Raw genomic sequence first — 1153433 nt, 5'->3', positions numbered from 1 at the left:
GCATGGTTGTATTGCTGGTCCAGGTTTTATATTTTAAGGTGGTTCAAATGCCTGTTGTTAATTTAAAAGTGTCACAAAGACTCTTCTTGGCACGCTGAAGACAGTGATATATAATTCATCGAAATCAGCCAAGTGAAACCCAAATTTTGAGTGTGCTGAAAATTGAGCACAGCTCACTGTGGTCAGTAACGAGCATAGAACAAAGGACGTCGCCATCTTTACAGTTGTCCACGGGAAGAAAGGTGAGTCATGAAGTGCAACAATTGCCTGAAGGAATTATCGTCAGACGGAAGTCATGTAACCTGTAGGAAATGCCTTAGGAATCTTCACTTTACATGTTCGGGATTCTCAGAAACAACATGGCAACACAAATCCAATGCCAAGTGAGAGGAATGGAAATGTCTATACTGCAGAGAGAACAAAGAAACGCCGTCACCCACGACGCGACTGATTACGCTGGAGGCAGAATCGGACGATGAAATGAACAGACAAAAAAATACTGGTGAGTCTTATAATTTGAGTTCCGTAAATTTATAACTAGAAAAAGGTTTAGAAAATATAAAAGCCAGCTTGGTAGATCTTGTCCGAGAACTATTTTATAAATAGAATAACCAAATAACAAAAAAAATTAGCGAATATGAAGAGTTAGTTAAATTTAATAATTCAAAAGTCAAAGAAGACTTACAAACGGTAAAAGGCATTATAACCAGCATTAAGGCACTAACTGACAGGCAGCACAAATTGATAAAAGACACATCAGAACTGCATCAAGAATTTAACTCCCTGAAACTACAATACGAAGTTTTAAACCAACAACAACATAAAGAACAACTTGTCATAAACAATCTTCCAGAAACTGAATCCACAGAAAATCTCAGAGACGTAGTTTTAAAGTTAGGCCATGCAATTGACATCCACCTACAGCATAATGATATTCAGACCATAAATCGGATTCCCAGGAAGAACAAAAAACAAGGCTTGCCACGACCCGCACCAGTAATAATCTGTCTGACAAACAAGGCTACAAGAGACAATCTCATAAAAGACAGCAGACTGAAAAAAAAAAACACTAGTCAAGGATTTAAATGCATCCCAAGAAAATACACCAATCTTTCTATCTGAGTATTTAACACCTTTCAAACAGAAACTTTTGGACCAAGCAAGAAAAGAAAAAACAGAAAAAATTATTAATTTTTATGGATCAAAGACGGCAAAATATTGTTGAGAAAGTCACAGACTTCAAAGTCTATACAAATAAAAAGCTCGGAAGATATAGATAGGTTGCCAGAGTGAAAGAAAAGATTCCAACTTAGTTCAATAAGAAGATCTCAACACAACAAAAATGAATGTGAACCATCAGATAGATGTAATTACACCAGAATACAACAGTAATTGTACTTTCGAATCGCTTGATGCATGGAAACAATATACAGTACAAATGAGAGGTGTCTCAATCTTGCATATTAACATCAGAAGCATCCGAAAACATTGGTTATTGTTACAGGCTTATCTGAGGAATTACACTGATATTATTCGTATATTGATTCTGTTAGAATCAACAGAAGTATCCATAACTAATGACGAAGCGACTGCTTTCCAAATTCCAGGCTTCCAACAACATAGATAATGCCGCCAAACAAAAAGAGGGCGTGGAATATTAATATTTATCAAACAAAAATTGATAGCAAAAGAAACGGCCTATCAGTTTGAGCATGCTGAAACCCTTTGCCTCGAAATCACTAATACCACCAACAGACAGCATCCTATAATACTAAATGCTATTTACAGGCCACCAAACCTAAACATGATAAAATTCTTGCACGAACTCAATTGCTGCCTTTCACGCCAACAAATATGCTCAAACGAATACCTAACAATAATTAGTGACATAAACATAAATATTGCAAACGAAAACCAGAACAACACTGTACAATACCTAGACACATGCTATCCATGTATAATCTAATACCAACAATAACATCATGTACTAGAGAAAAATATTCGGAAATAATATCACTGCCTCCTGTCTAGATCATATAAATGCCCGAGCACCACCAAACAGTTACACTGCATTAGTCATAAAGTGCAAAGTATCAGACCATTACTTCACCGCTCTAAACCTGCACACCAAGACAATATCCATGCAATGTCCCACAGAAGAAAAGCGACAGAAAACAATAATAGACGAAGAAATAGTCAACCACGAAATAAGAAAAACAGACTGGGAACATCTGGCATCAGATTCAGCAGATATCTTATACAATAACATTAAACCCACACTGGAGGAAATATATAAGAAAGCTACAAAGAAAGTCAGAATTCGTTCAAAAACACACAAAATCCTTGGATAACAAAAACTTAATCCTAGAAATACACAGAAAATACGGTTTATGGAAAGAATTAAAGCGATATCCAAATAACACAGCTTTAAAAACTGAATATAAGATAACAAGAAATCGCCTTGCAACACAAATTAGAAATGCAAAAAGAAGCCACTACAGAGACAAACTAACCACTGCACAAAACAACATGAAACAAACCTGGCATCTGATCAATGAGATGCTAGATTGTGTTCCCAACACCACCGCCTCCGAAACCATAAAACACAGCTTCATGAAAGACGCAAAACCTATCTTACAACTAGCAAATGACTTTAACCAATACTTTACAGACTCTATCCAAGAACTGCTGAGAAATATTCCCCCAATCACAAAACGTGACCCTCCACTTGGACTACAATCAAAACAGACATTATGGTTCCCAATCATAAAAGAAGCAGAACTTCTCTATGCAATACATCAAATCAATCCAAACAAAGGCCCAGGAATTGATGATATAAGACCTAAAGATATAAAGCAACATGCAACTACTTTGAGTCCTATCCTACTAAAATTAATAAATAAAATATAAAGATAACGAGCCAATAGGCTTCATTTCGGCGATATAAACATTATTTAAATTAAGGGGATATTAGATCCCACATTGTTTTAAAACCGAATAAGAAACTCAAAGATTGGAATCAGAGAGTTTCATGCCGAATATAGTATAAAAACTATAAAAGTATCGGCGAATACTAGCGTGAGCTAATGCAAGTGGTCCTAGAACGTAGTGCAAACACGGGTAACTCGTTGTAAAGGTGGGTAAAGTTCTGATCGCTATTCTTGGTATTTTCCATAATGTAAAAACACATTTCCTAGGAAATGTGTTTTTGCTAAAACATTATTTCGATGCCAACTACAGGACAGTCAGAAATGCATGCCGTATAACAAGACCTCAGACAACTAATTGTATCACATATAAATACAATAATCACTACGGAAAGGCCACGCGAAACTTCTACATCACAGTCATGTTAAACAAATTACCTTTTGAATACAGAAACCTTACAAACTACAATAGCCTGAAAAGAGCTCTAAGGACATACTATGAACAAGAAACGCACCCAAAATATCATACAAACTTAATGAAACACAATATATTCGTTCAGGCTTCCAGTTCAGCAACGCATCAATACATTCCAAGTTATTTTGTGTGTGTGTGTGCGTGTGTGTGTGTGTGTGTGTGTGTGTGTGTGTGTGTGTGTGTGTGTGTGTGTGTGTGTGTGTGTGTGTGTGTGTGTGTGTGTGTGTGTGTGTGTGTGTGTGTGTGTGTGTGTGTGTGTGTGTGTGTGTGTGTGTGTGTGTGTGCGCGCGCGCGCGCGCGAATTTCTCAATCATACATTTTGTAGCTGCCCAACACAGCAAAAATAACCAATAAATAATAACCAATTGGCGTCATCCTCAGATAAGCTTACATATAAGCTTCGAGGATGAAAGCAGAGAAATTAGTTCTCATTACAAGATGTATCATATGTAACCAAATGTATGTAATGTGCGTATCACATGTAAAGCAATGTATGTAATGTATGTATTATATGTAAACAAATGTATGTAATGTAAGTATCATATGTAAACAAATGTTAGTAATGTATCATGTGTAATCAAATGTATGTAATAACTGTAAGAAAATTATGCAAATAAAGTGATTATATTCATTGATATTGTATATATAGAGTGTAAAATTGCAAAGAAACATCTGTAATAATCATCATTATGAATATTATAATAATATACGTTGTAAACAGGTATTGTTATTATTATTATTTAAAAAAACTTTATGTACGAGAAAGTATTTGTTATGCATAATTGTGTTCATATAATGTATGTAATTTATCTGAGTAATAATAAAATGTTAAAAAAATATTACTGTTATAGACAGAGGGCACTGTAAGGCATATGAACGGGCGCATGGTGATATCGCTGCTCCAGTTTTTTATAGTTGTAAAGTGGTTCCAACTCCTGTTTTAAGTTGAAAGTGTTCCCAAGTAACCCTTCTTATCACACTGAAGACAGTGATATAAAATTCAACGAGATCGGCTAAGAAGAAACCAAATTTTGAAGTATTGAAAAGTGAACAGAGAGGACCGTGGTCAACAACGAGCGAAAAACAAAGGACGTTGCCATCTTTACAATCATGCCATACTGCCTAAGAGAAGAAAGGTGAGTCATGAAGTGTATCAAATGCCTGGAGGATTTATCGTCCGAAGGAAATAATATAACTTGTACGAAATGCAGTAAGATTCTACACTTAAAATGTGCCGGCTTTTCAGAAACAACCGGGCAACATAAGTATAAATCCGATGTGACACGCGAGGAATGGAAGTGCGTACTCTGTAGGAAGAACAAAGAAACGTACTTGAAGCAGCCACCTACGACGCAGCCGATTATACCGGAGGCAAAATCAGATGACGAACTGAACAGACAAAAAAATGCAGATGAGTCCTATAATTTCAACTATTTAAATATACTAATAGGAAACGGTCTAGAGACCATAAAAGCCAGCTTAGTAGATCTTGTGCAGGTACTCTTTAATAAACAGAACGAACAAATAACAGAAAAAAAAATCTAGCAAATATGAAGATTTGCTAAATCATAAAATAATAATAATAATAATAATAATAATTCACAGTAACATTCCAGATGGCTGGGGATATGTTAGCTGATTCTCAGACTTTCTAAAATCTGAGTAACTTTCCATCAAAAATGAATTTAATTTTGCTTTGATATTGTTACTCGCATAAAATGATACCAGACAATAATAAATAAATTAATTCCGTGTGATGGTGCAATGACCGTGAGTCCCTTTTACGGGGGGTACGGCACCATCTATTCCCCCGAAATTTTATCTGGGCTCCGGAACAGCTGACGAATCAGGCCTATGGCTGGGTCAGTGTTCCTGACTGTAATCCGTGTGTGTGTCACAGGACCTGTTTGCCTGCTTGCGGGATGAAAAACCCCAGATAAACTGGCGGAGAAAACCCTGCTGTCCATGCCCAAGACCGGCTAACTTGGCTATGGCTGAGGAAGATCCTTAAGCTCCTCACGTCGTCGAAGGAGTGTCCTAGGAATCGAACCTAGGACACTCCTTCCCCAGGCATATGGTTCGAAGCGTAAAGCCACTAGGCTAACCGCGCGGACCCAGACAATAATAAAAATAGTGGATTTCTCACTGGCATTCTGCTTGCATAGCGAAATCGTTATTGCAACAAACGAATCTTCAGCCATATAAGTGTTTCGCAAAATGCTGCTATTGTTTTTGCTTAAATTATGTCTGAATGAAATATTCTTCGGCAGGTTTGACTGTTTTTTTTTTTTGTATTATTTTTTATTGATCTCTCAAATATTTACATATATACAATAATCATCTTGAATAACATTCAGTATATTATTTTACTTTGGGATCCCTTATTAATGTGAAGAATTGCTGTTCAGAAGATGTCAGAAAAAGGTTAGGAATGGCTAAAACAACAGTCAGAGACCTGTCTAAAATCTGGAAGGATGGATCTATCTCCATGGGAACAAAGTTGAGGATTTTGGATGCAGTTGTTTTTCCGACAGCAACTTATGGATGCGAGACTTGGAACCTAAAGAAGTCAGATAAGAAACGGATATCTGCTTTTGAGATGTGGTGTTACAGAAGGCTGTTGAGGATATTATACACTGAAAGGCGTACAAATGAATGGGCGTTAGAAAAGATTAGTAGAACTTTAAGGCTCCTTAAGGATATTGACAGAAGAAAATTAAAATATTTTGGACACATAGAAAGGATGGAAGGAGGACTTCTAAGAACAGTAATAGAAGGTAAAGTTCATGGAAAAAGAAGCAGGAGTAGACCATCAATGAGATGGATGGATGCCGTGTGTGGAGTGACTGATCTTCAGAGAGTTGAGGCTGCCAGAAGGGCAAACAACAGGACTACATGGCGCGGCCTAGTGTGGAACATCATCGAGCATCGGAGTGACCATACGGCATCTGTAGATGCCCAGTGAACACAGACAGACATATTATTTTACAAGGTTCAGCACTAAGCACTGCATTCATATGCACTTCATTTTCACAATGATGTGATTTCAATATTAATGAAGATAACATACTTTTTTGCTAAAACAGTTAAATAATATTCCATGTTGCAGTTTTTTTTTCAAGTTTGAGAAAGTGTGATTATGCACAGTATTTACACTTCTACAATTAAGACATTGTATTTTCTATTTCGTACAAACACACAGTGCAGTGTAAATTCATTTACATATTTTTTTAAATAATAATAATAATGATGTTTTATTACATTATTTTCATGTTACGTAGTAATATTATCATATTATTACAGGATTAGTTGTTGTTGTTTTTTATTGATCTCTAAAATATTTACATATATACAATAATCACCTTGAGTGACATTTCAGCATGTTATTTTACAAAGTACAGCAAAATGGCTGCAGATTATGGTTCAATTTCTACATTAGATTCCTATAAAATATTTAATGATATTTTTATTATTTAGATTATGATTATATATTATGCTTTTACAATATGTTTTGTTCTGGTTTTTAACAATGAAGTGCATACATTTTTTGTTGTGTAATGTATTAATTAAAACAACAGTTTGGAGGATTTTGGAGGATTGCAAGTTATGGAAGTGAGTAATGGACACTCAGAAAGAGAGATATGGAAAGAATTAATGCATTGGAAATGTGGTGTTATAGAAAGATGGAAAAGATTAGCTATACAGAGAGAATATCAAATCAAGAAGTTTTAAGAAGAGTTGGGATGGAAAGAACACTGCTTAAAAACATTATGCAAAGAAAGACTAGATTTGCAGGACATCTTTTGAGATGTTCCTCAGGACATCTGACAAGAACTATATTACAAAGGAAAGGAAATTACCTATGCGTGTGATATATTTTCTATTTTGAAGGTAGTTTCTAAACCAGGTGTGCAGACGCCCATCTATTCCAACATGTCTTGGCTTTTCTAATAAGGTTTGGTGTGCGAGTGTGTCAAATGCTTTAGTCAAGTCGATAAAGACTACCAAGACAATTTTGTTTTTATATAAGGCGGTGTTAATTATGTCTGTATGACCTTCCAAGGGAGAGATGTTGTTCCCTTATTTTTCTGAAAACTGTACTGTGTTTTGTGAATAATATGAAAGTTCTCTGTATATATTGTGAGTTTCCTAAACACGACCCGATCCATAATTTGATTTTTTTTTAATTGGTAGTGTTGCTATAGCTCTGTAATTATTTGTTAAATTTCTTTTTACATGTTAGGATATGGGTGTAATTGTGGCAGTTTTTGACATACTTGGTATGTGTCTAGTTGTAAATATTTTATTTATTAATTTTAGTAAGATCAAGCCTAGGCTAGTTGCGTTTTGCTCGATATCCTTAAGTCTGATATCCTTTCTGTACATATCTAGGATTATGTTTTGCGTTATCCACGGATTTTGGCTTGTTTTGATCGAATTCTAACTTTGTAGCTTTTTTATATATCTCCTCCACTGCGAGTTTAATGTTGTTCTATAAGGTATCTATTGAATCTGGTGACGCCATGTTTCCAGTCGATTTTTCTTATTTCTTGGTTGACTATTTCTTCGTCTATTATTGTTTTGTTTTGCTTTTCAGATGTGGAGCATTGCATGGATATTGTCAATGCATGGATATTGTCTAGTGCACAGGTTAAGAGCTGTACAGTAATGGTCTGCAGTGTAACCATTTTAGTGGTGCCCTAATGTTTATATGACCTAAGCAAGAAGCAGTGATAGCATTTCCGACTATTTCTTCTCTAGGTCATGTTATGGCTGGTATTAGGTTATACATAGATAGCATATCTAGGTATTGTATAGTGTTGTTATGGTTTTCGTTTGCAATATTTATGTTTATATCACCGATTATCATTAGGCATGAGTTATTCTTGGCGTGAAAGCTAGCAATTGAGTTGCTCAAGAATTTTATCACGTTTAAGTTTGGTGGCCTGTAAATAGCATTTAGTATTAAGAGGTTCTGTCGACTGGCGATGTTAATGATTTCGATACTAAGGATTTCAGCATGCTCAAACTTATAAACAGTTTCTTTTGCTATTAATTTATTTTCGGGAAAATATTAATATTTTACCTCTCTTTTTATTTGTCCGAAAGAGTCAATATTGTTGAAAGCCTGGAATTTGATAGACAGTTGCTTCGCCATTAGTAACGGATACTTCCGTTAGGACCAATATATCAATAACACCGGTGTAATTCTTCAAATAAGCCCGTAAGATTAACCAATATTTTCGAATACTTCTGATGTTATAACAAGTATGCAGGATGGAGAGTCCTCTCGTTTGATCTGTGCGTTGCATCGAGCATCGCATCCATCCATCGAGCGAGTCAAAAGTACAAATGCTGGTATATTCTAGTATTATTGCATTTGTCTGATGGTTCACATTCATTTTTTATTGTGTTGAGGTCTTCTTTTTGATCGAATTAGGAGACTTTTGTTTTCACTGTGGCAGCCTTTCTGCGTGGGTGGTCTGAAAAGTTCTCGGCCTAACAGTGAAAAAACGAATTTATAATTTCAAAATAATTATTTTTGAACATAATCTCCCTTAAAACTAATACATTTATTCCAGCGATGCTCCAGTGCCATTATCCCGTCCCTGTAGTGATTCTCAGTAAGATCTGTAAAATACCCTCTACAGCTGCAATCACTTCTTGATTCGAAAAAAAACGCTGACCAGCGAGGAAGAGTTTTAGTTTTGGGAAGAGGGAGCCAAATCTGAGGAATAGGGTGGATGTTCCAACAATTCATAGTGCAGATCCCTTAATTTTCCCATTGCCAAAACACCTTTGTGGGCAGGTGCACTGTCCCTGATGAAAGATGATTTTTTTTTTTCTTCAGCAAACCGGGACTTTTCTCACGAATTTTTTTCCGTCTAGTCTGGTTAAAAGATTGGAATAATATTCCCCGGTTATTATTTTACCCTTTTCAAGATAATTAATAAACAAAATGCCTTTAGAATCCCAAAACACTGATGCCATGACCTTGTCTTCTTTGACGCTGAAGTTTGGCTTCTGTCCACTGTTTTGACTGCTGTTTGGATTCTGGTGTGTAATGGTGAATCCAAGTCTCATTCATAGTAATAAATCGACGCACAAAATCAGTTTTATTCTTGTTAAAATGCTCCAAGCACTGTTCAGAGATTTTCATGCGAGTGCGTTTTTGATCTGCGCGGCACCCATCTTGCTCAAAGCCTTTTCATTAGCAATTCTTCATGCAAAATGTATCCTACACGGTCTTTTGAAGTGCCTATAGTCTTAGCAATTTCACGCACTTTGACTCGCCGGTCATTCAATCAATATCGTGCACTGATCAATGATTTCTGGTGTTGTTACACTTTTTGGACGTCCTTCACGTAGATAATCTTCAAGTCTGGTACGACTTGAGTTAGTACATACTTGGCAGCCCATTTCTTAATTGTCGAAAACAAAGGAGAAGAGTGTCCATAAACTGTTATGACCTTCGAATGAATTTCTTTTATAAAGAATTTTATAACCGCACGATACTCAGTTTTATCCATTTCAAGGGATACAGACAATACTTTGGCTTCAGACAGCTGTATTAAAAAAACTACTTGATAGAATGACTTGCAATTTCACATCGATACTTATGACAAATGTACCAACTTAGAAAAAAAAATCTTGGCGATTGTGTTTTCATTTATGATTGAGGCCGAAAACATTTCAGACCACCCACGTATGTCTTCCTAACTTTTGATTTGTATCGACTTTGAAGTTTGTGACTTCCTCACAAGAATATCTTAGCATCTCTGATCCACAAGAATTGGTAATTTGTTTTTTTTTGCTTTTGTTGCAATGTTTTGGGATTATTGTCTTGGGATGCGTTTAAATCCTTGGCAACTATTTTTTTTTCCTGTCTACTGGCTTTTATGAGATTATCTCTTGTGGACTTGTTTGTAAGACAAACTATGATTGGAGCCAATCATGGCAAGCCTTGTTTTTTTTTTTTTTTTGCTCTTCCTGGGAATCCGATTTACGGTCTGAATGTAGTTAGGCTGGAGATATCAATTGCATGGCCTACCTTTAAAACTATGTCTCTGAGATTTTCTGTAAGCGTAGTTTCAGGAAGACCATTTATGACAAGATCTTTATATTGTTGCTGGTCTAAAAGTTCGTATTGTTTTTTTAGGGAATACAGCTCTTCATAGAGTTCGGATGTCTCTTTCATCAGATTATGTTGCCTGTCGGTTAGTACATTAACACTAATTTGGATATATTTTACCATTTGCAAGACTTCTTCCACTACTATATTATTATATTTAACAAAATTCTCATACTCGCTAAATTTTTTTATTTGCTCCTTCTGCTTATCAAAGCGTTCTTGGACAAGATCTATTAAACTGACTTTTATAGTTTCTAAACCGTTTCTAGTATAGTACGCCCACACTTTAGAGGCTGTCGTTCGCTCGGTGCCAAGACGAGTCAATTTATGTTGAAGGGGAGAAAGAAATAAGGTGATGTACGAATTGGTCACCAGCACGCGAAATTTACGTGTTTATACGTAAACTTTTCCAACTGTTATACAGGCAAAATAGTTACCACTTTGAAAACTACAATGATCATAAAAGAGAAGTTAATTTTCCGACGTGTAATAATAAACACTGGTCCCACAATACGGATTGATTACCCTATTATCGGAATGGATTCTCCATGCGCAGAAGTGTGTAAGGATTTTTTTTTATCTGTGGGCATATTATAGTATATTTAAACAATTCAAATTATAGAACACCTGTATTTTTTGCTTGTTCAGCTCATCGTCTGATTCTGCCTCCGATATAATCGGCTATGTTGTTACTTTTTATCCTGTCGTGGGTGGCAGCGTTTATTTGTTCTCCCTGCAATATAGGCTCTTCCATTCCTTGCGTTTTGCATTGGATTTACGTTGCCAGGTTGTTTCTGAAAGTCTATAAAGTGAAGTGTAAACCAAAGATTCCTAAAGCATTTTCTACATGTTATATGATTTCCGTTGGACGATAGATCCTTCAGGCATTTGTTACACTTCATGATTCACCTTTCTTCCCCTTGAGTAACTGCAGCGTGACTGTAAAAACGGCGACGTCCTTTGATCTTCGCTCATTGATGACCACAGTTTACTCTGTCTTCAATTTTCAACACTTGAAATTTGGATTCTACTTAGCCAATTTCAATGAATTATACATGGTTGTGATGATTAACTCTACTACCTCTGCAAGTAGAGTTGCAAAGCAATTCTACTTGCAGAGGTAGTAGAGTTAACTTGCAACACTTTTAAATTAAAAACAGAAGTTCGAACTACTTTAAAACTGTAAAAAAGGAAGCAGTGATATCACCGTGTACCAACTAGTCGCCTACACAGTGCCCCTTCAAAATAATAATATTTTTTTTTAAACTGTAATAACATTTTATTTATCATCATACAGAGTATTTACATATAGACAATAAAGTAATAATAATAATAATAATTTTTGTGAGTGTATTTAGTTAGTGCTTTAGTTAGATCAATAAAGACTACCATGGCAATTTTGTTTTTGTCTAAGGCGGTATTAATTACGTCTGTAAAGTCTTCCAAGAGAGATGTTGTTCCTTTATTTTTCTGAAAACCATATTGTGTTTTGGGGATAATATGAAAGGTCTCTGCATATGCTGTGAGTTTCCTCAGTATGATCCGCTCCATAATTTTATTGATAATTGGTAATGCTGCTATGGGTCTGTAATTCCTGATTAAATTTCTTTTTCCATGTTTGTATATGGGTGTGGTTATGGCGATCTTTAGCATACTTGGTAGCTGTCCTGTTTTAAATATTTTATTTATTAATTTTAGTAGGATAGGACTAAAACTAGTTGCATGTTGCTTTATATCTTTAGGTCTTTTACCATCAATTCCTGGGCCTTTGTTTGGTTTGATTTGATGTATTGCATAGAGAAGTTCTGCTTCTTTTATGATTGAGAACCACAATGTCTGTTTTGATTGTAGTCCAAGTGGAGAGTCACGTTTTGTGATTGAGGGAATATTTCTCAGCAGTTCTTGGATGGAGTCTGCAAAGTATTGGTTAAAGTCATTTGCTAGTTGTAGGATAGGTTTTGCGTCTTTCATGAAGCTGTGTTTTATGGTTTCGGAGGCGGTGGTGTTGGGAACACAATCTAGCATCTCATTGATCAGATGCCAGGTTTGTTTCATGTTGTTTTGTGCAGTAGTTAGTTTGTCTTTGTAGTAGCTTCTTTTTGCATTTCTAATTTGTGTTGCAAGGCGATTTCTTGTTATCTTATATTCAGTTTTTAAAGCTGTCTTATTTGGATATCGCTTTAATTCTTTCCATAAAGCGTATTTTCTGGGTATTTCTAGGATTAAGTTTTGTGGTATCCAAGGATTTTGTGTTGTTTTGAATGAATTCTGACTTTCTTTGTAGCTTTCTTATATATTTCCTCCAGTGTGAGTTTAATGTTATTGTATAAAATATCTGCTGAATCTCATGCCAGGTGTTTTCAGTCTATTTTTCTTATTTCGTGGTTGACTATTTCTTCGTCTATTATTGTTTTCTGTCGCTTTTCTTCTGTGGGACATTGCATGGATATTGTCTTGGTGTGCAGGTTTAGAGCGGTGAAGTAATGGTCTGATACTTTGCACTTTATGACTGATGCAGTGTAACTGTTTGGTGGTGCTCGAACATTTATATGATCTAGACAGGAGGCAGTGATATTATATCCGAATATTTTTCTCTAGTACATGATGTTATTGTTGGTATTAGATTGTACATGGATAGTGTGTGTCTAGGTATTGTTTGTTCTGGTTTTCGTTTGCAATATTTATGTTTATATCACTAATTATTGTTAGGTATTCGTTTGAGCATATTTGTTGGCGTGAAAGGCAGCAATTGAGTTCGTGCAAGAATTTTATCATGTTTAGGTTTGGTGGCCTGTAAATAGCATTTAGTATTATAGGATGCTGTCTGTTGGTGGTATTAGTGATTTCGAGGCAAAGGGTTTCAGCATGCTCAAACTGATAGGCCGTTTCTTTTGCTATCAATTTTTGTTTGATAAATATTAATATTCCACCCCCTCTTTTTGTTTGGCGGCATTATCTATGTTGTTGGAAGCCTGGAATTTGGAACGCAGTCGCTTCGTCATTAGTTATGGATACTTCTGTTAGAATCAATATACGAATAATATCAGTGTAATTCCTCAGATAAGCCTATAACAATAACCAATGTTTTCGGATGCTTCTGATGTTAATATGCAAGATTGAGACACCTCTCGTTTGTATTGTGTGTTGTTTCCATGCATCAAGAGATTCGAAAGTACAATTACTGATGTATTCTGGTGTAATTACAACTATCTGATGGTTCACATTCATTTTTGTTGTGTTGAGATCTTCTTATTGAACTAAGTTGAAGTCTTTTGTTTCACTCTGGCAACCTATCTATATCTTCCAAGCTTTTTATTTGTATATACTTTGATGTCTGTGACTTTCTCAACAATATTTTGCCATCTTTGATGCATAAAAATTGATACTTTTTTTCTGTTTTTTCTTTTCTTGCTTGGTTCAAAAGATTCTGATTGAAAGGTGTTAAATAGTCAGATAGAAAGATTGGCGTATTGTCTTGCGATGCATTTAAACCCTTGACTACTGTTTTTTTTTTTCAGTCTGCTGTCTTTTATGAGATTGTCTCTTGTAGCCTTGCTTGTCAGACAGATTATTACTGGTGCGGGTCGTGGCAAGCCTTGTTTTTTGATCTTCCTGGGAATCCGATTTATGGTCTGAATACCATTATGCTGTAGGGGGATGTCAATTGCATGGCCTAACTTTATAACTACGTTTCTGAGATTTTCTGTGGATTCAGTTTCTGGAAGACCGTTTATTACAAGGTGTTGTTTATGCTGTTGTTGGTTTAAAACTTCGTATTGTAGTTTCAGGGAATTAAATTCTTGACAGAGCTCCGATGTGTCTTTTATCAATAATAATAATAATAATAATTTTTTTTATATATGATAATATTTTTATTGATCTGCTAAAATATTTTCACATGCAATAAACAACTTGAGTGACATTGCAACTTATAATTTTACAGAATTCAGTGCAAAGTGCTACTTTTCTACATTGAATTTCAATTAAAATTTTTAAAAATACTTTTTTGCCTCTATATTGTATTTACAACACATGTTGTTCTAATATTTACAATAAAGATTATATAGAATTTTTGAATATAGAATATACATATTAATAATAATAATGATAATTATTATTTATTTATTTATTTTATTTTTTTTTTTGTCTCAGATAAATTGCATGCATAGTTGCTGTAATAATTATATATATATATATATATATATATATATATATATAATCTTTATAACACATTACAATTGTGAATAACAGATACAAGTTAATAATTTTCTTCCTCGAAGCTTAGCAGAGCTTATCTGAGGAAGATAATAGATGATAGATGGTTTTGGTTTGATGGTTATGTTTCTATACTGGTCACAAGCCAGGTGTCGATTTTACTGTTTGTTGGTATGTGCTTGGAAGACTTCGACTGCTATTACAGTTTAACTTTTTTTTTGTTCAAATAGAGTTGGATTTAGACATGGTGTGTTTGTTTCTTTGTGTTCTTGTAGTAATGGTTTTTGAGAGGGGATTTGTCATAGGTTTGTGTGTGTGTGTGCATGTGTGCCAGGGAGAGAGAAACAGGAATGGCTCTAATTTTCCTTCTCGCTATAATATTTATAGCGCCTGTTTCAGCTGTCTGTATGTTCCTAGGTTTCTGTTGTCGAACGGCAGTTTGTTTATCATGTCAGGTACGTAGAAGTTTCGGGTGGCTTTGCCGTAGTGATTGTTGTACTTATATGTTATGTAGTTTGTTGACTGTGGTCTTGTTATTTGATATGTTATTCTGGTTACTCTATATGTTGGGCTGTAGTAATGTTTTAACATGACTGTGTAGTGGCATAAGTGTTTCACCTTAAATATTTTGTGTTTTGTCCGTGCTTCCTGCATAAGAGTGTTGTTCCCAGAATATCAGTTTTACCATTAATAATAATAATAATAATAATAATAATAATAATAATAATAATAATAATAATAATAATAATAATAATAATAATAATAATAAGCTTATTATCTTTCAAAGAAATTACATGAATGTAGGGTATATTTTGTTACATGTTATTAAAATTATTACGATTAGGACAATGTAATACTATAACTAATGTTAAAATTGATGTTAACTGTAAATTAAAACAATTTACAGTTGCAGTTTTACATTGAACAGATAAACAGCTATATTTGCATTTTGTCATTCATTTTTATTCAAAATTCACATTAACAATTATTTTTTATTAACATGCAATATATAATGCTATATTCATTCATTTAACTTTTCACAATAATAATTAAAATAAAACAATCGACAGCAAAAATTAACAATGAAACTTTACAATTTTACACATGCTTCTTTACAGTTCTATACTAACCATGTGTACAATTCGGTACATCACTTTACTTTCCCTTATCATTACTTCTCAGAGAATGACATGTATTTTATAAAATTTAGGCAACAGCGCAGTAATTTCTTACGTTACACTTTTCACTCTTAATATCTTTATAATTACATAATGTGGAATTCATGTAATAGAATAATAACGATCACAGTAATCGTTTGGAAATATAGTTCACAGTTACACAAGGTAGTTGATATGATTACATGCTACATTTTACATTTTATTATTATATATATATATATATATATATTTCTTTCCCTTTTTTATTTGACAAATTGTTATCTTTATCATACAGCTATTTACATTTAGACTATTCAAATATTATATTTTCGGTTAAGTACAGAATATTATATAATAACAATAACAATAATATTAATTATTATCATCTCTGTTATTATCGGTTAAGGTATTGTTGTGACTGAAGTTAATTGTAGCGATTGGCTAATGAGGATTATTTGATTAAGCAAGGCTAATCCCTCCCACTTTGAAGCCAGAGATAGCTTTTATGAAGAGAGTGAGGTTAGCATACACTATTTATGTTTGATATTTTTATGGATAAAAAGCAGGCGTTGCGTTGGATGCTGGTGGTTTGTGAAGTGAAAAATTGGTGTGAGTGTTATATTAATTGTGTTGGTATAGCTTCCAAAGTTTGTGTTTTAATGTTCTGTAATTGTCTGTTTTTTTTTTGTTTGTTTTTTTTATTTTGTGGTAGATTGTTGATTAGCGTGGGTATAAGATGTGATCTCACTGCAGAATCATATGGGTTGTGGAAGGATTTTGGTGTGTAAAGTGTTGTGGTGGGTCGTGTTATGCGATACATGTCTGTTGTTACGATAGGTGTTGTTGAAGTAATTTCTTAGTAACATTAAGTAGTGGTTCATAATTTTTATTCTCAGGATTCTGTGCATCGCCATATACGGTTCGGATATTGGCTGTTGTATGTGGGGGCTCCAAATCACTGTTGTAATAATTTTCTGATGTAATGTTTCTATTTTCGCTAGATAGCTGTTTGATCTGTTAGCATAAATTGTCATGCCGTACCTGAGTAGCTATTTGCAGATACCGTGATGTAGGAGTTTTCTTACGTTATATAGAATCATGTCTTTTACCTGGAAAAGGTTTGCTGCAATGATGCGGAGTTTAGCATATAGGTATTTTATATGTTTTGTCCATTTGTAGTGACAATCGATGTAAAGGCCAAGGTATTTTGCATGCGTTAAGGGTGTGATTTCGGAACAGTGGCAGCTATTTTTGCTGTTAACTTTTAATGTAATGATATGTGTGACAGCATAACGATAGTGGAGCGGGGCGCATTGTTCTTGGATTATGTATAATTAATCTCTGCGTTTTGGTGCTATTCATTATAATTTAGTTTTGGAAGAATAAGTTGTAATTTCATTCAGGTCTTTGGAAAGAGTGGTGTTGATGCCTTTATGGACTGCCAGTAACGTGTTGTTATATTATTATTCTTATTATTTTAACATTTTATTATTTCTCAGGCTAATTTAATAATAATAATAATAATAATAATAATAATAATAATAATAATAATAATAATAATAATAATAATAATAATAATAATAATAATTTTTTTTTTTTTATTATGTCTCAGTATAAGTTACATACAATAATCATATTTACAGTATTTACAATAAGGATTATACAGAATTTTTTTTTTTTTTTTTTTTTATGTCTCAGATGAATTGCATACATAGTTGCTGTAGTAATTATATGTATATAATATTTATAACACATTACAAGTGTGTATAACAGATACTTGCAAGTTAGTAATTTTCTTCCTCGAAGCTTAGCAGAGCTTATCTGAGGAAGATAATAGATGACAGAGGGTGGTGGTTTCATGGTTGTGTTCCTATAGTGGTCACAAGCCAGGTGTTGATTTTACTGTTTGTTGGTACGTGCTTGAAAGACTTCGACTGCTATTACAGTTTAACTTTTTTTTTTTTTTTTTTTTGTGAAAATAGGGTTGGATTTAGACATGTAGTGGTAGTCTTGTAGTGGTAGTTTTTTAAGAGGGGGGGTTGTCGTAGGTTTGTGTGTGTGTGTATGTGTGGTGGGGGAGAGAGAAACAGGAATTGCTCTAATTTTCGTTCTCGCTATAATATTTATATAGTGCCTGTTTCAGCTCTCTGTATGTTCCTAGGTTTCTGTTGTCGAACGGCAGTTTGTTTATCATGTCAGGTACGTAGAAGTTTCGGGTGGCTTTGCCGTGGTGATTGTTGTACTTATATGTTATGTAGTTTGTTGACTGTGGTCTTGTTATTTGATATGTTGTTCTGGTTACTCTATATGTTGGGCTGTAGTAGTGTTTTAACATGACTGTGTAGTGGCGTAAGTGTTTCACCTTAAATATTTTGTGTTTTGTCCATGCTTCCTGCATAACAGTGGGTTATTCCCAGAATATCAGTTTTATCATTTTATCTTGCAACCATTGTAGCCTGTTAAGTCTGTAGTCTGCGCAGAATGCGTATGATGTGATTGCATATCTTAAAATGTTTTCACATAATGCTTTATAGATTAGTATTTTTATGTGGGTTGGGGCAATGTCTTTTAATCTGTATAGTTTGCTTGCTATTATCCTAAGCTTGGTATGTAGGTAGTTTGTATGGCTATTCCAACTTTGATCTGCATCGAAGTGAAGTCCAAGGTAGCGTGTTGTTTTCACCTGTGTGATGGTTGTGATTTTAGGTTCTGCACTTTGTGTATTGGAGGATGAATGTTTGACAGTGAGATATTTAGTTTCTATGGGCAGGGTTTGGGGGTTTTTGAATATCATTAGCTTTGTTTTTCCAGGGTTTATATATATGCCGTTTTCGGTTAACCAGTTAGTGATTTGATTGATGTCGTGTTGCATATTTTTGTAAGCGATTTTTGCAGTGTTGTGAATGGATACTATGGCAGTGTCGTCTGCATACTGGAAGATTTTACTTTTTAGGGGGAGTTGGCTTATGTCGTGTGTGTATATGTTAAATAGAATGGGAGATAGGACAGCTCCTTGTGGTACTCCACAGGTCACTTGTACCTCTTTGCTGTGTGCTGATCCTATACGTGTGATGTGCTTTCTGTTTTTCGTGTATGCTTTAAACCACTGGAGTAGACGACCTCCAATTCCGATATGGGTAAGTTTCGTTAACAAGGTTTTATGTGTTAGTGTGTCAAATGCTTTTGTTAGGTCAATGAATACCACTAATGTTATTCTGTTTTTATCCAATGCAGCGTTTATTAGATCTGTGAAGTCTTCCAGGAGTGTTGCTGTTCCTTTATTTTTTTGAAAGCCATATTGTGTTTTGGGTATGATTTGAAATTTTTCAACGTATGTGGAGAGTTTCTGATGTACAATGTGCTCCATGATTTAGTTGATTACAGGCAGCGTGGCGATAGGTCTGTAATTACTTATTATGTTTCTTTTTCCCTGTTTGTGTATGGGTGTGATTAATGCAGTCTTCAGTGTTTCAGGTATGTGTCCCGTTTCGAAGATTTTATTTAACAGTTTTTGTATAACTGGAAGTAGGTCGGTTGAGTGTTTCTTGATGTCTTTTGGTCTGATTCCGTCTATCCCCGGTCCTTTGTTAGGATTAATTTGTTGAATTGCCAGTGATAGTTCTTCTTTTGTTACTGTGGGGAACCACATCGACTGGGTTGCTCGTGGACCTAGTGGAGAATGTTCGTATGTGTGAGGAAAGGTTGTTTCTTGTAGCTTTTGGACAGAGTTCACGAAGTACTGATTAAAGTTGTTTGCCAACTGTTTGAGGGATTTGGGATCGCAGGCAAAGCTGTGTTTTATTGTTTCTGTGGCAGTGGTTCTGTGTATATTGTCCAGCATTTCATTAATCAGGTGCCAGGTTTCCTTTATGTCGTTCTGTACTGTTGTTAATTTGTTGCTGTAATAGTTTCTTTTTGCCGTTCGAATCTGGGTTGTTAGGAGATTCCGTTTTCTTTTGTATTCAGCTTTTAAAGCGATATTGTTCGGTGACTTCTTAAGTTGTTTCCATAGGGCATCTTTTCTTTGTATATCTGTTAGTATGTTGTCTGTTATCCATGGATTTTGTTTCGTTTGGGGGCGTATTTTTATTTTTGTTAATGCTTTGTTGTATATTTTGTTAAATGCAAGTTTAAGATTATTATATACAGCTTCAGCAGAGTCTAAAGATGCTATCTGCATCCAGTCTGTTTTTCTGATTTCATCGTTCACTATTGCTTCGTTTACAATGCTATGATACTGTTTTGTAGTCTCAGTGATTTTTATGGGTTCTGGTTCAGTGTGTAACTGCAATGCTGTGAAATAATGGTCTGCTAGTTTGCATGTTATGACGGCTGCTGTGTGCTGTTTGGAGGGGCCCTTATATTTATATGATCAATGCAGGTTGAGGTTGTTGTGTTTCCGACTATCTCTTCTCGTGTATACGACTGTATGGATGGGGTTATGTTATATGCCGATAATAGGTCTAGGTATTGTTCTGTGTTGTTATTTATGTTCCTAATGTTTATATTAATGTCTCCTATTATTATCAAGTATTTTGAGGTGCCTACTTTCGTGGCTGAAAGCCATCTGTTTAGTTCTTCTAGGAATTTTGTGGTGCTTAAGTTGGGTGGTCTGTATATTGCGTTTAATATCAGGGAGTTTTCTTGTTTGATGTTTTTAATTTCGATGCATATGTTTTCTGCGTATTCTAATTTATAGTTTATTTCTGTTACTTCTAGTTTATGTTTGGTAAATATTATTATACCACCGCCTCGATTTGTTTGTCTGCAGTGTTTGTGTTGTTGGAAGTGTGGCATTTGGTAGGAGGATGCCTCTTCGTTTGTCGTAGATACTTCAGTCAGTATTAAAATGTCTATTTCGTCTATATCTTCCTTCAGATAAGCTTGCAGGGTCAGCCAGTATTTTTGAATGCTTCTGATGTTGATGTGGAGAATAGATAGTCCTTTTTTGGGGATTGTCAGTTGTTTCCATTCTGATATTGATTTCAGAATGTGGCAATTATCATGTTCCGGGGTGATTACGTCTGCTTGATGGTGTGCATTCATGTTGGTTGGGGTGCTGGTCCTTCTTTACGAGTTGTCGATATTCCTTTCAATGTGACAATTTTTAACGCAGTTTATTATCTTTCAAAGAAATTACATGAGTGTAGGATACATTTTGTTGCATGTTATTAAAATTATTACGAATCGGACAATGTAATACTATATTAATGTTAAAATTAATAGTAATCCTAACAAAAACAATCCACACTTACAGATTTACATTAAAACAGTTAAACATCTATTTGTTGCATTTCTTCATTTACATTTTAATTTTACAATTTATTTTTATTCACAATTCTAATTAACAATTACTTTTATTTGTGAACATGTCTTCTTCTTCTTGTTGTTTTCAGCCATTTTCTGTCCACTGCTCGACGAAGGTCTCCTCCAGTTCTTTCCACCTTTCTCTGTTCTTGGCAATGGTTGACCAATTTTATCCAATAAAATTTGATTCATCACTCCACCTTCTTTTAGGACTTTTTTTCGGCCTCGTTTCCCTTCTTTAGGAATCCAGTTCGTTAGTATGGTGATCCATCGCTCATCTTCTCTCCTGGATAGATGTCTGGTCCATTTCCATTTTAGTCGCTTGTGGTGAAGAATGATGTCCGCGATGCGAGTCTGACTTCTTATCCAGGTGTTTCGCTTCTTATTTTTTAATGTGATGCCTAGCATCAACCTCTCCATTTTTCTTTGAGTTGTTGTTAATTTATTTGCTAGTGCTTTTGTTAGCGACCAAGTTTCACAACCATATACGATGACTGGAAGTATACACTAGTTAAATGTCTTCCTTTTTAAACAGAGTGGGGCATCATTGTTTTGAAAAATGCTTTTCAATTTTCTGAATGCACCCCAGGCAAGTTGAACTGCCCTATTTATTTCCTTTTGGAGTCTAGTGAGATGACCTAAGTATGTATATGAAGAGACTCTTTCCAAGATATTGTTTACAGTTTTATTTTATTTTATTTTATTTTATTTTTTTTGTGTTACAAAATGATTAAACATGATTTTAGTTTTTTTTTCTGTTTATCTTTAGACCGAATTTTCTGCTTTCATGATATAGGTCTTCTGGAGTGTTTGCAAAAATTATGATGTCATCTGCATATCTTAGGTGTGTTAAGTTTCCGTTATTAATTTTTATACCAAGGTTTGTCCAGTTTATATTATTAAATATTTCTTGAAGGACTGCTGTAAAGATTTTGGGTGATAGAGAGTCTCCTTGTCGGACACCTTTTTCAATTGATATTTTATTGCTACTCGTGTGAAGTTGGATTGTTGCTGTTGTTGAGGTATATTGCCTGGAGGAGGTCCATATATTCTCCAGGAACTCCCTGATTCTGGAGTGCTTTGATTATTGCATTAGTTTTGATGGAATCAAATGCTTTTTCATAATCAATGAAGGCTAAACAGAGAGGCAATTGGTTTTCTTCTGCTTTATCTATTATTTGTTTTACTGAATAAATATGATCAATTGTGTTAAAGCTTTTACGGAATCCTGCTTGTTCTACTGGTTGATTTGAGTCTAGAAGAGGTGTTAACCTGTTTGTTATTACTTTTGTGATAATTTTGTACAGATTAGAGAGAATACTAATTGGTCTATAGTTCTTTACTTCTTCTTTGTCCCCTTTTTTTTATAAATAACAGTATCAGAGTAGCATTTTTCCAATTTTCTGGGAGCTTCCCCTCTTCTAGGCATAGATTTAGTAAGTTTGTGATATGGTGAATTATATTGTTTCCTCCACATTTAATTAATTCTATTTGAATTAGATCTTCATCGGGACATTTTCTATTTTTCATTTGTTTTAATGCTTCTTTTATTTCATCTGAAGTGAATGGGGGGGGGATGAATTCCATATGCGATGGAGAAGAGTTATTTATATTTGATTTATCTATTGAAGGATCATTATAGAGTTCTTTATAAAATTCTTCTAGCCTGCTTAGGATTTGTTCTTGGTTTTTTTATTGTACTTCCATTCTTATCTTTTATTGCAGCTATTTGACTTTTGCCAACTGATAAATGTTTTCTTAGTATTTTCATATTTTTATTGTTTTCAATTGTGTCTTTTATTTTTTTAGTGTTATAAGATCTTATTTCATTTCTCATCTTTTTCCTTATTGTTTTGCATAGTTCTGCGTGGTGATGGGTCTGTAATTGCTTATGTTTTTCCCCCCATGTTTATGTATTTGAGTGATTAATGCAGTCTTTAGTGTTTCAGTTATGTGCCCCGTTTCGAAGATTTTATTTAAGATAATAAATACTTTTCAGGAAAATTTTCCATGCTACTGCTCTAAATTAATATTAATTTTGATGGCTATTTTGCCTATTTTTTTGGAAGTACCCCTTGTATAATGTCATTGGCTTTTCACTTAAATTCGTAAAGCCTTACTGATATTTTAGAGACTTAGACTCATGAAAAATATAAGGAAGAAATAATTTTGGGCATACCTTTGTAGGATGTGCCTCTTTTGGAGCATCAGACGTATAACGATAAACATGAATGTACTCGTATCACTGCTGAAGTATGACAAAAAGGAAGGAGGGGCGGGCGGAAATATGGAGATAGAAAAAAATGTGGGAGCTAGAATTGCGGATAAAAACAAAAGTATGTGGGTTAAAAATCGAGTTTCCAAGGTTGGGCTGTAAATTCTTTGGAAAGAAGGTGAAAGATAGATACTTTTAGGGGAAAGGAGAAGGATATAGTATGATGAATCAAGATTAGGGCTGGACGTCTCCCACCCCTAATCTGTGCTTGAACGTAGCCTACTTGCAAGCTTACCTGCCGCGGTGCATCGATTTTGATTTGCTGTTATAACCAAAAATCTGTCTTCATGCTCCATGGTACGAGAGTGACCTCTTATCAAACGTCTGGAACTCATTCCATTGGATTGAAACCCTGCGCGGAGCCTGGATACAACGCTGTGTGAGATTCCCAACTCTCTGTGAATATCAGTAATTCTCCGGCCTTCTTCAAGTTTCCGTGAAATTATTTGGTTGATGGATTTGAGAATGACAAGACATCTAAGTTTACAGCTTTATACCTTCACGAAAAGAGCTTCCTTCAAGGAAGCTCTTTTCATAGCAACAGGATAAAAGGCCTTTTGTCTTTTATCCTATTGAGTGCTACGACCTGAACCCTTTGGCGCGCGATTCGAAATCTTCAGCTATACAAATTACCACAAACTGATTTATCTGAATTTGCAGCTGTGATCTTCAGAAATAATGTTCTTTCTTAGGTTTTGGACCCCAGTGAAAATTAACATATAATGATAAAATTAGATGTTAATAAAATATTAAAGATAAGTTTAATTCTAAAGAGTATTATAGTTGGTACCAAGACAAAAACTATATCATCATATGCATAAAAAAGAGTGAAATATATGTAACCAGAAACTCATTCTCATAGGAATAAATATTAATAAAATAAAATAAATATTAATATAATAAAATAATAATAATTACAACAGAAGTCTTAAACTGTACATTAGTTTGTCGGCTGACTTTCTGACACACACACACATATATATACACATATATATAATACTTTTATTATTCGGCCTGCGCGAAATCATGCCAGCATGAACGTGCTCAACAATGTGGTATTTAATAATACCTTCAAATACCAGCAATCCGTTTGCAATTTAATTTACACTGTTGTTCTCTTGCAAGGTATATTTTTTGTAGTTATCTTTTCATGTTATGCACAGGATGAAGTCTTCTAAGAAGGCGAAAATAGTTGTGCGTTCAAATTATAAACAGTTTTTCTATTTTGTTCTCATTAGAATTTTAGTGATTAAATTTCTTAAAATATATATATATTATCATATTATCATATGATCTATTTCGGCTCAGTGACCTGACAGTCACATATCTTGGTGTTTTAGAAACCGAATTACTGCTAATGATAGGGCGGTTAATCCTATCTCTGTTTTCTGCTATATTTTTTTTTTAAATTGCGTGTACTTAAAGCCTTAGTAGGTCAGTTGATATAGACGAGCCCTTTGGTTGAAATTACCCTGCTTCGAATCCCGTATATATTTCTATTCAGTCAAATGGTAAGTTAGAAATATTTTTATTCAATCAATATTAGAAATATTTATTTCAAATGAAATGGAGTTAGCCATTTTCCTTCCAGAAACTCGGGTTTCTGGAAGGAAAATCATTCCACCTCTGTATGAGGCCGATTAATTTTACTTCATTTAAAAAGCCCTAATAAAGGTCATTCGTGTCCTATATATCATATATTGCTTATGTATACATAATGAAATATCTCTTCTTTCTTTACTTTACTCGCCATCTTTATATCGTATTTTAATTTTCTATATGATGCCCATTGATTATCCTTTAGCCCATGAACGGAAAGAACATATTATAACATGAGAAACGAGCCGACTAGATAGCTTAATGTTTTGATTAATTTGTCAACAGTTGGTTTTTCTGGATAAACCGCGAGCCGCTAATAGTGTTGGCAGATGGGAGGGTGCGGTTTGCCAACTCAATTTATAAGTCTTTGAGGGACAAACGCACGAATGTGGAGCTGAAAAATGGCAGTGTTGTAGGAGACCAATAAAAGCCCCATAAATCTACAGCAGGCTCGAGACATTTATTACTAGAGAAAATAAATTTGCAGTAAGCGAAGAGAGAGCTTAACAAAAGAAACGTGGTTGGAGCCAAAGAAAAGATATCTTAAGCAACCTACTTTGTCATTGTAATCGTTGTTTCCTTTACTCGAAAGTTTTTCCCCTTGTAGAATATATACGTGCTTGCTTGTTTTGCTTTTGTTCTATCATATTCTTAAATAAAATCTAAAATACTTGTTTCTTGTCAATGTTTTTTTTTTAAATACCATAAATGTTATTAACTGTTATGGACTTTTTAGTTTTAAATAAATAGATACGTTCATTTGCGTTATTCATTCATAAATGAACGTAGTGAGTGAAATTCTATATTGCATTTAGATGATAAGTTTATATTACTTTTTTTTCCTTCACAGTTTTGTTTGTGAAATCCAACTACCTCCATTAGGGAAAGAATTAAAAAACCGAAAAATTAAACGAAATTTTTTTTAATAAAATAAAGAGCCAAAAGGCTTCATAGTTTCATACTTGCATGGTTTCTACATTCGGCTTTGAAATAATGCTGGATCTAATATCCACTTGATTTTTATAAAATAAACAAAATAGACTGCGAACATATACACTACTCAATGCAGTCGAATTATCACATATATGATATAACTTACTTTTATCGGCTAAATGTAGCACGTAAAATGCTTTACTAGAACATTTATTTTAATTTGCAATATTTCTCTCTATTTAAAAGTCACGTGAGAGAGAAAAAGTAACTCACTACTTTTGAGCTTTTACAATATATCTTTTCTACATTGAAATCGTTATTCCAAAGAAATATTAATTTACGCAAGATCATTCAACCGTTTTCATCTCAGGCAGCAATTGCTCTTAGGATCTAATAAAAGTTATTTGAGAAGTTTATAGGCATCTGCTATAATTAAGACCATATATAAAGGTGACATGAGACAGTTAGTTATGACTGCATGTACATGTGTTTCTCAGTTGTAAAACAGACGGCCTGGTACGAAATATATATCATTTTCCCTTGAGTATGTTGGTGAACTTTTTTTTTCTACTAAGACAACTTATCCGTGTCTGTAAAAGCCGAACATTCTTTTTCTCACAAACCATCATTCGAATCAGATCTCTTTCTCAATTATGTGACGTGGCAGAGTGAGTTAGGTTATTTTAGACTAAGGCAGAAGAATCAAAAGTTAATAGACTAGTATGTATTATGCCTGTTATTGAGTATATTCTTTAGGCTGGGTGTTTCAAGTTTTGTGGAACAAAAAAACTTTGCTGCCTCCATTTGAGACACCGATTCAACTTCAGTTGAAAAATATGGGCTGTATAAATGTTCTTCACAGCCTATACGAGATTCGAATGCGGGTCTTTCCAGCCAAAGGATATCATCCTTACCGCCTGACTTCCAACAAGGAGGTATGAATTATAAATAATCACTAATGCATTTTAATAAGGAAATAGATTCAATAGCACTTGTTCATATATGACATTCATTGCATATTATTTTCCTTGAACAAGCTTTGGGGGTACATATCAGGAAATTGATGATGATGATGATGCATATTATTTGCTCTTATTATTAAACCATAATGTAAGTTTAGATTATGGAAATGAGTCACGGTGGGACTTCGTACAGGCATTCGAAAGTGTGAGGGTGCTTCGAGTGTAAAAAGTCATTCTTATCTTTTATATTTCTTCTCACAGCGAAAATTAGCACCAACAGCGAAAATTTTCTGAATCAGTAGAATTCTCATGTCAGAAAATGAAACCTGCCCCAGCAAATCTTGTAATGGCGAGTATAGACAATCGCATATGCAAAAATTGCAAGAGGGATGAAGGACATATCATGTTCTAATAAGTTTATTTCATACCACACATAAATTTTAGCCCTTGAATATTTCCTTTTTTCTTTTTTTTTTGGTTTAATTGCTACTACCATCAAACTTTTCTGCCTTTACTGCACTTTCAAACAAAGCCAATGTAAACTACACATCATATAGTTATGGTTTAGGTGAACATCTCAAACTTACAATGAAAAGGTCCCTTTTAAGACCTTCATCCAAGGCAACTTTATTTTATTATAATTATCCCTTTTCTTGTGCCTTTCATAACAATACATTACTAAATACTGTTCGAGTTGTTTTGTACTTCCATTCGCCCTTTAGGGAACGGAAGCATCGCTTTGAGAGCCGAATTTGAATGAAGTTTAGTATTTGGGATCCTTACTAAAATGGAGCAAAGCATTACAGGTTTTTAATTTATTCACCAATTTTAATGCAGTGCATACTATAAAATTTCTGTACTACCTAATTACATTATCACAATCTTCTTGATTAGGTATATTCCATTTATTGGAATATATACAAAATATAAAATAATCATAAAACTCGCTCTTCTAGCGCTCCTTTCGGAATCCATCCTACTCTCTCGTCACTACGCGCTTATTATTGTTCAATTTAAGTAGCAGCATCGTACTTTTCGAACCTAGTGAGGTATCGTACTACTTTATTCTGGATAGTTAAAATAATGTGTGACACATAGGTCTCAATAAATCTTGACTGCGTCTCTAATTTCCAGACTCACCCCCCCCCCAAAAAAAAACAAAATCTTCGCCTCCTTAGTAAAAACTTTGTTCGAGTGTTGGATCATGTTAACTTCGAAGAGATGAGATGATAATATTAGGGTCTATTAGGAATAACAGCTAAGCCCGAAATGACTCGGAATTTTTTTTTTATTCCCTTTCTTGAGAATGTGGTAATTTTTGCCTTCAATGATTAGCTTGAGATTTGTGCGGCCATAGCAGAAATTATAAATTGTTTAAATAAAATAAATGGAAGTTCAGTGAACCGCACATGACCTGCAAGTTGTGCATTTCGAATTATTTTTGTATAAGAATGAGAAATTAAAATTTTCTCTGACTCCCCTCCGCAATAAGCTTTGCGTAGGTGTATATCTATTTCCCTTTCATTCAATTTCATTTCCTTGTTTATAGAAATGTCATTATAAGATTTCGACTCCAATCATCTGGAACATTTCGACGTTGTGACCATGTCTAATGTATTATGCTGTGCAGCCACCGTAAAATTTCTATACCTCCATATTTGTAATAATTCTTTTTGAATATCATCTACTCCATAATATAAATTAATTACTATTGTAATCCAGTCTTGGATGCTAATCTTCAGATTTATTTTATATCTGCTTTACCATCTGTGATTCCTTTTATAGTACTCTATCTTGAATTTCTATTTTTTCCTCTTTTTAATAGCATTCAGAACACTGTGTAATATTCGTCATATTTATCTTCTATATTCTTACCAGTTTTCCCATGCCTTTTGTTTATCTACTTTTATAAAATGAAAAAGAAAAGAAAAATTAAAGGAACTTAGTTTCTCTCAATTTTCTTTGTATTCTCTAAGGACACATGCAGACTTATTCGCCGGGAACCTTCGACATGATTTCTTCTTTTGCAACGCTGTCTATTCAACTTCATGAGTCCATCATGAAGTCCGGATTTTCTATCCTTGCAAACAATTTCACCAAATGGCTGAATCAATAACGTTTTCTTCAGATTCTCCTACTAGGTTTGTATTAAAGATTTGGTTTTAGTTTACAAACCGTTTCACTTTTCTTCAAAAATATTTGTATATTTCTCTATAGTTCAGCTCTAAGAGATGCTCAACTTTAGATTATTTTTTAAAACTTTCTTAAATTTTATTTACGGTGTATATATATATATATATTGTGTTTATATATACGTGTTTATCTACTTTTATACACGTATATTTTGTGTAAAGTAAAATGCCGTTTAACGATGGGATCATGTTTAAAGACGCATTTTTTTAGAGGATAGTTTTGGTCCCCGAGGTTAGCCTAGTGGCTTTGTACTTCACAACCATATATCTGGGGAAGGAGTGTCCTAGGTTCGATTTCCGTCGGTGAAGTGAGGAGCTTAAGGATTTTCCTCAGCCATAGCCAAGTTAGTCGGTCTTGGGGGTAGGCCAGCAGGGTTTTTCACTCCAGTTTATCTGGGGTTTTTCATTCCACAAGCAGGCAAACTGTGAACGGCAAGGAAAGCAACGGGAAGCCACCTTGATCATAGTCATTTCCCTAGTATGGTGGCATATAGCACTACTATATCCCACCAGCCGTATGGCTGAGGGAATAGAATAGAATGTATTATTTGCGATCTTCCTTTGCTCATTCTTTCGACGATACCCTTCGGTTTGAAACACTTGGGTTCGAATCTAGTCTAGGATGTGCAGAACCTTTGCAGGGCTTTTCTATTAATGGCAAGTTATTCAGTCTCGTACATACGGAGGTGCAGGGCTTTTTTCTCCTGGAAACTCTAGTTTTTCATCCTGAAAAACACGCAAACCAGCCAATACAATAAACGCAGTCTGTATACAAAATAAACAATAGACTCAGCTAATCACTCTGTTCTCGAATAACGGTTTGGAAATCCAAGGGTGCTTGAAAAGTTCTTTATTTTTCAATTTTAAAAGTAGTCATTATTTAAGTCATTAATGATACGCAACTGCCATATAACTAAAAAAAGTGTGAATAAAGCATATCATTGCCTGTTAACAATGATAAAAAGTAGATATTATATTATTTTCTTGTTAAACAATAGAACATCGTTCTATAAAGCAATTGTTCCCAGGTTAATTATCTTACAATCGGAAAGGCTCAACTTGCTGCCGCTCGGCGACTAAGAATTACTGAAGGACTATTTCTCAGTGCTTTCCTCTCTTCTCGTAGACAGGCTTATACGTTGGTTATGCATTATTAAATCACTTAAGGAATTGAACAATGTAGATACGAATATAAATAAAATTACACTTTAATAAATATTTCCGATATTTCGGCAAGGTCACGTTTCCATCTTCAAAAGGAACTTACAGCCCTAAGAAACTCTCCAAACCTCAACAAATTTGGTTGTATGCGACTTCCCCAAATTTGGGAGACTTACATCAGCAGACTTTCAGCCCAACGACCACGAACACTTACTTAGCCCGCTAGAGGGCACCATCAGGACTTTTAGCAGAACAATAGCTTCATCTCTTCATTCTCAGTTACTGTGTTGTAGTGCCTACGTGCACGTGCCTTTTTTGTAAGTTCGTTTTGAAGATGGCAACGTGACGTTTCCGAAATATCGGAAATATTTATTAAAGTGTAATTTAATTTATATTCGTATCTACGTTGTTCAATTCCTTAAGTGATTTAATAATGCTTTCCTCTCTATTCTTTTCAATGCGTTCTGATTACTCGTTCGCGTAAGCGGTACGTAATCAACGACTACTGTCAATGTCATTGATTTATGCTTTTCAGCTATGTAAAAGGGAAAAAATTACACAACTGAACGTTTGAATTCTCTTGTTGTAAATAATAGCACTAAATAAATTATTTTTGTTAATATTGTATTCGTAAGAAATACATATTTACCCTAAAATTTTTTAAAATGTTTTGCATTTTGTTATAACTTAAAAGTTTATATATATATATATATATATATATATATATATATGTTCTAGTAAGAATCATTTCATTTTCGATTATGCTCACTTGTAGTATGGTTACAAAGTCGTAAAAATTTTGTGCTTAATGAGCGATCTGTTTACTTCCATTGACAACATGGCTTATCTTGGAAAGATAAAACTGTTTTTAAACTATGAAAACTATTTGAAATGAAGCATTGAAATAAAATCTGTAACGTTTCTGAATTTCATTGAGGTAAAACTGTTTTTTCTTCATATTTGTTCGTCTTTCCGGGCATAGTGAATCTCTTAATACTGTATATGGATTATACATTTTGGTGCACATGCTGAAGAGTAAGTCAAATATTGAGGAACGGCAATGCCGATTCTTTCTGTTCGATGAGTACGTGCATTAGGATCTCTTGAAGCTTATTATTATGAATAATAAAGCTGTCATTTCTTTTTTTCTACTTTCAAAATAACTAAACAGTTGATAAATATAAATAAGTACAGTTGCTTCATTGTTATCTATATTAGCGTAAGAATTTTCATGCGTTTTAGTCCTAAAGTAAGTAAACATTTTCTAAAACAAATGTACTGTATCTGCAGGTTGAAGGAACATTGCCAACTATGAAGGGGAAAGGTGAAATACTATCTGGCCAGGTCAGGACGATTTTCGCGCAAGTCACTCAAGAATTTGTGCTATAATCTGAGAAAGTAAACTTAGAACAACAAACAGTTTATATTGGCTGGGAATTTGCTATTTAAGATACACGGGAATTAGACCGACTAGCTAATTGTACAAAGATTATATTACAGACGAGCATATAAAAACGTTAACTTCTTGCCTTTACGGAAGTAAAAAGAACAAAGAAAATAAATACAAAGATATATTACATGCAATGTTTATGGAAATACTTGTTGATAGAAAACATATTACAAAGTCTAGTAGTACTTCGTGGAGTTAGACTTTAAACTTGGTAAGATGCCAGATTTCGTGAAAAGATCCAACTTGATCACCAGGAGTTCTTGCAGCTCGTGAAAGAGGTAGAAAATAGAGAAAACCAGAAAAATATGTGTTCTAGAACAAAATTCATTGAAAGAGAAGATGAACGGAATCTGTTTTTTTAAAAAATACGCAGAATTAAAAATTTTGTATGACAAAAATGTATATGTTATATGAAAATAATTATAATAAAATGTATTTTCATTATGATTTATTTGGATCCTCCGAAACGACTGTCCAGATAGTAAAAAACCTAAAATATATCATGATAGGGAACAACATAGAAATTCCTATGGGGGAATCTCGCTTTGTTATTATAAAAGATCAGGACTCAGGAAATTTTTGTGCTGAAGGTAGTCTCTATTTCTAAGCAATACGCTTGGATGTCACGTTGAGTGGAAACTTTTGTCTTGATATCTTAACTTGTTCCATTAACTGTACGATGACTCCAGTAATGAAGGATTAATATCGCTGATATCTGAAAATATTTCGTTCATCCAAACCGGTTATGTTGGATAGCGTTTCCAACCTGTTATACTAATTTCTAAATAGTGATCGCTACTGTGCTTATTGGAGATCTGAAATGGCTTGAAAAATACCATGCTTAATATCTAGAGCGGTATTAACCTTAGTTCATCCACTATACTAAAATGTACTCTAGGTTTTTCAGCTTTTGGCGGCAGGATTAACATAAAAAGCAGGTAATCTTCAGTGGATGCCGTTGAAACGAAACAAGAATGTTGTTGCGAAATGGATTTTTTTTTTTAATGATTGCTGCGATCCTTTCTTTCCTTGTTAGTCATAATAACTCTCTCTTAAGTTTTGTTTAGTAATGTTTACTTTAATGCACTGACAGTGCATAGCATGCTAAATTACTACAAAACTGTAACCTTAGGGATCAGGATTCCTGGACGCTCAGCATTTGTGATCCCACTTTGAAACTGCTATTAGTGGTTTGGTTTCGATGGGAAACATGATAAAATATACTAAGGAGGCTATGATGCCAAACTATTATTGGTTGAACAACTATGTTTCTGTGAGGGAGAAAGCCTGGTCATGTATATAAGACTGGCTAGCTCACTTTCAGCAGAAAAGCCCTTTACTTTATAAAAGTCCTTGAAGCAATCAAGAATTTGAAGGATCTTTATAAAAGTTCTCACAGTTATAGAGATCTTTCCAACTAAAGGACAAATTTTACCTTATCCTCGCTATTACTCTACGGAAGCGTTCTCTGCTTATGAGAACAGAGAGATAGCCGTTCAGTAATGTTAAGTAACTAGCTAGTCCACGTTCGATGTTCTACTTTGGTTACCAGATAGACAGTCTAGTAATGAAATAGGATACCTAATTATGAAGGTTCACTAATGAATAGAGGAATAGAAGAAGAGGAATATTTTTGTCTTTTATGTTTCATTTTTGGCTTACAAAAATTACGAATATTCATGATTCAAGAAATGGACAATTTTAAAAATTAAAAAATGAGATATTCTACAACCAACTTGCTATATGTAGTTTCGAATCCCATTGTGGACATTTATGTTTGTCAAATGTAATTTAGATGGTATATTATTTTAATTACCAGGTAAGAAACTTACATCTTACTTGATGAATTAAAGTAGTTTAAGAAATTCCATGTTTGATCTCTAGAGAAGAAGAGTTACCAGATTATCTAACCCTTTGATTATATTGAGAAACTGTGGAGAATTCATGACTAAATTTAACACACGTGAACCACAGTAGTAGGTTTTTTATTACGTAAATATTTCGTCCTAGGTATCTTAGGACATCATCAGTACAGTATGACAATACTAGGAATGACAAAAGAAAGGGCGTGTACTTACAAAGGAATCCAAATTGCGTGCAGAGGCGCGTTGCGGCCTGAACTTAAATTAAATTAAATTGAATTAAATTACTTAAATTAAATTAAAATGAATTACAGTTAAGTTATTATTTTACACAATTTTGTATGACAATTTCCCATACTTTAGGGATGGCAAGAACATCATTGCGGTTTAGATTTGGTCTGTGGAGTAAGGCTTCAGCACTTTCTTTATATAAACGTTCATATTTATATGAAGATCTGTGTAGAAGTTTTGAATTTTTCCAATGGATCTTGTGGTTTGGGTTTTTAACTCCGTGTTGAACGAGGCCTGATTTATGCGGTTTGATGAGGCGGATATGGTCTTGATGTTCCGAAATGAGTTTAAAAACTGATCTGCCTGTCTGTCCAAAATAAGAGACTTTACAGGAGCATGGAACCTCGTATACACCAGGTAGTAGCATAGGTGAAAGTTTGTCTTTAGGCGAGGGTAACAAGTTTTGGATCTGGTTGATGGGTTTGTAGGTGCAGCAAGATTGTATTTCTTCATAATTTTCGAGAGCCGTTCGGAGATGCCTTTGATATAAGGCATCTCCTTTGTTCTTGTCTAGGTTGAAGTGCGTAGAAATTGCTGATGATTTTTTGAGTTGTTTTGTGATTGTAACCATTTAGAGTGGCTGTGTTTTTGATTATTTCCAATTCTTGTTTTAGATAATCCTCGGAGGAGCATAATCTGTGTGCTCTGGAGGAAGCATGCTCCTCCGAGGATTATCTAAAACAAGAATTGGAAATAATCAAAAACACAGCCACTCTAAATTACAATCACAAAACAACTCAAAAAATCATCAGCAATTTCTACGCACTTCAACCTAGACAAGAACAACGGAGATGCCTTATATCAAAGGCATCTCCGAACAGCTCTCGAAAATTATGAAGAAATACAATCTTGCTGCCACCTACAAACCCATCAACCAGATCCAAAACTTGTTACCCTCGCCTAAAGACAAACTTTCACCTATGCTACTACCTGGTGTATACGAGCTCTCTTATTTTGGACAGACAGGCAGATCAGTTTTTAAACTCATTTCGGAACATCAAGACCATCAAACCGCATAAATCAGGCCTCGCTCAACACGGAGTTGAAAACCCAAACCACAAGATCCATTGGAAAAAGACAAAACTTCTACACAGATCTTCATATCAATATGAACGTTTATATAAAGAAAGCGCTGAAGCCCTACTCAACAGACCAAATCTAAATCGCAATGATTGCCGTCCCTAAAGTATGAGAAATTGTCATACAAAATTGTGTAAAATAATAACTTAACTGTAATTAATTTTAATTTAATTTAAGTAATTTAATTCAATTTAATTTAATTTAAGTTCAGACCGCAACGCGCCTCTGCACGCAATTTGGATTCCTTTGTACTTACGTGCCCTTTCTTTTTGTCATTGCTAGTATTGCCATACTGTACTGATGATGTCCTAAGATACCTAGGACGAAATATTTACGTAATAAAAAACCTACTACTGTGGTTCACGTGTGTTAAATTTAGTTATCTAACCCTTAACCAATCACGGTGGAATATATTTGATAGGTTTAATACTTTCGTGGGTGGTATTCACGTAAAAGATTATGTTAGATAATGTTCTAGGACACTACTCCAAGTAATAGCTTTTACAGTAGTAAAAAGTAAAAATGTTCAGGTAGCATATCAATACTCGCAAGTAGACCTCGCACTTAAATTCTTTGACTTTTTTTATCATGTCAGAATAATATATAAATAGAACTAACTAACTATATATATATATATATATATATATATATATATATATATATACAGAGAGAGAGAGAGAGACAAAGACAGAAAACAATAAGAAATCCTTATGTCTGAGCACCGCTTATTAGTACAAGAGACAATTACTTTGCTTTTCATACTGAGAAGAATTGCTGAAAATAAAATTATTATAGATGGGGGGGGGGTATAAATCTCCGTATATTATAGTATCATATCAGCACATCCGCTCGCCATACGCTCATAAATAGCATAATCACATCTAATGATTAAATTATTAAAAGCGTCTAATGAACAGATTAGATTATTAAGAGTGTCTAATATAGATTTTTAAAGAGAACCATAAGAATAATTATTATAAATATATATTTTGACTGATGTGAAAATTCTAGCATATGTGGTCGCGTTGTTATTCAATGAGAATTTTATGGCTTTGTCACATATCACTTCGCAAATTTTACAATACTGTTTCGTTTTTTGAATGATTTAAATCTAAGTTTTCTTAAATTCTTAGTTCGCTCGCTCTTCATAACATTTCATTTAGCCACAAACACATATAAAAACACATAAAACTCCAAGAAGTTTTATTTGTTCTGGAATGAAGCGTTACAAAAGCCATATACTCTTTCTGCTGGAGATAATCGAGAATGTAACGCGTCATATTCTTCCATGGAATAAAGACATTTGCGTATCCACAGTACTGATGATGTGTATCTTTTGGGAACTATTTTCATGCATGAGAAACTGTACGCCTGAGTATAATTTTTATTTGCAATATGCACTGTGTTCATTGTTATTTGAAAATAGAGAAGTTATCTCTTTAACGAGTGTAATTAATTAAATATCTGTGTATTTCATATTGAGAAGCCATCTTTCTCATCAGCATATAATGTCTTCGTGTTCGGCTCCATTTGTACCGAGTGTACATTTATAATTTCGGATATATATATATATATATATATATATATATATATATATATATATATATATATATCTGTTCTTACTCCAGACATTCATATCAACAAATAATTGCCAAATTCAACCCACACCCTGACGTGAGCCGTACGTCATATCTTTCCCGCAGGACCTATGAGATTAAGATTTCCTCTTGCTTGCTGCAGGCCATCCCGGCTTGCCAACTAGGACATCATATCTAGAAGTCAGAAGTGGCAAGAAACAAGAAATCGCCCGAGAATAACATCATCCATTAACCCATTGTAACTTTGTCTTCGATGATGACCTACTTCAATGTATGATACCCAGAGAATTTGCAAAAAAAGTCTTTATTCTGCATGCCATTATGTGAAATTAACGAAATAGTCATCATATATCATTTAGTAACATATGATATATCACATATATAATTTACAGTACTGAAACATATTTACAGTTCACATATTTACACTACAAAAACAACAGAATTTATACTTTTAATACAGAAAATATTTGCACTGTTAGTCTCCCCATTTATGTATAAAAATATAATTTAGTAATATATACAGTACATCATATAAATCATTTATGGTACTGAATCAACAGATCTTATACTTTTATCACAAAAATTATTGGAAACGTTATCCTTTACATTTCTGTAGAAAGGTTATGCTTTCCTTCTTCCTTTTCACATAATCTTTGTTTGGTTTCCTTTATTCTACCAATAGGTTTCTGTATTATTTCTACAAATCATGGCAATATTTACACTTCATCCACAGAGAAATTGAAAAATAGCTGTTAGGCTGTTTATCAGTTTGTAATATATGATACGTTGTTTAATACCATATATTTCATAAATTTATGATTGCAATATGATGCTAAAATAGTAGCGTAAGAAAAGAAAGAGTTTTCTTCTGAAGTGATATAATCGGTGAAAATCGACACGATTGAAAGAAAGAAATCGATATAAGAAAATCACGTATTTCCTATGTGAATTTTGATGCCTTTCAGCTTATGAAAATTATCGGAGACAACAGATATAGACTTTTATGTTATTATTTCTCATTGAATATAACATGATTAGAAAATAATAAAAAATAATCAAAATTATAAAAAGAGGACAATTTCGCAATCTGTGTGGGTAAAAAAATTCTGAATCGCTTTTGGAAACTGAAAGATAATTTTCATTTGTGAAACTTCTGCTGTACGACATAACGTGCTTAATATTTGAGATGCCAATTTCCATTTTGGCTTATAAATGATAAAAACGTTAATAGTTGAAAATCTCATTTATATGCCACCTACTGAGTTTTGAAAATAGTACTAGTCATGGTATGAAGAAAGAATTTTTCATCTTTTGAGGTTTTCAAAAATTAAATTATACAGACTTGATGAAACCAGGTGCTCATTAGTTTCCATCAGAAACTAATCATATATTCAATACTGAAACAGTGTCCTCTGAGAAAGAGAAGTTTAACATGAAAGGGTTGTAATATCTGCACTTCGGGTTATAATTCGTTTGAAATCACCTATCCAGAAAACACAAATTAAAGAAATTCCAAGAAAGCTAAAGGGATATAGGTTATATTGTCTTCTTGAAACCTTTTTGTAGAAAGTTTGATTATGAATGTTCACAAATTCTGCTTGATCTGAACAATAAAGTTCGCTGTTGACAGCTCATGACAAATAATTCATAATCTATAAATCCTTGTGAGCTGCAGCTTTTTCCGTCAAAGTCCATAGCATGTAGTTTTATACATGTAGAAGTTCTTATGGGATTTCTTGTGGCTACTCACAAACATATGTTTGTGCTTGGGTCTTATAACAGGATGAGTACAGATTCTGTCGGTCAGTGTTTCAGGCCCATCTGGTGTATTTTGGGTTCTGTGTTGACTCTGAACGTTCCTCTTTTTTTATTTTTTTTTTATTTTTATCAATTTGCCAATTGCGGATTTGGGAATTCTTAATGTTGTGTAATAGCACTTACAAAAATGTTCTCTAAATAACATACGACTGTCAGTTCTCTATGAAACGCTTTAACTCTCTCTGTATACCCATAGTTCTCTCAGAAGATTGAGGTGGCATTCAAAGCGAACAGCACATTTTCAGTATAGGCCACAAAATTTGCTTATTTCTCAGTTACTCCCATCTTTCTGCAGTTGGGGGTTCAGGGATCCCATGAACTTATAATGAATGCAGATAGTTGTTTCTAGACGTTTAAAACAAAAAAAAAAGTCTGGCCTTTACGCATCAGATCTTAAACACCTACGGATTATTCTGTGTGATCAAGAAACTTGTGGATAAGTATTGAAGTTTTTTAGGATCTCTATCTGAAAAAAATAAAGACGTTTCGAGACATAACTTTTTGAAATATTGTGCTTTCTCCTCTTTATATTCAGTAATAGTAAGATTTAATAGGCTGGATATTTGAATTTCTAAGGCATCTCAATAAATAACAGCTATCTCTTTACGGAATTATATTTTATATTTTCAGAGATTTCGGATTCATTGTACTATCCAGGATGTTTTTCAGTGCGCATATTCTAGTTAGTTATTATCTTTTAATTCTCCATAACGGATAAGAAACCTGTTTGATAAGAAAACTTATTTTCTTTTTTTTGCACGAAGAAAAGTGCACCGCATTCATCATTTGAAAAACATTGACTCCTTAGAGACTCCTTTGGTGTTCCAAAAAGGTGAAAATTGCATGTAATGAAGTATTTATTCGAAGAAAAATCAGAAAGCATTTTGAGAGTCTTTCACAGTTTAATTCGTGACTTTGACTATCTAGGATGGGAAGGGATGCTGTTCGTTTTGCCTTCCCCCCCCCCTCTCTGTCTCTTGCACAGGTATTTCAGCACCTTTCTTGCACAAATCTTGTAGAAACCGATTATGAACAACGATATAGACCGATACTGATGTTATCGTGGGTGGAATTTCAACTACAGTGCTTCTCTTTATGTGTGCGATACCATATTACTGAGAAACGGAACTTCCTTCGTGCGGTCAAGCATACCACGGCGCTTGACCGCACGAAGGAAGACTTGGTTTCGAATCTAGTCGTCGACTAGAGGAAATTTTTCTAAGCCTTTTTTCGACCGGTTTCCGAGTTAGTCGATCTCTGGCACGGGCAAGAGGGTTTTTTCTCCCGAAAACTGGGGTTTTTCGTCCCGTAAACTCAAGAAAATCGACCGTAGAACCCGCATTATTTCAGACATTAAATATATTGTGTAGGGTTAGGACCACGAGTTGTTGACCCATCTCTCTTCACTGCGTGCCGCTTAATTAGTGATAGCCTTGGGCCAGCTATCTCTGATTAGCTGCCAGTGGAGATTGAACTGCCCACTTAGTCTCCAAAAGTTAGATAGGGCTAAATTACGGCCTCGCCCACTCCCTATACGGAATAAAAAGGCGTTAACTGATTTTTGTTTATTGTAATTTATTTTGGATATCTATTAAAGCATATGGAGCTGTTTTCCAGCAGCAGATAGTACACATAATATCGTGCGCGTCCAGTTGAATTGTTATCTTTTTTGTGTTTTCCTATAAATGTATTGACATTGGTTATTCGCATAAAGCTCAAAAGTGTAAAAATTTGGTTGTCGTTCGGGTACGTATACGGGTCACTCAATGTTTAATTTTACTTTCTTAGTTATTGATTTATTCCATAACTATAACCTGAATCTTTCTACAAATCATGGTAATATTTACACTTCATCCACAGAGAAATTAAAAAATAGCTGTTAGTATCGTATCCCACTGGAGTATACAAAACCAAAATATCCAATGTCGTTTTTGAGTAGATAGACGCCTGATGGAGGATAATGACGTTTTTCAAGTAACTTGATTTAATGAAATATAGTAAGGTTCTCCATACTAAATATCCTTCAAGTTGTTTTGGTTCTGATAGCTAATGACGTATTCGAGCGGACATAATATGACCTGTGTAGCTTTAACATTATGTTGTCACAATAAATGTTTTCCATATAAAATTATCCAATCTCAGAAGGAAATGACAATCCTGGGAAGCCGAATTTTTATCTCTGTATAATAGGCAGACTGATTTGAGAAAACATTTCATTTCACTTCACAGACCTAAAATGCTAATTTCTAGTGGCCTTAGCTGCCTCAGTACTTATTCTAAATGATCCAAGGAAACTCCGACGAAATATATTATATATACGATCCCGTATACAGCAGCGATATTTCTAATCAGACTATTACTTTCATTATTGAAACAATATGAATATAGTTAGCTCATATTTCATATAATTTCTCAGTATTTTAGCGTAACGTTCCAACTTACTAACATAGTTACTGTAAGTTCACATGGGCCTATCCTGAAGGCTGTAATTTGTGTGTATCATTCTGCTTGATTTGTCTGATAAGTTAACATATCTTTGGTCTTAGCCCTTGGCTTCGCTGCACCCAGCAATCAGCCCCGAGAGGAGATAAAATTGTCATTCTGATGACTTACACATCAAGTTCGTGATCTACTTCTTAAGATTGATGGCTTAATATTCCAACCTGCGAGAGAAGTGTTCGAGACACTGAGAGATAACTTTCTACAGGGTTATTACAGTAAATTAAATCTGAGAGAAAGCAAATTCTATCCGTTTTTAATTTTGAATCGTTTAATTTGTATTGGTTCTTATATATGTTATGGACATTATTTACCTGTATGTTTTCTCCATTGTATACTTTTTCGACCCCCAGGTTTGAGAATAAATTTTAATAATTTTTTCTATGATTCTATTAATCTTAATGCTCAAAATTCTTCCGAACCTGGATGAGTCTCCCAGTCCTCCTTGTTCTCTGTATAAAATCATTTTTATATATTCCAAAATGGTTATAAGCATCAATTAGTGGACATTTTATATGCTTTATTTTACAGTATAAGCTAGATCGCATTATCAGTTGGTTTAATGGACTAGGATAACTATTGGAGATTATACAAGAAATGATCTTCACAGAACTAAGAAAATTTATATCTCAGACGTTTCTTCAACGCTCTCCCTTTGAATGACTTAAGGATAGCGCTATTCTGTGAGCCAATATTTGTAGGTAAGGCTCCTATCCTGGCATGGATATTTATGAAAATGTCTGTGGTAGACGCTTATCCTCAGTTGGAGATCAGGAGTGATATAGAAATTGATATTTATAAAAGTTTTGAATTACTTTACAAATCACTGAGTTAGAGGTTTTCTTTTTAAAAATTTTTCATTGGAATCTCTTCTTTCGCATCTGGATCATCCTTCTGTTTTATGTTGTTGTTGTTTTAAAAAAAAATATATATTCTTTAGATCAACTTAACAGTTCTATTCTCTACAATTTAATATTTCCATGATATTACTGTGTTATATGTCCAATTTTTTCCCATTTAGGAAAAAAAAGAAGTTAATTAGCCTGTTGTAGCACAGGTTCTTTACTTTATGTCGCCCTTCTTTTGTCTGTTATTATTATTAATATTGCACACCGTACCCATCTTCATTGACACTGTTGAGTTTTATCAGAAAATGGAACTTTTGAGTAAGTTTATTTGGCGCTCCACTTCAAGTATAATAATTATTCCTTAATCGGGAAAACTTCATTATAAATTTCGCTTAGAACCCCAAGAACGTTTTCCTTATCCGTTTTCAAGTTAATGCATCTCAGACCGAATTTAAAGGTCTTCCTATAAATCTGACCATGAACACACACAGCCATATCGACCCTTTTCATTTCCTGAGCTGTTCTCAATGGTGAACCTAAATAATCTGTTAATTCATTTGAATATATTCAAATAAATTTAAAGTGGTCTATCACTTCAGTTTATGGACGAATTATGGTATAATACAAACAAATTAAATACACCCGTTACGCTCATAACGCTGTTTCAGACAATGCAGATTATTTATATATTTTTATAACTGAAGTAACGGTCGAAACTGTCCCTTAACGCTCTTTCTTCTTTTGCGTCTTGCGAATCGAAACGCATGAATCAGCTGTTTTATTGTTGTTGTCGGTTAATGGTCATTCACTTTAATATGTTCCCGTGTGAATTCGGAATTATATAAACTCTATTTGCATATTCCGAAATATTTGTGGGATTCGATTTTTTTTTTTTGTTTAACAAATCATAAATTTAATTATTTAAGCATATAATTATTTCTTTTATTTTTATTCTAGTTAAACGTTAGGTCGAAATAGGTTTTCTGGAAATTTAAAAATTCCATCGAAAATAATGATTTACTTAATATGCTTATTGCATTAGAAGCATTTTATGTGTAATTGAAGGCCAACTCGGCAAACCAGACAGAGTGAGTGAATGGAATATCTGTTCTCCAGTTAATAGATTGTGGGTTCTAATCCCTCCGCGGACAGTGGTAGATAAATTTCATCGTCCGGAGACCACCACCACCTCTCTTATTCTGGTTTCCAAGCCTAACATGACTTGAAAACGTTTCATGCTTGTTCAGTCTTTCTCTCTCTGTATTAGAAGGGTTTCCGGATTATTTAATCCTTAGTACACCTAAGATACCGATACTAATGAAATAAAGGTTTATAGCCTTTTTGTGATAAAGATTCACATAAAATTTGTATGCGTTTTCATAGTGGAACTCTTAATGGAACTAATAATTCAGTATCCTAGTTGTTCTGTATTCTGTCATATCCTACAGTTCTGTATTCTATATCCTGAACTTCTGTATTCTATATCCTGGACTTCTGTATTCTATATCCTGGACTTCTGTATTCTGCATCCTAGTTCTGTATCCAGATTATGGTTGTTGTTGTTGTTTTGGAACTAAGGGACTCTTTATTCTAATTTTTTTTTTTTTGTATCTTTCATTCTGGTTCTCCAGAACTAGTGGTTCTACATTCTAGTTTTCCTTCATCCTTCTGAATTCGATATCCTAGTTTTCCTTCATCCTTCTGAATTCGATATCCTAGTTTTCCTTCATCCTTCTGAATTCGATATCCTAGTTTTCCTTCATCCTTCTGAATTCGATATCCTAGTTATTCTGTATCCTTTTGTATTCTATATCACAATTAGCATCGCTCCATAGTATTGTTGTTATTACTGTTTCATTAAAACAAACAGAAATAATCTTGCATATTATATGTCAGGTGCTCTACAAAATCCTGAAGGAGTTCAGGATCGTGCAGATGACATGATATATAGATCATTCTACTGATACTTAAGTTTCTACAAGGATTTTTATCATTAAATTATACTTAATGGTAGTAAATATAAATCATATGATGAATTCAGTATTATTTGATGTGTGCTTGGTATACATTTTTGTTTGTTTAAGCCAATTAAATAGAAATCATTACCAAGAGAACATTACATAATACAGTTATTGCGTAATAACTTAAAATAGGAAAGGGCGCGATATATTTTACGAAGAATTGAATTGCTGGTATATTAATCTGGAATTTTCGTTTTACTAGCATATTAATATATCAAAGCGCACTAGACATATAGATGATCAAGTATCATTACATCGTGATGTATAGAAAAGCTCTCATATACAGTATATCCACGTCACATTTTTTGTTGTCCACTTAATACTTTTAAAATTAAGATTAACTTATAAGTAGATAGGCCCTGTCTGAAACTATTTGAATTAGTTTCTCTCAGACATCTGAAGATGTCTGAGAGAAAGTTGTGACCTTACCTTTATCCGCTATAATACCACTTCACTTAAACATATACAAGCTATCACATTGCGATACAAGCCACTTAATTCGTCTAGGAAAATAGTTCGACCTTATTTCCTGACCTTCTAGTTCATGTGATTATTGTGAATCGGTGCGTCTGGCTTCATCAACCTTGATAGGTACGTAGCCGTGATGTATGAGTAAATCAACACACTTCTCACCAATAAAACAGTAAGCACAGTACTTTGCAAATAACCTTGAGAAAGAAAGAGAACAAAGTTTCGAAGAAAAAAGTTCAAGGATAAATAAAAGTGGCAATGATTTGAAGATTAAAAAAAATTAATTTCTGTAGATTAAGAAAGAAATTAATAAAGAATCTGTGCTAAATCATTTTAAATTTAGTTTTCCATGAAAATGTCATTTTATGTAAATCAGTCAAGCGCTTGGTAGGTATCTTAAATTGGTAGTGCTCACATAAGCATCGGGTTATAAGCAATGAGTCCTTTTCTCTTCTCTCTCATATAATAAATGTGTCTCTATATTTGGCTCAGATAAATAATAAGCATTGTTTCGCTTTCAATGGCTGTTGAAAAACTGGTAATATTCGATTAAGAAATTAATATGAAGTAATAGAATCAGCAATATGTGGTATTCACTCAGTTGTTAATATGACAATTTTTTAATAGGATTAGAGAAATGTTATAATGATTGCTTCTTATTTCACTTTTTTTTTTCGTCATTTATTAAACTATAATATCGGTGTTAAAATATTTGGTACTTTAAGTGAGAACATCAATTCTCGTAAGAGATGATTGAATTTGATTATTCGTAAATTATGTATTTTACGGTGTGAATACTAGCCTCGCATACAAACCTAGCGTAGAATATTTCTTCGTCTGGTTCATATCCATATTGACAACCCTGGCTTAGGAGATCCTATCAAGATCTAATCTATCTGCTACTATATTTCTAGGGTTATTAGAGCAGGAAAAAATTCACAACTACCACCAGTGAAAAAAAAGGAAGATATGATTTGGAGATTAAAATTATAAATCGAAATTGTCATTTAATAAACTGATTTCTCTATGAAACGTACGAGCATTGACAGTGACACTGCGACTGAAATAAATCACCCTCCAAAACTATTCCAAACAAAAAGCTAAACCATGTATGCAAAAATATGCCGAAATCCATATAAAAAAAAACTCGCTTTCATATATTCAGTTTAATAACATCTGTAATATAAACCCCAACGAGAAATGACGTGTATCATCACTTACAGTCATCCAGAACAGATATTCTACTCTTGATGGAAACCCAAGTTGCAGCTACTTTAACTATAGCTCACCTTCACTGTTCAAATTACGCACTGCATGATTCCTTTCGCCACAAGGATGACGCCTGTGTGTCTTCGTAAAATCGGGTACTGCTAGCCGGAGAATGCCTACTTTAGAATCCTCTGCTTTAGACTTTCTGTCAAATTCATCTGCCGTATTTTTCAGTACCACAAATTATTCATTTCTCTTAACTTTCCTATTCATGAAGCTTGACCATCTGCAATTCAGCTATCCAAATAAGGAAACCATCTTCCTAGGTTAACTTAATGTACACAACTCCAACTGGCTCCCCTTTTCAACAATACCCCTGAGCAAGACGTAGTGCAGAAGGTTTCCCTATAAGCAGTGATCTAATGCAAATCGTACATTTACCTACCTGAATTCTTGGTAAGATTCTCCATGCTCTCAATACTTTGACCTCTTTTAAACCAGTTTTCGTTCCATATACACCGTAGATGTCACGTCTTGGAAAGAGATCAATCTTCTACAAGTTTCCTCTCGTACAGAAAGCCGTCGCTCCAATCACTCCCAACTTTGTGTCCTTTGGCACTACGAAAGTACGGGACACTCTCTGGAACTTCTTATTTTACATTCCATGGTCTGAATATTTCTTCCGCTCTTTTCACCCAAACACCTTCTCTGAGCGAGTTCTGAAAATTATCTACGCTGGCAAATACCATTCCCAATTCTACCGGAAATTCTCGTCCATACTTCACTTTCTAAGTCTGGGTTCAACAAAATGTTTACAAAAAAAGCTGAAGGAAGGGGAAAAAAACAGATTAACCACAGGTGGTTTCCAACGAGAATCTCAGCTTCATACTCAACCATGCTGAAGCAAGCAATAAATACGAAACAATCATCAGCAAATCCAAATCTGACTTCATAAAATGGCCTCCTGTCCAAATAGAAGTCGTACCTTCTGGTCCCTTGCAAATGTCATCGAATGCAACTTCTGCTAACTTGGGCTTCCACTTCTCTCTTCTGGATGGCACCACTGTTCAGTTATTCAGCACATAATCGTTACGTCAGAATCGAAAATTATTATTGAAATATAAACGATCGGATTTGGGTGCGTATATGTGTAAACGTGGTTTTGTTTTCATTTTTACAGATTAAAGGTAGTAGATAAAAAGGCACTTTTAGAAAGGCAAAATGTAAAAGAAATCGTTAATGACAGGTTAACATAATCGCAGTGATAATGCACTAAACCATTTTTCCTTCATAATAAATGTATCATTCCTAAGAAAGGCTTTCAGAGATTTTTACGAATTATTCACAAGGAAGCATATGATTTAAAATGTTAAGTCATCAGTCATTCGTTTATATTATTTTCTTTATATGGGGTTTCTCTATGAAATGTTGAATACCATTCGTACAAACGCACGCGTGCGAGGTAAGGTTTCAGTAAGCCGGAAATGCTGTTTTTTTCCCTTCATTTTTATGCTAATTGCATGTTTTTACGCTAATCCAAAAAATACTTTATTATAATAAATATATCTTATGATCTCCTTTATGCTCCTCTTAAGGTTATAGCCCTATGTGATGAGCAGAGTGGTTTGTCCTTCTTGACATTGGAATCCCAAGGTTTTCTTATTGTCCGGTCATTTCCCTCATCTGACCTTATAGAGAAAAGGATAACCTTCGATTTTTGCCGAGCGTAAGCAGTTTGATGAGCTTGATAGTTTTTTCCGATGCTGTTTAATGCGATTTTTTAAGAATTTTTTATTTGATATTAGAGGGGATGACCCCTCCTCTATTATACATTTATTTAAACTGTTAATAATGTATTAAATGAATCAGTGAATGGTCTAAAGTAAATGTATTGAACAATTGTATAATACTTTTGTAATTAATTTCAACTAAATATCATAATATTATTGCTAAATTCGCATGACTTTCAGTTATGTATATATATAGAATAGAACCAAAATAAGAGGATTTGATTTAGTTTGATTTTTAGCTAGAATTATAGCCGAGGTAATTAAGAAATGATATATTATGTCTGCGAATTGTTTGTATTCTGTGGCTTGTGTTGCGGGATTGAAAATAACCCTGCCATTTCCATATGAAACATGCTAATCCACTCTCAGCTAAAAAGCCCTTATAAAGCTTCTTTGTGTCATAGACAGGATTGGAACCCATGAAAAATTAGAGTTCTACTCCCCCCCACACACGTTTAGTTGCATTTTGCAATAAATGCATAAACTCCTATTAAATTCATCCTATAATTGTTTAACAAGTCTGCTCTGACTGATTGTTTTTTAGGAATCTGGTATTTCGGATCTTTCCTAAAGATTGAGGTGTTGAAGTTCAGAATTTCGTTTCAATCAACTAAGGCTATGAGGAGGACTCGACAAATGCTTGAAAGCATTTCGTTTGTGTGAGAAACATTCTAATAAGGAAAAATCCAATATATAATAAGAGGAAGAACAATAAAAACATTGAAGTTTTGGAAAATATAATTTGTTACATTAATTTTTGTCACTAGAATGGTCTTTTTATTTTCGTTTTTTAAAGATAACTCTTATAAACTTAACGTTTTTGTAAAATATGAGCTATACAAAAACTTTTACAAACATCCATGGCCACGGCAGGATTCTAACCCATCCCTCCTCCCAACATACTGATTTGAGAGGGAGTATTCTATCTACTAATCAGGTTGGCGATGCATATTCTCTGTTTTCTTAAAGTTAAAAAATATTTTCTTTAGAAAGTTATTTTTTTATTAATTTTGTATCTAAAAAAATCTACTCGCCACAAGCGATCGGACAACTATATTTGTCTAGCCCAGATTATAGGATATTATAGATTGGATGGATGATAGTGTATTATGCATGTTAATTGCTTGTGTTCTTCTAACTGGCTTGTCTGTTTTGAGATAAAAATAAAATAAAAAAAAAAGTTGTGAGAGGAAAGGCCCCTAAACCTCCGTATGAAACGACTAAGTTACTTTCAATTTGAAAAGCCTTTAGAAAGACTCTTCGCGCCCTAGACGAGAGATTATAATACAAGTCTTTCCGACCAAAATCCATTTTCCAGATCCACTGAGTTATACAGGCTCTCTAAAATTGAGCCATCTTAATTTAATTTTTGAATTAGACATTCTTACTAGATATTATTATTATTATTTCACTTATTATTATCATTGATACTATAAAACTGCTGCGAATGTACTCAGCACATTGTGCAGAATTTTATATATATATATATATATATATATATATATATATATATATATATAATATTCATCAAAGCTTGATTTGCTTCCTCAGTCTTAAGAAAAGGCTGGTTATATTCCACTAATTCGGGCCCTACCCAAGGGCCTATGAGTTGTGGAAATACTTTCTGAAAATGAAAGCTGTGCCGAACAAAGCGGCCTTTTGCAGCTGCCCAATTTTTAATCCATCTAACTCGAGTGCTTCTAGATGTTTTTTCAATGTTTTAGGGATGGCGCCTAAAGCACCTATTATTATGGGAACAACTTTCGTTTTCTTTTGCCAGATTCGTTCAATTTCGATTTGCAAATCGCGATATTTTGTAATTTTTTCATTTTCTTTGTTGTCAATCCGACTATCTCCTGGTACTGATATTTCGATAAACGTAACACCCTTGTTTTCACTTTTTTCAACCACTGTGATATCGGGTGTATTACATTCCAAGCTTTTGTCAGTCTGGATTTTGAAATCCCAGAGTATTTTAGCTTTTTCATTCTCAACCACTTTCTGGTGAACTTTATGCTTCCAATAGTCTTTAGATACTTCAAACCCATACTTTTTACATAAATGCCAGTGGATTATCTTAGCTACGTTATCATGCCTTTTACGGTACTCAATTTGTGCAATTTTGCTGCATCCACTTATAATGTGGTCTACCGTTTCTTCCTTTTCTTTGCACAATTTACATTTACTGTCTTCTTGAATTTTTTGTATTTTTGCCTTCATAACGTTGGTTTTAATGGCCTGTTCTTGTGCTGCAAAAATTACCGATTCTGTTTCTTTCTTTAGTGCTCCATTTCTCAACCATTGCCAGGTCAAGTTGCTGTCAGCGCTGTCCTCTATGCTGTGAAGGTATTTTCCATGCAATGCCTTATTTTTCCATCTTTCAGTTCTCACTTTTACTTGGTTGGTTTTGTATTCCAATTTTGTCTCCATGGGTTTAAATAAACCCTCTTTCCTTACCTCAATTAGAAATTTTCCGTTGTTTGCTGCAGATAATCATTTAAATTTCGTTTTTCTTCTTCAATAACTTGCTTCACTTGTAATAATCCTCTGCCTCCTTTTTTGCGTGATAGATAGAGCCTATCAATGTCACTGCGAGGATTGAGGGCATGGTGCATTGTCATTAATTTTCGAGTTTTCCGATCTAAATCTTCCATCTCTAGCTGGGTCCATTCAACAATGCCTGCTGAATATCTCAGAACAGGTATGGCCCAGGTATTAATTGCTTTTATCAAATTTCCAGCATTAAGCATTGATTTAAGGAGTTTTCTTAATCGTCTTATGTATTCTGCTCTAGTTCTTTCTTTGATCTTATTGTGCAGAATTTGTGATGCTTCTAAAATTCCCAAATATTTGTAGCTGTCTTCGAATTTTATTGCTTTGATTATTTCACCATTGAGCAGCTCGATTTCGTTCATATCTTCAAACTTTCCTCTTGTTATTCCAGCAATTGCACATTTGTCTAAGCCAAAATCCATTGATATATCTTGACTGAATATGTGCACAGTGTTTAGCAACGATCTGAGTTCATTCTCTGATTTTGCATACAACTTCAGATCGTCCATGTATAAAAGGTGAGATATCTTTGCACTCTTTTGCGCAGTTTGATAACCATGAGCAGTTTTATTTAAAATTCTAGTTAAGGGGATCAATGACAATATAAACAATAGAGGAGATAATGAGTCTCCTTGAAAGATGCCCCTTTTTATGTTTACCTCTCCAATTTCTTCTCTATTTATAACCAACGTTGTTTTCCAGTTTTTCATGCTGGATTGCAAACATTTTTGCACGTTTTCGCTAATACCGAATAGTTCTGTGCATTTTAAAATCCAACTATGAGGCACCGAATCAAACGCTTTTTTATAATCTATCCAAGCCATATGAAGGTTGGTTTTTCTACGTTTGCAATTTTTAAGAATCATTTTATCAATCAGCAATTGGTCTTTTGTGCCTCTTGAATTTTTGCTGTTACCTTTTTGTTCAATTGGGAGAAGAGAATTTGCTTTAAGATAGCTGTATATTTTATCAGCTAGTATGCCTGTGAGTAGCTTAAAAGTTGTTGGCAGGCAGGTTATTGGTCGGAAGTTTTCTGGGTTTGGACCTTTTTCTTTATCCTTTATGATCAAAAACGTTTTCCCTGCTGTGAGCCACTCTTCTTTGCATTTTCCTTCTAAAACATCATAAAATTGGTTAGCAAGTCTTTCATGTAAGCCTGTTAGATATTTCAACCAGTAGCCATGTAATTCATCCTTCCCGGTGTTGACCAATTTTTTATTTTTTAGCTTGCTTTTGAACCATTTCAGTTGTTATTTTCAGTTGGTCCATTTTTCGTTCTTGAGATTCGTTCGTAATTTGTTCAATCCATTTTGCCTTGTTATTGTGCCTCTTAGGGTTGTCCCATAGGTTTTTCCAAAACTTTAGTGTATTTTCTTTGTCTCTGGTATTTATATTTATATTTTCTTTAAGGTTATCATTCCTGCAGCAATCAATTTTCTTGTAAAACTGGTGCTGATTTGCGCGAAACATCGAATTTTGCTTGTACTGTTCAATGCGTGCACTGTATCTTCTTATTTTAGCTGCAACTGCAACTATTTTTTGCTTCACTTCCTCTAATACTTCATCAATAGGTCGTGTTCCAGTATTATATCTCTTTATGAGGTTATTTCGGATTTTTGTGTTTTTCAGCTTCTTTTCCTTAAGGTTTTTCAAATTGCTCACGTCTGCTCTGAGTTTAAGAATTTTATTCTCCAGTCGATGCTTCCATTTTGGTTCCTGAGCCTTACTGCTTTTGGGTTCACTAATCTTATATCCTAATTCAGATGTTACGACGTAGGCTATTGAGTACATAAGTTGATTCGTTTGCCCAATAGTTCCAGTAGGAATATCCCTTGCAGCTTTATTGGCCTCTTGTAGGAGTTCCTTCAGTTTTTGTTGAGGTACTTGTCTCAATACTGGAAGCCTAACTCGTTCCTGGTTGCTGTTCATTTGCTCGATAATTTTTCGTGTGAGTTCTTGTTCCTTATCTGATAGCTTCCTTTCAACTATTTGTATATTTTCAAAATTTTCAGCATTCTGCACGTTGGAAATCTGGTTCTGCTTCATTCATATTCTTGGTCACTTCAGGGTCAGTACGGTCTCCTTTTACAGCTTGAGGTTTCAGTGCTTCCAGCTCAAGTTCACTAAATACCTTGCGTTTGATAATGAAGCTGCGTTGCTGCATCAGCCTTTCGAATGAAATTTCAGAATTTGGGTGTCGTTCAAGCCAAAGTTGGAACATTCGTTTCTGAAATCCCCTAACTGATGGGTTTGAACTGTAGAAGCACTGCATGACTTGTCTATTTTCAGCCATGCTCCACTTTTTTTTTGTAAATACTTTCGAGTTCTGTGGATCTTGCTCCTGTAGCCCATTTGTCACTGGCTGTCCAGGAAGCCTAACATCCAGTGCGGTCCTTGGTAACCCGCGCGACGACCGATGCGGTATAGTCTCTGATTTGTCTTCACCATTTTTAACTGGGGGTGGGCAGGTGCATGAGATAAAAAAATAGGTAAATAGGACAGAATCACCCCTAGCCCTCGAATACTCTTCGAATAGCATTGGGGGGAAGGAGCAAGGTGAAAAGAAATACAGAGGGAAAGAAGACTAGGGACCAGTCTACAGATAATATAACAGGTATATATTACATGAAGTAAGGCGTGGTCCAGCTTCAGGTGCCTCGGGTTCGCCATGCCCGTACTCACTAGAGTGAGCCCTTGAGGTATATATATATATATATATATATATATATATATATATATATATATATATAGTTAGCAATATTAATATTTATTGACATGAAAGATCAATGTCATTAGAATATGCTTATGAAATATATACATTTTAGTAGATAAATATTTTTGTCTCTTGGCAGTAGTACTCAAATTTTTAAAAACGTAATCTGAAGAAATATTGCAATGCATACATTGTTAAAATTAACTAATTTTAACACAAAAAAAATCTGCAGTCACTGTAATGAATTGCCCACAGATGAAATGTCATTACTATGTAAATTTTCCATTACATGTAATTTCTTTTAATAAATAATAAACTTAATATTTCTTAAAATAAACTATTGATTGCCATTATTATTATTATATTTAAAAAAATATTATTATTGGCCTAAGATTCAACGGAGCTCCTTTGGACTTGACTTTGGGAAATCGGTAGGCAGTCAGTCCACACCGTCAGCTAACTCAAGGTTATTGGTGATTCATTAGGGAGAGAGAGTTAGGCAAAGAGTTACCACTGTCTCATGATCCTAAGCCTTGACTTATTGTTGTTGTCGGAAATAGTGTGAGTTCTATGGTTAATTTTTCTTTGTTGCATGGTTAAAACCAGTTTTTGTGAAGTAGAAACCCTTCTTATCTACACTTAAGACTGATTAAATCGCGAACCGGCTGAGAAAAAGCATAAACAAAGCTCGTTTAGTCAATATCTAGAATCGAACTAATAATGATATTTCATATGATGATAGAGCGATTATATGCATATTTACGATATAAATATGCATAATGCAACTACACATTATTCTTTTTAATTTGTTTAAATAATTCTTAGATTGTTTTTTCATGCCATTTATCCTTTTCTCCACCGTCCGATATATGGGTTGAATCCCCTAATTAAGGTGGGGTTAGGCAATTAATGCAGCTGGCTTGCCACTACTTTCCCTGAGTATTTTGTGTTTGTAGTGTGTGTGTGTGTGTGGGGGGTAAACCTGAGGTTCAGGGAAAAATCCTGCTACCTCTGTATGAAACTGACTAACTCACCTTTGATGTAAAATCCTTGATAATGGTTCTTCACGTTATACACGGGATTCGAACGCTGGTCTTTCCAACCAAAGGGTTTGATCAAAACCAACTCAGCTACGGAGGCTCTATTTCATTAAATGATGCAAAATGATTTACAATTGAACCAGTTCTAATGACTCTGCTACTTGATTGGATATTATTCTTTTTATCTACAGACCTAATATTCATTTTTTATAGTGCAGTAAGTTTCTCGAAGAGCTAGAAACCATAGTGCACTTTCACATCCAATAACTTCATTATTCTGAAAAATACTAAAATCTTTTATCTCTTAACGGTTTATTATAATTTAGAGTTTTGTTAATCCTAAATAGAATTTTGAAACTGTTTCTTGAAAATGCAAAATATGTTTATTTAATTTTGTTGTTGGAAAATGGAAATATTGGAATGTCAAGACGATACATTAGTAAAATAATCTGCACATACATAGGCTCAAGCTTCAGGCGTTTCGTGCGAGCGAGCGAGCGAGCGCGTGTGTGTGCGAGAGAGAGAGAAATCAATGGAAGTACACGTTCTGACAGTCTAAAATGATCATGCTACAACATTAAAAGACAGATATATACAGAATGCATTCCGAAGAGAAATGTCTGTTTAGATGCCGTAAAATTCTTGTCGGAAAGGTTTCTCTGAAACTTTAATAATGTTAAGTTTGAAAATAACACCTAAACTTATAAGCACATTCAATCTATTTCCGGACAGTTGTTAATTATCCATGCAGCTACTACGATAATGGAATCTCCATCACGCCACTTGAAGTATCTAACATCCATCTTCTCTCGAAAACGGACGACATCAGAAACCACAGGCGACAACCAATAAATGCATAATACTTTCGTTCAATCAACAGTTGTTTCGAAGCGCTGCCGTTTACAAGTGTGTGACCTTTACACTCATAAGGTCGTTGCATTGATAATGAATGGTTTTATGAAATAATATTTCATTCTTTAAAATAATTTGTATTTGGACAGTCATGTAACGAGCTTAGAGGCAATTAAACCGACCTTAGTGAATATATTATTACATAGAATAACTGGAACAGTCCGATAAAATATTCTGCAGAACTTGAAACCCCAGCTTGTCTCATGAAATCATTTAGCTGGCTACCATTTGTGGGTAGGGGGAGTAATCACAATTTTTGCTGATATAACACAAGAATTTTCAGCAAAAAATTCCGGATGTTGACCAAAAACATCTAAGAGAGGAGGAGGCAGAAAACATGCAACTTGGATATGAGATTCTGGTTCTAGATAAAAACTGGATAGTTTAAAAAAAGACAGGTAAGAATAGGCCTATAGAACTCAGTGGAAGTGCCGTTGTATCCTTTGCGGTAGATCAACTGGAAGTAAACTTAAGTTCAAGTCTATTCGCTGGCTGGTGGAAGTTTTTTTAATCCTTTCTTCAACCGGTTCCCTAGTTGGTCGATCTCTGGCACCAGGAAGCAGGTTTTTCGTGAATGGAAATGAATCTTATATTATCATGTTGGAAGTTTTTTCCCACTTGGTTAGACTATAATAATAATAGACTTATATTATCATAATTGCATTCAATTAGTTCGTATATTAAAAAAAATAATTTATGTATTGTTTAAAGTACGTTTAAAATCGGAGAGTAAAATTCTGGTGCGTAGTTATAAATTAAAAATCATAATCAAAATTTAAAAAATTCATAAAAATAAATGAAAAATCAAAATAAAAGCAAAACGAAAACTTCGTTTTGCTTTTCTTTTATTTCATTATTTCATTATATATTAAACTGTAAGTACATTCGCAGAGATTCCTTGTTGCAAATTCCTTACTGCAAAAGAAAGTTTTCAAGACGGAATCTCTGCGCATGTTATACTTTAATATATCACAAAAAAGAAAGAAAGAGAAAATACGATAGACGTATATTTAAATAAAAATAAAATTATTGAATTAATACAAAATATCATTCGAAAACAATTTAATAAATTACACATTAAAATGACAATGTTAATTAAAGTTAAATTAAAATAAAAATAAAACTTTTACTTTTAATGCAAGATCATGAAATAACATTACTCCATAGCTGTACACTTGATTTTATGGCCTTGTAATTTTCTTCTAATCCCTAATATTTCTCAAATTTTCTTATTTTTCATATTTTCAGCTTATCTTGTATTGTCTTTGTTAGTTCTTGTTTTCTTTGTTGTCTTCGTTGCTTCTTATTTTCTTTGTTGTCTTCGTTGCTTTTTATTTTCTTTGTTGTTGGCATTATCTCTTTTTCTGTTAATGTTCTTCTAATATGGAAACGCATTCTTTCATCTGTGATAATTCCTGTTGCAGGCTGTTGCGTATTGTAAGTGTTACAAGTGTGTCAGTTTTCTCTTGTACTAACTAGTCTCAGTCTCCCCATAACGTCTACCTGTTGTTCTACGTTTGCAGTACAAGGATAAGGTAGCCATTTCAGACTAGAAGGCATATTGTTTGTTTATTTCTTTCGTTTTAAATTAAAAAATAAACTAATACATTTTGTTGGATCTATAGAAATACATGAGACGGGACAGAGACCAATTTTTCTCGCGCCTGTCGTAAAGTTTCGAAATTTTTATATCTTTGAAAAGCAGGAATGTTGTTTACTTCTGGAAAAGCAAGAAAGATGTATAATAAATAATATCAAATTTTATTTTCTGTTTGGCAAAATGCAAAAGTACAAATACAGCAAAAATACTAAGAAAAGTCTTTTTCAAATTTTATTTGGCTACTCGGTGAATGAATCCTTGATTTGATCATGCAGTTTATTTTATGTGTAATTTCGTTTTCCATGCACGGATTGCGGGCAACATGCTTTCCTGAAAATAATAGTATAATTACCCTTTAATTTGATTCACGATACACTACGTAATCAAACAGCTATAAATATTTTTTTTTTATTTCCGAGAGTGCATAAATATATTTATACTATTCAGTTAGAACACTCCAGAATATTTACAAAGAAAACAAAAGCAAACTTCCACATGACCATGTCTACATGCAACTCTGTTCCAGAAGGTTCCAAAATGCCATGCGCATTTTTATCTTCTAACAAAAACGATTTCGGTATATTTTACTAAAAATATACTGTTCAGTTACAGATATTTCGGTTTGTGTATCATAAACCATCCTTAGTGTTAAAAAAATGAAACAGGGAAAATTCCTTTACAACGAAATTGAAACTACATGCTTAAACGATGCTTGTGTCCTCACATGCAGTCCCTAGAATGTCAGGCGTAAACGATTTACATTATTCGGATTGCACAACATTGAATTAATAACTCTAGCAGCAGCAGGATTATTTGGAATGATTCAAAGATGCTGCATAGGAGCATTCAACAATTTCGAACACCCTTTTCAAAGAAACTGTTGAAGTACTTCTTTGTCGCCCAAAATTTAGGAAATTGTTAATTGTTATTAGCAAGTGTATGTCTTGATATTTTAATGATCCTACTAGTGAAATAGTGTATAGCCTGGCGATCGCACATGAAAATATAAGCACGCGTGCGCGCGCGCGTGTGTGGATGTGTGGGTGTGGGTGGGTAGGTGGGTGGGTGTGGACGTGGGGGTGTAACTCCTATCCACGACAGGCACGTAGTTTTAATTTTGTTGCAGTTGAAACATAAATTCATTCTTATACTGAAGATGGCTTGTGATACATAATCCGAAATATCAGCAATTTTACAGTATATTTTTAATAAAATATCCTTACTGTGGTTACGTGTTAGTTTCTTTATTTCGATGCGAGATCATCATATTTCAGGGGAACTCAAATTGAACATACTTTGCATGTAAATTTTCTTTGATACTTTTCAGTTATGATTTTCATCATTCTAGGCATGAACTCATCCAGAAAAATTATTATAACATACATCAGATTTTCTCTTGATGGGAATCGCGGCATCTCGTGTGTGGGATTGATTAAAAAGATAATTTGGACAATTTTTTCTTCATAATACACTGGTGTGTCCGACTTTCTAATTAGTACCAGAGTTTTCTGTTGGATTGAGATTGAGAATTTGTGAGGACCTGTGAAGGTTTTGCTCATCATTATCCTCAAAATATATCGCAATAGAATTGAAAAAAAAAAAAAAGACTGCCTTGTTGATAAAAATACATCGTCATATCCGCCACCAAACTTCACGCTTGGGATGATGCACTCAGATATAATGTTCCTCTGAGGCACTCCTACATTAGAAAGGAAACCTGAAGAGAGGAAGTCCTCCACAGTCACACTGCAGTAAACAATTAAATAGGAAATATTTTTGTTGTTCACTAGCGCCCCAATTACAAAATATATAAATCAGATTATAGGGATGATGGCTTAGTAAGTAACCCTCTAAGCCAGACCTGATGAAATTCCTTCAAAATTTCAAGAGCGACCGCACGAGTTCATTAGTATCCATTAAATTCAATTACTTTATCATCTGAAAGATCACCAGGTGACTACTAAGGACCTCCTCCATTATATTAGGTGGTGAAAATGCTAGCTATTCTGGTGGAGGTATTTATTTCCCTTTTTTTTTCTGGAATAAGGATTAAATATAGGCTTGATTGCATGATAGGTTAGTTCTGGAACAGATCTGCGGATTTCAGAAAATCCGAGAAAAGCAGAAGATTTCTTGTCGTCTAAGTTATTCAAAAGTCTACGGTCGGATTTTCGATGAAAACCAGAGTCATGTGGGTGATTTGCTTTGGTCGTCTGTGCAGCATCTGGAAGAGAAAATGATCCTGCTTTGGTTTTAAGCGATATTATGGTGTCATCTGGCCTGCCTTGTTCCAAAATCAGAAAGTATCTTAGTAGAGGATATAAATTTTCTGCATTTATCTTTTTGGAAGCCAATTTGTTGATGGTTTTCTCTGGTATGAGAAGAGCTTCGATGAAGGCAAAGAATAACTGAAGTTTTTGTCGCAAAGCATCATGATATTCTAATTTTGGGCTTGACTACTTTGGCACATGTGTTGGAAAAAAACAATCCTTAGATAATGGGAGACTACATTGAATGGAATAGGGAGGGAACGATGACTTTCATTTCAGGAAAAAGTATTTTAGTAACATAGAGTGGAAAATAATATGATCCTGGAAAAGACGAGTAGAATTGGGGAAGTTATTCCGCTTTTGACAAAAAACAAGAGACTGAGGGACAGAAGAGAGTGTTTCTCGAAAGGAGAGACGTGCACCAGGTTATGATTACCTTGACATCTGAGGTCTACAGTAAACTTTTGGGAAATATTTAAACAAATATTAGTATTGTTGGGAGAGCGAAGAGGACTGTTTGATACCTGCTGGATAAATGGGTGATGTGGGTTTGCCATTGTTAGTAACAGGTATTCTGTAATCTCTTCCAGCTCGATCAGTGAAATTGCAAAAGGAAAAAAATTGATATTGTATGTTTTAAATCAACAAGGATTACCTTAATTTTAATAGCAGAAAACCAAGCTTTATGAAAAAAACAAAGTGGAAGAAACGCAGGAATTGACCTTCAAACGAATATGATTACAGCAAATGGGGTATGATTGAAATTCATTTCAATTTCAGCTGAAATTACTCTTATAAATGCTTCTCATACGTATTATTCTATTTTTGAGAGACACTTATCACATTACATAAAGAATTATAAACACGTTAACACAAGAATATTTCAATGTTTTTTTCCACCTTGTAAAAACTGTTCCTATCAAGCCACTGAGGTAGTCTGTTAGTTTCAGACTGAAATATTTGGCAAACATTAAAATATTCTTGTGTTAACGTGTTTATAATTCATAAGTATTATGTGATTTATAAGATTGTAATGCATAACTTTTTGAAGTCATAGTTAATGTACCACTCCCTCCTTTTATATTCCATATGCAATGAACAATTTTAGCGAAGACTTTCATTGTTATTTTAATTTTTTGTTTACATTTTTAACGAAATCGTTTGTAAAATCATCTTATGCAAGATGCGCAAAAGCTATACATTGTAATAATGAAAAAGGCAATGTTCAGCACTCATTAGTTTATGTGATCAAACCTAAATAGAAACCACATAATATAATTTTATAAATCTGCTGCAAAATGTTAATGAGTTAGAGATCTAACAATTTGAAAGCTTAATCATTCGGAAGGTAAATAGCAGTTGAAATATTTTCATAATGACATGTGTAGGTTTTTGATTTGGGTGTGTCTACTACTCTCTATTAAGACGTAAATTGAATGTTTTAGAACTGACTCTTAGGAATCATTTATGCCGTAGATCTGCTCTATGATGATATTTGTTAGCAGACGATACCTTTTATTCTGGCTTCGAGCCATCGTTATACGTAGCCATGGGCGACAGTTGCCATGCTTTTGGAATCATGCCACCTGGAGGGTTATCCACTTGACAGATTAGCCTCCACTTTACCCTGTAGATCAACTGACACCGTTGATGTGTTTACAGATCTCTAAAGACGTCTGTTTATGGCATTACAATTTCCTGAGAAACATTACAGATGACAGATTTTTTTCTTTGTGTGTGCGCGCGTGCGTGTGATGCATATTAAACAACAAAACAGGTTTTATATCAGCATATGGCTTTATTCCAGACGAACATGAAGATATATACATTTCACACAATTCGGCTGCTAGTAAATACAGTACTTTCTGACTGTGCTGACATCGTGAATACTTCATTTCGTTCTCTTTCAATTGTACTCAGCTATTGTTCGGCTGTGTGCTTTTACTGTAAAGATATTGGCATATGTTTCAAAAATTCTGAAATTCATTTCATTTAATGCAGTTTTGTAGCAGTAGCGCGATAGCTGCTGTTGAGAAATACGTAGCAGTTTTCATACTGTAGTGTACCTAATCGACAAGCATTTACTGATCTACCCAGATATTTTTGAGAAATTGGATTATCTGATGTTTGAACGCCTCTTTATCACCAAGTTTGAAATACCGTATTTCGACATACATCGACAATACAATTCATGTCTGAAAAGGCAAATGTGTGTTTGGCAGCAATGAAGGTGACTAGATTGTTATCGTCCCGTTAGAGGATAAATATGTCATTATAAAGTTGAAGAGAGGTAAACAGTCTTCACCATTATCTGCAGTTAATGATCCGAGAGAAAGCTAGAAATCAGTCAGAAAAGGAGAAAGGCATATCTACACTATAATATATTAAGCTGGCATTCACTGTACAACACTGTTTGCTTCCATGCTGTAGAGTGGATGTCAGCTGAATATATTATAGTGTAGAGATGACAAAGAACAAGTTTTAGTACAGGAGCACATCTCTTGAACACAGTTGGTGGAATGCTCTTTTAGTATCTAAGTTGTTCAAAAGTCTATTTCTAGCAGAAGGCTGCAGGTGGCATGCAATGCAGTATTCCGGGTAAAGGAGGTGATTTGCCTTGGTCATCAATGCAGGAGTTGGACGAGAAGAATGAAGCCAGGTGGCCAGATTCATCTTTAGGTGATGTAATACTGTTGTCTGCATGTGTGTGTGTGTGTGTGTGTGTGTGAGAGAGAGAGAGAGAGAGAGAGAGAGAGAGAGAGAGAGAGAGAGAGAGAGAGAGAGAGAGAGAGAGAGAGAGGGAGAGAGAGAGCACACATAAGAAATTGCGAGGAACCGGAAAGTTCAACTGCTATTGACAAAGGCGGCGAGTTCTGAAAGGATTGAATGTAGTCCTTTCAAAGTCAGACTCAATCCTGTTAATGATGGTTTTGCAAGTAGTGTTTGAGTTTCCGTATAGGTTTACTTTACTTTATTCACTTTAATTTAACTTACTTTATTTCATTACTTGCAGCAAATACATTAGTTTTTCCAGTTTGGTCGGTAGAATTTGGGAAAGGAAGTCATTCAGAATTGTGGACATAAAATCATCAAGGAAGGTTACTTCACCGTAGGATAGTCAGAATGCAGGAAATCAAGATTCAAGGATAAGAAGTAAAGAGGTCAGAGTGATTTTCAGAATTGGGACAGCAGTAGAGACAGTAGAAAAATGATATGTAATGGAGTAAAGAAATAATCCGCATAAGGTCGAAAAAGAGGAGAGATTCTAGAAGAAATATCGAATAGCATAAAAGCATAAATATCACCCTTGTGGCAGGATGAGCCACTCAGGGTGTAGTTCATACAGGATAGTTCAGATGGGCTGTAGTTGTGGCAGTAATTTTGGGATTTGATGTCTGCAGGTAGTTGAAAATATCATTAGATTGGTGTTTCTTAACAAGAATGTTAGTGAAGTGAATCTCCAAGAAAGTTTTGTAAGGTTCTTCAGTTTTTAGAATTTCGAGGGGAGTTTTTTTTTTATGATAACCGCAGTGACACTATATTTATTTGGGTTACAGAGATGAAGGGAAAAAGAGAGGGAGAAACATACTGTGGGAGAAGACAAATTATTAGCCCCTTCGCCCATACAGAAAGTATCAGTTCACCATGTCATACTTGGCCTCGAAGCCTCCTGAACGCTTTGCCATCAGATGCGAGCTAATACACTGGTAGTCAGACTGCTTAAGTGCTTTACGGATTTACTCTCGAAGATGGAAGAGGTGCTGATCTCCACAGTATGTTTAGCATTCCTTGAAGGATATCACTGCTCAGACTGAATGTTAGAATATTAGGGCAACAGAAACCGGGACTTTGCAGGGTACCAAAACGGCATCAGCCACTTCAGGCCCCAAATATCCAAGGTGGTAGAGTTTTATCGGCAGATGAAGGTTATCTACCACCTAATAAGTCTAGTGACATTTCCTCCAACTAGGAAGATATTATTTTACAGCTTGATTGCTCTCTAATATTCTTAGTTTTTGGTAGAAACTGGCCTCAAGGTTGACTTGACGAGGAAGACTATACTGCGCATTACTGGCCAATAGTGACCAATAGATATATACTACTTATCGGAGTTTTGCTGTTTGACACACGAAATTTATTTTTTTTCTCCAAAATGGACCCAACATGTAATTCAGAGTTTCTCAATCTAAAACAATATGACGGTGAATACGGCTGCGTGATTCAAGTAACATCAGAGAAGAGAAGGAAAATAAATTACCAGAGGACAGAGTGCGTGATATTTCGTACATGACATTTATTAAATATATACGAAATATTTACAAATGGAATATTCAGAAAAGTTGATAACCTGGAAGAATAACAAACATTTGAGATACTGCATGCTGGATAAGTTCTCTGCAGTATTCTTTTCAAACAACATGTAGCATATAGCGATTAACTATACATTAGCAGTATATTGTAACCATATTGCAACCATGTTTTAGATATTATAAAGTCACAGAAGGTATGCGGAATCATATAAATTGGTAGGATGCTTGCATATCAATTACAATGAAATCGTTAGGATTACTAGAATGCATGGATGAGAACAGCTGAAAAGAGAATGGAATATAAATATGAGGAAGACCTTCGTCGATCAGTGGACGATTCAGGCTGAAAAAAGTAGAAAAAAATCGAAATCGCTATTTTTTTATCACATCTTCTATCTTTGCGAATTGCTTTTCAAAATTAAGTTCAAGGTAGTTCTGGAAATGATTTTTTTAAAAATTCTTTTATCTGTCTTCTTATTCAGTTTCAGTTAAGTTTTGTTAAGTACTGTATTTGCAAAATCATTCGCCTTCCCTTTTTTCGTGAAAGGAAAAATACTAGCAGTTATATTTATTGCAAATAGTTTCTTTGTGTCTATTAGACGTATCTGAAACTTATCTAATTTACTATTTCTTTCATATCCTATCCTAATTTAGGCTCAGGCTCACGCACAGACCTGCACTTTGGCCGTGTAGGCATTCAAAACCAAATTCCTACGGAATAGGTTGGTTATTACTCTTTATTCCAGGAGTGTCTTATGTCTGTAGAAGTGTGTGTGTGTTCACGGGGCCTGTTCTGAGGGGTGAAACACCCTAGTTTCTGGGTGAAAAAAAAACTTCTACCTCAGTATGAGACCGGCTAACTCACCTTTAGTCGAAAGAGACCAGATAAAGGTTCCTCACGTCATTAACGATAATCGAACCCAAATGAAGTGGAATCCAGCCAGGTCTTTCCGATCAATGGGCTTCGTCTATACCAACTGAGCTACGGAGACTCTCCGTTTCATATAATATGAAAGATTTTGAGGACGGATTAAAACCACATCATATTACTAAACCACTAAGTGAAAAATAACAAATGATTTGTAGATCCATTAAGATATTTATAAATGCTAACCTTTTGTCATACTTCACGTGGAAAAGAAGAGCAACAGTATGTAATATTTGTTTATGAACATTTAGTGTCAAGATCTTGAAATGATTTTTGAATCGAATTCTTTATATGATATTAATGGCCATAAGTTTGCATTTAGAACTAGTGCATTCTAAATTCCCTCCAAATTCTAAATAATAATGAATCTGTTGAAAGACAGAATAATTTTGAAAAAAAAAAATTCTGATGGAACATTGCTAATGAGATTTTTATTTCGTATGACGATTCAATCGTGAGTCTCTTTTACGGGGAGGTACGGCATCATCTCAGTCCTCTCTATTTTTATCTGGGGTTGGGACCTTCATAGCTGACGAATCAGACCTATGACTGGAGGGACCGTCTTAAGTATTCCTGAGTGTAATCCGTGTGTGTCCACGGGGCCGGTTTGCCTGTTCTGGGGGACGAAAACCCGAGTTTCGGGGAGAAAATACCCTCTCACCTTTCGTCGAAAAAGACCAGATAAAGGTTTCGCACGTCAGGGACGATCGAACCCAGTTCTTTCCGACCAAAGAGTTTCGGCTATACCGTCAGAGCTACGGAGGCTCATGAGATAACATCAGTTAATGTACTTGTTTCACTCGAAAATCAGGATGAATGGTTACAACAAACAGAGGAGTGCACCTAATGAATACGTGGCGCACTTAATGAAACATCTTGGTGTGCATTATACTTCAAATGTATAAATTTATATACTCAAAACTACGCACTTATTTCTTAATACTGCATGAATAGCATAATAAATCAATGAGTGAAAATATATGCTTAAGATTTACATACACAGTTATTTAGAACTGGTAATAAAGTAACTAAATCAATCAAGAATTCCTCAGTCGTCTGTATTAATATAAGCAATTTTTAATATTATTATATTATACTGTATTGTGTCATCATAATACAGTATACATTTTTTCTTCTTAAGTTTTGTAAGAAGGAGAAAAAGTCCTGATATTTAGCTTGAAACCAACAAGTTATCACTGACAAAATTTGACACCAGGTCTTTCCTTCCAACCGATTTTCTGAATTACATATAAGCAGGGAGGGAGAATTTTTTTTATAATAATATATATTTTATTGATTGCTAAAATATTTATACATACAACAGACATCTTGTGTGACATTGCATCTTATAATTTTACAGAGTTCAGCACAAATTGCTGCAATTCCTACATTGGATTTCAATTAAAATTTTTAATAATACTTTTTTGCCTTTATATTATGTATTTACAACACATGTTCTTCTAATAATAACAATGAAGATTATACAGAAATATTTGTATAATTTTTTTTATTTTTTTATTTTATTTTTATTTGTTTTTATTATTTTTTTTAAGTTTGAGAAAGAATGATTATACTTACAAATTTCTGCATTTGCTTATATGGATTACTTGTAGATGAGTGAGGCAAGTTAATCTCACCTATTTCGAAGCTTGGGTTAGCTTTTATGAAGAGAGTGGGATTTAGACTTCACTATTTGTGTTGTTGCTACTGTTTATGTATGGGATGTAGGCATTGGATGCTAGTGATTTGTGATGTGTATATTAGTGTTAATGGTTTCTTAACTTTGTTGGTATATTTTCCAGAGTTCGTTTTTTAATGTTCTGTAGTTATCTACGTGTTTTAAATTTCTTGGTAGGTTGTTGAGTTGCGTGGGTATCTGATGTGATCTCACAAAAGAACAGTATGAGTTGTTGAAGGGTGTGGGGATGTAGAGAGTTGTTGTAGGTCGTGTTATACGATATGTGTCTCTATTGTTTCGATAGATGATGTTGAAGTGATTCCTTGTTAATGTCATGTAGTGCTTCAGGTTTTTAATGCTCAGAATTCTGTGTATCGCCATGTGCTTGTCGGATATTGGTTGTTGCGTGTAAGGTGTCCAGATCACTGTTGACACGATTTTCCTGTGTAGTGTTTTTCTAATTTTGTTAGGTGGTTGTTTGATGTATTTGTATAGACTGTTATTCCGTATCTGAGTAGGGATTCGCAGATACCGTGATATAGGAGTTTTTTTATGTTGGGTGGAATGATGTCTTTAATTTGGAAGAGTTTTGCTGCGATGATCTGGAGTTTGGTGTGTAGGTATTCCATATGTTTTGTCCATTTAAGGTGGGAATGTATATAGAGACCGAGGTATTTTGCGTGTGTTACAGGTTTAATTTCGGAACATTGGCAGGTATTTTTGTTGTTAATGCAGCGGTATGTGTGACAATGTATCGATAGTGATGCGGGGCGTATGATTCTTGGGTTGTGTATTATCAACATCTGTGTTTTGGTGCCGTTGATTAGAATTGCGTTTTGGTGGAAGTATGTTGTGATTTCGTTTAGGTCTTGTTGTGCTTTGCAGAGAGCTGTGTTAATGTCTGTATGGATTGCCAGTAGTGCAGTGTCATCTGCGTATTGAAATATTTGACTTCTTATGGATATGTTACGAACATCGTTAATGTATATGTTGAATAGAGTGGGTGATAATATGGCACCTTGAGGTACACCGTGTTTTACTTGTATACTCCGACTGTGACATGTACCTATTTTTGTTACTTGTGTTCTGTTTGAGAGGTAGTTCTTGAACCATGTATGCAGTGTTCCTCTTATACCTATTGAGTATAGTTTGGTGAGTAGCATGTCATGTTCAAGTGTGTCAAATGCTTTGGTTAGGTCCAGCAGTATAAGAACGGCGTACTTGTTTTTGTCGAGAGCTTTGTTTATTGTGTCGGCGATGTCTTCTAATAAAGTAATGGTGTTTTTTGTTTTCTGAAAGCCGTATTGGTTTTGTGAGATGATGTTGTACTTCTGTAAATAGTTCTGTAGTCTGGTGTGTGTTATTTTTTCTAGAATTTTTGAGATGACTGGTAGTGTAGCTATTGGTCTGTAGTTCTGAGTATCGTTTCTTTTGCCGTGTTTGTATATTGGCGTAATTACTGCAGTTTTTAGTTGTTGTGGAATAATACCTGTGTCGAATATTATGTTCATGAGTTTCAAAAGTATTGGATTTATTTGTTCAAAGTGTGTTATAAGGTCTGTGAGTCTTATTTTGTCTATTCCTGGAGTGGTCTTTGGTTTTAGTTTTAGGAGTGCTTCTTTCAGTTCCTGTTTTGTTATGAGTGGAAAATACATCGTTTGTTGTTGACTTTGTGTTTCTAGTTTTTTGTTGATCGTTGGTAGTTTGTCTTTTATGAGTTGTGTGATGTTGTTTGTGAAAGCATGGTTGAATGAGTCTGCTAGTTCCTCTTGGTTTGTGTCCTGACCGAAGCTTTTTGCAATAAAATCTTGTGCTGAAGTTTTCTTTTTTCGGGTTACTAATTCGTTGCGTGTAGCCCATGTTTGCTTAATGTTATCGTTATATTCCATGAATTTTTGGAAGTAGTATAGCGTATTTTTGCCCTATGAATTTTTGTTGTTAGTTTATTTCTTGTATTTTTGTATAAGGTTTGTAAATGTGTGTTACTGGGTGACTTTTTAAGTTTTTTCCATAGATTTTCTTTTTCAGTAATAGTATATAGTATGTCGTCATTTATCCATGGATTGTTATCTGTTTGTCGCCTCGTTTGTGTAGGTTTTGTTGCTTTTTTGTATATTTCTGTGAACTTTAGTTGAAAATTCTCGTATAATGTTACAGGATCGTTTATTTTAAGTAGGGAATTCCAGTCTGTATTTTTTACTTGGTTATCGACAATGCTCTTTAGTATGATCAAGTTTTGTCGACTTTTGTGGTGGTGGGAGGGGGGTAGGAAACGTAATAAAACGAAGTTTAAACAAAGTAGTGATCGGCAATTTTTACGTTAATTACTGATGATGTACTGTATATGTATGGATGGGAGCTCGTATATTGATATGATCAATACATGATTGTGTTAGCGAGTTATTGAGTATTTCTTCTCTTGTTGGGGAGTTAATGGTAGGGTTTATGTTGTATTGACTTAGTATATCAAGATATGTGTTAGTGGTTGAAGAAGCGTGGTCAAGAGTATTTATGTTAATGTCTCCTATCAGGATGAGCCTGTGTGTTTTACGCGGTTCGATGCCGCTTAGCCATGTTTCTAACTCGTGAAGAAAACTGAGTGGATTAAATAATAATAATAATAATAATAATAATAATAATAATAATAATAATAATAATACAATTTTAGATTTCTAGATAGAAGATTTATTAATTTGCTGAATTATATGTGATTTTTATATAAAAATCACTCTGGAAAGTTTCAAAACTTATATTACATCGTCCCATGTCTGGACAAGTGATGAAAAATAGGGAGAAAATGGTTGATGTTTTCCTTCATCAGTGGGAAGTTAGACCTTTGGTAACACTACGTGAGGAAACGTTTCAGAGGACAGAGGTCGGTGATATTAAAATTGAGGGCGAGAAGTTACTTTGGGAGGTTAGATGCTGGACTTTAAATTGTTGTTACTATGTTAACCAGCAGCTTTCCGCATTTCAACAATTTTAGAGGAAGCCGAGGAATGATGGAATGACTTCCATCATTTCAGTAGGTCTACGCCTGCTGCAGCGGTGGAAATAAGATTGTGAAAAAGAAGGGGATAATCACTTAATTAACTGGACTGTCTATTTGAGATAAAAATGAAGACCATTATCAGCGTGGCATTCATTGAAAAATAATAATATGTAGAGATTTTTATTTTCAAAAGCAAAGTAATGAATAACGTTTCATTACTTATGTATGGTCTATTGTCAAGAGACTGTTGTTTGGCCAATCAAGATATTCGCCGAACCAACAAGGAATCCTTCGTTTGCATCAAAATTATCACATATTCCTTTATATAATGTTGTGGCTGTGCACCATAACTAGAATAAGTTCTTCGTTCTCGATCGAAACGACATTCATTACTGTCCATTGCTTTTTAAACTATCATCAGAACATAAGAAAGAAGGGATCAGAATCAAGGGGGACCAAGTTCCAGGAGTCAAAAATATTTAAATATAAAAATAAAAGTTGGGACTGTTATATTTTTGCAGGGATGGCTCAAAATTTCTGATAACTCTGACCACGTCTCATTTCAGACTTTATGAAATATAAAAGAGTAAGAGTTTTTCGGTCGCTTCAAAAAATGCAAAAGTAAGAGAACCTTAATTTATCAAAACGCGAAGGTGAGAAAAGTACATTTTCTTTCAGTATTTTAAAATAGCAGATTTTTTTAACCTTAAAGTTAAATAACATAAGATTGCTACTATCGAACAAATTAGCCCATACGATCCATCTCCCTGTAGCTATTTAGTATTGGACTGCATCACTACTTACCTCGAATATCTTGGAAGAGCTGTGGCGATAACGAGACATTGCACTTCACTTGGAGTGTAATGTCTCGAATTTTTGAAGCAAAAGTTTTGAGTTTTGCTTCCTGTCATTACTTATGGTGTTCTAACTCAAAGGGTTTGACAGGAAGCAAAACGTTTAAAATGAAAGAGGATTAACCAATCGTATACAGAAGTGGCAGGGTTTTTTATCCCATAAAATATATAAAATGGCTGGAAAATAACCTCAGAACGTAATACAGTGGCCCTACAGTCTTAGTTGCATTGTGACTCTAATCAAACCAAACAAACGCGGTGTGTGACGTCTAAAATGCGACTTGTACTTGTGCATCTTGTAATACGTAATGATTTCGATCCGTTATATGGTTGTTGTTTTTGAATTACAGGGGGGAAGCATCTAAGGATATGAGGCCAGTCTGTTTTGTCTATGAATTGCTTGTGTTCTTGTCGATTTGCTTATTTTTCCGGATGAAAAACAAGGATCTCGGAAGGAAAAACTCGATTACCTCCTTATGAGACCTTAAAAAATGTAGATATTTTGATTTTTAGAAATAATGGTCTATGAGTGGAAAGTTTACTAACCGAAAATCGAAAATGTTCTCGGTAGTTTGTATTTTATATTGTGTTTGTTTTATTTCATACGTATAGTACCAGCCTATTGTTACAACGAAAACCCGAAGGATATTTTGTATATCTATTTTATTGTGTAGCTTGTAATACAAAATGGTTTATGTCAGACCATTGTACTTGATAAATATAATTTATGAGTTTAAGAAATAATTATTTATGAGGGACAATTTATCCCTCATAAATACTTTTTATTGTTTTCACTGCGCAATTCTAAGCTCCTTTATAACTCTAAACTGTTTAGTGATATTCTCTTGTTAACACAGATGATCTTAGAGATAGTAATGCACCCAAGGAAGGGCTGTCATAAAATTTTGCAGATGTACCATCTAAGATATGCATGCAAAGTGGACAATTCATCTTAATGGGAAATTCACCATGACGGTAATGTTTCAATATAAAATATAACTACTTTTCTTGCATTGTAATCTATGAGAATTCTAATGAAAAGGAAACGGTTCTATAAGTTATTAGGTAATTTTCTGGAAACATTTGAATTGTCATTTGTTCATATTGTTCTACAGATTGTTTTTATATTTAAATAGCTAATTTCATTTGCATTCCTCTACAAACAATGTTACCGTGATATGATCATCGTTCAGATCGTTATGTCAATCAGCAATTGAGCATAACAGTCAAGGTACAGGGAATTGCTAATTTAGCCCCCCCCCCCCTGCTCTCTTTAGATTTACTTCGAGAAGAGAGCAGCAGTTATTGTCTAGAGTTTCCTTTTTTTCCTCCCCTCCCTAATTTAGTCATGTTTTGTGCTGTAAAAGCATAGAACATTTGTTCTGCTTCTTTTTCTCTTTCTTCCGGAAATAAGTAGTCGATTATTCCTTCAGAAGAATTTTTGAGCTCCGTAAACTCTTTGAGTGATGCACCGTGTAGATTCCAAGTTTGATAGCTATCGGTGCGGTTCCAGTCTCACAAGTTTGATGAACTATTAATTTAAAATTATAAGAAAAAGTGGAGAATGCATTTTAAAAGTTTTCATATTTACTCAGAAAATGTTTTAAAATAAATGTTTCACTCTTTTTCCACTTTTTCTGTTTCCACACATCATATGGATAACATTTAAACGGAAAGTGCCATTTAAAACCAATAACGAAATTAGATATGTTAATCTGAGCTCTTTACTTTATGAATATAATATTATACGCGTAAATAAATCTAGTACCAGTCTGCATGATCCCTTAGCTAAATTGAATAATTGCTGTAACAAATTTGGCATGTCTAAAATACTGTAGAAAGACAAAGATTATGAAAATAGTAAAGAATATGGTTAGCGGGATACTGAATAAGCAAACCTGTAGAGCAAATAAATTATTTCAGCTATTTAGGAACAATTTTTAGCAAAGAAGGCAAATGAAATAATATGGAAATAGTCAAGATAATCAAAAAGCTGATATGGTGGGATGTCAACCAAATAAATTTATAAGGAATTAGCGAGAAATTATTTAAAACAGTAAAGTATCTATATAGACAGTGTTCAAATAAATATTAACTTATGGATCTGAGAGTTGGTTAGAAAGTAAAAGCAGTTGCCCAAAGACCACAGATATGAAATAGAGATCACAGATATGAGAGTTTTGAGAAAAAATAGAAAGTGAACAATGACAGAATCGTATTAAAAATTTAAGATATTAGGAAGGAATGTGACATTATTAGCATTCATAATAAATGTGCGAGCAGAGCTAATTTTAGGTTGGAGATCACAGAATTGGAAAGGAAAGGTTAGCGAAACAGGTATTTGATTCGAGGATGGCATGAAAAACCCCAGAGGGAGACCTAGGTCTATGTGAATTGGTGCAGTTACAAGTGCTTTAGAACATGTTCCAAACTATATCTGAGTGTATTGGGGTTTTAACAGATAACAGACTTATTTGGAGGAAAACTGTTGACGGGAAGTTAGTAATAAGGTAAATTTATCATATATTAGTTTAGTGTACTATACGCCTCTTGGGATGCATATCAGGAAGTTGATGATGATGATAAACAAAAATACTAAGATTACTGCGGAAAGGTTTTAAAATGAAATTTTTACTTTTTTCTCTGTTTAGTAGTAAAAAAAAAAAACTTTATAATAACTTTTATTTTAGAAATGTTAAATTTTTTTTATATAACTCGTATCTTTAGAGTTCGCATAGCTCATAGCTTTATTGAGTTCTAAAGTAAACTCATGGCTTTAGTAAGCACTAGTATATTCAGAAATTTATGAGAACTTAGATCGCAGCTTACCTCAATATCAATAAAGTGACCGCTACTTTTATTTCTTTAATTTAGTTATTTATCTATTCTCGAAAGTCGTTGTTACGCGATTTCAGGGTTATTGATTATTATTTTAAAACATGAGCCAGCTTAGTGAAAGACTCAAAAGTAAAAATTAGGACTATTTAATGTAAAATTATTGGGGTATTAGGTTCAAAAAATGAAAATTTCAAAATTATGTTTTAATTTTAGACCCCGTCTAAGGTCACACAGAAAGTTGAAAATGAACTGGCTAGTTAAATTTTACCATAAAGATAGTAACGCGTCTGCGTGTGTCTGTGTGTGTGTGGAGGGGGGGGGGGGCATGGATGAGTGTAGGTGTGTGTAAAGTTAATTTATGAAAATTAACTTTACACAGTTAATATATGAAATTAACTGTGTATTCACAGTTTAGTTTAATATATGAAATACTAGCAATGAACTACTGGATGTAGTCGTCCCCACATTCTATTTTCAATATGTCTAAACATTCATTTCAGTATGTTGGATGAATTTGATCGGACTTCAATGAATATTATTAAAATATGAATTTGCTTACGATATCATTTACTAGTCTACTTTCAATATAACGATTTAGGTCAGTCCCAGAAATAAGCAAATATATTCACTTAATATTCATGAAATTCAGTTAATATTCGCTTTCAAATGAATATGTTTGATTAAAGATTGAACAGAGCGCGCTGGATTTGGAGGGACAGACGATGAAATCATTTGATTATAATTTACTATGCATGAATATCTCCTTATGTATGAATTTAATACCAAAGAGAGCTCTAATACTGACAAACCAAGAGTAATATACCTCTATTCTTAGGTTACGTTGATTGTTGGCCGTCATTTACTATAAAAACAAAATTTTAAGATCCCAGCAGGCGTTAACTCTTTTCAGTAACTTAGGACAGTTTTAAGCGTATATCATGTAGCATACTTTTCAAATATCGAATCCTAGCGTGCACTGAAATATTATTTCATGAGTATTGCAAACTTAGAAGTTGGAAACAAGATCTAAAGCACTTCACTTCTTAATCAATTAATTTGATGTTGCTTATGCTTATTTAATTGACAAAATTAATTACTCAAGATTTTTTTGCAGTCATTGAATTTTAATGTCCAGGGAGGATTCAGTTTAAGCCAAAGGATTACACTGTAGCGTTCTTGGCTTAATACGATCTGGTCTTATCTCTGGGGAGAGTTTAACGTAATCTGCTTTAATTTAATCCACCGTGCTGTGTAGTGTATGGTATTAGAGGCTGTAGGCATCTAATTTTGGAATGATTATTCAAAGGTGTACGTGCGTTAGAAACTTTCATCATCCGATGCGAGTCTTCGTATCACACTTAAAGTAAAACGCGTGTCATCTCCCTTCAAAAAATAAAAATAAATAAATAAGCAATTGTGCATGGAGAAAAAGAGAGAAATTACTGGATTTCTATATATTTGCTTCTATAAATCGAAGTTTGAGTAAAAGTAAAAACATGACATTCATGACTTCATTAATTTTACAATTATTTCTCCTGCAGAAGGTAATTCAAATAGTTTGTTTCAACGTTTTGGCTCTTCAAGATTTTGATCCTATGTAAACAGTACCAATACTATCAGATTTCATTTCATCATACTCAACTCGGATATTACTCGTGTTTTTCATCTTGACTCTACAAAAAAAATCCATTAATTAACAGTTAAAATACTTGTAGGTTGAAACATTTTCTTTCTTTCTTTCTTTCTTTTTTAAAAAAAGGAAAGTTACTTAGTTCAACGAAACATAAATTTCCAATGCTTTTTTTCCTTAGACTTATTTTATCAGATAAAAGCATACTAAATAACACATTAAACCTTATTAGATTTGCGTAAAATTGTCGCAAATTTAATAAGGTTGTCACACGAAATGTAATTCATATGGAAGCTGAGACGTAACCGATGCAGCTTCCGTATGAATTATATTTCGTGTGACAGATATTCCAAACTTATAATAATAATAATAAAATTTTCAGTCACTTAATTGTTTTTAAGGTACTTGTTATTGAATTTATAGTTGGCTCAGAAGTGAATCTTATAAGAACTGCTCTTCAGAGTTGCCTCAGCGAATTCAGGTACCAGACTGTTGAAACCCATTATTCATTACAAGGAAAAAAAAAAAAATTGACATGGTAACTGTATAACATTCCCTTACACAAACAACATTTCTAGTTAGAAGTCCTTAACTGGGTACACCATTGCTCGCTCACACGCTTCGGCTAAATTCCGAAACACGGATTAAATTCCTTATATTTGCATCCGTTTTTGGAAAATTCTCATCCAGCGGTTTTAAAAAATCGTTTATTGCTCGTTTGATGAATTCATCTTATAATTTCCAACTTACGTTTGCATTTTCTAAAACTGGCATTCTTAGATTTTTATTCTCTCTCTCTCTCTCTCTCTCTCGCTCGCTCGCTCGCTCTTTCAGCATAGTCTTCATATGCAGTTTTCACGAAATTATAAAACCTGATTTAAAAAAATGATTACAGTTGTTCACCATCTTTCTGTCGTTCGATTCACCGGAACATTAATGTTGCAGGGCTCTTCATAACAATATTTAAGTGAATGTAGCCTATTTTAATGAAAATCGTCAAACTTTAAAATAATCTTCTACAATATCTTGAAATTTCATCTGTAGTAGCAAAACTAGATTTCAAATCAATATATACGGGTTTCTTGAAAATGAAAAGAAATCAAGTTTTTACAAGTTAACATTCTTTTTTCCCCGTAGTTGCGTTTCGAAATCCGCAGCCTTATTATTTATTTGGTTGCGGATTTCGAAACGCAACTACGGGGGTAAAAAAGAATGTTAGCTTGTAAAAAAACTTGATTTCTTTTCATTTTCAAGAAACCCGTATATATTGATTTGAAATCTAGTTTTGCTACTACAGATGAAATTTCAAGATATTGTAGAAGATTATTTTAAAGTTTGACGATTTTCTTCTTTTAATTTTACAGACTACCATAAACTACTACAGGTCATTAATGGTGGTTAATCATATCGGCGGTACCCGACAATAACGAGCAACCAAAATATTTAAAAACATTCACGTGACAAAGTGATTCGAACCAATTTCCTATAGGTTGCAAAGCAGAGATGCTCTCCTCTCCTCTATCCGGCCTGATGGGTAAGGGATAATATGTCTGTGAAGAAAATAAGCATTGTATTTTCCCCATCTAAAATACCTGTATGTACATCGTAGAATGTAAATTCTACGTTGTAAAACGTAGCCGTAAAGGGAAGTATAAATCCTGTAATTTAAAACAAATCAATCATAATTATTTTAATAAAGAAATCTTCAAATAACATTCAGAAAAATAGAAATAAAACAGAACTTGTTGAAAGTGTTCATTGCTGTTGTTCTTAAGCCATTTCCATTTTTCCCCCTCTAACAGAACTACATTTTCTAAAGTTATAAGCATTCTGCTAAGTCACCCTGAAAAAGGGACTGGCCCAAGGACGTTGCGTGTGTGTGTTCCCTCCCGCAGGTGAAGTAAATCTCAGAGTTCTGTCGTGCGCCCGTTGATCTTCGGTTAGAAAAAGTCACACAACTCCTATTTCCATTAAGAAATTGAAGATTTGGCCATAAAATGTACATGCTTGCTAACGGTGTTATACATTTATGTTTCGTCAGTAGAACATTTGGCACGAGCCTAACACGACCTGCATCACGTGCTGCTCGTAAAATGTGCTCTTTTCGTGTTATTTAGCTAGACGGTTAAGGAGTATTTTTAACTTACTAGTTGTAAACAGTTTTCGGCAGCTTTAAAAAGGGACTCTAACAAATGGCACACTTTCGTTACTGTTGCGTGGCATTTCAATATAATCCATAAATACTCCTCTTACTTAAATAATCAGTCTTTAGTTCCTTTTGGACATGGTTCAAGCGTTTTGACACACACGTTCTCCCATTCTATTTCTTTTCTTACTTTTCCCTACCTTCTGATCTTTTTTTATTCATCGTAAATTGCTTTAAAAGTCTTCCGGAACAAATTCAGTAGTCTTCATTATATTTAAACAATGGTATATCTGTTGTTATTCTTATTGTAAATCATAGGTATTATAACTATTTGTCGTGAACTCGTAAGAACACTTTATGTGTGGATATGTTCCTAAATATTCACGCCAAAATTATGGAAGGCATCTTGGTGAACCTTGTACAGATACCTTGTTAAGCGTTTAGTTGTTGACCAGTCAAATTGATTCCTTTGACTTTATCTTTCAGTGCAGTATGTCAATTCTGATGCAGGTGAGGCCTGCTTTCAGATGCCTCAGCTGCATCAGTCTGGTGATAATATTTTTAAGAAGGGCAAATAAAGTGACATTCAAGAATTGTTTAAAAAGTAATTTATCTTGTTAAAACTAAACAAATTATATAAAGTTTCACTCATCATGAAATAAATGGGAGTGAGATGTAAAATATATTGTAAATTGCTATAAATTGAAATATGACTAAATTAGAAATCAAAGCTCACTGAAGAAGTTTTTGAAGCACATCAGGTAACCAACCAGAATCGTGATGTATATTTTTTTTTCTGTTCGCATTGTGAATTTTTTTTTTTTTAATAATAAGAATTAATCTGGTTATAAATTTCAGTTTCACCTTATTTTTTAAAATTAGTACATAAATTTCATACCACTTTTTTTTTTTTTTGTAAATGTAAAAATCAATTTGGTACTTCGTTTTTTAATAATCTGTGCCGAATTATCGAATCCACCCAAGAACGGAATTGGTTCTTTTCCTTATGAAATTAAATTATGTTTCACAGTGAGATTTAAAATTTAGTTTAAAAGTCGCTCTAAACAGCATGTGATCATTCACGTTTTCTTTCTTCCCAGATTCCGAAATGCAAGTATAACGAATTTTCTTGAAGAATCCAACACGTTTATAATTTATATCTCTTCGTTCGGTATGAAACAGTAAATGAGAGTATTAGAAAGCAATAAATTTCTTCAGACTAAATTTATACCACATTTTCTTCTGTCTTCGAGTTATTAGTATTGTATAAACGATATGTCATTCATTTATCCCATTAATCAATGAGATCTGGTATCTAGTGTAAAGGTATAGTATTTTTTGGAAGAATAGGCAGGATAGCAGACGCGGGGAGGTACTGCTAATGATATTAGATGGCTTGAATTCAGTTAGTGTTGAGACCTGTGACTGTATACTAGTAAGAGATCTTCATGAGACATGTCTGGTCTCATGGTTTCAGTGGTGACTCTGGTAGAGTGGAGAGTGTCCAAACTGATATCAGGATTGTGGATTATTGATTAGGAAGACAGATTGAGAATTTGTAGATTGCAGACATTAGCAAACACGAGAAAGAGGGGTGATTGAGACTTACAAACTTCTGAAAGAGTCTTACAGTTTTTTCAGTAGATGGAATTTTTCATTTTATGGAAGGTGGGGAAAGGACGAGAGAACATTCCTGGAAGTTGAAAATGAATGCCGTCGAGAAGGCGATGAGCTCGATTTTTCTCTCATCGAGTAGTTTGTGATTAGAATGGATTGTCATTGGGTGTTATCTGTGCAAGTAGCATAAATGAATTCAAAAAGAAGTATGACAGCTGGTGGGGGTAGTATGTGTCTTCACTCGATGAGTCCCTCACTCCCTGGAGGTCTCTCTTATATTAATAATAATAAATTCTACTGATGATAAGATTTCATTATTCTTGTAGTATGAAATAATGAAGGCAGCTTTTTTTTCGACTGAAATGCTTAGGTTAAATATGCTGAAATATGTTATTGCTAATTAGCATATCTTAGGACACATGTACCACATACTATTACTTATTAACGCCTTGGGCGTTTCCGAATTATCTAAGGATTAGATAATGCGGAAGTCCTGCTGTAGAGATCAAGCATAAAACTTTTTCAAGTCATTTCAAGCCTTCCATCAGGGAAATTCATCTACCACCTAATTGTAGATACTAAATTACGTCCTCGATAATTAATATTTCATAAGTGAATTCCTTGAAAAATAACAATAATAATAATCCGCAGTACTTACAGGCCTTTAAAGGGTTACGACCTGACCATTTGGAATTTGTAATGCAATTTTAGGATATAGTAGTTAATTGTCTAAATATATATTTAGAGAACTAAGCACTGTGTATGTTCTCCCTGGCCAGTTTGCCTGATTTTGGGATGAAACTCGCTTGTTTCCGGGAAGAAAGCTCATCGAATTGACTAGAAATATGGTGTACATTTTTTTTTTTTAAAAAAAAAGGTAATTAAAAAGTACTGAGCTTTGTTGTTGGTTGAAATTTGAGATATCCGCTAAGGCTGTTATTGTCCAACATTTTACTGTTAGCAAGAAACTTACTTCGCGAGTTCCCTCTCATGATGTGACAGGTACACTGACATGACTCGCCCATTTCTTATCACAAATGAAAGGTTGCAATTGAGTTTCGGAAAGTGGTCAGGACCGTTAGTTTTTTAGCACCTGAAAGTAAAAGGAAAAAATAATTCTTCTCTTTTTTTTTACATTTGGCACTTTCGAATAAAATGTTCTTTTCTCATTTCAAGCATCGATCCTTGTTATAATTAACATTATAACTTAACCAAGCCATTGCCACAAATTGTAACACAATTTGTTACAACAAATTGGTGTCCGTGTATTACTGCTTGCTAACTTTGTAACAGCTGACTGATGTTAACTATTTCAAGTATAATATAATTTTTTTCCTTCATTGCAACGCTCGTTCCAAATTTCATTTGATCCACCAATAATTCTCCCCCACCCGTCTCTCTCTCTAGCAAAGTGCATAGCAATAAAGTAAATAAATTTCTTTCTTCTCTCAGCACCAATTCAAAAGTTACGTCAATAATTAAAGTTGCATTTTCAAAAATCACTACACGATTCATAATTTTTCTACTCTATAAAACATCTTACAGTAGTGATATTATTTTCTTCCCTTCATATTCTACGTGGAATATATTATTTTAGTGCACGCATTGCATAGGCTTTTTTTCTTTTTTCACAATTCATCATAGAATCCTCTTACAGCGTAGCCGACGCACAAGCAAATGATAAATGAAAAATGATATTTCAATGAACCAAGTATACTCGAAAGCAGTTAGGAAAAAATCTACGAACGAAATAAGTAGATTATGCACCACTCTCAGGCAGAGGATGGGAAATAAATTTGTTGATTAAAAAATGAGTTTTTTTTTTACTCAAGAGTGAGTCAGTTTGTCTCATAGTTATGCGCAGTAGAAATAGGAGATAATGTACGCGCTGTGATCAACAGCGCGTATTGTCCTAACTAAATTTGGATGCATAGCTGCCTCTCGTAAGGAGTGTACTATTTCAATTTTTTTTTTTTCAAATTTGCAGACTTAATGAACAAGGCCGAGTATTTTTCATTACGTCGATCCACATTAAGGAGGAAAATAATGACATCATTAAATATGTCGAGAAATGTTGAAAAATGTCATATTAAAAAAAATGCATCTTTTATCATTTTTGTTAAATAATGACGTACAGGTGGGCATGGTTTCCTAGACCATGCGATTCCCTATAGCAGAACTCTTCTTCTTCTTCTTCTTCTTCTTCTTCTTCTTATTATTATTATTATTATCTTCAAAAACGAAATTCGTAATAATTTCCTCTAAAATGAAACCGTGTAGTAATCTATTTCATCAATCAGAAAACCGATGTTTTCTTTCTAGAAGGTTTTTGAAAATATTGGAATGATTTTCTACGTAAAAGTCATCTAATTCTTGTAAGATATCAATTATATGTTAAACATAATGGATTCTCCTTCCTGACAATAATAATGCACCAGATTACTTTAAAGTTTAATTAATTTGGTTATAAATATAAATTGGTGTCGACTTATCAACTACTTATCATTCTGAATAGTCTTAATTTAGAATAAATATTTCAGCTATTACATCACACTCAATGATGCTTCTTTTTGAATGATGCCCATTCTCCTTATATCTCTAGTAGAGTATAGAATCCCAGCAGAAAATGAGAAGCCTTAAGACTGTCGAGGTCATGCAATTAATGGCATGTAAGATAGTAATCTATCAACGGTGACAGTAGCGTGTCAAAACTCGTTGGCTTCTCTCCAGTGAGGACTAAACGGAGGATGAAAATTAAACAATTTCGCACCCCCCCAAAAAATAAAAATATGTACCAAAATACTTCACTTCTACTTGACTTAAAATATAATTGCGAAAAAGGAAAAATGTTTGAGGAGGATTTAAAAAAAAAAGCAGTAGGAATAATAAGCTATACTGAAGCTAGTTTTTGTAAAAAAAAATTTTAAATAAATAACTGGTAGGCTGATGTGAGATATCTTGAAATAATTATAACAGAAAACTATTAATTCAACATCACCAGAACTTAAATTCACTTGCTGTAGTTTCTACGCTTAACAAACAAAGATGGGAGTGAAGTAGATTTTATTTAATTCTTTCTTTTAACTGAAGAATCAGAATTTTATCGTGATGTTAACGGGTGTTTTTTTTTCTTTTTTTAAGCTATATTTCTTCAAGTACGTAAGCACCTACCAGATTCGATTTTTCCATTTATCAGATCATGCGTACACATTATTTCTACGGTATGGATGGACGGATTTTACAGAAATTTAGTATTTATAAAATTATGTCGTCGTGTCTCACCTCAAATATTTTTTAAATCGAATCATTTCAGTGGCAGAACTCGAAATCATCATCATCATCATCATCATCATCATCATCATGCATATCAAGGATCTAGGCCTAGCGTGATCTGTTCCGACCTTAGAAGTCATCGTTGAATCTTTTAAGAGGACGTCCTGGTTTTCTTTTTCCTAATGGCTTGTACTCTAAGGCTTGTTTTGGTAATCTCTCTATTTTCATTCTTTGAGCGTGTTCCATCCATTTATTTTTATATTTTTTAATTTTTTCTATTACTGATTCTTGGTTTAATTCTTTCATAATTTCTTTGTTTCTTTTGCGATCAAATAGAGTATACCTTGCAGTTTTTCTCATAAACTTCATTTCTGCTGTTATTAATCTTTGTTTGTCTTTTTGTCAGAATTCGAAATGCATTAATAAATGGTTGGATTAAATTTGAAAATTTAATGGCATTTAGAGTCTGTGCAAAATTTTGAAAACTTTTAATTTTGGACATAATCGGACCAAAATTTTAGTGCCAGTATAGTTTAGCGCCAAATTTAGACAATAATAACACCTGCACTTTGACTGACGAACTTTTTTTTAAAAAAATGTAGCAAATAGATATTTAGAATCTTTACTAAAATATGTCGAGTCTTCTCAGTTTTAGTTAATGACCATTCGCCAAAACTATTCGAAATGAAACAAATTTATATGCATATGTGTGTATGAAATGACAGGTGGCATACGGAAGAAAGGTTATAAACTTATCGCATATTAGCACCTATTAGCGCCATGGATATGCTAATCGAATAATCTGGACTCAACTAGAGACCAAACATGGAACTTTTTTCAAGCCACTATCCTCCAATAAATAGCGATCTCACACTGGTCAGTGGAAATCATCTAAAGACATTCACAAACATCCATGCCTGTAGTGGAATTCGAACCCGCGACCTATTAGTTGAGACCGGAACTGCTGTCCATTCGGCTAGTCGATCGGCTAATATGTTAGCTTAATAAAAATTGAGTGAATCAACTAATTTTAATTTAAATCCTAAATACGTAATATATTATTTAATGACATCCAGGAATAGCAGAATTGCTGCTTTGTATAATTTTTACTGAATCGTATAGCTGAATGATCCAATTGTATAGCTGAATGGTCCTTCCCATAATGCAAGGCAATATGCACACGTCCGAAAGAAAGTGTGCTTTGTATTATAGGATACCGAAGCAATTGATCTGAAGTAATTTGCTAAAAAATAGCTTACCTTTTTTTTAACTAACATTCTCATCTTATATTTTTTTATCCTTCCATTGACTTCTGGATCGCACTGTACTTCACCAGCCGAATTCTCTCCATTGGTATTAACTTATAATAAAATGTTTCATATACATGGTTTTCGAGCATAGTTCTTTGAGAATTGAAAGCTGCTCCAAGTTCTCTATTATGACTAAATTTTATCAGGCCGTCAACGCAAATTCATTGCCTGTTCGCCATAGAAGACATCGGTCATAAATCAAAATTGGGATCAGCATACAGGATAATGCGATAAACATTAGAACATCAATTTGTCTTCATTCGTGAGAAAGTGCGAACGCTGGTCGCCATTCTCGACACCGCCATTTTTCTAATTATGATGAAGTTGATCACCGACCACCTAATTTGGCAGACTTTCTTCCTCTTGAAAGATTCAAAGGCAGCTTGTGAATAGAAACATCTAAGCACGTGTGTGAAAGCTCCCGCCCCCCCCCCCCACACACTTTCTCATTCTTTTAACTGGAAACAATTAAGAGCAGCCCGTCAACTTGTTGCATACAATCTTGTTCATGGCAGTCTTGCTTTTGTGTCTCAAAAATCATCATCATTTTATACTCATATCTGTTGCTAAACGTCCAATGCAAATATGTTACTAATACACTGGTGTCCGAAAGTTAAGGAAGAATTACATTTTTACCTATATATGAAAATATTTCATGACTGCAGTCAAATGTAGACATACATTTATTACCAGCATACTAATAAATTATATTAAATCAAAAATATGTTATAAATTTCTTACAAATTAAATTGCAATACGTTTTTGTCAAAATTCACAAATTTCCTAAGGATGCGGTTGAGAAATTAATGTACAATGCTTACAGAAAACATTTCAGATTGAAATATGTCCATCCCATACTGCGATGCAGCGCTCACAATGTCGTACCATGCTTTTGCACCAAGTGATTCAGGAGTTCTTGGGGCAAACTGACAACTCCTTCTTCAAAGCACGGATAAGACCTTGTTTGTTTTCTGGAGGGAAATTTCGAGCAGCAAGGTGTCTCCCTATTGATATCCGCCTACCTGTGCTTAAATGGAGCCGACTTGCAAGCCGACCTGCCGTGGTGAGTTGATTACTTTTTTCTGTTATGACCACAAATCTGTCTTCATTCTTCCTAGTGAAGACAGAGAGACCTCTTAGCAAACGTCTGGAACACATTCCATTGGTTTGAAATTTTGCCCAGAGCCTGGATACAACGCTATGTGAGATTCCAAACTCTCTGTGAATATCAGTAATTCTGCGGCCTTCTGCAAGCTTTTCAATAATTCTCTTCTGTGTGAAATCATCTAGTTGTTGTCTTTGAGACATTACTTACAAGACATCAAAGTTTGCAACTTTATTCCTTTACCGAAAGATCTTCCTTCAAACGCAATTCTCTTAGCACAGCCTTTTGCCTTTATCCTGTTGAGTGCTACCACATGACCCCTTTGCGTAAGATTCGAAAATTTGAATGTGTACTCGTTTTGAACCGGAAATTTTTAGTGATGCAAATTACCAGAAGCTGATTCATCTGAATTTGCAGCTGTGATCTTCAGAAATATTGTTCGTCTTTAGGTTTTGGACACCAATGTACACGACTGCAGAATTTGGGGAAGCGAAAGTCTACTGTTACTGGTGGTGTGTAGCTGGAGATTCTACAAGGATACCTAATACCACAATTAGATCACGATGACCAACACAGACGCTTACATTTCAAGCAGGACGGAGCCCCTCTTCATTACCTGACAGACGTAGTCGTACCTCGACGCCCATTTTCCAGGCAGATGGATTAGTAGAGGGGCGCTTGTAGCATTGCCACCATATATATACATATATATATATACATATATATATATATACATATATATATATACATATATATATATATACATATATATATATACATATATAAATATATACATATATATATATGTGTATATATATATATATATATATATATATATTCTCTGGTGTAACTTCAGCAATGGAGACAGTAATTCTGGAACGGAACTTATCCAAATTGGCTGGTATATACATTATGTGCAATTTTATTTTATATTCTGTTTTATGTTTTTCGATATCAAAATAAAAATTTTGGCATTACTTGTGATAAATGTAATTGATACTGATGATACCAGCATGCTTCCATATATTTTGAAACTATCACGCATATATTTTATCAGTCTAGTCCTTATACTTTCTTCTACAGTTTTTGATGTCTGCTTAATGGATTCTAGAAAATTTACTCTACTTCGGAAAGAGTGATAATTACAAATATTGGGCAACCGTCGTAGTCGAGACTCCTTCGGAGCTTTGATGAAATACTACAAATATAAAAAGCTTTAGGATGTTCTTCCCTACCCCTTCCGTTTTGAATTTTCTCGATGGTATGTTAGTTATATTACTGTTCATAGAAGGCTAAAACTAACCTACCATACGTTTTCAGTGAAAGTTGTCAGTCAAAATTAATTTGAACATAACTGATGCACTATCAGTTATGTTCAAATTATTTCAAATATATTTAAATCAGTTATGTTCAGTATATTTCCTCTGATGAAAATGTTCATTAAAATAATATTTTCCACTAAGTCTATCACACTGGTTTTTTTTTGGAAAATTAACAATTTCTGTCATTCTTTTTCAGCGTTGTATTTAGTTTAAAAATATACAAGTTCCAGGTGATTACCCCAATGCTCGGTATGTAAGGAATTTATATATATATGGATTAATAATAGCATGTGTGATACATAAGTATTTTAATTATAGATTACTTAAATTATTCATTCATTTTTCTGTTCATTTAAGTAGGTGTCAAAAAAGATGATGTTATTGTTAAACATGCCTAAAAATCGAAAGGAGCTTGCAATAACTTATTATGGCTAAGTTTGCCAAGTTACTTTCAAAAAGATATCCCTTTTTGTATCATGTATAGATTTTTTACATACCAGTCAAATACGCATCAGGTGTTTCTTTGTCTTAAATTAATTTATAAACTAATGATCTAATAAAAATATTTTTGTAAAACTAGAATAATTAAAAGCAAGCAAAGTGCATTGTACATTGCTGGTGTTTATCTGTTTTAGTCATGAAGATGATGGTGATATCAGCCTGAATCTTTCCTACTGCAAGATGAAGGCCTCCCATTTGCAGGAGGGTTGGGTCTACTTCTCCCATGACGACGTACTCCATATTGGAAGAGGCTTTCTTAATACTCATTGTATAAGGTAACAAGTTAGATCATACAGCTTGTGAGACACCCTTACGAATTTTACATATAATACATTGTTTGGCTTGTAGAATATTATAGCAGGTAGTTTAAATGTTTTTTTTTAATGTCCATAAATTACATAAGAATTTTATGGTTAAAGAGTGTCTTTTTTGCTTCTTCTGAAACTTATCGTCCTTAAAGAGGTTGGGAAGGAAAGAGATGCCTATGTATGAACGATAAGTTACAGAAGAAGCGAAACGGGCACTCTTTTGACCCTGACTTTTTTTCCTAAAACTATGAAGACGAAATTCTGTCAGTTTTCAAAATAGAAATAAAAATTCTACAAATAAAATTATAAATTTTAATTTTTTTTTAAAATATGTGGAGCTAGCCTTTTGAGTCGCTGACTAATTCTGATACCAGCTGTTTCAGCAGGTATCAGAATTAGCCGATCTTTGCAGCAGTACGTAAGTTTTACAAATGAATTCACGAGTCAAAATTAGGCACCATCGTATCGTTAACTAGAACGCATTGGAAATCCAGTAAACCTCGTGGTGAAAGGTGGAGATGGATTAGAGAAAAAAAGTCAGAGACAAAAGAGTGCCTATTTTTGCTTCTGAAATTTATCGTTCATAAAGAGTTGGTGACGAGAGAGATACCTATTTGTTACTTAATTTCTGGTAGAACACTTTACATGCTACGATGTATGGATTAAGTCGAGAGGCGCGACTTCTAGTTGCATAGAACAATGTGTCTAATACACTTTTTAGGTGCATTTTGCAAAATGCTTAAATGCCTATTATAGAAATCGTTTTGACATCTGCCTGTCCGTCCATACAAAAGTTATTCCGGTGTCTGTAATTCGGGCAGGGACAAACACACACACACACACACACACACACACACACGCGCGTCGAAATAGTTATCTGGGCGTCTGTTTTGAAATGAAGCATACTGATTTGCATGTGTCTGTCCTCACATGTGTCTCTGCTGCTGTTATTATAAGGCAAACAGATATGGAACTGAAGTTCAAATGGACATCTGTGTCCTGCATGCGGAAAAGAACTTGAGATCTTCATTGTCATTAGGATGACATCAGCGGATGACATGTCGGTGGCCTATCAGTTCCGAACATTGGTAAAAGACTGCATCACTCGAAACCAACAGTAATCAACGTTATGGGCCGATGAAAATGTGAAAATCTCTACCAAGATAAGAAATGCACAATGAGATTCAAGAAGCTAACAGCATTGGTACAAATAATTCTCGGATATATGGTAGGAAAATCTCAGCATTCCGATTTTGAAACGACTAACCAGGAGTTAGAGTCTACAGAGTTCCGTTTAGTAGTAACACTAGTAGCACAAGTTGCAGATTCTCGGTTTATGAAGAAGGACAGCTGTAAAACATCCACCATAGAAATAAACTGCACAAAAACAATTTAAAACATGGTGTTAAGATCATCGTGACCATTCCATAGAGCACATGGAGCAAAAAATTACACAACATCCTTTTCCAATTGGGCGGGCAAGTGTGTGAATGCCTTATTCCCGAGTGCATCATCTCCACTCTGAAGATTAGTAGCAGAAGCTGCTCTGGGGCTGTTTCTCCTTGTCATTGATTTTTTCGTGTTCTCTAACGGGTATCAGAGACTCCTTTAGAAGTCTCTGATATCATCACATTATCGCCTGAGCACGATTTATGGGAACACAGAGTAGAGTTCGTTCTATTGGAAGATGTGGTATACTGTGTATACCAGTATATCACATACTCCAACAATTAAAAAAAAGCTATTATTTTAAAGTTAGCTTGTTTACTTTTAAGTGATGTACTGTATTGTATATAATGTACGAGTACAGGGTGATTCAAAGAGATGACCTCAATTTTGCAAGTCTATATATCAAACATAGAACTAGTGACAAATATGTAAAAAGTATATTTGATTATACTCACAATAAAGTTAATAGATGTTCAATTAAAGTTTATAGATTTTCAATATGTCCCCCCCCCCTCCGGCCGCACGGATAACATCAAGACGGTAGCTGAATTCATCCCATACCCGAAGAAGGATGTCTTGCGTCACTGGGTTCACCGCAGTTGTGATACGGTTTTTTAGGTCAACCAAAGTTGTTGGTAGAGGTCGTACGTAAACTGCTTCTTTTACCAACCCCCACAAGAAAAAGTAGCAGGGTGTAACAGGCGATCTTGGAGTGTCAGAAATGAAGCGCTAGTTCTTCATTTCCGATGCGACCTATCCATCGTTGAGGTAGAGATTCATTGAGAAAATCTCGAACATCCTAGTGCCAATGGGGTGGAGCTCTGTCCTGTTGGAAAATGAAGTCTTCTGAATCTTCATTCATTTGAAGGAGAAGCCACTTTTCAAGCATGTCCAGATACGTTATCCTAACGGTCTCTTCAGCAAAAAAGAAAGGTTCATAAACTCGATAAAGCGCAAAACACATTAACTTTTGGGGAGTTCCTCTCGTGTTGCAATGTTTCACGGGGATTTTGTAGTCCCCATATGCGAACATTGTGTCGGTTTACTTTCCCGCTTAGGTGGAACATCGCCTGGTCACTGAAAAATAAACTCGGCAGAAAGGTATCATCTTCCATGTTTTGGAGCATACGATCACAAAATTCGAGCATGCTTTACCTTGTTGTTTGCACGAAGAGCGTGAACCAGCTGTAGGCGGTATGGTTTGAACAGTAAACGGCGCTTCAACACACGCCAGACAGTTGGTTGCCGTATTGCAAGTTCTCTGTCCGCTCTACGGGTTGACTTGTTTGGGCTACGCTCAAAAGTCTGTTGAATTTGTCTCACGTTCTCCTCCAATACACGGGTCTGCCAGTGCTTTTCCCTTACATAGACAACCTGTTTGCTCAAATTGATAATTCCAACGACAAATGCCCTTCCTCGTTGGAGGTTTAGTGTTGAAACGACGACGAAACGCACGCTGCACCGCAGTCACCGACTCGGTTTTTAATGAGCTCACGAACGCAAAAAATTTTGTGCTGCATAGTAGCCATTTTGCTCACAACTGACGCTGCTGCACAGCTGTGCGCTAGGTAAGCGCTCTAGCAGTAGTAGTATTTCAAACTTTAGGACCTCCTCTTTCAAATGTTATGTAAATGATTCAGATACAATGTATAGTTCAGTAAATATAGCCGTACAAAATTGAGTCCATCTTTTTGAATCACCCTGGATTTTAAATAAAATATAATGCAATTTATATGATAAAAACCCTTTGTTTCACTTCTAACCTATACCTTTCTTTTGATACGTAAACCTAATAATATATATTATTTCTTCTTCTTTATTTCTCCAAATTTGATTTATTGCAGTTGTAATTTTTTTGCATTTAATTTAGTAATATTCTCTATTGACTTTCTAAAATCAAAATGTTAAATTTATTCACGGATATCAGTATCATGGAAATGATATCAGTCTCGTTTCAAAGTTCTTTTTAATAAAAATAAATAAATAAATAAGCACTGATAATATTCTTTGAAGTTAGTTCACTCTGTCAGCGGTTCGCCTTACAGGTTGTTAATGAAGTTCTTCAGTGTCATGAATCGCTACTGCGACCGCTTCGAAATGTTCAGTTATGTTCATCTTCCCACCTAGTATAAACTGACGCTAGTGAGTACATTTTTTCATTTTAATTATTGTATCTATCGCAAGGCTACTGTTATTAGAGCAACGTCTGAAAGATGTATAGGATCTCAAAGAAATATTTCTCTCTTAGGAGATGCGTCCTTGAAAGTGATACACTTATTCCAAACATAGGTTGGATGGTGTAGGCGGAAGCAGTGCCTGCTGCTGTATTTCAAGCTTTTCAAACATATTTCTTCTGTTCTGGGTGGAGCTTGTTCCTTGGCATGTGACTTTGATGTGTTTCTGGAAAACGGAGAAAGTTTTTGTAAGTCAGTGCACAGTAGTGATACATTTTAATGCAACAAACAATCAGTGCTCATAACAAACAAGATTTCAACTTTCCTTCTCTTTTCTTTTTTTAATTAAAATGTTTGAGTATTTATTTACTAATAATTTATACAAAACTCCCATACAGAACTCTAAGAAATGGTCTTTTTTCATGAAGTTACCCCCCCACACACACACACAGGATTCTAATGTGTGTCACTGGTATATTCTGTTTATTTGTTTTAATTCAAGCAGTAACAGCCTAGTGATATCGGTCTCGTCTCGTATCTGTTTCTTAGCATTGTTATGTGTTCATTCCAGTTGGTTATTTAGTGATTATATTATCTTATGAAGATGACTGTACTCGAATGTAAATAACCTTAATTAAATTAGTTTCTAATTAGAAGTGCTGTAAATTTATCCACGAACTTTTAATGCCAGCATGAATTATTTATATTCATATTTAAGGCTAATTTAATGGAATGGATCTAGTGTAAGAAAATTTGTTATTTAGAATCTCTGCTAAAATTTGTAGAAGCTTTCAATTATGGTTTCAAACGGCCCATTTCTAGTTGCAAATTTAAGCAAAACAAAGTGATATATCCAGAGCACATATGCCAGAAATGGATCTATATGATAAATTTAGGTTATATAAAGTTTGACTGCTTTACTCCTAATTTTTTAAAAAAAGTAAATGGACGTTAGGGATTATGGTTGTTAAAAAGAAAGAAATTGAGAAAAAATGGAGACAAGAATGAATTTGCATAATAAAAACTTCATTGATCATTTATTTAAGTAAAAGAGAGCCGACTACCATGAATAAGGGACTTAAGGAATTCCCTCCCTTTTCATATACAGGATGATGCAGTTCACTGTGATGAATTTATTAGTCAAGTCTTTTAATAGTGTTACCTTGAAGTACGAGTTTAGATCTGTGATGTCCTGTTGTTTCAGATTGTAACTTAAAAAATGGCTCATGCCATTTTTAAGTTACAATCATCATGCTGCAGAAGAAAGTTTTTTGTTTAAATAAAAAATAAACATCAACTTTCTTCTTTAAAATGATTTAGGTTTTCGAAGGTAGCGCTAAAAACTAATGCTTGTACGGTTAATATACAGCACTGTGTATACCCAGCCGTAAATTTGCAGCACTGTATATTCAAACTAACAAGTTTACAAACATTATTATTTCAAAAAAGTAATTTCAACTAAAGCATTATTATTTCAGAAGTTCTTAATATTTTGAACGATTTTTTTTGTTTTACAATGTGTGTAATAGAGTTTAATAAAAATATTCATTGCTTTTGTTTCTCTCTTTTTTGTTAATTCTTATTAAACGCAATCACACAGAAATGCTGCTCCACATAACTATTTTTTGTTTCTATTATAGTGGTATATAACACTTTTTTTGATGATAGCTAGAAAAAAACGATTAAGGAATTTTCAAGATATTTATTGTAGTTTAATGTTTAAATTATCGGATTGAATTCAGTATTTGGTAAGAGACTTAGGCCAAAGTTGTTAAGCACTGAGCCCATACACATTTGTTACGAGGCTCTGTTTTTACTTTTATTCATTTTTTATTTCTTTTCCTTCTTTTTTTTTTTAATTTCATACGTTACTGCATTTCTTCTGTGTGTGCGTAGTTTGTAATCACGTCATACATACACCCATAAATATACTACTGTATAATAATAGTGCTCCATGAATATAATCTGACACTTCCTTTCTCATACTTATTATATTCTTATTTTTTGTTTATTAAAAGCTGAGAAGTTCAGTACGAGAAAATATCATAATTTATATTTATGCGCATACTTACAGTTAACAAACAGGGAAAAAAAAGATTACGGGAAAGAAAGCACGTTAATCCCGTATGCGATCGGATAACTCATCTTCACTCGGAAAGTTTTCTTTCGGAAGGTTCTTCCCATCATCGACGGGATTCGAACCCAGGTATATACGTGTTTATATATCAATTTAATTTCGGTTTTGCCCATGATATGCTGCACATATCATGGGAGAATATGATACGACTAGGTAATATACATCACAACCATTCTATGTTGATTTGTTATCGAAAGCTACCGAAACAGAATAATTTTCCAAAGATCTAGTGAGAGAAATTTCTCTCCCCGTGGACTCACAATCAAAAATAGATTTAAAGAGAAGTTACTGCAATGAGAAATATATATATATATATATATATTTGTCTTATTTAGTGATATATGATAACTAGTCTTATTACATATAGGGTTTTGAATTTTTTTAGTTGAAATCGTGATTGAATGAGATGAGATCCTTCATGGAGATGTTAATGAAGCAGCGTTTGCACTTCATCAGTAGTACAGGTAAATAGTTTTCATCTTGTTATATCTCAATAACAATTAGTACTTTCATTACAACTAGTCATTTGCATAACTTTAAACACAACTCTAACTCTTGAATAATATTATTTATGATATTTTTGTGTGAAGCAGGTGTTTTATCAAATGTAGTTTGGTGTTCGTTTATCGTCTAATGATACAAAACTGTAGAATGTTTATACAGAAAATTAGTTTGATATTAGTACCAAAGATTCTTCCCATCTACCAGTATTAGCTTCGCATGTTTTGTAAAAAGACAGAAATCAGAAATTTAATGATATTTAATTGGCGAAAAGTTTGCAGAGATAAACTTACCTGTTCATAAAAATGCAGAAAATAAAATTTGCAAACCAAAATTTGACACATGAATGTGTCTGAGGTCTTTTTTTTTTTTTTTACTGCTGGTAAGTAATTTAAATTTTTATAAAAAAATAAGAAAATAAACCACGACGTCACAATGTTTACTCTGAACTTTTTTAAACTCTCATTCAATTTTAATTTTAATTTTGCTACTTCATCCAATATCACATTGGAGATTTTGAAACGCATAGGGAATCACAACAAAACCATTACTATTAACAGTACATTTCATATTTCAGCTTTGATTTAAATTCAGTAACTTTATTTAAGTTGTTTTATAGCATATCCATATGTTATGTCTCTATGCATATATTGGGGCCATCGAGTTTAATGAATGTGAAAGACACTTATTTAAATTAGATGTATATATGTAATATTTTTAATATTACAAAAAATTCAAAAGATTAAATAAAATCTCTTTTAACAAGGCGAATGTAGCTTATCTCAACATTCATTTAAACATAGATGAGAGACGGCTTGTCTGGATTATTTGAGTGTAGCATTTTCGATTAGAGAATTATTATCTGTTTACTGTAGTTGAAAAATTCAACTTTGGACATATTCATATCAGAAACCAAATTTACAAAAGTACACAAAGTAAACTTATCATTAACATTGTATTCGCTATCATTTTTGTAATTGATATTACTGTAGGATCAAGTGAAACCAGTAATCACCTCAAAAAAAAACCCTACAAAATTGAGTTTTTTTATAGATATGTGTTCCTAAAACGTTAAATTGAAATGCCATATTGAATAAATTTAGGTGATACAAGTATTACTGCATATTTAAATGATACGAATGCGTTTATTTTAAACTAATAACATTCTTAAATCATTTTTGTTACTTTTGACTGATTATTAACGAAGTACTCATTATGGCGTTTTTAAGGAATTTAAAGTATTCAGCCTGGTCATTTTATAATGGTTATAATTACGATCACGAGTTCTTTCTCGTGCTTTCAATTACAACCAGAACGGGGAAAGAAGAGGATATACTTATTATTAACATTATATTCACTCTCATTTTTGTAGTTGATATTACTGTAGGAATAAGTGAAAACAGTATTCACCTAAAAATAAATAATAATAATAAATAATGAACTTTTTATAGAGATACGCTTTTAATGAGTGCCATGTTGTCAGTTATTGGATGGGAAGGATATCGACAGTGCGTGGGAAGTGTTTAAAAATACTTAAATGATGCGATATCAGAATGTGTCCCTAAAGTTCGAAGAATAAAGTAGGAGTGAAATGGATGTGTAATCTAATTAAGCAAGAGATTCGTAAGAAAAATATGATGTGGAAGGAATATCGTGTGCATAAGGATGATGTCAGTTACGATAATTATAAGTAGCAGGCCAGAAGAGTCACAAGTGTCACACGGAAAGCTAGGTCTGGGTATGAAAAGAAACTGGCTCTTCAAGTTAAAGACAACCCAAAAGAATTTTATCGTTATGCTGAATAAAAGAAAGAATGAATTTGAAAGAATAACTCTACTGAATGCAGATGGTATGAGGGCGACTGATGCAGAAGTGATTGTTCGACTAATCAGCAGACATTTTGCTAAAAGCTATCAACTTGGTATATGCAACAGTGAACTCACTGCTAACTCTTCACCGTATAAGAAACTCATGTGAATGAGGAGGAAGTACTAGAGCTCAGCTCTTGCACAAGCTGAATAAGAATTCTGCAATAGGAATATCAGCACAGGTGCTAAAAGAGTGTTCAGATAAACTGGCTATTCCCTTGACCAGGCTATATAATTTGCGTCTCAGAACAGGAAAGATTCCAAACGAGTGGAAAGAATGTATGGTAATCCCATTGCACAAGAGTGGTACAAAGACCGATGTATCCAACTATCAACCAATCTGTATCTTAGGAGTGGTGGTGAATATTTTATAAAAGTTGGTTAGGGCTCGTTCAGAAATGGATTGACAGAGAATCTCTACTTTGCAATGAACAACATGGGTTTACTAAGGGAAGATCATGTTTCAGCAACTTGCTCACATTCTATAATAATGTTACCACTGGGTTAGACAAGGGGAATGGACACACTATGTTCGATAATAGTACCAAACATGGTACTAATATCGAACAATATCAAACTTTTGGATTTTGCTAAGGCTTATGATTGTTTCAGAAATTGGAGGATATGAGATTGGATTATAAACTATTGGTGGTAAGAGGACGGTTGACCGACAGATATCAAAAAGTGGTATATGAGGGTGTGATTCTGCAAGAGTCGAGGTAACAAGTGTGCCTCAAGGATCAGTCATTGTTATTCAGTCTGTACATTAATGACATTAGGAAGGATTTGACATGTGACATCCAGCTATTTGCTAATGAAAAGATGGGTAGGGTAATCAGGAGTGCTACTGATATGCAGACTTGCAGAATGATTTAAATAGGCTGGAATTGCGGGAATGCGAAAATGGCTGTCATTTGAATGTTAATAAATGTAATGTCATTAGATATTCAATGCTGTATTATATTGGTGAGATTATGCTGTAAGAACCAGATGAGGCTAGGGATTTTGTAGTTTTAGTAGACAGGAAGTTGAAGTTCAAGGATCACATAACAAATATTGTAAATGCAACTCAGAGAATAATAGCAATGCAATGCTGAAACGAACCTTGACATGTAGTGATAAGGAGGTTATTTTGTCCCTTTACAAGGCCTTGATAAGACCTCACTTGAACTATTGCGCGTAGGTTTCCCTGTTTTCGTGGTGATTCTGATACGGTGGAAAGAGTGAAAAGAGAGTGTCCAAAATGATATCAGGATTGTGGAATACAGATTATGAAGACAGACTGAGAATTTGTGAGTTGTAGACACTAGCAAACAGGCGAAAGAGGGGGTGATATGATTGAGACTTACAAACTTCTGAAAGGGTTATACAGAATTTCAGTAGATGGAATTTTTCATTTTATGGAGGGTGGGGAAAGGACGCGAGAGGATCCATGGAAGTTGAGAATGAATGCTTTAAGAAGGGTGTTAGGGCTAGATTCTTTTTTCTCAGAGTAGTGCGTGAATGGAATGAGAATGGATTGCCGTTGAATGTTGTCTGCAAGTAGCATGAATGAGTTCAAGAACAAGTATGACAGCTGGTGCGAATAGTATAGTCTCTCTCGATGATTTTTTGACTCCCTGGGTCTCTTAATAATAATAATAATAATAATAATAATAATAATAATAATAATAATAATAATAATAATATTCACACATATTATATATGAGTGCTGGACATATTTGTTTATTGGGACTTGCTGTTTAATGAAGTTTTGATTTTTCTTTCTACCGAAAAAAAAACAAAAAACATTTCTTCCTAGATGAGATTGGAACTTGTGTCTTTCTAAACAGGGTGTGTGCTATTCCTTGTTGATATGTATATGATAAGTGTGTTAACACAGTGGTTTACCATCCCCCATCACTACAACGATTGCAAATGTTCTAAGAATTGTTTTAAATATTAACTTGAGTGTTTGATAACGAACACAATGACCTTTAATTTATTCTTATTTTATTGGTATTTTATTTGAATTTAAGTAAATAATATTACGTTTTATGTTCTTTTTATTTACTTTCTTGCAAATGACTGGTAGAGGATAGTGTGATCGTAACTTATTCAAACTGATTCACATAAAAATTTACTTTTATATTTGGAAAATCGACTTTCAAAGGGTTCAAGAATGCTGTAGGAAGATTTATTTCCACTGAGTCGAAAAGTTCATTATCTTCAACAAAAAATATATATATTTGTGTTTTATATGCATATTTTTATTTCATGTGTTTTGTTTGCTAACTCAAGGGTAAAATATAAAAAAAACGAGAAAATAATTTCTTGCTCTAGTGTAAGAAAGTTTAAGAATTTCTACTATATCTATACGAAACACTTGGCATACACAAGAACATCAATTAAAAAGCACTCATATCAGTATGGGCCTCGAAACGTCTGATCACTGTTTTATGCAAATGATGAGGAATGTCAGAGGATTATTTCATTTTTTATACTTTCCATCGCAGAAGCGAGATTTAAAATGAGTTGTCACATACTTTATAGATATTTCTTTTCCAGAAAAACATTTACTGGAAAAGCATAAAGAATTCTATATACAACCTTTTGTTGTAAATTTGCCAATCTGCCAAGTGGATGGCATTTCTATTTTAGAACTTACAAATTGTGGGTTCGACATACGCCTGTGGAAATCGTATTTAAGTGATTTTCATGTCCCAGTGTGAGGTTATTAGACTGGTTATTTGAAACTTGAAGTTTCTTGAAAAAAAAAAAAAAAAAGTTTCATGACTGGCGTCAGAGCATGGAAGGGAGGGGGTGCTTTCCAGTTATCTGTTGAGTTACAGGTTTGCCTTTCGTGGGAGGAACTGTAATTTAAACTTCGCTGGTAATATGACTGTATTGTTCATACAATGCGGCAAGAAATATTCTTTTAGTGGACCTTAATTTTTAAAAAAATTTAGTTCAAAAATGAAAAACATATTTAAATTTAAATATGTTTAAATTGCATTTATTTTAAATAGCTGACAACCACATTAAAATCCATCATTATATTATCAAGACATTTCTGTGTTGGAATCACCTAGATTTCAATCCCGCTTCTAATGAAAAGGAACTTTATAATGAATTTTCAAATGAGGGTGAGTTATCCTTCATCTCTTACAGGGTGGCAGGATTTTCTTCCCGAAAACTAGTTTTCCACTTCATAAATTCATTTCGTATGGTGATTCAACGGTGATCCCCTTTTGCGGCACCACCTCAATTCCCCCCCCCCCTCTTTTTATCCTGGCTCAGGGCTGGCACAGCTGACAATTCAGACCTATGGCTGGAGGGATTAAGTATTCCTGACGGTATCCGTGTGTGTGTTCACGGGGCCAGTTTGCCAGCTTGCGGGATGAAAACCTGCAAGGGGGGGGGGGACCCTGCTGTCCACGCCCAAGACCAGCTAACTTGGCTATGGCTGAGGAAGATCCTTAAGCTCCTCATGTCTTCGACGGGAACCGAACCTATGACACTCCTTCTCCAGGCATATGGTTGCGAAGCGCATAGCCACTAAGCTAACCGCGCGGACAGTTTCCCACTAAAGAATGACAAATCTTAATACCTAATGATAATAACATGACAAATGATAATAGCTAAATAGTTACCTATTTCATATGGTATCCAGAAAATTCATCGAAAGACAATTAATCGAAAAAATAATTAATCGAAAAACAGTTAATACGAAAAAAAAAAAATAATAATAATCGCAAAGCAGTTCCTCGAAAGAGCAATTCATCGAACGGCAATTATTCTAAAACACAATTTATCGAAAGGCAATTCGTCGACAACCAAAAATTCATCAAAAAACCACAATTTGCGGAAACTAAAAATCATGGAATGGACAGTTCGCCAAAAAGTGAATTACAAGGCAAGTGAAGTATATTTATCAAAAAGAACTGCATTTTTAATGCATTAACTGATGGTGTAGTTGAAGCATAACATGATATCCCCTTTATATTTCTTATGTTCACCTGTGTGGCAATTTTTTAAGGATATTCCTTTCAGTCAGTATATGCGTTTCGTGTATTTTATGGTGTGTTTTACACAATTTGGAAAAGATTATGTAAAATATCTTAATTATTATTCCCCCTTATCCTCCTCTCTTCCCAACCGAATGGTTAGTGAGATAGCAATGCTGTTTTACTAGGGAATAATTAGAGAACAAGATGGTTTACCAGTATCTTACTTATCCGGAAAGTGTTTTATGCCCGTAGATATGTGTTTTCGTGGGAACCTGTTTGCGGGATAAAACACCCGGGTTTTCGGGAATCAAAACCCTACCATCTCCATATGAGACCGGTTACACCTTCAGTTGAAGAAGACTGATAAAAATGCTTCGCGTCATGCACTAGATTCGAACACTCAGGTTTCTTTAACTAAATGGCTTCGTTTATACCGACTGAACTACGAAGGCTCCATCATTATTATTAATAATAGCAATAGTAGTAGTATGTGACTTCCATACGCACCAGTTAATGGGATGAATTTTACTCCGATTTAGGATTTGAAGCTTTTACAAAAATTTGTCTACTGTTCCAGTTTTCAATTCAACTATATCAGGTCTACAATGGGACTGCGTGGCGAAAATTTTATATTGCAATAACTCTCTGACTTAGTGGAATACGCGCAAATGTCGTAATTTGTAAAATGCACGAGGAATCTGTATGGTTCAGGATCACTTTCATTAGAATTTTTGCTAAAGAAGTTTGGAAATGATATTAATAATTCCGCTCTAGCTGAATGAAATTTAATATTTTATAGTTATGATCTATATTAAAATTTAACTGTTTTCATTTCAATCTGATCATTGTGAAAAAATTAGGTAGAACGAACTTTCTTTGTTCCCAATTTGCTTCTGAACGCTAGGCAAATCATGTTTATTTATACTAGATTAACGCATCTCATTATCTGCACATGAAATAGAATGTTTGACTCTTTTTAGTTCATTCATTATTATGCTAAGTTGGCAGTCTTACCATAATTGTTTATAGGTAATTGTTTATAATCTTCCAATAGATTATTATTCTTCATAAATTATGTAGAAAATATAAAATAGATTTGCTTATCAAACTGCTATAGCTAAACACCACATTATGAATCCCGCTGAGATTCATTTAGCCCTGCAACTTTTTTGATGCCTATAAAAAGGCGAACAGTAGTAGGAACGTATATCGAACCAACTTTTCCTCTTCTTCTTCTTTCTCTCCGTCTACCTCCATTCTCCTGAGCACCCTTCCTCATCATCACAAGTTCCATTACCTTCGTTTTCTTAAAAAAAAAAAAAAAAAAAAAAGAATAACGATAGGTTTCTTCTGTGTTTCAACCTCTATTCCACACCTGGCGCTCATGTACTGTCGAGTTCTGCAACGGTTGTGTGGGATTGGTATTAAAAATTTACATAAATAAAAACACTTAACCATGCAATCACAACTTTGTTATATTCATTCGTGAATAAATTGAAGTCTAAATAATTCAGATCAACTTGGTGTTCCAGATTTTGGAGCAAACTTGTTGAATTAATAGAGAACAGAATTAAAGAAGAAAAAAAATATATATACAGGGTGTTCGGGATAAATTTGACAGTTTCGTAAGGAAAAAGAAAATCTTCTTTGTATCTATTAAATTTAATGAATTGACAAAAAAACATTACAGGCAGAGTTAATTACAATACTATCAACAAGATTTACTCAAAATAACCACCGTTAGCATCGATCACAGCTTCAATTCTGCTTCGGAACCTCGAACAAGCTGATGCTACAGTCTCCCTGGGAAGGGCCGCAAAAACTGTTTTAATTTTATCCATTAACTGGGCTTTTGTATTACTGGAAGTGCGATTGGTGTCTTTTTCAACTGCGCCCCATACAAAATAATCCATGGGGTTAAGGTCTGGGGAGTTTGGAGGCCAAACATTTGGACTGGTGAAGTCGTAGAAATTTTCAGACAACCATTTTTGACTTTTCCCAGAGGTGTGGCAAGGGGCCGAATCCTGCTGCCATACATACGGCCTACCATTGCCTACCCTTGTTATCCAGGGCTTGACTACAGTTAGCAACTCCACGAACAAAGGCCGAATTCCAATGCCAGGGTTCTTCAACACCTGTTCCTGCAGATTTGCGAGGAATTCTGCTGTACGAACGCAATCAGATCGTCTGCTAGGGATCTTTCTTCTTGCTACATCCTCGTAGTCACCATTGCAAGTCTCTAGTTCATGCCTGATTGTTTTTACTGTATTCAGGGAGCATTGGGCAGCAGTCGTAATATCCTTATTTTGATGGCGGGCACGAATCATCATGATACAAGTTATTCTCTTCCATGATTCGGGTGGGTTCCAGCTATCCATCCTTTCTGACATCTTGTATATGAATGAAGAAGGGTCCAAACTTTTAAATGAAGAGAAGTGTGTGTTAATACATGTAACTTACGGAAAAATATAATTAATTATAAATATGTCAAATTTATCCCGAACACCCTGTATATTTTGCAGTTAGCTTTTCTAACCAGATTTTCGAAAACGTGTTGCTTTTTATTTTCATATAACGTGCTAACATCTAGAAAATATTATTTATTGTTGAAAACTTGCGTATTTCACCAAATACTGACCCTGTCACGAGCAACACAAATTCTTAAATGTCTCACTAAATCCATGCAAATACTCTCTGTCATATATTTTAATTATTATGTTCATCATGTCTTTAAATTTTTATTTAATAAATTAAATAAAAACACTTTTTATTAACACTAAGAAATTTCTGAAAAATGTGCTGCTCCTATACTTTTTAAAGTAGTAAAAGAAAAAGCTAATCAATGCCATATAGCAAATTTGCCTATATTCTAAGCTAAGCTATTTTTTGCTATGGAGCAGTCCCTTTCTAACAAACTAAACTAAAAAGTTAAAATTAAGTGAGGCTTAAATTAAAGCATATTAATTTAAATACCTGTGTAAAAATTTTTTCGGGGTTAAAGATGGTAAAAACACGACAACAAGAATCAGAACCTAGGCGGTATACAATTAAAAGTGATGAGCACAAGATACCGACAGCTGAGTTAGAACTAACATTTAGATAAACGAAAAACTTAAAAACCAACCGAAAAGCAACACATATGTGCTGGTGCTGGCCGTTTCGTTAAAACGTCATCAGATGAGGATAGCCGAAAACTCTAAGCTAGTTGCATGGTTTTTTATGAAACGTGTATATACAGTATACATAACAGGTTTTTATTTATTTTCTTTATTCTAGGTTCTTTCAAAGTCCAAAATTTACATAATTCATCTTTTCAGTATTTTTTCGTTAATAGTTTTTACGTTTCGCCTCGGTTCTGATCAAGTCTTGTGTCAAATTTTTACCATCTTTACCTCCAAAAAATTTCACACATGAATGTAAATTAATATGCTTTAATTTAACTTCACTTTATTTTAACTTTTTATCTTAGTTGTTACAAAAGAACTGCTCCATAGCCAAAAATAGCTTTTCTTTTTCTTTTCCAATACTTATGTTTTTATTCTCTTCCAGTAATAGTCTCATTAGACTAATGGTTAAATACGTTCTGCGATATTTTGAGATTCTTTAATTTTCGGATTATGTAAAAGGTACCCAGTCCACTTCTTAGAGGGGAGTTATATATACACGCATGCTTTAAATTAAACATAAAACTGGAAAAAATAACACAACTGTAAATACATTAATGTTAATACCATTCATTTATAACATAAGTTGATGCGTTTCTGACTGACCAATCGGCTTTCACCAGTAATTTTTCATAAGATAGTCACCATGCAAACCGCAGATAACGTGGATAAGAACTTGATACTGATGTCGACCAACAGACTCGCGATTTGATAATCCGGAGACCCAAAAACATGGAACTTTTTCCAAGCCTTTTCCCATAAGCTTGGTGGAGGTCTCATATCGGGTGAGGAAATTCATCTACTCTAAACTACCAAGCCGTTAGTAGTTTAGTCCTATTGATTCTAAACCTTACTTTGATCACAACACGAAATTACTCTCATAGCAATGAAATCTCCCCCGCCCCTCATATCCTTAATGAACGTTATTATATAACAAGGCTGTTCAAAATAAAACTAAAGCATATCGCCTTAAAACTAAAGTTGTCTCCATAATTTTTTGATAATGTACTTGCATCAAAATATCATCCTTTTCTTCTTCTTCTTCTTCTTATACTAAACTCGCAATAGTCACGAACTGTTAACCAAGCTAATTTGAAAGTCTAAAAGTATAAAACTTGTCTAACTACAAAATAGTAGTTGCGGTTTTTTAACCTCTTGCTTAAAATCGCTATAATACCTATTACCTAACTTTCTTGCGCTTTCAAGCACCTTACTTTTCTTTCAATTCCGAACTTGAAGAGTTTTACGACGTATCATGTACGACAAACCTAATTATAATTTGTGACTGTTCATCAGAAGAAGATTTGAAGAATTTTGATATATTTAAATATCAGCAAACTTTGGATTATGACAACACTGGAACTCTTATCTTCAATTGACATATGTCATGCTATTTGGATATTTTCTCCCATTTCCACGAAAATAGGAAATAATGATTACGCGGGGAGGTGGAGGAGAGAGAGATTCTTTACTATCCATTTATACATACCTCTTAATATCCGGTCCTTTTTCTCTTCACTTAAACTAAAATAGCGAATAATTCTTAGCAATCATCTATTGTAGGAGCTTAGAATCGTTGCTTATTGATAATCGCTAATGAATTCTGTAATTCTCATCACTTTTTTGTTTATTTCATCAGAAGTGAACAAATGTGTTTAAAATGTCTGAAGAAATGAACGCATTTGCACTCGAAGTTTCCTAGTTATTTAACCAGATTTGATTTCTAAATGCACAGTTTTATCGTCTTGTCTTTTATCTTTTTTATAATTAGACAGCTCTTTTCTTTTTTTCTTGCTTGAATTAATGTAATGTAAGAATGTTTTAGTATAAAACGTCTCGACTAATGTAAAATAAGTAAAAAGTTATTTTACATTAGTCATCCATCTTCCTAGAGACTGCAGCTCTCAAGGTGTGCAATCAGCTCTCATAGTGCTGATTGCACTCGTAGTCACAATGCTGTCTTCTTCCTTACCTGACAAATGTTGTATTGCTTTCAGTTATATTTTGATTATTTTAAATGTCTTAATTATTTTAAGAGAAATTGTTTATAACGATGTTTGCCCTTGACAAGATTCTAGATTCTATTTATCTTGGAATAGCCTCTAAATATTCTCCACACAAATATATATCTCATTTATAACATTTTCTGTACAGAACTATTTTTTCTTTCGCTCCAAGTGTTATGTTTTAAATAACTAAAAACTCTGTACATTTTTAACTCTTTACAATCCAGAATTTTCTCGGTTTAGACATAACAACCTACTTTATATCGATTAGGTTATTTCGATAATTGCTATTATACTAACTCACTCCACTGGTGATTACACAAATGGCCAGTTTCTCTTAAAGGTTTTTTATGCATATTTCATTTGTTATTATTCATCTATAGTGAATTGTTTTCCTTTTGAACATGTTAGAAAAGTTGAGTTAGTTTATATTTTTAAAATTAAATTCTAAATTCACTCAAGTAACTTATCTTGTTCTTTCTACATTCCTTTTTTATTTCTGTGTTCTGAAGCAATTGAGTCTATTGAGTATTACAATCTGCAGATATTGAAATACTATTTTTTTCCCTATCTTCAGATCTGAATCCCCCTACAAAGAGTCCCCTAATTCAAAGAAATTGGTGGAAGCTATTTGGTAGATTGGCTGGAAACAAATGATCTTGAAATTTCTTCGATAACGTAGCAGTCTAAAAAGATTTATGATACATAGAGCAAATATATGTATGAGTATTAAGGAACTTACGAGTGAAGCTTCATCATATATAAATATCTCTGTTCTTAAAGTACTTCAGGACTACTTTGTTCTGTCAATTTCACGGAAGACGGAATTGACATCAGATCTGTTAAAATTACTAGTTTAGTTTCATATTACTGAAAATACTTGCGATTTTTTCTTCTTGCGATTTTTTCTTCTTGCGCTTGTGCACTTCTCTGGGGTTGCCCCCAAATGGTTTAATTTTTTTCTCTCAGCTGATGCATCCGTTTTCATCTGTTACGTAATTCGTTCAGTCGCAGTTCATATTCGAATAATCGAAGTATGAAACAGGCCTAGAGTTTCAGCAAAAATTCCGATCCTCTTTTGCTAAGGTCTTTTACATGGACTAGCTTGGTTAACAGAGTGGATAGCATCTTCGTTTTTCAAACTAGTTTGCAGGTTTTAATAGTTTAGGTTATTAACGATTTTTTTCCATGATGTGAGACTGCCCCCTCTATTTAATGAATTCCTGAAGTGGGTTGAGATCTGAGAACTTGTAAATTACTGTACAGAGTTGGGGGAGGGGGGGAGGAAGCAGCCAGGAAATGTTTTTGAGTAAATATAAGAGAAATTGATAAATGCAAATGAAAATGATATGGTTTTGGGAGAAATGGAAACGATACAGAGGATACAGTAGAAATTCAGATCAGTATCCAACACTTAGTAAATAACTATGATTAACAGGAAAAAATGTTCGCAAACAAGTCTGACAAGGAGTCGAGTGCTGAGAGGAGAAGAGAAGAAATTTGTGGGCAATCTTGATGGGAATTGATCCATTTGGGAGGGGGTAAATGGAACACACACTATTTTCCATTTTGGAAGGCTAAGAAAACTCCTAAACAAAATAAAACTACGATATTTTCTAATGCAAAGCCATTCGAAAGAACAAATGCGTTAAATTTCATTACTTTTATAGACAATCTGAACATCATTTTAAATTAATTATCGCTGAACAGAGACACTTTAAAATGTTTTTAAAAAGTTATGTTTTCAAAAATTAAGGTCTTTGATGAAAATAACATTTCCATTTTAGTCAGAATAATAAATTGTTTATCTGTAAAACTAATGAGTTAAGAAAGTTTGAAGTTTCTAAGTTTATATATATATATATATATATATATATATAATAAACATGTTGGAATGATAGGAGAGAGCTCTGTGGTCTGAAATCTAACATGTTATCCCTGTCATATTTAATAATTAAATACGTCGAATAAGCGGAATAGGATAGGCCTCTATGAACTACTTAAAAAAGTAGTTAGTTTACTTTTTTGGGATGGGGTTTCAATATTTCAGTATAAATTTAAAATATCCAGAAGGATCCTTCGTCGCAAGACCTTGTGGTTGGAAAGACCTGTTTATAAGGGATATACTACTAGAAGAGGTTTCATTAAAAATGCCCGTAAACCTCTAACGAAGGACTTAATCTTATCTTTGGGTAGAGATGAAAAAGAGATAGAGAGATGCCTTCCTTTCATCGAATTCGAGACCTTTCTGTCCTGCTCGGAGTTAATATTATAATATCGTGATCTTATTTCTCTAAGATCACTGATCTTAGCAAATAGTAATACATCTTCCCTAATGGAGAGGAGTAGGATCCAGGCTTCAATGTGCACCACTTATCTATCAATGATGTATGTTTATTTATGTGAATCTCACAGGCAAAATATTGTACACATTGTAACATGAACTTTTTATCAAGCCACTTCATGCTTCAAAAAAGCTGAGTGGTGGTGATGATCTCACACCAAGCAACGAGAACAGCTACCATCTAAAGAATTTAGAGAAAAATCAAAGCCATAGGGAGATGAGAACCTGCAGACTGTTTGTTTGGAGATGAAAAAACGCTGTCCACTCTGCTAGATAGTTATACATATAGTATGTATTCAGTACTGAAGAGATAGTGTATGAAGTCTACAGACTGCAGTACATGATTACTGTTTTTTTTTTTTTTAATAATATAAAACTAGTTATTTCCTTTCGAATTCCTGTGACATAAATTAACTGCGGATGTATTATTTAAGGAATATGAGAGTACGTTTAGTTATTTAATTACTGCATCGCAAATGCTGTGCATCCCCTAACGGTGTGTCAAATTTTTCATAAAACGTTGGCTATATTGAAAAGAAATCGCAATTAACTTCTGAAGAATGTCACTAACTTATAAACGTCAAATTTTAGTATAATAGTTTACGTTAAGACATCTATATAATACTACCTGTGTAATATTGGTGAGTTTAGAGGCGGGTATGGAAATGTTTCCTACAAGAAAGTAATTTCTTCCTTTAATTTAAGCTTAACAAATTTCGTGGAACTTAATAAACCATCCTCCTACATTTTAAATTAAAATTATTTTGTTCTTTTCTACTATGTATGTTAAAACTGTACTCTTAACCTAAGCGGATATATATTAGCAATATTCAGATATTAGCAAACTTGGATTGCACAAACATGACGATATTAAATTATAATGTTAAGTCTAATTAAAAGACTTGTGTACTGAATATAGCACATTATATTGAAGCCGTATTTTATGTTTGGCATAAAATCTTGAGTCCGTTTTTTTTTTTTTAATCCACTTGTTTTCATAACTTCAAAATATGTATGAAAATTCGAATGCAACCCAGTCTTCTTAGCTGAAGACTAACAATCATTGTTATCCCTAGCTTTTTTCCCCCAAACACATAATTATTCCCTTTATTTGTATGGTCTAATGTTGATCCTCCGGAATGTGCATCAGATTCCGTCTAAATGTTTATGACTTGGTTATTGTTTCCTTCGCAAACTTCCAAATTGCTTACAATTGACAAAATCTTGATAATCGACTTAATTATGGTGGTTTCACTAAATGGCTGAACTTAGCGTCTTAAACCAGAAAGTCATCGTAATCCCTCACATCGTAACCAAAGTAATAGTTGCGAACAATTTGAAGTAAAAGAAATAACAAGAGTGCAGTAACATCCATCAGTACGAACTATTGAATTGAAATAATCACTTTGCAGTTTTATTTCAGATTGTGTTGTTCGTATGCATTTTATAAGAACAGTTCATCAGCATCTTTGCGTGTAATTAAAAATAAAATTATTTACTAAAATGATAAAATGAATGAAAATCAGTATAGTATATTAAATTTTATTTTTATTTCCGTTAACTCTTAAAACAAACACAGAAAAAAGTTTCAGGAACAATAGGAATAGAGAAGTCTTATTTTGTACTGTACGTGCAAACATAAGCCAATTGCTAAATGCCAAATCAGATGTGGCCGAATTCTCATTTTTTGCCCTATTATTTTCGTGATTTGATTATACTATTAGCAGATAACGTAAATCATAGTTAAGTCATCTGCTACTCATTAAAGTAAAAGTTAGTTTTCATAGATAAATATCTGCTTTCCATTTCCATGCATAATATGGAGTTTTTTTCCTACCTGCTTTCTGCAAACAAACATTTCTCCACTAACATCGAACTGTTAAAGACTCAAGTCCTGACTAAGCTTTTGACCATAGGCGACTACTTTCCTACGTCACCTCAGTCAGCGTGGTGCCGTAGGGACTAGTGATTGGAAGAGATCTGGATACCCATGGTATTCCACAAGGAAGTCTTAATGACGTCACACCGCGTCACTAACTTCATAAATATCTGCCAGCCATCTGTTCCGGTAAGAAGGCAGTGAGTGCCAGTTAGCAAGCGTGCTACTCGGACGGTGGCTCGCAAAGCTCCTGCTTGTCACGGATAATCGACCGGCAAACGACTACGCGCAAAGCGGGAAAACGTGGAAGTGAAAATAGTACTATCAGACGTTTCGTCTTTTTTTTTTTTTTCAGTGACTGTGTTTGAAAGAATATCAGCATTTATCTATTTGAACTGTCTTCTGACTCTGTCTGTCAGAAAAGTGCAAATGTCTCTGTTTGCTGGACTAGTTTCTTTACCTTGTAGTAGAGTATTTCCGAAAAGCAGTTGAAAGTAGAAGTTTACAGATTAGGCAGACTTAATCTCTTACTGAGACTTGAAGAGTCTCTGTGGTCTTTATGTGTGTGTCTATGTGCAGGCGCGCGTGCGTACGTGTGTGTGTGTGAGTGAGTGAGAGAGAGTTTCAAGCTCACTTTCGTCGGGACTGTTTTAGCCGAGCAGATAAACTTCTCGCGCACATGTGAGCAGCCAAGGTCGGACTCAGTTGACGACGGTGTTGCTATTTTGAAGACGCTCGCATGTGGCACCCGTTACAGCTCGGTCAACTGAAAGTTAGTTCCTGTGTAGCTCACGGAGAAAGACGGAGCTGCTTCGGATAGTCGATGCTAGACAACACGCGCTAGCACGTGTTGTTTTTCGTCATTTCAGCTAATCGGGCTTCCCTTGCCATGGAAGCGGAGTCCGGAACAATGTCGGAGGACTATGTTCATGAGTTTGACCTCGAACATTTGGAAGAAGTGGTTAAACAAGAGATAGAAAATAGGGCAAAATATGGAAATATGATGCACTGTTCGATGAACGGAGAAAACGGTAATCCTCACCCTGTAGCCATGATCCCTGGTCACAGCATGATGCCCGACTCTCATCACCACTCCATACAGCCTAACACGCTTCCTAATAATGGAGTAGTAATGAACGCAGGATGTCCTGTCGGAGGAATGCCTGTTCCTCGTAGACCCATCGTCCTAACAGCTGCCACTCCTGGAACTCCCCCTGATACGCCACCTTGTAATACCAATCTTCATAGTCTTCCCCCATCCCCGCCATTTGCAGCGGTACCTGCTACAAATTTGGCGAGCCCAGTGATGCCTCCAGCGGCTATGGATTCAAAAACTAACTTTGTAGACGACAATTGGATGTGGCTTACTCAAACTCTTCGTGGAAGTATCACTCAGCCTCTTGACCTGCGACCTCAGTATAGTCCGGAGATGGAAGGTTGGATGATACGAAGAGATTATACTGACATCTCTGGAGTACCACAGACTCCTCCACCACAGGCCCAACGCTCGCTTTCTGGTGTTTCAAATTTTACCACTATATGTAGTCCTACCCATTCTAATATACCATGTACTTCCACTGCTTCATCTTTCAACTCCAGTGACGAAGGATCGATGACGGGACCTCTGTTGTCATCATCTAGAGACATTCTCAACGATGATCAACTTATTTCTCTTACGGTACGTGAACTGAACAAAAAACTGCACGGGTTTCCTCGAGAGGACGTGGTCAGATTGAAGCAAAAGCGGAGGACATTGAAAAATCGTGGCTATGCTCAGAACTGTCGCACCAAAAGATTGGCACAGAGACATGAATTAGAAGGCAGGAACCGTGTACTGCAGTCTGAAGTTGCGAGACTTCGCCAAGAACTAGATCGAGCCTATCAGGAGCGAGATTTCTACAAGCAGCAGTTCAATATGGTTCGAACTCGGGACTGTTCACAGGGATCGTTGTCCAGTGTGTCCAGCGCCAACGTTAGTAATCCAAGTTCCCCAGAGTTTTACATATGAGAACTCTCACTTAGTTCCCTCCACATTTACTTGAACTCTCTTGTGCGTCTGGGACCAGCGTTACATCATTGGAGTGGTCCGTGGAAGTTTCTGGCTAGTCTCCCAGCTTTTAAAGACATTTCTCCCAATACAATGAGATAAGGGAAGCAAGAGAAGATAGAAGAAAAACTTGTGATAAGCAAGTATAATGTATCAAGTAAGGCTATTTGAAACGAAAACTTCTTTGAAGCCAATTTGAGTGAAAGAAAAATTAGAACGTTTCGCTGTGACTGATGAAAAATTCATATTTGTGGTTTTATTAATGTTTTATTTAAAAAAAAAAAAACACCCACCAAATAATATGTATAGTGTTCTCTGCCAATTGCAATTCTGTTGTTGGTATTAATTTTTTTGTTGTTGTTGGTTTAGATTTCTCACATTGAGAAAGTATAGAAACTAAGATAGGAGGAATTTTTGTCAATCGCTTCTGTAAATATCTCAGAGACCTGCTCACTTTAAATCGACAGCCAGATATTAGTGCTCAGTACACTTAACAAGTATACAGACGAGGAGAGGTGAGAATACCGTAAATGAGAACATCTCATCAGCTAGGAATTTTTAAGGAACGCTTTATCTCGATACTTTAACGAAGAAAACACAACGTCAGTGACGCGGGCACTTACAGAGAGCTAATTTGGGGTTTAACGAAACAGCAAAAGGGTTCTGTGTGGCTTCAGTCGCTTGCTCTAGAAATGAGCTGAGTAATTAATCCGTTTCCAATTCATTAGTGTTACTGGGGGGGCTTAACCCGAGGCAGCGTAGCTTGGAATTGTTTCTTCACCTTTCTGCAGCCGACCTGTGATTCATTAGCTGATTACCTTTAGGATAGAAGCATCGGAACAAGATCTGTCTAATTGAGGTTTCACCGGAATTAGTGGTGAGAGTACAGAGAAAGAGAGCTCGTTCCTATACGTAGAGTGGTAGACAAATGCGCATCTGAAGTGCAGCATTTACAGCTGCGTTTCCATTGTCTTTCCACCGATGACATGTTCTCAGTTATATTTAACAAATCTCATAGATATTTATTCAGTTAGTTCCTTGAGGTTTCTAACCACAAAACTAGTTTATTGCTATGTGCTGTCATTATCATTCTAATAGGAAGTTATTTAGTTGCTGAGGGAGGGAAAAAGTTTACCCGAATTAGGATTGCAGAGTTTATTGTTTTTAATGTTTAATATGTATACAAACGAGTGCCAAATCTGTAATATATAAAATTTTGTGACGTTATTCGGATATTTGTAAAATTAAGAGTATACCAAAGAAAAGGCGATATATATATATATAATATGTATATGCATATAAATAAATATATATATTTAAATTAAGTAAGTTACCTATAAATTATCTTGAAAATATGTTCAGCTGGCCTGATACACATCAAACAATGATGGATTGTGTATATATATATATATATATATATATATATATATATATATATATATATATATATATATATATATATATATATATATATATATATATATATATACTGTTTCCCTAGTGCAACACTATGCGTTTGGGCGTAGTGGTTAAGTCGTTTCTTGGGATTGGCGTGTAATCGAAAAGCACTGTGATACATGTAAGCAAGCAGTGATATTCTTCCCTTGACAATATTATGTATTTCAGCAATAAAATTTATTGATGGAGGCCTTAAGTTTTGCAAACAGGGAAAGTTTTGATATCTGTGAAGGGAAATAAGATAGGAGAAATTCATTCTATTTTCGTTCTATATTCTAAATATATATTCATTCTATATTCTAAATTCATTATATTAAATTATTATAATAATTTCTTTTAAATAGTAAAAAATTCCCCGTAGTAAAAATATGGTTAATTTCTCACAGAGAGAGGAAATCTAGGAAATGAAAATAGCGACCGTTCTATTTAAAAGAGCATTACTTCAAAGTTAAATCCATCTTTTCATTTTGTCCGAAACACTGCTTATTTTTAAAACCTGAAATGACACATTTCGTTTTATGGATAACTGCTTGCGTCTGTATTTGATCACTTTCAACACTTGGCATTCACGTTTGAAAGTTGATTTTCTAGTGTTACCAAATTCCTGTTGTTCTCTTTAATTACTGACTTCGTTTTGTACCAGTCGAGTCAATTTTATTGTCGTTTTTATAAAAATTGCTTCCGTTGGCCAATCAGCATCTCTTCTTATCTTAATAGTTTAGAATATTTATATATTCAGAAATATTTTCCTCTCTTCTTCTGCTTCCATATTTCAGTTTTCAAACAATTATCCGTTATCTTAACCTGGGAGCTATTGGAAATCTATTAAACAGTTCTCAAACCTAAGAAATGGGCGAATGTTTTGCTGTACAGTTATTGCAAAGAATGTGGTAAAGAACTTTAAACAGAATATCATAGTCGTTTGTTATTAAAAGACATTACCAACAAAGTCGAGTATTTTTCAGGAAAGCTTTTAATTAATTGATCAGTTAGAATGATTCCAAATTCATATTTTTTCTTAAATAATTACTGCATAGTAATTTTTTAAGAAATTCGAGCATGAAATTTGGTGTGTCTTAAATTTTCGGATTGCAAATATTATGATCCTTAGTTAGTAAGAATAATAACACTTCTTGGTTTTTTACCAGTTCTTCCATATCTGTATTCAGTCGTTCTTAAATTCCAAATCCTGCTTATGCCAGTTGACATTAATGTGCTAGTCATTTAATAATCAAAAATATATACCCGTAATTAAATAGTGAAATAACATATATTCTTGTTGGCGATAGTTATAGTCAATAACTATTTTTTCTCTATATATTACAATTAGAGCGTTTGATATTCCAGTTACTTCTCTGAAATATTTCATAGCAGTATAGACAGGTATCGTAAGGGTAGTACAATGTTAATTATAATTGCCCTTACTGCTGTGCATTTTTAAAATAAAATATATATTTTATCTTATTCTTTTCTCCAGTGTTTATTTTTCAATTACTCTTACCTGTTGAACAGGAGTAGGTTATTTATGATAGTAAAAAAAGTTTTGTTATTATTATTATTATTATTATTATGGTGACTTTATATTATGTATAATTATCCGAGTGACTATTCAGAAGGAACATTAAAATTTATCGGTTCTTTACAAAAAAAAAGAATGAATATTGGATCAATTTCAAGAGTACGATAACATTTCTGCCTGAGAGAGGGAGAATAGTTTAACACTTTTGTGTAATATCGTATATACCTTCATTAATTAAGCAAATCTTCTGATATAGAGCAGCGCTGTTTTTAACTTAAACATGTAGCATATTTATGTTTATCTGCTTAATACATTTATCGAAAGGAGCCTGTCTGTGATTCTAGCTTTCTCCCGGTTCAAGTGAGAGGGAGACTAGGCTCAGGAACACCGCATATCCCTTAGATAACAAAAAATACTTGCCTTTATTTGCAAGTAATTTTCTTAATTTACTAATAAGACCGAATTTTATAATATGGATCGGAAGAAATAATTCATTACGAAGTAGAAGGTCATAATTATATAATGAAATAAAGTATATGGCACAAGCAGTCAAAAATATTTTCTTAAATTTATGAAGTTCATTTATATACTGACAGTTGTTGATCACCGATAGAAGAAATCCTTTAGGTTAATCAGGTGATAAATTGATTATGCGACTAACAAAGCTATACTTATATGCTATATAATAAGAAATCCGGTTTCCAATTTTTTTTCATATAAATATAAATATGGATTGTGTTCGTATTTTGCCAAGTCATATAATTTCTTCTTTTCTCTGCATCCCTCAGTGGGCTATAAATTTAGATTTAGTCTGCTGCTGTTGTCAGTCACTTGACCTTAATAAACACATTACTCTTTCTCTCTCTCTCTCTCTCTCTCTCTCTCTCTCTCTCTCTCTCTCTCTCTCTCTCTCTCTCTCTCTCCACTGCCTCTACTAATAATTATCCCGATCCTCTTTTTTACTCTGCAATTTAGTTTATTTATTTTGTAAATTTAGAAACTAAAAAACAACAGTAGCAATATTTTGAGAATTTTTACTCGAAATGAAGGACATTGGACACTATGTCTTAAAGTGGTCGCTTGAAGGGAAAATTGCTTATTAAATATTTAGGAATGGAAGTCTCTTAACCTTACTAAACCACGAAAGTAATGGTCGAGCAGTTTTTTGGTGTTTGTTCCTTCTTGACCGGAGAGAGAGGTGATTATAGTAATCTACTAGATAGAAGAAGTCGTAGAAAGCGATTACCTTATTCGTCGGTAAAGAAGACATTGTGGCTTTAGAATAGCAATAAAATAATTGACAGAAGTTGTAAGTAACTCGCTGAATAATAATATTTTATATTTTTACCATCACAGGATAAACCTGATGTGTCGTACTTGCATAGTCGCAGTCGCAGTTTCAATTCTCGAGATTAGATCATGCACGCATCTTACATATAGAGAGTAGACCTAGTTAAATTCCTTATTTATGTTAGCGCTGTTAAAGTGAACTGCCTGTGAAATATTTTGGTAATAAATCTTTGGTACAGTTATAAATGTTGATCCATATTGTATAAGAGTCAGTCGTGTTTACGAGCTATTCGTGTTGTGAACGAATCTAAATATATAAGGCTGCGTTTTAACTCTACACAATGAAAAAATGTTGAATAGTATTATGTGTTCTGAAAATATAAATATATATAACAGAAAAATAGGTCAACCTGGAGAGTATTCGATCCTGTCAACGAAAAATGGAATATGAAACTTTATCTACAGGTAGATTTCTTACCGTGCAAAAGAATGCCATTTTTTAATCAGAAAGTGAAAGTATTCGTTGCTGTAAACTGAAAATATTAGCTATTTAATTAGTGAATAAGGACTACATAGTATAATAAATTATTCCATAGATTTCATATTTACTGAAATAAGTTGTGTCAACTTTTTTTTTTTTGAGTAATGCTCAATACTTGCTATAAATAGAGTCGTTTAAATGCGTTTGTGATCTAAAAACAGGGAACGTAACGAATTTCCAAATTACTATGTTTTTGTAACATTAGTTGTTTTTGTTCAGGAGTTAAATGTGTATACGATTTAATATGCCCTGAAGTACTTATTTGTAAATATGTGACATTTTATATCTATTTAAATATTTCAAAAATCTCCATAATGACTAATAAATATTGAAAATTGTTTAGATTAAATGATATATTGTTAGACGTTGTATTTGAAAAGACAATGCAAGTGTTTTGTAAACATTTCAAACTGGCAATGTTGAATTATAAAGACATTTGGAGGTGAATGATGATAATAATAAACAGGCCTATTTTGAAAGAGAAAACTTTTGTATGTCTCAGTTTTTTCACGATGGTATTACAAAAAAAGCAACAATTTGCAGCGAGAACGATTCAAATATATGTAAAGTATCAAATCAAGAATTGCACTCTACTTTCTGAAAGAGTTCATTCTTTGATGACATCACATACATCAGCTAGGAAACCGTTACAGGATATATTGATATTACGATATGGAGATCAGACACAAAAAGGATTTTTATGCTTTTCCTCATAACAGAGCTCAACCAGTCTTACAACTATTCTGTCATTTATTATTAACTCTCCTGTGTAAATAGGAATCTCCCTACAAACAGTCTCCTCTGAGAGGATGCAAGATACATCATATGGTGAAGCAGCATCAGAAATGCTATGAGGTGAGAAAGAATCAAGATATTCATATAATTTTCACCTATTACAAGTTATAAAGTATCTGGACACCTTGATTACATCGCTACAATTGTTACCAATGAATTAATTTTGCATATATAAAAACGCTTCGAGAACAGTATGACGTTCCTTTTCAATGTTTATGTACTTCGTGCATGCATTCGCGCGCGCGCGCGCGCGCGCGCGCGTGTGTGTGTGTGTGTGTGTGTGTGTGAGAGAGAGAGAGAGAGAGAGAGAAGGAGAGAGGTAAAAGGTAGGCTTACGGAATGCCTGTGATATTATTACAGAAGATTGAAAAAAACTTCTTAAACAGTTTCGATTAAAACGGGGATTACTGAATTAAAACAAAGTACAAATTATATGAATTCTGATTATAACTTCTGAACAGGTTGCTAAATTTCAACAATACATCAGTTGTAAATGAATGTAGTATATACTTGTTTCTTCATTCATTTCTCCGGAAACTTTTCCAACAATCAAGAGATTATTTAATTTTTCAAACGAAAAGTTTTCTTTGAATAATCTAGGGAAAATATCTCAACTAAAATAATTATGGGATAGTCTTCTGCATCAAAGTAAATGATTAAGATGAAATCTTTATTATTTTATTCCTCTATGGACGGGTTTAGCTTTGATTTATATCTGTTGGAAAACGCAGTTCTTTGTATCTTTCGTAAATAGCTAATTTCATGCTTGGTGAGACTGCCATAAAAACTAATCTTTATCCGACCTGTTAGTACTGTGTGATACAAAGGTTGGATAATTCATGAACTTATGTTATTCAGATCTTCACTGAGCAAGTATGAACTGACGATGAAAATCATCTCAGTTTTAGGACAGTCCTACTAACTTTCTAGGCTTAGTTATTTATTTAAAAATAATCCATTCCTTTCTGTTGGATTAAACCTCTGTGTAGCCTTCTGGTAAACAGAAGCTTAACTACTTGGTCACTCTGGTTTAAAACGGCAAAGCTCAAACAGAAAAGCTATATTTAATTTTAATTTTATCTAAAAAAAATTTTTTTTTAAATGAAAATGCATTCTTGTAGACTATCCAAAAACAGATGATTTTCTTCTCTCAGTTCATTCTTGTTTATTGAAGGTCTGAATGACATAAGTTATAAAGCATATCCAATATGCAATAGGATTTTTTGCTATATTGGTTTTGTTGATTAAGAAGGATAGTATGTTTAGGTTTAAATCATTAAACGTTTCAAAATTGCATCATTATTATTATTCTCTCATATAAAAAAAAAAAACTTAATTGGAGGTGAATGATGATCAGGGACGATTTTATCATTAGGCGATCCTAGGCAATCGCCTAGGGGCGCTAAGCTTCGGGGAACCAGATTTTGCTACATAGTTCGGGGAAAAATATATAGCGACAATGTATAGGAGCGCCTAAATTTTCTTTGCCTAGGGCATCAGATACTCTCGGACCGGCCCTGATGATGATAATAATAAACAGGCCTATTTTGAAAGAGAAAACTTTTGTATGTCTCAGTTATTTTTTCGCCATGGTATTACAAAAAAAAAGCAACAATTTGCAGCGAGAACAGCTCAACTATATTTAAAGTATCATATCACAAATTGCACCCTACTTTGGAAGAGTATACCCATAGTTTTTTTTTGTTTTTTTTCTGGCTGTATTAAATTATTCAAAATTGTTTTAGTCAGTTTAGTCATATTTTCTGTTTTAGAATTGGATAAAAATCATGACTGAAATAGTAGCTTCTTCTCCACAGTTATTTATTCCTCCTATTATTAAAGCTTTTTATTTACGTCAAATTGCAAATTAATTTGCATTTTAACGAAATAAATTTTTAATTTTCATTCAAAACTTACCTTCCTTTTTTTATTATTATTCAGGCCAAGGATTTATTGTGACAATATTACTCATGCAACATCTATACTTTGAATGATACGCGTATCGATTAAATTTGACATAGCACTCGTGGTGTATACTTCGTATGTATGACTGGTATTTTATTTAAATACACACCCATATGTTATGTAATACTGGTATTTTAGCTGTAATTTCATATAAGACCGTGATGATTTTTTTAATTAGTCAGCCTATGCATTCTTTTCTAATATTATATATATATATATATATATATATATATATATATATATATATATATAGAAAGTAATTCCGAGTTAATCGAGTTGAAAAAAAAAATAAATATTGCCTTTTTATGTATCAAATAAAGAAGATTTCTGAAAAGAAATAGTCTCGTTACATATTTCATATTTATCTCAATATTTTTCTTGCTTTGCGGAGAAAGGAATTCCGAATCCGATTGATAATTTTAATGTTAGAACTCTTCTGTATTTCTTTTTATTTTTGACCTATAAAAAATATCTTTTAATGTAAAAGTTACAGTTAATACTTGTAATACTAGCAAGACCATTTTATTTACGATTATTCTTCAAAAAAAAAAAGGCTAAATTTGAAATAACTTGACAGAAATTGAATCTTACCTGTTTCTCTTTGTCCAGCTGAAAGTAACTCGTTACTGAAATCATTGTATATCGAGGAAAAGCGAAACGAAAGTGATAAATGGAAAAGGAAATAGGATAGAAATGTTAGTAAAAGGCTAGAAAAAAAGGACTGGATGAGCGTTGATAAAGGAGAAACAATTAATCAATACATTATTGTTTGGATGCCTAAATGTATTCATTATAAAATACTACTCACTCGCTATCTTCACTTATGGATGACCTATAATTGAGTAATCAAAAGTAATTTTCACATTATTACACTTTTTGCTATTTTCTGAAATCGTATCTAATCGACATAGAGATATCTAAAATCAGGAAGACAGCTTATTATGTCTGTGTGTCGGCATTCCGCTTTGTCTTCTTTATCTGAAAGTAAGATAAACAAAACTTTGCTACCGCCGTCTGAGGCAGTTGTAACCCGTACGAGATGGAAAATGCTTGAAATTATTCCTATTGTTCTCGGAATTTTCAAACACAGCTCTTTCCAAACAACACACATCATTCTTCCAACGGCTCCTATGGAAGCCTCTTAATCAGAAACTATTTTGTGTTATTAGTATTTCTTATTTTTTTTAAAGGTTTGGGATACGTTAAGTATAATCAACCTGAACTGGAACTAGAGATTTCTGTAGATCGGATATATATAATTCCGAAGACGAAGTGCTACATCGCTTATTTTTCAAATTAAATCTGGTAACAAAATAAATTTGGTTCACATAATTTCTTAATTTTCTCTTGAATATCTTAATATTAAGATATTTATGGCATTGCAGATCACTTAGATTCCTCATTCATACTATATAATTCTGAGTATCCGTAAAATTTGTCAAGAGATTTTTTTTTATTGATCTCTCAAATATTTATATATACTGTATGCAATTATCAACTTGAGTAACATTCAGTATATTATTTTACAAGGTTCAGCACTGAGTGCTGCATATAATGAAATTTCAATAACAGTGATGATAACATAGTTTTTTTGCTATCTTTTAAATTAACAATCACAGTAATAATTTACAATTATTACTGTTCATATAGTTTAGAGTTACACAAGTTATATAATATTACATGTAGTTTACTATTTTTTTCTTCAAAGTTTGAGAAAGAATGATTATACAATAGTATTTACACATATGCAATTAAAATATCATATTTCCTATTTCTCACAAACATACAATGTAAACTCAATTTTTACATATTTTTTTTAATAATAAGAATACTTTATTACATTATTTTTTTCATGTTACATAGTAATATTATATTCATGATATTATCACATAATAATCAGTATTTTCAGTATCTTATTTATTGTTTTATACTGACTGTTTTGTTACATTTCTGTATTTGATTATAAGGATTACGTGTACATGAGTGAGGCAAGTTAATCCCACCCTACTTCGAAGCTTGGGTTAGCTTTTATGAAAAGAGTGGGATTTAGCCTTCACTATTTATGTTGTTGTTATTGTTTATGCATGGGATGTAGGCATTGGATGCTGGTGATTTGTGATGTGTATATTAGTGTTAATGGTATATTACCTTTGTTGGTATATTTTCCAGAGTTCGTTTTTTATTTTTTTTTTCTGTAGTTATCTATATGTTTTAAATTTCTTGGTAGGTTGTTCAGTGGTGTTGGTATCTGATGTGATCTCACAAAAGAACCGTATGAGTTGTTGAAGGGTGTAGGGATGTAGAGAGTTGTTGTAGGTCGTATTATACGATATGTGTCTCTGTTGTTTCGATAGGTGATGTTGAAGTAATTCCTTGTTAATGTCATATAGTGTTTCAGTTTTAATGCTCAAGATTCTGTGTGTCGCCATGTGCTGATCAGATATTGGTTGGCATGTCTCAGACTGATCCTTGGATACACCTGGATGGACCGCGTCACTAACTGTGCTGTGCTAAATCTGGCTAAGCAAGAACCACTTGTCAGTATAGTCATAAAACTACAACTCAGATGGATTGGGCATCAACTCAGACATCCTGAAGTCTCTCCCAGAATGGTTTGTACAGGATGAGGGATTCTAAAAAGGGCGAGACTTCAGGATGTCTGAGTTGATGCCCAAGCCACCTGAGTTGTAGTTTTTTGACTATACTGACAAGTGGTTCTTACTTAGCCAGATTGATATAGAAAAAATAGTTTTCCACTGGCTCTATTGCTATTACTTACTATTTTATAGTTTACTGAATTTTATTATCTAATGTGTTTCACCATTTCAGTAACAGTTAGCTATACAATTATATGTAGTGAGTGAGTAAATCATATGAGTGATAAAGTCTCTCTGAATATCGAAGTATTATTATTATTATTATTATTATTATTATTATTATTATTATTATTATTATTATTGTAAGTATTTGTATGTATAATTAAATTGTATGTATATGTAAAAAATATTATTATTATTATTATCATCATCATCATCATCATCTACTAAAGATCTTCTGTTTTGTGTTACGCTTACTCGTCGACCCGCAGCTTATCATGCAGACTTTTGAAACCAGATCTGAGGGACTAGGGTGACTAATCCTTATCCCCGTAGTTGCCTGTACATACACATATTCATACATAGTTTATTCACAATATGATACAATGTGAAAAGAGATTTATATTAAAAATTAAAGATTGCAAATTATGGTCTTCCAAGTCTCTCTATCTTGAGCTAACTGGTAGATGGAGTTTTGCAGTTCAGCCTACGAATGGTTTCACATATGTATTGCCAAAATTGTTTGCATGGTCTTCCTCTACTGTGTTTGCCATCTTCTGGTTTGTACAGGATGAGGGATTCCAAAAAGGGTGAGACTTCAGGATGTCTGAGTTGATGGCCAAGCCACCAAGTGTAGTTTTTTACTATACTGACAAGTGGTTCTTGCTTAGTCAGATTTTGCACAGCACAGTTAGTGACGCGGTCCATCCAGGTGTATTCAAGGATCATTCTTAGACATGTAGTTTCAAAGGAGTTAATTAGATATGTAGTTTCTTTGGTTCTTATTGTCCAGGTTTGAGAACCATACAAGAAGCTGGATCTACTGGTTGCATGGTATAGTCTTAATTTTGTCTTTAATGATACTAATCATGATTTCCTGATGGGGCGGAGTTTGTTATGGAAGACTAGAGCCAGCTGTTTACGTTTTCTGATATCATTTTCTGTATTGCTGATGTACGATCCAAGGTATTGAAAGTCCTTTATTCTTTCTAAGAGTTTATTGTTGATATGAATTATAACGTTTTCACAACCTATTGAGAATACTTTGGACTTTTGGATGTTGATCAGCAGACCAACATCCAAACTAATAGTAGACTGAGATGTTTTTGTGCATTTGTTGGTTCTGTATCAATAAGTACAACATCGTCAGCAAAGTTAAGATCAGTTATTTGCATGGTGTGGGTGGATGTTTTAATGTTTTAATGTTAAAACCAAGATCTTCTGTGTTGATGGTCCTGAATATTTAGTCCAAGCACATTAAAAACAAATAAGATGCTAGTACATCACCTAGCAGGACTCCTGTTGTCACTGGAAATGATTCAGATGTTTCTATTTTAAAGATTACTGTAGCATTGTAATCTTTATAAGGCGCTGAGATTGCTTGTGTGAGTTTTGAGGGTAGACCATAGAAGCTGAATATTTTAAACATTGCTTCTCTATTAATGGAGTCAAAGGCTTTTTTGAAGGCTGTAAAGGTTAAAATGAGTGGTAAGTTTTTATCACTTGAACCTTCTACGATTCTTCTGATGCAATGTATCTGTTCTATTGTACATCGTTTTTTTGGAAATCCAGCTTGGGTTTTTTTTGGCTGTATCTGTATATTTTTGCGTATGTTCTTCCGGTTGATTGGCTTGTTTAGCGGGGTGAAAAACCCGAGTTTCTGGAAGTAAAAATCCTGCCACCGACATATGTAATCGGCTAACTCACCTTCAGTTGAATGTTTTAGACAAGTGAGCTACGAAGGCTCATTTATTTTTTTATTTTTCTCATCTTCTGGATAATATTTTTTCAGCCTCGAAATTCCACCTCAGAACAATGTTTCTAAATATCGCGATGAACTAATGGCTTAAGATATCTTGTTCGTGCTGAACATACTGTATCTGAATGATTATAGTGAAGAGATCAAAAGGACTCATGCTAATGGATTAGGAAAAAGTTCAAATTTTCCCGAATCGTCGATTCAGAAGTCGTTTGACAGTTTCGCCATATTCAGCTTCATGCATTGTCATGCAATACGGTGAACAGGCTGTTCAACAAATGTCTCTGTCTCCGTTTGCGACACGGCTAAGCTTACTTATTTTTTAGTGTACTGATCAAATGCGCTGATCGAATGTCGAATAGCACCGTGCGCTAATCGTTGCATACTGACAGCATGGTGAAAAAGAATACTTTCACAGTCATTAGCAATGATCTATATCGTATTAGTATTTCTTGGTTCGTGCAAAAGTTCTTTTATACGGGAGTACTCTAATGATACCACTCTTTTTTGATATTTCCGTTTTGGTTCGAATGAGTGAAACCATGCCTGATCTAGCGTGCTGTTGGTCAAATTATATTGATAATCCCGACAGAAATTATATTGTAGATCAAATTATATGGATCACCCATGAATACAGATTAAGATTACATTCTCGATCTTTATCCAAGAGTACCCTAGTTTTTCGACTATGCCGTCCGGGTGGCCGAATGGATACTACTGAAAAGCTGTGGATTAAAATCCTATTCTGGCATAAAGCCTTTTATGATTCTTTCACTCTTGCCTATGACTACTACCCTTTTTACAAAACAAAGATACTAATACGAAGGTAACCAGTTCTTTTATTATCCGTGTTCTTCAAAGGACAAATAGGTTTTTCCGGATTTTCCTCCTCATCAAAAGCAGACAATAGTTACCAGCAGCATAAGAAACATCAAATTGCACAAACCACCCCATACAGCTACATTTTATAGTCGAAAATAACTTCAAGCATTAATTTAAGGTACAATGTAAATTTTGGCAGATTTTCATCAAGCTGACTTTCGTTATACTTTCAAGAACCTGAGCACACAGGTTTGGTCCCCATCTGTTTATTTCTCCGGATGTTTGTACTTCCTATTTCCTAAAAAACACGCAAAAAAAAGGAAGTGGATAAGTATACGGTATTCGTCACATATATGGCACACCATAATGTAATTTTGAACAGTGAACAAGCTTCGTCGTTGAATGGAAAAGTGCCCTCTTGCATTGCGAAACCGAGTGAACAGCGTCCCTGCTTTTCATCTTGCCTGCAGGGTGAAATGTAGAGAATTCGAATTCCACTGTGGCTTAGATGTTTATGATTAATACCTTTATGTGGTAAATATTTATTTAATATTAAAGAAACCATTTCCTTTCTTGAATTAGCTTGAAAAATTACCATGTTTGGTCGCTAGAGCAATGTCTCAGGATTATGTGGCTCTTTTCCCACAAAGAAACTTAAATATTAAAGGCTTCTAACATTTTTTTCTGATGAATAAAATTTTTTATCCAATTATCATTAATTTCTCTCTCTATCTTCACTTGAAACATGCATGACAAGCTATATTCCAAACCAACACAACTGTAAGTTCTTTATTATTAGCTTCCATGAATAGTTTGTTTCTAGATTAATCTGTTGCTTGTTAGTTTTCTAATATTGTCATTTTATACTGCGGTTTTCTAAAGAACTGCATTAATACATTCCAGCCAATCCATTTACATTTTATTTTTCCACTGGCTCTTTTTCACCATTTCTGTTTCCAGACTTCTTTCTGGTAAATCTTCATCTTATTTGATGCTACCTTATGTGTTAGCCGTCTTTCTTGAAAATATTAAAAGGAGAATAAAAGGAAATTTCCTTCCTTCCAGATATCTTCAAGTGGTGTATTTCATTGAGGAATAAAAAGATAAATGAAGAGTACTTCGTTTTAATATGATTTTATAAGTAATGTTATCACCTGTTAACTTCCCTGATTTTCTTAATAACTCATATCAGTGATCTCTGCCGGCATGGTTGGCCGAGTGGTTAGCGTATCCTCATCCCAGCCGAAAGGCTGCTGGTTGGAATTCCGACATAGATTTGTAATGTCCGTCTTTCATTCATTTATGTACATTCATACATACAATATATGCACTCTCTCCCAAGATGGAATGGGTCACCATGGGAGAAGTAGACCAAATCCCCCATTAGCTGAGGAAGATGGCTTCCTTGGAAATGAAAGTGTGTGTTAAATGCATTCGTGTGTACCGTATAAAGCAAGACGCGCTCAGGTGTTGAAATCTGGTTGGTTTAACATCACTTTCTTTTTTTTTTTTTTTTTTGCTCTAGTTGTCAAAGTGTTTATTTCTAGAAATTCACGATATTGTCCTCCAACCCTTTGAATATACCTAAGTATTAACTTCACCAAGTTGATGGCTCTGTATTTCGAATGACCAACGTGTACTCTTTCAATACTATAAAAATAATTAGTGAAATGAACGCGATGACATGCTTTCATGTTTCTATGGCAATATTTTTTCTACTGGATTATATATGATTGCCTGGTTTTCTCTTTCAGTCGTTTTCGACCTTAGGTGACTTTGTAGGCATCGTCCACAAAGTATTCCTGGTGAGATTTTTACAGGGTAGTTCACCATTCCTTTCCCTCCACTCCAATTTTATCCGGGCCTGGGACTGGAATATGGCTGGGATGTATTCATGACTGTAATCCATGTGTGTTCACGGGGCCGGTTTGCCTCGTGAATACACGTGGATGTGTTCACGAGGGGACGAAAAACTGTTCAGAGGGACGAAAAACTCGAGTTTCCGGGTGAAAAAACCCTCTACCTCCGTATGAATTATACCAGAAGAATCATATAGGTTGTAAATTGTGCAGTGGACGTTGCAAGCATCAGCAGACAAAGCGGATGTGAAATCATGTTTCCATAACAACATTAAATTGTATTGGCATAGTACATGACAAATAGGTAAATTTGCACAAGTCAGTAAATGACAAATAGGTAAATATGCACAAGTCAGTAAATTATGACATTTTAGTCTGCGCTAAAACCCTAGTTTTAATATATCTAATATATTTCAGTTAGATACATCTCACGGCATGGCTCTTGTTACCTCATAGTCTCAGTCACATTAGAAATTGCAATGAGTTATATTATGCGTCTAATAAATATCTGAAGAGGGAAGTGCTCAGTTTTTCTCCACTTAAAAATCAAGAACTTTGTAAATGTGCACTTTACATTTCATTGATTCATCATTTTCATAATGTCAGTAGTATCATTTTCATTGTGTCAGATGTATGTATGTATGTTATACTTCGGTGAAGAACAGTTAGTCAGAATGATATTGAGATGTTAATGAAATAGGACTCTACGAGGTTGATTTTCTTGACAGGACAGAACCATTCTAAACAGGAAACGTTTTTGAGCTATATAATGTTAGATACTGTCTCGAAGGAGGATGGGAAGGAAAGCAACTTTTGTGAGGCGATTAAGCTCTTGTACCATAAATAGAATATCGATTTCTTTTACCATATCCTACGCTTGGCTTTGTCTATAGGATTGTGAATAAATGAACACATGAGGAGGATAACGTATACTTACTTATCAATATAAAGTATTATTTTTAAACAGCTTGCTCATTTATGCGTTTAAAACAAACAGAGTGCACCTCCGTAGCACACTCACGAGAACGATGTGACATTTTACCCTTTGGTTGGACTGACTTAAGTTCAAATCCTTTGCAGGACACGGGGACTTTTACAGGGATTTACAGGGACTTAACAAAATGAAGGATATTATACATCTATTCTTATTGTAACCAGATATAGAGATTTAAAAAACTTTCAAAATTTACCAGAGAGCGTATGATATGATATGATATAACCATTGGCATCGGACTAGTGCATAGGGCTTGCACTACTTAAAAGACATGGACTTGCACAGGAGCCCATGGGCTCCTAAATTTAAGGAATTTGTTTCAAGTCAAACTGTCCTCCTATGGGGCATATCAAGATGGTCAAGTACTAAGCTTCTATACAGTATTCTGGAAGAAAATTTGGTAATTGCAGCCTACCAGTGGAAAATTTTATGTGTTGTATTTGTTTGTTCAACTTATATACTGTATTCCAAAACAGTAGTAACCTGAAGCAAAATCATTCATGTTTCTTCTGTCTTTGTCATATTATAGAAAGTGAACCGGCTGAGGCGCCTGGTGTGGGACCATCGCCTCGCTTATTCAACCCTGACTTGAAAAGTTCCATGTTTGATCCCTGGAAAAAGGTTCCCGGATTATATAAAAAATAGTTTAAAAATAATAAAACAATACAGTAACCTCTTAGCTCACCCATAGTCTTAAGGGTCTGTTAGAGATTCATGCCCTTTTGTGAGCGGAAGTCACATAAAAAATTAGTAATACTAATATATTGCTGTGCATGTGTTCGTGGCGGATAGCGTTGACCATCGTGATATGTTTTAGAATTTGTAGGCAGGATTTTGAAGTGGTTTGAAATTCATTTCCTGATTAAAAGAGTTAAAATTATTATTAGAAAAACAAGGAACATACAAGGAAATAGTTTCGCACATACAGGAGATAAACTATATCCAACCGCCCACATAAATAAAAGAAAAAACAGAAACCGTTATAGGTTCGATTACAGTCGCTGATTATAATTTTTTATAGGTTTTTTTTTTCAGTCCTCTCCCGAGTTAATAGATCTTTGAAACAAAGCAGTAGCTTTCTTTTGTTTCTCAGAACGAGCTTTTAACCACGCAACTTGGGGGGGGGGGGGAAGACCATAGAACTTATTATTTTTCAGACAGTAATACCAGGTAAGTTTAGGAATAAAAGAATAAAAAGAATAAAAGTTACTTCAAGCCTCTGATAAACAAGATGGTGATTTCACACTCAGATGAAAGTCATCTTCTATCTAATAACATTCACAGATATCCATAATTCAGGCATGATTCTATTTCCTCATTCTATTCGTTGCAGAGTGAAGACGATGTTCACTTCGTTGAGGCGCTAGCATAATGAAAAGCTATTATGAAAAACATGATATCTAAATCGTGTTGGATTTTTACAATACTGTTCACTTATTTTTATGTTATACTCACTAATAAAAGGTTGTAAACTTGCATTTAGTATCATAGGTAGACTGAAGGTTAAATAATCGGGATGCTCACCTTCATTCGAAAAGTCCTTATAATGTTCCTCATGCTATGCAGTTTTTTCCAATCGAAGGATGGTATGGCGAAGTCCTCTTGATTTCTTTTGAAAGTGGCTAACAGACTGACAGAATGGTCAATTGTAGTGGTTAAGAAAGTGATCCTGTAATTAATTCCGAAAGCTTAAAATTTAATATTCAGTATTACTGATGCTAAATATTCTAAAAAACTTTTCTTAAAAATTCTTAAATTCTTAAAAAACTAAAATATTCTATTCTAAAAACGTCGTAAGTTTATGGAAGGTAGTACAAACTAGTTATCAGCTTCTCTTCAGGCTTCATTTGAGAATAAATAGAAGTAATTAATGTTATTTAATTTCCATAAGCCATGCAGTAACATAACTAGAGATTCCGAGAAACATAACTTACTTTCATTTTCTTGAAAATCAGTGATCTTGATCTTTTCACTTTGCGGGGCATGTTAATTCTGTGGTATGTAATAATATTTCATATAGTAGTAGAACCTATTATTATTATCATTATTGTTAACGAGTGTCTCCATGCAGTCTAAAGACTTATCGCGGGAGGCCCAGAAACGTGGTTCGCTACGTGCCTCCCACATTGTAACCAAATTCACCATAAGAGTAAGAAACTGATCATTATTAATGCAGTGCCTATCATTCCTCTCCTTAAACGGATTCACTGATGAAGAACTGACAACACAGGCAACCGATTCCACTCATTCATAACCTTTTGTTCATGATGCTGGCATTTTTTTTCTTTAATGTTTAATCTAACTAGTCAGTTATGCAGGTATGGAGATATTGCAATCACGGCAATGTTCGGTTAAACGTGACATAGTAATGCATCTAATGGTGTTATTTGTTTTTATATTTTAGTAAATTTTTGAGGTTTATTATTGGTGGCGAAGACAGTTTTATAATTGAAAGATCTAATGCTCTGTGATTATTATGAATATATGGGAATTTTAAAATTGTACAAAATTTTATATAATTTTCATTGATTTTCATGAAAACGAAAACAAATTACGTTGCTCAGAATATCTAACTACAAGAACCAACGAATACGCAATAAATACGCAACATCATCTCGGCCACATGGCAGTTAATTATTTACTTTCCCCTTTTTTTCTCAAACTAAGTCTCATAAAAAACTTAAAACTCGTTTTCATCTTCCATAATTTTACCATGATTTTATTCGAAATGACAGTGTGCTGGTCGTTTCGAAGAAAATCTGGCCACGATTTCATTCCAAACGACCAGCACACTGCCATTACTGCCGCTTGGTCATGTATGGTATGGTTTCCTAAGTTCTTAGCCATTTTAGCTTTTGTTCTTTCATTTTCATTTTATTGTATTATATTATTGTTATTTCATACTTTTGTGTACATTCATTGGTTCTGCACTTTCCACATTTTCAATGTTATACTATTTTCGAGCCCATTATTAAGTTCGGTATGCTAAATAAAAAAATAAAAAACATTCTTTAGATTAGTAATTTTAAACATTTAATTTTATCCTTACGGGCTCTCTTTTGTAATATTACTGTTAACAAAATTGGAGCTACACAGAAGTAATTTTTACAACTTCAAAATATTGTAAGACTCTTTCATATTTTCAGCTTGAATTGAGAATGGGAATTCATGCATTCCTGCTATTAATGAAATATGAGTTGTTCTATCTAACTAGTAATGAGGCTATTGAATTAATGAACGATTCGGTAGCAATGTGATCTGAGCATTTATCATTCAGTTACATTAGATTATTATAATTTTTGAAAAATGTCGTGGCTTCCCTAATTTCAGATTTAATATATCTCTAGCTTCTTATTTAAAGAACGGAGTTATTGTTGTTTGTTCGATAATATACTTAATTGCATTATTACAGAAAATTATGTTGGGATCAACTACATTCGTGATATTTTTAAATTGACTTAATCGTGTGTGAAGCCTGTTCTGTAAGTCAGGTGTAAAAACCTTTTTTACATTCCTTCGACCATTCAAGTTATTCTTCATTTCATTAAAACTGCTACTATTTAAAGGTGTTTACAGCCAGTGTTTTATGTGTGTGTGTGAAAGTTTATAGTTTTGGTAAAAATATTTAAATTAGTGATTAAAATAAGTATTTATGAAATTAAAACTTACAGCGCACAATGTGTTCTCAAAAGAAGTCAACGAATCACAATTAGCAAACTGATTAATTAGCGAATAATCAGTTTTTTTTTTTTGAGGGATTAAAAATACACCCTCCATTTAAGACTGTATGACTATAAAAATATGGTTAGATACGATTATGAATTGAATCTTCATGTCTATATCAATAATCTTCTAATAGTTATGACACTATAATAGAACATCTCTGTCATAACTATTGACAAATCACTGATATCCACATGAAGATTCGATTCGTAATCGCACCTAATCATATTTTTACTCTAACAGGATAAACTTTACTCCTCTCTCTCTCTCTCTCTCTCTCTCTCTCTCTCTCTCTCTCTCTCTCTCACACACACACACACACACACACACACACACGTCCGATAATATATTATTTATGCTATTATCTATAAAATATATATTGTCTCCTGAAAATCTACTGTTTTTAAATCTGAAGGTCTAGTTCTATGTTCTGTAGGAATGATTTAAATACATTAATGGGGAAACTAACCCTAGAACAAGCTCGACATGTCACGATCCAAGGGGGGGGTAGAATTAATTTCTACCCTAAAAAAGTTTTAATTAAATAACAAAACTAAAGCTTTCCATATACTTCTTTGAAGTTATAAATTAATTTTTTAATTAAAATTTACTAAAATTTTAAAGTAAACAATATTATTTTTTTTTAAATCTACTAAATATTTCTGATTTGCTTCAACCCTGAAAGTTGTCAGTTAGCCCCATTAAAACTAAAGTCTGTCTCTGTCCCTGGCGAAATTACATCAATTATACGTAAATATTTTAGTCCATATTGTGTTCTAGATGTATATATTTCTAATTATCCTATTGTATGTATGTATTTTTCTGTCTAGATATTTAGCAAATACGCCGGCTGTTTTCTTCATGATGCTATTGCTCGCACAGTATTCTTGTATAGAATGTAGTACTAGCATCAGGCATTGCCAATTCAATGTAGTGCGAAGTTCCTGAGCAGTAATATCTAGACTGTAATAAAATACTCAGATATGAAATTTCATATATTGTCATCATAAACCGTAAATATTTTCGACTGTACTAGCTAAATATTCGGAGTAATTAGTGTGAGCTGTTACCGTAAACGATAGCTGCACATAATTTAATATTCTTGTTTAAATGTAGTTGACTTCTCATTGCTTCAAAAAGATTAATTAATATGATAACTAAGTAAAGAAATAGTCACAGTCTATTACAAAAAAAGTGTGCTTTTTTGTATTGTTGTATAGTGAGCGGTGTATTATCATAATGATTAAATCTTGCTGTTTGGCATATGTGCTTTAAACATTTTTTTGCCTAATTTTGGTATTGAAATATCTAAATAAAGCGGCTTGAAAATTTTTAATATTGATTCTAAATACAAAACATCGTTAAATTCATCTAGCCGTGGAAGAATTATAACGCAAAAAAATCTATATAAAAGGATTTCGTCGATATATCAAAACAAAATAATGATGAAAAAAATTGAAAAACTTTCTTTAAGTAATTCAAGAATGAAAATCACAGGCGTATAATGTATGCATAAGACCATACAGATACAGACTTAGCAGGCTCCTATAATTATCTTTTACATGCAGTAGTTCAGAAACGAAGTGTTCGCACTTTATGAGTATTATTTTAAACAAAGAATTAGCATTGAATTTTGGTTCGCTTAACAATCCACTGGAATGAAATATAAAATATTTGAAGGGAGAAAAAAAAATAATAATAACAATGACTCATTTTGAGAGAAACTTTGCAAAGATGCGTTGTCATTAAAATTTGGCAAAACAAAAAAGGGGTATTTTTGGTAATAGTTTATAACGCCGTTTACTCTCCAAACTTGGTTATGAATGCATTCTGTTTCTATGATTCGAAAAGCGTCTGGAAAAGACAGATTTAGCATTCAAAAGAAAGTGTAGACTTAGTAGACAATTACATAAGAAAATCTCAATGAGTGTTTTTAACAATTGCAACATCAAAAAGCAATTAGAATATAACAGTAGGAGCATGTTTGTTGTCTGATTAGCTCGTAATAATCCTTATAGTTTTAGTGGTGATGATTATCAGTGCTCTTTTCGTATTAAACCAGCCCGCGTTTCTTTTCCCTTAGTTCATTCAAATATCCAAGACTTTTCAATGAAAAAAATTTAGTAATTGAAGTATAAGGATTGTTAAAAAATATAACACTGTCTGTGTTGAATAATAGTTGAAAGTATGGTGAATGACAATTTGTAATTTAAAAAAAAAATCAAATGAAACAAATGTTACATAGGAGCAGAAAAGAGCAAATCTTAAAAATGATTTCCAAGTGATCTATGAGTACATAAAAAGATTATCAATATTTGTATTTTCGGAAAATGCTAATAGTTTTCTCATTATTAACTGATTTGGCTTACTTCTAATATTAATACTATCTGACTATCATATCCATATTTCTGAGCTTGCGTTAGAATTGCAGAATTAGGAAAACTTATACAGTGCTTTCTCGGCTTTCTGGCACTTATACTGCTTATGCTAAATATTTTCATAAAACTGTGAGCCTGACTTTCAAATCTCAAATACCTAAAAATATACTTAAAGGTAGCAATGGATTAAAGATCAGTAGGGACTACTCGCGATCCCGTTTTTGGGAAAACGATAGAACTCATACATACCTACACTCATGTAACGATAGAACTCATATATATACATACATACACTTATGTGCCGAAACATTACGATCTACAAGCGTTTTCGGTTTCTATTGGCTGATATAACCGCTTGTACCATTCCTGACAATGACAGGAATGATACAAGCGGTTATACAAGGCACCTTTCATGGTCTAAAGCAGCGCTTCCCAAACTGGGGGCCGTAGTTTTGTTGAGGGGGCCGTGAAATATTGAAAACAAATTTAAAATGTTTTAAGACTAAGTGTACCATGTCAAATATGTATGTAAGATGCTAAAAATGTAATATTTGCATTTGATTTTTGCGATATTCGCTGTGTATGTTTTGTATTGAAAATAAATACAATAAATATTATAATAATATATCTGTATTACGATTTTTTTTTCCGATGGAGGCCGTGAAATGTTTTAATTTTTCCAAGGGGGCCTTTACATCCATAAATTTGGAAAGCACTGGTCTAGAGGCATTCGCGACCGACTAGACAAAATAACCTCTCTGAGTCCAGAGGGGTTATTTCGTTCCTCAAAATGATCCCACGAATATTAGATGGGATTTTAATCAGGAGAATTAGTCCGAAATTTAGTCCAGTGACGTCCATGAGACCAATCTCCATACTATCAGGATACCACTCCGCCAGTCTGTTTCTGGCCAAAGGTGTGTGTATATATATCACTTACTTCCCCCATTGCTGATAAAAATAAAATAAAATAAAATAGAGCAATTTCTCCACTTCCTTCACAGGATTCGAATAAGTCGGCCCGAGCAATATTATCCTCGGCTATTTCATGCATAAATATAACCGTCTGTACTGTATGGTATGGAGGCATGGTATGTATAATATGTAAGCGACGCAGGGATAGATCTTCCACAAGGAAAATCATCAGCGGTTGTCAACAGCTGTATTGACACCCGATGATATCATGATCTATTGTCGATGCTGTTTTTTTATTTTTTTTACAAAAACTTATTTTCTGAAAAGAGACGAGAGACAGCTTCATTCATAGGAACGATGCTACGCAGTTCCATTGCACTTATAATAATCTCTGAGTCGGATATGTTTACGTAGATATAGTGACCAAATAACCTTAATAATTAATTCGAATAGTATTTAACTTGATACTAGGTCACAAACTTGACTGTTGGATTTTGATCATTGCATTTTAAGACAAATCATAGGTAACCTTGTGTTTTGGTAGGACAAATCAATTAAGAACTTATTTTTACTTGGTGCGGGCCATATCTTTTGAATGTCAGCAATGCCTTGTTTATTCACTTTTTGAAGTCCTTTACCCCTACTTTCTTATCAGTATCACCAAAGTGCGAATAATAAGCCACCTGTCGTTTTCCCCATTAGTTTGTGGTGGAGGATAGGGATCACTTAAATTACAACCAAATCATTGATGACCATGAACTTGCGCCCTTATTTTCTCTGCGTTTGCAATATCGAGACCTTTCCAAGTTACAAACTGCTGAGATAGTCCAATAGAGGTTTTTGACTCTACGAAATGGTGTAATCGCAAAATTTCTCAATATGCATTAGACCTTCTACGTAACCCCAACATTTCCGAATGGTAACCTTTCAAAAATTCTCAGAGTTCGATATTTCGAAATATTTCATCCTTCTTTCTCTAAAATTTACGAATATTTGTAGGTTAATATTCCTTCAATTCTGCATGTTAAGAGTAATACGAGTAGTAGGACAAGAATAAGAAGAAAGACAACAATGATAAAGAATGGAATAGACTTCGTACATTATCAACGATGCGTTTTGTCTTATAATTTGGTTTATATAAGAATATCGCAGGATATTATATGTTTTGTGCCATCAAAAGTACAATATTGTAATGTTCTTAATTTTTACATCACAGCATTATTCATTATTTATGAGCCCTTATAAAAAATCCATGTTTTTTTTTTTTTTTCAATTGCACATAGTGTGGATTTTTAAGCTTCAGTTGTTGTTCCATTTGTAACAAATGCCCCATTTAGTTAAATGGAATATGCTTTACATTTAATAGTTTGTTGCAATCGGAACATTATTCCAAGATACATTGTAAGTCTTGGTGAGCGATTATCATGCTATATCAGATATGAATTGCGAACAAACGGTGCTTGTTCAAGAGCTATTGAAGTTTTAAAGTAAACAAATTTCCCAGAAATCTCAAGTAGTAAATAAACAAATAGTAACTGAAAACAAATAGTAAATAAAATATTAGTAAGATGATGACATTTATTATTTTTCTTTTCCTTTAAAAATCTGCATAGTCTAAATTAATCTGTTTTCCAGGAGAATGAATTACTTCCTCAAGTATTCTGTGTGATCACAATAATTTTGAAAATATTCGCTGGTATCAAAGTAAATACAGCAGAATTCTGTTCAGAACATATTAACTTAGCAACACAATTTGCATTACTTCATTTATCCTAGCCCAACATTTGATCGAAGCTTTTTTTTCAGAAATTTTTGAATTTCTTTCAGAAATTTTTGGTTAGTTATTGAAACCTTTTCTAAATTGAAGAAAGTAAATCAAAAGTAAGGAAATTAAGAAACATACGAAGGATTCCGACGATCTTTTCAAGTTTCCAAAAGACGCGAATTGATTCCCATGCATATAATTATTTGCAGTACGTCATTACATAATTGCATCCATAAAATCACGTCTCCTACATGTTTTTGTTTACTGATTCCAATACATTTCAAAAGAACTGCCCACTCAGTCTCCAAAAGCTAGATAGGGTATAAAGGCCTCGCCTACTCCCTATAAGAGAATAAAAGGCGTTAGCTGATGTTTTTTTCAAAAGAATTATATAAGGACTAATCTGACTGACTACTGCATATTTGAAGCTAAGTGAAGATTTATCATTACTTGTTTCTGTTCCTTGATCTGATAGCAGAATTATGGCAGGACACCTTTAGCAGTCAACTTATTGAAAATCCAGATATGTTTTGCATTTAAGCCTAAAAGAATTGCAACTGTACCAATTACTATTTTTTCTTCCCTTTGAAAATCATGCGCTTTTAGCTTTATAATTTCTTTCTGTTGTTTCAAAGAAGAATTGGCAACTGCTATTCTTCATTAGTAAACAGCTGCTTATACATTATATTTTACTAGTGATGTATTTGAATGCTAATTCTTTGATAATTTCTTGTGAAAATCCGCATTGTGCATATGCGATGTGAATTAATTGTCGAGGTGCTATTACTTTGTAGGCCAATGTTTGGATCATATGCTACTTTTAACTTAAAGCAAGTTAAGTTTCAACTTTTTGTTTTATCCTGGTTCTATTCGATGGCAGCTGAAATTGATAGCACACAACAGCGAATATTAATTTAAAAACAGCTGACGTTCCATCTTAAGAAGAAATAAAAACTTGTTACATTTTTAAACGAAATTGTAAGTACATTTTAACAGTATGTACAGTACCTGGCATCGTGTGTGTGTGTGTGTGTGTGTGTGTGTGTGTGTGTGTGTGTGTGTGTGTGTGTGTGTGTGTGTGTGTGTGTGTGTGTGTGTGTGTGTGTGTGTGTGTGTGTGTGTGTGTGTGTGTGTGTGTGTAAAGAAGAAGATATGCAATAAATTATAGAACTTTTAAGTATGCTACTCTGAGTATGACTAATTGTTTTCAGCGTGTCAAAAACTCATTCCGATTCTTAATAATTATTTTCAAAATTGAGTTATACACGAAAAATGCAATGTAAACTTTAGGAGAACGCAATATTTGCCATCCAGTTGCGAAGACTCGGTTTCGAATCCAGTCTGGATCTGATGCACTGTAATGCTTCATTGCTATAATGAAACTAATCAGTCTATAAACACCGTGAATTATTCACATACTGATGTGAGTTTCTTAATCATCTAAAGCATCTCTTGAATTTTGGATTACGACTAAGTTTGTCTTTAAAATGTTTCCTTTGTCATAAGAAATGTAGTATTATCTGATTTAATCACCGTTTTTTTTGCAATAAACAACAACAACAACAACAGTATATATATATATATATATATGTGTGTGTGTGTGTGTGCGTGTGTGTGTGTGTGTGTGTATTTTTTAAAATATATTTTAAAAACATTTAAATGCATTTTAAAATACATTTTAAAAACATTTAAAATTTATGTGAGAATCACAGAAAAGTTTTGATTTCTAAATTTGATCTGGATGATTGAACAGGAGGAATGTGACACATCTTGTGCTGAATATTTACTTTAATATTTTGTATGTTTGGAATACCGTTAATTAATAAACTAATTTACTTAGAATTCATTTATTAATTATAATAAAAGACTCGAACGAAAGAACCAAATAAATTATTTAAAAAATTCATCATCATCATCATCATCATGCATATCAAGGATTTAGGCCTAGCATGTCCTGTTCCGGCCTTAAAAATCATCGTTGAATCGTTTAAGAGAATGTTCTGGTTTTCTTTTTCCTAATGGCTTGTCCTTTAAGGCTTGTTTTGGTAATCTTTCTGTTTTCATTCTTTGAACGTGTTCCATCCATTTATGTTTATATTTTTTAATTTTTTCTATTACTGGTTCTTGGTTTAATTCTTTCATAATTTCTTCATTTCTTTTGTGATCAAATAGGGTATACTTTGCAGTTTTTCTCATAAACTTCATTTCTGCTGTTGTTAATCTTTGTTTGTCTTTTTGTTTTACTGTCCATATTTCGCTACCATACATTAAGACTGGTAGGGCTAATGTATTGTATACTTTTAGTCTGGTTTGTTTTTGAACTAGGTTTGTTTTAAATATAGAGTTAATTACACTTACTTTTAAATATTTTGCAATTTTTACGTTTATATCTTTTTCATTTTCATATGTGATCATACATCCTAGGTAGTTAAATGAATCCACCTGTTCTAAGATCTTGTTATCTATTACTATTTTAGTTCTTGCGGGATCTTGTCCTTTAAAGGCCATAGTTTTTGATTTTTCTGTTGATATTATCATACCATAATCTTTGGATATCTCATTTAGATCTAAAATAGCTTTCTGTAGTTTATCTTCAGAATTTGTAATTATTATTTGGTCGTCTGCAAAGAGGAGAGTGTTTAAGTTTACTGTAGGAGAAAGTTTAATTCCTTGATGTAAATTTTTATTCCATTTTATTATTATTTCATTTAAGTAGATATTAAAAAGAGTTGCTGAGAGGGGACATCCCTGTCGGACCCCTTGGTTTATCTCTCTCGTATATGATCGCTTGTGTCGTGATTTAATCTTATTTATATTTGATTATTTTCATATATACTTGTGATAGCTTTTAGGATATTATTTGGTATTTGTCTTTCTTTTAATATGTTAAATAATATGTTTCTTTTGACTTTGTCAAATGCTTTTTCAATGTCAATAAATGCAATATATGTTTCTAAATTGTATTCTCTTCTTTTCTCTATTATTAATTTTAGGCAAAAGGCCGGGTCTATACATGATCGTCCTTTTCTAAATCCATTCTGTACTTCTAAAATAAAGTTTTCGGAATATTTCATTAGTTTGCTATTTAAGATTCAGCTATATATTTTGTAACGGGAATTTAGTAAACTGATACCTCTATAGTTTTTAGGGTCATCTCTATTACCTTTTTTAAAGATAGGAATCACAATTTCTTTTTTCCATTCTATTGGGGGGGATACCAGTTGAATAAATTTTATTTAAAAATAATAAGAGTCTTTCTTTGAATCTTGTTCCTGCGTATTTATATAGTTCTGAACCTAGCTTATCTTCTCCAGGTGACTTTCCGTTTCTTGTTTCTTTCAGGCTGTTTTCTAATTCTTCTTTAGTTATTTCCTTTTCATTTTCGTTAATTATTTGCCAGTTGTCTTGTTTAAAATATTTGTCTGTCCACAATTCTATGTAGTAATTTAGAAATTCTTCTCATTTCAATTCGGTGTTTAATTTTATGTTTTCTTTGGTATCTGCATTTAAGTGTTTCAAAATCGTATATACATTGGGTCTTATTTTATATAAATCATGTTCTAAATTAGAAACAAATTTATTCCATGATTCTCTATATCTTTTTCTGACTTCTCTTTTAGCTATGGCTCTTATTCTTTTATATTCTATTTCATCTTCTAATCTTTTACTGCTTAACAATTTGTGATAGGCTTCTTTTTTTCTTTTTGATTATTTCTTTGATTGTATCATCCCAGATCTTCAGTTTTTTCCTTTTATTGAATTTTTTTGGTCTTTCCTAAGCTTTCATTTGCTGCTGCATTTAGTATCGTTTTTATATTAAGCCATTCTATTTCTGTTTCTTCATTTGTTTTATTTTATCTAGATATTGGTTAATTCTTTGTTCATATAGCCATTGTACATTTGTGTCATTCAATAGTCTAGTTTTATAAACAAATGTTTCAATTTTTCTTTCTGTTCTTGTTACTTGTAGTCATTTAGGTGGTAATCTTAATTTTATTTTAACAATAAAGTGGTCACTGCTTATTTCATATCCTCTGTGAACTCTATCATCTAGTGAAAATTTTGATGTCTTTTTATTTAATATAAAGTAATCTAATATTGATTTCCATCCTCTTGCTGCCCAAGTATATTTATGTATGTCTTTATGTTTATAGAAGGAATTCATTATTTTTAGTTATTATAAACTACAAAATCAATCAATTTTTTACCATTCCTGTTTAGAGCATGTTCTCCATGTATTCCTATATTATTATTAATTTTCGTGTTTCCAATTCTTGCATTTAAGTCTCCTGCTAAAATTATGTAATCATTTTAATTTATTTTATTAAATATGTTTTGTAGCTGATTATAAAAATCAATATTATCCTGTTCTCTTCCTCCTTCTAGGGCATATAGACCAATTATTGTTAAATAAAAAAATTACAAAATATAAATCCGTCTTGGTTATCTGGATTTCTGATAACCAGACTAAGTTTCCAGAAAAGTTATTCTTCTGCTCCTCCATTTAGAATAGTCGTAGATGTGTTGGAAAATATTGTAGCAAAAATTTCTATAAATAAACAGAATTAGATCTTTTTTGCTGCCGTACTAACTATTTTTCTCATTCATTTATCTCTACTAGTGATATCATTTCTCAGAGGCTTGGAACTTTCCGATCAGCTAGTCAGCAACCATTCAACAGGAAAGTAAGCGCTCACTGAGCACTGCTCAGCCTTTCTTAGATAGGAGTGCTACTGAATAAGAAAGCGATTTGAAACAGTTCATGCCTATACATTTATTCCTCTTTAAGATTTTTATAATGTTTTTTTTTAAAATTGTGTTTTCTTAAACTGTATGGAACAGGCTTCGACTTTTCATTGACTCTGTTGTTCACGTTGAGCTGCGCCATCACGTTATTTTCGAAATAAATATTGTCAGACAGTAGAGCGCTCGTGATCACCTTTTTTCTAGATTAATCAAATTCTAGACTAATCCAGTTTCTCTTATATAGTTTCGATATCGGTTTCTAGGTTTTGCCTACTGCTCAGCTATCCTCGCATGAGATCCATCCCCTGTTTCCAAAAAATGGCAAATTCATAATCAACAGTTTTTTTCTCAGCTTATTACCATTTGGAGAACCTGGAGAGTTATGTTTTGATTAAAAATCTTGGATTGTTTACAAGCGTAAACAATCCAAGAGTGAACAATTCCAAAATTTTTAAAATTTCATTACTACAGTATAGCCACTACTACAAACACAATCAGAAAAGTTTAAGTTACAGGCTACGAAAAGTTACACACTCTTTTAAAATTGAAACAGAATTTTCAGTTATCTGCAACAACGTTGAACTTTGCTAACGTTTCCAATGCTTGCCACTTGTCTGACGAATAAACATCATATGTTACTAAATAGAAAAACGACAAAGTGGAGTATATTGTTGATATACATGACTTGCCACTGTCTCTTTGTGGCATGCTAGTAATGATTACCACATCGCGCAATGAGGTATATCATATTATAAATTCTATTCCTCCATAATTTGGGCAGTGATTTTCATTGGAAAATACTAAGAATTACATTAAATTTATGGAATGAAATGTTTTTCATCTGCTTCGTTTTTGTTTTTTTTCTGGGCATGTCAAATGTCCATGACCATGCACTTTTCTTGATGAGGTTATACAGCAATAATACTGCTCCTATTTCTCAAACTAGCAGTCAAGGTCATAAAGACGGTTTTTCATCACGTTTCAAGATCAAGGGTGTTGTAAATGATTATTTAATCAGTTTTAAGATGTTTATAGGATGCCAATAAGTATCTACATAAATGACACGTCTGATTTGATAGTGAAAATTGTCGAATATACACAGACATGTAAACAGAGAAACAACTAGAGAATATACAATTGACAAGATTGGTAAAAGTTGTTTGCAATTAATGTCTTAGTCTACTTGAAAATGTGGATTGGAGCAGACTTTAAATTGAAAGAATGGCTATTCGTTGTTTCCATTAAAACAAATTTATCTGTTTGATACAATGGTAGATTCTTCAAGAGAATTTCTTCTTCTTTGGAAAGTTAGTTCACAAAATCAAACGCAAATAAAAGCGCATAGTATCAATAATATTCACTTCATTCACCGAGAGGAATTATTAATTAGCAAACATTTCTAGTTTCTCATTTTCAATAGTGATAAGAGTAAATATAACGTGAAATCAGAGAATCTTAAAATATATTCCTATATCTTACAGAACGAAAATTTATGATTAGCACTCTTTACTATGGAAATATTAAATAAATTTATGTAATGATTATATATTCATTCTCTTCCTCTACCTTCGCATATAAAATACATAATCATTTATAATTTCTATAAGACATTCATTTCATATATTTGCATAGCAGAAACATAAATATTCCCTTCGTGCTTTATTAATCGCATCCGATGGCCAGTATGTAAATTTCATTTGATGGAAATCTACATCGTTCCCCGTGATGTCTATTTCAGTCATCTGACTTGTTCTGTCATCCGGCTTTTCAGCTGTTAAGGTGATGTATATTCTGTGTGCACACGTAGGTACTCTAAGCAGAAAAGAGTGAAGGGGAGGTGTTTTCTTGTATAAGAGTAGGTACAATAAATTAACACACACACACACACACACACACACACACACACACACACACACACACACACACACACACACACACACACACACACACACACACACACACACACACACACATATATATATATATATATATAATTATTTTCACGATTTGAAAAACGGTATTCGTCGTGCATCGCTGGTATATTTCCCAGAAATTCTCTCCTCCCCTTTACGCTTTAAAATCTTTCGAGGGTTGGAATATTGCTGACAGAAAAATTGACGAAATAAAAGAATACATTCTTGGTATCGAACGAAAATGTACATTTAAGAATACTTTTCAAAAATAAGTTCTAATAGCAATTGCGATCCAGGTGTTCGTTTACAATCACATTAAAGCAATTGGTAATCGGAAAGTAGTTATTTTAAAATAAAAAGTAAGGAAAAGCTGGAGAAGGAAAGTTAATAACTTCGGAAATATATGCAAATACTTGTTCGACAAAGGAGAATTTTATTGCAGATAGGCATGAAATGGAGGCGTGACATGGAACTTTTCCAGAACGCCTGAACTCTCTGAAATAAACTAACGTCTTCCAGAGAGTTCAGGCGTTCTGGAAAAGTTTTATGTCACGCCTCCATTTCATGCCTATCTTCAATCAAATTCTCTCTCCCCCTCTCTCTCTCTCTCTCTCTTTATCTGTTTTATCTATACTTGGTTTAATTTCTTATCCTGTTATTATTTTTACCTATTAGCCTAACCACTGTAGTAATGAACGATAGTTCTACAACTTTTTGAATGTGTGTGTGTGTGTGTGTGTGTGTGTGTGTGTGTGTGTGTGTGTGTGTGTGTGTGTGTGTGTGTGTGTGTGTGTGTGTGTGTGTGTGTGTGTGTGTGTGTGTGTGTGTGTGTGTGTGTGTGTGTGTGTGTGCGTGTGCGCAGTAAAATTGCTTGAATTCTCATTGCAATAGATGAGCTTGTTTATCTAAACATGATGTTCTTATTTCAGGAATCAGTTTGATAAACTCCAGTCTCAGAGCGAAATGATAAATAGTAAGGCTCATACTCCATGCATTTTTACGTGATTTCTTTCAGCTACCATTGCGCTTCCGAATCTATTAGTTTTTATGGAAACATTCAACGATTTATCCATATTGAGTACAGTATGAGTACATTTAAAAAAAGAAATAAGAAATAAAGAAAAGATAAATAAATAAAAAAATGGTTGAAACAGAACTACTGTTGTAATGCAGAGTGAGTGTTCAGACTGTAACGAGAAATGCGGTGTGATATCTGTATGCGTCACTTTCCTTACTTGCGATACTTGCCGTATCGGAGCACGCTGTCCAGTGTACAACAGCCATCATATCACTGATAGGACGAGTGCTATAGTTGGACAAAACTTGGTATAAATTATATTTGAGCTAAAGTCATGTGACGTCAGTGTATCATCACGTAGTCTTTAGTTTCGCATCTCTTCACTGAGGAAGGCTGTTGTTCTGAACATGAGCTGTTAAATCAGCGGGGAAAAAAAAAAGAAAAAAAAAACATGAAGAAAAGCTAAAGACAGTTCACAAAAAATTTCAGAAAAATGGTTGTAAACATGGCATTGGAAATAAAATGAAAGCAAATAAAAATAGAATGAATTAATGAAAAATAAAAAAAAAAGAGAAAGCACTAAATACAGACTACAAACAAAAACTAATATTCTGTTGAAAATATGACGAAAGCAATTTCGAAAATTTCTCTATTATTTTCATTTGTGGATACAGAAAGAAGAATATGATAATAAGATATAGAACTATGCTAGAACTCTCATCGTTACAATGGATCTTTAGAACCTTAGACATAATAAAATTCTTACTACCGGAAGTTAGTTGCACTACTTTCATTTTAGAATTTCTATTTTTAGATCAGCCTTCCAATTGTTGCCGATGTTACTAGAGGATATACGGGATACCTCTAAAATTACTGCACAGATTTCTTATCACATCGTATCATCCGAAAATAATCTTCTAATATAATACAATATTCTTGAACTGAAGAAAGATTAAAAATAAAATGTCTTAATCTGAATTATTGATCGAAGTTTTTTATTGTCTGAATAATTGACTGAACTTGCTACAATGGAAAGTTTTTAATAAATTTTATGCTATTTTAATTTCGACAACATATGAGGAAAATGTTTCAGAGATAACACTATACTTACGAATAATCTCTCATATATGTGATTGTTTTGTCAGAGATTAGTTCAGGTTTCCGTCTGTGTTATTGCGACATTTTAGCATAGAAGTTTTCAGGTTGCTTTTCGTTTGCCATTTCCAATTCTTGTAATAAGTCGTACCTCCGCTTTCTCTCTTTCGTTTTTCTCCCTTCTTTCCTTAATACTGGTTGAGTTTTGTCCAGCGCTTTGTATTCAGATAACTTAGCCTATGAGAGAAAAATGGATACAGGAAAAGCTCACGATCTTCCTGTAGGCGTCCCTTCTGGGGAATTGGGGAAGGGAACTTCTTCCCAGTTTGCACATCTCTGGGTCTAGTGTATTAAGATGAGATAGGAGACCCAGTGATGTGCTAACTAGAAGGAGTTCCCATCTCCACGTCTTCAGAAGGACCGCCTATAGGCATATAAAGTTTTTCTGTATTCTTTTGAAAAGAGAGCAGGTATAAATCTAAATATTTTTGTTCGATACGTTTTGGAGGTTGATGTGTATTAATTTTATGCATAGTTACATGTGATAGCCAATAAAAGGACTAACCCCTTGTTGTCCTTAATCATTTTTTGTCTTCTTCTAATTTTCTTAAATACCTTTATCTAAAAAAATCCCGAAGTTCTTATTTTTTAAACTTTGCAATCTTTAAAAGTTTGTTTAGTTTTCTAATGAAATGGACACCTGATTTTATATTGAATGAAGAATCCTGACATATAAATATGTATATGTGTGAACTGCAAAATACAATTAAAAAATAGATAAGGATTGCACAAAATTGTTAAAAATATAAAATACACGCTTTAACAAAGTGACTACAGAATAAGTAAGATCTTAAGCTTGAACACAAGGATAAAATAATCATGAAGAAATCTTAGTATTAATAATGATGAATAAGTTAGATTATTTTAAAAAGTTATATTATTTGCAAATGGTAATTGGGTTGCTAATGGATTTTTCCTCTACCATTTAGCCAAATCTTAGATCTATGAGAGCACACTGGGAGGACTGCTTCACCAACTAAACGGATATTGTAGCAATACTTGTATTACTTTGTTTTTAAGAGCAATATGTAAGACAATCACCGAAGTGAGGCTTTTCAAGAGCTGCGTACTGTAATTTCTAGGCACAGTCTTTGTGAGTTTATTCTGTGAATTCTAATCTATTTTCATTTTAATTTCAGCTCATAACTCGTATGGTTCAGAAAAATCCGAGTTTTTGAGAAAAAACTGATTTTTGGTTCAAAATGTTAGTGTCCTTCATGAAATGATAGTAATCTCTTCTCCATCGTTTGAAGGGAACAGGATTAACTCTATTCGATTTGTAGTGTTTGAGGCATCAGTTTTTACTACTTGCACCCGCTGAACTATCACATCCATAGTTTTTAGGCGCGTTTGAAAATCATTACCGGCTATTAGATTTGATCCATCCGTTCATATACGCATGTAATTCCTCTGTTTTAGCTGAACATATTTGATTTAAATTCGGTTTGTAGAATAATTCCAAGCATTTGTCAAGCCATTTCGATTTTCATTTCATTCATTCATTTACGAGAAGAAAAATGTGGCAAAACATTTTGAAATATTAAAAGCAATGACTCCGCTCTAGCTGAACAGATTTAACAAAATTTAATATTTACAATGCCCAGTATGATATGTTTGCTTAGTTCAGTTTGAATTATAATTAATATTAATAAATTTTTATCGGAAACATTCGACAAATTACTCAGAATGACAATAATAATCCCTATTTGACTGCGCTGAATTTACTGAAATTTAAAATTTAAAATCTCGAATGAAATTTGTTCGGTCATATCTGTTATAGTTTCAAGTGGAATATTTTAAAATCTGTGACCACCTGAATCGAACTTGAGCATTGGTTGCTATGATAAGAAATGGTATCACCACACAAAAATGTGATTAAGAAATGCCCCTTTTTATGATTATTGTCTACTATCGTTTATTTGCTGGAATTTGAATTCCACAAATATGCTTATATTTTCTAGTTCGACAGGCGTCAAATTTAATTTATTTTTGTGAAAAAAATACTGAGGTTTGCAATCAATAGTATTCACAGGTCTTAAAAGATACTTAGTCTAGTTGTTAAGTAAGTGGATTCTTCTCAAACCTTCATTCATTCATGTTTTTCCATTTTTAATCCTTTAATGATTTTAATACCTTAATACCTTTACATCCATTTTTCTTCTCAAAAACTCTTCTATTTCTTCTTCTTGTTTTCTTCTCAATCTGGAGTATGGACCTTTAATTCTCGTTATAAGCGTTAATTGAACATTCCCGTTAAAGTAATATTCAATATCTTCAAAACTGGGGGGGGGGGTATAGCTATTTTTGCTACTTTTATGAATTCCCCAAATGATTCATATGCAATATAGGAATTTTCTCTATCCTAATCAGTAGAGCACAGTCAGCATCGTGAAGACCAGGCAGGTTTCTAATGATGAAGAAAACGCGCGTTTTCCACCAAAAACAAAATCTGTGAACACTTCAATCGCACTTGAGCATAGAAATAGTGGTACCATTAAGAAATATTCTTTCCGTTCCTACCACTCTTGAATTCAACAACAGTAAGAATTATTTGTCAGCTTTATTTTTCTTAGTTGAGCTTTTTCCTGTGGAAATAGTCAAATTGTAATTTTTTGTCTGTCTTTTAAACTATAGATTATGTATTTGAAAATATATGAGCTGATTGACTCGTGTGGATAATATCACAAATGAGTGTGAGATGAGAGATTTCTCTCCATGATTATTCTTTGAAATGGCAACAGAAAGATTCAATACCATAACGGGAAGTGATGTAATTCGCATCTATACTGGTAGTATAATATTGGTAATACTTTTTTTTTTTAATTTTTAGTTCGTATATGTTTCCTTGTAACAGCGGATTTATTTCCCATCCCCCATTCTGCTGAACAATGGAAAAAATCAGGCGGAAGTTGGAGGCTCCTCTATGACGTCAAAGCTCAAGCTGAGAAAGTACCCCTAGTAAGTCCGACGTAAAGGCTTGCATCTTCAAACTTTGTACGTCTTTAAGGAGAACATATAATCTTGGCTGCTGACAAAAATAGGCTTAACGGGACTGGTTTCCGTTGCGAAATGCAAACTTCCTAACCCCCCCCCCCTCCATCAGCGGAAAGTTACTGAGCCCTAACGACTGCGCATCCAAGAAGGGGGGGGGGGAGTGACGTGATAAGGTACTATAAAGTGCCGAGCCTTTTAGGCGGGAGCAAGGGATGCTGTGTTTATCGCACAATCGCCGTCTGTTCTTGCGCTCTTCTCCTTTCAATTAGAGTTCTCAGCGACGGCTCTCTGTCGGGAGGGGGGATGGGAGTGGGGAAGAAACAGGCTGTAGACTATACGGTTGGATCGCTTTTGGCTTCTTCCTCTAACCCTTTAGGTGCCCGTGTTTCCTCGACGCTCGCGAGCGATAACTGCGACATCTCAGACGGGAGAGGTTTCGCCGTTATCTCGAGCCGCACAACATGCTTTTATTTAGTTTCTATTTGGCACTCGTAAGTGGCTGATTGTCGTTTGGGAGCATTTCGTTCTTCTCCGCCCTCAGTTATGTAATCCAATCGCTTTCTGAATTTGTAATCCTAGCGCGAAAATATCACTACATGAAATCATTTTGATATGTTGAATGAGACGGTTCTAAAATGTAGATTCGGAGCTTCAGCGAAGTTTTTAATAATTATTAAAGAGTCTGTGAGTAAAGACACTCTTATCTGTTCTGTGCCTGAAGCAAAGGAACTGAATAATAAAAAAGGAATTACGATACGAAAATATCAGAGACGCAATCATCTGAACAATATAAAACAAAGACTAAAAGATCTTTCTAGAAGCAACAACCAGATTTTTATATTCCTGTGCTTTCTCTCCCACTTTTACAGACTTTTATGATCACAGTTTAAACCCGACAAGAAAAACACGAATGTCTTTTGTTAAAGTATGAATGATTATTTAATTACTTTCCCCTTGTAATGTAGAATGAAAAAAGGCTACTTCCTTGCAGCTTTTGGAGGGAAGCTGTACATGAGCTGTTTCTCCGACCCTGACAGTATTTAAATCAAGCTGAAACTGAGGACTATTGTGATTAATGTAATCCTCTGTTTGATAAATATTTTGAAATCTTTCGTCCTGCTGTTCAATTTTTTGCCGCCTACTGTCCACAGAATTCTACAGATAGCAGTTTTAGGGCTAAATTTCTTAGGTTTTTTTTTTTTTTTTTTTTTTTGCTTTTTGTTAATCACCAAATTATGTTAATATAGGTGACACTTCTTGATTATTGCATAGTCATTAATTTAGACATGGAAGGAGAACATCATTGGTGTAGATCTTTTGTGGTGTAGAATAAGAAGGGTCTATATCGGGACAATTTGAAAAGGGATTAATGAAGTCTTCTACAAATTGTTTTAAATGATCTTTCATGAAGTGTGACAGAAGTTAATATTTATTAACCTCTATCACTATTGCGTGATATAATTACTTTTACCATTTTCGAATGATAATCACCTAGCCTTACTACAAGAAAGAAAGAGAGAGAGAGAGAAAATACAACCTTATCAACCTCCAAGGTTCATAAGGTTGCATTTTTAGTTTAATTGAAAATTCACTACATAAATTGTTATATTGCATTAAATCCTTCCATGAAATTGAAAACGTTAATACTTTAACACAGTATGGCTACTAGCCACAGTGCTGCACTTATGAAAAGGAATATGCTTCTGATTGAATGGAATATATTTTAGTTTTGACTGTTATTGTAGTTTTTGCTGGGATTATCACACTATGATGCAACAGTCTTAGAAATTCCTTCCGTGGACAGCAGGGTTTTTCCGCCCGTTTATCTGGGGTTTTTCATCCCTCAAGCAGGCAAACCGGCCCCATGAACACACACGGATTAAAGTCAGGAATACTGACCCAGTCATAGGCCTGATTCGTCAGCTATGTCGGTCCCGAACCCGGATAAAATTTGGAGGGGATTGAGATGGTGCCGTACCTTCCCATAAAAGAGACTCACGGTCGTTGTATCATCATACGAAACTAACTAACTAGAAATCCTTCAAAAATATGTAAAGCAGCTTAGAAGGAACCTCCGTAGCTCAATCGGTATAGATGAAGCCCTGTGATAGGCAAGACCTGGGTTCGATTCCCGTCCATGACGTTTATCTGGTCTCTTTCGACTAAAGGTGAGTTAGCCGGTTTCATACAGAGGTATGAGAGAGTTTTTTTTACCCCGAAACTCGGGTTTTTCTTCCATCAGAATAGGCAAACCGTCCCCTTGAACACACACACACACGGATTACAGTCAGGAATACTGACCCAGCCACAGGCCTGATTCGTCAGCTATGCCAGTCCCGAGCCCGGATAAAATTTGGGGGAATTGAGATGATGCCGTACCTTCCCGTAAAAGGGATTCACGGCTGTTGTATCATCCTAACTAGAAATCCTTCAAAAATATCTAAAGTAGCTTAGAGAGGAACCTCCGTAGCTCAGTCGGTATAGACGAAGCCCTTTGGTAGGAAAGACCTGGGTTCGATTCTCTTCAGTGAAGTGAGGAATCTTTATCTTGGTCTCTTTCGACTAAAGGTGAGTTAGCCGGTTTCATACGGAGGTATGAGAGGGTTTTTTCACCTCGAAACTCGGGTTTATCGTCCCTCAGAATAGGCAAACCGGCCCCGTGAACACACGCATGTACAGATATAGGACACTTCTAGAATAAGGATTGACCGACCTATTTGGTGGGATTTTTGGTTTCGAATGCTTGCACGGCGAAATGTGGATTTACCCGTGAGCGTAAATCATGATCAGGAGCTTAGAGAAATTGTTCTTTATCTAGAAATCTTACTTCACTGATATTTTAAATTGATGGCCGAAGAACTAAGATTGTGACTACTACACTTAAATTTCTAGGAATGTCTGAGAGAAAGAGAGAGAGAGGAATTACATAGCGTTTCCGTAGCAGTCAGAAGAATGAGAGCGTCATTTAATTTAAAAAGGTCTGGGTTTGATTCCCGTTTAGAATGTAAGGAACCTTTATAAAGGCATTTCTTTCAAAGATGAAGATGACAAAAAACTTGAATTCCTTCTTGAAATTAGATTGTTATTTCATTCTGTCACGCAGTATTCGTGTCCTGTTTACGAGGAAAAATTCAGACTGCTTTTTGTTGAACAATCTAATGATTTGTAGAAGGGGGGGATATCCTCCTAAAAAACAAAGTAGAAGAAATGTTTCAAAGCAGGACGGATCCGGGTTTTTGTAGAGAATAGGAAGCTATGAAAGTAAGTAGGATAACACCAATTGGAGAGAGGGTTTTTTAATAGTTAAACAGGACTGAGTTTTTGTGGAACGGAAGTTAACTAGATTATCTGTTCCGTTTTGGAGGCCAAAACAGCAATTGTCATTTAAGAAATTGAAAGTCAATATTCTTGATATTCTTATATAGTCTTCTTTGTTCATGCATTGAATAATTCATTAAATAAGACTGATGTGAAAAAGATGTGGATGAACAGTTTAGTGTTATGTTGTTTAAGTAAAGGATATTTTCATGTTGTTTGTGATGAGAGGAATTTTCTAGTTCTTTCTGAAAGACTAGGTCAGTTGGTTTTAGATGACGGTGGGAATTCCCATTCCCCTTTCTTGTACTTGGTTTTTCCTCACAAAACAGACAAGCTATATATGATTATAATAAAACTTTTATTTAAGTAAATTTTTATTATATTTAGATAAATAACATTGGAGATTATCTTGCATTAAAAGTTCTAATCACAAATGCAGTTTAAATAAACATTATTTATTTTTTTCACATTTGATGATCTCTCTCACATATTCAAAAATGAAAATATATTACTAATACTAAAGTTACAACAAAGAAAGGAGAACAAAGTTAGGGTAATGTATTTATGGACGTGAGTAAGACATAACATATTTACATGTAAATGTATGATGACTAAACATCAGAATTTTGAACTCTTAAAACTCTGCTGATACAGTATATTCGAAACATATTCAGCCGGTATGAGTGTTGGCGAGTGTTGTCATCGATCCGTGATTATCTGGGAACAGGTACATCTGTGGCGTAGTCGAAGGAACGACAGTATCGATAGGAAAGATCAGGGTTCGAAACCACCCATAGTTTATTATAGCCATTTGAGGTCAGGAAAGAATTGCTAAATAAATAAATAAATATAATCTCTCCAAGTACATTTTCAAATCCTTGTCAACCTATTCCTAGCTTTTGGTGATGAAATCTCTCATAAAAAAAACTTAAATATTGGAAATAGTTTGGGATGTTCAGAATTAATGCTGGCAGCTACAATCTTCTTCGATACCCATGGGGAACACAAAGAGCTTTACTAAAGGCTTTTCAAATGAAGGCGAGTTACACATATACGGAAGTGGTAGGATGCCTCCTCCTAGAAATTATGAGTTTATTATCCTGCAATGCCTACAAAGCACACAGTTAACAAATATAAAATGCTCTCTTCCTAGCCTTAGTTGCTTCAATAATTATAACCAACGTTAAATAAGAGCAGCAACAAGAACAGCTGTTGTTGCTGTTATTTACCGGAAGAAAATAACAGAAGAAGCTAGGAACAGGTCCACAAGGATTTAAAAATATGCTTGGAGAGATTATATATATATTTATTAGTTAGTTAACATGTTTTTTTTTTCATGACCTTACAATGTTTTGCGATTACGGGATCTGTAGGTGGTGTTTAAATATTAAAACTGAACATATATTAATATATGGGCATATCTATAAATGGAACACAAAGTCCTCAATTATTCACTGAGGAATCCTTAATTGTTAGTTACAGCTTTATTTTAGACTTTGTAAGTATAACTCTTCATGTTGCTTTTCGATATGATATTATTGCAATATGATATTATTTTTTTAACATGCAATTATCTTGTCAAGCGATTCTACAAATTTATATACAACACTGCATTCTGATGCATGAAAAATAGTAGGGCTAAAAGGGTTTTTTTTTTTTTTTTGGTACGTTTAGAAAAATCTAGGTAACAAATAACAAATCGTAATCGAGAAGATCACGTGTGTTAGTCGTATTTCCGTTACAAAACCAGACACCCTGCGGACAGAAGTGCAAGTGTTGACAAGCCAGGGATTGCTTATCGTGTCTGCAATTTCTGGACGTAGACAGGAGTGTACTCTGTACCGTAGTATATGTCCTACATAGTTTACTGTCTGACTTTCACGTTATCACTACAATGTCACTATTTTTTCTTCGGCCGCTTGTAGCAAGATCATTTATTGTTTGCTACTGAGGTGGTACAAAGTGTCAGAAGGGATACTTGTATTAATGCCTACGTTGTCAGTTTACTAGCCTTGGCCTTGAACCTAAAAACAGTACACGAAAAGTCATACGTTTTCCTTCTTTCACCTCATCTACCCAATCATGTGCTTCCCATTTCCAACTCTAGTGGATAAGATAGCAGATGAATTTGCATTTCATATTTCTTGAACAACATTTGGAATCTACAGATGTTTACGATATATTTAATCACTTTGTATGTTATTATGTTATTGTGCCACATTGTGTTTAATGATTAACATGTACCCATCTAGACAGTTTTGTTTTATTTCTCCCTTTGATTACGAAAAAAAATCTTTCTATTGAAAACTACATACGCCTATAAAATACAAGCTATCGATGTGAGACTATCTTTCTCAACTCATAATAAAAGTCCATAAACACGAATATTCATATATATGTGTGTGTGTTGTCTGCGTGCGTGCTCATGCATATTCTCTTGTGTTCATCTATATTCACGCAGTATATAGAGATGCCTACTGGTGCCTGTTCTAGCAGTTTTTTTTTTTTTTTACGACACAGTCCATTTTTAGAGTCGTTGTGTTCCCTCTACCGAAAGCAATCATTCGCTATTTAGCATTGCACCTGTCGTTTTCTCGTTTGTCGCCAAGAAGGACTGTTAGATATAAAACTGGTGTGACATGTCAAAGGCTGATTTTGTTTAGATTGAAGCAGGGAAGCTTGTAGCAACAGTCTCGCTGTAATTTCATTTACAGTGCAGATCATAAATCTCTAGTGTTTCTTTTTCCCGTGTTCAACACATGATACGGCACAATGAGAAGTTATAAAACAAAGGCATACGACGTTCATTAAAATTCTTTTCAAAGTAACGCACACTCTCAGAGATGATTACCAAATAACTGCCCGAGTTAGAGCTATTGTTAGTGACCATAATTTAATACGAACGTTAATTTGCTATTTCAGTTTTTTATAATTGATTTTATTAACTTACAAAAATTCTAGTAATACTTTGTACTCAAGATTTACAGTGCACATTAACACCGGAAACAGATGTATCGAAAAATAGATAACATAAATCAGCATCATAGTAAACATGCTAATATGTTTACAGTTATAATAGATGCATGAAACATAATTCGGAATTTGGCCTTGGGTGTGAACAGCTACATTCACTTTCTATTTTTTGCAGCTGCATATTAAATACGAACGATTGTTTATTCCAAATAAAAACCATCTCTATTCTCCTGATTATTAAATCAAGAATCAGTTATATACAGTACATTTAGCTGATGCTTGATTTTATATCTATATACTATATTATACTATACTATACCGTATTGTGTTGAAAAAATGAATATTTTTGCCGCTTTACCAGCAAAATATAAAATTTGTACGTCTGTTTACGCAATCCATCTGTTATAATAATAATAATAATAATAATAATAATAATAATAATAATAATAATAATAATAATAATAATAATTTGTATTTTTATTGATCTCAAAAATATTTTCATATATACAATAATCGTCTTAAGTGACATTTCAACATGTTATTTTACAAAGTATACAGCAACCAAGTGCTGCAGATCATGGTTCATTTCTACATTAGATTTCTATAAAAAAACAAAAAAATTAAATATTTTTTTTACTATTAAAATTATGATTATATATTATTGAGTTTACAACACATATTGTTCTGGTTTTTTTAACAATGAAATTCATACAAATTTTCATTTTATATGTGTGTGTGTGTGTGTGTGTGTGTGTGTGATATGTAAATATATCACGGAGGGGACACTGAAATATGTAAATTCCAAACTTAATGTTTTTCATGTGTGTGTGTGTGTGAGTGTTTTTGTGTTAATTCTCTGAATAACTCTTAAAGAGAAAGTGTGGGCATTTGATGCGCATTGAACTTCTTACTGCGCATTTAAAAAACGATTTCGATGCTTTTATATTGTGGAGAGATTCTTGCTAAACTTAGTTTTCAAGACCTCGTTGCTTCCGAAGAAGTTGAATACTCCTGATTCAGATGACAGAAGTTTGGTCGTGACTGTCAAACTCAGATAAACTGAAAGAGGTGGTGGAACTTAATTTTTAGAGGAACATCATTTGCACATGCGGGCGCGCATCCCCACATGATTTTTTTTCGCCCATGAATGGTTGATATGAGATTACAAAGCATTATTGTCATGAAGGATAGCTAAGAGTTAGATAATCCAAATGGTAGTTTCACATGAAGCAATGAACATAATCGACTCTTTCAAGACTTTCATAAACATCTATGCCAGAGTGGGAGTCGAACCACTTCATTTTAATACACAAATTAGAATATGCACATAACGAACGAAGGATTCTTTGAATAATGGTTGTCAAGGAAATGGATTTATACAGCCTCCATGAAAGAGTATTGGTAACCTAGTCGGTATCAAAAATACCCTTTGGGTGGAAAGAACAAATGAAGACTATTATGTCTGTAAGTTATTACATGTATTCCTTTGGCCAATTTGCGTATTTCATGGATAAAAAATTGTAATTTCAAGAAGAGGGTACCCTACAATATCCGTATAAGACCCGCTAACTCGACTCCAGTTGAAAAGCTTATTCTTTTGCATCCTGACGGGATTCTATCTCCGGTCTGTCCAACTAAAAGGCAATTGTCGTTTCCTCACGACTGCTCTACAGAGGGGGAGTGAAGAAAGAGCTTAGAGCTACCTAGTAAGAGTTTTCAAAGGGTCTGATGAAAGCACTTATGGGGTCAATGAAAGCTTATTACAATGATGGAAGAAGAAGAATCGTAGTTCTTCCGTTTACTGCTAGTGAGTAAACAAATCATGATACATAGCCCTGTTGCAGGGAATAAAAATAGTTTTCTAAATCTGACCCAGTTTTCTCTCTTTCTAAACCTAAGAATTATATATATATATATATATATATATATATATATATATATATATATATATATATATATATATATATATATATATATATATATATATATATATATATATATATATATATATATATATATATATATATATATATATATATATATATATATATATATATATGTAGAAAGTATTTTACCTTGGGTATAATAAATGTTAAGAATACCAAGTAATTTTTTAAAAAACCTGGTTTTTACTCCATTTCCCAAGTATCCCAAGTAAGCAAACAGACAAGTAAGTCAAGTTTGCGCCTGCAAGTGATGCAAGTCTAGCTGATCCTACAGGTAGTGCAAGATCAAGGCAACTAGTGATCGGATCTCGCTCCACCTTTACCACGAGTTGCCTTGATCTTGCACTACCTGTAGGATCAGCTAGACTTGCATCACTTGCAGGCGCAAACTTGACTTACTTGTCTGTTTGCTTACTTGGGATACTTGGGAAATGGAGTAAAAACCAGGTTTTTTAAAAAATTACTTGGTATTCTTAACACATATATATATATATATATATATATATATATATATATATATATATATATATATATATATCAGGTTCTGAAACTTCCCTGTTTTTGTCACTATTTTCCTATTTCGTCTAATAGAAATAAAAAAGGTCGTCTTTCTTTTGTTTATTTAGGAAATAATTTTCAGTTTATCCAAAAATAAATAACTTTATTGCTGGACCCAAATCTAGAAGTGGCTCATCTGCTCTCCAGGCTGGGCAGATAATTTTCGTCACCTGGTGTGAGATCCAAACCCTGCTTATTGGGAACTAAAGTAGCTTGGAAAAAGAATGCCATGTTTTGTATTAGGGCGTTCACATTTTCTAACATTTAGACCATCCACAATCTTCTTCTTTCACTACGCGTTATTCTCGCTTCCTATGCAGGGTCCACGTGTTACTTAGATGCGGCTTCTTAGTACCACTCCCAACCAACCAGTCGCCTGGTCTGCCGCTGTGAGGGATATATTTTTGGCAGTAGAAGCGTATGTTCACGGGGCCGGTTTGCGGGATGAAAAACGCTAGATAAACTGGCGGAGAAAACCCTACTGCCCTCACCAAAGACCGGCTAATTTAGCTATGCCTGATGAAGATCCTCAAGTTCCTCACGTCTTCGACAGGAATCGAACCTGGGCCACTCTTTCCCCTGGCATATGGTTGCGAAGCGCACAGTCACTAGGCTAACCGCGCGGACTTAGACCACCCACAATACTAATATACATATTTAAAACCTTACACCGGTGGGAATAAAAATAAACAATTTTTCTAGATATCTTTATAGTTTTCAGAGTTGATGCGCACTGAACTTCTTACTGCGCATTTAAAAAACGATTTCGATGCTTTTATATTGTGGAGAGATTCTTGCTAAACTTAGTTTTCAAGACCTCGTTGCTTCCGAAGAAGTTGGATACTCCTGATTCAGATGACAGAAGTTTGGCATGCTAAGCTTTTGCTTCGCTTTAAATGAATCTCTGCTAGGTTAATTTACAGTCCCAAAAAAAAGGGGGAAAAGTCTATTTCTCCTTCCCCTTCCCCTCTCTTTGGCGAAGAAAAGAAATACATATGATTACATGTATGCAGTGTGTGTGTGTGTGTGTGTGTGTGTGTGTGTGTGTGTGTGTGTGTGTGTGTGTGTGTGTGTGTGTGTGTGTGTGTGTGTGTGTGTGTGTGTGTGTAATCCCTAAAAACATATTTAAGTACAATATGTTTCTTTGAGATATGAGAGTAGATATAAAATATTATTTAACAAACGGCTGTGTATTGGTATTGTGAGAGAAAATCCCATTCTAACTTGGGATTTGCGAAGATTTCTCATTCTTAGATTAGTGTGTTGCAAACTGTTCATATCCTACATTTTTATTGGCCAGTTACGATTTGTTACCAAGACGTGTGAATTCCGTGTTAACTGTTTGGTGTTTCCCTCAAGTTAACTGCTTGTCCTTCAGTTTTCATGGAACATCACCGTTCCATGAAAACTGAAGTACAAATTATTCGTATTAACTGCTGCTATCTCAAAAATGACGCTATAATAAGTATTTTCAGCGACACTTTCATTCAACAAGCGCGTCGATTAGGTCACTTTATTAATAGGACTCGTTTTTCTAGTCTGCGTATCTTTATACTACCAAGTTCTTTATTCACATACCGCTATGATTTCGACACACTCAGGACCAAGATCTAGGACACACTTTAGATGATAGGACCGCATGCCTCTTACAATTCCTTACACTTCAAGCCAGTGTGAACAAATCGAAAGACTGTTTAAAGCATCATAAAAGTAAGGAAGTCAGCCTTCTTCTTCAAACTGCATATAAATAGCTATTAACGGTCTACTCCCAACACGAAGTGGATTTATTGAAGTTGCCTTTGGATAAAGGCCAGGAACTTCAATGCGTCCCATTTCGACGTGTGTGTGTCGTTGGACATGTCCGGCTACCGTCGGGCACGCACTTCACATAAGAAGGTAAATAAAGACTTTCTTCCCATTTGTTGACAAAGATTTAGCTTTTTTCTCTGAACCGTTGACAATCGTGTACATAAAGATATCCATCTACTGAGCATGCGAAATTGTACTTTCAATTGAATGCGGTGAGAAAGCATATTCTTTTGAATTCTTACAGCGATTACAGAAATAAAAATAACCACAAAGAACGAAACAAAACTTTAAAACCTTGTGCTCTTATTTTGGATCAACAAAGACCAAAACAAAGCATTCACACTGTCCATGAAACTGAAACGTCTAACAGGCCACTGTTATTGTAAAAGCTCTTTTGTTGCTACAAAGGAAACAGAATGTTTCTGTTTAATTTGAACACTGGGAGGTAGCCAAAGAGTATTTAAAAAGACAGATAAGTAAAAAAGATGCACATCAATTCACTTTCATGCGTCCGAGGGATGATACGCGCAGCTGAAAATATTGAATTAATAGACTTTATGTTATTTTTTGTTTATTAATTTGGCACAAACAATTCAGACATAGTTTATTTTATTTTATGAAATTCTATCTGATCTTTGAATCTTCAAATATTTATATAAATAATGGATCCATCTATCTGGCACAAATAGTATGCAGTTTATAGATGAGTGAAATATTGCTGTGATTGACACTGTTTCTGACCATTATGAATAGCAGAAATCACAAACATTATTAGAAGTATAGTCTATCCACAGGAATGCTAAAATAAAATAAATAAATAAATAAAAAACTGGTGTCTTTTTTTTATTCATCCATTGTTTCTTCATATTTTGAATAAATTGTGAAAACATGTAATGCCAATGATTTGACTTCTTATTCATAACATAACTGGATTTTTAATTTATTTCTCTTTTTTATTTTAATGTTTAGAGTTCCTAAAAACAGTAAACACGAATACTGATATAGAAACAAATTTTGAGAAGAGTGCTAAGTTGCATTTTCTTTTCAAAACGTGTATATCTCCCTTTTTCCCCTTAAATTTATAAAGCACATAAATTTATATACTTTTATATGTATCCAAACACGGAAGGATTTAATCACTATAAAAAGAGACGTTTCCAATTTATACTACATGTTCTAAGTAAGAGAGCCTCGTAGCTCAGTTGGTATAGGAGGAAGTCCTTTGTTTGGAAAGACCTGGGTTCGATTCTCATCCATGACGTAATATCTGGTCTCTTTCGACTAAAGAAGAGTAACCGGTCTCATACGGAGGTAGAGGATTTCTTTTTTCACCCTGAACTTCAGTTTTTTCTTCTCTCACAACACGTAAATCGGCCCTGTGAACATACACGGATTCAGTCATGAATACTTAATATGGAAGAGATAGAATTCTCACCAAATTCTCCTTACACCCGTAGTCAACCATGAGTCACATCATGGTAGTCAACCTCCTGGACGGAGAAGACACATGATGATGTTCTAAATAAGGTTAATCTATCATTGTCAATATATACGAGTATTTGGAACACATTTTGGAAAATACAGTTTAAAATCGGTTAGTCATTACTTTTCTATGAAAATATACGGAGACCAAATGTATAAAATGAGTATAAGAATGGGAAGTTTTAGTTAATCACAGAATATTACAGAATCAGAGAATAATTTATTACTTTTTGTGGGTAATGATGTAATTATACTGCAAAAATGGTATAGCGAATCACGGTCACAAAAAACTATGATATGTTAACTGTTAGAGAGCACTTGCACGATAATTCGTTTTTCTCTAATGGGTTCAAGGATTCCCATAGGTTCACTAATATCACAGATAGAACCAAAGGAACAATTTATTGCTTGTGATAAAGATGTAGCTATAAAATATAAATAATCTAGAAAGTGATGATCGAAATATGATGATGATAATAACTGCCTGATGACAGGAAACTACGTAATAGTTCTTGTTCAATTCTCTCCTGAGGTCAAGGAAAAAACTTTTTTGATTACTGGTAGAGTGTACTAGGCAATCAATTAATCTTTAAAAAAAGTTGATACGATATCTTAGCAAATGTGCTCGAAAAGATGTTAATTTTCTCATAAATAACAGATGTATTATTTCTTCAAAGTATTACGCAAATCTTTGTATTATGTGTATATCTGAATATTGTAAGAGAACCATACTTAGAAATGAGGGAAGAAGTAGCAGTTTGTCTATCAGTTTTTTGGCACTAACCTCAATAGATATTATTTCATTAGCAATTAAAGTTAAGATGAACTCATTTTTTTCGCTCCAGAAATATATTCCTTAATCTCTTGGCGACCATTGTCTTTCAGTAAATTTCGATATGCTTATTTTTGACCGTTCATTCAGTTTCACTCTTTTTATTTGTTTAACTTGTGCGATCATCATGAATGTAATTGGAGTGTATACATTAATACGTTTAGAGTGGATTCCCGCAAGTAATCATTAAACTCTTGTAAAGAAGCTTTAACTGGGAATCGAGTATAAACTGTCAGTATGATAAATACACAGTTTATATTATTAAAATTATTGAGGTATAAATAATACAGGAGAACAAATATATCACACATCGTTTTGACTATTCTATTCTGTGGGTAGTTGTTAACTTTCCATATATTTAATTACTAACGAGCATTTTTTCCTGAACAAAGTGAACTTACATGTCAGTAGGACTTTTATTATACGATGCATGCAATTAAACATGCCTATTCCAGATTTCAAACCATGTGCGAGGACCAGCATCTGTTTTCTTGCTGCCCACAACTCGGTAGCTGAGTAACCTATTTAGATTCTTTATAACGAAGATTAATCGCTTAGAAAGGTACGCACATGAAAATGCAAACGAGAGGTGGGGTGAACTTGTTTCGAACACTAATTTCATATATTTGCATCGATTAATAAAAGCAAAGAAATAAAATATCTCTGTCCATTCTTATTTAAATGCCTCTGCGAATAATAAAATTTAATTATTTAACCTTAGCCTCCTGTCTATGGTCACTCATTTAGATTTATAACTGAAGTTTGGTAAAATGTCAATGGATTAAATTAAAAATTAACACGTTTGTTTTTCCATTGTTCTTTTCCTTCCGTGCGTTAACAATCTTTCATTAACTGAAAATCCTATGCATAATTTGGCTGGTAATAAACGACATTCTTTTTTATTATTATTATTTCTCAAAGAAATCAAGCTGCAAAAACATTTATTACCAACTTCTTAAAACCCGAGCGAGAAGGAAGAGTTAGCATATTGTTTCGGAGACTTCTGTGCATGGGGAGTATGTTAAATTAATGTCCAGTATATTTACTACATGGAGAGTGTTGAATGAGCAAATCAGTATTTATTATGTATGATCTAGTTTCGTGTGCATTATAGTACTTCTTCTGGAGAGTGAAATATGATATTTCAGTGATTAGGTTTACAATAAGCAAGCTACCGGTATCAGTCATAACAAACGTTTGAAATAGACCACCATGGGGTTGAGCGTTCGCGATTCATGGTGCATTATGATGGCTAAGGTGTGAAGCTTAGCATGTCCAAGATATGCGTGTGACAGGTTTTTATGAAATACAACTAAACGTGATGTTGTATCATTTCCTTGTTTCTTGTTAGATTGATTTATTAACAATATTCCTATGATTTCTTCCTGGCCACAACTAGGTTCCTGAGAAACACTACTTTAGATTCTTTATAACGAAGACTAATTTCTCAGAAAGGTATGATTCTTAAGAGATATACATGCCAGAGATTGTATCATAAACATAGAAAAGAGAAATCTAAATCGCAACTAAAGCACATAGGACTGACGAGAGAAGTTCCTCCCACCCCAGTAAAGATGGGACGGCTAATAATGATACTACGGAGAAAGACGAAAACATATGCAACATAGTCAGCTCATCCCTTTCCCAACTGCTGGGCCCGGTAATGCACCGGCTTCCCCTCCTTCCCATCAGTCCTGGTAATACATACAATGAAGACAAAACATCAATTACTGCGATGTCCACAGAAATGTCCTACATTGATAACAGTTTCATCGTCAAAACATTCGAACTCATCAAATATGTTAAAAAAAGAAACCACTAATAATTATAACAAGAAGAAAAGTATGGTCCTACATCAGGTTTCGTCGGATTTCCTAAAAACCTTGCGAATGCATTTCTCAGACATTCTACGCATCACATCGCTAATCGGTAGTCATCATAATACATCGTGAAATGTGCGCGTGTGCAATATTGTTAGTCAATTTCATTTTTTTATGCGACTCCAACCCACGAATGACTGTAAACTTTATTCCAGATGGGGTAAGGAGTTTTCTTATATTATTATTAATTATATATATTTTTTCGTGTGCATTATAGTACACTTCTTCAGGAGAGAGAAATGTGATATTTCAGTGATTAGGTTTACAATAAGCAAGCTACCGGTATCAGTAATAAGAATCATTTGAAACAGACCACCATGTTGTTGCTGGTTCGCGATTCATGGTGCATTATGATGGCTAAGGTTTTGATTTATGATCTTTCATTACCATGGTAATGAAAAATCATAAAAGTATGTATGTGTAGAAAGCTACACACACATACTTTGTAAGTTTTTCATTCACCAGCATCTCATTCACCATATTAATCTACTTTAAAAAAAAAAATAAAAAAAAAATATATATATATATATATCTACTCTATATATATAAAAAGATAAGAAATTTGAAACTTTTTTATGTCACGTTTTTTGTCTGTATATATATATAGGGTTATAAATAATAAATTATGACTTGTTCAACCGACATTCTCCATGTGGTAAATATACCTGACAATAATTTCAACAGGAAGACAACACAGTTAATTTCATTACAACTAAAACTCAGTGACGCCAATTTCTTACAATAAATATTTCTCTTTGTGTATTCTTATCTGTGAGAAGATCCAGATCTTCGGCCAAGAATAGATATAATTTTTTTTCTCTGGATTAAATCTTGATTGAACATTTTGTAGCATAACCAGACACCTATAACTGCTCCAGCATCCAGAAACGTAAGCTCCCCAACAGTTACATATCTCAGCTCCATTTATTTGAAAATACTGTTTTAGCATTGAGTTTTGTTCCAAAGGAGCAGTGTAGCAATGTCTCTCTCTCTCTCTCTCTCTCTCTCTCTGTTAATTCACTCCACTCTCTTCACATATATTCTAAGCTACTTTCTTCATATATATATTTATATCTTTTCTAGGAATTATAGATGCTAATTTAGTCGCAAATTACCCATCGAAGAATTATATATATAATTATATAATCGAAGAATACTAATAATATTCACATTTATACTCAACCGTCAGGAGGAAGGAAATCATGTTGTTTTAGCGGCAAGTAATCACCATGCGTATACCGCTAAAACAACATGATTTCCTTCCTCCTGACGGTTGAGTATAAATGTGAATATTATTAGTATTCTCTAGAGCCTCCGTAGCTCAGTCGGTATAAAAAGAAGCCCTTTGGTCGGATAGACCTGGGTTCGATTCCCGTCCACGAGGAACCTTTATCTGGTTCCTAGTGGACCAGATAAAGGTTTCTTTCGACCAAAGGTGAGTTAGCCGATTTCATGCGGAAGTGGAGGGTTTTTTCACCGAAACTCGGGATTTTCTTCCCTCAGAACAGACAAACCGGCCATAGATCGGTATGTGTTCACATGGATCTGCTGTCCGTTCACACGGACTGCAGATCTTTAAAAAAATACACACTTAAAGTCCCTCATTGGAGGGCTCAACCTGTCCTAAGGGAGGGATGAGAAAAATTGTCGGGAGATAATAACAACAACAACATTAGTATTCTCTGAAATTATATTAATATAATAAAAAATGAATTGTGACGTGCCATTGAATAAATGGAGCTGGAAGAGATTCCTCTTTGTTGACAGAATGAATTTATTCTTTCAACACACACACACATACTTTGTAAACTTTTCCTTCACCAGTATCGCCATTTATTATAACTGGCAGTTATTACTAGTGAATAAAAACAAGTTTGGGTTCTTTTTTTCAGCTTTTAATCCCCTCATGATACCAATGCACTTTTATTGTATAGCTTTTCTGTGCGACATCATTATTTTCAAGAAAATGTAGTCACTGTTTCACTATGAAACCCGATAGTAAAAAGTAAAATGATTTAAAACTATTCTCAAGCCTTTCGAATCGGTATACATTTCAAATTATACACATCATTTGTACTTCATATCGGAATAAATTAAAGATTAAGAAAATAGTGATAGGATGATTTTCTTCCTCCCGACGGTTGTTTATAAACGTGAATATTATTAGCATTTTCTGATATTATATTAATACCATAAAAAATGAATTGTGACGTGACCTTGAATAGATGGAGCTTGGAGAGATTCCTGTTTGTTGACAGAATGAATCTATTCTTTCAACACTCATACACACCTACTTTGTTAACATCAGCAAAATTTGCGACAAAATAGCACTTCTGCAATCGTAGAGTATGATAAATTATCTTATCTGAGCGAAAGAGTTCATTAACACCACGCTTTCTGCGTCATGCAGACTAAAAAGAAAACCCCCAAACTGGAAAGAACTGGAAATGATCTTCAAGAAAAATCAAAGATGGCTTTGATTCATATCATATGAAGGACATGTAAAAGTTCAGAAGTGGAGATATTTAATTATGACCAGACCCTTCAATCATGCGTGTTCTAGTACAGAATGGTGCTTATCGCCTTTTGACGCGTACATTGCGCTGAATAGCGATCCTTCGTTGGTTAGACGATTTTACGGCAATGGTCTAATGTCAAAATGTCATCGTCTACCATTGCCGATATCGTCTATTGTTTTTGATGATATCATTTAATTGCTTACTTATTTACTTTACTGGGGTGCTCACTGTTTTGCAATTAGTGTAGTATTGGTTGCTAAAAACAATTCTAGTAGTCTAAACCGTTTCACGCTTACTAAACAAAGAAAGACAGGCTATCAAACACTTTTATGTATATTTAGATGGACAAAGTGAATACCTGTAGCACTCGAGTTTCGCATTGCAGTTATTTCTGTTCGTGGTAATTGAAAGTAATTACCGTACTATTTTCCCCCCTCCTTGGAAATATCGAATGAGAAAATACTCTGATTGCTCTAACTGTAATTCGTAATAAAGTACAGTAGAATAATAGCATTTTCTTGAAGTAGGAAAGATCTTTGGCTATTTTGTTATCATTTATTGGTTGAATTTATTTTTAATAACTTTTCTCATAAACCCGCATATGTTGAACTGAGTTGAGATTCAGGATATATTTCGAAAATTTAGGAATGACTAGGCATTGTAGAGAAAATGCTAGAAAAATGGACAGCTTAGGAGAGGTAGAGGAGATAGAGATTACATAGAAAACATTAGATGGTTAAGGAAAGAACAAGATAATTTCAGGAAGAAGTATTCATCTGTTTTATTGATTATAAGAAAGCTTTCGATTATGTGTATCACAATACACTGTGGAATGTGATGAGATCCATGGGGAATACCTAAGCATCTAATTCTCTTGATTAAAGAACTGTACTGTATAACAAGTTGTTATACAGCTCTCTAATTAAGATTGGTGTGGCAGAAAAATAAATAATTTAAGATATGTAGATTATACAATCCTCATTGCAAAAACTAAAGAAGATCTGGAGCGGTTGATTCTGTTGGTTAAGAGGGAAAGCAAAAACAGCCAGACTTAATTTAAAAATCAGCAAGACGAAGGAATGGCTTTTGGCAATTCGGATGAATTTAACATTGAGGAAGATAAAGTCGAGGTGGTTGAAGTAATGATTTACTGCGGTGCAGAATAAGAAATGATGCGCACTTAATTTCATCTTCACATTAGTCAATGTGAAGATGAAATTAAACGAAGGTTGGCCATGAAGAAAAGAGCTATGTTAAACTTGACAAAAATTATGAAAGATAGAGATGTTAGTAAGGTTATAAAAGTAATAATTGTCTAAGAAATTGTATTTCCATTAGTCATGTATGGATAGATACAAAGCAGAATTATTAAGAAGAAAGACCGAAAGTGAATTGATTCATTTGAATTGAGTGTGGAGGAGACTATTAAGAATCCCATGGGCGGTAAGAATGCAGTTTTTTAAGATGGAGCTCCCTGGAGATAATGATCGCTAAACAGAAGTTAATGCGCTTTGGACATATTATGCGAGCAGACGAATTATTCGAAAAGGCAGTTATGTTGGGGAAGATTAAGGACGTGAGAAGGAGAAGAACACCGCAAAAGATTTGGATGAACAACATAAAGGAACCCACCAACTTGAACTTGCAATTGTTGAAAGAAAATACAAGAGCGCAGTGAAATGTAGAGCCTTTGTTATCACTAAAGATTGAAAACGACTGGATGGCACATAACAACGACAGCTGCGAAAACGTTGACAGAAGAAGCAGCCTTAGCTATTTTAACTTGTATAATATCACGGTGATCAGCCTGTATTTTCAACCACTACAGGGTGACCGCTTCTCCCATTGCGGGAGAATTGGGTCTACTTCTCCCATGGTGGCCCAGTCCATCTTGGGAGGGTGTATACATATTTTTATGAATGAATGAATGAATATATGAGGTGAAAGACAGTCACAAACATCTATGTCTCTAGGCGGGATTCGAACCCGCAGCCTCTTGGTGAGGGCGGATTCGCTAACCACTCCTCCAACCAGGCCGGCATAATAATATCACAATAGTTCAAAGATCAGTTAGCTAAATACTCGTGTGAGTGTGAGAAAAGCCAACTTGGTTTAGATAATGTTAATGACAGCGATAACTCTAATTATAAATTTAAATATAAACTCTTGTGTTATAAATGTTAAATTAATGACTAAGCATTTTAAATAATGTTAAACAGTTTTATAAAATATCTTTAATCACCTAATAAATAATTCTACCATGAAAAGTGAATTAAATGGGAAAATATAAATAAGTACTTTTTACGACTTTAATCAGTACTAAGATATGTAATAGCAAAGTTAAATAATGACTGAGTCCCCCCCTACACTAAATTAGATAATTGCAATAAATTTCAATTATTCACACTAATCGTAATTAGTTTGAATAACTTACGAGTTTTTGAGATTATTCATAACGAATTCGATCATTATTTCTCGATTTTTTTTTTATATTTCTGCTATTTATTTATTGTTGCCATTATACCTTGTTACTGTTCTCCATTCTAAATAAAATAAATAAATAAAATAAAACTTTACAAATATGGTTGACCCCAACAGTTTCAATAATCTCTGAACCTTAGGAATAAATATTCAGATGAATTATAAAAGAAAAATTTAATAAATAACAATTATAATAAAATAAATAATAATTTTAATGATTTGTTCTAACAAATCATTAAGGGTATTATTTATTTTATTATTATTTAGTAATTTATTTATTGTACATTCGAAAACGTTTTCTTTGTCTGCCATTTGACATACGTAAACTCGTTGTGTACTGACATATCACACATTTTTTTTAATATAATTTACTGTGTCAAAAAAATTCTCTTAATATAGAACTAACCGCTGGGACCATCTATAAACGCAACGGCTATAACAAATATTTAAGCAGGTAGAACAGAGCCCTTGGAAATAGCGAGAAATCATAAGCTCCCGGATAAAGTTTTCTGAAAATACACGTGACACTATTCCATATCAGTAGATGTTTTACTTTTCTCTTTATCTTGCTTACATTTACTTTCAGAAAAGTCTAATACCTATCACTCAAAGAATAGTATGCATGTTTGTGCAAGAGCGCGCGCGCGCGCACGCACGCACACACACACACACACACACACACACACACACACACACACACACACACACACACACACACACACACACACAAATTTCATGATTATAAATAGTTCTCTTTTTCCAGTTTTGTAATATTTTTATCCAATTAACAAGATATTCCACAACATGTTCTTCGGAAAAAAAAAAGTCTACATAGATAAGATAATTTGATTCAGACAGAACAGCCTTGAGACACGATATGGTAGATAACAAAAAATAATAAAATGTACATGTGGTGATAACTTTTTATCTGCACAGTTGCTAGATTTTTTGTAGAAAATAATTGCAGGCTATACTAAATAATCAATTCATTAATGCCTAGATTTATTACAAAACCTCGTGAGCTACAAGGTTTAGTTACATTATTTAGAAAGCCAAGAATGCCAGATACTATGTATCTATTATTATTATCTGAGAACTTTAGGGGGTCAAGGACTCATCGAGAGAGGCTATACATCATCAAAAACAGTTGTCAGCTTTCCTTCACACTAGATGCATTCACTACCTCTAAGGGCAAATTATTCCACTCAATCTGTGAGAAGAAAAACGGAGCTCTTACCGCTTTCTTTGCCGCGAACACACTTAGCTTCCATGAATGCCTCCATGTTCTCTCCCCACTTTTGTTATAAAAAATTTCATCATACGAAATCCTATAAACTGTTCAGAAGGTTATACATCTCTACCATATGCCCACCCCTCTTTCTCCTGTTATCCAGAGTCTGTAATCCAATCTGTACTCGCAAGCTGCCCTCATAATCTAAATTTCATAATTCCAATATAATCTTTGTAACTCTTTTTTACACCCTTTCCACAATTTCTTTATCCCCTTGGACCTGGAAGACCAAATCTGTGTACAATAGTCCAGGTACGGTCTTATTAAGGTCTTATCAAGAGGCAAAATGACTTCCTTATCCAAGGTTAAGGAAGGCATTACATGTTAAGGTTCGCTTCAACATCGCAATTATCCTCTGAGTTATATTAGCAATTTTTGATATGTGACCTCTGACTTCAAATTGCTATGTCCCATTACCAATATCCCTATCCTCGTCAGTTTCTTGTAGCATAATCCCGCTAATATAATATGCTGCTGGAAATCTCATCACGCCAAAGTGCATTAAACTACCATTAAACTGATAGCCATTTTCATTTGCCCGATTTTCAGCCTATTCAAATCATTCTGTAAGTTTTGGATATCAGTAGCATCCCTGATTGCCCTTGCCTATCTTCGCATCATCGTCAAACAATTTCATATCTCCTGTTAGACCCTTCCTAATATCATTAATGTATATAGATTGAACAACAGTGGCCTAAGGATTGAACCCTGAGGTACAACCACTAGTACCTTAAATCTGGCAAATTCACACCTGCCATATACCACTTTTTGATATTTCTCTGTCAACCATCCACTTATTCAAGTCAAGACTTTATATTCCAATTCCATATTCTTCAGTTTGTTCAACAGCCTTTCATGTGATATCCTATCAAATGCCTTAGCAAAATCCAACAGTATCATAGTGTATCCATTCCCTTTAATACAACTCGGCCGTAACATTGTTATAAAATATGAGCAGATTGCTAAAATATGATCATCCCTTAGTAAATCCTGCTGTTCCTTATAGAGTGTAGCTTATCTGTCTACCCATTTCTGTATCAGAATTATTACCAACTTCTCTAAAAATCTTCACCACCACACCAGAGATACTGATAGGTCGGTAGTTAAACACATCCGTTTTTACTACCCTTATATATCGGAATTATTATATATTCCTTCCATTTCTGTGGTATCATTCCTGAGCTGAGACTCAAATTATACAAACATATCAAAGGCCTAGCCAGTTCGGCTGATCGTTCCTTTAACGTACATGCTAATATTCCATCTGTCCCTATAGCCAAATTCTTATCCAAGTTATGCAACAGCTCCTCAACTTCATTCTCACTACTACTCTATCTCTTCATCGATGTATATGGCGCAAAAAAAGAAGTACTCATTAACTACTACAATATATGTTATGGAGTAAACCGGTTTATTAATAAAGAAATATGTTTACACATGATGATATGTACATCCACAACTATGAGTGGAATCTTGGTCAAATAAAGCATTTACGATGGCAGATTACGTGCTTGAAATGAACACCTTGTCTTTCATGACAAGGTTTCGTAGCACATGCGAAGGTTCTCTGTTATCTTAAAGAACAAGGGTTGAGACATCTGCTGGACATATCGTGTAATTTTATCCCCTTAGTTTATCAAGGTTTGAAAATGAGTCATGGTGGAATACCCATTCTTTCAACATACCCCAAAAAGGTACCAAGTGATGTGAGATGAGAAGAACGTGAAGGGTACGGAATTCTGTGAACCTCGAAATGAGTCTCGAGGAGAAGTGTTCTAATAAATAAGCTCTGGAACCACGTGATGTGTGACAGGTTGCTCCGTCCTGTTGGAATACCTGTGCACAAAATAAATGATTTTTGCACGACACACCCTATGAAAATCCTGGGTGAACAGAACCAACACATTCTCGATGTAGTTCGCTATTCAAGGTCACGGTTACAAAACCCTCTTCAGTGAAGTAGGGCCCAATTATGACATGGCCAGAAACCGCACAACACGGCGACCTTCTCGCTGTGAAGAGGTTTCTCTGGGACAAATTCAGGTCTCGAGAAACCAAGAAACCTGTATGTTCCACATGTCAGATACATGACCGCTTCACCCAAGAACCAGACATTATGGAGGAAGGACGAATCTTCACAGACATTGGCCAGCACTCGTGCACAGTCCGTTGCTGTTAAACACTTACCCAGCTGAATGACGATATGTCATTCGGAGGATACCGAGGAGTCACTACAGAGGATTCTCTGTAGTGACTCCTCGGTATCCCAAGTTTTACCGCTGTTCGGCGTTGATTGCATTCGGAGACTGTAACACTTGCTCTAGCACACACCCATAGTTCTCATTTGTGTTAACAGTTCGTGGTTTCTTCGAATGCCCTTTACTGTGCGGCAGAACATTCTCGGGACGTTTGAAGTCTCGATTAAGGCAATGATGACCCTATTGCTTGAGGCACGCTTACAGAAACGACGAACAAACTGTTCATAAACATGTCGAAGACTTTTACCATTTGCTCTACTAATCCCGTATGAACGAAAATAATGTTCAACAATAAACGTCTTTTTTTCCAACGTCAACACCATTGTTACAGCTAAATTTAATGAGTGACTCTACACGTGCTCTTCTATTAATATGCATGCAGTCGAACGGCATATCTCATAGCGGGTGTACTGAAGGGAGTGTCGATGTTCAGTACTGTTTTTCTTGCGCCATACTGTAGTAGTAGTAGCACTGTGCATACATACAAACACCTGGTTAATATATTTTAGCTAAGTTAACACTCATTAATTGAACAATATAATTAGCTTCTGACAATAGAGTACCAGCTACATTCAGTAAAGTTATTCTTCCGCATTCAGTCTTTCCTTTGCTTACAGCATAACGATAAAAAAAATCTTTTGGATTGCCTAAATTGCATAGCCAATTTCTTCTTTGATTTAGCTTTCGGCACAATGCTCGTTCTTTTCTGGTCTGCGCTTTAAATATTTCATAACTCCTCTCACTCTTATTCTTTCCGCGTGAGATATTTCTTACATTGTTTAACTTACCTACCATTAACTATTTAACCAGCTACTTGAAGAAACAGTTTTGTAATTCAGATTTGATGCGAATTCGTTTAATTATGTGCATATGGAAAAATATTCTTTCAAAACTAATAGTAACGTAATAATGTACTGCATTGTAACATAAAGAACACATTATTCTAGATCTAACTTCCACTAAATCTCTCTCTCTCTCTCTCTCATCACACACACGCACACATGCACACACGCGCGCGCATTTTTGTTCGGAGGTCTGTATAACTTGATGTTCAGTTTCAGTTCACTTTTCATTTCTAAACCAATAATTTTTCCACCACAGAACTGAAGTTCCACCGATTACTGCGTAATCCTCTTACATGCACTGTTCCATACTGTGCTTCTCTTCGTGTAGGAGAGGATGGCCAGTTGCCTAAGAAGCCTTTCTGAACCTATAAAATTTCTAAGTTCATGAGGTAGAAAGATAAACTTACAGTAGCACTTCCGATCCATGTTATCACTTTCACTGTGAAACTGTTATTTGGGGGGGGGGGGATTTATTGTTGCCGTCTTCAAAGAGGTATTGCTGTGCTAAAACTAATTGTTATTGACAGTAAAATTTTTTGTTTGAAGATTTATAAGTCCATCATAAAAATTTAGCTTCTGACTATAATACTAGTTTAATGTCAAGCATCATTTTTATTTTTGCATTCTCATTTCCAAAAATGGTATCATTAATATTGGCGCAAAAATGAAAAATCTTATAGATCACTTGATCTTATTACATTCTTTCTGAGTATTATACCTAAGCTAATGTATACTTAATAATAACATTCTGAAAGCCATCTACGATAGTTCTCCAAATTGTTCTTATTTTTAAGACTTCTGCAATAGGCGTAACATGCATAAATGGTGCATTTTTTGTTCCCTCTTGGAAACTATTTTTTTTTTTTTTTACATATAGAAAATAAGTCTTGAGAAAGACTTATTGTGTCGTGTCAACATGCATAACAGCATAATTTGGTACAGATAAAGGATAGATGTTATTATTATTATTATTGAGATAGCGTTTAGCAGGAAGGAATGCACTTGTGACGTATATCTGAGCTAGATCAAAAGTCTAAAATACGGTGCGAAGTAGCAATGGTTGGTCTACTTCATTATGGTAGTATATTTATGTGGGGGGGGGGGTAGGAAACAGGTCTATTCTTCTACACTTTAAAGTTAGTCGGCCCAAGTATATCCCTCTCTATACATATTAAACCACTGTCTAAGGAGACACCCAAAAGTAATGAAATAGCAGATCAAGATACGGCATTAAGCTTCTTAATGCCGTACCTTGATTTAAATAATAAGCACCACCTAGTTATGCTAATTATTTAGTAACTAAGTGGTGGGTGTTATGACATTTAATCCAAATATTTGTGCCGATCACATCACTTACAAAGCTCTTAAGTATGGAAACCTTAATTAAGTATGGAGCCTTTGAGAGACAATATCCTTTGGTTAGAAAGACCTAATGTCGAATTCCGTCTAAGATGCGAAGAACCTTTATAAAACTTTTCGGCTGAAAATGAACGGGGATAACAACGTTATATAAAACTAGTCTTATACGGGAATAAGATTTTTTCATCCCACGAAACCAAGCAACTGGCTAGAAGAACACACGTGCACATGATTATCAGCCATAATACGCTGGCTTCACCTAAGTTGCTTCGGGCGTAATTCCAACCAAAACAACAACAGTATGGTAACTTTTTCTCCTATTTCCGTTTCTAAATCTCGATGAATCTTTCATATTGCTTAATACCCTGAATCGATGTTAAGCAATAAGCATGGTAATCATAGCTTAACCGATGTTAAGCTATGATTACCATGTAATGTGGCTTATATCCTTCTTGGATACGAGAATATTTTTAGATCAAGCATTAAAGCCATTAAAGCGATTGTTCAGCAAAATTACCAGGAAACAGTAACCTATCTTATTCTCTCAGCCATACGGCTGGTGGGGGCAGCTATATGGTACCATACTAAGGAGATGATTATAAGCAAGGTGGTTTCCCATTGCCTTCCTTGCGTACTATATTTTATGACTGTAGCCGTGTGTGTTCACGGGACCAGTTTGCCTGCTTTGAGGGATGAAAAACTCGAGTTACCGGGAGAAAAACTCTCCACCTCCATGAGACCGGTTAACTCATCAGGTTAACTCATCAGTATAGACGAAGTCCTTTGGTTGGAAGACCAAAGGGCTTCTTCTATACTGACTGAGCTACGGAGGCTCACGAAACAGTATATGGGATCAAATTTCATAATAGTTACCAACAGTTCTGAATACTTCGTGATCAGCGAGTAAACAGCCTGAATAATTGAGAAAGAGAGAGAGAGTCTACGTTTTAGTAGTATAGGAGAGGGACTGTGAATAGCTACTATTTTGTAAATTACTGAATTCTCCTTCCCATTTGTACGGCTTATTAAAGATCACATTACTTTATTAAATATCAACTTTTTGAATTATCTGAAGTAAAGATGAAAAGTCGAACAAAAAGGAGTAAGTATATCGCACGTGGGAAAAAGGCCCAACTTTCTGTTATGTGAACTTACTCCTTTTTCAATATCCATTTCCATCTATTCTGTTTAAAATCCCACTCTTTCTTAAACGATACCCAGTTATCGATTTCTTCAACCACGTATCTCAATTTTCTCAGTTATTCACTCACTGAATCTTTCCATCTCCAAAGCAGTATTTGTTCGTGAGTATTTTCGCTTGGGTATCCCATGTCAGAAGTTGCACAACCTAAAATATCTTCTTTTAAACCTTCTTTGGCTCAAAATGCATTAACCCTCAATCTGTTAAAAAATTTTTTGTCTTAATCGCTCTCCTTTATCCTTTTACGCTCTTCCAATTGTTTTGAACTTTTGCCTTCTTTGGAATATTTAACCATCTCTTCCTCATGAGTAATCTTAAATGTATTGTGGATGTTGACGATCTTCTAACATTAGCATAGTTCAGATTGCAACATGGTGTGTTGTCCATTTTCTGAGCCATCACTCACTCAGTTACTTAAAATCTGTTGTTATTTGATATTATCAGAATTTGAAATTCAATTTCTTATCAGATTATTGTTTTCAATAATTTTATCCACATTTTTGAGCTGATTTCATCACTAAGACAATTTTTAGGTATAGAAAGTTTGTTAATGAATTTTCTAATATGTTTCCTCTTCTGTCTGAATATGTATTCATAGTCAAGTCAGTAGCGAAGTTTGTCCCTTTCGATGGAAAGAAATAATAATAATAATAATCTCTAAATCCTATTTCCATAAAAGACCATTAAGTAGAAAATATGCATCACGTGCAACATACCGAAATTGCAGTCGCGCTTCTAGTCCCTTCCTAGAGCCACTGTCAGTAAATCCTCTACTGTTTCTTTTGCATTCAGTTACTGTCACATTACCTACGACACAGCCAATATTATGGATTTATATTTGTTCCTCCAGCTCTTGCTTTGATGATCTACTCTTTCTAGGAAATATAAAGAGACATTAAAGTAAAATTGTATCCTGTTCCTCTTAATTTTTATTAGAAATATACTAGAAGAATCGTCACTAATCTGAATACCAAAACAAAATTTCTAATACTCCTAGTCACATTTCTCTTATTCCTTTCAAGGCTGTACTCCAGAATTACTTTCTAATTTATCTCATATTCTCGCTCTCATGTTGCAATTGTTTCTATTTTGTAGCTTGGAAATTAATCCATATTCTTCCTAAGAGTATGGCTTGGATACTATCTGGAAACATCAACTAATAAATGATTGCTAATTTATAATATAAACTAGGGGACTCCTCCCCTGGCGCCTATGGCTCCCCCCCCCCATGTTCCGGACTAGTAGGTTGGTTCTCCTTTTATTCTGATGACTCGAATTTCGAACTTCAAAAGGGGAGCTAGGTCCCCTGGCGCCTACGGCGCCCCCCCTCCCCCGAGTTCCGGACTGGTAGGCCGGTTCTCCTTGAATTCTGATGACTCGAATTTTGAAGACTCGACACTCAGGGTAGCCCCTGAGTTTCAAAATGTTTCTAATGACTTGACAAAAAATGTGGCACAGAAACGTGACATAAAAACGTTACACAAAAAGGCTTATCGTTTTATATATATATATATATATATATGGTAGATTCAGTCATTCCCTAAGACGTGCTTTATCAGTTATATTAATTATCAGTTAATAATGCAGTATGCTGCATTATTAACTGATTATCTAAGTTCTGTATTGTAAAATTTCTTTCTTACTGTGTGTGCGTGTGTGTGTGTGTGTGTGTGTGTGTGAGGGGGGGGAAATGTTTTTGAAGAGATAATGTTTCACCCTACAAGGACGTGTAGTGACTAGTTAGTCGGTAGAATACAAAGATAACTTACCTATCTACTACTGCCTTCTCATTGCCAGATTTCATTCTCATAGAGCAATTGTGAAACTGAGCGGCTGCTACGACAGCTGCTTCCGTCTCCATCCGTCTAGAGAGAATTAGACTTCCTGGCTGAGCTACATTCTTAGCAAACAGTTCCAGCCCCTTTCTGACTAAATATTGCGTCACAGTTCTGCAATGACGACTATGGAAGATATATTAACAAATAATACTTATGTCATTTATGGTGGTTTTCTATTTTTCTATTTCTCTCTTTCTATCTATTAATATGCACATACGTATCATAGAATGTCTGCACACATTATTACGGCACCCAAGAAGATACGATTTCTGTTTAGCAGGAACTTTAAGGACTTTTCAGCATCGCAAACTTTTTGTGACTGTTTACATAATAGTGACGAACTCTTTAATCCTTGGAAAATATGCATGCCTTCGGCGAAGCGTTCATGGCGAATATTCTTATATATACATATTAGTTGGCCGGATGCAAACTATGACTAAATTTTTTCAGTATCGATGCAATTTAATATTAACTAGTTTATTAAGACAACTTTTATTTGGAATATAATAAATTGGTTGCCTAAGTGCATATCTTCTGGACTGTAGCTCCATTAGTCAGTAAATAAGAGGGAAGTTCAGTTCTAACTTTCTGAAAGGAAAATTTTACTGCAGAAAATCTGCCACTAACAAGTTTCAGTGCAAGTCATCTATCTTTCACTCTGTCTTCTCTAACTATCTGTCTATCTACAGACCTATATATCAATCAATTAAGTGCGAACAGGTCAGAATAAAGCTTACAACGGAAGGACGCAACGAATGAACACTGACATGACATACTCGGAGGACACGAGCTCAAACAATAAACAATGAGATAGAGCTGGGCACACCGAAAAAGTCAAGACATGTCCCATTTTTTAACCACGAGAGTATTTTAAGAGCAGAAGTTTTTTACCATTAGGCTTCGCCTTTGTTTGATGCCAGCATACATCAAGGGGAGAGTGAACAAAACGAAGACAGGGCCTTGTTCTTACGACGGAGTACATCAAAGACAATCTAAAAAATAAGTAAAAAACAGCACAATAAAACGTTTTTAATATGATTCCTGTTTTGTAAGACCACGGCTTAACAACCTCCCCATTCTCTTCTCAACAATCAATAACACTTGTAAGATACGGCTTGTTGCAGAAATGTCCGCTCTCGTTTCCTTTATTTTTCCTTCAGAGCTGAACGAAGTATATTTAAACATACAAAAAAACACCGTCGGTATTTTTACGTCTAGAAATCTCCTTCTAAGTCCAGAACAGAGAAATGAATGATGGTAATATTCAGACAATCACAACATTTCAAAATCATGTTTAACAGTAAGTACAAAGTAGTAATTACGACTTTGCCAGTCGCAATAAAATTCTATAAGAAAAATGTAATGAACATAATAACATCCGTCATAGCATTGCCAATAACGTACAGTGGGGAAAACATCATAGTTTCAGTGTACTTGTGACGTTGCCTGTCAACTGTTGTGAATATGAAGCTACCGTTTATTTATTTATTTATTATTATTATTATTATTAATATATTGATCCACACATGAGAGGTCACAAAACTTGCTACACAACAGCTAAGGAGAAAGAAAAAAATTAAAAAGTTTCGGGTTTGGGATTTATGAAGTGTTGAGGATTGATAGGAAAGAAGTATTCTTTTGAACAAAAAAAAATTCAAATTTTTGGAGGCTACGAACGTAACATGTTTATGTAAGGATAAGCTGGAGGTTTGCATTCGTTGAGAAAAACAGTAGGGGGAATGCTGTTCCAAAGATCGCAGGTAGATGAGTTGAAGGAAGAAGATGAGAAGTTGGTTCTATATACTTGGAATTGAACTCTGTGTAAATGCTACTCCATGACTGCTCGTGTTCTGACACGATTAAAGGAAAACAGAGGAACTGTAGTTGCCATTTTGATGAGGTAATAACGCCCATGAAAAGGCATAATGCAAACACAAAGCGTTTTCTGAAAGTGATTAGAAAGAGGGATCGTTTGTTAAGCGCATAACTCTCTTCTAGATACAATCGAGAATTCTTAAGAAGAGTTTTGAACGTAATATAATACCCAAATATAAGAACAGTATTCTAATGTCCGTCGGATTTGGGATTTATGAAGTGTTAGGGAATTAGAGGAAAGACGTAGTATTTTGAACAAAATGAACTTCAAATTTTTGGAGGCTGTGAATGTAATATTTTTATGCAAGGATAAGCTACATGTGAAAGTCAGTCCAAAAAGATAAAACTGATCTTGACTGGAAATTAATATCATTAGAAGAAAGAGGAAGTGAAGGAGGGTCTTCCTTTCAGATAATAAGACGGGACTGCGTTTTGATAGCATTTAAATTCACTACATTGTCTTTATCTCACTTGAGAACGGTAAGGAGATCAGTGAATAAGACATTATTATGGAAGATCTTAAAGCTTGAATAATTTAAGTACTACAGAGTTTCTGCAATACAGAAGAATAGGAATGGAGAATACTATTTAGAGAGAGAGGGAGATATTGATATATAGGAGTACTTCAGCATTCATAAAATTCATAAAGAATGACAGGAACCATCCGGGATGACACGCAGTGAACGACCAGACAAGATTGTAGCTTGTTGAGAAGACCTTGATAGCAGACACAGTGATATGTTTTGAAAATATCAAACGCGACCACGAGTTTCTTCAAACATTTCCATAATCTGTGTCAAAAGGTGGGTGGGATTAACCAGGAGGAGAATGCCAGAACCTATGCATATTGGTGAACACTAATTAATTTATAGTAATGAAGAACTGGTTCTTGATGTACTTCTCCATCATCGAGAGTGCAGATGGTACAATCATCCAAATGTAAAATCCTCCAAATCCAGTGCAAAGATAAGGCAGGCCTTTTGACATCAGTCTTTTACACTAACTCTTATGCTAACGACAAAAGAAAATCACCTCCTACTGAACTGCTCGCAGCATCCCTCTTCTGATCTATCGCCAGAAGCACATATCAGAAAAAATCTCATCGAGAGTATTGAGATGAGGGCAAAAGAATGATAGTTTGATAGCTTAATGTTATCCTTCTATTATGGACAGGCTGGAAAAATGACAACGATCAGGGCTCTGTGGAGGCCAGTCAAGTGTGGTGACGTTCATGTTCACAAACCATCAGGTTACAGCAGAAACTGTAGGACACAGTGCATTGAAATAGACAATGGTCAGTTCTGTAGAAACGCCACAAAGTAGGAAGCATTGCGTTGTTCAGATTCCTCTCGGAGTTTAATGTGATTCAATGTTCATGGCACCATAAACAGAGACCCAGGCCAAACCAGGAAAAACAGACCACACCGCGACCTCCGAATTTCATAGTTGGGGTTACGCACTCTGGTAAGAGACGTTCACCGGACATCCCACACATTCACACCCGTCCGCTGCTCAGTATAGGGTATAGCGTGAAATCTTCGCTCCATAACACAGCTTTCCAAGCTTCCATGTCCCACTGTATCCTCCAAACTCTTTGCACCAAATGAAGATAACGCTGTGTGCGTTCTGATAATGCGGGGCTTTCATATTGTTACCCTACCATGGAAACCCATGTTATGAGCCTCAGTTCTGAATGTTTTTGTGTAGATTCGTGTTCCAGTCGATGTCCGGAACTCCGCATTCAACGTTTTGGCCGACGAATGGCGGTTTTTATATATCATCGTTCATAGCAACCTATGGTCACGTTTGGTGAGTGTGACGGAACGTCCACTGCAGGTAGTACTTGCAGTTGACTCCCCGCGCTTCCATCTCAGTATGGTATCACTGATTGTTGATATGGGATGCCCCAGTTCATCAACAATTTGCCGATCAGATAGGCTTATAATATGACATCCTATCACAACGCCTCTTTCAAACTCCGTCAATTTCCTTCTCGTAGCCATTTCACGACTTGGGAGCATCACATTACTTCAATTTATATCGGCTACAAACTCTTGAATTGATACATTGTTACATAACACAACGCCACTTGCCCATTGGGGGGGGGGTCTGTTGACTTCTTCCCAAGCAGTGTACATCTCCAAATATTAAAACATCGAACTTATGAACTCTTCTAACTTCGTTTTATGAAGCATGCTTCGTCCATCATTTTCCATAAATTATAATTCGAATTTGTTTAAAGGCGAAATTCAACTGTTTTTTCTTAGTCTCTCGAGCATTTGCACATAAGTACATGAGCACAGTATTGGTGTAATTATAGATTTTTGAACCTCTCGTGGATGAAAATGGTATTAAAAAAATAAGTTTTTTTTTTAGTTCTTCTTCAAGCAAGTTATTTTATGAATATTTCGCCCACGTAGGTTGTAAATTCATCTTAAATTAAGCCTAGTAAGTAGGCTTAAAGTTAGGTAATCCGGAAAAATTAACTGTGCTAAAAACGCCAAACATAGTGTTGTTTTGAACCATTTCACAAATCCAGAAATGGTGGTCCAATACCGGAGAGAAAAAAAAAAGTTGTCTAATACCTCGCGTCTTACCTCAAGTTAAATATACAATCTAAATAGTTCTCTAAATGTCATTTAGACTTCTAAATCTAATATAACTATATATATATATATATATATATATATATATATATATATATACACACACACACACACACCTCTTTGAGAGCATATTTGATAGCATATTCCTATGCTATCAAATATGAAATATTATGTAAAGTCAGTGGTCCTCCAGTGTGGACCACTGACTTCATATAATAGTAGAATTCATCATTTAACTCTTCTTTACAATAATTTAGTTCGTAAATTTCAAAAAGCGTAAATTTAACTTAAATAAGTATACTTCAATAGTTGAGGAGAAAAAAAAAAGATAAGGCGTTATTCATGCTCGTCCAGGGCAGGATTTGTTTACAACCATCCATGATGTCCGGTGGAACTTACAGTGACAAAAAATGTCGCTTTTATCACCTAAGCTACGAGGTAGATTGTACCATCCTTAATTGGAAACTACTGATCGGAATTAAAGGGAAAAGGAAAGAAATCTAGCACAAGTGACACCTTTGTGACTGTTGAATAGGCTTCTCTATATAGAATTTTCTAGTTGACCGGTCACCTATACCCCAGTACTGGCTGATAACATGGACTGTATGTGTGTATGTGGGGAAGAATACATGACAAATTATTATTATTATTATTATTATTATTATTATTATATTATTATTATTATTTCACACCTCCAAGGAGTCTAAAGACTCATCGAGGGAGAGTGTGCCAACAGCATCGAACGATTGGACCCTCTTCCAACTACTAACCGCGCTCAAACTTACTTAACTGTGCCATTAGTAGCAGAGGCTCTACCAGTCGACCAACCTTTGCCGGCAAATGAGGAACTCTGTGTCTGCATTCCAGCACAAATCATCTTGAGTGAAATATTCAGCCATAATAATCGTACAGAAGTATTATGCCGACCAATTTCGAACCCCTCATAACTTTGTGAAGTCATAGTTAGTTTCTCTCTCTTTTGTACCATTTATTCTTTATGGTTTCTGTCAGAAAATCACGTAAGAAAAAAGAAGATAGTAAGGAATAAATGCAAATATTCAAAATCAAAATTTCATAGTATCATTTCGGTTCATACCGTAAGAATGAAGGAGTCCTTCATTCTTAACCACTGCAGACAATTATTGAAGGGCACTTTGACTCGAAGTGAGGATCGTAAGAAAAAACGGAACTTTCCTTTGAAGATAAATACTTTATGTCACTTGTCAAACATAGAGAATGATCAAACACGATAACTGGTATTACTGAGTGCAGAACTTTACCATTCGAAAACGTGCAATTGATTACTGAAGCAAAAGAAACTTTCTACTGCCTCTCTGTTTGTTCTTTTTAAAGTTACTTCATAAGATGGCGTATACGAAGCAGCAAATATTAGGAGAGTTTCATAAATTTAATGAAAATTATACTGTTGATAATATACTGTAAGTGATAACTTAGATTGATGCACAGTTTAGACTGATTTAGAAACTGCACGTATAATGATGATTTGATAATTGTCCTATTGATAAATTACACGGATTACCGGATTATTGAAACAGGAATGCAGAGTCCAAACAACCAAATGTGAGTTATAGTCAGATATCCTTATGATCAAAATCAAAAATGATTATCGACCTGCCTGCTAGTAAACTATTCTTCGTAAGCCTATATGTAACCCTATTCTTCGCGACCTCAAAATTCTTCTTTATCTAAGGAAACAATGGTCAAATTTCATTCATATTGGAAATGAGATTTGTCAACTGGTTCCTTTTTTATTCCTTTTTTTTTTTTTTTTTTTTTGGAAAGCCAATATTTTTGTTGCACAAAATCATAAACAAACTTTATGTACAACATACAAATGAAATTAGTCACAAATGAAAGTGCACGGCGATTCCTGCGTGGAGAGGTGTTTAGGGAAGCTTTCTTCCCATTGTTTCACGCATAATGCTCGTATACTACAGCATTAAATGTGTACCATCCACAAACGTTATCTCACAGTTATCTGAAAATATTTAACGTTACTTTATCAGCGGGGTTGCCACTCTTTTTTATTCGGCTCCCATCCACGAAAGGTTCATTTGTGAGCCTATAGTGCATTCATACCGTAGGTGGGTTAAGGAATTTTTTTCCGTATTTATTAATTTTAATATATTTTTTATATTTATTTTTATCATGTCCTGCTCTAGAGACCAAACATGGAACTTTTTCAAGACCTCCAGTCAGCGGAGCCGTGGTCTCACACTGTCAATGAAATCCATTTTACACCTAAAGACATTCACACGCATCCATGTCCACGGATGCACTAACCACTCGGCCAACCAACCCAGCAAAAATTAAAGTTTGCAGCTTCAAAACGCTGAAGTGCTTTGAAATTGTTTTAGTGGAAGATCATCACGGATTTCCGTGATGACCTTGCTACAGGATTGATTCTTCCTTGTGCTCCTATTTTATTTTGCCACACACATATTGTTTTGAAGATGAAATAACAGAATAAAATTAATATCTGCTATGATATAGTTCAGCAAAAAAAGCATTCTCTTCCCCAGTTTACTGTTCAGCTATTGAAAAGCTAAAGACCATATACCTAACTGTGAGATCGTCCAACAAAACGTTCTGTAATAAATTTAGTTTAATCCTTTATCCAAGTGTGTGCAAACAAAGTTTGCGCCTGAAAGTATCTTCAGGACTGGGGTAAAGTGGTACAACACCGGGCAACTCCTTGCAAAGGTGGAGCAAGCTACCAACACCCCTATCTCAGTATCTCCCATAATGCAAAACACATCTCCTTGCGGATATGTATAATGTTATGCATTAAGGGAAGGGCCACTACCCAGTGGGAGCCAGGCCCAAGTGGAGATACCAGATAGGAGGGGTTGACCTTGCTAATGCTTCTGCCTGGTATCTCCAACTCTGGGCCTGGCTCCCACTGAAGAGACCTCAATAAAGGTCGAAACCAGTCTGGGTAGTGGCCCTTCCCTTAATGCATAACATTATACATATCCGCAAGGAGATGTGTTTTGCATTATGGGAGATACTGAGATAGGGGTGTTGGTAGCTTGCTCCACCTTTGCAAGGAGTTGCCCGGTGTTGTACCACTTTACCCCAGCCCTGAAGATACTTTCAGGCGCAAACTTTGTTTGCACACACTTGGATAAAGGATTAAACTAAATTTATTATAGTCTGACCAAGTGAAAAATAAATTTTCAACAAAACGTTCTGTGTTTTATGAATTTCATGAACCATATCTTACACTACTCCATATGACAGGTTTAACACTGTTTTTCACAGTCCGTTTTTTATTACTTCATCCGTTCGTGCTCAATTGAGTTCAGTACAGTAATTGAAGAATATTGAAATCCTAATAAAAAAATCACATTACACCTTTCTTAAAAAAACAATCGTGGTTTGTGCCTTTTTTACAAACAGAATGGATTTTTTATTATGCTGAGAAAAGGTGACATTTATTTATTTTTAATGGGTGAAATGGAGATACATGGATTGCAGAATGGATTGTGACATAAGCCTCCATGGCAATGGCAAGTATAATAATAGTAATAATAATAATAATTTTCATAAATGATGAATATATTGTGAGTTAATTATTCTAGATATCTAAAAGTATTTTCTTCTTCTTGGAAATGGAAAGCATTTCCGTAGACACCGCATCGGGAATGGCTTGCAAGATCGTCTTTCGAGCCGAAAATAACTAGTAAAGACACAGTCCTAAGACTGAATCTGAACACTTGAGTGATCATGTATAAACACATGATCTTGTGACGTCACAGATCGATGACTATTTTAGTCCCTACATCTGAGCTTAAGCCTGAAATAAATCATGCGTTTGACAAGTTTTCTTAATGAGTTGTCTTCATGTCTTGTTGATTGAATTACAGTAGGGTTTCACATAATACAATTTAATCCCCTGAAAACAAATTCGTATTTTTTCTTTTCATTTCCGAATATTTTAATATTTCTTTCTTTGATTTTTTTTGTATGTTTTCTGTCTTTTAAACGAAAAGAATTTAAAACCTAGGGCACATTGAAGGCAAAATAAAACCCACTCCGCCAAAAACAAAAAGGAAAAAATTTTTAAAAAAAGTGAAAAGATAAAGAAGGAAAAAAATATTAAATTGGAAGCCAAATTTTTAAAACTTGCGCAGCAACAACTGTCAAGGAGAGGCACATTATCAAGGATGCAAGTTTCTATAATTGGGTAATATCTGAGTAACCGCGCCTGTTGGAATAGAGCCCAGGCTTGAAATGAGGAGGTAGAAGCGTGGCTCCCAAAATATACCTCGTAAAAATGTGGTCGTACATGGATTTGACAAAGGAAGCAGTTGTCAGAAACCTGTGAGTGAGTGAAAGAAACACTAACTCCTTCATTTATCAGGTTTCGCAAAACTTACACGAAGTGTGCATGCCAATGGAGAAAGGCATTCGCTATTGGTCGCATTAAAAAGTGTGAGAAACGAAAGAAGAAATTTAAGGAATCTTAAACAGTAAGTTTTGTTAATGTAAAGATGTAGTGTAGTGTAGTGTAGTGCAGTGAACTTCTGCATTCCACTGTACCGATTTGCTTCGACAAGCACGTAAACCAACGCCAAAACGTAATTAACTTCCAGTGGTTTGGGTCACGTTGTAGCTAGTTGTTAACCAAAATAAACAAACGGTAAATCTTAGAAAGAAACCTTGTTATTGTTTTACATTCTAAATAGATGCATGGTTGGTCGAGTGGGCAGGGCCTACCTCTCCAGCGAACAAATCGAATTCGATTGTCATGTGGCATGAATGTTTGTGAACTGCTTTATGTATTAGACTATTTTTATCGCTGGATGAGCAACAACCACTATTCTGCTTATTTTATGCCTGAAGTGACAAGTAAAAAAAGTTCCTTGTGTGGTTTCTAAAGTACTGTTTCCGGATTATCTAATCCTAAGTTCACCACGTCACTAAATGAATGTATATAGGTTTCCAACCTTTGGTGGTTAGGAATGACATTAAAAAAATTCTATATTTGATGTTGTTGATAATATTTCGCTTATTTGGGCTGTGACAAAACCTTTACGTTAATATAAGTGATGTGGTTCATCGTACGATTTTAGTTGCCTCCATTTATTCCTAAGAAAAGATTTTTCCCGTCTTAATAGGTAGTCTAAGTCATTTTTTTCTTCTGTACATTTTTACTATATTGGCTGTGATACAGCGATATCTTGTAGATATTGTAATTCGACAATAACATAAAAATAGAAAAGTTTGGTAGTCGCATTTGTTAAGAACTGTTGTTCTAAGGACTTGATAATCAGTGTATTTCTGTTTCGCATAGTAAACCTGTGGATTAAACATGTAACCTTTGAAGAACAATTTCAATTACTGAGATATCGTATTATACTGAAAAGCGACTTAGAGTCAAACATTCTTGGAACAGACTTTCTTTACGCAATTGCTTCTAATTTGACAAACGTTTCAGCACTCCGACCCTTAAAATTTCAAGATAACTCACGCCATAAACGCTGACCTACGTACTTTCTCCAATGAAGATAAAACAACATAACTAATCTAAATATAAAAAAATGGAATTCATCTTGTTTCTCGCAAATAATAAATCCCCGGGTATTTCATATTGTCTGAGAAGTTAGATGTTTTTCTCCTCTTATATTTGATATTATCTAACTTCTCAGACAATATGAAATACCTGGGGAATTTTACTCCAGCCTACAAATACATCGCATTCGTGAATATTAGAATAGATAAGTCATAATATTTTAACCGTCAATGCTATTTTCTGAAAGAATTTCTTCACTGGACAGACATGGAAAAAATTATGTCGATTTGTTTGCATTAATTTCTTATAAACAGGAAATATAGTGTACGCATTGATGGAAAAATAGGTGCGTGTGTACAGAATATTCTGAACTACAACTTAAGTAATCTTATAATCATGCAAGAAATTATTATCTTGTTTTGTTCTTGTTTTTTCCCTACTGTTTGTAAAAAGAATTCTCTTTTTTATAGTTAGAAATTTCTTTTCGAACTGAATAATTAAACTAATGATGCTTCTAATTACTCATGCGTAGTATATTCTGTTTAGAACCAACAACAAATCTCCCAAAGCATCGTTAATTTTAGTTTTAGCACAGACTGAGGTTTTAACACTCATATTCTTACATAGTCTATCTTTTGATCGATAGGTTGCCTTTTAAAGAGATATATTTTCTTTATATTAATCTTAAACAGGAAGTAAATCTTATTTTCGCGTGCTAAAGCAAAAGCGCTGGAGGAAAAAAAATCGGGAAAGATGACAGACACACTAGCTTGTCGTTGTTTTGCTATTGAAATGAACTGTTTCTTGTGAATGTATGTCCGTTAAGCGTGAGCATCAATTCTTAAATATTGCTGTCCTTGTTTTTTTTTTCTTCGTGTACTTCTACAAAAATATAAGAGCAACTGTAATAATCGATGAATGTGCAGAGAAAAGCAATGATTTTCGGTGTTATTATTCACATAAAGGCTTTGAAAACTGATATATCACTGTTTGCATTTCAATCGCCGTTTTGCTGCGCAGAAAGGATAACGATCACCGACCAACTGGCTCTCCGTGGCGTGCATATTTGTCATCGAGTTTCTTTGCTGTTGCAGTTTTCGATCCGCTCTCGACCTTTGAGGCATGAAATATGTGAACTGTGACAAACAGAGTCTTCAGGCGGGGCGACAGGTACTTAACGGTTTATTGCCATGCACTTTATGGTTCCTCCAGCTGACTGGAGAGACAAGTTCTCGCCGATTTCGATGTTTTATAACGCTTCGGCCCGTCCACGTGGCTGACAGCTGTACACCTCTTAGCTGCACTTGTTTAATCAAAGATAGACAAAAGGCAAAACAACGACTTCACATGGTCCAAGTTCGCTCTACTCAATTCTGCCCTAATGGCTACCTGATATGGAGGGTCGCGAGCTTTATAACTTGTCTATAACCTTCTCAGAGTGCTCCGGAGAACTTCCACATTTAAGTGAAAATCGGGTAAGGAGGTGGAGGGGAAAAAATGGCACAAACGTGTGTCTGTCAACGGGTGGCTTATATTTGTATTATGTCGGATATTTTAATATATTTATGGATCATACGCGGTTCGATATCATCCTTCTCATTTCAGAGGAGGATGATAGAAAGAAAACATGTATAGAAAACTAAAGGGGAAGAAAGATATAAGCAATATATAAAAGCGAAGTGTTTAAAAGAAAGAGAAAGCATTAAAAGCGACATAAAAAGATTGAAACCTTTTTAAGAACAAATACGAAACTTTTCAAGCTACTTCAGGACTTTACTATGCAGGATGATGGGCTCACACAGCGCGATGAAATTCACGTACCACATGAACACTTTACAAACATCCATATTACAGTAAGGATTCGAACCCACGTCATTGTTTGGAGAGCGGAAGTGCTATCCCACTCAGGCAGCCAGCCGGTTGAAAACGTCTTTAAAAATACTGGAAGTAGAAACGAACAAATTGTTAATAACCGTTGATCAATCAAAGCAACATAACTTATGAGCTAAAACATAAAGATAAAAAAAACGTGAAAAAATATTAGTATGTGAAAAGCATTAAAAAAGAAGTGTAATAGAAGTCGCTCAGAATACTTTTAAAAAAAAACTTTAAGTTGAACATCTAAAAAAATTTTTTTGTTATGAAAAAATTCATGAAGTCCCTAGGAGCTTCAGAATTTTCATAGGGTAAATTTTTAAGTCATGTAACTCTGCAGCAGTACTTTTTAAGATCACTCGATAAACGGACTTTGGGGAGTGGGAGAAGTATACTCGATATCCCTCCATATTAGGAAGCTATTGGGGAAGAATGAAATACGATTTCACAGTACTAATGAGACGTCGTACCGTTCGGAATTCAACATCCTAAAAAAAAAGAAAAAAAAAGAGGGCGACCTCTTACTTGGCACTGATATAAATTTATGCCTTGAACGTTAATTTATATCAATATGTTTAGGTGTATTTTCTTTATTTTAACTAGTTCTTTAAATTTATGAGAAGCATCAGTACTTTCAGTGAGTAATGATTAATTTCTAAATTTATTACTTACTTCAACAGTAAATCCAAGCGCATTTACAGTTTCTTTCTTCCCCTCGTCATATTCCAGAGAACCATCTATATTAGCTTTGACGTTGTACTTCGACGTTGGTCACACAAGTTGACCTTTAAGAAAAGGAAATGCTCCTTGATCATTATTATCTGAATATACCAAGCTTTTCAGACAATAGTGATCATGTCTTATTTACGCATATAAAATTCTCTAAGGTAACTTGAAATCAAGCGAATAAAGAGGGAAAAAGTAATCAAATTGTTCAAAGAAGCACGTTTGCTTGTTAGTTACTTAGCTTATCATCAGTAACCCTGAATTTGAATATGGTTTCTTTTATCTGATATAACGAGCTTGTAATTTGTGCTGTTTTAACTTAGCATCTTAAATAACCATATTGTTTGATAAATGAAAGTATCTGGGATATATGACATAAAAAAGCTTCCATTCCATTCATGTGTCGTCTCCTATCTAGGAGGTTGACTACCATGATGTGACTCATGGTTAACTACGGTGATGAGTAGCCTATCTCTTCCACATATTATCGTAAGTATTCTTGACTGTAATCCGTGTGTGTGTTCACGGGGATGATTTGCCTGTTCTGAGGGACGAAAAATCCGAATTTCCGGGTGAAAAAACCTCTACTTCAGTATGAGAGCGGCTAACTCACGAAAGAGACTAGATAAAGGTTTCTCCTGCCATAGACCGGAATCGAACTCAGGTCTTTCTGACCAAAGAGCTTCGTCTATACCGACAAAGCTACGGAGGCTTTAAAAGATAAGCTTACGTAAATAAAATATAAAAAAAAGAGGAAAACGTTTCAAACGTATTTCAGGTGACTCTATTCATAATAATGAATAAACAACGGAAACTAAAACTTACGTGGTAAAGAATTATTAGATGTGTAATTTTCGCTTTAAATATCTTGGGACACAATTAAAATGCAAATAACAGAAATATTTTAAAAAGCTCCACCAAAGAGTGAGTAAGACAACAGCAAATGGTCAACAAATTCTAATTATATATATATATATATATATATATATGTGTGTGTGTGTGTGTGTGTGTGTGTGTGTGTGTGTGTGTGTGTGTGTGTAAATAAGTTTTTTTTTTACCTTGGGAATAATGTATATTAGGGTTATCAAGTAATTTTATAAACTTGGTTATTTTACTCCTAATCCCAAGTAAGCAAACAGTTAAGTTTGCGCCTGAACGTAGTTCAAGTCTAAAGGTGATGCAACACCAGAGCAACTCATTGTAAAGGTGGGTAAAGCTCTGATCACTATTCTTAGTATTTTCCATTTTCCATAATGTAAAGCACATCTCACTAAGAGATGTACACTGCAATACATTATGGGTCGGGTCACTACCCAGACCGGTTTCAACCTTATGAATAAGTAACGCCGTCTCTAAAAATTCGGACGATCCCTAGGCCACTCAGTTGTGGGCGAAAGACCGTCCATCTCAGCGTTGGCTCCACTCAGTGATGGCCTTCCACCCACCACCACCGAGCAGAACTGCTCAAATTCCGAAGAAAAGCATTCACTGACAAAGCCCCTCACCGGGCCGTGCCGAAAAACACTTTCCCCGGAGACTCAAATTGCTCCCTTAAGGCAAAAACCTTAAGAGAGCGAACTCATAATATACCCCCATCGGTTTCAGCTTTATGAATAAGTAAAGCCGTCTCTAAAAATTCGGACGATCCCTAGGCCACTCAATTGTGGGCGAAAGGCCGTCCATCTCAGCGTTGGCTCCACTCAGTGATGGCCCTCCACCATCACCGAGCAGAACCGCTCATATTCCGAAGAAAAGCATTCACCGACAAAGCCCCTCACCGGGTCGTGCCGGAAAACACTTTCCCGGGAGACTCAAATTGCTCTCTTAAGGCAAAAACCTTAAGAAAGCGAACTCATAATAGCCGCCCCCTCCTCGCCACCGGTTTCAGCCTTTTTTGAGGCTTCATCAGTGAGTAGCTAGACCCAAAATACCAAGGTTTTAGTAATACAGAGCCTTATCAACTTTACCTATACAAGTTGCTACAAGGTGTTTTTATTTTGAATAATCTCTGAAGGAGATATAGATGTAAATAAGTTTTTTTTTAACCTTGGGAATAATGTATATTAGGGTTACCAAGTAATTTTATAAACTTGGTTATTTTACTCCTAATCCCAAGTAAGCAAACATTTAAGTTTGCGCCTGAACGTAGTTCAAGTCTAAAGGTGGTGCAATTTATTAGATCGATAAAGATTCGGATGATTTAGAAAAGTCTCACAGCTCTCTTTATGTAAATATTCCACAAGGAATCTTACATTGTGTAGAAGCTTATCCCCCCCTCCCAAAGTACTCTGGTTGAAATGGCATGTTCAGCTAGTCCAGATGCTTCAGTTCATGGTAATGGCTATAATTATAATTGCGTGTTTTAACATAAATAACTGTATTCAGCAAGCCGATTGTAAGAATACTAAAACTATGTCGAATCGCTAACAAAAGTTATTTGACTTTTTTTCCCTTGTTCTCTTGAAAACGTGTGATATCTTTGGTCATAATGTTGTTCTCTCTCTCTCTCTCTCTCTCTCTCTCTCTTTCTCTTTACGTTTTACCTTTCAATTTGGACATTTTATTCTCAGTAGCCTAATGAACTTCTTTCATTGCAAACTGAAATACAATTACGCCCTTGCAATGTTATAGGGGTCGGCATACAGAAGAGCGCCGAAATATCCCGCGTATTCCACAGCGTGATGTGTCAATCTGAAAATAGTGTATTTCAGCTACGTAAAGTAGAGAGAGAGAGAGAGAGAGGAGAGTTTTGAAGACAGCCTTGCTATCTCTCAGTGGCTTTACATAGTACAGAATTCACTTGGAATTTCTCATGAGGATTCTTAAGAATTGTTCATTGTTTTCAACACTGCTCACTTTCAACCATTGCCTTCCCACCTTTGGCAAGTTTGAAGCACAACCTTTTCACATCTCTGAATACAGCTCCTTTTCTTACTGAGATCTTTAGTCCTTCTCTCCCTACACTTTTTTCTCTCTCTCTTTCTCTTTGTGTATTCCTTTACCACAATGCAGAGCATTGTCTCAAGTATGAGTGTAGAAAACAATTTCATCATTGGAGGTAGCCAAATATGAAAAGGAAATATAAACTTTCTTAGTATAAATTTGAGATATTTTACTGATAAATGTAAAACCATGTGTTCTAGTTACTTATGATATATGATTAAAGCAAAAACATTTGTTACTACCCAAAATACTGATATGTAAAGTTTCTAAGTAACTAAGTGAAGTTTCAAATCACATAAAAAAAATTCTTGACAATTGTTTCTAAATAAGACTCAGCTTAACTTTTCGAAATTTAAACTTTCTTAAATATCGTTTAAAGGCTAACTACCTCAAGAAATTTTGTACAAGTTCCAAATAGTTAAATAAATAGCATAATATGCCAGTCGGTCATTTAGAGTATTCCTTCTCTAACCAATAGGCCATGGGTTCGAATTCTGCCGTAGGCATGAGTGTATGTGATTTTTTTTAGTATGAGATGAATTTTGTCATCCGGTGTGAGAACACCGGGATTTAACAAGTTCCATGTTTGTTCTCTAGCGCAAGGTTTCCGTATTATGCAAATTGCAAAATAAAGAAACGAATATACACTATATTTACAAAAAGTATTTAGACACCGTTGTGGTAAAAAAAAAAAAAAAAAATGAGCTTCAATTACATTTCTAGTACCGAGTGAGACAAACGTTGGCCTGGATTACGGCAATTACCCTTCGGGACATACTTTTAACCAAGTTCTGATACTTCGCAACAGGAATATTTTTCCATTCCTCGCACATTCCCCATTGCTGCTGCTGATGACGGTCGCTATGTCCTGGAGCGAATTCGGCATTCTAATTCGTTCAAAAGATGTCCAATGGAATTGAGGCCTGTATTCTAAGCCAGCCAGTTCAACGCAACGTTGTTTTGTGGAAACCAGTCTCGGGCACGCAACAATAAGCATTGCCGTGCACTGCCGAAGTACTTCCACAGCGTCGGAAGTATGAAGTTGTCCACGATGTCCAGGTAGCCATCATGGTTTTGGACACGTTCACCAATGGACCAAGCCCAATCCAAATGAAATACCCTCATACCATTACAGAGTCTCCGCCAGACTTACCAGTTGGAATAAGTCCTGCCGGAACCGTTCTCCAGATCATCTCCAGATCGAAATATGACCATCAGAGTGAAACATTTGGAAGCGTGATTAGTCGCTCCAAACTCTTTACCACTCATCGACGATGCAGGAACGGTGTGAAAGATCCATTCCAAGCGTCGTTTAGCTTTGAGGGGGGAGGGTGATGTGTGGCTTGTTCGCAGCAGCTCTACCGTGGTCACCTAAGGCAAGCAACTCTCTGCGAACAGTTGAAAATCAAAGACTTAATGATCATTGAATTTCAGGAACTGATATTTATTATTATTATTATTATTATTATTAATGTGCTTTAGTATGTACTAAAGAATTTCTTATGTTCAAATAGCATTACTCCAATACCAGTTGAAGTGTTGGCAGATATCCTCCCGCAGCATTTTTCTGGTTGAGTGCGAGGTTCGAGCATCCCGCGGATGATGTGGAATGCTCGATATACCTATATATATAAATTCTTAGCCCAGCCACGGCACTAATATACTATAGGTTCACAACTCTTCATTGGTGGGAGTCACATAATAATAATAATAATATGATGGAATCCTGACTGTGTAAAATCTTCGCTTTGCCGCCGACAGATTTGAGTGACGTTAATGCAGTAAACTCTGTCCGTTTTAGGAAATGTATTATCTTTCTTAATGAAAAACTAGAGAGTAGATGACTGATCTCTCACTGTGACATCGTCACTTTCCTAAATGACGGATAGAGGAATGAAAAAACCAAAACAACAACAAAGGAATGGCTTAAGACCGTAGTGATCTGATTTTATCCAACCCTTTGCCCACATGTTACCACAGGTCTTCAATATAGGAGAGCTAAATTGAAGCTATATAGGAGATAAAATAAATAAATAAATAAATAATGAAACCTACTGATTGAGAAATCGGTTTTAATTCCATTATTCAAAACATTTTAATGATACCAATAAATGAATACTTTTTTAAAAAATCGAGCTTTTTAGATGTTAGTTAACCTCTTGAATTCGGTAAGACTAGTTAATCCTTCATCAGAATTACTATCTCTACCACATTTTGTCCCAATGCATCAAATCAAAGAGTTAATGATCATTGAATTTCAGGAACTGAGATTTATTATTATTATTATTAATATTATTAATTCACTTTACGACAAATAGTTGAGAAAGCATGGGAATATAACAAAGATCTGTATTTAAGTTTTGTCGATTTGGAAAAGGCATACGACATGGTGCCAAGAGAAGCTATTCAAAACACTACAGTTATATGGTGTCAATGGGGCATTATATCAAGCAATACTTAGTCTTTATTTGAGTTGTAAATCAGCAGTTAGAACTGAAGGAAGTACAGAGAGATGGTTTAATGTTAAATCTGGTGTGAGACAAGGATGTACATTATCTCCTCTGTTATTCATTAACTATATGGATCACATTATGAAGGAAAGTGGTATTAAACATGATATCAGAATTGGAGATGTTAATGTCAGCTCTTTGCTTTATGCGGACGATGTTATACTTCTAAATAAATCCGCTACAAGTCTGCAAGATTCCCTGACTCAATTGAATAACTGTTGTAATAGATATGGTATGAAGGTCAGCAATAAAAAGACAAAGACAATGAAAATAGGTAGAATCGTTGAAAATGTCAACTGTGTTGTGAACGGAGAACCTGTGGAACAAGTAAAACATTTCAGCTACTTAGGCACGATTTTTAGTGAAGATGGTAAATTAAATATAGAAATAGACAACAGAATCAACAAAGCTGGTATGGTAGGAAGTCAATTGCATAAATTCATATGGAATAAAAGAGAAATTAGTCGAAACTAGCTGTATACAAGACAGTGTTCAAACCAGTTTTAACTAATGGATCTCAGAGCTGGGTCAGAAGTAAAATACTTGACCAAAGACTAGAGACTGCAGATATGAGAGTTCTGAGAAAGATTAGAGGCGTGAACAGATGGCATCAATGGCAATATCATATTAAAAACGAGGATATTAGGAAAGAACTTCACATTGCTAGCATCCAGGAATGCGTTAGTAGAGCTAATCTCAGATGTTATGGTCACTTAAACAGAATGGGCGAGGAAAGATTAGCAAAACAAGTTTTCTCTGCCATGTTGGCAGGAAAACGACCCAGAGGAAGACCAAAATATAGGTGGATTGATACGGTACAAAGTGCCTTACACGATAGAAATATATGATCTGATAATATTGGAGTCTTGACAGTAATAGACTGATTTGGAGGAAAATTGTAGATAGGAAGTTAGTTATGATGTAAATTTTTCATGGAGTACTATCATATCCTGTACATCCCTTGAGGTACATGTCAGGAATTTGATTATTATTATTATAATTATGATTGTTATTATTATTATTATGCTTTAGTATGTACTAAAGAATTTATTATGTTCAAATAGCATTACTCCAATACGTAATTCATTCGTTCCCAAAACTACATTTCCCTACAAAACTAATATACATTACATTTCACCGTTTAAACAGCATATAATACTGCTAACTTCCCCACCAACTCATTAATCGTAGATGAATACCTTAATTTATTCTCAAAAGTACATTTCGCTTATCACTTTACAAAAACTAGAAAATCAGACATTCTTATATATAATTCCGAGTTGGGACTCTGGAATCGAAAATAGAAACAATATATGTCAAACAGTATGTTCCATATGAAAAGGGCGTTTCAGAAGCGGCAGTCCAAGCTTATTTTATTCAACTGTACGAGCTTTCTAAGTTCAATTTTATGGTGTTATTGATCAGCTTTTAATATATTTTTAGGCCATGGATGTCTAGTTTCTGCGGTTTTCGAGCGATTTTTTCCTATCGATTTTTTTTTTATTAAAATTCAATATGTGTCGAGACTTGTTTCAAAGAAATGATAAAAAAATTTAAATAATTTCTAGCAAGAAGTATGTAATCATATGAATTATGCCTATATATTTTATAGTAATACTCTTGTATGAATAATGTAAAGAACATGAATTATTTATTTACAAGATAATATTATAAAATTTTGCAGAATTCCAGTGGGAATTACGATATGTAGTCGACTATTTCTTTCTTTTGCATAGATGGTTAAGCATAGATCTCCGCGTTAATTTATATTTACCAACCGCTAAGTTGATCATTTGGCTGATACCTTGTAGAGTAATGATTTGCAGTTGTAACATGTAATTAAGATACACTCTCTCAGCAAATGGGTTAGATCAAAAGAAAATATCTTCTGGTGTTTAAAGGATTGTCTGCAGCCTTCTCTCAAGCCATTGTCTGATGTATGGTTTTTAACGTCAAAATGTCATTCATAACTGTGCTGGTAATAGCGCACACTCTATTAACACCTATTGGTTGAAATTCCCAAGCTCTCGTCACTCTTCACTGACAGAAAAATACGCTAGCAGACTTAAATGCTTCAAAATTTTAATCTAATATCGTTCCACCTGATCTTATTTTTGATAATACCGATGTCTTCAAACAAGAAGAGATTTTCTCCTCTTAAAATAACTGCATCGGCATCTAAACAGATTAAGCAGATATTCCAAACGTATAATATAAATCATTACTTCAGATATTGCTTCAATTTCTCTTCTATCCTGCATGGCATATCACCGGGACAATGGTTTCTACAAATCTCAAATCCATACATGCACGTATAGGGATTACCCTTCTCACATTTCAGTGAACGCTAATCCATAAAAATGTCCTTAAATGATAAAAGGGGAATAAATTCAGTTGATAAACTCAAAGTATATCTGACTGTTTAACCAGGCTCTCTCTCTCTCTCTCTCTCTCTCTCTCTCTCTCTCTCTCTCTCTCTCTCTCTCTCTCTCCTTCTCTATTTCTACCTGTCATAGTCTTCCTCTCAGTATTTTAGGAAATTATAACACTCCGGCTGTTAAATCAAAGTGAAATATTTTTCTGAAATATAAATATTTTTATAAATATTTCTGAAATATATAAATATATATAGCCAACCTGGTGGGCTGAGTGGTTCGCATATCTACTCTCTAGCCAAAAGGCTGCGGATTCGAATCCCGCCTAGGTCATGGATGTTTGTGATTGTTTTTCATCTTCATAGATTCATCATTCCAATACACATATATTTAAAAATACATTATAATAAATACATTATATGATTAAATACATTCATTATATATATAGTCGAATTGATAATGCATGAAAGTTGAAAAACATATTCCATTACTTACTTACTGTCCTCTTCCGTCGGGGACGGGTTGGGTCTTCTGTTGTTTCCACAACAACCTCCAGGAGTCTCGGTTTCTTGCGTGGCTGGTGAGCTGTCTATATGTTTATAATCTGGAGTTGATCTTTATTGATGTTATCCGTTTAGTTCATTGTCTTCCTTTTTTATTTTTATTTTAATCTTGCATACAGAGCAAGGTTGGGTAGTAGTTATGATAGCATTCTCTCGACATGTCTGTAAAGTATTGCATTAACATGTTGATAATGTCTATAAAAGGTTTCATCACCTTTCAGAAAGAGATCGCAGGTTGTCAGTCGTATTCCGTTTTATAAATGGTAACTTTAAAGTATTAGCACGATAAACCAAGGTTAAAATTATACGCTTTAACAGTTGCCGACTGTCATTTATTTATTTTATAATGCAGCAGTAATGTTGATTCATCATCATCATCATCAGTTGCATCAGTCTCATCAGCTCAGCAGCAATTTCCTCCATTCCGCTCTGTCATTGGCTTTCTTCTTAACCTCCTGGTAACTCCTCAAACCAGTGCTGTCTTTGACTTGGTCAAGAAAGCTTTTCCTTGGTCTGCCTCTTCTTCTTTCCACCTCTATTTTGCCTTCAGTTATTCTTTTCACAAGTCCATGTCGAAGTACATGTATATGTCCAAACCACCTATCCCTTCTAATTTTGATCGATTTAATTAGAGTTCTTGTTTCGTTTATCTCTCTCAGGACGTGTTGGTTTGATTTTTTCTGTCCATTTTATTTTGTTCATGCGGCGCCAGCACCACATTTCAAAAACCTCCAATCTTCTTACATCTTCTCTGCCTAGAATCCAGGTTTCACATCCATATAGTGCAATGCTCCATATCAATGTCTTTACTATTTTTTTTTTTCAATTGTAGGTTGAGGTTTCCTGTTAAAATGCTTTTCATCTTAGAGAATTGAGCTTTTGCGTTGTTTATTCTTGATCTTATGTCTTTTCTTGTTCTGCCATCTTCTTTTATTAGGCTTCCTAAATATTTAAAGCTTTTCACTTGTTTTATTTGTTCCCCGCTGATGTCTATATGCTCTGTATTGATAGGGATTTTGCCTGTAACAATGATTTTAATCTTATCTGTGTTGATTTTCATTTTATATTTTTCAAGGTTATTATTTAGTAATTCTAGCATTCTAGCATTGTTTTTAACGTTCTTCTGTTTTCTGCTACAAGGGCTATCTCATCAGCAAATCTTATACACATGACTTGCTCACCATTTATCTTTATGCCACTATTTCTTTTATCTTTAGTTTCCTGAATGGCCTTTTCAATATATAAATTAAATAAAAGTGGTGAAAGTATACATCCTTGTCTTACTCCACTCTTTATATTTATTATTTTCTCCTTATCATTGATTTTAATCTGTCCATTTTGATTTTTGTAAATTTGATAAATTATTTTCCTATCCCTCAAATCTATGCCGATATTAGTTAGACAATTTAGTAGTATTTGCTGGTTTACTTTATCAAACGCTTTCTCTAAATCAAGGAAGCAAATGTAAGTATTTTGACTAAAGCCTAATCTTCTCTCTATTATTGTTCTTAAACAGAGTATTGCCTCTCTTGTTCCTTTATTCTTTCTGAATCCAAATTGGTCTTCATCCAATAGACAATCTATTTTTGAATAAATTCTGTTTTGAATAATTAACATGTGGGATTAAAGCTATTGTTCTAAATTGGCTGCATTTGCTTGCATTATTCTTTTTTGGTATTGGTATTATTATGGTTGATTTCATAAACTCTTTTGGTATTTCTCCTCTATCATATATTTGGGCTATTAATGTAGTATTGTTGATTGATAACGTTAATTTACGATAGAGTATAATTAATACTCGCTATCGGTATTTGTTTGTAGTTTGTAGTATCCGCTTGTAGTAGCAAAATTTCTGAAATTAAAGACGAATAAAAAATTTTTATCACTGATAGCGGCACTCTACTTTTTCCCCCATTTAACTTAATAAGGAGTGTTATGGCACATCGCCCTTCCTCTCCTTCCTCAGATAAAAGTGTTTTATCCAGTTTGGGAAATTACTTTACTGCGTCAATATATCATTCGTATGGCTAGTGAATGACCAATTCACCAGACTTCTTCCTTAACGTCCTTGTGTAGTGAAGGTGCTTTCTGTACTGTTTACGGTCAACTTAATCACCATCTTAATGTATTTTCACATAAACGAGACAAGAGGAATGCTTCCAAATAGCATTGGTGCACGCGTGAACTTGGACGCTGACCAATGAGTCGATATAGTCGACCTGACAGCTTTTACATTAAGTGTTCCTCAAAGACCTAAATGAGTATTTCTTGGTGTTCCAACAAGCAGTACTAGGGCTATTCAGTGGTAACATAACCCGCTTTAATTAACCTCTGACTTCCATTAATGATTTCTTAAAGGATTTCTATTAACTAACTTCCTCCATTTTACAAATGAAGTCAGGCACTTTGTTGTTGGTGTAATTATCGCTCGGAATTAATTTGAATTGGATTGCTGTTAATGCAAAGGTAGAATCAGAAGTCTTAATTTTTCTGTTGAGAACAGTAATGGATTTTTAACTTTCCACTGTAGATTAAAATTCAATGCAATAATTTTAGTTTGATTAACAAGAGACAGATTTTCAAGATTCCTCTTTGACCATTTAAAGTTTTTACTCATTTTCGTAATGTAATTTAAATATATCTCTATAAATGCTTTCAGCTTTATCAACAATTTTTGAATAAGTCTTGTTGCAACAAGTTACATGTACCCTCCTAGTTGGCCACATGGGTGGCCTGTTGAGTCGAATCGCACTGCGAGATGGATGTTTGTGAATATCTTTTCGTTTGAGTTGAGTGATATTTGTTTAACCTTCCCGTTGGGATTCAGGCCAAGTTTGGGGCCTGAATTATTCGGGGAGCAATAAGATGATATTGCCCTCATTTAATTCCGGGCACAGACTTTTTTTCCTAATCTAATAAATTCAGAAATGATTAGTGACTGAAAGATAGATTGGTTTTCAAATGCTTGTTTAAGTTATTATGCATCATGTCTCCGCACCTGAGTGGTTTCATCACTTACCACATGTTTGGAATATAACCCTATATATTTATATTCTTAAATAATCTTATATTCTACTATCATCTTTTTTTTTATCTCAATACAACTTTTGAACTTTATAATATTATTGGTATTGCTATGACTATATAATTTTCTTCGCTTATGTTTTGCTGTTCGTCTTATAGTATAAAAGATTGCTTGAAATCAGTGGAATATATTATTTATGTCAATAATTATATCACATCCATTGAAAATGCATTACTTTTTCTAGAATATTATTTTCTAGTCTTTTAGTTCGTCACTCTAACAGGATATCTTGGTTTTAATTGTGTTTAATGAAATTGGTAAGCTGTATTCTCTACTTGATGTTATACTTCTGAATAAATCCAGTACAAGTCTCAGGATTCTCTGCCTAAATTGAATAACCTTTATAATAAACTTGGTATGAAAATCAGCAACAAAAAGACAAAGACATTGAAAATAGGCAGAAATATCGATTGCATCCTGAATGGAGAGCCTATAGAACAAATGAAACATCTCAGTTCTTTAGGAACAATTTTAGTGAAGATAGCAAATTAAATATGATAATGGACAACAGAATTAGCAAAGCTGGTATGGTAGGAAGTCAGCTGAATAAATTTATATGGAATAAGATAGAAAGATAGAAATCAGTCAAAACATTAAATTAGCTGTATACAAGAAAGTGTTCAAACCATTTTTTTTTTAATTTATGGATCTGAGAGCTGGGTTAGAAATAAAACACTTAATCAAAGTGACATTACTCGTAGACATTACTGGGACGATAGATAAGGAAGTTCTGAAAAACGATTAAGGGAATGAACAGAATGACATAATGGCAGTATCATATTAAAAATGCGGATACTGGGAAAGAACTTGAAGTTGTCATTTAGGAATGTGTTAACAGAGTGAGTTAATCTCTGGTGGTTTGAGCACTTAAATAGAATGATAGAAGAAAGGTTTGTAAAACAAGTGTTCTTTGCCGGGGTGGGGGGGGGAAGATCCAGAGGAAGACGGGGATCTAAGTGGATTGATACAGTAAAAAGTGCCTTAGAAGATAAAAATATAAGATATGATAATATCAGAGTCTTGACAGGTAACGGATTAATTTTAAGGAAAATTGTCGACAGGAAGTTAGTACTGATGTAACATTTTCATGTAGTGCTATCATGATATTCTCTACCCCCTGACGGTACATCCAGGAATTTGATGATGATAATGTTACTGATGAAGCTGTCCCAAGAATCTTTGGCTAGCTTTCTTTACTATATTTTATGCACTATTTTTTTAGTTCTGCAAGCATCTAGTGACTGTTGTTTTGTTTCTGCAAAGACTTTTCTGTTGAAGCTGCTATTTCTTTTCAAAATGTTCGTGTTTTTTTTTCTCTTGTTCTTTGTTTTCGTCCATATAACCATTTCTCTGTTTTATTAATTTGCTATTATATTATTCTTCATTCTTAATTTATATCAGAAGAGACTAGAATTTGAGATTAGTATTGAGCAAATCGATTTAGATATGCGTTTCTAATTCAGTCTTCTCGTAGTAGGTAAATTTTTGCATTTGCTTTTCTTTTGCATTAGCTTTTTCTTTTCACTAGAATATCCTGGTTTCTGTGATCTCCACTTTGCTTCTATTGTTGTATTTAAGATTATTATTATAAATGACATGAATATGTGCTCCCGAGCCAAAATATTATGAACACCCACCCTGTTTTCCAGTAACTAGATTGCACGATTGGCCGGAAACAGGCCATTGTGGTGGTATCCTGGTAAACAGGTATACATGGACATTACTGAATCCTCTCTCATCCTCGTTAACACACCTTGACCACTAATTCTTACCTAGAGATTGTTTCGGACAAGGTATTGCTCTGCATAGTGACAATGTAGCCCGATGAATTTGGAGTCTTCCTGCAAGACTCCATGTCACAAGGCTCGCATTTTGCAAACATGCTCGAACAGCATATCCAAGATTTCCATGTGCTTCATGACCACCTAATTATCTTGATTTGAATCCCATCTAACATTTGTGGGATCATGACGACTCATCATCCGGTGATTGATCGACTCCAGTGCCTCTCTTAGTCACTGATCTCTGGAACGTTATTCTGTCAAGTTGGTCCAGAATACTTCAGTATACCTTCTGTGGTCTAGTGGAGTCAATGCCAAGACAGAAGTTTAAGATAAAAAAAAAAAGACGAAACGTTCGGTGCTTAAAATAAAAGCAGGAAAACCTGCCACACATGTTGCCATTTTCGATGGCAATATGTGCTGGGCTACTAAGAACAGCTGCCAGATTCAGTTCTTTTCCAGAGGCGTAGTACAGTGATCATTTCAACTTCTGCACACTGCACTCTGGTTATCAAAAGAAACATGTAACAAAACGTATTTAGAGGCCTTCAATATACGAGTATCTCCGCTTTGCTTTAGCACTAATGTCCAACATTAGAGTAAGACTTGTGTTCTTGTCAATAACTTTTTGTTAATGTGTTTGATAGGACGACATTTCAACAGAAAGCTCCTCGATGGCAGTGAAGCGTTTCCTACAGAATTATGATTCTTTCAACTTAGGGTCGGAGATCGAAGTCTGGAGAGTTCATGTGAGGACTGTACTCGGGAAGAGGACTGTACTAGGATGACTTGCCATACATACTGATTTCCATAAAATCAGATACTTCATATGAAACAAGTGACTTTTTCATTGCAGATATTCGACCTGAGCCATATTCTTCCTGTGTTTTAAAGTCTTATTTTGCTAAATCAGAAACCTAAAATGCAATGACTCTTGTATTACTATAACCATTATATTAATAAAAAAAAATTCTAAAACTTGTTAACTGAGTCATAATTTTCTAAAAATATAATGAATTTAAGAAAGCACAATATGTATCACCCCTTCATGTTTAATGAAATCTCTAATTCTGTTATTCATTAAATATTTTGTTTTACTATTTTAGAATCTTTCCTAAAACAATTGTGAAACCATCTTGATTAAAGTAAGTGTCTGTTTTTTTTATATATATTTTTGGTGCACTATTTTGATTAGTAATATATTTGCAAACCTTATTATTTATTCCAATGGTTTTAACAGGCCTTTAAGGCCCACAACCTTCCAAGCATGCTTGGATTTCGTAACCGAAATACGTGGATAGAATGGTCACTCCTATGCCTCGAAGTATTCTTGACTGTATCCCTGTGTGTTCAAGGGGCAGGTTTGCCTGCTTGCGGGATGAAAAATCCCAGATAAACTTGAGGGAAAAAAAACTGCTGTCCACACCCAAGACCAGCTAACTTGGCTATGGCTGAGGAAAATCCTTCAGCTCCTCACGTCTCCGACGGGAATCGAACCTAGGGCACTCCTTCCCCGGGCATATGGTTGCGAAGCGCAGTCACTAGGCTAATTGCGCGGACTTGTTAACCTTGTTAGGCGATTGTTTTTACTCCGCGCAGCATTTTACAATCTTCCTTCCTTCCTTCCTGACTATTTTACGGTCACGCTTACTACATCATACGATACAGGTTTTCGAAACCAAATCCAACTAGCGTGGTTAATTATTATTTCCGTAGTCTTCTAAGGATGTATATTGCTTGTGTTTTTCTGGGCGGTTTTATGCGGGTTTTTTTCTGGAGGAAAAAGCTCCTCCATCTCTGTATGAGACCGGCTAACTCACTACAGTAGAAAAGTCCTGCTAAAGGTTCTTCGCATCCTAGAGTTTCGAACCCAGGTGTTTCCAACCAAATTCGTTGTTGAAACTGACTGAGCTGCGGAGGTGCAATTTACAACAGTTACATTTAATATAGTGTATAATTTGTTTCGATTCTCTCTCTGATATGAAATTTTAAAGCATAGATTTTATTTCCTCTTCGTTTACATTGATTATGGAGCTGTCTTGTAAGTCGTATAATCAGATTAATTTATTACTAATGCGATCATTAAGCAGCATGTGAAAACACAAGGGATATGGAGAAGCCTGTTGGGGAAAAACATCAAAAATTTCAAAAAAATTAAAGCATAGCACATTTGTTAGTTAAAGATTTTGGAGTCATCAGGATAATATTTTCTTCAAAAGTAAAATGTTATATTCTTTAAAGGTTGTTTTCTCTTTTTTTTCCATAAAAATAGCAGAATTGTTAAGAGCACTTAAGTATTAGATGTTTTGATTGTGCATTGAAACGTTAAACTAATATTTGTGTTTGAGAGTGAAATAAATTTCCATTTAAACGTTAACAAACTGACAGGGATGATTAAATCTGTTTCATACCTTCAAATACACCATAAATCAACTGTTCTCAAGCAAAGATTTCAGTCATCGCTCTTTTTACACTTCACATACGTCTACAAAAAAAGATTCGAAATTTTTAGTCGCCATGTTTTCAAAGAAATTTCCCTTTCAATCCACTTGACCATGAAGGAGGATAAAAAAGCAACAAAAAACTGTAAGGTTACCCAACCCTCATAAATACATCGACGAACATTAAGTATCAAATTAGTTTACACTGATAACAGTGAGATGGGAGGCAAAAAAAAACTTGACGAAAGTTGAGGTGTATCAGGCCACGCGACGCGATGACAGCTTCGATGAAGAACTGAGTTTTTTACTTGGCCCGTCTGACGCAAAGTTGTATATAAATACAAGGGTGTAGAAATATCTCGTGCTTAAAAACACGTGGAGAAATTGCAATGCAGGGAAACTCTGAATGATCGTCAAGGTATTGCCCGTTACCAAGAAGACTGTGGCAAGCTAAAGATGATTCGATACTTGGTGAAAAAATGTGCATCTTTGCTTATTTTTTTAACTTCCTATTGTAGGATTTCATTAAGTATTTTATCAACTTGGAGATCATCTTCAAATCAGAATTTTCGATGGAATACTGTCATTACAGTAACACCCATATTTAGATTGGATAAACATACTGTAGCTGCCATGCTAGCCTTTCTTTAAAGAATCCGTTTGAATACATCTTAAAGTGTTTAGCGTACCAACCAACTTTTAAGATTATGCCATAAAGATGGCATACTCTTTCAATGAGATGAGACTCATAATTAGATGAGAAGAAAGTTATAGGAGAGATTTTTATGACGATTTAATAAGCAAAAAACTAATACAACTCGCTTTCTTTAATGGAACAGTCGTATTCCGTGCTCATTTCGCTACTGCTTTTTATTTATTTATTTTTATTAATACATTCAATTCATCGGAAATATTAAACCGTTTACCATTGGAATGGCTTGAAACTAAACCCCGAGAATTCTTTCTAAAACTGTGCTCAGTTGGTATGTCGCTCACCATCTGCACTGAATTATTTCTATATGGCCATATTCAACAGTGCTTTTGTTATTCACCTCTGGTGTTGCTTTCTCGAGTTAGGCAAATTTCAAGAAGAGATGCGACGTTGCTTCTAGTATGATGCTACAAAATCTGTAACGATCATGCCAAGAAAGTATGGAGCCAAATTTGAAAGGAACTCACCATTTCATCACACTACTGCCAAATATACTCGTCTATACATTTAACTGAAAGAACAGATTGCTGAGGCCATTGCATTAGGGAAGGTGGATATTTTGCATGGAACAAAGTGCTAAAAACTTAGTGCTAAAGTTTTTTGCCATATTACTGTGCATTTGAAATGTGTGCGCTGCTAGTTATAATACGGTGTTTTGCTGTTTACTATCTGTAAAATATCATTAGAGATATAGATATTTTTAATCGGTCAGTCTCTACGAACACCGCGTATATCTGTGTTGCAACTGTTGCTTGTAGCAGGAGAAGCATTTAATCATTACAATGGCTTCTATCAGAAAAAAAGCCTACGTATTCGTCATGATATTATAAAGGATAACTTTACTATAAAGACAAATTATCAGTTGCTAATTTATTATTTAATAATATGGGTGACATGTGACTTATTTTCAAGAAAACTCGAATCTTGAATATTATTGTTAGGTCACATATTCTTTCAAATAAAAGTTGGGTAAGAATATTCCGATGTATCCATACTATAAATACACGTTATTGTATTAGCATATATATACACGTCCCTGTGTATATATATGCTAATACAATAACTAAAATGCTATTGTATTAATATAAGACGTGTTGGCTATCTTGACACGAGTTAAAAATTCATCATTCCATTAGACAGACATGAAATGAGATTGTAGATCTCATTTGTGTTTCTAATCTTAAAAGTAGAGTCTGTCCAACTCATGAGCTTCAGTTGCAAACATTCTAATTGCAAATGATATTTCATGATTTTTATCGCAGTGAGTGACATTCGTGTTATTGGTGTAGTTTCTCCTTTTCTATAATCAGGAAAATAATTGAAAACTTATCCAGAAATATATGGATATGCTTGTTAGTATTTATTTATTTTTCAGAAAAGTCTAGATGAAACAGGAAGTAAGGAAAAAAACGAAAGGACGATTGGAATTTTCTATGGGCATGAAGAATGTTGGAGACGACTGAAGTCAAGGTGTAAAATCTAACACTGTAACCCCCCCCCCTTGGATCAGATATTGCAACTCCAACTATTCGACTGCAGAAATAATTTATTTCCTCCAGTGACAAATGGAGTTGAAACAAAGGTCACTTGTTAGCTCACTTGGAACTGAACGAGGAACTCTTCCGGATGAAAGAAGCCAATTGTGTGTGCTGTTCATACGTGGCCAATACAGAACGAAGATATATATATATATAGATAGATAGATAGATGAGGGAGACAGTTCAACTGCATTCCTATTCGAAACTCATGTTCCCATTAGTTTTTATGGTACATCTTTCTGTGACCTGTGCTACTTTCTAAGAATGAGATACGGAATGCGAATTTATATTTAACTAAAATATGGCATTGAGATATGTAGCAAAGTAACAGATGAACTGTTATTTTAATAAACAAAACATCAGCCTACGGCATGTAGGTAATTCTCACCATTTCTGAACATATACCGTATATGTTCAGAAAATATCTACAGTGGAATAAAATAAATGCATTTCACATCATAGGGCTTCTTTGTTATAACAGCATTTATAATCCCTCTTAATCCGAATTAAAATTCCAGTTTCAAAAGCATAAGCATTCTCTGACTGGTACATTCATCTGTTGATAGTTCCCCAACTGTTACTTCTGTTTTCATATTGCTTGTTGAAGCGAGAACAAACTGTCCTTCTTTCAAGGTTATTTTTCTTACGTCCACTTTAATCAGACAAAAAGTTTCCAGATAGTTTATTTCCAAGATATTTCAACGCCACCGAAATCTTTATAGCGTGGAAGAAATTTCTTTGAAACCAAGACTGGTTCTTTAGAAAATTGTGATTTGTTAAGAGCACGATAACATAGGGTCATTTGAAAGTCAGGCATCCCAACTTTATAAATTTATTGTGAAGATTAAAAAAATAAAATATCAGACAGTTACAGAATATTATTAAAAGTTGACTATATGGTAGCTTTTTCAAATGCCAATATTCTATGACAGAACATACAAAGACTGGTTTCACCACAAAATCTCTTAAACAGTATCGCGGTACGTTTTTTTATTAAATAATTTATAAGATTAATGTTCTTGTAATTCAGCAAGTTATTTGCTCTACTTTATCGAATTCAATCGCACAGAAGGACTGCACCAAAAGGGATCCTTACTATCAGTGTTCTATGGGAGTTACAAGAATCCGATAAACAAGGGGAAAAATACTGCTCTTAGCGATTTCTGAGATCCTTCTGCTGCTATTCGTTAACATGAAATATAGTTGTGGCATTGGTTCGTCTAGAAGTGGATACGTTAATACTCAGGAAACAAGGCTATCGTCAATACAATAACAGAAATCTCTCTGCATTCCTCAATTGGTATTCAACTATCCGTCCTTATAAATGTTCAGGAAACTGTTACATACACAGTGCGGTTTCCTAAGACAGAGCAATGAACAGTACTCTTTTTACCGCTTTATTTCAAAACGAATTTGGCCAACAGATTACCTCAACTAAATTCACTACCAAATTTTTACTATTTCCGTAAGCAATGGTCCAAACGATATCGAGCAACGGCGACATTACATCGCTTTGAAGTGAACATCGAAACTACGATTTATGCAATATGGAAAAGAATGGTAAGCATTTTATATTTTCACCAGCAGCTCTTCTTAATCAGAAAAATGTAATTGGGTACTGATTATCAGAATTAGTTTTTCTCATTATTGGTTCGAAGAACCAATAATGAGGAATAATTCGAAGAAATTCTTCGAATCAGAAATAAATACGAAATTTCCAGACTATTTGCAACGATTGTTGACTCATTAACTAACATTTAACTATTTAAATGCACCATTAGTATGTTTAACAGGAAGAACTCCTTTGACGGTAAAAGAGTTCTAAGTTGATTCTATGGTCATATGTTAGAGTTCTTAAAATACATAAGTTTAGTATGTCATACATTTTACGTTAGTAGTACTGACACCATGACTAGACTGTTGAATAATATGAATTTTCAGATGATTCGGAGTGTACCGATATGAATGTTTGCTTATTTTTTTAATTATATGTACATAATTCATAGGCGTTTCTTCATCGCGTCCTTTTTTAGGCTTTTCCGTTGGGAATAGTTTAAAACTTGTACAGTAAAGTAGGTTATGAACTGAAAAGAAAAAGAAAGGATTTTAACATTCACTCTACTCAAAAAAAAAAAGTGTCTGAGTAGATAATAATACGAAAAACGACAGGAAAAAAATACAAGAAAAAGTAAGAGAAAAAGGGGGAGAGAGAGCATGAAAACTACAATCTTGGAAAAACTTAAATGAATTGGACGTGTACTGACATGTACTTCGGGCGAAAACTAAAAGGCTATCACGTGCGAAATGGAAGAGTTCAAGGAGACACTAGAATAACATTAATACGCATATTATTATTAGAAAGAGAAAGGAATGCAGAAGAATGATGCACTGGGAAATCAACCCTTCTACTTTAAAAAGGAGCATCAAACGAGATATATTAAAAAAAAAACAAATATTATTAAAAAAAATAAATATTATAAAATTATTAAATATTATTATAAATAAAATAAATAAATTTTATAAAAGGTATACAACTTTTTAATGTATGTTTTGAAAAAAAAAACATTGAATAGTCTGTTTTAAAGCTAGTTAGCTTTAAAAGCAAGTTTAAAAGCACTTGGTTTTTCTAAATGTGTTAGTCACACTTCCCGTTGAATATTGTGATTTGAATTTTTTGTTTCTTGATAGAGACCTCATTTTTCATTCTAAACTCTGTTTGCTCTTCGAATCGTATGATGGATCCATGTTGTTTTCATCAGGATGGTTTCATGGAATTGGTTCAAAGACATTTAATGATATCAAAACAGTTTTGTCTGTTCATGCAGACTTCGAAGTTTATATTGAACACGAGAAACTGTTATAAGGAAAGTTAGTCGGTCTCATAGTGTGTAGGAAGGGTTTTTCCTCCACAAAATATTTTTCATCACGGAAACAGAAACAGCTAAAGCTGTGAGCGGGCCACGTCACAACCATAGCTACTTCATCGGTAATTAAAATCAAACGAAATCCTCTGCTCATTAGTAATATATCACTTCGATAGTGCGAGGCTGTGAACAGCCTTACACTATCGAAGTGAAGTCCGTTGTGAATGCCTTCACGGACAGAACTGTGACTATGCTGCACTTGATTTCCATTTTATCGATGGTCACCTTCCTGTTGTCAGGAATAAGCAAGCGGGTTCAGTTTTTTCATTAGTAACTGAGATGAATGGACATCCTGACTGTTCGTTAGTAACAGTCGTCACCATTTTGGAACATGTGAATCCATCTGTATCTTTGCAACGTCAAAACGCTGTCGCCGTACTGTACTACCAGTTTTCGATGATTTTCTGCACCTGCTACACATCTCCATTATCCAAAATGCGCGATATTCTTTTGGATATGCAATCAGTGGAATGTGCATGCTCACGCGGTTAATTCAGCAAGATAATTGATTAACAAAGATCATATACTCTCACTTAAATAGCAGATAGATTTCATGTTTGTGGCTGATTGTTCATTCAATAATAGGGCATCATAAAAAATTAAACATTGTCTAGACACTTTCAATAATTTTAATTTAGTTTTATCTCACGCGCTGATTGGTAAATAGAAAGTGGTTATAATCCGCTTTCTATTTACCAAAAACAAAGATCACTCTTGTGCGCGTAAGTTTCTGTGGTTAAACAGTTCTGTAGGAAGTTTTTGAAACATCCTACAAAAGATCACTATTTTTTTCATCCTTACTTATTGTAACATATAAATGCATTTCATTTCATAATTTTTAATGAAAAATTAATTTGGAGTGAAATTGAGTAAACAGGTGTATCTATTAGGTAATAACTGTAAGAAGCAGGTGAATTTCATCGTCCTGCATGTTAGCATCATTTAATAGAGGGCCAATATGGCATAAGATGCTTGATTTTTGGAGCTTAACAAAGCCTTAAATTACCCATGCTACTAATGTAGTATAGATTTTAAAAATCTTTTATGGGTGGATCAACATAGACAAATTCGATGCTGAATTGCTGCGGACTATGTTTTAGAGCGCGCGCACGCACGCACGCACGCACGCACACACACACACACACACACACACACACACACACACACACACACACACACACACACACACACACACACACACACACACACACACACACACAATTAATGGCTAACTGCTTTATCCTAAAATTATGGTATTATGAAAGGCAGTCTGTGCAGCAGATCACGGAGTATTCTTAAGGGCCTGTAAACTACCTTAGCTTATTATTATTAATTCATTCTTGTAAGAGATTATAATCTATATCGTATGATAAAAGAAATAATCTTCACATCTTTAGCGGCTAGACTTTAATGATGACCTGTTGCCAGCATGGCTGGCTGAAGGGACAGCTTCTCTATTGTGTGTGGTTTGGAAATTCGTTGTGATATGAATGTTTATGAATGTCTGTAGGTAGTAGATGACTTTCATCGCCTGGTATGACAAGCCACACTGCTTATTCGAAGCCTGAAATCACTTGAAAAATCCTTTTTGTTCCCCAGATTATCCCTGAAGTTTAAGCACTCGTAATACTAATTTATGATAAGTTTACAACTTTCGGGGTGCTTAGGTGGATTGAATTTCCATTTACAACAAAACATAACAAAACAAAACAAAAGAGAGAGAGAGAGAGAGAGAGAGAGAGGATAAAATAGGAAAATAACTTTTGACAACATTCTCCATATAATAATAATGATCATTCTTGTTACTTATAGGCCCTTAAAAGATCCGCGACCTGCCAAATATCTTTGGTTTTCGGAAACGTAATTTTAGGATAAGGTGGTTATTATTATGCCTAAAATTATTTTTGTGTGTAAATTGCATGTGATTTTCTAGCCGGTTTACCTAGTTGAGGGACAAAAAGATCCTCGTTTCCAGGAAGAAATGCTCACCATCTTTGTATGATACCGGATAAATAGCCTTCAGTTGAAAAACCCAGATAAAGGTTCTTCGTGTTCTAGATTAGTCTACGTCTTTTCAGCTGAGGGCTTCGTTGAAACCCACTGAGCCACCGAGCTATCTCTGTATATAATATGTTTATAGAATAACTGCTCGTTGGAACACATCCTTTGGAGACACCAGAAGGCATAGCTGTACAGGTCTCTCATGGTCTTAGTTGTCTTTTGAAAATAATGAAAAAATAATAATAATAACAATAAAATTAATGCAAATGCATACAGAAATTCTGGATAATGTTAATGTATTTGATTGTCCTCTCTCTCTCTCTCTCTCTCTCTCTCTCTCTCTCTCTCTCTCTCTCTCTCTCTCAGAATATGAAAACCGTTATGTCAAGTAGTTCATTTTAAATATACGAGTATATCATGGGAATAAAATTTTGATTTCATAGGAAATGTGGTGAACTGAAAATGAATGAGCGAGAAGCTGTTCCGGAGGTTACGTCCATAATGCTTGAAATCACAAAAATCCACGCTTCCATCTCAGACTAATTGTTAATATGATTTTACTTAGAAACAAAAACTCTTGTTATTTCCTTCCGGAAAATGGGAAAATCTGTCTTGAAAAAATTATGTATTTTCCATAATGCACTCACATCGTAGAGTTGACTCGTCATTGCTTCAAACCATCTGCTATCAAAACTCAGGTTATGCACTGATGAAATTACAGAATGGATTCCACTTTCATTAAAACAGGATTCTACATTTTAGTAGTTCGTGTTAACGAATGTATAAAGGTTCTAGTAGCAAGGCTTATACGTTGGTCAAACATAACTGGTAATTAGTTTACGTAACTAACAACGCATATAAAGTATATTAATTAAAGATAACTTTAATAAATAACTTCTATATTTCGGCAACGTCACGTTGCCATCTTCAGGAACATAAAGATATGGTATGTGCACGAAGGCACTAACAAAAGCAAATGAGGAAGAAAGCAAGAAAATAATATTGTTCCTAAATTCCTAATGGTGCCCTCTGGTGGGCTAATTTGGTTAACCAGAGGGCACCATTAGGACTTTAGGAACAATATTAGTTTCTTCCTTTCTTCCTCATTTGCTTTTGTTAGTGCCTGCGTGCACATACCATATCTTTATGTTCCTGAAGATGGCAACGTGACGTTGCCGAAATATAGAAGTTATTTATTAAAGTTATCTTTAATTAATATACTTTATATGCGTTGTTAATTCCGTAAACTAATTACCAGGAATGTATAAAGGAATCAACCAAAATACCCATGGAAATACACAGGTGAATTAAATGTAGTTTCTCTGATCGATTTTCATTATACCTTGATTAGAAACTTTAATATTGAAATGTCCTCGTGAAAAAAAAAATCGGTGGACTTTCGGGATTTCTTTATTTTGGGTGGGCAGGGCTCATTTTAAAAGCGTCATTTACCATTCAAATTCAAAACGTGCGTGGAAAGTTTTAAATGCAATATACAATGCATTGCTGTCAAGTCAAAACAGCAGTCATGCACCATGTCACTATCTCAGAGACACTGCACAATCCTTAACACGATAATCTAAAGAGACTATCGAGTTTTTATTACAGAATGGATTCCACTTTCATTAAAACAGGATTCCATATTTTAGTAGTTCGTGTTAACGAATGTATGAAGGAATCAACCAAAATACCCAGGGAACTTTCATTCAGTGTGCTAACTGTAAAACATTACAAATATCCATAGAAACTTCGGCAATTTATGCGCCGCTGATCAGATACGCTCACAAATGGCAATTAAAAGAACATGGAGTTCACGAAACTTCGTACATTTTTTTGTATTTGCACATAATCCTTTACATCAGCATCTCTTATGAGTACCTTTGCTGTCTTCATATGAAATTTTAACAATTCGTGTCTTTTTGGAGAATAACAATACATACGCCAAGGTTTAAGGATAGTTAGTGATTACTGAATCGGTATACAGTATGAGAAAGAAGTCGGAAATAAAATATTTCAGAAATATGATTTAAATGCACCAAATTATTCCCCATGAAATATAATTTCCGTGATTACCCTGCTTTAAATATATTTTATGTTTTAATTTTCTGCAAATTTTCAATAAAAAAGAATTGAAGTTAATTAAAAACAAAATTAGAAATTGTTAGCTATCATGATGAGCTTATCAATGTCACATTAGTGTTGCACTGTGTAAAAGAACTCTACGAATGAATTCAACTGTTATTATTACTTTTGATTAGGGGATTTCACTTTTTAAAACACAAGTTTTTAGAACTGTTGGTTGTCATCTCAGTCTCATCTCAGACAGAAACCTGAGAACAAAACGAGCTCTCAACTTCTATAGAACCTTATTTCTTAGGCAAATATAACCGAGTATAGGCATCTGGGCCGAAGTTATCTTTTCAGTGCAACGCGAAAACAATTATCATGCCGAATGGTGTATTCTCATCTCCTCGAGTTTCTATGGCAAACATTGTATTGCAACTTGGCTATTCAACAACAGCACATGTTTATTAAATTTTCTTTTAATAGTTTTTGATGTCAAGATGGAGTTTGGGGGATCGTTCCTTCAATAAGAATTTTTTTTTAAATTTACTTGTAGCTTCACTTTATAAATACAAATACAGTATACTGCAAGTTATAAAATAAACTGAATAATACTTAAATATCTTATTCGCAAATTTGAAAATAAATCAGTAGCACTAATAACCATTAAAAAAATAACAGCGAAGTGAGACAGTAGCCACAACTTGAACAGACGTTCATTAGCCGTGAAGAGCATTCGCTTCCGTGTGAACTATTTCAAAGCACAGCTGTTGAGAAGACCTGCTAGTGACATCTAGTGGGCTATAAAATCTTTATTGCTTAATTTACTTTTTGGCTAATATTCATTATCGGTATTCTCTCATGAATCGCAAACATGATCTAAAATTATTATAATTAACAGTTTTTCCCCTATGTAATCTATTTTAGGAAGCAAAATAACTTTTCGTTCGATTTTTCAAACAAAAATCTGAGTGATCATCTGGAATTAATGTTTCATTAATTATTGTTGGTGTAAGTAAATATAAATAGGCTCCTTTCGATGAAAGCAACGTGGTTGAATAAGAACCTTATGTGAATATTATATAATATGTTGATAAATACTCGTAAACGGGTGCTGAGGATGAGTTTCACCTTGATAAAAAAAAATCGCATTACTCCAAGAAAAACGCATTAATTTTTAATTTAGATGTATATTTAATTATGTATTGGTTTGAAATGAAAAAAAAATTGGACGTTTTTTCCCACTTGGTTAGACTATAAATTATATATTTAGTTTAATCCTTTATCCAAGTGTAAGCAAACAAAGTTTGCGCCTGAAGTATCTTCAGGACTGGGACAACTCGTGGCAAAGGTGGTCTAAGTCCTCATCACTTTCCTTAGTATCCCATAATGCAAAGCACATCTCCTTATGGACATGTATAATGCTATTATGGGAAGGTCGATATATCTATTATCAGACCGGTCAAACAACCATGTCGAAACTCAGACCGGTTTCGACCTTTATTGAGGTCTCTTCAGTGAGAGCCAGACCCAGAGGTGATACCAAGGTTGAAGCAATGCAGAACTCATATTTCCATATATGGATAAAGGAGTAAACTTAATATATAATTTATAGTTTAACCAAGTGGAATAACATCTTTCTCTAATCCAGAGTAATTTAATAATAAGGTGTGATACCTTTTGGCAACTGGCATATGGAAATATGAGTTCTGCATTGCTTCAACCTTGGTATCACCTCTGGGTCTGGCTCCCAGTGAAGAGACTTCAATAAAAGTCGAAACCGGTCTGGGTAGTGACCCTTCCCATAATGCATAGCATTATGGGGAGGGTCACTTTGTTTGTTTACACTTGGATAAAGGATTAAACTAAATATATAATTTATAGTCTAACCGAGTGGAAATAAACTTCCAGCATCTTTCTCTAGTAAAGAATAATTTAATAATAAGGTGACACATCTTTTGGCAACTAGCATATGGAAATATAAGTTCTACATTGCTTCATCCTTAGTATCACCTCTGGATCTGGCTCCCACTGAAGAGACCTCAATAAAAGTCGAAACCGGTCTGAGTAGTGACCCTTCCCATAATGCATAGCATTATACATGTCCTCAAGGAGATGTGCTTTGCATTATGGGATACTAAGGAAAGTGATGAGCGCTTAGTCCACCTTTGCTACGAGTTGCCCCAGTCCTGAAGATATTTCAAGCGCAAACTGTGTTTGCTTACACTTGGATAAAGGATTAAACTAAATATAGAATTTATTAATGAAACTGTCTTGTTGAGTTAGCTAAATCATTGTAGTAGTAAGATTTTACGACTTTAGCTGAATCAACTAACCAGAGGTAAGCAGTCATCTGATAATAGATATATCTTACCTCTTTGCTCTACGCATTCTGAACTAACCAAATGGACCAGATACTCTTTTCTAGCAGTCACTAAGCTGAAATTTAGATGACATTATTTATATAGTACGTGTTGGAGCTGAAAATGTTGTTCTAATGAAAACAATAATAAGAAGAATTGTGTTTTTCATAAGTGACATTCGTAAAGATGTCAAACGATTTATTTATATTCAAAGCTAGTCATCTGACTGTATTGTTTTGACTGCATTGTAAATAAGTTGAGTGAATATCAGGACCGTCTATTCGTTTGGACCTACTGGGGTGAAGTTAATCCACAAAAGCTTAACCAATTAATGAAAACAAATTCGTATAAGGAGAATTATTAAATTATTTCAAACGGAAATATACCTTAAAGTTATTATTGTTAGGAATATTTTAATGTTTTATTGTACTAGTGGTGGCTTTAAATAACGCTGGGAAAATTCTAATATTGAATTTCTGGGGTTTTAAATAACTCATTTCCTGAATTTCGAGATTAATATAACAAGCACTAACACCTCTACTCATCTGACGCTTGTTGTTGGCGGCAATGTACAGTATGCATATTCAACTTTAAGTTCATCTCCGCCCATGCAGAATTTTTTTCCCTCTCTGATGATCACTGAGAGCCATACTAAGAAATGATTCATTGCTGATGCATTCACGGACAGTGCATCCCCTTGTCAGTGAATTCTTAACTGTTTCGCAAACCTGTTTTTAAGTATAATTAAAATGTGACTGATAACGTAACTATTTTTAAATTTAGATTCATGCGTTAATTCGTAGGCTCAAAACAATTTACTTGTAACTGGAATCAAAGTGCCTGGTAAGTTCAATAAAATTCTTATTCAAGTGCATTAAATTCAGAAAGCACGCATGCTGGATGCCAAAGGAGCTGCTATTGGTGATAATAAAGAGATTTAAATACTGTATATATATATATATATATATTTATATTAGGATAACCAAGCAATTTTATATGCTTGGTTATTTTAGCACCTAATCCCAAGTATGCAAACAATTAAGTTTGCGCCTGAAACAAAGTTCAAGTCTAAAGATGGTACAACACCAGGGCAACTCATTGTAAAGGTGGGTAAATTTATATATATATATATATATATATTTATATATATATATATATATATATAAATATATATATATATTTATATATATATTTATATATATATATATACATATATATATATATATATATATACTTATATATATATATATATATATAGAGAGAGAGAGAGAGAGAGAGAGAGAGAGAGAGAGAGACGATCCCAAATGCCTTCCAAGGTTATAATTGTCTTATTACAAAAGCTGAAAAAGGTAGCATCAACTTTAAAGTACTCTCTAGATCTCTTCTATAGCTCAGTCAATAATGACTGAGTTCTCAATATTGATATGAAGAAAAATGGACTTTTCTTCTAGTTCCCTCTCTGATTAATTCGGTCCCATATAGAAGGATTTTTCACTCTAGGATAACTCGCATTTTTCATTCCATAGACAAACAATGAAGCCAGACAGGAACATCGGAGGATATAATGGGCTTTCGAAAAGTAGCTTGAGCGTAGAGTTGAAAGTAGTCGAAAGGAGATCCGTGCCACGAGTTACTTAGATAGGACAAGAATGCGGGAAGAGAATATCAGAAACCTGATTTAGGACGGGATAAAAAATAGGGATCCTGGATTGAGGACTGCAAATGGGATCCTGATATAGAAGCTGCGCCTTACAATAACCAACACATTAGACACCCTCCGACGATGGTTACCGTACTTTAAAAGTTGCTTAAAGAGTGTCTTGAAAAGAGCTGTAACTTTATCGCAGAGGTTCACTAAAAGAGCTTAATAATTCTAACAATTATAAATAATTTTAATCAAACAGTGCATCCAGAAGACTAGCAGATGAGGAGGTACTACAGTGTATTACTTCAGAGAAAGAGTTCTTATAATTGAGAACTATATTCTCTGGATTGATATAAGAATTGCTGTTAAACTTCTGTGCTTCCTTGAGTCAGCTATTATCTGATGCAGTTTTGAGTTTATGTTCGAGAATTTCTTGAATATGAATCACGCATAAGCAAGAACCCGTGGAAGAAAAACACGTCATGTAACATATAACTGATTTTACTGATATCTTCTTACGTAACCTTCTTATCTGCCAAAAGTATACAACAAAGATGATGGAGTTTAGTTTACAAATCTACGTTTTTTTTCGCGGTGTAATCAATTGCTTAATACAGTAAATTAACAAAAAGCTAGAATTATACAGAAATAAATTTGCTACAACTTCCATCAACAATGCTGAGATTAAGATAATCATGTAGTTATTTTCGTCAGCCGAAATAAACCAATGGATCTCTCCATAAATATTGAAGTAAGATATGAAGTGGAGGCTTAGCAAAAGAGACAGAATTTCATATGTGGTATAGCCCCCTGCTTGTACCATAGACAACAATCACAAAAAATAAATGTTGTTGCAGAGTTGAGGAACCATAGGATGCGACTTGAAATGATCGCTAACAAATGATAATTCTTACTCACTGACAGTCATGGAAGTAAAAATGCGAAAACCTTTATAAGAGCTTTTTAATTAAAGATGAATTAGCTATTATCATACGAAGGAGGGTAGAGTTTTTTCCTTCCAGAAAAATGTTTTTTTCATCCCACAAACAATATAAGCCTGACAGAATAACGCACTCAGTTAGTAGACATGATTTGCCGGCGTCATGGCCTTAATTGCCTCAACCGTAATTCCGAAACAACAACAATACGTGCTAAATATGCTATGAATCTCACCTATGAGGGATTGAAATCCACTTAGGTAAGATTCCATAAAAACATAGGGTGGGCATAAAATAACTTTCCCTCTTTGGAAGCATCTATATCTAAAACCAATAAACGGAATGAGACAAAATTTTATATTGAGACTTTTGAAGGCATGGGGGAGATGATTTCCGCGAAAAAAATGTTTAGTACCAAAAGTCGCCGATAGGGGAAATTTTGGCGCTGGAGGAGCCGAAAAGAAGCGGATAATTACATTAAAGGCAGATAAAATGGAATAATAACATTTCGACAGTGTAAGCGACAGCCGCGTCACTCATTCCAGCTGGATATGTGGCGCGTTACAATGATAATAAGAATAATAATACTGTAATTAAACTAAAACAACAACTCCTAGATCCGCCTCAATCCCCAGACATCACTCCATGTGACTTTTGGCTGGCGGGGGGGGGGGGTATTTGAAATCCGTTGTGTATGTTGGTGGCGTTCCCAACTTGCATGTTTTGAAAGAGAACATAAAACGGGCTGTTATGAACATGCAATCCGACTCCTTACACTCAGCTGTAGAGCATGTCGCACACCGGATGCAATTTGTTGCACAGGATAGGTCAGCACATTGAAAATCGTGTATGTGTTCCAGGGGACCCTGATTCTGATGAATAAAACATTATTTCTTCTGAGTTCAATCACAACATTAATTTCTGTGTCTCTCGCAAGTTGTTGTTTTAGTTTAATTATTATTATTATTATTATCATTGTAACGCGCCACATATCCAGCTTGAATGAGTGACGCGGCTGTCGCTTACACCGTCGAAATGTTATTATTCCATTTTATCTGCCTTTAATGTAATTATCCGCTTCTTTTAGGCTCCTCCAGCGCCAAAATTTCCCCTATCGGCGACTTTTGGTACGAAACATTTTTTTCGCGGAAATCATCTCCCCATGCCTTCAAAAGTCTCAATATGAAATTTGGTCTCATTCCATTTATTGTTTTAGCTACAGATGCCTCCAAAGAGGGAAAGTTATTTTATGGCCATCCTGAAGCCAGGATGGCCATAAAGCATTCTGTTCTTTTGTAATTATTCACATTCTGTATATATTTAATAACGGTAATGCATAAATATAGGTTCGTCAATAGTTCCTTTTCTTCAGCGCTTGTGATGATGCTGCCTGACTCGTATATTTTTCTAAGAATCTTATCCACGTGAAGTTGATATCACCAGGTGAAACCATTGCTACCTTGCTTATACTTATTGGAGATCTGAAATGGTTTGAAAAAAATTTCGTGTTGGTCTGTATGGCAGACTTTCTAGATTATCTAACCCATGATTGATTCAGGTAAGATAGGTTACCAATCTTTTGTTGGTAGGATTCACAAAAAATATTCGACTCAGACCGCATCATCAGAAGTACCGAAGAAAAGGAAGGGAAAAAACATTACTGATAAACTGATGTTGTTGCATTATTTAAGTACATGTGGAATGTGAATAAATAAATAAATAAAAACAGAATGATTAATAACGCTATGCTGCATGTGATCCATGTTTCAGAGACTAGCACTGCAGTGATTTTTGTTCTAGAATAAAAGATTAAAATTAACCCTGTAATATTTCACTTTCGTATATTATTTACACATTCGCTGTTTTTCCAAAGGTATAGGAACAGCATAAGCCCACGACATGTAAATATAAACATCGGAAAGGACGTAGAAAAAGTTTCAGTAATGCGCAAGTATAAGTCAAACTATACATCGCCCTCGTTCAGTTGCAGTCAAAATCATGCAAATGAGGAATAAAGGTTAGTGAGTTTAAATGCGATGCAATGCAATGCTATAGGTACGGGTTTTCCATAGATTTCATGGCTTCAAACTTTCCAGAAACTCGTATTCTAAGAGGAATCGAACACCAGCCAATCACATTTTGCAAAATAAAGAAATAAAAATAAAAAATAATAAAAGTGGTTTAGCATTCCCGCATGTTGACAAAGAAATCGTAACCACGGCTAGTGCAAAGTCATATAGGAAATACAGTAAAATATAGATGGCAAGTATATGCATTCATAACAACAGAAGGAAAGTATACACATTATACAAAAGATATTGCATCTACAGGATTCCCTGAACGAATGACAGCTCAGAGACCCATAATCTCGACTGTTAATATTTAGCTACAGTTATTATGCTCTGCTGTCAATCTCGATACATTCATTGCTGCTGAGACACCATCGGTGCAAAACATCATAAGAAATACCGTTGTGAATGAATTGTTTTGTAATGCATTAATCAATCTCGTAAGAAAGATTTTTCTGACTATGCCAGCCAGTTTGAACTGGTTAGTATAGTCAGTTTGAAGCCTGTTTCGATAGGATGCAGCTACAAAGCATTTTTTTCTTATCACTTTCCAGGTCCAAGGGGATGCTCCAGTTCATAAGTCACTTCTTGGAATGATTATTTTTATTGGCAAAGCAACATTTAGAGTTGGTGCTATGATAATGGAACTCTGATGAAAAGTCACGTAGCTCCCCCCTTTTCGGATTTTGCATGCCAGGCCACATCATGTTCTGGTTCCTGTCAGGAAAACATCTAGGTATGCAACTAGTTTCTCTCATTACATGGAGAACTTCAGTTTATGAAGTATACGGTTTAAGTGGTTCGATGGTGCCAGATTGCGAACGTGTCTTCTGTTCTACACATTCAGTTTTCTGGGATGATCAGGTGTGGTATGAAGAGTCATCATGAGGATTTCAAAAATCATTCAGTCACTCCTGGAATGATCATCATTATTTTGCAGTTTCCAGCATTTCATTTGTGTGTCAGATATTGTGTGAACTTTTGCCTTTCATAAAAACAGAGATCTGAACAAGTATTATCGTAAAGTGATAAATCATTGGCGATATTTATTCTTGTAAAAACGACGAAGAGAATTAACTGAGTTATTTTCATTTCCATGTTTGTATCCAAAGGAATTTATCAGAATACGAAGACAACGAAGTGTAGATCTCATTCGAACAAAAATGTCAAAAATGTAAAAATAAAAAACAGAATTGTGGCATCGTGCCTACCGATTTTTATTTCGTATATCAAAATGGTTTGGGCATGTGCCGGAGAAGCTAGTAATAGGTTCATTGAAGGTGGTAAGTGACAAGACAACTGTAAAGAAAGAACAGCGTCTCATACGATGACGATTCTTGTTGCTATTCGTGTCTCCATGTCTATCAAGTCGTGGTGTACTGACAGGGGTGACATTGCCAACAAATAAGCCGTGTCTACAGTGTCACCATGAACCTTGAAGGAGACATCAGCTCTGAAATGGGGAACCGGTTCACTAGAATATCAAAAAAGTTCCATGGATAATACGTCAGTATAAATTCATTCCGTAAATACCCCTGCTTGAGCGTTAGTATTTGTAAACCCATGAAACAGTTAGGAGATTGTTTGGAAATATTTGGAAATCCTATTCTTGTATGGTTACATTTGTACGAGCCCGATGATGCCTGTAGGCATAGTGATGTAGCTCAGAGCCCCGATGGGTGTTGTCCAAAACCATTAGGTGAGCCGGACATTACTAGATCACCAAAATATGGGATTTTCCAAACGAGATTAAAACAAAAATTTCAGAATCAATTCTGTACTTTTATATTATACAAAATAAATTAGCGGTTGACGGTTGATCTCTCATTAGCCTTTTAGCAATAGCACAATGTGACACTTACACATTACTGACAGAATTCTGCTTGAATCTACATTTCCACTTAGGAATTGTTGTAATGTGCTGTTGGAAAATATCCTTAATAACGTCCGGTTACAAATTTAAGGTAACAGGCTGAGGAATTTGGGCAAATGATAAAAGTAAGGTGATTAATTTTGCAGTACTGTTCAGAACAACGAAAGATGAAAGAATCATCCTGTGCCTTTTTAATACTGTATCTTTTCTTTGTCCATAAGTTAAACATAAACTGTAATTTAATATTGGATCTCTTTTTCTATGGAAAAACTATAGCCAGAGGTTTCTTGTTTCTCGTAATGGGTATTTTAACTTCATTCAAGCTTTCTGGATTGAAAATAAAACAGTACCTGTAGAAAGATAAAGTGGTATTCTTAAAAGGTTTATGTTAAAAATTCATTAACAGTATTATATTTGATTTTTGATATCCTAAATCATATCTCCTTTGTCAATTTATAATCTATCCCGATAAATCGACATGGAAAATATCCTTATCACGTTAAAACTGTCCAGGTTCCCTTCTTCAATTTTTTTAGCAGATCACTTTTCCAAATGTATTGAATTTTGTACAATCTGGTTAAAAATTATCATTACAGTTAATTTGCTTTATTTTGCTGTTTTTTTTTTATTTAGACTGCTGAATTGGCAAAGAATATATGTAAAGAATGCGTTGATTATATCGCACATTCTTTATAGGGATGGATTTTTGCCAATTAAAGTTTCCCTATACCACTGTATCACTTTGTCATTAGCTTATATGAATTATTAATTTCGGTTAAAAGTATTATTTGTCTTAAAATTCAAATTGATGACGATCTAAACTTGATTTCTTGTTTATAAAGAAATCAAGTTTAGATTAACAAATGTTCCTTCTTGCTAAAACGTTTTCTCTGTGATAATACATTTTCAACGGCTACAGTATTTTTATCATCGGACTACACTGTGTGTGTGTGTGTGTGTGTGTGTGTGTGTGTGTGTGTGTGTGTGTGTGTGTGTGTGTGTGTGTGTGTGTGTGTGTGTGTGTGTGTGTGTGTGTGTGTGTGTGTGTGTGTGTGTGTGTGTGTGTGTGTGTGTGTGTGTGTGTGTGTGTGTGTGTGTGTGTGTGTGTGTGTGTGTGTGTGTGTGTGTGAGAGAGAGAGAGAGAGAGAGAGGAATGCACACACAAGCAGTTGAATTTTAAAAAGTATGAATTTTAAAAATTATTTCTTATATGCAAAAATTGATCTGCATAAATTGTAAATCAAATATTTGTAATAGTTTTATAATTTGGCATATATGAAACCAACACTTCCATAGCGTGGCTACTAGTGACGATACTCTTTGGTTGGAAAGACTGTATTCGAATGCTGTCTGAAAACATGAGGCGCGTTCATAAGAGCTTTTTCATCTGATGGCATCTACAGTATACTATGGAGATAGAATTAACTATCCTATCATTACCAAATTTAGGTTTATAAAAAATCAAATTAACCGCAAGAGGCCATTGAGCTTAAAACGATAAAAGAAGAGAACTGGATGATAAAAAAACAGAATTGTTGGCCGAGTGGTTAGGCTGCGGGTTCGAATCCGCCGTGGGCATGCATGTTTGTGATTGTATGTGAAAAATACTAGTGATGATGGTGGAGGAGTAGATGATGCAGTTGGTGGATGAGATTGGAGGCGGAGTGTTGTACAGTAGGTGCTCTCCCTCGATGAGTCTTGGACTCCCTGGAGGTGTCGAATAATAATAATAATTTTGTTTAAATTTATTCGTTTAAAAAAAAACGAACAAACTCGTAAAATAAAATACTTTATAGCAATGCCTAATCTCAAATAAACGTAACTAGCAGCTGACGAACTATGACAGGTATGAATGTAATTTAAAAGTAATTTTAAAATGACATTGTGATATTTTAGTTCTATAGACATTTTTGCTGCTACGATCTCTCAAACTTCTTAAAAATTCTGACTTGATTAAAACATTCTTAATTAATGTTCGTAGTTTTTGTTGTCAATTATATGAGAAAATCAGAATTTATCGGGACGTCCAATTTAACTGGTACGCTCCAGATGAATGCATTTGAATTCTACACTAAGTGTAGTAAATCTGTATCACTTAAAATGGTTAAAATAATTTTCATACTTCCAGAAATGTACCAGAGTGAGTCTCATTAAGGCATTACTAGTGCTCGGTCAGCAGTACCCTGAAGCTCAATTAATCAATCACCAGCACTCATCTATTGTCGTTTAACCTTCACTGATCGTTTTTCACGTAGCAATTTTTCTTTATCATGCCGTAATTGTCTTTAAGCACTGTACTGGTGTCAGATAATTATTAACAAGCGATAGTGGATGAAAAAGGAAAACGGTTTAAAGCATTGTTTTAGTTTTTCAAATAAGTATCTCACATCCTGATATTACCCTTAAAATGAAGAACCTCATGAGATCACAGAATTATTATCGAACAATGTTGAAATTCCAAACTCAACAATTTTCAGAAAATCGTATAAGTTGAAATATGGGCGAACAGGCACAGATTTCCATGGAGAGGAACTCGATATTTGCATGCGTCTTAGAATTTCTGGTTCTAGCTCCATATGACGCTAATCAGTAGCACGCTAAGTATCTACTGGGAATTCTTTATACAGTTCAGAAAATGACGAATTTACTTTCCATATTATCGCTGAGCATCCATGTTCAGCAAAGTAGTAACCACACCTAGCAACAGGTGGTAGTTGGGCTCTTCGCATACAAGTATTCTTACATGTTTAAAATAGTTACTAGACGTAAATCTAATTCAATCGATTGAATTAGTACAAGCTAATTCAATTCAATCGTTAGTCTTATTCTGCAACATCGAGGCAGATAGGTTCATCTCCATTTTTATTCATCTATAATAATTCAGATATTTAAAATAACAGAACCCAAAATGCCATCTCTGCTTTCATGATCTTCTGTTTGAACAAAAGTTTTTTTTAGTCTCCTTGTTTTTGAGGACATTTGTTCCAATTAAATTTATTTTATGTTATCACACTAAGTTAATTCATAGCAGTCTGCCTAACCACTCGGTTTATATTTAATATTTAAGATCAAAGGATGAAGTACGGCAGGTGAAGATTGGATGATTTACCTTATAGTAGCCATTAACAGAATTCTTGGTAGAAAGCATACTTTTTTTTTTAGTTTTTAGGAAGGATTATTTTTTATTCGGATTTGAAAGAGAAATAGGATAAGCATTTGGTCATTGGTTACATGGGAGAGAGAGTTGTGACGTTATCTAAAACTTCACAACCCTCCTCTATTTTCTTCATAATAGCTTTCAAAGAGTGGGGTTTGTCTCTTACTCTTTTGAAACCTGATTCGAATCAAATAATTATCCATTTAATTTTGAATCGTTTTTAAGAAGAGTTATCAAATCTTGTGGTAATGTTCTGTTTACATTATTTTGCATATTTACTTTCATTCATTATACTTTATTATGTACACGTCTCTTAGGTATACGCATTAGAATTATATGCTTGGTAGGAATTACAGGTAAAATTACCGAATCTAGTAATAATGTTTCCGTTAATTATTGAATGTCTTTTCTGTCTTGTGGGTAAAAACAACTCTAGGTTTCATTATCCATCCAGTTTTATGTCTCGGGTTTTCATAACGGAGAATACTTTTGCTCTAGGTTCCCGTTTTCTCCACTCCCGCCCTCGATAAACATGGAGACTACAAGAAAGATTTACATTTGGGAAAGCTAATAAAACTGAAACTCTTTAAACTCATTTCACTTTCATGTATTTTATTAAGCCAAAATTTCGAATACAAACTGCTTATTAATTTTTATATTCTACTAATTTTTATGCATACTTAGTTGTGTAAACATACTTCGCCTGTTTGGTATCTTCTGTGAAATTTGTATAGTCAATTAAACAATTTAAAAATAACTAAGAAAAAAAAAACATTCCCGTTTCTTAATCATTTCGATTTTATAGGTTTGACAGTTCGTTTCTTTCATTTAAAACGAACAGTAATGCGAACTTCTGATTAAACAATTCCATTACAAAAATCGGCGCAATATTTTCTAAACAGATCCATCTATCTCATTGTCTTCTCATCGATTTTCTCGTGTTCATCTTATCTTCGTTTCTTTTGCCAATAACTTTATTTTATACAAATCAAACAGATGGAACCCCTCATGACAATTGAAATTTAATTCTATTTCTGTTGTCTGCCAAACATCAACCTTTTGTTCTCTCTTCTAACATACCTTATCGCCATTTCATAGAAGACAATAATCCTGTAAAAATTTCGTACCATGGTGGCATATTTCGATTAGAGCGCTTATTTATTTTACATTGGTACAAAGCATTTCTGTAATTGTCATTCCTTCTTTGTCAGGAAAACAGTTCACAAAAGCTTCCAATATCTAGACAACAGCGGAAAATGTGTCAGAGAGGTTGTCTTGTGGCGAGTTCATTGTTGCCAAACAATACATTAACTTAAGGTTCATGTAGCGGGACGCGTTACTTTATTTGTAATTGTTTCGGATAGACTGCTTCTGTTTTTATGTGTGAGTGAAATTGTTAGCGTTCGCTTGCGACAGTTTTAGTTTTTTAGCATGAACAATTGTTATCTCTGCTGTGAATAAATATTACTGACCGAAAAAAAAACCAACTATTTCTTTATCGTCAGAAATTATGTAGCATTATTTTCTTATTAAACATTTTTACCACTTGTGCGAAGTCCGGAATACACTGACAATTTCAAGATTGTGTGTGTGTGTGTGTGTGTGTGTGTGTGTGTGTGTGTGTGTGTGTGTGTGTGTGTGTGTGTGTGTGTGTGTGTGTGTGTGTGTGTGTGTGTGTGTGTGCGTGTGTGTCACAATCACATTTCAAGATTGTTTCACAATCTTGAAATGTTTCAGTAATCGTTGATGCCTTTTATTCTTTTGAAAAAGGAAATCATAATATTCATAGACTTTTCAAGAACTTCCGTAACTCATTCGGTTTCGATGATGTCCTTTGGTTGGAAAGGCGCAAGTTCGAATCCCTTCTAGGACGTTAAGAAACTTTACCAGAGCTTTTCATCTGAAGGTGAGTTAGCTCGTCTCATTAGGGGATAATAGGACTTTTATCCGGAAACACCGGTTTTTCTTCTCTCAAAACAGACACAATGGCCAGAAAAAATATCCAGTATATAGACATAATAATTAACCATCCTATTCAGTCGGATCTGGTTTCGAAAACCTGCATAGTACGGTATGAATCTACGCATAAAACAGGAGGAAGTCTGTGTTTGGTTTTTAGATTTTTTTTTTCTTTATAAGTGCTTGAACTTTAAGAACAGAATGATGTACTGTTAATATTTTTTATAAATTCGTTACAAATTATTCTTATTTATTGTTGCACTAAATAATATAACTTCAACAAAATACTATTCTCATCTTTTATTATAAATGTTAATTTGCAAGTTACGATTACTAATTACTGCTGATTAATAGATAAAAATGAAAGTCTAGCAATGGAAAGAGGGAGGAAAGGATAGGAATTACGATTTGTCTAATTGGGGAATGAAAAACTCGAGTTTCCGGTAGAAAAAATCTTGTCACCATCGTATATGACTGGCTAGTTCACCTTACTTTCAGATGAAAATGCAAATATGCAAAACTCCGCAAAACACAAAAAAGTTAAAAAAAAAAAACATCCAATATTTCTTAAAACATTAAAACATTGCACAATGTTGTCAAGATGACCTACAATCAGAAAATTTATTCAGATGCCTGAGTATTTCAGACCTCTTTCTGTATATTCTCCTCCTCTTACGCTAAATGTTGATAAACGAATATAAAAGTCTTAGTACATTTCTTTACCAAAATAGTTAGTTCATGCAGTAAAATTGGACGTACTATTTCTCTTCCTCAGTTAACGTTCTAATTATTCTGAAAGTTCGGACTCAGATCGGGCCTCGGTGCTAGTAATAAGACTTTGTGTTATGTAAATCATGTAATAAGATCTGATTCATTATATATTGATACTCAACAGGTTCAATTCCAGAGAACTGCCAGAATGTCACACCAAGCTACACACTGTCACCATAACACCACTGCACGTAACAGACAGGACAATGTTATGTTTGTTTACTAGCACTTCCGGTTGAGGTATCCAGAAAGTTAGCATGTTCACAGCCGTAGAGGTTTGTGCCAGAACGTTAAATACTTAAATACTGAAGTCCACAGACTTAGTTGTCACAAAAGGATTGTTGTATACAAGCCGAATATCACTAAATAACGTCTGATTTTGTCTTATCTGAAGCTGAGCTCTCCGTCATTGCACAGTGGAGTTGGAACATTATGAGAGTGAGGTACGAATCGCAATAAACAAATAATATACGTGTCTAGATATGGTGGCTGGTAGAAGATTATTTATCAGAGTGTACTTAATAGTGAGAGCCTCCGTAGCTCAGTCAGTATAGACGAAGCTCTTTGGTTGGAAAGACCTCGGTTCAATTCCCGTCCATGACGTGAGGAACCTTTATTTGTTCTCTCTCGACTAAAGATGATTTCATTGGTCTCATACGGAGGTGGTGGGTTTTTCTCTGTATCTCGGTTAGTTTCGACGAAACACTTTGGTTGGAAACGCCTCCGTTCGAATCCCATCTATGACGCTAAGAACCTTTGTCAGAGTTTTTCTGTCATAGGTGATTTAGTGGGTCTCATAAGGAGCTGGAGGGTTTTTCTTCCGAAAACTCGGATTTTTCATCCCTCAAAACAGACAAACTGCGGCACACAGATTTACACACATGGAATACTATTGAATAAGGAAGGCAACTGAAAACCACCTTGTTCTATAACAATTTGCTAGTGATTTATCATTGCAACCCCCCCCCCCCAAAAAAAAAAAAAAACAGTGGCTCTAGAGGAATGGGTAGAAATGCAAGCACGCACACACACACACACACTTAATGGAATGCAAAACAGGAAGAATGTTCAAATGTTTTCAGTGCTCTCTCTCTCTCTCTCTCTCTCTCTCTCTCTCTCTCTCTCTCTCTCTCTCCTCTCCTTTCCCTTTCCATTAATTTATGCAGATTATCTGACTGTTTAGGTTTCTTTTCACCTTTATGTTTCCACTATACCTTTTAATGTGGTCAACCCTTCCCCGCCCCAACTGATCTTAGATTCGCCAATTGTGCTTCAATCACAACTGACTAATATGGCTACTATGATAACACCTCTCTGAGTTGATTCATGCTTCATTTTCCGTATTACACAGATTTCGAATTTAGCGTACATCCTTCTTCTGTCTTGATACTTATCGTGTGCCTCATGGTTTACCATTAGTGCCTGCATTAAAAAAAAAAAAAAAAAAGAGAGAATTTCCGATTTTACGACAAATTTCTTTTGCATTGGGAATGCCAATGAAATAAATTGACATCTGCAAATTCAATGCACTCATCCCAGCCTAAATTTTAGCACAGATTTTAAAGAAAACTATCCATGAATATCTTAACTTTTGCCATTATCAGAGATAGCTGGGTTTCGTACCACAATTTATAAAAACTCAACCAAATATTATAGATCATATCTCCAATATAATTCGTACCGCTCATATGCAATAAAAAATATAAAAAAGTAGCATTGATCCCTATTTCGCAATGCTTAATAGTTACCATTTTAAATCACTGTTCAATAGGACTAACAGTCACTTAACTTTTATCATAATAATACTGAGATCCTGCGTTGCTCAGTTCGTTTAGAAGAGCCCATTGTTTGGAAAGATCCAGGTTAGAATCTTGTGTCTATGACGTGAGAAACCTTTATAAGCTGTTTTCAATCAAATTAATAATCTGGGCTCATGCGGGTTGGAGAGTTTTTTCCCTCCCGGAAAATCAGGTTTTTCGTCCTCAAAACTGGCAAACCAGCCAGGAGAAAGCAATCAATTTACAGACAAAAACATATTATGGCTAATATCTAAATATTGGCTTCATGAGATTGTTCCATACCCCCATAAGGAGCCACGCAGCCGTTTTATTATCATAAGCTAATTAATTAATAATAATGCTATCTGCTAAAATAATAATAATAATAATTTTAATGAAGCTAAAAGCTAAATCTACATATTGCTCCTAAGGTAAAAATTCTTTAATATCAATAATAATAATAATAAAAACCTTATTAAACGTTTTCATCAGCTCAGAGTACTATGCTGGATTTACTACCGAATGTAAATTCCTCTATTTATTAAAATTCAATTCCGCATATATATATATATATATATATGTGTGTGTGTGTGTGTGTGTTAAAGACACCAAGCAATTTTATAAACTTGGTTTTAATTTTTTTTCCCCAAGTAAACAAACAAGCAGGTGAGTCAAGTTCCGCCTGAGGTATTTTTAGGTCTGAGGCAACTTGTGGTAAATGTGGAGTAAGTTCTGATCACTTGCCTTAGTATCTCCCATAATGCAAAGCACATCTCCTTGCGGACATGTATAATGCTATGCATTAAGGGAAGGGCCACTTCCCAGACCGGTTTCGACCTTTATTGAGGTCTCATCAATGGGAGCCAGACCCTGAGATGCCAAGGTATATATATACATATATATATTAAAAATCATTATGTTCTGTAACCATTCCTTCTCGTAATGAGTGGTTAACATATCCGCTTTCCAACCAACAAACTGGAGGTTCAAATTCCGCTGCGACTTCGGTGGGAGATAAATTTCAACGCCAGTGTGAGACCACCGTCCAGCTTATTGGTGTCCTGAATTGGCTTGAAGAGGTTCCATGTTTTGTCTCTAGAGTAGGATTACGGGATTACATAAAAATCTAATAAAATTAGAAAAATCCTTAATCTCCACTGTACTAATGTATTATAAGTGGAATCTCAGAGCTCACTCTCTTTTCCATGCTTTCATTCATAGATACGAAGTACGATATCTTAGAGGTCACGGTTTATCATCTTATCTGATAACATGCAACCTTACCTACCATAATAATAGTAGATTTCTCGTCTACTCTTTTATCCTTCTTTCCAAGAATGGCGTGGTTAAAGCCTAGAATTTCTGAGTAAAACATACTGGGTGTCTGGCTTCCACTGACGAGACCTCAATAAAGGTCGAAAACGGTCTGGGTAGTGACCCTTGCCTTTAATGCATAGTATCATACATCTCCGCAAGGGGAAATACTAAGGAAAGTGATCAGATCTTACTCCACCTTTACCACGAGTTACCTCAGACCTGAACTATGTTCAGGCGCAAACTTGACTTACTTGTCTGTTTGCTTACTTTGGAAAAAGGATTAATACCAAGTTTACAAAATTGCTTGGTATCTTTAATATTACATTTCACATTTTAAGATTTTTTTTCAAGTTTTCATATTTGGTTTCTGCATTTAATGTTATTTCCGTAATTAAAATTTTTTAGTTTGTCTCTTTTGATATCTGTATTAAAGTCAATCAGTTTTACTTTTTTGAAAAACAACCAAAATGTCATTTGCATACTCTCTCTCTCTCTCTCTCTCTCTCTCTCTCTCTCTCTCTCTCTCGGTTCTTGCAATGCGATCTACACTAAATACCTTTTCTTGTGACTCCTTTGAAAATTTAGAACTGACGACTAATAACCTTATAAGCCTGGCAGAATGACTAGGAGAAATCCACTTCTTCAAGGCCTTGCCCCAATTACTCCGACAGCGTCAAGAAAAGATACATCGTTTAGTGTGTGGTTCGTGTAATGGAGTAGGAGGGATAACGCATATCCACAAAAAGCAGCTATTAGGAGAAAAGGTAGGAAACTACAAGATAGGTTTCCGTAATCAATCTAATGGGGTAGTCAGAGTTGTGTACTATCTGCCCGAGTCTGTTTATTCTGACGGGATCTGTCCTGGAGGTGTTTGAGAATATCATTAACTGCCATTCTGCTTACAAACCATGAATGATAAATATTCTAGAAAATGCTTCCCAGTTGCTTAACAATGAAACTGAAGAGCTTATATTTCCATGTCCTTCTGCCACAGAGAACTGTTGTAAAAAGCAGACCGTCGTCAGCAAATAAACTATGAGAAAAATAAGAAGTGTCTATTTTTGTTCGTGCATCTAAACTTTAGACTTTAAATAAAAAGAAAATCTAATTTGTCTTTGCCACTTTACTTCTTAACTGTCGGAAAGCCAACAGACTGGGCTGTAAACAAAGTTTTATTTTTTCCCTTGTGTGTGTGTGTGTGTGTGTGTGTGTGTGTGTGTGTGTGTGTGTGTGTGTGTGTGTGTGTGTGTGCGCGCGCGCGCGCGCGCGCGTTGAAAATGAGTAGGAAGATCCGTTCTTCTTCCTCAATGACTTCTAACATGTCCTTATAGCGATAAAACAAATTTCCTGTTATTGTCGTTTAGTGCTAACAATGTTTCATTATTCATACTGATAAGTATGAACAATTAGAAACAGTCTTTATGTTTCATTAAAAACTTTCGAGATAGAATACGATGCTTCGTTGAATTCTCAAAGATTGTTACTTTAATTATTACTGTACATCTGCCAAATCACGTCGCAAAGTCCGAAATTTTCGACAGTTTCATCTGACGCACGAGAGTGTAACCCACTTTGCCTTGTGTAATGGAATCGCACATAACCTTATCGGTCATCTCCGACCATTGATTAAACCTAATTACAATGTCTCTCCGACACTTACTTTCTTGTCTGAGCGGACAGAGTGTTCACGGTTGTAATTTCCTCATAGCGTCCTCACAAGAAAGCAGACCCTCATATAAAACCCTTTAAAGACTAGAGAAAGAAAGAAGGAAATAAAAACAAAAGCAAAAGTATCGTTAAATCTTCCCCCTAGGCGGAGTTCTCGGCCTGGTGTAAGATTTGGCTTCACAGAAATTAATTCCAACAATAGCTAGTCTGTTAGACGTATTGTATGCCCTCTCACTGCACGCGATTCGTTCATATTAATTAACTCCAATCATTATGCTCTCTAAAATTGGCTGTCGTGTCGCAAATTGCTAGAATTGTGTTGCGATTCTTGTCTCGTGTACTTAATAGGTCTTGACAAGAGTTTTTGTTTGTCGGCTTAACTAATTACTGTCGCGCCGGATGCAACAAGTCCCTACTAGGTTTAAATGCATTTCAGTAGACACAGAATTACAAGTATTCGCTTGTCAATCAATCAAGAGACGTTCGCATTCTTTAAATCGTACATCCACAGATTTAGGAAAGAAGGGGCGAAGTAAGCAGTCACTCCACGCTGCCTCTATCTTGTAGTACCGGAATAAAAAGGAAAGGGGGGGTATCAGTCAACACTTGGCACCGTTCCATAACGCCGCGTGCACATGGCGTTTGGCGGGCATGTCATCCATTTCCCGGACAACAGCCATAAAGATCTCCTAACCATGAGCCCCGCCACTTCAATTCCCTCTCGTAAAGTGCCAATCCTCTCTGATTTACGAGGTGAAAGGGCGGGTAGCAAGCACACATAACACAGAAATGAGACAAAGTCCGCCATGACTTCATTTCTCTATTGTCTAGTGTTTCCGAAGACATAATATACAAATGACCTGAAGCTATTGCCTTGCTCAAAGCAAAAAAAAAAAAAAAAAAAAAAAAAAAAACGTTTGCCTCCGTTTTTCCCCTTTCAGGTATTCACACGACCTACACTCGTATGTCTTCTAATGGTCCTTTTTTAAAAATAAATAAATAAATAAACGTCTTGCTGAATACGCGGCATTTGCAACCAAACAAATCATTTCTTATTATATGCTCTCTTCTGTTAACACCAGTACCTATCTTTGTACGGGAACAGAAAAGAAAAGACACTTCGTGTATCTTTCTTCTTCTTCTTCTTCTCCTCCTCCTTAATGCTCAAATGTCAGTTGGCGTGACAATAGAGTATTAGGTAAGGAGTAATTCCGGATAATATGTACGAAATAATTTTAAAAGGTCCTAGTCATCGCAGTACTAACTTTATTTCAGAGGCTTGCACATTCATAGAAATTGCAAGTATTAAAAAAATAAATGTTTTTTAGTTTTTGTTTTATTTTTATAACTGTTTTTGCAATGAGCTGTTAGAAACGGTTGAAAGATCGATACTATTTTTAGCTTAAGAAATATTTTTAATAAAATTTGTTCGTTGATATCATTCCAAGTAATGTTCTAATAGATTATTACACTGAATTTTGACTCACACTCAATCCCCCCCTCCCTTTTTTATCTGTTCGATATTATGCTTTCATATCATCATTGCTAAAGAAATAAATGATGTAACATCACTAAGAAATTGCATAACACAGCGAAGACAATTAGTACTCATTTTTTAAATGAGTACTAATTGTCTTCGCTGTGTTATGCAATTTTATTAAAACCCTATTCTATCTCACTTAGTGAAACAAGTTCGTTTGATGTGTTCAGCATAGCAAAGGGAATGAAGTTTCAATTTTTCCGACTGTTATTTTCCACTTTAGAAACAAAAACAACGAAACAAAAAATAAAAAAAATATAAAAAATACTCCCACATCAGCGGAAACAGTTCGTGTAATTTCTTCGGCGGGAGTTGCGTCCTATCATACCATTACGGGAAAAAATAATTTGTCAGTGTTTCCTCGAAGTGAATATTAAGATCATAGTAAGTGCCACCCAACTCCATCATCGAGTCCCAAAATGAAAGATTTCTCGGTGCACGCGGTAACTTTATGCTTTTCACTACGATCGATGTAAATCGTGCGCATCAGTCATCTGTCGTCCGGAGAGATATACATCTATCGGAGACCCATCAATAGTCTCGTGCAGATGTCACCGTGTCAAACAGGTCGATAGAATGAGGAGCGTCTTATTCCCAGGCACAAGCCCCTGGGTGAAGAACGACACCGTGGAGCACTCGTAATTATATTACTTCTTCTACAACCCCCCCCCCCTTCCTCGTCTCGATACCCAATTAAGGATAAAAGAGTTAAGCCTGGCTTGATGACTAGAACCTCGGCTTCCTTCGATGAATGAGGTGGGGCGGAAGAGAGGGGAGAGGAGGGGGACAGGAAACAGTGTTTCACCATCGGACGACCTCCGTCACATGGGGCAAACACGGGACCTGAGGCCACGAGCCAATAAATGAGTTAATTTGTGTACCCGTTATTCGGGAAGCGTCTTTATCTCTAAGCGGAGTTTTTCTACATGGCTGGCTATTCGGTAGTTTGCGGCTAACAAACCCACTCGGCTGGAGACTAGTAGAATCAAATGGAGCTGGATGAGAAGTGAATTGTGCGACTAGTGAAAGGAATTGTCTAAATGACTTCAGAACGACATATCAGTGCATTCGCTGCACGCTCAACTAAACATACGGCAGGCTAAGACCGCTACTTTCGGCTTGTGCGCTGAACAGGGCCTGTGCGATGCGCGGCCACTAGTTACCGATCGTTGAAGTTTAAAGCTTTTCCCCGACCCCCGAGGGCTACATGCGGTCTCTCTCTCTCTCTCTCTCTCTCTCTCTCTCTCAGTTACAAAGAGCCGGCTTTCGTGTAATGACGTCTCTATTTTGGAGGGCTTAGCCGTTGTGTTTGCAGAATGCTAGAACAACTTCTCGATGACGATGTTACTGTCGACGACGACTTCCGTTCATGTCCTTTCCAGCCGTTAACCCTAGCCGTCATCGGGAAAACATGAAGTTCCGACATGTCGTCTGTGGGGTTCGTTATGTAGTGCCAGGAGCGAGGCCTGCAGGCGGAATAATATGATTACTGGTCCAGTGACCGTGTCTTCTTCCGCATCCATTGAATTTTTATGTGGTACTTTACACGGTTAAGTTTTTGTTGTCTTAGAGCAACACGACCCTTCAAGATAACTTTTCAGGACAATCGAGCGGTAGCACAATTCCACAAATAGGCTTAGTGAGATGCCAATAAAACAAAAGTCAATAAGCACTCCAAGAGATGTTTCAAACTGCCCATAGATGAGAAAATGCCACGGCTGTCGTAGTCTGATGTGATTCACTGCTCTTTATTTCGATTGCGTGCCTGGCTAACTTTAAGACTCGACTTTATTAGCTGCTTTATAGACTTGATCAAGTGCTAAGTCAAGTGCCGCTTGTCCCCTCGCCTTTCACTTCAACTATTTATTCGGTCATACTGGCCAACAGTAATCTCTCTCTCTCTCTCTCTCTCTCTCTCTCTCTCTTACTTTATTGTCACATGCGTATCCTACGATGTATAGAATCACATGCACATATATATTATTCGTTAGTATTCAAATAATCAACAGTTCTTTTATATTATAAAAAATGTCATTTATCTTTCCTATTTCTGATTATAAATGTTTAATTAATTACCAATGTAAGACATAATACATTGGTATTACACAAATCTGTATGTAATGTTTTGCATTATTTCAGACACAGTATTTTTCCACATTTATGCTACAGAATGTCTAAGACAATCTATCTGATTAACATTCGGGACACCTACATGAAGATAAACTACCTGAGAAAGTAAATCAGGTAGTTTATCTACCTGATTTACTTTCTCAGGTAAATTATAACTACTATAGAAACTAGATACTGTATACTCGATCTCTAATAGTGAGTACGAAATACTAAATAAAATAATCCGTAAATGAATCCAGCATAATAATATCATGAAAGGCGCATGCAAAATTATGAAAAAATAAAAATAAAAGTATTGATGAGAATTCAGAATAGAAGTGTCTACAGAGTAAGTGAAATCTCAAAACTAAACATTTTCAACTTCATCAAGGATGGGGCAGTTATGTTATTTTGACAAGTGAGAATTATCCTTAAAATAAGCCAATGCGAGTGTGTGCATGTATGCGTGCGTGTGTATAATGTTTACTTGCATATTTTCGCTATAATCCTTCTAGGAAGCCATATGATGCGGAACAAAATAATGTGAAGACCATGAAGCTTCCATCACTTATGACACCAGAGAATCACTTAAAGCACGAGACTCGCGGTTTCCTTTCCTAAGATAAGAAAATGTTTAGGTCCTTAGCCTAAATCAGTATTTAGTGGAAGAACGAGTTCCAAGAAGAAGAGTAAAAAAAAAAAAAAAAAAAGAAAAGAAAAAGAAACCCGCTGTTTATCTTGGATTCGTGTTCTTTCCAAGCACTTGTACTCTTCTTCGTCATCCCACATGTTAAACTACGAGAGTGACAGGTAGTGTCGTAAGAAACTGGGTGTTTTAAACCTAAGAGCAGTAATCCTGGGTGAAGTGTCATCTTGTCATTCTTCTGCTTCACTGCCATTCTGTCGAGATTTCTCAAAGTAATTGGATTTCGGTTCTTGGTACATTTTGCGATGCTAAACTACTTCTTGAGGTGTTCGAAAGCTGCCGTTTGTAGAATCATCATGTAAGTTTTTCCTTCAAAGAATGAAGAAACACTATCTTAATTAAGCCAAACAATAAAGCTTGTGATGTTATCATTATTTCTAGATGCCAATTGTATCTAAAATTGACTTTATTTAAAGTGAACATATAGGTACAAATAACTGTCACTTTTTATTAAACAACGTTATCATTTAAAACAACTAAACAAAATACTCTTAAACCAGATTGGGGGAAAAAATAGGTTTTTGAGACATCACCCCAAATGCGAGAGCAGCATTCTAAAGATGCGTGCATTTGTCGTTTGACGACATTAGCAGCTGTACAGAATCAGCAGCGTGTTGAGCGAGAAATAATGCTTTTTATTGTTGTTGTTGTTGTAAATCGCAGATGCTGTGGAAATGGTGTGTTTGTTCCAGGAAAGACTACAGGCAAGTATCAGTCCAAGAAGAGAGATATGGTCTCATCTGTTCAGCTGAGAATTTTCAAAAGTAAGGAGGTAGAATTATAACTGAGGCATTTTTGGAAGAGAATGGGGGGGGGGGTTTGGACAAAGCATTGAAGATGACCAGGCTGTCATTATTCCATTGAATAATATATGGAAATCAGTGTTTAGGACACTGGTTATAGAAGATTTTAACGCTTGAGCACTGCATTCCTTTTTCATGTTTGCGTGAAATGGAGAATGGCGCCATCAGGAAAACTATACGTAGAGTTTGAGGTTTATTATAACAGAGTCCTGAGAAACATCTACATTGATAGGAAAACCTAAGAAAGCCCACCTTCCACCACCACATACAGCGAATAACCCAAGAGAAAATTTACGATCTACTTATAAAGTGTCGAAGGATGACAATGGAATGTTGAAAATCCTTCGATGTCAGTCCCAATCAGATGCCATGGAAATGTCAAGTGCAACAGCACAGGTTTCGTCAAATCTTTCCGTGGCATTCCAGAGGTTTGTTGCAGTGTTCTTACTTATGTTCCTTTCAAAAACCTTAAAGTTCTGTCATGCCTAAGCAATGAGAGTTACTAGAAGATTCTTAATTTTGTCATCATCATCATCAGTACATAAAACTCTCAAGTGCTTTTACTGGGGAATTTAGATTGCGGTTCCTGAGATTTTTTTTTCATATTCCCACATTCAAATTTCCATAGTGATTTATGATTTCCGTTCTGATTTTAGTGATTTATGTTAAGGTTTCCTGAATAAAAACTATGAAAATAATTAATTTATCAACTAAATTAATTTACATGCCAACGTGTCTTCAGCTCAATCCAGCATTATCAAAGGTACCCTAAAAGCGGACTAGCACAACATACCTTGGAAGAACACCATTTCGTCAGTTGTACGAACGCCGGGCTCCTACATAGATCCTGTTTCAAATCACAGAGACGATTTCCTGAAGCGGTTCGTGTTATGCAGAAACCAGAACCCAGCGAACTGCAATAGAACTAATCCTACACAAATTTTGGAGCATCGCCCTGTCCTTCCGTCACCAGTAATTACAGAAGATCTCTTCGGAGAGTGCCACTATCCCCTCCATGACTTTCCTTGTTCTCGAGATCGTTTCATTACCAGTCTTCGGTGAGTGTGTGTGTGTGTGTGTGTGTGTGTGTGTGTGTGTGTGTGTGTGTGTGTGTGTGTGTGTGTGTGTGTGTGTGTGTGTGTGTGTGTGTGTGTGTGTGTGTGTGTGTGTGTGTGTGTGTGTGTGTGTGTGTGTGTCTTTAAACATGACTTTGATAATGCTAGCTTGAGCTGGTGAAACACTGACGTGTAAATATTTAATTTAGTTAGTGAATTATTTATTTTCATTCCAATTATACGCAGTTTTTATTCCAGAAACTTAAACATGACTCATCTTTTTGTTATTATTTCTTCACTGAACCTGTTGAAGACTTCATTATGATTTAGCTTAATTTTGATGAGACGAGGCTCAGTCCCTTCACATTCTGTTATACCTACAAATGCATATATCATCGGGCCAGCTTGCTTATTTTGAGAGAAGAAAATCATGAAGAAAAAAAAAACTTGTTGCTTCTAATCCATGCTAGTTAATTTTGCATTACTTAGATATCCTACTCTTATCACAGACATAATGACACTGACATTATTCGTACGTCACAAAACATACCGACAGATATCATTATTCTGAGAATTATTCTTCTCTGTAACTGACGAAATGTTACAATTAAATTGCACAAAACAAATAGGAATACTGTAAGTAGTGCTGATAATATCGTTAGAGCACTACGTCACCGGTGAAAGTAAAAGACTAAATTATATAAGCTATAAATCTTTAAAAAAATCATCTTGCAGATATAGTAAACAAGAGATATTAAAAAAAAATAGATCAAACTAATATTACAAAAGAAACATTTATAAAGCTTTTAGAAATGTATAAAGTTGTTTATTATTTAAAAAGCATTTGTATGTTGAGGTAGTATAGAGTACTAATCTGGAATAGCACCATATGAAGCGATATTGTTTCTCACCGTCGTTCTATTTAAATTGATGTGATTTATGTTCGACCTTAAATCGCCGACTAAGCCGAAGAGTTCTGGGCTTTGTTTCTTAGTAATGTAGCCGCTTTTAATATTATTGAAGATTTAAAAAAAAAAAAAAAGGCGTTTTAAACTAATTTTTAAACGACAAGCAAAAAGAGGAGAATAATTCTTTCCCTATCTGTATATTTGATATCAATATTCGCTATATTGTAAGCGTTTACAAACTCTTTTCTAAGTTATAACTTTCAGTCTTCAGTTGATTTCTCACTTACTGACCACTTAATGACCTGCAACGGAATTATTATAACTGTTTCTAGGATTTTACTTGGTCTGTAAGGTAAAATCAACAGAATGCCCTTCAGAATGTTTTTCTTGCTCTATAAGTGCACTCTAATACAAATCAAAGTGCTCCTGCACTTTGACTTGTGCGGAACTATCGCTATGAAAATTCAAGTCAGAATGCTTTGTACACTGGGTAGACACTTTATTAGGAACAGCATTTAATAACGAGTGGGACCCCCTTTTGACTTAAGAACAGTTTGTATTCTTTGTGTCAGGGATTCAGCTGTCTAAAATGTTCCTCTGGGATATTTGTCCACGTTGTCACAATGATATTCCAATTATTACAGATTGGATAGTGGAAAGTTGTTACTGCGAACTAATCGTTCCACCTCATCCCAAAGATGCTCTATTGGGGTCTAGGGACTGAGTTGACAGGTGAAGTAAATGAAACCTTTACTTCAGCTGTCATGTGACTCGAACCACTTCAATACGTGGTACATGGAAATACCCATGGAGGTACCCATTTGACAATGAGTAAACTGCAGCTATGAATGGGCTGACATGATCAGCGACAAAATTAAGATAGGCTGTAGCATTCAGACAGTGTTCAACTGGTATCATGGGATGGGACTTAACGTGTGCCAGAAAAATATTCCACCCCCGCGCAACAAACTTCAGCTACTGCTACTTGACAGGAAGACATAGCCTTTGTTGTTTCGACCAAATTCTGATTCTGCCATCAGCATGATACCGTACACACCGAACTAGTCATACCAGGCGACAGTTTTTCAGTGGGACCTGGGATGATCGTCTGCTCTTGTATTCCATTCATGATAGCGTGTGACGAACTGTGCCCTTCAATATGATGTTCTGACTTCAATGTTATACTGGGTATGCAGAAAAGTTCACCGAAAACAATTAATCGAAAACAATTTACCGAAAGGCAATTTACCGAAAGGCAATTTATCAAAAAAAAATAATTAATCTAATAAAAGTTAATCGAAAAACAATTTCATCGAACAACAGTTAATCGAAAAAAGCAATGAATCGAAAAAGCAACTCATCGATCGGCAATTAATTGAAAACAAAATTTATCGACAGTTCACCGAAACTACAAATCATCGAATGAACAGTTCACCGAAAAGTGAATTATAAGGCATGTAGAATGAAGTGTGTTTATCAAAAAAAAAAAAAAAACTGCAGTTTTTACTGGATTAACTTGTGATGCGGTTGAGGCTTAGGATATCTGCCTTTGGCTTGATGTCCTTGTTATTACACCACTCCAGATAGATACACCCTAAACACTGCTGTGCGTGAAAAGATCCGTAAAAAGAGATGTTTGTGAGATACAGGCACCACCAGCATGTATAGCGCCAACAATCATACCACACTCAAAGTCACCTTTTACCCATTCTAATGCGTCAAACACACACACACACACACAGAGAGAGAGAGAGAGAGAGAGAGAGAGAGAGAGAGAGAGAGAGAGAGAGAGAGAGAGAGAGAGAGAGAACTGCCAGCTGCCTGACTGCATGATTTATATAGCAAACTACAGCTACATAACTCAAAGTTTTCAGGAACGATCTATTTTCCTAAATGGGGACGTGATACTAATAAAGTGGCCACTCAGTTTTGAAAATATAAAGAATGCTACTTTGAGAAATAAAGCACGCAAAGGTGTTTTTTTGTTACATTGCTTCAACTTCAGAGAGACACTTTCATTGACATCTCTGATGTACGGTGCATGTTTTTCTTTTTTTTTTCCCCATTGTGTGCGGTGAGTTAGCAAATAGAGGTTCCTCTAAAATAACTTGCACTTTGGTCTTTTTTGTTGTCAGAGTCCGCTAAGTGTAACTGCAATTCAACAGTAGCAGTCTCTCTCTCTCTCTCTCTCTCTCTCTCTAATGAGTTTAATGACTAGAAAAACCTTTACTGACATCTTTTTGACTGATAATGAGAGAAAATATTACGATATCTTCCCATATTGGATCTACATACAGAGAAAAGACATGGTAAATGTCCAGAGTTTTTCTTCAATCCTATACCTGTAAAGAGCAACATATCTATATATTTTCCATTTACAAAGAAAACTATATATTCGGACATATCTCATTTAAGGAAATACTATAGATATTATATATATTCCCTGATAAAAAGCAACAGTAATAGGTTTTTTGATATTACATCTCACTTCAGTAGGTATTAGCCGAGCATCACTCCAGAGATCTCCATATACAGGTTTAAAAATTTACGGAGACTATGGGAAGATCGTTTTTACATCTTAAGTTGGTCCACAGATGTCGTTGCCATGTGCCAAGATGTTATTAAGAATTGAAATAAGTCGGGCATAATCTCAGGAATTTTACAAATCTTACAAAGAGAGAGAGAGAGAGAGAGAAACTTTCTTCATAACACATTTGTGAAGAAGCTATTTCTGAGTAGTAATAAATGTATGTGGAGCGATAAATCTGACTTTCTTTTATCCTTAATGAAATTCTGAACCAAGTTAGTAAATTCACTTAATAGCGACTTAGATAGTCAGTTACGGATGATAATAACTATTTTTGATTTTGGTTTGAACTATGTAAACTAAGTCTATCAATCTATCACTTTAAGAGGCTGATCAATCGTTTTTGTTATTAATAACTCTTTTTCTGATGAGTTTTCCATTTGAGATCCTATTTAGTATGTTATAGTCCATTGACAGATTTTTAATTTTTCTGTCCCACTATTGATCATTATTGATTTTCTGCTCCAACATTCGTGATAACTGAAATATCTCCGCTTCTAGGACGAAATTATCCACATTGGTGAGCCTTATATTGCTATGATTTTGCACCGAGAGCATTTCGACTGTGCGAATTCTGCCTTTCTGAATGGAAGGCGGCTTTTCTGTCTAAACTCGGTCATAATATGCACTTTCCTGATGCAGGATGTGCTCAAGAAAAGATACTGAATCTTCGTTTGCTGTGCAAGTTACTATCTATCTATCCGTCTAGAGAAAGAGAGAGGTGGAGAGAGAGAGAGAGAGATCTACCATACTTTGTTATATTAAAACATTTATGATTTTATGTATTTTTAATAAAGACATCAGTCATAAATCTAGTTGTGTTTTTGTCTCCAAGATTAGATGTAGTGAGTTTTTGTTTCTCAAGATTTAGTAGTAAATATGTTTTGTTTTTTGAGATTAGTTAAAGTGGGAAAAATTTCCACATATTTGATTTTGTTGGGTGATCGCTACGTATCCTAAATGTTTTTATTTCTTTTTTTCCTCATCAATGCACCCAGTTTGAAAGGGGAAAAACATCTCCTTCACTATCTACAAAGTTATAATGGATAATCTTAGGTTTTCCACAAAATGAACAATTAAAAGTTTTAAATAGAGATAAATTTCAGTTTGAAAACACATTTATTCTACATCTGAAACAAAACCACCGAGAATCAGGATCGTCGTGCAATATTCGTGTAAAAGTAAGTGTCCTGTTTCGATATTTAGAACAACATAAGTTCCTAACTTCACTCTCAAGTTTGAAAAGTCTACCCCAGTTCTTCTTGCCTAACACTGGTGAACTCCACTGGCCGAATTCTTTATGCATTTAACATCCGAGATAATAAGTGCAAAGCATCTACCAAATAAGTTAATTATCTTTATTGTCTACTGTGACACTGCTTGTCCTCATTAGCTGGTTTTTCTATCTTGCAGGATGAAAAACTCGAATTTTGTGGAGGAAAAATCCTGTCACCTCAGTTTAAGACCTAATAACACACTTTCAGTTGAAAAGCCCTTATAAGGCTTCTTTGCTTACGAAAGGAGTCTATCCAAGTCTTTCATTTTAAGGACTCCATCGTTAATGATTGAACTACAGATTCCGCATGCGAGTTATTTAGGTTAACCTGGATTACGACCGAAGTAACTAAGGCTACGACGCTCGTGTATTATTGCTATTCATTGCGTGCGTTTTTCTGACTCAATTTCCTGTTTTGAGGGATGAAACCTCTGGAAAGAGGAATCCTGCCACCAATATATGCATGTACCTATTGTGCACAAGCTTACAGAGCTATTTAATTTTTTGTGTAAATCCTACTCACTAAAGCCTGTTAACCTATAGTACTTGGTGATGTGGATAGGCTTAAGATTGCATAATCTGGAAATCCTACTCTAGAGAAAATGGAACTCTTCAAGCCACTTCATGCCTCCAGTAAGCAGGATGATTTCATACGAGTTGATGGAATGAATCCCCCCAATAAAGATATTCACAAACGTCCAGATCCACAATGGGATTGTAATTTACAGCCTGATTGGCGAGGAAATACGCTAGTAACTAGGCTAACCAAGTCTGCAGATGATTGGAATCCTGTCTAATACCTTATTTGTTAATATTACTATTATTTACGTATCGTTTTTATTCAGAGAGAAAGAGAGAGAGTGAGTGAGAGAGAGAGAGAGAGAGAGAGAGAGAGAGAGAGAGAGAGAGAGAGAGATTAAGAAACGTCTCTTCATTAATATTTCTTTCAGTTGCGATTCATAACAATGCTACGCACTTATTGGGTTCGTTTTGCCTGTCCATTCATGTGCATATTACAACTCCTCTATGGCTAGACGGATTTTAATGAAAGTTTGTATTTCTGAGCTGTACACTAATGTCACTTGATTTCAATTGGATTGTTTTATTGGCTCAGTTATAAAATTGCTACAAATGACAACAAATAAACTGTGCCTAGTATAAATCAAAAACGATTCTTCGAATCAATTGCAGTGATAACGAATTACGTCACATGTACAACCTGGAGTCGTTCCATGCCTTTTTAGCATAACTAATTTTTTATGAGAATATAAAAAATACTTGTAATATGTACTTCGAGTGGTATGTACTTGAATTTGGTTTAATAAGATATTTTTCAAGGCACAGTTCATTTGCATAATTATCATCTTTACTCCCAATATAATTTCCATTTCTACAAATAATATAAATAATAATGGTTTCTTAATGACGCTGATTCTACAACGAAAGCAGACCTTAATTATAAGGTAGTGTGTTTATCGCTAATCTCATGTTTCTTCTCTTTCAGTAACCAAGAATAAACATTTAACCCCAGTTAGAGTTATTGCAGTCGCGTTTTCCATTTTTCCTTTTGTTGTATCTTTTTTTAAAACGCAGGTTAAAAGAATCAGAATAGAATCGAGTCGAGATCAGCCAAGATAATTCATGCCCACCCACACACACACACACGCGCGCGTGCACGAAATGAAGCTGTCTCAGAAAAGTGCCAAGATTAAACCGCATCCTTTAACATTTCCCGTTGTTTGAATATATAAAAAGAAAAAGCTTCCCTTTAAAACTTCTTGTTAAAGTCGACTAACAAGAAAATTCCTCGCCGATCAACACTCTTCAGAAGCTATTTACTGGTTCGCTATCGTATTTCTGTTGACAAAGTCATGGTAACGTAATTAGTGCGTTAAAGGAAAATGGGTTAAAGATTTAGTTCTTTTTACTGGAGCACAATTAGAGAAAATCAAAAAGAAGATACCACGAATTATTGCCCGTTTCCCGTATCGTACGTTTCTCAAATTCAGGTTGAAAGATTGATCTTTTAAAGATAAATTTAACGCAAAGTAAAATTACAGTAATTCAAATACATACACTGCTTGGAAAGAAGTTAACGGATACTCCTATGGGAAAGGAGTATCGTGCTGTAACGATTGACGTCTTTGTAGCCAGTATAAATTGGAGAAATATGATGCTTCCAAGTCAGTACAAAGAGTGGCCCGGTGAAAGGGCTACGAGAAGGGAACTGGCGGAGTTTGAAAGAGGCGTTGTGATTGTTAACAAATTGGGTCATTCCAGGTCAACAGTCAGTAATATCATATTGAGATGGAAGGACAGGGAGTAACTGCAAATGCTACCCGCAGTGGGCGACTCACCGAACGTTAATGTAGGTTGCTACGGATAATATGTAAACAACGCCATTCGTCGGCCGAAACGTTGAATGCGGAGTTCCGAGCATCGACTGGAACATGAATCTGCACAAAATAATTCAGAATTGAGCCTCGCAACATATGTTTCCATGGTAGAACCGCAATATACAAGCCCGCATTACCTGAACCAATCCGCAGCGCTGTCTTCAGGGGTGTAAAGAGGGTGTACAGTGGCACGTGCAAGTTTTAAAAGCTGGAGCCACGAATCACGCTAAAAGGGAGTATGACTGGTGAATGATATTGCAACCAAGTTGCACGCTACACGCACATCCAGCGTGCGTAACCCCAACTGTGAAATTCGGAGATGACGGTGTGTTGATATGGTCGTCCTGTTTTTCCTGGGGTGACCCGAGACCTCTGTTCGTGGTGCCACAAACATTGAACTACGAGAGGTAGCTGAACATTCTGGATAATACAATGCTTCTTACTTGGTTTATACGAAACTGACCATTGTCACTTTCAGCAAGACAGTGCACCGTGTCATAAGGTTGCTGTAACTGCGTGGTTTGTGGACATGACCACAGTTGACTGGCCTTCACAGAACCCTGATCTGAGCCCTATTAAACATCTATTGGATGAACTAGAGCTTCGGGTGGAGTTAAGGAACATCTGCCCCACAACAGTCCAGGACCTCATTACATGACGACAGGAAGAATGGTTAGGACAGGATGAACTGCAGCAATCCTACATAGACATAATTTCCACAAGCGAACGATAGCGATCAATCATCACAACGAAATGTCCTACACCTTACTAAGGTGGTGGGTGCAATGGCTGTTTGTTCCTCATATTATGGTGTTCTGTGACATCTTTCCAAGCAGAGCATAGTGTTTGAATACAATATGTTTCACTGTATTATTTTCCCACTGAGCAATTGAACCTATTTATTTTTTTATCAAACAAACATGAATCTCGTAAGTTCTGAAAAAAATAAATTATATATAAACATAATGCGGCCACTGAATTGGAAACTATTATTTAATACCATGTTTGACCTCCTTTAGCCCGAATTACACATATGCGGTTTGGCATAGATCCCACACGGTGCTGGATTGCATCTACATTTATAACATTCCACGTGTTCACCAGACAGTCCTTTAACTCCGATTTCACGGAAGAGGAACTTTGCTCCCGGATCTGTTTTTCGAATATGTCCCACACATTCTCAATGCGTTTCAGATCCGGGCTTTTGGTGGCCAGGGAACAGTGGAAGCCACTTTTATGCTCACTGAACCATTGCTAAACAGTTCTTGCGTTCTGTATAGTAGTATTGCCGTCCATAAAACATTCGCCACCTACTGGATAAAAAGTCAACATTACAGGATGGACTTAATCGGCAACAATGTTCAGATATTCCTTGGAGGATACCTGATCTTCCAGCAATATTAGGACACCTGTTCCATGCCAACAGAACATGCCTCACTCCATGACACCTCCAGAACTGAGTTGTGTTCACAAGGTAAGCATGGGTTGATTGCTTCATGGGACTCCCAACAAACTCTCTACCGTGCAGAACAAGGTGTACAGTCACTCGTTGGACCATATGACTTTTTCCAGTCTTACATTGTCCAGGCACGTGTTCCTGATACCACTGTAGACGAACTTTCTGGCTCTTTGCAGAAATCAGTGGTATCCATATAGGCATATAACTGCCATTACTGATCCTCTTCAATTCTCTGTGCATACATCGGTGAGATATGGATCGAGAATAGCCTTCATTAAATTCTTCAGTCAATTGCTGCACACAGGAAGTTCTGTTTGTCCCCAGCCTTCTCGGACGCCTGTGAGCATGTTCTTGACACTGTCTAAGGACCATAGTTACGCCTCTAGTAATGTGGATTATTTTTCCACTGATGAAACACTTGCGATATCTCACATTTTGTGAAACCGGTGCTACTGTTTTCAAAATAATGGCTCCAACCGACAGGCACCCACAATAAGCCTTTTATCGAAATCCGGAAGATCCTTTGTTTTTTCTGTTGTGACCAACACTGTTGACGGTTACTGACCAGCAGTCTTCTTAAATAGTTGCCTAGAACACGTAACAGTCCAATATTTTGCATATACGCTGCGTAAGTGACGTTTATGTACCCTGCATAAAGGCTTCTAATTCTGTGACAGGTATGTGTGTGTGTATATATATATATATATATATATATATATATACATAAATATTCGAACTGCCACGTTGATCGTGTCGGCAGTTTTTTTGAGGGGGCAACAATTTGCAATTGAATAAAAGACTTGTTTAAAAGAAACATTATTAAATATATTAACGTTAACCTTTGTATATTTTTCCGAGTACAGTGAAGTTAACCCGCCTGAAAACGAGAACAGCAGTTGTAAGCATTATACAAGTTATACCAATCCTACTATAAATACCACGGTTGGGGAAAAATAAAATTTATTTTCTGAACAATGATGGCAAACTGAAGCATCGATGGTAAACTTACTCTAAGGAAATAAGGAATAAAAGATTCCATCCTAAAAGGACTTGGTGCAGAAAATACCTAGGAATACTTAGGAAAAGAAAACCATACCAATTACGCAGTTGTACAGTATGAATATTTTTATATAACGAGAACTGGAAAGGACAGAGTTCCAATTAATTGGTTAGAGGTATTAACTGTAGTGCAGTTTTATCACAGGTTTTTAACACAATATATTCATCATGAGAAATTCCGACAAATGAAGAAGTTCTTAATGATGTATTAATGTTGCATAAATTAAAATGATAAAAATATATTTAATCGTTCAAAGCAGTGTGATGTATTAGAAATATCATTGTTCTTTATTAATGCATTGCATTGATAAAGAAGTTTGCTTTAAAAAAAATATAAAAATTATTCAGAATAATTAGAGGCTGCTCCCTTCAGTACTGTCATTGGAAGTATAACTCCTGTTCGGAAGGACTTGCGTTCGAATCTCGTGAATTTTTGAAGCTCCTCGTCAAAACAAACCTGATAGGTCTCCCTTTTCCTATAGCAATGTCTGAAAGCATGCAACTGACAGATGTAAGCCATAGACCTACGAATATGTCACTCTAACAAATCCGAAAAAAAAAAAAAATGATCGAACACTTCTTAGAACGGTAAGCATGACGAATCGCATACTTAAATTTCAGATTGTTGTCAAATTTATGCAATTTTGGTGAACAAAAGAGAAGTGAGGCAATAAAAATAGAAACTCATAGTTTCTCGTTTAATAGTTCATGGACAAGATAAGCAATGTTTAGCATAGGCAGATCATAGACTCAACAAAAAATATATGCTTGTTATATCGATTTCATCAGAGTTGACAATGTCACGCATAATAGATTTGGTAAATGTACTTTTACTTTAAATTACTTTAAAGCAGAATTAAACATCATCGAATGTGGAGATTTAAGGATTACTGAATACGAAAACCCCAGCCTTTCCAGAGAAAATACTTCATTACTCCTTCTCCGCATATACCTTCGCATGAAAATACTTAGCTGTAACTGGATTCTTATTCGTTTGGTTTGGCTGGAATTTCCACTAAGGAAATTAAGAGCATTGTAATAATGTAGAGATGTTGCATTAATTAAAATATGTTTAATCGTTCTGATCAGTGTGATGTATTAGAAATATCATACAGGGAAATCAAAATATGTCGTTCCCAAATGTTCAGCTTTATAAGCCAGTTGACGAAGCCTGGAATTTTTAAAAAAGTTTGGAAAGGAAAATGGAAGTGATGGAAAAGGTACAACCAGGTTCCGAGTCCTCAGAGATTTGTGTTAGATATTCTGAAGATATATAGGAAGATATTATGCAGAAAGGTGAAAAAATCCATGTTGTAAGAATCACTGAAATTAAATTATCATAACATTGATGTCATTCTCTCATTAAGAAATGACACGTTGCCTTCTCAGAAAAGTAAATTGAGATGTAAAGTTCGTCGACGACATTGGCAGTCGAGCGTTATTTTCTGCATGATCCTAATCGCATGTCAGGGTCCCCACTCCACGGTCGTTCCTTGAAGATGTCCGCCCACATAAATTCATACTTCTCATGTCCGTCTTGGTTTCTTCCGTCACGCCCGACACTTCTGTCATCTGAAAGGCCTTTGATTCTAAACTGGGATCTGGGAGGGGGATACCAAATGGAAACCACGTGAGACGAGTCTGTCAGTAAACACACCGCTAGCTAGCCGAAGACAGATAGAGAAAGAGAGAGAGAGATGAGGAAAGAGAATAATACAACCATATCTGTGTCAGCCCATGGGGGTGTGGCAGGAAGCTGCAAGTGTAAAAAAGTGCGCTTTCTAACGCGTTCCGATGTCTGCTAAATATACTCTGTCTTTAACTGGTCCGCAGCTGCACACGAGATACCAACACTCGATGCAAGTCACATTGGTGTCCTCCTGTCGGAGGTTTAACGTCTCGCTAAATTTATTTGTCACCTTTACATCTTCTATATTTATCTGGTCATTGTACACTGCTGCTCAGAGCAAATGGATATTGCGAGATCGCGAAGATATAACAGTTTTATTGAATGCTTTGCTTCTCAAAACGTCTGGAACAGTTTTGAAAATTGACAACAAGGAATTCATAAAGTTAACTGACTACAACACAAAGTCTCTGTTATTTAGATTGATGTTCTTTGATTAGCGGATATATATTTAAACAATCGTTACAACGGTCAGACAGATACTATCAGGCTTCTTGAAAAGTCCTGTTCAAATGCCAGTTGTGGTTTGTCTCCATTCATACCAACCTGAACGTATAGTAAATTGGAATAAAGAATAAACAAGAAAGTTTATTCTTGATTAATTCTTGATAAGTGGCAGAGAAGTTATTTGCCTCGCTGTAAAGTAGTGGTTAAAACTGGTATATGATATTCCAATAGACACACCTTTATGTAGGTGTGTCTGTGTCATTCTTAAGACTCAGACTCCATTCTTTGGATCACTACTGATTTTTATTACATATTTAATGATATAGGTTTTTTTTTGTTTGTTTGTTTTTTTTTGTCCGCGTGGCTTTGCGCTTCGCAACCATATGCCTGGAAAAGGGTGTCCTAGATTCCATTCCCGTCGACAACGTGAGGAGCTTAAGGATCTTTCTCACCCATAGCCAAGTTAGACGGTCTTGGACGTGGACAGCAGCGTTTTTTCCCCCCAGTTTATCTGGGGTTTTTCATCCTGCAAGCAGGCAAACCGGTCCCGTGAACACACACGGATTACAATCAGGAATACCGACCCAGGCCTGATTCGTCAGCTATGCCTGTCCGAGCCCGGATAAAAATTTGGTAGGACTGAGATGGTGCCATACCTCCCAGTAAAGGGGACTCACGGCCGTCGTATCATCATACGATAATTATTATTATTATATAGTTTTTAAAAAAGAAGCAGTGCACTGATTATATATGCAAGCAATGCCATGCTATCTCTTTCTTAAGAAGATTCAAAATGTTATAGTACTTTCTGAAGTAGCAAATACTGTACTTTGGGCGCTCTATAAATGGATTTCTCATAGCAATATGATTATAAATCTTCTGGATAAGATTCAGTACCTAATTTTAAAAAAATACATGTTGCATCTTCCCCTATTAATATACGAATAGGTGAAGATGTAACATGTATTTTTTTTCGAGTATTATTGATAGATAAATAAGCTAACACGGACATATCAAGTTACCCATCTTAGATCAAAAATATTTAAAACCGTTGGCTGCATTGGAAGATATAAGACCCTATTGGAATTATGTTATGCCTGAGGGTAAATGTATGTTTGAACGTATAGTATATGTTGCTAGGATAATACTAACGCTGCGGATCTAAACAGTATTTGTCTAAAAAATATCTTAAGATCTACTTTAGCAGAGATTATCTTGAACCTATAAACATAATTTGTATTAGTCCGAGTTTCTAAATACGCAACAAAGATACATGCATTACATAAATACCACAACAAAGTAACAAAATTAAATTAAATAATTTAATTTAAATTATTTAATAATTTACATTGAATGATTAAATTAACAAAATTATTTGATTTAATTTAAATTAAATTGGCCATGGAATAAAATTCCAAGACTACCTGTGCACAATTAAAAGTTATATTTTTTTTAAATAAAAAAGGATATAAGGATAATATATTAGTCACCAAAATGAAAATATATATTAGTATATGTATATAGTTAAGTGGATTATAAGTTACATGTATATAACTTAAAGGTGTAAAATGGGAACATTATTTAATAAGGATTTGTTACTGATGTCTTCCTTTTTCACTTATGTAGGGACTACAGTTAACTGTTGCTAACTACTTGTAACTTATGTAAGCGTTACCTATATATATCATTCATTCATTTTTTTGGGGAGATGGATATTACGAGTTTAAGCAGTCATAGAAAGGAAAACAGGTTTTGTGCTAATCGTGGTATGTTTCCTGTGAAATCGGACAGGACACTCTACTCTGGAAACCGAACGTAACTTTTACAAGCCACTTCAGGTCTCCAGTGAGTAGGATAGTGATCCATTTGACATCGAACGATGAAAAATTTATATTTTCCAGACTTAATTTATAAAAAGAAATATTTGGTACTATTGTAATGTCAAACTGCATGAGACAGAAGACTGATGCCGAAAAAAAAATTTTATATTTTCTTTTCAGTATTATATTCACTGGAAAAAACAATAATAATAGTATCGGCATACCAAGTAGTGATCTGAAGTCACTGTGAGAAAAGTATGAACTTTCAGATATGTATCAGTTATTTTCATTTCTACTATGAGCTCAATCTTCATAACACCGTTTTTAACTTGTTTGTTCTTAATTACTGTATAGTTTCTCATGTTAACTCATCACGTTTAACTTTTTGTTCAATTTTACACGCAGTTATCATAGCATAATTACATAGACTTCGTCCTATCTTGCACTGTTACAGTTTTTGCTCATCTCTAAATAATAAAGCTGTTCATTTTAATGTTATCAGCCGACCTTCTTTTTTTAAAAAATAAATTTAAGTACGCTGTCAGCTATGGTGGTAAACATATTTTTTACTCATGACACCAATATAATTTTTGCATCTTAACTATTTGTAATAAACATACTTATGTTTGTATCTTTATGTTATCATATGGGTTATCGATCTATTTACATTTTATTTTTATTTGCATAACCTAATTTATTTCTTTACTCCAGTTTGTTTATATTATATATGTAAATCTTCAAGATACTGAGTTCAATGCACTGATTGTAAATGCTCTGTATTCACATTACTAACGAACAAAAAAAGTGCGTTCTCAAGATGCAATATCCTTTAACATTTGCCAATGACTAGCATATAATTAAAATTAAATGTATTATTTATTTTATTATAATATTTACATATATATTGTACATAGAAATTTCATAATTTTATTTACTTAAGTTAGTTTCCACTTGCCTGGATTACCTATAAGCCAGAAATTTTTAAGTAAGTTTTTTATATGCTCGTGGTTTCTTTGAGTTATTTGCTGGAGGAATCTTAAGTTCTGGGATAAAATTCTCTCCCTCTCTCTCTCTCTCTCTCTCTCTCTCTCTCTCTCTCTCTCTCTCTCTCTCTCTCTCTCTCTCTCTCCTACTTCTCCTCCGTCTGAGAGTATCTAAGCGTAGTCTGAAAAAGACCCAATAAAGTCGGTGCAGTCAAAGACGAGATTCAAACTTAGAGATTTTCCCAAAATCTCTAGGTTTGATCGAAGACATTCACAGACACATTGCATTTAATGTTTCGCAGTTTATCTGTCCTCACAACATTATTACAGAGCAAGCAGGCAGACTGAGGACGTAATCGTCCTGAGACGACTACATCCAGACTGAGAAATATGGTTGTGGAACTGTTTTAAAAACATTATAGATATGTTTATGTGCGCGCATGTTAAAGATTGAACTGAAGTTTAAAGTCATCTCCTTCCTTACAAATAGAAATTAGCAAATTTGAATCCAGTTTCTTGACTTATATAGGCTTACCTTCCCTGATATAATGAAACTAAAAGTACTTTTCTTATAAACCTAAAGTAGATTTCTGTTTTGAAGTTTTAGAACAATTGTTCTAAAACCTCGACACAATCATTAAAAAAAGTAGATAGATAGATAGATAGATAGATAGATAAAAATACAAATCATTCACAAAAAGCAATACATGACTATGCATGGACTGCTGGTCCCATTTGATAATTATCAGAAGTAATTCTAAGTGTTTGCTGTTGCTATTATAATAGTTGCCACAATGGTGTCATCTAATAACAATAATAACAGTAATATTTATTCACAGTTCTTTAATGTTAATTCAATTCTCTTTCGTTTAACTGACTGCTAAATTTAGCACCAGAGTTCAGTTGGATAATAACGGAAAGTGCTCACTTTTTTGGGAGGAATCTAATAAAAGTCTCAAAGCTTCTCTCAAATACTTCTATCGACTTTTTAAAGTCAATTGGCAAGCCTGAAGCGTAGAAACTTTCTTGTCTCTATTTCACAGATGGGTTAAAACAGTTAAGAACAGAACAGAGGGTTTCCCTCCCAAAGGACGTATTAAAGTACGTGACAGGATAACGCCCTTATTGACATTCGTCATCTTTCCGCTGATGTGGATGGCGACTTAAAGTACTCTATGCGATGTTACCCCACTGAAACTACTCCTAGCGGTGGGAGGATGTTATGAATTCAAAAGGTGCTGCCATAATCCTCGTTTCACATGGGGGAGAAATGGAAAAGACTAGCCCCTGAGAAAGTAACCCAATAACAGTCACGATACGGAATGCAAAACGGGTAATGTCCGTAGACACTGGGGTATAGTTAATAAAAATTCAACCGCGGACGCATTAGAAAAGCGTGACAATTATTCCTTGCTACAGGCAGTAAAAGAAAGGAAAATCCCCTTTTGTTCCAACACAGTGACTCTTAGGATAGTGACAAGTCATTTATTTTCACGGCGGCAGTTTATTACAGGTCAGAAGCTTATCTCTCCCGTACACATCCGAGCATTCCTGAAAATCGCTGGCAGCCTTCATCTTCGTCTTGTGGCGCTAAATATCGTATCAAGAAGGAGGATTACGGTTCTATTGAAACCCGGTGTCAGGACAATCTATTTCCCAATTGTTATATTAGTTTGAAGCGTTATTTTGATCTGTTCTGTACAAAATAAAGATCTCTCCGATCTGAAAACGAAACCAAGGAAAGCTTTGCTTGGCGTTAGACTTAAATGGTCCAAGCGATATATGAAAAAAAAAAAAAAATCTAATTTGAATACTGTGATTTTAAATGCCGATTTATACTCAGTAATGTGATACTCATCCGGCTCATGGGAGGAAGTAAATGGTTAAACAGTAATAATGGTAAAACTTTTTTTTATCATTATAAAGAATAAAGATTTTTTTTTAATGCCAGCAGAAATCTTCATATACAAATACTGAAACAATGTTTAGGATATGTATTACGAAAAGAATCAACTAAGTAAAACTTTTCTGCGAATTTGTCTTTATACTGTAGTTTTGTTTTCTTTTAATCAGCTATATTTCCTTTTCTATTACTACCGAAGCCTTTGCTATGCTTCATATGAATACCTTTGTGGTCATGCTGAAACGTAATGCTTTTTTTGTTTTATCTGGCCGTATTTCCTTTAATTCTACTAGCAGGAGTGAAACTTTTTTAAGCATTTTATGAAAAAGTACAAAGGCGTGATGCTTTTTTAATAAACAAATTTTACGTAGCATTGTCTCCTGCAGTCCAGGAGATCTTTACCTTTGCGATTTCACATGACTTTCAAAGAAAAGTAGAAAATAGTCTGTTTAATAACTGTTTTGATAATTCACACTAATTCAAAAGTCTCTCCTAAAAGCAAATTTCCCTTTCTCAAAAGTGATGTCACTGGGCCATTGAATTTCTTGAAAAAAAAAAATGCAAGAACTAATTCTTGACTTTAAAATGCTCACACTTAACTATATTCGAAGACAGATTGTACTCTGGGTCACGTGCAGACTTCTGGCAACGTTCCAAATGTATTTTGGCCCCAATACAACACGTGGGTGGGCCTGTCCTCTTGTAATTCCTGGTAGACATTGTACATGTTTAGAATCTCCCCAAGACTATCTCCACCGTCTACCAGGTAAAGTAAATCTAAGTTCTTTGTAAAACTGTCCAAATGTTTGACCTTTAAACTGTCGACAGACATCTCTCTGGTATTTAATTTCCACCGTAGTTTTCGAACAATGTTTGGTCTCAGTACAACATTCTGTACAACTTTCTTTCTGTTTCATTCTTCTTCTTTTTTTATTTTTAAATGTGGCTTTCATTGAGAATGGGTAGTTTTATAAAGCATACTTTCATTTTCATACGTTGGGGAAACAGAAATACGAAATATATGAAATGAGTTTAAATAAGCAGTTTTGTTTAATATTATTAGCTGCAATGCATTTTATATTCGTTGCACAGTGTTTTATTGAATTGTTTTTATTTTAATAACATTTTTAATATAATTTGACTAATGAGAAACTAAATATTTGAAGAAATAAATCAGATATAAAAAAGAGTATTATTGTGTATGAAATAAAGGAAATGTATTTAGTTTAGTTATGAACATAAAGAGATATTAATGAAACAATAACTGTGATAATAACAAGCAATAAGCTATTGCAAACTTTATTCTTCAATACGATTCGCGATGTTAGTTGTTTCTATATTTTTTTTTTCTATAATTTTTTTATATGATCAACTCAGGAGCTTTCGTAGCTCAGCCTGTTTCAGTTATGCTCTTCGGTTATTGACAATCATAATACACTATCCAAATAGGATTAACCGCCCTATCAAAGCATTAATTAGATTTCAAAGAAAACAAAGTTTCTTGGGCGTGAAAGCTGTTAAGTTATGGAAGGAGAAAATGGGGGTCAACTCATCGTCAGCCTGGTTGGCTGAATTACATTTTTAATATAGCTCAGTCAGTATAGTCGAAGCCATGTGGTCGTGAAAAAACTGGGTTCGATTCCCGTTAGGGACGTGAGGAACCTTTATCTGGTTTCTTTCGACAAAAGGTGAGTTAGCCGGTCTCATACGGAGGTAGGTTTTTTTTTTTTTTGCCGGCCTGGTTGGCTGAGTGGTTAGCGTGTCCGCTCTCCAGCCAAAGGCTGCGAGTTCGAATCCCGTCGTGAGCATGGATGTTTGTGATTGTCTGTGAAAATAATAGTGGTGATGGTGGACAGTAGATGGCGTTGGTGTGGGTGGGGTGGTTTGTGGATGAGGTTGAGTGGTGGAGACGGAGAGTTGTAAAATAGGTGCCCTCCCTCGATGAGTCTTGGGACTCCCTCGAGGTGTCAAATAATAATAATAATAGTTATTTGCTCCCTAAATAACTGGCTGTGGTTCAAATCCTGCTGTAGACATGGATGTTTGTGAATGCCTTTAGGTGTAGACAATGTGTGTGTGCCCAAGTCGTGGACCACCTTGCTTATTAGCATCCTGAAATGGCTTGGGGGAGGGGGAAGTACCAAGTCTGGTGAAGCAGCAGGGTTTCCAAATAATGGAACTTCAGCTCGACTACAGTACTTAACTCAAATGTTCGATAGTCTACAACCTTCTTGGTGAGACTCACATATAAATGTTAAAAAATGAAATTAAATTAAAAAAACGAGTATAACGATTGCTTGTAGAAGAATTTACTGATTGAATGTTATTGCAAATGTTTAAATGTCATATACATTAGTCTCCAACATGTAAAAGCAAAATGATGCCTAGAAAAACACCCGAACTCGCTGTTGAGTGGTAATGTCACCTTGGGAAATATGTCTGTTTATTTGTTGCAGAACAAGTGTGGCTCTGAAATCAGCCTTTGATAATGCTGTATGATGATGGTGGTGGATGAGAGAAGGTATACTGTAGAATATTAGAGCATTGAAGCCTATCATTATTGAATATCTCTCTTTTAAAACCCTCGTCATTTTGGCAGGCCAAGATTATATTTGGTGTTCCTCAAATATATAAACTGTCAATATATAAGAATCGTACAACCTGCGATTCTTATATGTTGTTATATAGTGTGAATCTTCTATTTTATTATTGTTACTGTTGAGCATTTCTAGATCCTTTAACGTTGAAAATTTGTTAAGTAATGTTCTGCGGTTCTGTACTATTAAAAAAAAAAAAAACTTTTTATTGGGGGGGGGGGGGGGGAAATAATGTCGGATGACTATTTTGCTTGATTAGATTATTTGAATTTCCATACGGTAGGAACCGTAATCCCTGCCGAAGGATTACCGTTCAACACTGGTGGTGAGTCAAATCCACGTGTATTCCTACATTCACATAGTTCGGGCAATCTAGTGGTATAGTGCAGTTCACTGTATTCGTAAATTGAAAGTATACGTGTTTTTTGCTATAGTGGCGACTTTTTTGTGACTGCAGAACACGGAATAGTTGTCAAGTCCGCTCGTGGTTCGATTTATTATATTAAATGGATTTTACACTCTTCATCCTCAGATATTTTAGCAATTATTCAAAAGCATTACTAAAGAAAAAAAATAATTGATTATTTAAAAATTAATTTGTCTATTCGTGTTACTCGTTAAAAATGTTTTAATAAAGATATTTTCTTAATTCCTTAAAAATATCGTTTATCCCCCATTTCATCGCTCATTAGAAATATATTTCTTTTTCTTTTTTTACATAGAGATTTTCTCCGGGTTCTTTAAGAATATAGTTTTAGTGCTTTTTCGCTAACTTTCGGTGTCTCAAGAGGATAGAGACAGTTGCGCAATTAACAAAAAGCAAGAGAACTTTACGTAATAGGCAGTTACAACCTAGCTATTTAATATCAACACCATACAGTAACTGTTGAGCTAAAAGCAAATGGATTCTATGAACGATGAATCGAGCCACCAAGTATACACATCTGATGATTGCACATGATATGACGCCTAGACTATTTCGGTTTCAGACATTTTGCCTATTGAAGATTGGTGGAGACAACGATGTTATTGTTGGGTGGCCTAGCAATGGTCATGAATGAAAACCGGAATGCCAAGGAGTATCAGAAAGAGAGTGTGAGGTGGGGGCATCATCACCGTGTGAGGTGGGGGCATCATCACCGTGTGAGGTGGGGGGGGGGGCATCAGCACCAGTCGTAAACTGGCATCTGTGAAGATGCCAGTCGTAAAATCCTGTTTTGTCTGTAATTTGTAATCATTTTGTTATTAATTGTTTCATATCATAACTTTTATGAAAAGTACAATTTGACTGAAGGCCATTTTCATGCCAAACTAAGAAACATCTTTAGTTAAAAAATCTGGGTTTAAATCCTAGCAAAAAAAAAAAAAAAATTAATTTAATTTTAAAAAATACACGCTTTCTTGGAATCAGCGGTGTTGCTTATTTCAGATCTACGTTTGGTTGTTTGGAATTACGGCCGAAGCAAATAAGGCTGTGTGTATGTATTATATTTGTTAATTAGCTGTATTCTTTATGCCGGTTTGCGATTTTGTGGGATAAAAATCTGCGTTTCTTGGAGGAAAAAAGTAGGCCCACTCGCTTGAGGCCTGCTACTCAACTTCAGTTTGTAGCAGGCCTCACGTTTCTCTTCATTGCGAAGCAAATGAAGAGAAACTCAAGTATATTTGCACAGTTTGACCAGATGGTGAAGTTAACTAATTATTCCTTTTAATGTAGCAGAAATAATTAACTCGTGTGTTTGTGTGTGCGCGCGTTCATTTCTAATCACTTATTCATCATCAGTCGTTACTAGTTCCTACATTATGCCTTTGATTATATTTTCTTGAAAACGCTAAGAAGGCAATAATAATAGATCATAATAGCTGAAAATGAAAGACATTCTAGAATAACCATGGCTATGAAAGTTTTGCGCACGCTGCATTTACTTGAAGAGAATTTATAACAAACATTGAACCACGCTGGCCTGATCGAAAGCTTTTAACTACGTTATAAATGTGTCCTTGACAAACTAGAAGGACATTGAGCACTCTCCTAATAAAACATATTTGCTACATAAAACTGGTGGCAATGCAATTTTGTTCAGATCTGTTCACTACGGTTATTGCTGTTTTTGACTCTCCGTGATTTTTTTAAAAGGTTTCACTCACTTATTTTATAAAGCACTAAAAATAAATTCGACATAATTACCTATTGCTATGTAATATTTTGAGTTTAATGATCACCAACTTGCTTTTCGCTTTTCTTCACAGAAACGAAGTTTTAATTACGTAATAACAAGAAAACAATTAATTCTTACCGCTGTTTTTAAAGGCACTGTTATTTTCATTTTACCATTCCTACTTTTAACTTGTCCTTTTTTTTTCTTTTTTATCGCTCGGAAAGACAAAATAAAGGAAAAAACGGAGCTGTTAGGAAACACTGACTAGCCATTTGTAGATTCTCCATAGACAACTGTTCACAATCCTTTCTCGTAACGACGCCTTTCCTTTTCAGGCGGAGGTCTGTTATCGGGTTTACCATCTAATTTTCTCGTGACAATGGCGAAAATTAGATTGTCGTGTTCGCCGATTTGTTGTTAGAAGAAATGGCCAATTGCTCATTCCTCTCGCTATAGCTCGTGAGCTGTCATAGCGGCAGAGTCGGCCGAAGCTAGCTGTGTAAACTAAGCAGTATAAACGACAGTCGTGACTGATACCTTCTCCCTAAAGACTTGACATTCCTCTGTCTAGGAAATGTTTGTTCGTCAAGTAAATACTAAGTCTTTTCCAGTATATAAAAAGCTTCAATCAACTTATTGGGTTAAACACTTGTCTTAAAAGAGAGTAGAAGTAGCAGGAAAATAATTTTAACTTGCAACAATATCTATACAAAGCTAAGAGCAGGAAAGAAGTCATCCTTCATTTTCAGTTTAAGAATAGGCAGATAACTAGATCTAGTTTGATTTTATTTTTGAGATCACTCGCTTCGCATCTGTATATCATCATTGTTTGTATTATCCATATTTTTTCTATAGTGAATATTTGTATTAATTTCCTATGTTTAATTCTCTTTCTGTGTTAAACTGAAAGCAGATTATTCTTTTCATCCATAATAAGCTAAGCTGGCAGTATTGCAGATTGTCTTTTCTGGAAAACTTTATATCATAAAGAGGGGAAAATGTGCTGTACTTTCGGTAATTATGCACCATGTTTATTTCCAAGTTCCTAAATACCTCCTCGGCACTAAACCAGACAACGAAAACACTGACTTGAAAAGAGTGGTCACGTAAACAGTAACGAAACATGTGGGTACTCGTAATGAAGATGTGGAGAGAGAGAGAGAGAGAGAGAGAGAGAGAGAGAGAGAAATGGAGGGGCGAAAAGACAAAGAGGCCCACGTGTTTGCCATATGTGATAAAGGGCAAGGTAATTTTAGCAAATATCTTTAGAGCGCGGGTGCAGCTGAGGTTTTTTTTTTTCTCCCATTGGTGAATGTTTTTATTTGAGAGTTTATCACCCTCTTATGTACACAGTGATTTACGATGCACAAAAGGCCCACACACGCTTGATGAATTTCGAAAATGTAAATTGCCTTCTCTAACTATATAAAACATGTTCCGGTGCGGTAAAAGATGTCAGATCCTCACTGTTGATGGAGTACATGGGTCAAGAAAGATGTGTTCATCCTTTCAGTAATCAGCAATAATAATAATAATAATAATAATAATAACAATATTTTTTTCAAAGGGGAATTTAAAACGCGGAAAGAACTAGTCGTCAAGGGTAATAATGAATTTTATTTACTATACTTATTTGGCTCTTCTTGGTGTTTGTAGCAAATTGCAAAAAGCAACCTAAAAGAAAAATTAAATAAGTGTTGTCTATTCATTAGTAAATAAGTTATATCTGTACTTTGACAGAGCAGATTTCATTTAAATTCGGCATTTGATATCCCTAAAATATTTATCATGTCATCATTTGTTTGAATTCGATTGTTTGCAGGAGTATAAATGGGCAAAACTCATGGACATTTTGCATTGCGATAACTTCGCGCTGCAGGAAGAAGATGAATGAAATTTTGTGTTTAGGATTTCTATTAGAATACTTATGGAGTGCGCTTTCAAATTTAGACTCAATCGGACCATTATATTCCAAATTTAGGTGAAGTAAAATTTTGTCAACACCATTCACTGTAACAGTTGTTGGGATGGAAACGATGTCACTATACAAGATTATTACAAAACATGCCATTTTGAAACATAATCATTTTCTTTTGTTTATCATAAAAACATTCGTTATTTTAATATAATAACTAGAATTCATCACTAATTATCAATATCTTTTGCTCTTGAGATATTTTTTTCTTTCTGAGAATTTTTACTAATTTCTTTCGTTAACTATCACAGTTAATTCAAGACTAAAATCTGAGGGCGATTATATATATTATTCATTTTTAGTAAGACTTAAGGCGTGTACAAAATGAAACAGAGCAGAATAGCATCTGAAGAATCCATGCGAAAATGAACATGATGTTTTTCTTGTCTGGAAATTTCCTTGCCATAAACAACGCGAATATAAAAGCACAATAAAAAAAAAGATTTTAATTTGAGAGATGGCACAAATGTGGCATGGGAATTGAAGGTGTGTTACTACTTGAATAGGAACCAAAGTGAGGACAGCCGAAGACGATTACTTACGGATCCCGTAAAGCTAACAATAAGAGAAAAGAAAGACCAGACCTCCTCAGTAAGACGTCTATTAACAGAAATATAACATCGCTGAGAGAATGAAAGAAGTAGGTAAGAGAAAGCAGATAGAGAAAATAAATGAGACAGACAGAAAGGGTGTGACTACAAATATGCAAACACCACTTGAGGAATGTCAAAAAAATGAGAGAGAGCGACGGGACAAAAACACCGGCTCTGTAATCATAACAAGAGCTTCAGTCATCAGAAAGGCATGCACAGAATAGAAATAATTTTCAAACTGGAGTGTGTACTACTCCACAGAATTAAAAATAAATTATAAGTCTTACAAGTTTTATTCTGCTTATTAATTCTTTCAGCCACTTACCACATACTTGTTTTATATATAAATAAACAAATACATGATTTTCTGTGTAACTTATTATAATAATGAGTCACGAATGAAATTGATACATATATTAATAATGGACGCATATGATATTCACTTGAAAGTTCTCAACTGTATTAGTTATAACGATAGTAGCAAACTTTGAATGCAACAAGTTTTATATATATATAACTTGTATAATTTTGTATAAACCTTGAAAACAGATATTGTGCATGCGTGAAGTTCTCAGGTTTAGACGGCTTAAAAAGTAAACGAATTGCGTTGAAGGGACAAAATCGGAGAGTGTTCAATCGCGTTGCTGGGATGCTGGTTATGAGTATTTAAGACCGTAGCAGGAGGGAGGATAAGGAATACCACAAGGAGAAGGGATAAACTCCTCTCGCATTCTAGATCACTTCGCTGACGATTGTCAGTGTGAAAGTAGCGCTTGCTGATGTCGTTAGTCGTTTTAATAGATGAAAAATTTAAAAAAAAGTTTTCTGGAGAAATGTAATAAAAAGTCAGCGGATTTCTTAGGGTTTTTTTGTTCTTTTGCAAAGTAAATAATTTCTTCGCTTAAGTATACTATGTTTTTGAGATAGTTTAATATAAACGGTTATTTTAAACTGTATTTAAAACTGTAACAGCAAGATACATATCCCCTTGCTAAGGAATTTTTTATTCTTTAGACATGAGCAAATAACCTGAGCTGGCACACAAAGCTAGCATTAATGCAGACTTCTCTAGTCATTGCAGAAAAAAAAAAGTATTCGTAAAAGTAGAACGGAAAGTACACCTTCCTGTAAGGCTGATATGCTATACGGGTAAGCAATAGGATGAAAAGTATTTCATACTCTAAATTTTAAATATATATTTAGGTCTTTAGTAATACTTAGTGCATTATAAGGTATATTTCTACATTGCCTTTCTTCTGACTACATGAATACTAATCTAAGAGGTTCACTTCTTTTTTATTTTATCATATTGTTACGCAAAGCATATTGTTTATTGCTAATAAAGTTATATCGGAAATTATTCAACGCAAAACTCTTTAAATTTACAAGCCCTTAAAGTGTATAATTTGTTAACTACCGAGGCTGGAATACTACGAAAGTTAACATTTTATAGTAATCTATAAAAGCTGACAAATTTACTGAAAGCAACATTGAGACCATTATTGTGTATCCTGTCCTTGGACTGTCCGTTTTCCGCTCACCACAGGTTACTAATGATAGGAAACTCGACAATCTGCGCATTCAGCATCAACAAGCTTACAATAAGCAAAGTGCACGTGACTTCAGGAGTCTGCTAGTCTCGAGCATCGAGGAAACTAACGAAGAGGAGGTTTTAATTAGAGCGAATGGGCTTTTCTAGTGTTCTAAGAGAGCAAAAGCAAGTGACAGAGTTTGCGCCTGTGGCTAACAACATTATGCCAGACTTCCCTCCCCTTACTATCTTCTCGCCTGCACCATTAATGCTTTCCTCCCATAGTAATTAGGCCGGTAAATTGAGCGTGCTCTTTTCTTAGTCGTTCTCTACGCTTTTTTTCTCTTCTTCTTATAAGGGTCGCAAAATAGCCTGTGCTTAGCCGGGCATGTGGATCACCTAGCCCAATGAATTACCGTGGAAAGACTAGGTGACAACCATTTTTCATGTATACCTGATTTAGGCTGTGCTGGAGCGTAGACACATCAACTGGCGGACGCTAGAACTATACGCGTGATTTAGGCTTAAGGTGTAGCTGACAGAGTAGGGGGCGTGGTGGTCGGGGCATAAAGCCGAGACATACGCGCGACGGAGAACTACGAAGAATGTAGGTTTGGTATCTGATAAATGGGGTACTTCCTGTAGACTGAATCGCACATGCTACCTTCGACACCTCCTCCTGGACTCAAAGCAGTTTTTCATATGCTTGTTTCTTATAATGCCATGTTTTCCATTTTTAAAATGAATCGTCTTCTACTGTAAAAAAAAAAAAAAAAAAAAAAAATCACCCTCTGTAAAAAAGATTAGAACAAAGCAACTAATTTTTAAAATGTATTTTTTTATCTCCTCAAAGAAAGGGAAAGCAAATAGTCCTTTAAATGAATGTATCATGTATCAGTTGAGAAATCGCCTCATTAAAACTTAGATATATAGTAATTATTAATTTTGAACAGTCAGCAGGAAACACGTGATATATTAATGAACTCTCTGCACATATGTTCAAGGCAAATTATGATATATTGAAAGTCGAGTATATCATATCATTAGTGTGAATACCTTTATTGAAAACAAGAAATCATAAAAAAGAAGATAATCTAATTGAACAAAGGAACAAAATAGAAACAAAAAAAAATAAGGTAAAAGATATCGAATATTTATGACCAGCGAAAGATCTGTACTTTTTTTTTATCTCGGAGTTTGCAGCTAGTAAATAAACAGGACTCTATTTATATAATTCCACTGTGTTCACATGCCGTATAACCAACAAATGATAGATCCGTCAGGCGGTATGAACCTCAAATAATGGAATACCGTAGTACTGTGGTCTTTTTGAAAACAGAAGTAATGAAGGTATAGAAGATAAAAAAATTATCGAAATGATGTTAAATTCAAAGAATTTAAAATAAGCATTTCATGCAGTTATATAATATTAGCGGATAATCGGAAGCGATTATCTGCTTGATTATAAGATATAATGCAGATTATATCTTTTTGATTATATTGATTATAAGATATAATATAATATATGTGATTAAAAGTCTATGTTAATGTGCATTCTTATGTGGAGTATTTTATACTGCCACAGATGCATGTATGACACGTAAGTCGAATTTGGTACACATCTTTTGTCACATATCTCTTTAAAGATGTTTATGTGTGTTTGTTCTGCCGTCGCACCAAAGTATCTCTCAGGGTTTAGAAAAAATTGATGCTATTCTGCACATCAGTAGTTGACAAATGCTAAGATGCTCATTCAATGATCCGGCAATATAGAAATCACTGACTGCAAGATCAGGACTGTGCGCTGAGTGTATCAGAACTTCCTAGTGTGGAAAATAAACCAATGGTTGCTCTTGGGTAACTGTCCTGCCGTTAGCAAATATTGCACCAGACTTTTCCGTGATCTAACGTCCTTTGTTCCATGCATTTGTTTTTGCTCTATTTGCTCATTACATTTCATGCCATCTCGTAGTCACATGAGAAATAGATACAAATGTTCTTTTCCCTTTTTTAAACCATCCGTACCACAATGCCTTATCACGTATGAACGCACTGCTTTGCCATATTTTTGAAACTTCTCATAGTCGAAATGATAGCATAAATGTATTGATGGTATCAATAATAAGATTGCTAATTCATGCGTTGAGGACTGGAAGAGTGAGGGATACTTTGTTTGGATCTACAGAGTACAGGCACCCATACCTTAGATAGTTTCGAAACTCCAAATACAGCAATACTATATATTGTTTTGATGTTTCGACTAGGTGGAGTAAGGAATCTATTTAAAGAGGTCTCAATAATACTTTATCTGGACCTCTACGGATCTGTTTCATAATGTAATTAGTTGTTTATAAAGTATTTCTGCTAAATGGATTATAATATAAAGAGACAGAATTATAATACAGAGTATTATGATTGTTTTCAAATAATCCTTTCTGCAACAGGTAACAATGTAATCCGCTAACGCTTTTATTTTCCAAAGGAGTAAGACGAGGCCGTTTTATCCCTATCTAAGTTTAGGACTGATAGGCAGTCATTCCCTACCAAGGGAGTACAGTAGACAACTGCCGCCATTTTGTGGTCCCTAACGCAATACATTGTCTGAAATAATGTGGGTTCTACGGTCAACTTTTCTTGAGATGCGGAATTAAAAACTCGAGTTTCCGATAGGAAAAAAAAAATTGCCCGTGTCAGAGATCGACTAACTCAGGAACCGCTCAGAGAAAGGATTAGAAAAAGTTTCAATATTCGCGACAAGAATCGAACTTAAAACGCTTTTTCTTAAGGCAGCATAGTGCTATGGATGCAAACGTCATTTACACTAACTTTTTGCAATAGGTCGCAAGTGGTTAGTATTCAAGACAATTTATTTGATGTATTCTGCCATGACTCATTGCTTAATTGCTAAACTCTATTAACATTCCTCACTATTCTCGTTGATGTGCGTAACCTCCAGCTGTTCACATCAGCAAATTCCTAAATTCGCCTTAATCTTTTCCTCACATACAGCAGTGGTGTGTTATAGGTTTATGAACCTCGTGTGTGCGTGAGAGAGAGGAGTTAATGTTTAAAAAAAAATTAAAGTGATAAACGCTTCTCGTTCCTGGATAAATAGTGGAACGTTTTTGCAGTCAAGAACTCCATCACAGCATGCTGTTTCATCAGTTCTGGCAATGCCCCCTCACTCCTCGTCATTTTCACTGCTGTACTTCGGAAATATCGAACGGAAGAGTTGTGACATTTCCTACCAAAGTACAGGAAAATATATTGACTGAATGCTCTATTCATTTACACTGCTGATTGAATTGAGTTTTTTTAAAAAGTGGGGGCGCTATTTTTCAACGTATAAAATCTTACCGGGTTTTAGAACTGCGTAAAATCGAGTCTTGTAGTCTGCAGTCTGTGTCAAACATACCATTTTGAACTGTTTTATTTAGGATGTAATTGTCTGAAATAATAACACTCTCGTTTCATTTTAGTACCATATGATCATATTTTTTTATTATTTTATTTTCTTCTTTCCTGACTTTGAAGCAGCCAAACATAGAGTTGGTGAACCTGCTTAAATGTATTGCATCAATCAACTCTTCCAGTAAAATTCCTACATATTAATCTCTTACATATTTACTATTATTAAATATTAAATATAATTAATGCAGGATCTTAATTCATTCTCCATTATTATGCTCATAATGAGAGAACAGTATGTCAGAGATACTTTTCCTCCTTGTTTTCTTTCCAATCATGTTTCACTTTCTACCCTTTTGTTCATCTTCTTGCTATACTTCTCACTTTCCGTTGTGGAATAGCTGTGAATAGTTATCATGAATGCTAAAGTGACTGTCATAATTATTTGTTGACAATGAATGCCATATTCAGTTTCTTTCATTCAAGATTTCCTTGAAATTTCACGTGCGCACAACAGTCTTCCAGCGCTCTGCCTTCTTGCGCAATCTTTACAGTCATGTAGCCGCCGAGATTTTATATACAATCAGTTGGAACGGAACGGAAAAACTTTTTATTTTTCAGTTTTCACATTAAAAACATCTTTACTTATTCTTTCTTCTTCTTGATATCTGAGGACAATATTTTATTAAATGTTGTCTGAGATATGAGACAACATTTAATAAAATACTACTACAGAATAATTTTTTTCAGTGCTGTTATGAATGAGAAACAAACCGAGGAAACATTGGTCTTACACTTGCATTCTGGCCAAGTTTCTCTTGAATGTATTTAATGATATTTTGGAGATATGAAAAAAAAAACAGTTTGTGTATTCTTTTATAAGAATTATAGATAAAAAGGGAAGGAGAATATAAATAAATTAAAAGTGTTGTACAGTGTGACGATGGTAAGCACGTTGTTAGTAAATGGGGAAGATACAAGAAGAGAGAGAAATAGTATAGATGGGACAGGAGAGAGAAAAAGAGGCACACAAAGAGAGAGAGAGAGAGAGAGAGAGAGAGAGAACAGGAAAAGTATCCAACAACGCGATAATTAAATAATTTAGAAATTCTGCCGTTGCCACTCCACAATTCATATATTTCCGTCCGTGTTGTCTGTGGAGTTTTCTGTAATAGGAAAAATCAGGTAAGCTCTATCTCCACTTCTGGAAGAATTTTCTGATGATTGTATTAACGCTTATGAACTCAATTACTCACCACCACAAGTTCAGGTTGGCGGTTTGGACCCCTTGTAGATATCAAAACGCTGTATGCAGAATAGTCATTATTTCACTGCCTTTGGGCGGTTGCGGCAGAATCTTGCTACGTCATCATTTTCACGAGCATTAATTGTACTTGGATACTCTCGCCGCTCCCGTCGAAGTCAGTGGGAAAAAACAGTGCACCATCCATGATAGGCAGCAAACAGACTTATCAACTCTAACGTCGACTACTTGCCCATCAGGTTACAACAATCGCTGCTGAAAATTCGGTAAGAGAGAGAGAGAGAGGGAGAGAGAGAGAGAGAGAGAGAGAGAGAGAGAGAGAGAGAGAGAGAGGCTGATTGTATTCACCTCAGCGTAGACGACTTAGGTAAGATGTGGCAATCTAGCTGCACACTGAAGAAGGAAGACTTTCCAGTCGCGCGACTAAATCCAATCCCTTCTCTTTGTTATGCGAAGCGTGAACGGAACGATTTCCTTATCGGCCCCTGCATCCTCTTTGATCTGGCGATACAACAAAAGACGGAGACGTTGCGAGTGACTTGTTTCTCGAAGGTAGCTTGTCCAAGTAGGACCATTCAGGCGTATATAAATGGGGAAGTCGCAAATAAACCTCGGGCGTGGAGCAGCCTGATCAGCCAGCCTCACTTGATTTGTGGCGGATTCATACATTTATGCAGCTGTCTCTCCTTGTTAATGTTCTCATTTCTCACAGATGCTAGCGAACGAGATCCATATTTAACGCCACTATTTAAGTCAACGAGTATGCACCAACTTTCCAATAGTAGGATACTTTTGCCCTTCTTACCCGCTAGGATTTAAGTCGGCTTAAAAAATTAAAAAAAAAAAAACTCATTCAACGAAAGAAAAGTGATTTAATGACCATTTCTTCATTGTAAGATAGAAATATGCACAGGGACAGAGACAGAAAGCTCGGAGGTGTTCCACTTTCATCCAATCGACGCTGCTTTATTTTTTATTTTTCAATTTTTGCTTTATAATATCTCATTATGAAATACAAGCATTATTACTTATATTGCTTTATTATTTTTTTAGCTAAGAGTGAAATGAATATAAATTTAGTTTTCGTCTTTCAGAACATTTTTCTTTTCTGTTTCATTATTAATGTATTCCTTAATATTAACAAAATGTGCTGCATTTAATTTTCATCGTGTTTTTTTTTTTTTTTTTTTGCCTAGATGCCGTTGCAGTAATAAAATTAATTCTTCTCTTTTTTGTTTACATTTACTTGGGTTGTGATATATGCGTAATCATTCCGTCGCTATTGCGTTTGAAATGATCCTGTGATAGAAATGTTATCTGACTTATTATGATGACTGTTACAAATCGCAGCTAATTACAATAATTTAAATAGAATTATAGCAAACTTCGTCATGCTACATAAGGCTAACATAAGATACAACTTACTGAATGCAACAGATAACGGGTAAGGTGAGTAAGCTACAGAGATTTACCGTAAGAAAGTAGATAGCCTTTCTCTTGTAGTATCATTTATTCCTACGGACTTTATTGATAAACTTTCATGCACACGCCTATCAATTTTGAATTGATTAAAAGTCTCTGCTTTTTTACAACAAAAGGTTGGAATCCTGTTTTAACCAATGTTCGTAAACGCTTCCTGCCGTCAAGTTTCCTGAGTTTTTTTTTTATTTTTTGTAAATAGAATTGTGCCTTTTTTGTAATTAGCTAAACATTTACACTCGCAAAAAGTTCAGTATCTGTGATTATATTACAAGACATTGTATACTAAAAGATAATTTTATATCCAACTTTGATATTCATTAACAATGAATATCAAAATGGCGACGAAGATATGCGGGAATATCTTTCCAAACTGTCTAACTGTTCTTGAGTGGTTTTAGTTTTAAAGAAAGATGAAAAAGCTCAGAGATGGTATTAGGATAGAACACCCTTTCAGTTTTCCAAATAAAGCCTATGTGTCGTACTTGGGAAGTTGATACATGACAGGCGACAGAGTGTCTATTAATTGCCATGCAAAATGCTGGATAACTCATATGGAAATTGCCAGATCATGCATCTTCACGAATTGTGCGCATGCCTTATTTACATACCAGAAATATTGGATTACATACCAAAAACCCAAACTGTAAAACAGAAAAATATACAAAGGATTGAAATGTGCTGTGAGTTAATATAGTTGAGGAAGACAATTCTGTGGTGGAAAGACAAATTTAGCTCATTGATTCAGGAAAGGAAACAGCAGCGCTCTGTTTGGAAATCCACTTCTTCCAGATTAAAGCTGGAAGACGCTGCTCTTTAAATAAATAGATCTGGAATCTTTTTAATACGATAGAAACACTTAGAAACATTTTTTCAACTGAGAAGTGAATTATCCGGTTTCACATGACAGTGGCAGAACTTTCTCTCTAAGACACTTCGGTTTTAACTAGTGCAAGATAGACAAGAGAACAGCATCAAAACAACCAACCCACTTCCTTTAAAATCTCGTCGTCCATGCCTGTTGGCAAAATCATGTTGGCAGCGATTTTGAAAATTCAGAGAGCATTATCCATCACGAGTTCATTCAAAAAGGAACTGCGGCCAAGACAATCAAGAAGCCCGGATAAGTGAAACTTGGACCTAAGCATGGTCGTTTGCAGTTGAGTTTTCGGGATTGGCCAGCTAACGGTTTAAGCTTCACTTGAAGCTCAGAATGGCTAATCTGAATTCGTGGCGTCAGCTCCGCCCTCTTGTTCACTGCTATCAATAAGTTGTTTAGTTAAGGATCAACCGCTGTCCTGTAATTAGCCAATTTTTAGCGATAAACCTAACAATGTGAATATTTACATAAACGTAAATGGTGGAAAATATGACTGAAGAACACATAGAAAACTCAATAGACAAAAAGGAGAAACGGGAAATAAAATTCTGTGAGGTATCATAAGTGAATTAGCAAAGCGAAACCAAAAAACCAGTGGGTGGTGCCCTCTAGAATATATAAAGTAAAAAAAAAAGAAAGAAAATTCATACTTTTCCATTCTTGAATAAGCTTTACCTACCGGTCTTTTGTCATTTATATAATTTAACGTCAAATTTATCAATATTCATTTCATCAAATCTCAAAGAGCAATAACCTTAAAATTCTTAGAAACACACCTTTCCCTGTTCATGCATTGACAGAATTTGTCTACGAAAAACAATGTCATTGTGACACCATTTCAATATTCTTGACATTAAAATATTAAATAAATAAATAATGTAAAAAATTTAAATAACATGAGAACGTGCCATATATGAAAAACTGTAATACATTTCTTACTACACGCGAATGCTTACTGCTTACATTACTTTCGCTGTGCTAACGTATCCTTGCCTGCTAATCAGTGCCTTGGCACCATAAAAGTATCTATCAGTTATTAGATCAGAAGGAACAAATACTATCGTTTTTGCAGCTAATGCGAACTGCTGCCGGATGTATGAATTTTAACTTATTTTTTAAAATACGTAAATCATTATTGAAGGCTCATTGCTGAAGAACCAGGTAACTGTGTAATTTATTCTGTTACTTATATTCATCATGCAGTGTTTCTCTTAATGGGATTATCGTTTTATACGTTATTTATTTTTTTTATGACAGTCTCATCCGTGATCGATTGGAACCGTTGGTGGGATAAGAGCTTATATAAACTGGCAACCTTGCAGAAACGACACAGTTTTTTCCATGCTGCTTATGGGTCCCCAATAACCGGGATATGAAAATTATCCAAACACGTGAGTACTCACTGTTAAAAAACAGACAGACTACATATGACATCAAGAACGTCATACTTTATATAATTAATAGTCACTGTTTCCTGAGCATAAGGTTTTCGAAACGACATAAACTTTAATCTACTTTTCTACTTAAATACAGCATGTTCTGGGTGCCTTTTATATATATACGAATGAAATGTGAGGGGTTACTCTTGAGCCAAGCAACCTAACGAATAATTACTATTATTACAAGAATTTATAACCAAAATTCGACTTGCTGTAACTGTGGATCCAACCAATATTCAGATACTGATCGGTGATTTGTAATTCACAACTAAATATTCAACCAGACACAACTCGTCAAGTTTGAAGCATTGAATCCGATTAACCAAAGAACTATAACGCTTTGAAAATGGCAAAAAAAAAAAAAAAAAACGAGCAATGGTATTTTTTTTCTTTTTAATTTTCTTAAGAGATACCTGTACATATTTAAAAAAAAAAATCAATGTATTTCGGCCAAACTGGAACTTTAGTTGTTTCTTACGTTGCTTAATATCACATAAATAAGTGATATCCAATAAAAATTAAAAAGGACCTCACATGTAAAAAGTGAGATACTCAGAAAGAAGAAAGTTGGCTGTAGTTTAAATGTTTTTTTTTTTTTTTTTAATATGGCTCCTACTCACGAAAGGTTTTTGTAAACCTATATTCGTACCATGGGTGGGCTAAGGATTTTTTTTTTCATTTTACTTTAAAAACGTCTATACGTGTTATTCAGAAATTTTCGTCGTGAAAAAGCGTTACATTATGGTCATCCATTCCCTTACTATTGTGACAACACATAGCAAGGGGAATTTATAGTTTTTAGCACCTTCTGCGACGCAAAAAACAACTTCAAAAACTTCTAAATATATGGCAGTACACATTATGTACCTGGTACAGAATTTTTATTCATTAATTTTATATATTTTTTGTATTTTTATTTATTTTTTTGCATAGTCTTGAAACCCAAAGAAACCAAACATAGAACTTTTTCAAGCTGCTTCGACCTACTTCTTCTCCAGTAAGCCGAGCGGTGGTCTCACACCGGACGATGAAATTCATCTACCACCTAAAGACAATCACAAAAATCTATGCCAAACTGATTAAAGTAAACTATCTGTATTTAGAAGCTGTAGTTCTTGTAGTACTCGAGTTAAGCGAGAACAGCCTTCTTAAATCCTTAAAGCTGAAAACTTATATCATCGTTACTCTAGTAGTAGAATATTCAATATACAAATTATCAATATCAAAAATATCCTCAATATGTTTCTGGATCTTGAAACGCGAGAATGGTATAATGAAAAGGTGGAATAAAATGTGCTAACATTAAAAAAAAAAAAACAACTCACAGTGGCATTCATTTTGTTTGATTACAAGACCTATAAATCATAAATTATTTGGGTACTTCGGTTGCATGACTTTTCACCAACTAGAATAGTCAGTCTCAGACGGAGTAAAATGTTTACTCTCGGTACTACTGACATTTCTTCCCTCAAATCAAACAAATCTTCTGGTGAATACATGCAAACGACCGATAATTTTTTCGCTTGATGGTCTTAGCTGCCTTGACATTGATTCGAGTCGATTGTAAGATGGAATGATGAGACGATGGACTCAGCACGTGCAACTTTTCGAGTTCACTTGGAAATAAACATCTGTAGTTGGAAGAATTTTTATGGTTAAAAATAACTTTAAAAATGGGTTTGTTGATTGCCTGAAGGGTCGAAACACCGAATCAAACACTTAATAAACACAGTGCTTCGTGTAATTATTTCATTTGCCGATTCAATACAGACAGAGGGGTGGGGGGTAGAAATTGGGCAATAGGACTGAATACAGCAAATTAAACTAATTAGATTAATTTAACAAGTGTGTTATTTTTAACCTAAAGAACATCGCTATTGTTTCCTAGAATATGACCTATTTCATCCTCAAATAGTGTCTCTATATACATGTCACTATTTTATCCTGAAAGTGACAGAACGTCAGTATTTTATTTGAAATAACAAAGATTAGTATTATAAAAGTGCTAAGTCTCTCTCTCTCTCTCTCTCTCTCTCTAGAAATAGTAATTTTCATTTCTATTTCTCGATATTTGAATAGTACTGCTTCCGTATACAAGTGATCTTATGGACGAATTCCACTATCATCTTGTGTTATAGCACTCAGAATTTTGTCTCGTCTTTTCTTTTTCTTTCATGGGCCAAAAACTCTCTCTCTCTCTCTCTCTCTCTCTCTCTCTCTCTCAGGAAAAGAGGAAAAAACCCATTTGCTAATCCATTTCTTCTTCCTTTACTAGAATTGAGGGACCTCAGGCGTGACAAATCCCACCTTGTGGGATTTGTCATCAAATTCTTTGTCATGATTGGCAAAGTTCATACTGTCCGGAGCAACCTTTGATGTGATGAATAAACACAATGAAAATATTTCTCTATTAATATAAAAACTATATTAAAAAAATTTAAAAAAAAACGCACAGCTTTCAGTACTTATTTATTGTTTTCTTTTTTATCTTAATCATAAACAGAAAAGTTAAAACTACACGTACCACTGTTAATAAAGTGTCGAAGTAGACTTTTTTTTTTAATGCGATTTATGAGTATTAGATTTGAATGCGTAAATATGCAGTTTTCAAGGAACTGGATATAAGAAGGAAGGCTGTTCCAGAGAGAAATTGAAAAAAAAAAAAAAAAAGTGAAAAAGGAAGACAGAAAAAAAGATACTTCAGAGAGTTTGAAAGTTGACAATTGTTTGATAGATTATTATACGTGTTTTAAGATTTTAAAAGTATGAAGGAATTAAATACGGCATTTCAGATGGATACAGAAAACAAGAAGACAGCAGAAATTGTTTGTATCAGTAGTGCTCAAATCAGATCTTCATGGAATTTATAAGTAACATATGCTTTTAGTTATCAATATAATAATGAGAAGCATGGAATCTTCCCAGATTTATTTCTATTAATTGCCTGAATAGAGTTCTGAAAGTGATCTCATAAGAAATAATCACGTTGCATTTTTATTTATAAAATGTTTAATCCTTTATCCAAGTGTAGGCAAACAAAATTTGCGCCTGAAGTATTTCTTCAGGACTGGAGAAACTCGTGGCAAAGGTGGACTAAGTTCTCATCACTTTCCTTAGTGTCCCATATTGCAAAGCACATCTCCTTGCAGACATGTATAATGCTATGCATTATGGGAAGGGTCACTTTCCATAATGCTTCCAACATCATTCTCTAATCCGGCATTAGAGAATGATGTAATTTAATAATAAGGTGTGACACCTTTTGGCAACTCGAACATAGAAATATGAGTTCTGCATTTCTTCAACCTTGGTATCACCTCTGGGTCTGGCTCCCACTGAAGAGACCTCAATAATGGTTGAAACCGGTCTGGGTAGTGACCCTTCCCATAATGCATAGCATTATACATGTCTGCAAGGAGATGTACTTTGCATTATGGGATACTAAGGCAAGTGATGAGAACTTAGTCCACCTTTACCACGAGTTGCCCCAGTCCTGAAGATACTTCAGGCACAAACTTTGTTTGCTTACACTTGGATAAAGGATTAAACGAAATATATAATTTATAGTCTAGCCAAGCGTGGGAAAAAACTTCCAATAGTTATAAAATGTCTTCACGCTTAGTCGTTTCGTATGTTGTCCGGTGCTCCTGCTAACCGCGACCACGAAGACGTGGACACTGCTAGTGGGATGAAGGTTAACGATGCTGATCGTGTAACAAATTAATCACTTGGGACGAAGTAGCCATGGTCCCGATATACTCGCACACGCGTGCTTTTTTTGCGATAGTCGATGGTGTGCTAAAATCCACTATTCATACACGAGTGCATCATTGCTCTCGTGCGTGAATAGGTTACCGAAAAATCAAGTGTCATAAACAACAGTTACTTCTAGTAGCAGAAGCAGCAAGTTTTATGATAGAGACTAAAAATAAGAAAGTCCACTCAGAATCTGTTCCTATTCCTTAAGATTTTTATCCATGTAATCTCTAAAAATGCGTCCTCCAATTTTGCGTCACAGTATTTTTGATAATAGTACCAACACTGCCGTTTGTTTGTCACTGTTATTTCCTCCAACTTGCACTACAATGTGAAAAACACACGGAAAAATACATTTTTTGTGGCCTTTCAAGGATGGCCTCAGGTTTATCTATGACTGACATTGTTTCAAATATTTGATTTTGTATCAATTGATGTTACCTGATTCTATGACATACACGTTCTGACTACTGGATTTGTGTGGTTCACTCTGGAATTGTTTTCCAGTAGACATTGGAGTATGTATATTTCATATTCCAATGATGATTTCCAAAGGAAAGCCAATTGAATTGGGCTGAAAAGTCAATATAATCAGGTATGCACCCAACATTGGAACAGTGTTTTTAAAACAAAACAAAAAAAAAAAAACTAGTCGCAAAAAGCTGTAAACTTATAGTATATTGATGCTGTACGAGGGTTTGAACTTCGAATTCATATTCTGCGTTGCAGAACAGATACACTATCCGCTAAGCCATCCAGGACCGACAATTTGCAATACCAAAGAAACGAAGTCGGCAATTCCTGTGTATTGTATTATTTTGTTAAGGTCTGGAAAGCACGTGATTGTTGTTTGGAATTACAACCGAAGAAACTAAGCGCTGTAAGACCAGTGTATTATGTCTGTAATTTACGTTCTACTGGCCGGTTTGCCTGTTTTGAGGGACAAAAAAAATCCGAGTTTTGTATATGACTCAAAATGTGAAATCATCATTCTGCTTGAGAATCAAATCGGTTCTCAAGCAGAATACTGCCCGAGCATATCCCTAAACATTTATAACATAATATTAATTTAATATGATAGGATATGAAAGGGTGGTTGGAATGCGAGAGTGAAGAGTGAGAAAGTGAAAATCGTATTGCCTAGATAATATGATAAAAATGAATTATGAAGAAGGGCTACGATTCGATGCATATGCTGCGTAGAAGGAATGGATGCGAGTTTATGGATAAGTACAATAAGTCTGAGGGATGATTAGATTTGTATAAGAGGGACAGACTTCAATGAGTTTGGTATCAGAAGTCCTGAAACACTAATAATTGGTATGAGGCCTAACACAGAGAGTCAGGCAAACAAAATTATGATAGGAGGAATGGTGAGAATATGAGAGTAAGAGCGACATTATCATGTAACTTCGTTAATAATGGGCATTATCATGGAAATGATATTATGAGGAGAGAACGATTTTAATTTTGTGTTCGGCTGGCATGTGCAAAGATACCTGCATAAATAAGACAATAGATAAGAACAGAGATCTGCAAGTTGTCCAACTGTGTCACACTGACTACAGACAAGTGTCTACAAAAAAAATAATAATAAAATAAAATAAAACATAACATGAAGGTAGCTTATTATGTATGTACACAAATTCTACGTAGGAGTATCAGAAACAAAGAGGTAGTAGAGTTTGTTGATTTGGTCAATACATTGGTACCTCAGATTGTAGGCATAAATGAGACCTAGCTATCAGAAGCAGACATACTAACTGGTATTGAGTGTAAATGGTACAATATTTTTAGGAAGAATAGACAAGACAGGAGAGGAGGGAGGACATCCTGTTAATGGTATTAATTAATTACACGTTAATTAATTAAGAAATGCATAAAATTAATAAGAAGTCAGTAATAGAGACTGATGGGATATCAGCATGCATGCTGAAAGAGGGTTCAGCTGAACTATCTATTCCCTTGATGAAGCTATATAATATGACTCTCAGGATTACCATACATGTTTTTCACTCCCGTGAAAAAAATGTATGATAATCCCATTGCACAAGGGTGATGAAAAGACTGATGTATCCAACTATTGATCTATTAGTATAAATTATATATTTAGTTTAATCCTTTATCCAAGTTTAAGCAAACAAAGTTTGCACCTGAAGTATCTTCAGGACTGGGGCAACTCGTGGCAAAGGTGGACTGACTTCACATCACTTGCCTTAGTATCCCATGATGCAAAGCACATCTCCTCGCAGACATGTATAATGCTATGCATTATGGGAAGGGTCACTACCCAGACCGGTTTCAACCTTTATTGAGGTCTCTTCAGTGGGAGCTAGACCCAGATGTGATACTGAGGTTGAAGCAATGCAGAAGTCCTGAAGATACTTCAGGCGCAAACTTTGTTTGCTTACACTTGGATAAAGGATTAAACTAAATATATAATTTATTGTCTAGCCAAGTGAAAAAAACTTCCAACATCTTTATCTAATCCAGAGTAATTTAATAATAAGGTGTGACACCTTTTGGCAACTCGTATATGGAAATATGAGTTCTGCATTGCTTCAACCTTGGTATCACCTCTGGGTCTGGCTCCCACGGAAGAGACCTCAATAAAGGTTGAAACCGGTCTGGGTAGTGACCCTTTCCATAATGCATAGCATTATACATGTCTGCAAGGAGATGTGCTTTGCATCATGGGATACTAAGGCAAGTGATGTGAAGTCAGTCCACCTTTTGCCAAGAGTTGCCCCAGTCCTGAAGATACTTCAGGATCAAACTTTGTTTGCTTACACTTGGATAAAGAATTAAACTAAATATATAATTTATAGTCTCACTAAGTGAAAAAAATTTCCAACGACCTATTAGTATCGCTGGAGTGGTGGTGAAGGTTTGGAAAAGTTGGTTTGGGTTTGCATTTGGAAATGGGTTGACAGAGAATGTCTGCTTTGCGATGAACAGCATGCGTTTATTAAGCGAAAGTTATGTTTTAGCAACTCGCTCATATTCTATAATAATGTTACCATTGAGTTAGACAAGGGGAATGGATACCATGATACTTTTGGATTTTGCTAAGGCTTTTGACAGAATACAGCATGAAGGATTGTTGCATAAATTGGAGGATATGGATTTAGATTATAAATTATTAGCATGGATAAGAGGACGGCATGGCTGACTGACAGATATCAAAAAAGTGATATTTAGAGGATGTGAGTCTGCAAAATTTAAGGTAACCACAAGTGGTGCACCACAAGGATTAGTGCTTAGTCCACTGTGATTCAGTCTATACATTAGTGATATCGGGCAGAATTTGATATTTCATAATCAGGAATTCAGCTTATACACAGTACTTAAAGAAAACTTGAAAAGACTGGAATTATGAGCAGGGAAAAATAGCTATCAGTTCGAAGTTAGTAAATGTAAGGTCATACACTTCAGCGAGATTAGATGCCAATGTCATATTATATTGTTGGGATTATGCTAGAAGAAAGTGATCAGGCTACGGATCTTGGAGTGTTAGTAAATAAGAAGTTGAAGTCACGGTCCATGCAGCAAAGACTGCAAATACAACTCGAAAGCTAATTGCAATGCGATGCTGAAATGAACTTTGACACATAAAAATAAGGATGTCGTTTTGCTTCTTTATAAGACCTAGATAAGATTGCACTTGTGCTATTGCGTACGAGTCTGGTCTTCTAATTTCCGTTGTGATTCTGATACATTAGAGAAAGTGCAAAGGAGAGTTTTAAAAATGATATCAGGAGATCGTAGAATGCTGATTATTAAGGCAGATTGAGAATTTTTTAGACTGCAGACACTAGCAAAGAGTAGAAAGAGTGGTGATATTATTATTATTCGGGTCTCCATAGAGTCAAAAGACTTATCGCGGGAGGTCCTTCCTAGGAAACACAAAGCCTATCAAGACTCATTTGCCGGAGGTCCCTCCTAGGAAACACAAAGTCTATGATACCACTTCTTAAACTCATTGACCGTTCTCGATTGAGACCTACAAACTTCTAAAAGAGTCATACAAGATCTTTTTCATTTGATGGAGTGTGGGAAAGGACGTGAGGGCATCATTGGAAGCTGAGAATTAATGCCATCGAGAAAAGAGTGAGATCCAGATTTTTCTCTCGTAGAGTGGTATGTGATTGAATGGATTGGCATTAGATGTTGGACTCATTGAGGGAGGCCACATACTACGTCCACCAGCTCTTAATAATAATACATTAATAGCTTTCTGTTTTTAATCCTGTAACTCGGAAAAATCTTCAGTAAAACACCCGCAAGTTCACTGAAATACATACTGGTCAGGATTGGGACATCACCTCTTATTTAACACATGAAAGGAATGAATTCACCTTCTCTGATGACGGAAAGACAGCAACCAGCTGTTTACTGATTTCAAAAGGTTAGGTCACAGAGTATTGTCACTTGCTCCCTTCAGAGAATGAAAAGATATTAGAAGGGGTATTAAAAATTAAATAATATTTAATATCTACTAATTAAATATTAAAACTAAATATTCTTTCACAAATTCTTACATAGCCTATGTTCAGTTCTAGCAATTTGACTAGAATAACTTTGTCTACATTTTTTTGGCTGATTCCAGAGTTAGTCAAATTTTGTTGCAAATGTGTAGGGCTTTTCCCCACAGAAGAAGTTTGGTTTTTAATCCTGCAACTTAGCAAAACTGAGCATAGAAGACATACAGATAAATACTAGTTAGGTTTATGAATATACAATTTTATCTAGCATGCTGTGGGAATACATGCGTTTTCAGAAACAGTGAGCAGCGGAAACCAATTTCCAAAAACGTTAGGTCTAAAATTCTTCTGTCTTTTGCCTTTAAGGATGTAAAAAGCATAAAGGATATCTATGTATATGCATTCTTCACAAAAGAGGTTTGCTCTGCTTTTCACACACTGAACCAAACACAGCGTACACAACATCTGATTTATTTATATGTGTAATAATACAAACCAATTGGCTAACTATGTTTATTAAATACACACTTTAAATCTCCTGTTAAGTCTTCACTGACATTCCTTATCCAAGAGAAACTAGAGCATAAAATTATTGTGAATTCTCAGTTAAATATACTTTATATCAATATAACACAACATCTTGTGTAAAATAAGCTGATAAAAGAAAAATTGTTTTGTTGCAGTTAAATATGAACTGTTTATGTAGCTCTGTGGCATCATTTCTTGTACTGTAATGCTAGACCACAAGAAAGGCTGTCATCGATTCTAGTTACTAACTAGAGGAACTTTTTCATCAGACTTTTTTTTTTCGGCTAGTTTGCAGATCAGTCTATCTCCGGCCAAGGCATGTAGGGTTTCTGTCCTCAGAACTGTGGTTCTTAATCTTACATCTGAGAAAAATCGGCTATAGAATTCACACTATTTCAAACAATAATATAGCAACTAAGTTTAGGATCATGAAATGCAGTTGAGTGCCACACTCTTACCCCACCTCCACCCCCCACTGTCTCCAAAATATATCATTAGCCATGTTTCAGCATTCAGTGATAATTAAGGGTGGAAACAGCTGTCCTTTCATTTCCAAAAAGTTGGGCAAAATGAGTTCTCCCTATGAGGAATAAAAAACATCTTATTTATTTATTTAGATATTAACAAAACTAGAACTATTTAAAGAAACAAAATGCTTATTCTGCATAAAGAAACACATTTATTCTGCAGATGATTAAAAAAAAAACATAAAAGTAAAACTAAAGACAAAAACCAACAGTCCAGCTAAAAAAAAATCAAAAAAAAAGGAAGAAAAAAAAAACTAACAAAATATCAATGATACATACAAAGCAAAAATGCTTCCACATCTACTTTCATCATTATCACAAACCATGGGCTCACTGTCCGTTGGTGTCCGATGCCTCCTTCGCTATCTTCTTCCACCTTTCTTTGTCCAGTGCACAGTGTCGCAGTTCTGTAAACCCATTTCCCACCAGTCCTTTATGTCGTCTATCCATTCCCTGTATGGTCTACCTCTTCTGTTTACACCATCCATAATACCAAACACGAATGTCTTTATCTTCCAGTCCTCACTCATTCTGCAGATATGTCCAAATTATATAAGATTATATAACGGAAGCTGTTCCGTTATATAATCTTCTACATTAGATTCTCCTTTGGTTGTATCTTCTCATAGAGTTCTTCATTTGTAATTTTCTGTAACCCTCCTATTCTTAGAATTTTCTTGTAACAAGCTTTTTCAAATGCCAAAATTCTTTTACTTGATTCCTTATTTATTACCCACGTTTCAGATCCATACAGTACACTGCTGAAGATGCATGTTTCCAGTACTCCTAGTTTTGTTTGCAGGCTGTCACTTTACTTTTCCAGATGTTATACATGGCCTTCAGATTTGTTCTTCCCTTTGCAATCATTTTACTTCCCAAATATGTGAATTGTTCTATATTTTCTATATCAATTCCATCCACTTATATCTTTAGTTTCATGTTCTACTCACTAAATACCAGCTTGGAAACAACAAATGTCTTTGTTTTTTCCAAGTTCATAACAAGTCCAAATCTCTTCCCTTCCTCATTTAACAGTTTCAGTGTTTTTTTGTAGTTCTCTTTCATCATCTTTAATAATAACAATGTCATCTGCATATCTCAGATTGTTAATTCTTATCCCATGTACTGATATTCCTTTTGAATCTTCTTTCATTTTGTCCATTGCTCTTTCTAAATGTGCGATGAAAATGCTTGGTGATATTGGGTCCCCCGTCTAGTACCTCTGCTTGTTCTAAACCATTTCCACAAATCATCATCTATTCTAACTGCTGCAATTGCATTCTTATACACATGTTTTAATATAATAGCATCTACTTTACTAACAAGTAGAGGAGCACGTCAGGGCAATGTCTTATCACCTAATCTCCTCACATCTACTTGGACAGCATCATTCAAAAAAATGACATGAAAGGTGGAATAAACATTCATGGTGAAATGTTAAATATCCTATTATTCGCCGACGATGTGGTATTAATATCTCACTTCCCCGAACTATTAGAATTAATGCTGTATGACATAAGCCGAAACTGCCAAAAAATTGGATGGGAAATACATCCAGACAAAGCAAAATGGATGCGAAACTGCAAAGATTATACAACCACTCTAGAATCCCACACCATCTAAAAAGTGGAAGATTACATCTACCTCGAATAATCCATACAAATAAATAACGACATATCAAATGAAATAGCAAGGAGAAAAAGAGCTGCTTGGATAGTCTTCAACAAAATAAAATCAACAATCACCAACCAAAACATAGATATAGAAATAAGAGCCCACCTTTTCAATAGTCACTTCCTGCCAGCATTACTTATGACAGTGAAACATGGAACACAACTTTAAAAGAAGAACAAAGCTTAATAAAAACTCAACCTGCAATAGAAAGAAGAATGTGCAACATAAATAAAATAGACCACGTAAGACACACAGAAATCAGGAAGAAGTCTGGACTCAAAGAAGTAATAAAATCAATCTACAACAGCAAAAGTAGATGGGCAGGACATCTCCCCAGAATGAGAGACAACAGATGGACAGTCAGGGTAACAAATTGGTATCTGAGAAATACCAAAAGGAAACCTGGAAGACCAGCCTTAAGGCGGAAAGACCCAATAATTAAGAAAGTTGGAAGAAAATGGAGAAGAAAGGCCCAAGACAGAATAGTTGGACTCTTTAGACCTGCAATCATGGAGAAATCGTGACTGAAATCACAGGTCTATCATGGTAAAGTAACACCACCACATATGGGCATCAAAACTCGACATTCACTACCAAGCTGAACTACACAAACTAAAAAGTATTCCTTCCCTTACAAGGGCAAATACATGTACATTCATCAGATCTGATATCCTGTCAAGGAATGCAAAACCTAAATTCCTCTATCTTTGATCTGCTCTAGCTCAAAATTTCGTTACTGCTTTTTGTAGTAATCATTAACTGTCTTGATCACTCTCCAAACTTAGATAATCATATTGATCTTTTTTTTTTATGAAATCTCTGGGGCTCAATTTTTTGTAGTCTTCAGTTGTTGACAATGAGTCTTTGCAGTCCCCAAATCGAATTGGCTCTCCCTTTTCCAGTTTTACTGCCAAGTTGTTAGGGATACCAAGGTATTTACTGATAGCAATGGCCTAACACAAAAATCCATCTCTCAATTAAGGGTGTAGTCGGCCCGGGGCAACGCCCTGGTACTTTTTTAAAACTATCAAAATTTTTAAATTCATTATAATAAATTATAATAATGAGACTTATAATGCTTTTCCAGCTTTCGGTCAAAAAATAGCAGCTGCCGCTCTTGTCATTTTCGTTTCAGAAAACAAGGTAATCTCTCTGCCATATGGCCGTCGCAATAATAATAATAATAATAATGCACTTCGTACTCTGGATTTTTGTTTCCATGGTAGAGTCCTGGCACTATTTCTTTTAGGACTACACCCCTGCTCTCAACTAGAATACTAGATAATACTCACCATCTATCAACACCTCAATGTTTTCATAACAGTTCTCTTGCCTGATATTACAGATGTCACCTCTCCTGTTGGTAACTCAAACTGTAACCTCATCCAAGTCTCCCTTAATGTAGAAAAATCAGTGTTGTGTCCTATGACATTTTAACTGTGAAAAATTAGATGATCTCCATCTTATCTACTCCTTTCTGCAGTCTGATTACTCTTTCCTGATCAAATAACAGACATGATTCTAACTTATAAGCATATCTTCCCAAAGTTAGATTAGTTATAAGTTATACTTAAGTCAAATTTGTTACAGTTATACTTATGTTAGATCTAGTTAGCTTTCATTGCCTGGAAACAGCACTGATCTGCTTATTGGAGGCTTGAAGTAGTTACTGGCATGCTTTTTCACCAAAGTAGGTCCCCAGTTGCTGTTTCTCTTCCCCTCCTTTCTTCTCACTGCAGTATCAGTTAAGTAAGAGAGAGATGGTTTTGAATGGAAAAACTTTAGTATTCTATTTCACTCAAAGACTACACCGCTTAACTCCTAACACTAAATCCAACTGACTTTAGAATATTTACACTATTTCACATTAGATTATACCCAAAAACCCCTAAGAATTCTTGAATGTATGCAGAAAAATGCAGTCCACCTAACAGGTAACCCATCTTTCACAGATTCTCTCTTTCTCTCTGGTCACTTTCTCATAGGCTTTCTGTATTATACCCTTTTTTTAATAGGTACTTTCATAGGCATTGCTCCACTGAACTGTCCACTTCCATTCCTCTAATCATGTAAGAACACAAGTAGTCACTAGTCAACATCCTTATATACAGTTCAATTCCAAACACTGAACCAACTTCTTTCTTCATTCCATCTATCTCTATTCTTCAGATCTGCCTCCCCAATATTTTGTTTCCCAACAAATTCAACTACAGCTTTTCAAGAAACTTTTTAATAGATTCCTTTCTCAAATACCACTTATCAAACATAGGGCACTGTTATATCGTACACTTTGTCACCTCTCATGTGTGTGTGTGTGTGGGGTCAATAAAAATAAACATAAAAACTGGATTGAAAATTTTCATCCTTTATTTCACTCAAATTCCTTGGCCACTATGTATTAAATTTTCCAAAAAGCCAAAGCAGTCAAAAAATAAAATAAAAAAAATCAGCATCTCACAAGTTTTCAAGCAATAGATGAATTTTGTTGCGAAGTGTGAGACCACTACATTGATTATTTGAGACATGAAGAAGTTTGAATCACATTTGGTCTCTAGAGCAGGATTTCCAGATTATGTAATCCTTAGCTTACCTATGGTATTAATGTACTGTAGACTTAGTCTTTCATAGATAGGATTAAGATTTAAATAAAAAAAACAGTTTGAGATCAAAACTTCACATGCAATCAACACTGCAGCTCACAAAGATTAATAAATCCAAATCTTGACAGCCAAATGTAGAAATCTTGCCTCCTGTTCAAATAGTTCTCCAGCTTTCTAGTTTCTTGACAGAGCCACTGGGTGCAACTTCAGTCCTTTTATGCTCCCACTTCTCACATTTGCCTAAAATCACCATCATAACAACCCCAAGATAAGGCAACACCACCATCACCACTGGACATCATTCGTTCTCGTTCACCTCCTGCATAGATGACCATGGCAAATTACTTCCTACAGTATCAAGAACAGCTCACTCCATGCCTCCTCTGGTACTTCAGAAAGAAACAAAAATCATAAGAATCCTGAATAATGTAATATTAACTAATCTTCTGGTCCTATTCTTATCTCCCACCAGTTAAGCAAAAAGATTATGCTCTAGAAATAGCCAATCCTATCTCATTTTCATAATCTTTCCTGCTCTTCTATCATCTTCCCTACAGCATGGAAGCAAGACTATATTCATTCCATTCAAAAAAAGAAAAAGTGAGCAGTACAAATTCAATTAATAAATTACTATCTCACTGTATTGACTTTAGTAGTTTTGAAAATCACAGAGGACATCAACAACCAGGTTCTTACTTTTGAAGACCTGCCAGTTAATTCGTGACCACTAATTTTGCTATGCTCAATCCATGCCATGCCTCCTAGCCATTGACAATTGACATATCTGTGGAAATGGGATACTAAAGCAATTGATGTGAAGTCATTAGCCTCTATATACAAGTAGCCCAGCATGAAGATGCTTCACATGCAAACTGTATTTGCTTACACATGGATAAAGGATTAAACCAAGAATATAATTTCTTGGCATCTTTAATTTATAATAATGCAGTCAAGTGAAAAAAACTTGCAGGTAATAGGAAGGTTTGGAGAACTTCATACGGTCCCTCTTGATGTTTTCAGGGATTGCATTTTATTGGATCCAGCACAGCCCACCCACCACCTCACCAAACTATCATCTAATGGTCTGTCTTCTAACCTTTGCAATTTACAAGCTTCCTGTCTGATAATTCACAATGTGCACTAGATGGCTTCCTCTGCTCAGATTTCCTTATCATTACAAGACTGCTTAGGCTCTATAATTTCACACACTCTTATTTCACATGCATAAAATGGCCTTCTCTCACTATCCATAGTTTTGCTGATTACAACACACTCCCTCTTCACTGACAAACCTTACAATATCCAATCATTTCCAAGCATCCATAACCAATGTTCATAACTCTGTTCATCTTGTCATTTGTCATTGGAGTCCAGTCAGTGAAGTGATTATAACTTCAGTGCTACCAAAATACTGTTTTTTGATTTTCTCACAAGAAAGATCTATGTCAGCTCACATCACCTATAATAATACCCAGATCTCTAAGCAAGATAAGATTTGTGCTGTTGAAATGACTTGCACATCTAGCCTTGCTTGCTACAAAAAACACCACATATATGCCCCGATATATATATATATATATATATATATATATATATATAATATAACAGGATATATATTCTCCCATAATTGTTTACTGCCTTAGTGTGATTCCTAAAATTAAACACAGTATAGTACTTTGATGCGTAAACATTTGCGTTAATAGCCTGGGTGTGTGTGTGGTAACAAATATGGACATCTTTGAGCCCTTTTAACAGACGTACAGATGGCAGCAGATCAAATTCTCAGTGCTCCAATGGTTTTTAACCACTCAGAAGGCAAGGAAGGATGTGTGTTGAGACAATAGTACCCACCAATCCAATTGAATGTTATCAATTGTCATGAGTTGCTGTTTTTGTTTTCTGAGTTTCATCTGTTTTGTGTGTGAGGTGTGAACTGATGTGTTCAGGACAGTGATATTTATAACTTTTTTTGCTCATATTTACAATGGAAAACATGTTGACGATCTAGTGAATGTCCCATTTTCTGCCAGAGCTTCGTTGGAACTTGTGTATAAATAAGTAAGTAAAACGAGTCAATTCAGCCTTTCTTTGGTTCAATCCAGAAAAATAATAATATCCCAAGTGATCACTTTTTCCAATTTCTGTGCACATTATATATGGCTATGTTTAAAAATCATATAATAATTCAAATTATCCATGTCTCACTCTAGTATTTGCCAATGACAATCTAATCTCACCACAAAGCATAAATCCTTTGTGATTCTCACATAAATGGTGAGGTGAAGCATAACTATTGTTCATTTGACCTTTATGCTTCCCATACTTAAAATTATATTAATTGTTAAATTAAAGTGTTGAAAGTTATCCTACAATTAATGGCATGAGTAATTAAGATCAATGCTAATACACTATGCACACTTTAATTCAGTATTAAATAAAAGTTACTGAATTAGTAACTTTTATTTAATAAAAGTTACTGAATTAGTAACTTTTATTTAATACTGTGTTGAACCTCCCTTAGCCTGAATTACAGCACATGTGCAGTTTGGCATAGATCCTACAAGGGGTGTTGCCTTGCACACTGTCTGTGCCAGGTTATTTTGTGCCCTAGGCAAAGTTTACATGTGCCCCTTATTTCATAAACTAAAATGTTTCTAATTGACATTAAACAAAATAAAATTGTTTTTCAGGTTAAATTAATAGGTAAATTAAGAGGGCTTTTTTATTTTCTTTTTTAATTAATTTGAAAATTCTCTGTTATAATTCATTTACAAAAAAAGTTATAAAATACCGAAATTTAATATTTTAAAATATTTATCTTAACTGAATTTTAAATAGCGGTAAGTTCAAATCATTTAGGTAAGGAACAAAAAAGAACCAAGAGTTAAATAGTAAAATAGTGTGGTGTGTGAGGGATAAGGAAAAAGAATCAATACCTAAATCATATATCACTATTTAATTTTGATATTTTAGTAAAGTATGAATAAAGCATAGCTTGAAGTTTTGCACCCCTTCATGGCTTGCGCCCTAGGCGGTTGCCTAGTTTGCTTAAATGGTAGCGTGTCCCTGGCCTTGCATCTACGTCTACATTTCAGGTGATCACTACACAGTTCATTCACTGGCTCAGATTTCAGAGAAGAGGAATTTACATCCTGATCTGTTTTTCTAACATGTCCCATACATTCTTATTGGACTTTGTGGTGGCCAAGGAAGATGCTGTCAGGCTCGCTGAACCACTGCTAAGCAATTCCTGTGCGATGGACAGTAGCACTGTCATCCATGAAACAGCCATCACCTTCTGGAGAAAAAGTCAACACTGCAGGATAGACTTGATCAGCAACGATGTTCAGATATTCCTTGGAGGACACCCAACCCTTCAGCAATATCAGGGGGCCTGTTCCTTACAAACAGAACATTCCCCACACCATGACACCATCTCCAGAACCTTGAGTTGTATTTACAAAATAAGCTGGATTCATTGCTTCATGGAGCTCCTGCCAAACCCTCCACATACCATTAGGACAGAACAATGGACACCATGACTCGTTGGACCACATGACTTTCTTCCAGTCTTCCAGTGTCCAGTCAGGGTGTTCCTGACACCAATGTAAATGAATTTTCTGGCTCTTGACAGAAATTAGTGGTATCCACATAGGCATGCAACTGCCAATACCAATCCTCTTGAATTCCCTGTGCATACATTGGTGAGATGTGGATCAAGAATAGCCTTCATTAAATTCTTCAGTCAATTGCTGCACACAGGAAGTTCTATTTGTCCACACAAGTCTTCTCGAACAACTGTGAATTCACATTGATTCACAAGCAATGTGAATTATTTTTTCACTGATTAAACAACTGAGATATCTCACCTTTTGTGAAACCAGTCAGCTCTACTGTTTTCAAAGTTGTAGCTCCAGATGACAGGCATCCACAATAAGCCCTTTATCGAACTCCAAAAGATCCTTTGTTTTTCCGATTATGATCAACACCATTGACAATCACCGACTAGCAGCCTTCTCAAATAGTTTCCCAGTACACATCTATGCTTATGCACATGACCTAGTATTTTGCATATATGCTGTGTGATATTTATGTACATCTGCATTATCTAATTTAGTATCTGGTATTTATGTGTGCATATATCATAAACCAGCAAAGTTTACATACTTATATATATATATATATATATATATATATATATGTATTATGAATAGGCAAAGTTTACATACTTATATATATATATGTATAGAAGTATGCAAACTTTGCTGGTTCATGAATATTTGATTAAAGTTTATAAGGCACAACACCACAATAAGTTGATAATATTTATTTACTTAGTAGCACGACATTTCATCCCAATTGTACAGGATTTCTTCAGGTGTAAATAAACAAACTACTAGACAAAATAGTAGGGACTAACAAAGATGACAAACTGCTATGCAGATATATAAAAGAGACTGATGTTATTTTTTAAAAATTATTTCTAATTCTTCTGAACTTTCTGCGTGTTTACGCATTCACATTCACGTGAATGCGTAAACCTTGATTAATGAAGGCTAGGATGTATTCAGACAAGTTAATACTTTGGTTAATATTTCAATGTTTAGGATCTAATGCTATTTCCAAAGATTCTCATATTTTTCTTTCTGTTGTATCACAGCAACAGTGTAATAGTTCTGATGGGAGGAAGGAACTGGATTTTATGCGGTTATTAAGGGATAACTATCTGCGACAGCATGTAATGGAAAATACTAGGGGTCAGAGAGTGCTTGACCTAGTAATTACATCTGAGGATTTGGCTGTAACAAATATGACCACATTGCCACCAATCGGTGAGAGTGATCATAGGGTCTTAACTTGGGAGGTGGCTAAAGGTGCAGAATTTTCAATTAAGACAGGGTACATGTGGAATTATCGGGCTGGAAAGTATGACAAGCTTAGGAGTTTGATTGGTTCAGTGCCATGGCATGTACAACTGCAAGGACTAGAAGTTGATAGTGCATGGGAGGTAGTTAAGAAGTGCTTGCATGAAGCAATGGCTGACTGTATACCTAGAGTCTGAATAATAAATCAAGTAGGGGTTAAATGGATGAATAACACCATTAAGCTTGAGTTGCAAAAAAAGAAACAACTATGGAGGGAATTTAAGGAGAATGGTGACCGGCAGGCACATGAACGGTATAAAGCGCAGGCCAGAAGGGTGACGAGTGTGGTAAGAAAAGCAAAAAAGGATTACGAAAGAACATTGGCCATGCAGACTAAAGAGAATCCTAAACAGTTTTTTAGATATGTAGCAAGTAAAAGGAAAAATGTACATGGCAGATTGATTTTAAAGAATGCCGATGGTAGGGAGGTAACTGAATCAGTTGAGATAGTTGAGTTACTGAGTGAGCACTTTGCAAAAGTATATCATCCAGGTGGTGACATTGCAGAAACGAATAAACCAGTAGATTATACGGGAATTGTGGTTAATGAAGTGGGGGTGAGTAGTCTATTGCATAACCTCAATGTCAACACATCTGTGGGATTGGATGGTATACCAGCTCGTGTTGTACGAGAGCAGCTAAAGAATTGTCAGTACCCTTGACCATTTTGTTTAATTTGAGTCTCAGGTCTGGGTTAGTCCCGAGCGGGTGGAAAGAGGGGAAAATAGTTCCACTGCATAAAGGTGGTTCCACGACTGCTGTTGTAAATTACCGACCGATTAGCATATCAGGAATCATTGTCAAGGTCTTAGAGAAAATAGTCAAGAGGAAAATACATGATTGGATAGAAGAAAATGGGATACTGTATCGGGGACAGCATGGTTTTGTGAAGGGTAGGTCATGCCTCAGTAACTTGCTCACGTATTATAACACAGTGACGGCTGAACTGGATAAGGGTAATGGGTTTACGGTGATTCTACTGGACCTTGCCAAGGCCTTTGACAGGATTCCACATGGAATTCTAATCAGTAAATTGCAGCATATGGGAATGGACATAGGGGTGGTGAGATGGATAGGAGGGTGGTTGACGGAGAGATATCAGAGAGTGGTTTACTCGGGAGTAGAGTCCACAAGACGGCCTGTGACTAGTGGTGTGCCACAAGGATCTGTTCTTGGACCACTGCTGTTTAATTTGTTCATAAATGATATAGGAAATGATCTGAGAGGAACAGTTCATTTGTTTGCGGATGATGCGAAGTTGGGTAGGGCAATAGTGAATGCAGATGACGTCAAAATTTTGCAGGATGATTTGGATAGATTGGAGGTCTGGGCTAAGGAGAATGGATGTCAGTTTAATGTGGCAAAATGTAAGGTTATGCATTTTGGGGTGAAAAGATTGGCGGCAGTTTACTGCATTGGTGGAACCGTGCTCCAGGAAATTGATGAGGCACGAGATTTAGGAGTGTTGGTAGATAAGGAATTGAAATTTAGGGGACACATTGCAAAAGTGACCAAAACAGCTCATCAAATCACTTGGTTGCTGAAGAATACGTTGACAAGCAGAGACAAGCAGGTTATTGTTCCTCTGTATCGAGCCTTGATAAGACCCCATCTAGACTACTGTGCTCAGATTTGGTCACCTAGGTTTCTTCTTGATGGGGAGGAGGTGGAGAGGATCCAGAGGCGAGTGACCAAGATGATAGCAGGTCTGTGGAATGAACCGTATGAGAACAGGTTGAGGATTTGTGGGTTGCAAAAATTGGTTGATAGGTGGAGAAGGGGAGATATGATTGAGACATTCAAATTACTGAAGGGTTTCTATAAAATTAATTCAGAAGATATTTTTGAGAACAGGGCTGGTTGTGGGAGGACTAGGGGACATCCATGGAAACTGGGCAAAAGTGTGGTTAGTAAAGGTGTTAGAGCTGGGTTCTTTACTTTTAGAGTAGTGAATGAGTGGAATGCGCTCCCTGATTCTGTGGTGGATGCTATGACAGTGAATGAGTTTAAGGCGAGGTACGATAGATACTGTATGAATGTCAAATAGTTGTGATGAATATGATTTGGGGCCTCCCTCGATGAGTCTAATGACTCCCTGGAGTTTCCCGTAATAATAGTAATAATAGTAATAATTTATCCCATAAAACTTCCATAAATGTCTCATTTGCGAAACATCTTGTGGATCAGCTGAAGAGAGCATATGTGATGACTAAGCTGAGGCTTGATTTGTACAGTATTCAATATCTCGAATGTGTTCTTCAATACATTGTTCAATTGATTTTTCTGTCTGTGCATAGTAAGTTGACCAGCAATTGCACCATAGCTGATAAACACCCAGATATTGAAGTGGGCTATGTCAAGGTTTTGCAGATCTTAGTAGTGATCTCATCTTGATAAAGGGATTAAATTCTACTTTGATTTTATATTCCTTATGTATTTTTGCTAGTTTTATGGACACAGAGCTAATATATAGGAGTGTGATGAATCCTCTGTTTTCTTCTTCATTAGAAATTTCTCTGGTCTCATGTTGGTTGAGTAGTCTGGAAATGATGTTTACTATAGCCATTTTGAAGGAAAGTGTTTTTTAAATGTTGAAGTTCTTTGGCTAATTCATCCTTGTCAGTGATGAGTCGGTGGGCTCTTGCACCTAGTGTGGAAATGATATCCATTTATATATATATATATCATATATCAGTATACTAAATTCCTGTTACAAAATATATAGCAGAATCTTAAATAGCAAACTAATGAAATATTCCGAAAACTTTATTTTAGAAGTACAGAATGGATTTAGAAAAGGATGATCATGTATAGACCTAGCCTTTTGCCTAAAATTAATAATAGAGAAAAGAAGAGAATACAATTTAGAAATACATATCGCATTTGACAAAGTTAAAAGAAACATATTATTTAACATATTAAAAGAAAGACAAATACTAAATAACATCCTAAAAGCTATCACAAGTATATATGAAAATAATCAAATACAAATAACATTAAATCACGAGCTGTCATATACGAGAGAGATAAACCAAGGGGTCCGACAGGGATGTCCCCTTTCAGCAACTCTTTTTAATATCTACTTAAATGAAATAATAATAAAATGAAATAAAAATTTACATCAAGGAATTAAACTTTCTCTTACAGTGAACTTAAACACTCTCCTCTTTGCCGACGACCAAATAATAATTACAAATTCTGAAGATAACTTACAGAAAGCTATTTTAGATCTAAATGACATAGCCAAAGATTATGGTATGATAATGTCAATGAAAAAATCAAAAACTATGGCCTTTAAAGGACAAGCTCCAGCAAGAACTAAAATAGTATTAGATAACACGATTTTAGAACAGGTGAATTCATTTAACTACCTAGGATGTATGATCACATATGAAAATGAAAAAGATATAAACGTAAAAATTGCAAAATACTTAAAAGTAACAGGTGTAATTAACTCTATATTTAAACCAAACCTAATTCAAACACAAACCAGACTAAAAGTATACAATACATTACAATTCCATACATTAAGACCCTACCAGTCTTAATGTATGGAAGCGAAATCTGGACAATAAAACAAAAAGACAAACAAAGATTAATAACAGCAGAAATGAAGTTTATGAGAAAAACTGCAAAGTATACCTTATTTGATCACAAAAGAAACAAAGAAATTATGACAGAATTAAACCAAGAACCAGTAATAGAAAAAATTTAAAAATATATACATAAATGGATGGAACACTTTCAAAGAATGAAAACAGAAAGATTATCAAAACAAGTCTTAAAGTACAACCATTAGGAAAAAGAAAACCAGGACGTCCTCTTAAACAATTCAACGATGACTTCTAAGGCTGGAACAGGCCATGCTAGGCCTAAATCCTTGATACGCATGAATTTTTGAAGTAGATGAAATGACTAGAAACCGAGAGATTAAAATAAAAACACTGCATTTTATTTTAAATAAACAACACAATTAGTTTCATCTTCTTAGAGGACTTCGTCGGGTGGATTACATAAGAGAAATATAAACAAATTTTGTGAGAACACATCTAAGCATTAAAACACCAACATATTAACATTTATTTTTATCTCTTGGTTTCTAGTAATTTATTCTACTTCAAATATACATAGAAATTTAATACTTGCTTTTAATCCTTTTCCGAAGTAAGCAAAATGGAACACATTCCATTGGTTTGAAACAATGCCCAGAGCCTGGATACAGTGCTATGTGAGATTCTATATTCCTGGCAATATCAGTAATTCTGTGGTCTTCTAGCTTTCCAATAATTCTTCCCCAAGGGAAATCATCTAGATGATGTCTTTGAGACATTACAAGACATCAAAGTTTGCAACTGTGTTTCCTTCAAGAAAAGAGTTTCTTTCAAACACAATTTGCTTAGTGCAGCCCTTTGCCTTTTATCCTGTTCAATGCCACCACGACTCATTTTCTCACAATTTGAAAATTTAAACGTGTACCTACTTTCCACTAGAAATCGTTATACAAATTGCCACAAGCTGATTCCTCTGCATTTGCAGTTGTAATCTTTAGAAATAGTGTTCATTCTTAGGTTTTGGACACCAGTGTAAGGAATAAGTTTCATATCTAATTCCTTTAATATGAGGAGTCTTCACCTTGATGTATGCTAATCTTATGAACCAAAAGATGTCTTAGAAGAAAAATGAAAGTCTAAGATAAACAGGCTTCTGGATGAAGTGATGATGAACATTCCTAACTTTAATCATAAATCATTTACGTTATAAGTCTAGCCAACTTACTTGCACTGCTAAGGTTGTAAGTTGATGGCTCAGTTTGGCTGTGTTATACTTACCTGCAAACAGTTTAAGTATCTGTCTTTACTATGAAACAGACAGTTTTGTGAAGATCATGTGTAAGCATCTGATTTCTGATGTGTACCCACAGGGGATATTGTATACAGAATACTATATGATTGATTAAGTTTGCATTATTACCATCTTCCTATTAACAATTTTCTTTCAAATTAATCTCTTATTTGTCAGGTCACATCCAACATCTTCTAAAGCACTTGTAACTACATCAATCCACACAAATCTTAGTTGTCCTATGGATCTTTTTTCTAATACAGGCTTTATTTCTAGAAGGATAATGACTGGTGAAGTGTTAGAAGTGAATGAAGAAGATGTATTCCAAATACTGAACATGCTAAAATCTTCTACCAGGAAAGCTACACATAGCTTTCCTGGTAGAAGATCCCTATGCTCTGCAGCCTGGTTTTGCTCTTCTTAGGAAGATTTGGTCATCAGTCAACAGGATCAGAACTAACCTGGGCAGATGTGATACCTACTACATAAATGGGGGCTGTGTGACCACCCTTATTGTGATTGTTCTCCCGTGGCTCAGACGATTACTCATATTGTGAATGACTGCCTAAAGTGCCAATTTCACAGTGGTGGGCTACAGGATATCCACAAGGTGATGGATGAGGCCTTGGATTGGCTTTACAGTCTGGACATTGACCTGTAGTTGATATGGTGGTGGCGGTGGTTATGGAGGAAATAGAAGATTCAAGGTCCCATTCACCACTAAGATGTTATTCTGACAGTCCTCGTCGAAGTATCAGCAGAACTCCTCCTCGTGCTAGAAGATGATGATGCAAAGTGAAATGGGTTTTCTCTAATGGATCAAGTTTTCACAATAGTCACAACTGCTCTCTAATAAAACCTTGGATACAAATACATTTGTGATGCGTTGAGAGAACATGCAGTCTTGTCATATTTGGTGCAGTAGGATGATAATTTTCCCTGACTTGATTATAACACATTACTTTTTTTTTTTAAAAAAAAGGAAGACTTGGAATGCAGTTCGTGCCTTTTATGTAATGAACTTTTACATGTTAAGATTTTCATCATTTGTTTCTGGAGATTGTGATTGTACATTTCCCTTGTCAGTTTCACAAAGCCATATGCGTAAATAACTAAATGGGACTGACTGTGCCATTAACTTGGCTGTTTAATGTTGTTAGCATAAAAGCTATCCCTTTGCTATGTGTGTGTCATCTTCGTTCTGGTTACCAGAATATAAAATATATTCATTTGTTGTTAGTTGGATTTCTCCGCTACCATTCTATCTTGTTTCATTTAGACCTAGTATTTCTATTTTGTTTTGCAATGGCACAGGTCCCTGGAGAATGGAAGGAGAGTAGGATAGTACCATTGCATAATGGGGGTGGTGTTAGAATGAAGGTATCAGTTATTAAGATTTTGGAGAAATTAGTAAGAACTCCTATACAGAATTGGGCAGATGAGGTTATATTATTTATGCAGGCCAGCATGGATTTCTTAAAGGGTAGTCTTGTTTCAGTAATCTGATTATCTTTCTCAATAGAGTAACAACAGTAGTGGATGAGGGTGAGGCATACACTGTCATTTATTTTTGGATTTTTCCAAGTTATTTGACAGGATGCCACATGACAAGTTGATTTTTAATCATATGGGTTTGGATATCAGGTTAGTGGATTGGCTCTCTGAAGAGTTGTATATGGTGGAGCATTATCAGGGAGTACAAAAGTTACAAGTGGATTTCCACAGGGTTCAGTCCTGGGATCATGACTGTTCAACTTTATGTCAATGATATTGTCAGAGTACTAAATGACTACGTGTTCAGTTGTTTGCAGTTGATGTGAAGCTTGGGAGGGTTATTAGTAATAGTGTTGATGTTTTGGCTCTTCAAGAGGATTTGAATAAGTGGGAAAAGTGGGTTAGTGAATGGGGATGTCAGTTTAATGCAACTAAATGTAAGGTTTCAAAATTTGAGATGCACAGATGGGATCCTTCAGTGATTGTGGATAGAGATTTGAAGTTCTGAGAACATATTGCAAAGGTTGTGAAGACAATCAGAGAATTGTGGCAATGTTCAGGAGAACACTGACCACAAGAGATAAAAGTGTGCTGTCCCATTATATAAAGCTTTGATCAGACCACATTTGGATTTCTGTGCTCAGATCTGGTCACCAGGATTTGAAGGAAATTAAGTAACCTCGGAGATGGTGCAGAGACGGATAACAAAAATAATATCAGGACTGTGCAACGTTGATTATGAGGATAGACGGAGGGCATGCAGACTACAGAGCTTAGTGAATAGAAGACAAAGGGGTAGGGATATGATCGAGACGTTTAATCTGCTGAAGGGTTACTATTTTTTAACACTGAAGAGATTTTTCATATGGTAGAATGAGGGCAGGAGCAAGTACAAGGGGCCATCCCTGGAAGTTGCAAAAGAAGGTGGTGAATAAAAGGGTATGGAGAGTGGTAGCAGCATGGAATGCATTGCCTGAGAGGGTGGTGAATGTGCAGACTATGGATGAGTTTAAGGAGTGGTATGATAGTTGTGTTGACTAGTGTTAACCTTCCACGATGAGTCTTGTGACTCCATGGAAGCCAGGAAAATAATAATAATAATAACAACAATAACATGAATATAATAATCAAACAATCTTCTTCTATCTCCTTTAATTCTGAGTGCTGACTTACAACTCAAATATAGACTACATATGGATATAATGTTCTATTTACACTCTATTCTGAGCAGCTTTTTCTGGTCACCTTGTCATATGCTTTCCCAGAATCCTTGTTAAATTCCCATGATTTCCCAGTTGTTTGTCTTAAGGTGAAAATGTGATCCTGAAAACCTATATTTGGTGTAAACCAACTTGTTCTTATCCAAGTTTCTCTTCTACAGTTTAAAGCTTATATATATATATATATATATTTAGAATGTTAATGAAGTGCATGAAACTGATCAATGCAAGCAAACAAATAAACAACATGCTATGAAAACTGAAGAATAGCTAGGTGGAAAGTAAGCAGATTACACCCTAACAAAGTAGGTGCAAACTGTACCTACTTTTAACTTCATTTTATTTAAAATTGTCTTAGCATAGTGCAATAGGATATATGAGAGAAGAGCCAAATACATTTCAGGCATTACAAAAAAATAAAATAATAATAATAAAAAATTAAAAAATAAGGATTTTTAAGTACTTTCTAAATGAATATACAACTTTACTTTGGCTGGATGAATTTTAATGAAACTTATCGTTTTGGATCTTTTCTGAAATTTTGTGAAATCAAATCTTTTTTCGGTCACAAATTTAGACAAAATGGAAATAATACACTAGACCAGATTAGAGGTATTTAGATACTTGTATGTTTTGAAATATGTTAAATATTTCAAAATATGAAATATTTTAAACGTATATTATGTGTATATCTCTCCCACCTCTAAGGTTGTAAATCTTACAGTATATTTGAATGATTTTTTTTTTATTTTCTTTTTTAAATCTAATCTGGAGATCCTGTTCTAGAGACCAACATGGATCTTTTTCAAGCCACTTCAACCCTCCAATGATCATGGCAATAGTCTCATACCAGATAACAAAATTCATCTCTTACATGAAGGCTCAAATTCTTGCCTTGTGGAATTCAAACCCACAGCCTGTTAGTCAGAGAATAGTTACTTTATCCACCAACCAGGACAGTATATACTTATAAAACTCTTACATTACATATACTGAGTGACAAGTTTATTAGAAACACTTCATCATCCATAAAATCTAATAAACTTGTCACTCAACAGATATAACAACTAATAGACAATGTTATGCGTCCATTCCAGGCAGTCTCTCTCTCTCTCTCTCTCTCACACATGTATGTTTTGAATAGTTATGTTAAGTGATGCTACATCATGTATCATAAAACCCAGTGACTTGCTGAGGAATTCACATATGGTGTACCAACAACAATTTGACATCACACAGCATCAACCCAGTGGAAGGCCAGTAATCAGAAGAAACTGGTTGATATGAGGCCAACATTTGGTTAAAAGAGTCACAGCATGTAACAGACAAGTCATGAATAAATTGGAGCATAGTACATCAAAGGGTACAGCTGAACATATTGGAATGCAAGATACATCAGACCCTGTCGAAGGTGAGGAATATTAGTAGATGATCTCAGCATGTTCTCATCTTCTAGCTAAAAACAAGAAGCTATTGGTAAGTAGGTCCAGGAATACTGACTGGACACCTGGAGTATGAAAACTAGATGGTTGAATGAATCCTGATTCCAGTTGTTCCACACTCTTTTTGTACCTTCCAAACCACAACAGTGATAAATATACTACTTTATCACTGTCCTGGCTATGAAATAAATATCATTCTGTATTTCTGATGTTTAGTCAAATTGTCAGCAACTTGCTAGAATACTTCTAGCCTGGAAGAATAATACTTGGGCTTTCAGCAACACTTGTGCCATAGATAATTGAGTAACACACAAATACACAAGAATGGTTTTTTTATGAGTATCAGGGTGCACAGTGTTCAGTTTACTTAACTAAAGTTTATCAACATTTCTTCTTTTGTAACTATTTTTAAATTAATGCAGTGTAAACATTTTGTTGAAAACCAGCTGACATGCTCATGAAAAAAGTTTTAGGAACAAAAACAAAAGTTTACATAACTTTTTACTGAACTCTTAATTTAAAGTAAGGCATAAACACTGTGTGCGTGCGTAAATGCGTGTGTGCGTTCAAAAGTATATCAACAGTTAAGAATATGCAGGATTACAGTTTCTTCAAATATAAATATTTATCCAAAAGATATTACATTAGAAATAAATAATGCATTTCTATATGAAAAATTGATTATATGCATCAAATTTGCATAAATTCTACAGAATATACCCAATATATTTCTCACATGGCAATCTTTCCAACACTACAACAAAAAGTCTTAATTAATAAATTTGTCATATAGCTTTTGCTTTAGCAAGAGCAAAGTCAATCATATTTTCACTGATATCCCATACAATCTTTGCTAGCTCTTTGTCACCTGCTTCATGGGAAGGATTACACTGATAACAATTATTGAAGTACATTCCTCCTATGCCTTCCAATTCTGGTGCTGTAGCACAATATACACTTGTTGATGCTGCTTGTTGCTAAGAAATGTAAATATATTTAAATATTAATCAAATATCAAGTTTCCTATAATTAATGCAACATTTATTCTAATTATACAGCAAAGATATATATGCTTGTAAATTAAGAAACATGCTGTAAATTTTATATAACTTATACAGTTTTTTTATGCAATAATAAAAATTATACAAACCTGTGACAGTTTTACTGTCTTAAATATTTTAATTATTCAATAGTAGTTCTTAAATATTGATTCAGAAAGCTTTATCCATTTTTATCAATCAAATATAGATTGCATAAAATGACACTGGCATAAGCAAGTCATTGAGAAATTTGAGTTGAATGGATTTTGTTAAATTTTGGTATGGAACCTTATAAAAATTCATTGAGCCATTAATTTTTTTTTGTTTCAATAAGACTGTTGCGAAGAAATAAAGAAGAAATTCCTAAAAATTATACACTGCAATAACAACAACCTGGGTGGATGAAATTTAATAGAATTTATTATTTTAAACTTGCTAAAGGTATCCATGTGGTTCAATTTTTGGTGCCAGCAGATTATTTTATTGGTAAAATGATTCATACTAATATTAATAATTTCTATTAAAACATGACTAACTGTTTAAATTTTGGTTTCAATCAGATCAACTGAATTGGCAAAACAATATCTAAAAGTGTATAAGCCAAAAAAATGAATGTTTCATAAACATGCTCTAACTTTTGACATGCTTTGATTTTTAACAATGACCACTATTCAATAAAGTTCTCTGAATAACATAATAAAATGTGTCAGACATTACAGTTCATGCAAAAAACAGTGGCAGAGTCAACAATTAAAAATTCAACTCTGAACAGTTTAAAGCAATTTCAAGTTCATATGGATAAATGAAATTAGCACACAGCGATAAAAATACCAAAGAGTAGAATATAGAGGAGCAGAATCCAGGAGAAGGCAGGTGACTATGGCAGGGTTCTGTGCTCTATCAGTGATATTTAATTTGTACATATGTATTCATGAAGAGGTTTGATAGTGTCAACATCTCATGATGAGTCTTTGTGCACCATGGAGATGCCTATGCAATAATAATAAACTGTTATTATGTAAAAATAATTATAAAGCACACTAAGCTTATGTATATGATCATGTACAAACATTTTAATGCAACAATTTTCTTAAACTGGTGTTAGGTTCAACACTGGGAAAATAAAAAACTTTTGCTGGAAAAACTATTCGAAATAATAATAATTCTTCCTTGCCTTGATGTAATTTAATAAATTTGGTATTTGGAAATTCTATTAAAATTTATTCAGCTGTTTCAATTGGACTATGTTAACAGTCCTGAATTAGGCTAAACAAATTATGTCTACAGCATGTATGTGGAACACAACTGTAGTTCAGCAATTATAATAACTAATGGCAACACTATACAAAAATGTTATTATGAAATAATTTTGTTTATGACCCTCTACAACCATTTCCTTACTTTACACATAATATTGCTTGAGGCAGTAGTCTTTCAGACTACTGCCTCAAGTGGGAGAACTCCTTCTGAAAGGAGTTCTCCCACACAGTACTGACTTGCATGCATCCATCCCCAGTGCTCATTCAATTTAATTGAAGGAAAGTTATAAAAAAATGGAACTGCTAATCAAGTCAAATATGAATATAGTTGGCTACTCTGTGGAGGCCTAAGAATCATTTTTATATTGCAAGATTAACAATTTAGTTATACAAAGTTTTTTGCAATGTATTTTGTGCAAATGAAAAGCAGAACACACAAGCAATGCCCATGAAAATTCCTTCTGATGGGATATTCTAAAAACACTTACTATGAAAGTTTGTATGCCCCCTTCTCCTATGGGTGTGGGGGGTCGTATTTCTTCCATTTCACATAGAACTTAACAGTTCATAAAAGCCTTAGACAAAGAGTGGCATCATTTCAAGTACCTCTATGGCAAATTCTATTCCTTTTCAGAACAAAAGTTTAAATAAGTTATTTTTGCAGGTACCTCAGGAAATTTACAGGAAACTGATATAGATTTGTAAATAAAAGTTCAACTTTTTTTTACATAATATTATATGAAGTAACTTAAGATGCATGTCATGCCTGCACGCATGCACACACAGCTGTACATGGCTGTGAGATCTGCGTTCAAACATTTTTACAAGCCCACTTATATATGGGCTGTAAAAGCAATCACACAGCTACTCTTGTGTAAACCCAGTCTGTTCTATGGGGGATACATTTTTCGATTACTGGGCTTATGTAGTTATAAATGAGTCTTTCTAAGATCTTGTAGAAGATGCTAAGTAATGCTCTCAGGCAGTAATTTTCAGACTTGTCCTCACTCTTGCCAGGCTATTATCTTAAACTGTTAGCATTACATATCATTTCAATAGAAATGGAGAGCTAGTCTCTAGCTACTTGCCCCATAGCTAGAGAATGGCTCTGCCATTTCTATTCGAACATCCATATCACTAGCACTGATGTTTGAATAGAAATGGCAGCACCATTCTCTAGCTACCTGCCCCATATGCTTAGCAAACTCTGGAAACACAGCATCTGAACAAGTGGTTTTTTCACTCTCAGTAGCCTGAACTGCTTTAGCAAGTTTGAAAGGGGTGAAATGGTGAGAAAATTCTGATTCCATCATAATGCTTTGCCCAATCCAGTTCCATTTTAATATTTCTTATATGTTTCTTGACTGCAGGTGTTCTGGAGAGATTAATTCCAGAACACCTGCAGTCAAGGTGTTCTGGAATTAAAAACACACCAATCAGATAGCAAATTATGGTTTGCTATCTGATTGGTGTGTTTGGCTTTTCTATTCAAACATCAGTGCTAGTGATAAGGATGTTCGAATAGAAATGGCAGAGCCATTCTCTAGCTATGGGGCAAGTAGCTAGAGACTAGCTCTCTGTTTCTATTGAAATGCTATGTAATGCATTCAAGGTTGAAGCACTTCCTAGTTTTTGTAGTAGTATTGTCCAGGTTTTCTGGCTAGAATGTCTGAAGTCTATATCCTGTACGGTTGACTGCCATCTTTCTCTTCTTGGGCATTCAGGCTTTCAAGGAGTTCCCCAGGGATGTCCTGTGAGTGGGTGGTTTGAAATTCTATATTCCATATTCCACCATTCCTTCCATATCCTCTTAAGATACAATGTTGGGCTGCAGAGAGGACTGCCTCCACAAATCTTTCATAGTTGTTCAGCTCAGATGCTCCAATTTGCACTGACTTAGATGAACATTATGGAAAAACCATACCAGATGCTGAAAGTGTAAAACTGGATTTAATAATAAAACACTCCCAATAGTTTCCTTAAAATTTTAAGAAAATAGATTCCTATATGGAAATTAATTAAGGAAAATTAAATAGGAAATTTAATTTCCTATTTAATTTAATTTTCCCTGTGGCTCAGAAAAAACTATTAGTCCAACCACAGTATTAATGTGCTGTTATCTTTTGTGGGAGAGACTATCATGAAAAGAAGAATGAAAAGGACTCACCTAGATAAAAGTAAAAATGACATTTTGTGAAAACTGTATGTGCGATGGAAAAAAAGTTTTAAAATGTTTCAAAAATATACATTTTTAAAACATAGCTGACTCATGGAAATTCATTTAGAACCCAAATTTTTTTTTTTTTTTTAAGTTTAAATTTGCTAGCTTTTGCCATTATTCAAACTGCACAGCAGCTTCAAGAATTAAATGACACTGTAAAGTGACTGTTGTTGACAGCAGATTATTTTCATTTGCCTAGTGTAAGACCATCACAGTAGGTGGGATACAAATCAGAACAAAAATAAAAATAAAATTGAAAAGTACAAATTTACAATATAAATTCTACATTTTTAAAGAATATTTTATGAATATATGCAGAAAGGATGTTAATAAAAGATAACTGAAACAAGTTAGGAAACAACACTGCAAACATGAATCGCAAAATTAAAATACTACTTAATTAAAATAATATCACACACACTCTCTTCCTGATTTATACAAATGACCTACTCTCATTGAATGCAAACCCTATTTTTGTTTTGCATATGTTATATGCTTCAGTATGGGCTGAGAACAAAAATGAAGTTTGTGGTTAGCTACCTGTAGTATGCTAAATTTTTCTCTTGGAATGCCTTGCAAACTTGCTGTTAAACCTTGGCTTTAATAGGGACACAATGCTGATCAGAATGGAAAACGAAGGCTTTCATTCTAGTAAGGATAATTTCACTAACTTGTTCAGAGCAAGTGTTCAGATCATTACTGGGAGTGGAGTCAGCAATATGACCATGGAAAGTAAGATTATAAGTCCCAGAGATCATCTCCCACTTGGCATTCTTGTAGTGGCAAAGAACACAAGATTGAGAATGGAAAGAGAAATGGTTAGGGAAAAATCAAGGTGGTGGGAGAGCAGAGAGGATCATCTGGTATTCTAGTGGGTTGGATATGAGTTACTAGATCACTGATTACAGCAAATACTTCTGCATCTCTTTTGGTCTGAATGAATTCACCAAGGAAGATGACTTCACTGTTTGGCTTAACTGTTTGAAACATAGTTAAACTTTTTCAATCATAAAAAAGTCAAAGAGATCAAGGGATTTTCAGAATTTCAAGAGCAGTAAGGTGAATAAATGGATGGAGCAAGGAAGCCTTAAACCAGAGAAGGTTAGAAACAGAGGATTCTGGATGACATTATCTGGCATGGGATTATGCAAATTGCTCAAAATAAGTATAATCCTCTATCTTTGCATGCCATTATTCATGCCTGTGAAGAGTTGTACTATGAATTATGCAAAAAAATAAAAATCTGATGTGAAATAAAACCTGTGTAATGTGGTTCTCTCTCTCAACACACACACATGCGTGCATGTGCGAGTTTGCTTTTGTTTGCTTATGTGATTGAATATTGATTTAAATATTAAACATTCATGTTAAATAATATTAATAATTAATAATAATAATAGGTGTCTCTGTAGTGCAACTGGAAGAACAGCAGAACATTGCGCCCTTTGATTGGAAAAGACCTGGGTTTGATTCTCATCATGACATGGGAAATCCTTACATGGGCTTTTCCAACTGAAGGTAAGTTAGCCGATCTCATACAGAGGTTAGCAGGGCTTTTCTCCCAGAAAATCAGGTTTTTCATCATGCCTGCATACAAAAAAATTTGTATGAAGAATACACAGTTTACAGATAAAAAAATACTGTTGTCCATGATGATGGGTGATAGATGGCATTGATGGAGGAGAATTAAGTGTTAGTGGAGAGGGTGAGATGTATTTAGTGAAGTACAGTAGCGTGGCCTTCTGCGATAAGCCCTTGGACTCCCTGGAGGTGTCACATAATAATAATAAATAATATTAAATATCAATTATAGTATATGTTATAACTTATATCATATAACATCCTTCTTGTCAAGGATGTTATATGATATAAGTTAACATTTCTTTACTTGACATCAGTATACGAGATGAATCTGGTAGACCTGATAGACAGATGTCAAGTTACAAAGGTTAAGACATTTTTTCTTAGAAAATTTTTCAGATAAGAAACATTCAAAATAGTCTTGCTATTTTGAATCTGGAGGAATATCTGGAGCAAAAAAGATTTTAAAAAATTCTGAATATTAAAATTGAATTATTATAGTCAAGTATAGTATATGTAATTATTGCAGTTACAAATAAAGAAATAAATCTGTACCCTATCCAAATTCTAATGAGACGCTTGTATGTAATTCTAATTTTTATTTTTTATAATTTGTGATGTGACACTGGGGTAAGGGAATTGGAAAGTTCAATCTGGAAAAACATCACATCTTCACTTGGAAACAATACTCAAGAAGAGGAGTGTAATAAACTGCACTGTTTGGCAAAATTCTACTCATTAATTCCTTGGATGAAATATGAACTGTCATGTTACTATTTTGATGTTATAAGAAATGGCAGAAAAAATATTGGTGTATTTATACTGCTGATTAAAATGAAACGAGCTAATGACTGATGATAAAACTTGATAGTAGGAGTTCACGGACATTTTTCTAGAGCAGCAAAACTCATTTGTAAGTACATGTTTCTCTAACGGTAATATTGACCATCAAAATACATGTGGCCTCAAAGCAGAAAACTTGATTTTGCTTGAGGCTTGTGCTTCTATTTGCCAAAACAAAAGGTAACTAGACTGGTGTCCAAAACCTAAGGACAAACACTATTTTGAAATATTAGAACTGCAAATTCAGATAAATCAGCTTGTGGTAATTTGTATAACAGACAATTCCAAGTAGAAAGCGGGTACACATTCAAATTTTCGAATCACATGCAAAAGGGGACATGTTGTAGCACTCAACAGGATAAAAGGCAAATAAAGGCTGTGCTATGTTACAATATTATTATTATTATTATAAGGTCTGGGCTAAGGAGAATGGATGTCAGTTTAATGTGGCAAAATGTAAGGTTATGCATTTTGGGGTGAAAAGATTGGCGGCAGTTTACTGCATTGGTGGAACCGTGCTCCAGGAAATTGATGAGGCACGAGATTTAGGAGTGTTGGTAGATAAGGAATTGAAATTTAGGGGACACATTGCAAAAGTGACCAAAACAGCTCATCAAATCACTTGGTTGCTGAAGAATACGTTGACAAGCAGAGACAAGCAGGTTATTGTTCCTCTGTATCGAGCCTTGATAAGACCCCATCTAGACTACTGTGCTCAGATTTGGTCACCTAGGTTTCTTCTTGATGGGGAGGAGGTGGAGAGGATCCAGAGGCGAGTGACCAAGATGATAGCAGGTCTGTGGAATGAACCGTATGAGAACAGGTTGAGGATTTGTGGGTTGCAAAAATTGGTTGATAGGCGGAGAAGGGGAGATATGATTGAGACATTCAAATTACTGAAGGGTTTCTATAAAATTAATTTAGAAGATATTTTTGAGAACAGGGCTGGTTGTGGGAGGACTAGGGGACACCCATGGAAACTGGGCAAAAGTGTGGTTAGTAAAGGTGTTAGAGCTGGGTTCTTTACTTTTAGAGTAGTGAATGAGTGGAATGTGCTCCCTGAGTCTGTGATGGATGCTGTGACAGTGAATGAGTTTAAGGCGAGGTATGATAGATACTGTATGAATGTCAAATAGTTGTGATGAATATGATTTGGGGCCTCCCGCGATGAGTCTAATGACTCCCTGGAGTTGCCTGTAATAATAGTAATAATAGTAATTATTACCCCAAGACCTCTTGGAGTCAAAGACTCATCTAGGAGGTCCTTTTATCACACACACAGCTCATCATACCGTGCCTTGAACACATTCGAACTCCTTACAGACACCACACTCTCAGGCAAGGCATTCCACAGCACAGGTTTTTGGGAAAAAAAGCTTATTTTCATTTGGATGGGAGAGGGAATAAGCATTATGTGCGATTTTGAAAAACATGGCCATGTGAATAGCCATGTCAGATTATAGTTCAATTCATCAACAGATAGTTTTATGGTGTTAGTGTTGTCAGCAAAATGAATGTGAACACAAATATCTACAGATATGGGATACTATTCAACAAGGAAAATAATGGGAAACCACCTTATTCTATAATAATTCTCTAGTAAAGTAGTAGTAAAGTGGTTGGGAATGCTAGTATTACTAGAAGCATTCCCAACCACTAAGTTGAGGGAAAACACAGAAAATATAATAAGAAACACAAATAACATAAAAATATCACGTTGTGATACTATTATGTTACTATATAACACTCCCTTTTCTTCTTTTTTTTTTCAAATCTAAGCATAATGGAAAGCTTTAGTGAGTAATTATTTTAGTAACAATGTGTGAAATTAATGGATTTATAATATTATTTATTGTGCTAACTGCTACGACAGTAACAAGTGCAAGTCTCCCTTTGATTTCTGCTGCCTTTAGTTCTACCTTTGATAATTTTGAAGAATTATATAAGAACTTCACGTTATGTGCTAAATTTTATTTTAGAATTACTGTAATTCATACTAGCAGAAGAGGACTGGAAGCATCCAAGTGAAGTGAATGTAAGCAAGTAAACCTTCTTCAGATTATTTCATGTAGTCTCCATCTACAATAGGATTCACATTAGTAGCATTTACCACAAATGTGCATTTTCTTTGTTTGACAATGACTTCAGACATTTTTCTTCTTCCAACAAAACCAGATTAAAATATTTAATTCTTCCAATATTTTGACAATTGACATTTATGTCTTTAGGAGTAAAGCAAAATGCTTTTCATATTCCCCGCTATCTGTTGTAGTTACAGTGAGGGTAAAATTTACGAGCCATATGCTCGCCCTGAATGGGCATGGAGATTATGCATCGTTATAGGAGGCTAATATAGCTTTTGGTCTTCTATATTTGAATATGTCCGTTGCCTCGTATGCTGCAGGTTGCTGAACCAAATTGTTGGGATGTGTGGATGTCTTTAGGAAAAACTTGGATGCTAAGGATTATAGAAAAGAGAAAATATAGGGAATATTTGTGTCTCTATGGAGTTGATTGTTTCTAACATACCATGGGGAATTCAGAATCATTCTCAAGCACTTGTTCTGCACTCGCTGTATTTTGATAATGTTAGCATTAGAGGTGTGGCTCGAGGCCGGAGAGGCATAGGTGATTATAGGACGAATCGTCATCTGGTATAGTTGCAATTTGATTCTGTTGCTGAGCTTGCTATTTCTATTAATTAGCGGATAGATCTGGGCTATGGCTTTAGATGCTTTTGCGCATGCAGACTTGATGTGTTGGTTGAAAGATAGCTTTTTGTCGAGAATTACACACAAGTAATTTGTTTCTGTCTGCCAGGGAATTTTAGTATTGAATAGTAACACATCTCCTGCAGGAGACATTGGTCTTTTTGAGAAAAGAATGGCTGAGCTTTTCAGGGGGTTGACTTCCAATCTCCACTCAGAGAACCAACCCTCCAGCTTTAGAAGGTTTTCTTGAAGCTTTCTGGTAATGAAATGGGGTCTAAGAAATCTGGTTAGTATTGCTGTATCGTCCGCATACAGGGCCAAAATGGAGGTCATCGGATTGTGTGGGATGTCTGACATGTATACAGAAAACAGCAATGGAGCCAGTAGAGATTCCTGCAGCACTCCAGCAAAGATATGGTGCTGGGACGATGTAGAACCGTTGATTTTAACTTGCATTGATCTATTCTGAAGAAATAAATGGATTAGATGAACCATTTTTAGTGAGGTACCAGCTGAGATAAGTTTGTGCAGGAGTCCAAAATGCCAGATTTTGTCAAATGCTTTGAATAGGTCTAGGAAAACAGCTCCTGTGCACTGCCGCCAGTTGTAACTGGTGGTGATGTATTCGACAATTCTGTGGATTTGCTGGGTAGTACTATGGTGTTGCAGAAAACCAAACTGTTCTTTAGGGAGGATGTTTAGGTCATTTACTGAGGTTTGAGTCGTGAGAGGATGACTTTCTCCGCAACCTTACCCAGATTGGAGACGAGACTGATTGGACGATAATTTTGAGGTAAGTGTGGGTCTTTTGCCTGGCTTATGTATAGGAATTACATCAGCCAGTTTCCAGGTGGAAGGAAAATAGTGAAGTCTTAAGATTGCATTTATTATACTGGTCAGGTGCACTACAGCTTTTTGATCACCCTGTTTGAGATGCCGTCTGGTCCAGGAGCTTTATTGTTCTTAAGTTTTTTAATAAAATCATATAATTCAACGGGTGATGTGGGTGCAATATGGTCGGCACTGGTATCTGGGAGATTTAATGCATGCCTGACCAATATTTTGTAAGAGACACCAAGACATCATCAGAGGGTATACACACACACACAAAGGCAACACAAAACTGTCTTTTTCCAACTGATTCTATATCTAAAGCATGGTCTGAAAGCCCAAATGACAGATCCTGCCTGTCCATAGTACCAACTTGCAGGAACAGGGCACTTTGTATACTCCAGGTACAGAGAGAGAGAGAAGGGAGCTGAACCTTAGTGGAATGTATATTATTATTAACATCCAACCTCCATGAAGTCAGGGACTCATCATACACATTGTTACATACAGTGCTCATCCAAATCGTGCCTTAAAATGATTCAATGTGTTCACATTCGCAACACACTCAGGCAATGCATTCCACTCGCAAGTACTCTCCATGCAAAGACCTCCTCACTCCTCTGCTCCTGCCTGTCCATAGTAGGCCAACTTGCAGGAACAGGTGTTGGAAATTTTTCTACTTGGTTATACTATAAATTAAAGATACCAAGAAATTATATACCGTAATTTTCGATAGATAACGTGCACCTAACGTATAACATGCACCTCGACATTTTCATCACTCCTTTTGATGTATAGATAACGTGCATGCGCCAACTAGCGGTAGAGTTAGGAAGTACAGACAGAGGACAGAGGAATTCTTTAAAAGCATGTGCGTTGCTAGTATAGCAGTGGTTGATTATTCCGTACATCCTGTTTTAAAATATTTCATGAAGTAAATCATTATTTGTTTATATTTGGTTATTAGATCTGAATTACCCATGGAAGACAGAAGTACTTCTCGGAGAAAATCCTACACAGCGCAGTTCAAGTTTGAAGTCGTAGAAGTAGCAAAGGAAAAAGGGAATCGTGAAGCTGGTAGATTGTTCAGTGTTGGAAAAAGTAGTGTTCGTGAATGGCGAAAGACTGAAACGTTCTGAAATGTTTAAATATGAGGAAACGTGCTATGAGGTTTAGAAGGTGCTTGTGGCCAACCATAGGAAAAAAAAAACTGTTTGATTGGGTTGTTAGTGAAAGAGCTAAAGGTATGAGAATATCTACTGTCCGTGTGTTGCAGGAATTGAAAAGAATTGCACAAAACGATAATATAAAGGATTTCAAGGCCTACCCATCTTGGTTTTTGGATTTATGAAGAGTAACAATTTAAGTGTATGTTGAAAGTTTATTTTTTCACTTGGTTAGAGTATAATAAAATTAGTTTAATCCTTTATCCAAGTGTGAGCAAACAAAGTTTGTGCCTGAAGTATCTTCAGGACTAGGGTAAAGTGATACAACACCAGGGCAACTCGTTGTAAAGGTGGAGAAAGCTACCAACACTCCTATCTCAGTATCTCCCATAATGCAAAACACATCTCCTTGCGGATATGTATAATGTTATGCATTAAGGGAAGGGCCACTACCCAGACTAGTTTCGACCTTTATTGAGGTCTCTTCAGTGGGAGCCAGGCCCTAGTGGAAATACCAGGCAGAAGCATTAGCAGGTCATCTCTACCTATAGGAGTTGCCAAATGGTGTGCCACCCTTTTTTAATAAATTACTCTGGATTTAGAGAAAGATGTTGAAAGTTTATTTTTTCACTTGGTTAGAGTATAATAAAATTAGTTTAATCCTTTATCCAAGTGTGAGCAAACAAAGTTTGCGCCTGAAGTATCTTCAGGACTAGGGTAAAGTGATACAACACCAGGGCAACTCGTTGTAAAGGTGGAGAAAGCTACCAACACTCCTAACTCAGTATCTCCTATAATGCAAAACACATCTCCTTGCAGATATGTCTAATGTTATGCATTAAAGGGCCACTACCCAGACTAGTTTCGACCTTTATTGAGGTCTCTTCATTGGGAGCCAGGCCCTAGTGGAAATACCAGGCAGAAGCATTAGCAGGTCATCTCTACCTATAGGAGTTGCCAAATGGTGTGCCACCCTTTTTTAATAAATTACTCTGGATTTAGAGAAAGATGTTGAAAGTTTATTTTTTCACTTGGTTAGAGGAGTGTTGGTAGCTTTCTCCACCTTTACAACGAGTTGCCCTGGTGTTGTATCACTTTACCCTAGTCCTGAAGATACTTCAGGCGCAAACTTTGTTTGCTCACACTTGGATAAAGGATTAAACTAATTTTATTATACTCTAACCAAGTGAAAAAATAAACTTTCAACATCTTTCTCTAAATCCAGAGTAATTTATTAAAAAAGGGTGGCACACCATTTGGCAACTCCTATAGGTAGAGATGACCTGCTAATGCTTCTGCCTGGTATTTCCACTAGGGCCTGGCTCCCACTGAAGAGACCTCAATAAAGGTCGAAACTAGTCTGGGTAGTGGCCCTTTAATGCATAACATTAGACATATCCGCAAGGAGATGTGTTTTGCATTACATTATAGGAGATACTGAGTTAGGAGTGTTGGTAGCTTTCTCCACCTTTACAACGAGTTGCCCTGGTGTTGTATCACTTTACCCTAGTCCTGAAGATACTTCAGGCGCAAACTTTGTTTGCTCACACTTGGATAAAGGATTAAACTAATTTTATTATAATTTAAGTGTATGCTCCTCCACTAGTGTTGGACAAAATTTGCCATGTGACTGGGAAGCAAAAGTAGCTAAATTTTGTTTGTTTCTGAGAGAAAACTTGTGTGGGGTTGATGCTTGTCACTTTGGGAATATGGATGAGGTTCCCGTAAGTTTTGACATGCCTAGTTCTAGGACTATGAATCTGAAGGGAGCAAAAGAAGTTTCAGTTGCTACAACAGGGCACGAAAAGTCTAACTTTACTGTGGTTCTCTGCGTAATGCAGATGGTTCCAAACTGCCACCAATGGTGATTTTCAAAAGAAGAAAGACTGTTCCAAAAGGTTGTAATTCCAAAGATATTATTGTTATTGCTAATGATAAAGGTTAGATAAATTAGGAGGTTATGAAATTTTAGCTGGAGAATGTGTGGCGAAAGAGAAAAATGGCATTTTTCAACCCAAAATCTTTATTAGTGTTGGATTCGTGTAAGGCACACATGACAGCAGAAGTTACATTTTAAAAGAGGTATACCGTGAGTAGATATATCGATACAAAATTAATAATGGAAAAAACTCACGTACAAAGATTATTTAATAGTATAATTTTCGCCTGTGTGTCACAGGCAATTTCAGTACATTAAGCTCAAATTAAACAATAACTGACAATTCCAAAAAGCACCACCTAAGTAGCTGGTGTAAGATAACTAAAAAGGTCAATAACTTTCCTAAAAAAAAAAATCAATAGAATAAAAAGTTAGGAAAGATTAGTTGATTTGTAAAGTACTATCTCCCATAAAGGGGATAGATGTAAGCCGTCGGATCTGTTTAAGTTACGAGAATGAAGTAGAGTTTCACATGTTTCTTTATAAAGGCGTTCCATGAGAAACTGACTTTTGTGAAGAAGTCGTCTTTCTCCAATGAACTCTGTGTCTAGTGAAGATGGCATGTTCTGCAAGTCCAGACTTTTCAGGTTTAAAGTATTCAATATAAGATCGGTGTTCTTCTAGCCGAATAGAGGCAGATCTTCCCGTTTGTCCAAAATAAGATAATCCACAAGAGCAAGGAATCTGGTAGACACCTGGATGATTAAGATGTGGAAGCTTGTCCTTAGGAGAAGTGAGAAAGGTGGAGATTTTTCTAAACGGTCAAAAGGCAACAAAAATATTAAGTGGTTTTAAAACTTTTGCTATACGTTCACTGATGCCTTGTACATAAGGGATAGTAATGCACGTTATTTCTTCTGTGTTTGAAGAGGAAGACATATTAAAACTACTCAAAGTTCTTTTAATGAAGCAATTCTTATAACCATTAGACAGAAAGGAAGAAGTTATATATTGTAGTTCTTTCTGTAAAAGATCGTCTGAAGAACAAAAGGAGTGGGCCCGATGAACCAGTGTTTTAATAGTTCCTGCCTTTTGACTGGGATGGTGATGAGATTCCGCATGGATATAATGGCCTGTATGAGTCTTCTTTCTATAAACTGAGAAATGTAGGTTACCATCTGGTTGGCAAAGAATTAGAAGATCTAAAGAGGCTAACTGCTTATTTGATTCTACTTTTAGGGTAAACGTATTTGATTTTGTAATAAATTGTGGTTATTTTTCCTTTAAAAATAAGCTGTATCAACAAATTGAAGGAACAGCAATGGGTAATCCTCTTTCTCCTGCTATCTCCAATTTCTTTATGGAACATTTTGAAAAACGTATCTTTGATAACATTTCTCCCAGGCCTACTCATTGGTTCAGATATGTCAATGACATTTTTGCTGTATGGAATGGCTCTTCGGATGAACTTCAACAATTTCTCACTAAGTTAAACGCATTTCATCCTCGTATCAAGTTTACCCTAGAAGAAGAATGTAATTACAATTAGAATGTATAAGAATGTAATAAGGATCATGCCAATACTACTGCCAATTCCCTGGAACATCCTCAAGACGCACGGTGCTATGTCTTCAAATCCTGTCCCCTTATTGACATCGAGGTTATTTATTTCCTCAAATACCTCCTGCTCACTCACAATTAAGCTATCCTCACCTATGTCCTCTACACTTAAATTTCTCATGATTCCACCCTGATCAGGATCAAACACCCTTATAAATTGATCAGTGAATACCTCAACAATGTCTTCTGCAGCAGTTACCATTCTACCATTTTCATCCATTAACATCATCTTGCCAATTTCTGCTCATAGTGCACTTTTGTTTTCTTTATTAACTGAGTCACTATCCTGATTTTTTCTTTATACTCTTCATGAAACTGATTATTCATTATTCATCTTGTACTGCTGCAGAAGATTTCGTGCTTAAGCCCCTCGTTCATCCATTTTAGACCTACCTTATTTAGCCTTTTGGCCTTTGAAATACATTCACACATTGATGCTGTTATGTATTTCTTTGTCAGGTCCCAAGTAGCATTTATTTCCTTACTGCTCAACTCCTCATTCCATGCTATACCTCCAAACTGTCTCCTAAGCTTGTCATAATAACCAGCCTTATCATTCCACATATATATGCTTTCCTCACAGAAGTCTGCATATGGCTAGCTACAACCTAGGTGATCATGCTAGCCAACTGGAGGAAAGTGTGAAACCGCACTCACAATTACATTCTCTGATGATATGATCAGATCTAAACTGTCAATCCTTGCATACCCTTCTTTACATGCCGCCTGAGATAGTTATCTCTCAAGAAATTAATTTTCCTTATTCTCAAATGCTATTTCTTCATTCGAATCTATACCGCCATAATTAAAATCATCCATAGTAATTACCAATTACCTTTCCTTCGTTCACTAATCCAAGTTTTTTATACATTTCTTCATCGCTACCCTCCACATTCTCTGGTCTATAGCACCATCCAATTAAATATGACTTCCTGTCAATTTCCACATTACACCACACTGCCTCATAAGCAGTGCCGCTATTTCCCTCTTTCATGTCTACCCTATGTGGTCCTGCTATCAGCAGCATTCCCCCTCCCTTCCGGCCATTTCAATCCTTGCAAAAAATTCTGTATCCTTCCATTTCTATTCCCGTTAGAATATCGTCTTCATTTAACCATGTTTCACTTATTCCAATGATTTTGAGGCGAATAAACTTAATCACCAAAACCATTTCATCTCCCTTATTTCTGATACTTCTGGCATTTGCAAAGAAATACAGCAATTCATTTTAGCTATAACCAGTCTTATCCAAGCCACTGGTTGGTTGCAATTTCCCCACCACACCTACCTTGCCCAATCACCTTTATCACCACTTACCATATATATCTGCTCAGTCTCAACTTCCCCACCTGCATCGCAATATACTCCATCTCCACACACACATATTCACTGCTACTTTCAACTTTCACTTTTCCCTACACTACTATCGTCTCCTGTCTCTTCAATACCACTCTCCTGATCTATCACTTCATCTCTTACTTTTGAGCTCTTGCATGCAGCACACACACTGTACTTTCATTTAGCAACACTTTCTCCAGTACATTCACTCCAAAGCCATTTAAATGCAACCTATCACATCTGTATAATTCCATTCTTCTCTCAAACACATGCCATACATTCACAAACTGTACTCACCTCTCTTCACACAACTCCACTAGTATACCAACCATGATTCTAGCTCTTCCATCTCAACACTTCGTTATCATACCTAAGCAACACACTGACAACTTTTCCACTACACTATTTTCTTTCACACTTCTCAATAACCTCATGATATTTGCCCTTACATACTCCTTATGTCCACTTAAATCATTTGTCCCTGCAACCATCACTAGTTCTTTTGCTCGTTTCCTCCTCCTGTCCAATGCCTGAATTATCCTGTTCATTCTTACTGCTGGATAGCTGACATTATAGATTCTCTCATTATCGAATTCTCTAACTATTGAATCTCCATACACTGCTATCCTGGAGTCACTTGTCACCTCTTTTGCCCTTTTTTCTTTCATTCTATTCTTTTGCACACTTTCATTAGTTTTCACTAAATGTCTCATATGACTCCACATATTCCTCATTTTGTTTTTCCATTTTGAATAAATGTTTCATCAAATCTTGCAGACCGACAATTTCACTCTGTCACTCCCATAGCCTCGCAACCTCTCACTCTGATGCACCATACTTCTGTTTCCTCATTCACACTTTCTTTCACTCCCTTATCACTAACCTTTGCTTCTACATTCTTGTTTCACTAATTTTCACTTCTACATTCTTACTTTCGCTAACTTTCTCTTCTACATTTTTACATTCTTTCACTCCCTCAGTTTCACTAGCTTTTATTTCCTTTCCGTTTCTTTCATTTACAACCTCTTTTATCTTTTCTGTTTCGCATTTATTGCTTCATAGTCTAATAATATATCACACTTCCTACAAATCTACACCTTTCCCCATCCATTCTTTCCAAAAACACATCTCTTACACTCCACCATGCATACATATTACACTCACGACATCAAATCAAAAAATCTATTTTGTTAATGCCACTTGATTTTCGCAACACTTGCCTAGTTGCACCGGCTGATACCTGCGTGGTTGACCTTGTGAGTACTGCCATTGTGTTTGTTCTGTTTAATAAATAATAAATCTAACAATTTAATAAATCACACCAAAAATCATGCAGACACACTTTGTTCTCAAAAATAAATAGTACAATGCTGAAATTCAAGAAATATTGCTAATTATTACTCAAAGAACACTTATCTTTTCTGGAGCTCCTTACCAATACTACACTCCTTACAGCCCTCTAGTGGTGAATTCAAGGTCAGCAAATTTATAAACAGATAGAGGGTATCTCTGTGGATTCTCTCTCCCCATTATCAATTTTTTATAGAACATTTTGAAAAACAAGCTCATGACTCAGCCCTTGTCAAACCTTCTATCTGGTTAAGATATGTGGATGATGTATTCTTCTGAATGATATAATCACGTAATCACAAGAGAGATATTTATTTAACCAAATATTTCGGTCTGGAAATAGCAGACCATCTTCAGTGGTATTACAAGAACAGTTTAAAAAATACAAGCTAGAATATTAACAAGAGATCGTTAAAATTAGAACACGCCATGCGATGTTATATCACTAAGTATGAAACATCACGTGTCGTGTTCTAATTTTAATGATCTCTTGTTAGTATTCTAGCTTGTATTTTTTAAACTGTTCTTGTAATACCACTGAAGATGGTCTGCTATTTCCAGACCGAAACATTTGGTTAAATAAATATCTCTCTTGTAATTACGTGAGTATATCATTCAGTCATATGTCACAAGTATCCTTGAAACAACAGATGTATTTAGCCTCATGGCCCACATTACACTCTTTCCTCTCTTACCTCGATAGTCCTAAACCTAGAAACCAGTTTACCATGGAAAAAGAAACTAATAATAGTTTAGCCTTTCTAGACACCTTGGCAACAAGCCTACCCAATGGTAACCTTACATTTTTAGTATACAGGAAGCCCACTCAAACAGGCAGATACATTAACAAACTTTCCTATTACCCTCCTCTCAACAATACAGTATTGTTAAAACACTAACCATTAGAGCCTTTGTTCCAATGAGTCCTCCCTTACAGTAGAACTTAATTGTATACACCACACCTTCTTATCTAATGGCTACAGTTCCCACAATATTAAAAAAATAATCAATTCTTCTCCCAGTCTTCGACCTTCTCTTCAGAAAGATTTTAGTAATGCTATCATCATCCCCTATATCCGATGCACTTCAGAAAAATAGCAAGAGTCTTAAAGAAATACAATCTCTGCACATCTTTCAAGCCCTGCTGAAAGCTTGATAACCTTATACATTCTGCTAAAGATCAGCTCTCTTCTCTCTCTCTGTGTCTAGAGTATACAAGTGTCCTGTTCCAGCAAGCTGGCCTACTATAGACAGACAGAAAGATCAGACAACATCCATATGGAAGAACACAAAAAATACATCTGCAGTCATGACTATGGTCATTTGGGCCTTGCAGACCATGTTTTAGATGTGGCTCAAAGAATCAGTTAGAAAAAGACCACTATGATCTATCACAGTAAATTTAGAGGAGAAAGAGTATTTTTGGAATCTGCAGCAGTTCTCAGAAATCAGCCTAATTTAAATAAATATGGTTGTATAAAACTTCCCAAAATATGGGAAACACTAGTACTTTGAGATCCCGATTATCACGCTGCCCACAGAGGGTGTCCCACTAATTAGGACTCTAGTCTTTCATTCATGTGTTTCACTTAGTTTTATGTTGCCTTTGTGTGTCTGTGTGTGTGTGTCAGAGGCGTAGTTAGGGAGGAGAGGAAAGGCCGGCACTTTGAACCTTTTTGAACTTTTGCAGTTTACTCTAAAATACAGTCTCGAGAACTCGTTCCCAAATATTGTAATACTACTGCGAATTTTCCTCACAATTGCTGTAAGTGTTGCTAATTGTGAGAGGAGTTTTTCTAAATAAAATTGATTAAGAATTACCTACATTACTATGAAATAGCCTTTGCCAATGTAATCGATGATTTGCTAACAGAAAAGCAAGAAAAATAACATTTTAGAATGTTGAAATTAAAGTTTTACTTCAAAAATAAACATAGTGTTTTAATTTATTTACCTATATGTCATTTTGATTTTCTGTAGTATTTTTGGTGCGTATTGAGAGAGGCGGCAAAAGCTCTAGCTACACCACCGGTGTGTGTGTGTGTTACAAGTCTCATATTGTACTCCCTCAAGATGTCGTAGTGGTTGAAATATTTCTTTACTTGCATTTCCAGGATGAAGTGCATTAACAAAATTTCCTTCAGTTCATTACAAAAGAGGATATTACAAAGTTTAGAATTGTTACATGCCATCCTTGATAAAAACCCAGTTTCTCTCTTTGACTTCTTGTGGAAGATAAAGAGCCAAGAGGCTATTTTTTTCAGCAATGTAAATTAAGTTAAGGGGATAATAAATCCCTTATTATTTTAAAGCCAAATAAGAAACTCGAAGATCGAAATCTAAGAGTTCTTATATTTCGATCTTCAAGTTTCTTATTCAGATTTAAAATAATGAGGGATTTATTATCTCCTTAACTTAATTCTTGTGGAAGAATTAAATAATATTTTAATTTTTTCTCAGTGGTGTTTCACTTATTAAGAATCTCTTATAAGAACATAAAATGAGTACAGCTGACATCTCAAATTTCAGTTTACAAGTTGCATGTTCTCATTAAACATCAGGTGTCTTGAACAAATTTCTGATTATGATTAAATGTCAGGTATCTGAACAGATTTCAAGTTCTGATTAAAACATAATCAGGGCTAAAATAATTTCATAGAATATACAACATGAACACTAATTAAACAATAATAATAAATTCTTTGCTGAACAATTTTCATCTAGCTAAAATAATCATTTTACACTTACCAAAGATTTTGTAAATGGTCTAACTAAGGCAAAGAACAATCTGTATAACCACCAGTTACGAGACAAATATGTGCTGACTAGATTTCCAGGATGAAGTGCATTAAAAAAAATTCCTTTTGTGCACCATCGGGAATTCAGTTCATTAGAAAAGAGGATATTACAAAGTTTAGAATTGTTATATGCCATCATTGATAAAAATCCACTCTGTGTCCTTGGTGATAACTTCTCTTCTGAGATATTATTTTTTGTTATGTTACTATACCTACAAGAAGTGAAATGCACAAATTAAAAATTGTCAGGAATGAACTGTTTAACTATTAATGAAAAAAGGACAGTGTAAGCATTAATGAAGAAATATAAAACATCGATATTTTTATCATGCAAAATAATGTTTGTGCCAAGAAATCTATTTGGTTTCTTGCATGATAACATATGGAGTACTTACTCTGCCTTTGCCTACAAGGTGCCTCAATACTGCACCACTAAAAACACACAAAGGAAACATTATTTCTTTTATCAGTAATTTTTTTTAAAGTAACTGACTAACTTTTAAGTTAGGTATGTTGACTGTCAGAAGCCTGAAATTATTCTTTGATGAATGAGCCTTAAAAAGCTTCAGCTTTTTAAGGCTCATTCATCAAAGAATTCATTCATTGATTGCTGGTCCTTGAATGTTATCTTTTATATTTATAGGCTTCTGTCTAGTATCATTGAAAAGTTCTGTTACATATTTTATCCAAATCTGTGCTTTATTCTCTTCTTCTAGAACTATTTTTCCATTTTCGTCTCTTAGAGACACTATTTGCTTTTTCCTCAGTTTTCCAGAAATTTCGTTGATTTTCTTATACAGATTGAAATTATCATGTTTCTTCTGAAGCAGTTCAATTTCAGTACATAAATTTTTCATCCAATTTCCTTGGCTTCTTTTATTTTTTTCTTGATGATGTTATGTGTTTCTGTATACCTGGCAAGGTCTTTGTTTTTGTACATTCTTCTTGTATCGATAAGAGAAAAAATCTCATCTGTCATCCATTCCTGTTGTTTTATATTATTCACATAACCTACTTCTTCAATACTTGTTGTTGTTACGATGGCATTCTTTAAGCTATTCCAAAGAGATTCCACACTTTTATTTTCTTCTATGTTAATCTGTTGTAATCGCAGGTTAAGCTGTGTCTTGGCACTTTTATTTATGTTTGGGTCTTTCAGTTTTTCTACATCAATTTTCTTTTTCTTCTTTTGTGATTTTTTAGCTGATTTTAATCTAAGACGTACTTCTGCAACTATGGGATTGTGGTCTGATGAGATATCTGCTCCAGGATAAGTCTTTGCACTCTTTATACTATTGTGGAATCTTTTATTTATCAGTATATAATCAATTTGATTTCTGACAATGTTATGTTGGTTATCTTGAGGCGATTTCCAAGTATACAGTCTTCTGGGTGGAAGTTTAAACCAGGAAGAAGATCTATTGTTAGATCTTCTTCCTGACAGAACTGGACTAGGCGATCTCCTCTGTCGTTTCTGGTGCCTAAGCCATGTTCGCCAACAATTTCTCCATCACCCCCTCTTCCCACTTTTGCATTGAAGTCACCCATCACTATGTTTATATTATGTTTCTTTGTTAGGTTTTTAATCTCTTTTAGGTGTTCATAAAACTCTTCAACATCTTCTTCACTTTTGTCAGCTGTGGGTGCATAAGCTTGGATGATATTCATGTTAACGGGGTTTCCCTTAAGCTGTAACAGCATTATCCTTTCAGAAAATAGAATCCAATTTATTACTGATTTATTGATTTCTTCATCTACTATTACAGCTACACCATGTCGATGTTTGTTCTCATCATTCCCAGAGTAATACATTGTCGTATTATCTTGTTGACACTTTCCAGATCCCGGCCATCTTGTCTCGCAAATTCCCAAAATCCGGATGCCCAGCCTCTTCATTTCTCTTGTGGCATTTCTTAATTTGCCAGCTTCATACAGAGTTCTGACATTCCAAGTTGCAATTTTAAAAGTGGACACCATTTTGAGCCCGGAGATTCTTCGCACCCCTGTCCCATTTAAGGGACGCCGGGAACTTGGGACCAATTGTAAGGGTTTGCTCACCATGGTGGTTGTTCTGGAGATAAGGTAGAGCAGTAGTTTCTCCATTTGCTTTCTGCTCTGCAGTATTACAGACGTACACAATATAATCATATTGCCATCTGCAAATCTCTGATCACAAGCTTTTCCGTCATCATTTGGCTTCAACCTTGTGTCAGTACTGACAATGCTGTTTCCCAATGTCAGGGGCAGTGACCCCAGCAGGTGCTTATTTAATGGCGGCACTACTCGCCATGTCACCGAGTTGTCATTGGGCTTTGTGAGGTTTTAAGCGAAACAGAGTTGCCACTTCTGCTCCCCCATGCCCTGATAGCTCAGTCGATATTGGTCCATGGCTGCTTATTCACCAGATTGCTCTGCTTATATCGCAGCTAGCCTCCATATCTGAAGGCTGTTCCCTGATCCGCCACCTCGGGATGCACCCAGTAGTAGTCAGCTCTGCCCAGGGTGATCTTATTCTGATCAAAACTTTTACAGTAGTAGTGGAGGATGAATGCTGAACCTAGTTCAGTATCCTTTCTCTACTACCACTGTCACTCCATATTGTACAAGATACAAGGGTGGTCTGAAAACTTCTCAGCCTCAACTGTAGATGGCAACACTATCGGCAAGATTTTTTTTTCTAAGTTGGTACATCTGTCATAAGCATCCATGTGAAATTGCAAGTTATTCTATCAAGTAGTTTGTTTTATGCAGCTGTCTGAAGCAAAAGTTGTCTGTATCCCTTGAAATGGATAAAATTGAGTATTGTGCAGTTAATTTCTTTGTGCAGTTTAAATTCTTTGTAAAAGAAGGTTTAATGACAAAAGAAATTCATTTGAAGTTTATAAAAGTTTATGGGCACTCTTCTCCTTCATTTTCAACAATTAAGAAATGGGCTGACGAGTTTAAATGTGGCCATACCAGCCTTGAAGATGATCCATGTGAAGGATGTCTAAAAAGTGTAACAACACCAGAAATCACTGATCAAGTGCATGATATCGTACTGGATGACTGGTGAGTCAAAGTGTGTGAAACTGCTGAGATTGTAGGCATTTCAAAAGAACATGTAGGATATATTTTGCATGAAGAATTGCAAATGAAAAAGCTTTGCGCAAGACAGGTGCTGCACTTGCACAGCAGATCAAAAATGCACTAGCATGAAAATCTCTGAACAGTGCTTGGAGCGTTTTAACAAGAATAAAACTGATTTTGTGCATCAATTTTTTACTATGGATGAGACTTGGATTCACCATTACACACCAGAATCCAAACAGCAGTCAAAACAGTGGACAGAAGCTGGTTGTTCAGCACCAAAGAAGACGAAGTTGGTTCCATCAGCAGTAAAGGTCATGGTATTGGTGTTTTGGGATGCTAAAGGCATTTTATTTATTAATTATCTTGAAAAGGCTAAAACAATAACTGAGGAATATTATTCCAATCTTTTAACCAGACTAGAAAAAAAAAATCATCTTTCATCAGGACAATGCACCTGCCTACAAAGGTGTTTTGACAATGGGAAAATTAAGGGATCTGCACTATCAATTGTTGGAACATCCACTCTATTTCCCTAGATTTGGCTCCCTCTGACTTCTATCTCTTCCCAAAACTAAAACTCTTCCTCGCTGGTCAGCGTTTTTCTTCGAATCAAGAGGTGTAGAGCTGTAGAGGTGGGTATTTTGTAGATCTTACTGAAAACCACTACACGGACGGGATAATGGGCTGGAGCATCGCTGGAAAAAAATCTATTAGTCTTAAGGGAGATTACGTTGAAAAATAAAAATAAATTTGAAATTATATCGTTTTTTAATTGTTAGGCCGAGAACTTTTCAGACCACCCTCATAAAAGCACCAAACTGACAATGCAAATGATTTTCTACAAATATCTAAGACTGTCATGACATACCTTTTCCTCATTTCTTCTATTATACAATATGAGTGATGTTTTCAGAGTTATGATAGGCATAACAGAGAACTAACATATCTTCTTTTCTGAAATTACAACCTCAAAATGGTTATTCCATAAACTGGTAGCTAGTGGTACATTGGACTGATCGCAACTGATGCCTTAGCACCTTGCACGTGAGCTAAGGAATAATCTTGCTGCCACTATTCTGTCAAGTGCCTGGAAGGAATCCATAGTGGGATGTAGAGAACACTGCCAAGGCTATTTGTAAAGGAGTTGGGTGAAATTCTCCATGTGCATAACTTAGTAAATTAGAATCTATTACTGTATATTAGAAGTCTCTACCAGTTTCTAGATATGCTTCAAAAACAGACCTAGTCTTTTTCAACCTTACACTGTTCATTTCTATCTCCAGTCTGCAAAATCACATCTGATTTTCCTAACTCAAATTTCAGGCTTCTTCAAGAAAATACTTTCTCAATTATACACTCTGATTCATCATTTTCAAAGGTGACATTTATGTATCTTTGTTATGATATGTCATGTCAAAGTAATTTCCAATTTAGAGTCTCCTCTTTTTGGCTAAAATTCTTGCTATTTTCATTCCAGCAAATTCATATACTGCCTTTTTTTCCCTGTTCTAATGTCATCAGCCATTATGAACTTTTTGATTTCCTTTCTTTAAATGCTTTTCAATAGTCCAACTTTCATAATAGTGAAATCTTCTTGGTTGAAGATTTTAATATTCATAACTCAAATTGGATTTCTTCTTTCAACTGCTGTAATCCAGCAGGTAGTAATGCCAAGGTATCTCCTATCACAGTGGTATCATACACATTGCTCACATACTTAACAGAATAACAGATAACCTTAACCACTCTCTAAATATTCTTGACTAGGCAATTACTCTCTTCCAGGTGTGGATAGGAAAAGAATGTTAAGTGGAATGACTTGTGACTTTTGTGCTTGTTTTCAGTCTTCTGATCCAAATATTTGCACTTAACATAGAAGCAATTCTTAATGAGATGGAAACATTTATTCGTTATTCCACTTTAAATTTGTCTCTTTTTTAAGCCTTAGTTCTCAAAAAAATGTCACAAGGCTATGCAAGAGAAGAATCAAATATATTGCAAAGCTTTTATGATATCTCTGTATCTTCCTTTTCAGTTCGTACCAAAACTTGAATTAGTTACAAGCAATTTATACATCCAAAACTTATCTTTAAAGAACCAAAATAAAGATGCAATAGAACCATATGTGCACTCTGATATTATACTGCATCATTAACTCATTGAAAAAAATTCAATCTTCTAATTTGTTTTCTTCCTGTTGTTAAGTTAATGATCCTGGTAAATGATCAAAAGAACTTGTCCAAACTATCAAACTAGATACTAAAATTTCCTTGTCTTGATACCATTTCACTGATTATTCTAAAGATGTTGCAAATTTGACTCCTGTTCTAGATCACCTTTTTATTCTCTCCTATTTCACTGGTATCTATCTTGCACTTTCAAAATAAAACCATATTTAGTCCAATCCTAAGAAAGATGATAAATGTTTACCATCATATTAATGTCCAATTTCCCTCAATTCAGTTCATTCTAAATAATGGAGAATGATCAATGCTTTTTTCTGGCGGTACGCAATGATACTCAGTATCGGCACCTTTTTTCCTTAAGTTTTTAAAAATTTGCAATTTGTTGACAGCAAAATGTATTATAAATATTCCAGTATATGGTGCTATGTTCACGAATTGAATTTTCAGTTTTGATTACTCATAAGTTGGTAATAAGGTTCAAATCCTGAAAACGGAACCCGAGCTTCTTGAACTCGTACACCCAATATCTTGGGAAGAGGTACAAATAGCCTTAAAACTTATCAAGAATGGCAAAGCTGCAGGAGTGGATGGTATACTCCCTAAATTCATAAAACATCTTGGTCAACATGACCAAACAAGGCTGGCTGCCCTTTTCTCAGAAATCATCATGTCTGGTAAATTAACAAAGCTGTGGCGGGAAGCAAAAATAATTGCCGTGCCCAAACCAGGGAAAGATCCAAATGAAATGAAAAACCTACGACCTATCTCCTTGCTTTGCACCACCTTTAAGCTCGTTGAAAGAATTCTCCTTAAAAGAATTTCACCACTCATTGAAAGACCACTCCTGACTGAACAAACTGGCTTCAGGCTAGGAAGACATTGCTGTGACCAGGCCCTGGCAACTCAAATTGAAGCAAGCTTCCAGAAGAAACTTAAATCTAGAGCCACCTTCAATGACCTAACACTTACGACACTGTCTGGATCAGAGGCCTCCTCCTAAAACTCGGAAATATTATAAAGTGTAAAAAAACTCTAGAACTTTTTGAATCTAATAATAAATTTAGTTTACTCCTTTATCCAAGTGTGAGTACTACCTTACCCTAGTCCTGAAGATATTTTCAGGTGCAAACTTTGTTTGCTCACACTTAGATAAAGGATTAAACTAAATTTATTACAGTCTAACCAAGTGAAAAATAAACTTTCAACATCTTTCTCTAAATCCAGAGTAATTTAATAAAAAGGTGGCACACTGTTTAGCAACTTCTATAGGTAAAGATGACCTGCCATTGCTTCTGCCTGGTATCTCCACTTCTGGGCCAGGCTCCCACTGAAGAGACCTCAACAAAGGTCGAAACTAGTGTGGGTAGTGGCCTTCCCTTAATGCATAACACTATACATATCTGCAAGGAGATGTGTTTTGCATTATGGGAGATACTGAGATAGGAGTGATGTTAGCTTGGTCCACCTTTGCTAAGAGTTGCCTGGTGTTGTACTACCTTATCCCAGTCCTGAAGATATTTTCAGGTGCACTCTTCGTTTGCTCACACTTGGATAAAGGATTAAACTAAATTTATTATAGTCTAACCGAGTGAAAAATAAACTTTCAACAACTTTTTGAATCTATTCTCTCCAACAGAAAGATCCAGGTCCATATTGGCAGAAAAAAGAGCAGGCCCAGATTCCTTCACAATGGTCTTCCTCAGGGCTCTGTGTTATCCCCTATACTTTTTAACATCTATGTGTATAATCTACCTCATACCAGATCAAGCAAGTATATGTACGCCGATGACCTAGCGATCTTACATCAATCCACCTCCTTTACCAACCTAGAATCAACCTTAAATACAGACCTGAACACCTTGGAAGAGTACTTCAAAGGTGTTCTTTGAAGTACTCTTCCAGTGGTACTTGAAGCCAAATCCAACAAAAACAGTGTCCTCAGTATTTCACCTGTACAATGCAGAGGTGAATCGACAACTCAACCTTTCCTTCTGTTAAAAATGGAACATGAGCCTCATCCAAAATACCTTGGAGTAAGCCTGGACAGAAGCCTAACTTATAAAAGGCATATCATCAACCTCTCCAATAAAATAACATCATTTCAAGGCTTGCTGGAATAACCTGGGGTTGTGGTGCAGAAGTCCTAAGGTTGTTTGCACTAGCCCTCACATTCTCTGCAGCAGAATATTGTGCCCATGTCTGGACAAGAAGTACACACACTAACATTACAGACACCCAGCTGAACTCTACCATGTGCACAATTAGTGGTACAGTGAGAAGCACCCCTCTATCCTGGCTGCCTGTTCTATCTAACATTGTTCCACCACACATATGGTGAAGACAAGCCTCGATTAAGGAATTTAATAAAGCAATGAGCAAACCCACTCCTACCCCTACACCAGACTCTCATAAACCCACCGTCTTCGCCTCAAATCTAGAAAGTCTCTCTGGTCCATGGATGAACTCTCTTCAGCTGCACTGCCATCAACATCTGACATATGGAGAGAATACTGGTCCAACAATCTTCCAACAAACGACTTCCTGGTAGAAGATCCCTGTACTCCGCAGCCTGGTTTTGATCTTCCTAGGAAGATTTGGTCATCCATAAAGAGGATCAGAACTAGTCAGGGCAGATGTGGCTGTCGTCTATATAAATGGAGGCAGTAAGATCACCCTTATTGTGGTTGTTTTCCGTGGCTCAGACGATTACTCATATTGTGTATGACTGCCCAAGGCGCCAATTTTACGGTGGTGGGCTACAGAACATCCACAAGGGGATGGATGAGGCCTTGAATTGGCTTTTCAGCCTGGACCTTGACCTGTAGTTGGTGTGATGGTGGCAGTGGTTATGGAGGAAACAGAAGATCATGGTCCCGTCTCACCACGAAGATGTTATTCTCGTAGTTACTCTCATAGTCCTCGTCATAGTATCAGTAGAACTCCTCCTCATGTTAGAAGATGATGATACAGTGTGAAATGGGCCTCCTCTAATGGATCAAGTTTTCTCACACAAGACACAACTGTTCTCTACTTAAACCTCAGATACAGCTACTTTTATGTTGTGAAGCGTTGTGAGAACATGCAGCCTTGTCATACGGTGCAGCAGGACAATAATTGTCCCTGGATTAATTATGACAAGTTACTTTTGCTTTATAATTTTTAAAAAAAAGGAAGGAGGTCTGTTATGTAATGAACTTTTATATGTTAATATTTTCATCATTTGTTTTCTGTAAATTGTGATTGTACTTTTCACTTACCAGTTTTCATGTAGCCATAAGCATAAATAAATAAATAAATAAATTGGTAGCCTGTTTCCTGTTTCATAGTTGGTACGCAACTGGAAACAGGAAGTTGTGTTCACTTCCGATTGCTTCCAATATCAGTTTATCAGTTCTATATTCACTCTGTAACAGGCAGGTGTTCACGTGAGTTTTGAATTAATCTAAGTTAAATCATTGCAATCATTGTTCGATATTAGTAAAATAAGTAGTTACTTTATGCCAATGAGTAAAAAAAGGAAGGCTGAAGAAGCAGAAATTGTTGCATCTACTTGTGATCATGTAAAACATAAAACTAGCACACCTAAAATACATTTGGTGAAGAGTATCACGAAACCAAGACCGAAGATCCATGTGGTCAAAAGGAAGCAGATTATTATTATTATTATTATTATTATTATTTGACACCTCCAGGGAGTCCAAAGACTCATCGAGGGAGAGTGTGCCAGCAGCATCCAATGATTGGCTCCCTTCCAACTACTAACCGCGCTCAAACTTACTTAACTGAGCCATTAATAGCAGAGGTGCTACCAATCGACCGACCTTTGCCAGGAAGGATTCTGATAGTGATTGGCCCGAATTGTCTGTTAGTGACAAAGTGAACAATGTGGCAGGAGTGAATCGCTTTAAGAGTTTTATGGACACACTTTATGTGACTTATCATGCTTCACCCAGAGAACTACAGGAATGTGCAGCGACTCTAGAACTTCAACTTCTTAAAACTGGCAGAATTTTAAGCACTCGCTGAGTTGCATCTAGCTTTTGCACTGTTTCTGCAGTGTGGCAAGACTTTGAAGCCCTCATCCATCACTTTCTGGAGGCAAAAGAAGACAGTAGAAGAAGCAAAACAGATTCTTTATGAGGGCCTTTTAAGAAAAATAAAGTCATGCGAGTTTGTTCTTGATTTGGGCCTTATGTGTAATGCTCTCCAAGAACTTAGTGAACTAAGTCTAGATTTACAAGAAAGAAATATTGACATGTACAAAGCAGACAGGAAGATAAGGAATAGAGTTCAACTTTTTGAAGAAAGATTTGAAAATCCTGGTCCATACTACAGTATTTCGCTTCAAAGTCAGAAGAACATGAAGTTCAAAGGAATTGAGCTCCACAAAAATGAAAGACACAGTCCTGCAATAAGTTCATCTGCTTTCTATAAAAGTCTGAAAGAAGCTGTTGGAAAGCGTCTTCTTGAAGGAGATGATGCTGATTTCTCTGAATGTGCTAAGATTGTAGATTCCAAGTATTGGCCAGAAAATCCTGGGAAGCATCTGACATTCAGTGAAGCTGAAATTAAAAAGTTAGCACACAAATTTCACTTAAATGAAAGAGAAGCAGTTCGTGTTTCTGTGAACATCTTCAACAAAATAAAGTCTTGGACATACTACTTCCTCTGCAATATATTCTAGTGAATGTGAAAGGGGTTTCTCTGAGATGAATCTTATAGTAACTTCATCTAGGTCATCTCTGATTGTACAGACAACTTCTGCACTGATGTTCGTCAAGATAGTAGGATCTTCTCTCACTCATTTCAACCCTTGCAAATATGTGGACTCATGGCTGCTCCGAGGTCGTCATTCTGCAGTTGATACCAAAAGCAAGAAGCGATTTAGATACGACGAGGGTATATCGGAGGATATGTTAAAAGTGTGGAATTTGCTATAATAATATCTTCATGATGAGTACCGGCATCTTTTGTTCCAAAAAAAAAACACTGGAGAAGACCATTAACAACCAACTTCTATGCTACCTGGAAACCTCTCAACTAACAAACAATTACAATGAAATGTGTATTCTGCCACTGCTGATCAATGAAAGATCTTGTTTATATCTCTTTTAACCTTTAATATTTATAACCTTTGGACAAATGTCAAGGAAAAGTTAGGGAGATTCTCAGGTGGTATTCCAGGTAAGGTATCGTGGCCCTACAAAGAAGCAAACTGACTTCCTCATCCGTACATGTTAATGTCTGTTTCAATGTTACAATTATTCTCAAAGTTGTATTTGCAGCTTTAATGGTCCTGAGTTTCAACTTCCTACATATCAAACTTCCAAGATCCCTAGCCTAATCAGTTTTTTATTCTAGAATGAACCCACCAATTAATATACCATTGGAAATGTTATCATACTACCTTACACTTCCTAATACTGAACTGCCATCCATTTTCACTTCTTCCCCACAATTCCAGCCTATTCAAATCATTCTCCATGTACTGCATGTCAGTCACATTCTTAAGTAATCTGCCAATCTTTGCATCATCAGCGAACAGCTGTATGTCTCATGTCAAATCCTTCTCTGTCATTTATGTAAAGATTGAATAAGAATGGGCCATATAAAATTTCTGGTTGTACATCGCTAGTATCTTACAGACTCACATCCCACTATACACCACTTTTTTTGATATGTCAGTTAGCCATCCTGTTATCCAAGCTCACAGTTTATAATCTAATCCTATACCCTCCAACTTAAGCAGCAGCTTTCCATGATGTGTCCTGTCAAAGGCCTTAGCAAGTCCAGTAATATCATAGTGTATCAGTTCTCCTTGTCCAACTCAACCATAACATTATTATAAAATGTGGGTAAGTTACCAAAGCACAGCCTTCCCCTTAGTAATCAGAAGTTGACGATGAATCTTGACATCATCTGCATGATGTCAAGAAAGGAATAAGAACTAAATTTTTCTCACATAGAGCAGTGTTGTAAATGTTGCAAGTGCACATGGTGGTGGTTTTCCCTTTCAGTCGTTTCCAGCCCTGGGTGACTTTGTGGACATTGCCCACAAACTGTTCTTAGTGAGATTTTTTACAGAGTGGTTCACCACTGCATCCCCACCCCTACCCCAATTTTATCCGGGCCTCGGAACCGGTATATTATTATTATTTTTTTTTATTATTATTATTTCGGGCAATTCCAAGGAGTCGACAGACTCATCGAGGGAGGCCCTAACATCTCAAGAACAACTATTCGACATTCACACAGTATCTATCATACCTCTCTTTGAACTCATTCACAGTCATAGCACCCACAACAGACTCTGGCAGCTTATTCCACTCATTCACCACTCTTCAAGTAAAAAACCTAGCTCTAACACCCCTGCTAACCACATTCTTGCCCAGCTTCCATGTATGGCCCCTAGTCCTCCCACAACTAGTCCTATTCTCAAAAATATCTTATGGATTAATCCTATAGAAACCCTTCAGTAATTTGAATGTCTCAATCATATCACCCCTTTTCTGCCTATCAATCAATTTCTGGAACCCACAAATCTTCAACCTGTTCTCATAAGGTTGATTCCACAAACCTGCTATCATCTTGGTCACTCATCTCTGGATCCTCTCCACTTCCTCCCCATCAAGAAGAAACCCTGGCACCCATATCTGGACACAGTAGTCTACATGGGGGACTTATCAAGGCTCGATATAGAGGAACAATAACTTGTTTGTCTCTGTTTGTTAAAGTATTTTTCAGCAACCAAGTGATTTGATGAGCTGATTTGGCCATTTTTGCAATGTACCCCCTAAACTTCAACTCCCTATCCACCAACACTCCCAAATCCCTGGCCTCATCAATCTCCTGGAGTACGGTTCCAGCAATGTGATATACTGCTGCTAATCTTTTCAGTCCAAAATGCATAACCTTACACTTTGCCACATTAAATTGACATCCATTCTCCTTAGCCCAGTCCTCCAAATCATCCTGCAAAATTTTGACATCCTGTGCACTCACAATTGCTCTACCCAACTTTGCCTCATCAGCAAACAAGTGAACACTTCCTCTCAGATCCTTTCCTATATCGTTAATGAACAAATTGAAAAGTAATGGTCCAAGAACAGAACCATGTGGCACACCACTAGTCACAAGCCATCTTTTGGACTCCACTCGTGAATAAACCACTCTCTGGTATCTCTCCAACAACCACTCTCCTATCCATCTCACCAACCCTATATCCATCCCCATCTGCTCCAGTTTATTCATTAGAGTTCCATGTGGTATCCTGTCAAAGGCCTTGGCAAGGTTCAGTAGAATCACTGTAAACCCATTACCCTTATCCAGTTCAGCCATCACTGTGTTACAAAACGTGAGCAAGTTACTGAGGCATGATCTACCCTTCACAAAACCATGTTGTCCCCCATACAGTATCCCATTTTCCTCTATCCAATCCTGTATTCTTCTCTTGACTAATTTCTCCAAGACCTTGACAACAATTCCTGATATGCTAATTGGTTGGTAATTTACAACAGCAGTCCTGGAACCTTCTTTATGCAGTGGAACTATTTTCCCCTCTTTCCACCCCCTCGGGACTAACCCAGACCCGAGACTCAAATTAAACAAAATGGTCAAGGGTACTGACAATCTTTAGCCGCTTCATGTACGACACGAGATGGTATACCATCCAATCTCACAGATGTATTGACATTGAGATTATGCAATAGACTACTCACCTCCACTTCATTCACCACAATTCCCGTATAATTTATTGGTTCATTCATTTCTGTAATGTCACCACCTGGAAGATATATTCTTTCAAAGTGCTCGCTCAGTAATTCAACTATATCAACTGATTCAGTTACCTCCCTACCATCGGCATTCTTTAAAATCATTCTGCCATATACATTTTTTCTTTTATTTGCAACATATCAAAAAAAACTGTTTAGGATTCTGTTTAGCCTGCATTGGCAATGTTCTTTCATAATCCTTTTTTGCTTTTCTTACCACACTCGTTACCCTTATGGCCTGCGCTTTATACCGTTCATGTGCCTGTCGGTCACCTTTCTCCTTAAATTCCCTCCATAGTTGTTTCTTTTTTTTGCAGCTCAGAGCTGAATGGTGTTATTCATCCATTTAACCCCTACTTGATTTATTATTCGGACTCTAGGAATACACTCAGCCATTGCTTCATGCAAACACTTCTTAACCGCCTCCCATGCACTTTCAACTTCTAGCCCTTCCAGTTGTACATGAGATGGCACTGAACCATCAATCTCCTAAGCTTGTCATACTTACCAGCCTGATAATTCCATATGTACCCTGTCTTAATTGTAAATTCCACATCTTTAGCCACCTCCCAAGTCAAGACCCTATGATCACTCTCACCAATTGGTGGCAACGTGGTCATATTTGTTACAGCCAAATTCTCAATTGCAATTACCAGGTCAAGCACTCTCTGACCCCTAGTATTTTCCATTACATGCTGTCGCAGATAGTTATCCCTTAATAACCGCATAAAATCCAATTCCTTCCTCCCATGTGTCCTCTCCTCCTTCCAATCAATGTTATTACCATAGTTGAAATCTCCCATAATAATTACCCTCCTTCCACTCATTTCTTCTATTTGCTTATGCATACTATCTCCACCATCTATTCCATCACCTGGTCTATAGCAGCACCCAACTGTATATTTAGTTCTGCTAGCAATCTCACACCATATAGCCTCAAATGTGCTCTTTTCACTATTCTGCAGTTCCACTTCTATTCTTCTTGGCTGTAGCTCATCAGCTATCATCAATAACACTCCTGAACACACCATACCGCTCACATTCAATCCCACTAGCTGTGTCATCTTCTATCAACCATGTTTCACTAATGCCAATAACCTGTGGTCTGGAAGTGCCAACCAAGGCCAAAAATTCTTCCTTCTTGTTCATAATACTTCTGGCATTTGTATACATGAATTGCAGAAGCTGATTTGTCCCATACCTATTTTAATGCCTTATACTAACTATCCCATTCTGATTCGTGGTCTTTCCTACTCGCTTGGGCATATTACACACATTCACATACTCAACTATCTCCCTAAAATCTGCATATCAACTTTCCCTCCCCCTCCTTAATAACTCTGGTTTCCCTGATTCTGCACATTCACTTCCACTACATTCGACAACACCTTTTCAAGTCTCCATACACCAAATCCATTCAAATGTAAACCATCCATTTTATATAAATCCTTTCGCCCATCGAACTCGTTCCACACATCCACACCACTCATCAAACATAATTCACGCATAAAGTCATTAGCAATTACGGCCCTCCTTCTATACTCTTCACTGTCATACCGTGGCAACAGACTCGCCAACCTAACTCTCTCACTCTTCTCTTTTGCTACCTCAAGCAATTCCTTTACATCCTCACTCATAGCCTTTCTGTTTCCTTTCAAATCATTTGTACCTGCCACAACTATCAATTCTTTCACCCGCTGCTTTTGCATTCTAATTGACTCGCTTACATTCTTAAAGTTCGCACCGGGTTGGTACGATTTTGTTTACACTCACTATCATAGCCATATTTTTTCTATCATACTTTTGCTGATTATTAGTTGGTACGCTTGGTAAACATTTTTGCCAATGATCCAGCTGCTGATTTGACCATGTATCGCTCCGCGTAATAAAGCGATCTCACTCATTGTGTCAGTGTCACCATTTTTATTCTCCGACGATTCATTCAATCGTTCTGTATGTTTACCTTCATTCTCACTTTCAACACCACTCTCACAGCTATCAGGTACTACCTCGCAAATATCACCATTCATACCTTGAATATCACTGATAACTAATATTTAAGGAATTGACAGCGTATACTAGAAATATAGATTAAATAAACTTTAATATATACTTTCCGATATTTCGGCGAACGTCACATTGCCATCTTCTTGGGAACTTACTACAAGACACGTGCACACAAGTACTAATAACAGCAAATGAGACTGAAGCTAGGAAGCTAGCGTTTCCTAAAGTCCTGATGAAAGTCCTGGTAGTTCTTGGCCTTTGGGCTGAAGTTCTTCTGATAAAAGTTTCCCAAATTTGGGGCAGTTTCATGCATCCAAATTTGTTGAGGTTTGGCATGTTCCTAAGGGCCGAGGCTGATTCCATGAATAGTCTTTCATACTTGAACTTGCTGCGGTGTATTACTGTGGCTTTCTTCCATCTTATTCTGTGGCGAGTATCCAGAGCGTGGTCTGCAAGCCCAGAGTGGCTGTACTGGTAAAATCGGATGTAATCCTTGTGTTCTGAGATTCTGATATTTGCTGTCCTGCCTGTTTGGCCAAAGTAGGACAGTTTACAGCTGCAAGGGACCTGGTATACACCAGGTAGGTCTAGGGGAAGTGGTTGGTCTTTGGTGGAGCGGATAAGGGATGCCAGTTTTCTATGTGGTCTGTAACAAGTGGTCAAGTCATGTTTTTTTAGGATTTTATTGATTTTTTCCGAGGTGCCTCTGATGTAGGGAATCGTGATAGATTTAGAGTAATCTTTTTTGTGAAGGGGAGGGGGTGGTGGGTTGTGGATAACTGGGTTCAGTATTTTTTGGATTTTTTGGAGGGGGTAGCCGTTGGCTGAGAAAGTGTCACGGATGTGATTTAGTTCAGTGGTTAGGGCTTGATCATTAGAACAGATTATTTTTGCCCTGTTGAATAATGTTTTAATAACTCCATATTGTTGTGAGGGGGGGGGGATTGTTGGTGAATGTATCTTCCTGTATGGGTGGGTTTTCTATAAACTGAGAAAACCAAGGTTCCATCAGGTTGTCTAGGAAGGGGAGGTTATTGTTTTCCTCTTTTTCCAGGGTGAATTTGATTCTAGGGTGTTGGTTGTTCAAGTGTGTTAGGAAAGAGAGGAGTGAATCCGGGCCATGTGGCCAAATAGCGAAAACATCATCAACGTAGCGAAGCCATATGGTAGGTTTTTGTGGGGCTGAGTTTAAGGCTTTCTCTTCAAACATCTCCATGAAGAAGTTGGCCAAGGGTGGGGAAAGTGGTGAACCCATGGCTGTCCCCTCTATCTGTTTGTAGAATTTTTCCTGCCAAACGAAATAGCCTGAGTTCATTGTGAACTGAAATAGGGCTGAGATATCGGGAGGAAATTTAGCTTGGATTAGCTCTAAGGTTTCTTTGAGGGGGACATTCGTGAATAGGGAGGAGACATCAAAACTGACCATTATGTCATTATGTTGGAGTGTAAGGTTTTCTATACTGGCTTTGAAGTGGGCTGAGTTTTTTATGTGTGATGGTGTATTGCCAGTATAGTGTGAGAGCGCTTTGGCTAAATGCTTGGCTAGTTTGTAAGTGGGGGAATCAATGCCATCCACTATGGGACGTAATGGCACATTTTCTTTGTGTATTTTTGGGAGCCCATATATGCAGGGGGGGTCTAGAGTTATAGGGTTTTAGTCTGTTGGTAATCTCCACAGGCCAAGAAGTGACCTTCTTAAGGAGCCTATGGAGTTTTCTAATTTGTGAGTTGGTGGGATTGTAATCAATGGGGAGGTAAGTGGAACGATCTAATAATAAAGCCTTGAGCTTACCTGTGTAATCTTTAAGATTAAGTACCACAGTGGCGTTTCCCTTATCCGCTTTGGTGATCACTATTTTTTTGTTTCTTTTCAATTCTTCTCAACAAAGCAAAACCTCCAAAATCCAACATATCCAGTAGTGAATACAAGGCACTACAAGAATTGAAAAGAAACAAAAAAATAGTGATCTATATTTCTAGTATACGCTGTCAATTCCTTAAATATTAGTTATCATGTTTAACCAGCGTATAAGCCTCTCAACAAGAACTTGAATATCACTGTTATCCAGATTCTCACTTTCATCAACAATATCACTCACACGACCTGAAGCACTCTTTAAATCTTCACATTCTTTACACTTTTTGCACACATTCACTCCACTATCGTTGTTTAACCAGACTCCAACCGCTCTCCTCAATGCATACATTTCGGAAACGGTACACTGAATCAAATCCTTTAAGTTAAGAATTTTAGACAAATATGGCAACCTGGACGCCATCTTTGTATTCCTCTTTATGGGAGCCATGTGCACAGATAATCGTATCTATCAATTTACTATTAAAATACTCAAAAAACACACAAAAATTACCCAGACTCGCTAAAATACTAAAAGTAAACAATACTATGTAAATGCTATGCAAATTCATCAATTTTTACTCAAAATATCACTTATCTGTTCAGGAGCTATCCACAAACACGGCATACCATATAGCCCTCTAGTGGATATATCCAAAGAAAGAGAGAAAGATATGGCTATATGGCTGAGATGTATTCATGACTGTAATCCACATGAGTTAACGGGGCCATTTGCTTGTTCTGGGGGATGAAAAATCTGAGTTTCCGGGTGAAAAAAAACCCTACCTCCACATGAGACTGGCTACCTCACCTTTCATCAAAAGAGACCAGATAAATTTTTCTCACGTCACCGACAGGAGTAGAACCCAGGTCTTTCCAACCAAAGGGCTTTGTCTATACCAAGTGAGATACGGAGGCTCTTGTAAGTGCACATAGTGTGAATGTGGCCTCCTCAATGAGTCCGACTCTGGAAGTCTCTTGTAATAATAATAATAATAATATTCATTTAATGTACAAAAGATACTGTTATAATTATTAATAACAATGTATTATTAATAACATACCTATGACTCTCAGAAGATACTACAACAACTCTTGCAGGTGCTGAATTCTCAAGAACGTCTTTTAAGAGTTTAGTCAAATAAAAGTGGCCTAAATGATTAACTTGAAATGTTGTTTCATATCCATCTTCTGTCAACGTATATGGCAATCCAAATGTCCCAGCATTTAAAATCAAGATGTGCAAAACACTGCAATATATTGAAACAATAAAATACTGTCTAATTAAATGTAATTAAAGCATATAAAAATTGTTTTGTAATAGACTGTATCATTGATATAATGGAAAGAAAAAACGTTATTTAAATATATCTATGACTAAATATTTTAAATGACATAGCAGTTCAACATAACAGTGTAAATTTAAAAAAAAAAAAAAAAAATAGAGAAAGATAGAAAGAAAAAATGTTACTTAAATATCTATCTAAAAGAAAAATGTAAATTAAACAAATTTGTATCACGAATTTTTATGTAGAAATACATACAAATTCCTGATATGTACCCCAGGAGTGTATAGGATAATTATGATAGTACTACATGAAAACGTGATACCATTACTAACTTCTAATCAACAATTTTTCTCAAAATCAATCTGTTATCTGTCAAGACTCCAACTATCAATATATCAATCTATGTAGGCTGTTCAATAAGTTATAAGACTATATTTATACAGAAAACAGATTACCTTTAATCGTCATCATTTACATGGTCTTTTTCGGAGTAACTACCGTGAGACGCAATGCATTTGTCCCAACGTTGCATCCACTTCTTAAACACATATGAAAGTCCTTTTTTTGAGAGTTCTTTCAAAACCGTCTCCGCAGCTTTTACACATGCTTTGTTGCTTTCGAAATGGCGGCCTCTTAGTGGTTTCTTGAGCTGAGGAAACAGCCAGAAATCGCACAGTGCGAGATCAGGACTGTATGGAGGGTGTGGTGGGATATCTATGTTGTTCTTCTGCAAAACGTCCACTACACAACCAGCAATATGTGGCCTTGCATTATCGTGGTGCAATAAGAAGCCATTCTTCAGCAATGGATGCTTCCTTTTGACGTGCTGTACCATTGTCCGTAAAACATCCACATAGTATGAGCCGTTTACAGTATTCCCGGGTTCTACAGCATGTTGGTAAACAATGCCTTCGTAGTCAAAAAAACATTATGGTCATAACTTTACCAGCCGATTTTACAGTTTTTGCTTTCTTGGGGGTAGGCGAAGACAGATGCTTCCATTCCCTGCTTTGTTGTTTCATTGTAGGGTCATAGTGATACAACCAAGCTTCATCTGCTGTAATGATGCATTTTAAGAAGTTGTCACCTTCTTGTTCCAGTCTTTCTTTCCATTCTGTGCACACATCCACTCGATGCTGCATTTGCTCCGGTGTCAAGAGTTTGAGAATCCATTGGGCGCAAACACGTTTCAGTCCCAAATGTTCAGCCATGATTGAGTGAACACTTCCCACAGAAATATATTCAGGACAACATGCAGCTGGCGTACTGTAATTCTGCAATCCTCCTTGATGATAATCGCTGCTGTGTTGATCATTGTCTCTGTGATGGACGTTGAAGGTCTTCCTTCACGTTCAAGATCTTCCACATTTTGCCTTCCTTCCTTAAAAGTTTTAAGCCAGCGAAAAACACTTGCCCTCGACATTGCTTCATCGTGGAAAGTTTTGCGTATCATGTTAAAAGTGTCCGATGCCGATTTTTGCAAATGCACACAAAATTTAATCACATAAAGCTGTTCCAAGGACGCTTCCATTTCGATGACTGGTTGCGGCTTGTAGGCACGCCGAAACAAGCTTGCGTTTAGTCATGTGACACTCTGGCACATCAGCCCGTATATGCCATCTATCAACCTCTTTTGTTAATACAGACAGCAACATTTCTTTATTCCACAGAAATTAATATTGTGATGAGTGGTTTCGCGACAGTAAAATTAGTCTTATTACATATTGAATAGCCCTCGTACATCTTGGTCTTCCTCTGGGTATTTTTCCTACCAACCTGGAAAAAAAACACTTGTTTTGCTAATCTTCCCTCTCAAGTTCTGTTTAAATGACCATACCATCTGAGATTAGCTCAGCTAACATATTCCTAAATGCTACCAATGGCAAGTTCTTTCTTAATATCCTCATTGTTAATATGATACTACCAGTGATGCAATCTGTTCAATCCACTGATCTTTCTCACAACTCCCATATCTGTGGTTTCCAGTCTATGAGCAAGTGTTTTATTTCTAACCCAGCTGTCAGATCCATAAGCTAAAATTGACTTGAATACTATTTTGTATACAGCTAATTTAGTATTTTGGCTTTCTTTCTTTCTTATTTTATATAAATTTATTCAGCTGACTTCCTACCATGCCAGCTTTACTTATTCTGTTATCTATTTCCATCTTTAATTTACCATCTTCACTGAAAATTGTGCTAAAATATCCGAAATGTTTTGCTTGTTCTATATGGTTGCCATTCAGGATACAGTTGTGTTTTTAATGTTTCTGCCTATTTTCATCATCTTTGTCGGTTATTTTGCACCCAAATTTATTACAACAGTTATTCAATTAGGGAATCTTGCAGAATTATAGTGGATGTATATAGAAGTATAACATCATCTGCATAAAGTAAAGGCCTAAAACTAACATCACCAATTTTGATATCAGATTTAATACCACATTCCTTCATAATGTGATCCATGTAAATAACGAATGACATTTGAAATAATCTGCACCCTTGTCCCACACCTGATTTTACCTCAAACCATCTTTCTGTACCTCCGTCAAGCCTAACCGCTGACTTACGACTTAAATAGAGACTATGTATTGCTTGATATAATGTCCCATTTATATGGTTGCCATTCAGGATACATACCATAACTGTAGCAGTTTGAAGAGATATCCTCTTGGCACCTTGTCATATGCTTTTCCAGATCATCATCATCATTATCAAATTCCTGCCGTGTACCCTCAAGGGGTGTACAGGATATGACAGTACTACATGAAAAAAATTACATCATTACTAACTTCCTATCTACAATTTTCCTCCAAATCAGTCTGTTACTTGTCAAGACTCCAACATTTTCAGATCTTATATTTCTATCGTCTAAGGCACTTTGTACCGTATCAATCCACCTATATCTTGGTCTTCCTCTGGGTCGTTTTCCTGCCAACCTGGCAGAGAACACTGTTTTGCTAATCTTTCCTCTCCCATTCTATTTAAGTGACCAGATCCAGATCAACAAAACTTAAATACAATCCCTTGTTATATTCCCATCACAACTATTTGTCTTAAAGTGAAAATCTGATCCTGACAACTTCTATTTGGCCTGAATCCAGCTTGTTCTTCACCAAGCTTCCCTTCGATAATTTTTCTTAGTCATTTCTCAAGTATACTTGCATAAATTTTACCAGGAACACTCAGGGAAATACTTCTGTAATTCTCACATTCAGTTCAGGGCCAACAGAACTGAATGTGAGAATTTTATAGAATGGTACTATGAGAGAGCTCTACTTGAATCTTCTGGAATTTGACTCTCTGACCAGGCCTTCTGAATAATGCATTGCAGCCACTGTAAAACTTTTATACCTCCATATTTGTGACATTTCTTGCCAAATTTCACTTACTCCAGCTACCTTTTCAGATTTCAGGTTTTTGATGACTTTTCTATTTCAAGTAGAGATATATATTCCTGACTGTATTCCTGTTGGAAGTTTACTACTCTACTCTTTGGCAGCCCTCGCTTTATGGCCATCGCCACCTATGCATGTCATGTGCGTGCTCCTGTCGTAGGTGGCTCCATCAATGAGACAAAAGTCTTAATCTCCTCCATCCTACAAGAGGACCTCTCCTCATTTTCTAGTTTTCTACCATCATGCTGACATTGCTTGTTTTATTTAGCAGTCTTTCAAAGTAATTACTTCAGACATCTAGAATATCTTTCATCTTCAGTTTTCATGTCATCTTTATCATCTTTGATTCCTTTTACACTACTTTTTCCTCCATTTCTAAGCTTTTTTAATAGCCTTCAGAAATTCTTGCCACCTTCTTCATATTTATTTTCTATGTTCTTACCAAAATCTTCCCATGACTTTTGTTTAGCTAGTTTTACACAGTGCTTCACTTTCTTACATTTTTCTCAATATTCTCTAAGAGCACAAGCTGATTTACCTGCTAGAGACTTTCAATATGCTTTCTTCTTTTCCTTCACTGCCTCTTTAACCTCCTGTGTCCACCATAGAGTTCTGATTTTTCTATCCTTACAGACAACCTCACCACATGCCTCTCTGGCTGAATCAATCAATTTTCTTCAGGATTTGCCACTGAATTTCCAAGGTTTGGGTCTTGTTTTCAAACTCTTTCATTTTTTCTTCAATGATGTGTGTATTTCAGTCTACAGTTCTGAAAGCTGCTCAACCTTGATTTGTTTTAAAACTTTCTTACACACTCTTGTTTTCAATATGAAATTTGATTTTATCCTGCTCAAAACTAAATAGTGATCACTTCCTATTTAAAATCCTCTGTGTCCTGAAATATGAAAACATTGCTATCAACTATAACACAGTCAGTGAGACTTTTCTTATTTCTTGCATCTTCTCTCCATGTGAATTTGTGCACATTTTTATGTTGGAACCTGGTGTTAGTAATAACTACTCCATGTCCTCAACAGAAATCCAGCAGACATTATTAGCTTTGTGCTTTTCTCCAAATTTTCCCAAAACATTTCTATGTCTTGAAGTCATTTCCTACTCTGCTGTTTAGATCTCCAACAAGGACCAACTTTTCCTTTTTTGCTAAGTCAGCTGACTTTTTTTAATGCCTAAAAAAATTACTGCATTACTTCCTTGTAGAACCTTCTGTGGGACCATAAGCACAAATAAGTCTCATTGTCCAGTTCTCCATTCCAATATCTGCCCACATCACTCTATTTGATATTGCCTGCTATTCAAGAAGGTTGAAATTGATCTGGGTAGTGACCCTTTACCATAATGCATAGCATTATACATGTCCACAATGAGATGTGCTTTGCATTAAGGGATACTAAGGCAAGTGATTTGAAGTCATAAGCTTCTTTATATGAGTTGCCCCAGTCCTGAAAATAGTTCAGGTGCAAACTTGTTTGCTTACACTTGGATAAAGGATTAAACCAAGTATATAATTTCTGTATCTTTAATTTATAGTATAACTCTTTTTCATGATGTTTGCCAATGAAATAGTTTTTGTCTTATAATCTGCCTGCAATCAGTGATAACATTCATATCAGTTCATCTATTGTGATAACAGTCATCAACAAGATGACTGTTATCACAATAGATGAACTTATCGAGCTGCAGTGTCTACTAGTTCATTTTCACTGATCACAATGCATATTTCGGATCCAACATAGACAAATGTCCAATTAGAGTCACCTTATTTGACCAAGCAGATGTTAGATCTGAGAGAGCACAGGATGTGGGTGTTAGACTTCTTAGAGCCTATAGTGGACTTAGTGAATGGTGTAAATAACGCATCTTTGTAACATTTCATCTTCATGTAATGTGAAAACAAGCTCTATGGAATGCAGCTCAGTAGTATAGTTGCTACTCTTAAATGGGATCTAAGGTAATATTTCAGACAGCAGCAGGTCCCATTGAAACCAAATTTTAAACTGTCTTGTAAATAAAATCAAACTATTCTGCTTGTGTTTGAACGAGATGCTAGGAGCTTGAGGAAGGGATGGAAAGTTTCCAAAAGCTGTATAAAAGGAAGTTGTATGATGACAACATTGTTGTGGCATTCATGCAACATTGTTTACAGTGATGTCTAAATCTATGCAATCCAAAGGTGCATTTGATGAGTGTTATACAAGATTCCCAACATGAACAAAAAAAAAAAAAACAGTCTGCATAGTATGTCCTAGTAGAGATTTGATTTTAATGGCATATTGCAAAGACATCAAAACAATGATTGTTCATTTTAATTTATAGACTGGGAATAAGTAATGTTTGGAATGCTCCAGATGTGGTTTATAACTGCCTGACAGTGGACAGTATCCACGCACCAAATCATGGTTGGACAGATGTTTCCAATGCTTCTTGGTCAAAAGCACAGACTGCAACCCTAGTCAAGTCTTGATCAAATGAATGCCCAATAAAGATGATGTAAAACAGTGGTGTTCAACCTTTTATACTAAGCGAGCTACTTTTCTATAATAAGTTATTTGGCGATCTACTCTCTTATATAGATCACGTTCCCCCAACCTGATATCTGATTACACACAAATAAACAACTAAAAATAAACAATTAAAAACTTTGTGTATTTAAAAATTTATTTATCACTTTTAATTATTTTAATACAACAAATATTTTAATACAACAAAAAAAAACCCAAATATATTGGAATAAAATATTTATTTCTCGATTTTGGAAAACCAAAGTTAGAAAAAACAACAGATTGATTACAAACTCACAAGTTACAGGAAATACTGGTTGATTAAAAAAAAAAAAGTTAATGTGAAATTTAGCATCATTTGGACCTCGCAATATTTTCATAGTCAAGTTGATATAAAGAATTGGCCAATCATAGACAATCAATCCAAATGATTATTTGTAATTTGGTTTCTTAATTGATTTTTTATGACAGTCATATTTGAAAAAGCGGATTCGGACAAGTATGTCGATCCGAAACACGACAGAATTTTTCGTGCAATATCAGTTAATATTGGGAATTTTTCATGTGCATACTTACAAATGACTTCATTGTTTATATATTTTAAATGTAAACTATTCTGATTGTTTATTATCTCAAATTCTACTTCAGCTTGGTTTATATCAAACAGTCCACTAATTTTATTTGAAATTTCTGTGATGTTCAAGTTTTCTTGAAATGGATTATTGATAAAAGATACAATCATTTCAGTTTTATTAAAATCTTTAAATCTTAAATTTATTTCTTCCTCAACTAATTCTATTTCATGAATAAATTCTTTTAAATCATAGCAAAGCATTTCTTGATTTTGTTCAAAAAATTTTAATAAATATGGGAGATGTCTAAATTTGCGGTCATTTGTATTTTTCTTTAATAACAATACGTATTGTTGGAAAGTTTTTATTGAACTTAACATGTCAATTAAATTTTTATCTCTACCTCATCATCATCATCAAATTCCTGCCGTGTACCCTCAAGGGGTGTACAGGATATGACAGTACTACATGAAAAAATTACATCATTATTAACTTCATATCTACAATTTTCCTCCAAATCGGTCTGTTACTTGTCAAGACTCCAACATTTTGATGTTGGAGTGTTCCCTGCCAACCTGGTCAGAGAACACTTGTTTTGCTAATCTTTCCTCTCCCATTCTATTTAAGTGACCATACCACCTGAGATTAGCTCTGCTAACGCATTCCTGGATGCTGACAATGTCAAGTTCTTTCCTAATATCCTCATTTTTAATATGATATTGCCATTGGTGCCATCTGTTCATGCCTCTAATCTTTCTCAGGACTCTCATATCTGCGGTCTCTAGTCTTTGGTCAAGTGTTTTACTTCTGACCCAGCTCTCAGATCCATAAGTTAAAACTGGTTTGAACACTGTCTTGTATACAGCTAATTTAGTGTTCCGACTAATTTCTCTCTTATTCCATATGAATTTATTCAATTGACTTCCCACCATACCAGCTTTGCTGATTCTGTTGTCTGTTTCTTTATTTAATTTACCATCTTCAGTAAAAATCGTGCCTAAATAGCTGAAATGTTTTACTTGTTCCACAGGTTCTCCATTCACAACACAGTTGACATTTTCAATGATTCTGCCTATTTTCATTGTCTTTGTCTTTTTATTGCTGACCTTCATACCATATCTATTACAACAGCTATTCAATTTAGTCAGAGAATCTTGCAGACTTGTAGCGGATTTATTTAGAAGTATAACATCATCCGCATAAAGCAAAGAGCTGACATTAACATCTCCAATTATGATATCAGGTTTAATACCACTTTCCTTCATAATGTGATCCATATAGATAATGAATAACACAGGGGATAATGTACATCCTTGTCTCACACCAGATTTAACATTAAACCATCTTATTGTACTTCCTTCAATTCTAACTGCTGACTTACAACTCAAATAAAGACTAAGTATTGCTTGATATAATGCCCCATTGACACCATATAACTGCAGCGTATTGAATAGCTTCTCTCTTGGCACCTTGTCATATGCCTTTTCCAAATCGACAAAACTTAAATACAGATCTTTGTTATATTCCCATGCTTTCTCGACTATTTGTCGTAAAATGAAGATCTGATCCTGACAGCCTCTATTTGGCCTGAATCCAGCTTTTTCTTCCACAATTCTTCTCAACCGTTTCTCAAGTATAATTGCATAGATCTTGCCAGGAACACTCAGTAGGGAAATACCTCTGTAATTCTCACATTCAGTTTTATTTCCCTTTTTATATATGGGTACTATGAGAGCTCTACTCCAATCATCAGGAATTCGTCCCTCTGTCCAGGCTTTCTGAACTATGCAGTGCAGCCACTGTAAGACTTTTATACCACCATACTTCAGCATTTCTGGTCGAATATCATCTACTCCTGCTGCCTTTCCACATTTCAAGCCTTTGATGGCTTTTTCTACTTCAAGTATGGATATGTATTCCTGACTGCATGCCTGGTCAGTGTTTTTTTATCACTATGCTGTCATCACTGCTTGTTTCATTTAGCAGTTTTTCAAAGTAATTACTCCATACTTGAAGGATATCTTTTTCTCCTGTTTTCATGTCACCTTTATCATCTCTAACTCCTTTTACAGCACTCTTTCCTCCATTTCTAAGCTTCTTCAACAACCTCCAGAATATTTTGCCATCTTCTTGATATTTATTTTCTATATTCTTGCCAAAGTCCTCCCATGACTTTTGTTTAGCCAGTTTTACACACTGTTTAGCTTTCTTACATTTGTCTCTGTATTCTGTAAGAGTAAAAGCTGACTTATTTGCCAGGAACTGTTGATATGCTTTCTTCTTTTCCTTCACCGCCTCTTTAACTTCCTGTGTCCACCAAGGAGTTCTGAATTTTCTATCCTTGCACACAACCTCACCACATGCCTCTCTGGCAAAATCAATCAATGTTTTCTTCAGAGTTTGCCACTGAATCTCCAAAGTTAGATTCCTGTTCTCAAACTCTTTCATTTTCTTTTCAATAATCTTTGTGTATTTTAGTCTACAGTTCACATCTGAGAGCTGCTCAACATTTATTCGCTTTAAAACTTTCTTACATGTTATTCTTTTCAATATTAAATTCAATTTTATCCTGCTCAAGACTAAATAGTGATCACTTCCAATTTCAAATCCTCTATACACTCTGGTGTCATGCACCAGGGAGAAAACATCACTATCAACAATAACATAGTCAATGAGACTTTTCTTATTCCTAGCCTCTTCTCTCCAGGTGAATTTGTGCACATTTTTATGTTGGAACATGGTGTTAGTAATAACCAGTCCATGTCCTGAGCAGAAATCCAACAGATATTTGCCATTATTATTAGCTTTGCTCTTTTCTCCAAATTTTCCCAAAATATTTTTGTATGTCTCACAATCATTTCCTACTCTGCTATTTAGATCCCCAACAAGGACCAACTTTTCCTTTTTCATTGTGTCAGTTGCTTTTTCTAAAGCATCGAAAAATTCCTCCACTTCTACCTTAGTAGAACCTTCTGTGGGACCATAGGCACAAATAAGTCTCATTGTCCAGTTCCCCATTCTCATATTTGCCCACATTACTCTACTTGAGACTGACTGCCATTCAAGAAGATTAGCCTCGTATTTTGTGTTGAATACTATGGCTACTCCTTCTTTTCCTTGATTGTCATTGCCTGAATATAACATTTTGTATTTATTGCTCAGAAAGATCTCACCAGTTTTGGTCTTTTTTGTTTCAGTCACCCCTATTATGTCAATCTGGTACTTATCTAATTCCTCAGCTAGCTCCATTTCTTTGCCATTCAGGCTTCTTACGTTGATAGTACCGATCTTTAACTCTGGTGATGTTGAGTTGGGGTTTGTTTTCAGATTTGTTCCAGTAGTTGACTTTTCGCTGTTCACCCTGGTTCCCTGGCGAAAACAATGGGGGCCTTGTTTAATCGGGCGACGCCCCAGCCGGGATGAAATTTTGTCATGTTGTACCATCATTTTTTATTTTGGTTTAACCAATAATAATAATACAATTTGGTTGGCTAAATCCCAAATTGCCAGCCCATCCTCGTTCGTTCAGTATCAAAATAGATACCCAACAGGGTGCACCACGAGAAGGTGAGGATTGGACATTAGGTCAGAAGCCCTGGTCGGTTCTCCACATTCCTTTAAAGGCTATGTGGAGGTCTCATCTCAGTTATACAGCTTTGACCCTTAAGCACCCCTATCTTAAGCACCCGTACAGAAATCTACTAAAATGATAAGTGTAACAACCATCTTTTATCACTCAATTGTGGATAAATATCTCCTTTTTTCATCAAGAAAATTTTTATATCGTTAATTAATACAAGAAATCTTTCTAAAAATTGACTTCTGCTGAGCCAGTGGACATTATTCTACAACAGAAGTTCCCTATCATCATCTGCCTGTAATTTAAATAACTACCATTGCAGAGCTTTTCCTCGAACAGAATTTACAATTTTAAATGTAATATCCAAAACATCTTTTGTGTTTAATCTTTTACTACACAGTACTTGTTCGTGAATAATACAGTGGGACGTTAAAAAATCTGGATATCTGTCATCGTTTATACGTAATGAAATGAAGCTTGATTTATTATCTATCATTGTAGGAGCACCATCAATAATAACAGACACAAGTTTAAAAAGGAAGTTTGCGTTGTTTCACAAATTCATCAAATGCCGAAAAAGTGTCTTCTCCCCTAGTCCTTCCCAATAATGGTATACTTTTCAAAAGTTCTTCTTTACTTGAATAATCTTGAACTACCATGCGAATAAATACCATTAACTGAGCAATATCAGTGAAGTCGTTTGATTCATCAAATCGTAATGAAAACGCAACACACTAGTGAATGTCTGACATTAACCTGGCCTGGAAACTTTTCTCCGGCAAATGGAACTCCTCCTTTCAGAAATTTGAAACCTTGTCTGCAGCCTAGAAGTAGTCTCTCTCTAGAGACATCTCGAACCGAGAAGCTCCTTTCTCGAAGTGGAAAACTCCTCTCTCAAGCAACGTGGATCCGAGCAGTCTCTCAGATGGCGACTCTGGACTAGGCAGCCTCCTCTCTGACAGCAATTCTGGAACCTGGACCCCTTCTGCTTGCTTCAGTCCCTTTTTATTAGGCCTCCTCTGAGATCTTGCATGAAGTTTGGCAACCCCCAAAGAATCAGTATGAGTCTTTCATCTTAAGTTTCAAGTTCGGCATGCCTTTTGTTCTCCTCCGCTTTCTTTTGATTGTAAGTTGTCGGCCATTGGGAAAGTTGTCTGAACTCTTTCTGACTGACTTCAGAGATGTTTGCATTTAGAGCCTGCAAGCCATACAAGTTTCAATAACAATCTTTCTAATGCCGCCATGTACAACTTCGGCAACAAAAACATTGCCTTTGTTTTTAACACTCTAACATATTTCTTATTAAAGCAGTATATACAGTTAGCTTCAAAAGAGTTATTTACAAAAACATCCAATACAAACTAAACCGAGACATATATACAGTTAGCTTCAAAAGAGTTATTTACAAAAACATCTAATACAAACTAAACCGAGACAAACAAAGTTTATTTTTTTACAATATTCACATGGGACTAAACCTAAGTAACAAATCGATGTAATATGCTTTGGAATATTTAATATTTAAGCTACAATCGAGTTTTTACACTTATAATCGTATTCACTCGGTTCGCTGTTTGACTTCCACTGATCCAAATTAATTCATTTACCCAGACGTATAAGAAAATTAATGATTTGACAATTTTAACGAAAAATAAATAAACAATAGCAATACACTTAAAGCGAATTAAAAATAATACAAAATAATGATAAATAAAATATTATGTTACCAGTTTTAATTAAATTTGTAAGCAAGGAGACACAAGAGAGCGACCGAAAATCGCTCCTCGATTGACCGGTCGATCGCGATCGATGTGTTGAACACCCCTGATGTAAAAGAACATCAGTCTATGCTCCAGAGGTTGAAGACAGAGTGTGAAGGATGTTTGTTGCTCTCTGACACTTATCCAGCTGATGTGTGGGATAAAAGGGTTAACACTGGGAAGTTCGTTCGTTTGGCTGAACAGCGGGAAGGAGTGATGACAAGGGGCCATCCCCGGAAGTTACGAAAGGAAACTGTGAGCAAAAGGGTGAAGAGTGGTTTCTTTTCATGGAGGGTGGTTGAACCTTGGAATACATTGCCTGATTCAGTAGTGAGAGCTAGAACAGTCAATGAGTTTAAGGAGTGGTATGATAGACTTTGTGTTTCCTAGGAGGGACCTCCCACGATGAGTCTTTTGACTCCTTGGAGGACTAAATAATAATAATAATAAATTTTAGTCCTTTATTGAATATGGGCTCCAAGAACTTTGCTTCTCTTGAAACTGGAACTGACATTTGTCCTAGTCTTAGCACTGAGTTAGGTTAAAGATACATTTGTAGAATGTACACACAAACTGTCATCTATTTGCTCACTCTCACCAATTTCCACCAATTGGTGAGAGTGACCATAGGGTCTTTACGTGGGAGGTGGCTAAAGGTGTGGAATTTACAATTAAGACAGGATACATGTGGAATTATCGAGCTGGTAAGTATGACAAGCTTAGGAGATTGATTGGTTCAGTGCCATGGCATGTACAACTGCAAGGGCTAGAAGTTGATAGTGCATGGGAGACAGTTAAGAAATGTTTGCATGAAGCAATGGCTGACTGTATAATAATAAATCAAGTAGGGGTTAAATGGACGAATAACACCATTAAGCTAGAGCTGCAAAAAAAGAAACAACTATGGAGGGAAATCAAGGAGAAAGGTGACCTGCAGGCACATGAACGGTATAAAGCGCAGGCCAGAAGGGTAACGAGTGTGGTAAGAAAAGCAAAAAAAGGATAAGAAAGAACACTGGCCATGCAGGCTAAAGAGAATCCTAAACAGTTTTTTCGATATGTTGCAAGTAAAAGAAAAATTGTATATGGCAGAATGATTTTAAAGAATGCCGATGGTAGGGAAGTAACCGAATCAGTTGATATAGTTGAATTACTCAGCGAGCACTTTGCAAGAATATATCATCTAGGTGGTGACACTGCAGAAATGAATGAACCAATAGATTATATGGGAATTGTGGTGAATGAGGAAGAGGTGAGTAGTCTATTGCAAAACCTCAATATCAATACATCTGTGGGATTGGATGGTATACCAGCTTGTGTCGTACGTGAAGCGGCTAAAGAATTGTCAGTACCCTTGACCATTTTGTTTGAGTCTTGGGTCTGGGTTAGTCCCGAGGGGGTGGAAAGAGGGGAAAATAGTTCCAGTGCATAAAGAAGGTTCCAGGACTGCTGTTGTAAATTACCGACCAATTAGCATATCAGGAATTGTTGTCAAGGTCTTGGAGAAATTAGTCAAGAGAAGAATACATACAGGATTGGATAGAGGAAAATGGGATACTGTATGGGGGACAACATGGTTTTGTGATGGGTAGATCATGCCTCAGTAACTTGCTCACGTTTTGTAACACAGTGATGGCTGAACTGGATAAGGGTAATGGGTTTACAGTGATTCTACTGGACCTTGCAAGGCCTTTGACAAGATACCACATGGAACTCTAATCAGTAAACTGGAGCAGATGGGGATTGATATAGGGTTGGTGGTGAGATGGATAGGAGAGTGGTTGATGGAGAGATACCAGAGTGGTTTATTCAGGAGTGGAGTCAAAAAGATGGCTTGTGACTAGTGGTGTGCCACAGGGTTCTGTTCTTGGACCATTACTTTTCAATTTGTTCATTAATGATATAGGAAAGGATCTGAGAGGAAGTGTTCACTTGTTTGCTGATGATGCAAAGTTGGGTAGAGCAATTGTGAGTGCACAGGATGTCAAAATTTTGCAGGATGATTTGGAGGACTGGGCTAAGGAGAATGGATGTCAATTTAATGTGGCAAAGTGTAAGGTTATGCATTCTGGACTGAAAAGATTAGCAGCAGTATATCACATTGCTGGAACCGTACTCCAGGAGATTGATGAGGCCAGGGATTTGGGAGTGTTGGTGGATAGGGAGTTAAAGTTTAGGGGGCATATTGCAAAAGTGGCCAAATCAGTGCATCAAATCACTTGGGACGTTGAGAACGAGAGTGCCAGGGGAACGGTCGTATTTTCAGGGAGCTCCCGAAAGCTAAGTACAATTTTGAATGGAAATTAGAATAAATGTTAAAAATCATAACGTAATATTCTCTAAATTTGGTAGCTTGTTGTGTCTGTGTGATTTTGGTGTAAATTCCGTAAATTAATTTAGTCTTTAACGATACGTTTCATATATTTGAATATGGCGCCAATGCGACGTAAGATAATGGCGTCCAAAAATACGACGCCATTGTTCAAAAACTGTAGTGTGAGAGAGTTTGTCCGGTGTGATGTGTGTGGAATGTATGCATTCCCGAATGAGTCTGGAGTATGGGTTGAAAGTGATAGCGGTGGGAGAATGTGTAGAAAGTGTATGCAAAGTGAGGAGTCGAAGTATGTGTCAGGTTGTGAGACAGTTATGGTCGAAGAAAGCCAGAATGCGAGTGAAAATAGTGGCTCGATAGGGAATTGCGGTGTACAAGATGGCAATGTGAGCGGTGATCTAAGAAAGAGTGAGAGCAATTATACAGAAAGAGAAAATAGTTTGAATGATAAAAAAAATGAGGAATTATTTGTAGGAAGTGAGATCGCTATGCTGCGCGCAGTGATACAAGATGCGCAGCGGCAATTAGAGCACCTGCAAAACTCTTTCCAGAGTGATTCGGCTAACAAAAATAAACAGCGTGGGCGAGTTTCCGAAATGAAGGAGAGAGTATTGTATGGTGACTCGTTATTAAGAGGAGTAATAGATGGGAGTATAACTAAATTGTACTTGCCGGGTGCGAAATTTAAGGATGTAAGTGAGAGCATTAGAGTGCAAAAACAGAGGGTGAAAGAAATAACAATTGTGGCTGGTACGAATGAATTGAAAGGTGATAAATTTTTTATGAGAGAGGACTTGAAAGTATTGTTAAAGGTAGCGAAAGAAAAGAGTGACAGAGTTAGAATGGTGAGTCTGTTACCGCGGTATGACAGAGAGGAGTTTAGAAGGAGGGCCATAATCGCAAATGATATTATGCGCAGGTTATGCGGACGGTGTGGTGTGGAATTTGTGGACGTGTGGAATGAGTTTGATGGGCAAAAGGACTTATACAAGATGGATGGACTGCATTTGAATGGACTTGGTGTGCGGAGACTGGAAAAAGTGTTGCTGAATGAAGTGAAAATGGATGTGCAGAACCAGGGAAACTAGAACTACCAAGGAGGGGGGGTATCAGTGAGACAGGTGAGTGTAAAAATGTATATAATGTACCTGAGCCAGCAATAAGGACAAAAAATGGGAATGGGATATTTAGAATAACGCATCAAGATAGGGGTGGGACAAAGGGAACACTGCAATTCATGTATACTAATGCCAGGAGTATTAGGAACAAGAAGGAAGAATTTTTGGCCTTGATTGGCTCTTCCTGGCCACAGGTTATTGGCATTAGTGAAACATGGCTGACGGAAGATGATATAGTTAGTGGGATAGAATGTGTAGGTTATAGTATGTTTAGGAGGGACAGAGAGAATAAAATTGGGGGAGGGGTGTTATTGATGATAGCTGATGAACTGCAGCCAAGGAGAATTGAAGTATTGCAGGATAGTGAAAGGAGCTCATTTGAGGCTATTTGGTGTGAGATTGATACTGGCAGAATAAAATATACAGTTGGGTGCTGCTATAGACCAGGTGATGGAATAGATGGTGGAGATGGTATGCATAAACAAATTGATGAAATGAGTGGAAGGAGGGTAATTATTATGGGGGATTTCAACTATGGCAACATTGATTGGAAGGAGGAGAGGACACATGTGAGGAAGGAAATGGATTTTATTCAATTATTAAGGGATAACTATCTGAAACAGCATGTAATTGAAAATACTAGGGGTGTGAGAGTGCTTGACCTGGTAATAGTATCTGAGAATTTGACTGTAATGAATATGACCATGTTGCCACCTATTGGTGAGAGTGATCATAAGGTCTTGACCTGGGAGGTGGCTAAAGGTGTGAAATTTGTGATTAAGACAGGGCATATGTGGAATTACCGTGCTGGCAAGTATGACAAGCTTAGGAGATTGCTTGGATCAGTGCCATGGCATGTACAACTGCAAGGGCTGGACGTCGATAGAGCATGGGAAGTGATCAAAGAGCATTTACAAGAGGTTATGACTGATTGTATACCTAAGGTCCGAATAGTGAAACAAAGGAGGGGTTAAATGGATGAATAACACCATTAAGCTTGAGCTGCAAAAAAAGAAACAACTATGGAGGGAATTTAAAGAAAGGGGTGACCTGCAGGCACACGAACGGTATAAAGTACAGGCTAGAAGGGTAACGAGTGTGGTAAAAACAGCAAAAGCCGATTATGAAAGGAAACTAGCTATGCAAGCAAAAGAGAATCCCAAACAGTTCTTTCAATATGCTGCAAGCCAGAGAAAAACTGTACATGGCAAAATGATTTTAAGGAATGACGATGGTAAAGAGTTCACTGAACCAGTCGATATAGTGGAGTTACTGAGGGCGCACTTTGCAAAAGTATATCATCCAGGTGGTGACGTTGAAAAAATGAAGGAACCATTAGTTTATATGGGAATTGTGATGAATGAAGTGGAGGTAAATAGTCTATTACAGAACCTTAATGTGAATACATCTGTGGGATTGGATGGTATACCGGCACGGGTCTTGCGTGAAGCGGCTAATGAATTATCAGTGCCCTTGACCATGTTGTTTAATCTGAGTCTCAGGTCTGGCTTAGTCCCGAAGGCGTGGAAAGAGGGGAAAATAGTTCCACTGCATAAAGGAGGATCCAAGACTATGGTTGCAAATTACCGACGGATCAACATATCAGGAGTCGTTGTCAAGGTCTTGGAGAAAGTAGTCAAGGGAAAAATACAGGAATGGATTGATGAAAATGAGATACTGTACAGAGGACAGCATGTCTTTGTGAAGGGTAGATCAAGCCTCAGTAACTTGCTCAAGTTTTATAACAGGGTGACGGCTGAACTGGATAAGGGAAATGGGTTTACAGTGATACTGCTGGACCTGGCAAAGGCGTTTGACAGGATACCACATGGAATTCTAATCCGTAAACTACAACATATGGGAATGGATATAGGGTTGGTGAGATGGATAGCTGGGTGGTTGATGGAGAGATATCAAAGAGTAGTTTATTCAGGAGTAGAGTCCAAAAAACGGCCTGTGACTAGTGGTGTACCACAGGGTTCTGTTCTTGGACCACTGCTGTTTAATCTGTTCATTAACAATATAGGGAATGGTCTAAGTGGGACAGTTCATTTGTTCGCTGATGATGCAAAGTTGGGTAGGGCGATAGTGAATGCAGAAGATGTCAAAGTCTTGCAAGATGACTTAGATAGATTGGAGTTCTGGACTAAGGAGAATGGATGTCAATTTAATGTGACAAAATGTAAGGTTATGCATTTCGGAGTGAAAAGATTAGCAGCAGTATACCACATTGGTGGAACTGTACTCCAAGAGATTGATGAGGCCAGGGACTTGGGAGTGTTGGTGGATAGGGAGATGAAGTTTAGGGGGCACATTGCCAAAGTAGCTAAATCAGCTCATCAACTCACTTGTTGAAAAATACCTTGAAGAGCAGAGAAAAACAAGTTATTGTACCTCTGTACCGAGCCCTGATAAGACCTCATCTCGACTACTATGCCCAGATTTGGTCACCTCGGTTCCTTCTTGATGGGGAGGAGGTTGAGAGGATCCAGAGGCGAGTGACTAAGATGACAGCAGGTCTATGGAATGCACCATATGAGAACAGGTTGAAGATTTGTGGGTTGCAGAAACTAGTTGATAGGCGAAAAAGGGGAGATATGATTGAGACATTCAAATTGCTAAAAGGATTCTATAGGATTAATTCAGATGATATTTTTGAGATCAGGACTGGTGGTGGGAGAACTAGGGGACACCCATGGAAGCTGGGCAAGAGCGTGGTTAGCAGGGGTGTTAGAGCTGGGTTCTTTACTTTTAGAGTGGTAAATGAGTGGAATAAGCTGCCAGAGTCTGTTGTGGGTGCTATGACAGTGAGCGAGTTCAAGGCAAGGTATGATAGATACTGTGAGAATGTTGAACAGCTGTGTGAACATGATGTTTAGGGCCTCCCTCGATGAGTCTAAGGACTCCTGGAGTAGCCCGTGGTAATAATAATAATAATAATAATAATAATAATATCGAGCCTTGATAAGACCCCCATCTAGACTACTGTGCCCAGATATGGGTGCCAGAGTTTCTTCTTGATGGGGAGAAAGTGGAGAGGATCCAGAAATGAGTGACTAAGATGATAGCAGGTCTGTGGAATGAACCTTATGAGAACAGGTTGAAGATCTGTGGATTGCAATAATTGATTGATAGGTGGAAAAGGGGTGATATGATTGAGACATTAAAATTACTGAAGGGTTTCTATAGGATTAACCCATAAGATATTTTTGAGAATAGGACTGATGGTGGGGAGGACTAGGGGCTATACATGGAAGCTGGGCAAGAATGTGGTTAGCAGGAGTGTTAGAACTAGGTTTTTTACTTGGAGAGTGGTGAATGAGTGAAATAAGCTGCCAGAATCTGTTGTGGGTGCTAAGACCGTGAATGAGTTCAAGGCAAGGTATGATAGATACTGTGTCAATGTCGCACAGTTGTTCTTGACAAGATGTTAGGGCTTCCCTCGATGAGTCTGTCGACTCCTTGGAGTTGCCCGAGATAATAATAATAATAATTTTGAGAACTAAAAACCATTAGCTATGCCCAGGTGGAAAGATGATCATTGGCATCCTACTTTCTATGACTAAAAACAGCAAAGTTATTTACAAAGAGAAGGAAGTTATCTGTTATCAATTTTGACTGCTAATTGTCTGACACTAAAATTGATTCTTGTGCGACTCCCTTCTTTTAGAGAAACACTGGACGTGAGTGGTTCCCACTGAGACCTGGGCAATTTAGTTAGAGAGAAAATCTTTGATAAAAAGAGAAAGATTCTAAGACTAAAAGCTGTAGAGGTTTTTGAGTGTGCCAATCCTCCAAACTATGTCACATACAATTTTATGTAAAAAAAACCTGATGCTAAATGCTCATGTTTTAGGAAAGCATCTCAACAGATGTTTCTGGTTTTATTAAATGATGCTGAATGATCTTTATGAAAGCCATATGGTGTCTTGGGAAAAGAAAAAAAAAGATATTCTATCCAGAAACCATAAAAGATGATAGTTAGCCATTTATTCCAAGATATTGCACGGGCAGCTGGTCTCAGCTACTAGACAATAATTTATTGGAATTTTTTAATCTTTACATTGCTTTGGAACAGCAATAATAATTGCCCTTGCCAGGAATGAGGAAACTGAAATTCATTCTCAAAGAAAATGCTGTTGAAAAGGTATAGTAGTTGATTAATTGAAGTTGGTGACAAATGTCTGACCATCTCGTAATGAAAGTCATCTGGTCCTACAGTAGTTGGTCAACATCGAAGCATAGCCAGGAATTCAAGGGAGTAAGAAGATATTGCAAACAAATATCTGGGAAACAAAGAGATCTGGGACAAAATCTGGAAAATGTAGGGAAGAGATACTACATATCCATTTTTGATCCTAGAACAAAAAGGATAAAAAAAACTACTCACCCCAAAACAATTACTGATAATTAAAGAAGACCATGAGCCCTGGCTCTGATGGCAGATGTATCATGAGCATGTTTAGGAATATGTTGCTGGAGGAAGTGCTGAATGAATTTAAAGAGAAGTATGATAATAGGTGATGTGTGTGTGTGTGTGAGAGCAAGAATGAGAAGTCCATGATAAGTCCAAAATCCACAGAAGTAACAAATTAATAATTATAAACAGCTAAAAGTACAATGACTATATAAAATATGACAAGTAAAGGAATGATAAATATAATTTTTGCACAAAAGAGTGGTTTATTTATTTATGCTTATGGCTACATGAAAACTGGTAAGTGAAAAGTACAATCACAATTTCCAGAAACAAATGATGAAAATCTTAACATATAAAAGTTCATTACATAAAAGACACAACCTACTTTCTAAGTCTTTCCTTTTTTTTTTAAATATAAAGCAAAAGTAACTTGTCATAATTAAGCCAGGGACAATTATTGTCCTGCTGCACCAAGTATGACAAGGCTGCATGTTCTCACAACACTTCACAACATAAAAGTAGCTGGATCCGAGGTTTAACTAGAGAGCAGTTGTGTCTTGTGTGAGAAAACTTGATCCATTAGAGGAGGCCCATTTCACACTGTATCATCATCTTCTAACACGAGGAGGAGTTCTGCTGATACTATGACGAGGACTATGAGAGCAACTACGAGAATAACGTCTTCGTGGTGAGACGGAACCTTGATCTTCTGTTTCCTCCATAACCACTGTCACCATCACACCAACTACAGGTCAAGGTCCAGGCTGAAAAGCCAATTCGAGGCCTCATCCGTCACCTTGTGGATGTCCTGTAGGCACCACCGTGAAATTGGGCATTGGCCAGTCGTAGACAATATGATGAATCGTCTGAGCCACGAAAAACAATCACAATAAGGGTGATCTGACAGCCCCCATTTATGTAGAAGATAGCCACATCTGCCCTGGCTAGTTCTGATTCTGTTTATGGATGACCAAATCTTCCTAGGAAGATCAAACCAGGCTGCTGAGCACAGGGATCTTCTACCAGGAAGTCGTTTGTTGAAGATTGTTGAACCGGTATTCTCTCCATATGTCAGATATTGATGGCAGTGCAGCTGAAGAGAGTTTGTCCACGGACCAGAGAGGCTTTCTAGATTTGAGGCAAAGACTAGGTGGGTTTATGAGAGTCTGGTGTAGGGGTAGGAGTTGGTTGCTCATTGCTTTATTAAATTCCTTAATCGAGGCTTGTCTTCTCCGTATGTGTGCTGGAGCAATGTTAGATAGAACAGGCAGCCAGGATAGAGGGGTGCTTCTCACTGTCCCAGTAATTGTGCGCATGGTAGAGTTCAGCTGGGTGTCTGTAATGTTAGTGTGTGTACTTCTTTCCCAGACAGGGGCACAATATTCTGTTGCAGAGAATGCGAGGGCTAGTGCAAACAATCTTAGGACTTCTGCACCACAACCCCAGGTTATTCCAGCAAGCCTTGAAATGATGTTATTTTATTGGAGAGGTTGATGATGTGCCTTTTATAAGTTAGGCTTCTGTCCAGGCTCACTCCAAGGTATTTTGGGTGAGGCTCATGTTCTACCATTTTTCCACAGAAGGAAAGGTTGAGTTGTCGATTCGCCTCTGCATTGTACAGGTGAAATACTGAGGACACTGTTTTCGTTGGATTTGGCATCAAGTACCACTTCTTGAAGCACTCTTCCAGGGTGTTCAGGTCTGTATTCAAGGTTGATTCTAGGTTGGTAAAGGAGGTGGATTGATGTAAGATCGCTAGGTCATCGGCATACATATACTTGCTTGATCTGGTATGAGGTAGATCATACACATAGATGTTAAAAAGTATAGGGGATAACACAGAGCTCTGAGGAAGACCATTGTGAAGGAATCTGGGCCTGCCCTTTTTTCCGCCAATATGGACCTGGATCTTTCTGTTGGAGAGAATAGATTCAAAAAGTTGTAGAGTTTTTTTACACTTTATAATATTTCCTAGTTTTAGGAGGAGGCCTCTGATCCAGACAGTGTCATAAGCAGATGTTAGGCCAATGAAAGTGGCTCCAGATTTAAATTTCTTCTGGAAGCCTGCTTCAATTTGAGTTGTCAGGGTCAGGACCTGGTCACAGCAACTTCTTCCTGGCCTGAAACCAGCTTGTTCAGTCAGGAGTGCTCTTTCGATGAGTGGTGAAATTCTTTTAAGGAGAATTCTTTCAAAGAGCTTAAAGGTGGTGCAAAGCAAGGAGAGAGGTCATAGGTTTTTCACTTCATTTGGATCTTTCCCTGGTTTGGGCACGGCAATTATTTTGGCTTCCGTCCACAGCTTTGTTAATTTACCAGACATGATGATTTCTGAGAAAAGGGCAGCCAGCCTTGTTTGGTCATGTTGACCAAGATGCTTTAGGAATTCGGGGAGTATACCATCCACTCCTGCAGCTTTGCCATTCTTGGTAAGTTTTAAGGCTATTGGTACCTCTTCCTGAGATATTGGGTGCATGAGTTCAGGAAGCTAGGTTCCATCTTCAGGATTTTTCTGATGGGAGCTTGTACAGCAATTTTCCTGATAGACCTGGGATGAATCTTGGAGGTTTTCAATAAATGGTGAGCCATTTGATCAGGAGTTATCTGTGTTGTTTTGTGTGTCATTGGCTCTGCTCCACCTAATTTTCTCAAAAGTGACCAGCTTTTCCGACTAGATATGATGAAATCGAGTTCATTGATGATTGAGATCCATCTGAGCTCCTTTGCAATAGCTGGTTCTTTAGTTTCCTCATATTTGGCTAGGAGTTCCTCACTCTCTCTTCTCCAACATGGGATATATTGTTTTCTGTAGCCTCTAGGGATAGAGGCTTTTGCTGCAGATTTGAGTAGTTTAACAAATCTAGGACAGCAATTAGGAGTGGGTAGAATTACTCTAATGGTTTGCTCGATTTGTTTCTGAAATGCAGACCAGTTGAACCTGCGGAGATTCCATCTAACGATTGGTGTTTCACTGATGACTGGGATTGATGTTCCTATCTCTATTAATGTAGGACGATGTTGACTATTAGGGAATCTGTTAAAGATGGTTCTGGTTGATGGAAGAGGATGGTCTTCGGAGTCTTTAGTGACTATGCACAGATCTGGGGTGTAGGTTCTGTTCCATCTGGCTGAGTAAAGAGTGCTGTCCTGCTTGGCATCATAATTCAAATACAAATTATATGTATCCATCCAGTTTGCTAGATTATTACCATCCTGGTTGTTAGAGGAATAGCCCCACATGGTGTGATGGGAATTGAAGTTATCAACATATTATTATTATTATTATGGGTATCTCCATGGAGTCAGTAGACTCATCGCGGGAGACCCAAACTAGCAAAACAATATCTGTCATATCTCTTCTTGAATTCATTTACAGACGAAGAGCTCACAACTAAGTCAGGCAATGAATTCCACTCATTCACCACCCTCCAGGCAAAAAACCTTGTTCTGACACCTTTGTTAACCACACTCTTCTTTAATTTCCAGAGATGACCTCTTGTTCTTCCATCACTATCACACAGTTGAAACATTTCCCCTGCATCAATCCTATAAAAACCCTTTAGTAATTTGAATGTTTCTATCATATCCCCTCTTCTTCGCCTATCAACCAATCTCTGCAATCCACAAGCTCTCAATCTATCAATGTAGGGAGCATTTTTTATATCACTCACCAACTCGGTCACTCTTCTCTGAACCCTCTCCACAGCCTCCTCATCTCCAAGGAATCCAGGTGACCAGACCTGAGCACAGTAATCCAAATGTGGAAGTATCAATGCTTTATAAAGGGGAATAATAACCTCTTTATCTCTGGATGTCAGTGTGTTCCTCAACAACCAAGTAATCCTATGTGCAATCTTGGACACCTTAGAAATGTGTCCTCTGAACTTCATCTCCCTATCTACCAATACCCCTAAGTCCCTAGCCTCATCAATCTCTTGGAGTACCTTTCCATCGATGTAGTACACAGCTGGTAATCTTTTAATCCCAAAATGCATGACTTTACACTTTTCCACATTGAACTGACATCCATTTTCTTTTGCCCATTTTACCAGCTTATTTAAATCCTCCTGCAAACTTTCAACATCAGCTTGATTTTTTATTGCACTACACAACTTTGCATCATCAGCAAACAACTGAATATCTCCCTTTAAGCCATTTCCTATATCATTTATGCACAAATTAAACAACAATGGCCCAAGCACAGATAGCAGAGTGAAGATAGCAGAGTGAAGAGGAGGTCTGTCCATCTGATCAGCCCAGGATTGCGATGGAGGTTTGTAGACATTATAGATGGTGATATTTTGAACTTTAATACCTATGGAGTATTCTGTATCAGGAACACTTTGGGTTATATCCTTGAGACCAGGCTGGATATAGGTTGCTAGGCCATGCTTGAGGTGGCAGTTATAAGACGCGAGAATGAGTCCTGGGATCTTTAGTCTACTGAGGGCGGTGTCAGGCACATGGGTTTCCTGGAGAGTCAAGACATCAATTGCTTTATCTTTGGCTATTTTTCCGATGACTTCGGCTTTGGATTTAGATATCCCTTCTATGTTCAGAGAACATATCTTGAGGTAGTGTTGATTAGGGGACTGTAAGATATTTTTCAAAGCTTGCCCTCCACCTAAACAAGCAACGTGATGCTTGTTTTTCCCAGGCGACGATAGAGCCGGCATGGAATTTTTATGTTTTGTATTCATCATAATTGTAAGTAGTCCAGGAGGCTTGGAAACCTTTGGATGCCTTGTTTGAGACATTAGCTTCGTGTTGCCTGTGATTCATCTCTGGGGCTTCTTTTTTCATCAAAAGAGTGGTAGATGAGTAGAATGCACTATCAGAGAGGGTGTTGAGTGTCTAGATAGCAAACATTAGGGAAAAAATTTTATTTAATATTTGTAGAATTTTTGGCTAGGTTTCCTAGCTATTTTCAGTACAGCTGAAAAAGAGATACACATAATAAGAACAACACTTAAATTGCAAGCATGTGACAATATATGCTATCAACTGCAGGAAGATAGCGCCATTTACAACTTCTTCTTCTTATGGTGCCATCTTCTATTGAAGGTCAGCAACCATCTTGGTGAACAAACTATGTTCTTGAATTGATCTGAGCAATTGTGATCTTGCACAGATCTCTCTTTCTTGTCCACATCTTGATGGTGTCAAACCAAGATATTCTTTTTCTTCCTCTAGCTCCTTTGCCATCAATTCTTCCTACCAAAATGATTTGTAAATCCATGAGAAACGACATATTTACCATTTCTCATGGATTTTAAGACATCTTCGCTGGTTATTTTTTTTTATGTATATGATATCTTTAACATTTATCTATATAGCCACATCTCAAAGGCTTCAATTTTCTTGATGGTTTCTGCCTTCAATGTCCATGTCTCAACTCCATAGAGCAAAATGGACTAGACGTCACATTTTAGCATTTGGTATCTGACTTCTATGTTTAGATCTTTATTGCAGAATAATGTTCTCATTTTCATGAAAGATGGCTGTGCAACTTTGATCCTTGTCTTTATATCTATTTCAGGATTCCACTTTTCATTAAGCCAGCAACCAAGATATTTATACCTTGACAAATCGATAGTTTTCATGAGTGTCAGTTTCATTGATGAGGTTGGATGTTTGCTGATGACCATGTATTTCACCTTGTTGATGTTTATATTTATTCCCATTATTTAGCTTTCTATGTTTTACTCTGTCAATGAGTTTTTGGAGATCTGTAATGTTATCTGTAATTAGCATGGTATCATCTGCATATTGTAGGTTGTTAACTATCTTTCCATTTGTTGTGATTCCCTCTGAACACTCTTCCAATGCCTTTTTAAAGATTACCTCTGAGTACATGAACAGAGGTAATCTTTAAAAAGGCATTGGAAGAATGTCCAGAGGGAATCACAATAAATGGAAAAATTGTTAACAGCCCATAATAATTGAATGGTAGCTGATTGATTCCAATATAGATTTCTTATTAGTCTTATGGCTTTTTGACTAGCCCTATTTGTCAAAGGACTTCTAATAAGTTAGTGTGTCTGACCTTATTGAAAGTTTTTTTCAAAATCTGAAGCCTTTTTCAAAAGCCTATGAAACGCATAAAGAGAGTTTTCTGTTTTTCTATTCATTTTTGTATCAATATTTGGGTACAGAAAAGGGTCTCTCTAGTACCAAAACCATGTGGAAAGCCAAACTGCGTTTCACTCAGAGTTTCTTCACATTTTCTATAGATGCGATTCTGAATTACTTTCAAAAATATATTTGATGCTTAGCTTATTAGACTAATAAGCCAGAAGTCGTTACAAGATTTCGCTTTGGGTTTCTTTGGGATAGTGATAAATGTAGATTTGAGCCAATCTGGTGGAAATTCATCACTTTTATATATTTTATTGAACATTTTTTCAAGAAATTGGATGTTACCTAGTTCTATTAATTTTAAAAATTCTGTCTGCACACCATCTGGTCTACTGGCTTTTCCTGTTTTACCTGATCTTATAGCATTCTCTATTTCACATTTCAGAATTGCTGGCCCTTGAATATTATCTTTTATATTTATAGCCTTCTGTCTAGCATCATTGAAGAGTCCTGTTATATATTTTATCCAAATCTGTGCTTTATTCTCTTCTACTAGAACTATTTTTTCATTTTTTCATCTCGGTTTACAGTGATTCTACTGGACCTTGCAAAGGCCTTTGACAAAATACCACATGGAATTCTAATCAGTAAACTGCAGCACATGGGAATGGATATAGGGTTGGTGAGATGGATAGGAGGGTGGTTGATGGAGAGATATCAGAGAGTGGTTTATTCAGGAGTCGAGTCCAAAAGACGGCCTGTGACTAGTGGTGTGCCACAGGGTTCTGTTCTTGGACCATCATCATCAAATTTCTGACATGTACCCTCAAGAACTGTACAGGATATGATAGTACTACATGAAAAATTTACATCATTACTAACTTCCTATCTACAATTTTCCTCAAAATCAGTCTGTTACTTGTCAAGACTCCAACATTATCAGATCTTATATTTCTATCATCTAAGGCACTTTGTACCGTATCAATCCACCTATATCTTGGTCTTCCTCTGGGTCGTTTTCCTGCCAACCTGGCAGAGAACACTTGTTTTGATAATCTTTCCTTGCCCATTCTGTTTAAGTGACCAAACCACCTGAGATTAGCTCTGTTAATGCATTCCTGGATGCTGACAATGTCAAGTTCTTGCCTAACATCCTCATTTTTAATATGATATTGCCATTGATGCCATCTGTTTACGCCTCTAATCTTTCTCAGGACTCATATCTGTGGTCTCTAGTCTATGCTCAAGTGTTTTACTTCTGACCCAGCTCTCAGATCCATAAGTTAAAACTGGTTTGAACACTGTCTTGGATACAGTTAATTTAGAGTTCCGACTAATTTCTCTCTTATTCCATATGAATTTATTCAGTTGACTTCCTACCATACCAGCTTTGTTGATTCTGTTGTCTATTTCCATATTTAATTTACCATCTTCACTAAAAATCATGCCTAAGTAGCTGAAATGTTTTACTTGTTCCACAGGTTCCCCGTTCACAACACAGTTGACATTTAGGACCACTACTTTTCAATTTGTTCATTAATGATATAGGAAAGGATCTGAGAGGAAGTGTTCATTTGTTTGCTGATGATGCAAAGTTGGGTAGAGCAATAGTGAGTGCACAGGATGTCAAAATTTTTCAAGATGATTTGGATAGTTTGGAGGACTGGGCTAAGGAGAATGGATGTCAATTTAATGTGGCAAAGTGTAAGGTTATGCATTTTGGGGTGAAAAGATTAGCAGCAGTATATCATACTGGTGGAACCGTACTCGAGGAGATTGACGAGGCCAGGAATTTGGGAGTGTTGGTGGATAGGGAGTTGAAGTTTAGGGGGCACATCGCAAAAGTGGCTAAATCAGCTCATCAAATCACTTGGTTGCTGAAAAACACTTTAACAAGCAGAGACAAACAGGTTATTGTTCCTCTGTATCAAGCCTTGATAAGACCCTATCTAGACTACTGTGCCCAGATTTGGGCACCAGAGTTTCTTTTTGATGGGGAGGAGGTGGAGAGGATCCAGAGACGAGTGACCAAGATGATAGCAGGTCTATGGAATGAACCTTATGAGAACAGGTTGAAGATTTGTGGGTTGCAGAAATTGGTTGATAGACGGAAAAGGGATGATATGATTGAGACATTGAAATTACTGAAGAATTTCTATAAGATTAATTCAGAAGATATTTTTGAGAATAGGATTGGTGGTGGGTGGACTAGGGGCCATACATGGAAGCTGGGCAAGAGTGTGGTTAGCAAGGGTGTTAGAGCTAGGTTTTTTACTTGGAGAGTGGTGAATGAGTGGAATAAGCTGCCAGAGTCTGTTGTGGGTGCCATGACTGTGAATGAGTTCAAGGTGAGGTATGATAGATACTGTGTGAATGTCGAATAGTTGTTCTTGACATGATGTTAGGGCCTCCCTCGATGAGTCTAAGGACTCCTTGGTATTGTTCTTGTTATGTTACATGATAAACAATAATAATAATTTTTGTCTCTGAGAGACACTACTTGCTTTTTTTCTGAATTTTCTGGAAATTTCATTGATTTTCTTATACAGATTAAAATAGTCATGTTTCTTCTGAAGCAATCTGCACATAAATTTTTCGTCTAATTTTTCTTTGCTCCTTTTATTTTCTTCTTGATGTTATGTTATGTTTCTGTATATTTGGCTAGGTCTTTGTTTTTGTACATTCTTCATGTATCAATAAGAGAAAGAATCTCATTTGTCATCCATTCCTGTTGTTTTACGTTATTCATAATTTAACATATTTTACATCTGCAACTATCAGATGTCAATGAAATAAATTTCCATAATTATAATTCTATGAAACACAGGAATGCAGAGTGTTACTTATAATGACTTCCCAAAATTGGGAAAGCTTAAGATAATCATAAATTTAAATTTATTTCTTTGAATTCTAATAGTAAATGGACTATCCTCCTGCAGTTGATAGCATGTACTGTCACATGCTTGCAATTTAATTGTTCTTGTTATGTTTATTTATTTTCAACTGTATTGAAACTGGGTAGGAAACCCAGGCAAAAATTGTAGGAATATTAAATAATTTTTTTCTAATGTGTCATTCTGTTACTCATAATTTTATCATTATGCCAGCTGTTTGCATCTCGATATTTAAATCTATAACACAGCTATTATATCTCTCAAGTAGCATAGTTACTTTAGATGCTTCCTTAAAAAGTATTTTTAACACTGAGCAGTAACAAATTAGAAAAGCAGTGAATAACTGGAGTGAATTTTAATCAAACTTATAAAACCATACATAAAAAATGTAGAGCTAGTGATTTGTATGAAAAATAGTACATGATAATTTTGCTGGCAATGGCAAAAGCCTAAAACAAATTATGAATAACCATTTCTAAGTGCTTACTCTTACCTATGCTTCATCTTGAAGTTATTTACAAATTCTTCTATACTTTTTAGTCTTGCTAAGTCAAGATGTATGGTAGAAAGATTAGCATTTGGCTGAAATAAAAATAATCAATTTCAGTGGTGAATTTTCAGAGATGTCCTCAATTAGGGGCTTGGCTTATAATGGTGGTGTATAACATCTACAAGATAAGCTACTCTCAGGCATTATCTCAATCATACTTCTTTATCATTCATCCTATTGTCCAAATTCTGCAGATTTCTTGAACTGCTATAATCATTAATGATTTTAGCAGCTCAAGAAAGAACTAGTTCATGTGAAGGATAGTGTGCTCAATTTTTGTTCCATAAACATATTTCTTGTGCAAGAACTCATGCATTTCACCTCTTTTTTTCTTTAAAAAAAAAAAAACTATTTTCATAACAACTGCCACTGGTTTTCTCCTATTAACATCAAAGATCCTGGTGAGCAGATACATGTAGCTGATTCTTAGCAAGGCTTAAAGGAAGTTTGGAAGTTGTATCTTTTAATTCTTACTATTTTTTTTACTCACAGGTTCCCAGATGCACTGAGTGATAAATTCAGGGTGGAGCAGGGAGGGGGAAGAGTATCTTTAATTTGGCAGAAGGGAGGTACCACTAATTAACCCCTTAACGTACCAATTAAAAATTAGAAAGCGGTCGTTTTTCTGCCAATTTTTTCATCATTTGAAAAATAATGATGAATTTGTGCAAATGCAAACGAAATAGCCGATACACGCCGTTGGCAACTTTTCTCGGCTGAAAGGAAATAGGCACAAGATTGTCTAGCGTCTATATTCAGTTGTATTTATATGTGAAACCAAAATTCAAAATCAATTCTGGTGCAATAAACAAAAGACATGTCACAGACGTCTTTTTATATTAAGGGGTTAAGAAAGTGTCATGAAAATGGGCTGATTTTATTGTAAGGGTAGTGAGATCTAAACAGATAGTTCTAGTTTTATTAAATAATGTTTTAATAACAAGAGTCCAGTTGGATTGGAGCAGTGTGAAAGACAATGAAGTACTATCAGTGTGGATAAGTTTATTGTAGACAAACAAGGATCTTATTGGACTTGTGAGCAGAGTCAAGGAAGGACAAACATTTGTTGATTTTTCTAGGTTATGGTAAAATTGATGGTGGAATATTGGTTGTTAAGCTACACTAAAAATGTTTCCATTATATCTGTGCCATGCAGCCAAATGAAACCTCCCATTAATGTTAACCTTTTTTTTTTGCCAAGTGGTTAAGTTACTGCTCTCCAGCCAACAAGCTGTGGGTTCATCTATGCAAACAAGTGCAGGCATAGATGTTTGTGACTGTCATCAAGTGGTAGATGAATTTCATTGTAATATTATGTAGACAAATTATGGATATTTAAGGCAGATGGAAAGAGGGTAGTTGTGAAGTATAATCTGAATGAGGACTTGAGTAGTGGTAACATATTGGTAACTGAAGGTATTAGTAGCAAGAATGGCACAAGATGGATGAGTGCTCATCTGATAGCAATGAGAGACAGTGTAAAAGAGCAGTGAAAAACTGGTAAAAAAGTATTAAAAAAGTGAATCAGTAACTGATGAAATAATAATCGATGGGTAAGAATGACGAAAGAGATATGAACGTAGCAGAAGGTGAAAAACAGAGTGCAATTAATAGTAAGATGGCAAGTGGCATTGACAGCAAACAAGCATGTATGACTGGCAATAATGAAAGAGTGAATGAGAGTGAAAAAATGACAAGATTTGAAAGCTGAGTTGGTTAAGATGAGGCAAGAGATGAAAGAGATGCAGAGTGAAATGAAGAGAATTGTACAAATGTGTGTGGAAGAGTGAAGAAGATTAAAACAAAAGACTCGTGAGTGACGTTGTATGGGGATTCGATTATTAAAGATGTGATAAACAAGAAGATGCACAAGGTTTTTTTTGCTGGAGGTAAAATGAATAGAGTGATTGAGGCATTGGATATGAGGAGTACGTGAGCAAAATAGTTGGTAGTGGTAATAAGGACAAATGAAATGATGGGAACAAGAAAAACATAAGATTGAATATCAGGAGGTTGTTGAGAAGGATAAAAGATAATAGTATGATAGGAACGGTAGTGTGTTACCCAGGTATGACAGTGATGAAATGAGGCAGAGAGCAAAGATTGTAAATGATATATTAGTGAACATGTACAAGGAGAAAGAGGGGTGGAATTTTGAGGGACAAACCACTCTATGAGACTGATAGACTCCATTTGAATGGTTTTGGTGTGAGTCATTTGGAGAGACTGCTGCTGTATGGTAGAAATATGAGTGCAGACAGAGAATAAATCTGAGCAAGTAAGAAGCAATGTAAAAGAGCAGGAGAGTAAGGAAAGAGAGATTGAAGTGGTGCTTACAAATGAAGAAGTGAGTAGCATGAGTGTAGAGAATGAGAAAACAAGTGTGCAAGACAAACAGGGAAATGGGGGAGACTCAGGGTGGACAGGGGAACACAGTGTGACAAAGGTTGTGCTCCAAGAGGATGTGAATATGTGTATAGACAAAATGAAAGGGGTGACCTGGGAAGTAGGAAATGAGATGGATTTGAAGAAAGCTTTGGGATGAGTAAGGAGAAAAAGAAATGGCTCCAGAAAAGTATGGAGAAGTCACATCTAATAAGTGGTATCAGTGAAACTAGTTACAGATCCTGGAATAAACATTATTTATTATTATTATTTGTCACCTCCAGGGAGTCCAAAGACTCATCGAGGGAGGGCATCCACTCTACAACTCTGCTTCCACCACTCACAATCCACCAACTAACTGCAACTACACCAACAACATCTACTGCCGATCACCACCACTAGTATTTCCACAGACAATCACAAACATTCATGCCCATGTCTGAATTCGAACCTGCAGTCTCTTGACTGGAGAGCGGACATGCTAACCACTCAGCCAGCCAGGCTGGCAATAAGCTGTTATGTTTGTATACAAATGCTAGAAATATCAGAAACAATGAAATGATTGCATTGATTCAGTTTGTTCAACCAAAATTGTTGGAATAAGTGAGACATGGTTGGATGAGGACAACATCCTGACAGGAATACAGATGGAAGGGTATGATGTACTTCGTGAAGATAGAAAGGATAAAAAGGGAGGTGGGGTGCTATTGATGATAGAAAAAGAATTATGTCTGCAAGGTAGAAATCAAAGTGGAAATAGAAGTAGTTTTGAGGCAGTATGGTGTGAGATAGAGATGAATAGAATGAAATACTTTGATATATGTTGCTATAAAGCTTGTAATGTGGAAGATAGTGACCAGAAAATGTATAAATTAGCCAAGCAAATGGAAAAAGGGCATTATGGGTGATTTTAATTATGGCTGTATAAACTGGGATGATAAGATAGCAATTTGAAATAAAGAAAATGAGTTTCTCAAGTTTTTGAGAGACAACTACCTCAGGCAGTACATAATAGAGAGTAGATGACGATAGAGGGTCTTGGATTTGATCATCTCATCAAAAATGTTATTATAAATGAGGTATCAAATCATCCACCACTTGGTGAGAGTGACCATGAAGTGACTGCCTGAGGGGTTGCCAGCATTGTGAGGAAAAGGTATATGCGGAATTACAATGCTGGAGATTATTAGAAGTTCAGGAGACTGATCGGAGGTATAGCAGGGAATGAGGAGATGGGTGGAAAGGAGATCAATGCTGCTTGGGTGATATTCAAGAGCTATCTGGTAGAAAAAAATGTCTAAATGTATTCCAAGGGTCAAAAAAGTTAAATAAGGTAGGTGTGAAATGGATGACGAGTTTCTGTAGCTCAGTTGGTATAGACAAAGTCCTTTGGTCAGAAAGACCTGGGTTCAATTCCTATCATTACTATTCCTATCAGTCCCCAAGTATCACAGGGCAAATTAGCCCTGTGATACTTGGATACTTGTCCTCAAGGGATACTGGATACTTGTCCTCAGGGGATGCAGCAGAGGAGTGATGAGCTGGCTACATTAATTCATCATAAACTCCCTCATTACAGGACTCAATCCATCCTAAGGGATGGATGAATGAAGAGATTAAACATGCGATACAGAGGAAAAAGGCGTTTTGGAGGCAACAGAAGATGAGTGGTAATAACCAATTCCAAGAGAATTACAAAGAACAGGCAAGGAGGGTGACTCAGTCTGTAAGGGTAGCAAAAGTGAAATATGAGCAACAGCTAGCTAATGAAGCAAAAAAAAAATCCTAAGAAGTTCTTTCAATATGTAGCCAGCAAAAGAAAGAATGATTATGGAAGAAAGACATTGATTGGAGAAAATGGTATAACTGTTGCAGAGAATATAGTTGAGATATTTAATGAGCAGTTCATAAGGTATTTCAATCCTTGTGAATGTGATATCATGGAGAGCTTGAGAACAGTGGATGATGAGGAGGAGAGACTGACTGTAAGTGAGCAAGAGGTATATGGGGACTTCAACAAACTTGATGTTAATAAGGCTGTGGAACTTGACACATATTTTGAATGACTATGCCAGGGAGTTGACTATGCCAGGGAGCTGCTTTGACATATGTGTTTAACATGAGTCTTGCATTGAATCAAAGGAGTGGAAGGAAGGCAAGATTGTGCCACTTCATAAGGTAGTGGACAGAACACAAGCATCAAATTATAGGTCTATCTGCATATCAGTTGTTGTGGTTAAAGTGTTGGAGAGGCTGGTGAGAATCAGGATCCAGAATTGGGTTGACAACAGTGGAATTACCTTTGATATATAGTATGAATTGGCTAAAGGGAGGTCATGCTTTAGTAATCTACCTACTTATTACAATAAGGTGATAGCTTCATTGGACAAAGGAGATGGATACACAGTAATATATATTTAGATTTTGCAAAGTCTTTTTGATAGATTACTGCATGATAATTGATAGTCAAACTAGTGCAGATGGGGGGGGGATAGATATTAGACTAGTGCATTGGATTGGAGATTGGCTATCTGATAGGTATCAGCAAGTTGAGTATTGGGGAGCAATATCCTAGAAGAGGAAAGTTACTAATAGTGTGCCTCAGGAGCCTGTTTTAGGTCATTGCTGTTTAATCTGTATGTTAATGATATTGGGGAAGATTTGGATGGGAATATTCAGTTGTTTGCAAATGATACAAAGTTGGGATGAACTATGAAGAGTAGCGCAGATGTTCTGGCCTTACAAGAAGACTTGAATAGATTGAGTAAATGGGCATGGGAGTGGGTATGCCAGTTCAATATTGCGAAATGTAAGATTTTAAAATTTGGTAAACAAAGCTAGGATGTAGAATTTACACTTGGTGGGGATATAATATTGGAGGTGGAGGAAATAAGAGATCTTGAGGTGATGTAGGATAAGGATTTAAAATTTAGACGACACACTGTCAATGAGATTATAAAAATCTTATAGATTATTATAGATTATAAACATTTTATAGATTATTATATATAAGGCCTTGATTAGGCCACATATGGATTACTGTGCACAGATTTGGTCACCTGGTTTTCGAAAGGATGAAGAGATGCTGGAAAAGGTTCAGAGGTAATTGACTAATGTAGGTCTGATCTCTGGAATGTTGAATATAAGAAAGATTGAGAAGATGCAATTTACAGGTCTGGTGGATAGGAGGAAGAGGGGTGATATGATAGAGACATACAAGTTGGGAGGGGGTTGTTATAGGATCAAGAGGTTTTTCATTAAATGGTGCGAAATTGGAACTCTGCCTGAAGTTGGTTACTCTGAGTAGTGATCACTCCAGCCAGTCCCAAGCCTGGATGAAGGAGGAAGGTTGTGTGGGTTGGTAACCCAATCACATAAAAAATTTGATGCTATGAAACTGATACAAACGAAACCTCTGAACAGCACTGAATGGCAACCAACCTGGAATGGAAAAAAGGATATGATTGGATTACAAAATAGACAGAAAAATAAGAATAAAATAAGAAGAAGAGATATCAAAATGGCAACACGGAATGTAAGGACAATGAAACAGAAAAATGAATGAAGTTGCTAATGAAATGCTGAAATATAAAAGAGACCTCACTGCACTACAAGAAATGCAATGGCAAGGACAGGGGAGAATTGATAAACATCATTACAGTGTTATTTATAGTGGTCCCAATGAACAAACAGGTCAGCTGTGTACTGGCTTCATAGTAAACAGGGAAATACAGAAAAGTATGTTAGAATACGAAACTATTAGTGACGAAATATGCAAAATAAGATTAAAAGGAAAATTTAGAAATATTATTGTCATTTCAGCTCATGCACCAACTGAGGATAAAGAAGAAACTGATAAAGATCGATTTTATGAGCAACTTGATGAAGTCTGCTGTAAGACACAAAGGTATGATATTCTATTAATCATGGGAGACTTTAACGCTAAGATTGGAAGAGATGAAAATCAAAAGCAAGTGGCAAGAATATTTACATTACATGATAAAAAATGAAAATGACGATTTACTAATGCAATTTGCAATCAGAAACAAATTATTCATAAGAAGCACATGGTTCCCAAATAAAGCAATTCACCTGGGAACTTGGAGGATACCAGGCAAGAACGAAGTAAACCAGATTGATCATCTTTTTGTGTCAAGATGTTATTTCTCCTCTGTAATTGATGTCAGGAGCTGTAGAGGCCCTAATTGTGACAGCGATCATTATCTAGTGAAAATGATTATAAGATAAAGATTATCAAATGTGATAAATTTGACAAAAAAGAGGGCTGGGTTATGGGACATAGATAAACTTAGTAATGATGTAAAGGAAGCTAAGAAATACCAAGATAACTTGAAAACTAAATTAAATAAAACTAAAAATAACATAGCTGATAGATTCAACAGTATTGATGGAAAATGGAATAGAATGGAAAATATGATTAAAGAAGCAGCTACTGAAACAATAGGTGAAAAGAAAACTCATAATGAAGAATGGTTTGATGAAGAATGTGATGCAGCTAAAAAAAAAAAGAAGAAAGAGCCAGAGCACAAATGATGCAGCAAAACACTAGAAGTAATCGGGAGAGATACAATGAACTTAGAAGAAAAGTAAACAATATACTAAAATAAAAAAGAAAAAGAAAATGATTATGAAACAAATAAAAGAAATAGAACAACTTAATACTCAAAATGAAAGTAGAAAATTTTATGCTGCCATCCAAAAAATGAAAAAAGGATTTCAACCAAGAATTAGTGAATGTAAAGATAAGAAAGGAAATTTATTAGGAGAAGGGAAAAAAATAGTAGAGAGATAGGCAGAATATTTTAAAGATTTATTAAATAGAGAAGAAAATGGGAAAAATATTCAATTAGAAACAAGAAAGGACACTGATGTAGAAAAGAATACCCCTATAAAACCACCGACAACTATTGAAATTGAAGCTAAAATACAAAAAATGAGAAATAACAAAGCACCGGGAGAAGATAATGTAGCTGCAGAATTACTGAAACACGGAGAGGATTCAATATGTTTTGTACTACAGGATATATTTTCGACAGTCTGGTCCAAGGAAGAAATGCCAGATAGCTGGAATGTTGGCATAATCTGTCCTATTTATAAAAAAGGAGATAAACTCGACTGTAGTATTATAGGGGTATTATGTTACTTAATGTAGTTTATAAAATTCTTACATCCATAATAAATGACAGCCTTAAAGAAATTACCGAAAAGAAAATAGAGAATATCAACGTGGATTTAGCTCAAACAGAAGTACCATTGATCAACTTTTCATTATCAGACAGATGATGGAAAAATGTTTTGAGAATGCAATAAACCTACATATGTTATTTATAGACTTTATGCAAGCATTTAACAGTCTAAACAGAAGTAGTCTACAAAAGGCTATGTAAGAATTATTGATACCACCAAAATTAATTAGATTATTATTATTATAATATTATTATTACGTAACACCTCCAGGGAGTCAAAGGACTCATCAAGGGAGGGCACCAACTCTACAACTCTGTCTCCACACTCAATCAACGAACTGCAACTACCATCATCATCATCTACACCAACACCACCTACCACCCATCACCACCACTATTATTTTCACTGACAAACACAAACATCCATACCCACAGCGGAATTTGAACCCGTAGTCTTTAGGTTGGAGAGCAGATATGCTGACCACTTGGTCAACTAGACAATAAAAAAAACAAAAGCAAAAGTTAAAATAGATAATAAATTTAGTGACCCCCTTCGAATTAATAAAGGTGTGAAACTAGGAGATGCACTATCAACAACATTATTTATTATAGCTTTACATTATGCGATTAAAGATTTAGATCAAGAAGGGACAATTTTTAATAAATCAAGTCAGTTATGTGCTTATGCTGATGATATAGTCATCAACATCAAGGACGTTGATGACTATATCAACGTCCTTGTGTCAAGAACAACGTCCTTATGTCCCCGTTTCTTAGTCCTTGTGTCAAGGACTAAGAAACAGTTCATTGAAGTGTATAATGAACTGGAAAGAAAAACTAATGATATGGGATTAGAGATCAATGTAAATAAAACTAAATATATGGTGATGTCAACTTCAGAAATAAAAAGAAAACCAGAGAATCTACAAGTTGGACAGAAAGTTTTTGAAGGAGTGACCATATTTAAGTATCTAGGAGATATTACTGAGAATGAGGCACGATCAACTATAGCAGCGTTTCTCAACCGATGGTCCGCAGACCACAGCTGGGCCGCGACGATGGGACAGGCGGTCCGCAGGCAAACTTAAATTAATTAATTAAATACATATTTTTTTAATTATTCAAACAAAACAAATTAAAAATTGAATAAGTAAGTAAAAATTATTGAAAGCAAATGGAGACTTAAAAAAACCCAACAAACAGCGTCAGACTGTTCAAAGGCAGAAGCAATAAAATTATATTGTTGTTCACTTCACCCCTCTTTTATTATTGTTCATTCTGCAACTGAATTTGTAGGGCAGAATGACGAATAATAAAAGAGGGGGGTGAAGTGAACAACAATATAGTTTTATTCCTTCTGCCTTCCCTTGCTGTTTTGTCAGATTTGAAGTGAATATGTATTATCCACATTTCAACCAATTGCTTGTTGTTTATTAATTTTTATTATTGAAGGTTTTCCCTCTTTCAACCAAAGCTCAGCATATCTTCAGAAGTGCCAAGTGACACTTGGACAAAGTATGTTGCGAGTTAACCCCAGTATTTATATATTTTTCGGATAACAGAAAAGTGGCTTAGAACTAGGACTTTGAAAAAAAGAACAAATGAAACAGGTGATGCTAACCCTAATTGTGATACATGTAACAGCGACTAAATCTGATACTATTAAACTAGAAGAAACAAGCAGTTCAAAGAAAAAATACAGTAGGAAATATAACAGTTCATATTTGGAATCGGGTTTACTTGGCGTGGAGATGAAAGTGAATGAAAACCTCAATGTGTTTTGTGTTATAAAGTGTTGTCGAACGAGTGCATGAAACCTGCGAAACTCCGACGACATTTAGAAACTAAACATTGCGATGTGAAAAATAAGCCAATTGAATTTTTTCAGCTTAGGGACATTAAATCATGGGAAAGATATAGTTTCGGCAATGGGCTCGATTAATAGCAAGGCACGGGAAGCATCCTATCTCTTAAGTTTGCACATGGTGAAAACAGGGTAACCTCATTCTATCGGGTAAAATTTGCTAATTCCAGCTATAAAAGATGTGGTGATAACTGTGTTTGGCAACAAGTTATTAAAGATATTGATTTGATTCCTCTTTCAAATAACACTATCAGTCACAGAATTAATGATATGGCAGGCGACACAGAATCTCAGTTATTCGAAAGAGTTAAGAAGAGCCCTTATTAAGCGTTACAAATAGACGAGACTACTGATGTTACAAATGATGCGCAGTTAATATGCTACCTAAGATATACGTATCATAACAACATTCATGATGATATTCTGTTTTGCAAAACTTTGCCATCCCAAACAACTGGAGTATTTCACACTTTCAATAATTACATAATAAATAAAGGGATCCAGTGGGAAAAATGTATAGGCTTCTGTTTGGATGGAGCTCGCACCCTTACAGGCAGGCATTGGTAAAGGAAGTAGCTCTGGATATGAATTGGGCACATTGTTTCATATATATGGAAGCATCAGCCTCCAAAGGAATGCCACCAGAATTTAAAACTGTGCTATACAACGCTGTAAAACTAGTTAATTTTATTAAAGCTCGACCGTTAAATTACATGTTATTTTCAGTACTCTTTGATGAAATGGGCAGTGAATATATACAACTTTTGCTTCATTCTGAAATTCGCTGGCTTTCTAGGGGCAAAGTAGTAACAAGGTTATTTCAATTAAGGCACGAAGTTTTATCATTTGTAAATGAACGTAATTCTGATTTTGCATCACTCCTTGTTGAAGAAGCATGGTTATCAACACTATCCTATCTTTCAGTTTTTTCGAAATTAAATGAACTAAATCTCTCCCTTCAGGGAAATTTTTGAACTGTTCTTGATGCCTACAACAAAATAAAGGCATTCGAAAAAAAACTGGTTTTATGGATTAATTATGTAAAAGACAGACAATTTACAGCTTTTTCAACATTGGAATCCTTTTAGTGGAAAATGATATTTTTGTTGATTCTGAGTTTCTGGAAAGGGTTTGTGACCACCTCAAAAATCTGCAACGGAATTTTGAAACATATTTTCCGAATAAATTTTATAAGAAATTTCTGTGGGTTCGTGATCCATTTCAGGCTTGCAGTCAAGAGAGTGACCTTTCGTTATTGAAAAAAAGGACAATTAATTGAACTTTCAAGTGACAGTGGACTTAAAATGCAGTTCCGTGATCTTGGTTTGGCTCGATTTTGGATCTCGCCTTCAGTGAGAAGTGAATTTCCCGAATTATCTGAAGAAGTATTGAAAATTGTCACGCAGTTTCTACAACCTATCTTTGTGAGAAAGCATTTTCATCACTCCTTCAAATAAAAACAAAATACAGAAATCGTCTTAGTGTGTGTGCTGATCTTCAACTGAAGTTGACCAATATTGAGCGAAATATCCAGAACTCTGCAAGGAGCGAGAAGCGCAACCATCTCATTAAAAGTAAGTAGTAACATAATTATATCATATTATTTATTTGTTTAATAAAAATTAAAACTTTGTTCAATGATGATACACTTTTAATCGTTTACTCCCAATTTAATTAATTATGTTTCCATATGTATTCAAAACATGCTTTTAGATTTATTATGTTATAAATGGCACAGTTTTTCCGAAATGTTGGTAATTCCTAGATAAGTTTTAAAAAAAACAAAAAGTTGAAAACAATGTATAGGGAAATAAATTAAAAACCCTATGTTTATTTTTGAAGTAAAACTTTAATTCCAACATTCTAAAATGTTATTTTTTCTTGCTTTTCTGTTCGCAAAATCGTTGATGACATTGTCGAAGTCTATTTCATCACTCAGTTGCTGTTTAATAGACAGTATAGCAAGATTTCTTAAACGCCAAAAAAGTGTGTTTAAGCATTTTTTTCAGATAGGAATTGTGGATCCTATTTCACCTATATAGGGCAAATTATAGGTGCAATGAATACTGTATACTCCAGGGTGGACCAGTGGAGGAAGTGAATCCTTGGATAAGTTGAATAAGTTCTTTAATTTTAATTTTACAAGAGGTTTAAAGGTGGCAATACCTTTAATGTATGGAATGGCTACAGTTTTCTTGTAATCTAGTTTATTTTTGTTTTTAAGTGGAGTCTTGTGAAGAATTTTGTTGATAGTATTTTTGCTGATAACTTAATTCATCCTTAAGTGCTTGTTCACTGGAGCAAATCTTCAAAGACTTGTTTTTTAGTGTGTCAATGACACCTAGTTTTTGTGCTGGGTGGTGGTAAGAGTTTGTGTGTACATATATTGGCCAGTATGTATACATATATTGGCCAGTATATGTATAGTAAACAGTGAAGGGAAGACTGCCAGAAAGAAGACATGTGACAAGTGTTTCTAGAAAGGAAGTGAGTTCTGACTTTCAATCTCAATTGTGAATTGTATGTGTTTGTATTGTTTGTTTAAGTAGCTGAGGAAAGTGTCTAATGTCTGACGTCCATGGGACCAGATAGCAAAAATATCATCAACATATCTAAGCCAGACTTTGGGTTTTAAAGTAAAGGAATCTAGAGCATGTTGCTCATAAGCATCCATATAAAAGTTAGCAATTGTGGGGGGGGGGGGATAATGATAATGGTGAGTCCATGGCTGTGCCTTCTTTTGTAGGTAGAAAGTGTTTTGTGGCAAAACACTTTCTACCTACACATAAAAATGCACACAAAACAGACAGAACATAGTATATGTGCAAAGAGTGCTGTGATACCAGAATCCAAACAGCAGTGAAAACAGTGGACAGAAGCTGGTTGTTCAGTGTCAAAGAAGACAAAGTTGGTTCTATCAGCAGGAAAAGTCATGGCATCAGTGTTTTAGGATGCTAAAGGCAATTTGTTTATTAATTATCTTGAAAAGGGTAAAACAATAATCGGGGAATATTATTCCAATACCAGACTAGACGAAAAAATTCATGAGAAAAGACCTGGTTTGCAGAAGAAAAAAATCATCTTTCATCAGCACAATGCACCTGCCCACAAAGGTGTTTTGGCAATGGGAAAATTAAGGGATCTGCACTATGAATTGTTGGAACATCCACCCTATTCACCTGAATTGGTTCCCTCTGACTTCTATCTCTTCCCAAAACTAAAACTCTTGCTCGCTATTCAATGTTTTTCTTTGAATCAAGAGGTGATTGCAGCTGTAGAGGGGTATTTTGCAGATTTTACTGAGAACCACTACAGAGACAGAATAATGGTGTGGAGCATCGCTGGAATAAATGTATTAGTCTTAAGGGGATTATGTTGAAAAATAAAAATAATTTTGAAATTATAAATTCGTTTTTTCATTACTAGGTTGAGAACTTTTCAGCCCACTCTCATATATCTGGAGTTGTAGTTAAGGCATCAGAGAGGTTTGTGCAAGATAGAATGCAAAAGTGGGTTGATTACAATGATATTCTTTGTGCTTGTCAGCATGGGTTTTTAAAGAGCAGTAGTGTTTTACCAACTTGCTAATGTACTATAACTGGCCTTGTTCAATATGCTTCTCCCTTGTTCAATTACTGAACAAGGGAGATGCATATTGATAGACTGCCTCACTACAAGTTGGTCATTAAATGGAAGTAGATGGAATTGGACAGTTGACTGGCTATCAGATTGGTATCAGCAAGTTTTGTTTTTTTTTTGGTGGGGGAGGGGGGAGGGAGTGGCACTATATTGAAAGAAGAAAGTCACTAGTTGTGTGTCACAGGGGTCTGTTGTGGGAATATTGCTATTTAGTTTGTATATTAATGATATTGAAATAGGCTTAACTGGTGATATACACTGGTTGCAGATGATGCAAAACTGAGGAGAGTGATGAGGAATCAAGCAGATGTTGTGGCCTTACAGGAGGACTTGAATAGATTATATGAGTGGGCAACAGTATGGAACTGTCAATTCAATGTTGCAAAGTGTAAAGCTCAGAAATTTGGTAGGCAACAATCGGATGCAAAGTATACACTTGGTGATGAAAGTTTGGAGGACAAGGATCTGAAGTTCAGATGTCACATCAGATTATGGCAATAATGCAGAGGAGACTTTAACTTGTAGAAATAAAGAGGCTCTGGTTCCATTGTATAAGACCTTGATCAAGCTTCGCATGGGTTATAGTGCATAGATTTGGTCCCTTGGTTTTCATAGTTATGAGTGTATGTCTAAAAGAGTCCAGAGAAGACTAACTAAGGTCTTAACTGGTCTTTGTGAGATGTGGGATATGAAGACATATGAAGAGAGAATGCAGTTCACAAAGCCTTGTGAATTGGAGGAAGAAAGGGGGATATGATTGAGACATTTAAGTTAGTAAAGGGCTGTTACCAGGTTAATGTGGAAGAAATTTTTCATAAAATGGGAGTGGAGAGGACAGACCAAGAGGACATCACTGGAAGGTGTATAATGAGGGTGTGAGCAGGAGCATAATGAGCAGATTCTTTGTGTGGAGAGTGGTTGGTGAGTGGAATGCTTTGCCTGACATTGTGGTGAATGCAGATACATTGAATGAATTTAAGGCATGGCCTGATAGGCTGTGTGTAACAGCATTTATAATAATAATATCAATAATAATAATACTTAAAAATGGTAGTAAGACTACATGGCTTGAATATGCAGATGTCAAGTAAGGTACTTATCTTTCACTTTAATAGAAATTAGCAACCTCAGCCAATTTGGTAAGATCTAGTTTGTCTATTCATAACTGAATGATAATGACATGCATTAATACTTTAAGGACAACTTACTCTTTCACTTTTTATAGTGTTAATGGCTGATTTGGTCTTCACTTCATCCCTACATGCCATAATTATTTCACATCCATGATAAGCCAGAGATCGAGCTGTTTCAAAGCCTAAAAATTACAACAGGTAACAGAATGACTCATTTATGTACTTTTCTATGTAATATTAACTTATTAATAAAAACTTAATACTCATTAGTAATAATAGCAATGAATACATAACCCCAAGCTTTTTAAGAAACTTGTTAACAGATTTCTTCCTTCCCCTTGGCCTCTTGTCCCCATATGGCTCTGTTGTGTTATAGGTTTTGTGTCTCTCATGTGTGGGATTAAAATATATATATAAAGGTATTTTACATCAAGTCAGCATCAATTATGCAAAATCATTGCATCAAAAGTTTTTTTTTTTTTTTGCTTTAATTCAATAAGGGGATATAACTAAAAGCTGTATAAGGAGGGTGTGAGAAAGGATATAAGGAGCAGGTTCTTTGCATGGAGAGTGGAATACGTTACCTGACACTGCGGTGAATGCAGAATGAGTTTAAAGAATGGTTTGACGGACTTTGTGTGTAACAGTGTTAATAATAATGAAAATTCTCATTATAGTTGGTTTCAGAGAATAAAGAAATGTGCTTTGAACTCCAATTATACATCTTCTTCAATTTTTTTGGTGGGAGCTTGTCATTGGCATGTTTTGATGAATATTGCTCAAATATGTTTACATTTTCAAACACATATAAAAACAACATGAGAAGAATTTGATTTTTTTTTTTATCCATCTTGTGCCAATAATTTTAACATCACAGTTTTGATGAGGAAAAAAAATGGAAAATAATAACTGAGAATTAAAGCAAAGGCGTGTTTTTTTCATGTAATAATTTTACATAATTGATATTAATTACTATTACAAATGAATTTTCTAAGTTTTAATTGAACCTTTTTTTTTACATTATTGAAAATTTAAATTTCTGAGAACTGACAACACAACAATTGAACCATTTCTGAAAAAATAATAATTTTCTTGGCTACTTCAATTGTTCAAAGTTCTGGAATATCAGGATTGTATTCTTTGCATTTTATTTTGCATCTTTGTTATTTATCTTCTTTGCATTTTCTGTCAGCATATCAATAAGAGGTGTTGCTTGGTTGAAGATGGAGAAAAAAATCTAACAAGAGATTGCAACTAACTTGCAATAAACCTTAAATGATGACAGATATATTTTTACAGTGAGTGCACTATTCTTTAGTCTATCCTTAAAATAAAATATATATAAATATATATATATATATATTTATTTTACTTTTGGGGGGGGGGGGATCATTTTTGGAATGAAAGCTGTATTTTAACAAACTACATAAATCAGCAGATAATTGGCCAACAGGACTTGCTATATTCAATAAATTGATATCAGGTGAATTACTTTATTTTGTGAGTAGTGTTCAGTAATCACATATGATCTGTGTACATGTATTACAGAGCAATTTGCTTCATGTTGAGTGAGAATGGCCAGAACGTCAGACACTTCATTTTCTTCATCATCCATTTTTGATCCATTGGTAGATGACACTGTCCAAATTCCTCAATTCGGTCCTATCTTGCACTTCCTGTACCTCTTTTTTCATCTCTGGTATCCCATTCAGATATCAACTTTGTCCATTTTTGGATTACTTCTTGCAACATGACCTGCCCATTGCTATTTAGATCTTTTAATGGCTATTATAATGTCTCTCGCCCTAGTCTGAGCTCTTATCCAAGTATTGTGCTCTTTATCTAGAATGGTAATACTGAGTAATAATCTTTCCATTTTCCTCTGGGTAATCCTAAACTTGCTGGTCAATTTTTTAATCAAAGTTCATTTCACTTCCATATACTTCATAGTGTTTTCCAAAGGCTACCCAACCAAGTTGAATTCTACATATATCTGTTTCCAATCCTGATATTTCAAAATTTGTTCTAGGGCTGCTGTAAATAATTTAGGTGAAATGGCATCTCCCTGTCTAACTCCCTTCTTTTTTTTTTAAAGGAATTTCATATTTTTTTCCTGATTTTATAGATGCAGCTGAATTTTGATTTATAATGACTAAGTAGATAAGTTTTTTCAATTCCTTGATTTTTTTTAGGACTTTTAAAATAGCTAACATTGAGATTAAATCAAGTGCCTTTTCAAAATCAATAATGACAGACCCAAGGGTTTTTGGTATTCATTCATCTTTTCAATGATTTATCTTAATACATATATTGTATATCATCAATAGTGCTGTAATTTTATCTGAATCCTGCTTGTTCTGGATTGGCAGAAATCTAGTTTGTTTCGGTAGGGTGCTATTTATAATATCTTCTCCGTCTCTCTTTTTTAAAATCATAATGATGAAATTACTCAAACTCTTTGGTATTCTCTTCTACCTTAGACAGGATGTATAAATTTTACTTAACATAGTCGTAACCGGTTCACTATCTGCTTTCAGAACTTCTATTGGTAACTCATCTTCACCTAGTGTCTTTCCACTAGTCATGATAACCATTGCATACTGAACTTCTTTTAAAACATCAGAATCATCATATAATTTGGCATCGAAGGAGTCTATTCCTTCTTATAATTGGTTTTTTGTCCTCAATTAGTACTCTATTTTCATCTTTAAGGGTTGTTAATTTATTTTATTCTATGGACAACTCTCTTCTCACTCCTCTTAGATTCATATTGTTTTCTATTGCAATTCTAATTTTCCTTGTTCTAAAGGTTCTAATTTCTTGTATCAACCCTCTTTCTTATTGTTTTACACAGCTCTGAGAATTCTATTCTACATCAGACACATTACTGTGCAACAAATTTAGGTGTAGAGTTAAATGAACAGTTGGACACTTAAGTGCTTTTCTATCCATGTGTGATGGGAGATTCTGAGAATGAACTGGTCAGTTTCAATTTAACTCTGTGTACATGGTTCAGAAAATATTATTGGCAGAGTGTATACTGGTTGTCTACTGTTAGTGATGTAATTTGTTAGTCTTCCTTAGAGTAATGTAAACATTTATTAGGCCGGGATTCTCAGTGATAAATTCCATTAAAAAAATATATATATATATATATCCCCCCCCAACATGACCAAGACTTTTATGATTTGACAGTGCCATGTGTGAGTACTTGAATGGAGATGTGCAGTTATTACTATTTCTTTGATTTCTCTTGTTAATAAAAATAAGATCTCTCATGAGACTATCTATATATAGTTCCATTTCATTTCAAAATATGTATAGTATAATAATAATTACAGAAAGGGCAGACCAAAGAGATATCAGTTCAGCTAAGACTATCAAAACAAAGTATGCAGACAGTCAGCATTCTAGTCTATTTGTGTGAAACTAGGCAGTAAATGCAATTGTGTAAAATCACAATTGCATTACCATGCTCAGGTCCTGGTCACCTGGGTTTCTTGAGGATGAGGAGGTGGTGGAGAGATCCAGAGGTGAGTGACCACTATGGAATGTTTCCTATGAGGAAAATTGAGGTTTTGTGGGTTGCAAAAGTTGTTTGAAGGCGAAAAAGGAGGGATATGATAGAAACATTTAAGTTACTTAAAGGATTAATACAAAGGAAATATTTCAGCACTTGGCTAGAGGGGACAGCACAAAGAGGTCAAGAGGACAAGATTTTTCACTTGGAGAGTGGTGAATGAATGGGTTGCCTGAATACTTTGTCTGTTAATATATTCAAGGAGAGGCGACAGATATTGTGTTGATGGTTTGGGTCTTCCACCTTCCACAATGAGTCTTAGATATTTAGACTAATAAAAATAATAAAAGGTCAACATGAAGTATAGTCATCACTAGCATATAAACCTTCAGGACTAGTAGCAAAATGCTACCAGAACCAACAGACTTTTTTTTTTTTGTTATCTAATTTGGACAGGATTCGTCTTATCTCTTTTGGCCAAAAAATCAAAGGGACAGGTTAAATGCTGCATGTATAGTAGAAGGACATATACCAGGAATTGGAGGTAAAATAAGAAAACAAAAAACAATGGCTTTTTTCCTTTGCATAACAATGCAAAAGAACAATTACAGTGCAAAAGAGGTGGAAGAAAGGTTGGACAAAATTTATCAAAAGCTATGACCAAAGCTTTAGCGAGGGATCAGAAAGTATGAATAACATTTGGCCATAATGCAAGCTTCCTGCTTTTGGCTCTTTTGAAAACAGTCTTGTACATATGAATAATTTGCTTACAACTATTCAGAGTTTTAGTATAAAAGAGGAATCTTCGATGAAAACTAATTGCAGATGAGAAATTAATTTGAAATAATGAATAAATGTTTCAATCCATTGAAAATCATTTTAGTGATGAGTTTAATACAAATATTTGAATCAGAAAACTGAAATGAATCCAATCAAGAAAATGAGGCATAGAAATCATGAAGATCATCCTGTTTAATATTCTTATAATGCAACACATAAATGAGAGTCTATATGTAACAGCACTTACATAGTCACTTTCGTTTATGTGTTGTCTTGCATTATAAGAATATTAAACAGGATGATCTTCATGATTTCTATGCCTCATTTTCTTGATTGGATTAATTTCAATCAACACTGGATTGTAATCTGAATTACTTACAGGACAAACAACATCCACACAATACTTATAAGGATCAGAAGTTGGCATGTGAACAATTTATTATTATTATACAAGTATTTCCATGGAGTCAGAAGACTCATTGTGCGAGATCCATTAATTTGCATACTAGCCATCATTCACACAATACCTATCACACCTCTCCTTAAACTCATACACTGATGAAGCACCCACAACCACCTCTAGGGATTGTGGGTGCTTCATAGCAACCACAATCCCTGGTTGCTATGAAGTGGAAAGAGGCTACCAGTGGAAAAACAACCTCCACTGGTAGCCTCTTGTTATCTCCCTTCTTCCCATATACTGAAAACTGTCTTCAGTGTCAATCCTATAGAACCCCTTTAATAACTTAAATGCTTCTATTATGTCTCTCTTTTTTTTCTTTTTTTCTTTTTTTGCCTATCAGCTAATTTTTGAAGTCTACACACCATCAATTTATTCTCATAGGGAGCATTCCACAGACCTGTCATAATCTTTGGCACTCATCTCTGGATCCTCTATGCAACTTCATCCCAACAGAATCCAGAGTGCAGATCTGTGCAGATTAATCCAGAAGTGGTCTTATTAAAGCCTTATATAGGGGAACAATAACCTCACTATCCATGCTTGATAGTGTTTTCTTCTACAACCACATAATCTGATGTGCTGTTTTGGTTACCTTTGCAATATGTCCTCTAATCTTCAACTCCCTGTCCACAATCACATCCAAGTCCTGGGTTCATCAGTTTCTTGCAGTTCAATTCCATCATATAGTACACAACTTCTGATCTCTTCCCAAAGTGCATCACTTTAAACTTGGCCACATCAAACTTGCAACTACTTATCTTTGCCAATGCTGGTAGTCTGCTTAAGTCTTTCTGCAGGATCTCTGCATCACCTTCAATTACAATTGCTCTTCCCAGTTTAGCATTACCAACAAACAATTGAATATTTCCAGTCAAATCTTTTCTTATATCATTGATATACAAACTAAACAACAGAGGATCAAGTACTGAGCCCTGTGGTACACCTCTTGCCTTCTCCTGGTCCCAACTCTTCTATAAACCACTCTTTGATATCTGTCCATCAGCCACCCTCTAAATCTGAATCATCATATTCATATCCATCCCAAGTTGCTCTATTTATGCAATACAGTTCTATGTGGAATCTTGTCAAATGCTTTTGCAAAATCTAGCAGTATCACTGAGTAGCCATTTCCCTTATCCAACTCCATTGTCACTTGATTATAAAAAGTAAACAAATTACTAAGGCAAGATCTACCCTTCATAAAACCATGTAATCATATTCCTATCTGCCCAGTCCCAAATTTTGTCTTTCACCAATTTCTCCAATACCTTAACCACTGCCTATAATTTGCTATTTCTGTCTTGCAGCCTCCTTTATGCAAAGGGAGACTATTTTGCCCTCCTTCCACTCCACTGGCACCTTCCCAGTAATGTGGCTTAAATTAAACAGCTTGGTTAGAGGAGCTGATAATTTCCTTGCACATTCTCATAATACATGGACTGATATGCCATCTAATCCCATGACTGTGTTCATATTGAGGTTCTGCAATATTTTAAGCACCTCTATTTCTTCAGCCTCTATTCTTCTATCAATCAATATCAACATCTGGCATTGCAATGTCACGACCAAGATGGTACACCTTGCAAAATGGTCATTCAGTAATTTAACTACTTGTTTTGGTTCTGTTATCTCCCCATCATCAGCACTTTTTTTAAAGTCATACTTCCATAGTCATTCCTCCTTTTTTGCAATGTGGCAAGTAAGTAAAAGGAGGAATGACTATGGAAGGATGAGGCCAAAAGAAACCTTAGGATTTCTTTCGGCCTCATCAGCTAGCTTCCTTCCATAATTAGCTTTAGCCTTCCTTACCATACTGGTCACCCTTTTTGCCTGTGCCTTTTACTGGTCATGCTGAGTGCCTTTTTCTTTATAACCCCTACACAATCTTTTCTTTGCATGCAACTGAAGCTATTCACATCCATCTAACTCCTACCTGATTTATCTTCAAACACCCCTTGACCACCTCCCATGTACCACCAAATCTCTACCCTCCAAATTCTTACCCCATGGCTTTGATAAAAGCTGACTCCTCGGCTAGTCATAATCATCTGCTTTGTCACCACACACATATCTCTTCTTAACAGAAAATTCTGCACATCTGGCAATCTCCCAGGTCAAGACTACATGATCACTTTCTCCAAGCAGAGGAAGCATAGCTAGATTGGTTAGTGTTAAGTTCTGTGATGTAATGATCAGATCCAGCACTCTTGAATCTTGTGTCCCCTCACTCTTCTTTTTCACATGCACCAAAAATTCATCCATGTCTTCTCATATACCACACTTGTCACCTGCTAAATCACTTGTACCAGCCAAAATAAACATCTTAAGTCTTTGCATCCTTATTGCATAACTGACATCCTTTATCATGATTTCATCACTCTCCTCAAGGGCTTAGCACATCAATGAATCATCATGCAAAATCTGATCCTTATTTTTCACTTTCTCTCTTTCATGCTCTGCTTTCTAGCCCCTTTCTTTCATATTTGTGTCATACCATCTGCCAGGCATTTCTCCAACCACTCAATCTCGTGTTTTGGTCTGTGAAGATCTTCACATAAGTGTGCAATCTTTTCCATTACCTTCTGGTCATCACTTTTCCTCCCCATTATTAATACAGTCACTCATAGCATTTGCAATACTAACTACACCAATTGCATTATCACATATCTTGTCTTTCAACTCACCACTATCACTCTCTTCACACTTCTGACATTAGCTCATAAAACACTTTCTATAGACATGTTCTCCAGTTTCATTCTCCTTCCAGAAATCTCCCATTCTGTGAAGGCCATACATTTCATGAATGCTGCAGCAAACATAATCACGCACCATTGTTTTGCAGATCAGCAATATGCCACACAATACTGTGTACAAGAAAACAAATATTAAACCTTTAAAAATCAGTAAATTAAACACACTACCTTTACAGTTAATTGCACAAACACTCAAATATAATGATATACAAAAACAATGACTTGATTGATATTAAAGACTTCCAAAAAGGACTTATCTGTTGACACTGGTGACAGTAAAATGCCTCATGATCTCTCTACCTGCTTGATCAGTACAGTTGAAAAAGAAAAGCTAGATGGAGTTAGAACATTACTCCAAAGAAGATGACTTTAGGAAAACTGGAACAACTGACATTAAAAAAATAAAAATAAAAAAAAAATCAAGTTAAGAATAGTTAGAAAGGTGTGAAATTTTGAACAGCTTGATAGAATGAGGCAGAGAAATTTTTAATTAAGGAAGATGAAAAAAAAGTGAGGGAGATTCTAAGTTGGCTACACTCAACCTTTAAGACAAAAAGAGTCAAAAAGTGTTTAACTGAAAAAAATGAGACAAGTAGTGACTGAAAAAGTTAAAATCTGAGCTTATGTGTGATTATATGTGTAAAGCTAATGTGTAATTATTGAAAAGGATGTGTGATTTTGCAGATTGGATATAGAAAAAAACATCACTGAGCTTGAAACATATACCTGTAAAGTGAATATGGAAGGTTTCCAACAGTTTGCCTTTTTCTACATATAAATATGTTTCTCTATGCTTCACTTTTCATGTTTGTTGTTTAAGGTAAGTGGAAAGTAAGAGAGAAAGAGGGAGAGAGACTCTATTACATAATGCAAATTTCTGCTCACCTATTCCACAGTTGGCTCCTGTTATAACTGCTACTTTACCACTCAAATCTCGTCCATGAAGAACTTGCATAGCAGTGCTACTTGCATCAAATCTTTGTCTGATATCATTTGGTGAATCAGTTTCTTCTATTGCAAATGCTAATCGTGGATCTGTGTAGGTAGTTTTCTTATTGTTATGACTAAAAAATATATAAAGTGCAGAATTTGATTATTTAAGGCTTATACAATTACATAAAATTTCTTAAATAAAATTTATCCAAAAAATATGCAAACATTCTGTGATCCTTTGCCTCTAAATAATTCAGAATCCAAAATAACTAAAATCAAAATTCATGATTTCAACACCATCATCACGCTAATTACAGATTCTTTCTTTTAAGGTTACACGGTGATCAGCACTCATATTTGTAAATTTAGGGACACAAAAACATACATGTTGAACAGATTATTTTATTAATTACTAACAAAATAAAACTTGACGTTTCGACCCCTGAATCGAGGTCATCATCGGAAGAATACAAGTGTATAAGGAACAAAGCTACATGCTCAGGCCCTGTATACCGGTAAACTAAATCTACATAGTTAATTAATCCATTTCCCTAGCCTGACCTCTAGTGATAAAAAAAATAATAAATAAATAAATAAATAAATAAAATAAATAAATAAGTAAATAAATACTAATTAAATTAAGGGGATATTAGATCCTACATTATTTGGTTTTAAAACCGAATAAGAAACTCAAAGATTGGAATCAGAGAGTTTCATGCCGAATATAGTATAAAAAACTATAAAAATATCGGCGAATGCTAGCGTGAGCTAAATGCAAGTAGTCCTAGAACGTAGTACAAACGCGGGCAACTCGTTGCAAAGGTGAGTAAAGTTCTGATCACTATTCTTGGTATTTTCCATAATGTAAAAACACATTTCCTAGGAAATGCATGCTGTTATTACATTATGGTGAGAGGTCACTACCCAGACCGGTTTCAGCCTTTATTGAGGCTTCCATCAGTGAGTAGCTAGACCAAATTAACACCAAAGGGTATTAGATCCCACATTGTTTTAAAACCGAATAAGAAACTCAAAGATTAGAATCGGAGAGTTTCATAATTAATGTTTATATCGCCGAAATGAAGCCCGTTGGCTCTTTATTATTAAAACACTTAAGGAATAGAACAGGGGTGCTTAAGGGTCAAAGCTGTATAACTGAGAGAAGACCTCAACATAGCCTTTAAAGGAATGCAGAGAACCGACCAGGGCTTCTGACCTAATGTCCAATCCTCACCTTCTCGTGGTACACCCTGTTGAGTATCTACTTTGATACTGAACGAACGAGGATGGGCTGGCAATTTGGGATTTAGCCGACCAAATTGTATTCTTATTGGTTAAACCAAAATAAAAAATGATGGCACAACATGACAAAATTTCATGCCGGCTGGGGTGTCGCCCGGTTAAACAAGGCCCCCGTTGTTTTCGCCAGGGAACCAGGGCGAACAGCGAAAAGTCAGCTACTGGAACAAATCTGAAAACAAACCCCAACTCAACATCACCAGAGTTAAAGATCGGTACTATCAACGTAAGAAGTAAGAAGCCTGAATGGCAAAGAAATGGAGCTAGCTGAGGAATTAGATAAGTACCAGATCGACATAATAGGGGTGACTGAAACAAAAAAGACCAAAACTGGTGAGATCTTTCTGAGCAATAAATACAAAATGTTATATTCAGGAAATGACAATCAAGGAAAAGAAGGAGTAGCCATAGTATTCAACACAAAATACGAGGCTAATCTTCTTAATCGAGGCTAATCTTCTTAAGCATCAATGGCAATATCATATTAAAAACGAGAATATTAGGAAAGAACTGACATTGTCGGCATCCAGGAATGCGTTAGCAGAGCTAATCTCAGGTGGTATGGTCACTTAAAGAGAATGGGAGAGGAAAGATTAGCAAAACAAGTGTTCTCTGCCAGGTTGGCAGCAAAACGATCCAGAGGAAGACCAAGATATAGGTGGATTGATACAGTACAAAGTGCCTTAGACAATAGAAATATAAGATCTGATAATGTTGGGGTCTTGACAAGTAACAGACTGATTTGGAGGAAAATTGTAGATAGGAAGTTAGTAATGATGTAATTTTTTCATGTAGTACTGTCATATCCTGTACACCCCTTGAGGGTACATGGCAGGAATTTGATGATGATGATGAGGAATAGAACAACGTAGTTAAGGATATAAATTAAATTAAACTTTAATAAATATTTTCCGATATTTTGGCAACATCACGTTGCCATTTTCTAAAGGAACTTACAAAAAAGTTACGTGCACGTAGGCACTACAACACAGAAACTGGGAATGAAGAGATGAAGCTATTGTTCTCCTAACAGTCCTGATGGTGCCCTCTAGCGGGCTAAGTAGGTGTTCTTGGCCGTTGGGCTGAAGGTCTGCAGATGTAGGCCTCCCAAATTTGGGGCAGTTGCATACAACCAAATTTGTTGAGGTTTGGAGAATTTCTTAGGGCTGAGGCTGATTCCATAAAGAGTCTTTCAAATTTTTTGTATTTGCTACGGTGTATCACTGTAGCTTTCTTCCACCGTATTCTGTGGCGTGCATCCAGAGCATGGTCCGCAAGCCCAGAATGACTGTAGTTGTGAAAACGGATGTAGTCCTTGTGTTCCGAAATTCTGATATTCGCTGTCCTGCCTGTTTGGCCAAAGTAAGACAGTTTACAACTGCAAGGGACCTGGTAAACACCAGGTAGGTCTAGGGGAAGTGGTTGGTCTTTAGTGGAGCGGATAAGGGATGCCAATTTTCTGTAAGGTTTGTAACAGGAGGTGAGGTCATGTTTTTTTAAGATTTTGGTAATCTTTTCTGAGGTGCCTCGGATGTAGGGAATGGTGATGGATTTAGAGTAATCCTTGTTGTGGGGGGGGAGGGGATCTGTGGTTTATAAGTTCTAATATTTTTTGGGGGGGTAGCCATTGGCTGAGAAAGTGTTGAGGATGTGATTTAGTTCAGTGTTTAGGGCCAAGTCGTTTGAACAGATTAGTTTAGCCCTGTTGTACAGTGTTTTCACTACTCCATATTGTTGTGAAGGGGGGGGGGGGATTGTTGGTGAATGTATCTGCCTGTATGGGTGGGTTTTCTGTAAACTGAGAAAACCAAGGATCCATTAGGCTGGCGGGGTGACTAGTGTGTCTAGGAAAGGGAGGCTGTTGTTTTCCTCTTTTTCCAGAGTGAATTTGATTCTGGGGTGTTGGTTGTTTAAGTGTGTAAAGAAGGAGAGAAGTGTTTCAGAGCCATGTGGCCAAATGGCGAACACATCATCAACGTATAGCGAAGCCATATGCCTGATTTTTGTGGGGCAGAGGCTAAGGCTTTTTCTTCAAAGGTCTCCATAAAGAAATTGGCCAAGGGTGGGGAGAGTGGTGAACCCATGGCTGTCCCCTCTATTTGTTTGTAGAATTTTCCCTGCCAAACGAAATAGCCTGAGTTCATTGTGAACTGAAATAAGGCTGAGATATCGGGAGAAAATTTAGCTTGGATTAGCTCTAAACTTTCCTTGAGTGGGACATTTGTAAATAAAGAGGACACATCAAAGCTGACCATTATGTCAGTATGTTGGAGTGTAAGGTTTTCTATGCTGGCTTTGAAATGGGCTGAGTTTTTTATGTGTGATGGTGTGTTGCCAGTATAGTGTGTGAGCTCTTTGGCCAAATGTTTAGCTAATTTGTATGTGGGGGAATCAATGCCATCCACCTATGGGACGTAATGGCACATTTTCTTTGTGTATTTTTGGGAGTCCGTAAATACGGGAAGGTATAGAGTTAAACGGCTTTAATCTGTTGGTAACTTCTACAGGCCAAGAAGTGACTCTCTTAAGGAGCCTGTGAAGTTTTCTAATTTGAGAGTTGGTGGGATTGTAATTGATAGGGAGGTAAGTGGCCCGATCTAATAGAAGAGCATTCAGCTTACCTGTGTAGTCCTTTTGGTTAAGTACTACAGTTGCATTTCCCTTATCCGCTTTGGTGATAACTAATTCTTTATTATTCTTCATTTCCTGTAGAGCTTTATATTCCTTGTTTGATATGTTGGTTTTTGGTGGTCTTGCTTTGGAAAGGACACAGGCTACATCCAGTCTTACACTGTTGGCGACTTGATGTGGAAGGTGGCGGATTCCGCGCTCGATCTGGATCATAATATCCTCACTAGGTATTTTATTGGGAGCAATGGCGAAGTTGGCTCTTTATATTTAAGTAAATAAATACAACTACAATAAACTGCAAGTCCTCATGTATTAATATTCTTCTGGATAGTTCTGATTATTATATGATTTCTTTCAGTTGTTGAATGTTACAAACACTTCACCAGGTTGTTTTCTTGTAGTGGGATTTTTCTATGGCTAGTTTAGGTTGTTATACAGGTTGTAGATGGGTCCTCCACATTCTTAAAATGGTTAGGCCATCATTTTTGTTCAGATTTGGGTTGTGTTTGAGCATTTCACAACTCTTTAAATTTTCTCTCAAACCGGGTTTTGGTGCAGTGTAGGGACTTGGTATTTTTCCAATCTATTCTGTGGGGTGTTTGGAGTGCGTGATCAGAAAGGCCGGTTTTTCCAAAATGGAGGTATTTAATGTGTCGTTTGTGTTCGTCTTATCTGATTAGGATAGTTCGCCCTGTTTCTCCTATGTATGGTATGTTACATGTGCATTGTATTTTGTATACCCCTGGGTGGGCTAGGTGTGGAAGAGGATCTTTAGAAGAACTGAGCAGGTGTGTTAACTTGTTAACTTTGTTTGGTTGATGATCTTGTATTCCTGGTTTAGAGCATGTTCATTAGAACAAAAAGGTGGTTTTAATGTTGTATTTGCGTAGTGTTCTGTCTATTTTTTCAGAAATGCCTCTAACATAAGGAATGGCAATAGCATTCTTGAAATCTTTTATGTTCTTACTGGTATCTTTATGGAGGATCTTGTGAATAGTTTTTTTACTGTATCCATTTTTTATAAATGCTTGGTTGATGATCTTGTATTCCTGGTTTAGAGCATGTTCATTAGAACAAATAGTTAGGGTTCTGTGTTTAAGGGTGCTTATGATACCTAGTTTTTGTGTTGGGTGGTGGTAAGAATTTTTGTGTATGTATTGGCCTGAGTGTGTGTGTAGGTTTGCGGTAAACTGAGAAGGAGAGACAGCCAGAGGGAAGACGTGTGACAAGTGTGTCTAGGAAAGGAAGGGAGTTGTTTTTTTCCATTTCAATGGTGAATTGGATACGTTTGTGTTGTTTGTTTAGGTGGCTAAGGAATGTATTTAGAGCTTCGTGACCGTGGGGCCAAATGCCGAAAATATCGTCGATGTATCTGAGCCAAATATTGGGCTTTAGACATGCTGTCTCTAGAGCATGTTGCTCAAAGTCTTCCATATAAAAGTTAGCTATTGGGGTGGAAAGTGGTGAACCCATGGCTGTACCTTCTTTTTGAAGGTAAAAATTGTTTTGCCACACGAAATATCCGGAGCGGAGTACGTGGGCAAAGAGGGATGTGATGTCGTGTGGAAATATGTTCTGTAGGAGCAAGATAGTGTCATTGATTGGGACATTGGTGAAAATGGAAGTTATGTCAAATAAATAATTGACAAATAAGAAATTATGTCAAATAAAAGTTATGACTAATAAATCTTGGTCATTGAGTAATGTTTTTAATTTTATTAATGAAATGTTGTGTATTTTTTATGTAGGAAGAGGACCGACCTACCAATTTCTTGAGTGTGGCTGCTAATTTTTTGGGTAAGTGATAATCGGGCGCAGTGGTGTGCTTGGTTTGTGTATTTTTGGCAGGCCATAAATTCTGGGCACACGGACATAAAGAGGTATTAATTTTTTTGTTGTTTCTTCAGGCCATGTGTAGACGGATTTGATTAATTCAGTTTTGTTTTTTTTTGTTATGTTTTGTGGGGTTGTAGTTTACCATTTGGTAGGTGTTGTGGTCCGATATTAAATGATTCATTTTTTCAATGTATGTTGTATGGTCTAAAAGAACAGTGGCATTGCCTTTATCTGCTTTCGTGATTATAATGTCCTGGTTATTTTTTAAGGATTTACGAGCTAGCTTTTCAGTTTTGTTTAAGTTAGTGCTTAGTTTTTTGTTTGAATTTAGTATACACAATGTTTCCATTCATATTTTATCAGCCAAAATGGTGGGAGGAATCTTAAACCTCTCTCAATATGATACACGATATCAAGTTTGTTCACTGACCTCAGAGCAATGGCGTAGTTTAAACCTTTCTTTAGCAGCGAGAGTTCACCTTGGATGAGATTGTGGTTTGATTGGTTGATAACCAGGCAGTGGTCCGATGGTGGTTGGTTGCTCCTAACTTCATTTGTGGGTGATTGGCTGCTCCTTATGATCCCGGTTTGTGATTGGCTGTTCCTTTCGTTATGGCATCTTGATGGTCTTGTGCCTTTCTATTGTTGTTGTATGGCTTGAAATTTCATTACTAATTTTTCTATTTTTTTCAGTAATAAGTGCTTGGCCGAGTCGTCTGTGATCCTGTCTAAAATCTCCCAAATTTCTGGAATAACGTAGTCGGATAGCTCTAATTCAAGTTGTAGAACTTTGGCTTGGGCGGATGCCAGATTTTTACGTGTCTAGTGGATTTATTCTTGTAACAAGGCTTTTTCCAGCCGGGCATAAATGCAGAGCGCTTTGGCCGATTTAAACTTCTTCTTTAGCTTAATGCAGTTTGGTATTAAGTTGCTGTCACTACATCGTTTCAAAAAGGCTAGTCAATTCGTTAACAAGGAAACACGTATCTTTAGCTTACCGTAGAGGCTGTACTGCTTGTCGTTCACATCTCCATGGATTATGATGATTCTTTCTTTTAGTATGACAATCAATGACACTATCTTGCTCCTACAGAACATATTTCCACACGACATCATGGCCCTCTTTGCCCACGTACTCCGCTCCGGATATTTCGTGTGGCAAAACAATTTTTACCTTCAAAAAGAAGGTACAGCCATGGGTTCACCACTTTCCACCCCAATAGCTAACTTTTATATGGAAGACTTTGAGCAACATGCTCTAGAGACAGCATGTCTAAAGCCCAATATTTTTGCCATTTGGCCCCACGGCCACGAAGCTCTAAATACATTCCTTAGCCACCTAAACAATTTTTCCACTGAAATGGAAAAAAACATCTCCCTTCCTTTCCTAGACACACTTGTCACACGTCTTCCCTCTGGATGTCTCTCCTTCTCAGTTTACTGCAAACCTACACACACACTCAGGCCAATACATACACAAAAATTCTTACCACCACCCAACACAAAAACTAGGTATCATAAACACCCTTAAACACAAGAGCTCTAACTATTTGTTCTAATGAACAGGCTCTAAACCAGGAATACAAGTTCATCAACCAAACATTTATAAAAAAATGGATACAGTAAAAAAAACTATTCACAAGATCCTCCATAAAGATACCAGTAAGAACAAAAAAGATTTCAGGAATGCGATTGCCATTCCTTATGTTAGAGGCATTTCTGAAAAAATAGACAGAACACTACGCAAATACAACATTAAAACCACCTTTAAACCCCCAAATAAGTTAACACACCTACTCAGTTCTTCTGAAGATCCTCTTCCACACCTAGCCCACCCAGGGATATACAAAATACAATGCACATGTAACATACCATACACAGGGGAAACAGGGTGAACTATCCCAATCAGACAAGACAAACACAAACGACACATTAAATACCGGTTTTTCCAAAATTTCCATTTTGGAAAAACCGGCCTTTATGACCATGCACTCCAAACACACCACAAAATAGATTGGAAAAATACCAAGTCCCTACACTGCACCAAAACCTGGTTTGAGAGAAAATTTAAAGAGTCATGTGAAATGCTCAAACACAACCCAAATCTCAACAAAAATGATGGCCTAACCATTTCAAGAATGTGGAGGATCCATCTACAACCTGTATAACAACCTAAATTAGCCACAGAAAAATCCCACTACAAGAAAACAACCTGGTGAAGTGTTTGTAACATTCAACAACTGAAAGAAATCATAAAACAATTAGAACTATCCAGAAGAATATTAATACATGAGGACTTTAGCAGTTTATTGTAGTTGTATTATTTAGCTATTTATTTTATTTATTTATTTATTTTATTTTTTATTTTATTTTTAATCACTAGAGGTCAGGCTAGGGAAAAGGATTAATTAACTACATCGATTTAGTTTACCGGTATACAGGGCCTGAGCATGTAGCTTGGTTGCTTATACACTTGTATTCTTCCGATGATGACCTCAATACAGGGGTCGAAACGTCAAGTTTTATTTTGTTAGTAATTAATAAAATAACCTGTTCAACACGTGTGTTTTTGTGTCCCTAAATTTACAAATATGAGTGCTAATTACGGATATAGACCATATTGGTCTGTTCCGGTCTCATTATCCATCTGATATCCTCTTTTGAGGTCAACCTGACTTTCTCTTTTCAATTGCTTTGTATTTTATTATTTGTTTAGGATATCGGATATTGGCCATTTGGTTTACATGTTCTATTCAATTTTATTTATAGCTGTTTAGTTTTTCTTCTATTAAGTTTATTTTTAGTTCTTTTAAAATATTTGTTTAAACCAGTTTTAACTTATGGATCTGAGAGCTGGGTCAGAAGTAAAATACTTGACCAAAGACTAGAGACCGCAGATATGAGAGTCCTGAGAAAGATTATAGGCATGAACAGATGGCATCAATGGCAATATCATATTAAAAACGAGGATATTAGGAAAGAACTTGACATTGTCAACATCCAGGAATGCGTTAGCAGAGCTAATCTCAGGTGGTATGGTCACTTAAACAGAATGGGCATAGAAAGATTAGCAAAATTCTCTGCCAGGTTGGCAGCAAAACGACCCAGAGGAAGACCAAGATATAGATGGATTGATACGGTACAAAGTGCCTTAGACGATAGAAATATAAGATCTGATAATGTTGGAGTCTTGACAAGTAACAGACTGATTTGGAGGAAAATTGTAGATAAGAAGTTAGTAATGATGTAAATTTTTCATGTAGTACTATCATATCCTGTACACCCCTTGAGGGTACATGACAGGAATTTGATTTATGATGATTGTTCCTTTTTTGTTCTACTAATGTGTATTTTGCTGTTCATCTCATGAATCTCATTTCACTAGTTTTTATTCTTTGTTTATCTTGTTTGTTTATTGCCCAAATTTTGCTGCCATATAATAATGCAGGCACTGCTAAAGTATTGTATATTTTTAAGTGTATTTCTTTTTGTACAATATTGGATTGCATGTTCTAATCTATTCTATTATTTTATTATTAATAACAATTTCACTTCTAACTGGAGTCTGTCCACAAAATGCCATTGTTTTAGTTTTATCTATGGATATTTTCATTCGAAAGTGTTTCTACTATAATGTTTAAATTATACATTGCTTTTTGTAAACAGTCTTTCTTATCTGATATTATTACCTGATCATCTGCAAATAATAGCATGTTTATTTTGTTATTATGGGAAATTTCTATACCTGGATTGTTTAAGGTGTTCCACTGTTAATATTTCATTAATATAAATATTGAAAAGTGTTGGAGGCAGAAGACATCCCTGTCATACTCCTTGATTTACAGACTGTTTTTCAGACATTTTTTCATTTATTTTTAATTTTATTTCATTCTCTTCATATAGATTCAATATTGCATGTAGTAAAATATTAGGTATATTTATTCTTTGTAATATATGAAACAGTATATATCTTTTTACTTTGTCAAATGTTTTTATCACTATCTATAAACAAAAGATGAGTTTCTAAATTAAATTCTCTTCATTTTTCTATAAGTAGTTTTAAACAAAAATGCTGCATCCATTGTAGAGCATCCTTTTCTAAATCCATTTAGACATTCTAATAATATTTTTTCACTATATATTTAAAATTTTTCATCAAGTATTCTGCTATATATTTTGTAGCATGTATTCAATAAACTAATACCTCTGTAATTAGCAGGTTTTGTTTTATCTCACTTTTTAAATATAGGTATTATTATACACCTGGTCATCGACTTACGACCACAAAAAAATAAATAAACAAATTAATGAATAAATTAATAATAAATCAGGCATCTGCGCATACGATAACTATGGGATATGATAGTTATCGTATGATAACCAGCATATGATAACTATCTCTCACATACACTCAGTTGCTTTCAAGCATCTGTTGCGTGTGGTGTATTAATTAAAATTATACTGAAATACTACCCATAAAATGTCTAGTAAAAAGAAAATGCCTTCAAATACAGATACGCCAGCTAAGAAGTTAAGGAAACTATTGATTTAGAGTGTAAAATGAAAGTTATCCAGAACTATGAAGGCAGAAAGAAAGTGAATACGATAGCACGTGACTTGAAGTTATCACATTCCACGGTATCGACACTTAAAAACAAAGAAAGAATTCGGGAAGCTGTGAAAGGTTCCGCACCTATGAAGTCTACAATTTTAACCAAACAATGACAGGGACTCATCCATGAAATGGAGAAATTGTTGTTTATGCGGATGGAAGATTTAATACAGAAAAATTCACACATGAGCCTTTGCACAGTGCAAGCGAAGGCTAGAAGTCTGTTTCAGAGTTTAAAATCACGCACCGGAGATGATTACACAGAAGATTTTCAGGCTAGTACTGGATGGTTTAAGCGTTTTAAAAAAAGATTTGCTTTGCATAATATACATGTCACAGGAGAAGCAGGAAGTGCAGATGAAACCCAAAAATTTGTTGATAGTTTCAACTCTTTAATCAAAGAAGAAGGTTATCTACTGGAACAAATAATTAACGTAGATGAAACCGGCTTGCAATGGAAATGCATGCCTAATTGTACGTACATACACCAAGAAGCAAAATGGATGCTAGGATTCAAATCTTTTAAGGATCGGTTGACTTTGTTGCAGTGGGAATGCCGCGGGTTTTAAGCTGAAGCCTTTTCTCATTTATTGTTCAGAAAACCCTCGTGCATTTAAGCACATCAACAAGCACACACTGCCCATTTACTACCGTTCAAACCCTAAAGCTTGGATGACTCAAGCACTGTTCGAAAACTGGTTCATGAACTGCTTTATTCCCTAGGCTCGTGAATACTGTGCAGAGAGAGGTATCCCCTTTCAAGATTTTATTGATTATGGACAATGCCCCTGGCCACTCTCCTCATCTGAACGACCTTCAACATGATGTTAGAGTGGTTTTTATGCAACCTAACACAACCACTCTCATTCAGTCCATGGATCTGGGTGCTATTTCAGCATTCAAGGCTCACTACACCTCAGAATGACATTCGTACAAGCCATCGAAGCGATAGATTCTGATGCCGATTTATCTTTGCGAGACTTTTGGAAGCAGTATAACATTCTTCAGTGTATCAAGAATATTTCGACCACATGGGAATGTGTAACAAAGAATTGTATGTCGGGAATTTGGAAAAAGTGTCTAAAATGTTATGCAAATACATATGAAGGATTTGAAAAAGGAGAAGAACTGGAAGTGATTACAGAAAAAATAGTTAAACTTGCAAAAAAATCTTAAATTAGAATGTGAAATAGAAGACGTAGAGGAATTGCTAGATTGTGAAATAAAAGAACTTTCAGATGAAGAGTTGATTGAATTGGAAGCACAGAGAATGTCAGAAGAAAAAGCGAGAGAGGAAGAAGAGAAAAAAGAAGAGGAGCCAGAAAAGAACTTCACTGCAAAGAGTTTATCAGATTCTTTTTCGCAACTGAATAAAGCTCTCGCCAGTTTCGAAGCAATGGACCCTAATGTCGAACGATTCACAAAGGTTGAACATATCATTCAAGATGCTTTGCGTTGTTATCATGAGATATATGAAGAAAAAAAGAAACAAACTGTTCAAACAAAGCTCAGCTTGTTCCTCATCAAGAGAACATCTCCTACCTCAACCCAAGAACATGACCCTGACGATCCACAACCCAGCACAAGCAAAGATTAAAAATTGATTTTGTAAATTTCATTTGTATTAATTTTTACATTAATTTTAGATCGTATTTTTGTGTTTATAGTACAGTATGTACAGTATTATTTTTCACATTATGTACAATATACATAATTATAAATTTGAAAGATTATAAAAATAAATTATAAAGATGATAAGAAGATTAGAAAGGTTAAAGAATACTGTTAATAAATATATGGCCAACATACGACCTGTCAACCAGAACCGAATTCGGTTGTAAGTCGACGACCAAGTGTACTTGTATTCTATTGGTATTTGTCCATTTGTATATATTTCATTTAAAAATTTTATTAATCTCTGATGAAAGTTTTTTCCAAAAAATTTAGTTTGGAATTTATCACATCTTCTCCTGCTGATTTACCATTTTTCATTTTACTTAGGTTGTCCTTTAATTCATCCACTGTTATTATATCATTTAAAGCATTTTGTAAGTTTTTGGTGTAATTTTTTTTTTATGTTAGTATTATTTATCCAAAGATCTGTAAAGAAATTCAGAAATTCTTTTAAATCTATAATTTCAATATTTATGAAAAAGTGTCCTTTAATCAAATGAATATTTTACTAATTAACATACACAGCAATGGAACTAAAAATTACAATGCCCAACAAAATTTTACTATCATGGTCATGATCAAAGGTGGTATACATGAGTGGGTGAGTGAGTGAGTGAGTGTGTGTGTGATATCTTTTAAGGTTCTAATACTACTTTCTACATCCCAATAACACCCGAGTTTTATCCTCTCTCTCTCTATCTATCTTGTTTATCTACGCAGCAAATTTCAACATTTCAATTCCAACAAAAAAGCTTAATAAGAAGAAATATCTTTATATCTATCTATCTATTTATATTTTTTTAAAATATATTAAATAACTGGAAGCTGAGAGATAAAAAAAATAAAATACTGTTTTTATTCAGCATGACTAGTTTCGTCTTTAAGAAGACTTCTTCAGGTGCACAAAAAAAGAGAGAAACCACCAACTAAACTGTAAAGGAATAAAGTCTAAACAACAAAGTGTTAGTGTGAAAAGGTAAATATCAAAGTGTTACCTTCTGGATATTTAAAGCTGTTCTCTGTATAACCTCATTGTTGGTATTTGTCCATTTGTATATATATAATTTAAAAATGTTACTAATCTCTGATGAAAACTGTTCAATTCCAACAAAAAAAGGCTTAATAAGAACAAATATCTTTATATCTATCTATCTATATATATATATATATATATTTTTTAAAAAAGTATATTAAATAACTTTGGCATTTGCCATCCAACTTTGGCGTTCACAATCTTGTGAATGCCAAAATTAGATGGCAGCACATTGACAGTCTGAGAGATTATAACTAAGGTTGTTGTTAAGATGTATTGGATTAAGGGAGATTTCTTTAGATTCAACTATTCTTCTTTCCAGTTCATCACAGCAATGAAAGATATTATCAGATTTGTCCCATAAAACTGAATGGACGGGGTTAGAATTCAGAACATGGTTGGACAGAACACTAGCTCTTGTTCTGCCTTATGCATTGTATCTTTGATGTTCTTCAGTGTGCAATTCGATGGATATGTAAAGTGATACAAATTGGTATCACTTTACATAAAGTGATATGTAAAGCATTTAAAAAAATGTATGTACTTACTGAATTTGATATTTGTATTACTTACAGGAATTTTATTGTAGTTTAAAATTATCATAAATTGTGTTTTATGAAGACATTCTCTTGTCGCTAATGGAGACAACGTGTCAGCCATCATACCTAGTTTCTCGCTTGCCACTTTCATGGAGTGAGCATGCTCGCAGAGAAGTTTGATATGTGATTGACAGCTGACAGAAAGGATTCGGTATCCAAGCAACGAGAGAGTAAACAAGATAGTGTTCGGAAAGAAATTAGAACACAGGACGACAGACATTTAGATTCGGAGGAAATTGAGTTTTTTTATGTGACAGTTGGAAGAAAATTAATAGTATATTCTGAAAAGGGAATCGTGGAACTATGAAGTTTTAATGTGGAATAAGTATTGATAAATAAAAGGGAAATATTGCTATAGATCATTTTAAAAGGAATATTCGAGGAAACGCTAATTGGAAGATTTATAGTAGATTCCGAAAAGGGAATCATAGAACTGTAAGAACTTAAATGGAAGAGTTAAGACTGTCGATAAGCATTAGTGAATAAAAGAAGAAATTGCTATTTATGTTCTAAAGGAATGTTCAAGAAAACTCTGATTAGGAAGTTTCATTTGTATTACGGATGCCGGATCTAACTATTATTTTTACTAAAAGAGACAGAAATGAGTTAGGAAGAATTAATGTGTGCTACATGAGTAATGAGAAAGGATCCTGTGAAAATGAAGAATAAAGTCATATAATCTTCGGAAAAGGGCCTTGCCAAAGAGAGAAACTGGCTATGAACATTTTGTCCTTGTGAAAACAGTGTTTAGTCTAGTCTTAAGTGTAAGTTTATTTTTAAAAAGTCTTGGATCCAATTAAATTTGTAGTTAGTTATGTAATATTTGTTTGAAGTGTATATATATTGTTTTTGTTATTATCACGATTGTTTATTTTGTATTTTGCACTAGGCAAATACAAAATAAACAATCGTGTTTATTTTGTATTTTGGTCTTGAGTCAGTGATTATTTGGATTCTGAAAGAAAGAGTTAAGGTCATTGAACCAATCGGAGTGAACCCTTGTGTGTGCAATAAATAAATACATAGGTACACTCGGAAATAAATTAAAAATAATTATTAGAAATACAGAGATTAAATAAAATAAATAAAAATCCTATATATAAACAATGCCACAGCCAGTAGGATTAATATTATGATAATATTTCTATATAAAAATCTCTAAAAGAAATCATGGCCAGTTTTGATATCGTCTCCCTGTTTACTAATATTCCTACAGAAGAAGAAGTCCTTAAAAGAGAAATTATCAAAAAAGGTTATGTCTTTATTACCTCACTGCATTAATTCCGGCTATTTCAAGTTTAAAGACACTATTTACAAACAGAAATGTGGCTTAGCCATGGGCAACCCATTATCACCAATACTAGCAAACATATATCTGGAATATTTTGAAGAGAAAGCCATCTCCTCTTTTCCTTTAAAACCAAGAATATGGAAGAGATATATAGATGACATCTTTTTAAGCTGGAGCCACAGTCCTGAATCTCTTCAGAACTTCCTTGACCACCTGAATAGTCAACACCCAAATATAAAATTTACTGTTGAATTAGAAGTTGATCTTAGATGTTAGACTCACTCACTCACATCTCTGAAAAATTAAAAATCTCAGTCTATAGGAAACCAACTCATACAAATAGATACCTCGACGTGCAATCCCACCATTATCCACCTCAAAAATGTGGAATCATCTCTGCACTAGGCAATCGTGCTCGCTCACTCCTGTGTGAAGAAGAAGATATAAAAGAACTTCAGTTTCTTTGTACTACTTTTCAACAGAATGGCTATTCCAAGTACTACTTTTCAACAGAATGGCTATTCCAAGTACTACTTTTCAACAGAATGGCTATTCCAAGTACTACTTTTCAACAGAATGGCTATTCCAAGAAAACAATTAATAAATTACTTTTCAATCCACTCCCTCGCCATAGTAGAGATACAAATAGTGAAAGAGATCACACATTACTCTACTATATATCAGCTCTGTTTCACCAAGATTGGCAAAGGTTCTTAAGAAATACAACATCCAGACTTCATTCACTCTTCTTTCAAAATTCCATTCCTTACTGAGCCAACCCAAACAAAGACATGACAATCTTAAATATCCCAGCGTTTACCAGATATGGTGTAACTGTGATAAACCTTATTTTGCCCAAACGGAGAAATCCATCGAATTGCACACTGAAGAACATCAAAAGACATTACATACTGCAGAACAAGAGCTAGTACTCTGTCTAACCATGTTCTAAATTCTAACACTAATGAGGAAAACCCAATCCATTCAGTTTTATGGGACAAATCTGATAATATCTTTTGTTGTTACAATGAACAGGAAAGAAGAATAGTTGAATCTAAAGAAATCTCCCTTAATCCAATACATCTTAACAACAATTACTTATAATCTCTCAGACTATCATTGTGCTGCCATCCAACTTTGGTGTTCACGGAATCTTGAACGCATGCACCCACCCAACAATGAGGTTATACAGAGAACAGGTTTAAATATCCAGACGCTAACAATTTAATATTTACCTTTTCATGCTAATGCTTTGTTGTTTAGACTTTATCCCTTTACAGTTTGCATTGGTTGTTTCTCTTTTTATTGTGCACCTGAAGAAGTCTTCTTAAAGACAAAACTAGTAGTGCTGAATAAAAACAGTGTTTTATTTTTTATCTCTAGACTTCCAGCCATTTAATATTTTTAAAAAATACGTCTTACAGCTGAGTAAATCCATTATGCCACACACACACACACACACAGATATATAGATAGATAGATCATATTGTCATCAAATTCTTGATATGTACCCTCGGGAGGGGGGGGGTACATAATTATCCTGTATACACCCTGGGGAAACACATCAGGGGAGTGAACATAATACTATATGAAAAATTTACACCATTACTAACTTCCAATCAACAATTTTTCTCCAAATTAACCTCTTATCTGTGAAGATTCCAATATTATTAGATCTTATATTTCTGTCTTTTAAAGCACATTTTCACTGTATCAATCCATCTACATCTTGGTTTTACTCTGGGTCTTTTTCTTGCCAACCCGGCAAAGAACACTTGTTTTCCTAATCTTTCCTCTAGAATTCTGTTTAAGTGACCATACCACCTGAGAGTAGCTCTACTAACACATTTCTGAATGCTAACAATATCAAGTTCTTTCCTAATATACTCATTTTTAATGTGATACTGCCATTTATGCCATCTCTTTACTGCACTAATCTTTATCAGAACTCTCCAGTCTATGATCAAGTATTTTATTTCTATCATAGCTCTCAGATCCATAAGTTAAAATTGGTTTGAACACTGTCTTCTATACAGGTAATTTAGTGTCGACTAATTTCTTTGTTATTCCATATAAATTTATTCCTACCAAACCAGCTTTACTAATTCTGCTGTCTATTTCCATATTTAATTTACCATCTTGACCAAAAATTGTGCCTAAATGATAGAAATGTTTTACTTGCTCTATAGGTTCACTATTCAGGATGCAGTCGATGTTTGCATTGTCTTTGTCTTTTTATTGCTGATTTTCATACCAAATTTATTACAACAGTTATTCAATTTAGTCAAGGAATATGCATTCCTTTTAGACAAATTATAAATTCTACAACCATGTTAGAAATAATTATTTTAATTTCCCAACGTTTTGACCTTCATATTAAGGTCATCATCTGGAGTACACACACACACACACACACACACACACACATATATATATATATATATATATACATACATACATACATACAGAGACAAGCTATATTACATTTCACCTAGTATGCTGAAGAGACAAAGATCTGATCAACAGTTATTCTACTGGCCTGACCTCTAGTAAAAATAAAATAAAATTATAATAAATAAATGAAATAAAATAACTACATACAAGCTATATTCTATTTAAGATAACATCAAAGAAACATTTTTTTCATACAGATAGTTTATTACAGCAGAAATGATGTCCTAATTTAACATGAGAATTGTTATATTAAATTTAAGATCCTGGATTACCTATAGTCCTATTTATAATTAACTCTTAGGGAGAAAGGTTATGTGGGTAGAATATGTGCCAACCATATTCTTGAGATTATTAGACCATCATTATTGTTAAGATCAGAGTGGTTAATAAGAATTTCACAGGCTTCATTAAATTTACGTTCATACCACGTTTTGATGTGATGTAAACAGCAGGTGCTTTTCCAGTCAATTCTATGTAAAGTGTTCAGGGCATGATCAGAAAGGCCAACTTTCCCATAGTTATTAAATTTAATGTGTCATTTATGTTCTTTTCTTCTGATATGCATCCTGTTTCCCCAATATAGGGCAATTACAAGTACAATGAATACAGTATACTCCAGGGTGGGCCAGCAGAGGAAGTGGATCCTTGGATGCACTGAGTAAGTTCTTTAATTTTGCTGGAGGTTTAAGGGTTGTATTGGTCGACTGGTGGAGCCTCTGCTACTAATAGCTCATGCAAAAAGTTAAGCAAGTTTGAGTGCAGTTAGTAGTTGGAAGGGTTTAAATCATTCGATATTGTTGGCACACTCTCCCTCAATGACTCTTTGGACTCCCTGGAGGTGTCACATCATAATAAAAATAATTATAGTGGATTTATTCAGAAAGATAACATCACCCACATAATACAAAAAGCTAAGATTAACATCACCAATTTTAATATCAAATTTAATACAACTTTCCATCTTAATGTTATCCACAGAGATAATGAATAACTTTTCAATAGCTTTTTCAACAGCCTCCAGAATATTTTGCCACCTTCTTGATATTTATTTTCTATGTTCTTACCATGACTTTTGTTTACATGGTTTCACACAGTGTTTAGCTTTCTTACATTTGTCTCTGTATTCTCTAAGAGCACAAGCTGACTTATTTGCCAGGAACTTTCTTTTTTTCCTTCACTGCCTCTTTAACTTCCTGTCTCCAACATAGAGTTCTGATTTTTCTATCCTTGCAGACAACTTCACCACATGCCTCTCTGGCTGAATCAATCAGAGTTTTCTTCAAGGCTTGCCACTGAATCTCCAAGGTTTGGTTCCTGTTCTCAAACTCTTTCATTTTTTCTTCAATAATCTTTGTGTATTTTAGTCTACAGTTCACATCTGAGAGCTGCTCAACTTTTATTCGCTTTAAAACTTTCTTACATGTTATTCTTTTCAATATGAAATTCAATTTTATCCTGCTCAAGACTAAATAGTGATCGCTTCCAATTTCAAATCCTCTGTACACTCTGGTGTCCTGCACCAGGGAGAAAACATCACTATCAACAATAACATAATGAGACTTTTCTTATTCCTTGCCTCTTCTCTCATTGTGTATTTGTGCACATTTTTATGTTGGAACATAGTGTTAGTAATAATCAGTCCATGTCCTGAGCAGAAATCCAACAAGTATTTGCCATTATTATTGGCTTTGCTCTTTTCTCCAAATTTTCCCAAAATATTTTTGTATGTCTAACAATCATTTCCTATTCTGCTATTTAGATCCCCAACAAGGACCAACTTTTCCTTTTTCATTGTGTCAGTTGCTTTCTCTAAAGTCTCAAAATTTCCTCCACTTCTACCATTCGCACAAATAAGTCTCATTGTCCAGTTCCCCATTCTGATATTTGCCCATATCACTCTACTTGAGACTGCCTGCCATTCAAGAAGATTAGCCTCGTATTTACTGATGAATACTATAGCTACTACTCCTTTTCCTTGATTGTCATTGCCTGAATATAACATTTTGCATTTATTGCTCAGAAAGATCTCACCAGTTTTTGTCTTTTTTGTTTCAGTTACCCCTATTATGTCAATCTGGTATTATCTAATTCCTCAGCTAGATCCATTTTTTTGCCATTCAGGCTTATGTTGATAGTACTGATCTTGAATTTTTACGATGTTGAGTTGCAAGGTGTTTTAAGTATAATAAAATTAGTTTAACAAGTGAAAAATAAACTTTCAAGGTGTTTTAAGATTTGTTCCAGTAGCTGACTTTTCACTGTTTGCCCTGGTTCCCTTGCAAAAACAACGGGGGCGTTGTTTAAGTGGGCGACACCCCAGTTGGCATGAAATTCTGTCATGTTGTATCATCATTCTATATTTTGGTTTAAGCCAATAAGAATACAATTTGCCAGCCCATCCTCGTTCGTTCAGTATCCAGGTAGATACCTAGCAGGGTGCACCCACGAGAAGGTGAGGATTGGACATTAGGTCAGAAGCCCTGGTCAGCTCTCTGCATTCCTCTAAAGGCTATGTGGAGGTCTCCTCTCAGTTATACAGCTTGATCCTTAAGCACCTTTAGTGTTCAATGATAGTAAAATCTTACTTGGATACCTTATACACCTAATTCATATCTCATGTTGAAGTTTGTTTTATTCAGTTCTTGTTTTCATCCATTCTGTTCCTGAGATAAGGTAAGGAGAAACTGTACTAGCAGCAGCATCCAAAGAAATTATGAAATTATGTCTAAAGAGTAGTGGAGTCAATAGCTCTTAGTGTTAAAACATTGTTATGAATAAAATTTTGAGTGAAAATTTTTTTCATCTATGATTCAAACGTAATTTTTTGTACAATATAATAATGCATACCTCGAGTATAGGCTATTTGTAAATCATCATTAACACAGGTATTCATTTTATTCTTAGAACAGATATAACTCTATTGTTCAAGATCACAAAAAATCATTATAGCTATATCAAAGATAAAAAGCTCAATCTAATTTATACTTACTCAGCATAAAATACATGACCATCATCTGTCACCTTTCGTTCCCAACCAAATGGAAGACCTAAAAGGAAAAATAATCTGGTGACTCATCATAGATTTTTTTGTAAAGTAGGGATTAAAAAAAAAAAGCTGACCCAAGATAATATCAACATACATAGTAAAGGAACATACTCCCAGTTACTTCAATTTGCACCTGAAGTAACTTCAGAACTGGGCAACTCATATATGACTATGCTAATGACTTCACATCACTTGCCTTAGTATCCCATAATGCAAAGCACATATCCTTTCAGACATGAAAATGCTATGCATTATGGGAAGGGGCCACTATCCAGACTGGTTTCGACGTTTATTGAGGTCTCATCAGTGCGAGCCAGAGGTACCAAGGTTGAAGTAATTGTCAAGTTCTGAAGTTACTTCAGGTGCAAACTTTGTTTGCTCATTTGGATAAAGGATTAAACCAAGAATATAATTTTTTGGCATCTTTAATTTACAGCAAGCGTGGTCAACTTCATTCTATACAAGGGCCGATATATGACGAGTGGTAGCATCATGGGCCACATATTTTTAGACAAACTTAAATAAAAATAAACTCTGCATTTTTTCAAGACAATAGTTATATGTATTGAATTACTATATTTGTTAAATCGTTTTACTACTGGGAGAACAATATAAAATACTTGATTGATTTAAATATGTTGTTAAATTAAATTTAATTACATATTTCTGGGTTTTTTTAAATGTAACACAACTTAATGAGAATACTGTGGACGTTCATGTGTGGCAACAAGTTCAACAAAGTCGATTTTCAATGATGACGACATTCGTAACAAATCCTGAAGGTAGTCATCAGTTAGCCGGCTTCTTTGTGACGATTTAACTGCCCTCATAGTTGAGAAAGTGCATTCACATATGTATGGGCTTCCAAACATAGATGCAATTCTCATGCAGAAATCACTAAATGCAGGATATTTTTCCCTTGGTACCAGTTTCCAAAAGTCAATGCCTATCTCCACCCTTGACTGGAAAAAGGGTCACTTTGAAGGTCACATAACTCCAATTGAATAGCGTCATGCTGCTCTGAAATGTCGCATTTCATTGGGTTGTTAAATAATATCAGTTGTGGTCACATGTCACTGAAGTCAGAAAATCGCATACTGAATTGCTCCAAAAGTTGGTCTAACATTGGCACAGAAAACTTGAAGGCAATGTCATAGCTCTCCTCCATCCCTGTAGGAAGCAAAATGTACCAAGCTTCCTCTGACTAGGGTGAATTTAAAAACCTTCACTTCACTTCAACTTATGAACCCATCTAGGTGTCCAACTAAATCTGAGATTGTTTGGTTACATCCCTGTGACTTCAAGTTGAGTTCATTCATATGGTGTGTGATGTCTGTTAGAAAGGCGAGCAAGTTGTTAAAATGAGGATCACATAGTTTTGTGTTTAGTTCTTTGAAGTTCCCTATGGCTAAGCATAGGGAACTTCAAACAGTTCCCTATGCTTAGCCAACTTACTTCTGTGTACAACACTAAATCGTCATATTCTGCCTCCATTTCTGTTAGAAAAGAAAGAAAACCACACATTGATTTGGCGCCATCTGTCAAAATAGCTGTGAGATTGTTGATGTCACCAGTACCATTTACAACCTTCATAACTGCATCATAAATGTCTTGACCTTTGGCTGTGTTATGCAATGAATCTAATGCTAGTAGCTCTTCATTAATAACAAAGTCTTTGGAAACAGTTCGAATGAAAATTAGAAGTTTAGCTGTATCTGTTATGTCAGTTGATTCATCCAGAGCCACTGAGAAGTAAGCTGAATCTGTAATAACACTTTTTAATTTATTTAATATGTGAGAACCTATTTCCTCGACTCCTTTTGTTACAGTTTGTTTTGATAGTGGGACACTTTCAAACTCACTGGTAATTTTATCTTCCCCAAATGCATGTGCCATTTTCACAGAACAGTGGTTTACAAATTCACCATCAGATAATGATTTTTTTGCTTTTGCTATCTCTGCGCTTACAACAAATGATGCCAAGAGTGAGCTTTTTGTATTGATGTTGATTTAGTAAAAATAGATTTCTGAGCACTAACCTTTTTCTTCAAATTACGTACAATTTTAGTACGTACTTGTCCAATGTCAAATTCTTGGTATTTAGCAGCATGGTATTGTATGTAGTGGCGTTTTGAGATTATATTCCTTGTGCACAGACAATACTTGCAAACACACAAGGCACTGTGGTTTGCTGTCATTATTGTTTATAATTTCTGTTTATAAACAGAAAAAAAAAACTGAAATGACCTGTTTTCTTCACAGATCTTATGTTTCTTACTCATAGTACACAAAGGCTGAAGTAACTGACCAGGGGACACAAACTGCAACAATAACACTGTTAACTGTGAAACTGAGTCTCTGAAACTGATCACTGTAACCAGAGCAGAGCAAGTGACTTTCAATGATGCGTTACTCTGGAGTGGAGTGCATAAAAATCCCACTCCCACTACTACAACTCGCACAGAGAAGTAGTAGGTTTTATAAATTGAGTAATCTTTTTAAAGAATTTTGATTCGGTGTTGAGAATATAAATTGTTTCCGTCATCAGAAATAATGAATATAACTAGTATATCAATCAGAAAATCTGCAGTCGAAACTAATAGCTAAATTGATAATATATATAATTTAATATAGTTTTTATCCTACCGCAGGCAGCACAAAATCACCCTACGAGCCGCATGCGGCCCACATGCCTGCTGTTGGCCACCTATGATTTACAGTATAACTAAGTGGAAAAACTTCCAACATCTATCTCTAATCCAGAGTATTTTAGTAATAAGGTGTCACAAAAGGTGTGACACCGTTTGGCTACTTGTATATAGAAATATGACTTCTGCATTACTTCAACCTTGGTATCACCTCTGGGTCTGGCTCCCACTGATGAGACCTCAAGAAAGGTTAAAAACCAGTCTTGGTAGCGTCTCCTTTGCATAATGCATAGCATTATACATGACTGTTAGGATATGTGTTTTAATTATGGGATACTAAGGTAAGTGATATGAAGTCATTAGCTTCTATATATGAGTTGCCCAGTCCTGAAGATACTTCAAGTGCAAATTTTGTTTGCTTACACTTGGATGAAGGATTAATTTCTTGGCATCTTTAATTTATAATACATTTTCTTAAATATTCTGTAAGAAAATTAGTCCCTTAATAAGAGATTCAAGTTGGGTGAAAAGTAAATCAGTAAACTGATCTTGTTCAATGATATCAAAAGTTAGCAATGCTATACAACTGGTAACTGATTCACTATTAGTTAATTTATATTTTACACAAATCAAAAAAAAAAAAAAAAAAATCAGCTAACGCCTTTATATTCCCGTATACGGGGAGTAGGCGAGGCCATTTAGCCCTATCTAACTTTTGGAGACTGAGTGGGCAGTTCAATCTCCACTGGTACCAATCAGAGATAGATGGCCCAAGGCTATCACTAATTAAGCGGTACTCAGTGAAGAGAGATGGCTCAAATGTGCTGCCATCTCGTGGTCCCTAACCCTAACACAATATATTTAATGTCTGAAATAATGTGGGTTCTACGGTCGATTTTCTTGAGTTTACAGGACGAAAAACCCGAGTTTCCGGGAGGAAAAACCTGCTTGCCTGTGCCAGAGATCGACTAACTCGGGAACCGGTCGAAAAAAGGCTTAGAAAATTTTCCTCTAGTCGCCGACTAGACTCGAAACCAAGTCTTCCTTCGTGCGGCCAAGTGCCGTGGTTGGCAAATGCCACATCCACTGAGCTACACAGTCTTAAAAAAAAAAAATTGAAATTTTACACAAATTTCAATTTTTTTTTTTTTTTTTGCATAAAAAGAAAATACTGATATTTCCTTATAGAATATATGCTCATTTATTCTTCTTCTTCTTCTTCTTATTATTATTATTAAGACAGACTCCAGGGAGTCAGAGACTCATCGAGGGATGCCGCATACTATACACACACACCAATTATCGTACTTATCCTTGAATTCGTTCACATTGCTTGTACTCACAACATCCAATGGCAATCCATTCCAATCACGCACCACCGTTTGAGAGAAAAATCTAGCCCTCACACACTTCTTAGCGGCCTTTATTCTCATCTTCCAAGGATGCCCTCTTGTCCTTTCCCCACCCTCCATAAATTGAAATCCTGTATGATCCTTTCAGAAGTTTGTAAGTCTCATTCATATCACCCCCCTCTTTCTCCTGTTTGCTAGTGTCTGCAGTCTACAAATTCTCAATCTGTCTTCATAATTAGTATTCCACAATCATGAATATCATTTAACGCTTTGTACCTTTGTACTCTTTCCAATATATCAGAATTAAAACAGAAACCAAGAGACCAGACTGAACAATAGTCCAGGTAAGGTCTTATCAAGGCTTTGTAAAGAGGCAAAATGACATCCTTATCTTTGCATGTGAATGTTCATTTCAGCATTACTATTATCTTTTGAGTTGTATTTGCAATCTTTGCCACATGGCCCTTGAACTTTAACTTCCTATCTACTAACACTCCATGATCCCTAGCCTTATCAGTTTCTTCTAGCATAATCCCACCAATATAATATGACATTGGATATCTAATCACGCCAAAGTGAATGACTTTACATTTACTGACATTGAACTGACATCCATTTTCCTATGCTCACAATTCCAGCCTATTCAAATCATTCTGAAAGTACTGCATATCAGCAGCATTCCTGATTACCCTACCAATCTTTGCATCATCAGCAAATAGCCATATATTGCTTGTCAAATCCTTCTCAATATCATTAATGTACAGACTGAATAACAGTGGACCAAGCAATGATCTTGTGGTTCATCACTGGTTATCTTAAATCTTGTAGACTCACATCCCTCGTATACCACTTTTTGATATCTGTCAGTCAGCCATCCCTTTATCCATGCTAATATTGTATAACCCAAACCCATTTTCTCCAATTTATGCACAGTCCATCATACTGTATTCTGTCAAAAGGCCTTAGCAAAATCCAAAAGTATCATGGTGTATCCATTCCCCTTGTCTAGTTCAATGGTAACATTGTTATAGAATGTGAGCATGTTGCTAAAACATGACTTTCCCTTAGTAAACCCATGTCATTCATTGCAAAGTAGAGATTCACTGTCAACCGATTTCTGAATGCGAGCCCTAACCAATTTTTCCAAAATTTTCACCACCACACTTGAGATACTAATCGGTCGATAGTTGAATACATCGGTCTTTGCAGTAATAGAAAAGTAATAGAAAAGCCAGTGATAGAAAAAATTAAAATATATAAACATAAATGGATGGAACACGTTCAAAGAATGAAAACAGAAAGATTACCAAAACAAGCCTTAAAGTACAAGCCATTAGGAAAAAGAAAACCAGGACGTCCTCTTAAACGATTCAACGATGACTTCTAAGGCTGGAACAGACCATGCTAGGCCTAAATCCTTGATACGAATGATGATGATGATCGGTCTTTGCACAACCTTTGTGCAATGGAATTACCATACATTTCTTCCATTCCTGCGGAACCTTCCCTGTTCTGAGACTCATATTAAACAGCCTGGTCAAAGGAATAGCCAGTTCAGCTGAACACTCTTTTAGCACACGTGCTGATATCCCATTAGTCCCTATTGCTGAATTCTTATTCAATTTGTGTAACCCCTCTAATACTTCATCTTCATACACCTGCATTTCTTCATCCATTGAAAATGTAGCAGTGAGTTTAATGTTGCATACACCAGGGTGATAGCTTTTAACAGAATGGGCACTCATTAGCTGAACAACCTCTCCTGCATCTGTAACCCTCATGCCATCTGCGTTTAGAAGATTTATTCTTTCATATTCATTCTTTCTTTTACTTGAAGCATATCGATAGAATTCTTGTGAGTTGTCTTTAGCATGCAGAGCCAGTTTCTTTTCATACTCAGACTTTGCTTTCCGTACAACAGTTGTAACTATTCTAGCCTGCTGCTTATAATATTCATAACGGACGTCATCCTTATGCACACGGTATTCCTTCTGCATCGTCCTTTTCTTATGAATCTCTTGCTTAATACGATTAAACATCCATTTGACTGCTACCCTATTTATTCTCCGAACTCTCGGGATACATTCTGATATCGCATCACTTAAGTATTGTTTAAATGCTTCCCATGCACTGTCAATATTCTTTCCATCCAGCAACCGATCCTATTCCACTGAACTCAGTATACTCCTCAGTTGGTCATAATTTCCTGCTTTGTAGTTCAGCATGTAACCTTTTCTGAATGGAACATTCATAAACTTAGTCACTTCCCAAGTGAGTAACACATGATTACTGTCACCAACTGGAGGCAGAATAGTTAGGTCTTTAACTAAAACACCCTCTGACACTATAATCAAATCTAACACTCTTTGACCTCAAGTTCCTTCTTGTCACATGCTGCTTGAGGAAGTTTTCCTGCAACAGCTCATTAAATGCATTTTCATTCTTGTCATGACATTCTACTGCTACCCAATCAATATTTGGATAATTAAAGTCTCCCATTATGATTACTCTTTTCATGCTCATCTTTTCTATTTGGTGATGCATTTCTTCATCACTAGCAACCGATCCACCAGGTCTGTAACAACACCCCACTGTGTAATTGATCTTGTTAGATTCCACCTCACACCAGTTGGCCTCAAACTCACTGCCACATGAAATGTCTCAACTCTAACTAGATTCAAGTCCTCTCTATCCTTTGTAAAAATACTGTACCCATAATAAACACTGAAAATTTTTCAGTCTGGCAATAAATGCCTTAGTGAGTCACAAATGTGGTGGAAGTAGCACTAAAAGAGTTTGCAAGGCAATGCAGAGCATTATCAAACAAAATGCAAGTTAGAGAAAGAGGGAGAGAAAAAAATAGAGACAGATTTATAGAATGATGTGAAAGGTGTAACATATACTGTAAGTATATGTGTGTTTCAAGACATTAAGATACATTACAAGATACATTACCAATTTATGGTTACTCAATAAACAATAGGCAAGAAGATTAATGCAAGATTTATTTTATGAAGAATGATTAATATTCCTTTTTTCATTGAATAAAATAGCAGACATCCTAAGAAAACTCTCCACGCCATGTGCTACTCATAATCATTAATGTGTTGAAAAATGTATTTTCCTTCATTTAAAATGGTAGTTAGTCATGTAATTGTAACAAAAACTACAACTATACAAGAATGGATGATCAAAATCAGTTCATCCATTCTTGAATTATTAAGGCAGACAGATAAACAAAGCTAATAGCTTTCATATTTATAGACTACCCTCATGTCTCTGTATTTTCACTCTTACTCTTATACATAAATGACCTCTGATTTATTTTGAGGTTAGCTCAGAGATTCTCAGTCTTGATGATGGCATGCACTTAAACACTGATATTCTTAACATTTTCTAGTGAAGGGAAGGATAGCTTTGTGAACATCAGTGCAACCAAAACAGTCCTGTCTCATTTCTCACATGAAGATTCTAGCTTTCCATTAACTCTAATAGTGCTCTGGTATCTGTTAAAGATAGAATGTCTCTTCTATGTGAATCCATCCACAAAATTGTTGTAAATTTATCATACACTAGTACCATAAGTGGATCTGGAAAGTGGAACTAAAATATGGAGACAAAACACTGAATTTTTCAAGCCACTTCACATCTCCAGTAAGTGTAGTGCACCAATAATATGCAATGAAACACCTAAAAACATTAACAAAATCCAATACCGCAGTGGAATTCAAATCTCTGACCTACTGTTTAGAAAGCTGGACAACAGATACATTATCCACTTAGCCAAGCAGAGACTGACTTGCACCTCTCCAGTTAGCTTGGTTGACCTCTATAGAGTTACCTATAGTGTCTTGCCTGGCATATCTGATCCACAGCTTCTCAGCCCCAGAAAACTTAATGTCCTTTTCTACTCAAGATGCTACTTCCTGCCTGTGCAACTGGTAACACCATATTATTATTATTATTAGACACCTCCAGGGAGTCCAAAGACTCATCGAGGGAGGGCACCTGCTCTACAACTCTGTTTCCACCACTCACCAACTGACCGCAACTACACCAACACCATCCACCGCCAACCACCACTAGTAATATAACATGGATCTCAGGTCTACAGGCCTACCTATTCTTATAATACTATTCTGACATTTGGGTTGGTACACCAGAAGCTGCCCTTGGAATGCTTGATGCTAACAGGAGAGGGTAATCTATTTGGTGGATGGTCTTCTTTCATGGATTCACTAGCTGCTTTCTCATGGTCTCCTGTTTCTGCCATATGATTTTTCTATAGGTCTTTTCATGGATACTCTTCTTCTTTCATGAAAATAGTATAGAAAATACCCATAGTTTCTCCACTTTCAGATGATGGTCAACATCCACATTATTCAATTTCACACTTATCAAACCAGCTTTCTTGTCCATATCTTTCAATTGATCTACCTCTGTTGTTCAAAATAGCCTTCCTCATAATGTTTCCCCCCCTTCATGACTACCTCCACTGCTACAGATTCTTTCTTTCTCCTGAACCACTTGCCCACACACACAGCAATGATATAGCTTTTGAAACTTCTTGTGTGCAGAAATCATTATGAAAAAAAAAAAAAAATCTAGCTCAACCACAGTGTATCTAGTGTGAATGAGTGTAAGAAAGTGTGATAGCTGGTGTGGGTGATGTACGACCACCCTCAATGAGTTCTTGACTCTCTGTAGGTCTCTGATAATGACAATAATAATAACAGTAATAATATGTAAGTTTTTTATTGTTTAGAAAAATACAACATAGTTTGTTACACATATTTCTACCTCTTTTTCTCTGTATACATGTCTCTTTACATTGTATAACACTTTCTTTTTAAAGTTTGTTGCACTTTAATGCTCTGCTCAACATTGGGATCACCATTCACAATTACACTGGAAGCATGAAAAAACCTCTAGCTCATCTACTTAAGTTTTTCATCTTTGCCACTGCTGCAGTACTATGCTATGGTGAGATATTTCAATGCAATATCCATCAAGAACATTCAAGAATTTTCTATAATGCTTAGAAATATGTTCTGCCTTTACTTTGAAACACATTGCTGCTCTAATGCAATGAATAACTATCAATGTAAAATATAATCAATGCAATTGCCTTTCTGAAGGAATTATAAATGTACTGTAATTCATTTTACACAAATTACAAACTGCATTATAGTGAAATGTGCACTGTTTGAAACTGTTACAAAAGAGATTAATATGTAGATTATGTAATAAACTTCCATAACTTGAAATATTAAACTAACAAATAGTTATTTTTGGTGCTAAACAGATTCAATTCCACAAATCTTTGAGGACTACTTTTCAATCAGAAATAACACTGGTCCTTCTTCATCTCTACATCCTCACCTCAGCAATCATCCACTCCACAACATGAGTGGGCCCATATTAAACCATTCCATAATGTCTGACAACAAGAAAATAACCTGTTCCCTTCACCTCAGCTATCTCTAAGGTAATCTACAGCTAACTTTGTCAACTTCATAATTTCATCATCATCAAGTTGCAGTCAATCAGTGACCAATACACCCATTCAGGATCTAAAGCAGATCCATCCATTCTCACCTCCCTTTGGAAGAATGCCATAGAGTAATTTGAGGAAGTCCGTGCTGTTGCACTTGACATTTCCAAGGTATTTCACAGTCTGGCAGTGGTTTGCATTCCCCTTTGGGACTGGATCAGGTAATTTACTGTGTGGCGGTGATGGTGGAGAATGGTACACTCTATTCAGATTTCTCCATGGGCAACCTTCTCTTGCTGACCTCGAACCCTGTCCATGGTTTTGCTGATGCAGATGTTCCTCAGAACATTGTTGTGTTGCTCCCTCTTCCTCATATACATGAGCAACCTTCTTTTGCTGACCATGAGCCCTCTGCTCACAGTCTTGCTAATCATGGCACTCTCCATTCCTCTTACTCATACAGCAAACCTTGCAGTGCTTGAGCATCACAGACTTCTGGATCTTCTGTGTCCTATGCACTAGGTACTGATTTCCACACAATCTTTCATGATAATCTAATTACTTTCAATGCTTCTAGAGGGATTTCTTTTTTTCCCTATGATAAAGGACCTTAGTATCAACTTCAGGATCTCTATTCTTGAGGTGATACTTTCCTCTAGCCTTTCTAGTACATCACTTTTATAGCATCTTTAGCCTTCATAGACTTGGCATCCATTTTTGCTCAAGAAGTTACTTTCAACTTGTCTAGTTGCTGACTCTGTACAAGTCCCCAGTCTGCTTGGAGTAGTAGTGCTCTCCTGTTTGAGGGTGGTGTTCTGGGGATGTCTCTGAAAATTCATGATGCTCTCCAGCAGAGGACAATTTGGCTAGTTGTCAACTGTCTCTCACAGAACAAACTGTTCTGCATTTTGCCTTTTCTGTAGGTAATTCCATAGGTGCTATTTTCAGCAGGGATGGCATCAATGTTTTTTTTCTGTTGAGCCTATAATGACATATGCAGTGGCTGCCTGGTGTCCATTTGCAGTTCAGTCACTACCCTAGTGAACCTGCTATTCCTACTCATCTTTCATTCCCTGCCTTTGTTTTCTGCAAGTGCCTTTCCCTTGGGTGTTTTCTCAGGAACTACAGCCTCCATCTCTTCAAAAGGAGCCCATACAAGGCATCAATTTGCTGGTTCTGAAACCTCTTGAGTATGAATACTAATATGATTTTTCTTTTAAATATGGATATATATTTATATTAATCTTATACATGAAAGTTATTTATAACAGACTGTAGAAATGATGCAAGACAAGTTAACTCTGGAGAACAATGTTTGAGAACAACTGGAAAGATGCCATCAGAATCAAAAGACTTTTTGGCATAAGTTAGGTAGCAGATTTCTGTATTTTTGTTGAAAAACCACAGGAGGCATACAGTACTTGGATTCCGCTATGGTGGATGGAGATTTCCCTTGGTCACTATGCAGGAGTTTGAGAAAAACAGTGATGCCAGGTCAGCCTTATCTTTAGATGAAGTTACCATCAGGATGAGAGAAAGAGAGGTGGACATGCAAGAAAGTGGAAGCTGCATCCAATAGTGTTAACAAGGGACCAGAAGGCACAGTTTCCATTTGGGCAAGAGACAAGTTTTCTACTGTTCGCCTTTATAAAAATCTGATTTGGATCTGCTGATGACTGTTTTGCATTTGTTGGTATAAAAAGAATATGAAGCTGGAGTTCTTGATGTGAGCCACCTGCAGTAAGCTGAATTTTTTTTCTTCAACTGCTCTGATACGCTTTCTGTTGAACCATGGCTGGAAAAAATGGATGAGGATTTTGGGATGAAGGCCAGAGAGAATCATTTCTATGACTTGTTTGTAGCAGGTGTTAGGATCAGATGAGTGGAAAGAATAATCAGACCAAGGAAAAGAAGAGTAGAAATTCTGGAGGTCATTCTAATTGGCACCTTTGTAGTGCCAGAGGTGCACAGTCAGGAGTGTGTGAGAGGGGAGACTTGTACAAGATCGTAGTCTGAGTTACCGTGAGGAGAAGTGACCTCTACAATGTATCTAGAAGGAGAACTGATCAAAAAGAGATCAAGAGTATTTGAAGAGTCAAGAGGGGTTTATCAGGAATTCAGGTAGGTAGATGAACGATTTTGTTAGGTCATTATCTATAGCAAAGACTAGTGATCCAGCTTGGTCAATGAAAAAAGGGATTCACTTGGAATTGTGTATATTGAGGTTGCGTAGGAAGATGATCTCACTTATTTGGATAGCTGGATTGCAGATGGTTGAGTTTCATGGAAAGGAATGTAAAATGGGGCTGAGTGACTGTCAGTGTTTAGAGACCAGCAAATACAACAAATGAATGTTACTAAATGAGGCAAATAATTCTTGAGCCAGAGGTCAAAAGCAGAGGATTCTAAATTAGCTATTCTCTGGCAGGCTATTTAAGATCTCACATAGGCACAGATGCCATGCTTGTGGCCAAAGGAATCATGAAGTGTAGTTGCAATCTGAATTTTCATCAGGAGTAAGATGTCTGGTCAGGAAGACTAGAAGTGATGGTGAATGTCATTTAGGTGGGTGTTAATGCCACAGATGTTAATAAAGTGGGTATGAAAGTGAGTTTTTATTGAAAAGATTCTGGCTTGTTTTGTATGTTGTGACTGGTTGTGATGTGCCTATTTTTTTTTTTGTGTTGAGATTCTTATGATAAAAGTTTAATGGAGTAAAACAGCACTAAAAATTATTAGAAGTAGTATTTAATGCTTCCAATAATTTGTCTCAGTTACAGAGACATTATCAGGGAGTAAAAATGAGATTTGTAACACACACACAAAAGGCAGCACAAAACTAACTAAAACGTGTGGACAAAAGATTAGAGCCCAAACTAGGTGAGGTGCCCTCTATGGACACACCTGTCGGCAGCCAAGGACACAAACTGGGATCTTGAAGTATTAGCTTCCAATATTTTTGGAAGTTTTATGCAACTGTTGAAAGTTTATTTTTCACTTGGTCAGACTATAATAAATTTGGTTTACTCCTTTATCCAAGTGTGTGCAAACAAAGTTTGCGCTGGAAAATATTTTAGGACTGGGGTAAAATGGTACAACGCCGGGCAACTCCTTGCAAAGGTGGAGCAAGCTACCAACACTCCTATCTCAGTATCTCCCATAATGCAAAACACACCTCCTTGAAAATATGTATAATGTTATACATTAAGGGAAGGGCCACTACCCAGACTAGTTTTGACCTTTATTGAGGTCTCTTCAGTGGGAGCCAGCTCTGGGCTCTCCAACTCTGGGCCTGGCTCCCACTGAATAGACCTCAATAAAGATCGAAACTAGTCTGGGTAGTGGCCCTTCCCTTAATGCATAACATTATACATATCCGCAAGGAGATGTGTTTTGCATTATGGGAGATACTGAGATAGGAGTGTTGGTAGCTTGCTCCACCTTTGCAAGGAGTTGCCCGGTGTTGTACCACTTTACCCCAGTCCTGAAGATACTTTCAGGTGCAAACTTTGTTTGCACACACTTGGATAAAGGATTAAACTAAATTTATTATAGTCTGACCAAGTGAAAAATAAACTTTCAACATCTTTGTCTAAATCCAGAGTAATTTAATAAAAAGGTGGCACACCGTTTAGCAGCTCCTATAGGAGGAGATGACCTTGCTAATGCTTCAGCCTTGGTATCTCCACTTGGACCTGGCTCCCACCGAAGAGACCTCAATAAGGTCGAAACTAGTCTGGGTAGTGGCCCCTTCCCTTAATGCATAACATTATACATATCCGCAAGGAGATGTGTTTTGCATTATGGGAGATGCTGAGATAGGAGCTTTGGTAGCTTACTCCACCTTTGCAAGAAGTCACCCGGTGTTGTACCACTTTACCCCAGTCCTGAAGATACTTTCAGGTGCAAACTTTGTTTGCACACGCTTGGATAAAGGATTAAACTAAATTTATTTATGCAACTGTATTTATTTAAATTAGGCTGATTTTTAAAAGCAGCAGCAGCAGATTCTAAAAATAGTCTTTCTCTTCTAAATTTACTGTGATGGACCATGATTTTTTCCAATTGACTCTATGAGCTGTATCCAAAGCATGGTCTGCAAGGCTAGATTGAACATAGTCATGACTGCAGATGTATTTTTTATGTTCTTCTAATCAGATGATAGCTTATTTTCCTGTCTGTCCATAGTAGGCCAACTTGTAGGAACAAGGAATCCCTGTTCAGGCGAGTGAATACTTTTGACTGCTGGTTGCCCGAGTGGTTAGTGTATGTGAGCTCCAGCCAAAAGGCTGCAGGTTCGAATCCAGCCTTGGACATGGAGTTTGCCAGCCTGGTTGGCAGAGCGGATAGCATATCCGCTCTCCAGCCAACGTCAGCATGGATGTTTGTGATTGTCTGTGGAAATACCAGTGGTGTTCGGCGGTAGATGACGTTGGTGTAGTTGCGGTCAGTTGGTGATTGAGTGGTGAAGACAGAGTTGTAGAGCAGGTGTCCTCCCTCGATGAGTCCTTGGACTCCCTGGAGGTGTCAAATAATAATAATAATAAAAGAATTCTATATACAACTGGAACTGAATGGGGGGGGGGGAATTTGTCTTTAGTGGAGTGGATAAGGGTAACTAGTTTTAAATGGGGTTTGAAAGTGGTGCAAAGATTTTCTTAAGATTCTGCATATTTTCTCTGATGTGTCTCAGACATGGGGGATGTGATAGCATTATTAAAATCTTTCTGAAGAGAAGGTAGTGGACTAGGGGGAATAATTGATTATTTTTTTGATAATGTGGGAACTGTAACCATTAGCCAGAAAAGTGTGGTGCATATGATTAAATTTTGTTGCAAGAGAGGTCTCATTTGTTGAGATTCATTTTTGTCACAGTGTTACTCTTTTTGTTTATAAGATTCTTCATACATTTATGATTAGGTGAAAGGATACAATGGGGGCATGCAGTGAGAGGAGACAGACTCTTGGAGACAGACGCTGGCCTGCAACACCAGTTTTAATGGATGTACCTTTTTGAAATGGAGGAGGTTATAGGTCCCTAAGAATATTTGGCACTACTTATATAGATGGCAACATAAAATGTATAATGAATTTCGGCAGAACAAAATGAATTAAATTTAAATACAAACATAAGCCAATGATTTTCTTAGAATTTTTAGCTATCACACAGAAATAATTTTCTAACAACCTGCAGATTTTATTCAAGCAATTGATGACAAGATCACTTTAATTAAGCAACAGCTTAAAAAAAATGATAAAATAATTATCATATTCAAAATAAAATATGTACAAAATTTGAAAGAATATCAAAGTTGGACAGCTTTCAGAAGACCATATACTCAAATACACAGACGCTAAAGAAAAAATTGAAAGAGTATGAAAACAACAACCAAACTTTAGCATAATCAGTGCAAAATCTTATAAAGATTAACTGATTCAGAAAGAGAATCATCCAGTGAAGTTATCTTCAGGAATAGATATATATTCAATAAATTAGAGGCAGTCCTTGAAAAGAAGAAGTGATACCAAAAGTTCCTAGCAATCAAATCAGAATGTGCCATTAGAGAATAAAGAAAGAAATGTAAGAAAGGTACACTAGTGGCCAAAATTGTGGAAACCTTTTGGAAAAAGTGTATTTTTGAGGTTTGATGGCTCATAACACCACTTTTTCTTTTGGTGTAATATCATATATCAACGGAAAGATAATTTAATCAAGAATGTAATGTAACAAAGTTTGTTCAATTATCTGTATTCTATGAAAAGTTATAGCCAAATAACCAGAAAAAAGAAACACAACTTTCTTAGGTTGATATGAAGTAGCTTTCCTTCATTTGAATGTAGCCAATGAGCATGAGTATTTAGAGATCCAATCAGGTATCATCTTGTTTTGGCAATGAGCCAATAAGGTCACAATAGAATTCAGCAATTGATGTCATGTACTGGAGCTGAGAGGAGGACATTTGTCAGTGTGTTATGAGATTACTATCAAGTTGGTTTGGGGTTTTTTTTGTGTTCTTTCATTTAGTGAGCTTGTAAAATATAACAAAATTAAAGAAATGGCACAAAAAGTTGACTGGTCACCCAGAAAGCGATGTAGTATAATACTATTAAGTGAACAAGGCTACAGTTATGAAGAAATTAAAAGAAAAATTGGCGGAAACTTAACCAAAGGTGGCATTTCAAAATTTTTGAAGAGGTATAAGGAGATTCAGTCACTACAAAACCAGACCAGTAAAGGCAGGAAAAGGTGCACAAGAGCAAGTGATTATAGAAGAATTGAGAGACTGTGTATACGTGACAGAAGAAAATCATCTGGGTGTATACAAGATGAAATGGCACAATACAATGTGAAGTTGAGTGCAAGGACTGTTCGGAGCAGACTGCAGGAATATGGTTTAAATGCTAGAATTCCACGATTTTTTTCTCTCAAACAAAGGTTGAAGAGATTAAACTGGGCTAAAACCCATGTTAACTGGACAGCAGAACAATGGGACTGTGTTATTTGGAGTGATGAGACCAAAATCTCCCTGTTTGGTAGTGATGGCACAAAATACGTGAGGAGAAGAATCAGAGGAGATTTGCATTTGCACTTGATTGCATTACACCTACTGTGAAACACCGTGAAATACCATGAAACACTTAGTGTTATGATCTGAGGTTGTATGACGTCAAAAGGTGTGGGCAGAATTTGCGTGATTAATGGGAATATAAATGCCCAGAAATACATAAATGAAATACTTGAGCCTGGACTGAAGCCTTCCGCAAGTGATCTTTTCCAAGATACTGAAGTATTTATATTTCAACAGGATTCAGTTCAATGTCATGTTGCTGCATGCAAAAAGTGGTTTCAAGATAATCATATTCGACTGCTGGAATGGCCTGGGAATATCCCAGAGAGGTTTGGGAATTGAATTGGCTTAACCCAATCAAAAATCTATCATCATCAAATTCCTGCCATGTACCCTCAAGGGGTGTACAGGATATGATAGTACTACACAAAAAAAATTACATCATTACTAACTTCCTATCTATAATTTTCCTATAAATCAGTCTGTTACTTGTCAAGACTCCAACATTATCAGATCTTATATTTCTATCATCTAAGGCACTTTGTACCGTATCAATCCACCTATATCTTGGTCTTCCTCTGGGTCGTTTTGCTGCCAACCTGGCAGAGAACACTTGTTTTCCTAATCCTTCTTCGCCCATTCTGTTTAAGTGACCATACCACCTGAGATTAGCTCTGCTAACGCATTCCTGGATGTTGACAATGTCAAGTTCTTTCTTAATATCCTCATTTTTAATATGATATTGCCATTGATGCCATCTGTTCACGCCTATAATCTTTCTCAGGACTCTCATATCTGCGGTTTCCAGTCTTTGGTCAAGTGTTTTACTTCTGATCCAGCTCTCAGATCCATAAGTTAAAACTGGTTTGAACACTGTCTTGTATACAGCTACTTTAGTGTTCCGACTAATTTCTCTCTTATTCCATATGAATTTATTCAGTTGACTTCCTACCATACCAGCTTAGCTGATTCTGTTGTCTATTTCTATATTTAATTTATCATCTTCAGTAAAAATTGTGCCTAAGTAGCTGAAATGTTTCACTTGTTCCACAGGTTCTCCATTCACAACACAGTTGACATTTTCAATGATTCTGCCTATTTTCATTGTCTTTGTCTTTTTATTGCTGACCTTCATACCATATCTATTACAACAGCTGTTCAATTTAGTCAGAGAATCTTGCAGACTTGTAGCAGATTTATTTAGAAGTATAACATTATCTGCATAAAGCAAAGAGCTTACATTAACATCTCCAATTTTGATATCATGTTTAATACCACTTTCCTTCATAATGTGATCCATATAGATAATGAATAACAGAGGGGATAATGTACATCCCTGTTTCACACCAGATTTAACATTAAACCATCTTCCTGTACTTCCTTCAATTCTAACTGCTGACTTACAACTCAAATAAAGACTAAATATTGCTTGATATAATGCCCCATTGACACCATATAACTGTAGCGTATTGAATAGCTTCTCTCTTGGAACCTTGTCATATGCCTTTTCCAAATCGACAAAACTTAAATACAGATCTCTGTAATATTCCCATGCTTTCTCGACTATTTGTCGTAAAGTGAAGATCTGATCCTGACACCCTCTATTTGACCTAAATCCAGCTTGTTCTTCACCAAGCTTTTCTTCCACAATTCTTCTCAACCGTTTCTCGAGTATACTTACATAGATCTTGCCAGGAACACTCAGTAGGGAAATACCTCTGTAATTCTCACATTCGGTTTTATTTCCCTTTTTATATATGGGTAATATGAGAGCTCTACTCCAGTCATCGGGAATTCGCCCCTCTGTCCAGGCTTTCTAAACTATGCAGTGCAGCCACTGTAAGACTCTTATACCACCATACTTCACAGCATTTCTGGTCGAATATCATCTACTCCTGCTGCCTTTCCACATTTCACGCCTTTGATGGCTTTTTCTACTTCAAGTATGGATATGTATTCCTGACTTCATGTATGGTCAGTGTTTTTTACCACTGTGCTGTCATCACTGCTTGTTTCATTTAGCAGTTATTCAAAGTAATTACTCCATACTTAAAGGATATCTTTTTCTCCCGTTTCCGTGCCACCTTTATCATCTCTAACTCCTTTTACAGCACTCTTTCTCCATTCCTAAGCTTCTTCAACAACCTCCAGAATATTTTGCCACCTTCTTGATATTTATTTTCCTATATTCTTGCCAAAGTCCTCCCATGACTTTTGTTTAGCTAGTTTTACACAGTGTTTAGCATTCCTGCATTTGTCTCTGTATTCTCTAAGAGCACAAGCTGACTTATTTGACAAGAACTTTTGATATGCTTTCTTCTTTTCCTTCACTGCCTCTTTTAACTTCCTGTGTCCACCAGGGAGTTCTGATTTTTTTATCCTTGCAGACAACCTCACCACATGCCTCTCTGGCAGAATCAATCAATGTTTTCTTCAGAGTTTGCCACTGAATCTCCAAGGTTTGATTCCTGTTCTCAAACTCTTTCATTTTTATTTCAATAATCTTTGTGTATTTTAGTCTACAGTTCACATCTGAGAGCTGCTCAACTTTTATTCGCTTTAAAACTTTCTTACATGTTATTCTTTTCAATATGAAATTCAATTTTATCCTGCTCAAGACTAAATAGTGATCACTTCTAATTTCAAATTCTCTGTACACTCTGGTGACCTGCACCAGAGAGAAAACATCACTATCAACAATAACATAGTTAATGAGACTTTTCTTATTCCTTGCCTTTTCTCTCCATGTGAATTTGTGCACATTTTTATGTTGGAACATGATGTTAGTAATAACCAGTCCATGTCCTGAGCAGAAATCCAACAGATATTTGCCATTATTATTAGCTTTGCTCTTTTCTCCAAATTTTCCCAAAATATTTTTGTATGTCTCAAAATCATTTCCTACTCTGCTATTTAGATCCCCAACAAGGACCAACTTTTCCTTTTTCAGTGTGTCAGTTGCTTTTTCTAAAGCCTCAAAAAATTCCTCCACTTCCACCTTAGTAGAACCTTCTGTGGGACCATAGGCACAAATAAGTCTCATTGTCCAGTTACCCATTCTCATATTTGCCCACATTACTCTACTTGAGACTGACTGCTATTCAAGAAGATTAGCCTCGTATTTTGTGTTGAATACTATGGCTACTCCTTTTCCTTGACTGTCATTGCCTGAATATAACATTTTGTATTTATTGCTCAGAAAGATCTCACCAGTTTTTGTCTTTTTTGTTTCAGTCATCACCCCTATTATGTCGATCTGGAACATATCTAATTCCTCAGCTAGCTCCATTTCTTTGCCATTCAAGCTTCTTATGTTGATAGTACCAATCTTTAACTCTGGTGATGTTGAGTTGGGGTTTGTTTTCAGATTTGTTCCAGTAGCTGACTTTTTGCTGTTCGCCCTGGTTCCCTGGCGAAAACAATGGGGGGCCTTGTTTAATCGTGCAACGCACCAGCCGGCATGAAATTTTGTCATGTCGTACCATCATTTTTTATTTTGGTTTAACCAATACGAATACAACTTGGTCAGCTAAATCCCAAATTGCCAGCCCATCGTTGTTCGTTCAGTATCCAAGTAGATACCCAACAGGGTGCACCACGAGAAGGTGAGGATTGGACATTAGGTCAGAAGCCCTGGTCGGTTCTCCGCATTCCTTCAAAGACTATGTGGAGGTCTCCTCTCAGTTATACAGCTTTAACCCTTAAGCATGGAGTCGACTAAAGAAACTTGTCAGTGTCAGAAGCAATCCACCAATAAAACCCAATTAATAGAAGCAATAATTCAATCTTGGTTTCACATTATAACAGCTGCAGAATTAAAAAACTTGGTTCACTCCATGGGATGGCATTATAAGGCCTTAATTAATGCTAAAGGTTACCCAACTATTAACTCACATTGGCAGAATTTTTGTATATCTCATTTTTTCTGTCTTTCACTTTTCTTCTTTATAACTGCTGTTCTAATAAAAAATCCTTCATAAAAGTTATTGGATTATGTTTAAAGAGAGATGGTAAATCCCGTTTTATTTTATAGCCGGGTACGAAAGTCGGATCGAAATCCATCGAATCCATAGAGTTTCATGCCAAAAAAACTATCGGCGAGCCCGTGTGTAAGTGATCACTTGGGTAGTACAACACCAGGGCAACTCCAAGCAAAAAACCTTAATATTCTCTCAATGTAAAACACAGATCCTAAGAGATGTATATATACTGTTTTACATTATGAGAAGAGGTCACTACCCAAACCGGTTTCAACCTTTATATTAAGGTTAATGGGTAGTGACTTCTCATAATGTAAAACAGTATATATACATCTCTTAGGAGCTGTGTTTTACATTATGAGAGAATATTAAAGTTAGTGACGGAGCTTGCTCCACCTTTGCTTGGAGTTGCCCTGGTGTTGTACTACCCAAGTGATCACTTACTTGGGCTCGCCAATAGTTTTTTCGGCATGAAACTCTATGGATTCAATGGATTTGAAACTCAGACCTGTTTCAACCTTTCTATTAAGGCTAATGGGTAGTGACCTCTTCTCATAATGTAAAACAGTATATATACATCTCTTAGGAGCTGTGTTTTACATTATGAGAGATTATTAAGGTAGTGACGGAGCTTGCTCCACCTTTGCTTGGAGTTGCCCTGGTGTTGTACTACCCAAGTGATCACTTACTTGGGCTCGCCAATAGTTTTTTCGGCATGAAACTCTATGGATTCAATGGATTTCGATCAGAGTTTCATACCTGGCTATAAAATAAAACGGGATTTACCATCTCCCTTTAAACTTAACTTATGTCGCCGGTAAAATAGCCTTTTAGCTTATTATAGTAGTAATCACAATATAGGAGTACACCAGTTCAGCAATTCTATAGTAGAGGTATATGTAAGTTCAGTTCACTTAAAACCTTGATATTCCAGGTCTATCTACTCACTGATGAGACCTCAAAAAAAGGTTGAAACCGGTCTGGGTAGTGACCTCTTCTCATAATGTAAAACAGTATATATACATCTCTTAGGAGCTGTGTTTTACATTATGATAGAATATTAAGGTTAGTGATGGATCTTGCGCCACCTTTGCTTGAAGTTGCCCTGGTGTTGTACTACCCAAGTGATCACTTACACCTGAGCTCGCCAATAGTTTCTTCGCCATGAAACTCTATGGATTCGATGGATTTCGATCCGAGTTTTGTAATCGGCTATAAAATAAAACAGGATTTGCCATCTCCCTTTAAACTTAACTTATGTCGCTGGTAAAATAGCCTTTTAGCTTATTATAGTAGTTATTGCATTACATTCTTGATTAAATTATCTTTCCATTGATATATGCCGAGTGGTTAGCATATTCAGTCTCCAGCCAAAAGGCTGCAGGTTCGAATCCCACCAGGGGCATGGATGTTTGTGAGTGTGAAAATATTAGTTGTGGTGGTCGGGGGTAGTTGCGTTTGGTGTAGATGATGCAGGTAGATGCATTTGGTGCAGTGGTGGAGACGGAGTGTTGTAGAGTAGATGCTCTCCCTCGATGAGTCTTTGGACTCCTTGGAGGTGTTACATAATAATAATAATATAATTTTATAGTATTACTCAAAAAAATAGTGGTGTTATGAGCCATCAAACCTCAGAAATAAATACACTTTTTCCAAAAGGTTTCCACAATTTTGACCACTAGTGTATGTTAAATGTAAAAATAGTTAAAAGTTATGGCTGGCTTTGAGAAATTCAGAATTCACAAGAGTTTAGTGTATACAAGTAACTCTCGTTATCCACATTTTCACATATGCATGGTTTTGTTAGTAGCACATAAAGATTATCATCATTTCCTGTTCAAGGTGTGGAACCTTCCACACATGCACCTTGTTTCATAACCCTGTCCACAGTGCCATTTTGTGCCCCTACTGCCTTATTGGTCTATGGCAGTGTTTCTCAACCTGTGGTCCGTGATGATGGGACAGGTGGTCCACAGGCAGACTTAAATTAATTAAATAATTTTTTTTTTTAATTATCCAAAAAAAAAAACAAATTAAAATTGAATAAGTAAGTAAAAATGATTGAAATCAAATGGAGACTTAAAATACCCAATAAATAGCATCAGAATGTTCAAGGGCAGAAGCAATAAAACTATATTGTTGTTCACTTCACCCCTCTTTTATTATTGTTCATTCTGCCACTGAATTTGTAACAGTAGAATGACGAATTATAAAAGAGGGGGTGAAGTGAACAACAATATAGTTATGTTGCTTCCACCTTCCCTTGCTGTTTTGTCAGATTTGCAGTGAACATGTGTTATCCACATTTCAACCATTTGCTTGTTGTTTATTGATTTTTATTATTGAAGATTTCCCTCTCTCAACCAAGGCTCAGTATATCTTCAGAAGTGCTATACTTGGACAAAGTGTGTCGTGAGTTAACCCCAGTATTTATATATTTATATATTTTTCGGAAACATTTTTTAATTATGGAAAAGTGGCTTAGAACTAGGACTTTGAAAAGAAGAGCAAATAAAACAGGTGATGCTAACCCTAATTTTGATACACGTGTTGTAACGGAATAAATATCTGATACTATTAAAGAAGAAGAAACAAGCAATTTAAAGAAAAAATACAGTAGGAAATATAACACTTCATATCTGGAATTCGAGCTTACTTGGTGTAGAGATGAAAGTGAACAGAAACCTCAATGTGTTTTGTGTTATAAAGTGTTGTCAAACGACAGCATAAAACCTGCGAAACTCCAACGACATTTAGAAACTAAACATTGTGATGTGAAAAATAAGCCAATTGAATTTTTTTTCACAGATGCTTAGGGACATTAAATCATGGGAAAGGTATAGTTTCAGCTATGGGTTCCATTAATAGCAAGGCACTGGAAGCATCCTATCTCTAAAGTTTACGCATAGTGAAAACAGGGAAACCTCATTCCATCGGGGAAAATTTACTACTTCCAGCTATAAAAGATGTGGTGATAACTGTGTTTGGCAACAAGTTATTAAAGATGTTGATTTGATTCCTCTTTCAAATGACACTGTAGGTCGCCAGAATTAATGATATGGCAGGTGATGTAGAATCTCAGTTAATCGAAAGAGTTAAGCGTTACAAATAGACAACACTACTGATGTTACAAATGATGCACAGTTAAAATGCTACGTAAGACATGCACATGATAACAACATTCATGATGATATTCTGTTTTGTAGAACTTTGCCATCATCAACAACTGGAGAAGAAATATTTCGCACTCTCAATACAGTAATTACATAATACACAAAGGGATCCAGTGGGAAAAATATATAGGCTTCTGTTGGGATGGAGCTCATGCCCTTACAGGCAGGCACTGTAGGGTTGTTTCTATGGTAAAGGAAGTAGCTCCGGATATGAATTGGGTACATTGTTTCATACATAGGGAAGCGTTAGCCTCCAAAGGAATGCCACCAGAATTTAAACTGTGCTATACAACACTGTAAAGATAGTTAATTTTATTAAAGCTCGACCGTTAAATAACATGTTATTTTCAGTATTCTGAGATGAAATGGACAGTGAATATATACAACTTTTGCTTCATTCTGAAATTCGCTGGCTTTCCAGGGGCAAAGTACTAACAAGGTTATTTCAATTAAGACATGAAGTTTTATTATTTGTAAATGAACGTAATTTTGATTTTGCATCACTCCTTGTTGAAGAAGCATGGTTACCAACACTATCCTATCTTTCAGACATTTTTTCGAAATTAAATGAACTAAATCTCTCCCTTCAGGGAAATTTTTGAACTGTTCTTGATGCCTACAACAAAATAAAGGCATTCGAGAAAAAAAAGGTTTTATGGATTAATTAAAAAGACAGACAATTTGCACCTTTTCCATCATTGGAATCCTTTTTAGTGGAAAAATTATATATTTGTTGATTCTGAGTTTCTGGAAAGGGTTTGTGACCACCTCAAAAATCTGAAATGGAATTTTGAAATATATTTTCCGAATAACTTTCATAAGAAATTTCTGTGGGTTTGCAATCCATTTCAGGCTTTCAGCCACGAGAACGACCTTTCATTATCAAAAAAAGAACAGTTAATTGAGCTTTCAAGTGACAGTGGACTTAAAATGCAATTCCTAGATCTTGGTTTGGCTCGATTTTGGATCTCGCCTTCAGTGAGAAGTGAATTTCCCGAATTATCTGAAGAAGTATTGAAAATTGTCACGCAGTTTCTACAACCTTTCGTTGTGAGAAAGCATTTTCATCGCTCCTTCAAATAAAAACAAAATACAGAAATCGTCTTAGTGTGTGTGCTGATCTTCAACTGAAGTTGACCAATATTGAGCGAGATATCCAGCAACTCTGCAAGGGGCGAGAAGCGCAACCATCTCATTAAAAGTAAGTAGTAACATAATTATATCATATTATTTATTGTTTAATAAAAATTAAAACTTTGTTCAATGATGATACACTTTTAATCGTTTACTCCGAATTTAATTAATTATGTTTCCATATGTATTCAAAACATGCTTTTAGATTTATTATGTTATAAATGGCACAGTTTTTCCGAAATGTTGGTAATTCCTAGATAGGTTTTTAAAAAAATTACAAAAAGTCAAAAACAACGTATAGGGAAATAAATTAAAAACCCTATGTTTATTTTTGAAGTAAAACTTTAATTTCAACATTTTAAAATGTTATTTTTCTCGCTTTTCTGTTCGAAAAATCGATGACATTGTCGAAGTCTATTTCATGACTCAGTTGCTGTTTTATACACAGTATGGCAAGATTTCTTAAATGCCAAAAAAAAAAGTGCTGCCTGGGCTGGACTCCCCCCCCCCAGCTACGTCTCTGTAACTTAGTGGTCCATAGAATTGTTTTAGGCATTTTGCTGGTCTTAGAAAGGTTGAGAAATGCTGGTGTATGCAATATTCATCTTTATTTGTAACTTCTGATCCCTTTGAGTAAGAGGTCTGGCAAGAGAAAAACAAAGAATCATCATCATCATCATCAAATTCCTGCCATGTACCCTCAAGGGGTGTACAGGATATGACAGTACTACATGAAAAAATTACATCATTACTAACTTCCTATCTACAATTTTCCTCCAAATCAGTCTGTTACTTGTCAAGACTCCAACATTATCAGATCTTATATTTCTATCGTCTAAGGCACTTTGTACTGTATCAATCCACCTATATCTTGGTCTTCCTCTGGGTCATTTTCCTGCCAACCTGGCAGAGAACACTTGTTTTGCTAATCTTTCCTCTCCCATTCTATTTAAGTGACCATACCATCTGAGATTAGCTCTGCTAACGCATTCCTGGATGCTGACAATGTCAAGTTCTTTCCTAATATCCTCATTTTTAATATGATATTGCCATTGATGCCATCTGTTCACGCCTCTAATCTTTCTCAGGACTCTCATATCTGCGGTCTCTAGTCTTTGGTCAAGTGTTTTACTTCTGACCCAGCTCTCAGATCCATAAGTTAAAATTGGTTTGAACACAGTCTTGTATACAGCTAATTTAGTGTTCCGACTAATTTCTTTCTTATTCCATATGAATTTATTCAATTGACTTCCTACGATACCAGCTTTGCTGATTCTGTTGTCTATTTCTATATTTAGTTTACCATCTTCAGTAAAAATTGTGCCTAAGTAGCTGAAATGTTTTACTTGTTCCACAGGTTCTCCATTCACAGCACAGTTGACATTTTCAATGTGTCTGCCTATTTTATCGTTAGTTTTCTTTGTTTTTCTATTTTTCTTTTTTCTAAATAGAAAAACAAAGAAAACTAACGATATTGGGTGTAATATCCTTTAACTTAAACAAGTCATATGTCGCTGAATTGAAGCCTTTGGCTCTTCATATACCTAATAAAGAAAACTAACATTAAGTGAAAAGAAGAAGAATGTGAATAAAAACCAAAAACCAAGCAAAGAAAAGGGGAAATCCCATTCTTCACAGGTGAAGTTGGAAGTCCTGAATCGGTTTGATAGAGGTGAATGCAGCATTGACATTCAAAGAGCCATGGGATTGAATGATTCCACAGTGATAATGGCTGATTCAATTTGCAATAGTGCTCAATCTTCCAATAATTTAAGTGTGGTGGTGATGGTCGGTAGATGGTGTTGGTGTGGTTGCGATGATGGTAGTTGCGGTTTGTTATGATTTGAGTGGTGGAGACAAATTTGGAGAGTAGGTGCCCTCCCTTGATGAGCCTTTGGACTTCCTGGAGGTGTCACGTAATAATAATAAGTAACTAGGGTAACAAAATCTTAACGTCAAGCAATTGATGAGCAGAACATCTGAAATAGAAAAAGAAATACTGCCTGACTATATGAATCAAGCATCAGAACTAGCAGAACATGTCTTTGTCTGAGGTAGTCATACAAGAGAAGACGAAAGATTTGTATGAAGATCTTATGAAAAATGAAAAGCAACTGACACCTTTTGCAGCAAGTTATAGTGGTTTGAAGGCTATAAAAGTTGCTATGTGTTCTTCAATCTCAACATGAATAGCAAGACTAGCTGCAGATCACATTGCCACTGAAAAATTTTCATGAATTTCTCTTCAAAGCAAAGAATAGCATAAGGAGGTTAAACACCAAGAGGTGTTTAATCAGAAGTTCAATCAGAAGTTGAAATCTGCAAGTCAGGTTTCAATTGAGAGATTCTTAAAAAAAAAAAAAAAGTAGCCTTGAGCCTCCTACCAGTCTTCAACTTCAGCATGCCAGCTAAAGAAAAAAAAAAAAAAAAAAGGCAATTAATGTTTGGTTACAATGAATTAATTGCGAAAATAAAGAACTACTTTAATAGTTACTTCTTTTATACTGAACAAACGAGGATGAGCTGGCAAATTTCAGATTTAGCCGACCAAATTGCATTCTTATTGGTTTAAACCAAAATATAAAAAGATGGCACAACATGACAGAATTTTATGCTGGCTGGGGCGTCACCCAGTTAAACAAGGCCCCATTATTTTCACCAGGAAAAACAGTGAAAAGTCAGCTACTGGAACAAATCCTGAAAGACGTCCCAACTCAACATCACCAGAATTCAAGATCACTACTATCAACATAAGAAGCCTGAATGGCAAAAAAATGGAGCTACAAGGGTGGTCTGAAAAGTTCTTGGCCTAACAATGAAAAAACAAATCGATAATTTCAAAATTATTTTTATTATCTCCCTTATGATTAATACATTTATTCCAGTGATGCTCCAGCGCCATTATCCTGTCCCTGTAGTGGTTCTCAGTAAGATATGCAAAATACCCCTCTACAGCTGCAATCACCTCTTGATTCGAAGAAAAACGTTGAATAGCGAGGAAGAGTTTTAGTTTTGGGAAGAGATAGAAGTCAGAAGGAGTCAAATCTGGGAAATAGGGGGGGATGTTCCAACAATTCATAGTGCAGATCCTTTAATTTTCCCATTGCCCAAAACACTTTTGTGGGCAGGTGCATTGTCCTGATGAAAAATGATTTTTTTCTTCTGCAAACTGGATCTTTTCTCACAAATTTTTTCATCTAGTCTAATTAAAAGATCGGAATAATATTCCCCGGTTATTGTTTTACCTTTTTCAAGATAATTAATAAACAAAATGCTTTTAGCATCCTAAAACACTGATGCCATGACCTTTCCTACTGATGGAGCTGACTGTCTTCTTTGGTGCTGAACAACTGGCATCTGTCCACTGTTTTCACTGCAGTTTGGGTTCTGGTGTGTAATGGTGAATCCAAGAGTCAACCACAGCAATAAATTGACACACAAAATCAGTTTTATTCTTGTTAAAATGCTCCAAGCACTGTTCAGAGATTTTCGTGCGAGTGCGTTTTTGATCTGCTGTGAGCAAGCGCGGCACCCATCTTGCAAAAACTTTTTCATATGCAATTTTTCATGCAAAATATATTCTACACATTTTTTTGAAATGCCTATAGTCTCAGAAATTTCATCCGTTTTGGTTCGCCAGTCATTCAATACCATATCGTGCACTTGACAATGATTTCTGGTGTTGTTACACTTTTTAGGCATCCTTCAAGTGGATCATCTTAAAGGCTGGTATGGCCAGAAGAGTGCCTAAAGTGACTTGAAAAAGTTCTCTACTTGATTTTGAGAGCAGGGTATCCAGATTATCTAACGCTTAGCCCAACCACAGTACTAATACTAATGTGCTATAGCAGGGGTCTTCAACGCGTGGCCCGCAGAGCTCTTTACCATGGCCCACCGGCCATTTTGAAAAAATAACTACTTAACATTAAAACATGGTTAAATAAAAATTAATTTCAATGAAGCCCGTGGGCCACTAAACTACACTGCAGTATCTAGAATTGTAAGATGCTTTCTAGATTCACAAGGAACGCTGTGCATTTGATACTTTACATAAAATCCTATAAAAATAAATATTAAATAGACATCTTCAGCCATCTACCAGTGCCAAGCGGTACTTAAGTACTAGTACTAACATCGCAGGTAGATGGCTGAAGCAGTAGTTCATTCAAGTGCGCTGTCTAATGCCTTCCAGATACATCTCAAATGTTCTCAATACTTCGTTATTTTCATATAAATAGAAGAGGATCTCACCCACAGTCAGTCATGAACAGTATGATATTCGTGTATAAGCGCACGCAGGTTCGTCGTGTCAGCCATAGCCTATTGTGGTTTTATATTGCCAGACTTTTTCTCATTAGTGTGAGACATATTCAGTGGATAATAACCATTACACGGCCATTTTGGATCGTTTTTTGGGTTCACCTTCTATCACTATGGCGTCTACGAGTAAAAATCGTAAATCAAGTGATTCTTGTCGGGTTTTTAATGAAAAGTGCACCAATTTGTACTTTTTTTTTTGTGTGGATCGACGATAAACCGTGTGTTTAATTTGTCGTGAGTCAGTGTCAGTATTAAAAGAATACAATATCAAATGACACTATGAGACAAAGCATGCATCCAATTTCGATTACCTTCAAGGGCGGCTTTATGTACACAAAGTGAACCATCTCCAAATTGATTTAAAATGCCAGCAGGGTACATTTAAAAGGCAGAGGGAAGAGAGCGAAGCGTGCGTCAAAGTAAGTTATGTAATAGCTGAAAAAATTGCTAAAAAAATCAAAAACCTCATCACTGCTGGGGATATTCTGTGCCCAAATAATACGGAAGTGTTTAAAAAACCGAGTTTGTCTGAGGTAACTGTAGCATGACATGGTGAAGAACTTGCCAATGACATTGAAGGAACTTCAAAAAAATGGTCGTCCGAATTTACATTATATTCACTTGGTTTCGATGAGATCACAGATGTGAAGGATACAGCACAACTGGCTATCTCTGTCCGTAGCAATGATCAACAATTCAATGTGACAGAAGAACTGCTAGCACTCATACCTATGAAGGGAACGACGAAAGGCACTGATATTCTTAAAGCTGCCAAGAAAATGCTCCAGCATTTCAACCTCAGCTTAACCAACCTCGAGGGTGTGGTAACTGATGGTGCCCCTGCTATGGTGGGAAAGAACGAAGGGCTTTTTTTGCACTGCTACGGAAAGAACCAGAACTGGAAGGAAAAGATTTTGTCCATTACCACTGTTTAATCCACCAGGAGAATTTGTGCACGAAAACTATTGGATTTGAGAATGTCGTGAAAGTTATTGTGACTGTCGTCAACATTATTAGAGCAAGAGGATTGAATCATCGTCAATTCCAAGAGTTTTTGACCGAAGAGTACAAAGCAGATCACGGCGATGTGCTTTATTATAGTGATGTGCATTGGTTGAGCAGAGGGAAGGTTCTTAAAAAAGTCTTTGACTTAAGGAGCGAAATACAGCAGTTCATGCAAACCAAGGGGAACCCGATTGCGGAATTTAACAATCCGAAGTGGATGACAGACTCTGCCTTTGCAACCGACATCTTGTTGCATATGAATGACCTAAATAAGCGGCTACAATCCAAAGATCAACTGGTGCACACTGTTTGATCACATCAAAGGTTTTGTGGCCAAGCTCAAACTTTGGGAGGCACAACTTGCAAAAAAAGACCTAACTCATTTTCAGCTTCTTGCTGAGTCCAACTGTTCGTCTCTTGATGAATATGCTACAAAATTAGCCATGTTGCGAAGTGAGTTCGAAGGGAGATTAGTGATTTTCATAACCAACAGTTTTCTTTAGATTTATTTTCAATGCCATTCAGTGTCAATGCTGCCGAAATGCCAGGCTCAGTACAAATGGTGCTGCTTGAACTCCAAAAGAAAAATTAGAGAAAAATTATTCAATGTGCCCTTGCTTACATTTTACAAAGACTACATTTCTGAGGATGCATTCCCTAATCTTTGCCTGCATGTTTTGAAAATGTGTGCTTTCTTAGCAAGTACATACTTATGTGTGTAGTTCTTCTCCAGAATGAAGCATGAAGTCCAAGACAAGAACTCAGATTATGGACTAACATCTCAAGAATACTCTTCACTTAACGACTTCCAACACTGATGCCAACATCGACAAGCTGGTCAAGGAAAAACATTGCCAAGTTGCCCATTGGCATTGTAAAAAAATGAATGTTTTCTTCATTAAATTATCTTTTTTCAAGTATTGATTGTATTTACTTATCATGAACTCGACTCCTACCTATGCTCTTAAAGCTGAGTTTGTTTATTTTTATAGGATTTTATGTAAAGTATTAAATACACAGCGTTCCTTGTGAATCTGGAAAGCATCTTACAATTCCAAATACCGCAGTATAGCTTAGTGGCCCGCGGACTTCACTGAAATTTTTAATGCGGCCCACACTGTCTGAAAGGTTGAAGACCCCTGTGCTATAGGCTAACAGTCTTTCATGAGTGGAATTCACATAAAAAATAAAAATATTTATGTTGTTTTTAATAAGGAGAGAGTGTGGAATATCTTCACAGCTTCAGAATATTCTCCTAACTTAAATAAATATAAATATATTGCAATATTCAACATTTGGAGACTATGATGAGGAGACCATCAGCCTAACAATCAAGATCTCCTTACTATATCCATACAGGGTACCAGTTAAGATTTTAGGATTAGCCTTTAGTACTGAGTTTGTTTTCCTTCCTTCTGTATCCTAGTACACATTCTTATCTTTGTGCCTATGACAGTGCCCTTGCTTTGCTGAACAAGGCAAAATGTAATAATTAAATAAGACAGTTAAACCAAAACCAAGTGACTTTATGAAAAGGCAATGCATTCTAATTTATTTGCATCTTAATTATGTTAATTATTTATGCAAGTAACTGAAAAGCATTTCAATACAAAAATTCAATCTGAAACAGACAGGTAAAATACTTACTTCCAGAAACCCTTTTTTTCTTTCCTGTCCTGGGATGAGTCCACTGAGTTGATTTATTCTCATGACTGGAAAAAAGATAATTAATAAGACTATCAAAAACATAAAATTTACATACTTAGAAATTGATATTTCTGTAAAAGGAAGATAAGGAATGCATCAAATGTTTGAAGTAGCAACTATTAACATCACAGAGAAAATTCTGGCAGAATGATGGTGTGCAGTTCATTGATATATGAAGTGAATTTGATTGACAAAAGATCCTTGTATATGCCTGATGGATTACATTTGAATGGTTTTGGAGTTACACATATTTGATGAAAATTTGCTGTTCTGTGAGAGGCTGGAGGTGCAAAATCAGGGAAACTAGAAGTGTTAGGTGGAAAAGGGGATGCAGTCAAGGATGTATCAAGCCATCTTTGGGACAAATGAGTCTAAGTGCAAAAATGATTATGCAATGCCAAATACAGTTTCCTAGGTTTTGATTGAGTTGATTGACAAGTAGACAATTGGTAATTGTACACATAACCCAGAATAATCAGAAATAAAGAAGAAGAGTTTGTTAGCATTGCTCAGCTTAACTTGACTAAAAATTACTAGTATCAGTGAGATCTGATTGACAAAAGACAATACAGAAAGAGAATATACAGGATATAGTATTTTCAGGGAGGAAAGAGGAAATATGATGAGAGTAAGTGTACTGCTGATGACGGCTGAAGAAATGCAACCAACAAAAATGGAAGTTAAGGAGATTTTAGGACTAAGGGAGATGATTCATTTGAGCTACCTGATACAAGATGGAGGTCTCATCTCATCTCATCTTCCTTTTACCCTCTTTTACCTTGCGGTGTTGAGGGTTTATTAATCATCGGACCTCAAACCGGTTACAGGATAAGGTGGTCAGCCCTATGCCCCGGTGTATCCTATGTCCGTAGTGTTGAGTTCTCAAGGCCGGTTTGCCTTTTTTGTGGGATGAAAAACAACAGGATAAACTGGGGGAAAAACCCTACTGTCCATGCCCAAGACCGGCTAACTTGGCTATGGCTGAGGAAGACCCTTCAACTCCTCATGTCACTGATGGGAATCAAACCTAGGACACTCCTTCCCCAGGCATATGGTTGCAAAGCACACAGCCACTAGGCTAAACAGGACAAAATATATTTTGGTTGTTGCAATAGACAAAGGGACACACAAAAAGATATGAATCCATGAATCAGAAGATTAACACAATAAGTGCAGGCTGAGCAATTATTGCAGAGAACTTCGACTATGAGGACATAGATTGATAGACTAGAGAGAGGAAATGGAATTTATAGAGCTACTACAGGAAAATTATCTGAAATAGCAAATAATGGAAGGAAGGAGGGATAACTACAAAGCTGACAATTATGCCAAAGTTAGGTAGCAGTAGCAATGCCATGGCATAAAAAGCTACAAGAAAAGAATGTCAATAGTGCAAACCAAGGGAGTTAAATTGATGTATAGCATCATAAAGCAGGAGGTGGGAAAAAAAAAAAGTGGACACCGTGCCTATTGAGCAGTACAGAGTGCAAGCAAGAAGGGTAATTAGCATGGTTATAATGAGGGATAAATCAGATGAGATGAAATTAGTTAAGCAGACCAAAGGAAATTCTAAAGTTCTTTCACTATGAAGCAAGTAAGAGGAAGAATGATTATGGAAGGATAACTTTAATCAGTGACAATGACAGGAAAGTCACAGAAGAAGAAGAAGAAATAGTCAAGTTGCTAAGTGATCACCCTGAAGAGGTATACATCTAGGTTGAGACAGTACAGTTGCTGACATGTTGGCATGACGTGACACACTAATGTGAGAATGTCAGTCTATTTCTCAAAAAAATGAGAAATAGACTGAGATAGACAAAATAGAGCTTCTCAGCATACTGAAAAATATCAATTTGAATATTTGAAATATGAAAATGTCAGCATAACACATGCTGATGTGTTATTAAAGTGTGTGTGCAAGAGAAATTACAGCACCTCTAACCAAACTGTTTAATCTAAGTCTTGGATCCAATAAGGTTCTGAGGGAGTGGAAAGAGGACAAGAAAGTTCCCTTAAATAAAGAAGCCTTCAAAACAGAACAGCAGGAGCAAATTACAGAGCAATTAGAATCTCAGGAGTGGTAGTTAAGGTAAAGTTGGTTAAAGATAGAATTCAGGAATGGGCAGAGAAAAATATCATATCTTTGGTAGGCAGCACAGTTTTGTTAAAGGTAGGTCCTACCTTTTTTTTTTTTTTTATGATTCCCACTCACAAAAGATTGTAAGGCTATAGTACATTAGTACCCTGAGTAAGTTAAGGATTTTTTACTCTATTTTTTTTATTAATTTTATATAATTTTTTATTATATAAATTATATAATTATTTATATAATTATATAATTTACATGGAACTTTTTCAAGCCACTTCAGGCCTCCAATAAACAAGTCAGTGGTCTCACACCAGACAATGAAATTAAATTTTATAATAGAGTGAGAGGTGAATTGGATAGGGGAAATAGCTATATCATGATACTCTGTTGGACTTGGCAAAAGCATTTGACATAATACTAAATAGAAAACCATTATATAAGTTGGAGCAAATAGATCAATGGATGTGATGATGGCACTGATGGAGGAGCTGACAGACAGACAGACAGCCACCAGATAGTTGTATACAGTGGAGTGTAATCCAGGAGAATGGGGGTGACTAAAGGAGTGCCTCAAGGCTCTATACTAAGGCTGCTACTGTCTTTAATTTGAATATTAATGATATAAAGAATGACTTGAGAGGGAGCATTCAGCTGTTTGATGATGATGATGATGATGCAAACTTAGGAGAGCAATAATTAATAAAGGTGATATATAGATCCAGCAGGATGATTTAAATAAACTGGCAATGTGGACAAAGGATGATAATTATCAGTTTAATTATGGCAAAGTTATGTTCTTTAGGATGAAAAAAATACATACTGTATTAATGGTACTGGACTGCAGGAAATTGATGGAGTTAGGGATTTGGGAGTGATGGTGGTGGACGGAAAGTTTAAGTTCAAAGGAAATATTGCAAAAGTTGACAAAATAGCTCAAAGGATTACTTGGAGTTGAGGAACACGACAAGTAGATATAGGGAGGTTACTATCCCTGTTTATTATTATTAGAAGACACCTCCAGGGAGTCCAAAGACTCATCGAGAGAGGGCACCTGCTCTACAGCTCTGTCACAAACATCCATGCCCACAGCGGAATTAGAACCCGCAGCCTTTTGGTTGGAGAGTGGATACGCTAACCACTCGGCCAGCCAGGCCAATTATAAGGCTATGATTTTTTTTTTTATGTGGTTCCCACCTATGAAAGGTTATTTGTAAACCTACAGGACATTTGTACTTATAGTACATTTGGGTGGACTAAATTTTTATTTTCCCCGTTTTCATCAATTTTATATATTTTTACGTAATTTTTTAATTTATTTTTACCTAGCACGGAAACCCTGCTCCTGAGACCAAATGTGGAACATTTTTCAAACCAAGCCATTTCATGTCTCCAATAAGTGGGGCAGTGGTCTCACACCAGGCAATAAAATTCATCTCCCACCTAAAGACAGTCAGAAACATCCACGCCTATGGTGAGATTCAAACCTGCAACCTGTTGGTTGGAGAGTGGGTATGCTAACCACTCTGCCAATCAGGCCAGCGATACAGCCACATCTTGACTACACACAGATTTGGTGACCTGGATCCAAGAGTCAAGTGACCAAGAACGTGACAGATCTGTGGAATTCTCTCTATGAGCATAGACTGAATACGTGTGAACTGCAAAGGTCTGTTGGCAGAGAGAAAAGAAGAAACTTGTACATAACTAAAGGGGATTCTATATGATTAATGTAAAAGGATTTTTTTAATACAAATAGAGAGAGAGAGCTACGAGTCATCCCTCAAAGTTATGTAAGACTACTGTCAGTAAGGGTGTGTAGACTAGATTTTTTTGTTTGGAAAATGATGAATGACTAGAATAAATTGCTACAGACATTTGTGCCCCGATAGTAAAATGGGTTTTTCTATGAGAAAGGGGCTGAGGTGAGACCATGAGAAAAGATCATCAATTAACAACTAGACTGCCCTCTCATAGTCTGTATCAAGAATTTTTAATGAAATTTTTGGTGTATCATCCCAAATGTAAAAACAATAAAACTGGGATGGGGTAGATGTTGAATATGTATAGAGTTAACACTTGTGCAAGAGCATTTATATATGGCATTATTTAAACAAGAACTGGTATCTTGAGCAGACAACGTTCTCAAATTTTCCAGAGGCTAAAAAGCACAAACACATCACATCCATAGATGTGACAAGTTTTTATGCATGAAAAGGCTAGCGCACAAGAAGAGGTGTGATATTATCATTATTATTATTATTAACCCAAGACCTCATGGAGTCAAAGACTCATCTGGGAGGTCCTTTTATCACACACACAGCTCATCATACCATGCCTTGAACACATTCAAACGCCTTGCAGACACCATACTCTCAGGCAAGGCATTCCAATCATTCACAACTCTGCACAAAAAAACCTGCCCCCTCACTCCCCTACTCACACACCCTCTTTATACAATTTCCAGGGATGACCTCTGGTTCTCCCCCGATGTCCCACTATTTTCTGTAGAACCTCTCCAGCATTGATCCTATAACAACCCCTTATCAACTTGTAGGTCTCTATCATATCTCCCCTCTCCCTCCTGTCCATCAGACTCTGCAAATTGCATCTTCTCAATCTGTCCTCATACTCGACATTCCAGAGGTCAGAAACTACCTTAGTCAATTGCCCTTGGACCCTTTCCAACATCTCTTCATCCTTCTGAAAACCAGGTGACCAAATCTGGGCATAATAGTCCATGTGTGGCCTAATCAAAGCCTTATACAATGGAACAAGAATCTCCCTACTTCTACACGTCGGTGTCCTCCGCATCAATCCCAGAAGCCTTTGTGCTGTCTTCACAGTTTTGGCTATGTGTCCCCTAAATTTCAGGTCCTTATCCACTATCACCCCAAGATTTCTTATTTCTTCCACCTCCAACAATATATCCTCACCAAGCATATATTCTGCATCCCATCTTTGTTTTCCAAATTTTAAAACCTTACATTTTGCAACATTGAACTCGCATCCCCATTTGCTTGCCCAATCACTCAATCTATTCAAGTCTTCCTGTAAGGCCACAACATCTTCACTACTCTTCATGGTTCGTCCCAACTTTTCATCATCTGCAAACAACTGAATATCTCCATCCAAATCTTCACCTATATTGTTAATATACAAGTTAAACAGTAATGGCACCAAAACAGACACCTGAGGCACTCCACTAGTGACTTTCCTTTTCCTGGATATCGCTCCCCCAACTTGTTGATGGCTATCAGATAGCCAGTCTCCAATTCAATGCACTAATCTAATATCCAACCCCATCTGCTCTAGTTTGACTATCAATTTATCATGAGGTAGTCTATCAAAAGCCTTTGCAAAATCTAAGTATATTACTGTGTACCCTTCTCCTCTGTCCCAGGAAGCAGTCACTTTATTGTAATAAGTAAGTAGATTACTAAAACATGACCTCCCTTTAGCAAATCCATGCTGTCCATCAAAGATAATACCATTGTTGTCAACCCAACTCTGGATCCTAGTTCTCACAAGCTTCTCCAACAACTAAACCACAACACTGACACACAGATAGGCCTATAGTTTGATGCTTGAGTTCAATCACCTCCTTTATGAAGTGGCACAATCTTGCCCTCCTTAGGGACTTGACCGAGTGCAAGACTCATATTAAAAAAAATATGTCAAGACAGGTGTCAACTCCCTGGCACATTCCTTCAGAATACGTGGCGATATATTATCGTCCCACAGCCTTATTAACATCTAGTTTACTCAACTCCCCATACACCTCTTGCTCACTTACAGTCAGTCTCTCCTCCCTATCATCTATTGCTCTCAATCTCTCCATGAAATCACATTCACAAGATTGAAAGACCTTTATGAATTGCTCATTAAGTATCTCCACCTCACATTCTGCAACAGCTGTCTTTATACCATTTTCTCATATCAATGTCATCCTTCCATAATCATTCTTTCTTTTGCTGGCTACATATCGAAAGAACTTCCTAGGATTCTTTTTGGCTTCATTAGCTAACTGCCGTTCATACCTCTCTTTAGCTACCCTCACCAACCAAGTCACCCTCCTTGCTTGGTCTTTGTAGACCTCATGAAATTGGTTATTTCCACTTCTCTTATGCTGCCTCCACAATGCCCTCTTTCTCTGTATCGCATGCTTAATCTCTTTATTCATCTCACACCTTATTTAACCTTCTCACCCTTGGAATACACTTAGACATTGCATCTACTAGATAGTTTTTGAAAATCCCCCAAGCTGCATTGATCTCTTTTCCAGCTAACTCCTCATTCCATGCTACACCCGCAAGCTGTCTCCTGAGCTCTTCATAATCACCCCCCCCCCCTTGTAGTTCCACATATACCCTTTTTTTCTCACAGAGGTCCTCACACTGCTGGCAACCACCCAGGTAATCACCTCATGGTCACTCTGACCAATTGGTGGATGATTTGACACCTCATTTATAATTACATCCTCTGATGAGATGACCAAATCCAAGATCCTCAATCCTCACATGCCCTCTGTTACATATTGTCTGGAGGTTAGTTTCTGATCAAAATATTTGCAATAATAAAAATTATTATTTACTCTTGTGAATGTAAGTCTAATAAGCACATGAATTATGCTGTTATTATTTGGGTAGAAGGAGAGAAGAGTGCTGATGATAACAATACAGGAACTGTGCTGCTGTTGTTTTGGAATTATGAACAAAATTTGAAATTTTCCTGTTTTACATATTAAAACCCAAGTTTCCAGGAGGAAAAAACCTGCTACCTCTGTGTGACAGTTGGTCACACAAAGTAGGTGGACAGGATGAGATATTTTGTTAAATACTACAACAGGCATGGGAATATGAAAAGTTGATAATAAGGAAATGTATTGGCAAACTGGCCTGGAAAACAAAAGCGGCCATGAATTATTGGAATGTCAACAGAGAGCATAAGAAGATCAAGAATCTTGACTCGGATAATTTCGTGAGAGGATGTTATTGTGAGAGTGGTGTCAAATACACCTCCAGTTGGTAAGAGTGGCCATAAGGTGTTACAAATGTGGTGGTGAGAAGCCACGAGGATCTGTGAAAAAATAATGTGTGTGGAATTACATGGCCTGTATTTATGAAAAGCTCAGGAAAAAGCTTGAAGCACTGGTATAAGAAGGGTGTTGTACTGAATTGTAGTTTTTATTGTACAATGGTTGTATTTTATTCAATCTTTTCTAACCTAAACCTTCCTCTATCTTAACCTTATTCTACCAATATCCTACCAGCTGCGCCATTTATGTTGTGTCGCCGATTTTGCTTATCACAACTATTTTAACCTTTTTATGCTATATCTCCGTAATACACTCTATCGGGTAGCACGTGGTACCTCTGAGGGACAATGGAATTTCCTCGAGATCGAGGTAGTACCAGAGTATCAAAGTGTCTGAGATTTACCTCTCGTAAAATGCCAAGAAATTTATTTGTTTCGCTGCGCCACCTAGCGCTATTAGATTAATTAATATTAACAACCAAGAGGTAATCTCAGGACAGTACTTAATGATACCTATCAACTCTGCAGACGTGGCCAAAATATACCCTTTTAATATCCCGCATAGGTTCGCATTAATATTTTATAAGCGGTGCATCGGATTCCAGAAATTACAGAAAGTCTTTGTTAGAATCAAATGCAAGGTTTATTATACTCAAAAGTTGATACACATAATAACATAAATTAAAATCTCATCTTAAGGGAGTTCCAGACAAGGTATATAATATTCAAACACTACTATTACACTTATAAAATATTATACAGTAGCTTCCTAAAGTAAGAATTATATTAACCTTCGCTAATGCATTAGTCATGTACTATTATCACAATCAATCTAAAACTCCGTAACTCTGTCAGACTACACAAGATAACATTCATATCTTTCACAATCTCTTTATACTTTTGCCAATTCTTTACTCTGACATATCCTTAACTAAATTCAATATAAAGGCGAACCTTAACACAACGACAGATAGTAAGGTTAAAATCAATATTCTTCTAAAGTGATAACAATACCATCCTATATCATTAATGTTCTTCTTCTATAACATATTAAAGTGACACAAATCTTTCATTCATAAACAGTGTAACACAAACAAAGTTTACTTATCTTCCCTTTTGGTTCTTTAGTGCCTCATAGATTCACATGAAACTGGCCTTCCGTGGACAGTCGGACTTGCTTCTTTTGGCAGAGAATACGGCCACCAAGACCGTAGCCGCCTATTGGGAATTCCTCCGGTACGGGGCACTGGCACCACCCGCCACCACGAGAGAGGAACACACAGGAGATCCAGGAACAAAAAGCCTTGTTACAGGGTCGCATAACCCTTATATTTCCATCTTTCCTTCTCGGCAATTCTCACCCTTTTCGATGTCCAGCCAACTCACACGTGCTATTACATCATGGCATCCATATCTCTCCCCCACTATCGCACGTACGCTGACGTCACATTGTTTGCTTGGGGTGAGCCGCTCCCTCTCGTTACGACTCCGTAACCTTTGGACTTGACCCCCCCCAACTGTTGAATTTGTGCTTACATTTTATAATTCTTTTATACATACTTTATAATGCTCTGCTAATGTCTTACACTTTCAATATTGAATTAACCACATTCGTGAATGGCACAAAATACATACTTATTTACCCTTTCATAACAGAACATACTTGATATACATATTACTTATTTTACACTTAGAGGCAATTTACTGTATTTATCTCATTCTTTTGTTTGGAAAAGCATGTTAGACTGTGATAAGATAGGAGTTCATAAATTTCCACTCTATCACAATCTAGATGAAAAGGAGATTAGTTTTGCTTGAAAACTGATAAAGAACCAATTGCACTGACTGAATGAATTCCAAGGTCAAAAAGTTATACAAACAGTAATAAAGTAAGAGTTAAAAAGCAATTGCATGAGGAATATAAAGAGCAGGCAAGGAAAGTGAGTCAGTTGGAAATGTATAATGCTATGCATGAAGTCACTTCAAGCACAAACTTTGTTTACTTATACTTGGATAAAGGATTAAATCAAGAATATAATTTCTTGACATCTTTAATTTATAGTATAACCAAGTGAAAAAATCTTTCAACATCTATCTCTAATCCAGAGTATTTTAGTAATAAGGTGTAACATCTTTTGACTACTTGTATATGGAAATATGACTTCTGATTTACTTGGTATCACTCCTGGGTCTGGCTCCCACTGATAAAACCTCAATAAAGGCCAAAACCAGTGTGGGTAGTGGCCTTTCCAGTAATACATAGCATTATACATGCCCATAAGGATATGAACATTGCATTATGGGATACTAAGGCAACTGATATGCATGCATTAGCCTCTATATATAAGTAACCCTGTCGTGAAGTAGCTTCATGTGCAAACTTTGATGTGCAAACCAAGTGTATTGTTTGCTTACACTTGGATAAAGGATTAAACCAAGAATATAATTTCTTGGCATCTTTAATTTATAGTATAACCAAGTGAAAAACAACTTTCAACATCTATTTCTAATCCAGAGTATTTAAATAATAAGTTGTGACACCTTTTGACTACTTGTATATGGAAATATGACTTCTAATTTACTTCAACCTTGCTTTGACTTCTGGATGTAGAAAAAACTTTGAGATGCCTTTCAGTAGTGATTATTATATTTGTATGTGATATAATTAGTTGTCTGAGATCTTTTTATTAATTATTATTAGTAGCTGCATAATGACATACCTCTTTGATACTAACAGCAAGACACTTGTCTTGCTGTTAGTATTTTGTTTTCTAACATTGCTGTCTATATAAAGGCAGTATTGTCTCTTTGATCCCAAAAGATCAGCTTTATCATTTTGTAGTGATATTAATCTATTTAGTTTGTAGTGCGCACAGAAAGCATATGTTGTTATAGTGTATCTTAGTATATTTTGGCATAGTGCTTTGTATACTAGTATTTTAAGGCATGTGGGAACTATTTTTTTTAACCTGTAGAGTTTGCTAGTTATTGTTCAGAGCTTGTTTTGTAGATAGCTTATGTGGCTATTCCAGTTCATATCTGTATCAAAGTAAATTCCAAGGTATCATACTGTTTCTACCAGAGTGATAGCAGTGGTTTTACTGTTCTGTGTGTTTTTTATGTTGGATGGTTATATATATATATCAACTGGTTGGCTCAGTGGGTTTATTTGTGAATATAATTAATTTTGTCTTATCAGTGTATGGGGTTTTTTGGTGAGCCAGTCAAGAATAATAATAGTAAACTCTCTACTTTCTTACTCTAGTCTTTTCTTACTGTAAAGCTATGGATAAGATTTCACTCCATTCCTTGTGTTCACTTTACAAACCTAGTAGATAATCTTTTTTGTAATAGATTTCACGGTTTGATATGAACACAGATGATTAAGAAAATAACTATTTATTAACTTAAAAGCTAATATTTCACTGGTATTATATCCAGCATCTTCAGAGCATACAACAAAGTTTGTTACAAATGCAAAACAACCACAATCCGGTGTAACAGTGGGGCTAGTAAAAGTAATTGCAGCATGCAACACAAGACTCAAGTCCTAATATGGTGCCATCTAGGTTTAAAAAAATAAAATAATAAAAAAAAATTCAAAGTTTTGAAATAGTAGTCCAAATGATAGTCTTAGAAAGTTTGAAAAAATGAAATAAAATAAAAGTAATAAATATTAATTTGGTCTTAAGATGACTGTCTCCCAAATCTTTGGTAGATTTATACAGCCATACTTGTTAAGGTTTGGAGTGTGTTTTAAGGCTTATGTTGATTCCAGGAACCTCTCTGACAAGTCAGAGAGGTTCCTGGAATCTCTCTGACATGGTAATATAAAGAATCTCCTTTATATTACCATTCTTGAATAAAGATGGCGAGCCATCATTACTGGCCACCATTTTCCTTCGTACGGGAGCCATACTTTCTTCTAACGTATTTTATCAAATTATAAAATGAAATGCTAATCTAATCACAGCGCTATCTTATTTCTTTCAAGAAAGATCACTAGTTCATTTCCTCTTACTCCTGATAATTGAACTAGACATCAAGTTTTTTCCCTCTTACATTGCAGGCAATGCAGCAGAAAAATACCCTACCTCCATATAGACCAGCTAACTCATTTTCAACTGAAAAACTCTTACGAAGTTACTTCATGTACCAAACATGATCAGATTTCTCTGCTTGGGCTAACACACCTCTAGCCTTTCATGACACAAACACATCTCAGCTCCAGCTTCTTCAGCCTTCAAAATAATAGGTGTACTTTTTTTGCCCACAAAACTATTTTGCTTTTATGATTGCTAGCACTGGACAAATCTCAAATTTGCCTAATCCTGGAATATTGCTCACACATTTGTGATAGCAGTACACCTAAAATTTCTCTTGATGCTATCCAGAAGAGGACAATCTCATTTAACTGATGATCCTTCTCTCAAAGATTCACTCCAATCACTTTCACTTAGACAGTATCTATCCTATCATCTATAAGTATTATCATGAATCAAGTTCTGCTGAACTTGCCACCATCATTCCTCCACTTTCTTTCAAAACCATCCAAATATGAGCGACTGCTGATCAACATTCATATATTGCCTAGCCTCAAACTTCCTATCCAACTCCAATTCCATTCCATCTGCCTCTGTTATTTAGAACATCATCCCACACTTTGTCTTCCTTCAAAGATTACAGCCTTCAGATGTTCAAGAAAAATGTCAGATTCCTTCTTTCTTCTTGCTCTCTTGTCCACACATGGCACTGCACTTTTTTTATGTGGTTCTGATATTTAATTTAAAAAAAAAAAGAAAAACAAGTGACTTAGTAATAGCAACTGCTTTTAAGATTTTGCTGGATAATCATGCAGAGATTTCTTTATTTACAGATAAAATGATGCCGTGCTACACTATCTCATACTGCCATTACGCACTAATCTATCAGTACTTCATAAATGTATTTTTTTCTATTTTTAATTACAAAGTTTCTCTGTCCAGTTTGCCTAATATGCAAAAGGGAAAAACCATACCTCCATATAAGACCATCTAACTCAATTTCAAGCTGAGCTACAGAGGCTCATAATGTTAATTATGTTAAATAAAAATATATTGTGAAATATATAAACTTGAAAACATGAGATTAAAAAAAAAATAAGCATCATTGATGAGGCAGCGAATTTGTTAAACCACTAACTGATTATACATATTTATCTTGCAAGCAGGCTTTTCATTCCAGAAAGTCAGGTTTTTCGTCATGTAAACTTGACAAAAACAACCAGGGAATCCAAACTACTTCAGACAACATTATCCTGTTAGGGTTAGGTAGCAAGAGATTGGAACACTTATCTGGCAGTCTCTTCATTGGTTGCTGCTTATAATTAGAGTCTTGTGCCAACTATCTCTGATTGGCTACCAGAAAAATTGAACTGGCCACTCAGTCTCTAAAAGCTAGATAGGATTAAAAGGCCTCGCCTACTCCCCTACAAAGGAATAAAAGGTGTTAGCTGATTTATATTTATAATTATTATTATTATTATTTGGGCCTCCATGGAGTCAAAAGACTCATCGTGGGAGGTCCTTTCTAAGAAACACAAGTCTATCAAGACTCATTGAGGGAGGTCCCTCCTAGGAAACACAAAGTCTATCATACCACTCCTTAAATGCATTGGGCGTTCTCGCTCTCACCACTCCATCAGGCAATGCATTCTATGATTCAACCCCCCTCCATGCAAAGAAACCACTCCTCACCCTCTTTCTCATAGTTTCCTTTCGTAACGTCCAGGGATGGCCCCTTGTCATGACTCCTTCCTGCTGTTCAACCAAGCGAAAGAACTCCCCAGTGTCAACCCTGTAACCACCTCTCAACAGTTTAAAAGTCTCAATTGGCAATGGAAATGAAAGGGAAAAAATGTTAGTAGAATTAGCAGAAGAAAAAATCTAAAAATAATGAACACTTTTTTTCAAAAAGATACCTCAAAAACAAATAAACATGGATATAGGAAGATAATATAAGAAAAAGAAAATATAGGAAGTATATATTAAAGTTTAATTTTAATTTATATTCCAGCATACGTTGTAAATTCCTTAAGTTATTTAGTAAAAATAAACCTAGAGCCAAATGAAACTAACAAGAATGATTATATATGACTGCAAAAACCATATTATAGTACAAGACATAAATATTAAAACAAAGTAAGATTAAACAAAGATCATACATTTGTCTGAAGAAAAATAGCAATAAACCTGGAATGGAAATGAAAAAAAGAATTTGAAGTAAATTTAGAAAAAGACATTATAAAAGAATCAAATATTGAATACTGGTAATATCAACAGTATTATTATTATTATGGCGACTCCAGGGAGTCCTTAGACTCATCGAGGTAAGCCCTAAACATCATGTCCACACAACTATACGATATTCTCACAGTATCTATCATACCTTGCCTTGAACTCACTCACTGTCATAGCACCCACAACAGACTCTGGCAGTTTATTCCACATTTACCACTAAAAGTAAAGAACCCAGCTCTGACACCCTTGCTAACCACACTCTTGCCCAGCTTCCATATAAGTCCCCCTAGTTTTCCCACCACCAGTCCTGATCTCAAAAAATATCATCTGAATTAATCCTATAGAAACCCTTTAGCAATTTGAATGTCTCAATCATATCTCCCCTTTTCTGCCTATCAACCAATTTCTGCAACCCACAGATCTTCAACCTGTTCTCATAAGGGTCATTCCATAGACCGGCTATCATCTTGGTCACTCGCCTCTGGATCCTCTCCACCTCCTCCCCATCAAGAAGAAACCTAGGTGACCAAATCTGGGCACAGTAGTCGAGATGAGGTCATATCAAAACACAGCACAGAGGAACAATAACTTGCTTGTCTCTGCTCGTCAAAGTATTTTTCAGCAACCAAGTGATTTGATGAGCTGATTTGGCCACTTTTGCAACATGCCCCCTAAATTTCAACTCCCTATCCACCAACACTCCCAAATCCCTGGCCTCATCAATCTCCTGGAGTATGGTTCCAGCAATGTGATATACTGCTGCTAATCTTTTCAGTCCAGAATGCATAACCTTACACTTTGCCACATTAATTTGACATCCATTCTCCTTAGCCCAGTCCTCCAAACTATCCAAATCATCCTGCAAAATTTTCACATCCTGTGCACTCACAATTGCTCTACCCAACTTTGCATCATCAGCAAACAAGTGAACACTTCCTCTCAGATCCTTTCCTATATCATTAATGAACAAATTGAAAAGTAATGGTCCAAGAACAGAACCCTGTGGCACACCACTAGTCACAAGCCATCTTTTTGACTCCACTCCTGAATAAACCAATCTGGTATCTCTCCATCAACCCTATATCCATCCCCATCTGCTCCAGTTTACTGATTAGAGTTCCATGTGGTATCCTGTCAATGGCATTGGCAAGGTCCAGTAGAATCACTCTAAACCCATTACCCTTATCCAGTTCAGCCATCACTGTGTTACAAAACGTGAGCAAGTTACTGAGGCATGATCTACCCTTCACAAAGCCATGCTGTCCCCTGTACAGTATCTCATTTTCATCAATCCATTCCTGTATTTTTCCCTTGACTACTTTCTCCAAGACCTTGACAACGACTCCTGATATGCTGATCGGTTGGTAACTTGCACCAGTAGTCTTGGATCCTCCTTTATGCAGTGGAACTATTTTCCCCTCTTTCCACACCTTCGGGACTAAACCAGACCCAAGACTTAGATTAAATAACAGGGTCAAGGATACTGACAATTCTTTAGCCGCTTCTCGTACGACACAAGCTGGTATACCATCCAATCCCACAGATGTATTCACATTAAGGTTCTGTAATAGACTATTCAACTCCACTTCATTCATCACAATTCCCGTATGACTAATGGTTCCTTCATTTTTTCAATGTCACCACCTGGATGATATACTCTTGCAAAGTGCTTGCTCAGTAATTCCAATATATCGACTGATTCAGTGACCTCCTTACCATCAGCATTCCTTAAAATCATTCTGCCTTGTACAGTTTTTTATTTTGCTTGCAGCATATTGAAAGAACTGTTTGGGATTCTCTCTAGCTTGTGTAGCAAATTTCCTTTCATAATTCGCTTTTGCTTTTTTTTTTTTACCACACTCGTTACCCTTCTGGCCTGCGCTTTATACCATTCGTGTGCCTGCAGATCACCTTTCTCCTTAAATTCCTTCTACAGTTGTTTCTTTTTTTGCAGCTGAAGCTTAATAGTGTTATTCATCCATTTAACCCCTACTTGTTTTACTAATCGGACCCTAGGTATACAGTCAGCCATTGCTTCATGCAAACACTTCATAACCGTCTCCCATGCACTATCAACTTCTAGCCCTTGCAGTTGTACATGCCATGGCACTGAACCAAGCAATCTCCTAAGCTTGTCATACTTACCAGCCCGGTAATTCCACATATACCCTGTCTTAATCGAAAATTCCACACCTTTAGCCACCTCCCAGGTCAAGACCTTATGATCACTCTTACCAATAGGTGGCAACATGGTCACATTCATTACAGTCAAATTCTCAGATGCTATTACTACGTCAAGCACTCTCAAACCCCTAGTATTTTCAATTACATGCTGTCTCAGATAGTTATCCCTTAATAATTGAATAAAATCCATTTCCTTCCTCACATGTGTCCTCTCCTCCTTCCAATCAATGTTACCATAGTTGAAATCCCCCATAATAATTACCCTCCTTCAACTCATTTCATCAATTTTTTATGCATACTATCTCCACCATCTATTCCATCACCTGGTCTATAGCAGCACCCAACTGTATATTTTGTTCTGCCAGTCTCAATCTCACACCAAATACCCTCAAATGAGTTCTTTTCACTATCCTGCAATACAACTTCAATTCTCCTTGGCTGCAGTTCATCAGTTATCATCAAAACACTCCTCACCCCCATTTTATTCTCTCTGTCGCGCCTAAACACACTATAACCTACAAATTCTATCCCACTAACTATATCATCTTCCATCAGCCATGTTTCACTAATGCCAATAACCTGTGGTCTGGAAGTGCCAACCAAGGCGAAAAATTCTTCCTTCTTGTTCCTAATACTTCTGGCATTATACATGAAATGCATGAAATTAGTATACATGAAATGCAGAGGTCCCTTTGTCCCACCCCTATCTTGATGCATTATTCTAACTATCCCATTCCGATTACTTGTCCTTAGTATTAGCTCGGGTACATCATATACATTCTTACACTCAACTGTCTCACTGATGTCTGCACATCCACTCCCCTCCTTGGTAGTTCTAGTTTCCTTGGTTCTGCACATCCATTTTCACTTCATTCAGCAACATTTTTTCCAGTCTCTGCACACCAATGCAGGCCATCTATCTTGTATAAATCCTTTCGACCATCAAACTCATTCCACACGTCCACGAATTCCACACCACACTGTCTGTATAATCTGTGCATAAAGTCATTTGCAATTATGGCCCTCCTGCTAAACTCCTCTGTCACTCTTTTCTTTTACTACTTTTAACAATACTTTCAAGTCCTCTCTCATAAAAAATTTATCTCCTTTCAATTCATTCATACCCACCACAACTATCAATTCTTTCACCCTCTGTTTTTGCGCTCTAATACTCTCACTTACATCCTTAAATTTCGCACCCGGTAAGTACAGTTTAGTTAAACTCCCATCTATCACACCTCTTAATAGCGAGTCACCATACAACACTCTTTCCTTCATTTCTGAAACTCTCCCACTCTTACGCTTATTTTTCCTTTCAAACACTTGTTTATTTCCGTTAGCCGAGGCACTCTGGAAAGAGTTTTGCAGGTGCTCCAACTGCCGCTGCGCACTGTGATTACGCCGCGTAACCTAGCGATCTCACTCCTTACAAATAATTCTTCATTTTTTTTCATCATTTAAACCATTTTCTCTCTCTGTATAGGCGCTTTCACTCTCTCTTTGATCATCGCTCTCACTGTCATCTTGCACAACATCGCAATTCCCTATCAAGCCACTATTTTCACTCACATTCTGACTTTCTTCAACCACAACAACCTCACGACCTGACACATACTTTAATTCCTCACTTTGCTTACACTTTCTGCACATTTTCTCCCACTACTATCATTTTCCATCCAAACTCCAGCCTCTTTCGGGAAAGCATACATCCCACACACACACACACACACACACATCACACTGGACAAACTCCCTCACATTACAGTTTTTGAACAAAGGTGTCCAAACAAAAAATAAAATACAGAATGCTGAAATATAAGAAACATGAAATGGGATGCACACAGTGTAAGAAACATAGAATATACTTAACTTTGCAAAACAATAAGAAAAAAGATAAGGATGTAAGACAATTCAATACAAAAATTATAAGAACAGCAATAGAAATCATAACAATATAAAGAAAACTTTTTGATGGTACAGGTAATCTTTATATGATAGGTGTGAAAGATAAAAGTGGAATACTCATTACAAACAAAACAAACATGTTGATAATTATAACAAAATTTTATTAGGAATTATATACAAATAAATAGAAAATAATAGAGAAAAAAAAAAGGAAAAATAATAACCTACGTATAGATTCATTAGCTAGCAACATCCTCCTCTTCAGTTCACCTCTATCATAGCGTAGGAGACTTACAATTTTCAACTTCTTACTCTTCAGTTTTGCCTCGTCTAACAATTCCTTTACATCCTCCTTCATAGAATACTTTTCACCTCTCAAATCATTTGTGCCAACTAAGACAATTATTTCTGTCAGCTTGCCTTTTTGCATCCGAATGGCGCGAGTAATATTGTCATCCTTCACAAAGCTATGTTGCCCTTCATACAGTATCATATTTTTATCCACCCATTCTTGAATTCTCTTTTTGACCAATTTTTTCAATACTTTTACCACTATGACATAACTAAGACAAAGATTACAAACAACCATAAAGAGATAATGAAATTTCAGCTAGAATAACAACAGAGTAGAAAGTTTTTAACCATTATAGATATATATTTAAAAGCAATTTATCAAACTGCCTAAAAAAAAAAAAATCTACAATCAGTGTGTGTACTCCCAACAGTGACCTACTGTAGTGAAACCTGGAGCATGACTAAAAAACAGCTAGAGACAAAACAACAAAACAAAACATGAAAAGTACTATTTCAGGAATAATATGATTAGATAAAAGAATAAAAACTGGATTGAATAAGGAAGCAAACAAAAGTAATGGACACTGCATTGGTAATTGGAGGTAATTGGTAATTGGAGAGAATAGGAACAATAGTAGAGGAGACGGATTGAGAGAGAGTTATGGGAATGGCAGAAGAAGAGAGAATAGGAACAATATAAGAGAGGGAATGAGAGAGAATTATATGAATGATAGAAGAGATGAGAATAGGATAAGTGGAAGAGAGAGAATGAGTGTCAGATATAGGAATGATAGAAGAGGAAAGAATGGAAACGGCAGGAGAGAAGGAATGAGAGGAATGCAAGGGAGCACAGGAACTAGAGATAGAGTGATGTCAGGAAGGCAGGTAACTAGGGGAGTACAGAGAGAAACTGTTACAAGAGAGAGAGAGAGAGAGTGTGGGATGCATATGAGCAATCGAAAAATATGGTGGTAAGAGGTGTAATGTATGGGGACTCAATGATCTGTGGTGTTCAAGATAGGATGCGTGAGGAGTGTTTGCCAGGAGGAACGATAGAAAGTGTGGCTCTGGCAATTAGGAGAGGTGAAAGGGTGGATGAAATGATTGTGATGGTGGGAACAAGTGACTTGAGTGGTGGTGTAAATAGGGCAGCGAGAGATATGAGATTCTTGCTTGAGGCTGTATGAAAGAAGACACAGAGAGGAAAGATAGTGTGCATGTGTTGCCTAGGTATGATAATGTCGAGCTGAGCAGAAGAGCAGTGATATTGAATGGCATAATAGTGAGAATGTGTCAGAAGAGAAGATTCAAATATGTGGATGCTTGGAGTGTGTTTGAGAGCAGAGAGGAATTGTATGCGAGAGACTGCCTGCATTTGAATGAGGAAGGACGTAGGCATCTGGAGAGATTGCTGTTCTGAACGAGTCGGTGTGTTCCAGTGTGGATGGTAGCAGGGGGATGAGTACTTGGGAATGTACCCATCTCCTGTGGGAATGGGTACTTGGGAGAAGGGGGATGACATCAGGTAATGCTGAGCCCAGTGGAATCTAGAGGGGATAATGCTGGGTACAGAAACAATGGCATTTTTATGCATTTTTATACCAATGCCAGGAGTATTCAGAATAAGGGAGAGGAATTGGTGGCACTGATAGCATCAGCCTGGCCAAAGATTATCTGGATCACAGAGAAGTGGTTGACAGAAGAGGATATAATATAATAACAGAAATACCAGGGCAACTCATTGCAAAGGTGGAGCAAGCTACCAACACTCCTGTCTCAGTATCTCCTATAATGCAAAACACATCTCCTTGCAGATATGTCTAATGTTATGCATTAAGGGAAGGGCCACTACCCAGACTAGTTTCGACCTTTATTGAGGTCTCTTCAAGTGAGAGCCAGACCCAAGTTGAGGTACAAAGCAGAAGCATTAGCAGGTCATCTCTACCTATATGTTCACACTTGGATAAAGGATTAAACTAAATATATTATACTCTAACCAAGTGAAAAATAAACTTTCAACAGAAATAGAAGTTGCTGGGTACAGCATTTTTCGGCAGGATAGGAAGGGAAAGCATGGTGGTAGAGTACTGCTTATGATAAGTGATGACCTATGACCTCTAAAAGTGGAGGCTTTGCAAGGCTGTGACACTAATGATTTTGAAAGCATATGGTGTGAGGTGAAGGTGGGCAAGACAGGATATTTAGTGGGATGTTGCTACAGACCAAGGAGCATAGAGGGTAGGGACCAGGAGATGTTGAGCGTGGCAAGTGCAAGAAGAACGATTGTTATGGGAGATTTTAACTACAGCAGTCTAGATTGGGGAAAGGAAGATGCATGTAGCAATAAGGGAATGGGATTTCTAGAATTCTTGAGGAACAAATGTCTTAGGCTACATGTAACAGAGGGAACAAGAGGTTCAACAGTTTTGGATTTGGTAATAGCATCAGAAGAGCTGATAATAACTGAGATGACATATCTCTCCCACCAGTTGGAGAGAGTGACCATATGGTTTTGACTTGGAAAATGAATAGACATGCAGGAGTATCAAAGAGACAGGAACGTATGTGGAATTATAAAGCAGGTGATTATAATAGTCTTAGACGTCAACTTGGAGAAGTTTCGTGGAGGGAGGAATTGGAAGGTCGGGATATCATTAGTGCTTGGGAAATTGTAAAGGAATATTTGTTAGCAGCAATGGTAAGCTGTATTCCATGAGTGAAGAAGAGGACACAATTTGGAGTAAAGTGGAGGACAAACAATATTCAACAAGAGCTACATGCAAAAAAGAGGCTATGGAAAAGATATAAGGAGACAGGTGAAAAGAAGATGCATGTAAGAATATAAGACACAGGCCAGAAGAGTGACTAGTGTGGTAAGGAAGGCAAAACTGGAATATGAGAAAAGATTGGCCCTTAGATCCAAGGAAAATCCTAGGGAATTTTTTAGTTATGTGGCCAGTAGGAGGAGAAATGACTGTGGAAGAATGACATTGTGGGATAAAAATGGGAATAGAGTGACTGATGCAGAGGACATAGTGGAATTGTTCAATGAACACTTTATTGGAGTATTTCGTCCTGGAGGAGTCAATTTGAATACTAGAGGGATAGAGCAGGTTCGAGGTTTAGAGGTGCAGGAGGAGAGTGTGTTCCACATACTGAGTACTCTGGATGTTAGTAAAGCTGTGGGACTGGATGGTATTTCACCACGAGTTTTGAGAGAATGTGCTAAGGAACTGACAGTGCCCTTGACCTGGCTTTTCAATGAAAGTCTGGCTGTGGAAAAGGTGCCATGGAATGGAAGGAAGGTAAGATAGTGCCATTGCATAAGGGGATAGCAGACTGGAAGTGTCTAATTATAGGCCAGTTTGTATGTCATCAGTAGTTAGTAAGATGTCCGTGCGGTTAGCCTAGTGGCTTTGCACTTTGCAACCATATGCCTGGGGAAGGAGTGTCCTAGGTTCGATTCCCGTCAACGACGTGAGGAGCTTAAGGATCTTCCTCAGCCATAGCTAAGTTAGCCGGTCTTGGGCGTGGACAGCAGGGTTTTTTTCCACCAGTTTATCTAGTGTTTTTCATCCCACAAGCAGGCAAACCGGTCTGAGGACACACGGATTACAGTCAGGAATACTGACCCAGCCATAGGTCTGATTCGTCAGCCTATGCCAGTTCCAGAGCCCGGATAAAATTTGGGGGGGACTAGATGGTACTGTGAACTCCTGTAAAAAGAGGGAACGCAGTATCATCACACAAAATTTATTTATTAGTTAGTAAGATCTTGGAGAAAGTAGTGAGGGACCATGATGAGGGTAATGTTATCAGTGAGAGTCAACACGGATTTGTGAAGGGGTGCGCTTGTTTTAGCAATATGCTAGCCTTTTATGATAAAATTACAAGAGCATTAGATGAGGGAAAGGCATATACTGCCATTTTCCTAGACTTAGCAAAGGCATTTCACAGGGTGCCACATGATAAGCTGATATTCAAGTTGCAGCACATGGGTCTAGATATCTGATTGGTTAACTGGATTCGGGATTGGCTGTCCGATAGGTATCAGAGAGTTGTGTATGGTGGAGCCATATCAAAGAGGCAGAAGGTTACAAGTGGGGTTCCACAGCACTCAGTACTGGGACCTATATTGTTTAACCTTTATATCAATGACATTGTCAGTGGATTGCAAGGGAATATTCGGTTGTTTGCAGATGATGCGAAGCTGGGAAGGGTTATTAGTAATAGTGCAGATGTGGTAGCCCTGCAAGAGGATTTGAATAAGCTAGATAGATAGGCAAATGAATGGGGATATCAGTTTAATGCAACAAAATATAAGGTTTTGAAGTTTGGGACACATCAATGGGATGCTGCATACTCTATGGGAGGAGTTAAACTGGAGGAAGTAGGAGAGACAAGAGATCTGGGTTTGATGATTGATAGAAACCCGAAATTTAGGGGACATATTGCAAAGGTAGTGGAGGTAATGCAGAGGACTGCTGCAATAATGAGAAGGACACTGACCTGCAGAGATAAAATGGTTATCATTCCGTTGTATAAGACTCTGATCAGACCACACTTAGACTATTATTCTTAGATCTGGTCCCCAGGATTTGAAGGGGATAAATTAACTGTGGAAAGGGTAAAAAGGCGGATAACAAAGATGGCTTCAGGATTGTACAATGATAGTTATGAGGATCGGTTGAAGGAATGTGGACTGCAGAATTTGGTGGATAGAAGGAGGAGAGATGATATGATTGAGACTTTTAAACTGTTGAGAGGTGGTTACAGGGTTGACACTGGGAAGTTCTTAGCTTGGTTGAACAGCAGGAAGAAGTCATGACAAGGGCCATCCCTGGAAGTTACGAAAGGAAACTGAGAAAGAGGGTGAGAAGTGGTTTCTTTGCATGGAGGGTGGTTGAACCATAGAATGCATTGCTGATGGAGTGGTGAGAGCCAGAATGGTCAATGCATTTAAGGAGTGGTATGATAGACTTTGTGTTTCCTCGGAGGGACCTCCCTCGATGAGTCTTGATAGACTTGTGATTCTTAGAAAGGACTTCCCACGATGAGAAAGTCTTTTGACTCCATGGAGGCTTGAATAATAATAATAAAAGGTAACAAATGGAACTGGGCAAGACATGTGATGAGAATATCTCTGACAATGGACAAAGAGAACAGAATTGACACCAAGAAATGGTTATCAGAAACCAGGTAGACCATCAACAAGATGGGATGATGAGATAAAAAGATGTTATAGATATTTATGGTAGAGAGAGATGCATAAGATCAGCAAAAATGGAAGAAGCATGGAGGGGTATTCACCCAACAGTGGACTGAACAGAGTTTGTGATGATGATGATATATAAATGGCAATCCCACACAGAAATAATTAGTAACCAAAAGTATATTTACCACCGTTTGTCAGGACTCCATGGAGGTCTGAATAATAATAGGCAACAAATGGAACTGGGCAAGACATGTGATGAGAATGTCTCTGACAATGGACAAAGAGAACAGAATTGACACCAAGAAATGGTTATCAGAAACTAGGTAGACCATCAACAAGATGGGATGATGAGATAAAAAGATGTTATAGATATTTATGGTAGAGAGATGCATTAAATCAGCAAAAATGGAAGAAGCATGGAGGGGTATTCACCCAGCAGTGGACTGAACAGAGTTTGCCAATATATAAATGGTAATCCCACACAGAAATAATTAGTAACCAAAAGTATATTTACCACCATTTGTGAGCTAAAGTCAACAATTCTCTAGAGGAGAAATATGAAACATGGTACATTTGTAAATCACTTCAGATTTCTAATAAGCAGGAGAGCAGTACCACACCAAGCAATAAACTCCTCCCATACCTAAAATCTGTTACAAATCCTATCCAAGTGGAATTTAAACTCACAACTTGCAGGTTGAAAAATGACATACCTAACAAAATGCCTTATATGCTGCATTCCAAAAAAGGATTTTGATCATCACATATATGACAACTGCCAATTTAAATGTTTTATGATTTTCCTATTTTATTTTCTCTGATAAAAATGATGAATTATATGTTAATGATACTGGGAAAGGTTAGAATAGTGATATGTAGTTGTTTGCAGATGATGCAAAGTCAGAAAGAACTATGAGAAGTAGAGCAGATGTAGATTTGTAAGAGGAGTTGAACAGACTGGCCAAATATATCAGGTCCCCAGTAATGCCATTCGTAGCCTCAACTCCAACCTTAATAGTGTCCACTACCATCTGCAGTCAGCCAAACCCCACATACTCTTTTAACAGAACAGAAACTCAAATCTCCTTTCCCCAGCACTATCCACCTCAACCTCCCTAACTATACACTATTTAACTCCTTTCGACACAAGGGTGACGTCTGGCATATATCCGATCTGACATACCCTGCCAGAGAGCACCTGACCTAGAATCGTCCAACTTCGACCTTCTTTGGCTAAAGTTATCTCTCCCCCCCCCCCACTCAGTCAAATTCATCTGCTGTCTCTATTGCTCTCCTAATACCACCAATCATTCTGAGCTCTTTCATTTCCTCTCCCTAAAAATTGCATCCTCTTGGGTGATTTTAATATCAATAACCAATTGGCTATCCTCTTCCAGTTATACAGATCCTGCAGGCAGAGATGCTGAAACATTTGCCATCACTAATGACCTTACACAAATTGTTCAAAAGCCGACCAGAATACCAGATAACCCGAACCACTCCCTAAATATCCTAGATCTCTTCCTTACTAATGATCCTTCCAAATATGTAGTGAGTCCCCTGGGTAATTCTGACCACAATCTAGTGCTCATCTCCTCCCCCATGCAACAACACTTACACAGTCACACCCACACAAGAGTAGTTTGGCATTATAATAGTGCCAAATGGGACAGTTTCTGAGACTATTATGCTACATTCCCATGGTTGGATTATTGTTTCCAGTTTTTCAGTCCAAACATATACACCGAACGTGTCACCAAAGTAATCTTCACTGACATGAAAACATACATTCCCCACACTACTCTGAACTGTCGTCCCCCTAACTAAACCCTGGTTCTCCAAAAGATGTGCCAAAGCGGTACAAATGAAAAATCAGGTATACCATAACTGGCTCAAATCAAGAACCCCATCCTCCTAATGCCTATAGTGAAGCCCGAAACAGATGCAAGAAAATTATCAATGCTTCTAAAACAGAATTAGAACGGGCAAAAAGCAGGAAGCTTGCAGCCTGTCCAAATAGCAGCCATGCCTTTGGTCTCTTGCCAAGGCAATTGGTCGTAATTTTTGTCCAACACTACTCTCACCTCTATCATACCCAGATGGCTCAATTGCAACATCACCCACAGAAAAAGCTAACCTCCTGGCTTCACACTTTGCCTCCAATGCACACATAACTGACAATAGCAAATGCCCTCCAGTCATTCCAACTGTCCAACATGCAATGCCCCCTGTATTCTTTTGCCAAAAAGATATCATAAAGCTGTTGTCTAAATTAGACACAAAAAAGTCTCCTGGCCCTGATGACATTCCCCCAATTGTCTTGAAAGTCTGTGCAACAGAAAAAGTGGAGTAAGAGTGTGTACACACACTCTCTTACTCCACTGGTATATATATATATATATCCCAAAGCCTGGAAACCGGCCCACATTCAACCCATTCCTAAAAAGGGTGAGAAATCTGCCATCTAACTAACGCGCTATCTCACTCACTTCAGTGCTATCTAAAGTGATGGAGAAAACCATCAACTCCTACTCTGCGTTGAAGGTGCCCAACTATTAAGCGACCACCAGTACGGATTCCATTGAAGCCGATCAACAGGAGATCTACTCTCATACATCACCCATCACTGTACAAATGCCATGGAGAAATTCAGCGAATCCCAAGTAGTTGCAACTGCCCTTAATTCTGACCTCCAAGCCTTAATTTCTGATTAATAGCAGGCCAAATACTATAAAATGGCTCTGTGAATTCTTTTCTGATATATTATTGACTGGCCGACTACCTAGCCAGTTTAAGAAGTCAAAAATAGTTGCTATTCTTAAACCTGGAAAACCACTCCAGGAGGCAAAAAGTTACAGACCTATTGCTTTATTGAGTTGCACCTATAAAATGTTAGAGCACCTTCTGTACAACAAATTGTCCATACTAATTATGCAGCATGTCCCGATTGAGCAAGCTGGTTTTAGAGAAAAACGTGGTTGCTGTGATCAAGTGCTCACTTTAACTTCATACATAGAAGCTGGATTTCAGAAGCAAGAAAAAACATCAGCTGTCTTCTTGGACCTAACAGCAGCCTATGATACAGTATGGCGTGAAGGTCTTATATACAAATTTCTTAGCATTGTCCCATGTAAACAGACTGCACACTTAATTTCCTCCATGCTCACTGAACGTTTCTTTCAAGTTATATTAGGAAATAAAATGTCCTGACAACGAAAACTTAATAATGGTCTTCCACAAGGGTCAGTATTGGCACCCTTACTTTATAACCTATACACATATGACTTGCCTGCTACCATCTCACGCAAGTTCTGTTATGCTGATGACACTGTAATTGCCATTCGACACAAAAACATAAGTCAGGCTGAAGACGCACTTACAAAAGATCTGAAAACTATAGGTGAATATTATAAAAAATGGAGGCTCCAGCTCAATCCAGACAAAACAGAAGTATCAAGCTTTCACCTTAATAATCACATGGCAGATGTCACTTTACATATCTTCTTTGAAGGATGTTTACTACGACACAATAAATTTCCAAAGTACTTGAGCGTGACCCTGGACCACACGCTCTCTTACAAGCAACACCTAACAAACATTTCTGCTAAGTTAAGAACCTGTAACAACATAATACAAAAACTAATAGGCACGACATGGGGAGCAACAGCCGATAATCTGCAGATTACTGCTCTTGGTCTAGTTTTCTCTGTTGCCGAATATTGCTCACCAGTGTGGCTAAATAGCACACATGTTAAACTTGTTGATAGCCAACTAAATAATACAATGAGACTGATTTCTGGCACAATCAAATCAACGCCCACACACTGGCTTCCAGCTCTTAGTAACATTGTTCTACCGAATTTGCACAGGACTAAGGCTCTCTTACAGGAGTATAAGAAAATCTTGGAGAACACAGCCCTACCAATACATTTAGACTCCCAGACTTAAGTGTACGACGATTGAGATCAAGACATCCAGCACTACAATTAGCCCAACTACTACTACATTCTAACTTTGACTTGAAGCAAAAGTGGCAAGAACAGTGGGAGAGCCATACAGATGACATCACAAAATTTTCTCTCAAAGAATTACAAGAAAGTTTTAATGCTTGCTCACACCTCCCACGAAAATCCTGGACTCAGCTTAATAGAATACGAACTGGTCATGGTGTATGTGCGGACATGCTTTTTACATGGGGTAAATGACCATCCCTGCATTGTGACTGTGGAGCTCAGAGACAAACTGTGAACCATATTGTGACTCAGTGTTATCTCAGAGCATATTCAGGAGACAAATTGGACTTTTTAAGTGCTACACCCGAAGCTATGAACTATCTGACCAATATGGATGTAACCTTTTAATTTTATTGGTTTTTAAAACGACTTTTGACTTTTAATTTTATATGTTGTTAAAGTGACAGTGTATTGTATGGACTCTATGGAGGTCTGATAATAATAATAACGATGAAATATAGGAGGCAATAAACATGTTTTTTAATATTTTTACTTTTTGAGTTATTTGCTTTATAAAAACAATTAAAAAAATCTTTAAAGCAACATATTTTTAATTAAAATACAAATTAAAAAAAAAATTGAAATAAACATTGTTATTTGTTAAAAATTGAAGTAAATTATATATAGACCCAAGTTATTCAACCTGGATCTGCTCCTGCTATTTTAGACATAACCACGGAGGAGAAGGGATATTCTGAAATAATAGCAACCTAAGGAATGCATCTGAATAATTGCAGCAAGCAATTTAACAACTAAGGGGGGTGCAAAACAAAGAAGTAAGAACAATTATGAAACTCGAAAAGAGAAAAGACACAGCGCTTCAAGATTAATAAATATTATTGCTATATATGTTTAATGATATATATATATATTTTTTTTTTCAATCAGGCTAAAGCTGTTGGTGAAGCTGGATAAAATACTTGTATAAAAAATCCTACTTATTTCGATTTTGCTATGCATTAATTGTGAATGTTTATTCGCGAGATACATGACTCACTTTGCATAGTATACTTTTCCATCCAAAGTAGCTCGCTCCTCCCAACAAGGTGGAAGTTCGTCTTCGCTATCAGTTTCTGGCAGTAGTGCTGCCATTTCCAAAGGATACGACAAGCCTGTAAAAATTGTGATTCAAACCACTGCCTTTATCTAAATTTTATATGTAGAACTATCAATAGGACTTAATCGAAGGGATTCTGTAATATGCTTTCCAATGTGTAAAGCAAACATAAGAGAAAATTACGACACACGGAGGAAGAGTATCTTTCTGTCATATATTGTCAATACTTTTTTAAAGCAAAAACGTTGATAATATTCATTGTGTAGATTAGACTAGTCGATAAAGGGATAAAAATATCCATTTTTCATTAAACTGACAGAAACTTTGCTCTGAGAAACTGAAGTTAGCAAAAGAGAAAAACATTCCAGTCATAAGTTAAGTAACGTATGACATGCACTGGTTTTGCATCGAACATGAAAGAAAGGAAAGGAAAGGAGCAAATCGCATTTCAGTTTTTGTGGTGTAAGTTATAATTATGATTTCCTTCACTATTCGTAATAGCCCTTCATCTTCGAAAACATACAGTAACTCACGACTTTTCGCCACCTTTTGAACACTACCCAAAATAGCCGAATTACATTACTCCTCCAATTATTATTATTATTAGAGTTCAATAGAATTAAAACGGCCTATCCAGAGATAAATATATATATATATATATATATATAATTAAGCAGAGATAAATATATATATATATATATATATATATACACACACACATATATAATTAAGCTGAGATGAAAAAAAAACTAATAAATATTTGTAGGCATTCTATCCAAGAAAAATGACGTTTGTATCCGTAGGAGTGGGCCACCTGAAAACAGACCGTTCTAAGATAGATTCTAATCACCGACAAGAGAAACTTATTCTAAACCTTTCATCGACTGATTCCCAAGATCGTCAATCCCCGGAACGGAAAATTAAGGTTTTTCTCCACGAAATTTGCATTTTTAATCCTCGACACAAGAAAATGGCCTAGACAATCCCCACTATTTCGTTAGGTGGTGTAAGGAGAACAGTGTGGCAGAGGGTATGATTGACTGGAGGGTAATAAGGATAGAAAAGGTAAAGTAAGGTAAGGTAAAGGTGATCACAGAGTATAGTGATTCTGAAGATTGTACAACAAACTACAGACTAGGCTTAATCATCACGAACAGTCCGTACGATTAACTAGACTTTAAGCAGTTGCTTTGCAATTTTCCGACATGTGGGAAACCTGCTACATACAAAATGGCCGGCAAAGTAGATATCCATCAAATCGCGGAAGTCGAATCTGAGGACTATCAACCTTCACAACCTCTCCCCAGCACTTCTCAAGATGACACAAGAGACAACAACCCAGCCACAGATACCCAGACCCCGGAAGAACCGGACGACTACGAAACGGTGAGCAGAAAAAAGCGACGAAAAGAGACACCACCCGAAGAACCAGAACACCAGCCAATGGACACAGCGGCAAAGAAAGAGTCCCGCCGGTAATTTTAGGTGACAAAAAACAATGGTTGACAATCATGGAGGCCATGAGAAACTCCGAGTTTAAGTTCAAAACAACCAAAAACTCCGACTGAGTTCTTATCCAGCCCGAAGGGACATCAGACTACCGTTGGCTAACAAAGTTAATGGACGAGCTAAAGACCCCATAACACACTTTCAAACTGAAAAGCTTAAAAAACCTAAAAGTTGTCATCAGAGGACTGGTAGAAGAAATTACGTCCGAAGAAATAGCCATCGACCTTAGATCTCAAGGACTGGAGCCCATAAAAATATTAAGAATGTACCGGGCAGATAAACGTCCCATGCCGCTGGTTCTCGTGGAAATTAGTAAAGAGCAAAGAGAGATTTATGATCTGAAAAGAGTTTTCAACCTCAGGATTAAAACAGAACCACTCCGAAAGAAAGCAACAGCAGGACAATGCCATCGCTGCCAGAGATATGGGCATGCACAGAAACTGTGCAGAGCGGAGTACAAATGTGTGAAGTGCGGGGACAGTCAGCCTACTCACACATGCTAATAACCACACACAACTGTGCAGAGCAGAGTACAAATGTGTGAAGTGGGGAGACAGTCCCCGTACTCATACATGCTCATAACCACACAATTGATATTTTTGTCAAACTTCAGAATGAAGAAAATAGGGATATGACAAGAAACAGCGAGGTTGTACCAGAGAATTGTGAGAGTGTGAATGATAGTATTAATGGTTTTACAGAGAATAAAAAAGATGAGATAGATGCAATGAGTGAGATCGCGTTGTTGAATGGTGCGATACAAAGGGCAAAACAGCAGCTAGAACGTATGAGCAGAAGTCGACTGATTGAACCAGCCAATAATAAAAAGTATGACAGAAAAAATAGGCGTATGAGTGTGAACATGAACAAAATGAAGGATAGAGTGCTGTATGGAGACTCGTTAGTACGAGGTGTGTTAGTAGAGGATTTGACAAAATCGTACCAACCTGGTGCGACCATAAAGGATATAACTGAGTCTAGTGATTTATCTCCTTTCAAATGATTGTTGTGGCAGGTACGAATGATTTGAAAGGAGATAAAATGGAAATGATAGAAGACCTGAATGAATTGTTTGAGGTAGCAAAAGAAAGCGTGAGAGCGTTAGAATAATTAGTCTTTTGCCATGGTATGACAGTGAAATGTTTAAAAGGAGGGCCATAATTGCGAATGACTTTATGCGTGGGTTATGTATGACGAGTGGAGTGGAATTTGTGGATGTGTGGAGTGAGTTCGATGGGCGAAAGGATCTATATAAGATGGATGGCTTCATTTCAATGGTTACGGTGTAAGGAGACTTGAGAAAGTGTTGCTGAATGTAGTGGATGTGCAAATTCAGGGAAACTAGATTTATTAAGGGGGCGGGGTAGATATACAGTCCTTAGGGAGGCAGCTGAATGTATGAATGAATATAATATGCCAGAGCGAATAAGGAAAACAAATCAGAGTGGGACAGTTAATATAAGGCATCAAGGTGGGGTTGGGGCTAATGGAGGTCTTAAATTCATGTACAGTAATGCTAGGAGTATTAGGAACAAGAAGGAAGAGTTTTTGGCCATGGTTGGCACTTCTAGACCACAGGTTATTGGTATTTGTGAATCATGGCTGACTGTAGATGATATAACTAGTGGGATTGAATGTGATGGATATAGTGTGTTCAGGAATGACAGGGACAATAAAGTGGGGGGAGGAGTATTGTTGATGATAGCTGATGAGCTCCAGCCAAGGAGAATAGAAGTTGAATTGCAGGATAGAGAAAAGAGCACATTTGAGGCCATTTGGTGTGAGATTGTGGTTAGCAGAACTAATTATACAATTGGGTGCTGCTATAGACCAGGTGATGGAAAAGATGGTGGTGAGTATGCACAAGCAAATAGAAGAAATGAGTGGAAGGAGGGTAATTATTATGGGAGATTTCAACTATGGTCGCATTGATTGGAGTGAGGAGAGGAGACACGGGAGGAAGGAATTGGATTTTATGCGGTTATTAAGAGATAACTATCTGCGACAGCATATAATGGAAAATACTAGGAGTTAGAGAGTGCTTGACCTAGTAATTACATCTGAGGATTTAGCTGTAACAAATATGACCACATTGCCACCAATTGGTGAGAATGATCATAGGGTCTTGACTGGCGAGGTGGCTAAATGGGTGGAATTTTCAATTAAGAGCGGGTACATGTGGAATTATCTACCTGGAAAGTATGAAAGGCTCAGGAATTTGATAGGTTCAGTGCCATGGCATGTACAACTGCAAGGACTAGAGGTTGATAGTGCATGGGAGGCAGTTAAGAAGTGTTTGCATGAAGCAATGGCTGACTGTATGCCTAGAGTCCGAATAATAAATCAAGTAGGGGTTAAATGGATGAATAACACCATTAAGTTTGAGCTGCAAAAAAAGAAACAACTATGAAGGGAACTTAAGGAGAAAGGTGAACGGCAGCCACACAAACGGTATAAAGCACAGGCTAGAAGGGTAACGAGTGTGGTAAGAAAAGCAAAACAGGATTACGAAAGAACATTGGCCATGCAGGCTAAAGAGAATCCTAAACAGTTTTTTAGATATGTAGCAAGTAAAAGGAAAAATGTACATGGCAGAATGATTTTAAAGAATGCTGATGGTAGGTAGGTAACTGAATCAGTTGATATAGTTGAGTTACTGAGTGAGCACTTTGCAAGTATATATCATCCAGGTGGTGACATTGCAGAAATTGATTATAAGGGAATAGTGGTGAATGAAGTGGAGGCGAGTAGTCTATTGCATAACCTGAATGTCAATACATCAGTGGGATTGGATGGCATACCAGCTCTTGTCGTACGAGAAGCAACTAAAGAATTGTCAGTACCCTTGACCATTTTGTTTAATTTGAGCCTCGGGTCTGGGTTAGTCCATATGGGGTGGAAAGAGAGGAAAATAGTTCCACTGCATAAAGGTGGTTCCAAGACTGCTATTTTAAATTACCGACCGATTAGCATATCAGGAATCATTGTCAAGGTCTTAGAGAAATTAATCAAGAAAAGAATACAGGATTGGATAGATGAAAATGGGATATTGTATGGGGGCCAACATGGTTTTGTAAAGAGTAGATCATGCCTCAGTAACGTTCTCATGTTCTATAACACAGTGACGGCAGAACTGGATAGGGGTAATGGGTTTACAGTGATACTACTGGATCTTGCCAAGGCCTTTGACAGGATACCACATGGAACCCTAATCAGTAAACTGGAGCAGATGGGAGATAGATATAGGGTTGGTGAGATGGATAGGAGGGTGGTAGAAGGAGAGATACCAGAGAGTGGTTTATGCAGGAGTGGAGTCTAAAAGACGGCTTGTGACTAGTGGTGGCCACAGGGTTCTGTTCTTGGACCACTTCTTTTCAATTTGTTTATTAGCGATATAGGAAAGGATTTGAGAAGAAGTGTTCACTTGTGTGCTGATGATGCAAAGTTGGGTAGAGCAATTGTGAGTGCACAGGATGTCAAAATGTTAAAGGATGATTTGGATAGTTTGGAGGACTGGACTAGGAAAAATGGATGTCAATTTAATGTGGCAAAGTGTAAGGTTATGCACTTTGGGGTGAAACGAATTGCAGCAGTATATTGCATTGGTGGAACCTTACTCTAGGAGATTGATGAGGCCAGGGATTTGGGAGTGTTGGTGGATAGGGAATTGAAGTTTAGGGGACACATTGCAAAAGTGACTAAATCAGCTCAACAAATCACTTGATTTCTGAAAAATACTTTAACATGCAGAGACAAACAAGTTGTTGCTCCTCTGTATCGAGCCTTGATAAGACACTATCTGGACTACTGTGCCCAGTTATGGGCACCAGGGTTTCTTCGTGATGGGGAGGAAGTGGAGAGGGTCCAGAGACGAGTGACCAAGATGACAGCAGGTCTGTGGAATGAACCTTATGAGAATAGGCTGAAGATTTTTGCGTTGCAGAGATTGGACGATAGGCGAGGGAGGGTAATATGATTGTGACATTCAAATTTCTGAAGGGTTTCTAGAAGATTGATCCACAAGATATTTTTGAGAATAGGACTAGTTGTGGGAGGACTAGGGGCCATACATGGAAGCTGGGCAAGAATGTGGTTAGCAGGGGTGTTAGAGCTAGGTTTTTTACTTGGAGAGTGGTGAATGAGTGGAATAAGCTTCCAGAGTCTGTTGTGGGTGCTACGGCCGTGAATGAGTTTAAGGCAAGGTATGATAGATACTGTGTCAATGTCGAATAGTTGATCTTGGCATGATGTTAGGGCCTCCCTCGATGAGTCTGTCGACTCCTTGGAGTTCCCGGAGCAATAATAATAATAATAATAGCTCCAGCCACATGTGCAAACTGCTGTGGCCCACACCCAGCTAACTATAGAGGCTGCACTCTCCACCCAGATAACCTGACAAGAAACAAAAAAGCAGGCACTTTATCAGCTCAAAAACGTGCAACACCCCTCGAAGGCTAAATCAGCAGAACCATATGCCTAACTGTCAAAACACAGCTGCTGTCCTAGCTGCCGCCCTACGGGAGATGTTAACGGCTATCAGCAAGAACAACCCCAATCAGAGTGATACAAACAAGTTCTTAAAAAACACTCAAGTCATCTTCACAAGGATAAGCAATGAGTAACACGCCTGGTTCGAACAACTTCATAAATTTCGCATTTTGGAATGCCAACGGCTTAAGCAATAAACTCCTGGAACTACAAGAAGTTACAGCAAGACATAGAATAGACATCCTCTTAATCAACGAGACGCACCTTCGGCCCTGCGACAACCTCAAACTAAGGAACCACGCACTACTTAGAAATGACAGACTCAATGCCAGAGGAGGTGGAACTATCTTTGTCAAAAAAAGACATAAGATACAACGAGATCAAAAGACAACGACGACTGGAATTGAGATACACACCACCAATGCAGGTAACCTAAATCTATATTCAGTCTTCAACCCTCCAGGCAAACTACTACTAGCCTCGGATCTCTCCCAGCTCCTCGACACAAACGAAGCAACAATTGTGGCGAGATGATGTTTCTTGTCACACGTTCGCTATGACAAGAAACATCATCATATCAGGTCCTGCCGAACCAACACACTACGGACCGCTGAGAAGACCTGGTGTGCTGGATATAGCCATTTTCAGGAACACCTCGCACCAATTCCAGTAACAGTTAGTCAATGATCTTAGCTCCGACCACAATCCGGTACTACTAAGCCTAGGTGAGGAAACAGAAATCATCCCCAGGCAGTCCTTTACAAATTTCAAAAAACTGAACGCCACTCTCTGCAACCTCACAGGACCCATTCCAACCATCTCCTCATCTATAGAAATAGATACAACGATCAGAAAACTGGAAAGCATAATCCAAGCTGATCTAGCAGCAACTTCCACCGTTACCGCTCCAGCTCCAGCTAACCTGCTCTCAGAAGAGATTCTAAAGCTCATCCGCAGCAAAAATGGGATCAGACGCCGTTACTATACAACATTGTCCCCGCAGGATAGACAAGAGCTAAATAGGGCGACAAATGCGATCAAAGATCACAAGAACCAGCTGTAGAAGAAGAAGCTAAGCTCCTTAAACACCGAAGACAACTCATTGTGCCCCAACATTCAGCCAATTCACGGAGAAAGGGGCATAGCCTTCTGAGAGGACGAGAAAACAGAAGCCTTCGCATTTGGCCTGGAACTGCAATTCAGCACAAACTATGCGCATGAGGACTTGTACTTCATTGAAGAAATGCACAGGCATGTTCTTTGTGCACTCCATCAAACCAGCAGCCAAGAAAACACAAGCTATGCTACACCAAAGGAAGTACACCAAATCATCAAGAGCCTCAACAACAGAAAAGCCGGTCCTGACGAAATTTCAAACCAAATCATAAAAGCACTCCCACATAAAACAGTTATGCATCTAGTGGCTATCATCAACGCGACGCTAAGACTCATCTACTTCCCCACTCGCTGGAAGCAGGCAGATGTAATCCTCATCCGCAAACCAGGAGAAGCACCTCAATTCCCCCAGAAATACAGATCTATCAGCCTCCTATCAAAACTGGGAAAAATCGCCGAAAATATAATTCTGAACCGCCTACAAAACGAAATGGACAAGATCAACCTAATCTCAAAAGAACAATTCGGATTTAGCAAAGGCCACTGCATAATCCAACAGGTCCACAGAATTATAGAATTCATAATTACTGGATACAACTGGAAACAACACAAAGGTGCAATCTTCCTGGATGTGGCGAAAGCCTTTGACAAAGTGTGGCACAAAGGCCTCATCCACAAACTAATAGCTGCAAAATACCCACTAAACCTCGCCAAATTCATAGAATCCTATCTGAAAGGACGAAAATTTCAAGTTAAGCTACGTGGCCTCAGATTCTCCATGAGAAGTATCACAGCAGGTGTCCCGCTAGGCTCCTTCCTATCGCCGCTACTCTACAATATTTTCATCTCAGATATACCAAACACAGCATCAACCACCATGGCTTTCTATACAGACGATATGGCAATACTGACCACATCACTCAGGCCACACAACGACTACAAGATGTAGCAACAAATCTTGAAGAATGATTTCAGAAATGGAGGATAGATGGCAACGCCGACAAGAACACGGCCATACTCTTTACAAGAAGGAAAGCTGCCCACCACGGAGTAGTCACGATGTTCGACACTGACCCATGGCAAAAAGAAGTAAAATACCTCGGAATCAAACTGGATAACCGACAAGCTTCAACCCCCACATCTCACATGCTTGCAACAAAGCCAACTCTTCAGTAACTCAACTATACCCTCTACTCAACCGAAGAAGCAAAGTCAGTACAGAAAACAAACTAACAATACACAAAACAATCATCAGACCCATACTATCGTACGGATCGCCAGCATGGAGCCACACCTCCCCCAGCAACATCAAAAGACTACAGGTACTACAAAATAAATACCTCCGAATGATCTTCGACGCCTCGTGGTTTGTTAGGAATGCTCTCCTCCACCAAGACGGAAACATGCCAGACATACCTTCGTATCTCAAGCAGACTGCTGCCAAGTACTTTGCCCAGGCATCACTCCATCCCAATCAACTCATTCGTGATTCATCAAGTTATGATGAAAACGACAGATGGAGACCTAAATGCCCGATGGCAGCTCTGATCATCGCTTCAAACGATTCTACACAGCCCTAATTCGGGAAAGCCAGGAGCTCAAAAATTTCTCTTTATTAATAATCAAAATCTAGCGATGGAAGGATAAAAATCCAAGGGATTGACGTCCATCTCGCCATTAAAGTTAACAGTTAACAACAGTGTAGCAGCACTTCTCTGCAATACTTTCTTCACCTGATGCCATTTAAACTTAGTGATAGTCCTGGTCCAAATGTAAATTAAATGTTCCTTAGTGTTCGAAAGTCATATAGGGACAAAACGGCTGCCAAGTACTTTGCCCAGGCATCACTCCATCCCAATCAACTCATTCGTGATTCATCAAGTAATGATGAAAACGACAGATGGAGACGCAAATGCCCGATGGCAGCTCTGATCATCGCTTCATACGATTCTACACAGCCCTAATTCGGGCAAGCTAGGCACTCAAAAATTTCTTGTGGGAAAACATGTAACACACTTTCAACAAATAAATACTATACTTCTGAGAGAATATGCTAGTTAACACTGGTATTATCTCAAAATAAATTTATTTTGTCATTTTTTTCTTGAAAAAAATGACAAAAACTGGAACACATAGCTTCTTACACATATACCCATAATAACCACTCAATTCATGGGGAAAAGGTAAATCAAAGGAAAGGATTGTCTTGGTTGATACAAATGATTTGAGAGGCGAGAAGTTTAGAAAGAGGCAAAACTGAAGAGTGAGAAAGTGAAGATTGTAGGACTCCGACGACGACACTATGATAGAGGCGTACTGAGAAGGCGAGTTGGTAGCCAATTAATCTGTAAGTAGAATTGTTCAGAAAGAATGTTGTAGGATTTATCGATCTGTGGTCTGTGTTTGACGCAAAGAAGGATTTGTATATTGCTGATGGACTGCATCTAAATGGTTTTGGTGTTAAGTATCTGGAGAGAGAGAGAGAGAGAGAGAGAGAGAGAGAGAGAGAGAGAGAAAGAGAGAGAGAGAGAGAGAGCTTTGTTCACCAAGCATGCACAAACGCACTTCCAGGAAAATTTAATCAATTCGGGTGGAAGCAAGTGAGTTTGTGTGAAGGCAACCATGAAGCAAGTGAGTGGGGAAATGTAAAAACGTAGAATCTAGGCTCTCAAGCAAAAACATTGAATACAGTAGTAAATTCAGGAAGCAGAGGTGGGTGGAGAATAAAAGGATGCTGCTGTTTCTATACACTAATGGCAGAAGTATCAGGAATAAGAGCTAGGGGTTATTGGAATTGGTTAGTACAGCCTCAGCAAAAGTTATAGGCATTAGTGAGACTTGGCTAACAGCAGATGATATAGTTACAGGGATTGGAATTCTCTCTTCACGGAAGATAGAGAAGATGGGATAAGGGAGTAGTAGTGCTGATAGAGCAGATAAATTACAGCTAAAAGAATAGGAGACAGGAAGGAAAATTGAAACTTTGAAAGAAGATTGTACAACATGTGCAATATTCTATCATGAAAGAGTATTTGTGGAACTACAAGGCAGGTAATTATGACTATCTTAAGAAGAAACTTAAATCTGTGCCATGGGATAAAACAATGCAGAATAAAGATGTTGGTCGTGCATGGGATATAGATATGGATCAGCTAAAGGAAGCAGTATTAAATTGAATACTAAGTAAAGTGGGTTAATCAGGTAGAAATTAGATGGATAGATGAGTAATTTCATTAAACACGAGATGCAAAAGAAGAAAATGATGTGGAAGGCATATAAACAGAAAAGGTGACCAGCAAACTCATTAACAATACAAAGCTCAGACAAGAAAGGTATCATGCATGATAAGGTAGATAAAATCATATTACGATAATAATCTAGCCAAACAAGCCAAGGGAGTTAAGGAAAAATAACCTTAATGAGTTATAATGATCACAAGAAGACAGAAGCCGATAAAATAGTTGAGTTACTGAGTGATCAGTTTGCAAAGGTATATCATCCTAGTGCGGATGATATACCCTAATCACATATGCTATTGCTTTAACATATGTGACAGGCACTAATGTGAGAACAGAGGTGGTAGAATTGAAGGTTCTTAGGACTGCAGAATCGCAATGTAAATACAGCTATGGGATATCAGCTAGGGTTTTGCGAATCTGTGCAGGGGACCTGCAATGCCTAAAACTAGGCATTTTAATTTGCTCTAGTAAAGTTCCAAGGGATAGGAGATAGGAAAAAATAATTCCTTTTTATAAGGTAGGCTCTAAGACTGCAATGGCAAATTATGAAGTCCAAATCTGCTGTAAGCCAATCGTTATTTACTCTTGTCTGTATCCCAGGTGTTTTGAAGCTATTTCTTTACCTTTATCCCATGACTCCGAGACTATATCTGAAGCAAGATTATTTAATTTTTCTTTCAATGTTCGCAGATAGTTAGATCTGGTCAAGCTATCATTGAATTTTGAGATATCTATCATCTTTTGTTTTAAGTAGTGAATGATCTGTATCCATGCCAACCTTTTTAATGTGTTCAACATTTTGCAACAAAGTTTCCATTTCTTATTAACGATTATATAGTTTATTCAGTATTTGATTTCATTGTTTGGTAATGTCCAAGTGTATTTGTGTTGTAGACTGTGGTAGAAATAGGTATTTGTGATAACAGTTGATTCATTGAAATGAGTTCCGCTCGGTTAGCCTAGTGGCTGTGCGCTTCGCAACCATATGACTGGGGAAGGAGTGTCCCAGGTTCGATTCCCGTCGAAGATGTGAGGAATTTCAGGATCTTTCTCAGCGATAGCCAAGTTAGCCGGTCTTGGGCGCGGGTAGCAGGGTTTTTTCCGCCAGTTTATCTGGCGTTTTTCACCCCCCCAAGCAGGCAAACCGTCCCCGTAAACACACATGGATCTACAGCCATGTGTGCTAATGGGAGGGGGCGACCATACCTGATGTATCTTCGAGGCGGCCTAGTGCAGAAGATGCAAGCATCAGTTCCACGGAGCTACATGAGCGCTCCATGCAGGTGCCCATATAAAATAATAATGATAATAATAATAATTATTAGAAACCTTTATGCAAATTTAAGTAAACGTCACTTAAGCAGCGCATATAAAAAATACTTCTCAAAAAAAAAAAAATCAGCTAACGCCTTTTGATTCCCGTATACGGGGAGTAGGCGAGGCCATTTAGCCCTATCTAACTTTTGGAGACTGAGTGGGCAGTTCAATCTCCACTGGTACCAATCAGAGATAGATGGTCTAAGGCTATCACTAATTAAGCGGTACACAGTGCAGAGAGACGGCTCAAATGTGCCGCCATCTCGTGGTCCCTAACACAATATATTTAATGTCTGAAAAGAATGTGGGTTCTACGGTCGATTTTCTTGAGTTTACGGGACGAAAAACCGGTTTGCCCGTGCCAGAGATCGACTAACTCGGGAACCGGTCGAAAAAAGGCTTAGAAAAATTTCCTCTAATCGCCGACTAGACTCGAGACCAAGTCTTCCTTCGTGGGGCCAAGCACTGTGGTATGCAAACGCCACATCCATTGAGCTACACAGGCTCTTATAAAAAATACTTGTAACCTTCTTTTGTTTTGTAAGCAAATATTTAAGAATGCTGCTGATTAGTAATCATCAACAGTGTTTACAATGGCAAAACACAAAAGCATATTTCGCAGTTCGATAAAAGGCTTCCACCAGACGGATGCCCGTCTGGTTGAAGCCATGATTTTGAAAATAGTGGAGTTGACTGTTTTCTCGTAAAGGTGAGCGAACCCGGGTGTCTAATCAATGAAAATAACTGACTTTGATTGTCTGAGAGTTGTAACTGTGGTCATAAGAGAGTATCTCAGGAACCAGATCACAGATGCCTGAGAATTTATCCATCAATAAACAGTACTTCCAATGTCCAGTAGTTGACTGAACCATTTAATGAAAGCTCGATGCATACCGACTATAAGCAGAGAATTTATGAGGATCGGTATTGTATCGCACGCCTATATGGATACCACTGTTATCTGTGAAGAATCAGTAAATTCATATACGGTGGTGTCAGGAACATCCTGACTAGACACTAGACACTGCAAAAGAGTTATGTGTTCCTAGTCACAGTACACAACGTGCTGTTCCCCTGGTAAGCAGAGAGCAGAAGCCCCAGGAAGTAATTATTATTATTATTATTATTATTATTATTATTATTATTATTACGGGCAACTCCGAGGAGTCCTTAGACTCAGTGAGGGAGGCCCTAAAATCATGTCAAGAACAACTATTCAACATTCACAAAGTATCTATCATACTTCGCCTTGAACTCATTCACAGATTCGGTTAGAAATAGAATAATGGATCAAAGACTGGGGGCTGCAGGAATATGAGTTCTGTGCCAAATGTGGGAAGTGAATAGATCGTTTCGGTAGTAAAATCATGGATTCATCATGAATCCATCTTACCGTGTAAACCCAACTCAGTGGTCTAGAAGAAGTGTCATGGTGTAAGATATAGGAAACGGGTCTCTAACTTTCCTCTTCAAGGAATCCTGGTTCACCACACATACACACACAGTTGTTGATACATATAAAATATGTAACTTAATATTATCTAATCCAAGTGATACCAGTTTAATTACGAAGGAAAAATTTAAAAAATAGAAACTGAGTCAAATCGGTTTTGAAATACGAGGATGAAATCTGAATTTTTTTGCCCCAGAAAAAATGCTACTTATGAATGCCAAATATGGAGTAACTCGGGAACTGGCTGAAAAAAAGCACACTCAGTCTGCAATTGGATTCCAAAATATAAATGGTCTTATATCTGGCAACCAAGCTCTATGGAACCATTTATTATATAGTTCCACAGAGAGACAGACGAGTGTTTCTTTGCTATTTCTTTGGATATTATTGCATGAAAACTGTCACCAATTTCCAGATAATTTTGCACTCATACTCTAAAGAAAGATTCTGAATTATCTAAGCCTTAGTTTACAAACTTTTTGAAGGAACGTGAGAATTAATACAATAAATAAAAAAATAATTAACTCTCACGTTCCTTCAGAAAGTTGTGAGTGCTGTAGAATGATCACAACTACTGAATTATAGATTACATCATTATCATTTCAAGATAATTACGCTCGACAAATGCGAGCAAGATAAAATAAGAGTATCACTGGAATCGATTTATGACTGAATTTCCGTAATTCTAATATGTTATCAACAATTTATCTCCAAATTATTCTGTCATTGTCAGATCTTATGTTTCTGTCTTATATACCATATCTGACAGCATCACTTTGCGTACAGTTAGGGCTTCTTCTACTCGTATTCTTGCCATTTTTGGCAAGAATACGAGTAGAAGAAGCCCTAACTTTATATTTCATTCCATTGCTTTATATTTCATCAAACATCAGTTCTGACAACTTTTTCCTCACCACATTCCGTTTAAAAAATACACCACTTTGGATTAGTTCTACTGGCACACATTGAATGCTAACAGTGTCAGGTTCTTTCTTAATATCATTATATTTAACATGATTTTACTACTGAAACCATCTATTCACTTCCATCATTTAGCGCAGAACTCATATTCCTGTAGTCTTTGATCCATTATTCTATTTCTAACCGAATTCGCAGATGCAAAAGTTCAAAGTGGTTTGAATATTGTCTTGCACATTGATAGTTTAGTGTGTACGGTAATTTCTCTCTTAAATATCTAGTAGCAAATCAAGAGATTTATCGTTGTTGCCGAATGCTGTCTCCACACTCTTTCCATTCCTTGATCATTATCACTCGTATATATTATACTGTATTTAGCATTTAATAGGATCTCACTTGTTTGAGCATTCACTGCATTGTAGTACCAATTAGGTCTTCGTGGTAGCTCTCCAGATTTTATTCCAGTTGGACTTTTTTTCCGTAGATTTCTTTTTATCCTGATAGTACATATCTTTATTTCTGCTGACGCCTAATTTTAATATTGTTATTATATTATTAAGGGATACCTCTAGGGGTTTCAGCAAATCATCCAGAGTAGCCATATGATTGGCACAGCTGTCATACCAGGTGATGAATTTATTCAAACTAATTGAACACACAACATCCAATGTTAATCCATTCTAATCACTCACGTGCTATGAGAGAAAAACAGAGCAATCTTTCCCCATTCTCAACTTCCGTTGATACCATCGCATTCTTTCCCACCCTCCATAAAATGAAACAGTTATACAAAATGACATAAATCTGTATAACCCTTTGAGAAATTTGTAACTCTCAATAATATCACCATTCTTTCCCCTATTTGTTAGTGTTCGCTGTCTATAAATTCCAAGTCTATCGTCATAATCAATATATCCTTTTTAACACCTCTTTTGCATTCTGTCCACTGCATTAGAATCTTTATGGAAACCAGCATTGCAATTGTTCTCTGAGTTGTATCTACAATTTTTGCTATATGACCCTTGGAAGTCAACTTCATCTTCAAAAATTTCAAGATCCCAAACCTGATCAGTTTCTTCTAGCATAATTCAAACAATATTACATTGTTGTGATTATGTTTAACGCTAAACTGAGAGCCATTTTCACACCCCCACAATTCTAACCTATTCAAATCATTCTGCAAGTACTGTATATTTGCAGAACTTCTGATTACCCAACATATCTTTGTATCATCATAAGCAAATAGCCGTATATCGCATGCAAAATTCTTCCCAATCTCATTGATGCACAGATTGAATGACAATGATCCAAGGACTGCTCCTGGTGGCACACCACTGGTTACCTTGAATCCAGGAGTGATTGCTGGTTTTGAAATTGACGATTGCTCTTATTATCATTTAGGGAGTGAGAGGTGTGATTGAAGTCTGATTAGTGGAATAATGAATTCTGACCATTTAAAACTATATATTTTGAAATGTATGTGCATTTAATCATACAAATACAACATTTATTTTACAAATGATATTCTATCTTTTTTCTTTGAATTTAGCTGACCTACTTGAATACAAATTCTACCCTACTGCAGAATTGGTCAATAACATTATCATAAAAAGTTGGTTGTAACTTAATTTTCCGAAGCAACATGCACAGTTGTGAAGGCTGGCTGAAGCTCACTGGCTAGTACTACTTTGACTACGTTTGGCCGGTATTTAAGCAATAGAGAAAGACGACGTGAAGGGGGCGAAAATGGCTATGCGCGCGCATGAAATCACAGTGCTGCAGGGAGGACCTGGAAGCTTCCACTGACTCAATTCTCAGACTTAATTCACTAGACGAGCAAGCATCGGCCTTTTATGTACAACGCAAAACCCAATTATTGCCGCGCAAGCTTAAGACGTCTTCTGTCTACAAAAATAAAAGCCTAAATGGAATGCTTATAAATGCATGAATTTATTAACAAATAAATATTACTTCTTTCTCAAGTATTGAGCTTGCGCAGAAAGTATGGAGAATTCGCCCCTGCTTGAATCTTGCCAATTCACAGACCTCCATACGACTTTTTGATATCTGTCAATTAGTCATCTTATTCATGCTAATATATTTAATAATTCTCACTCATATTCTATAATGTATGCAACAGTCTTCCATGCTGTATTTTGTGAAAAAATGCCTCAACAAATCCGAAAGTATCAGACAAGGGGAATAGTACATCAATTTCCCATTGTCTATTTCAATGGTAACATTATTATAGAATGTCAGCGAGTTGCTAAATTATTATTATTATTATTATTATTATTATTATTATTATTATTATTATTATTATTATTATTATTAAGGGCCTATGTAGCTCAGTAGATGTGGCGTTTACACACCACGGCGCTTGGCCGCACGAAGGAAGACTTGGTTTCGAGTCTAGTCGGCAACTAGAGGAAATTTTTCTAAGCCTTTTTTCGACCGGTTCCCGAGTTAGTCGATCTCTGGCACGGGCAAGCGGGTTTTTCCTCCCGGAAACTCAAGAGAATCGACCGTAGAACCCACATTATTTCAGACATTAAATATATTGTGTTAGGGTTAGGGACCACGAGATGGTGGCACATTTGAGCCGTCTCTCTTCACTGTGTACCGCTTAATTAGTGATAGCCTTGGGCCATCTATCTCTGATTGGTACCAGTGGAGATTGAACTGCCCACTCGGTCTCCAAAAGTTAGATAGGGCTAAATGGCCTCGCCTACTCCCCGCATACGGGAATAAAAAGGCGTTAGATGATTTTTTTTATTTATTATTATTATTATTACATGACTCCTTGAACACCCGCTCTCCATCTCCACCAATCAATCCACCAACTACAGCAAACCGAATGATCTACATCAACCCCGTGTACTGCCTACCACCACCACCACCACTAGTATTTTCGCTGACATTCGCAAATATCCATGCCCACGGTTGAAATCGAAGCCACAGCCTTTTGGCTAGAAAGCGGATACGCTAACCTCTTGGCCAAGCATGTCGGCAATATAACCTTCGTTTAGTACAGCCATTTCTGAAGGCATGCCCTGATCAACTTTCCCTAAATCTTCACCACTACTTCAGTTACTGATTGGTCGATAGTTGAATACATCGGTCTTTGTTCCGCCCCTCTGCAATGGGATTATCTTGCATTCTTTCATTCCTGCAGAATCTTCCCTATTTTGAGATTTCAAATTACATAGTCTGGTCAAAGGAACAGCCAGTTCACCTGAACATTCTTTTAGCATCTTTATTGGTATCCCATCATTTCCTATTGAAGAATTCTTAATCAGTTTGTGCAACAGTTCTAGTACATCCACTTCCTTCATACATGATTCCTTATATGGTGGCGAGATAGCGGAGAGTTCAGTGTTGCATATACCAAGTTGATCACTTTTAGCAAAATGGCAATAGCAAAATTATATATAAAAAAATAATAAAAATGAAAATTTTCTGATATTATTACTATTTGACTGAGTGAGTCAGAGATTCTTCGTGGACACGCTTCACTCACAGCACTTATACCTTCTCTTAAACTCATTCACACTAGATGAACTCATTGCATCAAGAGGTAAACTATTCGACTCAATCACGGTTCTGTGAGTGAAAAATCTAGCTTTCGCCATTTTCTTTACTGTACAAAAATCTAAATTACACGAATGCCCTATATTCTCTTCTTCTATCTCCTCTTTCCACATAATGAAAAATTTCATAAACCGATTTTCTCTAAGACCTGTCAAAAGTTTATAGATCTGTCATATTATCCCGTTTCTTCTTTTTTTCCCTAAGCGTCTGCAATCCTCACATTCTCAATCTGTTTCCGAAATTCTGGCATTATCTTTTTAACTTTTATTTGCAGCCTTTATACACTTCTATCCTTTTGGAACACAGGTTCTTACACGATCCCAGATTACTATTAAAGAGGGCGCTAGTTTTAACAAATAAAGATTTTTTTGGTGAATATACGTAATTTTAACAGTGATTTTTAGAAGAATGATTTGTGTTGTATTTTTACGTTTTAAAGTGTTTCATTTATGTGATATTTGGAAATATTAAATTTACAAATGTGTTTGAAATTATATGTGAAAAATGGCAAGTTCAAATTCTTATAAATTGGTTACTTCTGCCAAGAATATTTCTGAATATGACGAAAATCTGAAATTGAAAGAGGAAATTGTTTATTTAACTCGTAAGTAATTGATGTAAATAAGCTCACAGAGCAAACAGCTTTGGTGAGCATTGTTATAAACCAAAGAAAAATAAACTTAGAACAATAAAATCAGAAGGAAAATCCATTTTTCTGTGCCGTTGTGTATTGCTTTTAAATGATATTTTGAATGCGAATATTTTGGGGTATCTAGAACATTAAAATGCCTTTTTATGATATTTTTCTTGACCATAAGTACTAATGAATTAAAGGCTTAATTCTGTATGTTAGTCAAGTCGATAATAGTTTAATATCCGACGTTTCACTGACTGATATTTGTCAGCATTTTCAAAGGATACACTGGTAAGCAATAAAAAGTAACAAAAACTAGGAAACTAACCGACAATTCTAAAAATTATATAAAGTTATCACTGTGCGTCATACAATGATATAATACGCATGTCGCAAGTACAACGTTTTATTTGTTGAGAAATTTATTGTAATTTTCATGAAAGTTCATTTCTTTTTGGTTAAATGATCTGATTAGAGTTTTCCATATAAATGGTAAGATTAGGCCTTGATTCTTATTTAAGTTACCTGTTGAACGGGCGCTGTAACAGCTTCTTTAAATGTTCTGGAATGGTAGTTCTCTTCTATGTAGGGTATATGGCTCATATCCCATTCAATATTATGGTTGGTAGAGGCAAAGTGGGAAGAAAGGCCTGATATATCCTGTCCGTCGTTCCTTACATAGCCTATGTTCCTTTTTTCTTGTTTCAAAACTTCTAGATGTCTGTCCGACGTAATTAATACCGCATGAACAGGGTATGCTATAAACCCCAGAGTATTTGTAGAAACGATGGCTATCTTTCGGTGATCTTATAAACTTTTGAATGGTCTCAATAGGTTTGAAGGTTACTCTGATATTATATGGTTTTAGAAGAAGAGCTAATTTTTTTGGATATGGTACTAACAAATGGAATTGTTATAGAGTTGATGTATTGGATTTCATCTCATTGTCTTTGCTGTATATCACTGAAGAGAATCTTGTTGATGATTCTTGTAGGGTAGCCATTTAGGGATAGATCTCATATTTTCATTAATTCTTCTTGTAAGTCGTCAGGGTCTGTGGTACACTGTATGGCTCTTTTTTTGATCATATGGATAATGCTGAGTTTCTGGGATATGTGGTGAGATGAGTCGAAATGGAGGTAGCGTCCTGTGTTAGTAGGTTTTCTGTATACTGACAAGTTGATGCTATTGTCAGTTTGTTTCTTAATAAGGACGTCTAGGAATGGAAGTTTATTATCTTTTTCTAGTTCCAAAGTGAACTTGATAGTGTTGTGGAAGCAATTAATTTTGTTTAGATAATCTATTAGCTCCTCTTTTTTGTGACTGCAAATGATGAAGATGTCATCAACTTACCTAAACCATGTGGTAGGTTTAGGGGTAATTTGGGATAAAATTTGAGTTTCCAGATTTTCTAAGAATTGATCGGCACAAGAAGGAGGGGGCTACCCATGGCAAATCCATTAAGTTGTTTGTAGTATGTTTTTGCCATGTAAAATAGTTCAAAGTTAAGCAATGCTTGAACAACTTGGTGATGTTTGGTGGGAATAGGTTTTCTAAGATGTCGATAACTTCTGAAACTGGGATATTTGTGAACAGAGATGTGACATCTAGGCTAGCCATCATATTATCTTCAGAGATATGGATGTTTTTTAATTTTTCCAAGAAATGTTGGGAGTTCTTGATATAAGAATCCATGTTGTTCTTGTAACATTTTGGCTAGATATTTTGATAGTCTGTAAGTAGGTGAATGGATACCATCTACTATTGGATGTAATGGTGTACCTTCTTTATGGATTTTGGGAACACCATATAGTCTTGGAGTTAATGGATGCATAGATTTTAGTTTTTTGATTAAGTCCACAGGCCAGTTGGTCATATCATGTAATAGTTTATTGGTATCAAGATGGTTTTTGTGAGTAGGATCCATGTTAAGAACATCATAGACCGATGTGTCCGATAATAGATTTTTGATCATTTCTTCATATTCCTTAGTATTTAAGATGACAGTGTTGTTGCCCTTGTTAGCTCTCAGTATAATGATTTCTTTGTTTTTTAATTTCAGTAGTACTTTTCTTTCCATAGTGCTAGGGTTGGTGTGAGAATATCTAGAGGGAGTGGAGAGGATTGTGCTGCTTTTTAATCGTAAGTCATCGGCTATTGTGTGAAGTCATCGGCTATTGTGTGTGGAAGTAATGAGAAGGGTTTCTCTAAGTTGCAGATAAAGTCCATTTTTTGAATAGTAGTTGTTTTCAAGGCAAAATTGAATCCTTTTTTGAGAATAGAAATCTCTGGTTTTGTTAAGCTGTGAGTAGATTGGTTCACAATGACTTGGTTGTCTGGTAGGGAAGGTTTGGAGTTGATGTGATTATCATATATGCGTTAATTTTTTTAATTTGTGTCTTTTTACTTTGATTGAAAGTTTTTGTATAACATTTTTGAATCATGTTGTCCAAAAGTTGCCAAGTTTCTTCATCTAGGATATTAGAAATGTCTGTGAATAAGTCATGGCATCAAGAATCTATTTGGTTGAGTATGAATCTCAAAGACAAATTCTTTCTCTGAGTAGAGCAAATGCTGTATTGAGGTAAATGATATTAGCTCTTTTTGACTTAAAAAGTTGTTTTTGGCGAAGAAATTTTGGTATAACATTGTTGTCACGACACCTTTTTAAGAATGTCAAATGGTTCAAATACCTAGCCTTTCTACATTTTAAACTTTCAAGATTGCGTACCTTTCGTTTTGTGATTTCATCGATTCTATTCATATTATGACCTTTTTCTTGACCAGTAGTATTAATAAATTAAAGACTTAATTCTGTATGTTAGTCAGATGGTATCCATTCCTTCTTACAGACTATCAAAATATCTCCCAAAATGTTACAAGAACACATTCACAACACGGATTCTTATATCAAGAACTCCCAACATTTCTTCGAAAAATTAAAAAACATCCATAACTCTGAAGTTAATATTATGGCTAGCCTGGATGTCACATCTCTGTTCACAAATATCCCAGTTTCAGAAGTTATCGACATCTTAGAAAACCTATTCCCACCAAACATCACCAAGTTGTTCAAGCATTGCTTAACTTTGAACTATTTTACATGGCAAAAAACATACTACAAACAACTTAATGGATTAGCCATGGGTAGCCCTCTCTCTCCTTCTTGTGCTGACCTATTCTTAGAAAATCTGGAAACTCAAATTTTATCCAAATTACCCCTAAACCAACCACATGGATTAGGTATGTTGACGACATCTTTATCATTTGGAATTACAAAAAAAAAAAGAGGAACTAATAGATTATCTAAACAAAATGAATTGCTTCCACAACATTATCAAGTTCACTTTGGAACTAGAAAAAGATAATAAACTTCCATTCCTAGACGTCCTTATTAAGAAACAAACTGACAATAGCATCAACCTGTCGGTATATAGAAAACCTACTAACACCACATATCCCAGAAGCTATACAGTGTACCACAGATCCTGGCGACTTACAAGAAGAATTAATGAAAATATGAGATCTATCCCTAAATGGCTACCCTACAAGAATCATCAAAAAGATTCTCTTCAGTGACATACAGCAAAGACAACAAGATGAAACCCAATATATCAACTCTATAACAATTCCATTTGTTAGTACCATATCCAAAAAATTAGTTCTTCTTCTAAACCCATATAATATCAGAGTAACCTTCAAACCTATTGAGACCAGTTAAAAGTTTATAAGATCACTGAAAGATAGCCATCCTTTCTACAAATACTCTGGAGTTTATAGCATACCCTGTTCATGCGATATTAATTACATCGGACAGACATCTAGAAGTTTTGAAACAAGAAAGAAGGAACACATAGGCTATGTAAGGAACGACGGACAGGATATATCAGGCCTTTCTTTCCACTTTGCCTCTACCAACCATAATGTTGAATGGGATATGAGCCATATGCCCTACATAGAAGAGAACTACCATTCCAGAACATTTAAAGAAGCTGCTATAGCGCCCGTTCAACAGGTAACTTAAATAAGAATCAAGGCCTAATCTTACCAGATATATGGAAAACTCTAATCAGATCATTTAACCAAAAAGAAATGAACTTTCATGAAAATTACAATAAATTTCTCAACAAATAAAACGTTGTACTTGCGACATGCGTATTATATCATTGTATGACGCACAGTGATAACTTTATATAATTTTTAGAATTGTCGGTTAGTTTCCTAGTTTTTGTTACTTTCTATTGCTTATCAGTGTATCCTTTGAAAATGCTGGCAGATATTAATCAGTGAAACGTTGGATATTAAACTATTATCGACTTTACTAACATACAGAATTAAGTCTTTAATTTATTAAAATGTCTTATTTTTAATGTTTAGAAATATGAAAATGAAATATATCTTTATATTCGAATTTACACGAAAGTGAAATGTAAATTAAGTTCATTTCTCTTAGGATTGTTGATTGTTACCCTAAAACGGACCTAGTTAATAATTAAAAATGCACATGGCCTCTTATATGAAATGGATGTGCCCTGTTTACCAGCAATGTATAGCCTGTCAAACAAAATGTCATACCTTCCAGAACTGCTTACTATCTGAATCTAACCCTAGTGTTCGAAGAATAAATAGGTTGGTTGTGAAATGGATGTGCAACCTTATTAAGGAAGAGATCCACAAGAAGAGGATGGTGTCAAAAAAATATTGTGAATGAGAGGAGTTATGAAATATATAAAGCTCAGGCCAGAAAAGTAATGAGTATTGCGAGGAAAGCTAAATCGGAGTATGAAAAGAAATTGGCCATGCAAGCTGAAGGCAATCCAAAAGAATTTTATTGTTATGCCACAAGCAAAAGAAAGGACTATGGAAGAATAGCTTGAATGCAGATGGTACTAGAGTGTCAGAAGCTAATGAGGTTGTTTAGTTAATGGATGCTCACTTTACTAAGATATATCAATCTGGTGTATGTAACATGGTGCATAGTGCTACTACTACATTGGATTAAGAGTTAGAGGTTCGTAAAAATGATGTTGAAGAGCTGTTGCATAACCTGGATAAGAATTTGTCTCTAAGGACAAATGGAATATCAGCCTGTTTGCTAAAGGAATGTTCAGCTGAATTGGCTACACTTTTTGCATGTTAGTATAACTTGAGTCTCAGCTCAGGAATGATACCACAGGAATGGAAAGAATGTGTGATAGTTCCATTGTACAAGTGTGGTGCAGAAACTGTGTCTAACTACCAACCTATCAGAATCTCTGGTAGTGAAAATTTCAGAGAAGTTGGTAAGAACTCGCATACAGAAATGGGTAGACAAACAAGCTATACTCTGCAAGAAGCAGCATGGATTTACTAAAGGAAGGTCATATTTTAGAAATTTGCTCATATTTTATAAAATGTTATGGCTAAGTTAGATCAAGAGAATGGATACACTATGGTAATTCTTCTGTGGTGAAAATCTTTACTTATTTGTTGGCGCTTATTGTGAAAGATGGTCACTGGTTTGCTGCAGGTGTCTTTCTGCAACCCCTTGTATTGTATAAATGAACAGAAGATACTAAACTCATCCATGTAGATGATATTACTTACAGTTGAAGAAAGTTGTTCAGTTATCGAGTTAACTTTGATTGCAAAAAGTGTAACACTTAAAACTGAACCTTGTGGGTCTCCATCGTAATGGGTGTAGAGTTGGGAGAGTATGGTTTCACGTGGACTTAATCTCTACATAGATTTTTGTATACTCTTCTATATCAAAGACACTAAGTGCTCAAGTTTTAGAAAGCATCTGTAAGGATGCTTTGAAGTCAGACTAGATAATCTGTTGTCAAATGATATTTGCAAAAGCCAGATTTTGTTCTTGACAAAGGGTTTTCTCTCTAGGAACTATAAAAGATGAATCTTATGCAGAGCTGGTCAGAGCAGTTAATTACTTTTAGGATTCTTGGATCCTCTCAGGCTTAGGCTGTAGTAATCACCTTTTCCAGGTTTCTGGCAACACATTCTCTTAGGAAATTCTGTTGAATGGGTAGAGCAGGTGATCCATTGCAGATAGTGAAAGTTGCTTTACCATCTCCTAATGGATGTTATCTGATCCAATAGTAATTGGGCTTACTTAAGCAAAGCAACTTTCAGTTCTTGTTTGTAGGGCATATTTTAATTTTCAGTACTATTTGAAGAGAACAGGATTTGTTCTCTTCAAAAAACCTTATGTGTTTTTGGGGTCAGGGACTCAGTAGAATAAGATGTTGCTGAAGATTTGGCAGAAATCTCTCCAAGAATGTTGGCAATTGCTTTTGAGTCATGCATCCACTGTGTCCTCAAGAAGAAGAACGAAGTTAATGAAAATAGAGAAATAACCACAATCATCACCAGACTAAGGACAGAACATTTTAAAGGCATGAAAATTGAGCCAGACGGTAGTACGAGCTATGATGCATGCAAGAACTGTCCAGGAGTTGAACTAACACCTGCCCATATCTATTCTTGTCCAGCAATTGCTGCTGTTCTACAGAAAATTGACAATAACCCTAGAGAAAAGTTCTACTCCATCAAAGGTCAATAGATTGCCAAAGCAGTTCTACAGTTCAACGTCATATCTAGAAGTTATTCAACTCAATAAGAACAATAACAACATCCACTGTGTCAGAGAAATGTAAATTTCTCTGACAATAGATTTCTTTAATATTGAATAAGAGTTTTTGCTGAAGAGAACCAAACAGTTCGAAACAGCTGTCAGCCAGTGAAACCTTTATCAAGTGCACTATTAGAAGTTGAACCTAAGGAGGCTTGGGTAGCAGTCATGTTCTTTTGAGTAGTGCCAGCTAAGGTAACTCCGATGCCAAGGATTGTATTCTCAAAACTCCCTGGTAAAAATGATGAAACTTTCATAGTTTCTACAAACATTTGGCTTTGAAATAATGTTGGATCTTTAATATTCACTATTTCGATGTAATTTGCATTGCTGAAATGAAGCTGTGTGGCTTTTTCTTTTTAAATCATTAAGTGAATTTTCTGTGTTTGGTACTTTCACATACAATTTTGCATTTATTGATGGTACATAGCAAATAAGGTGTTTGGCATTTATTGCCTGCTTCAGTGTAGGTTTAGAAAACAAAGCTTGGAGTCCTTTGTTAAGCCCGAAGAATATCATCTGCATTCTGAAGAGGAGAGGTGACGTGAATGATATATTTGAAAGAATTGGTTAAGAAAAAAATCAAGAGTATTGGATGAGTGGAGATAGTTATCCGGTATTCCAGTTGGTAGATGGATGATTTACATTAGGTAAGGTCATTGTGTACTTTCACATACAATGACCTTATCTTTTCCAATTTTACCAACCAAGATAGAAAAGATGTGGAAGTATGGTTGGTAAAATTGGAAAAGGAAAAACTGGTTAGCATTGTGAACATGAAGTCACCTAGGAAGATTATTTGATTATTTCTGTGTTTGGGTGGTTAGATATTCAAATTTCAGTAACAAAAAGTTGAAGAGGTCAGAGTGATCTTAATTTGTTGAGCAATAGCAGATGACTGTGGCTAAGTGGGTCAAGTACATTTTAAATTAAAGAGGATTCTGTATTTAATAGATTCTCTGGGTTGCACAAGTGCTGCTGCCCTTGTGGCAGAAAGAGTTGTACAGTGTAGTTTGGACAGTTAATCACAGTGGCACCATGATATTTTGTTCATCGTATTATTTTATTGAATAATGGAAAGAAAGTAGCAGCATGCATCAGAAAAGAAGAAACAAGTTATCATAACACCTATATTGTGAATATTCAATCCATTTATCCATCAGAGCTTACCATTACTTATGGAAAAGGAAATTTCCCTCCAGACATGATCTGGTAGAAAACAAATCACAGGAGGATTATACAGTAGTTGGATGAGAAGCCTCATGATCTGTTACTAGTAGGTTTCCTTGTGTGCACTATCTGGCACAGCTGGCTTGTTGAACTTTCTTGCTCCCATGCCCTCATGTGGAGGTGGTTTTGTCTCCACAGTATAACCTTTGGAATAAAGGGTATCACTCACACATGAAAATAAAAAAGTGGGTGAATGGAAACTGGAATCGTTACTCTAGAGACCAAATGGGCAACATCCACCAGATGTCTCCAGTTAGTAAGGTGGTTGATTTTCACTAGTTGAAGGATTATCTACTGCTAAAGTGCTATCTACTCATCTGACTTGGCTGACAAATTACATTATTTGTTGTCCCAGCTGGCTAGCAGTTCTGTTATTATATAGGCAGCTAAATGCATATTAATTTGATAATATTTACTAAAATATATTCAGAAATCTTCATTTTATCTTCATAAATGATGGATAGAAAGAGAAACCTTATTAGAAGAAATAAATGCACAATGCTTCTGAGAGAATACAGAGAAAAATGTAAGAAAGTATGTAAAAGTAGCTAAACAAAAGTCATCATGAGAAAATCTTGGTAAGAGTATAGAAGATAAATATTGAGAAGGTGGCAAAATATCCTGGAGTTTAGAAATGGGAAGAGTACTGTAAAAGGAGTCGGATGACACAATGCAAACTGAAGATATTGTTGTAGATTATTCATATTATTGCTGTATGGTATAAACACCAAGAGATGAAATAAATAAATTCATTTATTATTATTATTATTATTATTATTATGTGACACTTTCAGGGAGTTCAAGGACTTATCACCAGATTCTACTTTGCTAAATACCACTACTACTTAATTCTCCTACTACAACACTACTACCATCAATGCCATCTACTACCCATCATCAACAACAGTATTTTTTGTCTGTAAATTGCGTGTTCTGAAGGCTGACTTGTCTGTACGCAGGGTGAAAAAAACCTGAGTTTCCAGGAGAAAAAACCCTGCTACTCCCTATGAGATTAGCTAACTCGCCTTCAATTGAAAAAAACCATATAAAGATAAGCTTTTTTTCCCTGATATCTCCAGTCCGTTTGCTTTATTGACATCCAAAGTACTCAGTATTTGAAATACACTCTCTTCTTGCATTTCTAAACTTCGAACCTGTCCTATCCCTCTAGTATTAAAACTTACTTCTCCAGGATGAAATTGAATATACTGAATCTATATTTCAGCAATGTTACATTGCCATCATCAGGGATTACAGAACAATGAAGAAACATTCTGTTTAGGTGACTATACTGAACAAGATTAGCTGTCATACATTCCTGAATGCTAAGAATGTTAAGTACTTGCCTAATATCTTAATTTTAATGATTATGCCCTTGATGCCATCTGTTTATTACCTTTTTTAGTTAGGAGCTTGGTATATAAGGTTTCATGTTAGATCTCTTGCTATTTAGTAAATCATAAATGATTTAATTTTTTATATTAAGGATAAAATTTTGCTTTTTGAAGCCGTAGTTTGCTAAGATGTTATTTAGATGGAAAACTTGAAAAAGAGTTATGAATGCAGGAATTTGTGTTTTGGTTATTAGGAAATTAAGGGATCATATTGATAAAACAACTGATAAGAGCTAGAGATTGTAGGTTTAATTAAAAGAAGTTAAACTTTAAGGAGAAAGAGAGTTTAATTATACATATTATATAATAAATATATATTATATATGTATATATATATATAAATATATATTTAGCAAAGCTAATCTCAATGCCTTCAATTTGGAAAATTTACTAAATGCGGAGAATTGTTTATAATAGTTATGAGAATTGGTTGGTTAGTTTGTTGAATTTAGCAAACAGTAGACAAGAGATTTAAGGGAAGTTTACAAGTTCAGATATAATAGTGTTCATTGCACAAGGCTGAACAATTCATTTTATTCAATTTTATTTTTTATACTCTGAGCAGATTGAATAAAAAATACTGAAAATAAGTTTAATAAATATACAAAGTTCATTCTTGACTCTCAGGGTTGAAAATTTGTGGAATGGCCTTTATAACAGGTTACAGAACTGAATATTTGCAACCTGAAGAAAGAATTAGATGTTATTACTGGAGGATAGGGTGATTAAATTTTTGTATAATGATTATTTAATTAGCATGGTTGGTCATGATATCTTACATATAAATTAGTATTTAAAATAAATAAATAAATAAAAATTTAACAAAGAATGTTGGTGAATGAAGAAAATAAACTTAGCAGATATGCACAATCTAACCTATACATGGAGGAATCTCATATTAGCCATGTCAGTCTGGTCCCAGTGCTAATTGCTCATTCACTTGCTGTTTTTAGTCTGAGACTAGCAACCTGAGGTAGTCACTCCTGGTGTGAGGTTTTCTTTTGAATTTTTGCCATCCCATCTCCTAGTAAGAAGGCAGTTGGTGGTAAAACGTGCTTTTAAAAACTGGTTATGAATATTATAACTGAATACAGAATTTAGAAATTCTGTTGTTATATATATTTTTCCTGCATTGATTAGTTTCTTGTTTGTTTTTTTCAGGTCTGATTGATAATCATTATGCTCAGGAAAAGTTGAAAGCTGCACGTACGCATCATACTACAAACAGAGCAAGTATTAATATTTTGAACCAAAGCAAAGTATACAGATCACAGCCTGCTGCCACAGAATCTCAACAAAATGTCTTTAAAATGACTATGGATAAAAATATGTTCACAACAAGGGAAACTTATCTTCCTTCTACTCACTATAATAGACCTACAACAAAAATAATCTCTAGCCAGACTTCTGCTATATGCTCTCAGTTTGATGTTCCCTTCACCAATAAAGTTTCTTTAAATTATGGATTATCCAAATCTTATATTCAGCCTGACATGTTTAAATTGGTTAAGAAAAAGCCAGAGATCACTGTGCAAAAGCAATTTCCTAATTCTTATTGTTCTTATAACAATGGTAAATCTAGATATTCATTACAGACCATTTCAAAAACTGCTTTGCAATTAACTTCTGAACCACAAAAATGCCTTTCTAAAGCTGTTTTACCAATTTGTAGTTCTGCAGCAGCTGTTTCACTTTCTGAACCAGTTAGAAAGTCTGCTTTTACACAGCACCCTAAAAAAAAATTTAGATCATCTGAACAAAAAGAAAAAAAACAACCATCTGAATCAGCCACTTTAGTTACCCATCAAAAATTGACTGGTTCAACAGCAAACCCTGACTTATCTTTAACTCAAATGCGGACCACTCTGAATAGTCCCTTAGATGCAGTTTTACCAGTTGTGTCAGTGGAATCTGCTGTTTTAAATATGAAATCTGATATTTCTCATTCAGTTAAATTAAAAACAAACAAAAAGAATGAACGCTCAGAAATAATTTTGCAGTCTCTCCAACCAGAATTCCCTAGTAATATGCCTGTACCAAACACTGCTGTTAAGAACATACCCAAAACTGGGACACACCCAAGATCTTCAAGTATAAAATCTGATTCTGTTTTAATTGAACATTTAAAATATGGAACTACAAAGGCATTAAACACTACAGAGCCTTTTAATAAATTAGCAGTCGGTGCACAAGATAATAGCAAAGCTGAAATTCAAATACAAAAACACAAATCACAGTGCAGTAATTATAGACAATTTGTAGATGATAAGAATAGTAGCAGAATCCCAAGTAAGCTATCAGAAAATTTGACTACACCAATTAAATCAAAATTAACTTTAGCCAAATTACAGAAAAGTGGAGGAAGATATTCTTTGTCTCTGAAGTCTCCATTAAATGGAATTGTAAGGATGATTAAAACCAAATATACAATTGTTAATAAGAGAAGTCTGAATACTCCATCTGTCAAAAAAATGAATACAAAATATAAGATTGTAAATGATAAAACTAAAGCAACTTTAGACAACAGATCAAGGCCATTTTTTCAGAAAAAGGGTTTGGAAGTAAATGGATCTAGTACAAAATACCAAATCCTAAATAAAAATAAGATGAAGTTGAATAAAACCATAGCTTGTAATAAAAGCATGCAGACCCATGTAGCAAAGGTGCATAACACAACATATCAGATTGTAAACAAGTATAAAACAAAAATGTCTGTAAAAAAAAGAAGTCCAGTAATGAGCATTTGTAACAGAAAATATATAAGAAAGAATCTAGGTACAAGTAATGCTTTAACAAAACCAAAACTTTATATGAAGAATGTTTTGCACAGAACACAGCCTATATATTCTCCTTCTAAAACAGCTTATAAAATTTTAAAATCTTGTGTGAATTCAGCAGAAACTTTAAAGAAAAAGAAAAGTATATCCATTTCATTATGTAAAAAGAATGAAACATTTCCTTGTTTAGTTACAGCTGCAAAAAATTCTGAACTTGGATGTTTTTCTGAAGAAAATGGTTCACACAGTTTAAGCAACAGATATAAGTTAATAAACAAGAGAACATCTTCAACTTCTCCTAAGTTAAAAACAAAGTATAAAGTTATCAATGGCAGAACAATGTATGGAAGAAATAAATCTTTGGTCAAGACTACTTCAGTGAAGTTAGGGAAAAAATCTCCTATAACTGATAAAAAGTGTTTGAATTCAATCAGATTAATAAATAATAAGTTCAGGCTTGTTAATAAACATGGAAGCCCAACCTCTAATATTATAAAAATGATAAAAACCAAGTACAAAATAATAAAAAAACATTCATTGTCATATAAGAATAACAGTCATATGAAAATACAGAACAGGCAGAAGTCAAAATTCTTTCAAAGGCATCCTTGCAAGCAATTCATTCCACCAGGTAATAACATTTTGCTTCTGATATTTGTAAAAGTGTATATGTAAATATATATACTTTATTTACTATTTAACTCTCTAGTAGGTATGAAATAGCTTGATACTCCCCCCCCCCTTTTTTTTATAACAAACTTAAATTTAGGTAAAGTGAAAACCTGAGAAAAGCCATAGTGTTCTTGTGTTATTATTATTGTTGCTGTTATTATTAAATCCAACAAATGTACAGTGACACACCTATACATCACAATTAGCAAGACCATTACTTACCTATGAAGCCTGGACCATTAGAAAACAAGGTAAACAGTGGCTTATATCAGTTAAAATGAAACTTATGAGAAGAGCTGCAGGATCTATTTTACTGAACTCAATGAAAAACAAAGATATAATGAATAAGCTACATTATATAATACAGTATATCCAGCAATATAAACAACACTTTACAGCATCTAAACTGAATGGACAAGATGGGAATATCTTGACAGGTTTTTACATCCTAAGAGAAAGGAGAACAGGATACAAGCTACATGACACTACATAAAAATAAGATAAATCTAGATGCTTTGTTAATTGTTTATCCTAGCCTGACCTCAGATTAAAAAAAATAAAATAAAATAAAATATATTCAAAAATATAAATTAACAAAATAAAATAAACGTTTTATACATATCAGTATAATAATTTACAGATGATTAAAATAACTAACTAAATAAATTTTTTTTATAGCAGAACTACATTAAACAATTTCTACAATCCTCTTATATATATTAAACTTTTCTTGTGTTGGGTTGTTCTGGATGCTGTATGGGTTGAAGATGGATCCTCCAGATTATTGGAATTATTAATCCATCATTCTTGTTTAGATTCGGATGATGTTTCATCATCTAACAAGCTTCTTTGAACTTTCTTTCAAACCATGTTTTGGTGTGGTGTGGTGTAGGAACCTGGTGCCTTTCCAGTTGATTCTGCAACATGTTTGAAGTGCATGGTCTGAACATGAAGTGCAAGAAGACTGTGTTTTTGTCTCTATAAATTCTTCACCATGAATGCTGACCACTGTTTAACTTTAAAAGAAAGGATGGTTATTATTATTTTGTTTTTAATATCAATTCCATACACAAGGTAAAAAAGCCCATGCACATCATTTGTGAGGTGCATATGGAGGTTGGGAAAGAAGAAACAACTTGACATTTTTCTTGAAGAGCTATAGGTTGTAGTTGTAGCTAAAGCTTCAAAGTTTCAGGTGCATCAGTACTCCAAACATATGTGAACAGTATTTGAAACATTGTTAGATTTGAGAAGGAGCATCTTGAACAGATAAGCCTTCCTAAGTTTTTGGTGGCTGAGGAAGCTATTGATGTGATATGTTTTACATCAGGAGAGGCCGGAGTTAAATGTCAGTCTGAGATCTAATTCTGTCTGATGATTTGTGTATTACTGAGGGTAAGTATAGTTGAGGTAAGATCCCTATGGTAAGAAAAATGACAAGACTGCATTTTGTTGGCATTGAAGATAACCAGGTTACCTTGCCCCATTGAAAGATAGTCTGGAGATCAGTTTTTAATTCACTGATTGCAGATGATTTTGAAGCTTGGAATATTGAACAGTAGTTTGTCAAAGGCAGCATGTTTCTCCAAACCTTTCCATGGCATTCGTTCATTGGTGGTGATGTAGAGATCAGTCACGAAACTAGTGTCAGAATCCATGCTGCACAGCTAGCCTAAAGCCATTTGGAATGAATCATGTCCCCAAGTAAGAAATTTAACATTTAATAAAATTTTGGAAGATTTTGCTGAACAAAAGTAAGAATTTTTTTAAATAGTTTTTCTGTAAAAGTATAATAATTAAATCGATTTAATTTTTAATATTGTTTAATACATATTCTTGATGCCTAATTATTAGGGACTCCACCAAAATTAGGCCCTATAAGTGGAGATATTTTATTGATCACTTTATCCATTATATTGGAGAGGACTGAGGTTAAGAGCAACCAGTTGGTAGTTTGACAGCAGACTTATCTCTTAATTTTTGGAATAGATTAGATATAATTTTTCTTACATGTTTTGAGATGTGCCAGTTGAGTATAAAATATTGTAGAGATGATAGAGGGCAGGAATAAATAACATACTAAGTTATTTAATGTTCTTCTGATGTCATTTTGCAGAATGAATGTTGAAGGTTATGTAGTGCTCCATTTCTGTTACAGTGGGAGTGATTTGCATTTGTTGTTTGTGTGGGAGTTGGAGGAGACAATTGATGCTAGGAAGTTGGCTTTATCTTTGTGATGCCATCTGAATAAGAGAGTAGTGGGAACACAGTGCATTTGATGGCCTTTACAAGGGACCAGAAAGCACAACTTCCATCTAGACAGGAGATGGGTTCTCTGATGGTCACTAAAGCCAGAGATAAGCTGAATTTTTTTTTAGGGATGCTAGCTGTGACAAGCAAAAGTTCAACTCTTGTGGTGGAAGGAAGCATGCAGTGCATAGTGTGGAAAGTTAGCAGCAGTAGTCAAGGCTGTTAAACATAGCAGGTTGGGTTTAGATATTGCTAGTTGTGATGTATATTGGAGTTGAGTTGGATGCTGAAGTAGATATGGATTTTTTTGGTGCTGGGTGAAATATATATTTTTGTGATGTTTTCTGAGGTAGATTTTTTTTTTTTGTTATCAAAATTATTTGATGACATAGTTGAGTGGTGCAGGAAATTAAAGAGCGAGAACATGCAGTGCAATTTGAAAGACTTTTAGGCATGACCAGGTAGAGTAAGTGGCAGCTGAGCAATCAGAACTCCTTGATATCCACATTACTATAACATTCAGTCCTGTGTATTATCCATTGGCCATTTTGAAGAACTACTTTACTCTGCAGTGTAGGAGAGAGGGGCTTTGTATACCCTTGTAGCTATCACCTGTATAACATACAAGAAAAGAAGGAGGTGGGGAAAACTCAGACATGTTACCCTGGGGACCAAATATATAGAAAGAAAACTTGGAGAACAAGCTGGATTCAGGCCAAATAGAAGTTGCCAGGATCAGATTTTCACTTCATGACAAATAATTGAGAAATCATCAGAATATGACATGGATCTGTACTAAAGTTCTGTAGATGTGCAAAATGCATGTGGCGAGGTGCCCAGGGAATAGCTTTTCAAAACACTATAGTTGTGGAATAAATAGAAGATACAAGACAATGCATACTCTATATTAAATGGTAAGTCAGGAAATACAGGAAGCTGGTTTGATGTAAAATCAGGTGTAAGACAAGGATGCATATTATCTTCACTCTTATTCGTCATCTATATGGATCACATTATGAAAGAAAGTGGCACTAAACCTGATATAAGAATTAGAGATATAACTGAGAGGAGACCTCCTCTCAGTTATATCTCTGGTGCCCAGGGAATAGCTTTTCAAAACACTATAGTTGTGGAATAAATAGAAGATACGAGACAATGCATACTCCATATTAAATGGTAAGTCAGGAAATACAGGAAGCTGTTTTGATGTAAAATCAGGTGTAAGACAAGGATGCATATTATCTTCACTCTTATTCGTCATCTATATGGATCACATTATGAAAGAAAGTGGCACTAAACCTGATATAAGAATTAGAGATATAACTGAGAGCAGACCTCCATATAGGCTTTAAAGGAATGTGTAGCACCGAGCAAGGCTTCTGATCTAATGTCCAATCCTCACCTCCTTGTGGTGCATCTCTGGTAGGTATCTAACTGGATACTGAACGAACAAGGATGGGCTGGAAATTTTGGATTTATCTGACCAAATCATATTCTTATTGGCTTAAACCATAATATTAAATGATGGTACAATATGACAGAATTTCATGCTGGCTAGGACATTGCTCAGTTAAACAAGGCCCCCATTGTTTTTGCCAGGGCAAACATCTAAAAATCAGCTACTGGAAACAAATCCTAAAATGCACCCTAACTCAATAGCACAAGAGTTCAAGATCGGTACTATCAACATAAGAAGCCTAAATGGCAAAGAAATGGAGCTAGCTGAGGAATTGGATAGGTACCAGATCAACATAATAGACTGAAACAAAAAAGGCAAAAACTAGTGAGATCTTTCTGAGCAATAAATACAAAATGTTATATTCAGGCAATGACAATCAAGGAAAAGGAGTAGCCATAGTATTCAACACTAAATACAAGGCTAATCTTGAATGGCAGGCAGTCTCAAGTAGAGTGATGTGGGCAAATATCAGAATGGAGAACTGGACAATGAGACTTATTTGTGCCTATGGTCCCACAGAAGGTTCTACTAAGGTAGAAGTGGAAGAATTTTTTGAGGCATTAGAGAAAGCAACGGTCACAATGAAAAAGGAAAAGTTGGTCCTTGTTGGGGATCTAAATAGCAAAGTAGAAAATGATTGTAAGACATACAAAAATATTTTGGGAAAATTTGGAGAAAAGAGCAAAGCTAATAATAATGGCAAATACCTGTTGGATTTCTGCTCAGGACATGCTGGTTATTACTAACACCATGTTTCAACATAAAAATGTGCACAAATTCACATGGAGAAAAGAGACAAGGAATAAGAAAAGTCTCATGACTATGTAATTGTTGATGGTGATGTTTTCTCTCTGGTGCAGGACACCAGAGTGTACAGAGGATTTGAAATTGGAAGTGATCACCATTTAGTCTTGAGCAGGATAAAATTGAATTTTACATTGAAAAGAAAATGTAAGAAAGGTTTAAAGCGAATAAAAGTTGAGCAGCTCTCAGATGTGAACTGTAGACTAAAATATCCAAACATTATTCAAGAAAAAATGAAAGAGTTTGAGAACAGGAATCAAACTTTGGAAATTCAATGGCAAGCTCTGAAGAAAACATTGATTGATTCAGCCAGATAGGCATGTGGTGAGGTTGTCTGCAAAGATAGAAAAATCAGAACTCCATGGTGGAAGTTAAAGATGCAGTGATGGAAAAGATCATATCAAAAGCTCTTGACAAATAATTCAGCTTGTGCTCATGTAGAATTCTGAGACAAATGTAAGGAAGCTAAACACTGTGTAAAACTAGCTAAACAAAAGTCATGGGAGGACTTTGGTAAGAACATTGAAAATAAATATCAAGAAGGTGGCAAGATATTCTGGTGGTTGTTGAAGAAGCTCAGAAATGAGATGGAAGAAAGAGTGCTGTAAAAGGAATTACAGCACCTGATAAAGGTGATATGAAAACTGGAGAAAAAGATAACTTTCAAGTATTTGGTAATTACTTCGAAAAATTTTTAAATGAAACTAGCAGTGAAGACAGAATATCAATAGAAAAATACTCGGCCAGGCATGTAATCAGGAATACATATCCATACTTGAAGTAGAAAAAACCATCAAAAGTCTGAAATGTGGAAAAGCAGCTGGAGTAGATTATATTCGACAAGAAATGCTCACGTATGGAGGTATAAAAGTCTTTCAGTGGCTGCACTGCATAGTTCAGAGGTCCTGAACAGAGGGACAAATTCCAGATGATTGGAGTAGGGCTCTCATAGTATCCATATATAAAAAGGGAAATAAAACCGAATGTGAGAATTACAGAGGTGTTTCATTACTGAGTTCCTGGTGAGATTTATGCCAGTATACTTGAGAAACGATTGAGAAGGATTGTGGAAGAGAAGCGTGGTGAAGAACAAGCTGGATTCAGGCCAAATAGAGACTGTCAGGATGAGATTTTTACTTTACAACAGATGGTTGAGAAGTCGTGGGAATATAATGAGGATCTGTATTTAAGTTTTGTAGATCTGGAGAAGGTTTATGACAGGATGCCAAGAGACAAGCTATTCAAAATACTACATTATATGGTATCAGTGGGACATTATATGAAGCAATACTTAGTCTTTATTTGATTTGTAAGTCAGCAGTTAGAATTGAGACAATTACAGTAAGATGTTAACATTAAATCTGCTGTCAGACAATACATTATCCCCTCTGTTATTCATTATCTATATGGATCACATTATGAAGGAAAGTGATATTAAACCTGATATCAAAATTGGAGATGTTAATCTCAGCTCTTTGCTTTATGTGAATGATGATATATTTCTAAATAAATCCGCTACAAGTCTGTAAGATTCCCTGACTAAATTGAATAACTGTTGTAGTAGATATGGTATGAAGGTCAGCAATAACAAGACAATGAAAATAGGCAGAAACATTGAAAATATCAACTGCATTGTGAATGGAGAACCTATAGAACAAGTGAACCATTTCAGCTACTTAGGCACGATTTTTAGTGAAGATGGTAAATTAAATATGGAAATAGACAACAGAATCAACAAAGCTGGTAGGTATGGTAGGAAGTCAACTGAATAAATTTATATGGAAGAAGAGAGAAATTAGCCAAAACACTAAATTAGCTGTATTCAAGACAGTTTTCAAACCAATTTTAACTTATGGATCTGAGAGCTGGGTTAGAAGTAAAACATTTGACCAAAGACTAGAGACCATAGATACGAGAATCCTGAGAAAGATTAGTGGTGTGAACAGATGGAATCAATGGCAATATCATATTAAAAACAAGGATATTAGGAAAGAATTTGACATTATTAGCATCCAGGAATGTGTCAGCAGAACTAATCCGAGGTGGTATTTTCACTTAAACAAAATGGGAGAGGAGAGATTAGCAAAACAAGTGTTCTCTGCCAGGTTGGCAGAGAACACTTGTTTTTCCCTGCCAAAAACAGGTTGGCAGGGAAAAAAGACCTAGAGGAAGACCAAGATATAGGTGAATTGATGCGATAAAAAGTGCCTTAGAAGATAGAAATATAAGATCTGACAATGTTGGAGCCTTGATAAGTAACAGATTGATTTGAAGGAAAATTGTAGATAAGAAGTTAGTAAAGATGTAAATTTTTCATGTAATACTATCATATCCTGTATCACCCTTCGAGGGTAAATGTCAGGAATTTGATGATGAGATAACCAACTTGCTCGTTAACTTTATGCAGATGATGTACTCCTAAACACATCAAGTGCAAGTCTCCAGGATTCTCTAATTGAATAACAGCTGTAACAAATTTGTTACTAGCTCTACTAACACATTCCTGGTGGGGAGTCATCATCCTGATATGTACCTTCAGGGAGGGGATATACAGGATAATTATGATAGTACTAAATGAAAAAGTTGCACCATTAGTAACTTCCTATCAACAACTTTCCTCCAAATCAATCTATTATCTATCAACACTCCAACATTATCAGATCTTATATTTCTGTCTTCTAAGGCACTTTTTTTTTACTGTATCAATTATCCTATATCTTGGTTCTTCCTCTGGTTTTTTTTTCTGCCAACCTGACAAAGACCACTTGTTTTGCTAATCTTTCCTCTCCCATTCTATTTAAGTGACCATACCACCTGAGATTAGCTCTACTATCACATTCCTGAATGCTAACAATGGTAAGTTCTTTCATAATATCCCCCATAATATATTTAAATATGATACTGCCATTGATGCCATCTGTTCACTCCACTTTTTTAGATCTCTCATATCAGAGGTCTCTAGTGTTTGATCAAGTATTTTATTTCTAACATAGTTCTCAGGTCTGTAAGTTAAAATTGGTGTGAAAACTGTCTTGTATATAGCTAATTTAGTGTTTTGACTAATTTATTAATAACATATAAATAACATATAAATTAATAACATATAAATTTTTAATGTAAAAATTCACATATTTAATTTGTCATCTTCACTAAAAATTGTGCCTAAATAGCTGAAATGTTTTTACTTGTTCTATAGGTTCACCATTCAGGATATAGTTGATGTTTTCAATGTTTCTGCCTATTTTCGTTGTCATTGTCTTTTTATTGCTGATTTTCATTCAAATTTATTACAGCAGTTATTCAATTTAGTCAGGGAATCTTGTAGACTCTTACTGGATTTATAATTTGCATAAAGTAAAGAGCCAAGATTATATACGCATTTTGTCATCAGATTTAATACTGCTTTCCTTCATAATGTGATCCATATAGATAATAACAATGGAGATAATGGGCACCTTTGTGACACATACATCTGTGTTTGTAGGAACTACATAACATTGCATGATATGTCTGCAGTATAATAAAAATTTATTTTTATCTACTAGTTTCACAAGCTCTTTGGCCTGCTTCCTCAGCATAATAACATATAAATATACTCAAAAAATATTAAATGCACAGATCATTAATGGCATTAAAAATGTAAAAATTTATTATGGACAGCATCTAATAAAACATCATAATTGGATTTCATATGTATACAATCATTATTGTTTATTTAGTGCTGATGTGGCACATCAGCCATCAGAGTGACCATATGGCATCTGATGATAGTGCTGAAATATTATTACATATTAAACCTCATGTCTTATTTCTTTTAATTTAAATGTGAGTTCAGTTTTTCATTTACCAACAAATATTTTTTAATGCTAGATTTTTGCTTTTCAAAACATTTCAGTTTACATTTCAGCAAAATCCTCTCGAGGTTTGTTAACTCTGTATGAAGTGTTTTCAAATGTCTTAAATTTATTCGGTTTCATGTTATTACACCAAAATTTTTGAACAAATAACACAGTTGTTTTTCTTCATCATTTACTTCAATCTTTGTAAAACCGAAATCTAAATATTCTGCTTTATACTATCTGGATTTACTTTTGTAGTGATATTCTGTGAACCTGAATTTGTTGATGTTGATGCCCCACAACCGTCAGATGCCTGCTTACATCGAAAAGATTTTTCAATGTAAGCTTGTATCACAGTGGTTATGAATAGGAGAAAAATAACACCAACCATCGACTTCTTACTGTTGGTCACCTTTGCAGTGTTACTGCTGGCTTTCCATTTCAAGCCTTATTTATACTTGCAGAAACATTTCCAGAACATTTGAAACTTCCTTGATGAAATCGCGAATATTTTCGAAAGGCCAATACGATTCTCCGGTCTGTGCAGTGATGCCAGATCTTACAATTTTCGAAAGATTTGCTGATGTATTTAAATTTATATGAATATTTTAAAATTTTAATTAATTCCTAGTTTTTTTTTTTGTTTTGCTAACTTTTATGGGTTTTATCAGTGTTTCAACACAAGAATTGCAAGGGGGGAAGGTGGGGGCACCATAAAAACTAATATTAAAAAATGGGGCACACATGAAAGAAGGTTGAGAAACACTGGTCTATGTTAATATCTCTGGATGTTAGAAGAGTTTTCATATCAATAAAAATTTTCTTGATATCTCTGTTCTTTTTATTTCTTTAAGGGATTCTCTATCTGTAAGCATTTGTCCCAAATATAAGACTGAACCTGTTCAATTTTCTTTTGGTCAACAGTTATATTTAGTTTCTTATTCATTGGTTCTTTTGATATAATCATGCACTTTGTTTTCTTCAGGTTAATAATTAATCCCATGTCTAAGCTTCTGTTGTAAATTTCTGTGACCAGGCTTTGAAGATCATCTTCAGATTCAGTAGTAAGGACATGTCACCTGCATACCTGAATTTGAAGTTCCTACCCCCGACTTTTACATCATTCAATTCTGCAATAATTTCTTTAAAAACTTGTTCACTATATATATATTATACAGTAAGGGTGATAAGACACATCCTCATCTTACTCCTTTTTTGATTTCAAAGCTGTCAGAATATGCACTTTTGTATCTTATTGAGACCATTTGATTCCAGTATATATTTGTAATTATATGTAGATCTTTTCCTTTTAACCCATTATTCTATATGATATGTATTAATTCCTTGTGATCTATTGAATCAAATGTTTTGGTGTAATCAACAACAAAGATATATGTTTTTCTGGTTATCTAGGCTTCTTTTGCATAATGTTTTCAAACTGACAATTTCTTCTCTTGTACTTTTGTCTTTTTGAAAACCTGATTGAGTGTATTCTATTGACAAAGTGCCTTTTATTCTTTCTATGATTATTCTCAGTAGTAATTTCATAACATTGCTTGTTAAACTTATTAGTCTATATTCTGAACATTCAAAAGTTCTTGGAATTTTGGGGATGGTGACAAAGTTGGATTTTCTTAGATCATCAGAGATGTATCTTGTATCCTTTCATTCGTATATATATTATTAAAAATAACCTTTAGATCAGGGGTTCCCAACCCTATGCCCGTGGGCACTATGGTGCCCGTCGACCAATTTGTGTGTGCCCGCCGCTGTTCAACCGTGTGCTGTATAGTTTGAAATAATCACGCAACAATTCATGGCATGCTATATGACGCGTGCGTTAATGACACACGACGAGTATTAAACGTACACAATGTAAAGTAGACGCGCATTCGAAGTTGTTCATTCCAGTTTAAGAACTGGAATATCATCATATTCTCTTAATTATGAAGCACTGGCCAATGAAATGCAATGCCAAAGATCACACTAACATACATATATTTAAATTTTTATATAATGTAAACTTTTAAGTAATAAAACATTTGATTATAATGTAAACTTTGTATGTATTCATTTAACAAAAGAATTCAAAAAATTTGCTTGAAAAAATAGATGGTGCCCATCGCCCTACCGGTATTTTAGAATGTGCTCTAGGTAACAAAAAGGTTGGGAACCCCTGCTTTAGATCATTGTTTTCATCTAATTTCTTTAACAATTTGATAGCGATCTGATCAAGATCCAGTGTTTTACTTGCTTTCATTTGACCTATAGTGTATTCTATTTCTTCATATGTAATTGGTTCACCATTCATATTTTATATATCTGGTGTGTCCGTGTGATCAGACTCAAACAGTTCTTTTCCATATTCTTTCCATCTTTTTATGGTATCTTGTGTTTCTAGTAGATTTTTCCATTTTGACCTTTATACAAAGATTATGGTTGAAATTTTTATTTGTCAGAGCTTGGATTGACTTATACATTTCTTTAATGTTGTGTTTATTGTCCAATTCCGCTATTTAGCCACTTGTCTTTAGCCTTTCTGCATTCATTTTTATCATTTTACTGAGTATTTTATACTATTGTGTATTTTTCTTTTTTCGTCTTTCATTCATAAGTTCTAATATTGATTCTGTCATCCAGAATCAATCCAGAGTTTTTTCTTATTGTATTTATTTTTTGGAATAATCTCGTTGGCTGTCTCGTATATTGCACTTCTAAATTTTGACGATCTTTTTTCATGTTCCTCTGTGTTGCTAAGTATATTGTCTTCTGTTTTGTATCTTACATGATCTAATGTTTTCCTAATTTCTGAGTTAAACACGATTATGTTGTCAGGTATATTCAGAGTTGTCAAGTCTTTCAGTATGATTGTTTTTAGAAATGGTTTTTAGTTTTATCTTTAAAGTAGACACTCTACAACAGACCATAGGTTATGGTTTGAACCTATATCAGCACTTGGGTATGTTTTGATGTTGGTTATATTATTTTTGTATCTATTATTTATCATTATAAAATCTATTTGATTTCTAATAGAGTTATCAGGGTTTGTCCAAGTATGTGTATATTGTCTGCACTTATGTATTTATTATTTATTCGTATGATGATATAATGGCCATGAGGCCCCTTTTACTGGGAAGCCCAGCACCATCTCAATTCCCTCCAAATTTTATCTGGGCTCAGGACCACCATTGCTGATGAATCAGGCCTATGGCTGGGTCTTAAGTATTCCTGACTGTAATCCGTGTGTGTGTTCATGGGGACAGTTTGCCTGCTTGTGAGAGGAAAAACCCCAGATAAACTGGGGAGAAAAACCCTGCTGTCCATGCCCAGGACCAGCTAACTTGGCTATGGCTGAGAAAGATCCTTAAGCTCCTCACGTTAGCAACGAGAATCGAACCCAAGACACTCCTTTCCCAGGCATATGGTAGCAAAGTGCATAGCTACTCTGCTAACTGTGTGGACATTTTCTGCACTTTGGATGTTAAAAGAAAGTATTCATTATGCATAAGTTTTGAATGCAGAATTGTATCAATCTCTCAGCTCTTTCATTTTTTTTTGCCCAATCTAAATTTTCCAATAACCAGATTTTCTTCCCCTTCTCCAACCTTTGCATTCAAGTCACCCATCACTATGAGCATCTCATTTGATTTAACATGTTCTTTAGATTTTTGTAAGTTATTATAAAAAATCTTGTATTTCTTCATCATCGTGAGTCATCGTAGGGATGTAAACCTGAATAATTATGATGTTAAAAGCTTTGCTTGCACCTAATTTAATAACTATCATTCTTTCATTTATGGGCCACAGTCGCATTACAGATTTAAAGATGCCTTTCTCAATCATGAAACCCATTCCGTATTCATGCTTCTTTCCACCAGAATATACAAATGTAAAGCCATCTTTTTCTAGTTTTCCCATATTAGGCCATCTTGCTTCACTAATTCCCATCACATCAACTTTAAGTCTTTTCATTTCCTGTATAAGATTGTCAAAATTCTCTAGTTTATATAATGTTCTCACATTCCAAATTCCAATTTTCAAGACTCAGTTTCTTATTTTCAAACAAGGAATACCAGATGCCGATCTTCCTTTTGGATTGAAGTTGAAATCATCATGGAGTGCACTTGCTGTTATAGCTTTCGACATTGCAGGGGTTCCAACTTCCAAAGCATAGCTTGTAAGATATTTCCGTTTCTCCATGATCAACTATAGGATAGTAATGTGGTGAGGCCCCAATGATGAGCCCTTAATAAAGGTCAGAAACCGCACTGGGTAGTGGCCCTTCCCATAATGCATAGCATTATACATGACCGTAAGGATATGCATTATGGGATGTGCAAGTGAAATGAAGCCATTAGCCTCTATGTACTACTTGCTCAGTTGTGAAGTTACTTCAGTTGCAAACTTTGTTTACTTACACTCGGATAAAGGATTAAACCAAGAATATAATTTCTTGGCATCTTTAATTTATATTCTATTCTAGTATATCAATTGCAGTATTACTATATCATCTAGCCCATGACAAGAGTAATGACTTTATAAACATAGAGAAGTTCATTATGTTTTTATTTGTTATAGTATATTTCCTGCTTGATCAGTTTAGCATTGATGATTTAACAGTAAAGAGTTGGTAAAAGTTTTTAATTTATGTAATGTTCAGTAGATTATTTCTACATATATTTTCATGATAGGGAGCTGTGCATATCAGAAACTGGTTTATGCTAAATATAATTTAAGGCAGAAGAAAAGCATTGGAAGAAATGTAATAAATAAGAACATGCACAGAAGGTAAGAAATTTTGATACAAAAAAGATATTTGAATTCATAAAGAATTTTAAAATTTTACTCTTTGGATTTTTAATATTTTGACTTTCCAGTAGGAATATTGATGCTTCTATTAATATGAAATTGGTTTCTTTGAGTTGGAAGTTGTTTTAAGAAGCAATTTTTTTTTTTTTTATGTATTTTTTTTTTGTTAGAATGTAAGATGCCAAGTAACATTTGCAATCACATTTTATAGTAATTACAACCGCTGACTGATTAAAACATCGTTAAAAGATATTTTTATATATAATTTCAACTTTTCTATTAGGATTATCCTTCTATGGAATACATGTCATCATTTTCTAATTAATATCTTTGGTGAGTGTGAGTGAGTGAGGGGGGGGTACTAAATATTGTGACAATCGCATTTATTCAGGTGCCACCCCCATTCCAGAGGTAAGCAGCCACGATTTCCACTGTTGTCTTTTTCCTCTTCTTCCCAAGAATTTTCCTCTAATGATCACATTGGTCAGTCCTTCTCTTAAAGCATGTCTTAAGAATTTCATTTTCCTCTTTCTAATCTCATTGAGTAAGTCTCATTTTTGTTTGCTCTTTCAAGTACTTAATAATTTTTCTATCCTGTCTTTTTACATAGAATGTACATAGCCAGTGTTCTTCTTCTATGATCTCTTATGCATTTAAGCATCGAGATTTTGCCAAAATGATTTCCATGCTGTTCTGTCCAAGGCTTGTTTCCCTTCTTTCCTAATTTTTCTTTAATTTCTTTTTGCCACCCTTTCCTGGACCTGGGCCTTTTAATTATGTTTATTGTTCCTATTTTCTGGCTTTTATGTATAGTTTTTGCTATTCTTCCTTCTTCCACTTGAGTAAGATGTCCAAACCACCTCATTTGGGTTTGTGTTATGAATTGGTTCAGTGATGCAACTCGAACATAGCAAGTATCAGTCATATTCTTATATTTATTGACCTTTCTTTCTATTTAATATTTGTTTTAATTATGTTTTAGCCTCTTTTATGTTTGGGTTTTTATCCATTGCTTTATCTGTGATTATCATTCTCTCTCTCTCTCTCTCTCTCTCTCTCTCTCTCTCTCTCTGTGTGTGTGTGTGTGTGTGTGTGTGTGTGTGTGTGTGTGTGTGTGTGTGTGTGTGTGTGTTTAGCTCAAATTTATCACAGCTCTGTTAATTTCTCAACTGTACTTTGCAGGTCTTAATTTTCATTGATTAGTACTGTGTTATCTATATATATCTTACATTTCTCCCACTAATAATGATTCTTCTTTGTATTTTGATTCTCAATCAGATTCCTCTTTTTATATCCATTATGAAATTGTGTTGTTTATTTTTATTGTACATTGTTAATTCCAGTATATTTTATTATCCTTAAATCTTTTGAGTCCTGTCCAAGGTTTATAAGATTTCTTAATGAGAGAAAGTGACAAATGCTTTTATTAATATCCAAGAAGCAGAGGTAGACTTGTTTTTGTACTGTAGCAGATCTCTTTTGAATATCATTCTGAAGTTTAATATTGCACCGCTTCTGCTTTTTTCCATGTATGAATGCATGTTGTTCTTCAGCTATTTTATTTATTCAGTTTTATCATCTGTCCAGTATTATTTTAAACTATAATTTGAAGGCACTGATCATTAAGTTGACCGCTCTGTAAAGAACATCTCAGTAAGTTTTTTTTTTTTTTTGTATTGGAATGGTTATTGAAGCTTACATAGTTTTAGGCAAGATATCATATATCATAATCATCATCAAATTCCTGATATATATACCCTCAAGAGGTGTACAGGATATGATAGTACTACATGAAAAATTTACATCATTACTAACTTCCTATCTACAATTTTCCTCCAAATCATTCTGTTACCTATCAAGGTGCTCCAACATTGTCAGATCTTATATTTCTATCTTTTAAGGCACTTTTTATCGCATCAATTCACCCATATCTTGGTCTTCCTCTGGGTCTTTTTCCTGCAAACCTGACAGAGAACACTTGTTTTCTGGAGAGCTAATCTTTCCTCTCCCATTCTGTTTAATTGCCCATACCACCTGAGATTAGCTCTACTAACACATTCCTGGATGCTGACAGTGGCATGTTCTTTCCTAATATCCTCGTTTTTAATATGATATTGCCATTGATGCCATTCGTTCATGCCCCTAATCGTTCTCAAGACTCACATATGTGTTCTCTAGTCTTTGGTCAAGTGTTTTACTTTTCTCTCTTATTCCATATAAATTTATTCATTTGCTTCCTACCATACCAGCTTTGTTGATTATGTTGTCTATTTCCATATTTAATATACCATCTTCACTAAAAATCGTGCCTAAGTACCTGAAATGTTTTACTTGTTCTATAGGTTCTCCATTCACAGTGTAGTTGATATTTTCAATGTTTCTGCCTATTTTCATTGTCTTTGGCTTTTTAATGCTGACCTTCATACCATATCTATTACAACAGCTATTCAATTTAGTCAGAGAATCTTGTAGACTTGTAGCAGATTTATTTAGAAGTATAACATCATCCGCATAAAGCAAAGAGCTGACATTAACATCTCCAATTTTGATATCATGTTTAATACCACTTTCCTTCATAATGTGATCCATATAGATAATGAATAACAGAGTGGATAATGTACATCCCTGTCTCACACCCGATTTAACATTAAACCATCTTCCTGTACTTCCTTCAATTCTAACTGCTGACTTACAACTCAAATAAAGACTACGTATTGCTTGATATAATGCCCCATTGACACCATATAACTGTAGCGTATTGAATTGCTTCTCTCTTGGCACCTTGTCATATGCCTTTTCCAAATCGACAAAACTTACAGATCTCTGTTATATTCCCATGCTTTCTCGACTATTTGTCGTAAAGTGAAGATTTGATCCTGACAGCCTCTATTTGGCCTGAATCCAGCTTGTTCTTCACTAAGCTTTTCTTCCACAATTCTTCTCAACCATTTCTCAAGTATACTTGCATAGGTCTTGCCAGGAACACTCAGTAGAGAAATACCTCTGTAATTCTCACGAGCAGTTTTATTTCCCTTTTTATGTATGGGTAATATGAGAGCACTACTCCAATCAACTGGAATTCTTTCCTATGTCCAGGCCTTCTGAACTATGCAGTGCAGCCACTGTAAGACTTTTATACTTCCATACTTGAGCATTTCTGTTCTAATATCATCTACTCCTGCTGCCTTTCCATATTTCAGGCTTTTGATGGCTTTTTCAACTTCAAGTATGGATATGTATTCCTGACTGCATGCCTGGTCAGTGTTTTTTACCACTGTGCTGTCATCACTGCTTGTTTCATTTAGCAATTTTTCAAAGTAATTACTCCATACGTCAAGGATATCTTTTTTCTCCTGATTTCATGTCGACTTTATCATCTCTAATTCCTTTTACAGCACTCTTTCCTCCATTTCTAAGCTTCTTCAACAACCTCCAGAATATCGTGCTGCCTTCTTGATATTTATTTCCTATGTTCTTACCAAAATCCCGCCATGACTTTTGTTAGCTAGTTTTACAGAGTATTTAGCTTTTTTACATTTGTCTCTGTATTCTCTAAGACATAAGCTGACTTATTTGCCAGGAACTTTTGATATGCTTTCTTCTTTTCTTTCACTGCCTCTTTAACTTCCTGTGTCCACCATGGAGTTCTGATTTTTCTCTCCTTACAGACAACCTCACCACATGCCGCTCTGGCTGATTCAATCAATGTTTTCTTCAGGGTTTGTCACTGAATCTCCAAAGTTTGATTCCTGTTCTCAAACTCTTTCATTTTTTCTTAAATAATGTTTGGATATTTTAGTCTACAGTTCACATCTGAGAGCTGCTCAACTTTTATTCGCTTTAAACCTTTCTTACATTTTCTTTTCAATGTAAAACTCAATTTTATCCTGTTCAAGACTAAATAGTGATCGCTTCCAATTTCAAATCCTCTGTACACTCTAGTGTCCAGGGAGAAAACATCACTATCAACAATAACATAATCAATGAGACTTTTCTTATTCCTTGTCTCTTCTCTCCATGTGAATTTGTGCACATTTTTATGTTGGAACATGGTATTAGTAATAACCAGTCCATGTCCTGAGCAGAAATCCAACATGGTATTTGCCATTATTATTAGATGTGCTCTTTTCTCCAAATTTTCCCAAAATATTTTTGTATGTCTGACAATCATTTCCTACTCCACTATTCGGTCACCACTATTCTGTTGATCTGGTACTTATCTAGTTCCTCAGCTAGCTCCATTTCTTTGCCATTCAGGCTTCTTATGTTGATAGCACTGATCTTGAACTCTGGTGATATTGAGTTGGGGTGGGTTTTAGGATTTGTTCCAGTAGCTGACTTTTTGCTGTTTGCCCTGGTTCCCTGTCGAAAACAACAGGGACCTTGTTTAACCAAGCAACGCCCCAGCTGGCATGAGATTCTGTCATGTTGTACCATCATTTTTTATTTTGGTTTAAGCCAATAAAGAATACAATTTGGTTGGCTAAATTCTAAATTGCCATCCCATCCTCGTTTGTTCAGTATCCAGATAGATAGCATGTCGCTGGCAATATGTGTAATGTGTGCGAAGCACACAGGCGCCAGAATAGTAAAGGCACCAAAGATTTCAGGCGAGGATGAAATACTTAAAAAAAATATTATTCATTAATGATATCAAAATAAATTACATTTTTGTTTAAATTTTAATTATATATTATAGATTTGTCTTAAACAAATTATTTATGATCACTTATTTGTTATTATTCCTTAAGATCTTATTTTATTCTGATCCTGGGTCTAACAAGTAGTTTAGCTTAAACAAGTAAAAACCTGAACTTGTGTGAGTTGACTGTTTACAGGATGACGTGAGTTTGAATTTGTTTGTTTAATCTTGTTCATACTCACATTTGCTCTAAACATATATAAGAAAATCTGCTGCAGTTTTTAACTTTATTCTATATTATTATTATTATTATTACTACTACTACTTGATGACACCTCCAGGGAGTTCAAAGACTCCGAGGGAGGGCATCTACTTTACAGTTCTATCTCCACCACCCACAATCCACCAATTACAATGAACCACAACTACACTAATGCCATCTACCGCCCACCACTGCCACTAGTATTTTCACAGACAATCACAAACATCCAAACCCAGGACGGGATTCGAACCCACAGTGTTTTGGCTGAAGAGCGGATACGCTAACCACTCGGCCAACCAGGCCGGCCTATATTCTGCTGTTATCAGCAGAATATAGGCAACATCTTGCAATGTACCTGAATCGTCATGAGAAAAATTTAAATCATTTGAACAATTACATAAAACAGACAGAATTAATTACATCCTTAAAAAATAAAACTTGTATTGATCATTTGCAACAAACAGTTTTAGATAATGAAAGGAAATGGTATGAAGTTATAAAAAGAATAATTTTTGTAGTACAGTTTTAAGCAAACAAAATCTAGCTCTTCGTGGTAAAAGTGATAAACTTTACGATCGCAACAATGGCAATTTTTTAAAATGCATTGAGATGTTAGAAAAGTTTGATCCTTTTATATCAGAACACGCGCGAAGTGTAGCTAATGATCCTGACTTTAAAAATATGCCCTCCTATTTAGGAGATAAAATTCAAAATGAAATTCTCACTTTATTGGCATCAAATATTAAAAATAACGTTTTTATAAAGTGTTTTTTTTTTATTGGGTGGAGGGGTATAGAGGCACCAACTAAAGTTTTGCACACAGGTGCCGGACACTACTGGCGCACCTCTGCAGGTAGATACCTAACAGGGTGCACCACGAGAAGGTGAGGATTGAACATTAGGTCAGAAGCCCTGATCGGTTCTCTGCATTCCTTTAAAGGCTATGTGACAGTTATATATAGCTCTGACCCTTAAGTACCCCGATATCATATATTAAATTAAAATTTTTTGTTGACTGGATGATACCCTTATTTGCAGGTGAAATGTTAAAAAAATTAAAGATATCCTTAGCTCCTAAAATTTTTGTCATTTCATCTGACCATGCTTTGGACACCTGTCACAAAATAGACTGGAAGAAAGCCACTTGACTACACTGTAGCAGGTATGAGAGATTATTCCTGGAATCAGCCTCAGCTGTAAAAAGACTCCCCAAACCTCAACAAATTTGGATGCATGAGACTGCCCCAAATATGGGAAGATTGCATTCTTAGAACAATCTATGAAAAAACCCCAACAGCCAAGCCTGCTATCCAATTTATTCCACTAGGTGGCACCTTTTAAGACTCGAGGACCAACTTCAGTTGTTGTTGTCTTCAGACATATTTGTTTAGTGCTAGTGCCTGTGTGCACATATCATTATTTTTATGTTCCCTGGAGATGGTAATGTAACATTACCGAAATATAGGAAGTATTGATTAGTTTTTTTAATTAATATTATAGTATACGTTGTCTTTCCCTAAAAAATCTGACAGTCAATTCATTTGTTACTAAACATGGAGCTGAATGCTTTATTTTTAACTCTTTAGTGATATTCTTACTCCATAAGGACTGAAGGGCCATCTATTTCATTCTCATTATTTGTTTTTAGGTGTCCCTTTTGTCATAATATTGGTCTTTAATACATTTCTCTAAATATAGTCTCTTTGAATAATGCATTCCTTTTTAATTGATTTGTCTTTGTTCCTTTTTTTCTGTTTTGTAAGTTCTTTATCTTGTATTTTGTGAAATCATGGTGACTGTTTAAGTCTTTCATTTCTTGATATATGCCATTCATGGATATTTTCTTTACCTCCCTACCTTTTGAATTATTTATTTAATGTTCTGTATACTTAGATCTTTTCTCTCTCTCTTTAAATTAACTCTCTATTTTTATCAGTCCATTCTTTTCTTTTCCCTGAATCTTTAATTTAAATTATCTATTTTTCTTAATGTAAAAAATTGAACAAGTTAACTTTTTTTTTTTTTTTTTGTTAACTTCAATTTTATTTCTATTGTGACTACTAATCGGTTATGATTTGAATTACAGTGGGAATTATCTTACTGAATTTCTAAACCTGTTTTTAGTCATTACGAAATCAGCTTGATTCTTTGTCAAGTCCCTAGTGTTCTTTCACATGTAGAGTTATCCTGGCTTATTTTTGAACCAAGTTTTGGTGGGTCAGTCATCTACTTTGTCAGTTTTTATCTCATTCATTTCTTTCTCCTACTCCAATATTTTTTATTATATTTTTGTATATATTAATAATGATTTTCCTTGTTTTTCTACTTCCTGTATCTTTTCATGCAGCCTTCCAATTTCATCATCTGGGTGGTACGAGGTAGAAATCATTGTTCCCTCTAATTTTTGCCAGCTCATGTGAGCATGAAAAACATTTTGTGCACAAGTTTCCATTCTCAGACTCAGTCTTAGAAATATTACTATTGTAATATTTCTCACATTAATGTTGCTCTTTTTTCATCTAGTTTATAGTGACGAGATTATCCACGGACCAATGCTGGACACGTTCCATTAGTTGCATAACTTTTGTTTCCTGCTTTGCAGGTTTGCCTTCCTCCAAGGACCAATGCTGGACACGTTTCACTAGTTGCATAACTTTTATTTCCTGCTTTGCAGGTTTGCCTTCCTTCCAGGCATATATTCTAAAATTGGAATATAATAAATTTAGTTTAATTTTTTAGTTTCAGAATTTAGTTTCAAATCTAAAATTGCTGTATTTCTTCTTATCCTAACAGAAACATAATCATACCTTTTCAATAAAATATTCTGCTTTTATTCTTGTTATTATTACTAATTAATAATATTGTTACTGCTAAACTATCAAGAAATTTTTATTTAAATTCTCAATAATGGATGCAAAAGTAAATATCCCAAAAAAACTTATTTATTTTATTTATACAATGAATAGATATTTATTAAAAGCAACTTTTATTTAAATTCTTAATAATATATGCAAAAGTAAATATCACACAAAACTTATTTATCGTATATAATGAATATCTATTAAAACTCTCCAAATGAACAATTTAAACATATTTTTTAGAAGAATGGATTCTTTTTAATAATTCATCATCCTCTGATATTTCACTCATAAAATCTTCACAGGAATCAACCATATTATATTTCACAATAAGAATGGCCTTTATTGTCTCAAGTTTTATTTGTGTTTTCTCTGCAGTCCATAATTTATTCACAACTGAAAATACTCTTTCTGTAACAGCATTTGTCCCAGGTAAGCAAAGGGCAAATTTCACTGTTTTTTTTTTTTTTTTTTATTACCATAAGGCACCTTTTGTTTCTCAAAAAATGCAAATATCTCAACCCATCTATCTCCTGTAGGAGTTTTTTCTCCTTCCATTCTTCAATTTTTGAATCAGTTATATACTTCTTTAAACAAGAAACCTCATCAAAAAGGTTATTTTCATATATTCCATGATTTTTTCCAAAATTAGACAACAATGCCTCAAAATCATGCCATGATATCCTACTTTTAAGGTTCACCCATTTAAATGTCTTAACTTCCAGGAACTGGGATGACCACATGTCCAAATATTCCAAGCAGTTACTGTAGAAAGTTTTAACATGAGAAATAAACACTTTTTTTTTATGCTTCCCTCATTTTCTGAAATTCTTAAATTCTTATTTCTTCTTCTTATCTTCTTAAATCTCTGCATTTTGCTTTTAGCATATCAAGTTCCTCTGAGACTTCCGTTATTGTACAATCATTTCCTTCAATGTTTCTGACTACTGCCTCAAATACTGATGCCTGACTATGAAGAAATGTTAACCACAACCTGAGAGGTATTATCATTGAAAAGGAGTTCAATTATTCTTGAACACTTATCAAGGGATAAGAAATATGACTTCAATGGACTATATAATTTCAGAATCCTCTCAGTCATATGCATTAAAGCTAGCCATCTAGTTTTACTGTAGCCTAGTATTCTGTGATATTCAACTTCTGCTTCTTCACAGAGTTCTTTCAAAGATTCTACTCTGACAGTGTAAATGTAAAAATGGCTTAAATTTTTGTTACAATAGACTCTATGTCTAGTGGTAAAAGATCAGCAGCAGTTTGAATGGCATTGTGAACTATATGAGCTGCACAACCTACTCCAATAATATTTTGCTTTTAACTTCTGTTCAATATAGCAAAGACATTGTTAATACCCTTTCTAGCTACACCACCAAAATTGGTATTTGCATTATCAGCACAATATGCAACAACCTTCTTAGATAAATTGTTTTTTTCAAGAACAGTTAAGATATAATTGCTGATAAGCTCTGCAGTTTCCCCAGGTAGGGACACAAAATCAGTAATCTTATTCTCCACACCACTTTTTGAATCAAAATAACGAATGATAGTAGGAAAAAGTTTTACATCTTCATGGTTTGATGCATCAGAAAACACATATAAAGTTTATATTTTGTAATTCCTTACCAAGCTCTTTCAATGCATGTGGTGCTAATACATTCTTGATGATAGCTTCTGCTTTTGTCCTTGCACATGTGAATTTGCTGTCGAATAATTTGCGGATCAGTTTGAATGTATAGTCCATGGATAATGATAATAATAACATTTATTACGGGCTAACTGGTAATTAATTTACGGAATTGACAACGTATATAAAGTAAATAAATTAAAGATAACTTTAATGAATCACTTCTATATTTCGGCAATGTCACATTGCCATCTTCGGGAACATAAAGATATGGTATGTGCACTAAGGAACTAACAAAGCAAATGAGGAAGAAAATAAGAACTAATTTTGTTCCTAAAGTCCTAATGGTGCCCTCTTGCGGGCTAATTTGGTAGTCTTGGCAGTTGGGCTGAAGTTCTCAAAATGAAAGTCTCCCAAATTTGGGGCAGTTTCATGCACCCAAATTTGTTGAGGTTAGGAACGTTTTTTAGAGCTGCTGAAGATTCTTTGAATAGTCTTTCGTATTTAAACTTGCTGCGATGGATTATTTTTGTCTTCTTCCAACGAATTTTATGGTGGGTATCTAAGGCATGGTCTGCCAGTCCAGAGCGGCTGTAATGGTGAAAACGGATGTAGTCTTGGTGTTCTGAAATCCTGATATTTGTTGTTCTGCCTGTTTGGCCAAAGTAGGACAATTTGCAGCTGCAAGGGACCTGGTATACACCAGGTAGGTCTAGGGGAAGTGGTTGGTCTTTGGTAGAGCGGATAAGGGATGCCAACTTTTTATATGGTCTGTCTGTAACAGGAAGTAAGGTCATATTTTTTGCGGATATTAGTTATTTTTTCAGAGGTGCCCTGGATGTAGGGGATAGTGATAGACTTGGTGTAGTCTTTATTGTGGAGGGGGGGAGGGGGGTTGTGGTTTACAGGTTTTAGTATTTTTTGGATTTTTTTGGGGTTGTAGCCATTGGCTAAGAAAGTGTTGAGGATGTGGTTTAGTTCCATAGTCAGGGCCTTGTCATCTGAGAAGATTATGATCTGAGATTTATGATCAGATCTATGATCTGAGCAGATTAGGATCTCAGATCTGAGCAATACTACTAGAATTTATTACGGGCATTATCCCAGTTACAGTTTGTTACAGATGGTTGTGAATTGCACAGTAAAAATAGGTAATAGTTGTTTTACAAAACAGAATACAAATTACATGCATTAAACATATGCTATGTAAATTATAGTAGTAAAAACAAAACATAAAACATTGGTATTACATAAATTTAGATTACATTGATTGACGATGATAATTTTTTCAACTTTAAAAAGTTTGGCATATAATCAAAAAATAATTTTACATGAAAAAGTTCCTCTGAATAAACAACTAATGTATGTTCGTAGTTTACTCTTTCTGTTAAGGTGAATAAAATATTTCAAATGCTGTACGTTTTGCTGTACACATACTAATGCTGTACAGGACTGGTAAATGCTGTGCATCTGGTCACATAAATCTAGCTACAACCTGTAAAATTACAAGAACTAAATTAATTTGTTTAAATTCACATAGCTACAAAAATCCATCACCATTTGCATGAGTTCAAGTGACTGTACTGTCTAGACCAGTGGTTCTTAACCTTTTCAAAGTTACAGAACACTTTTGATTATAAGAAAAATTGGGGAACACCAAAAGCATGAGAGTCATAAAGCTAACAATAAAAATATCAGCTTTTGCAGATTTCAGCAATATCAGGTCTAATATGTGATATAGCTACCCTCATATCTCTCTTTGTCTATAACAGTAAGTCTTTCACTCTTTTTAGTTTTTATATTGGTTAATATTGAGAACCAAGCTCACACAAATATGATATTGAAAACTGTAACAAAATTTTCAGTGCCCTTGTGGAGAGAGCTGGGCATTTGGCTTAGACAAAAATCCAAAATTCCTCAAGAGTTATTTCAGAGAATTTCATTTTTAGAGCACGATCCATTGACAAGATAACTGATTGTTCTTCTTCTTGTAATGAAAATTCACAACTCGATGTATTAACTTTGCCAAATGGATTTTGTATCCAGTCATAACTGTGTGTATTTAAGGAAGGAAAGTAACTTTAAATCTTTTCTTCCAATATTGTTATGTTATAACAGAAATAATTCCCTCGACAATTTTTCAGAGTAGCCAATTACACTCAGAACTGTGTCATGTGACATCTTTCACCAGCAGAACACAAGTGTTCCTGGGAACACCGGTTAAGAACCACTGGTCTAGACAGTAGACACTAAAGTAATATTCTGCTGCAACTTTCTGATGTCAGCATCAGTTTGTCCACATGGTGCAGGTTAAAAGTAACTAATTAGAGTGTATTAAGTTTGAATATGTTAGAGTGACATTGGAGTAAAGAAATTGGGGAAATTACTAAATAAAATAAGTGGCAAATATGATTTATTTTATAATTTTTGTTTATATTACGTTAAAAAATTATTGCCTATAAGTTACAAATTCTGAAAAGAAAAATATGTAAGCATAGTTACTATGGGTGTGTGTGTGCTCCCTTTTTTGAATGGTGTGCACACTCATAGCTGAGAAGAAACATTGGTAGAGACATATATTTGTGGTATGAGGTCATCCCAAAATAATTTAATTTTTAGCATTAAGTTTTGAAAGAATATAAAAGATAAATCACTTGCTAATTTCATTAAGTTATATATTCTCCATTTGAATCATTAACACTCTTCCAATGTTGTGAAAGCTTCATAATGCCATTTCTGTAGAATTCAAGAGGCTTGGTGCAATGAAGTCACATAGGTTCAAATTTTAGTGCCTCTAATGTGTCATATTGTTTTTCATTAATGAAATGTTGCAAACTTCGAAATAAGTCATAATCTGAAGGGGCAGGATTGGGAGAATACGGAGGATGTGGAAGCTTTTCCCAGCCAAATTTCTCAATCTTGGTACAGGTGATTCTCTCACTGTTGAGGGTGTGCGTTATCATGGTGAAAAACAACACCCTTTCGATTGACCAGGGAACACCTCTTTTCTTTCAGTTTTTCATTCAATCAATCGAGTTGTTCACAGTTTACTTCACCTGTGATTGTTTGGTTTTGTGGCAAGAGTTTAAAGTGTATAATACCAGCCACATCCCACCAAAAACGCTTAACAAAATCTTCTGAGGGTGAAAGTCTTGTTTCGGCTGAGGTTTAGCCTGTTCCCCCGAATGAATCCACTGTACAGGAATGTAAAGTGCCTTCAGCACTTTACATTCCTGTACAGTATCCACTTTTCGTTACTGGTGATTACATGACTCATAAACAGAGATTGGACCTCTTGAGAATGAAGAGTAGTGCAGATGTTGATGTGCTCTCTTCCAATGTTATTCGTCAGTTCTGAGGAACCCACTTGCTGAGCTTAGACACTACTCCAAGTTCTTGCAAATGGCGATGGATGTTGATGATGATGATGAATTAAGATCTTTTGCTAAATCTTCTAAACGTTACATTGGCATTTCTTGCAATAGCAGCTTCCAACATATCAGTATCGAGAGAGAGAGAGAGAGAGAGAGAGAGACAGGGCACCCAGAGCAAGGGGAGTCTTTCAAACTAAAGTCTCCTTGACAAAATTTTTGGAACCATCGTTGACACTTTTGTACATTCAAAACATTATCACTATATACTTCTTGCACATTTTTACAATATTACAGCATTGTTGCCTTTTTTGAACTCATAAAGCATGATGTGCTGTTCAATGACCTCCATAGTAATAAAGGGTTATTTAAACAGTAACTTATGTTTGATGTTCTTGCAGGTTGGAATTCCTTAGAATGAGGCTGCCTCAGCTTAGCAGTACTTATAAAGCTTTAAAAATTCATGTTTAGACAAGCTGAGACATGGTTGAACAAGTGCAGTATAAAAAACATTACTTTTAGGATGACCTGATATGCATAAACTGATTGGTGTGGCTTTCCACTTAATTGTAATAATTCTGTCTGAAGTAGGCCACTAGCCTTTTAAAGATTTTAAAGTTGTCCATTAATATTTTTATTCCATTTCTATGCTTTCTTTCACCTGAATAAACTAAAGTGTAGGTGCTAGTCTTTATCTTTTCAGATCCTCTCTATTCAACCACACTCATTTCAAGGATAATGATGTTCATTTTTTTTCATTTGGTTAATATTTTATTTTTTCTCTTTGTGAAATAAACTTCTTGCATTCCATGTTGCTATACACGGTCTACTTTCTATGTTTTCAAAGTGACATCAGATGCTTAAGGTCTCAAAGGGTTTACTTGTCATTCATCTTTTACTTTTGAAAGTAATCCTAGCTGCTTCTTTCTTGTAGTTTGAAAGAAATAAGATCCTGAATTCAAATTCAAATTGAAATAGTGAATTCATATAAATATCTAATGACAAATCATTACAAACAACTATAAACTTTCAGCTAAAATAACAGCAGGATGGGAAGTTTTACAGAGAACCATTACAGAGATATTTAAAAGCAATTTATCTAACTGCATAAAAAGAAAGATCTACAACCAGTGTGTACTCCAACAATGACCTGGTAGTGAAACATGGAGTCTGACTAAAACTACACAAAGAAACTTGGAAAGAGCCAAGGTTATTCCCAGTTAGATAAAAAGAATAATACTTAGATAAGCAAGCAAGCATTGGACATTGCCTTAGTAATAAAAGACAACAAATGGTGCTGGGCAGGACATGTGATGAGAATGTCTGACAGATGAATAAAGAGAACAACAGAATAGACATCAAGAACTGGTTATCAGAAACCCAGTAGACCAGTGGTAAGATGGGATCATGAGATAACAAGATGTTATGGATATTTATGGTGGAGAGATGCACAGGACTGACTAAAATGGAAGAAGCATGGAGAGGCATTTGTCCAGCAGTGGACTGAAGAAAGCTGTTTATGATGATGAAGTCCTGACCTGTTTTGTATTTCACTTTTCCTTTAGGAATACTACCACAATACTCTTGGAATAATATGTGATGGATTTGCTGGTCCAGGTACATTCATCATGGAGAATGTGCATATAAGACTAACAAATTGTTCTCATACAGCCTTGAGGAGAACCCTTGTCCCTTGCTACACTGCCCTCACTGCTGTTTTGTTCTTCTGAGCAATTGTCTGCCATTTCTGCCAATGTAATCTTTACCAGTTTTAATTTAACCATTTTTAGGGTTCTTTATGGGCTTTTTTTTTGGCTACTGTAGCAGCTGAATGTCTATAAAGTCTTCACTATACTTCCATTGCCCATTCTCCATGATGAATGTATTCAACTGGGAAAGGTTGACAGTCTATTTGTCTCATCCCCGATTTGATCAGTGTTTGTATTCAATATTTCAAAGCACTCCTAATTTCTTCAATGTACTAATCTCTTGCTTTGCATCTAGGTACCATTCTTGCTATTGGCACTTATTTTACTCATATTTTGTTTTTCTGTTGAAGTGATTATACCATCTTAGATTAGCTGTTCATACATCCTTGGATATTAATTTGAAGTTGTTGAAAATTTTTACAGTTGCTTATAAATTAAAGATGCCAAGAAATTATATTGTTTAATCCTTAATTCAAGTGTAAGAAAACAGTTTACACATGGAGTATTTTCATGACTAGGCTACTTGTAAACTGAGGCTAATGACTTCACATTCATTTCCTTCGTATCCCATTATTCCAAACACACATCCCCTTCAGGTGTATATAATGCGAACCAAGTGAAAATACTTTCAACATCTAGCTCTAATCCGAAGTATTTTAATAATAAAGCGGTACACCTTTTCGCTAACTGTATATGGAAAATATACGACTTCTGCATTAATTCAACCTTGGTTTCTCTTCTGGCTCTGGCTCTCACTGATGAGACAAGTCTGGGTGTTGGCTCTTCCCATAATGCATAGCATTATACAAAACAGACGTGCTTTGCATTATGGGATACTAAGGTAATTAATGTGAAATCAATTAGCTTCTATATACAAGTAGACTAGCATGTGAACATATTCACCAGCAAACTTTGTTTGCTTACACTTGGATAAAGGATTGAACAAGAATATAATTTCTTGGAATCTTCAATTTAATTTCAAGCTTTTTTTTATTTTCATCTTCATTTTTAATATAGTCCTGCCATTGATGCCATTTTTGTTTACACATAGTGATATTAATCAGAATTCTTATATCGCTGATCTTCAGTCATGGAACAGCTGTTTTATTTCTAATCCAACTGTCCAATTCCTATGCTAAAACTGGTTTGAGCACCTCTTGTATATTGTTAGTTTGATCTAAATCAGACAAAGCTGATTTCTTTTGTCCATATAAATGTATTCAACTGATTTTCTGTACTAGTGTTACTTGTTCTATTATTAGTTTTCATATTTAGTTTATCTCCATTAAAATGTGCCTAAATAACCAAAAATGTGTAATAACTGTTCTGTAGATTCACAGCATACTTAGAATGCAGATGTATAGGACTTAAGTAATAGGCTGATATTCCTCTTAATTTTTGTACATTATTGGTACCACCATACAAGAAAACTTCATAGAACACAAAAGCACTATGTGATTTTTTAACAATACTTGTGACATAATGATTAGAAATATATACACGTTTGCACAAGAATAATGTTTAATTTGCCAAATATTTCGGTCTGAATATTACAGACCATCTTTTAGTAGCTACATAGGAATAGTTTTAAAAAACAAAGTGGAATACAAACAATTGATCATTCACACATAGAACGAGCCGCGTGATGTCATATCGCTAAGTATTAGAAGAGTAAACATTTTTAAAGTCATAATTAAAGATATTAATTCACAAATTCATATAATAATCTTAAATAACATTAGACTAATATAGGAAATTTACAAAAAAAAAAAAAATGTGTTATCTTGATTAAACTTTCCCAATTTTTTGATATAGATATACAGTCATTACGATTCAAGTTAGGACATTGAAGTAAAGCCTCCACACTTTCTTTAAATAAACGTTCAAATTTGTAGCAACATCTGTGTAGGAGGAGAGTCTTGGACCAAAGGATGTTGTGGCTTGTTTCTAATCCATGCCGAGCTAATCCAAGAGCATCAATCATCTATTCAACACAACAAACCTGAGAAATCTGGATTAGCTCAGCATGGATTAGAAACAAGCCACAACATCCTTTTGTCCAAGACTCTCTTCCTACACAGATGTCGCTACAAATTTGAATGTTTATTTAAAGAAAGTGTGGAGGCCTTACTTCAATATCCTAACTTGAATGGTAATGACTGTATATCTATATCAAAAAATTGGGAAAGTTTAATCAGGATAACACATTTTTTTTTTTTTTTTTTTTTTGTAAATTTCCTATATTAGTCTAATGTTATTTAAGATTATTATATGAATTTCTGAATTAATATCTTTAATTATGACTTTAAAAATGTTTACTCTTCTAATACTTAGCGATATGACATCACGCGGCTCGTTCTATGTGTGAATAATCAATTGTTCGTATTCCACTTTGTTTTTTAAAACTATTCCTATGTAGCTACTAAAGATGGTCTGTAATATTCAGACCGAAATATTTGGCAAATTAAACATTATTCTTGTGCAAACGTGTATATATTTCTAAAGCACTATATTCCATTAAAAAAAAAGCCGAAGTAGTTTCCTAACATTGGTACCCACTTTGACTATATATAAGGCAGTCTGGAACTGGACTGAAGGTGATCTTTCTAAAATGCAATATTCCAAATTTTGTAAAGTAATGCAACCATATGTATTGAGATGTGGAAAATAAGTTGCTCAGACAACTTCTGTGTAGTATTATAGCTTCTTGTAGTCTCTTAGTCCTAACTTGCCATAATGAAGGCAGATTATATATATCATGTTCCTTATTGTGACTGTTAACATTTCTTCCTTTCAGTTTCCAATAACTAGTGCATCAGTCTGCCTAATATTACTGTGAATTTTTTTTAATTCAAAGAAAGATTAGGAAGATTTTTTCACTATTAACTCGGCATCAAATATTTGTTTTGGTAACCTTTCTACTCCCATTCAATTAAAATAGCCATATCATCTTAAATTAGTTATGCTTGTACGTTCGTGAATGATGACTATGTTTAAGTTCCTTTCTTATATCTTTATTTTTAATATGATTTTCTCTTAATGTCATCTGTTCACTTTCATAATTTTTCTTTCATTTCTGTGGTCTCTACTCTTTCATTAACTTATTTCCTTTGAATAATTATTTTTATGGGGGTTTTTGGTAGCTTTAAACATGTGAACAGCATTCTGTGGTAAAATGAAGTTGAAATTTGTGCAGTGTAATTATTTGTTCTAAAAGAGAAGTAATATTGTAAGAAAAGGATAATGTGGCAGGAATACTATGTGCATAAGAATGATGTCTGCTATGAAAATTATAAGCAGCAGGCCAGAAGAGTCTTTCATTTTTCTGTGGTCTCTACTCTTTCATTAACTTATTTCCTTTGAATAATTATTTTTATGGGGGTTTTTGGTAGCTTTAAACATGTGAACAGCATTCTGTGGTAAAATGAAGTTGAAATTTGTGCAGTGTAATTATTTGTTCTAAAAGAGAAGTAATATTGTAAGAAAAGGATAATGTGGCAGGAATACTATGTGCATAAGAATGATGTCTGCTATGAAAATTATAAGCAGCAGGCCAGAAGAGTCGCAACTGTTGTACGGAAAGCTAAGTCTAAGAATAAAAAGAAACTGGATCTGCAAGCTAAAGATAACCCCAAAGAATTCTTTCAATATGCTGCCAGTAAAAGAAAGAATAACCCTACTGAATGCAGATGGTGTTGAGGGTGACAGATGCAGAAGAGATTGTTCAATTAATGAGTGTCCATTTTGCCAAAAGCTATCAACCTGGTGTATGCAACATTGAGCTCACTGCGACCTCTTCACTGGATGAAGAAACTCAGGTGTATGAGGAGGGTGTATTTACATTTGTTGTAGAAACTGAATGAGAATTCAGCAATAGGGACTGATGGGATATCATCATGGGTGCTAAAAGAGTGTTCAGCTGAACTGACTATTCCTTTAGCTAGGCTAAAGGAATAGTCAGTTCAGCTGAACACTCTTTTAGCAGAACAGAAACTAGCTTCTAGTTTCTGTTCTGTTATAATTTGAGTCTCAGAACAGGGAAGATTCTGCAGGAGTGGAAAGAATGTTGTATGGTAATCCAATTGCACAAGAGTGGTGCAAAGATTGAGGTATCCAACTATCGACCAATCAATATCTCAGGAGTGGTGGTGAAGATTTTTAAAAAGTTGGTTAGGGCTTGCATTCAGAAATGAATTTACTAAGGGAAGATCATGTTTTAGTATCACTCTAACATTTGATAATAATATTACCATTGAGCTAGACAAGGGGAATGCATACATCATGGTTTTGCTAAAGCTTTTGACAGAATACAGCATAGAAGATTGTTGCATAAATTAGAGAATATGGGTTTGGATTTTACAATATTAGTGTGGATAAGAGGATAGCTGACTGACAAATCAAAAGGTTGTATATGGGGAATGTGAGTCTCCAAAATTTAAGGTAACTGGTGTACCACAAGGATCAGTCCTTGGTCCACTGTTATTCAATCTGTACATCAGTGACACTGGGAAGGATTTGATGTGCAACATAGAGCTATTTGCTGATAATGCAAAGATAGGTAGGGTACAACTGCATTCCTGATATGCAGTACTTGTAGAATGATTTGAATAGGCTGGAATTCTGGGCATAAAATGGATGTCAGTAAATGTAAAGTCATGCACTTTGGCGTGATTAGATATCCAATGTCGTATTATAGGGATTATGCTAGAAGAAACTGATGAGGCTAGGGATCTTGGAGTGTTAGTAGATAGGAAGTTGAAGTTCAGGGGCCATTCATCAAAGATTGCAAATACGACTCAAAAGTTAATTGCAAAGCTGAAATGAACTTTGACACATAAAGATGTTATTTTTCCTCTTACAAGACCTTGATAAGACTGCACTTGGACTATTGTACACAGGTCTGGTCTTCTAGTTTCTGTTGTGATTCTGATAGTGGAGAGAGAGTGTGTGCAAAGGCGAATGATAAAAATGATATCAGGATTGTGGAATACTGATTATGAAGATAGATTGAGAATTTATAGACTGCAGATACTGGCAAACAGAAGAAAGAAGGGTGATGTGATTGAGACTTACAAACTTCTGAAAGGGTCATACAGGATTTCAGTTGATGGAATTTTTTATTTTATGGAGGACATCGTTGGAAGCTGAGAATGAATGCTGCTAAGAAGGGGTGAGATCTAGATTTTTCTCTCCTGGAATGATGCATGTTTGAAATGGATTGCCACTGAATGTTGTGTGTGCAAGTAGTGTGAATGAATTCAAGAACAGGTATGATAGCTGGTGTGTATATAGTATGTGGCCTCGCTCAATGAGTCCTTGACTTCTTGTAGGTCTCTCTTAATAATAATAATACTTGAGTGAAACTAGAACGAGGTTTTTTTCAGATTTTTAGATAGCTATAGATGTGATGTCTTTACCAGAAAATAGTGAAAGTTAATGAGAGGTTGGGGGTGGAATAGCTATTCTTCTTTTTCGAGACCAGAAGAATATTGTGCATAAAGAAAGACAAAGCGATCCTCTTTGTGTGAGAAATAAGATAGTGATAAGGATTTTTTTTTTTTTTTTTTTGGCAATTTCTTTAGTATGCATTTGTTGATTGTATTTAATGGAAGTCTCTAGAATAGTTTATTATTAACCAAGTTACCATGGATGCGAAGTGCATATTAAAATTGTAATACCATTGACATTACATTGAAATATATAATGGATACGAAGCATATGAGGATGCGTATTTGATCCATAATGGCCGGCAAGGTTGTAAATAAGATGGCAATTTTATAGTTTTGCTGAAAAGAAACTTTCCTTAGCCTAATTTATTTTTAGTTAAAAGATATTAAATTGAAGTGTTAAGCAAATCTGTCATAAACATTCTTCTGTATGCTTCATTGTAATTCACTTGTTTATTAGAAGAAATTTACTAGAACTATTGCAACATACTTGCATAAAATGAGACAATCAAATTTGTAGGTGAACTGAGTATAAAAACTTGTCATAACTGAACATGCAGAATAGTATTTCAACAGCTCAGTAAATCTATGAAAAGCCTAAGGTCTATATGGTTAAAGATATGCAATATATGGGAATCTTTGAAAAAGTGCTTAAATCTCTACAGGTTCATGAACAGTGGCGGCCCGTACATAAGCACTGCGACACTGCAGCACCCCCAAAGAAAAATGAAAAATTTAAATTTTGTTTGTGTTTATAAATAATAACAATGCTTACAACATTATATAAATCCAATATAACATGTTAAAGGTTACAGCTTATGTTTCGATTGATTGAATAGTTAGAAATACACTTTTATTAATACAGACCAGTATTTTACAAATAAACATTTATTAAAACCTACCAGTTTCGCCAGCAAACTCTCTGGCTTTTTCAAGGTATTACGGAGATATGAAAGTAAATGCAAATTAAAAGGAACATAAAAAACGTTGTAAACCAAACTAGTATCTATGGTTACACGTTTCGCGTGACAAAGATGGCTTATTGTTCTTATTCATTATCATGCATGCGTGTTTGTTGTAGACTTGTAATGTGATTACTGGCTAGCTGTAGTTCAGATTGACTGAGAGAGAGGATCAAGTTTTTCCATGAACTGTTGAGAATTATACCCTGATTTCTGTTGAGGTTTCTGCCGGTTATTAGTACTATTGTGGCTTCCTTAAAAACACGATGCCTGTAGTCGTCATCGAGATATGGCATGGAGCTGTTTTGCCAATCTATCGTGTGGTTAGACGTGCAGAAATGATGTGCTAAGCCGGAAGAAATGCTTCTGTTGTGGTTTACATCACCAACATGTTCTTTTTGTCTAATTTCTAAACTTCGTGAAGTTTGTCCAATGTAAGCAAGACCACAGGAGCAGGGAATGTAATATACTCCTGGATATTTGTAGAACGGAACTTTATCTTTTGGAGATCCTAAAACTTGTCTGATGTTGGTGGTTGGTTTGAAGACCACTCTGATGTTGTTGGCTCTTAGTATTCTTGCTATTTGATAAGAAATTGACTTGATGAAAGGTATCACTACAGTAGAAACGTGCTGACGGTGGGATTCTTCTTGTCTGGGGTTGTCATTGTATAGATATTTTTTGATGATGTTTTGAGGGTATCCATTTTGTGATAATGTGTTGGCTATTAGTGAGAGTTCATTCTGTGTATCCTCCTCTTCTGATATAAACTTTTTGGCTCTATGTTTCAACATGTAGATAATACTCAGTTTGTGTGACTTGTGATGATTTGAAGTATAGTGAAGATATCTTCCAGTATCTGTGGGCTTTCTGTAAATGGATAATTTGACACTGTTAGGTTGTTTTTTTATCAAAATATCTAAAAAATGCAGTTGGTTGTTGTTTTCTACTTCCAGAGTGAATTTTATCTTGCTATGTATTGAGTTGATTTTATCCACAAACGATTTAAGGTTGTCTAAGCTGTCTTGCCATATGATGAATATATCATCCACATATCTCCACCATGTAGATGGTTTCGGAGAGATTGCAGAGAGAATTTCTTTTTCAAGTTTTTCCATGAAAAGGTCTGCACAAGATGGTGATAGTGGGCTTCCCATTGCTAGGCCTTCTAATTGTTGGTATATGGTGTTGTTAACTTTGAAGAAATTAGATTGAAAGGCAGTGTCTAAACATCTGTGTGATGTCTAGAGGAGAGAGGTCTTGGATGATGTTTATTACCTCGTCTACTGGAACATTGGTGAAAAGGGATACAACATCTAGGCTGGCTAGCATGTTGTTGCAGGGAATTTATCACAAATCCTTAAACGTTGCAGGGAATTCTCCATAATTCCTAAGTTCCTTATAATCAGAGGTCATATCAACTCTATATCAGCCAAAAAAATTTATCTACGCACTTCATTAGCGCTTGTTAGAGAAAGGATACAACACACGAGATAAGAACTTAATAAAAGTGATAGTAATTGCCGCAAGTTATTTGATGAAATTTCCAACAACGTAGAATACACCATATGGAATCAACTAGACCAAATGATACAACGCAATTACGAAAAAACTTTCAAACTTTATAAGGATAAACAAATTAGGAAATTCAACGAACTTTACAAGAAAAAATATCGGACACAAAACAACCTCCCGGATGACAAAGTGATTTTCAATTTGTCAAATCATAACCTCACAAGAAATGAATCTGATATTTTAAAAAAAAGGTTTTAATTTCGCGATTACACCCAAAAACATTCCTAAAATGGATTTTATGTGTGGAATTGAAAAAGGCCTATATCGACTACCAAAAAACGTTGCAGACACTATTAGATTCAAAAGTACAATAATCCTAGCCAAAGCAAAACAACCTGTTCTCAACATGTCTCCTTATGAAAGAAAGGCAATTCTCAACTTGAAGAAAAATAAAGATATCATTATTACAAAAGCTGATAAAGGAAATTCTACAGTTATCCTCAACTCTAAAGATTATTATGATAAGTTAAACGTATTGCTATCAGACACCTCAACTTATAAAATCCTAGACAGAGACTGCACAATTAAAAATCATAATGAAACAAACAAACTAATCAGAAATTGTAACAATTGGCCAGAAGAAGTGAAGAGAACACTAAAATCCTCACATCCTATCACCCCAAGACTATATGGAACACCTAAAATACATAAACAGGATATACCTCTCCGTCCAATAGTTGATGGAAGATCATCACCAACCTACTTTTTGGCAAAACATCTTGCAAACTTATTAAATAATAAAATACGATCATCAGAATCCTATATCAAGAATAGTCAACATTTTGTAAATAAACTCCAAGCCATTACGATTGCACCAACTGACATGCTAGCCAGCCTAGATGTTGTATCCCTTTTCACCAATGTTCCAGTAGACGAGGTAATAAACATCATCCAAGACCTCTTTCCTCTAGACATCACACAGATGTTTAGACACAGCCTTCAATCTAATTTCTTCAAAGTTAACAACACCATATACCAACAATTAGAAGGCCTAGCAATGGGAAGCCCACTATCACCATCTTGTGCAGACCTTTTCATGGAAAAACTTGAAAAAGAAATTCTCTCTGCAATCTCTCCGAAACCATCTACATGGTAGAGATGTGTGGATGATATATTCATCATATGGCAAGACAGCTTAGACAACCTTAAATCGTTTGTGGATAAAATCAACTCAATACATAGCAAGATAAAATTCACTCTGGAAGTAGAAAACAACAACCAACTACATTTTTTAATATTTTGATAAAAAAAACAACCTAACAGTGTCAAATTATTCATTTACAGAAAGCCCACAGATACTGGAAGATATCTTCACTATACTTCAAACCATCACAAGTCACACAAACTGAGTATTATCCACATGTTGAAACATAGAGCCAAAAAGTTTATATCAGAAGAGGAGGATACACAGAATGAACTCTCACTAATAGCCAACACATTATCACAAAATGGATACCCTCAAAACATCATCAAAAAATATCTATACAATGACAACCCCAGACAAGAAGAATCCCACCGTCAGCACGTTTCTACTGTAGTGATACCTTTCATCAAGTCAATTTCTTATCAAATAGCAAGAATACTAAGAGCCAACAACATCAGAGTGGTCTTCAAACCAACCACCAACATCAGACAAGTTTTAGGATCTCCAAAAGATAAAGTTCCGTTCTACAAATATCCAGGAGTATATTACATTCCCTGCTCCTGTGGTCTTGCCTACATTGGACAAACTTCACGAAGTTTAGAAATTAGACAAAAAGAACATGTTGGTGATGTAAACCACAACAGAAGCATTTCTTCCGGCTTAGCACATCATTTCTGCACGTCTAACCACACGATAGATTGGCAAAACAGCTCCATGCCATATCTCGATGATGACTACAGGCATCGTGTTTTTAAGGAAGCCACAATAGTACTAATAACCGGCGGAAACCTCAACAGAAATCAGGGTATAATTCTCAACAGTTCGTGGAAAAACTTGATCCTCTCTCTCAGTCAATCTGAACTACAGCTAGCCAGTAATCACATTACAAGTCTACAACAAACACGCATGCGTGATAATGAATAAGAACAATAAGCCATCTTTGTCACGCGAAACGTGTAACCATAAATACTAGTTTGGTTTACAACGTTTTTTATGTTCCTTTTAATTTGCATTTACTTTCATATCTCCGTAATACCTTGAAAAAGCCAGACAGTTTGCTGGCAAAACTGGTAGGTTTTAATAAATGTTTATTTGTAAAATACTGGTCTGTATTAATAAAAGTGTATTTCTATCTATAAAAACGACCAAAAATGTATACCTTGATTGAATAGTTAATAATTGGAATTGTTCAATTAATGCTTTAGATTATGAAACAAATACACTGCTATCTAACGCAGTGTCAGTATTGTCATGTTTGACCAATCGCAGCCAGTCTTGCCGATATTCATTTGTGCTTGTGATTGCATGTTACAAGTCATTCCGACACTGCTCGTTTGAGCAGTGTATCGTATGCTTGTGTGTTATTTTTGTGAGATACAAAACTTTCATTATTGGTGTTCGTTCGTGGTGAGGGTGAAATATTTTTAATAAAGCCATTTTTTAATATGTAAATTTATTTCTTAATAAATTGATTACTGATTAGGGAAAAAAGAATTAATTTTTTTTAATTTTTTTTATTTTGTATATGCAGCACCCCCACTTAAAATTTTCACCAGTCGCCACTGTTCATGAATGAATAGGGTGGGAGTGAAATGGATATGCAATCTTATTAAGCAAGATGAGGATGTGGAAGGAATATCTTGAGAATAGAATGAGAGAATTATGAAATATAAAGTGCAGCCAGATAAGTTAGAAATATTGTGATGAAAGCTGAAGTGAAGTATGAAAAGAAATTGGCTATTCAGGCTAAAGGCAATTCTAAAGAATCCTGTCATTATGTTGCAAGTAAAAGAAAGAATGAATGTGGAAGAATAACTTTATTAATGCAGATGGCTCTCTTGTGTCAGGAGCATATGAAATTGTTCAGTTATTAAGTGATCACTCTACTTCACTTTACTTGTGAAAGTTAATTATGAAGATATATTATATCCTCAGTTTGGAGAAGATAAAGAAGGTGTAGAAAGGGTGCAAAGAGTTACTGAGATTAGATTGGGATTACGGAATGTGAATTATGAGGACAAATTGAGTTTTTAGACTGCAGACTGTTAAATAGGAGAAAGAGGGATGATATTGATAGAGGTCTATAAACTTCTGAATGGGTGTTAGAATATTGTCTGAAAATTTTTGTTATGTGGAAGGTGGTGGGAACATGGGGGCATCCATGGAAGTTAAGATTGTTTGCAGTTAAGAAAGGAGTAAAAGTTAGATATTTTTCTCATTGAGCAGTGAGTGAGTGGTGGAACAGTTTGTCTCTTGAAGAGTAGTGAGTGCATCTAGTGTGAATGAGTTTAACACTTCGCTGCCAACTACGAGTATATTTGTAGTTGGTATATGAGCCTCACAAGCCAACTACAAATATACTCGTATGTCGATTACCGACCTCCTATGCCAAATACGAGTTAACCCGTAGTATAAGCATGTTAATTTGGGTCCTTGGCTTGTGAATAAAGTGGAGAGCACGTCTGGGGGCTTGGTAGAAGGAAAATAATTTCAGCAAAAGTATAGTATATTATAAGAGGTATTGTTGCATAAATTGTGTATTTATTAATGCAAATAAAACAATTTTTTGGAGTTTTTTCAACATATACATATATTTACATATGATATATCATCATCTGAGTCATCGCTGGTCATCTGTAGGATTATAATCATCTTCGGAATCGGAACCAAATAATTCATTCCATTCTTCATCGCTCATATTAGTGTAAGCTTCTAATTCTTCATCAGTAAGCTTTCTTTTACTGGCCATGGCATAATTGAAGGTTTTTATTTAGATAATTTTAAATAATCATAAGACTAGAAGCAATAAATCTTACTGCATTGAATGCTGAACGTCGCTGACTCTGAACTCAAGTTACACAGTCATCAGCACATATGAGACATAGGTGGGGGTGATATGAGATTACTCGTAGTTGGCGTATGAAACAAAATTCTGTCTGATAAGCCAGCTACGAGATAACTCGTACTGACCTTGTAGAAGTGAAAGTGCTTTGTGTGCAGTAACAAACTTTGCCCGGAGAGTGTGGCAGCGAATGTGTTAAGAAAAGCTTGAACTGTGGATATTTTTTTGTCTGCTCATAACTGGGCAGAAATGAACAGTATATCTCCAGTTGAAATTTTTTTGATTACGTAAGAAATGTATCACAAGAAAAGCATATTTACATTTTGGATAATCCTAATTTTTGGTTTGCAGTCTGTTTTATTGTTATCCTACTCACATGCTTTGTGTTAGCATTTTCTATTTTCTTAGGTTGGTTATAAGTGTCAACAGTCAATTCAAGACCTATCTGAATCATCTTGAACAATGTATTCTTTGTTGTAAATAGTTCATTGATTTATTTTCTTTCATTGACAGAAGGAAAGAATGAATGAGAGCAGCAAAACTTATGTATTTTTGGAGCTTCCAATATGTATATCTTTGCAGTCTGGTCCCAGTTGGAGTCAGAATTACTTCAGTTCCTGGAAAAAATAAACTGTTTGTACCATATCAAATTTACTATTGAACTTGAATCTGACAGTCGTCTACCCTTTTTCGATACTTTGATAATTCATAATCCTATAAATCATGTTGAATTTTTGATTTATCAAAAATGAATCTATACATTCACTCGTCCTCACACTTTTGTTCATTGCAAAAGATACTCATATTTGTAAATTTAGGGACACAAAAACACACATGTTGAACAGATTATTTTCTTACTTACTAATAAAATAAAACTTGACGTTTCGACCCCTGTATCGAGGTCATCATCAGAAGAATACAAGTGTATATGGAACCAAGCTACATGCTCATGCCTTGTATACCGGTAAACTAAATCTATGTAGTTAGTTAATCCTTTTCCCTAGCCTGACCTCTAGTGATAAAAAAAAAAAAATAATAATAATAAAAAAATAAAAATAAATAAATAAATACAACTACAATAAAACTGTAAAGTCCTCATGTATTAATATTCTTCTGGATAGTTCTGATTGTTATAATATGATTTCTTTCAGTATGTTGAATTTTTTCTTGACAATTATTCATAAGACTATTACATTTCTTTTTATAATCTTTGTCAAGTAGCTTTATTTTATCCTCCTACATGTTTTGCCAATCTTTTTCTATTGGTATCCTCAGGGAATACAAACTAGTAAGTTAAAATGAAGGTTACAGACTAGGTTATAACTGATAGTTCTAATTCTTACAAAAAATTGGTATTGTGCGTGACAATGTGCTTGTCTCGTTAACGTGATTTATTCGTTATGGTTCATGACGTAATTGTTATGAAAGTTCATTTCTTTGATGTTTAATGATCTGATAAAAGTTTTCCAAATTTCTGGTAAAATTAGACCTTGATTCTTGTTTAGGTTTTCAGTTTTACGGGCGACTGTAGCTGCTTCTTTAAAGGTTCTTGAATGGTAGTTATCTTCTATGTATGGCATAAGGCTCTTATCCCACTCAATGTGATGGTTAGTAGAGGCAAAGTGGCATGAAAGGCCTGAAATGTCTTGTCTGTTATTTCTGACATATCCTATGTGTTCTTTCTTTCTCGTTTCAAAGCTTCTAGATGTCTGACCTACGTAACTAATACCACATGAGCAAGGTATATTATATACTCCAGAGTACTTGTAGAATGGGTGAGGATCTTTCGGTGATCTTAAAAATTTCCGAATAGTGTTGATTGGTTTGAATGCCACTCTGATCTTATGTGGTTTTAAAAGGTTAGCTAATTTTTTGGAAAGGTTGCTGACAAAAGGAATCGTAATTGTACTGATGTATTGGACGTCATCACATTGTCGATGTGGTATATCAGTAAAGAGAATCTTGTTATAGAGTCTTTTTGGGTAACCATTTAAAGAAAGTTCTCTGGATATTGTGGTTAATTCCGTTAGTAGGTCATCCTTGTCTGTCGTATACTGTATAGCTCTTTTCTTGAGACTATGGATAATGCTAAGTTTCTGAGCTATGTGATGAGCTGAGTTGAAATGGAGGTAATGTCCAATATTTGTAGGTTTACTGTATACAGATATGTATGAAGTGGAACCATTTTTACCATCTTTCCATTATTCTTCTGGAACTTGCCCTTTTGCAAGACTCGTATTAAACAGATGTCTCAAAGGGACTGTTAACCTTTGAGACATCTGTTTAATACGAGTAAACCTGATGTTAACAGTCCTGTCTTGTTAACATCAGGTTTACTCAAATTCATCATATACCTTGTGCTCACTTACTATCAGCATCTTCTCAACACTCTGCACTCAAGCTTATCATGATATTGCATTCATGAGGACGTTGCTCACTGAACACCTAAACTATAAACCTCTGCATCATTTGCCAGTTTATCATTGTCAACCACTATCACACTCTCCGATAGTTATTCTTTCTTCATCTTGCCACATATTGAAAGAATTCATTAGAATTCTTCTTGGCTTGACTAATTTCTGCTCATACTACACTTCTACTGTCGTTATGAAATTAGTTGCCATCCTGACATGGTGTTTCTACTCTTTGTGGAGCTAATTATTACCAGTATTCATCTTGTGTTGCCTCCACAGTGCTCCTCCTCCCAGATTTCAATTTCACGTGTCAACCTTCAGTTCATCCATTTTACTCCTCCCTTATTTAGCTTTTCATCTTTGAAATACACTCAGATGTTGCTGGTGTTAAATATATCTTGATCAGTGCCCAAGTGTCATCTATCTTTCCATCCAATTCCTGTTTCCTAGCTCCCAGTTTTTTCATAATCACTGACCTTTTAGTTCCACATATATCCCTTCCTCACAGAAGTTCTCTTATGACTGGCCACAAAACAATCTGATCATCTCATGCCATTCTTGCCAACTGAAGGACGATTAGACACTCCAACCACAATCATACCCTCTGATGATATATGGTCATATTTAAGACTTTCAGTCCATTTGTGCACTGTTACATATTGCTTAAGATAGTTGGCCCATAAGAACTGAAATTCACTCTCATATTTCTTGATGTAGAGCCTGTGTAGCTCAGTAGATGTGGCGTTTGCACACCACCGCGCTAGGCCGCACGAAGGAAGTCTTAGTTTCGAGTCTAGTCGGCGACTAGAGGAAATTTTTCTAAGCCTTTTTTCGACCGGTTCCCGAGTTAGTCGATCTCTGGCACGGGCAAGCAGGTTTTTCCTCCCGGAAACTCGGGTTTTTCGTCCTGTAAACTCAAGAAAATCGACCGTAGAACCCACATTATTTCAGACATTAAATATATTGTGTTAGGGTTAGAGACCATGAGATGGCGGCACAGTTGAGCTGTCTCTCTTCACTGCGTACCGCTTAATTAGTGATAGCCTTGGGCCATCTGTCTCTGATTGGATACCAGTGGAGATTGAACTGCCCACTCAGTCTCCAAAAGTTAGATAGGGCTAAATGGCCTCGCCTACTCCCGTATATACGGGAATAAAAAGGCGTTAGCTGATTTTTTTTTAGCTGATTTCCTGATGCTACATCTTAATTTCAGTTAAAATAGTTCTGGATAATCAAAAGGCATCAGAGAATTTATTTTATAACTAAACATTCACATAATTTTTTTTTTTTTTTTTTTTTTTTTTTTTTTTTTTTTTTTAAAGCTGAAACATTTAGAATTTTTCTCTCTCTCTCTCTATATATATTTTTTTTATTTTAATTCAAAAAACTGAATAAGATACTTAATTTTTTAAATGCAGGGCATCCAAAAAAGAATTCTGGGGTTTTCAATGAAATTTATTTTGACATTTTGAAGCAGAAATGTATGTAGCATATGTTATCAAAGTACAATGTCACAAGTTTGATTACCTTTTAGTGTAACTAAATGTGTGCACCATTTACAGCCCTGCAGACATCAAAACGGAATTCCACCTCAGACCATATATGCTTATATGGTCTGAGGTGGAAAGCATATTCATAGGAATTGCTTCTATGGTTCTGCAGGTGAGTGAGAGACTGGATTTTTTTTTTTTTTTTTGATGCACAGTTTCTTTTATAGTCCCAAAAAAAAGAAATCCATTGGAGTTCAATTATGACTGCATGATGGCCAAGCAATGGGACCTCCTCTGCCTGTCCATTTTCCTGGGAATCGGGTGTTGAGCACAGTCCGCACAATTGCTGCATAATGTGGCAGGGCTCCATCCTGTTGGAAAATGAGGCCTTCTCCACATTCTCAATCTGGGGTAACCAAAAAGTTCTCTAACATATCTAGGTATGCCACACTTGCAATTGTCTCCTCATGGGGAAAAAAAATGGCTCAACAATGCAATCATGCATGATGTTGCAACAGATATTAACTTTTGGACTGTTATGGATGAACTCCACCAGTTCATGTGGATTTTTTGACATGCCACACCTGACAATTATGGCTATCCACAACTCCATGCACATGAAACTACTTCATCAGAAAATAAATTGCTCTGGTAGGAGCCTATCTTAGTTTGTGACCACCATGTTAGACCCGATTGCTGAACATTAAAGTCACACAAACTGAACTCTTTGTGGCCTATCTGTAGTCTGGATTTGATGAACAAGCTGCATATAAGTATTAAGTTTCAACCTCTTGTGTGCAATGTCATGCACTTTTCTTTTACGAATGTTTAATTGATGACTCGCACTGCAAACTGAACATTTCAGTTTGTAGTGTGAGGTTATGCTGGAAAGACAGTTGAATTTGTTCCACATTTTCTGCACTTGTTGTAGGCCCACCTGGTGAGTGTCCTTTTAAAACACTTCCTGTTTCCAAGAACTGTTGATGTTACTTGTGGGTGCATGTCACTCAGAGCATTCCTACCATACTCCTTCCCTGAAATTCCTTTGGATGCTTCTCACTGACTTTGTTTATGTGCATGGAGTTGTGGATAGCCATCTCTTGTGACGATGCCATTACTGCAACACAGCGTGTCTGTACAGCTCTCTGTCTGTCAGTACTGATATCTGGTTGTGGCTTCACAAATATGCTCAAAACACCATCATATGATGGTCCATATAGGAAAATACTTGTGTTAGAAACCCTGGAGTTCTTTTTTGGACACCCATTATTTCTTCAGATTAATGTGTTCGTTATTTTATTCAAAAATTAAAAGTGCATTCATAATAATTTTAACTTTTTTAATTGCATAGGTGGTAATTGGTAAACTGTTTACTTTTCAGAATAAAACAGAAAAGAAAAACAACAAAATTAGTAATTATAAAAGGACTGCAATATAGAGCTTCAAAAACTTCATTATTGAAAACATCATATTCATTAAGGAGATCATGTTCAGCAAAGCAGGCATTTTCACAGAGTAAGTTTATTGAAGAATGTAGTGATGAGCATAATAATTTTAAATTATTTCTGTTTAAGGCATGAATTTTTTATCATTGTGATAAGATAAAAAATTTGTCTATAAAGTTGGATAAAACATGCTATTCATATGGCTGAATTCCTTTTTGTTGCAAATTGCTTCTATGATGCATTTGGAGGGAGCATCGCTTGGTTTGAAAGATCTGTTTACAACTCCACAGACACAAGATCTTTGTTTGAACCCAGACTAATACTTAGTTGATTATAGATGGAGATGGCAGTTTTTCTCTCTGCAAAGGAGGAAAAACTCGGCAGAGTATTAGCAGCCAATGCCATGATGTGAGTAATAGCTCACCTCATTGCCTTAGCTGCTTTGACATATGGTCCATCTTCCTACAATGGTTCGCATCATACACAGAGCCAAGAATTACATAAAACTTAGGCATAAAATGTTGATTCTCATTTTTTTTTGGTATCAGTATATGTGACAGTATGCAATACAATATGCTGTTAAGAAAAATTTGAAAATATATATATGTAAGTAAAATGCATATGATGGCAAGAGGAGAGCAGCATAAAGGAACTAAACTATACCAACAGCACTCATAGAGGGTAAACCCTCTGAGTGCTGGTGGCTAGCCTTAAATGTTGGACAGGTGGCCTAAGAATTAAAGTTTCTCAAATCTTGGGAAGTTTAATATAGCTATATTTATTAAGATTAGGCTGTTTTTTAAAAATCTGCCATTGATTCTAAAAAAGAGTCAAGTTTGTGTTTACTGTGATATCAGTCAGGTCTAGCACACCATGCCTTTGGATACCTTGCACAGAATCAGATGGAAGAAAACTATCATGCTCCATAACAATAAATACAAACTTGAAAGACTCTTTTTGAAATCAGTGGCAGATTTAAAAAAAAAAAAAACAGCCTATCTTAATAAAGATAGTTGTATTAAACTTCCAAAGATTTGGGAAACTTTTTAATCTTAAGCCTCCTACCAAATGACTAAGGCTAGGAAATGATACTAAGAGGTGATACTTGACATCTTTTGGCTACTCATATATGAAAATATGACTTTTGCATTACTTTAACATTAGTATTACCTCTGGGTCTGACTCCCACTGATGAGACCTCAATAAAGGTCGAAACAGGTCTGGGTAGTAACCCTTCCCATAATGCATAGCATTATACATGTCTGCAAGGAGATGTTCTTTGCATTATTGGGATACCAAGGCAAGTGATATGAAGTCATTAGCTTCTTATACTAGTTGCCTCAGTCCTGAAAATAGTTCAGCGCAAACTTGTTTGCTTACACTTGGATAAAGGATTAAACCAAGAATATAATTTCTTGGTATCTTTAATTTATATTTAACACTACCTAGCAGTTACTGTAAGTAGAATTGTTACACTGTCAAAATACCCACATCCTCTCTACTCTGTGTACCGGCACAGACCGACAGCAACTCACTATACAACTATACAACTCACTACGTGCACCATCTGCAGCCATTGTCCTGATAAAGTGGCAAGGGGGCCCAAATAAGGGAAGCGACTTTGGGTTATATTCTCGATTTGTTTTCGTTCTTCAATATTAGTCGGAAATAAATGGCTTCCCTGTGTTGTGTCCTGAATGATCAAAATTTGGATAAAAGATTAATTCATTCAGGATCTAACAATTCTTAATTGTAGGCAGAGGAACTTGTATTTTGGCAAGGAAATAAAAATGCATGTTATAACTTTAAAGCAGAACTAAAGAAATGTTTAATTTAGAAATGTGAAACTTAACCTATTTTGTATATTGAGTCAAAAAGGGGAATTTATATAAAATTATAGTTAAATTAGAATGTCCCATTCTGTGTAGTGTATGAGAGTAAGTTGAATGTAGGCTGGGGTCCAAAGGTCACGCTTTAGCCGTCCAGTATAACTTATGGCCTAAGGGAAGGAGAATTTATATGGAAAGCGAAGCTCGAATGCATTCTCGGAAGAACGCTACGCACGATGGATGAGTGCCGTGCGGTAAAAAACGTAGCGAAGTGAGGGCACCAAAGTAGGAGGTATAAAAGGGTTTTGTCCCCCTCTCGCGAGGTCTTTTGGTTCCTGTTTCTTGCGCTCTTGGACGTTGGCTCTCCCTCCGCCATCGAAGTGATTCCTGATCGGCCATAGAAGTCATGAGTCATCTACCGTAGCTTGCGAGTCAAGGCTAGCTAACTCTACATAGCAGAGTAGCTAAGCAATATCGAGTAGCTGACAATACAGATGAATGCCAGCGGTACCAGAGAGAGAGACCAGAGTGGCACATCGCCTTATTGACTTGGGGAGACCAGGCTGTGCAGTCATCGTAAATGACCTCGTGGACGATAGCCTACAAAATTGCCTTGATATCTAGACAAGGCTGCTGATAGAACAGAAAATCATTCCATGGGATGGTAATGTAGAATCTTTAAGTCTTATTTCCAGTTAGAGATATGAATGGACTCTATATGTTAATTTATGTGTGGACATTTGATAGAAAACTTTAGAGATTACCACATTTGGCAGTGACCTGTCCCTGTTTGAAAAAAGTCTCCCGGGAAGGGATCTGTATGTGAATTAACTGTAATATATTGTGAGATATGATCAGTGACTTGAGAGTGATTTGAAAATTTAATGATTTTAAGCTGGTAATTTGTACATTTGATGGATAACTCCATGGAGCAAGTTATTATTCATGTCCTATGGTGTTAGGAATGATATCTAAAATTTACTAGGAAAGTGATTTAGTTAACTATGTGTGTGATATATTTCTCATGTATAATTCTTAGACCTCAATAAATATGTCTTATTTCATTGGCCTGAAATCAGTCTGTCATATGAATTTGAATTGCCACTCATAAAAAGATTACAGAACTTAGCAGGAGGGACACAGGATTATAATTAGGATTTACGGGCCACGACTGCATGCAAAAGCAAAGTGAAATAGGTGAATTGAATTAGTGAGTAGAATGAGTTAAGTAAGAGTGTTAGAACATCCATTACTGTGTATTATTCTGAGAGAGCCACCTTGGATAAGAGTCTCATCTATCCGCTGTATTGGCTGGCGCAGCATAATATAAATTCGTTAATATTTAACAGGGAGACTGTCTCAGAAGGTAAAATTAAGGGCTTTGTCTCAAATTTAGACAAAGCCTCTAATGATTGAAAGAAACACACATGACTAAACTTAGGAACTGCCCGAATCATAGCTTGATTAAGGAAAAGAGAATGATAGCTGAATTACTGGTTTTGATTGACAAAATATCACAGAAACCAGAAGAGAAATAACTGTATGAGTGAGTAGTAAAACATTTAAAGTAAATAGGAAATGACATAAAAGTTGAAAAATGTAGGAAAAGTAGCAAGGAAATAAATGTTAAGATAAAGAACTAGAAACTAAAGAAAGAAGAAACAGCCATTGAGTATAAAAGTAAAATAGAAGAGAAGATGAAAGAAGTAGAAAAAGAGATATATGAAGACCAAGATGTAGAAAACCTATGGTACAGGTTCAAAACACTTCTTCTAGAAACAAGCAAAGAAATTTGTGGTGTATCATTAAATAATAAACAGAAGAAACATAAAACACCTTGGTGGACTGAAGAACTAAAAGAAGAAATTAAAAAGAAAAAGCAATTATGGAAGAGATATATAACATCAAAGCTGCAGGTTGATAGAGAACTATACAACAACCAAAGAAATAAAGTTAAAACCTTAGTGAAAGCAGAGAAAAGAAAATGCTGGGAAGACTTCGGACATACTTTAGAACAAAATTTTAAAGGAAACCAAAAACTATTCTATAATGTTTTAAGAAGAATGAGGTCAGAGAAAGAATGCCCCATAAAGTTTATCAAAAATAAGGATGGAAAGTTACTCACAAATTCCGAAGACATCATGGAAAGATGGAAACAGTACTTTCAAGAATTATTGGAAGATGCAGGACATGGAAAAAATAGAACCCTAAGAGCAAGAAACACAAGCAAAATAGAAGATCAGAGTGAAGAAATTCATGTAAATGAACTGTTAGCAGCAATAAATAAAATAAAACTGGGCAAATCAGCAGGCCATGACCAAATAACACCAGAAATGGTAAAGAATTTAGGAACAAAAGCCATAAAATTTCTTTTACACCTATTCATTGTTGTATGGAAAAAGAAAATTATTCCCAAAGACTGGGAAGTAGCTATAATAATCCCCATATTTAAGAAAGGAGACAACTGCAAATGTGAAAACCATAGAGGAATTTCGCTTTTAAGCGTTCCAGGAAAATTATATACCCGCATTTTAGAAGCGAGGCTTAGGAATCAAATAGAGGACACGCTGGATGAAATGCAATATGGCTTTTGAAAAAATAGAAGCACACAGGATCTTATCTTCAGTCTTGGACAAATATCAGAGAAAACATTGGAATATGGAAAAGAACTACATTCATGTTTTATAGATTTTGAAAAGGCCTTTGACCGAGTTCCCAGACACTTAATATGGCAAACATTAAAGAAAAACAAGATACAAGTTAACTTAATAGCAGCCATACAAAGCCTCTACAAAAGTAATAGAAATTATTATGTAAGAACCTGTAATAATAGATCAAAAGAATTTGAAACAAATGTAGGAGTGAGGCAAGGCTGTATCCTCAGCCCTCTTCTCTTCATCATAGTAATGGATGAAATTTTAAAGGCATGCCAAACAAAAACAAAAAAGTTCCACTTAGGATACAGGAAACTGAAAGAAACTAGGATTTCACATATGGCTTTTGCAGATGATGTAGTGATTCTAGCAAATACAGCTGAAGATCTGCAGTACAATATCAACATTTGGTATGAAGAAACAAAGAAAAGGAATATGACCATAAATATAAATAAAACTAAAACAATGATCATATCTAGAAATCAACAAAAACACACAATAAAAATAGAGAATCACCAACTGGAACAAGTCCACTCCTTTAAATACTTGGGATCATATATACAAGAAGATGGTAGACTAGACACAGAAATTAACACAGGATAAGAGGGGGAACAAAGCTATTCTATGCAATGAAAGGCCCACTCCTAGATAAGAAAGAAGTCACCCAAAATACCAAAATGGCAGTGTACCGTTCAGTGTTTCTACCAACATTAACATACAGTTGTGAGTCTTGGTGTTTAACAACAGGAAACACAAATAAACTACAAACAATTGAAATGAAATATCTCAGGAAAGTGGCACAAAAAACAAGACTAGACCGAATAAGAAATCAAACCATAAGAGACAGCCTTCAAGTTGCACCTCTGAATCAATTCATAACACAAGCCCAAATGAGATGGTTTGGACATTTCAATCGAATGGAAGAAGGAAGAATAGCAAAAACTGTATAGGAAAGCCAGAAAATAGGAAAAAGAAACATAGGCAGACCCAGGAAAGGTTGGCAAAAGGAAATTAAAGAAAAATTGGAAAAGAAGGGAATTAATTGGAAAGAAGCAAAACAACAAACCTTGGACAGGACGGCATGGAAATCTCTTTGGCAAAATCTCAACGCTTAAAAGCATAAGAGATCATAGATGAAGAAGAAGAAGAAGGAAACGACATAACACCTGATTAACTGATGTCCCAGTTATCTGGAATTTACTGTATATGTATTTTCCCCTTGGAAAAAATTATAAGATATATATATCAAAAAAAAAAAAAAATCAGCTAAATCCCTTTAATTTCCATATAGGGAGTAGGCATGGCTGTTTTAGCCCTATCTAACTTTTTGAATAGGGTTAAAGTGTTGAGTGGACATTTCAATCTCTACTGGTAGCCAATCAGAGATAGCTGGCCCAAGGCTATCACTGATTTCAGTGGTCCGCAGTGAAGAGATGGCTCAACAAGTGCCTCAATCTCGTGGTCTCTAACCATAACATGCTATCCTTAATGTCTGAAATAGTGTGGATTCTACAGTTGATTTTCTTGAGTTTACAGAATGAAAAACCTGAGTTTTCAGGAGAAGAAAACCGTGTGCCTGTGCCAGAGATCGACTAACTCGGGAACCGGTCGAAAAAGGCTTAGAAAAAGTTTCTCTAATCGGCAACCAGACTTGAATTTAAGTCTGTCTTCAGATGGTTTAGCACTAAGGAGCGCAAACACCACTTCCACTGAGCTACACAGGCTCTTTTAAAAATAAAGTCAGTAGCACCCTCCCAAGTACTGACCAGCCCAATACTGCTTAGCTTCAGTGATCGGATGAGAACCAATGTATTCAGCATAGTCTGGCCACAGTCACTAAAAAATTAAATGACTATTTATGAAGGCACTTTTACATGCAGGTTTTTTCCTTTATTCACCCAGGGTGCCTGCTGACTTGCTTGCTGGTAACATTTAATATGATTTCTTCATTCTAGTAGTGCTTCTTTTACTTTTCAATTCACTGTGACATTCTGATTTTTCTGTTTAGAAAACAAAGATTACCACTGGGTCTTCAAGAATTGATTATTTTTTTGCAAACTCTCATTCCTGTTCTGTTGATAATTATATATTTCAATCTTCACACTGTTCATTTCAGGATGAGTGATGCTAATTTTATTTGCAAGTTTTTGTTCCATTATTGAACCCTGCTAAAATTGCATCCTGAAACATACACTGAAGACAGGATGAAAATCGTAGAGATGTTTAAAATTCTGCTCTAATTCCACTTATTTGTTCCTTTGCTCTTACAGTTATCGTTCTCTGTTGTCCAGTAATGTTTACTCTTTGATCTCTGTATCAGCATTCCAGAGACATCTCAGTTCATTGGATATTGCATTATGATTTTGTAGTGATAATAGAAGGAGCAGTCTTGAGTTGAGGAAAGAGGATTCACTGTGCCATATTTTTGTCTTGAAGAGATGTGATAGTGTTGAATGATGGTAATCCAGTATTTTGCATATATCAGTAAGTGTCCCTCCTCACAAAAAACAAGTATAGTACCTTTTACATAGTTTAATGGTATAATTATACACACAAGTCCACAAGAATGTTAGCAGCCACACAAGTCCACAAGAATGTTAGCAGCCAGCATTCATTCTTGTAAATAATTGAATTCCTCTCTGATAACAGATATAGAAGAAAATCAGCAATAGAAAGTTAGTCAGCTCTTACTGCATCTCAATTTCATAGTTGTTGTGATGTCATTTGTTTTCCTTTTTGTGTATATTTATTTTAATGAATGCAAAATTACATATTTTTCTTGTTTTTTTTTTCTTCTTTTGTGTCTGTGTGGGGTGGGGGACCTGCCATGGTTACTCATACAATTGCATTCTGTCTCTTTGACTTTCTTTCTCTTCTTTTTTTTAATTAACTGCAATAACTCTGCTTTAATAATGGCAAATATTTGTTGGATTTCTGCTCAGGATATAGACTGGTTATTATTAATACCATGTTCCAACATAAAAATGTGCACAAATTCACATGGAGAGAGAAGAGGCAAGGAATAAGAAAAGTCTCATTGACTATATTATTGTTGATAGTGATGTTTTCTCTCTAGTGCAGGACACTAGAGTGTACAGAGGATTTTAAATTGGAAGTGATCACCATTTAGTTTTAAGCAGGATAAAATTAAATTTCATATTTCTAAGGAGAACATGTAAGAAAGTTTTAAAATGAATAAAAGTTGAGCAGTTCTTAGATGTGAAGTGTAGACTAAAATACACAAACATGATTGAAGAAAAAAATGAAAGAGTTTGAGAATAGCAACCAAACCTTCGAGATTCGGTGTCAAGCCCTGAAGAAAACACTGATTGAATCAAAAGTGCCTGGCAAATAAGTCAGCTTGTGCTCTTAGAGAATACAGAGACAAATGTAAGAAAGCTAAACACTGTATAAAACTAGCTAAACAGAAGTCATGGGAAGACTTTGATAAGAACACAGAAAATAAATACAAGAAGGTGGCAAGATATTCGGAGGTTGTTGAAGAAGCTCAGAAATGGAGGAAAAAGTGCTGTAAAAGGAGTTAGAGATGATAAAGGTGACATAAAAATGGGAGAAAAAGATATCCTTGAAGTATGGAGTAATTACTTTGAAAAATTGCTAAATGAAACAAGCAGTGATGACAGTACAGTGATAAAAAAACACTGACCAGGCATGCAACCAGGAATACATTCCATGCTTGAAGTAGAAGAAGCCATCAAAAGTTTGAAATGTGGAAAGGCAGCTGGAGTAGATGATATTAGACCAGAAATGCTCAAGTATGGAGGTATAAAAGTTTTACAGTGGCTACACTGCATAGTTCAGAGGGCCTGGACAGAAGGACGAATTCCAGATGATTGGAGTAGAGCTCTCATAATACCCATATCTAAAAAGGGAAATAAAACTGATTGTGAGAATTACAGAGGTATTTCTCTACTGAGTGTTTCTGGTAAGATTTATGCCAGTATACCTGAGAAACGGTTGAGAAGGATTGTGGAAGAGAAGCTTGGTGAGGAACAAGCTGGATTCAGGCCAAATAGAGGCTGTCAGGATCAGATATTCACTTTACGACAAATAGTTGAAAAGTTATGGGAATATAACAAAGATCTGTATTTAAGTTTTGTAGATCTGGAAAAAGCATATGACAAGGTGCTAAGAGAGAAGCTATTCAAAAATGCTACAGTTGTATGGTGTCAGTGGATCATTATATCAAGCAATACTTAGTCTTTATTTGAGTTGTAAGTCAGCAGTTAGAATTGAAGGAAGTACAGGGAGATGGTTTAATGTTAAATCTTGTCAGACAAGGATGTACATTATCACCTCTGTTATTCATTATCTATATGGATCACATTATGAAGGAAAGTGGTATTAAACCTGATATTGGAGATGTTAACGTCAGCTCCTTGCTTTATGCGGATGATGTTATACTTTTAAATAAATCTGCTACAAGTCTACAAGATTCCCTGAATAAATTGTATAACTGTTGTGATAGATATGGTATGAAGGTCAGCAATAACAAGACAAAGATAATGAAAATAGGCAGAAGCATTGAAAATATCAGCTGCATTGTGAATGGAGAACCTATAGAACAAGTAAAACATTTCAGCTACTTAGGCACGATTTTTAGTGAAGATGGTAAATTAAATATGGAAATAGACAACAGAATCAACAAAGCTGGTATGGTAGGAAGTCAAGTGAATAAATTTGTATGGAAGAAGAGAGAAATTAGCTGTATTCAAGACAGTTTTCAAACCAATTTTAACTTATGGATCTGAGAGCTGGGTCAGAAGTAAAACACTTGACCAAAGACTAGAGACCGCAGATATGAGAGTCCTGAGAAAGATTATAGGCATGAACAGATGGCATCAATGGCAATATCACATTAAAAATGAGGATATTAGGAAAGAACTTGACATTGTCATCATCCAGGAATGCGTTAGCAGAGTTTTCAGATGTTCTCAGGTGGTATGGTCACTTAAACAGAATGGGCGAGAAAAGATTAGCCAAACAAGTGTTCTCTGCCAGATTGGCAGGAAAAAGACCCAGAGGAAGACCAAGATATAGGTGGATTGATATGGTAAAAGTGCCTTAGAAGATAGATATATAAATATAAGATCTGACAATGTTGTAGCTTTGACAGGTAACAGATTGATTTGGCAGAAAATTGTAGGTAGGAAGTTAGTAATGATGTAAATTTTTCATGTAGTAGTGTCATATCCTGTACACCCCTTGAGGGTAAATGTCAGGAATTTGATGATGATGATGAACTCTGCTTTAATTACCTAATATATAAATTTATATATCCCATGTTATGGTATGGTATTAACAACTCTAAATAAACATTACTGTTTATTTAAAATTGTTAATATTAACTAAAAAAATTAATTACTTTTTTATAGGAGCATCTCCAAAATCAGTGCCTAGATTGAGAAGCAGTAATTCTCTTCAAAAACATGTATTCATAAAATCAATTTCTCCGTGTAAAGCATTTGCAAAGTAAGTTGCACTATTTTTTTTTTTTGTTGTATTATTTAGCAAAGATTTAAAAGTTTGATTTGATTTGATTATAAAAATTAACTGATGTGCTTTAATTCTTTTTGTCATGGTAATTTCTTTGATAGATTATTATAAATGTTGGTTGTATATATAGTAATTTCTGGTATAACATTTATTAAATTTACATCATGTCTTAGAAGAGAGGCCATATGCAGTGGTCTCAGAATATGGACATTTTTGTATAAACAAATAGTTTAATTTTAAAATAGAACATTAAGGATTTCCACTGGTTGCATGTTGTCTCACTAATTGCTAATAAACAAATAAGGGTTATAGCTAAATTAGGAAAATCCTGTTTTCACCAGCTCAAGTTGATATATTTTCTAAACATTGAACCTTTTATATAGGACAAATGACAGTAATGCATTTGCTATCTCATCCAGGTGTTTATGCATTCACTGCTTATTCTGGAATTCTTATATTGGTCAAACCGGAAGACTAACAAAGAAGAGCATAAATGTTGGAATTGTCAAGTTTTGCAGTCGTGCAAAGCCTGACAATTGTCGTGCTATATATGCTGTTGATAGTATATCTGCTCATGGAAAAATAAATGTTCTTTAGCTTGCTTAAAGCACCAAGGTTTTTTTGCTGCAAGTACTAATTTTGTCAGTCTTTTCATTCTTGAGTTTTTCAGTCCAATTTTCCCATCTAAGTCATTTTGGATGTTATCCTCCCAATGTTGCATTAGTTTCCTCTAGGTTGCTTGCCATCAGACCTCATCTTGAATACTTGTTAGGCCATTCTCTCTTCACCCATTCTTTCCATGTGGCCAAGCCATCTTCATCTGCAATCTATATTTCATCTGACAGAAGTGAGTATCTATAAAGTTAATATAGTTCTAATTATGTCTTCTATTCATTCCTGCGAGATTGAGCACCATGACTGTGAAGCATTCAAAATGAAGCAGACCAGAGTGACACCATGTTGCATTTGTTCACTGATGTCAGACACCTGTTCATGGTGGAGGGGACCTCCCAATGATGGTACTGGCCCTTTTTGTTCTTATTCTTTTTCCATGCTTTTCTTCCTGTATTCTTCACTCTACCTCCTTTGAGTCTTTTTTTACTATCCTGTATTCCAGACCACCACTGGGATCTAATGCCTTGCTGCCATGTGCTATGTGGTGCGACCCATGGACATCTGGAAAAGGGGGATCTTGGTAGTCATGTACTACTTTGGCCTCTGCTTTGGCAAGATGGGTAGTCCTGGATGACTTGGCCAGGATCATTCAGCTACTGGACTTGCCTGCAGGGGCCAAGGGTGTTGTGGTAAGTCTCCTTCCCTCATGATTTGGAGATAGGGCCAAGGCTTGCTGTGGTGCTCATATAGCATCTGAGATAGCCCTGGCATTCCACCCTTGAGTGTGGCCATTTCTTGGCAGTGAGTGGTTATCCATTTGTGGTTCCCAGGAATAATGTGAGAATTACAGAGGTATTTCCCTACTGAGTGTTCCTGGGAAGATCTATGCAAGTATACTTGAGAAACGGTTAAGAAGAATTGTGGAAGAAAAGCTTGGTGAAGAACAAGCTGGATTCAGGCCAAATAGAGGCTGTCAGGATCAGATCTTCACTTTACGACAAATAGTTGAGAAAGCATGGGAATATAACAAAGATCTGTATTTAAGTTTTGTCGATTTGGAAAAGGCATATGACAAGGTACCAAGAGAGAAGCTATTCAATACGCTACAGTTATATGGTGTCAATGGGGCATTATATCAAGCAATACTTAGTCTTTATTTGAGTTGTAAGTCAGCAGTTAGAATTGAAGGAAGTACAGGAAGATGGTTTAATGTTAAATCTGGTGTGAAACAAGGATGTACATTATCCCCTCTGTTATTCATTATCTATATGGATCACATTATGAAGGAAAGTGGTATTAAACATGACATCAAAATTGGAGATGTTAATGTCAGCTCTTTGCTTTATGCGGATGATGTTATACTTCTAAATAAATCTGCTACAAGTCTGCAAGATTTTCTGACTAAATTGAAGAATTTAGTCATTTAGAATAGCTGTTGTAATAGATATGGTATGAAGGTCAGCAATAAAAAGACAAAGACAATGAAAATAGGCAGAATCATTGAAAATGTCAACTGTGTTGTGAATGGAGAACCTGTGGAACAAGTGAAACATTTTAGCTACTTAGGCACGATTTTTATTGAAGATGGTAAATTAAATATAGAAATAGACAACAGAATCAGCAAAGCTGGTATGGTGGAAAGTCAATTGAATAAATTCATATGAAATAAGAGAAATTAGTCGGAACACTAAATTAGCTGTATACAAGACAGTGTTCAAACCAGTTTTAATTTATGGATCTGAGAGCTGGGTCAGAAGTAAAACACTTGACCAAAGACTAGAGACCACAGATATGAGAGTCCTGAGAAAGATTATAGGCATGAACAGATGGCATCAATGGCAATATCATATTAAAAATGAGGATATTAGGAAAGAACTTGACATTGTCAACATCCAGGAATGCGTTAGCAGAGCTAATGTCAGGTGGTATGGTCACTTAAACAGAATGGGCGAAGAAAGATTTGCAAAACAAGTGTTCTCTGCCAGGTTGGCAGCAAAACGACCCAGAGGAAGACCAAGATATAGGTGGATTGATACGGTACAAAGTGCCTTAGATGATAGAAATATAAGATCTGATAATATTGGAGTCTTGACAAGTAACAGACTGATTTGGAGGAAAATTGTAGATAGGAAGTTAGTAATGATGTAATTTTGTTTCATGTAGTACTGTCATATCCTGTACACCCCTTGAGGGTACATGGCAGGAATTTGATGATGATGATGGTGGGTGTGGAGCTCGGGTGCTGAATCCAACGACTCATTGGAACAAACACTTCTTCATCTGCTTGTTCAGGAGCCCTCTTATCAAGCCCAAACCAGGTACAGATAGAATCATCAACAGAAAAGCAAAGTAAGAAACAAAAAAACATCAGATGATGCAACAAATACACTCCTGTTCCTAATCATACACTCAACAGGTGAGTGTCCAATTGGAAAAATTGTAAGAAAATGTTCAGGGGTTCTCCCTTTCAAAGCAGCTCTAGCAGCACAATCAGAAAAATTACTCCATGCAATATCTATCATTGGAATATGGATTATAGTCACTTCCATAAAACTTTAAACTCTTCTGGAGGCATATCTGAGTGGGACCTCCTTGATGTTCCCAATGAAGAGATACGCTCTGAACTCAGAACCAAGGAGTGATGGCCATAAGAAGAATAGTGATATGTAGGGATTGACATTTGATTCCCACTAGAAACATCATTCTTATCTTTAACAAACCAAAACCACCAACAGCTGTCAAAGTAGGATATCTCAACTGTCCAGTACAGCTTTATATCCCAAACCCTTTACAGTGCTTTAAATTTCAGGAATATGGTCATTCTCAAACGGCCTGTTATGGCTCTGCCATCTGTGTCTGATGTGGCACTAAAGAACATGAACATAAAGACTAAGAGGAAAAACACCTAAATGCGAGGGGGACCACCTGGCATACTCGTGAGCATGCCAATGGTGAAAGGGCAAAAAAAGGAGATACACAAGTTAAAAATGGAGCAATCCATCACATATCAGGAAGTGAAGAGGCAGTATACCACAGAAAGTTTGTCGGGATATTGACAAGAATGTCAATCCCACTCTCTCACAACTACAACATCCCTGAAGGATATGATTTGCTTGCTATCTTCTTTGAGCAAATGGAAGAGAAAAATCATTATGGACTTACAACTAAAGATGTGCCAGAAAGTGTCCCACAATATGAAAATCCTCTTATTAAAAAACTATTGGAATGCGTACCACAGAGGATCAAAGATATGCCTCCAGATCTTTTATCAGATGGTCCATCAACAGATAACATGAATACCTCTGCTCTCCCTCAGAAAGATAAAACAATCCATATACTGTGTGCTCTAGAGCAGTGCTTCCCAAACTGTGGGACATGGCCCCATTGGGGGCCATCAGTTTTGTTGAAGGGGCCATGAAATAATGAAAACAAATTTGAAATGTTTTAAGACTAAGTGTGCCATGTCAGATGTGTATGTAAGATGCTAAAAATGTAATATTTTAATTTGATTTTTGTGATATTCGCTGTGTATGTTTTATATTGAATATAAATACAATAAATATTATAATAATATATGTCTGTATTACAATTTTTTTTTTCAATGGGGGCTGTGAAATATTTTAAATTTTCCAAAGGGGCCTTTACATCCATAAGTTTGGGAAGCACTGCCCTAGAGGGAATGGAATTTGAAGTCTTGGATATTCTTCCAGAAGAAGAAGAAATTATGGATACTGGCCATCCACAATTCTCAAAAAAGAAAACATTTAAGTGTAATGAAAACAGAACAACTCATCATAGAAAGCTAGATGATACCACCAAAAAGAAATAATGGAAACATTCTTATAATGGAATTGTCATGGATTCCAACAAAACATAGACATCAGGACTCTCTTTCAGAAGTAAAAATCAATATGCTTCTGCTTGCAGGAAACATGCCTGAAACCGAGTGATGATCTGGCTCTCCATAATGTTACCATTATTTGTAAGGACAGGGATGAATCTGCCCACAGAGAAATCTCCATCTCTGGTGGGAAACACACCCCCTTCCAACAGATCCAAATTAACACCGGTATAGAAGCAGTTGCTATAAGACTCTTTCAGAAGTATAATAACACTACGTTGCATCTAACTTCCATCTGCTACAGATTTTTCTCAAGATGACATAGTTACCGTCTCCCTTACTCTTAAGCTGGCCTAGTTTGCCGAATGGTTAACATATCCACTCTCCAGCCAAGAAGCCATGGGTTCAAATACCGCTAAGGGCATGGATGTTTGTGATTGTCCTGCTAACCGTTTACCACATGTACTGCTGTAACCTGTGTCCTGGTGGAGTATGATCTTTGTTGTCTTTACACAATAAAAAATCAAATCAAACTTTACTCTTAATACAAGATTTAAATGGACATAACGCTCTGTGGGATAGTGTCCAAACATAAGAGGAAAAGTTGTTGAGCATATGCTTGACAACAATCTTTCCCTCTTAAACATAGGAAGCAACACCTTCTTCCATATGCCTACCCAAACATTCACTGCCATTGACTTAACTATCTGTTCACTCTCCCTTTTCCCACTGTTTAAGTGGGAAACTGAAGACAACTTATTTGAAAGCAATCACTTTCCTGTAATATCCATGATGTAGCACATAGTTGCCCATGTAGAAGAGTGGATATCATGGGAAAATGATTGCTTCCAAATAAGTTGTTGTCATTAGCAGCTTTTGATTCTGCAGTAGTCAGTTCATATCAGTGATGCAATGAAGCTTGTAACAGAGTGTATTTATGGCAACAGCCACAACTGCAATTTCTAAAGCATCTAGCCATGGTAGAATGATGATTGTGCAGCTGTCAAAGAAGCTCAGAAGAAAACTTGGGGTATTTTCCACAGATACCTCCACAACAACAAATCTAATTGCTTGCAAATGAGTCTGAGAAAGACACATCAGGCATCAGAGTCAAAAGGAATCCTGGATCCATTTTAATTCTCCTATATTAAGATCCACCAACAACAAAGAAGTGTGGGGAAAAAACCATTTACAAAGAAGTAATGAAAGCTGCTTTGTTTAAATGTCATCCTACAGCTGTTGCACCAGATAATATCCATTAGGAGATGGTATAACATCTGCCAATATTGGCCATATATCAATTGCTGCACCTTTATAACAGACTTTTCTGTGAGAGCATATATCCAGATTCCTGGCAAAACACAATTATAATTTCCTAATCCAGGAAAGGAGCCAGAATTCCCAAATAATTATGTCTAATTGCTCTGACCAGCTGCTTATGTAAGATTCTGAAAGAAAAAAATGATCAACTATCATCTTTTATGGTTTCTGGAGAGAAACAACTTCTTTTCTAGAACACAATCTGGCTTCTGAAAATATCATTCCACCACTCACTGATCATCTTGTTTGGCTGGAGACATCCATTAGAAATGCCTTCCTAAAACACGAGTCTAGTATTGGTTTTCTTTGATATGAAAAAAGCATATGATGCTGCTTAGAGATTTCGGAATACTGAGACTTACTTAATTTTGGTCTTAGTCTTCCTCTAATCTTCCTCTTTTTATCAAAAACTTCTTATCTGACTGAATCTTCCAAGTCTGAGTGGGAACTGCCATCTCCTACCCCTATAACCAAGAACAGGGAGTCTCACAAGTTGTGTTAAGTGTCATGCTTTTTGGAATCAATGCCCTATGTGTAGATAACTTACCATCTTCTGTCACTCATGCAATATGCGGGTCATAGAAAGTCAGTTGCTACAAGCCATTGATCATCTCTCAAAATGGACACTTTCAATTGGTTTCAGATGTAATATGCCATTAGATACTCATTACATCAAATTATTGGCATCACCTCAGAAACCAGGGGACCAAGGGGACTTCCATTGGCCTAGATGAAGTCATATCAAAACCCATATAAAGAGGCAAAATATTTTGTTATATGTTTGATGACTGTTTCAGCATTTCAGCTATCCTCTGAGTTGTATTCACTTTATTTGTCATGTAACCCTTGATCTACTAACACTCCAAGATACCTAGCCTCATCAGTTTCTTATGGCGTAATCCCACCAATGTAATATTATTATTATTACGTGATACCTCTGGGAAGTCCAAAGACTCATCGTGGGAGGGCATCTGCTCTACAACTCTCTGCCTCCACTGCCACTACCATCATCATCTACACCAATGCCATCTACCGCCGACCACCACCACTAGTATTTTCACAGATAATCACAAACATCCATGCCCATGGCAGGATTCGAACCCGCAGCCTTCTCACTGGAGAGCAGATACGCTAACCACTCGACCAGGCCATCTATATGCCATCGGATATCTCATTACACCTAAGTGCATAACTTTACATTTACTGAACTGATAGCTATTTTCACATTTCCATGATTCAAGCTTATTCAAAGCATTCTGCAAGTACTGTATGTCAGTTGTATTTCTGATTACTCTTCCTATCTTTGCATTATCTGCACACAGCTATTTATCACATGTAAACTCATTCCCACTGTCATTAATGTGAAGACTGAATAACATTGGACCAAGAATTGATCCCTGGGGTACACCACTGGTCACCTTAAGTCTTGTCGACTCATATTCCTCACACACCACTTTTTGATATATCAGCCAATCATCCTCTTTGCGGCAACAACTAGTGACTTTCCTCTTTCAAGATAGTGCTCACCCCGCCCCACCATACACAACTGCTTACAATCTAGTGACCAACTTGTGGTTTGGCAATCTATCAAAAGGCTTTGCAAAAAAAAAAAAAAGGAAAAATCAAAGGAAAAAGAGAAAGACCAAGGAAAAGATACGTTGATCAATTAAAACATACTACTATGAAATAAAGAGGAAAGCAAACAGAAGAGAAGAATGGAAGGAAATGCTGCTGAGCTACCTGTCATAAGACTGATGCAATAGAAGAGAGATCCTCTTATCCAAACTAATAATTTATAATCCAATCCTATATCTTCCAACTGATGAAGCAGCCTTCCATTCTGAATTCCATGAAAAGGCTTTAGCAAATTCCAAGAGTAGACACTCTTGGTGTATCTGATTCCTCTTGTCTTACTCAGCTGTTACGTATTATAAAATGTGAGCAAGTTACTCAAACATGACCTTCCCATAATAATATCTCATGCTGTTCATTGCAAAGTATAGATTATCTGTCAGCCCACTTCTGTATGTGATCTCTTACACAACTTTTCTGAAATCTTCACCACAATTTCAGAGATAATGATAGGTCAATAGTCAGATAGATCAATCTTTTCACCACCCTTGTGTGATGTGATTATTTTCCTCTCCTGTGCTAAGACTTAAATTATACAGGCAGGTCAAAGAAACAGGTAGTGCATCTGAACACACTTTTCCAATCTGTGCTGACATCCCATCGGCTCCTACTGCTTGAATTCATATATAGTTAATTTATTTATTTATTCATATGGAGTTTCCTCCCTTTTCTCTCCCGTCTGAATATTGGGGTGAGTTGAGCCCCCTCGTTGGGGGGGGGGGGGTAGTATTTATGGCTGTAGATCTGTGTGTGTGTTCACGGGGTCGGTTTGCCTGCTTGCGGGATGAAAAAAACCCAGATAAACTGAGGGGTAAAAACCCTGCTGTCCACGCCCAAGACCGGCTAGCTTGGCTATGGCTGAGGAAGATCTTTAAGTTCCTCATGTCAGCAACGGGAATCGAACCCAGATCTAGTACCTCCTCATCCACTTACATTTCTTCCTCCACTGTAGCTGTATCATTGAGTTCAGTGTTGCATACACCAGGTTGATAGCCTTTAGCAAAATGAGCACTCTTTCGTAGAACAATCTCTTCTGCTAGAAATTTTCCAGAATTAAACCACTCACAAAGAAGTAAAAAAAAAGAATGGTTCGACTAGTTTTTTGCAAAGAACTTTGTTTCACTTATCAGGAAATGGCACAAATAAATTGAAAAAAAAAAAACTACAAGCAAAGTATTGTAATAACAGTTAACAGTTAGTGAACAATATTTGAAAAAGTTTAAATAATGGAAAGCATGCATTTGTTGGTTCATGTACTGCTCGTAGGTGAGTGTGTCGTGATGGATTAAGGTGGACCAGACTTCATAAAATCGTCCCTTGTTTTTTTTTGTTAAACTGTAGAGGATACTTCATCGTTTCAGCTGATTCTTTCAATGCTCTTCAATACAAGCAGTAATAAATGTGGAACATTTCTATTTGTTGCTATTCTGCTAAATGTTTTCTATCTGTTGTATGTGCAGATTTGTGCTTCCTTTCATTCTCAACATCCTTAAAGTGTTCCAATCAGCATATCTCCCCAGATCTGCCAGTTTGTCCTATGTAGTGTGGCCCACAACTTCAACTGTTAGACACCTGCTTTATTAAGTGGCATTTTGGTGGTTTAGGAGGTTGAGCAGGAGATTTTGTTGAATGTGGAAAAAAAGTGACTTTTAGATGTTTTTGGAGAAGCAAAAATTTTATGTGAACAATTGTATACAAGGGTGGTCTGAAAAGTTCTTGGCCTCGACCATAGATGTCAACACTATCGGCAAGTTTTTTTTTTTCCTAAGTTGGTACATTTGTCATAAGCATCCATGTGAAATTTCAAGTCATTCTATCAAGTAGTATGTTTTATACAGCTGTCTGAAGCAAAAGTGTCGTCTGTATCCCTTGAAATGGATAAAATTAAGTATTGCACTGTTATAAAATTCTTTGTAAAAGAAGGTTTAATGCCAAAAGAAATTCATAAACGTTTATGGGCACTCTTCTCCTTTGTTTTTGACAATTAAGAAATGGGCTGCCGAATTTAAACGTGACTGTACCAGCCTTGAAGATGATCCACGTGAAGGACATCCAAAAAAGTGTACGTTTTTTAAGTCAAGTTCACGATATGGTATTGGATGACCGGCAAGTCGAAGTGCATGAAATTGCTGAGGCTATAGGCATTTCAAAAGAACATGTACTTTCATGAAAATCTCTGAACACTGCTTGGAGCATTTTAATAAAAATAAAATTGATTTTGTGCATCAATTTATTACTATGGATTCACCATTACACACCAGAATCCAAACAACGGTCAAAACAGTGGACAGAAGCTGGTTGTTCAGCACCAAAGAAGACAAAGTTGGCTCCATCAGCAGGAAAGGTCATGGCGTCGGTGTTTTGGGATGCTAAAGGCATTTTGTTTATTAATTATCTTGAAAAGGGTAAAACAATAACCAGGGAATATTATTCCGATCTTTTAACCATACTGGACAAATAAATTCGTGAGAAAAGACCCAGTTTGCAGAAGGAAACTGGATCTTTTCTCATGAATTTTTCAGGACAATGCACCTGCCCACAAAGGTGTTTGGGCAATGGCAAAATTAAGAGATCTGCACTATGAATTGTTGGAACATCCCCCTATTCCCCAGATTTGGCTCCATCTGACCTCTGTCTCTTCCCAAAACTAAAACTTTTCCTTGCTGGTCAGCGTTTTTCTTTGACTCGAGAGGTGATTGCAGCTGTAGAGGAGTATTTTGCAGATCTTACTGAGAACCACTGCGGGGACGGGATAATGGCGCTGGAGCATCGCTGGAATAAATGTATTACTCTTAAGAGAAATTATGCTGGAAAATAAAAATAGTTTTGAAATTATAAATTCGTTTTTACATTGTTAGGCCGAGAACTTTTCAGACACCCCTCGTATATGGTAAAATCACTGCTCCTTTATATTCTTGGTTTATTTGTTCTTCTGTTTGTTTTGGAGGTTGAGAGAATTTTTTTTACTAATGTTCTGTTGTAACTGTTTTTTGGAGGGACAGAATTAAGATACTGTAGCTCTTGGTTTCTTTTATCTGTATTCATGGGAATGCTGTAGACTTTGTTGCATAAGGAATGGATGATGCCTATTTTATGTGCTGGATTGTGATGAGAAGCTGCATGTAGAAAACTGTATAATTGTATACAAAATACATAACCTGAGAAGTTATGTATTTTGCTCTGATATCTCAACTAATGTACCAAAAACGGTAAAGACTTATTCAACTGTGAATTTGGTTTGAGGATGAATGTTGCTTAGGAAGGTAATAAAATCTTCTAATTGGGTAGAACTTGGTCAGATGATAAAAAATATCAACATATCTGCCAAATTTTTGGTTGTGCCTTGATACTTGAGGGCTATTTTTTCAAACCAATCCATGAATATGTCAAGGAGAGCCCCTGGCTAATCCTTTCTATTAAAAAAAAAATCTTCAAATTTGAAAAAAGCACTATGAATGCAGTTTCCTGGAATATTTGTATGATTTTTATTCTTGGAACGTTTGTGAAAATATCTGCTGCCCACATACTCCAACTGCATTGATGAGAGTTATTCTTTCACATTTGTTCTTTCTTTTGCTTGCAGAGCCAGTTTCTTTTCATACTTTCACTTAGCTTTCCGTCATATTAAGCTACATCAATAAGAATCCCTTGCTTAATAAGGTTGTATCTCCATTTCACTCCCACCTTCTTTATTCTTTAAAATCTAGAAATGCATTCTGATATTGCATCATTGATGTAATTTTTAAATATTTTCCATGCACTGCTGATATCCTTTCCATCTAGCAACTGATACAATGGATCAAACCTAGTATTCTCCTTAGTTGGTCATAATTTCCTGCTTTGAAGTTCAGCACATAACCTTTTTTAAATGAAATATCCATACACTTAGCTATTTCTCATGTCTGTACAGTATGATCACTGTCACCAGCCAGAAGCAGAACAGCCATATTTTTTTACTGAAACTCTCTGACAAATTAATCTAATTATCTTTGACTTTGAGTTCCTTCTGACACATGTGGCTTAATGGAATTTTCATTAAGCTTAATAAATTTGGCTTTATTCTTTTCATGAGATTTCACTGCTACTCAATCAACATTCAGATAAAGTCATCCATGATGATTAAATTGTTTAGTACAACATTAAGTTTATTTGGTGATACAGTTCATCACCAGCACTGATTCAACAGGTCTGTACAAACACTCACCATGTATTTCATCTTGTTAGACTCCCCACTTCACCAAATAGCCTTGAACTCATTGCTACATGGAAAACTGTTACTATTATTTCGATCACAGCTATCTACCCTAACTGTTGGACTTGAAATCATCTGATATGAGCATCAACCCCCCCCCCCCCCCACCCTCCTATCTTGCCTATTCTTCCTAAAAATACTCTACCCTTTAACAGAATACCAATTAGTGCCTTAGAGCCAGGTCTCACTAATGCCAAAAATCTGAGGCAACAACATATTCACCAAGACAATAAGGTGCAACCCCTTCGTTCCTTATACTCCCAGCATTTGTCTGCAGACATGCAAGCTGCCTCCATGCTTTTTTTGTTGACTCTCTTGTCTGCATGACTCAGTTGAACAACTTTCAGATTCCTTTTCATATCTAATCCTTATGCATGCTTAATAAGACCAAACCAGATGAACACACAATCATCTCTTCTTCATAATCGCTCCATTACTGATAATATTTGTATCATTAATATAGTTTCATAACTTAATTGCTCTTACATACAGATTCACACGTTAAGATTATGGGATTGGTTTACTTCTCTGCTTTTTTTTTTTTCCTTGCAAACATAAAATCAACTTCAAACACATTTGGTAGTGATGGATGGTTTGCTGCTGTGATAAATTTTATTTAGTAACAAAAGATAACTTGCTTTCAACCAGCTAACTCACTTGCAGTTGAAAATGAGTTAGCTGGTCTCACATGTAGGTGTTGAAGATACTTCATGCGCAAACTTTGCATGCTTACATTTTGATAAAAGATTGAACCAAGAATATAATTTCTTGGCATCTTTAACTTATTATTATTATTACCGTATTTTTCGATAGATAACACACATCCCAACATTTCATCACTTCTTTTGCTGTATAGACATGTGTCAACTATTATTATTATTATTATTCGTGACACCTCCAAGGAGTCCTAAGACTCATCGCAGGAGGACACCCACTGTACAACTGTCTCCACCACTACTACCAATCATCTCCATCAATGCCATCTAACACCCACCACCACAACTAGTATTTTTTGTCTGTAAATTGAGTGTGTTCTGAACGGCCGATTTGTCTGTATGCAGGATGAAAAACCCAAGTTTCCAGGAGGGAAAACCCTGCTACCTCCGTATGAGATCGGCTAACTCATCTTCAATTGAAAAAGTCCACATAAAGATTCCTCCCGTCATGACAAGAATCGAACTTAGGCCTATTCCAATCGAAGGGCGCAATGTACCGCCGTTCTTCCAATTGTGCTACGGAGGCGCTTCTAGCGGTGGAGTTAGGAAGTACAGACAAAGGACGGGAGAATTTTTAAAAGCATGTACTTTGCTAGTAGCAGTGGTCAATTTTTCCATGTGACCATCATTCCAGGCTGTTTAACAAACCCTAACCCCTTGATCTTGCAGTAAATAAACCATTCAAAGACAATTTGCTGGCTAAGTGGGAAGACTGGATGATGAATGGCATCCGTGAATATAACAAAACAGGGCAGATGAAAAGAACGTCATATAAAGATGTAGTTACGTGGATTGTAGAAAGTTGGGCTGCTGTAAGTGAAAACTGTGTTAGAAATGGTTTCGTTAAAGCACAAGGGAATGCAGTGGTGTTCGGTGACAATGATTATGAAGCTGAAGAAATACCAAACGAAATTTTTAACACAATTGATTCTTTCAATATTGAGTCTGATGAAGAATTTTTTGGATTTGAATAGTGTAATGTTCAATTAATATTAAATAATACTTCTACCTTAGTTTTGTTATTACATTTGATTTACCTCTCATACCTTTCAAATGTATACTGTGCATATTCGTTTTTAACAAATTTAGACTTTTTTGTATAGATAACGCATCCGTTATCTATCGAAAAATACGGTATTATTATTATGTGATACCTTCAGGGAGTACAAAGACTCATTGAGGAAGAGTGTGCCAACAGCATCAAAGGATTGATCTCCTTCCAACTACTAACCACACTCAAAAAACTTGCTTAACTTTTTGCATGAGCCATTAGTAGCAGAGGCTCTGCCAATCAACCAGCCTTTGTTGGCAAAAAAATATGTAGGTGTTAGTTTTTATTTCTCCCAGAAACTCTGCCTTTTCAACCTGCAAACTGACCAGAAGAATATATACACACACACACTTGACCACTATAATACACTATGCAAATAAGATTTACTGAACTGTTCTGTAAGAGATTAATCAGATTTCAAACATGCTAAGTTACTTGACAGTGATGGGCCATTGTGCCTAACATACATTGAGAAAATGTGAGTGAGAACATAGTAAAGGTATGGGCTTTTGGCTGAAACACTTGTTGATAATTTGTTATAGTGAGTACATGCATTTGAGCAATGTTTGCTCCATTGGGGGTCAATGTACATATTGTCATGAATACGAATGTGAAAAATTTGTAGAGTTCATGCTGTTGCCACTCATGGCAGACACCTGAGTTTCCTTGTGGAAATCCAAATAGTAATAATATGTAAAATATTTCTAAACTATATTGTAAAATATAGTAATAATATGTGTCATATTTCTTTGCTCATATCGTTTTTATTTTATTTTATTTTTCTCTCTGTAGTCAGGTAGTGTCTCGTAGTATCCACAGAGCACTGGCTGCTAGCCACAGAAAACAGATGCAGAAGAACAACATGTACTGCATGTTTTTTAATAGGTTTGGAAGATGTAACAGAGGCAAAGAGTGCCCTTATAAACATGATCCAGATAAAGTTGCCGTTTGCTCACGGTATGTTCCATTTACATATTTTCAGCTTGAATTTTTGCACATGCTTTTTTCTTGATAACACCACTTTTTAATTGCTTTGTATAATGAATGATTTCCATAATTGTTTGAATGGATTCTAGTATAGTTGTTTCTTGGTTTACTCCAGTGAAGAATATACAGGTATCCCTTGCTTAATGCAGTTTTGCTTAACATGGCGAAATTAATTGCGGCAATCCCTTGATATATGCGGCAAGAGTTTTGATTAATGTGCCTTTAACCCTGCGGAGTTAGCATCTGATCTGACAGATACATACAAAATGTTTAATATAAATATTCTTACACAATTCCGTGTATAGCTTGGAGGTCATGTGCATTCATATGTTACAAGTGATATTTGGCACTTTGGTTTAACACATATGCTGTCAGTTTGGTTTAGCACATGTTATGTAAAAGTTTATGATATTTGACAGTAAATTATATCTGAGAGATAACCGCGACTTCTGATGGCAGTATAATATGGTTTAGTTATTTTTTTTATTCTTTGTTCAATAATTTCTAGATTGCAACTGAAAATAAATAAATCATCATGTATTACTGAAATAGAAAGCCAAAGGCTTATTTATCATACATCTCCTCTAGGAGATGTGCTTTATATTATGGAAAATACTAAGGAAAGAGATCTAGAGCTTACTCCACCTTTACTACGAGTTGCCCATAAGGTTGCTTATGCTTGCATCTGCCGAAACTTTTAGTTTCTATGTATTCGGCACGATACTCTTGTAGTTTCTATGTATTCGGCACGATACTCTTGTAGTTTCTATATTCGGCTATGAAAAATGTTGGATTCAATATCCACTTAATTTGTACTATAATGTATTATATTTGCGGTGTTTTTTCTTTATGTTTTATTGTTTGTTTGCCGAGGTCTAGAGAGTCGTTTTGCTTGTTATTGTAGAATCTATGCCGATAAGAAAAAAAACTAAAACTGTTCAAATGCCTCTTGATAACTTCTTTTGATAAAAAAAAAATTGCAGTAAATAATGAAGGTACAAGTATTTATTAAACATTTACTTTGCATTCATTTTTTATCTTTCCTAAAAGAGTATCATATAAAACGAATTATTAATACAGTAATCGATCATGGACGAATTGTAATTTTTACCATTGATTATTAAATTTGATTAATGCGATTTTGATATACGCAGTAACATCGAGGAATTAATTAACCGCGTTAATCGAGGGATACCTGTGTGTGTGTGTGTGTGTGTGTGTGTGTGTGTGTGTGTGTGTGTGTGTGGTATGTTTGATTGAAGATGTCTCAGCTTGATATCATATTTAAAAATTTTTTTAATGACTAGAACCGAGGTGTAAATAAAAAAACTTCAATTACACTACTAGTTTTGTCTAAAACTAGACTTCATCAGGTGTGAGATAAACATATAAATACCAGTAATCAATTTAAAGGAATTGTTTTTTTAAAACACAGTTTTAAAAAATGTATAATGTATCTAACACTAAAGAGAATAAAGGCTAGAGTTTAAATAGAAGAATGAACTCTGTATCATTATGCACATGCGTGCATATAAGCTCTCGAGAGCACCAATATTGAATGATGGAGCTGTGAGAGTCTGGTAGGCTGTAGCCTAGGTTGTTATTAATATGGACGGGATTTATAACTATCTCTTTAGACTAAAATTCTTCTCTCCAAATCGGCACAACATCGGTGTACGTTGACAGTTTCATCCCAGAGTATCTGATGTGGAAAACCTGCATCATTTGAGTTCACTGAAAATAACACATGACTGGACAAGGCACTGGCTTGAGTTCTGTTGTAGGTAACATTTCTCTTGTGTTCCTCTAAACGGAGTTTGATAGATTTCTCTGTTTGTCCGAAGTACGGCTTACCTCAGTTTCAAAGAATCTTATAAACACCAAGATATTTAAGATTATTATGTTTAGATTTAGGACGACTTAAAATGGAACGAAGTTTAGGTGGGTTGTGAAGAACGTCTTGATATTATATTTCTTCAGAATTTTAGCCAATTTTGGAGATAAAGAACTGATATATGGCAAAGAAATGCTGCCTTTAGTGGTGTCTTCATACTGTCATGGATGAGGGTTGGAGAGTATCTGTCTATAGTTTTTTTAGAGTATCTATTAAGTTTAAATGTAACTTGAAGATGTTAAGTTCATTATGATGTTCCTCTTCGTTCAACAGAAGAGATCGAGCTCGGTGACCTAGAGTGGAGATGATACCCAACTTCTGTGGAGGAAAATGGTGCGAGTCAGCATGAAGGTTTCTGTCATTATTTGTTGGTTTTCTGAAAATAGAAAATTTGAGATGTTCAGCCGTCTGAGCTACTTTGATATCTAAGTTGATGGCTCTATCGTATTCTTAGATATCAAAGTAACTTGGATGACTGAACATCTCAAATTTTCTATTTTCAGAAAACCAACACATACGGACAGATACCTTCATGCTGACTCGCACCATTTTCCTCCTCAGAAGTGGGTATCATCTCCACTCTAGGTCATCGAGCTCGATCTCTTCTGTTGAACGAAGAGGACCATCACAATGAAATTAAACATCTTACTCTCCAACCCTCATTCACAACAGTATGAAGACACCACTACTTCTAAGGGCAGCATTTCTTTGCCATATATCAGTTTTTTATCTCCAAAATTGGCTAAAATTCTGAAGAAATAATATCAAGACTTTCTTCACAACCCTACCTAAACTTTGTTCCATCTTAAGTCGTCCTAAAACTAAACACAATAATCTTAAATATCCTGATGTTTATAAGATTCTTTGCGACTGCGGTGAGCCATACTTTGGACAGACAGAGAAATCTATCGAACTCTGTTTATAGGAAAACTAGAGAGACATTACCTAGAACAGAACTCAATCCAGTGCCTTGTCCAGTCATGTGTTATTTTCAGTGAACTCAAATGACCAGGTTTTCCACATCAGATACTCTGGAATGAAACTGTCAATAATTAGAAGAATCACACATATAAACCACAGTGAAAATTATTTAATTGTAAATATTTCATCCTAAGTATCTTAGGACATCATCAGTACAGTATTTAAACAAAAATTAGGAATAACATACAGTTAGGGCGCATGATTACAATAGAATCTCATGAAAACGTGCATAACGTGCTAAAGTAGTGCAAAAAAAAAAAAAAAAAAACGTTAATTATTTAACACAGTTTTGTATGATAATTTCCCATACTTTAGGAATAGTAAGAACGTCGTTGCGGTTTAGGTTTGGTCTGTGTAGTAGGGCTTCAGAACTTTTTTTGTATAAATGTTCATGTTTAAATAAAGATCTATGTAAAAGTTGATCCTTTTCCCAATGGATCCTATGGTTTGGATTTTCAATTCCGTGTTGAGAGAGGCCAGATTTCTGCGGTTTAAGAAGACGAATGGTCTTGATGTTCCGAGATGCGTTTCTGAACAGACCTACCTGTCTGTCCAAAGTATGATAATTTGCATGAGCATGGAATCTCATAAACACCAGGTAACATCAAGGGTGAGAATTTGTCCTTAGGAGAAGGTAATAAGTTGTAAATTTGGTTGATAGGTTTGTAAGTAGTGGCAAAATTGTATTTCTTCATAATTTTAGAAAGACGTTCTGAGATGCCTGTAAGGTATGGGAATCCTATGCACTTCTTCCTGTCTGGTTTGATGTATGCAGAAGTGACTGACGATTTTTTGAGTTGTTTTGGGATTATATCCATTTAGGATGGCTGTATTTTTGATAACTTCTAATTCCTGGTTTAAAGATTCTTCAGAGGAGCAGAATTTGTGTGCTCTGGAAACTAGTGATTTAATAATGCCAGATTTCTGAGATGGATGATGAGCAGAAGAATTGTGAATGTAGCGACCTGAGAATGTAGGCTTGCGAAAGACGGAAGTGGCGATGGAACCGTCTTCTTTTCTTACCTAAGCTACACAAAACTAATGTTCCACTTAGACCTGCCGTAGACTGTATCGGCTGTCCAACGTACAAGTTATCAAGATTCTTATCTAACCTTCTCCGCCCTCACATAGGCCACTCAGTCTCTTCAATCAAAAATTCTACTGAGTTTCACACAAAAATTAAAGACATTCAACTATCAAAAACTGACTTGTTAATCAGCTTCGACATTGTCTCCCTCTTCACTAACATTCCCCATAAAGAAACAATAGAATTACTAACTCAAAAATTTCCGTCTGATATAGCTGAATTGTTCAAGTTTGTTATTGCATCAGGTTACTTGGAAAGGTCAAATTTACAAGCAAGAGGAAGGAACAGCAATGGTATCTCCTTTATCACCAAACCTAGCAAATTTGTTTCTAGAACACCTTGAGGAAAAAATATTCACTTTTGAACCTAAACCAAAAATTTGGCTAAGATATGTCGATGACATATTTGCAGTATGGAATCATCCCGAACCTGAATTACAACTGTTTCTAGATAAAATTAACCTTCTTCATCATCGCATCAACTTTACGTTAGAAAAAGAATCTCCACAGGGTATCTCTTTTTTGGATTTACACATCAAAAGAAAAGAAGACGGTTCCATCGCCACTTCCGTCTTTCGCAAGCCTACATTCTCAGGTCGCTACATTCACAATTCTTCTGCTCATCATCCATCTCAGAAATCTGGCATTATTAAATCACTAGTTTCCAGAGCACACAAATTCTGCTCCTCTGAAGAATCTTTAAACCAGGAATTAGAAGTTATCAAAAATACAGCCATCCTAAATGGATATAATCCCAAAACAACTCAAAAAATCATCAGTCACTTCTGCATACATCAAACCAGACAGGAAGAAGTGCATAGGATTTCCATACCTTACAGGCATCTCAGAACGTCTTTCTAAAATTATGAAGAAATACAATTTTGCCACTACTTACAAACCTATCAACCAAATTTACAACTTATTACCTTCTCCTAAGGACAAATTCTCACCCTTGATGTTACCTGGTGTTTATGAGATTTCATGCTCATGCAGATTATCATACTTTGGACAGACAGGTAGGTCTGTTCAGAAACGCATCTCGGAACATCAAGACCACATTCGTCTTCTTAAACCGCAGAAATCTGGCCTCTCTCAACACGGAATTGAAAATCCAAACCATAGGATCCATTGGGAAAAGGATCAACTTTTACATAGATCTTTATTTAAACATGAACATTTATACAAAAAAAGTTCTGAAGCCCTACTACACAGACCAAACCTAAACCGCAACGACGTTCTTACTATTCCTAAAGTATTGGAAATTATCATACAAAACTGTGTTAAATAATTAACGTTTTTTTTTTTTTTTTTTTTGCACTACTTTAGCACGTTATGCACGTTTTCATGAGATTCTATTGTAATCATGCGCCCTAACTGTATGTTATTCCTAATTTTTGTTTAAATACTGTACTGATGATGTCCTAAGATACTTAGGATGAAATATTTACAATTAAATAATTTTCACTGTGGTTTATACGTGTGCTTCTTCTAATTATGAATGCACCACAGGTTTCGTTATTTAAAAAAGAAACTGTCAATGTACACCAATGTTGTGACAAGTGGAGAGAAAAATTTGAGAGTCAAATGAGATAGTTATAAATCCTGTCCATATTAATAACAACCTAAGCTACAACCTACCAGACTCTAACTGCTCCACCAATCAATATTGGCACTCTTAAGAGCTTCCATGTGCATAACGATACAGTCAGAGTTCGTTCTTCTATTTAAACTCTAGCCTTTATTCTCTTTAGTGTTAGATATGTTACTCCATGTTTTAAAAAACCAAATCCTTTACATTGGTTACTGGTATTTATATGTTTATCTCACACCTGATGAAGTCCAGTTTTAGATGAAACTACTAGTGTAATTAAAGTTTTTTTTTATTTAAACCTCAGTTCTAGTCATTAAAAATTTTTTAAATATATATGAGGGTTTTCTGAAAAGTTCTTGGCCATAGATGGCAACACTATCGGCGCGATTTTTTTTTTCTAAGTTGGTACATCTGTCATAAGCATCCATGTGAAATTGCAAGTCATTCTATCAAGTAAGTTGTTTTATACAGCTGTCTGAAGCAAAAGTGTTGTCTGTATCCTTTGAAATGGATAAAATTGAGTATCTTGCAGTTATAAAATTCTTTGTAAAAGAAGGTTTAACGCCAAAAGAAATTCATTCTAAGTTCATAAAAGTTTATGGGCACTCTTCTCCTTTATTTTCGACAATTAAGAAATGGGCTGCCAAGTTTAAATGTAGCCATACCAGCCTTGAAGATGATCCACATGAAGGACATCCAAAAAGTTAGCAACACCAGAAATCATTGATCAAGTGCACAATATGGTATTGGATGACCGGCAAGTCGAAGTGCATGAAATTGCTGAGACCATAGGCATTTCAAAAGAACGTGTAGGATATATTTTGCATGAAGAATTGCAAATGAAAAAGCTTTGTGAAGATGGGTGCCGTGCTTGCTCACAGCAGATCAAAAATGCACTTTCATAAAAATCTCTGAACAGTGCTTGGAGCATTTTAACAAGGATAAAACTGATTTTGTGCATAGATTTATTACTATGGATGAGACTTGGATTTTCCATTACACACAAGAATCCAAACAGCAGTCAAAACAGTGGACAGAAGCTGGTTGTTCAGCACCAAAGAAGACAAAGGTGGCTCCATCAGCAGGAAAGGTCATGGCGTCGGTGTTTTGGGATTCTAAAGGCATTTTGTTTATTAATTATCTTGAAAAGGGTAAAACAATAACCGGGAAATATTATTTTGATCTTTTAACCATACTAGACGAAAACATTCGTGAGAAAAGACCCGGTTTGCAGAAGAAATAAATAATTTTTCATCAGGACAATGCACCTGCCCACAACGGTGTTTTGGCAATGGGAAAATTAAGGGTCTGCACTATGAATTGTTCGAACATCCACCCTCTTACCCAGATTTGGCTCCCTCTGACTTGTATCTCTTCCCGAAACTAAAACTCTTCCTCGCTGGTCAGCATTTTTCTTCGAATCAATAGATGGCTGTAGAGGGGTATTTTGCAGATCTTACTGAGAACCACTACGGGGATGGGATAATGCTGCTGGAGCATCTCTGGAATAAATATATTAGTGTTAAGTGAGATTATGTTGTAAAATAAAAATAATTTTGAAATTATAAATTCGTTTTTACATTGTTAGGCTGAGAACTTTTCATACAACCCTCATATATATACCACTTAATGTGTTGGTTTAATTCTCAATTTTATTATATAATAAATGACATGCAGACAACAGTTATTTTACTTAAGCAGAAGTTGCATGTGCGAGCTTGTGTTCAACAAGTCAGGGGAAGAGAAAGTATATTTTGTCACTCTTGTTAAAGCTGTCACTCATTGAAATGCATTTTTATAATCATTCTCTATACTAATATTTATTTAATAAAGAAACTACGAAAAATCTTTGAAGAGAAAGGAGCAATAGTGTTGTCTTCATCTTTATCAAATGAAGATGAGAAACTACATCACATCTTAGAAAAATGTCAGTTAAACTGAAATGTCTGAAACTTGAGTATTGTCTTTTAATTGTCTTTTTACCTTCATTTAAAAAAAGTATAAAATCTAGATGGGAATCCTTAAAATCACCCGAGCAAAAAGTTTTATATGGAAGTAAAAACACTCTGACTTAACTTTATCCACGTGTTCAGTTTTCTCCCACTTACACATTCTGGTGCATGCACACACACATATGCAGTTTTATTTCATTTCTTATGGAAATTAATTCTTGATGCACTTAATATTAGACATTGAGAAAGAATAAATGGTTTAGCCTAAGAGAATATAACCAGCTCTCCTGTATAATCCCAAGGGATGTGCTGGATGGTTTAGTAATTTTACTACATTCTGAATCAACCTTCTAAATAATTTTGTTTCAGAGCTTTTATTTAATTGGTTCTTAAATTTCAGTCTTCTAAAGTACACGAATGCATCAACTGACCTTCATTTTTTGTCTCTTGTTCTGTTTACATGACCTTTCAATCTTGGATTAGTTCTGCTTATATAGTTTTGAATATTATTAATGTCAAGTTTTTAATATGCTTTTGCCATGTGTTCACTCTCCATTTGGAACTTTCACATCTGTGAAATTCATTCTTTGATTCCCCCCATCCTCACTCTTCCTCATTCAGCCACTAATTCAACTTCCCATTCCCACAAAATTGTAATATCAATTTTCTGATATAAATATAACTGGCTTCCTACCAGTACCAGTCTTATGTATTTTATTATTTCCTTATTTAATTTGCTACTTTGACTAGAAATTAAATAGCTGAAATAGCATTCTGCATGTCAGGCAATCTCCCAGGTCAAAACTGCATGAATCACAAGCAGAGGCAGTGCACCTAGATTAGTTACTGTTAAGTTCTCTTATGCTATGACTAGATCCAGCACTTACAAACCTTGTGTCCCCTCTATAACATGCTGCCTCAGGTAATGATCTCTCAGCAGCTGTGTAAATTCCATTCCCTTCCTTTCCTGTGACCATGCCTTCTCCCACTCATCTTCCCATAGTTGAAATCCCTCATATTAATTATTTAACCTACACTCATCATGCTAATTTGCCAATTCATGCTATCTATCTACATTCACCCTTATACTCCCTGGATTATAGCAACAGCCAATTATATACAGTGGTTTCCATAAATTAAGGAACAAAGAGAAAAACTGCAATAACTCAGAGGTAGCAAGGAAAAAAAAAACATATGAAGTCAGATACATTATGTAAAAAGTCTGGTTATCATATACAAATGAGTGGCACTATCAGCGGTATATGCAAGTGAACCATGACGTAAAAGTGGGCATTTTGGAATGGATTTTCCATTTCGTGTCTGGAGTGAGAACAAGTCATTTTGTGATAGCAAAATTCTTGGATATGGTTGTAAGACTATTTAACCGACATGATAGGGGCATGTAATCTACATGCCCCTATCCCCTCACCACAGGAGATAATGTTTGTCTCCTGAACTTAATCCTATTGAGTGTCTGGGATACTATAGCTGCAGAAGTCATATTTCCACATACAAGTAGCCAAAAGGTGTCACACCTTATTACTAAAATACTGTGGATTAGAGATAGACATTAAAAGTTTTTCCTTCTGCAGTACTTCAACCTTGGTTGAAGTACTGCAGGAGGTCTGGCTCCCACTGATGAGAACTCAATAAAGGTCTAAACTGATCTGGGTAGTGATCTTTCCCATAATGCATAGCATTATACATGTCCATAAGGATATGTGCTTTGCATTATGGGATACTAAGGCAAGTGATGTGAAGTCATTAGCCTCTATATACGAGTTGCCCAGTCGGGGAAATTACTTCACACACAAACTTTATTTCCTTACACTTGGATAAAGGATTAAACCAAGAATATAATTTCTTGACATCTTTAATTTATAGTATAACCAAGTGGAAAAACTTTTAATAGCAGAGAGTTCTTGATTTCTAGTTGATTCTTGATTCATGCCAGCCAAATGTTAATGTATTCACTCTCAAACCAACAGGCTGCATGATGTCTGGAATTATCTTTAGGTGTGTTGTGAATTTCATTACCATCACCACTCCTTTTACTGGAGCCAAGAAGTGGCTTAAAAAGTTCTTTGGTCTCTAGAGCAGAGGGTTTTTGGATTATGTTAAAAAAAAAAACTTGTAACCCACCCACAGCTAATATAGATTTACAGGGTGTCCACAAATGTTTACCTGATTTCAACTGGCTATAATATTTTAACAATGAAACTAACTGAATAAGTTTTGTTGCAGGTAAACTTGGGCACTCATAAAGTTGACATACTGGTATCTTCAGTATACTTCTTTTGCCACCAGGAGCACTGCTGTTGATTTTCTTTAAAAATGGCTTCAGTACAGGAAAAAGCCCAATGTGTTCTGTGACTAGCAGAAACAATAAAATAATTTTTAAAAATTTTTAAATTTAAATTTAATAATTTAAAAATTTTAAATTAATAATTGTTATGCATTGAAGTCTAACTTTGTGTTCCATTTCAAGTATCCACTGAAGAGTTATAATATATTATAATCAGGGTATAGTGCCTTTTGTGGACACCCTATACAACCATTTATGGGTCAGAATTGCATTAAAAAAAAGAATCCTGCTATTTGTTTGAAAATTCAAGAAAATGTCATTTTCTTGATATTGAAAATAAGCATATTGTGGAAAAATAATAAGTATAGTGCCGCCATAGCACAATTGGAAGAATGATGAGGCACTCTTCCAGTTGCATCCTTCGATTGGAAAAGGTCTGAGTTTGATTCTCATCATTATGAGAGGAATCTTTATATGGGCTTTTTCATTTGAAGGTGAGTTAGTCGATCTCATACATAGGTAGCAGTTTTTTTTCTCCTGGAAACTCGGGTTTTTCATTCCGCATACAGGAACGCTTGCAATTTACAGGAAAAAAGTGGTGGGGTGGTTATGGGGTGTAGATGGCATTGATGGTAGATGTGTGTAGTAGGAGAATTAAGTAGTATATCAGATGGTTAGATGCATGTGGCAGAGTGGAATTCCCTCTTACGAAGTGTCCTTTGACTCATTGGAAGTGTCACTTAATAATAAGTAGGGATTATATCAAATTATAAGGCATAAGTAATCTGATATAAATTTCAGTATTTTTGCAAACTCCAGTTCTGTTTGTAGTTTAGCAGCAGCTAACTATGTATCATTTTTTTTTTTTTTTTTTTTAAATAAAATAATATAAAAAAAGTTTAGGAACAAAGAATACATTTTTAAGGTTATACTAGTAAATCCAATTTAGCAGTGCCTACACCACTAAATTGGATTTGCCTTTTTATTTATTATAGGATATTATTGGATAATAATGTGCATCTGAATATAATATAATATTACTGATTTGGATTTCAGATTCCTAAGAGGTACATGCCGAGTTAATGATTGTCCTTTTTCTCATGAGGTTGCACCAGATAAAATGCCCTTATGTTCTTACTTTCTTCAGGGTAAATGTACAAATGAAGTCTGCCCTTATAGGCATGTTAAGGTTGATGCTGCTGCAGAAACGTGCAAGAAATTTCTGAAAGGCTACTGTCCTTCTGGGAAAAATGTAATGATTTTGCTCATATTTGTTTATAGATTGTACTGCATTTTTCATATGTAGGAAATGAATTATATGATCATGTTTTACTATTATAAACACACAAGAATCAAAGGAATAGTATATTGTAGTGGAAGATTTGCAGTCATGAATTTTCCATAAAAAGCATTAATGCTTTGGGGCTTTACCAGAGATTTTTTTCAGTAGTTTGTTATGATCACTATAGAAGTTTGCTGTAGTGAGAGTTGACTGTATCTCTTCTTTTATAATGTGTATATATGATGGACTGCTTTCAGTAGATGGATAGGGTTTTTGCATGTGAAATATAAAACCTAAACGTTTTGATTCAACAAGATTAATTATGTTTATCTGGATTGTGTGAAATCATATGTTGTCAAATCTCACTATATCAAATATATAAGGACCATTAAGTAAAGGCTCAACTAAAATTGTTTTATTAGCTTATAATTTGTTAAAGCATTTAGAGAAAGTCTATTTGCCATTCAGTTTCCTGCACCACATTATCCCTTTGGAGAGAGAGAGAAAGAGAGATCTTTTAATTAAGGAAAAAAGGACTGTTTTCCAGCTGTTTTCATTGGCTGATAAGAGTGTCATTCTCATACTGAGCTAGCAGGACTTTTTCTCCTATAAAATACATTCCGGCTCCTTTTTTTTCCTAAAAAAAAAAAGTCTTGGAAGCTACGGCACACCTGCTACTATTGGTTGGAAATAGCAGGAAAAATCACAACACATCCACTGCTACTGATGTTTTCTGACACCTTGCTGATTATCAGACGTGTTGTAACATTACTGTCTAAAATAATGATCTTAAAATTACAGCAAGATAATAAATTCATGTTGACTATCACAGGAAATGTTTATATAGATTATTATTGCTATGACAGCCTCTGATTAGAAGTGACAAAGTAGGTTAATATTCTGGGTAGGTTATTCTCTTCTGCAAGGAATGTTGGGTTCTGTTCCTGTCTTGTGACTTTCAAACATTATGCTTATTCCTTGAAAATGTTCTGCTGTTTTGTTCTCCTTTAACTCAGAAGAATGTGAAATTAAGTCTTATGGCTAAATATTTATTTATTTTTTATTTTTGGAAGTTATTACTATAACAAATTAAGCTAGAAGAATTATTTCAGTTTTGATCATGGACCAGTGGTGCACCCAGAGGGGGACAGGGGGCCCTGCTCCCCAAAGAAAAAGGGGGAAAAACACTAGAAAATTTTCCAAAAATCTTTTCCTAATTAAAATTCATTTTCTTTAAATTTATGTTGTGTCGTGTCTTCTATTTCTATACTACTTATGAATTAGCGATCATTGCAGATGCTCAGTCATAGGTCGTATGTGATGTGTAGTGTGTATTCTCAAATTGTCTACTCAACTCGGAACCCCTCCAAAAATTAAATCCTGAGTGCACTACTGTCATAGACCGTTCTGTTGTCAAAGTTGTGGATACCCTAAACCAAGAGAAGAATATTATTGAGAAAATACATTACTGCTGTATATAAAGACATTTTTTTGAAGTATAGATGATTTATCACGGGCTTTTTTTTTTTTTTTTTTTTTTTCAGCAGAGTACTCTATCTTGTGCATTGAATCAAGGTATTACAGTGATGGCAGATTATTGCAACTACAAAATGTTGTTTTCACCCCTGGGAAACATTTCTAGTCGTAGCATAAATATGTAGTCCAGCATTAGGTATGAAACATACCTTTGTTGTTATTATTATTATTATTCACTTTTATCATTTCTGTACATTCCTCCACGTGTTGTTCTGGACATAATTTTCTGATGTTGATTATGGCATTCTTTAAAGTTAAAAGGCAATAACACCATACAAATTGAATTAGATTTCTGTGGTGTTTATTCATAATAACTTCAGTAACCCCCACTCTTTTTTTCATAATTTTGAGAAGTAAACTTATTCCTATCCAGCTTTCTCAGCAGTATATTTAAAAATTAGCAGAATAATTTTTTCCCATATCTATTTACATGACACTTGGCTGTTATACTGTTTGAACTATTAGTCTCAATTATTATGGTAATTATTCATTCATTTGTCAAGTGTGTAAAATCACATGCTCAGATACTATCTAAAATAATTTCTTCATGTTTAACTTCTTTAAATTTGTTGTCTGGTTAGTTACAAATCTTAGGCTTACTCCTTTGCCACAACTTCCAGAAATTATGCAACGAAATAATCTTAATTTGACTTTTTTGTCGTTTTGTATTGTTTATTTTCACAAGACTGACTGTCTTATATATGTATGTCTTTACTGTTCAGGTGATATGTCTATACCCTAGTTATCACCCATTGGATGAGATGTTTTTTGGTAAATTGATAACATATTCAGTGGTGCAAAAGCAACTTTTGTTTTATTTTAAGATGTGAGCAATCTTATCCCTGATATTTCTAATGTATGGGAGTTGCTGTTACTCCTTAGTTGGTTTGTTGGCATGATGCATTTCATGGAATACTTTATGTAATTTTTATTCCATTCAATATTGGCATTCTGGCAAAATGTTATTTTCATTCAAACTCATATTCTGGCAAAGCAACAATTTAAGAGAAAGCTTTGCTAGAAACTCAGTAAGCTTTATAGGGTATTCCTCAAGGCTTTGCTGTCAGATTAAATTCAATTACTGAACAACTTCCTCCCACAGTAGACAGTGCTTTATACGTAGAAGATACGTAACTATCATTCTTATAACATGAAGTTACTGAAAGGCGATTGATTGAACAAATCAATCCTACCTCTTCTTAGGCTCCATGTGCTCTATGGGCAATGTGTGAAATACACCAGTAGCTATTTATATATCCTGATGTTCATCCAATGCTGGGTATATGAATAGCTACCTTGTAACTAACCAGACACAAATTTAAAGAAGTTAAATATGAAGAATATAAGTATATGAATGCTTTCCACTTAATGCATTTCACATGTTGCCCATTCATAATCTTTATATTGAAGCAAAAGAAGCTGCTCTATCACTTTGACTATCTTATGCAGACTAGTATTTTTTCCCTACATTGGGAAGAAGTTTAATATTACATATAGCAGACTGCTGTTCACCTCTTATTATCCATATGAAACAGAATGCAAACTCTTGGCATGAATTTGACATTACTTGCACCGAACATGATACCATTTCTCATTTGCAGATTTGCATTCCATCATGCAGCTTCCCACTCTGCTAGCCAAGGAAGCACTTTCTGCTTTGTCTACCTGCAGCTGTTTAATGGACACAGAGCAGAAAGCACTCTGCTCTGTGTAACTATTTACTGACACTTGTCTCCAATCACATGCCACTGGTACACATAAAGGTAAGCTGCTTTCAAAAATGTATGATATATACAAACCACATCTATTTCTCTGTGATATGTCATTGTGCTTGGATACCCATCCACATTGGAATTAAGGGATATGAAACTGCATATCTAGCTGCTAGGTCAGCTCAGTCAGTGGCAGTCATCCTTGCAGTAAGTACTAACAAATAAATTGCATGAGGTTACACTTGAAATTAAGATTGGCAGTCAGTCTATGTCTAGTCTAGTCAGTGTAGAAGCAGAAGAGAGGAAGTTGCATTTGCTCGGCTCTGCATAGGTTAGGGTCATCTTGCACATTTTATTTAGGACTGATTTTTGGAACAGTGTAACACTTATCTTACTATATACCTTGTTCTGGTGGAGTGACAGCACCTCCCTTTAGAGAGGAATGCAGTTTTAACTGCATTCATACTGCAGTAAAATTTTACTGCTTTTTCTCATCTGGCTGAGCCATATAACTCTGGCAGATCTTATCAGACTTGGACAAACTGCATGAAATTTTAAACTTTCTACAAAAAATTTATATAAATGCATTTGAGCATAAGTGGAATTTATATGTATATACAACATTGCTTTTTTTTTTTAATTTGTTTTCTTATACATAACATTATTTACCTATTTATTTTTACTACCTTTGTGCTGCTATAACTTTTGTAATAGCACAGTATGACCTATCCATTCCTTGCAGCAATAAACTACAAATCAACCAAAAACAATCAACTAGATATGACTTCTGCTCTCTTTTTATCAGTATTTCTCTCTTTTCTCCTTTTTTTTTTCTCTGCAAGCTGATGCTATGAAGGTAAATTCCAGTATAAGGTAGGATACTTAGTAAAACCTGATTTACTTACAGTCAAACTTTGCTGTAATGAGTGTGGAAATAAAGAGATCACTGCTGGAATGAACAAAAAGCCTAATGCTTTTAATTTACCCATATTCCCATACTATTGCTTACTTTTATTAATGAGTGTACTACATGGATATGCTGTACAAATTTTGGTAACTATACAGACATTCTTAATTGCCTGGGTATTTCTTGGAATAGACAAAAATGAAAGGAGTGACTTACCTTTTATGACCACCTGACACAGAGATATCCTCTTCACAGATGAGAAGATTTTCACCATTGAAAAGTTGTTTAACTAGATTGTCACACAGCACATGCTATAGCATCCAGGATTCAGAGAGGTCATCACCCTGCTTCAGTGATGGTTTGCTGGTGAGAGGTGATATATCGGGGGGGGGGGGGGGCATCCAAGTTGCATATCTAGAAGAAAGAGGTCAAAACCTTCACCAAAGTGTATTAAGACTTGCTGGAACCTGTGGCACAGCCCCTGAACAACACCTTGTTTAACAGTAGGCAGTGGACCTTTCAACAGGACTCAGCTCCTGCACAAGGTAAGGACTGCACACAACGGTGGTTAGAGACAAAATTTCCCAACCACATCACCATTTGATTAGCTGTCTGGAAGTCTTGATCTGAATCCGTCGGACTTCAGATTCTGGTCAGAGCTCGAGAGAGTAGCCTGCAAGAAATGACACCCAAGCATCACCGGCCTGAAGGTGGATTTGGAGTTAGCATTAGCAGCACATGAAGACAAAAGGGTGACATTTTGCATATTGAGTGCTGCTATATGCACTCAGTGTGGTTTATACATGTGTTTTATATGTGCTGAAAGCTGATAGATTTAAAGGTTTATAACACTGTTTAGGTTATAAGAGTATTTAAGAAGTATTTATAAGAGTTTGAAAGTGAATATAGACCTGTAACATATCACCTTCTTTCTCTTGTTTACCAGTGTGTAGTCTGCACTCTCATAATCCTCTTTTCATTATCCCTACAGTTTCTTTATCCCCTTCGAACCCAGGAGATCAAAACTGCACAATCTGGATTAAAATTATTGGCTTGCAAATTAATAAAAAAAAAAAAAAAATCAGCTAACGCCTTTTTTATTCCCGTATATGGGAGTAGGCGAGGCCATTTAGCCCTATCTAACTTTTGGAGACTGAGTGGGCAGTTCAATCTCCACTGGTACCCAATCAGAGACAGATGGCCCAAAGCTATCACTAATTAAGCGGTACGCAGTGAAGAGAGACGGCGCAAATGTGCCGCCATCTCGTGGTCCCTAACCCTAACACAATATATTTAATGTCTGAAATAATGTGGGTTCTACAGTCGATTTTCTTGAGTTTACAGGACGAAAAACCCGAGTTTCCGGGAGGAAAAACCTGCTTGCCCGTGCCAGAGATCGACTAACTCGGGAACCGGTCGAAAAAAGGCTTAGAAAAATTTCCTCTAGTCGCCGACTAGACTCGAAACGGAGTCTTCCTTCGTGCGGCCAAGCGCGGTGGTGTGCAAGCGCCACATCCATTGAGCTACACAGGCTCCTTGCAAATTAATATGCTTATCAAAGATAGTTCTGTGACATCGTAAATGATACTGAAAAAAACATGAGCTTTCAAAGTATTACAACAAATTTTTTATTGTTGAAAGTGAATACTGAAGATTTTTTAGAAGACATGCTACAGGATACAGAGCAGTAGGGTGTTGCATGCTATTCATGGACATCATCCAATGTTGGAGAAATGATGAATGCAAAAACTAAATCTTTAATGACCTGCTGAATATCAAGCAGGTGGAACTTCAGTATGCTTGATGATTTTTGCTGCTTGTTATTCAAAGAAGCAATGATTTACTCTGTAAACAAAATACTTGATGAATGACATTTTAAACTGTAAGTAAATTTGCACATAGGTTCATATGAAATGCTATTCATGTGCCAGCCCAGTAATTTTCGTTGCATGATATTATGATAATGAAAAAGTCATTTTATTACGAATTTCCTATTGGTAGTTTTCCTCCAAAATGAATATATCTATCAGGACTTTGATATTTTAAGGTCTTGGTCTTCCTGCATGTAATTTTCCTGCCATTCTGGCAAAAAATGGTTTGCTCACTTTTCCCATTCTGTTTACACGACCATATCACTTGAGGGTGGCTCTTCTAACATATTTCTGAATGTGTTAGCAATTCAAATAATATTAATAATATAATATGATACTGCCATTGGTGCCATCTATGGTCTCCAGTCTTTGAACAAGTTTATTTGTAACTCACTCTCAGATCTGTAAATTAAAATTGGTTTGAACATGGTATTGTATATAGCTGGTTTAGTGTTTTGACTAATTTCTTTCTTATTCCATATAAATTTATTTAGTCCATTCCCTGCCATATCCGCTTTGTTCATTGTTTATATTCAAATTTAATTTGCCATCTTTATGAAAAAGTTGTGCCTAAATAGCTGAAATCTTTTACTTATTCTATGGGCTCTCCATTCAGAATGCAGTTGATGTTTTCAATGTGTCAGCATATTTTCATCATCTTTTTATTCCTTTTTTTTTTTTTCCTTACTAAATTTATTACAGCAGTTATTCACTTTTAGTCAGGAAATTCTGCATACTTGTACTAGATTTACTTAAGGGTATAACATCATCTACATAAAATAGAGCTGAGATTAACATCTCTAAAATTGTTATGTTAGGTTTAATGCCAATTTCCTTCATAGTGTGATCCATGTAAATGATGAATGACAGTGGAATAAACTGCACCCTTGTCTCATACCTGATTTAACATCAAACCATCTGTACCTCCTCCACTTTAAACTACAACTTAACCACTACTTTCATTTTGAAATTACAATTAAATATACTTTCTTGCACTTTGAAAAGAACTTTATTGCTGTTTCAAACATAATGTAACTAGCAGTGGCAGGACAAAATAGTGTACTGAAGCAAAAGTTTCTTTACCATATTAAGGAAAGAGCTTAAATGGTGATATTCAGTTGTTTGCAAATGATGCAAAGTGGGAGAGTTATGAGACGTAGAGCAGATGCTATAGCTTTGCAAGAGGACCTAAATAGACTATCTGAATGGGCAAGTGTGTGTGGGGATATCAATTTAATGTAGCAAAGTGGCTTAAAAATCTGGGAAGCAAAGAACGGGATGCAGAGTAAAGGATTGGTTGGAATATTTTAGAGGAGGTGGAGGAGATGAAAGATCTGGGGATGATGGTGGCTAGGGACATGAAATTTCATGGACATTTAGTTAAAATTGTGACGACAATACAGTGAATTATGGGAATGATGCAGAGAACACTGACATGTAGAAGTAAAAATGTTTTGATTCCATTGTACAAGGCCTTGATCAGGCTGCATACGGATTACTGTGCACAAATTTAGTTGCCTGTTTTCAAAAGGATGATGAGATGTTAGGTAGGGTTCAGAGATGATTAAGTTAGTTTCTGGTCTCTGGAATGTGTAATATGAAGAGAGATTGAGAGAATGTGAATTACAGAGCCTAGTCGATAGAAGGAAGAGGGGAAACATGATAGAGACATACATGCTGGTAAGGGATAATTGCCAGATTAACACAAATAAGATTTTTCTTAGAATATCTGGAGAATGGGGGGGGGTGTGTGTGGAGAACTTGAGATCATCCCTGGAAGCTCTATAAGGTGGGGAGGGGTGAGGAATAGATTTTTTTTTGCATGGAAAGTGGTGGATGATTGTAATGCATTGCCTGAGCATGTGGTGAGTATAGGGACAGCAAATGCATTTAAGCACAGCTCATCTATGATGAGCTGTGCATGTTGAGTGGGACCTCCTGCGATGAGTCTGTTGAAGATAATAATTATCAAGCATGTTCAGGATGAAAAGAATGTTATCTGCTACCAGGATTTCAGCTGTTTAGAAGAAAAAAGAGAATAGAGCAGGAAGAGAATTCTGGAGTTTCTGTGAAGACACAAATTCCACAATGAAGACTGAAGAGGAGTTAGAAATGGATGACTGGGAGAGAATATCCATTAAAAGAGAGATGAGTGAAGTTTTTTGTAGTCATTAATCCATATAAGACTAAACATATCTTGGACAAGACATGTTTTTTCAATGTTTGATGATTTTAGAATGCAGAAAGAATTTGATTCTTATGTTGCCCTCATATGGGAAGCAGTTCTTGTGTTAGTTGTCCTCTTGGGTAAACTCAAAAAAATAAAGTGTTTTCTTTTTGTTTTGAATTGTGAGTAGTTTAACTAATAATTTAATTCTTCCAGAGATGACAGGATTACAAGAAAGGAAAAAAAAAAAAAAAAAAAAAAACTCCCCTTCCCCACCATGAAATGAAGATTATCCTCATTTTTAGTGTTGAATGCTATTACTACTCCTTCTTTTCCCTGATCATTATTATTTGAATATGATGTCTTGTGTCTGTTGCTTAGAAACATCTCACCAGTTTTCATCTCCTTTGTTACAGTTATAACTGAATTATACCTATTATGTCAATCTGGTACTTATTCAGTTCTTCTCCTAGTTTTATTTATTTTTCATTAATTCTTCTCATGTTGTGATGGTACCATTGTAGAACTCTGCTGATGTTGAGTTGTGATTTATTGTAGTGTTCAACCTGGTTTCCTGACAAAAACAACTGGGGAAGGAGGGGCTTGTTTAACTGGCTGATTCTCCAGCTGGCATGAAATTCTGTCATGTTAATTTGGTTTAAGTCAGTAAATTCAGTATGCAGTTAGATACCTACTAATAACAATGTTCCAACATAAAAATGTTCATAATTTCACATGCAGAGAAACCATGCAAGAAATGAGAGAAAAAAAAATTGTTTCAATAATAGATAACCAGATTTTAACTTGTATGTTTTTATATTTATACTAGATGTGTTTCCTCAACTTGTTTCACTGTCTATATGGCTAACAGCATCTTCAGGAGGTTGCTTAACATAAGTTTAAAAACCAACAAAAAAAATGTTTTTCCAATAGCAACTAATGTGTATAAATTGAATCATTCTAGTCTTTTCAATTTATAGATATCAGCAGCTGTTGGAAAATATTTATTATTTTTTGGTTGTTGTTGGTTTTTTGCTTATGTTATTAAGCAACTTCCTGAAGATGCTGTTAGTCATATAGACAGCAAAACATGTTGAAGAAATACGTCTGGTATAAATTAAAGATAAATAAATAAATAAAAATACCAGTTAAAACCTCATTATCTATTACTGATTACATTATTGTTGATATTGATGCCTTCAGATTGTCCAAAAGATTTGAAATAGGAAGTGACCACCACTTGATGTTGAGGGGGGGGAATGAACATTATTATGCTATTGAAAACCACGTACTAAAGTTTCAAAAAGAATCAGTCAAACATCTCTTAGGTGTGAAGTATAGACTCAAATATACTTATAAATTGCAGAAACAAGAGTTGGAAAATAAGGGCCAAACCTTGGAGACTGGGTTTCAAAATATGAAGAAAATTTTGGCTCTGTGAGAGGTGTATAGTGAGAAAAAAATCATTTTTCTTGTAATGTTCATAATTCAGACTGGCTTGGAATTTCTTCTCAAACTTCACAAAATGAGATTGAAGAGATGCTAAAATATTTGCTGTTAGTAGTAATGAACTAACACAAATCATTCACATACCAACCAGAATACCAGATAATCCTAACAATTCTCCTAACACTGTGGACCTTATCCATCTAGCTCGAAATAGCGCTAGATATCAGCTCTCCTCTTGCTTACTCCAACCATATGACCATTTCTACATTTTCTTTTCTTTCTAGTGCCAAAGGACACTACGGTGGTACTTGTAGCTGGCATGATCTCTCATTTTTACATCTCTTTTCCATGGTCTAATTATTATTTCCATGGCAAATGCAGAATGTTAAAGAATGTATCCCATGAAAAAAAGAAATGCATAAGAAGTTCTGAGTGGTAAAGTATATGCTGTTGAAGGTATAGAGAAAAATGTAGGAAAAGTCAAATTAGGTTTATAAGTCACTAAATAAAGTCATTTTGAAAAAAAAAAAAATAGAAAATAACTATTGTGAGGGATGCAAAATGTTTTGAGGCTACTAAGAAAAGTTATTCCCTTTTTGGATGTCTAGAACAGTTATTACTTAAAAAAATTATTAAATAAGATAAACAGTAGAGTAGAAAATATTTATGAGGAATGTAATTGGAAGTATAAGCTTATAGACTTGAGATTGAAAATCTGAAACAAGCAAACACATCTGGTGTAGGCAATCAATGTTGAACTAAGGTTGGTATAAATTTAAGTTTTGCACTATCCAGGAAGCTTTGTCTTAAAATTGAATCCCAAATTATTGGAGTAGATCTCTCCAATTTTAAAAGATTTTAAAAAATATTCAAAGGGAAATGGAGAACAAGCATATTTTAAACCAAAATAGAGGTTAGGTTACCAAGACCATATTTTTACCTTTCAACAAATAGTTGAGAAATCATGTGATTGTAATAAACATTTCTGTTTAAGGTTTGCTGATCCTGAGAAAGCATGCCAAAGGACAACCTGTTTAAATCTGTAGATATCAATGGAATCTTACATAGAATGATACATAGTGTATACTGGATGGTTCGATGTTAAATCAGGCATAAGGCAGGGTCATACATATTGTAAATACGTATTGTAAATATTGTAAATACGTGTACCATATTATTGAAGGGAAGTAGTATTAATCACAACGTTCTGTGCACAGTTAATACTCTCTTAAATGCTGTTACATATCTTTGTCTTAAGGCAAATTGCTGTGACAAATTCAGAAAATCAGCAGAGAAAAACAATAATAATAAATAAATAGATAAAAGTTTGAAAAAGGCAGGGAAGCAAAAAATTTCAAATGCATTCTTGGTAATGAACACTATAACAGGTTATACATATTTTGGTATAATTAAAAGAAACACGTATTAACCACAGTGAAAATTATTTAATTATTTAATTTTTTAATTATTTAATTAAATATTTCATCCTAAGTATCTTAGGACATCATCAGTACAGTAGTTTAAAACAATAATAGGAATAACATACAGTTAGGCGCATGATTACAATAGAATCTCATTAAATATGCATAATGTGTTACAGAATAAAAAAAAAAAAAAATAATTATTTAACACAATTTTGTATGACAATTTCCCATACTTTAGGAATAGTAAGAACGTTTGCAGTATAAGTTTGGTCTGTGTAGTAGGGCTTCAGAACTTTCTTTGTATAAACGTTCATGTTTATATAAAGATCTATGTAAAAGTTTAGACTTTTCCCAATGGAGCCTATGGTTTGGATTTTCAATTCCGTGTTGAGAGAGGCCAGATTTCTGCAGTTTAAAAAGACGAATGTGGTCTTGATGTTCCAAGATGCATTTCTGAACAGACCTACCTGTCTGTCCAAAGTAAGACAATTTGCATGAGCATGGAATCTCATAAACGCCAGGCAACATCAAAGGTGAGAGTTTGTCCTTAGGAGAAGGTAACAAGTTGTAAATTTGGTTGATAGGTTTGTAAGTAGTGGCAAAATTGTATTTCTTCATAATTTTAGAAATACGTTCGGAGATGCCTTTGACGTAAGGTATGGGAATCCTATGGACTTCTTCCTGTCTGGTTTGATGTGTGGAGAAGTGACTGATGATTTTTTAAGTTGTTTTAGGATTATATCTATTTAGGATGACTGTATTTTTGATCGCTTCTAATTCCTGGTTTGAAGATTCTTCAGAGGAGCAGAATTTGTGTGCTCTGGAAACTAGTTATTTAATAATGCCAGATTTCTGAGATGGATGATGAGCAGAAGAATTGTGAATGTAGCGACCTGAGAATGTAGGCTTGCGAAAGACAGACGTGGCGATGGAACCGTCTTCTTTTCTTTGGATGTGTAAATCCAATAAGGAGATACCCTGTGGAGATTCTTTTTCTAACGTAAAGTTGATGCGATGATGATGAAGAAGGTTAATTTTATCTAGAAACAGTTGTAATTCATGTTCGGGATAATCCCAGACTGCAAATATACGTCATCGACATATCTTAACCAAATTTTGTTTCTTTGCGCTACAAAGAAAGCTCATTTCTTTCTACAAAGAAATGCGCTTTCTTTGTAGAAAGCTCATTTCAAAATTAATTGCAGCAAATTTTGCTGCAATTAATTTTGAGCTTTCTACAATTTCTTTGAAAGTTTCATCAGACCTATGATCATTTAAAAATTGATTTAGATCATTCAATGCATCTAAAGCAAGTTGATGATTCATAGATGAAGACTGCAGTATTTTGCTGACAAAATTCACTTTATTTAAAATATCATACCAAACTCTAATACAACAATACAACACCGTAGCAAATACAAATTCGAAAGACTATTTATGGAATCAGCCTCAGCCCTAAGAAACTCTCCAAACCTCAACAAATTTGGTTGTATGCGACTGCCCCAAATTTGGGAAGCATACATCAGCAGACCTTCAGCCCAACGGCCAAGAACACCTACTTAGCTCGCTAGAGGGCACCATCAGGACTTCTAGGAAAACGATAGCTTCATATCTTCATTCTCAGTTACTGTATTGTAGTGCCTGCGTGCACGTGCCTTTTTGTAAGTTCCTTTTGAAAATGGCAACGTGACGTTGCTGAAATGTCGGAAATATTTATTAAAGTATAATTTAATTTATATTCGGATCTACGTTGTTCAATTCCCTAAGTGATTTAGAAATGCAAAACCAACGTATAAGCCTGTCTACGAGAAAAGAAATCTAATACAACAAATAAATGTAGCAATTTTTTCACCTAGACATTTTGCTTGATATTTGGATTGTTCATCCATTTTTGAAGAGTCATTTCAAATGAACCATCATACACTTCAGGTAAATATTTATAAAGAAGTTTTATGGCATCAATTCTGCTCGGCCACCTTATTTCAGATAATGGCTTTAAGGTTAAATCATTTACATGAGTAATTAAAATATTCCATCAGTAAACAGAAGAGGAAAAAAAATTATATAACTCTTGTACTATATTAAAGAAACCAATAGTTTCATGATTGATATTCGCAGTGTCGTTAACTATCAGGTTTCAACTATGATTTGAACATGGGACATAAAATGCACGGGGATTAGAATCTAAAATTCTTGTTTGTAAAGCTATATGTTTGCCGCGCATATTAGAGCCATTATTATACCTCTTAAGTTATTTATGTCTAAATTTAATTTTTTCAGTAATTCAGTAAGAAATATTGTCAATCCAGCCCCTGTGCATCTAAAATTGGATAGAATGCTAGAAAGTGTTCATGTATTTCAACACTTTTATATCCTGAATTGAAATGAACGAATCTGACTATCACACTTATTTGTTCAGTATGTGATATGTCCGTAATACAATCTAAAATAATTGAAAAATATTTGTTTTATTGACACAGGTTAATAATATTATTTTTAATATTTGATGCCAATAAAGTGAGTATTTCATTTTGAATTTTATCTCCTAAATAGGAGGGCATATTTTTAAAGTCAGGATCATTAGCTACACGTTGCGTGTGTTCTGATATAAAAGGATCAAACTTTTCTAACATCTCAGTGCATTTTAAAAAATTGCCATTGTTGCGATCTTAAGGTTTATTACTTTTAACACGAAGAGCTAGATTTTGTTTGCCTAAAACCTGTACTACAAAAATTATTCTTTTTATAACTTCATACCGTTTCCTTTCATTATCTAAAACTGTTTGTTGCAAATGATCAATACAAGTTTTATTTTTTAAGAATGTAATTAATTCTGTCTGTTTTTTGTAATTGTTCAAATGATTTAAATTTTTCTCATGACGATTCAGGTACATTGCAAGATGTTGCCAGTCATTAAGTCTCTGAATAAATTTATTATGTTCGGAATTATAAAGTTCAAAAAGTTTACAGCAAAAGCAATAAACTGCGTTTTTAGAAACTGAATAAATTAACCAATTTCTATTGTATTCTTTGCCATTTTTTAAATGCCTTTTATATTATGTATGTGAAAAGTTTCGTCCGGAAGAATCACGTGGAAAATTAAAATCTTTAATTTGTTTAGGACCCGTTTCTAAAATGGCTTGCCTTGTTGTATGAGAAAATGTTTCTGACCAAAGTCCGGGATCATCAAAATAAACACACTTATTGTACCTTCAGTAGATTCTTCATGTTCCGAATTAGCGAAAATGTCTTCAGTATCTTCACTTATTGTTTCTTCTGCATTGTCTTTGGGCCCCAGATTAGCGACAGTTTTTTTTTAGCATGTTCACTATTTTCACTGGAATTCTTTTCCAACTGACTGAGTGTATCAAAAATATCCTTACTGCAACCAGGAACTGGCTCAGAGTCATTCTTCGTTACTTGTTTAGTGAAGTACTGAGTAATTCTGGAAGCATTTTTCTCTCTCTCTCTCTCTTTCTTCTTCCCGTTTTCTTTTATTTATTAAATTTTGATACCCAGAAAGTTTCTTTTTCTTTTCCTCTTGGGACATCTAATTAAAGAAGAGAAAATACTCAATTATAATAAATTTTATTATTAAAATTCAAAATTAGGTATATTTTTTTATAATATTAATAAAAGAAAACTTAGTACAAAACACAATATTTACTAACTTAAATAAAAATTAATATTAAAAGAAAATGGTGAATTATTAAAATAAATATTAATTTCTTTAGCAAAATATCAAAAAGCGTGAAAATTTAATTTTTCGTGACAGTTTAACAAAATTAAAAAATAAGAAATATATTACATTAAATGTACGAGAAAAGAATAACTTACCTCTGATCTTAATTCAAATTTACTTCTTGTTCTTGTTATTACTGATCCACTGCACTTTACCGTCCTATATCTAATTACAAAAACTTACAACTGATACTTTTTTGATTAGTGATACGATACAGTACGTACGCTGTAACAGCAGAATATAGAATAAAGTTAAAAACTGCAGAAGATTTTCTTATATATGTTTAGAGAAAATGTGAGCTTGAACAAGATTAAACAAATTCAAACGCGTGTCATCCTGCAAACAGTAAACTCATGCAAGTTCAAGTTTTTACTTGTTTACACTAAACTACTTGTTAGAACTAGGATTAGAATAAAATTAAGATCTTAAGGAATAATAACAAATAAGTGATTATAAATAATTTGTTTAAGACAAATCTATAAAATATAATTAAAATTTAAACAAAAATGTAATTTATTTTGATATAATTAATGAATAATATTTTTTTTAAGTATTTCCTCCTCGCCTGAAATCTTTGGCGTCTATGTGTGTTGCACATATTGCACACTGTGCCGGCGCGATCCTGGACATTGGATATTTAATCATGCCGAAGTGAATAACTTTACATTTACTCACATTGAGCTGACACCCATTTTCCCATGCCCACAATTCCAGCTTATTCAAATCATTCTGCAAGTACTGCATATCAACAGCATTTCTGATTACCGTACCTATCTTTGCATCATCAGCAAATAGCTGTCTGTCGCTTGTCAAATCCTTCCCAATATCATTAATGTACAGATTGAATAATAGTGGGCCAAGCACTGATCCTTGTGGTAGACCACTTGTTATCTTAAACCTTGCAGAATCAGATCCCCCCCCCGTACACCACTTTTTTGATATGTCAGTCAGCCATCCTCTTATCCATGCTAATATTGTATAACCCAAACCCATTTTCTCCAATTTATGCAAGAGTCTACCATGCTGTATTCTGTCAAAAGCCTTAGCAAAATCCAAAAATATCATGATGTATCCATTCCCCTTGTCTAGTTCAGAGGTAACATTGTTATAGAATGTGAGCAAGTTGATAAAACATGACCTTCCCTCAATAAACCCATGTTGTTAATTGCAAAGTAGAGATTCACTGTCAAACCATTTCTAAATGCGAGCCCTAACCAGTTTTTCCAAAATCTTCACCACCACTTCTGAGATACTAATTGGTCAATAGTTGGATGCATCAGTCTTTGCACCACCCTTGTGCAATGGAATTACCATACATTGCTTCCATTCCTGCAGAATCTTCCCTGTTCTGAGACTCATATTAAACAGCCTAGTCAAAGGAACCAGTTCAGCTGAACACTCTTTTAGCACATGTGCTGATATTCCATCAGTCCCTATTGCTGAATTCTTATTCAATTTGTGCAACAGCTCTAAAACCTCGGCCTCACACACCTGCATTACTTCATCTAGTGAAGAGGTAACAGTGAGCTCAATATTGCATTCACCAGGTTGATAGCTTTTAACAAAATGGGCACTCATTAACAGAACAACCTCTTCTGCATCTATAACCCTCACACCATTTGGATTTATGAGTTATTCTTTCATATTCATTCTTTCTTTTACTTGCAGCATATTGATAGAATTCTTGTGGATTGCCTTTAGCATGCAAAGCTAGTTACTTTTCATATTCAGACTGCTTTCCATACAACAGTTGTGACTATTCTAGCCTGCTGCTTATAGCGTTCATAACGGAAAGCATCCGTATGCAAACGGTATTCCTTCCACATCATCCTTTTCTTACGAATCTCTTGCTTAATAAGATTACACATCCGTTTGACTCCTACTATATTTATTCTTTGAACTCCTGGGATACATTCTGATATCACATCATTTAAGTATCGTTTAAATGCACTGTCGATATTCTTTCCATCCAGCATTTAGAGCTGTTGCAGCAACCGATCCCATTCCACTGAACTCTGTATACTCCTCAGTTGGTCATAATTTCCTGCTTTGTAGTTTAGCATGTAAGCTTTTCTGAATGGAACATTCATAAACTTAGTCACTTCCCAAGTGAATAGTACCGCATGATCACTTTCATCAACCAGGGGTAGAATAGTTAGGTCTTTAACTGAAACGCTGTCTGACACTATAATCAAATCTAACACTCTTTGACCTCGCGTTCCTCCTGTCACATGCTGCTTGAGGAATTTGTCCCGCAACAGCTCAATAAATGTATTTTCATTCTTTTCATGAGATTCTACTGCTACCCAATCAATATTTGGATAATTAAAGTCTCTCATTATGATTACTCTTTTCATACTCATCTTTTCTATTTGATGATTTCTTCATCACTAGCAACTGATCCACCAGGTCTGTAACAACACCCCCACTATGTAATTAGTCTTGTTAGATTCCACCTTACACCAGATGGCTTCAAACTCAGTGCCACATGAGATATTGTTAGTAGTAGTACTACAATCATAGGTCTCAACTCTAACTGGATTCAACTCATTCGATATCATAAGCAGCACATCCCCTCCTCTCCTATCCTTCCTAAAAATACTGTACCCTTGACACTCGATACTAGTTAGTAGGTCTGATTCTGATAGCCAGTTCTCACTAATACCTACAATCTGAGGTTGCAACATATTGACTAAGGCAACAAACTCTATCCCTTTGTTTCTGGTGCTCCTAGCATTCGTGTATAATAATCTACCTGTGACATAATAATCTACCTGTTTGTTCTTTTGTATTGTCTTCTCTGCAGTCTGCCTGACACAGTTGGATAACTTGCAGATCTCTATTCTCTAATGCTTTGCACACTTTTGATGGGTCTGAACCAGATGAACATAAACCCAAAATCGTTTTCTCTTCTCATCAACATTGCCATGACAAAGCCCATTCGCCTCATTAACACAGTTATATAACATTGCTGCTCTTACACTCACATTCATGCCATTCCTCCCTTTGTAATTTAGTTTACTGGACTCTCTATGTTAGGTCTCATACCAGTTATTAGTTTTTCTAGATTCCTGATACCAAATGCATTCAGGTGTAGGCCGTCGGCCGTCTCTTTTATACAAATCCAGTCTTCCCTCAAACTCACTCCACATATCCAAAAACTCGCATCCATTCTTTCTACACAGCCTGCGCATTGAATCGTTTGACATCATAGCCCTTCTTCTTAATTCATTTTAATCATAGCAATAAAATACTAATGATTTTCACTTTCTCACTCTTGACTCTCGCCTCTTCCAACAACCCTTTCACATCCTCTCTCATACTGAATTTATCGCTAGTTAAATCATTCGTACCTACTACAACTGCGATTTCGTTTACTTTTTTTTCCTGTTTTTGAATTGCAGGTGTTATATTTTTAAATTTCGCTCCAGTAAAACTCGATATAACTCGCTCATCGATATAGAATGTTTTATTATAGAGTCACCATACCAAATAACTTCTTTCTCTTTACTAACAACATCACTTACTTGATTTCTGTTATTTCCTGACTTACCTGTTTCCTTGCTTTGTTTCTTATTTTCTTGTTCATTTTTCTTTTTCTCCCTAAGCTCATTTAAACATATCTCAACTTTTTGCAATTCCCGTGTCTACTTCAAGTTTGCTATTTTGGCGGTTAATTGATTTTCATTAACCTTCTCCATTTGCACAATAACCTCGTTAGCAGGGCTAACCTTCTTGTTTTCACCTGTGGTGATTTTTTTAGCATTACCTTTCTTGCCCTTTTTTGCGCCATTTTAAATGTATACTAAATATTGAAATATCTTAATAAAAATATGTTATAAAATACTAAATATACTATAAAACACTAAAATCTACACTAATATACTACAAAATACTTATTTTCTAAGGGAAACAATAAAAAACAGACAAAAATCACCAACTCTACAGGAGCACTAAATTTGCCAACGAACCACTACATATCCTTGAACCATATTCATCATAATGGAAGAGATAATAGAATATGTAAGGTTGATATGATAGGGAACCTATTAAATAAATTTATATGGAACATTAAAAAAAATAGCTGAAAGGCTAAGCTAGCATATACACTGTTCAGACTAAATTTAATCTATAAATCAGAAAATCGATTAGAAAGAAAACTGTTGATGAAAATGACAGAGTTCTCAGGATAGAATAGTAGTAAACAGATGTCATCAATGGCAGATCTATATTAAAAATGATTATCAGAAAACTAACATAACATAACTTGACATTAGTAATATTTTGGTATGTGTAAATGAAGTTATTAGATAGTATGGTCACTACTTAAAGAAATGAGTACCAAATGGTATTTTGAGCAGAAATAGAAAAATGAACAATGACAAATGATTCATATCTAGAACATCCCACTGAGGACATGTATACCAGAAAATTATGATGATACAATAGTTTGCTGATTTTGCTTCTTAATGCATTTTTCTTGTTGATAATATACTTGAATTCATGATTGCAATTATGTTGGTAGATTATCTCTCTCTCTCTCTCTCTCTATATATATATATATATATATATAAAAAATGAACTGAAGATTATATATATTCAAATAGTGCATTGCTTAATTTGTATTGATGGTGGTAACTTAAATACTTAAGTTTTTCTTACAACAATTTGCTATGTTTCACTTTGCGATGTTCACTTTTTGGTGAGTTTAATTCTTTAGTTCTCTTTTGTATCAAAGCATATATGTGTATAACATGATTATTAAATACTTAAGGAATTGACAGCGTATACTAGAAATATAAATTAAATCAAACTTTAATATATACTTTTCAATATTTCGGCATCACATTGCCATCTTCATGGGAATTTAAGATAAAGACACGTGCACAAAAGTACTACACAACAGCAAATGAGAAACGAAGCGAGGAAGCTATCGTTTTCCTAAAGTCCTGATGGTGCCCCCTGACGGGCTATATTAGGTGTTCTTGGCTTTTGGACTAAACTTCTAATGTATGTTTCCCAAATTTGGGGCAGTCTCATGCATCCAAATTTGTTGAGGTTTGGCAGGTTCCTAAAGGCTGAGGCTGATTCCATGAATAGTCTCATATTTGAAGTTGCTGTCGTGTTATTACTGTGGCTTTCTTCCACCTTATTCTGTGGTGAGTATCCATGGTGGCTGTACTGGTGAAATGGATGTAGTCCTTGTGTTTTGAGATTCTGATATTTGCTGTCCTGCCTGTTTAGCCAAAGTAGGACAATTTACAGCTGCAAAGGACCTGGTATACACCAGGTAGGTCTAGGGGGAAGTGGTTGGTCTTCAGTGGAGCGGATAAGGGATGCCAATTTTCTATATGGTCTGTAACAAGAAGTCGTCATGTTTTTTAGGATTTTGTTGATTTTTTCCGATGTGCCTCGGATGTAGGGAATGGTGACGGATTTAGAGTAATCTTTTTTGTGAAGGGGGGAAGGTGGGTTGTGGATAACTGGTTTTAGTATTTTTTGGATTTTTTGGGAGGTAGCCATTGGCTGAAAAAGTGTTAAGGATGTTATTTAGTTCATTGGTTAGGGCTTTGTCATTTGAACAGATTAGTTTAGCCCTGTTGAATAGTGTCTTAATAACTCCATGTTGTTGTTGTTGTTGTGTGTGTGTGTGTGGGGGGAAATTGTTGGTGAATGTATCTGCCTGTATGGGTGGGTTTTCTATAAACTGAGAACACCAAGGTTCCATCAGGTTGGCGGGTGACAAATGTGTCTAGGAGGGGGGGCTATTGTTTTCCTCTTTTTCCAGGGTGAACTTGATTTTGGTTGTTTAAGTGTGTTAAGAAGAGAGGAGTGTATCCAGACCATGTGGCCAAATAGCGAACACATCATCAACGTAGCGAAGCCATACGGTAGGTTTTTGTGGGGCAGAGTTTAAGGCTTTCTTTTCAAAAGCCTCCATAAACATCCCACGGTGAGCATGGATGCTTGTGATTGTCTGTGAAAATAATAGTGGTGATGGTGGACAGTAAATGGCATTGGTGTAGATGAGGCAGTTTGTGGATGAGGTTGAGTGGTAGAGATGGAGAGGTGTAGAGTAGGTTCCCTCCCTCGATGAGTCTTAGGACTCCCTGGAGGTGTCAAATAATAACAATAATAAAGAAGTTGGCCAAGGGTGGGGAAAGTGGTGAACCCATGGCTGTCCCCTCTATCTTTTTGTAGAATTTTTCCTGCCAAATGAAATAGCCTGAGTTCATTGTGAACTGAAATAGGGCTGAGATATTGGGAGGAAATTTAGCTTTGATTAGCTCTAAGGTTTCTTTGAGGGGGACATTTGTGAATAAGGAGGAGACGTCAAAACTGACCATTATGTCATTATGTTGGAGTGTAAGGTTTTCTATACTGGCTTTTTTATGTGCAATGGTGTATTGCCAGTATAGTGTGAGAGTGCTTTGGAAAAATATTTTGCTAGTTTGTAAGTGGAGGAATTGATTCCCCCACTTACAAACTAGCTAAATATTGTCCTACTTTGGCCAAACAGGCAAGACAGCAAATCTCAGACAAGGACTACATCCGATTTCATAAGTACAGCCCCTCTGGGCTTGCAGACCATGCTCTGGATACTCACCACAGAATAATATGGAAGAAAGCCACAGTCATACACCACAGCAAGTTCAAGTATGAAAGACTATTCATGGAATCAGCCTCAGCCCTTAGGAACCTGCCAAACCTCAACAAATTTGGATGCATGAGACTGTCCCAAATTTGGGAAACATACATCAGAAGAACTTCAGCCCAAAGGCCAAGAACACCTAATATAGCCCGCCAGGGCTTTAGGAAAACGGTAGCTTCCTCGCTTCGTTTCTCATTTGCTGTTGTGTAGTACTTTCGTGCATGTGTCTTTATCTTAAATTACATATATATATATATATATATATATATATATAGATAGATATAGATATATATCTATCTATATCTATCTATAGATAGATATAGATATATATCTATCTATATCTATCTATATATATATATATCTATCTATATCTATCTATATATATATATATCTATCTATCTATAGATAGATATAGATATATATCTATCTATATCTATCTATATATCTATCTATCTATAGATAGATATAGATATATATCTATCTATATCTATCTATAGATAGATATAGATATATATCTATCTATATATATATAGCAGATAGTTGTCTTTGAAGAACACAGTGTTGAGGAGAGCTCTTTCAAAAAACTGAAGTGGATGGAATGAAAAAGAAAGAATGGTTACCATATTTTCTTGAATGTAATTCACACCCCTGATTTTACTTTATGAAAAAAGAAATTAAAAAGTTTTGCATATACCTCACATATGAAAAAAGTTTAAACACGTTCACATCAGGGCGATAGTAACCTGCTCCACACTGTAAACAACACGCCCTCCTCAACAGCCAGTATACTGCAGACACAAGAAAACCAAGTAGTTTTATTGTATCAGTAAATAAGGTACAGTGACATCTGCAGTCTGTATTATATATTTCTCAACAAATAGTGCAATTAGAGACAATCTGAATAAAAACGACACTAACTAATGAATCATATGTCCCCTCTCACAGAAACTATGCTGCATTGACTCAAGCAAATCCATATGTTGCACTGGAAACATAGAATCTAAATAAAAAAAAAAACTATTGTCCAATTTTTCAATTATGTGAAATAAGTGTTTGTTTGATTTCATTGATTTCATTTGAAATTTTCGATGTCATTAAGACAGACCACAAAGGCTAATTCCGAATAAATTCTACCATGAACATGCCAAATAATGTGTGTGCAAGTTTACAAGCAGCAATAAAATTCAGCTGAAGCGTTGAAACTTTGTGTGAGTTAGCCCACCTGTGAGATGCAGAAGTGTTACACAAATGGTAATAAGTTCCATCAGAACAATAAACACTACCCCATCATGAACTAGCTAAAACTAAGAAATACGAGGGTGGTCTGAAAAGTTCTCGGCCTTGACCGTAGATGCCAACACTTATCTTATTAATTCGAGCTGATATAGTGATGTATACCTCGTATATAGCACCAGGTAAATAGTGCTATATACGAGGGTGGTCTGAAAAGTTCTCTGCCTCGACCATAGATGGCAACACTATCGGTAAGATTTTTTTTTTCTAAGTTGGTACATCTGTCATAAGCATCCATGCAAAATTGCAAGTCATTCTATCAAGTAGTTTGTTTTATACAGCTGTCTGAAGTAAAAGTGTTGCCCGTATCTCTTGAAATGGATAAAATTGAGTATCTTGCAGTTATAAAATTCTTTGTAAAAGAAGGTTTAATGACAAAAGAAATTCACTTGAGGTTCATAAAAGTTTATGCGCACGCTTATCCTTTGTTTTCGACAATTAGGAAATGGGCTGCCAAGTTTAAACGTAGCCATACCAGCCTTGAAGATGAAGATAATCCACGCGAAGGACACCCAAAAGGTGTAACATTTCATCATTGATTTCCATCAGAAATCATTGATGAAATGCACGATAGGGTATTGGATGACGGCGAGTCAAAGTGCGTGAAATTGTTGACACTATGGGCATTTCAAAAGAACGTGTAGGATATATTTTGCATGAAGAATTGCAAATGAAAAAGCTTTGTGCAAGATGGGTGCTGCATTTGCTCGGAGCAGATCAAAAACACACTCACACGAAAATCTCTGAACAGTGCTAGCAACATTTTAACAAGAATAAAACTGATTTTGTGCATTGATTTATTACTATGGATGAGACATGGATTCACCATTACACATAAGAATCCAAACAGCAGTGAAAACAGTGAACAGAAGCCGGTTGTTCAGCGCTGAAGAAGACAAAGTCAGTTCCATCAGCAGGAATGGTCATGGCATCAGTGTTTTGGCATTTTGTTTATTAATTATCTTGAAAAGGGTAAAACAATAACCCTGGAATATTATTCTGATCTTTTAACCAGACTAGACGAAAAAATTTGTGAGAAAAGACCGGTTTGCAAAAGAAAAAAATAAAATCATCTTTCATCAGGACAATGCACCTGCCTACAAAGGTGTTTTGGCAATGGGAAAATTAAGGGATGGATCTGCACTCTGAATTGTTGGAACATCCACCCTATTCTCCAGAATTGGCTCCCTCTGACTTCTGTCTCTTCCCAAAACTAAAACTCTTCCTCACTAGTCAGCGTTTTTCTTCAAATCAAGAGGTGATTGCAGCTGTAGAGGGGTATTTTGCAGATCTTACTGAGAACCACTACAGGGATGGGATAATGGTGCTGGAATAAATGTTTTAGTCTGAAGGGAGATTATGTTGAAAAATAAAAATAACTTTGAAATTATAAATTCGTTTTTTTATTGTTAGGTTGGCGATGCTGAGGTGTCATTTCTTGCAGGCTACTCTGAAGCTCCGATCACAATTTGAAGTTTAATAGATTCAGATCAGGACTTCTAGACAGCTAGTCAGATGGTGATATGTGGTTGTATCAATAAATCAATTACAGCTTTCAGTACATACAAACTATATTTATAACGTGCATATAGCAGCACTCAATGCTCAAAATGTACCCCCTTTTGCCTTCATGCATGCCCAAAGTCTAAGACCACATGTCGATGGTGATATGCACAACATCCGATGGAAATGCTGCCGCTGCTCTCTCTCTCTCCAAATCCACCTTCAGGCTAGAACTGCTGAGGTGCTGTTTCTTGCAGGCTACTCTCAAGCTCTGACCACAATTTGAAGTCTAATGGATTCAGATCAGGACTTCTGGACAGCTAATCAAATGGTGTTCTGTGGTTGGGCACATTCTCCTTCAGCCACTGTTGTGTGGTCCTTGCTTTGCATCCTGTTGGAGGATCTACTGTCTACCATGAAACAAGGTGTTGTTCAAGGGCCATGCCACAGGTTCCAGCACATTGTCTTAATACACTTTGGGATTTTTACCTCTTTCTCACAGAAATGCAACTTGGATGCTTCCTGATATGTCACCCTAACCACCACCAAACCATTGAAGCAGGGTGATAACTCTTTGAATCCTGGTTGCCTATAGCTTGTGCTGTGTGATCATCCAGGACATGTACCCAATCGTTTTGGTGGTAAAATGACTCTTCGGTGATGAAAATCTTCTCATCTGTAAAGAGGATATCTCTTTGTCTGTTTGTATGCTACCAGAGAAGTGGCTTTGATTTTATTACTCTCTGCTTCATAAGTTGTGGTGTTAAGAACCATCCAGTAGAATGATGATGACTCTCAGGTCATTGGTTAGTGCATGTGACATCGTTCTCTGCAAAACATTCATATCTGGCAACATCAATTTCTGCATTGTCACAGGATTACAGCAGAGGCGTGCCTTAACAGCCCTCACAAGCTGTTGCATCCTACTGCAGTGTGGTCAGCTTGTTCTTTGGCTGTCAGATACATCTTCTGTATTGTTATAACAGTTAATAGTCTGATAGACAACCGTACTACTGATCCTGAGTGTTTTTAGCATGTCAAAAATAACAGGTGGCTGAATTCCAACCTTGTGAAGTGCTATTACATCTCGATGGTTCTCATAATCTCCCCACTACATGTTAGCCCATACTGCTGGACAACTCTCTCTACTGATAAACACACGAATCTTGGATGTGCAAAGCACCAGTAATGGAATCTGGCTTGCTCAATTCTGTGGGTAGTGCAGGAATGTGTGGTCGAAGTTGTAACAGTATTGTTTGTCTGTCTTGTTCTCTCAGAAGGGGGGGGGGGCTCTCAATATTACTGTCTCCCTTCCCAGAAAAAACTTTGGCAAGGATTCAGAGAAAAACTGAATTTTGTGGGATGCTTGCTACTGTCCCCATTCTGAGTCCACCTTAAAGAAAGGTGGGGGGGGGCTTCAGCTGCATACTCCCTTTTGTTATGCAAAGTATTATTTATTTCTTCATCGATTTGCACTTCAAAAACTTATGCTTTGCCACACTTTTTTTTAGACTTCATATTCATGCATGCATAACATCGAAAGTAATTTTGAAATATTTTGAAAGTAACTTTACTGAAGAAGTTGAGCTTGAATAAGATAATGTTATTCCTCAAATTTCAGTGTGAAAAACTGCACATACTATTATGTCCAGAACTTTCTCTTAAAGGATGCTGTACTAAAGGTTCTACATGCCCTTATCCACATATAAAACAAGGGAAAAAAAAGCATACGTCAGGTTCGATGAAGTTGGATAAAAACAAAATTGCCAAGAGGTACTGTATGTTAAAACTTGTTTTTACTATGCATAAAAATGTAATATTTAGGCAGTATTTATTGATTAATGCATGAAATATTAATTTTATTGATTTTTATGTATGGAGAATTCTATATGGGCAGGATCTGTTCTTTATATTCTGTAAATCCCATTTAATTCTAAATTGGATTCCATCTCCTAGATACAAAATTGCTTGCTTTTTTAGTTCATTTGTTTTGAAATATGCTTAATTTTTAATTTGAAATTTTAATTTAATTCAAAGTTTGCATTGTAACTACTCTGAAAAAAAAAATACTTTCCTTTTTCATTCTCTGTAATATTTCAGATGTTCATCTGAAACTTAATTTTATCAGCAAGTTGTCATTTTCAGTGCGGCTGTGTGCAAATTAAATTGCAGCTAACCTGCTGAACATGCAGTTTATTACTCCTAAGAAATGGTAACGTATTTAACTATTCTTTTCAGGTTATTCATGTCAGTTTCAATATAGTTTATTCAATGTCCTATGACATCAAGTAGGAATTTTGCTTTGCACTATTGTACATGTACAGCAAATATACTTCGAAAACTTCTGTTAAATAGTTTTACATCTTTATTCCTTTAGCATGTTTTAAACAATTGTGCTTAGGTACTCATCTGTAATTGAAGTACTTAAGTTTTAGACAAACATTTTATTTATTAAGAAATGGCTGTTTATTCTAGTATATTGTTAGCATATACATTTCTTGTTAATAGTCGACTTAAATATAAGCTTACATTTATAATATAATTAACAGGCTTGCTTATTTTACATAAATGCAGAAATTGAATATTAGTTTTAAGAGTTCAGAAATCTCAATTGCAAGTAGAAATACAAATTTTGGTCTCCCATATGCTTTCGTTATCTACTACTGGCTAGCTGTATTGCCAGACTTTTGTAGTACTAGGAGACAAAAAGAAGCTGACATAATCTCTGATACTCAGTAGTGTTCAGAAAACCAATGAATGCTAAGATTCATCTTTAGAGGAAGAGATATAATGGTTTGTGTTAAAGAGTTAGAAAAAAGCAGTGAAAGCATAGAATAAATCTCTCAAAGTGTGTGTGTGTGTGTGTGTGTGTGTGTGTGTGTGTGAGTGAGTGAGTGAGGGGGGGGGTGTTGTGGACTCCATCAGAAATCTGTAAAATATAGTTATAGACTGCATGATATAGAGATCTTCATCAGAAAGCTGCTAATTGGATTAGTGAAAAAATTTGCGCTTTTTATATGCGCAAAAATAATTGCTGAGTCGGAATAAAAGTTTATATTTTGCATTCATAATGCAATAATTTCATTTTTTTTTTTTGTGATATAGAATATTACAAATGTATAATATAAAAAACTGGATAAAAATCAGTTTCTGAGATAAGCACTGTTCTGTTTGTGAATTCTTATACTCTCTTATAATTTATATCCTGGATTCTGCTTAGCTTCAATGATGCCAATCTAATTTTTACTCTCATTTTCCCCTGAAGCCAAAATTGAAGTTTTGGATCATGTAATGTCATTGAAACTGGTCTAGAGGAAAGTTAGTAATAGAGAAATATATTCTAAATTCATGAGGTAAATTTTTTCTTATATTTTATAAATGCACTCTGTGCTCATTTTCTTATTTAGAAGCCTGAAAACTACTGCAGAAAGCAAAGTTTAGCAAATTTTTTTTTTTTTTTTTTTTTTGTAAAGCAATGCTAAAAACAGTTTCACTGTTTACATCTAATGCTGTTGTGTATATGGCTTAAGTTTAGTTGAAACTCCATTATTTGGTTTAATAATATAATGATAGCATTAAACACAAGCAAAAGCAGTTACTTTATAGCCTAAAGTCCTAGGAGGGAAGTTTTCTGTAAGCACTGGTAGATAGCATTGTCGTTGGATGATAGATCTCAGAGTTTCTCATATCTTAGGAGTTTCACACAGTCATGTGTATTGATGTTGGGTTTTTTACAAGGAACTTTGCATACACCTGGAATGGAGAGTAGAAGGAATGGGTCATTAAGGCAGATAAGAGCTATCAGGTGATACAGGGCTTGATAGCAGTGCAGATATTAATTTCTTTGAAGTTTAGTCATTTTAGATGAGGTGCCCTGGATGTAGGAAGTAATAATAACATCACTATAATTGTATATTTAAAGGACCATGGAATGGAGGAAGGAATAAGTATTTGTGAATTCTATTAGACTTGTAGACAATAGATAAGAAGGATTTGGTTAAATTCAGTTGTGGAAGAAGTCTAGTTGAAAGTTTAGAAATATTGATGGTTTTGGCACACCCCAATTCAACATCACCAGAGTTAAAAACCGGTACTATCAACATAAGAAGCCTGAATGGCAAAGAAATGGAGCTAGCTGAGGAATTAGATAAGTACCAGATCAACATAATAGGGGTGACTGAAACAAAAAAGACAAAAACTGGTGAGATCTTTCTGAGCAATAAATACAAAATGTTATATTCAGGCAATAACAATCAACGAAAAGAAGGAGTAGCCATAGTATTCAACACAAAATACGAGGGACTAATCTTCTTGAATGGCAGGCAATCTCAAGTAGAGTGATGTGGGCAAATATCAGAATGGGGAACTGGACAATAAGACTTATTGTCCAGTTCCCACAGAAGGTTCTACTAAGGTAGAAGTGGGGGAAATTTTTGATGCTTTAGAAAAAGCAACTGACACAATGAAAAAGGAAAATATGGTCCTTGTTGGGGATCTAAATAGCAGAGTAGGAAATCATTGTCAGACATACAAAAATATTTTGGAAAAATTTGGAGGAAAGAGCAAAGCTAATAATAATGGCAAATACCTGTTGGATTTCTGCTCAGGATATGTTATTCCTGACACAATGTTCCAACATAAAAATGTGCACAAATTCACATGGAGAGAAGAGGCAAGGAATAAGAAAAGTCTCATTGATTATGTTATTGTTGATAGTGATGTTTTCTCCCTGGACACTAGAGTGTACAGAGGATTTGAAATTGGAAGCGATCACTATTTAGTCTTGAGCAGGATAAAATTGAATTTCATATTGAAAAGAATGGTGGACACAGGAAGTTAAAGAGGCAGTGAAGGAAAAGAAGAAAGCATATCAAAAGTTCTTGGCAAATAAGTCAGCTTTTTCTCTTAGAGAATACAGAGACAAATGTAAGAAAGCAAAACACTGTGTAAAACTAGCTAAACAAAAGTCATGGGAGGACTTTGGTAAGAACATAGAAAATAAATATCAAGAAGGTGGTAAGATATTCTGGAAGTTGTTGAAGAAGCTTGGAAATGGAGGAAAAACTGCTGTAAAAGGAGTTAGAGATGATAAAGGTGACACGAAAACAGGAGAAAAAGATATTCTTGAAGTATGGAGTAATTACTTCGAAAAATTGCTAAATGAAACAAGCAGTGATAGCATAGTGGTAAAAAACACTCAACAGGTATACAGTGAGGAATACGTATCCATACTTCAAGTAGAAAAAGCCATCAAAGGCTTGAAATAGAAAGGCAGTAGGAGTAGATGATATTCGACCAGAAATGCTGAAGTATAGTTATATAAAAGTCTCACAGTGGCTGCACTGCATAGTTCAGAAAGCCTGGACAGAGGGACGAAAACCTGGCAAGATCTCTGCAAGCATACTTGAGAAACGGTTGAGAAGAATTGTGGAAGAAAAGCTTGGTGAAGAACAAGCTGGATTCAGGCTAAATAGAGGCTATCAGGATCATATCTTCACTTTATGACAAATAGTTGAGAAAGCATGGGAATATAACAAAGATCTGTATTTAAGTTTTGTCAATCTGGAAAAGGCTTATGACAAGGTGCCAAGAGAGAAGCTATTCAATATGCTACAGTTATATGGTGTCAATGCGGCATTATATCAAGCAATACTTAGTCTGTATTTGAGTTTTAAGTCAGCATTTAGAATTGAAGGAAGTACGGGAAGATGGTTTAATGTTAAATCTGGTGTGAGACAAGGATGTACATTATCTATATAGATCACATTATGTAGGAAAGTTGTATTAAACATGATATCAGAATTGGAGATGTTAAACATCAGCTCTTTGCTTTATGCGGACGATGTTATACTTTTAAATAAATCCACTACAAGTTTGCAAGATTTCCTGACTAAATTGAATAACTGTTGTGATAGATATGGTATGAAGGTTAGCATTAAAAAGACAAAGACAATGAAAATGGGTAGAATTGTTGAAAATGTCAATTGTGTTGTGAACTGGGAACCTGTGGAACAAGTAAAACATTTCAGCTACTTAGGCAGGATTTTTAGTGAAGATGGTAAATTAAATATGGAAATAGACAACAGAATCGACAAAGCTGGTATGGTAGGAAGTTAATTGAATAAATTCACATGGGATAAGAGAGAAATTAGTCGGAACACTAAATTTGCTGTATACAAGACAGTGTTCAAACCAGTTTTAACTTATGGATCTGAGAGCTGGGTCAGAAGTAAAACACTTGACCAAAGACTAGAGACCACAGATAGAAGAGTCCTAAGAAAGATTAGAGGCATAAACAGATGGCATCAATGGCAATATCATATTAAAAACGAGAATATTAGGAAAGAACTTGACATTGTCAGCATCCAGGAATGCATTAGCAGAGCTAATCTCAGGTGGTATGGTCACTTAAACAGAATGGGCGAGGAAAGATTAGCAGAACAAGTGTTCTCTGCCAAGTTGGCAGGAAAATGACCCAGAGGAAGACGAAGAGGTAGGTGGATTGATACGGTACAAAGTGTCTTAGACGATAGAAATATAAGATCTGGTAATGTTGGAGTCTTGACAAGTAACAGACTGATTTGGAGGAAAATTGTAGATAGGAAGGTAGTAATGATGTAAATTTTTCATGTAGTGCTATCATATCCTGAACACCCCCTTGAGGGTACATGTCATGAATTTGATGATGATGATGATTATTGTGAGGGGGAAGAATGATGAGCAAGTGAGTTTTCTGTCAACTGTGAAAGAAGGTGTACCATTAGGAAGACTATGATGATAAAAATTGTCTAGAAAGGCAGCACTTCATTTTCTGTAGTAAATTGGATTCGGAGGTGCTGGGCTGTTGAAGTTGAAGAGTAATTAATCTGAAATAAGGCTAAATGAACACATCAGTCTATCTTGCACTGATGGAAAGTTTAAGCATGGTGGTTTCAAGAGCATCTTTTTTCAAAATGTTCCATGTAAAAATTGGCCAGGAGAAATGAGAGGGGGAGAACCCATAGTTGCATCCTCTATCTGTATATTTTTTTCATTCCAAATGAAGTCATCAGTTGTTTTACTAATCTGAAAGAGGTGGGGGGGATAGCATTTGTTGTTGGCTGGAAAAAGTTCTTAGATTTATAGATTTTAAATGGACTTCATTGAGGGAATGCCCCTTTTAATCACTCATGGCTAAATACTTTTTTAACACGTTCACCAATAATTCATGTCGAACATAGCCCATTCCACATGCTATGAGAGGAACCTGGACCTTCATGTACTTCCTAACCACACCTTTGTTCAGCTTACAGGAATGATCTCAAGTTTTACCTCCACCTGAAGACAACTTTAGCTGAAATCTCTCGCTTGTATCTATGCTGTAATATCCTTTAACCAACATGTATGTTTCTATCATATTCCTCTTCAATTTTTTTTAATATTGAATGCCACATTTCCTCAATGTGCCTTCCTATTCAAAATTCTATAGTCTAGATATTATCTTTGTTACCACCACAATCTTTTTTAGCTATCTCCATGGAAGCTAGGTGACCATATGAGATCATAGTAGTCCAAATATGGTCTTATCAAAGTGGAAGAATAACTTCCTTATTTGTAGAAGTGTTCTCTTTAGTATTGTGGTTATTCAGTGTATGACTTTCTTAGCACTGTGGACCCCTTAAACTTTGTGTGCTATCAATTCTAGGTTCATTATCTGCATTAATAATATAATAATCACCCAGCAATGTTTTTTGGTTCAAAATCCACAAGTAACATTGATAATGCAAATGAAAGACAAGCACACTGACAAGTAGAAATAAGGTTATTCTTTGCTGTTAGGCATTGAGATGGCATCATCTGGACTGCTATTCACATATTTGGCCTGGGTTTCTTGAGGATGTGTTGGACAGGATTCAAGAGCAAGTAACCAAAATGGTAACTGGTGTGTGGTGTTCAATAAAATAGGCTGAAGGTTTGTTGTTAATTTAGTTGAGGTTTTGGTAACATATAAGTCAAGGGAGTTTTGTAGAGTAGACACTGAAGAAATTTTTCAGTTCATGACAGAAGAGAATAAGGGTTTCCTAGAAATTGTGCAAGAATGGCTAACAAGAATGTAAAATCTGGATATTTTTTGTACTCAAAGAGTAGTTGAATAAGTTACCGGAGGAATTTGTTGACAAAGTCTGTTGCAAGTGGTTTGTCAGTTAATGAGTTTAAGGAGGGAATATGATGGGTATTGTGTGAATAATGGTGAGTGTGAGCCTCTTTCAACGAGTCTTTGGACTCCATCAAGATTCCCATGTAGTAATAATCATAAAAATGAGTGTTTGTTCATTGTTGCTAAGTCTCTTGTATACTTAGCAACATTAAACTGATTCTTATTATCATATGCTCATAGAACCAACCTATTCAAATCTGCTTACAGGGATTCTGTCTCAGGTATGTCCTTTATCACCATCTCCAACTTTGTATCATCAGCAAATAATCTGATTGTACCTAGTAGACCATTCCCAATATCGTTAATGTCCAAGATAAGTAGCAGTGGCACATGTACAAAACCATAGCTCGGTCAAAACTGACTGAGCTATGGAAGCTCTTTGGAAGGGAGAGTTATGAGTGCAGAGAATGAATCTGAGCAAGTAAGAAACAATGTGAAAAAAAGCGAGAGAGTAAGGGAGGAGAGACTGAAGTGTTGCTTATAAATTAATAAGTGGGTAGCAAAAGTGGAGAGAACAAGTGTGCAAGACAAACAAGGAAACAGGGGAGACTTAGGGTGAACGGGAACACAGCGCGAGAAAGGTTGTGCACCAAGAAAATGGTGAATGCATGTGTAGACAAAATGGAAGGAAATTACCTGGGATGTAGGGAAAACAGTTGGATTTGAAGAAGGTTCTGGGATGAGTAAAGAATTAAAAAATGGCTCAAAGAAAGTATGGAGAAGTCATATCTAATAAGTGATGTTATTGAAACCTGTTATAGATCCAGGAATAATAAGTTATTGGAAGTTTTTTCCTACTTGGTTAGACTATAATAAATTTAGTTTAATCCTTTATTCAAGTGTAAGCAAACAAAGTTTGCACTTGAAGTATCTTCAGGACTGAGGCAACTGATGGTAAAGGTGGACCAAGCTCTCATCACTCCTTGTCTTAGTATCTCCCATAATGCTATGCATTAAGGGAAGGGCCACTACCCAGAACGGTTTTGACCTTTATTGAGGTCTCGTCAGTGGGAGCCAGATCCAGAGGTGGTGATACCAAGGTGCAAGCAATGGAGAAGTCTTTACCTATAAGAGTTGCCAAAAGGTGTTTCACCTCATTATTAAATTACTCTGGATTTAGAGACATATGTTGGTAGTTTTTTTCCACTTGGTTAGACTATAATACATTTAGTTTAATTTATTATAGTCACACAAAATGAATCCAAGATTGATTTAATTATAGGATTAAACTAAATTTATTATAAGTTATGTTTGTATTGAATTTCTAGCATAACGAATGCTAGAAAGATCAGAAACATGGGAAATAAAATGGTTGCATTGATTGAGTTCATTCACTCAAAAATTGTTGGAATAGTAAGACGTGATTGGATGCAGATAACATCCTGACAGAAATAGAGATGGAAGGGTATAATGTACTTTGTGAAGATAGAAAGAATAAAAAGGGAGTTAGAGATCAATTATAGAAACTATGTCCACGCAAAAAAAAAGAGATCAAGGGAGAAATAGTGGAAGTGGTTTTGAGACAGTATGATGTGAGATAGAGATGAATAGAATGAAATACAACATTGGATGTTGCTATAAAGCTGGTAATGTGGAGGGTAGTGACCAGGAAATGTATAAGTAAATGAGCCAAGAAAATGGGAAAAGGGTGATCATTATGGGTGATTTTAATTATGACGAACGACAGACTGGGATGATGAGATAGCAACCAGCAGTACAGTAGTAAACAAATTAATCCGAACCAGCCGAATTTTCATCAAGTTTTTGGTTTTTGTTTCAGTTCAAAATAATTTTGGTTTCGGTTTACTACTTTCGATTTAGTTCATTATTTTGGTTGATTGCTGCATGTTTTAACCATCTATGATGTTTATTAATATTATGTTTTCATTTTGTGTAGCTATAAAATGGATACATCTCCAAGAAAGCATTCAAAAATATGTACTCTTTCTCAGCACACATCCATGGCTCAAAGACAAACTGCCAGTGAGTGTGGTATTAGTTTGGGTACTGTTATTGTTCCTAAACCAAATATTTGGGTACATTAACAATGTGATTTTAAAGAGGTTTAGGGAGACTGGTACCTTTTTCTCCTGACAAAAGGAAAATGTGGGCAAAAAAGGAAAACTACAATTACTTAAGATCATTTACTAGTTAGGAAAAGCAAAATGAATCTAAGATTGTCTGCTGTAGACTTAAAACAGAGACTTGGCAGCTAGTAGGATTGTTTCTAACATGATAGTCCGTCAAAGATTGTCAGAAGCAGGGAGGACTGCCCACAGACAAAATAAGAAACAACTGTTGACGAAAGCTATGCAGAAAAAGGGGTTCCAGCAGGCAAAAGTGTACAAAGATTGGACTGTTGAGAAGTAGAAGAAGGTTGTATTCTCAGTGCGAGCCATTTCTTTGTCCAAGGAGAGTGAGTACTCTACGTTTAAAAATCAGCAGCTGAGAGGACTTCTTCCTCATACCCTCAGCAAGTTCCTAAACACCCAGCTAAAAAAGATGTTCTGAGGTTGTTTTACAGATGATGGTCCAGGATCGCTTTTGCCTTTTGACTGTATGATGAAAAGTGACCAATACATAAAAATATTGGAGAATAGAGTGGTCCCACAGATCCAGAAAGGGAAAAAAAAAAAAACTCATCTTCCAACAGGATCTTGCTCCATGCCATACTTCAAAAAAAATGCGAGTTCCACAAAAATCACAATACCCAATTGCTTCATTGGCCAGGTAACTCTCCTGACATTAACCCAATGGAAAATTTGTGTGCCTTGGAAAATTAAATTGTGATATAAAGGATATTTTAATACAATCCATTATAAAAGTATGGTTTCGAAATAGAAATAAGAAAAATGTGTTCTGCATTGGTAGAGTCCATGCCTAAGCAAATTAATGAACTTATTAGGAACAGAGGAGCACATAAATAATTAGGTAAAGTTAGAGTTTAATTTTTGTACTTATTTTCCAAAATTAAAATTTTTCTTTAGAATGTGAGTGTTCAAATTAATTTGTTCACTATTCTAATTGTGTTTTGCCACATTTTGTACATTATGTCAACACCCATGACCATGCACATTTTCTGGCGAAGTATATTTTTTATTTCCAATTATTTTGATTATTTTAATGTCTTCTTATGAAACTGAAAATCTTGATTTTCTATTATTCACCTAAAATGATTTGCAGCATTTTGAAAATGTCATGTTATTATCTATCGTTTTTGTTTAAGAATGCATTTTAATTGAGAAAATGATATAAATTCGGATTAATATTTCAGCGGCATCTTTTAACATACAGATTGGATACATTTCAAGCATCTGTAAAATGCATTGTTATTAAATCCTATTGTTCTGTGCTCTTCCATTATATATATAAGTTCATATAACAATACGATTCAATAATTCAGTAGGATTTAATCTGAATTTATGCTGTTTGCTTCATTGCGCAGCAAAAATGTGTTTAATTATACTGTAGCTCTAAACACATTCCAGAGTAATAAGAGTTTATAGAAACACAGTATGTGGGTGCAAATCCTACAATGGACAATCATGTGAATGTCTATTTGGTAAAGGACTTTAATCACACAGTATAAGATCCTGCTTATTGGATGCCTGAAGTGTGTTTTGAAAATGCATGTGGTCAAGAGTGGAGTTTCTGAATTATCTAAACATTAGCTTATCCATGGTACTAATACTAATTAGTGTACTATAGGCTAACAATATTTTGTGGTTAAGATTCACATAAGATGAAAGAGTGGTTGATTCAAATATCTTAAAAAACTTGAGTTATCCATTTTGGATTCTTGTTAAATTGCAATTTACATTCAGAATTTTTGTGACATGTAGTAGATTCACTAGAACACACTTTAGCAAGAGGAATGGTTTGCTATGGTGATATTTTTTTAGCATAGTACTTTACTTATCGGGCATTAGTAGGCTTTTCAGCACTTTGTTATAGCATTGTGTGCTGTAGTGAGAGGCTGCTATATACCCATTTGACTATTATTGTTACATGTAATATCAAATGAAATCTCACATTTAAAAAAAAAAAAAATTAAATCCTGCCACATTATATCTATAAAATTATGATATATAAAATATTTTTCCAATAGAAAGTGTATCATAAAACAGATAATCTGACTTCATAAGAGGCAAGGGAGTTCTTTAGCAAATTGCCTTACTTATTAGTGCAAGCTCTTCAAATTACTTTATTTTTACCTGGTATTTATTTTATATTTTCTGTGATTTATATCCTAATGGTAATTTTGTGTTGAAAACTTCAGCAGCAGAAGTGAAATATCAGATATGGAAAGCAACGAGACAAAAGGAAAAGCATGCCCACTAAAAACAAATGTACATAAAGAATCAGCACAACATACTGGGGCTGAATTACTAGAAGACAGAAACCTTTCCAAAGAATGGAATACTGGTCGGTATTTTACATCAAGTTTGCCATCAAATTGTGAAGAAGAAGAAGAAGAAAAGGTTAATTTACATGTTAATGACTCAGCTACAAGATTTCAGTCTAACCATCTTAAAGCAACTCGTTCTGTTCAGTGTTCAGACATATGTCTTAATAATAAAGAAAGCAAAGTGTATGAATGTATACCTAAATTAAGGAAGAAACCTGAGTTACCTGCATTTATTCCACTCCATACCTAGTGATAATTTATCTTAAAAAGGTAAGGCACTTTATTTTAAATACTATTTAGATGTTTAATTTAGAAAAAAACTGTTTAATGTGTTCTGAGTATGTTATATTTAAGATTTGAATGAAATAAAATAATAAATATTTTAACATTTGGAATGATTTCTATAGATTAGATGAGCTTCTCAAGTGAGATATAATCTAGTGATACTGTTTTACATGTTCATCTTTTTATAATTTAATTTCACGTGGTTCTTTCTTTCTCTTTTAATTGCTTGCCTATACATACTTCAAAATTAGTAGCGTTAATTAGGTTTCTAATGGAGCGAAGTTACTTGATCACAGGCCATTTGAGCCTATTAAGAGCAAGTGGTGGGAACAAGTCTTATGGATTATGCTGTGTAGCAAATGCAAAACATTTAGAACTACTAATTTCAGGTTTCTAAATGACATTTTCTATGGCTGTGTCACCTTTTGCCTCATTTAATTCTACCCCACCCCCACAAAAAAAAAAAAGTAATTGCTCCAAAATATCATTATTTTCAAATTTTTATTTACATTTATGTTACCTCCCATGACTTTTGTTTAGCTACTTTGAATTATTATTTTATTAAACTGCTTTAGTTTCCTGTGTCTACTATCACAGTATTGCTTTTTCCATAATTTAAACACATCAGCTAAAGATGGGTTAGCTGGTTTCGGTATGGTATAGCAGGTATATGATGAACTTCCCTTTCTCAAGATTTGAAATCTTGAACTTAAGTTTTGAATCTTATTTTCACCCCCCCCCCCCCCCCCCAGTAATATCGGAATTGTATAGTTTGCATTTGAAAATAATTAGACTAATTCTTTAGAAACTTAGTGTGCATTTCTCTTTTCAATGGGATAGATACTCACTTATCTAAGTGATATATAATAAAATTACAGTTGCCTTTACCTTTAAATAATATCTAGATTGTATTATTGCAGTTTCAGATATATTCAGTTAAGTCCCATGAATCTTTGCTTCATCTCATTGGCAATTGATACCATAGTGTCATGGCAGGATATGGTAGTAAAGTTGCAAGCGAGCATCAGATCATATTAGAGTTCTACTACTTTTCCATAATTTGGCAAATTATAAACCTTACAAATTTTGTCAGCTACAAACATTTCAAAAATGATGAAACTCATGTCAGTTGTTTTAAGTGCAAGCACTAGACACATTTATAGATACTGTACGCCCACAGATGCAAGACCCTTTGACACTTCTTTGCATGTTAGAAGAAGGAGAATCCATTCTGATAATAGGGTAATCAATGTGTTTTGTGGGATGAGTGTTTATTATTATACGTTGGAAAATTAGCTTTTCGTTTATGAAAATTCTAATTTTTAAAGTGGTAACTATTTTGCTTGTACAACAGTTGGAAAATTTACCTTTAAAGCACGTGATTTTGCTTGTGACCAGTTCGTACATTCTTTATTTCTTTCTCACCCTCAGCATGAATTGACTTTTCTTGGCAAGCTACCAGACCCGGTTCTATGAGCTGTGGGCATACAATTCATGTAGAAAATTTTGAATTTTATTCATAAACTCCGATATATTTCATCCATTGTAACACAGACATCATCATAAGGAGAAAGGTAACTACATTCAAAACATGAATCATAATGAGTCTTGAAGCATGTGCTTACTAGCTTGTGTCTCGGTCACAGCTGAGTTGATAGGATTGCACTATTAGAATTCAAACGAACAATTGTCAAAGTTCGTTCAGATTTTTTAAAAAATGAATAAAATGAAGTTAATAGTAATCGCTAATCACTTCCCAAAACTTGTTCTACATTAACATACAAGTCAGTGCAATTAAGGTTCAGACAATTGCATAGTGTTTCAAAGAAAATAATGAAGAATTCAAAAGAATTTTGAATTTTATTCATAAACTCCGATATATTTCATCCATTCTAACACAGACGTCATCATAAGGAGAAAGGTAACTACATTCAAAACATGAATCATAATGAGTCTTGAAGCATGTGCTTACTAGCTTGCGTCTCGGTCACAGCTGAGTTGATAGGATTACACTATTAGAATTCAAAGGAACAATTGTCAAAGTTCGTTCAGATTTTTAAAAAAATGAATAAAATGAAGTTAATAGTAATCACTTCCCAAAACTTGTTCTACATTAGCATACAAGTCATTGCAATTAAGGTTCAGACAATTGCATAGTGTTTCAAAGAAAATAATGAAAAAACAATCAAAAATGCAACATAGTCTTGAAATTCTTGATCTCATGTGAAGATATATCTCATTAGATATCACATGTGAAGTCTTTTCACATGTGATATCTAATGGATATAACAAAACTAACATTCAAAAAGTTTTTGATAATTATCATCCATCGACAAGACTACACTCCAATATGAGAAGAATTTCAATACCCTACCTAAAGGAATCTCTGAACAAGTAGCACAGATTCTTCACAAATTCTTTCAAACTGGCTCAGAAATTGTCATCTTACCATCTATAGCGAATACATTGCTTTCCTCCCCACACACACACTTCCAGGTGTCTATTAAGTACCTTGTTCATGTCATCTTTGTTATTTTGGACAGACTAGCAACTCAGTTTAGACTAGAATCCAAGAACATCAAGACATTGCATTTTTGGAATCCAGCAAATCCGGCCTTGCTTTCTATGCTATTGACACTAGGTACAGAACCAAAGATGGCTAGCCCAAGACTACCACTAATAAGTGGAAACCAATGAAGAGACTGACAATCATGTGCTGCCTTCTCTTGGTACCTAACCCACACATGTTATTGTCTAATATATAGTGAGAGTCCTATGGTTGATTTTCTTGAGTTTACTGGGGAAAAGACATGCTTGCCCATGCCAGAAATCAATTAACTCGAACTGGTTGAAGAAGGGGTTAGAACAAGTTTGCCAGTTGCTGACCAGAATTTAAGTCTACCTTCAGGTAGCCTAGCCTGAAGATAGACTTTTTTTATTTTATTTTTTTAATCCACAACTTTTCCAGTTGTTCCTTTTGAACTCTAATAGTGTAATCCTATTAACTCAACTGCAACATGAGCATGTAAGCACATTCTTCATGACTCATTCTTAGGATTCATGTTATGAAATATATAATTTTTCGAAAAATTCTGTATTTTTTCACATGTGTGAGCCGTATTAAATATCTCTTTTAAAAATGTAGGCACACTAAGAAGTTGTCTACATTTGAAAATTCATTAATTTTTAGGTTTTTGTTTATTTTGTTGGGATTAGTTTTAGATATAATAAAACCAAAGCAAAAATAATTTGACAGAAAATACCTGAAATAAATGTTATTTACGATAATTATGATTTCCAAATAACTCTTGTGGTATGATTACTCTGGTGATGAAGCCTCTAGAATAGAAACATTAAGACAGCTGCTGATTGTGCAGCCACTGCCTTCTATAGTGCAATATATGGATATGATGAGATGAGTGAAGACCAAATCGTCTGCAGGATGACTAGGTATTGGTCTGATTGTTGTGTTTAGAACAGCCACCATACTGTGATCTGTTGACTTATCCTCTGACTGCAAATTTGATTTGTATCTTATTAGACAGTCATGTAATTGAAAATTTAGAGATAATATATATGGATTTATGAAAATACAAAAACGTAGCATATGAAATATTTTAGTGAATAGATGGGAGTACTCATGCAAGTTAATCTTTCAAAAATTCATTATTAAGGTCTGCTAATTATCCATAGTTGTGCCATTGATACTGCAAGATGCTCTAATTGAAGGATAAAGAGTCTTTTAGACAGATTACTTTTTCTAGACATCTAATTGAAGATTGAGTGGCTGATATGTCAGTTTTTAATTTGCTGATTGTGTGATCAAAATTAAAATTACCTTTCATGAAGATATATATATATATGAAATGATTGAAGTAGGTTTCCATATCAGGATTCAGTGGAAATTCACTGATTTATAGATTTCCCCTTCCATTGCTTAACATACTTTTTTTCCTTTTTAGAGCAGAGCATAAAAAACAAAATTACTAACCTTATCTGGGATTGTCAGTCCAGCTATGAAAGGGGTCTGAAAAGTTGTAATTAAACACCTAGAACAAAAATGATATTAAAGGAACTGATATAACCACAAGAAAGAACATATGAGGATATAACATAAGTTATCTTCATAACTCTGCTACTAGTATGTTCTTTCTTGTGGTTATATGCTCTCAAGATGCTCTAATTGAAGGATAAAGAGTCTTTTAGATGTTTAAAAAAAAATAATCTTTTTCTAGACATCTAATTGAAGATTGAGTGGCAGTCAGTTGGTGGATTGAGTGATGGAGATAGTTGTAGAACAGGTGCCCTCCCTTGATGAGTCTTTGGACTCCCTGGAGGTGTCAAATAATAATAATATCATTTTGGTTCTAGGTGCTTATCAGACCTTTCCACGATCCCCCCCGTATTTTATTTCCTTATCTCAGAATATGTATGTATACAGATTTATATATATAGGAATCCATCACACTTACACAATATATTCTGTGAAAATGTGCTAATTTGAATTTAATAAACAATAAAAAAAAATTGTAACTCATCCATAAACTTTCAAAATCTTTACTAAATTTTAAGATGCATTTGTTTTCAATGTGTTTACTACCAATATAACAAAATGTTTGAAACAATTGAAAGATTATTAAACATAACATGTGTATTCATAATTAAACACTGGGCTTCAGAAATACTTCTTAAAATCTACTAGTCATAAAAAAAATTACTCGTCCATAGCATGAATTGTGGTAAAAGGTGTGTGTGTTGCAAGATTTTTACCTTGATTCTACTATATATTAAAGATACCAAGAAATTATTTACTTGCTTTTAATCCCAAGGAAGCAAAATGATATTTGGTGTGAAATATATTCACGCCCGAGTTCAAATATTTAGAATCCACCTTCTTTGAAAAATAGCTACAGGTATTACTTAGGTGATTTCTTGCAAAGGCTATGTTGCAGCATTTTTTTTGTGAAAATCAAATGTCTTGTGAAACCTAAATAATGTCTCCACTTTAAAAGGGCTTTGAAAATCTAGTAATAATCTAGAGTTTCTGTCTGCAACTTCATTTTCGTAGCACAAACACTCGAATACCTTGAGCCATTTGTCTTGAAAGAAGCAGAACATTTTACATTTTTTTTGCAAAAAAAAATAGTGTTTGAAATAGGGTTTAAACACTGAAAAAGTTTGAAAACCCATTTTCTAACAGCATTGCAATGGGATAATATAGAAATTACTGTATCTGAAGCTGTTATGGCCTTCATCATACTTACATGATCATTCATTTAACTCAAATGATTGTGTAAACAAACTATCCAGTTATCTTTTCTGATTCTAAGACTGATAAGTAGTCTTGCTAGAATTGAATAAACTGTGATCATTATTTTTAGCACCACATTCTGTTCAGCAGTATATCAAAGTTTGCAGTACTGTGGAAAATATCTGCTGCTGCTAAAAGCAATTGCAGTCAGCAAAATTTTTTCAGTAAGTGCTTTAGTATTTTACTTGTGAAACATTTGCAAGTTTGGTTTAAAGAAATTATGGCTAAAGAAACTGACTGTGAGACCAATGTTATTATGTCTCTTAATCTATGTGTTCTCTCCAATCTAGTTTGTTTGTTTTGCAGGTTCAAAAGCCTATTTCCTGGAGGAAAAAAATCCTGTCATCTTCATATAAGATGTTAACTCATTTATCTGGGGGGAAAAAAAGCTTCTGAAAAAACAATGCCTGTCAAGCCTGGAAGTTTGTTGCTGATTGCTGCAACATTATCAAAGAATAAGTCAATGCTTTTCTTCTCCAAATGCTAATTGGAGAGACAAAAGTTGGATTCATCATTATGAGTCCAAAATGAAAACTCAGTCTGGAATATTGCCATGTTACTGCTGAGAGCCAAAATGTGCGTGGTCTTTTAAGTAGTAAAAACATTCACCAAGACTGAGTTTCTACTTCATTTTCATATTCTGTTTCTAAGTATAACTGCCCTTCCTTTCAATATATTTTATCCATCATATAACAAGTTTTCAGTGTTGTCATAATAAAACTTTTCAGATAAATTTTGGATATTTTCTCACATTTGCTTTAACTGTTCATTTTCAAAATGAATACTAAAGAGATGTGTGTTTTACTTGGGATATAGGAACAAGCAAAGCATCCAAGGTATAGGTGGGATGTTCCACAACTTCGAGTTATTCATCAAGGGTGAAGTGAGCAAGCACGTTTGTGTTATACTGCAAAAGTATATTGAAAGGAAGGATGGTTGTGTATTGAGAAATAGTGTATGAAAATAAAGTAGAAACTTCATTAAAACTATCGTTTTTATTTATTTTTTTCTGACATTTCCTGTGTAGAGAGGTATTACGAAGGCATTACTTTTGCAGTGTTCCTCATATGTTTGTCATATCCCCATGTTTCCTGCTTATCAGCTCATCTTTGTAGCCCATACTTAAGTCTCTCTTCATAAATACACAGAATTGTGCAGAATGGCTCAGCTGAGCCCTGTGGTACACCACTGGGCATCTGCCTTCTCTAAGATTCTGTTCTTTGATATTTGTCTATCAACTATACTCTTATTTCACTAGCTTCATATCCATCTCCATTTGCCTCAGTTTACGTAATTTATCTCCATGTGACATCCTGTCAGATGCCTTTGTAAAGTCCAGCACTATCATAGTATAGTCATTCCTTTATACCACTGGACTGTTGCTTTATTGTAAAAAAGCAACATTATCTAAGTTAAAACTTACCTTTCATAAAGCTGAATTCATATGAACTCATATGACCACCCACCAATTCTTCATAATGAGTGTTCAGCTGAACTGGCTATTCCCTTGACCAGGCTATATAAGATGAGTCTCAGAACAGGGAAGATTCCACAGGAGTGGAAAGAATGTATGGTAATCTCATGGCACAAGGGTGGTGCAAAGACTGATGTATCCAACTATTGACCAATCAGTATCTCAGGAGTGGTGATGAAGATTTTGGAAAAGTTAGTTAGGGCTCACATTCAGAAATGGTTTGATGGAGAATCTCTACTTTGCAATGAACAGCATGGATTTACTAAGGGAAGGTCATGTTTTAGCAACTTGCTCACATTCTATAATAATGTTACCACTGAGTTAGACAAGGGCAATAGATCCACCATGATACTTTTGGATTTTGCTAAGTCTTTTGACAGAATACAGCATGGAATACTGTTTCATAAATTGGAGAATATGGGTTTGGATTATAAACTATTGGTATGGCTGACTGACAAATATCAGAAAGTGGTATATGAGGGGGGGAGTGAATCTGCAAGATTCAAGGTAACCAGTGGTGTGCCTCAAGGATCAGTCTTTCGTCCATTGTTATTTGATCTGTATATTAATGACATTGGGAACGATTTGGCATGTGACATACAGCTATTTGCTGATGCTGTAAAAATAGGTAGGGTAATCAGGAGTGCTGCTGATATGCAGTACTTGCAGAATGATTTGAATAGGCTGGAGTTGTAAAGTCATGCATTTTTGGTGTGATTAGATATCCAATGTCATATTATATTGGTGGGATTATGCTTGAAGAGACTGATGCTAGGAATCTTGGGGTTTTAGTAGACAGGAAGTTGAAATTCAAGGGTTATATAGAAAAAATTGTAAATACAACTCAGAGAATAATGGCAATGCTGAAACTAACCTTTACATGTAAAAATAAGGAAATCATTTTGCCTCTTTACAAGGCTTTGATAAGACCTCACTTAGACTATTGCACACAGATCTGGTCACCTGGTTTCCATGGTGATTCTGATACAGTAGAGAGTACAAAGAAGAATGTCAAAAATGATATCAGGATTTTGAAGACCGATTGAGGATTTGTAGGCTGCAGATACCAACAAATAGGAAAAAGAAGGGTGATATGATTAAAGCTTACAAACTTCTGAATGGGTTATACAGAATTTCAGTTATGAATTTTTCATTTTATGGTGGGTGGGAAAAGGATGCTAGGGCATTTATGGAAGTTGTGAATGCTATCAAGAAGGGGGTTATGGCTAGATTTTTCTCTCATAGAGTTTGTGTGTGATTGGAATGGATTGCCATTGGATGTTGTGTGTGCAAGTAGCATGAATGAATTCAAGAACAGGTATGGCCTTCCTCGGTGAGTTCCTGACTCCCTGGTAGTCTCTTAATAACAATATTCATATTCATCAGGTGTAAATTCTTACTAACATTTAATCTATCCATAAGTTCATTGGACATCATCAGATGCTGTACAGTCACTCTGCTCCTCAGTGATGTGCCACACCATTCCTCACCAATGGTATCTATTCACAAGATTAGAATCCAAACATGATTGTTTTTTACAGTAAGCAAAATAGTCTATCATGTCACTCACAAAGTTATTTTCTACTTTTTTTTATTAGTTTAAAATGTAAGAGTTCTAGTGTCAGCATTTGACAATGCCGAAATCCGGCAGAATCTGGCTATAGAGAGAAAGAAATGTATGGACAGTACTGGATAACTGCCATAACATATCATTACTATTAAATGACTCCTTAATGGTACTGACAGAAGAAAGCTGGAGTATTTTAGACACGTTGAAAGAATGGAATCCTTAAAACAGTAATAGAAGGTAAAGTCCCTGGGAAAAGAGGAAAATGTAGACTCTCAATGAGATGGATTGATGGTGTCTGGAGTAACTGATCTTCAGATAGTTAAAGCCATCTCTTTGAGAGTCTACCTTTTTCCAGTGACTTTACTTTCTATTACTCAGAGGTCCTCCTTCCATTCTTTCAATGTGTCTAAAATGAAATGTTGCTATGCATATAATGAAATCAACAGGAAAGCTGTAAGTTATTTCCAAAAGGCCTACTAGAGATGTACTAAATAGTGGATTATTTGTTTTAAATTCTCTACAAAATATTGTGGATATTTTCAGTCGAACTTTGTATATTCTAATTTATCGTCGTCATCATCAGTTTCCTGATACATATTCAAGGAGTGTTAAGGCATCTATAACAGCACTACATGATTAAGTTTACATTATTATTATTAATCTTCTATCAACAATTTTCCTCCAAAACAATCTATTACTTGTCAGCACTCCAATATTGTTATATCTAACATTTCCTACTTCTAAGGCACCTCTGATTGAATCAATCCACCTAGACTTGGTCTTTCTCTGAGTTTCTTTTCCTGCCATCTTGGCATCTTCACCCATTCCATTTAAGTGGCCATACCACCTTAGATTAGTTTTGCTGATACATTCATGAATGCTAATCGTGTCAAATTCTTTCTAATATCTTCATTTTTTTTTGTGCCATTGATGTCATCTGTTCAGGCTTCTAATTTGTCTCAGAACTCTCAAAGCTGCAGTCTAGTTCTTGATTCAGTGCTTTATTTCTAACCTTACTCTCAGATCCATAACTTAAAAATGGTTTAAACAATGCTAGTTAGGGCATTTTGGCTCATTTCTATCTTATTCCATATAAATTTATTTTGGCTCATTTCTATCTTATTCCATATAAATTTATTTAATTGGCTCCCAACCATATCAGCTTTGCTTATTCTGTTGTCCATTTCCAAATTAAATTTTCCATCTTCACTAAACACTGTGCCTAAATAGCTGAAATATTTTATTTAGGTTCTCCATTGAAAATGCAGCTGAAGTTTATGTTCCTGCCTATTTTTAAAGTTTTTGATCTTTTTATTGGGTGATTTTCATGCCAAATTTGTTGCAGCTGTTACATAGTTTAGTTAGAGAACCTTGGAGGCTTGCACTGGATGTGTTTAGGAGTGCAACATTATCTGCAGAAAACAAAATGCTAAGTTTCTGACTCTAATATTAGGTTTAATGCCACTTTCTTTCATAATGCCATAGATAATGAATAAGAATGGAGACAATGTGCACCCTTGTCTTTCCCCTGATTTTACATCAAACCATCTTCCTGTATTTTCTTCAATTCTAACTGCCAACTTACAACTTAAATATAGACTCTGTATGACGTTCCATTTACCCCATAAACTTGTAGTGTTTTTAAAAGCTTTTCTGGGCACCTTTGTCACATGCCTTTTCCAGCTATTTGGCCTCAATCCAGCTTGTTTTTTTCCAAGTTTCTCTTAACCTCTTTTCAAGTATGCTTGCATAAATCTTGCCTGGAACACTTAGTAGAGAAATATCTCTAATTCTCACATTCAGCTTTATATCCCTTTATATAGATGAGAACTATGAGAGCTCTACTCCAATCATCTGGAATTCAACCTTCTGACCAGACCCTTTTTAATTATGCAGTGTAGTAGCCACTGCAAAGCTAGCCTGGTTGGCCGAGTGGTTAGCATATCTGCTTTCCAGCCAGAAGGATGCAAATTCAGATCTCACTGTGGGCATGGATGTTTGTGATTGTCTGTGGAAATACTAGTGGTGGTGGCAGGCGGTAGATGATGATGGTAGATGCCGTTCGTTGTAATTAGTGGATTAAGTGGTGGTAGAGTAGATGCCCTCCCTTGATGAGTCTTTGGACTCCCTGGAGGTGTCACATAATAATAATAATAATAATAATAAAAACTTCTATAATTAAGTTAAGCATTTCTGGTTGGATATCATCCACTCCTAATGGTGTTAAAGAAGAAGATGTGGCCAAATACAAATATGTTAAAAATCAAATTACAAGAAAATGTAGACAAGCCAAAAAAGAATACCTGGAAGAACAGTGTAATAACATAGATGAATTATTTAAAAAAGAAAACATAGAGAAAGCCTATAAAGAAATTAACAAACTGACTTTCAAATTTAATAAGAACAGCAAAAACAATGCCATCAAAGATAAAAATGGAAAATTACTAATAGAATCTGAGGATATATTAATGGACTGGAAGAATTATCTTGAAAATCTCTATAATGGCGACGAACTTGATGTTGATATCAGCATAGAAAATCAAAATGAAGATAATCTAGGACCCCCAATAATGCGAGAAGAATTTGATAAAGCACTGTCAGAAATGAGTAAGGGAAAAAGTCCTGGTGTAGACAATATTCCTATAGAACTGCTACAAAATCTAGGTAATGAGACAAAAACCTTACTCTATCAATTAATAGCCCAAATCTATGATAGAGGAGAAATACCAAAGGAGTTTATGAAATCAACCATAATACCAATACCAAAAAATAATAATGCAAACAAATGCAGCCAATTTAGAACAATAGCTTTAATCCCACATGTTAGCAAAATTCTGCTAAAAATTATTCAAAATAGATTGTCTATTGGATGAAGACCAATTTGGATTCAGAAAGAATAAAGGAACAAGAGAGGCAATACTCTGTTTAAGAACAATAATAGAGAGAAGATTAGACCTTAGTCAAAATACTTACATTTGCTTCCTTGATTTAGAGAAAGCATTTGATAAAGTAAACCAGCAAATGCTCATAAATTGTCTAACTAATATTGGCATAGATTTGAGGGATAGGAAAATAATTTATCAAATTTACAAAAATCAAAATGGACAGATTAAAATCAATGATAAGGAGAAAATAATAAATATCAGGAGTGGACTAAGACAAGGATGTATACTTTCACCACTTTTATTTAATTTATTTATATATTGAAAAGGCCATCCAGGAAACTAAAGATAAAATAAATAGCGGCATAAAGATAAATGATGAGCAAGTCATGTTTATAAGATTTGCTGATGACATAGCCCTTGTAGCAGAAAACAGAAGAACGTTAAAAACAATGCTAGAATTACTAAATAATAATCTTGAAAAATATAAAATGAAAATCAACACAGATAAGACTAAAATCATTGTTACAGGCAAAATCCCTATCAATACAGAGCATATGGACATCAGTGAGGAACAAATAAAACAAGTGAAAAGCTTTAAATATTTAGGAAGCCTAATAACAGAAGATGGCAGAACAAGAGAAGACATAAGATCAAGAATAAACAACGCAAAAGCCCAATTCTCTAAGATGAAAAGCATTTTAACAGGAAACCTCAACCTACAATTGAAAAAAAAATTAGTAAAGATATTGATATGGAGCCTTACACTGTATGGATGTGAAACCTGGATTCTAGGCAGAGAAGATGTAAGAAGATTGGAGGCTTTTGATATGTGGTGCTGGCGTCGCATGAACAAAATGAAATGGACAGAAAAAAAAATCAAACCAGCAAGTCCTGAGAGAGAGATAAACGAAAGAAGAACTCTAATAAAATCAATCAAAATTAGAAGGGATAGGTGGTGTGGACATATACTTCGACATGATGGACTTGTGAAAAGAATAACTGAAGGCAAAATAGAGGGGGAAAGAAGAAGAGGCAGACCAAGGAAAAGCTTTCTTGACCAAGTCAAAGAAGCACGGGTTTGAGGAATTACCAGGAGGTTAAGAAGAAAGCCAATGACAGGGCAGTATGGAGGAAATTGCTGCTGAGCTACCAGTCCCAACACTGATGCAACCGATGATGATCATCCACTCCAGCTGCCTTTCCACATTTCAGGTTTTTGGTGGCTTTTTCTATCTCAAGTATCGATGTGCGCTCCTGTTTGCATTCCTCTTGAAAATTTCCTTCTACGATTTTTGTTAATCAGTCTTTTGAAGTAATTACTCCAAATCAGTGCTTTTTTTGGGGGGGGGGGGGACAATATGCAACGGCACAGCATACTTGGGCATCTTTATTAACAGCGATATATACAGATGCAGCATAGTTTTAATTTGCAACTTTTTCTGCTATCAAAAAATGCATAAAAAGCATAAACTTTTAATGGAACATTTGCCATTATAACATTTATTATATTATACACACTTATTCACAAGAATATAGTCATTTTATTACTGCAAATATTTCAACCAGAAACTAACTGATCATTATCATCAGTGCATCAGCATAATCACAAGGTAAAGCTACAACAAAGAATTTTAATCCTATTTACAGAGTTGAGCCACACATCGGATGCCACCTAGTTCATGATAACAATAAAATAAGAATACAGTTAAGGCCAAATTTAAAATTTAGTGATTTGAAATAAAATTTAAAAACTATTAATAATTAAAATGGTGGAAGGACATTATTGTTTACCATTTATGAGGATGAGACTTTCCCAAATCTTGGCAATAGAGAGACAGTCATTCTGATTTAAATAACTGCTCAAACCTAAACCTACACCAATGTCAAAGGTGAGTATTTGACCATAGTTTTTTTGTGCCTATATACAAGAGGTTGGTTGATCCGCCTATAGTATTGGGTTGGCAAATAAGTTTGTTTGGTTTTTCAGAGTGGAATGAAACGCATTTTATTTAATATATATATGATACATACTAGTCAGTTATATATTGACCCTCTTTATCAATGATCTCTTGCCATCTGTCCACCAACTTCATTATGGCACGTTCATAAAACGCCTAAGGTTTACTGGCAAAAACCGATCCAGGTGTCTTTTGACAGCCTCCTCATTAGCGAAAGTTTTCCCATTCATAATCGGAAGGTGCCCGGTTCGGTGAATACGGAGGATGCGACAAAACATCCCAGCCAAGATGTAACAATTTACTCCAGGTTGTTAATGATGTGTGGGAGTCTGGCGTTGTCGTGGTGAAAGACATCTCCATTCCGATTTGTCAATTCAGGACGTTTTGTGCTAATTGCACGGGCCAGTCACGTTAACTGAGAGCAATAGACAGTTGACTCAATCGTTCTGCCTGACGGTAACACCTCATAGTGGACAACACCTTTATAATTCGAGTGGACAGACTTATGTGTTCGTCGTACATGTTGTTTATTTCTTAATGGTATATATTAGAACACAGAAAAATAAGTAAATAATTAATTTATTAACTTATTGCTGATATTTCGCTGGTGATATAACCAGCATCTTCAGAGCACAATACGCGAGACTATAACAACATGGCGTAATCAACGGACTAGTTAAACAAAATTGTAGCAGCAACACAAAGACTAGAGTCCTGATTTTGGTGCCCTCTATCTGAAAAAAAAAAAAAAATTGCAGCTATCACGTAAGACTTAGAGTCCTAAACGAAGTACCCTGCTCATGTAATCAAGCCTACTACGGTCAAACAGGAAGAACTGTGAACATCTGCATCAGCGAACACCAAAGATACGGCCGGCATTATCACTATGGCAAGTCAGACCTAGCAGACCATGCTCTGGATACCCCTGCACACAGGATCAACTGGAAGAACACAAAAGTACTGCACAGAAGCTCTTACAAGTCGGAGAGATTGTTCTTAGCGGCAACAGAAGCCCTGAAACACACTCCAAATCTCAACAAATATGGCTGTATAAATTTGCCTAAAATCTGTGAGACAGTCATCTTAAGAAAAAACTAGTACCGGTTTTTTCTCTGTTTAGAACTCTAGTCTTATGTGATAGCTGTAATTATTTATTTATTTTTTTCAGACAGAGGGCGCCAAAATCAGGACTCTAGTCTTTGTGTTGCTGCTACAATTTTGTTTAACTAGTCCGTTGATTACACCATGTTGTTATAGTCTCGCGTATTGTGACAAATTGTGTTTTGTGCTCTGAAGATGCTGGTTATATCACCAGCAAAATATCAGCAATAAGTTAATAAATTAATTATTTACTTATTTTTCTGTGTTCTAATATATACCGTTAAGAAATAAATAACCTTTATAATCCCACCACACAGAGAGCATGATCTTCTTTGGGTGCAATCCCACTTTCGAGGTTGTTTGCGGCGGTTTGCTCTTGTGCCCCCATGATCTTTTACGTACCATGTTATCGTACACGACCCATTTTTCATCTCCCGTAATCATCCGCTTCAAAAATGGCTCATTTTCTTGGCGTCACAGCGAATCACAGATGGATATGCGAACAGTCATATTGGCCTCACTCAATTCATGCAGCACCCAAACATTGAGTTTTGAAACATATCCCAGCTTGTGTTTTTCAACGCTTGTATGGGATATGTTCAGTACTGCAGCAATCTCCTGCACTGTGTGACAGATTTTTGTCGACGATATCCTTCACAACACTGAATCAACCTCGGTCAGGCGATTAGCACGAGGTGCATCACTGACGTCGAAATCTCCAAAACGGAATTTGGCAAACGACTTTTGGCATATGCATTCTGTTAAGGCACCATCCCCATATACGCTGCATATTTTTTTATGGGCCTCTGCAGCTCCTTTGCCTTTTTTGAAATAAAAAAGCAAAATATGCCGGTAATATACGTTATTTCCTTCCATTTCTAAAAATATGTTACACATGCAATTGAAGTAGGCCAAACGAAAATTCACTGAAAGGTTATGTGAAATGTCGCCTTTCAACTGCGCAGTAGCATTGCATGGTAGCGCAACAATAGCGACAGGCGAAGCAGCATAAACTGAACGAACTTATTTGTTGAACCAATACATTAGTACCGTGTATGAGTAGTGGGTTGGGAAAGGAGGAACTTGTTTACATTTGATTTAAATGACTGTAAATTGTATTCCCTGGAAAACAGCAGGTGGGAGACTGTTCCACAGTGCAGCAGTTGTAGGGATGAAGGAGGAGGAAAAGAAACTTGTTCTGTTTGTTTCTAGGTGTACTGTGAAGGGATGTTGAGCAGTTGCATGTGTTCCAACAAGCTTAGTACTGAGTGGAGGAATTATTAATGTTATTTCAGATGAGCATTTCCCATGGAAATATTTGTAGAATATATATACTGCAGAAACCATACGTCTGTGTTGAAAGTGGGGAGAGAGAATTGGTAAGAGATGGGTCATTAATAAGTCTAATTGCTCTCCTCTGTATTGAGTCAAGTGAGAGCTTTTAGGAGCCCCACCCCATATGTGGGAGCAGTATTCAATAGCTGGGCAGATTTGTGATTTGTATAATGTTAAAAGCTGTTCAGGGATGAAGTAATGTCTTGTGCAAAAGAGAAATCCTAGTTTATTTGAAGCTGAGGATGCAATGGTTGTGATGTGGCATAAGCCAAGAGAGGTTTGATGTGTGGGTAATTCCAAGAAGAGAGATCTCAAACTGTCTGGAAATTTGGGTATCGTCAAAAAGGATACTGGGGAAAAATGGTTCTTTTTTATGGGAAATAGTATAGAACTGGGTTTTATTAGCATTGAAATTGATGAGGTTATCCGAACCCCATTGTAGGATAGCTTGGAGATCAGAATTGAGGGTGGTGGTAGTGGTTGAGGTGAGTTGTGTAGGGTAAGGTTTATCAAATGCAAGCGAGGAGTGTAGTGTGCTGTCATCTGCAAAACTGTGTGTTGGGTTGGAGGTCAACTGAAGTAGGTTGTTGATATACAGGTATCCCTCATTATATGCGATTTTAAAAAGTTAATTAAAAAAATTGCAACTGGTAGCAATTTCGCAGTCACTCTGTGCGTGGTCACGTGACTGTGTATGCACCGCTTTGACAAGGTGGCATCGTGCTGCATGTCAGTCTCACAGAAGGTGTAGAACTAGTAAGCTCCATTATTGGAGTTTTCTACAATGCAAACATTATGGAAAAAAGAGGTAATTGTGATCAAAATACTTCCAAGACTAAAAAACAGAGAAAAGCTATAACACTGGAGGAAAAATTAGAAGTTATAAAGAGGTATGAATGTAATGAGTGCATAGAGTCAACATAGAGATACAGGAATTTCAGAATCAACTTTAAGAACAATAAGAAATCAAGCAGAGAAACTAAAAAAAAGATGTAAAAGTGCGACGAGATGTCGACAACTAAGATAACGGCATCACTCTAAAAATATCACTCTAGAAGAATTAACAGAAGCATTAACCCAAGGCAAAACAGGAAAGGCTCCAGGAGAAGACAATATAAACTTGGAACTTATCAAATATGCAGGACTTGAATTTTCACTCAGGTTACTTAACTTTTATAATATGATCTGAAAAGGAAAATGTCCACAAGATTGGACCAAAGCAATAGTTATCTCCATCTACAAAAAAGGACACAAATCTGATTGCAACAATTATCGTGGAATCAGCTTACTTAGTACCTGTTATAAAATATATGCAAAAATCTTAGCATATAAACTTAAACTTATAGAAGAACAAAATGGATTCAGAAAAGGCAGGTCTTGCATAGACTCTGCATTTACGTTAAAATTATTAATTGAAAAACACAGAGAAATGAACATAGAAATGCACGTAGCTTTTTATGGATTACACCAAAGCATTTGATAAAATTATCAGAGAAAAACTATGGGAAATCCTAGAAGAATATGAAATACCAAATGAACTCTTTAGAGCCTTATATAATATATATCAAGAAAAATAAAATATCTGTGAGGTACAATAATTCAACATCAAGCTGGAAACCAATAAATATAGGAGTACGTCAGGGTTGCCCTCTCTCACCGGTTTTATTTAATATATACATAAATAAAATCATAAAAGAATGTAACTAATGAAGGAGGATTCAAGATAAACCCACCAGATTAGCTACTCTTCTTTTTGCTGATGACCAAATAATCCTTGGAAACAATGAAGATGAACTACAAAAATCATTATGCAGTTTAAATAATCTGATTAAAACATATGGTATGGAAATATCAACAGACAAAACAAAAGTCATGGCCTTCAAAGCAGCTAATCCGATAAGAAGCAAAATAGTAATAAACAAAATAATAGAGCAAGTAAATACATTCAAATATTTAGGCTGCACAATGTCATATGAAAACGAAGCTGATATAGAACCAAAGATTTCAAACTTTTTAAAAGTAACAGGCATTATAAATAAAATTTTTAAACCCAATTATGTACAAACACACGCACAAATAAAAATTTATGGTAGTGAGATATGGACAATAAAAAAAGCAGATGAAAGAAGATTTGAATCATCTGAAATGAAATTTCTGTGCAGAACTGAAGGAGTCACAATAATGGACAAAATGAAAAGCAATGAAATCAGAAAAAAACTTGGAATTACAACCTCCCTAAATGAAACAGTTATCGGCTATAGAGAAAAATGGAAAGAACACATACTGAGAATGAATAGAAGCAGAATACCTAAACAAATTCTAAATTACCACCCAAAAGGTACTCGATGCAGAGGAAGACCCTTAAAAAGATGGAATTGAGTTCGGAACAGGCATTTGGCCTATAAGCCTGGAAAGGAAGAAGAAGAGTAATCAGAATTTAGCTCTTAGTCATGTATTAGTCCATAGATGGCACACATGCCAGAGGCGGCACATCAATAATTTACAGGTGATATCCTTTTATATGCTTATAAATTATTCAGCCTTGTTTTTTTTAATTGTTACAATACGTACAAGTTAAATTTTGTTTACATGAGAGAGAAGCTACGAAGGCACGTATATGATTGGTGAAATCGCGACCCAAAGACAAATGCAACCGAATTCTTTAGTTGAAATGCTGATTCTCTTCAACCGAATTCCATAACATCTGAAACTGTCATAACAACATTCACTATATATTTCTTAGTTTAACACATTCACAAAGGGGCCAAACTCTCACAAAGTTTCAACCCTTGGTTGAATTTTATTGCTGCTTATTTGAGCTGGCAGATGAATTCGCACAAGCATTATATGGCATGTTTCAATTCGTGGTAGAATTTTATTTGAAGTTAGCCTTTGTGATCTGTCATAGTGACATCGAGAATTTCAAATGCATTAAAACAAACACTTATTTCATGTAATTGATAAATTGGACAATAATTTTTAGTTAGAAACTGTGTTTCTGATGCAACATATGGTTTTGCTCGAGTCTATATAGCATAGTTTCTGTGAGAGGAGACATGATTTATTAGTTAGCGCCGTTTTTTATTCGAGCTATCTGTAATTGCACTATTTGTTGAGAAATATATTACACAGACTGCAAAAGGCTCTGTACCTTATTCAGGGATACAATAAAACTACTTGTTTTTCTTGCATCTGCAGTATAATGGCTGTTGGGGAAGGGTTTTGTTAACTGCGGGGAGCGAGTTACTATCGCCTCAACGTGAACATGTTCAAACATTAAATTATATATTTAGTTTAATCCTTTACCAAGTGTAAGCAAACAAATTTTGCACCTGGCGTATCTTCAGGACAGAGGCAACTTGTGGTAAAGGTGGACCAAGCTCTCATCACTCCTTGCCTTAGTATCTCCCATAATGTAAAGCACATCTCCTTGCGGTCGTGTATAATGCTATGCATTAAGGGAAGGGCCACTACCCAGACCAGTTTCAACATTTATTGAGATCTCTTCAGTGGGAGCCAGACCCAGGAGTGATACCAAGGTGGAAGTAATGCAGAAGTCATATTTTCCTATACCAGTTGCCAAAAGGTCACTTCTAACATCTTTCTCTAATCCAGAGTTATTTAATAAGGCATGAAAATATGACTTCCGCATTACTTCAATCTTGGTATCACCTCTGGGTCTGGCGCCCACTGAAGAGATTTCAATATATGTCCAAACTGGTCTGGGTAGTGACCCCTAACATTATGCATAGCATTATACATTGTCCGTAAGGAGATATGCTTTGCATTATGGGATACTAAGGCAAGTGATGTGAAGTCAGTCCACCCTTGCCATGAGTTGCCACATTCCTGAAGATACTTCAGGCGCAAACTTTGTTTGCTTACACTCAGTGGCAGCTCGTGGCGTGAAATCGTGGTGGGGTGCTGCAACTTTTGAAATATACATACACACTGTGAGTACAGTGTATGTGTGTTTGGATAAAATATCAAAATTATGGGAAAAATTTTTTAAAAAAATTAAACATGAAACAATATTGTTTATTATCGATAAAATTATAGTTTGGTATAATTCAAAATTACTTAAAAATAAAATATAGTCTTCTTGTTTTGTTTCATGAAAAAATATTGTTTATTATCAATAAAATTATATAGTTTGGTATAATTCAAAATTACTTAAAAATAAAATATAGTCTTCTTGTTTTGTTTCATGAAAAAATATTGTTTATTATCAATAAAATTATATAGTTTGGTATAATTCAAAATTACTTAAAAATAAAATAGTCTTCTTGTTTTGTTTCATGAAAAAATATTGTTTATTATCGATAAAATTATATAGTTTGGTATAATTCAAAATTATTTAAAAATAAAATATAGTCTTCTTGTTTTGTTTCATGAAAAAATATTGTTTATTATCGATAAAATTACAGTTTAGTATAATTCAAAATTACTTTAAAATAAAATCCCTTATCATAACCCCAGTAATGTTCTAAAATCAAAACTATAACAAATGTTATGTCTTTAATTGTAATGTCCAAATATTTAAAGAGATGGAGTAAACACGATAAGCATCACGAACACTCTACTACTGGTGCAAACTGCATATAAACAACAGTGGAACTGCGCGACGGATAGTGCCGCATTACGCTAATAGCTCGCATCTCACTATGACGTGCATATCCTTGTGCACATATCAATATGACACTGTGGTAAACACAGTGCTGCTAGCGTCCTTCACCCTCCTAAGTGCTACAAGATGGATTTTTATTATTTTTTATACAAAATAAGAGAATTGTATAGGATTGTTGATGATAAAATTAAATATTACAAGTATATATAAATAAATTAATAAATATATATTATATATCGATAAATATTGGGGGTTCCACAGTGCCTATGCACCAGCAGCCCCTGCTTACACTTGGATAAAGGATTACACTAAATATATAATTTATAGTCCAACCAAGTGAAAAAAGTTCCAATGTCAAACATTTTTCGCGTGTGACATATATGCAAAACGTTTTAATGTCTTTTTTCATGAAGTAAAATCAGGGGTGCGAATTATACATGAGGACAAGTTATATTTGAGTAAATACAGTAAGCATTTCGCTGACACGTTAATATCCTTCTGCTGCTTCCCCAGCTCAGCTGACTTTTATGGTGAGTTACAATGCATAAATATTTTTCTAACTACCGTTTTTTTTCTCTTCAAACCAACATCATTAAAATCAATTTTACACTAAATAATATTGTAAATAAATATTGTTTATGAAATATTATAAAAAAAAATGTATATTATAAATAAATTAAGTTAGATTAATTTTCCCCTATTAAAAACTGCCTGGCACGTCAGTAAATCAGTAACTCGATTGGTAAATTTTTGGCACACGCACGTAAAAAGGTTTGCCACCACTGTATTAGCCACTTTAATTGTGCTGCAACTATTCTGTGATGAGGGAGTTCAATTAATTATATAAAGAAGCACAGCATGGATGAAATTCTTCTTAATTAATACATTACTGTACATTTCAACTTACATTAAACCACAACAATGAAAAGTCAAGCAAAGAGAAATAGTAATTCACTTGTGATGTCACTGGATGTATGGTCACTCCTGTACCTCATGGTTTTGGGAGTGAAGCCTTCTACTAGAAGTAGTAGTAGAGTTGCAGATGTCCTACTAGTAGAAGGCTTCACTCCCAAAACTATGAGGTACAGGAGTGACCATACATCCATGCCCGTGGTGGGATTCAAACCCACAACCTCTTGGCTGGAGAACAGATATGCTACCCACTCGGCCAACCAGGCTGGTAGCAAAGAGAAACAGATGTCTTAAAAAACTTTCAAATCTACTTCACAAACATGTGGTCTTAGTAACAGTCTCATCATCCATTTCCAATTCCAAACTGCCAAATTTTCCTTAATAAGTCAGCTTTTAGCTGCTTTATTTGCTAACTCATCTCACTCTTCCAAAACACACATTCATTGACTTTTTCCATCTCAAAGCAGTACTTAATCATATAAATAAGCACAGCATATTTCCACTATGTCAGAATTAGACAATACAAATACTGAGTTAGACAATCCAGAAACAATGCTCTAGAGCCAAAGATAAACCAACAGCCTCCAGAACATTTTGCCACCTTCCTGATATTTATTTTCTATATTCATACCAGTCTTCCCATCACTTTTGTTTAGCTATTTTTATACGTAGCTTAGCTTTCTTACATTTTTCTCTCTATTCTTTTAGGGAAACTGCTGACTTATTTGCTAGGAACTTTCAGTATACTTTCTTCTTGTCCAGGGCTGCGCCTCCCTAGCTGAATCAGCTGTTTCATTTTTGTTTTCAAACTTGTTTATATAGTTGAGTTTACAGTTTACCTGTAAAAGCTTTACAGGTATAATTCTTTTTGAATCTCGATAGTACTACATGAAAAATTTACATCATTATTAACTTCCTATCTACAATTTTCCTCCAAATCAGTCTGTTACTTGTCAAGACTCCAACATTATCAGATCTTATATTTCTATCGTCTAAGGCACTTTGTACCGTATCAATCCACTTATATCTTGGTCTTCCTCTGGGTCATTTTCCTGCCAACCTGGCAGAGAACACTTGTTTTGCTAATCTTTCCTCGCCCATTCTGTTTAAGTGACCATACCCCTGAGATTAGCTCTGCTAACGCATTCCTAGATGCTGACAATATCCTGGTTTTTAATATGATATTGCCATTGATGCCATCTGTTCACACCTGTAATCTTTCTGAGGACTCTCATATCTTCAGTCTCTAGTCAAGTGTTTTACTTCTGACAGCTCTCAGTTCCATAAATTAAAACTGGCTTGAATACTGTCTTGTATACAGCTAATTTAGTGTTTTTGCTAATTTCTCTCTTATTCCATATAAATTTATTCAGTTGACTTCCTACCATACCAGCTTTATTGATTCTGATGCCTATTTCCATATTTAATTTACCATTTTCACTAAAAATCGAGCCTAAGTAACTGAAATGTTTTACTTGTTCTACAGGTTCTCCATTCACAATGTAGTAGATATTTTTCATTGCTTCTGCCTATTTTCACTGTCATTGTCTCGTTATTGCTGACCTTCATACCATGTCTATTACAACGTTATTCAATTTAGTCAGGGAATCTTGCAAACGTGTACTGAATTTATTTAGAATCATCATCTGCATAAAGCAAAGAGCTGAGGCTAACATCTCCAATTTGGATATCAGGTTTAATAGTACTTTCCTTCATAATGTGATCCATATAGATAATGAATAACAGAGGGAATAGTGTACATCCTTGTGTGACACCAGATTTAACATAAAACCATCTTCCTATACTTCCTTCAGTTCTAACTGCTGACTTACAGGATATAATGATATAATGCCCCATAGTGTTTTGAATAACTTCTCTCTTGGCACCTTGTCATATTACTTTTCTAGATTGAACAAAACTTAAATACAGATCTTTGTTATATTCCCATGCTATCTCAACTATTTGTTGTAAAGTGAAGATCTGATACTGACAGCCTCTATTTGGCCTGAATCCAGCTTGTTCTTCACCAAGCTTTTCTTCCACAATTCTTCAACCGTTTCTCAAGTATACTGGCATAAATCTTGCCAGAAACACTCAGTAGGGAAATATCTCTGTAATTCTCACATTCAGTTTTATTTCAATTTTTATATATGGGTATTATGAGAGCTCTACTCCAGTCATCGGGAATTCATTCCTCTCTCCACGCCTTCTGAACTATGCAGTGCAGCTACTGTAAGACTTTTATACCACCATACTTCAGCATTTCTGGTCGAATATCATCTACTCCTGCTGCCTTTCCACATTTCAAGCCTTTGGTGGCTTTTCTACTTCAAGTATGGATATGTATTCCTGACTGTATGCCTGGTCAGTGTTTTTTAACACTGTGCTGTCATCACTGTTTGTTTCATTTAGCAAGTTTTCGAAGTAATTACTCCATACTTCAAGGATATCGTTTTCTCCTGTTTTCGAGTCACCTTTATCATCTCTAATTCCTTTTACAGTACTCTTTCCTCCATTTCATTTCTGAGCTTCAACAACCACCAGAATATCTTGCCACCTTCTTGATATTTATTTTCAATGTTCTTACCAAAGTCCTCCCATGACTTTTGTTTAGCTTTCTTAGTCTCTGTATTCTCTAAGAGCAAAAACTGACTTATTTGCCAGGAACTTTTGATATGTTTTCTTCTTTTCCTTCACTGTCTCTTTAACTTCCTGTGTCCACCATGGCATTCTAATTTTTCTATCCTTGCAGACAACCTCACCACATGCCTCTCTAGCTGAATCAATCAGGGTTTTCTTCAAGGCTTGCCACTGAATCTCCAAGGTTTGGTTCCTGTTATCAAACTGTTTTATTTTTTCTTCAATAATCTTTGTGTATTTTAGTCTACAGTTCACATCTGAGAGCTACTCAACTTTTATTCGCTTTAAAACTTTCTTACATGTTATTCTTTTCCATATGAAATTCAATTTTATCCTACTCAAGACTAAATGGTGTCACTTCCAATTTCAAATCCTCTGTACACTCTGGTGTCCTGCACCATTGAGAAAACATCACTATCAACAATAACATAGTCGCATTGAGACTTTTCTTATTCCTTGCCTCTTCTCTCCATGTGAATTTTTGTACATTTTTATGTTGGAACATGGTGTTAGTAATAACAGTCCATATCCTGAGCAGAAATCCAACAGGTATTGCCATTATTACTAGCTTTGCTCTTTTCTCCAAATTTTCCCAAAATATTTTGTATGTCTGACAATCATTTCCTACTCTATTTAGATCCCCAACAAGGACCAAGTTTTCCTTTTCCATTGTGTTAGTTGCTTTCTCTAATGTCTCAAAAAATTCTTCCACTTCTACCTTAGTAGAACCATAGGCACAAATAAGCCAGTTCCCCATTCTGATATTTGCCCACATCGCTCTACTTGAGATTGCTTGCCATTCAAGAAGATTAGCCTCATATTTAGTGTTGAATACTATGGCTACTCTTTCTTTTTCTTGATTGTCATTGCCTATATATATAACATTTTGTATTTATTGCTCAGAAAGATGTTGGAACATGGAATTAGTAACGACTAGTGCATATCCTGAGCAGTAATCTAGCAAACCATACCATTTTTATTAGTTTTTGCTCTTTTGTTCAGATGTTTCCAAAACATTCCCGTATTTTTGATGGGCTTCATTTCTTACTCTGCTATTTAGATCTCCAACCAGGACTCCTTTTTCTATTTTCTTTGTCAGCTGCCTGTTCTGGATGACTTGAAAAATTCTTCCATTTTTTTCCTGGAGACCTTTTCTGTGGGACCATAGCACAAATAAGTTTCATTGTCCATTTGCCCATATAACTCTACTTGAAACTGCCTTCGAATCAAGTAGTTGATCTTCATGTTTGGTGTTGAGTGCTATCACTACTTTTTCCTTTCCTTGATTATTATTGCCTGAATATAACATCCTATATTTATTTTGATTTTGTTTTCTTTGTCTCAGTAATGCCAATTATGTTCAAATGGTACACTTCCATTTCTTCAATACTCATTATATTGATGGTTCCCATCTTCAGTTCTTCTGACATTGGATATAAAAACAACAGGGAGGGAGGGAGGCTTGTTTAATTGGATGATGCCTCAGCCAGCATAAACTCTTTATCATGTTGTACCATCATATGTATTTGGGGTTTAAGTCAATATAGAGCGTACAGTTCAGTCAGCTAAGTCCCAAATTGCAAGCCATCCTTGTTCGTTCAGTACTCAGTGGATACCTATTAATATGGTGTACCATGTGAAGGTGAGGATTGGCCATTATGTCAGAAGGTCCCAGTCAGTTCTCTACATTCCTTAAAGGCAAAAGTGAAGGTCTCCTCTCAAGTTATTTAGCTTTGACACTTAAGTGATCCATTAAAATTTTCTATACAGTTATTTTAAGAACATATTTTACAAGCTAGACTTTTGGATTCAGCTTATCCTAATGGATAAAAACTAGAACTTTTAAAGCTGTTACATTTCAAAATAAAGGAAGGAGAAATACATGAAAGTGGCACTATCTCATGCACTCTAAACTTAAAAATGCATAATTTGAATGGTTTAAATTTTGTTTGTTACTAGCTGCAGTAATTGGGGGGGGGGGGGATCCCAGTAAGCATTAAGAAAATGCAGAATTAATAAAGCAGCTGTCACTGATAAAATTATTTTCTGTTGGTATGACTGCTATGCCTTAACTAAATGGTTTACAAGGTGTATATTTATATTTTTAAAATTCGCTAATTAGCGAACTTTAAAAATAAATTTATATGAAATAAAATTGACTACTAATATCAAATTACAGCTTTTTATTTATCTCCTTTTTTATATTTGCTATTAATTTTATCATAATTATTCTCTTACAAACATTTCTGTTTAAAACTGTTCACGCTCGCTGTATATAAATAAATTTTAAGATTAACATGAATACAAGTGACAGGTGTATCATTTTAGTAAAAATTAGGACCAGCATACTGTATATACTGCTATTTTATTACAATTTTGTGTGTTATTGTATAAATTTTATATATAACTAACAGAATTTCTTTTTAGACTCTGAGAATGTGCTTTCAGCTGACCAGAGATGGTAAAAAAAAATATAAAAAAAATTCAACAGTAAGTAGTATCCTAATGGACCAATGGTACATATTATGTGTGCCATTTACAGTATTTCATGTGAGAAGTAAACTACAACAATGCTTTACTGTAAATAAAAATATTTTAATGTATAGTGTACAAAAATTTTAAATAAAGTTTTTACACCCGGTATTTCTCACTGTTGTTGTTCCTTTTCTGCAATTTCTCTGTCCTGTAATGACACAAACAACCAGTTATTAATGCACAAAATTCACATGCAATGTAAATAATTATGCATTTAATTTTAACTGCAAGTGATCAAAATCCACATATTCCAGTCAAGAAAGAGTAAAGTACTATTTATACTAAGGAACAATAATTGACATTTGCAAACAGGCTTCTCAAAAAAAATTTCCTTGTTTAGCATATTATGTATCCAAGTAATGATGCTGGCCATATACATTCTTAATATTTTCCTTCTGTACTTTCCACATTATCTACTCTTCTCCTAATACACACTTTCCAAACTACCTTCACTCAAATTCAATGGCCTATCACTGCTCAGAAAAGGTGTGATATTGGTGGTGTGCATATCCTGCTTTGGCAAGATGTACATACAGTCTTGGATTGCCTAGCCAAGTTCAGTTGGTTGGTAGACTTTCCTACAGTAGGTAATGGTGTTGCAGCATTTCCCATTCCCAGTAGATAGGGTCCATTCTTTTATGGCATCCGAGGTAACCCCAGCGTTTCAGTTAAAAGCAATCATTGTTTGCTGGATAGTAGTGTGGCTCTGTGATAAGCAGGAAATCTCTCTCTTAGATTTATCACGGCCCTTTCACCATCCCATTACATCTAGAAATTATTGACATAAAGAGAAAAAAAATAAACATGTAATCAATATACCATCTTTTTTTTCATCAGATGAACATCCTATTAGATACCCCCCCCCTTTTTTTTTTTTATTTTTTATCCAGGAGTGTTGTCAGGATACAGAAAAGGAGACTTGTTTGTTGAAGCTACTTCTTGCAATATCCATTAAGGGAATACCAATTACAGTTGAAACATTATATTTTTCAATTTACCCTGAATTAAATGGAAAAGCATAATAGAATCCTAATAGCACAGAGATGGTAATCATGTACCTCTAGGAATGTGAATCATCTTTACTTTAACCTCTGCCTCAATAAAAGCAAGCTGTCTCTATATCTTGAATTCTTTGAGATGCTTCAAGTATCAGAAATAGTCATGCTCAAACCACATGTCATGGCTCTGCTGTCTCTGCCCAGTTTAGCAGTAAATGCAATCAATGAAACAGTGCACATATAAAAGCTTAAATTTGTTAAATGCAAAGAAAAATATCCAATTCACAAATTTAAGCTTTTATATGTGCACTGTTTCATTGATTGCCTTTACTGCTAAACTGGGCAGAGATAGCAGAGCCATGACATGTGGTTTGAGCATGACTATTTCTGATACTTGAAGAATCTCAAGTATCAGAAATAGGGGTGTGCTTAAGAGTCAAAGCTTTCACCATCACACTTTAAAGGAATGCGGAGAACCGACCAGTGCTTCTGACCTAATGTCCAATCCTCATCTTCTCATGGTGCACCCTGTTAGGTATCTACCTGGATACTGAACGAACGAGGATGGACTGGCAATTTGGGATTTAGCTGACCAAATTGTATTCCTATTGGTTAAATCAAAATACAAAATGATGGTACAACATAACAAAATTTCATGCAGGCTGGGGCGTCGCCCGGTTAAACAAGGCACCCATTGTTTTCGCCAGGGAACCAGGGTGAACAGCGAAAAGTCAGCTACTGGAACAAATCTGAAAACACATCCCAACACAACATCACCAGAGTTAAAGATCGGTACTATCAACATAAGAAGCCTGAATGGCAAAGAAATGGAGCTGGTGGAGGAATCAGATAAGTACCAGATCGATATAATAGGGGTAACTGAAACAAAAAAGACAAAAACTGGTGAGATCTTTCTGAGCAATAAATACAAAATGTTATATTCAGAAAATGACAATCAAGGAAAAGAAGGAGTAGCCATAGTATTCAACACAAAATACGAGGCTCATCTTCTTGAATGGCAGGCAGTGTCAAGTAGAGTGATTTGGGCAAATATCAGAATGGGGAACTGGACAATAAGACTTATTTGTGCCTTTGGTCCCACAGAAGGTTCTACTAAGATAAAAGTGGAGGAATTTTTTGAAGCTTTAGAGAAAGCTACTGACACAATGAAAAAGGAAAATATGATCCTTGTTGGGGATCTAAATAGCAGAGTAGGAAGTGATTGTCAGACATACAAAAATGTTTTGGGAAAATTTGGAGGAAAGAGCAAAACTAATAATAATGGCAAATACCTGTTGGATTTCTGCTCAGGATATGGACTGGTTATTCCTAACACAATGTTCCAACATAAAAATGTGCACAAATTCACATGGAGAGAAGAGGCAAGGAATAAGAAAAGTCTCATTATGTTATTGTTGATAGTGATGTTTTCTCCCTTGACACTAGAGTGTACAGAGGATTTGAAATTGGAAGCGATCACTATTTAGTCTTGAGCAGGATAAAATTGAATTTCTTATTGAAAAGAATGACATGTAAAAGAGTTTTAAAGCGAATAAAAGTTGACCAGCTCTCAGATGTGAACTGTAGACTAAAATACACAAAGATTATTGAAGGAAAAATGAAAGAGTTTGAGAACGGGAATCAAACCTTGGAGATTCAGTGGCAAACCTTGAAGAAAACCCTGATTGATTCAGCTAGAGAGGCATGTGGTGAAGTTGTCTGCAAGGATAGAAAAATTAGAACTCCATGTTGGACACAGGAAGTTAAAGAGGCAGTGAAGGAAAAGAAGAAAGCATATCAAAAGTTCCTGGCAAATAAGTCAGCTTGTGCGCTTAGAGAACACAGAGACAAATGTAAGAAAGCTAAACAGTGTGTAAAACTAGCTAAACAAAAGTCATGGGAAGACTTTGGCAAGAACATAGAAAATAAATATGAAGAAGGTTGCAAAATATTCTGGAGGTTGTTGAAGAAGCTTAGGAATGGAGGAAAGAGTGCTGTAAAAGGAGTTAGAGATGATAAAGGTGACATCAAAACGGGAGAAAAAGATATCCTTGAAGTATGGAGTTATTACTTTGAAAATTTGCTAAATGAAACAAGCAGTGATGACAGCACAGTGATAAAAAAACACTGACCAGGCATGCAGTCAGGAATAAATATCCATACTTGAAGTAGAAAATGCCATCAAAGCTTGAAATGTGATAAGGCAGCAGCGGTAGATGATATTCGACCAGAAATGCTGAAGTATGGTGGTATAAAAGTCCTACAGTGGCTGCACTGCATATTTCAGAATGCCTGGACAGAGGGACGAATTCCAGACGACTGGAGTAGAGCTCTCATAGTACCCATATATAAAAAGGGAAATAAAACTGAATGTGAGAATTACAGAAGTATATCCCTACTGAGTGTTCCTAGTAAGATATATGCAAGTATACTTGAGAAACGGTTGAGAAGAATTGTGGAAGAAAAGCTTGGTGAAGAACAAGCTGGATTCAGGTCAAATAGAGGCTGTATGGATCAGATCTTCACTTTACGACAAATAATGGAGAAATCATGGGAATGTAACAAAGATCTGTATTTAAGTTTTGTCGATTTGGAAAAGGCATATGACAAGGTGCCAAGAGAGAAGCTATTCAATACGCTACAGTTATATGGTGTCAATGGGGCATTATATCAAGCAATACTTAGTCCTTGTATGAGTTGTAAGTCAGCAGTTAGAATTGAAGGAAGTACAGGAAGATGGTTTAATGTTAAATCTGGTGTCAGACAAGGATGTACATTGTCCCCTCTGTTATTCATTATCTATATGGATCACATTATGAAGGAAAGTGGTATTAAACATGATATCAAAATTGGAGATGTTAATGTCAGCTCTTTTCTTTATGTGGACGATGTTATACTTCTAAATAGATCCTCTACAAGTCTTAAAGATTTGCTGACTAAATTGAATAACTGTTGTAATAGATATGGTATGACGGTCAGCAATAAAAAGACAAAGACAATGAAAATAGGCAGAATTATTGAAAATGTCAACTGTGTTGTGAATGGAGAACCTGTGGAACAAGTAAAACATTTCAGCTACTTAGGCACGATTTTTAGTGAAGATGGTAAATTAAATATGGAAATAGACAACAGAATCAACAAAGCTGGTATGGTAGGAAGTCAACCGAATAAATTCATATGGAATAAGAGAGAAATTAGTCAGAACACTAAATTAGCTGTATACAAAACAGTGTTCAAACCAGTTTTAACTTATGGATCTGAGAGCTGTGTCAGAAGTAAAAGTAAAATACTTGACCACATATATGAGAGTCCTGAGAAAGATTAGAGGCATAAACAGATGGCATCAATGGCAATATCATATTAAAAACGAGAATATTAGGAAAGAACTGACATTGTCGGCATCCAGGAATGTGTTAGCAGAGCTAATCTCAGGTGGTATGGTCACTTAACCAGAATGGGCGAGGAAAGATTAGCAAAAGAAGTGTTCTCTGCCAAGTTGGCAGCAAAACGACCCAGAGGAAGACCAAGAGGTAGGTGGATTGATACGGTACAAAGTGCCTTAGATGATAGAAATATAAGATCTGGTAATTTTTGAGTTCTGACAAGTAACAGACTGATTTGGAGGAAAATTGTAGATAGGAAGTTAGTAATGATGTAAATTTTTCATGTAGTACTATCATATCCTGTTCACCCCTTGAGGGTACATGGCAGGAATTTGATGATGAAGAAGAAGCATCTCAAAGAATTCAAGATATACAGACAGCTTGCTTTTATTGTTGAGGTAAAGATGAAAAGTCAAAGGTGGAAGGATGAGGAGATCCAAGTAGCAGAATATTTATTAGGAGGTAGTGAAAACACCTCAATCCGAGCTGGTAATGGTTTTAAAAGTATCTAAGGAGGCATCCACCTATATCTAAGATATACATAAGGAACCTTAATCTCGGATTTTTTATTGTGGGCAAATTAACCAATTTCAATCAGCATCTATATGTTGTATCAGTTTGCTGAATTTCTTTAAGAGTATGTTCTTCAAATTAAGGACATTTTCAGTGATTGCCAAATTTAATATATTTTTTACTCCTCCTTTTGTCTACTGTAAGGGTGTTTAATAATTATATTAAATTAAATTAAACAGCTTTAATCCCATGCTCATGGTAGTCATTCTTGCTATTCTGCCTGATTATGATGCTAATAAAGCAGACAATTTAAGTCCAGTTAGGGTAGATAACTTGATTGAAATAATAGCAGTGAGTTTCAGGTATTTGGTGTAGGATTGAGCCTAGCAAGATCATAAGTGGTGGATCAGCTGCATCATTAAATAAACTGAATACACACTAAATGATTAATCAGTATTGGTAGGCTAGCAGTGAAATATCATGAAAGGAATACAGCCAAATTTATTGAGCTGTTGGATGGCAACTTTGTTAAGCAGCATGTGATTGAAGGAAATCAAGGTCAGAGTATCAGACATGATGATCAGTAAAAGACAAACGTTCTGTATCCAGTTGGTGACGGTAATTGTGCTGTACTGATGCAGGAAGTAGGTAAGTATATATGGATGTTCCATTTGGAAAAAGGAACATGCTGAATTTCAAAGAGGGAAATCATGATCAGGAGAATAGAATACTGGGTTGGATGGGAAGGATATCAACAGTGTTTAAAAAATACACCCCTAAAAATGTGAATAAATAGCACATCCATTTCACTTCCATCCTGTCTTAAGCAAGAAAAGATGATGTGAAAGGAATACTGTGTCATTAAGGATGCTTTCTGTTATGAAAATAAGGCACAAGCCAGAGCCTGTAAGTTATAATTTTAGAAGAGTTAAAACTAGTGTAACCAAAGCTAGGTGTGAATGTGAAAAGAAACTAGCTCTGCAAGCTAAAGAATAACTCTCATCAATGCAAGGGCAGATGCAGAAGAGATTTTTTTTTTCCCTAAAGCTATCAATCGGTTACATGCAACTTGGAACTTGACACTGGAGGTAAAAATTCAGGTGTATGAGAAGGTACTAGACCTGTTGCATAAACTATATGAATCTGGCAGTATGGGCTTGATGGGATATCAGCACAGAAGATAAGTGTTCAGCTGCACTGGCTATATAATTTGAGTCTCAGCACAGGAGTTGAAGATGAAGATAATCTCATTGCGCAAGGGTGGTGCAGGGACTGATACATCTAACTATTGATTTATCAGTATCCCTGGGTGATGTTGAAGATTTTTTTGAAAAGTTGGTAAGAAACTGCATTCAGAAATGGGTTGACAGAATTTGCAATGAGCAGCTATGTAATTTGCTCACATTTTATAATAATGTTATGAATTACACAAGGGAAATGGATACACTGATACTTTTGAATTTTGCTAAAGCTGTTGTACAAAAAAGTTACGTGTAAATATTTTGAATCCAATCCCATATCCTCTGTAAATTGGAGGATATGGGATTAGATTATAAACTACTGGTTTGGATTAGAGGATAACTAACTGACTTATCAAAAAGTGGTGTATTGGAGATGTGAGTCTCTAAGATTTAAGGTGACCATTGGCCCTAGAATCAGAACCAAATGAATATAATCTTACTAGTTGAGAGGTTCTGAGATTTATGTAATAACTTATTTTACCATGCCAACACTTATTAACAGGTGGTTCTTTATATCAGGTTCTGACTTAAGGGATATGCCATTCTAAAAAATATGTAAGGGTTTTATTCCAAGGTCTCCTCCACCATATATGATGTATTTACACAGTGGAAGCAGCTAAATGTTTTTTGCTTTCAATTATTGATAGAAATATTGCTTTATATGTTGTAGAAAATATTTGTTAGAATTTTGATTTTTTGTATACCCATATTTCCACATATTTTATAATTTAAGATAATGTAATAATAATTTTCCAAATTATTAACTTTTTTAAAGAAATAATAGATAACATAAACTTACTGTTCCATACTGATAGTAGTGAGGAGCAAGTTCATATAACCATGATGCATCAATAACAGTGATATCTTGCATGAATTCTTGAGAAGTGTTCAGCACCTCATTGAAGACAACCCTGAAAACAATATTATTGAACATGCATTTAATTTTTTTGTGCTTGAATTAGCTCAATTTCTCTAACCTGTTTAACCACTTATTCGGCCATATGGATAAAATACACATCCTCGTATGCTCGTATCCATCATATATTTCAATGCAATAACAATGGTATTACAATTTTAATATGCACCTTGCATCCATGGCAGGTTGGGCGGTTAAAGCAAATAGTTAACTTTGCCAGCTGAATTAAAAATGGAAACTCAAACTTACATGGATTTTAATCAATGTAAAATTTTTGCCTAACATCAAAGGCATCCTCAGTACTTTAAGAGTGGAACACAAAGGAATTAATTTTTTAAAAATTGCCACTACTGCATAAGGTTAGCAAATTGCTAATTTAAAAAATAAAAATATTAATATAATGAGATAATCAGAAATTTATAGATGATTGATAAATTAATATTTCCGATAAAAGGGATAACCGCCAGCCATCAGATTGATCTATTTCCATCCTGCCCAAATTTAAAAAGATCTTGACTGGCCTTCAATCATCCCCTTTATGGGAAATATTGTATCAATCTTGTAAATTCCTGATTATTATGTTATTTAATTAATTTTTATTTATTTTAATTAGGAATTTGCTGTCTTATGCTGCAGTGGTTCTTTTTAAAATTATTTTGTTTCATTGTTAACATACTGAGGATGATGCCTTTGATACTTGAGTGAAAATTTTGCATTTGATTATAATTACTTCCATATAAATTTCAGTTTCTCTTTAATTTCTATTAACCATTCCATTCTTTGTAGGTTCTCACAATGCTGAAATTTTCCTTCTCATAAACCATCAGGAAGCACAACAAACTTGTTTATTGTGCTTCCTGTTTAGTATACATATGAATATATTTATTCCTGGAGACACTTAATATCAAGATCAAAACATTGCAAAATGAATAAATTTTATTTCTATAAAACAAAAGTTGATCCTCATAAGTTATTTTATAATGAAAAATCCACTGAACAGTAAAATAAACAGATATTAACAAGATTGTAAAGCTAAGCTTCAGCTACAGATAGCTAAAATTAGTTTTTATTTTTAAATGTTTAGTTTTTATAAATATGTTAAAAAAATGAGGAGGAGGGATAACACAATGAGCAAATATAATTTGGGAAAACCATGACAGAAAATGTTTAGTTTTTATAAATATGTTAAAAAAATGAGGAGGAGGGATAACACAATGAGCAAATATAATTTGGGAAAACCATGATAGATAAATTTAATAACTTTGTGGTTATGTAGATAAGGAAGATAAACAAAAAATACAAGATGAGACTGACACACTTAACATAGAAGGACAAATGTCTGGATATTTTGGAACATCTAGCATCTAAATATATACAGATGACAATCACCAGGGACAGTCAATGTTAATAACTGCTTCCATTTATTTTTACTAAGCTGTTATGGTCAGAAATCATTCCTTCTGATAGGAAATTTGTAAGGATCATATCAATTAATATGGGAGAGTCATCATATAACATCATTATCATCATCATCAAATTCCTGATATATACAATGGGGTGTATAGGATATGATAGTTCTACATGAGCAATTACATCATTACTAACTTCCTATCTACAATTTTCCTCCAAATTAGTCTATTACCTGTCAAGACTCCAACATTAACAGATCTTATATTTCCATCTTCTAAGGGACTTTTTACTGTATCAATCCACCTATATCTTGGTCTTTATCCTGCCAACCTGGCAGTGAACACTTGTTTTGCTAATCTTTCCCATTTTGTTTAAGTGACCATATCACCTGAGATTAGCTCTGCTAATGCATTCCCGGATACTGACATGTCAAGTTTTTTTTTTTTTTTTAATATGATATTGCCATTGATGCCATCTGTTCATGCCCCTAATCTTTCTCAGGACTAATACCTGTGGTCTCTAGTCATTGGTCAAGTGTTTTACTTCTGACCCAGCTCTCAGATCCATAAGTTAAAATTGGCTTGAATACTGTCTTGTATACAGCTAATTTAGTGTTTTGGCTAATTTCTCTCTTATTCCATATAAATTTATTCAGTTGATTTCCTACCATACCAGCATTGTTAATTCTGTTATCTATTTCCATATTTAATTTACCATCTTCACTAAAAATCATGCCTAAGTAGCTGAAATGTTTTACTTGTTCTATAGGTTTTCCATTGACAATGTAAGTGATATTTTCAACTGTATTGTGAATGGAGTTGAAAACCTGCCAATTTTCATTGTCTTTGTTGTCTTGTTATTGCTGACCTTTATACCATATTTATTATAACAGTTATTCAATTTAGCAGACTTCTGGCAGATTTATTCAGAAGTATTACATCATCTGCATAAAGCAAAGAGCTAAGATTAACATCTCCAATTTTGATATCAGGTTTAATACCACTTTCCTTCATAATGTGATCCATATAGATAATAACAGAGGGGATAATGTGCATCCTTGTCTGACACCACCTTCCTGTACTTCCTTCAATTCTAACTGCTGACTTACAACTCGAATAAAGACGAAGTATTGCTTGATATAATGCCCCATTGACACCATATAACTGTAGCGTTTCGAATAGCTTCTCTCTTGGCACCTTGTCATATGCCTTTTCCAAATCGACAAAACTTAAATACAGATCTTTATTATATTCCCATGCTTTCTCGACTATTTGTCGTAAAGTGAAGATCTGATCTTGAGAACCTCTATTTGGCCTGAATCCAGCTTGTTCTTCAACAATCCTTCTCAACCATTTCTCAAGTATACTTGCATATATCTTACCATGAACACTCAGTAAAGAAATACCTCTGCAATTTTCGCATTGTTTTATTTCCCTTTTTATATAGGGGTACTATGAGAGCTCTACTCCAATCATCTGGAATTCGTCCCTCTGTCAAGGCCTTCTGAATTATACAGTACAGCCATTGTAAGACTTTTATACCTCCATTTTTTATACTTGAGCATTGATCAAATATCATCTACTCTTGCTGCCTTTCCACATTTCAGGCTTTTATTTCAAGTATTGATATGTATGCCTGGTCAGTGTTTTTTTACCACTGTATTTTCATCACTGCTTGTATTATTTAGCAATTTTTCGAAGTAATTACTCCATACTTCAAGGATATCTTTTTCTTCTGCTTTCATGTCACCTTTATCATATCTAATTCCTTTTATAGCACTCTTTCCTCCATTTCATTTCTGAGTTTCTTCAACCACCACCAGAATATCTTGCCACCTTCTTGATTTTTATTTTCAATGTTCTTACCCAAGTCTTCCCATGACTTTTGTTTAGCTAGTTTTACACAGTGTTTAGCTTTCTTACATTTGTCTCTGTATTCTCTAAGAGCACAAGCTGACTTATTTGCCAGGAACTTTTGATATGCTTTTTTCTTTTCTTTCACTGCCTCTTTAAATTCCTGTGTCCACCATGGAGTTCTGATTTTGCTATTCTTACAGACAACCTCACCACATGCCTCCCTAGCTGAATCAATCAGTGTGTTCTTCAGGGCTTGCCAATGAATCTCCAAGGTTTGGTTGCTGTTCTGAAACTCTTTCATTTTTTCTTCAATCATGTTTCTGTATTTTAGTCTACACTTCACATATGAGAGCTGCTCAACTTTTATTCGCTTTAAAACTTTCTTACATGTTATCCTTTTCAATATGAAATTCAATTTTATCCTGCTCAAGACTAAATGGTGATCATTTCCAATTTCAAATCCTCTGTACACTCTGGTGTCCTGCACCAGGGAGAAAACATCACTATGAACAATAACATAGTCAATGAGACTTTTCTTTTTCCTTGTGTCTTCTCTCCATGTAAATTTGTGCACATTTTTGTGTAAGTAATAACCAGTCCATGTCCTGAGCAGAAATCTGAATTTTCCAAATTTTCCCAAAATATTTTTGTATGTCTGACAATAATTTTCTACTCTGCTATTTAGTTCCCCAACAAGGATCAACTTTTCATTTTCAATTTTGTGTCAGTTGCTTTCGCTAAGGCTTCAAAACATTCCTCCACTTCTACCTTAATAGAACCTTCTGTGGGTCCATAGGCACAAATAAGTCTCATTGTCATATTTCCCCACATCACTCTACTTGAGACTGCCTGCCATTCAAGAAGATTCGCCTCGTATTTAGTGTTGACTACTATGGCTACTCCTTCTTTTCCTTAATTGTCATTGACTGAATATAACATTTTGTATTTATTGCTCAGAAAGATCATATAAAATGGAAAATTATAAGTTAGTGTTAAAAGTGTTATTGAAAAATCAGTGGAAAAATTAATTAGGATTTAAATTCAAAACATGGGAATCACTACTAAATATATAATGAAACTATACTGTGCTTCACTAAGAGGACAATTAATTGTGACAAATCTACTCAATTTTTATGAAAACATTATGAAAGAAATAAAGGAAACCATGATATGATTTATTTGGATTTAAGCAAAGTCTTTGACACTTAAGATTTACAAGTGAGATGGAATAACCAACACTCTGACTGACAGATAACAGGAAGTACTGTTTAGACTGCTGATGGTGATTAACAGGATTCAGTTTAACAATTTTGATTCGAATATCATGAAATGTGCATTTGCCAATGGAGTCACTTCAAGGTTTTCTGGGTGCAAAAATTAAAGTTGTGGCAAATATAAGAGAGAAGCAGAAAAGAAAAGGAGATGGTAGTGTCTGATTGGAACTAATGATTTAAGTAGTAATAAATATAATATGAGAGAGAATATGAAAGGACTACTGGAAGAAGTGAGAGGGAAAACTTTTAGCTTATTACTGAGATACAACAATACCAGTTACAGACAAGGGCTATGATAGGAAATTCAATGGATTTGGCAGCAGGAGCCTGGAGAAATTATTTATTGGATTTGAGACCTAATGCAGAGAGTGGGGAAACCAGATCATCATGGGAGGAATGGTGAGAAGAATGTATGTGCAAGTTCAGCTATGATATGCAAATATGAATCGGGTGAAGGGATGAAAATGTATGCTTTGGGTTCAGATTTTTCGGGTGGGTCTCTTGAAGGAAAAGAGAAAGTTGCCCAACTGGGCGGCCAAGCAGACTGTAGATAAATGTTTGGCTTAAGATTATTGGCATTAGTGAACCCTGGCTATCAGAATCTGATGGAATAACTGAAATAAGAGTATAAAGGGTCAGGGCCGGTTTTATCAAGAACTTAGGCAATCGCCTAGGGGCGCTAAGCTTCGGGGCACCAGATTTTGCTACATAGTTCAGCGAAAAAATATATAGAAACAATGTATAGGAGTGCCTAAATTTTCTTTGCCTAGGGACGTCTGAGAGTATCTGATGTCCATAGGCAAAGGGACAAATTATGCACACACACACACACACAGGGCTTGACAAATTGTGTAAAATCTTACTCACCACACAAAAAAAAATGTACTTGCTCAAGATCCCCTCCCCCCAATTTTTTTTAATGATACATCCCAATGTCATTCAAACATTAACTGAACAGTAGAAAAATAATAAATTTAGTTTAATCCTTTATCCAAGTGTAAGCAAACAAAGTTTGCACCTGAAAATATCTTCAGGACTGGGGTAAGGTAGTGGAACACCAGGCACAAACTTTGTTTGCTTACACTTGGATAAAGCATTAAACTAAATTTATTATAGTCTAACCAAGTGAAAAATAAACTTTTAGTAGAAAAATCTCATGATAAGAATGAAGGAAAATATACTGAGCTGTTGTGAGACAACTTTCTCAAGCAGCATGCAAAAGAGATAAAAGGAACTTGGGGTCAGAGAGCAACAGATCTGTTCATAGCATCAAGAGGAGGTCTCAGACAAGAATGCCACTGATTTGCATTCAGTTGGTGATTGATCATGCTGTACTGTTCTGGGAAGTAGTTAACTATTATGGATATTCTTATTAGGACAGGTTACATGAATTACAAAGCTAGAAATTATCTTTGGTCATATCAGTTATCAATAACTGATATACCCTGTGGATACCAGGGTATGATATCAGTTATTGAATGGGAAGGATTATCAGTCGTGCATGGGAAATTTTGAAAAGGTGCATAAATGAGGCAGTATCTGAATGTGTCCTTAGAGTTCAAAGAGCAAATAAGGTGGGAGTGAAATGGATGTGCAATCTTATTATGCAAGAGATCCATAAGATGATGATATGGAAGAAATATCATACCAAACCCATTCATGGGCAGCAGCTACATAAAAAAAAATCTGTTTAATCCTTTATCTAATTTCTTTTGTGTAAGCAAACAAAGTTTGCACATTAAGTTTCTTCATGACAAGGCTACTTGTACATAGAAGCTGTTGACTTCACGTTAATCTCCTTAGTATCCCATAATGCAAAGCACACATCTTTTTGGACATGTATAATGCTATGTATTATGGGACAGGCCACTACCCAGGTCAGTTTTGACCTTTATTGAAGTATGACTTTGGCATTACATCAAACTTGGCATCTTTTCTAGGTCTGGCTCCCACTGATGAAATCTCAATAAAGGTCGAAACCAGTCTGGGTAGTGGCCCCTTCTCATAATGCATAGCATTATACATGTCCAAAAGGATGTGCTTTGCATTATGGGATATTAAGGCAATTAATGTGAAGTCATCAGTTTCTATATACAAATGGCCTAGTCATGAGGAAACTTTACATGCAAACTTTGCTTACATTTGGATAATTTAGGATTAAACAAGAATATAATTTCTTGGGAACTTTAATTTATAACCATGTGAAAAACTTTTCTACAACAGTAAGAGGAGTTAAGAGTTAGGAAATATATAAAGTGCAGGCCAGAAAAGTTATGAGCATTGTATAGAAAATTAAACTGGAGTATGAAAAGGAAACTGGCTGTGCTGGGTAAAAGAATCCAAAATAATTTTATCACTATGCTGCAAAATAAACAACAACAAAAAAAAAAATGTGGAAGAATAAATTTAGAGAAGGTACCCTTGTGTAGAAGCAAATGAGATTGTTCAAATAATAAGTGTTCACTTCACTAAGATCTAGCCAGATATGCGTAACAGAGTGCTACCACTATATTAAATGAAGAGACGAAGTCTTGCATAACATGGATATATCAGTAGTAATGCTAGGTTGGAAGCACATATGCTAAAGGTATATTCAGGTGAATTGTCTTGGCTCTTGACATTTTTGTATAACTTGAATCTCTGCTCAGGAAAGATAAAACATAAATGGAAAGAATGTATGGTATTTCCTTTGTGCAAGGATGGTACACAAACCATCTCTGACTACTGATCTATCAATATTTCTGGAATGGTGCAGATTTTAGAGAAGTTGGTAAGAGCTTGCATACTGAAATGTGTTGACAAACAAGCTCTACTACAGAACAGAAGTTGCTAAAATTGCATTTTAGCAATTTGTTCATATTTTATAATAATGTTATGGCTGAACTGGATAAATGGAATGGATATAACTATGATACTGATGGACTCTGCCAAGACATTTGACAGGATACAATACAGAAAAGCAGTTGCTCAGACTGGAGAATATGTGATTGGAATATAAACCATTGACTTGGATAAGTGGGTGGCTGACGGAGAGATATCAGACAGGCTAGCAGGGATGCTGCTGATATACAGCACTTACAGAATGATTTGAATAAGCTGGAACAGTGGTAAAATGATAATGGCTATCAATTCGGCATTAGTAAGTGTAAAGTTATGCACTTTGCTATGATGAGATTTCTACATGCATATTACATTGGTAGGATTATGCTACAAGAAACTGAAGAGGCCAAAGATTGCAGAGTTATAGTGGATAGGAAATTGAAGTTCAAAAGTCACAAATACTACTTATGAGAATAACTGTAATGTTGAAGCACCAACTGACTCTTTATAATGCCTTGATATGATAACCTAGACCAGTGGTCTCCAAAGTGTGGTACGCGTACCCCCTGGGGTACACGAGTCGATACGTGGGGGTACATCAAAAAAGTTTTATATTAATAGGAAAAAAATTAAGTAATTAATTAAAGATAAAGAATATTACTTTCTTTCATCAATTAAACATGTATCTAATATAGACAAAGACATTATAAAGATCCTGTAAACTTAAATTTGTGAGTAGCGCACATTGGACGACTTTGCACACATAATCGTCCGTGGCAAAGCTGTCATGTTTTTTAAACCTAGGGAGTAAATCTCTTACTTCTTATCATTGCCATTGTTTGTAGAGCATCCTAGTGTTGACAAGCCCAACTAGAGAAAGAAAATTGCTTAGTTATCCTGCTATCTACAGATGACACGACAGTTGTATTAATTATTTGACTATTATTAGTAAGTGATGATTTTTTAGTATATATTGTTTCTGTGTAATTCCAACGCCTTTTTTGTGCTTACTTTTACGTTTACACTAGAAATAGTGAATTAATATTATCAAAATTGCTTACATTTTTTAAAAGTGTTTGATATTATCAATAGTAAATGAATTATATTTAAATTAACCCTCACAAAATGGATAAATGGTTAAAAAAATTTCCTCCAAAGAAACTGCGAATTGAGGATAATTAAATTAACCCTCACAAAATGGATAAATGTTTAAAAAAATTTCCTCCTCAATTCGCAGTTTCTTTGGAGGAAATTTTTTTTTTATAGGATTGATTCTTCTATTCAAACAAGTTCGTTATCAGTCAAATTAAGCGATAAAAACATTAATCTGAAGCTTAACAAAACCTTGCCCAAGAAAGTTCAAAATTATCAAGAAGACTACTTGAAATGGGGATTTACATCGACGATAGTCAACAATGAACCTCGTTATTGTGTCATGAGACGCTATGTAATGGAAGTATGAAACCATCATTATTAGTAAGACACTTAAAAACTAAACATCCTGAACATGAACACAAATCTTTACAATTCTTTGAACGATGTTTGAAGACATGTAATTCTCAATCCAACAACTTAAAAAAATTCACTAAAATTAACGATAGATATTTGGAGGCATCTCTTGAGGTTGCATTCTTAATTGCAAAAGACCAAAAGCCACACACCATTGGGGAAACACTTGTACTCTCAACCGCCATAAAAATGGTAGAAATAATCCATGGAAAAGAATATATAGATAAACTAAAACGTATTCCCTTATTAGCAAATACTATTGGTAGATGTATAGAAATCATTGCAGATAATTTAAAGAAGCAACGTATCGCAGTATCAGAAGCCATCAAACCAGAATTTCAAGAAATTATGAAAGAAATGCAAGGCCATTTGTTCACATTAAATATTGTAATAAATATGTTTGTAAGCTGTTAATAATAAAAATAATGTGTAAAAATATCTAGCATTTTTAATTATTATATGATGATACAAGGCATATTTCCTCTTTATAATACTTATTACAATAGATTTTTGCTCAATCAATTGGGGGTACATGCTATTTATTTTTTCTGTCTTGGGGGTATGCGATCAAAAAAGTTTGGAGACCACTGACCTAGACTAGACTACTGTCCACAGATTAGGCCTCCTAGGTTTAAAGAAGACCAAATCTGCTGTGTAAAAGCTTCCAAGATGATATTGGGATTATGGAATGTAGGTATGAGAACAGGATATGTGGACTGCAAACACTGGATCTTTAAACTTCTGTAAAGGTGCTATAGGTTGTTGAAATTTTTTATTATATGGAAGGTGGGGACAAGGACAAGAGGGCATCTGCAAAGTCAAGTGTGTGCAGCTAAGAAAGGGGTAAGAGCTAGATTTTCCCTAAAAGACTAGTGAGTAGAACAGTTTGCCTGTAAAGTAGCAAGTACATCCAGTGTGAATGAGTTTAAGAGAAGATATGATAGCTAGTATGGACAATCTGCGACCTCTCTAGATGAGTCCTCGACTCTCTGGAGGTCTCAGATGATAATAATATGAAGAGTAGAATTTGCTAATGTGAGACTGGGTAGAACAGTGAATAAGGAAATGGGATTGAAATTTAATGTGCAGAAATATGTGATTTAGTAATAAAAGGTTTTTAAATAAATACAAATTGACTAGAAAGATGGTAGAATTTTAGTGAATATGAGGATTTATTAACATTATTGATAATGAATGCAAGTTCAGGAATCACATTTATAAGACAATAAATCTCACAGTCCTAATGGTTAAGGATGATTCAGTGAATATGTGAGACGGTAATATTACGAAAAATACAGGATTCGGCTAGTTATCAGTAATTCGATGAACTTAACTGAATTTACAAGTTAGTTGGTTCATAGGTTGTAGACAGCTGGATTTTGCACTTAGTTGCCAGATCCTATTATAGATTATACTAAGAAATTGTATTTTCATATGACACTGAGTGATTACTATTGCATTCATGCCAGAGCTGTCTGGAAGAAAGAAGATGAGGCATGAAAATAAACATTTGACACTGGCATTTTGCCAGCTCTCAACAAAGTCAGAAAATGAAATTATCCCAGGAACAAGGACAGTCGTGTTTGAATCTGTAAGTGAGAGTTGTGTCTCTCATAGCAATCTTCTGTAAATACTGCTGATGGCAACAAAAGACAGTGTTCCAAAATTTATTTAGAATAACACCCAAAGTTCTGTTGCAATTGTGAAGATCCTATAGAAATGTACTTCTTCCTGAAACTTCCTATTATTATTATTATTATTTCAGGCAACTCCAAGGAGTCGACAGACTCATCGAGGGAGGCCCTAACATCATGTCAAGAACAACTATTTGACATTCACACAGTATCTATCATAACTTCCTATAATCCCCTCTTACACTGCATTCAGATATGAAGGGAGAAAAAAAGGATTCAGTTTAGTCAAATATATAAAATGGTAAATTTTTACTCATCCATGATGAACAATAACAAAAAAAAAAGTTCTTTGTGGCAGGAATTATTGAATTTCTACTGAAATTTATAATTTCTGCACATTTATGGGGGAAAAAATAGTATTGCAAGTACTAAATGAGAAAACTGGGTAAGAAAAGGGATCAGTGCTTATGACCAGAAGGGGGGGGGGAATCAACATATCTAACCAGTTCATGGGTTTTAGAATAGCCAAGTTTAAGCAATGAGTTCTGAAAATTATATAAAGAAATTTACTATAATAATGATCCAAGATGATTAGAACATGGAGGAAATTTTCCAGATCAATATCCATCTGATATAACTGTTGGGCTCTTTTGTATATAATAGCCTGTACCTTAGATGTCTAAGGATGCTTGTCAGGTAGCTATAGTACAAGGTGCTTGACTATCCCTATAGAAAAAGATGCAGTCTATATGGCCAGCATAACTGCTCTCCAACCAACAGGCTGCAGGCATGAATGTTTGTGATTGTCTTTAGGTGGGAGATGTATGTCATCATCCGGTGTGAGACCACTGCACCGCTTAGTGGAGGCCTGAAGTAGCTTGAAAAAGTTCCATCTCTAGAGTAGAGTTTCCAGACTATGTAAAAAAAATACAAGAAAATATAAAAAATTTATAAAAATAGAAAAAAAAAAAATCCCTAGCTTGCCCACAGTACAAAATGTACTATAGGTGTACAAATAACCTTTCGTGGGTGAAAGCAACATAATAAAAAGTCTCACATAAATTTCAGAACAACTTCCCACTGGTGGTCACAATTGGGTGGTTGAGATCTGATGGATGCAATATGATATCCTCCATGTGTTCCTTGAACCAATTCCTTATAGCAGTGTTTCTCAAACTTTTCTTCCTGATGCACCCCCCCCCCCCTTGGACAAAGCATATAACTCGGTGGCCAACCAGTCTCCATACTCTGCCCTTTAGCGATAAGTCATATTTTACCACCAGAGGTGAGCCTTTATATTCTGTCCTTACGTATAAAATTAAGGAGTAGTTGGCATAACATACACAATATAACCTTAATATATTTTGGAGGAAAATCAGGATAGGATTGCTCAGTATATTTCTCAGCATACGGTGGTGACATTATGGCCAATTTTATGTACAACTGTTCACTCTTATGTTTAGATATACAGCAAGTGGTAAAATGTTATGCTTATTGTACCGAGATTAAACGAATTGAGATGTGTATGATATTTTACCACTTTCTGAATATTATGTTAAAATTACATTAAGTATCGTATTCTAAACTATCTGAAAAAATACAAATTAAGATAAAAAATGTATTTATTTATTAGTAAAATTATCTTGTGGCCTATCAAGAAAACATGGGCTTGGATCACACCTGGAGAATTGCTGTCTTACACATGGTTATAGTGGCATGACACTTGTTGTCCAGTTAATCTTTGTCTGAAAATAAGTGCAATGTGGTCTCCTATGAGGCCTGCTAGGCTACATGAATCTTTATATGCTATCACACACAAACACAAGATGCCACAAAGCCTGTATCAAATTAAAGCAGTGTCAGCACAGAGATCAAGAGAAAATAATCATTTGATATTCCTTTTGAAGTGATGAAGATTTTACTGTGTATTTCTTGAACATTTATTCCAGTAAAATACACATTGCTTCAATTAATTATTGATAAATTATGTATTATTGTAATGTATTATGGTATTGGGAAATAGTGATATGAAAGTGGCCAAAAATTAATGTCACATGTGTGTGGATGGTAGTGCACTACCTCTAGACAAAGGCATGTGTTGAGAGCAACATCAGCTAGCCCTTTTCTACTTCCCTCCACAGTCAGTCAAACATCTGTTTGATGACTGTGGAGGGGAAGTAGAAAACAGAGAGAGAGAGAGAGAGAGCAGATACTACAAGGGAAATTTTATGTTAAGGTGATGATTTCCTTTTGCTATTAATCTATTTAAATGCCAAAATGCTATTAGTGATTTGTACTGAGACTCAAGTGTTCATCTCAATACAAAGAAACCTTATTTTAATTATTCTAGCTGATCAAAAATTACTCCAAGATACTGATAGATTGTTAGTTACACACATTAGTTTTTGTACCACCCCTTGTACAATGAAACTATCAGACATTCTTTCCATTGTTTCCACCTGAAATTACTTGAAGTAGTTGGGCAGGGAAACTAAAATTGAAAAGGTTGAGTGTAAGAGGGAGAAACTTAAGCAGTGATTGTATAATTGTTGATCCTTATTTGCAGAATAAATTGCAGAATAGAGGGGATAAAAATCAGCATGGGACTACTGAAATTAATGACATGTATATCAGTTCTAAAGCTGGTACAAGAACTAAAGGGAATCTGCAATTTTTGTATACAAATGCAAGAAGCATATGAAATAAGAGGGAAGAATTTTTGGCAGTCAGTGCAATCTCACCAAAAGTTGTAGGCATTAGTGAAACTTGGCTGTCAGCAGAAGATGTGGTCACTGGAATTGAATGTGATGGGTACAGTATTTTCAGGGAGGATAGAGAAGTCAGAATTGGGGGGAGGAGTACTATTGATGATAGCCGATGAGTTGCAGCCAAAGAAAGTAGTATATCAAGATGATAGACATGTGAATGATAGTACATCTGAGGTGGCCTGGTGTGAAATAGTGACCAATGCAACCAAATATACAGTTGGTTGCTGCTATAGGCCAGGTATAGGGGGTGATATTGAATTCATGCATCAGCAAATTAGTGCAATGAGTGCAGGGTTAGTGATTATTATGGGGAATTTAATTATGGTGATATCAATTGGAAGGAGGAAATATCACCTGGCAAAAAGGAAATGGAATTCATACATTTTCTATGAGATAATTACTTGAAACAGCACATAACTGAAGGAACACATGGTGTGTGAGTGTTGAACCTGGTCATTGGTTCAGAGGATATATGCATAAGTAAGGTGTCCTCGTTACCACCAATTGGTGGGGGAGATCATGTGGTATTGACTTGGGAGGTTGCAAAATTTGTGGATTTCTCTCTTAAGAAGGGGTATATACGGAACTACAGGTTAGGCAATTATAACAAGCTTCGGAGTGATTTTGCAGCAGTCCCATGGCAGAACATATTGCAGGGGAAAGATGTTAGCAGTGCATGGGATAAAATCAGCAGGTATCAGATTGTGGTCCCCATGGTCAGGAAGACAAACAAGGTAGGTGTTAGATGGATGAGAAGTAGTATCAAGCCTGATCTGTAAAAAAAGAAAATGTTAAAAAGGAGAATTTACAAGGAGAAAGGTAATCAGTACACCCATGAGCAGTACAAGGCTCAAGCTAGGAAGGTTACCAGCATAGTAAGAAAAGCTAAATCAGATTATGAGAGGACCTTAGCCAAAGAGATCAAGGGTAATCCCAAAGAGTTCTTCCACTATGTGGCAAGTAAAAGGAAGAATGACTTCGGAAGGATAACCTTAGTGGGTGCTGATGGTATCAAGGTGACCAATTCAGATGTAATAGTAGAGTTACTGAGTGATCGCTTTTCAAAAGTCTATCACCCAAGTGAGACTATCTCTGTCTGTAGCAATAACTAATGTGAGAATTGAAGTTAAAAAATCAGAGGTACTTAGTATATTGCAAAATTTAAATGCGAACACTGCTGTAGGTTTAGATGGAATATCAGCTTGGGTGTTGCGTGAATGTGCAAAGGAATTGTCAGCGCCTCTTACTTAACAACTCCTTGGTTATTTAACTTAAGTTTGAACTCTGGTATGGTCCCTAGGGAGTGGAAGGAAGGCAAAGTAGTTCCTTTGCATAAAGGTGGCTCTAAAACTGCGGTAGTTAATTACAGACCAATCACCATCTCGGGAGTGGTGGTAAATTTTTCCAATACGTTTACCACCACTCCCGAGATGGTGATTGGTCGTAAACGTATTGGAAAAATTCGTTAAAGACAAAATTCAAGAATGGATGGATCAGGATATGATACTCTATAGGGGGCAACATGGTTTTGTTAAAGGTCGATCCTGCCTTAGCAATTTATTAGCTTTTTATAATAGAATGACATCTGAGTTGGAAAGGAAATGGCTACACAGTGGTACTTCTGGATTTTGCTAAGGCTTTTGACAGGATATCCCATGGAATACTGTTGCGCAAATTGTAGCAGATGGGGATGGATACTAAACTGGTGATATGGATAGGAGAATGGCTCATGGAGACATACCAGAAGGTGGTGTATGGAGAAGCAGAGTCCGGATGAGGCAGGTGACCAGTGGTGTGCCTCAGGACTCTGTGCTTGGGCCATTGTTGTTTAATTTGTACATAAATGATATAGGAAATGGCTTAAAGGGAGATATTCAGTTTTTTGCTGATGATGCAAAGTTGGGTAGCACAATAAAAAATGAAGCTGATGTTGAGAGTTTGCAGGATGATTTAAATAAGCTGGTAAAATGGGCAAAAGGAAATGGATGTCAGTTCAATGTGGAAAAGTGGAAAGTTATGCATTTTGGGATTAAAAGATTACCAGCTGTGTACTACATTGATGGAATGGTACTCCAAGAGATTGATGAGGCTAGGGACTTTAGGGGTGTTGGTAGATAGGGAGATGAAGTTCAGGGGACACATTGCTAAAGGTGTCCAGGATTGCACATAGGATTACTTGGTTATTGAGGAACACAGTAACATTCAGAGATAAAGAGGTTATTATTCCCTTTTATAAAGCATTGATACTTTCCACATTTGGATTACTGTGTGCTCAGGTCTGGTCGCCTGGATTCCTTGGAGATGAGGAGGTCGTGGAAAAGGTTCAGAGGAGAGTGACTAGGTTGGTGAGTGATGTAAAAATTGCTCCCTACATTGATAGATTGAGAGCTTGTGGATTGCAGAGGTTGGTTGATAGGTGGAGAAGAGGAGATATGATAGAAACATTTAAATTACTAAAAGGTTTATATAAGAATGATGCAGGGGAAATGTTTCAGCTGTGTGATAGTGATAGAAGAACAAGAAGTCATCCCTGGAAATTAAGGAAAAGTGTGGTTAACAAGAGTGTGAGAATGAGGTTTTTCGCCTGGAGAGTGGTGAATGAGTGGAATGCATTGCCTGACTCACTTGTGAGTTCTTCGTCTGTAAATGAATTCAAGAACAGGTATGATAGATATTGTTTTGATAGTTTGGGTCTCCCGCAATGAGTCTACTGACTCCATGGAGATATCCGTAATAATAATAATAATAATAAGTTATACAAACATGTCAAGGGCCTAGTGAAATGAACATTTCTTTTAGCATATGTGCTATTCCATCTGTCCCTATGGCAGAATTCTTAGTTCTTCATTGTTGTCGACCTCTACTTTTTCATCCAATGTAGTAGTAGCAATGTGCATCATATTACACTGTTGATAGATCTTAGCAGAGTGAAGTGAGTGCTCATTATTTGAACAATCTTCATCTGCTTTTGACAAAAGGACATCATTTCTTTGAACTCTATGGACACATTCAGATACTACTTCATTTAAGCACCTTTTCAAAGCTTCCTGTACAATGCTGATATTCTCATTCAGTAACTGATACCATGGGATTGAACATAATTCTTCTCAGTTTGTCATAATTTCCAGCTTTATAGTTCAACATATAAACTGTGCTAGTTGGAACATCTAATATGAGAGTGCATTAAATAACAGAACTCTGAGGAACACTTGCATTTCTAGTAAAATCTGAAAACTGGCCATCCAGAGGATGGCGAGTTTTCAGATTTTCTCTCAGATTGTTCTTTCAACTTAAGAAAAAAATCTGGAGCTCATGTCAAGACTGTAAAAGTGGAAAGAGAGGAAGCACTTGCCATTCATATTTTTCCATAATATCAGATACTTCATGTAAAACATGTGCCCTCACAGTATACAACCTGCATGATATCTAATCTCAGTCAGATTCTTCCTCCACTCTTAAACCTTATGCAATAGAAACAGAAGATGAGTACATAACATTTTTACTCGCAGTCTGGCTACAGCTGTCATGAAAGTAGAACTATACATCATCCCACTGGCCAATCATGCACAGTATGCAAAAGTTTTTAAATGATTATCATATATTACTGCATCATTAATACTATAAATTGATTTTCAAACAGGTCATTAAATGGAGACCTTCAACATAACTTAAGTTTATTATATGCCGCAGTAGATGGGGAGAATAAAAATAATTTTAACATTCATTTTAAAGATTGCTAGAATGGAAGTTTAACTTTTTTTTTTTTTTTTTTCTGGAATTAGAAAAAGTAAGTATTACTTGTATTGGCTGCTGAAAATTATGCTGAGTTTTTAGATACCTTTAAGAAAACGTTTGGAAAACACTGAAAGATCTATGTTAGTGATGGTTAATTGAACCAGAGAACAAACAAATTTAATTTACATTAAAAAGAAATTACAAAAAAAAAAAAAAAAGATTTTTGCAAAACAGGTGGCAACTCAGAAAATAAATAAGCTGAAGGGAACACACGTAAGCATATATCTATTAACAAGATATATAGTGTTTTGACAAAAGAATATAAATACAATTTTTTTTTAAAACACAGAAATTAAGCTAGTTTTTCTTTGTAGAAAAAACAAACAATACTTTTTGATTGAGATATTAAAAAGTTATACTCTTCCAATTATGCTTAAGGGACACCTCAATATCATTTGCCAGCTACATGCATCCCTTCATTTCAAAAACATGATCAAACAAGCGAGCTCTTTGGCATACTCATTTTCTGAATTGGTGGTTAGCTAGTTTGTAGTTCTGACCCCCCCCCCCCCCATGGAGTTGTGTAAATGATACATACTAAAAGAGTTAAGAGATATTGTATCTACAGTATCCAATTATTACAACTGTACTTGCTCTGTTAAATATGAAATTTAATTTTTGTACAAATAGTTTACTTACCACTGTGGTTGTTTCTGGGTATATAATACTGAACAAGGGTGAATATTTAATACATGATCTCCTCGTACTGTTTTATATGCTCCCGAATAATGCAGATATGCAGCATTAGCAAAAAAACCAGCAACAATACATCGACACACAGCATCAGTATCACCTGAATAAAAACAATATTAACCAGAACAATGTGGGTGAAAAATTTTTTAGAAACAACTGTAATTTCTTAAAAATTATTTTGACATACAAGTATATTTTATATTTAACATTTTGCTTGTATAGATACCTTATTTTCACTTTACCAAAAAAAAAATTATCTGCAGATATAAATGAATTGTTAAGTGAAGCAAAAACAAATATACTAAGAAACTGGAATTTCTGCTAATATCATTTTGTGCTCAAAGAATACATTCCTGTTGGAAACCATATTCTGCCACTTACTCTATCATAATGTGTCACCAACCCAAAAGACTTTTGCATTGACATCGTACTGGATTCTTATTAGAGGCACATGCAGATACCACTATAGTGCCTAGAGTTCATCAATCACCACATATGTATATATTATTGGCCAGGTCCAATTTAAAGACAGAAACTCAAACCTTAAATGGAAGTATATTTAATCGGTGTAAAGGTATCAAAGGCATCCTGTATCAAGTACGTTAAAAATGGAATACAAAATAAAATGCAGTAAAAGAATTAATTTTTAAAAGTGCCACCTTGTAAGCATGATGGCAACAAATTCCTAATTAAAAATAAAATAAATAGTAATATAATAGCAAGCAAGAATGTAAAACATAATACAATAATATTTCCCATAAAGAGGATAACTGAAAGCCATCAGATCCACTTAAATTCAGGCAGCGTACAAAGGCCTAACAGCTCTCTTTGTATAACCATTCTACAAGGAATTTACTTTTATGTAAATGCTTACTTTTCTTCCAAAGAATCTTATTTTAGTAATGATGGGATGTTTTTCTAGGATAGATTGCTCTGGTTGATGGTACTGGATGTACTATTTATGTTCCTTATGGCAGATCTACCAGATTGTCTGACGTAAGACAAACCACAGGGGCAAGGGATATTGGGAGACACCTCAAAAGCTGAGTGGTGGAAGTTTGCCTTTAGCTGAAGAAAGGAAGGTAGAAATAGAAATCTTTCTGACAGGATGAAAGGACACCACAATGTTAAGAGATCTTAAAACTTTAGCAATACATACAGAACTTCCTTTAATATACAAAAGTAGAATTTTCCAGAGATCTAGAGACCAGCAACTTAAAACTGTTAAAGGCTTTCTTAATAAAAGACTCATTAAAACTACTTTTTAAAAAGACAAACTCAAATGTATGCGGAAGTATTTTTAATTGATGAAAATTTTCACCCAAGTATCAAAGGAATCCTCAGTTCATTAACAATGGAAATAAAATGCAATTAAAGATATAATTTTAAAAAGTACCACTGCAGCATAAGTAAGGCAGCAGATTCCTATTTTTAAAAAAAAAAATAATAAAAGAAATATTAATATAATATAATCATAATCAGGAATTTACAGAAGACTGATACAATAATATTTCCTATAAAGAGGGTAACCAAAGGCCATCAGGATAAGGAGAGAATGGAAACAGCAGAAGAGAGGGAATGAGAGAGAGGTATGGAAATAATAGAAGAGGAGAGAATGTAAATTCTTGCTTGAGGTTGAACAAAAGAAAATACAGAGAGGAAAGTGTGTGTGTGTGTGTGTGTGTGTGTGTGTGTGTGTGTGTGTGTGTGTGTGTGTGTGTGTGTGTGTGTGTGCGCGTGCGTGCGTGCGTGCGCGTGTGTTGCCCAGGTATGGTGACGAGCTGAGCAGAAGAGCAGTAATACTGAATAACATAATAGCTAGAATGTGTCAGAATAGAGGATTGAAATATGTGGATGCTTGAAAGGCATTTGAGGACAGAAAGGAATTGTATGTGAGAAACCGTTCGCATTTGAATGAAGAAGGACAAAGGTATCTGGAGAGAGATTGCTGTTTTCTGAATAAGTCGGTGTGTCAATGCAGGGAAACTAGAATTCCCAGGGTGGATGGTAGTAGGGGTGGCCTCTTTTGGGAATGGGTGCTTGGGGGAAGGGGGACAACATCAGGTAACACTGAGTCCAGTGGGGATCTAGAAGGGATAATGATAGGTATAGAAGCAGTGACATCTTTATGCTTTATACTAATGCCAGACGTATTCTAAATAAAGGAAATGAATTGGTGGCTATGATAGCATCAGCCGGGCCAAAGATTATTGGGATCTCGGAGATGTGGTTGACGGAAGATGATATAATAACAGGAATTGAAGTGGCAGGCTACAGCATTTTTCGGCAGGATAGGAAAGGAAAATGTGGTGGTGGAGTACTGCTATTATGATAAGGGATGACTTATGTCCTCTAAGAGTGGAGGCTTTGGAAAGCAGTGACACTAATGGTTTTCAAATAGCAAACACAGCATAGCCAAACAATAGGTTTAAGTGGAGCCAAGTAACTCAGGTTATTTCATTTGACAAGGAAAATTCTACAAACGGATAGAAGGGATGGCCATGGGTTCTCCGCTCTCTCCACCCCTGGCCAACTTCTTTATGGAGACCTTTGAAGAAAAAACCTTAAACTCAGCTCCACTTTAACCTATTGTTTGGCTATGCTGTATAAATGATGTGTTTGCTATTTGACCTCATGGCTTGGGCATACTTAAACAATCAATACCCCAGGATCCAGTTTACCTTAGAAAAGGAAAACAATAACAATCTCCCTTTCCTAGACACTGATTACATGCTAGCCTGATGGATTCCTGGCTTTCTGTGTTTACAGAAAAACCTATACATACAGGTAGATACATTTACCAGCAATCACCCTTCCCAACAATATGGGATTATAAAAACCCTATATAAAACAGGGCAAAATGAATTAGTTCAGATAATTATGTCCTAACTACTGAACTTAACCATATTCTTAACACCTTTGTAGCCAATGGCTACAACCCCCAAAAAATATTAAGACCAATTAACCACAAACCCCCCCCCCCCCACACACAACAGAGAATACTCTAAATCTATCACCATTCCTTATATCTGGGGTACTTATGAAAAGCTAACAAAAATCCTAAAAAAAAATGACCTGACAACTTGTTACAAACCATATAAAAAATTGGCATCTCTTATCTGCTCTACTAAAGACCAGCCACTTGCCGACCTACCTGAAGTATACTAGGTCCCATGTAGTTGCAAACTGTCCTACTACAGCCAAACAGGCAGGACAGCTGATATCAGGATATTTGAACATAAGGACTATATCCAGTTCCACCAATACATCCACTCAGGACTTACTGACCATGCTTGGGACACCTGCCACAAAATACGATGGAAGAAAGCCGCTTTACTACACCACAGCAAGTATAAATATCAGAGATTATTCAAGAAATCAGCCTCAGCTATTAAAAAATTTGGGTGCATGAGACTGCCTCAAATTTGGGAAGCTTGCATCTTGAGAATTTCAGCTCAACAGCCAGGACAACCCAATATAACCCGTTAGGGGGCACCTTTAGGACTGTATGAACAACGTCAGTTTTCTCTCTTCTGCCAGAATTTCTTTTCTGTTTTTATTAATTATATATATATATATATATATATATATATTTTTTTTTTTACATAACCTGGAAACCAACCCTGCTCCAGAAAAGACCAAAACTTTTTCAAGCCTTTCAGGCCTCTGTTATGAATATCCATTTCATAATGGACATTCATTATATATAATGGAGGATTATAGGTCATTCATTTAGTCTTATAAATGATACATACAAGGTGATGGGAAAATGAAACATCAACATCGAATTCCTGATATGTACCATCAAGGGATACTATGAAGTTGCTACATTATTATCAACTTCCTATCGACAGCTTTAATCAAGAGTAATCTATTATTTCTCAAAACTAATATTATCAGAGCTTATATTTTGGTCTTCTGAAGCATTTCTAACTGCATCAATCAACCTAGGTCTTGGACTTGTTCTGAATCTTCTTTCTTCCATCCTGACATCTGTTTTGCTAACCTTTGTTTCCCATTCTGTTTCAATGATCAATGATCATTAGATTAGCTCTGCTCACACATTCTTGAATGACAATGTCGACTTCCTTCCTAATATCTTTATTTTTAATATGATTCTGCCATTAATGAATCATTTACTCTCCTAATTTTTCTCAGAACTCATACATGTGGACTCTACTCTTTGATCAACAGTCTTATTTCTAGTCCAGTTCTCAGATCAACAAGTTAAATATACACAGATACTTTAGTGTTTGGCTAATTTCTCTGTTATTCCACATAAATTTATTCAATTCCCCCCCCCCCCATACCAACTTTGTTTATTCTATCATCTATTTCAATATTTTAGTTGTTCTATAGGATATTCATTGAGAATGTAGCTGATATTTTTCATACACCTGTCTATTTTTAGTTTTTGTCTTTTTACTGCTGATTTCATACCAAAATTAGTTACAGCAGTTATTCAATTTAGTTAAAGAACCCTGAAGACTTATACCGGATTTATTTAAGAGAATAACATCATCTATATGTTATTCTCTTAAATAAATTTAAGAGAGCTAAGCTGAATATTTTAACTGGTATAGTATTAGTATAGGGAAGATTAATTACTATAAACAATATTTCCTCTAATCTTTGCCAGTTTGTCCATGTGTGCTTGAAAAACATTTTCATGCACAAGTTTCAAATCTCAGACTCAATATGTAATAGTCTCTGCTCTCAATAGCAAAAGTCACAAGCCACAAACTCTTAATTTGATGTTACCATTTCAACACTTTTGCCTAGCCATTACCTGTTTCATAGACCTGTGGCCATGCATTGTGATGAACATTTAGACTATGTTAAGTTTCATGAGCCAGAACAATTGGGACTTGTGGATATGCTATCACACCAAATTCTTTGGAAGAAAATTAAGATTCTCTATAAAAATAATAATCTCTTAGAATGTCTATACAAAGAAAGTTTGCTCTACATTTTCAACATTGCTCATTTTACATACATGACTAGCGTACAACAATACTGTTAATTAACCCTTCCAGTCAGCCATTTAATTCTTTTTTTTTTTTTTAACAATTTTTTTTTTTTTTCACTTCCTCACACATGAGGCTGCCAGGTCTATAGCAAATAAATGCCATGCATGGGCTGCAGCTTCAATTTAGTTTCCTTCCTTTTTCTAGTAAAAAAAGTTCAACAATTTACAAGAGACAAATCGATTTTCATAGTTACCATGAATCAGTTCCTCAGTGCATTTTAGTATTTCTCCTTTGAATACTCTTGATTCTGTTTGGTTTCAATAAAAATCTTAAGTGGCCAAAGTTATTAGCCATGATATGATATGAGATAGGTGTGAATAGAGGCCTATGTAAGGGTGTTACTACTCCTTCTTACAAGTGAAATTTAATTTAATCAGCCCAAAGTTTTCTGAGCTTTTCTAGTTGTCATACTAATATGGGTCTTGAATTTAAATTCATTATCAGCTAAAATACACAAATCCATATTCATTACTGACTTGGTTGACCAAGTGAATAATGTCTCTGCTTGCCACCCAATAATTTATGGGTTCCAATCCCACTATGTGAAAGTCTTTAAGTCAGAGATGAATTTTATCACTATCCTACTTCATGGAGACTTGAAGTGGCTTCAATGTTTGGTCTCTGGAGCATGAGGAGGTTATGTAAAAATAAATAAAAAATATATAAAATAATAAAAATAATATCTTAGCCCTCTACTCATGGTACTAATGTACTATAGCAGCATTTCTCAACCTTTCTAAGCCCAAGGACCGGTAAAATGTCTAAAACAATTCTACGGACCACCAAGTTACAGAGGCGTAGCTGGAGGGGGGGGGGGGGTATCTGCCCCAGGCGACACGTTTTTGGCATTTAAGAAATCTTGCCATGCTGTCTATAAAACAGGAATTGAGCGATGAAATAGACTTCGACAATGTCATCAACGATTCTGCGAACAGAAAAGCAAGAAAAATAACATTTCGGAATGTTGGAATTAAAGTTTTACTTCAAAAATAAACATAGTGTTTTTAATTTATTTCCCTATACTTCGTTTTGACTTTTTGTAATTTTTTACAAAAACCTATGTAGGAATTACTAACATTTTGGAAAAACTGTGCCATTTATAACAATAAATCTAAAAGCATGTTTTGAATACATATGGAAACAATTTTGGAAGTAAATGATTAAAAATATATCATCATTGAACAAAGTTTTAATTTTTATTAAACAAATAAATAATATGATATAATTATGTTACTACTTACTTTAAATGAGATGGTTCAGCGTCTTGGCCCTTGTAGAGTTGCTGGATATCTGGTTAAATATTGGTCAACTTCAGTCGAAGATCAGCACACACACTAATACGATTTCTGTATTTTGTTTTTATTTCAAGGAGTGATGAAAATCCTTCCTCACAAAGATAGGTTGTAGAAAACTGCATGACGATTTTTAATGCTTCTTCAGATAATTCGGGAAATTCACTTCTCACTGAAGGCGAGATCCAAAATCGAGCCAAACCAAGATCACAGAATTGCATTTTAAGTCCACTGTCACTTGAAAGCTCAATTAACTGTTCTTTTTCGATAACGAAAGGAGAAAGGTCATTCTCGTGACTGCAAGCCTAAAATGGATTGCTAACCCACAGAAATTTCTTATAAAAGATATTTGGAAAATATGTTTCAAAATTCCGTTTCAGATTTTTGAGGTAGTCACAAACCCTTTCCAGAAACTCAGAATCAACAAAAATATAATTTTCCACTAAAAAGATTCCAATGTTGGAAAGGGTGCAAATTGTCTGTCTTTTACATAATTAATACATAAAACCAGTTTTTTCTCAAATGCCTTTATTTTGTTGTAGGCATCAAGAACAGTTAAAGAATTTCCCTGAAGGGAGAGATTTAGTTCATTTAATTTTTTTAAAAAAATGTCTGAAAGATAGGACAGTGTTGATAACTATGCTTCATCAACAAGGAGTGATGCAAAATCAGAATTATGTTCATTTACAAATAATAAAACTTTGTGCCTTAATTGAAATAACCTTGTCCCTGGAAAGCCAGCTAATTTCAGAATGAAGCAAAAGTTGTATATATTCATTACCCATTTCATTGCAGAGTATTGAAAGTTGTATATATTCACTACCCATTTCATTGCAGAGTATTGAAAATAACCTGTCATTTAACGGTCGAGCTTTAATAAAATTAATTAGCTTTACAGCGTTGTTTTAAATTCTGGTGTCATTCCTTTGAGGGCTAATGCTTCCCTATGTATGAAACAATATACCCGATTCCTTAACCATAGAAACAACCCTACTATGCCTGCCTGTAAGGGCACGAACTTCATCCGAACAGAAGCCTATATATTAAAGATACCAAGCAATTTTAAATAAAACTTGGTTTTAATCCTGTTTCCCAAGTAAGTAAACAGATAAGTAAGTCAAGTTTGTGCCTGCACGTAGTGCAAGTCTGGGCGACTCCACACATGGTGCAAGTCCAGGCAACTCGTGGTAAAGGTGGAATAAGCTTTGATCACTAAGCCTATACATTTTTCCCACTGGATCCCTTTGTGTATTACGTACTTATTGAGAGCATGAAATATTTCTTCTCCAGTTGTTCTGGATGGCAAATTTCTACTAAATAGAATATCATCATGAATGTTGTTATCATGCGCATATCTTTTGTAGCATATTAACTGCGCATCAGTAGTCTTGTCTATTTGTAACGCATAATAAGAGCTCTTCTTAACTCTTTTGATTAACTGAGATTCTACAGCACCTGCCATATCATTAATTCTGCGACCAACAGTGTCATTTGAAAGAAGAATCAAATCAACATATTTTAGTAACTTGTTGCCAAACATAGTTTTTACCACATCTTTTATAGCTGGAAGTAGCAAATTTTCCCCGATAGAATGAGGTTTCTCTGTTTTCGCTATGCGCAAACTTAAGAGATAGGATGCTTCCAGTGCTCTGCTATTAATGGAACCCATAGCCGAAATTACATGTTTCCCATGATTTAATGTTCCTAAGCATCGCTGAAAAAAAATTCAATTGGCTTATTTTTCACATCACAATGTTTAGTTTCTAAATGTCGTCGGAGTTTCGCATGTTTCATGCACTCGTTTGACAACACTTCATAACACAAAACACATTGAGGGTTCTGTTCACTTTCATCTCCACACCAAGTAAACCCGAATTCCAAATATGAACTCTTATATTTCCTACTGTATTTTTTCTTTGAACTTCTTATTTCTTCTACTTTAATAGTATCAGATTTATTCGCAATTACAACACATGCATCACAATTAGGGTTAGTAGCACCTGTTTCATTTGCCCTTCTTTTCAAAGTCCTAGTTCTAAGCCACTTTTCCATTATTAAAAAACGTTTCCAAAAAATATATAAATATATAAATACTGGGGTTAACTCATGACACACTTTGTCCAAGTATCACTTAGCACTTCTGAAGATATACTGAGCCTTGGTTGAAGGAGGGGAAACGTTCAATAATAAAAATCAATAAACAACAAGCAATTGGTTGAAATGTGGATAACACATGTTCACTTCAAATCTGACAAAACAGCAAGGGAAGGTGAAAGCAATAAAACTATATTTCCTGATGATTCGTTGGTTTGTTGTTGTTTTGTTGGTTTTTTAAGTCTCCATTTGATTTCAATAATTTTTACTTACTTATTCAATTTAATTTGTTTTGTTTGGATAATTAAAAAATATATATTTATTTAATTAATTTAAGTCTGCCTGCGGACCACCTGTCCCATCGTCGCGGACCACAGGTTGAGAAACACTTACTATGGGTTTACAACCTTTCGTTGGTAGGAGATAGGAGTTACAGGAAACAATTTCCCGTTCATTCAGTTTATAACCATGTTTTATTTACTTTTTTAAAATTTTTTTATTATTTTCATAATCAGTCACCAGATGCACACAAGGAGTCACAGAGCCTATAACACATGAGTGCCACCTGTGAGCTATGAAAAAGGAAAACAAACTGGTTCATTGAGTTATTGTTGGATTACAAATGCATGGATGTGAAACACCAGCTGCCTGCATTTTGTAGGTTTAGAGGAAAGTGGAGGAATGATTGACATCTGTTTAGAACAGTATCCATAGCATCTATAATGCATATGGCAGAAACAGATCCACTGTAAGATAGTGGAACAAGTCTAGGAGAGTGAGAGAGCATGTGGAAGGTTGTCACTTAACAAATCTGTTTGCTTTCTTTTGGACAGCATTAAAATTATTAAGGATGTTTTGGTGTAATACTCTAAATATGGGAAGAGCATTCTAAACCTGAGTGAATTTGGGATTTGTGCAGGGTAAGCAGCTATATAAAAAGCTAAGAAGCAAAACATTAATTCTATTCTTGAAAGATTTGGAATTCTACACCAAAAAGCATTGGAAGATTTTGTGAACTGACCTACACAACTTTGAATTTAGAGTGAACCTCCCTCTTTCTATCAAAAACTTCCAATTCTTAAGATAAACCTCCTCCAGGTAGGGCTGTAGTTACACTTTTCCCGAGGTGGGCAGGGCTCCGAGGTACTAGAGTGCTCTGGAGCTCCGTCTCATTGTATGGGGTCCTTAAATTAGCCCTAATTTTTTGGGATCCCCAGTTAGAGCCTCGTGCACCTGTGCATAAGTATGGCCTTGCCTCCAGGAAGCCAGGTTCACATCTTGAGAGGCAACATATCACCCAAAATAGCTGTCATACTTCTTCTTGAATTCATATACATTACCTGTACCCATAGCTTCCAAAGGCAAATCTAGCTCTCATCCCCTTCTTCACTATATTCATTCTTAACTTTCATGGATTCTCTTGCTCTCCTTTCCCAACTCTCCATAAAATGAAAAATTCCATCTACCAGTATACTCTATGACCCTATCATTCCTCTTTTTCCTGTTTGCTAGGGTCTGCAGTCAACAAATTTCGAATTGGTCTTCATAATCTGTATTCCACAATCCTAGTATCAACACTCTCCTTTGTACTCTCTCCACTATCAGCATCTCCACAAAAATCAGGAGACCAGATCTATGCACAATAGTTCAAGTGAGGTCATATCAAGGCCTTGTCAAGAGGCTAAAATGACTTCCTTATCCTTACATGGTTTATTTCAGCAGTTATCCTTTGAGTTGTATTTGCAGTATGATCCATGAACATCAGCTTCTTTCCTATCTACTAAAATTCCAAGATCCCTATCCTGATTAGTTTCTTCTAGCATGATCCCACCAATATAATATCACTTTGGATATCTCATTATGCCAAAGTGCATAGTTTTTACATTTACTAACATGAACTGACAGCCATTTTCACAGACCTACAATTCCAGTCTAGCAAAATCATTCTAAGTACTTCATATCACTTGCATTCCTGATTACCCTGCCAATCTCTGAATCATCAGCAAACAGCGGTATGTCACCTGGAAAATTCTTCTCAATGTCTTCAGATTGAAAAAAACAATGGACCAAGGACTGATCCCTGGGGGTACACCCAGTAGTGAGCTATAAGGGGCTCGTGCGAGCCCTTTGTTAAATTTTTCTCAAATTTGCGAGCCTCTTGTTCTTGTTCTTTACTTTTTATTTAAAAAAAAAAAAAAAAAAAAAAAACATAATTTTTTGAAATATATTAAGTCACAAACTCGTTCGGTAACCTAACAAAAATTAGTCTATTCGGCAGTGAAAATAGACTATTTGGAATTATTGTTTCAACTCCTCTATAACGACAGTTTGAAAATAAATATGCAATCGTATGGTAAAACCACTAGACAATCAGATGTTCATAAAACTGTCATCAGCAGGTTGTTCCACTGGACATTACTTCTGTGTTCGTCAGTACACTGATGTATAACAGTTCTTTGTGTTTAAAATTTAAAAATAATAATAAATTTAAAAACTGTAGATTCAGCAAATTTTATTTTTATAATTGTAAAAGTATTTTTACCCGTGAAACATGAAAAGACAGTGAAATTTATTATATTACATTTTTTTGGGAAAAAAATAATGAAAAGTGATTGTGCTGATTCTACTGCTGTTGAAAATGAAGTCGAAGATGAAGTTTGATGATAATACGCATATTGATTCAATGAATATGCAACAAGTTGGAGGAGAAAAAAAAAAAAAAAATTTACCTGATTGCTGGAAAGAGAAGCAAGCATCGCATTTCTAAATGCAGTATAAGTGGTTAGAAGTTAAAAATGGTAAATTAGGATGTTGTGTTTGCTCAAAATATAAAAACTTAAGTGTTGAAGGAGAAAAAAGTTGTTTTGTCATCAAAGGAATGGGTAGAAATGGAAACACTACAGACTCCAGAACTGCATGTTTGTATAAAAAGTTATCCAAACATAATGAATCATTTGCTCATAATAAAATCATAAAAATAAATGAAGAATGTAGCAAATCTATATTACCAAAATTTAATTGACAAACTAAATGAAAAAGAAATTTTGATAACTTCAAAAATATTTAATTCTGTTTAATTCTGGTGAAGAGAAACCGACCTATGTCTGATTGCCAGATTTAATCGAGCTCCAAATTAAAAATGGTATTGTTTTAGGATTATCATTGCATTCTAGATTTTCATGAATTAGAATAGTTGAACATATTTCTAAACAAATAAAATTAGTTTATTTGAAATAAACTAATTTTATAATAGAAAAAAAAAAGCAAAATTTCTATAATAGCAGATGAATCGATAATGTTGTCAATTACTCTGCTATTACAGAAAAAAAGTGTTTTAGTTATTCACATACAAGTTGGGCTCACTGAACCTTGTATGATTTTTGTAGATCTTGCAAAAATAGAAAATACCACTGCGGAATGTATACATGCTACTTTAAATTCATATGGATTTTCTGATAACAATTTAAAAAATTATCTCATTGCAGTTTGTTCTGATGAAGATAGTGCAATGCCAGGAAACAAATGAGGTGTAGCAATCAAACTTCTACAAAAATTTCTCAACATTGTGTTTTGGCATTGCGTAACTCATCGTTTACAATTAGCATTAGACGATTCGATAAAAAACATTAAAGAAATAAATAATTTTGAAATATTTATGGATAAATTATATGCTTTTCATCATCAATCACCAAAACATCAACAAGAATTAAATACAATTGCAAAAGACCTTGGTATCGAAATTTTAAAGATCGGCTGTGTGTTTGGACCACGATCGGCAGCTTGCAGTTTACAAACGGCTCTTGCTGTGTAGAAATTATCCAACTTTATGCAAGCATTTTGCATCAAACGATAAATATAAGAGCTTTTTAAACCGACTTCTCAATTTGAATTTTTAAAAGATCTAGCATTAATGATTGATATCCTACAGGAATTATCGTATCCGTCAGAAGCTCTACAAAGTCACAATATAAGTATTATAAGGGCTAACTCCTTAATCAATGCGAACAATTAATGCAATTAATGATTTTAAAAATTCTGTAGGTTCTTATGAATCTAAAATCGATACCATGTTAAAATCAAAACAATTTGAAGGAATAGCAATTGAAAGCAAAATCAGATTTCACAAACTACCACGAGAAACATTACTAAACTCTCTTATAATGTCTTTAAAGGATAGATTAATGCAGCAAAGAAATTTTAAATTTAAAAATGAAAATTATGAGGATTTGGAAGATGAAGAACTCAAAAACATTTTAAATGTATGTTATCCTGAAACATGGAGCATGGAAGAAGTTACGTGTCCATGGTTAGAAGGAAAAAAAGATACGATCTTTAAATTTTATTTTGAAATATGAAATTAAAATTAATGATTTTAGAGATTTAGTGGAAATGGCATTGACTGGAAAGTACAAAACGAAAGTCCCAGCACGGTGAAAAAAGCCAAAGCGATTATGGCAACAATTGCAGTTTGCAGCACTGAAGCCGAATGAGCTTTTAGTGTGATGAATAATATCATAACGACGAAGAGATCTTCTCTGACTATAACATATTTCAGATTTAATGACAATATGTATAAATGGGAAACCCTTGAATGAATTTAATCCGAATCCCTATGTCAAATCATTTTTAGAAAACCATCGCTCGGCTATAGATCCTCCTAGAAGAACACAAGTCGTGAAGGAAAAAATAAGGTGTGGCAGCTGTTGTCATATGTATTTCCTTAAAGTAATTGTTTGTAAATGTTAACCCATAAAGGAGAGAGTTTTTTCTGGGTAAATATGCACCAGACAGTGAGTTTTTTTTTTTTTTTTCATGTAAAATCGTCTCATAGTTTTGAAAGTGATTTTATTAAATAAAATATTATAGTTACTGTAACTACCATTTTACAAATAAGAATTCACTTTTGGTAGTCTCATATAAATAAATAGGACTATAAAATAATGTCACTTGATTGGTACCATTGATTATCACTTGAAGTATAAAAACAAAAGAGAAACATAATGTATTTCAATATTAATGTGTTTAGATAATATTTATGTATTATTTATAGATTGTTTGTCATAAAAACTTCTATCGTAAACAAAACAAATTTATTTTGTTTATAAACATCCCGCGAAAATCCATTGGCGTTCACAAACATCCCGCCGTGGGAATGGATGTTTGTCTCTGGAAATACAAGTGGTGGCGGTCGGCGATAGATGCCATTGGTGTAACGCCATCTATCGTTTTTTTTATTTATTATTATTTTTTTTTTTTAGCTTGACAATACGAGCCCTTTGTTAAAATTTCCATAGCTCACCACTGGGTACACCACTGGTCACCCTAAATCTTGCAGACTCGCATTCACCATATACCATTTTTTGATATCTGTCAGTCAGACAAAATTAATTTTCTATAGTATTCATTTGTTCGCATAGTTAGCCTAGTGGCTATGCGTTTCACAACCATATGCCTGGGGAAGGAGTGTCCTAGGTTCAATTCCTATCAACAACATGAGGAGCTCAAGGATCTCCCTCAGCCATAGCCAAGTTAGGCGATCTTGAGTGTTGGCAGCAGAGTTCCCCCCCCCCAATTTATCTGGGGGGGGGGGTTTCATCCTGAAGCAGGCAAACCAGCCCCATGAACACACAGGCTACAGTCATACAGATACCTCCAAGAATAAGGAGTAACCAACCTATTCCATAAGATTTTGGTTCCGAATGCCTACACGGTAAAAAGTGTAAGTCTACGCATGAGCGTAAATTAGGATAGGATACTCGTAGACAGGCTTATACGTTGGTTATGCATTATTAAAACACTTAAGGAATTGAACAACGTAGTTAAGAATATAAATTAAATTATACTTTAATAAATATTTCGGCAACCTCAGCCCAATGGCCAAGAACACCTACTTAGCCCGCTAGAGGGCACCATCAGGACTTTTAGGAGAACAATAGCTTCATCTCTTCATTCTCAGTTACTGTGTTGTAGTGCCTACATGCACGTGCCTTTTTTTTGTAAGTTCCTTTAGAAGATGGCAACATGACGTTGCCGAAATATCGGAAATATTTATTAAAGTATAATTTAATTTATATTCTTAACTACGTTGTTCAATTCCTTAAGTGTTTTAATAACAATAGGATAGAATAGTATTCATTTCAACTACTAATGATTTCCCTTTATCTGTCATGCTCATATTTTATAATTCAATCTCATATTCTCCAATTTATGAAACAGTCTTCCATGCTATATCCTGTCAAAAACCTTAGCAAAGTCTTAAAGTATCATGGTATATCCATTCCTCCTGTCTAACTCAACAGATAACATTATTATAAAATGAGTGAAAGTTGCTGAAATGTGACCTTCTCTTAGTAAACCCATGCTGTCCGTTTGCAAATTATAGATTCCCTATCAACCCATTATTGCATATGAACTGTTGATAACTTTTTCAAAATCTTCACCACCATTCCAGAGATATGGATAGGTTGATAGTCAAACATGTCAGTCTTTGGATTATCATACATTCTTTTCATTGTGGAATCTTTCCTCTTTTGAGGCTCAAATTATATAGTCTGGTGAAAGAAATAGCCAGTTCAGTTGAAAAATCTTTTGGCATCCTTTCTGATATTCCATCAGCCCTATTGCTGAATTCTTATTCAGTTTGTGAATAAGAATGTGACAGCTCTAGTACGTCCTCCTAATACACCTGAGTTTCTTCATCTACTGAGGAGACGGCAGCAATCTCAGCATTTAGCTTGGTAGCATTTAGCCAAATGGGTACTCATTAGTTGAACAATTTCTGCATTCAGCAGAATTATTCTTTCTTTTACTTGCAGCATAATGATGGAATTCTTTTGGTTTATTTTTAGTTTGCAGAGTCAGTTTCTTTTTATACTCAGCTTTCTGTACAAGAGTTGTAACTCTTTTGGCCTGCTTCTTATAATTTTCAAAACTGACATCATCATTATGCATATAATATTCACTTTGCATGATCTTTTTCTTATGAAGCTCTTGTTTAATAAGATTACACATCCGTTTCACTTATTTATTCTTCGAATTCTAGGGATGCATTCTGATAATCCTATCCCAATGGCTTTAACAGGCCTTTAAGGCCCACAACCTTCCAAGCATGCTTGGATTTCTTAACCGAAATACGAGGATAGAATGGTCACTCCTATGCCTCAAGGTATTCTTGGCTGTATCCCTGTGTGTTCACGGGGCCGGTTTGCCTGCTTGCGGGATGAAAAACACCAGATAAACTGGCGGAAAAAACCCTACTGCCCGCGCCCAAGACCGGCTAACTTGGCTATGGCTGAGGAAGATCCTTCAGCTCCTCACGTCTCCGACATGAATCGAACCTAGGACACTCCTTCCCCAGGCATATGGTTGCGAAGCGCAAAGCCACTAGGCTAACCGCGCGGACGCATTCTGATAATGCATCATTTAATTTTTTTTTTTTTTTTTTTTTAAATAAATGCTTCCCATCTAGCAAATGATATCACTGGACAGAACCTAGTGTACTCCTAAGCTGGTCACAATTTTTAGTTTTGTAGTTCAGTATGTAATCTTTTCTCAATGGAACATCCATAAACTTAGTCACTTTCCAAGTCAGTACAGTATGACTGTTATCAGCCTTTTAGATAAAGATCTGAAAATTCAGTTCTTCATTTAAAAGATAAGATATTTATAGTGTCAGAGGATATCTAAGATATCCTCTGACACTATAAGTAGATTTAACCCTCTTTGACCTTGAGCTCCTTCTGTCACATGCTGCTTGAGAAAGTTCTCACAAGAGATCAGTAAATTCAGTTTCATTCTTCTCATGAGATTTCACACTACTCAATCAATGTCTGAATAATTTAATTCACTCATGATGATTACACGTTTTGCACCCATGTAAAATCCAGAAAATTTGTAAAGTTCCATATTGATACCATCTTCTCCTAAGGAAAACAGAGATGAAAGAAGTTCAGCAGGAGAATACCTGCACAAGCCAAATTATAGGAAATCTTGCTTATGTTGGCTTGTTTAGTTAGGACACAGTGGTGTCCTAACTAAACAAGCCAACAGTGGTGATTAGGACACAGTGGTGATTATTCATTACATGACTCATCTACTAATTAATGTATGACCTTATGCCAGTACCGAGTTAGTTGGTGTGACTATGGGCATAAGGTTTCTTCTTGAAAATATAAGCCCAACCTCAAACATAATTTGGTAGTGGTATAATATTATTATTATTATTATTAAGAGAGACCTCCAGGGAGTCAGGGACTCATTGAGGCAGGCCATATACTACACACACCAACTATCATACTTATTCTTGAATTCATTCACGCTACTTGCACACACAACATCCAACAGCAATCCATTCCAATCATGCACCACCCTGCCAGAGAAAAATCTATAGCCCTCATCCCCCTTCTTAGCAGCATTCATTCTCTGCTTCCAAGGGTGCCCTCTTAGGCTTTCCCTACCCTACATAAAATATAAAATTCCACCAACTGAAATTCTCTATAACCCTTTCAGAAGTTTGTAAGTCTCAATCATATCACCTCCTCTTTCTCCTGTTTTCCAGTGTCTACAGTCTACAATCCTCAATCTGTCTTCAAAATCAGTATTCCACAATCCTGATATCATTTTTAACACTCTCCTTTGCACTCTCTCTCTCCACTATATCAGAATCATCATGGAAACCAGATGTGAGCACAATAGTCCAAGTGAGGTCTTATCAAGGCCTTGTAAAGAGGCAAAATGACAACCTTATCTTTACATGTGAAAGTCTGTTTCACCACTGCAATTATCTTTTGAGTTGTATCTGCAATCTTTGCTACACATGGCCCCTGAACTTCAACTTGCTATCTACTAACACTCCAAGATCACTAGCCTGATAATATACTTTCTTAATGTATATTATTTCTGGGAAAACTCCCATGTTACTCCTCATTATAAACTATTATAATACAGCTATATTGCCTGCTTCAGTTTAGGAGTGCCCCTGTTTAAATGTCATTGACTATTTACTCATGGATTCTTAGGGCATTATGAGTGTAGATGTACTAAAAAGTATATGTAGCTTAAGGAATAGAAATTGCACATACCTTTTTCTGGGTGTTATGGCTTTTCCTCTGTCTGCGATGTCGAGAACTGCAGAGTGTGTGTGCGGTGTGTGTGTGTGGGTAGGCAGTTTGGTGGAATAAGTTAGAAAAACCCGGGTTTTTTTCGTAATATATAGAAACATATACTTTTATATAGGGTGGGGAAAAAGGTGAAAGGGTTAATTTTTTTAAAATAAGGAGGGGGAAGGGGAAAGGTGGTTGACGGGGTGTGGACCGTTTTGACTATTCGTGGTCATCATCGGAACATATTGGGAAAGTGGAAGCTATGTCAGGTCGGGTGGGTGCTTCAGAGGTGTTTGTGTTGTCTCCTATTGGTCGGGATTGTGACCTCAATTTAATGTTGTGAAGCTTCCAAACCTCGGAGATTATGTAGGGCCTGTGTACGTTGATCGAATTCGCGTCACACTTTATAGCTATTGTTTCCGATATTCTGAGCATTGTTTCATTGTCTTGTCTGTCTATTATGATGGCCTTGTCTATCTGCGGGGTGTGTTTTTGTTCAAGGGCGTGAACAGCTATTTCCGTTTTTCCTGTGCTTTGTATACGATTTTTCTTTTTAATGTTGCGTTTTTTAGTGTTTAAATGTTCTGGAATAGGGATGTTACAGTCACGGAAGTGTTCTTGTAGTCTTGCCCATAAAGACCTGATGGTGGAACCTGTGTAGGTGATGTCACAGTCTTTTTGGCAGGGAAATTTATAGACTACATTGTGCTGTTCAAATATATCTTTTTGTGTGTGAGGTTTGGTGGATTTTAGGAGGTTAGCCAGTTTTTGGCTTGTGGTGAATACCAGTTTGTAGTCAGTATGTTTGAAGATGTATTTATAGGCTTTGTATGTGTTTTGGGTGTATGGTAGTTTGATAATTTTTTGTGTAGGGAAGTTCGTTTTGGTACTTGGGTTGTTTTGGCGGTTTTTTGCCGTCTTGTTTGCGTAGTTAATCAGTTGTGTAGGATAGTTACGATTTAAGAAGATCTGTGTTAGTTTTTTTATTTCAGCGTTTAGACTATTTTGATTGGTTGAAAATTTGTGAGCATTTATGAATTGTGATAAGATGACGGATTTTTTAACAGAATACGGATGGTATGAGTGAAAATGGAGGTAGTTTCCGATGTGTGAGGGTTTGTGGTATATTTTCGTGGCTATTTTGTTGTGTGTTCTGGTTAATGTCAAGTTTAAGAAGTTGATGGATTTGTTCTGTTCGGTTTCTGTGGTGAATTTTAACCTGTTGCTGTAGCTGTTTAGGGATGTTTTTAAGGTGGTGATGTGTGTGGGATTTCCAATGCACAGAATATCGTCCACGTATCTGCCATAGAAGGTGATGCCGGGGGGAAGGGAAGGGTGGAGTAGAAGTGATTCTATATGTGCCAGGAATAATTCCGCTAGTTGTCCACTGATGTTTTGGCCCATGGGGAGTCCAAAGATTTGTATGTACATGTTGTTGTTGAACTTGAAGAAGTTTGCCGAGATTACTAGTTTTATTAAGTTAATAATGTCAATGGGCGTTAGTTTAGTACGAGAGTGTAGGGTGTGGTCTTCTGTGAGTAGTGTGTGTACGATGTCTAAAGTTCTGGGGACGTCCACGTTAGTGTATAAAGAGGCCGCATCTAAAGAAGTGAGGATGTCTTCTTGGGATAGGGTTAGGTCTTTTATTTTATTGAAAAGGTCGTCCGTGTTTTTTATCATGAAGTTTGACGTTGTGGTTAGTGGTTTGAGGAGTTTCGCTACGAATTTTGATAAAGGGGCTGTGGTGGTATTTTTGTAGGAGACTATTGGTCTCATCGGGTACCCGTCTTTGTGGGTTTTTATTTGTCCGAACATACAAGGGGTGCGTGTGGTGCGGGGGATTGTGTTTTTCAGTGTGGTTTTGTCAATTTTATTTTCATTTTTTAGGATGTGTAGGGTATCGTTGATTTGTTTTATGAGGTCGGAGGTGGGGTCAATTTGTATTTTTCGGTAGGTGTGTGGGTCGGTTAAGATGGCTGTTATCTTGTTGTGGTAATCGGCTTGGTTTGTGATGACTACGGTGTCCCCTTTGTCCGCTTTATTGATAATAATGTTCGGGTTCTTCTTTAGGGATAGAAGGGCTTCTTGTAGGTTGGGGGTGATGTTGGGTTTAATTATTATTTTACTGTTTATGATGTTGTTAATTTTGTGGAATATAGTTTCTTTGTTAGGGTCATACTCTAATTTCGCTTGCATTTCAGTAATGATGTCTCTGTTTTGTATGTATTTTGGAGAAACACCAAAGTTTAATTCTTTGTTCAGGATGGTGATTTCGTCGGGCGTGAGATTGTGGTGTGATAGATTGATAATGGAATTGTTTTTTGTGTGTTCTAAGGCGGAAATATCCGAAGGGTTGGAAGCAGCGCGATTGTTGTATTGGGTGTTTGTTAGTGTGTACTTTTTGCAATTTCTATTCCTTAAGCTACATATACTTTTTAGTACATCTACACTCATAATGCCCTAAGAATCCATGAGTAAATAGCCAATGACATTTAAACAGGGGCACTCCTAAACTGAAGCAGGCAATATAGCTGTATTATAATACTTTCTTAAGTTTAGTCAGAACAAGTGATTTCGTTTTTTTTTTTTTTTTTTAATATTGATCCTATACATGAAAGATAAAAGGACCTATGCCAATTGTAGGTACAGATGGATTTTCGGAAAGAAGTTTATTGATATTTTTTCTTGAAGAGGCTGGAGGTTATAGTTGAAAAGCTGTTTCTGAGGTAGAAGACCATGGAATAAAAGAAGAGGAGAAGCAGGTTCAGTGTGTTTGCAGTTAACTGAAAAGAAATGTTGAATAGCTGCTGCTTGTGTTTTAATAGGCTCTACTGAAATATGGGAAATGATGGATGCTAGTTCAGTGGAGCAGTGTCTATGGCCGTACCTGTAGAAGAGACATAATCATCTTCATCAACACGAAAAGTTTACATCATTACTACCTCTATCAATAAATTTCCTCCAAATTAGTCTGTTATCTGTCAGGACTATAATATTGTCAGATCTTATATTTCAGCCTTCTAATTAACTTTTAAATGCATCAATCCGCTTAGATTTTGGTCCAACTCTGGGTCTTCTTCCTACATCACAGCATCAAAAATCTGCATTGCTTTAGTGACCATATCATCAAGATTAGGCTCACATTCTTAACACTGTTACATTCCTTCCTAATATCTTTATGTTTAATATGATTCTGCCATTGATGTCATCTGTTCATTCCGTAATTTTTCTCTAATATCTGCTGTTGCTGGACTTTGATCAACTGTTTTTCTTCTAACCTAGCTCTCAAGATCCATTAAGAAAATTAATTTGAATAATGTCTTATATACAGCTAATTTAATATGTTGACTGATTTCTCTCTTATTCCATATAAATTTCTCCAGTTGACTCTCAACCACATCAACGTTACATATCCTGTTGTCTATTTTTCATATTTAATTTGTTGTCTTCACTAAAAAATGTGCCTAAAGAGTTGCAATGTTTTACTTATTCTGTAGATTCTCAATTCTGGATGCAGCTGATATTTTCATACTATTTTTATATTCATGCCAAATTTGTTACAGCAATTCAATTTAGTTAAGGAATCCTACAGGCATGTACTGAATTTATAATGTAATCCATATAGATGACGAATAACAGTGGAGGTAATAAGGAATCGTGTCTCACATCTGATTTTTACATTAAACGATCTTTCTTTACATCCTTCAATTCTAATTAATCATTAAACCTAAATTTTAAACTATGTATTTTTTCAATATCATATCCTGTTTACACCATATAATTGCAGTGTTTTGAACAGCTTTCCACTTGACATCTTGTCATATGCTTTTTTTTTTTTACAGATCTACAAAATTTAAATACATATCCTTATTTCATTCCCATGATTTTTCAGCTAAATTTGATCCTGACAACCATTGTTTATTCCAGTTTTTTTCCACAATTTTTATTCTCTTCTCAAATATGTTTGCATAAATCTTAAAAAGAACATTTAGTACAGAAATTGCTCTATGATGGAAATAAAACTGAATTCACATTCAGTTTTATTCCATTTTTATAGACACATATCATGAGAGCTCCATTCCAATTATGGAATTAGACCTTCTAACTAGGCCTTCTGAATTATGCAGTACACCCTCTGTAAAAACCTTTAAATCTCTGTATTTTAGCATTTTTTTTTTTTTTGGTTAATTATCACTACTCCAGCTGCCTTTCCAAGTTTTAGCTTTTTGATAACTCTTTGTAAAAGTATTGATATATGTTCTGAACATCTCTTGATTAATTTCAATCATTGTTCTGCCATTTCTTCTTTCATTTAACAACAATTTAAAGTAATGACTTCAGACATGGAGCTCTTCATCTTCAGTTTTTATATCATCTTTATCATTTTTGATTCCTTTCTCAGTACACTTTTTTTCAATAGCCTCCAGAACTTGAAACCTTCCTGATATATATATATATATATACAGGGTAATCAAAATTAAAGTATCCCTATTTAAGGTCTTGTGGAGCACCATCCAATGATCCAAATGCTGTGAAACGTTGCAGGAATACATTGTGCATCATGAGAAGTGATATCTGAGGGAAAAAAAATCTAATTTCAAAATTCACCACCAGAGACACTGTATGATGTACCAAATGTAGGTGTATAATTTTTCTGTGTGTGTGTGAGAATGAGAAAAGTGACAAAAGCATAAATAACATTTTTATTCACTTCCATTGTGCATTCACAGGCTGTGCTGTTCGATATTTTTCAGCACTGGCAAGTTATCAGGATAATCCCAATAAACCTGTCTGAGAAATTCCCAGCGTCAGAAGTCACGGGCTTTCAAATCGGATGAACAAAGCTGCCATGCAGTGGAAAACGCAAAGCCGATCACTCTGTCTTCCGTGAAATGTTCTTGAAGAACCTCCTGTATGGATTGACCGATGTGTGGAGGAACCCCATCCTGCATGAAAATGACTGAATCCATGCACAGGTGCTGCTATAGCTGTGGCACAACAAAATTATTTATCACATTGTGATATCGCTTGGCAGTATCTGAGCAGGTCACAGGACCCGACTGACGAATGTCCTCAAAGAAGAATGGTCCAATGACAAATGAAGCTGTACCAGATGTTAACTTTGGGTGAATGCAAAGGAATTTGTCAGCTTGATTGCGTTTTTGTAGCACATAGTCAGAAAATGTGGGTATTCACAGCTCCGTTGGTGAAAGTGAGCCTCATTTCCCCACAAAATCATCCATGGCCACACAGTATCCAACTCCACTTGAGCAAGCAATGATAAATTGTGTTGTACATAAAGTAGCTAAAGAATTGTCAGTGCCCTTGACCATTCTGTTTAATTTCAGTCTTGGGTCTGGGTTAGTCCCGAGGGGGTGGAAAGAGGGGAAAATAGTTCCACTGCATAAAGGAGGTTCCAAGACTGCTGTTGTAAATTACTGACCGATCAGCATATCAGGAATCGTTGTCAAGGTCTTGGAGAAAATAGTCAAGAGAAAAATACAGGATTGGATAGATGAAAATGGGATACTGTATGGGGGACAGCTTGGTATGGTGAAGGATAGATCATGCCTCGGTAACTTGCTCACGTATTATAACACAGTGACAGCTGAACTGGATAAGGGTAATGGGTTTAGAGTGATTCTACTGGACCTTGCTAAGGCCTTTGACAGGATACCACATGGAATTCTAATCAGTAAACTGCAGCATATGGGGATGGATATAGGGTTGGTGAGATGGATAGGAGAGTGGTTGATGGAGAGATATCAGAGTGTGGTTTATTCAGGAGTGGAGTCAAAAAGATGGCTTGTGACTAGTGGTGTGCCACAGGGTTCTGTTCTTGGACCATTACTTTTCAATTTGTTCATTAACGATATAGGAAAGGATCTGAGAGGAAGTGTTCACTTGTTTGCTGATGATGCAAAGTTGGGTAGAGCAATTGTGAGTGCACAGGATGTCAAAATTTTGCAGGATGATTTGGATAGTTTGGAGGACTGGGCTAAGGAGAATGGATGTCAATTTAATGTGGCAAAGTGTAAGGTTATGCATTCTGGACTGAAAAGATTAGCAGCAGTATATCACATTGCTGGAACCGTACTCCAGGAGATTGACGAGGCCAGGGATTTGGGAGTATTGGTGGACAGGAAGTTGAAGTTTAGGGGGCACATCGCAAAAGTGGCTAATTCAGCTCATCAAATCACTTGGTTGCTGAAAAATACTTTAACAAGCAGAGACAAACAGGTTATTGTTTCTCTGTATAGAGCTTGATAAGACCTCATCTAGACTACTGTGCCCAGATTTGGGCACCAAGGTTTCTTCTTGATGGGGAGGAGGTGGAGAGGATCCAGAGACGAGTGACCAAGATGATAGCAGGTCTATGGAATGAACCTTATGAGAACAGGTTGAAGATTTGTGGGTTGAAATTGGTTGATAGGCGGAAAAGGGGTGATATGATTGAGACATTAAAATTACTGAAGGATTTCTATAAGATTAATTCAGAAGATATTTTTGAGAATAGCACTGGTGGTGGGAGGACTAGGGGTCATACATGGAAGCTGGGCAAGAGTGTGAGCTAGGCTTTTTACTTGGAGAGTGGTGAATGAGTGGAATAAGCTGCCAGAGTCTGTTGTGGGTGCCATGACTGTAAATGAGTTCAAGGCGAGGTATGATAGATACTGTGTGAATGTCAAATAGTTGTTCTTGACATGATGTTAGGGCCTCCTCCATGAGTCTAAGGACTCCTTGTAGTTGTCCATAATAATAATAATAAAGCAAATGTCAGTTGACTTTCAAAGTCCTGCAGGCACAACTCCCATGTCAGGGTTATCTTGAATAGGTAGAAATGTAAAATCTTCTGTAGAATATTTCCAGAATATTTCCTTCCATTTTGAAGGTAATTATATGCCAATGCCATTCTAAATGGGCTCAGATCTAATACTACTACTACTACTACTATGAATAATAAAATAGATCATTAATGTAAATAAAAGTTGTTAAAATATCTTACCTTCACATGATATTAAGGATAACTTAAATTTGGTTAACAATCTGACTAGCTGATTTCGTATCTCATAAGCTCGAAGTAAGCCTTTGTAATTGATAAAATTTTTTTCACACCATGCTTTATTTTTCTGATTCTAAATAATGAAATAATAGTTTTAGCTTATTATTTAAAAAATCATGTTAAAAAATTAAACATGATTATCATATTAAAATGATAATTAGAGTTCTATGATTGTGATTCATAACTAAATCTTCACAGCTTATGTAACCATGTTGTTTATTAATATTTATTATTATTAATGCTATGTCTATATTTATTAATAGTATGTACAGGCGTGGCAGAACATATATAGACATGTTCTGCCAGTATTTTAGTACTGGCTTCTTCAGGATCACATAGTAGTTATTAAGTTAAAGTAATTGTACAAATCAGATTAGACAAAAGTAAATCTGAATGGTCTGTTACCAGAATAATCTGGTAATCATAAATATGAACCACTTAGCTTCAATGAGTTTGCATGTGTTGACAGGTGTAGTTATATTAGCTTTCATAGTCCAAATCTTCATTACACAATATGAAAGATTCTCAACAGATCCATCTGATCTTCCTTCAAAACTACTAGGATATATGAGGCATCTTGATGACTCACCAACTGACTAGATCCATAGTGTGAAAAGTAAGATCAGATTTGTGCATTCTTTTGTATTTTACCTGATCCTACTGCTTTTTTCTTTCATAGCTTATTCCACAAATACAACAGATTTTGTGCACCTCCACTGGTGTATGAGGAGATTTTAGAATGCAGAAGAGATGCAGTTTTGTTAGAGCCATGAATCCTATTTGATGCTGTTATACTTTGGTGTGGAAGCAATTTGTTATTCATGTGAGCAGGGATACAGATCATCTCACTAGATTCTTTGAATCTTCCTTTGACAGTGCATATAGAAGATAGTGACCTTTGTGTATCAAAGGACGATTCAAAAAATGTAATCAGATGATCTGTATCCTTGCTCACTTTAATAACAAAAGAGATGACTACAAACAATGTTTGAACAACAATAATCCACTACTGTAAGAATAAAGATATATGCTATGAAAGCAAAATACAGCAGATTTGTCAAAGTCTCGCATGCACATTTGACTCATGACATATATTGCTATAAATTTTAAAAAAGAAAATATGTTTATACAGTTAAAGCCAAACTGTTCTTGTTAGAATTCTATTCTAGTTTGTATTGTTTAGATTTACTTTTAAGTAATATTACTCATATCACTACTGTTTTAATTTTTTATTATCCTGTAAGCAATTCAAAACATGCTGACAACATACTGAAACATTTATTCATGCTTCAATGAAATCACACTGAAACATGCATAAATCTAATATTAATAAATAATCTGATTATACTGTAAATCTTACAATTCATATTAAAGACAAAGAGGGGTAAAGTTATTAAATAAATTCAGAAATATTTAAATAGGTTAACTTTTATACAAAGTATTATAATAAGTCAGCTGTACAGAGGTGAAATAAGTTAAACCAAATACAGATAGTAGAGACACCAAATGTATTTGATATCCTATTTATCCATCTTAATTCTGGATGCAATTTCTCTAATACTGAACTCATATGTCAAACACATTCTGGAAAAATGTATGGTCATGAATTTAAACTAGTTTTAATTCAGCATCAATTAACATGATGTCCACACAGGTTACCTTTTTAGGGAACCAAATAAATAAAAGCCAGTTGGAGGGCTTATCCAGAATCTATCCATATCCAGGTTGACATGCCAGGATTGTCCAACCAAATTTGGAAATGGACTGCATTATGCATCACTTGACCAAGCGTTAAATTGATGTTTTTCACAAAAACATCAATTTGGCGCTTGGTCAAAAGGAACTTATTCCGTTTGGTATTTAGTTCTTTGAAACAAAACTGTGAAAATATAGACTCCTGCTCGGTTTCTATTATTTTATAAGTTACATCATTATACGTCAGATGGCAAACTAATCTCCAAAACATCAATTGGTGCTTGATCAAGTGATGCATAACACAGTCCAAATGTTGCACAACAGTCTGTTGAGAGATATGCAGAATAGCACTATGAAGAAGTAAGATTACATATGATGATTTCAGGTCAATTTTTTTTTTTTTTTTTTTTTAGGATTTATTTTCAGTTTTTCCAAAGTCTGAACTTTAGTGAGACTCACCATACTAATCAATGCAGAGAGTCTCACCTTTAAGAAATCTGTAAAACAACGATCTTCACTGTCCCATAAGATAGTAAGAGATTTGAACTTGACATGGAAAGACTAGTTTTGTGCAGGAAGAGTTATACTATCATTGTCAGGACTACTTTAAATTTCAGCTCAGAGTGATAAACCCAAGATCATCACCAATACTAATACCTTTAAAAATGAGGAAGGCTTTTTATAGTATGCCTCCTCCAAATACTATACATCATCATCAATTTCCTGATATGAATCCCCAAGGGATGTTCAGGCTACTATGACAGCACTACATGATTAAGTTTACATTATTATTCTCTTATCAACAATTTTCCTCTAAATCAATCTATTACTTCTCAGCCCTCCAATACTATCATATCCAACATTTTATGCTTCTAAGGCACATTTGATCAAATAACTCCTAGATCTTCCCTACCATCTTGGCATCAAACACTTGTTTTGCTAAACTTTCTTTGCTCATTCTATTTAAGTAAGCATACCATCTTAGATTAGCTCTGCTGACACATTCTTGAATGTTAATAATGTCAAGTTCTATTCCAATATCTTCATTTTTAATATGATTCTGCCAATGATGCCATCAGTTCAACTCCTAATTTTTATCAGAACCCTCATGCCTATGGTCTCTGGTCTTTGAATAAGTCAGTGTTTTTCAAAGTGGGGCATACGACCCACAGGGGGACAATTTGAATATTTTGGGGGGCAATTAGAAAATGTACATGTCCATATTTATATTATACTTTTTCAGAACTTGGCTGACTATTATACTAGAGGTGGGGCAGGATCCAAAAAGTTTGAGAAACACTGGAATAAGTGCTTTATTTCTAACCCAATTCTCATATCCATAATTTAAAACTGGTTTAAACACTCTTGTATACTGCTTGTTTGGTGTTTTGGCTAATTTCTCTCTTATTCCATATAAATTTATTCAGCTGGCTATCCCCCATACCAGCTTTGCTTATTCTGTCGTCTCTTTCCAAATTTAATTTGCCATCTTCAATAAAAAGTGAGCCTAAATACCTGAAATATTTTACTTGTTTTATAGGATCTCCATTCAGAATGCTGCAGAAGTTTTCTATGCTCCTGCCTATTTTCATAGTGTTTGGTCTTTTTATGGCTGATTTTCATGCCGAATTTGTTACAGTTGTATTCAATTTAGTTAATGAATCCTGGAGACCTGCAATAGATGAGTTTAGGAATACATCATCAGCATAAAGCAAAGAGCTAAGTTTGACATCTCTAATATCAGGCTTGATGCCACTTTCTTTCATAATGTGATCCATATAGATGATGAATAAGAATGAAGATAATGTGCATCCTTGTCTTAGCCCTTATTTTGCATCAAACCATCTTCCTGTATTTCTTTCAATTCTAACTGCCAACCGACAACTTAAATATAGATTATGTATTGCTCTGTATAATGTTCCATTCACCCCATATAATTGTAGTGTTTTGAAAAGCTTTTTCCTGGGCACCTTGTCATATGCCTTTTCCAGATCTACAAAACTTAAGTACAGATCCTTGTTATGTTCCACAATTTCTCAACTATTTGTCTTAAAGTGAAAATCTGATCTTGACAACCTCTATTTGGCCTGATCCCAGCTAGTTCTTCTCCAAGTTTTTCTTCCACAATCTTTCTTGAGCTCTTTTCAAGTATGCTTGCATAAATCTTACCTGGAACACTGAGAAATTCCTCTATAATTTTCACATTCAACACTATTCCCTTTTTTTGTAGATGGGAATTATGAGCACTCCACATCTTGAATTTGACCTTCTGAAGAGGCCTATCGAATTATGCAGTGTAGCCACTGCAAAACTTTTATACCTCCATACTTAAGCATTTCTGGTCAAATATCAAATATTCCAGCTGTATTCCTATATTTCAAGTTTTTGATGGCATTTTCTAGATTAAGTATTGATATGTACTCCTCTTTGCATTATTCTTCAAAATTTTATAGTATGATACTATCACTGCTTGGTTTGTTTATCAGTGTTTCAAAGTAATTACTCCAGACATCTAGGTTATCCTTATATTCAGTTTTCATGTCACCTTTATCATCTTTGATTCCTTTTACAGTATACCCTTTCCTCTATTTCTAAGCTTTTTCAATAGCCTACAGAACATTTTATCACCTTCCAGATATTTATTTTCTATATTCTTTCCAAAGTCTTCCTATGAGTTTTGTTTAGCTATTTTTACAGCTTAGCTGTCTTACATTTTTCTCTGCATTCTTTTAGGGCATGTGCCAACTTATTTGGTAGGAACTTTTGGTATGTTTTTTTTCTTTTCAAGGAGTGCTCCTTTAACTTCTTGTGTCCACCATGGTGTTCTTATTTTTCTATTCCTGCAGACAACTTCACCACATACCTCCCTAGTTGAATCAATCAATGTTTAAAGTTTGTCGCTGAGACTCCAAGATTTGGTTCTTGTTTTCAAACTGCTGCAATTTTTTTTTTTCAATAATGTTTGCATAGTCGAGTCTATAATTTACATGAAAAACTTGCTCACCTAAAATTCTTTTTAAAATTTTCTTACATACTATTCTTTTTGATGTGATATCCATTTTTATCCTGCTTAGTACTAAGTAATGGTCACTTTCAATTTCATATCCTCTGTACACTCTTGTATTCTGAGCGAGCATGAAGATATCACTATCAACAATGACATAGTCAATGAGGCTTTCCTTATTTCTTCTGTCTTCTCTCCATGTGAACTTTTGCACATCTTTCTGTTGAAACATGGTGTTAGTTTCAACAGAAAGTCTTTACTGGACAGGTAAAGACTTTATTTACTTTACAGGTAAGTATTTACTGGACAAATGAGCAGAAGTCCAGTAAATACTTACCGTTATTACTACAAATTTTCCCAAAATGTTCCTATATACCTAGTGGATTCATTTCCTACTCTGCTGTTCAGATCTCCAACAAGGACCACTTTTTCTTTCTTTATGTCAGCTACCTGTTCTAATGACTCAAAAGAGTCTTCCACTTCTTCCTTGGAAGAACCTTCTGCAGGACCAGACCATAGGCACAAACAAGTTTCATTGTCCGTACCCCATTTTGAAGTTTGCCAACATAACTCTACTTGAAACTGCTTTTCAATCAAGAAGTTTACCTTCATGTTTGGTGTTGAAGGCTATAGCTACTCCTTCTTTTCCTTGATCATTATTGCCTGAAAATAACATTCTATATCTAATACTTAGTAAGTTCTTACCTATTTTTGTCTTCTTTGTCTCAATAATGCCAATTATGTCCACGTGGTACTTTTTCAATGCTTCTGAAAAGTTCGATTTCTTTTCCATTAATGCTCCTTATACTGATGGTTCCTATCTTCAGTTTTTCTGATGTTAGGTTTATTCTTCTTCTAGATGTTGAGTTGGAGCTTGTTTCAGTAGCTGACTTTTCACTGTTTGCCCTAGTTCCCTGATGAAAACAGCAGGGACCTTGTTTAACTGGGTGATGCAGCCAGCCTGCATGAAATCTCATTATGTTGTACCATCATATGCATTTGATGGTACAACATAATGAGATTTAAGCCAGTAGAGAGTACAGTCTGGTCGACTAAGTCTCAAATCGCCAGCCCATCTTCATTCATTCAGTACCCAGTAGATACCTACTAACAGGGTGCACTACATGAAGGTGAGAAGTGGATATTAGGTCAGAAGCCCCAGTTAGTTCTCCACATCCTGAAATGTGATATGGAGGTTTCCTCCTGGTTATTTGGCTTTGATCCTTAAGCGACCCTAATATTGTACATACAGTACTGTATATACTGTGTATATTGTACACACCGTACACACACCCAATTTCATGATTGGTTGTGAATCCTTGGGAAAGTATAATAATGGCTGATGCTTTATGATTGGTTAAAAGGCAACTGGTATAGCATATTCTCAGATAACATTAGCAATACAATTATAGACTGAATTCATATCACAAATGATCCCTTGTGTGTAAGGTCGTGGAAACCAGGGAGGTCATGGAAGAATATTCAGTTTTAAAAACTCTTTATTGTGGCTAATGAAATAAATTACATCAATAAAAAATTAAGTTCATTTTTCTTCTTGCTGGACTAGTGTGATTAGTAGGAGAGGGTGTATGTGTGTGTATATATATATATATATATATATACTCTTTTTTATGATTTTAGTTTTCTACAAATAATTCCTTCGCAGACAATAGATTTAAAAACTTGTTTAAGGGGAAATCAGTATTCATAAGTGGCTTTGAAAGTAAATGATCATGTGTCTTTCAAGAATACTGAAAAGAAAGAATGGATACATTAAATTATAAAAGAAACAAAAATCATCACTGAAAAATGTCACAAAGAATAAAAAAGACAAACATATAAAAACCTTAAATGAATGAAAGAGCATATTAAAATTGAAAAAATGGATATTCAGACGTGAAAAAACTGTTTCAAGTTATCAAATGATAACTTGAAACAGTTATGCTATGCCATTTTGATATGAAACGCTAACACACAAGTGAAAACACACATATGAAACCTTACAGTGTGTAAGGTCATGGAAACCAGGAAGGTCATGGAAGAATATTCAGTTTTAGAAACACTTTTTATTGTGCCAATGAAATAAATTACATCAATAAAAAATTAAGTTCATTTTTCTTCTTGCTGGATCAGTGTGATTAGTAGGAGAGGGTGTATAAATATATATATATTTTTTTTTAATTTTGGTTTTCTATAAATAATTCCTTCACAGACAACAAATTTAAAAACTTGTTTAAAGGGAAAGAAGTATTCATAAGTGGCTTTGAAAGTAAATGATCATGTGTCCTTAAAGAATACCGAAAAGAAAGAATGGATACATTAAGTTATAAAAGAAACAAAATCATCACTGAAAAATAAAAGAAAGAAAGTCAGAAAGAATAAAAGAGACAAACATAATATAAGTGGCAAAACATTTTGAAGGATACTATAAAAAGCTTAAATGAAAGAAAGAGCATATTAAAATTGAAAAAATGGATATTCAGACGTGAAAAAACTGTTTCAAGTTATCAAATGATAACCTGACCTCCATAATCATATAAATTAGTGTGGCTCAACATGGGAATGACTGCACAAAAGATCCTATGGGTTACGATATAGAATAGAATTATTTGGAAGTATTTACCTATTTGTTTAAGTATTTATTTATTTATCTGATTATTTATTTAAGTAAAGTTGCATGGCCTTATAAATATCAGAATTGCAATGATACACTTTTTATATCCAAAGTCTCGGAAAAATTGTAATTTTAAACCATACAAAATAATTTTTTTACTCTTGCAAGTTCCTAGTTCTGAAATTAAAAAAAATAATAATAAATAAATAAATAAAACTTTCTTAGTTCTGTAGTTCTCTACAAGTGTTTACATATTTTTGTACACTTCTTTGTTAAATATAAGTTAAATGACAACAGACATTGATTGAGTTACTGTATTAAAGCTAAGCAGAATGGTAGAAAATGATTTTAAAATGGATGAGTGTGACAAAATATACACTTAGGTGGAATTATTGTTTAAAAACATAATGTGCATCAAATCCAAGGTCTGCATGTGTGAGGTTTGTTCACGAACACTAAGATTTGATGAAGGGTGATCCTTAGGTTTTACTGCATTGATTAACTGTGCATGATATTTTTGAAGCTTCCTTAAATTTACACATCCTTAAAAAAAAGGTCCTTAAAAAAACCAGAACTTCTGTAAATTTCTGCTTTTTAAGGGATAGATGAGACATTTAGGAGGAGGTAATAATTCTGAGATTTTGCATAGGGGTGAAGGCTACTTTTATGTCATGTTGTCAAACTATTTTAGGAATTCTTGAGTTGTATGCTGGATATAAGAAGGGGTTGCAGATATTGCTGATCATCTTCTACTTATATCCATTTTTAGATAAGGTATAGCTGAAATATTTAGACTCTTGATTCCTTTTCTCTACATTGCTAGAGATGCTGTATAATTTGTCTTTTTAGCATTTAATTATTCCTATCTTTTGCAAGGGATGGTGGTGAGATAGTAGGCTTTCTGTACCAAATGAGTTTGTTCTCTTCACAGACTTCTAGGAATATGTGAAGAAATGTAGAATCTTTTCAAGTTCAAGAGTGAAATTTATGAATGGATGTTAAGTTAGTGTGTGAATCCTTCTAGTTGTTTTGCTGAGCCTGGCCAGATGATGAATATGTCATCCATGTAATATGGCCATATTTTCGATTTTTGATGGTGGTTGTTTTAGGGGTTTCTTTTCAAATGATGCTATAAATAAACTGGGCGATAAATGAAGACACCAGTTAGCACACAGCAATTCCCTCTTTTGGTTCATAGTATTTTTTTTTTAAACTGAAATAATTTTGTAACATTCAATAAGCAAAATATACTTTTAATCCAATAATTCCTAATAACATGAATGTGTGTACCATGTACTTATGCAACTAGAATTTTGAATTTTCCATAGTTCACTTGGTCATAAACTAATGATGCTTTTGAGAAACTCAGTGAAAGATCTGTTTCTTTTCTTGTGCACTGTGGCAGATAAAGAATTTGAGAGGGGTTGACATATCAAGAAATATGAGAAATTAAAAAAGAACTCGATCTCTGAATCAAAACTTCCAACCAACACTGTAGTCAACCTTTTTTTAGTTACCTTGAAGCCTACAGCACTCATTGCTCTTTCACGTGGCCACAACTTCACTATTGCTCCCAGAAAAATACCGGCCTAGGATATAATGATCAAAATTGAAGGCGGGATCCGCCACCTTCCAAACCACATCGCCAACAATATTAGACTGGATGTAGCTTGTGTTCTAACCAAAGCAAGACCACCAAAAACTAACATATCCAATAGTGAATATAAAGCTCTGCCGGAAATGAAGAAAAACAAAGAAATAGTAATCACCAAAGCGGATAAGCGAAACGCCACCATAGTACTCAACCGAACGGACTACACAAGTAAGCTTAATGCTCTATTATTAGATCAGGCTACTTACCTCCCTATTGAATACAATCCCACAAACTCACAAATTAGAAAACTCCATAGGCTCCTTAAGAAGGTCACTTCTTGGACTGTAGAATTTACTAACAAATTAAAACCGTTTAACTCTATACCTCCCCCCATATATATGGACTCCCAAAAATACATAAAGAAAATGTGCCATTACGTCCCATAGTGGATGGCATTGATTCCCCCACATAAATTAGCTAAACATTTGGCCAAAGTGATCACACACTATACTGGCAACACACCATCACACATAAAAAACTCAGCCCACTTCAAAGCCAGCATAGAAAACTTACACTCCAACATACTGACATAATGGTCAGTTTTGACGTCTCTTCCTTATTCACAAATGTCCCACTCAAGGAAACCTTAGAGCTAATCCAAGCTAAATTTCCTCCCAATATCTCAGCCCAATTTCAGTTCACAATGAACTCAGGCTATTTCTTTTGGCAGGGAAGATTCTACAAAGAAATAGAGGGGACAGCCATGGGTTCACCACTCTCTCCACCCTTGGCCAACTTCTTTATGGAGACTTTTGAGGCCTTAAACTCTGCCCCACAAAAACCAACCATATGGCTTCACTACATTGATGATGTGTTTGCTATTTGGACACATGGCTCTGATACACTCCTCTCCTTCTTAACACACTTAAACAACCAACACCCCAGAATCAAGTTCACCATGGTGTTACACCCTGATACCTTAAGAATGTAGAATTCCCAGCTATCATGGTGTAACATGAAGAGAAAATAAAATTAAACCCCTGTATAAAAGTTAACAGATGAATTATTTAAAAGAAAGAAAAATATTCTTGCATCCAAGTAAAATATACAAAAAAAAAAAGGTGTTTGTTGAACTAACTAATAAAAGAAGAAATATATTAGTGTTGTGATATGATATAAAAAAAAATTTTAGCTAAGTAAAACAGAAAAGGATTAGTCATAAGAAATTGTATGTGAGAGGCTAGAGATTAAAATATTAAGTAAATTCATAGAAAAATTTTGGAAGAGGGATTAAATATTAGAGGCTAGCAAAAGAAAAACAACACACTATCGCTCAGGGTCAATTCCTGGATTTAGACATCGTCACAGGCTCGCCGACCAAAGGATGTTTGGCAGAAAAACGCCACCCTAATTGGTCGGTGAAGTCGAATCAAGTAAGGGATGGAGAAAAGAAATTAAAGAAGGTGCCGTTAAGAGTCAAGGTATAAAAGAGTTAGAAACCCCCCCACGAGGCTTTTTTTCTGGATAGTTTCTTCACAAGCTCCTTCGTATAGGTTTCACGTGGTTTTCCTGAGTGGCGGGATTGGAGTTAATCTCCGTCGTCACAACAAGGAAACAATAGTGAGTGGGATTTCGATTCCGTATTTCCTATGATAAGAAACGAGGAATGCCATTTAGCTAAAGGAAAGAAGGTATTATCTACATGTTTCATAATCCAGTGACAACTACAAAAAAAGGAAATCTGTAAAAGAAGTCTGTGTCCATGTGGTGAGTTTCACAGCCATTGTATAGATGATTCTAAAAGTGTCCATAATTCAAGTACAAGAAGTTAAGATCGTGTAAGCACAGTTTAGTGCCAAAAGAACTTAGGAGTAACAGATTATTGAGAGATCATACCAGGATAGAATAATCGGATGAAGGTAGAGGCCAATATAGAAAACTCGAGAAAAAGGTACTGTAAAATTCTCATGTTAACTGAAAATTGTCTGTAATCGTTATCATTATTCTATTACTGAACTGTTGAAGAGACTAAGGAAAGTTATACTAGGACTTTAGTGCATGACTGATTATAATGAAATTATGCTTGTTAATATTAATATTATATAAGTAATTATGTGTCCTAAAATTTATGCATGTGTATTGTATAGGAAAGTTATAAATGTCAAAGTTATGTGTTAGTACAGTGAAAGGATAATTTAATCTACATAGTTTTGGATAGTTAAATAGAATGAATTGATTACGTATGTCCATGTGCTACAGCATATAGGCATATAGCGTATTCAGACTAATATAGGGTTAGCTAAAGTGTTAATTAGATAAGGGATTATACATATGATTGTATGAGTCGAATCTGTCATGGCAGCATGATCGCATTACTCATATAGGATCATAGCCAAATTACTTGTGATTAGCTAATGTTACTTTGTAAATATTTTCTTAGTATTGAATTGAATTGTATTAGAAATTGAATTGTACCATGCTAATGAGTTTAATAAACCTTTGTTCAGTGATAAAACAGTTTTCTGAAATTGCTGCCCAATGCACCACTTGAAAAACAAACGAACCTAATCAAACAGGAAAATTAATGTGTTAAGAAATGAGATAAAGTGTCAAGACTGCAATATTGTTTCACATGTAGACATATTTTAGTGATTGCTCCTTGTTTTTGTATTTTATATCTTAAACTAAATGTCCTAAAAGGCGCAGTATAATATAAATATTAGGGACACTAAGGGGAGAAATAACTTAAATATTTGTATTTTTGGGTGATATCTCGTGCATAGATAATAGTTGAACATAGATAAGCAGAATCTCACTAGATAGAATAATAATCGTAAGGTGGGACACAACAATGGAAAAAGAGGAAAACAACAGTCTCCCTTTTCTAGAAACACTAGTCACCCACCAGCCTGATGGAACCTTGGTTTTCTCAGTTTATAGAAAACCCATCCATACAGGCAGATACATTCACCAACAATCCCCCTCCCCTCACAACAATATGGAGTTATTAAGACACTATACAACAGGGCTAAATTAATCTGTTCAAATGACAATGCCCTAACCACTGAATTAAATCACATCCTTAACACTTTCTCAGCCAATAGCTACCCCTCCCAAAATATCCAAAAATATTGAAACCAGTAAACCACAACCCCCCCCCCTTCACAACAAGGATTACTCTAAATCCATCACCATTCCCTACATCCGAGGCACCTCAGAAAAAATTACCAAAATCTTAAAAATAACATAACTTGACTTCTTGTTACAGATCATATAGAAAATTGGCATCCCTTATCCACTCCACTAAAGAACAATCACTTCCCCTAGACCTACCTGGGGGTATACCAAGTCCCTTGCAGCTGTAAGCTGTCCTACTTTGGCCAAACAGGCATGACAGCGAATATCAGAATTTCAGAACACAAGGACTACATCCGTTTTCACCAGTATTGCCACTCTGGACTTGCTGACCATGCTCTGGATACACACCACAGAATACGGTAGAAGAAAGCCACAATAATACACCATAGCAAGTTCAACTTTGAAAGACTTTTCATGGAATCAGCCTCAGCCCTAAGAAATATGCCAAACCTCAACAAATTTGGTTGCATGAGACTGCCCCAAATTTGGGAGACATACATCAGGAGACCTTCAGCCCCCAATGGCCAAAAATACCAACATAGCCCACTAGGGGGCACCATCAGGACTTTTAGGAGAAACAATACTTCCTCGCTTCGTCCTCATTTACTGTGTGTGGTGCCTGCGTGCACATGTCTTTATTTTAGTTCCTTGAAGATGGCAACATGACGTTGCCAAATATTGGAAATATATATTAAAATTTAATTTAACCTATATTCTAGTGTACATTGTGAATTCCTTAAGTTAATTAATAATACAGAAAGATCTGTTGTTAGAAACTTTTTAGTTAACTAAATTTTATTCTTTACTGTGGTGCATGTTTATCTATATTTAAAGGAATAGTAAATAAACAGTCTATAGGCAGGAATATACCCAGCAGGATAATATTCCTGCTTATAGGAGGCTTGAAAAAGTTCCATGTTTGGTCTCTGGAGCAGGGTTTCCAGACTATGTAAAAAATAAACAAAAAAATTACAAAAACAGAAAAAAAAAAATCCTTAGCCAACCAATGGTACTAATGTACTATAGGTTTACATACACAAACTTTTGGTGGGTGAGAGCCACCTAAAAAAAAAAAAAAAATTAAAATGCTCTAATTTTTTAAACCATTTAATTTTCATCAGAAAAATAATAATTGTTAATTGCATAAAAGAGATGTTTTTTTAGAGTCATTGCTCAATGTGGTAATTTTAGAAAGACATAAATGACAATGTAATGCAAATTTGTTCTTCTTAACACACAAAAGTTTTTTTTTTTTTTTTAAACAATGTGGACTTGCATATTTTGGTCTATGCTACTCTACATTATTCAAGATTTACTTCATAAAATGTTTACTCGAGTATCGAGATCGTCATCAGCATAAAATCCAAAGATTTCAACTAGGCACAAGCAAAAATAACTGAAGAATTAAACAATGCAAACAAAGAAGTAAAACATGCATAATGTAGAGTAGAATGGACCAAAATATGCAAGTCCTAACAGTGTTATAAAAAAACAAAAAAACGTTTGTGTGTTAAGGAGAACAAATTTCCCATAATCCTTAGTCCATCAGATCAGGGTAATGTAACAGCATTTCACAACTTTCTTTGCAACAACAATGAGAAAATAGCTTTTATGTACTTTAGTTTTCTTCCAAAGACTCCAGTGTTTGGTGGAGATAGAATTTTATGCAAGTCCAAATTGTGCTGGCTCATGGAATTTAATATAGTTTAGATGTTCTTCATGACAAACAGCTGCAAACCTAATTACTTTGCAAAGTAGGATTATAAATTAGAATATAAGTATTGCAAAATTAGAATATAAGTACAAGGAATTTGATGAATGAGAGAAAATGGAAAATGGGAGAGATTGGTTCTTTGCAAAACCTAAAAAGAGAGGTAAGTTTGTTGATCAGGTGAAAGGATGCTTGGAAATTTGGAGACATCATCAGATATATCTTTAACATATAGAATAGGTGTATAGTTGACATTCATATTTCTTGTGTGAATGACACCTCAGTAGAGTTAACAGGGAGTACAGTGAATGGGATTTTTGAAAAGGATGGAGGTGTGTGACAGAGCACGAATATACTGTCTAACATAGGTTTGCTTTCTAAAAATGAAAAAAATGAAGCTTCTGTCTGATTAATTAAGAATAATGAGATCTAAGAAGGAAATACAATGATCATTTTTATTTTTAGAGTTGAACTCTACCTGAGGATGAATAGCACTGATCTTAGTATGAAAAACCTGAAATTATCCCCATATCAATACAGTACTGAGGCCTAGTAATATGGCATGTGCATATAGTATGTTTGTGCCATTTCAAAATGATGTCTGTTAGCTATGCCTGAAAGATATTATGTAGACCTCTCCTTGCAGGAGAAAAAAAAAAAATCACTAGAACAGTTTTTAAAGTCAGTACCTTAAGATAAAATACACAGTTCTTCTTCAATAAGAGGTCAGTTAGAAATATTAATAACTATTTTACCAACATTTCCAACAGCATATGATGATGAAGAAAAGCATTCACTAGATGATCAAACCTCTGTTTATATTAAACAGTGTTAAAAAAAAATATATATAGAAGATTTTGTAGAGATGTGCTGCATGATGTTAAATAAAGCTGTAATGAGTTAATGATGGGTTAATGGGATCTTTTAATTTAACACATAGGTGGCCAACAGCAGGCCTACGGCCCATAACGTGATTTTGTGCAGCCCAAGGCAGGATAAAAACTATATTAAATTATATGTATTATCAATTTAGCTATTAGTTTCGACTGCAGATTTTCTGATTGATATACTAGTTATATTCATTATTTCTGATGACAGAAACAATTTATATTCTCAACACGGAATCAAAATTGCTTTAAAAAGATTACTCAATTTATAAAATCTACTGCTTCTCTGTGCGAGTTGTATTCTCGTAGACAGGCTTATATGTTGGTTATGCATTATTAAATTACTTAAGGAATTGAACAACGTAGATATGAATATAAATTAAATTACACTTTAATAAATATTTCCGATATTTCGGCAACATCACGTTGCCATTTTCAAAAGGAACTTACAAAAAAAAGGCACGTGCACGTAGGCACTACAACACAGTAACTGATATTGAAGATATTGTGAAGAATGAGAATGAGAATAGTTTCATCTCTTCGTTCTCAGTTACTGTGTTGTAGTGCCCACATGCACGTGTCTTTTTTTTTTGTAAGTTCCATTTGAAAATGGCAATGTGACATTGCCGAAATATTGGAAATATTTATTAAAGTGAAATTTAATTTATATTCGTATGTGCGAGTTGTAGTAGTGGGAGTGGTAGATTTCTATGTGCTTCAGAGTAACACATCATTGAAAGTCACTTGCTCTGCTCTGATCACAGTGATCAGTTTACAGAGACTCAGTTCCACAGTTAACAGTGTTATTGTTGCAGTTTGTGTCTCCCTGGTCAGTTACTTCAGCCTTTGTGTACTATGAGTAAGAAATGTAAGATCTGTGAGGAAAACAGGTCATTTCAGGAGAAATAGGAAAATGAATTTCTGTTCATAAACAATAACGACAACAAACCACAGTGCCTTGTGTGTTTGCAAGTATTGTCTGTGCATAAGGAATATAACCTCAAATGCAGCACCATGCCACTAAATATCAAGAATATGTTGGACAAGTACGTACTAAAATTGAATGTACGTACACATGAATGCCCACAGTGTTCTCATTAAGTTGTGTTACATGTAAAAAAACCAGAAATATGTAATTAAATTTAATTTAACAACTTATATTTAAATCAATCAAGTATTTTATATTGTTCTCCCAGTAGTAAAATGATTTAACAAATATAGTAATTCAATATACATAACTATTGCCTTGAAAAAATGCAGAGTTTATTTTTATTTAAGTTCTGTATAAAAGTGTGTGGTCCATGATGCTACCACTCATCATATATTGGCCCTCGTATAGAATGAAGTTGGCCATGCCTGATTTAACACAATCAAGTCAGGTAGTGCTTCACACATTTATCGTACCGTTGGGATGAGCTGACACAAAGTTAACATGCTGAGTTAGTTGCATGTGAAAATAATGTCCTAATTTAGCATGACAATTGTTATATTAGATTTAGGATCCTGGATTACCTATTTACAATTAACTCTTAGGGAGAAAGGTTAAATGGGTATAATATGTGCCTTCCATATGTTTGGGATTTTTAAACCGTCATTATTGTTAAGATTAGGGTGATAAGAATCTCACAGGCCTCCTTAAATTTATGTTCACACCATGTTTTAGTATGATGTAAACCAGCACTTCCCAAACTGTGGGCCGCAGCCCCCTTGGGGCCCGTAAGTTTTGTTGAGGGGGGGCTGTGAAATAATGAAAACAAATTTAAAATGTTTTAAGACTAAGTAGATTTTTTTACCTTGAGAGAAACATATTTAATTTTTATTATTTATTATTTCTTTTTTTGTTATTTTTTTATATTTTAATGGAAAAAAATCACACATTGGTGCGAGTTCACAAATTTTGCTTCCTGCGTATTTCGCCGTTTAATGAATAATAGTAAACATATGCTTATTCATATAAGTTTCATTTCAAAGCAGAAATCTAAGAATTGCAGTTTCAAATATTTCACCTGATATTGACTTTTTGTGTAGCAGTATTGAAACACATCCATCACATTAAATTATTATTAAACTTCTTTTATGTTTTTAATTCTTTCTTTATTACTAATCATTTTATGTTTCATGTGCTTATGCAAATGTACAATAACAATATATTGTTATTGTACAATAACAATATATCTATCTATATAAAAATATGAGATAATGTGCCATGTCAAATGTGTATGCTAAAGATGTAATATTTGCATTTGATTTTTGCAATATTCGCTGTGTATGTTTTGTATTGCATATAAATACAATAAATATTATAATAATATATGTCTATATTACAATTTTTTTTCGAGGGAGGGGGGCGTGAAATATTTTAATTTTTCCAAAGGGGGCCCTGACATCCAGAAGTTTGGGAAGCACCGATGTAAACAACAAGTGCTTTTCCAGTAAAGTGTAAAGTGTTCAAGGCATGATCAGAAAGACCAGCTTGACCACAATTATCATATTTAATGTGTCATTTATGTTCTTTTTTCTGATAGGAATTGTGCATTCTGTTTCCCCTATATAGGGCAAATTACAGGTGCAATGAATACAGTATACCCCCAGAGTGGATCCTTGGATGTGTTGAGTAAGTTCTTTAATTTTGCAGGGAGTTTAAAGGTGGCTTTAAGCTTGTAGTTTTGTAGTATTCGGTTTATTTTGTCTGATATCCCTTTAATGTATGGAATGGTTACAGTTTTATTATAGTCTTGTTTATTTTTGTTTTTCAATGAGGTCTTGTACAGAATTTTATTGATAGTATTTTGGCTGTAACCATTTTTAGGAAGGTATTGCTGATAACTTTTAATTCATCTTTAAGTGCTTGTTTATTGGAGCAAATCATCAAAGTCCTGTTTTTAAGTGTATTAATAATCCCTAGTTTTTGTGTGTATATTGGCCAGTATGTATCGGTTTCTGGTAAACAGTGAAGGAAAGACTGCCAGAAGGAAGATGTGTGATAAGTGTATCTAGAAATGGAAATGTGTTCTGCTTTTCAATCTCGATTGTGAATTGTATGTGTTTGTGTTGTTTGTTTAGGTAGCTGAGGAGTGTTTAGTGTCTGGCAGTCATGGGGTCAAATAGCGAAAACATCATAAACGTATCTAAGCCAGACTTTTGGTTGTAAAGGAGAGGAATCTAGAACACGTTGTTCAAAATGCTCCATGTAAAAGTTAGTAACAGGGGGATATAATGGTGAGTCCATGGCTGTGTCTTCTTTTTGTAAGTGGTCATTGCACCTGTAATTTGCCCTACATAGGGGGAAACAGGAAGCACAATTCCTATCAAAAAAAAGGAACATCAACAACACATTAAATATAATAACTATGGTCAAGCTGGTCTTTCTGATCATGCCCTGAATACTTTATATAGAATGGACTGGAAAAGCACCTGTTTTTTACATCACACCAAAACATGGCATGAACGTAAATTTAAGGAGGCCTATGAGATTCTTATCAATCACCCTAATCTTAACAATACTGATGGTCTAAAAATTCCAGGAATATGGAAGGCACATATTTTACCCACTTAACCTTTCTCCCTAAGAGCTAATTGTAAATAGAACCATAGGTAATCCAAGATCCTAAATCTAATATAACAAATGTCATGCTAAATTAGGACATTATTTTCACTGCAAAAACTATCTATGAGAAAGAATGTTTCTCTGATGTTGTCTTAAACAGAATATAGCTTTGATGTAGTTAATTTATTTTATTTCATTTCATTTATTTATTGTAATTTTATTTTAATTTCACTAGAGGTCAGGCCAGTAGAAAAATCGTTGATCAAATCATTGTCTCTTCAGCATACTATGTGAAATGTAATTTAGCTTGTCTCTGTATATATATATATATAAAAAAATTTTGTATACTCCAGACCTTATATGAAGGTCAAAACGTCGGGAAATTAAAATAATTATTTGTAACATTGTTATAGAGCTCATAATTTGTGTAAAATGAATTTAATTAACTATAATTATAAAAATATTTCAGTTTAAATTTCTCAAACTGTAATGAGTATAACAAAATAAAATTTGATAAAACATTGTAGGACAATGTAAAGTAATATCTTTTTAACATGTAGTATAAAGAGAGCTAGGTACTAATATTAGGATCTGAAATAAGTGAATAATGTGTGTAAGCATAACTACACACACACACACACACACACACACACACACACACACACACACACACACACACACACACTCATTTTAGAAATTATGGCCTTTACAACCGTATTATAAATAACTCTTTTAATTTCCCGACGTTTCGATCTTCATATTAAGATCATCATCTGGAGTATATACAAATATACAAGGACAAGCTGAGTTACATTACACACACAGTAAGCTAAAGAAACAATGATTTGATCACTGGTTATTCTACTGGTATGACTTCTAGTGAAAAAAAAAATATATATATAAATTAATTAATTAAAAACTACATCAAAGCTAAATTCTATTTAAGATAACATGAGAAAAACATCTTTCTTATAGATATTCTTCTTTCAGTAACAATGATGTCCTATTTTTAACATTACAATTGTTATTTTTGATTTAGGATTCTGGATTATCTACAGTCCTGTTAATAGTTAACTCTTAGAGAGAAAGGTTTCATGGGTAGAATATGTGCCTTCCATATGCTTGGGATTTCTAGACCATCATTATTGTTCAGATTGGGGTGGTTGATAAAAATCTCCATTCATACCATGTTTTGGTGTGATGTAAACAACTGGTGTTTTTCCAGTAAATTCCAGTCAATTCTATGTAAAGTGTTCAGGGCATGATCAGAAAGGCCAGCTTCACCATAGTTATTATATTTAATGCGTCGTGTATGTTCCTTTTGTCTGATAGGAATTGTGCGTCCTGTTTCCCCTATATATGGTATATTACAGGTGCAATAAATATGGTATACTCCAGGGTGGGCCAGCAGAGGAAGTGGGTCTTTGGATGAGTTGAGTAAGCTTTTTAATTTTGCAAGATGTTTAAAGGTAGCTTTGAGGTTGTATTTTTGTAGCATTCTGTTTATTTTATCTGATGTCCCTTTAACGTAAGGAATGGTTATAGTTTTATTGTAGTCTGGTTTATCTTTGTTTTTTATTTAGGTCTTGTAGAGAATTTTGTTAATAGTGTTTTGGCTGTAATCATTTCAGCATGTTCATTGGAGCAGATCTTCAAAGCCCTGTTTTTTAGAGTATTAATGACACCTAGTTTTTGTGTTAGGTGGTGGTAGGAGTTTATGCGTATATATTGGCCAGTATGTGTCAGTTTCTGGTAAACTCAGCTTAATGTAACCCAGCTTGTCCTTGTATATTTGTATATACTCCAGATGATGATCTTAATATGAAGATCAAAACGTCGTGAAATTAAAAGAGTTATTTATAACACGGTTGTAAAGTCCATAATTTCTAAAATGAATGCTGATCACTATGCAACACTAAAAGTAAAGAACACACACACACACACATAAAACTAAGAAGTACAGTTGCTGACAAAAAATTCACAAATTTTGGGCAAAGACAATCTATCACTGAGGTGGAGTTTTGAGCAATGGAGTTCTCAGCACTTTCTTTAGGAAGATGTTTAAATCTGTGGAAGCAATAGTACAATAATAAAAGCACCATCCCACCAGAGGATCTTGTGGCTGGTATTATTAATTGAATGCATCGACATGGCTAGAATTATTATGTTTTTTGGAATCAATACAGGATTTGTGTTCAGAAATGCATTTACTGATGGATCAATATGTTTGACTGAATTAAATTAACTGCCAATTACATGGAACTGAACAGACTCTAGGTAGCAGCAAAGGTTGTATTCTGTCCTTAGTAGAATGACAATAAAGACTGATTTGATAAATAAATTTAAACATGGTTGAAAGATGAAATTTCTTAAGGGTGCATGTTCTATTCAATTGCATGTAATTTCAAGTTAATTTACTTCTGTCAAACAGGCTGATCTGTCACTAAACATTTCTGAACACCAATTCTATATTGAATACAAAAGTCATCATAAATCTGGCCTTGTTGAACATGCAATTACTAATACTAGCCTGCAAGACCCTCTGGGATTATGCTAAATTATTGCATAGTTGCTCCTACAAATCTGAATGTCTTTTTAAAGAAAGTGCTGAGATCCTTCATCATCGAAACCTCAACCTCAGTGATAGATTGTCTATGTACAAAATTTGGATAATGATTAGGTAATTGTATTTTTTTAATACAGTCATGCACACACAAACCTATTTCATATCCTAATAGTATTATATTTATCTGGAGCTCTTGCAACTGCACATGAAAAATAAACCATCCTTCTACATGTGCCTACACTGTTGTTCTTTGACTTTCCCAATTTTATTTTGTTATACTGATGAAAATTAACTGGATTCAATTGCATCTACATCAAATCCTACATATAGTGATTTATTAAATATAGAATTTTCAACCAAGTATCCTTTTGCTCAATCACAAACCTGCCTCATTTCTAGGTTTTCCAAAGGAGAGACGTCTCCCAATAGCCTACCTGCTGTGGAATTTATCAAATTCTTTGTACCTGTGGTCTATCTTACTTTAATCAAATTGGTTTAGGTGAAGAACATCTAAACTATATTAAACTCCATAAGTCAAAACAATCTAGACTTGCAGAACATACTATTTCGAAATGCAAGATTCTTTGGAAGAAGACTGAAATCCTATACAAAAGCCATTTTCTCATGAAACAACTGTATAAAGAGAGCTGTGAAACCATTCTGCATCATCCTAATCTCAATTGATCTGGGACTTTGGGAAATTGGTGTTCTTCTCAAAGGATATTATAAGTATAAAATTCAATCCAAATATACTTTCACTTGATCAACAAACTTGACTCCCTCCCATCTTGTAGGCTCTGCAGACTTCTCCCACTGGCTTATCCCAGCCTTTATGAAATTCCTTGCACCATAGTGTATCCTATTGGTCTAAGCATAACTGAACAACCAGCAATATAAATGTTGCAGTAAACACACGAATGACATGGAGTAGCATGGTCCAAACTATGTTAAAATTCTAATTCTACTTTTAAAAAAATTAGCTAGGGTGAGTTTTAGAACAACCTTAGAACATCAGATGTATTCTATTTAAGGTGATGCAGCAAGTCAGTTCCACAGATCCCTCTATACTTTTCATGAGTAAAAGGCTGTATATAGGATGTAAGTCTTCTTCCAGAGAATCCTGTGTTTGGAGGAGATGACATATTCTGCAACTGCCATGTTCGCATTGTTGATTCTTCAGGTATGTTTTCTTGAATTTTAAGCTGCATAGTTTTTATTTTTTTCATCAGGATAAAATTCAAAAATTGAACTGGGCACAACCAAACATAAACGAATAACATTTTCTATGTATTCCATAGCAATTAATAAGCTAACTATTTCTAACTGCATTTGAAAATAATCTTAATAGTTATTTATAGCCACATATATTTACTTATAATGAACTTACTTTTATAAATGCTTGATATACATTCAGTAGTGTTAGATGATCCCCTTCTTTAACGGAAAACTTGTATTTACATTTCCTCTGAAAAAAAACAAAAAAAAAAAAAAACATCAAGTTCAGTATACAATACTTGTACATCTTATCATGTAAAGAAAAACTATACAATGAAAATCAGTTGGATGAAATAATATAAATATGCCTCAGTCTCCTGGCTGTAGCAAAGCTAAGTTATGCTTCATGTAGGAATATCATAATAGTAGCTGTGGTTTCTGAAAAAAGACATTTACCCATCAAATGAAAATTTTATAATTAACAACAGAACACAAACTAAAGTATTTCATCACCTTAATCTTCAAAAGATATCTACAGTTGCAAATTGAATAAACCACCAGTATTAAAAAAAAAAGCATAACAAGCTAAGCTTTGTAACAGACCCACAAGAAAGATACTCGTAGCAGAGTTATGAAGTTGTATGTTCTTTCATGTAGTTATATCAGTTGCTTTAATATCATTATTGTTCTAGGTGTTTATCAGAAATTTCCAGACCCCCCCCCCCATATCAAAGCCTGAAATGCAGAAAGGAAGATGGTGGTGGTGGTGTGGGGGGGGGGGGGTATAAAAGTCTTGCAGTGGCTACACTGCCTTAATAAGAAGGTGTGGTTGGAAGGTCAGATTCCAGATGATTGGAATAGAGTTCTCATAGTTACCATTTATAAAAAGAAAAAGAAAATTGAAGAGAATAACAGAGGAATATTATTATTATTATTGTCATCAGACCTCCATGGAGTCAAGAGACTCATTCTCACATGAACAGCTTATTATACCATGACTTAAATGCATTCACTGTCTCTGCACTCACAAAACTTTCAAGCAATGCATTCCAGTCACCCACCATGCTCCATTAAAAAAAATCTACTGTTGTTCTTTGACTTCCCAATTTTATTTTGTTATACTGATGAAAAACTGGATTCAATTGCATCTACATCAAATCTACTCCTTGCTCTTTTGCTCACACACTCCTTATACAGCTTCCAGGGATGGCCTCTTGTTCTTCTCCTGTCTCCAGACATTATATGAAAAATCTCATCCAAATTGAGGTGCAAACTTTGTTTGCTTACACTTGGATAGAGGATTAAACCAAGTGGAAAAACTTCCAACAACTATCTATAATCCAGACTATTTTAATAATAAGGTGTGAAACCTTTTGGCAACTCGTATATGAAAATATAACTTCTGCATTGCTTCAACCTTGGTATCACCTCTGGGTCTGGCTCCCACTGACGAGACCTCAATAAAGGTCGAAACCGGTCTGGGTAGTGACCCTTCCCATAATGCATGCATTATACATACCTGTAGGGATATGTGATTTGCATTAAGGGATACTAAGGCAAGTGATGTAAAGTCATTAGCTTCTATATACGAGTTGCCCTGTCCTGATTATATTTCAAGTGCAAACTTTGTTTGCTTACATTTGGATAAAGGATTAAATCAAGTATATAATTTCTTGGTATCTTTAATTTATCATGCTACCCCCTTCCTTACACATGAGGAAGGGGATGAAAAGTTCTGATAAACACCTAGAACAAAGATATAAAAGCAACTGATATAACCACAACTAAAAACAGATATTAAATCTTTAACCTCTATGTTTCATCAAATTATAATAATTTCTTCTTTTTCTTTTAGGATATATAAGAAGAGCTGCTTTAATATCATTTTTGTTTATCAGAACTTTTCAGTACCCCCTCCTCGTATCCACTAGGCTCTGCAAATTGCAGAGCCTAGTGATAAGTTAAAATCAATAAAAAGGTAAGTTAAAGCTGCTGTTAACACCCTGGAACATTCCCTCAAGTCACATAGTAATATACCATCACGCCCTATGGCCTTGTTGACATGAAGTTTACTCAGTTCCTCATATACCCCTCCCCCCCCCTGCTCACTCGCCACCAGTAGTTTCTCATCATATTCCCACTGCTCTCAAATTCTGTATTACATTACAATCACAGATGGAATACTTTAATGAACTTACTTTTATAAATGCTTGATATACATTCAGTAGTGTTAGATGATCCCCTTCTTTAACGGAAAACTTGTATTTACATTTCCTCTGAAAAAAAACAAAAAAAAAAAACATCAAGTTCAGTATACAATACTTGTACATCTTATCATGTAAAGAAAAACTATACAATGAAAATCAGTTGGATGAAATAATATAAATATGCCTCAGTCTCCTGGCTGTAGCAAAGCTAAGTTATGCTTCATGTAGGAATATCATAATAGTAGCTGTGGTTTCTGAAAAAAGACATTTACCCATCAAATGAAAATTTTATAATTAACAACAGAACACAAACTAAAGTATTTCATCACCTTAATCTTCAAAAGATATCTACAGTTGCAAATTGAATAAACCACCAGTATTAAAAAAAAAAGCATAACAAGCTAAGCTTTGTAACAGACCCACAAGAAAGATACTCGTACTCGTACTGCATACTCCTCTTATCTAATGCTTTAATCAATCACCCTCCTCATTCTACTTCCCAGTAGAATGTTGTAGCATAAAACCTTGTGTGCACCTTTTCACACCTCTAATCATCAAATCCCCATATACATGGCTACTACTCTCAAGTAATTCAATATTTCTTTCAAATCTTTCTTCCCATTCTTCCTCATATTTCCATGCAAATCTGTAATTCTCCTCAAAATATCTCTACTAATTATTCTAGGTAAGATTTATGCAAGCATATCTGAGAAGAGGTTAAGCAAAATTGTGGAAGAGAAACTTGGAGAACATTAAGCTAAACAGTAGTTATCTAAATCAGACTTTTTCTTTACAGCAAATAGTCAGTAATCATGCAGACATATCTCTACTGAAGCATTGTAGATCTGGAAAAAAAACACCACAAGGTACAAAGAGAAAAACTATTCAGAACACTACATTCATATGGGGGAGGGGTAAATAGGTCATTAATTTTGCAAAGTAGATCTGAATGGTATGCTAACAGAGTTGTGTAAGGAGAAAGAAGTTCATTTTATGAATGTGTGATGAATTTCAGGAACAGATAGAGTTGTATAAAAGAGATGAGCTAAATTTAAATGGATTTGGTTTGAGTCATTGAAGAAACTGTTACTGCAAGAGAAAATAATGACTGAAGTGAATGGAAGGCCTGAGGAAAAAGAGATGTTGTGGAAGAGCAGGAAAGTAAGGTAGGTGAGTTTGAGAATGGAGAGGTGAGTGGCACAAGTGAAGAGAATGAGAGAGAGAGAGAGAGAGAGAGAGAGAGAGAGGGAATATGGTGGACAAGGAAATGGGAGAGGAAGGGTAGAGAGGAAGACACTGCATGAGAAGCGTAGATGATGGTTTCGGGAGTAGGTGTGTGTGTGTGTGTGTGTGTGTGTGTGTGTGTGTGTGCAAGAAAGAATTAAGACAGTCAAGGATGTGGGTGACATTTAGATCTAGGGAGCAGTGTAATATTAGTGATGATAGAGAGAAATGGAGAGGTGGAAGTGTGGAGGAGTTATATCCAAGAAGCTGGGTCTGTAGGACATGTTATAGAAACAGAAATGAGCTAGTGCATATGTTCTAAGTCAGCAGTTAGAAATGACGGTACAGGAAGAGGTGGTTTGATATAAGATACAGTGTAAGACAAGGGTGCACTCTATCACCCCTCTTAAGAGTGATATCACAATCCACCATTTTGAAATATCAAAGAGTTCTTTGTTTTAAGTAAATCACATTATATTCCTACACAAATCCAGTGCAAATCTCCATGATTCTTTAACTAAATTGAAGAATAGCTGTAACAAACAGGACATGAAATTTAGCAATCTTCTTCTTCTTATTGTGCTATCTTCTATCGAAGGTCAGCGACCATCTTGGCGAACAAACTGCGCTCTTATGCTAATCTGAGCAGTTGTGCACTGCTCTTTCCTGTCCACGTCTTGATGTTGTCAAACCATGATATTCTTTTTCTTCCTCTAGTTCCTTTGCCATCAATTCTTCCTACCAAAATAGTTTGTAGAAGTTGGTATTTGCTGTTTCTCATGATGTGTCCAAGATATGATTTTTTTCGTTTCTTGATTATTTGTACAAGATGTTTAGCTTTGCCAATGGATTTTAAGACATCTTCATTGGTAATTTTTTCTGTCCATGATATCTTTAGCATTCTTCTGTATAGCCACATCTCAAAGGCTTCGATTTTCTTGATGGTTGTCGCCTTCAATGTCCATGTTTCAACTCCATAGAGCAGAATAGACCACACGTAACATTTCAGCATTCGGCGTCTGACTTCCATGTTTAGGTCTTTATTGCAGAATAGTGTTCTCATTTTCATGAAGGACTGCCGTGCAACTTCAATCCTTGTCTTTATATCTATTTCTGGATCCCACCGTTCATTAAGCCAGCAACCAAGATATTTATATCTTGACACTTGATCAATATTTTTCCCATTGAGTGTCAGTTTCATTGATGATGCTGGATGTTTGCTGATGATCATGTATTTTGTCTTGTTGATGTTTATATTTATTCCCATTCTTTGGCTTTCTATGTATACTCTGTCAACGAGTTTTTGGAGATCCATAATGTTATCTGCAATTAGCACGGTGTCATCTGCATATCGTAGGTTGTTAACAATCTTTCCATTTATTGCGATTCCCTTTGGACATTCTTCCAATGCTTTTTTAAAGATTACCTCTGGATATATGTTGAACAGGAGTGGTGAGAGCACACATCCTTGTCTCACTCCTCTTTTGATGTTAATATCACTGGTGGTAATGTTGTTTAATTGAACGGTAGCTGACTGATTCCAATACAGATTTGTTATTAGTCTTATGTCTTGTTCATCTAGCCTTATTTGTTGAAGGATTTCTATTAAGTTGGTGTGTCTGACTTTGTCGAATGCTTTTTCAAAATCTATGAAACACATAAAGACAGATTTCTGTTTTTCTATGCATTTTTGTATCAATATTTGGGTACAGAAAAGGGCCTCTCTAGTACCAAAACCATTCCAAAAGCCGAATTGTGTTTCACTTAGACTTTCTTCACTTTTTCTATAAATGCGATTCTGAATTACTTTCAAAAATATTTTTAATGTTTGGCTCATTAGACTAATAAGTCTGAAGTCACCACAGGAATTCGCTTTGGGTTTCTTTGGGATAGTGATAAATGTAGATTTGAGCCAATCTGATGGAAATTCATCACTTTCATATATTTTATTAAATAATTTTTCAAGAAGTTTGATGTTATCTGGTTCGATTAATTTTAAAAATTCTGTTTGCACACCATCTGGTCCACTGGCTTTTCCTGTTTTACTTGTTTGTATAGCATTCTCTATTTCGCATTTCATGAACTATTTTTCCATTTTCGTCTCTTAGAGACACTATTTGCTTTTTCCTCAATTTAGCAATAAAAAGACCAAAAAAATGAAAATAGACAGGGATATGGAAAACTTCAACTGTATTCTCAAGTAAAGTATTTCAGCTATTTAGGCACAATTTTAGTGAAGATAACAAATTAAATATGGAAATAAACAGCATAAGCAAAGCTGATGTGATTGGGGAACCAGCTTAATATGACAGAAATTAGCCAAAACACTAACTAGCAATACACAATTCAGCATTCAAACCAATGTTAACTTATGGATCTGAGATTTGGGTTAAAAATAAAACAGTTAATCAAAGATTAGAGACCTGGTATGAGAATTTTGAGAAAAATAAAGGGAGGGGACAGATAGCCCTAGTGGTAGAATCATATTAAAAATGAAGACATTAGGAAAGAATCTGACATTGTTTCTCATTCGAGAATCCATGAAGATAGCTAATGAAGAGAGATATGGTCACTTAAACAGAATGAGAGAGGGAAGGTTAGTTAAACAGGATGTGTTTGATGTTAATGAACTTTCATGTTGGCTAGCAAGAAAGAAAGGAAAAAAAACTGCTTCCTTGTTTATTTGTTGGAGAAAGACCAAGTCTAGGTGGACCAATACAGTCAGTAGTGTCTCAAAAGAGAGAAATCCAAAATCTAAGGTCATGGTATCCTGTTCATCCCTTGCAGGTAAATATCAGAAAACTGATAATGAATGATGATTATACAGTATCCTGGAAGACCCCAGAGTATTATTATTATTACACACGTATCTCCACAAAGTCCAAAGACTCATAATCAGAGACCTGCAGCACAGCATTAATTACATGCCTTCTCCTGGATTTTTTCTTCTGTATACTATTTTTTGGTATATGTCCATCAATCACTCTCACATTCATTTTTTAGCTTCATATCTACTCCATCTGTTCAACAGAGATCCAAGTAGTATCCTGTCAAACGGCTATTGGAAAATCCAGCAGTATCATCACATTCCCATTATCCAACTCCTTTTTATAACAGCGTGATTGAGTAAATTACTAAGGAATGATCAATTCTATCCCTCTAACTATATCATCCTCTGTCAACCAAATTTCAATAATATAATGACTACAACTCCTCCTCCTTATTCCAAATACAAACTTATGACATTAATAAAATAAATAAATAAATGAATTACAGTAAATTCTTGGACTCACAACTATCATTAATCCTGACTGCCTACACACACAAAACCACCTGCAATCCCTCTCTTCCACATAGCTCTATTTTCCCTAACTTTGTACTTCCATGCTCTTTGGTGATTGTAATACTCTCTTATTCTTCTAGACAGGGCTTTTTCTACCTCAATAACTGACATGGAAAAAGCCATCAACAAACTAAAATGTGGAAAAGCAACTGCAGAAGATTATAATTGACAAAAAGAATCTAAATATAGAGGTGTAAATGATTTGCTGCACTACATAATTCAGAAAAGCTGGTAGGAATTCTCACTAATCCACCTATATATATATATAACTGAATGTGAGAATTACAGAGGAATTTCCCTAATGAGTGTTCCTGGCAAGATTTATGCAAGCATTCTTAAGAAATACTAAAGAAAATTGTGGAAGGGAAACTGCAGAAGAATAAGCTGTGTTCAGGCCAAGTAAAAGTTGACATGATCAGATTTTCACCTTAAGACAAATAGTTGAGAAATCATGGGAATACTGCAAGGGTTAGTATTTAAGTTTTGTGGATCTGGAACATGGAGATCTGGTTTTGTAGATCTGGAAAATTGCAACATGGAATGTGAGAACAATGAGTAAATGTGGAAAATTAGAAAATATCAAAAGAGAAATGGACAAAGGAAAACTTGATATCATAGGACTATGTGAAGTCAGATGGGAAGGAACAGGAAATTTTTATAGTGACAAAATAAGAATAATTTACTCAGGTGGATATAAAAAAATAAAGGAGGAGTCACAATCGTTTTTAATAAAAGAACAGCAAAGAGCATCATTGGCATAAAATGTCTGAATGACAGAATTATGGTGGTAAAATTGAAGGCTGAACCGGTAGACATAATAATAATAATAATGCAGGTTTATATGCCAACAAGTGACCATCTAGATGAGGAAATAGAGTAAATGTATGAACAACTACAAGAACTAATTAAGGAATTAAAAAGCAAAGACTATATGATTATAATGGGAGACTGGAATGGAGTTGTGGGAGAAGAAGAGGAAGGGAATGTAGTGGGAAGACATGGACTAAGAAATAGAAATGAGAGAGGAGAAAGGTTAGCGGATTTTTGTAAAGAAAATGAGCTAATAATTATGAATACTTGGTTTAAAAAAGCTAAGAGAAGACTATATACATGGAAAAAACCAGACAGGTACCAAACTGATTACATTTAAAGCAAAGATACAAGAACAGTGCATGTATCCTGAAGTCGAGATTTATTCTGACCATAACTTATTATTTATAGAAATAAATGTGAAAGTAAAGAGAATAAAAGAAGCTATGAAAAATAAAAAATGGAACTTAGAGAAATTGAAAACATCCAAGGAATTTGAAAATAGATTGGAGAAAGAATTTGAGAAAACAAGACATTAAGATCGAAGATCCAGAAAAGAAATGGGAACAAATCAAAGAGAAAATAAAGAAAATTGCAGAAGAAGAAATGGGATATGTAAATGCTAAAAGAATAAAAAAAACCTTGGATAACTAATGAGATGATTTCTATAATGGAAGAAAGAAGAAAATGGAAAAATAAAGACACCCCAGAGGGGAAAATAAAATATAGAACCTTGAATGACAAATTAAGAAGAAAAGCAGAAAGAAGTAGAGAAAATTGGCTTGTAAAACAATATGATGAAATGGAGAATTATGAGAGAGAGAGGGAAGATATGATCTTTTATATGAAAAAGCAGGAGAGGAAGTATGAATTAAAAGAGAAAGGGAATTCGAGCTAGAGGCATAGAAAATGAGAATGGCAAAATTATAACTGAAGATGAAATCCTAAGGAGATGGAAAGAATACATTGAAGATCTATGACAAAGAAAATAGACAAAATGAGTTATAAGTTTAGAAGATATAAAGAAGGTAAATGAAGATGATATAGGCCTAGAGATCTTGAACACAGAAGTAGAGATGGCCATTAGAGAACTAAAATGTGGAAAGGCAGAAGGAATAGATGGAATACCTGCAGAATTCCTGAAACAACTTCAAAAGAAAGGAAGGAATTGAAGAAATAACGACACTAATAAATTTAATTTATAACAAAGGAAAATTACCAAAAGATTTTATGATCTTAATATTTATACCTACACCAAAGAAAAGTAATGCAGTGAAATGCAAGGATTTAAGAAACAATAAGCCTCATTTCCCATACATCAAAAATACTTCTGAGAATCCTAACAAGGAGAATTGTATATAAGGTGAAGGAATTTCTTGGAGAAGATCAGTTTGGTTTCAGGAAGGGCAAGGGAACAAAAGATGTGATTGGACTATTAAGATGAGATAGATGCATTGAGTGAGATAGAAAGAGCAAAACAGCAGCTAGAGTGCATGAACAAAAGTAGACTGAATGAACCAACCAATAATAAAAGGTATGACAGGAAAAATAGACGTATGATTGTGAACATGAACAAAATGAAGGATAGAGTGCTGTATGGAGACTCGTTAGTACGAGGTGTGTTAGTAGAGGATTTGACAAAATCGTACCAACCTGGTGCGACCATAAAGGACGTAACTGCGTCTATTAGAGAGCAAAAGGAAAGGGTGAAAGAAATGATTGTTGTGGCAGGTACGAATGATTTGAAAGGAGATAAAATGGAAATGATAGAAGACCTGAATGAATTGTTTGAGGTAGCAAAAGAAAAGAGTGAGAGAGTTAGAATGATTAGTCTTTTGCCACGGTATGACAGTGAAATGTTTAAAAGGAGGGCTATAATTGCAAATGACTTTATGCGTGGGTTATGTATGACGAGTGGTGTGGAATTTGTGGATGTGTGGAGTGAGTTTGATGGGCGAAAGGATCTATATAAGATGGATGGCTTGCATTTGAATGGTTACGGTGTAAGAAGACTTGAGAAAGTGTTGCTGAATGTAGTGGATGTGCAAATTCAGGGAAACTAGATTTGTTAGGGGGGGGGAGTAGAGATACAGTCCTTATGGAGGCAGTTGAATGTAAGAATGAATATAATATGCCAGAGCAAATAAGGACAACAAATCTGAGTGGGATAGTTAATATAAGGCATCAAGGTAGGGTTGGGGCTAATGGGGGTCTTAAATTCATGTACACTAATACTAGGAGTATTAGGAACAAGAAGGAAGAGTTTTTGGCCATGGTTGGCACTTCCAGACCACAGGTTATAGGTATTAGTGAAACATGGCTGACTGTAGATGATATAACTAGTGGGATTGAATGTGATGGGTATAGTGTGTTCAGGAATGACAGGGAGAATAAAATGGGGGTAGGAGTGTTGTTGATGATAGCTGATGAGCTCCAGCCAAGGAGAATAGAAGTTGAATTGCAGGATAGAGAAAAGAGCACATTTGAGGCCATTTGGTGTGAGATTGTGGCTAGCAGAACTAAATATACAATTGGGTGCTGCTATAGATCAGGTGATGGAAAAGATGGTGGTGACAGTATGCACAAACAAATAGAAGAAATGGGTGGAAGGAGGGTGATTATTATGGGAGATTTCAACTATGGTCGCATTGATTGGAGTGAGGAGAGGACACACGGGAGGAAGGAACTGGATTTTATGCGGTTATTAAGGGATAACTATCTGCGACAGCATGTAATGGAAAATACTAGGGGTCAGAGAGTGCTTGACCTAGTAATTACATCTGAGGATTTGGCTGTAACAAATATGACCACATTGCCACCAATCAGTGAGAGTGATCACAGGGTCTTAACTTGGGAGGTGGCTAAAGGTGCAGAATTTTCAATTAAGACAGGGTACATGTGGAATTATCGGGCTGGAAAGTATGACAAGCTTAGGAGTTTGATTGGTTCAGTGCCATGGCATGTACAACTGCAAGGACTAGAAGTTGATAGTACATGGGAGGTAGTTAAGAAGTGCTTGCATGAAGCAATGGCTGACTGTATACCTAGAGTCCGAATAATAAATCAAGTAGGGGTTAAATGGATGAATAACACCATTAAGCTTGAGTTGCAAAAAAAGAAACAACTATGGAGGGAATTTAAGGAGAATGGTGACCGGCAGGCACATGAACGGTATAAAGCGCAGGCCAGAAGGGTGACGAGTGTGGTAAGAAAAGCAAAAAAGGATTACGAAAGAACATTGGCCATGCAGGCTAAAGAGAATCCTAAACAGTTTTTTAGATATGTAGCAAGTAAAAGGAAAAAATGTACATGGCAGATTGATTTTAAAGAATGCCGATGGTAGGGAGGTAACTGAATCAGTTGAGATAGTTGAGTTACTGAATGAGCACTTTGCAAAAGTATATCATCCAGGTGGTGACATTGCAGAAACGAATAAACCAGTAGATTATACGGGAATTGTGGTTAATGAAGTGGAGGTGAGTAGTCTATTGTATAACCTCAATGTCAATACATCTGTGGGATTGGATGGTATACCAGCTCGTGTTGTACGAGAAGCAGCTAAAGAATTGTCAGTACCCTTGAACATTTTGATTAATTTGAGTCTCGGGTCTGGGTTAGTCCCGAGCGGGTGGAAAGAGGGGAAAATAGTTCCACTGCATAAAGGTGGTTTCAAGACTGCTGTTGTAAATTACCGACCGATTAGCATATCAGGAATCATTGTCAAGGTCTTAGAGAAAATAGTCAAGAGGAAAATACAAGATTGGATAGAAGAAAATGGGATACTGTATCGGGGACAGCATGGTTTTGTGAAGGGTAGGTCATGCCTCAGTAACTTTCTCACGTATTATAACACAGTGACGGCTGAACTGGTTAAGGGTAATGGGTTTACGGTGATTCTACTGGACCTTGCCAAGGCCTTTGACAGGATTCCACATGGAATTCTAATCAGTAAATTGCAGCATATGGGAATGGACATAGGGTTGGTGAGATGGATAGGAGGGTGGTTGACAGAGAGATATCAGAGAGTGGTTTACTCGGGAGTAGAGTCCACAAGACGGCCTGTGACTAGTGGTGTGCCACAAGGATCTGTTCTTGGACCACTGCTGTTTAATTTGTTCATAAATGATATAGGAAATGATCTGAGAGGAACAGTTCATTTGTTTGCGGATGATGCGAAGTTGGGTAGGGCAATAGTGAAAGCAGATGACGTCAAAATTTTGCAGGATGATTTGGATAGATTGGAGGTCTGGGCTAAGGAGAATGGATGTCAGTTTAATCTGGCAAAATGTAAGGTTATGCATTTTGGGGTGAAAAGATTGGCGGCAGTTTACTGCATTGGTGGAACCGTGCTCCAGGAAATTGATGAGGCACGAGATTTAGGAGTGTTGGTAGATAAGGAATTAAAATTTATTGGACACATTGCAAAAGTGACCAAAACAGCTCATCAAATCACTTGGTTGCTGAAGAATACGTTGACAAGCAGAGACAAGCAGGTTATTGTTCCTCTGTATCGAGCCTTGATAAGACCCCATCTAGACTACTGTGCTCAGATTTGGTCAGCTAGGTTTCTTCTTGATGAGGAGGAGGTGGAGAGGATCCAGAGGCGAGTGACCAAGATGATAGCAGGTCTGTGGAATGAACCGTATGAGAACAGGTTAAGGATTTGTGGGTTGCAAAAATTGGTTGATAGGCGGAGAAGGGGAGATATGATTGAGACATTCAAATTACTGAAGGGTTTCTATAAAATTAATTCAGAAGATATTTTTGAGAACAGGGCTGGTTGTAGAAGGACTAGGGGACATCCATGGAAACTGGGCAAAAGTGTGGTTAGTAAAGGTGTTAGAGCTGGGTTCTTTACTTTTAGAGTAGTGAAATGAGTGGAATGCGCTCCCTGAGTCTGTGGTGGATGCTGTGACAGTGAATGAGTTTAAGGCGAGGTATGATAGATACTGTATGAATGTCAAATAGTTGTGATGAATATGATTTGGGGCCTCCCTCGATGAGTCTAATGACTCCCTGGAGTTTCCCATAATAATAATAGTAATAGTAATAGTAATAATAAGTGAAAGAAGTTTCGAAGTGAATCATCATCATCATCAGCCATTGTCGATCCACTGCTGGATGAAGGCCTTTCCAAGATTACTCCAAAACTCTCTATCCATGGCTCTCCCTTTCCATGTCACCCCTGCAAATCTGATGATATCATCAATCCACCATGATTAAGGTTGGTGTCGTGGTTGTTTTTCCTCTCGTGGAATCCAATCCAGTACTTTTTTTGTCCATCGCTGATCTTGTCTTCAAGCAATATGCCCTGCCCATTGCCACTTCAGGTGTTTCACTCTTCCTATGATGTCAGAGACTTTGGTTTGATTTTTTATCCATGTATTCCTTTTGTGATCCAATCTTGTGATACTAAGCATACTTCTTTCCATACTAAATTGCGTTGTTCTTAATTTTTGAATTTCCTTTGCATTCAGTGTCCATTTTTCAGAGCCATATATCAATATAGGAAAAATACACTGGTTAAAAACTTTTCTCTTCAGGCATACTGGTAGTTGGCTTTTGAATATTGAATGTAATTTTCCAAATGCTTTCCACCCAAGCATCGTGCACCTTTTAATTTCATCCATGATATTTTGTTCCATTGATATCTGTTGTCCTAAGTATATGTAATGATCTACTTGCTTTTGATTTTGTATAATGGGATAAGATGATGGAAGTAATGGAAAAGATTGGTATAGAATGGAAAGATAGAAGTCTAATTATTCACTATATATGGGACAAACTGCCATGGTGAGAGACATATATGGTACAACAGAACCAGGTACCATGGAAGAAAAGTCAGACAAGGCTGTTCTTTGTCACCAATTTTGTTCAATATGTATTTCAAAGCAATGTGTAAAAGAAGCACTGGAGAATGCAGAAGAAGGAATAAAGATAGAAATAGAAAGATAGATAAAGATAATAAAGAATAAAAATTAACATAAGCAAAACAAAAGTAATGAAAATAACAAGGAAAGAGACAACTATGGATATAAGAATAAATGGAGAAAAACTGAATCAAGTAAGGACATTTAAATATTTAGGAAGTGTGATTAGCAGCGATGGAAGGTGTACAAGTGACATAAAAGCAAGAATAGTGATGGGAAGAGATGCCTTGAATAGAAAATAGAATTTATTCAGAAGTAAAATGGATAGAAATTAAAAGAAAAGACCAATAAAATGTTATGTGTGGAGTGTTGTCTTATATGCAGTTAAAACCTGGACATTGAGGAAAAACGAAATTAAAATTTGGAAAGCTTCAAGATGTAGATTTGGAGAAGGATGGAAAAAAATAAACTGAACAGGTAAAATAAACAATGAAGAGGTCTTAAAAAGAGTAGAAGAAGAAAGGGAAATTGGATTGGACATATCCTGAGAGGAAATGGAATAATCAGAAATGCCACTGAAGGAAAAATAGAAGGAAAAAGACCTAGAGAAAGAGTGAGGAAAACAATGCTAGATGACATGCTGAATGGAGACAGATACATAACCTTGAAAGAGAAGGCTCAAACAGAAGAAAGTGGAAGGAAAGTTTTTGCTACTAAAAGAAGTACCTGCTTATGAAGAACCTTATGAAGAAGAAGATCTGGAAAAGGCCTATTACAACAGGGCTATGCTAAGAGCTGTTGAAAATGTTACAGTTAAATGGTATAAAAAGGGTCATTAAATGGTATCAAAAGAGAGAAAAAGAGAGAGAATCTATATTTGTAAATCATTATATTGTATATTTGTATTTGTATATTGTAAATCAGAAGTTAGAATTAAAAGAGGTACAGGAAGATGAGTTCATGTTAAATCAAGTGTGAAGCAAGGGTGCACCATATCTACAGTTATTCATCATCTATATGAATCAACATTATGAAAGAAAGTCACATTAAACCTGATATCAAAATTAGAGATGTTAATCTCAGCTCTTTAATGTACATGATGATGTTATATTCCTAAATAAATAAATAAATCTAGTAAAAGTCTGCAGATATCCAAACTAAACTGAATATTTGCTGTAATAAATTTGGCATGAAAATTAACAATAAAAAGACAAAGACATTGAAAATATGCAAAAACATTGGCAACATCAACTTTATCCTGAACGAAAAAAGTATAGAACAAGTAAAACATTTCAGCTATTTAGGCACAATTTTTAGTGAAGATGGCAAATTCATCATCATCACCATCATCATATGTATCAAGGATTTAGGTCTAGTATGGCCTGTTCCGGCCTTAGAAGTCATCGTTGAATCGTTTAAGAGGACATCCTGGTTTTCTTTTTCCTAATGGCTTGTACTTTAAGGCTTGTTTTGGTAATCTTTCTGTTTTCATTCTTTGAACGTGTTCCAACCATCTATGTTTATATTTTTTAATTTTTTCAATTACTGGTTCTTGGTTTAATTCTTTCATAATATCTTCGTTTCTTTTGTGATCAAATAGGGTATACTTTGCAGTTTTTCTCATAAACTTCATTTCTGCTGTTGTTAATCTTTGTTTGTCTTTTTGTTTTATTGTCCAGATTTCGCTTCCATACATTAAGACCGGTAGGGCTAATGTATTGTATACTTTTAGCCTGGTTTGTTTTTGAACTAGGTTTGGTTTAAATATAGAGTTAATTACTCCTGTTATTTTTAAATATTTTGCAATTTTTATGTTTATATCTTTTTTGTTTTCATATGTGATCATACATCCTAGGCAGTTAAATGAATTCACCTGTTCTAACATCTTGTTATCTAATACTATTTTAGTTCTTGCTGGATCTTGTCCTTTAAAGGCCATAGTTTTTGATTTTTCCGTTGATATTATCATACCATAATCTTTGGATATCTCATTTAGATTTAAAATAGCTTTCTGTAAGTTATCTTCAGAATTTGTAATTATTATTTGGTCGTTTGCAAAGAGGAGAGTGTTTAAGTTAACTGTAGGTGAAAGTTTAATTCCTTGATGTAAATTTTTACTCCATTTTATTATTATTTCATTTAAGTAGATATTAAAAAGAGTTGCTGAGAGGGGACATCCCTGTCGGACCCCTTGGTTTATCTCTCTTGTATATGATAGCTCTTGATTTAATCTTATTTGTATTTGATTATTTTCATATATACTTGTGACAGCTTTTAGGATATTATTTGGTATTTGTCTTTCTTTTAATATGTTAAATAATATGTTTCTTATAACTTTGTCAAATGCTTTTTCAAAGTCAATAAATGCAATATGTGTTTCTAAATTATATTCTCTTCTTTTCTCTATTATTAATTTTAGGCAGAAGGCTGGGTCTATACATGATCGTCCTTTTCTAAAGCCATTTTGTACCTCTAGAATAAAGTTTTCGGAATATTTCATTAGTTTGTTATTTAAGATTCTGCTGTATATTTTGTAACATGAATTTAGTATACTGATACCTCTATAGTTTTTAGGGTCATCTCTATTACCTTTCTTAAAGATAGGAATCACAATTGCATTTTTCCATTCTATTGGGGGGATACCAGTTGAGTAAATTTTATTTAAAAATAATAAGAGTCTTCCTTTGAATCTTGTTCCTGCGTATTTATATAGTTCTGAACCTAGCTTATCTTCTCCAGGTGATTTTCCGTTTCTTGTTTCTTTCAGCCTGATTTCTAATTCTTCTTCAGTTATTTCCTTTTCATTTTCGTTAATTGTTTGCCAGTTGTCTTTTTTAAAATATTTGTCTGTCCACAGTTCTGTGTAGTAATTTAGAAATTCTTCTAATTTCAATTCAGTGTTTAACACGTTCGCTGCCACGCTACTTTGGCATGGTCTGTTCCCCTACGCCGAGCAGTTTTACTTCTTCAAGGTCAGTACGTTAATCTCGTTACCGGAGGTAAACGTCCTACGAGTATACTCGTAGTTGGCTTGTAGAGAGCATATACGGTCTATGAGAATACACAGTTTTGATGCTAGCCCCACAAGCCAAGGATTTTCACTTCTTCAAGGTCAGTACAATAATCTCGTTCCCGGCGGTAAGCGTCATACGAGTATACTTGTAGTTGGCAGCGAACGTGTTAATTTTATGTTTTCTTTGGTATCTGCATTTAGGTGTTTCAAAATTTTATATAAATTGGGTCTTATTTTATATAAATCATGTCCTAAATTAGAAACAAATTTATTCCATGATTCTCTATGTCTTTTTCTGACTTCTCTTTTAGCTATGGCTCTTATTCTTTTATATTCTATTTCATCTTCTAATGTTTTACTGCTTAACCATTTGTGATAGGCTTCTTTTTTCTTTTTGATTATTTCTTTGATTGTATCATCCCAGATCTTCAGTTTTTTTTCTTTTATTGAATTTTTTGGTCTTTCCTAAGCTTTCATTTGCTGCTGCATTTAGTATCGTTTTTATATTAAGCCATTCTATTTCTATTTCTTCATTTTGTTTTATTTTATCTAGATACTGGTTAATTCTTTGTTCATATAGCCATTGTACATTTGTGTCATTCAATAGTCTAGTTTTATAAACAAATGTTTCAATTTTTCTTTCTGTTCTTGTTACTTGTAGCCATTTAGGTGGTAATCTTAATTTTATTTTAACAAGGAAGTGGTCACTGCTTATTTCATATCCTCTGTGAACTCTAACATCTAGTGAAAATTTTGATGTCTTTTCATTTAATATGAAGTAATCTAATATTGATTTCCATCCTCTTGCTGCCCAAGTATATTTATGTATGTCTTTATGTTTATAGAAGGAATTCATTATTTTTAGGTTATTATAAACTACAAAGTCAATCAATTTTTTACCATTTCTGTTTAGAGTGTGTTCTCCATGTATTCCTATATTATTATTAATTTTCGTGTTTCCAATTCTTGCATTTAAGTCTCCTGCTAAAATTATGTAATCATTTTAATTTATTTTATTAAATATGTTTTGTAGCTGATTATAAAAATCAATATTATCCTGTTCTCTTCCTTCTTCTGGGGCATATAAACCAATTATTGTTAAATAGCCTCTATCTATTTTTATTCTAGCTTCTATTATTCTTTCATTCCATAATTTATAATGTTTTAACTGTTTTGAAAGGGAGTTATGAATCCAAATCATGACTCCTGCTTGTGCTCTTTGGTCTCTGTCGCCTCCACTGTATATCACATTAAGATTTTCAGTTCTCATAGTTCCTTTTAATTTCTTTTTTGTTTCAGTGATTACTGCTATTTTAAAATTTCTTTCATTTAATAACTGGTCTAATTCTATTTCTTTATATGCTATTCCTCTTACATTCCAGTTTGCTATGTGTATTATATTTTGTCGTTTCCATTTTCGTTTTCCCTTTTCCATTCCAGGGTTGTTTCCCATAGGTTCAATCCGATTATCTTTTTCTGTCAGCTTACAAGTATGGTTATGTTCTCCATGTCAGGGGACTAGCCTGACAATGGAATAGTTCAGTGGTAGGGCTGCTACCTTAAGGCTTCTGAACTCGCCTTCTTCCGAATTTAAACCCATAGGAGGAATAGGGTATTTTGAAGGGGAAAGGGTAGATTATAGAAGAAATATAGTAAGGTTTATAGAGAGGACATAGTTGTAAGGCCAGAAATGAAAAGACCCCATGGCCCTCGAGTACTCTAATAGCACAAGGGTCATAAAGTAAGAAGAGTTGGCTGATAAGGCCTTATAGGAAAGATTAAAGTATAGGAAAGATAAAGAAGATGGCAAATTAAATATGGAAATAGACAAAAGAATTAGCATAACTGGGTATGATAAGAAGTCAACAAAATAAATTTATATGGAACAAGAGAGAAATTGGTCAAAACACTAAACTAGTTATATACAAGAAAGTGTTCAAACCAATTTTAACTGCGAGATCTGAGAGCTGGGTTAGAAATAAAACACTTGATCAAAAACTGGAGACCACAGATAGGAGAGTTCTGAGAAAGATTAGTGGAGTGAAGAGATGGCATCAAAGACAAGAAACAAAGATATCAGAATGGAATTTAGCATTGCTAGCATTCAATAATGTGTGAGCAGAGCCAATCTCAGGTAGTAAGGTCATTCAAACAAAATGGGAGAGAGAAAAGGTTGCAAAACAAGTGAATGTAGGATTTTTTTTTTTTTCAACCAGGATGGTTGAAAAAAAAAAAAAAAAAGACCCAGAAGATGATCAGGCTCTACATAGACTGATTCAGTACAAAATGCCTTAGAAGACTAAAATATAACATCTAACATATTAGAGTCTTCACAGATAACAGACTATTTTGGAGGAAAGCTAACAATAGGAAGTTATGTTAACGATACCAAGTAATTTTATAACCTTGGTTTTAATCCTTTTTCCCAAGTAAGCAAACAGACAAGTCAAGTTTGCGCCTGAACGTGGTTCAAGATTTATGGTTGTGATGCAACACCAAGGCAACTTGTGGTAAAGATGGATTAAGTTCTGATCACTTTCCTTAGTATTTCCCATAAATGTAAAACACATCTCCTAGGAGATGTATGATGTTATACATTATGGATGGGGGTCACTACCTAGACCAGTTTCAACCTTTATTGAGGTCTTATCAGTGAGTAGGCAGACCCTGAAATGCCAAGGTTTAAGTAATACAGAGCTTATCAGTTTTACCTATGCAAGTTGCCACAAGGTGCTTTGACCTTATCAATTAAGAATCTCCAGATGAGAGAAAGATGTGAATAGTTTTTTACCTTGGGTATAATATATGTTAACGATACCAAGTAATTTTATAACATTGGTTTTAATCCTTTTTCCCAAGTAAGCAAACAGACAAGTCAAGTTTGTCCGAACGTGGTTCAAGAACATCATACATCTCCTAGGAGATGTGTTTTACATTTATGGGAAATAGTAAGGAAAGTGACCAGAACTTAATCCATCTTTACCATGAGTTGCCTTGGTGTTGCATCACCACCATAAGTCTTGAACCACGTTCAGGTGCAAACTTGACTTGTCTGTTTGCTTACTTGGGAAAAAGGATTAAAACCAAGGTTATAAAATTACTTGGTATCGTTAACATATATTATACCCAAGGTAAAAAACTTTTCACAAATAGGAAGTTAGTAATGATGTATACTGTTCATGCAATACTATTATAATATCTGGTACAGAGGATACAGATAAGGAATCTGATGATGGTGATGAATAAACAAAGGTGTATGTGGAGAGTGAAATGAACAAATTTATATAAAATAAGAGAAAAATTAGCTAAAACACTAAACTATCTGTGTATACATGACAGCATTCAAATTTAAACTTGGAGTCTGAAACCTGGACTATAAATAAAACAGTTGGTCAAAGAGTAGATAGTAGAGATACGAGTAAAATAGGTAGAGTAATCATAGCATCATTGGCAGAATTATATGAAAAATGAAGATAAGGAGTGTAAGACAGTGCAGTTGCTTAATCAAAATGAAAGAAGAAAGGTTATCAAAACAGGTGTTTTTGATGCTTTCAAGTGGTCCATGTAAGAAAGTTCCAGAGATTCAGGTGGATTGATACAGTTAGAAGTGCTTCTGAAGACCAAAATATTAGTTCTGACTGTATTGGAGATCTGCTAATTAAACGAATTTGGACCAAAATTGTCAACAGGATGTTAGTAAATGATATCAACTTACTGCTATAATTGTATACAATATCCTCCCCACCTTAAGTTCACATGTCAGGAATTTGATGATGATGATAATAGTCATGAATGCAGGACCACAGTAACCCCCATCTTACTTTTATAAAAGCTCATATGATTCAATTTCCAGAATAGTTTATTATTATTATAAATAAGAAAATATTCATATTATTATAGCTATCTGATATGTAATTACCATCTCTCTCTCTCACTTTTAATGCAGGGCAAGCCTCCTCTTAACATAAACTAAGTCATTCAATAGCAGAAGTGCAACAACATGATAAATGCCAACATGTACAGTGTAATAAGTGTACAACCTTATAGAAGCATAGCCTAGGCAGTATGAGAAAGTCAACCAAGGACTATCACTTCAGTTTCAGAAAATACTGACATTTTATTTGTCTTTGTGAAAATCCAGACAATAATGATTTTCATCGCCAGTGTGAGACCACCATCCTACTTAGTGGATGGCTGAAGCGGCCTTTATAAGTTTCACATACTAAATATTAATAGTTTATCAACTTCTGTTGGTGGGAATGACATAAAAATAATGATAATTTCTTAAAAAAATAGCTATAATAATAACAATATGAAAGAAACTACTTAAGCAAAATACTTAAATAGGAATTACTAAATCACTTCAGGAATTGACAATGTACATAAGAATATAAATTAAATTACACTTTAATAAATATTTCCAATATTTCAGCAATGTCATATAGCCATCTTCAAAAGAAACTTACAAAAAAGGCAATGGAGTGATGTAAACACTATACAACAGGGCTAAACTAATCTGTTCAAATGACAAGGCCCTAAACACTGAACTAAATAACATTCTCAACACTTTCTCAGTCAATGGCTATCCCCCCCATAAAATATTGAAGCCAACAAACCACAACCCCCCCTCCCCCCTTCACAACAAGGATTACTCTAAATCCATCACCATTCCCTACATCCGAGGCATTTTGGAAAAAATTACCAAAATCTTAAAAAAACGACTTGACCTCCTGTTACAGACCATACAGAAAACTGGCATCCCTTATCTGCTCCACTAAAGACCAACCGCTTCCCCTAAACCTACCTGGGATATACCAGGTCCCTTGCAGCTGTAAACTGTCTTACTTTGGCCAAACAGGCAGGACAGTGAATATCAGAATTTTGGAACACAAGGACTACATCTGGTTTCACAAGTACAGCCACTCGGGTCTTGTAGACCATGCTCTGGATACATGCCACAGAATACAGTGGAGGAAAGCTACAATAATACACCGTAGCAAGTTCAAATTCGAAAGACTATTCATAGAATCAGTCTCAGTCCTAAGAACTCTCCAAACCTAACCAAATTTGGTTGCATGAGACTGCCCCAAATTTGGGAGGCTTACATCATCAGACCTTCAGCCCAACGGCCAAGAACACCTACATAGCCCGCTAGGTAGCACCATCAGGACTTTTAGGAGTACAATAGCTTCCTCACTTCATTCTCAGTTACTGTGTTGTAGTGCCTACGTGCACGTGCCTGTTTTGTAAGTTCCTTTTGAAAATGGCAACGTGACGTTGCCAAAATATTGGAAATATTTATTAAAGTGTAATTTTATTTATATTTTTATGTACGTTGTCAATTCCTTAAGTGATTTAGTAATGCATAACCAACGCATAAGCTTGTCTTACGAGAACTTAAAGAGGAAATAATCTTATTTGCAAAAAGAGTGAATAACAGCTAAATTACATATGATAACTCATTAATCATTTCATTGCTAGGAATACATAAGCTATCCAAACTCTCCTTGCTGAGTTATTTTATTATTATTATTATGACCTCTGGGGAGGCAACGACCCATTGAGGGAGGCTATAAATCACCCAAACCAGCTGTCATGCCTTCCCTTAAATTCATTCACACTAGATACACTAACTATCCCTAAAGGCAAACTATTCCACTCGCTGCTCTCTTAGCAGAACCTAGCTCTTACCCCTTTCTTGACTGCAAATAAATTTAACTTCCATGGATGAAAATCGCATGCAAAACTTTACTTTTTTTTTTTTTTTTCAGTTGAAATTTAACCAAAATTCTGATATATAAATTATGTTTTATTGAAAATCTTGCTTGGTATTTTTTATACATTATTGAACATTTGTATCACACTAGAAATGCAACAACAAAAAGAAAAATAGAATACAAAGCACAGGGAAAACAGAAATAGCAGTTCCCGCCCTTGAACAGAAACATATCCTGCAAATCAACAAGGCCATAATAATAGACAGACAGACAGACAAGACAACGAAACAATGTTTAGAATATCGGAAACTATAGTCATAAAATGTGACGAAAACTCAATCAACGCCCACTGACCCCACATAATCTCCAAGTGTTGGAAGCTCCACAACATAAAAAATTAGGTCACAACTCCAACCAATAGGCGATAACACAAGCACTTCAAAGGCAGAAACACCAAGCCAACATGACATAGCATAATTTCCCTCCATGAGTTCTGACGACGATGAATGGTTGAAACAGCTCGCACCCCCGTTAACCGCCTCCTGACCCCTTCTCCCATAAACTCTCCCCCCTTCTTCAAAAGATAATTTCTATTTTCCGATCCCTTTTTTCATCTGTTTCCCCTCCAAAAAAGTGCTCTGCCCACCCTTAATAATAATATTATATATATATTAGATAAAAAAAAAAAACTGTTTTTGTTTTCAAATTAATTCTCCCACATTGCCTCAACCTTCCCACTTTTTTCAAAATACCCCTCCTTTCTTTTAACAGCCTAACAACAGAAGCATGCACATTGCAGAATGAAGACAGCCAACAACATCCAAAAAAGGTATGTGCAAATTTTTTTCCACTATTGTTCTGCATATATTTGTCTCTATAATACATCTGTAATGCCCTAAGAATTCTTGAGTAAAAAGCTAATGATATTAAAAAAGGGGCCGTCCTGAAAGAAAGCAGGCAAAATAACCATAAAAATAATAATTCTGTATCATTTCCATTATTCTCAAAATTTAGCAATCATATGATATTTTTTGAAACAAGGGATAGATACACAGGGTACATAAACATCTGTCCCACCACCTATGATTTCTCTCGCTCTACTTTTCTTCTCCTCAAATGAGACATTTTGATGCACATCCCATTTTAGTTGTTGCTCTAAGCATATAGATTTGAAAAATTTCTCTTTGGAGAGCCAGTTGAAAATCTTGAAATATGTTTTTCCCTGAATTTACTTCATACACTGAGACATGACAGCTGGGTGTGTTATTCTTATTGGATTCTACAGCCTCTGTCCAAAAAGAAACCAAACTTTTGATAGAAAATAAAACACAGGCAAATTATAATTATTCAAATCATTTATTTCAATCAATATACTCTCCCTCAGCTTCGATACAGCATTTAGCACAGTCAATTAATTCGTTAAATGAGTTTTTTATATTGCTTTTTGGGATACCGTTGAGGGTCATGGTTACTGGCGCTTGAACGTATCGCTTTCCTTTCATCGGCAAATGAAGTTGGGGGAAGAGAAAGAAATCACAGGGTGCTAAATCAGGTGAATACAGTGAGTGATCCAACACACAAACTTGGTTTTTACTCAAAAACTGTCTCACAATGTTCGAACGATGAGCTGGTGCATTATTGTGCAAAAGTGACTAGCTGCCTGCATCAAGATATTCATGCCGTACGCGACGAATGCTCACTATCAATCGCTTCAAAACTTCAAGATAAAAACTCACCATTGACTGTTTGGCCAGGAGGAACAAATTCTTTATGGATAATACTCTTGGAAGCGTAGAAACAAATCAGCATTGTCTTTACTTTTGACTTCTCCAAGCGACTTTTTTTCGGATGCCCCTCTTCTAGTGGTCTCCACTCAACACTCTGGTGCTTTGTTTCGGGCTCATACTCAAAACACCAAGTTTCGTCACCAGTAACAATCATGTCAAGGAAGTTTGAGTCTTATGAGCGGTTTTAATGAGATCCTTGCAGTGTTCAATTCGATACATTTTTTGGTCGTCGGTCAACTTGTGAGAAACAAATTGCAAATTCAATTTACGAAGGCCCAAACTCTTGGTCAAAATGTTATGCACAGTTGATTTTGGAATCCCCAATTCATCTTTAATCAATCTCACGGACGATTTCGGGTTTTCTTTGATGAAATCACGCACTTTTTGGATGTTAACTTCGCTCAGTCCAGTTTTTTGACGGCCCGGCTTTTCGCCATCCTCAAGCATCTCACGACCACTTTGAAATCGCTTAAACCCCTCGTAAACTTGAGTACGGGATAAGCATTTCATGCATTTCGGTAAAACTTTTACCAAGTTTAACACAAAAGTCAATCGCAGCTCTCTGTTTGTAAATCATTTTCTGACCATTCGTCAAAACACAGTCACTCTTGGCACTATAACTCGGCTTCTAATGAAACAACTGTCATAAACAGTTGACACAACACTAATGAAGGTTGCCGCTTTCGGCAACAAAAAGATACAACAGGTGGCACTGTAAAAATAGGAGATTTTATATTTAAGATTAATCCTACTGGCTGCACCATTGTTTAGATATAGGATTTTTATTTATTTTATTTATTTATTGCACAAGGGTTCACTCCGATTAGTACAATGACCTCTCTTTTACTATTTCTTTCAGAATCCAAAAAAATCACTGACTCAAGACCAAAATACAAAATAAACACATTTAATAAAACAAAAATAATATATATATATTTCAAACAATATTACATAACTACCTACATTTTTAATTGGATCCAAGGCCTTTTTAAAAATAAATACACTTAAGACTAAACTAAACACTGTTTTCACAATGACAAAATGTTCATAGCCAGTTTCTCTCTCTGTCAAGGCCCTTTCCGAAGATATATGACTTTATTCTTCATTTTCATAGGATCCTTTCTCATCATTTATGCAGCACACATTAATTCTTCCTGACTCAATTCTGTCTCTTTTTAGTAGAAATAATAGTTAAATCCGGCATCCTTAATACAGATGAAACTTCCTAATCCGAGTTTTCTTGATTAGGAAGTTTCAATTTCTTCTTTTATTCACTAATGCTTTATTGACAGTCTTAACTCTTCAACTTTAAAAAATTCACAGTTCTACGATTCCCTTTTCAGAATCTACTACTAATCTTCCTATAGCATTTCCTCGAATATTCCTTTTAAAACATCTATAGCAATATTTTCTTTTATTTATCAATACTTATTCCACTTTGAAACTTCATAGTTCCACAATTCCTTTTTCGGAATATACTATTAATTTTCCTCCAACTGTCACATAAAAAAAACTTAAGTTCACCCGAATCTAAATGTCTGCCGGCATGTGTTCTTATTTATTGGGCAAGTTAGTAAGGGTGTTAGAGCTGGGTATTTTTATTTTTAGAGTGGTCAATGAGTGGAATAAGCTGCCAGAGTCTGTTGTGGGTGCTATGACAGCGAATGAGTTCAAGGCAAAGTATGATAGATACTGTGTGAATGTCGAATAGTTGTAATGGATATGATGTTTAGGGCCTCCCTCGATGAGTCTAAGGACTCCTTGGAGTCGCCCGTAATAATAATAATAATTTTCTCTCCGAAAGCTGTCTTGTTTACACTCCGTTATTCTGATACCCGAACACTGTTCTTATCAGCTATCAATCACACATCAAACTTATCAGTGAGCATGCGCACTCCATGAAAGTGGTAAGCGAGAAACTAGGTATAATGGCTGACACGTTGTCTCCATTAGCAACAAGAGAATGTCTTCATAAAACATAACTTTATATTTTAAACTACAATAAAATTGTTTCAAGTAACACAACTATTCAAATACGGTAAGTACATAAAATTTTAACTGCTTTACATATCATTTTAACAAAATAACATCAATAACGGGCACATCGCAAGTGCCGACAATGCATGTTATGAAACATATGAACATAAACAATATGTAAAAATATTCAGAATTTTAATTATGATTATTTTTACAGCGCCACTAGTTTCTTCTATTTTTGAAAAGTTCGGTTTCTTTTTGATCAGAGGCGTAGCTAGAGGGGGGGGACATTTTGAACATTTTTGAACTTTTGCAGTTAATTCTAAAATACAGTCTTAAGAACTCAGTTCCAACTATTATAATACTACAGCGAATTTTCCTCACAATTGCTGTAAGTTAATAGTAACATGAAAACTAGTTGTGAGAGGAGTTTTTCTAAATAAAATTGATTAAGAATTACCTACATTACTATGACTTCGACAATGTCATTGACGATTTTGCTAACAGAAAAGCAAGAAAAATAACATTTCAGAATGTTGAAATTAAAGTTTTATTATTTTTAAGATTATTTTTAAGATAAGATAGCGTCCATATGGCACCGATTAAAAAAAAATGGCAGCCAGGTCGCCATGTTTGTTTAAGAGTTTTGATATAAAAGAGTTTATGCAATGTGCTGTCTGTGAGATGTATGCTTTGCAAAGAGCGGTTGGAGTCTGGTTAGATAGTGATAGGGAACTTAATATGTGCAGAAAGTGTAAGGAGAATGAGGATCTAAAGCGTGTTTCGGGTGGCAAGAGTGATATCGTTAAAGAAAATCAGAATACAGAAAATAGTGATGTGATAAGGAATTGTGAGGTAGTACCAGATAGGTGTGAGAGCGTCGTTGAAAGTGTAAATGAAGGTAGAAATACAGAATGAATGGATGATTTAAATGATAATGAAAATGGTGAGATAGATGCAAGTAGTGAAATCGCATGGTTGAACGGAGCGATGCACAGAGCAAAGCAGCAGCTGGAGCGTATGAAAAAATGTGTACTGAACGTACCGACTAATAAACGGTGAATGTCTGATACGAAAAATAAGAGAATGTTCATAAACGTAAATAAAATGAAGGAGCAAGTGCTGTACGGAGATTCGTTATTAAGAGGTGTGATAGTTGAGAGTATGACGAATCATACCAACCAGGTGCAAAAATAAAGGACGTCAGCCAATCTATTCGAGTGCAAAAACAGAGGGTAAAAGAAATGATAGTCATGGCAGGAACAAATGATTTGAAAGAAGACAAAATGGAAATGATAGAGGATGTGAGTGAATTACTTGAGGTAGCAAAAGAGAAGAGTGAGAGAGTTAGGATGGTGAGTATTTTGCCGCAGTATGACAGTGAAGTGTTTAGAAGGAGGGCCATAATTACCAATGACTTTATGCGTGGGTTATGCACGGAGAGTGGTGTGGAATTTGTGGATGTGTGGAGTGAGTTTGATGGGCGAAAGGATTTATATAAGATGGATGGGTTACATTTGAATGGATTTGGTGTACAGAGGCTTGAAAAAGTGTTGATGAATGAAGTGGAAGTGGATGTACAGACTCAGGGAAACTAGATTTATTAAGGGGGGGGGGGAGTAGATATGCAGACTTTAGGGAGGCAGTTGAGTGTATGAATCAGTATAATATGCCCCGGCGAGTACGAAGGACAACAAATCAGAATGGGATAGTTAGTATAAGGCATCAAAAGTAGGGATGGGACTAACGGGCTTCTGCAATTCATGTACACTAATGCCAGGAGTATTAAGAACATGAATTGCAGAAGCCCGTTAGTCCCATCCCTACTTTTGATGCCTTATACTAACTATCCCATTCTGATTTGTTGTCCTTCGTACTCGATCGGGCATATACTCATTCATACACTCAACTGCCTCCCTAAAGTCTGCATATCTACTCCCCCCCCCTTAATAAATCTAGTTTCCCTGAGTCTGTACATCCACTTCCACTTCATTCATCAACACTTTTTCAAGCCTCTGTATACCAAATCCATTCAAATGTAACCCATCCAGAGTTTTTGGCCTTGGCTGGCACTTCCAGGCCACAGGTTGTTGATATTAGTGAAACATGGCTGACAGAAGATAATAAAGCTAGTGGGATTGAATGCGACAGGTACAGCATGTTCAGGAGTGACAGGGAGAATAAAAAGGGGGGAGGAGTGTTATTGATCATAGCTGATGAGTTGCAGCCAAGGAGTATAGAAGTTGAACTGCAGAATAGAGAAAAGAGCACATTTGAGGCTATGTGGTGTGAGATAGAGTCTAGCAGAACAAAATATACAATTGGGTGCTGCAATAGACCAGGTGATGGAATAGATGGTGGGGATAGTATGCATAGGCAAAGAGAAGAAATGAGTGGAAGGAGGGTAATTATTATGGGTGATTTCAATTATGGTAACATTGACTGGAAGGAGGAGAGGGCACATGGGAGGAAGGAATTGGATTTTATGTGGTTATTAAGGGACAACTATCTGCAACAGCATGTAGTGGAAAATACTAGGGGGCAGAGAGTGCTTGACCTAGTAATTGCATCTGAGAATGTGGCTGTAATGACATGACCATGTTGCCACCAAATTGGTGAGAGTGATCATAAGGTTCCTTATCATAAGTGATCATAAATTCCACTCCTTTAGCCACTTGGGAAGTGGCTAAAGGAGTGGAATTTACAATTAAGACAGGGTACATGTGGAATTACTGGACTGGTAAGTATGACAAGCTTAAGAGTGTGCTTGGCTCAGTGCCATGGCATGTAAAACTGCAAGGGCTGGATATTGATAGTGCATGGGAGGTGGTTAAGAAGTGTTAGCAGGAGGCAATGGTTGACTGTATACCAAGAGTCTGAATAATAAATCAAGTAGAGGTTAAATGGATGAATAACACTATTAAGCTTGAGCTGCAAAAAAAGAAACAATTGTGGAGGGAATTTAAGGAGAAAGGTGACCAGCAGGTGCAGGAACAGTATAAAGCTCAGGCCAGGAAGGTAACAAGGGTGGTAAGAAAAGCAAAAGCGGATTATGAAAGAAAATTGGCCATGCAGGCTAAAGAGAATCCCAAACAGTTTTTTCAATATGTTGCAAGTAAAAGGAAAAATGTTCATGGCAGAATGATTTTAAAGAATGCTGAGGGTAGGGAGGTAACCGAATCAGTCGATATAGTGGAATTACTGAGCAAGCACTTTGTAAGAGTATATCATCCAGGTGGTGACATTGCAGGAAGAAGAATCAACAGCTTATACTGGAATTGTGATGATGAATGAAGTAGAGGTAAATAGTCTATTACAGAACCACCTCAATGTCAATACATCTGTGGGATTGGATGGTATACCAGCTTGTGTTGTATGTGAAGCGGCTAAAGAATTGTCAGTGCCCTTGACCATTTTGTTTAATTTGAGCCTCGGGTCTGGGTCAGTCCCAAGGGGGTGGAAAGAGGGGAAAATAGTTCCACTGCATAAAGGTGGTTCCAAGGCTGCTGTTGAAAATTACCAGCCAATCAGCATAACAGGAATCGTTATCAAGGTCTTGGAGAAAATAGTCAAGAGGAAAATACAAGATTGGATAGATGAAAATGGGATACTGTATCGGGGACAGCATGGTTTTGTGAAGGGTAGGTCATGCCTCAGTAACTTGCTCACATATTATAACACAGTGACGGCTGAACTGGATAAGGGTAATGGGTTTACAGTGATTCTACTGGACCTTGCTAAGGCCTTTGACAGGATACCACATGGAATTCTAATCAGTAAAATGCAGCATATGGGGATGGATATAGGGTTGGTGAGATGGATAGGAGGGTGGTTGACGGAGAGATATCAGAAAGTGGTTTATTCAGGAGTAGAGTCCATAAGATGGCCTGTGACTAGTGGTGTGCCACAAGGATCTGTTCTTGGACCACTGCTATTTAATTTGTTCATTAATGATATAGGAAAGGATCTGAGAGGAACAGTTCATTTGTTTGTGGATGATGCAAAGTTGGGTAGGGCAATAGTGAATGCAGATGATGTCAAAATTTTGCAGGATGAGTTGGATAGATTGGAGGTCTGAGCTAAGGAGAATGGATATCAATTTAATGTGGCAAAATGTAAGGTTATACATTTTGGGGTGAAAAGATTAACAGCCTTGTCAACCGTTAATTCTTCAATATCTGCAAACGAAAAATCATCAAATCCTTATTTGCCAACTGCATGCTAATCTGATGATATTGGGATATTCAGTTGTATGCAAAGGTAGAGGTTTTTTGTTTTTTTTTCACGCATTCTGGCCTAGTAGCTTTCCAGCATGCATTTAAAGTTGTTTCGATTCAAATAATGGCAACTTAGCAAGTTTTATTATTATTATTATTATTATTATTATTACGGGCAACTCCAGGGAGTCATTAGACTCATCGAGGGAGGCCCCAAATCATTTTCATCACAACTATTCGACATTCATACAGTATCTATCATACCTCGCCTTAAACTCATTCACTGTCACAGCATCCACCACAGACTCAGGGAGCGCATTCCACTCATTCACTACTCTAAAAGTAAAGAACCCAGCTCTAACACCTTTACTAACCACACTTTTGCCCAGTTTCCATGGATGTCCCCTAGTCCTCCCACAACCAGCCCTGTTCTCAAAAATATCTTCTGAATTAATTTTATAGAAACCCTTCAGTAATTTGAATGTCTCAATCATATCTCCCCTCCTCCGCCTATCAACCAATTTTTGCAACCCACAAATCCTCAACCTGTTCTCATACGGTTCATTCCACAGACCTGCTATCATCTTAGTCACTCGCCTCTGGATCCTCTCCACCTCCTCCCCATCAAGAAGAAACCTAGGTGACCAAATCTGAGCACAGTAGTCGAGATGAGGTCTTATCAAGGCTCGATACAGAGGAACAATAACCTGCTTGTCTCTGCTTGTCAACGTATTCTTCAGCAACCAAGTGATTTGATGAGCTGATTTGGCCACTTTTGCAATGTGTCCCCTAAATTTCAATTCCTTATCCACCAACACTCCTAAATCTCGTGCCTCATCAATTTCCTGAAGCACGGTTCCACCAATGCAGTAAACTGCCTCCCATCTTTTCACCCCAAAATGCATAACCTTACATTTTGCCACATTAAATTGACATCCATTCTCCCTAGCCCAGACCTCCAATCTATCCAAATCATCCTGCAAAATTTTGACGTCATCTGCATTCACTATTGCCCTACCCAACTTTGCATCATCCGCAAACAAATGAACTGTTCCTCTCAGATCCTTTCCTATATCATTTATGAACAAATTAAACAGCAGTGGTCCAAGAACAGATCCTTGTGGTACACCACTAGTCACAGGCCGTCTTGTGGACTCTACTCCTGAGTAAGCCACTCTCTGATATCTCTCCGTCAACCACCCTCCTATCCATCTCACCAACCCTATGTCCATTCCCATATGCTGCAATTTACTGATTAGAATTCCATGTGGTATCCTGTCAAAGGCCTTAGCAAGGTCCAGCAGAATCACTGTAAACCCATTACCCTTATCCAGTTCAGCCGTCACTGTGTTATAATACGTGAGCAAGTTACTGAGGCATGACCTACCCTTCACAAAACCATGCTGTCCCCGATACAGTATCCCATTTTCTTCTATCCAATCTTGTATTTTCCTCTTGACTATTTTCTCTAAGACCTTGATAATGATTCCTGTTATGCTGATTGGCCGGTAATTTTCAACAGCAGCCTTGGAACCACCTTTGTGCAGTGGAACTATTTTCCCCTCTTTCCACCCCCTTGGGACTGACCCAGTCCTGAGGCTCAAATTAAACATAATGGTCAAGGGCACTGACAATTCTTTTGCCGCTTCACGTACGACACGAGCTGGTATACCATCCAATCCCACAGATGTATTGACATTGAGGTTCTGTAACAGACTAGTTACCTCTACCTCATTCATCACAATTCCAGTATAAGCTGTTGGTTCCTCCATTTCCGCAAGGCCACCACCTGGATGATATACTCTTGCAAAGTGCTCGCTCAGTAATTCCACAACATCGACTGATTCAGTTACCTCCCTACCCTCAGCATTTTTTAAGATCATTCTACCATGAGCATTTTTCCTTTTACTTGCAACATATTGAAAAAACTGTTTGGGATTCTCTTTAGCCTGCATGGCCAATTTCCTTTCGTAATCTGCTTTTGCTTTTCTTACCACCCTTGTTACCATCCTGGCCTGAGCTTTATACTGTTCATGCACCTGATGGTCACCCTTCTCCTTAAATTCCCTCCACAATTGTTTCTTTTTTTGCAGCTCAAGCTTAATAGTGTTATTTATCCATTTAACCCCTACCTGATTTATTATTCGGACTCTTGGTATACAGTCAACCATTGCCTCCTGCAAACAGTTCTTGACCACCTCCCATGCACCATCAACATCCAGCCCTTGCAGTTTTACATGCCATGGCATTGAGCCAAGCACACACCTAAGCTTGTCATACTTACCAGCCCGATAATTCCACATATACCCTGTCTTAATTGTAAATTCGACTCCTTTAGCCACCTCCCAAGTCATGACCTTATGGTCACTCTCACCAATTGGTGGCAACAAGGTCATGTTCGTTACAGCCACATTCTCAGTTGCAATTACTAGGTCCAGCACTCTCTGCCCCCTGGTATTTTCCAATACATGTTGCCGTAGATAGTTGTCCCTTAATAACTGCATAAAATCCAATTCCTTCCTCCCATGTGCCCTCTCCTCTTTCCAGTCAATATTACCATAATTGAAATCACCCATAATAATTACCCTCTTTCCATTCATTTCTTCTATTTGCTTATGCATACTATTCCCACCATCCACTCCATCACCCGGTCTATAGCAGCACCCAATTGTATATTTTGTTCTGCTAGATTGTATCTCACACCAAACAGCCTCAAATGTGCTTTTTTCCCCATCCTGCAGTTCAACTTCTATACTCCTTGGCTGAAGCTCATCAGCTATCATCAATAACACTCCTCCCCCCTTTTTATTCACCCTGTCACTCCTGAACACGCTATACCCATCGCATTCAATCCCACTAGCTTTATCATCTTCTGTCAGCCATGTTTCACTAATACCGACAACCTGTGGCCTGGAAGTGCCAACCATGGCCAAAAACTCTTCCTTCTTGTTCCTAATACTCCTGGCATTAGTGTACATGAATCGCAGAAGCCCATTTGTCCCATCCCTACTTTGATTCCTTATACTAATTATCCCATTCTGATTTGTTGTCCGTCGTACTCGCCCGGGCATAATATACTCATTCATACACTTAACTGCCCCCCCTAAAGTCTGCATATCTACTCCCCCCCCCTCTTAATAAATCTAGTTTCCCTGAGTCTGTACATCCACTTCCACATCATTCATCAACACTCTTTCAAGTCTCCGTACACCAACTCCATTCAAATGTAACCCATCCATCTTATATAAGTCCTTTCGCCCATCGAACTCATTCCACACATCCACAAATTCCACACCACTCTCCATGCATAACCCACGCATAAAGTCATTGGCAATTATGGCCCTCCTTCTAAACACTTCGCTGTCATACCGCGGTAAGATACTCACCATCCTAACTCTCTCACTCTTCTCTTTTGCTACCTCAAACAACTCCCTCACATCCTCTATCATTTCCATTTTGTCCTCTTTCAAATCATTCGTTCCTGCCACTATTATCATCTCTTTCACCCTCTGTTTTTGCAGTCGAATAGATTCGCTGACGTCCTTTATGTTCGCACCCGGCTGGTACGACTTCGTTAAACTCTCAATTATTACGCCTCTTAATAGCGAATCCCCATACAGCACTCGCTCCTTCATTTTATTGACGTTTACGTACATTCTATTGTTTGCCGTCACAGACTTCCGCCAGTTATTTGTCGGTACGTTCAACACACATTTTTGCATACGCTCCAGTTGTCGTTTGGCTCTGTGTATCGCGCCATTTAAACGGGCAATTTCGCTACTCGCATTTATCTCACCATTTTAATTATCGATCAAATCATCCATTCCTTCGGTGTTTCTACCTTCATTTACACTTTCAGCGACGCTCTCACACATATCTGGCACTACCACGCAATTCTCTAGTACACCGCCATTTTCTGCATTCTGACTACCGTTAACGATATCAGTCTCGATACACGAAACACGCTTGAAGTCCTCATTCTCTTTACACTTTCTACACATATTAACTCCACTATCACTTTCTAACCAGACTCCTACCGCTCTTCGCAAGGCATACATCTCACAGACAGCACATTGCATAAATTCTTTTACATCAAAACTCTTAAGCAAGCATGGCGACCTGGCCGCCATTTTTTTCTTTATCGGTGCCATGTGTACGCTATCTTTTCTTAAAAATAATAGTTAAAATAACAGAAAACACGCAAAAATTGCACAGACACACCAAGAAACAAAAAGCAAACAATACTACTTAAAATTCTGGTAAAATATCTAATGTTAACACAAAATAATACTGATCTTTTCAGGAGCTCTCGACAAGCCGACGATCTAATCCGTGCGACACCTAGCGACCTCGCTAGGTCGCTAGGTGTCGCACGGTTTAAATCTAGCGACACTAGGTGTCGCTAGATTTATGCAATCCAAAATAGAAAATTTCTTCCCAACTTCATTAACTGTCAGTAAATTATCCTTATCTAGTTAGTCAAAATGTATTGGAATGTTCTTATGTAGTAGGCTTTGAATGCAGTGATCACACCCTGGTCTAGTAGTTGTATTAAGAAAGTTGTATTAGGTGGCAGAAAACAAAATTCCACATTCAGGTGTTCTATAACAGGATGGCCAAGTGCATTGTCTATAATCAATAAAACATTAAAATCCAGATTTTTTTTTCCCCATCAAATAGCGTTTAACGTCTGAAACAAAACATTGATGGAACCATTCATTAAAAATTTCTTTTGTAACCCAACCTCTTTCATTTGTCTTCCAGTGCACTGGTAACATGTTAAAATCCACACTTTTCATTGCCTGCGGTCTTAAGGATCGATTAATGAGTAATGGTTTTAATATGCTATCTCCTGAAGCATTGCTGCAAAATAATAGCTGCTTTAAAGTCACGAATCCTTAGTCACCATCCTTAGCTGCTTTAAAGTCACGAATCCTTAGTCACCATCCTTAGATGCTTTAAAGTCACGAACACTTTTTTTGTGATTTCGCTATATAAGTTCTACTTGGCATTTTTTACCAAAAAAGGCCAGTCTCGTCTGCATTCCAAACTTGATCAGGAGTCTAGCCACCATTTTCAATAATTCTGGACAGTTTTGAAAGAAATTCCTTAGTTGCCGGCTCATCTGCAGATGCAACTTCTCGTTTTATTTTTACATTATGAAGCACGTATCTTTTGGGAAATTTTGTAAGCCAACCTGTGCTTGCAGAAAAATCACAATTGTTGTTTGATGTTGTTAGCTCCTTTTCCTGAATCTTTGTACAACTGTAATTCTATCTGTTTGATCACATTTCCGTCTAAAGGTATTCCTTTTTGTGAGCAATCTTCTATCCACATCACTAAGGCCTTTTCCATCTTCACTTTTATGGCTCTCATATATGATGATGACTTGGCACATAATTTTGTTCCATAAAGAACAGGTTTTCTAATGGCTTCTTCATTTTTCTTAACCCTGCAGAGGTCGTGGCTGATCTGACAGATACAAACATATTGTTTAATATAAATATTTTTACACATATTCAGTGTATAGCTTGCAAGTCATGACTAGCTGCACATGCATATATTACTAGTGATATTCCACACTGTTTATGCTGTCAGTTTGGTTTCATGCGTGCTATGTAAAGGTGTGTGATATCTGATAGTAAACTGTATCTGAGAGATACCACGAACTCCGATGTCAGTATAGTATTGGTTTAGTTTTTATTTATTTATTTATTTATTTGCCGTTGAAAATGGCTGGAAAAATATATTGATTGGTAATCCATCAGATGTTGAAGAGATTCAGCGAATGTTACTCGAATCCGATGACGAGAATGATAGAGTCGAATGTAAAAGTGAAAGTGATTTAGAAGATGATTATGTGAAAGTTCGTTCAGAAGATTCGGATACCGAACAAGGTATTTCTAGTGAAGAAAGTAAAGATGAATTAGACACGAATGAAGAGTATTTTCTTGGGAAGGATAAAGAGTCAAAATGGAGGAAAAATCCAATAAGAAGAAAAAATTAGAAGACAGCCGTAGAATATTCTGTGTCAACTTCTGTTAGTTCAGTCAAACGCAAAAAATGTTAAGATAGAACTTGAAACTTGGAATTACTTTATCAGAGATGATATTTTGGGGTTGCTTAGGGGTCAAAGCTGTATAACTGAGAGGAGACCTCCACATAGCCTTTAAAGGAATGCAGAAAACTGACCAGGGCTTCTGACCTAATGTCCAATCCTCACCTTCTCGTGGTGCACCCTGTTGGGTATCTACTTGGATACTGAACGAACGAGGATGGGCTGGCAATTTGGGATTTAGCCAACCAAATTGTAGTCTTATTGGTTAAACCAAAATAAAAAATGATGGTACAATATGACAAAATTTCATGCCGGCTGGGGCATCGCCTAGTTAAACAAGGCCCCTGTTGTTTTCACCAGGGACCAGGGCGAACAGCGAAAAGTCAGCTACTGCCACAAATCTGAAAACACACCCCAACTCAACATCACCAGAGTTAAAGATCAGTACTATCAACATAAGAAGCCTGAATGGTAAAGAAATGGAGCTAGCTGAGGAATTAGATAAGTACCAGATCGACATAATAGGAGTGATTGAAATAAGAAAGACAAAAACTGATGAGATCTTTCTGAGCAATAAATACAAAATGTTATATATAGGCTATGACAATCAAGGAAAAGAAGGAGTAGCCATAGTATTCAACACAAAATACGAGGCTAATCTTCTTGAATGGCAGTCAGTCTCAAGTAGAGTAATGTGGGCAAATATGAGAATGGGGAACTGGACAATGAGACTTATTTGTGCCTATAGTCCCACAGAAGGTTCTACTAAGGTAGAAGTGGAGGAATTTTTTGATGCTTTAGAAAAAGCAACTGATACAATGAAAAAGGAAAAGTTGGTCCTTGTTAGGGATCTAAATAGCAGAGTAGGAAATGATTGTGAGACATACAAAAATATTTTGGAAAAATTTGGAGAAAAGAGCAAAGCTAATAATAATAATGGCAAATATCTGTTGGATTTCTGCTGAGGACATGGACTGGTTACTACTAACACCATGTTCCAACATAAAAAATGTGAACAAATTCACATGGAGAGAAGAGGCAAGGAATAAGAAAAGTCTCATTGACTATGTTATTGTTGATAGTGTTGTTTTCTCCCTGGTGTAGGACACCAGTGTACACAGGATTTGAAATTGGAAGTGATCACTATTTAGTCTTGAGCAGGATAAAATTGAATTTCACATTGAAAAGAATAACATGTAAGAAAGTTTTAAAGCGAATAAAAGTTGAGAATCTCTCAGATGTGAACTGTAGACTAAAATACACAAAGATTTTTGAAAAGAAAATGAAAGAGTTTGAAAACAGGAATCAAACCTTGGAGATTCAGTGGCAAGCCTTGAGAAAGCCCTGATATATTCAGCTAGAGAGGTATGTGGTAAAGTTGTCCGCAATGATAGAAAAATTAGAACTCCATGCTGGACACAGGAAGTTAAATAGGCAGTGAAGGAAAAGAAGAAAGCATATCAAAAGTTCCTGTCAAATAAGTCAGCTTGTGCTCTTAGAGAATACAGAGACAAATGCAAGAATGCTAAACACTGTGTAAAACTAGCTAAACAAAAGTCATGGGAGGACTTTGGCAAGAATATAGAAAATAAATATCAAGAAGGTGACAAAAATTCTGGAGGATGTTGAAGAAGCTTAGGCATGGAGGAAAGAGTGCTGTAAAAGCAGTCAGAGATGATAAAGGTGACATGAAAACGGAAGTAAAAGATATCCTTGAAGTATGGAGTAATTACTTTGAAAAACTGTTAAATGAAACAAGCAGTGATGAGAGCACAGTGTTAAAAAACACTGACCAGGCATGCAGTCAGGAATAAATATCCATACTTGAAGTAGAAAAAGCCATCAAAGGCTTAAAATGGAAAGGTAGCGGGAGTAGATGGTATTCGACCAGAAATGCTGAAGTATGGTGGTATAAAAGTCTTACAGTGGCTGCACTGCATAGTTCAGAAAGCCTGGACAGAGGAACGAATTCCTGATGATTGGAGTAGAACTCTCATTGTACCATATATAAAAAGGGAAATAAAACTGAATGTGAGAATTACAGAGGTATTTCCCTACTAAGTGTTCCTGGCAAGATCTATGCAAGTATACTTGAGAAACGATTGAGAAGAATTGTGGAAGAAAAGCTGGGTGAAGAACAAGCTGGATTCAGGCCAAATAGAGGCTGTCAGGATCAGATCTTCACTTTACGACAAATAGTTGAGATAGCATGGGAATATAACAAAGATCTATACTTAGGTTTTGTCGATCTGGAAAAGGCATATGACAAGGTGCCAAGAGAGAAGCTATTGAATACGCTGCAGTTATATGGTGTCAATGGGGCATTATATCAAGCAATACTTAGTCTTTATTTGAGTTGTAAGTCTGCAGTTAGAATTGAAGGAAGTACAGGAAGATGGTTTAATGTTAAATCTGGTGTCAGACAAGGATGTACATTGTCCCCTCTGTTATTCATTATCTATATGGATCATATTATGAAGGAAAGTGGTATCAAACCTGATATCAAAATTGGAGGTGTTAATCGCAGCTCTCTTTGCTTTATGTGAATGATGTTATACTTCTAAATAGATCCACTACAAGTCTGCAAGGTTCTCTAACTAAATTGAATAACTGTTGTAATAGATATGGTATGAAGGTCAGCAATAAAAAGACAAAGACAATGAAAATAGGCAGAATCAGTGAAAATGCCAACTGTGTTGTGAATGGAGAACCTGTGGAACAAGAAAAACATTTCAGCTACTTAGCTATGATTTTTAGTGAAGATGGTAAATTCAATATTTACCATCTTCACCAACAGAATTTACCAACAGAATCAGCAAAGCTGGTATGGTGGGAAGTCAATTGAATAAATTCATATGGAATAAGAGAGAAATTAGTCGGAACACTAAATTAGCTGTATACAAGACAGTGTTCAAACCAGTTTTAACTTATGGATCTGAGAGCTGGGTCAGAAGTAAAACACTTGACCAAAGACTAGAGACCACAGATATGAGAGTGCTGAGAAAGATTAGAGGTGTGAATAGATGGCATCAATGGCAATATCATATTAAAAACGAGGATATTAGGAGAGAACTTGACGTTGTCAGCATCCAGGAATGCATTAGCAGAGCTAATCTTGGGTGGTATGGTCACTTAAACAGAACGGGTGAAGAAAGATTAACAAAACAAGTGTTCTATGCCAGGTTGGCAGCAAAACAACCCAGAGGAAGACCAAGATATAGGTGGATTGATATGGTACAAAGTGCCTTAGACAAGAAATATAAGATCTGATAATGTTGGAGTCTTGACAAGTAACAGACTAATTTGGAGGAAAATTGTAGATAGGAAGTTAGTAATGATGTAAATTTTTTCATGTAGTACTATCATATCCTGTGCTCCCCTTGAGGGTACATGGCAGGAATTTGATGATGATGATGATGATGAAGATTAGTAGCAGTTTATTACATTGGTGGAACTGTACTCCAGGAAATTGATGAGGCACGAGATTTAGGAGTGTTGGTGGATAAGGAGTTGAAGCTTAGGGGGCACATTGCAAAAGTGGCCAAATCAGCTCATCAAATCACTTGGTTGCTGAAGAATACGTTGACAAGCAGAGACAAGCATGTTATTGTTCCTCTGTATCGAGCCTTGATAAGATCCCATCTTGACTACTGTGCCCAGATTTGGTCACCTAGGTTTCTTCTTGATGGGGAGGAGGTGGAGAGGATCCAGAGGCGAGTGACCAAGATGATAGCAGGTCTGTGAAATGAACCTTATGAGAACAGGCTGAGGATTTGTGGGTTGCAAAAATTGGTTGATAGGCGGAGGAGGGGAGATATGATTGAGACATTCAAATTACTGAAGGGTTTTTTCTATAAAATTAATTCAGAAGATATTTTTGAGAACAGGGCTGGCTGTGGGAGGACTAGGGGACATCCATGGAAGCTGGGCAAAAGTGTGGCTAGTAAGGGTGTTAGAGCTGGGTTCTTTACTTTTAGAATGGTGAATGAGTGGAATGGGCTGCCAGAGGCTGTGGTGGATGCTGTGACAGTGAATGAGTTTAAGGCGAGGTATGATAGATACTGTATGAATGTCGAATAGTTGAGATGAACATGATTTGGGGTCTCCCTCGATGAATCTAAGGACTCCCTGGAGTTGCCCGTAATAATAATAATAATAATAATAGTAGTTTTAATTTATTTCCCTATAAGTTATTTTGACTTTTTGTAGTATTTTTGGTACGTATTGAGAGGGGCAGCAAACTCAGGGATCGCCCTGGGCAGTAAAAGCTCTAGCTACACCACTGGGGTGTATTATACAATGGGTTTCATTATTAGCCGATTTGTCTTATTTTCTCTCTTTCCTGATGATTTCAGGCAATTTTTTTTATGACTTATAGTCAGCATGTACACTTCATACTATTTTTACTATCTATGGGAAGACACTGCCCATGTGACATATCAGCTTGAGTTTAACTGAATTATATTGATAACATGACCAGGAAATTCAAATGTATTTAAAAGTTGTTTTGGCAGATATTTTTAAATGCAAAGGTGTGCTTGAATATACTAGAGCTCAGCAAAGGTGACATTTTAAAACCACTAGATATAAATTGAGTTTAGTAGTGAAAAGGTTCAATAACTTAAATCATTTATTTAAAGTGATTTATACCAAATAAGTAAAGTTTTGTCACCTGTGATTCAAGGATACTGGTACTGTAATATGAAAACACCCCTATATAAATATTTTATAAAAGTATCATGCAATATTGAAATAATGCAGAACATGAATGATCACCATAGTTTGGTCATCAAGCCAAATTAATTAGCCTTTCCAGTACAAACTCATAAGCAAGCTCCTCCACCAAACATGATTTTTTTTTTTTTTTTTTAAATCCATGAACTACTCCAATTAGCAATTTGCAGTGTTTACTACTATACAGAAGTTAGTTGGGAGATGCAGCTTCTTACAAACTATGTCAAAACATCTGGATAATCCTGTAGTCTACTAGGGGTTATTAACCTTTATCCATAAGAAGTCTATTAATAATTTCTTGATTGGCATGTAAAGGCTTATCAAAAAATTGTAGAATGAATATTTTCTTTTTTTTGCCTTCTTTCAGAAAGGATTTGACAAACAGCTACATTCTGTTTATTTTGTTTTTGGATGGTGATGAACATACAATTAAAACTTAAGAGAAAAAAAGAAAAAGTCATATTATCATTTTGCTGTAACGCCATGTAACTGGCACATCGAACCAAAAATTTGGCTCTGCTATGTGGACGATTTCATCATTTGGAACAGCACTAGAACTGACTGCATTTAAAGACTATCTTAATAACTTACATCCTAACATAAAATTTACTCAGGAACTAGAAGAAAATAAAAAAACTTCCTTTCCTAGACATCCTTACAGAAATAAATGAAAGAAAAAACAGATTATTGTTCTCCATTTATAGAAAACCAACAAACAAAAGAAGATTCCTTCATGCTACCTCACACCACCACCCCAAGCAAGAAATAGGCCTAATAAAAACCTTAATGGATAAAGCATACAGCATCCCCAGTACAGAAGAAAAGCGGAAAAAAGAAATACAATACTTAACACAGATCCTACAACTGAATGGTTTCAAAACTAAGACAATTAAGAAAATTCTCAATACAGCACCTACAGGAAACTTAAATAAATAAGACCTCAAGAACGAAGTCACCCTTCCTTATATCAAGAATGTAACAGATAAATTAGCCAAACTTCTCTACAAGTATAACATAAAAGTGGCTTTCCTGACTTGAAAAAAATATCAAAATCTCTTCATCCTCCAAAACCTCCCCATCACCTTGGTTCATAATGAAAAAACCAGGGGCTTATAATATTCACAATTCCTGTGGCATCTACTACATAGGTCAGATGGGGAGATCGGGAGAAATCCGCATGAGCGAACATCAAAAGGACATACAAAAAAAGAGAGAACATAAGTCTGGCTTGGCATTTCACACAGCTTCTACTGGTCATGATGTACTCTGGGACAGAACAAACATGTCCTACATTGATAAAAACTGTTTCACAAGAAAATTCAAAGAGGTGGCAAATATGATTAAAATTCCTACGCAATGCAACAAAAATCAAGGTTTGATTTTAAATCGAGTTTGGTCAGCATTTATTAAAAATTTAACCAGTTCAGACCTCAGACAGAGTGAAAGTGAACCACAGAACTTGGCATCAAATAGCATTGTTTCCAGCTAACACGCATTAACGGTTGTATAGATCTGTTATTCGATTTTTTAATGAACTTTTTTGATGTTCATAATACCAACAAATAAACTTGTTTTTTCATAATTTCTTATACTTTGTGCTTTAAACTGTTAGTTCTCTTTACCCCTGAAGATGTTAGCCTAATGACTAAAGAAACTTGTCGGGTTTGTTTTTTAGTACTTATTTAGTTTTAAAAAACAGTTGTTGTTTTTTTTTAATAAACATGGGTCACAAAACCAGAATAATTCAATTGGCCATGTGGTGCTGTTATTGTATATTTCTCTTAGACAGGAGTGTGTGTTTTGTGATATACATGGCAGGTAGATGTTAAATTGCACGAAAGTAAATTTTATGTTCCATATGCCTTGAGAAACCGTATACTATAAAATAATGAAAATGACGTAAAGAGCTGTTAATCCAGTTTATTTTCAAATAGTGTAAACTGTCTAAAAGAGAGCTAAGAAAAGATCCAAAGATTTTATATATAAGAACAATTTGTAACAGATATGTTCCATGTCATAAAACAAAGCCAACATGAAGAAACTCAAGTAATGGACATATCAATAGGTGAAAGTTGTATGCTTGATCATCAAACCAATGAATTGTCTAAATTCATTCACAAATCATCTCGAATCCAGAGGTTGGAGATCATGGTACTCCACTTATTATTATCTGAGACCTCCAGGGAGTCAAGGACTCATCGAGGGAGGCTATATATCACCCAAATGAGCTGTCGTACCTTTCCTTAAATTTATTCACACTAGATGTATTCAAAAGGCAACTGTTCCACTCACTGCTCTGTAAGAGAAAAACCTAGCTCTTACCCCTTTCTTGACTGCAAACAAACTTAACTTTTGTGGATACCCATGTTCTCTCCCCACCTTCCATATAATGAAACATTTCATCATACAATATCCTACAACATCCATTCAGAAGTTTATAGACCTCTACCATATCAACCCTCTTTCTTCTGTTAACCAGTCTGTAATCCACATACCTGCAATCTATCATCATAATCTAAATTCCATAATCCACTTCCTATTTTGCATACCTCTAAAGATCAGGATAATACTTTTGCCTCTAAAGAACTCTTATGCCCTGCATTCTGTTCAATACAACTGATTGTATGGGTTGATCTCTTCCTCTTCTTGCTTGTTTGTCATGTGATGATCACATTGGTCAGTACTTCTTCTCTTAGCATATATCTGTCCTAAAAACTTCATTTTCTTCTTCCCAATCTCATTCAGTAAGCTTCTTTTTTTTTTGTTTTTTTTTCACTCAAAGTACTTGTTTTTTAGCAACATTTTCTAACCAGCTAATCAACATCATTCTTCTTATTAACCACATCTGCACAGGCCATCCGTCTTTTTCCATTTCTTTTCCAGGAGAACAAAAGCAGTAACTTGAACATGGAAAAGAGGCATAAAAATTCTAGAGGTCATCCCACCTGGCACAACTGTAGTACCAATAGGGTACAAGGCTAAGACTGGATCAGGAGGATGAACTGTAGAGAAGGAGACACCGTTGTAGAGCTTCACAAGAGTATACATATGACAATTCTTTGGGTGCAAATTTTAACAGTTCAACATTAATCTTGTCTTTATCAGAGCTTTTTTTTTTCTTTTCATCTCTTATGATGGCATTTTTAATTTCAGTGCTGCTGATTTCAGGAAAAGCTTCTGGCTTATCTGATAATAAACCTGTGATGCTAAGATCAACAAATTTAAAAATGAATAGGGAGTTAGTATACAAGTCCTTGTAGTAATTGCTTTTTAAAATTTCATTTTAAAATTTCATTTTTTAAAATTTCATCTCTGTTGTTTGACAGTTCTCCCTATTCATTTTTAAATTTGTTGATCCACCTCTTGCCAATGAACACTCTCATCTGCTGTTATTTTTAAATGGACATTATTTTAAAAGGCATTCTTTATTAATGCAAGTTAGCATTACATGTTCTTTATTATCTCTTTATGTGTTTGCTGAGCATATTTAATTTTATTTCTTGGCAATTCTTTTGTGCTCTCAAACAGTAATTCTTGTTCTCATATGGAGGTGGTGGAAAAAATCCTACCACTTCCGTATGAGCCCAGCTAACTCATATTCAGCTATAAACAAAGTTCTTAATTCTACTTCTATTTAAACAAACAAACAAAAGAAAGGAAAGCATACCTTCTTTGGTATGCTTGCTTCTGATTTGGTGCCAACACTATGTATCTGTTGTAACTGAGAGGCAATAACTCACAGTTAATAAAATATAATGAAAACCAAATATGCGCTTATATATATACTTTTCAATTATATTGGATCATATTATAATGTGATCATACTTTTTCTTGCAAAACAGCTGGAGCATTTATGAAATAATTCTTGAATTACAAAATTCATGTTCTACCTAATTAACTAATTGCAAATGTAAACTCTAGTTTGTAGGTTTGCACTACTTAATTACTACTACATTCTGATTATGCACAGCTTATTTTTCATACTAAATGATTGTGACTGCTGATTAGTTAACAGCAGTTACAAGAATCATCCATCCTGAAATGATACTGAGAAGTTAATTAAACATAATATGGATTTTACTAACTAATTTTTATAAACAGAATTTTTGCCACATATTAGGGGGAGTGCTTCTGATGATAGCAGGGGAATTATGTCCACATGAGGTAGACATGAAAGAGAGAAATAGTGGCAATGGTTATGAGGCAGTGTGGTGTAACATGGAGGATGATAGGAAGACATATTTAGTTGGATGTGGCTATAGGCCCAGAAATGTGAAGGGTGGTGATGAAGAAATGTATAAACAACTTAGATTAGTGAACAAAGGAAAGGTAATTATTATGGGTGATTTTAATTATGGTAGTGCAGATTGGAATGAAGAAATAACATTTGGAAATAAGAAAAATTAATTTCTCGAGTTCATGAGAGATAACTATCTTGGGCAGCAAGTAAAGGAGGACATGCGAGGATTGAGAGTTTCAGATCTGAACATTTCATCAGAGAATGTAATTGTGAGTGGGGTTTCACACTTTCCTCCAGTTGGTGAGAGTGATCACCTGGGTTGTGACTAGCCATATGCAGGCTTTTTGGGAGGAAAGGATATATGTGGAATTATAAAGTTGCTGATTATGACAAGTTTAGGAGACAACTTGGAGCTATAGCATGGAATGAGGAGTTGAGTGGTGAGGAAATAAATGCTGCTTGGGAACTGACAAAGAAATACATAACAGCATAAATGTGTGAATGTATTCCAAAGGCCAAAAGACTGAATAAGGTAGGTGTAAAATGGATGAATGAGGAGCTTAGCATGAAATCTGAAAGAAGAAAGTACTTGGGAGGTAATACAAGATGAATAATGGTAATAATCACTTACATGAAAAGCAGAAATAGAAGTCAGGAGAATGACTCAGTTAGTAAGGAAAACAAAAATGCAGTACAAGCAGAAATTGGCAAATCAGGCAAAGAAAAACCCTAGAGAGTTTTTTTAGATATGTGGCGAGTAGAAGGAAGAATGATCATGATAAGATGATGTTAATGGATGAAAATGGAAGAATGGTAACTGCTGCAAAAGACATTGAAGTATTCAGCGATCAATTTATAAGGATATTTCATCCTGATCAGGGTGGAATCATGAGAAAGAAATTGTAGAGGATATAGGTGAGGATGGCTTAATTGTGAGTGAGCAGGAGGTATTTGAAGAAATAAATAATGTTGATGTCAATAAGGCAATAGGATTTGATGACATATCACCATACATCTTAAGAGAATGTTCCAGGGAATTGGCAATAGCATTGCCATGCTTGTTTAATAAGAGTCTTACAACAGTACAGGTTCCAACGGAGTGGAAAGAGAGTAAAACAGTTCCACTGTATAAAGGTGATGATAAGGCTGTGCCTTAAAATTATAGGCTAATCTGTATATCTGGAGTTGTGGTGAAGGTACTAGTGAGATTGGTGAGAAGTAAATACAGAATTGGGTTAAAAAAAAGTATGATTTGTGGTTATCAGCATGGGTTTGTTAAGGGGAGATCATGTTTTACTAACTTACTTATGTACTATAACAAGGTGACAAATACCTTCGACAGGGGAGATGCATATACAGTGGTGTACTTGGATTTTGCAAAAGTTTTGATAATCTCCCACACAACAAACTATTAAATAAGTTGAAACAGATGAGATTGGATAACAGACGTCGGAGTTGAATCAGTGACTGGCTGTCAGATAGGTATCACAAAGTTGTATATAGGGGTGCAGTATCCTGAAAGAGGAAGTTTACTAGTGGTGTACCACAAAGGTCAGTTTTGGGACCATTGTTGTTCAATTTGTATGTTAATGATATGGGATGGGTTTAACTAGTGATATGCAGCTGTGTGCAGGTGATGCAACATAGGGAAGAGAAATGCAGAGTCAAGCGGATGTTATGGGCTTACAGGAGGATGAATAAATTGCATGAAGGGGTAGGCAAGTGGAACTGTCAGTTCAATGTTGCAAAGTGTAAGGTTTTAAGAGTTGGTAAGCAAGAATGGGATGCAAAGCATACACTTGGTGGGGAACCTAAAGGAAGTAGAGAAGATGAAAGATCTAGGAGTGATGGTGGACAAGGACCTGAAATTCAGGGGCCACATTGCACAAGTTGTGAAGACATCACATCAGTTGGAAGTTTTTTTTTTTCACTTGGTCAGACTATAATAAATTTAGTTTAATTCTTTATCCAAGTATAAGCTAACAAAGTTTGCACCTGAAGTATCTTCAGGACTTAGGCAACTCGTGGTAAAGGTGGACTAAGCTCTCATCACTTGTCTTAGTATCCCCCATAATGCAAAGCACATCTCCTTGTGGACATGTATAATGTAAATATGCATTAAGGGAAGGGCCACTACCCAGACCGGTTTCGACCTTTATTGAGGTCTCGTCAGTGGGAGCCAGACCCAGAGGTGGTGATACTAAGGTGGAAGTAATGGAGAAGTCATATTTACCTATACGAGTTGCCAAAAGATTGTCTCACCTTATTATTAAATTACTCTGGATTTAGAGAAAGATGTTGGAAGTTTTTTTTTTTTTTTTTTTTTTTTTCACTTGGTTAGACTATAATAAATTTAGTTTAATCCTTTATCCAAGTGTAAGCAAACAAAGTTTGCACCTGAAGTATCTTCAGGACTTAGGCAACTCATGGTAAAGGTGGACTAAGCTCTCACCACTTGTCTTAGTATCTCCCATTATGCAAAACACATCTCCTTGCAGACATGTATAATTCTATGCATTAAGGGAAGGGCCACATTTGGATAAAGGATTAAATTAAATTTATTATAGTCTAACCAAGTGAAAAAAAAAAAAACTTCCAACATCTTTCTCTAAATCCAGAGTAATTTAATAATAAGGTGAGACACCTTTTGGCAACTCATATAGGTAAATATGACTTCTCCATTACTTCCACCTTAGTATCACCACCTCTGGGTCTGGCTACCACTGATGAGACCTCAATAAAGGTCGAAACCGGTCTGGGTAGTGGCCCTTCCCATAATGCATAGCATTATACATGTCTGCAAGGAGATGTGCTTTGCATTATGGGAGATACTAAGACAAGTAGTGATGAGAGCTTGGACCACCTTTACCACGAGTTGCCTCAGTCCTGAAGATACTTCAGGTGCAAACTTTGTTTGCTTATACTTGGATAAAGGATTAAACTAAATTTATTACATCACATCAGATAATGGCAATGATGTGGAGGACCCTGACATCAAGAAATGATGAGGTTGTGATGCAACTGTATAAGGCCTTGATCAGGCCTCATATGGATTATTGTACACAGATTTGGTTGCCGGGTTTTGGTGGTCATTGGTCTTTGGAGTGTGGAGTACAAGGACAAACTGAGAGAATGTAAGTTACAAAGCCTTGTGAACAGGAGGAAAGGGGGGGGGGATATGATTGAGACATATAAGCTAGTCATGGGTTGTTATCAGGTTGACATGGAGGAATTTTTCATAGAATGAGAGAAGGGGTAGAACAAGAGGCCATTGCTGGAAACAATATAAGGAGGGGTGTGAACAGAGGAGTGAGGAGCAGGTTCTTTGTATGGAGAGTGGTTGGTGAGTGGAATGTATTGTCTGAGTGTGTTGTGAATGTAGACACATTGAATCAGTTTAAGGCACAGTTGGATGAGCATCGTGTGCAATAGTACCTCCCATAATGACTCTCTGACTCCATGGAGGTCAGATGATAATAATAATAGGGGCATCTTCAGTATGACATTCAAATTAAACAACTAGAACAGAAACTGATAAATTCAACAATGAAAGCATATGAACTACGGATATATGATACATATTGTCATCTTCTAAATATATTAAGGTTCCAATAAAATAATTTTAGCAAGAGATAATTAATTTAAAAAAAAATCTGTAACTTGTAAAGAAGTATTTCCCATAAAAGGGATAGTTTTAGTACATAAGTTATATTTAAATTCGGACAATGTAGCAAGGTTTCACAACTTTTTTTATATAAGCATCCTAAGAGATAATTACTTTTATGAGGAACCTTAATTTTCTTTCAAAGGATTCGATGTCTGGTGGAGATAGTATTATTCCACAAGCCCTGAATGTTCTGGTTCATGATTGACTATTCAGCTGACAAAGTAAAAGGAGATTTCTTCTACCTCAAAGTTAACTCTTGAGATAGAAGAGAACAATTATATTTCCTTTTTAGATATTCTTTTACTTCATCAACTACACAGTGCCTTAATTTCTCTGTTTTTAGATGGTGTGAAAATGCATGAATTACATTCATGCATTTTCACACCATCATAACTGTCAAATATCAGGCACCATTAAGACTCTGGTACATCAAGCTCTCACTCTCTGCTCTACTGAAATGCTGCTCTCTCAGGAAATAAATCACATCAAGTCCACCTTCTTTGCTAATGGTTCTACCAAACCTTATGTCAACAAGATCATTGGTAGTTGTAGAATTTTCTTGTCATCAGCCTTTCATTGTGATGGTGATACAGAAGTGGTCCATTGTGTTACTATTCCTTATATTAAAGGTGTCTTTGAAGGTAGTATATAGCCAAACTATTTAAATCAGTTGGCCTACATATCCTTTCACCTATTAACAAGATTTATACTTTCCTAGGCTTTTAAAAGATAAACGTCCACTTTTGATCCACCTTGAGACATATAAGCTAGTCATGAGTTGTTATCAGGTTTGACATGGAGATTTTCATAGAATGGGAGAAGGGAGTAGAACAAGAGGCCATTGCTCGAAACAGTATAAGGTGTGAACAGAGTATAAGGTGCGAACAGAGGAGTGAGGAGCAGGTTCTTTGTATGGAGAGTGGTTGGTGAGTGAAATACATTGCCTGAGTTCCTTGTTGGTGTGAGTTATCATATATTGGCCAAACAGGTAGATTGTTGGCTGTGTCATGATGAACATTTAAACTACATTAAATTCCATGAGTCAAAACAATCGGGACTCACAGAACATGCTATGTCTACCAGACATTGAATCTATCCTTTGGAAGAAAATTAAGGTTCTCAATAAAAATAATTATCTCTTAGAACATATATACAGTATAAAGTTATGAAACCTTGCTCCACTGTCCAATTTTAAACAGAAGTGATGGACTAAAATTATCCCTTTTATGAGAAGTAGCTCTTTAGAAGTTAAAAAAAACCTTGTGTTGTGTGTCTCCATAAATTCTTCACTATGAATTTACACGCTGGCCTGTTTTAGCCGAGTGGGTAGCGTATCCACTCTCCAGCCAAAAGACTGCAGGTTCGAATCCTGCAGTGGGCATGGATGTTTGTGATTGTCTTTGAAAATACTAGTGATGGTGGTGGAAGGTAGATGGCATTGGTGTAGTTGCGGTTCGTTTTTGTAGGAGGATTGAGAGTTGTAGAGTAGGTGCCCTCCCTTGACGAGTCTTTGGACTCCATGGAGGTGTTGAATAATAATAATAATGAATGGGAAGTAGCTCTTTATAAGTTAAAGAATTTTTTTTTAATTAATGATTTCTTGTTAAAATTATTTTATTACAGCCTTAATATATTTATATCATGTATGTGTAGTTCATGCACTTTTATCATTGAATCTACCAGTTTCTATTCTAGCTGTTTAATTTGAAAGTTGTACTGAAGATGCCCTTGATAATGGAGTAAAAATTCTATGCTAATAAAAATTATAAGTAAAATCCATATTATGTTTAATTAGTTATCATGGCTTACGTTCCAATTCGTTTAGTTATACTGAGAAGTTATCTAAACACAGATGGTACTGAGGAAGGAAGGAAACCTTCAGTTTCCTTGTGAATGTTTCTACTGGTAGACTGATCATTATAGTGGTGAAACTTTCAACTAGTGTATTAACTAATGAAATTTGCTTTCAAATGAATGTTTTTTAATGCAAGATATACAGAACAACTTATAGTTTGACCACTCTTAATATGGTTCCATTCTTTTCTTTGTACTTCTTGTTAATTACTAAACAACTAGAAAAGAAATCAAGAACTTTTCAGAACCAGTTAAGCAGTTTAATGCTTAACTGTAAATTAACTTGTTGCTTTTATATTGCTTAACAATGTTAAAATTATTTCTTAACTCATATGAACTGTTTGCACAACTGTAGATATATTTTGCATGTAAGAATGAATAATTTATAAAATAAAAATAAAACAAAGTAATACATACTGCTTCAACACTTTTACTAGATGGAGAAAGAAATACATTCTGAACTTGCAACATAGCCACAATTGTAACTGCCTCTTCTGAGCAGCAAAAGTCTTCTGCAGAATGAAAAATTACATAAAATTCAAGCTTTATCAGAGAGAGAGTGCATGCATGTGTGTAAAGAAATTAGAGTGAAATATCAAAAATATTACATTAGATATTTCTAATAAAGCAAAGGAAAGCACAAAATACAGAGATGTACCAAATTTATAAAAGAATGAAATGAGCCAATACTTTTTTACTATTAATCTTTAGATATGGAGTTAAAGCAACCTCAAAGTTATGTTGAAATTTGCTTTAGATTAAAAAATATTTATCTTAATCTTTTTTTTCTTTTTTTTAACTACACTAAGCAGCAAAAAGTTCAACCCTCCAAAACTTTTGTAAGCAATTTCCATGCACTGATTCAATAAATACCATTGTTACTTTCCAATCAAGTCCACATCTTATGCAGAAATATATGCAGAAGTTACTGAAATGGTCTTGTTCATAAAATGTTATTTTGGTTTTATATAAATACCAAACATCAAAAATAAAGAAATATAAAACAACTATTATTAGAACATTCATAAACTCTGCATTAAAAAATTATGTAACACAGGTATTTCCTTTCTTGTTATCCAGTCACACTTTCACTCAGAAGATACCAGCATTAATCTCCCACCACTGCAAAGTGTCTAATTTCTCTTTATTCTGTTTCTCTATTGTTTATTATTATTATTTTCCTCACCTCTATGGAGTCACAAGCCTCATCATAGGAGGTCAACACAAAGCCTATCATACCACTCCTTAAACACATCCACAGTCTGCACGTTCACCACCCTCTCAGGCAATGCATTCCATTCTCCTACCACTCTCCATGTAAAAAAACTTACTTCTTACCCTTTTATTCACCACCTTCTTTTTGCAATTTCCAGGGATGGCTCCTTGTTCTAACATATGAAAAATCTCCTCAGTGTTAATAGGATAATAACCCTTCAATAGCTTAAATGTCTCCTTTATTACCCCTTTGCCTTCTATCCACAAAGCTCTGCAGTCTGCATTCCATCAGTCTACCCTCATAATCAACGTTGTACAGTCCTAATATCATTTTTGTTATCGTCTCTGCACCATCACCAAGGTCACTTCATCCCCTTCAAATCCCAGTGACCAGATCTGAGTGCAGAAATCCAGATGTGGTCTGATCAAAGCTTTATACAATGAGACCAGCACACTTTTGTCTTTCATGGTCAATGTTCTCCTCAACATTGCCACAATTCCCTGAGATGTATTCACAACCTTTGCAATATGTCCTTGGAACTTCAAATCTCTAGCCACAATTATCCCAAGATCCCTTGATTCCTCTACTTTCAGTATAACTCCACCAAGTAAGTATGAAGCATTCCATCTGTGGATCCCAAATTTTAAAACCTTACATTTAGTTGAATTAAACTGACATACCTATTCATTTGCCCACTTTTCCCACTTATTCAAATCCTCTTGAAGAACCAAAACATCAGCACTAATGCTAATAACCCTCCCAAGCTTCAAATCATCTGCAAACAACTGAACGTCTTCTTGTAAGCCTGTGACAATATCATATAAAGAATTGAACAGTAATGGTCCCGACTGAACCCTGTGGAACTCAACTTATAACCCCTTCCTACTCCATATAAAACTCTCTGATATCTATCAGAGAGCCAGTCACCAATCCAATCCCATGCAATACAACTTAAAAATCAACTTGTCATGTGGCACCCTGTCAAATGCTTTTGAAAAAAAAAAAAAAACTTGTATGCCTTACCCTCAGCCACTGCTCCGGTTACTCTACTGTAAAAGGTAACCAGATTACTAAAACAAGAGCACCCTTTAACAAATCAATGCTGGCCTGCATAAATAATATTACCCTCATGTGCCCAATTCTGTATAAGTTCTTAGCAATTTCTCCAAAATCTTAACAACTACAGAAGAAATACAAACAGGCCTATAATTTGATACTCCATTCTGCCACCATGCTTATGAAATCATACTATCTCATCCTCCTTCCACTCTCCAGGAACCAGCCCCATTGCAAGACTTCCATTAAACAACCAAGTTAATGGCACAGTCAGTTCCATAACACATTCCCTTAACACATGTGGCAAAATTCCATCTAGTTCCTCTGTCTTATTGACATTTACTATCTTCATTCACTTCTAATCACTTCACTAGTCATTATCCTTCTAAGAAGAAAGCCTGTAGTACCAGAATGGAACACTCTAATAAGGTAATCATTAAATAGCTCAACTATTTCATCTGCTTTCACCCAATTCCCATCTCCACCCAGCAAGGTAATAATCCATCCATTATCATTTTTCCTCCTACTCATCACAATGCCTTGGGAGTCTCCTCGGATTGCAGTGTCAGTCTCCTCTCATATTAAAATGTTTCTCTCCTTACAATACTAGTCACTTTCCGAACCTGAGCTTTATATTCCTCATGCAACTGTCCTCCACCTCTCTTTATATCCCTTCCATAATCTCTTTTTCTTTGTGTTATGTGCTTTGACCCTAAATTTCTTTATCTTCTTCACTCAAGATATACAATCTGTCATTACTGTCAATAATTTTTTTCTTAAGTATCTCCCATGCACTAATGATCCCTCTTCCTTCAAAATTTCTTTCCTCCATTGTACTGCTGCAAGCTGGTTGCTAAGTCTATGATAGTCGTATTCCTTATAATTCCACATAAATTCTTTCTGTTTTGATATCCCCACATATCTATTCACCTCTAATTCAAGACTACATGTGACAAGTATGTCATCTAGTCACAATTAGATCCACTGATGCTATGACTAAATCCAAAACTCTTGATCCTTGTGTTCCCAGCATCACATGCTGCCTAAGACAGTTCTCCCTAAAGAAATCCAAAAATTCAGTTTCCTTATTCCTGCATGCTGTCTCCTCTGCCCAGTTTATATCACTATAGTTGAAATTCCACATAATGATCACTCACTTTGCACTTGCCAACCTAATTTGCCTAAATATTTCCTGCTCATCACCATCTATAATTCCCTGATCAGTAGCAACAATCCACTAAATATCTTGTCTTAAAAACATCTATCTCACACCATATACTCTCAAAGCCATTATTGGTGTTATTCCCACTGAGATTCTCCACTCTGAGAGTGAACAATTCATCTCTTATCATGAGTAACACTCCACCATTGTGTTTACCATCACCATCCTGCTGAAATATTCTATACCCTTTGATTTCTATCCCTGTTAGAACAGCTTCCTCATTTAACCAAGTTTCACTGATACCAACAACCTTTGGAGAGAATGAGTGAATCAATGCTACAAACTCGTTCCCTTTATTCCTAATGCTCCTAGCATTTGTATACAGAAAAACCAGTGTACTGCCAGTATTCTTAGAGCCATTATTACTCCTCTCATACTCTACTTGGCTCTCTAATATAGTGTACATTTTCTCATTTCTCAAGCCACTATCCCCCACATGAGGCCATCCCTGCAACACTCCACCTGTGAAATTCTGTGCAATTCCATGTCCCAACACAATCACTTGCAAAGAAAGTAACAGTCTCTCCAAACACCTGCTACCTTCTGCATTCAAATGCAATTCATTCTTGCATACATACATACAGCTCTCTTCTATCCTCAAACGTACTTCACGCATCCACATATTCCAGACTTCTTTTCTTGCACATTCTTGCTATCATCTCATTCATCATCACTGTTGTTCTCCTCCACTCTGAATTATCATACTGGGACAACACACTCACTATCTTTCCTCGGACATTTCGGCTGCACTATAATATCAACCTCAAATCTTGTGCTACAAGATTCACACTACCCCTTAGGTCATTCATCCTAACCATTACTATAATCTCCTCTACACTGCCATTGCCACACTATCATCCCACACCCCAAATCATTGAATTGTCATACATGACACTCCAAATGGATTCATTCTTCTTTCACTGGCATCCCTGACTCTTATGGCTTCCAATCTCTCTCTTATTTCTCTCCCTCCTCTCTCTCATAACTCTATTCCTTACTTCCACATTCGGTTTCTGCAATTTCCTCCCATCCCCTGTCTCTCCCATTCTTCCACCTTCCTCTCTCTCTCCCTTGCTCTCTGATGCCATTCTTTTACATACACTCTCATTCCTCTTACATCAGCCAACCTCTCTATCTGCCCAAGATCTCATTCACCATCCTCAACCTAGTTTTTATTCCTTCCATCTCCTTTCTGAGCAGTCCTATTTCTCTCTCCCCACATTCTGCTTTCAATTTACATTCGCATACACAATTATGGCCATCAGACAAACCATCTTGATCTGCTAAACTGCTTAAAGCTAAATCCATATACAAGTCTTTAACATTCTCTCTGCCCTCCCTGGCATCCGCCAAATGAAAATTACCAGTTTCTGAAGCATTATCTCTGCTGCTACTAAATCCCGAGATCGAGACACTCATGTCTGTCAGCACCTCGCACTGCCTACATTTCATGACACATACACATTCCAGTCTCGCACCTGCCATATTTTTAAACAACAGGATGCGTACAAACAGCATGTGTAGCAAGCTACAAAATAATCAACTATGCTACAAAGAACATAGTCTTTAAAATGTTGGGGGACTAGGTGTAATGCTAAAACTGGCAGCTGCCATTTTGAATACAATCAATACAGGTGGAGACAATACTGAGAGAGTAAAAGACTAACAAAATACCATAAAAATAAATAAATATATAAATAAATAAATTTTCAATTTGAATAGCATAAACTAATAAACCACTACTGTCATGAAATAAAAATAATAATAACTTTCCATACTACTAATACTTATCTTTTTTTACCAGCTCGCATTAAGTTGCATCCATCTTTGCACGGTAGCAGCGTCACATTGTAGAAATATCTTAATGAAAATACTGTCTCTGATAATCATTATCTCCCAAGCAGATCAAAAGATAAATAAGTAAAAAATTATGTCCACATCTATTTCACCAACATCTGGAATATCGATACATACTCAATAACATGCACCACCACTTACAGATATTAAAACTGAACACATGATACAACCTGAATGGGGTCATAAGATCAGTGTGAGATGAGAAGTTACGGAGATAGATTAATTTCCTAATTCACAGAAGGGTTTCTCTTTTAGGCAAATAGTTAGGTCAAGAGCAAGTGTAACATTGTTTCGACTTCAGTAAAGACTCAATAATGCTAAACAATAGCACGATTTAATATACACACTTTGTATATACAACACATAATTTGGCCATGGTAGCATTATTCACTAAAGTCACTATAAAGATTTTCTTATTGCAGAAATTCAAAAGTTTCCATAGATTAGAAACAATCATACAACTTTAACTAGGCTTCACATAATACTGCAATAAGAAAATCTTTATAGTGACTTTAGTGAATAATGCTACCATGCAGATCCACTACAGGAAACTTGGCTGACATATTTTACTACAGTTGATCAACTAATTATTTATCTAATAAGTATTAACTAACTTTATTACTATTATTACTATTATTACGGGCAACTCCAGGGAGTCATTAGACTCATCGAGGGAGGCCCCAAATCATATTCATCACAACTATCTGACATTCATACAGTATCTATCATACCTCGCCTTAAACTCATTCACTGTCACAGCATCCACTACAGACTCAGGGAGCGCATTCCACTCATTCACTACTCTAAAAGTAAAGAACCCAGCTCTAACACCTTTACTAACCACACTTTTGCCCAGTTTCCATGGATGTCCCCTAGTCCTCCCACAACCAGCCCTGTTCTCAAAAATATCTTCTGAATTAATTTTATAGAAACCCTTCAGTAATTTGAATGTCTCAATCATATCTCCCCTCCTCTGCCTATCAACCAATTTTTGCAACCCACAAATCCTCAACCTGTTCTCATACGGTTCATTCCACAGACCTGCTATCATCTTGGTCACTCGCCTCTGGATCCTCTCCACCTCTTCCCCATCTAGAAGAAACCTAGGTGACCAAATCTGAGCACAGTAGTCTAGATGGGGTCTTATCAAGGCTCGATAGAGAGGAACAATAACCTGCTTGTCTCTGCTTGTCAACGTATTCTTCAGCAACCAAGTGATTTGATGAGCTGTTTTGGTCACTTTTGCAATGTGTCCCCTAAATTTCAATTCCTTATCCACCAACACTCCTAAATCTCGTGCCTCATCAATTTAACTTTAACGCATTATTTGCTTACTGTAAAGAAGTAGCACTCAATTTCATATCCACAGGCTGAAAATCTTTCATGAATGAATTACAGAGATTATAATCAATAACTTTTCACAATATAACAATCTCTGTTGTTATTATTTATTACTATTAAGAAAGACCTCCAGAGAGTCAGGGACTCATCAAAGGAGGTCACATATTACACACACCAGCTGTCATATGTTCTTGAATTCATTCATACTGCTTGCACACAGACATCCAATGGCAATCATTCCAATCACGCACCACTCTATGGGAGAAAAAAATCTTGATCTCACATCTTCCTTGACAGCATTCATTTTCAGCTTCCAAGAAAACCCTTTGTCCTTTCCCCACCCTGCACAAAATGAAAAATTCCATCAACTTAAATCCTGTATCTTTCAGAACACTTTCAGAAGTTTGAAAATCTCAATCATATCACTCCTCTTTCTCCTGTTTGCTAGTGTCTGCAGCCCACAAATTCTCAACCTATCTTCATAATCAGTATTCCACAATCCTAATATCACTTTTAACACTCTCTCCACTGTATCAGAATCACCACGGAAACTAGGAGATCGGGCATGTGCACAAAAATCCAAATGCATCATGGTGTATGCATTCCCTTTGTCTAATTCAATGGTAACATTATTATAGTATGTGAGCAAATTGCTAAAACATGACCTTCCCTTATGAGGTCTCTTCAAGGACTTGAAAAGAGGCAAAATGACATCCTCATCTTTACATATCAAAGTTTGTTTCAGCATTGCAATTATCCTCTGAGTTGTATTTGCAATCTTTGTTACATGGCCCTTGAACTTCCTATCTACTAACACTCCAAGATCCCTAGCCTGATCAGTTTCTTCAATACAATACAACATTGGATATCTAATCACCACCAAAATGCATGACTTTCCACCAATATAATATGACATTGGATATCTAATCACACCAAAATACATGACTTTACATTTATTAACATTGAAATTCCAGTCTATTCAAATCATTCAGCAAGTACTGCATATCAGCAGAATTCCTGATTACTCTACCTATCTCTGTATCATCAGCAAATACCTGTATGTTGCCTGTTAAAATCCTTCGTAGTGTTATTAATGTACAGACTGAATAACGGTGAACAGATATATATAGGACCTCTGCAAACCCACGGATGTCCTATAATGTGGTTCCACTGCGGTCTCCCAACCTTTGTTCTTAAAGCGGTTGTTCAGAATGGAGACCACGGCGTCATGCCTCCACACGCAGACCCCATGGGTGTGGAAGCAACACTAGGCTATATGAGACAATGTCTCACTGTAGTGGCAGCCAGCCCTACAGTTTGAGTCGTCACTACCCCATCGAGCTGTGCGGGCTCGAGTAGGCATGGCATTGACCCTCGTCTTGATAAGGTCAATATACTCAAACCCAGGGAGAAGTCTGGTGCTATCCCTTACCCAATCATGCTGGGGAGGCACCAGATATGAATCTTTTAAAGGAGCACCATCTACAGAACAGTGCAACAGAGATGCCCATCTCTTGTGTTCTGTGAGTGCTGACTCAATTAAGGTACCCTGATAATGGGACCAGCCTTTAGCCCACCTAAAGTCTTCTTGTATTAATGGGCTATAGAAAGCCTCTCTGCAGATAGTTCTAACTTCGCGATTCTTGACAGCCGCAGGCGTGGGATCAGCCATCTAAGTGATGGAACCCCGAGCCCACCATACTTCACCCTTGCATTGAAATATGCAGTAGGGATGTCAGGCGGCAGTCGGAGCCATGATCTCATGGCTGAACGGATATTCCTGTCCATTCGGGACAATACCGAGATATATGTCCTACCAAGCACCAACTTGTAAAAGCGAGGTAGGAGATAGTGGGAAAGGAGAAACAGTCTTTGCTGGGCTTAAGAGGAGCTTTCCTCAAAGAAGCAATCCCAGCTTCTAGGATAGAAGACCTTCCCTTTGGGGTGAACATGATACTGAGGTATCTCCACTCTTTCAGGATGGTCAAAGCATGCAACGGCCTCCTGTGCAGGGAAAACTATAGTTTTGACCTTATGCTTCTTGACTTGACTAGAGGGGACAAGAGCTAAAGAGCAGGACTTCTCTACATTAACAGAAAGGCCTCGAATAGAGAAGAAGTCAACTGCCCGGTCAAGGAGTTCCTGCAAGCCTATCTTAATAGAGGCTACGAGAATAAGACCATCTGCGAAGGCCATAGCATTAAAGGAAGAAGTGCCTAGAGAGTAGCCTATATGGCTAGGAAGAGAGTTAAGAAACTCATCTAGGATGCAGTTAAAGAAAAGGGGAGATAGAGGATCACCCTGGCGAACACCCCACACTGCAGGAAAAGATATTTTAAAATCCAAACCCATTTTCTCCAATTTATGCAGCAGTCTTCCAATCTATATTCTGACAAAAGCCTTAGCAAAAATCCAAAAGTATCATGGTGTATGTATTCCCTTTGTCTAATTCAATGGTAATATTATTGTAGTATGTGAGCAAGTTGCTAAAACATGACCTTCCCTTAGTAAACCCATGTTGCTCATTGCAAAGTAGAGATTCACTGTCAACCCATTTCTGAATGAGAGCCCTAACCAACTTTTCCAAAATCTTCATCACCACTCCATAGGTACTGATAGGTCAATAGTTGGATACATTAGTCTTTGCACCGCACTTGTGCAATGGGTTACCATGCATTCTTTCCACTCCTGTGGAATCTTCCCTGTTCTGAGACTCAAATTATATAGCCTAGATTAGCCAGTTCAGCTGAACACTCTTTTAGCACACATGTTGATATCCCATCAGTCCCTCTTGCTCAATTCTTATTCAGTTTCTGCAATAGCTCTAATATCTCCTCCTCATACACCAAAGTTTCTTCATCCAGTGAAGAGGTAGCAGCAAGCTCAATGTTGCATATATCAGGTTGATAGCTTTTGGCAAAATGGACACTCATTATTAGCTGAACAACTTCTTCTGCATCTGTCACCATCACACTATCTGCATTCAGTAGTTATTCTTTCATATTTATTCTTTCTTGTATTTGCAGCATATTGATAGAATTATTGTAGGTTATCTTTAGCTTGCAGAGCCAGTTTCTTTCCATACAACAGTTATGACTCTTCTGGCCTGCTGCTTATAATTTTCATAATGGACATCATCCTTATGCAGAGAATTCCTTCCACATCATCCTTTTCTTACAAATCTCTTGCTTGATAAGATAACATCCATTTGACTCCTACCCAATTTATTCTTCAAACTCTCAGGACATGTTCTGATATTGAATCATTTAAGTATTTTTTATATGCTGCCCATGCACTGTTGATATTCTTCCCATACAGCAACCAACAAACTTTCTAACTTCACAGATCAAGAATAATCTTCATCATTTTCCTACACCCTGGACCTTTTCTTAACTAGCTCTTCCTATAAATACACTACATATGTTTGATCTCCTCTTGAATGACCTCTTGAATTTCTATGCTTGCTTTCCAAGGTCTGCTAACCAAGCATCTGAAATAATCCTTGATGAAATGAGTGCCTTCATTTCCCTTTCCACACAAAACTTCCCAATCATTATCAAAGTTCTGGTTCTCTTCAATAAGTGTTGCAAAGAAGTCCAAAATAAAATTGTGCACATCTTAAATGGCTTCAGTAAAAAAAAACCTGCTTCACTCAACCTATACTATAGTCTTTAACAAAATTCATCAATGAATAAGCAGACTTCATAAGGACCAAACTGAAAAAAAAAAAAAAAAAAAAAAAAAAGCTTGTCTTCTGTTCTAACAGCAGCTGAACCTTTTGTTTCCTTGCTCATTTGACATCTACCCAGAAGCATGGAAGCCAACTTTTTATCCATCCTGTCTCTAAAACAAGGAGATGAAAGTCAGCCATCTAACAAACATACCATTGCTCTCATTACACTATTCTTAAAAGTAACAGAAAATCAAACAATCAACTTAATCAAGTGACTAAGGCCCATTAATTAATTACTGCTTGCCAATATGGATTCCACCATTCATCCCACCCACCCCTAGACACACGTCCTGGAAAAGTTTGAAGAAACTCATGTGGTTGCGCTTGATATTTCCAACATATAAGATCGAGTCTGCTCTCTTATGGTCTCGTCTCCCTCTGCCTTTTGCAACTGGATTATCAGCTTCCTCTCTGGTTGTTCAATGCATGTCATCATAGACAATTTCCCTAATCAGACTTCACCACCAATGCTGGGATATATCAAGGCTCTGTACATTCATCCACACTTTTCCTACAACTTTCTCTTGCTAACCTCAAATCCTACCCATTATTTTTTCTGATGATAGCACACTCCATTATTCTTGATTGAAGCTTTAAGATCTTCTATAAACAATGCCTTAAACACTTATCTTCCTATTATTCTCAAGTGGGATAGGCTGGAGAATTTCAATGTTATCAAAACATTGTCTTATTTCTCAGAAGAAAGATCACACTTTTGAGAGCATTCCAATTTCCAGTCATGATCAATTTTCTCTTGCCTGGGTTGGCTTTCAAATTTAGCCTATTCTAATGCTAACATAGTACATTATGTTAGCATTAGCATTCTTAGGAACCATTCCTAAGAATGCTCAATGCTACCCAGAAGAAGGCTATCTGCTTAACTGGTCATATGTCACTCTCACCAACTCCACCCAATTGCATTCTCATAGATGCTCTGTTTCTGCATTATGTATTTTTCTATAGATATTTTCATGGGTTCTCTACTGTTCCATTGAAATGGACACCAGCATTGCTCTAATTTTTTCTAAACATAGAAGAACATGAGCTATTGGTCAACATTCATAGACCAGTACAGATCCAAACTTATCAAACTAACTTCTCAACCTTCCTTCATTCCTTCTACCTCTATTCTTTGGAAAGTATGTTCCCATACTATGCATCAATGGATAAAAATCTCAGTTCTTCAAGAAATACATTAACAGATTCATTTCATTCTTCCTAACCACTTGTCCACAGATGGCACTGTTGTGTTATAGATTTGTGACTTGTTGTCTAGGGTTGATATATTAAAAAGTTCTCTAAGAAAATCTATTTTTAGACACACATCATTCCATTATTTTATTTTATTTTTTAATGTGACTTCCACCCACAATAGGTTGTAAGTGGGAATCCAGTAAAGGAATTATTTTTTTCTATTTTTATTTGCTGCACTTCAGGTTTCTAAAAAGTGGAACTGCAAATTTTTAAATTTTTCAATAAATTTTCTACTGTTGCTTTATAATTATAATTTTTATGATTTGTCTAAAAAATCCATGAATAACAGATTTAAACTACCACCACCATGTAACTAATTTAGTATCATGCAATTTCTTTTCAAAAACTGAATCCTTCAGTCTTCTAAACCTGAGGCAAAATAAATACTCCCCCTCCTGAAAAAATGAAATACCAAGTTTAATAAGTAAAGGTGGTAACAAAATGTTATTTGGTTTAAAAGAGATTAGCTATTTTACAGTGCTTTTACCAGTGAGAAATACATTCTTCTTTTCCCATTGCTCCTGTACAACATAATATTTGTCGATTGCACAACTATCAAAGAGAGCACAATATTTCATGAAGCTGCCTTGTAATGAAAACAATATAATCACTTACAGATTACAACAGATACTCCAAGCACAGTCATTGAATTTTATGGAAATGTAGAATCTCGGTTATACTTCCATGTTTCATTCATATAGCATGAAATAATGGAATAGATGATAGTGTGTGTGTGTTTCACTAAGAGCACAAGCCTTCAGCATAAATTTTGAAGAATCAATGAATAGTTGCCATTCATAAGCATAGTCACTGTAAAGGAATAGATAATAGCAATTTATTACCATCTGGAAAACAGTGTAAATCCTTGCAACATGATGGTTCACAGTGGAGTCAATTCTCTGCCTCCTTGTTCAATTATTTCCTATCTTGCATCTTAAGAGGCCAGTACCCTTTATCAGGATAATTTCATACTCGGCTCACCTTTTTGAGGAATATGACAACCAAAGTAAAATTATAAGCAATGTTTGTAATTGTATATATCTTTATCTTTGTGGCTTAGTAACAAATCAGCTGAATACACAGAAGACATCCTGACAAGAAATTATTATTGTTATTAAAAACTTCCACAGAGTCAGCAGATTCATTGCAGAAGGTTCCAGTCAACCGGTAAAATATCTGTTATATTGTGTCTTAAAGTCATTCACATCACAATACCTTCTGGATATCTATACATAATAAATAACGGAAAAACTCACGTAGAAATATTATTTAATAGTATAATTTTTGCCTGTGTGTCACAGGCATCTTCAGTACAATTAAGCTCAAAATTAAACACTAACTGACAATTCCAAAAAGCGCCACCTAAGTAACTGGTGTAAGATAACTAAAAAGGTCAATAACTTTCCTAAAAAAAAAAAAAAATTAATACAATAAAAATATTTATACTATTAAATAATATTTCTACGTGAGTTTTTCCGTTATTTATTATGTATAGTTATGTCTACTCACGGTTTACCTCTTTTAAAACCTTCTGGATATGCATTGTACTCACCAATAATTCTCCATGTAAAAAAGTCTATTTTAACCTCTCTTGTTCACCACACTCTTATACAACTTCCAGAGATGGTCTCATAGTCCCTTGTTCTTCTTTCCCTGTCTCCCTTCATCCTATGAAACCCGTGGATTTTCAATCCATAGTTAAATTCCCTTACCAACTTCAATGTCTCTATGATATCAACTCTTCTCCCTATTTGAAGAACTCTGCAACTGACAATTTCTCTCATTCTTTCTCTCTATCCTCCCCTTCCCTCCCTCTCCATCTTCTCCCACCTTCATAACTAACATTTCAGAGTCCTAATATTATCTTATGCTAAATGGTAAAGCCTTAGGGCCCTGATAGAATACTAGCATAAATAGTAAAGTTATTAGAATGTGACCTATGTTAGGAACATTATTTAATAAGATCTATGATACAGGCATAATCCCTCAAGACTGGTTACAGTCGACTTTCATCATGCTACCTAAAAAAAACTTGCAATGACTATAGAATCTTGGTTATACTTCCATATTTCATTCATATAGCATGAAATAATGGAATAGATGATGGTGTGTTTCACTAAGAGCACAAGCAGCCTTCAGCATAAGTTTTGAAGAATCAATGAATAGTTGCCATTCATAAGCATAGTCACTGTAAAGGAATAGATAATGATCAGTTTAATGAGTCATGTTCTCAAAATGTTTCTGAAAATAATTCAAAAAAGAATATACAGAAAATGTGAGGACACCATCAGTGATACCCAATTCGGCTTTAGAAATGGCTTGGGAACAAGAGAGGCTCATTTCTGTTGTCAAATCTTATTCCAAAAATGTAGTGACGAACACAAGGAAGTATTCATTTGCTTCATCAACTTCGAGAAAGCATTTGACAAAGTCCAAAATACTAAAATGAATGAATTATTAAAAAGAATTGGATTAAATGCTAAAGACATCAGGATCATTGAAAACTAATACTGGAACAAAACGGCATCTGTTCAAGTTGATGACATTATTACAGACTCCATTAACATCAAATGAGGAGTATGGCAAGGATGTGTGCTGTTGCCTCTCCTTTTTAACATATACTCAGAAGCCATATTTCAAAAAATCTTAAAAGGAAGAGAAGAAAGGATTAATGTAAATGATGAAATCGTCAATAACATGCGATATGCTGATGACAACACAGCTCTCCTGGCTGACATTATTCAGGATCTTCAAAACCTTCTGAAACTAGTGAATGAAGAGAGTGAAAAAATGGGGTTAAGAATAAATATTACCAAAATTAAATTCATGGTCATAAGAAAAGAAAAAAAAACTATGTATATTATTTCTGGGAAAACTCCCATGTTACTCCTCTTTATAAACTATTATAATTACAGCTATTTTGCCTGCTTCAGTTTAGGAGTACCCCTGTTTAAATGTCATTGGCTATTTACTCATGGATTCTTAGGGCATTATGAGTGTAGATGTACTAAAAAGTATATGTGGCCTAAGGAATAGAAAATTGCACATACCTTTTTCTGGGTGTTGTGGCTTTTCCTCAGTCTGCGATGTCGAAAACTGCAGAGTGTGTGTGTGTGTGGGGGGGGGTAGGCAGTTTGGTAGAATAAGTTAGAAAAACCCGGGTTTTTTTCGTAATATATAGAAACATATACTTTTATATAGGGTGGGGAAAAAGTGAAAGGGTTAATTTTTTAAAATAGGGAGGGGGAAGGGGAAAAAAAATTCTTAATTCAGCACTTTCTTTAAATGGGAAACAAACAGAAAGAGGGACAAAATTGAAATATCTCAGATGCAGGTTAAATGAAGAATGCAATCCAGAAATGGAAATATTATTTCTATTCAGTTAGAATTGAAATGGCAAGATAAAATTTTCTCCCAATGAAATCCACACTGTGTAACCACAATTCAAATTAAGAGTATACATAGTTAAATGCTATGTATGGTCTGTACTACTGTACGGTGTAGGAACTTGGACTGTGAAATCCAAGTTCCTATACCGTACTTCATTGGGAGAAAATTTTATCTTGCCATTTCAATTCTAACTGAATAGAAATAATAATTATTATGGAATATTTTTATGGAATATAATTATTATAGAATGTTAAAAATCCCATGGACAGCAAAAATGTTCATTCAAGAAGTACTGGAACAAATGGGGAAATCACGTGAACTTTTGATACCATAAAAAGAAGGAAAACTGCATATCTTAGTAATGAAAAATATAAGATATTTCAAAACCAAGTCTTTCCAAACCAAAGGACACAGGCAAAACCAACACCAGGCTACAGAGGCTCATTTTTCAAAAATATTTTTCACTTAGTGAGCTTTCAACAATTACCTGCCTTACTGTTCCACATACAACACTTCTTGACTAAAACCAACCTCTACTTCAGCCACCATACTTCTCCTGTAACATCAGGTAAACTACATTACTGTAGTTAAATTTTATTTTTATTCCTCTGTATTTGCTAGTCCATCATTTTAACTACTGTTGGTACAACATCAAAGATGGCTTGGATGTTATATTTTTCAAATTGATTTTTATTTAGAGTATGATGATGATACAAGAGCCATGAGGCCCGTGTAGGCAGGTACAACACCATCTTATGAAATCAATATAATGCTATTAGTTGTAATGTATTTCTGTCTGTGAATTGTGTGTGTTCTGCTTATGGGATGAAAGGCCCACGTTTCCATTAGGAAAATCATGCCACCTCTGTATAAGACTAACTCACCTTCAATTAAAAAGCCTCTGATAAGGTGCTTTGCTTCATGGACAGATTTCGAAACCAGGTCCTTCCAAACAAAGAATGCAGGCAAAACAACCAGGCTACAGAGGCTCATTTTTCAAAAATATTTTTCACTTATTGATTTGTTGGAAGTGAAACCATACAAATACACAATGCTTCATATCTAGAAACTGAAATGTGATATTCAAATTATTATTATTACTGTTATCATTAACAGATTTCCATAGCATTAGTAGGCTAATGATAGAAGGTTTCATTCAATGAGTAAAATACTGTCATACTGTTTCTTAACTCACTCACACTCACATCCCAACACCTTCACATCCAGAAACTGAAATGTAATATTCAAATTAGGTGGCCATTATCAAAACCTAGATATAGGTGGAATGGCCTCAAAGAGTGGGGAATTGTTTTGTAAGGAACATCAGAAATAAGGGGGCTGAGTTTGTAACACTGATCAAGTCAAAATGTCCCAAGATAATTGGTACAAGTGAAATTTAGTTGTCTCAGAATGGTATACTGTCAGGACTAGAAATGGTAGGATACAGAATTTTCTGAAAGGATAGGAAAGTAAAGAAAGGAGGGGTATACAGCTAATGATAGCAGAGGAATTGTCCTTCAAGAGTGAAGTGAAAAATAGTAGTAAGTGTGAAGATTTGAAGCTATTTGGTATGAAGTTGAGATCAATGGAATAGTATATCTAATAGGATGTTGTTATAGACCAGGGAATGTGGAGAGCACCGACTGTTAAATGCTTAGACAAATTAGTTGGGCAAGTAAAAGGAAGGTGATCCGAATGAGAAATTTTAATTATAAGAATGTGAATTGGAAAGAAAAGATAGTGTATGGTAACAAGGAGAGTGAATTTGTTGAGTTTCTGTGGGATAATTATCTTAAGCAGCATGTGATGGAAGCAACACAAGGTTTTAGAGTGTTGGATTTGGTGATATCCTCACAGGATGCTGTTGCGAATGAGATATCAACATTACCACATTTTGGTAAGAGTAATTATGAGGTATTTGTTTTGAAGGTAGTCAAACAGAAAAAAGGTTGTTATCAAGAAGGTATGCATGTGGAACTATAAGTCAGGTGATTATGAGAAACTCTGTAGTCAACTAGCATCAATATATTGGCTGATAAGCTGTGCAGAAAAGATGTTGACAGTACATGGGAAGTGATAATGCAGTATCTGACAAAAGCAATGGATAACTGCATACCAAGAGTTAAGTGAATAAATAGAGGAGTGAGATGATGAACAGTGAAATCAATCAAACAGCATTGAAAAATGGAGGAGATACAAGATAGTTTGTAGCAAATAATGCAGGCCAGAAAAATGAAAAGCATGGTTAAAAAAGAAAAGTAGAGTATGAGAGGAGATTGGCCAATTAGATCAAAGTTCATCCAAGAGAATTTTTCTGCTATATGGGAAAAACAATTATGGCTGGTTGACACTGGTGGATAGTTTATGGTAGCAGAGTAACCAAAGCAAATGATATGATAGAATTATTTAATAGACAATTTATCGGTCTATATCATACTGATGTGAATGATGCTGCACAACATGTAGAAGGGGGAGGCAAGTATTAGGAGAATTAAAGGTGAAAGAATCAGAGGTGTATAAAGTGTTGCCTGTGTTAATAAGGAGTGAGATGATATATCACAATGTATTTTTAAAGAATGTGCAAAAAAGTTAGCCATGCCCTTGACCTGGTTATTTAATTAAGATCTTGCAGTAAGGGAGGTTCCTAAGGAGTGGAAAGAAGGTAAAATAGTACCTCTCCACAAGCATGGTTCTAGGATAGAAGTTCCCAATTATAGACCACTCTGTATATATATATCTGTAATTGTCAAAGTGGTGGAGAAAGTGATCCGGAATAGAATACAGGATTGGATTGATGGACATAAGATTCTCTAGTAGGTCTTGTTTTAGCAATCTGCTAACATTTTATGATAAGGTGATGAATGCATTGGATAAGGGAGATTCATATACAGTGATTTTCTTGGATTTTGTAAAGTCACCTGATATATTACCACATGACAGATTGGTGTATAAGCTGCAGAAGATGGGACTGGATAACAGACTGATTAGATGGATTGAAGAATGGCTTTCTGAAAGATACCAACAAGTTAAGTATGATGGAGCAGTGTCTCAGAAAAAGAAGGTGACCAGCGTTGTGCCTCAGAGTTCCTTGTGCCTTGGGGCCCTACTGTTTAACATATTTGTTATAGATATTTCACGTGGATTGACTGGGGATCTTCAAATGTTTGTTGATGATGATGCAAAGTTAGGAAGAATTATCAGGAGTACTGTTGATGTTAATTCTCTACAGGGAGATTTGAATAGACTTTTAGCTTGGAGAGAAGAGCGAGTTGTAGTTTTAATATTAATAAATGCAAGGTGTTACACTTTAGGGTGTAGAAATATAAGGCTATATATTGTACTGGTGGAGCTGTGTTTCAAGAAGTGAATGAGATTTGGAGTGATGGTAGACAGTGGACTAAAGTTCTGGGGGCACATTACAAGTGTTGCAAAGACTGTATATTGTATTGCTGTTATGATAAAAAGTACATTGACGTGTTGGGATAAGGAGGTGGTGGTGCCTCTATATAAGGTATTGGTTCAACCACATGTGGACTATTGTGCTTAAAATTGGTTGACTAGTTTTCATTGTGATGTGGAAACACTAGAGAGGGGTCAAAAGATTAATGACCAAAGTGATATCAGGACCCTGGACTGTTGATAATGCAGAGTGGTGGAAGGAATGTATATTACAGAATTTGGTGGATAGGAGGAGATATGATAGAAACCCTCAAGTTAGTTAAGGAATTATTATAAAAAGAGTGGATGTTAAGATGGGAAGAGAGAGGCTCTCTCTCTCTGAAAGTTGTATAAAGATGTGGTGAAGAAGAGTATGAGGAATAGATTTTTTATATGGAGAGTTGTTGGTGAGTGAAATGCACTGCCTGAATGTAAAATAACTTAAAAATTTATTATGACAGACATGCTTCTGGTTGAGTGGGCCTCCCACTATTGATTCCAAGGAGATTACTATAATAATAATAAACTGACTAAGAAAAGCTATTACTTTCATGGAGGAAAACTAGCTAGATAATGTTAAAGAATGAATGAAAGAATTGCCATGTAAAAATGTCTTATTTAATACACGAAATAATATTTAACATTGCGTAGAATGTTTAAATGACATTTAAAGAAATGTACTACAATCAACTCTCACAACTGGAAACACTCCTATTGTGAACTCAATAGGAGTGTCAATGAGCTATACAAACACATCCAGAGACAGTTTTAGCAAACAACCCATAGCATCCGAAGCAAATAGTGAATTATAACAATTGATAACTATTCTTTTGATTCTAATGAGTTTGTGTAGTGAAATTCAAGTATATTAAGTATAGCAATACTTAAATTCTTTGTGAAATCAGGAAGATACTGAAATTTTCTATTCTTACAGAACACTCAAAAACCTGCTGATGATGCCTATTATTTTTATTATTATTGTTATCCAGCCCTCCATGGAGTCAAAAGACTCATCGTGGGAGATCATTTTTAGGAAACACAAAGTTTATCATACCACTCCTTGAACCCATTGATCGTTTCCACTCCAACCACTCTCTCAGGAAATGCATTCCAAGGTTCAACCACCCTCCATACAAAGAAACCACTCCTCACCCTCTTGCGCACAGCCTCCTTTCGTAACTTCCAGGAATGGCCCCTTGTCATCGCTCCTTCCCACTGTTCCACCAAGTGAAAGAACTCTCCAATGTCTACCCTGTAACTGCCTCTCAACAGTTTAAAAGTCTCGATCATATCACCTCTCCTTCTTCTATCCACCAAACTCTGCAGTCCACATTCCCTCAGTCGATCATCATAACTCATATTGTACAGTCCTGAAACCATCTTTGTTATCAGCCTCTGTACCCATTCCACAGTCAATTTATCCCCTTCAAATCCTGGGGAGCAAATCTGAGAACAATAGTCTAAGTGTGGTCTGATCATGGTCGTATACAACGGAATGATAACTCTTTTATCGCAGGTCAGCGTTCTTCTCAGTATTGCAGCAATCCTCTGAGTTACCCTCACCACCTTTGCAATATGCTCCCTGAATTTCAGTTTTTTATCAATCATCACCCCAGATCCCGTCTCCCCTACCTCCTCCAGTACAGCTCTTCCAATCGAGTATGCATCCTCCCATTGATGGATCCCAAACCTCAAGACTTTACATTTTGCTGCACTGAACCAAACACCCCCATTCATTTGCCCATCTGTCTAGTTTATTCAAACTTCTTGCAGGGCTGCCACATCTGCACTATTACTGATAACCCTTCCCAGCTTCACATCATCTGCAAACAACTGAATGTCCCCTTGCCATCTATTGACAATATCATTGATATAAAGGTTGAACAATACAGGTCCCAGTAGTGAGCCCTGTGGAACTTGTAACCTTCTGCTTCCTTGATATTGCCCCATACACAACTCTCTGATACCTATCAGTCAATCCTGAATCCATTTGACTAACCTGACATTTAAACCCACGTGTTGCAACTTAAATATCAGCTTATCATGTGCCTTTCCCCTCATCAACTGTTCTTGTCACTTTATTATAAAAGGCAATCATATTACTAAAGAGAGTGCCCCTTAACAAATCGATGTTGATTCTCACAGATAACATTACCCTCATCTGCCCAAAGCTGTATATAATCCCTCACTAATTTCTCCAAGACCTTAACAACTACTGATGACACACAAATAGGCCTATAATTAGACACTTCCAGTCTGCTACTGCCCTTATGCAGTGGCACTATCTTATCTTCCCCACAGTCAGACTTTTATTGAAAAGCCAGGTCAATGGAGCTGTCAGTTCTTTAGCACATTCTCTCAAAACCCGTGGTGAAATACCATCCAGTCCAATAGCTTTACTAGTATCTACAGGGTGTTCGGGATAAATTTGACAATTTCGTAAGGAAAAAGAAAATCTTCTTTGTATCTATTAAATTTAATGAATTGACAAAAAAACATTACAGGCAGAGTTAATTACAATACTATCAACAAGATTTACTCAAAATAACCACCATTAGCATCGATCACAGCTTCAATTCTGCTTCGGAACCTCGAACAAGCTGATGCTACAGTCTCCCTGGGAAGGGCCGCAAACACTGTGTTAATTTTATCCATTAACTGGGCTTTTGTATTACTGGAAGTACGATTGGTGTCTTTTTCAACTGCGCCCCATACAAAATAATCCATGGGGTTAAGGTCTGGGGAGTTTGGAGGCCAAACATTTGGACTGGTGAAGTCGTAGAAATTTTCAGACAACCATTTTTGACTTTTCCCAGAGGTGTGGCAAGGGGCCGAATCCTGCTGCCATACGTACAGCCTACCATTGGCTACCCTTGTTATCCAGGGCTTGACTACAGTTAGCAACTCCACGAACAAAGCCCGAATTCCAATGCCAGGGTTCTTCAACATCTGTTCCTGCAGATTTGCGAGGAATTCTGCTGTACGAACGCAATCAGATCGTCTGCTAGGGATCTTTCTTCTTGCTACATCCTCGTAGTCACCATTGCAAGTCTCTAGTTCATGCCTGATTGTTTTTACTGTATTCAGGGAGCATTGGGCAGCAGTCGTAATATCCTTATTTTGATGGCGGGCACGAATCATCATGATACAAGTTATTCTCTTCCATGATTCAGGTGGGTTCCAGCTATCCATCCTTTCTGACATCTTGTATATGAATGAAGAAGGGTCCAAACTTTTAAATGAAGAGAAGTGTGTGTTAATACATGTAACTTACGGAAAAATATAATTAATTATAAATATGTCAAATTTATCCCGAACACCCTGTAGAGTACTCAGTATTTGGAACACACTCTCCTCTTGCACCTCTAAATCCTGAACCTGCCCTATCCCTCTAGTATTAAAACCTCCTCCAGAATGAAATACTCCAATAAAGTGCTCATTGAACAACTCCACTATGTCCTCTGCATCAGTCACTCCATTCACATTTTTATCCTGCAATGTCATTCTTCCATAATCGTTTCTCTGCCTACTGGCCACATAGCCATAGCTAAAAAATTCCATAGGATTTTCTTTGAATCTTAGTGCCAATCTCTTCTCATATTCCAGTTTTGCCTTCCTCGCCATTCTGGTCACTTTCCTGGCCTGCATCTTATATTCTTTGTGTATCTGTCCTCCATCCCTCTCCTTATATCTCTTCCATAATCTCTTTTTCAACTGCAGTTCCTGTTTGATATCGTTTGTCATCCATTTTACACCAAATTGTGTCTGCTTCTTCACCCATGGATTACAGCTTACTATTGCTGCTAACAAATATTCCTTCACAATTTCCCAAGCACTAATGATATCCTGGCCTTCCAATTCTGCCCTCCATGGAACTGCCCCTAGTTGATACCTAAGACTATTATAATCATCTGCCTTATAATTCCACATATGTTCCCTTTTCTTTGATACACCTACATGTCTGTTCATCTTCCAAGTCAAAACCACATAGTCACTCTCTCCAACTGGTGGGAGAGATGTCATCTCACTTATTATCAGCTTTTCTGATGCTATGACCAAATCCAAAACTCTTGAACCTCTTGTTCCCTCTATTACATGCTGCCGAAGACATTTGTCTCTCAAGAATTCCAGAAATTCTATCCCTTCTTACTACTTGCATTTTCCTCTTCCCAGCTTATACTGCTGTAGTTAAAATCTCCCATAACAATCATTCTTCTTGCACTTGCCAAGCTCAACTGCCTAAACATCAGCAGATATTTTCTGTGGTAACCCTTCATGAGTAAATATGGTCATGGTTTGATTTAATAAAATGAGGGGAGCATTAGGAATAAATTAAACATTGGCTAATTAATTCATAGTGATCTTCATTCCATTAAAAGAAAAAATGAGCTTGAACCAGCACTTAAGCCTAAATGCACAGAAAGATGAAAGCTGTATGCCTTCAGTTCTAAAAAAACCCATATCTGAGAGAAAGAGGGAGAGAAAAAGAGAGAGAGAGAGAGAAAGAAAACGTGTATGCATGGTGCATCACAACCTAGGACATTATTCCTACACTTCAAACTCCATTCCTATGCTGAATGTTGCAACACCACTTACAAGTTAACCAGAATGAAGGATTGCACCTGTGCTTGCACAATCCTAAGCATCTGTTTTGCTTTCATTGGCAGGAGGTAGTTTCAACTGTTTGACAGCATTTTAAGTACGCTTTAACCACTGCAGACAAATATTCTCTCTAAATTTTGCTGGCCCATGAAAAACATTTTGTGTGCAAGTTTCCAGCCTCAGACTGAATGTGTGCATTAGCCTGTACACATTGTTCTTTGATTTCAGCACATTTATCCAGTCACTAAAATTTAAACAAATTTGTAGTTCTTTTCCACTTTAATTTTGACAGTGAACTTGTGCAAACTATGATGGATTTCTGTAGCTATGCAAATTTAAGAAAATTAATTTAGTGCTCACAGTTTTACAGCTTATAGCTAGATGAAAAAATTTGTACTTTCAGAGCTTCTAATTTACAGTCCGTAATTTTTGAACTCTATAAAAACGAATTATGATTAATCATACTTGTCAGTTATTTCATTTAGTAACTGATCCAATGTCCCCACTTCAGTATCGCTCTAACCCAGTCCAACTTAATACACTAATTAGATACTTCTAGATTAGAGATAGTTGTTGGAAGTTTTTCCACTTGGTGTTAAACTATAAATTAAAGATGCACTTTAATATAATTTAATAGAATATAATGTCTTGGCATCTTTCATTTATAGTATAACCAAGTGGAAAAACTTCCAACATCTATCTCTAATCCAGAGTATTTTAATAATAAGGTGTGACACTTTTTGACTAATTGATATGGAATATGGATATATGAGAGGCTCTGCTTGGGGTAGGTTTTTGCCTGTCTCTGAGTAGAGCCACCACTGAGATTTTGGCTCTGTCTGGTGGTGGGGTGAGCCTGCCACTGGGTAGAGCTAATGCTGAGAAGTTCTTCTTGGTAACGGGGTGAGCCTGTCATTGAGTGGAACAAAGCTGAGTTGGGCAATCTTTTAGGATCGTCTAATTTTTAGAGAAGTCTTTACTTAAATACACCTCAATAAAGGTTAAAACCAGTTTGGTAGTGACCTTTCCCAAAATGCACAGCATTCTACACGTCTGTAAGGATATGTGCTTTGCATTATGGGGTACTAAAGTAAGTGATGTGAAGTCATTAGCCTCAATATACAAGTTGCCCAGTCCTGAAAATACTTACACTTGAATAAAGGATTAAAAACCAAGAATATGTCTTGGCATCTTTAATTTATAGTTACTTCTATATGGTTATCACGCTTCAGAGTCATAACCACATGTTTCATTGATTATTTTGTTGCCTTTGTGTGGTGTGTGTATCCTGAAGTAGTCTCAGTGACTAAGCCAAAATACTGAAAGCATCAAAAATTATTTTTAATCCTTTCTTAGTGCTGTTAATGCTCCATTAAACCTCCAACATGATGTCTTCCAGAACTTAAGCCTTAACACATGGACATACCTCTATACCATGGCCAAGATAGCCACATTGCCTCTGACTGGCAAAAGTGATCATGCGGTCTTGACTTGGGAGATTGTAAAACATATTCTGAAAAGAAGGGGGTATATATGTGGAATAACAAGATAAATGATTATGACAAGCTTAGGAGGAAGCCTAAATTTGTGCCACAGCATAAAATACTGCAAAGGAAGGATATTAGTAGTGCATGGTGCATAGATAAGGGTCATCTAGAGAAAACAATATTAAATTATATACCTAAAATAAGGAGGGTTAATCAGGTAGGAGTTAGATGGATGAGTAATATCATTAAGAATGAATTAGCTGCAAAAGAAGAAAATGCTGTGGAGGATATATAAGCTGAAAGGTGACCAGAAAATTCATGAACAGTAGGCTCAGGCAAGAAAGATGACCAGCAAATCTAGCCGAGCAGGACAAAGGAAATCCCAAAGAGTTCTTTCGTTATGTGGCAAGTAAGAGGAAGAATGACTATGGAAGATTAACCTTAATGAGTGATGATGGTCACGAGGCGACAGAAGCATATAAAATAGTTGAGTTAATGAGTGACCACTTTACAAGGGTATATCATCCTAGTGAGATTACTGTGTAAAACTCGATGTAGCTTGGAAGTACCAAAGTGCTTTACATCGATTTTTACAGAGCGGTCAAGTCTCATGAGATTGTTACAAAAATAACCTTGTATGTCTCTATGTATTTTATGCTAAATATTAACGTAAATAACCGTATGAGAATTGACTGTATTTACTGCTTTAACAAAAATTTCTAGAATGTCAATAATAAAGGCAATGCTTTGCCACCGGAACTTTGTATAATAGCTCTACATAAGGGCATAAGAAAGTTGTTTATGATTTAAGTGTATGAGAAAATTGTTGGCGAGCTCTGCATATAAATACCTTCAAAATCAGTGTCTAAGAGATCGGCAACGTTCAGATAAGTTTCCGCTGCCCGACAAGGTAGGATTAAAGGAGTGCACGGAGAAGAAGAAAGAATGGGTCAGTCTTAACAGAAGATCAAGGAGTTGTGCCGAATTCTTCGGGGGTTACAACCCTTTGTGCAAGTCCCAAAGAACGTGAAATAAAAAGGGACTGAGTCGAATATCTGCTTAATAAGCAGAGAAGTAATTGAGTAATTATATTGTATATGTTTAATTGTATTGTATAGTGATTATTGTATAATCAATGTATACGAATTGATTGCCCCACATACAAATTAGCTAAACATTTGGCCAAAGTGCTCACACACAATACTGGCAACACACCATCACACATAAAAAACTCAGCCCACTTCAAAGCCAGCATAGAAAACCTTACACTCCAACATATTGACATAATGGTCTGCTTTGATGTCTCCTCCTTATTCACAAATGTCCGACTCAAGAAAACTTTAGAGCTAATCCAAGCTAAATTTCCTCCTGATATCTCAGCCCTATTTCAGTTCACAATGAACTCGGGCTATTTCGTTTGGCAGGGAAAATTCTACAAACAAATAGAGGGGACAGCCATGGGTTCACCACTTGGCGAATTTCTTTATGGAGACCTTTGAAGAAAAAGCCTTAGTCTCTGCCCCACAAAAACCAACCATATGGCTTTGCTATGTCGTTGATGTGTTCGCTATTTGGCCACATGGCTCTGATACACTCCTCTCCTTCTTAACACACTTAAACAACCAACACCCCAGAATCACTCTGGAAAAGGAGGAAAACAACAGCCTCCCTTTCCTAGACACACTAGTCACCTACCAGCCTGATGGAACCTTGGTTTTCTCAGTTTATAGAAAACCCACCCATACAGGCAGGTACATTCGCCAACAATTCCCCCCCCCACACACACACACACAACAATATGGAGTGGTGAAAACACTATACAACAGGGCTAAACTAATCTGTTCAAACAGATTAGTTTAGCCATCTCAGCCAATGGCTACCCCCCCATAAAAGTCAAAAAATATTGAAACCAACAAACCACAACCCCCCCCCCTTCACAATAAGGATTACTCTAAAACCATCACCATTCCCTACACCCGATGCACCTCGGAAAAAATTACCAAAATCTTAAAAAAACATGACTTGACCTCCTGTTACAGAACATACAGAAAATTGGCATCCCTTATCTGCTCCACTAAAGATCAACCACTTCCCCTAGACCTACCTGGTGTATACCAGGTCCCTTGCAGCTGTAAACTGTCTTACTTTGGCCAAACAGGCAGGACAGCGAATATCAGAATTTCGGAACACAAGGTTCACATCTGGTTTCACAAGTACAGCCACTTGGGTCTTGAAGACCATGCTCAGGATACATGCCACAGAATAAGGTGGAAGAAAGCTACAATAATACACCGTAGCAAGTTCAAATTCGAAAGACTATTCATGGAATCAGTCTCAGCCCTAAGAAACTCTCCAAACCTCAACAAATTTGGTTGCATGAGACTGCCCCAAATATGGGAAGCTTACATCAGCAGACCTTCAGCCCAACGGCCAAGAACACCTACATAGCCTGCTGGGTGGCACCATCAGGACTTTTAGGAGAACAATAGCTTCCTCACTTCATTCTCAGTTACTGTGTTGTAGTGCCTACGTGCACGTGCCTGTTTTGTAAGTTCCTTTTGAAGATGGCAACGTGACGTTCCCAAAATATTGGAAATATTTATTAAAATGTAATTTAATTTATATTCTTATGTACGTTGTCAATTCCTTAAGTGATTTAGTAATGCGTAACCAACGTATAAGCTTGTCTACGAGATATATTGTATAGTCATTTAGTATTGAAAAGGGAAAGTTTATTTCTTTATGCTAAATGTCTAACGGATAGGTAGAGAGAGTAACCACCCTATTGTTTAATTAATGTACTTTGTTATTAATGTAAATAAATGTGTTTTAATTATATGTCAATAGAGTGCCGCCTGATCTTTTATTTTACAATGCACTGTTCCTAAATAAACTCGGATCTGTGAGCGGGAAACAACTAAGGCATTAAAAGTGTAGTTTAAGTACTTAAGAACCACGACTGTTTATGTAAACTTTATTGAAGGAAATTATGCTAGTAAGAGAGAGAGATCTACCAGAAGCATTACTGAGTCTTATGCCAATATAGAAATACTGGTGGCGCAGTCTTAAAAAATAAATTTTCCAGTGTTCAGAAGCATACGACTAGTAAATGCGAAAGGTAGATAAACATAGTATGCAATAGAATAAGTAAGAAAGCTTACGAAAGAAAAAAGCGCACTGCTATAAAGAATAAAGAAGATAATATAATATAGGCAAACAAACAGCTTTCGTTACAATAACGCATTAGACCTCTATCGTTACAACTGCTTTAACATATGTGACAGACATTAATATGGGAATAAAGGTGGATGAATTGGAGGTTCTTAGGATATCGCAGAATCTCAATGTAAATACAGCTTGGATTTTGCGAGAATGTGCAAGGGAACTGGCAATGTCTCTCTGACTGGACTCGTTAATTTAAGTCTCAGCTCTGGCAGAGTTCCAAGGGAGTGGAAAGAGGGCAAAATAATTGGCTTGAATAAAGGAGTTTCTAAAACTGCAGTAGCAAATTATAGACCAACCAGTATTTCAGGCATGGTGGTAAAGGTAGTGAAAAAATTAGTCAAATGGACTAATTTAATTAGAATTAGAAAATTCAAGAATGGGTGGACAAGAATATATTGTTTGAGGGGCAACATGGCTTTGTGAAGGGTTGGTCATGCCTTAGTAATTTACTAACTTTTAATAATAGAGTAACAGCTGAGTTGGATAAAAGAAATGGTTACACGATGATTCTGCTGGATTTTGCAAAGGCATTTGCAGAATCATCACATGGAACTCTGTTTTGCAAAATTAGAACGAATGAGGATGGATAAGAGGGTTGCTGCTGGGAAGACATCAAGGCAAAAACAGGTGACTAGTGCTGTGCAGCAAGGTTTAGTATTGGGAAGAACACAACAGTTTAATTTGTACATAAATAACATAGGAAATAACTTGAAAAGAAATATTCAGTTGTTTTCTGATTATGCGAAATTAAAAGTAATAGTTAATTAACGCAATGTGGAGAGCTTGCAGAATGATCTAAATAGACTGACATTATGTGCAAAAAACAATGGGTGTCAGTTTAATGTGGAGAAATGTAAAGTTATGCATTTTGGGATAAACAGATTATAAGATGTGTACCACATTGATGGAACTGTACGCTTGGAAATAGATAACACTAGATATTTAGGGGTGGTGGTAGACAGAGAGTTAAAGTTTAGAGGACATACTGCTAAGGTTGCTAAAGTAACTCATAAGATTACTTGGCTATTGAAGAACACACTAACAAGTAAAGAAGAGGAAGTTGATACATCCACATCTGGATTACTGTGCCCAGATCTGGTCTCCTGGGTTTCTTGTGCATGAGGAAGTGGTGGAGAAGATTCAGAGGTGAACAACCACGATGGTGAGTGGCCTGTGGAATGTTCCCTATGAGGATAGATTAAGTGTGTGGATTGCAGAAGGGGAAATGCTTCAGCATTTGGCTAAAGGGGGGGGGGAGAACAAGAGGTCATCCCTGGAAGTAGAATAAAGGTGTGGTTAGCAGGGGTGTGAGGACTAGATTTTTTGCTTGAAGAGTTGTGAATGAGCAGAATGGGTTACAAGAGTCCTTTGTGTTAATGCTTTGTCACAAAGCTTTAACTGTTAATGTTAAACTTTGTCTGTTTAACATTAACTTAAAATTGTCTGTTAATGGGTTCAAGGAGAGGTATGATAGTTTGGGTATCCCACAATGAGTTTTTGGACTGTGTGGAAGTGCCCGTATAATAACAATAATAATAACTGTGCATGTGTCATTCTCAGAGTTGTCATAGAGAGCTACATAGCTATCTGGGATAACTATTTGATTCTGGGAAAACTATTTGACTGAGAATTCCTGCTAAAATGTATTCAAGCATACTTGGGAAGAGGCTAAGAAAAATTTTGAAAGGGAAACTTGGAGAACATGTTCAGGACAAAAAATAATTGTATCATTTTGAACAGATTTTCAGTTTAAGAGAAATAATCGAGAAGTCATGGGAATATAACAAGGATCTACACTTAAGTTTTGTATATCTGGAAAAAAGATATAATAAGGTACTAAGAAAAACTGGTAAAAAAAAAAAATGCTACAACTATATGATGTAAAGGAGTCATTATATCAAGCAAGACAAACAGTCTATATTGGAAATGTAAGTCAGCAGTTAGAATTGAAGGAGGTACAAGAAGATGATTTCGTGCTAAATCAAGTGTGAAACAAGGGTGCACATTATCTATATATATATATATCACATTATGATGTGGCATTGGGCCTGATATTAAAATTGGAGATGGTAATCTTACGCTTTGCTTGACATAATATCCCTAAACAAATCCAGTACAAGTATGCAGGCTTCCCTAATTAAACTGAAGAACTGTTGTAATAAATTTGATATGAAAATCAATAATAAAAAGGCAGGAACACTGAAAACATCAACTGCATTGTGAATGAAGAACCTATAGAACAAGTAAATCATTTGACCTATTTAGGCACAATTTTTAGTGAAGATAACAAACCAAACATGGAAACAGATAACAAATTACTGAGATAAGAGCCAATAGGCTTCACTTCAGCGAAGTGAAATTATTCAAATTAAGTGGATATTGAATCCCACATTATTTCTTAGCCAAATAAGAAACTCAAAGATAGGAAATCTAATCTAAGAGTTTCATGCCGAATATAGAAAACTATATATAAAATAAAAGTTTGGCAAGTCCAAGCATAAGCCAACACCTGGTAGTACATGCTGGGGCAACTCGTAGTAAAGGTAGATTAAGCTCCGATCACTGTCCTTAGTATTTCCCCATAATGTAAAACACATCTCCTAAGAGATGTATGCTGTTATACATTATGGGAGGAGGTCACTAACCAGACCGGTTTCCTTTTTTGAGGTCTCATCAGTGAGCAGGTAGACCCAGATGTAAATACTGAGGTTGCAGTAGTGCAGAGCTTATTTCTTTACTGTACGAGTTGCCAAAAGGTGCACTAATACAATTACAGAGATAAGAGCCAATAGGCTTCACTTCGGCAAAGTAAAATTATTCAAATTAAATGGATATTGAATCCCACATTATTTCTTAGCCGAATAAGAAACTCAAAGATAGGAAATCTAATCTAAGAGTTTCATGCCAAATATAAAAAACTATATAAAATAAAAGTTCGGCGAGTCTAAGCATAAGCCAACACCTGGTAGTACATCCTGGGACAACTTGTAGTAAAGGTGGATTAAGTTCCAATCACTGTCCTTAGTATTTCCCCATAATGTAAAACACATCTCTTAAGAGATGTATGTGTTATACATTATGGGAGGAGGTCACTACCCAGACCGGTTTCGAGCTTTTTTGAGGTCTCATCGGTGAGTAGGTACACCCAGATGTAAATACTGAGGTTGCAGTAGTGCAGAGTTTATTTCTTTATTGTACGAGTTGCCAAAAGGTGCACTAATACAATTACTGAGATAAGAGCCAATAGGCTTCACTTAATTTGAATAATTTTACTTCACTGAAGTGAAGCCTATTGGCTCTTATCTCAGTAATTGTATTAGTGCACCTTTTGGCAACTCGTAGAGTAAAGAAATAAGCTCTGCACTACTGCAAACTCAGTATTTACATCTGGGTCTACCTACTCACTGATGAGACCTCAAAAAAGGTCGAAACCTGTCTGGGTAGTGACCTCCTCCCATAATGTATAACAGAATGCATCTCCTAGGAGATGTGTTTTACATTATGGAGAAATACTAAAGACAGTGATCGGATCTTAATCCACCTTTACTACTAGTTGCCCCAGCATATACTACCAGGTGTTGGCTTATGCTTGGACTCGGTGAACTTTTATTTTATATAGTTTTCTATATTCGGCATGAAATTCTTAGATTAGATTTCCTATCTTTGAGTTTCTTATTCGGCTAAGAAATAATGTGGGATTCAATATCCACTTAATTTGAATAACAGATAACAAAATAAGCAAAGGTGGTATAGTAGAGTCAACTGAATAAATTTATATGGAATAAAAGAGATATTAGTTAAAAGACTAAACTACCTGCATACAAGACAGTATTCAAACCAATTTTAACTTAGAGGTCTGAAGGCTGGGTTAGACACCCACAGATATGAAAATTCTACAAAAAATTAGGAGAGTGAATGGGTGGTATAAATGGAAGAACAATAGTAAAAATGAAAATATCAGAAAGGAATTTGTCATTGTTAGTATTCAGGAATGTGTTAGCAGAGCTAATCTCAGATGGTATAGTCACTTAAACAGAATAGGTGAGAAAGGCTAGCAAAACAAGTGCTTTTTCCAGGATGGGATGAAAAAGACCCAGAGGAGGATCAAGTTCTATGTGGATTGAGAAAGTAAGAAGTATCTTGGAAGAGTGAAACATAAGACATGATGATAATGGAGTCCTGACAGATCAGTCAATAAGAAGTTTATAATAATGAACTTTTCATATAGTACTATTGTAATATCCTGTGCCCCCCTCCACCCCAGAGGAGGTACATATTAGGAATATGAGGATGATTCTATTTGTTTTCTCTCCAAATGATAATGAAACAAGACCATAAATTCTGCTCTAATTAAACATTTTGAAATAAGCAAATCTGTATCTTAGTTATTTATAGTTATGTCTGGAATATGCTTGATATGAAGAAAAGGATTAGAATAAGGTGAGTTGCACTTAGAATAAATTTAATGTTATGCAGTTAGAGAGGTGAAAATGTTAGGAAAGAACAGTTACCGAGGGAGAAGGATAAGAAAATCTCATTACTGCATTTAGGTAAAATTCAACAACAAAGCAGATGGTGAAGAAGGGTATGACCACAAATCTCCATAGACACAATGCTATTCTAAAGGAAATTAATGAGAACAGTCATCCACTATAACAAATTAAGAGTTTCTTATAATGAATAATTAGTTATGAGTTCAGTGACTGTATCTGTGCTTGCTTTCAGGAAGAATGTGGCAGTAAGAAATGGTGTGAACATAATACTGGAAGATAACGTCGAGATTGTGAGAAAGATATGACCATAAATCTTCACAGGCACAATGCTATTCTAAAGGAAATTGATTAGAACACTCATCCATTATGGTAACTTTAGTGTGTCTGTTATAATGAATAATTAGCTACAAGGTCAGTTTAGCTAGAGTTGACCGTATCTGTGCTTACTTATTATGATTTTTTACATTAACGAATCACAAATATCTATCATTGCTTTATAACCAAGTAGCAAAATATTGTTTATATTTAAATTTAAAAAATCTTGAAAGACATGGAATTCTCTGGTTGTGAGAAGAGTTTCTGGCTTCAAATGATTTTAGCATGGTCCATGAAACTTCTGTTAGCTGTGAAACTTTAATAAAAAAAAAGTGCTAATATTAACATTTCTTTTTCAAGTGAATATACTGGCTTTTGAACAAAAATAGTCTTTTAAATAATCAATATCAATGAAACTCTCAAACTGAAGGCTATACTCTCATAAGTTGATCACTTTCCAAATACCTACAAAATAATACTGGATATTATTTATCCTTTCATTCATTTAATAATTTCTGTAGCCTCTCAGGCTCTTTTCTTCTATGATCATGATTTATCCTTTCCTTTAGTTATCCTCCCAATTACTAACTTTTATATGGAAGCTTTTGAGCAAATGTGCTCTACATTCCTTTACTTTAAAACCAAAAGTCTGGCTTAGATAGGTTGATGATGTTTTTGTTATATGGTCCCATGGTTGCCAGACATTAGATACTTTCCTCAGCTGCCTAAACAAACAATACAAACACATACAATTCACAAATTAAATTGAGAGTTGGAACACCCTTCCTTTTCTAGAAAAGTTATCAGCAATACCTTTGCCGACCTGGTTGGCCAAGTGGTTAGCGTATCCACTCTCCAGCCAAAAGGCTGTGGGTTCAAATCCTGCTGTGGGCATGGATGTTTGTGATTGTCTGTGAAAATACTAGTGGTGGTGGTCAGTGGTAAATGGCATTGGTGTAGATGATGAAGGTAATTGCAGTTGATGTAGTGGAGACGGAGAGTTGTAAAGTAGGTGCCCTCCCTCGATGAGGCTTTGGACTCCCTGGATGTGTTACATAATAATCATATCTTCCTGAAAAATGGTTATAGCAAAAAAAATTATTAACAAAATTCTTCACAAGACTCCACTTAAAAAAACAAAAATAAATTAGATTACAAGAAAACTGTAGCCATTCCATACATTAAAGATATATCAGATAAAATAAACAGAATATTACAGAAATACAACCTTAATGCCACATTTAAACCTCATGCAAAATTAAAGAATTTATTCAACTCATAAGGATCCACTTCGCCCTATATAGGTGAAACAGGGTGCACAATTCTTACCCAAAAAAAAGGAACATAAACGGAACATTAAATTTAATAACTATGGTAAATCTGGCTTTTCTGATCATGTCCTGAATACTCTACATAGAATTGATTGGAAAAGCACCTGTTGTTTACATCACACCAAAACGTGGTATGAATGTGAATTGAAGGATCCCTGTGGAATTCTTATTAACCACCCTAATCTTAACAATAACAGTGGTCTAAAAATCCCATGAATATGGATGGCACATATTCTATCCACATAACCTTTTGGTCTAAGAGTTAATTATAATTAGGACTGTAAGCAATCTAGGATCTTAATTCTAAAATAACAACACTCTTGTTAAATTATGGATTAGACCACCGCTTTTGCTGTATGAAAACTATCTATATGAATTTTTCTCTGATGATGTTATAAATAGAATATAGCTTTGAATTATTATTTTTTTTTTTCACTAGAGGTCAGGACAGTAGAATAATGGCTGATCAAGCCATTGTCACTTTGGCTTATAATATAGCTTGTCTTTGTATATATTTGTGTATACTCCAGATGACCTTAATATGAAGGTCAAAATGTCAGGAAATTAAAGTAATTATTCCTTAACACAGTTGTAGTCTCCACAATTTTACCGAAATGGATTACGAATTATATTTTCTTTATTAATAATACTTTAAAGATATAAATTAGATATGATAAAGTATGCTAAAACTATCAAAAATGTCCGTGGACTGACATTTTTTCTGTTCTAGTATATGTTGGCTAATGCTAATAATATGAGCTTAACATTAACTACACTCTTCATTTTGTCTGCCTGTTTAAACATGTTTACAAATCAAAAAATCCTGTTATTGTTAGACAACATTTTGTGTTGTCTAACAACACAAAATACTTTTGCTCCTTCCTAAATGCAGAATCTCTAACAGTATCGCAATGACAGTTGTTAGATTTATTTTAAATTTTATGTTAAATTTGGCAAAATGCTACCAGAATGATAACAAATTATGAAAACCATATGAGAAGTGCCAGTCTGAGAATTATTTACAAGGAAGGATAAAAAAGCTTTGAAGACAAAATCATGATTTTTAATACAAAAGGAAATTCCCAACATGAGTTTCTTTGATTATACTAAAATAACTGGAATATTCACAAAAGAATGTAGGAATGAAATTTCATCTAATAGAAGAAATCAGGACTGTGAGTAGCAGGCAACTGGTTATTGCAACAATGTAGTGCTGTAGCACAAATCCATCACATATGTTCATTATAAATTATCAAACATGATATTACATGTTTATATCATTTTTGACCCTCTAGACTTGTTCCCTAATTCTTCCCATTCATGTCTTATTTTAAGATTCAGTGATTTCATGAAGTCAAACCAGCTGCAACAGATACTCTTAGAAATGTCACACAATTAATATACACTATCTGGAAAAAAAAAAACATCTGTTAATAAAAAATTAAAAAAGAAAAAAGGAAAAAAAATTGATAGGCCTTTAGAATCAAGCAGCACTTTTAAATAATATGTGCGTATTCACTTAAATCAAGTGTTCAATAAATACCAGAAACAAGAAGCATTTTGGCAAACATTGGATTAAGAGGAAATTCAGCCATTCTTTCTCCTAATGGTTTGGTCAAGTTACTATTATCATCTAATGCTGCAGAAGAGAAGAAAAGAAAGAAAACAAAATCAAAATTAGGGGTATAATTATATTGTCTTATTCTAAAACATTAACAGTATAAATTAGGCAAAACCAACAGTTCAAATGCATACAGTTATTTTAGTATTTTTGAACTTATTTTATTTTATTTTGATGAGACAAGATATTTGAATGCATTCATCTGGCATTTTTATTTTATATTAATAAGAGGAAGTTACAATTAATTGAAAGAAATGCTCAGCACAGCTTGCAACAAATTTAATGTTATATATATATATTATTCGAGTTACAAAATAAGGCATGGTTAATTCTCTCTCTAACAACACACACACACACACACACACACACACACACACACACACACACACACACACACACACATTGAATGGTAACTTTTCATGATAGCTGACACTTAATGTATCACATGTACTAAATTCATTCAATTCTGATTTACTTCTGCATAAGCTTGTTTATCATAAATTCACCTTTATCAGTTATAATATGCCTTCAAACTCAATAGAATTAAAAATTGGCATTATCCATGTAAGCAACATCAATGGAGATGAGGTATAGGTAGTAGAGGAATTACAGAAATGCTGCATCAATATGACTGGTGTTACTGAGATGAAGAAGACTAAAACAGGTGAGATGCTGCTAAACAATAAATTTAAGAAAATTTATGGGTACATTTAAAGGACAAAGCTAGACAACTGAGAGGATCTCCACACAGACTATAAGAAATGTCGGGAACCAAATGGAATGTCTGAGCCATTTTCTGATCTTAACCTTCAAATGGCGTAACCTATTACTAGGTGTCCACCAGGACATTGAATAAATGAGAAAGAACTTGCAATTTGGGACTTGGCTGACCTGAAATATACTTGTATTTTGTACTGCTTAACCCACACAAAAATGATTGTATAACATGATCTAAACATCATGCCATCATAGCACTGCATGGGTAAATACAGTTCCAATGAATTTTTGGCAAGAAACTATGGCACACAGTGAAAAGTCAGTAACAGGAATAACTTCAAATAAAATATAACTGAATACAGCCACCAATAACATAAGAAGCGTAAATGGAAAAGAAACTGGAACTAGCAGAGAAATTACTAAATTGTAACACACAGACATAGCTGGTTTTATCAAGATGAAAAAGACAAAACACATAAAATATTTAAAAATAATGTCCATAAGATGTTATATCCAGAAAACAGTGATCGCAGAAAGGAAGGAATAGATATAACATTCAAGACTAAACACAAAGATAAAATTCTTGAATGCCAGACATGTTCATATACAATAATGTGGACACATTTCAAAATAGGAAATGGGGCAATTAGCTTTATTTGTGCTCCCACAGAAAGTTTTGGTTGGGAAGAAGTAGAGGGATTTTTTTTTTCCATTAGTCATTAGAGAGGATATACTTAAAGAAAAGACATACAGAAATGTTTTTTTTTTTTTGGGAGGGAAAATCTACAGAAAAATGCCAAGATAAAAATCATGGTAACTATCTGCTGGATTTCTGTTCAGGATATGGACCACTCATTTCTACCAGTAATGTGGGCATGTGGCATTAGTAATGACCTCCCAGAAACAATAGCAAAATATGAAAAGAACATATTGATTAATTCAGTCAGGAAGGATATGTGGTGCAGTTAACTGAAAGGATAAAAAAAAATCCAAACTTTGGTGCAATCAAGAAGTTAAAGAAGCAATCTTGAAAAAGAATCACACCGAAAGCTCCTAGCTCGCAAGTCAGTGGATGCCCTCAGGAGAGAATACAGAAAAAGAAAGAAAGAAAAGTAAATGGGCAAGGAATATAATGAAAAACATAAAAAAGCTAAGCTATGTATAAAAAGGTGCGAAACAATTCATGGGAAGACACTGGGTAAGAACATAAAAAAACCACACAAAAGTGGCAAAGTGTTGTGTAAGTTATTGGAGGAAAGAGTACTGCAAAAGGAATTTAGAGACAATAAAAGTGGCATAAAAACTGAATATAAAGATATTATGAATGTTTGAAGTAAGTATGAAAGCTTGTTAAATGAAATAAGCAATGAAAACAAAGAAAAGGGGTAGAAAATACTCAAAAGGAAATCGGGAGGACAATTAATACCTGAGGCAGAAAAAGTAATCAGAAATATCAAAAGACAGCTGAAATAGATTATATCTGACCAGAAATTCTTTCTCAAATATGGAGGTATAAAAGTTTTATAGTGACTGTACTGCATAAATCAGAAGACCTGTCCAAAGGACAAATTCCATATGATGGGAGTAAAGTGCTCATAAAACCCAACTATATAAAGGTGAGACTTATATGTAAGAATTATAGAGGAATTTCCCTACTGAGTGTTCGAGGTAAGATTCACGCAAGCATACTTGAGAAGAGGATTCAAGAAACTATTAAAGAAAAACTGAGGAAGAACAAGTATGTTCTAGCCAAATATGACTTGCTAGGATCAGATTTTTATTAGCAACAAATAGTCGATAAATCACGAATGTATAACACAGATCTACATTCAAGTTATCCAGACCAGGGAAAACACATAATCCCAAGAGAAAATTGTTCAAGACCCTTACAATTAACAACTTATCTATGATGTAAATGAGACACTATACAGAGCAATATATATATATATATATATATATATAAATGTGGTGGTTCACAAAGTGTTTACAAAATTCTTAGCTCATAGGCTTTGTGCGACTCTAGACCTAGCACAGCCAAAAGAACAGGGCAGGCTTTTGAAGGGGCTTTAGTACAATGGACCATATTCAAGTTGTACAGCAGATTATTGAACAGTGTAATGAATATCAATCACCACTATATCTTAGTTTTATTAGCCTCTGATTCACTTAAAACTTGTGCAATACTTAAAGCATTAAGAAACCAACAAATGGAAGAGCCCTACATCAGAACCATCATATCAGCATAAACCAATGCCACAGCAGCAATTCATTTCAATGGAAACATCTCTACTGTGGGAATACAGAGAGGTATAAGACAGGGAGACACAATATCTCCAAAATTATTCACAACATGCCTAGAAGAAATATTCAAACTTCTTGATTGGTAAGGGAAAGGTCTAAAGATAAATGGAAGATATTTAAGCCATTTACGCTTTGAGGATGACACAGTTATCTTTACTTCAACTGCGTATGAATTACAGACACGTATCCATGAACTCCAAATTGCTGAGCAAAACAGCTGGCCTAAAGATAAACCTAAAGAAGATCCAAGTTATGTTCAATAGCTATGTCCAACCAGAAATAATAAAAATCAATGAGGTAATTAAACAAGTAGATAATTACATATACTTAGGACAACAGATATCAATGGAACAAAATATCATGGACGAAATTAACAGGCACACAATGGAAAGCATTTGGAAAATTATATTCAATATTCAATAATAATTCAATTATTATTGAATATTGAATAATATTAAATAATAATTGAATTATAAAAATAATAAATATAAATAAATAAAATAATAAAAATTATATTCAATAATAATACAATTATGTCTGAAGAGAGACGTTTTTAACCAATGTATTCTTCCTATACTGGCATATGGCTGTTAAATATGGACAGAACACTGAATGCAAAGGAAATTCAAAAATTAAGAACAACACAATTTAGTATGCAAAGAAGTATGCTTGGTATCACAAGATTGGATCGCAAAAGAAAAGGGCTGGGAATATTGCTCGAAGACAAGATCAATGATAGACAAAAGAAGTACTGGATTGGATTCCACGAGAGGAAAAATGACCACGACGCCAACCGAAATCACAGCGGATTGATGATATCATCAGATTTGCAGGAGTGACATGGAAAACGAGAGCCATGGACAGACAGTTTTGGAATAATTCTGGAAAGGCCTTCATCCAGCAGTGGATCGATAATGGCTGATAATGATGATATACGCCTAAATCTCTTTTTATGGGAATTTTTTTACACGAATTCGGAGTTACGTGAATTGGGATATCAAAAATAATTTTTTTTACATCATTTTTATTCACTATTATGCGACCAACCTAAAGTCTAAGTTAGGAAAAAATCCGTAATTCAAGAAAATTCTGAGAATTTTATAGAATTGCATTCTCGTTTCAATTAATTCTTACGAATTTCATTTATTGGGAATTCCCTGAATTACATAACTGACTGCGCATAAAAAAGCAGTTCTTAACAGTTTGAATTTGGTGTTTGAGTAGACAACACAGTTACCGCGTTTTTTGCATTTGCATTTTTTAAGTGAAATAAAAATAAAAATCACGTTATAAAATTAATAATTTTGCCAGGAAATAATAAATGGTAAGCCATTTCCTTTGATATAAAAATTCAAATTTTAGATCGTCTTCAAACTGGGGAAGGTGTGACTGCTGTGGGTAAGCATTTTGAAGTCCGTGAATCAACTGTCAGATCTATAAAGAAAAATGAAGAGGCTATTAGAAAAGTGGTATGTTCTGGTACAAAACCGAGTGCGAAACTGTCATCATACACAAGAGATGTTGTTCTAGAAAAGGCCGAAAAAGCTTTAGTGATGTGGATAGAAGATAATGTACAAAAAAGAATGCCAGTTGACGGAAATTCCATCAAGCAATCAACATTGAGATTTTATGAACAGATTAAAAAACTGCAGCCAGATACTTCATCTCAATCGAGGAAAAAATATGAATTTCATGCAAGCAATAGTTGGCTGGCTAAGTTTATTAAAAGACATGCTCTTCATAATATAAAAATTAAAAGTGAAACGGCTTCTGCTGATGAAACAGCTGCTAAAGCATTTCCACAAAAACTTGCTAAAATAATTGAAGATGGAATTACACTCGTGAACAAGTTTGGAATATGGATGAAACTGGCCTTTCCTGGAAAAAAATGCCACACAGAACTTCATCATCATCATCATCATCATCAAATTCCTGCCATGTACCCTCAAGGGGTGTACAGGATATGACAGTACTACATGAAAAAATTACATCATTACTAACTTCCTATCTACAATTTTCCTCCAAATCAGTCTGTTACTTGTCAAGACTCCAACATTATCAGATCTTATATTTCTATCGTCTAACGCACTTTGTACCGTATCAATCCACCTATATCTTGGTCTTCCTCTGGGTCGTTTTCCTGCCAACCTGGCAGAGAACACTTGTTTTGCTAATCTTTCCTCTCCCATTCTATTTAAGTGACCATACCATCTGAGATTAGCTCTGCTAACGCATTCCTGGATGCTGACAATGTCAAGTTCTTTCCTAATATCCTCATTTTTAATATGATATTGCCATTGATGCCATCTGTTCACGCCTATAATCTTTCTCAGGACTCTCATATCTGCGGTCTCTAGTCTTTGGTCAAGTGTTTTACTTCTGACCCAGCTCTCAGATCTATAAGTTAAAATTGGTTTGATCACAGTCTTGTATACAGCTAATTTAGTGTTCCGACTAATTTCTTTCTTATTCCATATGAATTTATGCAATTGACTTCCCACGATACCAGCTTTGCTGATTCTGTCGTCTATTTCTATATTTAGTTTACCATCTTCAGTAAAAATTGTGCCTAAGTAGCTGAAATGTTTTACTTGTTCCACAGGTTCTCCATTCACAACACAGTTGACATTTTCAATGATTCTGCCTATTTTCATTGTCTTTGTCTTTTTATTGCTGACCTTCATACCATATCTATTACAACAGCTATTCAATTTAGTCAGAGAATCTTGCAGACTTGTAGCGGATTTATTTAGAAGTATAACATCATCTGCATAAAGCGAAGAGCTGACATTAACATCTCCAATTTTGATATCAGGTTTAATACCACATTCCTTCATAATGTGATCCATATAGATAATGAATAACACAGGGGATAATGTACATCCTTGTCTCAAACCAGATTTAACATTAAACCATCTTCCTGTACTTCCTTCAATTCTAACTGCTGACTCACAACTCAAATAAAGACTAAGTATTGCTTGATATAATGCCCCATTGACACCATATAACTGTAGCGTATTGAATAGCTTCTCTCTTGGCACCTTGTCATATGGCTTTTCCAAATCGACAAAACTTAAATACAGATCTTTGTTATATTCCCATGCTTTCTCGACTATTTGTCGTAAAGTGAAGATCTGATCCTGACAGCCTCTATTTGGCCTGAATCCACCTTGTTCTTCACCAAGCTTTTCTTCCACAATTCTTCTCAACCGTTTCTCAAGTATACTTGCATAGATCTTGCCAGGAACACTCAGTAGGGAAATACCTCTGTAATTCTCACATTCAGTTTTATTTCCCTTTTTAAATTTGGGTACTATGAGACCTCTACTCCAATCATCGGGAATTCGTCTCTCTGTCCAGGCTTTCTGAACTATGCAGTACAGCCACTGTAAGACTCTTATACCACCATACTTCAGCATTTCTGGTCGAATATCATCTACTCCTGCTGCCTTTCCACATTTCAAGCCTTTGATGGCTTTTTCTACTTCAAGTATGGATATGTATTCCTGACTGCATGCCTGGTCAGTGTTTTTTATCACTGTGCTGTCATCACTGCTTGTTTCATTTAGCAGTTACTTTATGGAGTAAGTAATTACTCGATACTTCAAGGATATCTTTTTCTCCTGTTTTCATTTCACCTTTATCATCTCTAATTCCTTTTACAGCACTCTTTCCTCCATTCCTAAGCTTCTTCAACAACCTCCAGAATATTTTGCCACCTTCTTGATATTTATTTTCTATATTCTTGCCAAAGTCCTCCCATGACTTTTGTTTAGCTAGTTTTACACACTGTTTAGCTTTCTTACATTTGTCTCTGTATTCTGTAAGAGTAAAAGCTGACTTATTTGCCAGGAACTTTTGATATGCTTTCTTCTTTTCCTTCACTGCCTCTTTAACTTCCTGTGTCCACCAGGGAGTTCTGATTTTTTTATCCTTGCACACAACCTCACCACATGCCTCTCTGGCAGAATCAATCAATGTTTCCTTCAGAGTTTGCCACTGAATCTCCAAGGTTTGATTCCTGTTCTCAAACTCTTTCATTTTAATTTCAATAATATTTCTGTATTTTAGTCTACAGTTCACATCTGAGAGCTGCTCAACTTTTATTCGCTTTAAAACTTTCTTACATGTTATTCTTTTCAATATGATATTCAATTTTATCCTGCTCAAGACTAAATAGTGATCACTTCCAATTTCAGATCCTCTGTACACTCTGGTGTTCTGCACCAGGGAGAAAACATCACTATCAACAATAACATAGTCAATGAGACTTTTCTTATTCCTAGCCTCTTCTCTCCATGTGAATTTGTGCACATTTTTATGTTGGAACATGGTGTTAGTAATAACCAGTTCATGTCCTGAGCAGAAATCCAACAGATATTTGCCATTATTATTAGCTTTGCTCTTTTCTCCAAATTTTCCCAAAATATTTTTGTATGTCTCACAATCATTTCCTACTCTACTATTTAGATCCCCAACAAGGACCAACTTTTCCTTTTTCATTGTGTCAGTTGCTTTTTCTAAAGCCTCAAAAAATTCCTCCACTTCTACCTTAGTAGAACCTTCTGTGGGACCATAGGCACAAATAAGTCTCATTGTCCAGTTCCCCATTCTCATATTTGCCCACATTACTCTACTTGAGACTGACTGCCATTCAAGAAGATTACCCTCGTATTTTGTGTTGAATACTATGGCTACTCCTTCTTTTCCTTGATTGTCATTGCCTGAATATAACATTTTGTATTTATTGCTCAGAAAGATCTCACCAGTTTTGGTCTTTTTTGTTTCAGTCACCCCTATTATGTCGATCTGGTACTTATCTGATTCCTCCACCAGCTCCATTTCTTTGCCATTCAGGCTTCTTACGCTGATAGTACCGATCTTTAACTCTGGTGATGTTGAGTTGGGGTTTGTTTTCAGATTTGTTCCAGTAGCTGACTTTTCGCTGTTCGCCCTAGTTCCCTGGCGAAAACAACGGGGGCCTTGTTTAACCGGCGATGCCCCAGCCAGCATGAAATTTTGTCATGTTGTACCATCATTTTTTATTTTGGTTTAACCAATAAGAATACAATTTGGTCAGCTAAATCCCAAATTGCCAGCCCATCCTCGTTCGTTCAGTATCAAAGTAGATACCCAACAGGGTGCACCACGAGAAGGTGAGGATTGGACATTAGGTCAGAAGCCCTGGTCCGTTCTCCGCATTCCTTTAAAGGCTATGTGGAGGTCTACTCTCAGTTATACAGCTTTGACCCTTAAGCACCCCCAAACAGAACTTACGTATCAGAAATGCAAAAAACTGTTGGTGGGTTCAAAGCAGCAACGGATCGCATAACACTCCTATTTTGTTCGAATGCTTTAGGAGATCGAACGTTAAAACCACTGCTCATAAATCGATCATTAAGACCACGACCAATGAAAAGCATGGATTTTCAAAAATTGCCAGTTCAGTGGATGGCCAACAAAAAAGCTTGGGTGACCATTGATATTTTCACTGAGTGGTCCCACAAACATTTTGTGCCAGAAGTTAGATGCTATTTGAATGACAAGGGTCTCGAATTTAAAGTGCTTTTGATTCTTGATAATGCACCCGGTCATCCTGCCATAGAACACCCAAATGTGCAATTTTTTTTTCTGCACCCAATACCACATCATTGCTACAACCTCTAGATCAGGGTATAATTGCGTCTTTTAAAACATATTATGTCAGATGAACATTTCAGTACGTTTTGAAGAAGCTAAATGATGATGAAACACTGTCAGTTATGGATGTGTAAAAAAAATTTTCAATTATGGATTGTATTGATCAGGTTCGATTATTGTTATCTGAATTGAGACTAGAAACTATGAATGCATATGGCAAGCTATTTGGCCTGCATGTGTTAAAGAGAATGCTCCTGTTCCCATCAATCATACTGCAGAATTCCCCCAATATAATAAGTTTGGCATGTGAAATTGGTGGATAAAGATTCGATGATCTTATGTCGGCAGATCTCGAAGAATTGTTAATTGATAAACCTCTTAGCGAAGACGAAATAGTGGAAATTGTTTCTGAGACTCCTGAAAGCGAAGAAGTTAATGATAATGATCAAGATAATCCTACTTTTACTGCTGATATTATTAAAGAAGATCTTAAACTGGCCAGTAATTTAGGGAATTATTTTGCTTGACATGATCCAAATGAAGAACGTGCTGGGAAGTTTTCACATGAGCTTAAGTTGTTAATGTCTTCATACAGAGAATTGTATCGTGACTTATCTAAAGCATCAACACAGCGATTAATAACTGAGTTCATGTCTAAAACTACTGAAACAACCAGTGGTACTTTTGTTCAATACATGACAAGAAGTATTACACAAGTTGAGGCAGAAGTTGATGACGATAATACCATATCTAATAGTTCTAGTGATATTACAGTCTCATGAAAATGAAAGCTTTGATGTTTATTGTCAGAAACTGATTGCAAATAACATAATTTTTTTTATAGAATCCTTAGCAAACAACTGAAATGAATATGTTTTTTTTTAAAGTTATTAAAATTCATTATATGTATGTGTGTTCTCCATGAAATGTAAATAAAAATCCTATGATACTAATGAATTTAATGTTTATTTTTTTCATTATTTTGCTTATGTTTCAGGTTTGGAACCAATCTTCACTTTTTCTATGGAGTCAGTAGTTCTTTTTACACGAATTCTATTTACACATAATTTTTAGGAAAATATCTATTGCGTAAAAAGAGGTTTAGGTGTATATATATTTACACTGTAAGTCAGCAATCAGAAATGAAGATGACACAGAAAGATGGTATGACAGAAAATCATGTGTGTAAGACATGGGTGCATACTATCTTACCTGTTATCATAATCTATATGGATCACATTTTGAAGCAAAGTGGTATTAAACCTAATATCAAAATTGGAGATATTCAACTGGGCTCTTAATTTTATGAAGATAGTGTTATACTCCTGAATGATTCCAAAAAAAAAAAAAAAAAATCTTCAAGTTTCTAAATAAACTAAATAACTGCTAACAAATAAGGAATAAAAATCAGCAATAAAATGGCATAAATTATGAAAATAGGCACAAACTTAGAAAACATCAATTGTATTTTCAATGATTTAATGTGTTGTTTGTGTTCTTTTTTACATATTGGAATTGTGTGGATTTGCCCACTTTCACCAATATAAGGTAAGTTAAAGATGCAATGGATTCAGTATACCTCTGGATGGGCCAAGGTGGATGGGGGGGGGGGGATCCTTGAAAGAGTTGAATGTTATTTTTTTTATTTTATTTTATGGATGATTTAAAAGTAGCATTACGGTTGAAGTGGGGTAGAATTCTGATTATTTCATTTGATAATCCTTTAATATGATAGCTATGGTTTTACTGTAATCTATATTTGCATTTTAGATGTAGTTTGATGAAAAATTTTATGAATAGTATTTTTGCTATAATCATTGTTCATAAATGTATTGCTAATAATTATTTGTAATTCTTCATTAAAAGCTTGCTCTTAATGAAGAATTACAATTTGTTCTAATGAGCTTGCTCATTAGAACAAATTGTTATGGCTCTGTTTTTCAAGGTGTCAATGACTCCAAGTTTTTGTGAAGGATAGTGGCAAGTGTCAGCATGAGTATATTGGCCAACATAAATATATAGGCATATAGTAAACAGTGAAGAATAGATAAGTTAACTTATCTGATATTGGTAAAACTATATGCACAATTCCAAATCAAATTTAAAAAATTGAAAAAAAAAACACAAATGACATTAAATTTAACAATTTTGGTAAAATACACTTCTCAGGTTATACTCTTAACACCCTACACCAAATTAAATGGAAAAATACCATTTCTTTACATCATTCAAAAACCTGGTATAAATGTAAATTTAAGGAGGCCCATGAAATGTTGATCAACCATCCTAATCTAAACAATAACAGTGGCATAAAAATTCCAAGAATATGGATGGCACACATTAGGCCAACTTAACTTCTTTTAAGTTCTCAAGCAAACCCTCACTTTAGGATCTAAGCAATAATTTCAGCTCTTATTGGCCACCACCAATACTGTTTCTGTGCTAATTTATCTCTTAGTGATTTCTAATAAATAACAATAACAAGACTCTTAGCTTTGATGTAATAAGTTTTTATTTATTTATTTATTTTTTTTTTTTGTACAGAGGTCAGAACAAATAGCACCACTTCTTTAGCCACTACCTCAGGCTACAAAGGTAGTGGCCTTATATTAAAATTAACGATCTGCTACATCCATGTGGTGGTGGGGTGGGGGAAAGAGAGCTGTTAATGTGGACAATGTATGCTGATAATGTAAACTACCAAAAGGGCCTTCCTAGGTATGAAGGCTACATCAACATGCCTGGCTAAAGCAGGGAGGAATCAACAAGCAGGACTCGAAACTCACCTGTAAGATGTCAAAATTAACCTGTGAAGAAACAACGCACAATGTTGCCACACTGTCCAGACAGATTTGACCATGAAAGAACAACAGAAAATACATTGGAAAACAGAACACACTGAGGACTGAAAGTTGGAAAATTCATTCCTGAAACCTGAAAACCAAAAAAAAAAAAAAAAAAAAAGAACTAATTGAAGGATATAAGGAACATATAAAAACAGCAAGCATATCTGAAACAAAAATGAAAGGTGAAGAATGTGTATATTAAATAAATATCGTGTATTTTTCAGTGGAATAGAGACTCAACAGAAAGCTAAAGCGGAGTTTTAGGAATAATAATACATGAGGATTTTCAACATGAGATAAAATAATGGGAATATATATCTGAAAGAATATTAAGAATAAAAATAAAATTCTAAATATGATCAGTGCCTACAGCCCCAAAAAAGGAAAACCTAAAACAGAAATTGAAGAATTTTATGAAATACCAAAGAAAACTGTAAAAACCACCACTTGAATTAAAATAATACTGCAGGTAAACTTAAATGCAAGGAATGGAAACAATACCAGGAACATAACAGATTCAATGAAACAATTGAAAACTTAGATAGAATATGATTGCTCAATTTCGTAAAGATAACAAATTTAGAATAAATAATAGTTTATTTAATCATAAGAATTAATACAAAATAACATGAATAAATAACAGAGGGTGTATGGCTACCTGGATATATAATAAAAAATAGAATAATAAATCCATATAAACAGAGGATATCAGAGTTCTAACATTTGCAGATACTGTAAATCATCATGAACTATTGATGGGAAAATTCTGATGCCAACAAAATATAAAGAAATTGAAAAATAAAAATAAATAAATAAATGTAAGGAAATAATTTAAGGTGGAATTATTATAATAATTCCACCTTAAATCATTATAAAGAGACCTTGAGACAGTATATAACATACAATATAATAGGACTTTACCAAAATATACTAAAATAACACTTTCAAAAAATATTATCAGTCATGAGGAAGATATAGATTCTCACTGAAAAAAATTTTAAATGAATTTTGAAATTTTAAACATGCTGTATAAACTAGTCTCATTAAACTCTCCAGTATAATGAAGAAATTGGGAATGATGGAGGAGAGAGAGATCTGAACATATTGCAAGGGTTGGCAAAAAAGCTCAGAGGATTACTTGGATGTTGAAGAACACACTGACAAGCAAAGATAGAGAGGTTGTTATTCCTCTTTATAAAGCAATGATTCAACCAAATCTAGACTACTGTGCACAAATTTGATCACCTGGTTTCTTGGATATCCAAAGGTGGTGGAGAGGATTCAGAGACAAGTGACGAAGTTGGTAATAAGTCTGTGGAATGTTCCCTATGAGGATAAATTGAGGGTGTGGGTTGCAGAGTTTAGCTAACAGGCAGAGGAGAGGGGATATGAGAGAAACCTATAAGTTACTAAAGGGATTGTATAAAATTGACACAAAATTTTTCAATAGACAAGTAGTAGAGTGAGAACAAGAGGCCACCCCTGGAAGTTGGATAAGAGTGTGGTTAGTAAGGGTGTGCAGACTAGGTTCTTTGCCTGGAGAGTGGTGAATGAGTTGAATGAATTATGAGAAATGGTTGTGAGTGCCCTGACATTGAATGTGTTTAAAGAGAGGTATGATAGGTATTGTGTGAATAATTGTTAGTGTGGTCTCCTGCAATGAGTCTTCTGACCACATGGAGACACTCATCATCATCATCATCAAATTCCTGCCATGTACCCTCAAGGGGTGTACAGGAAAAAAATTACATCATTACTAACTTCCTATCTACAATTTTCCTCCAAATCAGTCCTTTTACTTGTCAAGACTCCAACATTATCAGATCTTATATTTCTATCGTCTAAGGCACTTTGTACCATATCAATCCACCTATATCTTGGTCTTCCTCTGGGTCGTTTTGCTGCCAACCTGGCGGAGTACACTTGTTTTGCTAATCTTTCGTTACCCATTCTGTTTAAGTGACCATACCACCTGAGATTAGCTCTGCTAACGCATTCCTGGATGCTGACAATGACAAGTTCTTTCCTAATATGGAGACACTCATATAATAATAATAAAAGCACTATAAAAAATTCATTAACATTTACAAGATAAGACTAATATAGCCAAATCTGAGCATAAAAGAATAAAAAAAATAAAAAAAATAAAATAAGACTCATAAAGAAAAATATTGGGAAGGTTTTTGTTGTTATAATCCATCGAGTCATTTTCGACTCCTGGTGATTCTATGAACCTACATTCTCCATTCAGATCTGTCCCTGGCCATATCTTTCAGAATTTCCAAGTGCATTCCAGTTGCTTCTTTAACTCCATTCACCCATCTAATTCTTGGTCTTCCTCTTCTCCTGCTTCCATCAACTTTAGCAAGCATCATCATCTTCTCCAGACCGTCATTTGCTCGCATAATATGTCTGAAGTATGACAATTTTTGCTTGATGATCATAGTTTCAAGGGAGTAATCTGGCTTTATTCTGTCTATCACTGATTTATTGGTTTGCTTTGCAGTCCATGGTATTCTTAGTAAGCGTCTCCAAACCCATAATTCAAATGCATCTATCTTCCTTCTTTTACTCTTTCTCAGGGTCCAACTTTCACATCCATACAGTACCACAGAGAATACGATTGCTTTCACGATTCTGATTTTTGTTGTGAGGCTAATATCTTTATCTTTAAAGATCTTGCTTAAATTTTTCATTGCTTTCTTTCCGAGTAATAATCTTCTAACTTCTTCAGTACAATAACCATCTTTATCAATTCGGAATCCTAGGAGTACAAAATTGTTAACTGCTTCAATTTTCTCCCCATCTACTTCAAAATCATTAAGTTCACATGTTGCCATAACTTTTGTATTTTTGAGGTTAAGTTTAAGACCATATTTAGCACTTTCTTCTTTAACTTTCATAATAAGTTCCTCCAAATCTTCTTTGCATTCTGCTAGCAAGGTGGTATCATCTGCATACCTCAAATTATTAATATTTCTTCCACCAATTTTAATTCCAACTGAAGACTCCTCCAGCCCTGCCATTCTTAAAATGTATTTGCTGAACAAGTTAAACAGGAAATAAAATAAATCCTTGTCGCACCCCTTTACCTATAGTGAAATACTCATATAATAATAATTTCTCCAAGATCTGTTCTGACAGTAGCTTCTTGTTCATTATAAAGATTCCTCAGAAGGATAATGAAATGCTCTGGGACTCCCATTGTTCTTAACACATTCCACAGTTTCACATGATCTACAGAGTCAAAAGCCTTGCTATAGTCAAGGAAACAAAGGTATATTCCTGTGCTCTTTCTATTATCCATCTCACATTGGCGATTTGATCTCTTGTTCCTCTGCCTTTTCGAAATCCTGCCTGTTCATCTGGCATTTCTCTCTTCATGAATGGTTCCAGTCTTTTCTGACTGATCTTAAGTAAGACTTTACTTGCATAAGAAATCAGTGCTATAGTTCTGTAATTTTTGCACTCTCTTGCATTGCCTTTCTTGAATAAAGGTATTATTATTATTATTATTATTATTATTTTCGGGCTACTCCAGGGAGTCCTTAGACTCATCGAGGGAGGCCCTAAACATCATGTTCACACAACTATACGACATTCTCACAGTATCTATCATACCTTGCCTTGAACTCGCTCACTGACATAGCACCCACAACAGACTCTGGCAGCTTATTCCACTCATTTACCACTCTAAAAGTAAAGAACCCAGCTCTAATACCACTGCTAACCACACTCTTGGCCAGCTTCCATAGGTGTCCCCTGGTTCTCCCACCACTAGTCCTGATCTCAAAAATATCCTCTGAATTAATCTTATAGAATCCATTTAGCAATTTGAATGTCTCAATCATATCTCCCCTTTTCTGCCTATCAACCAGTTTCTGCAACCCACAAATCTTCAACCTGTTCTCATATGGTTCATTCCATAGACCTGCTATCATCTTAGTCACTCGCCTCTGGATCCTCTCCACCTCCTCCCCATCAAGAAGGAACCGAGGTGACCAAATCTGGGCACAGTAGTCAAGATGAGGTCTTATCAAGGCTCGGTACAGAGGTACAATAACTTGCTTGTCTCTGCTCGTTAAGGTATTTTTCAACAACCAAGTGAGTTGATGAGCTGATTTAGCTACTTTCGCAATGTGCCCCCTAAACTTCATCTCCCTATCCACCAACACTCCCAAGTCCCTGGCCTCATCAATCTCTTGGAGTACAGTTCCACCCATGTGGTATACTGCTGCTAATCTTTTCACCCCAAAATGCATAACCTTACATTTTGTCACATTAAATTGGCATCCATTCTCCTTAGCCCAAAACTAATCTATCTAAGTCATCCTGCAAGACTTTGACATCTTCTGCATTCACTATCGCCCTCCCCAACTTTGCATCATCAGCGAACAAATGAACTGTTCCACTTAGATCCTTCCCTATATCATTAATGAACAGATTAAACAGCAGTGGTCCAAGAACAGAACCCTGTGGCACCCCACTAGTCACAGGCCGTCTTTTGGACTCCACTCCTGAATAAACCACTCTTTGATATCTCTCCATCAACCACCCACCTATCCATCTCACCAACCCTATATCCATTCCCATATGTTGTAGTTTACGGATTAGAATTCCATGTGGTATCCTGTCAAACGCCTTTGCCAGGTCCAGCAGTATCACTGTAAACCCATTTCCCTTATCCAGTTCAGCCATCACCTTGTTATAAAACTTGAGCAAGTTACTCAGGCATGATCTACCCTTTACAAAGCCATGCTGTCCCCTGTACAGTATCTCATTTTCATCAATCCATTCCTGTATTTTTCTCTTGACTACTTTCTCCAAGACCTTGACAACAACTCCTGATATGCTGATCGGTCGGTAATTTGCAACCATAGTCTTGGATCCTCCTTTATGCAGTGAAACTATTTTCCCCTCTTTCCACACCTTCGGAACTAAACCAGACCCGAGACTCAGATTAAACAACATGGTCAAGGGAACTGATAATTCCTTAGCCGATTCATGCAAGACCTGTGCTGGTATACCATCCAATCCCACAGATGTATTCACATGAAGGTTCTGTAATAGACTATTCACCTCCACTTCATTTCACAATTCCCGTATAAACTAATGGCTCCTTCATTTTTTCAACGTCACCACCTGGATGATATACTTTTGCAAAGTGCGTGCTCAGTAACTCCACTATATCGACTGGTTCAGTGACCTCCTTACCATCGTCATTCCTTAAAATCATTTTGCCATGTGCAGTTTTTTTTTCTTGCTTGCAGCATATTAAAAGAACTGTTTGGGATTCTCTTTTGCTTGCTTAGCTAGTTTCCTTTCATAATCGGCTTTTGCTGTTTTTACCACACTCATTACTCTTCTGTCCTGCACTTTATACTGTTCGTGTGCCTGCAGGTCACCCCTTTCTTTAAATTCCCTCCACAGTTGTTTCTTTTCTTGCAGCTCAAGCTTAATGGTGTTATTCATCCATTTAACCCCTACTTGTTTTACTATTCGGACCCTAGGTATGCTCCTTGACCACTTCCCATGCTCTATCGACGTCCAGCCCTTGCAGTTGTACATGCCATGGCACTGATCCAAGCAATCTCCTAAGCTTGTCATACTTGCCAGCACGGTAATTCCACATATAGCCTGTCTCAATCAAAAATTCCACACCTTTAGCCACCTCCCACCTTATGATCACTCTCACCAATAGGTGGCAACATGGTCATATTCATTACAGTCAAATTGTGAGATGCTATTACCAGGTCAAGTACTCTCACACCCCTAGTATTTTCAATTACATGCTATCTCAGATAGTTATCCCTTAATAATTGAATAAAATCAATTTCCTTCCTCACATGTGTCCTCTCCTCCTTCCAATTAATGTTACCATATTTAAAATCCCCCATAATAATTACCCTCCTTCCACTCATTTCATCAATTTGTTTATGCATACTATCTCCACCATCTATTCCATCACCTGGTCTATAGCAGCATCCAACTGTATATTTTATTCTGCCAGTCTCAATCTCACACCAAATAGCCTCAAATGAGCTCCTTTCACTATCCTGCAATACAACTTCAATTCTCCTTGGTTGCAGTTCATCAGCTATCATCAATAACACCACTCCCCCATTTTATTCTCTCTGTCCCTTCTAAACACACTATAACCTACACATTCTATCCCACTAACTATATCATCTTTCGTCAGCCATGTTTCACTAATGCCAATAACCTGTGGCCAGAAAGAGCCAATCAAGGCCAAAAATTCTTCCTTCTTGTTCCTAATACTCCTGGCATTAGTATACATGAAATGCAGTGATCCCTTTGTCCCACCCCTATCTTGATGCGTTATTCTAAACGTCCCATTCCTATTTTTTGTCCTTAGTGCTGGCTCAGGTACATTATATACATTTTTACACTCAACTGTCTCACTGATGTCTGCATATCCACTCCCCCCCCCCCATCCTTGGTAGTTCTAGTTTCCCTGGTTCTGCATATCCATTTTCACTTCATTCAGCAATACTTTTTCCAGTCTTCGCACACCAAGTCCATTCAAATGCAGGCCATCCATCTTGTATAAGTCCTTTCGCCCATCAAACTCATTCCACACGTCCACGAATTCCACACCACACCATCTGCATAACCTGCGCATAATGTCATTTGCGATTATGGCCCTCCTTCTAAACTCCTCTCTGTCATACCGCAGCAACAGACTCACCATTCTAACTCTGTCACTCTTTTCTTTCGCTACCTTTAACAATACTTTCAAGTCCTCTCTCATAAAAAATTTATCACCTTTCAATTCATTCGTATCCGCCACAATTATTAATTCTTTCACCCTTTTTTGCACTCTAATACTCTCACTTACATCCTTAAATTTCGCACCCGGTAAGTACGATTTAGTTACACTCCCATCTATCACTCCTCTTAATAATGAGTCACCATACAACACTCTTTCCTTCATTTCAGAAACTCGTCCACTCTTACGCTGGTTATTTACGTTAGCCGTAAACTGATAAATTATAAACCGTAAACTGTATATAAACTGATTTTTTCCATTTCCTAGGCCTGTAGTTGTGATCCAAATTCACTGACATAGAGCTGTTAAAATTTTAACTGCCTCTTCTCCCAGGGCTTTGAGCAGCTCAATAGGTATTCCATCTCCTCCTGGTGCTTTCTTACTGGATAGTTGTTGCAGTGCTCACCTCACTTCACTCTCCAGTGGTACTGGCTCCTGTGTATAATCCTGCTCTTCAAATTTCTCAGTAATTTCGGAGTCCTTTCTGCTAAAGGGCTTCTGTATACGCTTTCCATCTTTCTTTGATGTCTGCAGCTTCTGTAAGATATCCTTTGTGTTTACTTTTCAATATTGTCACTTTGGCACTAAACTTTCCTGTTAGTTCTCTGATCTTTTTGAAAAGATCTCTTGTTTTTCCTTTCTTGTTTTGGTCTTCTATTTGTTGGCATTCCTGGTTAAAGTATTTTTCCTTGTCTCTTCTGGCTTGTCACTGAAACTCTGCATTCAAATGCTGTACTTCCTGCAAATTTCCTGGCCTTCATTTTCTTCCTTTCCTGAGCACTTTTGATGGCACCTACTGACAGCCATTTAAATTTCTTTTTCTTCTTACAAACTGTTGGAATATTCTTCTTTGCTTCTGTTTTAATGATATCTTTAATCTCTTCCCACAGTTCATCTGGTTCTCTTTCACACAAATTGAGTGTATTGAATCTGTTCTGTATACTAATATTGTATTCAGCTGGTATGTTCCAAGATCATATCTGATTGACATTTGTGTTGTTTTCAGTTTCCGTAATTTCACATGTATCATAGCCACTAATAACTCATGGTCTGTTCCACAGTCTGCAGCTGGAAAAGTCTTGACACTGAATTGCACTTCTCCATCTTCTTTGTCCAAGTATATAGTCAATTTGATTTCTGTATTGTCCATCAAGTGATATTCATGTGTACAATCTTCTTCAAAAGAAGGTTTTGCTAACACCTGTTTAAAGCAGGTGTTAGCAATAAATAAAGAATTCTCTGCACAAAACTCAACTAGTCTCTTCCTTGCAGTGTTACGAATACCTAAACCAAAATGACCTGTTATTCCTTGTTCCTCAGTCTCTCCCACTTTTGCATTCCAATCTCCAATAAGTAGCCATAAATCTCGCTCTGGTGTTGCATCTATCACTTCTTGTAACTTGCCATAAAATTCTTCACTGTTTTCTTCTGGTGCCTCTGCAGTGGGTGCATAAACCTGAATGATGGTCATATTCACTGATGTCCACTCACTCTGAGAGAAATGATTCTGTCACTCACTGGATTATAACCTAATACATACCTAGTCATCTTTTTCCTGAGTAAGAAAGATACTCCATTTTTACGACTTGTCTCATGTCCTGAGTAATACACCATATAGTCCCCTGACTGAAAATGGCCCATTCCTGTCCATCTAAGTTCACTTATTCCCAATATATCCAGCTTTTTGCACTCCATTTATATAATAATAAAATAATAAATAATTGGAAAGGTTACCTTACCATAAACAACTGAAATGTGACTTTTATGAAGCACAGAAACAAGTAAGGAGAATGATCAAAAATAAAATGAAAGAAATTGTGAATACATAAATATACCAGTTATAGAAAGAAAAACAATGGGAAAACTATTTTATCAAATCATATGAAGGCGAAGAAGAAATAAGAAAATAAGAAATCAGTTGGAAATGATGGAATTTATAACAAAATGCTAAAATATGGAGATAAATAAATGAATGGTGAAAAATTCATATGAGAAATTCAATTTAAACACCTCTAAGAAAAGACAGACTAAGGAATGGAGAATGGACATAACAATACCAGTATTTAAAAAAAAGGAATAAAATGTTAACCTGTAACTATCAAGAATACACTACTCTAAAAATATATATAAAAATGATAAAGAATTAAAGAATCAAAACTAAATTAAACAACAAACAAGAGTTTCACAGGGGCAGATAATGTATTGATGCTGTATTTGTTGTCAAGCAAATAACAGAAAAAATAATAGAATATAAGAAAACAATATTTATGTGTTTCATTAAACTTAGAGAATGCTTTAAAAGAGTCAGATTATGTAGTTAGGTGTCAGATACAGGGATAGAATGTGAACAGCATAGTATTTTCAGTCAGGATTGAGAAGATATGATTGGGGAAGGGTACAGCTGATGAATTTGCAGCCAAAAAGATTGGAGACAAGCAGATTGCTATACTTTTGAGGCAGTCTGGTGTGAGACTGAGACTAATAAGACAAAATATATGGTTGGTTGTTGCTATATTTATGTGTTTCATTAAACTTAGAGAATGCTTTAAAAGAGTCAGATTATGTAGTTAGGTGTCAGATACAGGGATAGAATGTGAACAGCATAGTATTTTCAGTCAGGATTGAGAAGATATGATTGGGGAAGGGTACAGCTGATGAATTTGCAGCCAAAAAGATTGGAGACAAGCAGATTGCTATACTTTTGAGGCAGTCTGGTGTGAGACTGAGACTAATAAGACAAAATATATGGTTGGTTGTTGCTATAGGCCAGGATATTCCAGGAATGATCTGCAGAGTGAATCAGAAATTAGTACAATGAGTGCAGGGTTATAATTATTATGGAGGACTTCGACTATGGAGATATAGATTGGAAAGAGGAAAGATCACACAGCAGGAAGGAAATGAAATTTACACACCTACTGAGAGATAATTACTTGAGGCAGCATATATGGAAGGGGATTAGGGTAAAATAGTATTGGATCTGGTCACAGGATTAGAAGAGCTATCCATAACATTGCCTCCAATAAGGGGGAGTGATCATGAGGTCTTGATTTGGGAGATTGTAAAACATGAGGAATTTCTGTAAAGAATAGGGTATGTGTGGACTACAACAAGGGTGATTATGACAAGCTTAGGAGAAAATGCGAAGCTGTGCCATGACATAAAAACCTGCAAGGGAAGGATATTAGTAGTGCATGGGAGATAAGTAAGGGGCATCTGGAGGAAGCAATATCAGATCGTATAGACAAGGTCAGGAGGGTTAATCAGGCATGAGTCAGATGGATGAGTAGTATCATTAAGTAGGAGCTACAAAGAAAGAAAATGTTGTATAGGATATATAAGGGGATAGGTGACTAGCAAGCTCACAAGCAATACAAAGATGTCAGGCAAGAAAGGTGATTAGCATGATAAGGAAGCAAAATCAGATTATGAGAAGAAACTGACCAAGCAAGCAAAAGGAAATCCCAAACAGTTCTGTTTTTTACACTGTAAATAAGGGGAAGAATGATTATAGAAAGATAATTTTAACAAGTGCTGATGGCAGCAAGGTGACAGAAGGAGATAAAATAGTTGAGATACAGAGTCACCACTTGGCAATGGTATATCATCCAAGTGAGGTTAATGCTGTTACAGAGACTGATGTGGGAACACAGGTAGCTGAATTGGATGTTTTTAGGATATTGTAGGATTTCAATGTAAATACAACTGTGGGGTTAGATGGGACATCAGCTTGCATTTTATGAGAATGTGCAAGGGGACTGGTGATGCCTTTGACTAGGCTGTTTAATAATTTAAGTCTCTGTTCTGGCAAGGTCCCAAGGGAGTAGAGGAAGAGAAAAATAATTCTTTTGCATAACAGAAGATTCAAGTTATTGGTAGCAAATTACAGACCAATCAATATCTCAAGTGGCGATAGAAGTACTAGAAAAGTTGATCAAAATAGAATTCAGGGATAAGTAGATAGAAATATGATACTCTATGGGTAACATGACTTTGTGAAGGGTCACTCGTGCCTTAGTAATTTACAAACTTTCTAAAATAGAGTGACAGCTAATTCGAATAAAGGGAATGGCAATATAACAATTATGCCTGGATTTTGCAAAGGCATGTGACAGAATACTACATGGAATTCTGTTACAACAAATGGGGATGAATATGACACTGGTTATATGGATATGAGGATGGCTGAGACAGATACCAAAAACTAGTATATAAGAAGCAGAATTCAGAAGAAAGCAGGTGACTAGTGGTGTGTGCCACAATGTTCTGTGCTAAGACCACTACTGTTTAATTTGTGCATAAATGATATTAGGAAGTAATCTAAAGGGAAATGTTCAGTTGTTTGCTGAAGATGCAAAATTGGGTTGAACAATTAATCAAGGTGATGTGAAGAGTTTGCAAGATAATTTTAATAGGTTGTCAGTATAAGTAAAAGATAATAGGCATCAGTTTATTGTGGAAAAATGTAAAATTATGCATTATACATAGATTATTATACATAGATTACAGGCTGCTTACCACACTGATAAAACTGGGGGTAGGGGTAGAGAGAGAGGTTGAAATTTAGAGGAAATACTGCTAAGATTGCTAAAATAGCTCATAAGATTGCTTGGCTATTGAAGAATGCCCTAACAAATAGAGATAAGGAAGTTCCTCATTATAACGCCTTGATACACCCACATCTAGATTACTGTGCTCAGGTGTGGTCTCCTGGGTTTCTTGGGAATGAGGAAATAGTGCAGAGGATCCAGAGGCAAGTGACCAAGATGGTAAGTAGTCTGTGGAATGCTCCCTATGAAGACAGATGGTTTGTGGGTAGTAGAAGGTAGTTGTTAAGAGAAAAAAGAGGGGAATATGATAGAAATTATGTAAGGAAAATGTTTCAGCACTTGGCTAGAGAGGGCAGAACAAGAGGTCATCAGGAAGTTGGGTAAGTGTGTGCTTAGTAGGGGTGTGAAGAGGAGATTTTTCACTTGGAGGGTGGTGAATGAGTTTCCAGCTCAGTTGTGAGCACTTTTTTAATAGGTGCAAGGAGAGGTAGATATTATGTGGATGATTTGTATCTCATCTTCTGCAATGAGTGTTCGGACTCCATAGAGGTAACAATACAATAATAATAATAATGAGGACACTGATCATGAGAGATAAAAGGTTAGTAATCACACTGTATAAAGCTTTGATCAGACCACATCTGGATTTCTGTGCTCAGATCTAGATACCAGATTTGAAGGGAATAAAGTAACTTTGGAGAGGGTGCAGAGACAGATTTAAAAAATGATATTGGGACTGTACAGTGCTGGTTATGAAGATAGACTGAGGACATACAGACTGCAGAGTTTGGTGGATAAAATACAAAAGGGAGATATGAATGAGAACATTTAAGCTGTTGAAGGATTATTATCATATTAACACTGGGGAGATTTTTATATGGTAGAATGAGGGGATGTGACAAGGAAGACCATCTTGGAAATTGCAAAAGTAGTGAGTAAAAGGGCAAAGTAAGTGTTTTGTTTGAGAGTGGTAAAAGCATGGTATGCATTGCCTGAGAGGGTGGTGAAAGAGCAAATGCTTATGAGTTTAAGGAGTGGTATGATAGACTTTGTGTTGAATAGCACTGACCTCCCACAATTAGTTTTGATTCCATGGAAGTCAAGAAAAAAAAAATAGCAATAAGATATTCACAGTTCCAATATCTTTTTTCTTCCCTCCTTCAGAATGAATAACTGAGATAAAAACCTATTTTCATGTTTTTCCAGTTCCATATTCTTAAATTAAAGTAAAACTTTACCTTTCAGAGCATACAGTAATTCCAATGCACAGATGACATGTTTAGATGGTGGTGCCTATTAAAAAATAACAAGTATTTATCAAATTACACAAATTTTAACTGTTTCTCTCTCTCTCTCTCTCTGTGTGCGTGCAACATAATGTAATCTTAAAAGATAAAAGTACAAACCAGAATAGAGCCATAATATGAATTAAATAACCTATCATTATAAGAAATATTCATACAGTAATTAATGAATTCAAACAACTTAATTAATTTTCTTGTATTTCTGCTTCAACTAATATCTTTTATGACAGCAGCCTTTCACACAGTTCTAAAAAAAAAGGTATTGAATCATCTTTTATTTTAAAAAAATGCATGATAAAAAATTTTTATTGCTCTATATTTTTAACAATAAAGAATATAAACAGGAAACTAAAAAAAAAAATTCATTTAATTTCTGGTATTGACATGTTTATAAACATAAAACAGGTATTGGGACTGTTGCCTAGAGTGAGACATGAGTTGCCTAGAGTGGCACTACCATAGTAGCCTCAGACTTGCACTACATGCAGGCACAAACTTGACTTACTTGTCTGTTTGCTCACTTGGGAAATAGGATTAAAAACCAAGTTTATATAAAATTACTTGGTATCTTGAATACATAATATACCCAAGTTAAAAAACTTTCTACATCTATCTCTCATCCTGAGATTTTATTTAATAAGGTCAAAGCACCTTGTGGCAACTAGTTTAAGTAAAATTTATATGAGCTCTGCATTACTTCAATCTTAGCATTGTCTGGTCTGGCTCCCACTCACAAGACTTCAATAAAGGTAGAAACCGGTACGGGTAGTGACCATTGCCTTTAATGCATAGCATCATACATCTCTGCTTTACATTAAAGGAAAAATACTAAGGACGTGATCAGAGCTTAATCTACCTTTACCACGAGTTGCCTCAGACTTGCACTACATGCAGGTGCAAATTTGACTTACTTGTCTGTTTGCTCACTTGGGAAATTGGATTAAAAACCAAGTTTATATAAAATTACTTGGTATCTTAAATACATAAAACAGGTATATTAAAATAAACCTGTTTTATCAGGGGTACAAGAACTGTATAAAAAGACTATTAAAAAAAAAAAACTACACAGAGCACATGTTATCAGAACTTCAAATCTAGTATACACAGAGTGTGCCTGTTAAGTAATAAGCCTGTTTTCACAGGACAGCCCTTCAAATAAAAGCAACAAGCATGCTTATAGTTTTGACCTAAAGTGTGTTATAATCGCAAATGAAACTTTCAAGTCGGTGACACAGCAGTTTTTGTGTGGTAACTGTTCAAGTAAGAGTGTGTGAGTGAAGCATGTCAAGCTGCATCATGGAGCAAAGAGATGTGATAAAATATTACTGTAAATTAGGAAAAACTACTATAAAAGCGTACCAAGACCTAAAAAAAAGTTTACGGTGATAATTCTCTGTGCTCTCTGTACACGTGTTCCACTGGTTTTCAATGTTTAAAGAGGAGAGGGAGTCCCTGGAGGATGAACCATGCTGTAGACAGCCAGTTTCTGCATGGACAAATGAAAATGTGTTGAAAGCTGGGGAAATTGTTGCCCATGACTACTAGGCTACTTGCCATACAGTTTGGTATTGGTAAGGAAACAGCTAGATTAATCTTAGAAAGAGATTTGCACAATAGGCAGATTTGTCTGAGGTTTGTACCCCACACAATGACACATGAATAGAGAGAGAGCACTGGGTTGCATGTTGTCAAAATTTCATCTATGCAATGCAATTAATTAAGATTGTGAAGTGTTGCAAATAATTGTCACCAGTGTTGAAAGTTGGTGTTTTCAGTTTGATCCAAAAATAAAATGCCAGAGCATGGAATGGCATGGAACATCTTCTCCCCAGCAGAAGAAAATCAGGTTGCAAAAATCACGTGTCAAGACACTGGTCATTGTGTTTTTCAATGCTGCTGGAATTATCCACTGAGAATTTGTTTCTGAGGGCACTACAGTGAAGATGCTGGATATAATACCAGAGAAATATTAGCTTTTAAGTTAATAAATAGTTATTTTCTTAACCATCTGTGTTCTTATTATACCATGAAACCTATTACAACATGTCTGACAAACACATAAGCCTATCCACGTGTAAAAACAGACAAAACAAAGCAACAACATTAGTAACAAAAAGAATCACAGTACAGAACTTCAAAAACTTCATTACTGAAAACATCATATTCATTAAGGGAGATCACACTCAGCAAAGTAAGTTTATTGAAGAATGTAGTGAGGAGCATAATCATTTTAGATTATTTCCGTTTATAATTCATGAATTTTTTTTATTGTATGTGATATGATAAAAAAATTTTCTATAAGGATGGATGAAATATGTTATCCATATGGCTAAATTCTGTTTGCTGCAAACAGCTTTCATGAAACAGTTAGGGGAGAGCATCTCTTGGTTTGAAAAATCTGGTCACAACTCTATCACAGGCACAAAGATCATTTTGTCTAAACCCAGACTGATACTAAATAATTAGTTGATTATAGATGAAGGTGACAGTTTTTCTCTCTGAAAAAGAGAAAAACTCTGCAGAGTATTAGCAACTAAGGACATGATGTGAATAATAACTCACCTCATTGCCTTATGCTGATTTGATATTAATTCTACATGGCCCATCTTCCTACCATGACTGGCTTCATATACATGCAAACAGACAAACACTTAAAAACAAATCCAAGAATTACATAAAACTTAAGCATAAAATGTTGATCATTACTTTGGTACCAGCCAGTTACAGTGATAGCATACAGCACTACAATATACTGCTATGAAAATTTAAAAAATAAAAATAAAAAATGCATACATATATATATATATATATATACACATATAAGTAAAATGCATATGATGCCATGAGAGAAAGCAGTACAAAGGAACTAAAAACAAACAGAATAGGAATTAACTTACTAAAATAAAAAGATATTAAAGAGATGCATATATACACTGATATTGATAATGTTAATGAAACAATGAAGAACAAGAAGACAGGAGAGGGAGAATTAGAAAAAAATTAGAAAGATATAAAAGAACTTATGATTTTGAAAGTTGCAAGAGAATGGAGGGAAGGTAATCAAGATCTTCAGTCTGGTATTCCGTTTTACATATAAAGACTATAGTAATGCTATTACTATTCCCTATATCTGGAGTACTTCAGAAAAAATAGCCAGACTTTTAAGAAAATATAATCTCTGAAGTGCTTTCAAATCTCATCTGAAGCGGGCTACCTTTCTCTGCTCTCCTAAGGATCCACTATTTCAGGTGTTTACAAGTTTATTTGTTCTTGCAACTTATCATATTATGGTCAGACTGGGAAATCTGCTAACATCTGCCTAGATGGAAAAAAAAATACATCCACCACCACAACTATGGTCGGTCGAGTCTAGCAGACTATGGCCTGGACACCTTGCATAGAATCAGATGAAAAAAACTATCATGCTCCATCACAGTAAATACAAACTTGAAAGACTCATTTTAGTTAAGTTTTGTTGATCTGGAAAAGGCAAATGACAAGGTACCAAGAGAGAAGCTATTCAATACGCTACAGTTATTTGGTGTCAATGGAGCATTATATCAAGCAATACTTAGTCTTTATTTGAGTTGTAAGTCAGCAGTTAGAATTAAAGGAAGTACAGGAAGTTGGTTTAATGATAAATCTGGTGTGAGACAAGGATGTACATTATCCCCTCTGTTATTCATTATCTATATGGATCACATTATGAAGGAAAGTGGTACTAAACATGATATCAGAATTGGAGATGTTAATGTCAGCTCTTTGCATTATGCAGATGATGTTATACTTCTAAATAAATCAGCTACAAGTCTGCAAGATTCACTGACTAAATTGAATAACTGCTGTAATAGATATGGTATGAAGGTAAGCATTAAAAAGACAAAGACAATGAAAATAGGTAGAATTGCTGAAAATGTCAATTGTGTTGTGGAAGGGGAACCTGTGGAACAAGTAAAACATTTCAGCTACCTAGGCACGATTTTTAGTGAAGATGGTAAATTAAATATGGAAATAGACAACAGAATCAACAAAGCGTATGGTAGGAAATCAATCGAATAAATGCATATGGAATAAGAGAGAAATTAGTCAGAACACTAAATTAGCTGTATACAAGACTGTGTTCAAACCAGTTTTAACTTATGGATCTGAGAGCTGGGTCAGAAGTAAAACACTTGACCAAAGACTAGAGACCGCCTGAAAAAGATTAGAGGCGTGAATAGATGGCATCAATGGCAATATCATATTAAAAACGAGGATATTAGGAAATAACTTGACATTTTCAGCATCCAGGAATGCGTTAGCATAGCTAATCTCAGGTGGTATGATCACTTGAACAGAATGGGCAAGGAAAGATTAGCAAAAACAAGTGTACTCTGCCAGGTTGGCAGGAAAACGACCCAAAGGAAGACCAGGATATAGGTGTATTGATATGGTACAAAGTGCCTTAGATGACAGAAATATAAGATCTGATAATGTTGGAGTCTTGACAAGTAACAGACTGATTTGTAGGAAAATTGTAGATAGGAAGTTAGTAATGATGTAAATTTTTCATGTAGTACTATATCCTGTACATCCCTTGAGGGTACATGTCAGGAATTTGATGATGATGAGATATGGGAAACCTTAATTCTTAGGCCTCCCACGCAACATCCAGGTCTAGCCAGTAGCATCAATAGAAAGTGCTCCTCATAAGACTTTAGGCTTCATATAATTGGGTCTGAGACTAAATGGTGACTGGTCAGTGAATTTAGCACTCTTGTAAAATTAGTGATTTTTATCTATGTTGTTGTGTTTTTCCTTTAGAAAATTGATGTTTTAAAATATATTAGTGTAGTAAGTAATGAAAATCAGATAAGTAATGTTGATTACAAGAAAGATATTATTTGATATAGTGGGACAGTCATGATTTAATCTTGGGGGGGGGGGGGGGGTTCAAGTTGAGTAGATGATTTGAGAATAATCATTGCATGCGACCTATGACTGAGCATCTGGCAGTGATTGCGAATACATGATACTCGTGATCTCCTCTGGCCCAGCTCAGGCAAATGAAGTAGTGCTCGGTCAGGCCAAGCACTACTTCATTCACCTTGCATTCACAGCGGCCATGATTCCCAAGAGCTATAGGGTAGTCCTACCTTATGTGACCACTAATTCATACGTAGTATAAAAATAGAAGACACGACTCAACATAAATTAAAAAATGAATTTTAATTAGGAAAAAATCTTTGGAAATTTTTCTAGTGTTTTTTCTCTTTTTTTTCTTTTGGGGGTAGGGCCTCCTCCCCCTGGGTGCACCATTGATTTGGTATGGTGACTCTATCATAAAACATACTGTTGATGAACAGGCAATTGAAAAATAGTAAAGAAAAGTAAACGAGATCATAATTGGAGTAGGTACTAATAAGTTAACAAGTTCAGTATGAGAGAGGATATGAAAGGGTTGTTGGAAGAAGTGAGAATGAAGAATGAGAAAGTGAAAATCATAAGCATATTATCTTGTATGATAAAAATAAATTAAAAAGAAGACGGGATATGATGACAAATGATATGACGTGTAGGCTGTGTAGAAGAAATGGATACGAGCTTCTGGATTTGTAGAGTGAGTTTGAGGGGAGATTGGATTTGTATAAGAGGGATGGCCTACACTTGAATTTATTTCTTATCACGAGTCTTGATAAACTAATAACTGGTATGAGATCTAACACAGAGAGTCAGGGAAATTAAATTATAATTGGGAGGAATGGTGAGAATATATGTGTAAGAGTGACAATGTTATGTAACTGTGTTAATGATAGGAATAGGTATTATCATGGAAATTATTAGGAGAGAATGACTTCGACTTTGTTTTTGTTCAGTTCGGACACATCAAACACGTGCAAAGTTGTCTGCATATATAAGAGAAGGCACTAGAGAAGAATAGAGATCTGCAAGTTGTCCAAATGTGTCATGCAGACTAGAGACAAGAGTAAACAAAAGAGAATGCAAGTAGCTTCTTATATCTGTACATGAATGCTAGGAGTATCAGAAAAACAGTTCCAACATATTGCCATGGTCAATATGTTGGAACCTCAGATAGTAGGTATTAGTAACACCTGGCTATCAGAATTAGAAATACTAACTGGAGCTGAGTGCAAAGGGTACAGTATTTTTAGGAAGGATAGACAGGATAGGAGAGGAGGGGGGTGCTGCTAATGATATCGGATGATTGGAATCCAGTTGGTGTTGAGATCTATCATTGTAATACTAGTAACAGTTTTTCATTTGGCAGTGAGTGTGAAGCCATCTGGTATGAGGTGGAATCTAAAAAGATCAAATACATAGTGGAGTGTTGGAAGACTTTAATTATCAGAACATTGATTGGGTAGCAGTAAAACTTCATGAGAAGAATTAAACTGAATTTCTTCAGCCATTGCAAGAAAACTTCCTCAAGCAGCATGTGGCAGAAGGAACTTGGGGTCAAAGAGTGTTAGATTTGATTATAGTGTCCAAGGGTATTTCAAATTAATGACATAACTATTCTGCCTCCGGCTGGTCACAGTGATCATGGGGTACTCACTTGGGAAGTGACTAAATTTATGAATGTTCTTCTATTCAGAAAAGGATACATGCTGAACTACAAAGAAGGAAATTATGACCAACTGAAGAGTATACAGAGTTCAGTGCAATGGTATTGGTTGAAGGATAGGAAGAATATTGACAGTGTATGGGAAGCATTTAAAAAATACTTAAATGATGCAATATCAGAACATGTCCAAAGAGTTCAATGAATAAATCAGGTATGAGTCAAATGGATGTGTAATCTTATCAAGCATGAGATTCGTAAGACAAGGATGATGTAGAAGGAATACTGTGTGCATAAGGATGATGTCCATTATGAAAATTATATATACTGCTACCTCTTCACTAGATGAAAAAACTCAGATGTAAGAGGAGGAGGTATTAGAGCTATTGCACAAATTGAATAAGAATTCAGCAATATGGACTGATGGAATATCAGCACGGATGCTAAAACAGTGTTTAGCTGAACTGGCTATTCCTTTAACTAGGCTATATAATTTGAGTCTCAGAATAGGGAAGATTCCACAGGAATGGAAAGAATGCATGGTAAACCCATTGCACAAGGGTAGTGCAAAAACTAGTATATCCAACTATTGACCCATCAGTATCTCTGGAGTGGTCATGAAGATTTTGGAAAAGTTGGTTAGGACTCTCATTCAGAAATGGGTTGACAATGAATCTCTACTTTGTAATGAACAACATGGGTTTACTAAGGGAAGGTCATGTTTTAGCAGCTTGCTTACATTCTATAACAATATTACCATTGAACTAGATGAAGGGAATGCATACACCATGATACTTTTGGATTTCTGCTAAGACTGGATTTCATCAAGGTGATCCATACAAATAATGAATAATAATGGAGATAATGTGTATCCTTGTTGCACACCTGATTTTACCTCAAATCTTCTTTCTGTACCTCCTTCAAGTCTAACTGTTCATTTACAGCTTAAATAGAGACTATGCATCGCCTAATATAATGCCCCTTTTACAACATTTAACTGTAGTGCTTTGAAGAGCTTTCCTCTTTTCACCTTGTCTTTGCCTTTTCAGATCAACAAAACTTAAATACAAATAAATGCTATATTTCCAAGATTTTTCAACTATTTGTCTTAAAGTTAAAATCTGATCCTGACAACTCTATTTGGTCTGAATCCAACTTGTTCTTCACCAAGTTTCCCTTCCACAATTGCTCTTAGCTGTTTCTCAAGTATACTTACATAAATCTTACCAGGAACACTAAGTAGAGAAATACATCTGTATTTCTCTACTGAGTACCCATCTATAAAAAGGAAAATAAAACTGAATGTAATTCTCACATTTGGTTTTATTTCCCTTTTTATAGATGGATACTATGAGAGCTCTGCTCCAATCGTATGGAATTTGATCCTCTGATCAGGCCTTCTAAATTATCCAATGCAGCCACTGCAAAACTTTTATACCTCCATTTTTGAGCATTACTGGTCAAATTTCACTTACTCCAATTGGCTTTTCACATTTCAGGTTTTTGATGACTTTTTCTACTTCAAGTATGGATATGTATTCCTGACTGCATTCCTGTTGTAAATTTTCTACTATCATGCTGACGCTGCTTGTTTCATTTAGCAGTATTTCAAAGTAATCAATCCAGACATCTAGAATATCTTTATCTTCAGTTTTCACATTACCTTTATCATCTCTGATTCCTTTTATGGCACTTTTTCCTGATTTCTAAGCTCTTTTGAATAGCCTCCAGAATATTTTGCCACCTTCCTGATATTTATTTTTATATTCTTACTAACGTCTTACCATGACTTTTGTTTAGCTAGTTTTACACCAAGTAATCTTCAATGGACAGATTTAAATGGATATTGACCCAGGCCTTAGAATAATGGTTTACAAATAGGTTCATGGAATGTTAGAAGCTTGCACAGAGTCATGTGTGATTTCTTGAAATAAGCAAGCATTTCAAGAAATCACACATGAATTAAACAGATATAAAATGATTATTTTAGCAATACAAGAGACACAATGGACAGGAGAAGGAAATTTTAAGAAAGTGAATCTTTTGCTAGTTTATGATGGAAACAACTCTGATAAACATGAATTCGGAAAAGATTTCATCATTAGGAAAAAATTGCGGCCATCTCTGATTGAAGTGAAGCCTTTAATAAAAGAATAAGCAAGCTAAGAATATAAGCAAAATGGTTCAAGATAACCTTTATTAATGCACACATCAGAAGCTGCAGAAGAGTCAATAAAAGAAATTCTATGAAAAACTGGAATTAATTATTGAAAAAAATTCCCTGGCAGGATATAATAATTTTATTTGGCGATATCAATGCAAAAATTGGAAAAGAAGAAATTTATAAAAAAAAAATTATTGGAAACCAAAGTCTTCATGAAGAGGAAAATTTTAATGGAGAAAGATTAATTAATCTGCCACATCCAGAAATTTAATAATAAGCACTACTATGTTTATGAGGAAGAATATACACAAACAAACATGGAATACCTAGAATATCTTTTTATCTTCAGTTTTCATGTCATCTTTATCATCAGTCACTGTAAAACTTTTATACACCTCCATATCTGAGCATTTCTGGTCAAATTTCACTTACTCCAGTTGGCTTTTCACATTTCAGGTTTTTGATGAATTTTTCTACTTCGAGTATGGATATGTATTCCTGTTGATGGTCATACAATCAATCAAATGGATCATATCATAATAAATAAAAGGCATAGAAATTACCTTCAGAATATCCAGCGCTTCAGAAGAGTTGAGTGTGATGGTGACCATTCCTCTTGCAATCCAGTGACAATGTCACTGATATAAAGGTTAACCAATACAGGTCCCAGTAATGAGCCCTGTTAACCCCGCTTGTAACCTTCTGCATCTTTGATATTGCCTCCCCACATACAACTCTGATACCTATCAGATAGCCAATCCTGAATCCAGTTCACTAACCTGACATCTAAATCCATGTGCTGCAACTTAAATATTAGCTTATCATGTGGTACCCTGTCAAATGCCTTTGTAAAATGCAAAAAAAAAAAAAAAAATGGCAGAATATGCCTTTCCCTCATCAACCGCTCTTATTACTTTATTATAAAAGGCAATCCTATTACTAAAGCAAGAACACTCCCTTAACAAATCCATGTTGACTCTCGCAGATAACATTACCCTCATCTGCTCAATGCTGTATATGGTCCCTCACTAATTTCTCAAAGATGTTAACAACTACTGATGAAACGCAAAATGGTCTATAATTTGACACTTCCAATCTGTTACCACCCTTATGCAATGGCACAATCTTACCCTCCTTCCACTCCTTGGGCACCTATCCAATGGCCACACTTTCATTGAAAAGGTAGGTCAATGAGCTGTCAGTTCTTTAGCACCTTCTCTCAAAACCTGTGGCAAAATTCCATCCAGTCCCACTGCTTTATGGACGTCCAGAATACTCAGTATTTGAAACACACTCTCCTTTTCAACTTCTTAACCTCGAACCTTCCCTATCCCTCTAGCATTAAAACCTACTTTTCCAGGATGAAATACCCCAATAAAATGTTCATTGAACAACTCCACTATATCCTTTGCATCAATCACTCTATTCCCATTTTTATCCAACAATGTCATTCTTCCACAATCATTTCTCCTCCTACTGGCCAAATAGCTAAAAAATTCCTTAAGATTTTCTTTGGATCTCAGGGCCAATCTCTTCTCATATTCCAGTTTCGCCTTCCTTACCATACTAGTCACTCCCCTGGACTGAGTCCTATATTCTTCATGCAACTGCTCTCCACCCTTCTCCATGTATCTCTTCCATAACCTCTTTTCATCTGCAGTTCCTGTTTGATATCACTTTACACCAACTTGTGTCCTTTCCTTCATGCTTACACGGTATCAGAATACATTATGCAAATTATAGAAACATCTACTGTGTTAGAGTAAAACTTTAGTTTAATATAAACCAAAATAGACACTCGACGTTTCAACCTTCACATTAAGGTCATCACCTGGAGTATACACATATATACAAAGTAACAAGCTCACTACAATCTACATGGTATGCTAAAGTTACTGACAAACCATTACAACTATTGGTCTGACCTCTGGTGAAAAAATAAAACCCTTACTACATCAAAGCTAGAGTCCTATTATTATTATCCATTAGGCTACAAAATTACATTAAACTGGAGAGCAACATGTTTACAAAAAAGAAAAACTTAATAAATAATAAATAAAAAAAGTATTACTTATATAAGTATGCATATAAATTACAACCAACTGGTATGGATAATGGCCAATAAAAGCTGAAAAATTGCTTCAAGTCCTCAAGTCAGAGTATGCTGGAAACTAAGCAGGCTGAATGTGTGCCATCCAAATTCTTGGGATTTTTATGCCACCATTATTGTTAAGATTGGGGTGGTTGATCAAAATTTCACAGGCTTCTTTAAATTTTTGTTCATACCAGGTTTTTTATGATGTAAAGAGCAAGTACTTTTCCAATCAATTTGGTGTAAGGTGTTAAGAGCGTGATCTGAGAGGCCTGCTTCACCAAAATTGTTAAATTTTGTCGTTTGTGCACTTTTTTATGGATAGGGATTGTACGTCCAGTTTCCCCAATATAAGGTAAGTTGCAGGTGCAACAGATGCAATAAACTCCAGGATGTGCCAATGGGTGGAGAGGATCCTTAGAGGAGTTGAATATGTTTTTTAATTTTAAAGGTGGTTTAAAAGTGGCATCAAGATTGTAATGGTGTAGGATTCTATTAATTTTCTCTGATAACCCTTTAATGTATAGAATAGCAATGGTTTTACTGTAATCTATATTATTTTTTGATGAAGTTTTATAGCAAATTTTATTAATAGTATTTTTGCTATAGCCATTATTTATAAATATATTGCTTAATTATTTTAATTCTTGTTTAAGAGCTTCTTCATTAGAGCAAATTGTTATAGCTCTGTTTATGTTGGTGTTAATGATTCCAAATTTTTGCGAAGGGTGGTGATGTGAGTTAGCATGTATATATTGGCTGGTATGTGTAGGCTTGCAGCAAACAGAGCAATAACAGTCTAACACGGTAGTTGTTTCCATAATGTACCAACTTGCATCCTCTTCTTAACTCATGGTATGCAACTTACTATTGCTGCTAATAAATATTCCTTCACAATTTTCCAAGCACTAATGATATCTTGCCCTTCCAATTCCTCCCTCCATGGAACTGTCCCAAGTTATTATTATTATTATTACCCCAAGACCTCATGGAGTCAAAGACTCATCTGGGAGGTCCTTTTATCACACAGACACACATCTCATCATACCATGTCTTAAACACACTCAAACTCCTTGCAGAGACACCACACTCTCAGGTAAGGCATTCCAATCATTCACAACTCTGCACAGAAAAAACCTGCCACTCACTCCCCTACTCACACCCTCGTTATACAGTTTCCAGGAATGACTTCTGGTTTTCCCCTATCTCCCACTATTCTCTGTAGAACTTCTCCACCATTGATCCTATAACAACCCCTTACCAATTTGTAGGTCTCTATCATATCTCCTCTCTTCCTCCTGTCCACCAGACTCTGCAAATTACATCATCTCAATCTTTCCTCATACTCGACATTCCAGAGGTCAGAAACTACCTTAGTCAGTTGCTTTTGGACCTTTATAACATCTCTTCATCCTTCTGAAAACCTGGTGACCAAATCTGGGCACAATAGTCCATGCGTGGCCTAATCAAAGCCTTATACAACGGAACAAGAATCTCCCTACTTCTATACATCAGTGTCCTCTGCATCATTCCCAGAAGCCTTTGTGTTGTCTTCACAATTTTGGAGATGTTTCCCCTAAATTTTAGATCCTTATCCACTATCACCACCAGATCTCTAATTTCCTCTACCTCCAAAAACAAGCAAAAATTCTGCATCCCATCTTTGTTTTCCAAATTTAAAAATCTTACATTTTGCATAATTGAACTCACATCCCCATTTCCGTACCCAATCACTCAATTTATTCAAATCTTCTTGTAAGGCCACAACATCTTCACTACTCTTTATGGTTCGTCCCAACTTTGCATCAAATGCAAACAACTGAATATCTCCATCCAAATCTTTGCCAATATCATTAATATACAAGTTAATCAGTAATGGCCCTAAAACAGATCCCTGAGGCACTCCACTAATGACTTTCCTTTTCCTGGATATCTCACCCCCATACACAACTTGCTGATACCTATCAGATAGCTAGTCTCCAATCCAATGCACTAATCTAATATTCAACCCCATCTACTCTAGTTTGACTGTCAACTTATCATGAGGTACTCTATCAAAAGCCTTTGCGAAATCAAAGTATATTACTGTGTGTATCCTTCTCCTCTGTCCAAGGAAGCAGTCACTTTATTGTAATAAGTAAGTAGATTACTAAAACATGACCTCCCTTTAGCAAATCCATGCTGTCCATCAAAGATAATACCATTGTTGCCAACCCAACTTTGGATCCTAGTTCTCACAAGCTTCTCCAACAACTTAACCACAACACCTGACACACAGATAGGCCTATAGTTTGATGCTTGAATTCGATCACCTCCTTTATGAAGTGGCACAATCTTTCTCTCCTTCCACTCCTTAGGAACTCGATCAAGTGCAAGACTCGTAATAAAAAAATATGTCAAGGCAAGTGTCAACTCCCTGGCACATTCCTTCAGAATACACGGTGATATATTATCAAGTCCCACAGTCTTATTTACATTCAGTTTACTCAACTACCCAAACACCTCTTGCTCACTTACAGTCAGTCTCTCCTCCCCATGAAGTCACATTCACAAGATTGAAAGATCTTTATGAACTGCTCATTAAGTATCTCCACCACACATTCTGCAACAACTGTCTTTATAGCATTTTCTCCAATCAATGTCATCCTTCCATAATCATTCTTTCTTTTGCTGGCTACATATCGAAAGGACTCCCTAGGATTCTTTTTGGCTTCATTAGCTAACTGCTGTTCATACCCCTCTTTAGCTATTCTCACCAACCAAGTCACCCTCCTTGCCTGGTCTTTGTAGACTTCATGAAATTGGTTATTTCCACTTTCCTTATGCTGCCTCCACAATGCCCTTTTTCTCTGTATCGCATACTTAATCTCTTTATTTATCCATCTCACACCTACCTTATTTAACCTTCTGACCCTTGGAATACATTTAGACATTGCATCTACTAGATAGTTTTTGAAAATCCTCCAAGCTGCATTGATCTCTTTTCCAGCTAACTTCTCATTCCATGCTACACCTGCAAGCTGTCTACTGAGCTCTTCATAATCACCCCCCTTGTAGTGCCACGTATACCCTTTTCTGACAGGGGTCCTCGCACTGCTGGCAACCACCCAGGTAATCACCTCATTTATAATTACATCCTCTGATGAGATGACCAAATCCAAGACCCTTAATCCTCATGTGCCCTCTGTTACATACTGTCTGTAGTTATCCCTCAAAAACTCAAGAAACTCATTTTCTTTACTTCCAGTTGCTATCTCATCATTCCAGTCTATATTGCCATAATTAAAATCACCCATAATGATCACCCTTTTCTTATTTGCTTGGCTAATTTGACTATACGTTTCACTATCACCACCATCCACATTACCTGGTCTATAACAACATCCCACCAAGTATTTGATTCCATTCACCATCTCACACCATACTGCCTCAAAACCAAAACTGGCACTATTTCCGCCTTGTTCTCTACTTTGTATGGATATAACTCTTTCTCTATCATCAATAGCACTCCCCCTCCCTTTTTACCCCTTCTATTCTCACGAAACACATCATACCCTTCCATCTCTATTCCTGTCAGGATGTCATCCTCTTCCAACCATGTCTCACTTATTCCGACAATCTTTGGGTGAAGAGACGCAATTAGTGCAACCATTTCATCTGCCTTGTTTCTTATACTTCTAGCATTTGTATACAAACACAACAGCTCATTTCTGGATCTACAGCTAGTTCCACTGATACCACTCACTCGATATGATCTCTCCATGCTCGACTGGGGCCATTTCCCTTTCTGCTTCTTAATTTTAGAACCCTTTTCAATTCCAACTGTTTCCTCTTGATCCCTGGTCATCCCATTCCTTTCCTGCCTACACATCCTTTCACCTCCTCTTGGAGCATCCACCTTTCTCACGCTGTGTACCCCTGTCCACCCTGAGCCTCCCCGTTTCCCTGCTCCTCTTGCACACCCATTCTCTCATTTTCTATACTCATACCACTCACTTCCCCATTCATATCCACCTCTTCAATCTCTCCTGTCTTACTCTCCTGCTCTTCCACATCACTCCCCTCTCAATCTGTTTCATTCTCTCTATTCACTTCTCTACCTTCCAGCAGCAGTCTCTCCAAGCGACTCACACCATAACCACTCAAATGCAGTCCATCGCTCCCATACAGCTCACCTCGTCCCTCAAACTCATTCCACACATTAACAAACTGTACTCCCATCTCCTCACACATTTCAGCCAGCATATCATTCATAATCCTTGTTCTCCGCCTCATTTCACCATAGTCATACCTAGGCAACACACTGACTACCCTTCCTGTCACACTATTCTCTTTTATCCTTCCAAGCAGCCTCCTGATATCCATTCTGACACGCTCTTTGTCCTCTCTCAAATCATTTGTACCAATTAATACTATTAACTCTTTTGCTCGCTCCTGCCTCATATCCAATGCCTCAATCACTCTACTCATTTTACTGCCTGAAAAACATACCATGTGCATTCTATCCTCTTGCACAGTGCTTCCCAAACTGTGGGCTGTGGCCCCCATGGGGGCCGTGGGTTTTGTTGAGGGGGCTGTGAAATAATGAAAACAAATTTAAAATCTTTTAAAACTAAGTAGATTTTTTTATCTTAAAAGAAACGTATTTACTTTTTATTATTTCTTTATTTTTATTTTTATATTTAATGGAAAAAAATCACACATTGGTGCGGGTTCACAAATTTTGCTTCCTGCGTATTTCGGCACTTAATGAATATTAGTAAATATATGCTTATTCATATAAGTTTCATTTCAAAGCAGAAATCTAAGAATTGCAGTTTCAAATATTTCACCTGATATTGGTGTAGCCGGATTGAAACACATCCATCACATTAATAACAATTTAAACTTCTTTTAATTGTTAATTCTTTCTTTCTTTATTACTAATCGTTTTATGTTTCGTGTGCTTGTACTGCAAATGTACAATAACAATAATCTATCTATATAAAAATCTGAGATAATGTGCCATGTCAAATGTGTATGTAAGATGCTAAAAATGTAATATTTGCATTTCATTTCTGCAATATTCGCTGTGTATGTTTTGTGTTGAATATAAATATAATAAATATTATAATAATATATGTATATATACAGTATTACGATTTTTTTTGAGGGGGCCGTGAAATATTTTAATTTTTCCAAAGGCAGCCCTGAAATTCAGAAGTTTGGGAAGCACTGCTTTAGCACACCTTTGATAATGGAGTTGCCATACAACGCCACTCGCTCATCTTTTGTTAACTCTTTCATGCCATCATGATTTATTTTAATAGTTTTGACCTGAATTCTCTTAATTTCATTCCGCATCCATTTCATTTCTTGCCTCGTCCAATCCAATTCAACTTCCGAATCTCACGACATATTCTCTCTATCATTCAATCTTTCTAACTTTCCAACACTCGATCCCCTCTTCTCACTTTCACTCTCATTCATCCTTCTTTGTTTCCGTACTTTCGATCCAACATACGTCCAACTTTCGCTATCAATCTTCTCACTTTCACTCTCATTCATCTTTCTTTATTTCCGTACTTTCAGTCCAACATGCATCCAACTTTCACCATCATTCATTCTTTTGATTTTTTTCACTTTCGATTTCTGCATCACGCCATTTCTAGTTTCATTCATTCTCTCAATTTCATTTCCTTCCACTACCTCACTTTCGTCCCTTTTAACATCTGTTACAGTTTTCAAATCGCTCTTTTTCTTTTTTACTGATTTTTTAAAATTTTTTCGCCTCTCTTACTCACCATCCTTCTCTTTCAAACGTGCACTCATTTTTCCCCACGACATTCTTGCTACTAACACTTTATGTCATCAATTTCATATTTGCATTCATCAGTTCCTCATTCAGGTCACACTTCGCACACACCTTTCTTCCATCCACTCTAAACATCCACAAATCATTTAGGTAATCGAAAGAATACATATAACAGACCTCACACTTAACAAAACAACTGAAATCTAAATTAAAGTCATGGAATGACAATGCTGCCGCCATTTTTTTTTTTTTTTCCCTGCAGGTTACTAGGTCTAATAATAAAGATTTCATAATAAGTTTAGGCAAGGAAAATCCCCCACACTAATAATACCGGTAGTGCACAACATTTACAGCTGCTCTTACTCAAACAATTATGCATATATACTTAATTATTCCTAGAATAACTTATCTCAATCAGGAGCTCTTCTTAGACATGTCCACAGCGCTTGGCTCACTAGCGCCCTCTCCAGTTGATATCATTATAATCACCTGCCTTATAATTCCACATACATTCCTTTCTCTTTGATACTCCTGCATGTCTATTCATCTTCCAAGTCAAAGCCATATGGTCACTCTCCCCAACTGGGGGCAGAGATGCCATCTCAATTAAAATCAGCTCTTCTGATGCTATGACCAAATCCAAAACTCTTGAATCTTGTGTGTAATATCCAAAAAGACTTAGATGAGATGGGAATTCAGAACTGGAATGAAAAAGCTCAGAAAGGAATGGAAGAAGCTGGTGTATATAGGTAAGAACCTTAGAGGCTCAACTAGCTGAAGAAGAAGAAGTTTTGTGCAGTGCTTCACTTTCTTACATTTTTCTCTGTGTTCTCTAAGAGCACAAGCTGACTTACTCACCAGGAACTTTCCATATGCTTTCTTCTTCTCCTTCACTGCCTCTTTAACTTTCTGAGTCCACCATGGAGTTCTGATTTTTCTATCCTTACAGACAACCTCACTGCATGCCTCTGGCTAAATCAACCAATGTTTTCTTCAGGATTTTCCATTGAATTTCCAAGGTTTGGTTCTTGTTTTCAAACTCTTTCATTTTTTTCTTTAATGATGTTTGTGTATTTGAGTCTACAGTTGACCTCTGAAAGCTACTCAAGTTTGATTTGTTTTAAAACTTTCTTACACATTCTTCTTTTCAATGTGAAATTCAATTTTATCCTGCTCAACACCAGTCTGCTGGTTGTTTAAATCTTGCCACAGTTTCAATCTAAGAAATTTGGCTATAAGTTTTACTTTGTTTGTTTCCAGGATATGTGCAGCTGAGATGTTAGTAATCCTCTCAAGGTTATCCCAAATATCTGGATTTAAATAATGGAAAATTTCCGATTTTAAATTTGGAACCTGTTTTTGAGCAAGGGCTAAGTTTTTACAAGCTGATCAAAGTAGTGTAACTTTGGCATACTGTCTGAATTGTAATGTAGCTTGAGTCTGTATGTGTGTGTGTGTCTGTAAACTCGAGATGATGACCTCAATATGAAGGTCAATTAAAGTAATTATATTTAACACAGTAGTATTCTCCATAAATTTTATAAATGATGCTGATGACTGTGTAACATGAAAAGAAAGGTGGTTCCTCTCTGGTTATTTACTAGGTATAATGATGCATGGCTTCATCCAGCTTCCCTTAGATTTCCTTGCCAACACCAAACCATCTCAGTACTTGGAATTATGCCCATTCTCTTCTTGTTTCCTACACATAAATGATCTTCCCTCACTAACCACAAATAGTATTCACATTTTTTTGATAACACTAAACTCCATTTCTCTTCTTCATTTGACAAAGTATACAGCGCGCAATCATTTGAAGCTTTAAGCTCTTCCATAACTAATGACTTAAATTCTGACATACTTGGCATTCTTGAATAGGTTAAAGACAACCTGTGAATTTCATTGTTATCAATGAGTAGTTATATCTCACATGAAATATCTCACTTCCTATTACTTTTGATTATAACATTCTCAGACAGGAACAAACATCTCTTCTCAGGTAGACATACACCTCGTGTCTTTCCTAACACAAGACATCCACAGCAATTCAGCCCAAAAATTAGGTATCCTATACATTTTTTTTTGGGGGGGGGGGGCACTCCTTTTCAGAATTTTTTGCATGCTAACACTACCTAAAAGTGCTTGATGCTGTCAAGAAGTGGCAAATCCAATTAACTGAAAACCTCTCTCTCACACACACACACACATATTCAATACAATTACTTAATCTAATTACTCAAAGACATTTTGTTTCTGCCATATGCTTCTTCTACTATAGGTATTTTCACAGGAGTGTTCTCCTGTACTGGTCAACATTTATTTAATGTCCAGCTTCACATCTACCCAACCAATTTTTCTTTCTCTTATTTCATTCCATTTATCTCTATTCATTGGAACAGTCTCCCTTATGCCATCTTCCCCAGATATTACAATCTACAGAGTTGTTCAAGAAATCATCAGCAGAATTCTACTTCACTCTTCATCCCTTGCTCATTCACAAATGGCAATCATGTGCTACAGGTTTTGCAAATTTTGTGGGACTGATATAAATAAAAAATTAATTTAAAAAAAAAAAAAAAAAGAGAAATAGATCTCTTCTCTGCTATGGAAAACCTATACACCTAACAGATATTAGTCTCCACAATAATATAGTATAGTGAAAACATTAATATAGATCAATCTGCCTCAACATTACCATATTCCAAAACAAATTAGATAACATTTTAAACAATTTTACTGATAAAGCCAAATTGATCCAAAGATACAGAAATAAGAAGATTAAGAGCATTCCTTACAAATAACTTGCAGATTAACAACCTGGAATGGATACAGAGCAGCTGCCACTAAGATCAATATAATATTTTCTGTTATCTTTCACTCTCCTCAATAAACTCCTGATATATGCCCTCACATTCTCCTTATGTCCCCTTAAATGATTTGTACCCACAACCACCACTAATTATCTTGCTCATTCTCCCTCCTGGATAGCACACTTCATGGACTCTCTCATTGACCAATCCTCTAACAATGGAATTTCCATACACTGCTATTCTCAAATCACTCGTCACCTCTTTTACCCTGTTTCTTTCATTAACTTAAGAAAACATCATCATCAAATTCCTGACATATCCTCCAAATCAATCTGTTATCTGTCAAGATACCAACATTATCAGATCTTATATTTCTGTCTTATAAGGCAATTTTTACTGTATCGATCAACCTATATCTTGGTCTTCCTCTGGGTCTTTTCCTGCCAACCTGGCACAGAACACTTGTTTTGCTAATCTTTCCTCTTCTATTCTGCTTAAGTGACCATACCACCAGATATTAGCTTGGCTAACACATTCCTGGATGCTAACAATGTCATGTTCATTCCTAATATCCTCATTTTTAATATGATATTGCATTGATGCCATCTGTTCATGCCTTAATCTTTCTCAGGACTCTCATATCTGTAGTCTCTAGACTTGGTTAAGTGTTTTATTTCAAACCCAACTCTCAGATTCATAAGCTAAAATTTGTTTAAACGCTGTCTCTTATTCCATATAAATTTATTCAGTTGACTTCCTACCATACCAGCTTTGTTGATTCTTGTCTATTTCCATATTTAATTTACCATCTTCACTAAAAATTGTGCCTAAGTAGCTGAAATGTTTTACTTGTTCTATAGGTTCTCCATTAATAATGCAGTTGATATTTTCAATGTCTCTGCCTATTTTCATTGTCTTTGTCTTGTTATTGTTGATTTTCATACCAAATTTATTAAAACAGTTATTAAATTTAGTCAGGGAATCTTGCAGCCTTGTACTGGATTTATTTAAAAGCATAACATTATCTACATAAAGTAGAGAGCTGAGATTAACATTTCCAATTTTGATATCAGGTTTAATGCCACTTTCCTTCATAATGTAATCCATATAGATTATGAATAACAGAAGAGATAATGTACATCCTTTTCTGATGCCAGATTTAATATCAAACCATCTTCTTGTACTTCCTTCAATTCTAACTGCTGACTTACAACTCAAATAAAGACTCAGTATTGCTTGATATAATGTCCCACTGACACCATATAATTGCAGCGTTTTGAATAGCTTTTCTCTTGGCACTTTACCATATGCCTTTTGCAGGTATTTGTATATGTATTTCAGTCTACAAAACTTAAATACAGATCTTTGTTATATTCCCAAAATTTTTCAACTATCTGTCATAAATTGAAAATCTGATTGTAATAGCCTCTATTAGGCCTGAATACTACTTGTTCTTCACCAAGCTTCCTTTCTACAATCCTTCTCAAACATTTTTCAAGTATGCGTGCATAAATTGTACCAGGAACACCCGGTAGGGAAATACTTCTGTAATTCTCACATTCTGTTTTATTTCCCTTTTTGTAAATGGGTACTATGAGAGCTCTACTCCAATCATCTGGAATTCATCCCTCTGTCAAGGCCTTTTGAATTATGCAGTGCAGCCATTGTAAGACTTTTATACCTCCATACTTGGACATTTCTGGTCAAATATCATCTACACCTGCTGCCTTTCCACATTTCAGGCTTTTGATGGTCTCAGGCTCTACAATCCTTCTCAAACATTTTTCAAGTATGCTTGCATAAATTTTACCAGGAACACTTAGTAGGGAAATACCTATGTAATTCTCACATTCTATTTTATTTCCCTTTTTGTATATGGGTACTATGAGAGCTTCACACCAATCATCTGGAATTCATCCCTCTATTCAGGCTTTCTGCTTGAGCATTTCTGGTCAATTTTCCATTTACTCATGCTGCTTTTTTAGAATTTTGATGGCTTTTTCTAATTCAAGTTTTTCAAAATAATTGTTCCATACATCAAGGATATCTTTTTTTCCAGTTTTCATTTCAACTTTATCATCTATAATTCCTTTTACAGCACTCTTTCCTCCAATTCTGAGCTTTTTCAACAGCCTCCAGAATATTATGCCACCTTCCTGATAATTATTTTCTATGTTCTTGATAAAGTCTTTCCATGATTTTTGTTTAGCTAGTTTTAAACAGTGTTTAGCTTTCTTACATTTTAATTCTCTGTATTCTCTAAGAGCACAAGCTGACTTATTTGCCAGAGACTTTTGATATGCTTTCTTCTTTTCCTTCAATGCTTGTGTCCATCATGGAGTTCTGATTTTTCTATCCTTGCAGACAACCTCACCACATGTTTCTCTGGCTGAATCAATCAATGTTTTCTTCATGGCGTGCTACTGAATCTCCGAGGTTTGTTTCCTGTTCTCAAACTCTTTTATTTTTTCTTGACTAATGTTTGTGTATTTTAGTCTACAGTTCACATCTGAGAGCTGCTCAACTTTTATTCGCTTTAAAACTTTCTTACATGTTATTCTTTTCAATACGAAATTCAATTTTATCCTGCTCAAGACTAAATGGTGATCACTTCCAATTTCAAATTCTCTGTACACTCCAGTGTCCTGCACTAGTGAGAAAACTGCCCTATCAACAATCACATAGTCAATGAGGCTTTTCTAATTCCTTGCCTCTTCTCTCCATATGAATTTATGCACATTTTTATGTTGAAACATTGTGTTAATAATAACCAGTCCATGTCCTGAGAGATATCCAACAGGTATTTGCCATTATTATTAGCTTTGCTCTTTTCTCCAGATTTTCCCAAAATGTTTTTGTATGTCTGACAATCATTTCCTACTCTGCTATTCAGATCCCCAACAAGGACCAACTTTTCCTTTTTCACTGTGTCAGTTGCTTTCTCTAAAGCCTCAAAAAATCCCTCCACTTCTACCTTAGTAGAACCTTCTGTGGGACTAGGCACAAATAAGTCTCATTATCCAGTTCCCGATTCTAATATTGCCCACATCATTCTATTTGATATTGCCTGCCATTCAAGAAGATAAGCCTCGTATTTTGTGCTGAATACTATTACTGCTACTCCTTTTCCCTGATTGTTATTGCCTGAATATAACATTTTGTATTCATTGCTCAGAAAGATCTCACCAGTTTTTGCCTTTTTGGTTTCAGTCACCCCCTATTATATTGATCTGTATCTGGTACCTATCCAATTCTTCAGCCAACTCCATTTCTTTGCCATTCAGTCTTCTAATGTTGATATTACCGATCTTGAACTCTGGTGATTTTGAGTTGGGTGTGTTTCAGGATTTGTTGAAGTAGCTGACTTTTCACTGTTCGCCCTGGTTCCCTTGCAAAAACAATAGGGGCCTTGTTTAACCAGCTGGTATGAAATTCTGTCATGTTGTACCAAAGAGGAGGCTACAGAAGTGATGTGCTGGTGCCAGGAAATGCTAGAGTTTAATGTTAATATCAGATATTCAGAGAAAATCTGATCTTATCTGAAGATCTGGGTATTACTGAAGGTAAGAGGAGGTGATCTCAAATCTTCTAAGAAATCAGAAAGAAGACTGCACTGTATTTCATAAAAAAGTTGACTGTCTTTGCCCCAATAAAAATGTCATATAGATCACTTTTTAGCACTTATTATAGATCTGGAATCTTAAAATGTTTAAACACTAAAAGGTTTGTCAAATAGATAGATGGAATGCGCTGTACTGTCATTCAGTAGAAGCAGTTTGCTAAGCAGGCCTCCAAAAGCTTAACCCAATTTGATTTTTTTTTTTTTTTTAATGTTTTGCAACCACACTTGACTGAAAAAAAAAAAAAAAATTGTGAAAAGTTTTTCAGAAGACTGTCATTCTTACCTACAAATAACCAAACTGGTCACTGCCAAGTGTCCAGTTTCACTCTGTTTATAAAAGGAATGCAATCAGGAGATGCTAGCTAAGTATTTTGCCTTGACTCATTTCTTTATGTGAAATTGTAATCTTTTACCACACACCTTGAAAATGCCTCAGTAACCATAGACAAAATATCATATTAAAGTCTTCACTTCATCACCTAATGTATTGTCTAAGTCCAATAAATCACCACATTAATATTTATGAACAAAATTCAGGCTTATGAACACATAAGTCTGAATAATCTGCCGGCCTGGTTGGCCGATTGGTTAGCATATCTGCTCACTAGCCAAAAGGCTGCGGGTTCGAATCCTGCCATGGGCATGGATGTTTGTGATTGTCTTTTAAAATACTAGTGATGGTGGTGCGTGGTAGATGGCATTGGTGTAGTTGTGGTTCGTTGTAGTAGGTGGAGACAGAGAGTTGTAGAGTAGATGTGCCCACCCTCAATGAGTCCTTGGACTCCCTGGTGGTGTCATATAATAATAATCATTTGAGAATAGATTTTGATTGTATTTTATATATACTCATATATAATTCTGCAACTTTTAAACAATACAAATAATAATATTTGTTACTAATATCAATAACTAAAATAAACTTACAGAAGGAAAATTAAACTGTAGGATATTGTCAATACCCAAAGCTTTCAACTGAAGAATCACAGGAGCCAAATTACTTCTCTGTATCTCAGGGATTAAATGAGAAGAAAGTTTGAAAAAATCCTCCTCTGTGGATCAAAAACAAGATAAATAAATAAGTAAATAATGTGAAATCACTTCCATTAAAACATCTCCTTATTCCCTCACATTTCACACTCCCCACTAATCTAAATATTTTTATAGTGTGTACCAAAGTTCTATGCATTACCATGTGTTTGGTAACCAGACTTCACCATGTAAATAGAGTATCACAAATTCAAACTGGCCATTTGCAGTCTACATTGAATAATTCAATCCCAAAACTTCCAGAATGATTTAAACATCCAAGGTCAGCTGTCAGCCTACAACAATTGCTTGTAAAGACCAGTCAAGAAAAGACCATTACTGCATATGCTGAGTACAATCACAACAGCATCACTGAAGTTTAAGTAAAGAAATGATTACTGATTCAAAGAACATTTTGATTCTGGAATATAAAGTTTTATTGCTAAAATTTGAGTAATGGAATATCTCTTAAAGATGTTACTGAAAAATACAAAAGTACTAAATCAACTGTCTACAATAATGAATACCAAAAAAATAGCATGCTTTTACAGTACAAATCACCTTTTTATCATTAATGTGCCAGATTTTTTATCATTAATGTGTCAAACTTATCTGGAATAAAGTATGCTCACTTGAATCTAAGCTTAACAAACATTTTGTGTACAAACATATTAACAATGTGAAGCAAAACATGTCAGTTTGATGTCGTGAGTGCAATGTGTATGCATGGTGAAATGTCAAAAATGTCTTTGTGGAGGGACTGAACAGGAGACAATAGAAAGTATGGATTTGTATAACGTGCAATATTCTGTTAAACTCAAGTTAACAAATGCAAAACAGACTGAAGGAATGAAAGTTAGTGTAAATGAAAGAAATGGAAACAAGGCAAAAGTTAGTGAGACTCAAGGAGTGAGAGAATGTAAGAATGAAGAAGCAAAAGTAAGTGAAAGGAAATATGAATGAGGAAATGGAAGTAAGGTGCAGCAGAATGAGAGGCAGTGAGACTATGGGAGCAACAGAAAATGAAATTGTCAGAATGCAAGATTTGAATAAAGAGATATTCCAAATGAAAAGAGGAATATGCAGAGTGATATTAGATGTTTAGTGAAAAACAAATGAAAGTATGAAAATGGAAAAAAAAAAAAAGGGTAAAAGAGGTGACGAGTGATTCAAAAATAGCAGTATATGAAATTTCATTCTTAGAGGATTGGTTAAAGAGAGAGTTCATAAAGTCTGCTATTGAGAAGGGAGAATGAGCAAGATAATTAGTGGTGGTTATGGGGACAAATGATTTAAGGAGAATGTAAGGAGAATGCAAATATCAGGTTACTGAGGAGAGTAAAAGATAACTGTATAAGAGAAAGGTTGCCAGTGTGTTGCCGAGGTATGAGAATGATCTGTTAAGATGGAGATCCAGAATCATGAATGGTATCCTGGCAGAGCTATGTGAGGAGAAGGGACTGCAGTTTGTGGAAGTATGACATGTATTTGAGAGAAGGGAATTATACAGACATGATGGATTGCATTTTTATGGCTTTGAAGTGAATGAACTGAAGAAATTGTTGTTAGATGGAAGTGCAGTGTGTGATGAAAACAAGAAATATGAGGTAAGAGGCAAAGTGAAAGATCTGGAGAGTACTATTGAAGAGGCTGAAGTGCTTGGCAATGGAAACAGTAGCAGTGTGAAAGATGAAGAGAGAATAGAAATGCAAGAGGAACAGGGAAATGGGGAGGGTGGGAGAAGCCGAGGTGGAGAGGGAGACACAACATAGGGAGTGAATGTTGGGAGTAGTAGTGAATGCATGTATGAGGCTGATCAGCATAGAAATGGAATAGATCAGAATGCAAGTGGGATAGTTGAGACTGAACAGTTAAATTAAACTATCTGGCTAAAATATGTAGATGATGTGTTCTCTATTTGGCCTCATGGCCCAGACACATTAGACTCCTTCCTCAGTCATCTCAATAGCCTACATCCAAGAATTCAGTTTACTATCTATCCCAATGGCTTTAACAGGCCTTTAAGGCCCACAACCTTCCAAGCATGCTTGGATTTTGTAACCGAAATACGAGGATAGAATGGTCACTCCTATGCCTCAAGGTATTCTTGGCTGTATCCCTGTGTGTTCAAGGGCCGATTTGCCTGCTTGCGGGATGAAAAACACCAGATAAACTGGCGGAAAAAACCCTACTGCCCGCGCCCAAGACCGGCTAACTTGGCTATGGCTGAGGAAGATCCTTCAGCTCCTCACGTCTCTGACGGGAATCGAACCTAGGACACTCCTTCCCCAGGCATATGGTTGCGAAGCGCAAAGCCACTAGGCTAACCGCGCGGACATTCAGTTTACTATGGAAAAGGAAAAGAACAATTCTTTACCCTTCCTAGACACCTTAGTTACACGCCTGCCTAATAATACACTTGCCTTCACTATATACAGAAAACCCACACCCACAGGCAGATACATTCACAAACTCTACCACCACCCCTCTGAACAATATGGCATTATTAAAACTCTTACAAAGAGAGCCCACAATCTTTGTTCCAGTGGAACCGCCCTCGCTACTGGGCTTAAACACATACACAGCACTTTCCTCTCCAATGGCTACAGCAATCACAGTATCAAAAAAATAATCAGTTCCTCCCCCATTCCCTGTCCTTCTCGTCAACAAGATTTGAAAAATGGCATCACCATACCCTACATCCGTGGCACATCTGAAAAAACAGCCAAGATTCTAAAAAAGTACAACCTACACACAGCATATAAGCCCGACTGCAAACTTGCTACTCTTATCCGTTCTACGAAAGATCAGCTCCCTCCTCTCTCTCTGCCTGAGTTTACAAAGTACCCAGTTCTGTAAGCTGGCGTACTTTGGACAGACAGGCGGATCAGCATCCATCCGCCTGGAGGAACACGTCTTACACCTGTAAACACAACTATGGACATTCAGGCTTAGCTGACCATGTCTTGGACACCACCCACAGGGTATCATGGAAGAAAACCACCATGCTCCACCACAGCAAATTCAAGAAAGAGAGACTATTCTTAGAAGCAGCAGCAGCTCTCAGAAATCAACCAAATCTTAATAAATATGGTTGCATTAAGCTTCCAAAGAGGGGTGCTTAAGGGTCAAAATAACTGAGAGGAGACCTCCACATAGCCTTTAAAGGAATGCGGAGAACCGACCAGGGCTTCTGACCTAATGTCCAATCCTCACCTTCTCATGGTGCACCCTGTTGGTTATCTACTTGGATACTGAACGAACGAGGATGGGCTGGCAATTTGGGATTTAGCCGACCAAATTGTATTCTTATTGGCTTAAACCAATATAGAAAATAATGGTACAACATGACAAAATTTCATGCCTTCTGGGGCGTCGCCTGGTTAAACAAGGCCCCCGTTGTTTTTGCCAGGGAACCAGGGCAAACAGAGAAAAGTCAGCTACTGGAACAAATCTGAAAGCACACCCCAACTCAACATCACCAGAGCTAAGGATCGGTACTATCAACATAAAAAGCCTGAATGGCAAAGAAATGGAGCTAGCTGATGAATTAGATAAGTACCAGATCGACATAATAGGGGTGACTGAAACAAAAAAGACCAAAACTGGTGAGCTCTTTCTGAGCAATAAATACAAAATGTTATACTCAGGCAATGACAATCAAGGAAAAGAAGGAGAAGCCATAGTATTTGACACAAAATACGAGACTAATCTTCTTGAATGGTAGGCAGTCTCAAGTAGAGTGATGTGGGCAAATATCAGAATGCGGAATTGGACAATGAGGCTTATTTGTGCCTGTGGTCCAACAGAAGGTTCTACTAAAGTAGAAGCGGAGGAATTTTTTGATGCTTTAGAAAAAGCAACTGACACAATGAAAAAGGAAAAGTTGGTCCTTGTTGGGGATCTAAATAGCAGAGTAGGAAATGATTGTCAGACATACAAAAATATTTTGGGAAAATCTGGAGAAAAGAGCAAAGCCAATAATAATGGCAAATACCTGTTGGATTTCTGCTCAGGTCATGGACTGGTTATTACTAACACCATGTTCTAACATAAAAATGTGCACAAATTCACATGGAGAGAAGAGGCAAGGAATAAGAAAAGTCTCATTGACTATGTTATTGTTGATAGTGATGTTTTCTCCCTGGTGAAGGACACCAGAGTGTACAGAGGATTTGAAATTGGAAGTGATCACTATTTAGTCTTGAGCAGGATAAAATTGCATTTCATATTGAAAAGAAGAACATGTAAGAAAGTTTTAAAGTGAATAAAAGTTGAGCAGCTCTCAGATGCGAACTGTAGACTAAAATACACAAACATTATTCAAGAAAAAATAGTTTGAGAACCGGAACCAAACCTTGGAGATTCAGTGGCAAGCCTTGAAGAAAACAATGATTGATTCAGCCAAAGAGGCATGTGTGAGGTTGTCTGCAAGGATGGAAAAATCAGAACTCAGTAGTGGACACGGGAAGTTAAAGAGGCAGTGAAGGAAAAGAAGAAAGCATATCAAAAGTTCCTGGCAAATAAGTCAGCTTGTGCTCTCAGAGACAAATGTAAGAAAGCTAAACACTGTGTAAAACTAGCTAAACAAAGTCATGGGAGGACTTTGGCAAGAACATAGAAAATAAATATCAAGTAGGTGATAAGATATCCTGGAGGTTGCTCAAGAAGCTTAGAAATGGAGGAAAGAAGCTGTAAAAGGAGTTAGAGATGATAAAGGTTACATGAAAACAGGAGAAAAAGATATCCTTGAAGTATGGAGTAATTACTTCGAAAAATTGCTAAATGAAAGAAACAGTGATAGCACAGTGGTAAAAAATATACAGTTGGGAATACATATCCATACTTGAAGTAGAAAAAGTCATCAAAGGCTTGAAATGTGGAAAGGCAGCAGGAGTAGATGATATTCGACCAGAAATGCTGAAGTATGGTGGTATAAAAGTCTTATAGTGGCTGCACTGCATAGTTCAGAAAGCCTGGACACAGGGACGAATTCCCGATGATTGGAGTAGAACTCTCATAGTACCAGTATATAAAAAGGGAAATAAAACTGAATGTGAGAATTAAAGAGGTATTTCACTACTGAGTGTTCCTGGTAAGATTTATGCAAGTATACTTGAGAAACTGTTGAGAAGAACTGTGGAAGGGAAGCTTGGTGAAGAACAAGCTGGATTCAGGCCAAATAGAGGCTGTCAGGATCAGATTTTCACTTTATGACAAATAGTTGAGAAATCATGGGAATATAACAAAGATTTATATTTAAGTTTTGTACATCTGGAAAAGGCATTCGACAAGGTGCCAAGAGAGAAGCTATTCAATACGCTGCAGTTATATGGTGTCAATGGGGCATTATATCAAGCAATACTTAGTCTTCATTTGAGTTGTAAGTCAGCAGTTAGAATTGAAGGAAGTACAGGAAGATGGTTTAATGTTAAATCTGGTGTCAGCTAAGGATGTACTTTATCCCCTTCCCTCTGTTATTCATTATCTATATGGATCACATTATGAAGGAAAGTGGTATTAAACCTGATATCAAATTGGAGATATTAATCTCAGTTCTTTGCTTTATGTGGATGATGTTATACTTCTATATAAGTCCACAACAAGTCTTCAAGATTCGCTGACTAAATTGAATAACTGCTGTAATAGATATGGTATGAAGGTGAGCATTAAAAAGACAAAGACAATGAAAATAGGTAGAATTGCTGAAAATGTCAATTGTTGTTGTGGACGGGGAATCTGTGGAACAAGTAAAACATTTCAGCTACTTAGGCACTATTTTTAGTGAAGATGGTAAATTAAATATGGAAATAGACAACAGAATCAACAAAGCTGGTATGGTAGGAAGTCAATTGAATAAATTCATATGGAATAAGAGAGAAATTAGTCGGGACACTAAATTAGCTGTATACAAGACAGTGTTGAAACCAGTTTTAACTTATGGATCTGAGAGCTGGGTCAGAAGTAAAACACTTGACCAAAGACTAGAGACCGCAGATATGAGAGTCCTGAGAAAGATTAGAGGCGTGAACAGATGGCATCAATGGCAATATCATATTAAAAACGAGGATATTAGGAGAGAACTTGACCTTGTCGCCATCCAGGAATGCATTAGCAGAGCTAATCTCAGGTGGTATGGTCACTTAAACAGAATGGGCGAGGAAAGATTAGTAAAACAAGTGTTCTCTGCCAGGTTGGCAGGAAAACGACCCAGAGGAAGACCAAGATATAGGTGTATTGATATGGTACAATGTGCCTTAGACGATAGAAATATAAGATCTGATAATGATAATATTTGAGTCTTGACAAGTGACAGACTGATTTGGCAGAAAATTGTAGGTAGGAAGTTAGTAATGATGTAAATTTTTCATGTAGTAGTGTCATATCCTGTACACCCCTTTAGGGTACATGTCAGGAATTTGATGATGATGATGATGAGATTTGGGAAACAGTCATCACCAGAGGTCCCACCTTACATTCCAGGCCACCGACAACCGCCCTTAGAGTATGCTCCACCTAGATAGGACTTTAGTGTCACCCACGTGGTTGGGCTTAGTATTGTATGATATTTGTGTTAACATTACATTAGTTGTTTTTGTAATCCCCGTCGATGTTCTGGTGACTAGGACGAAATACAGGAAGCATTAATTTCTGTTTTAATCCTTTCTGAGTGTTGTAAAAAATCCATTAAGCCTCCAAAATGATGTCCTCACAGCACTTAAGCCTCTACACACGAAAGGTGACTGAACAAGATCAGGTGTGGTGGGAAAATCACAACCAACAAGTGGCTCAGGTAGGACTGGTTATAAACCTAAACATGCTGTGATTATTTACAAATGCCAGGAGTATCAGAAATAAGGGAGTTGAAATTGTTTCACTACTTGAGTTTATTTGCCCCAAATTCATTGGAATAAAGGAATGAAAGAAATTGTGTAAAAGAAGTGATGAGTGAACTCTTTAAGCAGACTTTATGAACTCTATGAACTCATTGGTTAATTGGTTCACAAAGTCTGCTAGCCAGGAGGAAGAATAAGCAAGATAATTTATGCTTTGCACATGTGCAGGAAATAAGCAAGGTGGTTGTGGGGATAAATTATCTAAATTAACATAAGGAGAATGAGGGTGGATATCAGGAGGAGGATTTCCCACTATACTGTTATGCTTCAATAACAGTATAGTGGGAAAGGTTTTCAGTGTGTTGCCGAGGTATGACAATGATGAGTTGAGATGGAGAGCCAGAATAATGAATGGCATGCTGGTAGAGTTCTGTGAGGTGAAAGGAGTGAAATTTCAGCATGCATTTGAAGGAAGAATGGAATTATGCAGATGTATGAATAACTAACTCTTATTTAGAAGTATTGATCAAGTGTTAATAAACTATTAAATAACCAACTAGTTTCACCGGCTATTGCTGTCGGCTTCTTCAGAGTACAAATAAGGTAGGCAAAGTAAATTACAAGCTAGACGTTAACTGACAATTCTAATTCAATAACAAAATAGTACTGAGCGTGAAACAATACACGTGTCGCGGATACATGATTTACTTGTTGAGAAACATTTTGTAGTTGGCACTGAAGTTCATTTCATGTGTGTTTAGTGATCTGATTAAGGTCTTCCATATATCAGGTAGGATTAAACCTTGGTTCCTGTTGAGGTTTTTTTGTGGAACGGGTGACTGTAGCTGCTTCTTTGAAGATTTTGGAACGGTAGTTTTCTTCTATACAAGGCATATAACTTTTATTCAATTCAATAATGTGGTTGGTTGTAGAGAAGTGGGAAGAAAGGCCAGATATATCTTGTCTGTTGTTTCTTACATAACCATTATAACAATTTATAACAATTATAAATTATGAAATTATAACAATTTCAAATATACAGATGTAATTGGAGAAACTGTTGCTAGATGGAAATGCAGTGAGTGATACACACAAGAGATCGGAAGTAAGAAGTGAAGTGAAAGATCAGGAGAGTGGTACAGAAAAAACTAAAGTGCTTGGCAATGGAAACAGCAGTAGTGTGAGAGATGAAGATAGAATGTGAATGGAACAGGGAAAAGGGGGAGGAAGCCTAGATGGACAGGGAGATATGGCATAAGGAGAGTGGATGTTGGGAGTAGTAGTGAGTGTATGCGTCGAGATGATCAGCATAGGAATGGAACAGATTGGGATGCAAGTGGAGTAGCTGAGTCTTAACAGATATATCTGGTAAGTGGTAACAGAGGTCACTGGGCAAGAGCAAGTGTGGTGGAAAAATCACAACCAACACATGGCTTTGGTAGGACTAGTTATAGACCTAAAATTGAACTGCTGTGTTTATTTACAAATGCTAGGAGTATCAGAAGTAAGGCATATGAAATTGCTTCACTGATTGAGTTTATTCATCCCCAAATCATCAGAATAAGTGAAACATGGTGGAATGAAGATGATGTTCTAATGAGAATAGAAATGGAAGGGTGTTTTTCATGAGGGCAGAAAGGACATGAAGGGATGAGGAGTACTGATGATGATAGCAGGAGAGGTAGACATGAAAGAGGGAAAAAGTGGAAATGGTTTTGAGGCAGTGTGGTTGACAAGAAGAGATATTTAGTTGGATGTTGCTATAGACCAGGGAATGTGGAGGGTGGTTGAAGAAATGTATAAACAACTGCAGTTAGTGAACAAGGAAAGAGTGATTTTAATTGTGGCAGTATAGATTGGAGTAAAGAGATAGTATTTCACTGCCACTCTTGAGATACTGATTGGTCAATAGGCCAATACACTGGTCTTTGCACCAGTCTTGTGCAATGGAATTACCATACATTCTTTCCATTCCTGTGTAATTTTCCATATTCTGAGACCCATATTAAACAACCTGTCAAAGGAATAGCCAGTTCTGCAGAACAATCTTTTAGCACACGTACTGATATCCCATCAGTCCCTGTTGCTGAATTCTTATTCAGTTTGTGCAACAGTTCTAATACCTCCTCCTCATACACCCGAGTTTCTTCATCCAGTGAAGAGGGCAGTGAGCTAAATGATGCATACACCAGGTTGATAGCTTTTAACAAAATGGGCACTCATTAGTTTAACAACCTCTTCTGCATTTGTAACCCTCACGCCTTCTGCATTGAGAAGAGCTATTCTTTCATATTCATTCTTTCTTTTACTTGCAGCATATCAATAGAATTCTTGTAGGCTGTCTTTAGCATGCAGAGCCAGTTTCTTTCCATATTCAAACTTCTTTCTGTACAACATTTGTGACTATTTGAGCTTGTGGCTTATAATTTTCATAATAGACATCATCCATATGCACATAGTATTCCTTCCACATCATCCTTTTCTTATGAATCCTTTGCTTAATAAGATTACACATCTATTTAATCCTACTATATTTATTCTTTGAACTCTCGGGACACATTCTGATATCACATCATTTAAGTATTGTTTAAATGCTTCCCATGCACTGTCAATATTCTTCCCATCCAGCAACCGATCCCATTCTACTGAACTCATTATATTCCTCAGTTGGTCATAATTTCCTGCTTTGTAGTTCAGCATGTTACCTTTTCTGATCAGAACATTCATAAACTTAGTCACTTCCCAAGTGAGTACCCCATGATCACTGTCACCAACTGGAGGCAGAATAGTTATGTTATTAATTTGAAATACCCTCTGACACTATATTCAAATCTAACACTCTTTGACCTTGAGTTCCTTCTGTCAAGTGCTGCTTGAGCAAGTTGTCCTGCAACAGCTCAATAAATTCATTTTCATTCTTCTCATGAGATTCTAATGCCACCGAATGAATGTTTGAATAATTAAAGCCTCCCATTATGATCACTCTTTTGGACTCATCTTTTCTATTTGGTGATGCATTTTTTCATCACTAGCAACCGATCCACAGGGTCTGTAACAACACTCCACTATGTAATTGATCTTGTTAGATTCCACCTCATACCAGATGGCTTCAAACTCACTGCTATATGAAATACTGTTAGTAGTACTACAATCATAGGTTTCAACTTTAACTGGATTCAAGTCATCCAATATCATTAGCAGCAAGTCCCCCTCTCTCCTATTATCTCTATCCTTCCTAAAAATACAGTACCCTTAATACTCAATACCAGTTCGTAACGACCAAGGCAACAAGCTGTACTCCTTTGTTTCTGATACTCCTGGCGGTGTACAGACATAATAATCTACTTGCATGTTCTTTTGTATACTCTTGTATGCAGCCTGCATGACACAGTTGGACAACTTGCAGATCTCTATTCTTCTCTAGTGTGTTATACATGTAGACATCTTTGCACATGTTTGATAGATCCGAATCGGACGAACACAAAGTCGAAATCATTCTCTCCTCATCAACATTTCCATGACAAAGCCTATTCCCATCTTTAACAGTTATATAACATTGTCGCTCTTACATTGCATTCTCGCCATTCCTCCCTTTATAATTTAGTTTCCCTGACTCTCTGTGTTAGGTCTCATACCAATTATTAGTTTTTCAAGACTTCTAATACCAAACACATTCAGGTTTAGGCCGTCTCTCTCTCTCTCTTATACAATAATGCTTAGAACCTTAACTTATAGAAATTTTTCATAGAATGGAGGAAGAGGGCAGAATAAGGGGATATACCCGGAAGTAGTATAAGGAGGGTTTGAGCAGAAGCACGAGTAGGTTCTTTGCACAGAAAGTGGTTGGTCAGTGGAATGCTGTCCTGACTAGCGAATGCTGAGATAAAAGTTTGTTTGTTGTGAAATTTACATAAAAGTTTTAAGTGTAAATCTTGGAAATGGATATTAGTGTAATTCAAGTCAGATGTTTGACTTGGCTCAAAGAATTTACTCCTGTGTATTGATATATATATAACAGCTATATATATACAATGCATAACAGCTGCACACTTCTCAAAAACTAAATTATAATGTGCTGAGTAGAACTAGATGATCACTCTAAGTATCTTATCCTTATTCTTCAAAATTCCATTATCTGACAGAAATATGCTTTGTAAAACAAAACCCAAGAAAATCTAACCAGTATGTTTTGAAGGAGTTTTTTTTTTTTCATTTCACCTTTTGGTAATTATAGTCATAAAGAAAGTAATGATGTAAATTCTGACATGTTTATTTAGATATATATATTTTTTTATCATTAAATAAATTCATAACTTCATTTGACTTGGCCAAAAATTATCGGTATCAGTGAGACCTGGTTGACAGAAAATGATATAGTTACAGGGATAGAATGGTACTGTATTTTGAGGACGATAGAGGAAACTCGACAGGAGGTGGAATATTGTTGATGATAGCTGAAGAACTACAAACAGCAAAAATAGAAGGTAAAGAGGATTTTAGGTCTGGGAGGGTTCCTTTCAGACTGTCTGGTGTGGAATAGAGGCCAATAGGACAAAATATATTGTTGGCTGCTGCTATAGACCAGGAGGTCCAAAGGTAGATGCCATGCATCAGCAAATTAGCATAATGAGTGCAAACCAGGCATTATGGGAGACTTACTATGGGGACATAGACTGGAGGGAGGAAAGAGGCATAGCAAGATGGAAGTGGAATTTATACAGTTGCTAATGGATAATTACCTGAAACAATGTGTTATTTAATGCAAAATTGTGTCATCCAGGTGGAGATTTTGCAGTTGCAGATGTGACAGAGATGCATATCAAAACTGAGGTGATGAAAAGAGGTGTTCAGCATATTGAAAAATATCAATGTGAATACAGCAGTGGGACTGGATAGCATGTCAGACTGTGCAATACATGAATGTGCAAAAGAACTGGCAATGCCTTTAATAAAGTTGTTCAATCTAAGTCTCAGTTCTGGCAAGGTTTTAGTGGAATGGAAATTCTGGTGATACCCTATAGTGGGCAGCACAGCTTGGTCCTGACTTAGTAATTTATTCATATTTTATAATAAAGTGACAGTGGAACTGGATAAAGGAAATGGCTACATTCTGATACTACTGGACTTTCCAAAGGATATTTGACAGAATACCACATGGAAAACTATTACAAAAGTTGGAGCAAATGGCAACATATATGGAGGTGGAAGCATGAATGGTGGTGGGTGGGAGGTGACAGACAGACACCATAGAGTGGAATCAATAAAGTGGAGACACCAATGATGGAGTGAAATCTAGGCAAATGAGGGTGATTAGTGGAGTATCTCAGGGTTCTGTACTACGGCCACCAATCTTTAATTTGTATATCAATGATATCAGGAAAGATTTTATGGGGGAGGGGATATTCAGTTGTTAGCTGATGATGCAAAACTGGAGAAAGCAAGAAATTAAAGATGCCAAGAAATTATATTCTTGGTTTAATCCTTCATCCAAGTGTAAGCAAGCAAAGTTTACATGTGAAATAACTTTACGACCAGGCGATTCGTATATAGAGGATAATGACTTCACATCAATTACCATAGTATCCTATAATGCAATGCACATCCTTATGGACATGTATAATACTATGCGATATGGAAAGGGCCACTATCCAGACTGGTTTAGGCCTTTATTAGGGTCTAATCAGTGGGAGCAAGATCCAGAAGTGATAACAGGGTTGAAGTAATGCAGAAATCATATTTCCATATATACAAGCAGTCAAAAGGTGTTACACCTTATTACTAAAATACTCTGAATTAAAGATAGATGTTAAAAGTTTTTCCACTTCGTTCAAGTATAAATTAAAGATACCAAGAAATTACATTCTTGGTTTAATCCTTTATCCAAGTGTAAGCAAACAAATTTTGCGAGGTGATGTAATATTCTGAAGGATGATTTAAATAAATTGACATTGTGGGCAAGGGATAATGATTCCCAATTCAGTATTGCAAAATATAAGGTTAAAAAGTTACATGCAGGAAATTGATGAGACTAGGGATTTAAAGTTAATAGTGGACAGAGAACTGAAACTCAGAGAGCATATTGCAAAAGTTGGTAAAATAGTCTGCACAGTTAGCCTAGTGGCTTTGCGCTTCGCAACCATATGCCTGGGGAAGGAGTGGCCCAGGTTCAATTCCCGTCGAAGACGTGAGGAACTTGAGGATCTTCCTCAGGCATAGCCAAGTTAGCCGATCTTGAGCACAGGCAGTAGGGTTTTTTCCCGCCAGTTTATCTGGCGTTTTTCATCGTGCAAACAGGCAAACTGGCCCTGTGAACATACGCTGCTACAGTCAAAAATATATCCCTCCCCCCCAGTGGCAGACTAGGCAACAGGTAGGTTGGGAGTGGTACTAACAAGAAGTTGCATCTAAGTAACACGCAGACCCTGCATAGGAAGCAGGAATAATGCATAGTAAAAGAAGAAGATTGCAAAAGTTGGTAAAATAGCTCAAAGGATTACTTGGATGTTGAAAAACATGTTAACAAGGAAATAGAGGGAGGTTATTATCCTTCTTCATAAGGTTATGATTCAGCCACTGTCAGGGAACTGACAGTGGCTGAATCATAACTGAGAACAAATTTGGACACCTGGGTTTCTTGGGATCAAGAAACAGTAGAGAGGTTTCAGAGACGGGTGACTAAGCTGGTGACAGGTCTGTGGAATGATACCTATGAGGATAAGTTGAAGGTGAGTGGGTTACGAAGATTTGTTAATAGGCAGAAAAGAGAGGACATGATAGAAACCTATAAGATATTAAAGAGGTTTTATAAAATTGATGCAAAGGAATTTTTCAATATGTGACAAATAGCCAAAGAACTAGGAGTCATCTGTGGAAGTTGTGTAGAAGAGTGTGTATTTCCCTGACAGTGAATGAGTTTAAGGAGAGGTATGATAGGTTTTGTAACTAAATAACCAAAACATTGGTTATTTGTCCTTCTATCTCCAATATGTATACATTATAACACTACAGCATAGCAGAGAACCATATCAACATCCCCGTAAAAACAAACTTGTTAATATATCTTGCCAAATACCTCAGAGATGCCAAATAAAACTGATTGTTACATTAAAAAATAAATAAATAATAAAAAATCAGATTTTATAGATACACTGGATGTTCAAGAACTAATAGTCAGCTTTGATGTATCTCCTGTTTTCCCATATATGAAATCATATAATTCTTATCAATAACTATTTCAATCAAGTTATCAAATTCTAACATGTACCCTCAAGGGATGTACAGGATACTATGTTAGTGCTGCTTAATTAAAAATACATTATTAATCTCCTATCAACAATTTTCTTACAAATTAACTTGCTAACTGTCAGGACTTAAGTACTGTAAGATCTTATATTGAGATTTAGGATAATCTAGCAGAATCAAAGCACTTCAATCACGTTCTACCCACGGGTCTTTTTCTATCAATTTGCATTAAACAGTGTTTCTTTTAAGGTCACACGGTGGTCAGCATTCATAGTGAAGAATTTATGGAAACAAAAACATACATGTTGGAGTAATTACTTTATTTATATGGACAAATCAAATTATATTAAATGGAACAGCTTCTGAAAGTTTTTACATTGAAACTGGTGTTAAGCAAGGTTGTGTCATGTCTGGAACACTTTTCATCATTGTCATAGATTGGATAATGTGGCATACCCTGAAAAACCTGAAAACTGGAATAAGATGGAGCATTAACACCACATTAGAAGATTTGGACTACTGTCATCTAGATTTGAAGACATGAAAATTAAGACAGCAAAGTTAGAGGAAACTGATAAACAAATAGACTTACACATCAATGAGAAGAAAAGCAAAATATTAAAAATCAACAGTAAAAAGAATGACCCAATCTTTATAAATGGAAATCAAGTAGACGTGTTAAAGATACCAAGCAATTTTAAACCTGGTTTTACTCCATTTTTTCCAAGTAAGCAAACAGACAAAATGTCAAGTTTGCACCTGCAATTTATGCAAGACTAGCTGATCCCACAGGTAGTGCAAGACCAAGGCAACTCGTGGTAAAAGTGGAGCAAGCTCTGATCACTAATCTTAATATTTACCCTTAATGCCAAAACACATCTCCAAGAAGGGGATGTATGATGTTTTGTATTAAAGGCAAGGGGCCACTACCCAGACCGTAGTATTGCATAAATTGCAGGTGCAAACTTGACATTTTGTCTGTTTGCTTACTTGGAAAAAATGGAGTAAAACCAGGTTTAAAATTGCTTGGTATCTTTAACATAACTATACCCAAGTTAAAAATACTTTCTACAAGTAGAAGTGACAAACACTTTTAATTACCTCGGAGCAACTGTCAACACGGAAGGTGGTACTAACGAAGACATTGCAATAAGAATAAAAAAATCTTGCTACGCATTTAATACTTTACAGAAAATTTGGAAATCATCCAATATAAAAACAAACTTAAAGGCATAAATTTTTAACTCACTGTTAAATCTGTATTACTTTATGGAAATTAACCAAACAACAAGAAAATAAAATAGATGCCTTCCAAACAAAATGTCTTCACAGAATTCTCAAAATTTACTTGCCAAATAAAATCTCAAATATTGAAATTTACAACAAAACCAAAACCAAGCCCATTACAATAGAGTTAAAGAAACACAGATAGACATGGATAGGCCATGTATTGAGAATGCCAACATCAAAACACACAAGAATAGCATTGACATGGACATCTGATGGTAAAAGGAAGAGGGGAAGACCCAAAATGACATGGCGCCGGATGGTAATCCAAGAACGAATCAAACTAGGATGGTCGAGCTGGGGGAAAGCAAGAGAAGCAGCACTGGACCGAAGAGAATGGCACGCTAAACTCGTGGTCTCATGCACCTTATAGGTGTAAAGAGCAATAAGTCAAGTAAGTCAAAGTATGCATTTTAATTGCTTTCATCTTTTTATTACTAGTACAGTAGTTATTAATTAGTCATAAAATCTTGAAGATCTGTACTCGATTTATTTAGGAATAGAATATTATTTGCATAAAGTAAAGAGCTAACATTTTTGATTTGGATATCAGGTTTGATATCCCTTTCCTCCATAAATTAAAGATACCAAGAAATTATACACTTAGTTTAATCCTTTATCCAAGTGTAAGCAAACAAAGTTTGCACCTGAAGTATTTTCAGGACTGGGTCAACTCGTATATAGAAGCTAATAACTTCACATCACTTGCCTTAGTATCCCATAATGCAAAGCACATATCCTTATGGGTATGGGTAGGGTCACTACTCAGACTGGTTTCGACCTTTATTGAGGACTCCTCAGTGGGAGCCAGACGCAGACCCAGAGGTGATACTAAGGTTAAAGTAATGCAGAAGTCATATTTTCATATACAAGTCCAAAAGATGTCACACCTTATTATTAAATTACTCTGGATTAGAGAAGCTTGTAAAGAGAATTTAAAGTTTTTTTTCACTTGGTTATACTATAAATTAAAGATACCAAGAAATTATATATATCTGGCTCCCACTGAAGAGACCTCAATAAAGGTCGAAACTGGTCTGGGTCATAGCATTATACATACCCATAAGGATATCTGCTTTGCATTATGGGATACTAAGGCAAGTGATGTGAAATTATTAGCTTCTATATACGAGTTGCCCCAGCCCTGGAAATACTTTAGACACAAACTTTGTTTGCTTGCACTTGGATAAAGGATTAAACCAAATATATAATTTCTTGGTATCTTTAATTTATAGTATAACCAAGTGAAAAAAACTTCCAACAACCCTTTCCTCCATAATGATAACGTCACTATACGAATGAATTATGTACAGAAAAATTAAAGCATTTAATTTAAAACACTTCTATTTTCAGATGAGTATCTCATCACATCATCAGAATAAACTCAGCAAAAGGAATAGACATTTACACGAAGTGAAAATGGAAATGAAAACAGATGCTACAAAGTCCTTTCTTTCTACAGTTTTCCCAAGTATTAGAAAGCCATGAGAAACTGTAAACCTAGCCATTAATACATCAGTAAACAAACTGTAAACATAGCCAACAGCAATGAAGTTCATGGATCCATAAAGGAATGTAAAAGTATATGTAAAAACAATGCAAATACAATACAATACAATACAATACAAATGCAATATAAATTGCACAAAAAAACATGCAATGCAAATAATTTTAATATACACACACACACAGACACATAAACAAACAAAAACATATGCATTGTGATAGTTAATATTTGGATTTATTGGACCATGGTTTGGATACAACATATGTACATAATCGTCGACAAGTTTCGCCAGCTGGGGTCTGTCTGGCTTTATCAAGATGGGTAAGGTTACACTAACATTAAATGCTAACAAAAGAATGCAGTAACGACTTAAAAAACAGTTAAACAAATTGAAGAGCATGCGTGACATCAAAAGCATAAAACGTGGAGACTTAGTCATTGTTATTAAACTGCATTTTATCATTTTTTGCATAATTGAGTTTTGCTAAACATAATGAATTAAGTTTTTCCAAATATCTTTTAATATTGTGCCTTGATTTCTACTGAGGTTGTCTCCTGTCCGTAGTATTACTGCAGATTCTTTAAAGGTTCTACATCTGTAATCCTCTTCAATGTATGGCATCGAGCTGTTGTCCCAATCTATGGAATGGGTTGAAATTGAGAAATGATGTGCTAATCCTGAGGTGTCTGTTCTGTTATTATTTACATCACCGACATGTTCTTTCGGATTTCTAGGCTTCGTGAAGTTTGGCCTGTGTAAGTCAGTGATTTAAAGATGTAGACCCTTTAAAGAAGCTGCAGTAGTACTACAGACAGGAGACAACCTCAATAGAAATCAAGGCATAATATTAAAAGATATTTGGAAAAACTTAATTAATTCATTATGTTTAGCAAAACTCAATTATGCGAAAAATTATCAAACCCAGTTTAATAACAATGACTAAGTCTCCACGCTTTATGCTTTTGATGTCACGCGTGCTCTTCAATTTGTTTAACTGTTTTTTAAGTCATTATTGCATTCTTTTGTTAGCATTTAATGTTGGTATAACCTTACCCATCTTGATAAAGCCAGACAGACCCCAGCTGGCGAAACTTGGCGATGATTATGTACATATATTTAATTTTAATTTTAATTTTATAATATTTAATAATATTATTTAATAATATTTAATTTTATTATACAATTATGTATAACTAGGGCTGTGAAATTGCAGAAAGATAGAGTGAGTGAGATTATTGCAGTTATAGGGACGAATGATCTTCGTAGCAAAAGATTTTCTGTAAGACGGGATTTGAAGAATTTAATGATTGCAATGAATGCAAAGAGTGAGAGTGGAAAGATCATGAGTGTGCTACCACGATTTGATTGTGATGAAATGAACAGAAGAGCAATTATAGTAAATGGAATGGTGTCCAGATTGTGTAAAAGGTTTTGCAAAGAAATGAAACTGAATATTCATTTTATGAATGTCTGGGATGAGTTTGATAAAAGGAAGGAGTATTTTAAGAGAGATGGTTTGCACTTAAATGGATTAGGAGCTTGGCATTTAGAACATTTATTGATAAAGGACAGAGTAAAGGGTCATAAACAGGGAAATGGGATTTGCTAGGGAGGCAGGTGATAGAGTTAGCTGTAAATAGTACTAAGGTCATTAATCGTTGTGAAACTGGGATTAATTGTTCGCAGAATGTTAACAGTAGACAGAGTGGGGTAATTCGCACACAGGGATATTATGGGAGGAAGGGTGTATTGCAGTTTATGTATACCAATGCTCGAAGTATTAGGAATAAGTGTGAAGAATTTTTGTCATTACTGAGTACAACATGGCCAAAAATTATAGGCATTAGCGAAACTTGGTTAACCAAAAATGATATAGTTATTGGGATTGAATGTAAGGGGTACAGTATTTTCAGGCAGGACAGAGATGACAGAATGGGGGGAGGGGTTTTATTAATGATAGATGAAACATTAAAGCCAAAAAAGATAGAAGTACCTCACTGTGACAGGTATGTAGAGGGCAGTTCATTAGAGGCTGTTTGGTGTGAGATAGAGATTAACAAGGCGAAATATGTAATTGGTTGTTGCTATAATCCAAGGGGAATAAGGGAGAATGTACATAGCATGTATTGGCAAATTAGCACGATGAGTAAAGGTCAAGTAATTATTATGGCGGATTTTAACTTTGGGGACATAGATTGGGGGAAGGAATGGTCACAAGGAACAACGGAAATGGAGTTTATACATTTGTTAAGAGATAATTACCTGAGACAGCATGTGATGGAAGGGACAAGAGATTCTAGAGTGTTAGATCTGGTCATAACATTGGAGAACATATCAATAAGTAATTTAGTTACAATGTCTCCACTTGGGGAAAGCGATCATGTGGTCTTGACCTGGGAGATTGAAAGACGTACTGAATATTCTAATAAGAATGGGTATATGTGGAATTACAAGGCTGGTGATTATGGCAAGCTGAGAAGTCAGCTTTCAGCTGTATTATGGCATGAGAAATTCAAGGGGAGAGATGTTGATGGTGCGTGGGAGATTCTCAAGGAGTATTTGAAGAAAGCTGTATCAGACTGTATTCCCAGAGTCAGAAGGAGAAATCAAGTAGAATAAAATGGATGACTAATACTATTAAACAAGAGTTGCAGATAAAGAAAAGGTTGTGGAAGACATATAAAGAAAAAGGTGATGAGCGTTCCAATGAGCAATATAAGGTACAGGCAAAGAGAGTAACCTGTATGGTAAGGAAAGCCAAAGCTAATTATGAGAGGAAACTAGCTGATGAATCCAAAAGAAACCCTAAAGAGTTCTTTCGCTATGTGGCTAGTAAAAGGAAGAATATCCATGGAAAGATTACTTTAAAAAGTGTTGATGGTAAGGAAATTACTGAAGCTAATCAAATAGTTGAGTTGCTTAGTGATCATTTCGCAAAAGTGTACCATCTTCGTAGTGATAGTGCAGTGTCAGATGTGCCACTGACAGATGAGAGTATAGAGATAGATGAAATTGAGGTGCTTAATATATTAAAGAACCTTAATGCTAACACTGCCATTGGGTTAGATGGCATATCGGCCCATGTGTTACGAGAATGTGCAAGAGAATTAGCAACTCCTCTAACCAGGATGTTTAATTTAAGCCTCAGTTCTGGTAAAGTGCCAATAGAGTGGAAAGAGGGGAAAATAGTTCCATTGCACAAGGGAGGCTCTAAGACTGATGTTGCAAATTATAGACCAATCAATATATCTGGAGTGGTGGTTAAGATTTTGGTGAAATTAGTTAAAATTAGAATTCAGGACTGGGTGGACAGCAATATGATACTTTATAAGGGGCAACATGGTTTTGTGAAAGGTAGGTCTTGCCTAAGTAATTTGCTTACGTTCTATAATAAAGTAACATAAAGTTGGATAAAGGAAATCCTTACTCAGTGATACTGCTTGACTTTGCAAAGGCTTTTGACAGGATTCCACATGGAACTCTGTTACATAAATTAGAGCAAATGGGTTTGGATCCGAAGATGGTGATTTGGATTAAAGGATGGCTGGCGGACAGATATCAAAGAGTGGTTTACGGAGGAGCTGAGTCCAGGAAAAGGCAAGTGACTAGTGGTGTACCTCAGGGCTCAGTTCTTGGTCCTCTATTGTTTAATTTGTACATCAATGATATTGGAAATACCTTGAATGGAAATATCCACTTGTTTGCTGATGATGCAAAATTGGGAAGAGCGATAATCAATTCAAATGATGTGGATATTTTACAGGATGACTTAAATAGGCTGACGCTATGGACTGAGGTAAATGGCTGTCAGTTCAACGTGGCTAAGTGTAAGGTGATGCACTTCGGGAGGATGAAATCGCATGCTGTTTACTATATTAACGGAACTGAACTGCAGGAAGTTGATGAGATAAGAGACTTGGGAGTTATTGTGGACAGAGAACTTAAGTTTAAAGGGCATATTGCTAAGATTGCCAAAACATCACATCAAATTACATGGTTGTTGAGGAACACACTAACAAGCAGGGATAGGGAAGTTATTATTCCACTCTATAAGGCATTAATAAGGCCGCATTTGGACTATTGTGCACAGATCTGGTCGCCAGGATTTCTTGGTGATGCGGAAGTGGTAGAAAGGATTCAGAGGAGGGTTACAAAGATTGTTGCAGGTCTGTGGGATGTTCCCTATGAGGATAGATTGATGATCTGTGGGCTCCAAAAACTAGCTGATAGACGTAGGAGAGGAGATATGATAGAGGTATTTAAATTGTTAAAGGGATTTTACAGGATTGATACTGATGATATTCTTAAGACCAATGCAGGATGTGAGAGAACGAGGGGTCATCCCTGGAGATTGTGTAAGAGTGTGGTTAACAAGGGTGTTAGGACTAGATTTTTTACTTGGAGGGTTGTGAATGGGTGGAATGCTTTGCCAGAACTGGTTGTGAATGCTTCAACTGTGAATGAATTTAAGGAGAGGTATGACAGGTATTGTGTAAATAATGGTTAGTGTGTCAATGTCGGGTCTCCCGCGATGAGTCTTTTGACTCCATGGAGACACCGTTAAAATAATAATAATAATAATATGTTTTATCTAAACCATGGTCCAATAAATCCAATATAATGTATCATATTTAACATATATGCATATCAAATATGCACATATAAACACATGTACATAAATTTCCCAGAACAAAGAAATGTTCTGGAGAATTTCTATATATATATAAATAAATATTTTAGGAAATGGAAAAAAGAGAAAGGTGATAACAATAGTAAGTACCTGCTGAATTTCTATTCAAGATGAGAACTAATCATTACTAACACCAAGTACTAAAATAAACAAGTGAATAAATTTACATGGAGAGCAGACACAAGAAATAAGAAAAGTCTTACACAATGTTATTGTTCATAGTCATATCTTCACACTGGTTCAAGACAGAAGATCAAGCATACAGAGAATTTGAAAGAGAAAGTGATCACCATTTAGTTTTGAGCATGATAAATACAAATACTGAAAAGAAAAGCATGTAAATGAGTTTTAAAAGAATTAAACTTTAGCAGCTTTCAGAGCTTTCTAGATAAAAAAAAATTATGCAGAGGTTTCTGTGGTTAAGAAGTTCAATCGAATTATTCGGGTTTTGTGACCACATTTTTATTAAAAATGACTGTTTTTTAAAACCAAACAAGTACTGAAAAAAAACAAACTCGAAAAGTTTCATTAGTCGTCAGACTAACATCTTTAGGGGTAAAGAAAACTAACAGTTTAAAGCACAAACTATAAGAAATTACAAAAAAACAAGTTCATTTGTTGGTATTATGAACATCAAAAAAGTTCGTTAAAAAAATGAATAACAGATCTATACAACCGTTAATGCGTGTTAGCTGGAAACAATGCTATTTGATGTCACGTTCTGTGGTTCACTTTCACTCTGTCTGAGGTCTGAACTAGGTAAATTTTTAATAAACGCTGACCAAACTTGATTTAAAATCAAACCTTGATTTTTGTTGCATTGTGTAGGAATTTCAATCATCTTTGCTGCCTCTTTGAATTTTCTTGTGAAACAGTTTTTATCTACGTAGGACATGTTTGTTCTGTCCCAGAGTACAGCATGACCAGTAGAAGCTGTGTGAAATGCCAAACCAGACTTATGTTCTCTCTCTATTTTATTTATTTTTTTTTTTTATGTTCGCTCATGCAGATTTCTCCCGATCTCTCCATCTGGCCTACGTAGCAGATGCTACAGGAACAGTGAATATTATAAACTCCTGGTTTTTTCATTGGGTGATGTGTTCCCAAGTTCATAAGCATCAAATGCGCATTCAAATCCAATAAGGCCAACAGAATATACAAAACAACGGAATTAGCTATATTGAGAGAAAGAATTGCAGCAGCTACTAGAGTAGAATTGTCCAAGATTAACCAGGATACATGTAATATACATAACGAACTTGCCACATCACTGCCGTCTGAACTATGGAATAACATAGACACTATTACATACAATAAAGCTACAACGGTATCCAAAAAGAAAAAAAACAGCCTAATTAAAAAATTCAATTTCCTTTTAAAAGAAAAAGAAAAGCAAAGGAAACATCTAGATCACTCCAAAATAGTAATTAACCTCTCCTCAAGAATTCTAATGAGAGATGAAACAAATCTTCTTATGAAAGGCTTTAATTTCGCTGTAATGCCACAACAAGTCCCGAAAATTGATATCATAGCCCAAATTGAAAAAGGAATAAGAAATGTACCAGGAGATATAGCAGATCTAATCTGCATTCAAAGCACAGCATTACTATTAAATTGCAAATTACCACCAAAAAACCTACATAAAACAGAATTCACAGCCTTAATAAACTCAAATCAGACAAAAACATAGTCATAATAAAAGCAGACAAAATCAATGCAACAGTGATTTTAAACTCAGAAGATTATAACGAAAAAATGAAAAGCCTTCTTGAAGATTCCAACACCTACACAGCATTAGACAGAGACCCTACTTGGCGAACTCACAACAAAACCAATGAACTTATCAAGAATATACCAAATTGGTCTGAGGAGCTAAAAAGAAATTTGCAATCAAAACACCCACTAGTTCCTAGAATATATGGAGTTCCCAAAATTCATAAACGAGATATACCACTAAGACTGATAGTAGACAGAAGGGACTCTCCTACCTCAAATCTGGCAAAGCACCTTACAAACTTGATTTTACCACATATAGGAAAAACACCATCGTTCATTAAGAACAGCACAGACTTCATAGAGAAAGTAAAAGATGTACACATCGATCTTATCTTTTAGACATATTAGCGAGTTTCGATGTGATCAGCCTTTTCACAAAGATTCCAGGAAATGAAACAGTATACATCCTGAAAATTTCTTCCCACCATATATTGTACAGCTCAACGAATATTGGATAAAAAACATGTTCTTCCTTTACCAACACAAACTCTGGGAACAAAAAGAAGGACTAGCAATGGGTTCATCCCTCTCACCAGCTCTAGCAAACCTCTATATGGAAAATTTTGAAAATAATGCCCTACAAAACTGGCACATCAAACCAAAAATTTGGCTCAGCTATGTGGACGATATCTTCATCATTTGGCCAGGAACAGGCATTAGAACTTACTGCATTTAAAGACTATCTTAATAACTTACATCCTAACATAAAATTTACTCTGGAACTAGAAGAAAATAAAAAAAATTCCTTTCCTAGACATCCTTATAGAAATAAATGAAAGAAAAAAAACATTATTGTTCTCCATTTATAGAAAGCCAACAAACAGAGGAAGATTTCTTCATGCTACCTCACACCCCAAGCCAAAAATAAGCCTCATAAAAACCTTAAGGGATAAAGCATACAGCATCCCCAGTACAGAAGAAAAGCAGAAAGAAAAAATACGATACTTAACATAGATCGTACAACTGAATGGTTTTAAAACTAAGACAATTAAGAAAATTCTCAATACAGCACCTACAAGAAACTTAAATAAGCATGACTTCAAGAACGCAATCGCCCTTCCTTATATCAAGAATGTAACAGATAAATTAGCCAAACTTCTCTACAAGTATAACATAAAAGTGACTTTCCTGCCACTTGAAAAAATATCAAAATCTCTTCATCCTCTGAAACCTCCACATCACCCAATGAAAAAACCAGAAGTTTATAATATTCACTGTTCCTGTGGCATCTGCTACGTAGGCCAGACAGGGAGAAATCCACATGAGCGATCATCAAAAGGATGTACAAAAAAAGAGAGAACATAAGTCTGGCTAGGCATTTCACATAGCTTCTACTGGTCTTGATGTACTCTGGGACAGAACAAACATGTCCTACATTGATAAAAACTATTTCACAAGAAAATTCAAAGAGGCACCAAATATGATTAAAATTCCTACGCAATGCAACAAAAATCAAGGTTTGATTTTAAATCGAATTTGGTCAGCGTTTATTAAAAATTTACCCAGTTCAGACCTCAGACAGAGTGAAAGTGAACCACAGAGCATGACATCAAATAGCACTGTTTCCAGCTAACACGCATTAACAGTTGTATAGATCTGTTATTCGTTTTTTTAACGAACTTTTTTGATGTTCATAATACCAACAAATGAACTTGTTTTTTCGTAATTTCTTATAGTTTGTGCTTTAAACTGTTAGTTCTCTTTACCCCTGAAGAAAGAAAAAGTTTCATTAGTCTATCGACTAATGAAACTTTTCGAGTTTGTTTTTTTCAGTACTTGTTTGGTTTTAAAAAACAGTCTTTTTTAATAAAAATGTGGTCACAAAACCGGAATAATTCGATTAAAAAAAATACTTATTTACTCATAAACTTTTCTTGCAGCCAACAGAAAAACATTCCAGCTCACACTTCAGAAAGTCTGTAAGCTTTCTAAGCTAGGGTGACTAGAAAATTGGACATTCATGGTAATTTGACATGGATCAACTGTCATACTATTTAAAACGATCCTAATATACTCATTTCTTGTCAACTAGCTATACCTGTTTAGCTTTTAAAACTAACATTAGTTACTTACATATTTAATTCATACTTACATCTTTGTCGCAAATTGTCAAATAACAAAATTCTTTACAGAGCAGATGGATCAGGATATACAGGATATATTATAACTACTATCTTTGTCATCATATTTTTTAGATGACTGGATTACTTTCTAAAGCTTTGGATATTTCTTTATATCATACACAAAATGTCTTTAAAATGTATTTTTGTAATTAATATTGCCTGTATGAGGGTGGTCTTAAAGGTTCTCGGCCTTGACCACAGAAGGCAACACTATCGACAAGTTTTTTTTTTCTAAGTTGGTACATCTGTCATAAGCATCCATGTAAAATTATTATTATTATTATACACCTCCAGGGAGTCCAAAGACTCATTAGGGAGGACACCTTCTCTACAACTCTGTCTCAACCACTCAATCCGCTAAATGACTGCAACGACACCAGCGCGCCATCTACTGCCAACTACCACCACCACCACTATTTTTCACAGACAATCAAAAACATCCATGCCCACGGCGGGATTCGAACCCACAGTCTTTTGGCTGGAGAGCAAATATGCTAACCACTCGGTTAGTGTATCTGCTAACTAGACAGGCTGGCCAAGTCTTTGCAAGTCTTTCTATCAAGTAGTTTGTTTTATACAGTTTTCTGAAGCAAAAGTGTTGTCTGTATCCCTTGAAATGCATAAAATTGAGTATCGTGCAGTTATAAAATTCTTTGTAAAAGAAGGTTTCAAAAGAAATTCATTCGAAGCTCACAAAAGTTTATGGATACTCTTCTCCTTTGTTTTCAACAATTAAGAAATGGGCTGCCAAGTTTAAACATGGCCATACCAGCCTTGAAGATGATCCACATGAAGGACATCCAAAAAGTGCAACAACACCAGACTTCATTGATCAAGTGCACAATATGGTATTGGATAACTGAGTCAAAGTGCGTGAAACTGCTGAGACTATAGATATTTCAAAAGAACATGTAGGATATATTTTGCATGAAGAATTGCAAATGAAAAAGCTTTGCTCAAGACCGGGTGCCATGCTTGCTCACAGCAGATCAAAAACACACTCGCATGAAAATGTCTGAACAGTGCTTGGAGTTTTAACAAGAATAAAACTGATTTTGTACGTCAATTTATTACTATGGATGAGACTTGGATTCACCATTACACACCAAAATCCAAACAGTAGTCAAAAAAGTGGATAGAAGCTGGTTGTTCAGTGCCAAACAAGATAAAGTCAGTTCCATCAACAGGAAAGGGCATGGCATTGGTGTTTTGGGATGCTAAAGACATTTTGTTTATTAATTATCTTGAAAAGGGTAAAACAATAACTGGGGAATATTATACCAATCTTTTAACCAGACTAGATGAAAAAATTTGTGAGAAAAGTCCCAGTTTGCATTAGAAAAAAATCATCTTTCATCAGAACAATGCACCTGCCAACAGTGTTTTGCCAATGGGAAAATTAAGGGATATGCACTATGAATTGTTGGAACATCCACCCTATTCCCCAGATTTGGTTCCCTCTGACTTCTATCTCTTCCCAAAAATAAAACTCTTCCTTGCTGGTCAGCGTTTTTCTTCGAATCAAGAGGTAACTATAGCTGTACAGGGGTATTTTGCAGATCTTACTGAGAACCACTACGGGGATGGGATAATGCTGCTGGAGCATCTCTGGAATAAATGTATTAGTGTTAAGGGAGATTACGTTGAAAAATAAAAATAATTTTGAAATTATCAATTCATTTTTTCATTGTTAGGCCGAGAACTTTTCAGTACTACCCTTACAGTTTAAATGGACAACTGGTTCATCAGTTTGAAATGCGTTGATTAAAGAAAACAACGTCTCTAAAGATGCATTTGTGGCTGGTATTTCTAATGCAAAACTCACAATGTGTATTATATTCCCAAAACTAATGTCTTCATTTCTTACTGTCTGAATTGTCTCAACCTAACTCTACCTGTCACACCACATTTCTTTCAATGATCAATTTTAGATTCACATATATTCTTCACGTAATTCACTTCACTAAATAGTTCATTCTCATCTATTACTTTTAGTATGTTGTCAATTTTGAATATGTTTTGGACACACTATTGAACAACACACCAAGATGGAGAGATTTAACAAAACAAGAACACCCCAAGATGGAGAGATTTAACAAAACTTGTTTAAAGTCACATAGTTCTATGAAATGTTTGGCCAAGTTTTCCACTCATTCTTCTACCAATGTGTTATAGAAACTGTTGACAGTTTAGTGAATTCAACATCTCTGAATGTTGAATTTACTAAACATCCTCAAAGAAGAAGAAGAATGGTCCAATGACAAACGAAGCTGTAAACCTGCACCAGACAGTAACTTTGGGTGAAGGCAAAGGAATCTGTTAGATAGCCCATACCTGAAAATTGTGGGTATTCACATGAATTCACATATGGGTTCAGGTAAAAGTGAACCGATCTCCCCAAAATCATTCATGGCCATGCAGCATCCAACTCCACTCCAGCGAGAAATATTAAAGCGAATGTCAGTCACCATTCTCTATTAGTTGGTTTTTGAGGTCCAGGACAGCAGATGTAAAAAAATGTTGCTCTGTTCTAATGAGCATTTGTTCTGTCAGGGCAATCAGTTCTTGTGCTTCATGATATAAAGTACTCTTGTTCAATCATTTTGATAATATCAATACACATTTTAAGTTGGCTGTGAATGAATTGAACCAGAGAAGAGACTGTGGATTAATAAAAAATAAACCTAAAGATTTTATCTTGTGATAGAAAATAGGACTTGAGATCATCAAATATTTCAATCATTCTTTCCACAGCATGGAAAGCCATTTTGTCCTCACTTCCTAAAGCTTGCTTGTATTCCTTGTCCACTTCAACAAAGTTGAGGAAAGGTTTCAGTGCCTCATCTCTAAAAGTGAAAACATTAAAATGTTGAAATACTTTGTCAATAATTGATTACTGATTGGCAACATATCTGCAGTTGTTTGCAAAGCATTATGCATGATCACTAAAAACATTTTCATGTTCTTGATTAACTTATGAAACACACTATTGTTCGATTTTTTCGTATGTCACCACAAAATTCTGTTTGTTAGTTAATTTTATATTTCTCCAATGTGGACAAAATGTGATCCACTAATATCTCAGACATTTCTCCAAAGAGATTTTGAAATTCCAACAATTTTGCTGGTTTTTGAAGTTGTTCCTTTCATAGGTATAAAATACCTCACCAAAACTGGGAACAACTTCAAACTTGAAAGATTTGATAAATCTACCATAATAGATATACATTTTGCCTCGCATAAGTTACTTATCACTTCACAACATGCAAAAAGAGCCAGTATATTCACAAATATACAGGATGATCAAAATTAAAGTGTCACTGTTTATGGTCTTGTAGAGCATCCCACCCAGTGATCCAAATGCTGAAAAGCTTTGCAGGAATACATTGTGTCATTTGAAAAAAAATCTGATATCTGAGGGGGGGGGGGAGTATTTCCAAAATTCACCACCAGGGGAGCTGTATGATGTAGTAACTTTTTTGTGTCTTTGTGTAAGGAGAAAAATGACAAAAGGATAAATAACACATTTTTATTCACTTCCATTATGCCTTCACAGGCTGCACTGTTCAATGTGCTGCCCTTTCCAGTACAGCCACAAACTGCATTTTTTGCAAAGTATGTTCAATGGCAGAATACAGCTGGTCGGGACTGATGGGTATTCACATGAATTCACATATGGGTTCAGGTAAAAGTGAACCTCATCTACCCAAAATCATTCATGGCCGCACAGCATCCAACTTCACTCCAGCAAGAAACATTAAAGCGAATGACAGTCAACTTTCAAAGTCCTGTGGGTGTAAGTCCAGTGTCAGGGTTATCTTGAATGGGTAAAAATGCAGAATCTTCCATACAATTTTCCAGACAGTTGTGTAAGGCACATCCATGCGTCTTGATACAGCATGTGCACTGCAGAAACCAATGCTGTTATTCATGGTCTGCTCCAAAAGGGCAGTAGAAACTTCATTCACTTGTTGTGAATTGATTAGTTTGCAACTTCTGCCATGTCCAATTTTCAATGATCCCGTTTCTTCAAAAACGACTAATCATCCATTGCAGAGTACATGAAGATAGTGGACTTCATCGACATTTGAGCAGGCAATGAAATTTGCGAAGTACAGTAACAGCATTGCAATTGCTTAGTTAGTACAGCTTCATGGGCAAAGCACGTTGAGGCAAGATTAGTGCCATCACTGTGGATGGTATTAAAAACCAGAATGAAAAGAAAAATCCAGTATCCATCTTTTTAAAATTCTTTGGCACTTGCCAAGTTGCATGATATGCATATTCCATGCATTTGGTGGTAATTTAGGAAGTGTTTTTTCCCCTCCAATATCTTCAGCATGATGGACAATATATTCCTATAAAGTTTCACAGCATTTGGTTCACTTGATGGCACTCCACAAGGCCCTAAACAGGGATACTTTAATTTTGATCACCCTGTACTTTCACATTTTATTCTTGCATATGCAAATCTTTTTGAGAATAAGTTTTTTTATGATGGTAGATGTGCAATCCACTGATCTAAACAAATGGATATGCATGATACTATGGAAAGCTAGCAATCCTTATGCAGCGAGACATTTCTGTTCACTATTTGAATCACTGTTTTGTTCTCAAAGAGATTAGTTTATGGCTTGCACTTTTTGCTGCAACTGCTTCTTTGTGATTCTTTTTAACAGTGCACTGAGTAATATCTGAATGACTGCCATGTTCTATAGATAATTCAGCTCTATAAACAGTGCATAAAACTTTATTAACAAGACTCGCAGTTAGGAAAGGAATTCTTGTTTCAACGTGTCCACAAAACTACACTTTTTGCTTGGGCATCTCAAAACCTATTTTCAACAAACTGAATTTATAATTAATTAATAAACTTTTTGAATAACGTTACAGAGTTCACAACACCACCAACATATCAATACTTTGAAAAACACCAAAGAAAATATTAGAATTAATTTGCATGTGTCTATCACATTGGCCATGCTACCCACCAAAGTTGACTGTCGTATTCTCAACTCTTATGCACATTATAATACCACCTGTGGAAATTATGTAGACATCATCTGAAGTGCATCTCAATAATCCACAGTGCCATCTATTGGAAACAGGATAAACCTCTTTACTCGTTTGCAACAAACTGTAGAGTTAGGTTAAAATTTATAAAAAATAAAAAAAAAAAGAAAATAAGAAAAATGGGAAAGGTTTATAAAAAGATGGGACATTTTTTACCCTGGAAACTAGAGTTTTGGGTTTCCAGTGTAGAAGGTAGTAAAGATGGTCTGGAAACCAGAGCTTTCAAGACAGAAAATTGTAGAGAACTGTAGACACAAATATGTAAATATTATTCAAGAAAAAATTAAATTTTCAAAAACAAGAACTAAACCTATAAAAACTTGGAGATTTAGTGGCAGATTCCACAGAAAACAGTGACTGATTCAGACAGACAAGTATGTGGTAGGGCTGTCTGCAAAGGTAGAAAAAACCTGGCTTTGAAGTTTTCATTAAGAAACTTCAAAGAAGTTACTGTGGTAATCCATTCAAAAGATAGCCTCAATAGGACCCAAGGGATAATCCTTGCTGATATATGGAAGACCCTCATAAGATCCTTAACACACCATAATTCAACTTCGCTGCAAATTACAGAACACACTTGCATAACAATGTCTGACATCACACACGTTCCATGCGTTTAATGTAACGTGCCTTTGGAATTTGTGTAACATTTAGTACTCGTTTATGTTTCTTTCTTGACCTGTTTTAAGCTGTTTTTTTATCACCTTATGTATGCCCAGACGAAGCCAACAGTCAAGTTGGTGAAACTAGTCGGCTTAATATGTTATTAAAATCTTCAGCCAATATATCCCAGTCTAATTTTATTATTGAATTAAGGTCAGTGGTCGAAAAAATAGAATTATCATTCTAGAGGCTATTAAGCAAGTTTATTTTGAAGGATAGAGTACATTAAAAGGAATTAGAGATATAATAAAGGAAAAATAAAATCTGAAGCTAAAGACATTTTAAGTGTCTAGAGCAGTGTTTCTCAAACTTTTTTCGACTACGGAACACTTCACAAATCCTGAAATTTTCATGGAACACCTTGGTTATTTTGTAATGTATAAATTAATAATTAATTAGTAATTTAGCTGATTTTTATTATTAATCAATAATTAATAATTAATTAATAATTAATAATTAATTAAACATCAATTCAACCATCATTAAATTAATTTGTGCTGACAAATCAATTGAAAAATGACAAATTCCAGAACCTTCTCGCGGAACACCTATTCACCTTCCACTGAACACCAGTGTTTCGAGGAACACTGGTTAAGAACCACTGGTCTAGATTAATTATTTTCAAAGACTACTTAATGAAACAAGCAATGAAAGCAAGGTAGTAGAAAACACTCAAGAGGAACACAATCAGAGTACATAACACTACTTGATGTATATAAAGCCATCAAAAATCTGAAATATGGAAAGGCAGCTAGGGTAGAAGATATTTGACTAGAAATGCTAAAATATAAATATGGAGATATAAAAGTTTTACAAGTGGCTAGACTGAGTAATTTAGAAAGCCTGGTCACAGATTCAAATTCGGGATTATTAATAGTATCATATGACTGGTCAGAGAGCAGTAGAAGGAAGCATTCAATAATATCTGTTGTCATTCCATTCTTGCCTGCTGTTTTTTGAATGTTCACCCTAATAATGTCGTGAGATACTCATAACAAAATATAAGTGTTTTTATTTCTTTTTTTTTAAATAAATGATTTTGTTTTTATGTAACTTACTATACGTTTAAGTTCATCATGTTTATGAATTATGTTTTGTATCTAACCCAGGCCTTGGATCTGTAAGTTAAATCCAGATTAAACACTGTCTTTTATACAGCTAGTTTAGTGCTTGACCAATTCTCTCTGTTATTCAATACAAATCACAGTTGATTCCCTACTATATCAGTGTTTTCTAATTCAGTTCTTTTGTCTGGTTCCATATTTAATTTGCTATCTTCACTAAACATTGTATCTATATAGCTGAAAGGTATATAGATACAAAGGTTTTAATTGCTCTACGGGTTCTCAATTCCGGATGCAGATTAGTTTTCAATATCTTTGAAAACGACATTGAAACATGTCGTTTCAAGGTCTTTGTCGTTTATTCTTATTTTCATAGAAAATTTATTATAGTAATTATTCTATTTATTGGGGAATTCTGCAGACTTACACTGGATTCATTTAGGAATATAACATCATCTGCATAAAGTGCTCAGATTCATCTCCATTTTAATATCAAGCCCAATGCTACTTTCCTTCATAATATAGATGATGAATAACAGTGAAGCTAATGTACACAGGATATTGTGCCACATATGATTTAACATCAAACCACCTTCTTATACCTCCTTTAATTCTAACTGCTGACTTACAACTCAAATATAGACTTGATATAATGTCTGATTTACACTATATAATTATAGCATTTTGAATAGCTTTTTTCTTGGTACCTTGTCATATACCTTTTCCAGATCTACAAAACTTAATAGATATCCTTATTATATTCCAATGATATTTGAACTATTTGTCTTAAAGTGAAAATCTGATCCTGATAACTTCTATTTCGTCCAAATCTGTTCTTCTTCAAGTTTCCCCTTCCAAATCTTTCTTATCATTTTCTCAAGTATACTTGCATAAATCTTATCAAAAACATTCATTTAAAAGCTATTCAAAAAATATTCAAAAAAATTCAAAAAAATCACTCAAAATGCTACAATTATATAGTGTAAATCAGACATTATATCAAGTCTATATTTGAGTTGTAAGGAAATTCTTTTGTAATTCTCACATTCATTTATATTTCCCTCTTTATAGAAGAGTACTACAAGAATTCTATATCAATCATCTGGAATTCAACTCTGTGACCAACCCATCTGAATTATGCAGTGTAGCTATTGTAAAACTTTAACACCTCCATATCAAAGCTCCTGAACATTTTCTAAAACTATACTGTCACCACTTCTTTTCCATATAAGACTCATCCATCATAATTACTTTCATCTATGATTTTTTATATTACTTTTTCCATAATTTCTAAGCATTTTCAATATCCCCCAAAATATTTTCCAACCTTTTTTGTTTAACTATTTTTACACAGGGCTTCATTTTCTTAGATTTTTCTCTGTATTCTCTCAGAGCACAAATTGACATTCTTGCAGGAACTTCCAATTCACTTCCTTCTTTTCCTTGACTTTTTATATTACTTTTTCCTTAATTTCTAAGCATTTTCAATATCCCCCAAAATATTTTCCAACCTTTTTTGTTTAACTATTTTTACACAGGGCTTCATTTTCTTAGATTTTTCTCTGTATTCTCTCAGAGCACAAATTGACATTCTTGCAGGAACTTCCAATTCACTTCCTTCTTTTCCTTGACTTCCCCTTTAGCTTCCTGGGGTCCATCATTGAGTTTTGATTTTTCAATCATTGCCAAAAGCCTCACTCATGCCCTCTCTGTCTGAATTAATCAATGTTTTCTTTATCTACAACTGAATCTCCAATTTTTGGTTTGCTTTAAGGTCAAAACTGTATAACTGAGAGGAGACCTCCACATAGCATTTAAAGGAATGCGGAGAACTGACCAGGGCTTCTGACCTAATGTCCAATCCTCACCTTCTCGTGGTGCACCCTGTTGGGTATCTACCTGGATACTGAACGATCGAGGATGGGCTGGCAATTTGGTATTCAGCTGACCAAACTGTATTCTTATTGGTTAAACCAAAATAAAAAATGATGGTACAATATAACAAAATTTCATGCCAGCTGGGGCGTCGCCCGGTTAAACAAGCCCACGTTGTTTTCGCCAGGGAACAGCTACTGGAACAAATCTGAAAATACACCCCAACTCAACATCACCAGAGTTAAAGATCGGTACTATCAACATAGGAAGCCTGCAAGGTAAAGAAATGGAGCTAAGTAAGGAATTAGATAAGTACCAGATAGATATAATAGGGGTGACTGAAACAAAAAAGACCAAAACTGGTGAGCTCTTTCTGAGCAATAAATACAAAATGTTATACTCAGGCAATGACAATCAAGGAAAAGAAGGAGAAGCCATAGTATTCAACACAAAATACGAGGCTAATCTTCTTGAATGGCAGGCAATCTCAAGTAGAGTAATGTGGGCAAATGGGAAACTGTACAATGAAACTTATTTGTGCCTATGGCCACACAGAAGGTTCTACTAAGATAGAAGTGGAGGAATTTTTTGAGGCTTTAGAAAAAGCAACTGACACAATGAAAAAGGAAAAGTTGGTCCTTGTTGGGGATCTAAATAAAAGAGTAGGAAATGACTGTCAGACATACAAAAATAGTTTGGAAAAATTTGGAGAAAAGAGCAAAGCTAATAATAATGGCAAATATCTGTTGGATTTCTGCTCAGGACATGGACTGGTTATTACTAACCCTATGTTCCAACATAAAAATGTGCACACATTCACATGGAGAGAAGAAGCAAGGAATAAGAAAATTCATATTGACTATGTTATTGTTGAAAGTGATGTTTTCTCCCTGGTGCAGAACACCAGAGTGTACTGAGGATTTGAAATGGGAAGTGATCACTATTTAGTCTTGAGCAGAATAAAATTGAATTTCATATTGAAAAGAATAACATGTAAGAAAGTTTTAAAGCGAATAAAAGTTGAGCAGCTCTCAGATGTGAACTGTAGACTAAAATACACAAAGATTATTGAAGAAAAAATGATAGAGTTTGAGAACAGGAACTAAACCTTGAAGAAAACCATGACTGATTCAGCTAGAGAGGCATGTGGTGAAGTTGCTGCAAGGATAGAAAAATTAGAACTGGTGGACACAGGAAGTTAAAGACACAGTGAAGGAAAAGAAGTAAGCAAATCAAAAGTTCTTGGCAAATAAATCAGATTGTGCTCTTAGAGAATACAGAGACAAATGTAAGAAAGTTAAACACTGTGTAAAACTAGCTAAACAAAAGTCATGGGAGTACTTTGGCAGGAACATAGAAAATAAATATCAAGACGGTGGCAAAATATTCTGGAGGTTGTTGAAGAAGCTTAGGAATGGAAGAAAGAGTGCTGTAAAAGGAATTAGAGATGATAAAGGTGACATGAAAATGGGAGAAAAAGATATCCTTGAAGTATGGAGTAATTACTTCAAAAAATTGCTAAATAAAATAATCAGTGATAGCACAGTGGTAAAAAAAAATTGACCAGGCATGCCATCAGGAACACATATCCATACTTTAAGTAGAAAATGACACCAAAAGACTAAAATGTGGAAAGGCAGCAGGAATAGATGATATTCAACCAGAAATGCTGAAGTATGGTGGTATAAAAGTCTTACAGTGGCTGCACTGCATAGTTCAGAATGCCTGAACAGAGGGATAAATTCCCGATGATTTGGAGTAGAGTTCTCATAGTACCCATACATAAAAAGGGAAATAAAACTGAATGTGAGAATTACAGACATATTTCTCTACTGAGTGTTCCTGGTAAGATATATGCAAGTATACTTGAGAAACGGTTGAGAAGAATTGTGGAAGAAAAGCTTGGTGAAGAACAAGCTGGATTCAGGCCAAATAGAGGCTGTCAGGATCAGATCTTCACTTTACGACAAATAGTCGAGAAAGCATGGGAATATAACAAAGATCTGTATTTAAGTTTTGTCGATTTGAAAAAGACATATGACGAGGTGCCAAGAGAGAAGCTATTCAATACGCTACAGTTAATGGTATCGATGGGGCATTATATCAAGCAATACTTAATCTTTATTTGAGTTGTAAGTCAACAGTTAGAATTGAAGGAGGTACAGGAAGATGGTTTAATGATAAATCTGGTGTGAGACAAGGATGTACATTATCCCCTCTGTTATTCATTATCTATATGAATCACATTATGAAGGAAAGTGGTATCAAACATGATATTAAAATTGAAGATGTTAATGTCAGCTCATTGCTTTATACGGACGATGTTATACTTCTAAATAAATCCGCTACAAGGCTGCAAGATTCACTGACTAAATTGAATAACTGTTGTAATAAATATGGTATGAAGGTCAGCAATAAAAAGACAAAGACAATGAAAATAGGCAGAATCATTGAAAATGTCAACTGTGTTGTGAATGGAGAACCTGTGGAACAAGTAAAACATTTCAGCTACTTAGGCACAATTTTTACTGAAGATGGTAAATTAAATATAGAAATAGACAACAGAATCAACAAAGCTGGTATGGTAGGAAGTCAATTGAATAAATTCATATGGAATAAGAGAGAAATTAGTCGGAACACTAAATTAGCTGTATACAAGACAGCGTTCAAACCAGTTTTAACTTATGGATCTGAGAGCTGGGTCAGAAGTAAAACACTTGACCAAAGACTAGAGACCGCAGATATGAGCGTCCTGAGAAAGATTAGAGGCATGAACAGATGGCCTCAATGGCAATATCATATTAAAAACGGAAATCATATTAGGAAAGAACTTGATATTGTCAGCATCCAGGAATGCATTAGCAGAGTTAATCTCAGGTGGTATGGTCACTTAAACAGAATGGGTGAGGAAAGATTAGCAAAACAAGTGTTCTCTGCCAGGTTAGCAGGAAAACAACCCAGAGGAAGACCAAGATATAGGTGGATTGATACAGTACAAAGTGACTTAAATGATAGAAATATAAGATCTGATAATGTTCGAGTCTTGACAAGTAACAGACTGATTTGGAGGAAAATTGTAGATAGGAAGTTAGTAATGATGTAAATTTTTTGTGTAGTACTATCATATCATGTACACCCCTTGAGGGTACATGGCAGGAATTTGATGATGATGATGTTTTCAAAATTGCCCATTTTTTCTAGAAATAATATTTATGTATTTGAGTTCAAAGTTCACTTCTGAAAGCTGTGACACTGATTTTTTTAAAACTTTCTTACACACCTTTCTTTTCAATGTAATATTCAGTTTCATCCTGCTCAGAATTAAATGGTGATCACTTGCTATTTTAAACTGTCTGTGTACTCTTGTATGCTGAACCAGCATGATGGTATTGCTCTCAAAAATAACAGTTGATAAGGCTTTTCTCATAAAATAAAATAATCTGGGTTTTATTTGGTCATAAATATATATAATAAAACATACTAGTTTTGCCAATTACACTTGCAGCTTCTTCTAAGTTTAAAAATATAAAAATAAATAAATAAAAGCAAATATGAACTATAATATTAATAAGAAATAAATCATGAAGGAACCATTACAATATAAGCTAAAACGAAACTATGTGCAACTTGGAAGATGGCATGAGTTAGCTGTTGTTAGGCTGTAAGCAGTAAAGATCTATGTAAGGCATGGAGCTCTTATTCCACTCACTGTTATGGTGTGTGTGAGTTAAAAAGGAAAAGTCAGGCCCAACTTGTCTCTCTTTGTTGTTGTTGACATCTCCAATGTGTTCTTTCTGTCATTTCAGAAAGAATCTCATACAGTCAAAACAGGCTTGAAAGCCACCTTGATGTCATGAGCTTTGAAGAGACTAGCAATCTTGAAAGAAAGTTTACCTATGTAAGAGATGGAAACTGAAGTTCTGTAGTGAATATCTGGATTTTGGTGTGAAGCAGGATCAGAGAATAGCAATTCGTGTATGAGTTTCTGTGAATATCCATTGCAAACAGATATTTACAACCAAACAAAACCCACATTATTTTATTTTATAATTATATTTATTGGTTGAAAGTCTCCATATCCAATAAGTCATTTCTTATTTCTTATGTTTTCTCTCCATGTGAATTTTTGCACATCGTTATATTGGAACATGGTATTAGTAATGACTAGTCCATGTCCTGAACAGAAATCCAGCAGGTATATAGCATTATTATTAGTTATGCTATTTTCTCCAAATTTTCTCAAAAGATTTTTATATATGTGGTATTCATTTCCTACTCTGCTGTTTAGATCTTCAACAGGGACCAACTTTTCCTTTTTCTTTGTGTCAGCTGTCTTCTCTAATGCCTCGAAAACATCTTTCACTTCTTCTTTAGAATTGCATATAGACTAATAAGTCTGTGTGCAAATCATAAATCCAGAATTGTGGTCTATTCTGTATGCCATTACCAAAACTATAGAAAGAACACAGCGGTAAATCTATCTTTGTAGCCATCTACCATTGAGGCATTTAATAAAATGAATCGAGGGCACAATTTTGCTATCTCTCCCAAAATATTACTAGTTTTGAAAATAATGACTATCACAGAACATAATACCTGTGATTGATCAACCACAGTGGCTAATAATATTCATTTTGACGTGGTCAGCATTCTAAAAAAATCCAAAATTCCCAAGTGTAACATCCCTCATAACCTTAAAATAGTTATGGATAATAACCCTGATATAAGGAAAATATTTGTTTATTACATATAGAATTTTTGGCTAAGTTTCACTATTAATACCTACAGATGAAAAGAGATATACAAATTAGACAAGGCTTGAAATCTAAGCATGTGTAACAATATAGCTATTATCTGTAGGAGGATAACTCCATCTATAACTAGAATTCAAAGAAATAAATTTTAAATAAAATTTAAAATTCAAATACAATTCAAATTTTCGAATTGGGCACAAAGGGGTCGCATGGCAGCACTCAACAGGATAAAAAGCAAAAAGTTGTGCTAAGTGAATTGTGTCCCTTTATCCACAGCTCATTGTAGAGCATGTTTTCAATGGTGTTGTATTCATAAAAACTGAAAAAGACACCAATTGACTAATGTACTTTTCAGAGATGAGGATCGTTTTAATCTTTCCTCTTAGATGACACTTGATTTGGAGTGAAAGTGGTACTGCTTACCATTGCAAGAATATTCTTGCAAGGGATAGATATGGCAGTGCTGGGGTCATGGTGTAGGAAAGTATTATGCTTAATGGATGCACCGAGCTACAAGTGGAAAAAGGGACTATGACTGGTGAACGATATTGCAATGAAGTTCTTCACCATCATGTTTGATTATTCCATGGTGCTGTAGGTAAAGAATTCATTTTTAGATGAGAATGCCACACCATATCGTACACAAACAATGGAGATACTTCTGGATATCAAGAATATTAATTAAATTTAGTGGCCAGCATACTCTCCAAATCTCTCCCTAGAATATGTTTGGGATGCAATAGGAAGATCATTGCTGCTCGAAATTCCCATCCAGAGAACAAACAAGACCTTATCCTTGCTCTGAAGGAGGAATGGACCAGTTTGTCTCAAGAACTTCTGAATCACTTGGTGTTAAGCATGGTACAACATTGTGAGAGCTGCACTGCAGCTTGAGGTGGACATATTTCATACTGAAATATCTCTTTCCATACTTTTTTGTAAGCACTGTACATTAATTCCTGAGGAAATGTGTAACTTTACTAAAAAAGTATTGCAATTTAATTTGTACAAAATTTATAACACATTTTCTGTGTAATATAATTTATTAGGACCCAGCCATGATTAGCGAAAACTTGACATGCCGGTCCCAAGCCTGGATAAATGGGGAGGTTTGAGCGCAGGGCTAGCAACCCAGTCTCAGAAAAAAATCTTTGCTATGCAAACTGAACCCTTCCAAAATGTGATACTGGATGAAGAAAATAGAACACAAACTGCCATGAACATGAGGCACCTCTGTGAAAGCCCTTCTGGGGAAGCAGAGGTGCGGAAGAAAGTGACAGATACCTTACCAAAAGACAAACTTATACTGCGATGTTGAAATGTTAGAACCATGTTCGAAACTGGGAAGACATACCAAGTCTCGAGAGTTCTAGAAAAATACAGACTAGAAATAATGGGATTAAGCGAAACGAGATGGATAAGAACTGGAAAAATCAAATTAAACTCCGGTCACTACTCAATCTACTCTGGGAACCAAAATACGAATGACCACACAAAGGGAGTTGCACTAATGATGACAAAGAAAGCTCATGGTGCACTAATGGTGGAACCCAATATCCGAAAGAATACTAAATGCTAGATTTAAAGCCAGCAAGCAGAACATCACAATAGCTGCTATATATGCACCAACAAATGATGCGATCCAGGAAGAAAAGGATAATTTTTATAACATGCTACAGAGAAGTATGGAAACAACAAATAAAAAAGATATGCAACTTATAACTGGAGACTTTAATGCTAAGGTTGGAAATGATAATACTAATAAAGAAATTGTTATGGGAAAGTATGCAGAAGGAGAAATAAATGAAAATGGAGAGTTACTTATAGACTTTTGTATGTTCAATCAGCTTGTAATAGGAGGGAGTCTCTTCCAACATAAAAAAATACACGTGGACATGGATAGCACCAGATAGAGAGACAAAGAACCAAATAGACCATGTACTTATATCAAGGAATTGGAGGAAATCACTCCTAGATGTCAGAGTTAAAAGAGGAGCCGAGGCATATTCAGATCACTTTCTCCTAACAGCTACCATGAAAGTAAAAATATTTAAAAATAAACAAACAGTGCACAATAGGAAGAGGTTTAGAATCGAAAAACTCAAAAACAATCATCATCATCATCATCAAATTCCTGCCATGTACCCTCAAGGGGTGTACAGGATATGACAGTACTACATGAAAAAATTACATCATTACTAACTTCCTATCTACAATTTTCCTCCAAATCAGTCTGTTACTTGTCAAGACTCCAACATTATCAGATCTTATATTTCTATCGTCTAAGGCACTTTGTACCGTATCAATCCACCTATATCTTGGTCTTCCTCTGGGTCGTTTTCCTGCCAACCTGGCAGAGAACACTTGTTTTGCTAATCTTTCCTCTCCCATTCTATTTAAGTGACCATAACATCTGAGATTAGCTCTGCTAACGCATTCCTGGATGCTGACAATGTCAAGTTCTTTCCTAATATCCTCATTTTTAATATGATATTGCCATTGATGCCATCTGTTCACGCCTCTAATCTTTCTCAGGACTCTCATATCTGCGGTCTCTAGTCTTTGGTCAAGTGTTTTACTTCTGACCCAGCTCTCAGATCAATAAGTTAAAATTGGTTTGAACACAGTCTTGTATACAGCTAATTTAGTGTTCCGACTAATTTCTTTCTTATTCCATATGAATTTATTCAATTGACTTCCCACGATACTAGCTTTGCTGATTCTGTTGTCTATTTCTATATTTAGTTTACCATCTTCAGTAAAAATTGTGCCTAAGTAGCTGAAATGTTTTACTTGTTCCACAGGTTCTCCATTCACAGCACAGTTGACATTTTCAATGTTTCTGCCTATTTTCATTGTCTTTGTCTTTTTATTGCTGACCTTCATACCATATCTATTACAACAGCTATTCAATTTAGTCAGAGAATCTTGCAGACTTGTAGCGGATTTATTTAGAAGTATAACATCATCCGCATAAAGCAAAGAGCTGACATTAACATCTCCAATTTTGATATCAGGTTTAATACCACTTTCCTTCATAATGTGATCCATATAGATAATGAATAATAGAGGGGATAATGTACATCCTTGTCTCACACCAGATTTAACATTAAACCATCTTCCTGTACTTCCTTCAATTCTAACTGCTGACTCACAACTCAAATAAAGACTAAGTATTGCTTGATATAATGCCCCATTGACACCATATAACTGCAGCGTATTGAATAGCTTCTCTCTTGGCACCTTGTCATATGCCTTTTCCAAATCGACAAAACTTAAATACAGATCTTTGTTATATTCCCATGCTTTCTCGACTATTTGTCGTAAAGTGAAGATCTGATCCTGACAGCCTCTATTTGGCCTGAATCCACCTTGTTCTTCACCAAGCTTTTCTTCCACAATTCTTCTCAACCGTTTCTCAAGTATACTTGCATAGATCTTGCCAGGAACACTCAGTAGGGAAATACCTCTGTAATTCTCACATTCAGTTTTATTTCCCTTTTTATATATGGGTACTATGAGAGCTCTACTCCAATCATCGGGAATTCGTCCCTCTGTCCAGGCTTTCTGAACTATGCAGTGCAGCCACTGTAAGACTCTTATACCACCATACTTCAGCATTTCTGGTCGAATATCATCTACTCCTGCTGCCTTTCCACATTTCAAGCCTTTGATGGCTTTTTCTACTTCAAGTATGGATATGTATTCCTGACTGCATGCCTGGTCAGTGTTTTTTATCACTGTGCTGTCATCACTGCTTGTTTCATTTAGCAGTTACTTTATGGAGTAAGTAATTACTCCATACTTCAAGGATATCTTTTTCTCCTGTTTTCATTTCACCTTTATCATCTCTAATTCCTTTTACAGCACTCTTTCCTCCATTCCTAAGTTTCTTCAACAACCTCCAGAATATTTTGCCACCTTCTTGATATTTATTTTCTATATTCTTGCCAAAGTCCTCCCATGACTTTTGTTTAGCTAGTTTTACACACTGTTTAGCTTTCTTACATTTGTCTCTGTATTCTGTAAGAGTAAAAGCTGACTTATTTGCCAGGAACTTTTGATATGCTTTCTTCTTTTCCTTCACTGCCTCTTTAACTTCCTGTGTCCACCAGGGAGTTCTGATTTTTTTATCCTTGCACACAACCTCACCACATGCCTCTCTGGCAGAATCAATCAATGTTTCCTTCAGAGTTTGCCACTGAATCTCCAAGGTTTGATTCCTGTTCTCAAACTCTTTCATTTTCTTTTCAATAATATTTCTGTATTTTAGTCTACAGTTCACATCTGAGAGCTGCTCGACTTTTATTCGCTTTAAAACTTTCTTACATGTTATTCTTTTCAATATGAAATTCAATTTTATCCTGCTCAAGACTAAATAGTGATCACTTCCAATTTCAAATCCTCTGTACACTCTGGTGTCCTGCACCAGGGAGAAAACATCACTATCAACAATAACATAGTCAATGAGACTTTTCTTATTCCTAGCCTCTTCTCTCCATGTGAATTTGTGCACATTTTTATGTTGGAACATGGTGTTAGTAATAACCAGTTCATGTCCTGAGCAGAAATCCAACAGATATTTGCCATTATTATTAGCTTTGCTCTTTTCTCCAAATTTTCCCAAAATATTTTTGTATGTCTCACAATCATTTCCTACTCTACTATTTAGATCCCCAACAAGGACCAACTTTTCCTTTTTCATTGTGTCAGTTGCTTTTTCTAAAGCCTCAAAAAATTCCTCCACTTCTACCTTAGTAGAACCTTCTGTGGGACCATAGGCACAAATAAGTCTCATTGTCCAGTTCCCCATTCTCATATTTGCCCACATTACTCTACTTGAGACTGACTGCCATTCAAGAAGATTAGCCTCGTATTTTGTGTTGAATACTATGGCTACTCCTTCTTTTCCTTGATTGTCATTGCCTGAATATAACATTTTGTATTTATTGCTCAGAAAGATCTCACCAGTTTTGGTCTTTTTTGTTTCAGTCACCCCTATTATGTCGATCTGGTACTTATCTAATTCCTCAGCTAGCTCCATTTCTTTGCCATTCAGGCTTCTTACGTTGATAGTACCGATCTTTAACTCTGGTGATGTTGAGTTGGGGTTTGTTTTCAGATTTGTTCCAGTAGCTGACTTTTCGATGTTCGCCCTGGTTCCCTGGCGAAAACAAGGGGGGCCTTGTTTAACCGGGCGACGCCCCAGCCGGCATGAAATTTTGTCATGTCGTACCATCATTTTTTATTTTGGTTTAACCAATAAGAATACAATTTGGTCGGCTAAATCCCAAATTGCCAGCCCATCCTCGTTCGTTCAGTAACAAAGTAGATACCCAACAGGGTGCACCACGAGAAGGTGAGGATTGGACATTAGGTCAGAAGCCCTGGTCGGTTCTCCGCATTCCTTTAAAGGCTATGTGGAGGTCTCCTCTCAGTTATACAGCTTTGACCCTTAAGCACCCCTTCTCACCCCTTTGACCCTTAAGCACCCCAACTCAAAAACAAAGAGATTAGAAATAAATTTATAACAACTCTAAAGGATAAATGGGATAAACTCAAAAAAAAGAGAAGGAGATAACATAGAGGGAAAATGGAGACTAAGATTAAAGACACACTAATGAGCACATCAGAAAAGATATTGGGATTTCGAACTAATATAGACAAGGAATGGATAGCAGAAAACACCAAATTAAAAATAGAGGAGAGAGATAGAATAAAAGAGAAACTGTTACAGATTGATGAAAATGTTGAACAAGAACAAGCAGAAAGATATAGAGCAATTAACATAGAAATAAAAAAAGTGCAAGAAATGATAAAAGAAAATACACTTGGTCGTCGACTTACGACTGACTTCCGTTCTGGCTGACAAGTCGTAAGTTGATCTGGTCGTATGTCGGCCATATATTTATGAACAGTATTCTTCAACCTTTCTAATCTTTTTATCATCTTTATGATTTATTTTTATATTCTTTTAAATTTATAATTATGTATATTGTACATAATGTGAAAAATAATACTGTACTGTAAACACAAAAATACAATCTAAAATTAATGTAAAAATTAATACAAATGAAATTTACAAAATCAATTTTTAATCTTTGCTTGTGCTGAGGTGTGGATCATCAGGGTCGTGTTCTTGGGTTAAGGTAAGAAATATTCTCTTGATGAGGAACAAGCTGAGCTTTGTTTGAACAGTTTGTTTCTTTTTTTCTTCAGATATCTCATGATAACAACGCACAGCATCTTGAATAATACGTTCAACCTTTGTGAATCGTTTGACATTAGGGTCCATTGCTTCGAAACTGGCGAGAGCTTTATTCAGTTGCGAAAAAGATCCTGATAAACTCTTTGCAGTGAATTTCTTTTCTGGCTCCTCTTCTTCTTTCTCTTCTTCCTCTCTCGCTTTTTCTTCTGACACTCTCTGTGCTTCCAATTCAATCAACTCTTCATCCGAAAGTTCTTTTATTTCTCAATCTAGCAACTCCTCTACATCTTCTATTTCACATTCTAATTTAAGATTTTTTGCAAGTTAAGGTCGAAATATTCTTGATACACTGAAGAATGCTGTACTGCTTCCAAAAGTCTTGCAAAGATAAATCAGCATCAGAATCTATCGCTTCAATGGCTTGTGCGAATGTGGTTCTGAGGTAGTGAGCCTTGAATGCTGAAATAGCACCATGAACCATGGGTTGAATGAGAGCGGTTGTGTTAGGTGGCATAAAAACCACTAAAATCATGTTGAAGGTCGTCCACATGAGGAGGGTGGCCAGGGGCATTGTCCATAATCAAGAAAATCTTGAAAGGGATACCTCTCTCTGCACAATATTCATGAGCCTAGGGAATAAAGCAGTTCATGAACCAGTCTTTGAACAGTGCTTGAGTCATCTAAGCTTTAGGGGTTTGAATGGTAGTAAACAGACAGTGTGTGTTTGTTGATGTGCTTAAATGCACGAGGGTTTTCTGAATGATAAATGAGAAAAGGCTTCAGCTTAAAACCCACGGCATTCCCACCAAGCAACAAAGTCAACCGATCCTTAAAAGCTTTGAATCCTGGCATCCTTTTTGCTTCTTGGTACATATGAGGCATGCGTTTCCATTGCAAGCTGGTTTCATCTACATTAAATATTTGTTCTGGTAGATAAACTTCTTCTTTGATTAAAGAGTCGAAACTATCAACGAATTTTTGGGCTTCATCTTCATCTGCACTTCCTGCTTCTCCTGTGACATGTACATTATGCAAAGCAAATCTTACTTTAAAATGCTTAAACCATCCAGTACTAGCCTGAAAATCTTCTACATAATCGTCTCTGGCACGTGATTTTAAACTCTGAAACATACTTCTAGCCTTCGCTTGCACAGCGAAAAGGCTCATGGGTGAATTTTTCTGTATTAAATCTTCAATTCACATAAACAACAATTTCTCCATTTCATGGATGGGTCCCTGTCGTTGTTTGGTTAAAATTGTAGACTTCATAGGTGCGGAACCTTTCACAGCTTCCCGAATTCTTTCTTTGTCCTTAAGTATCGTCGATACTATGTAATGCAATAACTTCAAGTCACGTGCTATCGTATTCACTTTCTTTCCGCTTCATACTTCTGGATAACTTTTATTTTACACTCTAAATCAATAGTTTTCCTTCACTTCTTAGTTGGCATATCTGTAGATGAAGGCATTTTCCTTTTACTAGACATTTTATGGGTAGTATTTCAGTAGAATTTTAATTAATACACCACACGCAACAGATGCTTGAAAGCGACTGAGTGTGTGAGAGATAGTTATCGTATGATAATTATTGTATCCCATAGCTATTGTACGTGCAGCTGCCTGATTTATTATTAATTTATTCATTAATTTTTTTTTTCTGGTCATAAGTGCAGATGGTCGTAAGTCGCATAGGTCGTAAGTCAACGACCAGGTGTACATAAAGAATCTAGCACAAGAGGCAGAGGATACTGCATATATAAATGATACTAGAAAGTTGTATGATATTACAAGGAAATTAAGTGGAAAAAGAAACAAATGGATAGTTCCTATATACAGGGTGTTCGGGATAAATTTGACAGTTTCGTAAGGAAAAAGAAAATCTTCTTTGTATCTATTAAATTTAATGAATTGACAAAAAAACATTACAGGCAGAGTTAATTACAATACTATCAACAAGATTTACTCAAAATAACCACCATTAGCATCGATCACAGCTTCAATTCTGCTTCGGAACCTCGAACAAGCTGATGCTACAGTCTCCCTGGGAAGGGCCGCAAAAACTGTTTTAATTTTATCCATTAACTGGGCTTTTGTATTACTGGAAGTGCGATTGGTGTCTTTTTCAACTGCGCCCCATACAAAATAATCCATGGGGTTAAGGTCTGGGGAGTTTGGAGGCCAAACATTTGGACTGGTGAAGTCGTAGAAATTTTCAGACAACCATTTTTGACTTTTCCCAGAGGTGTGGCAAGGGGCCGAATCCTGCTGCCATACATACGGCCTACCATTGGCTACCCTTGTTATCCAGGGCTTGACTACAGTTAGCAACTCCACGAACAAAGCCCGAATTCCAATGCCAGGGTTCTTCAACACCTGTTCCTGCAGATTTGCGAGGAATTCTGCTGTACGAACGCAATCAGATCGTCTGCTAGGGATCTTTCTTCTTGCTACATCCTCGTAGTCACCATTGCAAGTCTCTAGTTCATGCCTGATTGTTTTTACTGTATTCAGGGAGCATTGGGCAGCAGTCGTAATATCCTTATTTTGATGGCGGGCACGAATCATCATGATACAAGTTATTCTCTTCCATGATTCAGGTGGGTTCCAGCTATCCATCCTTTCTGACATCTTGTATATGAATGAAGAAGGGTCCAAACTTTTAAATGAAGAGAAGTGTGTGTTAATACATGTAACTTACGGAAAAATATAATTAATTATAAATATGTCAAATTTATCCCGAACACCCTGTACAATAAAGAAGGAAAACTATTATTAAATGAAAAAGAACAGATAAATAGATGGGTGGAATTCTTCTCAGAGAAATTTCAAGAAATGACTGATGGAGACCAGAGCCTAGAATTAAATGAACAAAATGCATCATTAGATATAAATTTGAACGAAATAACAAAAATAGAAATTACAAAAGCAATAACTCAGATCAAAACAGGTAAAGCACCAGGAGCAGATAACATACCACGCAATATACTAAAAGCAAATCCAAAACTTATAGCAGAGATATTACATCTCTTACTAAATGAGATATGGCAGAAAGAAAAGTGGTCTGAGGAATGGAATACTGGATTACTAGTTAAATTACCCAAAAAAGGGAACCTATCTGAATGCAAAAATTGGAGAGTGTTATAAGTAAAATACTAGCAAGGATAATACTAGAAAGAATCAAAATGGAAATAGAAAAACAACTAAGACCAGAACAGGCAGGATTTAGAGCCAATAGATCAAGCACCGACCACATTGCTTCTTTATGAATTATCATAGAACAATCATTGGAATGGCAGGCAAGCGTATATTTAAATTTTATCGATTTTGAACAAGAATTCGACAGTATAAACAGATCGTCCCTATGGAAATTACTTAGAAATTATGGACTCCCAGAAAAAATAATAAGAATAATTTTTAAAATGTATGAAGATTTTGAAATTAAAGTAATACATGGAAATACCCTCTCAGAACTATTTAAAACAAAGACAGGAGTAAGGCAAGGTTGTATACTCTCCCCTACTATGTTTTAATTGTCGTAGACTGGAAAAGTATCTCATGGAAATACAGGACTACAATGGTTACTTCAAAACCAACTCCATGATCTAGATTTTGCAGATGATATCTGCTTATGTTCACAAAAACACCAACATATAGAACAAAAAACAACAACACTTGTAGAAACAGCCAAAAAAGTTGGTCTTAGGATAAATAAAAATAAAACAATATTGATGAAAATAAATCCAAAACAAAATAAACAAATAACAATAGAAGAAATACTGCTTAAAGTAGAACAATTCATATACCTTGGTTCAATAGTATCAATAAAAGGAGGAACTACTGAAGATATAAATAGAAGGAAACAGCTGGCTTATTCAACTTTCAACCAACTTAGAAATATTTGGAAAAACAAGAATTTGTCTATAAAAACTAAAATGAGAATATTTAACTCAAATGTAAAGGCAATACTAATGTATGGATCAGAAACTTGGATGTTAAACAAAAAGATAGTTAATAGTGCCCAGGTCTTCCTAAACAAGTGTTTAAGAATGATACTGGGAATATATTGGCCAAAACAAATATCAAACGAAGAACTATGGCAGAGAACAAACCAGAAACCCATGTTGCAACAGATACGTGAAAGGAAATGGAGATGGTTTGGGCATGTGTTGAGGAAAGAAGATAAAATAAAGTAAAACAGGCTCTAGATTGAAATCCACAGGGTAATAGAAGATGAGGAAGGCCAAGAGAAACATGGAAAAGAACAATACTGAAAGAAATAACAAATATTAATAAAAACTGGAACCAAATAAAAGCAAAAGCAAAAAACAGAGTTCGGTGGAAAATGGTGGTGGAAGACCTATGCTCCCAGGTGGAGTGAAGAGGATTAAGTAAGTAAGTAAATAATTTATTAGTATGTTGGCAATAAATTTATGTCCATATTTGGCTGTAGTTATGAAATTTTTTCATGTACAGTAAAAATGTAATTCCTTCTTAGCTTTTGGACACCAGTGTATATTTAGATTTTGCAAAAGTTTCTGATAAATTTCCACATGACTAGTTAGTAGTTAAACTGGAACAGATGGGGGGATGGTATAGTAGTGAGTGCGTTAGATTGGCTGTCTGATAGATAATCAGCAGGTGGGGGGAGATATCCCAGAAGAGAAAATTCACTATTGGTGTTTCCCAGGGATCTGTTTTGAAGCATTACTGTTTAATTCATATGTAAAAAAAGTTGGAAGGAGCTTAAATGGTGACATGCAGATGATGCAAAGTTGGGAAGAGTTATGACAAGTAAAACAGATGTTGGAGCCTTGCTAGAGAACTTGAATAGACTGCCTAAATGGACAAGTGTGTGGGGAGATCAGTTTAATGTAGTAAAGTGTAAGACTTTAAAATTTGGGAAGCAAAGATAGGATGCAGAGTATAGGATTGGTGGGTGTATCCTAGAGGAGGTGGAGGAGAAGAAAGATCTGGGAGTGATGCTGGATAGGAACTTGACAACACAGATTTTTCATAGAATGTGTAGAGACAGGAGGGGGGGAGCAAGAGAGCCATTCCTGGAAACCATATAAGGAGGATACAAGTATGGAAGTGAGGAGTAGATTTTTTGTATGGAGAGTGGTGGGTGTTTAGAATGCATTAACAGAGAGTGGTGAGTGCAGAGACAGTGAATATATTTATGTCAAGGTATGGTGAGCTGTGCATGTGAGAGTGGGACCTCCCATAATGAGTCTCTTGAATCCGTGGAGGTCTGATGATGATGATGATGATGATAATATGTAATGTCACAGGACACAGATTTGGGAACAAATTCAGAAGCAGAATAACTTTACATTCTGCTTTTGAAACTGTTCCCAGTGACTGATCTGCTCAGTCAATGGATCAGTCCTCAATTCCTGGTGAGCATCTGTTGGATTAGGTGCAAGAAAGTGTTTGCAACAGGCAATCTACCACCACAATTTGAGAAAAGGGGGGAAGGGGATGTAATGGAGTCTACCATAAACTGTCCCCAGAGAATGCTTTTAGCATCTCATACAGCCCATACCATGACTTGAGAGAGACTGTTCCTCTGAGGGGTAAAGGGGGAGCTACTTGCTACCATGCCAATATATGTACTTAATAAAGTGGTCATTCATGTATTTTACAATACTCCTTGGTAGATGGTTAATAAAAGATAAAAGAACTTCCTCTTAATTTTCTGTAAATATACCATTTTCAAGAAAAAGAGAACACCAAAAATTTTACACATTTTATAGGATAATTACAAATGCTGATTTACATTTCGGAGACTATGTTTTCAATATACAATAGAAAGTCAGTAAGTAAGTCACATAAAAAATAAAACAAGTGAAATATGAACCATGAAAAAATTGGTTTGCTAGTTAACTATTGTAACCTTGTTTTATGTCTCATGATATTCCTCGTGATATTCATGATATTCACGAATACTGCAACAGCATATCTGATAACTGAGACAGCTACCAAGTGAGTGACTAATGGGTGGATAGCATATACAGTACAGCGTGGATATGCTGGACACAGGGATGATTCATATTCTGGGCAGGACAGTGCGAGATTTCATCACGCTGCTCAGAACAGCATGCAGTTTAAAACTTATGAATTTTTAATTTCTGGAATTTTCCATTTAATATTTTCTGACTGGAGTTCATCGAAACCAAAGAAAGCGAACCCACGAATAAGGGAAAACTACTGTAAATGTTATTTATTGTGTTTTTTATTATGCAGGCTTGGTTAGCTGAATGGTTAGCAAAGCTGCTCTCCAACCAACAGGCTACAGATTCAAATTCCACCACAGGCATGGATGTTTGTGATTATCTTTAGATGGGAGATGAATTTCATAACCTGGTGTTAGACCACTGCCCTGCTTATTGGAGGCCTGAAGTAGTTTGAAAAAGTTCCAAGTTTGATCTCTAGAGCAGGGTATCTGGACTATGTAAAAATAAATATTTGAAAAAAAAATATAAAAAATATATAAAATTGCTTGAAAAAAATCCTTAGCCCACTGCAATGCAAAATGTACTAAGGTTAACAAATAACCTTTTGTGGATAGGAGCAACATGAAAAAAAATTAGTTTGATAAGTCTGCATACCTATGGAGTTTCCTCTATCCTCATGCAAAAATATGCAGCTACTTACCTGTATATAATCGGTATGCTTTTCCACTCCTCACTCTTCCGGCACGACCAGCCCTTTGTTCTGCTGAAGCTTGAGACACAGGAATGATGACTAGAGAATCTGTGCTTGAATGTGGGTTGAAATAGCGCACCTTTATAAATCCACTATCAACAACTGAAATAAAAGAATTAATAACAATTGAGCTGAATAATTTCATCTAAAATGTTTCTGATATTGAAATGTTTCATTTTACATTATAAAATAAAATTCAAAATTTTCAAAGATAGTATGCACAATGATCTATGAAAACATAAAGTTCAATTTTCCTATAAATAAAGTTATAAAAACCTGTTATATTATTAATTAACTAAATAATGAAGCAATTGTATAAATAAATGTAGTAATAGGTACAATGTCAATCTTATTTTAAATTAAAGTCCTTGAACTACTATTCAAGTCCAAAAGTCCTTGATTAAAGTCCTTGAACTACTATTCAAGTCCAAAAGTTCTCGAACAATAGTCTTTCTATTAGTAGAAATTAAAGACTGAAACTAAAACGTATGTGGAAATAAATTTAGTAAATGTAAAATTTTTGCTTTAGTAACTTCTTTTTTTAATTTTTTTTTTATGTTGGGCCCATATATGAGAGGTTGGCTGTTCAACCTATGGTACTTTAGTACCTTATATGGGTAGCGGGATGGGAGAGGAGGAACTTGTTAACATTCTATTTAAAAACCTGTATATTGTATTCCTTGGGAAATACATCAGGGGGAAGATTGTTCCACAGTACAGCAGTAGCAGGGATGAAGGAGGATGAAAAGAAACTTGTTCTGTGGGTTTTGAGGTGTACTGTGAAGGGGTGTTGGGAGGTGGCTGTACGTGTTCCAATGGGTTTAGTAGAGAGTGGGGGAATTATTGATGTTGTCCAAGATGAGCATTTTCCATGAAAATATTTGTAGAATATACAAATTGCAGAGACTAAGCATCTATGTGAGAGTGGGGGAAGTGAGTCAGTAAGAGATGATCGTTTATCAGTTTAACTGCTCTCCTCTGTATTGAGTCGAGCATTTTGAGGGAGCTTTTAGGAGCCCCACTCCAAATGTGAGAACAGTATTCGATAGCTGGGCAGATTTGCGATTTGTATAGGGTTAACAGTTGTTTTGAAGTGAAGCAGCGTCTTGAGTGACTTTTCATCTTGTCTGGGAATTTGAGTGATATCGAAAATAATACTGGGGGAAAAAGGTTATTTTTTGTGTGAAATAAGACAGAACTGGGTTTTACTAGCGTTGAAGTTGACGAGGTTATCTGAGCCCCATTGGAGGATGTTTTGGAGGTCTGCGTTAAGGGAAGGCATTACTAAGACATTGTCGGTATATTGATAATGGAAATAAGTAAAATGCAAATAACAGAGGTATTTTAAAAACCACCATAGCATAAGCAAGGCACCAAATATCAACAAATCCTAATTAAAAATAAATAAAATAAAGAGAAGGAGAAAAACGATCAACTAGCTTTTTTAGATTTCTTGATTCACTGTCAGCCCTGATGATAGTTTGTAATTCTGTTTTTTGAAAGAAAACACACATACTGATCACTATATCCATGATACTTATTATCATCCCAGTCAAAAAGTTGGAACCATTAAGACCTTATTATGCCATACTCATAGTTTATATTCCATTCAAACCTTCTATAGCAAGAAGTGAATTATATCAACTATATCTTTTTAAAAAAATTGTTTGGGTTCTTTATCAACAAAGCATTCAACAGCTTTAGGCTTTCAGTCTTCAAATCGCTGGAAGAAATTTCTTGGATGCCACTTCAGTATATTAAAGGAATTTCCAAACATATCACTAAAGTTCTAAGACCTCTCAGCATTGTTGTCTCCTTTCATCCTATAAGGAAGATTTCTATATTCCTTTTCTTACTTAAAGACAAGCTTCCTCCAGGAGTGTACCATATCTTCTGCTCCTGTAGCTTGTCTTACTTCAGAAAGATCTGCAGCTATCCATCATGAGGAACACAAATCTGATATCCAGTATCATGAACATGAGCAGTCTAGCCTAGCTGAACATGTTATATTGACTAACCAAAGGATATATTGAAAAAAAAAAAAAAGCTGCTACACAAAAGTAGATTCCTTGTAAAATGGTTTCAGTGCTATAAGGCATTTCTACAATGCATGACTTTAAATAGATCTGATAGCCATCAGTTATCCTCTTTATTATTATTATTATGATTACTCCCAAGCCCTCATGGAGTCAAAGACTCATCTGGAAGGTCCCTTTATCACACACACAGCTCATCATACTGTGCCTTAAACACACCCAAACTCCTTGCAGACACCACGCTCTCAGGCAAGGCATTCCAATCATTTATAACTCTGCACGAAAAAAAACTTGCCTCTCACTCCCTTATACAGTTTCCAGGGATGACCTCTGGTTCTCCCCTGATCTCCCACTATTTTCTGTAGAACCTACTCCAACATTGATCCTATAACAACCCCTTACCAACTTGTAGATCTCTATCATATCTCCCCTCTTCCTCCTGTCCACCAGACTCTGCAAATTATATCTTCTCAATCTTTCCTCATACTCGACATTCCAGAGGTCAGAAACTACCTTAGTCAGTCGCCTTTGGACCCTTCCCAACATCTCTTCATCCTTCTGAAAACCAGGTGACCAAATCTGGGCACAATAGTCCATGTGTAGCCTAATCAAAGCCTTATACAACGGAACAAGAATATCCGTACTTCTATATGTCAGTGTCCTCCGCATCATTCCCAGAAGCCTTTGTGTTGTCTTCACAATTTTGGCTATGTGTCCCCTAAATTTTAGATCCTTATCCTTAGTGGATAAGGATCTAAAATCTCTTATTTCCTCCACCTCCAACAATATATCCTCACCAAGCATAAATTCTGCATCCCATCTTTGTTTTCCAAATTTTAAAACCTTACATTTTGCAACATTGAACTCACATCCCCATTTCTGTGCCCAATCACTCAATTTATTCAAGTCTTCTTGTAAGGCCACTACATCTTCACTACTCTTCTTAGCTCGTCCTGACTTGACATCATCTGCACACAACTGAATGTCTCCATCCAAATCTTTACCAATATCATTAATATACAAGTTAAACAGTAATGGCCCTAAAACAGACCCCTGAGGCACTCCACTAGTGACTTTCCCTTTCCTTGATATTGCTCCCACATACATAACTTGATACCTATCAGATAGCCAGTCTCCAATCCAATGCACTAATCTAATATCCAACCCCATCTACTCTAGTTTGACTGTTAACTTATCATGAGGTCCTCTACCAAAAGCCTTTGCAAAATCCAAGTATATTACTGTGTATCCTTCTCCTCTGTTCAAGGAAGCAGTCACTTTATTATAATAAGGAAGTAGATTACTAAAACATGATCTCCCTTTAGCATATCCATGCTGTCCACCAAAGATAATACCATTGTAGTCAACCCAACTCTGGATCCTAGTTCTCATCAAACTATAGGCCTGACACACAGATAGGCCTATAGTTTGATGCTTGAGTTGGATCACCTCCTTTATGAAGTGGCACAATCTTGCCCTCCTTCCACTCCTTAGGAACTTGACCGAGTGTAAGACTCGTATTAAAAAAATATGTCAAGGCAGGTGTCAACTCCCTGGCACATTCCTTCAGTATACGTGGTGATATATTATCAAGTCCCACAGCCTTATTTACATCCAGTTTACTCAACTCCACATACATCTCTTGATCACTTACAGTCAGTCTCTCTTCCCCATCATCAACTGCTCTCAATCTCTCCATGAAGTCACATTCACAAGATTGAAAGACCTTTATGAACTGCTCATTAAGTATCTCCACCACACTTTCCTCAACAGCTGTCTTTATACCATTTTCTCCAATCAATGTCATCCTTCCATAATCATTCTTTTTTTTTTGCTGGCTACATATTGAAAGAACTCCTTAGGGCTGTTCATACCTCTCTTTAGCTACCCTCACCAACCAAGTCACCCTCCTTGCCTGGTCTTTGTAGACCTCATGGAATTGGTTATTTCCACTTCTCTTATGCTGCCTCCACAATGCCCTTTTTTCTCTATATCGCATGCTTAATCTCTTTATTCATCCATCTCACACCTACCTTATTTAACCTTCTCACCCTTGGAATACATTTAGACATTGCATCTACTAGATAGTTTTTGAAAATCCCCCAAGCTACATTGATCTCTTTTCCAGATAACTCCTCATTCCATGCTACACCTGCAAGCTGTCTCCTGAGCTCTTCATAATCCCCCCCCCTTGTAGTTGGGAAATATGGGAAATATTGTTGTATCATTCTTCTGTAAATTCCTAATAATGAAGCAATTGTATAAATAAATGTAATAGGTACAATTTCACTCTTATTTTAAATTAAAGACTTACTTAAAGACAAGCTTTAAATAAGATTTTGATTTAGTAAGGCTTTAAGACTTTAATTATCTTTGTATAGTAGTATATATTTTATTTTATTCTTAATTAGGAATTTGTTGACTATTTGCTGTCTAACTTATGGTAGAGCTTTTTACAATATTTCTGTTATTTTTATTTTAATTATGTTCCACTGTCAATGTACTGAAGATGCATTAGTTACTTAGGCAAAAAATTATGCAGCTACTAAATTTTCCACGTAAGTTTTACATTCTATCTTTAATTTCTACAAACATGACTGCCTACTTATCTATTTTAAAACAAGTAGTGTTTCTACAAATCAAACAAATTCCTCAAATAAACTCACCAGCTAGTAATTTCCAAATATGGTAAACTTATCTTATTTCATCTTTCCTGGATTGTTTTTATTTGCACAGGCTGACTATAATTTAAAATATATTTATTCTAGCTGGCAAGATCACATATTTGTTCACCATGTCTAGATGTATTTTTTTGGTCCAGTCTGTCTGTTTAGAAAGGATCAAAGCTGGCGCTTAATAGAGGTAAAACCTAACCATCTCCATCTAACTTGGCCATGAATAAAACCTGAAATGTGTGCCACCTATGACAAAAGAATTTGAACCCTAGGTTTCTTTCCCTGGAAAGCAATGTGTGTAAAACTGTTCAGCTATGGAAACAGACTTTGAAAATGATACAAGGATGATGGCAACTCACCACTATCATTTTCATTGTTACCAGCTAGCTTGAATGAACGAGCAGTCAGCATATCCACTCTCAAATCAACAGGCAATAGATTTGAATATGGGCATGGATGTTTGTGATTGTCTTTAGGCAGCAGATGAATTTCATTATCTGATGTAAAATCAACATCAATACCCTGCTTACTGGAGTCCTGAAGTGGCTTGAAAAAGTTCCATCGTCCCTTAAGCAGGGTTTCTGGATTATATAAAAATAAATAAAAATAAGAATAAAAAATTAAAAATAGGGAAAAACTCCTTAGCTCACCCACAGTTTTAATGTATAATACGTTTTCACCTTTCATGAGTTTAGGAGTCACATAAAAAATAAAAGAAAAGAACAGCCTCACATCATTCTATATCACATTTCTTCTTGATTTCTGAAGTCTGCATATTATTACTACAGGTGAGAAATGCAAACTTTCTATCATCAACTGTTACATTTGAGGTTGTTCAACATACAGCTTTGTTTTTTAGTACTTGTTTAGTTTTAAAAAACAGTCTTTTTTAATAAAAATGTGGTCACAAAACCGAAATAATTCGATTGATACAGCTTTTCCTTTTTTTTTTGATCTGTTCAAGAAGTCAGGTCACTTTAGCAGAAACCTGCTAAAGTGATCATGTCTAAAGAGACCATGTCAATTAGTGAAGTGTTTTCAGAAGTGATTCTTTTAACTTAAGGAAGAGATCAAAGTCCAAAGGGCTAATGTGAGAACTCTGTGGGAAGGAATGGAATTAGAAAGCACTTGCCATCTGTACTTGCTATAAGATCAGATACTTTGCATGATACATGGCATTTCATCATGAAAAATGAGGACTCTTGTTACAGGACATATCAAGTCTTGTCTTTTGATGAAAATAATTTTTGGATAGAAAATGTTTTGAAAAAACTTTCTTGCTGCTGCTGCTGACACTCAACCTTACAGATATTTTATTGCTATCACTTCATTCTTATCATACGGCATCATAATCATCAACTTAAGTTCCGAGTGTCAACAATGATATTTTTTTTGGATGAAGTGAGGTTAGATGTTTCCATGTGTGAGAAATGATTTTTCTGTTCTGGTGCAAAATCTCCTATCCATGTTTTGTCTATTGCAACAATTCTCTTCAAAAACAATTCATCTTCTGTTTCATAATGATGCACTGGTTCTTCTGCAACCCTCTAAAATGCTGTTTGTTGGTCATTTGGTCAACTAGTGTAGAACCTACTTGGAGAGATTTTCAAAATTTCAGACTGAAATCTGAAAATTGATGTGGATGACAGATCTGCATTATTTACAATTCCACTGCATTTTACATCAATCTCTTTCATCTTCTTCCAGCAAGCTGCTGATTAAAACCACCAATCTGTCATCCATAGCTGTTGATATCCCAACATTTAATTATTATTATTACACTCATATACATATATATTATTAACACACTCTTGATCTTGTCATGAAATGCAAGTAAACTGGTAAAATTAAACCTACCCTTTATAGATCCATGCTGACCATCATAAAGAATACTATGCCCATCAACATAAGCTTGTTTTCTATTCCTAACCAGTCTCTCCAACATCTTGACTACAACTGCAGTTATACAGACTGGTCTATAATTAGAAACTTCTGTCCTAGAATCATGCTTGTAGAGTGGTACAATTTTACCTTCTTTCTATTCTTAGGAACATTACCCATCGCAAAACTTTCATTAAATAACCAGGTCAAGGGCATAGCTAATTGTTATGCATATTTCTTGAGAATGTGTGGCAATATGTCATCCATTCCTACAGTCTTATTGCATCTAATCCAATCAACAGCTGATATATCTCTGATTCTTTCACTTCTCCTAATACTTGCCTTCTTTCTATATGAGGTGTCACTATTTAATTCCCAGAATGCACCTGTAAAAAAACTACGTTCAGAACTATAGATTAGTGGCTACTGTCGCCTTCGAAGTAGCTCTTGTGCATTTATGCATTGGTTTAGATGGTGTTCCCGTTTTTGGAAACAGGCCTGGATACATTGATATCCAGTATATCACATTATGCTGACAGTGATGTCAGAAAATCTTCATCCTTTTAGCGCAGCATTTAATTTTGGAAACAGCCAGAAATCACAGGGAGCTAAGTCGGGTGAATAAGTAGGATGACCTAATTCGGTAATTGATTTTTGCCAGAAACTCTCTCACAATGAGCTCAATATGACTTGGCTCAATATCATGATGGATGATCCACTTGTCAGGCCACAATTCCGGTCTTTTTCTCAAAACAGAATCTCGTAATCTTTTCCGCACCTCTAAATAGCATTGTTGGTTGACCGTTTGTCCCTGTTCAATGAATTCATAGTGGACTATCTCCTTGTGATCAAAGAAACACACCAGCATGGTCTTGAACTGCAAACATGATATGCGTGCTTTTTTCGGACATGACAAACTTGGGGTTTTCCACTGCATGCACTGGCATTTTGTTTTGGGATCATATTGGCAGCACCAGGTTTTGTCACCTGTAATTACTCTCAGAAAAGTGCTTATTTGCAAAAAGATCAGACACAGCTTGAAGCTAATTCTGTTTGTCTGTCAAGATCCAAGGCACAAACTTCGCAGAAATCTTTAGCATACCCAATTCTTCAGTTAAAATTACCCTGACTGTTTCTCAATTCATTTGCAATTCATCAGCCATTAATTGCACACTTAATCGTCTGTCAGACTGTACCAAATCTCACACTCTGTTCACAATGGCGACCATCATTTTTTTTTTGGGCTACCCACTTCTGGTGTCATCATTCACATCTTCTTGCCCACCTTTGAATCTCTTATGCCACTCAAAGACACGACTTTTTTACAGCATCCACACCATATGCCACATTCAACAGTTCCAATGTTTCAGTAGCAGTTTTGCTGATTTTCACACAAAATTTGATGTTAACATGCTGCTCCAAATTTCAATCACACATTTTTATGCCAAAGATTACACACAGATCTCTATTGTTTTTGCAATAGCCAACAAATCAGCTTGAGGTTTATGCATGCATTAGTTAAAACATGTACAAAGATGATTACTCATGTGACTCCAACCAAATCACCACATGGGTGACACTATGCAGCCATTCCAGGAATTAAATTGTCACATCTCGTATACTGCATGGCATCATTTACACCAGTATGGTACACATTGATAAAGTGCTCAATCAGTAATTCCATTATACCCTTTGCAACAGTCTCTCTGCAGCCATGACTGCCATAATATTCTTTCTCTTGCTTCATACACAGTGTGCCCATTAAGTAACGAGACAGCAATTATTATATTACATATTATTATATTGACTCTCCCAGATGAGCCTTTGACTCCATGAGGTCTTGGGGTAATAATAATATTAAAACAGGGAACTATATTTGAAATTGTCAATTACACAGATTCAAAATAATCTCCCTTCGACTTCATGCAACATTTACATTTGTCATACAAGTGTTCGAAGGCACAGTGATGGATGTTCTGAACGGGAACCTCTTTCAGTCTCTGGGTCATACTGCACTGCACTGAATGTCCTCAATGTTGCAGAAAAGCTCCCTTTCAAGGTACACTTCATCTTTGGAAAGAGGAAAAAGTCTATGGGAGCCAAATCTGATGAATAGGAGGGGGCTGTTCAATCAAACAGATCAACTTCAAAGCCAGAAACTGCTTCACGGGCAGAGTGCAGTGCGTAGGCACATCGTCGTGCACCAGAAATCAATTGTTGTTGCGAAACAGTTCTTTCCTGACACGTCACATATGGCCGTATAGACATTTCATTACTCCTAAATAATACTGCCCATTCAATGTGGTGCCCTCAGGAACAAATCCATGATGGATAATTCCAGAAGCATCGAAAAAAAAAACAATGACCATTGTCTTGACACATGACTTTTGCAACCTGACTTTCTTCTGACAGGGAAAAAACATTCCGAACCATTCCATGCTCTGGTGTTTCTTTCCAGATCAAACTGAAAACACCAACTTTCATCACTGGTGACAATTCTTTGCAACACTATCCTTGCAGTTGATCAAGATTGTGATCAACTGCAAGGATGAAATTTTGACAACATGCGACTTGGTACTCGGCAATGTTCACGTGTCAACGTGTGCAGCACAAACCTCAAACAAATCTTCCTCTTGTGCAAATCTCTTTCTAACATTAATCTGGCTGTTTCCTTACTGACACTAAGCTGTACAGCTTAGTGGTTGTTCACCTGTCATGGGCAACAATTTACCAAGCTATTGACACATTTTGCTTTATATGTGCAGAAACTGGCCATTTACAGCATGGTTCATCCTCCAGGGATTCTCTTCCCTCTTTAAACATTGAAAACCAGCAGAACACCTGTGTACGGATCAGAGAGCTATCACTGTAAACATTTTCTTAGGTCTTGGTATGCTTCTGTAGCAGTTTTTCCTAATTTACAGCAAAATGTTCTCACAACTCATTGCTCCATGAGGCAACTTCTGACATGCTCCACTCACACACTCTTACTTCAAAGGTTGCCACATGAAAACTGCTGCGTCACCCAACTCATAAGTTGCACCTGCGATTACAACATACTCTAGTGGTCAAAACTATAAATACATTTGTTACTTTTATTAAAAGGGCTGTCCTGATAAAAATCAATCTCATTACTTAACAGGCACACTGTATATAGTGGAAAAATTCCCTAACCAATCTCCTCTTATACTACACCTTTTCTTTCTTTACCATGCTCATCCCCTTCCTAGTCTGAGCTTTATACTTTTCATGGATTCAATTGCCACAAACTGTCTTGTACCTCCACAGCATTTTCTTTTTCCAACACAGCTTGAGTGATTTCACAGTTCACCCATTTCATTCCTACTCTATTTATCTGCTTAACCCTTGGTATGTAGTTATATATTGCTTGTGTCAGATACTGCCTTATGAATTTCCATGCACTGTCAACATCATTTCTGCACAGCTCATTTACCCAAAGTACTGATGCTAGTTGACTACAGAACTTCCCATAATCATCCACCTTATACTTCCACATATATCCATTTTTGGCAGTAATTTTCTACTTTCACCACTTCCCAAATAAGTACCTCATGATCACTCTCACCAACTAGCAGCATTGTCAACAAGCTCATTAACAACTACAGCTTGTGAAGTTATCACCAAATTCAAAAGCCTCTATTTACTTTAGCCACATGCTGCTTAAGATATTTATCCCTCAGAAATTCAACAAACTTACTCTCCTTGTTCCTGTATACTATCTTCTCCTTCCATTCTATATTCCTGTAATTAATTCTCCCATCAGAATCACCTTCTTTTTTACATGCCCAACCAATGTAAACATTCTGCAATCAGTATTCTCTACATTTGCTGGCATATAACAGCATCCTATCAAATATACCAGCCTGTTAATTTCAACTTCACACCACGCAGATTCAAAATCTGCACATGTACTATTAATTTCCACACTTTGTCAACACAATTTCCTCTGCAATGATTAACAGCTCATCCCTTCCTCTTTTCACTTCCTATCCTTCTGGAAAATTGTATATCCTTCCATTTCTATTCCTGACATCCCATCATCGACTTCATCATCATCACCATTATCACATCAGACAACCAAGTTTCATATATACCAATTATTTTTGGGCATAGTGACTCAATCAATGTACAAACTCAGCTCTCTTATTTGAAATATTCCTTACATTTGTATACAAACATAACAATGACTGCGTCTTTGAGGCCATTATACCATCACCAACATTCTCTCTCTATTCTAGCTGCTATACCAAACCCCTCTCTTCAGTCTGACCACTTGCATTCCCCTGATCCTAACTCTGATTGCCATTCATACCTGTCTCATCCTCACCTTTATGCATTCCATCACCTTATGCTGCTACAACCACATCTTCAACCTAGTATCCATCTTCCTCCTGTCATACAACCAGTTTAGTTGTGTTATCCTGCTTCGCTGGTACCCTTAGATCATTAGCTATATTAACCTCTTGATTCGATGCTTTCTCAGTAAACAATAGCCTTTCTAAATGTCCAACACCAAACCCTATCAAATGTAATCTATCAACTTTAAACCATTCCAACTTTCCTTCAAATTTACTCCACAGATTCACAAACTGAACTTGAATCCATCTTGAATCCAATACTTGTCTGACTTTCACAGAAACAAGATGCCCACTAGAACACCAAATTTCAGTCACTGAACCATCCACACAAACTTCACACAAAGCATTGTTAACCATAATTGAATTTTTTTCAACAAAGGGTTTCAATTTCAATGTAACGTTTCAATATTGGTCACTGTGCGATATCTAATCTAAATCAGCACTGATTTAGATCAATTAAGATCTAAATCTGAATTGCATATAGAAATATAAATCTGATTATTCATCAAAGCAGAAATGAAGAAATTCTTTTTCTTTCTTTTTTTTTCCCTTGAGAGTTGGGGATTAGAATTAAAGCCAAAGCAATTACAGCTGAGACAAGTGTATTATATATGTCCATTGTGAATTCGCCCCAACTAGTTCTGTGGAATGAAAAAGAGGAGTACCATATGAAAGCAGAAACTCACCTTCAGTTAAAAAGAATATGTAAAGGTTCCTTGCATCCTAGATGGATTCAGGCCAAGATCTTTTTTTCAAATGAGGGAAAATTGCAACTGACTGTGTGTGAAATAAGGCGGAATGCATTTTCCTATAGTGAAATTAACAAGATTATCAGTTACAGAATGAATAACAACTTAGAGATTAATGATGGTTGTTAACATAGATTAAAAACGTAGATTGCAATGTAGTGTCATGAAGAAACAGTGAAATGAATTTCCTGTCACTTGTTATTGATATACAAATGAAAGAGAGTATACATCATTCAGGATACAGTGACACACCAGTATTAATATCGATGGATCAAGATAAATTTTTGCTCACTATAGCATGCAATGTGCAGCTAAAGAGAAAGCTGGCAATCCCGTTGCAAAGGACAGACTATATGATGAAAGTGTACATTATTAAGTCTTACCTAGTCAATCAATGCCTTGGAGATATCAAGAGTAACTGCTATGGATTCTAGGCTTCAATAGGAAAAAAAAAAAAAAAATTAAGAAAAAATAATAATCATCTGCTATTACCTTTGCCGTTTTAGCCCTAACTAACTTTTGGAGATTGAAGACGCAGTTCAATTTCCACCAGTAACCAATCAGAGATAGCTGGCACTCCAGACCAGTGGTGCACCCAGAGGGAGGGGGGGGGGGGCAAGGGGCACGGGCACCCCCCAAAGAAAAGGAAAAAACACTAGAAAAATTTCCAAAAATCTTTTCCTAATTCAAATTCGTTTTTTTTATTTATGTTGTGTGCTACTTATGAATTAGCGATCACTGCAGATGCTCAGTAATCATAAAAAAATCATATCACTAATCATAAAAAAACATCCAGCGATGAGGTGGCACATAAGCACCACCATCTTCTGGTCCCTCCCTAACAAAGTATATTTGTAAAATCCTGTATAGACAGAAATTTAAAATTTAATTCTTTCTATACTGATTTTACTTAGGAATTTAAATTAGATTGATTTGCTTGTAATTTTTGTAAACATCTGACTGCTGAATTACTGTACAACAACAAAGAACAAAGAAAATTATGTATAAATGAATTGTAATAGTAGAATGTTTAAGACAAAGAACAAAGAAAATTGTGAATAAAAGAATTGTATTAATAGAATGTTTAAGACAAAGAAATATCCCAGACGGATTAAAATAAGATCTAAGGCTATCACTATTATGAAGGTCAATAATGTACGGGGTTTCCCACCTTAACGCAGTGATGTAAAAAGGTGGCAGGTGCAGACCCATGTGAACACCCAAGGGAATGAAAGGGTAGCAAAATCCAAGGTCAATGGAGCAGCTTAAAAGGGGGAGACATCGAGGGCAGGAGATCGTCATCACGGAGCAGGTCACGCAGTTGTGTTTGTCGGAGAAGGTCAGTCGTCATAGCAAGAGTTCGTTGGGGAAGGTCAGTCGTAGGTAATCGCTGCATAAGCTGGTTTTTGCCCAGTTTTCTGTCCCGGCTCTCGGTTCGTGTATGTCCCATCTATTCTAGGTCAAGGAAGACCCGTTCCAGCCAACAGACTCCCGAAGATGTTAAGTGGGTCGTTTAAGCAGTGAAAGAAATTCCGGACTTCCAGCCACCAAAGTGCCTGCTGATTGCCGCAAGTAGAAGTGTCCCCGTCGATGTCGTTAAAAGGTGCCCTTGTGTGAAAAGAAATATTGGAATGAAATAGAAGTAACGATCTCGAGGATCTACTAACGTGGACTAGATAATTTAAAACCAAGTAAGATCTTCTATATATTATTATTATTATTGTTCCGGGAAACTCCAAGAAGTGGACAGACTCATCGAGGGAGGCCCTAACATCATGTCAAGAACAACTATTCAACATTCACACAGTATCTATCATACCTTGCCTTGAACTCATTCACAGTCGTAGCACCCACAATAGACTCTGGAAGCTTATTCCACTCATTTACCACTCTCCAAGTAAAGAACCTAGCTCTAACACCCTTGTCAACCACGCTCTTGCCCAGCTTCCATGCATGGCCCCTAGTCCTCCCACCACCAGTCATATTTTCAAAAATATCTTCTGGATCAATCTTATAAAAACCCTTCAGTAATTTGAATGTCTCAATCATATCACCCCTCCTTCGCCTATCGTCCAATTTCTGCAACCCACAAATCTTCAACCTATTCTCATAAGGTTTATTCCACAGACCTGCTATCATCTTGGTCACTCGTCTCTGGACTATCTCCACTTCCTCCCCATCACGAAGAAACCCTGGTGCCCACAGCTGGGCACAGAAGTCCAGATGGGGTCTTATCAAGGCTCGATACAGAGGAACAACAACTTGTTCGTCTCTGCATGTTAAAGTATTTTTCAGAAGCCAAGTGATTTGGTGAGCTGTTTTAGTTACTTTTGCAAATTGCCCTCTCAACTTCAACTCCCTATCCACCAACACTCCCAAATCCCTGGCCTCATCAATCTCCTGGAGTATGGTTCCACGAATGCGATATACTGCTGCTATTCTTTTCACCCCAAAGTGCATAACCTTACACTTTGCCACATTAAATTGACATCCATTTTTCCTAGCCCAGTCCTCCAAACTATCCAAATCATCCTGTAAAATTTTGACATCCTGTGCACTCACAATTGCTCTACCCAACTTTGCATCATCAGCAAACAAGTGAACATTTCCTCTCAGATCCTTTCCAATATCATTGATGAACAAATTGAAAAGCAGTGGTCCAAGAACAGAGCCCTGTGGCACTCCACTTGTCACAAGACGTCTTTTAGACTCCACTCCTGAATAAACCACTCTTTGATATCTCTTCTTCAACCACCCTCTTATCCATCTCACCAACCCTATATCTATACCCATCTGCTCCAGTTTACTGATTAGGGTTCCATGTGGTATCCTATCAAAGGCCTTGGCAAGGTCCAGTAGTATCACTGTAAACCCATTACCCCTATCCAGTTCAGCCGTCACTGTGTTATAAAATGTGAGCAAGTTACTGAGGCATGATCTACCCTTCACAAAACCATGTTGTCCCCCATACAATATCCCATTTTCATCTATCCAATCCTGTATTCTTTTCTTGACTAATTTCTCTAAGACCTTGACAATGATTCCTGATATGCTAATCGGTCGGTAATTTACAACAGCAGTCTTGGAACCACCTTTATGCAGTGGAACTATTTTCCCCTCTTTCCACCCGCTCGGGACTAACCCAGACCCGAGACTCAAATTAAACAAAATGGTCAAGGGTACTGACAATTCTTTAGCTGCTTCTCGTACAACACGAGCTGGTATACCATCCAATCCCACAGATGTATTGACATTGAGGTTATGCAATAGACTACTCACCTCCACTTCATTCACCACAATTCCCATATAATCTACTGGTTTATTCATTTCTGCAATGTCACCACCTGGATGATATACTTTTGCAAAGTGCTCACTCAGTAACTCAACTATCTCAACTGATTCAGTTACCTCCCTACCATCGGCATTCTTTAAAATCAATCTGCCATGTACATTTTTCCTTTTACTTGCTACATATCTAAAAAACTGTTTAGAATTCTCTTTAGCCTGCATGGCCAATGTTCTTTTGTAATCCTTTTTTGCTTTTCTTACCACACTCGTCACCCTTCTGGCCTGCGCTTTATACCGTTCATGTGCCTGCTGGTCACCCTTCTCCTTAAATTCCCTCCATAGTTGTTTCTTTTTTTGCAACTCAAGCTTAATGGTGTTATTCATCCATTCAACCCCCACTTGATTTATTATTCGGACTCTAGGTATACAGTCAGCCATTGCTTCATGCAAGCACTTCTTAACTACCTCCCATGCACTATCAATTTCTAGTCCTTGCAGTTGTACATGCCATGGCACTGAACCAATCAAGCTCCTAAGCTTGTCATACTTTCCAGCCCGATAATTCCACATGTACCCTGTCTTAATTGAAAATTCTACACCTTTAGCCACCTCCCAAGTTAAGACCCTATGATCACTCTCACCGATTGGTGGCAATGTGGTCATATTTGTTACAGCCAAATCCTCAGATGTAATTACTAGGTCAAGCACTCTCTGAACCCTAGTATTTTCCATTACATGCTGTCGCAGATAGTTATCCCTTAATAACCACATAAAATCCAGTTCCTTCCTCCTGTGTGTCCTCTCCTCACTCCAATCAATGCGACTATAGTTGAAATCTCCCATAATAATCACCCTCCTTCCACCCATTTCTTCTATTTACTTGTGCATACTGTCACCACCATCTTTTCCATCACCTGGTCTATAGCAGCACCCAATTGTGTATTTAGTTCTGCTAGCCATAATCTCACACCAAATGGCCTCAAATGTGCTTTTTTCTCTATCCTGCAATTCAACTTCTATTCTCCTTGGCTGGAGCTCATCAGCTATCATCAACAATACTCCCCCCCCCCCCCCCATTTTATTCTCTCTGTCATTCCTGAACACACTATACCCATCACATTCAATCCCACTAGTTATATCATCTACAGTCAGCCATGTTTCACTAATACCTATAACCTGTGGTCTGGAAGTGCCAACCATGGCCAAAAACTCTTCCTTCTTGTTCCTAATACTCCTAGTATTAGTGTACATGAATTTAAGACCCCCATTAGCCCCAACCCTACCTTGATGCCTTATATTAACTATCCCACTCAGATTTGTTGTCCTTATTTGCTCTGGCATATTATATTCATTCTTACATTCAACTGCCTCCATAAGGAGACTGTATCTCTACTCCCCCCCCCTTAACAAATCTAGTTTCCCTGAATTTGCACATCCACTACATTCAGCAACACTTTCTCAAGTCTTCTTACACCGTAACCATTCAAATGCAAGCCATCCATCTTATATAGATCCTTTCGCCCATCAAACTCACTCCACAAATTCCACACCACTCATCATACATAACCCACGCATAAAGTCATTCGCAATTATAGCCCTCCTTTTAAACATTTCACTGTCATACCGTGGAAAAGACTAATCATTCTAACTCTCTCACTCTTTTCTTTTGCTACCTCAAACAATTCATTCAGGTCTTCTATCATTTCCATTTTATCTCCTTTCAAATCATTCGTACCTGCCACAACAATCATTTCTTTCACCCTTTCCTTTTGCTCTCTAATAGACGCAGTTACGTCCTTTATGGTCGCACCAGGTTGGTACGATTTTGTCAAATCCTCTACTAACACACCTCGTACTAACGAGTCTCCATACAGCACTCTATCCTTCATTTTGTTCATGTTCACATTCATACGTTTATTTTTCCTGTCATACCTTTTATTATTGGTTGGTTCATTCAGTCTACTTTTGTTCATGCACTCTAGCTGCTGCTTTGCTCTTTCTATCGCACTATTCAACAACGCAATCTCACTCAATGCATCTATCTCATCTTTTTTGTTCTCTGAGAAACCATTTATACTATCATTCACACTTTCTACATTCACACTCTCACAATTTTCATGTACAACCTTGCCGTTTCTTGTCATATCCCTATTTCCTTCATTCTGAAGGTTGACAAAAATATCACACTCACGATCCGAAATACACTTCAATTCCTCATTCTCCCTACATTTTCTACACACATTCAATCCTTTATTATCATCTAACCACACTCCGACCGCACTCCGCAAAGCGTACATTTCACAGCTAGTACACTGACTCATTTCTTTTATGCTACCGTTCTTTGATAACGATGGCGAACCTTCATTACTGGCCGCCTGATATATGATTAACTAAAGGCAGGAATTGTAGCAAAGATTGCTCTAGTGAATTTTTTTGTTAATATTACTTCAGGACTGAAGACAGCTAAATATTGAGAATTTAACTGCTTAGTTGTGTGATAGGATAGGATAGATTTGCCTGATTCCTGCATTGGTATGTATTGCAGGAATCAGGACTACTCATAAAATTCGAACCTATATGATCTAAGGGGATAGTTTGCCACGACTGTAGAATAGAGTTTTACATTGCTTGATAGAGTGTTGAGAGTTAGAAGTATTTCCGTGCTAAGCGAAGTGATTTTTCATTTGGAAGGATATTTAAATCTTATTTGCAATTTCTATGGCGCAGTCGAAATAAAAATAAATTTTCAGAAATCAACATTAAAGAAATACGCTTGCTGTTATAACAAAGGAATTCAGCTCTAGCCCGAGGCAAATTCCCAAGTTATAAAGTTACATGCATGAGAATAACATAGTTACAACCCTGAGAAAGGGGGGGGGATTAAAGTTGAATGAAGGGATTAAATATAAGTGACTAGATCAAGCAAACGGATTATAAACTTGGCGTTACAACTAAGAATTAAGTTAAGAAAATTAAGAAAAGGTGAAATATTGAATACATAACTTTTGAACAAGGACAAATACAAATAAGAATAATATAATTTTACAATGGTGCAAACAACGTAAATTTTACAATTTATTGTCTGAAATAGCATGGTTTCTACGGTCAATTTTGTTGAGTTTTGGGGATAAAATTTGAGATTTTATTTGGCCAGTAAAATTTTGAGAATTCTGCAAAGACATTTTGTTTGGAAGGCATCTATTTTATTTTCTTGTTGTTTGGTTAATTTCCATGATTCACTTCCATAAAGTAATACAGATTTAACAGTTGAGTTAAAAATTTACACCTTTAAGTTTGTTTTTATATTGGATGATTTCCAAATTTTCTGTAAAGTATTAAATGCGTAGCAAGATTTTTTTATTCTTATTGCAATGTCTTCGTTAGTACCACCTTCCGTGTTGACAGTTGCTCCGAGGTAATTAAAAGTGTTTGTCACTACTACTTGATTTCCATTTATAAAGATTGGGTCATTCTTTTTACTGTTGATTTTTAATATATTGCTTTTCTTCTCATTGATGTGTAAGCCTATTTGTTTAGCAGTTTCCTCTAACTTTGCTGTCTTCAAATCTAGATGAGAGTAGTACAATGTCGTCAGCATAGTCCAAATCTTCCAATGCAGTGTCAATGTTCCACCTTATTCCAGTTTTAAGGTTTATCAGGGTATGCCACATTATCCAATCTATGACAATGATGAAAAGTGTTTCAGACATGACACAACCTTGCTTAACACCAGTTTTGATGTAAAAACTTTCAGAAGCTGTTCCATTTAATATAATTTGTCCTTTACTTCCATCATACAAATCTTTTATAATATTTATTATTTTGTCAGGAAATCCATAAATTTTCGGGATTTTCCATAGACATTTTCTGTGTATGCTGTTGAAAGCTTTGACAAAATCAATAAAACTGAGATATGTAGCTGAATTTAGTTGAACACTCTGTTCAATTATGTTTCTAAGAATAAAAATTTGATTCAATGTGCCTCTTCCATTTCTAAAGCCTGCTTGTTCTATTCTCAGAATTTTCTCAATGCTATTTTTTATTCTGCTTATTATGATACTAGTGAAGATCTTTGATGGTACTGACAATAGGTTGATTCCTCTCCAATTGGTGCATTCTGTAAGATCACCTTTTTTTGGAATTTTGACTATTTGTGATTCTTTCCAGGTAACTTGGAACCTTCTCAGATAACCATATAATATTAAGCAGTTTATACAGTATAGTTGCTGATGTTTTTAGGTCAGCTTTGAGGAGTTCAGCACTAATGTTATCATTTCCACTTGCTTTTCTATTCTTTTGGATCTTGATTGCTTCCATGATTTCTTGCAATATGATCTCTCCCATGTTTACATGAAATTCGAATTGATTTGGCATCTCTTCGAAAGGGGGTTCAATATTTGGATTTATAGAGTCGTGTTTAACATTTAACAATTCTTCAAAGCACTTTTTCCATCTTTGTTGGACTTCTTCCTCTTGAGTTAGTAGTTAACCATTTTTATCTTTAACCCCACATTCATTCATCTGATAGGTTCCTCCAAGTCGTCTTGTAATTTTATAAACTTCTCCATGATTTCCAGTATCATTCACTCTCTGAGCATCCTCAGCCAACAGCTGATAGTAGTTTCTCTTGTCATTCCTGGCGGAGCTCTTTACCATCTTATATACTTCTTGATATTGCTTCTGATATTCTTCACGTAATCTTTCTGATTTTGCAGTTGTTTATTTTCTCTTTTATCTTCTTCCTTTCTTCAATTAGTTTTAATGTCTTTCCTGTAATCCATTCTTTGTGTTACTTCCCACTCCTAAAATATCTTCTGTAGTTTTATTGCAGGCTTCTTTACTCTTTTTACAGTTTTCTTCAATCTTATTTTTCTCATAATTTTCATTTGATTCTTCCAAAACTGAGAATCCATTCTTCAGTTCATTGGTAAATTTCTCTTTTATTTTATTTTCCTTCAGTTTATCAGTTATATTTAATTTTCTTATTCTTTTTTAGTTTTGAATTTCTTTCTAGTTTTAATTTAACTATTGTGGTTAGCAGAAAATGGTCTGAAGCTGCATCAGCTCCTCTTTTAACCATCTTGTAATGTCCTCTTAAAAGTATTACATATAGCAATGTGATAGATCTGGTTTTCTGTTTTTCCATCGGGAGAGATCGATGTTAGTTTGTGAATTTCCTTATGTTTAAAGATACTACCTCCTATAATGAGGTCATTTAATTCACAGAAAGATGTAAAAAGTTTTCCATTTTCATTCTGCTCACCACTCGCTTCGTTTCCTATAGCACATTGATCCTCCGTCTTTCTTTTCCCTACTTTAGCATTCATGTCTCCCATCAAGATTAACAAGTCATGTTTAGGGACTTTATCAATCACTTTGGAGTTGTTCATAGAATTGTGCTTTCTCCATTTCTTCGGTATCATCATTTGTGGGTGCATATACTTGTACGATGGTCAATTTCATGAACCTGGAGAAAAATCTAGCTTTAATTATTCGGTTATTTAATGGGTTCCATTCCATCAGACTTTTTCTTGCTTTCTCACTTACAATCACTGCAACTCCTTTCTCATGTCTTTCATCATCTACCGAACACAATATGCAATATTTATCAGTTGTTCTTATCTTACCAAAACCTGTCCATCTTGTTTCAGCAATTCCTAAGATATCAAGAAAGTATTTGCTCATCTTGTTGACTATCTGCCTAGTTTTTCCAATTTGGTACATTGTGCGAACATTCCATGTTCCAATTTTAATTTTAGGGTGAGTGATGGACTTCATCTGTAAGTGAGGTTCCATGAGGCTTTGCCCCTCCTGCATCATAGATTTGGCTCCCCTCTAAAGTCCTGTAAATATTCATCTGTTGGGAAACCACAGGTCGTAGCACTCTGCCCCAAGGGATTTCTTACTTCACTCGTTTGAACCATTAATAATGGATATGAAAACTTGGAAAGTTAAGAAAGAAGTATTACAGATTTTTTTGTCCTAAATTACATAATTTCTTTATGTTTTTTTCTGAAAATGTAAATTAAATGTGCTGATTGTTTTTTTTCCAGTTTTTCACCACTTCATAGGAAACCATCACTGAGAAAACATTTCAAATGTTTTCCCAGTTACCTGTTTATTGTTTATAGTCATGTATCACTGACAGAATGTATGTTTTTCCTCCATGCCTCATAGATTAACAAACACACTAACATATAATTAGGTAACATATTTGCTTCAATACTGGTAGTTCATACAGGGCAAAAAATAATCAGTCACAGTTAAGAAAAACTTATAAATCGATGAGGTCCAGTTTGGAACATGTTATCCTGATAAATAAATACACACACATATTGTTGGTAAATTAACTGGAGAACACATGCAATTAACAGAAAGTGTGCTAGATGGCATAGTGTGGATGGTGGATTAAGTATTGTAGATGGTGGGTTATGGTGCGAAGTGTCCTCCTGCAATAAGTCCTTAGACTTCAAGGATGTCAACATAATAACAATATTAGGTAACCATGGTACTCATTCAGGTTCACAGTTGATTAGTGATATATATTTACCTGACTGGTGAGCTAGCACAAAATTTTTCAAGCACTGCTGATAGGATCAGAAAACACATGCATAAATGTCACCTCTGAGACAAAAAAAAAAAAAGAGTCAAAGGAATAACCGAAATGAAATGTGCTTCAAAAAGATTAAAGAGTTTCGGTTAGGAAAAGCAAGCAGATTGGAAGTGGAAATGAACATTATCGAGGCTGAAACTATGACCAAGCGTATCTGTGAAGTGAATCTAGATAACTTTGGGAAGCTTGTTGTTTTCATCAATATGTAATCTTAATTATCTTGTTGAACTTTTTCAAGCTGAGCTGAGTTGAAGATGGGAGAGTGCTGAATGCCTTACTTAGCCAGATTGGAGAAGTTCACTCAACTCATCTGAATATCATGGTCTTAACTATGTCCCCCGCATACTACTATATGGATCTGTCCAGGCACATCTGGCAGAAGAGTAGCAGCTGTTGCTATCATCAGGAATCACTGAACAATGATATGTGCATGCAGGCCACTAGGTAAATGAAGATGAAGAAAGGCAACCAAAGTCAGTCCTAAATTGTGTTTCCTAGAAGGCTAAATTGGGTGGTCTTGGCCATTGGAATGAAGATCTGAGGATGAGAGCTTCCAATATTTTGGGCAGTTTCATGCACCCAAATCAGTTGAGGTTTGGAAAGTATCTCAAGATTTCCCCATGTAACCGTACTGAGGCAGATTCCAGGAATAGCCACTCATGTTTGTATTTGCTGCAGTGCAATAGAGTGGCCTTCTTCCATTGTATACTGTGATAGGTGTTCAAAGGATAGGTGTAGGTGTAGTAGGTGTTCAAAGGATAGGTGTGTAGGTGTAGTAAGTGTTCAAAGGATAGGTGTAGGTGTAGTAGGTGTTCAAAGGTGGACAAAGCATAGTAAGTTCAGAGTGACTGTAATGGTGGAACTGGATGTATTCATGTGTTCAGAAATTCTGGCATTGGCTGTCTTCCCTGCTTGGCCATTACAAGACAATTTGTAACTTCAAGAAATCTGAGAGACACCTGGTAAGTCTAGGAAATGTGGCTGGGCTTTGGAGCAGATAAGGGATGCTAGTTTTTTATGAGATGCAAACTGGAGTACGTATTAATACTTGAAGTAGAAAAAGCCATCAAAAATTTGAAATGTGAAAAGGCAGCTGGAGTAGATGATATTCGACCAGAAATACTCAAATATGGAGATATAAAAGTTTTGCAGTAGCTACACTGCATAATCCAGAAGGCCTTGGTCAGAAGGTCAAATTCCAGATGACTGGAATAGAGCTCTAATAATTTCGATCTATATATATAAAAAAAAAGGAATAGTACTGAATGTGAGAATTACAGAATTTCTCTACTAAGCACTCCATGTAAGATTTATGTAAGTATTCTTGAAAAGAAACTGAGAAAAATTGTGGAAGAGAAACTTGGAGAAAAACAAGCTGCATTCAGGCCAAATAGAAGTTGTCAAGATCAAATTTTCACTTTATGACAAATAGATGAGAAATCATGGGAATATGATAATGATTTTGTGCTTAAGTTTTGTAGATCTGGAAAAGGGATATGACAAGGTGCCCAGGAAAAAGCTTTTCAAAACATTTCAGTTACATGGAATAAATGGAACATTATAGAGGGCAACACAAAATCAATATTTAAGTTGTAAGTCAGCAGTTAGAATTGAAAAAAAATAAAATAAAATACAGCAAGATGGTTTGATATAAAATCAGGGGTAGGACAAGGATGCACATTATTTCCACTCTTATTCATTATCTGTATGGATTACATTATGAAAGAAAGTGGCATTAGGCCTGATATTATAATTGAATATGTCAAACTTAGCTCTTTGCCTTATGCAGAATGATGTTGTACTCCTAAACACATCTAGTGTAAGTCTCCAGGATTCTCTAAATTGAATAACAGCTATAACAAATTTGGTATAAAAATCATAATAAAAAGACCAAAACTATGAAAATGGGCAAGAACACAGAAAACTTTCACTACATTCTGAATATGAGAACAAGTAAAATATTTTAGGCTCACTTTTTATTGAAGATGCCAAATTAAATTTGGAAATAGACAACAGAATAAGCAAAACTGGTATTGTGGGAAGCCAGCTGAATAAATTTATATGGAATAAGAGACAAATTAGCCAAAACTAGCAGTATACAAGACATTCTTCAAACCAGCTTTAAGTTATAGACCTGAGATTGGGTTAGAAATAAAGCAATTCATCAAAGACTGAAGACCACAGATATAAGAGTGCTGAGAAAAATTAGAAGAGTGAACAGATAGCAGCAATGACAAAATCATATCTGAGCATAGTAATCTAAGGTGATATTGGACTCTTAATAATGGAAGAAGAAAGGTTAGCAAAATAAGTGATGCCAAGATAGCAAGAAAGAGAAGTAGTGGAACACCTAGGTGGATTGACTCAATCAGAAATGCTTTAGAAGAATGAAATGTTAGACAAAACAATATTGGAGTATTGACAAGTAATAGACCAATTTATAGGAAAATTGTTGATAGGAGATTAATAATAATGTAAAATTCATATAGTGCTGTCATAGTTGCCTGTACACCCCTGAAGGGTATGTATCAGGAAATAGATGATGATTGCCTTTTTAGTGCTAATTTTCATGTCAAAATTTGTCACAGCACTTATGGATCCTGAGGTCTCCTCATAGGAAGTACATACAAGGGTTGTCTGAAAAGTTCTCGGCCTCAACCATAGATGGCAACACTATGGCAAGATTTTTTTTTCTAAGTTGGTACATCTGTCATAAGCATCCACGTGAAATTGCAAGTCATTCTATCAAGTAGTTTGTTTTATACAGCTGTTTGAAGGAAACGTTTTGTCAGTATCCCTTCAAATGGATAAAATTGAGTATCATGCAGTTATAAATTCTTTGTAAAAGAAGGTTTAACACCAAAAGAAATTCATTTGAAGTTCATAAAAGTTTTTGGACACTCTTCTCCTTCATTTTCAACAATTAAGAAATGCACTGCTGAGTTTAAACATGGTCGCACCAACCATGTTTGAAGATGATCCATGTGAAGGATATCCAAAAAGTGTAACACACCAGAAATCATTGATCAAGTGCACAATATGGTATCGGATGACCAACGAGTTAAAGTGCATGAAATTGCTGAGACTATAGGCATTTCAAAAGAACATGCAGGATATATTTTGCATGAAGAATTGCATATGAAAAGCTTTGCGCAAGATGGGTGCCACGCTTGCTCACAGAGATCAAAAACGCACTTGCATAAAAATCTCTGAACAGTGCTTGGAGCGTTTTAACAAGAAAAAACTGATTTTGTGCATCGACTTTTTACTATGGATGAGACTTGGATTCACTGTTACACACTAGAATCTAAACAACAGTCAAAACAGCGGACAGAAGCCGGTTGTTCAGTGCCAAAGAAGACAAAGTCGGTTCCATCAGCAGGAAAGGTCATGGCATTGATGTTTTGGGATGCTAAGGGCATTTTGTTTATTAATTATCTTGAAAAGGGTAAAACAATAATCGGGGAATATTATTTTGATCTTTTAATCAAACTAGATGAAAATATTCGTGAGAAAACTCCCAGTTTGCAGAAGGAAAAAAATCATCTTTCATCAGGACAATGCACCTGCCCACAAAGGTGTTTTGGCAATGGGAAAATTAAGGGATCTGCACTATGAACTGTTGGAACATTCACCCTATTCCTCAGATTTGGCTCCCTCTGACTTCTATCTCTTCCCAAAATTAAAACTCTTCCTTGCTGGTCAGCGTTTTTCTTCGAATCAAGAGGTGATTGCAGCTGTAGAGGGGTATTTTGCAGATGTTACTGAGAACCACTACAGGCAGAGCCGAACTGGGTCTAAAAATATTGGTTGCCAGGAGACAAAGGGGACCCATTCACAACCTATAAGGCTATCATTTAATTTTTATAAGAAATAAATAAAATTTTCAAAAAATGCATAAGTGGAAAAAAAGGTACAATTAAAATGTTTGTGAAATAAATGTATATTTTTTAGTAATTACAGTGTACATATATTGTACATATTATAATCATTATCAATTATAACGATCGTTATAATTGAATTTTGAATTTTTTTTTTAATTCAAAATTCAAATTTATTTAATTATAAATAAATAGTGGATATTTTTAAATAGTTTGCTTGTACTGAACATTTTACACATTAACAGGTAGTTCAAAAGCATATTTCATGCAATCCACTATATTAACAGCAATCGTTTGAATTCACTAGATGATTGTACAAATCTGTCAATAATTGCCTCTGCATCCAATTCATCTAACAATTCCTTTTAAATGGATACCAGCATGTATGATTCCAAGTTCTCCACAGAAAGTGAATTTCTTAGCCCTGTCTTTATGATCTTTAGCTTTGAAAATGTTTTCTCACATTGGACTTGAGTAACTGACAATGTGCAAATGACTTTATAAAGTTCATAACGGTTATCACATAACTTGTCATGAAGTCTGTTGGATGTCAGAATTTTTAGTACACACAATCAGCAAGTGCTACAAATTTTATACTTGTTGCAACTGGAATCCATATTCTCACTATCATTAAGCTTTAATACATAATATAGCTTTAATAGATCAAAGTTCGAAGCAAAATAAAACAATTCCAATATTACTTGATCTTTGCTGATTAGTGGAAACAGCTTAATAATACCTTCCAATACTTCATCTTCAAGGCCCTTCTCTGCAATAGTTTTAAACTTTGCTGGGTCCAAGCAGGACCCAGCAAAGCTTAAAACACAGCAAGTACGAGGTGAAGAACTGATGAAGCACACTCAAACTGAAGCCGACGCAATGAAAAATATTTGCTGTCTTTGCAATATATGCAATAGCTCAATACAAAGTTGACTCCGGCTGCATGTCATGATCCCGGCTGGGATTCCCAGCTAAACTTCATTGCGCAGTCACAATATTAAAGATCCGAGCCTATATAACGCATGAATCGCCCTCACATAACTCAAATCAGAATTATTTTTTCTGTGAGTTATGTGAGGCTGTATTTCAGAGCTATTTATTATATTCTTAAATAAAAAGTATCCTTGAAAAATGATTTTATTAAAAATTTTTTATTAAAATAATAATATAAATAAAGTTTAGCTGCATACAGTAATAATATTGGACCTTCTATTATATTTTCAAGCTACTAAAAGGGCATTAACATTTTTAACATATTGGCTAATGATGAAGATGACACACTTGCCATCGGGCTAGCTGACACCTTGGCCAGTCTGCCACTGACTACAGGGACGAGATAATGGTGCTGGAGCATCGCTGGAATAAATGTATTAGTCTTAAGGGAGATTATGTTGAAAAATAAAAATAATTTTGAAATTATAAATTCGTTTTTCATTGTTAGGCCAAGAAATTTTCAGGACACCCTCGTATTAACCATTATTCACACAATACCTATTATACTTCTCCTTAACCTCATTTAGTAACAAAGCATTCACACACACACACACACACACACACACACACACACAACCTCGCTATCAATACTTGTTAATGCATTCATCATCCAAGTAATTCTTTGAGTTATTCTTGCCATTTAAATAAAGATTGGTAGTTTGGGCTAAGGATAATGGTTGTCATTTGAATGTGCCTTAATATCTTATGAAGTCGAGAGGGCGTACTTTTCCAGGACCTCTCGACTTCAACTCCCTGTCCATCATTACCCTTAAATCCCTAGGAATTTCTGTATGATGATTCTTATGTAAGGCAGAACTTGTAATCTTTACATCCCAAAGTGCATAAGATATTAAGCCACGTTCAAATGACAACCATTATCCTTAGCCCAAACTACCAATCTTTATTTAAATCATCCTACTGGATTTCTACATCACCTTTATTAACTATCCCCCCCCACACACACACCTTGTTTCAAATCATCAGCAAACAGTTGGATGTTCCTGCTTAAATCATTCCCTATCATTGATAAATAAATTTCAGCAGTGGTCCTAATACACTGCTCTGTGGCAATCAACTTCACTAGTTACCTGCAGTCTTGGATTTTATTATTCTGTTCTACCATATAATACTTATCTCTGTCTAGATCATCACTCTCTCCTATCTAGGTCACCAATTCATATCCATTCTTACTTGTGCTAACTTACATGATAGATTTCCATATATTATCTTGCCAAATACATCTGCAAAGTCCCCCCCTTTGGAAAAATGAAAATATTTCACAGCCCCCCCCCTCAAAAAAATATCGTAATAGATGTATGTTATTATAATATTTATTGTATTTATATTCAATGCAAAACATACACTGCTAATATTGCAAACATCTAATTTTTTATCATCTTACATACACATTTGACATGGCATATTATCTTATATTTTTATATAGATAGATATATTGTTATTGTACATTTGCAGTACAAGCACATGAAACATAAAACGATTAGTAACAAAAAAAAGAATTAAAACATAAAAGAAGTTTAATAACAATTTAATGTGATGGATGTGTTTCAATACTGCTACACAAAAAAGTCAATATCAGGTGAAATATTTGAAACTGCAATTCTCAGATTGCTTTCCAATTCTTCCATTGATAAGCAGGACCTGTGTTTATTTTTAATCACCAATAATGATGAAAATGCTGTTTCACAAAGGTATGTAGATGCGAATGGAATTAGCATATTTAAGGCTGCGTTTGCTAATGAAGGATATTCTTTTTGTCGTCGAATCCAAAATTCGGATAAATCACTGTTAACAAATTTTGATTCGAGGGTTGAATCTATTCTCATATCAATTAGTTCTTCTTGGGATGACCATGGAAGATTGCTAAATTGTAGAGAAGAAGCAAATGGTGTTCTTATCCAATCATATTCTTTATCTTCATTCAAATTAGGAAAATATTTTTCAGAAAAAAAACATAGAATTTGTGAGGTGGTTAATTATTATCCCTTTATTTTCTGTTGATAGTAAAATATTATTTTCTTTAACATATTCATGAAGAGAAGTAAACATTTCTGTTTTATTATCCCTAAACGTTTAACCATGCAGAATGTTTACTTTGAAATGCTTGCAATTTAATGTTTAGTGTTAATATATTAGTGCTTTTTCCTTGCAGAGAAAGATTCAATTCATTAACTTTTTTGAAAAAATCCGACAGATAAGAAATGAAACACAATCAATTTTAATCACAAAAATGAGATGCTAATATGGGATTCTTATCAAGAAGAAAAATTCGTAGTTCATATAATCAATATTAAAACTCGTTTTAGAACTTTTCCGTGGGACAACCACCTTACTTCTGTGTGATATAAAAGAGTGTCGTAATTGGAATCCATCTCTTGGCATAAAATACGAAACAGTTTTGTATTAGTAGCATTACTTTTTATATAATTAACTATAGAAGAAACTTCTGATAACATTTTACTCAGCGATACTTTCATTTGTCAAAATACTAAATTTTCTCTATGGAAAAGACAGTGAACATGTCTTGCATTCGAATAAACTTTTTTTACTTCTACTACAAAACCTGAAATTCTCCCCGTCATGGCTGGGGCACCATCAGTGTAAATCCCAATGCACTTTTGCCAATGAAGTTCATATTCTTTGAAAAAATTATTCATTTTTTCAAATATATCTTTTCCTTTGGTTGCACTGGAAAGATTTCTGCAAAACAGTAGATCTTCATGAATTTGAAAATTATAGAGGTATCTAACAAAAACTGTTAAATCAGTGTAGTTTATATTATCCGCAGATTCATCAAGCTGAATGGCAAATGCATTAGTTTTGTTTGATTCGTGAAATTAATGTAGACATGATATTATCGGCAATGCAATCTATTCTTCTTTTATCTGTGTTATTAGATACAGGAATTTTTTTTAAAGGTTCTGATATTTCTGAACCATTGATAGTTTCGCAAATTTTTATTGCTGCTGGTAAGACAAGGTCTTCACCAATTGTATGAGGTTTCTTTGTTTTTGCAATTAACAAAGCAATTTTGAAAGATATTTTTACTAATTTGTCATTCAGTTTAGTATGCTTTGAAAAACATTTAGTTTGTCGTTTTAATTCTTCAGCCTTTCTTTGAAAAAACTCAATTGTCTTACTCTTACATTCCCCATGAACATATCTAAATGGCAACAAAGTTTTCCAGGTCGCATGCAATCATTTGATAACTGTTTTCAGCAGATTACACACACATAGGTTTGTTCGTATCATTATATGATGGTACAAACCCATATTTCAAATAAGAAGGATCGTATTTTCGAATTTTTTCATGCAACATTTTTTGCTTCTTACCGTCTGGTGCTAAAGACGATGCAGACTGTTCTGGTAAAATATGAGATACTGTCGTTTGTGAGTCTGTTTCTGCTTCTGCTGATTGTTTTCTGGATATTTTTCTTTATCAGTCACTAATCCATCTCAAGGTTAAATTTTTAACATAGAATAGATCAAATAATAGCACCACAGACTAACAACATGAAATTAGTAAATTATTACTTGAATAAGGGAATCCTGAACCTGGAACATTTTTCTCTTTTGTGATTTTTCTCCCTTTACGGTAATTAAGCCTAATAGGAAACAGACAGCAAAGATAGGTTATTAAGACATGCATATCATTGCTGCAGTATTAACAAAAGATCGTGCTACCGAAAGATAAAAGCATAGCCGACAATTGAGTTGAAATGCTAACCCTCTTCAACCAAATTCCATATGTGAAACTGCCATAACATTCCTATATATAGATACTGTGTTTGCTGGTACAACGTATGGTTTTGCTTGAGTCTATACAGCATAGTTTCTGTATGAGGGGACATGTGATTCATTAATTAATGTCGTTTTTATCCCAGTTGTCTCTAATTGCACTATTTGTTGAGAAATATATTACACAGGCTGCTCATACCTTATTCACTGACATAATAAAAATATTTGTTTTTCTTGCCTCTGCAGTATAGTGGCTGTTGGGGAGAATGTGTTGTTTACTGCTGCAAGTGAGTTACCATTGCCCGACATGAACTTATTTAAGCTTTTTTCATGTGTGAGGTACAGGTAACCCTCGTATGTCGCGGATGTTAGGTTCCATAGAAATGCCGCATTATATAAATCGCATTATGCAAGACTCATATCACATAGAAAAGTAGGGTTATGTTCCAAAATCGTTTTTTTTTTAAATTAAACAATGACATATCCAACAAAAAATATATTTTTATTTAATTCAGGTAATCCATGTAAGTTAAGAAAACATATAAACTATGAAACAAATACATATACAAATATATAGTATAAAATTATAAAAATTACAAATTGTACGTAAACTTCATTGCACATAACGCATAAATGTTTTAGTAAAATAAAATAAAGTGCATATTTTAATCGTCATCACTGTGCAAAAATAACGTTTCGTAGATGTTCTTTATTTACGAGTGTCCAGATGATGTCATCATGTTTGATGACGTCATCAAACATGATGTCATCAAACATTATTTGTATAATCTTGGACATTATTTGTATAATTCTCATCGCATACTTCGGTTGGTTAAGTTATCAAGAAGTCAAGAAGTTTGTACCCGATATAACTTTCTACATCGGGTACAAAACACTTGGAAATCCAATTTTTAAACATGCTAGCTGTAACCCATGCCTTTTTGTTGCCCCCACCCCAATATACAGGTAGGGTGAACTTGTCGAGCCCTTTCATAGCACGAGGATTTGAGGATTGGTTAATAAACACTGGTTTTGTCATGTAATCACTGCATTACTACAAAACAGTAAAGTAATTCTATCTTTGGAAACTTTGAATCCAGGAGCTGATCTTTCATTTTTCAAAATATAGGTGCATTTTGTCATTTTTTCCCCCCCAACATAACCCAGATTCATCCGCATTGAACACCTAGTCTACGCTATAACCATTTTGTTCAATGATTTTTAAAAGTTCTCTTGGGTATTTCTGGCAGCTCTGCATCTGCTGATGCTCTCTAGATTTTAAGATTATGCAAAGAAAACCGCATTTTAAAGTTTTCGAATCAACCTTACTGGCACAAAATCCATGCTGAGAGCTTTCTTTTGAAGAATCTTGATCAAGTTCTTTTAAATGTTTATAAACTTTGAGAGCTTTTTGTTTAATAAGATTTCCCTCCAAAGGAATTTTCTTTTGAGTGCAATCTTCTATCCAAATCATTAGAGATTTCTTCATTTTTTTTCATTAGAATATCGCGTACACGAGCAGCTTTGCACTTACTGCTGACCCAGTAACTTTCTCGGATTTTATGTTCATTTTGTTTGATTGTTTGAATTATTGATTCTCCATTTGTCAACTGATCCAAAATTTTAATTTTTTCTTCGAGAGAAATTAATTATCTTTTCAATGTTGGTTTTCCTTTTGTTGCAGTTTCAGCAGCCATTACTACAAAAAATAAATTTTTACATAAAAAAAAAAAGCATTATATATTATGTAACTCACCAGAAAATAAAGTGCTTAGCTTGAGATTAACACACTTATGATTTTGAATGTGCTTTTCTGACAGAAAATGTAGACAATTTTCAACATAAACACTTTGTATGGTAAACAATTAACGTACATGCATGCTAGTATAAATTCACTATTTATAACTACATGCGTGATATGGGCAGACGCAAATTTAACAAAGATAAAATTTGATTTTTAAGTCGCAAGGTGAAAAATATATGAAAAGATAAAGGGTTACTAAACTTTGTAGACCATGATATACCGAAACGTGTTGTATAAGTACCGCGTTATATGAGGGTTACTACAATTTGTAGACCGCATTATATCGAAACCGCATTGTACAAGTACCGCGTTATATGAGGGTTACCTGTATATGCGAAACTTTTTAATTTCTTTTATAAAAGCAAAATCAGGGGTGCAAAGTTATATGCGAGGGCAAGTTATATTCGAGTAAGTATGGCATTTCAAGTATGGATAAGTACATTGGTACCTTCTTTAAACGAAAAAATAGCTCGGATGATACAAAATGAGTTTTGAATGTGTATATAAAGTTAATATCAACAGTTTCCTGATTACGAACGAGTGATGAAAGGGATGGGAAGGTTTGGAGCTTCTCCGGAGAGCATTCAAAGGTAAATACAATTGATTATTTTGTATAGAGCCCTGGAACTTATTCATTTAGAATTTAACCACTGCTTTGAAATGAAACTGATATGAATAAGCATATATTTACGAATATTCATTAAGTGCCGAAATACACAGGAAGCAAAATTTGTAAACCCGCACTAATGTGCGATTTTTTCCCATTAAAAAATAACAAAAAAGAAATAATAATAAAAATTAAATATGCTTCTTTTAAGATAAAATAAAATCTACTTAGTCTTAAAACATTTTAAATTTGTTTTCATTATTTTACGGCCCCCCTCAACAAAACCTACGGTCCCCCAAGGGGGCAGCGGCCCACAGTTTGGGAAGCGCTGTTCTAATACACAGGTTGATATCCCATCCAATCCACAGGGATTAAATTTAGTTTTCAGTTTTATATGAAGTTAATGCCCACTTTCCTTCATAATGTAATCTATGCAGATGATAAATAAGAATAGAGATTATATGCATTCTTGTTCCCATTCCTAATTTAATCAACCTATCTTACTGTAACTAATTCAATTCTAACTGTTGAACTGCATTATGTCTTTTTCAGATCTATAAATTAAAGATGCCAAGAAATTATATTCTTGATTATCATTTATCCAAGTGTAAGCAAACAAAGTTTCGTTGTGAAGTAACTTCACATCTGGGCAACTCGTATATAGAGGTTAATCACTTGCCTTAAGTATCCCATAATGAAAAGCATATATCCTTATGGCCATGTATAATGCTGTGCATTATGGGAAGGGTCATTACCCAGATGGGCTTGGACCTTTATCGAGGTCTCATCAATGGGAGCCAGATCCAGAAGTGATACCAAGTGGAAGTAATGCAGGTCATATTTCCATATACAAGTAGCCAAAAGATATCACACCTTATTACTAAAATACTCTGGATTAGAGATATATGTTGAAAGTTTTTCCACTTAATTATACCATAAATTAAAGATGTCAAGATTCTTGGTTGAGCCTGTGTAGCTCGGTGGATGTGGCGATTAAAGATGTCAAGATTCTTGGTTGAGCCTGTGTAGCTCGGTGGATGTGGCGTTTGCACACCACCGCGCTTGGCCGCACGAAAGAAGTCTTGGTTTCGAGTCTAGTCGGCGACTAGAGGAAATTTTTCTAAGCCTTTTTTCAACCGGTTCCCGAGTTAGTCGATCTCTGGCACGGGCAAGCAGGTTTTTCCTCCCGGAAACTCAGGTTTTTCGTCCTGTAAACTCAAGAAAATCGACCGTAGAACCCACATTATTTCAGACATTAAATATATTTGTGTTAGGGTTAGGGACCACGAGATGGCGGCACATTTGAGCCGTCTCTCTTCACTGCGTACCGCTTAATTAGTGATAGCCTTGGGCCATCTGTCTCTGATTGGGTACCAGTGGAGATTGAACTGCCCACTCAGTCTCCAAAAGTTAGATAGGGCTAAATGGCCTCGCCTACTCTCGTATACGGGAATAAAAAGGCGTTAGCTGATTTTTTTTTTTTTTTTTTTTTTTTTTTTTTTTTTTTTTTTTTAGATTCTTGGTTTAATCCTTTATCCAAGTGTGAGCAAACAAAGTTTGTGCTTGGTAACCTCACGACTGGGCAACTCGTATATAGAGGCTAATGACTTTACATCACTTGCCTTAGTATCCCATAATGCAAAGCACATATCCTCATAGACATGTATAATGCTATGCATTATACATGTCTATGAGGTAACCAGACCAGTTTTGACCTTTATTGAGGTCTCATCAGTAGGAGCTAGACCCAGAAGTGATCCCAAGGTGTGATACAAAGGATTAAACCAAAAATAAAATTTCTTGGCATCTTTAATTTATACTATAACCAAGTGGAAAACTTTCAACATATATTGTGCGATACCTTTTGGCTACTTGCATATGGAAATATGACTTCTGTATTACTTCAACCTTGGTATAACTTCTGGGTCTGGCTTCCACTGATGAGACCTCAATTGCATAGCATTATACATTATGTCAACAACATTTTCAACAACAATTCAGTATATCAACAACATTTTTTTATTGTCTGACCAGGACTGAGAGAATTTGCATGCTACTTAAACAGCCTTTATGGTAGACTTATAAGACATAAGGAATTTCCTATTTTCTGGATGCTCTTCTGGTTAGGTTAAACCAGATCAGAATAACTTTATGCTACACACAAAAAACCGACTATACTATACATATCTAGTAATATCTCAATCTAGGAGGGTTGTTTCAAAAGTTTGGTAAATTTCCAATACACAGAAACAATTCATTCATTCATACTAGTGTCAGCATGTATCATCTTGTTTATGATCCCTGGCAAAATTTTAGCCACATGCACGCGTAGTCTCATTTGGCAAACATTTAAAATGACCATTTTCGCATTTTTTCATAAAAATGGAGAAAAACGAGTCTCGTGCAGTGATAAAAAAACTTTTATTTGAAGAAGTGGATGGCCATGCAGATCAAAGCCAAGTTAGATGCAGTTCATGGGGACGCTGCACCAGAATTAAAGACTATTTATTTTTGGATAAATGAATTTAAACATGGTCATAAATCTGACTGAGGTCACTACGAAGGAAATGATTGACAAAATCCATGGTATAGTTATGGAAGACAGCCAAGTGAAAGTGCATGAGATTGCTGAGATTGTAGGCATCTCAAATGAGTGGGTGTATATAATATCCTTCATGAAAAATTGCACATGAAAAAGCTGCCAATGGGTGCTGCGATTGTTGACTGTCGATCAAAAACGCAAGCAAAAAGACATTTTAACACAATGTTTGATGATGTTTTAATTGCAATTTGCAAGATTTTTTGCATTGATTCATGACTGTAGATGAAACTTGGATCCACCGCTACACACTTGAATCGAAGCAGTCAAAACAGTGAAAGAGCACCAAAAAAAAAAAAGAGAGAAGACAGTTTTGTCAACTTGGAAGGTGATGGCCACTGTTTTTTTGGATTTCCAAGGAATTATCATGATAGACTATTTGGAAAAGGGTAATACAATAACAGGAGTCTATTATGCATCATTGTTGGACCATTTAAAAGAAGAAATTAAGAAAAAACTGGAAAAAAAAAAAAGCGCACAAAAAAAGTGCTCTTTCATCAAGATAATACATCAACCCCACACATTGGCCACCGCAATGGCAAAATTGCATGAATTGAGGCCTGAATTGATTCCAAATCCACCATGTTCTCTGGACTTGGCCTTGTGTGACCTTCTTGTTCCAAAACTTAAAAATTTGGCTCAGTGGGGAAAATTTTCTTCGAATAAGGATGTCATCAAGGCTGTCAATGACTATTTTGCATAATTTGACAAATCCTACTTTTTGATGGGATGAAAAAATTGGAAACTCGCTGGACCAAATGTGTAGACCTCGATGGAGACTTGTTGAGAAATAAAGGTGATTTTTTTTCCAAAAAAAAAAATTTTTTTTAACTTATTCTTTTATCAAACTTTTCAAACAACCCTCGTACATCGAGGCACAACAACGAGAAATCAGAAACCTATTTCAGCAGTCGTTACACATTTCAGATTTTTGATGGCTTTTCCTATCTCCAGTACCAGTGGATAGAAAAAGTATACTTACTAATACTTGCACTCCTCTTGAATATTTTCTATCCTGTTTTGCACTGATGATCTCATTTAATAATCATTCAAATAAATTACTCCAGATATTTAGAATATCTATTCATCAGTTTTTTATGTAACCTTTATCATCTCTATTCAATTTTACAGTACTCTTTTCTCCACTTCTAAGTGTAACTTAGAAGTAGAGAAAATGTTCTGGAGGTTATAAATAACCTCCAGAACATTTTGTTATCTTTATGATATTACCTTCCATATTCTTACCAGTCTTCCCATGATATTTGTTCTCATTTTTCTATTCTTGTTAACAACTTCACTACATGACTCCTTGGTAGTTAAATTAATCAACATTTTCTTCAGATGTTATCCAAGGTTTTTGTTCTTAATTTTAACCTCTTTAATTTTTTTTCATATAATATTTATTAATTTGAGGCTACAGTTCACCTCTGTTTAATTTTGATTATTTTTTAAAGCTCTTATCTTATCTTATCTTACTCAAAACTAAGTGGCAATCATTTCTTATTTCAAATCTCCTGTTGAAGCAATATGAGGATATTACTATCAACAACATGGCATGTGACAAGACTTTTCATTTCATGTATGCTTTCTCCATGCAAATTCATGCAGATGCACATATTTTTGTTGCAACATGGTATTTGTAAGGAATGGTCCTTGTCCTGAACAGAACGACAGTAATTACTTATCATTATTAGTTTTGCTATTTCCTCCAAATTTTCCCAACACATTTCTGAATCTGATATTGAGTTCTTACCCTGCTGTTTAGATCTCAGACAAGAATCAGTTGGCCAACTCAAAAAAATTCCTCTACTTCTTTCCTATCTGAATCTTGTTTGAAACCATCAGCACAAAAGAACACTCACTGTCTGATACTCCACTTTCAAATTTGTCCTCAACTTGAAATTGCCTTCCATTCAAGAAGCTTATCTTTGTGTTCAGTGTTGAAATGCTATAACTATCCCTTCCTTTCCCTTATGACCATTGCCTGAATATCTCAGCAACACCACCAATTATAACACCTCCCTAATTTTTCTGCAAAGTTCCTCTTCTTTTCCAATATTGCTTCTGATGCTGATTGAGCCTATCTTCAATTTGGCCAAGGTTGAGTTTGTTCCAGCATACTTTCACAGTTTGCTTGGTTCTCTGACAAAAACAGCACGGCCCCATCCATCATAACATTTCATAATGTCATGATGGATGGTTTGTGGTTTCAGATGACACAAAATATGATTTGTTCAGGTAAATCTCAAACTGCTGATTCATTCAATTCATTCACTATCCAGGCAGATATCTAATAAAAAAATTTTTCATTTATTTATTAGAAAGATTAGAAGCCCTGGCTGATTTTATGCATTCGAGTCTATGATTCTCCTGGTTATGTAGCTAGCTTTGATCCTGAAGTGACCCCAACAGCTAGTAAAAAAAAAAAAAAAAAAAAAATAATAATAATAATAATAATAATAAATAATAATAATAATAATTAGTAACACATTTCATTATCAAGGCCTGCCTGCAGTGTTACGTGGTACATAATTGTCATAACTTGGGTTTATTTACAAATGACTGAGTGAAGCTTTTGTTTACTAACAAAATTTTACTTGGGATTTTACGGAGAAGCAAAAGGAAAGGAGTAAAAATGTAATTATGAAAATGTCTTGTAATCTAAATTGTTAAACATGGAAAGATCCTTGCTGTTTCCATGTTTAATATGGAAGTAGATTTTCCATGTTTCCTTAAAAAAGAATCTTCTTTAAATTAAATTTTTCTCTAAATTCTTAATATACATATGAGAGCATATAGCAGCAATGCATCTTACCATAAACAATCCCACTGATGGTAATGGATGCTTCAGCAATGTTTGTTGAAACAACAACTTTCCTAACATTATGAGAAACTCGTTGAAAGACTCTTAGCTAATGATAAAACAGGAAGATTAAAAATAACAACACATATCTCAGAAAATATAATTAGAGAAAAACAATTAACTGCATATAAGATTATGTTCAACAAGATATGGAACCGAATTTAATGGATCATATTGTTAAAATATGATGGACAATATTATTATGCTTCATTTTCAAAACAACTATCATTTCACTCAGAATGAATCACATCATTTTAAATAAATTCTTTATAAGTGTGTGTAAAAAATTATGTATAAAAATGTTTAAAAACAGGCAAGAAACAACGAAAGAGTTCTTAGAAGAAGCAAAAATGAAGAGTAAGAAAGTAAAGAGTCTGCTGCCTTGGTATGATAGGACAAAATTGAGAAAAAGGGCCATGACTGTCAATAAGTCAATGAGAAGATTGTGAAGGAGGAATGGCGTACAATTTATAGATGTGTGGAATGGATTTGATGGATAAGGACCTGTATATGATGGAAAATTCAGGAATGGGTGGATAGGAATATGATATTCTACAGAGGCAGCATGGCTTTGTAAAAGGTAGATCCTGCCTCAGGAATTTATTCACATTTTATAATAAGGTGACAGCAGAATTGGATAAAGGAAATGGCTACACCATGACACCGCTGGACTTTGCAAAGGCATCTGACAGAATACCACTTGGAAAACTATTATATAAGTTGGAACAAATGGATATTGATATAAGGCTGGTGGCAATGGGGGGGAGGCTGTTAGGCAGACATCAGAGGATGGTGTATGCTGGAGTAAAATCAAGGAGAATGAGGGTGATTGGTGGAGTGCCCCAGTGTCTATACTAAGACCACTACTCTTTAATTTGTACATTAATGATATAGTGGAAGATTTGAAGGGGAATTTTCAGTTGTTTGCCAATAATGCAAAACTAGGGAGGGCAATAATTGATAAAAGTGATATCTTACATGATGAATTAAATAAATTGGCAGTGCGGGCAAAGAACAATGGTCATCAATTCAATGTTGTAAAATGTAAGATAATGCACTTCAGGATGAAAAGATTACATACTTCATATCATACTGATGGTATTAGTTTACAGAATATTGATGAGGCCAGGTATCTGGGGATGATGGTGGATAAAGATTTGAAATTCAGAGGACATATTGCAAGAGTTGGCAGAATAGCTCAGATGATTACTTGGATGCTGAAGAACACATCAAAACTTAAAGACAGGGAGGTTATTATTCCTCTTTATAAGAGGAATAATAACCACATTTGACCCTATGATTAGGCCACATGTTGACTAATGTGCACAGATTGGTCAACTGCTTTTCTTGGGGAGTGGAAGGTGGAGGAGAAGATTCAGAGACAAGTGACCTAGCTGGTAAGAGGTCTGTGGAATGTTTCCTATGAGGATAAATTAAGAGCATGTGGGTTGCAGAGTTTAGCTACAGGCAGAGGAGAAGAGATATGAGAGAAACATAAGTTGCTAAAGGGATTTTATAAGATTAATACAGAAGATAATTTTCAATACATGGGGAGTAAGGGGAAAACAAGAGGTCACACTTGGAAGTTGTCTAAAAGTATGGTTAGTAAAGATGTGTGGACTAGTTTCTTTATTTGGAGAGTGGTAAATGAGTTGAATGGATTGAGAGAAGTGGTTGTGGGCATCTCTGTAAACTTAATAACATATATACTTATTATTAATATTAATTAATTAATATATATAATAATAATGTAAACTTAATCATGTAGTGCTGTCATTGTGACCTGAACATCCCTTGAGGGTACATATCAAGAAACTGATGATGATGATAATTATGAGCACCCCAACAGTGAATAGGTTTAAGATATATTATAGGTATTGTGTTAATAGGTAGAGTGGGTCTTCTGCGATGAGTCTTTTCACTCTATGGAGTAACCATATAAATAATAATAAAGTTTTACTGTCTAATGCATATCTCAGATGAATGAATAATGAACTGATGGAATGAGTAACCTCCTCGTTCATAATCTGCCTGCCACTTATTGAGGTTAAGAAGTTTGTATCCTCTGATGATCAGGCTATAGTAGCAGGAGTTTAAGCTCCTGATAGGCAACCTTAGCCAAAATGTTCAAAAGACAAGGGACAGATTCATTGACAAGGGGAGAATAGATGCAACTCGACTGCATGAAGACAGGAAACCAAATCTCTCATACAAACTTAGCCACTGATGGGATACTAACTGTATGAGTACCTTAAGCAGAAAGCCAGTGATGGGAAATATGCTACAGTCTCCAAAGTTACTGTATATAAGAAAAAAACACTTACCTAATATTTCCAAAGGAAAAACGGCAAAAAAATATCCATGTTAACCTTAAATGTGAGAATACTTAAAACAGATGGCAGAATAAATAAGGTGGAAAGGAATAATATGAACAGTAAAATAGGGCATGTCATATCTCACCAAAAGAAGGAGAAACTCAGAGCTAATATCTTACCAGAAGAGCTTGTATTACCATATTAGATCAACAAAGGAGCAATCCACAGTGGTACTGTTGAGCAAACAGAGAGAAAAACCAAACATAATATAATTCCATGCATAATCTCTTTGAATGTGCACTAATAAGTTTTCATAGTACTACTGAAACTGAAAACTACTATAACATCATAGATGCTACAATAAATGAAAGCAATCAAAATCAAACAGGCTTATCAGGTGAATTCAATACTTTGACATAAGTAGGCTTCTATTTGAAGTGACAATGACCGGACAGTATGAATTTGGATCTCAAAATCCATAAGGAAACAGTTGGTTCAATTTGCACAAGTAAATCCCTTACAGTGACAAATATTACCTTCAAGAGAAAACATGAATGAGCATAAATATGATGTTCTTCAAACAACTCAAAAAAAGATTACATACTAATAAACTTTAAAAAGATTACATACTAGTATAGTATGTATAGAATAAAAAGAATATATAGTATAGAATATAAAAACTGCCCAGAATAAAAAAAAAGTACTAAATCATTTTAATTCATATTATAGACTAGTTGTAGAAAGTTTTTGCACTTACATACAAATTAAATTAAACTTGCCAAGAAATTATATTCTTGTTTAATCCTTTATCCAAGTGTAAGTAAACAAAGTTTGCATATGAAGTACCTTCTTGACTAGGCCACTTATATATATATAGTGACTGATGACTTCATATCAATTGCTTTAATATTCCATACTGCAAAGCATACTTCCACTCATTGTAGAACAATATACACTTTTTATATACCTATACATAAAAAGCCCAGTTGTGAAGACATATACATCTTATTTTCATATACACATTTGTGTATATGAAACCTTTTGGCAACTCATATATGAAAATATGACTGGGTCTGGCTCCCACTGAAGAGACCTCAATCAAGGTCGAAACCGGTCTGAGTAGTGACCCTTTATACTTCTTTATATGAGTATCCCCAGTCCTGAAAATAGTTCAGGCGCAAATTTGTTTGCTTACACTTGGATAAAGGATTAAACCAAGTATACAATTACTTGGTATCTTTAATTTATAGAATTGGCCATTGTCTCTTTCAGCAAAGCAATGCACCATGTCATAAGGCTGCTGCTGTAACAGTGTGGTTTGTGAACATAAACATCACCACACTTGACTGGCCTCCACAGAGCCCTGATCTCAACCCAAATGAACATCTGTGGGATGAATTGAAGTGTTGGTGAGGTAAAGGTACAGTCACCTCACAATAATCCAGGACCTCATTATGTGCCTATAGGAAGAATGGTCCAAAATTCTTATTGATTGTTATCCTACCCTTGTAGAAATTATGTCCCATAGGATTGCTGCAGTCATAGCAGCAAAAGGAGGTCCTACATCTTATTAAGTGCAGGTGCCATGGCTGTTTGTTCCTCACACTATGGTGTCTGTTGGCTTCTTTCCAATCAGTGAATATACATACACCCAATTCTCCATTTACAGATTGGTTCCAAAAAAAAACCATGTAAATTAAAATCGTGTAAAAAAGAATGCAGTGCATATGAAAAAATAGAAGAATGGTTCCAGATGTGAAAACCCGATACGAACAATAAATTATTTTCAAATAAAATATGTGAAAATTATTGAATAAAACTCTGTTTAATTTTACTGTATATTTTTTTATTTTAAATACTTATTTAAAGTATATACATTTGTATCTTTCTTAAAGAAAATAGTATGTCACTAACAAAACAAAAATTCGGATAGTCCCAAATACACCCACACCTATGGTTATTAGTTAAATTTTATTTGATGTCACTTTCTGACAGTAGTTGCATTTTTTTGTGTGAAACTGGAATTAAATCATTTCCATTACTTGAAACACTTTAGCTGTCATGTTCATACTGTAATGGCAAAACGTTTTCTTTGATAAAATGAACTAAATTAGTACTAATTTCCAATAATTCTGAAGGTTGTTTTTTTTTTTTTTACCACAAACTTTGTAATTAATCACTGAGATCCTGTTTTGACTAGACCTTTGTATAATTCTTCATATCGCACCATACATGACTTCAGTTCACGTTTAAACTGTTCAGCTCATTCAGGATTTGGATCATGTGTAAGAAAATGACTTTGCAATTTATAAGCAATTTGAAGCCCTTCTTTAATTAATCCTGCTGTGAGTGGAATAATCAAGATTCTCCAGGACAGCTTCTATTATTTCGTCATCACAAACAGCCTTGTCAACTATCAATTCTTCAATATCTGCAGACGAAAAATCATGAAATCCTTCTCCGCCAACTGCATGTGCTAATCTGATGATATTGGGATATTCAGTTGTATGCAAAGAAAGGTATGGGGTTTTTCTTTTTTACACATTCTGGCCAAGTAGCTTTCCAGCATACATTTACAGTTGATGGTTTTAATTCTGATAATGCCAACTTAGCAAGTTTGATGCAATCCAAAATAGAAAATTTCTTTCACATATCAATAACTGTCAGTAAATTATCTTTATCTAATTTATCCAAAATGAATTGGAATGTTCTTCTTATGTAGTAAGTTTTGAAGGTAGCGATCACACCCTGGTCTAGTGGTTGTATTGAGGATGTCGTATTAGGTGGCAGAATACAAAATTCCACATTCGGGTATTTTAAAACAGGATGACCAGGTGCATTATCTATAATCAATAAAACTTTAAAGTCAAGATTTTTTTTCCCATCAAATAGCGTTTAACTTCTGGAACAAAACATTGATGGAACCATTCATTAAAAATTTCTTTTGTAACTACCCAACCTTTTTTGTTTGCCTTCCAGTGCACTGGTAACGTGTTAAAATCCACACATTTCACTGCCCATGGTCTTAGGGATCAATTAACGAGTAATGGTTTTAATATACGATCTCCTCAAGCATTGCTGCGAAATAATAGAGTCACATGATCCTTAGCTGTTTTAAAGACACCAACACACTCTTTTGTGATTTCGCTATATAAGTTCTACTTGGCATTTTTTTTCCAAAAAAGGCCAGTCTCATCTGTGTTCCAAACTTGATCAGGAGTGTAGCCGCCATTTTTAATAATTTCAGACAGTTTTGAAAGAAATTCCCTAGCTGTCGGCTCATCTGCAGATGCGGCTTCTCCTTTTATTTTTACATTAAGAAGCGAGTATCTTTTGAGAAATTTTGTAAGCCAACCTGTGCTTACAGAAAAATCACAATTGTTGTTTGATGTTCTTGGCTCTTGTTCCTGTTTGTACAACCATAATGCTTTTTGTTTGATGACATTTCTGTCTAAAGGTATTTATTTTTGTGAGCAATCTTTTATCCACATCACTAGGGCCTTTTCCTAGTTCAAAATTTAATATATACCTGTATAACTCGATTACAAGAACAAAACTTTCATGAATAAAACACAAGATGTGTAAACATTTTGAATTGTAAACAAGAAATGATTGTTTAGCAAACAGCTTCACTCCTTCCAAGCAGCTTTATATATGCGGGCCTCCCATAACGGACCAACTTGACTTCGAGGAATCAGCATAGCACCCTTCTGCTTCCTGGAACTGACGGCAAGTGAATATAACAGATCATCTGTCAGCTTAACTTCGGGGAATCATAATTACAAAAATTGATTTTTTTGTTGTCACCACAATTGTCTATTGTCTACATTTGGTAGCACAGAGATAAAACATCGAGGGGGGGGGTGAGTTCCCCAAAATTCAAGTTTAAGTACATGTGTACCATTCGAGGAAATGATAATTATAATGAAAATACACTTTTTAAGTGTATTTCCTTGAAATCTGTTACAGTGCTGCCTCTCAACACAGAAACTAACCGCATTTGAGGGAGTTTTTTTTTAATCTATTTTTTTATGTGAATCCCATCAATAAAAAGCCATAAACCAATCATACAAATTCATAAATGCTATCTGATATTTAAAGTAAATCAAATGAACATATATATATATCCTCTGTCAATTAACCCTTAAACTGTGTGTACACATATGCACAGGACAATAACTTAGAAATTTTATGTCAATTTTCTATTCACAAATCTGCTACAATGAAACACAACATGTATATTACCTTTCAATACATTTCAGGATTTCAATAATAAGATGGCCATTAGGTTTTCTGACACACTGTTGCTATATACATCCAGCTTCTGAATTTACTATCATGACATACCAGTAGTAAATTTGAAATATTTTAAACATACGAAGGCTTGTTCCTGGGTGATTTAGATTCATAAGGAAAGTGAATCCAATATTTGTATTTTTAAAATGTGCTATGGATTTTTGTTTTATTTTATTTATTAATTAATTTTTTTTGTACTTATTATTTATAATTTTATCTGTGTGCATAGATATCATTGCTAGAGTTTCCTTGATGCGTGGTAGGTAAAGAGGGATTTTTTTTTTTAATGTGATTTCCACCCATAAAAAGTTTCTTTGTAAACCTATAGTACATTAATACCATGGGTGGACTAAGGATTTTTTTCTATTTTTTATTTCATATATATTTAAAAAAAAAATTTTTTACATAGTCCAGAAACGCTGCTTTAGAAACCAAATATGAAACTTTTCAAGCCACTTCAGACTTCAAATGAGCAAAGAGTGGTCTCACACCAGGTGATCAAAATTCATTTTCTACCTAAATTGCAAAGAGTCATGTCCACAGCAGGATTCTAACTTAGAACCAATTAGTTGAAGAGCATATATATTAACCACTTAGCCAACTAAGCCAGATATGATAGAAGTGCATAATTTACAGTTTTAGAGAAGAGATGCTTCAAAAATTTCAAGGGGGACACACTGGAAATTGTGTAAAGGTTGGTTGGCAAAAGCATGAGAACTAGATTTTTGGCTCATTCCAGGGAGGACTTGCCTATTGTTAAAAGTTACTTGAGGGTTTCACCAACTGGATAACGATTTTGGAAAAATCTAAATCTAACTGAATATCTCTATGAAGCAGTCACTACAGAAGCAAAAGTTGAAATATGTTATTATAAAAGAGAGCATACATTTTACTAATATATTATTAAATAACCATCACTAATATTCTTGTTAAATTTATGTATCCTTTCATTTCAATGTATTTCCATCATCTTAGAAATATCTGCTCTTAAAATTGAACATATTAATAAAAAGAAAACCTAGAAGCTAAACAGCAGAGTGAATTATAACCAACCTGATCTGATGCCGGTAAAGCTGCATACATAGGAAATACGAGAAGTTTCTTTGGATCCTTTTTGTTTTGCAGCTCTTTTGCATAATCTCTATAACATAAAATAAAGACCAATAACAGTATTATTTGACCTGATTTATCATATAAACATACTTTAATTAGCACTAATGTACTAAGGCTTTCGAATCCTTCATGGGACTGTCATTAAAAAATATATAACTTATATTAATTACTTATTGCAAACATATTTATCTTTTAACATAATTTTCTGTAGGCATAGCATTCTGCAAATTATTTGCAAATTAGCAAAACTATTCCAAGAAGAAATTCATTCTTGTGAGGGAATTCAAAAGAACTTCAAATCTTCTAAGCTTCAAGATCTTCTATTATCAATGTCTTACACAGTGGGATAAGAACAACATAATGAATTTCAGTGCTATGAAAACAGTCCTGTCTTATTTCTCAAAAGGAAGACCTCAATTCACCTCACTTTACCTTTCATTATACTCAGGTTTTCAGTCAAGAGATTTCACTTCTCAATGCGACTTACATCGCAGCGTCCTCTGCCTGCAAAAAACTTGATAACTTCTTCTGTTTTCAAGGCACTGCTACTCACCTACACCATGCATAATCCTACATAAATCCAAATTTGCCCAACTTTATAATACTGTTTTCACATTTGAAGGCAATGCACTAAAAACTTCCCTTAAAACCCTTGATTCTATTTAGAAGAGGGCAGTTAATTTATAAGGTGACACCTCTCTCACTGACTCACTCGTAGATGTTCTGTTCCTGCCTCTTCTATATTTTAGGGTAATGCTTCACAAAACTGGCCATCATCATTCTTCCACTTCCATCTGAGCATGTGAAAAAAAAGAAAAAGAAAAAAAAAAGAGAGAAAGAAAGAAAAGCTGCTGGTCAACATCCACAAAGAGTTTGGTTTCAAACTCAACAGACCAAGTTTTTATCCTTTGCCTTCATTCCATCTTCCTTGTTCTTTGGAACAGTCTTTGTCAATGTTTTCTGCTCCTTAACTATTTACATTAATAGCAATGCATTCTGTTGTTATAGGTTTTGTGACCTCTTCTGTGATTTAAAAAAAAAAAAAAAACTTTTAAGAACTTGAATACAGATTTTCCTTTTTAACATGATATTCATTATTATCCTGTCAGTACTCGGTAGTTACTTCCTTCTCCTGTTTTATTTCCCATGTGTGTTCTTTTCATACCAAGAGCAGTACAATACATGGCCTCACAACTTGGGCTCCAGACCTCTCAGAATAATTATCTATCCTATATCATCTCTGCAGTCTATTTTAATCATCTACCCTAAAGCATAGAAGGAAGCATATATTCAAAACATTCCATAAAGTGTTTTGAATAAGTAATCAAATCATTTCCTCATCATCTTCGCCACAAATTCTCTCAAAAATAATGGAGATCAACCATCAACTTTATTATCTGGAGGTCAACAGTAAATCATAAGCTAAGCAGGAATTCTGCTATTTTTTTAATCCACAGAGGTTCCATTAACAACAGTACCTGTTTTGAACACAAGCTATGGAAATGTCTGGAGAAATATGTGGATAGTCTTGACATTTCCACCAGATCTGACAGGGCCTAGCATACAAGTCTACTTACTACTCTACAATCTTATGGTTTACCACATTTGCAGTTTCTTCTCTGCTCATTCAATTTTTATCACAGTAGATGACTTCCTCTCTTTAGATTAACCTGCTCACACTGCAGTATCTCATTATCTGCAGTAAATCTGATTACTGCAAAAGTTTTTGCCCATGCAAGATCTTCCCATATACAATAATGACCTTCTACCACCAACCAACAACCAATCTTAAATGTGAAATAGTGCACCAAAAACCTCCTTAAATATACGTTCTGTTTCTATCACATGGCTTTGTTCTTAAGCTTTTTTCCAAGCATTGTACTGTTGAATTGGTTCCTCATTCCCTCACTTTTCTTGGAGACTAAAAATATACATGCACCTATTGATTAACATCCATTCACAATTCAGCTTCAAACCAAGGCTCCTCCTTTTTTCTCTGGAAACATCCTTGTTAACATTATTTTCTTTAAGGACAATAATTCTAGCTGTTTAAGAAACTTTTTTTTTTTTACCACCTTCCCATTCACTCACTCACACACAGAGTACTTGATTGCTACCCTGGTTGGCCTAGTATTTAGGATATCTGCTAATGAACCGACTATAGATTTGACATCTGCACTCTCCAACCAACTTCGCCATGGATATCTATGATTGTCTTTAGATGGAAGGTGAATTTCTGCTCTGGTTATTGGCGGCTTGAAGTAGCCCAAAAAAATTTCCATTTTGATCTCTAGGGCAGGGTTTTTGGATTACATTAAAAAAAAAAAAAAACACTAATAAATAGAAAAATTCCTTATCCCTCCATGATTGTTGAAGATTGTTGTAAACCTGTAACATACTACACATTTACAACCTTTAGTGGCTGGAAGTTATATAAAAAAAAATTAACTCATAAACTTCAATTAAATCACCTTTCCATCTGGTAAATTCATCACATTGCAACAAGCTAAGTGATTTGCATAATTATCATAATACAATTTGTCCACACACTTAGTCAATTTTCTCTAAATACCTTTGATTCTGTTGATATCCATTAAAAATCTTGGTGAGTAAAACTAGGAGCCATAATCCAACATTGGCATGACAAAAGACTTGTAGATAAGCTTACATGTTGGTTAGCCATACTTCTAATTTTTTAGGAAATGACAACGTAAACTAAATTATTAATTATAAAAACTTTAATTAATAACTACCTATATTTTGGAAATGTTACATTGCCATCTTTAGAATCGCAAAACAATGATATGTGCATGTATGCACACACTAAGCAAATGAGGCTGAAGAAAGGCAACTGAAGTCAGTCCTAGAGTCCTAAAAGGTGCCCCTTAGCGGGCTAAATTGGGTTTTCTTGGCCATGTGGTTGACGATCTTAGAATGTTGGCTTCCCAAATTTGGGGCAGTTTCATGCACCCAAATTTGTTGAGGTTTGGGAAGTTTTTCAGAGCTGAGGCTGATTCAAGGAATAATCTTTCATACTTGTACTTGCTGCAGTGTAATGAAGTGGCCTTCTTCCAGTGTATTCTGCGGTGGGTGTGGGTGTCCAACATGGTCAGCAAGTCCTGAGTGACTGTATGGGTGGAAAGGGATGTAGTCAAGATATCAAGATATTTGATATTTGCATATCTTGATATTGGCTGTCCTGCCTGTTTGGCCATAGTAGGACAGTTTGTAACTGCAAGTGACCTGATATACTCCAGGTAAGTCTAGGGGAAGTGGCTAGTCTTCGGTGGAGTGGATAAGAGATGCCAATTTCTTATGTGGTTTGTAACTAGTTGTGATGTCATATTTTCTTAGGATTTTTGTTAGTTTTTTTGGATGTACCCTGGATATATGGAATGGTGATAGATTTAGAGTAATCTCTGGTATGAAGGGGAAGGAGATTATGGTTAACTGGTTTTAGTATTTTTTTGGAGGTTGTAGCTAAGAAGGTGTTAAGAATATGGTTAAGTTCAGATGTTTACCTTTTTCTGTAAACAGATAAAGCCAGGGATCCATCAGGCTAGCATGAAATCATAGTGTCTAGGAAAGGGAGACCATTGTTGTTTTCCTTTTACAAGGTAAACTGGATCCTGGGGTGTTGATTGTTTAAGTGTGTTGAGAAATTGCGAGTGTATCCAGGTCATGTGGACAAATGGCAAACACATCATCCACGTAGTGTAGCCAAACCGTGGGTTTATGTGGGGGCAGAGTTTAAGGCTTTTTGTTCATAGGTCTCCATAAAAAAGTTGGCCAGGAGTGGCAAGAGTGGAAAACCTATGGCTGTCCCCTCTATCTGTTTGTAGAATTTTCCTTGCCAAATGAAATAGCCTGAGTTCATGGTGAACTGAAATAGGGCTGAGATATCAGGAGGAAATTTGACTTGGATGAGATCTAAGGTATCTTTGAGTGGGACATTGGTGAATAAGGAGGAGACATCAAAACTGACCATTATGACAGTGTGTTGGAGTGAGAGGTTTTCTATACTGGCTTTAAAGTGGGCTGAGTTTTTTTATGTGTGAAAGTGTGTTGCCAGTATATTGTGTGAGCACTTTGGCTAAATGTTTGGCTAATTTGTATGTGGAGGAATCAATGCCATCCACAATGGGATGTAATGGTACATTTTGCCTATGGATTTTTGGTAGTCCATACATCCGGGGGGGGGGGGGGGGGGTCCTAGAGTTATAAGGTTTTAGTCTGTTAGTCACCTCCATAGGCCAAGAGGTAATCATCTTAAGGAGCCTATGGAGTATTCTGATTTGGGTGCTGGTGGGATCATATTCTACAGGGAGATAGGTAGACCAATCTAAAAGTAAAGAGGCAAGCTTACCTGTGTAATCTGATTGGTTTAGAACCGCAGTGGCATTTCCCTTGTCCACTTTAGTAATTACTATTTTTCTGTTGTTTTTCATTTCTTGCAGAGCTTTGAATTCTTCTTTTTATAGGTTGCTTTTTGGTTGCTTTCTTCTCAAAAGAAGAATTAAAATAATTCAAATATAGGCAGTTATTAAAGTTTTCATAATTAATAATTAGTTTACATTGTCAATTCCTACAAAATGAAAAACAGACTTGTATAACAGTATCATTACTTCCTTACTCCTACAGATGAAACTTGTTTTAGTTAATTCCAAAATTGCTGAGCTTTAATAGTTATCTTACCGATATGATTCCTAAACTTAAATTCCTTATCAATCAAAATTCTCAAATCTTTAAATTTGTCAACTTAAAGTTTGTTGATTCATTTAATATCCATCTAATATTATCTTCTTACCAAATTGGATATACTTGAATTTATTCGCATTTAATTTCAATCCCCATTTCGCTGTCCCCCCCCCCTCTTCCAATGTCTTAAGATCATCATCATGTAAAAAAACTTAGGTCATCTAAACAACTGATTACTCTGCCCAACTTTACATCAGCAAAGAGAAAGATTTTACTCTTAATATTTGAAACTAATGATTTATGAATATGTTAAACATGGATCCTAACACTCAACTCTATGGTACCTGCTCTTAATCCTAACAACCTGTTTCTTTGAAGATCTTCTTGAAACATCACTTTCTGTTGTCTATCAGTTAACAATTATCCCACCCATATCAATAGATGATCATCAATACCTGTGCGGTACATTTTAATCAGCAGGCTCTTAGAGGAATCCTATCTAAGGCATGGCTTTGCTAAAATCCAAATAAATAACATCATGGCCATTACCTTGGCCTAATTCCTTCATGACCTCATCATAAAAAAGTAAGAAGATTCGATCTCTCCCTAACAAAACCATGATATGCCGTGCCATGCTTGACAAGTGATTCATACCAAGAATATTCTAGAAATTATTCCTAATTAATTTATAAATAATTAATAAATCTATGTTCATAAATAAAATAAAATAATAAAATAAAATAATAAGAAAACAGGTTTAAGACTTGTTTTCTTGGCTGGTGGTTTTCAAACTTTTTAAAGAAAGAGATGCCCCTTTTTGTAAAAAAAAATTCTTATGACCTACCCCCCATACACTTTTCATAAAATAATATATTGACCTATAGTTTTCTTAGCATGTAATTTTATACTTGGAAGTTGCAAGTGCTTTTAATGCTATATTATATTTAAATAAGTATATGGAATGCTGAGTACATGCATGAGTTGTGTTCAAAAATAAACACGAACATTGACCACTTCTTTGCACTTTCCCCACCAAAGGGTCTCATAATCCCTAGGGAGGCATATCCCACAGTTTAAAAACCCAGTGTCTTAGGCTGATCTAATTTTCTGACCCATTATCCAAAATTTAAATATTACAATATAGCAAGATTCAATATCAAAATTCAGAGATCTGAAATAATTAAATTAAAATGTTACATTCATGGGGGTGCTTAAGGGTCACAGCTATATAACTGAGAGGAGACCTCCACATAGCCTTTAAAGGAATGTGGAGAACCGACCAGGGCTTCTGACCTAATGTCCAATCCTCACCTTCTCATGGTGCACCCTGTTGGGTATCTACCCGGATACTGGATGAACGAGGATGGGCTGGCAATTTGGGATTTAGCTGACCAAATTGTATTCTTACTGGCTTAAACCAAAATACAAAATGATGGTACAACATGACAAAATTTCATGCCAACTAGGGCGTCGCCTGGTTAAACAAGGCCCCCCATTGTTTTCACCAGGGAACCAGGGCGAACAGCAAAAAGTCAGCTACTGGAACAAATCTGAAAACACAACCCAACTCAAATACATCACCAGAGTTAAAGATCGGTACTATCAACATAAGAAGCCTGAATGGCAAAGAAATGGAACTAGCTGAGGAATTAGATAAGTACCAGATCGACATAATAGGAGTGACTGAAACAAAAAAGACAAAAACTGGTGAGATCTTTCTGAGCAATAAATACAAAATGTTATATTCAGGTGTTACATCCCCTTATTTTCAAATATGTTAGTTTGTACATCTGAAAGGGATCTCTTACGTGTGACACGTGATATCTCTGGTTCACAAAGGAATAGCCCGAGGGTCGAGCCAAAACCTATGTGGATGATTCTTCCTAACCAACCTCTCGTTAAGCCTAAGAATGTTTATTTTTTTACTGCGCCACTTAGGACCCTTAGATTAATTGAAATATTAATCAAGAGGTTGGTAGAGAGCTTCGCCAAAGTATCACAAATAATTGCAATCGTGACTGAAAATTTACACTGAATGAGTTCCCCGCTGGAATTTAATGCACCACCTGTGAAATAATACGGATGGTGCATTAAATTCCATACAGACACAGGATTTAGTTAAAGAATAGCAAACATTTATTTAACATAAGACATACAATACTATTTACACAAAGAAAGTTTTTCATCGATTAAGGGTTAAGAATTAAATCAAGTCTAACAGTATTAAGTCACTCAAATGAAATTCACACTACGTTTCAATAAGCCTTATATATCTCTCCTGATACAACTATTTAACACTATGAACCTTAATTAAACAATCCTTAATTTTATATCCTCACTCTAGACACAATCTTCTAATTCCTTTTACAAGCAGACATTAATCTAATACATATTTCATCAGATTACTCATAATATTCCGCACACTTGTTTCCCTTTGTCCTAAAGTCCTCATAATAATTGCCTCTGGATTCTTTGTTGCAATAATTCTATGTGAGATTAAGCTCTTAATTCATACACGTGCTATGGGAAAATCGTACACTCTTAGTCACAAAGGATCGTACAACCACCATTCAATTAACCTTAGTTATTCCATACAAAATATCCTTTATACACTACTAATTTTAGAATTAACAATTTTTTTCTTTAAGCATTCACTCCTAAGATCAAATTTCCATTATAATATTCTTGGACAAGTTTAACAATTTTCAACCACACAGTGCCTATTCATTTAATACTTTCTTTAAATCAAATTAATCACTTTCCTACAGTCCTTATTTTTAACTATTCTTAGAGTTCTTCACTGATTAATTCTTTTACAATTCTTAGATTCTGCTTTCACACACAAATCAGAGAACAAAATTTTACTTATCTATATGCTTTGTTTTCTTTCCCTCCGATTGACAATATTCCAATGTGATCTTCTTTATGGGCCTCTAATTTCTTAGCACTCCAGGTACAAACATTCTTGGGCACTTCATGCTGTATAGCCTGCTACTATTTGGTGGAAGTTTGGAATCAGGATCTTCGCCGACAACCATTCCTTCCTCATGCTAGCGAGGGAATCGGCACCACCTATACACGTGGCCAACCACGAGGTAAAAACCCAGGACATCCACAAGGATCTCAGGAGCACAACTCAGGAACACAGGACTAAGACCAGAAGACCAAAAGACCTCGGGGGAGGGGGGGGGGAGATTTCAACCCTTTTATACCACTCTCCTATCGGCTGTTACCGTAAACTTGGCCGTTCACCCGAGGTGCGAACATGCTTGTGACGTCACAGCATCTGATTCTCCTGCTACTCACTCTCGCTAGCACAGGACAGCATGGAGTAACGGCTTACTTTCCCCCTTTCTTGTCTTGGAGTGTACATAAGCATAGAATTTTCGTGATCATTTTCTTTTTTTTTTGTTGTTTTATAAAATGAAAAACAATTTGACCAAAATTTAAGCATTACTATCAATACAACGTTAGCATATCTTCTTAAATATTCTTTCCATTTCTTAAAGTAAACACGTTTTTTTTCTTTTTACATTAGTACATAACCTTTCCTTTAGATATTTTACAATTTCTTCCTTCCTTTTTCTTGTTAATACACTTGGTATTTAAAGTACACATTACTATTACCCAGATAACAAGTATTTTCAGTAAGCATTGTATATAGTTTATACTCTGCAATACAATGATAAGTAGAATCTTGACATTCTAAGCTTATCAGGGTATAACACAGGTAATAACAATCAAAGAAAAGAAGGAATAGTCATAGTATTCAACACTAAATACAAGGCTAATTTTCTTGAATGGCAGGCAGTCTCAAGTAAAGTGGTGTAAGAAAATATGAGAATGGGGAACTGGACAATGAGACTTATTTGTGCCTATGGTCCCACAGAAGGTTCTACTAAGGTAATATTGGAGGAATTTTTTCATGCTTTAGAGAAAGCAACTGACACAATGAAAAAGGAAAAGTTGTTCCTTGATGGGGATCTAAATAACAGAATTTGAAATGATCAGACATACAAAAATATTTTGGGAAAATTTGGAGAAAAGAGCAAAGCTAATAATAATGGCAAATATCTGTTGGATTTCTGCTCAGGACATGGACTGGTTATTACTAACACAATGTTTCAACATAAAAATGTGCACAAATTCACATGGAGAGAAGAGGCTAGGAATAAGAAAAGTCTCATAGAGTATGTTATTGTTGATAGTAATGTTTTCTCCCTGGTGCAGGACACCAGAGTGTACAGAGGATTTGAAATTGGAAGTGATCACTATTTAGTCTTGAGCAGGATAAAACTGAATTTCATATTGAAAAGAATAACATGTAAGAAAGTTTTAAAGTGAACAAAAGTTGAGCAGCTCTCAGATGTGAACTGTAGACTAAAATACACAAAGATTATTGAAGAAAAAATGAAAGAGTTTGAGAACAGGAACCAAACCTTGGAGATTCAGTGGTAAACTCTGAAGAAAACCCTGATTGATTCAGCCAGAGAGGCATGTGGTGAGGTTGTCTGAATGATAGAAAAATCAGAACTCCATGGTGGAAACAGGAAGTTAAAGAGGCAGTGAAGGAAAAGAAGAAAGCATATCAAAAGTTCCTGGCAAATAAGTCAGCTTGTGCTCTTAGAGAATACAGGGACAAATGTAAGAAAGCTAAACACAGTGTAAAACTAGCTAAACAAAAGTCATGGGAGGACTTTGGCAAGAACATAGAAAATAAATATCAAGAAGATGGTGAGATATTCTTGAGGTTGTTGAAGAAGCTTAGAATGGAGGAGAGAGTGCTGTAAAAGGAGTTAGAGATGATAAAGGTAACATGAAAAAACAGGAGAAAAAGATATCATTGAAGTATGGAGTAATTACTTCGAAAAATTGCTAAATAAAACAATCAGCGATAGCAGTGGTAAAAAAAAATTTATCAGGCATCTCCTGGTCAATCAGGAACACATATCCATACTTGAAGTAGAAAAAGCCACCAAAAGACTAAAATGTGGAAAGGCAGCAGGAATAGATGATATTCAACCAGAAATACTCAAGTATGGAGGTATAAAAGTCTTACAGTGGCTGCACTGCATAGTTCAGAAGGCATGGACAGAGGAACGAATTCCAGATGATTGGAGTAGAGCTCTCATAGTACCCATACATAAAATGGGAAATAAAACTGAATGTGAGAATCACAGAGGTATTTCTCTACTGAGTGTTCCTGGCAGATTTATGCAAGTATACTTGAGAAACGGTTGAGAAGAATTGTGGAAGAAAAGCTTGGTGAAAAAAACAAGCTGGATTCAGGCCAAATAGTGGCTGTCAGGATCAGTTCTTCCCTTTACGACAAATAGTTGAGAAAGAATGGCAATATAACAAAGATCTATATTTAAGTTTTGTCGACCTGGAAAAGGAATATGACAAGGTGCCACGAGAGAAGCTATTCAATACGCTACAGTTATATGGTGTCAATGGGACATTATATCAAGCAATACTTAGTGTTTATTTGAATTGTAAGTCAGCAGTTAGAATTGAAGGAAATACGGGAAGGTGGATTAATGTTAAATCTGGTGTGAGACAAGGATGTACATTATCCTCTCTGTTATTCATTATCTATATGGATACATTATGAAGGAAAGTGGTATTAAACATGATATCAAAATTGGAGATGTTAATGTCAGCTCTTTGCTTTATGTAGATGATGTGATACTTCTAAATAAATCTGCTACAAGTCTGCAAGATTCCCTGACTAAATTGAATAACTGTTGTAATAGATATGGTATGAAAGTCAGCAATAAAAAGACAAAGACAATGAAAATAGGCAGAATCGCTGAAAATGTTAACTGCGTTGTGAACTGAGAACCTGTGCACTTTAGGCACGATTTTTAAAACACTAAAAATCGTGCCTAAGTAAAACATTTCAGCTACTTAGGCATGATTTTTAGTGAAGATGGTAAATTAAATATGGAAATAGACAACAGAATCAACAAAGCTGGTATGGTAGGAAGTCAACTGAATAAATTCATATGGAATAAGAGAGAAATTAGTCAGAACACTAAATTAGATGTATACAAGACAGTGTTCAAAACCAGTTTTAACTTATGGATCTGAGAGCTGGATCAGAAGTAAAACACTTGATCAAAGACTAGAAACCGCAGATATGATAGTCCTGAGAAAGATTAGAGGCATGAACAGATGGCATCAATGGCAATATCATATTAAAAACGAGGATATTAAGAAAGAACTTGACATTGTCAGCATCCAGGAATGCGTTAGCAGAGCTAATCTCAGATGGTATGGTCACTTAAATAGAATGGGCTAGGAAAGATTAGGAAAACAAGTGTTCTCTGACAGGTTGACAGGAAAACGACCCAGAGGAAGACCAAAATATAGGTGGATTGATACAGTACAAAGTGACTTAAATGATAGAAATATAAGATCTGATAATGTTCGAGTCTTGACAAGTAACAGACTGATTTGGAGGAAAATTGTAGATAGGAAGTTAGTAATGATGTAAATTTTTCATGTAGTACTATCATATCCTGTACACCGCCTTGAAGATACATGTCAGGAATTTGATGATGATGATGACATTCATTATGATTTACTGATTTTATTGAAGAATTTAATATTATTTAATGAAAAAATTAAGAGTGAAAAAAGTAAAAAAAGAAAAAGAGAAAAAAAAAAAAGAAACAAAAATAAAAGCTACATACATGAGCAGTGATACAGCAAACTCCACTTCTTCCTGTCCAGTGAGAAAGACTAATAGATCGCCAGATGGCTCCTTTTGGTGAATTTTTATTACTGTATCAACACATGCATTTACATAGTTTGGCACAGGTTCCTGAACATAGTATATATCCACGGGATTATTTCTACCCTCCAAAGTCATAACAGTTGCAATATCTTTTACACTTGAAACAAGAATAGAAAGCTAATTTACATCTTCACACATTTTGTGAAATAAATTTCAAACACATAAATGACTTATATGGCATATTTAACATTTTTAAAATTAAAGTACAATAGTATTCCTTCTGTTCTACAACTTCCATATGCACGAATTTACTCATCTAAAGCAAATTATGCATCCTACTACCCACTATTTGCAAAAGTGAGAACACATTTAGGACTTAGTGAAGAAAATTGCCTAAAACAGAATTGGGAGAAGAAATAAAAAGCAGACAGAAACTTACCCAACATTTTGCTAGGTAATATTTAATTTTGTTTTCTAAAGTACACACACATGCATGGAGGCAAGCTACGTTAATACACATAATATGCTCAAGTCACACTCGTTTGGTCAACCATGAACACTAGTAGTATGACAAATGGTGGGGAAAAAAGTACTACATAAAAGTTCGAGTCCTGTTACCTGTTTAGCTAGAAATGACAAACAGATAAATTAACAAAAGTTAGGCTAGAGATTACTCACAGATAAATTAGAACAAAACCAGTATTGATGGTGGCCAACTATTGAAACAAATGCTGTAATCATCGCTTACAGTCCTAAAATGAGGATTTGCTAGAACTTGAAACAGTTATGTGGGCTGAATGTGTGCCGTTCATATTCTTGGGATTTTTAGGCCACAAAGCAATTAATTTAATCTAAACAAATAATTTTCATCTAAACAATAATGTTTAGATTAGAATGGTTGATCAAAATTTCACTGGCTTCCTTAAATTTGCATTCATACACAATCATCCTTCCTTACAATCACACAAAAACTTGTGTGATTGTAAGGAAGGGGGATTGTGGTTTCTGGAAGGAAAAACCCTATCACCTCTGTCGAGGCTGATAATATCTTTGTGACTGTTTAAGTAACACAGTCAAGAAGATATTATACAGTCTAACTTTTTGTTGCTTGTGGTAGGGTAAAATATGCATGAAAACAAGAATGCAGCATCTTGTTAAGTATAATATAATTTCCAACTTAGCAAAACAAAGCACAGACTGTGGTTCATTTACATGTGTTAATCAGTGACATAACACCATTTATGCAATAAATAAGGATATATGGATAGTATATGTTCTTTCATTATTTTAAGTAAAAATGTTACCAAAATAAAAATGGTGAAATGCACATTATTGCAACATGTCATGTAAAGTTAATTTGACTCAACTGATTCAAGGAAAATATTGGTCTATTACTTTTAAGGGTGCCAGTGACTTGGACAGAATAATCAAATGATCATATAGCAGATTGTTACTTTTGTTTAACCAAAGTGTTTTTTTTTTGTTTTTTTTTTAAATAGCAAACATAGGCAGTAAAGAACAGAGGAGGAACAAGGGTCGAGCATTTTCATTTTGATCATCTCATCACAGGATGTTATTATAAATGGGATGTTGAATCTTCCTCCAGATAGCAAGAGTGACCATGAAGTGATCACCTGTATATTGGATGGCAATATGAAGACTTTTGTGAGAAAGGGATATGTGAGGAACTCACATATCCCATATGTGAGTTCACATATTACAACATGTGATATCACATATTACAACATGTGAGGAACTACTAGCTGATGATTATGAAAAGCTAAGGAGACAGCTTGCAGCTGCACCATGGATTGAGGAACTGGATGATCAAGAGATCAATTCTGCAGATCTATTCAAGCACTATTTAACAGAGGCAATGCCTGAATGTTTCCAACGGGCAGGAGGTTAAATAAGATAGGTGAGAAATGGATGAATGAAAAAAAAAATCCCAGGGAGGGAAGTATTTTGATATGTGGCCAGTAGAAGAAAGAATAATTATGGAGGGATGATATTGGTTGTTGGAAATGAAAGAATGATAACCACTGCAGAGAATATAGTAGAGATATTAAATTATCAGCTCATGAAAGTGTTTCATCCTCATAAATGTGACAGCATGCAGAATTTGAGTGTAGTCTAGTGGGAAGGGTGGAAGAGGGACTGATGGTAGTGAGCAAGAGATATATGGGGAAATAAATAAACTTGAAATTAATAAGTTGTAGGGCTTGATGATATATCATTGTGCTTTTGAGGGAACATTCCAGGATGTTAACAACAGCTTTTACATACTGCTTTAAAATGAGTCTTACATTGGATCAAGTTCCAAAGAAGTGGAAAGATGGCAAATTTGTTCAACATCATAAGAGATGTGATAAAACTAATTTGAATTATTGGCCAATCTCTGTGCCTGGAGTTGTGGAAGAGATGAAGAGGTTAGCGAAATTATGATTAGTTATGATTCGGAATTGGGTTGACAACAGCAGTATTCTCTTTGAGAAAGCATAGGTTTCATGAAGGAAGACTGTTTTAGCAATCTATTTATTATAACAAGGTGACAAATGCACTGACAAGGAAGATGCATACTTCTTCTTCTTCCAGGATGTTATGACGAATTATGGCTATAGGCCTTCTTCATTTGTCTCCATTTTTCTCTGTTGAGGGCTTCCCTGGAAAACAAATGCCTGGTCATCCAGGCATATGTCTTCATTCATATATGGATGCCAATGAGTGATTGTCTTTGTCCATCTATCACTGTTCATCCAAGCAATATGTCCTTCCATCTTCATTTTAAAATCTCTTCCCCAATGTCCAACACTTTTGTTTCTTTTCTTATATCTTCATTCCTTATTTTGTCTTGCAGTTTGATGTTTAGTGTGGCTCTCTTCGTTCTGTCCAGTATTTGTTTAGTTATTGGGCCATGTTTCTGATCCACATGTCACAATTGGGATGATGCATTGATTGAAAAGTTTGGCTCTATTTTCAGGTTTTATTTTAGCGCACAAGAATTGTTTTAGTTTGCCAAAAGATGCCAAGCCTAGCTGAATTCTCCATTTTGTTTCTTTGTAAATGGTTCCTTTTTCCTAATGTAAAGGTTCTTCCAAGGTGTACCTATACTTATTCTATTTTGTTATTGTCATTTAGATCTATTGTTATTTGTTCTTTCGTTATCTGGTTCCCTTCGATATTTGTCATTATTATAGTTTTTTCTTAGTTTATGTATAAGCCTACTTTATTTGATGCTGCATTTCATTCAGTCATTTCTTCTAGTTCTCTTTTGTTGTTTCCTATTACTACAATATTATCAGCATGTCATAAATGATTTAGTTTTTTACCATTAATTTTAATCCCTTTGTCACTCCAATCTAGTTCACTCAGGGCATATTCTAATACAGTATTGAATAATTTAGGTGAAAGAACATCCTTTATTTATTTGAAATGGGCTGCTATGTTTATTTATAAGGATACTAGCAGTTGCTTTTTAATATGTTTTGTATATCAGCTGTATATAATTTTGGCTTACTCCATGTTTATTTATTGCTATTAGGATTGTTTGTTTTGCAACCAAATTGAAGGCTTTTTCATAATCTATAAAATAATCCAGGTACAACAGTAAGTTATATTCTCTGCATTTTTCTCTTAGTTAATTCAATGTCTGTAAATGATCAATTGTGCTAAACACCTTTCTGAATCCAGCTTGTTCATCATTAGGCTGAGCTTCATCCAATAATCTTGTGATTCTGTTTGTTATTATTTTTATAAATAGTTTATATCTTTTTTCTTATCATCCTTTTTGAATAAGAGTAACAGGATAGCATTGTCCTAGCAGTGTGGTATATCTTTCTCTTTTAGACATGTAGATCTATTTTTTTAGATCTGTTAATATTTTTCTTGCTACTTTCATTATTTCTATTGTAATTCAATCTTCTCCTAGCATTTTATTATTTTTCATATCTTTCATTTCTTGTTCAATTTCAAAGGTTTGTATTTCTGGAATACTTTCTTCTTCTTCAGACTTCCATGTAACTGTGTTTTCAACAGTGCTTGTGGTGTTATACAATTCTGAAAAATATTGTCTAGCCCTTTCTACTATGCTTTTTTTATCTTTGATATCTAGTCCATTTTTTCATCTAATATTAGTATATTTTTCCCTAGTGTGAGACTGTTACATAGTTCTTTAATATTTTTGTTGCTATCTATTATTTCTTGATTCATTTTATCTTCTCTTTTCTTTTTATCTTATTTAATATTTTTTCTGGTGGTTTTATTTATTTCTATAAGTTCTATTGTATTTCTATTTCCTTCTTCAAGTGGTAGTCTTCTTTTCTGTAGGAGATTTTTTGTTTTCTCTGAGAGGTTTTTATTTTTAATCTTGTTATCTTTTGCAATGTTATGTACTTTATATAATGATTAGATTTAAATTTTACTGTATATTATCCATTTGAAGATTTCTGTTTTCGTTCGTTTTATTTCTAACATGAATGAATACAATTTCTTTGATTGTATAACTTTCTTACAATTTCTTCTTGATATAATTTTTGTTGGCTACTAATGTATCATTATTTATCATTAGATATTTTGCTTTATTCTGTTTCATCCTGTAATTTATTTTCTTCTATTGTTAGCTTCCCATCTACAAGGGTAAAGGGGATGCACAAGATAAGAATTACAGAGGAATACAGTTGATGTCCCACACAATGAAAATCCTAGAAAGGGTTCTTAATAGAAGACCGAGGAAGGAGGTGGAGATTGCAAAGGAGCAATTTGTCTTCATGCCTGGTCGATCGACGACAGATGCTATCTTTGGGTTATGGCAGATGATGGGAAAAATTTTGAGAGAAGTAATGGGAGCTACATCTGGTATTTATTGATCTGGAGAAAGCATATGACAGAGTGCCAAGGCAAGAAGTCTGGAGGTGTCTGAGGAAGAAGAAGGTACCAGAGAAATATGTCAGGTCGGTGCAGGAGATGAACAGAAATGTGAAGACAAGAGTTCGGACCTGACTGGGAGAGACAGAGAGTTTTCAAGTGACAGTTGGCTTGAATCAAGTGTCAGCATTGTCCTTTTCTGTTTAATATTGTGATGGAGGTGGTGACAGAGGAGGTGAGAGAAGATGCGCCTTGGACTATATCATATGTGGCTAACATCGTGCTGTGTGCAGAATCAAGAGAAGTGGCAGCTAAACTGGAAAATTGGAAGAAAGTACTGGAAGAGAGAGGTATGAGACTGAGCAGAAGTAAGACAGAGTATATGTGTTACAAAGTGGATGGCAGCCAGGAGACAGACCTGGAAGGAAATGTCATCAGGAAGGTCAGTGACTTTAGATACTTAGCTTCAACAGTGAAAGAGGATGGAGAGGCTGAGAAGGAAGTGGGATGCAGGAACTGGAGAGAGATGGCTGGAGTGCTATGCAATAAGAGGGTGCCGATCAATCTAAAAGACAAAATCTACAGGACAGCAGTGAGACCAGCTATGACGTATGCTATGGAAACTGTGACTCTGAGGAAAATTAACATCAGCAGGATGGAGGTAGTGGAGATGAGAATGCTTAGGTGGATGTGCAGTGTGACCAGAAAGGATCGTCTGAGAAATTACTATGTAAGGGGAATGGTGAAAGTTACGAACTTAGGAGCAAAGATACAGGAGGCAAGGTTGAGATGGTATGGTCATGTGATGAGGAGGGAGGACGAGTATGTGGAAAGAAAGGTCATGCAGATGGATGTGCAAGGGAGGAGGAAGCATGGGCAGCCAAAGAAGAGATGGAGGGAGATGGTGGAGGAGGATTTGAGGATGAAGAACTTGGATGTGGTTACAGCCCAAGACAGAAGGATGTGGAGGAGACTTGCTAAAAAACAGCAACCCTACTGAAGTGGGACAAGCTGCAGAAGAAGTTATCTTCCCTCAAACTATTCTGTGATCACTTCTTATGCCTATTTGATTGATGACTGAAACATCTTTAAATATTCTCACGTGAGATAATAAAATATAATCTATTTCATCATCATCATCAATTTCCTGATATATACCCCCATGGGGTATTCAGGTTACCATGACAGCACTACATGATAAAGTTTACATTATTATTAATCTCGTATCCACAATTTTCCGCTAAATTAGTATATTACTTATAAGCACTCCTATATTTTCATATCTAACATCTGGTTCTTCTAAGGCAGTTCTACCTGAATCAATCCACCTAGACCTTGGTCTTCCTCTGGATCTCTTTCCTGAGATCCAGAAGAAGATCAGAAGATTGCTAACCTTTCCTTACCTATATAAGTGGCCATACCACCTTAGATTAACTCTGCTGACACATCCTTGAATGCTAATAATGTCAAGTTCCTTTCTAATATCTTCATTTTTAATATGATTCTGCCATTGATGCCTTCAGTTCACTCCCCTAATTTTTTTCAGGACTCTCATATCTGTGGTTTCTAGTCTTTGACCAAGTGCTTTATTTCTAACCCAACTCTTAGATCCATAACTTAAAACTGGTTTGAACACGGTCTTGTATATTGCCAGTTTGATGTTTTGGCTAATTTCTCTCTTATTCCATATAAATTTATTCAGCTGGCTACCCACCATACCAGTTTTGCTTATTCTGTTGTCTATTTCCAGATTTAACCTACCATCTTCACTAAACTGTGTCCTAAATATCTGAAATTGTTTACTCATTCCATAGGATCACCATTCAGAATGCAGCTGAAGTTTTCTATGTTACTACCTATTTTCATAGTTTTGGTCTTTTTAGTGCTGATTTTCATGCCAAATTTGTTATAGCTATTATTCAATTTAGTTAGAGAATTGTGGAGACTTGCACTAGATGCGTTTAGGAGTACAACATCATCTGCATAAAGCAAAGAGTCAAGTTTGACATCTCCAATTTAATATCAGGCTTGATGCCACCTACTTTCATAATGTGATCCATATAGACGATGAATAAGAGTGGAGATAATGTGCATCCTTGTCTTACCCCTGATTTTACATCAAACCATCTTCCTGTATTTTCTTCCTGTTGTTTATTATTTTAACGGTATAATAGAACACAGAAACTAAGTAAATAATTAATTTATTGACTTGATATCAACTGGAAAAACACAAAAGTACTACACAGAAACCCATATAAATCAGAGAGATTGTTCTTAGAGGCGACAGAAGCCCTAAAACACACTCCAAATCTCAACAAATATGGCTGTATTAACTTGCCGAAGATCTGGGAGACAGTCATATTAAGAAAAAACTAGCACTTTTCTAGGACTCTAGTAATATATGATAGCGTTTTTTTTTTTTTTTTTTTTTTCCAGATAGAGGGCGCCAAAATCAGGACTCTAGTCTTTGTGTTGCTACTACAATTTTGGTTAAGTACACCATGTTGTTTTAGTCTCGCGTATTGTGACAAACAGTGTTTTTGTGCTCTGAAGATGCTGGTTATAATACCAGCGAAATATCAGCATCAAGTCAATAAATTAATTATTTACTTAGTTTCTGTGTTCTATTATACCGTTAAAATAATAAACAACATGTTCGACGAACACATAAGTCTGTCCACATGTATTTTCTTCCATTCTAACTGCTGACTGACAACTTAAATATAGACTATACATTGTTCTGTATAATGTTCCATTGACCCCCATATAATTGTAGTGTTCTGAAAAGCTTTTCTCCAAGCACTATTTCATATGAATCTATTTGATATTTGGACTTATCCATGTCCATTTTCAGTTTGATCTTTTTTTTATATATAAAATGTGTTCATAGCATTTAACCATTTCATCATCATAAAGTTTAGCATCATATTTCCTCTTTCATTTCATTCTTCTATTCCATTTTTTCCTATACACTTTTCAAATTTACTTCTATTTTTTCCCAATCATGCATTAAAGTCTCCCAATATTATTGTGTAAACTGTAGTATCCTGCTGTATTGAAACTGGACACTGTGTTACAGAATTCTTCTACTTCATCTTCATAACTGCTAGGCATATATTTGTATTATTTTAATGAATTTCTGTTTGCACTATGATACCCAATCAGATATTCCTGCATATTTAGCAACCTTGTTTGCTATACTCTCGTTTATAAGAAAACCTGCTCTCTCTGCTTGACATCATCTGGTCCTTTCCAGTAAAGTACATTTCATGATTTTAAAGTATGCATTCTTCTGATTTTCTATTCACTTCACTTAGTTCTATTATATCCCATTTAATTTTGCTTATTTAATATTCCATTTCTTCTATAGATAGAACTAGAAGATACATCCAGTGTAGTATATTTAGATTTGCAAAAGCCTTTGATAGACTGCCACATGACAAGCTGGCAATTAAACTGGAATGGGTGGGATTGGATAGCAGATTAGCGAGCTCGATTGGAGACTATCTGTCTAATAGGTATCAACAAGTTGTGTATGGAAAAATAATCATCTCAGAAGAGGAAAGTCACTAGTGATGTGTCCCAAGTGTCTGCTTTGGGGCTTTTGCTTGTTTAACTTATAAGTTATGATATTAGGAAAGATTTGAATGGTGATATGCAGTTCTTGCAGATAATGCCAAGTTGGGAAGACCTATCAGTAATAGAACAAATATGTTGTGGCCTTACAAGAAGACTTGAGTAGACTGTGTGAATGGCCAAGTGAGTTGGGTTATCAATTCAATGTTACAAAGTGTAATGTCTTAAATTCAGGAAGTGAAGATGGCATGCAAATTATGCAATTGGTGGGGATATCTTAGAGAACATGGAGGAGAAAGAATCTGGGGGATAACAAACTAAAATCAGGGAATATATTTCTAAAACTGTGAGGACAGTACGACAAATAATGGCAATGATGTGGAGGACATTAACAAGCAGAAATAAGGAAATTCTGGTTCCACTGTATAAGGCATTGATCAAGCTATTTATGGATTACTGTGCACAGATTTGGTCGCCTAGTTTGCAAAAGGATGAAGAAATTAGAAAAGATCCAGAGATAATTGACTAAGCTGACTTCTGGTCTCTGGAATGCTGAGTATATATGAAGAGAGATTGAAGAAATACAATTTGCAGAGTCTGGTGAATAAGAGGAGAGGGGAAATATGTTCAAGTTGGAGGCCTAATGGAGTGAAACAACACTGAGTGAGAAAGGATTAAAATTGCTACTTAATTCTTCCAATATTTCATCCCTGTCACAAACATCTTCAGGGAATACAATGGGAGACGTAACACACACACACGCACGCAAAGGCAACACAGAACTAAGTGAAACACACAAAACATGACTATCTAATGGCAACCTGTCCTTTTCAGTATATAGGAAACCCACTCACACAGGCAGATACATTCACAAACTTTCTCATCACCTCTCCCTCTCAACAATATGGTATCATTAAAACACTAACCAATACAGCCTATAACCTTTGTATCAATGGAGCCGCTCTTGCAACAGAACCCGATCATGTACATCACACCTTCCTATCTAACGGCTGCAGTTCCCACAGAAGAAAAAAAAAAATCAGTCCTTCTCCAATCCACAAAAAAATCCTCTTCAGAAGGATTTTAGTAGTGCTATCACCATTCCCTACATCCAAGGCATGTCAGAAAAAATAGCCAGAATCTTAAAGAAATATAACCTCTGCACAGCTTTCAAGCTTCACTTGAAACCAGCTTTATCTGCTTAAATTTAAACCCTTATCTGCTTCACTAAAGACCAACTCTCTCTCTCCTCTCTCAGTTCCTGGTATATACAGAGTTCCTTGTTCCCTCAAGTTGGTCTACTATAAACTAAGAGGAAGATCAGCCACCATCCACATAAAAGACCATTGCCAATGTGGGATTCTCTGATCAACTTTAATGTTTCACAAAGAGGATGAAAAAAAAAAAAAAGGAATTTCTATTTTGGACTACAGAAAATTTTAAAGTGTCCATTGCAATCACATAAAATTTGCTTTTATAAACCCAATTACTGACAGATAGCATACCACACTATCACCATAATGTGGTATCTACTTATGAATGCATTCTCTAACTAGTTCTGATTCTTTGGAAAAAAGTTACCAGGAAGAGGGAAGGCTCATTGACATTCTCCTCATATTCTTGCGCTAGGATCTGAGGAGAATGTATATCCTTTGATCAGAAAGAGGAGGGTCCTTAAATGTCAAAGCAAGGATAGGCAGGTAATTTGGGATTTAGCCAACCAAATTGTGTTCTTATTGGTTTAAACCACAATACAAAATCATGGAACAACCTAACAGAATTTCATGCTGACTGGTTCATCACCCAGTTAAACATGACTCTCATTGTTTTCGTGAGGGAACCAGGGCAAACAGCGAAAAGTCAGCTACTGAAAGAAACAGCCACTTCACATCAGCAAAGTTCAAGACTAGCAGACTTCAAGAACGGCACCATCAAAATAAGAAGCTTCAATGGAAAAGAAATTGAACTAGAAGAAGAACTGGATAAGTACCAAATCGACAGAATAGGTGTTACTGAAACAAGACAAAAACAGGTGAGCTCTTTCTAAGCAACAAATACATGATGTTATATTCAGATAATAACAATCAGGGAAAAGGAGTAGCTATAGTATTCAACACTAAACAAGAATAATCTTCTTGAATAGCAGACAATATCAAGTAGAGTGATGTGGACAATATCAGAATTGGGAATTGGACAATGAGACTTATTTGTGCCTATGGTCCTACAGAAGATTCTACTAAGAAAGAAGTAGAGGAATTTTTTGAGGCATTAGAGCAGGGGTCTTCAACGCATGGCCCGCGGAGCTCTTTGCCGTAGCCTGCAGGCCATTTTAAAAAAATAACTACTTAACATTAAAACGCGATTAAATAAAAAATAATTTCAATGAAGCCTGCAGACCACTAAGCTATACTGCAGTATTTAGAATTGTAAGATGCTTTCCAGATTCACCAGGAACACAGTGCATTTGATACTTTACATAAAATCCTATAAAAATAAATATTAAATAGACATGCTTCTTCAGCCATCTACCAATGCCAAGTGGGACTTAAGTACTAGTACTAATGTCGCAGGTAGATGGCTGAAGCAGTAGTTTGTTCGAATGCACCTTCCAGATACATCTCGAAGGTTCTCGATACTTCGTTATTTTCATATAAATACAAGAGGATCTCATCCACAGTCAGTCAGTTGTGAACAGTGTGATATTCGTGTATAAGTGCACACAGATTCGTCGTGTCAGCCATAGCCTATTGTGGTTTTATATTGCCAGACTTTTTTCATTAGTGTGAGACATATTCAGTGGATAATAACTGTTACACAGCCATTTTGGATCGTTTTTTGGGTTCACCTTCCATCACTATGGCGTCTACAAGTAAAAAGCGTAAATCAAGTGATTATTGTCGGGTTTTAAATGAAAAGTACACCAATTTGTAATTTTTTGTGCCGATCGATGATAAGTCAGTGTGTTTAATTTGTCGTGAGCCAGTGTCAGTATCAAAAGAATACAATATAAAATGACACTATAAGGCAAAGCATCATAGTGTCATTTTATATTGTATTCTTTTGTATTGTATTCAATTTATATTATATTCAACTGATATCTTTGTCCAAAGCATGCATTCAATTTCGATCACCTTCAAGGGCAGCTTTGTGTGGACAAAATTAACAATCTCCAAATTGATTTAAAATGGCAGCAGGATACATTTAAAAGGCAGAGAGAAAATAGCGAAGTATGCGTCAAAGTAAGTTATGTAATAGCTGAAAAAACTGCTAAAAAATCAAAAGCCTTCTTGGACGGTGAATTTGTGAAAGGGTGTCTCATAGTTGCTGGGGGATATTCTGTGCTCAAATAATAAGAAAGTGTTTAAAAAAACGATTTGTTTGGGGTACCTGTAGCACTATGAGTCGAAAAACTTGCCAATGACATTGAAGGAACTTTAAAAAAACGGTCATCCGAATTTATGTCATATTCAATTGCTTTAGATGAGAGCACAGATGTGAAGATTACAGCACAACTGATATCTTTGTCCATGGCATTGATCAACGATTCAATGTGACAGAAGAACTGCTAGCGCCCGTATCTATGAAGGGAACGACGAAAGGCACACTGATATTCTTGAAGCCACCAAGAAGACTCTCCAGTGTTTTGACCTCAGCTTAACCAACCTTGAGGATGTGGAAATTGATGGTGACCCTGCTATGGTGGGAAAGAACAAAGGGATTGTTCCAGTAGCTGACTTTTCGCTGTTCACCCTGGTTCCCTGGCGTCGCCTGGTTAAACAAGGCGCCTGTTGTCTTCGCCAGGGAACCAGGGTGAACAGCGAAAAGTCAGCTACTGGAACAAATCTGAAAGCATACCTCAACTCAACATCACCAGAGTTAAAGATCGGTACTATCAACACAAGAAGACTGAATGACAAAGAAATGGAGCTAGCTGAGGAATTAGATAAGAACCAGATCGACATGATAGGGTTCACTGAAACAAAAAAGACAAAAACTGATGAGATCTTTCTGAGCAATAAATACAAAATGTTATATACAGGCAATGACAATCAAGGAAAAGAAGGAGTAGCCATAGTATTCAACACAAAATACGAGGCTAATCTACTTGAATGGCAGGCAGTCTCAAGTAGAGTGATTTGGGCAAATATCAGAATGGGGAACTGGACAATGAGGCTTTTTTGTGCCTATAGTCCCACAGAAGGTTCTACTAAGGTAGAAGTGGAGGAATTTTTGATGTGTTAGAAAAAGCAACTGACACAATGAAAAAGGAAAAGTTGGTTCTTGTTGGGGATCTAAATAGCAGAGTAGGAAATGATTGTCAGACATACAAAAATATTCTGGGAAAATTTGGAGAAAAGAGCAAAGCTAATAATAATGGCAAATACCTGTTGGATTTCTGCACAGGACATGGACTGGTTATTACTAACACCATGTTCCAACATAAAAATGTGCACAAATTCACATGGAGAGAAGAAGCAAGGAATAAGAAAAGTCTAATTGACTATGTTATTGTTGAAAGTGTTATTGTTGATGTTTTCTCTCTGGTATAGGATATCAGTGTGTACAGAGGATTTGAAATTGGAAGCGATCACTATTTAGTCTTGAGTAGGATAAAATTGAATTTCATTTTGAAAAGAATAACATGTAAGAAAGTTTTAAAGCGAATAAAAGTTGAGCAGCTCTCAGATGTGAACTGTAGACTAAAATACACAAAAATTGAAGAAAAAATGAAAGAGTTTGAGAACAGGAATGAAACCTTGGAGATTCAGTGGCAAGCCTTGAAGAAAACCCTGATTGATTCAACAAGAGAGGCATGTGGTGAGGTTGTCTGAAAGTGAGGTGGTAGAGAAAAATCAGAACTCCATTGGTGACACAGAAAGTTAAAGAGGCAGTGAAGGAAAAGAAGAAAGCATATCAAAAGTTCGTGGCAAATAAGTCAGCTTTTGCTCTTAGAGAACACAGAGACAACTGTAAGAAAGCGAAACACCGTGTAAAACCAGCTAAACAAAAGTCATGAGAGGACTTTGGCAAGATCCAAGAAAATAAATATCAAAAAGGTGGTAAGATATTCTGGAGGTTGTTAAAGAAGCTTAGAAATGGAGGAAAGAGTGCTGTAAAAGGAGTTAGAGGTGATAAAGGCGACATGAAAACACGAGATAAAGATAGCCCTGAAGTATGGAGTAATTAATTAGAAAAATTGCTAAATGAAACAAGCAGTGATAGCATAGTGGTAAAAAATACTCATCAGTCATACAGTCAGGAATACATATCTATACTTGAAGTACAAAAAGCCATCAAAGGCTTGAAATGTGGAAAGGCAGCAGGAGTAGATGATATTCAACCAGAAATGCTGAAGTATGGTGGTAAAAAAAGTCTTACAGTGGCTGCACTTCATAGTTCAGAAAGCCTGGACAGAGGGACGAATTCCCAATGATTGGAGTAGAGCTCTAATAGTACCCATATATAAAAAGTGAAATAAAACTGAATGTAAGAGTTACAGAGGAATTTCCTGACTGAGTGTTCCTGACAAGATCTATGCAAGTATATTTGAGATACAGTTGAGAAGAATTGTGAAAGAAAAGCTTGGTGAAGAACAAGCTGGATTCAGGCCAAATAGAGGCTGTCAGGATCAGATTTTCACTTTACAACAAATTTTTGAGAAAGCATGGGAATATAACAAAGATCTGTATTTAAGTTTTGTCGATCTGGAAAAGGCATATGACAAGGTGCGAAGAGAGAAGCTACTCAATACGCTACAGTTATTTGGTGTCAATGGGGCATTACATCAAGCAATACTTAGTCTGTATTTGAGTTGTAAGTCAGAAGTTAGAATTGAAGTACAGGAAGATGGTTTAATGTTAAATCTGGTATCAGACAAGGATGTACATTATCCCCTGTGTTATTCATTATCTATATGGATCACATTATGAAGGAAAGCGGTATTAAATATGATATCAGAATTGGAGATGTTAATGTCAGCTCTTTGCTTTATGCGGACGATGTTATACTTCTAAATAAATCTGCTACAAGTTTGCAAGATTCCCTGACTAAATTGAATAACTGTTGTAATAGATATGGTATGAAGGTCAGCATTAAAAAGACAAAGACAATGAAAATAGGTAGAATTGTTGAAAATGTCAACTGAACTGTGTTGTGAACGGGGAACCTCTGGAACAAGTAAAACATTTCAGCTACTTAGGCACGAATTTTAGTGAAGATGGTAAATTAAATATGGAAATAGACAACAGAATCAACAAAGCTGGTATGGTAGGAAGTCAATTGAATAAATTCATATGGAATAAGAGAGAAATTAGTCGGAACACTAAATTAGCTGTATACAAGACAGTGTTCAAACTAGTTTTAACTTATGGATCTGAGAACTATGTCAGAAGTAAAACACTTGACCAAAGACTAGAGACCGCAGATATGAATCCTGAGAAAGATTAGAGGCGTGAACAGATGGCATCAATCTGTTCATGCAATTGAAGATGAAAAGTTAGCAAAACAAGTGTTTTTTCCAGAATGGTAAGAAAAAAGATCCAGAGGAAGACCAAGATCTAGATGGACTGATACAGTAAAAAAGTGTCTTAGAATACAGAATCATAAGTTAAAACATTGAAGTATTGATACATCACAGATTAATTTCAAGAAAATTGTCGACAAGAAGTTAGTACTGATGTAACTTTTTCATTTCGTGGTATCATAATATTCTGTACACCTCCTGAGGTTACATGTCAGGAATTTGCTGATGGTCAGAAAGATCTGAATCAAAGTGTTTTTGAAAAGGATACCAAATGTGCTAGGCATACTACCAGTAAATATTGTGTTTGTTTGTAGGCATTAAATTAGAAATAAAACAATACGAAATCTTTTAGGAAAATTATAGTACAAACAGATGACGTTGCTAGCAAAACCATATTAAAACTTGAGATATTAAAAAATGCACTTTACATAACATGAAAGAATATGAAAACATCAGGACAACCATGAAGATGAGTATTTTCAGCATGCATCATAGTCTTTTGTCTTCTTTTTTTTTTAATAATTTAAATACTCTCTGTGTGAGAAGGAACACTATTAAGCATATTATTATTTTATTTATTTATTTTAATATTATTATTTTATTTATTTTTTTAAATTTTTAAATTTTTTTCAGGATGGGCTAAGTCAGTCTTGGAGTTGGTGTCAAATCCTGGAAGCTTAGATTCCTTCCACCTCTTCTAAAGAAGCAACCGGTTTATACACATACAAATGACAGAACACTCTATCCTATAAAAGTCAGTTACTGAAAGCCAATTGGCCAATTGGCCTCACATTTAAGTACAATAATGTAAACATATAATAACTGACACAAAACCAACAAAATAGGCTTGATGTAAAATAACATGCATGTGTCCCAAAAAAATTATGAATTAATGCAGTTGAAATTATTTGAAAAATGAATTGAAAAATAGCTGTTAATAAAAGAATAGTAATTAAATTTTGTGTTATATGCTAGCATTGTATCCTCCTGCACATGTTTTACAGGTGTGTCAAGGAAATAATGATGATGAACTGTAATTATTATGAAAATAATAATAAGCATCATTAGATACAGGGAGGATATAATTAAAATATATAAGTTTGTGAGAGGTTGTTACCAGATTAATGTGGAGTAGATTTTTCACATAGAACAAGAGACCAACTCTGGAAGCTATGTAAGAAGGACATGAGTGAGCAAGGGAATGAGAAGCAGTTCTCTGGATGGAGAGTGGGCTGATGAATGGAATGCAATGCCTGAGAGCATGGTGAGTGAATCATGAATGAATTTAAGGCATGTTTCAATGATCTTTTGTGTGAGATTGTATACCTCTCATAATGAGTCTTTTTGTCTCCATGGAAATCTAATGATAGTAATAATATCAAACAATCTTTTTTTTTTTAATAACTTACATGTCTCTATCATATCCCTCCCTTTTCTGCCTATCAACCAATTTCTGTAAGGAGCATTCCATAGACTAGTCCACCATCATGGTCACACTGGATCCTCTCCACATCTTCCTCATCCAGAAGACTAGGTGAAATGTCCAGATTCGTGCACAGTACTCCAAATTGGGACAGATCAAAGTCTTATAAAGAGGTATAATAACCATTTCATCTCTGCTTGTTAGCGTGTTCTTCAATAACCAGGTAATCCTATGAGCTATTTTAGCAATATAACCCTTAAACTTCACCTCCCTCTCCACTGGCATCCTGAAATCCCTAGCCACATCATTTCCTGCAGTCCAGTTCATGGATAACAAACAACAAATAAAAACTTAAAATAATAAAATATAAAGCATATAATCTTGATAACATTCACAGTATTATTGTATACTGTATGGTAAGCAAATAAATAAAGTATCCTTTCATTTCTGTAACTGAGAATTGTTTCCTGGATAGCATTTTTAAGTAAATGTCACTTTTTGTTCCTCCTTAACACCTTTTGCTACATATAGATATTTCACTAAGTTTAGCTAGCAAATACTATGTAAAATATTGAAAAACAACTTAACCTGTTAACATACAAAGACGTCTGTGACAAGTCTTTTGTTTATTGCACCAAAATCGATTTTGACATATCGCAGATGTTATGAAGTTCGCGTCAATTTCAAACAAATTTCACACAAAGACGTCTGTGACATATCTTTTGTTTACTGCACCAAAATTGATTTTGACGTATCGTAGACATTACGACGTTCACATCAATTTCAAATGCATTTAGGCAGTGAATATATATGCATATAAATTCTATTCACTAGTTAGTTTGTGTTGCAATTAATTATCATCCCTAATATATGTCTGCAAATATTTATAATATGTTAGCCGAAAGTGATATTGAAAGCAGAGAGGACAGTTTGGATAAAAACAGCGAGACAAATTTATATCATCAAAGTGTTGGCATTTTTGACTTGCCTAGCGACAGTAGCAGTGGAAGTTCGGTTTGAGGCATGTTCGCAAACGTTTGAGACCAATATCGTCTGGTAGCGATGATTCCAATGTAACAGAAAATGAATGGAATTGGCAAGAAAAGGAAAATATTCCTATTATAAAACCATTTACGGAAATTCCCGGCGTGAATGCAATTTCTTTGCTAAGATTTGGTGCAAATCCGACCCCTCTTTCTGTTTTGAAACAAATACTTTGTGATGATTTCTTTGACATGATAGTTACAGAAACTAATAGATATGTGGCTCAAGCAATAAACGAGGAAATTATTAAAAAGATTAAAAAATGGTATCCAATAACAAGTGACGAATTCCAGGCATATTTTGCATTATGTATAATTATGTCACAGGTAAAAAAATCTAATATAAACATATTGGTCAAAGAGGGCTGTAGTCAAGACACCCATATATTCAAAAATTATGGCTCGTAAACGCTTCTTGGCTATATCTCATTTTCTCCATTTCGTGGATAATGAAACAATAAAGAAAGACGACAAAATATGTAAAGTGTGAAATATAGTCGACTACCTGAAAATAATAAGTTTCAGCAATTATATACACAGATAAAAATGTAGTAATTGACGAATCCCTTATGAAATATAGAGGTCGACTAAATTATGTACAGTTCATTGCTAGCGAACGAGCATGATTTGGAATAAAATTTTACAAGCTATGTGAATCAGACTCTGGATATTGTTCAAAGTTCAAAATTTATACAAGAAAGGATAAAATTCTGGGAAGCGATACACCTGCATCTCAAAATATCGTCATGGAGTTGACAGAACTTATTTTAGGAAAAGGATATACGTTATTCTTAGATAATTGGTATTCGTCACCAGAATTATTTTATTTCTTGAGAAAAAATAGTACAAATGTTGTGGGGGACAGTTAGAAAAAATCGCAAGAATATGCTTAAGAAATTGACGACATATAAAATAAAAAAAGGCGAATCAAAAACTTTATCTTGTCAAGGAATTTTGTCATTATGTTGGCACGATAAGAAGGATGTTTACATGATAAGCACAAAGCATTCAAAAGAAGAAATGGTAGATACAGGAAAAGTAAGGAGAAGTAAGAGGGGCGATGAAGAAAAAGTGATAAAACCTAAATGTGTTCTTGAATACAATTGCGGAATGGGCGATGTTGATAGGCAAGACCAACTACTTGCTTGTTTTCCAATTATGCGAAAATGCGTCAAAGATTACAAGAAAATATTTTTCTATTTACAATGCTTATATTTTATATTCCAAACTACCCAATACATCAAAACTAACAATAGTCAATTTCCGTTTCAACGTAGCAGAAGATATGTTGTCAAACATATCTTTACCTAATTATAGTACCCATGGACGTCCATCACAAAAGGACTGCCCAATTAGACTGCAGGCAAAAAATTGGGCACATTTCCCTGAACATATACCCCCTACTGATAAAAAGCAACATCCAGCAAAGAGATGCCATGTATGTGCCAAGCATAATGTAAGAAGTGAGACTACATGGCAATGTAAAAAATGTTTGATACCGTTACATTTACCTAAGTGCTTAGAAAAGTATCATAGCTTGCAAAATTATTAAAAATTAACGAAATAAATCACATGAATTAAATAAATAGTAGTTTTATCTGTTCCAACTTTAAAAATCATTTATATGTCAAAGGGTTAAGGATGCTATCTTGTAATATACATAAAATGTTAGCTCTGTATATAATTTAAAAAGCTGTGTCACTAAATAAGTCTAGTCCTAAATCTTATCAGTGTGAAAATATGCATTGCATATTTATCATATAATATTAAAAACAGAACTTAACCAACTATAGCATTCCACAAACATAAGAAATAAAGAAATTTCATTTGTTATTTTTTTAATGTGAATTCCACCCATGAAAGGTTGTAAATATGCTGAACATTAGTACCAAGAGCAGGATAACTGCTAGGTAATCTGGAAGCCCTGCAGCAGAGACCAAACATGGCAATTTTCAAAGACACTTCATGTCTCCAATAAACAAGACATTCATAACGTCTATCATGGTGGGATTTGACCTTAGCTTGATGGTTAGCTAGCTGTGCAAGAAATGAACAGATCTCATACTTTTACTGAACTGGTCTTGCATATTAAAATCACTATTTTCCAGTATTAAACCACTCACAAAGAAGTCAAAAAGAAATTATGTTGCAATTCAACTAGTTTTGTGAAAAAATTTTGTTTCACTTCATCAGAAAATAGCATGAATAAATTAACAAGTATATTCGTAGTAGCCTCACAAGCCAACTACGAATATACTCGTATGTCGATTACCGACCTCCTATACCAAGCACGAGTTAACCCTTAGTATAAGTACCTTAATTTGGACCCTTCACTTGTGAATAAAGTGAGAGCACTTCTAGGGGCTTGGTAGAAGGTATTTTGCCTCAGAAGCCAACTACGAATATACTCGCATGTCGATTACCGACCTCCTATGCCAAGCACGAGTTAACCCGTAATTTGTAAATCAAATTAAAACTAATAAAATCAATAAAAATAATAAAATGAAATCAATAAAATAAAAAACAATTTATTCAAATTACGAATGATACACTTTAAAACAATTTTCCATGCACAATGGTGGTTTTTCCTGGCAAACAGGACAATAATAACGTGTTTCGCGTCGTTGTTTGTTTCGTGTACACACTCGGCATGGCTTTGTCAGGCGATTCTTTTTTTCTGTAGGTAGTAAAAGTTACAAATAATGAAGATCCCGAATCCTGCTGATATTCTGTGATGCTGTAAGCTCATCCATTCCAACAAAAACTGAGATAAATTGATCTCTAAATTTTAACGCAGTCATTGCATTTCCAGTAATTATATTATAAAATTCATGCGCATTTTTAAATGTATATATCAAAAATGCGTATTGCCAATTACTTTGGCCATCTAATTGTCTTTCATAAGGCGGAATAGTAAGAAAGCATTTGATCAGAAAGATCGATGTCTGACATACCCAAATTATAGTCCCTAACGATATTTGGTTTTAACTGAATTTTACCATTCCGATTTTTCACTTCAACCATTTCAAATTTGTGCATATTTGAAAAGGAAAGAACTTCCCTCTTATCCTTCCATTTGCGATGATGAATTCATTAAATTCATCATCGCTCATATTAGAGTATGCTTCTAATTCTTTATCAGTAAGTTTTCTTTTACTGGTCATGGAGTAACTGAAGGTTTTTAGAGACTAGATGCAATAAACACAGTTGTCAGCGCATGTAATATATAGGTGGGGTGATACGAGATTACTCTTTGGTGTATGAAACAAAATTCTGTCTGATAAGCCAGCTACGAGATTACTCATAGTGACCTTGAAGACATGAAAGCGCTTGGCGTGCAGGAACAAACTATGCCTGAGGAGTGTGGCAGCAAACATGTTAAAAAACTACAAGCAAAGTAATAACAGTTAACATTTCTAGTGAAGAACATTTGAAATGTTTAAACAGTAGAAAGTGTGCATTCGCTGTTACACTGGCTGCTGGTTCATGGGTTGCTGAATACTGCTCTTAGATACAAGTGTCTTGATGGATTAAGGAAAAGGAGATCTCATGTAAAATCGTCCCATGTTTTTTTGTTACACTGTGTAAATACTCTTGAGTAAAAGTAGTAATCAATATGGAGGATTTCAGTTTATTGTAATTTTACTAAATATTTTGTATCTGTTGTATGTGCTGCAAGCCCTGATTTGTGCTTTCTTTCATTCTCAATGTCCTTGATATGTTCCAATTGGCATATCTCCCCAGATCTACCAGTTTGTCCTATATAATGTAGTCCACAACTGCAACTGATCTTGTAGACACCTGATTTTTTAAGTGACAGATATGGTTTAGGAGGTTTCAGATGACTGGAGATTTTGTTGATTGGGAAGAAAGCGACTTTGAGATTTTTTTGACGAAGCAATATGCTTGTTTATTTGTGATTAATTGTATATACATGGGAGAATCACTGCTCCTTTATATTCTTAGTTTATTTGTTCTTCTGTTTGTTTTGAAAGTTGAGATAGAATTTTTTTGAGTAATGTTCTATTGCAGCCATTTTTTTGTAAGGACAGAATTAAGATACTGTAGGTCTTGGTTTCTTTTATCTATATTTGTGGAAATTCTGTAGGCTCTATCATGTAAGGAATAGATGAAGCCTATTTTTTGTGCTGGATAATGATGAGAAGTTGCATGTAGATAATGTCCTGTGTTAGTTGGTTTCCTGTAGACTGAGAAGTTGAGTGTGTTTTGCTTTGATATCTCAACTAATGTACCCAAAAATGGTAAAGACCTATTTCTTTCTAATTCAACTGTGCATTTGATTTGAGGATGAATGTTTTTCAGGAAGGTAATGAAATCTTCTAATTAGGAAGAACTGAGTCAGATGATAAAAATATCATTGACATATCTTTGCCAAATTTGTGGTTATGTTCCTTGATACTAGAGATTATTTTTTCAAACCACTTCATGAATAAGTCAGCTAACATAGAAGAGGGGGGGATAGTCCATAGCTAATCCTTCTTTCTGTTCAAATAAATCTTCAAATTTCAAAAAAGTGCTATTATTGCAATGTTTAAAAAGGTCCACTGTGTCCAGTGGGAATATTTCCTGAAGTATTTGTATGATTTTTATTCTTGGTACATTTATGAAAAGATTTACTATGTCTAGGCTTGTGTTATATCAGTAAGAAGTCAATGTGATGCCTTTGATATTTTCTGTGAAGTGTATTATTGTGTTCTTAACATAAGAGGATGTTTGCCACATGTTTAGATAACAAAAAAAAATGGAGAGAATCTTGCATCAACAATTGGTCTCAATGGCAAGTTTTGTTTATGCAGTATAGGGACTCCATATATTCTAGGTACAAGAGGATGTCTAGATTTCAGGTTTGTTTTTGTTTCTTCAGACCAATTCATCATACTTTTTTTATTATATTATTAGTTTTAGTATTGAAATATCTAGTAGGATCTCATTCTAACTTTCCATAGGTGTCTAGGTCTTCTAGGGGTGATTTCATCTTTTCCGTGTATTCTGTGGAGTTCAAATTGACTGCTGAGTTGCCTTTGTCAGCTTTCAGTATTACGATGTTTTTGTCCTTTTTAATGTTATTTAAGGCTATTTAATTCTACTGTTGTGATATTCTTGTAAAAGGACAGAGGCTGTTTGAGGCTTTTTTCCACATTTGCCACGATATCTAATTTAGGAATCTTACTTTGGGTAATCACAAAACTGAATTCATAGGAAAGGATGTTCATTTCAGGATCAGATAACTTTTTTTTTGAAGACTTGTTGATAACTATTTTATTGTATGGTAATCTATCACATTATTGTTGTTTCTTTCACTGATAAAAAGAAAAAGAAAAAAAAGAAGAAGAAAGCTTCTTCTTCATTCTTTCTTTAGTTACAGTACTAATGTATTCTGATTTTTCATATGAAAGTTTGTCCAAACTATTCCAAATGTTTGTGGGGAGAGAAGGACATAAATCTGTATGAAGAGTATATGTTAGGCTGTCTATTTTTGAAAGCTCATACCTTGTGTGCACTATATGTTCTTTGAGTAATGAGACTTCCATGTATCGAAAAATGCTTAATGCATGCTCAATAGTGAACTGCTGGTGCAATTTCAGAAAACAATGGATGACACCACTGTCTCTACACCTTAACAGAAATGTTAATCTACTGAAGAACAATTTCCACCACTCACAAGGAAATCAAAAAAGAAATTATGTTTTAATTCAACTAGTTCTGTGAAAAAACTTTGTTTCACTTCATCAGGAAATAGCATGAATAAATTAAAAAACTACACACAAAGTAATAACAATTGTATGCAGCACATACAACAGATACAAAACATTTAGCAGAATGGCAACAAACTGAAATGCTCCACAATGATTGCCACTTTTACTCAAGAACATTCTTTGAATGTTCATTTCAAGCTGAAATGAACATTATTTACAAATGAACATTCATTTCAGCTCTGATTCATTTCTGATACTTCATTCAGCTGAAATGAAGTATCCTCCACAATGCATCAAATCTGGTCTTCCTTAATCCATCACAACACATTTGGATCTACTAACAGTATACAGCAACCCATGAACCAGCAGCCAGTGTAACAGCAAATGCATGTTTTCCATTGTTTAAATATTTTTAAATATTCTTCACTAGAAATGTTAACTGTTATTACTTTGCTTGTAGCATTTAATTTATTTGTGCTATTTCCTGGTGAAGTGAAACCACGTTTTTTCACAACTAGTCGAATGAAAACATTATTTCTTTTTACTTCTTTGTGAGTGGCTTAATACTGGAAAATAGTGATTCTAATATGTCGTTTCTCCACATAAGCTTACAGAATGGTCATATAATTTTATATTATTAAAAGTATAAAATGTAAAACTTACTTATAATAAGTACTGTTATTAAAGAAATTCTGCATGGTCTCTGCTTCTAAGGTTGCTGAAGATATAATAAGCCTCAGATCCTTTCTTTTATTCAGGATTTTTTTCAAAAGACCAAGCACAATATCTGTGTACAGAGTGCGTTCATGTGCTTCATCTACCATAAGTACAGAATAAGATCTCAAAAGGGGATCAGCCATCATTTCTCGAATCAATATACCTTCAGTCATATACTGGAAATTAACCAAAAAACACTATAATCATTAATGCACATTACATCAAAATCATTAATATTTTTAATCAAAATCTTTTTAATTCCTAAACTTGACAAACATTTTAATCTTTTCAGAGTTTTCTAGTAATTATTTGAACAATAACATTTTACAAAAAAATTCACAGTGAGCTATCAAGAAATGAATGTGATTGTTGTGAGTAGATTTAATTAAACTCTCATTAACTTTCAAATTTTGTGTCAAACAACCAACTTAACTTATATTTCTAAACAGCACACTGAGACGTCCTTCAATTCTTGTTCAGGATGTAATTTTCAGAGCTGGAGAGCATCCATTTTGAAGGGTGGTTGATTTAGTAATTTACAGGTTTTCTAATTATTTATAGCATGAATGATTTGAAAGGAAAGAAATATACAATGAGAGAAGATATAGAAGAGTTGCTGGAAGAGTAATTATTAAGGCAAGGACAGCATTCACAAAAACCATGCAGCCTATACCACCTGTGTTACATTGCTGTCCATCCATTCATAAACTGTGTCTTTAACCAGCTTCCTTAACTATTCCTGAGATACTAAATGGTCTATAATTTGCTATTTCTGTCTTTGGAACCTCCTTTATATAATGGAATTATCTTGCCCTCTTGCACATTTTGTAATGCTCATATGCTATCCAGTCCCACTGCTGTATTTGCATTGATATAATCTTGGTATGCAGAGCACTGCCAGTTCATCTATCACAATATTATTATTATTATCTGAGACCTCCAGGGAGTCAAGGACTCATTGAGGAGGCTATAAATCACCCAAACCAGCTATCATGCTTTCCCTTAAATTCATTCATACTAGATGCACTCACTACGACTCGATTATAAAGAAAATTTTCATCAGACAATATCCTATAACATCCATTCAAAAGTTTATAGACCTCCATCATATCACCCCTCTTTCTCCTGGTAACCAGAGTCTGTAATTCACATACCTGCAAATCTGTCCTCCAACTTCCATAATCTGGATATAATCTTTGTTACTCTTGCACTCTTTCCACAGCTTTTTTATCCCATTGGAATCTGGGAGACCAAATCTATGCACAATAATCCATGTGTGATCTTATCAAAGCCTTATAAAGAGGCAAAATGATTTCCTTATCCTTTACATGTCAAGGTTTGCTTGAACATTGCAATTATCCTCTAAGTTGTATTTGCAACTTTTGCTATGTGACCTTTGAACTTCAAATTCCTATTCACCAGAGCCAAGATTCCTTCTCTTCAGTTTCTTGTGGCATAAGCCTGCTAATATAATATGCCGCTGGAAATCTTGTCATGCCAAAGTGCTTAACTTTACATTTACTAACATTAAACTGACAGCCATGTTTGTTTGTCCAAATTTCCAGCCTATTCAAATCATTTTGTAAGTACTGAATATCAGCAGCATCTTGATTGACCTGCCAATCTTCGCATCATCAGCAAGCAATTGCATATCTTATGTTAGACCCTGCCTGATGTCATTAATGTATAGATCGAACAGTAATGGCCCAAGGACTGAATCCTGAGATGCACCAGTTTATATTCAATCCTGAAATCAAGAGTTTATATTCCAATCCCATATTCTCCAGTTTATGCAACAGCCTTTTGTGTGGTATCCTATCAAATGCCTTAGAAAAATCCAACATTATCATAATGTATCCATTCCCTTTATCCAACTCAGCCATAACATTGTTATAAAATATGAGAAAATTGCTAAAACATTACCTTTCTTTAGTAAACCCATGCTGCTCCTTGCAGAGTATAGCTTGTTTGTCTACCCATTTCTGTATGTGAGTTCTTACCAACTTCTCTAAAATCTTCACTACCACACCAGAGATACTGATAATAAATTACCACCTAGCTTATTCTTATAATTACATATGCAATCTATTTCGCCTTGTTGTAGAACTTTCTCTTTTACCTCCCCAGACATACTTAAAAGGTCCGAACCCAAAGCATATTTTTTCACCCCCTCCGCCACATACCTAACCATGTTCGAAGACATTCATATCATTATCACATCTGCATACCATAGCATATTCTTACATTATTCGGTCAAATTGGCAACTGCAATATCATCCACCTGGATGATACACTCTTGCAAAGCAATCGGTTAGCAAATAAACTATTTTTTCTGCTTCTGTGACTTTCCTACCACTGGCATTAATTAAACTTATTCCTTCATCATTCTTCCTCTTATTTCTGGATTTCCTCTGGCCTTTGCGGATATGACAAACTGATGTAAGAAATGTGGTAGATTAAATGGAGGTGCTCAGCATACTGAGAAATATCAATGTGAATACAGTAGTGGAACTGGATGGAATGTCAGCCAGTGTTATGAGAATGTGCAAGAGATCTAGCAGTGCCTCTGACCAAGTGGTTTAAGTCACAGCTCTAGCAAGGTTCTGAAGGAGTGGAAAGAGGTTTGTTCCATTCTAGGAACAAACCTCTTTCCAAAAACAAAACAAACAAAAAAGACAAGATAGTTCCATTAAAGGAAGCTCCAAAGACAAAAGTAGCAAATTACAGACCAGTTAGTATCCCAGTAGTTAAGGTACTGGAAAAGTTGTTTAACAGTAGAATTCACAAATGGGTGGATAAGAATGATTCTCTGTGATAGGTAGCATGGCTATGCAAAAAGGGAGGTGTTGCCTTAGTAATTTACTCACATTTTGTACCAGAGTGAAGCTGAGCTGGATAAGGGAAACTTCTACACTATTATGATACTACAGTATTTTGTAAAGGCATTTGGCAGAATATATAGAAGAACTATTACATAAGTTGAAGCAAATGAGAATGGATGTGAAGTTGACAATATGGGAAAGAGTTTTCCAAAGTAAAGTGAATGGGAATGAGAAGTGGTTTAGTACCTTCAAATGAATGCTGGCCAGCAGTTCCTCATGTGAATATAGGCTTGAGAGAAATTGGAGGAATGATATTGGCCAGTTTAGTGGAACAGCACTGCACTCATGAAAATACTTCTGTAGATTTGTCAATTAGGTAAAAACAGTACATGTATGGGACAGTAACTGCAGAGAGAGAGAGAGGAGAGGGAGAGAGTGAGAGAGAGGGTGTGTGTGTGTGTGTGTGTGTGTGTGTGTGTGCATGCGTTCACACACGCAAGAAAGGGATCAGGTAACTAGACTGCTCCTGTTCTGGATAACATCAAGCCTTTTTAGAGAGGTAATTAGTGTACCACCCCACATTTAAGAGTATTCTCAGATAGGGTAGATTTGGGATTTATACAGTTAGAAGTTGTAGAGAAGAGAAACCTATATTGTCTGAGTGAAAAAGGATACACAATTTCTGAAGGCAGAGATAGCTATTGATAAGATGTTTATATACAGAGAGAGAGAGAGAGAGAGAGAGAGAGAGAGTGTGCAGAGGTGTAAGTCTAACCTAGAAGAGATAAATGATATCAGATGAGATCTGATATCACCTTGCAATGAATATGCTGATATGGCAGAGAGATAGTGAAATAAATTTATATACAATAAGAGGGAAATTAGCTAAAACTCTAAGCTAGTAGAATAAAAAACAATAATCCAACCAATTTTATCTGATAGATCTGAAAGGGGGTTAGAAATAAAAGAGATGACTGAAAGCTAGTAATCACAGATATGACAGTTCTTAGAATAATTAGAGGAGTGAGTACATGGAATCAATGGTAGAATCCCATGTACTCACTCCTCTAATTATTCCTCTGTATTCATGAACTAATATAAGATATTAGTACTCTGTACTAATATCAGAAAGAAACTTCACAGCATTATCATTCAAGAATGCATGAGCAGCTAATCATGCAGGTCCCAACCAGGGTACTGATTTTTTCTAAATATCAAACATAGATAGACCTGACGATTTCATAAAAGGAATATAGCGTAAAAGAAAAAAACGTGAATTTATGCCACTGAATACCCCATCACCACTTTTCAATTTCTGATTTCCCTATTGCAAGGATAAGGCCTTCCCTACATTCTTACTGTTATTTCAAATGGAGTGATAATACCTTGACATCATATGCTAGAAAGAGGAGTGCAGTAAAAAAAAAAAAGGAAGGTGCCATAAAATGTTTAAAATTACAAAGGGTTTATAAAAAGGTTAGGAACCACTGAACTAATTTAAGGTGGTCAATTGAGCCAGTTTGGCTCGACTGACCACAACTGAGGCAAACTGGCCCAACCCTCCTTCAGAGCAAGGATAAGGCCTTGTTTGTTTTCTGGACAGGAATTTCGAGCAGCAATGCATTTCCTTATTGCATCCCAAATGTGTTCTATGGGGTTTGAGATCTGGGAAGTGTGCTAGCCACTGAATTCAATTAATATCTTACTTCTCCAGAAGTATATCCACTGCTCATTACAATGTGGTGTGGCATTGTCATCCATAAAATGAATTCTTGGCCTACAGCACCACGGAATAACTGAACATACATTAAAGAACTTTGTTGCAATATTGTTCACCAGTCATAGTTCCTTTTTTCAGCACTTGTAGCTCAGTGCATCCTCCCCACATAGGGTTGCCAGATTTTGGAAAACCAAATACGAGACAATTTTGGTGAGTCTGAAAATATTACAGGAACAAGTTTGCTGTTGCAATCATTAGAATTAAAAGAATGATGACGCTTTATGCCATAGTTATTTCGGCAGCAATAACTTTTCTTTCATTGCTGGTATTTGGTTTTACAAAATAAGCATCAATACTTTTGGAACTGGAACTCGAAATGCTCAATTTGTGTTTCTGAGTGTTAATGTATTGTGTAATATCCGATCGTCCGCACATGTGCAATACTAAATGTTTATCTACAGATTTTGCATTCAACTTCGTTGTTATGTTTTCCTTTTGCAATAAAAGTTCATTCTTTCAAATAGTCATAGTTAAAAAGGAACTTTCATTTTGGCATTGTTAAGGACTTAAGGAAAGAAACAAAATTTAATTTACCTTTGTATAATTAATAAAGAAAATTAATTTACCTTTAATTATATATTTTATGTATTAACCAAATATCGCACATTCAAAAAAAAGGCGAGATATTATTTTTTTAATAATTATTGAAATAACATCCACATACTATACTGATACCGTACCGCACGATGTCTAAATAACAACTGTTTGAAAATAAGCAAATGCAATATATCTGTACAGAATTATAAATAAAATACTTATACTAAATAAAAAGCGACCAATGAAAGGGACCAATGAAAGAGACCGTTGCAACCATGCTGCCACCATAAACTGTAAACACAATTAATTTCCTCAAATTGTCAGTTTTTATGGCTTACAAATCAATTTAAGTTGAATCATTCAAAAAGAATATTGAAAATTATAATTGCATCTTTTCCTTAAAATACAGGACATTAGGCTATCCCTACATGTACAATATGGGACAGCAAAATTTGACGTAAAATACAGGACACTCCCGTATATATGGGATGTCTAGCAAGCCTATCCCCACACCACGACTCCAGCACTGTCGGTATCTATTCCTTTAAAAAACATCCTGGCAATGGTAAGCAGTAACACTTTCAAGCCAGATAAGGTGTCAATCTAGAATCAGAGGAAACACTAAAATGACTCTTATCTGTAAAGAGCACATTAGCCCACTGGTGTCTTCCCAATTTTTATGAATACAACACCTAAAACCGTACTCTATGATGAGCTGTGGATAAAGGGACACAGACTGCAAGCCTTTGGGGTGTACAGGTCTACTTGTCACAGACATCTTACCACAGTTTATCAAGATACCTGCATACCTGTGCTTGAATGGAGCCAACTTGCAAGCTGACCTACCATAGTGCATCGATTACATTTTGCTGTTATGATCAAAAATCTATCTTCGTGCTCCATGGTAAATCACTAATTCTGGCCTTGTTCAAACTTTCCAATAATTCTTCCCTATGTGAAATCATGTAGATGTCTTTGAAACATTACAGGACATCCAAGTTTTCAACTTTATTCCTTCATGAAGAGCTTCTTCATTCAAACACAATATGCTTAGCACAGTCTTTTGCCTTTTATCGTGTGGAGTGCTACCATGTGACCCCTTTGCTCACGATTTGAAAATTTGAATGTGTACCTGCTTTCTACTCAAAATCATCATCTATACAAATTTCACAAGCTGATTTGCCTGAATTTGTGGTTGTAATTTTCAGAGAAATATTGTTCTTCCTTAGGTTTTGGACACCTCTCTCTCTCTCTCTCTCTCTCTGTGTGTGTGTGTGTGTGTGTGTGTGTGTGTGTGTGTGTGTGTGTGTGTGTGTGTGTGTGTGTGTGTGTGTGTGAATAATTGTTACTGGAGAAAATATAAAAACGTGATTGGTAAGCTCAAGAACATACAAAACATGGACAAGTAGGGTAACTAGAATGTCAAAAAAAGGCAAAATCAGATGAAAGAAAATGAGCTGAACAGATCAATGGAAATCCTAAAGAGCCCTTTTTTTTGCGACAAATAAAAGAAAGAATGATTATGGTAGGATTAGCTGTATACAAGACAGTGTTCAAACCAGTTTTAACTTATGGATCTGAGAGCTGTCAGATGTAAAACACTTGAACAAGGACTAGAGACCACAGATATGAGAGTCCTGAGAAAGATTAGAGGCATGAACAGATGGCATCGATGGCAATATCATATTAAAAACGAGGATATTAGGAAAGAACTTGACATTGTCAGCATCCAGGAATGCGTTAGCAGAGCTAATCTCAGGTGGTCACTTAAACAGAATGGGCGAGTAAAGATTAGCAAAGCAAGTGTTCTCTGCCAGGTTGGCAGGAAAACGGCTCAGAGGAAGACCAAGATATAGGTGGATTGATACAGTACAAAGTGATTTAGACGATAGAAATATAAGATCTGATAATGTTGGAGGCTTGACAAGTAACAGACTGATTTAGAGGAAAATTGTAGATAGGAAGTTAGTAATGATGTAAATTTTTCATGTAGTACTATCATATCCTGTACACCCCTTGAGGGTACATGGCAGGAATTTGATGATGATGATGAACTTTAATGATTACTGATGGTAGAGAGGTGACAAAAACAGAAGTAACAGTTAAATTACTAAGTAATCACTTTGTGAGGATGTAAAATCCAGGTAGAGACAATGCAATGACAGATGCTACAGGGATTGATGTAGAAATGGAGTTATGAGCTGTAGGTGAATAGGGTATCACAAAACTTTAATGCAAATACTACCATAGGATTAGGTTATATAGGATCATTGTTTTATGAGAAGATACAACAAAACGTATTGATTCCGATCAGATTGTTTAAGCTTCAGCTCTGGCAGGGTTAAATAGTAGTGCAAAGAAGGCAAAATACTTCCATTACCCATTGGAGGATCAAGCGAAAGCAAATTATAGACCACTCAGTATCCCAGGAGTAGTGATTAGGGTATTGGAAAAGTTGCTTAAGAACAAAATTCAAGAATGGATGGATGGGGAACAGCTTCATTAAGGATAAATCTTGCCTTAGTCATCATCATCATCTTCCCTATACCCTCTTTTACCTTGAGGTGTCGAGGGTCCATTGGTCATTGGACCTCACTCCGTTTACAGGATAAGGTGGTCAGCCTTATGCCCCGGTGTATCCTATGGCCTGTAGTGTTGAGTTCTGAAGGCCAGTTTGCCTGCTTTGCGGGATGAAAAACTCCAGAATAAACTGGGGAAAAAACCCTGCTGTCCACGCCCAAGACTGGCTAACTTGGCTATGGCTGAGGAAGATCCTTCAGCTCCTCACGTCACCGACTGGAATCGAACCTAGGACACTCCTTCCCCAGGCATATGGTTGAGAAGCGCACAGCCACTAGGCTAACCGCGTGGACTCTTGCCTCAGTAATTTACTTATTTTATATAAGTAAATTACTTATAAAACTTTGTATTATATTAATTACTTTATATAATAAAATGACAGCTCAGGTGAATAAAGGAAATTGAAACCATGATAGTAATGGATTTTGCATGGGTATTCAACAGGATAAAATACAGAAATCAATTATGATATAAACTGGATCAAATGGGGATCCAGTTTATATCATAAACTGGATCCCCAACATGAAGTGACAAACAAATATAAAAGGGTACTATAAGGCATAGCATTAACCAGAAGTATGCACATGACCAGTAGTTTGTGGTAGGGCTCTATACTCAAGCTTCTGCTATTTGATTCATAATTTCATCAAGTAACAGTTTTGGCATAATTTTTATGCCAAAACTGTTACTTGGGTTAAGAACATCAAGTTCAAGAGGTAAGTGAAAAACATAGCAAAAGGTCTGTAGAATGCATCCAGTAAAGATGCCTTCCTTACAGTTTGAAGGCCTGTGTTAGCTGACAGCAGAAAAGAGAAATGTAACGAAACACATACATTACTAAAAAGGTTTTACAGAATTGATGCAGAAGAAACTTTTTAATAAATAACAAGAAAGGAAAGAAGACGAAGAGTTCACCACAAGAAGGTGCAAGAACAAGATTTTCTGCTTGTAGAGTAGTGAAACAGAATGTTTCACTACCAGAGGTAGTTATTTGTCAGTGAATACGTGCTTTGTCAGTGAATAAGTTTAAGAAGCAGAGGTTTGATATTACTCTGTGAATAATGGTTAGTGTAAGGCCTCCTGCAATGAGGCAGCATAAAGTATGATAATTTAATAATAATATGTGCATATATATTCTATATGTTGCTGAAATATATAATCATGTGACCTGCTAAGTGAATTATAAAATATTAATGGTAATAATTCCAGAATGAAATTAGAATAATATAATTATATTGAAATTAGAATAACATAATCATAACTAAATTAGAATAACATAATTATATTAATGTCATTATTGCTTATGAAAACAGCTTGAAATTAAAAAAAACCTGCCTTTATTTTAGTCTCTTTAGCACTATAACAGTCGTCAAACCGAATACTGTAGCCAACTTCATTACCTATGAAAGTCCCTCTTTCGTCTGCAACTCTGTTTGCAAGCTGTAAAAACAAATAATTTAAAGTAAGATTTAGCAGCATCATAAGAGAGTGAATATTAAATAAAGAAGGTTTCATAAATATAGGAAAAATTTAAGTACCCCTGAATGTGAAAATATTTAGAAAAGGAAAAAGGGAAAAAAAAAAACAAAAGATAGAAAGAAAGAAAAGCATTGAGGACGACAACAATTGATGAGCACTGCAAGTACAATAATGAGATAACTAATAATTAAGGCATTGAAAGTGTAGACTAGAAATATAAATTAAATAAACTTTAATATATACTTTCCAATATTTCGGGAAATGTCACGTTGCCATCTTCTTGGGAACTTAATACAAAGACAAGTGCACGCAAGTACTACATAACAGCAAATGAGAACCGAAGCTAGGAAGCCAACGTTTTCTTAAAGTCCTGATGATGCCCCTGGTGGGCTATATTAGTAGTTCTTGGCCTTTGGGCTGAAGTTCTTCTGATAAATGTTTCCCAAATTTGGGACAGTCTCATGCATCCAAATTTGTTGAGGTTTGGCATGTTCCTAAGGGCTGAGGCTGATTCCATGAATAGTCTTTCATATTTGAACTTGCTGCAGTGTATTACTGTGGCTTTCTTCCATCTTATTCTGTGGCGAGTATCCAGAGCATGGTCTGCAAGCCCAGAGTGGCTGTACTGATCAAATCAGATGCAATCCTTGTGTTCTGATATTCTGATATTTGCTGTCCTGCCTGTTTGGCCAAAGTAGGGCAATTTACAGCTGCAAGGGACCTGGTATACACCAGGTAGGTCTAGGGGAAGTGGTTGGTCTTTAGTGGAGCGGATAAGGGATGCCAATTTTTTATATGGTCTGTAACAAGTGGTCAAGTCATGTTTTTTTAAGATTTTGTTGATTTTTTCCAAGGTGCCTCGGATGTAGGGAATGGTGATGGATTTAGAGTAATCTTTTTTGTGAAGGGGGGGGGTGGATAACTGGTTAAAGTATTTTTTGGATTCTTTTTGGGGGGGGGGGAGCCATTGGCTGAGAAAGTGTCATGGATGTGATTTAGTTCAGTGGTTAGGGGCTGATCATTTGAACAGATTATTTTGGCCCTGTTGAATAGTGTCTTAATAACTCCATATTGTTGTGAGGAGGGGGGGGGGGTGTGATGGGATTGTTGGTGAATGTATCTGCCTGTATGGGTGGGTTTTCTATAAACTGAGAAAACCAAGTTTCCATCAGGTTGGCTGGTGACTAGTGTGTCTAGGAAGGGGAGGTTATTGTTTTCCTCTTTTTTCAGGGTGAACTTGATTCTAGGGTGTTGGTTGTTTAAATGTGTTAGGAAGGAGAGGAGTGAATCTGGGCCATGTGGCCAAATAGCGAACACATCATGAACGTAGCGAAGCCATATGGTAGGTTTTTATGGGGCTGAGTTTAAGGCTTTCTCTTCAAAAGTCTCCATAAAGAAGTTGACCAAGGGTGGGGAAAGTGGTGAACCCATGGCTGTCCCCTCTATCTGTTTGTAGAATTTTTCCTGCCAAACGAAATACCCTTAGTTCATTGTAAACTGAAATAGGGCTGATATATCGGGAAGAAATTTAGCTTGGATTAGCTCTGAGGTTTCTTTGAGGGGGACATTCGTGAATAAGGAGGAGACGTCAAAACTGACCATTATGTCATTATGTTGGAGTGTAAGGTTTTCTATACCGACTTTGAAGTGGGCTGAGTTTTTTATATGTGATGGTGTGTTGCTAGTATAGTGTGAGAGCGCTTTGGCTAAATGCTTGGCTAGTTTGTAAGTGGGGGAATCAATGCCATCCACTATGGGACGTAATGGCACGTTTTCTTTATGTATTTTTGGGAGCCCATATATGCGGTGGGGGGGGGGGGGGTAGAGTTATATGGTTTTAGTCTGTTGGTAATCTCCACAGGCCAAGAAGTGACCTTCTTAAGGAGCCTATGGAGTTTTCTAATTTGAGAGTTGGTGGGATTGTATTCAATAGGGAGGTAAGTGGCTCGATTTAATAGTAAAGCCTTAAGCTTACCTGTGCAGTCATTAAGATTAAGTACCACAGTGGCGTTCCCCTTATCTGCTTTGGTGATCACCAACAGACTAAAACCATATAACCCTCCGCATATATGGGCTCCCAAAAATACATAAAGAAAATGTGCCATTACGTCCCATAGTGGATGGCATTGATTCCCCCACTTACAAACTAGCCAAGCATTTAGCCAAAGCGCTCTCACACTATACTGGCAACACACCATCACACATAAAAAACTCAGCCCACTTCAGAGCCAGTATAGAAAACCTTAGACTCCAACATAATGACATAATGGTCAGTTTTGGCGTCTCCTCCTTATTCATGAATGTCCCCCTCAAAGAAACTTTAGAGCTAATCCAAGCTAAATTTCCTCCCGATATCTCAGCCCTATTTCAGTTTACAATGAACTCAGGCTATTTCATTTGGCAGGAAAAATTCTACAAACAGATAGAGGGGACAGCCATGGGTTCACCACTTTCCCCACCCTTGGGCAACTTCTTTATAGAGACTATTGAAGAGAAAGCCTTAAACTCAGCCCCACAAAAACCTACCATATGGCTTCACTACGTTGATGATGTGTTCGCTATTTGGCCACATGGCCCGGATTCACTCCTCTCCTTCCTAACACACTTAAACAACCAACACCCTAGAAAAAGAGGAAAACAATAACCACCCCTTCCTAGACACACTAGTCACCCGCCAACCTGATGGAACCTTGGTTTTCTCAGTTTATAGAAAACCCACCCATACAGGCAGATACATTCACCAACAATCCTATCACTCCCCCCCCCCCTCCTCACAACAATATGGAGTTATTAAGACACTATTCAACAGGACAAAAATAATCTGTTCAAATGATCAAGCCCTAACCACTGAACTAAATCACATCCGTGACACTTTCTCAGCCAATGGCTACCCCCCCCCCCACAAAAGAATCCAAAAAATACTTAAACCAGATATCCACAACCCACCTTCCCCCCCCCCCCCCATTCACAAAAAAGATTACTCTAAATCCATCACCATTCCCTACATCCGAGGCACCTTGGAAAAAATCAACAAAATCTTAAAAAAACATGACTTGACCACTTGTTACAGACCATATAGAAAATTGGCATCCCTTATCCGCTCCACTAAAGACCAACCACTTCCTCTAGACTACCTGGTGTATACCAGGTCCCTTGCAGCTGTAAATTGTCCTACTTTGGCCAAGCAGGCAGGACAGCAAATATCAGAATCTCAGAACACAAGGATTACATCCGATTTCACCAGTACAGCCACTCTGGGCTTGCAGACTATGCTCTGGATACTTGCCACAGAATAAGATGGAAGAAAGCCACAGTAATACACTGCAGCAAATTCAAATATGAAAGACTATTCATGGAATCAGCCTCAGCCCTTAGGAACATGCCAAACCTCAACAAATTTGGATGCATGAGATTGCCCCAAATTTGGGAAACATTTATCAGAAGAACTTCAGCCCAAAGGCCAAGAACTACCAATATAGCCCACCAGGGGGCACCATCAGGACTTTAGGAAAATGTTAGCTTCCTAGCTTCGGTTCTCATTTGCTGTTATGTAGTACTTGCGTGCACTTGTCTTTGTATTAAGTTCCTAAGAAGATGGCAATGTGAGTTTGCCGAAATATTGGAAAGTATATATTAAAGTTTATTTAATTTATATTTCTAGTCTACGCTGTCAATTCCTTAATTATTAGTTATCATGTCTAACCAGCGTATAAGCCTCTCTACAAGAATTACAATAATGAGAGATCCAAAAATCTCAGAAATCAGATTACAGATGAATACAATTCTGGAATGGCAGTTCACAGTGATGCATGAGTCAGATTCGTGAATACCAAAAAAAAAAGTTTTACAGTTTTACTGATTATATTCCTATCTGTATTTGCATAATAGATTCCAAGCTAATACAACAAAATGTCAGTGAATATATATATATATATATATATATATATATATATCCTTCTCGTCCATCCTAGGATGGGTTGAGTCCCCTCCTAATGAGGGGTTGCTGGCATATTAATGTAGCCAGTTCGCCACTCCTCTGCTGCATCCCCTAAGGACAATATTCATGACTGTAATCCGTGTATGTTCACGGGGCCGGTTTGCCTGCTTACGGGATGAAAAACCCCAGATAAACTGGGGGGGAAAACCCTGCTATCCACGCCCAAGACCGGCTAACTTGGCTATGGCTGAGGAAGATCCTTAAGCTCCTCACTTCATCGATGGGAATCGAACCTAGGACACTCCTTCCCCAGGCATATGGTTGCAAAGCGCATAGCCACTAGGCTAACTGCACGGACATATATATATATTCATATTTATATATACTGACTATAACTGAGACTAGAATAACAATTAAATTTATTCAAAAATTAAATTTTTGAATAAATTTAATTGTTATTCTAGTCTCGGTTATAGTCAGCATATATAAATATGAACATATCCCAATTCCGAGTTAATACTACAAACTGTTATATATATATATATATATATAAATCAAGTGGATATTAAATTCAGCATTATTTCAAAGCCAAATGTACAAACTATGAAAGTTTCGTAAAAAAAGTAGTTTCTACATTCAGCTTTGAAATAATGCTGGATTTAATATCCACTTGATTTATATAATTTTGCATCACTGAACTAAATCCTTTTATGACTATATAGCCAAATGTTACAATAGAAAATAACTATTATTTAAATTAAGGGATATTAAATCCTACATTGTTTTAAAACTGAATAAGAAACTCAAAGATCGGAATCAAAGAGTTTCATGCCAAATATAGTAACCATAAAAGTATCGGCGACTACTAGCGTAAGCTAAAGCACGTAGTTCAAGTACGTAGTACAAACTAGGGCAACTCGTAGCAAAGGTGGGTAAAGATCTGATCGCTATTCTTAATATTTCCCATAATGTAAAACACATCTCCTAGGAGATATATATGATGTTATACATTATGGTGGGAGGTCATTACCCAGACAGGTTTCGATCTTTATTGAGATCTCATCAGTGGGTAGCTAGACCAAGTATAATACTAAGGGTATAGCGAAAAGAACTTATATACTCTGCTATACGAGTTGTCAAAAAGGTGCACCCATAAATTATTTAAAATAAAGAGCCAATAGGCTTCATTTCGGCGATGTAAACATTATTTAAATTAAGGGGATATTAAATCCGACATTGTTTTAAAACCGAATAAGAAACTCAAAGATCGGAATCAAAAAGTTTCATGCTGAATATAGTAACTATAAAAGTATCGGCGACTACTAGCTTAAGCTAAAGCACGTAGTACAAACTAGGGCAACTCATAGCAAAGGTGGGTAAAGTTCTGATCACTATTCTTAATATTTCCATAATGTAAAACACATCTCCTAGGAGATATATGATGTTATACATTATGGTGGGAGGTGGGAGTTACTATATTCAGCATGAAATTCTTTGATTCCGATCTTTGAGTTTCTTATTCAGTATTAAAACAATGTGGTATTTAATATCCCCTTAATTTAAATAATGTTTACATCGCCGAAATGAAGCCTATTGGCACTTTATTTTAAATAAAAGAAAATAACTAATTTATTTCCAAAACCATCACTAGTTTTATCTTTCACTTTTATCTTTCTAGAAGACTTCATCAGGTGCATAAAACATAAAAGAAAAAAAGAGATACATAAAAACATTACTTGGGTACATCACCAAAGTTCTAAATTATCAACAGATTGCTCATATTAGAATGAATTCGCAGACTAGCTACACTGTTGTTCTCATGCATGAGGATGTGGTCTTATTCTGACTGAATAAGACCACCATAACTGAATAGCAGAGTAACAATCAGAAAGGTTGTGGCTGAGGTTGACATTAAGGTGAACAGGATTTAGTGCAATTTCTGTTGATTCTAGGATTTTTCTGTCAAGTTCATCATAGCATTTGTAAATAATTTCAGATCTATCCCAGTTTAATGAGATGATAATCACTGTGATCAGAAGAATTAATGAATTGATGGTCATTGAGATCAGAAAGATTAAAAACATGACTGGAAAAGGCTGTGGCCCTGTTCTACCATAGATCATATCTCTGAGCTGTTTTTCGATATATGAAGCTCAAATGATTTCTCTGTTTATCCATAATATGGGGAATTACAGCCACACAGACAGTACACACCTGGATGCTTCAAACTATTATGTTTAGGTATTGGTCGAAGCCAGAATTGAAGCTTCTAGCTTAACATCCCTTTGTTAAGGGATGAAAGGTATGAATCTTATATTTCTTGAGGATTTTTGACAATTTATTAGAAATGGAGCTGATATATGGAATGGTGATATAACTTTTCACATCATTAGTCTCTTTGGCATGGTGTGTAATTAAACAATAGTTTAGAAATCAACTGTTTACAATAACCATTCTTCTGATAAAAGCAGCTTTAATTCTTTGATGATCTCTCCTTCATTACTGATGAGATGAGAGTATGTGTGTGGGTTTCTAAAGTAGAAATAATACCAAACTTTTAAGGTAGATAATGATGGGACAGTGTGAAGATATCTGTTGGTATGTGTAAATTTTCTGTAGAAGGAGATTTTTAGTTTTTCAAATGAAAAATTAAATTTTATATCAAGAAAAAGAATCAAACTGTTAACTTCTAGTTCTACTGTAAATTTTATCCCAGGATGTTGGTTGTTAAGATGGTTTAAGAACTCTTGGAGTGAACATGGACCATGGCTCAAAATCAAGAAAATGTCATCTGTATATCTTTTCCACAATCTTGGTTTCAATGGAAAGGAGTTTATTGCTTTTCTTCGAAAGCTTCTAAGTATATAATTGCCAGTGCAGGAAAGAGGGTTTCTCATGGCTAACCTGTAATTCTACTTGTAGATCATGTACAAAATGAAGTAGCTTATACAGTGACTTAAAGAGTGTCAAGATTTTTGTAGATAATTTATCTTGTAAAAGAATTAATACTTCTTCTGTAGGTACATTAGTAAATAGCGAAGTGACATCAAAGCTGGCTAAAATTTCATCCCTTTGCAGATGTATGCTTTAATCATGGAAACAAAGTGCTCAAAATTCTTAATGTAAGAATTAGAAGAACCTGTAAAAGCTTTTAATAATTTGGTCAGATGTTTGGATAACTTATAAGTGGGGGGAGGGAGTCAATTCCATCAATAATGGGTCTTAGTGGGGTGTTTTCTTTATGCATTTTTGGAACCTCATACATGTGAGGAATAGAGGGATGCAAGGACTGGAGAGATAATCTTAATTCTCTAGAGATCTTTCTCTTATACATAAATGGCCTACTCTCAATCACTACAAATCCTATCATAGTTTTGCCAATAATAGCACTCTCCATTCATCCTACTCCTTTGACAAACCCTGCAGTTTCCAGACATACCTTACATCAAATTCATCTGCAACCAGTGCCTTAAACACTGATCTCCATACCATCCTTCAGTGGGACAAGGATAACTTAGTCAACTTTAATGCTACCAAAATGCAGTCCTGTCTTTTCTTTTGAAAAAAGGGACTGCACATCACCTTCCCTCATCCTCAGTAATACACACATCACCAGATAGGATAAACTTCCTCATTTATTCCATTGACCTCTGTCCTCTGGAACAGGCTTTCTCATCACGTGTTTCCCAAAAATTTCAACCTATATAACATTCTTCTTAAAGAATTTCAACCTATATAACATTCTTCTTAAAGAATTTCAACCTATATAACATTCTTTAAGAAGAATGTTATATAGGTTGAAATTTTTGGGAAACACGTGATGAGAAAGCCTATTCCAGAGGACAGAGGTCAATGGAATAAATGAGGAAGAGGAAAAGCAGGTTCAACGAGTTTGCAGTTGTATGGTAAAAGGATATTTAACAGGCAGCTGCCTTGTTTTAACAGGCCTAATAACAAGTGGGAGAATGATGTTTGTCAATTCACTGGAGCAGTGACCATGGAAGTACTTGTAGAAAAGACAGAGCTGAAACATTACATCTGTGAGACAGAGGTTGAAATGAGCCTGTGAGGGAAGAGTCATCTATGAGCTGAATTGCTCTCCTCTGGAGCGTTCAAGAATATTTAAGGAGGTTTTAGGTGCACCATCTCAAATGTGTGTACGGTATTCTAAGGATGAGTAGATTTGGGATTTATATAGGGTTCATAGCTAGATGGGTTATAGTTTCTTGAGCAGAAAAGACTGCCTAGTTTTTTAGAAGCTGAGGAAGCTATTGATGTGATGTGTTTGTGCCAAGAGAGGTTGGAGGTAAATATCAGTCCAAGGAGGGAGGGAGAGAGAGAGAGAGAGTTTATCTTATCTGGTGATGTGTGTATTACTGAAGATGAGGGAAGGTGAGCTGCAGTCCCTTTTCTTTCTCAACCTTCATCTGCACCTCACACACAACGTTGATGTGTTATAGGTTCTTGTATCTCTCATGTGTGGGATAAAAATAAATATATATACAGGCAGCCCTCGGTTTATGCCGGTTCAATTTACGACGATTCACAATAACGCTGGTTGCCTGCGCGTGCTTTCTTACTGTAGTGTGGTTGACTGAGAAATGACGCTAACAGGCACTCTAGTGTTTGAGTGTTTACTGAGCTACTACGACGTATATGTATCAAACCTAGTTTTAATGTTGAATCAACCTAATTGCGCTATTTAATTTTTTTTATGTACATACGTATTTAAATTGATAAAGTACGTAATTACATACCATGTCTGATAATAGAAGTGCAGAAAAATTAGCAGAACTTGGTGTTAAGAAGGCGAGGAAATCAATCACACTTGAAAAGAAGATGAAGGTGATTCGAAGAATGGAAGATGGGCAGACACGTGCTAAGGTGTGTAGAAGTATGAACTTACCTCCATTGACTGTTACTACAATTATGAAAAATGCAGATAGAAAAAAACAGTCTGCACAACAATCTATGGCAGCATTAAATGCAAAACATGTACATTATAGCAGGGGCAAACTTCATGAAAAAATGGAAAAATTATTATCATTATGGGTGGATGACTTGAATCAGAAAAACATTCCTCTGATGCAGGCTGTTATAACTGAGAAAGTAAAAACAATTATTGAGGATCTTAAAAAGACAGATGAAGGCGAAGAAACATTCTTAGGAAGCAAAGGTTGGTTCATGAGATTTAAGTCTCGAAGTAAGTGCCACAGTGTCAAATTATGTGGTGAGGCGGCAAGTGCAGATGTTGCGGCAGCAGCTCCTTTTCCTAAAGAATTTCAAGACTGTGTAAAACAAGGAAGTTATCCTCCTGATCTCATTTTTGATGTTGATGAGACTGGGCTCTACTGGAAAAAATTCACAAAGACTATAACCTCCAGAACTTTCATACCCTTCTATCATAATTGCTATCCATACAAGACACCAATTTCCTATTTTGTGTGCGTGCGTGCGTGCGTGCATGCGTGCGTGCGTGCGTGCATGTGTGTGTGTGTGTGTGTGTGTGTGTGTAAGAGAGAGAGATAAAAAAAGAAATTACTTTGTGATATACATCCTCAAAGGATACACAGGATAATACTAAAATAGTACTAGATGATTAAGTCCGCATTATTGCTAGCTTTCTATCTGCATCTTTCTTCTAAATTAATTTTTTATTTGTAAGATCTCCAGCAGTGCCAAAATTAACATTTCGATTTCATTTCAATTTAATTCCTTTAAAGTTCTACTAATGGCATAAATCCACCTAGATCTCGGCCATCTATGTCTTATTCTTATTTCTTAGTATCAAATATCAACTGTTCTGCTAACCTTTCCATTCCCATTCTTTTTGGGTTTTTTTAATCATTAAACCATCTTAAGTGAGCTCTGCTCACACATCATTGAATGCTAACAAGTTCTTTTCTAACAGCTTAATTTTTAATATGATTCTGCCAATGATGCCATGTATTCACTTCCTTCATTTTTCATTCAATCAACTGTTTTATTTCTAACCAAGTTTCAGATTTGTCAGTGAAAACTAATTGAATACTATCTTGTATATTGCTAATGTACAGGCAAATTGGCCATAAGAACATAACACTTAATTTACAAACAAGAAACACTATTGTTGGTGGCGGTGATGATGGCACTGATGGCAGAGTGCCCTCCCGTAATGAGTCCTAAGAGGTGTCACGCAATATTAATAATAATTTGAGGTCTTTTGGCTAATGACAAACACACACATATACCATAACAATGATAAAACATAATTTTTTGTCATGTATTATTTATTTGGTAATAAAAGTAGCCTATTAATATAATGTATATTAATAATTCTATAGCATCAGCAGAGTTGTTTTTATTTTTATATTATTTTATTTATTTTTTATGATATTCTTAAGAATGCAAAACCTATATGCTGGAACTTAATTCAACACAAGGTGAAAATATTAATGAAGTTATTTAATGGATAATCTGGAACTTTGTATCTGGAGGAAAAATCTTCTGAAAAAAAAAAAATTTTTCGTGCAGATATTTTAGAATGACAGTGAGTTACACGCCATCTAATTCCTTTGGTTCCAGGATGGGAGATCAGATGTCTGGAGTAATTTGATATTAGGATAGAGAATTAGATGTTCAAATAATCAATAAAACTGCAAATAACAGACACAAAAACTATCAACTTTCTGATGCTTCCTATGCTAGACAGCAGTTCTTCATCATCATCAAATTCCTTATATATACCCTCAAGGATATGATAGACTACATGAAAAATTTACACCATTACTAACTTCCTATCTACAATTTTCCTCCAAATCAGCCTGTTACCTGTAAAGACTACAATATTATCAGGTCTTATATTTCTATCGTCTAAGGCACTTTTTACTGTATCAATCCACCTATATCTTGGTGTTCCTCTAGGCCTTTTTCCTGCCAACTTGGCAGAAAACAATTGTTTTGCAAATCTTTCCTCTCCCATTCTGCATAAGTGACCATACCAACTGAGATTCGCTCTGCTAATGCATTCCTGGATGCTGACAATATCAAGTTCTCTCCTAATATCTTGTTTTTAATATGATATTGCCATTGATACCATCTGTTCATGCCCCTAATCTTTCTCAGGACTCTCATATCTGCAGTCTCTAGTCTTTGGTCAAGTGTTTTACTTCTAACCTAGCTCTCAGATCCATAAGTTAAAATTGGTTTGAACACTGTCTTGTATATACAGCTGATTTAGTGTTTTGACTAATTTCTCTCTTATTCCATATAAAGTTATTCAGCTGACTTCCTACAATACCAGCACTGTTGATTCTGTTGTCTATTTCCATATTCAATTTACCATCTTCACTAAAAATCGAGCCTAAGCATCTGAAATGTTTTACTTGTTCTATAGGTTCTCCATTCACAATGCAGTTAATATTTTCAATACTTCTGCCTATTTACATTGTCTTTGTCTTTTTAATGCTGATCTTCATACCATATCTATTGCAACAGTTTTGTAATTCAATTTAGTCAGGGAATCTTGCAGACTTGTAGCAGATTTATTTAGAAGTACAACATCATCCACATAAAGCAAAAAGAGCTGCAATTAACACCTCCAATTTTGATATCAGGTTTAATGCCACTTTCCTTTATTATAAGATTCATATAGATAATGACTAACAGAGAGAATAACGTACATCCTTGTCTCACACCAGATTTAACATTAAACCATCTTCCAGTACTTCCTTCAATTCTAACTGCTGACTTACAACTCAAATAAACACTAAGTACTGCTTGATATAATGCCCTATTAACACCATATAACTGTAGCATTTTGAATAGCTTCTCTCTTGGCACCTTGTCATATGCCTTTTCCAGATCAACAAAACTTAAATACAGATCTTTGGTATATTTTCATGATTTATCAAATATCTGTCGTAAAGTGAAAATCTGATCCTGACAACCTTTATTTGGCTTGAATCCAGCTTGTTCTTCACCCAGCTTTTCTTCCACAATTCTTCTCAACTGTATCTCAAACATACTTGCATAGATCTTGTCAGGAACACTCAGTCGGGAAATTCCTCTGTAACTCTTACATTCAGTTTTATTTCCCTTTTTTATATATGGGTACTATGAGAGCTCTACTCCAATCATCTGGAATCGTCCCTCTGTCCATGCCTTCTGAACTATGCAGTGCAGCCACTGTAAGACTTTTATACCTCCATACTTGAGTATTTCTGGTTGAATATCATCTATTCCTGCTGCCTTTCCACATTTTAGTCTTTTGGTGGCTTTTTCTAGACATATCCAGACTTTTTCAAGTGATATGTGTTTCATGGATATGTGTTCCTGATCACATGCCTGGTCAGTTTTTTTAACCACTGTGCTAACACTGATTGTTTTATTTAGCAATTTTTCGAAGTAATTACTCCATACTTCAAGGATGTCTTTTTCTCTAGTTTTTTCATGTCACCTTTAACATTTGTAATTCCTTTTACAGCACTATTTCCTCCATTCCTAAGCTTCTTCAACAACCTCCAGAATATCTTGCCACCTTTTTGATATTTATTTTCTATGTTCTTGAAAAACTCCTCCCATGATTTTTGTTTAGCCAGTTTTACACAGTGTTTAGCTTTCTTACATTTTTCTCTGTATTCTCTAAGTGCACAAGCTGACTTATTTGCCAGGAGCTTTTGATATGCTTTCTTCTTTTCCTTCACTGCCTCTTTCTTGTGTCCACCATGGAGTTCTGATTTTTCTATCCTTGCAGACAACCTCACCACATGCCTCTCTGGCTGAATCAATCAGTTTTTTCTTCAGGGCTTGTCACTGAATCCCCAAGGTTTGGTTCCTGTTCTCAAACTTTTTCATTTTTTCTTGGATAATATTTGTGTATTTCAGTCTATGGTTCACATCTGACAGCTGCTCAACTTTTATTCACTTTAAAACTTTCTTACATGTTATTCTTTTCAATATGAAATTCAATTTTATCCTGTTCAAGACTAAATGGTGATAACTTCCAATTTCAAATCCTCTGTACACTCTGGTGTCCTGCAAGAAAACATCAACATCAACAATAACATAGTCAATGAGACTTTTTTTATTCCTTGCCTCTTCTCTCCATGTGAATTTGTGCACATTTTTATGTTGAAACATGGTGTTAGTAATAACCAGTCCATGTCCTCAGCAGAAATCCAACAAGTATTTACCATTATTATTAGTTTTGCTCTATTCTCCAAATTTTCCCAAAATATTTTTGTATGTTTGACCATCATTTCCTACTCTGCTATTTCGATCCCAACAAGGAACAACTTTTCTTTTTTTTATTGTGTCAGTTGCTTTCTCTAAAGCATGAAAAAATTCCTCCACTTCTACCTTAGTAGAACCTTCTGTGGGACCATAGGCACAAATAAGTCTCATTGTCCTGCTTCCCATTCTCATATTTGCCCACATCACTCTACTTGTGACTGCCTGCCATTCAAGAAGATTAGCCTCGTATTTAGTGTTGAATACTATGGTTACTCCTTCTTTTCCTTGACTGTCATTGCCTGAATATAATGTCGATCTGATACTTATCCAATTCCTCCACTAGCTCCATTTCTTTGCCGTTCAGGCTTCTTATGTTGATAGTACCAATCTTGAACTCTGGTGATGGTGGGTTTTAGGATTTGTTCCAGTAGCTGACTTTTCACTGTTTGCCTTGGTTTCCTGGCGAAAACAACGGGGGCCTTGTTTAACCGGGCGACGTCCAGCCAGCATGAAATTCTGTCATGTTGTACCATTGTTTGAAATTTTTGTTTAAGCCAATAAGAATACAATTTGGTTGGCTAAACCGTAAATTGCCAGCCCATCCTCGTCCGTTCAGTATCCAGGTAGATACCTAACAAGGTGCACTACAAGAAGGTGAGGATTGGACTGTAGGTCAGAAGCCCTGGTCGGTTCTCCACATTCCTTCGAAGGCTATGTGGAGGTCTCCTCTCAGTTATATAGCTTTGACTCTTAAGCACCCCCTTAGACAGCAGTTTGATGTTCAAATTATCAAATTATTTGACAATTAAATTTTATCTGATGTTCAGATAACATTTAAAGATGAAATAACATTTGTTTAATATTTGAATATTATGTCAATATTCAAATAACATCAAATAATATCCAATGTTCATTATTTCCAGTTTTACTGCAATAACAGACATTGCAATGATTGACCCCCCCACACACACACCGTACATGACAGCTTCCATTGTATAGTTCTCAATGTCCTAATAATTATAAAATTTAAGGTAGAACTGAAAATAATGGACAAAACAATCAATTTTCAACTATTCCAAAGTAAAGTAGAGTTCATATAAGTAGAAAAATTGTAAATAAAAATGATGTAAGAATTGGTTTGGGGCATTTTAGATGTTAAGAGTGACTATATGTTCAGATGGTAGATGAAGATCCAAATAACATGCATCTGATATCTGATGTCCAAACATTCAAACATTAAATAACATTTGTTCAACATTTGAATATTATACCAATATACAAATAACATCTAATAATATCCAATGCCCACTATTTGCAGTTTTACTGTAATACATGACATTGCAATGATTGAATACTCTATACATCAAATTCCAGGGTTCAGCAGAGACTCAATGTGCAAATAATCATATGACTCATAAAGCATCATAGCTCATACAGCTATATGCTCAAATGATAGTAAAGCTGCAAATAACACACATCACTTTTCATATGTTATTTCAGAATTTGAAAGGCTGGAAAAATGAAAGGTAAGATATTCAGAGGCCGGATGCCACATAACTCAATGTATGGTATATAGAAGTCAAGATAATTCATACAATCAAGTTGGCAGAACACACAGGATTGTTTTTCGTATCATATACAGAACTTTGAGCAAATGTCCTAATTCTAACATCAATCTCTATCTTTCTTTATGGTATATTATGTTGATATTTTTGCCATCTGGATTTCTCCTACTCAGAGTTTCATGAAATTCTACATAAGATCAACTCTATCCACTACAGGATTCAATTGGTTTTGAATATTAAATTCAATAAACGTCTTCCCCTTTCCACATTTTTAGACTCATTCAGAATAGAGAGCAGAAATTTGCTGCCCTTCACTAAACTAGACTTTACTAAAAACATAATAAAAAGTTAGGGGAGAAGAGAGTTATAATAAATAACTTTGATTTTACTTTTATATATAAAATATCACTTTCCTTCATAATGAGATCCATACAGATGATGAATATCAGTGGAGATGATATTCATCATCTGTATGGATCTCGTTGGTTTGATGTTAATCCTAATTAACATCAAACCATTTTCCTATATCTCCTTCAATTCTAACTGCAGACTTACAACTCAAATATAAATTATGTATTACCTGATACAATGTCCCATTTACACTACATAACTGTAGCATTTTGAACAGCTTCTCCTCTTAGCACCTCGTCATATGCCTTTTCCAGATCTACAAAACTTAAATAGAGATGCTTGTTTTCACAAGCAACAAGCATCTCTATTTAAGTTTTTTTTTTTTTTGGCAACCTCTATTTAGCCCAATCCTTGTTCTTTTTTAATAACTTTATTCATTGGTGTTTACTATTAACTATTTTCCTCTATAATCTTTTTTTTTTTTATAACAAGTTAAACTTTCATCAAATGGCTCCTTACAATGCACTTCATACTTTGGTGTCATGTTTCATTGCTACAAGATCTGCAGCTAGCAAAATACTATTCTCCAATGTAAATCAGTTTTAATACATGTAACTTCATCTTATTTTCTGGTAAAAATGCCTTCAAAAAAAAAAAAAGATTCATCCTTCTCCTTCTCACTTAGCATTGATAATAATTATATCCACTAACAACATCAGATATGACTTCTCTAACTAATATTTTAGTTAATCCTTTCCTAGTACCAAAACACATATCTACAGCTTCCTAAGCCTCCGCTCAGATTTCTCTTTTTCTCTAGAAGCTGCTTGTCATCTGATTAACATCTCATATTATACAAATCTCAAATCCACCTTATAATTTCTTAGATTTGGGATGAAGCACCAAAAATCACTCTAAAAATTCTTGACTCAAGAAGAGAGCAGTCCAAGTAGCTGACAACCCATCTCTTACAACTCATTTCATCTATTGCACACAGTCTGTTTCTGACTTTTTTTTAAAACTCCATGTTCACTGTTTAATGAAAGTTGCATCCATAATCTTTCCACATTACTTTTAAAGTCATTTGCATGACATTTTAAGAGTTTAATAAGGAAAATATAAAAAAAAGAATATCAATTAAAAAAAATAATAAATAAATTTCAAAAAAGACCTCCTCCATAGTAAAATTGGGAGAACATATGCTCTGACAGGAAAAACACCCTGTAGTTAGAAAAATCTATGTTGGTTAAAATCCCACCTAGGAATATTTAAAATGGCTAGCTGGTCCTCGTATGGAGGTGGAAAAGTCCCCCCCCCCCAGCACACACAAAAAAACTAGCATGAGCCAGCAAATTACAAAAACATGATTAAATTATATTCTAGCATAAATTGGATTTTTAAGAAAGCAAAGTTACTTATCTGTAGCACGATACTGGGTCTAACATATTAATGAAAAACATTTAAAAAATAATGAAAAGTAAGAAAAATAAAGTATAAATGCCTATGTTAAGCAGATAGTACTGTTCTAAAATGACTCAGTATAAAAAAATAAAGAGTAGTGCTTATGCTCTTTTTTGATCAAACTTAAAGTGACTCTAATAGTGAAAACAAATTATTATACATGTAGTGTAACTAATGATTCTTTTTTCTGCTTCTAATATACACAGCTTAGAAACTGTTAAGACTAATGTTTATTATAATGATATTTAGAAATTAACAGCTAATAGTAATGAATAAAATGTTACTAACCATAGTTGCAGCAATCCTTCTTGGTTCAGTTACTCCCACCATTGAGCCATTACTAGTCCATCCTGCTTCCACAAGGTACTGAAAATTTTAAATATTTTAAATTCCAGAAGAATAAAAATAAAAATAAAAATAAAATAATTATTAAATAACTGATTACCACATGGAGAACAATATAGTACATAAATAAAAATTTAATCTTAAGTGTTATCATATACATACAGATAAGTATTTTATTTCAGTGAATATTAGTCATTTCAGTAATTAATTTTGGTAGTATTTTACTGACTTTAGACTGTAGGTGTGTGTGACATTGAATATATGATATCCATGTGTATATGATATATGATATCATTCATCATTCAGTAATATATGATATCATTCAGAAAGCATTTTCATGATGCTGACGTGTACAGGGAAAATGGTGGTCAAGGCTTTCTCATTCACTAAATTTAGCATGAGAGATTTCATACGATGTAGAGTGTGTTCTATGTATTCACTGTTAAGAGCGAATCATTTACGGTACAAAAGCAAAAGTGAAGAGAGAGAGAAAGTATGTCAAATATTTTGTGTGCGAGTGCAAGAAATGTGAGCCATGCTGAAAGCGTGGCTCACATTTCTTGAAGTAACTAATATTACCAAGGTAAGACAAGATAGTGAAAGTGTTGTAGATAATGTGAAAAGAGTGAATGATAGTACAAAAAATATGAATGAGAGTATTAAAGAAGTGGCTGAAGGTAATGTGGATGATGAAGTGAAATAGCATACATATGTGACATCCTTCACAGGATAAAATGTGAGCTAGAGCAACTGGAGAAACGATTGTTGTGTGGCATACCTAATGAGAAAGTGATGAAAACATAATTCCCAGGTGAAAGATCAAGGACATTATTGAAGATGTTAGTTTACAGAAGGGAGAAATAAAAGAAGGGTTGTTTTGGCTGGCAAAAATTATTTGAAACATGAGAAATATGCAACGAGAGAAAGAAGATGTGAAACAGCTGCTGATAGAAGTGAAAAAGAAGAGAGAAAAGTGAGAAAGTAAAGATTATAATTCTGCTCTCTCAATATGATTGGACTGAATTGAGAAGAATGGCTATGATTGCTAATTAATCAATGAGAAGATTGTGCAGGAGGAATGGTGTGCAGTTTATAGATGTATAGGGTGAATTTCATGGATGAAAGGATATATATATCTGATGGATTTCATTTAAATGGTTTCATAATTAAATGTTTGGAGAATGTTGTTCAGCGAAAAGTTGCAAGTGCAAGTGAAGATGCAGTCAAGTGTGGGTTCAGCCACCCTTGAGTCAAATGAGTGTGTGTGTACAAAAATGAGTGCAATGCAGAATGCAGTTTCACAGGTTTCAAATCCAAATGGGTTGGTAATGACATTACAAGAGGAGAACTGTAGTATCCAGGGAGTTGTTGAAATGCATTTACATGAAAGACAGAAGTATCAGAAATAAAGGATGAGTTTTTGGTAATGGTCAACTCAACTAGCCCAAAAATTATAGATATCAGTGAGACCTGATTGACAGAAAATGATATGGTAACAGGGACAGAATATAAAGGATATTGTATTTTCAGGGAAGATACAGAGAACAGGATAGGAAGTGGGATATTGCTGATGATAGCTGAAGAACTTCAACCAACAAAATTAGAAATTAAAGAGAATTTTTAGGAGATGGTTCACTTGAGACTATGTAGTGTATGATAGATGCCAATAGCACAAAACATATGCTGGTTGCTGCTATAGACCAGAGAGTCCACAGGAAGATGTAGAAGCCATGAATCAGCAGATTAGCACAATGAGTGCAAGCCAAACCATTATTATGGGAGACTTCAACTATGGGAACATAGACTGAAGGGAGGAAAGGGAGTCATGGGGGAGACCAGAGGTTTGATAGTGCTGGATCATCTGCTAATAGAATCAGAAGATATATCCATAACCAAGGGGTAGACACACTGCGTCCAATCGGTGAGAGTGATCATGCAGTGTTGTTCTGGGAGGCTGCTAAACATGTAGAATTTTCTGTCAAGAAAACGTAATTATGACAGATGTAAGAGGCATCTTCGAGAAGCTCTATGAAAAAGTTACAAGGAAAAAATCAGTAGTACACAGCAAGTGGTCAGGGATTATTTTGCTATTTAGGAAGTAAGAGGGAAGAATGATTATGGAAGGATAACTGTAATCAATGCCAATAGTAGGAAGGTGACAGAAGCAGAAAAGACAGTCGAGTTATCCAGGTGGAGATTTTGCAATTGCTGATGTGATAGAGAATGATGTGAGAATTCAGGTAGACAAACTGGAGGTACTCAACATATTGAAAAATATCAATGTTAATACAGCAGTGGACTGGATGGCATATCAGCCAGTGTGCTATGAGAATTTGCACATTCTCTTGGACATTCTCAGCCAGTGTGCTATGAGAAGGTACACATTCTCTTGGATGTTCTTGCCCAGTATGCTACAAAAATGTGCAAGAGAACTGGCATTGTCTCGCAAAGTTATTTAATCTAAATCTAGGCTCTGGTAAGATTTCAAGGGAGTGGAAAGAGGGTAAAATAGTTCCATTACATAAAGGTGGCTCCAAGACAGAAGCAGCACATTATACAAACTAATTAGTATCCCTGGAGTAATGGTTAAGTATTGGAAAATTTGGTTAAATTAAAATTCAGGAATGGGTGGAGCGGAATAAAATACTCTATGGTGGGTATTACAGATTTGTAAAAGGTAGGTCTGCCCTAGTAATTTTCTCCCATTTTATAGTAGCGCAGTGATGGCGAACCTATGACATGTGTGTCAGCACTGACACACTTGAGGGTTTCAGGTGACACACCTTGAATGTTGAAAAATATTGATATTCTGATGAAAAAACTAATTTCAGTAATTTCAGTTAATTGTATAATATGAATTCATAGATTGTATATCAATGTCCTATTAAATAAATAGCCTAATATGATATGTATAAGTCACCATCTATGATTACGTAGTTAAATTTCTAATGCATGTATGCAAGTGGCACATCAACAACATCAATATTTTAAAAAACAAGATGTTTGACACACCTGGGTAAAAAGGTTCGCCATCAGAGTGAACAGTGGAATTTTCAAGGGCATTTGACAGAGTACTGCATGGAAAATATTACATAAGTTACAGCAAATGGGAATGAATATGAAGCTGATGATATGGATTTGAGGGGTGGAGTGACAGCCAGACACCAGAGAGTAGTATATGGTGGAGTAGAATCAAGGAGAATGACTAGGCCACTACTCTTTAATTTGTACACATTACTGATATAAGGAATGATTTAAGAGAGGGAGGGAGATATTCAATTTTTTTCTAAAGGATGCGAAATGGTAAAGGGAAATAGCTGATAAAGATCATGTAGATATCCTTTGAATGATTTAAATAAATTAGCATTGTGGACAAAGGATAATGGTTATAAATTTAATGTTGCAGGATGTAAGGTTATGCACTGAACATAACACTTATGTTATTGGATTGCAGGAATTTATTGGAGCTAGAGATTTGGTGTAGTGGTCAATAGACCAAGTTCAGATGGCATATTGCAAAATTTAGCAAAACAGCTCAAAGGATTACTAGATGTTGAAAACACACGACTAAAGATATAAAAGTTATTATCCCTCTTTATAAGTCTATGATTTGGCTGCATCTTGACTACAGTGCACAGATTCTGTCACCTACATTTCTAGAGGAGCAGGTGATAGAAAGGTCCAGAGACGAGTGACCAAGCTGGTAATAGGGCTATGAAATTCTTCTTATGAAGATAGATTTAAAGTGTATGGGTTGCAGAATTAAATTTATAGGCAGAAAAGAGGAGATATGATAGAAAGTTACTAAAGGGGTTCTATAAGAATGACACAAAAGAAATTTTTCAATGCATGGCAGACAGAGAGAGAAAGAGAACTAGGGGTCATAGTTGTGTGTGGTTAGTAAGGGTGTGCACATTTGATTTTTTTGCTTGGAGAGTAGTGAATGAGTGGAATGGATTATCAGATTAGTTGAGCACCCTTACAGTGAATGAGTTTAAAGAGAAGTATGATGGGTATTGTGTTTATAAAGGTTAGCATGAGTCTCCTGTGATGAGACATTCCATGGAGATATCCTTATAACATTCGAGTGCACAGAAGTTGAAATTGGAAGTGATCACCATTTAGTCTTGAGCAGGATAATATTGAAAAGAAGAACATGTAAGAAAGTTTTAAAGCAAATAAAAGTGAACAGTTTTCAGATGTGAACTCTAGATTAATATACGCAATTATTCAAGAAAAAATGAAAGTTTCAGAACAGGAACCAAACTTTGGAGATTCAGTGACAAGCCCTGAAGAAAACATTGATTGATTGATTCAGCCAGAGAGGCAGGTGGTGAGGTTGTCTGCAAGGACAGAAAAATCAGAACTCCATACATAGGAAGTTGAAGAGGCAGTGAAGGAAAAGAAGAAAGCATATCAAATGTTCTTGGCAAATAAGTCAGCTTGTGCTCTTAGAGAATACAGAGAAAAATGTAAGAAAGCTAAACGCTGTGTAAAATGTAAAACTAGCTAAACAAATGTCATGGGAAGATTTTGGCAAGAACATAGAAAATAAATATCAAGAAGGTTGCAAGATATTTTGGAAGTTGTTGAAGAAGATCAGAAATGGAGGAAAGACTGCTGTAAAAGGAATTAGAGATGATAAAGGTGACATGAAAAACTGGAGAAAAAGATAACCTTGAAGCATGGGATAATTATCTTCAAAAAATTGCTAAATGACACAATCAGTGACAGCACAGTGGTAAAAAACACTAACCAGGCATGCAACTAGGAACACATATTCATATTTGAAATAGAAAAAGCCATCAAAAGCCTGAAATATGGAAAGGCAGATGGTGTAGATGATAATATACCTCCATACTTGAGCATTTCTACCAGAACTGCTCAAGTATGGAGGTATAAAAATCTTACAGTGACTGCACTGCATAGTTCAGCAGACCTGGACAGAGGGACGAATTCCAGATGATTTGAGTAGAGCTTTCATAGTAAAAACATATAAAAAGGGTAATAAAACTGAATATGAGAATTACAGCAGTATTTCTCTACTGAGTGTTTCTGGTAAGATTTATGCAAGTATATTTGAGTAATGATTACTCAAGTAATGATTTACTTGAGTAATCATTATTGAACAAAACCAATACTCAAGTAAATCTAAACTATTACTTGAGTAATGATTTAGATGTATAGTGGAAGAGAAGCTTGATGAAGAAATCTAGCCTGAATCCAGCTTCGTGAACAAGATGGATTCAGACAAAATTGAGGCTGTCAGGATCAGATTTTCACTTTACGACAAATAGTTGAGAAATCATGGGAATATAACAAAGATTTGTATTTAAGTTTTGTAGATCTGGAAAAGGCATATGACAAGGTGCCAACAGAGAAGCTATTCAAAACACTACAGTTGACTGGTGTCAATGGGACATTATATCAAGCAATATTTAGTCTTTATTTGAGTTGTAAGTCAGCAGTTAGAATTAAAGGAAGTACAGGAAGATAGTTCAATGTTAAATCTGGTGTCAGACAAGGATGTACATTATCCCCTCTGTTATTCATTATTTACATGGATCACATTATGAAGGAAAGGTTTTAAACCTGATATCAAAATTGGAGATGTTAATGTCAGCTCTTTGCTTTATGTGGATGATGTTATACCTCTAAATAAATCTGCTACAAGTTTGCAAGATTCCCTGACTAAATTGAATAAATGTTGTAATAAATTTGGTATGAAAATCAGCAATAAGAAGACAAAGATAATGAAAATAGGCAGAAACTTTGAAAATATCAGCTGCTTTGTGATGGGAGAACCTATAGAACAAATAAAACATTTCAGCTATTAGGCACAATTTTTAGTGAAGACAGTAAATTAAATATGGAAATAGACAACAGAATCAACAAAGCTGGTATGGTTGGAAGTCAACTGAGTAAATTTATATGGAATAAGAGAGAAATCAGTCAGAACAGTAAATTAGCTGTATACAAGATGGTGTTGAAACCAATTTTAACTTATGGATCTGAGAACTGAGTTAGAAATAAAACACTTGACAAAAGACTAGATACTACAAATATGAGAGTCCTGAGAAAGATTAGGGGCCTGAAGAGATGGCATCAATGGCAATATCATATTAAAAATGAGGATATTAAGAAAGAACTTGACATTGTTAGCATCCAGGAATGTGTTAGCCAAACTAATATCTGGTGGTATGATCACTTAAACAGAATGGGAGAGGAAAGATTAGCAAAACAAGTGTTCTCTGCCAGGTTGGCAGGAAAAAGTCTCAGAGGAAGACAAAGATATAGGTGGATCGATACAGTAAAAAGTACCTTAGAAGATAGAAATATAAGATCTGATAATATTGGATTCTTGACAGGTTACAGATTGATTTGGAGGAAAATTGTAGACAGGAAGTTAGTAATGATGTAAGTTTCATGTAGTACTATCATATCCCTCCCAATACATCGAAATCATTCATATTCACCATTTATTCGAGTTATTTTTTTCATGGAAAGGAAAAATATATAAGTTACAATGGAAGGTAATGGGCTCTCTTCTTTCTCCCCTCTAACCAATCTATGTGGAATTTCTAGAAAACTCAATGCAGCATAGTTCAGATACACTATGTAGATGATGTATTTGTAATCTGGTCTCATAGTCTAGACCAGTGGTTCTCAAAGTGTGTGCCCTAGAAGATTTCGGGGTGCACCCTATGGTATTCCAGAGAAATATGTGTCCAGATATAAAAATAAATATAGTTACTCTATTATACCTTTTCATTACAGATATACCGCTCTTTTTGTCAACACATCATTATTATGTTAATTAACAGTGGTTTTTCTTGCAAAGAGAACAAGAATATGGTTTATTCTTGTTGTGTATATTACTTATTTTAAAAGTGTTGGAAGTGGATGTTATGTGCATATTACTTATTTTCAGATAAATACACCCAAATAAAATGGATAGATTTCTCAAAAAGAAGCATGATATTGAAGAATCAGATTCTAGAAGTGAGCAAAAGCTAAGTGCAAGTAAGAAAGCAAAATCGCGGCCTACTCGCAAATATAATGAAAGTTAATTAAGCTTTGGTTTCACTTGGACCGGAAGTGAAGATTATCCTTTGCCGTTATGTTTAGTATGTGGATGTAAAATGGCAAATGAATCATTGCTTCCTAGTAAATTGAGTAAACATTTTAAAACTATACACTCTAATTTACAAGATAAATCTGTAAGTTTTTTCAAGAGATTGTATGAACAGCAAACAAAAGCGGAAAATTCTTTTAAAAGTATAATGACTGTTTCTGATAAAGCTCAAATCACTTCTTATGAAGTTTCAGAACTGATAGCAAAAAATATGAAAGATCATACTTTAAGTGAGTCACTTATTTTGCCTGCATGCAAAAAAATGGTCATGACAATGCTAGAAAATGAAGCAGCAATGAAAATAAGCAAGATTCCTCTATCCAACGATACAGTTCACAAGCATATTATAGAAATGTCTTCTGATATCAAGAAAAATGTATGCAATAATAAACTTCAGCATTCAAATTTTGCATTGCAAGTTGATGAGTCAACAGACATTACCAACAAGGCACAACTCTTAGCATTCATCCATTTTATTAATGAAGATCAAATAGTAAATCAGTTTCTTTTTTGCAAAGAATTAAGTGTGTCTACAAAAGGTGAGGACGTTTTTAACATTTTGAATAGCTATCTTGATAAATGGCAGTTAACATGGAAGTCGTGTGTAGGCATTTGTACAGATGGAGCCCCTTCCATGGTAGGCTGTGTTAAGGGCCTTACATCTTTTGTAAAAAAACAAAATGAGAATGTTATCATAACTCACTGCTTTCTTCATAGGGAGGCCTTGATGGCAAAAACATTGGGAGAAAAATTAAGAGAAGTTTTAGATCAAGTTGTTCAGATGGTAAACTTTATTAAAACAAGACCTGTCAAATCGCGTTTATTCAAAAAGCTTTGTATTGATATGGATTCACAACACAGACGGCTGCTTTTACACACTGAGGTGAGGTGGCTGTCAAGGGGGAAAGTACTTACCTGTGTACACGAGCTACGACAAGAACTTCTTGCGTTTTTTGAAGAGATGAAACAATTACATTTTTGTAACTTCCTTTGGTGCGAATTTTGGATTGTCATGTTACAGTATTTGGCCGATATATTTCAGCAGCTCAATATTTTGAATACTAGCATGCAAGAGAAAGAAGAAAATATTCTCACATCCACTGACAAAATGAAAGCGTTTCAGAGAAAACTACAGATTTGGAAAAGAAAAGCTGTTGAAGGTAATTTGGAAATGTTTCCATTGATAAGTAACACTTGCATAAATGAAACACTTCCAATAATAGTTGAACATTTAACAAGTTTAGAAGAAAAATTGAGTTCTTATTTTCCATCACTTAACACTGAACAATACGATTGGATTAGAAACTCATTTATGGAAACTTCAAGTGATTTTGGTTTAACATTAACAGAAGAAGAAGAACTGGCAGCTATATCCACTGATTGTGGATTGATCATTAAGCATAAGGAATTGTCTCTTGAAGCCTTTTGGATTTCTATAAAAGAAGAATATGTGTCAATATCTAAAAAAGCTTTGAACATTTTACTACAATTTTCAACATCATATTTATGTGAATTAGGATTTTCTATCCTCACCACAATTAAGTGTAAAAAGAGAGGAACTCTTCAATGTATTGACGAGGAAATTAGAGTTTGCCTTTCAAATATATGCCCAAACATTGAAGCAATCACTAGGACACATCAGGCTCATGTTTCTCATAAACACAAGAATGAATAAACTTAAGGTAGGTTTCATTTTATTTTTTTTTATTGCATTATTTTTTTCTGTAATATTTGACTTATTTATTATAACATATTTCTCAGAAATTTGTATATAGTGCGCCTACAATTATTTGTAGGATTTTAAATGCGCCCCGATTTCAAAAAGTTTGAGAACCACTGGTCTAGACACATTAGAAACATTTTTAGCACTTTTAAACAGGAGTAGCTAGTTTCTCTTAGAAACTAGCAATCCCGTCCTAGACATGCTAGTTACATGACTACCCAATTATTCACTTCTATGAATAATTCACAGAGCCTCTGTAATTCAGTTAGTATAGATGAAGCCCTTTGGTGGGAAAGATCTGGGTCCAATTCGTGTCCATGACATGAGGAACCTTTATCTGATCTCTTTCGACTAAAGGTGAGTTAGCCAGTCTCATGTTGAGGCAGGGAGTTTTTCACCTGGAAACTCGAGTTTGTTGTCTCCCAGAACAACAAACTGGTCCCAGATTTCATTGTCATGAATACTTACGACAATATGTGGAAGAGATAGGGTCCTAACCACATGTCGTTACACTCATAGTCAACCATAAGTCACATTGTGTTCCTGTAGGTAGCAGAAATGGGGGGGGGCATAATGGATGCTAGTTTTGCTGAACAATGCCCACCGAAATATCTGTAGAAGAGATACAATGTGAAAATGACAATCTGTGAGACAGTGGCCAAAGAGTCTGTGAAAGAGAATCATCAATTAACCAAACTGTTCTCTTCTGAACAACAACAAGAATTTTCAGAGAGGTCTTAAGGTGCACCATCTTAAATGTGAGAGTAGTATTCCAAGGTTGGGTGGATTTAGGATTCGTAAATAGTAAGCAACCAGACAGAGAAGTAATGTTTTGCTGGAGAGAGAGAAGAATAACACCTTGAGCTAAAAAGGATGCCAAGTTATCTAGAAGGTGAACATGCTATAGAGGTGAAAGGCTAGGAGTGACAGTCAATCCAAAAATGAGAGAGATCTAGCCTTGCATTACCAAAGGTAAGTAAAGAAGAACTAAGGGTTTGTTTGTTTGTTTTTGTGTTTTGAGAGCAATGAAGGTAACTGACTAGGTTGATGTCAAACCAATGAATGGTGTGGAGATTAGTGTTTAGGGCACTTACTGTAGATGATCGTGAATAGGCTTTGAAGTCAGTGAGAGCAGATTCTTCATTTATACATATGAAGAAGAAGATATGTGAAATAACTGACCCTTGAGGAACATCTGAATTAACGGGACAATCTGAAGAGAGAAAAACACCTGCCTCCACTACAAGTAGTGAATGACATAAGAGAAAACTGGCAATTCAATTATAAAGGGGGAAAGGCATATTATTATTATTATTTTATTATTATTACATGATAACTCCAGGGAGTCAAAGACATCGAGGGAGGGGTACCTACTCCACAGCTCTCCGTCTCCACCACTCAATCCACCAACTACAACAAACCGCAACTACGTTCATCATCTACATCAATGCCATCTACTGCCCATCATCACCACTAGTATTTTCACACACAATCACAAACATCCATACCCACGGCAGGATTCGAACCCGCAGCGTTTTGGCTGGAGAGCAGATACGCTAACCACCCGGCCAACCGGGTGGTTAGCGTATCTGCTCTTATTAGCGTATATTAGCGTATAATAACATAGCAATTTGAAACACAACATATAATAACATAGCCTTCAAATGCCAGAGCCTATCAAATGCCTAGGAAATGTCAAGTGCAACAGCACACAAGTTTCTCCAAATCTTTCCATGGCATGTGTCCAGAAGTGGGTAATATTGATACAGGCCAGAAGATCTGCTGTAGATCTTAACTGGCAATATTCATACTGGTGGTTGCTGATTGGCTGGCAGTTCTACAATGACTATACAATGAGCAAAGTTGACTTTTAATGACTTTCTCCATTACTTTGAACAAAAGTGAGATGAGAGAATTAGTTTGATAGTTAGCAATGTTCCAGGTAAGGAACTAGGTGGTTTGCCTTCATCATCTATGTTAGTGTAATAAGAAGAATGATGCTAGGCTGTCAGCCTTGTCTTTAGGTGATGGTGCAATGAATCTGGGGAAAAAAGGTATAAGCACAGATGGATAAAAGTTGCACCTAAAAGATTTTGAGAGAGACCAGAAGGCATGAATACCATTGGCAAATATGGTGAGTTTATTACATTTATTATTATTATTATTATTATTATTATTATTATGTGACACCTCCAGGGAGTCCAAAGACTCATCGAGGCCCACCACCACTAGTATTTTAACAAACAATCACAAACATCCATGCCCACGACAGGATTCGAACATGAAGGCTTTTGGCTAGAGAGCAGATAGGCTAACCACTCAGCCAACCAGGCAGGCATTTAGCCCTATCAAACTCAGACTTACCCCTTTTAATGAGGATTTGGCAAGTACTTGAAGCTTCAATGCAGGCAGTGAATGAAGCTGAATTTTTGTCTCAAGTCACTTATAATAAACTGTTTTCTTTTCCTAGACTGCTCTAGAATATTTTTTGGAAAGCCATGGCTTGGATATAGGCAATTATTTTGAATAGATTGAGGAATGAAAGCCTCCATTCCAACATGGATAATTTCTATAAAAAGATCACAACAGATATCTGGAGAATGGAAGCAGTAGTCTGAAAGGATCAGTAGAAGTCATGGAGATCTTCCTGCTTGGCATTACTGCAAAGACAATGCACATGAAGTTGTAAATGGTTGGAGAGAGAGGATGGTCCACTACAGATGAAACTTGGATGGGATTGTGATCTGAATTACCAAGAGGAGGCAGTCACTTCAACAGTATACCTAGAAATATAAATGATTAAGAAGAGATCAGGAGTATTAGGTGAGCAGAGAGGATCAAGAATTCTGGTAGGGAAATAAACAGCTTTCATTAGGTCACTACTGCTTACAGCAGATACTTCAGCTTCTCTTCCAGATTGGTCAGTGGAACTGGATTAAAGTCACCAAGGGTGAACTTTGGGGAAATTAGTAGGAACAGCAGACGAATGAGACATGATGAAGCAGTGAAACCATAAGCCAGAGAAGGTAAAAAAGGAGGAGATTTGAGATTAGGCAATATCTAAGGAATACTGGATCATACAAAAGCACAGAAGGAATCGTAAGATGTAGTTTGGACAGTTAAGATAGACTGTGGTTGTTGTAGCAGAGATTTGGGATTCAATCAAAAACAGACAAGTTTGGATGTCTGCAGATGATGATGCACATAATTTAAGTTGGTATTTATACCACAAATCTGGTAAAAAATGAATGTGGAAGAAATATTTTTTTGTAATATTTTTTTTGAGTTCTTAAATTTTTTGGAGAATTTTGTGAGGGAGGTTTATTATTTAATTTAACAGTGACATTATGTTTATTTACATTTACTCTCTCATGCCAGTAGTACAAAAGTGAAGAGAAAAAAAGAAGGTGAACATACAGTGAGAGAAGGTAGACTCTTAGTCATCACCCACACAGAGGGCATTCAGTCTCCATACTATAACATGCCTTGACAGTGTCTCCTCATATACCAGTATACAGCCTCCTTCCAAGTAGGACATGACAGCAGAGATAGCAGCAAGATCCTACACCAGCCAATTGGGAAGCCTCCTAAATGCATTGCCATTTAGTTTATTCCTGTACACTGTCTGGTGGCCATCCTATGGAACTGCTTTACTACTGTACCCTTGAAGGTGGGAGAAGTTTCTGGAACTGTACAGTATGTTTGGCATGCCCTTTGAAGGGAATCACTTGCACTGCATGTTGAAAGAATGGAGGAGAGTGGATAGACACCAAAATCTGTTCTCTGGTAACCAAACATGGTAACAGTCACTTCAGGCCTCCAATAAGCAGGATGACGTTTCCCTAGGCTTTGGTCATCTACCACGTAGTAAATGGCACAGTCCATGCTACTGGAGTCAGGCATCTTCATATCACACAAAATACTACATCTCTCCATCCCTCATGCAACCAACAGATAAGATCAGAGTAAAACTATTCCCATACCTTATATTCAGGGTGTATCAGAAAAGATGACTAAACTTCTCCATAAATATAATCTCCATGCCACTTTCAAACCACACATTCAGCAGCAATCTTCATTCATTCTCTTAAGGATTAGCTTTATCCTCTTGCACATTCTAACAGATCATAGATCTGTTATCCACCTTGAAGAACATAAATACCAAAACTGTGATCATCTGTATGGGAAGCCAGTATTGGCAGACCCATGCTCTGAATATTTCTTCACACAGGATTAAATGGAAGAAAATTCTGCTGCACAGGAATTGCTACAGGTGTGAGCAACTATTTTTTGAATCAGTATTATCTATGAAGCATGCCCCTAGCCTTAACAAGTATGGCTGCATTAATTTGCCAATGATTTTGGAAAATGGTCATTTTAAGACTTAATTTAGCCTGACTTTTCACGTTAACTCTGTTTTTGTATAGTCTCTAGAAAGCACCTTTGTAGGACTGTATAATATAAGCAGGTACACACAAGAAAGATATTTAATTAGCCAAATATTTCGGTCTGAAAATTGCAGAATATCTTCAGTGGCAATACAAGAACAGATATTTAATTTGGCTAATTAAATATCTTTCTTGTGTGTACGTGCTTATATTATACAATCTTTATGTCACAAGTATCCTTAAAATATCAAACCTTTGTAGGACATTAGTTCCTTTTCAGTTACAATTTCAGCTGTTTCTATAACAAGCAAACATTAGAGTGGAATCCACAAGGAAAGAAGAAAAGATGCACCCCAAAGATGAGCTGATGGAGAGGAGTAGAAGAAGAGCTCAGAAAGATTGGAAAGAACTAGATGGGGAAGCACAAAACAGAATGAGATGGAAATATATGGTAAAGGCCCTATATTCCCAATGGAGTGAAGAAAAATAAGTAAATAAGTAATACTGAATTTTTGAATTGTCATTGTTCACAATATTGGTCTTAATGCTTAAAATACTGATACAGGAGTTAGGTTTTTCTTTTGCTGAAGAATTTAGAACTTTTAAGTAGTTGGTAATAAATAATGCACAAATTTGATAAGCAGTAAGTGCTATACTGTGAGTACTATTAGGCAAATGTAGTAACAGTAGATTACAAAAAACTAAATCCATTTACATCATATAATAATCTTCTTCTTCTGCTTTTGTTTTGTAATGGTTTGCACATGATTTTCAAAACTGTGAATTAAAAACATTCATGTTTATGATTTTCAAATTATATCTGTTAAGGCCATCTCAGTCACAGTAAGAAATCGATCAAAACTGACTGAACTCAAGAGCCTCCATGGCTCAATTGGTTTCGACAGTACCCTTAGGATGGGAGGACATGGGTTTAAATCTCATCTCTAGGATAGACAGAACCTTTATAGGAACTTTTCAAGTGAAGGTGAGCGGGCCAGTCATAATACAACATGCAGATAGGATTGACTGCCCCTAGAAGAGCTTAATTTTGCTTCAAAGAAGCGAAGTTACTTAGCTGTGACAGGCCTATGAGCCTAACATATAAGGAAAATAGAAAAATGGGAATAGGAACTACTAAACTTTTGGGTTCATGATGCTTATCTTTGCAACTCACCAAAAATTAGCAAAGCAGGGAATCTCTGCTTTGCTAATGGGCAACCTCTTCCTCGTCCCCACCTTCCATCAGAGGAAGCTTTCTTCTGACAGATGAAAAAAATCTCAGATGATGAAAAACTGTCAAAACAGCCACTGCACTGTAACAGATTTTAACACAGAAAATTCACATTTTACCATGATTTTTTTTTTGTTTGTTTGTTTGTTTTTTTAAGCACTGAGTGCGTATACAAAACTCTGAGCATTATCTAAAGTTTTTGGGAGGGTACATGTAATCTTTTCAAAAACTTTGAATAATGCCATCATTAAGAACTCAGATATTCCAGTATGTAAAAGTATGTGCTGTCTTTTAAACTTTATTTAAATGATGTTAGCCTTTTCAAAATTGATATTGCATGATTAGACAAAATTAAAAGGAGTGTGGGAGGGAAGTTAATCAAATTGTTTCTAGACTCTGCTGATTTTTGAATCAAAGCAATATTATTTACTAGCAACACAAGAAACAATTTTTTATGTAAAATTCTTTACTGATGTATATATTGGAAATAGTATATTTCAAAAATTTATTAATTAATTTATTTATTTATTTTAAAACATAACAGTATCAACGTGCGAATGTATTCCGAAGACCAAAAGACTGAATAAGGTAGGTGTAAAATGGATGAATGAGGAGGCTTAAAAATGAAATCAGGAAGAAGATGAATAATGGTAATAATCAATTTCATGAAAAACATAAAGAACAAGCCAGAAGAGTGACTCAGTTAGTAAGGAAAACAAAATTGCAGTATGAGCAGAAATTAGCACATCAGGTGAAGAAACAACCACCAGAGTTTTTTAAGATATATGGCAAACAGAAGGAAGCATAATCATGTTATCATGATGTTCATCATCTTCATCAAATTCCTGACATGTACCCTTAAGGGGTGTACAGGATATGATAGTACTACATGAAAAACTTATATCATTACTAACTTTCTATCTACAATTTTTCTCCAAATCAATCTGTAACCTGTCAAGACTCCAGCATTATCAGATCTTATATTTCTATCTTCTAAGGCAGTGCTTCCCAAACTTCTGGATGTCAGGGCCCCCTTTATAAAAATTAAAATATTTCATGCCCCCCCCGAAAAAAAATCATAATTGAGACATATATTATTATAATATTTATTGTATTTATATTCAATACTAATTTATAATTTTTATCCAAAAACATATAGTGAATATTGCAAAAATCAAATGCAAATATTACATTTTTAGCATCTTACGTACACATCTGACATGGCACATTATCTCAGATTTTTATATAGATAGGTATATTGTTATTGTACATTTGCATATTGTACAAAAGCACATGAAATGTAAGATGATTAGTAATAAAGAAAGAATTAAAAACAAAAAAGAAGTTTAATAACAATTTAATGTGATGAATGTGTTTCAATACTGCTACACAAATAGTCAATATCAGGTGAAATATTTGAAATGGCTATTCTTAGATTTCTTTCCAATTCTTCCATTGAAAAGCAGGACCTATGTTTATTTTTAATTATCAATAACGATGAAAATGCTGTTTCACAAAGGTATGTAGATGTGAAAGGAATTAACATATTTAAGTCTGCTTTTGCTAATGAAGAACATTCTTTTTGTCATCGAATCCAAAATTCGAATAAATCACTGTTAAGAAATTCTGATTCGAGGGTTGAATCTGCTCTCATATCAATAAGTTCTTCTTGGGATGACCATGGAAGATTGCTAAATTGTAGAGAAGGAGCAAATGGTGTTCTTATCCAATCATATTCTTTATCTTCATTCAAATTAGGAAAATATTTTTCAGAAAAAAAGCATAGAATTTGTGAGGTGGTTAATTATTATCCTTTTATTTTCTGTTGATAGTAAAATATTATTTTCTTTAACATATTCATGAAGAGAAGTAAACATTTCTGTTTTATTATCCCTAAACGTTTAACCATGCAGAATGTTTACTTTGAAATGCTTGCAATTTAATGTTTAGTGTTAATATATTGGTGCTTTTTTCCTTGCAGAGAAAGATGCTATTCATTAACTTTTTCGAAAAAATCCGACAGATAAAAAATTAAACGCAACCAATTTTGATCACAAAAATGAAATGCTAATATGGGATTCTTATCAAGAAGAAAAATTCGTAGTTCATATTGCAATATTAAAACTCGTTTTAGACTTTTCCGTGGGACAACCACCTTACTTCTGTGTGATATAAAAGAGTGTCGTAATTGGAATCCATCTCTTGGCATAAAATACGAAACGGTCTTGAATTAGTAGCATTACTTTTTATATAATTAACTACAGTAGAAAATTCTGATAACACTTTACTCAGCGATTCTTCCATTTGTCGAAATGGAAGTTTTCTCTATGGATAAGGCAATGAACATGTCTTGCATTCGGATAAACTTTTTTTACTTTTGCTACAAAACCTGAAATTCTCCCCTAATGGCTGTGGCACTATCAGTGCAAATCCCAATGCACTTTTGCCAATCAAGTTCATATTCTTTAAAAAAATTATTCACTTTTTCAAATATATCTTTTCCTTTGATTGTACCGGAAAATTTCTGCAAAACAGTAGATCTTCATGAATTTGAAAATTATAGAGGTATCTAACAAAAAACATTAAATTAGCGTCCTTTGTATTATCCGTAGATTCATCAAGCCGAATGGCAAATGCATTAGTTTGTTTGATTCATGAAATTAATGTAGACATAATATTATCGGCAATGCAATCTATTCTTCTTTTAATTGTGTTATTAAACACTGGAATTTTTTTTAAAGGTTCTGATATTTTGGAACCATAGATAGTTTCACAAATTTTTATTGCTGCTGGTAAGACGAGGTCTTCACCAATTGTATGAGGTTTCTTTGTTTTTGCAATTAACAAAGCAATTTCGAAAGATACTTTTACTAAGTTGTCATTCAGTTTAGCATGCTTTGAAAAACATTTAGTTTGTCATTTTAATTCTTCAGCTTTTCTTTGAAAAAACTCAATTGTCCTTACTCTTATATTCCCCATGAACAGTATCTAAATGGCAACAGTATTTTCCGGGTCGCATGCAATCATTTGATAACTGTTTACAGCAGATTACACAAATAGGTTTGTTTGGATTATTATATGATGGTACAATGGTACTCATATTTCAAATAAGAAGGATCGTATTTTCGAATTTTTTCATACGACATTTTTTGCATCTTACTGTTTGGTGCTGAAGACGACGCAGACTGTTCTGGTAAAATATGAAATACTGTCCTTTTTTTTGAGTCTGTTTCTGCTTCTCCTGATTGTTTGCTGGATTTTTTTTTTTATCAGCCACTTATCCATCTCAGGGTTAAATTTTTAACGTAGAATAGATCAAATAATAGTACCACTTACCGATACTGGCACACCTCAGACTAACAACATGAAATTATTGAATATTACCTGAATAAGGGAATCGTCGGACCAGGAACATTTTTCTCTTTTGTGACTTTTCTCCCTTTACAGTAATTAAGCCTAACGCGAAACAGACAGCAAAGGCAGGTTATTAAAACGTGGATATGATTGGTGCAGTATTAACAAAAGATCGCGCGACCGAAAGATAAAACATTGCAGACAATTGAGTTGAAATGCTAACTCTGTTCAACCGAATTCCATATGTGAAACTACCATAACATTTACTAAATATATATTTCTTAGTTTTAACATGTTTACAAATTGTAACACATTCGGTTGAATTTTATTGCTGCCTTGCGAAATCGAACTTACACACATCTAATTAATAACAATAGTTTTTAGTTAGATACTGTGTTTGCCCACGCAACATGTGGTTTTGTTTCAGTCTATATAGCATAGTTTCTGTATGAGGGGACATGTGATTCATTAATTAGTGTGTTTTTATCCCAGTTGTCTCTAATTGCACTATTTGTTGAGAAATATATTACACAGACTGCTCATACCTTATTCGCTGGCATAATAAAAGTACTTGTTTCTATTGCCTCTGCAGTATAGTGGCTATTAGGGAGGGCATGTTGTTTACCACTGCAAGCGAGTTACTATCTCCACACATGAACTTGTTTAAGCTTTTTTTCATATGTGAAGTATATGCGAAACTTTTATTGGTAACACAAAACTAGCTCGGATGACAGTGATAATATAAAACGAGTTTTGATATGTATGTAAAATCAATATCAACAGTCCCTGATTACAAACGTGTGATGAAAGGGACAGAAAGATTTTGAGCTTCCCCGGAGAGCATTCAAAGTAAATATAATTAACCACTGCTTTGAAATTAGACTTTTATGAATAAGCATACATTTACTAATATTCATAAAGCACTGAAATATGCAGGAAGCAAAGTTTGTGAATCAACACCAATGTGTGAATTTTTCAATTAAAATATTTTTAAAAAATAGCAAAAAATAATAATAAAAGTTAAATACGTTTCTTTTAAGATAAGAAAAATCTACTTAGTCTTAAAACATTTTAAATTTGTTTTCATTATTTCACGGTCCCCCTCAGCAAAACCTATGGCCCCCAAGGGGACCGCGGCCCACAGTTTGGGAAGCGCTGTTCTAAGGCACTTTTTACTGTATCAATCCACCTATATCTTGGTCATCTGCTGGTTCTTTTTCCTGCAAACCTGGCAGAGAGCACTTGTTTTGCTAATCTTTCCTCTCCCATTCTGTTTAAGTGACCATACCACCAGATATTAGCTTGGCTAGCACATTCCTGGATGCTAACAATGTCATGTCAAGTTCTTTCTTAATATCCTCATTTTTAATATGATATTGCCATTGATGCCATCTCTTCAGGCCCCTCATCTTTCTCAGGACTCTCATATTTGCGGTATCTAGTCTTTGGTCAAGTGTTTTATTTCTAACTCTGCTCTGAGATCCATAAGTTAAAATTGGTTTCAACACTGTCTTGTATACAGCTAATTTACTGTTCTGACTAATTTCTTTCTTATTCCATATAAATTTATTCAGCTGACTTCCAACCATACCAGCTTTGTTGACTCTCTTGTCTATTTCCATATTTAAATTATCATCTTCACTAAAAATTTTGCCTAAATAGCTGAAAGATTTTATTTGTTCTATAGGTTGTCCATTCACAATGCAGCTGATATTTTCAATGTTTATGCTTATTTTCATTGTCTTAGTCTTGTTACTGCTGATTTTCATACCAAATTTATTACAACAGATATTCAGTTTAGTCAAGGAATCTTGCAGACTTGTAGCAGATTTATTTAGAAGTATAATATCATCCGCATAAAGCAAAGAGCTGACAATAACATCTCCAATTTTGATATCAAGTTTAAAACTACTTTCCTTCATAATGATCCATATAAATAATGAATAACAGAGAGTATAATGTACATCCTTGTCTGACACCAGATTTAACATTAAACCATCTTCCTGTACTTCCTTTAATTCTAACTGCTGACTTACAACTCAAATAAAGACTAAGTATTGCTTGATATAATGTTCCATTGACACCAAACAACTGTAGTGTTTTGAATAGCTTCTCTGTTGGCACCTTGTCATATGCCTTTTCCAGATCTACAAAACTTAAATACAGATCTTTGTTATATTCCCATAATTTCTCAACTATTTGTAGTAAAGTGAAAATCTGATCCCGACAGCCTCCATTTTGTCTGAATCCATATTGTTGACGAAGCTGGATTCAGGCCAAATTTCTTCACCAAGCTCCACAATCCTTCTCCATTACTCAAGTATACTTGCATAAATCTTACCAGGAACACTCAGTAGAGAAATACTGCTGTAATTCTCACATTCAGTTTTATTTCCCTTTTTTTATATATGGGTACTATGACAGCTCTACTCCAAACATCTGGAATTTGTCCTTCTGTCCAGGTCTTCTGAACTATGCAGTGCAGCAACTGTAAGACTTTTATACTTCCACACTTGAGCATTTCTGGTAGAATATCATCTACACCAACTGCCTTTCCACATTTCAGGTTTTTGATGGCTTTTTCTACTTCAAGTATGGATATGTGTATTTTAAACTAAGTTATACCAACCAGTTTCGTCAACTGTGGCTGTTGGCTTCATCAGGGTTAAAATTATATAAATGTAAGAACACTTAAAATAAATAAGTGTTAAAAAATTGTTTGCACTGAAACCATAAATGGACCGAATACAACTGCATTTTTATAAAAGCAGAAGAACACATACATCACACGTATAGCACATGTATGATCTACTAGTTATTATGTAGGAATGTTCTGTAGTTGGCAGAAAAATTTAATTCTGGCATGTTGAAAGATCTAATGAGGGTCTTCCAGATCTCGGGCAGAATTAATCCTTGGTTTCTATTTAGGTTTTCTTTTGAACGGAGAACTGTTGTGGCTTCTTTTATCATTCGGGAACGGAAATCCTCCTCTAAGTAGGGCATGGAGCATTTATCCCATTCTATAACATGGTTAGTCCTAGCAAAATGAAAGACTAATCCAGATTTGTCTTTTCTATTATTATTGACGTCTCCTATGTGTTCCTTTTTTCTGATTTCAAAACTTCTTGAAGTCTGGCCAATATAGTTTAAGCCACACAAGCTCGGTATGTTGTAAACTCCGGCATATTTTAAAAAAGGATGACTATCTTTTGGAGATCTTAAGAATTGACGAATGGTCTGTGAAGGTTTCAAAGCTACTTGTATTCCATGTGGCTTGAGGAGTTTAGCAATCTTATTAGAAACTGTCCCTGTAAACGGAATCACAATAGTAGAGTTGTAATGTATATCTTCCAGTCATCTTTGTGGGGGGGGGGGGGGGTCACAGAGAAGAATCTTGTGGTTCAATTTCCTAGAATAACCATTCTTTATAAGATTATTTGATATCAGGGATAGTTCATCGTGGAGGTCTTTATCATCAGTTATAATGAGAGAGGCTCTATTTTTTAGCATGTGTACAATGCTAAGTTTCTGAGAAATATGGTGTGAAGAAGTGAAGTGTAAGTATCTACCTGTATTGGCAGGTTTGAGATAAACTATAAGGCTAATGCATCCATTTATTTGTTTCTTAATTAAAATGTCCAGAAATGGTAATTGGTTATCTTTCTCCAGTTCTAGAGTGAATTTAATTTTGTGATGTAAAGAGTTGATCTTGCTTAGGAAATCGAACAAATCCTTTTCCGTATTTTTCCAAACAATAAAAATATCATCAACATATCTCCACCAAATGGTGGGTTTAGGGCCCAGTTGAGATAAAATTTTATTTTCAAATTTCTCCATAAAGAGATCAGCATAAGGTGGTGAAAGAGGGCTTCTCATTGCAAGGCCTGTTAATTGCTGGTAAAAAGTTTTATTCCATAGGAAAAAGTTAGAATTTAAACAATGATGGAACAAAGAAGTAATGTCTTGAGGGAAGAAGTTTCCTAAAATGTCGATCACTTCCTCTACTGGAATATTGGTAAATAATGATGTCACATCCAGGCTTTCCAGAAGATCTGTATTGGAGATCGAGATGTTGTTTAATTTCTCCACGAAATGTTGTGAATTTCATATGTAAGTATCCGCATTGCGGCAGATGTGTGCTTTGAGAAGACCTGCAAGATGTTTAGATAATAAATATATAGGCGAATTAATACCATCAACGATGGGGGAGCGTAACAGTATTCCATTTTTATGGACTTTTGGAGAGCCATATAGTCTCGGTGTTAGTGGATGCTTAGACTTCAATCTCTGTTTTAAATCTGTTTAAAGCCAATAAAGGCAACTATACAGTGATCTTAAATACTAGTGATTACAAAGACAAGATCGCCTACTTACTATCTGATACATCTACTTACCATGTTTTAGATTCAGATCCTACTTTAAAGAATCACAATGATACCAATGATTTATTACGTAATATGGATAGCTGGTCAACAGATTTAAAACGGAGATTGAAGACTATGCATCCACTAACGCCGAGACAATATGGCTCTCCAAAAGTCCATAAAAATGGAATACCGTTACGCCCCATCGTTGATGGCATTAATTCACCTACATATTTATTATCTAAATGCTTTGCAGGTCTTCTCAAAGCACACATCTGCAATTCGGATACTTATATACGAAATTCACAACTTCCTGGAGAAATTAAACAACATCTCGATCTCCAATACAGATCTTCTGGCAAGCCTGGATGTGACATCATTATTTACCAATATTCCAATAGCCTTTCATTTTGCTAGGACTAACCATGTTATAGAATGGGATAAAAGCTCCATGCCCTACTTAGAGGAAGATTTCCACTCCCGAATGATAAAAGAAGCCACAGCAGTTCTCCGTTCAGAAGAAAACCTAAATAGAAACCAAGGATCAATTCTGCCTGAGATCTGGAAGACCCTCATTAGATCTTTCAACATGCCAGAATTAAATTTTGTTGCCAACTACAGACCGTTCCTACATAATAACTAGCAGATCATACACGTGCTATACATGTGATGTATGCGTTCTTCTGCTTTTATAAAAATGCAATTGTATTCGGGCCATTTATGGTTTCAGTGCAAACAGTTTTTTGGTGTTTAAGTGTTCTTATATTTATATAATTTTAACCCTGATGAAGCCAACAGCCACAGTTGGTGAAACTAGTTGGTATAACTTAGTTTAAAATAAATATATTTGACCAAAAAAAAAAATCCAAATATTAGTCATTCTCTCCTATGGATATGTGTTCCTGATTGCATGCCTAGTCAGTTTTTTTTACCACTGTGCTGTCACTGATTGTTTTATTTAGCAATTTTTTGTCCATACATCAAGAATATCTTTTTCTTCAGTTTTCATGTCACTTTTATCGTTTCCAATTCCCTTCACAGCATTTTTTCTTTTAGATCCTTCCTCTATTTCTGAGCTTCTTCAACAAACTCCAGAATATCTTGCCACCTTCTTGATATTTATTTTCTATGTTCTTAAATCTTCCCATGACTTTTGTTTAGCTAGTTTTACGTTTTACACAGTGTTTAGCTTTCTTACATTTTTCTCTGTATTCTCTAAGAGCACAAGTAGACTTATTTGGCAGGAACTTTTCGTATGTTTTCTTCTTTTCCTTCACTACCTCTTTAACCTCCTGTGTCCACCATGGAATTCCGATTTTTCTATCCTTGCAAACAATCTCACCACATGCCTCTCTGGTTGAATCAATCGATGTTTTTTTCAGGGCTTGCCACTGAATCTCCAAGGTTTGGTTCCTGTTCTCAAACTCTTTCATTTTTTCTTGAATAATGTTTGTGTATTTAGTCTACAGTTCGCATCTGAGAACTGCTCAACTTTTATTCGCTTTAAAACTTTCTCACATGTTCTTCTTTTCAATATGAAATGCAATGTTATCCTGCTCAAAACTAAATAGTGATCATTTCCAATTTCAAATCCTCTGTACACTCTGATGTGTCCTGCACCAGGGAGAAAACATCACTATCAACAATAACAGTCAATGAGACTTTTCTTATCCCTTACCTCTTCTCTCCATGTGAATGTGTTTTATGTTCCAACATAAAACACATTTTTATGTTGGAACATTGTGTTAGTAATAACCAGTCCATGTCCTGAGCAGAAATTCAACAGGTATTTGCCATTGCCATAAGACGATGTTGATGGATGAAAAATGGTAGAATGGTAACTGATGCAGAAGATATTGTTGAGGTATTCAGTGATCAATTTATAAGGGGTGTTTCATCCTAATCAGGGTGGAATCATGAGGAACTTAAGCATAGAGGACATAGGAGAAGATGGTTCAATTGTGAGTGAGCAGCAGGTATTTGAGGAAATAAATAACCTTGATGTCAATAGGGTGATAGGATTTGATGACACACTACCATCTTAATGGAATATTCCAGGGAATTGGCAGTACCATTGGCATACTTGTTTAGTAAGAGTCTTACAACAGCACAGGTTTCAAGGGAGTGGAAAGAAGGAAAAATTGAGCACAATAATCCATATGAGGCCTTGATCAGGCCGCATATGGATTATTGTGCTCAGATCTGGTTGCTGGGGTTTTCATTGTCACAAGGATATGTTGGAAAGGATCCAGAGAAGATTCACAAAGGTTGTCAGTGGTCTTTGGAATATGGAATACAAGGACAGATTAAGAGAATGTAAACTGCAAAGCCTCGTGAATAGGTGGAAGAGGGGGAATATGATTGATATATATAAGCTAGTTAGGGGTTGTTATCAGATTGACATGGAAGAGACTTTTCATAGAATGAGACAGGGGAAGACAGAACAAGAGGTCATTGCTGAAAACTATATAAAGAGAGTGTGAGCAGAGCAGCAAGGAGCAGGTTTTTTTGGATGGAGAATGGTTGGTGAGTGGAATGCATTGCCTGAATGTCTTGTGAACGTAGACACATTGAATCATTTAAGGCATGGTTGGATAAGCATTGTGTGCAATAGTGTATACCTCCCACAATGCTTGACTCTATGGATGGATGTTAATAATAATAATAGTTGTTGAAAGTTTTTCCACTTGGTTATGCTATAAATTAAAGATACAAATTATATACTTGATGTAAAGATTTATCCAAGTGTAAGCAACTGCTTACACTTGGATAAAGGATTAAATCAAGTATATAATTTCTCATCATCATCATCAAATTCCTGCCATGTACCCACAAGGGATGTACAAGATATGATAGCACTACATGAAAAAATTATATCATTACTAACTTCCTATCTACAATTTTCCTCCAAATCAGTCTATTACTTGTCAAGACTCCAACATTATCAGATCTTATATTTCTATCGTCTAAAGCACTTTGTACCGTATCAATCCACATATATCTTGGTCTTCCTCTGGGTCGTTTTGCTGCCAACCTGGCAGAGAACATTTGTTTTGCTAATCTTTCCTCGCCCATTCTGTTTAGGTGACCATACCACCTGAGATTAGCTCTGCTAACGCATTACTGGATGTACACAATGTCAAGTTCTTTCCTAATATCCTCGTTTTTAATATGATATTGCCATTGATGCCATCTGTTCATGCCTATAATCTTTCTCAGAACTCTCATATCTGCGGTCTCTAGTCTTTGGTCAAGTGTTTTACTTCTGACCCAGCTCTCAGATCCATAAGTTAAAACTGGTTTGAACACTGTCTTGTATACAGCTAATTTAGTGTTCCGACTAATTTCTCTCTTATTCCATATGAATTTATTCAATTGACTTCCCACCATGCCAGCTTCGCTGATTCTGTTGTCTATTTCTATATTTAATTTACCATCTTCACTAAAAATTGTGCCTAAGTAGCTGAAATGTTTTACTTGTTCCACAGGTTCTCCATTCACAACACAGTTGACATTTTCAATGATTCTGCCTATCTTCATTGTCTTTGTCTTTTTATTGCTGACCTTCATACCATATCTATTACAACAGCTATTCAATTTAGTCAGAGAATCTTGCAGACTTGTAGCAGATTTTTTTAGCAGTATAACAGCATCCGCATAAACCAAAGAGCTGACATTAACATCTCCAATTTTGATATCATGTTTAATACCACTTTCCTTCATAATGTTATCCATATAGATAATGAATAACAGAGGGGATAATGTACATCCTTGTCTCACACCAGATTTAACATTAAACCATCTTTATGTACTTCCTTCAATTCTAACTGCTGACTTACAACTCAAATAAAGACTAAGTATTGCACGATATAATGCCCCATTGACACCATATAACTGCAGCGTATTGAATAGCTTCTCTCTTGGCACCTTATCATATGCCTTTTCCAAATCGACAAAACTTAAATACAGATCTTTGTTATATTCCCATGCTTTCTTGACTATTTGTCGTAAAGTGAAGATCTGATCCTGACAGCCTCTGTTTCGCCTGAATCCAGCTTGTTCTTCACAAGCTTTTCTTCCACAATTCTTCTCAACCGTTTCTCAAGTATACTTGCATAGATCTTGCCGGGAATACTCAGCAGGGAAATACCTCTGTAATTCTCACATTCAGTTTTATTTCCCTTTTAATATATGGGTACTTTTAAGAGCTCTACTCCAATCATCGGGAATTCGTCCCTCTGTCCAGGCTTTCTGAACTATGCAGTGCAGCCACTTAAGACTCTTATAACACCATACTTCAGTATTTCTGGTCGAATATCATCTACTCCAGCTGCCTTTCCACATTTCAAGCCTCTGATGGCTTTTTCTATTTCAAGTATGGATATGTATTCCTGCCTGCATGCCTGGTCAGTGTTTTTTACCACTGTGCTGTCATCACTGCTTGTTTCATTTAGCAGTTTCTCAAAGTAATTACTCCATACTTCAAGGATATCTTTTTCTCCTGTTTTCATGTCACCTTTATCATCTCTAACTCCTTTTACAGCACTCTTTCCTCCATTCCTAAGCTTCTTCAACAACCTCCAGAATATTTTGCCAACTTCTTGATATTTATTTTCTATATTCTTGCCAAAGTCCTCCCATGACTTTTGTTTAGCTAGTTTTACACAGCGTTTAGCATTCTTGCATTTGTCTCTATATTTTCTAAGAGCACAAGCTGACTTATTTGACAGGAACTTTTGATATGCTTTCTTCTTTTCCTTCACTGCCTCTTTAACTTCTTGTGTCTACCAGGGAGTTATGATTTTTTTATCCTTGCAGACAACTTCACCACATGCCTCTCTGGCAGAATCAATCAATGTTTTCTTCAGAGTTTACCACTGAATCTCCAAGGTTTGGTTCCTGTTCTCAAACTCTTTCATTTTTTCTTCAATAATCTTTGTGTATTTTAGTCTACAGTTCACATCTGAGAGCTGCTCAACTTTTATTCGCTTTAAAACTTTTTTACATGTTATTCTTTTCAATATAAAATTCAATTTTATCCTGCTCAAGACTAAATAGTGATCACTTCCAATTTCAAATCCTCTATACACTCTGGTGTCCTGCACCAGGGAGAAAACATCACTATCAACAATAACATAGTCAATGAGACTTTTCTTATTCCTAGCCTCTTCTCTCCATGTGAATTTGTGCACATTTTTATGTTGGAACATGGTGTTAGTAATAACCAGTCCATGTCCTGAGCAGAAATCCAACAGATATTTGCCATTATTATTAGCTTTGCTCTTTTCTCCAAATTTTCCCAAAATATTTTTGTATGTCTGACAATCATTTACTACTCTGCTATTTAGATCCCCAACAAGGACCAATTTTTCCTTTTTCATTGTGTCAGTTGCTTTTTCTAAAGCCTCAAAAAATTCCTCCACTTCTACCTTAGTAGAACCTTCTGTGGGAGCATAGGCACAAAAAAGTCTCATTGTCCAGTTCCCCATTCTCATATTTGCCCACATTACTCTACTTGAGACTGACCGCCATTCAAGAAGATTAGCCTCGTATTTTGTGTTGAATACTATGGCTACTCCTTCTTTTCCTTGACTGTCATTGCCTGAATATAACATTTTGTATTTATTGCTCAGAAAGATCTCACCAGTTTTGGTCTTTTTTGTTTCAGTCATCCCTATTATGTCGTTCAGTATCCAAGTACCTATCTAATTCCTCAGCTAGCTCCATTTCTTTGCCATTCAGGCTTCTTACGTTGATAGTACCGATCTTTAACTCTGGTGATGTTCAGTTGGGGTTTGTTTTCAGATTTGTTCCAGTAGCTGACTTTTTGCTGTTCGCCCTGGTTCCCTGGCGAAACAACGGGGGGCCTTGTTTAACCAGGCGACGTCCAAGCCGGCATGAAATTTTGTCATGTTGTACCATCATTTTTTATTTTGATTTAACCAATAAGAATACAATTTGGTCGGCTAAATCCCAAATTGCTAGCCCATCCTCGTTCGTTCAGTATCCAAGTAGATACCCAACAGGGTGCACCACGAGAAGATGAGGATTCGACATTAGGTCAGAAGCCCTGGTCGGTTCTCCACATTCCTTTAATGGCTATGTGGAGGTCTCCTCTCAGTTATACAGCTTTGACTTTTAAGCACCCCTTATAATTTCTTGTTATCTTTAATTTAATCATAATAATAATAATAAATATTTCAAATTTTCAATGAAAACAACATTAATATAAAAATAGGATTGTCGCATCATGCTTAGAAAGAAATGAAATGTAATTTTTTATAAAAATTATTTAATGAAACAACGTCCCATTAAAGCTTAATCAATGATCTTCCTTAAAGTTATACACATAATAAACTATATTTTTTCTAATTAATATAAAGGTTAAATTAATCCTTTCTTTTAGTAAAATGAAAGATGAAATTAAGTTCACCTGTGGAATCTGTGTACTCTTCCCACAGCTTGTTTCTCCAACTAAAATAAGTACTTGATAACTTTCTAGCACAAATAAGATATGATTTCTATACTATAAAATAAATGAAATCAAATATTAATATTTATATTGTAGTCAAAAAGCACATTAGGTGCATTTTAAAAATGGAAAAAGAAATACTATAATTTAGATAGCAAGATCAAAATATATCCATTACTTTAATAATTTTTTTAAATAATTATCATATCTGGATACTATGCTGATTTATTCCCATGACCTCAGGTGATGAAAAGCATGGTCTAAGTTAAAAAAATCTGATTATGAAATAAAATATTCCATAGCATATTTAATAAGAACAATTCAGTATGACATTCAATCAAAATTCCTAGAAATTCTTGTCAGCATAATTTTCTGGAATCATAGTAGGACAACCTAAAAGAAGCACAATTTCATTACTGTTTTTCTATCATTTTGCTTTAATAATAATATAAAACAAAAAAAACAAGAAAGGAAACTTTCTTTAAAATACCTATTTTTCTACTCTTTCGTATTCCAATCTGCTTAAATGATAGCAATTTCAGATTTGGTTATATATTCATGATTATTACTGATATCTATCTATCATGAATTATCCATCACTAGTACATACAACAGATTTAAGAAAGATAGATGGGTTAATATCTACCTTGAAGAACACAAAAATTACATCCACAATCATCTGTATGGCAAGTTGGGACTGACAGACCATGCTCTGAATGCGCCTTCAAAAAGGATTAAATTCTTTTTGAAGGGGTGTCTAGAATTTGAATTCAATGGAAGCCACTGGTGTTATATAGAAGTCACTAGAGGTCTCAGAGACTATTTTTGAAATCGGCATCAGCTATGAATCACTCTCACACAACCTCAATATAAATGTTACATTAAGTTGTCAAAGATACAGGAAATAGTCATTCTAAGACCAATTAAGTAGTGTGACTTCTACAATTTAATTTTATGGTTATCTAGCCCATAGAGGACACTGTGGTAGGACATCATTGTTTCTTTTTCTTTTTTTACCAGTCACAATTTAAATTGTTTCTAGCATGATCCAGTTGAATTTGTGCTTCTCACAAAACATTCAACTTGCAATTTGTGTTCTGAAGATGCTGGATAATAAAAACCAGTGAAATATTATTAAGCTCAATAAATTAATTATATATTTTTCTCCTAGTGCTGTTTACACCATGAAGCTACATTATGAAATTGTTGTGAAAACTGAATCAATTTGCCTTCTTCCTAAAAAGATGTGGGGATACTAACACCATTCCTAACTATATATTGGGTTTTATCCTTTATCAAGTGTTAGCAAACAAAGCCTGAGTATCTCCCATAATGCAAAGCACATCTCCTTGCAGACGTGCATAATGCTATGCATTATGGGAAGGGCCACTACCCAGACCGGTTTCGACCTTTATTGAGATCTTATCAGTGGGAGCCAGACCCAGAGGTGGTGATACTAAGGTAGAAGTAATGGAGAAGTCATATTTATCTATACGAGTTGCCAAAGGGTGTAACACCCTATCATTAAAATTCTATGGATTAGAGAAAAGTTTATGGAAGTTTTTTTCACTTGGCTATGCTACTAATTATATATTGGGTTTTATCCTTTATCCAAGTGTTAGCAAACAAAGTTTGCGCCTGAAGTACTTTCAGGACCGGGGCAACTCATGGTAAAGGTGGAATAAGTTCTCATCACTTGCCTTAATATCTCCCAGCAAAGCACATCTCCTTGAGGATATGTATAATGCTATGGATTAAGAGAAGGGCCACTACTACCTCTGGCTCCCATTGATGAGACCTCAATAAAGGTCAAAACCAATCTGAGTAGTGGCCCTTCCCTTAATGCATAGCATTATACATGTCTGCAAGGAGATGTGTTTTGCATTACGGGAGATGCTATGGCAAGTGATGAGAACTTATACCACCTTTACCACGAGTTGCCCCAGTCCTGAAAGTAGTTCAGGCACAAACTTTATTCTAACACTTGGATAAAGGATAAAACCAAATATATAATTAGCAGCATAGCCAAGTGAAAAAAAATTTCCATAAACATTCCTAACTGTTTAAGATTCAGACGAAATTCCATTCAGCAAAAGTCAAATATATTTATTAAAAATTCTCTTCACTTTAAAATATCAATAAAAAAATCTAATCCTGACAGATTCTGACATTATGGTAAGCTTTGACATTACTTCATTATTCTACTATGTACCTTTGACAGAGACCTTGACATTAAGCTACATTTTCCCTCTGACATATTTGAATTATTTTGATTCACCATTTATTTTGGTTATTTCTTATGGAAACAAAAAGATATAAGCAGCTAGGAGATAATGCAAAGGGTTCCCTTCTTTTCCAACCCCCATTAGCCAAATTCTATATAGAACATTCTGAAAACCAAGCTCCCAACACAGCTACACTTAAACCAATAGTTTGATTATGCTATGTTGATGATCTGTTTGTTATTTAATATCATAGACTAAATGCACTGGATGCATTTTTAGTGCGTCTTAACAGCCAACATCCAAAAATACACTTCATGACAGAAAAAGAAAGTAAGAACTGTTTCCTTTTTCTGAACATACTACTGATACAACTACCCACACATACAGGAAGGTATTTACATATGCAATCACACCACCACCTATCCCAACAGTATTGAATTCACAAAACACTTATACAGAGACCTAAGGCCATGAAACTGAGCTCGTACCTTCACAACACTTTTTTAGGGACTGGCTACAACCCCCTACAAAATAGATAACATACTGTGTCATCCCCCATCCCTCCTGCATCCAACACACAACAACATGGGAAAACAATATCCATTCCTTATATTCAGGATATATCAGAAAAAATAGGCTAAAGTTCTTGCAAATATAATCTCCATGCTACTTTCAAACCACTCATTCAAATGTTCATCTGTTTCTCCTAAAGATCACCCTCACCCTTTTGCACATCCTGGAGTATATAACATTCCTTGTTCCTGTAACTTAGCCTATTTTGGACAAACTAGTAGATCAGTTAACATCTGCCTTGAAGAGCATAAAAATTATATTCACAATCATCTACATGGCAATTCAGGACTGACAAATGATACATCTTTGCAAAGGATTAAATGGAAGAAGGCACTGGTGCTACACAGAAGTCAATATAGTTCTGAAAGCCTATTTTTAGAATAAGCATCAGCTATGGAGGCACTCCTCAACCTCAATACATATGACTGCATTAATATGCCAAAAATCTGGTGCAGTTATTCTGAGACCAATTAGCCCGACTTTTCCAAATTAACTTCATGGTTATCTTTCCCACAGAGGGTGCCATGTAACAGCATTAGTTTTATTTTCAGTTACAATTTGAATGGTTTCTACAATGATCTAGTTGAGTGCTTTGTGCTTGTCAAAGTTGTAATTTGAGCTCTGAAGATGCTGGATAGAAAACCAGCAAAACATTGGTAGGCTCAATAAATTAATATATATTTTTTTCTCCTGGTGTGGTTTATACCACAAAGCATTATATGAATATTATAAATTGAAGAACGTGTGTCAAATTTCTTTATGGTAACTCTAATGAAGATATCAGTAAATTATATGAATGCATTTGCTAACTTCAATCAAATATGAATTAACACATATATCATATGATAATTAACAATGGCCAGTGACTAGTAAACCACATTACTTTCCTGATGTATTGATTCTGAGTTACTGGTGATATTATGCTTAACCATCGGTGAAGAAGATATATCACTACAGAATTGCATCTACTGAATGTGCAAATAACCGTGATCATGTGATTATACTATTCAGGGTATAACCAAATAATTCACAATTCAACTGCAAGACTATTCAGCTGAGTGAATGGCCTTTCCAACCCACTGCAAGCAGGGACATCTACAAATGACATTAAGTAGTAGATGCACTTCAGTATCCCAGTATCCAGAGACTCCCACCCTGCTTATTAGCTGTCTTAAGTAGTTTGAAATAGTTCTATGTTTGGTCTCTGGAGCAGGAATTCTGCATTATCTAGTTCTTAGTCAACCAGCAACACTATATGTACTAGAGGTGTACAACCCTTCATAAACAGAAGCAAGGTTTTTTGTTGGTTAGAAAGTAAATTATCTTCTTCTTCAACCTTTTGGTTCTGTCCACTGCTGGACGAAGGTCTCCCCCCCCCATGATTTTCCAGATCACTCGGTTTTCTGCCTCTCCCATCCATCTCACTCATGCAATTTGTTCTAGTTCATCCCGCCACCTTCTTCTCGGTCTTCCTCTTTGTCTTGCTCCATCCATTGGTCTCCACTCTGTTTGTTTTCTAGTCCATCTCCCATCACTGCATCTGGCAATATGGCCAGCCCATCTCCACTTAGCATGCTTAATGTATTTTACAATATCCATGACACCTGTTTGAGATCTTATCCAGGTATTTGTCTTCCTATCTCTTAATGTTATTTTAGCATACTTCTTTCCATGAGATGTTGTGTTGTTCTCAGCTTTTTGTTTAGGGCTTCTGTATGTCCATGTATGTTAGGACAGGAAGTAAGCACTGGTCGAAAGCTTTCCTTTTTCGACTCATAGGGATGTCACTTCTGAATATGTCTCTCATTTTCCCATAAGCCATCCATTCAAGGTGAATTCTTTGTTCAATCTCTTTTCTTTGGCACTCCTCAAAGGATAACAATTGGCCCAAATACACATATGAAGTAACTTGTTCTATTTCATGGTTTTCAACTTTGACAGTGCTATGGTTAATATATTTATTCATCATATGCTTCATTTACTTATAGAAAGTAAATTATACTTAAGAAGAAATTATATTATTTTTAATTATATATTAATTATATATTATATATTCTAAAATTATATATTAATTTTGTTGCTCATACATAAGTATGAGCAATAAAAGTTTGCATGTGAAGTATCTATAGTGAATTTCAAACTGAACTGAATTTTGAATATACATCTGAAGGGGGGGAAAAGGGAGGAGGGGATATCATGCAGTATAGAATACTGAAGCAATTCGGTTTGAAATCAAAGCTTGTATATACAAGTAGCCTAGTTGTCAAGTTACTTAACATGCAAACTTTTATTTGCTCATGCCTGGGTAAAGAATTATAAACAACAATTTAATTTCTTGCCAAGTATAATTCACTTTCATGAGTAAAATTTACATTTAAAAAAAATTGACTAGCAGGTGAAATGATGTACTGTCAGAGAGCTCCTGAAAGATTTATGATTTTTGTTGATTTATTAAGTGTTTTCTTAGATTTAATTGTGTATTTTAGTATATTATTGTAGTTTTTTAGAGTAGTTATTGTACTAAAGCATTTTATAACATAATTTCAAAAATATTATTCATTTTTACTACTCTTTTTTTTAAAATGGCACCAAAAACGAGTTGTAACAAGGCAGTGACTAAAGCTAAAGTTGTTGTTACTGAGGAGAGTGTTTCTCCTGAACGAAAGCACTGCTGCAGTGATGATAATAATTTATCTGAGGATACGTTGACATCAGAAATAGCTCGGCTAAAAGAAATTATTAGGAAATCGACCAGGGAATTGAAAAAGGTGGAAAAACATTTGTCTAAACTTTGACAGGATAAGAAAAGGATGAGAACAAGAACAGGAAGGAAAACACTGAACATGGAAATCAAAATATTAATAACAACAAGGTAAGTCAGTTAATATCTAAGAAAAAAGAGGTAATATGGTATGATGACTCAATTTTAAAATTTGAGCTTGCCAAGGGAGTCACCACTTGTAGTTTATTGGGAGCGAAAATTAAAAATAAGACAAACGTAATTGAAAACCAAAAAAGAAATGTAAAAGAAATGGTTGTAGATACTAATAATTTAAGTGGTGACAAACATAGTATGATAGAAGATAAAAGGTCTGTGGGAAGAAGCAAGAAAGAAATCTGAAAGAGCAAAAATTGTAGGATTACTACCTAGATATGATAGTACTGAGTTAAGAAGGAGGGTGATGATAGCAAGTGATTTCATGTGCAGGCTATGTAGACGACATGGATGTGAGGTTTTAGACGTGTGGGGTGTGTTTGATGGCAGAAAAGATTTGTATAATGATGGCCTGCACTTGAATTGATTTGGCATCAGAAACCTGGAGAAATTACTTCTTGGTATGAGACCCAATGCAGAGAGTCAGGGTAGATCATCAAGGGAGGAATGGGAAAAATGTGTGTGAAAGTTGAGCAATGGTATACAAATGTGATAAAGATATGAATACCTTTGAACGTGGCTATGTATGTGGCAAAGGAGTGGAAAAATATGCTTTGGGTTCAGACCTTTTAAGTATGTCTGGGGAGGGAAAAGAGAAAATTCTAGAACAAGACCAAATAGATTGCATATCTAATTATAAGAATAGGTTAGGTCTTAATTTATTATGTATATACACAAATGCCAGGAGCATTAGAAACAAAGGGGTTGAGTTTGTTGCTTTATTGAATACGATGTGGCCTAAGATTGTTGGCATTAGTGAAACCTGGCTATCAGAATCAGATATGGTAAGTGGGATCGAGTATAACAGATATACTATTTTTAGGAATGACAGAAGAGATAGGAAAAGAGGAGGAGTGCTACTAATGATATCAGATGACTTAAGTCCCGTTAGGGAAGAAATACAAGAAAACAATGATGGTAACAATGTCCCATGTAGCAATGAGTTTGAGTCTATCTCAAAATGGAGGTTAACAGAATGAAATACATGGTGGGTGTAGCTACAGATCTGTTGGCTCAGTTGTAGGGGACAAAGAAATGCATCGTGAATTTAGCCTTAGCGGTACCAAGCAAATGATCACTATGGGTGACTTTAATTTTCCAAACATTGATTGGGTAGAAGAGAAATCTCATGATAAGAAAGAACAGGAATTTATTGAATTGTTGTGAGACAACTTTCTCAAGCAGCATGTGAAAGAAGGAACTCGAGGTCAAAGCGTGTTGGATTTGCTCATAGCATCAGAAGGGATCTCTGTCAAGAATATGGCTATTTTACCTCCAATTGGTGACAGTGATCATGATGTTCTTTCTTGGGAAGTATCTACTTGTATTGAAGCTCAGATTATAACAGGCTACATGCTGAACTACAAATGCTGAACTAAAGCTGGAAATTATGATCGACTTAGAAGAATACTATCTTTGGTCCCACGGTATCAGTTATTACTGAATGGAAAAAATGTCAGCAATGCATGGGAATCTTTGAAAAAGTGCTTAAATGAGGAAGTATTTCAATGTAAATCCCTAGTGTTCGAAGAATAAATAGGTTGGGAGTGAAATGGATGTGCAGCCTTATTAAGTAAGAGATCCACAAGAAGATGATGATGTGGAAAGAATGAGAATAAGAGTGAGAGGAGTTATGAAATATATAAAGCTCAGGCCAGAAAAGTAACGAGCATTGTGAGAAAAGCAAAAACAAAGTATGAAAAGAAATTGGCCATGCAAGCTAAAGGCAATCCAGAAGAATTTTATTGTTATGCCGCAAGCAAAAGAAAGAATTAATGTGGAAGAATAACTTTATTGGATGCAGATGGTACACGAGTGTCGGAAGCTAAGGAGATTGTTCAGTTAATGAGTGCTCACTTTGCTAAGATATATCAACCAGTGTATGTAGCATGGTACACAATGCTACTGCTATGTTGGATGAAGAGTTAGAGGTTCATGAAAATGAGGTTGAAGAGCTCTTGCATAATCTGGATAAGAATTTGTCAATAGAAACAGATGGAATATCAGCCCGTTTGCTAAAGGAATGTTCAGTTGAAATGGTTAGGCCTTTCACACATTTGTATACTTGAGTCTCAGCTCAAGAATGATACCACAGGAATGGAAGGAATGTATGATAGTTCCATTGAACAAGGGTGGTACAAAAACTGATGTGTCTGACTACTGACCTATTAGTATCTCTCGTGTGGTAGTGAAGATTTTAGAGAAGTTGGTAAGAACTCGCATACAGAAATGGGTAGACAAGCATTCTATACTCTGCAGGGAACAGCATGGGTTTACTAAAGGAAGGTCATGTTTTATCAATTTGCTCATATTTTATAACAATGTTACAGCTGAGTTAGACATAAATAATTAATTGCAAATATGTTACATAAAGTTTCATATATCTTAACAAAATTCTATGCACTCAAGCCAACATGCTGAAGGCACAAACCATGCTCACAACAACAGCAAAACACTACATCTGACTTCACACACTGTGGTTGTTGGATATTACAACCATTGCTGACCATATTATTGTCTTCAAAGTATTTGAGTACATTAATAAGGCTCTTCGATTTTTTGTATTTCCTTTAACAATCTTAGCTACTCATCTTGATTCTCTCTCTCTCATACACTTTTTCATAGTGTCTCCTGATTTTTCAGATTTCCAGCCCTATGCATCATAACTCATATCTCATAGAATCAATGCTTGACACAGTGGAGGACATAATTATTTCTATATTTAGAATTCTAATGTGCTCTTCATTATGGGTACAATCCACGAAAGCGTAGTTCATCACTATTCAAATTAAGTGGATATTGAATCCAACATTATTTCAAAGCCGAATAGAGAAACTACAAGAGTTTCGTGCTGAATATAGAAACTATAAAAGTTTCGGCAGATCCAAGCATAAGCAAACCTTTCATGACAGGGGCAACTCGTGGTAAAGGTGGAGTAAACTCTGACACTTTCTTTAGTATTTCCCATAATGTAAAGCACATCTTCTTTTACATCTGGGTCTACCTATCCACTGATGAGACCTCAACAAAGGTCGAAACCGGTCTGGGTAGTAATCCCCCCCTCCCATAAAGCATCATACATGTCTGCAAGGAGATGTGCTTTACATTATGGGAAATACTAAGGAAAGTAATCAGAGCTTACTCCACCTTTACCACAAGTTGCCCCTGTCATGAAAGGATTGCTATACTTGGATCCGCCAAAACTTTTATAGTTTCTATATTCAGCACGAAACTCTTGTAGTTTCTCTATTCAGCTTTGAAATAATGTTGGATTCAATATCCACTTAATTCGAATAATTTTGCATTGCCGAAGTGAAACCCTTTGGCTCTTTATTTCAGTAGTTCATCACTTTTCAGTGTATCCCATCTCCCATTTGGCAAAAAAAAAAAAAAAAAAAAAAAAGCAAAACTCTTGGTAACATGAAACTGATATTCCCAAATTTCAGCTCACAAGGATGCCAATCTACCCACAATTTAAATCTAAAATTCTAAATCTAACTTTTAATCTAAAAAATGTAAAAATTAAAATTTTAAATGTCAAAAATGAAAAAAAAAATCTAACTTTAAATAATACAGATATATCAGTAAGCTTTCTCATCACCTCACTGTTTGCCAATATTCCCTTCAATGACACCTTAACACTCTTAAAAAACGTTCTTCCTTCTGATATCTTAGATCTCTTTCCATCAATTCTGGTTATTGTTCTTGGAAGAACAAAATTTACAAACAGACAGAAGGAACCACTATGGGTTCCCTCCCCTCTCACCAATTTTTACAGGCAAAATTTCGAAAAATGAGCCATAGACTCAGTCACCCTCAAACCTTCAATCTGGCTAAGATACGTAGATGATGTGTGTTCTCTATTTGGCCTCATGGCCCAGACACATTACACTCCTTCCCCACTCATACAGGCAGATACATTCACAAACTTTCCCACTACCCCTCTCAACAATATGGCATCATTAAAACTCTAACCAATAGAGCCCATAATCTTTGTTCGTGAAAAACCTCTCTTTGAACTGAACTCAACCATATACACAACAATTTCCTAACCAATGGCTACAGTGATCACAGAATTAAAAAAATAATCAGTTCCTCAGCCATCGCATCAGAATGATTTCAGAAATGCCATCGCCATCCCCTACATCCATGGCACATCAGAAAAAATAGCCAGATCTTTAAAAAAAGGACAACCTCTCCACAGCTTTTAAGCCCCACCAGAAACTTGCTATCCTTGTCTGTTTTACCAAAGACAAAGCTCCCTCCTCTCACAGTGCCTGGAGTATATAAAGTACATTGTTCCTGCTAGTTGGCTTACTTCAGACAAAAAGGTACTTTCAGGTACTATCCATTTAGATGAACACAAATCGTACATCTGCAATCACAACTATAGTCAATCTGGCCTTGCAGACCATGTATTGAATATAACTCACAGGATCTTCTGTTTTTGGAATCTGTAGTGGCACTCCTTTGCCATCACTCATTGATGGCAAAGGAACTAGATGAAGAAAAAGAATATCACGGTTTGACAACATCAAGACATGGACAGGAAAGAGCAGTGCACAACTGCTCAGATTAGCACAAGAGCGCAGTTTGTTCGCCAAGATGGTCGCTGACCTTCGATAGAAGATAGCACAATAAGAAGAAGTGGCACTGAGAAATCAACTTAATCTAAACAAATACAATTTACATCCTAGACCCATCTACAAACACCCATAGAGGATGCATCACCTAGATAGGACTTTCGATTCACCCATGTGTTGCATTAAATATTGTGTTGTCTTTGCGTGCATGTTACAAGTGTTATTTGTACTCCCTGAAGATGTCTCAGTGACTGAGACAAAATACTGGAAGCATTAAAATTAGTTTTTAATCCTTTCCTAGTGCTGTCAATACTTCATTAAACCTCCAAAACGACTAGAGAAGTGTAACCTACTCAGAGATCAGTGATAGTGAAAGATGGTGCAAACCAGTTCATGAACCTGAGAGATTCATTACAATTTACAAAGAACAATATTTGTATCAGACAATGTTGGTATGTAAGGAATAGTTGTCTGCCAAATATTTTAACAATAAACTCTTTATTTAATAAATTAATATAATCTAGGATTTTATTACATTTTATGGTGGAGACAGGAATAACATTCAGAATATCTTGGGTATTTTGAATTCCCTATAAAATATTTGATTTATTGAGAAATTGATTTGCTGGTTGGTTATGCAAGGATACAATTGACTGGATCCGTGCAGTTACCCTAGTGACTGTGCACTTTGCAACCATATGCTTGGGGAAGGAGTGTCCTAGGTTCGATTCCCGTCAGAGACATGAGGAGCTGAAAGATATTCCTCAGCCATAGCCAAGTTAGGTGGTCTTGTGCATGGACAGTAAGTTTTTTTCCCAATTTTTTCTGGAGTTTTTTATCCCACAAACAGGCAAACCAGACCCGTGAACATACAGGATACAGCCATAGGATATAGTATGGCAAGGAAGGCAACGGGAAACCACCTTGCTCATAGTCACTTCCCTAGTATGGTAGCATAGCTGCCCCTACCATCCGTATGGATGAAAGGAAACTAATCATCATCATCATCACAATTGACTGAATGTATAATTAATGCTGTTTCAGAAGTCAAAAGACTTGCTAACCCATTCATTAATTTTTCTTTTTCATTCAATATCATTTCCACCATTCTTTAATACAATTAAGTTCAATACACCTAACATAATTTCAGTAATTATACTTAATTAACAACTGATCAATTTGTTAATTATAAAAAAGGGATAATTCTAGTAAGCATTAAATAAGCATAAACTGCCACATTTCTTTTAATCCTAAAAGTGGTTGACTCCAGTTACACTAGTCAACAAATTAAAACTTTTTGGGGGGGGGGGCAAATTAATTTAGATGCCTAACATGATTCAGCACCTTGAAATCTGCAATCCAAGAACTTCAATATCACATAAGGATTTATTTTACAGATTTTCATATATTTTTTGAAATATTTTATCATGAATAAGTCAGTAATAATACTAATGCTTCTAAATTATTATTATTATTATGCAAGCATCTCACAGAATACAAAGACCCATTGAAGGAGACCCACACTAATCATTACAGACAAGATACTTATCATACTTTACCTTTCAATGACAAATCATTCGACACACATACACACACCACTCGCCAAGCAAAAAATCTAGTCTTCACACCCTTGCTAGCCACATTTGTACACGATTTACCAGAATGACACCGTGTTCCCTCCTTCTGCCATGCAGTGAACAATTTCTGTTCCTATGTTGCTATATCTCCTGTTTCAGACCTACCAACTAATTTTTGAAACCCACAAAATTTTTAATCTCTTCTCACATGAAGAGCATTCCAATGACCTGCCATTATCGAGGTCATTGGATTCTACATTCTTACCACTTTCTCATCTCCCCCCCCCCCCCTTCCCACCAAGAAACCCAGGCCAAATCAGTGCATTAGTCCAGATGTGATCATACTAAAGCCTTTCGAAATGAGATAATAATCTCCTTAACTCCCTAACTGTTTTTCAGCATACAAATTGATCATTTCCACTATAGTATTTTATCTACTTTTACAATATATCTCATAAACTTCCTATATCACCTGTCTGCTATCACTCTGAAATATCCTCATTAATTTTTTGCATTATTTTCTCTTTGATTTCTAAATTTACATCTTGTGGGTTCTCAAGCAACTGTCATGTTTTTTTTTTCCCTGTTGATATCTTCGCATTTCTGCTGCATTACTGAACATATAGTAATTTTTTAGATCATCTTCATTATCTATTAGTGAGATTATATCACCAGCATATCCAATTTTTTCTTAATTTTTCATTATTAGTTTGTATTGTATAATGTTCCATTTTGTTTACATATTTTATTACTTCATCCATTACTAAATTAAATAAAGTCAGACTTAATGATTTAAAGTAATTCCTTTGGTTATTTTAATTTCTTCAGCCTGTCCTTGTTCCGTATTTCTTATAGTACTCCTATCAAATGCTTTAGTTAAATCTATCAAACACATGTAAAGAAATTCATTGTGTTCTAAGATTTTTTTCTATTATTTGCTTTAATATAAATATTATTGCATCTATTGTGGATGTCTTTTCTAATTTCTTGTTGTCATCAAATAATTTAATCAAATAATTTATTATATTTACAATAATTAAAATTATGCATTTTTTTACTCACTATTTCTCTCACTATTTATTTTATTTTATATACTTCTGTTCATACACTGATCACCTTCACAATTGAAAAAAAAAATCCATATAAGATTCACCTTCTTTAGCAATATCACAATATTGCACTAACATTCTTAATCTTTATTATACTGTTAATAACAGTTAACATTTGTAGAGAATAACAGAATTTATTAACGTCTATATATTTCTTCTTTGTTACAAAGTCATCATGAAGGAGAGAAGAGAAGGTCAGTTAACAATGTTCAAAACATGAGTCACAAAGCATATCCTTAATCAAGTCTTGGTCACAACTGAATAAACAGGAGAATGCACTTAACCTTTTCACTGCTAAACTTGAATTATCTCGAGTATGAGTAGTTCAAAAATGGTATCCTTGATGAGCTCGAGTATACTCAAGAACATTTTTGCATTTAAAAAATCTCCTCCAAAACAACTTTTAATTACATTTGAATTGTGTGGACATGTGGATACTTCTATTATGAATATAATTCAGTTAAACTCAAGCACCTCTCTGTCATCATCTTCTATCTAGAGGAAAATATTTAAACTTTTGCCTAATAGCAGGAAAAACTCAAAGCTGATGTGTCACATGGTCAGTGTCTTCTCATATAGAGAAATAGTATTAAGTGTGCATGCATGCATGCTGACCATAAGTCATAGAAATTGCATTAAATCACCAGAAAAGAAAGAGTCAGACCAATCAGTTAATAATTAAACCTCACTGTGTAATAGTTGCAAGATGAGTAGTTCTGCTGAATGTTTGTTTTTGTTAGGATCTGAAGTGGCACATAAAGTTCTGATTTCACCTTCTGTGCATAACAATCCTAAATTCTTAGATGCTGTAGAAATTAAAAAAAAAAATTTGCATATTTTCAACTGGCTCTCATAAGAAAAATTTTTCATATCTTCTATACACCTAGGGCAACAACTAAAATGGGATGTGCATTACCTGGTGATGCACATCCTGCTTCTAAGAAAAATCTCATCAGGTATTGCCATGTATGGTGAAACATTTCATTTTGAAGAGAAGAAAAGTAGAGAGAGAGAGAGAGAGATAGTAGATATATCTGTGACAAATCTTGGGTACTCTATGAAACCACCTAATGTTTTGAAAATATATAATTGCTGACTTTTGCAAGGATGATGGAGGTAATATAGAATGTTCAACATTGTAGAAATATATTGAGCAAGATTTTCAATAAAACATAATGCATGTGTACCAATTTGCCTAACCTAAAGTTTTGCATTTTATAATTAAAGGAAAATAAACCAGCAAGGAGATTTTGGTTAGCTTATGTATTCCTGGCGGTGAAAGATTTAATATTAGAATTCAAGGAAAACAATAGTTAACTTTTTTTAAATTCAAACAGAGGGTTATATAATCTCATTCATTATTACAAATATATGACCTTTTGACCACCTGCCAAAATAATCAACGCATTTGCAAATATACTAACATCCTTAATCTTTATTTTATATATTTATACATCCCATTCCCTTCCCTTTTGTGTTAGGCTCAATAGCCAGTTGGGGCCAAATAATTTGGATTCTAGATTTATTTGTTTGTTTGTTTATGGGTTTAATAGCACAAGGACAGCTATGGTCATACTGCACCAAAACCATGTAATAAAAAAGGGACCTATATAAGTCTAAAAACTATATATAAAAGTAGAAATAACAAAAAAGTAGACAAAAATCATAAATGAAACAATACTTAAAAATATATTAATTAATAAATAAGACAACATAAAAAACAAAGTAGAAAAACAAATGTAAAAGAACATGTTGTAATAGGTTTCACGGTATAAAAAGAACACAGATGGTTAAGAAAATAACTTTTAAGTTAATAAATAGTTATTTTCTTAACCATTTGTGTTCTTTTTATACCGTCAAACCTATTACAACATGTCTGACGAACACATAAGCCTATCCACGCGTGTAAAAGAACAGTATAAAACATATAAAAAGCATAAAAAATATTAAAATTAATAGAATGTACATAAATCAGAGGTTTTTTAAAAACACATTTCCAATAACTTAAACTAAAAAATATACATTTTATATAAGGTGGTAAAGATTAACACTCTGTAACAACTTAGAAACCAGGTTGAAGCTGATAAGTCTGATAAAATCTGCCTAAGTGCATAGGGTTTAGACAGACTATAAAAGTGACTAAAATAAGGACTGCACTTGTTGGTGAAACGAGGAAAGTCAATTCAAATATGAGTGATGGATAGTTCAGAGTTACAAAACTCACACATTGGCATGTCATCACCCCTCAGAAGGAAGAAGTGTGTGAGATGACCTATGCAGAGATAAGCAAGAACAACTTTCTCTTTTCGAAACATGAACATGCTAGACTACCATAATTTAATTGAAGGCTTAATTTGATAGAGCTTATTATTACTCTCTCTGTTCCAAGATAGTTGCCACTAGGATAAGAGGTTTTGTCTGATAATCTGCCAATAATCTGTATACGGTACAGGTAGATGGTGGATTTGAGAAATGAGCTGACCTTGCTGCTGTTGTAGCCTTGTTTCCTTTAATCCCAACATGGCTTGGAATCCAACAGAAGCATACATCAAAGTGTAGCTTCCATAGCTGAGCAAGGAGGTGTTAACTTCAAGAGAGAAATGGATGTTGCTGTAGCTCTAGACTTCTTATTGTTTGAAGAGAACTTTGTGAGTCTGAATATATTATACACCTTTGGAAGCAGTGAAATCTGATGTATTTTAGTGCAAGCAATATCACATACTGCTCTGCTGTAAAGCTGTTACATTCTATTGGGATTTGTGCAGATATAATGTTGTCTGGAATGATGTCAGAATATCCCACTAGGCCCTCCGATTTTGAGCCATCTGTGTAGACAGGCACAAAATCAGAGTATTCAGTTCTATGAGCTTCGAAGAGCTGCTGGGAGATGACAGCAGGGGTGAGAAATATCCGTATCCTGCTGAAAGTAAAGCTGCAGGATGGCATGCACGACTGCCATGGTGGAAGTGAGTTTGGTAGCATCTGAGCTATGTTGTCAACTGCTATTTCTAGAGCTGTAGGAGATATGCTATCCACAAACCAAAAGATTTTATAGTAGTCCGTCGAGTGTTGTAGAGATTCTCCAATTGTGGCTGAAAGATAGTTGGATATGTGAAAGGGATTTGAATTTAGTTACATATAGCAGAGACAGCTGTTGCCATCGATACAACAAAGGTGGTTCATTTGTCTCAACATACAGACTAGGAATAGATTATATGCAAACTGCTACAGTTGCAATTCTGATGGCTTGATGGTGAATAGGGTCTAGCTTTAACAGATACTCTACCTGGCAGAAGCATAGACTTAGGACCCATAGTTAAGTTTTAATCTTATTAATGCCTTATGCAAAGTAAGCAAAGCACATCTGCAGCACCCCAGTGGGTGGAAGATAAGGAGCATAGGATGTTCATTGCTTTATGATAATTGTCTCATAACTGATGTACAGTAGCAAACAAATTATTCTGAACATGCTGAATTTTCTTCAAGTTTTCGGTTTTTGTTTCATTTCACAATCAATTTGGTTTTAGTTTGGATTTTAGTTCACTATTTTGGTTCAGTGTTTTAACTGTCTCTATGATCTTTATTAATAGTGTTGTGCATTTTTAATAGTGTAAACAAATTGACATTCATAGTGTTTTATTCATTTTGTGGCTATAAAATGGATACATCTCCAAGAAAGTGTTCAAAAATATGTGCTCTTTCTCAGCACACATCCATGACTCAAAGACAAATTGCCAATAAGTGTAGTGTTAGTTTGAGTACCATTATTGCGATTTTAAAGAGGTTTAGGGAGGCAGGTACCTTTTCTCTTGACAGAAATGTAAAATGTGGGCAAAAAAAGGAAAACTACACTTACTCACGGTTGTTTACTAACTTGGAAAAAACAAAAGGAATCCAAAATTGTCTACTGTAGACATATATAGACTTGGCAGCTGTGGGATTAATGTTTCTGACATAACAGTCTATCAAAGACTGTTGGAAGCAAAGAGGACTGCCCACAGATAAAAAAAAGAAACAACAATTGACAAAGGCTATGCAAAAAAAGAAGCTCCAGTGGAAACATTGGACAATCGAGAAGTGAAAGAAGGTCATATTCTCAGATGAGAGCCATTTCTTTGTTCAAGGAGAGAAAGCACCGTATGTTCACAAATCAGTGGCTGATGCCCACCTTCATCAGCCTCCTAAACACCCAGCTAAAAAGATGTTCTGGGATCGTTTTACCCATGACAGTCAAAGATTCACTTCTGCCTGTTGATGGTATGAAGAAAAGTGACCAAACCATAAAAATATTGGAGATAAGAGTGGACCCACAGTTCCAGGAAAACAAAGAACTTGTCTTCCAACAGGATTTTGCTCCATGCTACAGTTCAAAAAAAAAAAAAGTGAAAGAGTTCCTCAAAAAGATTTTCACTTTAAAACAAAGAGTTGAGAAATTTTGGGAATCTAACAAGGAATTGTATTTAAGTTTTATTGATTTGGAAAAGGCATATGACAAGGTGCCAAAAGAAAAGCTCTTCAAACTGCTACAGTTATATGGTGTAAATGGGACATTATATCAAGTAATGTATAGTCTCTATTTAAGCAGTAAGTCAGTAGTTAGACTTGAAGAACTTGAAGGTACAGGAAAATGGTTTGAGGTAAAATCAAATGTGTGTGTGATAAGGTTGCACATTATCTTCACTGTTATTCATTATCTATAAGGATTATTACATTATGAAGGAAAGTGGTATTAAACCTGATATCAAAATTGTTATCTTAATCTTAGCTCTTTACTTTATGCAGATAATGTTATACTTCTGAATAAATCCAGTACAAGTCTGCAAGATCCTCCGGCTAAATTGAGTAACTGTGGTAATAAATTTGATATGAAAATCAGCAATGAAAAGACAAAGGCAATGAAAGTATGCAGAAACATTGAAAAATTCAACTGTATCCTGAATGGTGAACTTATAGAACAAGTAAAACATTTCAGCTATTTAGGCACAATTTTTAATGAAGATGGTAAATTAAATATGGAAATAGACAAAAGAATTAGTAAAGCTGGTATGGTAGGAAGTCAGCTGAATAAATTTATATGGAATAAGAAAGAAATTAGTCAAAACACTAAATTAGCTGTATACAAGAGTGTCCAAACCAACTTTAACTTATGGATCTTATAACTTATAGCTATGTTAGAAATAAAATACTTGATCAAAGAATGGAGATATCTGATATTAGAATTCTGAAAAAGATCAGTGAATCGAGCAGATGGCATCAGTGGCATTATCACATTTAAAATGTGGATATTAAGAAAGAACTGTTAGCATTCAGAAATGTATTAGTAGAGCTAATCTCAGGTGGTATGGTCACTTTAATAGAATGGGAGAGGCAGGCAAGATTAGCAAAACAGTTGTTCTTTGCCAGGTTTGCAGAAAAAAGATATAGAGGATGACCAAGATGTAGATCGATTAATACAGTATAAAAGCACCTTAACGGACAGAAATATAAGATCTTATAATTTATCTTATATTTAGAACCTTAACATATAACAGATTAATTTGGAGGAAAACTGTTAATTGGAAGTTAGTAATGGTGTAAATTTTTCATGTGATACTATCATAATAGTATCACATGTGGTACTATCATAATTATGAAGGTGGTCTGAAAGGTTCTTGGCCTAACAATAAAAAAAACCATTTTATAATTTCAAAATTATTTTTATTTTTCAACATAATCTCCCTTAAGACTAATACATTTATTCCAGCGATGCTCCAGCATCATTATTCCGTCCTTGTAGTGGTTCTCAGTAAGATGTGCAAAATACCCCTCTATAGCTGCAATCACAACTTGATTCGAAGAAAAACGCTGACCAGCAAGGAAGAGTTTTAGTTTTGGGAAGAGATAGAAGTCAGAAGCCAAATCTCGGGAACAGGGTGGATGTTCCAACAATTCATAGTGCAGATCCCTTAATTTTCCCACTGTCAAAACACCTTTGTGGGCAGGTTCATTGTCCTGATGAAAGATGATTTTTTTCCTTCTGCAAAATGGGTCTTTTCTTATGAATTTTTTCGTCTAGTCGGAAAAGATCGGAATAATATTCCCCAGTTATTGTTTTACTCTTTTCAAGATAATTAACAAACAAAATGCCTTTAGCATCCCAAAACACCGATGCCATAACCTTTCCTGCTGATAGAACCAACTTTGTCTTCTTTGGTGAAAAACAACTGGCTTCTGTCCACTGTTTTGACTGCTATTTGGATTCTGGTGTGTAATGGTGAATCCAAGTTTCATCCATAGTAATAAATCGATGCAAAATCAGTTTTATTCTTGTTAAAACGCTCCAAGCGTGTTCAGAGATATGCATGCGAGTGCGTTTTTGATCTGCTGTGAGCAAGTGCAACACCCATCTTGCACAAAGCATTTTCATATGCAATTCTTCATGCAAAATATATCATACACGTTCTTTTGAAATGCCTATAGTCTCAGCAATTTCATGCACTTTGACTTGCCGATCATCCAATACCATATCGTGGACTTGATCAACGATTTCTGGTGTTGTTACACTTTTTGAATGTCCTTCACGTGGATCATCTTCAAGGTTGGTACGGCCACGTTTAAACTCGGCAGCCCATTTCTTAATTGTCAAAAATGAAGGAGAAGAGTGCCCATAAACTTTTATGAACTTCGAATGAATTTCTTTTGGCATTAAACCTTCTTTTTACAAAGAATTTTAGAACTGCACGATACTCAATTTTATCCATTTCAAAGGATACAGACAACACTTTTGCTTCAGACAGCTGTATAAAACAAACTACTTGATAGAATGACTTGCAATTTCACAAGGATGCTTATGACAGATGTCATAAGCATCCTTGTGAAAAAAAAATCTTGCCGATAGTTTGCTATCTATGGTCAAGGCCGAGAACATTTCAGACTACCTTGTACACCTCCTGAGGGTATATATCAGGAATTTGATGATGATGATATTTATTTATATATTTATATTTATATAAATATAATAAATATTTATATATAAAATATATATATAAAATGGTTCACAAATATATAAACACTTGTATAAGGATTATGTCCAACAAACTTTATGTAACTCAAATTTTATGTTATCATTATTATTAAGAGAGATCTCCAAGAAGTCAAGGACTCACTGAGGGAGGCCACATACTACCTGCTCTAGCTATACTTGTTCTTGAATTCATTCAGAGCATTCTGAACACACAACATCATGGTAATATATTCCAATTACATGCTAGTAGAGAGAACTCTCACATTCTTCTTAATGACATTAATTTGCAACTTCCAAGTATGCTCTCTCTCTCTCTCTCGTCCTTTCTCCACCTGCCATAAAATGAAAAATTCTATCTACTGAAATCCTGTATGATTCTTTCAGAAGTTCGTAAGTCTCAATCATATAACCACTCCTTATCTGCTAACATCTGTGGTCTACAAAGTCTTTTTTTTTTTTTTTTTTACCTTGAGCCCATACAAGAGGTTGGTTGATCAACCTATAGTACATTAGTACCATGTATGGGTGATGGATTGGGAAAGAAGGTACTTGTTCACATTTGATTTGAATAACTGTATATTGTATTCCTTGGGGGAACATAGCAAGGGGAAGGCTGTTCTACAGTACAGCAGTTGCAGGGATGAAGGAGGAGGAGAAGAAACTTGTTCAGTGGGTTTCGAGGTGCACTGTGAAGGAATGTTGAGCTGCAGCTGCATGTGTTCCAATGAGCTTAGTACTAAGTGGGGAATTATTGATGCTATTTCGGATGAACATTTTCCATGGAAATATCTGTAGAATACACATAGTGCAGAGACCGATTGTCTGTGTGAAAGTGGAGGAAGTGAATTGGTAAGAGATGGATCATAAATAAGTCTGGATGCTCTCCTCTGTATTGAGTCAAGCATTTTGAGAGAGCTTCTGGGGACATCACCCCCATATGAGAGAGCAGCATTTGATGGTTAGGCAGATTGGTGATTTGTATAAGGTTAGCAACTGTTCAGGAGTGAAGTAATGTCTTGAGCAAAAGAGAAATCATAGTTTTTTAGAAGCTGAGGATGCAATGGTTGTTATGTGTTTATGCCAGGAGAGGCTTGATGTCAAGGTAATTCCAAGAAGAGAAATCTCAAATTGTCTGGAAATTTGGGTGTTGTCAAAAATAACACTGGGAAAAAATGGTTCTTTTTTTATGAGAAATAACAGAGAACTGGGTTTTATTAGCATTGAATTTGACTAGGTTATCTGAATCCCATTGGGGGATGGCTTGGAGATCAGAATTGAGGGCAGTTGTGGTTGATGTTCTGTAGGTTGAGGGTAGGTTGTGTGGAGTTTATCAAACTCCACACAACCTACGTTTATCAAAGGTAAACGTAGTTTACCTATATAGTTTAGTTTATCAAAAGAAAAGGAGGAGTGCAATGGGCTGTCGTCTGCAAAAATGTGTATTTGGTTGGAGGTCAGCTAAAATAGGTCATTGATGTATAGTAGGAAGAGGGTTGGTGAGAGGACAGAACCTTGTGGAACCACAGCATTAGTTGAATGGTGAGAGGATGAGGAACCATCCACCACCATACATAGTATGTGTCCAGACAGAAAGCTGGCAATTCAACTACAGATGTCTTGAGATAGACCAAACAATGGCAGCTTGCTTAGTAAGCCCTTGTGCCAGACCCGGTCAAATGCCTTGGAGATATCAAGTGCAACCACTTGAGATTCACCAAACTTCTCCATGGCATTCATCCAGAGTGGGTGACATATGTGAGCAGATCTCCTATTGATTGGCAGCAATGGAATCCATACTGGTGGTCGTTTATTAGACGGGTAGCATCAAGGTAGTGTAGGAGTTGGGAATTGATGATTTTTTCATTCTTTTACATAGGACTGAAGTGAGCGAGATAGGGTACAAGAGTAGTTTGGCATTATAACAGTGGCAAGTGGAACAGCCTCCGCAACTTCTATGCCTCATTCCCATGGTTGGACTATTGCTTCCAATTTTCCAACCCAAACACATGCACCGAACTTATAACCAAAGTAATCCTCACTGGCATGGAAACACATTCCCCCACAGTACTCTGACCTTCCATTCCCTAACTAAACCCTGGTTTTCCAAAAGATGCACCAAGGCTGTACAAAGGGAATGGAAGGTCAGAGTATTAGATATGATGATGTGCAGCTGGAGGAGGAAAGCCAGTTGGTGTTGTGGACATTAAAATCTCCTAGGAGGATGATTTCACTGTTGGGAAAGTGGGACTGAAGAAAGTCTATTTTTAAGGAGATGAAATTAAAGAGCTCAGAGTGGTTGGTGGCATTAGGGGAGCAATAGAGACAGCATACGAATTTGACTGAGTTGAGGAGGGATATTTTCATCCAAAGAAGGTCAACGATTGGCGATTCTAGATTGGGTGCTCTCTGGCAAGATATGTTGGAGCAGATGCATGCACAGATGCCACTCTTGGGTAGAAAGGAGTTAAAGAGTGTGTAGTTTGGAAGGTTGAGATGAATAGTGCTGGATTTAGGCTTCTGCAAAAAAGAGTAGTTGGTGATTAGTAGACTGAAGGTGGTAGTGGTGAAGTGGATATGTAGGGTTTTGAGAGTCATATGTTTAACTGCAGGGATCTTGCACATTTCCTATGCAGTGCCTGTATACTGGTCACCATGGTGGCTGCTAGTGGCATCACTTGGTTTATGCACCAATTTAGCTTGTCTGTAGTCGATGATCCAACTGTAATCATCATTTTGACGTTTTTCTGCACGTTGTTTTCAAAGCTGGCATCCTTGTTCTCTTTGTGCAAATGTTAAATCAAGCATGAATGAATGATTGGGGACAAGTGTCTTTGAACTTGTTGTTGATCGCTGTTATTAGTTTTGATGTGGTTGTTGGCATGTCGCAAGTCACTTTTATGAGGTGTGGAAAGTTCGTTCCATCCTTTCTTTCATTTATGGGTTCAAAACAATGGCACCTGATGATATTTTTAGAATCAATGTTGCATCCTTCTGCTAATTTGATGATGTCTTCTTTTAGTGCTTTTCTGTTTTCCTTTGGAAAGTTCATAATAATGACATTGAATTATTATGTATTTGTTGTTGGCCTTCATAGAATCATGCACCGTTGATGCGATTTGGTCACGGAGTTCATTCGCAGGGAAGGGTGAACTTGCATTGCAGTGCTGATCATCAGTCGGTTCGAGCTTGGTTTCTAGTGCTCGTATTTTGGAGGAAAGAGTTTCATTCATAGCACATCGATGTGTTGTTCGAGGTTTTCAATTTGTTTGCCTAAGTTCAGAAGCTGCTTTACAGATGGGAGGCACAGCGAACAAAAATAGAGCTGGTTAAGATCGATGCATATTTTGTGTGCCGATTTGTCCATTTTTGTGCAGGAAGCGTGTATCCAGTTGCAACAGAACTTGAACATTATACCTTTTTTTATCGCTGATATCAATTTTACAGCTGTGGCACTTCATGGGTTTGTCAATCGAAGGCGCTACATTGGCAAGACAAGGGGTGCTTGTTCGTCATTGGCTTTTGTTGCTGCCATCTTTGCTTTACATGGTGGGCATAACGGGCACTTGCACATGGCTGATTTTTAGATCGAAATATAACTGATTATATGCACTAAAAGTACTTACTGGTTGTGCAGACATTATTGGCTCCTTAGTATCTGCTGTTAGGATTTCCGTTTGATATTTAATTTGAATGAGAAACTCTTGCAGTAGCGATAAAATGCTGGAAAACTAGTTTATAGTAGCTTACTCACAGATGCCAACCCAGGGGTCTTGCAAAATTTGTCTTGTTCTCGATGCATATTTCAATCCTGATATCATTTTTAACACTCTGTTTTGTATGTTTTTGTTCTCTACTGTATCAGAATCGTTACAGAAGCCAGGAAACTAGACCAGTGAACAACAGTCCAAGTGAGGTGTCATCAAGGCCTTGTAAAGAGTTCCTTATCTTTGCATGTAAAGGTTCGTTTCAGCATTACAATTATGCTCTGAGTTGGATTTATAATCTTTGTTAAATGGCCCTTGAATGTCAACCTCCTATCTACTAAAACTCCAAAACACTAGCTAAATCAGTTTTTTCTAACATAATCTCACTAATATAATACAACATTGGATATCTAATCACACCAAAGTGCATGACTTTGCATTTACTAACATTGAACTGACAGCCATTTTCTCATGCCCACAATTCCAGCCTATTTAATCATTCTGCAAGTATCACATCAGCTGCATTCCCGATTACCCTGCGTATCTTTGCAACATCAGCAAGTAGCTGCCACCTGTCAAATCCTTCCCAAAGTCAATAATCTACAGACTGAATAACAGTGGACCAAAGAGGACTGATCCTTGTGGGACACCACTGGTTACTTTAAATTTTGCAGACACATCTCCCACATACCACTTTTTGATATCTGTCCATCAGCTATCCTATCATCCATACCAATATTTTATAATCCAATCCCATATTATCGGATTTATGCAAGAGTCTTTCAAGCTGTATTCTGTCAAAAGCCTTAGCAGAATTCAAAAGTATTATGGTGTATCCATTCCCTTTGTCTAACTCAATAACATTATCATAGAATGTGAGCAAGTTGCTGAAATATGACCTTCCTTTAGTAAAACACATGCTGTTCATTGCAAAGTACAGATTCACTGTCAACTCATTTCTGAATGAGAGCCCAACCAACTTTTCCAAAATCTTCACCACCATTCCATAGATAATGATAGGTCAATAGTTGGATTACATTAGTCTTTGCACCACCCATGTGCAATTAGAAAAAGTTCTTGTAGTCAGTGACTATAATCAAACCTTGATCTTATTTAGCAATGTGGAATGCAAATGCCACTTCCACTGAGCTACGCAGGCTCTTTGAACTTGGAAACAGGTCGAAGAAAGGATTAGAAAAAGTTCTTCTAGTTGACAACTAGATTCAAATTAAGAACTGCTATCTTTGGGCAGCCTAGCAATATGGGTACTAATGACACTTTCACAGGGTTACAAAAACCTATGTTAAGTTGAATTTAATCCCTTCACCCATTAATCACACCTTACTGCTTATATGTTTAGAGTACATGTATCAGTAGTGCATTAACATTTTTAAAGGCTATTTCTATTAGTTATTTCACAGGATGCACACACAAATTAGATTTCAGTTTGTAATTATTAATGCAAAGTAATATAACAAAGTATAAATAGTATGAGAAAATAGAAAAAATATGTTTAATCTGGCTATTCAACCTTTCATCAATTTTGTATGAAATTACCAAGAGATGGCTGAACAGTGAATTTTTTCTTTTCTTCATAAAGCTCCTCAATAAAAGGCTGGAACCATCATTTATTTCTCTTTGGTTTAAGACCATGGTGCATATAGGATCCATCCTCCAGTTGCTTTGTCCACCTTTATACTTACAATAAAAACATCTTTAGTGGCATTATCCAAAAATTTTCAGTGTGAAAAAGTTATATTATGGAAGCATTGTGTTCAAAAGAGTTTCCTGAGCACATAGTAAGGGGAAGTTATGGTAAACACATATGTATCACTTGCCATGACACAAAACTCAAGTTTAAAAATTTCTACATGCAGTAGGACACCATGTATCTTTGTTAAAAGATAATTATCAGGTAAGTGATAATTAATTATTTTTTCTTTCTAATTTTCACCTCTGGATTAATTTTGGCACATTTTTACATGGGTTCACTTTTTTTATTTCACTTCCGTTCATTTTTTCCAGTCATGATTGTTTTATACTTCAGTGTACACAAATACTAATAATTATGAAAGTATATTGATACAAATACAGCACACCTGTGTTCAATAGTAAGGATGGCAAATGCATACATGCAACACATAGCCTGTCGACCTTGCAGATGAATGCTGTTAGAGAGAGAGAATGCAAGCAATGTACACATAGTAAGTAAAATTTTTAGAAGTCAAATTTTTTTTCATAGCCCTTTCAGGATAATTTGTGTAAGTGCAAATTTACCTAGGTTGGGGACTGTCTGTATATATTTACTTAGCATTACTGCTAAATAAACCTGACTGCTCACTGTGGTGCCCTCAGGAAGAAATTTGTGGTGGATAATTCCAGCCACATCAAAAAAAAAAAAAAAAAAAAAAAAAAAGACTATTGTCTTGATACGTGATTTTTTGCAACTGGAGTTTCTTCTGCCAGGGAGACAACGTTCCAAGCCATTCCATCTTCTGGCATTTCATTTCCAGATCAAACTGAAAACATCAACTTTCATAATCGGTGACAATTCTTTGCAACACATCACGATCTTGATCAACTGCATGGATGAAATTTTGACAACATGCAACCCAGTGCTTTCTCTGTTCGTGTGTCAACATGTGCAGCACAAACATCAAACAAATCTTCCTCTTGTGCAAACCTCTTTCTAAGATTAATCTGGCTGTTTCCTTACTGTCACCAAGCTGTACAGCAAGTAGCCTAGTAGTCATTCGCCTATCATGGGCAACAATTTCTCTAGCTTTCACCATATTTTCATTTGTCTGTGTAGAAAATGGCAGAGTAGTCATCCTCCAGGGACTCCCTCCCCTTATTAAATGTTGAAAACCAGCAGAACATCTGCAAACCTCACACAGTCATCACTGTAAACTTCTTTCAGGTCTAGGACACGCTCCACTCACACAATCTTGCTTCAATAGTTGCAAACATAAACTGCTGCATCACCTCACTCGAAAGGTGCACCTGCAATGATAACACACTCTAGCAGTCAAAACTATGAACACATTTGTTATTTTATTCAAAGGGCTGTCCTGTGAAAAATCAATCTTATTACTTAACACGTTCACAACAGGGTGATCATTGCTCTCTCAATGCGAACCTATCTGCGAAGCAAGTGGAATTACCAGCAATTTCATTCCTGAGTGTTGTTGGACATGCCACTTTTCATGACAATCTCTTCAACTGCAACTAATCCCACATAGCAGCAGGGGGTGGGGGGGTGAAAAGGAATGTTCTTTTCAGAATATATTAAAAAACAATAATTAAAAGATTGATATATTTGATTATTAGTTACTATACTTGATTTACTAAAAGATGTAAAGAATAGCAAATAAAAGGAAGAGAAAGAATAGGCATGAATAAAAGTACTCTGTACTATAAAATGGATAATGAATAATTTACATTTGCTATATTATATGTGTGCTTGTGTTACACTTGTAGGTATCTGGGGATGGAGTGAAGAATATGTGATCCTATACACTCTATAGAGTTTCATATTTGCATTCATGTTGGTCATAATGAAAAAAAACTTAAGAATAGATGGAAAGTGGTTTGTTCACGAAATATAAATCACTAACCAATAAGAAACAGCAACTGTATACATTGCTAGCTCTGTAAATAACTACAGGGTGGGGCTAATCCTATGATCTAATAATGCTGATCGGATGATTTGTGCGGGTGTAGCAGGAATACACGTGGGTTGACAGAGGAGCAAATCATCTTGTGCATTTTATTGTGCTTGTTATGTGCATCTCTTTCTTTTTTTTATCTTTCTTTTCTGATAATTCTGTTATTTACTAATGTTCAGTGTTTTTTTTACATAATAGCATAATATATTATTATTATCAACAGACCTCCATGGAATCAAGAGATTCACTGACTTAAATGCATTCACTGTCCCTGTACTCAGGTAATGCATTCCAATCATCCACTACTCTCCATGCTAAAAATCTACTCCTCAGCCAATTGCTCATACACACCTTATACAGCTTCCAGAGATGTCCTCTCATTCTTCCTGTCTCCAGATATTCTATGAAAAATCTCATCCATATTAATCCGATAATTACCCCCTTACCAAGTTATAATGCTCGATCATGTCTTCCCTTTTCCTTCTATCCACTAGGCTCTGTATTTTGCATTCTCTCAATCTGTCCTCATGTTCCACAGACCAGCAACCAACTTAGTCATCATCCCTGGACCCTCTCCAACATCTTATCATTCTTTTGAAAATATGGCAACCAAATCTGTGCCCAGTAATCCATATGCAGCCTGATCAGTTTATTTTTATATGTATAAGTAAATATGACCTCTCCATTGCTTCTGCCTTCGTATCACCACTTCTGGGTCAAGCTCCCACTAACAAGACTTCAATAAAGCTCGAAACCGGTCTGGGTAGTGGCCCTTCCCTTAATGCATAGCAATATACATATCCAGAAGGAGATGTGCTTTGCATTATGGGAAATACTAAGACAAGGAGTGATGAGAGTTTTAGTCCATCTTTACTACGAGTTGCCTCAGTCCTGAAGATACTTCAGGTGCAAACTATGTTTGCTTACACTTGGGTAAAGGATTAAACTAAATTTATTATAGTCTAACCAAGTGGAAAATAAACTTCCAACATCTTTCTCTAAATCCAGAGTAAATTAATAATAAGGTAGTACACCTTTTGGCAACTCGTATAAGTAAATATGACCTCTCCATTGCTTCTACCTTAGTATCACCATTTCTGGGTCTGGCTCTCACAGACGAGACCTTAATAAAGGTCGAAACCGGTCTGAATAGTGGCCTTTTCCTTAATGCATAGTATTATACATATCCACATGGAGGTATGTTTTGCATTATGGGAGATACTGAGACAAGGATGATGAGAGCTTGGTCCACCTTTACTATGAAGTCCTGAAGACACTTCATGAGCACACTTTGTTTGCTTACACTTAGGTAAACGATTAAACTAAATTTATTATAAAATATATTTTTCTTGTTTTGTTTCATGAAAAAATATTGTTTATTATCAAATAAAATTACATAGTTTAGATATAATTCAAAATTACTTAAAAATAAAACCCATCATCATAATCCCAATAATGTTCTAAAATAAAAACTATAACAAACGCTATGTCTTTAATTGTAATGTCCAAATATTTAAAGACATAGAGTAAACACAATAAGCACTACGAACACTCTACTACTGGCGCAAACTGCATATAAACAAAGTGGAACTGCGTGATGGACAGTGCTGCTAGCGTCCTTCGCCTTTCTAAGTGCTACAAGATGGATTTTTATTATTTTTTATACAAAACAAGAAAATTCTGAAGGATTGTTGATGATAAAATTAAATATTACAAGCAAATATAAATATATTTATATATCCATATTTATAAATTTAGGGACACAAAAACACACGTGTTGAACAGATTATTTTATTAATTACTAATAAAATAAAACTTGGCGTTTCGACCCCTGTATCGAGGTCATCATCAGAAGGATACAAGCGTATAAGGAACCAAGCTACATGCTCTAGCTCTGCATACCGGTCAACTAAATCTATGTAGTTAATTAATTATTTTCCCTAGCCTGACCTCTAGTGATAAAAAAAATAAAAAATTAAATTAAATAAATAAATAAAAATAATTAAAAAAATATAAAAATATATATAAATAAATAAATACAACTACAATAAACTGCTCAAGTCCTCATGTATTAATATTCTTCTGGATTTGTACAGTTCTGATTGTTATAATATGATTTCTTTCAGTTGCTGTTGAATGTTACAAACACTTCACCAGGTTGTCTTCTTGTAGTGGGATTTTTCTATGGCTAGTTTAGGTTGTTATACAGGTTGTAGATGGATCCTTCACATTCCTGAAATGGTTAGGCCATCATTTTTGTTGAGATTTGGGTTGTGTTTGAGCATTTCACATGACTCTTTAAATTTTCTCTCAAACCAGGTTTTGGTTCAGTGTAAGGACTTGGTATTTTTTCAATGAATTCTGTGGTATGTTTAGAGTGAATGGTCAGGAAGGCCGGTTTTTGCAAAATGGAGGTATTTAATGTGTCGTTTGTGATCATCTTGTCTGATTGGGATAGTTTGCCCTGTTTCCCCTATGTATGGTATGTTACATGTGCATTGTATTTTGTATACCCCTGGGTGGGCTAGGTGTGGAAGAGGATCTTTAGAAGAACTGAGTAGGTGTCTTAACTTATTTGGAAGTTTAAAGGTGGTTTTAATGTTGTATTTGTGTAGTGTTCTGTCTATTTTTTCAGAAATGCCTCTAACATAAGGAATGGCAATAGCATTCCTGAAATCTTTTTTGTTTTCTTACTGGTATCTTTATGCAGGATCTTGTAAATAGTTTTTTTTTACTGTATCCATTTTTTATAAATGTTTGGTTGATGATCTTGTATTCCTGGTTTAGAGCTTGTTCATTAGAACAGATTGTTAGAGCTCTGTGTTTAAGGGTGCCTATGATACCTAGTTTTTGTGTTGGGTCGTAGTAAGAATTTTTGTGTATGTATTGGCCTGTGTGTGTAGGTTTGCAGTAAACTGAGAAGGAAAGACAGCCAGAGGGAAGAAGTGTGACAACTGTGTCTAGGAAAGGAAAAGAGTTTTTTTTTGTTTTTTGTTAATTTCATTGGTGAATTGGGTGGCTAAGGAATGTATTTAGAGCTTTGCGGCCGTGGGGCCAAATGGCAAAAATATCGTCGACTTATCTGAGCCAAATTTTGGGCTTTATACATGCTGTCTCTAGAGCACGTTGCTCAAAGTCTTCCATATAAAAGTTAGCTATTGGGGGGGGGGGGGGGGGGAAGCAGTGAGCCCATGGCTGTACTTTCTTTTTGAAGGTAAAAATTGTTTTGCCACATGAAATATCCGGAGCGGAGTATGTGGCCAACGAGGGCCGTGATGTCATGTGGAAATATGTTCCATAGGAGCAAGATAGTGTCATTGATTGGGACATTGGTGAAAAGGGAAGTTATGTCAAAGCTGACTAATAAATCTTGGCCATTGAGTATAATGTTTTTAATTTTATTAATGAAATGTTGTGTATTTTTTATGTAGGAAGGGGACTGACCTACCAATTCCTTGAGTGTGGCCACTAATTTTTTGGCTAAGTGAAAATTTGGGCTGTCAATTCCTTCAACAATCAGACGTAGTGGTGTGTGTATTTTTGGCAGGCCATAAATTCTGAGTGCACAAGCATAATGAGGTATTAATTTTTTTGTTGTTTCTTCGGGCCATGTGTGGATGGATTTGATTAATTCAGTTGTTTTCTTTTTGTTATGTTTGGTGGGGTTGTAGTTTACCATTTGGTAGGTGTTGTGGTCCGATATCAAATGGTTCATTTTTTCAATGTATGCTGTACGGTCTAAAAGGACAGTGGCATTGCCTTTATCTGCTTTCGTGATTATAATGTCTTGGTTATTTTTTAAGGATTTAAGGGATAGATTTTTGGTTTTGTTTAAGTTGGTGCTTAGTTTTTTGTTTGAATTTAGTATACACGATGTTTCCATTCGTATTTTATCAGCCAAATTGGTGGGGAGGGATCTTAAACCTCTCTCGATATGATAAACAATATCAAGTTTGTTCATTGACCTTGGAGCAATGGCGTAGTTCAAACCTTTTTTTAGCAGTGAGAGTTCACCTTGGGTGGGATTGTGGTTTGATTGGTTGATAACCAAGCTGTGGTCCGATGGTGGTTAGTTGCTCCTAACTTCGTTTGTGGGCTATTGGCTGCTCCTTATGATGTCGGTTTGTGATTGGCTGTTCATTTTGTTATGGTGAACTGATGGTCTTGTGCTTTTCTGTTGTTGTAGGGCTTGAAATTTCATTACTAATTTTTCTTTGTTTTTCTTTCTTCATTAATAAAATTAAAAACATTACACTCAACGACCAAGATTTATTAGTCAGCTTTGACATAACATCCCTTTTCACCAATCTCCCAATCAATGACACTATTTTGCTCCTACAGAACATATTTCCACACGACATCACGGCCCTCTTTGGCCACGTACTCTGCTCCGGATATTTCGTGTGGCAAAACAATTTTTACCTTCAAAAAGAAGGTACAGCCATGGGCTCATCGCTTTCCCCCTCAATAGCTAACTTTTATATGGAAGACTTTGAGCAACGTGCTCTAGAGACAGCATGTCTAAAGCCCAAAATTTGGCTCAGATACGTCGACGATATTTTCGCCATTTGGCCCCATGGCTGCGAAGCTCTAAATACATTCCTTAGCCACCTAAACAAACAGCACAAACATATCCAATTCACCACTGAAATGGAAAAAAACAACACTCTTCCTTTCCTAGACACACGTCTTCCCTCTGGCTGTCTCTCCTTCTCAGTTTACCGCAAACCTACACACACAGGCCAATACATACACAAAAATTCTTATCACCATCCAACACAAAAACTAGGTGTCATAAGCAACCTTAAACACAGAGCTCTAACAATCTGTTCTAATGAACAAGCTCTAAACCAGGAATACAAGATCATCAACTAAACATTTATAAAAAAAATGGATAGAGTAAAAAAAAACTATTCACAAGATCCTCCATAAGGATACCAGTAAGAACAAAAAAGATTTCAGGAATGTTATTGCCATTCCTTATGTTAGAGGCATTTCTGAAAAAATAGACAGAACACTACACAAATACAACATTAAAACCACCTTTAAACTCCCAAATAAGTTAAGACACCTACTCAGTTCTTCTAAAGATCCTCTTCCACACCTAGCCCACCCAGGGGTATACAAAATACAATGCACATGTAACATACCATACATAAGGGAAACAGGGCAAATTATCCCAATCAAACAAGATGAACACAAACGACACATTAAATACCTCCATTTTGGAAAAACCAGCCTTCCTGACCATGCACTCTAAACATACCACAGAATTGATTGGAAAAATATCAAGTCCTTACACTGCACCAAAACCTGGTTTGAGAGAAAATTTAAAGAGTCATGTGAAATGCTCAAACACAACCCAAATCTCAACAAAAACGATGGCCTAACCATTTCAGAAATGTGAAGGACCCATCTACAACCTGTATAACAACCTAAACTAGCCATAGAAAAATCCCACTACAAGAAGACAACCTGGTGAAGTGTTTGTAACATTCAACAGCAACTGAAAGAAAAATCATATTATAACAATCAGAACTGTACAAATCCAGAAGAATATTAATACATGAGGACTTGAGCAGTTTATTGTAGTTGTATTTATTTATTTATATTTATTTATTATTTTTATTTATTTATTTATTTATTTATTTTTTATCACTAGAGGTCAGGCTATGGAAAAGGATTAATTAATACCGGTATACAGAGCTAGAGCATGTAGCTTGGTTCCTTAAACACTTGTATCCTTCCGATGATGACCTCAATACAGGGGTCGAAACGTCAAGTTTTATTTTATTAGTAATTAATAAAATAATCTGTTCAACACGTGTGTTTTTGTGTCCCTAAATTTATAAATACGAATGCTGATGACCATGTAACCCTAAAAGAAATAATATTTATATATCGAGAAAAATTTGGGGTGCTGCAGTTCCATAGTGCATATGCATAAGCCTCCCCTGCTCATAACTCTCCAAATTTGCACCATCTGCAAACAACTATATATCACCATTTAAGCCCTTTCCAATGTCATTTACATATAAATTAAACAACAATCAGACCCCTGGGGACTTTCCTCTTCTGGGATATCGCTCCCCAATACATAACCTGTTAACACCTGTCAGAAAGCCAATCTCCAATCCAATGCACTAATCTAATATCCAATCCAATCCAATCTGTTCCAATTTAACACTAGTTTGTCATGTGGTAATCTATTGAAAGGCTTTGCAAAATCTAAATATACTACTGTATATGGCATCCCTCTTGTCCGATGTATTTGTCACTTGCTATAATAAGTAAGCAGATTGCAAAAATACGATCTTCCTTTAGTAAACCCATGCTGTCCATTAAAGAGCATTCCACTGCTGTCCACCCAGTTCTGAATCCTTGTCTTTACTAGTTTCTCCAACACCTTGACCACAACTCCAGACAAGCAGATTGGCCTATAATTCAAAGCCTTAGTCTTATCACCTTAATCTTATTCCTTTGGGATGTGGGCTAATCTAATACTCATGTTGAAAATGATCATTAAAGATGTTGTTAACTCCCTGGAACATTCCCTCAAGACAAGGGGTGATATACCATCAAGTCCCATGGCCTGATTGATATCAAGTTTACTCAATTCCTCATATACCTCCTACTCACTCACCATCACTGGTTCCTCCCCCATTCCCCTGCTCTCAAGTTCTGCATTATGATACAATCACAAGGATTGAATACTTTAATGAATTGCTCATTTAACATCTCTACTATATCCTCCTCAGTGTCTATCATTCTCCCATTACCACTGACCAACATCATCCTCCCATAATTATAGGATTAAAATATGATATATGGCCAGTAAAAGGAAGAATGATTATAAGCCTCAGCTTGCACTACCTTCAAGGGTCAGTCGCTGCACTATCCTGGTATTTGCTTACTCTTGGAATCGACGAACTTTATATAGTTTCTATATTTGGCATGGAACTCTTTGAGTTTCTTATTCGGCTAAGAAACAATATGGGATATAATATCCCTTAACTTAAATAAGTTCATGTCGCCAAATTGAAGCCTTTGGCTCTTCATTATAATTAGTAATTTAATAGGACACCTCTTGGCAATTCTCATAGAAGGGATGCAAGTTCTGTTCGCTACAAACTTGCTATTAACTAGGTCTACCTACTCACTGATGAGACCTCAAAAAAGATTGAAACCAGTCTGGATGTGACCTTCTCTCATAATGTTGAACAATAATACAGCTCCTAGGAGTTAAGTTCACATTATGGGTAAATATCAAGAATAGCGATTGGAGCTTGCTCCACCCTTTATATGAGTTGCCTCAGCTTGCACTACCTTCAAGGGTCAGTTGCTGCACTATCCAGGTATTTGCTTACGCTTGGAATCGCCGAACTTTATATAGTTTCTATATTCGGCATGAAACTCTTTGAGTTTCTTATTTGGCTAAGAAACAATATGGGATATAATATCCCTTAACTTAAATGATTATAATCATTCGTCCTCTGTAGGATTTCTTTTGGTGTCATTTGCTAACTGCTGCTCATACTGCACTTTTGCTGCCCTTACTGAGTCACCTTCCTTGTTTGCTCTTTGTACTCCTTATGTAGCTGATTATCTCCACTTATTTTGTGCCACCTCCACAGTGCCATTTTCTTCCAGATTGCATGATTTACCTCTTCAGTCATCCATTTCACACCTACCTTATTTAATCTCCTGACCTTCAGAATACACTCAGTCATTGCCTCTGCCAGATAATTCCTGAGTAGAGACAACTGATTAGAGACCACAGACAGCATTGATTTCCATCCCATGCAATTCCTCATTTCATGATACTCTGCAAGCTGCCTCCTGAGTTTTCCATAATTATTATTATTATTAAAAGAGACCTCCAGTGAGTCAGAAACTCACTGAAGGAGGCCACATACTACATATACCAGCTATCATACTTATTCTTGAATTCATTCACACTGCTTGCACTCGCAACATCCAATGGCAATCCATTCCAATCATGCACCACCCTCTGAGAGAAAAATCTATCCTTCACCCCTTCTTAGCGGCCTTCATTCTCAGCTTCTAAGAATGCCCTCTTGTCCTTTCCCCACCCTCCATAAATTGAAAAATTCCATCAACTGAAATCCTGTATGATCCTTTCAGAAGTTTGTAAGTCTCAATCATATCACCCCTCTTTCTTCAGTCTACAAATTCTCAATCTGTCTTCATTATCAATATTCCACAATCCTGATATCATTTTTAATACTCTACTTTGTACTCTCTCCAATATATCAGAATCACAATGGAAACCAGGAGAGCAGACCTGCACACAATAGTCCAAGTGAGGTCTTATCAAGGCCTCGTAAAGAGGCAAAATGACATCCTTATCATTACATGTGAATGTTCATTTCAGCATTGCAATTTTTGAATTGTGTTTGCAATCTTTGCACATGGCCCCTGAACTTCAACTTCCTATCTACTAACACTCCAAGATTCCTAGCCTCATCAGTTTCTTCTAACATAATACCACCAATATAATAGGACATTGGATATCTAATCATATTGAAGTGAATGACTTTACATTTACTGAGATTGAACTGTCACCCATTTTTCCCTGCTGCCCATAATTCCAGCCTATTCAAATCATTCTGCAAGTATTGCATATCAGCAGCATTCCTCATTACTCTACCTATCTTTGCATCATCAGCAAATAGCTGTATGTCGCTTGTCAAATCCTTTTCAATATCATTAATTTACAGATTGAATAACAGTCGACCAAGCACTGATCCTTGTGGTACACCACTTGTTACCTTAAATCTTACAGACTCACATCCCCCATATACCACTTTTTGATATCTGTCAGTCAGCCATCCTCTTATCCATGCTAATATTCTATAACCCAAACCAATTTTCTTCAATTTATACAACAGTCTACCATGCTGTATTCTGTCAAAGGCCTTAGAAAAATCCAAAAGTCATATCCATTCCCCTTGTCTAATTGAATGGTAGCATTGTTATAGAATGTGATCAAGTTACTAAAACATGACCTTCCCTTAGTAAACCCATGTTGTTCATTGCAAAGTAGAGATTCACTGTCAACCCATTTCAGAATGCAAGCCCTAACCCATTTTTCCAAAATCTTCACCACTACTGCTGAAATACTAACTGGTAAATAGTTGGATACATCGGTCTTTGCACCACCCTTATGCAATGGAATTACCATGCATTCATTCCATTCCTGCGATCACCTGCCTTATAGTTCCACATATAACTCTTTCTCATAAAAGTCCTCATATGGCTGGCCACCATCCAAGTGTTCACTTCATGGTTACTTTCACCAACTGAAGGATGATGTGACACTTCATTTACAACAATATCTTCTAATGAGATAATCAAATCCAAGATCCTGGATCCACGAAAACATAAATAAATAATAGTACATAAATATATACATAAATCATTTTGTTCTTAATAAGTTTAATTCATAGAATTCACTTGTCTACCTGGAGTTACACAATCCTGATTTGTAGATAAGCACTGACCTGCATATCTGTTAGTTTCTCTTTCCTTAAATTCCATCAGATCATCAGTTAGAAATGCAGATTACACTGCAAAATGGATTTTCTGCATCAAGTGGTAAAAGTAGCTCATCTTCTCTACTGTACTTGTGAACCAGTACTACAGTATTACTTACCGGATTCCATTTGTTTGAAACTGAAAATTCAGAAACCTTACTTTGTGAAATATCTTCTTAGTCAGATGAGGAACTGCTCTGTAAATACAATATCCAACTGAAATCACCTTCAAAATTATTCACTATTTCTTCAAAAATTCAAACTTCATCAAATGCAGTTTTTTTTTTGTTTTTTTTTTGACAGCAGCTCAGGAACTCATCAATAGAACATCTGGATTTCCCACATATGTTTCTAGTTTGTTGGCTTTCATCAGATGCATTCTTCTTATAGAATATAGAAGGATATATTTTCAGTTAGGAATAGATCAACTTTTACTCCCTACATGCATACTATCCAAAGACTGGAAGCAGCTGTTCCTATATACGAGGGTAGTCTGAAAAGTTTTCGGCCTAACAATGAAAAAACTATTTTACAATTTCAAAATTATTTTTATTTTTCAACATAATCTCACTTAAGACTAATACATTTATTCCAGCGATGTTCCAGCGCCATTATCCCATCCCTGTAGTGGTTCTCAGTAAGATCTGCAAAATACCCCTCTACAGCTGCAATCACCTCTTAATTCAAAGGAAAAATGTTGACCAGCGAGGAAGAGTTATAGTTTGGGGAAGAGATAGAAGTAAGAGGGAGTCAAATCTAGGGAATAGGGTGGATATTCCAACAATTCATAGTGCAGGTCCCTTAATTTTTCCATTGCCAAAACACCTTTGTGAGCAGGTTCATTGTCCTGATGAAAGATGATTTTTTTCTTCTGCAAACCAGGTTTTTTCTCACGAATTTTTTCGTCTAATCTGGTTAAAAGATCAGAATAATATCCCGGTTATTATTTTACCCTTTTCAAGATAATTAATAAACAAAATGCCTTTAGCAATCCAAAACACTGATGCTGATGGAACTCACTATGTCTTCTTTGGTGCTGAACAACCGGCTTCTGTCCACTGTTTTGACTGCTGTTTGGATTCTAGTGTGTAATGGTGAATCCAAGTCTCATTCATAGTAAAAAATTGATGCACAAAATCAGTTTTATTCTTGTTAAAACACTCCAAGCACTGTTCAGAGATTTTCATGCAAGTGCGTTTTTGATCTCTGTGAGCAAGCGTGGCACCCATCTTGCGCAAAGCTTTTCATATGCAATTCTTCATGCAAAATATATCCTGCATGTTCTTTTGAAATGCCTATAGTCTCAGCAATTTCACGCACTTTAACTCGTTGGTCATCCGATACCATATTGTGCACTTGATCAATGATTTCTGGTATGTTACACTTTTTGGATATCCTTCACATGGATCATCTTCAAACATGGTTGGTACGACCATGTTTAAACTCAGCAGCCCATTTCTTAATTGTTGAAAATGAAAGAGAAGAGTGTCCAAAAACTTTTATGAACTTCGAATGAATTTCTTTTGGTGTTAAACCTTCTTTTACAAAGAATTTTATAACTGCATGATACTCAATTTTATCCATTTCAAGGGATACTGACAAAACATTTACTTCAAACAGCTGTATAAAACAAACTACTTGATAGAATGACTTGCAATTTCACATGGATGCTTATGACAGATGTACCAACTTAGAAAAAAAAAATCTTGCCGATAGTGTTCCTATCTATGGTCGAAGCCGAGAACTTTTCAGACCACCTTTGTATTAAACAACATGCCATCCCTATCAACTATACTGCAGCTGAAAGAAAAACAAGTAGTTTTATTGTATCACTGAATAAAGTACAGAGACATTTGCAGTCTGTGTAATATATTTGTCAACAAATAGTATGCAATTAGAGATAGCGTAACTGGGATAAAAATGGCACTACCTAATGAAACACATGTCCCCTCCCACAGAAACTATGCTGCACAGGCTCAAGCAAAACCATTTGTTGTACCACCAAACACAGTATCTAACTAAAAATAATTGTCCTAGCATTTGTCCAAGTTTTCAATTACATGAAATAAATGTTTGTTCAATTGCATTTGAAATTTTCAATGTCATTAAGACAGATCACAAATGTTATCTTCAAATAAAATTCTACCAAAAGAGAGTTGCAACTAAAATGTTTGTATATAAACTTTGTGTCAGTGAGCCTGCCCACCTGACACAGAAGCAGCACACAAACAGTAATGAGAAATCTTGTGGGTAAGATAAACATGCAAAACACTTTGCAACATGAATGTGTTAAAGGACACACTGTATATATGTCTCAATCATATCACCCCCCTCCACCTCCTATTCACAAGGCTTTGCAATTTACATTCTCTCCGTTTGTGCTCATACTCCACATTCCAAAGACCACCGACCACCTTTGTGAATCTTCTCTGGACTCTTTCCAACATATCCTCATCAACATGAAACCTATGACCTGTGCACAAACCTATGATCAAATCTTGAATGGTTTCTTGAATATTTTAATACATTTAAATAAATTTTTATAAACTAAAAAGACCTCCACAGTGCCTTCTAATTCCAGCTTTCATGCTAATCCCTTCATTTATTTATCTGACACCTACTTATTCAGCCTTTTGACCTAGAGAATACATCTATACATTGATACTATTAAATATCTCTTTGTCAGTGCCTAAGAAGCATTTAGCTCCTTCCTGCTTAGCTTCTCATTCCATGCTATAGCTCCAAGCTGTCTCCCAAGATTTTAATAATCACTGGCCTTGTAGTTCCACATACATCCTTTCCTCACAAAAGTCTTCATGTGGCTTACTGCAGATAAGGCTTATAAAATTAAAATTCTTCACTATCCAAAATCAATGGATTTTAAGAAAAATATCATAAGTGAAATAAAAAAAAAGTTTCAACACACTCAAAATGTCAAGAGGTGTCCTTTGTGATCTAAAAGTAATTAATACCTATTAAAATAATTACAACAGTAATAAATAAAAATGAACAACATAAAAGAAATACCTTAAATATAGGAAGCTGTTGACGCTGCTGCACAAGAGATAATGATATATAAGGATTATATACAAAATTTGTCCTTTCTCCATTATCTTCTTTCCTTTCTTCTGCTACTCCAAAAACTTCTGAAACTATAGAGAATTTTCAAAATTCAGATTCAAGTAAGATATACAAAAAACTGCAATATCTTTACAACATAAACTATGAACAAAATGCACTACCTAATACAATGCATTTAAAAAAAAAAAAGTAAAAAGTCAACAATTAGCAAATTTAAAAAACATTACATACACACAATAGGCTGCATGGAATGTTAATATAATATTCTGATGTCATTCAGGAATGGAATAACATGCCCATGGGCTCACCACTTTCTCCCCCAATAGCTAACTTTTATATGGAAGACTTTGAGCAACGGGCTCTAGAGACAGCATGTCTAAAGCCCAAAATCTGGCTCAGATACGTCGACGATATTTTCGCCATTTGGCCCAACGGCCGCGAAGCTCTAAATACATTCCTTAGCCACCTAAACAAACAACACAAACGTATCCCATTCACCATTGAAATGGAAAAAAACGACTCTCTTCCTTTCCTAGACACACGTCTTCCCTCTGGCTGTCTCTCTTTCTCAGTTTACCGCAAACCTACACACACAGGCCAATACATACACAAAAATTCTTACCACCACCCAACACAAAAATTAGGTGTCATAAGCACCCTTAAACACAGAGCCTTAACTATCTGTTCAAATGAACAGGCTCTAAACCAAGAATACAAAATCATCAACCAAACATTTATCAAAAATGGATACAATAAAAAAACTATTCACAAGATCCTCCATAAAAACACCAGTACAAACAAAAAAGATTTCAAGAATGCTATTGCCATTCCTTATGTTAGAGGCATTTCTGAAAAAATAGACAGAACGCTTCGCAAATACAACATTAAAACCACCTTTAAACCCCCAAATAAGCTAAGACACCTACTCAGTTCCTCTAAAGATCCTATTCCACACCTAGCACACCCAGGGGTATACAAAATACACTGCACATGTAACATACCATACATCGGGGAAACAGGGCGAACTATCCCAATCAGACAAGACGAACACAAACGACACATTAAATACCTCCACTTCGGTAAAACAGGCCTTTCTGACCATGCACTCCAAACATACCATAGAATTGACTGAAAAAATACCAAGTCCCTACACCGCACCAAAACCTGGTTTGAGAGAAAATTTAAAGAGTCTTGTGAAATGCTCAAACACAACCCAAATCTCAACAAAAATGATGGCCTCACCATTTCAAGAATGTGGAGGACCCATCTACAACCTGTATAACATCCTAAACTAGCATTAGAAAAATTCCCACTACAAGAAGACAACCTGGTGACTTGGTGAAGTGTTTAGAACATTCAATAGCAACTGAAAGAAATCATTTTGTAACTATCCAGAATATTAATACATGAGGACTCTAACAGTTTATTGTAGTTGCATTTATCTATTTATAATTTATATATATATATATATATATTTTTTTTTTTATTATTATTTTTTTTTTTTTTTTTTTTTATATATATATATATACAGGGTGTTCGGGATAAATTTGACAGTTTCGTAAGGAAAAAGAAAATCTTCTTTGTATCTATTAAATTTAATGAATTGACAAAAAAACATTACAGGCAGAGTTAATTACAATACTATCAACAAGATTTACTCAAAATAACCACCATTAGCATCGATCACAGCTTCAATTCTGCTTCGGAACCTCGAACAAGCTGATGCTACAGTCTCCCTGGGAAGGGCCGCAAAAACTGTTTTAATTTTATCCATTAACTGGGCTTTTGTATAATTGGAAGTGCGATTGGTGTCTTTTTCAACTGCGCCCCATACAAAATAATCCATGGGGTTAAGGTCTGGGGAGTTTGGAGGCCAAACATTTGGACTGGTGAAGTCGTAGAAATTTTCAGACAACCATTTTTGACTTTTCCCAGAGGTGTGGCAAGGGGCCGAATCCTGCTGCCATACATACGGCCTACCATTGGCTACCCTTGTTATCCAGGGCTTGACTACAGTTAGCAACTCCACGAACAAAGCCCGAATTCCAATGCCAGGGTTCTTCAACACCTGTTCCTGCAGATTTGCGAGGAATTCTGCTGTACGAACGCAATCAGATCGTCTGCTAGGGATCTTTCTTCTTGCTGCATCCTCGTAGTCACCATTGCAAGTCTCTAGTTCATGCCTGATTGTTTTTACTGTATTCAGGGAGCATTGGGCAGCAGTCGTAATATCCTTATTTTGATGGTGGGCACGAATCATCATGATACAAGTTATTCTCTTCCATGATTCAGGTGGGTTCCAGCTATCCATCCTTTCTGACATCTTGTATATGAATGAAGAAGGGTCCAAACTTTTAAATAAAGAGAAGTGTGTGTTAATACATGTAACTTACGGAAAAATATAATTAATTATAAATATGTCAAATTTATCCCGAACACCCTGTATATATATATATATATATTTTTTTTTTCCATTTGTTTTTCTTTTCTATCACTAGAGGTCAGGCTAGAAAAAAGATTTATTAACTACGTAGATTTAGTTTACTGGTATAGAAAGCATGAGCATGTAGCTTGGTTCTGCATACAGTTGTATTCTTCCAATGATGACCTTGATACAGAGGTCGAAACGTCAAGTTTTATTTTATTTGTAATTAATAAAATAATCTGTTCAACACGTGTGTTTTTGAGCCCCTAAATCTACAAATATGAGTGCTGATCACAGTGTAACCCTAAAAGAAAGAATTTCATATTGAATTATTCACTTACAGTATTAAGCACATAAATATAAAATATTTCTATATTTTCTATGTCTTCTGATTCAACAAAGATCATCAGATTATTTTCACATAATGTAGAAATGAGTAGTACAGTGTAGATGGCAAATATGGATTGTAGTGCTGTATAGTACATGGAATTCTGTTCCTGGAAGTGACATGTAATAACAATAAGTGAGTAATCTTGTACAGCAAAGTTCCCTTTAATGGTTTCTCAAATAGCTTGCTCTTCATTTCATTCCAATAGCAAAAATAAGGAAGATATTTTCATCCTTTCTAGTTGAATATCTTAATTACCTAACCCATATCCCATAAAAAATGATAATAAAAGAAGAAAACTATAATAATAATTTCATGCTTGGTTTCTAGTTGCATCTGTATTTTTTAATACATTTTTCATTACTATTTTGCATTTGTATATAATGATCATTCCTTGTAAGCATGCAATGTTATAATACTTCATAAAATGAAGTATTATAACATTTTACAACCTTCCCACTGTTATATACCGTACATTTTAATATCATATTTAAGTGTGCAGGGAGGCTACTACTAATTTATTGCAATTTTCAGCTATAGGGCTACTAAAGCGGTCCTTTTAACATAATGATCACTTATTCTGCATTAATCCCTTTTAAGTGCCGACTGACCTATTTTGGATTTTCATATAAGTTTCAAATATGATTTTGCTTTAAAAAACAAAACAACAAAAATCTATAACAGCATTTTGAATTTCCTAAGACTACCTATTCTCAATGCTTCCCCTAATCAGGGTGCACGCACACACAAACTTTCGAGAGGCCAAGCCATCCTTCTCTCCTCCCAGCATTAGTTTTGAAGTAAAAGCACATTTTGTGTGTTTTATAAAATTAAAGTAAATATTAGTTCCTGCATTAAAAAAGTAGAACACATTTTGTGTGCTTTTAGGTCATTCCTAATTGCCATAACCACACACAGTGGTAGAAGTCGACTCTTTTTTTATTTTTTCGTTATTTATTTTAAAGTGAACGTTGGGACAGTGCGCAATAATTATTAACATTAAATTATAAATAATCTACCTGGTTTCAGAAACCGTGGTTTACAAGATGCCATGCTCAATATGATTTCATAACATAACAAGAGTCACACAGTTCAAGAAAACCATGCGTGAATGTTGACATACAGATTACGCACATTAAATGCCACCTATTGGTCATATTAGAATATACAGTTTTTGTGAGTGTGTGTGTGGTTTGATTTCTTTCATGGTTTGTTTTTCAAAGAAAGACTTATAGTTCATGTCTAGTCACCGAGTGGATAAAATTGTTCTAAGCCGTTCTTCACCTGGTTCCCGAGTTGGGCGATCTCTGGCATGGGGAAATGGGCGTTTTCTCCCAGAGACTGGTATTCTTCGTCCTGTAAACTCAAGAAATCGACTGTAGAACCCACATTATTTCAGACAATAGCAAATCCTGTTAGGATTAGTCACCAAGAGATGGTAGCCCTTGTTTCCCTGTCTCTTGGTGCACCATTAGATTACCTATAATTAAAGGTAATCCAGGGCCAGCTATCTCTGAGATCGAACTGCCTGTTCAGTCTTCAAAAGCTAGATAGGGTTAAAAGGTCTCGCCTACCTCCTATAAGGGAATAAAATGTGTTAGCTTATTATTAGTAGTAGCAATAGTGGTAGTAGTAGTAGTGGTATATTAGTAGATTTTATACAGCGCAGATAAATAGCGCAATAGCAAGACAATTTAGGCTGAAAGTTTATATTTTCAGTGCATAAACACTTTCAAAACTTGTAGTTTCTAAGGCAAACTTAGTTTGCCCATTTGTTATAAAATAATATTAAATATTATGTATGCTTCCTTTTAATAAAATTACGGTACTAATAATTGTATTTTCAAATATAAATTATTCATAACCCAGTTTTGGTGGTTAAAGGGTAAAATTCATAACCCAGTAATAAGTGGGTAAAGAGAAAGAAAGAATCTAGCAAAGTTTGGTCGATTGTTAGAGCCTCTGCTACTAATGGCTCGCGAAAAGTTAAGCAAGTTTGAGCGCAGTTAGTAGATAGAAGGGATTCGATTGTTGGTTGATCGAGAGTGTGCTGTTGGCATACTCTACCTCGATGAGACTTTGGACTCCTTGGAGGTGTCACATAATAATAAATAATTAACAACTTTATTAAAAGTGGGGATATTCATTTTGAAACACCAAATGGAGAAGTTCTGTTCTAAAGAACTGACGCGGATGCAGTGAAGGAAGAGAGTAAGACTTTGGCGTTTGATATACTTGTGTTTGGAGTACATGTAAATGCTGACTAACAGCTGCTGATGTTCTTAAGGTATCACAGGAAGTGGAGGAATGGTAGTGGCCAGTTCGGTGGAGCAACACCCATTAAATTACCTATAAAAATCGCATAATGCAGAAAGTGTCTATGAGAAAGTGCGAGTCCAACGTCTATGAGAGGAGAAGGTATCCTATTAAGCAGACTGCCCTCTCCTCTATATAATGAAGAAATTTTAGGAAGAGTTGTGTGCTCCACCCCAAATATGAGAACAATTTTCTAGCATGGTCGGATTTCTAATTCAGAAGGTATTGAGAGTTAGGAGAAGAGTAGTATTTTGAAGAAAACGTTTTTTGGATGGTGAAGGAAGTGAGGATATACATATTCTTTACGATACCATAATCTAGTTTTACTCACCTTTAAGTGTACTGAGCTGAGGGCGATTACTCGATACTTTAATGTCATGACTTTATCTGTATGCTTGATTTCTATATTCCGTTTTAGGGATCTCAAGATAAAGGCTAGCATTTATGGCCAAATTAGTATGAATTTATTCATGCAATACAGGGTAATAATTAATTCTGGAGCACAACTGGACGGATATCATATGCACTAGGAGACTTATTAGTATCAACAATAATGGGATTTTTTATATCATTCTAGAAAAAGTCATAGGGTGAATACTGTGAGAAGTTTGTTGTGCTGTAGGAGGTGACTTGCCTTGGTTGTCTATAGAGGATTCATAGAAAATTCCTGATATCAAGAGTACCACATTATCTTTGGATGCTGTTGCCATAAGGATTTGCAAGAGGGTCCGAAAGAAAGAAGGACAGAAGTTACGGTCAACAGCTTTACTGAGGATCAGAAATATCAAGTTGTAAATAATAGGCAAACTTGCTGCATAGCCCATCGGAAAGATGTTCTGGATTTATTGATTTTCTTAAACTTGTTTTGGACTATAGTATAAATAAGCTTTGTAAGATGAAGAGGTTGATTTATCAAGTCATTGAATAATTTATCATAGATATCAAAAGTGGATAGCATGGATAAAGCTATTTGCTTTTGATAATACTAAAAGCTGAACAGCAATATTGTGATCTCTCAACACATTGATTAGATTTTAGATTTTCAGTATGGTTATTGTCACATTCTACTCTAATGACTAAAATTTGGGAAACTTCAAATAGCAAGTCGTTTGCAGTGTTGCAAACGAATGGTGAGATAATGAGGCAGATCTATCGTCTGATTTAGGGAGCTCAGTTGTGAAAACTACTGAGCTCCATAATATATAATTTTGACCCATATTGTTTCTTAGGCGAATAAGAAACTCAAAGAGTTTCATGCCGAATATAGAAACTATATAAAGTTCGGCGATTCCAAGCGTAAGCAAATACCTGGATACTGCAGCAACTTACCCTTTAGGTAGTGCAAGCTGAGGCAACTCATATCAAAGGTGGAGCAAGATCCGATCACTGTTCTTGATATTTACCCATAATGTGAACTTAACTCCTAGGAGCTGTATTATTGTTCAACATTATGAGAGAAGGTCACTCTCCAGACCGGTTTCAACCTTTATTGAGGTGTATTTAAGTAAAGACCTCTCTAAAAATTAGGACGATTCCTAGACCACTCAATAGTGGCCGAAAGACCGTCCAACTCAGCGTTGGTCGACTCAGTGACAGACTCACTCCGTCACTGAGAACTTCTCAGCGTCGGCTCTACCCAGTGGCAAGCTCACTCCACAACCAGCCAGAGCCATAATCTCAGCGGTGGCCCTACTCAGAGACAGGCGAAAACCTATCCCAAGCAGAGCCTCTCATATATCTAGCGTCCACCTCTCATCAGTGAGTAGGTAGACCAAGTTAATAACACCAATTGACAATTGACATTTATGTCTTTAAGGGTGAAGCAAAATGCTTTTCATATTCCCTGCTATCTTACAGTGAGGGTAAAATTTACGAGCAGTTTGCTCGGAGATTATGCATCGTTATAAGAGGCTAATAAAGCTTTTGGTCTTCTATATTTGGATATGTCCGTTGGCTCGTATGCTGCAGCTTGTTGAACCAAATCGTTGGGATGTGTGGACGTCATTAGGAAAAACTTGGATGCTAAGGATTGTAAAAAAGAGAGAATATAGGGAATATTCGTGTCCCTGTGGAGTTGGTTGTTTCTAACATACCATGGAGCGTTGAGAATCATTCTCAAGCACTTGTTCTGCACTCGCTGTATTTTGATAATGTTAGTATTAGAGGTGTGGCTCCAGGCCGGAGAGGCATAGGTGATTATAGGACGAATCGTCATCTGGTATAGTTGCAATTTGATTCTGTTGATGAGCTTGCTATTTCTATTAATTAGCGGATAGATCTGAGCTATGGCTTTAGATGCTTTTACGCACACAGACTTGATGTGTTCGTTGAAAGATAGCTTTTTTGTCGAGAATCACACCCAGGTAATTTGTTTCTGTCTGCCAGGGAATTTTAGTATTGAATAGTAACACATCTCCTGCAGGAGACATTGGCCTTTTTGAGAAAAGAGCAGCTGAGCTTTTCAGGAGGTTGACTTCCAATTTCCACTTGGAGAACCAACCCTCCAGCTTTAGAAAGTTTTCTTGAAGCTTTCTGGTAACGAAGTAGGGTCTGAGAGATCTGGTTAGTATTGCCGTATCGTCCGCATACAGGGCCAAAATGGAAGTCATCGGATTGTGTGCGGTCTGACATGTATACAGAAAACAGCAATGGAGCCAGTAGAGATCCCTGCGGCATTCCAGCAAAGATATGGCGCAGGGACGATGTAGAACCGTTGATTTTAACTTGCATTGATCTATTCTGAAGATATGAATGGATTAGATGAACCATTTTTAGTGATATACCGGCTGAGATAAGTTTGTGCAGGAGTCCAAAATGGCAGATTTTGTCAAATGCTTTGGATAGGTCTAGGAAAACAGCTCCTGTGCACTGGCGCCAGTTGTAGCTGGTGGTGATGTATTCGACAATTCTGTGGATTTGCTGGGTAGTACTATGGTGTTGTCGAAAACCAAACTGTTCTTTAGGGAGGATGTTTAGGTCATTTACTGAGGTTGGAGTCATGAGAGGATAACCGTCTCTGCAACCTTACCAGGATTGGAGATGAGACCTAATAATAATAATATCAAGTTTATAGCGAACAGAACTTACATCCCTTCTATGAGAATTGCAAGAGGTGTCCTAATAAATCACTAATTATATGAAGAGCCAAAGGCTTCAATTCAGCGACATAACTTATTTAAGTTAAAGGGTTCTTAGCCGAATAAGAAACTCAAAGGGTTTCAGGCCGAATATAGATATATACAATTAGGCGATTCCAAGCGTAAGCAAATACCTGGATACTGAGGCAACGCTCATAGAAGGGATGTAAGTTCTGTTCGCTACAAACTTGGTATTATTAACTAGGTTTACCTACTCACTGATGAGACCTCAATAAAGGTTGAAACCGGTCTGGTTAGTGACCTTCTCTCATAATGTAGAAGAATAATACAGCACCTAGGAGCTAAGTTCACATTTTGGATAAATATCAATAGTGTCTGAGCTTGCTCCACCTTTGATATGAGTTGCCTCAGCTTGCACTACCTAAAGAGTCAGTTGCTGCAGTATCCAGATATTTGCTTACGCTTGTGATCGCCGAACTTTATATAGTTTCTATATTCGGCATGAAACTCTTTGAGTTTCTTATTCGGCTAAGAAACAATATGAGATGTAATATCCCTTTAACTTAAATAAGTTGTGTCTCCGAATTTAAGCCTTTGGCTCTTCATATAATTAATAATTTTGACTATATATTCTGCTATCCAACTCGCATCAAGTATCAAAATAAATGAAAAGAAGGAAAAAATGAAATCTGCTAACTTCTTTTATTCCCACATAAGGAGTAGGCGAGACGGTTTTAGCCCAATCTAACTTTTGCAGACTGAGGGGAAAATTTATTCTCTACCAGTAGCCACTCAGAGATAGCTGGCCCAAGGCTATCAATAATTATACATAGCATCTGGTGAAGAGAGGCGGCTGAGAAGTGCTGTCCTCTCATGGTTTCTAATCCTAACGCTATGTTTACCATCTGAAAATAGTTTGGGTTCTGTAGTTGATTTTCATCAGTCTATGGGACCAAAAACACGAGTTTCCGGGAGAAAAAATTAGAAAAAGGCTTAGGGAAAGATAGTCTAATCGGCAAATAGAATAAAACTTACGATGCATTTCCTTCAGGCGGTCTACTGTTGATAGCACTAATTCCAAATAATAAATAAATAAATCAAATAAAGGCTTCTTTTTTTCCCTCCAAGAGAGAGTAAGAGGCTTTTATCCCCAACAATTTTAACATCGATCAGCAGACTTTACCACTTTTAGTGGTAAAGTCTGCTGATCGATGATTTCACATGAATTCAGAGAAAAGACTATGGCAAACAACTTGCCACCTTATATTTCCTAAACCGTACACTATATGTTATTGTCTGAAATAATGTGCATTTTCACACGATTTTCTTAACTTTCAGAGTTAAGAACTGGAGGCTTTGGAAAAAACCGTTATTTGTCTGTTCCAAAGATCGACAAAATCGAGAATAGGCTGGGGAAATAAGCATGGAAAAGTACTTCTAATTGTCAACCAGAAACTTTCAATCTTCTTTCTTTTGGCATTCCAGTTCTACAGAAGAACAAGCCATTTCCAGATAGCCACAGAGGCGCATGTAACTGCTCCGTTATTATTTAATTATTAAAAATTCACCTTTTGCGACATGGCGGTTATGATTCTATTCCATAATAATTCGAACTTGTCTGTCGAACATTGCATGCCACTCAGATAAAGTGACTTAGCCTTTGTTTTACAAAATTGCAGGTTGTTTTTTTAAATATTGTACCATAATTTTTTAATTATTTATTTCATTCTCATAGTATCCCAATTTTATCCAAGAAATATTACATTATAATTAATTTAGTTTAATCTTTTATCCAAGTGTAAGCAAACAAATTTGTGCTTGAAGTATCTTCAGGACTGAGACAACTGGTGGTAAAGGTGGACAAAGCTCTCATTGCTACTTGTCTTAGTATCTCCCATAATGCAAAGCACATCTCCTTGAAGACATGTATAATAATGCTATGCATTAAGGGAAGAGCAACTACCCAGACCGGTTTCGACCTTTGAGGTCTCGTCAGTGGGAGCCCGACCAAGAGGTGGTGATACTAAGGTGGAAGTAATGGAGAAGTCATATTTACCTATACGAGTTGCCAAATGGTGTCTCACCTTATTATTAAATTACTCTGGATTTAGAGAAAGATATTGGAAGTTTTTTCCACTTTATTAGACTAAAATAAATTTAGTTTAATCCTTTATCCAAGTGTAAGCAAACAAAATTTGCACCTGAAGTATCTTCAGGACTGAGGCAACTAGTGGTAAAGGTGGACCAAGCTCTCATCACTACTTGTCTTAGTATCTCCCATAATGCAAAACACATCTCCTTGCGGACACCTCCTCGTATAAATAAATACGACTTCGTTACTTCTAGCTTAGTATCACCACATTTGGGTCTTGCTCCCAATGACGAGGCCTCAATAAAGGTCGAAACCGGTCTGAGTAGTGGTCCTTCGCTTAATGCATAGCATTATACATGTCCGCAAGGAGATGTGCTTTGCATTATGGGAGATACTAAGCCAAGTAGTGATGAGAGCTTGGTCCACCTTTACCACGAGTTGCCTGTCCTGAAAATACTTTAGGTGCAAACTTTGTTTGCTTACACTTGGGTAAAGGATTAGACTAAATTTATTATAGTCTAACCAAGTGGGAAAAACTTCCAACAACTTTCTCTAAAAAAATGTTACATTAGTTGCAATATTTTATATCATACTTCCCATTTACACTCACTGTATTTCACACAGTTACACTTCCTTTAATAGAAATCTTCAGTCACTCAGCTGACCATGTATTTTAAAATCTAGGATCTAAACATTAGTCTAGAAGGGAAAATCTTCATCACGACTTTTCAATTGAAGGTAATTTAGCTGGTTTTCTTCGCAGGTGGAAGGTTTTGCCTGACAGAAGCTAGGGTTTTTCATTCTGCAGCAAAGCACACCATCCAGAAGAACAGAGCTTACATGCAGAAAAAGATGTTTAGGAATGGGATTAACTGCACATACCAGCCATTGAATTAGAAAATTCATGTAAAACCGTTTTGGCTTCCTTTAGCCAGAATTACAGGATATATGATATTTGACGTATATCCACAAGGTGTCGGATTGCTTCTACGTCAACAACGTACTAGGCGTTCACCAGAGAGTCCTTTACCCCAATTTGATGAAAGAGGACTTTGCTCCCGAATCTGTTTTTCTGGCATGTCCCATACGTTCTCAATGGGGTTCAGAGGGTTTTTTGTAACCAGGAAAGATGGTGGAAGCCTCTGTCATGCTCGCTAAACTACTGAGGAACAGTTCTTGTACAATGGAGAGTAGCATTGTCGTGTATGAAACAACCATCACCTGCTAGATAAAAAGTCAACATTGCAGGATCGAAATGATTGGTCACAATGTTCAGATATTCCTTGGAGGACACCCGACTTTCTAGCAAAATCAGGAGCAGAGGCGTAGCTAGGGAGTTGCGGAGGGGTAAGTCCGCCCCGGGCGGCACTTTGAACAATTTTGAAGTTTTGCAGTTAATTCTAAAATACAGTCTCGAGAACTCATTTCTAATTATTGTAATACTACTGCAAATTTTCCTCACAATTGCTGTAAATGTTGCTAGTTGTGAAAGGTGTTTTTATAAATAAAAAAGATCAAGAATTACCTACATGATTATAAAATACACTTTGCCCATGTCATCGACGATTTTGCTAACAGAAAAGAAAGAGAAATAACATTTTAGAATGTTGAAATTAAAGTTTTACTTCAAAAATAAACATCGTGTTTTAATTTATTTCCCTATTCGTTGTTTTGACTTTTTGTAGTATTTTTGGTGTGTATTGAGAGGGGCGGCAAAAGCTCTAGCTACACCACTGATCAAGGGAACTATTCCATACCAACAGAACGTCGCCCACACTATGACACCACCTCCTCCTAAAACTTGAGGTGTGTTTACAAGGAAAGCTTTGTTTTTTGCTTCATGGGCTAACGCCAAACACTCTGCCTACCTTCAGTAGAGAACAAGGTGGACAGTGACACGTTGGACCACATAATTTTTTTGCCAGTCTTCATGTGTACAGTTACAATATTCCTAAAACCACTGTATACGAACTTTCTGGTCCTTTGCAGAAATGGATGGTATCCATATAGGCATACGGCTGCCAGTACCGATCTTCTTTTTCAATTCCCTGCCCGTAGTTCGGTAATATATAAGTCGGGAACAGATATCATTAAATACTTCGGTAAGTTACTGCACACAACAAGATCTATTTGTCCATTCAAGCCTTCTCGGACGACAGCGATGTCGTTCCTGACAGACTTAGGAACATAGCTAGCCTCTCGATATCCAAGTGAGATATTCTGGGGTTTAATCGGGAAAATTAAACGCCCAGGATATCTAACCTTTTGAGAAACTAGTCAGCTGTACTCTTTTCATAATCGTGATTAAAGCCAGACAGGCACCCACAATAACTCATTTATTAAACTCCGACAGAATCTTGTTTTTTTCCCATTGTAATCAATACTATTGACGATTACTGACCAGCAGCAGCAGCATTCTTAAATAGTTGCTTAGAATATGTGGTGATGCATGTGACCAAGTATTTTTGCATATACGCTACGTAAGTGACGTTTACGTCAATCTGCATAAACGTTTCTAATTCAGTGGCCGGTATGTGTATCTTATTCTAAAATTGTGGTTACGAATTCCAATCTTGGGAACGGCATAGGCATTTACAAGCTGTACTTATAGGCCTAAAGACTTGCAACTGCAGCTAATTATTATTATTATTATTATTATTATTATTATTATTATTATTATTATTATTATTATTATTATTAAACATTTACTCTTCCCTACCATGCGATGATAATCTCATTTCATAGCCTTCTTTACTCCTCTGCAATATCCAAGTAATCAAATCTGTGCACTGTCATCGCTATCAGATTAGATGATACAAAAATCTTTATTTCAAATCTTCCACTTAACACCTTTTATTTCTTAAATAGAGTAGGCGAAGCCGTTTTAGACTATTCAGCTTTTGAAACTGAGTGGATATCATTCTCCATTCTTAGCCACCTATGCATAGTTCACCAAATCTAGCAATGATGATTGTAAGCCAAGTGAAGAGTTTCAGCTGACAACTGCCGCCAATTCGTGTTCCTAACCCTAACAATGCCAGCCTGGTTGGCTTAGTGGTTACCCTATCCGCTCTCTAGCCAAAAGGCTGCGGGTTCGAATCCCGTGGTGGGCATGGATGTTTGTATTTGTCTGTGAAAATACTAGTCGTGGTGGGCAGTAGATGGTGTTGGTGTAGAAGATGATGGTAGTTGCGGTCCGTTTTAGTTGGTGTACTGAGGGTGGAGACAGAGCTGTAGAGTAGGTGCCCTCCCTCCCTCTTTCCGAACTCCCTGGAGGTGTCACGTAACGATAATAATAATAATAATAATAATAATAATAATAATAACGAAATATAAGAGTATTACGTTCTGAAATAGTGTTGATTCTGCGGTCGATTTTTCATGAGTTGCTGCATTATAAACCCGAATCACCAGGATAAAAAAAAAAAAATCTTACTTGCCGGTCTCCAGATCGACTAACTGGGGAATCAGTTGAAGAGAGAATTAGGAAAAAATCGACGACCAGAATAGAACTCAGAACACACTTTCTTAGAGGTGCTTAGCATTATAGATCATTTCTAGCTACAATGTGCTAGCGTATTTTTAAATGTTCTGCTTTTGCCGCATGCTGCAAAGGCAGTTTAGATTAAAAGTTTATAATATATTAACTGTACTGAAATATTAATTTCATGAAATATCATGAAATATTAACTGTAGTCGAAATGAAATTTATGAAAAAACAGCAAAATATACATTATTTGATTATAAAACGAACAGACAATGAAATAATTAAACCAAAGAACCAGTAAAAGAAGACATAACGAAATATAAACATTGGATGAAACATGTTAAAGCAAATAGAAAGCAATCTCTGGTCTGAAAGAACCTTTCAGACCAGAGACTTGATTATTGCTTTGGACATTGGAGCATGCTACATTATGCGTAATCCATGCATCGAAGAGTGATAACGATGATGTCTTTTTACTGTTAAGTGTGCTTTTCCTTTTTGTAGCGCTGTAATATCATGTGAGTGCGAATCTGGCTGCATTTGGTCAAACGAGATAATTCTGACACTGCGTTAGATCGCAGTGTATTTGTTTCGTGCAACGATAATTGAAAAAATATAATTCTTTTCATATTTTCAACAGTGCCACTCGTCATAATTCAGCCTTGTATCTGTAAAAATAAATAATTATATGTTATTTTAACAGATAAAATAAGATTTACGAAAAATAGTTCACCCTCACCACGAACACGCACCAATAATAAAAGTTTCGTATCTCACAGAAATAACGAGCGCTAGCATACGATACACTGCCCAACCGAGCAGTGTCGAATTGACTTGTAACGTGCAATCACAAGCGAAAACGAATATCGGCGAGTGTGGCTGCGATTGGTCGAACGTGATAATTCCGACACTGCGTTAGATCGCGGTGTATTTGTTTCGTAATCTAAAGCGTTAATCGAACAATTCCAATTATTAGCTATTCAATCACTGTCGAAACATAAGCTGTAACCTTTAACATGTTGTATAGAATTTATATAATGTTGTAAGCATTGTTATTATTTATAAACACAAACAAAATTAAAATTTTTCATATTTTCCTTGGGGATGCTGCAGTATCGCAATGCTCATGTACGGGCCGCCACTGGTTATTACATTAAAATAACCCAAGGATCAGTGCCATATGATCAGTATTAATAGTAATGTAGTGTGGTAAGTTACCATTATTAAAAAGGTCATTTAATCTGTATTAAAAACTCTGAAAAAAAACTGTTCTATTTATACATGCGTTCGATCCGATTCCGAAATATAAATGCTATGCAGATTTAGTAAAGGTGGCCTTGGTTTGCTGTCTTTTCCAATTTTTAACTGGAGCTTTTAATTTTATTCTCCGTTTGAAAAAGATGTACACAACTTATCTTCAACACTGTTTCCCAATGTGAAGAACTATAAAAATAAATGGCAGTTAAACAAAATAATAAATACGCAGCTATCTGACTTGGAACCACAAGACAGGAATAATTAATTGCGCTTCTGGAATAAGCTACCTATGCTGTTGAGAGTCCGCACGCCTTTAATTCTTACGCAAATTTCAGTCAGTGAACCAACGTGTGTGCTTCTTAGTCTTCTCTTACCTTTAAAATATACGTCGATTCCTCATCGCAGGTTCAGCATAGGGAACCGGAGTACTTGCTCCTCTTCGTATGTAACTAGTCAAAATGCTTCGACGACACCGTTAGCCTTATTTGATGTACAATCACACTGTTAACTATTAACTTCTATGGCTGTATGGACATCAATCCCTTGGATTTTTATCCCGTAAACGGTACTTTTTTAATTATTTAATGAAAGAAAGTCTTGAGCACCTGGCTCGCTCTAATTAGGGCTGTGTAGAATTATTTCAATCTGTGATCAGGGCCGCCTTTGGGCGTTTATGTTTCCATCTGTCTTTTTCGTCGTAATCTGATGACTCACGAATAATTTGGTTGCTATCTGGAGGAGAAACGTAGGTATGTCTGGCAGGTTTCGTCTTGGTGGAGGATAGCGTTCCTTACAAACTTACATTTCCTTACATGGGGAATCGAAGATCATTCAGAGGCATTTGGTTTGGATTATTTGTAATCTTTTGATGTTGCTAAGGGAGGTGTGGCTCCACGCTGGTGAACCGTAAGTTAGTGTTGGTCTGATGATTGCTTTGTATATTCTTATTTTGTTTTCTGGAGACTTTGCTTCTTCGGTTGAGTAGAGGGTAGAGTTGAGCTATTGCTGGGTTAGCTTTGTTGCAGGCATGAGAGATGTGGGAGTTGAAGTTGAGTCGGTTATCTAGTTTGATTCCCAGGTATTTTACTTCTTTTTGCCATGGGATATCGATATTGACCATTGTGACTGTCCCGTGGTGGTTTGCTTTCTTCCTTGTAAAGAGTATGGCCGTGCAATTTACTTTGCATTGACGTCTGCATTGACGAGAATAGACGTCTGCATTGACGTCTATTCTCCATTTTTGAAAACCATTTTTCAAGATTTGTTGCTGAATTTTGTAGTCGTTGTGTGGCTAGGTGTGGCCTGAGTGATCTGGCCAGTATCGCCATGTCATCCGCATAAAAAACCATGATGGTTGATGGAGTGTTTGGGACGTCTGAGATGTAAATATTGAAAAGTAATGGCGATAAAAGGGAGCCTTGTGGGACACCTGCTGTGATACTTCTTGTAGTGGATCTGAGGCCATGGAGTTTCGCTTGAAATTTTCTGTCTTTCAAGTAAGAGTCTATGATTTGGATGAGGTTCAGTGACTATTTGCAGTTATTAGTTTGTGGATGACGCCTTTGTGCCACACTATCGAATGCTTTCGCCACATCCAGGAAGATTGCACCTGTATGTTGTTTCCAATTGAATCCAGTAGTTATGTATTCTATATGTCTGTGGATTTGTTGAGTTGTGCAGTGACCTGTGCGAAAACGAAATTGTTCTTTGGGCATTAGGTCTAGATTGTCCGTTTCGTTTTGTAGGCGTTTTAGTATTATTTTTTCAGCGATTTTTCAAATGCCTGACAAGAGGCTGATAGGTCTGTAATTCTGGGGGAACTGAGGTGCTTTCCCCAGTTTGTGGATGAGGATTATATCTGCCTGCTTCCAGCGAGTGGGGAAGTAGTTGCGTCTTAGCATCGCATTGATGATAGCTACTAGATGCATTATTGTTTTGTGAGGGAGTGCTTTTATAATTTTGTTTGAAATCTGATCAGGACCTGGTGCTTTTCTGTTGTTGAGGTTCTTGATGATTTGGTATATTTCCTTTGGCGTAGTATAGCTGGTGTTGTCACATTATGTGGCTAGTTGAAGTGTACAGCGTACTTGCCTGTGGAATTTTTCGATGAAACGCGAGTCCGCATGAGTGTAGTTTGGTTGAAATTTCAGCTCCAGGGCATCTGCAAAGGCTTCTGCTTTTTCATCGTCTCGGTAGACTATGCCTCTTTCTCCATGGATTGGTTGTATGTTGGGGTGATCGCTGCGAAGGGCTTTAGCCATTTTCCATAATGAGTTATCTTCAGTGTTTAAGGAGCTTAGTTTCCTCTCACATAGTTGATTCTTATGGTCTTTCATCGCATATCGGACTAGGTTTGTTGCCCTGTTTAACTCTTCATTATCCTGGGTGATAGTGTTGCATGGTATCGACGTCTGATCCTCTTTTCGTTGCGGATAAGCTTTAGAATCTCTTCTGGGAGCAAGTTAGCTTCAGCTGGAGTGGTAACGGTGGAGGCTGTTGCAAGGCCAGTTTGAATTGTGCTTTCCAGTTTATTGATCGCTGTGTCTACTTCTTTGGGTAAGGAGATGGTTGGAACAGGGCCTGTGATGTTGCAGAGAGTTGCGTTGAGCTTCTTGAGATTTGTGTAGGATTGTCCGGGGATGGTTTCTGCTTCCCCGCCCAGGCTAAGCAGAACCGGATTGTGGTCGGAGCCTAAGATCATTAACAACCTGTAACTGGAATAGGTGCGGGGTGTTCCTGAAAAGCTATATCCAGCACGTCAGGTTTGCCCAGTGGTCCATAGTGTGTTGGTTCAACAGGACCTGCTATGGTAATGTTTCTTGCCATAGCGAATTTGTGTAGGCTTTTCCCATTATTATTGGTGTTTCTACTGTTCCAAGTGGGATGTTTTGCGTTTAGGTCTCCCGCCACTATTGTTGCTTCGTTCGTGTCAAGGAGTTGGGAGAGGTCCGAGGCTAGGAGTGGTTTGCCTGGAGGGTTGTACACTGAATATAGTTTTAGACTACCTGTGTTGTTGGTGTGTATCTCAATTCCAGTTTCTTCCAGGTTTGTAGTTGTCGTTTTCTTGATCTCATTGTATCCTATGTTTTTTTTGACAAAGATAGCCATTCCGCCCTCTCTGTCGTTGAGCCTGTCTGTCCTAAGCAGTGTGTAGTGCCTTATTTTGGGGTTGTCACAAGGCCAAAGGTGCATCTCGTTGAATAAAAGGATGTATATCTTATATCGTTCAGTAAATTCTTTTAGTTCTAGGAGATTGTTGTTTAGTCCGTTAGCATTCCATGCGATCTGTATTGAGTTAGCTGTGGTAACGGTGTTATCCATTAATCATGGAGAAGATGACTTGTGTGTTCTTGAGGAATTTGTTGGTGTCGGCCTGATTGGGATTTGTTTTGCTAAAGGCCATTAACATCTCTCCTAGAGTGGCAGCTAGGATTGCTGCGGGGTTTTGGTTGCAAGATGCCGGTTTGTTATTTGTAGAGACCGCAGATGCGTATGATTTCTCGGCAGTAACAGCCCGGGTTCTGATTTCTGGTGTAGCTTGCTTCTGAGTGGGCGGGGATAGTGCCTCTCTAGTCTTCTGCAGGTTAGATGGGTAGAGTGAATATCCCTTGTAGTTGGCTGGGTGTGGGCCGCCACAGTTTGCACACTTAGAGGGTGTGGTTCGCAGCTTGACGCAAGTGTGCGAGGGATGGTTGTCACCGCACTTGTAATTTGCTTTACATAGTTTTTGTGCATGCCCATATTTTTGGCAGCGATAGCATTGACCGGCTGAAACCTTTCTTCTGAGAGGTTCGGTCTTGATGACTAAGTTGCAATCTATCTTAAGGTCATAAATTTCTCTATGGTCTTTACTGATCTCGACTAAGACCAGAGGAATGGGGCGCCTGTCTGCTCGGTACATGAGTGAAATCTTAATTGGCTCTAGGCCTTGTGATCTGTCAGTAGCTATTTCTTCAGCTAGTATGGTTTCAGCCAGACCTCTGATAACTACTTTTATATTTTTTTCACTCTTAAGCTGAAACGTGTGATATGGGACTTTCAGTTCGTCCATAAGTCTGGTGAGCCGGCGGTAGTCCGAAGTTCCTTCTGGTTGAATCCGGATTCCTTCAAGGATGGATCTCGCTTCATCCACCCACCCACCCCCCCAAAAAAAAAACTGGATATGTGTAAAATATATTGTATATGATCAATTTACGCAAAAAAAAAAAAAAAACATTGAAAAAAGAAATTCACTTAACTATGGCTTAGCTTTCTATACCAAATAAAAAAGAGGATAATGCTGTTTGGATTGAAACAAATATGTCACGCATATCAGTTGTTGACTGCGTTTTCGAAAATTCAGAATCTGCAGAGATGATATTTACTCCAACTCAAATACAAAAAAGAAGAATCTTAACCATATGTAGCAAGCTAGAAAAAAATAGATAAACCCTTGAATGCCTTTTTATTCCCCAAAGAGAATAGACAGAATTCTTTATCCCTAATTTTTGGAAATCTATACGCAGTTAGACTCCACCTCTTATCAGTCAACGAATGCCCATGGTTACCGACTATTTTAAATGCATTAGAGGAGAGTATAACCGACAACTGTTGCCATCTAGCGAACCTATATCCTAATTCTTGTTACTGTCTGAAACAGTTTTTGAGTTCATGAGAAAAAAAAAATCGGTTTGTCAGAGAAAAAATCCTACTTGCTTTATGCCAATAATCAACTAACTCAAGAACTTGTCATATAAAAAAGGGGAAATACCAGTCTCTCTTGAACCGAACCTATTATAATCTTTCTTTTATTAATTGGGTATTATGGAACGAATCAGAACTGCCGTGAGTAATATAATGCGCTTTAATAAATAAATAAAAAATCTTCGAACGTATCTTATTCTCAAGAATGAAAAGGAAGAGTCACTTTTGATGATTTTCATAAATAAAATTCCTCTTATAGTTTAATACCTAACGATTTTAGCGGGACTGTTAACTGTAACTAACTTAAGTCCTTCAACTTTCACTGACAGCTGAGCTAGTTCAAGATTTTAGTTCTAACAAAACAAAACTTTAGAGAGATGGTATGGTAGAAACTGCTGCCATCTCATTGTCCTAAACCATAAGACGGCTATATTATTGTCTGTAGTGATTCTATGGTCGCCTTTCAGGCAGTTAAAAATTCGTGTTTCAGGAAGAAACACCCTAGCTTCCTTTAGTAAATATCGACTACTAATTCAGTAACCTCATGAAAAATTACTCAAAAAAAGTTCGGTTCCTCTACTTGGCGACTAGAATCGAATCAATAATGGCTTTTTAAATGTGGTATTTAAAGCCATGGAGGTAAATTGCATTTTCAGGGGACTGCCTAGTCACATGAATTCTGAGTTTCTATAGTGTCTACCATCCAACTATTAACCTATTACTTTCACCTTGTTGGATGAAATGGAGAAGGATCAACAGTCAATTTCTTCGATATCTGTCAACTAATCAATCAACTGGGCATTTTGATTTCGCCAATCAAGATGACCAATCTCTTTGCCTACATCATTCACCTCTAGACACCTGTTATGAAAGGATTTGGAGAAATCTGTTCCGTTGCATATATATATATGCAACTATACCACCGCCATCAAAACAACTCAGAAACACAAGACAATCCCAAAGGTTATATCTCCTTACCATATATCAGCTCACTCTCCACGAAACTAAGAAGAATTTTAAGAAAGTTCAACATAAAAACCTGTTTCTCTATTCTTCCTAAACTAAGATCGATTTTAAGCAAATACAAGCAAGCTCACAACCATCTACAGTTCCCAGGAGTGTACAAAATTATGTGTGACTGCTGGAAGCAATACTATGGCCAAACTGAAAAATCCATCCTCCTACATCTAGAAGAACACCAGAGAGACATTGCCTACAAAAGAACTAGAGCAAGTGCCCTGTCAAGCCATTACTGTTTTCATTAAACACAAATGATGAAGGCCGTCAACATGAGATAAACTGGACAACAACCTCAAACCTTCATTTATGCCGTGACGAGGTGGAGCAACGCATAGTTGAGTCTAAGGAAATTGTTATGGACCCTCATCACATAAATAATAACCTTAGCTATAATCTACCGGACTCTTTCAGCTCTGCTATCGATATTGGCATACGCGTGAAATCAGACGCACGCTACTTAACAATGGAACTTCAACACGGACTGTAGCTACAGTTCAAAGCTAACTGAATTTTATAATAGTCGTTTTATAGTGATGCGATGTTTCTTATAGCGTTTACTTGCCTTCTATGTTCCCACGCCTGCTGAAGAAGTCGGACAATCCGATGAAACATGTTGCGTTTTGAATAAATTTAATTGTTATTCAAGTCTCGGTTATAGTCAGTATATATAAATATGAATATATATATATATATATATATATATATATATATATATATATTGTTGAAATTAGGATTTACTCGGGATGTACACATTTATAAAACTAAATTTAACTGACTAGAACCCGAGAAAGTATAACAAAAACCTTTAATACATCACAACTAGTTTCATCAGTGCTCCGACTTCTTCAGGTGAGAAATAAAAACATAAGATATAAAATAACACGGTAAAAAATGAACTTTACAGCTTAATAAAAAGCAGAATAATAACAGTCATATTTGAATAGGTGACCGCGTGCTACCGTTGGCATGAGTAGAATGTGTGCGACAGCTAATTTTTGAGCGCCAGTACTGGATTATATATATATATATATATATATATATATATATATATATATATATATATATATATATATATATATATATATATATATATATATATATATAAATACTTTTATCAGCACTCTTACCCCAAAACTAGCTAAGATTTTGAAAAAATTATATATATATATATATATATATATATATTTATAAAACTAAATTTAACTGACTAGAACCCGAGAAAGTATGACAAAAACCTTTAATACATCACAACTAGTTTCATCGGTGCTCCGACTTCTTCAGGTGAGAAATAAAAACATAAGATATAAAATAACACGGTAAAAAATGAACTTTACAGCTTAATAAAAAGCAGAATAATAACAGTCATATTTGAATAGGTGACCGCGTGCTACCGTTGGCATGAGTAGAATGTGTGCGACAGCTAATTTTTGAGCGCCAGTACTGGATTACTGCGCTATGGGAATCAGGTAGATTGTAGCTAAGATTATTGTTTAAATGTGAAGGGTCCAGAACTATTTCTTTTGATTCGATGATTCTTCTTTCGAATTCATCCTTGCAAATATATAAATTAGTAGTGCGTTCCCAATCAACTTCATGTGGCTGTTCTTCAAGGTTAGAGTTTGCCGAGAAAAGGACATGACTGGAAAGGGCGCTCGCTCGTGCTCTACTGTAGGAGATGTCACGTCTATGTTCCTCAAGACGAAGTGAAACAGATTTGTCTGTCTGGCCAAAATAAGGTCGACCACAGTTGCACAAAACTTTATAAACACCAGGAAAATGCAGATGGTTGTGTTTTGGTTTTGGTCGACTCAGAAAAGAACGAAGTTTTGGCAGCGTAGTATAGTCGGTCTTTATGTTGAATTTTTTCAAAATCTTAGCTAGTTTTGGGGTAAGAGTGCTGATAAAAGGTAACTGTATATGAGTGATAGGGTTGGAGTCATCTTCTTGTCGAGGATGTTGGCGTGGTCTCAAACGTTTAGTGATGTTACGAGACGAATATCCATTATTTAAGAAGGTGTTTTTCAGGAAGTTAAGCTCTGTTTGAAGGTCTTCTTCTGTGGAAATGAGACATCTTGCTCGATGGGCGAGGGTGGAGATGATGCCCAGTTTCTGAGGTGGGAAGTGATAAGAAGTATATATATATATATATATATATATATATATATATATATATATATATATATATATATATATATATATATAGCGAGGGTGGAGATGATGCCCAGTTTCTGAGGTGGGAAGTGATAAGAAGTATATATACAGTATATATATATATATATATATATATATATATATATATATATATATATATATATATATATATATATATATATACCTCAAGGGCTCACTCTAGTGAGTACGGGCATGGCGAACCCGAGGCACCTGAAGCTGGACCACGCCTTACTTCATGTAATATATACCTGCTATATTATCTGTAGACTGGTCCCTACTCTTCTTTCCCTCTGTATTTCTTTTCACCTTGCTCCTTCCCCCCCAATGCTATTAGAGTATTCGAGGGCTAGGGGTGATTCTGTCCTATTTACCTATTTTTTTTTATCTCATGCACCTGCCCACCCCCAGTTAAAAATGATGAAGACAAATCAGAAGACTATACCGCATCGGGCGTCGCTCGGGTTACCAAGGACCGCACTGGATGTTAGGCTTCCTGGACAGCCAGTGAGAAATGGGCTACAGGAGCAAGATCCACAGAACTCAAAAGTATTTACTAGGAAAAAGTGGAGCATGGCTGAAAATAGACAAGCCATGAAGTGCTTCTACAGTTCAAACCCATCAGTTAGGGGATTTCAGAAACGAATGTTCCAACTTTGGCTTGAACGGCACCCAAATTCTGAAATTTCATTAGAAAGGCTGATGCAGTAACGCAGCTTCATTATCAAACGCAAGGTATTTAGTGAACTTGAGCTGGAAGTACTGAAACCTGAAGCTGTAAAAAGAGACCGTACTGACCCTGAAGTGACCAAGAATATGAATGAAGCCGAACCAGATTCCAACGTGCAGAATGCTGAAAATTTTGAAAATATACAAATAGTTGAAAGGAAGCTATCAGATAAGGAACAAGAAGACTCAAAAAAAATTATCGAGCAAATGAACAGCAACCAGGAACGAGTTAGGCTTCCAGTATTGAGACAAGTACCTCAACAAAAACTCAAGGAACTCCTACAAGAGGCCAATAAATCTGCAAGGGATATTCCTACTGGAACTATTGGGCAAAGAAATCAACTTACGTACTCAATAGCCTACGTCGTAACATCGCAATTAGGATATAAGATTAGTGAACCCAAAATGGAAGCATCGACTGGAGAATAAAATTCTTAAACTCAGAGCAGACATGAGCAATTTGAAAAACCTTAAGGAAAAGAAGCTGAAAAACACAAAAATCCGAAATAACCTCATAAAGAGATATAATACTGGAACACGACCTATTGATGAAGTATTAGAGGAAGTGAAGCAAAAAATAGTTGCAGTTGCAGCTAAAATACGAAGATACAGTGCACGCATTGAACAGCACAAGCAAAATTCGACCTTTCGCGCAAATCAGCACCAGTTTTACAAGAAAATTGATTGCTGCTGGAATGATAACTTTAAAGAAAATATAAATATAAATACCAGAGATAAAGAAAATACACTAAAGTTTTGGAAAAACCTATGGGACGACCCTAAGAGGCACAATAACAAGGCAAAATGGATTGAACAAATTACGAACAAATCTCAAGAACGAAAAATGGACCAACTGAAAATAACTGAAATGGTTCAAAAGCAAGCAAAAAAATAAAAAATTGGTCAACACCCGGGAAAGATGAATTACATGGCTACTGGTTGAAATATCTAACAGGCTTACATGAAAGACTTGCTAACCAATTTTATGATGTTTTAGAAGGAAAATGCAAAGAGGAGTGGCTCACAGCAGGGAAAACGTTTTTGATCATAAAGGATAAAGAAAAAGGTCCAAATCCAGAAAACTTCCGACCAATAACCTGCCTGCCAACAACTTTTAAGCTACTCACAGGCATACTAGCTGATAAAATATACAGCTATCTTAAAATAAATTCTCTTCTCCCAATTGAACAAAAAGGTAGCAGCAAAAATTCAAGAGGCACAAAAGACCAATTGCTGATTGATAAAATGACTCTTAAAAATTGCAAACGTAGAAAAACCAACCTTCATATGGCTTGGATAGATTATAAAAAAGCGTTTGATTCGGTGCCTCATAGTTGGATTTTAAAATGCACAGAACTATTTGGTATTAGCGAAAACGTGCAAAAAGGTTTGCAATCCAGCATGGAAAACAACGTTGGTTATAAATAGAGAAGAAATTGGAGAGGTAAACATAAAAAGGGGCATCTTTCAAGGAGACTCATTATCTCCTCTATTGTTCATATTGTCATTGATCCCCTTAATTAGAATTTTAAATAAAACTGCTCTTGGTTATCAAACTGCGCAAAAGAGTGCAAAGATATCTCACCTTTTATACATGGAAGATCTGAAGTTGTATGCAAAATCAGAGAATGAACTCGGATCGTTGCTAAACACTGTGCACATATTCAGTCAAGATATATCAATGGATTTTGGCTTAGACAAGTGTGCAATTGCTGGAATAACAAGAGGAAAGTTTGAAGATATGAACGAAATCGAGTTGCTCAATGGTGAAATAATCAAAACAATAAAATTCGAAGACAGCTACAAATATTTGGGAATATTAGAAGCATTACAAATTCTGCACAATAAGATCAAAGAACTAGAGCAGAATACATAAGACGATTAAGAAAACTCCTTAAATCAATGCTTAATGCTGGAAATTTGATAAAAGCAATTAATACCTGGTCCATACTTGTTCTGAGATATTCAGCAGGCATTGTTGAATGGAGCCAGCTAGAGATGGAAGATTTAGATCGAAAAACTCGAAAATTAATGACAATGCACCATGCCCTCAATCTTCGCAGTGACATTAATATGCTCTATCTATCACGCAAAAAAGGAGGTAGAGGATTATTACAAGTGAAGCAAGTTATTGAAGAAGAAAAACGAAATTTAAATGATTATCTTCAGCAAACAACGGAAAAATTTCTAATTGAGGTAAGGAAAGAGGATTTATTTAAACCCATGGAGACAAAATTGGAATACAAAACCAACCAAGTAAAAGTGAGAACCGAAAGATGGAAAAATAAGGCATTGCATGGCAAATACCTTCACAGCATAGAGGACAGCACTGACAGCAACTTGACTTGGCAATGGTTGAGAAATGGAGCACTAAAGAAAGAAACAGAATCGGTAATTTTTGCAGCACAAGAACAGGCCATTAAAAACCAACGTTATGAAGGCAAAAATACAAAAAATTCAAGAAGACAGTAAATGTAGATTGTGCAAAGAAAAGGAAGAAACGGTAGACCACATTATAAGTGGATGCAGCAAAATTGCACAAATTGAGTACCGTAAAAGGCATGATAACGTAGCTAAGATAATCCACTGGCATTTATGTAAAAAGTATGGGTTAGAAGTATCTAAAGACTATTGGAAGCATAAAGTTCACCAGAAAGTGGTTGAGAATGAAAAAGCTAAAATACTCTGGGATTTCAAAATCCAGACTGACAAAAGCTTCGAATGTAACACACCCAATATCACAGTGGTTGAAAAAAGTGAAAACAAGGGTGTTACTTTTATCGAAATATCAGTACCAGGAGATAGTCGGATTGAAAACAAAGAAAATGAAAAAATTACAAAATATCACGATTTGCAAATCAAAGTTGAACGAGTCTGGCAAAAGAAAACGAAAGTTGTTCCTATAATAATAGGTGCTTTAGGCGCCATCCCTAAAATATTGAAAAAATATCTTGAAGCACTCGAGTTGGATGGATTAAAAATTGGGCAGCTGCAAAAGGCCGCTTTGTTCGGCACAGCTTTCATTTTCAGAAAGTATTTCCACAACTCATAGGCCCTTGGGTATGGCCAGAATTAGTGGAATATAACCAGCCTTTTCTTAAGTCTGAGGAAGCAAATCAAGCTTTGATGAATATTATATAAAAAAAAAATTAAAAAAAATCAGCTAACGCCTTTTTATTCCCGTATACGGGGAGTAGGCGAGGCCATTTATCCCTATATATATTCTGTTGCATATTTGACATTTCCAAAGCATTTCATAGTGTTTGCCACCTAGGGCTTTTTAGCAAATTGCCTTCTTATGGTTTGCTTCCTCTTTTCTAATCGGACATCAGTTTCCACTCATGTTTTTCTAATGCGTATCCAGATGGTCATAATTAAACTTCCCCTGTTCACAGCCTTATGTAGCTCGATCTAACAACTGGAATGTTAAGAAATTTGGTAGGGAGACTAATGAAGACATGGGAAGAAGGATTCGGCGGGAAAAAAAAAATAGTTCGCAAAGTCGCCGATAGGAAGAATATGGAGCTGTACAATGTAAAAAGGGGTTTATTATTATTATTATTATTATTATTATTATTATTATTATTATTATTATTATTATTATTATTATTCCTGACACCACCAAGGAGTCCGAGGACTTATCGCGGGTGGACACCGACAACTGTCTCAACCACTACACCGAACCTCTACTACGAATCGTCTCCATCAACGCCATCTACTGCCCATTTACACTATCACAACAACTGGTTTAAAATGGACAGACAAAAATAACAAAGACTAAACTGAAATGAAAGACTGTGTTGCATTTATGATAACACAGCAATAAAATATTTAATATCAATTTAATTTCGCACAGTAATTACTGAATTACAGTTAGTGGAGCGTAAGTGTTGTCACAAACCAGGTGCACAACTCGAGAACATTGATTTCACCTATGCAAAAGAGATCCTGGTTCAATGCGGTCACCGTTCTCGTAAACCAGAAATTGCAACCTGTACACAGCATTCTCAACATCCGAAGGCAACATTTCTGAAGGAACGTCGTCCCAGTCCATGATACGTTGTAACTTTAAGGCTGCCAAGTTCGAGACACCGCTAAGGTAGATGTTGGCCTTCAGATAACGCCACAACCAAAAATCACATGGAATCAGGGGAGCGAGGTCGCCATGCAACTGGAAAAACTGGAAATTAAATCAATCTTTTTTCTGTGAAGTGATGCGGTAGAATCTGCTGCACCTGTCATGCAAGGTGGGGAGGTGCTCCAACTTGCCTAAAAATGGTCTCGTCCACACATCGTCGTTGCTGAAGTTGCAGAATAACGAAACTGTTCAACATATCGCGATATTTTTGCCCTGTAATGGAACAACTTGTCCTGTCGGAGTGATGTCCTCAAAAAAGAATGGCCATATTATAAAATCTGCTGTGAAGCCACGCCAAACGGTAATTTTCGGTGAATGTAATGGGGTAATTCTGAAGCACAAATTCGATAATGATAATTTTAGGTGATTACAGTTCCTTTCAGATAAAAATACTTCTCATATCCCCACAGAACTTTTGAAGGCCAAGCATCGTCGACTTCCAGTATAACTAGAAACGTCAGAGTAAATGTCAGTCTCATGACGTACTCATCGTGTATCAGCTGCTGTACATCGTTAATCTTGTATGGATAAATTGTAATAATTTTGCGCAAAAGTTTACATACCGTCGAATAAGGCATATACAATTGTCGCGCTATGCCATGGGCGCTGCTACTATAAGCAATATTTTTGTGATCTGTCATCAATCGCAGTGGCTACTTCATACTTCTTCAATTACCCGTGATGACACTTGTTTCCGTCCTCTGCCAAGGCAAACTTCCAAATATTCAGTTTCTTCAAACTTCAGAATCATCGATATAACTGCTTTAGCTGACCGAAAATATTTACGCAAATTCCTGCGTGTTCTAAACTCACGAAGAGTGACTGATGTATTGCACTTGTTAATGTAAAATAATTTTACAGTAACGCATGATAGGATATAGCGAGGCGCATGTCGAACACAATTATCAATAGGAATACGTTTGTGAAATTTTTTCTCTACTTATAGCTCTTATGATGTCAGTGAAACATGCATTTAACTTCGTTATATATATCTAAAGGATCTGCTCTCATTGACTACAAACCTTATTCACAGTTTTGTTGATGATAATACTCTCCACTCATCCTACTCATACGATAAACCTTGAAGTGTTCAAGAATCTCGAGCTTCAAGAGTACTAGGGTAGTCACTTCTGACCAGATCAAGATCAAGATAAGATAAGGAATCGTGACGTCATTGGTTGATAAGAAGATGGTGTCATTGTGCGTGTGACGTCATGAGTTTGAAATGTTTGGAATTTCCCTGGGGGTATATGTGTCACTGACGATAGTTCTTGTGTTTTGGTTCGCGTATGGAATTGTGGGTGTGGTAGAGATAAGGATTCATGTCGTGATTGGTGGGACACTTCTGACCAGATCAAGATCAACATAAGATAAGGAAGCGTGTTGTGGGTATGTGTTGTTTTCAGATGTAGATAAGTGACATAATTTGTTGTTGTAAATAAGTGACATCATTTGTTAGTTCTAAATAAGTGACGTTATTGTTTTGAATGGAAAAGTAAGATATAATAGTTTAGTGCATAAGAATTCGTGTCGTGATTCGTGGGACACTTTTAACCAGATCAAGATCAAGATAAGATAAGGAATCGTGACGTGGATGTGTTTTTATGAATGGAAGAGGATTATATATTAGTGGATAAGGATTCGTGTCGTGATTGGTGCGACACTTTTAACCAGATCAAGATCAAGATAAGGAAACGTGATGTGGATGTGTGTTGTTTTCAGATGAAGATAGAGTTTGAAATGTTTGGAATTTCTCTGGGAGCCCCCCTTCTGTCAGGAACATCACGTGGTGTGTTAGTTTGCGTACAGCATTGTGAGTGATTTTAGAGATAAGGAATCGTGACGTAATGTGTTTGGAAATTTCGGGGGAACATACGTCTCTGTGACATTAAATGGTGTGGTGGTTTGCCTATGGAATTGTGGGCGATGTTTTGAGATAAGATATCTTGGAATTTCCCAGGGTGACAAACATCCGTCATTGACATCAAGTTCTGTGTTTGGTTGTCTATAGTTGGCAGTACTAATTTTCCAATACGACTTGTGGTATTACTTTCCTGTTAAAACTATGGGAATTCTTAGAGTAGAGTTCTTAGAATTCTTAGATATGGCGGCAGCATTATGAAAGAAAAAATATATATCCAGTATTAGAATTGTGCTTACCCAAACATATGACCAGCGTTTATTGTAATTAGTAATCACTTGTTATGTTTAAGTTAAAAAAAAAAGATTAACTTACATTTCTTTCCAGAATGGGACATCTTGGAACTATCGAGATTTTCTGAATATTCCAAATTGCTAATTTTAACATATATTCACAGCACAAAACACGCAAACACAAATTCTGAAATGCAGTTGATTCTTTTTTCATTATTGGTTACTGGGGCTAACATATATTCACAGCACAAAACACATGAAATATGGGAGTTGAAAGATATTTCTATAAAGAACCAGAAAATCTAGTTGACTACTTAATTTAGATTACTATCCGATTCGTTCTCTGGATTAATTCCTTTCCACAGTTGCTCATGCTATGTTTCCCCAAGCTTGGTGGGAAAGTCTATGCGCTGCTTTGTTGAGGGTATGTGTTATTTCCTGTTTTGAAATTCAGAGTGCTGTTAGAGTATGGAATTCTGACAAGTGAAATGATTTTTTTTTTTTCAAATTGATTGGTTATTTTCTCTATTTTACTTTTAAAATTCAGTTTAACTACATATCCTAACAGAATAACTGGATAAAATTAATAAATAAATAAAATGTATGTGAATTTATTTTCCCACACTGTAGATTTCTCATTAAGTCTTATCTTAAAGATATATCCGATCGCCAATTTGTTGTACCTAGGTGAGAAATCGTGTGTTTAGGTTGGAACTCTTCGTTCCCATCGGAAATTGTTGCTGTAGTAAATTAATGCTTACATTTTATTATTTTTTAAAACCAATATGACTATAAATTTTACCTTTAATTCTTTATGCTCTTAATCTATTTCTGTAACTGAAATTTATTCTTTTATTTATTTTTTTCTTTAGCTTTATTAATTTTAAGTAACTGATATGAGACAAACAAGGTTTGAACTCCCCATTAGTGTTATATATGTCTTCTTGTAGAAACTTCTTTTGCCAGCACAACAAATAAATAGTTGTTTCTTATTATTTGTTAAATAATAAGAAACAATAACCATAATTCTAACAGTCGTACTTTCAGTTCGACTGTTTTTTCTAGTCTGTTAGAGGTATCTACAGATATTAATAACAAAATTGTGACTTTTCAGGTGAAATCTAAACTAAAATTCTGGCTATTAACTTAATACCCGATTGTTTTTGCTTCCAAGAAATGACAGTTTCTTAAAATATTTGAGAGCTTGCATGAACAAATAAGACTTCTAATTCACTGAGTGGATTTTCAAAAAAAAAGTCTCTGGTTAGTTTGTGGCATGAAATTTCACAAAAAAAAAGGAAAAAAAGGTCTTACTTAAATTTGTATAACACATCAACAACACCCAATTTGTTCCTTCTAATTTACACATTTTATTTGAGTGAAATTTTTATTACAGTTGTATTTACTGAATTTACATACAGAAAATAAATAAAGTGAAAAATACAATCTTATTTTTTGGTCCTTAATCTGCTTATTGTTAATTTTACCCTGAATTATTCAATACCATTGAATAATTAACGGAGGTTAATTATTCAATGGTTCTTTCCATGGTTGCGGAATTGCCATCATGTGGGTTTCGAAAATGTGACTCTCATCTGAAAGTTTCTTCATTTGCGATCGTTGGGAATTTGTTACTGTAGTAAAATTAAGGGTTACATTTTTATTATTTTGAAACCAATACATATATTTTTGAGCATTATTAAAAGCACAGAAACGTTCACTATGTTTCCAAAAGCATTAAAAAAACGAGTTTTATTTCCTCCAAAGTTATCAGTATCCATTGGAGGTGACATCACTAAAACATATCGTTTTTTCCCCTCCAAAGTTATCAGTATCAGTTGGAGGTGACATCACTAAAAGATATCTGCAAATGATGAGCTCGCTCATCTCCACTAGCCTGAGCAGACATCTTCTGGAGGAGAGGGGGAGAAGAGGGAATGAGGGGGATCAGGGGATTGGGTGGGGAGGGGAGGGGAGCATTGCAGGGAAGATTCTGTCACCCCTCTTGAATACCCTTTCACTTCCACCACCTAATGATATTTTTTCCCCATCCCAACAATTTCGGACTTATGAGTGAGAGAACTAGTCACATGGTCTAACATTAAAAACACTTTTTGAGGATAAAATACTTAACATAATAAGGACAAATAATATAGAATACTCTTCAAGCCACAGAGATAAGATTTGCCCTATGATGTCTCAAAGTAAGATAATCTCACATCAACATCATATCCAACAGCATGTAGAAACATTTCCGTGAATCATTATTATTATTATTATTATTATTATATTCGGGCTACTCCAGGGAGTCCTTAAACTAATCGACGGAGGCCCTAGACATCATGTCCACACAACTATATGACATTCTCACAGTATCTATCATGCCTTGCCTTGAACTTGCTCACTCTCATAGCATCCACAACAGATTCAGGCAGCTTATTCCACTCATTTACCACTCTAAAAGTAAAGAATCCAGCTCTAACACCACCTAACCACACTCTTGCTCAGCTTCCATAGGTGTCCCCTAGTTCTCCCACCACCAATCCTGATCTCAAAAATATCCTCTGAATTAATCTTATAGAATCCTTTTAGCAATTTGAATGTCTCAATCATATCTCCCCTTTTCTGCCTATCAACCAATTTCTGCAACCCACAAATCTTCAATCTGTTCTCATATGGTTCATTCCATAGACCTGCTATCATCTTAGTCACTCGCCTCTGGATCCTCTCCACCTCCTCCCCATCAAGAAGGAACCGAGATGACCAAATCTGGGCACAGTAGTCAAGATGAGGTCTTATTAAGGCTCGGTACAGAGGTACAATAACTTGCTTGTCTCTGCTCGTTAAGGTATTTTTCAACAACCAAGTTAGTTGATGAGCTGATTTAGCTACTTTCGCAATGTGCCCCTAAATCTCTTGGAGTACAGTTCCACCCATGTGGTATACTGCTGCTAATCTTTTCACCCCAAAATGCATAACCTTACATTTTGTCACATTAAATTGACATCCATTCTCCTTAGCCCAGAACTCCAATCTATCTAAGTCATCCTGCAAGACTTTGACATCTTCTGCATTCACTATCGCCCTCCCCAACTTTGCCTAATCAGCGAACAAATGAACTGTTCCACTTAGATCTTTCCTTTTTTGTTTACGAACAGATTAAACAGCAGTGGTCCAAGAACAGAACCCTGTGGCACACCACTAGTCACAGGCCGTCTTTTGGACTCCACTCCTGAATAAACCACTCTTTGATATCTCTCCATCAACCACCCACCTATCCATCTCACCAACCCTATATCCATTCCCATATGTTGTAGTTTACGGATTAGAATTCCGTATCCTGTCAAATGCCTTTGCCAGGTCCAGCAGTATCACTGTAAACCCATTTCCCTTATCCAGTTCAGCCATCACCTTGTTATAAAACTTGAGCAAGTTACTCAGGCATGATCTACCCTTTACAAAGCCATGCTGTCCCCTGTACAGTATCTCATTTTCATCAATCCATTCCTGTATTTTTCTCTTGACTACTTTCTCCAAGACCTTGACAACAACTCCTGCTATGCTGATTGGTCGGTAATTTGCAACCATAGTCTTGTATCCTCCTTTATGCAGTGAATCTATTTTCCCTTCTTTCCACGCCTTCGGGACTAAACCAGACCCGAGACTCAGATTAAACAACATGGTCAAGGGCACTGATAATTCCTTAGCCGCTTCACGCAAGGCCTGTGCCGGTATACCATCCAATCTCACAGATATATTCACATTAAGGTTCTCTAATAGACTATTCACCTCCACTTCATTCATCACAATTCCCGTATAAACTAATGGCTCCTTCATTTTTTCAATGTCTCCACCTGGATGATATACTTTTGCAAAGTTTGTGCTCAGTAACTCCACTATATCGACTGGTTCATTGACCTCCTTACCATCGTCATTCCTTAAAATCATTTTGCCAAGTACAGTTTTTTTCTTGCTTGCAGCATATTGAAAGAACTGTTTTGGATTCTCTTTTGTTGCGTAGCTAGTTTCCTTTCACAATCGGCTTTTGCTGTTTTTACCACACTCGTTACCCTTCTGGCTTGCACTTTATACCGTTCATGTGCCTGCAGATTTAGCAGGAGGTTATGGCTACTTGTTTTACTATTCGGACCCTAGGTATACAATCAGCCATAACCTCCTGTAAATGCTCCTTGACCACTTCCCATGCTCTATCGACGTCCAGCCCTTGCAGCTGTACATGCAATGGCACTGATCCAAGCAATCTCCTAAGCTTGTCATACTTGCCAGCACGGTAATTCCACATATACCCTGTCTTAATAAAAAATTCATGTTGTACCGTCATTCTATATTTTGGTACAACATGAATTTTTAGGAATGGAATAGATGGTGGAATAGTAAATTCCTGCCATGTACATCCCTTGAGGGTACATGGCAGGAATTTGATGATGATGATGATGATGATGATGATGATGATGATAAAAAATTCCACACCTTTATCACTCTCACCAATAGGTGGCAACATGGTCATATTCATTACAGTCAAATTGTGAGATGCTATTACCAGGTCAAGCACTCTCAAACCCCTAGCATTTTCAATTACATGCTGTCTCATATAGTTATTCCTTAATAATTAAATAAAATCCATTTCCTTCCTCACATGTGTCCTCTCCTCCTTCCAATCAGTGTTACCATAATTAAAATCCCCCATAATAATTATCCTCCTTCCACTCATTTCATCAATTTGTTTATGCATACTATCTCCACCATCTATTCCATCACCTGGTCTATAGCAGCACTCAACTGTATATTTTATTCTGCCAGTCTCAATCTCACACCAAATAGCCTCAAATGAGCTCCTTTCACTAGCCTGCAATACAACTTCAATTTTCCTTGGTTGCATTTCATCAGCTATCATCAATAACACCCCTCCCCCATTTTATTCTCTCTGTCCCTCCTAAACACACTATAACCTACACATTCTATCCCACTAACTATATCATCTTTCGTCAGCCATGTTTCACTAATGCCAATAACCTGTGGCCAGGAAAATCCAATCAAGGCCAAAAATTCTTCCTTCTTGTTCCTAATACTCCTGGCATTAGTATACATGAAATGCAGTGATCCCTTTTTTCCATCCCTATCTTGATGCATTATTCTAAATGTCCCATTCCCATTTTTTGTCTTTAGTGCTGGCTCAGGTACATTATATACATTTTTACACTCAACTGTCTCACTGATGTCTGCATATCCACTCCCCCCCCTCATCCTTGGTAGTTCTAGTTTCCCTGGTTCTGCACATCCATTTTCGCTTCATTCAGCAACACTTTTTCCAGTCTTCGCACACCAAGTCCATTCAAATGCAGGCCATCCATCTTGTATAAGTCCTTTTGCCCATCAAACTCATTCCACACGTCCACGAATTCCACACCACACCGTTTGCATAACCTGCGCATAATATCATTTGCGATTATGGCCCTCCTTCTAAACTCCTCTCTGTCATACCGCGGCAACAGACTGACCATTCTAACTCTGTCACTCTTTTCTTTCGCTACCTTTAACAATACTTTCAAGTCCTCTCTCATAAAAAATTTATCACCTTTCAATTCATTCGTACCTGCCACAATTATTAATTCTTTCACCCTCTGGTTTTGCACTCTAATACTCTCACTTACATCCTTAAATTTCGCACCCAGTAAGTACGACTTAGTTACACACCCATCTATCACTCCTCTTAATAATGGTCACCATACAACACTCTTTCCTTCATTTCAGAAACTTGCTCACTCTTATGCTGGTTACTTACGTTAGCCGAATCACTCTCTGGAAAGAGTTTTTCAGGTGCTTTAATTGCCGCTGCGCATTTTGTATCACTGCGCACAACCTAGCGATCTCACTTCCTACAAATAATTCCTCATTTTTTTTATCATTCAAACCACTTTCTCTCTCTGTATAGTTGCTCTCACTCTTTCTTAGATCACCGCTCTCATTGCCATCTTGTACATCGCAATTCCCTATCAAGCCACTATTTTCACTCAAGTTCTGGCTTTCATCAACCATAGCTGTCTCTCAACCTGACACATAATTCAACTCCTCACTTTGCTTACACTATCTGCACATTCTCCCACCACTATCACTTTCAATCCAAACTCCAGCCTCATTCGGGAATGCATACATTCCACACACATCACATTGGACAAATTCTCTCACATTACAGTTTTTGAACAATGGCGTCGTATTTTTGGATGCCATTATCTTACGTCGCATTGGCGCCATATTGAAATCTATGAAACGTATCGTTAAATACTAAATTAAATAACGGAATTTATACCAAAATCACACAGACACCAGAAGCTACCAAAATTAGACAATATTACGTTATGATTTTAACCTATATTCTAATTTTCATTCAAAATTATACTTAGCTTTCGGGAGCTCCCAGAAAACAAGACCAACTGTCTGGCCCTCTTGCGACCAATGACATCTGCGTGAAAGTTTCATTTTGGAAGAATCGTCAGGGTTAAGGGTCAGGTAAACAGTGCTATAAGGAAAAACAAATGAGTCAAGTGTCTATGCAGTTATGGCAAATTCGTTCAGCCAGTGCAGCTATCGTATTGTGTTGTGATGTTTTGTATCCAGTAAAGTAAAGTAAAATAATAGGTGAGCCACAAAATACATTGAAATTTTCTTTCTTCAGAAAAATAGCATAAGACAAAAATCTTCACATAGCTCTAAAAGGATGGAAACAGATTATTATTTTAGAAGACACATACATTGTGATGTATTTATCCAGAACCCCTTGGAAAAAGTTATGCAGGAAGTTGTCTGATATCCTTGGCTAATTACAAAGAAGAGTTGACTACGAAATTGACCTCAGGGAGTGTTATATTCTGAAATGCCAAGATAGGGAACTAATACTTGATGATACAGGAGCTGATGGGTGTAATGTTTTTTCTATTAGTTGCGAAGAAGCTGAGAGATTTTCACCAAAAATGTACGACATTCATAATCATTTACTATTTTTGGAAACTGAATTACTAGCTATTCGTATCATGGGGAAAATTATCGCTAATCATTTAAATTCATCAATGGTAAAATTAAACTTTCAAGATTTTATCCAATTCGATAAAGATTCTTTATTTTGGGACATTTGCAAACATTTTACAAAAACTGTCTATGTATATTTGGTGACAAAATAATTCACAGAAAGTTTAGGGAGGCATGGTGTCATTTCCAGACTGACACAATAGCAAATGTGTGGAAGTGTGCTTACCATGTTATCTGATCTAAAAACTCTTTTGCATGACCAGCTATTTTGATGTAATGTAACCATGAATCAGTGAGTAATGAACATTTTCTTTATTGAACTCTTTGGAAAATGTTAAGAGTCTAAACTAAATATTGTGAAATATTTTTAGGTAATTACATGTTTTGATTTTTTCTCTGTGAATATACTTGTAAATAGTATTTCAGCATAATAAAATATGCAATTGTAAACTGAAATGAACAAATATGTGCTTTTGTTGTTGTGTTTTTCCACAGTGAATTTTTTACTCTGTTATTCTGATTAGAATTTGATATTTAAATCCATAACTTTATACCTTATCCACTTTTCCTGCCATTATGGAACAAATACGGATCCTCATACGGTTTGTATCCATAATATATTTCAATGTAATATCAATGGTAATACAATTTTAATATGCACTTCGCAACAATGATAATTTTTTTTATGTTGGGCATATACACAGGAGGTTGATTGGTCAACCTGTAGTATATTAGCACTGTGTATAGGTGATGGGTTGGGAAAGGAGGAATTTGTTTGCATTTGATTTGAATAACTTTAAATTGTATTCGTTGGGAAACACAGCAGGTCGGAGACTGTTCCAGAGTGCAGCAGTTCCTGGGATGAAGGAAGAGGAAAAGAAATTTGTTCTGTTTGTTTCTAGGTGTACTGTGAAGAGATGTTGTGCAAAAGCTGCACATATTCCAATAAGCTTAGTGCTAAGTGGGGGATTTATTGATGTTATTTCGAATGAGCATTTCCCATGGAAATATTTGTAGAATATACTAACTGCAGAGATCAAATATCTGTGTGAAAGTAGGGTGAAAGAGTTGGTAACGGATGGATCATTGATAAGTCTAATTGCCCTCCTCTGTATTGAGTCCAGTATTTTGAGAGAGCTTTTAGGGGCACCACCCAATATGTGGGAGCAGTATTCAATAGTTGGGTGGATTTGTGACTTGTATAATGTTAGTAGCTGTTCAGGGGTAAAGTAACGTCTTGAGCAGAAGAGAAATCCTAGTTTTTTTGAGGCTGAGGATGCAATGTTTGAGATATGTTTGTGCCAGGAGAGGTTTGATATGAGGGTGATTCTGAGGAGTGAGATCTCAGGCTGTCTGGAAATTTGGGTATCATCAGAAAGGATACTGGGTAAAAGTTGTTCTTTTTTATGGGAAATAGTACAGAATTGGGTTTTGTTGGCATTGAAATTTATGAGGTTATCCAAACCCCATTCTAGGATGGCTTGGAGATTGGAGTTGAAGGTGGTGGTGGTTGATGTTCTGTAGGTTCAGGTGAGTTGTGAAGGGTAAGGCTAATCAAATGCAAGCGAGGAGTAAAGTGTGCTGTCATCTGCAAAACTGTGTATTGGGTTGGAGGTCAATTGCAGTAGGTCGTTATTATATAGCAGGAACAGGGTTGGTGAGTGGACAGAACCTTGTGGGACTCCCCAGCATTAATTGAGTGGTGTGAGGATAGGGAGCCATCCGCCATTACACACAGTGTGCATCCAGACAGAAAACTGGTGATCCACCTACAGAAGTCCTGGGTCAGACCATATGATGATAGTTTGCCTAGTAGCCCTTTGTGCCAGACCCAGTCAAAGGATTTGGAGATATCCAGTGCAACCACTTCAGATTTGCCAAACCTCTCCATAGCATTTATCCAGAGATGGGTGATGTATGTGAGTAGATCTCCTGTTGATCGGCAGTAGCAGAATTCATACTGGCAGTCATTTATTTGGTGAGTGTCTTCAGGATAGTGTAGAAGGTAGGAATTGATGATTTTTTCAATTACCTTTGACAGGACTGAGGCAAGCGAGATAGGGCGTGAATTGGATGGCAGTGATTTGTCACCCTTCTTGAGAATGGGCTGAATATAGGCCAATTTCCAGTTTGTGGGATAGATTCCAGTGGAGTAGGAGAGTATATGTAGGTGACATAGGATAGGGGTTGGTTCTGGAGCACAATTTTTAAGAACAATTGTGGGAAGCCATCGGGGGCCAGGAGACTATTTTGTGTCTAATTGGGACAGTATTTTTCTGATTTCATCCTAGCAAAAGGATATAGGGGGCATTGTATGTTGGGTGTCTGGAATGGTTGGGGGACATTTACCATTGTCAGTTATGCATGCATTTGGAGCAAAGTATGAGGCCAGAAGATTGGCTTTTTCTGTAGGTGATGAGGCAGAGCCATCAGGGTGTGATAGGGGGTGGGAATAATGTTGGACAGAAGTTACTTTTATTCTCTTGCCAATTGCTTTGGCAAGAGAACAAAAGGTTAGGCTGCCATTTGGACAGGCTCCTAGTTTCCTCCTTTTTGCTCTTTCAAACTCTGTTTTGGAAGCATTGATTGTTTTTGCATCTATTATGGGCTTTGGTGTAAGCTTTGAAGGAGGATAAGGTTCTTGATTTCAGCCAGTTGTGGTATGTCTGGTGTTTCATCTCTACAGCCTTGGCACATCTTTTGGAGAACCAGGGTTTCATTAGGGAATAGCAGTTCAGAGTGTTGTGGAATGTACATATTCATGCCGGTGAGGATTGCGTTGGTAATAAGCTCGGTGCACATGTTTGGGTTGGAAGGCCAGAAGCAATAGTCCAACCATGGGAATGAAGCAGAGAAGTTGCAGAGGCTGTCCCACTTGGCACTGTTATAGTGCTAGACTACTCTTGTATGGGAGTGTCTGTGTAAACGTTTTTGCATGGTTGAGGAGATGATCAATAGGTTGTGGTCAGAATTGCCCAGGGGCTCACTACTTTCACTGTGTATTTGGAGGAGTAATTAGTGAGGAAGAGATTCAGGATGTTTGGAGTGGTTTGGGTTGTCTGGTATTCTGGTTGCCATCTGGACAAGTTGTGTAAGATCGTTGGTGATGGCAAATGTTTCTGCATCTCTGCTTGCAAGATCTGTACAACTGGAGGAGGAAAGCCAGCTAGTGTTGTGGACATTAAGTCTTGGACGTGTATATACGTTTTGTCCAGTAGTGTGGTTAATGGAATTCTGTTTAATTATTATAAAAAAAAAATTCACAGTAGTGAAATTAATGCCAGGAACAGGGAAAAAAGTGGTAAAAACTGATATCCATGTAATTGATTATTTTAGAAATTGTGTAATACTACCTATTGACATTGTTTGAGTTATCTCAAAACATATCGTTCACATAAGCGAAAATCCCAACTGTTAGAATTTGGTGGTTTTACAGAGGGACAGCAGATAATTTAATCCAAAAACGTGACTTAATCTCTTAAAGTTTGGTATAGAAAAAAAGTTTGTACTCTCCAGATACCACACATATACAACTCTTACCTTTCCCGACAAAAAGTAAGATAAAACACACCAACAGTATATCCAACAGTATGCAAAAACATGTCATCTGAGCAAAAGGTGCATTTTTGAAGGAATGGTCAGGGTAGGACATGGTATGGTTAAACAGTACTATAAGAAAAAACTATGGAGTCGAGTGACTTTGGACTTAAGTTAAACGTTCATCCACTGCAGCTGTTGTATTGAGTTGTCGTGTTTTGTGTCCGGTAATGTAAAAATAATGGGTGAGCCACAAATTCTTTGAAAGTTTCTTTGTGAAAAGTTCTAATTGATTAGAATTTTGTAACAGAAAGTTAACATAAAATATAAGATCAGAACTAATAATCAGTGAAATAATAATAATAAATAACTATTCATTTGTGGTGGCAATGAAGTAATTTATGAAGAAGAATGAAGAAAATCGAATATGAAAAATCTACAGTGGGTGGAAAATACGAATTTTCGGGTATCATTAGTATAATGGATCTTCAATTTCTTTTGAATAAGACTTCAAATTTATTTCCTAAATAAATTTGTATTTCTGATGGAATTATTGTAAGATATGCATTGACAAAATCACCTTGTAGTTGGAATGAATTACCTAAAAGAATTAAAAAACAGAATTCTTGGTTAAAAAATATAACCATCAGCTGAAGTGAGAAATTGGTTCACTATCTCTGGATAAACTAAGAAATTGGATAATAGAATCAACATGAAAATATCAAATATTGCTTGCCAAAGGAAGAGAAAATTCAAAAACATTAACAAAGTTAATAGGGACCCTTGTTCTTGATTTAAATGAAATTGGTTGCCCAAAACGTGAAAACATAATCTGTACTTTTAAATGCTTTTGGAAACATAGTGAACGTTTCTGTGCTTTTAATAATGCTCAAAAATATATGTATTGGTTTCAAAATAATAAAAATGTAACCCTTAATTTTACTACAGTAACAAATTCCCAACGATCGCAAATGAAGAAACTTTCAGATGAGAGTCACATTTTCGAAATCCACATGATGGCAATTCCGCAACCATGGAAAGAACCATTGAATAACAGGGTAAAATTAACAATAAGCAGATTAAGGACCAAAAAATAAGATTGTATTTTTCACTTTATTTATTTTCTGTATGTTAGATTCAGTAAATACAACTGTAATAAAAATTTCACTCAAATAAAATGTGTAAATTAGAAGGAACAAATTGGGTGTTGTTGATGTGTTATACAAATTTAAGTAAGACCTTTTTTTCCTTTTTTTTTGTGAAATTTCATGCCACAAACTAACCAGAGACTTTTTTTTTTGAAAATCCACTCAGTGAATTAGAAGTCTTATTTGTTCATGCAAGCTCTCAAATATTTTAAGAAACTGTCATCTCTTGGAAGCAAAAACAATCGGGTATTAAGTTAATAGCCAGAATTTTAGTTTAGAAAATTTCACCTGAAAAGTCACAATTTTGTTATTAATATCTGTAGATACCTCTAACAGACTAGAAGAAACAGTCGAACTGAAATACATATTCCTTTGAAACCGCTAATACATATTCCTTTTCCATTCAACACAACACATCCACGTCACGATTCCTTATCTTATCATTGTCTTGATCTGGTTAAAAGTGTTCCACCAATCACGACACGAATCCTTATCAACTAATATATCTTACTTTTCTATTCAAAACAATAACGTCACTTATTTACAACTAACAAATTATGTCTCTTATTTATAACAACAAATGACATCACTTATCTACATTTGAAAACAACACATACCCACAACACGCTTCCTTATCTTATCTTGATCTTGATCTGGTCAGAATTGTCCCACCAATCACGACATGAATCCTTATCTCTACCACACCCACAATTCCATACGCGAACCAAAACACAAGAACTGTCGTCAGTGACACATATACCCCCAGGGAAATTCCAAACATTTCAAGCTCATGACGTCACACGCACAATGACACCATCTTCTTATCAACCAATGACGTCACGATTCCTTATCTTATCTTGATCTTGATCTGGTCAGAAGTGGCTACTCTAGTACTTACAAGTCATTTACAATAAGTGCCCGAAACACTGATATACCTGAACTGGGCAACAACAATAAACTAGTCATCTTCCATGCTTCAAAACACAGTTTTGCCTATTTTATTGGGAAAAAAAAATTCGTTCTTCTCTACTTACTTGATTATGCTTAACTTAACAGTCATGAGTAGATCTTTCTTTTTGGACTGATTTTTCTAGTCTTTCCTTTCATAATTACATCACTTCTATAGCATCCTCTGCACAGAAAACTTGGGATATTTTTTTCGCTCAAGACGTTTCTTCTCTCCAGTGCAGTTTCTTATACAAATCTGAAATCTACCCCATGGAATACTGCTGACATATTTGGGGCGCGCATTTGCAGATTCACTAAAAATTTTTGATACAGAAGGGAGTGGTTTGGTTGATTGATAACCCCCTCTTTTATAGACTCTCTCTCCTCTCACTCTCACAGACATATCTGAAAAGTTAATTTCGGCATTATCTCTTCCATAGATATTTCAATGATTACTGTCCAGCAGAACTGGCATCCATTATGCCTCCCATTTCTGTTAAACCTATAAGAACAGTAGCAGCAATTGCCCAATATCATTTTACAGTTGAACTCGGAAACCTGTTATTTACTGTCAACTTGTAAAAGACGATAAATTGAGGTAAATGGTATAAACCTTAATTCTGCGGAACAGCCTTCCCGATGAAGTATTTCCCAAGTACTACAACTTCCCACTCTTTAAAGAGGAATATCAATATATTGCTTTGTCCCAGCCCACATGCCATCTCATTTATTTGCTACAGTCCTTCTGGTCTCTCGTGTGTAAGAGTGATATATAAAAATGGTCTTTTCTAACTTCTGACTTCCTATTTCTCACCTCTAATCCCTTGTTTTCTTTGATCTCCTGTGCTGCATCATTATTAATGTAGCACATATACCGTTATATTTCGGAGTTCCAAAACGCAAACCTTTACATATCTAACTGTTACTTTTCTACATCTAGCTGTCAATTTTCTTTCTTAAGTTGTTAAGTATATAATCCTGAGATTAAGTTATCTTTTCTTGATGATTTTCCATTTTTCTGTTTTTTTAAACTAATTACTAATTATTCTATTGTTATATTTTTATAATTTTCATTATCTGTTGCCAGATTTTTTTTTAATTATCAGTCCATAATTCCGAATAAAAAATGAGAAATACCCTTGTTTTTAGTTCGTTGCTTATGTTTACTTTTTCTCAAGTATCTGAAATGAATGCTTGAAAAGATGCTAAGTTAGCAACAAATGTTCCACACAACTATCTATGACGTTTTCGGCTTTTCTCTTAGTCATTCTTTTGCATTCTATTTCATCTTCTATTATTTTATTGCTTAACCATTACTGATATGTTTTTTTCTAATAATTTCTTTAATTTCAGCATTCCAGATTTTTTATTTTTATTTATTGTTTTAATAATTTTTTGGTCTTGCCTAGACTTTCGTTTGCTACTGTATTTAGTATTGTTTATGTCCTTCACAGGATCCTCTGGTTGGAAAGACGTGAGGAACCTTTATCCAGTCTCTTTCGACTAAAGGTGAATTTACCGGACTTATACGGAGGTGAATGTTTTTTTTTTCTTCCGGTAAAACGGGTTTTCATCCCTCAAAACAGGTAAACCAGTCCCATGAACACACACATGGCTACAGACATAAATATACATTTGGCAAGGGGTGATAATCATCGCCCTGGTTTGTAGCGTAGCGTATGCTGCCAAACAAGCCACAAGGGTGAAGAGAAAATACATACACAAATACATGTCCTTCAGATCTTATACCATTGAATTTTACATCATGCTATTTCAACTTCGCTTCCTCCCCCCCCCGCTATTTTATCTACGCATCGGTTAATGTTTGCTCATATGCCAATGTATGTTTGTATCATTTTATAATCTGATTTCATAATAGGATTTTTCTTATTTTTCCCGACTTTATTAATCGTAGAAAATTATAAGTGATAATTTCTATATAGATCATTTCCATAGATGAGAACGTGGTGTTTTTTCATTTAAAATAAAGTAAGCTAGAATTGATTTCCATCCTCTTGCTGACCAAGTAAATATATGTATATAGAAGGAATTCATCACAATCATCATAAGATTATTTTATGCTACAAAATCTATTTATGTAACATAAAATAATATGCAATTAAATATGAGATTAAATGCAATTCTTGCATTTAATCTCGTGCATAGTCACATAGTCCTGCATAGTCATAGCAAATCATTGTCATTTTTGTTTATCTTGTCCTATATATTTATAACTTTTCACAGAATTCAATGCCATCGTCTTCTCTTCTCTCTTCTGGAGAATATAATCCAATCATATTCTCAAATTATAGTCTCTATTTATTTTTACTCTAACTTCAATTATTCTGTCATTCCAATATTTGTAGTCATTTTTATCTGTTTTGAAAGAGATTCATGAAGTCAAATGATGATGCCTCTCTGTGTGTCCCATGATCTCTAACTGACCTCACTATATATTGTATCAAGATTTCTATGCTCTATGCTCTATGCTCTCTCTTAATTTCTTCTTTGTTTTTCAGTAATACTAAAGCTAATTCTATTTCTTTATAAATCATTTATTATTTATTTGTAATTTTTAAATTATTATTAAATTAGAAGTTCTATTAAAGGCTCAATAATATTCATCCATGTTTTAGTGATCAATAAACTGAACTCCCCTCTCTCTCTCTCTCTCTCTCGCTCGCTCCCTCTTTCTCTCTCCATTCTATGAAAGTTTCACTGACATCCGTTAGCTTTTTTGTTGTTCAAAGTTCTAAGGTTAAATATATTTATGCAATGTTATATTTTCCAGACATACTCGCTTCAATTTCAGTGAGTTAGGAATGATATATTGCATTCATTCCAACAAACAAATTATTGCTCTGAAGCACGAAGAGGTGTGTGTGTGTGTGTGTGTGTGTGTGTGTGTGTGTGTGTGTGTGTGTGTGTGTGTGTGTGTGTGTGTGTGTGTGTGTGTGTGTGTGTGTGTGTGGAGAAACACAAACTAAGATAATTTGATATCAAATATAATATATCTCTGACACCAAATAGTTTTTTGTATTTAATAAAATATCTTCATACTATACCACGCATCCTACCGCTTAGCTGTAATAAAGATAAAATTATTTTGCGTATTCTGATCAAAGGCTAAGAGAGTAAAGAAATTCAGAACATTTTGGTTACTAAATAACAAATATATGCCCAAACTCTCTCTCTCTCTCTCTCTCTCTCTCTCACATACACACACACACACATGCAGAAAAACACATACATCAGAAAATTAAGACAGCCATCCTAAATAGTTCTTTTTCTTCTCCTCTTGCTCTCAAAACTGCAGCTATATGACGTAGCATGGACTCTATAGTACGTTGAGAGTACAGGGTGGCCATAAATTAACTTGCCCTCTTTGGAGGTATCTGTAACTAGACCACATTTTAAATTGAGACTTTCGAAGGCATGGGGAGATGAATTCCGCGAAAAAAATATTTAGTACCAAAAGTCGCAGACAGGGGAAATTTTGGCGCTGACTGAGCCGAAAGCGGTCAAATATTTGCAGTAAACGCAGGTAAAAGGATTATGCAAATTTTACTGTGCGTACGTGACAGCAGCGCCACCAATTCCACTTAAAAAGGGATTATTAACGTTCAGGCAGTTATTCGAATGACTGACGAATTGCGCTCAATATGCTTCCTACCTTGCCTCACCATGCTTTACTTGTTAAGTTGTTTTACCTTAAACAGTGCAATGCCGTAGCGGCCCTTCGGGAATTTAGAAGGCTTCATAACCTGCGTACAGGTCCTATGTCAGCTGTAGCACTGAAAGCTATGATTAAGAAGTTTGAAGAAACTGGATCACTAGGAGTTAGACCTGGAAGAGGACGGAAAGCAGTGCAAGATGAGACAGTTACAGACGTTACTACTGCGGTGTTCGACGACACAGGGACCAGTACTGGTCCAAGCGTTCGTGCCATAGCTCGCTAACTTGATATGGCTTATGGTAAAGTCTGGAAAATCTTACGGAAAATGCTTCACTACTATCCTATAGTTCAGTCGTGTGTAAGCACTAACTACCGCAGATTATGATAAGCGCATGATCTTCGCGATAACGTTTCTTGCCCGAATGGAGGTCGACAATGACTGGCCTTGGAGAATATTGTGGGGTGATGAGGCTCGTTTTTATCTGAATGGGTCGGTCAACACTCACAACTACAGAATTTGGGCATCTGCACATCCCCAAGCGATCTAGCAGGTACCATTGCATTCTCCAAAAGTAACCGTGTGGTGCGGCTTCACAGCCAATTTCATAATAGGACCATACTTTTTTGAGCATATTACCCCTACAGGTCCTCTAACCTGCTCCATTACTGGAGAGATTTATCGACGAATGCTGGAAAATTTTGTCATTCCTGCATTGCAGCAAAGACAATGTTTGGACTCCATAATTTTTATGCAGGATGGAGCACGGCCACACACTGGACGTTCAGTACGGCGCCTTTTATGCCAGCATTTCAGTAATGAGAGGGTTATCAGTCAGTTCTTTCCGACGGCATATTCGCATCGATCCCCGGACATCACTTCATTCGACTTTTGGCTGTGGGGGGGTATTTGAATTCCTTTGTGCATGTTGGTGGCATTCCCAACTTGCACGTCTTGAAAGAGAACATAAAACGGGTTGTTATACAAATACAAATGCAATTTGTTGTACACAAGAAAGGTCAGCACATTGAAAATCGTGTATGTGGTCCAGGGGACCCTAATTCTGATGAATAAAACATTATTTCCATAGTTCAATCACTACATTAATTTCTGTGTCTCTTGCAAGTTGTTGTTTTAGTTTAATTATTATTATTATTATCATCACATATCCAACTGGAATGAATGACGCGGCTGTCGCTTACACCGGAGAAATGTTATTATTCCATTTTATCTGCCTTTAATGTAATTATCCGCTTGTTTTCGGCTCATCCAGCGCCAAAATATCCCCTATCGGCGACTTTTGGTACTAAATCTTCTTTTTTTTTTTTCGAGGAAATCATCTTCCCATGCCTTCAAAAGTCTCAATATAAAATTTGGTCTCATTCTGTTTATTGGTTTTAGCTACAGATGCCTCCAAAGAGGGAAAGTTATTTTATGGCCACCCTGTAGTATGCTGTACGATGTTGTAATAATTATTTCTCGTAGATCTGCAAGCGTTCGGGTTGAATAATTCAAACACTGGATCTCTTGATCCAAGTAATTCTCAGACATGTTCTAGGATTCAGATCCGGAGAATTCGGCGAGCATGGTAATACCTAGAAGTCGCTGTTCTGTGCGGAGAACCACTTTGAAAGGTATCGGGAAGCTATAGGAGATTATTCTGTTGACATATAGCTATGCCATCTGTGAAGATAATCATCATGAAGGTGTGTACCTGAGCAGAAATAATAGACAGATTTTGCATTCATAGTACGGTCTAGGAGTAGCGGATCTTAAAGATTTCAGGAAAACATCTTCCATACTATAATGCTTCCACCTCCTTCCTGTTTCTGCTGGACCATTGGAATGATTCCGCTTCCTAGGTTTTCACCTAATCCTTCGCCTAGTCTGCATGGCATAATTGAATACGAGATTCATCCAACAAGACAACTTTTTCCCGTTTTCAATAGTTTAATGACGTCTCTCAAATGTAAATTAGCACGGAAACCTTGATGGCACCTGCTTTCAAGGTCCTTGAAGAAGCATTGGATCATAAATCGGGAAACTCCTGCATTATTTCACTGGTTAAATTCCATATCAGCCGTTCCAAAGTATTAAACTATTGATCCTCATCAGAGACGTGACAAGGCAGAAATCTGGAAGACATCTAGGTGCTTCCTTCAACAATCGTTACATTAATTTTTCTATCATGCATAAGCCCACAGCTTTAATCGCATTCTCCGGAGATATATTTTTTGTAATAAAGTCGTGCGGTGAATTTAGGAGATATATCAAACCATAATATATTCTAGATTTAAAAAATATATATATATATATTTATTGAAAACTTTATTTTGATTTATGGTTAATGACCGGAGAGGAGAAACAGCTGTTTTTGCAGATGATGTGATAATTTGGGAAAATTCAAAAGAAGAACCACAGAACAAACTGGAAAAATGAAACAATATGGCACATAACAATGGATTACATATAAATAGTAGGAAGAGTGAGAGCATGGTTTTAGATAAGTAAGTAAGTAAAATGTTATTCATTATCAGGTTAAGATCAAACTCTCAACTGAACATAGCTTTCTATTATGTTATAATCAAAATAATCGTTAGTCTAAAATTACACTAATAAAATTCTTGAAATAAAATCAAAGAATAATCAACAGAACATAAAATATGCAATTGTGTTTAGAAAATTGAATTATTTTCGTAAAAGAAATTAAGATTTTTTAATTTTAAATATATATATATTATACGAACGGTTGCATGGTCGTATCGCTGGTCCCGTTTTTATAGTTTTAATGTGGTGCTAACTCCTGTTTTTTAATTTAAAAGTGTCATAAAGTAACGCTACTTGTCACGCTGAAGACAGTGACATATAATTCATCGAAATCGGCCAAATGGAATCCAAAATCTGAGTGTGCTAAAAATTGAAGAGTACACCGCGGTTGCTAACGAGTATAGAATAAGGGACGTCGCCATCTTTGCAGCTGTCCAAAGGAAGAAAGGTGAGTCATGAAGTGCAACAAGTGCCTGAAGGAATTACCGTCCTACGGAAGTCATATAACCTGCAGGAAATGCCATAGGAATCTTCACTTTACATGTTCCTGACTTTCAGAAACAACTTGGCAACGTAAATCCAATGCCAAACGAGAAGAATGGAAGTGCCTAAACTGTAGAGAGAACAAAGAAACGCCGCCACCCGCGGCACAACTGATTACACCGGAGGCAGAATCGGACGATGAACTGAACAGACAACAAAATACCGGTGAGTCTTATAATTTGAATTCCGTAAATTTATTGCTAAAAAAAAAAGGTTTAGAAAATATAAAAGCCAGCTTGGTAGATCTTGTCCAAGAACTATTCGATAAACAGAATAAAGAAATAACAAAAAAAAATTAGCGAATATGAAGAGTTTGTTAAATTTAATAATTCAAAAGTCGATGAAGTCTTACAAACGGTAAAAGACATTAAAACCAGCATTAACGCATTAACTGACAGGCAGCACACATTGATAAAAGACACATCGGAACTCTGTCAAGAATTTAATTCCCTGAAACTACAATACGAAGTTTTAAACCAACAACAACATAAAGAAGACCTTGTCATAAATGGTCTTCCAGAAAAAACCGAATCCACAGAAAGTGTCAGAGACGTAGTTTTAAAGTTAGGTCATGCAATTGACATCCCCCTAGAGCATAATGATATTCAAACCATAAATCGGTTTCCCAGGAAGAACAGAAAACAAGGCTCGCCACGACCTACACCAGTCAAAGTTCGTCTGACAAACAAGGCTACAAGACACAATCTCATAAAAGCCAGCAGACTGAAAAAACCAGTAGTCAAGGATTTAAATGCATCGCAAGACAATACGCCAATCTTTCTATCTGAGTATTTAACCTTTCAATCAAAATCTTTTGTACCGAGCAAGAAAAGAAAAAACAGAAAAAAATTATCAATTTTTATGGATCAAAGACGACATAATATTCTTGAGAAAGTCACAGACTTCAAAGTCTATACAAATAAAAAGCTCGGAAGATATAGACAGGTTGCCAGAGTGAAACAAAAGACTCCAACTTAGTTCAATAAGAAGATCTCAACATAGCAAAAATGAATGTGAACCATCAGATAGATGTAATTACACCAGAATACATCAGCAATTGTACTTTGGAATCGCTTGATGCATGGAAACAAAACACAGTACAAGCGAGAGGTCTCTCAATATTGCATATTAACATCAGAAGCATCCGAAAACATCGGTTATTGTTACAGGCTTATCTGAGGAATTACACTGATATTATTGATATATAGGTTCTTACAGAAGTATCCATAACTAATGACGAAGCGACTGCTTTCCAAATTCCAGGCTTCCAACAACATAGATCATGCTGCCAAACAAAAAGAGGAGGTGGAATATTAATATTTATCAAACAAAAATTAATAGCAAAAGAAACGGCCAATCAGTTTGAGCATGCTGAAACCCTTTGCCTCGAAATCACTAATACCACTAACACACAGCATCCCATAATCCTAAATGCTATTTACAGGTCACCAAACCAAAACATGATAAAATTCTTGAACGACCTCAATTGCTGGCTTTCACACCAAGAAATATGCTCAACCGAACGCCTAATGATAATTATCGACATAAACATAAATATTGCAAACGAAAACCAGAACAACACTGTACAATACCTAGACATACTATCAATGTATAATCTAATACCAACAATAACATCATGTACTAGAGAAGAAATATTCGGAAATACTCTCACTGCCTCCTGTCTAGATCATATAAACGTCCGAGCACCACCAAATAGTTACACTGCATCAGTCATAAAGTGCAAAGTAGCAGACCATTACTTCACCGCTCTAAACCTGCATACCAAGACAATATCCCTGCAATGTCTCACAGAAGAAAAGCTACAGAAAACAATAATAGACGAAGAAATAGTCAACCACGAAATAAGAAAAACAAACTGGGAACACCTGACATCAGATTCAGCCGATATCTTATACAACAACATTAAATTCACACTGGAGGAAATATGTAAGAAAGCTACAAAGAAAATCCGAATTCGTTCAAAAACAACACAAAATCCTTGGATAACAGAAAACTTAATCATAGAAATACACAGAAAAGACGCTTTATGGAAAGAATTAAAGCGATATCCAAATAACACAGCTTTAAAAATTGAATATAAGATAACAAGGAATCGCCTTACAACACAAATCAGAAATGCAAAAAGAAGCTACTACAGAGACAAACTAACCTCTGCACAAAACAACATGAAACAAATCTGGCATCTGATCAATGAGATGCTAGATTTTGTTCCCAACACCACCGCCTCCGAAACCATAAAACACAGCTTCATGAAAGACGCAAAACCTATCCAACAACTAGCAAATGACTTTAACCAATACTTTGCAGACTCCATCCAAGAACTACACAGTTCCCCCAATCACAAAACGAGACCGTCCACTTGGACCACAATCAAAACAGGCATTATGGTTGAAATACAATTTTATTAATACAGACCACTTTACAGTAAAAACATTTATTCAAACCTACAAGTTTCGCCAGCAAACTGTCTGGCTTTTTCAAGGCATTACGGAGATATGAAAGTTAGTAAATGCAAATTAAAAGGAACATAAAAAACGTTGTAAACCAAACTAGTATCTATGGTTACACGTTTCGCGTGACAGAGATGACTTATTGTTCTTATTCGTTATCACGCATGCGTGTTTGTTGTAGACTTGTAATGTGATTACTGGCTAGTGTAGTTCAGATTGATTCAGAGAGAGGATCAGGTTTTTCCACGAACTGTTTAGAATTACACCCTGATTTCTGTTGAGGTTTCCACCGGTCATTAGTACTATTATGACTTCCTTAAATACACGATGCCTGGTCATCGAGATATGGCATGGAGCTGTTTTGCCAATCTATCGTATGGTTAGACGTGCAGAAATGATGTGCTAAGCCGGAAGGGATGCTTCTGTTGTGGTTTACATCACCAACATGTTCTTTTTGTCTAATTTCTAAACTTCGTGAAGTTTGTCCGATGTAGGCAAGACCACAGGAACAGGGAATGTAATATACTCCTGGATATTTCTAGAACGGAACTTTATCTTTTGGAGATCCTAAAACTTGTTTGATGTTGGTGGTAGGTTTGAAGACCACTCTGATGTTGTGGGCTCTTAGTATTCTTGCTATTTGATAAGAAATTGACTTGATGAAAGGTATCACTACAGTAGAAATGTGCTGACGGTGGGATTCTTCTTGTCTGGGGTTGTCATTGTATAGGTATTTTTTAATGATGTTTTGAGGATTTTGTTGGTGATGTAAACCACAACAGAAGCATCCCTTCCGGCTTAGCACATCATTTCTGCACGTCTAACCAGACGATAGATTGGCAAAACAGCTCCATGCCATATCTCGATGACCAGGCATCGTGTATTTAAGGAAGCCACAATAGTACTAATAACGGGCGGAAAGCTCAACAGAAATCAAGGTGTAATTCTAAACAGTTCGTGGAAAAACTTGATCCTCTCTCTCAATCAATCTGAACTACAGCTAGCCAGTAATCACATTACAAGTCTGCAACAAACACGCATGCGTGATAATGAATAAGAACAATAAGTCATCTCTGTCACGCGAAACGTGTAACCATAGATACTAGTTTGGTTTACAACGTTTTTTATGTTGCTTTTAATTTGCATTTACTAACTTTCATATTTCCGTAATGCCTTGAAAATGCCAGACAGTTTGCTGGCGAAACTGGTAGGTTTGAATAAATGTTTTTATTGTAAACTGGTCTGTATTAATAAAATTGTATTTCTATTATAAAACGACCAAAAATGTATAATTTAAATAGTTTAATGAAACACAAAGTTCGGTGCATGGAAAGAGAAAAATGCAGAAAGGCCAAACTTTTGAACCACTTAGCGTTCCTTGAACGTTGCAGGGAATTCTCCATCATTCCTAAGTTCCTTATAGTCAGAGGTCATATCAACTCTATATCAGCTAAAAAAATTTATCTATGCACTTCATTGGCGCTTGTTAGAGAAAGGATCCACCACTCGAGATACAAACTTAATAAAAGTGATATTAATTGCCACAAGTACTTTGATGAAATTTCCAACAACGTAGAATACACCATAAGGAATCAATTAGATCAAATGATACAACGCAGTTACGAAAAAACTTTCAAACTTTATAAGAACAAACAAATTAGGAAATTCAATGAACTTTACAAGAAAAAATATCGGACACAAAACAACCTCCTGGATGACAAAGTGATTTTCAATTTGTTAAATCATAGCCTCACAAAAAATGAATCTGATATTCTCAAAAAAGGTTTTAATTTCGCGATTACGCCAAACACATTCCTAAAATGGATTTTATGTGTGGAATTGAAAAAGGCCTATATCCACTACCAAAAAACGTTGCCGACACTATTAGATTCAAAAGTACAATAATCCTAGCCAAAGTCAAACAACCTGTTCTCAACACGTCTCCTTATGATAAAAAGGCAATTCTCAAATTGAAGAAAAATAAATATATCATTATTACAAAAGCTGATAAAGGAAATTCTACAGTTATCTTCAACTCTAAAGGTTATTATGATAAGTTAAACGTATTACTATCAGACACCTCAACTTATAAAATCCTAGACAGAGACCCCACAATAAAAAATCATAATGAAACAAACCAACTAATCAGAAATTGTAACAATTGGCCAGAAGAAGTGAAGAGAACACTAAAATCCTCACATCCTATCACTCCAATACTATATGGGACACCTAAAATACATAAACAGGATATACCTCTCTGTCCAATAGTTGATGGAAGATCATCACCAACCTACCTTTTGGAAAAGCATCTTGCAAACTTATTAAATAATAAAATAAGATCAACAGAATCCTATATCAAGAATAGCCAACATTTTGTAAATAAACTCCAAGCCATTAAGATTGCACCAACAGACATGCTAGCCAGTCTAGATGTTGTATCCCTTTTCACCAATGTTCCAGTAGAAGAGGTAATAAACATCATCCAAGACCTCTTTCCTCTAGACATCACACAGATGTTTAGACACTGCCTTCAATCTAATTTCTTCAAGGTTAACAACACCATATACCAATAATTAGAAGGCCTAGCAATGAGAAGCCCACTATCTTGTGCAGACCTTTTCATGGAAAAACTTGAAAAAGAAATTCTCTCTGCAATCTCTCCGAGACCATCTACATGGTGGAGATATGTGGATGATATATTCATCATATGGCAAGACAGCTTAGACAACCTAAAATCGTTTGTGGATAAAATCAACTCAATACATAGCAATATGAAATTATCACAAAATGGATATCCTCAAAACATCATCAAAAAATATCTATACAATGACAACCCCCAGACAAGAAGAATCCCACCGTCAGCACATTTCTACTGTAATGATACCTTTCATCAAGTCAATTTCTTATCAAATAGCAAGAATACTAAGAGCCCACAACATCAGAGTGGTCTTCAAACCAACCACCAACATCAGACAAGTTTTAGGATCTCCAAAAGATAAAGTTCCATTCTACAAATATCCAGGAGTATATTACATTCCCTGCTCCTGTGGTCTTGCCTACATCGGACAAACTTCACGAAGTTTAGAAATTAGACAAAGAGAACATGTTGGTGATATAAACTACAACAGAAGCATCTCTTCCGGCTTAGCACATCATTTCTGCACGTCTAACCACACGATAGATTGGCAAAACAGCTCCATACCATATCTCGATGACCAGACATCGTGTATTTAAGGAAGTCACAATAGTACTAATAACCGGCGGAAACCTCAACAGAAATCATGGTGTAATTCTAAACAGTTCGTGGAAAAACTTGATCCTCTCTCTCTAAATCAATCTGAACTACAGCTAGCCAGTAATCACATTACAAGTCTACAACAAACACGCATGCGTGATAATGAATAAGAACAATAAGTCATCTCTGTCACGGGAAACGTGTAACCATAGATACTAGTTTGGTTTACAACGTTTTTTATGTTCCTTTTAATTTGCATTTACTAACTTTCATATCTCCGTAATGCCTTGAAAAAGCCAGACAGTTTGCTGGCGAAACTTGTAGGTTTGGATAAATGTTTTTATTGTAAAATGGTCTGTATTGAGAAAATTGTATTTCTATTATAAAACGACCAAAAATGTATAATTTAAATAGGCATTATGGTTCCCAACCATAAAACAAGCAGAACTTCTCTCTGCAATAAATCAAATCAAACCAAACAAAGGCCCAGGAATAGATGGTATCAGACCTAAAGATATAAAGCAACATGCAACTAGTTTAAGTCCTATCCTACTAAAACTAATAAATAAAATATTTAAAACAGGACAGATACCAAGTATGCTAAAGACAGCCATAATCACACCCATATACAAACATGGAAAAAGAAATTTAATCAGCAATTACAAACCAATAGCAACATTACCAATTATCAATCAAATTATGGAGCGGATCATACTGAAGAGACGCACAGCATACACTGAGATCTTTCGTATTATCCTCAAAACACAGTATGGTTTTCAGAAAAATAAGGGAACAACATCTCTATTGGAAGACTTTACAGACGTAATTAATACTGCCTTAGACAAAAACAAAATTGGCATGGTAGTCTTTATTGATCTAACTAAAGCATTTGATACACTTACACATCAAACCTTGTTTACAAACCTTATTTTGAAGGTAGTTTGTAAACCACCTGTGAAGAGGCCCGTCTATTCCAACACAGGTGGTTTACAAACTACCTTCAAAATAGAAAGCATATCACACGTATCGGGTCAAACCGAAGCAGAGAGCTACCAGTATCCTGTGGAGTACCACAGGGAGCTGTACTCTCCCCAACTCTATTCAATATTTACAAGCACGATATTAATCAGCTACCACTCAAAGGTAAGATATTCCAATACGCAGACGATACAGCAATAATATCCATCCACAATAACGCAAGCATCGCCCAAACAAATATGCAACATGACATAAATCTGATCATAGACTGGCTCAAGAAAAACTCCATACACCTAAACTCAGAAAAGACAAAATTAATGATATTCAGAAATCCACTGACTCGACCAGTTGATAACAAATATATAACCATCCAACATCCACTTTCCAACATACAAAACACACAGAACAGCAAAACTACTACAATCACTCAGGTTGAAACAATACGATACCTCGGAGTTTACTTCGATGCAGATATGAATTGGAATAGCCACATAAACAATCTACACAACAAACTCCGAACAATAACTGGCAAACTCTACAGGTTAAAAGACATAGTTCCCATACGCCTAAAAACACTAATATACAAAGCACTATGCCAAAATATACTAAGATACGCAATAACAACGTATGCTTTCTGCGCACCCTACAAATTAAATAGATTAATGTCGCTACAATACAAAATGACAAAACTGATCTTTTGGGAACAAAGAGAAAATCACGACCTTATAAACATTGCAATGTCAGAACAAAAAATTCTGACAGCAAAACATTTATGTCACTATGCAGCTTTGCTAAAAACATTATTTCGATGCCAACTACATGATAGTTAGAAATACATACCGTATAACAAGACCTCAGACTACTAATTATATCACATATAAATACAATAATCACTACGGAAAGGCCACGCGAAACGTCTACATCCCAGACATGATAAACAAATTACCTTTTGAATACAGAAACCTTACAAATTACAATAGCCTGAAAAGAGCTCTAAGGACATACTATGAACAAGAAACATGTACCCAAAATACCATACAAATTTAATGAAACACAATATATTCGTTCAGGCTTCCAGTTCAGCGATGAATCAATGTATTCCAAGTTATTGTGCGTGCGTGCGTGCGTGCGTGTATGTGTGAGTGCGCGCGCGCGCGAATGTCTCAAACACAGATTTCGCAGCTTCCCAACACAGCAAAAAAAAAAAAAAAATTCATAATAACCAACTGGTGTCATCCTCAGATAAGCTTACATAGAGCTTCGAGGATGAAAGCAAAGAAATTAGTTCTCATCCAAGATGTATCATATGTAACCAAATGCATGTAATGTACGTATCACATGTAAACCAAAGTATTTAACGTATGTATTATATGTAAACCAATGTACGTAATGTAAGTAACACATGTAAACAAATGTAAGTAATGTATCATATGTAATCAAATGTATGTAATGTATATAATAACTGTAACAAATGTATGCAATTTAAAAAAAAAATATTATTATTATTATCTGGGATCTCCAGGAAGTTAAGATTCATCGAAGGAGGTAATAAATCACCCAAACCAGCTGTCATACCTTACCTTAAATTCATTCATTCGCACCAGATCCAATCACTACCCCCTAAAGGCAAACTATTCCAATCACTCACTGCTCTGTGAGAGAAAACCATAGTTCTTACCCCTTTCTTGACAGCGAACAAATTTAACTTCCATGGATGATCCCGTGTTCTCTCTTCCGTATAACGAAAAATTTCATCAGACGATATCCTAAAACATCCATTCAAAAGTTTATATACTTCCATGTCATCCCTCTTTCTCCTGATAATCAGAGTCTGCAATCGACATGCTCGCAATCTGTCCTCATAATCTAAATTCCACAATCCTGATATAACTTTGTAACTCTATCTGCTCACAATAATCCAGATGTGGTCTTATCAAGTCCTTATAAAGAGGAATTGATAAGAACCTTGACTTATTCTTGCAAGTCAAGGTTCACTTTAACATCGCAATTAGTCTCTGAGTTGTATTTGCAACTTTTGCTATGTGACCTTTGAACTTCAAATTCCAACCGCCATTCCATTACGCCAAGATCCCTAGCCTAATCAGTTTCTATTAGCATAATCCAGCTAAAATAATATGCCGCTTGAAATCTCATCATGCCAAAGTGAATAACTTTACACTTACTAACAATAAACCGATAGCCATTTTTGTGTACCCAAAATTTCCAGCCTATTCTGATCATTGTGTAAGTGCTGGATATCAGCAGCATCCTGATTCCCCTGCCTCTCTTTGCATCATCGGCAGAATAGTAGGGTAGGCACTAGTGACCAGAACAAGATCAAGATAAGATAAGGAATCGTGGTGTGATTGGTTGATGTCATTGTGGGCGTGACATCATGAGATTCGAATGTTTGGAATTTCCCTGGGGCATATGTGTCAATGGCTTCAGTTCTTGTATTTTGGTTCGCATATGGAATTATGGGTGATGGTAGAGATAAGGATTCGTGTTGTGATTGGTGGGACACTTTGAACCAGATGAAGATCAAGATAAGATAAGGAATCGTGTCATGGGTGTGTGTTGTTTTCAGATGCAGATAAGTGACATCATTTGTTAGTTGTAAATAAGTGACGTTGTTGTTTTGAATGGAAAAGGGAGATATATTAGTGGATAAGGGATCGTGTCGTGATTGGTGGGACACTAGTCACCAGATGAAGATCAAGATAAGATAAGGAATCGTGACGTGGATGTTTGTTATTATAGAGTTTGGAATGTTTGGAATTTCGTTGGGCCCTCATCTGTCAGGGACATCACACGATGTTTTGGTTTAGCTACGGAATTGTGGACGATGTTTTTGAGATAAGAATCGTGATGTTATATGTTTGGAAATTCACAGTTTCAAGGTTTTCTGTATAATTTAATTATATGCAATGTCACTCAAATATACAGTTTTTTTCTTCTATAGGTGGTAATACTAATTTCCAATACATTTTGGGATATTTCTTTCCTGTTAAAGGGTGGGAGTTTTTAGAGAAAGTCGTGATGATGGCATTGTTTTGAGCTTTTACGAATAAATTAATTATATACTGGTGTCCCTCAAACAAACATACACACACATGTGCACATTAGACGTGAAAAGTCGCTAATGTATCCATGTTGATACTCTAATATGTACCCTATGATTATTCTTATGAAAAAAAAACTATTTAGTGTTAGAATTACGCTTACCAAAACATATGATCTGTGATTATTGAAATTACAATTATCAATTGTTATCTTCAACTTAAACAAAAAATTAACTTACATTTCTTTCCAGAATGGGAACATCGTGGTACTATCTAGGTTTTCTGAATATTCCAAATTGTTGATTATTAACATATATTCACAGCACACAAACACAAGTCTGAAAATGCAGTTCACTTTTTCATTATAGGTTACTGTGGCTAACATATATTCACACCACAAAACACACAAAACATAGGAGTTGAAAGGTATTTCTGTAAATAACCAGAAAAGCTAGTTGACTACATAATTTAGATTACTATCCAATTGGTTCTCTGTATTAATTCTTTCCCACTGTTGCTCATGCTATGATTTCCCAAGCTTAGTGGGAAAAGTCTATGTGCCATTTAGTTTAGGGTAAGTGTTATTTCCGTTTTCGAATTCCGATTGCTGTTAGAGTATCGAATTCTGACAAGTGAATTTTTTTTTTCAAATTGATTGGTTATTTTCTGTATTTTACTTTTAAAATTCATATTCTAACAGAATAACTGAGCAAAATTAATAAATATATAAAGTGTATTTGAATTTATTTTCCAACACTGTGGATTTCTCATTAAGTCTTATCTTAAAGATATCTCTCTTATCTGGTGGCAAAATTGTTGTACATAGGTGAGAAATCGTGTGTTTAGTTTCGAACTCTTGGTTCCCATGGGAAATTATTTCTGTAGTAAATTAATGTTTACATTTATTTTTTAAAAAAACCAATATGACTATTAATTATATCCTCGATTCCTTGTGCTCTTAACCTATTTCTGTAAGTGGAATTTATTTATTTTATTTATTTTTTCTTCAACATTATTAATTTTAAGTAACTGATATGAGACAAACAAGGTTTTGAACTCTCCTCAGCGATTGTCTAGAAATCTTTTTAAGAGTTTTAGTAACATGTCGTTGGTTTAAAATATCTAATGGCTCTGTAAAATAACCAAACTCTAACAGTATTGTGACTTTTCAGGTGAAATCTTCTCCAATAAAATTCTGGCTATTAATTTAATACCCGATTATTCCTTTTGCTTCCAAGAGTTGACAGTTTCAGGAAATATTTGAGGGCTTGCATGAACAAATAAAAGTTTTAATTCACTGAGTCAAAAAAAAAAAGTCTGGTTACTTTATGGCATGAAATTTCACAAGGAAAAAAAATGTCATGGTCTTAAGTTTGTATAACACATCAACAACACCCAATTTGTTCATTTAAATTTACACATTTTATTTGAATGAAATATTATTTACAAATTGTATTTACTGAATCCAACAATACAGAAAATAAATATTAATTGAAAAATACATCAAAGGTTCTTCCCATGCTTGTGGGATCGCCATCATGTGGTTTTTGACAATGTGACTCTCATCTGAAAGTTAATTTTTCATTTGGTGATCGTTTGGAATTTATTACTGTAGTAAAATTAAGGGTTGCATATTTATTTTTTGAAACCAATACATATACTTCTGAGAATTATTAAAAGCACAGAATCTTTCATTATGATTCCAAAAGCATTTAAACGTACACGTTATGTTTTCACATTTTGGGCATCCAATTTCATTTAAATCAAGAACAGGACTCCCTATTAACCACGTTAATGTTTTTTGATTTTTCTCTTCCTTTGGCGAGTAATATTTGATATTTGCATGTTGATTCTATTATCCAATTTCCTAGTTTGTCCAGAGATAGTTAACCAATTTCCCACTTCAGCTGATGGTTATATTTTATTAACCAAGAATTCTATTTTTTTAACTCTTTCTGGTAATTCTTTCCAACAAGGTGATTTTGTCAATGTATATCTTACAATAATTCCATCAGAAATACAAATTTCTTTAGGAAATAAATTTGAACTCTTATTCTAAAGAAATTGGCAATCAATTATCCCAATGATAACTGAAAATTCGTATTTTTCACCCACTTTAGTCGATTTTTCATAATTGTTTTCCTTCATTCTTCTTCTTCTTCTTCTTAGATTACTTCATATGGTACCACAAATAAATAGTAATTTATCATTATTATTTCACTGATTATTATAACTTTCTGTTACAAAATTCTGAACAATTAGAACTTTTCACAAAGAAACTTTGAAAGAATTTGTGGCTCACCTATTATTTTTACATTACCAAACACAAAACAGCACCTGCAGTGGATGAACAATTACCTTAAGTCCAAAGTCACTGGACTCTATGGTATTTTCTTGTAGTACTCTTTACACTTACCATGCCCTGCCCTCACCGTTCCTTCAAAAAATGAACCTTTTGTGCAGATGACTCAACGACATGTTTTCACATGCAGCTTGATATACAGTTAGTATGTGTTTATCTTACTTTGTGTGGGAAAAGGTAAAATTTTTATGTGTTATCTGGAGAGTACAAACATTTTGTGATTTTTTTTAAATAATTCAACAGAATTGCATTAAGATATAAAGTGGTGGATTTAAATATCAAGTTCTAATCAGAATAGCTGAGTAACATATTCACTGTGGAAAAACACAACAACAAAAGCACACATCTTTGTTCATTTAAGTTTACAATTGCATATTTTATTTTGATGAAATACTATTTACAAGTATATTCACTGAGAAAAATTCGAAACATGTAATTACCTAAAAATATTTCACAATATTTAGTTTAGAATCTTAACATTTTCCAAAGAGTTCGATAAAGAAAATGTTCATTACTCACTGATTCTTGGTTACATTACATCAAAATAGCTGGTCATGCAAAAGAGTTTTTAGATCAGAAAACATGGTAAGCACACTTCCATACATCTGATATTGTGTCAGTCTGAAAATGACACCATGCCTCCCTGAACATTTTGTGTATTCTTTTGTCAGGAAATATACACAAACAGTTTTTGTAAAATGTTCGTAAATGTCCCAAAATAAAGAATCTTTATCGAATTGGATCAAATCTTGAAATTCTAATTTTACCATTGATGAATTTAAATGATTAGCGATAATTTTCGCCATGATACGAATAGATGGTAATTCAGTTTCCAAAAATAGTAAATGATTATAATGATTTACTATTTTTGGAAATGAGCTCGTTTTTTTCCCTAAAAAGTTATCATAAAAAACGCGTTTTTTAAATTTTTTTTCCTAAATGTATCAGTTGGTGGTGACATCACTAAAACATATCTGCAAATGATGAGCTCGCTCATCTCCATGAGGCTGAGCAGACATCTTCTGGAGGGGTGAGAATAGGAGCTGATGGGGATAGGTGGGGGAGCGTTGCAGGGAAGACCTCTGTCACCTTCTTGATGACTCTTTCACTTCCACCACCTAATGCTATTTTTTTCCCATCCCAATAATTTCGGACATATGAGAGAGAGAAATAGTCACATGATCTAACATCAAAAACACTTTTTGAGGATAAAATACTTAACATAATAAGGACAAATAATATAGAATACTCTTCGAGCCACAGACATAAGAGTTGCCCTATGATGTCTCAAAGTAAGATAATCTCACATCAACATCATATCAACAGCATGTAGAAACATGTCCATGAGTCATCTGTGTGAAAGTTTCATTTTGGAAGGAATGATCAGGGTTAAGGGTCAGGTAAACAGTGCTATAAGGAAAAACAAATGAGTCAAGTGTCTTTGCAGTTATGGCAATTCTTTCATCCTGTGCAGCTATCATATGGTGATTGGTATCTAGGAAAGTAAAGTAAAATAATGGGTGAGCCACAAAAGTCATTGAAATTTTCTTTCTTCAGGAAAATAACACGAGACAAAACTCTTCACCTAGCTCTAAAAGGATGGAAACCGATTATTATTTTAGAAGACACGTACATTGTGATGTATTTATCCAGGATCCAGGACCACTTGGGAAAAGTTATGCAGAAAGTGGTCTGATATCCTCGGCTACTTGCAAAGATGAGTTGACTACGAAATGGACATTGGTGAGTGTTATATTCTGAAATGCCAAGATGGGGAACTAATACTCAATGATACAGGAGCTGATGGAAATAATGTGTTTTCTATTAGTTGTGAAGAAGCTGAGAGATTTTCACCAAAAATAATGATATTGATAATCATTTACTATTTTTGGAAACTGAATTACCATCTATTCGTATCAGGGTGAAAATTATCACTAATCATTTAAATTCATCAATGGTAAAATTAAACTTTCAAGATTTTATCCAATTCGATAAAGATTCTTTATTTTGGGATATTTACGAACATTTTATAAAAAGTGTTTGTGTATATTTGTGACAAAAGAATACACAAAATATTTAGGGAGGCATGGTGTCATTTTCAGACTGACACAATATCAAATGTATGGAAGTGTGCTTACCATGTTTTCTGATCTAAAAACTCTTTTGCACGACCAGCTATTTTGATGTAATGTAACCAAGAATCAGTGAGTAATGAACATTTTCTTTATTGAACTCTTTGGAAAATGCTAAGAGTCTAAACTAAATATTGTGAAATATTTTTAGGTAATTGCATGTTTCGAATTTTTCTCAGTGAATATACTTGTAAATAGTATTTCATCAAAATAAAATATGCAATTGTAAACTTAAATGAACAAAGATGTGTGCTTTTGTTGTGTTTTTCCACAGTGAATATGTTACTCAGTTATTCTGATTAGAACTTGATATTTAAATCCACCACTTCATATCTTAATGCAATTCTGTTGAATTATTTTAAAAAAATCACAAAATGTTTGTACTCTCCACATAACACATATACAAATTTACTTTTCCCCATACAAAGTAAGATAAAAACACACCAACTGTATATCAAGCAGCATGTGAAAACATGTCATTGAGTCATCTGCACAAAAGGTTCATTTTTTGAAGGAACAGTGAGGGTAGGAATTGGTAAGTGTAAAGAGTACTACAAGAAAATACCATAGAGTTCAGTGACTTTGGACTTAAGATAATTGTTCATCCACTGCAGGTGCTGTTTTGTGTTTGGTAATGTAAAAATAATAGGTGAGCCACAAATTCTTTCAAAGTTTCTTTGTGAAAAGTTCTAATTGTTCAGAATTTTGTAACAGAAAGTTACAATAAAATATACGATCAGAGCTAATAATCAGTGAAATAATAATAATAATAATAAATAACTATTTATTTATGGTATTATATGAAGTAATCTAAGAAGAAGAAGAATGAAGGAAAACAATTATGAAAAATCGACTAAAGTGGGTGAAAAATACGAATTTTCAGTTATCATTGGGATCATTGATTGCCAATTTCTTTTGAATAAGGGTTCAAATTTATTTCCTAAACAAATTTGTATTTCTGATGGAATTATTGTAAGATATGCATTGACAAAATCACCTTGTATTTGGAAAGAATTACCTGAAAGAGTTAAAAAAAACAGAATTCTTGGTTAATAAAATATAACCATCAGCTGAAGTGGGAAATTGGTTAACTATCTCTGGACAAACTAGGAAATTGGATAATAGAATCAACATGCAAATATCAAATATTACTCGCCAAAGGAAGAGAAAAATCAAAAACATTAACGCAGTTAATAGGGAGGCTTGTTCTTGATTTAAATGAAATTAGATGCCCAAAACGTGAAAACATGACGTGTACTTTTAAATCTTTTGAAAACATAATGAAAGATTCTGTGCTTTTAATAATTCTCAGAAGTATATGTATTGGTTTCAAAAAATAAATATGCAACCCTTAATTTTACTACAGTAATAAATTCCAAACGATCACCAAATGAAAAATTAACTTTCAGATGTGAGTCACATTGTCAAAAACCACATGATGGCAATTCCACAAGCATGTGAAGAAACTTTGATGTATTTTTCAATTAATATTTATTTTCTGTATGTTAGATTCAGTAAATACAATTTGTAAATAATATTTCATTCAAATAAAATGTGTAAATTTAAATGAACAAATTGGGTGTCATTGATGTGTTATACAAATTTAAGTAATACCATAACATTTTTTCCTTGTGAAATTCCATGCCACAAAGTAACCAGAGACTTTTTCTGACTCAGTTAATTAATTCTTATTTGTTCATGCAAATCCTCAAATATTTCATGAAAGTGTTAACTCTTGGAAGCAAAAGGAATAATCGGGTATTAAATTAATAGCCAGAATTTTAGTGGAGAAGATTTCATCTGAAAAGTCACAATACTGTTAGAATTTGGTTATTTTACAGCGCCATTAGATATTTTAAACCAACGACATATTACTAAAACTCTTAAAGAGATTGCTGTAGAAGCTGCGGAGAGTTCAAAACCTTGTTTGTCTCATATCCATTACTTAAAATTAATAATGCTAAAGAAAAAATAAATAAAATAAATAAATTCCAGTTACAGAAATAGGTTAAGAGCACAAGGAATTGAGGGTAAAATTAATAGTCATATTGGGTTTAAAAATAAATGTAAGCATTAATTTACTACAGAAATAATATCCCATGGGAATCAAGAGTTCCAACCTAAACACACGATTTCTCACCAATTTGGCGACCAGATAAGAGATATATCGTTAAGATAAGCCTTTTGAGAAATCTACAGTGTTGGATAATAAATTCACATACATTTTATTTATTAATTAATTATGCTCAGTTATTTTGTTAGAAAATGTAGTTAAACTCAATTTTAAAAGTAAAATACAGAAAATAACCATTGAATTTGAAAAAAAAATCATTTCGCTTGTCAGAATTCCATACTCTAACAGCACTCAGAATTCGAAACAGGAAATTACACTTACCCTAAACAAAAAGGCACGTAGGTTTTCCCACCAAGCTTAGGAAAACACAGCATGAGCAACTGTGGATATAGGAATTAAACAGAGAACCAAATGGACAGTAATCTAAATTAAATAGTCAACAATAGAAAAAATAGTCATACTTCCACGCACTGATAATACCACATGAAACATAAAAGGAAGAATATAAGTCATGAAAAAGATGACCTTTGGAATGTATTATCAAACCCTCAAGTAAGACCAGAAGAATTCCAATCCCTCCCAGTCAGAAAAGTTCACAAGTAGACAAAACAATTACCAATCACTGCCGAATGTATTAGTCAGCAAAAGACAAAATGACCCAATGTGAAGGAAAAAATAGTTTTTCAGGTGATTACAGAAATTTCGTTCTTTCAACTGTCTGGTTTTTGTGTGTGTGTGTGTGTGTGTGTGTGTGTGTGTGTGTGTGTGTGTGTGTGTGTGTGTGTGTGTGTGTGTGTGTGTGTGTGTGTGTGTGTGTGTGTGTGTGTGTGTGTGTGTGTGTGTGTGTGTGTGTGTGTGTGTGTGTGTGTGTGTGTGTGTGTGTGTGTGTGTGTGTGTGTGTGTTCTGCTGTGGATAAAATTTCAACTATTTTGGAATATCTATTTGCATTAAGAAGAATCATTCTGGAATACCTGTAAGTAAATTATCATTAGAATTTCTAGACTACACACAAAAAAGTTATTGTAAGCGTTTAAGTCTCTGTTTATTTTTAATTTATTTTTTAAAATACCGTTTGGTTTTTTTCTCTTTATGTAAGCTAAAAAACACCATTACCGAAACATTAGTAAACAAGATAACGTTAATTCGAAAAGCGGTTGTCATTTGCCAATAATCTTTTAATGATGTCACCTCCAACTTATAGTGATAAAATCGGAGCAAAAAAAAGTGTATGTTTGAGGGACACCAGCATATAATTGAATTATTCAGAAAAGTCTAATCACAACCGCCACTAGACTCTACTATACTCTAAAAATTCCCACCCTTTAACAGGAAAGAAATTCCCCGAATGTGTATTAAAAAAGTGTGTGTTTGAGGGATACCAGCATATAATTAAATTATTCAGAAAATCTCGAAACACTGTCGCCACTAGACTCTACTCTACTCTAAGAATTCCCACCCTTTAACAGGAAAGAAATACCCCAAAATGTGTTGGAAAATTAGTACAGCCATCTATAGACAACCAAACACAAAACATGATGACAATGACGGATGTGTGTCACCCTGGGAAAATTCCAAGATATCTTATCTCAAAAACATCGCCCACAATTCCATAGCCAAACCAAAACACTATGTGATATCACAGAGAGAGAGACATATGTTCCCCAGAAATTTCCAAACACAGAATGTCACGATTCTTATCTCTAAATATCGGCCATAAGGCAATAAATGAACCAAACACACCATGTGATGTCCCTGACAGACGAGGGCCCCAGCGAAATTTCAAACATTCCAAAATCTATAATAACAAACATCCACGTCATGATTCCTTATCTTATCTTGATCTTGTCAGAAGTGTCCCACCAATCACGACACGATTCCTCATACACTAATATATCTCCCTTTCCATTCAAAACAACAACGTCACTTATTTACAACTAACAAATGACGTCACTTATCTTCATCTGATAACAACAAACATTCACGTCACGATTCCTTATCTTATCTTGATCTTGGTCTTGTTAGAAGTGTCCCACCAATCACGACACGATTGCTTATCTCTAATATATCTTCCTTTCCACTCAAAACAATAACGTCACTTATTTACAACTAACAAATGATGTCACTTATTTACAACTAACAAATTACGTCACTTATCTACATCTCATAACAACACCCACCCACGTCACGATTCCTTATCTTATCTTGATCTTCTCAGAAGTGCACCACCAATCACAACACGAATCCTTATCTCTACCATAACCCATAATGCCATACGCGAACCAAAACACAAGAACTCACGTCACTGACATATGTCCCTAGGGAAATTCCTAACATTCCAATCTCATGACGTCACGCCCACAGTGACGTCATCAAATGAACAACCAATCACGTCACGATTCCTTATCTTATCTTGATCTTGATCTTTTTCAAAGCACCTACCCTACTACTGTGGCTGTAGCACTGTGCACTGCCATGTTACCTACACCTGGTTTATGTATCTTAGAAAAGTGAGCACTCATTAACTGAACAATCTCATTAGCTTCTGACACTAGAGTACCGTGATCATCTTCATTAAAGTTATTCTTCCACATTCTTTCTTTCTTTAGCTTGGAACATAACACTAAATTTTTTTTGGATTGCCTTTAGCTTGCATAGCCACTTTCTTTTTATACTGCGATTAAGCTTTCGGCACAATCGTCGTTGCTCTTCCGACCTGTGCTTTATATATTTCATAATCCTCTCACTCTTGTTCTCATGATATTCTTTCCACATCATCTTCTTTTTGTGGATAGCTTGCTTAATAAAGTTGCACATCCATTTCACTCCAACCTATTTATTCTTCGAAAACTAGGAATACATTTAAACACTTTTTCAAAGATTGCCATGCATTATTAACATTTTTTCTCATTCAGTAACTGACTTTGGACCAAAGATTGTATTCTCCTAAGTTGATCATAATTTCCAGCTGTAATTCAGTATTTAACCTGTTCTAATGGAAACATCAGTATAATTAGATATTTCCCAAGAAAGAACAACATGATCACTCTCCTCAACTGGTGCTAAAATAGACATATTTTTATCTGAGACCCCCTTCTGACGCTATCAGAAGGGTTAGTGAGTTCCTTCTTTCACATGTTGCTTGAGAAAGTTGTCCCGCAAGAATTCAATAAATCCCTGTTCATTTTTATTATGAGATTTCTCTTCTACCCAGTCAATGTTTGGATAATCAAAGTCACCTATAATGATCACTTGTTTAGTAAGCATAAGGCTAAATTAGCGATGCATTTCTTCGTCCTCTGCAACTGAGCTGCCAAGTCTGTAGCAACACCTCACCATATATTTCTTTCTGTTAACTTCAAACTTACCACTATATGGTACATTGTTACCATCATATTGTTCTTGCATTTCTAAACTGTCAGGATTTAAGTTGTCTGATATCATTAGTACTCCTTGTCTTCTGTCATTCCTAAAAATAGTATACCCATTGCACTCGATCCCAGTTACCACATCTGATTTTGATAGCCAAGTTTTACTAATGCCAACAATTGTAGGCCACATCGTATTCAATAAAGCCCAACTCAACTCCTGTTTCTGATGTTTCTGATGCTTCTGGCATTTTTGTATACACATAAAAAATTACCACATAGCCTAGTCTTATAATTAGATATGCGGTCTATTTGGCTTTGTTGTAGAACTTTCTATTGTCCCTCTCCAAACATACTCAACAGGTCCGAACCGAAAGAAAATTTTTCACCCCATTGTTTGCTTACCATAGCTGAACTTTCACACACATTTTTCCTATTCCTCTCTTGATGAACTAGTTTTCCTGACTCTCTGTATTAGGTCTCATAGCAATAAGTAATTTTTTCAGACTCCTGATCCAAAGGAATTTCCTCTTTGCAAATTTCCTCTTATACAAGTCATTTCTGCCATCAAGCATATCCCATACATCTAAAAACCCACATCCATTTCTTCTACACAGCTGCTCATGGAATCATTTACTATCACTGCCCTCCTGTCCGCACGGTTAGCCTAGTGGCTGTGCGCTTCGCAACCATATGCCTGGGGAAAGAGTGTCCTAGGTTCGATTCCCGTCGCCGACGTGAGGAGTTTAAGGATCTTCCTCACCCATAGCCAAGTTAGCCGGTCTTGGGTGTGTACAGCGGTTTTCCCCACAGTTTATCTGGGGGGTTTCATCCCGCAAGCAGGCAATGCGGCCCCGTGAACACACACACGGATGTACAGCCATAAATATTTAACCCCTCATGAGGGGGCTCAATCGCCCCAATAGGGACGGGGGAGAAAAAGGGAGGAAACTCCATACGAATAAATGAATAAATAAACTGCCCTCCTTAATTTGGTACTGTTGTATCTGAGTTGCTAACCTACAATTTTTATTCTCTCGCATTTCTTTCTTGCTTGTTCGAATAGACCTTTCATATCCTCTCTCATAGTATATTTGCCGCTACTGAAATTTTTAGTACCTACCAGAACTTGTCTTTTATTTTCTTCTCTGTTTTTCAATTGCGTCTGTTACATCTTTAATTTTCGCCCCCGAGAAACTAGAAGTAGTGACTCTCTCGGCAAGCGCAAATTTTAAGATTGAATCATCATACCACATCACCTCTTTTTTTCTTAGATTTTAATTGACTTGCCTTCTTGTCATTAATATTTTAATTACAAATTCAGTGCTTTTCTGCTTCTTTTTGTTCTGATCCTTTTTCTTATACTGTATAAGTTTCGTTAAACGTTTTTTCACTTTTTCTAATTCTCTGGTCAATTTTCTAATAATTTCCTTCAATCAGGATATTTCCAATATTCGATTATTCTCGGATTAATTATCATCATCACCAAAGCAACGCTTTTTTTTTTTTATTTGTTCATTGGGACAAACGTTCTCCTTAGTAGTAACAACTTTAACTTGAGCTTCAAACGCTGTCGTGTTGAACTTCAAACGCCGAAAACTTGTCACACGACAAGTTTTCGGCGGCATTCTTTAAGAGTGGTAAAAATTAATAATATTTCTATTTACGTTATTAAATGTAAAATTTACAATAACATACAAAAAATACTAAATCTAAAAAAAAAAAAAAAAAAACACTCAATAAATCAACAAAAAGTACTTATCTTTTCACCTGACCAATATATATATATATGTGTGTGTGTGTGTAATTCATTTTTTAACTTGGGGATACTGTATATTAGGGTTACCAAGTAATTTTATAAGCTTGGTTATTTAACTCCTAATCCCAAGTATGCAGACAATTAAGTTTGCCCCCTGAAATATATATACATACATAAATATATATATATATATATTAGAATTCATATTGACTCAATGAAAATGATATGAAAATCAAAAAGTTTGAATGACTAAACACCGAGAATAGTGAAAAATGGGATTTAATAGGAACACTACTAGTTTCGTTGATAAAACAACTTCTTTAGGTGTCCAACTACAAAGAATTATATACACAAAAAACTACAGAAACATTACATAATAACGACAATAGGTCTATTATAAAACTGTAGTACAGTTTAAACTGGATTACGTGCTATGTTCCAGCTGTATGTAACTGCGTGTGAGAGTTATCACTAGAGCGCCAGTACTGGATAGCAGAAATGTGCGTATCTGATAAATTGTAGCTGAGGCTATTATTCAGGTGGGTTGAATCGAGTGAAATTTCTTTGAATTCGAGAATACGTCTCTCAAGTTCATTATAACACTTACGTATGTTTGAAGTTTGAGACCAGTCTATAAGATATTGGCGGCCTTCGCCTGAATTTATTGAGAAAAGGATAGATTTATCAGTCTGACCGTAGTAAGGCTTTCCACAATTATAAATGATCTTGTAAACTCCTGGGTACTGAAGAAAGTGATGTTTTTCTTTAGGTCGACTGAGGATGGAACGCAGTTTAGGAAACATAGTGAAACATGTTTTGATGTTGAATTTCTTAAGATTTTAGCCGGTTTGGGAGAGAGGGAACTGATAAGGCAAAGAGATATACGCTCTTTCTCAAAAATGTTTTCTCTCTAAAAAATATTGAGAAATTTCTTTTCCGCAATCGTCAACCTACTACGGAAGACTCTTCTTCCCCAAGAGCGTATATCTTTTTGCCTTTTATCAGTTCCCTTTCTCCCAAACTAGATATAATTCTTAAGAAATTCAACATCAAAACATGTTTCACTACGTTTCCTAAACTGCGTTCCATCCTCAGTCGACCTAAAGAAAAACATCACTTTCTTCAGTACCCAGGAGTTTACAAGATTATTTGTAATTGTGGAAAGCCTTACTACGGTCAGACTGATAAATCTATCCTTTTCCGTGTTGAGGAACACAAGAGAGAGATTTCCTACAACAGAACCCGGCTTAGCGCTCTCTCCACCCACTTCCTTTTCCCAATAAACTCCGACGAAGGCCGCCAACATCTTATAGACTGGTCTCAAACTTCAAACATATATAAGTGTTATAATGAACTTGAGAGACGTATTCTCGAATCCAAAGAAATTTCACTCGATTCAACCCACCTGAATAATAGCCTCAGCTACAATTTATCTGATACGCACATTTCTGCTATCCAGTACTGGCGCTCTCGTGATATCTCTCACATGCAGTTACATACAGCTGGAACTATAGCACGTAATCCAGTTTAAACTGTACTACAGTTTATAATAGATCTGTTGTCGTTATCATGTAATGTTTCTGTAGTTTTTTGTGTATATAATTCTTTGTAGTTTGACACCTGAAGAAGTTGTTTTATCAACGAAACTAGTAGCGTTCCTATTAAATCCCATTCTTTGCTATTCTCAGTGTTTAGTCATTCAAATTTATTTATACTATATATATTTATACTTACTACTATATATATTTATAGTTAATTTATACATATATATATATATATATATATATATATATGATCATAAAGTTGGTATTTATTATAAGACAGTTAACTTTCACATTGTAAAGTACACCACATAAATGTACTTTTCATTCCTCAACGTCTGTATTCAAACTGATGAACGTTCTGGTCCAGGGACCGCTGATAACGTGCAGCAATGGAATTGTAAACACTGAGCATCATTTCATCTTGTAGCTGGGAGCATTCTCTTTCGATTGCTGCTTTCAAGTCGTCGACTGCTGCCAGTTTTGAAGTGTAAACTTTATCCTTGTTAAATCCATTGGCATGACATCTGGTGAACGCGGGGGGTATTCTACAGAACCTCTCTTCCAATCCATCTGTTGGGTAGAGTCTCATCAAGATAAGTCCTCACATCTCGATGGTAGTGTGAGGGTGCCCTATCTTGTTGAAAATAAAAGTCCTCTTGAATACGTGGCATGACAGCTTCATGCAGCAAGTTCAAGTAATTGGCACCAATTACAGTACCGTCGAAAAAGTGGTCCAAATAATCCGTGTGCTGATAAGTCGCACCACACCGTCACTCCTGGTAAATTTACATGATGTTCTTCCATAACATGCGGATTCTCAGGTGCCCAGTAAGTGCAATTGTTCCGGTTAATTGACTCATTTAATTTAAATGTGGCTTCATCACTCCACACAATTTGTCTTGGAAATTCTGCGTCCTCTTCACATTTTTCCAAGTACCACTCACAAAACTGCATTCTCCTATCCGGATCATCTTCGCTGAGAGTGTGTACTCTTCTAGGAATGTAACTTTTCCAATGTCTGCCCTTCAACATGCGATGGACACTTGATTTTGATACTGCTATCTCACGAGACGCTTGTCGCACAGATTTTCTTGAACTTTGACGATACGTTTCAATCAACCTTTCTTCTGTTGCGGGCCTCATAGCTGTTCGTAGTCTTCCTGAAAGTTACTTATGGGCATTTTGAACATTTCCATCTTATTCAAATTTATCTCTAATTCGAGTGATAGTAAGTCTCGTAGGTGGATCTCGTTGAACTTCTAAACTGTCTTTGCACTTCCACTACGTTTTCATACTTCCAGTAGCATTTTAGGATAAATTTTCTTTCCTCAAAGCTTAGTCTGGTTTCAGCCATTATTTCAAATCCGTTAAACCTGCAAAATAACGAAAATCTAGTGAGTTATCAGCTTGAAGTGTATATACATTTTTTTAGACACCCTGTATATATATATATATATATATATATATATATATATATATATATATATATATATATATATATATATATATATTCAAATAACGTTCCAGCGGTTTTAACCCACCTTCTGGGTGGGTGAAAACTAATGCTGGTCTTGAAATTCATGCTTGCTCTTGTTATCATTCAGGAAGTGAGAGGTGTGATTGAAGTCTGATTAGCGGAATAGTGAATTAATTACCATTTAAAACTATATATTTAGAAATTTATATATATTTAATCATACAAATACAACCTTTATTTTACAAATGATATTCTATCTTTTTCAATTTAGCTACTTGAATACATATTCTACCCTGCGGTACTTCTTTATGAACTGGTCAATAACATCGTCATAAAAAGTTGGTTATAACTTACTTTTCCCAAGCAACACGCACACTTGAAGGCTGGCTGAAGCTCACTGGCTAGAGCTACTTTCACTGCGTGTGGCTTGTGTTTAAGAAGACGTGAAAGGAGCGAAAATGGCTATGCGTACGCATGAAATCACAGTGCTGTAGCGAAGACCTGGAAGCTCACACAACCGAGCAAGCCAAGGTAGCTTTGACTAGATGAGCAAGCATCGACTTCGATACACAACGCAAAGCTCGATTATTGCCGCGCAAGCTTAAGACGCCTTCTGTCTACAAAAATAAAAGCCTAAATGGAATGCTTATAAATGCATGCATTTATTAACAAATAAATATTACTTCTTTCTCAAGTAATGAGCTTGCGCAGCAAGCATGGAGAATTCGCTCCTGGTGTCAAGCAATCCAATTGAACGTTGTCATGAGGTACTGTTTTTGTATCTGAGTTTCATCTGCTTTGCGTGGTGAGGACACCTATATAGACAAGTTTTTATATAATATTATATTTATATTATATTATATTATTGCATGTGCAACCAGCAAAACAATAAGCGCCTAATGGATTTTCATATATAAACCTAGTGTTTCATAGATAAACCTATAATAGTGTTAACGAATTAAAAATAATGCTTTTCTGTCAAGTGTTCAATACAGACTAGGAGGCGCTATTGAAAAATATCTAATTTTTTAAGCATTTCTATTTATATTAATTTAATTGACTTCAGTTTTTCATAACTTTTGTTTTTTAAAATTTGTATTATAATTCTTTAAAAATTGTGGGTTTTTTTGTTATTTATTTAATTACAAATTCACAATTATGTACTTGCAGTTTTGCAATTACTTGAGTGGAGCGTGGATCATCTTTCCCCCCTCCCCTCCCCTCCCCTCCCCTCCCATTCGCTACATGCAATTATTCATTTTATTTATTTAGACTTGCGGTAATGGTAAACATCATCTCATCAGTTTGTAAATAATTCAGTGTGATTATGTATATATATATAATTCCAAGGAATTTTTAGTTCAAGGTCCCTTAACTTTAGTCTTTAAATGTAAGTATAAATTGAATTGAAAAATTCAGCGTATTTGATTATACTGATTCATTGAGGGTGTATTATTATAATTTAAAAACATTCTGTTGTTATTCCGCCATTGCATGGAATGAATGTTTCTCTCCTCAATATTCTGAATAATTCAGTTGTTTTTTTTTTTAGAACGATATTTTATTTTCAAAGAATTTTTAGTTCAAATATACAGTAGCTTTAACTTGAATCGAAAAAAAAAAAAAATATATATATATATATATTTTTTTTCATTTCTCAGCAATACAGATAATGCGATCTGGCATTTATTACTTTTGAAATTAAAACGATATTTTAATTTCAAAGAATTTTAGTTAAAGATTCAAGTTAAAGATAACGATTCAAGTTAAAGCTACTGTGTACTTGAACTAAAAATTCTTTGAAATTAAAACGATATTTTAATTTCAAAAGTAATAAATGCCAGATCGCATTCTCTGTATTGCTGAGAAATGAAAGGAATGCTAATTCATTGATATGTATGTTCGTAGTGTTCCTGCGTGTCCACAGCTCTATTTGAGATATGCTATAGTTGCTGTTGAGATATTTTACGTAGTCTCTCTTTCATCTTCCAAAGCATCATGCATATATAATTTAGTATATAATTAG

The 1153433-nt window shown here is 35.5% G+C and overlaps 5 protein-coding genes across 9 annotated transcripts in view; 3 read left to right on the top strand and 2 right to left on the bottom strand.

Annotated features, from left to right (window-relative positions):
- Nucleotides 1–106366: 106366 nt before the first annotated feature.
- On the top strand, nucleotides 106367–110091 carry LOC150096615 (uncharacterized). The gene has a single exon (XM_090408575.1). It carries the CDS (start codon nucleotides 107573–107575, stop codon nucleotides 108689–108691), a length of 1119 nt encoding a protein of 372 aa, XP_090264701.1. The 5' UTR covers nucleotides 106367–107572; the 3' UTR covers nucleotides 108692–110091.
- Nucleotides 110092–298996: 188905 nt separating this feature from the next.
- Nucleotides 298997–469527, bottom strand: Wwox (WW domain-containing oxidoreductase). The gene is made up of 9 exons (XM_090407946.1): nucleotides 468975–469527; nucleotides 440906–440970; nucleotides 409527–409584; nucleotides 389061–389239; nucleotides 380735–380841; nucleotides 366375–366463; nucleotides 336990–337175; nucleotides 318984–319245; nucleotides 298997–299373 (listed from the first exon to the last, which is right to left on the bottom strand). Exons 1-9 carry the CDS (start codon nucleotides 469067–469069, stop codon nucleotides 299182–299184), a joined length of 1233 nt encoding a protein of 410 aa, XP_090264072.1. The 5' UTR covers nucleotides 469070–469527; the 3' UTR covers nucleotides 298997–299181.
- A 17528-nt stretch (nucleotides 469528–487055) lies between these two features.
- On the top strand, nucleotides 487056–644071 carry LOC150096613 (uncharacterized). 3 transcript variants are annotated; one of them, XM_090408559.1, is made up of 10 exons: nucleotides 487056–487269; nucleotides 497713–499959; nucleotides 513044–513140; nucleotides 544901–545034; nucleotides 554844–554940; nucleotides 569184–569348; nucleotides 580244–580439; nucleotides 606347–606498; nucleotides 617205–617600; nucleotides 643856–644071. In XM_090408559.1, the coding sequence occupies exons 1-9, from the start codon at nucleotides 487170–487172 to the stop codon at nucleotides 617578–617580; spliced, it is 3564 nt and encodes a 1187-aa protein (XP_090264685.1). In that variant the 5' UTR covers nucleotides 487056–487169; the 3' UTR covers nucleotides 617581–617600; nucleotides 643856–644071. The 3 variants fall into 3 exon arrangements, with proteins under 3 accessions (XP_090264685.1, XP_090264684.1, XP_090264686.1); XM_090408558.1 differs by having other exon boundaries at nucleotides 617202–617600; XM_090408560.1 differs by lacking the exon at nucleotides 487056–487269 and adding an exon at nucleotides 494078–494162 and having other exon boundaries at nucleotides 617202–617600.
- On the bottom strand, nucleotides 644003–1081465 carry LOC150096612 (putative ATP-dependent RNA helicase DHX35). 3 transcript variants are annotated; one of them, XM_090408561.1, is made up of 19 exons: nucleotides 1081383–1081465; nucleotides 1077497–1077621; nucleotides 1037497–1037589; nucleotides 1008812–1008889; nucleotides 991853–991957; nucleotides 982745–982974; nucleotides 958893–959093; nucleotides 947437–947524; nucleotides 939725–939821; nucleotides 901598–901750; nucleotides 849740–849864; nucleotides 825706–825760; nucleotides 801546–801641; nucleotides 766460–766554; nucleotides 717523–717600; nucleotides 693297–693426; nucleotides 668720–668873; nucleotides 650898–651009; nucleotides 644003–644111 (listed from the first exon to the last, which is right to left on the bottom strand). In XM_090408561.1, exons 1-19 carry the CDS (start codon nucleotides 1081414–1081416, stop codon nucleotides 644076–644078), a joined length of 2085 nt encoding a protein of 694 aa, XP_090264687.1. In that variant the 5' UTR covers nucleotides 1081417–1081465; the 3' UTR covers nucleotides 644003–644075. The 3 variants fall into 3 exon arrangements, with proteins under 3 accessions (XP_090264687.1, XP_090264688.1, XP_090264690.1); XM_090408562.1 differs by lacking the exon at nucleotides 717523–717600 and adding an exon at nucleotides 715497–715574; XM_090408564.1 differs by lacking the exons at nucleotides 717523–717600; nucleotides 801546–801641 and adding an exon at nucleotides 715497–715574.
- Nucleotides 1081466–1152692: 71227 nt separating this feature from the next.
- The window catches only part of LOC150096611 (breast cancer anti-estrogen resistance protein 1-like), a 216716-nt gene continuing 215975 nt past the window's right edge, over nucleotides 1152693–1153433 (top strand). Inside the window, exon 1 of the mRNA XM_090408380.1 lies at nucleotides 1152693–1152797. The gene's annotated coding sequence lies outside the window, so the exon portion shown is untranslated. The remainder of the gene's footprint in view (nucleotides 1152798–1153433) is intronic.

Source organism: Typopeltis vanoorti, chromosome 18, assembly GCF_054136105.1.
Source record: "Typopeltis vanoorti isolate ZY-2024b chromosome 18, IOZ_Tvanoo_1.0, whole genome shotgun sequence".
Classification (NCBI taxonomy): Eukaryota; Metazoa; Arthropoda; class Arachnida; order Uropygi; family Thelyphonidae; genus Typopeltis; species Typopeltis vanoorti.
Note: the sequence above shows the minus strand (reverse complement) of the source record. Positions and strands in the feature narration are given on the sequence as shown.

Excerpts from the sequence above, each read along its gene's own strand:
- LOC150096615 (XM_090408575.1), top strand. The coding sequence starts at position 107,573 with ATGGAAGCGGAGTCCGGAACAATGTCGGAGGACTATGTTCATGAGTTT.
- Wwox (XM_090407946.1), bottom strand. The coding sequence starts at position 469,069 with ATGGCAGCACTACTGCCAGAAACTGATAGCGAAGACGAACTTCCACCT. Across the intron at positions 380,842-389,060 it reads AGGAGCCAACTGTGGAATAG|GCTTTGAAACAGCTCGATCT; the intron begins GTGAGCAGAAAT and ends TGTAATTTTTAG. Across the intron at positions 319,246-336,989 it reads GTATCTTCTGAGAGTCATAG|GTATAGTAACATAACAAAAA; the intron begins GTATGTTATTAA and ends CACTTCTTGTAG.
- LOC150096612 (XM_090408561.1), bottom strand. The coding sequence starts at position 1,081,416 with ATGGCATCTTGTAAACCACGGTTTCTGAAACCAG. Across the intron at positions 1,077,622-1,081,382 it reads ACCACGGTTTCTGAAACCAG|TTTCAGAAGTTTTTGGAGTA; the intron begins GTAGATTATTTA and ends AATTCTCTATAG. Across the intron at positions 717,601-766,459 it reads CTAGTAAAAGTGTTGAAGCA|AGGAAATGTAAATACAAGTT; the intron begins GTATGTATTACT and ends GTTTTTTTTCAG.
- LOC150096613 (XM_090408558.1), top strand. The coding sequence starts at position 487,170 with ATGGCAAGTTCAAATTCTTATAAATTGGTTACTTCTGCCAAGAATATT. Across the intron at positions 487,270-497,712 it reads GGAAATTGTTTATTTAACTC|GTCTGATTGATAATCATTAT; the intron begins GTAAGTAATTGA and ends TGTTTTTTTCAG. Across the intron at positions 554,941-569,183 it reads CCGTGTAAAGCATTTGCAAA|TCAGGTAGTGTCTCGTAGTA; the intron begins GTAAGTTGCACT and ends TTCTCTCTGTAG.